Below are 1,153,433 nucleotides of genomic sequence, written 5' to 3'. Positions count from 1 at the left end.
GGAGGATATGAGCCAAATGTTGGCAATTAGATTAATTTAGTATATCTGGGTCGGCATAGGCGAATTGGACTGAAGGGTCTTTTTCCATTCTGTACATCTCTGTGACTCTATGACTCCAAGAGACATTAAAACTATTAATAGGGCTGCTGCAGATCATGTAACCATTACAATTTCTCAAGCAAATTCCAAATTAAATATGGACATTTCACTTTGCTTAAGAATGGAACAATACAAAAAGACTTTTGAATTTCCAGCCAGCTTGTATCTCAGTCTCATCGGGGACTAAAGGTAGCTTCAAATCTCAGTTGATAGCAGATGGAAATGGATATCTCCTGTCATTGTCCAGTTACATCCTAATGACTATCTCAATCTCACAAGGTGTTAAACCACAACACTGGATGTTGAAATCAATATAAAAAGCATCCTTTTATTTGGAAAAAGGACTTTGAACATGTAAAAGTCACATGATGAGGGAGTCGTGCTGTTACCCACTTTTAAAATCAGCTTAAAGCTGTTTGCATGTAGTTCTATCAAAGTTAATTCAAACAACTGAGAGGTAATTAACAGCAACAACTTGTAAGTGGTAGATGCCAACAGAGAGATGGACCTCACCAACCTGTTCCAAGTTCAAGTTTACTGAGAAAGAAATTTTTGGAAAGTAAGTGACATGAAACCTCATAGCCTAGTGAGAATCCTTCAAATTAACTTTAAAGACCATTACATTAATGTTAAAGTATCAACTTAATACAAGTAACAAGGCCAGTTACACAGGAGACCTCAGATTATAAACTGGAGACTATGTCAACTTTAATTCCAGTTTCCACTGACAATTCTTTGCGCATGTGAATTCATCTGTGAGTGAGTCGGTGAAACATTTTGTTTCAAATTCTGGATGAATAAATAACGTACTTTATATCAAAACTCACAAAATCTTGCTGTTCGATTACTTAATTGTGATACACATACCGAAGGTTAGAAAACTCATGCCTATTTTATACAAACTGATCACAAAGAATAAAGAGAATGTAAGTTCTGGTTGTGGCAATAGCCACTTCTGTTCTATTTGTTATGAGCATGGTGTTTTACAGAGTAAATCCTATCCTAACATATGGTGATCTTCCATTGCTCTCTTCTGTTCTTGTGTATATATGGCTAACTGTACAGAAGTTTCCATTGTGGCTTTCATCTGTTGACAATAAAAATTTTAATATTGCCATTTTATATAAAAAGCAGTCTCTTCCATTGAGATTTCATATTAAGGGTTCACAGGTGATTGCTGAAACTGAACTCCAACCAGAACCCATTATGTCAGTTTCAGTAGCATAGCAGTGTGTCGGTATGAAATCTCCTCCTGCAGATGGAAGTCTTAGGATTGCCAATTAATAAAGGACAAAGGAGGAAAACAACTCCACAATCTGGTGCAACTATGTCTCTAGAACAGATGTAGTTTGAGGATGACATACCAGAGTTATCCCTGGAGATAGTTGAGAATCCAGCTTTCCATGACCATTCACTGAATCTCTTGGGACTCTTTGACATTCACACCAAACAAATGCTAGACAATGACCATCTCCAATAAGATACAATCTAACTACCATTCCTTGACATTCAATAGTGTCAACATCACTGAATCTCCCACTACCAACATCCTGGAGGTTACTACTAATCACAAACTCAACTGGACTCACCACATAAACACAGTGGCTATGAAAGCAGGTCAGAGACCAGGAATATTGCAGTCAGTAACTCACCACCTGATACCCTAAAGCTTGTCCACCATCAATAAAGCACAAGACAGGAGTGTAATGGAATAGTCCCCACTTGCCTGAATAGGCGTATCTCCAATGACACTCAAGAAGCTTGACACCATCAAGGCCAATGAGGCCCATTTGATTGGCACCAGATCCACAAATATCCACTTCCTCCAGCACTGGTGCTCAGTAGCAGCAGTGTATACGTTCTACAAGATGCACTGCAGAAATACACCAATGATCCTTAGACAGCACCTTCCAAATACACAAACACTTCATTCTAGAAGGACAAGGGCAGCAGATATATGGGAACAACATCACCTGCAAGTTTGCCTTGAAGCCACTCACCATACTTACTTGGAAATATATTCTTGTTCCTTCAGTGTTGCTGGGTCAAAATCCTGGAATTTCCTCCATAATGGCATTGTGGGTCAACCTACAGCATGTGGACTGCAGTTGTTCAAGAAGGTAGTTCATCACCACCTTCTCAAGAACAGCTAAGGATGGACAATAAATGCTGGCCAGCCAGCAATACCAATATCCATGGATTGAATGTTTAAAAAACACTAGACACATTGAGTGTCAGAGTTGGGAGGTCGTGCTGTGGTAATACAGGACATTGGTTAGGCCACTTTTGGAATACTGCATGCAATTCTGTTTTCCCTGCCATAGGAAAGATGTTGTAAGACTTGAAAGGTTTCAGAAAAGACTTATAAGGATGTTGCCGGGGTTGGAGGGTTTGAGCTACAGAATAGACTGGGTCTGTTTTCCCTGGGAGGTCAAAGGCTAAGGGGTGACCTTAGAGAGGTTTGTAAAATCATGAGGGACATGGATAGGATAAATAGACAAGGCCTTTTACCTGGAGTGGGAGAGTCCAGAACTAGAGAGCAGAGATTTAAGGCGAGAGGGGAAAGATTTAAAAGGGGGAACATTTTCATGCAGAGGGTTGTGTGTATGTGGAGTGAGCTGCCAGAAGAAGTGGAGGAAGCTGGTACAATTGCAACATTTAAAAGGCATCTGTTTGGGTATATGAATAGGAAGGGTTGGGAGGATATGAGCCAAATGTTGGCAATTAGATTAATTTAGTATATCTGGGTCGGCATAGGCGAATTGGACTGAAGGGTCTTTTTCCATTCTGTACATCTCTGTGACTCTATGACTCCAAGAGACATTAAAACTATTAATAGGGCTGCTGCAGATCATGTAACCATTACAATTTCTCAAGCAAATTCCAAATTAAATATGGACATTTCACTTTGCTTAAGAATGGAACAATACAAAAAGACTTTTGAATTTCCAGCCAGCTTGTATCTCAGTCTCATCGGGGACTAAAGGTAGCTTCAAATCTCAGTTGATAGCAGATGGAAATGGATATCTCCTGTCATTGTCCAGTTACATCCTAATGACTATCTCAATCTCACAAGGTGTTAAACCACAACACTGGATGTTGAAATCAATATAAAAAGCATCCTTTTATTTGGAAAAAGGACTTTGAACATGTAAAAGTCACATGATGAGGGAGTCGTGCTGTTACCCACTTTTAAAATCAGCTTAAAGCTGTTTGCATGTAGTTCTATCAAAGTTAATTCAAACAACTGAGAGGTAATTAACAGCAACAACTTGTAAGTGGTAGATGCCAACAGAGAGATGGACCTCACCAACCTGTTCCAAGTTCAAGTTTACTGAGAAAGAAATTTTTGGAAAGTAAGTGACATGAAACCTCATAGCCTAGTGAGAATCCTTCAAATTAACTTTAAAGACCATTACATTAATGTTAAAGTATCAACTTAATACAAGTAACAAGGCCAGTTACACAGGAGACCTCAGATTATAAACTGGAGACTATGTCAACTTTAATTCCAGTTTCCACTGACAATTCTTTGCGCATGTGAATTCATCTGTGAGTGAGTCGGTGAAACATTTTGTTTCAAATTCTGGATGAATAAATAACGTACTTTATATCAAAACTCACAAAATCTTGCTGTTCGATTACTTAATTGTGATACACATACCGAAGGTTAGAAAACTCATGCCTATTTTATACAAACTGATCACAAAGAATAAAGAGAATGTAAGTTCTGGTTGTGGCAATAGCCACTTCTGTTCTATTTGTTATGAGCATGGTGTTTTACAGAGTAAATCCTATCCTAACATATGGTGATCTTCCATTGCTCTCTTCTGTTCTTGTGTATATATGGCTAACTGTACAGAAGTTTCCATTGTGGCTTTCATCTGTTGACAATAAAAATTTTAATATTGCCATTTTATATAAAAAGCAGTCTCTTCCATTGAGATTTCATATTAAGGGTTCACAGGTGATTGCTGAAACTGAACTCCAACCAGAACCCATTATGTCAGTTTCAGTAGCATAGCAGTGTGTCGGTATGAAATCTCCTCCTGCAGATGGAAGTCTTAGGATTGCCAATTAATAAAGGACAAAGGAGGAAAACAACTCCACAATCTGGTGCAACTATGTCTCTAGAACAGATGTAGTTTGAGGATGACATACCAGAGTTATCCCTGGAGATAGTTGAGAATCCAGCTTTCCATGACCATTCACTGAATCTCTTGGGACTCTTTGACATTCACACCAAACAAATGCTAGACAATGACCATCTCCAATAAGATACAATCTAACTACCATTCCTTGACATTCAATAGTGTCAACATCACTGAATCTCCCACTACCAACATCCTGGAGGTTACTACTAATCACAAACTCAACTGGACTCACCACATAAACACAGTGGCTATGAAAGCAGGTCAGAGACCAGGAATATTGCAGTCAGTAACTCACCACCTGATACCCTAAAGCTTGTCCACCATCAATAAAGCACAAGACAGGAGTGTAATGGAATAGTCCCCACTTGCCTGAATAGGCGTATCTCCAATGACACTCAAGAAGCTTGACACCATCAAGGCCAATGAGGCCCATTTGATTGGCACCAGATCCACAAATATCCACTTCCTCCAGCACTGGTGCTCAGTAGCAGCAGTGTATACGTTCTACAAGATGCACTGCAGAAATACACCAATGATCCTTAGACAGCACCTTCCAAATACACAAACACTTCATTCTAGAAGGACAAGGGCAGCAGATATATGGGAACAACATCACCTGCAAGTTTGCCTTGAAGCCACTCACCATACTTACTTGGAAATATATTCTTGTTCCTTCAGTGTTGCTGGGTCAAAATCCTGGAATTTCCTCCATAATGGCATTGTGGGTCAACCTACAGCATGTGGACTGCAGTTGTTCAAGAAGGTAGTTCATCACCACCTTCTCAAGAACAGCTAAGGATGGACAATAAATGCTGGCCAGCCAGCAATACCAATATCCATGGATTGAATGTTTAAAAAACACTAGACACATTGAGTGTCAGAGTTGGGAGGTCGTGCTGTGGTAATACAGGACATTGGTTAGGCCACTTTTGGAATACTGCATGCAATTCTGTTTTCCCTGCCATAGGAAAGATGTTGTAAGACTTGAAAGGTTTCAGAAAAGACTTATAAGGATGTTGCCGGGGTTGGAGGGTTTGAGCTACTGAATAGACTGGGTCTGTTTTCCCTGGGAGGTCAAAGGCTAAGGGGTGACCTTAGAGAGGTTTGTAAAATCATGAGGGACATGGATAGGATAAATAGACAAGGCCTTTTACCTGGAGTGGGAGAGTCCAGAACTAGAGAGCAGAGATTTAAGGCGAGAGGGGAAAGATTTAAAAGGGGGAACATTTTCATGCAGAGGGTTGTGTGTATGTGGAGTGAGCTGCCAGAAGAAGTGGAGGAAGCTGGTACAATTGCAACATTTAAAAGGCATCTGTTTGGGTATATGAATAGGAAGGGTTGGGAGGATATGAGCCAAATGTTGGCAATTAGATTAATTTAGTATATCTGGGTCGGCATAGGCGAATTGGACTGAAGGGTCTTTTTCCATTCTGTACATCTCTGTGACTCTATGACTCCAAGAGACATTAAAACTATTAATAGGGCTGCTGCAGATCATGTAACCATTACAATTTCTCAAGCAAATTCCAAATTAAATATGGACATTTCACTTTGCTTAAGAATGGAACAATACAAAAAGACTTTTGAATTTCCAGCCAGCTTGTATCTCAGTCTCATCGGGGACTAAAGGTAGCTTCAAATCTCAGTTGATAGCAGATGGAAATGGATATCTCCTGTCATTGTCCAGTTACATCCTAATGACTATCTCAATCTCACAAGGTGTTAAACCACAACACTGGATGTTGAAATCAATATAAAAAGCATCCTTTTATTTGGAAAAAGGACTTTGAACATGTAAAAGTCACATGATGAGGGAGTCGTGCTGTTACCCACTTTTAAAATCAGCTTAAAGCTGTTTGCATGTAGTTCTATCAAAGTTAATTCAAACAACTGAGAGGTAATTAACAGCAACAACTTGTAAGTGGTAGATGCCAACAGAGAGATGGACCTCACCAACCTGTTCCAAGTTCAAGTTTACTGAGAAAGAAATTTTTGGAAAGTAAGTGACATGAAACCTCATAGCCTAGTGAGAATCCTTCAAATTAACTTTAAAGACCATTACATTAATGTTAAAGTATCAACTTAATACAAGTAACAAGGCCAGTTACACAGGAGACCTCAGATTATAAACTGGAGACTATGTCAACTTTAATTCCAGTTTCCACTGACAATTCTTTGCGCATGTGAATTCATCTGTGAGTGAGTCGGTGAAACATTTTGTTTCAAATTCTGGATGAATAAATAACGTACTTTATATCAAAACTCACAAAATCTTGCTGTTCGATTACTTAATTGTGATACACATACCGAAGGTTAGAAAACTCATGCCTATTTTATACAAACTGATCACAAAGAATAAAGAGAATGTAAGTTCTGGTTGTGGCAATAGCCACTTCTGTTCTATTTGTTATGAGCATGGTGTTTTACAGAGTAAATCCTATCCTAACATATGGTGATCTTCCATTGCTCTCTTCTGTTCTTGTGTATATATGGCTAACTGTACAGAAGTTTCCATTGTGGCTTTCATCTGTTGACAATAAAAATTTTAATATTGCCATTTTATATAAAAAGCAGTCTCTTCCATTGAGATTTCATATTAAGGGTTCACAGGTGATTGCTGAAACTGAACTCCAACCAGAACCCATTATGTCAGTTTCAGTAGCATAGCAGTGTGTCGGTATGAAATCTCCTCCTGCAGATGGAAGTCTTAGGATTGCCAATTAATAAAGGACAAAGGAGGAAAACAACTCCACAATCTGGTGCAACTATGTCTCTAGAACAGATGTAGTTTGAGGATGACATACCAGAGTTATCCCTGGAGATAGTTGAGAATCCAGCTTTCCATGACCATTCACTGAATCTCTTGGGACTCTTTGACATTCACACCAAACAAATGCTAGACAATGACCATCTCCAATAAGATACAATCTAACTACCATTCCTTGACATTCAATAGTGTCAACATCACTGAATCTCCCACTACCAACATCCTGGAGGTTACTACTAATCACAAACTCAACTGGACTCACCACATAAACACAGTGGCTATGAAAGCAGGTCAGAGACCAGGAATATTGCAGTCAGTAACTCACCACCTGATACCCTAAAGCTTGTCCACCATCAATAAAGCACAAGACAGGAGTGTAATGGAATAGTCCCCACTTGCCTGAATAGGCGTATCTCCAATGACACTCAAGAAGCTTGACACCATCAAGGCCAATGAGGCCCATTTGATTGGCACCAGATCCACAAATATCCACTTCCTCCAGCACTGGTGCTCAGTAGCAGCAGTGTATACGTTCTACAAGATGCACTGCAGAAATACACCAATGATCCTTAGACAGCACCTTCCAAATACACAAACACTTCATTCTAGAAGGACAAGGGCAGCAGATATATGGGAACAACATCACCTGCAAGTTTGCCTTGAAGCCACTCACCATACTTACTTGGAAATATATTCTTGTTCCTTCAGTGTTGCTGGGTCAAAATCCTGGAATTTCCTCCATAATGGCATTGTGGGTCAACCTACAGCATGTGGACTGCAGTTGTTCAAGAAGGTAGTTCATCACCACCTTCTCAAGAACAGCTAAGGATGGACAATAAATGCTGGCCAGCCAGCAATACCAATATCCATGGATTGAATGTTTAAAAAACACTAGACACATTGAGTGTCAGAGTTGGGAGGTCGTGCTGTGGTAATACAGGACATTGGTTAGGCCACTTTTGGAATACTGCATGCAATTCTGTTTTCCCTGCCATAGGAAAGATGTTGTAAGACTTGAAAGGTTTCAGAAAAGACTTATAAGGATGTTGCCGGGGTTGGAGGGTTTGAGCTACTGAATAGACTGGGTCTGTTTTCCCTGGGAGGTCAAAGGCTAAGGGGTGACCTTAGAGAGGTTTGTAAAATCATGAGGGACATGGATAGGATAAATAGACAAGGCCTTTTACCTGGAGTGGGAGAGTCCAGAACTAGAGAGCAGAGATTTAAGGCGAGAGGGGAAAGATTTAAAAGGGGGAACATTTTCATGCAGAGGGTTGTGTGTATGTGGAGTGAGCTGCCAGAAGAAGTGGAGGAAGCTGGTACAATTGCAACATTTAAAAGGCATCTGTTTGGGTATATGAATAGGAAGGGTTGGGAGGATATGAGCCAAATGTTGGCAATTAGATTAATTTAGTATATCTGGGTCGGCATAGGCGAATTGGACTGAAGGGTCTTTTTCCATTCTGTACATCTCTGTGACTCTATGACTCCAAGAGACATTAAAACTATTAATAGGGCTGCTGCAGATCATGTAACCATTACAATTTCTCAAGCAAATTCCAAATTAAATATGGACATTTCACTTTGCTTAAGAATGGAACAATACAAAAAGACTTTTGAATTTCCAGCCAGCTTGTATCTCAGTCTCATCGGGGACTAAAGGTAGCTTCAAATCTCAGTTGATAGCAGATGGAAATGGATATCTCCTGTCATTGTCCAGTTACATCCTAATGACTATCTCAATCTCACAAGGTGTTAAACCACAACACTGGATGTTGAAATCAATATAAAAAGCATCCTTTTATTTGGAAAAAGGACTTTGAACATGTAAAAGTCACATGATGAGGGAGTCGTGCTGTTACCCACTTTTAAAATCAGCTTAAAGCTGTTTGCATGTAGTTCTATCAAAGTTAATTCAAACAACTGAGAGGTAATTAACAGCAACAACTTGTAAGTGGTAGATGCCAACAGAGAGATGGACCTCACCAACCTGTTCCAAGTTCAAGTTTACTGAGAAAGAAATTTTTGGAAAGTAAGTGACATGAAACCTCATAGCCTAGTGAGAATCCTTCAAATTAACTTTAAAGACCATTACATTAATGTTAAAGTATCAACTTAATACAAGTAACAAGGCCAGTTACACAGGAGACCTCAGATTATAAACTGGAGACTATGTCAACTTTAATTCCAGTTTCCACTGACAATTCTTTGCGCATGTGAATTCATCTGTGAGTGAGTCGGTGAAACATTTTGTTTCAAATTCTGGATGAATAAATAACGTACTTTATATCAAAACTCACAAAATCTTGCTGTTCGATTACTTAATTGTGATACACATACCGAAGGTTAGAAAACTCATGCCTATTTTATACAAACTGATCACAAAGAATAAAGAGAATGTAAGTTCTGGTTGTGGCAATAGCCACTTCTGTTCTATTTGTTATGAGCATGGTGTTTTACAGAGTAAATCCTATCCTAACATATGGTGATCTTCCATTGCTCTCTTCTGTTCTTGTGTATATATGGCTAACTGTACAGAAGTTTCCATTGTGGCTTTCATCTGTTGACAATAAAAATTTTAATATTGCCATTTTATATAAAAAGCAGTCTCTTCCATTGAGATTTCATATTAAGGGTTCACAGGTGATTGCTGAAACTGAACTCCAACCAGAACCCATTATGTCAGTTTCAGTAGCATAGCAGTGTGTCGGTATGAAATCTCCTCCTGCAGATGGAAGTCTTAGGATTGCCAATTAATAAAGGACAAAGGAGGAAAACAACTCCACAATCTGGTGCAACTATGTCTCTAGAACAGATGTAGTTTGAGGATGACATACCAGAGTTATCCCTGGAGATAGTTGAGAATCCAGCTTTCCATGACCATTCACTGAATCTCTTGGGACTCTTGGCAAGGTAGAATATCTTGTTTACAGCCTGAGAAATGAGGCACAGCAACTCCCATATGCTTCAAGTTCCCTTCCTGTTTTGAGTCTTACATAGAATCCTTACAATGTGGAAGGAAGCTATTCAGTGCATCCTTCCTATCAGAAAAATGATGTGAAACTTGAAAGGATTCAGAAAAGATTTGCAAGAACGTTGCCAGGGTTGGAGGATTTGAGCTATAGGGAGAGGCGGAAGAGTCTGGGGCTGTTTTCCCTAGAGTGTCGGAGGCTGAGGGGTGACCTTATAGAGGTTTACAAAATTATGAGGGACATGGATAGGGTAAATAGGCAATGTCTTTTCCCTGGGAGTCCAGAACTAGAGGGCATTGGTTTAGGGTGAGAGGAGAAAGAGACCTAAGGGGCAACTTTTTCACACAGGGGATGGTATGGGTATGGAATGAGCTGCCAGAGGAAGTGGTGGAGGCTGGTACAATTGCAACATTTAAGAGGCATTTGGATAGGTATATGAATAGGAAGGGTTTGGAGGGATATGGGCCAGGTGCTGGCAGGTGGACTAGATTGGGTTGGGATATCTGGTCGGCATGGATGGGTTGGACTGAAGGGTCTGTTTCTATGCTACACATCTCTATGACTCTATGACTCTGAATTCACACCGAACATCCAAACAGCATCCCACCCAGACGCTTCACCCTACCCTATCCCCATAACCCTATGTTTACCATGGCTAATCCACTTAGCCTGCACATCCCTGGACACAATGAGCCGTTTAGCTTGGCCAATCCATTCAAACCTGCACACTTTTGGACTGTGGGACGAAACTGAAACACCAGGAAGAAACCCACGCAGGCACAGGGAGAACATTCAAACTCCACACAGACAAACTCTTGAGGATGGAATCGGACACTAGTGCTAACCACCGCACCATTATACCGCCCAATGGGGCCCCAGCTTTTGGGGTGAATCCCACTCTTATCACTCAAGATGTTTTGGATCCACATTCTTAAGTCACTATTATAGGAACATAAACCGACCAACTCCCACAGCTACCTAGACTACACCTCCTCCCACCCTGCCCCCTGTAAAAATGCCATCCATATTCTCAATTCCTTTGTCTCCACCTCATCTGCTCCCAGGAGGACCAGTTCCAATACCGAACAATCCAGATGGCCTCCTTCTTCAAAGACCGCAATTTCCCCCCAGACGTGATCGACGATGCTCTCCACCGCATCTCCTCCACTTCCCACTCCTCCACCCTTGAGCCACGTCCCTCCAATTGCCACCAGGACAGAACCCCACTGGTCCTCACCTACCACCCCACCAACCTCCATATACATTGTATCATCCGTCGTCATTTCCGCCACCTACAAACGGATCCCACGACCAAGGACATACTTCCCTCCCCTATCAACGTTCTGAAAAGACCACTCCCTCCGTGACTCCCTCGTCAGGTCCACACACCCCACCAACCCAACCTCCACTCCCGGCACCTTCCCCTGCAACCGCAAGAAATGCAAAACTTGCACCCACACTTCCCCCTTACTTCCCTCCAAGGCCCCAAGGGATCCTTCCATATCTGCCACAAATTCACCTGCACCTCCACACACATCATTTACTGCATCTGTTGCACCCGATGTGGCCTCCTCTATATTGGGGAGACAGGCCGCCTACTTGTGGAACGTTTCAGAGAACACTCTGGGAGACCTGGACCAACCAACCCAACCACCCCATTGCTCAACACTTCAACTCTCCCTCCCACTCCACCAAGGACATGCAGGTCCTTGGACTCCTCCATCGCCAGACCATAGCAACACGACGGCTGGAGGAAGAGCACCTCATCTTCTGCCTAGGAACCTTCCAACCACAAGGGATGAACTCAGATTTCTCCAGTTTCCTCATTTACCCTCCCCCACCTTGTCTCAGTCCCAACCCTTGAACTCAGCACCACCTTCCTAACCTGCAATCTTCTTCCTGACCTCTCCGCCCCCCACCCCCACTCCGGCCTATCACCCTCACCTTAACCTTCTTCCACCTATCGCATTTCCAACGCCCCTCCCCCAAGTCCCTCCTCCCTACATTTTATCTTAGCCTTCTTGGCACACTTTCCTCATTCCTGAAGAAGGGCTCATGCCCGAAACATCGATTCTCCTGCTCCTTGGATGTTGCCTGACCTACTGCGCTTTTCCAGCAACAAATTTTCAGCTCACTATCAGAGGAACCATGGATCATCCTATCCTTTTCAGAATATATCCAGGGAAAAGGTATTTCAGTTTAGAAAGGGATGCTTGAAGTCAGCAGAGGCTTGTTGAGCTGAAGAGCCTGTTCCTGGGCTGTACTGATCTTCCTTCTTAAATTCATTTGAATTTAGAAAAATGGGAAGTGATCTCATAGAACGTACAAGAGTCAGGAGGGGTTTGACAGGCTAATTGCTGGGCGAGTGTTTCTCTTATTAGGAATCTAGAATTAGGTGGCACAGTTTACAAATAAAGTGTCTTCTATTTAAGATGGAAATGAGGAGGAATACCATCCCTCAGGAGATTGTCAGTCTTTGTAATTTTCTTCCAAAGGGAGTAGTGGAAGGTGCACCATTGAATATATTCAAGGCTGAGTTGGACAGACTTTTGTTTGCCAAAGGAGGCAAGGATTAAGAGGGACAAACGGGGAGAGTGAAGTTAAGGTGGCAGACACAGCTGTGATTTTCGTGAATAGGGTGAAGGTTTGAGGGACCAAATGGCCTGACCTGTGTCTTATGAAATTTGGGCAATAGCAGGTAATCTTGTGGGAATAGGGCCATAACTTGTCCAGTTCAAAGCGTACTGACAAGCCTCCTTCCTCATTAAATGTTATCACTAACCCAGACATTTACATGGCCATTTTACCCATGCCAATGCAAAAATTACCAAAGTTGTGAAGTCAATTTTACACCCAAATAAAAACAAAATACTGTTGAGGCTGGAGATATGAATAAGAGTCATTAAATTCAAAATGTTAACCATACTACTCTCTCCACAATTGCTGCAATCCCCAGCACTTTCCCTATTACACCAATTTGGTAACTGGCTATGCTAGGATTCTGAACTCTTGTTCTCTGGACTACAAGGGCTATAAAGCTCTTGTGCAATGACTGACTTGCCCCATCGGCCAAATCCAGTGATGTGCATGGTTTTGTGATGACTCAGCCACACTGCACAGTGAACTGATATATCATCGCAATGCGAGTCAGCTTCTGAGTATGGGATTAATCCACAATAAAACATACTGGCAGAAGAAATCTGGCACCAACTATGCAATTCATTTTACATGGGAGACAGCACCATCTCTCAGAAAATATATGATGTGAAAACATTGATGGATCTGGTAATGTGCAATACAAAGTTCTATACAAAGCTGAGAAGTGCAAAAATCATTAATCTTTTGTCACCAGTTTGGCACTAATCCAGTCAGAGGCCAATCTTATTTGAAAAAGAAACTCTTTCCTCCGATCTTCAATGTTAATCTTTGGAAGTTGCATGATGTTCTGTCTGAAGGTGAGAGAGAGAGAGAGAGAGAGAGAGGGAGAGAGAGAGAGAGAAAAAAACAGTCAGAGCTAAAGAATTAGCAAGCGATTTTGCATCTCGGATCGTGTTTGTCAGCACAAACAGAAATAGTAATCCTTCTCGCTGTTCTCCCGGATGTCTTCGTCTCACTGCGGGAGTTCGTTGGAAGTCAAACCCCGCTCTGCCTGGTGTCACAACAAAAGTCAAAGAATTTATAAAGGTACACAAAATTCCCCAAGAAACCCACAAAAAAACAACAACTGCAGGTGCTGGAAATCTGAAACAAAAATAGGAATTGCTGGAGAAACTCTCAGCAGTCTGGCAGCATCTGTGGACAGAGAAACAGAGTTAACATTTTGGGTCCAATCTGACAAAGGACTTAAAGCATTGACTCTGCTTTCTCTCCACAAATGCTGCCAGACCTGTTGAGTTTCTCCAGCAATTTCAGATTTTTTTTCTCCAATTTACCTGACTTTTAGACCCAGGTTGACAGAAAGCAAGGACCAAGTTTCTGTGCTTAACAAAAATGGATATCTATTACAAATAAATTAATTCTACTTACATATAAGCAATAGTGAACCATTGACACATGACCCTGGTGACTAAAAACTTGAACTCCTTATAAAGTTGTGCCTGCATGTACATCCAGACACAAACAAAATCATGAGTGTTATGGACAGCATGAGAAAGTGGAAAAGCAGCCCAATGGACCCTGGTGACATGTGATGCTGAACTATCCTTTCTCCTTGTTATCATTTGCTGTTCATTGATCTTTCTGGTCGGGTACTTTGACTTGCATGCAGAAGTACAGAGTGGTTGACTCACACTTATGAAGTCTCTGAGTTAATGGCTAATAGCCAGATCTTACTGCAACTGGTGAATGAAAATAAATTGGCTTTCTTCAGACTTGAAGTGCTTTTACTGCTGAGAAAAGACAGCTCCTTCCTTTTCAGAGGTCCAATGGCTTCTGGTCAATTATTCATACCACAAGCTGTTCAGCTACCTGGGAGGCAATCACATTGTTGTTGACAGGCAGAGGACCTTTGACATCAACAACTTATCATCACTATACAGACCAATTAGCTACCTGTTGCTGCCTGAATCGCACTTTGTTCACATTACCTGGCTCCCGCTCATCTGTAACTAAACCTTCCCCACTAGTTGCACTAACAACAAAGTAAACAATATGTGCTGGCAGCTTGATTTTAAAAATGGCAGAAAACCCTCTAAAATTCATAGTTTTTACAACAGTTTTCCCAATTCAGTCTGCAAAAAAAAATAGAAAAATAAAAATATACAGTTTTTACACCTTAGAATACCATGCTGCTCCAGCAATGTTATGTTGGTACTGACTCCACCACAGCGCCTTTGATCAATGTTAGTGCATTCAAGGCTCCTCATTAATGAGCGTTGGCTGATGGAATAAAAGACATGTCTCATTCTGGAAAACTGAAGTGAGTGTCACATCAGCTCATTAATGTACTTTGATTTTTTTCTTTAATGCAGCAATATTAAACATAGAACTTCAAATAATGTTGGCCAAGCCTAGTCTGAGTTGCTTGTTAATGATGGTTAAAGTAAAATCTTGATTCAATTAGCCACTCACTCAATATCTTGGCAAGATTCAAAGCCCTTGAATTTGATTGTAGTTCAATTAGATCATAAAATGTTCTTACTGAAGCTTTATTTAAGTAGTTAAATTAACCAAAAAAGTGAAGACGACAGGATCCTACAAACTATGATTTACAGCAGAGTTTTATTTTTAAATAATCAAAACCGGCTCGGTGGCACAGTGCTTGGCACTGCTGCCTCACAGCGCCAGAGACACGGGTTTAATTTCCCCCCCCCCGGGCAACTGTCTGTGTCAAGGTTGCACATTATCCACATGTCTGCGTGGGTTTCCTCCGGGTGCTCCAGTTTCCTCCCACAAGCCAAAGATGTGCAGGTCAGGTAAATTGGCCATGCTAAATTGCCCGTAGTGTGAGGTGCATTAGTCAGGGATGAATGTAGTGGAATGGGTCTGGGTGGGTTGCTCTTCAGAGGGTAGGTGTGGACTTGTTGGGCCAAAGGGCCTGTTTCCACACTGTAGGGAATCTAATCTAATTTAATCTAATCTTTTAAGGGAGGAAGGAGGTGAAACAAAGAAAAAGTAAGTCATGTAGAGAAATCATCATATTCAGGGGGAGGAAGATGATCTAGATTATAGAGTCATAGTCATAGAGATGTACAGCACGAAAACAGAACCTTCAGTCCAATTTGTCCATGCTGATCAGATATTCTACATTTATATAGCCCTATCTGTCAGCCTTTGGCCCAATCTCTCCAAACCCTTCCTATGCCTGTACCCATCCAGAGGCCTTTTAAATGTTGCAATAGTAACAGGCTTCCTCTGGCAGTTCATTCCATACACACACCACTCTCTGCATGAAAAAGTTGCCTCTTTTAAATCTTGAACCTATGCCCTCTAGTTTTGGACTCTCCCACCCCAGGGAAAAGACTTTGACTATTCACGCTATCCATGCCCCTCATGATTTTAACAACTTCTATAAGATCACCCCTCATCCTCCAAAGCTCCAAGATAAACACCCCAGCGTCTTCGACTTTTCCCCATACCGCAAGCCCTCCAGTCCTGGCAAACATCGTTGTAAATTTTTTTAAGTCCCAAGCAACCATATCTAACTGCTCTGAATAGGTCCGTTTATCTGACTCGACTGCAGAAATCCTGTAAAAGTTGTTGGCTCACTAACAAGTATTGCGGAATAATGGGATTAACATCAGTAGTATGTATTATGTATTATGTATTAATGCATGATGACTTTAGAGAGAGAATGAAGAAGATGTAGAAGCTCTATGAAAGTTTTGAGCCAATGTATGTAGAGATCAAACTGTAATTAACAAATAAATGTAAAATAAACACTTTCTCTAGAATTTAAAAGGAGTTCTGATTGAAGTCTTCAAGATATTAACTGGAAGAGACAGGGTAGATAATCAATTTTCACTGGTTGGGGATTATGGAAGTAGGGCACATTGTCTAAAATGGGCTAGACTGTTCAGGAGAGATGTTAGGAAGCACTTCAACACGCAGAGGATAGTTGATGGACCAGCAGAGCATTGTGACAATGTGGATTGACTTCCAGGATGAAGACTTGCATCAGCGCAGTCACCACTACTGGAAGGAGGACCTCAGCAAGACAAGCAGTCACCTGCACTGAAGAGCAAGTTGTTGTGGGTGTGATGTCAAGGAGTGGTTAAAGCTGAAATAAGTAGTTGGACCGTTACGTATCACCTGTCCTTCGTGGAGAAGTTTATGAAGATAAACACCTTTGACCACAAGTCCATCAGGAAGTGGTCAGCACTTAGTGTCCTCGAGATTCTTTGGGAAAAGGAGCGGGCGGATCCTATTGAGTGGTTCCCTGAGCAGACTGTCAAAGCCATTTAGCAGAATGCCTCATTGCCAGAACTTTCCAACAAGCACCAAGACATGGCTTGGCTGGTGGTGAGAAGGGCTTTGCCTGTGAGATCCTTTATGCACGCCTGGTCTCTCAGCCACACCGCACGCTGCCCTCGAAGCGGCTGCGGAGGGGACGAGACTATCACACACCTCCTTCTGGAATGTGCCTACGCAGAAAAAGTCTGGAGAGGAATGCAGTGGTGTTTGTTGAGGTTCGTCCCGAGCAGCGCCGTGATGCGGGATTCCGTGCTCTACGCTCTGTTTCCCAGGACGCACACTGAGACGAACATCAACTGTGCCTGGAGGATCATCAACTCAGTGAAAGATGCTCTTTGGGCGGTCCGAAACCTGTTGATCTTCCAGCTGAAGGGGCTGACCCCGACTGAGTGTTGCAGATTGGCACATTCCAAGATCCAGGACTACGTATTGAGGGACGCGCTGAAGCTTGGGACAGCTGCTGCCAAGGCGCAGTGGAGAAAGACCATCGTGTAACATCTGCCTGCCTAAGAAGAACAGGGGGCCCACGCAGTCAGTTGGGCTCTGCTGATGTCTCAGCGGAAGAGCTGGATAGTAAATATACAGACTTGTATACAGGAAAATAAATAAATTTTGATGTCTGTATGTAAAGCAATGTTATGTGTCCACAAGAGTGGCATTACCAATTGTATAGAGATCCAAATAATTTTATGAATAAAGTATTTTTTTGAAATAAAAAAGAAGTTAAGGCTGAAATAAAGAAAAGATTTAAGGCTCACTACCTGGCTGTAGTGTTTCTCTCCTTTAATCAAATAACAATGGAGGAGTGGAGATGTGCTATTGTGAAATTTGTTGGTAGCAGAGTAAGAAATAAGGTTTGGGCTTGAAAGGTTTTGGAGAGCAGGAGCTCAGCAAAATGTAGAGGTAAGCTCAGGTAAAGCCCTTTAAATTTCCTTTCTTTTAGTTTTACAGTTGTTAAGATGGCAGTTAGGGCAATTGCATGTTCCTCCTGCAGGATATGGGAGCTCAGGAAGACTTCCTTCGTACCTGTGGGAAGTGCATCCAGCTGTAGCTCCTGGGAGACTGTGTTAGGGAGCTGGAGCTGGATGCACTCAGGATCATCCTAGATGCTGAGTGCTTCATAGGTAAGAGTTTTAGTGAGGTGGCCATCTCTAAGGTGCAGGCAGAGAGTACCAGGAAAGGCAAAGGGAGTAACAGGACTTAGTAATAGGAGGCATGATAGTAGAGGGGGACAGACAGGAGATACTGTGGCTGCAAATGGGAATCCAGGCTGGTGTGTTGCCTCTCAAGGTCCAGGATGTCTCAGAGCGGTTGCTGAACATTCTCAAGGGGGAGGGGGAGCAGCCAGAAGTCATTGTGCATATTGGCACAAATGACATAGGTAGAAATAGGGATGAGGTCCTGTAGAATGATTATAGAGAGCTAGGAAAAAAATTAAAAACCAGGACCTCGTTGATGATAATCTCCAGATTACTTCCGGTGCCACATGCTAGTGAGGGTAAGACCATGAGGGTATGGCAGATGAACCTGTGGCTAAAGAATTGAAGCAGATGGCAGGGATTCAGATTTTTAGATCATTGGGATCTTTTCTGGGGCAGAGGTGACCTGGTAAAGAGGGACGGGTTGCACCTGAACTGGACGTGATCAATACCTTGGCGGCCAGGTTTGCAAGTGCTACAAGGGAGGGTTTAAACTAGGGTGGGACCCTCAACAGCAGGGAGGCAAGTGCGAGGCTGGAAGGAGATCCAGTAATCAGAAATATTAAAGTGAAGAGACAGGACAGGCTGGAATACGACAGGGAGCAAGGAAAACCTGTTGGAGTAAATTGCATCTATTTCAATGCAAGAGGGCTGACAGGTAAAGCCAATGAGCTCAGGGTGTGGATAGGTACATGGGACTGGGATATTATAGCCTTCACAGAAACATGGCTAAGGGAGGGACAGGTCTGGCAGCTTAATGCACCAGGATACAAGAGCTTTAGGTAGAGGAAGGGAAGTTGCATTTTTGATTAAGGCAAGTATCACAGCAATAGTCTGAGATTAACTAACTGAAGGATCATCCAGTGAGGGTTGTAGTATCAGCCCCCAAAATCGTCAATGGGAATCCGAAGAACAAAATTGCAGGGAGATTGCACAGTCTTGGAGGAGCAATAGTCTTGTCAAAGTAGAGGATTTTAATTTTCCTAACATAGACTGGGGCTGCCAGAGTGTTAAGGGCTTAGATGGGGTGGAATTTGTTAAGTGCATTCAGGAAGTATATAGAGGGTCCGACTTGGGAGGTAGGTCAGAACAGATGATGGAGGTGACAGTAAGGGAGCACATTGGGACCAGTGACCATAGTTCTATTAATTTTAAGATAGTTATGGAGAGGGACAAAACTGGTACAAGTTCTAAATTGGGGCAAAGCAAATTTTGATGGAATAAAACAGGAGCTCGCAGGGGCTGACTGGAGTAGTTTATTTACAGCCAAAGGGACCTCTGGTAAATGAGAGGCCTTCAAAAGTTAGATAGCTAGAGTTCAAGGTCTATCTGTTCCTGTGAGGGTGAAGGGCAGGGTTGACAGGAATAGGGAATGCTGGGTAAATAGAGATATTGAGGCTTTGACCAGGAAAAAAGGAGGCATGGCTCAGGTCCAGGCAGCTGGGATCAAAGAAATCCCTGGAGGTATATAGGGGATACAGAAGTTTATTGAAGAAGGAAATCAGAAGGCTGAAAGGGTGACACTAGATAGCTTTGGCTGAGAAGATTAGTGCGAATCCAAGGCAGTTATTTAATTACATTAGAGGAAGAAGAATAACTAGAGAGAGAATATGGTTTCTCAAGGACCAAAGTGGACATGTATGTACAGAACAGCAGATAATGGGTGACTTCCTCAATGAATATTTCTCCTGTGTTTTCCATGGAGAAAGACATAAAGATTTGGGAACTTGGGGTAATCAGTGGTGGCATCTTGGGGACAGTCCATATCACAGTTGAGGAGGTGTTGGATATAATAGAATGGATGAAGGTAGATAAATCTCCTGGTCCTGACCAGATATATCCAAGACCAGATATATGTAAGAGTCTTGGGAAGAAAATTGCGGGGTTCTGGCTGATATTTTTGCATCATCATTAGCCATAGTGAGGTCCCGGAAGTTGTGTCATTATTCAAGAAGGTCTGCAAAGAAAAGCCTGGGAACTACAGACCAGTCAGCTTAACATCTCTGTTAGATACGTTACTTGAGAAGATTCTGAGGGATAAGATATAAATGCATTTGGAAAGACAGGGTTGTTTAAGGTGCAGTTAGCATGGCTTTGTGCATGGTAGATCTTGCCTCACAAATTTGTTAGAGTCCTCAAAGTTTGTGAGAAGATTTGTAGCTCGGGTGCTCGTTGTTGTGGTTCTGTTCGCCGAGCTGGGAGTTTTTGTTGCAAACGTTTCGTCCCCTTTCTAGGTGACATCTTCAGTGCTTGGGAGCCTCCTGTGAAGCGCTTCTGTGCTGATTCCTCCGGCATTTATACTGGTTGGAATCTGCCGCTTCCGGTTGTCAGTTGCTGTCCACTGCAGTGGCCGGTTAGAGTCCTTTGATGAAGTGACCAGGAAGGCTGACTAAGTCAGGATGGTAGACATTGACTATATGGATTTCAGTAAGGACTTTAATAAGATTCCACATGGTAGGAAGGTCAGATTACATGGAATCCAGGGCGAGCTGGCAAATTAGATACACGACTGGCTTGATGGTAGGAAGCAGAGGAAGGATGCTTGTTGGACTAGAGGCCTGTGATTAGTGCAGTGCCTCAGGGGTCGGTGTTGGGCCCATTATTGTTTGTTAGCTAGATCAGTGATTTGGATGAGAATGCATAAGGCATGATTAGTAAGTTTGCTGAAGACACTAAAATAGGCAGTATTTGGACAGTAAGAAAGATTATCAGAAATTGCAGTAGGACCTTGATCAGTTGGGGAAATGGGCCAAGAAATGGCAAATATAGTTTAATATAGATGTGTGTGAGGTCTTGCATTTTGGAGAATCAAATCAAGGTAGGAGTTTCATGCTGAATGGCAGGGCCGTAAGGAGTGTAGTGGGACAGAGGGACCTTGGAGTTCAGGTTCATGTTTCTCTAAAAATGGAGTCACAGCTAGATGGGGTAATGAAGAACGCTTTTGTCACATTGGCCTTCATCAGTCAGGGCATTGAGTACAGAAGTTGCAGTTGTACTGGATGTTGGTGAGGCGACACTAGGAGTATTGTGTTCAGTTTTGGTTATCTTGTTATAGGAAGGATGTTATTAAACTGGAAAGTGCGTAGAAGAAATTTACAAGGATGTTGCCTGGACTCGATGGTCTGAGTTATCAGGAGAAGTTGGACAAGCTCAGGCTTTTGTCTTTAGAGCATAGGAGACTGAGGAGGGATCTTATAGAATTGTATAAGATCATGGATGGGGTCAGCCTTTTTCCCAGGTTTGGGGAATCGAGGACTAGAAAGCATCAGTTTAATGTTAGTAGAGAAAGAATAAAAGGGAACCTATAGTGGTATGCATATGGAATGAGCTGCCAACAGAAGTGTTTGAGGCAGGTACATTAAAAACATTTAAAAGACAGTTGGACAAATACAGGGATAGGAAAGATTTAGAAGAATATGGGCCAAATGAAGGGAAATGGGGTTAATGTGGATGGACATTTTAGTCAGCATGGAACTTTGTCCATGCTGTAGGACTCTATGACTCTATGTTTTGCAAGATCAATTGTTAGTTTTCAATCTGAGATATGTGAATTTTTGTGAAGTAAAGACTTTAAGTGATGTAGGCCAAAGGCAGATATATAGAGTTGGGCCACAGGTCAGCCATGATCACAATGAATGGCCAAAATCAGAAGTCACATGACTCCAGTTATAGTCCAACAGGTTTATTGGAAATCACTTTTGAAGCACTGCACCTTCGTCAGGGGAATGAAGGGGTCACACTCAAAAAACTTGTGATTTCAAATAAACCTGTTGGACTATAACCTGGTGAATTCTGACTTTTGACATCGTAAACCTCAGTCCAACACCATCACCTCCACGTCAATGAATAGTGGAACAGGCTTGAGGGGCTGAATGGTCTACTCATGTTCCTACATTCCTGTAAAGAATTTTAGCAGTAAGTTGCATGGATTCAGGAAGCAGTACTTTGGGAGATTAAAAAGAGTTAGAACCAGACACACAGAAAAATAAGTACAAAATCTGATAAATGTTTCTATTTGATTTTGTGGAAAATATAACTGTAGAAATTATTTTTCACAGTGTTGATAAATAACTCAGCCTTCCTTCTTTCTGCATCTGATTGGCCACATTGCACTGTTTACAAGAGAATAGTTAAAAAAAAATCCCAGGATAAAATCAGTGCCTAATAAATTATTCACTGCCATTCCTGTTCTGCACCACCTTTGCCCCAGAGACCAATAACACATATCAGCAATCAACCTTAAGTTCTGGCTGCAGCCAAGCTGTTTCAATGGTCTCCAGCTCTCCAATGCTCTCTCTCACAATTGCAATTAAATCTTTTTATTACACATATATCTACCCTTCTTAGTGAGCAAACCCCTAGCCTTACAGAATACTGCCGGACCTGTCAGCTCTACCTCTGATTAACCATTAATATTCAAACTAGTTTCAGAATTCAGTTCTCTATGGATTTAGATGCCTTCACCTTCAACATTTTATTTCTGATACTTATCCATTAATAGAAAATGATTCTATATGGGCCTCAAGTTGGAAATTGGGCTCCATTAAAAACTGAATTTGCCTGGTATTTATTGTGCAACAGTGGATTTAATTTAACAGCTATTACAGCAGTAGTTAATTTTACATCATTCTAGCATGGGAAAACAAAAGGGAAAAATTATGAGAAACAAAGGTCACATTGCGCATTGAACTAGCGCCCACAATTTATCTGGTTCCACACATTTCCTATTATTCAGTGCAATGTTTTCAAAATTAAGATGGTTTTGTTCTTAGAGGGAATGAAAGCTAACCTTAAAATGAAGTGGGCAACAGACAACAGTCATCCAATGTCAAGAGTAGTTTTCCCATGACCATTAACCAAAAGGGTTCAGACAATTGATTGATAGGGAAAATAACCTGCTCCTGAAAATATGATCCAACAATGCGTACTGGGGTGCAAAGGAGAGTTCTCATCAGGTGGTCCTCTGAGAGCTGTTTTCTCAAATAGAAGACAGCCCAGAAAAAGAGAAGGAATACACACAGAAGAGTTCCCTTGGTTAAAGAGCAAGATGCTGATAAATTGATTGGTTCTCTTGGCCATTTCAAACAGCAGTTAAGAGTCAACCATATTGCTGTGTGACTGCAGTCACATGTAGACCAGACCAGGTAAGGATAGCAGATTTAATTTCCTGAAGGGCATTAGTGAATTGGATGGGTTTTAACAATGGATAAATGGTCACCATTAGAATAGGTTTTAATCCCAGATTTCATTTAATTTTCACTAACAGTCATGGTGGGATTTGAACAGATTACCCCAGGACGTTGGTCTGGAGGAAAGCTGTGAATTACTAGCCCAGTGACATGATGAACTTTCCCACCACATCTTCATTTGACAGGTCTTCACATGTGTGACATTTCTTGACAGGTGCTGACAGATCCAAGAGGTTTGCGCATCTTTTTATGTGCAATTATCTTTACAGTTTATATTCCAATTGCCATCCCAAAACCAACCTGATGCTCTCTCTACAGGAAACTGTGACCCCCACCCCCAAGATATCCTGACAACATATCCACAGAGTAACCTGACCTCTTCAACTGAGGACCTTGGCTACTTAAAAGAAATGCACTGAGATCAGATGTGCTCTGAGTGTTCTGTCTGTCTTACTCTGGCTTCCATCTGACATGGGGTTAAATCAGAGCTGGCTGACCAGATAAACAACTGTGTACACATATGTAGTCCACTTCCACTCCACCACAACCCCCAAAAATAATGGTAAGTGCTACATTTGGGGTTGAGACTTGCAATTTCAGATCAATCCCATTATTTTCGCCAGGGAGGCTCTACAAACTGTGAAAATCCTCACCTTCCACAGCTCTCCGTCTCTCTCCACCCCTGCCAAAAATAAATTTGTGCAACTCTTGATTTAATAAGATAAATCTTGTAGCCAGGCAGCTTTGGTGTGAAGACAACTGTGTGCCTGTCTTTTAATACTTCAATCTTAAGCAAGATATGCAGAAAGAAAACTATGGCACACAAGTGTGATATACACGAAAATGTATGGGAAAATAACAGCAAGTACAATATTGCAAATTATTTGTGGCAATTTTCTGTCTAATAAAGCATGTCTGCCAACTTGAGAAAACATGTTTAAAATTCCAAAATGATAACTACATTTGCACTTCATCCCTGGGTATCTAATTTGAGTCTAGAATTCAAAATGCAATTAGAAGGACAATTACTGTAATTGGTTTCTGAACAGCAGTCAAGTTGCAACAATTTATCTCTCCTCCTCAGAATCAAAAAATGAAGCCAATGCTTTGGAACTTTGTTAAATCTGCTCTTTCATAGAAATGTAAAAGTCAATCTATCTTTCAATAAAAGCAATAATTTAAAGCTACCTCCATTGTGGAAAATAATTCAGTTCTGCTTGCACCATATCCCAGGTTTATAAGTAATGCTTTCCAGTATCAAGTTTATTTGTTCACCTATCTTAAAGAAAATTTATCTTCAATAAATATACAAAGAATCTGCAAGGATGATGATGGCCAGACGACGTAAACCAGTTAGAAGCTAGTTTCTATTTGAAATTTTGACTTTCGCTCACATGTTTGGTCCCAATTGATTGTTTCCATGCTTTGAATGTCCCTGGGGGGGCTAAAACAGAACTCTATAGGGTTAACACTCCAAACGAAGAACAGCAGTTTTTGTGATACAGAGTGGGTGGGATGTAATACTTCAGCTTTTCCCTTCCCTCACCTGAGGTACCTTGAGGGACTGGGGGAAGGGAGTTAATCAGGAGAGAGGCTTCAGCATAGGGACCCTAATATGAGGAAGGGCCATGGTCAAACATTCTGTCCTGCTGCCAATTGAGGCCCTTAGGCAATTAGTGCCCATTTCAGGACCTTTATCAACTAATGCTGATATAGAATTGTCAATAGGTAAAGCTATGGCGAATGTTACTACAGCTAGGCCTGTTCATCCAGGTAATGTTCTGGGCACTTGGGTTTGAATCCCTCCATGGCAGAAGGAGGAAGTTGAAACTAATTTTTAAAACAAACATTAGAATTAAACTTTAATAATGACCATGAAACCATTGTCAATTTTTGAAAAAGCACCCCAGATTTTTAGGGAAGATAATTGCCATCCTCATCCAGCCTGGCCTTCATGTGACTCCAGATCCAGAGCGTTGTGATTGATTCTTAACTGCCCTCTGGGTAATTAGGGATGGGCAATAAATACAAAAAGCCAGTGATGCTCTCATCCCAAGAATGAATTTTTAAAATTTCTACTACTTGGGAAGCCCAGGACCTTATTCAAAGGCACTCACTACCTGATCAAGTGACCTGGCATTGAGAAGGGAAGGGACATGGGATGTAATCCACATATCTTTACCTCCAACTCTCTTGTACCTCCTCTTCCCCCTTACTGCTTAACACAAGCCCACCCTCACTCACGTTTGACCTGGGGTCCCTGTTGTTGTTAGGTCTCCAGTAGATTCATCTCGATCAGCTGCCATTCTCCATTATCATGATGGCAATGGAGGACAAGCAACTTTTTGATATTTTCTACATCAATCTGTCCAGAGATGTTACTCCACAACTCTTGAACTCAGGTTTTCTGGACCAGAGATAGAGAACACTTCCATCTGTGTCATGTGTCTCTCTTTTCAGAATTGCAATAAAATTCAAATTCTCTCCATGGGGTATGTTTCATTCTTATGTGCTGGAGAAGGCAACTGTAATAGTCTTAATGTTTACAAAAGACATTCCATTTCAGGTATCCAGCCTGAAGGTAAAGCATTTCAAATTGAAAAGTATAGCAAGTGCATTAGAAAAAAAGTTTTCTCCAGGATCCACGTTCCATTCTGAAAGGTCCTGAAGCAAGATTGCCATGCCTAAGTGCTCCCTATCTCCTGGAAGGTGCCATTAATATGGGGTAGCACAGCAGATACCCTTTCTAAGTGAAACCCTCAAAGAATGTTTGGAATAACTGTTGCCATGGTGTTGGTAATGTTTTGGTAAGGTGTCCAAGTCTGCCGAGGTGTTTCAGGGATCCTTACTCCAGCTTTTGGCATCAATTGTCATGAAAAGGTGAATATCCCTGCAAGGGCAGGGTGAAATCTGCAACATTGTCTTGTTCACTTCCTAACAGCTATTTGCTGTTGGGATTAAGGGTCATGGACAAGTATGAGCTGTGCAGCCTCCTTAACCAGAGCTAACAAGTACTTCAAGTATTATTCACACCCTCAATGAGCTTCTGGATAGCTGTTCATAATGAGGGCTTTGATTCCTTTATCACGATAGTGTCTTGCTCTATACACTGTCTGAACTGGTGTTGCAGATCAAAGGTACCGTTCTGATCACCTGCCCAGAACATAAAGCCAATAAGACTGTTGAATGACGCACACTAGGCTGACTCATCTAATATACTTCAGTACTAGGATGACCAGTGTGTTTATTTCCAAGTATTACTGATTTCTCTTTTACTAGTTTTTATCTCTGGGTCCAAAGCTCTTTAGCACTTAAACACTTTCTGAGTGCTTCATGATTTTGCAGTAACATCATACAGTGATGCTCTGAAGGCCTGTTTCCCCCTTGTTGGAGGCATTGATCCATACAAGGATATAATTAAAGGGCTGCCCTAGTTTTTGGGCACCATGTGTATGGTTGTTGCTCACATATTAACTGGAGTTAAAAGTGCCAGAGGCATATGTGGCTGTGAGGCATCAGTGACAACATTAAATCAGCTGCCAGCCAAGATCCAACACACATACTCCTGGCGCACTGGCTGAGGAAGTGGACCTTGCTTGATTTTCCCACTATCTGCCCATGGTGCACAGGACCAAAATTGTCACATTTCCCTGTCTGTGCAAACTGATAATGTGCAAATCCACACTGTACAGCAATTGCCTTCTCTCTTCTTGGTCAAAAATGCCTCCCAAAACAAGTTGACAAGTTCCCCAGTAGACAGACTAACTGGTGAAAACCTGGGTATATCGCACACTGAAAATGTGTTGCTGGAAAAGCGCAGTGGGTCAGGCAGCATCCAAGGAGCAGGAGAATCGACATTTCAGGCATGAGCCCTTCTTCAGGAATGAGGAAAGTGTGCCAAGCAGGCTAAGAAAAAGGTAGGGAGGAGGGACTTGGGGGAGGGGCTTTGGAAATGTGATAGGTGGAAGGAGGTTAAGGTGAGGGTGACAGGCCAGAGTAGGGATGGGGGTGCGGAGAGGTCATGAAGAAGATTGCAGGTTAGGAAGGTGGTGCTGAGTTCAAGGGGTGGGATTGAGGCAAGGTGGGGGGGAGGGGAAATGAGGAAACTGGAGAAATCTGAGTTCATCCCTTGTGGTTGGAGGCGCTCTTCCTCCAGCCGTCGTGTTGTTATGGTTTGGCGATGGAGGTGTCCAAGGACCTACATGTCCTTGGTGGAGTGGGAGGGGGAGTTGAAGTGTTGAGCCACGGGGTGGTTGGATTGGTTGGTCCGGGTGTCCCAGAGGCCACCAAGGACATGCAGGTCCTTGGACTCCTCCATCGCCAGACCATAGCAACACAACGGCTGGAGAAAGAGTGCCTCATCTTCCGCCTGGGAACCCTCCAACCACAAGGGATGAACTCAGATTTCTCCAGTTTCCTCATTTCCACTCCCCCCACCTTGTCTCAGTCTCAACTCTTGAACTCAGCACCACCTTCCTAACCTGCAATTTTCTTCATGACCTCTCCGCCCACCCCCACTCCGGCCTATCACCCTCACTTTAACCTCCTTCCACCTATCGTATTTCCAACGCCCCTCCCCCAAGTCCCTCCTCCCTACCTTTTATCATAGCCTGCTTGGCACACTTTCCTCATTTCTGAAGAAGGGCTCATGCCCGAAACGTCGATTCTCCTGCTCCTTGGATGTTGCCTGACCTGCTGTGCTTTTCCAGCTCTGATCTCCAGCATCTGCAGTCCTCACTTTCTCCTATATCACACACTCTAAGGCAGCTTGCAAGGAAATAACTGCCCTGGCTTAGTGGTGCTATTGTGGACACAACATTCCAAATGATCTTTTTTCTGAGCTGTAAACCTGAGTGCAGGGTACTTGGAGAAGATTTTCCTAACTGTGGGTCTTTCAGATGTGAAAATCTGCCAGGCTACACTAGGGACTGGATTCAGAGAATTGCACATCTGCTTAACTGACCCTTGAAAATGCCATATTATAATAACAGTAAATTTTACAGCTCAAGAACAGCTGCCACTTTCACATCTCCCACAGACCATTACAGCACTCAGTAAATATGACCATTTCCCTGCTGGCAGCATATTCTCCACGTTAAGTTTTAATCATCGCTGCAATTCTATCATTTTAATAATGTTTTGCTACTTATCTTAATCCCCTGTGTCATACTGTACTACCTCAAAAGTGGCAAAATTATTAGTCAGCCTAGCATTTTGTAAAGTGAAATTGAAGGCTTTTGGTAAGGGGAGGTGCTGAGTGGATGTTTCTTCTTGTGGGCGCATACTCAAACTGGGGGAATCACAATTTTAAAAAAGCATTTCACACAGAGATGAAGAAGAATATCTTCTGCCAAACAAACATTAATATTTGGCATTTTCTTCCCTCATTGAGCACTGCAGTCTGAATAACTGAATACATTCAAAGCTAAATAAAACCTAGAAAAAACCCATGAATGCTGCAAATCAGAAACAAAAATAGAAATTGCTGGAAGAGCTCAGCTGATCTGGCAGCATCTGTGGAGAGAAATCAGAGTTCACTTCTTGGGTCTATTTTTGTTTTTTTTTCTGAGATCCATGACTGGGTTGGATATGTTTTTTAACTGACATGGGATTTGAGAGTGTTGTATGATGGATTCTCACAACAGTTTGTCTTGATGTAAGATCCATCTGGTAGATTAGGGGTGGCACAGTGGTTAGCACTACTGCCTCACAGCGTCAGAGACCTGGGTTCAATTCCCACCTCAGGCAACTGTCTGTGTGGAGTTTGCACATTCTCCCTGTGTCTGCGTGGGTTTCCTCTGGGTGCTCCGGTTTCCTCCCACAGTCCAAAAATATGCAGGTTAGGTGAATTGGCCATGCTAAATTGCCCATAGTGTTAGGTGTGGGGGAATGGATCTGGGTGGGTTGCTCTTCGGAGGGTTTACACCGACCCTCCGAAGCAGGCTAAGATAAAAGGTAGGGAGGAGGGACTTGGGGGAGGGGCGTTGGAAATACGATAGGTGGAAGGAGGTTAAGGTGAGGGTGAGGACTTGTTGTGCCAAAGGGCCTGTTTCCACACTGTACATAATCTAATTTGTTGCTAACACCCCTTTTCTGATAGAGATCTACTTGGCCTAGTGTGGCTGAGGACAACAACTTGGTCATTTAATGAGAAGCTTGTGTTTTAAACAAGATCAAATTTAATGCATATTAATAACTAGTTACATCGATTTAATAGATATGATTGCAAAGACTATAAGGAAGAATTTGACATTAGGACTTTCTCCTTCAGGTTCAAAGCTGTTTTTTCTGCCTGAGTCCATCGGCCATCATCATATCAAGTGGTGCTTGATGCATTAACCCTATCAGACCCTTCCGTAGTATCTCTTCTCTAGGCTTTTATTTCCCATTAGCAGTATTTATACATCTGTGTAAGTAATTAATTCTAAGATTTGCAAAAAGGAGACAGCAAGTCAAAACTTTTCCCCATGCGTTTACCAAGACCAGGACACAAGGAATGGCCTTGAAATAATGAATACCAATTTATACATGAAAGCAGGCTGTATAAATTAGTGTTCCCTTTCTCAAATCTGTTTCATATATCCTAGCCCCAATGAATTCAAGATGATTTCTTGTCTCCATTTAGCAATGTTTAAGTTTTGTACTACCAAGCAATTATTTATATAATTCTTTTATGACTACCCCATCTTCCCCCATAACTCTGACTCGATAAATTCAGGCAGGTTTGGAAGTTTTATTTTTTGCTTGAATGTGTTCTCTTTGGACTTTGAACATTAGTAGATTTCTGTTTGAAGATTGTTCTCTTTGATTCTCATGTTGGCAGTTGGACATCTCTGTGTGAGTCCCTTTAAACTTCAGTCCCTTGGATTTCCTTTGCAGAGAATACCTTTCTTGCTGAAGCCGGCAATTGATCTGTTACAGTCTCTAGAGGATCCATAATCTCACCACATTCCTTCATGGAGAATGACTCACCTATTGAAATTTTCTTTACAGTAGCACAGATCTCTGATCCAGGCAGTTTTGTTCTTTATAATCATACAAACATTGGTTGTCCTATCTCAATGGTAGGTTCCATGGAGCTGTATGCACTCCATCTTCAATTTGCATGCAAGGATTTCTATTCTAAAACTGCCAGACAATAGGTGTATGGACTCTTTACTTCAACTTGTTGCTTAACTTAAACAATTGCTTTCACTCTTGATAATTGTAGGATGATTGAAGCCAACTTGTTCACTTCTGTAGTCATACTGCACACGTGCTGCTTCTAGCTTTGTATGATCTCCGTCACTGATACTGATGATTCCTCCTGGGAAGCTAAAGAAATGAGATGCATCTTCTCAGCAGGCATCAGGCCGGAATCTAAACCAGAAATGGCTGGAAAAGCTCATTAGCTCTGTTGGCATCAGTGGAGAGTTAACATTTTGGGTCAAGTGATCCTTCCTCAGACCTGAATCTGTCATGACTGTTCACTAAACTGTGTCACAGTCTGAATGACATCAGTTGAACATTCATCAATGAGCCCAAGTCATAGAGTCATAGAGCACAGAATCAGCCCCTTCGGTCCAACTCGTCCATGCTGACCAGATATCCCAATCTAGTCCAACTTACCAGCACCCAGCCCATATCCCTCCGAACCCTTCCTATTCATATACCCATCCAAATGCCTTTTAAATGTTGCAATTGTACCAGCCTCCACCACTTCCTCTGGCAGCTCATTCCATACATGCACTACCCTCTGTGCGAAAAGGTTGTCTCTTTTATATCATAACCCTCTCACTCTAAACCTATGCCCTATAGGTCTGGACTCACTGACCCCAGAGAATATACCTTGTCTATTTACCCTATCCATACCCTTCATGATTTTATAAACCTCTATAAGCACCCCTTAGCCTCAGACGCTCCAGGGAAAACAGCCCTAGCCTCTTCAACCTCTCCCTAGAGCTCAAATCCTCTAACCCTGGCAGCATCCTTGTAAATCTTTTCTGAACACTTTCAAGTTTCACAACATCCTTCTGATAGGAAGGAGACCAGAATTGTATGCAATATTCCAAAAGTGACCAAACCAATGTCCTATACAGCCACAACATGACCTCCCAACTCCTGTACTCAATACTCTGACCAATAAAGGAAAGCATACCAAACGCCTTCTTCACTATCCTATCTACCTGCAAGTCTACTTACAACGAGCTATGAACCTGCACGCCAAAGTCTCTTTGTTCAGCAACACTCCCTAGGACTTTACCATTAAGTGTATAAGTCCTGCTAAGATTTGCTTTCCTAAATACAACACCTCGCATTTATCTGATTAAACTCCATCTGCCACTTCTCAGCCCATTGGCCCATCTGGTCCAGATCCTGTTGTAGTCTGAGGTAACCTTCTTTGCTATCCACTACACTTCCAATTTCGGTGTCATCTGCAAACTTACAAACTACACCTCCTATGTTCACATCTAAGTCATTTATATAAATGCCAAAAAGTAGAGGACCCAGCACTGATCCTTGTGGCACTCTACTGGTCACAGGCCTCCAATCTGAAAAACAACCCTCCACCATCACCCTCTGTCTTCTACCTTTGAGCCAGTTCTGTATCCAAATGGCTTGTTCTCCCTGTATTCCATGAGATCTAATCTTGTTAACCAGTTTCCCATGGGGTATCTCATCGAATGTCTTACTAAAGTCCTTATAGATCATGTCCACCGCTCTGCCCTCATCAATCTTTCTCCTTGTTACTTCTTTAAAAACTCAATCATGTTCATAAGACATGATTTCCTACGCAAATAACCATGTTGACGATTCCTAATTAGTCCTTGCCTTTCCAAATACGTGTAAATCCTGTCCCTCAGAATTCCCTCCAAAACTTGCCCAACACCGATGTGAAGCTCACCAGTCTATAGTTTCCTGGCTTATCCTTACTACCTTTCTTAAATAGTGATACCATGTTTGCCAACCTCCAGTCTTCTGGCATCTCATTTGTGACTATTGATGATACAATATCTCAGTAAGAGGCCCAGCAATCACTTCCCTAGCTTCCCACAGAGTTCTAGGGTACACCTGATCAGGTCTTGGGGATTTATCCACTTTTATGCGTGGGGTAATCTGTTAATTTATTCTCTCATCATTTGCTTTTTCATTTGCAACTTGGCTGATTCATCCTTTCAGTATTGATAGGAGTGGAAAATATTTCTTCCAATCCTATATTGCCACATGATTCCATTGTGTTTTCAGCAGAATATTTATCTTAGTGGATTCTGGGTTCTCAGTGGATCCCTTCAAGTTGTGCACTGAGTCTCAGAAGCCCAAGAAATCTTCTAGTGGTTGTCCTCTAATTGGTTACTCCTTAGTTGAAATGCCTTTGACCTATTTTTACATGACCAGTTTGTGTGCTGCCAATCATTTGTCAATTTCAACTAGTTTAATTCCGGCTGCAATTTGAAGAAGACAAGGTTCAAGTTACACATTCATGCTCAAAAATTAGATCTTTTAATTGTGGAGTAGTAAACATTCTCTATTACTTGACATCTCTTGCAGATTTATATGCAGCATACCTTTAATGTTAAATAGTATACCTCTTAGACCATATAACTACATTGCTGTTGGCTTAGATAGTGTTTGTTCACCCAAGGTCCACTATGTGATAACATACTGACACTCACTTTGAGAACAAAATTAAAGTTAGAGATGTCCACGAACATAAATACCTTCTTGCCTAAAACACTCCCTTCAGCTTTTCTTCAGTCATTGTTTGTTCTACCTCACTGACTTCTTCATATGAGTGGCAGTGTACTCCTTTAGGCATCTTCTGAAAGTGACCTATTGTTTTACAGATAATGTTTCTTCATAGCAGTGGTAGACATTTTATGAAGATGTTTCGTGGCATTCAGCAAAATTTTATTCCAGTAAAAGAGATGATCTTGATGAGAAGGCAGTCGAGGAGAGAATCCAAACAAAAGTAAGGCACACAAAATGGTGAAAAGTAGGTTAGATGATTGGGAACTTTGCAGGAACCAACAGCAGGTGACTAAAAATCTAAAAGAGAGAGACAAGTTATTCTGCAAGTAAGAGATCTTGTGAGTATACGCTTGGAAAGAGAGTAGCTAGAATAGATATGGGACCTTTGGAGGATGCATCTTCCCCAGTTGAATTCTCCAAGAGTCCCACATCTATTTTAGCTACTCTTTCTTTTTATGTACCCCTAGAAGCTCTTTCAGTTTGATTTTATGATTTAAAGCAATAATTTGCATTGATTTTCATCATAGAGGTCACTATTAACATCCTAAAGATAACAGATAAGCAAAGTACAAGTGACAGGATAGATCTTACAATCTCTGACATGAGGGACAACAGTATTTTTGGAACTAAAGGCAGACAAGCATCAGGACCTGATGGACAAAAACAAAGGGTTTAAAAGAGGCAGATACAGAGTTAGTAAAGGCATTGACTGAAATATCCAGAACTCAGCTGGATCGCAGAAGTATTCCAATAGATTGAAAAGTCACACCCTTAGTCAAGAAGGGAGGGAGACAGAGAGCAGGAAAATACGAGTAAAAAATGAGGTCTGCAGATGCTGGAGATCACAGCTGCAAATGTGTTGCTGGTCAAAGCACAGCAGGCCAGGCAGCATCTCAGGAATAGAGAATTCGACGTTTCGAGCATAAGCCCTTCATCAGGAATAAGAGAGAGAGCCAAGCAGGCTAAGATAAAAGGTAGGGAGGAGGGACTAGGGGGAGGGGCGATGGAGGTGGGATAGGTGGAAGGAGGTCAAGGTGAGGGTGATAGGCCGGAGTGGGGTGGGGGCGGAGAGGTCAGGAAGAGGATTGCAGGTTAGGAGGGCGGTGCTGAGTTGAGGGAACCGACTGAGACAAGGTGGGGGGAGGGGAAATGAGGAAACTGGAGAAATCTGAATTCATACCTTGTGGTTGGAGGGTTCCCAGACGGAAGATGAGGCGCTCCTCCTCCAGCCGTCGTGTTGTTGTGTTCTGCCGGTGGAGGAGTCCAAGGACCTGCATGTCCTCGGTGGAGTGGGAGGGAGAGTTAAAGTGTTGAGCCACGGGGTGATTGGGTTGGTTGGTTCGGGCGGCCCGGAGGTGTTCTCTGAAGCGTTCCGCAAGTAAGCAGCCTGTCTCACCAAAATAGAGGAGGCCACATCGGGTGCAGCGGATGCAATTGAGATGCTGTCTGGCCTGCTGTGCTTTGACCAGCAACACATTTGCAGCAGGAAAATACAGCTGACCTAACTTTATAACTGTCATTGGAAAAATACTAGAGTCTATTACTAAGGAAGGAAGCTTAACAGAATCAACCAAATTAATATGGTTTTGTGAAAGGGAAATCATGTTCGAAGAATTTGCTAGAATTCTTTGAGGATATAATAAGTCGAGTTGATAAAAGGGAACAGGTAGATGCAGTGTATTCGAATTTCCGGAAGGCATTTTTGGAAGCCATTTGATAAGGTGCCACATAAAATGTTTTTCTCATTTATGAGATGAGAGCATCTTTGGGTGGGCCAGCATTCATTTGCTTATTCCTGATTGCCTTTGAGAAGGTGCTGAGTTGTCTTCTGGAAGTACTACTTGACCTTTTGTGTTAATCGACACACAATGCTGCAAGCAAGAGAGTACCAAGAGTTTGACCCAGTGACACTGAAGGAACTGCAATAAAATTCCCAAGTCAGGATGGTTTCCACTCATGGGAAAATCTTATACTGTGACACATAGTTACAGAATAAGGGGACCTCATTAAATACTGAGATCCAAAGAAATTTCTACTCCCAGAGGATAGCGAATGTCTGGAATTTTTAACGTAGAGTGTTACAGATTGTAACTCAGTGCAAAGTATTAAAGGGGAGGATAGATTTTTTTAAGTGTTGGGGAGTTGAAGTCTATGAGGATATGGAGGGTCCTGCTCCTGCCCCGATTTCATACATTCTTATATTTTCTTTTATGGAGTTCTCCAACATTCATCTGATTGCGCTGCTGACTGTCTGCACAAACAGACCTTTTTAAAGCTTTATCCAAACACTCTTCAGAACGCACTGTTTTGCTTCCTTACAAAACAAAGCAATGCCCACACAGCCACCATTTTGATCTTGGCCACAGCTCACGTTAGTGAAAGACACATCTGGTAGAGTTTCTGCCACCATTCACTTTCCAGGAAGAGTTCTACAAGGCTGGCACTTTGTACTACAGTGGAGGAAATCCATTTGGCAGACTAACACAGAGATTCTTGTCTTAAACAATATTGATTACGGCATGATAATAATTGGTGAAAGTGACAGTGATGAGATAGACCTCATGACAAAGATTACAAGGGACCCCTCAATCTTAGGTCTTACCCCTTTAATGTCTAAAGCTGTTTCTCTGCCATAGTCCATTTGTCATCAGCATCTTAAATGATACATCACGCACTTCTCAACACTAATCTTTGTGGACCCTTCCACAATAGAGAGCAACAGGAAGGTGGAGTTAAGACCATATCAGATCAACCATCCCCTATTGAATGGATGGAGCAGGCTCAAGGAGTCAAATAACTGACTCCTACTCTCATTCCTATCTCTTGTATTCTTATATTTAACAAATCTAAGACATGACAAGTATATACTTGCAAGCGTGATGGTGGGAAGCATGCTGATGGTTCTTATCACATCTTTATAAAAGAAAAACACTCCACTGTTGCCCACGAATTCTGTTTCCAGCAACACAATGGAAAAATCTACCTTTAGGTTAAAGGAAGAAAGAACTCCCATTTATATAACGATATTATTTCATGGCCTCAGGAGCTCAGATTTTTTACAACATTAGAAGTACTTTCAAACTGTAGTCATTGTTGAGGTGATCAGGCTACACAGCCTTGTAACATTGTTAAGTGTTGAAGGAACTGAGTAAGTCTATCAACATGCTTTTCTCCAGCACATTCCGTCTTTTTTTTCAGCACTCCAGCATCGGTAGTATTTTGATTTTATTTAAAACATTAGCAGGTATTATGCTTTCTGGTTGACTATGAAATGGGAGTTGACACGGGGCACACAGACACAAGATGGCCGCTGAGCCATAAATTGGTCACTTAGCACACAGCTGAAAATGTGTTGCTGGAAAAGCTAAGCAGGTCAGGCAGCATCCAAGGAACAGGAAATTCGACGTTTCGGGCATAAGCCTTTCATCAGGAATCATTCCTGAAACGTCGAATATCCTGTTCCTTGGATGCTGCCTGACCTGCTGATCTTTTCCAGCAATGCATTTTCAGCTCTGATCTCCAGCATCTGCAGACCTCACTTTCTCCACTTAGCACACAAGATAGCTGCTGAGCCATTACATGGAAAAGTACAGCGAAGCATGCACAGATACTGCCTGAGGCCAACACGATGCCAGCACAATAGACAGTCATGCCGCCCGACATCTCTTTCTCTCCCCGGAGCTCCAGTTCCTTTGTACAATAAACTCTGTCGTTGAATCCCGACTCTGACTCTGAGACTGGTGATTTTCCCCACAACAACTTCTGGTTCTCATACTTCAGAAATATTCACACTTTAGGCTTATGCAGCTTAAAGTTCTTTATCCTTAACCCAACTTGCTGTGCTACCTAGCTCGAAGAGGCTTGCTTCTTCCAGTGTTATAAAATATATGCCTAACTCTCCAATGAAGTCATAAATCTGGCTCTCTTGAACCCTTGCACATGCAATTGTTTCCTGGCTAATCAGTTTCTAGCTCTTTATAGACAATACAACACCATAATAGCTAGTCACCTTCCTCTTGATCATCTTTGCTCCTTTCTTTAAGGCAAATGTGAAATATGCCTTCTGATGATGCTAAAATACAGTGAATGGAGTTCTATAGAATTGGCTTAATTATTGATTTTGCACTCTTTATAAACTGTCAATTAGCTCTGCAAGAAAAGGTTTACCGAGGCAGTAAACTGAATTAATTCATTCCACTCACATAGATGGATTGTGGATAGCAATTATTGTAAAGCAAATTAATAGTTTATTAAATATTGTAATTCAAGGGAAATGTTATGATTATTAATCATTTTTCATGAATGTCATTTAATAGCGGAGCTGTGAGAAACACCCACATTCAGAAGATTAGAAACATTTGGGCTGTCTATCTCAGGTGACTGAGTTGAATCCACACAGCAATGATTCTGTACTGGTGATGAATTTTATTGTGTGCTATTTGAATCAGGCTATGTGCTGCAGAATGTTACCTTGCTTACATGCCAAAAAAAACACTTGAAGATGTTGCATTTTAATGATTGCTATTATTTAGAAATGCAACCTTGTGTTCATCGTGTTAAACCACTTACTAAAAGGCATTTCTGCCTCTTCAATATTTCATTTTTTTTGCCAAATGTGGAGGGAAACTTATATTTCACCCCCCCCCCCCCCCCCCCCCCCCCCCCCCCCCCCGCCGCCGCCATGGGTGAAATGATGCCTAACAATACGGCTCACTCCTACTCAACTGCAGCAGGCCCTAAGCCAAGCACAGTGAAACCCCAAGAGCCCTGGGTCCCAGTTATTGGTCCCTAATGTGCCCCTCCTGTCCCAGATGCTGCACAAGTCAGCTTGCATCCAGGCATCATATCATGTGAAGACAATGGCCTTCTCATCACTGTTACAACACTGAATACATCAGCTCAAATCTGAAGCTTAAAACCAATGTCAGCAAGAACATCCAGAAGGTTGTAGGGAGTCTATATTTGCCTGCATTAGGGTTAGGGTATCAATAACTCTGCAGGGAGTGTAAAGCTAAAATAATGCAAGACCAACTGTTTGAGATGCTGCTATGCCTCTTAGTTAATGAGCACTTGGAAATTTAGCTCCGATATCACAGAATTTGAATTGAACCAGCCTGGAGACCCACTGACAGAAATGGAAGTTCAACCCAATATCTAATAACTGGTGTCCTCTATGTTATTGTAGCAATGATGTTTTCTGAAGCTTCCGTGGCCTATTAATGCAGTGTTTTGGCACAGCTAGATCACAACATTTTTCTGTTTGGCACTAAGCAATTTTGGCAGCTGAAAGGAGGGTTCTTTCCAAATTATTTAGAATGAAAACCAATAATTAGTTCAAACTTAGCTCAAAAATTTAATACACTCATCTAACTTTGAGTAATGGAATTCACCCTCAGACCTTCCTGCTCCCCCTCCTTCTGTACCCACACTGTTGTGGGGGAGAAACAGCACATCTGTTTTTACTTTGAGCAACCATAGAGGGGTGCCAGAGATATGATGGGCCAAAAGGCCTCCTTCTGCACAAGAAATGTTCTGTGATTCTCTGTCGAAGAAAAATAGTTTATCCTGCTGTAGCCAGAGCCATCAGGCAATGCGAAGCCACCTGCTTAAGGCACTTGGCCAATCTTTCCCAGGTGGGAGAAAGTGAAGGCTCCCCTTGACCCACCAGCCTGATTCCTGATGAAGAGCTTATGCTCGAAATGTTGATTCTCCTGCTCATTTGATGCTACCTGACTGGCTGTGCTTTACCCACACCACAATCCTTCCCAGGTTCCTGCTAGTGTTGTTGTTCACTGGATACGTCCTGCCTGTAGTCCCATGTATGTGATAGAGTGATAGCAAGATGTGTCATCTAGATGAAAGTGGGGACTGCAGATGCTGGAGATTATAGTCAAGAGTGTGGTGCTGGAAAAACACAGCAGGTCAGGCAGCATCTGAGAAGCAGGAAAATCGATGTTTCTGGCCAAAGCCCTTTGGCCCAATATGAGGATTGGATACTGCGCGACTTGCTGTGCTTTTCCAGCAATACCCTAATCTTGACTCTAATCCCCAGCATCTGCAGTCCCACTTTCGCCTCTTATATTGTTATCCCTAGTTGCCCTTGAGAAGATAGTACTGAGCTGTCTTCCTGAACTATTGCAGTTCACTTGGTGTACGTACACTCACAATGAAGTAGAAAGTTCCAGGATTTTGACCCAGTGACACTGAAGGAACAGTGATTTCCAAATCAGCAACTGCAATATCTCTCCATGTCAGTTTAGAGTGGAACAATAAATATTGTTTAACTGTTATGGCCTGAGCTTGTATCGCGGCTCAAAGAGCCCACACAAGAATACAATGAAATACTCAGCCATGTCCAATTCCCTGCCACTGAGCTTTAAGGTGTTAATTAACTGTAAGAGAGGATGACAGCTCTTTCATATGTTATGCCCTCCTCATTTCCATCAGCCTGCACTTTCCAACTGGAATTACTGGATAATGATCAGGGACAGGAACCTTGGCTGAGTTTACTTATCGTTGACAGTGATGTGATGCTACTGAACTTGGCAGTAATTCTGGAACACAGAGAAATCTGTTCGAAAATAGCCCAGCAACACATCTTACAAGCTTAAATACAGCTCTGCAATTCTGAAGGCTCATTATCAGGGCATTTTGCAAGTAAAATAAATAAAATGGAACAATGAAAAGTAAATTTTTGAAAAGCAAAGAATACGATGTGCATTTTAATTTTCTTTCTGTCAGCTGTAGAATTCGATCAAAGCAGAACGGAAACTGCTTTAAATGTCATTTTAATTACCTCTCTCTATCTCTGTTCACATGTCTGAGAATTCTGTATTCACAGGTGAATTGGCCAAGTTTACAGGTATATTAATGGGAATGATATTGAACTGTGAAGCTATCTTGTAAGACAAGTGTATTCAAAATAGGGAACACACAGGCAGGGACATGAGATAGTTTTTCAGATTTTGACCATTTGAGGGGGATTTTAGTGCTTTTTTAAAAATTCCAATGTCTTCCCCTTTCTCACTCTCCCTTGATTGTGAAAAATGGGTGTCTTTGTGCATCAATCACAAAAAGTTGGTTTGCGGGTGCAGCAGGTAATTAAGAAAGTACATAGAATGTTGTCCTTCATTGCTAGAGGGATAAATGGGAGATTACGCAGCAGCTATATAAGATACTGGTGAGGTCACACCTGGAGTTTTGGTCTGTAGTTTTGGTCTCCCTACTTGAGAAAGGATGTGCTAGCACTGGAAGGGGTGCAAAGAAAGTTCACTAGATTGATCCCAGAATTGAGAGGGTTGGTTTATGAGGAGAGGTTAAGTAGACTGGGACCGTACTCATTGGAATTTAGAATAATAATGGAGGATCATGCAGGAATATATAAAATTATGAAGGGAATAATTGAGATAGAAGCAGGGAGGTTGTTTCCAATGGTGGGTGAAACTAGAAGTAGGGGGTATAGCCTCAAAATAAGGGGTAGAAGGTTTAGGACTGAGTTGAGGAGGAACTTCATGGGTCATGAATCTCTGGACTTCCCTACCCAGTGAAGCAGTTAAGGCTACCTCATTGAATGTGTTTAAGGCAAAGATATTTAAGTTTTTGAATTAAAGGTTATGGTTAGCAGGTAGATAATTGGAGCTGAGTCCATGAAAAGATCAGCCATGATCTTATTGAATGGTGGAGCAGGCTCGATGGGCCAGATGGCCTACTCCTGCTCCTGGTTCTTACTTTCTTACATTCTCATGAAACTCAGAAAAGCTCCTTTCAGTGAGCTCTCAGTGCCAGGGTCGTGAGCCCCTGATATGAGTCTTCAGACTTCATTGTCCTAGAGTCCGAGATGAATGGACCCCCAGGTGTTGTGTGGGAGTGAGGAAACAGGAATATAGAAGCCAAAATAGTGAAATACACACAGTGGGTCAGGAAGGCAGCTCATCACTACTTTCTCAAGGGCAACTGAGGATGGACAATAAATGCTGGCCCAGCCAACGACACCCATGTCCCACAAGTGAATTGAAAAAATGTTGAGGTTCCCTGTCATAGCACTGAGGAGACTGAACAGTTCTGCTTGCTGTATAGATGTGGATATCAAGATAATACAGGTACAAATAGAGTATTGTTTTCCATAACTGAATAGCCAACCTTCCATAGTTGAATAGGCATCCTCACACAATGAGAAGGTTACAAATCACACAACACCAGGTTATAGTCCAACAGGTTTAATTGTAAACACTAGCTCTCAGAGCGCCGCTCTTTCATCAGGCGTTCTGAAAGCTAGTGCTTCCAATTAAACCTGTTGGACTATAACCTGGTGTTGTGTGATTTGTAACTTTGCACACCCCAGTCCAACACCGGCATCTCCAAATCATGACAATGAGAAGGCTCAGTTGAATTAGGAACAGAGGAGAACTGCTGGCGATGTGCAAGGAGTTGGGAAAGAGACGTGACTCCCTGAAGGAAAGCAGAGGAAAGTGAAAGTTGATGAATCGCATACCCTCAATCCTGAAATTTTTCTGTAACTCATTGCCCAATCTTTGCCCCATGCCTGTTATGTTGACACATGACCTTTGAACCATTGCGCTATGCCCCAGCATCAATCAGTACGTTCTGAAGCAGAGGGAGAAAAATCACATGTATTTTAAAATCAATGCTTTTTTTTCCAGCTTGTTTGAAGATTCCTACACAGGTTTCCTGCAAACTGTGGCACCAAGTCACAATTCCAGGACTTCAGTCTGGCCCAGTGCCATTCGGACTTTATGTGCCCTGGTAAGAAGATCATTGATAACAATCAGCCAGAGTGGTTGGAACAGAAATGTTAGATTAACTCTGTGAGCCTGGCCAAAGGAAAGTTTACTTTGTACAGATTGCAGCGAAGATTTGCCCTGAAAGCAGGTCCCAGCCAATTTGCAACAAACACACTTTACCATATTTGTAGAATATTTTGTATCTGATGCGGACCACCTGCCCAGGATCAAGATCTGGGCAAGTTACACACCATTAGGGAATCACGAGTTTTAAATACAGTAAATGGATAGCAAGGGCAACGATGACGTCATGGAAAACAGAAAAAAATCCAGAACATTTTTAAGTTCCTTCATTGAATGGAGAGGTTGAATATAAGAGCAGAATAAAAAGGAGCAGGAATATGCCATTCAGTCCATCAAGTCTGAACTACCATTCATGACAAACATGGCTGCTCTTTTGCCTTAATCCACTTACTTGTTTGTCTTATCCCTTAAATTAATGAGAGACCAAACATCTATCCCAGTCTTTAATCATAACAAATGATGGAAGACGCACACAATTACCCTCTGCGGACAGAAGTCCAAAGATTCATGATCCTTTAAGAAAAAACGTTTCTCCTCATCTCAGTCCTATATGAACGGCCCCTTATCCTGAGACTGTGCCCCCATGTTGTATATTCCCTAACCACAGAAAAAAGTCTCTCAGTGACTTGAGTATGAAGCTCCTTCAGACGCTTATAGATTTCAGAGACATAACAAAAGAGATGGGGGATTAACCTTCTGCCTTTCTTGCATCGCTACATTTGCAAAGATGGTTTGCACGTGATAAGGTTTTATCGACATTGCCACGCAGGTCCTTCAGAGAAAAGATTTCAGCCTGGATGCCTTTACACCACAGGGGAAAAGGTTTTCTGTAAAAAGGCTGCTTCAAACCTTGAAGACAAGGTCATCCCTGAAATCAATTCTGGACACCTGCTGCCTCTTAGCTTCATTTCTACAGATTCATAATTGACTTTTTAAAGTCAGCCAAAGAGAGACAGTGGCCTTTATGTGTTTGCCTTTCTCTGACTTGGGCTCAGCATACAGAAATTGATTCCCCATTTTATTTATCACACCGCTTGAATTTACTGCTTGAATTATCCATCAAAAAGTGAAGATGAAGAAATTATCGGCAAAAGAGTTATTGACTGTTCAGCTGAGTCTGCAGTTGCAGATAGACAATGAAACAGAAAAGGTTAGAAGTCATTCCTGGGCACTGACACAAAGCACAAGATATCCCATGGGCTGCTCATCACCCATCATATTCATAGATGTCAATGAAACTAAACACGGCTTGAGGTGCATAGCAGGCAGACAACAAAGCAGAATCTTTCAAGTCTTGCTAAGGCGAATGTAAAGGCAGCCACAGGAGGAGAGTTGGAAACAGATTGGTGGTTTACGCATTGCAAGGCAAATGTGAGGACTGCAGATGCTGGAAACCAGAGTCTACATTAGAGTGGTGCTGGAAAAGCACAGCAGATTTGGGAGCATCCGAGGAGCAGGAAAACCGATGTTTCGGGCAAAAGCCCTTCATCAGGAATGCATTGCCACATTCGATCAATTCTGCCAAAGACAGGGTAAAACCAGCAATGGCTAGCCACCTGTCAGTGGAGAATAACCAATTTAAAGAATTAAGTAACAAACACAGAGAATGCTGGAGAAACTCATCAGGTCTGGCAGCATCTGTGGAGCGAGAAACAGAGTTAACATTGCGAGTCTTGTTATTACTCTTATTGATCTTCAATTCTGAAGAAGAGTCATACCAGACTCAAAACATTAACTCTGCTTCTCTCCCCACCGATGCTGTCCGACCTGCTGAGTTTCTCCTGTGTTCTGTGTTTGTTGTGGATTTCCAGCATCTGCAATATTGTGTATTATGGACCTGACCAAACCCCCTCAAAATATATCAGAAAGGAGGTCGAGACCCTAACATTTTCTTATTTTGGAGGTTGGCGTTGTGTTCCAGATGCAATTCAATTGGTCAAACTAACAGTCTTGAAGCACTTTATTCATACACTATAGTTAAAATGCAGACAAAATAAAAAGAAAAGAAAATAAGTGGCTTAACTGTAACTCTATCGAAATGCTTGAACAAAATTTTTATATATATATAATATAAATTCCTACTAATTATCTGTTCCAATTCAATAATATCTCATAAACACACCCTTAGCAAAAGCAAATTCAGTAAAACAGATTGTCTCATATGCAATTCTAGCAGCAGGAAGTGAACCCCAGCTTTTTGCTGTAATAGAGAAAGAAATAAAAGCTTCCACATCCAGTTTCAAGACTCCAGCAATAATTGGAAAGCTATACCTAAACATCCTGGTTCTGTGAGAGCCTGACCTCACCCATTCAAGCTGCTTCTACTGTTCCAACTTTAAACAAAAAAAATACCCAAGGCATACCTCACGCACTGTTTAATTTATTGGCTTTGAAGCAGATCACGTAGCACCTCTGTCTCAACCTTTCTTCACAAAAAAAAGATAAAATACACCCCCTAAAGACATAGTATAATCACATTGCTTTTACGAGATAATTAACAATCAATTTAGGAGCAGGTTGGACACATCACTGGGATCTCCCCAGAGGCAGTCACCCATCCTTTTCCTCACTAAGGGCAAAGCCAAGCATTTGCCGAGAGATGAATCACCCATGGCTGACCTGGAGGTCTCTGAATAGATTTCTCGCTTAGCAGCAGTTGCAGGAATCTGCAGCCACAGGCCATCCCATAGTGTATTTCCTGCTCAAACTGCAAATGTTCAAACCTGCTCAGAGGACTTCTGAAGATGGAAATACCCTCACAGAACGCCATTCAGAGGGGCAGCGCCTGTCAGTGCAGGGAGGTAAGGGTTCATACTTCAGGTAAAGATCCAGGTTCCAGTGAAATGATTCGAGGATTTCTGCCTCAACCATCAACATGGGCATCAATTCCAGACATCCACCATCCTCTGTGTGAGAAAGCTTTTCTTCATGTCTCCTCTAATCCTTTTACCAATCCCATTAAGTGTGTGTCCCTAGTAATTGATGTCTCCACCCTATCATCGCCCTTCATTATTTTGTACATCTCAATTAAACCACTTCTCGGCCTCCTTTCTTCAAAGGAAAACAGTCCTGGTCCTCCTCAATCTTCCTTCATAGCTGCAAGTTTGAAGCCCTGGCAATCTTCTATACAGGTTGTTTTGCTATTGCACATGTTTCCTCAATGCAAATTCACTGTAACACCATTACTGAATTGGGGATGCTATTTCTAAAGCACGAACCTTTAAAACGTGTGTTTGCAGTAACGCGTTTACATTGCCAACACTTTAAGTGCTGTCTCTAAACCACAAATATTCTAGAACGTGGGGTTACACAAGAATGCAACCACTGTATTATGGAAGAACTGACTGTAAATCTCCTCTGTATTCTGTCTTGAGCAATTATGTCCTTCCTGTAACATGGTGATCAGAACTGCACACAAAATTCTGGCTGTGGCATAACCAACATCTTGTATAGTACCAGAATTATATTGTGCTTTTGAATTCAATACGTCATTCACTGAAGGAAAGCAATTCATGTGCTTTCTTCAACATATTATCTGCTTATTCTGTCACTTTAAGAGGACATGCAGGGAATACTGCTTCCAACCCCTTCCTCCGTATGACAAACCAATCCCACAAACACCCTGCTCCATCAAACCACACCCATCTTTCTCAGCACCAATCCTCCATTGGGTGGTACAGGATATGGTATCTCAGCAGTAGATATGGTATTGCCAAGTTCTATAGTTGCCGTCTCTAATTGGCCAGCAGTTCTCGGCAGGCGGTACTTCCTGCTCTCAAGGTCTTTCTCTTCCTCCACTCCTCTGAATGCCGACCTAATTACTGAACATTGCTTTGACTTGCTCACCAAATACATAACCTTTCATACCCCTGAAATGAATTCCATTTGCCACTTTTCCACCGGCATAACCAAACCATTCATATCATCCTGTTGTCAATAGCTGTATTCTTCACCATCAACTAACTACATGGCAATTTTTTACATCATCTGCAAATTTCCCAATCATGCCTCCAACGTTTAACACTGCGCTCTGTGAAACATCACTTTCCTTTTGCAAAAACATCTGTAAACTCTTACCTTTTGTATCCTGTCACTGAGCCAATTCTAGCTCCAATACACCACATTCCTCTGTATCCCATGGGCTTTGATTATTTCATGGAGAAAGGCCAATGAAATTGAACATCAATCAGGCAACTGATTAGCTGTTCTAACAGAATTACAAACCCAGAGCAGGAAGTACCGCCTGCCGAGAACTGCTGGCCAATTAGAGACTGGCAGCTACAGAACTTGGTTATACCATATCTACTGCTGAGACACCATGTCCTGTACCACCCAATGGAGGATTGGTGCTGAGAAAGATGGGTGTTGTTTAATGGAGCAGGGTGTTTGTGGGATTGGTTTGTCATACAGAGGAAGGAGTTGGAAGCAACATTCCCTGTAATATTTGTTTCAAGAAATGAAAACTACTCTTTGGTATTCCAATCAACATGAACTGAGCATCTCAGTGGTTGTATCTTCACATATTTTAAAGGGAACTTGAATGTGACATATGTCTGCTATTGATTCACCTTTTTATACTGAGTCTAAGTTATATTAACAGTGATAGAGTTTGAACCACTTGTGAATCTTAACAAGAAGAAGAGCTTGCATTAATAACATAAGTAATTTATTGCATGATAGCAATAGGTACAAATTACATTCATTCATCAGTCATAAGTACAAAGTCTAACAGAAGCCAGGGATGACGCATCCGACTCAACTGGGATCTGGAACTGGACTCTCCGATTCTCCACCATGTGAAATCATTGGATTGGGTGGAGCTAATGCAGTTTCTAACATTAACTCTTTCCGAACCATTACCTTGTGTTACAGATGAGAAATGATTGCTTGTCCTAGATACCACACTCAGATGAGTGCAGATTGAGGGCGCCCTGCCAAACTGAGAGTCTGGCCACACCAGTTGGGGAGGCTAGCTCCTTTCCATCCTGTCCAGAGCTGAAGTAATTGCAACCCAGGTGGGATGAAGGCCTTCAGCGGTTGTTAAATTACCACTTAAAGGCCTTAATTGCTAGTAGGAGGGAAAGTCAACCATGGGCTTTGTCACCTCAGAACTTGACTTTTGAGATTAGGGGAAGAGTGCCTTTATCTCCTGGTGCCAACTGACCTAATTATGTGCCCTCCCCTCCACATCCCAGCCCCATCATATCAATTCTGTACCTATAAGAATAAGCCAAAGGCTAAGAATTCTGTGGTGAATAACTCCAAACCTATAAACTCTTACACCCAGAAGGACAAGGACAGCATGGGAGCATCACCAAGATAGGAGCAAGTTCCCCTCCAAGACACACTGACCTGATTGTAACTACTTTGATGTCTTTGCTGGGTCAAATCCTAGAGCTGCCTTCCAAACAGCATTATGCAGGAGCCTACACCATGGACTGCAGCAACTCCAGAAGAACCAACATCGCCCGGGCAATTAGGTTGGGCAACAAATGCTGACTTAGCCAGCAATGCCCAGATCCTGTCAGTAAATCTTTAAAAATCAAATATGCTCATCTATAAAATGATACGGTAGAAGAAATTTAACACAAGCCAGACCCAAACCCCCTTTAATGAGTAAATACCCAATAGGACAAAACTTGGTAAATTTGAATATTCAAGTGACCACAAATAATGCAATGAAATATTCCAGATTTTAAAGCAGGGTCACTCAAACCTGTGCCCATGTATTCCAAACCTGTGGTTACACAGTGGCATTATTGTTAGACTATTAATCCAGAGACCCAGCTAATATTCTGAGGCTCCAGAATCAAATCCTACCGTGACAGATGATAGAATTTAAATTCAAATTCTAAAATCTGGATGTAAGCTTCTAATGATGATCATGAATCCATTGCTGATTGTCAGGAAAAGCCCATCTGGTTCACTAATGTCCTTTAGGGAAGGTAACTGCCATCCTTACCCGGTCTGAACTGCAAGTGACCTGAGTTGCTCATCGATATGACAATAAGTGCTGGAATAACCCAGTGATGCCCACATCCTGTGAATGTATTTTAAAAAGTATTGATTTCACCAAGAAAATCAGCCCCGCCCTTCTGAGCATTTTTTGCAGTGAACCATTGTTTAGAATTCTCACAACACCAGGTTATAGTCCAGCAGGTTTATTTGGAAGCACTAGCTTTCAGAGCGCTGCTCCTTCATCAGGTGTTGAAGGAGCAGTTCTGTGAAAGCTGGTACTTCTAAATAAGCCTGTTGGACTACAGCCTGGTGTTGTGTGATTTTTAACTTTGTACATCCCAGTCCAACACTGGTATCTCCAAATCCTGTTTAGAACTGGCATTGTTCTGAAATGATTTTGACCATAATCAAATAAGGGGTGGGTGGGCTTAGATTAGTTCACAGGCTGGCGCAATGTTCTATGTTCTATATGGGCCTTGTTTCCTTAAAGTTCTGGTTAACATCAGTTTCAGATTCAATGGATTGACAATTAAGTGACTCAGTGTTGTTCCTCAATACGGCTAACAAACGAATTTAGATTGACTTGATGAAATTTCCAAGAAGCAAATAGCAAAATGTGAATTTTACAGGCAGCTTTATTTTCTCTTTCATCTCCATGTGGGCAATATTGTGACAGGCAGCCTGCATAGTGCCAACCATATAAAAGATTTCTCTGTAGTCTTTGGGAAGTTGTGGGATCTATTTATTCCTAAGGGTAGGTACCTCGACTAACTAATGTTTGATGTCTTTCTTTAAAATTGATAAATTCAGCAATGATTTTGTCAGCGTAAGAAAGTTGCCTCAAAAACTAATTTACTGATGGACAATGGTGTTAAGAAACAACAATTTATTTGGCTGACAAATCAACCTGATTTTCAGTATACCAAAGGTTCAATGCTCAGAAAATGAGCGTTCACTTCCTGAAAGGAGATGGCAGAATTATTCTTTTTTTTCATTTATGTTAAAGCAGCATTTGATGCCCATACCTAAATTGCCTGGAGTGGCACCTCAGACTCAACTACATTGGTGTGAGTCGAGAATCACATATAGGCCAGACTAACTATGGATGGCAATTTTCGTTCCTAAAGGGTATTACTGAACCAGAAGTGGTTTCCCCAGCAAAGGCTTTACAGAATCTTAATTCCAAATTTTTAAAAAGTCGAATTCAAACTACACTATCTGCCATAGTGGGGCTGGAACCTAGGCCCGCAGGACATTACTGAGGTTTCCCCAGACTAACTAGCCATGATGATACCATGATGCCATCACTTCCAATTGTTTTTCTTTAATGAAACCATGGACAGCAATTAACCCCTAAAAAAGCTGTAGCCTCGGATCAACAGGATCATCTCTCATTTCTCAGTCAGAAGGTAATGAATTCAGATCCGAGTCTCATGACTTGAGAGCACAAATTTCAGGGGCGTACTTCAGTGTAGTAACACAAAAGTGCTGCACTGTCACCGGCACTTGCTGATGGCCAAGGTCTTAAACGCTTCTGCGTTCTCAGGTTGGTGTAAAAAAAAATCCCATGGTCTTTTCAAAGAATATCATGGCGAGGTTCTCTCCACTGTCCTGCCAAACATCACTTAGAGTCATAGAGTCATAGAGATGTACAGCACAGAAACAGACCCTTTGGTCAAACTCGTCCATGCTGACCAGATATTCCAACCCAATCTAGTCCTACCTGCCAGCACCTGGTCCATATCGCTCCAAATCCTTCCTATTCATATACCCATCCAAATGCCTTTTAAATGTTGCAATTATACCAGCCTCCACCACTTTCTCTGGCAGCTCATTCCATACACGTACAACCCTCTGTGTGAAAAAGTTGCCCCTTAGGTCTCTTTTATATCTTTCCCCTCTCACCCTAAACTTATGCCCTCTAGTTCTGGACTCTCCCATCCCAGGCAAAAGACTTTGTCCTATTTACCTTGTCCGTGCCCCTCATAATTTTGTAAACTTCAATAAGGTCACCTTTCAGCCTCTGACGCTCCAGGGAAAACAGCCTGTTTAACCTCTCCCTATAGCTCAAATCCTCCAACCCTGGCCACATCCTTGTAAATCTTTTCTGAACCCTTTCAAGTTTCACAACATCTTTCCGATAGGAAGGAGACCAGAATTGTACACAATAATCCAACACTGGCCTAACCAATGTCTCGTACAGCCACAACATGACCTCCCAACTCCTGTACTCAATACTCTGACCAATAAAGGAAAGCATACCAACTGCCTTCTTTACTATCCTATCTATCTGCGACTCCACTTTCAAGGAGCTATGAACCTGCACTCCAAGGTCTCTTTGTTCAGCAACATTCCCTTGGACCTTATCATTAAGTGTATAAGTCCTGCTAAGATTTGCTTTCCCAAAAGACAGCACCTCGCATTTATCTAAATTAAACTCCATCTGCCACTTATCATCCCATTGGCCCATCTGGTCAAGATCCTGTTGTAATCTGAGGTAACCCTCTTCGCTTAAATAAAACCATTACATGGTTGCAATCGTATTGGTGCCTGTGGAACTTTATTATGTACAAACTGACTGTTCTTTTGTTACATTAGTGACTACAAATTATTGAGTACAAAGCACTTTGCTGTCTGACAACATGAAAAGCATAATAAAATACAAATAAAACAGAAGATGCTGGAAATATTCAACAGGCCTAGCAGAAGCTTTGCAGGGAGAAACAGACTTAGTGTTTCAGATGGTGACCATGATCTGAAGCATTAACTGTGGTTCCCTCTCCACAGATGCTGCCAGAAAGTTGAGTAATAATAGCAATTCCTCATTTTCTTTCAGATTTCCAGTATCAGCAGTATTTCACTTTTGCATTAAATTATAAAACAAACGCCTGTCTTTTTTCCCTTCAGTTGCTTTAGCTATTTGGGACTTGGGAAGCCAAGTACAATAGGGAAATTTTTAATCAAAAAGGATTAGAATGATGTTTATTAGAAATGAAGCTAAGTTATAAAATGATCCACAAGTGACTGAAATCCAGAAAGCAGCAATCAAATGATAAATATGGGTAGATTTTCATTGGATTACTCCAGCCATTTTCTGATTTTGCAGCGAAAACAAACTAATCTCTGAGTATTTAAGTTATTTTAATTATTTTTCACATTAAACTTTTAATAAACACTGTTGGAATTGGGAATAATATTCTATTTGAAAGGTTGCCCCTAACCTGAGAGTAGTGTTATTGCTGTAATATTAGCATTTGTTCCAGTGCACACTGAATGGAAACCTGAACAAAATTATGGTAGGAGCAGGCAGCCTAGAATTTCTTTGGAACTGTTTGTAGTTTAAAGTTTAATAAGAACAGAGACAAGAACGATCATACATGCAAATCCTTTTTGGTAAATTGAAATTGATCTGAAGAGGAATAGTCAGGCAAGCTATACTTAGATAGTAGACTAAGGGCATGAATAATGAAATACACTGAATGTGCTTATTATGAATATATTAATTAGCTGGACAAGCTGTAGGCACTTTCAACAAGCCTGACAGCGTTTAGAATAATGGAATATTGCATCCGTGATAGTTGATACAGCTCAATATTTAAATACTATTTTGAGATTTTAGCAAATTTCCTGTCATCTTAGTTACAGTTATCTCAAGAGATTGGCATTTAGTTTAGTTTTCTTGTCACAACATCAGGTTTAATTATATGGCATCTTCAATGTAATGAAACTTCCCAAGGTCCTGACAGGATTGTTATAAATACAAATATTGCATAGTTATCTGTAATTGCAAATTGTAATCTGGACTTTTAAGTAAACTTGTATGAGATTTTTCAAGTAAACTATACCAGTGAAATTTAATCTGTTCTTCTTGTCAATAAGTTAAGAAAGAAGACATGACAATCAGCGTGTTATGTAGGCAGTTGGGGGTGTGTGCTGCTCCCTTAAGAGATGGGTCAGGTGATGCAGAGGGGGAGCTTTGAGTCAGTCTAGGTTTAACTGTGCCGCTGCACAGATGATTAATAATTTTTTTCTAGTTTTAGTTCTACAGGCTACATTGTGGTCTTCCTTATAATTCATAAATTGACCTAAACATAATATAGTGTTGATAATTTTCATAAAACAACAGTGTTACATAGGAAAAAGATCTCAGACAGGAACAAAATTATGCAGACGTTACATTTACCCCAGGACTCAAGAAAAATAATGAGGATAGGAGCAGTGAGTGTTGGGTTTATGAGCCTGCTAGCTGCCCCTGAAAACAGCACTGAGCAAAATAAAATAGCAGCTATATTGTGGAATTGCCACACAGATAATATTATAGCAACTAAACAACTGTAAATTTCTTAGACATAAATGACATTTGCAAAAGATATAGAACGTGAAACAATACTATCAAATTCCCTCTCATGAGTTGGAAAGCCTGTAGCATTCTTTTGACCTGCTGAATATTTCTTGTGTTTTCTGCTTGCACTTGGAGAGCTTATGTCCTCTTTTATTTTGAAGTAGTGAATTGGGAATCTTTTGTCTCCATCTGAAAGGGGGGACTAGGGCCTTGGAGGGCACATCCAACAGTGCAGCATGCTTTGTGTACTGCATCAGCCTAAATTTACGGCGCTAGTTTATCAATGGGTGAAAATCAATCACAAAGAGTTAATATGGCCAGCTTGTTTGAAAGTCTATATCCAGCACATAATTTTGATTTTAATTGTGTTAGGAAGGTGTAGAGGAGATGTCATTGCTGGCACTTGTGGGACACAAACATTACTTGCCATTTATCACCCCAAGCCTGGATGTTGTCTAGTTCTTGTTGCACATGAGCATGAGCTGCTTCAATGTCTGATGAGGAACTGTGAATGGTATTCAATATTGTGCAATAATCAGCAAATTTCCCCACTTCCAATCTCATGATGGAGGGGAGTGTATTGACAATGTGACCAAAGACAATTTGGCCTATGACACTGCCCTGAAGAACTTCTGCTATAATTTGCTGGGACTGAGCTGATGGACCTCCAAAGGTCACAATCACCTTCCTTTGTCCTAAGTAGAACGCCAACTAATTGATTCCCATTGATTCCAATTTTGCCTTAGTTACTTGGTCTAAAGCTGCCTTGATGTCAAGTTCACTTCTCGGGAATTCAGCTATTTGTCTATGTGTAGACGAAGGCTATAATGATGTAAGGAATGAAGCGGTATTGGCAGAACCCAAACTGAACATCATTGAGCAGGTTAGTGCTGAGGAGGAGCTGCATGATGACACTCATTCCTGATGAAGAGCTTTTGCCCGAAATGTCGATATTCCTGCTCCTTGGATGCTACGGCCTGTTGTGCTTTTCCAACACCACACACTTGACTCTAATCGCCAGCATCTGGAGTCCTCACTTTCACATAGATGACACTGTTGACAACCCCTTCCATCACTTTGCTGAATATTGATAGTAGGCTGATCAATTGGAAATTGGTATAGATTTATGTTACATTTTGTGCACAGGACCTATGTGGGCAATTTTCAATATTTCTGGGTGAATACCAGTATTGTAACTGTAAGGGAACAACTTGCCCAGGGGCATGGCTAGTTCTGTAGCACAGGTCTGCAGGAGTATTGCTGGAAGTGGTGTCTGAGCCCACAGTCTTTGCAATATCCAGTGTCTCAGCCTTTTCTCTACCCCAGAAGTTGAAACTTAGTCATAGAGTATGTTGAAGACAGAGACCAATGCATTCCTAGATACTAAAGACATCAAGTGAAATGAGGATAGTGCAGGAAGATGATATTGAGGTAGATGAGGCTATAATCTAGAACAGGCCTAAAATGTGCTGAAAATGTGTTGCTGAAAAAGCGCAGCAGGTCAGGCAGCATCCAGGGAACAGGAGATTCGACGTTTCGGGCATAAGCCCTTCTTCAGGAATTCCTGAAGAAGGGCTTATGCCCGAAATGTCGAATCTCCTGTTCCCTGGATGCTGCCTGACCTGCTGCGCTTTTTCAGCAACACATTTTCAGCTCTGATCTCCAGCATCTGCAGACCTCACTTTCTCCAGGCCTAAAATGTACTTTACACTTAAATATACAGGACACAATTCCAAAGTTTGAAGATGAAAGGTGTACAAAATTGTGAAGTTCCTATTTCTCTTCACAGAGAGCTCAATAATCAAAGGCATAGATTTAAAATAAGTGCAGAACTATTGGATGCAAGGGAATTGAGGGCATTATTTCTGTCAAGGTGATGGTGGACAACAGAAGTGGAAACAAGTAAACTTAACAGAACTTAGACATGAACTCACAGTGTCTTACAGGACAGATGGAGGGGCATAACTGGAACAAGCCGCCAGAGAAGTTGGTACAGGCAGGTGCAATTACAACAGTGTTATGTTGTAACATAAGACTATTACAAGCTTACCTTTTAATACTTGCCATAAAGACTATTTAAACAGGGGTCATTCTCCATGGAGCAGAGGAGACTGAGGGGGACATGATAGAATTATGAGGGGCATGGACAGAAGGGAACTATTCTCCTTGGCAAAGGGATCAATGACCAAGGGTCAGAGATTTAAGGTAAGGGGCTGGAGGTTTAGAGGGGATGTGAGGAAAGATCTTTTCACCCAGAGGGTAGTGGGAATCTGGAACTCACTGTCTGTAAGGGTGGTAGAGGCAGAAACCCTGATAACATATATGAAGCATTTAGGTGTGCATTTTGATGCCAAGGCTATGTGCTAAGCATTGGAAAATGGAATTAAAATTGTTAGGTCCTTGTTTTTGACCAGTGCACACTCGATGGGCCAAAGGGCCTAATTCTGTGCTCTAGATGTCCATGATTCTATGACTCAAAGTTGCAAGCATTCTGGTTTATTCTCAGACAGGTAACAGCGAGAAAGATAGAATTGGCAGTTAGGGAATATGTTTGTGGAGGGAAGTGAAAACGATGGTCTCGGTTTTCCCAATATGTAATTAGAAGAACTTTGTGTTCATTCAGTACTGAATGTCAGACAAGCAATCTGACAATTTAAAGGCAGTGGAGGGGGTGAGATGTGATGGAAAGGAAGCGCTGAGTGTCATCACTGAATATACTGAAGGCGCAGTATGTGGATAATAAGTGGACTGAGACAAACTATGCTGTCATCTCTGGAGCAAGCTAGAATAATGGGCATTCTTGCAATTATCTTTTTAAAGATGGCAGTGCATGCAGGAAAAACAACACGCATTATTCACAACATGCATTACTCATTGATTTCAATGAATGGTGGACATAGGCATATTGTCAACTCAAGTATGTAGCATGAGTAAATTAGCCATGGTCAGTTTTTATATATACATATATATTTATATATATATATATATAAAAACAGAAGTTAAAGGATTTTTCTGGAGAGAATTCAAAGACTCCTACAGTCACCAAGAGGCCAGAACCTGTAACTACATTGCGGCAGTTAACTTAGCAGCTGAACGTTAAATGTTGACAGAAGGATTCACAATATTAATTGCTGACAGAAAAGTATCACATAGGTTTACAACAATAGGAAGTAAGATGTGGACATTAAGTGTCTGACCCATAAAATGTGATAACATACATAAGTCTGTTTATTTGCGAGCAGAAAAGCCATGCATTCAGTCGTCTTGTACAGTTTAATATTTTTTGTTAATTATGTTTTCTAATACCTTACAAAAGGAGAAACAGGATGATTACAATGTAGTCGACATTCTGCAAGATATAACCATAACACCAAGTTATAGTCAAATCTTAAAGGACTCTGTACCTCCAATATCTCCAAATCAGAAGAAAGAAACTCAAGTAACAATACAGAAAGATCAAGAATTTGTGCAAATCCAGAATAAAACATGATTTAGATAATTAGATCAACCTGCCTTTCTCTCGATTTCCAATTTCTATTGCCTTTGGCACTGTATTAGTGAGACTGACTGGACAATCACCAGTGTATTAGAGCTCAGTCTGCCGCGAACATATTAGAAATCCGAGTGTGTGCTACCTGCAATGTTCTGACCATTCACATCTTGAGTTACTGAAAGTGAAGCTTCATCTTGGGAATGCCAAAATCACTTCAGTGTCAACCACTTGTTAAATTCATTGATGAGCTGTTGGTCCCTCTTTTCTTTTAGTAATGAAAGGATTATCTCATTCCAACCAATAGTATATAATCTCCCCCCCTCCTCCCATTCTATACAGTCCTTGAAGTGAAATCTTTGCACTCCTCCTCAATGATCTTCAAATTTGTTTATTAGCATCCGTATCTAACTCACTGACTCCTACTCCCTACTTATTAACAAACTTCTTGGAGTAGCAAAGAACCTTGGGTATTAGTGCAAAGCTTGAGCCACTGCAACACATGTGTGTGTTTGACACCCCACTCAATATTCTGTTCTTAGACTTCAGTGCAGCAAATTACTTTGAGGTGAACTGAGAATGTAAAGTGCTCCGTATAAATGTAAGACTTTCTTTCTCAGTGAAACTGACTGTCAGGCAGGGACTAAACAGGATGGCCTAAGTGATACTATCTATTTATTGGTATAGTCTGAGACGACCGACTGCCTCATTATCATTTGTCAAATTAGATTGAAATGGAGCATGATCAGAAATTGATTTGGAGGGAAGCTCTGACTTTGTATCTAATTCAATGTCAGTTAGTTTAGACGGGTCAAGTGTGGAACAGAATGATGCCAATAGTATGTGTTTGAATCCTTGTACTGGCTGGGATAGGTCATGGAGTCTGCCGACCTACCAGCCCCCTGCTTGTTACAGAGTAGAGCTTCTCAAGCTATATGCTCAATTCTATCTGTTGAATGTTGAAAGATCCCAATGATCCTTTTAAATTATAGCCAAGTGTGCAAAGGGTGTTTGGGAGGAATTAAAAACATTCCCTGTTCAATTCATGGGAATTGTTGTCAATGTTGCTAACTCCTAAAGAGGGGGGATAACCATGAGTAAATTTAACCTCATTCCAATTATAATGGTATTGACACATGATATGGGTTTGTCAAAGCTGCTGTAAATTGCTGTCAATGGTACTTCAAAGCATCTTTATCTTAAAGCTCACTGAGTTCATACTTGCTGATTTCTGTATTGGGCTTGCCTGTCCTTCATAGGGAGGCGGTGGTACATTGGCAATGTCACTTTCTGGTCATTCAAATGCCCTGACTTTTGCTTTTAGGTCCTGGGTCCAAATCCCACCCAAGTAGTTCTTCAACTTAAATTCAAACTAAATAATCTGAAATACCCACAAAATTATTAAAAAATTACCTGCCTCACGAATACCTTTTTGGGAAGGAGTTCTGCCACTCCTAATTGCACTGAACTTGATGAACTCCAGATGCATAGAAATTGACTCTTAACAGCCCCGTGAAATGGCCAAGTAAGTCAGTCTGCTGAATTAATGTTGTCATATATAATTTCAGTTCAGATCTCCTTACAAAAAGCAAAAACTAATAGACTTTCAAGTTGTGAGACCATTTTCAATAGGGGATAATGAGAATGTTATTTCATGCAGAAAATTGGCAATTTCTGATCAGCTACTTGCAATTAAGAATGGGCAATGATACCCAAATCCAATGAAAGAATAAAGGTTATTAGCAAGGATTCCTTCTTTTAAAAAAAATGAAGTTATTTTGACAGTTTAAACTTCTCCTATGACATCTATCACAGAAGTAGGGACAAGCAGCTACTCAAGGGGATACCATGAAACATTGCCCCCTCCAAAGTGCCTTCTGTATCACATACCACAAAGACTTGGACATAGATCACTATCATTTCATTGTCATTGGGTCAACATTCTGGAATTTTCTCCATCCTACCCATCAGCACAAGGATCATTCAATTCCAAGCCCCATCTGCTTCATCTTCACAAAAAGGTTGGTATGCAGGTACAGCACATAATCACAAAGACTGATGCTGTGCTCCATTTATTATGACAAGGATTGAACATAAAAGTAAGGATCTTATGCTTCAACATTGATGAGACTATATTGTGTACCTTGTGTGCACCTTTGGTCTCCTTATTTAGGAAAAGAGGCAAATGCTTTGGAGATGGTTCAAAGGGGATTTACTAGCCTGATATCTAGAATGAATAGGTTGTCTTACGAAATTAGGTTAAAGTTACAAATCACACAGCACCAGATTATAATCCAACAGGTTTATTTGGAAGTTCTAGTTTTCAAAGTGCTGCTCCTTCATCAGGTAGCACTGAAAGCTAGTACTTCCAAATAAACCTGTTGGACAATAACCTGATGTTGTGTGATTTTTTTTAACTTTGTCCACCCCAGTCCAACATCAGCACGTCCACATCAAAGTTAGGTTAGATGGGGGTGGGCTTGGAAGATTGGGATGTGACTAATTGAAATATATACAATCCTGAAAGCTTGGAAAGGATTTTTCTCTTGTGGGTGTGTTCAGAACTAGGTGATACGACATTAAGATTAAGGATCATCCTTTAAGAGGTGAGGAGAGTTTTTTTCCTATCACAGAGTCGTGTGACTCTGGAACTCTCTACCTCAGAGTTCAGAAAAGGCAAAGTCATTGAATCCTTTAAAGACAGAGTCTAGGTAGATTAGGCAAGAGAATCAAAGTTTACTGGAAGTGGCTGGAATGCAAACATACAAATTGGCATTTTGTATTTCCATCAGCATGGAATTCAAAATGCTTACAGTCCCGCCATGATCTTTTTGAATGACGGAGCAGGATCAAGGGATCAAATGACCTACTTCTGTTTCTATTTTGTATGTTTGCATGTTCTCATGGCAGCTATAAATAGACAGTTTTGCCATATACTGAGAATCATTTAAAAATGCGGATCATAATGAGATCATTTTTATGGCTCTATGCATGTCATGTTTGAGATGAATGGAGGCAAAAGGTAGAAGAAAATTACCTCATTAATTCATTCTACTTCTCAGATGAGAGAAAAGAATACTATTTAAACCCATAGCTTCAAATACTGAGTGCGTTAAACATTTATACTTCACATAATACATTTTTTAGTATGCTCTTTTATAATGTGAAGCTGTACGTTACTGTGAGGTTGGGTTTTGAATGGCATTGCGTTCATACAAGAACTTCAGTTTCCTCAAAATTGAAGCTTTTCACTTCTCTGGAAGGATACTTTTATCTGTACTCTTTGGAATATCAGTCCTGAAAGAAAGTTGATCAATTTTGCTACTCAAAATTAAGGATCTGCATTATCAGATCAAGCATTACCACAGCAATATGTAGAATAAATTGGCTTCTAATCAAAATCTTAAATGAGTTCATTCTACTGCAACAGAATGGCACTTGTTTTTATTAATTCAGGAAAAACCATCCTGAAAAACCACAATGGAGAAATTCCTTTGGTTCCTGCACGTAGCAAATCTGAAAAATCTGTTCAACTATTTTTTTCTTTGATATGTTTAAATAAAATTTTTAAAGGAAAACGTGTCTGATTTTGCCAATTTCCCCAGACAGAAGATACCTCCACAAACCTCCATTTCGTTAACAGCAGTGTGGTTGTATCTACAGCACATAAACTGTAACTGCTCAAGGAGGCACCTTCTCAAGGGCATCCTAATGCCCATCATAACTGCCCTTGAGAAGGTGGTAATGAGCTGCCTCCTTGAACAGTTGCAGTCTATGTGTTGTAGATACAACCACAGTGCTGTTAAGGAAATGGACTCCAGGCTTTTGACCCTGTGACACTGGAGGAATGGCGATATTTCCAATTCCCAACCCTGAGGGTTCAACTTTTCATAACATTGCAAGTGGCCTTGTGGAGGTTTCTTCTGTCTGGGGAATTGGCAAAATCAGACATGTTTTCCTTTAAAAATTTTATTTAAACATATCACAGGAAAAATTAAGTGTCTGAACGGATTTTTTTTCAGTTTTGCCATGTGCAGGAGCCAAAGGAATTTCTCCTTTGTGGTTTTTCAGGATGGGATTGAGTCAATGCAAATTGATGGAGTTTTGTGATGTAGTTTACTGTCTGCTGGGCATGAAGGCAGAGAATAGTGAGCACAAAAGGAAGCCATTCAGCCCACTGAGTATGCACAGCTTTTCAAGGATTCCTGAAGAAGGGCTTATGCCTGAAACGTCGAATTTCCTGTTCCTTGGATGCTGCCTGACCTGCTGTGCATTTCCAGCAACACATTTTCAGCTCTGATCTCCAGCATCTGCAGTCCTCACTTTCTCCTCCACAGCTTTTTCAAGGTTCATTTCAAATAGTTCCAAACTTTCCTGATATTCCTACAATGAAACCAAACAGAAGGTGGTGCCCAATGCAAGCAACCAATCAGAAATTACCTGTTTTGTGTGTGCGATAATTATTTCATTATTCTGTTATGCAAGTGGTCACACAGTCTGCGTGTTTATTAGAGTTTGGGTTTATTATGAACATTTATATTGAAGCGCTTATTATAAATATAACAAAATTAATTCAGCTGTGAAAATATAGAACAAAGGCTGCTAAAAAGATTTTAGAAAACTTAATACAACTGCTGAGATATTCAAAGAGAAAACAAATAGATGCTGCATTGACATCATAATGGAATTTCAGGCCATTTTATAACCTGATCCTGATCTGCACAGCCAAGTAGATTTGTCTTCCCCTATTTGCTATGTAATCACTCACTTATCTTTCCAGTAATCCTATAGTCATGTTTCTTTGCTACTTCACACTAATTTTCCTGTCTCTACACTTGGACAGGGCAATCTTCAGGAAAACAGCACACAAATCAACAATTTATTAATGACTGCTCTGGCAACAGCATGACTTTGGGCACAGCACTCCATTATTATCAAATCAAGGTAATTTGAAGACCAGAGGTTTGGCCTGGGGCTCAGTACTCTGCAGAGGTTTGTTCAATTTATAATCTGGAATTAAAATGCTGATGATGTTACATGTGGTCAGATGGGGGTGAGGGAATATTTTCCAATTGCAATGATCCTTTGTATGCACTTAACCCAGAGATTAAGAAAGAGATTAACAAAGGGATTTACTTAATACAAGCGTGTTAAACATTTCTATGGCAGAAGAAAGATTTAGGAAGTATATTCTGTGAGTCCGTAATTATCACCACTATTTTTATGTGGAAATTGCATTCATTTCACAGTTATTATAAAATGCTAAAATTGGTCTGTTAGGATAAGAATTTATGTTGTGGATTTGGCAAATCCATATCCACTCACCCGGATCTGAGAGTGTCATTTCCACATCACAGATTTTAAAAGCTTGACCATTTCCCAGCCTCTGGATGACTCTCCATGCTTGGTAAGATACCTGGCATGGACCAGCCTGTGTCTCCTTAGCAACTAGAGGCATAGAATCATAGATGTAAGCAGACTACTTAACCCAGGCTGCAAACATGTAAGTAGAGGACATAGAGTCATAGAGATGTACAGCATGGAAACAGACCCTTCAGTCCAATTCATCCATGCTGACCAGATATCCCAATCCAATCTAGACCCACCTGCCAGCACCTGGCCCATATCCCTCCAAACCCTTCCTATTCATATACCCATCCAAATGCCTTTTAAATGTTGCAATTGTACCAGCCTCCACCACTTCCTCTGGTGGTTTATTCCATACACACACCACCCTCTTTTTGAAAAAGTTGCCCCTTAGGTCGCTTTTATATCTTTCCCCTCTCACCCTAAACCTATGCCCTCTAGTTCTGGACTCCCCGATCCCAGGGAAAAGACTTTGTCTGTTTATCCTATCCATGCCCCTCATGATTTTATAAACCTCTATAAGGTCACCCCTCAGCCTCCAATGCTCCAGGAAAAACTGCCCTAGCCTGTTCAGCATCTCCCTATAGCTCAAATCCTCTAACCCTGGCAACATCCTTGTAAATCTTTTCTGAACCTTTTCAAATTTTGCAATATCTTTCCGATAGGAAGGAGACCAGAATTGCACACAATATTCCAACACTGGCCGAACCAATGTCCTGTATAACCACAACATGACCTCCCAACTCCTGTACTCTGACCAATAAAGGAAAGCATACCAAACGCCTTCTTCACTATCCTATCTACCTGCGACTCCACTTTCAAGGAGCTATGAACCTGCACTCCAAGGTCTCTTTGTTCAGCCACACTCCCTAGGGCCTTACCATTAAGTGTATAAGTCCTGCTAAGATTTGCTTTCCCAAAATGCAGCACCTCACATTTATCTGAATTAAACTCCATCTGCCACCTCTCAGCCCATTGTCCTATCTGGTCAAGGTCCTGTCGTAATCTCAGGTTAACCTTCTTCGCTGTCCACTACACCACCAATTTTGGTGTCATCTGCAAACTTACTAACTGTACTTCTTATGCTCACATTCAAATCATTTATGTAAATGACAAAAAGTAGTGGACACAGATCCGATCCTTGTGGCACTCCACTGGTCAAAGGCCTCCAGTCTGAAAAACAACCCTCCACCACCACCCTCTGTCTTCTATCTTTGAGCCAGTTCTGTATCCAAATGCCTCATTCTCCCTGCATTCCTTGAGATCTAACCTTGCTCAGCAGTCTCCCATGGGGAACCTTGTCAAACGCCTTACTGAAGTCCCTATAGATCTCACCTACTGCTCTGCCCTCAACAATCCTCTTTGTTATCTCTTCAAAAAGCTCAATCAAGTTTGTGAGACATGATTTCCCACGCACAAAGCCATGTTGACTATCCCTAATCAGTCCTTGCCTTTCCAAATACATGTACATCCTGCCCCTCAGGATTTCCTCCAATAACTCGCCCATCACCGACGTCAGGCTCACTGGTCTATAGTTCCCTGGCTTGTCCTTACCACCCTTCTTAAATAGTGGCACCACGCTAGCCAACCTCCAGTCTTTTGACACCTCACCTGTGACTATCAATAGTACAAATGTCTCAGCAAGAGGCCTAGTAATCACTTTTCTAGCTTCCCACAGAGTTTTTGGGTACACCTGATCAGTTCATGGGGATTTATTCACCTTTATGTGTTTCAAGACATCCAGCACTTCCTCCTCTGTAATATGGACATTTTGTAAGGTGTCACCATCTATTTCCACACATTCTATATCTTCCACATCCTTTTCCACAGTAAATACTGATGCGAAATACTCGTTTAGTATCTCCCCCATCTCCTGCGGCTCCACACAAAGGCCGCCTTGCTGATCTTTGAGGGGCCCTATTCTCTCCCTAATTACCTTTTTGTCCTTAATGTATTTGTAAAAACCCTTTGGATTCTCCTTAATTCTATTTGCCAAAGCTATCTCATGTCCCCTTTTTCCCTCCTGACTTCCCTCTTAAGTATACTCCTACTGCCTTTATACTCTTGTAAGGATTCACTCGATCTATCTTGTCTATAACTGACATATGCTTCCTTCTTTTTCTTAACCAAACCCTCAATTTCTTTAGTCATCCAGTATTCCCTATACCTACCAGCCTTTCCTTTCACCCTGACAGGAATATACTTTCTCTGGATTCTTGTTATCTCATTTCTGAAGGCTTCCCATTTTCCAGCCATCCCTTTACCTGCAAATATATGCCCCCAATTAGGAAAGTACTTGCCTAATACCAGCAAAATTAGCCTTTCTCTAATTTAGAACTTCAACTTTTAGATCTGGTCTATCCTTGACATGAGTACAACATTAACAAGCCACCAGCAAGACTCAAGATATCATTTGGTTTTCCTCCTACTTCAGAGCAATTGAGATTTGGATTAGCATTAGCTGCTGCCAGGATCCATTGTCAATTAAATTCTTCAAAGAAAGCATAGCTTTATAAATTAGTGCAAAATTGGAAATATTAAAATTGGTGTAGACAAATAAGGTAAAATACTTGGATAATGGAACTGTCAGCTATGGGCTGCAGATAAAGCCAGAACTGCATAACATGACGTTAGACATAGTCATAGAGATGTACAGCATGGAAACAGACCTTTCAGTCCAATTCATCCATACCGACCAGATAGCCCAACCCAATGTAGTCCCACTTACCAGCACCCGGCCCATATCCCTCCAAACCCCTCCTATTCATACACCCATTTAAAAGATGCCTTCAAATGTTGCAATTGTACCAGCCTCCACCACATCCTCTAGCAGCTCATTCCATACACGTACCACCATCTGCGTGAAAAGGTTACCCCTTAGGTCTCTTTTCTTTGCAACTTCAAGTGTATTAGAACCTTCAATGTTGCAATCCCTGTCACAATAATGGGGAACTCATAATAGAGCAGAAGATATAGTCTAGGGAAGTCTAATGAGTTATTCTTCATGCTTCATGTTCTTTCGCTGCATTCTCATAGGTGGGTGCATTTCTGTTTCTTTAAATGGCACTACATCAGGGGAATTGTCAGCTTCTTAGCATTCTACACCAATTCCATTTGTATCAGGTGTAAAATATTGCTTTCAGATAGAACATTATTTGCTTAATTCATCCCACTGGTCAAACCTAGTTAGAAACAATTGCTGCCAATAATTTTAACACCGAGTCTGTAAAAATAACAAGAGAGGTGGTTCTTGGGCTTGTTAACTAATGTTCTTCCATTACCAGAAATTGTAATTTCAAATCCTAGAACTTTTGTTAGCACCCCCTGCCAAAAAAAAAGCTCCTAGTTATTAATTAAACCAACCAAATGACATTTCAATAAAAGCAGATCACAGCTAATAGTCTTGCTTTTATCCCTCATGCTCACAGCTCATTGAAGAAACTCCTTAGCTCAGAGGATTGATCCCAGTAGGTCTGCTATATGTTGGCTCAGCTCCGTAATAACTGTCTTGCATCCAACTCAATGAGTTCAAACCCTGTTTTCAGCATATAGCACTGTGCTGTGGGAATGCTGATGAGTTGGATGAGGTGTTAAACAATATCCTCGCCTGTCTGTTTTGAATTTCACTGGGTGAGAAATCCCTGATAGCCAGCCAAAGGTCTTTCAAGTCTGCTTTGAAATCAATAATTATAGGAGAGCATACATGTTGCCATTGCATATTTGTATTTTAATATACAATATAAGCCAAGAATCATTGCTATTTCCTTTCCAAAGCACTTTGGGATTGATGCAAATAATTTAGAAGGAATGAATGAGACTTTTAATAACATTGTACAATGGTTGCATTCCAGAAATTAATAAATCTTTGAATACTTTGGCAAGTGTGGGTAGAATTTCTCAATTTCACAGCACAGCCAACAGAAAGGACATTTCAATCAGTGCATCAAAATTGTTTGGCTAAGTCTGGCATTGACTGGCATGAAAATTGCTACCGCAGTGAGGCAGATTCAATCCATCACCTTATTCAAAGAATCCTTGGCACCAATTGTTTTTTCATCACCATAATTTATTGTGAAACGATATTAATAATACAAAGTGCTTCTGTGCTCATAACATAATATTGCAAATCAAGATCAATGTTTAATATGTGTTTACCTTCTAGTCTCTTCACATTTGCTCAAACATACAACTCAAGATTGGAAATGGGTGCCTAATGGGGAACTGCATCCATTTACAAAGGGGTTAGCTGAGCAGACGGTCCAAATCCCCCTGTAGCCATTATCTGATCCAGTAGCCAATATCCACGATACTGACTAAAAACCGAAACAACTGTGGATGCTGGAATCCAGAAACAAAAACAGAAATTGCTGGAAAAGATCAGCAGGTCTGGCAAAGCCTGTGGAGCAAAGTCAGAGCTAATATTTTGAGTTATAGAGTCATAGAGATATACAGTATGAAAACAGACCCTTCATTCCAACCTGTCCATGCCGACCAGAGATCCCAACCTAATCTAGTCCCACCTGCCAGCACCCGGCCCATATCCCTCAAAGCCTTCCTATTCATATACCCATCCAAATGCCTCTTAAATGTTGCAATTGTACCAGCCTCCACCACATCCTCTGGCAGCTCATTACATACACGTACCACCCTCTGCACGAAAAAGTTGCCCCTTAGGTCTCTTTTATATCTTTCCCCTCTCACCTATCCCCTCCAGTTCTAGACTCCCCGACCCCAGGGAAAATGCTTTGTCTATTTATCCTATCCATGTCCCTCATAATTTTGTAAACATTTCCTCAGTCTCTCAGAGGAAGGACATCTGCACCCAAAACGTTAACTCCGCTTTCTCTCCACAGCTACCTCCAAACTTGCTGAGCTTTTCCACCAATTTCTGTTTTTGTTTCTACTATGCTAACTGATGTTGCAAATTATTGCCGTTGTTCCTTGATTAGAGAGTGTCAACAGAATACCCAATGCCCTTGATCCTTATCACTAACTGCTGCCCTTTCCCCTGCCCCATCCGGCTGTTAAGTGCATGCATGTGAATGTGGGATAAACCTGTCAGTGAGTGATGCTCTCAGAAGTTGAATAGCCTGAAAAATGTCACACTTAGGTTCAACTGTGAACCAATAAACAATTACGCTACTGGAGCTAGTTCAATATTAAGCCAACAGGAACTGGCGTTTTCAAGAGGGGTGAGACCTGATATCAACACTGACAAAGTGAATAGATTTTCAGTGAGTTAAAATTGCAAGCATTTGTACATTCCCATTTTTGTTTTTTTTAAAGACCCAACTTCATACTTTTTCCTTAACCTGCATAGAGACTGGAAGATTTAAAAAGCTTTATTTCAGCAAATGGTTGGCTTTGATGCTGTCAGCTGAAAGCTTTTCTGTTTCTGATCATGATGTGGAAGTGCCATTGTTGGGTTGGGTGGAAAAAAATCAGAAGTCACATGATGCCAGGTTATAGACCAACAGGTTTATTTGAAATCACAAGCTTTCAAAGCGCTGCTCCTTCATCAGCTGAAGTGATCACATGGTAAACTTCTGCCTCCAGGGATCATCTTAACTTTGAATGCCTAATTATCTCAAAATTAAAACCATTAAGAACTGATTTGTTAATGCAGTTTTGGAACTTATCTTTGAATCAATATAGGTATTGTGATTTCACTGCAGACATTGTGTTTTTCTAGGATTGAGAAAACTCATATAATGAGGGAGAAGTGAACATGGGTGTTAACATTAATGTTAAGAGCAGCAAGTTACTGGAATGAATAGATCTTTCACTTTGCTTTCTTCATTGCCAAAAGGGCCTTTGATCCTACAGTATGGAAACAGGCCTTTCAGCCCAACAAGTCCACACCGACCCTCCAAAGTACAACCCATCCAGACCCATTCCCCAACTGTATATTTACACCTGGCTAATGCACCTAACACTACGGGCAATTTAGCATGGCCAATTCACCTAACCTGCACATCTTTGGATTGTGGGAGGAAAGCGGAGCACCCTGTGGAAACCTACACAGACACAGGGAGAATGTGCAAACTCCACAAAGACAGTCACCCGAGGCAGAAATCAAACCTGGGTCCCTGGCACTGTGAGGCAGCAGTGCTAACCACTGAGCCGCCGTGCCACCCCAAACACAGACCCTGCAAGTGTGAACCTGCCACTCGCAAATCCCAATGCTGCACCTGGTCAGTGTCAGATTGAACCCACGACCTCAGCGTTATTAGCATTGCGCTCTAAACCTCTGAGCTAACCGTCCTACACCATATATTTTAATTGACCATATAGTTAAAATAAGCAAAAGGATCATGTGCTTGACATTATGATAGTGTAATTCAGTAGTTTTGTGCATTGATCTTGTTTCTTTCCTATCTGGAAAGCGCTGCATTCATAATCCGTGGCATTGCATAAGAAGTACACAAATAATAATGCTGCAAAATCCCTCTGAATCTGTTACAAATAACCTGATATGCTCTGTCAGAGCACCATATATTAGAAACAGGCTTCAGGCCTTTCATTTATTTTTTAACAGCGCTTAGAGGATGAACACAAAGCCTTGATGTTTTTATGAACTGTGTTTTCTGCCATCTGTTGCCAGTGACTTATTGCTATGTTTATGGGAACTGTTTGAATGTTTCATTAAGCGTTTGACATTTGACAAATGGGTTAACAAATGTCTCCTCTGCTAGTGTGTGTGTGACCAGTTAATAGATGCTTGTCTCACCTCCTTTATTTCACTTTTGTTTTCCAAAACCCATTCTAGCCCAGGTTGTGTGTCACCGTAATGCTTTTGGAAAGAAGGTTAGGTATTTTTCTCCAACCTTTTCAGGGATGTTATTACACACCCCTGGAGCAGGTCACACATGAACCTGGGTCTCCTATCTCAGAGATAGGAATACAACCACAGGAGCCCTTGGAAAGAAAATTACTAGTTGTCCCTTAATTGTTTTGATCCTGAGCCACGTCCCAACTGTGAGCTATTAGATCAACAATACTCATAATGCTGTTTCTGAACAGCAAGTAGGAGATAATTGAGGGCAGCTTGATAATTATCCAGTCTCTAATTATTTCTTCCCTTCTTCATCATCCCCCTCTGTTGGGAAGCACAGAGTTGCTGAAAATGTGCAATATTCAAAATGGGGAGATATCCATCTCGCAGTTTCCTACACTGTGACACTAGGCTCTATTCTAAACTCAAATTGAATACTGAAACCAGTCAGACCCTAATGTCTGGATTTACTCTGTGCAGTCACAAGCAGAATTCAAACAGAACAGCTAAGAACTATAGTACATAGAACTCACAACCAAAAGTACAGACCCTCTTTTCAAAGACAGGATTATATTAGCAGGTACACATATCCATGGAGGATAACAAGCAAGCTCTATATGTAAACTCAGTCCCAGTCATCTACAGCTGTTACAATCACAGTTGAGATGAGTAAAGGTTTTATTTAAAGGGGATATCTGAAATACCGTGCTGAAAGAATGAAATCACATGCTTCCATCAGTTTAAACCAAAATTATATTTATCAAGCAAGAATCAAACACGGAAAACACAAAAGGATGTAGGAGCAAATTACTGCAAATGCTGGAATCTGTACTGAAAGCAAGGAATGCTAAAGATCACAGCAGGTCAGACAGCATCCATGAAGAGATAGCAAGACTCAAAATATCAGCTTGCTCTCTCTCCATGGACGCTATCTGACCTGCTATAATCTCCAGCATTTGCTGTTTTCAAGGGAAATATTAAAAAACTAGAGAATCACCCATTTTCTCAACCCCAGGATCAACATAGGTTAAGCATGGATTAACAGGCTGATTACCAAGCTGAAACTAACTGTAAATGATAAATTATACAATAAATGACAAAGGTTTTGAGTTAGTTTGACAGTCCCTTCAGCATAACCATCAATCCCAGGTCCAAAAATCTTCAAACTTCTGTCTTTCGCATTAAAAACCAACTCCTCTTCTCAGATTTAGCTTGCTTTCCAGCCAATGTCAGGGCAAAACTAAACTGAGTCAAATGTGCAAAATCTTCACCAAAAATGTTAGTCTGTAGAACTTTCTCAATTTGGTTTAAGATGCATTTATGGTAAAGTTCCAACAATATTATCTTCAAGTAATAAAAGCTCTTAATCTTAACTCTTATTATCACTTTTTCAACTTTTCTTCTGTCCTAGCCTACTATCCATAAACTCCTTGTTTACCTACCTCTTTTATATCTCTCTTTCTTTCTCTTTCTTTCTCTCTCTCTTTCTCTCTCTCTCTTTTGCGCTCTCTCCCACCGTCTTTAGGCTCTATCTCCACCTACCTGCATATTTCTGTCCTTCCTCCCCACCCCTCCCCCACTTTCACCTTTAGCATTAATACCGCTTTTTCCTAGCTGCTCTCAATTCTGATCCTAATGAAGGACTCCTGCCCGAAACATCGAATTTCCTGCTCCTCGGATGCTGCCTGAGCTTTTCCAGCACCACTCTAATCTTGACTCAGATGAAGAGTCACCAGACTTGAAATATTAACTCTGCTTTCTACCCTAGGATGCTGCTGGACCTGCTGAGTTTCATCAGCAATTTATGTGTTTGTTTCAAATCTCCGGCGTTTGCAGTTCTTTGTTTTATTGTGCTACTGTCTACAGTGCTTTAGTTTGTTATTAGATTGCTTCCTGTAGACAGTAAACACAGCTGCCACTGTGCAGGGAATGAATGTTGAAGGTGTTAGATTGGGCACCAATCAAGTGGGTTGCTTTGTTCTGAAGTCAAGCTTCTTGACTATTGCTAGAACATAAATGTATTCAGGGCAGTGGATTGTAGGCCATTAGACTCCTGACTTGTGCCTTGTAGATGGTGGACAGAATTTGAAGATTCAGGAAGTGAGTTGATTGTTACAGAATTCCTAGTCTCTGACCTGCTCTTATAGCGTTGAAAGGATGATAAAATTTCTTTTCCCTAAAGCGCATTTGTGAACAAGATGTGTTTTTAATGGCAATGATTACATGGGCCATTAGACTAGTTTTTAATTCCAGATTAATTAATTGATTTCAAGTTTCACCATCAGCTGTCTTAGAATTTGAACCCATTCAAATTGATTATTATATTGACTTTTGATTGGACTGTTTCGCTTGTTGTGATTGTACATTGCATTCAGGGAAGTGAAAGAGGTATTGTTGTGGCAAGTGTATGGTCACTTGAACATTTGCACCAGACCAGACTGTGCAGTGTGTTATTATGTTCTCTCACTGGTTTTCCTGCACAGTGGCTTTGTGTTGATGAACCTCTGCTATATATAAAAGTGCAGTTCAAATCAATTCGAGTCTTTGCTTTGCATCTTCAGTGATTTGATCCCTGTGTTATTCAACACACTCAATATGGAGATGCCTAAATTAACTCATCTCCATTTGTTTTGGATTTTTCACTGCTGCTTGGAAGGGGTTCAATATGTGACAGCTATTAGGAAACTTCAAGGATAGCAATAGTCTGGTTCAACTGATCAACAAACCTTTGCCTCCAAGAAAGTGCATTTTACATTTGCTGTTGGGGGAAGTCAGTGATTATTATAGCGCCAGTAAAGACCATAGAACATAGAACATAGAACAATACAGCACAGAACAGGCCCTTCGGCCCACGATGTTGTGCCGAACATCTATCCTAGATTAAGCACCCATCCATGTACCTATCCAATTGCCACTTAAAGGTCGCCAATGATTCTGACTCTACCACTCCCACGGGCAGCGCATTCCATGCCCCCACCACTCTCTGGGTAAAGAACCCACCCCTGACATCTCCCCTATACCTTCCACCCTTCACCTTAAATTTATGTCCCCTTGTAACACTCTGTTGTACCGGGGAAAAAGTTTCTGACTGTCTACTCTATCTATTCCCCTGATCATCTTATAAACCTCTATCAAGTCACCCCTCATCCTTCGCTGTTCCAACGAGAAAAGGCCAAGAACTCTCAACCTATCCTCGTACGACCTATTCTCTTGTAACTGGGCTCCAGGCTGAATATTTACCATCTACCACCACTCTCTGACTTCGACCGGTTAGCCAGTTTTCTATCCAATTGGCCAAATTTCCCTCTATCCCATGCCTCCTGATTTTCCGCATAAGCCTACCATGGGGAACCTTATCAAATGCCTTACTAAAATCCATGTACACTACATCCACTGCTCTACCCTCATCCACATGCTTGGTCACCTCCTCAAAGAATTCAATAAGACTGGTTCACCCACCACTCCCTTCAGAGCTTGGGCTGCTGTCCTTGTTTGTCCTGCCCTTACACTCTTAATCTTTTTCAACTATTGCTGGTCCCCTAAATGAAGTATCACTCCTCAAAAGCAACCTTGTAGTAGACCAACTTGTCCCAAAGTATTATTTGGCAACAAAGGCAATAGAATAGTGACTTTTTCTTTTATTCGTTCATAGGATGAGAGCATTACTGGCTTGACCAGAATTAGTTGTCCATCCTTAACTAACCTGGAGAAGGCAGTGGTGAGCTATCAACTTGCATCACTGCAGTCTGTTGGGGTGGGAGGTTATGTCTGTTATGGGCAGTAAAAGCTGAAGTTTAATTTATAGCTTTGCATAACATCCTGGAGGTTAAGTCCCCACCAACATGATCTATGACACAATCAAAATGATTCTTTAAATGATATCTTTGTAATTGGCACAATTTAACTGGAGTAACAACTTGCCTACACTGGAGGTCCTGTCAGGATTGGCTGCTAAAATGATGTGGTTACTGTTCCACCTAACACACTGAAGATCAAACACATGTTCATAAATCCCTCTGTGGCCTTGTTCTATCTTATCTCTGCAAACATTTCAGCCCCCTGTTAGACTTCACACTATAACTCCTGTTTATCCTTTAGTCATCTTGGCTTTTCAATCATACAATATTGCTAAAAGCCCCCTCAGGTTTGCTGCTGTTCCTAACCATCATCCATCCAAAACCTTTTCAAGACCTAGTGCTACTAGGCTAGAGTGTGCTAGAGTGTGAAGTTTACAGCTGAGAACATCTACGAGACACCCTGCTCTTGAAGGTACGAAGGAAACAAATGGAACATTTCTCTGATTGCTGGAAGCAACCAGCCAGTCAAAATCCATAGTCACACAGGATATCAGACAACTCCTCTGAGTTAATCAGCAAACCCTGGACTCCTCAAAACACCTGATCAACTGCCAGAATCACCCAGGCTGTAACTTTTCACCATGTATACTGTACAAACAAACTTAAAAACAGAATGTATCTGATAATGGGTCACCAGACTTGAAACATTTACTCTTTCTTCTTACAAATGCTGTTTTTGTTTCAGATCTCCAACATCCAGGATTCTATGTTTTCGTTCACTGATCCATGTAACATTTTTAACTGTTACCTTGCTACTTACTGCTGATTTCTACTCTGACACATTTTTATTTTACCTTGAACGTTACAATTAACAAACTCACTTTTTCGTTAGCTCAAGGGAGTCTGCTTAAATTGTCTCATTTTATAACATAAGTATATTGGAATTGTGAAATGTATCACGAGAGAACTGGATCCTTTATTTTAAGCTAATCTTGTTGTGACCAACAGAGGTGGGGGAGTGTTTTGCTGAATGAAGAAACGGAGGCAGTTTCTCCCTCCTCAGTCAGCATCATTAAAATTTCGGATGCTCATCCCTCGAGTATTTTAAGACCCTGGAATCTCTCCTACTCTTGATACTGCCTTGTGTTGGAAGAATTTACTAGTTGAAACTTAACTTATTTGATTGTGCTATGAACAGAGCCTTCCTTAGCCATCAAGTCCTGGTCTTGAACCTGGAGCTTTTTACTCAGAGATAGGGACACCATTCATTGTGACTCAAAACTTTAGTCAGTTCTAACTTCCATTTGTTCTTCTTCTGTTCTATTACAATGAAACAGCAGAGTTTTCCACAATCCCACCTCCTATTGATTTAACAGTACATTCCTGTCCAACTGCACCCTCACAACCACACATATTGATTTTGAAGTGCAAATGAGAAGAGAAGCAGTGCTTACTTCTCAGTTAAAAGTGGGACATGCTGTTGGCAAAAATTTTAACAAACAGCAATTGTACAGGGATGGTGCAATGGAGTAATGTTTGTGTTCACATGGCAACAGATTCTGAAGAGCTCAGTCTGAGGACCCTAGGTTTCCAGTACAGCAACAGCAAAAACCTGCATTTATATTGCAGTTGTATCATAGTATTATAAAGCAGGAGTGTTATTAAACAACATTTGACACTGAGTCATAGAAGGAGATACCAGAAGAGATTATCAAAGACTTGATCCAAGAGGATGATTTCGAGTTTTTCAAAGGACATGGAAAAGGTGGAGAGATTTGATTGGGAATTCCATACCTTAAATCTGATAGGCAGCAGAAAGTAATGCCACTCATTTTCAAATGCTTAAAATCAGGATGAATATGATTGTGGAATTGAAGGAGTATAGAGATCTTCAAGATTTTCTACACTGATGGAGGTTACAGAGGTGACATAAGGAAAATAAGGATGGGAGTCATAAAATAGAAGCCCTGCTCAACCAAGACTCAATGAAAATCAACAAGCACAGGGGTAATGTGTGAATGTGACATGGAGTGAGTTAATATCTGAACTGCAGTGTATGGGATGAGCTCAAGTCATATAGGTAGGAATATTAGAGGCCAGTCAGTAGGGCACTGAAATAGTCATTCGAAGTGAGCTTATTGGACAGAAACATTAATGATTGTGTCCTGTTGCAAGGAGTGTTATTTTTATACATAAAGTTTAATCTATGTGATGGAAGGGGCAGGACCATACCACTGCTCATTCTGGAGCAGCTCAGAGCATACCATTCTCATCTGCATCCCTGGGAAAGGATTGAATACAAGTCGTGCCATTCTCTGGCAGATCATTTATGGATGCTGCTGCAATGCCAGCCTGTTGGCATAATGAAGCATTATGGCAAACCTTTGCAGGGTGTATTTCCCTGGACTGTTTCCATTACGTTCCCATCACCCAGTTCAGAGCCAGACACCTTCATGAAACATTCCAGTAACATTTCTACTAACAAAGCTGTTCGCTGGGGATTTTTCTTTTCTTTGTGTAATGTGGTCACTGGAATGGAGATCACAACCTGCAGAAATAAAAACTCAATCATTTGGTTTGTATCAGTGTTTGGGTAAACAAATGGTTAATGGTAAACAAATGATGTATAAATGGCAACGGGTTAGCGATATTCTGTTGCATTAAATTTTTAAGAAGCTGCCAGCATAGAATTAACTTTCGAAGTTTGAGCTAAAAATAGCAGAGACTGTCCCATGTGACCCCAAATCAGGTTAACATTCTGAGCGTAATATATAACTTGGAGATGCTTATCACTGGCAGGAGAGCCTGCAGTCAAGACACAGACTATAGTGATTCAAACATTCAAGCAGAAGGAAGAAATGGTTATTATTAAAATTGATCCACAACTGAATTAACAAGATGGATGATAGCACTTCTAAACTGGCTGTAGGGGGCTGACACTTTCAGGAAAATAGAGCTGTCACTCTAGGGGAGCAGAGTCAATTGTTTAATCCAGATGGTAGTCAGAATACAGGACAAAAAAGCACATTTAAACATGTCAGCATGTGAATACGGATCACACGCAAACAGTAATTGCAGTGACATGACTGTGAAAAAGGTTTGCGAACACGACCATTACCTGAGTGGATGGTCATGGTGTTTAAGTATGTTATGTGCAAATTCTACCTCTCAAATGTTACCTTCTCATTGTCACCTAAAGCAAGGATCTCTGCTGTCTTAAAAGCTTTTCTGCACATTATTGTGAAACCTTAGTACTGAAATGCAACTCAGTAATTGAATTGGATTTTCATGGTACATTTTTTGTTGGTTTATGATCAATACCGGGCTATAGGTGAACCCACAGGCCAGATTTCTCCAGCCTCTGTTGAATTTATAGAGAATCAGAATTAATTTGCAATCTATCTGTGACGATCGCACATACTGCTGGTCAGGGGTCTTGTCCCTACGTCTGAGCCAGGAGCCTTGGATTCAAGTCCTACCTTCTGCAGAGTTGTGTAATAATGTCACTGAACCAGTTGGTCATAAGATAGCTACAAGCTGCTGCTGTAGAACTCACAGCTGTGTGAGGCGGGCACAAACAAGGCCATTCTTCAGACATTGGCACCAGCTCGATGCAATCACTTAGCGACCATGAGTAAAAGCAAATCATTCCATCACTCCCACGGTTGAAACAGAGTTCTAGTTTCCTGTCCACCTACCACCTAGGGGTGGTATTGTTGCTCAGTAATGCCAGAGACCTGGGTTCAATTCCTGCCTCAGGCAACAGTCTGTGTGGAGTTTGCACATTCTCCCCAGGTCTGTGTAGGTTTCCTCTGGATGCTCTGGTTTCATCCCACAATCCAAAGATGTGCAGGTCAGATGAATTGACCATGCTAAATTGCCCTTGGTGTTAGGTGGCTTTATCAGGGGTCTGGGTGGGTTACTCTTTAGAGGGTTGGTGGGGGCTTGTTGGACTGAAGGACCTGTTTCCATACTGTAGGGAATCTGATCCAAACTACCAAGGGTTAAAAGTAGAGCACATTTAAAAATGACAACAATAATTAATTATTTTCAATCATACATTTATTTTGGAATGAGACACAAAGGTAGATATGATAAATTTCTCAAGCTGAATGTTACAAGTGCAATTTTAAATGGGTTGCAAGAACAGAGAGACCTAGGAATTCATCTTTGAAGGTGGCAGGACACATCAATATGGTTGTTAAAAAGGCATGCAGAGATCCTTGACTTTCTAAATAGATATGAAGTACACACATAAATAAGTTTTATGGTAAACCATTGTAAATCACTGGTTAGAAAACTCAACTGGGATATTGTGTCCAGTTCTGCGCATTCCACTTTAAGAGGGATGCTAAAGCCTAAGAGATGGTACACAGGAGATTTACCAGAATGGGGTCAGGGATGAGGGACTTTAGCAATGTTCAGAGACTGAAGAAACTGGGATTGTTCTCCTTACACCATAAGACTGAGAGCAGTAAGCCATTCAGTCCAACGAGTCTACCCAGCCATTCAATGAGATCATGGTTGATTTGATAAAATCCAACTCCACTTTCCTGATTATCCCCTATAATCCTTTATTGATTCAAAATCTTTCTGCCTCAGCCTTGATTGTATTTAACAACCTATCCTCCACAACTCTCTATGGTAAAGAAATCCACAGGTTCACTACGCTCTGAGAGAAAAAAAAATCCTCCTTGTTCCTTTTTTTAAATGAAAAGTCCTTTACTCTGAGATTATGTTCTCTGGTCCTAAACATTTCCATAAGGGGAAACTACATTTCCATATCTACCTCTTAATCTTATGTGTTTCAATAAGGTCTCTATTCATTCTCCTAAACTCCAATGAGTATAAGCTCAACCTACTCAATCATCCCTTGAACAGAAATCCCATCAAAGACAGAATCAACCTACTGAACCTTATTTGGAATGCCTCCAATACCAGGTTGTTGTTCCTCAGAAAAGGGAACCAAAACAGTCTGCTAGCTGTGGTCTGCCTAGTGGTTTGTATTGTTTTAGCAAGATCTTCCTATTTTTATGCAGCATGCCCTTTGAAATAAAGGTCAATAGCCAATTTGTCTTCCCTATTACCCAGTGGACTTGAATGATTTTTGTGATTCATGCTGAGGATTCCCAAATCTCTCTGTGCAGCTACTTTCTGCAGACTTCCCTCTTTTAAATCATATTTATTCTTCCTGTCAAAGTATGCAATCTCACATTTTCCCACATGATCTCCCATTTGCCAAGTTTTGGCCCACTCATTTAATTTGTCCAAATCCCTTTGTGGACTCTTTATGTCAATCTCACTGCTGGCTTTCCCATCTAGTTTTGTGTTGTCCGCAAAATGGGAGAGAGTATATTTACTACGCTCATTTATCCAGAACTGCCCCTTGCACTACTTCTGTAGCCATCCTGAAAGTACACCTTTGCCCTAAGTTTCTTGTCTTCTATTAGTTAGCCCACTTCTCTGCTAATATACTACCTTCAACACCATAGGTTCCTATTAAACAGCCTAACATGCATTATCTTTTCAAATTTTCTTTGGAAATCCAGGAAAATTGCTTTTACTGTTTTTCCTTTCTCTATCGTGCTGGTTCCCTCCTCAAAGAACTCTAATAAATTTGTCAGGTATGATTTCCCCTTCATAAACTCACATTGACTCTGTTTGATCATATAATGTATTTCTAAATACTCTGCTATTGCATCTTTTACTATACACACTAACATCTTCCCAATACGAAACGTTAAGCTAACTGGGTTATAATTGAAGTTACTCTTTACCTCTCTTTTTTGATTAAGTTTTCCAACCCTCTGTGACTTTTCCAGACTTCAAGGATTCTTGATGATCACAACGAGTACATCTCTGTAAAGCAGCAAAACTCTGTTATCGACTGCACACCTTGCCTCATTAATATGCAGCTTCACATCTTACTAAACACAACAAACAAATGAGACAAATGACATGGAAATCAGGGCAGGTGTCTGTGTCTTCAGCTCAACATATGCTCCACAGAACCAAACTGCATGGGCACCAACCACATTGGCACCTGATATGTGTCAAAATCTCAGAACCCTCCTGTTACATCTCTGGTTGACTTAGAGGACTCTTCTGCACTTCAATGCTTCACCTCAGGCTGTATTAGTGATTATTATTGCAATGCTGCAGGAAGGACACTGAGCACTCAGGGACACACACTTAGCTCATGGGCTGGACCAGACTGAGTCTCCAATCAATTCACTTGCTCTCTTTGTTGCTCATTCGCTCAGGGCCTACCTGGATACTCACAGCCTCCTTGCCTTGCCTCACCTTTGCAGTTTGCCCCCTCAGCCAGAGATACCAGGCTCACATACTGCTGTATTTCTATGCCATTCAGCACAGACACAAAGCCAGCAAACCATGGTTGTCAGCAGTCCTCAGTCACGTAAAGGGAGATAACTATCCATCTGGGAGATCCCAGCACAGTAAGTCAAGGGTAGCCTCCAAACACCAGAGCAGGCTACTGCAATCTGGTGGTGCTGCTACTTTCTCTGCTGGTCCTGTGGAAAAAGGAGTGTTCCACCTCTGCATGACCCCACTCTGTAGGACTTCCAGGTCCATGACCACAAAATAGGCACTGATTTGTCATGTCTGGGTCAAATGTCGGAAACCATGCAGAGCAACTCCAGACTAACAGTGCTTATTTGGGCACACAACAGCCTATAAAGATGGCTCCAGTGCCAGGATGCCAGTGCATTCCAGAATATCTGTTTAGTGGTGAGTTGTTTCAGGAACAGTATGTGGTAAGTTGGGTCTTGAACTGAATGAGGTTATTAATGAAGCATGTTCGGTAAGATACAGTCAGAGACTTCAATTGGTCTCACAGCTAACAGTCTCAAAAAACTCAATGCAGCTGACACCTCACTAAAAAAGACTTACAATTTACACCGCTATTTACTTTCTCTCTTCTTATAGCCCCTTCATTATCTAGTATTTTTGGAATGCTATTAGTGACCTCCACCATGAAGATAAAGACGATTATTCAACAGCTTTGCCATTTCCTGGTCCTCCATTATTATTTCCGCTTTGTTCTCTAAGGTGCTTATATTCATTATGGCCTCTCTCTTCTTTTTGTATGTATTGAAAATGCTTTTACTGTCCATTTTTGTATTACTTGCCCATTTACCCTCATTCTATATTTTCTCTTTATTTTTATTGGTCAACTTTTGTTGACTTTTAAAATTTTCCCAATCTTCCAATTTACCACTAATCTTTGTCATATTGTATATTTTCTCTTACTTGGTTAAGTCAATTTATGCTCTTCCTAGAATCCTTTTTCCTCATTAGGATATATCTTTGCTACGAGCCATGAACTATTTTCTTAAGCATCTGTCATTGGTACCCAACATGTTTTTACTGCGAAACTCCTTTCCCAGTTTATTCCAACCAACCCTATCCTCATATTTATGTAATTATCCTTATTTAGATTTGGCACAGTTGTTTCTGATCCAAGTTCCTCACTCTCAAAACGAATAATAAATTCTAACATTTTGTGGTCACTGTTCCAAAGGGGAACTTTTAACATAAAATTATTTATTCAATCTGCCTTATTATGTACAATATTACAAGATCCAAAATAGCCTGATCCTTTGTTGAATCCACAACATGTTGTTCTAAGAAACAGTTCCAAATACAATGTATTAATTATTCCCCGTGACTACCTCTGCCAATTGATTTTTCCAATCTACGTGAAGATTAAAGTCACCTGTGCTTAGTTTACTGCCTTTTTTCTACATCTCATTTTCTCATAACTTATTCTCTGCCCTTCAAAAAGGGTATTGTCTGGGGGCTTATAGATTACCCTTACTGGTATCTTCTTGTCTGTAGCTTTGAGCTATATATCATCCAATCCAAGATAATTTCTTGCTCTAGTAATTATTCTACCTCGTAATAACCAAAGCTACACCCCACCCTTCTCTTCCTCCCTACCCTTTTGAAAAGACACATACTCCTGAATATTTAATTCCCAACTTTGAACTCCTTCGAACTATATCTCTTTGTAATGGCTATAAGATCACAACCATTGACAACTATTTGTGCTGTTAATTCACTTATTTACTTTCAAATACTATTTATTCCCTCCACAACCAATACTCTGTAGCAACAGTGTGTACTATCTACAAGATGCACTGCAGAAATTCACTCAAGCTCCTTAGACAGCACCTTCCAAACCCACAACCACTTCCATCCAGAAATACCAAGGACAGCAGATACATAAGGTCACTATCTTCAAGTTCCCTTCCAAGCCACTCACCATCCTGACTTGGAAATATATCCTTTATATTGGGGAGACAGGCCACCTACTTGCAGAACGCTTCAGGGAACACCTCTGGGACGCCCGAACCAACCAACCCAACCACCCCGTGGCTCAACACTTTAACTCTCCCTCCCACTCCACCAAGGACATGCAGGTCCTTGGACTCCTCCATCGCCAGAACATAACAACACGACGGTTGGAGGAAGAGCGCCTCATCTTCCGCCTGGGAACCCTCCAGCCACAAGGGATGAACTCGGATTTCTCCAGTTTCCTCATTTCCCCTCTCCCACCTTGTCTCAGTCGATTCCTTTGAACTCAGCACCGCCCTCCTAACCTGCAATCCTCTTCCTGACCTCTCCGCCCCCACCCCACTCCGGCCTATCACCCTCACCTTGACCTCCTTCCACCTATCACTTCTCCATCGCCCCTTCCCCAAGTCCCTCCTCCCTACCTTTTATCTTAGCCTGCTTGGCACACTCTCCTCATTCCTGATGAAGGGCTCTGGCCCGAAACGTCGAATTTCCTGTTCTTTGGATGCTGCCTAACCTGCTGTGCTTTAACCAGTAACACATTTTCAGCTCTGATCTCCAGCATCTGCAGACCTCACTTTTTACTTGGAAATATATCGCCCATTCCTCCACTGTCACTGGGTTGAATTCCTGAAATTCCCTCTCCAGTGGTTCAAGAAGATAGCTCATTGCCACCTTCTCAAGGGCAACTAGGGACAGGCAATAAATACTGGCCAGCCAGCAACACCTACACCCCACAAATGAATAACAAAAAAATGTTAGTGATAAAACATTCATTTTGCCTTTTTACCATTTTCCCCCTTTGAAACTATTTGATTTTCTTCATTATATTTGCATTCCCTGTCCCTTCTTGCCCCACTCTGGGATTCATTAACAAAGGAGATGTCTGGTGATGCTGCCATATCCTTTTGCCTTGCCATCCCACATATCCATCCACCTGAACCTCCTCTCTTAGAGCAGATATGATCAAGGGGAAATTTAGTAAACATGATCAAATATGAGGGACTTTTATAGAGTTAATAAGAAGAAACTTTTTCCAATGACAGGAGGGTTAATCACCACGGAGACAGATTTAAGATTAGTAAAAGAATCACAAGGGAGGTGAGGAGAATTGCTTTTACACAGCACATTGCTGTGATCCAGAATGAACTGTGTGAAAAGACAGTGAAACCAGGTTCATCAGTAACTTTTGAAAGGAAATTCGATAAACGCTGGAAAGGGAAATATTTACAGATGTGTTGAGAAACAACAAAAAGCAAGATTATCTAATTAGCTCTGCTATGGAACAGGCACAAGCAAGATTGTCCAGATAAACTCTTGTGCTGTATAAACCTTAGTAGAATTTTGGTACCACTGGCTGTATTGAGACATCGCTCTTATGTGTCTCTTAAAATTTTCAAGTCCATTTAAATATTGATACTTCTTTTATGTTTTGTTACCTTCAGTAACAAATAAGTTCAACTTATTCAGCTGTAAACCAGCTAATTCCCATCAAATTTACCACAGAATCTGTTAGTCATAAAATCTCTAAGTGGAGTATGGAAGATGTCCTCTTTCCTTAACTGATTCAACTTTGATTGATGTAAGGGATGTGGTCCTGTAGGTCTGTATGGAGCAAGAGAAAGCATTCCAATTTCTCCTGCCCTCAATTCAGGCTGGAAACATTCCTACCAGCTGGATGGGACAATTTTCCACCTTTGCTAAATTTTCAAAGCCCTGGAAAACTTACTGAGAATTCTTAAATTTTAAAAAGCTTCCACAATCTGATATGGGCAGCCTGGCTAACAAATTAAAACATTCAGAGAGGTCATATGCCCGCAAACTGTAACAGTTCATCAAAACGTAGACACGTTGTCCTTGTGCTGGTGTCAGGTTTCACATATTTACTAACAACTGGTTGACATCTCCTGTTTGGTTCAGGCAGTTAAAACTCCTTTAATGGGTCAAATAGTTGCAGAATCATTTCTGAAATGTATTATTGAAGCAATGGAGATCACAATTTTTATTTATTAATGGATTCCATTGCACATTATCAACATCACTAATTATTAAATATTAACAAATCCAGAGATCTTGCTCTTTGGACCTTCAAAAACTTATTAATGGTTTGCAATGTCGCACAGCAATTGCAAACCCAAGCAGCTCGCATTAATACTTAGCTAAGGGTTAATCAGACACATTTGACAGGTTTATACAACAGAAAAGAAACTGAGGTTAGAAGAATCCAACAGTATTGGTAGTTCATTCAAATTGGAGCATGGGAACCTGTTTAATACATCCAAGGGACACAGAGCCACTTTATCGAGACAACAAAAAAATTCTGACTCCCATCCCCATGCCATTTTTAATCAAATGAAGATTTTTTTTCTTCATTCACTAAACAAACTTATTTTATACACCAAAAATGCCTTTTAATGTGAAGTGTCTGAAAAATCAGTAATCATCTGCTTTTCCTATGCTTCTGGCACCTGCAGTTTTAGCTCCTCAAGATCTTTCTTAAAGATCTGCAATATCTAACTGATAGCCTTAGCCTCTGACATTGTGTAACGGAGGTCCCCTTCCAGCAACTTCCTATTCTTACAAATGGTCTTGGCATGACCGTTCTCAATCAGAACCCACTCTAGAGAACAAAGCTGGGCATTACAAAAGAAAAGGTCAGAGGAGAAAATGCAGATCTTCCTGCTTTAAACGATGAGCACACTTGGAAGAAACATTGTACAAATATTTATTTCATTTTAAACCATCTGCCATTGTCTCAGCAGTGAGTATAAAAACATTCTGTGCTAATTAACGTACTTCTGGAACACAAACATTTTATTTTCAGATTGTAATGGGAACGGTATTTGTGAGAGAGGAAATTGATAGTGCCATGTTTAAAATATAAGATATATCAAAATAGAAAACATGAAGATGGTTTGGTTGTTGGAGGCCAACTATCTCAGATGGAGAACATTCTACAGGAGTTCCTCAGAATAGTATCTGACCAATGGTTCCTCAATGACCTTCCTTCCATGATAAGGTCAGAAGTGGGGATGTTTGCTGATGATTGTGCACTGTTCATTCCTCATCCATAACCTATCTGAAGCAATCCAGGTTTGTGTACAGAAAGATCTGGAAAACCCATTAGCTGATAAGCAAGGTTGACACCCCACTATTATGAAACAATTCATCTCCGATGATACAGAGTCCAAAAACCTCTCTTGAGTACTCTGATGCATTACCATCATTGAATGCGCACTGTCAACATCCTGGGATTGACCATTGAGCAGAAATCTAACTGGATGAGTGCTATGGTTACAAGAGCAGGTCAGAGGCTGGGTATTTGTATTGAATGACTTACCTCTGAACTCTCCAAAACCATTTCACTGTCTACAAAGTACAATTCCAAAGTATGATGTAATATTCATCTGCCTGGATCAGTGTCATACCAATGACACTCAAGATGTTTGATCCCATGAAGAATCGGCTTGATTTGTGTGCTATCTAACACCTTCAATATTCAATCACTCCATCACTGGATCACCACAGGTGCAGTGCATACCATCTACAGGATGTGCTGCATCAATTCATCAAGAACTCTTCAGCAGGATTCCAAAATCTGTGAACTCACCACTTAGAAAGATGTGGGTAGCAGCCATAAAATTCCACTATCTTCCAATTTTCACACCATCCTGATTTGGAATTGTGTTACTGGGGCTTCATTATCACTGGGTCAAATTCCTATAACTATTCATAGCTATCAGCTACAGGTTGACCTCCACTACACTACATGCAGCAGTTAAAGTGTGGTGCAGACAGTGGCAGTGTCCACTGGGCTGTTAATCCATGAGTTAATTTGAATGCATGACAACTTTGGGCAGGTGGGGAAGAGATTCAATTCAGTTAATAAAGCTGGAATTGAAGGTGAGTATAGTTTGGCTGTACTAACCATTCGAAGAGCATCCCAACTAGATCCAATACCTCCTAACCAATCCCCATAACTCCACATTTGCCATGGCCAATTCACCTCACATGCACATACCTGGACTCTAAGGGGTAAATTACTATGGCCAATCCACCTACCTGCACATACCTGGACTCTACGGGGTAAATAACCATGGCCAATCCACTTAACCTGCACATACGTGGACTCTACGGGGTAAATTACCATGGCCAATCCACCTAACCTGCACATACCTGGACTCTACAAGGTAAATTACTATGACCAATCTACCTAACCTGCACATACCTGGACTCTACGGGGTAAATTACTATGACCAATCCACCTAACCTGCACATACCTGGACTCTATGGGGTAAATTACCCTGGCCAATCCTCCTAACCTGCACATACCTGGACACTACCGGGTAAATTACCATGACCATTCACCTAACATGCACATCTTTGGCCTGCATTCTCAGCAATGAAGTCCCAACAGTGAAACTATCACCTATTGTTGTAAAACCCATCTAGTTCACTAATGTCCTTTAGGGAAGAAAATCTACCATCCTTACCTGGTCTGGCATCCATGTGATCCACAGCCACAGCAATGACTCCTAACCGGCCTAGCTAGGAGCAACTCAAATCAAAATTCAGTTACAAATTGACAACAAATGCTGGCCCTTCCACACCCTGTGAATGAATTAAATTAAAATTTCAAAAAACCCACAGCCCCTCAACTTAACCTATCTTCAAATCACATCCAAAAAAGACAAGATCTTAATACCTGTTTGGGAGTCAATTGCTATGGTGACTACATCATCATTTCATCGATGAGGGATTGACACTGTGCCAAAAGAAGCCTTTTTGACTATTTTTTATTGCTACTACCTTAGAAATCCCTTCCAATTGCAATGGTGTCATTAACCCAGCAATAAGAAGAGAGCAGTGTGTGATACACATTGTTTTCGATAGGCACTCATGACGTGGAACAGAGGCTTGAATCTTGTCTTATTTCTGTCACACAACAAATAATCCCTGATTAACAGTGGCGATGAATATTGTCTGCAATTGTGAACTAAACCTCCTGCATGCATTATTGCTTTTTTGATTAAATTTAAGCATATAGTAAAACTGTCTCAGACAATTTACTCAGTTATTAATAATGGATGAAAGTTTTTGCCAATAAATTGCTACAACAGTCCGTTGTTATGTTTGTAAAAAAGAAACATATCTTTCTTTCTCTTCCATGGCAAGCATTTTGAAGAGAAACAATGCAGTTGAAATTGTCGAGAAAAGGTTTATCAGTGCTGATCCAAATGCCCTCACTGAAAATTTGCAGATCTCATTTGTAATAAGATATCCCATTCCTACAAAAAGAGTCACATAATTATTCCCATGCTCTGTATTGGCTACTGCCCGTCAACTTTTCAAGAAATGAAAATACAGAGCATGATGAAGCATTTGCTTCCCCACCTCCCCCCAGTCCTAACCAACATTGCTGGGAACAGACTGACTGGCTGGTGACCAGTCTCCCAACACAACTCCTGGTGTCAGCCATTTTGATAGAGGCTTAGGGATCTGACAAGGCCCCTCCACCATTAAGTTATAAGGAGAGGCTGGATAGGCTGGGACTTTTCTTTCCTGTAGTACAAGAGATTGAGGAATGACTTTATAGAAGTTTATAAAATCATGAGGGGCATAGATAAGGTGAATAGCAAAGGACTTTTCCCTGGGTAAAGGAGTTAAAACTAGAGGGCACAGGTTTAAGGTGAGAGGAGAAAGATTTAAAAGGGACCTGAGGGGCAATGTTTTCACACAGAGGGTGGTTCGTATGCGGAATGAACTGCCAGAGGAAGTGTTAGGTGTGGGTACAGTTTCATTTAAAAGACATTTGGACAGGTACACGAATAGGAAAGGTTTAGAGGGATATGGGCTAAGCACAGGAAAGTGGGACTAGTTTAGTTTGGGAAACCTGGTTGACATGGACAAGTTGGACCAAATGATTTTGTAACTCTATAATAATCTCATAAATTGGACTCAATGGATGCTCATTAGGTCTGGAAAATCCAGGTCACTTTGCGGTTTCCTGACACAATGTGGTAAGGGAAGACTCATTCAGAGTCAAGAGCCAAGGGTGTGGTGCTAGAAAGGACTCACTCAGGCCTACAGGCCATCCTTCCCTTCCTGGATCCGGATATGTCAATGGCTTCCATACAGAGGGATTTCACCAACTGTTCCCACAGTGACTGCTTTGTTTCTTTTTAAATTGATCTTTTGTTTAGGAGTGGCTGAGGTCACCGACATGTTGAAGGGCCCCCTCTTGATCTTTCTTGAAGACCACAACAAGGCTCTGATTAGCATCCTGAGCCTACCTCATTATCCTTTAATTGGATATGCAACCCAGATCCACGTCTATTAAAGGTGGCGGCCCTCTGTCGAACTCCAAAAGAGTGACTGCTTCCCATCAGGTTTGCCCACACACAATGGGAAAAAAATCTCTGGATTCTGTTTTGCACCCCAAAGAGAAAATTCAACTGCAGGATTCAATCACGGAGGTCTATGGGGCTTTGCAATATCAGCAACATGAAAGCAGATTAAAGACACAGTGGCTCATTCCTATTCCATCACCCCATATAAATGACAACAATTTCGGATTGGCTAGAGACTTTAATGTGTCAGAGTGTTTTGAGTCAATTCGCAGCAGCAAACTCTGGCATTCAGCTACTTGAAAAGATGTATTGACCAAAGATTTGATCAAATAGGTATGTCTCAAGGTGCATCTTAAAGGACAGTGCAGAGTCAGTGATATTTAAGAAGAGAGATGCAGCAAAGTTGAAAATGAGCAAAGAGATTTCTAGAGGGCTATTGGAAGGAGGAGGTCTCAGAGATAGGAGGGAATGAGCACATGGAGAAATTTGTAAGGCACGGTATTAATCTTAAAATTGTGGCTAACACCCTGACTTAGCCATGGAGTGGAAGACTTAAAATAGAGTTGAGGAGAAATTACTTCTCTCAAAGGATCATGAATCTGTGGAATTCAGTACCCCTGTGTGCAGTGGATGCTGGGACAGCGAGTTAATTTAAGGTAGAGATAGACAGATTTTTAATTAGCAATGGGTTCAAGGTTTATGAGGAGAAGGCAAGAAAGTGGAGTTGAGGTCCATATGAGATAAACCATGATCATATTAAAAGCCAGGGCAAGCTCAAGGGGCTGAATGGCCTTCTCCTGATCCTAGTTCTGATGTTCTTATGCTCTAAACTAGTACAGGGCCAGAAGGGATCTGTCTGGTGCAGCATCAAGGTAGTGACATACCTCTTGCACAAAATGACAAGAACTTTACTGACCTTCTCTAAAAGGAGGTTGAGGGGCTGTCAAAGTGGTGGTGACTGATTCATTATTACCCGGTTTGAGTCACTAATGAAGGCCTGATGGTGTTCTTCGCAGCTCCTCTCTAGAATTAACTTCAGTCCAGTGGCCATGAACTATTATGATCAGACAAGAAAATATTTCAACCTGCTTGAACATGCTGCAGGCAAAGGTATGATTTGAATCTGAATTTGTACCACAAGACTCTGTAAAATGTTTGCAACAAAATTCAAACCTTCTGGTAACCTCATGTTCCACCTGGAAGCCATGCAACCACACCACTGCTGTACACAATGCTTGCAGCTGAATATCTCTCACATTTGTATGAAGATTCCCGTTTCCCACCCACCCCCCCCACCCCGAAAGTTTAATTAAGCTGTCCACTAAATTAACATTAAGAAATTACAGTCTATCTCAATGTTCACAAGCGTCAAAACATCATGAGTTCAAATCCCACTCAACAACTTGAGGACTTGATGCAGTGATGGAGTGTTCCAACCTGTTGTCGGCCAGTCTTAAGGTTGCCCGTACAGTACGGCAATGGGGACCTGAAACTGGCTCACTTTCTGCTCCTTTACGTTGCCTCCTTAGTCTCCATCAGGAGTCCTGAGCTACCTGCCATGTCAGGAAAAAGATTACTTCTAATTGCCAGTTAAAGACCTCTCACGAACATGAGATTTACAGTTTGTGATAAAAATAGGGGGACAATGTGCTGTGAACACTCAGGCCATTTGCTCTTTGACTCAAGGACCTCACAGTGTAGGGGAGATTGGATCGAGAAGCACAGTTTAAGAATGAGTGGTCTTATTTTTAAGAAGAGGAATTTTATTCTCCCAGAATTGTTCGGTGACTTCTCTTCCACAGAAAGTAGTGGAGGGTGGACCACTGAATTTATTCAAGGTGGAATTAGGTTTTTGTTGGATAAGGGAGTAATGGCTGATATGGAGGGGGTTGGGGTGGCATGCCGGAGAATGAAATTGAGAGCATGAAGCAGAACTGAAAGGCTGAATGGCCTAATCCTGTTCCCAGTCCAATGTACCCAATTCCAACACCAATCCTTAAAGGGCCTGTTGGAAGCCATGCACCAAATGGTTCGGGAGAGGTTAACAGCATTTGTTGTTTTGTTTGAGGCTACAAGACATATAATCTCTCCTTTTGGGCCAACAACAAAACTCCAAATTGCTGCCTGACTCTCACGCCTCAAAAATGGGACTATGTGGTCGAGCTGTTGGACTGCTTAGTTTGAAATGGCTATTGGAGGTGAGTCATTCAGTATATTTAAGATAGATTTTTAGTCAGGATGGAAATCAAAGGTTATAGGAAAATGGTTGGAAAGTTGAGTTGAGGGATATCAGATCAACCATGATAGCATTGAATGGCAGAGCACACTCAATGGGCCGAATGACTTAATTCTGCTCCATATGAATTTATGAAGTACCAGCTGAGAATCAGCACACTTGCACCTCAAAGTGGCCCCAATCTCACAGTAAGTAGCCAACACCTCCCCCACCTCCACAACTTTCCTCCTCTCATTAAAGTCACAAGTCACAATACCTGACACTGTGGCTCCTCAGATATTTGGTTGTAATTTTCTTTTTAATGAGGCAAATTCATAGCCTGAGGATTGATTTAGAAAGGAGAGCAGTCAACATCAGAATATTTCAGTTAGAATAGTTAAATGGAGAATAATGAGTGTGTATTTGCATGTTATTGTTACCACTGTCCATCCATTTTAATCTACAAATATTCAGGCAAAGTGAAATAAAAAATCCTCTATCTGCCTATCCAAATAAGACCTGCAGATGAATCCTGTCCTTCATTCAAATTTGCAGAAACAATGTTTGAAAATGTAGTTTTCAAACCTATACCCATTCGTATTACTAATTGGAGTCGAAAAGCCATTCCCGATGAAGGGCTTATGCCCAAATCATTGAGTCTCCGATCCTTTGGATGCTGCCTGACCTGCTGTGCTTTTCCAGCGCCACACATTTCGACTCAGACTCTCCTGCATCTGCGGTCCTCACTTTCTCCCATTCATGCTAATTGGCCAATTGTTTCACCAGTTTAATTCAAGGCTGATTAATTCAGTCGAGAGGAGATTGCAGATTTGAACTGTTACCAGCAGAAATCTACATAATAGCTAGTGGAAATACCCTAGGGACAAAATTAACTAAGATTTAGATTTGCACTTCCTACTTTTCTCATCAAAATATTTGAGACAATGACACATTTCATGGTGGGCACTTGTGCCAACTAATTTATTCATTCCAAGATAAGCTGCACAAAGAAACTGATAATATCCTTGCCAGTAATTCAGGGAGGGAAAGAAGAAATCCAGTACTTGTCTATGAGAGCCTTTTCAAAATTATTTTTCTCAAAGGGTTGAATTTTAATTTTGGGGGGAGGTTTGTGAAACAAGGAGTTGAAGATCTGTTTCACCAGATTTTGTGATCAAACAGGAACTTGGATGGTCCTGGAAAGACTTGGAAGCAATGAGTTATCATGCTATCTTTCAGTAAAATTAAAACCATTTGTTTTTCTTCATTAGTTTATAGCAACCCATCTTTTTATTTTCCACCAGTCAGACAATAAGTCAGACAATTGTTTCTCAGTTGGGTAATGCGTTCCCTGGTTTGGCAGGTTTGGTGTTCACATGTCTCTGTTCAAAATGGTGGAATGGGTGAAAATCCCAAACCCATAGCTTTCCTTCATATTATGTGTCATTTTCATTACTGACGTTGAAAAGCATTATCTTGAAAATTTTACATTTGCGTTCCTGAAATTATACCAAAGTAATTTCATAAGTTTATTCCAGTAACGAGACATCGATTTAGCTAAACTCGGCTGCTTCAACATTTCCAATATTAGACTCTCAAGGACAAGGCCTCAACTTCAGTTTGCCAGCCGTGACTCAGTTTTCTCCAGAGTATACGCATCAGAATTGGCCAGTGAGATAAGAAAAGCTTTAACTTTAGATCACTTTTGGTCTATTGAATAGTAACTTGGGCCTCTAGACAATTCAGCTCCTCCAAATCTGTTGCAAGATGTAATACTGACTAGAACAGGATGTCTTGTTGTTCCCATATGTTGTGTCATGACATGAATGTTTGATCTTGTCAGTGCTGTTGAGTCCAGGTGTGTTACCACAGTGAAGAATACAAAACTGCTGCATAGACTGCATCAACTATGGTACAGTAACTCAGTAGTTAGCACTGCTGGCTCACAGTGCCAGGGATCCGTGTTCAAGTTCACCATTGGGTAACTGTCTGCATGGAGTTTGCACATTCTCCCCGTGTCCATATGGGTTTCCTCCGGGTGCTCTGGTTTCCTATTGCAGTCCAAAGAAGTGAGATTGGTGGATTGGTGGTTAAGTGGATTGGCCATTCTAAATTGCCCATTGTGTCCAGGGATGTACAGGCTAGGTGAGTTGGCCATAGAGAATGCAGAGTTACAGGGGTGGGATGTGTCTGGGTGGGATGCCCTTCAGAGGGTTGGTGTGGACTCGATAGCTGAATGGCCTGTTTCCACAACTGGAGATTGTCACTGTAATACATTTTTTAAATATTGATAGTGCCAATTGATCCCCAGGCATCAACATGTCCTCTTAAGTCTGAGAATGCAAAAGTTAGAAAGTAGCCGGGTGCTAAATTCTCCAAGCTGTGGGCAAACATAATGTTTATTACCAAAAGTGAAAAGATAAAGATTTGGCTATTATTTGCAGCTAGTTCCTGAAAGCATAATCTTCAGATGTTACTAAGAAAGCTACTTTTTTCAGTGACAGCATTTTGGAATATAACGTCTCTAATGATTTTTTTAAAGAATACTAAGAATACTTAAAGAGGATTCCAAAATGAATGAAGAGACTCATCTGTCGCTCAAACCTATTGGTTGGATCAATTTACACTGTTTAATGGCAGTGCAATTAAAAGGCAGGATTTGCATTTTGAGTTGGGGCTTGACTTTGTGGGCAAATGCAAGTTCCAACTCCCCACTGAGTCAGGAGCAGTCACTTTATATGGATTTTGCTCGGATTGACTACGAGGTGTAGGAGGTGCATTCGCTGTCCAATTAAAGGACAAGTGGGCACTTCAAGATGGTGGACTTTCAGTTAGGTCATTCAGCAGATAAGGGAAAGGGAGAGCCTCCATTTTGAGACACTCTCAGTAGCTCTAAAAAATCTTGAAATTAAAAAAGACCACAGCTGACAAACTACCATTGTCTTCCTCGTTTTAGGCAGTTTTTCAGGAACATGGATGAAGTTTTTACATTCCAATTTAATGGGTTCTAAGTCTGCTGCGTATTTGACTCTGCCACTCTCATGGGCAGGTGGTGTTTAATATTTGGATCGATGGCTTGTTGGGAGGTTTCTGCACTTCCTCTAATGCCCCAACATTACCTTTGAGAGTTCCCAGTGAACTGATGCGTTCGGTGCCTTCCCAAATGAGATTTATCCATTTTAGTGACAAGCCAAGGCTTTCCATGAGGTGGCAGTAAATTTCACTGCTTCCCCTCCACCCCCATCCTTTACAGAGTCCCCTGTTTCAACCAAGTTGCAAGTAGAGCGTATACTTTCAAAACTTCATGTCAAAAGTATGAGTGAGATATACTGCCCACCAAAGCTGGTTTTGAACATTTAGCCCTGGAATCCTTCTTGAGCTGGCATTGAGAGGTCTCTCTTGTGTTGCTGTTTCTTTTGCCACTGTATCTGGTAGATCTTGAAAAGACATCAGTGGTGGTCCTTCTCCATTGTTTTGAGGTGCCTGCTATAGATTATCCAACTCTCTGACACACATAGGAGCACAGGGAATAGTGCTGCCCCTCACCACAAACTAAACCGTGATCTCAGTCTCGGGTATGCCATCCTGGTCCTCAAATAACCTTTTCTTCAGTTGGCTAGAGGCTGAGCTAGATCGTTGGAGGCAGACACGTCGCCCACTTACAGGTTGGTGGCCATTCCACCCCAATCTAGCCTCTGAGAAAGTGGTTCAGGTAGGGAGAGGTACTGGCAGATTGAAATTACAAGAAAATCCTTTCTCAAATAGCAAGAAATATGGAATTTGCAAGAATATAGGGAATGCTTTAGCTGTGCTCTGGAAGCAACAAGACTTGGATATAATTTGAATGACACATGAACGAAACTCCCAATAAGAAAAATATACCTTCCCAACAGAACAGGAGATATATGGATCTCATGGAGCTTTAAAAGTAGTTAATGCCAGTTTGATTAGTTGTTTTTGGAAAAGAGATGGAGATTATATGAATAAACATAGACAAATAATCAATATCTCACTGAGCCATACAGTAACAATCGCTTCCAAGCACTAAAATATCAACATGAAATAGCAGCAGAAAGAGTTCAACAATGCTGACCGCAATCTTCAACAATAAATTTTCAAACTGGTGTGTCTGAATCTGAGGAATCATAAGGCTGTTTAATTAAATTGATAATTTGCATCTTATTTCTGATGCTGAATACTAACAAAGATGGTTTTCTATAACTATAGCACAGATTCCATGCATATATTTCATGGTGTTTTTTCTGAAAAATGTAAGAGGGGACCCATTGTAATTTTGAAGGGAGCCCTGGAATTAAAATCATAAGACCATAAGACATAGGAGCACAAATTAGGCCATTCAGCCCATCAGGTCTGCTCTGCTATTCAATCATGGCTGATAAGTTTCTCAACCCCTTTCTCCCACTTTCTGGCTGTAACCCTTGATCCCCTTGACAATGAAGAACCTATCTATCTCCGATGGCAATATTTGATTTGAACTGAGACGAGTGTGAAAACTACCATGTTAGACTTGACCTGGAAAGTCCACCTTTGAAGAAGTGGGAGGAACAAATTTAGTTTTGTCTCATTTTGTTTTATTGTACATGTGTGGTAGCAGCATGCTTGTTTTCTGAAGTGTTTAATTGGTAATGGTGAAGGATACGTCTGGTAATCTGTCAAGGCCAGTGTCCTGCAGAAGAACGAGAAATCAAATCACCCATCTGCCAACATCTCAGCAATCAAAATGGATTACTTGCTTGGTCAATGTTGCTGCTTTTGTAGCACTTATTAGATGTTAATGGGAAGTGGCCATCACTGGCTAGACCAGCATTTGTTGCACATTTCTAATTGCCCTTGAGAAGGCTGGCTTCTTGAACTGTGGCAGTCCGTACGGTGTAAGGACACCCAGTGTGTTATCAAAGGAGCTCCATTGACTCTTCTACAGTGAAGGAACTACAATATAGCTCCAAACAGGGAGCTGGGTGGCTTTGGAGAGGAGCTTGATTGGTGGTGTTCCCATGTATCTGCTGCTGTTGCCCTTCTAGATGGTAGATGTCATGGATTTGGAAGGTGCTGTTAGAGAAGCCTTGTTTGTTGCAGCAATGCATCTTGTAGAGAATACCATTGCCACTGTGCAATAGAGGAGAAGGAGGTGAATGTTGAAGGTGATAGATGAGGTCGCATTCAAGCAGGTTGCTTTGACCCGGATGGTGTTGAGTTTCTTGAGTGTTGATGGGGCTGAACTCATCCAGGCAGATGAAGTTTATTCCATCACACTCCTGATTTTTGCTTTGTGGGTGATTAGATTAGATTACTTACAATGTGGAAACAGGCCCTTCGGCCCAAGAAGTCCACACCAACCCGCCGAAATGCAACCCACCCACTATGGGCAATTTAACATGGCCAATTCACCTAACCTGCACATCTTTGGACTGTGGGAGGAAACCGGAGCACCCGGAGGAAACCAACGCAGACACGGGGAGAGTGTGCAAGCTCCACACAGTCAGTCGCCTGAGTCGGGAAATGAACCCGGGTCTCTGGCGCTGTGAGGCAGCAGTGCTAACCACTGCTGCCTCACAGGTTTTGGGGAGAAAAAAGGTGACTCACTGAAGAATCCCCAGCCTCTCACCTGCATATATAATGATGTAATTTATATGGCTGTTCCAGCACAGCTTCTGGTCAACAGTAGCAGCCAGGATGCTGATAATGGAGGACTGAGCTATCAAAGTGCCATTATCCTGATACACCTTTATAAAGTAGAGCAATTCAAACAACTCCACCTGAGAAGTTAAGAAACTCTTCCAAACTAAAACTAAAAAGTGCTTATGTCCGGTTTCAACATCAAGGGAAGACATGGGTAAGCAAACCTTTCTGTAATTTATCTGTTCGGGATATTGTAAGGTTTGAAGTATTGCAACAGGTTTCAACAGATCTCAGCTGATGCAAGTTCCCCTTTGGCATTTTAAGGCTGAAAGTCAAAATTCCCTGGGCACAACATGTTTTTAAAGTGAGAAAGATTGGGTTTCTGTCACCCACACCTGAAAGCTTTATCAGGATTTCACCTTGACTTGGATTAATATTTCAGACCAACTGAATTGAATCACTGAGAACTCTCGTTAACGGCTCACATGGATTGAAAATCTTCAACATTTCTGCATTTGCCATGCATGTTATTTCACAAGGTGAACGATGCTTTTGCAATTTGGAGAAGCAAGTGCCGAAACTGTCTAGCAACATCGAGAATAGCAAGACTATGTTAGGGAAAGCAACATCAAGAACATGTAGTTCCCAAGGGGATAGCTGTCACATATTAAGAAGGGAGTGTTAACAAGACAGTTGAGAAACAGCAGATGGTCAGAGTGAACTGATAGGGAATACTGGAACTTTCAGTGTGATTAAATTTCTCTTTCAGTGGCATAAAAGCTTCTACAATTGAACTTACAGTTTCCCCCACTGAAATGATGCACGCCACTCACAATTGGCTGCTATACAATCCCAGTAAATAATTCAGGTGCCAGAGATCTTGGTGATACACCCTTTAATCAAAGTTAGAGCCTGTCAGTTTGGTCATCCCAATTCAAATATATGATTCTCTCACAGCTCTGAACATGTCCGAACACAACAAAAATAAACAGATGACTGACAAATAGTCCCCTTAAAAAAGAATTCTGTAGTTAATGCTTCCCATCAACATCATCAACACTGGAATTTTTCAAAGCTTATAAGTAAGTTTGTTCATGAGGTGTTCAACATCAAGCACATTCCATTTCGTTCTGAATATCATTACCCAGCACCAGACCGCACTTTCTCCCAGTGCCTCTTGCAGCTTTGAAGACAGGATTTCTCATTTCCAATTTTAGATTTTTACTGTGAAGACTGTCAAAAGTTGCACATTTTGTCCTTTCTGATAATCAGATGGATAGTAGAGATGTCCTGAGTTGATGGAGAAGAGATTAGTATTTAAACTGTCATTCAAACTGAAGGGCTTGAATATTCATAATCTAACAGGGCCAGATGGGATATATCCAAGAATACTTAATGAAACAGCCAAAGCTGCAACTGATTTTTTTTTGCCACTTATTAAGAATAGCACCAGTGAATTGCTGAATAACTTTCCAGTTCAAGGAAATAAAAGTGAGTGCAACTTCATGAAAGGTTATACAATATCTATCAGTTGTCATCTGAGTATACATTTCATATATGTGATGACATCAGACTCTTGAACATAAGGAAAAGTGCTACTGATTGAAAAATGGAAAAGAAATCTACACATCATTCTGTGTATGTAGATGCAGTAGTTAATTGAGAAAGCAAGTGAGAGGTGCAGCATTTTCCCAGTTAACCATGCTGTTACATTATGGTATTTGTCACCTTTAACAGTATGTGGTATTGGGGAAGGGTTGTCTGAGGTAGTTCCCTGACAGTAATCCCCCTTTGTCTTTACTTTGTCACCAACCTATCTAGTGATTAGTGGCTGGGCCAAGGTCCAAAGGGACTCGATGTACAAAAGGGACTCTGGGCAACAGGGGAAAAAACACACCAAATGCCATCCTCACCCTGATGGCCACCTTTGTATGTGGCTGCATCAAGTTGTGTGTGGATCCCTGGTACGCAAACACAAAGTGTCACTACGTACTGACGTTCTACCTGTTCCCGGTATTGCGAAGGATGGACCTGGCCTCGCTGCCATGGAACACTCTGAGTAGTTGGACCATTCCATATCACCTGTCTTTCATGAAGAAATTTATGAAGAAAAACACCTTTGACCACAAGTCCATCAGGAAGTGGTCAGCACGTAGTGTCCTTGAGACCTTTCGGGAAAAGGAGAGGGCGTATCCTGTCGAGCGGTTCCCTGAGCAAACTGTCAAAGTCATTTGGCAGAATGCCTCATTGCCAGAACCTTCCAACAAGCACCAAGACATGGCTTGGCTGGTGGTGAGAAGGGTTCTGCCTGTGAGATCCTTTATGCACACCCGGACTCTCTGCCACACCGCACGCTGCCCTCGAAGCAGCTGCAGAGGGGACGGGACTATCACACACCTCCTTCTGGAATGTGCCTACGCAAAGGAAGTCTGGACAGGAATGCAGTGGTGTTTGTCAAGCTTTGTCCCGAGCAGCGCCGTGACGCGGGACTCCGTGCTCTACGGTCTATTCCCCTGGATGCACACCAAGACGAACATCAACTGTGCCTAGAGGATCATCAACTCGGTGAAAGACGCTCTTTGGTCTGTCTGAAACCTGTTGATCTTCCAGCTGAAGGAGCTGACCCCGCCTGAGTGTTGTGGACTGGCACATTCCAAGGTCCAGGACTACGTGTTGAGGGACGCGCTGAAGCTTGGGGCAGCTGCCGGCAAGACCCTCATGTGGGGAAAGACTCCCATGTAACGTCTGCCTGCCTAAGAAGAACAAGGGGCCCACTCAGTAAGGGGGTTCCACTGAAGCCTCAACTAAATATATGGATGGTAAACGTACAGACCTGTATATACAAATGATTAATTCCGATCTCTGTATGTAAAGAAATGCAAGGTGCGCTTATGAATGGCACCACCAATTGTACAGCTCATCAAAATATTTTATGAATAAAGTATATTTTTGAAATGTAAAAAAAATTAGTAGCTGGATAGAGTCAAACTCCAGGATTTGTTTGTTTCCTTGATATGACACCGTACAGAGCTGAAAATGTGTTGCTGGAAAAGCACAGCATGTCAGGCAGCATCCAAGGAACAGGACATTCGACATTTCGGGCATAAGCCCTTCTTAGGGAAGAAGAAGGGCTTATGGCCGAAATGTCGAATTTCCTGTTCCTTGGATGCTGCCTGATTTCTGAAGAAGGGCTTATGCCCGAAACGTCGAATTTCCTGTTCCTTGGATGCTGCCTGACCTGCTGCGCTTTTCCAGCAACACATTTTCAGCTCTGATCTCCAGCATCTGCAGACCTCACTTTCTCCTCGATGGCACCGTACAGAACCAAACTGTGTTGTGATTATATAATTAATAAAGATACTTCTCATGAGTAAAGTATATTTTTGAAATTAAAAAAAGTGATTAATGGTAGAGAACAAACCACCGAAGTGTGTCTAGGGAAGACGCTCTATTCAATGATAACAACACTTATTGCATGATGGCTATAGGCACTACATTTGGCTAAATATAATTACTAGGACCTTAGGGAACTGGTACAGGTTCACCTGCTGCCAGTAAAATACAAAGTAAAATTCCTTGTCCCCACTCACACCCTGTATGTGATATTAAGAGAATTGGTGGAGCCAATCTAGGATGAACCTTCAGAACCATTACCTTCTACCGGGACAGGGGTGTCCATCAAGGACCCAGGACACAGGGATAAACTCCACGGTGCTCAGATTGTTTCTTGGGTCAGGAAAGGACGCCGGGTGCCCAGGCCAGGACAGAATCAGGGTCCAAGACTTCTGCTCCAGCTCCCATCCTGTACAATGGTATGTTAATTTTATTACATGGCAATTTAATGTGAGTTAAGGTGTCTTACTGAAAGTATACAGAGCCTTTCTGAGATCCGACCTGGAGTATTGTCTGCCATTTTGGTCTCCTTAGCTACAGGAAAATATCCCTACCATGAAAGGACTTCAATGAAGGTTCACCAAACTAATTCATGGGATGAAGGGATTGTCATTTGAGGAAAGATTAAATAGAGTCGGTATACATTCTCTGGAGTTGCAAAAAAAATGAGATGTGATACCATTTAAAATTCTTACTGGCTTGAAAAAGCAGATTCAGGAAGAATGTTTCTCTGGCTGGAGGTGATTAGATAGGGGGCACAGTCAGAGAATAAGGAGAAAGCCATTAGAATGGAGATGAAGAATTTCTTCAACTGGAGGGCGTTGGAGACTCAATCATTGAGACTGAGATTTCTACATATTAAAACATCAAGTTATACAGGGATAGTGCAGGAAAATGGCAGTGTGGTTTAAGATTAAGACTGAAAGACCTACAGCCTTGCCTACTTTTCTTAAATTTAGCTTATATTACCATTTAACCAGTTCAGAGACATTATTACACACCTCTGGAGCAGATGGGACTTGACCCAGGCCTCCTGGTCCAGTTGCAGGGACACTTCTTCTGCACCACAAGAGGGCCCCTAAAGCTGATTGGGCAATCTGTCAAATGTGAGAGCAAACAATCAGCGTTATTATTCAAAATAAAAACCAAAAGGACTGCAGATGCTGGAAATCAGAAAAAAACACAAATTGCTGGAAAAGCTCAGCAGGTCTGGCAGCATCTGTGAAGAGAAATCAGAATTAACATTTCAGGTCCAGTGACCCTTCCTCAGAACTGATGGTAGCTAGGAAAATAGTTTATTCTGAATCTAGGGTAAGGGAGGGTGGAAAGGAATAAACGATAGGGAGGGATAGAGCCCAAAGAGAGAGAAGAGCAGTTGGACAGACAAAGGAGTAAGTAGCATTCTGGCTAGGAGGGTGAATAGCTATTAATGGGGACAATTAATGGTTAGTAATGGGCTGTGTGTAATAGCAGACCATAACAAGGCCAGGTGAGTTACTATGCATGCTTCTGATGGGGAAATTATTTGAGGAAAGAGGCTGATCCTGGAAGTGGTGAAAGCCTTATTTAAATATTTAAGATCCACACAATTACACTATATACTAATTCATTCCACTGAACAATGTATCCACCCACTTAAAAAGGGCATTGTGGATTATTTTTCATTCTTTCATGGGGTGTGGGTATCACTGGCTAGACTAGCATTTGTTGCCTTTCCCTAATTTGCCAAGGAGTTGGCTGAAGTCTTTGCTGAAAGGGTCAATGAGCACAATCAAACAAGATGTTTCTTTAGCCAATATTAAAGTCACATTGTTGACTCTTAATTCTGGATGTCCAAAAATTTCAGTTTAAAGAGAAACAAACCTTTATTTCTGGATAGCCAGCGAGAGATTCTGGCTGGCACCAAAGGAATATCATAGCCTTCTGTGATGGCACCCCTCCATGAATTGAATTGAATTGAATTTATTGTCACGTATACTGAGACACAGGCAGATCACATAGTTAAGTAGCATAAATAAGTAAATAACAGTTAGCACTGCTACCTCACAGTGCCAGGGACCCAGGTTCGAGTCCCACCTCGGGCAGCTGTCTGTGTTTGCACATTCTCCATGTGTCTGCATGGGTTTTCTCCAGTTGCTCCAGTTTCCTCCCAAAATCCAAAGATGTGCAGGTCTGGTGAATTGGCTATGCTAAATTGCCCATAGTGTTAGGCACATTAGTCAGGGGTAAATATAGGGTTGGGGAAGGGGTTTGGGTGGGTTACTCTTCGGAGGGTCAGTGTGAACTTGTTGGGCCAAAGGGCCTGTTTCCATACTGTAGGGAATCTAACCTAATAGGTAAACAGCAGCAAAAATAAAAATGCAGGTACAGGCGAATGTTGAGAGTTTGTGACTCCATTCAATAGTTTAACAACAGTAGGGTAAAAACTGTTATGAAACCGGCTGGTGAGTGTGTTCAGGCTTCTGTACCTTCTCTCCAATGGTAGAGGTTGTAGAAAAACATTGCCAGGATGGGATGGATCCTTGAAAATGCTGGCGGCTTTTCCTTGACTGCGGGCCTGGTTGATGGATTCTATAGACGGGAGATTGGCCTTTGTGATTGTCTGGGCCGAGTTCACCACTCTCTGTAACTGTCTTCAATCTTGAATGTTTCCATACCAGATAGTGATACATCCAGACAGAATGCTCTCGATGGCACACCTATAAAAGTTGGCATGGATATTCGCCATCATGCCAAATTTTCTCAGCTGCCTGAGGAAGAAGAGATGTTGTTGGGCCTTTGTAAACAGTACATCCACATGAAGAGTCCAAAAAAGCTTATTGTTGATGACCACTCCCAGGAGCTTGACACTCTCCACTCATTCCATCTCTGTGCTGTTAATGTGTAGGGGGGCATGAGTAACATCCTTCCAAAAATCAATGAGTTCCTTGGTTTTGCTGCTATTGAGAGCTAGGTTGTTCTCAGTGCATCATTTTTCCAAGTCTTCCACCTTCCATCTGTAGTCTGTTTCATCGCTGTCTGAGATTTGACCAACTATGGTGGCATCATCAGTGAACTTGTAAATGGCATTAAGCTGGTATTTGTTGACGCAGTCATGGGTACACAGTGAGTACAGTAGGGGGCTGAGTATGCAACCCTGGGGGCTCCAGTGTTGAGTGTTAGTGAGGATGTAATATTGTCCCCAGTCTCCACTGATTGTGGCCTGTGGTCAGGAAACTGAGGATCCAGTTGCAGAGAGTGGAGCTTCATATGAGATCACTAAGTTTAGTAATCGGTCTCGAGAGGATAATAATGTCGAAGGCTGAACTATAGTCAATGAGTAGGATTCTGACATAGCTGTTCTTGGTGTCAAGATGTTCCAAGGAGAAGTGAAGGGCAAGTGATATGAATCTCTGAACATTGCATGCAAGCAGTATACTTTATATCTTGTTCGGCTGTGACTAATGCAAAGTTCTTAACATCACATGGTTGATTGTTACTATGTTGTTAAAAACAGGTATTTTTCAATCTTACAATGACTAGTGATTGCTACCTTCCTATGCCAAAGACCGAATAGTTCACATGAGTCTGTTGCTATATTATTCACAAACTTGTGTTAATGGGTAAGAGGTAGATAATAACATCCAGTATTGTTCTCAGTGTTGGTTTTCGCATACCCTTGTTAATAGGTAAGAAAGTATGTTAATAGGAACAGGGGGCAGTTAATAAGATCCATACCCAGGGCTGACAGTCTTACCCCAGGAACAAATTGCTTTCCCCGATGGCTGAGGGCAATGTACACACCTATGGCTCCAGACAGTTCCTACAGTTCTGAGATAACCAGATATCCACTGTGACTTCTGGTCTCAGCCTTCCAGAGGGTGGGCACACAGTCAAAATTACAGTAAGCCACTATCATAGGGGTTGTTTTAACTGTTGAATTCCCAATGCTCTAAAACATTATGATAGCCCATTATAATCAAATTTTTGCTGTTGAATTCCCAAAACTTTATCAACATTGGTAATTGATGATTAGCTGATCAGCTTTCAGGGGCCCGCTTGTGGTGCTGTGATAGTGTCCGTCCCGTGGAGCAGAAGGCTTGAGTTCAAATCTCACCTGCTCCCCAGAAGTGTGTAATAACATCTCTGAGCCAGGTGATTGGAAAAATAGTTTAAATTGAAAGAAAAGAAATGGGACTAGGTCTTTCAGGCCTTTGAGTCCTGTCCACCATTCAAAGAGATCAAGGATGATCTTAAACCACAGCGCTATTTTCCTACACTATCACCAAAAAACTTGATGTTTTAATTTGTAGAAATCTATCGATCTCAGTTTCAATGACTGAGCCTCCAACACCCTCTGAGGCAGAGGATTGCAAAAACTTAGTAGCCTTCAATTGAAAAAATTCCTCCTCATTTCCATCCTAAATGGCTTTCACCTTATTCTCTGACTGTGTGCCCTGTCTAAACACCTCCAGTCAGAGAAACATCCTTCCTGAATCTACTCCATTTTCATTCCAACACTATCTTCCTACACTGTGCCCACTTTTGCTGGAATAGTTTTATTTCTTGAAATTTAGATTTTTGCATCCTCATAGACAATTGGAGTGCATTCTTTCAATAACTCCAACTAGAACAACAGTTTCCTTTTGTGAACCCACATATCATTGTTTTTGAAGGTAGTGGAGGAATACAACATGGTGTGAGTTGACCGCACTCTGTTCAAAAGCATTGGCAGCTGCACAACTTAATTCCATTGTCCATTGATCAGAGGAGCAGTACCTGTGGAAGCTGCTATTTAACGGGGTGTAGTGATAGAGTTCACTTTGCCTTGCAGATTTCTGCATAGCTCCTCATCAATTTTACAGACTGCTTGGCATATTTTTATATGGCCTCATGGTATGTTGATACTGACCAATTAAAGTGGGCAGAGCCTGTAGGTTCAAATCCCCACGCTTAGCACATGTATGAATCCTTGAATTATGCCATATCCCGCAGTTGTGCTTTTTATGTCACTTCCAGTTTAATTTCCTGACTGGAGCTCATTACCTGATCAGTTGTCTTCCCCTGTAATTTATTATCTGCTCCCTGTGAGATGAATATATCCTACAACTCTTGGACTGAATGACACAGAGTGTCACTATGTATTTGCTCCAGAGAAAATATTTCCCATCTTCCATTGTATACCTGTAGGATCCGAACATATTTAACAATTATTATACCACTAAGCATTATCATTTATTATGCTGTGGCATCAGTGTATTTTGTATGTGACAGATTAAATAAATGAGCTGCAAATGTGTTGCTGGTCAAAGCACAGCAGGTTAGGCAGCATCTCAGGAATAGAGAATTCGACGTTTCGAGCATAAGCCCTTCATCAGGCTTGCTGTGCTTTGACCAGCAACACATTTGCAGCTGTGATCTCCAGCATCTGCAGACCTCATTTTTCGTCGAATTCTCTATTCCTGAGATGCTGCCTAACCTGCTGTGCTTTGACCAGCAACACATTTGCAGCTGTGATCTCCAGCATCTGCAGACCTCATTTTTTACTCCCTGATTAAATAAATGAGTCCGATATTGAGTAGAAAGCAAAACATAGCATCACAAAGTCATACAGCACAGAAACAGGTCCACTGGCCCACCATATCTATGCCTACCAACAAATACCAAACCACACTAAGCCCATTTACCTGCATTTGGTCCACAGCTGACTCTGCGCTGACATTTTAAGTATTTACCCAGATTCTTCTTAAATGTCTCAATATTTACGTAGGGAAATATCACCATTTCTCCATGGTTTACATAGGATTACATGCGATGTCTGGCCTAGAGAGACCATTCAGCCCAATCAGCTATGGTTGTTCAATTCAAGCCATCGTTGCAAATGTGTTGCTGGTCAAAGCACAGCAGGCCAGGCAGCATCTCAGGAATAGAGAATTCGACATTTCGAGCATAAGCCCTTCATCAGGAATAAGAGAGAGTAGCCAAGCAGGCTAAGATAAAAGGTAGGGAGGAGGGACTAGGGGGAGGGGCGATGGAGGTGGGATAGGTGGAAGGAGGTCAAGGTGAGGGTGATAGGCCGGAGTGGGGTGGGGGCGGAGAGGTCAGGAAGAGGATTGCAGGTTAGGAGGGCGGTGCTGAGTTGAGGGAACCGACTGAGACAAGGTGGGGGGAGGGGAAATGAGGAAACTGGAGAAATCTGAATTCATACCTTGTGGTTGGAGGGTTCCCAGGCGGAAGATGAGGCGCTCCTCCTCCAGCCGTCGTGTTGTTATGTTCTGCCGGTGGAGGAGTCCAAGGACCTGCATGTCCTCGGTGGAGTGGGAGGGAGAGTTAAAGCCTCCTCTATATTGGTGAGTCCGCTGCACCCGATGTGGCCTCCTCTATATTGGTGAGTCCGCTGCATCCGATGTGGCCTCCTCTATATTGGTGAGTCCGCTGCACCCGATGTGGCCTCCTCTATATTGGTGAGTCCGCTGCACCCGATGTGGCCTCCTCTATATTGGTGAGTCCGCTGCACCCGATATGGCCTCCTCTATATTGGTGAGACAGGCCGCTTACTTGCGGAACGCTTCAGAGAACACCTCCGGGCCGCCCGAACCAACCAACCCAATCACCCCATGGCTCAACACTTTAACTCTCCCTCCCACTCCACCGAGGACATGCAGGTCCTTGGACTCCTCCACCGGCAGAACATAACAACACGACGGCTGGAGGAGGAGCGCCTCATCTTCCGCCTGGGAACCCTCCAACCACAAGGTATGAATTCAGATTTCTCCAGTTTCCTCATTTCCCCTCCCCCCACCTTGTCTCAGTCGGTTCCCTCAACTCAGCACCGCCCTCCTAACCTGCAATCCTCTTCCTGACCTCTCCGCCCCCACCCCACTCCGGCCTATCACCCTCACCTTGACCTCCTTCCACCTATCCCACCTCCATCGCCCCTCCCCCTAGTCCCTCCTCCCTACCTTTTATCTTAGCCTGCTTGGCTACTCTCTCTTATTCCTGATGAAGGGCTTATGCTCGAAATGTCGAATTCTCTATTCCTGAGATGCTGCCTGGCCTGCTGTGCTTTGACCAGCAACACATTTGCAACTGTGATCTCCAGCATCTGCAGACCTCATTTTTTACAATTCAAGCCATCTTCCATCTTTCCTCATCTACATTTATCATTGCAACCATTATTTCCTTCTCCCTCATACAGTTTTCCACTTTCCCTTTAAATACATCCTAATATTTTTTTCTTGTCTGACTGGAAAATGTTAATTTCTCACCAGTCATTGGGTGAGTGAGAAATTCCGTCAAAATTCTTGGTGACTATCTTATATTGATGGTTTCTAGTTAAGGTCTTACCAGCAAAGGAACATTCTCTCTCTCTATAAAAGAAAACTTGCTTAATTTTAAAGACCTTCATTTTCAAGTGAAAAGAAGTCGTTTTGTCTACTTTTTCCTGATATTTATACCCATGTATTTCTGGCTGCAGATCTTCTCTGCACCCTCTCTAGTATGTCCATATGCATAACAGATGGCAACTAAAACTGCATGCAACAGTCTAAGTTTGATCCAAACAAGACTCATATGAACAAACATACAAAGATATGAAATCGCAGCCGAAATGGACCATTCATTCTCTTGTGACTGCTCCACCATTCAATGAGAACATAATCAATCTGATTCTGCCTCAACCATCTTCTGAGCCAGAGATTTCCAAAACCACACAACCCTCTGAGAGAAAAATATTCTCCTCATCTTCATCCTGAAGTGCACCCTCTAATTAGTTCTGGAAAGACCCAGAGGAGTAGACACCACCTTTCCAAACCCACCTTGTCAAGACCACGCAGAACTTATACACTTCAATCAGGTCACCTTTACTCTTCTAAACTCCAATGGAAACAAATCAGCCTGTCCAATCCTATCATCACAAGGCAACCAAATTGATGCAGGTTTGATGCAACTTTGCTAACTCTATCCAGCCAGGAACAAAGCTGATGCTTGACTTGTTTTTTTTTTAATGACTTGCTAACCATTGATGCAACTGTTGGTGATTGATGTGTTTATACTCTGAGATCCCTCTGTTCCTCCAACCTACCTAGACTTGCAGCTTCTAAGTAAAAAAGGCTTCTCCCCATTCTTCCCACCAAAATGTACTGCCTCAGATTTACCAGGGAAACCTTCGTTTTCTGTTATTTGCCCATTCTGTAAGTTTATTAATAACCTTCTGTAATTTAAGGTAGCTCTCACCTGTATTGGCTTCCACAAAGTCTGATGTCATTCACCAATTTAGAAATTATGTCTTTGATACCAAAATCCAAGTTACTTTGGTAAAATGTAAGCAACAGCAGTTCAAGCAGTAGCCCTTGTCAAATAACATTTCCCATGTTCACTCGCTGAATAAGCATCATTTACTCCCACTCTCTGCTTTCTGTCTTTAGTTAACATTTTTCACCTTATCCTGGACTCCACATTCTTTAACCCTTATTCAGTAATCTATTATGGAGCACCTTACTGTAGGTCTTTTGGGAACCCATCTATTGAATTATTGTTGTTGAATTACTTCCTGAAAAATCCATTAAGGCACTTCAAGCAAAATTTTCCATTTTGAAATCTATGTTGACAATGTTGTCAATTTGTTTTTTTTAATTTGAGTCCTTCTCTATCACCGTCTCAAGGCTTATTGTATTGTGAAGTTTCTGTTTCTCCCATCCTTAGAATCTGGAATAACACTTCTCAAAGGAGCGACCCAAAGGTTCTATTGGTACAGGACAACGTCCTGTACAGCTGTCAGTCATATGTTGTGCTCACTTGTAAGAGTATTTAAAAAGAAGCATATGTTGGAATGAGGAAGATCAGTGTTATCCATGCAGGTGTTTAATGTTGGCAGTGCATTCGTTGTTTCCAGTTTGTGAGATTTACTAGTGAGAGTGCCAGCGTGTTATTCTGGCAGTAATAAAGAGCATCCTGCAAAAAAATACGGGCTTGCCTGTGAAGTTGAAAGTTATGTTAACAGTTGCATGTACTAAAGTTACCCTGAAGTGCTGTTGGCACACACTATAAGTCAGTTTCTAAATGCAGTAAAGTGTGAACAAACTTACCTCGGAGAACAGCAACTTTCTTTGTCTGTTGCCATGACCCAAACACAGGTTTTATCACATTTACCTTTTCATTAACCCGTGTCAAGGCTGTTATTGTTGAAATGGCCCTTCTGTAAAGCTTGAAGCAGCAAGATCTCTCAAGCCAGATCTTCAATAATCCCTGTCGCTGGATTGGCTCCTCCCTCCTCAGGAGCATGAGCATTTTAAGGGGTGAAGTAGCTGTTGGTGCTAGCTATGCTTCCCATTGACTTGGGTACTGTGGTAAATGGAAAGCAGTCAGCCAGGCAGGCCTCATAGAATATGAGTTCTCTGAGTGGGGCTCTTAAGCTGGTCCGGAAGCCCTGGCTGACAGATATAAACAGGAGTGTCAGGGGATCTGTCACTCTAGGAACTGGATCTGAGCTAACTGGGTCAGTGTCATGTACTATACATATGTAAATATTTGGTGACTTGGTGATGGGATACCAGCCTCAGTGGAGTTATATCAGATACGTTCTCAATATACATCTGGCATAAAGAACTGAAAGGGTTAATGTCTGGACAATGTGAGTAACACCACCCACGTGATGACATCAGAGGCCAAAAGGAAAGGGGACTTTGCATTCACTTCAAAGCAATTAGATGTATCACTGGGATGTGTATATAGTTCATGAGTATGTAATAAACTAGTTTAACAAACTGAAGACTCTGTTATCTCTACCAGCCAGATTCTATGGGTGAGTAGACTCTATGCCAACCTTTACGATGATGGGCTAGGAGCAGCACTAGATTATATGTCTTATTAGACCGTAAGACCAAAGATATAGGAGCAGAATTGGGCCATTCAGCCTGCTGTCAGATCTGTGAGTGTGCTGTCTTGGTCACGAAGATGATTAAAGGCTGCACTAACTTGAAGAGGTAGGAACAAACCCTCTAATGAGGCCTAGAGGATTTGTGAATGTGGAGGGGCTTGAAGTATCAGGCAGACTAGAGCAGGCTCCAATCATCCGGGGTGAGGCAGAAGAACAAATGGGTTAGACAGCACAGGGCAGGCTCTTCAGCCAGACAGTAATACAGGAACCCTATCACAAGCACTTGCCCACAGTCTTCCCTGGTATGACCAAAAGATGTAGGAGCAGAAGTCAGCCATTTATGCCATCGAAACTGCTCTGCCATTCAATGGCCAATCTGATAATCCTGTTTCCTACCTTTTCCCCATAACCCTTGATCCCCTAGTTGATTAAAAGTCTGTCTACTTCACCTTTCAATCTACTTAATGACCCAACTTGAAGAGATCTCTGTGGTAAAAAATTCATATATTCACTACCGTCTGAGAGCAGATATTCTTCCTTATCTCTCTCTTAACTGGGCAATCCCTTACTCTGTGACAGGCTGACCAGGAAACTCTCTCTCTCTCTCTGACTTCAGACATGAACCTGCAGCTTCTGGCCTAGAGGTAGAAACACTACCGTTACATACAAGACCTCAAAGAGGGCTGCACACTGCCTGTTAGAAAGAGTAAATGCTGCTCATTAGCTTCGTATTGGGATTTATCAGAACACTGCAGGGGTTCATGGATCCTGGAACTGTACCTGGCCTGGGCCCCCACCCCTGGCCAACCTGCCTGGAAGGAAAATCCAGTGAAAGTGGGGAATAAGACAACCTGATACAACTCATCTAGCATTCTACAAAACAATATGATAAGTACCAATCATGATGGGCTGAATAGTCTCCTTTTGCACCATAGTACTTCTGAGAGTCCCAATATCATCGGCTTTCACTGGTTTTTCCCTCGAGGTGAGTACTGTGGATCCCTAGAGCTGTGGCCCCTTATTATATAGCCCTCAGGTGTCCATGGTCAGTGAAGGCTAAGAACAGGCAGAACATTGAAGGGGAGACATTTAAAGTGGCTAGCAATGGAAGACTCAAGAGTTCCAATTGTGGAAGAATGGAGATGTTCAAAAAAGCGATCAGCAAACATGTATTTGGTCTTCTCAATGAAGATGAACAGTAAATGCAGTAAATGTAATTGGAGAAAGTACAGACCAGTCAGAGTTTCATTGAAAGGAGTGATTGAGGCTTTCAATAATGATATAGGAGGAAATAGAAGCTTCTTAGCTTTTGTAAAATGTTCTTCATTGATTTGCTGAGCTCAGAATTTCCACAAGGTATTGCATATCAAGGTTTCATCAATAAAGTTCGATGGCTTCAAAAAAATGCTTGGGTTAAGATAAAATTAATAATACAATTTACCCAGTCATTTTGTGACAAAGAGGCTTTATACCAAGAAAATTAAAGGAGGGAAGAATAAGTAATGTCAAGGTAAAGCTTGTTCACATTTTCATTAATACATAATAATCTCCTGTGCTGTTGTGATGTGACTTTGGGTTGGGGCATAATTAGATTGCTATTAGAAATTATATATTGATTATGCTAATTATACCCAATGCACAGGTTCAAATTAAGCTAATTAGAAAGTGGACTTCCGCTATCATTCAATTGGGTAGGTCTATTAATATATCCATAATTCCATTAGGAATGATTAATTGATGAAATTATGCAATTGATTATTTAAGTCAATAAAGTCAAATGAACATGTTGCAGAGATACATCTGTGTTTATGATATGTCAAAGGTAACTGAACAGTGTATTGGAATTTTGAACTAATTTTAAGGAATATTATACCATGATCTAATGTACAGATTTAAAATCTATCTTTTACATATCACCTTGTCTGATAAGGTGTCATATTTAAAAGCCTCTTGAGCACCTGAACATGATATTATTGGCTTTGCTATTATATCTTTAGGTCATTTTCGTTTTCATGTGAGTACAGCCAAATTCAATAATAAATCTCAATAATGTGATTCCTTTTGAGAGGGTTTGTATCCAAATCTAAAACAGATAATAACAGTGCAGCATGGTGATCATCTGAGAGAGGAATATTGGTAAAGTGTCATTTTTTAATAATATATTTTTATTAAGAAAAAATAGATTTTTAACTATTACAACAAATACAAAACAATGCAATTCAAAACAGTACAAAAATAGTACAAAACTAAACCCAAATAATAAAAACAAATTCCCCAACCCACCCTTTTATACGAATGTATAAACATATACAGAGAAGTATAAAATTAAAAGAAAACCTAAACTAGCTATTTAACTAACTAAATGAATACCTAACAACAAACAAATAAATAGTAATAACTCAGCCCAGCCAAACAAAACACTCATACATTCACAGTTCCTCCTCCCTGGATATTGGACTCATGAAACACAATTGTTGCGGCTATATAAAAGCCCTTGTTAGTGTGGCAGATAAATCTGTGTCCAGGTATTTCAAAAAGGGTTGCCATGTCGTGTAAAAATTCTCAGTTTTGTGGTGTACCATATTTGTGAGAAAATCCAGGGGAATATGCTCCATAACAATCTTCCGCCAACCCGACAGGCCTGGGGGGTTTTCTGATATCCAACCTAGCAAGATATTCTTCCCTGCACAGAATGTAAGAATATTGAAAAGTTTGGCCTTATGCAAGTCTGCAGGAAATACAATGGGTAAGCCCAAAAGGGGTGAAATAGGGTCCTTCCCCACCCCTACACCTAAAATCCTCTCCACTGCACCCACCACAGCGCTCCAATATGTTTGAAGCCTGTCACAAGACCAAAGACAATGGGTAAGAGTACCCATACAGACCTTGCACTTGGAACATGCTGAAGATACCCCTGGTTTTGACAAACGGTCTGGGGCTAAGTGGACCTTGTGGAGAATCTTCAACTGTAAAGCGTGGGTCCTATTGCAAATTGATATCTTCCTTGCATTCTCCCAAATATCCTCCCATGCCTCTGAAGAAACTTCAACACTCAGCTCTCTTTCCCACATCATGGAGAGTTGATCAGACTCATCTGAGGTGGCAACCCCCAATTGGTGATATAGAGTACTGACAGAGAGTGTGCTCTTAGCCTTTAGTACCCCTCTTTCTATGTCAGATTTGTAGGGATCAGTCAAAAGTGTGGTCCTTTTTTGAATAAAATCCCTAACTTGAAAAAAACAAAAAAGGTCTCTATTAGGTAACTCATACTTCTGTACTAACTGATCGAAGGACATCATTACATCTCCCTCAAATAAATCACCCATGCAAGATATACCCCTAGCTGCCCAAAGTTTAAATCCTGAATCTATCATACCTGGTTGAAAACTCGGCATACCCACTAAAGGTGTAAACAAAGATGTTTTGCCAATATTACCTTCCCTCTGCCGAACTGCCCTCCATGCTCTAACAGTATTGATGACTATTGGGTTATGGCAATATTCCCTAACTGTCCTCACCTTGTCCAAAAACAGCAAACTGGTAAGGGGGCACCTTGCCTGGGAAACTTCGATATCTAGCCATATTGAAAGAGGGTCCCCACAAATCCAATCACTTACGTAGGTCAAAAGTGAGCTTAATTGGTCATTTTTAATGTCCTGAAGGTTTACTCCCCCAAATCTGTGAGGCAACTGCAATTTGGCTAATTTAATGAGGGGCCGTTTACGGTGCCAGATAAAGGAGCTGAACCAACTGTTCAGTCTCCTGAGTGTTTGTTTATTGAAAATCAGGAGGAGCATCCGTAAAGGGTATAGCAAACGAGGGAGAATATTCATCTTAATAAGTGCTATCCGACTCAACCATGAGACTGGAAGTGCCTCCCATCTTTGGAGATCTTGTTTAATTTTTTCAAATAATTGAGTAAAATTGGCTTTGAACAGCCAATCCAGAACTGGAGTAATGAATATGCCCAAATGGGAATCTATAGTCACTCTCAAGAGCCAACTCTTTCGTAAGACCACCCATAGGCATAGCCCCTGATTTAGCAAAATTAATCTTGTACCCTGAAAAAGCGCCAAACGCATGAATGCATTGTATCAGGCAAGGCACTGAACCTGCTGGATCTGTCAAGAAAATTAGAACATCATCTGCATACAGCGAGATCTTATGTAATTTTGACCCCACTTCTGGAGCTGATATATTGAGCTCCCCACGAATGGCCTCTGCCAACGGTTCAATCACCAACATAAAAAGTAATGGTGAAAGGGGACAGCCCTGCCGGCTGCCCCTAGAAATATTAAAATTGCTTGATCCTACCCCGTTGGTAATGACCGCAGCAAGAGGTACACTGTAGAGAACCTTTACCCATCTTATGAAAACTTCGTCCAGACCAAACCGGTCTAGAGTATAGAAAAGGTACGGCCACTCAACTCGGTCAAATGCTTTCTCTGCATCTAAAGAAATCACCAATCCCTGTATTGACTGTTGTTGGCATGCTTGAATTACCTTAAGCAGCCTCCTAACATTATTGGAGGATCTGCGACCCGTCTGATCTTCTTTAATAATAGGTAACACAGTCTCCAGCCTTAACACAAGAGCCTTAGAAAGGATTTTAAAGTCCACATTTAAGAGCGAGATGGGCCTGTACGAAGCACAGTCTTCCAGATCCTTCCCTTTTTTAAGGATAAGTGAAATATTGGCCTCTCTCAGAGATGGTGGGAGACAATCATGACTGTATGAATCATTAAACATATTCAGCATCGGGCCTGACAGTATACTTATAAATTCCTTATAGAATTCACTGGGAAGTCCATCAGGACCGGGCGCCTTTCCACTCTGAAGCTGCCTCACAGCTTCCTGCATAATGGGGCATTGAGAAAGGACTGTTGTTCGGGAGTCACACCCGGGAGCTTCAGATCTCTAAAAAGGATTCCATTTTGGCCTGCCCCTCCTCACAATTCTCAGATTGATATAATTTAGCGTAGAACCTCTGGAACACCACATTAATCTTTTTAGAATCACATGTTAGGTTCCCAGACCCTTCCCTAATCGCTGTAATGGTTTGTGCGGCACTTCTCGTTCTGGCAAGGTTTGCTAAGTATTTGCCTGGCTTGTCACCATGCTCGTATAACCTTTGCTTTGCAAAAGCCAGCTCCTTCTTTGCCGTCTGCATGAGCACGGAATTTAGTGCAGACTGCTGTCCCGTAATCCTCTGTAGTTTGACCAACGAGGGTCTGTCAAAATAGGCCTTCTCGGCTGCCTTCAACTGTGCTTCAAGGAGATGTTGCTGCTCACCCTTCTGCCACTTCCTACTTATGGAATATGAAATAACTAACCCTCTGGCATAAGTTTTGGCAGTTTCCCAGAGAACAGATGAGCTATCAACCGAGCCTATGTTGATGTCTAGGAATGCCCGAAATTCCCTAGAGAAATACTCATCAAACTTGCTGTCCATGAGAATAAGGGGGTCCATTCGCCAGTACCTTGAATCCACCGTAACATCCTTAATTTTAACCATCAGGTACATGATCAGGAGCATGATCAGAAATGGCAATATTAACCATCTGGAGCATGATCAGAAATGGCAATATTACCAATCAATCAGGATGCTACCAGATCCAGGGGTACCGCAGGGGTCAGAAAAAAATCAATCCTTGCGTGACATCTGTGCGAATTGGAGAAAAACATGAAATCCCTACCTGTAAGATGGAGACACTTCCAGACATCCACCAATCCTAATTCCCCACCAAACCCAATAACTGCTTAGTTTGTGTCGAGGGTATCGAGGGACCTTTAGGCAACCTGTCCACTGTGGGGTCCATGACGCAGTCAAAATCTCCCCCTATAATGATGTGCCAAGACTTAAGATTTATCAGTTTAGAAAAGCATTTACCAAGAATTTAAGAGGATGAGCTGGGGGACAATAAACATTTAAAATGCCATATTCTTCCCCATTTATCAAGGCTTTAAGAATTACAAACCTCCCATATGTGTCTTTAACACATTCCAACAATTTAAATGAGAGATTTTTCCTAACCAATATAGCCACTCCCCTACTTCTGGTATTAAATAATGAAAAATAAACTCGGTCAAAGCCATTCTGCTGTAATTTCAGATGCTCCTTGTCATCCAAATGTGTCTCCTGTAACAAAGCAATATCCATCTTCTCCTTTCTAAGACTCAAGAGTACATTCTTCCTCTTAATTGGTGAGTGACTTCCCTTGATAGTCTAGGTACACCATTTAATCAAATCATTTGCTATAATCTTCTGCAGTTACATTTAAATTCCAGAGAAGAGGAACCCAAACCACAAATTGCTGAGCCTTAGTGTCGCATGATCCACCAAATATAAAAACTGCATAAACTAAAACCACTACATTTAACAAACATACAAAATTATTAAAAATAAAAAACAACAAAAACCAGAAAACAAACCAACATATAAAGCGCCAATAGCGCTGAGTAGGGGAACTCATCCCTGCCTGGAGGGGGCAACTACCCGTCCCGAACTGCCCATAAATAGGCATCTAACCATCTCAATCACCTTCACTTCTCCCAGCTAGAGCCGTATCGCAAGCACAAGCTAAAATGAATAAACATCCCATAGAATATCAATATGAACAAAAAAACGTTCTTTTATATAAAAAAAGGAATAAATACCCCACCCATCCTTTGGTATGTCCTAACTTAGAAATTTAAAATGTACATCTTAACCACCGCCAGACATAGTTTGAACCAAATTATTATCAATAGAGGTAAAAAAAAGGGGGAAAACAAAGCTCCAACTGGATTTCCTCCATTTCTTTTACAGAATGATAAACACATACCCAAGCAACGATATTTATACATACTACAATTGTTTAACTTAGGTTAGTTTGTCCACAAAGTCTTTTGCCTTCTTCGATGTGTCAAAGAGATGCATGGATCCATCTAAGGTGATCCGAAGCACTGCCAGATATCTCAGGGAGTACTGAATCCCAAACTCTTTCAATCTTCTCTTGACACCATCATACGATTTTCGTTTCTGGATCACCATCGTGAAAAGTCCTGAAAAAACATGATCTTAGACCCCTCGTAAATAAGGGTCTTCGGATCCTTCCCCTGGAGTCTGGAAGCCTCCATGACTCTTTCCTTATCCTGGTAATGATGGAACCGCACCAGGAAAGGATGAGGGCGTTGACCCAGACCCGACCTCCGTGCTGCGACCCGGTGAACCCTCTCTATCTTCAATCCTCTCATGTCAGTCTCCAAGTCAAGGAATTTCGGAAGCCAATTTTCAACAAATTCAACAGGCTGCTCACCTCAGGCAGACCGATGATCTGAATGTCTTTTCTCCTGCCCCTGTTTTCAAGATCATCCACTTGGTCACGCAAATTATGAACCTGCGTCTTCAGGGCTTGGATCTCCTCCTTGAATGAACTGGCATCACCACTGTGACCCTGTGCTCCACCTCATCCGTCCTCTTCTCCAAGTCTCCCAGCTGCTGCTCATGCTTCTGCAGCCTGAGAGAGACTGAAGCCAGCTTATCTTCAATCTATTTCCCCAACATCTCGTGATTTTTCGAGAGCTGGTTCACCAGGTCCTGGAGAGTAATCTGCTCTGAGGCTGCTGCAGGCTGAGCTGCAGGCCCGGCCTCAGATGCTCCTCCTCCCTTTTTAGGCATTTCTGGACAGCTGAAAATACAGATAAGTCAATTTTTAAATGTTTCTTGGCGGTCCATAATCTTTCCAACACCCCAAGAAATCCTGATGACCTGGGTTGGGTGGGTTAAAGGACTGTCCTACTCCTGCTGCAATGTGAAGCTCTGCAGTGTGATCTTCTCAGATCGCCGCCATCTTAGATTCCCCCCAAAGTGTCATTTTTACTTACTGAGAATAAGTTCCTCCAGTTTGATGACAGACAACAGGCAACTAGTCTTTGCCACTGGTTCATTGCCATCACTTTCACTCCAAACTAGGAAATGTCCCACTCTTGGAGATCATCCTTATTTCACCCTGGTAACTGTGTAGAAGCTAGTCCCAAGCTTGGTTGAAAAAAGTACAGGGGTTGGTACCTTCACTGTGTAAAAATTCCTTCACAGTTACAAAAAAACAGAAAGAGGTAGTTCTATTAGCAAACCCTGACAAAGGAAGGACGACATGTCTCAGGATGTATGTTTGATGGGATTGAATGAAAGCCAAAAGGAAGGAAGTCCAGTTCTTGACAAACCCAAAAATCAATGCCAAAACAATCACCAGAATCCATTTTTAGAAAGCTCAAACACTATTCCAGTGTGGGAATATGACTCAGATTCTTTGAGTAATAACAACTAATTGGCTTGATGTCTTAGGCATCAGTAAGGTACAATTGACAGGTTAAGAATGAATCAGTGGTGAGGATGCAATAGTCCTGTACTCCAAATAAGAAGAAGACCATGCCATGGAATTGGCTTCTAACCCAGCACATTATATCACTTCTTTTGTCATTGCAGAGTTTTCCAAACTTTCTCCCATCATGTCCCCATTTCAACAAATCGCTGTTATCTCAGAGTGATGCTAGAGGCTGGGTGGGGAGAGCTGTAAGTAAGGGGGAGAGAGAGGGATAGCTACCAAGGAGAAAGGTTGGAGAAGCTAAAGAGCAATGACTTTTTTTCAACAATCATTTTACAAGCACTAATGAACTTTGAGAGGTTGTACTGGCATTGTACCATTTGAATAAAATGCAGTAATAAAAGCCTGCCTGCACATATCAAAGGGCCATAGTCCTAGTGACACAACTGCTCCACTCCATGATCACTATTGAGTCTGCCTCGGAGTCTGCAACCCCAATTGATTGTGTGGGGTACCTCCTATGTTTCAAGAACTTCAAACGTATTGCTTAGTTCCATTCTGTTTGAATAGTACTGTGGCCATTCCTGTTGATAATCTGGAATTGTTCTTCTTACTGCAAAGCAAAATTTAATAAAGTTGCTCAAAATCACAAAGTTTTTTTAGAGTTAAGTGAGGAGAAATGCTATTCATTGGCAGAAGACTCAGTAACGAAAGGACACAGATTGAAGGTAAATTTCGAAAGCATCAGAGGTGATTTTTGTTTAAATGCAGTGAGTTGTTTTGATCACAGATGCACTGACTGGAAGATAAGGACAAACTGCAGTGCACCTGATACCCATCTATATTAGTAACCTGCACAAAACTGAACTGTACTCCTTAAACACTGTGTCTCACATAACTTCAGACATTTACTCCCATGCTCTGTCATTTGTTTCTGTAATTTGCTTCCTATTTCATCATTATCTTTTTAAAATTCATTCATGGGCTGAGGGCATTGCTGGCTAGGTCAGAACCTATTGCCTAGAGGACAGTTAAGAAGCAAGTGCATTGTTGTGGGTGTGGAGTCACATGTAGGCAAAAATAGAGAAGGATGACAGTTTCTTTCCCTAGAGGACATTAGTGAACCAGATGGGTTTTTTCCTGACAATTGACAATGGATTCATGGTCATTATTTGACACTTAATTCCACTTTCTGCCATGACGGTATTTGAACCTGGGACCGAGAACACTGCTGAGTTTCTGGATCACTAGTCCAGTGATTTTGTCTTATTTAAACACCTGAGGAAATTATGTTAAAAAGTTATGCAGAACAGCCCATAACCTCAAGGATGTTTTCAGGTGTATCATACTAGGACGGATAGTATATGTTATACATGGGTCGACTGGTGCAGTGGTAGTGGCCCTAGCTCTGAGCCAGAAGATCCTAGTTCATATTCCACTCTGCCCTGAAGGTGTGTCACAGCACCCTGAATAGATTGATTAAAATAACTAGATTACATTAAGACTAACTTTCACTCCCGTATTGTCCCTGAGAAACAGGAGAGTTATTGTAATGCTGAGGAAGAAAGACTTTCTCCCATTTGTTTGTTCCCATCACATTCCACCTCACACGACGTAGGGGTTGGCTCTCTCAGTTAGTTGGGTGGCTAGTGTGTGGTTTAATTCCTGGACTGGATGAAGTCAATGGGGTGAAACCTGTATCCAGAGAATGGAGGACAATGGAAATAAAATGAGGAAAAAGAAATGTCAATGGGAAATTAGCTCGGGGTGAAGCAACAACTTTGCAGCATGGAGCTGCCTTTGACCAAGTCTTACAGGACATTGGTACTGGCTCCATGACTTTATCAATGTTTGAAACTGCACGCAGCTCAGGACATCTGAGAAGCCTGACCAGCCTGGGTTACCTGTGTAAGATGGGTTAGCTGTGACCATGACCCTATTGTCATATTAAATGGCTAATGTACATATCGGAACAGGTGTTGGTTACCAGACCCTACCCTATTTCCGAAAGATTTGTAAGTGGTGAATGAGGATCAGATTTGAGATTTATTTTAAATTGTTTGCAAACATGTCAAATTGAGAAATATAATGTTCTAGCCTGAATTCTGGTGAAAGATCACCCATCTGAACCATCAGCTCTGTTTCTCTCCCCACAGATACTGTCCGATCTGGTGAGTAATTCCAGCACTTTCTGACTTTTGTCCAAGCTTTTCCATAATTCCATAATCTTGAAAGAAGTAAAACCTTTGTTAAGAAACGTTGGGATTAGAAATGAAGAATATGCACTGCACCTCGGTTATCAGCTTCCAAAACATTTCACATGATGGCAAACATTTTAGCAAGTTCAACAAGACAAATTACTACAATCGCAAAAACTGCAACATTTCAGGAAAAGAAATGGTTTGTGTTTATATAGCACCTTTCACAACTTCAGGACATTGGTTAGCTTGTTACAACCAAAGACGTACTACTTTTAAAGTGTAACTGCTTTTGTTATGTTGATAAAACATACTCAAACAGCCTTTTAACTTTGAGAATGCTCTCTACACACTGCCCCACTCCGAGGTTGGAACAATATCACTTCAGCAGGGTCTCCTAACCCTCATGCCTTTTGTCTCCCTTTACCTCAGCCCAGATGTGGAGTGCTTTGGTCAAGTTCTCTTCTTTTTTGAAGTTATCCCTTTCAATGCAATATGACAAGGCTAGAATTTATTGCCCAGTCCTTAATTGTACTTGTACCGAGTGGCTTGTTATGGCAATTTCAGAGGGCTATGAAGAGTGGATTGCGTTGGTGTGGATCTAGATTCACATCTAGGTTAGGACAGCAGATTTCCTTTCCTAATGAGTATTAATGGACTAGTTGGGTTTTTAACAAAAAAATAATAGTTTTGTGGACACCATTACAGGCTGACTTTCAATATCTAAAGAAAGAAATGACCATCTGCCATCAACCAAGCTACACACTATCCTGACTTAAAACTAGATCAGCATTGCTTTGTAATAGCTAAGTCAGAGTGCTCCTTAACTAAGGAAAGGTATGCAGGCATTAGAGACAGTCAGGAGAAGATTTCCTCAGCTGATCCTGTGTATGCATGGTTGGGTTTGTTCTCATTAGCGCTCAGAAGAATGAAAGGAAACATCTTTGAAATATACAAGATTCTTGAGAGATTTGACAGGGGAGATGTGGAGAGGCTGTTTCCCCTTGCAAGCGAGTCTGGGACCAGAGGGTGAAATCTCAGAGTAAGTAGGAAGACAGAGATGAGAGGATTTTTTTTTCTCTCAGCTGGTGGTGATTTTTTACGATATTCTTTACTACAGGGTAGGTCATTAAGAATATTCTAGGCTGAGATAGATTTCTAATCAGTAAGGGAGTAAAGGGATATGAGGAAAATGCAGTAAACTGGAGTTGATGATTATCAGTCCAGCTATGAACTCATTGAATAGGAAAGGAAACTCGATGGGTCAAATGGCATACTTCAACTCCTACGTCTTATGGCCCACTGGTCTCAAACTCCTTTCCTAACAACACTGTGGGTGTCCCAACACCATTTACCACCCCCACCCAGGACTGCAATTTTTCAAGAAGCAACTAGACACCACCTTCTCCAAGAGACAAAAAACCTGCAGATGCTGGAATCCAAAGTAGACAAGCAGGAGGCTGGAAGATCACAGCAAGTCAGGTGACATCAGGAGGTGAACAAGTCGACATTTCGGGTATAACCCTTCTTCACCTGAAACGTCGACTTCTCCACCCCTTGTTGCTGCCTGGCTTGCTGTGGTCTTCCAGCCTCCTGCCTGTCTACCACCTTTTCCAAGGCAGTTCGGAACAGACAATATCCAGAGACAACAGCCAGCAACACTCATGTTAGATAAGCATCTTTTTAAAAATATTCTGAACCCAATAATTAAATTTAAGTCTCATTAGCCAACACAGTGAGGGGATTTGAACCCAAGTCCCGAAATTATTTTCTTACACAGTGGATTACGAGTGTAGTGATAATACCACGGCAACATTGTCTTTGCTTACAAATCTGATATTGAACAGTGAGTTGGTGCTGTACTGACTAATTGCCAACTAGTCCCCACATGAAGAAGTGAAGAAGAAAAATTCTTTGCCTGCTGTTAATTTGTTCAGTTTTAACGAACTCTTTCACTGGTTCTGTGAATTCACTATTGACCTCTGAGATGACTCCAGGAGAAAGAGGCAAGCAATGATTCCACAGATTGGCAGTGCCTTCTAGTCGCTCAGAAACACAGGTCTGTTGAGCTTCAAGGTCATGCTATAAAGGCCCATGGGTGAGACTTTTCCTCCACTAAGTACCTGCATTGCAGACAACTTGCCGAAAGCTGAATATGGCACTGCAATCCTGATCAAATCAGAATTGCTTATTCACAGTATACTAAATTGTAGAAACGTTGTGATCTTATGTTGCTTCAAGCAGAGGGTGGTTAACAATTACACAGTCTCCTGCTGCTCAGTGTCAGCTCATAAGTGAGAGATTGCTACAGCTAGGAAGTGTCATGTGACTCTTAACTGGAATGTGGATCAATCAAACAACATAGAAATACGAGAGGAGAATATCTTCACTTGCAACACAGCATGTGATACTCTGCAGCAGAAGAATAGGAAGAACTATCTGTTAATCCTGATTGGGGTCCCTTTGTGTGTAAGCTGTGGTTCAGTTGGCAGCACTATTGCTTTTCAGTGAATAGATTGTGACTTCAGTTCCACATTTGAGGCTTCAGCATAGAGATCTAGCCAGTTCTGGGGGAGTGCTGCACCATCAGAACTGCCATCTTCAAGATAAACCGAGGCATTAACACCATTTAAAGAACAATGGGGCTATTCTTTCTAGTGCCCTGTCTAAAACATATTTGTCAATCAACCAATTACTAAGGTAGATGTATAGTCATTTCCCCATTAACAGAACCCTACTGGATATAAATTTACTGCCACTCCTGCATTTGTTTTTTTTAATTCATTCATTCACAGGGTGAGGGCAATACTGACTAAGACAGCATTTATTGCCCATCCCTAACTGCCTAGAGGGCAATTAAGAGAAAGCCACATTGCTGTGGGTCTGGAGTCACATGTAGGCCAGACCGGGTAAGAATGGCAGTTTCCTTCCCTAATGGACATTACTGAACCAGATGGGTTTTTTACCCAACAATTAGCAATGGACTCATGATTATCACTAGATTCTTAATTCAGACTTTTTTTTTATTGCTATGGTACGATTCAAACCTGGGTGCCCAGGACATTATCTGGGTCTGTACACTAACAGTCCAATGATAATGATACTCGGTTGTTATCTCCCGCTACAACTGACTACTGTCACAGAGGAACCTTGATTATCCAAAGGACATGGCGGGGGAGTATTTCATTCGGTTAATCGAATTCCAGATAGTTGAATGCTGATAACATTGTTTAGCCGAGCATCAGGACCTTGAGATCTTACTGGATAATCCAATATTTGGATAATCGAATGGCGGATAATCGAGGTTCCTCTGCACTTTACACCTGACTATACTTCATTGGGTGTAAAGTGATTTGAGATGTACTGAGGTTGTAAAATAGGCTATAGAAATGCAAGTTTATATTTCAGACATAAATAAAGATCTTTACAAAGGAGTAAACTGGATAAGGGAATTCTGTTAACCATGCGAGCAATGCATCATTGACTTTTATATCTATTATGGGTACTCTAATTAATATTAAAACTGATATCACTCTCGTACATTTTAACAATCAATCTGTTTGATAATGTAAGTTTAAAAACATTGCCTTGCTACCTAGTGTGTTTCAATCCTGTAATTAGACAACCAGTAAAATCCAGACAAAAAGTCAGTCTAACTGCAATGCAGACAAGCAGAGGGCAATTGCATGTGATGTTCTCAACCACAATAAGTTGATCATTCTTCCTTGAACATGCAATGTTGAATCACCAAGAACCCTGAGGAAGCTACAATGTAAGGTTACATTATTTTAGTCTCATGTTACAATAGACTTTGCCCGTTCAGTGTTGTTTTGTATAGCCTAAATGACTGAAAGTATCTATTTTGCACATTGATGAGATAGCCATCTTTGCCTCCTGTTAGTTGTTTGCAGCCCATAATGGTCTCCCCTTGCCATATGAGTGACTGCTGTATGACTCTGGTAGGTTTCTGCAGGCTCTTATTTACAGAATTGAACATAATACTGTCCTCTGTAAGTATATCACTCACTAGTACATTCTATCCCATCACTTCTTCACAGTGTCTTGCACATGACTACTGATGTTACATCCTGATAGATAACACTATCTCATTATCATATCCTTTCTCATTACACTACATGTTTAAACCATTTGTTTTCCCAAGAGCTGTTCCCGGTGATGGTCACATACAAAGAATTGATAAAAGTCACATAATAGCTGCATTCTGTTGTAAATAATTTCCATCCTAATGATGGGAAATACAGCTCTTTTAATGTAAAGTTCAATAGGGTGTAGTGTTTTAATATTATGGAGATGATCTGACCTCTTAACTAAATGTAAGTTCATGAATTCACTTCAAATTGGCACACCTCTGAAAACTTACGAGTAAGGGGAGAAAATGGGAATATGACATTGAGTTAGAGGATCAGCCATGATCATATTGAACAGCAGGGGAGGCTCATAGGGCTGAATGGCCTCCTCCTGCAATTCGTTTCTATGTTTCCATGTTTCTATATAGCTCTGCATTCTTCTATATCTGTTCAGCTGTGTCACCTGAAAATATTTTGTCCCACAAATAGCAAACCATGCCTTCAGCAATCTACAAACTGACTGATATTTTTGCCCAACACCTCACTATCTCCTCACCTTTTAACCCCACCTCAAAGATCACCTCTCTGACCAAACTATCCATCACCTCTTTCTCATGTCTCCTTCTTTAGCTCAGAGCTGACTTTGGCTTGTTTCTTCTGTGTGAGGTGCCTCGGAAAGTTTTCTTCAATCACAGGGACTACATAAAGAAAGTTATTTCTATTGTATTTTTTTGCAGTGTAGATGAAGGCACTTCAACCCTAATCTTACTATGGCAGTTTGCATTTGTGTGCATTTTTAACATAAAATACTTTTTTCAGAGAAGCTAGATAGTAAAGAAGAACAAATTAGTCTGGGTGATCAAAAATACTCGCACTTCAAACACTAAAGATGTATGCATTACTTTCCTCACTAGATATTTTCAGAGCTGAAAATATGTCACACTTATCTGTTTCTCAGCCACAGAGCTAGAGAATGAGACAATAAACTTTGCAATCCCAATCATTTTTTTCCGAACTGCTGGTTTTGATTTCATACCCAACAGTCACCATCCTGTCGAAGGATTTCCTCTGGCAGAATGAAACTATTTGTTTTAATCATATTGGCTGCCTCTCTTTCCTGACAGCTATTCTGTCATATCTCGAATCTATAAGTTGCAACTTTTTCCAATGTACTGTGTCACCTAACGGAGTATGTCCTAGCGGTTTCATATCTCAGCAATTAGGGAATGTGGAATTGGGTCAGTAATTGAGAATTAATTTAAAGCAGACACTTCTCATTTTCCGGTCAATGTGTATGCTGTACAGTATAAGGATAACCAACAATTAGGTCTAACAAATAAAGTTGTGGAGTCATAAACTATTACAGCGCAGAATGAGGCCCTTCATTCCTCATGTCCACACCAATCATCAAACACCTATCTACTCCAATCCAATTTAGCAGCACTCGTAGCCTTGTATACCAAAATGTTACAAGTATTCCTCTAAATAGTTCTGAAATATTATAATGTTTCTTGCCTCTACCACTATTTCAGGCAGGAAGTTCCATACACCAATCACAGTCTGGGTGAAATCCTTTTCCTTAAATCCCTTCTAATCTCTTGTCACTTACCTTAAATCTTAGCTCCCTGGCCCTTCCACTAAGGGGAAAGTTTCTTCCTATTTAGTCTCGCTATGTTCCTCATAACTCTGTACACTTCAGTCAGCAGCCCTTGGATTTCCGTGCTCTGAGGAAGATTATCCCAGCCTATCTAGTGTCGTCATCGTTCTGAAGGTAATTGTTCAATGGATTGTTTACTGCACTGTGATTAATATAATCATAGAATCCCTACAGTGTGGAAGCAGGACATTCGGCCCATCAAGTCCACACCAACCTTCTGAAAACCATCCCACCCAGACCCTCTCCCTGTAACTCTGTACATCCTGTGGCCAACCCAACCAGCCTGCACATCCCCGGACACTATGGACAATTTAGCATGAACTAATCTGCACATTCTTGGACGATGGGAGAACATTGGAGCACCCAGACAAAACCCAAACAGGCGCAGAGCAAACATGCGAACTCCACACAGTCACCTTGTGGAAGTAGTAAGAAGTTGGCATCTTGCTACATGATGGGATACTTGACCAAGGGAAAAGATATCTTGGCTCTCAGCCCCTCGTTTTAGTGGAAAAATACTGCTAGAGATAGAGACTGAGATTGTGTAAATATAATTTGATGAAATATAATTTGATGGATCATAGGCCCATTAGTGGGGCTGCTTCCTGAGTTCATTAATTTCTCTGTCCTTGAGCAACATCAAAGAACAAAGGCAATAGTTGCACTGTGCTATCTTTATCTTGAATTATTGTAAAGTGCGGACTGTAAGCAAAGTTGTTTGTATCATTGACTAAGCATAGGCTGACTGTTCACCTCAAGAGAGTGCTGAGACAGAGACAAGTATAGCAGCCTCTCCATGAATTCATGAAAAATAAAACTTTTTGAAACAAGACTTCAAGTCTCAGACTAAGTAATTTCCTCGACACACCCGAAGGTGGATTCAAATCCAAGTCCCTGGCGCTGTGAGGCAGTAGTGCTAACTACTGAGACACCATGCCACCCCATGATAATATTGTCAGATTTATGTATATTTACTGGATGAGATAATGACAACCAGCCAGCTTGCAAAGATGTTCACTGTAAACTGTACATTTGTGTCTCTGACTTGCTTTTCTGCAAGAACAGACGAAAACCGTAAAATAAATAAATGGCTAACTTACCATTGGTGGGCTGGCCATTGTGGTATTCAGGCATGCATCAATTTAAACACCAAAACTGGTGGGGACTGAATTAATGTATTAAAATGGAATCCAATTATATACTTAGAAACCAAGTGTCATTTTTGTCTCATTTCGTGTTGATAATTATTTTAAAAATTAATTCATGGGAATGTGCATTGCCACATTTATTGCCTGTACTTAGTCGACCTTGAGAATGTGATGGTGAGCTGCCATCTTGAACAGTTGCAGTCCATATGCTGTAGATAGACCCACAATGTTGTTAGAGAAGGGATGCCAGGATTTTGAGTCAACATGGTGAAGGAATGACTGTATGTTCCCAAGTCAGGATGGTCAGCTTGGAGGGAAATGCGCAGGTGGTGATGTTCCAATGTATCTGTTGCTTTTGTTCTTCTAGTGAAAGTGATCATGGATTTGGAAGGTAGTTTTAAGCAGCCTTGGTGAATTTCTGCAGTGCTTCTTGTAGATATTACACACTCATGTTACTGACTGTCAGTGATGAAGGGAGTGGATGCCTGTGCATATGGAGCCCATCAAGCAGGCTGTTTTGTCCTGCATGGTGTCAACCTCCGGAATGTTGTTGGAGCAGCACTCATCCATGACTTTGGTTGAGGGCTACTTTTTGATTTTCGGAGGCTACCTTTGGGTTTCAGGAGCTCATTTTCATTCTCACTCATTAATTTATGAGATGATGCAGATGCACAGTAACAACAGCTTTTGTACTTTGGAGGATTTGGACTCACACAGGAGCAGAATTAGAAGAATTAATCAATATCCTTAATAAATGGCAAACTTTCATTTAAACATAAAGCCATTGCACATAAAGAAAACATTGATTTCTTACATACAACAGTTCTTAAACCAGCCGAAAATGATAGGCAATAGTTAGCAAGAAGAGATTTTTTTCTAAAACAACTACACACACCAACATACAAAATCTATCACCCCAAACTTACCTTCTGCAATCACAGATAAGGCAATTTTAAAGCATATGTGCAAAACTGGAAGGATCTGACCAGGCAACTATTTACCTTTTTGATACACCTTAGATATGAATCTCAGGATGAAATTTAGCAAATGACAGTGTCGGCTGCATAATATCCATTGCATCTTTCCCCACATGCAGCCTTAAGCTAGAAATTCCATATTCATTTTCAAGGGATTGCAGTAATTTCCAGCTTCCAGACTCTCCAGTTAATTGAATATTCCTCTGTTTACAGGTTTGAAATTGTTTTCTCTATTTTGCAGCCTCCCTCTCCTCAACTCTGTCTTACGGTTTCCCTCTCTTCATATCTTCCATCCTTCAGCCTCATTCCCCTCCGTACTCCTCGCATTATTTCTTCCCCTCCCACTCCCATCTTTCAGTTTCCTTTTTCACCCCATCCTTCTTGCAGCCCCTTTCTCTTCTACTCCCTTTGTGCTCCCATTCCTCTTATAACCCTTTCTATCTGCACCCCCCCCCATCGCTTTTGCTGTCCCTTTCTCCCACCTTGAGCTGTGTGTCTGTAACTTTGTCTCAGTGTAAATTTAAAACTGCTCCTTCCGTAATAATAAAGACTTTGTAGCTTTTGTTATGTGAGACTGTTATTTACATATCAATTCTCAAGAACAGTGTTCTAACTTTCTATCTTTCTGCACTGAAAAACATTACCTTGTATTCATACTCAAGAGAGCACCACAGTCACTTTATTTAAAAGTAAGTCATTCTTAGAAATGTATTTTTTTCTTATCTTGAAAGTATTTATTTTCAAATCAAAAAGAAATTAGCTCTGTTTTCTTGGTTGTCAGATTGGACAGATCTGCACTGCTGTCTGCATTCACAAAAACTTTCCCTTTGCCCAAGTTCTCTGTCGTCCAAAGCTGTTTTCTGGTTGGTCTTTGGTTTTCCAAATATTGACCACGAAGATATTGGAGTCTTTTATAAATGCTCATTACTGACACCATGGTGTGAGTTTGCATCCAACAGTGTGTTTTACCCAACACCTTAAGTTTTATGTTGTAGCCTGTAAATAAGAAACTAACATGGATATTGTGGAATTAAAGAATGAAACTGACATTTATAACAACTAACTGTGATGTACAACCACAACATTCCTCAGGCACCTCACTGTCTGGGATAATATTAAGTTGTTAGTTTACAACGGAGAGGCATCCTTCCACTAGAGTGTCATGCTTCAAGATGGTATTAGAAGTTATACCCTCATCTCACATGCAATGATACAATAATGATATCGAGAGTAAATCTCTTAAAGGTATACTGACAAAGTGACCATGAATCTGAATAGAATAGCCATGATGATTTGATATTGCTCTGATCCTCATCGTGCCAATGCATTAATCCTTCATACCAGACTGGCTACTGAAGTTAAAGCCTATCACATAAACACATGGCTCCTCTAAGGGGACATATCCTCTGATTGAGTTGTTGTGTAACCAGTTTTAAGACACAGCAAGAATTCCCACCGAGTATAGAGGTACAGTGCTCAAGTTTTTGTTCTGCCTGATTCGTAGGGAGGACCTACTACTGCACAGTCGGAGAGGGTGTCCAATATCATTCTGCTTTGTTCCATGCTCTGCAATGGAAACAACATCTGGAGCCATCAATAAGTGAGAGCCTTCAGATGGCAGGGAAACAGGCAATCAGAACATCAGCTTCCTGCCTGAGCTCTTCAGCACAACTTCATTGAAGAGCAGTTCAGTAAAACAATCTCTGCCTGGCCTTCCCCCACTAACAGGCCAGTCCAACACTGCTCTTCATTCTTGAAAATAGTGCATCCAGTCCAAGGCCAATTAACCACGATATACATGACAAGTGACATTGCCAGATCAATGAAGGCTTATACTTTCTCTGATTTCCATCAGCAAAATTATCATTCATGTATGACCCAGAATGCCATTATTAATTCACCTCTTTCCAACTCCACTGCTCCTGTATGGCTCTTCCCCCAAAATCTACGTATTGGAGGTGGAAGACTGCAATGGCGCTGATATGGCCTCTTGAGTTGCTTGGAGTTGCCAATTTCTGGAACTCGACCTTGAAGTGACATTAGGTATAGGCTGAGGCATGTCAGCAGATTCTGAATCAGTCAGGCTGAGTTAGCTTTCTGGCTATAGGTTGGGCATTGGTTAAGGAGGTGACAAAGTCACAGGGTCAGCATAATTCCTATCTGAACCCATTCGGATACAGGTGATTGCCGTGGATCCCTGCAAAGAGGGCCTAGCTACTGCATCCATTGAGTCCATGTTAATTGTGAACTCCTCCTCCTCCATCATCATCAAGGTGAAGTAGAGCCCTGGAAGGTTGAAAATTTGTAGTTCCACCACAAGTATTTTTGTCGAAGGTTAGACACCTGAATTCTTTATCCCATTCCTCTGCAGCAGAGACTGCTCGAAAATCCTGGTTGTCTTTTCTATGTGCTGCCTGCTCATTTGTTCTATGCTGCGCGGCATAGCAATGCAGGAAGAGTTGTAGGCCATTCAGCCCATTCTGGCTATCAGCAGTTTCTGACTGATTTGTAGCTTAACTCCATTTACTCTGGATCCCTGTGCCTCAACTCCATTGCCCAATAAAATTCTGTCAAATTCTTCCTTCACATTACAATTGCCCCGGACCTCGGCACGAGAGGGTTCCAGATTTTAAATGCATTTTAATGTCACTCCCAAATGAACAGCCTTTTATTTCACAAAGTATTTGAAGCCAAGACCACATCAGCCCAACTGGACAATGCCTAAGTTAATGTTCCACTGGAAGATAGTCCCAACCATTTTCATCTAAACTATCAATAAATCCTTCCATCCTTTATTTCCCCCTTATTAGGTTCCTCTTGAAGGTAACTATAATATTCATCTCAACATATCCTGTGCTAATGAATTCAATAATCTAACCACTCTCTAGTTTGTAACGGGACCTCCAGCAGCAGTCGGTGATGGTGAGAGAGGGCACTGTGCAGGGTAATTGGAGCAGTTGAACCTCTCTGGAGGAAAGGTTGCCTTTGGGGAAGAAAGTCTGGCAGGGAGAACAATCAGACAAACAAAGGATTTCCTTGACCAGACATGAACTATAATATTGATTCCATGTAAACACTATGCCTTCCACATTTAACCTTAATTTCCTTCATGATTGTAATGACCTGATGTTAGTGGAACAAAGGAATCATGTTTATAATCTTTGGTTCATCCATGTGTTCAATCTCATGTTGCAGTGTAAAGAGACTTTAACTCCCAGCTGGGTTTCTTGGTTGTGATATATTGCTTGTACTTCATTTTGATTTCACTCAAAGGGAAAAGAGATCTCTGCATCCACCCTATCAAATCATTTGATAATCTTAAAGACATCTATTAGGTTAACCTTGATCATCTCTTTTCAAGAGGAAGAGAAGTTCTAGCTTGCTGTTAGGTACATCTTGTCAACTCAGGTATCACTTTTTATATTGATCTACCAATTTACCATTGTATTAACATACTGAGCAGAAATATGATGTGTATGCAAGTCCAAATGAATCAATATATAATTAACTTAATGTTTGGATTTCGTCCCCAACTTTTCCACAGTCAGAGCTGCAGCCCAGCAAACCTGCAGGAGTTTTCATTTTGCTTTTTCCCTAATCCCTTTTAAATGCATTCTGAGCTCTGGGAATATCAAAGTAAAATAGCTTCTGTACCCTAAGCTCTCTAGTCCATGTATAATATAAACCCCTTGTTTGTCCAAGAGTACCATGAGTAATACACTACTCAGTTTTGCACTATGTCAACAGCCGGTTGAGAGGGCATATCTATTGCTCTAGCATAGATATTTCAATGCAACAGGGAACATATTTGTTGGCCTGTTGAGGATGACGTGGATACAGAATTGTGTGCAAATGACTAATATAAACTGTAAATGGGCAAGAAATTAATGATTTTCTTTTCAATGCTTGCTGCTGTTTTACAACAAGGCCTCAGTTGTCCTGCCTATTCTAAAGTTTTCCAATTCAATCAATTTTTAAAAGGTTCGGTCAGCCTGAAAGTAATGACAGTGTACTTCCATTGCATCTTAATAATGATGAATTTAAAAAACCTCTCTGAGATCTGCAATCTGAATTGATTCTGTAATTGCTCATGAAATGAATTTAACAGCATGATGTTGTCTTACCAAAGGAGGACAGCACTAATTCTTCTTTTCGTTGTGTGTATGGGTTGAAAAGTGTGATGCTGGAAAAACACAGCAGGCCAGGCAGCATCTGAGGAGCAGGAGAATTGACGTGTCGGGCATAAGCCCTTCTTCAGGCTGTGTTTTTCCAGCACTACACTTTTCAACTCTGGTCTCCAGCATCTGCAGACCTCACTTTCTCCTTTGTGTGTATGGGATCAATATTATCAATAGGACATATGGATGGGAGCAGGAAAGGCCACTCAGCCCCCTCAAACTTGTTTGGCCATTCAATAAGCTGCTCCGATTATTCCACGTTCCTGCCTACCCCTCTAACCTTGTACTTATCAAGATTCTTTACCTCAATCTTAAAAATATTCAGTGCCTGATTACTGGAGGGCGGCTAATGTTGTACCTTTGATTAAGAAAAGTTGTAAAGAGAAACCAGAGAACTATAGACCTGTGAGTCTGACTTCGGTTGGAAGTAAATTGTTGGAAATGATGATAAAAGATAGGATTCATGGACATTTAGAGAGGCAAAAATTGATTAGGCCTAGTCAGCATGGTTTTGTGTGAGGGAAACCGTGTCTCACAAACTTGATTGAGTTTTTTGAGGAAGTTACCAAAAACATTGATGAGAGCAGACCAGTGGGTGTTGTTTACTTGGACTTTAGTAAAGCCTTTGTCAAGATTCCGCAAGGTAGACTAATTACTAAAGTTAGGTCACATGGGATTCAGGGTGAGCTTCCCAATTGGATATATAATTGGCTTAACAGCAGGAGATAGAGAGTGGTGGTGGAAGGTTGCTTTTCGGACTGGAGGCCTGTCACCAACAGTGTACCACAGAGATCGATTCTGGGTACTCTTTTTGTTTGTCATTTATATAAATGATGTGGATGAGAATACAGAAGCATAGTTAGTAAGCTTGCAGACAACATCAAAATTGGTGGCATAGCAGACAGTGAAGAAGGGTTTCTAAGATTACAAAGGGATCTTGATCAAATGGGTGAATGAGCTGAAAAATGGTAGATAGAGTTCAATCTGGATAAATGCGAGGTATTGCATTTTAGTACAACAAACGAGGGTAGAGCTTCTATAATTAATGTTAGGGCCTTGGGTAAGGTTGTAATACAGAGGGACCTAGGCGTTCAGGTGCATTCGTCTTTGAAGTTTGCTTCACATATAGATGGGGTGGTTAAATTGGCGTTTAGCACACTTGTCTTCAATGCTCAGACCTTTGAGTTTAGGAATTGGGAAGTCATGTTGAAGGGGGCAGATGTAATGCCTATCAAGCAAGCCTCTTTGTCCTCGATGGTATTGAGCATTGTTGAGCAGCACTCATCCAGACACTCGAAGAGTGTTCCATCACACTCCTATACCTTGAGATAGGCTCTTGGGCAACATGGACAGGAAGTTAATCACTGTGGGATTTCCCAGTTTCTGACCTGACTAATGAACCTTACAGCCTATAAACAGATTCCAAGGGGACGAGGACAGTGCCTAATACCTTGTAACAGTGTTTTTTGTGGGGCACTCCATAATGTAACAAAAGGAGCCACAGAAAGTTTACAGTGAAGTTTTACTACAGCAAAAGAAATGGAAATTTCCAGATACAAGAAAGATTGAAAAATATTGCAGCTTATTGAATCAAACTGTATATGGTTAAGTATTTTTCAGAATTCTGGAAAGGTAAACTATCATTTCTACCATCTGGCAAACCAAAGGAACACAGTATTATTACAGGAAAAATGAAATAGGCACTAAGATATTTTTCTTCCACATACAGGCTGTTGGAATATGGATTGCTTGACTGCAAGTGGCTATTAAAGCAGCAAGACTGAGAGCATTCAACAGGAAACTCAATGAGTACAAAGAATAGAGTGCAAAACGATCGTGGAAAATGGGAAAGTAAGAAGTCATTGGAAAATCTACCACAAGTGCAAGCAGCTGAAAGCAAGTGGAGTCATGCTGTGTAGTGGCTTTGCAAGGTGGAATATTAGCAACAACTTAGTGGCCTTTAGGCTCCTTGAACTGATTGCTGGATTGTCAGTTTGATCAACAGATGCTGATGCCAAGTAAACAGTTATCAGTATTTTTCTGAACAGCTGAACACTGCCACCTAGTGAATGGCCTCCAAACTGCTGGGAACATTTTGTGGTGTTAAGTTTTGCTCTGAAAGGTGTTACACAGATGCAACATTGCATCATATGCTTAAGGACATCCCTGTTAAACTGCTGAAAATTCCACATGCACTGAATTCCTATTTTGCCACAAATGGAGTCTGTATGCCCTTTTGTTAGGGTTAGTAGAACCCAGGTATCAAAAACAGAAAGTGCTTGAGAAACTCAGCAGATTTGGCAGCATCTGTAGAGAGAAAACCAGAGGTTGGAGTCCAGTGACTCTTTGTCAGAATATTTCTTGTTACAAATGTTATCAGACATGCTGAGCTTCTCCAGCATTCTCAGTTCTGGTTTCAGATTTCCAGCATCTGCAGTTCCTTGTTTTTATTCCAGGTATCTTAGGTGCAGCTTGTCAATAGTTGTGGTATTGGGATTCTCAACATTTATTGAGATATTGCTCAAGCTGACCTAGATAATACTCCATTACTGCATTATCATCCTAACCAATCATCAAGTGTACCGAAGGAGCCCAGTTGTCTCACAGAGGATTAACTTGGTCATAATTTTCCAATGATGGAAAATCCAATTTCAGAGTCAACAAAACAGAGAGTCAGCAAACTAACTATTCTATCCCCTTACCAAGCGGACAATTGCAAGACTTGGAGTGATTTAGATCTGAAGGTGTGAGAACCTCCCGTAGAATGGAATTGCAACTAGAGCAAGTAACCATAAGATGTGTGAACTCTGCTGATCCCCATGTGACAATTATGTTCCATGAGGTAATGGAATAAAGTTTCACCCCTTGGACACCATATTCAGTTTGTGCATCTGGCCTCTAAGTAATGTCTTTTAGCAATTGTCAACTGCATGGACTTGCGTTCAGCAATTTGGATTGACTTATACAGCACAGTGCAAGGCATTCCTAATGAAGAGCTTATGGTCGAAACGTCAACTCTCCTGCTCCTCGGAATCTTCCTGACCTGCTGCTCTTTTCCAGCACCATACTTTTTGACAGTGTAAGGATTGTAGGGGTGGCTCAGTAGTTAGCAGTGCATCCTCACAAGGACCTGGGTTTGATTCCAGCCTTGGATGACCGACCGTCTGTCAGTGTGGTGTTTGCATATCTGTGTGGGTTTCCTCCAGGTCCTCTGGTTTCCTCCCACAGACCAAAGATGTGAAGGTTGGATGGATTGGCTATGTTAAGTTGGCCCATAGTGTCCAGGGATATGTAAGTTAGGTGGATTAGCCGTGGGAAATACAGGACAGGGGCTGGGGCTAGGTGGGATAACCTTTGGACAGTCAGTGCAAACTTGAAAGGCTAAATGGCCTCTTTTCACACTGTAGGGATTCTGTTCTAGAGGTTCCACATGTGACGCTGTGTAGCAAGTTTTGTCATCACAAACCGTCAAATCCTATCCTTGAGCAAACCCAAATGAAAACTTTATGACAGTCAGCAAATCGTTGAGTTATTTTTGAGCTTGTTTCCATATAGACAATTGTTACCATTCAAAAATAAATAAATCAGAGTATTGAGAAGGTGATGTTATAACAGTCACTATTGCCTTTAGCTACTGTCTATTGTGATTAAGCGAATTACAAATAATTAAGTATTTCAGAATAAATTAAATTTACTGAACCATGTTGGGCATTCAGTAAGAGTGTGAAATGTACTCCACATGGAACCAATTAGAGCATTATAATGACATAGAGTTGATTAAACTCCATTGGGACCACACTTACAAACATTGCATGATGAGGTGAGAGGCAAATATGTCTGGGCTTTATGTCTCTCATTTTATAACTTTCTTTTCAGTAAGTAGGTGCCTGTCATGTTTAATTAAAAGAAAAATCATGGTCCACTATAAAATATGATACCAGATCTATCAAACTATATCTTTTCCTGTGTTCTTTGTGATTTTGGTTCAATTCTAATTAATGCCAATGGAACAGTTCATACTGAAAAAGAGTCATATTGGACTTGAAACAACTCTGTTTCTCTTTCCACAGATGTTGCCAGACTTGTTGAGTTACTCCAACATTTTCTGTGTTTACTTCAGATTTCCACCATCTGCAGTGTTCTGCGTTTACGATACAAATCCATTCTGATGGATATCACTACTTCGGAACCAATCCTCCCTTCAATGTTTAAACCATGCTGGTCAAGGTGTCCTTTGGGTTGGTTTGAGAGATAACATGGCAGATTGGTGGTCTTCTGTGGCGATGGGTTCAGTTAACGGTAGTGTGAATGGCTGAGATTTCAAGGAACATATTGTATAGCTTGCAGAATATTCTATTGGAAATAAGTAATATCGAGAATTAAAAACATCAAACATTTTCGATGTATTACTGAGGAAAATGAGCTTCTAGTAATTTAAAGCTAAGTTTAATTGTGTTCTGGATGTCCGTTCAGGTTTTGAGTGCACAGTTCATGGAAGCAACAGGTGTGAATACACTGAGTCTGATAAATCATTATTTAAGTGACACTCCTATAACATATAAGGCCAAGCATTCCAAAGTATTCCATAAGAGAATGGAAGATGTGAGTATTAACCAGAACTCTGGAGAACACTTAGAGGGAGCTGATCTCAAGAAGGAACATAGGAAGAGGAATAAGCCATTCAGTCCCTCAACGCCTGCTCTTCCATTCCATTAGATCATGGCTCATCTGTGTTCTCACTCCAAATTCCTGCCTTGGTCCCATATCCCTTAATATCCTTACTTAATAACACTTTTTCCACCCCCAGTTTAAATTGAACAATCAAATTAGCAATGACCGCTGTTTGAAGAAGAGTTCCAAACCTCCACTATCTTTGAATGTAGAAGTGCTTTCTAATCTCTCCTGAATCACCTAGCTCTAATTTCTAGACTATCCCTCTGGTCTGAGAATCTTCAACCAGTGGAAATAGTTTATCTTTATCTATCCTCTACCTTCCTATTAATACCCTGAAGACTTCAATTAAATCACCTCTTAACCTTCTAAATTCTGGAGAATAAAGCCTAATTGGTCTAATTTCTCCTCACCATTTAAACCCTGAAGTCCGGATACCATCCTTGTTAGCTGAAAAGGAACCAGAAATACAAGATTAAATAAGCAAGACTTTGAACAGAGGGTGGGAAAAGTTTTATATACAAAGCTGTGGAATTCACTTTCAGAATCAGTGGTCATTAAAAATACAGTCAACATTAGAATAAGAAGACAAGTGACAGTAAGTGGGTTCATGGGACATTGTTTATCAAGAAAAAGGGAAAAGACTAGAACTATTGGCTACACTGGGTAAACAGACAAACTGGGCCAATTAACTCCTTCTGTGTTGTTACTTCCAATAATTTTGAATCCACAAACTCTTATGCTAACCATATCTTTCTCAAGTTTCTCCTCCAGTTCACATCATGCTCTTTCTGATTCAACTGCTAAAGACTCAACTTCTTTTTCATTCCAATGCCAGTTGACATTGTAATGTTCACCCTACAAATGTTTTCACATTTTTTCTAGAACACTGCACTTTGAAAAGGTCTGTTCTGGAATTTCTGTTCTGGATTAGCACACAGTCAGAGTTTACAGGGAAAACTGAGCCCATCCTCTTACCTAACATCATACCTTTGCTTATCTTTTTTTTCTCCCATTCTCTCATGGGACATAGGTGCTGGCCAACATTAACTGCCTGTCCCTAGTTGCCCTTGAGAAGGTGATGGTAAGCTGCCTTCTTGAACTGCTGCAGACCATTTGCAAACTATGATCCCTCTACAAAATCCTTGAATGCCTGGTTACCTCCCAAACCTGAGGGCCAGGATGTACATGTATTTGGAAAGACAAGGACTGATTAGGAATAGTCAACATGGCTTTGTGCGTGGAAAATCATGTCTCACAAACTTGATTGAGTTTTCTGAAGAAGTAACAAAGAAGATTGATGAGGACAGAGAAGTGGATGTGATCTAAATGGACTTCAGTAAGGCGTTCGACAAGGTTCCCCATGGGAGACTGATTAGCAAGGTTAGATCTCACGGAATACAGGGAGAACTAGCCATTTGGAAACAGAACTGGCTCAAAGGTAGAAGACAGAGGGTGGTGGTGGAGGGTTGTTTTTCAGGCTGGAGGCCTGTGACCAGTGGAGTGCCACAAGGATTGGTGCTGGGTCCTCAATCTTTTGTCATTTACATAAATGATTTGGATGCGAGCATAAGAGGTACAGTTAGTAAGATTGCAGTTGACACCAAAATTGGAGGTGTAGTGGACAGCAAAGAGGGTTGCCACAGATTACAACAGGATCTGGACCAGATGGGCCAATGGGCTGAGAAGTGGCAGATGGAGTTTAATTCAGATAAATGCGAGGTGCTGCCTTTTGGGAAAGCAAATCTTAGCAGGACTTATACACTTAACAGTAAGGTCCTAGGGAGTATTGCTGAACGAAGAGACTTTGGCGTGCAGGTTCTTAGCTCCTTGAAAGTGGAGTCACAGGTAGATAGGATAGTGAAGAAGGCGTTTGGTATGCTTTCCCTTATTGATCAGAGTGTTGAGTACAGGAGTTGGGAAGTCATGTTGCGGCTGTACAGGACATTAGTTAGGTCATTGTTGGAATATTGTGTGCAATTCTGGTCTCCTTCCTATCAGAAAGATGTTGTGAAACTTGAAAGGGTTCAGAAAAGATTTACAAGGATGTTGCCAGGGTTGGAGGATTTATGCTGAACAGGTTTGGGCTGTTTTCCCTGGAGCATCAGAGGCTGAGGGGTGACCTTATAGAGGTTTACAAAATTATGAGGGGCATGGATAGGATAAATAGGCAAAGTCTTTTCCCTGGGGTCGGGGAACCCAGAACCAGAGGGCATAGGTTTAGAGTGAGAGGGGAGAGATATAAAAGAAACCTAAGGGGCAATGTTTTCACGCAGAGGGAGGTACGTGTATGGAATGAGGAAGTGGTGGACGCTGGTACAATTGCAACATTTAAGAGGCACTTGGATGGGTATATGAATAGGAAGGGTTTAGAGGGATATGGGCCGGGTGTTGGCAGGTGGGACTAGATTGAGTTGGGATATCTGGTCAGCATGGACAGGTTGGACCAAAGGGTCTTTTTCCATGCTGTCCATCTCTATGAGTCTATGACTGTATGTGGCTCTGTTGGTAGCACTCTTGCCTCTGAAACACAAAATCCAGGGCTCAAACTCCACTCCAGGTCTTGAATGCATAAATCCAGGGCTTGAACGCATATAAGCAAGGCTGATACTCCAATGCATTAAGGGAGCATTACACTGTTGGAGGTGTTGACTTTCAACTGAGATGTTATAAACCCAGGTCCCATCCACCTGTGCATGTGGTCATCAAAGATCTCATGGCGCTATTCCACAGAAGACCATTGGAGATATCCCTGGTGGCCTGGACAACATCTTCCCTTCATTCAACATCACAAAACAGTTAACTGGTCACCATCACATTGTTAACAACTTCGATAGTAATGGTAAGAGTGATGGCAGAACACCGATTTAGCTGTGATGCTAGCACAAACAAAGGCAAAGAAGAAAGTTCTAGAATACCAGCAGGGCAGTTAGAATTGTGTTCAAGAAGCTGAAAAATGCTGTCGCAAAGGAAAACTGAGCCTGGAGTTGCCCGTTGTGGAAAAGGAGACAATAGAGAAATTTGCAATAATATAGAGAAACCCATTGATATTCTGGATATAGTCACATCAGAGTACAGCTTCTTCGCTTATTGCCAACAGCAAGCAAATCTATTTAATCATTTGAAATGATTTACCACTCTAATTTTGCCACTTCGAGAAGTGGTTTGCATGTAGTGCAGTGACAATAAAAAGACAAGTAATCGGTTATTAAACATTCAGCATGAAAAGGAAATTGCCCACTGCAGGGGCAACAGGAAATGCAACAACAACGTACAGCAGGTTTCTTGGTGCCAATGTCCATAGCTTTCTTTTCAAAAATTAAACCAAATGATTGCTGTTAATAAATGATCTGCCATCCAAAACAAGTACATGCTTTTCAAAATGCGCATAATTCTCTTGCACATTACCATAAGTAATTCAATGTAGTTGCAGTAATAATATTTTTATATCCCTGAAAAGCTAGTTCACTTGACTCCGAACTCCGCTTTGAATATATTCAATAATCCCACCTTTAACGCTCACTAGGGAAGGGAATTCCAAATACTTCACCCTCTGAATATCGAAGTTCTTCCTTGTGTTCATTTTGAATATTAATAATGCTGTATAATGAGGATATGGGGCTCTTATGGTGCAGTGGTAGTGTCCAATCTCTGAATCAGAAGGCCTTGGTTCAAGTCGCACATGCTCCAGAGGTGTGTAATAAGATCTCAGAACAGACTGATTAGAAAATATTCAGCATAATGAGGATGGCTATCAATAGATGCAAGACTTTAATATTGGAATATTTTCCACTATAGGATGTTCCTAGAATCCAGCATTCCCAGTGAGGGTATTACAAAAACTGGGAGAATGCATCTAAGAATTCCCGGGATGAGTTTCTGCAACTTCCCATCATGTTCTTTCCTACTGGAAATGCTGGATCACAGTATCGTATCTTATAAAATGCAGTCCCACTGCCAGGAAAATTGGAAGTAGATGCGTTAATATAAATGCTCTCTGCATGTCAATGTGAGAGAGTGTGCATCACTCCACTAAAACTGATTCCAATATAACAGTGAACATACAGGAATTTTACAGCTGAGTGAATGAGTTTTAGAACAATGCGTTTCTATTTTTAGTATATTCAACTTGGACTAAAAAGATGCAAATCTGGTGTGAGTCCACTGCACAAACGGCAAGTAAATCAAATATTATTAAAAAGTAGAAATTCCTTGACTCATTATTTGTAATATCATTGTGAAAGTATTTCTTTAGGTTTTTTTTGATTTTTTAAAATTTAGTTTACTTAATTTGGCACAGTGGCATGGTGGCACGGCAGCACGGCAGCACGGTGGCACAGTGGTTAGCACTGCTGCCTCACAGCATCAGAATCCTGGGTTCAATTCCTGCCTCAAACTGTGTGGAGTTTACACATTCTCCCCGTGTCAGTGTGAGTTTCCTCCGGGTGCTCCGGTTTCCTCCCACAGTCCAAAAAAAATGTGCAGGGTAGGTGAATTGGCCATGCAAAATTGCCCATAGTGTTAGGTGAAGGGGCAAATGTAGGGGAATGGGTTTGGGTGGGTTGCTCTTCGGAGGGTCGGTGTGGACTTGTTGGGCCGAAGGGCCTGTTTCCACACTGTAAGTAAGCAATCTAAAAAAATACTGGACAGTAAGGATTCAAAATTCATACTCTCTAACAGATATGTCTCTGGGATTTAACAAATTCAAGAATGAAAATGTTTACAATATGGAAGCACATTGGATAAATAAGTTTGAAAATTTAGAGAGATTTGCTCGGTATTTAATCTGTATCATAAGTTAACTTCAATGCATTGCAGCCCTGCTGCTAATTCAGAAACTCCAGGTCTGAGTCCCATTCCAGGGCTTTATAGTCATGGACAGTATGTGACCTGGCCAAACACATGTGATAAGAGAGGAATAGGCAAAACTGTGGCGGATGGAGTTCAGTGTAAGTAGGTGTGAGGTTATCCATTTGACTGAAAAAAGGGTAGATCAGGATGCTTTGTAGATGGTATGAAGTGAAATACAAAGGACATCCTAAGAGACTTGAGGGTTCAGGTGTACAGATATTTAAAATTTCACAAACAAGTGCAGAAAATAATCAAGAAAGCTAATGTAATACCAGCTTTTATATTTAGAGGACTGAAATACAAGAATGCAGTTATGATGCAGTTATACAAAACCCTGACAGATGCCACTTGAAGTACTGTGAGCAGATATGGGCACCACACCTTAGGAAAGACGTATTGGTCTTGGAGAGAGTAGCAATATTTGTCTACAAAAACAATACATGGACCTCAGTGCTTAAGCTTTTAGAAGAGATCAGAAGTCACTTCACTCAATGAAGGAGCGGCACTCTAAAAGCTTGTGATTTCAAATAAACCTGTTGGATTATAACCTTGGTGTCATGTGACTTCTGACTTTGTCCACCCTAGTCCAAAACCAGCACCTCCACATCACACACAAAAGGTGGTAGAGGTATGGAATTCTCTTCCATAAATGGCAGTCAATTCTGGATCAGTTGTTAATTTTAAATCTGAAACAAATACATTTGTGCCAAGCAAAGGTATTTAGGGATATGGGTCAAAGACAGATATATGGAGTAAGGCTACAGATTAGCCATGATTTCAATGGGCAGTGGAATAGGCTCAAGGGGCTGAATGGTTTATGCCGGTTCCTTTGTTCCTCTAAGAGTTTCTTGGGAAGTCTCCCTTGGTGCAGAATGGTAGCCATCAAGCTATAGGTTCTGGTAACTTGTTCCTGGAAACAGGCATGTATTTTGTCTGCCATTAGGCATTAGAAGGGGACTGAGAAAGAACCTGTGACATAGCAGTTGAGATAATTCTTATCAAGCATGTACTCTAGGATGCACTTTACTACAGTTGGACAATTCTGTAAAGATCGTTTTATCATTTTCTTCCAGGTACAACATGTCCCAGTTATCCTCTAGAGGGCTAGAGCAAATGCAAGCTACCAACAACACATGGGATTTGGAATAAAAGCATAAAAAATTCCACAAATCTCTCAGGAAGTCAGGGAGGTCAGGTCAATGATCTTTCATCAGAACTGAAAAAAGAGGAAATGTTTTCTTGGATGCAGCTTTAATATTGGAGGAGATAAAATAGAGCCCAGTAACTTGGGCTTACAGCCATGCTTCTAGGGGCTGTTGGGTTAGATTAGATTAGATTCCCTACAGTGTGGAAACAGGTCCTTTGGCCCAACAAAGTCCACGCTGACCCTCCGAAGAATAACCCACCCAGACCCATTTCCCTCTGACTAATGCACCTAACACTATGGGCAATTTAGCATGGCCAATTCACCTGACCTGCACATCTTTGCACTGTGAGAGGAAGCTGGAGCACCTGAAGGAAACCCACACAGACACTCGGAGAATGTGCAAACTCCACACAGTCACAGGCTGGAATCAAACCTGGGACCCTGGTGCTGTGAGGCAGCAGTGCTTACCACTGAGCCACTGGGGGTTGCAGACTGGCCTCAGTCATATGAAGTCCAAAATACATGAATCTCCTTTTTATAAGCATAGTCAGGTTTCTCAAATGAACTAATGTGAGACAACAGTTAGCCAAAGGCAAGCCTCCCGAGCATGGGAAGGACCTGGGCATTGGTTCATACTATGTAGAGGGCGGAAGGGACATGGGTGATGAAGCCCAGACAGGAGAGGTCTAAACTGCCACTTTGGAGTCTGGATTGTGGAGTATTCTGGCTCCTGCAGACTCATGAATAGCCAAGGTTTTTTTAAACAAAATGTTTGTTGCCTCTTCTGGCCTTCCGTACACAGGCCTCAGATTAAAACTATCATCAGAGTCTGATGCGGTTATTTTAGAAGGACCCCAGTGGTTTCTGGCTTTTATATTTCTGCGCGCTCAGAAGAGCTGGTTAAAATCAGAATCTGTGGGAAAAGTATGGGATGAATGCAAAATACTGTGGATACTGGAAAACTGAAACAAACAAGGAAATTACTGGAGAAGCTCAACTAGTCTGGCAGCATTTGTGAAGAGAGAAACTGGGTTAACGCTTCGAATCCAGTGTAACTTTCTTCTTCAGCTCCAAATCCTGGTTGCAGGTTTCCCCTGAAAAGAAGAAAAGCCATTCCAATCTCCACATGTTAACTCTTTCTCTCTCTCGAAAGATGTTGCCAGACCTGTCAAGTTTCTCCAGAAATTTCTAAGGAAAAGGATAGAATCTCAGCTGGTAAGTGACATAGACAATTTTTAACTACTTATCCTATTTAAACTAAATCTGGATTCAAAATGGTAAGAAGAAGCATTTTTTGGTTAGATATGTTAGTGAAATAAAGATAAACATTGATACAACAGGACTTGATGGATACTAATTTAAGGCAATTCAACTACAACACTGAGAGGATTCAGAGACTGTAAATATTGAGACCTAAAGTATAATCAGTAGCGATAAAGTGGATAATGTGAGATAACAAGTGGATATACAAAAGAGAAGAATGGAAACTAAACAAATCCCAGACGTGCTCTTAAATTGATGGGAAAATAATCTGGAAGTAACACATCAATTACAGCCCAGACAGAACAATATGAGAAGACACTGATGGCTAGAACAACATGATTTAAAGGATATAGTATTAAAGGCTTTAGAGATACCCAAGACATTGACAGATGACTCACAAAATTATTTGAGTGTAGATTCTAGAGATGTGTAATAAGAGAAATAACTGTACTATGGTAATGATTTGATCTTGAACATTCAAAGTGATGGATAACTCAGAGTAAATGACAGCTTCCAAAACCTTAGAAAATATTCCAAAGGTCAGTAGATTGAAAAGGATGATAAATCATTTTTGTTAGAATAAGGTGAACCTGAACAAATTTCCAAGATGAAAGAGAGCTAAAGATTATTTTCAGAACATCCTGTTGCGTCAACTCTCATTTGCCTTTACCAGACACGCTCATGATATCATCACTGAATCATAGCATGTGACCTACAGGTATAAAGGTCTCATACTTCACCTTATATCCGATCACTTGGAGCATATTGCCTTTTGTAACCTAATCACTTAATATCAGCCCAGGCACTTATGTGCCAGAGGAATATAGGTTGGTACATAACAGTTAGCTATAATAAATGTCTGTTGGATCCTGCAGTACCAAAATATTCACTCCCTGTTTCTTATATTACCGAGAGAAGGCATACAAATGGCAAAGACCAGCGGAAAAATAGAAGACTGGGAAAACTTTAAAATTCAAGAGAAAGCCACAAAAAAATCTATAAAGAAAAGTAAGATAGATTATGCAAGTAAATTAGCTCAGAGTATAAATACAGATAGCAAACATTTACATACATATATAAAATGAAAAAGAGTGGTTAAAGTAAACATTGGTCCTTGACAGAATTTGAAGGGGGATTTAGTAATGGGATATGAGGAAATAGCCAAGGCTTTGAACAGGTATTTTGTGTCATTCTTCACAGTGGAGGACACAAATAACATGCCAGATACTGACAAAGAGACAGAGATACGTGAGGACCTGGAAACAATCATTATCATGAAACAGGTAATGTTAGACAAACTAATGGAGCTAAGGCTAGACAAGCCTCCTGCCCTGATGGAGTGCATTCCAGGATACTAAACGAGATGGTAGGAGAAATAGGAAATGCACTTGTGGTAATTTTGCAAAATTTGCTGGAATCTGGGGCAGTTCCAGTAGATTGGAATATAGCAAATGTGATGCCACTGTTTAAAAAAGAAGGCAGACAAAAGATGGGGAATTATAGGCTGGTTAGCTTAACTTCTGTAGTAGCAAAAACGCTTGAATCCAGTATCAAGGAAGAAATAGCAAGACATCGAGATAGAAAAAATCCCATTGGGCAGGAGTAACATGGGTTCATGAAAGGCAGGTCATGCTTAATTAATCTATCGGAATTCTATGAAGACATTTTAAGCACAGTGGACAGTGGGGACCCAGTAAATGTGGTGTATCTAGATTTCCAAAAAGTATTTGATAAAGTGCCACACAAAAGGCTGCTGCATAAGATAAAGATGCTAGCCATTATAGATAATGTATTAGCATGAATAGAGGATTGGTTAACTAACAAGAAACAAACAATGGGAATAAATGAGTACTTTTCTGGTTGGTGATCAGTGACTAGCGGTATATCTCAGGGATCAGTTTTGGGACTGCAATTATTTACAATTGACATAGATAATTTGGAGTTGGAGATCATGTGTAGTGTGTCAATGTTTGCAGATGACATTAAGATGAGTGGTAGGGCAAAGTGTGCCGAGGACTTTGAAACTTTGCAAAGGGAGTGAGCAAAGGTCTGGCAGATGGAGTACAATATTAATAAATGTGCAGTCATCCATTTTGGTAGGAATAACAGTAAAAGGACTATTATTTGAGTGGCAAAATAATTACAGCATGCTGTGCAGAGGGACCTGGGTGTCCTTGTGCATGAATCACAGTGGTTTGGTCTGCACATGCAACAGGTAATTAAAAAGGTAAATGGAATGTTGTCCTTCATTGGTAAAGGAATAGAGTTTAGAGGTTATGCTGCAGCTGTATAGGGTGGTGGTGAGGCCACACCTGGAATACATTGTGCAGTTTTGATCTCCTTACTTGAGAAAGGATATACTGACACTAGAGGGGGTACAGAGAAGGTTCACTAGGTTGATTCTGGACTTGAGGGGTTTGGCTTATGAGAAGAGACTGAGTAGACTGGGATTAAATTCATTGGAATTTAGAAGAATGAGGGATGATCTTATAGAAACATACAAAATTATGAAGTGAATAGGTAAGATAGAAGTAGAGAGGATGTTTCCATTGGCAGGTGAGACTAGGACAAGAGGGCATAGCCTCAAGATAAGGGGGAGCAGAGTAGGATCAAATTGAGAAAGAACCTCTTCACCCAGAGGATTGTGAATCTGTGGAATTCCCTGCCCAGTGATGTAGTTGAGGGTTCCTCAGTAAATGTTTTTAAAGCTAAGATAGATACTTCTTTGAGCAGTAGAAGAATTAAGGGTTATGGTGAGAGGGAGGGTAAGTGGAGCTGAGTCCACGAAAAGATCAGCCATGACCGTATTGAATGGCAGAGCAGGCTCAAAGGGCCAGATGGCCTACCCCGGCTCCTAGTTCTTATGTTCTTATAATATAAACTTTATAATATCAGGTAAAACACTAGAAGGTTATATTAATAATTTTATGGTTGTGAGTATGTTCGCCAAGCTGGGAAGTTGATTTGCAGAGGTTTTGTCCCCTATCTAGGTGACATCTTCAGTGTTTTGGAGCCCCTTGTGGGGCGCTGCTGTACTGTCTCTTCTGGATTTATTTGATTCTGTTCCTGCTGCTTCCAGTTGCTGGTTCCGGTTGTTCACTGTAGTGATCAGTATAATGGGTTTAGGTGTATGTGTTTGTTGATAGAGTCTGTGAATGAGTGCCATGCTTCTCGAAATTCTCTGGCTGTCCTATGTTTAGCTTGTCCTATGATTGTTGTGCTGTCCCAGTCCCAGTAAAATTTGTGGTCCTTGTCACCTGTGTGTGTGGCTACTGGGACAGCTGGTCATGGTGTTTAGTGGCTAGTTGTCTGCTTGTTGCCCTATATAGTGTTTGATGCAGTCTTTGCATGGAATCTTGTAAATTACTCTAGTCTTGCTCATGACCCAACACACTAGCCATGCTACCTTATGTAAAAAACATCTTGGAACTAATAGCCAAACTTGTTCGACCAGTCGGATTCACGACAGCCATGCTCAGACAATATCTCATCAGAACAAAAGAGCCATACCCATTGTGTGCAAGACTAATGAAGTTTATAAGATTCCATCAAAGACAGCACGAAACATTATACAGTACAAACAGGCAGGCAACTAGCAATCCGCATCCACGAACATCAACTAGCACTAAACCCCACAACCAGCTGTCCCTGATGGCCATACACATAGATGACAAGGACTACAAATTCAATTGGGACAACACAACAATTGTAGGACAAGCTAAACATAGGGCAGCCAGAGAATTTCCAGAAGCATGGTACTCATCCATAGACTCCATCAACTAACACATTGACCTGGACCCAATATACTGGCCACTACAAAAAACAACCTGAACTCACAACCGGAAGCAGCAGGAACAGTATCAAATAAATTCCAGAAGACACAGTACAGCAGCACTTCCCAGGGGGCTCCAAAACACTGATGATGTCCTAAACAGGTGATAAAATGTCTGCAAATCAACCTCCCAGCTCAGCGAACATACCCACAACTTCCTGATGAAGGGCTTCTGCCAAAATGTCAATTTTTCTGCTCCCCGGGTGCTGCCTGACCTGCTGTGCTTTTCTAGCACCACTCTAATCTTGATACCCATAATCACGGCAACCGACGCCTGAGTTACAAATCTTTGCACAAACCTTAATATTTCTATCTGCCATTTCATTCAGTGTAAACTAAACTACCTGTTCCCATCAATTCCACTAACACTTTGTGACAGTGCCTTATTTTGCATTCGTATTTGTATTAGGACACATATAATTTATCATCAATTCTTATTTACAGCCCTTGTAGTGCAATATTTTGTCTTTTTATGAGGATAAATCTTGATGATCTGTCTACATGAAGCATTGTCCTGAACTTAAATTTATGAGGAAGCTTCCATAGACTGCCTTCAATAATGAAAGGACAAATATTATTTCTAGTATGGCTTCTTTCTGGCTGTTGACATAACAATGAACACTTCATCATGTTTAAACAATTCTCAAATCATTTTAAAATCAGCAAACTAATTCAGTTCTTAAACTGAAGTTCACTTGAGTGAGTATAACTCAACTGATAACACCCTCGGGCCTCCATCCATCGGTTCAAGACCCGCTTCAGAATTTGAACACATAATGTAAGTGGGCAATTAAGTGCCAAATTGAAGAAGTGTTGCAATTATCAGAGATGTCTCTTGCTAAGAAGATGGGCCTCAGAAGTCTGTTCCAGGTGCCATCGAAGAAAAGTGGGACATTTCTACATCACGAACAGCAGCCCAAATGTATAATGGTAAATCAGCAGTCTTCAATAAAAAAGAAACTAGTAGTGATTGACAATTAACCATGCATTTCTCATGGACATCTAAGATGGTTTTTCACAGCCTTATGGCCTGGATAATATTCAGAAGTTGCTCATTCATCTGCTTGTTATTTCTATGTGGTTATTATATGCAAAGTGGTTGATATGTAGAATTGAGAGTAATTGATTACACTTCATGATTATATGTGAAGATCTTTATGATGCCCCAAGAGAACTAATAAAGTGCTATGCGAATACAAAATTATTTCTCAAACTAAGAAAAGCCATTGCCTTGCCAATAACATACAAAATGTCTGCTCCTCCATAGAACTATTTGTGTTGGCTGAATGAGCCATCTGCATTTTTTGTTACAAAGGAATTTTGTTGAATCTGCATTTTGGGAATGGTATTCTCTGAATTTTTCATTACAATCTAAACCCATTGCCTTTTATTTAAAAAGACCCACACTAACATAGTGTCTTTCAGAAAGACACATGATGCCAAATCACTTTACAATGTGCTAAGTATATTTTCAGTTATGGTCGTGAATGTAATGTAATGAATGGAATAACCAATTTGTAAGCAGCCAGCTTCCACAAACTGCAATGTGAGACTGACTGGAAAATTGATGTTTGTCATGTTGTTTGAGGGATAACAATTGCCAGAGTTATTTTCAATAGTTCCTCTTTCTTCTAGGATGTAGTGCCATAGGATCACTTAAATCCACCTGAGACAGCATTGGGCTTCAGTTTTAAGGCTCGTTCAAAAGACAGAATGTGGGACAGTGAGGTACTCCCTCGATACTGTGCTGGCATATGAGCTTTGATTGTTGTGCTTGAACCCACAACTTCCTGACTCAGAGGCAGCAATGCTATCAAGATGGCTCATAAAAACAGCATTTAAGGAGATTGGTCTCTGGGATACAGATCTGTGAAGTAACTATGACCACCATAGCAACATGAGAGAAACTCTGCTAAAAAGGTTGAGACTAGAGCAATTCAAGATAGAGATAGAGATAGATATTAATACTGAGATACAGACACCTTGAAGTCTGGTCTAAGCTGATCTGGACAGATGAAGCCATTCTAAAACACAACTGTCATAGATATACTAAAGATATACCTTAATTGGAGTTACTGGGATAATATTTGCTTTTATTTTTCCACTATAGGATTATACACATTTGGTTTGTCAAACCAGACTCCAAATCTCTGATAAATGTCCATTAATCATATTGAATAAAAGTTGGGGGAGGATGTAGAACATATAGAAATCCCCACATCCCATCCAAATCACTGTTTTAGGAATTTTCTTGAGTTGCAATTGGGCTGGGCACAATCGAGAAATAATGCCTCCAATTTTCTGCACCAACATATTAGTTTTGTTAAAATAATCAACACGTTTTTACAATCTCAGAGTCTACTGCATAAAAAAGGCCCTTTGGCCCATCAAATCTGCACTGATCAAACTAGTCTAATCCCATTTTGTAGCACTTGGCCCATAGCCTTGTATACCTTGGCGTTGTAAATGTACATTTAAAGACTTCTTAAATACTATGAGGATTTCTGCTCTACCACTTTTACAGGCCTTTTATTTTTAACAGGGACAAATCTAAAATGAGTAAACAATTAGGTTAAATTATGTTTTGTAAAAACCTATCTTTTCCTGCCATGTTTCCCAAAACACTTCTCAATATGACTGATAAGGAAGGCTTTAGAAATGCAGGCTTTTCTCACAACAGGGAATGATATCACAGTGTATATCAAAAGGTTGTTTGAAACAGTGCCATGGTTTAGAAAAATAACAATAGGAAGTAGCAATCTGCTGCAAAAACTGATAAGGTCTTTGTTGCGTCTAACAAATCATTTGAACACTGGGTGGTTGTAGAAATGTGAGATAGGCTTACCTTCAGCAGGATGAGAAACACAAATGGAAATTGCTGAAAAAGCTCAGCTGGTCCGGCAGCATTTGTGGAGAGAAAGCAGAGTTAATGTTTCAAGTCTAGTGACCCTTCCTCAACACTACAGAAAAGAAGTGGTTCAATTGATAGTACCCTTGCCTCTGAGTCAGAAGCGCTTGAGCACAAAATCACAGGGTAATACTCCAAAGCAGGATTGAGGGAGGGCTAGACTGCTAGAAACAATATCTTCTTCTGAAATGCTCAACAAATGCTCTGATTGCCCTTTCTGGTGTGTGAAAATGACCACATGGGATGATTTTAAAGAAGAGCAAGGAATTATCCTTAAGTTATCTTAACCAAATTTCTACTGCAAACAACTCACAAAAACAGATTATACAGTCATTATTACATTATTGTATCTGAGGATTTGATGTATGTCATAGGACAGACAGAGGTGACATGGTGGCTCAGTGATTAGCACTGTTGCCTCACAGACCAGGAACCAGGTTTGATTCCTGCCTTGGGCGACTGCCTGTGTGGAGTTTGCACATTCTCCCTGTGGCTGCGTGGATTTCCTCCAGGTGCTCTGGTTTCCTCTCACAGTCCAAAGATGTGCAGGGCAGGTGAATTGGTCATGCTAAATTGCCCATGGTGTAGGTGCATTAATCAAAGGAAAATGGGCCTGGGTGAGTTACTCTTTGGACGGTCGATGTGGACTTGTTGGACTGAAGGGCCTGTTTCCACACTGTAGGGAATCTAATCAAATCTTCTTACATTACAACAGTGATTGTTAATTTTGACAGTTTTATGAGCATCTTAAGCTTTGTTATCTGAATATTGATCATCAATTGTATACATAGTGGGTACCGGATGAAAGTGTATGGGGACTGTTCCGGGGAGAGATAAGGAGGCATAGTGAATGAAGAAGCATGAAGAAGGCAATATCAGGATCTGAAGGAGTATGGCAAATCATAAAGTGGTAGGGAACATGGAATAATGGGGACAGATAAGATAATATATAAGGAGGCATGAGTATGCTAAGGGTGATTGAAGTAGAAGTATGAGAGGTAAGGGTTAGGGAGTCTGACACTTTACCAAACATGGCAAATTTATTTTATTCATATAAAGGTTAAGGCATCACTGACTATCCCAGCTTTCATTACCTATCCCTAATTACCCAGTTCTAGTTCTGTTCAATGGTAACCTCCCAGAATGCTGATGATTGGGATTTCAGTAATGCAATGCTATTGCACATCAAGGGACAGTGGTTCGATAATCTCTTGTTGGAGATGTTTTCCTGTCACTTGGATGGGACGAGTGTTATTTACCAGACCATGTTCCTGTGAATGGAGGTGGACCTCTTAACCTGGCTTTCTCAGCATCTTCTAAGTTCTGTTTAAACCCTGGCCCTACTTCAGGTGGTAGCAGCACTGACTCCAGTTCATCCCTCTTCCAACATCGCAAAGTGATGATGGTGTGGGTGGGCAGGAGGCAGGATCACAATTGTCAGGAAATGCCCCAATTCATGATTCCTATCTCCAATAGATAAAATCTGGTTCAGCCTTACTAATAATTCAATAATTAAAGGTGTACATTAACATAGGATACTTGAGAAAATGCATTGAATATATATTAAGACGTGATCAAGCATTTACATTAATATAAATTTAAAATCCAAACCTTGACATTTTATAATACACATTATGTGGTGTCATTCTGATTTCCTTCATTCCATCATGTCTGTACCAGTTCTTTCAAAGAAATAACCAATTAAAAGCTTTAGATTTTTTTTTCTTTCATGGGATGCAGATGTCATATTTGTGAATTAATCCCTTGCATGCAGTTAGAACATTACAGAAGGTTAGGCAAAAGTGATTACTGCAGATGCTGGAGGTTAGAGTCAAGAGTGTGGTGTTGAAAAAGCACATCAGGTCAGGCAGCATCTGAGGAGCAGGAAAATTGCCGTTTAGGGCAAATGATTCCTGATGAAGGGCTTTTGACGAAACGTTGATTTTTATGCTCCTTGGATGCTGCCTGACCTGATGTGCTTTTCCAACACCACACTCATTATAGAAGATTGTAAAAGTCAAGAACATTATTGTGTGGTCTGGAGTCACATGTCGGCCAACTCAAGTAAGGAAAGCAGATTATCCCCTCCCACAGGACATTAATGAAGCAGATAGGATTTTTTTCTCCAAATTCTAAATTATATGGAAACAACGTAAATGTAGGCAGTTCAGGAAGTTACTTTGGGATTATAAAAATTCAGCGGGAAAGGATTGGCTTTCTGAGAAATTAAATAAATATGACAGGCGGCGTATTGTATTTGTGAGTATTCTGAAAATGTTGAAACTTTCTTTGAAAATTGTTTTTTTTAATTGGCCCAGATTTTGCAGCATACTTCACTAACCCAAGTCCACCCTGCCAGCTCCCACTTCAGCTGAAATAGTTCTGCACTGCGAGTTAATGGACACACGTGACGATAATGAGGTCGATAGACAATGTGAAGTCTTTGTGAAACCGACAACCTCCATCTCCTTCGTGAATGAGAATCCATTTTAATAACAACAGAGAAAGAATGGGAGAATTAGAGTCATATCTGATTAAGATAAAGAGAGGGAAATAAATATTGGATGAAGAGAGAGCGAGAGAGAGAGAGAAAAAGAGACAATAAAGAAAAATGAAAATTAAGAACTGGAAGTACAGAATCACAAAACACTTGTTGTGTAAAAGGATTTATTCTCACAACACATTTGCTTCTGTGAATCGCTTTAAATTTATGCGATCTCATTCTTGATCCATTTTTGACAGTTCTCTCTGTCTACTCTGTCCAGATCGTTCATGTTTTCAAAAACCTTAACGGAATCTCCTCTCAGATCGCCTAACCAAGAAAAGCAGTCCAAAATTCACTAATCTAACATCATATCTGAAGGTTTTCACCCTTGAAACCATTCTGGTAAATTTCTTCTGCACTTTGTCCAGTGTGATCACATCCTTCCTGAACTGTGGGGCCCAAAACTGTGCACAACATTCCAGCTGTAATGTAAAGCTAGTATCTTACTATTTTTTATGCATTTAAGAACCGTTCACTGCCTGTAGGATGAGGTTCCATAGGTTGGGTAGATGATGGCGACATTGACACTGGACGTGTAATCCAGAGCTCCAGGCTAATGTTCTGGGGACATTGGATCATAGCACCACCATGGCAAATGTGAAAACTTGAGTTCAACAAAATCTGGAATTAAAATTAATCTATTGTTGGAAAAAATCCATCTTGTGCACTGAAGCCATTTAGGAGAAATTTGCTATCCTCACTGTTTTCTGACATACAGCAATGTGGTTGATTCTTAACTGCCCTTCGAAGTGGCTGAGTGAGCCATTCAGTCCAAGGCAACATGGGATGGGCAATAAATGCCTGCCTTTTTGGTGACACCTACATTACACACAATAAAACCATTCAGCCTCAGAGCTGTAGAGGTTGAATAATGTAGCATAAATGGTGGCTCAGTGGTTAGCACTGCCGCCTCACAGTGCCAGGAATGCGGGTTTGATTCCAGCCTCAAGCAACTGTCTAAATGGAGTTTGCACATTCTCTCCTTCTCTGTGTGGGTTTGTTCTGGGTGCTCTGGTTTCCTCTCACAGTCCAAAGATGTGCAGGTTAGGTTAGATGTGCAGTCAGGCTAAATTGCACAAGTATCCAGGGATGTATAAGCTCAGTGGGTTAGCCATGGAGAATGTGGGCTTAAGGGGATAATGGATCTGGGTGGGATGCTCTTCAGAGGGTCAGTGAGGACCTGATGGGCCAAATGGCCTGTTTCTGCATTGTAGGGATTCTACACTCCTCATTAAATTGTGCTTCCTTCCTGTGGTGAGTTTAGTTGTTAATTTGTGTACAAATGGAACAAATCCTTAAAACTCATGGTGAGGTTGAGGGCGAGTTGCTGTTTTTGAGAGGCAAATGACAAAATGAAACAAATTGTCCAGCAATTTATGAAAATTTGAAACTCATGATTATCTCTCCCTCTCTGCAAATTGCTGCATGTGTTCCACACTAAAATGCATTAAGTCATTGTAATTCAGTAAGCAAATTCCATCCAAATAATTATTTCCACAAGTCTTATTGTTTGAAAATAAATGAAACACCAAGATTTGTATCCAATCAACACTAACGGAATAGGGATTTATTTGGTAATTACACATTATTTATGTCTCTATTTCATAGTCTAAGATGACCTTCATCACAGCACACAACTATTTTGATGAAGGTTTACACCAAGATTGGAAAGTGATCAAAGGAAAAGGCTAATGTGCAGTATCAAAATACCTGCAGTACAAAACACCTTTCTTATAGGTCAGGCACATTTCTATAATGGATTAGTTGCAACTTTCCTCATCTGGCATTGAAGTCATCGCAGAGTAAGCTCAATGAGCTAAATGAGTTGAACTCCTACGTTCATCTGCACTTTGATGTGGTGCCACTCAGCTTGGGATGCTCACTGGAACAATGCCAACACTAACAATCTGCATCCAAGATGTAAGGCACATTCAACACCATCACACTGACATCTCTCACATTTAATGAGCACAAAATCAAATTTACCCATATTTTTAGGAAAGAAAATAATTGCAATTTAAGATGTTTTAGTGACTACATAAAATGTTGCCTTGGCTGCGTGATAAGACAACCTGATTAATGAAATTGCACAGTGGTAGGTCGCTATGCAGCATCTTCAGCTAATGCATAGCTGTAGCTTTGAAGAATTAGAGTGGTTGGGGGAAGCTGACGTATCATTAATCATTTGTGAAATGAGCTAAGTCAGCTCATCTTGTTCACTGTCTTCATTACAAATGAATCTCTTGTTCCATTTTAGAAGAGGATTCTTTTGAATGTAAGTTGATTATAACTCATCTATTTTTGGAGCTAGACTAATCCATATAAAACCGACGTCTCAACAATGAACAGTTTTGCAAAATGCTTCCTGATGCCTTAATCTTAAAATGAGTCAATTGCAATGCAGCTTGTAATCCAGATGACAACAGAGAAAAGATACAAAGAAACTTGGTGCATTAAATAGCCAGCCCTCAACTGTGGACCTGAATCTGAATGTAGCCCATAAAAACAGGATGAGTTCTCTTACTGTTGTTGGACATAGAAGTAGAATATCGCCGACAACTGAATTTCCAGTCAATTTGTTTTAAATACACCCTAGGTTTGACTACATTGGATTGAAAGAGTCTGCAACTTGCAGGGGAGATATGCTGGCCACTGGACTAGCAATCATCGAATCCCTGCAGTACAGAAAGAGATCATTCAGCCCATCAAGTCTGCAGTGACCTTCTGAAGAGTATCCCACCCCTACCATATCCCCGTAGCCCTACATTTCTCTTGGCTAACCCATCTTGCCTGCACATCCCTCAGAACAATTGGGCCAGTTAGCGTGACCAATCCAATTAATTTGCACACCTTTGGACTGTGGGTGGAAACCGGAGCACCCATACAGACACAGGGAGAACGTGCAAACTCCACACAGACAGACACTCAAGGCTAGATTGACATGTGTTCAAATTGCACCTCAGCTGATGGAGGAAGTAAGTTGAATTAATAAAATCCACATTTGAAACCTAGGCTCAGTAATGATCATTTTTTGCAAACATTGGCTAAGTTCACTGTACTATAATTTGGGGAAGGAAATCTGTCATCCTTATTGGTCTGGTCTGCAATTGACTCGTGACCCGTAGCAATGTGTTTGGTCCTGAACTGTCCCCTGAAATAGCTGAGCATGCCACTCAGTCCAAGGGCAATTAGGGATGGGCAACAAATTGCCAATGAGGCCTACATCACATAAAAGCATAAATATTAATAAGTAGGGTTTTAAACCAACCTTGATGGGAAAATATAAACAACTCTGAATTCAGAACCCAAGGAAACAAAACAAATAAAAGGCAGTATCGTTTTGGACTCTAAGTTCATTTGCTTCATGGTGATCAGAGTTGACAATGGAACTGTTCTCATTCTGACACTGAAGTGTCAGGAGCAGTCAGTCCAAGGTCAGGTAGTGAATTGCATAACCCCCTCCACTGTGCCCTAACAATGGCCTTCAACCTGAACCTCAGACAAGTAGGTCCAATTACACCACCATCACTTTTATCTTCTCCATGCTGACCCATTCTACGATCTGACTTCAACCCTGTCAAGTGTGAGGTTGTCCATTTTGGAAGGACAAATAAGAATGCAGAATACTGGGTTAACGGTAGGGTTCTTAGTAAGGTGGAGGAGCAGAGGGATCTTGGGGTCTATGTTCATAGCTCTTTGAAAGTTGCCACTCAGGTGGATAGAGCTTGTAAGAAGGCCTATGGTGTATTAGCATTCATTAGCAGTGGGATTGAATTCAAGAATCGTGAAGTGATGTTGTAGCTGTACAGGACCTTGGTAAGGCCACATTTGGAGAACTGTGCGCAGTTCTGGTTGCCTCACTTTAGGAAAGATGTGGAAGCTTTGGAGAGGGTGCAGAGGAGATTTACCAGGATGTTGCCTGGAATGGAGAATAGGCCGTACAAGGATAGGTTGAGAGTTTTAGGCCTTTTCTCATTGTAACGGCGAAAGATGAGGGGTGACTTGATAGAGGTTTATAAGATGATCAGGGGAATAGATAGTGTAGACAGTCAGAGATTTTTTCCCTGGGTACAAAAGAGTGTTACAAGGTGACATAAATTTAAGGTGAAGGGTGGAAGGTATGGAGGGGGATGTCAGGGATAGGTTCTTTACTCAGAGAGTGGTGGGGGAATGGATTGCGCTGCCTGTGGGAGTAGCAGAGTCATAATCATCGGTGACCTTTAAGCAGCAATTGGATAGGTACATGGATAGGTACATGGATAGGTGCTTAAGCTAGGACAAATGTTCGGCACAACATCGTGGGCCAAAGGGCTTGTTCTGTGCTGTACTGTTCTATGTTCTAATAAAATTGTCCGCCCAGACATTGCCATTCATTGGATTCAATTTCATGTTTTGAGGAAAAGACCCTATGTAAGGGAACCGGTCTCTGCATTTTTCTTTTTCCTCGTCATTTGTGCAGTTCAGGTACAGTCAAAGTGGAAGCAAGCTTGTTAGCTTTGGGGTATAGTTGCTGCTGCTAAAGGCCCTGGGTACTTGGATTCCACTGGAGATCTTAAAAGCAAAAACAATTATTAATTTGCTTCATCTTTACTCTGATACTGGGACATCACAACAAGGCATGAGCCAAAGTAACTATTCTTTGTTTCACCTTCTTTAATACACTGATTTTCCTCAACCTCAATGAGGAAAAATAACCTGACTTGTTTATTCCAACACATTAATTACAAATGAATTTTTTTTTTAAATTCCAGCAACACTTCTAAAATCACAGATAGATTCTGACTGTTCTCCTTGTGTGGTTAATGATGAAATTATCCTCATTATCTAAATATATATCTTCTGTTGAGGGAGACATGCTGGGCTAGCCTGTAAACTGAGTGTTGGAAATGGAAAGGTTACATTTTTTTCTGGTAAAGGTTTTCTTCATTCCGCTCTGACATTTTATGATGTAGCAAATTCTAATCTCAGGTAAATATAAGAGAATTCACAGATAATGTTATGCAGGATTCAGAAAAAAAGGTTTCACACTTAAATCTCATCAGAAAACATTCAGGTTTCAAAATGAATCTGTAAAACAGTTCGGTTCTTTTCATGTTTGGCAGAGATGAGACAGTGTTAATGGATTAATCTTCCATTGTCCAGGCTGCTCCACCATTAACAGATCACCTGTTCTACCCTGCAATCCATTCCTGATGTATATGCTGATTTAACCAGGTGGACCCCATAGAATATGTGTTCCCTGATTGGGGTTGTTAATCTGTCTCAATCAGGGAGTTCTGGCTGACAGCTATAAACAGGTTCTGCTCACTCTGAGAGTTGACTCTGAGGGAGGGAGGAGAAAATGAAGACTGCAGATGCTGGAGAACCCCAGTCAAAAGTGTGGTTCTGGAAAAGTACAGCAGGTCAGCAGCATTTGAGGATCAGGAGAGTCGACGTTTTGGGCATAGCCCTTCATCAGGAATGACGTTACCAAGAAGGATTTATGCCTGAAATGTTGACTCTCCTGCTCCTCGGATGCTGCCTGACCTGCTGTGCTTTTCCAGCGCCACACTTTTCGACTGTGAGGGAACCAGACCAATATCAAGTACTAAGCAAGTGTAAATAAAGGGTGATTTAGTGATGGGATTCCTGTCTCTGTGGAGTAACTTCAACAGGGTCATAGAATCAATTTCTGTCTGAACTTTCAAAAGACAACTGGACTTGCAGAATGAGTTGTAAGGGGGCGGGGTGTACTCCCTACCTCACTTAATCCCGTACTGCCATTCGCACCCTCCCCCCCAACCTCATAAACCCCTTCACTGGGATCTACTAGACGGCCCTGTCAAAAGTCCATGACTTACCTGCTAGTCAGGCTCCATTGACACCACATAGATGAGACAGCTGCCAACCATCTGAGTGTCCAGCAGTTCTTGAGGGTGGGATAACCTCCTGGTCTTTTCTGCCTTCCTTTCACCAGATGAGGGTGTCACTGACTAAGCCTTGTTTGCTGTCCTCCTGTAATTGTCCCTCAGAAGGTGCTGGTGAGCTGCCACACAAACAATCAAGTAAGTTGCAGTGGTTGGCCAACCAGCCCTTCAATCCTGCTCCTCCATTCAATAAGATCATTGTTGATCTACTTGTTTCCAAATTCCACATTCCCATCTACCTCCCCCCCCCAACAACCTTTTACCTTGTTGCCTATGAAGAATCAATCTACCACTGTCTTCAAAATATTTAATGACACTGCTACCATAGCCTTCTGGGTCAGAGAGTTCCAAAGTTGTAAAACCTGCTAAGTGAAAGCATCTCCTTCCAAAAAGGGTAACTCCTCATTTTAAAACAGTGTCCCAAGTTTCGGACTTTTCCATAAAAGTAAATATACTTTCCACATGCACCTTGTCAAGATTTCGCAGGATCTTATACACTTCTATCAAATCACCCTTTGCTCTTCTGTCAAATACTTCCTCCAGAGACAATACTAGTAAACCTCCTCTGAACTGCTCCAATGCATTGACATCCTTCCTTGAATAAGGAGACCACAATTGCACACAGTATTCAAGATGTGGACTCAGCAATATCCTATATGACTGAAGCAAAACATCCTCACTTTTATGTTCAATTTCTTTCATAATGAAGGATGGTATTCCATCAGTCTTCTTAACGACTTGTTGTGCCTGCATGCTGGCTTCCTATTACTCATACGCCTGAACACCTAGATTCCTCTGCTGCTTGGAACTCTGTATTTGTTCACTGTTCAAATAGTACTCTGCCTATTTCATTCTTTTTGCCAACAGGGACAATGCCAACTTTTCCTACATTATACTCCATCTGTTAGATTTTTCTTCACTCACTTAATCGATTTCTATCCACACTGCTCTATTCAGAACATATTTTCTGACTTATCTTTGTGTCATATGCAAATTTTGTCACCATGTGTTTTATATCTTCATCTAAACCAGTGATTTAAATATAAATTTCAAGGGTATAGCACAGACCCTGCAGGACTCCAGTTATTACATCCTGCTGACTATAAACAAACCCATTTATGCACACTCTCTGTTTTCTACCAACCAACCAATCTTCTATTTGTGCTGGTATATCACCTCGACTTGAGTGTGAGTTCCTAATTCATGTAATAATTTTGGATCCTTGTCCAAAATTCTTCTGGAAATGCCTTCTTGAATTATTGGACTCCATGTGTTCTAGATATACTGACAGTACTGGTGTAAGGGCTGGGGATTATGGGGCTTTGGCATAGCAACAATGAGGAAACAGCAATATACTTCCAAGTCAGGATGGAGAATAGCTTGCAGTGAAACTTGAAGAGGTGGTGATGTTTCCATGCATTTGCCACTCTTCTCTTTCAAGGTGGGAGTGATCACAGATTTGAAAGTTGTTGTTAACAGGATCTTAATGAGTTACTGCAATGCATTTTGTAGATGTACTCATTGCTGCAACTGTGCATAGGTGTTGAGGAGAGTGAATATTGAAGGTGTTACATGGGGTGTCAATTTACAGATTGCTTTCTCTTGGGTGGTGGCAAGCTTCTTGAATGGTGTTGGAGCTGCACTCATCCAGGAAAGTAAACAGTACTTCATCATACTCTTGTCAATAGCAGACAGACTCAGGAGGTGAATTAACTACCACAGATTTCCCAGCCTGTGACCTGCTCTTGTAACCACACTACTTATGATGCTGGTCATTTTCAATTTCCACTCATTGGGAATTGATATTAGGATCTAATTAATAGTAATGTTATTAAATTTCAAGGACTGATAACTGGATTTGTTCTTTATGAGTATGGGTTAGAGTGGTGCTGGAAAATTACAGCAGGCCAGGCAGCATCCAAGGAGCAGGAAAACTGATGTTTCAGGCAAAAAGCTCTTCTTCAGGACTCAAGCCCTTTGTGAGTATGGTCATTGCCTGGCCTTGTGCAGTTAGATAGTGTTGGCAGGTTTGTTCTAATCCAGTTAACATCCAAAGGACTTTTAAATAGCAAGGAATAACCCAGTGAAGTGAAAATGGGGTTTTTAACCAGAAATTGAGAGGTGACCTGATAGACGTTTATAAAATAGTGAGAGGTATAGATAGAGTTGATAGTAGTTGTTTATCCCTAAGATGTGGAACTTCAAGACTAGGGAGCACATTTTTAAGGTGAGAGGAGAGAGATTTAGAAAAGACATAAAATGCAAATTCTTTACACAGAGGGTGCTGTGAATATGGAATGAGCTTCTTGAGAAAGTGATTGGTGCAGGTTCAATTACAATCGTCAAAAAAAACATTTGGATGGATACGTGAATAATAAAGATTTGGAGGAATATGGGCCAGGAGTAGGCAAGTGGGACTACCTTAGTTGGGGATTATGTTTGGCATGGACTGGTTGGACCAAAGGGTCTGTTTCCGTGCTGTATGATTCTATGGCTCTATAAAGTTCTGGCATTTCTTCCTGTTTCAGGAAATTTGTTCAAATGTATTTTTGCATGTAAGCAAAAGCCTACCACACTGTTCAACAACCATCACATATATCCCTATCAATAAAAGCAATATTGAGTAATTTTCTCCCACTGGGAGGTAGCTGTTAAGTGAATTCAATTCACCCATGAAGCCTGTTCCAAATGATATGTGTTTTTGCCTGCAAAGACACTTATTATAGAAATGAGGTCACAGGACTATTGCAAACCAATACATTTGCATTAAGTACATTTGCATTCCCCAAAATGTCCACCCTAGTGATATAATTACTGTTTAATATTAAAACCTATGTTTTAAAGGGCTTGACAATAAGAAGCTATGTCTCTTCAGAGAATTCAGACAGTTAGCATCATCAGCTTCCAAGAGTATAGTGTGATGAAAAATGTGTGATTTATGTATATTAACATCATTTTTCTAGAAGTTAGATTTTAAATGAGTAGTAAATGGATGTTGGTTTGTTTCTGTGAAGGGGTTTAAAAATTAACAAGGTCAATCTTTCTTGGGCCATGATTTTTAAACTAATATATGTTAGGGAGTAGGTGACTGTAAGGACCCCCTGGAGGATTAACTGACTTTGTTTATGTCATGGGGTTTCACAACAGGAGAGGGAAAACATTGAAAGACATTCACTTGCTTATGGTTCAGAATAATCGAGGTCTGAATAATCGAGATCAGAAAAAAACAAGAGATTGAAAAGCTTTTGCAGTCACTAAGTAAGGGACAGGGCTGAAGTCAGAAGCAAATACAGTCTCTCCTAGAAAAGGGAGATTATTCAGAAAAAATTAAGGAAATAAGTCACCTCAGTGAAAGAGAGCTTGTGGAACTTCCATACTATAAGTTGGCTTGATCCTGCGCAGAATTAGTAGACTGAGGAAGTCTAAGCTCTTATCTGTGAGCATCCACGGAAAAGACTTCACAGCTCATTTCTTTTGTGTAAAGAGCTTCTATTTTATCATTAAAATTAAATCTGCAACTTTGTCTGCTTATGTTTTAATGAGAGACTGCCATGTTAAATTACAAAGAAATAAAATATGATCCATCAAGCCAGAGTTCATTTCAGGAGCTAACTTGTTCAGTCGTAGTATCAGCTGGGAACATAACACCAAACAGACATACAGATCAGTAGATAGGGCAAGTCACTGAAATAACTTTACAGAGGCCAGTATCCAGTCACCAAGTCAACCTTTATTTACACATGAACAGTCCCTGACTCTCATATTACCTCGTCAGAGTCAGCTACCAGAATCTCTGACACTTCTCAATTTATTTGTAAGACAGGATTCCCTGATTGGACTGGATTAACAGCCTCAATCAAGGAACTCATATTCTATGAGGTCCAACTTGCTGACCTCATTACAATCACTGCATCCCTTCCCCTCTGAGTCTGAGGACATAGACTGGTTCTTTTTCCTGGAGAGCCTCCATCAGGTTCCTCTGACTCAGCATCCAATAAGGGCTCCATGTAACGCATGGGAGCTCGCTTCTTCCCCAGGTGCGCCTCAATAGAATTTCACTCTCTTCTTCTGGCAGCAAAGGCGTCAAGGTGGTTACATCTGTCATGTCCATCTCTGATTCAGAGGATTTATCAACGCTTGATGAACTCACAGGTTCCAGCAGCCTTTCTGACTGTCCCGAGGTGCAGAGAATGTTTTGCTTCCCCATTTGTGAATTTGAAACTTTCACATGGCCCACTTGTCTGTCCATGACCATCGTACCTTCCCAAACCTTATACTGATCCAGACCATATCTGTTACCCATGCAGGGCCATTCCCATGATTCTTACACCAAACTTTGTCCCCAAATCAAACTATCTCTCTCACTTGGCAGATTTTCTCTACCAGAGTCTTGTGTCCAGTGTTGACATTCCTGATGCCATTTCACCCATCTCCCCCAAGGTCCGGGAAGATGAGGTTTAACCTGGTACGGAGTCTTCTACCCATTAGTAACTTTACGGATGTTGGGTTGCAGTAGTTGCACGTGAGGTGGTCCTATAACCAAACAGGAACCTTGATGCTTGATATCAAATGAAGCTAAACTGAGGGTTGTTTCTTCAAGCTAACCTTCAAGGTTTGGACTGCTCTTTCTGCCAGGCCATTGGATGATGGGTGTTGTGGAGCTGTCCTTATATGTTGAGTCCTGTTAAACTCTAGGAAATATACAATTTGCCTGCTGCTGAACAGTGACCTGTTTGCTGTATCCAACACTTCCAGGAGTCCATGTATTGAAAAAGTCAGCGCAGCTTTTCTATTGTAGTCCATGTATTTGACGAATGAATTCTATGCACTTTCAATCACTTTGAGTGGACATCTACAATGACTAAGAACATTGAGCCCATGAAAGGATCTACATAGTCAACATATAACCAAATCCAAGGTTTATTCAGCCATTCCCACAGATGTGAAGGAGCTGCTGGTGATAATTTTGTATTTGTTGGCACTCTGGGCACTGCCCTGCCAATATAGCTATGTCTGCATCCAGGCCTGGCCACCAGACATAACGTCTCACTAGCATCTTCATTTTGAAAACCCTTGGATGGCCTTGGTGGAGCTCAGCTCATATTTGGTGGCAGCCTTTGCTCAGGACAATCATGTTATTCCCCATGACAATATGCTGTGCTGTACTGTGATCTGGTCACTCTAGGTCCAAAAAGGTCTCAATTCTAGTTGTGACGACCCTTTGGTTTCCCCCATCCCCACCAGCTGTTTCAGTTTTGCCAGGATTGGATTCTTCTGAGTCCAAAGTCTGATATTGTCAGCTGTGACTGAGAATGTGTCCGGGAAGTTTAATATCATCACAAACTCTACCATAGAGGGTACAACTGGTGGTGTACCTGCTAATAGGACATGGCTCAATGAATCCCAATTTGCTACTCAGCTTCCCAGATGATATTCCAACTTTTAATTCTCAGCACTTAATTATTAGAGCACACCGCTGAATGTGGCTGGAGGTTATGAGCAGCACTGCTTTGTCCTCTTGAAGCAGACGAAGTAGGGGTTGTGGTCAGTGACCATAGAAGTAATGCTGGAACTTTATGAGTCCAAATATGACTGCCAAACCCTCCTGCCTCATTTGGGCATTTTTGCGCTCAGTATTAGCCAAAGTCCTGGATGCATACACTATTGGGCATTCCTTTCCATTGGGCCACCTATGGACTAATACCACCCTGAAGCCTAACAGAGAGGCATCGCATGTCAACATCAGATCTTGCTTAGGATCACAGTGTGCCCACAAGTTTTGTTTTCATTTTTGATTTCCATGCCAGGTAGCATGTTGACTGTGTAGTTAGCACTGCTGCCAGGTTCAATTACAACCTCGAGGTGGGGGACGGTGCTGAGTTACATTCTCCCCAAAACTACGTGGGTTTCCTCCAGGTCCTCCAGTTTCTTCAATAGTTCAAAGCTGTGAAGGTTAGGTGAATTGGTCATGCTAAATTGCCCATAGTATTCAGGAATGTGTAGGCAATTTAGCATGGGAATGTGTCTGGGAGGATACTCTTTGGAGGGCTGGTGCGGACTTGTTGGGTCAAATGGCCTGTTTCCACACTATAAGGATTCTATGATTCCATGACAAGCCATTTCTTTAATTCTCTAAAAGCTAGAGCTTGTCTATGAGACCATTTCAAAGGCTGAGCCATTTTTAGAAGTAGATGCAAAGGTGCCAGGATGAAGCCCAGGTTATGCATGACCTTTTCATAATAATTCACCAGCCCAAGGAGAGACCTAAGTTGCTGGACAGACCTGGTGGCCAGGACATCTTTGATCACCCTCACTTTATCTTCCAACTGGTGTAACCCAGTCTTGTCGACTTTGTAGCCCAAGTGGGTTACTTAGGGGCCCTGGAATACACATTTTCCCTTCTTAGGCACAAGCCTGCCTTGAATAAATGCCTTAGGATTATATCCAAGTTCTCTAAGTGTTCCTTATTAATTTTCCCTGTTATTAGTATGTCATCTAGATAAATGGTGACCTGGGGTATGCATTTTAAAATTTTTATTTTTAGGTAGATTACCTGTAGTCTCTAGTGTTTGCTGAAAACTTGCACAGGGTGACATTAGGCAAACCCTTATTTGTAGAATGCTTCTGGGTATCCTCATCTAACCACAATCGCAAATAAGCACGGCTCATGTTCAGCTTCATGGAGGACAGGCACAGTGCCAGCTTTGCGTATAAATTCTCAGTCCAAGGGATTAGGTATTTATCCAGCTGCGAAAAGCAGTTCACTGTTTGTTTAAGATCCCACAAGGATGAACAAATTTGTTGGACTTCAAAACCAGTGCTACCATTTGCAAGTGGGACTTATTTAATAATTCTGAAAATGTGTTGCTGGAAAAGCGCAGCAGGTCAGGCAGCATCCAAGGAACAGGAAATTCGGCATTTCGGGCATAAGCCCTTCTTCAGGATTCCTGAAGAAGGGCTTATGCCCGAAACGTTGAATTTCCTGTTCCTTGGATGCTGCCTGACCTGCTGCGCTTTTCCAGCAACACATTTTCAGCTCTGATCTCCAGCATTTTCTCTTTTTCTCCTCCTTATTTGATAATTCCTTCACTTTCCAACCTTCTGATTTCTGCACTTAAGGTAAATGGCACTGGGTGGGCCTTGCAGAATCATGCAATTGCTTGCTGGTCAATGTGCAAGGTGGCCTTGGCTCCTCTGATTGTTCTAAACCTTCCTGGAAGACTTCAGTGTATTTAATTAGGACTTTACTCAGGCAACCATCTTCTAGTTGAAAAATGTTGAGCCAATCAAGGTGAATCTCTCGCAACCAATTTCGCTCCATCAAGCTTGGGCCCGAGCCATTTACTACAATCACTGGTAACTGAACCATAAGAGAACAGACCCGAAGTTGTACCCTTGATCTGTAAAGGTTCCCCGATTTGGGTTCTGAGCCTATAGCAAACATAAGAGCTGAAGACCAGAGCGAATTTTGTTAAAAGCTGCTTCTGCAATCACTGATACGGCCACACCAGTATTGACCTCTATTAGAACCAGATGACCATTTAACCAGACATTTATTTTGATTGGCTCTGTCTCTATATATCAACTGACAAAATCTGAACTGCGTTCAAAAGATCCTTTTGATTGTTTCATTTAATAACAGATTCAACCCATATTTTCTCCTGCTAATGAGAAAAATTGTATATGCGATGAAGAAGGATTGAAAACTTAGTATCTCAAAGAGAAAGGAAATCTGGGGCAGAGAGGTTTTTCCAGCTCAGATCTAAAGAAAAAAAATGTAAGAAATATTGTATTCATTGCTTTTACACTATAATGGATGGTGATACATGTATTTCGTTTGGACTAAACCAAAGGCCAACTTGCCTCTTGGCCTCATTGCCATCCATTTTAATTATTGTAAATTTCTCTAAAACTTTCAACTTGTTTACAATATTAGCATACAGTAACATTGCTGTAAGTTATTTATTTAAATTATTTATAAGTTCCTGCCAGCTATATTAGAAAGCTAATATTTTTTATGATGCGGTATGACAAAGTCGTTGCCAATAATAATGCACTACACCAGACATTAGTACATATTAAACAAGGTCAGACTGAGGGGGAAGGAGAAATAGATTGTGCCTTTACTGGCTCATTTAAATATCCAGTGGCCCCATTTTCTCCTCTTTTCTCACAGCATGGAAATATTTTCCTTTGAAGTACGTATTAAATTCCCTGTTGAACCTTGCTGTACTATCCTCCAGCAGTTTGTTCCAGATCAAAACAATTAGCTGCATAAAAAGATCGTTTTCTCTTCTCTGCACTGTCGTTTTTGCCACATCTGCCTGTGCCTTTCATTTCTTGTCTTGGTATTCTTTTCATTCTGGATTCTTCCCATCCTCTCCTATCCCAGCCACACACTGCTCATTTGTGTGGTGCTCTGCCACGCTTACTTCGTCTTTTGGTTGATTATTCTGCCCTTTGCTGTGCCCTCCAGCAGTCTACCATGAGCAGCAGCATTTGCTCCCTATGTTTTATTTTCTGCCTTCTCGTCATTTCTCATAGAAATTACACAATGTCCTCTCAGGCATTTACCACTCAGCTACACCTTTGCACTGTTTTAACATCCTGAGTTTCTGAAAGTATTCAGAAAAACATTGGGCTTTACAACCAGCACACTGAAAGCCTATCAATTAATTTTAGTGAAGATGTAACTCTGGGGTATTTGAACCTTTGATTTGATTTATTTATTTGTTGTTACAAAATACAGTGAAAAGTGTTGTATAGAGTCGCCACTCTCCGGCACTGTCTTCAAACACAGAAAGAAAAACTAAAACATAGAATAAAATTCAGAAGAATAAAGAGTGTTCAACTTTACAGTCCTTCTTGTTAAGTGCTCCATCGTAGGCAGTGGGCCTGATGGCCAGACACATGTCCCTACCCTGTGCCGCTGAATCGCAAGTCACGTCCCTCCACTAATGCCCTCGCCACTCTGAGTCCTCGCCAACACAGGAGTCACCGATGTTGCAGGGTACCGCACCAGCCCAAACTTGACTCCGCTGCCACCATTAGTCCGCTTTGAGTCCACCTTGCCGATACAGCCACTGTTGATGTTGCAGGGTCTTGTACCAGGCCCAAACACCACCACCATAAATCCGAACCTAAACCTCTTCACCTAGAGATAGGGTCATAACCACTATACCACTCTCCCATTTAGTAGACAGCATGCATATTAAGAGCAAGCTCACCACAAACAGAGGACAAATAGGACACCTAAGGTTAACTCATATCATCTCTTTCCAGATCAGTCAGTCAGAAGATTGAAAAGACAGCATGATAAATTCATAGTGATAATTTATGTTGAGTGTATTTTAAAAATAGGTTTTGCTGAATTGCACAGCGCAAAATGAATGCCTCAGGCAATTTGCTGAATTTGGTTTCCTGAATGCCCTTGCTCACTCATGGGGGTGGGGTAGGGTAAAGTGATGGTTAATGACAGTTATGCCCTTAATTGAGTTCCAACTCAGCCAAGCAGCAGAAAGAGACAAGCAGAATGGGAAAATGAGAAATGGGAGTATGTCTCTTAAGGAAGCTGCAGTCTACAAAGATGTGAGCCCTTTTGCATGCTTTCACTTTAAATTGACAGTATGAGCTTTTATCCCACCTTGTCTTTGGAGCAATTATCTCAAGCTTAAGGCATGACAGAATTCAAAGAACCAAGTTGCTGAACAAAACCCTAATCTGACCTACGTAATCTGAAATCCATTTAATATGCTGTTTGTTTATCCAGAGAATTTTGAACAGCAATATATCAGAAATATAGCAAGCCCACTGAATGAAACATTTGTTAAATGGCCTATTCATTTTAAACACTGCATGCCAGTTATTTTCCAGTAACCTCGTGGTCACTTTTGTACATTTCCTTTTTAAAAAAATTTCATCTTGGCCTGACAGCACTGATTTCAAGCTGTTTACAATTTTCACAAGTAATGTTGTCTATCCAGTACATGTGCCTACATGTTATTGCTCTGCACAGATAGTGAATGCCATGAGATACTTGTCCACAGGAGCTGCATTGCCTTGTCCAACCCTGTCCTCAACCGACACCCATTTTGATAAAGGGGATCATCGGATATCGATCAGAAGCAGGCTGATTCTTTCCTCCAGATTGTAGAAGATAGTTTTAGCACACCTCCTGCCAGCCTGAATGAACAGTGCTAATTCAGCACTGACCAGACCAAACCTCCCACTCGCTATGGACTGATCTTTCCGTCACCCACAGCAAGAGTCAGAGTCAGGGGTGAAGTGTTAAAGTAGCACATTGATCTATTCCTACTCTAACAAACTCTTGATGGAGACAAAGTCAACAAAGTAGAAGCTCCCTGCCCAGTGGTGGCAAGTAGACATTTATTGAGACAATTAACAGAAAGGTGATGGTGCCACAGGGATCTTCTCAATATCAAATATGATCCCTACTTTGCCAAAAACTCTGGATTTAACAGTAGGAAAGATGCCAGAGGGGCCATGAAACCTCAACAGGAGTCTGCTGGAATGCAACAGCTAATGAGCGGTCCTCCCAGCACAAGATGATGTGACAGCTGTGATCACTTTTTTGTATCATGCTTACCAGTGCTGTAGACTGCGCCTTCATTTTAAGGCACCATTGTGGTCTACATCTCTTTGGGTGGCTGCCAGTCTTCCTTATGCCTCCCTCTTCCCTGATCCACCTCCTTTCCTTAACTATTCCAAAGGCAGTTTCTTACTTGGCTGCCTCTGGGAAGACAATGGCCACTGTCTGCACATGGCCATATCTAGATTCCTGACTCAAAAAGGAGACTGATACTGGGCTTGTGACCTCACCAAGAAAACCCAGCTCCACTTATAGTAAAATTTATGCCAACTAAATGTGGAAAGAAGACCTTTCACAATATATTTTGTCATATTTGTCACGTGCTTTCATAGTTTGACCAAGAGTTGCTGATTCCCAATGAAGGGCTTTTGCCCAAAACATCAATTTTCCTGCTCCTCGGATGCTGCCTGACCTGCTGTGCTTTTCCAGCACCACTCTGATCTAAACTCTGGTTTCCAGCATCTGCTGTCTTCACTTTTGCCAAGAGTTGCTGATTATGGGTATGAAATGCATTTTGGTAATTAGATAACCTATCAACTAGCATCAAATGAGACAAATCAGATAGAACCATCAATTCAACTTGGCAAAACAATCCTGAAAAACATATACCACTTTCCGTACCTTGGAAGTCACCTTTCCCCCATTGTCAACCTTAATGACGAGATCCAACATTGTCTTAAATGCGCTGGAATAGCTTTCGGACGTCTCCAAAGAAGAGTCTTTCATGATCGTGACATCTGGGCAGACACCAAAATGTTAGTGTACAAAGCAGTGGTGATCCCAACACTCCTGTACACATCAGAAAATTGGACAACTTATCATCGACATCTGAAGGCACTTGAAAAGTTCCAACAATGTTGCCTTCGAAACATCTTGAATACCAGCTGGGAAGGTCAAAGAACCAATGTCAGCATGCTGAATGAAGAAAAAAACAACAAGCAATGAAGCCTACGTCATCAAGTACCAACTAAGATGGAGTGATCATGTTGTTTGAATGAAAGATAAATGTCTGCTGAAACAAATCTTCTACTCCAAGCTTAAAGAAGGAAATTGTAAAAGAGGCAGACAATGGGAGAGATTCAAAGATGTTTTAAAAGCCAACATGAAGTAATGTGACATTGACATCAACAATTGGGAAACCAATGCCAAGGACAGGAAACTCTGGCAAACCATCATCCAAGAAGGAACAGCAATGTTCGAAGCGAACAGACGTGCAGAACAAGAAGAAAATGGAAAGTGAGGCAACAACCAAAGCCCAATCTGCCATCTTGAGCTACTTGTCCTGAATGCAGAAGAACTTTCAAAGCCAAGATTGGACTCATAAGCCACCTGAGAACACATAAATAGATCAATGGAACGAAGACCATCATCCTTGCCCTCGAGGGATAGCTGCAATGAAGACGAACCATTACTGTAATTTTGCAAACACATTCCTGATTTGCAGAATGAAAAAACATGAAAGCAAACTTCTCCTGTTTCAAATCAAAAGAATCGGTGACAACCATTCACTGGGTCATTTCTCAGGGCAAAGCCCTGACCAATCAGAATCAACCTGCCTAATTTAAAATTTAAACAAAGCCTAGTAGTTAACTGTCAATCATTATTAAATGACACGTTTTCCAAGCCAATATCTTTATCAATCAGAGTTTACTCGATAACTAATTAGCTCTCACCTCTCATGCAGTTGGTTTTCCCTGATTCAGTAATGTACGAATGAGTGTAAGACAAAACAACTTTGAGAAAATGTGTCTTTTTTCAGCAAACTTCAAGTCCTGTAATACCAAATATTCCCTACATTACACTATGGGCAGTATTTTAATCCAAGTTGAGAAGTTAAATATGATGCCTGCTTGGCTCAGGCTTAAATTTCTCATTGTTTATAGGGTATCATGTGTAAATTGTGTTTCCCCTCATTATGATTATATGCTTCAGGCTATAAAATACTCAGGGACATCCTGGGGTCTTTACTTTCTTTTTTATTAACATAAATCAGAAAGTAGGGGCAAAGTGCTTTTCATTAACAGAGAAAGATTTCCACCAATGTTTAAAAGCTCACACATTCCATGAATAATTCCTCCTTGATATCGGGAGGTGAGGGAAGGGGGCCCCAGCACTATATTAATGGTGTGATGAGATTCTGCAGCCTGGAGTTAGAAAATTGACAATAAATGAGACTGCATAATAACATTTGTAGATTTAGTTCAAGGTGCAGCAGTTAAATGTGTTCCACACAGTTTGTGGCCAGTTTGAAAATTCAAACCTATAAATGGAGTTGAAATCCCAATTAGAATTATTCAAGGGAGTGCATGAAAGTTTGAGGAAGGTACGTTGGATATGTTGACATTCATTTTGCTGTCTGGAAATTGTTTCAACCAGTCTTTTCTTTGTCCAAACCAAAAAAAAACCTTCCTTGCAGACTCTTGCTAGGTTACAGTTCAGTTAACTCTTCGAGCGCTGCACATCCTCAATCAAGTGGCAGATCTTCATTTTGTCATCTTTAAGTAGCATATGACTTAATGACTTGAATTTCCCTGGAGACCTAGACTTGGATGTCCCTTCAGTCACATGCAAAACAATGGGCAGCAAGCCATTGCTACCAGCCTTAATCTATCAGAATCTCTTTATGTTCCTCTCTTGAAAATCCTCCTTAAATGTACTTCACCAGTCTTGATTGACCTGCCTTGTCTTCTTTTCCCATCTGTTTGCGTCCATTCAACTGCTTTTCGTCATTTATATAAATGATTCAGATGTGAATATAAAAGATATGGTTGACAAGTTTGCAGATGACACCAAAATTGGACGTTTAGTGGTTAGTGAAGAAGGTTATCTCAGAGTAAAACGGGGCCTTGATCAGATTGGCAACTGGGCTGAGGAGTGGCAGATGGAGTTTAATTGAGATAAATATGAAGTGCTGCATTTTTGGAGGGCCAATCAGAGCAGAACTTATACACGTAATGGTAAGGTCCAGGGGAGTGTTGCCAAACAAAGAAATGTTGAAGGGCAGATTCATAGTTCCTTGGAAGTGGAGTCCCAGGTGGACAGGGTAGTGAACAGGACGTTTGATACGCTTGCTTTTGTTGGTCAGTGCATAGAGTATACAAGTTAGGAGGTCATGTTGCAGCTGTACAGGACATTTGTTAGGTCACTTTGGAAATACTGTGTTTAATTCTGGCCTCCCTGCTGTAGGAAAGATGTTGTGAAACTTAAAAGGGCTCAGAAAAGACCTACAAGGATATTGCCAGGGTTGGAGGTTTGAGCCAAAGGGTGAGGTTGAATAGGCTGGGGCTGTTTTCCCTGGAGCGTCAGAGGCTGAGGGGTTACCTTATAGAGGTTTATAAAATCATGAGAGACATGGATAGGGTGAATAGCTAAGGTATTTTTCCTTGGATAGGGGAATCTAAAACTAGAGGGTATAGGTTTTAGGTAAGAGGGGAAATATGTAAAAGACCTAAGAGGCAATTATTTTCATGCAGAAGGTGGTGCATGAATGGAATGAGTTGCCAGAGGAGGTAATGGAGGCTGGTACAATTACATCATCTAAAATCATCTGGATAGGCATATGAATGGGAAGGGTTAAAAGGGATATGGGCCAAATGCTGGGAAAAGGGACTATCTGGTTGGCATGGACGAATTAGACCAACTCAATGACTGTAACTGACACTTCATCCAGGAGGCGAAAGGCAGTCAGCTTCAATTGTCTCTCCATCACAATATCCAATAGGTGTCTCTGACCCGTCCTATGTAGACATCTTCATTGTTGACATTGTCTCTCCAACTAATGCCAATAGCAGAAGTACTCGTTACTGTCAGATATATTAATCATCTCTTGATTATCCACACACACATGAACCTCCCAGTAGCAGGGCGGAGGTCAAAAGCGGTATTCCGGAGGTATTTTTGAAAATCATTTTGTATACATAAAAGAGTGTTTATTCCTACTAAAAAGTATCCTTCCTTTGGTGACCCATATTTTACCCCAGTCTCAAATTTCACCTTCACATCCTCTCCTACATCATCCCAGTCACCCATCCTTGCTGATCTGTAGTTACTTCTAATGCTGCAAATATTTTTTTCTTATTTTTGCATTTGAATCCCTTAACTGTCAGTTTCATGGATCTATAATCACACAAATTCATTCATCAACCACTCTGGTTCTCCAGCCTTTGTTGCTCTCTCCCTTCACTTCACCATTGGTAGTGGAATCTTCAAGCACTTAGATTCTACTCACTGGATTCCCTCCGCCTCCCTTCCCCCCTATAAGGTGCTCCACCTCTTTGTCCAAACTTTTCTTTTCATATCCAAACTTCAGCTTTGACCCAGTGTCCATTTTTTTCTGTGAATGAGCCATGGCACAATTTTTCGACATGATAGGTGCTATACAAATGCAAGCTTGTATTTGCTAGTATTGCTTAAAATTGGCCTCACCTCTGATGTGATATAAAATGATAAGCAGGAACTCCAAGGGAATAAGCAGTGATACAAGCAGAGTGAAAGTGACAAATTTATTTTGCAGCCGAGGTAAATAAGATGGTATACAAAAGTGAACGAATTATAAAACAAAATTGATTCCACCCGATGATTTAATAAAGTCTTGCTGACATGAACTATTCTGTGAACAGACTGAAAACAAGAAGAAATTTCAGTGATCTGGCCGCACCCTTGTTCAATCACTGAGTGCATTGAGTTCCCTGCACATTCCTCCACAAATTCACGAATGCAGATTTGTAGCTTTCACAGATAATTAATGGGATCACAAGTACAAATCCCTGAAAATCCCATGTAATTAAGCTAGATTTTTAAAAGTTCTATCACTATAAACACAATAACTGTTAAAGAGACAGAATGTGGAATGCAATCACAAAAGCACCAAAAAAGGCACTGTAAACTTAAGTCATAAAATCAGAATTTGATGCTTTTTTATTCCAGGTTGGCAAATAAATATTAATTAATATTTCAATAATTTAACTTAAATCTGTACTTTTCACTGTCTCGTTTGTCACTATTTACATTGTTTAACTTAATTGAATAACGAACTCAGTTACCACTGCAGATTATTAGAAGATTTTATTGCCACCATAAATCTAGATTTTGTCTTAATCCCTTACCCAGGTGGCAACATTTGAAGCTGATTCTTTACTTTGTATTAGTTCAATTCTTGTACTGCTACCAACGCACATTTTTGAAGAGTTTAAATGTCGTGTTTGAAACAAATCTGGCATGTGTTGAAAGTTAGGAGAAAGTGAGGACTGCAAATGCTGGAGATCAGAGTCGAAAAGTGTGGTACTGGAAAAGCACAGCCAGTCAGGCAGCATCTGAGAAGCAGTAGAGTTAACGTTTTGAGCATGAGCTCTTCATCAGGAATGTGTTGAAAGCTTGTGAGTTGCACAAACCCATCTTTCGTCTGAGAGTGAAATGAAAACAGAAAATGTTGGAAGTTCTCAGCAGTTCGGGGAACAAGTGTGGAGAAAGTCATTTTGTTATTGTTTCAGGTTGATGATGTTGGGTGGGATCTTGTGAAGGGGAAGGGAGTTCTCAGCTGAAGAGCTGGTGAGAGACCCATGTCATCGCTTTAGGGAGGTTCCTCGGGCACTTGATGGGCCCAATGGTCAGCCTGCCCCTGGAATACAGACTCCCAGGAGCAGAGGCTCCGCCTGTCAAGAGCTGTCAACCAATCAGAAGTGTGATGCTGTTTTGTACACCAGTGCCACCAGGAAGATAGTGGCTGTTGCCATTATAATATCCATGATCATTGCTGAATCACATTCCCTGAGAACTCTTGGTGTGAGTGAAAGCAGCAGCAGGGGTCGTGGGACTGAGGACTCAACAGCAAAAGCAAGAAGTGAGCTGGCTCACATTGGAGCCCCTTCTTCATGACACTGGATTCCTCCATCAGGCACGGAATGCCTATGAATGAGGGAATCTCCCACTCCACCCAGTTCCAGGAGCATGCTAGCAACTCCATGCTTGTTTATGTTCATGTTTCTTACGTGGTTAACCCCTGCTGGGTTAAATCAACAGCAGCAAGGTGAGTGTAGTGATTGAATGAGCTGAATCAGGTGGAATTCTTAGAACATGAGCTCTCTGATTGGGCTGTTAACGTGGTCCAATCAGGGAGTCCTGGCTGACAGATAAAAACAGGAGTGTTCTTCCTGGTGACGGAATATAAATAAAGATTTACACATTTGTTGTTCTTCATTTTGTCCAACACCTACACACACACACGACATGGGTGCTGGGGAAAAAATAAGCACTACCGCAGTTAGGCGGTAGTGTGGGGGGGGGGGGGGGGGGGGCAGTAATAGGAAGGAAAAAAGAAGAAAATAAATAAACAGGAGTGTTTGAGATTCTGGTCACTCTGAGAGCTGGATCAGTGTGTGCAAGGACTTTCCTCTTTAAAAAAAAGAAAAAAAAACAGGAGTGTTCTTCCTGGTGATGGAATATAAATAAAGATTTACACATTTGCTGTTCTTCACTGTGTCCAACACCTGCACACACACATGACATGGGTGCTGGGGAAAAAATAAGCACTATCAAGGACTAAAAGAAAACAAATCAGAAAAACCAAGAGTATCAGAGGTTCTGAAGAAAAAAATAATAAACAGGAGTGTTCTGTTCCCTCTAGGAGCCAGTACTGAGCTGGCTGGGTCTTGTACTATGCACATGTAAATAAAAGTTAACTTAGTGACAGGATACTGGCCTTCATGGAATTATGTGAATCATGCTCTTAAGTCAACTGAAAAACCTCAATTGCTGGGATGGCAAGGGAAGAAAGGCCATCCACAGCCCTTTCTGTCACACACATAATTGGGATGGTGAACAGGAAGTGGCAGGTTTTCCATTTGCCAACATCCAGTGTGATTAAATGCAATGCCCAACCCCACCCCCCCGCAACAACACCAACCTTGCCAGAGGGAAGGGCACAAGATCCCATGGTATGTGTTAGCTCTCATAAGCTGTAGAGGACTTTCCAAGAGAGACGTGAAAATTGTAATCACGAGTTCCTTTAATTATGCGTAGGATAACTCTTCTGTCTCTATATGGTCACCTTGACTAGTATTATAAGGCCAATGCACCTAAAAGTAATTACTGCCGAAGACCTAATCGCTGCTCTCTATCTATTTTCTCTAATGGAAAATACACCCTACAGTCGTGATTTGGTTCTTAAAGGATAAGACACAGTATAAATAATTTTAAATTAAAAATGAACATTTGACTTCTGAAGTACTTCATTCACTGGGTGAGTTAGTGATGCCAGCTGATGCTTTCCTTGATCATGCTTTTGTAGAGCTGAAGGAATTTCTTGGGTATTTCCTCACTTTCTCCTAGCTTTGAACACATGTCAGTTTTGTTTTAAACACTACATTTAAACTTTTCAAAAATGTGCATTGGTAGCAGTACAAGAATTCAACAATTACAAAGTAAAGAATCAGCTTCAAATGTTGTCACATGGGTAAAGGATTAAGATAAAATCTAGATTTATGGTGGCAATAAAATCTTCTAATAATTTGCAGTGGTAACTGAGTTCATTATTCAATCCAGTTAAACAATGTAAATAGTAAATGAAAACAGAAAGTTTGGCAGCATCTAGGCAGAGAGAAACAGAGTTAGTCCTTCACAGATGCTGACAGACCTGTTGAGTTTCTCTAGTACTTTCTGATTTCATTTCAGGTTTACAGCATCCAATTGATTTTGCTTTCATTACTAATTAAGCCAACGTCTCCAATGGTTTGTGTGAAAAAAGAATTAATCTTATCAGAGCAAACATCTCTGTGGAAATTTTTAGATTAGATTAGATTACTTACAATGTGGAAACAGGCCCTTCGGCCCAACAAGTCCACACCGACCCGCTGAAGTGCAACCCACCCATACCCCTTCATTTGCCCCTTACCTAACACTACGGGCAATTTAGCATGGCCAATTCACCTGACCTGCACATCTTTGTGCCTGTGGGAGGAAACTGGAGCACCCGGAGGAAACCCACGCAGACACGTGGAGAACGTGCAAACTCCACACAGTCAGTCGCCTGAGGCGAGAATTGAACCTGGGTCTCTGGCGCTGTGAGGCAGCAGTGCTAACCGCTGTGCCACCGTGCCATCCCAGCATGTGGTGAAATATTTCCATCACATGGACTGGGGAGGTTCAATGACATTTTCTCAAGAGCATCCGGACATGTTAGTGGTGCCCATATGCCAACAATTGGTTTTAAAAATGATTTGCCTATACCTGTGGCTGAACTTTCACTTTCGCGGCAGGAAGAGAACCCAGGGCCTAGACCAGTTCCAGAGCAAAAGGGCACTGCCTTGTGATTTTCACAGCTGTGTCACCTTGGCATGGAGTCAGGTATCCAGTCCTAAGGGCTCTGGAAGCTGGAAAGACAATCAGATGCTTATCAGTTTACAAGGAGCATGAAGGTATACTTAAAAGGTAAGTAGGTGAGAGAGCACTTTGGAAGCAGAACTCACCAACATACTTAAAATGTAAATAAAAACCAGAGAAAGCACTCAGATCACCACTGCTGGGAAAGTGGGGAGAAGGCTGGTGTTGAGGATATTCTACAACATGAAACAGGAAAGGCTTGCAGGCCTGGAGTCTGGAGTTCCACAATGGCTCAGTGGTTAGCACTGCTACCTCAAAGGGCCAGGGAGCCAGATTTGATTCCAGCCTCGGGTGTCTGTCTGTGTGAAGTCTGCGCATCCCCCCCCCCCCCCCCCCCAATTATCTGTGTGGATTTCCTCTGGGTGCTCCAGTTTCCTCTTACAGTCCAAAGATGGGCAGGTGAATTGGCCATGCTAAATTTTTCACAGTGTTCAAGGATGTGTAGTTTAGCTGCATTAGTCAGGGGTAAATATAGGGGATTTGGGACTGGGTGGGTTACTCTTTGGAGGGATAGTGTGGACTCTAATTCTAATTCTACCACCACCCGGCCTGCTGCTGGGTTGGTCTCCTGCAGTTAACTTGCTCTTCCATCACTTCAGGAAACTGGAGGGGGCTAGAAAATCCAAAGCAGCTTCCTATCAGTCCCCTGAATAAGTCTTTAAATGAGCCAAATTGGCTGCCAAACTCGCCAAGTGGTGAACCAGTCTGTGAACCCACATCACTTAAAATGACCAGTACCAGGAACAGAATCAAGAAATGAGGAATCAAGGATTTAATGTCTTATCTAAGTCCATTTCTGGCCTTGGTGGGCTCTGAAAATTCTGCCCTTTTGGTCTTTGTTGTTTCTGTCAGAACAGGGACATGAATGCCCATAATTCTATGCCTCATTGTTAGATAAATATTGGCTCTAATTCATCCTCTCAATCACTACCTGTTCCTCTGCTGTACTGTTCTATGTCTATGTTCAGTCCTTTGCAAATAACAGATTTAATTGTTGTTGGCTCATCCAGCACAGAATATTGCTGCTTCTTGCAATTATAACTTTCATTTAGGTATATAATTGGGAACATTCTTATTGAAATAGAAAATGGTTAGTGCTTAAACTACTGAATATGTTGCCAGTGAGATTCCATCAATTAAAAAAAAACCCAGGCAGGTGAGAATTACAACATGCCCAATTATGTTCAACAACATTTACACACGATTTTTGCTATATACATAGAATCTTTGATAAAAAAACTTCCATAGGATGCATAGTAGAGATGGGTGAAATGTGAAAATAATCTCTAATGACTGTGATGTAAAGTGTATGATTTACTATACATATTTATTTCAGAATTTGGATTTGAATGAACGACATATAGTTTTGGTCAATGTACATTGAGGAGGTTGAATGATTAACTTGTCAGTACTTTCAGTGCCATGATTTTTTTAAAAACCAATATGAGAAAGAAAGAGAGTCCCTGGATGGATAATGGGATTTGTTTGCATGAGGGGAGTATTGAGACCAGACTGAGTAAACATTGAAGTGTGTTAGTTTGCTTTCAGTTTGAATAAGTATGAATTGATTTTTTTAGCAGAAAAAAACCCATAACTTGCAAAGCTTTTGGTGTCAGTTCACAGAAGTCTTGGTTGGAGTAAGTTTCTCCTAGAGAAAAGACTTACTGCAAAAAAAATCAGAAACAGGTTACCTCTGTAAAGATTTCAGTTGAGAACTCCAAATCAGAAGGGATTGGGTAGAACCCCGAAGGGATCATTTGAAGTGAAAAAAAATTATGCTGATGTGTCGTTAATCAAGAAAAATGCAATCAAACTCTCAAGACTGGGTTTTGAAAGAAACAGTAAAGTCAAATCAATAGATATGGTACAGAAGGGAATTCTTTCTGGTGTTTGCACACTGTAACATGATGTTGGGATATATGGGATCGTATTTTACTGTGTTTTGAAATCTTACAAGTTGTGTAATATATAACTAGCTTGTTTTATTCTAATTTATCTTTATTTCTTTTGTGTAATAAACTTCTGTTTTACTGGTAAAACCAAATCTGCAGTCTTATGTGTTTATGTTTCAGTGAAACACCACATGAAAACAAAACAAAATATGATCCATCAAACTAGATTTAGGTCTGGGGTCTAACTTGTCCAGGACTAATCTTAGCTAGAATTGTTGTGGAAACCAACACACACAGACCAAGTCTTAAACTATGAAAGTAACCACCCCAACACACACAAACGAAGCTGCATCAGGACACTATTCAAAAGGGCCACAACACACTGCAGTACACCAGAACTGCGAAAAGAGGAAGAGGAACATCTATACAAGGTATTCGCCAAAAACGGATACCCACGCAACTTTATCACCAGATGCCTAAGAGATAGACCGAGGAACGAGGACATGCCACAACCAAAAGGACTAGCCACTCTACCATACGTCAGGAGCGTCTCAGAACTGACAGCCAGACTACTGCGACCCTTAGGACTCATAACAGCACACAAGCCAACATCCACGCTCAGACAACAACTCACTAGAACAAAGGACCCAATACCCAGCATGAGCCAAACTAACGTAGTTTACAAAATACCATGCAAGGACTGCACAAAACACTATATAGGACAAACAGGAAGACAGCTAACAATCCGCATCCATGAACATCAGCTAGCCACAAAACAACACGACCAGCTATCTCTAGTAGCCATACACTCAGACAACCAGCAACATGAATTTGACTGGGAAAACACCACTATCATAGGACAAGCCAGACAGAGAACAGCCAGAGAATTCCTAGAAGCATGGCATTCATCCCCAAACTCCATCAACAGACACATGGACCTGGACACCATATACAAACCACTACAGCTGAAACTGACACCTGGAAACGGCAAGAACATCCATCAACAGACACATCGACCTGGACCCCACATACAAATCACTGCAGCTGAAACTGACACCCGGAAGCGGCAAGAACAAACCAATATAAATACCGGAAGAAACATCAAAGCAGCGCTTCACACGAGGCTCCAACAGCACTGATGATGTTCCCTAGCCAGGGAACGAAACGTTTGCAGCAAAAACTTCCAGCTCGGCGAGCAGAACCACAACAACGGATACCCGAGCTACAAATCTTCAATCAGATTTTAGCTAGAATTATAACATTAGTCTTGATCAAGGGCTTTAAATTGTGAAGGGGTTTGTTGAGGTTGACAGAGTGCAGATGTTTCCAGCTATACAGGGAATCCAAATCTAGGATGAGAAATGTAAGATAAATAGTAAATGATCTCAGAAAGAATTCAGGAGAAACTCCTTTACCCAGAGATTGGTAGAATGCAAAACTTGTTACATGTAGAACACAGTTGAAATCCAACTCAATACAAAATGTACACAGTTGCTACAGAGTATGGGCAGCACAATGACTCAGTGGTTATCACTGCTACCTCACAGTACCAGGAACCCGGGTTCGATTCCACCCTTGGGTGACTTTCTGTATGGAGTTTGCACATTCCTATGTCTGCGTGGATTTCCTTCAGGTGCTGCAGTTTCCTCCCACAGTCTGAACTTGTGAAAGTTAGGTGGATTAGCCATGCTAAATTCCCCATAGTGTTCATGGATCAGCCATGGGATCTACAGGGTGACAGGTATAAGGTAAGGGGTTGGGATGCTTCTAAGAGTGTCGGTGTGAAATTCACCAAGCCTGAGCATCCCTTGACACCATGGGCAATCCAACTAACCTGCACATACGTGTATGGAATGAGCTGACAGAGGATGTGATGGAGGCTGGTACAATTGCAACATTTAAGAGGCATTTGGATGGGTATATGAATAGGAAGGGTTTGGAGGGATATGGGTCGGGTGCTGGCAGGCGGGACTAGATTGGGTTGGGATAGCTGGTCGGCATGGACAGGTTGGACTGAAGGGTATGTTTCCATGCTGTACATCTCTATGACTCTATGACTCTATCTGCAGACTGTGGGAGGAAACTCCATATGGACAGACGCCAAGGGTAGAATCAACCCTTGGTCCCTGGTGCTGTGAGGCAGTAGTGCTAACCACTGAGCCACCATGCCACAAGAAATTAGGCTTGCATTTTCAAAAGTCAATTTACATTAGAGAAAAACGGAGAAGCAATGAATTGCTGTAACCATGACATGACTAATTAGTCATGGAGTTCCCATACAACAGAATAGCAAGATAAGTAATGCCATATGGATGAACATTGTTGAGTTAAAATTTGAATTGATAAAATTGAATTCTAGCCTGAGTCCTGCAAGGATTATTTTGCACACAACTAAAGTATTGCTATATTCATTATCTGAGGCACATGTTTTTGATATGGGAAGTTCATTAACAAGGCTGACAGTTCTATTATAAAGATTGGCTCTTCAACATGTATCCAACGTTTCCTGAAATACAAGTGACACTTCATTTTGGATACACTGGAATACTGAATTGTCTCCAGTGTCAAATAGATACAAAATGTGTTGAGTTTTTTTTTTAATTTTCCTGATCAGCTTTCTAGCAGATAGTTATTAATCAAGCAATCAAATTAGTCCTGAAATTTCAAAATCATTTGTCACCATCCTGAATTTTTCTCCAAGACACTTCCATTAGTTTGTTAAAAAACATCTCTGGTTATAAAAGGAATTCAGTTTGTATGTGCAAGGGTCAATTAACACTCACCCATGGCTCATTGAAGGTGAATGAAGGGAGCACCCATCACAAAGCAAACTAGGAACTAATGTCAGAGTGGAATCACAGTGCTGATCAAACTGTTAATTTCTATTTTGACTGTTGAAAATGCAAAAATCTATAATTTATTGGCATATTTATATTTAATGCATGGTTCTGAATGCAGTAAAAGAATTAGACTAAAACTAAAACATTAAACCAAGTAAGGATGGCAAGTTTCTTTGTCTAAAGGACATTAATGAATCAATTGAGTTTTTATGACAACGTGACAGCTAAGGTCACCAGTTATGATTAATTGCATTCCTGGAGGCTCTATCACATGACTTGTACCCCCCCCCCCGCCAAACACACCCCTCCACCAAACACACACACACACACACACACACAAAGTCCTTGTGACACACTGCCTTCTTAAGCCACTTGGAATGGAAATGTCTCATTACACAAATAAGTGATTCTTGACTGTCAGCCAAACCATGTTTTTCCTCCTCATTTTCAATATTTTTATATCGGGTAAAGAGAAATGTTGAAAGAAAGTGACAAAAGAATCCTCCTTAATGTCCCTACGATTATTCTCAAGGGCAATCTTGGAGAGTTCCTACTAATGGATTTATGAGGTGGAATCACCCCATACTCTAAACACTCTGGTGAACAGCTATGAACTGCCAACATGTAACTCTACAAATGAAACTTTAGCCCCCTTATAAATGTCCATGCAGGCACATAGAGATGGGCACAGAAAGAACAACAAAAACATTATTGTTGTGATGGACGGGCAAACAGTTCAATAGCGCCCGTCCTCGGGATTTAATGGGTAGTACCTTATGTTTCCAAAATTCTTCGTTTCTCTGATCTTTTCCCTCAGGTTCTTTGAATTTTTCACAGGAGGTACAGAGTGATTGGTTCTCAGTCTGTAAAATCTTGGACATGTTGGTTAAATGGCTTTCTTCAGGCTTGAAGTATTTTAATGGAGAATGAGAGACATTCCATTTACCCCTTACAGCAGCCCAGAGGACTTGCCCAGTGTCGTTCACACCCACAAGCTGTTTAGTCACTCAGGAGCCAATCAGATAGTTGTTGTCAGGCTGATAGACCTTGTCATCCACAACTAGACACAACTCTACAAGCCAATCATCAACCTGTTGTCAGCCAAATCTCACTTTGTGCATTTCCTTTGGTCACGGCACATCTACGAATATCCCTCTTCCACTGCCTGAACAAAGAAGCAATGTAAACCTCCCTTGTGATGAATTCCAGCAATCTTTGTTTAAGTACAACAATTATTTCCACATTTCTTGGTTTTAAAACAGTCCTTTTCCCAATTTAGACCACAATCAAAAATACAGAAAAATAAAAATATGCCATCTTTATAAGCAGAAATAAAGTGAGTGTGATGTGACAACACAGAGAAAATGGTGGCACCTATCCCTGGTGGAGCAGAGGTAATTGACGTTCTCCCTGCATTTATGGGCATTTCACAGACCATGGACACTGCATTGAGTCCAGTAGCAATGGTGTTTTAAATATAACACCAGGGCCAGGAATGCCAGCTACACCCTGGGATATTCTGACAGCGGAGGCAACTTCTGGCTTTGGGAGAATTGAGCTAGCACAAAACAAGAGAGATGCCACGGTTGTGGTAAGCAGTTAATGAAGTGAGTTTGGGTTGATCTTGTGAAAATCGATCTTAGCCAAAATATGGGAAGACTCAGCCCTCGGTCATTTTTACTAATACAGAATGTTTTCTTTCAAAACTAAAATGGAAAGTCTCAAATTGCCATTGTGGAGTATGAATTTACATTTTCTGGAGTATCCACCAAGCAATGCAAAAACTACACAACTGCACTGCACAGACATGCTTTGACATTTTTTCTCAATTTCTTAGACCTTCCTTATACCAAAGTGCAAAACATTCCTTGTTGGTTTGCTACAGTCTTTAAGCTTTATGCCAGATTTTTATCTTTGATTCACTGTAAGGATCCAAAGGTTTCTCAAAACAATCCCTAATTCTAAAAAAAAATTTCCTTTTAACACTGTTTGAAGGCAATATTGCCAAACCGGCACGTGTTACAATTGCCTTCCTGTTATCTGCCATTGGATCGCAGGATTTCGTTCTGCTTTATTATTAATGAATAATAATTTATCGTCCGGTTGCTCAGATGCTTTCTGTCCTAATAACTCACATGACGTAAAAGGGTTGAACTCCATCAGATCATTAAATGTCAGTAAAAGCAATCTGGGCATACAGACACTTTAGGCAGAGGTGAAAGGCTAATTTGTTTGCCTAAGTGAGCTTTGGCAAAACATCCAAGAAATCACTTGGCATGAATTGAATCTCCTTTGTTGCCTCCTCTTGCAGCTGTAAGTATAAATTCAGCCACTTTTCTATTCTGTCATTTGTCATTCTCAATGTTTCCTTAAGTACTGACATAAAGGCCTTTATAGGCATTCACTATGTCATCTTTTGATTTTCTCCTTGGCAGCCTGTGGTCAAAATCTCATTCTAATTCTGGATGCAATCTCCCCTATTCATTCCAGATTCCCATTAGGTCCTAAATGCATCACCATGAATCATCATCATGGGGTACTTAGAAAACTGTTCTTTAAGTTGGACCTTGGTCTAAGTCCAATTCAAAAAAAAAGAGATAATGGTTCCCTTTCTCTGATGCATTCCTCGAGTTTAATAAACTTGGGATTCCTGTTTCTTATGTCACTGAAATACCTCATTCATCCTAATACAGTAAGAGTTGTGTGGAAAAATAAAGGCACTGCTGAAGCTAACTTTGAAGTTCAGAGAATTCTAATAAACCTATTATTTTCCTTAACAAAAACATAAATTGCTGGAAAATTTCAGCAGGTCTCACAGCATCTGTGGAGAGGGAGCAGAGTTAATGTTTTGAGTCCAGTTTCCCTGCTTCAGAAGAAGACCATTCAGAAGAAATGTCACCAGATACATATTAACAGTTCTTTATTCTGTTATTTCTTTCTTTCAAAATGTGTATTTGTAATTGTTAGTTAAATTGGCGCTTTTTGCTGGTAGAGAATTCTGAAAGACATTCTTGCAGTTAGGCACATTGGCTATCTAGTCTGGAACTGAATGTTATACAACAACAAGAAATCAGATCTCATCCCCTGTTCATTTCTGAGTTCACTGATGGCTGACAGTATGGGATGTGCCTCAATGGTCGAATTCCTGCTGTTGAGTCTGTTGGTTGTGGGTTCAATTCACACTTCAGGACTTGAGCACATGAATCCCAAGCTGATACATCACCAATGCAATTCCCTAAAAGATGGCAGTGGGTGGAGAGTTTCTGACACAGTTCATTCGGGAGCTTTGATCAGCCAACTCAGCGATGATTGAGAACACAATCAACAACCCTGTCATCTACTGAACAAATAGATTTACTTTCTCAAGGGAGGCAACGTGTGGAAGCAAAATATCAAGAAATATAAACAGATCGGTAATGATGATGAAGATTACTCAACTGGAGTTTTCATTAGAATGCAAACATTTTACCAAACTCAAGCCAAAAGTCAATATCATCCATAATTCACACTTGATGCAGTGAGATATTGTTTAAATGTGACACAACCATGGTCAAAGATTTTAGGTCATGGAACTTGGGTCAGTCTGAAGTCCTAAATATACCATATTGAAAAATCCAGCCAAACATATCATAATAGTTCTTGATAACATGAAGTGGAAATTGATCAGCAAAGCAACTTGAGGTCCTTCTGGTTAAGGAAGACTTTCAATTCTCTGTGAAACAAAATAGAACTGCATCAAACAACAGACACTTTTACTGTGTGTTTAATATATTGTCTGAAAATAGTAGGCAGGAGATGTGTAAAGATGAGAATGGTGACTATAGCCATAGTTTGAGGGAGTTGGCAATATGCAGATAACAAGTTGGAACCTCTACTGCAGGCTCATGGAGAGGGAAGAATCTTTTTCTTTTTGGTCATCATGGAATGCAAGTGTCATTGGTCAGGCCAGCAGTTCTTAACTTTGTGAAGTAGTGGTGAGCTGCCTTCTTGAACTGCTGCTGTCTGTAGGATGGCCAGGAGGCTGGAAGAACACAGCAAGCCAGGCAACATCAGGAGATGCAGAAGTCAACAATTCGGGTGTAACCCTTCTTCAGGACTGGAGAAGGTCTACACCCAAAACATCGACTTCTCCACCTCCTGATGCTGCCTGTCTTGCTGTGTTCTTCCAGCCTCCTGCCTGTCTACTTTGGATTCCAGCTTCTGCAGTTTTTTGTCTCTAACCGCTGTTTGTAGGAGGCAGATATACACACAGTGCAGTTAGGAAGGGAGTTCAAGGATTTTGACTCAATGACAATGAAATAGCGAGGGACTAGTTATATTTGCCTTGCAAAGAGCTGGCATGGAAATGAAGGGCTAACTGGCCTCTTTCAGTATTGCAACCATTCTAACTCAATTTTTTTTCATCATCGTGCAGTTAATATTTGCGTTTGTCTCACTATATTAGAATTCCTACAGTGTGGAAACAGGCCGTTCAGCTTAGCAAGTCCATACCAACCTTCTGAAGAGTAAGCCACCCAGACCCATTCCTCTGTTATTCTATATTTCCCTCTGACTCATGCACTAACCTACAGATCCCTAAACACCATGGGCAATTTAGCATGGCCAATTCACCTAACCTGCACATCTTTGGATTGTTGGAGGAAAGCCCCGCAGACACAGGGAGAATGTGCGAACTACACACAGTCAGACACCGGAGATTGGAACTGAACCCGGGTCCCTAGCACTGAATCACTGTGCCGCCTGAGAAAAATATCTGAGAAGCGTTGAACAAAGGCAAAATAGTCTAGCCTAAGACAAATATTTTCAAACTAAATGTCATCTTCCTGTTAAGCCAACCTCTACCCAATCTCCGAGGATAAGGGGGATCATGGTAATTTATTTAAAATGCTCTGTGACATTTAGAAACCAGGGCAATTTGTTATTATGCAATTGATTTATTGTCAATGGGAAATTTATACACCAACATTTAATTATTTATTCTCAACTTACTGACATTAACACTGATTAAAGTGCACTCTGAGATAGAAAGTCACTACTTGTGTGCAGTAGATTACATTTGAAATACCTGCTGGTGATGTATCCTAAGGTTAAGTACATTGATTTTAAATGTCAAATTCTGTCTCAATATTTATTCCTTCAGAAGTCTGTCTCTTCAGTGTGTAGCAAGCAACTCATAATCATAGTGCATTTGTAAGCAGCAAGTTAATGGACTATTTCATTCATCTTTGGATATGTTAGTCTACTGCTAATGTTGAACAGTACAATTTTGACTCTTTTGCACTTTAGGTGTTAGATTGTCATAGTCTTAGCCCTGTGCACCAACCTCCCTTGCTGAAACTGCGATAAGATTATGGGAATGCAAGAAATGGGAGCATAAATAATCCATTTAGCCCGTCAAGCCCACTCTACTACTCTATTAGACCACGGTACACGTGATGTAACCTCAACTCCACTTTCTTGCCTGACCCCTCCATAATCTTTGACTTCCTTGGCAATCAAACTTCTGTCTAATTTAGCCTTGAATGTATTCAATTAATCAACCTCCACTGCTCCCACTGAAAGAGAATTCCAAAGACAACCAACCTTGGAAAGAATAAATTCCTTCTTATCGCTTGTTAAATGGAACTTGTCCTGTGTTTAAATTGTGTCTTAATAGCTCTATATTCCCCCACAATATGAATCATCCTCTCAGCGCACACCCAGTCAGCCTGTTCAGAGTCAACGCCTCCATCCCTGGAATCAGCACAGCAAACCTTCTTCAGCTTGCTTCCGTTTTTATGGATCAAGTTCAAAGCCGTACATGGTGCTCCAGTTGCAATCTTATCAATGCTGTGCATAGTTTAGATTCTCTGCAGTGTGGAAACAGGCCATTTGGCCCCAGCAGTCCATACAGACCCATTTTCCTCTGACTAATGCACCTAACACCATGGGCCATTTAGCATGGCCAATCCACGTGACCGACACACCTTTGGATTATGGAAGAAACTGGAGCACCCAGAGGAGAATGTGCAAACTCCACAAAGACAGTCATCTGAGGTTGGAATCGAACTCATGAGACTGCAGTGCTAACCACTGAGCCATCGTGCCGCACAGTTGTGGCAACACTTTCCTACTTTTCTTATCTTGTGGTAAAACTCTAAACCCTCTAATCAGTTGATCCTAGAATCATTCATTATTGATTTATAAAACTAAACAAAGCACATTTTTATTTATTCATAAGATTTTGTATACCAGCTGTATCCCTCAATATACATATTCGACTGAACCTGTCCAAACAGAAGTGTCAACAGATTGCAATACTCTGTCTGATCATAACCAAGGCAGCAATTGAGTACCACGTTTATCCTCAATGTGTTTTTTTTTTATCTTGGAAAGATGGTGGAGAAAGGTGAGACTTGGAAGACTCCAAAAAAAGGCAATTGGATTGATACTTGACAGAACTGAATATACAGGACTTGAATTGAAGTTTATAAAATTCTTAGCTGCAGAAAAGATGTTTCTGTTGGCTTGGGGGTCTACTACAGTGGTTCACAGTCTCCGTGTAAGGGGAAAATCATTTAGGACTGAGATGAGGAGGAACATCTTTGTTCAAAGGATGGTGAAATCTTTGAACCTCTCTACCTCACAGGACTTTGGAGGCTCAGCCATTGAGTAAATTTGAAGATACTAAGGACATAACATATCTCAGAAAGAAAATCCAGTCAAACAGGTGAATGAACCACATTGCTCCAACACATCTTGTATACTTCAGAATGAAGGCCCAGTATGACCAGTACTTTCATTTATGAGTATTGCTTTTTTTTTCTGTCTGTGTTTTCCCCTCTGGGTAGCATTGGAAAATGGTGTTGAAATAATAAAAAACAAAATAACTGCAGATGCTGTAAATCAGAAACAAAAGAGAAATTGCTGAAAAAGCTCCACAGGTCTGACAGCATCTGTGGAGAATTAGCCTTTTGGGTCAAATGACCCTCTTTCAGAACTCAGAACTTGAAATAGATAATCAGTCATGATCTAGAATGGTGCAGCAGATCTGAAGGGCTGAATGGTAACTCCTGCTCTTAAGTCCTTATGTTTCCTCTGATTAGAGGGATAAAATGGAGGAATGAGACTGATTGGATTACTCTATAGAGAGCTGACATTGACTTGATGGACTAAATGGCCTCCTTCAGCATCACTAAGATTCTCTGAGAGGAAGTTAATGTGGACGACAAGAGGTCTCACCCAGAAAGCCTAGCAAATGTTCACATAAACTCCTTTCAGGACAGACCTCCAAATCAAAAATCAATCAGGCAACTTAACTGGGCAGCAATAGCCCTTCCGCATCATCAAGGACCCTGAGGCTAGAAACCTCTCCGGGTTTGGCAGTGCAACTGGGAAAGACATCAGCCTCCTGCTGGTAATGCAGTCACTCTTGTCCCAGGATGACTGAGAGACTCAGCTCACAAGTAAATGACAACAGGATGAGATTGCAGAAGAGGTAAGGAAGGGGAGCCAGGAGCAAGGGCAGACGATGTCACGTCCCTTAGTCAGGTCCTGAATGCTGACTGCTCCTCAAGCATCTCTGAAAGGATTTGTCTTCCATCTAGTGATATAAGTCCTCCATCCGCCAGTGGGTGAATGCTAGTGACAGGACGAGACCAGTAAATGGGTATTAAATTCACAGGTAAGACCCTCAATTAGCAGAGGGATGGGAAGGCCATCCCACAAGACTTAATCAGGTGGGAGGCATGATGGTATTGGGATCCACATTCCTGCCAGAGCCCTGCCACCAAACTCTCTTCAGGACAGTTAACTAAATTCTTTTCTATGACTCCAAGTCAGGAAGAGATGTTTCCCTTGGGGGTGAGGGCAATGTTTTAAAATTTAGGAGTCACCCTTTCAGAACAGAGAGGAGGAGAATCATTTGCTTTCTCAGAAGGTTGTATAACTTTATAACTCTCTTCCTCAGAAGGCACTGGAGGTTATTGAATATTTTTAAGATAGAGATGGATAGATTCATGTTTGATGAGGAATCAGAGGTTATCACGAGTAGAATGGAATGTGGAATTCAGAGCACAAACAGATCAGCCATCATTTTATTGAATGGGCGAGCAGACTTTATGGGCTGAATGGTCCAATTCCAGTCCTTTTTTTTACATTCAGTCATATGTCATTTATTTAAGAATCCCTACAGTGCGGAAACAGGTCATTCAGCCCACCAAGTCCACACCTACCCTCTGAAGAGTAACCTACCCAGATCCATTCCCCTATCCTATTACTCTACATTTACCCCTGACTAATGCACCTAACCTACACATCCCTGGACATGATGGGCAATTTAGTATGACCAATTCTCCTGGCCTCACATCTTTGGATTGTGGGAGAAAACCCGAGCACGCAAAGGAAACCCATGCAGACACGGGCGGCACGGTGGCACAGTGGTTAGCACTGCTGCCTCACAGCGCCTGAAACCCGGGTTCAATTCCCGACTCAGGCGACTGACTGTGTGGAGTTTGCACGTTCTCCCCGTGTCTGCGTGGGTTTCCTCCGGGTGCTCCGGTTTCCTCCCACAGCCCAAAGATGTGCGGGTCAGGTGAATTGGCCATGCTAAATTGCCAGTAGTGTTAGGTAAGGGGTAAATGTAAGGGTATGGGTGGGTTGCGCTTCGGCGGGTCGGTGTGGACTTGTTGGCCCAAAGGGCCTGTTTCCACACTGTGGGTAATCTAATATAATCTAAACATGGGGAGAATATGCAAACCCCACACAGACAGTCCCCAGAGGCTAGAATTGAACCTGGGATCCCCAGCACTGTGAGGTAGCAATGTTAACCACTGAGCTACTGTGCCATCCAATATATACCTGCCAGCTTCTCACTCCTGACAGCTGTCCAGTATCACAGCTGCAAACTATTAACTCTGAATGTCACAAGGTTATAGGAAGGTGGTAAGGTAGCTCAGTAGTCAGTACTGCAGCCTCATAGCACCAGGGATCTGGGTTTGATTCCTGCCTCTAGCAACTGTGTGGAGTTTGCATGTTTTCCCTGACAAAGATGTGCAGGTTAAATTGCCGACAGTGTCCACAGATGTGGAGGCTAGGTGGATTAGTCATGGGAAACTCAGGGTTACAGTGATGAGGTAGTGAGTTGGAACTGGGTGGGATGCCCTTTGGAGGCTCAGTATGGACTCGAATGGGCTGAATGGCTTGCTTCTATGCTGTAGGGATTCAATGATTCTATGAGCAGAGTTTGTGAACCTCTTCATAATAGATTAGGAAATCTACATTCACACATGAAGCATAGCCACTTGGATGTCATATTGAGGAGCTTCTATATTGTGGAGAAACTGAGAGTAATTACTTTATGGAAGACTGTGTGGGAAGCAAGGATAGTGGGAATTTTATATAGCAAAGACTTTTGAACTAACAAAGAAATGCAAATATCAACATTTTGCAATTAGTTGAAAGAATTAGCTTATTGATGTTGGTGATAACTCACAATTAAGATCCAAAAGGGATCTCTTCCAGTGACATTGCTTCAGCATTATCTTATTCCCTGTTTTATTGAGAAATAATATATCTGTGTGAATTGAGCACAATGAACATAAATATCTTTCCAAATTGATTGCAATTTAAAATTTAAACTCGGTCTGTTTTCACTGGAAAGATGGAGGCTGTGGGGGGTGTCGTGATAGAGGTCTACAAAATTATGAGAGGCTGAGATAGGGTGGATAGTTAGAGGCTTTTTCCCAGGGTGTAAAGTTCAATTACAATACGGCACAGGTTCATGGTGACAGGGGGAAGGTCTAGGGGAGATGTACAGCGAAAGTCTTTCACACAGAGGATGGTGGGTGCCTGGAACACATTGCTGGTGGAAGTGTGGAAGCAGGCACATTCAGAACATTTAAGGCATATCTTGATAGACACATGAACGAGATGCAACATAGGGATAGAAAACACACATGGGCAATAAATAGTGGATCAAAGTAAGGATCAGGAATTGGCACAGACTTGGGGGCCCTAAGGGCTTGTTCCTGTGCTGTATTGAAAGAATTGAAAAAAAAAATAAATTGAAATGATACCCTACCTGAGACAAACCTCAATATCTCAAAAACGTGACAAAACATCTGAAAATGAACCTTCCAGCTCAGCGAGCAAACCTACATCCAGACCCTCAAACTGAGCTTCAAATCTTCTCAAAACTCGATAACATACCTCAATATTCTATGTGTGTCAGACACCTGACTTTCCAAATTTCTCTGTAAAGCACAAGTTCTGAGTCTGGGGATATATTCAAGGGCCTAGGTGGTGTATAATCAAGCTGAATGTTTGAAATATATAATATACTCTTTAAGAATTATCAGGTCCCATTCAGTCAGATGACTAATAAGCAAACGTTTTTTTTAGGAAATTAATTTTAGAGAAACAAGTACTGTCAGTTTGAGGTAGAAAATTTCACACACGCAAAGCCATTAGATCAATCAGTGCTGATGAAGGCTGTACACAACCTTCTCTTCACGATGCTGACAAACCTACAGTATGTTACTCCAGTCTTCAGCCTAAACATTCACCTCCCACACCACAGATCCCCACCCCCACAACCACTCCCACTTCAGCTAGCCTTTGGTTGCATAACATTCTGATTTGGAACAACATCATTATTCCTTTGTTGTCACTGGGTCAAAGTCCGAGAATTCCCTCCTTAACAGTACTGTGGAAGCACTTTCACCACATGATGGCAATAGTTCAGGATAACAATTCGAGAAGGTGGCCTGTGACCATGTTGACCAGCATAACTAGAACTGGCAATAACTGCTGGCCTTGACAGCAACACCAATGCCTTGAGAAATATGAAATTTTGGAACATTTTCAGTCCTTTTTTACCATTATGATTGTCATTGACGGCTCCAATCAAATGGATGTTATAATTCGTTGTGGCTATATTTCAAGGAAATATTCACAATTGTAGGAAATCAAATGGAAAGTAAATGGGAAAGGCCAGTCAATGTAGGTTATTCCCTGATTGAGTCACTTCTATGGAATGTACACCAACCTGACTGCTTTTCAATCTTCTACTGATCCAATATCAGCTGTAACCAGAAATTTAATTTGAAAGTTTCAACTGACGTAATTTTGACGATCTTTGTCACCTTTTTCAAAATCCAACCATGCCTGCCCAATGAAAAAGGTCTGTATGGGTGAACAGAAAGTTCTTCACACTCGAGTCATCATTCCAGTTATGGTGTCCATTTATTTAGTCAATTCTTAAACACAGTTCTTGAGCAGTAAATACATCCAATTCAATGGTAAGGAAATGAATGTGATAATATGATTTCTCATTGATTTTATCTGAACTCATATTTTGTATAAGGGAAATGAACACAGTAGTTTATCTGGTGATAGTGTCCTCCCAACTGAATGAGTCATTCCTGATGAAGAACTTATGTCCAAAATGTTGATTCTCCTGCTCCTCCGATGCTGCCTGAACTGCTGTGCTATCTATATCCATCTACAACCCTCTTATGCCTTCATAACGTACTTTCCTATCTATTATCATAGATCTATCATAGATGTTTCAACATCATTTGATTGAAGTTGTTATTAATACAAGATTTCATTTGGGGCATTTTTAAGGATGCAGTCTTACACATTGAACAGAAAAGATTAACTCAAACAACTCTAAATAGCTCTCTCTACATTTGAAATATTTCTGGGTAAATTATTAGATGGGTTCTAAATCTCAGCATCGAAATAACCATCTAGATTAGGAGAACTTGCAATATACTGGGGAGAGATTTAGTGTATTGAATCACATGTGGTGAATCACTGGATTATTATCCATCCCACATGTACCTAATTTGTTTAACACTAATTCACTAACTGGGCAATTAGAAAAGATTTTGGGAGGAAGTCAGCTATCTTTTGTGAAAGGGAAAATCACGGGGTTTAACCAATTTATTGTACATCTTTTGAAGATTAAGTGATAAAAAAGAGACTGTTATCATAGTGTGTTTAGATTTCCAGAAGGCATTTGATAAGATAACATATGAAAGATTACTGTGTAAACTAGGAGATCCTGCTGTAGAGGGTAAAATGTTAGTGTGGATGGAATATTGGCTTGATAGAAAATACAGAGAAAGCAGCAAATGGTCTATTTGTAATTGACAGGGTGTGAAGAGTGGAGTCCCACAGAGGTGTATGGTGGGGCTTCAGCTTTTTACAATCTATATCAATGACTTAGATGAGGGAGTGAAGACTTGAGAGCTAAATTTGCAGATGATGCATATAGATAGGAGCACATGTTATGAAGGCATAAGAGGGTTGTAGATGGATATAGATAGCACAGCAGGTCAGGCAGCATCCGAGGAGCAGGAGAATCAATGTTTTGGACATAAGCCCTTCATCAGGAATAAATCCGAAACGTCGATTCTCCTGCTCCTCAGATGCTGCCTGATCTGCTGTGCTTTACCAGCACCACACTCTTGATTTTGATCTCCAGCATCTGCAGTCCCCACTTTCTCCTAAATGGATATAGATAGTATGAATGAATGAACAAAAATCTGACAAATGGAGTATTGTTTTCAGATGGAGTATGAAAGCCGAAGGAAGAATAAAAAAGACTTAAACAGAGAACAATTGCAGAGTTCTGAGGTGCAGAGAGATCAAGGTGTTCTAGTGCACGAGAAACATAAGGCTAGTATGCAAGTACAGCAAGTAATGAAAAAGGCTAATGAAATGTTATCCTTTACAATTAGATAAATTGAACATGAAAGTAAAGGTGTTTTGCTTCAGTTATGCAGGGCGTTGGTGAAAGCACATCTCAAAAGCTGTGTGCAGGTTTGGTCTTTTTTAATATTCATTTATGGGATGTGGACATTGCTGGCTGGGCCAGAATTTATTGCCCATCCTTTGTTGCTGTTGAGATGGTGAGCTGCCTTCTTGAACCATTGCTATTTAGCTGCTGTACATAGACCCAGTATGCTGTTGAGAATAGAGGATTTTGTGACATGTGACTCTAGACCTGCAACAGTGTTATTGACTTTTAACTGCCTTGATCTCATGTCCCATATATAATCCCACTACCCTGGATCCTGACTAATTTCATCTCCCTTCTGCTGTATGTTGGTGGGTTTATACTGGGAGTTCCAAAATAAATGTTGGCTCTGGTTTCAGTTATGTCTACCCAGAAACAGTAGCAACTGTGCAAATAAAATCCTTTATTCGTGAGATCGAGACTTATCATATGTGAAAGGAACTGTAATACATCAGAATATTAGATCAGGATGCTACAGTTTCAAATATACTTATTTATTATAAAATATTATGCATAACCATAAATATTAAAACTGTGTTTGCTTTCGTATTTAAGTGTTACTACCATTTAATATAAATATTGCCTAACTGCCTCTCTGATGAGTTTGCAAAGGTCATTCCACGCATCTTCAATTTGCAGTTTAAAACACAATGACACTAATTTTCCAATAATTGTTTCACTCTGACACATTAACTAGCTTTACTGTGATGTTTTGGCAGACTCTGCAACTCCGTAAATCAATACAATATTTTTTCATCACAAAGCTCATACATTTCATGAGCTATCAGCATTTCACACATGCTGATAACAAACCTGACATAAAGAAAACCAAGACGTCCAGACTACAGTAATTCAGATTTACATATGGCACCTTGCACATTCTTGAGAATGTCATAGTTTTAAAATAAGTGGTCACCCAGTTAAGACAGAGCTGAGGAAGCATTCTTTTCTCTCAGATGATTGAGAGTCTTTGGAATTTTCTTCCTCAAAAGACAGTGGATGCAGAATCTTTAAATGTTTTTAAGGCGGGGGCGATAGATTCTTGATTACCAAAGGGGTGAAAGATTAACAGGATCTGCAGGAACGTAGAGTTGAGGTTTAAATCAGATCAGCCATGATCTGATCATTGAATGATGGAGCAGGCTTGAAGGGCTGAGTGGACTACTCTTGTTCCTTGTTTGTAGGAAGCTTCAAAGTGTCACGTAGCTATTTATTTCCATTTCTTTGAAATGTAGGCACTGTTATGTAGTCAAATAAATTAGTTTGAGACAAGAATGAGACAATATCAACAACCAAAGTGCCATGTGTTGTTCAGTATCATCGCCAGTGTGGAATCTATACAAAGCAGTGTGAGGCAAATCTACTTGTCTGTCCCAATGGACTAGGCAAAAGTGAGGACTGCAGATGCTGGAAATCAGAGTCTAGATTAGAGTGGTGTTGGAAAAGCGCAGCAGGTCGGGCAGCATCCAACAAGCAGGAAAATCGACGTTTTGGGCAAAAGTCCTTCATCAGGACTGCCACATTAACTCTACTGAGCATCTAGTTGAACAGTCAGAGATATTCTAAAAATATCAGGCTTCCCACTTAACACTGAAATTAACAGAAATAATTTTCTTAGAAGGTCATGACTCATTGGATCTCTCTTTCCCGGATAGTGGTAGAAGCAGAGCAGGGATTATTTTAAAGTCAAAAGTAGTTGGTCTTTGACTAACAAAGAAGTCAAAGGGTATCAGAGGCAGGAATGTGGATTTGAGATCATGATCTGATCAGCCATGGACTTATTGAAAGGCACAAAAGGCTAGAAGACTTGTCTCCTAATTCATCTGCTTTTATATTTATATGGAACTTGGTTACCCTGATGGAGTCAGTGGCAGAGGTCGGCAATAAATAAAATACCTAAGTCCTGGGACTATGTACCCAAACAATTCTGGGGCCTTCTTTTGATAATCTATGAAAGATGGAATTCATGAGAAACAATTTTATGCAACAATACACTTTTTGATCAAAATTTCAATGGTTATTCATTAACCACAAGTTAGGATTCATAATTTCCTCTGGCTCCTAAAGACCTCAGCAGAAAACCTCTATCTAATCTGAATGCTTTTAGTGTCCTCATCTAAATTCCAAATTAAGCAATGTTTACTTGTCTTTCCTTGAACCTAATTATCTTTTATCATTCAATAAAGATAGCCAATTATCTATCGTTCTGCCAATCTTAATTTCATTTTGCTGTCAGTGATAAAATTTAGACCAGGAGGTGTCCGCCTGTTGGGATGATTGATCAGCTGTAACTGGGACTCAGGTTCTCAGGAACAATTCAATTTAATAATTGATTATCACAAATCAACATTGTATATTAAATGACACCAAAGGCACCCACATAAGAATACTGAGGGATAGAAATCAGGATTTACTACTACAGTAATTTAAACTGCTGTCCTGTTCATTTGACAGTGGGCTTTTCAGAAATATGTTGTATTAACATAGTGGTCAGAACAGATACAGCCTAATAGCAGCAATGGGAAACCGTACACAATAGATGTGAGAATGTCAAATGTGAGGACAAAAAGTACCATTTGGGATAGGTGAACTAAAGACTTGCAAAGGTTCAAACAAAAGTCATTAAAGCTAGCCATGTCAGCTTTGGATTAGTTGGTAACCCTTATGCCTTTAAATTGAATAGTTCTAGGTTCAAATTCTGCTGTAGGTTTATATAATATCAAGGTTGATACTCTGGTGCAGTAGTGTCAGCATATTGCACTGGTTGTTGATGATATGGGATTCCTTCTGCCTCTTTATGTGGCTATAACGGACTTATTTCAAAGAAGCACTGTGAAATTCTCCCTAATATTCTATCCAATGTTTATCTTTCAATCAACGTGACTAAAAAAGAATTATCTGGTCATTATCACATTAATGAGTGAGGGAGTTTGCTCAGTGTAAATTAGCTATTGCTTTTCCTTTATGACAAGTGACTCTACTTTTAAGAAGGGTTTATACTTTGACTAGATTGGCATCGCAGACTAACATCTGTATCCCACCAACATTTATGGATGCGGTTAGTGCCAGCTGAACTGGACATTGCACGCTTTGTACAAAGGGATCTGGGAGTGCTAGTCGAGGATTCTCTAAAGGTAAACATGCAGGTTGAGTCCGTGATTAAGAAAGCGAATGCAATGTTATCTCTTATCTCAAGAGGGTTGGAATATAAAAGCAGAGATGTGCCACTGAGACTTTATAAAGCTCTGGTTAGGCCCCATTTGGAGTACTGTGTCCAGTTTTGGTCCCCACACCTCAGGAAGGACATACTGGCACTGGAACGTGTCCAGCGGAGATTCACACGGATGATCCCTGGAATGGCAGGTCTAACATATGAGGAACGGCTGAGGATCCTGGGATTATATTCATTGGAGTTTAGAAGATTAAGGGGAGACTTAATAGAGACATACAACATAATACATGGCTTGGAAAGGGTGGACGCTAGGAAATTGTTTCCATTAGGCGAGGAGACTAGGACCCATGGACACAGCCTTAGAATTAGAGGAGGTCAATTCAGAACAGAAATGCGGAGACATTTCTTCAGCCAGAGGGTGGTGGGCCTGTGGAATTCATTGCCACGGAATGCAGTGGAGGCCGGGACGCTAAATGTCTTCAAGGCTGAGATTGATAGATTCTTGTTGTCTCGAGGAATTAAGGGCTACGGGGAGAATGCTGGTAAGTGGAGTTGAAATGCCCAACAGCCATGAGTGAATGGCGGAGTGGACTCGATGGGCCGAATGGCCTTACTTCTACTCCTATGTCTCATGGTCTTATGGTCTTTCATTATCATGATAATAATGAAAATCTTATAAATGCAGATGGTCAATAAATGGGTTTTGAATATCTTATATGAAGGGACTATGACTATTCCCTTTGTGAGCTTCTTCCACTATGGGATTATCCTTGGGAAGAAAGATTATTGGTGTATTGTTTTAAAAACAAATGTCTTTGTAGTTTGTGTGACTGACTGCTGCTTCTTACATAACTATCTGTTGGAGAATTTTATTGTAGAACTTAAAGTTGATGGATCCCCGATTTGGAGGAGCCGCTGTTAGACTGGGGTGGACAAAGTTAAAAATCACGTAGCACCAGGTTGTAGTCCAACCGGTTTATTTGGAGCCACTAGCTTTCAAAGCACTGGATGAAGAAACAGTGCTTCGAAACCTAGAATCTCCAAACAAACCTGTTGGATTATAACCTGGTGTTGTGTGATTTTTAAACTTGTTGATGGATCCTTTCTTCTTGGTGATGTATATGGAGTAATGTTTTTTTTTCACATTTATTATCATCTTCAATTTGCTACAATTTTTTCAATTCCAGCAGAACATCTTGCAATGAAATTGTATGTTCTTGGATTTCCTTGATGTATACTTCTTTGGTTGTAAACCACTTTTGAGATATCAGGTGGTGCTACAAAAATGAAAGTCTTTCTCTCAGTGCAAGCTCACACTCTCTAAATATAAAGGGCAGGACAATATAGTGGGGCTCAGGACCGACCATTTTGGGATGAAATGAGGGTCCAAAGCCCACACAAACGGTCAGCAGGACTGGCTCACTCATTTTACTGGAGACAGCTTTCTAATACTACAATTAAGGACAATGGACTGGTACTTCTCGAACTTCATTAGCTCCATCATGAAAAGTGGCTCCTGCTCCAGCAGTGTAGAGTGTGATATAAATTTCTGGATTTATATATAGAAATTTAATTTCATTTATTGTAAGTCCGGGTTTCTGTTTTTTTTCTTGAATTAATAACCTGTGTGTTTTCTGGGCATCTAAAGTTAATAATATACCTGTGAGTGTTTCTGTAGCCATAGTGATTTCTTTAAAAATTGTTTTTGAGTCTTGCCATTAGATTTATATGGTTTGTATGCACTACTAATGATTTTTTTGTTTACCTTGGATTGTCTTGTAACCTAACAAGGTAAACTATGGGGCCACAAAGTCTGTTAAAGATTTCTGGAACTTGTTCCAGGGTTTAGACAGCAAAATGTTTGGTTTCAATTTTGCTTTGCGTTCTTGGAGTACTTCGAATAGAATGGTTGTATAGATCAGTGTTTCTAAGAAAAAGTATATACTGTATATAGTGAACTAGTTCCTTGGTCATGGTCCTCTCTTTGAGGCACAGAGCATCCATTTCCAATGCTCCCATCCCACCCACAGAAATCCACTGCAAAGTTGCCTGCATGAAGCTGGAGTCCCATCCATAAGTAGCAAATTGCCAGGGCCACAACAAATTTATGCTGGCTTTTGCATTTTCTACAGCTTTGCTGGCCCTACCTGATCTGTTCCTACCAACGCAAGCCTGTTAGAATTCTGCGCAAAAAAAAAAAGAGCTGAACATTTTCTCCCTCTATATCATTAACGCAAGGGATGTAACACTTCAAGCTGCACATTAACATTGATCCTCAATCTTTCCATATCAGCATGCTTTAAGTACTATGTGTGGGGAAAAAATATTAATTGTTAGTCTAGATAATATACAAAATATGATAAACTGCTGAAAGAAGCGTGTGTAAGAGACAAAGCATCCAGCCCAGTCCTTTCAGACTGAAACAATTCTATCATAACAGAGGTTATTTCCTCTTTTCGTTACCAGGCCACAGATTCACGTTAATCGGCAGAAGAAGCAATGGGGTCATGTGGAACAACATCTTCCCACAGGGAGTGATTGGGATCTGGAATGCACTAGCTGGGAGCACAGTTCATTTAACAGCGAGTTGGATTACTATCTGAAAAGGAAGAATGTGCAATGTTATCATGAAAAGGAGGGGCAATGTCAATAGGTAAACTGCTCCTTCAGAAGACTAGCACCAAAATGATGGGCTGAATGGCTTCATTTTGTACTGTAACCATTCTATGAATCTGTGAAATATCTTGTCATTTCTAGTATTGTGGAACAGCAATTAATATCACTTTCCCCTATTCTCTTAAAACTCAGTTCAGACATCAAGGTTGAAGGACAGATAAATGCTTAAAGTGCACTCAGGGCAACTCCCACACACTAGCTTCACTCTTCCTTCATATTTAGAAAAAGACTTACTACTTTTCCCTGGAAGCTGCCTCAGCTGCCTTCGCACAACACAAATAGAATTTCTGCCCTTCTACCAAACAGAATCCCAATGGCCGCAGCTAAAATGATTACACTTTAATTGAGTTTGCATTCAAAAGAGATTGCTACTGTACAGCTGCTGACAGTGAATCAATTTCGTCTAAGCATTGGGAAATAGCCAAAAATCTTCAAATACAAGTGAAAAGAGATATTTTTTAAAAATCATACAATAACTATATAATTGGGACAATCTATACATATCACAGAAAACAATGTCAAAAATCCTGAACAAGCTGGGACCAAATGCCTTTGAGGTTCCTACGGTATTAATTAAAACTCACAATATATTTAACAAATCTTAAAGTTATGCCAGAAACTTAGATGATGACAATTAATGGTCCATTTGTTCTTTGTCTATTTCTATCCTTAGACTGGACTCCATAGGTGATCCTGTGGTGTAGTGGTAATATTTGTATCTCTTGGACAGAAGATGTGGCATCATTGCTTGCAGTGATAAGGTTTATAAAATATGTAGAAGAGCCTCTAAGGCAAGTTATCATTTCACCATGACCTCATGTGTTATTACTTTGCTTGAAAGGTGAAACATGTACAGAGCATGCTGCTCTACAGCCTTACTGTCATGTTATCTAAAAGTAACCTTGAGGTCAAGCCTGAGCATGTATGAAGTTTCAAATGACCCATATTGGAAAATGGGAAGCCTTCAGAAATGAGATAACAAGAGTGCAGAGATAGTATATTCCTGTTAGGGTGAAAGGAAAGGCTGTTAGGTATGGAGAATGCTGAAGGACTAAAGAAATTGAGGGTTTGGTTAAGAAAAAAAAAGAAACATATGTCAGGTATAGACAGGATAGATCAATTGAATCCTTAGAAGAGCATAAAGGCAGTAGGACTACTCTTAATAGGGAAATCAGAAGGGCAAAAGGAGACATGAGATAGCTTTGGCAAATAGAGTTAAGGAGAATCCAAAGGGTGTTTACAAATACATTAAGGACAAAAGGGTAACTAGGGAGAGACTAGGGACCCTCAAAGATCAGCAAAGTGGCCTTTGTGTGGAGCCGCAGGAGATGGGGGAGGTCCTAAACGAGTATTTTGCATCAGCGCTTACTGTGTAAAAGGACATGGAAGGTATAGAATGTAGGGAAATAAATGGTGACATCTTGAAAAATGCCCATATTTCAGAGGATGAGTGCTGGATGTCTTGAAACGCATAAAGGTGGATAAATCCTCACGATCTGATCAGGTGGACCCTCAAACTCTGTGGGAAGCTAGGAAAATGATTGCTGGGCCTCTTGCTGAGATATTTGTGTCATCGATAGTCACAGGTGAGGTGCCGGCAGACTGGAGGTTGGCTAACGTGGTGCCACTGTTTAAGAAGGATGGTAAGGGTAAGACAGGGAACTATATCCCAGTAAGCCAGAGCAAATTGTTGGAGGGAATCCGGAGAGACAGGACATACATATATTTGGAAAGGCAAGGACTGATTAGGGATAGCGAACATGGCTTTGTGCAAGAGGAATCATGTCACACAAACTTGATTGAGTTTTTTGAAGAAGTAACAAAGAGGACTGATGAGTACAGAGTGAAAGACGTGATCTGTTTGTAACGCATTCGACAAAGTTCCCCATGGGAAACTGGTTAGCAAGGTTAGATCTCATGGAATACAGGGAGAACTAGCCATTTGGATAATGAACTGGCTCAATGGTAGAAGACAGAAGATGGTGGTGGAGGGTTGTTTTTCAGATTGGAGACCTGTGACCACTACGTTTCATCATTTATATAAATGATTTGGATGTGAGCTTAAGAGGTATAGTTAGTAAGTTTGAAGATAATACCAAAATTGGAGGTGTAGTGCACAGTGAAGGAGGTTACGGGATCTTGATCAGATGAGCCACTGCGCTGAGGAGTGGCAGATGGAGTTTAATTTAGAAAAAAATGCAAGGTGGTGCATTTTGGGAAAGCAAATCTTAGCAGGACTTATACACTTAATGGTAAGGTCCTCAGGAGTGTTGCTGAACAAAGAGACCTTGGAGTGCAGGCTCATAGCTCCTTGGAAGTAGAGACACAGGTAGGTATGATAGTGAAGAAGGCGTTTGGTATGCTTTCCTTTATTGGCCAGAGTATTGAGTACAGGAGTTGGGAGATCATGTTGAGGCTGTACAGGAAATTGGTTAGGCCATGATTGGATTATTGCGTGCAATTCTGGTCTCCTTCCTATCAGAAAGATGTTGTGAAACTTGAAAGGGTTCAGAAAAGATTTACAAGAATGCTGCCAGGGTTGGAGGATTTGAGCTATAGGGAGAGGTCGAATAGGCTGGGGCTGTTTTCCCTGGAGTGTCAGAGACTGAGGGGTGGCCATTTAGAGGTTTATAAAATAGAGAGGGGCATGGATAGGGTAAATTGACAAAGTCTTTTCCCTGGGCTGGGGGAGTCTAGAACTAGAGGGCGTAGGTTTACAGTGAGAAGAGAAAGATATAAAAGAGACCTAAGGGGCAACTTTTTCATGCAGAGGGTGGTACCTGTGTGGAATGGGATGCTAGAGGAAGTGGTGGAGGCTGGTACAATTGCAACATTTAAAAGGCATTTGGATGGAAATATGAATAGGAAGGGTTTGGAGGGATATGGGCTGCGTGCTGGCAGGTGGGACTAGATTGGGTTGGGATATCTGGTCAGCATGGACAAGGGACCGAAGGGTCTGTTTCCGTGCTGTACATCTCTATGACTCTATAATATAGTGGTAATACCACTGGACTTGTTATTCAGAGCCTCAGACCTGGGGAGCATGGGTTTGAATCTGACCATCATACATGACAAAATTTGAATTAAATGAAAGAATAAGGATAAGAAGCTATTCTAACAGTGACCATGTAACTACTGCTAATTGTCATAAAAACCCACTGGTTCATTAATATCCTTCAAGGAAGGAAAGTGCTGTCCTTACATGGTCTGAACTACATGTGACCACAGGATTGTGGTTGACTCCTAACTGCCTCAGGGCAATTAGGGATGAACAATAAATACTGGGCTAGCCAGTGACCCCCACATTCCATGAATAAATTTTTAAAAATTACAGTTTTTAGACCATTTTCATCACTATTCATCGCCCAACAATATGAATGTAACTTAGCAGTTGTATTGTCCCCACTGATCTTGAATTGACAGGACTGAGGTCTGCCTGACAGCTAGATTGATCAGAACTCATCAGTAAATCAACGGTTTCGGATTCTGAAATTATTGTGAGATAAAAATTGTCTTTATCAGATTTAAGTTGTGATTCACAAGCAACTTACACCACCTAGTGTACATGTACAGTACTAGAAGTAAAATTTGCACTTCACAATCAAAGAACATTACAACTAATAAAGTTATTTTGCAGGATAGTTTCTGTTGCAGTGTAGGAAACAAAATATACAATTTACGCACAGCAAGGTCCCACAAACTGCAGTGCAATAACATTCAGATAATCTGTTGTTGTTGAGACATCAATATTCCCTGGGATATTACACACTCATTTTGTCTTTAAATGAAGAGATTACACAAAATGCAACATGATCATTGCACAGACACAGCTAGTGACATCACCTGCCCATGACAGGACAAGCTGTAGGATGTCATCACCATCATTAAAAATCACACAACACCTAGTGATAGTCCAACAGGTTTATTTGGAAGCACTAGCTTTCAGAGCACTGCTCCTTCATTAGATGGCTATGGACTATAAGATCACAAGACAGAATTTATGGCAAAAGATTACAGTGTTGTACAGTGATGTATTGAACAAACCTGGATTGTTCATTATATCACTGTATGACACAGTAATCATCTGCTATAAATTCTGTGTCTTATGATCTTAAGGGTATCACTGAAGCATTTTTTCTGTCCACTTGGGGCTTGCCAGCTGTTTCAGAGCCTGGAGTAGAGAACCTACTTGAGGAGTCTTGAATCAGTCATGCAGATGACTTGTCCAGCCCATCACAGCCAATCAAAGGTGCTCAGTGCATCGACGCTGGGGGTGTCGGTGCATCGTTCTTCTTAGCAGATTCGTAGGATCTTGCACTGGCAGTATTGGTGGTACTGCTCCAGCACCTTGAGGTGTCTGCTGTAGACAGTCTGCGTCTCAGAAACATAAAGGAAGATGGGAACCAGCTCAGCTCTGTGCTTGGTGTTGGGTTGATGTTGTTGTTCTCGAATACCCTTTTCCTCAGGTGGCCAAAGGCTGTGCTACATATAGGAGGGAGTGCAGGATAGCTTAATCAATAGCTGCCTTGCACAATAGAACACTGAGGTATTGGAAGTTGTCATCATTCTTAAGGCATCCTCATGGATCTTGATAATTGGAGTTCGATCCACAATGCCAGGTCAGGTTGGAGGGTCCTCCTCCATTGGATGTTCAAAGTGAGACCCATGCTCTCATATAAAAAATGAGGTCTGCAGATGCTGGAGATCACAGCTGAAAATGTGTTGCTGGTTAAAGCACAGCAGGTTAGGCAGCATCCAAGGAATAGGAAATTCGATGTTTCGGGCATAAGCCCTTCAACACAGACATCTACTATAAACCGACTGACTCCCACAGCTACCTGGACTACACCTCCTCCCACCCTGCCCCCTGTAAAAACTCCATCCCATATTCCCAATTCCTTCGTCTCCGCCGCATCTGCTCCCAGGAGGACCAGTTCCAATACCGCACAGCCCAGATGGCCTCCTTCTTCAAGGACCGCAGATTCCCCCCAGACGTGATCGACGATGCCCTCCACCGCATCTCCTCCACTTCCCGCTCCTCCGCCCTTGAGCCCCGCTCCTCCAACCGCCACCAAGACAGAACCCCACTGGTTCTCACCTACCACCCCACCAACCTCCATATACAACGTATCATCCGCTGTCATTTCCGCCACCTCCAAACGGACCCCACCACCAGGGATATATTTCCCTCCCCTCCCCTATCAGCGTTCCGCAAAGACCACTCCCTTCGTGACTCCCTCGTCAGGTCCACACCCCCCACCAACCCAACCTCCACTCCCGGCACCTTCCCCTGCAACCGCAGGAAATGTAAAACTTGCGCCCACACCTCCTCCCTCACTTCCCTCCAAGGCCCCAAGGGATCCTTCCATATCCGCCACAAGTTCACCTGTACCTCCACACACATCATCTATTGCATCCGCTGCACCCGATGTGGCCTCCTCTATATTGGGGAGACGGGTCGCTTACTTGCGGAACGCTTCAGAGAACACCTCTGGGATGCCCGGACCAACCAACCCAACCACCCCGTGGCTCAACACTTTAACTCTCCCTCCCACTCCACCGAGGACATGCAGGCCCTTGGACTCCTCCACCGGCAGAACATAACAACACAACGGCTGGAGGAGGAGCACCTCATCTTCCGCCTGGGAACCCTCCAACCACAAGGAATGAACTCAGATTTCTCCAGTTTCCTCATTTCCCCTCCCCCCACCTTGTCTCAGTCGGTTCCCTCAACTCAGCACCGCCCTCCTAACCTGCAATCTTCTTCCTGACCTCTCCGCCCCCACCCCACTCCGGCCTATCACCGTCACCTTGACCTCCTTCCACCTATCACATTTCCATCGCCCCTCCCCCAAGTCCCTCCTCCCTACCTTTTATCTTAGCCTGCTTGGCACACTCTCCTCATTCCTGATGAAGGGCTTATGCCCGAAACGTCGAATTTCCTATTCCTTGGATGCTGCCTAACCTGCTGTGCTTTAACCAGCAACACATTTTCAGCCATGCTCTCATATGCCTCTATAAGGGTACTGAAGATGGTCTGGAGTACATCCTCTAACATCGCAAATACAGAAGCTTCATCTGCATACTGCAGCTCGATTACACTTGTTTGGGTGACTTGGGTATTGTTTCGAAGGTGACGAAGGTTGAATAATTTCCTGCTGGTTCTGTAAGTTAGCTCCACTCCAGTGGGGTGCTGGTCAGTGGTGAGGTGAAGCATCGTGGCTGGGTAGATCAAGAACAGTGTTGGGGCAATGATGCATCCCTGCTAGACACTGGGAATGGGTCGGTGGTGGAACCATTTGTCATTACCTCAGCTTCCATATCATCATGTGACAAACTTCATGGTGTGACCAAAGTGGAGAAGAATGTTCCATAATGCTTCCCGATTGACGATGTCATAGGTCTTTGTAAGGTTGAAGGAGGTCATCTACAGGAGTAAATTCATTCCTCCGCATTTTTCTGGCAGCTGTCATGCAATGAAAATCACGTCCGATATGCCTCTCTATGGCCAAAAGCCACACTGCAATTAAGCGACCTCCTCAGCCACATGGAGGAGACAGTCAAAGAGGACCTTGGTGATGGAATTTTCCAATGGTCAACAGCAGGGAGATTTCCCTGTATTTACTCCAGTTAGACTTGTTGCCTTTTTTGAAAATGCAACATCTGGAGCTTTCCTGGGATGCTCTCCTCCTTCCAGATAAGGCAGACAAGGGCAGGTAGCTGCAGCAGGAGCTCTTCATACTTCAATGTTTCAGCAGGGTTACCCTCTGCTCCAGAATTCTTGTTGTTCTTAAGCTGGTGGTCAGACTTCTGTAGGAAGCATCAGTGCTTTCAGAGACATTATCAGCAGCATGTGCACCACTGATAAAGAATCAAGCAGACAAGACAGAGGCTGGGACCCAGTGGGAGCAGTACAAAAGGTCAGGAGTGAGAGTGGAGGATGGTAGCGAGACTGGAGAGGACCACCACCTGGCTGTCTTCAGCCCAGCTGCCTCCCTTCTTGCCCAGGGGTTGGGCTCTACTTAAAGGTCCTTCTCCCACAGTGGGATATCCATATTAACCTGAGAAATTTAACATCTCATCCAGAAGACAACACTTTGGCAGTCAAGTAGACCCTGAGTACTGTCCTAGAATGCCAGACTAGAGGGGCAGCACAGTGATTCAATGGTTAGCACTGCTGCCTCGTAGTGCCAGAGACCCAGGTTTGTCTGTGTGGACATTCTCCCCATGACTGAATTTCCTCAGTGCTCCGGTTTCCTCCCACAATTCAAAGCTGTGCATGTGAAGTGAATGGGCCACGTTAAATTGCCAATCGTGTTCACGGATGTTTAGGTTAGGTGCATTAGTCAGGGGTAAATGGACGATAATAGGGATAGGGAATGGGTCTGGGTGGGTTACTCTTCGGGGGTGGAGGGTGGGGTTTAGTGTGGACCTGTTGGGCTAAAGGGCCTGTTTCCACACTGTAAGGATTCTAAGATTCTAAGGTGTTGCCAGCAAAAGCAGTTCTTGTTGAGCTCCAAATTGTCTACATCTCAAACTTCAATTACTCTTTGTTCAAACAACTGTTTACAGTGGTTTTTAAAAAAAAAGTGTTCATGGGCCAGGTATCACTGGTTAGTTCAGCATTCACTGCCCATTCCTAATTGCCCAGGGGCCAGATAAGAGTCAACTAGTTCTGGAGTCACATGTAGGCTAGATCAGGGAAGGAGTTTCTTTCCCGAAAGGACAAAGTAAACCAGATGGGTTTTTCCAATAATCATTGTCATCGGTGGACTCTTCATTCCAGATGTTTTAAACTTCACCATTTATCATAGTGGGATTTGAATCTGGGTCCTCAAAACATTGCCTGGGTCTCTGGAATGATAGTCTAACTGTAGTGATTGTAACATGTTCAGCCAGGTGGACCTCATAGAATATGAGTTCCTGATTGGGGCTGTTAACCTGGTCCAATCAGAAAACCCTGGCTGACAAGTATAAACAGGAGTCACCGCAGTTAGGCGGTAGTGTGGGGGTTAAAAAGAAAAAAAAACAACCAGGAGTGTTATCCCTCCCCTCCCCTTTACTGTTTGATCACACAGCATTGCCCTCTAATAAGGGCACTGCTTGTCACTGGCCACTTGGGTGTTTCTTTTCTTCCTGGAGGTGGAAACTGAATAAAGACTTGTGCACCTTAAGTCTTTCACTGTGTCTCACACCTACACACACAACATGGGTGCAGGGGAATTAATAAGCACTACCGCAGTTAGGTGGTAGTGTGGGGGAAAAAGGAAAAAAAAAGAGACAAAAAAAAGAAAAAAAAAGAAAAAAAAATAAACAGGAGTCACCGCAGTTAGGCAGTAGTGTGGGGGTTAAAGAAAATAAAAGAGAAAAAAGAAAGGAAAGAAAGAAAAAAAAACAGAAAAAATATAAACAGGAGTGTCAGAGATTCTGCTCACTCTGAGAAAGCTGGACCAGTGTCAAAAAACATTTATAAACTGATGTATCAGAGGTTCTGTTCACTCACAGCTGGCTCTGAGGAAGCCAGACCAACGTCAAGTGCGATGCACATGTCAATAGTGGATGATTTAGTGATGGGAAAAAAGAAAAAAAAATATAAATACAAACTTGATTGAGTTTTTTGAAAAGGTAACAAAGAGGATTGATGAGGGCACAGTGGTAGATGTGATCTATATGGACTTCAGTAAGGTCTCCAACAAGGTTCCCCATGGGAGACTGGTTGGCAAGGTTGGATCTCATGGAATACATGAAGAACTAGCCATTTGGATACAGAACTGGCTTGAAGATAGAAGACAGAAATGGTGGTGGAGGGTTTTTTCAGATTGGAGGCCTGTGAGCAGTGGAGTACTACAAGGATCAGTGCTGGGTCCATACTTTTCATTATTTATAGAAATGATTTGGATGCAAGCATAAGAGATATAATTAGTACGTTTGCACAGGACACCAAAATTGGAGGTGCAATGGACAGTGAAGAAGGTTACCTCAGATTACAACAGGATCTTAATCCAATGGATCAATGGACTGAGAATTGGCAGATGGAGTTTAATTTAGATAAATGAGAGATGCTGCATTTTGGGAAAGCAAATCTTAGCAGGACTTATACACTTAATGGTAAAGTCCTAGGGAGTGTTGCTGAACACAGAGACTTTGGAGTGCACATTTATAGCTCCTTGAAAGTAGGGTCATAGGGAGATAGTATCATGAAGGAGGTATTTGGTATGCTTTCCTTTATTGATCAGAGTATTGAGTACAGGTGTTGGGAGGTCATGTTGTGGCAGTGCAGGATATAGGTTAGGCCACTGTTGGAATATTGCATGCAATTCTGGTCTCCTTCCTATTGGAAGGATGTTGTGAAAGCTGAAAGGGTTCAGAAAAGATTGACAAGGGTGCTGCCAGGGTTGAAGGATTTGAGCTATAGGGAGAGATTGAGTAGGCTGGGACTGTTTTCCCTGGAGTGTCGGAGGCCGAGGGATGGCCACATAGAGGTTTATAAGATTGTGAGGGGCATGGATAGGGTAAATAGACAAGGTCTTTTCCCTGGGGTGGGGGAGTCCAGAACGAGAGGGCATAGGTGTAGGGTGAGAAGGGAAAGAAATAAAAAAGACTTATGGGGCAACTTTTTCACACACAGGGTGGTGCTTTTATGGAATGAACTGTCAGAGGAAGTGGTGGAAGCTAGTACAATTGCAACATTTAAAAGGCATTTGGATGGGTATATGAATAGGAAGGATTTAGAGAGATATGGGCCAGGTGCTGGCAAATGGGACTAGGTTATGTTGGGATATCTGGTCAGCATGGACAAGTTGGACTGAAGGGTCTGTTTCCATGCTGTATTTCTCAATGACTCTGAATAGGAGTGTCAGAGATTCTGCTCACACTGACAGCTGGTTTTGAGGGAGCTGGATCAGTGTCAAGGACTCTCCAAGTGTAAATAAAGGTTGACTTGGTGATGGGATAACAGCCTTTGAAGTTATTTCACCAACGATAACGTCATTATCTCCCCATCGTCTACTTGTTTGTCACGAATGTCAGGTTACCTACTTTTCAAAACAGCAGCCACTGTTTCCAACACTGGTTTGAAAACTGCTCAGTCTCGTTTCAGTCCACATGTCTTTTAACCTTGCTTTTTGAAGATATGTTCCTTATACAAATGTTCAATGCTTAAATCCTGAAATGAGATATGAAACTGAAATAATGGGCTAATGGGAGGCCTGTTATGAAAATATGTCAAGATCAAAAAAAAAATTCTCACATTGAGGAAAAAAATGAAGTAACTATCATCCATAGAGGCTGGTAAAAGAACTCAACAGCCTTTCTGCATCATCATGGCAGATCTCTGAATCACTTAGGGTATAATTGGCCAACTCAATGTTGTTCCTTGGAACACAGTAACACCTTATATTGTCACAGTGCTGCCAGATCACTTTGCTGCAGGGACAGGTACCATCTCATGCACCAGAATAGGGTACACCTCAGAGTTGTTTGCTTAGTTTCTTAGCACCATTTCATGCTTACTTGCATGATCAAAGCATCTCTGTCTTCCTGTTTGTGCTTTGCATTTAGGACTTAGACACTCACAATAGTTCTGTCTTGCATTTTCTTTCAGCGTGAACCCAAACCCAGATATAGAGTCATAGGGTTATAGAGATGTACACCATGGAAACAGACCCTTCGGTCCAACCCGTCCATGCCGACCAGATAACCCAACCCGATCTCGTCCCACCTGCCAGCACCTGGCCCATATCCCTCCAAACCCTTCCTATTCATATACCCATCCAGATGCTTTTTAAATGTTGCAATTGTACCAGCCTCCACCACATCCTCTGGCAGCTCATTCCATACACGTACCACCCTCTGCGTGAGAAGGTTGCCCCTTAGGTCTCTTTTATATCTTTCCCCTCTCACCCTAACCCTATGCCCTCTAGTTCTGGACTCCCCCACCTCAGGGAAAAGACTTTGTCTATTTATCCTATCCATGCTCCTCAATTCTGTAAACCTCTATAAGGTCACCCCTCAGCCTCCGATGCTCCAGGGAAAACAGCCCCAGCCTGTTCAGCATCTCTCTATAGCTCAAATCCTCAAACCCTGGCAACATCCTCATAGATAGTTTCTGAACCCTTTCAAGTTTTACAACATCTTTCCGATAGGAAGGAGACCAGAATTGCACACAATATTCCTACACTGGCCTAATTAATGTCCTGTACAGCCGCAACATGACCTCCCAACTCCTGTACTCAGTACTCGGACCAATAAAGGAAAGCATACCAAACACCTTCTTCACTATCCTATCTACCTGCAACTCCACTTGCAAGGAGCTATGAACCTGCAGTCCAAGGTCTCTTTGTTCAGCAACACTCCCTAGGACCTTACCATTAAGTCCTGCTAAGATTTGCTTCCCCAAAATACAGCACCTTGCATTTATCTGAATTAAACTCCATCTGCCACTTCTCAGCCCATTGGCCCATCTGGTCCAGATCCTGTTGTAATCTGAGGTAATCCTCTTCACTGTGTTGCTGGAAAAGCGCAGCAGGTCAGGCAGCATCCAAGGAGCAGGAGAATCGTGTTTCGGGCATGAGCCCTTCTTCAGGAGTTCTTCGGGCTCATGCCCGAAATGTCAATTCTCCTGCTCCTTGGATGCTGCCTGACCTGCTGCGCTTTTCCAGCAACACATTTTCAGCTCTGATCTCCAGCATCTGCAGTCCTCACTTTCTCCTCGAAGATTTTAACCCTCTTCACAGTCCACTACACCTCCAATTTTGGTGTCATCTGCAAACTGACTAATTGTACCTCTTATGCTTGCTTCCAAATCATTTATGTAAATGACAAAAAGTAGAGGGCCCAGCACCGATCCTAGTGGCACTTCACTGGTCACAGGCTTCCAGCCTGAAAAACAACCCTCCACCACCACCCTCTGTCTACTGCCTTTGAGCCACTTCTGTATCCAAATGGCTAGTTCTCCCTGTATTCCGTGAGATCTAACCTTGTTAATCAGTCTCCCATGGGGAACCTTGTCGAACACCTTACTGAAGTCCATATAGATCACATCTACTGCACTGCCCTCAATCGTTTTTGTTACTTCTTCAAAAAACTCAATCAAGTTTGTGAGACATGATTTCCCACGCACAAAGCCATGTTGACTATCCCAAGTCAGTCCTTGCCTTTCCAAATACATGTACATCCTGTCCCTCAGGATTCCCTCCAACAACTTGCCCACCACTGAGGTCAGGCTCACCGGTCTATAGTTCCCTGGCTTGTCTTTACCGCCCTTCTTAAACAGTGGCACCACGTTTGCTAACCTCCAGTCTTCCGGCACCTCACCTGTGACTATCGATAATACAAATATCTCAGCAGGAGGCCCAGCAATCACTTCTCAGCTTCCCACAGAGTTCTCAGGTACACCTGATCAGGTCCTGGGGATTTATCCACCTTTAGCTGTTTAAAGACATCCAACACCTCCTCTGTAATCTGGACATTTTGCAAGATGTCACCATCTAGTTCCCTACAGTCTATATCTTCCATATCCTTTTCCATAGTAAATACTGATGCAAAGTATTCATTTAGTATCTCCCCCATTTTCTGTGGCTCCACACAAAGGCCACCTTGCTGATCTTTGAGGGGCCCAATTCTCTCCCTAGCTACCCTTTTGTCCTTAATATATTTGTAAATACCCTTTGGATTCTCCTTAATTCTATTTGCCAAAGCTATCTCATGCCCCCGTTTTGCCCTCCTGATTTCCCTCTGAAGTATACTCCTACTGTCTTTATACTCTAAGGATTCACTCGATCTATCATGTCTATACTTGACATATGCTTCCTTCTTTTTCTTAACCAAACCCTCAATTTCTTTAGTCATCCAGCATTTCCTATATCTACCAGCCTTCCCTTTCACCCTTACAGGAATATTTTTTCTCTGGATTCTTGTTATCTCATTTCTGAAGGCTTCCCATTTTCTAGTCGTCCCTTTACCTGCAAACATCTGCCTCCAATCAGCTTTTGAAAGTTCTTGCCTAATACCGTCAAAATTGGCCTTTCTCCAATTTAGAACTTCAACTTTTAGATCTGGTCTATCCTTTTCCATCACTATTTTAAAACAAATAGAGTTATGGTCGCTGGCCCCAAAGTGCTCCCCCACTGACACCTCAGTCACTTGCTCTGCCTTATTTCCCAAGAGTAGGTCAAGTTTTGCACCTTCTCTAGTAGGTACATCCACATACTGAATCAGAAAATTGTCTTGTACACACTTAAGAAATTTCTCTCCATCTAAAGCTTTAACACTTTGGCAGTCCCAGTCGATGTTTGGAAAGTTAAAATCCCCTACCATAACTACCGTATTGTTCTTACAGATAGCCGAGATCTCCTTACACGTTTGTTTCACAATTTCCCTCTGACTATTGGGGGTTCTACAATGCAATCCCAATAAAGGTGATCATCCCTTTCTTATTTTTCAGTTCCATCCAAATAACTTCCCTGGATGTATTTCCAGGAATATCCTCCCTTAGCACAGCTGTAATGCTATCCCTTATCAAAAAGGCCACTCCCCCCTCCTCTCTTGCCTCCCTTTCTATCCTTCCTGTAGCATTTGTATCCTGGAACATTCAGCTGCCAGTCCTGCCCATCCCTGAGCCACGTTTCCATAATTGCTATGATATCCCAGTCCCATGTTGCTAACCATGCCCTGAGTTCATCTGCCTTCCCTGTTAAGCCACTTGCATTGAAATAAATGCAATTTAATTTATTAGTCCTACCTTGTCCCTGCCTGCCCTGACTGTTTGACTGACTTCTGTTCTCAGCTGTACCCATCTCAGATCGATCTCTTTCCTCACTATCTCCCTGGGTCCCATCCACGCACCTTACTAGTTTAACTCCTCCCAAGCAGTTCTAGCAAATTTCCCTGCCAGTATATTAGTCCCCTTCCAATTTTAGGTGCAATCCGTCCTTCTTGTACAGGTCACTTCTACCCCAAAAGAGATTACAACAATCCAAAAATGTGAATCCTTCTCCCATACACCAAATCCTCAGTCATACATTCATCTGCTCTATCCTCCTATTCCTGCCCTCACCAGCTCGTAGCAATGGGAGTAATCAAGATATTACTACCCTTGAGGACCTCCTTTTTAAATTTCTGCCTAACTCTCTATAATCTCCCTTCAAAATCTCAATCTTTTCCCTTCCAATGTCATTGGTTCCAACGTGGGCAATGACCTCCTGCTGGTCCCTCTCCCCTGTGAGAACATTCTGCACCCTCAGATATCCTCGATCCTGGCACCAGGGAAACAACACACCATTCTGCTTTTTCTCTGTTAGCCACAGAAACGTCTGTCTGTACCTCGGACTACAGAATCCCCTAACACAATTGATCTCTTGGAAGCCGATGTACCTCTTGTTGCATTAGAGACAGTCTCAATACCAGAAACCTGACTGTTCGTGCTACGTTCCCCTGAGAATCCATCATCCCCTATATTTTCCAAAACAGCATACTGGTTTGAAATGTGCATATCCACAAAAGACTCCTGCACTAGCTGCCTACCTCTCTTACTCTTCCTGGAGTTAACTCATCTACGCGACTGTATCGGAGACTTTCCCCCCTTCCTATAACTACCATCCATCACCTACTGGTGCTGTTGCAAATTCCCCATTGCTTCTATCTGTCTCTCGAACCAATCCACTTGATTGGATGAGATTCGCATCCAACAGCATTTGTGGCAGATAAAATCCACAGTAGCTCTTAAATTCCCATATCTGACAAGAAGTACATGTCACTGCAAAAGCCATTTTTGCTCCTTCACAATCTACAGACCCAGAAAATAACACCGTCTTATTCCTCTACAAACACTGCCCCAGGTTAAATTAATAGCTATGGCTTATATTTTAAGTTCAATCAAGAGACTTATCTCCAAAAAACATATAATCAAGAAAGAATCCACTATACTCACTACTGCAGCCTCTCTCTTGGACAGGCTTAAAACAACAATTAACTTATCTGATTCTATGTTGTGAACTTTGCCCAACTGTTCCTCTAAGATTAGTTGTGAAATTCACTGTTTGTTAATTTTCCCACATGCACTCTGATGTCCAGCGATACATGAACTCAAACAGCAAAGGTAGCAACTGTGCAGGTTTTTTCTCTCTCTCCTGCACTGTCCTCTCCATGTGCTTCCTTCGTCTGCTCTTCTCCCTTTAAAATGCTGTAGTTTTTTTTGTCCAGAGTTCCAAAACAATGCAACAGCATATAAAACAGTAATTGCTGCTCCTGGAATTCGAGGAAATCATCTCCAACACCTAACATACCTTAAAAAAACAAAGGAGCAGCTCTTCCAGCCAGAATTTTTCCCCGTCCTCCATCTTGGGTTACCCAGAAGATCCAGTTCAAATTCAGTGGATGTAGCTCTTGACCTCGGAGGTGCGCAGCTGAATTTTATCCCCACCAGAAAAGATTGGTGATGTGTCAGCTCTGTGGAGTTACTTGGAACGAACAGATTTCTGACAAATTTCTGTGCATCTCCCTGATTGAATTACCACTAGACTCCAGACTGTTTGCAGTGAACCTGAAGGATTGACTGTGTTTCAGGCCCATTCCCAATACTATAGTAATATGAAACACCTGACTGCTGCACAAGACTGACTAACCATGTCTAAACCTCAGGACTGAGATCAGATGTTGGCCTTGACTGACTGTGGTGTTTCTGGTTGACAACTGTCCCCCTTGACTGATGACCACTTGCCTTTGATTTTGACTTTGAGACATGGCTATTTGACTGAAACTCGTGCAATGTGCTTGCGCATTAGTTACTATCACATGCTGTAAGTGTGTCATTGACATAACAATTTTACTTTGCAATGTGTCTGCCCTTTGACTAATGAATACTGATCTTGAAATGGCTGTCAGTATTCATTAGTCAAAGGGCAGACACATTGCGAAGTAAAATTGTTACGTCAATGACACACTTACAGCATGTGATAGTAACTAATGCGCAAGCACACTGCACGAGTTTCAGTCAAATAGCCATGTCTCAAAGTCAAAATCAAAGGCAAGTGGTCATCAGTCAAGGGGGACAGTTGTCAACCAGAAACACCACAGTCAGTCAAGGCCAACATCTGATCTCAGTCCTGAAGTTTAGACATGGTTAGTCAATCGTGTGCAGCAGTCAGGGGTTTCATATCACAATGGTATTGGGAATGGGCCTGAAACAGTCAATCCTTCAAGTTCACTGCAAACGGTCTGGAGTTCAATGGTAATTCAATCAGGGAGATGCACAGAAATCTATTCACTCCACTTAACTCCTCAGAGCTGACACCTCACCAACTTTCTCTGGGGGAGATAAAATTTAGCTGCGCAACTCCGAGGCAAGAGCTACACCCACTGAATTTGAACTGGATCTCTACCACTGACCACCAGTAATACCAAGGATGGTCTTTATAAAAGACCGGCAATCTGTGAAGAGAAAGAAGAGTTAATGTTTCAAGTCCAATAACTTTTCTTCAAGAATGGTCAATGGACTTGAAATATTAACTACCAGAGGCTGAGGGGTAACCTTATAGAGATTTATAAAATCATGAAGGGAATTGACAGGGTGATTAGACTAGGTTTTTACCCTGGGGTGGTGTGGGATATAGGTAAAGAGTGTTTCTTCTGCAATCATAATTGTTTATGCAAGGTAAATGAACTCACACCAGTGTATAATTGTTTCAGCCAAGAGCTGACTTAACAAGAATGAAAACTATGTGAAGGAAATATATAATTGTTTTTGTATTAGCTAAAATGTGCATACAAGAATGAAATGTGCCTGCAAACAATGGTAGATGTTACAGACAAATAGATAAGGTGCTGTGAGGGGAGGGGGTGTAGGTCAAGCTAGATGTGCCTGTACAAACAGTTGCAAGCATCTGTTTCCCACTTCAGCAAAAACAAAAAAAAAAGACCACCATCAAAAGGTCATAAAGCTCAGTGTGAATAAATGATAAAAGGAAATATTGCTTTGATAAGCACAGAAACAGTTGGTAGTGAAGAAGGATAAATAACAATAAGACCACAGATGGAGGTGGCCAAACGGCCTTGTGAGGCCAGAGATAAACATTTTGTCACAGATCAGGCCGGATGAGTTCAGAGATGAACAGCCGGATTTAGATTAGAAACAGATGTAAACAGGGGAGGAGCAATGGGAGGAGGGAAAAGAAACAAATTACATAAATATTGTGTACTTGTTGAATTCAGTGTGTGCGTCCCTGCCTTGTGGACAGTGGACACAACATCCCTCTCACAAGAGCGTAATAAACAATACTACTGATTCAGATCTTGTCGCAGACTGAAATTATTGAAGTGAACGAGCTTCGTTTCTCACAGGTGGGGAGACCAAAACTAGAGGGCATGGATTTAAGGTGAGAGGAGAAAGATTTAAAAGGGACTTAAAAAGGGCAATTTTTTTTCACACAGGTGATGGTGCATGTACAAATTGAGCTGCCAGAGAAAGTGGTGGAGGCTGATACTTTTTAAATGTTATAATTGTATCTAGATGGGTATATTAATAGGAAGGGGTTAGAGAGATTTGGGCCACGTACTAGCAGATAGGACTAGATTAACTTAGAATATTTGGTCAGCATGGATGAGTTGAACCAAAGAGTCTATTTCCATGTTGTACAGCTCTATGACTCTGTTCTGTCTGCTCAGATGCTACCTGACCTGTGGAGTTTCTCCAGCAATACCCATTTCAGTGTGAGTCAGATCTCCAGCATCTGAAGTTCTTACAAAGAAATGCAGATGATGAAGATGTGAAAAACACCAAAACCTGAATCTGAGAGATGACAAACGAAAGCACAAAGTGCTGAACAAAACGCAGGAGGTCTGGCAGCATCTGTGGTGAGCTAACAGACTCAATGTTTCACATCCAGTGACCTTTCAAGACAACCAGTTCAGTTTTTTGTCCTTTTTTTTTGTCTAAGAAAGGTTTTGGCCTTTCTTGAGGCCAAAGAAAGAACTGAAATTGCTGGAGAAACTCAACAGGTTTGGCAGCATCTGGAGAGAGTTAATATTTCGAGTCCAGTGACCCTTCAGAACATATATTACTGAAGATAGTAAAATCTGAAACAGAAACAAGCTACTGAAGAGCCTCAACAGATCTGGCAGCATCTAACGAGAGAGAAACACAGCTAATATTTCCAGTCCAGTACCTACTCCAGAGCTTGATGTTCCGTTAGCAAACATGGTGACGTCGATAACAAACTACAACCCCCATACAGCACTGCGAGGCAGTGACACCACTTCCTTCCAAGAGACACCCAATCAAATTTAAATATACTGACCGGCGGCATTTGGATTGGCCGACTCATTGGCGGGCTGCAATGCGATTGGTGAGATTTGTATTTCATTTGAGGGATCAGGCGCGAGCAGCGAGCGTTAGTCTGAGGGCGATTGGAGCCGTGGAGAGGTGTCTTCACAATTGTTCGACTAAAAGCACGCATATATATATACACAAACAGAGAAAATAATACCGTTTTTCTGTTCGTTATTAGCCGCTGTTAAGACTCTCGTTCGAAACCATGGCGTCCGATCTTGCATCGAGTCCCTTAAGAGTGAGTAAAGGCTTTTTGTTTTCCCTCCAAACATTTAATCGTTCGCTTCAATCAAATTCGTCCCGCCTGCCCAAATAAAGTCAGAGTTTTAAAAGTAAAAGTAATGAAATCGGATGGTGTGCGAGGCCCCTGGTGAGAGTGGCTGATTTCGATTTTAAAATGCACGAACATTATTGCAATTGGGGTGGAGGAGGGGTTAACATGCGGGATTGTGTTTAAAATGTACAGTTTTATTTGTAGAAAATCTAAATCTAACTTTTACCTCGAGGGAAGAGATCGAGAGAGCAGTCCTTTTTGTTTTGGAAAAGGAAGTAATTATCTGCAAAGCCTCTTGTTTTGTTGCATTCCACCCCCAGTTGAAGACGCCAGCCACTTTTTAACTGGCAAAACATATCAGGAAGGAAAAGAGTTGAAACCACTACCGAGGAAGATTGACCAGAGTTTTCTTTTGGAGAAGGAACATATCAGAAAGAAAAGAAATTGATACAAGTTGCCGGGGAAGATTAACCAGAGTTATTTTATTTGGAGAAAAGTCTAATTTAGTGTAGAGACAGTTGAATGGGACGGATATCATAGAGGTGCTCAACTTTATGTTAAGATTTTTCTTTAGATAGGTGTTGATAAACTTCTTAAAATCCATTTCATAAGGCCTATCTTTCTTTTATTTTGACAAGAACCAGGTCTAGAGGTGTGCAAGAGCTATCTCACCTGATTATTAACATGACCTGCACACTACATGATTGGCTGCAATTGGGAAGTGATGCCTTATGCACCTCTGGACCTGATTCTTTCTTCATTATGATAGAATAATATTTTTCCTGGGGTTTGCATTGCAACAGGAGGGGCTTTTACCAGTCGGGAAGGAATCTAGGTATTTAACACGTGATAACATCTAATATTGAGTGGCTATTTCAAAGTCCAGAGAAAATAGAATGTTTTGACAGAACAGTTGCTATTCCTAAGTTTTCAGTAAAACATACTGATGTGTGGTTTTTGTACGCTGTCCACAGACGTATGGAACCCCCTCACGGGTATATAATTAAAGATTGATCCATGAAAGCTTAATTTGTATTTGGAGGGAGGACTTTGAGCTGTGGTAGCATTTTGGATGAAAATCCATTTGCCTGGCATGAGGGCACTTTGGGATTACTGTTTAGTGACACTGCCTTCTATATGTTTGATTGGTGCTAATTACCCAAAATAAATTGTCCAGCAATATTGTAGTATTTTGGTTCTTGGTGATGGTTACTTTGACAAATGGCTTAGAACTTACCCATGTGATGGCATATGGTCCATTAATTATTGCCATATATCAATTTGTTGTATGTTTTGCATAGGATGAAACATCAGTTTGGGGGAGGGGTTGTTCTTTAGATCTATACACCTCGTATGTGGATCAAATTAATGCCAACAACACACAAGTTTGACTCTGTACTGGCTGCGATAGACTACCCTTAGAACAATGATCGTGTCAATATGTTATAATTCCACCATTAGTCACAAAGAACGCAGAAGAAAAAGAATAAAAATAATATTCTTAATTTTATTTTCACCTTCAAACAGCCTTTGTTTCCCAATCAAATAAGTAAGTTGAAGAAAGGTGATGATCGCCGATTGTCTGTTGAAAGAATCTATCAGAAAAAAACACAGTTAGAGCATATTTTGCTACGCCCTGACAGTTACATTGGCTCTGTGGAACCAGTTTCACAAGTAAGTATTGATTTTTGCATTGTGGAAATAGAATGTTAATCTAAAGTTTTAATGAAATGTCGGATTGAACTCAGAATACTAACTCCATTTCTGTCACTGTAGACAGACCTGACTGAGTTTCTCAAGCATTTTCTGTTTTTATTTCTGATTTCCAGCATCCAGTGTCTTGTTTTTATTTGAGTGATAATCTATACTTGTTTTTTGTAAAGAAAACAGTTTATGGTTAAAACAAAAAATGCTGACGTTCACACTGGAGAGAGCAAGCTGACGTTTCAAGTTTAATTGACTCTTCATCTTACATAAGTCTATTTTTCATAACTGTCAGGGTGTGAACTAATATACTACAGAGATTATTTATGAGCATGACTGTATGAAACTTAGCTTCACTAGGAAATAGATTTTTGTTTTGCATCCCTAATCCAGATTGAGGCTAGTTGTATAACCCCCACTACTGCAGGTTCTTTTAATGTTATTGAAAATGCAACAGTGGGGATTTTCATTCCCCTGAAGTTTGCTGATGAAACCACAAAACCTATCTGAGAAAATTACTGTGTGCGATCTTCAATTACATCAAAATGTAATCTGTCTATTTTATAGCAAATGTGGGTGTTTGATGAAGAAGTTGGCCTAAATTGCAGAGAAGTGACTTTTGTTCCTGGTTTGTACAAAATATTTGATGAAATTCTAGGTATGTGGAAAAAAAATTCTGAAATAATCATAACACATTTTGAAATGAGAGTATAAATTACATTGTTCAATCAATTCTCATTTTTTAAATTACAGTGAATGCAGCAGATAACAAGCAGAGGGATAAAAACATGTCGTGCATCAAAATCAATATTGATCCGTAAGTGTTTTTAAAATCAATTCAGAAACTTTAGTGGATTCCGAAACATTTTGGAACAGGAAATCGATCTTTATAAGTGAATTTTCAAGACATAAAATTCAGGATTTAAAGCTAGTTAAACATACAATGAGACTTTTAAACTGATCCCATTGTGTAAGTGAATCATGTAACATTATGTTAAAAGATTATATACTGTGCAATCATATTTCTAAGGTTAATTTCAGCTAGAGCTGGTGATATCTTGTAAGAAAAAGACAGATATACTTTTTATTCAATGTTTACTGTAAATATGATTAATGCAAATGGCCACCAGTGCAGTCAGTGAGCATTGCTTGATGAGCTCTGAACTGTTGGCATTTTTCTGACTTGTAATCTGACAAAACAGCAACCACAACTTTGGGATGAGTATGAAAACTTTATTTTTACTGTCTAATGACCAAAGCGCAGGAAGGAATACAGTATCTGTATATATTTTAGCCTTACCAAATTTCCTTCATGTTATATTTGTATTATTACATTACCACCCCAAACATCAGAAGAATCTGAAGATCAATATGGTCAGTCTTTGAACTATTAATAATCCAAATTTAACAATTAATCCAAAGCCAGATCAATGCCAAACTGTTTAAAGTAGCTCCACTACTGCCAACGTCAACATCAGAAGTAAGCCCAGTTCATTCACCACAAATTAATATGTTGCTAAAGCTTGACAGTGTTTGATGGCAAGCAAACTTATCTCTCCTGTAAACTAAAGTTTCTAAAATTGAATGGTTTTAATACATTCTGGGAGAGAATTAGAATGAATGAATTATCAATAGCTAATGTGAAATCCTCGTGCACAGTACACGTAATTAGTTAAGGCATGCAGATCAAGAAAAATTAGGATTGTAATTTTTATGCTATTCGTCAATTCCAATTTGGGTTCCACTCGACCACTATACAGAGAACCTGTTGAGGTTAAGGGCACCATGTTGCCCATACCAAATTGAGAAGGTGGTGAGCTACCTTCTTGAACTGCAGCAGTCCATGTTTTATCAGTACACCCCCAGAGGTTCAAGGCTATTGTGACATAAGTATAGAGCACAATGAATGTGGCTTGGGGTTGGCTTTGCAGATGATTGTGCTCCCTACATCTGCTGCCTTTGTCTGTTTAGGTGGTAGAGATCACATTTGGAAGGTACTGTTGAAAGAGATTTAACAAATTGCTGTCGTGCATTTGCAGGTTGTAAACGATGCTACTACCACTCTCCAGCTGATATAGGGAGTGGCTGTTTCAGATGATGAATGGGATATGCTGAAGCTTGTGCTGCAGTATGGATATTAGATGAGTTAGTGTTGATAACATTGCTACTGCTTTCATTTGGACAACTGGAGTTGTTCTATCACACTGCTGACTTATGCCTTGTGGATTGTGAATGGGATTTAAGGAGTCAGAAAGTGAGTTAACATGATAGTAAAATTATGTTTTTTATTCTTCCTCAGTGAAAACAACACTGTAACCGTCTGGAACAATGGAAAGGGAATTCCTGTTGTGGAGCATAAAATAGAGAAGGTTTTTGTTCCGAATCTAATTTTTGGCCAGTTACTGACCTCCAGCAACTATGATGATGATCAGAAGAAAGTTACTGGTGTGTGTGTTATTCACTATTATTCGGAATTCATCTATTTAAAAGAATGAGCTATAAACAATTCCCTGATTTTAGAATCTTGCCGAAAGGTAAAATACTTTGTGTGTGACATTGAACTCAAGAAGAATTTAATTTTGTTGTTTCACGTTACAAATTAAAGTAAGAATGACTATTTGTGCATCGGATCCTGGGTGCTAGATGCATCTTTGTAACAGGGATTCTGGAATTTAAAAGGTTTTAATCGAATTGTAAAATTTATGAATCAGCAAAGTTGCAATCAAGAAGTTATTTTAAAATGTCCAACCACGTAACTTCATAATGAGTCAATAGAAATAAGGAGAAAGTGAGGACTGCAGATGCTGGAGACCAGAATTGAAAAGTTTGGTGCTGGAAAAGCGCAGCAGGTCAGGCAGCATCCGAGGCGCAGGAGAATCGACGTTTTGGGCATAAGCCCTTCTTCAGGATTCCTGAAACATCGATTCTCCTGCTCCTCAGATGCTGCCTGGCCTGCTGCGCTTTTCCAGCACCACACTTTTCAACAATAGAAATAAGTACAAGACTCAATGATCTTCAGCTCCAAGTCCAGATTTCTGGAATTTCAGAGTACCTAATTTGGAAACTTTCTATCCTATAGTTGATATCCCATTATAGATTAGATTCCTTACAGTATGGAAACAGGCCCTTCGGTCCAACAAGGGAAGAGTAATTGCTAGGAGAAAGTGAGGTCTGCAGATGCTGGAGATCAGAGCTGAAAATGTGTTGTCCAGCATCTGCAGACCTCACTTTCTCCTCGAAGATTTTAACCTACTGCGAATCCTCTTGCAAGAATGCCTTCCTTGAAGAAGCTCTCTTCCTCCCTCTACAAGGATTTCAGTGAGTCCCTCCAGCAACACATTTTCAGCCTGCTGCGCTTTTCCAGCAACACATTTTCAGCTCTGATCTCCAGCATCTGCAGACCTCACTTTCTCCTCGAAGATTTTAACCTACTGCGAATCCTCTTGCAAGGATGCCTTCCTTGAAGAAGCTCTCTTCCTCCCTCTACAAGGATTTCAGTGAGTCCCTCTGCTGCGCTTTTCCAGCAACACATTTTCAGCAAGAGTAATTGCTACTTTATATTTATCCCTGACTTGGCAGTTTAGCATGGACAATTCACCTAACCTGCATATCTTTTGGACTGTGGGAGGAAAGCGGAGCACCTGGAGGAAACCCACGCAGATTTAGGGGAACTCCACACAGACAATTGCCCAAGGTGGAAATCAAACCCAGGTCCCTGTTGCTGTGAGGCTGCAGTGCTAACCACTGAGCCACCATGCTACCCCTATAAACCTCTTATAGGGGTGGAAAAGAAGGAAGGAAGTCAGCATCCCACAATTGAGCACATTTATATTCCATGGCATTAATTGCCTCTGGCATTTTATATTAACGAATCAATATTAAGTGAGTCCTGATAAAAAGGTGTGGATCACTGTGCCTCAATGCTCTGACATATTTGTTAAATTAAATTCATAGACCCTGCTCTGATTTATAATGCACATTTCAGCTTTACCTTTAAAATGATTTGCAAAGGAGCAAATGTGGTGAAAATAAATGTTTCCACACAGTGAGTAGTTAGGGTATGGAGTACATTCTTTGAAAGTGTGGTGGCAATAGGTTTTAATTGAGACATTCAAGAGGTCATTGATGATTTCTTGGATGAAAATAATGTGCAAAGTATGGGTGGAAGCAGGAAATGGGCAGTAGGTAATGTCCATTTGCAGATACAATGGGCTGAATAGTCTATTGCACTATAACACCTCTATAATTGTGCCATGTGATTTCTATTTAAATAGTTAAACCCATGGAAGTCTGAGAAGTAGATTTGGTTGAAGTATAGAAGTTTCGTTTATAGTTTGAGGAGTTGAGCAAATCAATATAAATGTAGATTAGATTAGACTTACAGTGTGGAAACAGGCCCTTCGGCCCAACAAGTCCACACCGACCCGCCGAAGCGCAACCCACCCATACCCCTACATTTACCCCTTACCTAACACTATGGGCAATTTAGCTTGGCCAATTCACCTGACCCGCACATCTTTGTGACTGTGGGAGGAAACCGGAGCACCCGGAGGAAACCCACGCAGACACGGGGAGAACGTGCAAACTCCACACAGTCAGTCGCCTGAGTCGGGAATTGAACCCGGGTCTACAGGCGCTGTGAGGCAGCAGTGCTAACCACTGTGCCACCGTGCCGCCCAACATAGGTTTATGTTCCATGGGTTTAACTATGTAGTGACATCACTTAAGGATAGGTATAAATACAAAACGATAAGTCCACTTGAGCAATTTTGGTGTAAATGTATCAAAGCCTATGACAATATATGTAATGGAAGTAAGATTTTGCAAACAAATACTCATTTTCAAAGATAATCTTAATATATCTAGATAAAGCTTTATTTTTTTCAGTGTTTTAGTTCTCAATAATACATGGAATCACTGTCACTAATTCAGGTGATGTATAAAGCTTCAGTGTATAATTCACAAATTTGATGCCATCACCTTTTACTGTTTAATCTGTTACTGAACAAGAGAATTACCTTTGTTTATTTTTTTGCAGGTGGCCGAAATGGTTATGGTGCAAAACTCTGCAATATTTTCAGCACCAAGTTTACAGTGGAAACTGCTTGCAGGGAGTACAAGAAATCCTTCAAACAGGTGCATTGAATAGAAAACTCTGGATTAAAAGAAGTCTATTTGGTCTAACTTAATTTATAGAGACTCTAATATTATTTAACAATTATTAGAATTAAGTTATAATTATTAGCTGAGTTCTTTCGTTTCTTTCTGACTGCGCAGGCCTCTGAAGTTCACATACAGCAGCGATTTCCATCACTGCTGATTACTTGTTCACCATGCACCTAGTGAAATGCTTACCCAATTATCCCTTAATTAAGATATACCCATTACCAGCTCCCTAGCTCTAGTTTGTCGCCGACATCTGTGCCAGTCCTTAGATGATAATATATTTCTTTCATTCACCTTTTTCAAATAATAGTAATATGAGTGAAAATAATGAAAAATGCAAACAATACAAAGTGATAACATATTTTCAGCATGACAACATTTTATATTCCTGCTTTTTTTGTGTTTTCATTAGACTTCTAAATGTCTTTTTTCCAATCCTGCTTCTTTGTAAGTCAAGTAAGTAGTTAACTGCTACTATTCATCCATTTCAATTTGGAGATTTCTCCCTTTTCCAGCATGTGCTTTAAAACTACTACCTTGATCTTTTGTATTATCTAATCCATTCACACATTTTGTTGAATGTATGTTTTCTCATATTGACTTATTATTGCAGCACTCTGAATATTGCTGCTGAATCCCCGTTAGAATTTCCTACAATGTTTTTTGCAAACAAGTTTCTACTGCCTAACAAGAGCAAGAGTTTTTGCTGCTAAGGTATTTTTTTACTCCTTTTCTGATAACATCCCAAGCTAAAACGCAACATTTATATTGCTCTCCCAAAAGAAAGATTATAAACCCTTTGCACTTGAGATCCTTCACAGTTTTCATAAGAAGCTTCACTAAAAGCAACAAGTTTATGTTCCTGGCGTCTCCCAATAATGTAAGTTTCAAAATGTAATGCTCCGTTTTGAATTTTTGCATTCTATTGTTTGCTCAAATAATATGTTCCACCAGAGCTCCTGTCAGAACAGATGATAATTTATAGTTTGGCTGATATGCAAAAAGTTTATGAACCATTTTGCTTATCACGGCATATTTGCTTTCACATACACCTTTGTCAAAAGGATTTTATGTTACTGTATTCCTAACTATTACTTTCAAGTTTGCAGACTTTTCTCTTATTTCATCATTAGCACATTCCATCAACCCTCCTATTATCAGTGAGAAAGTTTGCTGGTGGTCCAAGACCAGTCCTTACCTACTTTTTCATTAATTTATGCACAATTATTTCTTAACTGTATTATTTTCAACTGACCAATCTGGTTAGCAAATCCACAAACGTAAAATGATTTTTTTTTTCCTTTAGCCTTTGCCTTTAGATTCATAGTCACCACTTTATTGAAATCTCACTAATAACAGACATTCTGAAGGCCATAACATTGTCCTTTGGTATACCTTTCAAATCTCACATCTATCACTTGCCTATTCTGTAAGCTTGTTGTACCATCCATCCCCTAGTCCTGCGTCCTTTACAAAAGATTTGATCTTTTGGAGGATGGAAGGGCAATTTGCCTGTAGATTTTGTACAATTAACTTGTTGTCTTCTAAATTTCTGTCCTCTAATGTTAGTGATACCTCTTAATTCACCACTGAAGAAATTAACATTCCAATAAAGGAATATAACAATGTCCTGATTGTGTAAATTGCAAATTTTCAGATCTTACAAATACAATAGCTTCGTCTTCTATATCAAATCTATATTCATTTTCTTCGTTGATAGTCTCCTTAATAACAATGGTATTTCACTAGATATTGCAACTGGTGTTAAAATGAGTAATTCTATCTGTTTTGTTTTAAGAAAGATTTTATTATGTTGTGATCCCAAAATCCAAAACTGGTGCAATTCGCAAGTTCCTTAACATTGTTCTGATCTTTATTACTCTAAGTCAAGGTAGCATTTTGGCTAGTTAATTCCACACACAGTAGTTGTGCATCTGCTATTTAATATGGCAGAATCTTACAATTCTGCCAACATATTCATCAGTGACTTGAAACTTGTGATAATACAGTCCCTTCTCTTTGACTCATATCTCTATCTTCTTCCAAATCCTCTTTTTATTTGTGTTTAGTTTTGAATACTTCTCTCTGGAACTTTTGTCTTTCTATATCTATCAGCAGTTAGTAAACCATCTTTTTTATAAACTTAATCCATGAAAGTTAATAATTTGACAAAACCATCATCCAAGTTTTCTCATCAGTTTCTGGTCCTAAAAAAATGCTTTGCTTCTTATCCTGTTTTTGAATGGTAGTGAAAGTACAAAAGACATAGTAAGTTTTCCTCTTAGTGAAGAACTAACACGGGTCCACATGGTCACTTTAGAAAATACAGGTGGTTAATCATACCCCAGTAATTTAGATTTTGACTCATTCATCTCTGAAGTTTTCTCCAAGTCACTCTTGGCTAGACTAAACTTTGATTTACAGCTAATTGTTCTCTGTTACCAATGTTAAACACCAGATACTGATTATATAGTAGTCTGGGCATACAATTTTCAAATAGCACAAAACTCGAGCAACACTTGTTCCCTAGATACCTCCCATCAAGTGCTCTCACTATTTCAAAGAACAGTACAGCACAGGAATGGACCCTTCGGCCCACAATGTTGTCCTGAACATGATGCCAAATTAAACTTCTGCCTGACCTTGGTCCATATCCCTCCATTCCTTACATTTTCATGTGTATGTCGAAAAGTCCCTTAAATGACCCTTTTGTATCTGATTCCACCATCATCCCTGGCAGCTGCTTTCAGACTCCTACCACTCTGTGTAAAAACAAAACTTGCCCCTCAAATCTCCCTAACTATGCATCTCATAATGTTACAGACTTCTATCAAGTCTCCCCTCAGCCTTCGCCACTCCAGAGAAAATCCAAGTTTTTCAACCCCCTAATCCAGGCATCATCCTGGTAAACCCCTTCTGTCCCCTCTCCAAAGGCTCCACATTCTGTCTGTAATGTGGCGACCAGAATTGAGTACAATCCTCAGTGTGATCTAACCAAAGTCTTATAAAGCTGCATATAATCGTCAAAAGTGAGGACTGCATATGCTGGAGATCTAAGTCAACATGTGTAGCGCTGAAAATAGCAGTATCCGTGGAGGCAGGAGAGTCGACAATTTAGGCATAAGCCCATTCAATAATCGTCACCTGTTTCCTAGTTGCATTTATTCTTGGGAATCCCAGTCTGTACTATGTGTTATTATCATATTTGCTTCAGGTAAGTTCTTACTTAGAATCTTTTAGACTTTTATCTAAAATCTTGTAAAATTATAAGAGGACATTAAGTTTATTCATGATCGTTTTTCTTAAATTTTACTGTGCTTTTGATCTGCAGACTTGGACAAACAATATGGGAGATGCAAAAGAAGCTAAAATCAAGTCCTTTGACGGCGATGACTACACTTGTATCACTTTTCAACCCGATCTTCCTAAATTCAAAATGCAGACACTTGATAAAGATATTGTGGCGATAATGTCACGACGAGCATATGATATTGCTGGGACTTGTAAAGGAGTCAAAGTGTTTCTAAATGGCAAGAAATTACCTGTACGTTTTAAGTAATAATTTTGCAGTTATTTAAGCTTTTTGGGGGCTGGGGGAGCAAAATATAGCTGAATGCTGCAGCATTTTTAAGAATAGCAAGTTAGCTTCTTATTTTAATTTGGTTTTAAAACTTAAATAGCTATTTACTTTTGTTTTAATGTTGAATATTATATAATGACATAGTTAAAATATTTACTTTATGTATTTAGCAAAAAGTTAAAGTACATCAATGTTGCTGCTGCTCATTTTGAATGTTCAAAAGAAATATCCATTTGTGTATTCAGGTTATGATCCCAGATAAGTTTTTGTACGCTTCATATTTGGTCTGTATTAGTAATTCTTGGGCAAAGCGGATAGATGGTGTGCTCCTTGGCCCCTGGCCTTCACCTCCTACCCCACCACTACCAGCACCAAGATGACCCATTGAATAGATTTCTGTTGCATGTAATATTGCAATTTCCTTCTTCTGTCCTCAGGTTTCAATCAAGGGTAAGGAAGGTTTCATGTATAATTTCTAAGAGCTTCAATTTAAATGCACTTAAACAGAATTGAGCAGTAAATTAGATCATTATTTGGTTTTCACAGTCGGTGGTGAGGCAACTATGTCTGCCAATAACCTTAAAGGAATCTACCTACAAAAGTCTTGTAATCTCTGGTGTGATTTTCCCTTTCTGATATGAGTTTGAAACTGGTGTCCAGCCAAGTCAGTCTTCAGGAGCCCAGCAGTCAAGTTATTAAACAGAGTAAATAGCCAATTACAATGAAGTGTTCTGAATGGCTCCAAACCGGAAGAAAGTGCACTGCTTATCCTTCAATGTTTAATTCAATTTTAGAATGAAGTAAGGATTGGAGATTCAAATGAGATCATTGCAGCTTCATAACATTGTAAAATCTTAAAATATATTTAAAACTATGTAGAATTATTGATTATTTTAGAGAAATTTGACATTCCACAAATATCGAGTTCGTTTTTTAATGACCAGAAGGTTTTTCCAGCAAAGCAGTGTTGAACACAGTTACACGACATGCAGTAATTGATTTTTTCAAGTGTTTTGGCAATTGACTAATAATGTAAAAGGAAAGTTCTAATCAATTCGGTTATTTCTAATTGCTTGCAGGTTAGGGATACTTCACTTCCCCTTTGAAGAAATGTACAATCATGGATAGCAACTTTCACAGTTCTGCATTTAACTGCATGTGTGGACTTGAAGTGTCAGTTTCAGAGGAGTAATGTTGGGGAGCACTGTCAGTTTCACCATCATAATGCTGCAAAATCTTGGCCATTGTTCAAAATTGATAACTTTTATCTTTCTGTTTATAGGTTTCTGGATTCCGTAGCTATGTGGATCTTTACGTAAAAGATAAAGTGGATGAAACAGGTAGCCCACTTAAAATAATCCATGAAGTTGTAAATGAACGGTGGGAAGTCTGTGTGACTATGAGTGAGAAAGGCTTCCAACAGATAAGCTTTGCAAACAGCATTGCTACCACAAAGGTAAGCTTTTTCTTTTTAATAATTATAGAGGTGTTTGGTCACATATATTTGTCTTGGAGAGCATCACTTGAAAGAAAATAGTTATTTTGATGGATTGACTACATTATTCAGGGTAGCTGAATTACACAGGCTATAAAGATCCATGGTTCAATAATGTGTGCATTGAGTGATCTTAACCATGGCAATGTTTTAGCTGCCATGCAAAAGCAGTATTTAGAGAGCAGATTTTCAGGGAACAGGAAGTTTAGGTTGGGGGTTGCAAGGAGCATAGAATTAGCAGATTTCTCCTTTGTCCATTCTCGTAAAATTAAATACCTGCCTGGCTTGCATATTTGGTGATAAATGGAGTAAGCGTTGCAGAGTTGCAGTCCTTAAAAAATACCAAGTAGACAGCAGAAATTCTCATAATTTGAAGCTTCTAAAACAAAATTGGCGATCTATAATCTTAGCTGTTGTGAATGGAACATTTGTCTGGACTGAAGATGATCACCTGTCCTTTTTTTCATTCACGGGATTTGGGCTGTCACTGGTCAGACCAGATAAGGATGGCAGTTTCCTTCCCTAAGGACATGATTGAACCAAATGAGTTTTCCAACAATCAATAATATGTTAATGGTTATCATTATACTTTTAGTTCCAGCTTTTATTGAATTCAAATCCCACCATCTGTCATGGAATGATTTAAACCCAGGTCCCCAGGGCATTACCTGTGTTTCAATAGTCCAGTAATAATAAGACTAGGGCATCATCTCCAATTGGTACTTCTGACATTGTAAAGGAAATAGGTAAAAACGAGGACTGCAAATGCTGGAAACCAGATTCTAGATTAGAGTGGTACTGGAAAAGCACAGCAGTTCAGGCAGCATCCGAGGAGCGGGAAAATCGAAGGTTCAGGCAAAAGCCCTTCATCAGGCATAGAGGCAGAGTGCCTGCAGGGTGGAGAGATAAATGAGAGGGGGGTGGGGTGGGGAGAAAGTAGCATGGAGTACAATGGGGGTGGGGGATGGAGGTGATAGGTCAGGGAGGAGGGTGGGGGAAGGTAGCAGAGAATACAATGGGTGAATGGGGGTGGGATGAAGGTGATAGGTCAGAGAGGAGGGCGCTTATTTATTGTAACCATCCACTAATATCATTTATTGTAATATCCACCAATATCATTTATTGTATCTGTTGCTCCCGATGCGGTCTCCTCTACATTGGAGAGACTGGACGCTTTCTAGCAAAGCGCTTTAGGGAACATCTCTGGGACACCCGCACCAATCAACCACCGTCCTGTGGCCCAACATTTCAACTCCTCCTCCCACTCAGCCAAGGACATGGAGGTCCTGGGCCTCCTTCACTGCCGCTCCCTCATCACCCGATGCTTGGAGGAAGAACGCCTCATCTTCGCTTCAGAACACTTCAATCCCAGGGCATCAATGTGGACTTCACCAGTTTCCTCATTTCCCCTTCCCCCACCTCACCCCCATTCCAAACTTCCAGCTCAGCACTGTCCCCGTGACTTGTCCTACCTGCCTATCTTCCTTTCTACCTATCCACTCCACCCTCCTCCCTGACCTATCACCTCCATCCCCATTGTACTCTATGCTACTTTCTCCCCACCCTCACCCTCCTCTCAATTATCTCTCCACCCTGCAGGCACTCTGCCTCTATTCCTGATGAAGGGCTTTTGCCCAAAACATCAATTTTCCTGCTCCTCAGATGCTGCCTGAACTGCTGTACTTCTCCAGCACCACTCTAATATAGAAACTGTAAAGAAAATGACTAATCAATCTGTAACGCACATAATGAAAGTGATGTTGTGTATTGAACTGGGCAGTAAAATACCCATTGATAACAAAACCTTGCATTTACAAGCACCTGTTAACGTACAAAAATTGACGATGTGTTTCTCAAAAAGCGTTGTAGCATAAATCATCATTGAACCAAAGGAATTGCTGATGTAACCTAAGTATAGTTACTAAAAGCTTTGTTGAAAATTTGAGATTTGAACAGGTTTGTAAGGTATTTGTTAATGTAAGGTGATTGAGCAAATAATTTCAAAGGTTGTCAACAAGACTGCTAAAGTCACTGTTACTAAGAGTAAACCCACTGGAGTTGCAAAGCTAGTTGTCATTTGTTTCAGTTGAAATATTTTGATGCTTGTGTGACACTGTCTTTCTCCAGGGTGGAAGACATGTTGACTATGTCACTGACCAATTAGTGAATAAACTAATTGAAGTTGTCAAGAAGAAAAATAAAGGAGGTGTTGCAGTGAAGCCATTTCAGGTAAGTTTTGTAGAAAATGGACTTTAACAGTGTGACATTCTGAAAATGAAACTCATCTTTTTGATGTAATTAACTGACTCTAATGCAGTAGAAGATGGATTTTTATTTGAGAGAAGTTGTAGAATCCAGTTTTGTTTTGCATTTTCCTGTGGATTTTTTCAAATATTGACCTGAGAGATCTTCTCTATGAATGGAGTATTAAAGATAGACCACCAAAAATCTAATAATTTCCCAGTTCACTTATGTCCTCAGATTTACTTGTGATACAAAAATATCATCTACTCCACTCCACTTTTGAAAATAGGTAGACATCAAAGGAAATTGTAGTGAACTTGAGATGTGTTTTCAATTTGACTTTTTCTAATATTTGTCATCTGATTGTCTGAATTTAAATTTGAATTCATATGAATTTGTCTAAAGGTGGATTTGTTGATACAGAAAACACATTTCTTCAATCCCTTCCTTGTTAAAATTTCTGTATAATGTTGTGCTTTTCAGTTTATGACTGCAAGCATTCGATTATTCTGTGTTGTCTATTTTTTATATGTCTAACTTTGTAAGTTCAAATCTGTGACAGGTCAAGAACCATCTTTGGGTCTTTGTGAACAGTTTGATTGAGAACCCAACTTTTGACTCCCAGACCAAAGAAAATATGACCCTTCAAGCAAAGAGCTTTGGATCCCAATGTGTGTTATCAGAGAAATTTATCAAAGCGGTACGTTTGACTTTGACTTTTTGTTTTGAGTTCTGGTGATTCAGTCTGAGTAATGTGCAGCAATTTTGTAATCATTGAAATTACACCGTAGAAACCATTTGATTCTTTGTGTCTGTGCCAGTGTTGATCTTTAACTAGTTTATCCAGTTTAAATCCTGTTCTTTCCTTGTTTCCTTTATATAGCATTACTTTCAAAGTATTACCCAGTTACATTGAGAATAGTAAAATCACCGATCATTGTGCTAAAGTATTCTAAGTTCTGAGTACACTGAAAAAGATTTTCTAACTCTGGATATCTTAGGTCTCATTCTGGGCTTGTCTGGTGAATCAACGATGTTTTATCTGTTGCAGTGTGCAAAATTGTTTATGTGCTCTGATGGAAAAGCACAGAGGCTCAGTGGTTAAAACTGCTGCCTCACAGTGTTACAGACCCCAGTTCAATTCCATCTTCAGGTGACTGTGTGGAGTTTGCGCAATTTCCCCATTCCTATTGGTGCTCCAGTTTCCTCCTGCAGTCCAAAGATGTGCAGGTTAGGTGGATTGACTGTACTAAATTGCCCATTGTGTGCAGGCCAGGTGGATTAGTCATGGGAAATGCAGGGACAGGGTAGGAGGGTGGATTTGGGTGGGCTGCTCTTAGAGGGTCACTGTAGACTCAGTGGGCTGAATCACCTGTTTCTACACTGTAAGGATTCTATCCTATGATACCTGTAAATTTCTCATTTGCGTTTTATGACTTTTTAAAATCTGTATTTGCCTTTAAAGCTGCATCTACCCTTGTCCATCTCTATTCTTGCAGTAAATTAGAAATTTTATCCCTTTTGGCTTACTTATGTCACTGTTTTCCCCAAAATATATTTACAATTTTGCTACATCTGTTTCTTACCCATCTGCTATTCAAAATCATCTGTTATTGCTTTACATTCTTTCCTACACTCATAATTTGGTTATTTTGTCCCTACTCTTGCTTCCTAATCAATACTATATCAACATCTATCTTGGTACCATATGTTTTTTACAATCTCATTTCAATCATCACATTTTTACAGTTCAGAGTGCAAAATATTTAATTATGGCATGCATAACAGAGTTTCAACTTGCTGACATTGACTAGTAGGATCAAAAATACAAACTGCAGTTTTCTGTATAAATACTTTATCTTGTTTGCTGTGGTGTTATTGGTGAATTGGTGAACAGAGACCAAAGACTTTCCAAGAGAAAGGAGGTGGAATTCAGCCTTAAAGTTGCCTTCCTCTGGAGATAGAATTTTAGGCACTTAATCCATGAAACCGACTGATACTACTTCATTACTTATTGGACATTTTTATCTATTTGATTGATAATGTCTTATTGCTTGGACCAGAACTATATAAACATTACGAAACTGTTCCACTAAATATTGCTCTGTTTCTTTTGTAGGCAATGAATTGTGGTGTCGTTGAAAGTATCATGAACTGGGTTAAGTTTAAAGCTCAGAATATGCTCAATAAGAAATGCTCAGGATTAAAACAAACCAAGATCAAAGGAATTCCTAAACTGGACGATGCTAATGATGCTGGTATGATGAGGTTTCTGGCTTTTCTTGCCCTTGATGTTTTGAGGAAAATTTGATTTGATTTATTATTGTCACACTGCATGGATACAGACCCTTAGGTCCAAACAGTCCATGCCAACCATGTAGCCAAACTAAAATGGCCCTAACTGCCTAGGCCAGCTCAGTGGTTAGTACTGCTGCCTCACAATGCCAGGACCTGGGTTTGATTCCACCTTATGGCAACTGTCTATGTGGCTTGTCTGTATGGATTACCTCCAGGTGCCCTGGATTCCTCCCACCATCCAAACATGTGCAGGTTAGATGGATTGGCTGTGCTAAATTGCTGTTGTGTCCAGGGATGTGCAGGCTAGGTGGATTAGCCAAGGGAAATATAGAGGTAGGTCAGGGTGGGATGCTTCAGAGGATTCGTGTGAACTTGATGGACCAAATGGCCTGCTTCTACACTGTAGGGATTCTGTGATTTTATATGGTAAAACCTTCTTAGGTTATCATGCAAAACAATACTTTTCACTGTATCTCGATACATGTGGCAATAATAAATCAATCAAATTCATTATATTTTAGAGTATACTTTAGAGCATGGAAACTGATCCTTCGGTCCAACTAGTCCCTTTCTATGGCTTTATGGTTTAACAATAAATTGGTTTCCTTTAGTGTGACTGGGTTAAACTCCTATAATTCCCTCCCCAACATCACTGAGTATATGTATACAGCATGGATTGAAAGAGTTAGAAAAAAACTGCCTTGTTATGATGGCCACATCCAATGAAGAAAGTTTTAAAAACATATAAATCAGTTTTGAGATACAAATTGTTATTCACTTTTGTTTTTCCAGGAACAAAGCATTCTCATGGTTGTACCCTCATCCTAACAGAGGGTGATTCAGCCAAAACTTTGGCTGTATCGGGCCTAGGAGTTGTTGGCAGAGACAGATATGGCGTGTTTCCACTTAGAGGGAAACTTCTAAATGTACGAGAAGCCTCTCACAAACAGGTACGTTGATGTAAGATGTAAATTGTTTGTGATGGAACAATACTTGAATTCAGTCAGCATCTTGCATGTTGATAATGTCCAAAAGCACTTCATGAGACATAATCCAAATGGTAAGTTTTTTAATGGTGGCTTCAAGAGTTAAATTTGGAGAAATCAGTGACCGGTTTCTACAGCACCCGAAGAATCTAGCCTTGTCAAAAAAGGCATGAGACAATGAAAGGATTTGATCAAGAATTTTACCTTTTGAGACATTGGGGACCAGAATACAATGTAGGTTACAGTGAACAAGTGTCATCGGAAATGGGGTGTTGAAAACCAGGGTTTTACATGCACTAAAAAGGTAGAAAGCCAGTGCAGAATTCTTGGAGTAGTCAAGTCTGAAAGTGGTAAGATTTTTAGAAGAAGACAAATTGCAATGTTAAAATTCACAATAAGTAGAATTTAAAGTAGCTTGTTAGAAAGTTTAGATTAGATTAGATTACTTACAGTGTGGAAAGAGGCCCTTCGGCCCAACAAGTCCACACCGACCTGCCGAAGCGCAACCCACCCATACCCCTACATATACCCCTTACCTAACACTACGGGCAATTTAGCATGGCCAATTCACCTGACCCACACATCTTTGTGACTGTGGGAGGAAACCGGAGCACCCGGAGGAAACCCACGCAGACACGGGGAGAACGTGCAAACACCACAGTCAGTCGCCTGAGGTGGGAATTGAATCCGGGTCTCAGGCGCTGTGAGGCAGCAGTGCTAACCACCGTGCTGCTAATGACTCTAGATTTACAAATGCAGATATAGAGAGTTATTCTCTCAGCAGTTACCTAATTCGATCACCCAGAGAGAATTTAGCTTTTAAAACTTGCAATATCTGTTCCATAGAATAAATAATCGATATTGACACGGTGCATTCACTATTTTTAAATTGCCTCCAACCAATACATTTTTGTTGATTCACTAATGTCATGTGACTACTTTGGACTGTCTTCACTGCATTTCAAGAAATATCCTCTTGTTCACTAATATAATTGTTTTTTAAATAGACGATATACAGTGCTGCATTCCAGTCTCCCATATCTTTGTTTCACACTTTTGTACCTCCCACAGTGAGAATGTGTTTCCTGTCCAATCACTTAATGTTCTGCTCTTGATTAGCCACAAGGGGTCAGGTCAGCAAGAGATTGTTACCCATGCTTTGAAGATATTTCAGTAAATGAACCTTGCTATTGTTCACTGTATTTGTTGTCCATGTCAATAGATGATGAATTAAGTGACTACTTTGGTAAGCAGTCAGAAATATTTGGATTGCATGTTAATGTTGTTTTTACCTCACAGATTATGGAAAATGCTGAGATCAACAACATGATAAAAATCATTGGTCTGCAATACAAGAAGAATTATGATGATCAGGAGTCTCTTAAGACACTCCGTTATGGAAAATTGATGATTATGACAGATCAGGTTGGTCTAATTGACTGGTGGCATTGAAAAGAATCGGTCGCCTTTTCTAGTAGTGTATAATTAATTCACACTATGAATATACATTTGGTGATTCAGTGATTTGCCACAACATTGCAAATCACCCTCTCCTCTCCACACCATTAGTCCCTTTTGCCCCTCCCAGCCCCAAAAAGTGTGCAACCTGTTCAAATGCAATGTATTGCAAGTCAATAACACTAAGTGAACAAGGTATAAATTTCTAATAAAATCAGGGAGTGTTAGACTGTTCTGCCAGTATCTGTGGAGAGAGAGAGAAACATTAGCATGTTGAGTTGAATATTGCTGTTTAGTCCTGAAAAAAATAATGTTTAACTTGCAATGTTAACTCTGCTTTGCTGTCTGTGGATGATTCTAGGCTTGCTGAGCACCTCTAGCAATGCTTTTATTTCAGATTTCCAGTATTTGGATTTTTTTTAATTTAAAGGTCTAAATTACTGTAGGATTGATCATGCTAAAGGTCATCAAATGATAGCGAGTTTTGAGAAGAATAGTAGCTCAGGTAGAGCTTCTGGATGTAAGTTTGCTTACTGAGCTGGAGGGTTGGTTTTCAGACGTTTCGTTACCATACTAGGTAACATCATCAGTGAGATTAGATTACTTACAGTGTGGAAACAGGCCCTTCGGCCCAACAAGTCCACACCGACCCGCTGAAGCGCAACCCACCCATACCCCTAACCTAACACTATGGGCAATTTAGCATGGCCAATTCACCTGACCCGCACATCTTTGGACTGTGGGAGGAAACCGGAGCACCCGGAGGAAACCCACGCAGACACGGGGAGAACGTGCAAACTCCACACAGTCAGTCGCCTGAGGCAGGAATTGAACCCGGGTCTCTGGCGCTGTGAGGCAGCAGTGCTAACCACTGTGCCACCGTGCCGCCCATGAGCCTCCGAGAAAACCCAAACACATAAATAAAAAGTAGGCCATACCACCAGTATTTCACCGGAGGCTCAATGATGATGTTACCTAGTATGGTGACGAAACATCTGAAAATGAACCTTCGAGCTCAGCAAGCAAACTTGCATCCATAATCAAATGATTTAATCATGTACAGAGGTATATTGAATTAAATGCAGGAAAATGTATTGCAGTATTAAAATTTAGCCATTTTACTTGGTGTTTTCACAGTGTGGCAGCAATTGTGAGAACAAGTAAAATAAGATATATTTAATTCAGTAGATAATGCAATAATTTTGGTGGGACTGTCCTCACTGCAGAAGTTGAACACCAAATTCATTGTACTCCTTAATTTGCTAATGTTTTAAAAATTTGGGAGCAGGTTCACTTTATAATCTTTGTGCTCATTCTTCACTGTAAGTTGTTGTATGAGTTAGCATTATGATTGGATATTTTTCCATTTATGGCCAACATAAGGAAAATGAACAATCAGCAAGAATTTTAAGGTAGTATCAGATCATATATGTATTAACTTTGGAAGTGGGACTGTGGTATTGATATCTGTTGTGTTTTAACTTTCTTGTCCTTGCCTACCACACTTTACACTAAGGAAAAGGAAATATTTGAAGTTTTGTTTATTAGGTTATTTTGACCTGAAGTATTTCATTATACAGGCTTGTGAAAAATGTTCCGTTACCTACAATCTGATTCATAATTTTACTGAATTATTCTTTTGCAGGATCAAGATGGTTCCCATATCAAGGGTTTAGTGATCAATTTCATTCATCACAACTGGCCTTCATTGCTCAGACATAATTTCATTGAGGAATTTATTACTCCAATTGTAAAGGTTTGTTCTCCTTCTGGATAGTATTAAATTAAATAATTGCAGGAAGGTCCATTATGTAAAAGGTTAAAATTATTCTGGTATGCTGTAAACTAAGGCAACAGTATAAATTAGTTTGTTTTTTCCAGGTGTCAAAAAACAAACAGGAAATTGCATTTTACAGTATTCCTGAATTTGAAGAGTGGAGAAGTAATACAGAAAGCAACAAGACTTGGAAAGTAAAATACTACAAAGGTTTGTTTAAAATCTCTGCGTGGTGACTTTATCAACATTAAGAACCTAATTCGTTTTACACAGATATAAGGAAAAATTGTCTGCTCTGCCATTAAGTAAGATTATCGAGCTGAATTGTCTATTCTTTCCTCCCCCCACCACCCAAAACTCCCTTAGCCACAAGCTATATCCACGTTCTTCATGAAAACTCAGATACTCTATTAGCTCCATTTAGCTGTCCTTGTTACAATCACTCTGTCCCTCCCCCTCTGAGTCCAAGGACATAGGCCTGTTCTTTGTTTTTTGTAGTCGTCTTGGGCATTTCAGCACCAGGTCAGATTTCTCTAACTCCGCTTCAGATATGGGCGGCATGCAACGCACAATACCCCACCCCTTGCACCCTCAGCATCTCAGAACAAATTCATTCTTCTCTTCAGATGGCAATGGCATCGAGGTGGTGACATCCGCTGTGTCCATCTCAGATTCTGAGGTACCTTCAACACTTCACAAAGAGGGAGAACCCATAGGTTCCTGAACAATTGAGAAGGCAGTTGAGGGGCTGGACATGTTTGCTCTTGCACCGTTTGTGAGTTCACAGCTTTCATATGGTCCACGTGCTTGTTCAGGACCATTGCACCAACCCAATGTCACTGGACCTGACATTGCGTTATCCATGCAAGGCCATTCCCCTGGTTCCTACACCAAACTTCATCCCCTGAAATAAACTGCCTGTCTTGCTTAGCGGGATCTTTTGTATGACATTGGCATTCCTGATCCCTCCCTCTAGGTCCGGGAAGATCCGATTTAACCTGGTGAGGAGCCTCTCCCTATTTGCAATTCTGCTGGAGCTGTCCCTGTAGATGTGATGGCTGATCCTATAGTCAAATAGGAACCAGGACAATTTGGTATCTAGTGAAGCTGTGGGCTGTTTTTAAGCCTGCCTTTAAAGATTGGACTGTGTTTTCTGCCTGACTTTGGATGAGGGATGGTATGGAGCTGTCCTTCTATGGCAAATACTAGTTGACTTGAGGAAATACTTGAATTCTCCACTAGTAAATGACGGCCCATTATCTGTGACCAGCACTTCCAGGATTTCATATCTGCAAAAGATGCAAGTAGTTTTTCTATTGTCATCCCCCATGTATACGGACTAACTCTGTGCATGGTGACAAGTGGTTTGCATGACAACCTGCCAGCTTAGCGAGCAAACCAACAACCGAACTCTAGGCAAATCTAGCCATTTTGAGTGACAATGACTTTGAGCCCATGAAAGGACATGCATAGTTGACGTGTAACCGAGTCTGGGGTTTTCTGGAGTTTTCCTGGCCATTCCCATGAATAGGGGGATATTGGTGTCAGTGGTGTTTGTCCTTGTTTGCACTCTGCGCACTGGCCCACATACGCAGCTAAGTCTGGCCACCAGTCATAACTTCTTGCCAACATCTTCATTTTGGAAACCCTGGGTCACCCCTGGTGGAGCTGAACCAGCATCTGGTGGCAATCTTTGCTAGGGACAATTGTGCTGTCCTCTACTGTGATCTGGTCTCTGAGTATAATAAAGTTTCAATTCTGGTTGTGATGATTACTTGGTTTCTTCCATCACCACCAGCTGTTTCAGTTTTGCCAGCTCTGAGTGAATACAAATTATGACACACCTGTTTATTATCAGACTTGTGTCTGATTCTACCATTAAGTGCTCTGATATGAAATCCTTGATCATGTACTATAATATCTTTTCCACTACTGATGTCGGACTAACTGTTCTGTTATCAATCCCTGGAAATTTATCAGCCTTCAGTCTCATCAATTTCTCTGACACTATTTCTCTAATAATACAGCTTTATTTCAGTTCCTTAGAACATTACAGCGCAGTACAGGCCCTTCGGCGTTGTGCCCATCTGCGAAACCAATTTAAAGCCCAGCTTACCTACACTATTCTATTTTCATCAATATGTATATCCAATGACCATTTAAATGCCCTTAAAGTTGGCAAGTCTACTATTGTTGCAGTCAAGCTGTTCCACATCCCTACTACTCTGAGTAAAGAAAGTACCTTTGCCATCTGTCCAACATTTGCCACCCTTCAATTTAAAGCTTTGTCCCATCATACTGGCCATCACCGTTGAAGAAAAAGACTCTCATTATCTAACCCTCTGATTATCTTATTATGTCTCAATTAAGTCACCTCTCAAACTTCTCTCTAACGAAAACAGTCTCAAGTCCCTCAGTCTTTCCGCGTAAGACCTTCACTCCATACCAGGCAACATCCTAGTAAATCTCTGAACCCTTTCCAAAGCTTCCACATCCTTCCTATAATGCAGTGATCAGACTTGTATGCAATACTCCAAGTGCGGCCACACCAGAGTTTTGTACAGCTGTAGCATGACCTCATGGCTCCGAAACTCAATCCTTCTACTAATAAAAATTTGCACACCATATGCCTGCTTAACAACCCTGTCAACCTGGGTGGCAACTTTCAGGAATCTATATAGATGGACACCGAGCTCTCTATGTACATCTACACTACCAAGAATCTTATCACTAGCCCAGTACTCTTTATTCCTTTTGCTCCTTCCAAAGTGAATCACCTCACACTTTTCCACGTTAAACTCCATTTGCTACCTCTCACACCAGCTCTGCAGCTTATCAATGTCCTTCTATAACCTGAAACATCCTTTGGCACTCTTCACAACTCTACTGATGTTTGTGTCATCCGCAAATCTACTAACCCATCCTTCTACACCCTCTTCCTGGTCATTTAAAGAAATGACAAACAGTAGTGGCCCCAAAACAGATCCTTGCAATACATCACTAGTAACTGAACTCCACGATCAACATTTCCCATCAACCACCACCTTCTGCCTTCTTTCAGCTAGCCAATTTCTGATCCAAACCGCTTAATCACCCTCAAACCCATGCCTCCATATTTTGTGCAATAGCTGACTGTAGGGAATCATCAAATGCCTTACTGAAATCTATATACACATTTACTCTCATCCACCTGTTTGGTCTCCTTCTCAAAGAACGCTAAGGTTTGTGAGGTATGACCTATCCTTCACAAAACTGTGCTGACTATCCTTAATCAACCTATTCCTTTTCTAGATGATAATAAATCCTACCTCTTCTAACCTTTTCCAACACTTCGCCACAACCGAAGTAAGGCTCATTGGTCTATAATTACCAGGTTGTCTCTACTCCCCTTCTAGAACAAAGAAACAATATTTGCTATCCTCCAGACTTCTGGCACTATTCCTGTAGACAATGATGACATAAAGACCAAAGGCTCTGCAATCTCTCTAGCTTCACAGAGAATCCTAGGATAAATCCCATCTGGCCCAGGGGACTTCATCTATTTTCACATTTTCTAGAATTGCTAGCACGTCCTCCTTGTGAACCTCCATCCCATTTATTCTAGTAGCCCGTCTCTCAGTATTCGCCTCGACAACATTGTCTTTTCCAGTGTGAATACTAACAAATAATATTCATTTAGTGCTTCCCCTATCTCCTCTGACTCCACGCTCAACTTCCCACTACTGTCCTTGATTGGCCTTAATCTTACTCTAGTCATTCTTTTATTCCTGATATACCTATAGAAAGCCTTAAGGTTTCTTGCTTTCATGAAACATTGTATTCCCTATCATTTCTGCTTTGTGAATTGTATCTTTCTTAGTAAAGTATGAATTTAGTTTGTGAGCAATTTCTTTGCTCCCATTATAAATTTCCCCATTTTGGATTCCATAGGATCTACCTTTTTCACCAAGCTTACTTCTCCTTACCTACCTATAGAACCATTTGCAGCAAGTTCTTATGTTCCCTGCAGGCTATTCTTTTTCTGTACTTTTCTTTTAAGCAATCTTTTAGTCCTCCTTTGCTAACTTCCAACACGTTCCTAATCCACAGTCTGTTTTTTTTGCCAAATTGTATACCTTTTTCTTTTTTTAACTTCAAGTACTACCTTTAATTTCCCACTTGGCTTTGCACTTTTGTACGAGACTTTATTATAAAGTTTACTCTTGATAGTTGAAAGAAACCAAAATAAAATTAAGCATTTTTTTTCATTTTTGCTTGTAAATGGATCAGAAGTGAATCTGCTTTTCCTTCTTATAGGTCTGGTTTCTAACTTAACTAAAAACAGATTTTGTATGTATTTCCCTTTTGCCTGTGCCTCAGCATTTTTTTTATTTATCAGGGGAACTGTTCATATTTAAATTCTGAAATGCTGCAAGTGTTTGACATAATGTTTCTTGATCTATTTCAATGGTGTACTTTAGCTTGATTAACATCTGACTACTGAATTTAAATCGTTAGGTTTGGGTACGAGCACTGCTAAGGAGGCAAAGGAATATTTTGCTGAAATGCAGAGGCATCGTATCCCCTTTAAATACAGTGGACCAGAAGATGATTCTGCAATAACCCTGGTGAGAACCGAAGTTTAAAATATATTTTCAAAATCAGTTTTTTTTAATGCTTGAATGGTTTAAATTGATGATTTTCTGAATTCTTCAGGCATTTAGTCGGAAAAAAATTGACGAACGCAAGGAATGGCTAACTAACTTCATGGTTGACAGAAGACAGCGAAAGTTACATGGATTACCAGATGTACTGTATTGAAATTCATTTGCTACAAGTTGCAATAAGTTTATTTAAATTAATAACATTTTAAACTAGTACCTTGAACATGTCACTAAAGTTGAATAAGTTAATTTGTTTGTCGACAAAACTACCAAATATATGGATTCTTGGTTGGTATTATAAGTGTCCAATTTCTATAATCAAATTGTGTGTTATGTGTCTGATCAAATATTTAGGAAAAAATGTTGATAATCAACTTTTTATTTTATTTACAGCAATATTTGTATGGAAAAGAAACAAAATATTTGACTTTCAACGACTTTATTAATAAGGAACTGGTGCTTTTTTCAAATTCTGATAACGAGAGGTCAATTCCTTCTCTTGTGGATGGTGAGTCTTGAGCTGTAATAATAAAATACACTGCTTTATTTGTTAGTTCACAGCATAATCTTTGTTTTTCAGCTGAATTATACTGATATGCAAGATAAGATTGTCTTAAATGTTAATTCACTGTTTTCCCTTGTTATTGTGCCTGGCCTTCGTTATAAGTTGCCACATGTTAGAAATCAGTTAATGAACAATGGAAAATAGAACAGTGCAACAGAAATAGAGGACATTAAGTCCATTTTGCCTCTAGGAATTCCTTGAAAGGTACCCAATTTAGTCCTGAGCTTGATTTACCTCTCACTGCTGATTGTGCTTTCAGTAGCAGTAGGAGGATATGCCATAAAATAGAGTAATTGTCTGGTCCACCATCTTCCCATCCCTGAAGTTACCCTAGAAATGCAAACGGTGGGTGGGTGCCAAAATGAGCAACCTACCCACCATATTTTAAGTAAAAAATTAAAGGTTAATTGAGTTTATTAATATAATTCATGTTGTCCCTTATAATACGCAGTATGTGTCATGACATTGTAGGCCAAGAAAGACAAGAAGTTTTTACTTTAAAGTTCTGGAGAGAGTTGCTGGAGGGAGGTTATTGTCTCTGGAGTATGCTCATGCATATCAGCAGAGCCCTGCAAAAGGTAATTCCCACTCTACCCTGCCTTCCTCCAGAACGGTCTTTAAAGCTGTCCTCTCATACCCCTCTGTAAAGTTGCCAATCCTTTCCTATCCAATAGTCCTTATTTATCTGGATCTGACATTCCATTGACAATGACTCCAAAGCCATTGTTGACTGTTGAGGGAAAAACCCATCTGGTTCACTGATGTTCTGCCTTGCTTACCTAGTCTGGGCTACATGTGACTCCAGACCTGCAATAATGTAGTTAACTAGACTGTTAACTAACTGTCCTTTAAGCAATGAGGGATGAGCAATAAATGCTGGTCTGGCCAGTGTCTTCCTCATCCTGTGATCTTAACCAGGATAAGTGTAGATGTCAAAAGTGCAAGTTTCACTTGTGAGCACCTTATTTGGAATAATTGAATTTGTTTCATTCTATATATTCTTTAATTAAGGATTGAAACCTGGTCAGCGCAAGGTTTTATTCACCTGTTTTAAACGAAATGACAAACGTGAAGTCAAAGTTGCTCAGTTGGCTGGTTCTGTCGCTGAAATGTCAGCTTATCATCATGGTGAGGTAAGACTATGGTTAACTGGTGTGAGTTTTTCTCCAATGTATATGCAAAAATGTTTAGCAAGGAGATGATATGTGATAATTGCAGAATTCATGTTCTTGTGAATTTTGTGCCATATGTCAAATTCCTACTTTGTAAAGGAACAAAGCTTTTGGGTTACAAATGTGAATTTTCAGTACTTGTATAGGTTATAATTTACTGAATAAAGTTTTGCTCTGTCTCCGTCAGTAGAAGTTTGATGCACTCCCCTGAAGTTCAGAATAATTTTTAAAATTATTTGTGGAACTGAAACATTTTTATTTAACTAATGTGTAGTTGCTGCTCACAATGAGTGCCACCCATGTGAAGTAACCTTTCAGTGCACTATAGATCAGTCAGCAGTGTATCAAACAGCAACCTGGATGTCACAAATGCACACATCACTCAAAGTTATGACATTAAATCACAAAAAAAAACTACTGTTGGTCAGAGGAGGGCGCCCTTCCTGTACATGATTTCAGCATGCTCTAAGCTTCATCACCATTAAAGTACATGTTTTATGTTTTCCTACCTCTAACATCATCAAGCATATCATTGGCAGAAGTACTACAACAGTTCAAGAAGAAAGCTCACCACCTTGTCATGATAATCCGGTGTGAGTAATAAATGTGACCATGGCAGCACTATCTCCATTCTATGAATGATTAAATAAATAGCTACCAATATTTATTAATAATACATTAGGCTGAATCTCCTTATAATTTGGTTGTCATTTTCTGGGTGTTTAACAGAGGGTTTCTTTGTATGGGCCATGGTAACTTTTCTTGTGTATTCTTCAGCTGTTCTCATTATTAGTTATGTATCAGAGCTTCAGGACATCTTTACTAAATTGTGAAGTTCTGGGGCAAAAGTGTTCACTGCTGCTGGGATCTTCTGGTGATGATGCTACAGGTGCTAGATTTAAACCACAATGATGCACTCTTCAAATGCTGGAATCAAGGAATGTCCATTCAGAAATTGCTTTACTGTTGTGATACAAGAGATGGCTGAGAAAAGGAACCTGGCATCTGAGTTCGCCTCCAAGTTCTAGTGAACAGGGTGGTGGAAAGGAGAGCTGTCTTTTTTCTATCAGACCACCAAAGATAACTGTAGTACCAGATGCTGTCAGCCTGGACTGAGATAGCCTCCCGATTGTTGTAAAATCCTCGTGAGAAATACCCAGCAATGTAAAAGTAGAGTGAATGACTTTCTGCGCTCCATAGGCTAAGTGTGAGTTTTCTGTCCGTGTTGTTTCACACTCACTGATGCGTTCTGTATTTTTACTTGCTGGCTCTCACCATCACTTAGCCATCTATGCAGGATGTATCTTACGGTTCTTAGCTTCATTTATTAGCACTCATTTAGCTTGCGCTTACTTGCCATCCTTTGTGGATTGCTTACTTTTAAGTCAGAAAATAGGACAGGTTGATAGTTATGGAGATGAAGAGAGTGACAGTTGTTGAGTTGAGATGCTACATGCAATAGTGAGATTGGTATCTCTAAAACTTGAGAAGATTTACATGCCGTGACACAGAATGAATGTAAGTTAGCAGAAAGATGATGATGGCACTTACACTTGTAAAGTGCAGAAGATTGTTGCCTTTTGTTTGCTTTGCTTTGCCTTGCATTTCATTTAATCCTCGATTCAATTCTGACTAAGACCACTATCTGGGTCCAGGCTATCTGTATTTGGTGTCTTGGCCTCCTCTGGTCATCTGTTGGGGAGAGGATAGCCAATTCTTTGTCGCCTGTTCACCAGGCTCTCCCGGCCTCCGTCTGAAAAGGATGGTGCCAGCTTCCCTACCTGAAACATATGTTTCCTAAGAGGACAATGTGTGAGGTAATTCATGACTCACAGTGTTTAAGGTGATACGCTGCTGGGCTTTAAATAATGTGCTAGCAGTTTGTGCATCTCAGGAATAGAGAATTCGACGTTTCGAGCATAAGCCCTTAGGGCTTATGCTCGAAACGTCGAATTCTCTATTCCTGAGATGCTGCCTAACCTGCTGTGCTTTGACCAGCAACACATTTGCAGCTGTGATCTCCAGCATCTGCAGACCTCATTTTTTGCTAGCGGTTTGTGTACTGGAAGGTTCCTGTAACAGCAAGAATTATGTATTTTGCCACATAATTGCTTGAGAATGACCACAGAGGCCAATGGTATATCTAATGAGGTGAAGTGCAGAAGATAATGTGAGAAGAGTCACTTTGAACTAATAGAGGATACTTGCCATGGAACTCCAAGTAAATAACATCTATCCTAAAAATGGGAAAGTTGAACCAGTGATTTTTATGCATTTATTCATTTGAGCCAGTAGAATCATTGCTAAATGAACAAGATTTCAAAAAATAACTTGAAATTAATTTGTTTAGTTTTTCAATAAATTTTGAGGGTAAAATGTTTGTTACTATAAAGCTACCACTATGAAACAAACAACACGTATCATATATCATTTACGCATAAATGGAGCATTCAATGGTAGCAAAGAATTACTTAATTGTACTTTTTCCCTGTATTTTGCTAACTTGCTTTAATTGATATTCTCAGGCATCCCTTATGATGACAATTGTTGGATTAGCTCAGGACTTTGTTGGCAGCAATAATATTAATCTTCTGAAGCCAATTGGGCAGTTTGGTACAAGGCTTAATGGTGGCAAAGATGCTGCAAGTCCTCGATATATTTTCACTATGCTCAGGTTGGTGAAGAAGGAAATTTGTTGTAGAAATGATAGGAAAATTCATGATGTTTTGGGGAGATGGATACTAAATTGAAAAGTCATACTTTTCCCTACATACAAAGCTCTGTTTCTTTTTAAATCTTGTGTTTCTTTTTGAATGTTTTGAGATATAGCTTTTTAAGGAATTACCTAGGAGTCCCTGATGTTTGAAGATTACAGGTTTTATAGAAATTAATATGCCCACACTACAGTTTAAATAAAGACCTACTTTTCGAACTTTGAGGCAGTACCAATATTTATTACAAACTACACACCCTGAATTTCAAACATACTTACACTGTTCAGTCATTATTTTAGATTGGCTCTCAACTTTTTCAATCTTTTCTGTTCCTCATAGTATTTCACATTTTACTGTTATCTTTTATCATTGATAATTAAAAGAGCCATTTCAATGGATTTCAAAAAAATTGTTCTTGAACTAGTTTCCATAGATTAAGTAGTAATCATGATTTGTTTTCTTTAGTGCTTTGACTCGTCTGCTGTTTCCTGCAACGGATGATAACCTCTTGAAATACCTGGATGATGATAACCAACGAGTTGAGCCAGAGTGGTACATGCCTATTGTTCCTATGGTGTTAGTGAATGGTGCAGAAGGTATTGGCACAGGATGGGCTTGCAAAATCCCCAATTATGATGTAAGAGAAATTGTTGATAACATCAGGCGTATGCTGGATGGAGATGAACCATTGCCCATGGTGAGTGAACAATTTCCATTAACTTGAATTCCTTGAGATGGTGATTTTCAAATCTCTTGGGTTAAAAAGTTCCTTTACAAATGGATTAGGAATCATGGATTTCCCCCTCTCGACCTCAAAAAACTCTATTTTCTAGATCACCAATTGACAGTTAAAATTCCATCCTTTGTTTAAATTTTAAGCCAAACAGATTGACTGGTTGATCAGGGCATTGCTCTGAAAATTTAACTAGTGAATGGCTGTCACCTATTTTGATGCTTTAAAACAAATGTCGTGCATGCATGTGTTCTTCATATCTGAAAAGGATAAGGTTCTGTTTGGTAATTTATATATCTTCCAATACACATGCAAATATTCAAGACTGAAAGCCAACATTAATAGATGCATACCCTATAGCAATGCCTCTCACAATCACAGTCACTTGCCTAGCTATTAGCACTCTCCTGTCATGCAGAAGAAATATGATTTTCCCCTTGAATTGGTGATCTTGCAAAATGTCCTAATGAGTGCAAGATTAAAAACTTTGACAAAATGTGTCTTTCTCAGCAAAACTTAAGTTCTGTACCATGAAATGAATACAAATTCTTTTACGTATTTCGTGGAGTCTCCATAAAGTACAGATCTCTGTGGATCTTTGTTATAATTTGTTCTCTGGGTAGAAGCATCATTGGCAAGGCTGTCATTTATTTGAAGATATGAACAGGAGCAGAAAAAGACTATTTGACCCCAAGAGTCTTCTCTGCCATTCAATAAGATTCAAATTCCTCAAAGTAGCGAAAGCCTAAAATAAATTCTCATTTCTACCCTAAAACAGTGAGTCCTACTTTTAAAATGGTGTTTCCTAGTTCTAGACTAATGCACTAGAGAAAATATTCTTTCCATGTTCACCTTGTCAAGTCATTTTTTAATCTTATACATTTCACTCAAGTCACCCTTCACTTTCCTAAGCTGCAACAGAAATGAGCACAGCCGGTCTGCCCTTTCCTAAAAAGACCAGCTACTCATTGTTCATATATGGTAGATCTCTGAACCACTTCCAAATGTACTTATATACTTCCTTAAATAAGAAGATCTAAACTATACTCAGTATTTGGGGTGTGATCTCACTAATGCCCTGATAACTATGCATGACATCCATAATTTTAGTCCTCTTGTAATAAAGTATGGCTGCCCTGATTACATGCTCGACTCGAACACTTGGTTGCCTTTCTACCTTGAAGTTCAGCAATCAATCTTTATTTGAGCAATACCCTGCTTTTATATTCTCCCTGCCAAAGTGAGCAACTTTACATTTTCCATGTCATATTCCATTTGTCTGATATTTGCTCGCCAGGATGTTGCCAGGAATGGAGTCCAAGTTGTTTTCTTTGGAGCAGGGGAGATTGAGCAGTCTCCCGATAATGGTGAGCAAGATTGAAGGGCATGAATAGGTGGATAGAAATCAGAGATATTAGGGGGAAAATTCTATCCAGAGGGTAATTAGCGTCTGCAAAGCACTGCCTGGGAGGATGGTAGAGGTGCGTAACCTCAACTTTAATAAAAATACTTGCATGAGCACTGAAAGTGTCTTCATACTCAAGGCTGTGGATCGAGTGCTGGAAAGTGAGCTAAAATAGACTTAGCTTTGTTTTGACAGTAAGACCCATTGGACCTCTTTGTGCTGTATATTTTATGATAGTTAACCTATTTATAATCCAACTGCAAATTCTTTGTCTTCTGCTTTCCTCTCATCTATCTTGGCGTCAACTGCAACCAAGTCATTAATATAAGTTTTAAAATATTGAGGCCCCAGCAAGACATTTACAGTATTCCATTCTTTAAAACCTGCTAAAGGACCATTGGATGTAAACTCTGTTTTCTGCCAAACTGTATCTTCTATCCATGCAAATATTTTATTCCCTTCATGAGCTTTTACTTTCTGCCTTAACTTTTGATGTAAATCCTTGTAGAAATACCTTAAGGAAATCCAAGTACAATACAGTTCCATTTTCCCTTTTATCTACATGCTACTCCTTCAAAGAACTATGGATTAAATTTGATTTCCTTTTCATGAAACTATGTTGACTCTTCCTGATTATCTTAAGATTTTCTAAGTATCCTGCAGATCTGAGAAGGTTCACTAGGCTGAACCCCGTATGCAGGCAAGGGCTTATGAGCAAACACTGAGCAGGTTGGAACTCATTGAAGTTTAGAAGAATGAGAGTTGATTGAAACATTTAGGATTTTTAAGGGGCTTGACAGGGTAAATGCTGCAAAGTAGTTGCCCCTCATGGGGGAAGAGTCCTAAGACCAAATGTCTTAGTCTCAGGATAACAAGGTGTCAATTTAAGACTGAAATGAGAGGAATTTCTTCTCTCAGTGGCTTGAGAGTCTTTGGAATTCCTTGCTACAGCGAAGAGTGAAGGCTGGGATAGATTCTTGATCAAGAGGGGTATCAAGGGTTACAGGGAAAAGGAAGGAAAATGGGCATGAGGAATGTCGGTCAGCCATGATTCTATACGATGATGGAGTAAGCTCAAGAAGCTGAGCAGCCTTCTCCTGTTCCTATTTGTTATGGTCTTTTATAACCTCTTTAATGATCAGTTCTCACACTTTACCAATGAAGGGTATCAAGTAAAATACCAATAGTGTCCTGTTTTCTGTCTCCCTCTCTTCAATGAAAGGGTTATATTTGTTAAAGGTTTGGAACTTTTAGTGTTGGAAAATTAACAACAATGTTTTTCCTACCTCACTAGCTGTTTCTTTTAAGGCCTTAGGAAGGACCCAGAGACTTGCCTGCTCACAGCTCCTTCAGTTTACTGCTTCATTATTAATTATAATTTCACTAAATTCCTCTCTCCCTTTCACCTCCTAATTTAGAATTATTACAAGACTTTTTTATATCCTCTGTAGAGAAAGGAGAAGCAAATTATTTGTTCAGTTTGTCTGCCATTTTCTTAATAACTATTAATGGTTCACCCTCTCTTTAGAGGACTAGTACTCACTTTATTTAGTCTTTTCCTTTTTAAGTAGCTGTAGAAATTCTTGCTGTCCATTTTTACAGTTTTAATTAGCTTCCTGTCATAATCATAATTTCTTCGTCTTGATCAACATTTTTAATTGTTCTTTGCCTTTATTTATATTCCAATCAATCATCTGACATGCCACTCAATTTGAGTAGGTTTTGCTTTTTCCTCAATATATGATACTTTCCCTAATTTCATTAGTTAACTACAAATGATTGGTCCTCCACTTTGAAGTTTTCTCTTGGAGGAATAGGTTTATTCTGAATGTTCTATAATATCCTCTTAAGTGCCTGTTTTTCTGTCTATTGATTTATTCCCTAGCCAATTATTGCCATATCACTTCAGGTAGCTCAGATTTCATGCCCACATAGATGTCTCTGATGCAATCTTTAAAAGTGAATGTAAAGTACAACCAATATTGCGATCACTGTTACCTAGGAGTGCCTTTACTCTGAGGTTATGATCTGTCGTCATGATACTTCAATATTGTACAATACTAAGTCTAATATAACTTCTTTGCATGATCACAGAGCATGCTGCTCTTAGAAACTGTGTCCACAATGATTTAAAGTTAAATTAATTCAAACTATTGAATAAATACCATCCTTGATCAACAGTGCTACCCCTCCGTATTTACCTACAATGTCATATACCCTTCAGTATTCGGGACCCAGTTTTTGTCATCCTGCAGCCTTGGTGATATACCTTCAACTGAGTGGCTTACTAAGCCATTTCAGCACTGAGTCAACCTTTGGTGTGGAAATGGAGTCACATGTAGATAAAGACGGAAAATTTCCTTCCCTGGTGAAGGAAATTAGTGAACCAGTTGTTTTTGTACGATAATGCAGTAGTTTCATGCTAGTTATAAATGAGATTAATATTTATTAATCCAATTTAAATTCCCCTAGCTGTGTGGCAGGATTTGAATTCCTATAACTTGAGTGTTAGTCTGGGCCTCTCTATTATTAGTCCAATAACATTGTCATTGTGCTACCGTCCCAGTTTGAAAATAATTGTCGTCCTCACAATTGATTCACGAATAAGAAATTTGTTGGAAAATGTTCTGTAATTTGGGGGATTCTATTTTAATTAATATCTGTCCAAACTGATTTAATAGCATCATTTGTACTAAATATATTCAGTTTTACAGAACTTTTTCACGTCAGTTTACTGATATGTATGATGAATTGTTTCCCAATAGCTTCCTAATTACAAGAACTTCAAGGGTACGATTTTTGAGTTGGGTGCTAATCAATACATGGTTAATGGTGAAATTTCAGTATTGGATACCACAACAATAGAAATTTCTGAACTTCCAGTCAAGACATGGACTCAGGTAACTAGAGATTTCTGACCTTGTTACTGAACAGTAATTGGTGTATAAGCATAGCACAGGAAAGATTTTTAGCAGAATTTTACTGTGAATGTCCAATGTAGAGTTTTTGTCATTTTTCTCTGTTTGCATGGATTTTTGAAACAATGTTTGGCTTGTAACTGAGAAATGGTAGTGGTTATAGTTTTACACATACTTATGCTGTTTATTTTAAGTATGTTTGACTGTGTCAGCATTGTTTTGAGGCTATATTTGTATCAGGCTTGTACATGAATATCTTGGGTTTATAAAATAATTATTTTTTCAACTCTATGAAGCCATTTTCCATTGCTGTTATATCTTATGCAGACATACAAGGAACAGGTACTAGAACCGATGTTGAATGGAACAGAGAAGACTCCATCACTGATCACTGGTTACAAGGAATACCACACTGATACCAGTGTACGTTTCATAGTGACAATGACTGAGCAAAAACTGGCTGAGGCAGAAGCAGCAGGACTACACAAAGTCTTCAAACTGAATGTCCCTCTCACGTGCAATTCAATGGTACAGTAATTTACATGTTTATATATATGCAATTTTTGTTTATCAAAATTGACAATAGTCCCCACTTGTATCAGTGTATAAGCTGTACAGTAACCCTGCAGATTCTGTTTTAGCTAGTGTTCTTAAATTACCACACTTGCACACACCCATCTATGCCCAGAATCAGAGAATGTTGTTTGTACTCCTGGGTAGGACCTCAAAAGCTGCAGAATCTGTGGAATCTGTACTTCAGTTTCTGCTGATAGAAAAATGCAGAAGGCTGTTAAAGACTATTTCCATGTAATGATTTTTCATCGCCATTTGCCTGTAAAACTTGAAGACCTATATAGTCATTAATGCATTGTGGAAAATGTTTTTTGATTAAAACCAACAGGAAAAAAAACTTTTGGCCATCCATTAGACTCCAGAGGCTGGTCATTTTATTTGTTTGAAGTATGTGCATTGACACACAATGACACTGATATTAGTGATAAGCTGCTTCAATGCTGACTCTAAACTACAGAAGTAGAAACCTTAAACACAAGTCAGGTTATAGAATTGTCTCTTTAAATTTATTTTAACCTTATTTTCTTTCTTTCTAACTTATATGTATTTTTTTTAAGTGTTGACATATTTATTTACCTTGTCCTTATTATTTCATTTTCCCATTCAAAACCATCCTCCTCTGCTCATGCAGTCTTCCTGGTATTGTCTTGATATTGACTGAGATGGAGAGCTGAATAGAGGAGCAGTAATGGTCTCTCCATCGCCTGACTATGATAAATTGGGAAACATTATATAAAGGGATGATAATGGATAGATAGCTTCAAACAAAGAACGTATGGAGGAACTGCAACAATTAGTCATTGCAGTCTGACACAACAAAATGGGAAAAATGGCCCAACCATGGCTAAAGAGAGAAATTCGGGATGGTATGAAGCCCAAGGAAAAGGGCATATATATTGGCCGCAAAAAAGCAGCAGACATGGTTTTGGGGCAGGTTAGATTCCAGCAAAGGAGGAGAAGGGACTGATTAAAAGGAAGGAAATAGAGAGCAAAAGTAAGCTTGTGGGGAACATACGAGATGCAAAAGCTTCTATAGGTATATGAAGAGAAAAATATTAGTGAAAACAATTTTAGCTTCTTACAGTCAGTTATAATGGGGAACGAAGAGACGACAAATCATTAAATACTTACTTTGGTTCTGTCTTCACAAAGGAGTAGTGTCCCAAAAATGTAGAGGAGCACTGTCTCGTGAGGGAGAAGAACTGAAGGAAGTTAGTATCAGAATGGAAATGCTGTTGTGGAAATTGTTGGGATTACAAGCTGACAAGTTCCTAGATCCTGATAATCTACATCCCAGACTACCTAACAAAGTGGCTTTAGAAATAGTGAATGCATTGGTGGTCATACTACAAGATTCTATAGACCCTAAAACAGTTTCTATGGACTGGAGAGTAGCTAATGTAGCTATTTAAATAAGGTACAGTGAAATTATAGACCAGTTAGACTGACAATGTATTGGTGGGAAAATGTTAAAAGTCCATTATAAAAGATTTAATAGCAGAGCACTTGAAAAACAGTGACAGAGTTGGACAGAGTTAGCATGGACTTGCAAAAGGAAAATCATGCATAACGAATCTACTGGAATTCTTGAGGATGTATCTAGTAGAATTGATAAGGATAGCAGATGGATGTACTTTACCAGGACTTTCAGAAGGCTTTTGATAAGGTATGGCATAAATACTAGCATATAAAATTGAAGTGGGGGTAGTGCACTGACATGACATGGATGTGAACCGGGTTAGCAGACAGAAAACAAAAAATAGGAATTTATGAAGTTTTTATTTCCTTAGTGGCACGCAGTGACCAGTGGGGTCCAGCAGGGATTGGTACTTTAATGCCAGCAGTTCATAATATATAGGAATGATTGCAGGTCACACAAAGCTAGGTGGGAGGGTGGACTGTGAGGAGGATGTAGAGACACTTAACTATGGTTTGAACAAGTTGAGTGAGTAGGCAAATCCATGGCAGATGAAGTTATATGTGAATAAATTTAACATTATCCACTTCGGTAGTAAAAACATAGGGACAGATTATTACTTGAATCGCAATAGGTTGGGAAGTAGGGCATGCACTGAGACATGGTACCCTTTGTACACCAGTTGCTGAAAGCTGCAACTGGCAGTAAAGAAGGTAAATGGTATATTGGCTTCATAGCAAGAGGATTTGAGTATACGAATTGGGACGTCCAGCTGAAATTGTACAGACCCTTGGTGAGACCACACCTGAAGTATTGTGTGCATTTTTGTCTCTGGACAGAGTACATCAAAGGTTTACTTGATTGATTCCTGGGATGGCAGGACTGATGTATGATGAGAGATTGGATCAATTGGGACTGTATTCAAAGGAGTTGATGAGAATGGAGCGGGATTTCATAGAAACCTATAAAATTCGAAAAGGACTAGACAAGCTAAATGCTTGAAGGATTGTTTGCAATGACTGGGGAATCTAAAACTAGGTGTCACCGTTTAAGGATATGAGGGAGACCATTTAAGTCTGAGATGGGGAGAAATTTCTTCACGCAACGGTGAGCCTGTGGAATTTTCTCCCACAGAAAGTAGTTGAGGACAAAATATTGAATGTTTTCAAGAAGGAGTTAAATATAGTTCTTGGGGCTATAGGAATCAAAGAGTATGGGAAGGAAAGGGGAACAGGAAAGTGAGTTGGTTGACCAGCCGTGACCATATTGAATGGTAGAGGAAGCTTAAAGGGACAAATGGCTTACCCTGGTCCTATTTTCCAAATTACAAAACTTCTCACAAAGGCATTTATGACTATAGCAGACAGAGGCAACTAATCTTTAGATGTCCCTAAGGATCAGGTGGGACAAAGATGCTTGTCTAGAAGTCCAGAAACAAAACTTAGGCCTCCTTTGATATACATCTGTTCCTTCCTCAATCCCCACTGCTGGTGTCCAATTCCACTGAAATTAGTATATGAGTAAATTACTGGATCTGACCAGATTTTGCTGAAACATTGAGAATGTTTCATTGAGATGGGGCTGGTACATGAACAATATCTCTAGATATTCTGGGTTTGCCCACTACTCTTTTTTTTAGGTGTTATTCGACCATGTTGGATGTCTGAAGAAGTATGAAAATGTGCAAGACATACTGAAGGAGTTCTTTGACCTACGGTTTAAATACTACAGATTAAGAAAGGATTGGCTTGAGGGGTTACTAGGAGCAGAATATGGAAAATTAAGCAACCAAGCTCGTTTTATCTTGGAGAAGATTGAAGGCACATTGGTCATTGGTATGTCTTTTAAAAACTATTTAACTTTCATTTTGGTCTTGTTCATACTCCAAATTGTGATGTAGATCAAAATTTTGAAGGCATGTATCGGGTTTACCATTGGATATTCTAACATATTGTTTTTTCCATGTTATTTTAATATAAAATTAAAGTACAGAATTCTATTTGAACTTCAAGTTATTTAATGTGCAAGAGTACCTCTTCATCTGATAGTCTTTTAAGTCTTAACTTCCGTTTTATAATCCTCTTACCCCCACAGAAAACAAACCAAAACGTGAATTGATCCAGTTGCTGCTCGACCGGGGTTATGATTCAGATCCTGTGAAAAGATGGAAAGAGTCTCAGGATAAGGTGATATGCCAGTGACTTCAGTTGTGACTTGAGCTGTTTGCAACAAAATACTTATTTGAAAAATTAGGTTGAAATTATGATTTGTATCTATTAAGTTTTAAAATATTCTGGATAACGACAAAACCCTGCATTTAATAGCATCTTGAGCAAAGTGAATATTTGATGGCACTTGACTGTCACATTATTGAACTAAGTTTTACATAGGGTATAAGAATAGTGCTAAAGCATTATTGAAGAAGTAGGTTCACAACCTCCTCTTAAAGGAAAACAGAGATTCAAACAGGAAATTCCAGAGATTGGGAGTTGGGACATGATTGCAAATTATCAAGTGATTGAAATTTAGAATGTGCAGGAGACAGAATTGGAGAATCACAGTGATCTAGGAAAATTTGTAAAGTTTAGCTTTACCAAGGTGGTAGGGTGAGAACACCTGGAGAGAAAATTGGGCCAATTGCTGAGTCAGGTCAAAGTGATGGGAATAAGGAGTTTGATGTAAATTGACACATGGGCTGTGCAGTTTTGAATGAGATCAAATTTATGCAGAGTGCAAGTTTGAAGACCAGCCAGAAGAGCATTGGAACAATCATGTCAAGAAGTGACAAAAGCATGAATGAGAGACCACACAACATGAGATGTGATAAATTACATTACAGAGTTAGAAGTGGCTTTCTTGGTGATTGGAAATATATAGGCGTAGAAATTTGGCTCAGGATCAAATTGGATGAAATGATTGGAAAAAATGGTAATTAGGGGCTTCAACTTCCACAAACATTTTTGTAAACTATTTTTTAAGAACTGATTGTTTTGAATTCCTTGGAACTGTGAAACCTGCACTCTATGTAAAATGATGTGTCTGACACTGGATTTGCAGGCAATATCGAATACTGAATTATATGAGTGAAGTTGCAGTGTACTAATTTACACTAAAATTTGCAGATTTTAAGCATGTGTGTTAATTATAAATCTTTTTGATACACGTTGGACTTTGTATTGGTTTAGAACTCTCAATATTCTTCAATAATTATCAATAAATATGAATATTTGCTGGATTGATATGTAATTTTCAAAATTCTGAAGGAATTGAAGAAAGCAGTTTGATTACTGTTTGGGATTTATTAGAAGTTTCATGGAAACCTGTTTATAGCACCAAATTTTAGTGGTAATCGATAACTATATAAACATATTTGCTTTCTGGCAATATCTATTATTTTAGCAATTGAAAATTTTGCAATTTTTTTTTCCTGCCTTGGAGAGTGCCCATGGTAAGGATTTGAACTCGGAGAATCATGGTGTCAATTTGAAAACTTAATTTATCTGCTTTAAGGTGAAAGTTCAAATCTCAGCTAAATGCGCAGAGTTACTTTTACATTTAAAGATGCACTTTATGTTTTGTTGAATAACTGTTTTAATTGCTTTTGTCAGGAGCAAGAATCTGAGCTGGAAAATACAGAGGAAGAAGAGGAAATCACCACTTCATCTGGGGCAGATTTCAACTATCTTTTGAACATGCCCTTATGGTATCTGACTAAGGAAAAGAAGGATGAATTGCTTAAGCAGAGAGATGTCAAAGTAAGTTTATGTAGACTCATGGGAATTGACATTGATATTCTGTTTTTGATCGGTATTTGGCTTCAAGCGGTAGCTCCCATTGCATTTGTTTCTAAATTGATGCTCTTTAGTCATGGAACTCCTTCCCACAAAATAGACCAGTGATTCAAGAAGCTGGTTCACCATCACCTTCTCAAGGCCAATTTGGGATCAACAATAAATACTGTTCTAAGCAGTGTAGCTGACATCCCCTGAGGAAATGTTGATAATCTGTATTTATGTACTGACATAGCAAGTAATCCAAACATGGCAAGAAGGAAACTAGATCATTTTCAGCCATATTGGGTAAGAACAAACAAAGGGTATCCTTTACCTGTGCTGTTGCAGATGTTGGATCCTTCACTCAGCAAATTAGAGGCCGAACAACAATTTGAGAGCCCCCTGTATGAAATTAATTTCTCATGCGTCAAGTTTGCAGAGCATAACTCAGAAAAGGGTGTTAATTCTGTTTCTTGGTCTGTAATTCCAAACTCTCTTATGTTAGGAAACCGAATTGAAATGTCTGAAAAGGAAAAGCCCATCGGACTTATGGAAGGAAGACCTGGCAGCCTTCATTGAGGAGCTTGAGGTACTATAACTGTTGCTGCTTAATTGGAAATGCATTTTATTAATGTAATTATAAGAATAAATTAAATTGGAATTGCTTCCTAATTTTCTCTCATCTCTGCCCTTTCTCTTCATACTGACCTTTGTGAGGATATTGACTATTTTTTGGAAGTTGCAAGTTAGAAATATTTAACGCAAGATAATTAGCATGCTCATATTAACGGAAGATATCACTTCTCAGCATGGAGCTATAAACTTCAATATTTGTAGTTTTAGCTGATTCAGTTAAGAAAAGAAAATCTGCAGTTCAGATTATGCACTCTATTCTTTAAATGATGTCCCAAATCCTTACTATTCATTAATGCCAGTGATCTTGCAAATTTAAACTGCATTAAACATTTCTGATACTGCAAATTAATATGAGCAATGGGGAAATGAGTGCTGTCAAATAGCTACACTAATTGTTTATTTGTTCAAGCACATAATGTGAAGTTCTGTAAAATGTCTACTTTCTTGACTTGTTTTCCATAAATGCACGTGTAGATTAACATTTTTTGTCTTGCATCTGCTCTGCTATTCACTGATTATTTCATTGAAGGATCTGAAGTAAGTGTTATGTTCTTCATTTTCATGGTGCCAGTGACTTATTTGGCCACCACCTGGATATGGGTTCTGGTTTTGAACTGGAATTTTTTACCCACAAAAGGTTGCAACAAGGACTGTTTTCAAGCCTCTATTTAGTTGCTGCTCTTTTGGTATTTCTTTCTCTCTCTCTCCTCACACCGCCCCCTTATATTAGCTGACAGTAGCTAGCACAGGGTGTTGAGTTTGCTAGTAGATGTTACATTATATTGAGTGAAAGATTCCAAAATTAACTGAGCGAGGATGGAATACTATCAAGCACAATAAAAATGATTTACTAAAAATAAATGCTGTTTTGTGAGAGTTTATATCATGTTTTATTTTCTTCAATGAATCGCTCATCCCCAAAAATGTATGGAATACAGATCTTTGTCTCCTGACTGAAAGGATCAATGTATTTTCAACTTCCAACACAATTTTCTTTTTTATTTCAATTCAGCGTGTGGAGATGCAGGAGAAAGAAGATGAATTGGCTCACGTTGGTAAGGCTGTTAAAGGTAGAGGTGGTAAGGGTAAAATGAAGAAGCTGCAGTTGGAAGAAACTATGCCATCTCCTCATGGCAGAAGAGTTGTCCCCAGAGTTACTTCTGCTATGAAGACAGAGGCCACCAGGAAAAATATCAAGAAAAAAGGAAAGGTGAGTTTATCTGCTTCTGGTACTTTGCTAAAAACTAAATTTAAACTACAATTAAGGGATTTCAACGAATGACCATGAAATCATAAAAATTAAAATAGTTTTGCTATTGCGATTGAGCCTTGGTGCTGACATTAATACATTGTACAAAATGTTCAAGACCTAACAGTGAACATTATTAACATGACACAAAATAAGAAGTTTATGGTCAGTAAATTGCTGTATTAAATCTCCAAATTAATGATAATCTTACATTTTGCTCTCTGGTGGTGGAGGTAACTGCATGATAATTAATGAAAAAATATTGGCTTGATATTAGTTTGATTCTTACCACAATTTCTAGATTTTCATTGATCTTTACCTTAAAACAAAAGCAGAGTTCCTTTAGTGATTGCTGAAAGGTAACGTCATGGTCAACACAGTGTGTTGTGCTGTGAACTGGATGCTGGATAAGTGCTGTACTTATGCGTACAGTATTTCTGAAGCGGAAGGAAGCAGAATTGTGACAGCCAAAGAAACTAATTTGAAGCATCAGCAGAAATCAGTGAATTTAGCTGAACTCATAAGTCTGATTTACTCCTTGCAATTTGAAAACCATCTTTGTTTTTTTCTATTGGATAACTTTTAAAGAAATTGCTTTAATGTTGCTTGTTTTATTTGTTTGTTGTGGTATAAATGTAGTGATAGTACATATTAACAAGTGATATTCAAAATTCCATTTGTTTCAAGTCTATTTTTGATCTTGTTAACCTGCAGTGTTAGAGAGTTGTTTTTTGGTGTGACTTGGGATGGAGTTTGTTAATATCTTGGATACCTTATAGGGTGAAACAGATTCTCTTGCTGTTAAGATGGAGTTCGGTGATAAAGAGGGAAGTTCTCCTGAATATGCAAACCTTGCAGAACGAATTTCCAAGAAAGTGAAAACTGAAGCAGGTGGGTATTTTTAAATTGTCATCAAACCAGAATTGCTTAGGTTTCTTCAAACACAAATTGGCACCTGGAAACACAAGCATGCCAAACAATAGAATGTTCTCAGCTTTAATTTCTTCCATTCAACTTGAACCCAATTGCAGCCATGTCTCCTTGATTAGGCTGGGGGGGGAGAAGAGAGAAAGCTTCTGGGGATTGACCACAATTGATCATCTTATATTTGACACAAGACGTGTATAGAATGTTTAATGGAGCAAGTAGCATGTATTTAATACTTTGCCAAATATAAATTGGCTTGGAAATTACGCCACAGAACCAGACAAGGTGGAATTGTCTGCTGTTGTTTGGTGTCAAAAGTCTGTTTGCTGAAAGGATGGCCAGACAACACCCCCAGCCGAACTTTCAGAGAAAGGCCACTGCATCTTTCTCCTCTTTGGAGGACAATGGCAGGCCCAAGATATAGAAATAATCAAGTCCCAGATATAGAAATCATGCCTAGTGAGAACCAGTAGTTAGTCAGAAGCCTCCTTCCTCCCCGCTCCATAAGAGGCATCATTTTTAATCCAGTTGGATAGAATGCTGGGGCTTTAAAAAAACAAGATCAAATGATATTTTTTATGGTATAGGCCATCTAGAATCTAGAACTGATTTTATGAGGACGTATTCTATTTGAATGAGCTTATTATGCCGTTGCTGAACAGATTCAACTTTTTTTTTTAAGGGGCCAAGACAAAGCCAACAGCTCAGAAACAAACTAAACTTCAGTTTAAACCTCTTGCAAAGAAAAGGAATCCTTGGTCTGATTCAGATTCAATGTCAGAATCAGACGATGACGTGGAGGTTATTGATCTTCCTCCCAGACAGAAACAACAGAGGGCTGCAGGTAGTGCTTTTCAATCCATATTTGTGTTTAATATTTTCTGGGGGAAACTTTTTAAGGATTTGTGAAGGTCATTTGCACATATTAGCCTTGTATGAATACATAGTCACATGCAGAGTTGAATTCCTAAATCATTTATATATAGTATACAAGAGTTCATGTAAGTATTCTTGAAGTTTGTAGTTATACCCACAATACTGTTAGGGAGGGAAGTCCAGATCAAAAAGTTTCAGTTGCTAACTTGCAGCAATGTCAGGATATTTACTTTATTCTTTATTCACTCATGAGATGAGGGCATCACTGTCTTGGCAGCATTTATGGTTAATCCCTAATTGCCCAGAGGGGAGTTAAGAGTCCACCATATTGACTGTGGTTCTGGAGTGACATGTAGCTCAGACCAGGTAAGGGTGGCAGTTTCCTTCCTTAAAGGACATTTCCAACAACAATCGTCAGTGTTGGATTCATGGTCATCAGTAGGCTCTTAATTTCAGTCTTTTTTAATTGAATTCACATTCTACCATCTGCCATGGTGGGATTCAAACCCAGGTTCCCAGAACATTGTCTGGGTCTCTGGGATTAACAGTCCAGCAATAATACCATTAGGTTATTGCTTACCCCAGGAGGATTGGAAAAAGAAATCTAGAAAATTGCACTGACAGTATTAACAGGTCAAAGTATGACTGCCAAAACGTTTGCATTTTTACTATTTAATCCACATTCTGGAAAACAGTTGACATTTGTGGAACAGCACTGCAACAAGAGTAACAGCTTTTTGATATTGAATAACATTTAACCAAGTGAGACATTAAGGATCTTGGGTAAAATTTTAAATCAGTGGGAATCAGGGAAAATTCTACATTATAGTCATAACTAGCACAAAGGAAGTGGAAGTCAATTAACTTATTAGCATGGCTTGGTGAGGATAGTGTTTTTGCAGTCATATTCAGCAGCCTCATTCCCTGACAAATTTAGAAATGAATTGCTTCCCAATGTGTTCCGTTTCATTGGCAAGTAACATTAATGCTATATGCGTGACACAGTTCAGGAAGGATGTGGGCAAATTTGTGAGAATGCAGAAGAGTTTATGAGAATGGTTTAAGAGGTGAGACACCTGAGTTCAGAGGTAGATTAGAAAAAAATGGACTGATTTTCATTGGAGAGATGGTTAAAAGGAAGATTAGAACATGGAAAAATACAGCACAGAACGGGCCCTTTGGCCCACGATGTTGTGCCGAGGTTTAATCCTCATGTGAAACACAGTAACTTAACCTACACTCCCCTCAACTCACTGCTATCCATGTGCATATCCAGCAGTCACTTAAATGTCCCCAATGACTCTGCTTCCACCACCACAGCTGGCAAAGCATTCCAGGCATTCACAACTCTCTGCGTAAAGAACCTACCTCTGACGTCTCCTTTATAGCTTCCTCCTAACATCTTCAAACTATGACTCCTGGTACTATTCAAACCTCCCCTGGGGAAAAGTCTGACTATTGACTCTTTCTATTCCACTCATTATCTTGTATACCTCGATCAGGTCTCCTCTCTTCCTCCTTCTCTCCAGAGAGAAAAGTCTGAGCTTATTCAACCTTTCTTCATAAGGCAAACCCTTCAGTTCAGGCAGCATCTTGATAAAGCTTCATTGCACCCTCTCCAAAGCCTCTGTATCTTTCCTTTAGTAGGGTGACCAGAACTGGACACAGTGTTCCAAGTATGGTCTCACCAGGGATTGTCGAGCTGGAGCGAAACCTTGCTGCTCTTAAATTCGATGCCCCTGTTAATGAAAGCCAAAACACAATATGCTTTCGTAACAACCCTAAACTTTTCAATCTGAGAAGTGTAGATAGAAAGAACCCGTTCCTGCTTTTAAAATGATCAAGATTGAGAGGTTGCAGATCTAACATAATTTGTAAAAGAATCAAATGCCATGTGAGAAAAAGCCGTTTTTGCACTTTAGGGTCTGGAATGCACTGCTTGGAAGTGTAATAGAGTTAGGTTCAATCAAGGTATTCAAGAGGTTAGTGTATCATTGTTTCTATTCAAATAACATACTACTGACCCTTCGTGCTCATTTGGAGAACCAGTGCAGACACAGTAGACCTAATGACTCCTTGTGCACCATAATAATTCTGATAAATCTTCCACAGGTTTTAATTTGTTTGTCTACAAAATTAACTCTCGCACAATTTTAAGTAACCAAGATCGTACTTTTATAAACACACATAGAAAAGCTGCTACTGACAGTAACGAGTTAACGTCATTTAGGGCTTTGATTCTTTCAATAATTAGACATATGTTTGGAGATTTTCAATAAAACCAATGCTTGTTGATATATTTAGTCAAAAGATGAAAACAATGTTTAACAGTTACCGATATTTGGTAATTGGAAGAGTTTGGAAGGATATGGACCAAGAGCAGGCAGGTAGGACTAGTTTGGGATTATGTTTGGTATGGACTGATTGCACCAAAGGGTCTATTTCTGAGCTTTACGACTTTATGACTCTATGATAGAAATTGCATCCGTCAGTGCTCAGCAACACGTTTGCCTCAGTTTTCTTTTTTACTATGATCTTCATTTTTCTAATACCAAACCTTCCTTGATGGTGCCAAAACTTTGGCACTTTAACTTCGTTCAAATGGATTTCCCAAAAGAAATATGCTAAACTAGAACTTCAAACTTGAATTCACATCTGCATACTTTTTTGATCTTGATTTGTTCTCCCCAAATTTATTTGTATTTTCCCAATCACTACTCACGTTTCTAATTTGAGCTTTCCAAGTGAAATTTATGTTAATTTAATGTTTTCTATTCCGTATTTGTAACAGCTTCAAAGGCCAAATATGTGCTTGAATCATCGGATGAGGATGATAATAATGGTGATAAAATTATGAGTGAAGTGGAAAGTGATGATGAATGTCATATTTCTGACAGTGGTACTGAATTCTCCAAACCAAAGGCAAATTGTACCCTTAAGTAAGTATGAAAATTAGATTTAAAATAATTGATGAATTTGTTCAAGTAAATTGCTCATAATAAATGTAATATTTTTATGCAGAAAAGCCGAGTCGAAGCCTTCAGTAAAGTCTGTTCCCCAGGAGAATGAAATTTTCCAATCATCACAGGAATCTTCGAAAACATGCAAGTGAATCTCTTTTTCATCAGTAGTAATTTTAAGGAACTATCATTTTTTTAAAAAGATAAATAAAGCACTATTGGTTCAGTTTTTCTTAAATCAAAATAATGCATTCATAATATCTGGTCAGCCTTGCATTTGAATTGTAATCTGTTCTGTATATGTTGGCTAGTTGGTTTCAGATGTAAAATTAACCTTTTTGCCTTTGGGTTAGAAGTGGAAACTGGTTATAATTATTTCCTCTTTGTCATTCACTGATTTGTTATAATATGCATACTCCCCTGTGGTAAAATATTCTGGTACTCCCCTGTAGTAAAATATTCATAAAATCAGGCACATCAGGAAGTCAGACCAAAACCAGTGGAACCATACTCCCAACAAGTAAAATAGTGTGGAACAATATGTACAGTAACTACTCAGTTATTAAACTTGGTATTATATGTATAAAGTGCATGCAAACTAATAGAAACAAATTTCATTATTTCAATTTGTCAGTGTTATAGTTTTTTTTATGAAGGGTGTTACCTTATCCATAACTCTGAAATCTTAATACAGTCAATACCATACCAACGATGATCAGAGTTTTCTTTTGTTCTGGACTTGTAAATTTTCAGATTCAATTGCTGCATTGTGCCACAATTGATAGATAATTAGCCTCAGCATTCTTTAGTCATTTGTTACAGGCGATGATAACTAAGTTATGTTAGCATGGCATTTGCTGGTTTATTGAAGGGCATAAGGAGCTTCCTGTAGTAAATTATGTTTTAACATAAGATGATTAAAATAAATTTTAGAAATTGACTTGTAGTTAAACCATGTTGCCTGTGTGCAATGATTTGAATTTAGTGGAGTCTGATGAAAGAAGGATCCAGATTTGGTATGAACAGTTCTCACATTTTTTTAAAAACCATAGTGCTTTTTAGGATTCAGTTCACATTAAAATGACACATCCAAAATGCTGAAAGTGTCTTTCTAAATGTGAAGGCCGAGATCAATACATACAAGATATTCATATTTATTTAATGAACTTGTAATATTTTGGTAATCCTACAAAAATGGCTAAAATTGCTTTACTAATTATAGTACAGACATGGGTTTTTATGGTGTTGTTTCTCCTTTTGAGACAAATATTGGTGCTACCTGCTTAATGATAATTAATATGTAAATACATTCTTTTGACAAGATTTGGGATCTTGATCATCATAAAATAAAGCATTCCTAATCTCAAGATCTATTATTGTTTCTCACAGTCGGAGAGGACATGGAAAAGCATATTCCTCAAATTGTTGATGAGGTTTTATCCTCTTCTGATTCTGTTAATGAACCTGAAGTTCCCCCAATCCATTCCAACACTTATAAACCACCAGCAAAGAAAGCAGCAGCCAAACCAGCTGGAGAAAAGGCAGCACCAAAAAAACGTGCTCTTGGCAAGAAACCCACCACTGTTTCTAAAAAAGGCAAGTGAATCTCTTCTGATAAAAATCTGATATGGATTGCAATCTGCATAGTTCTTTAATCTATGGTGAGAAAATAGCAGTCCATAATTGCACAGAAAATATCAGAAATGAATCTGATTTTGCATTTTCTTTTGGACATATGTTGAATTTGGAGTACAGTCCGTGGTTAATGCGAAGTAATAGTATAGATATCAATTTAAAAGTTTGGTTGAGACCAAACATCAAGCGTCATTACTATTGGAAGTGTTTGTTTTTGATCATTTAATCGTTGAGTTTATATTCTAAATATTTTGCTAGTCTTTGAAGTTACTGACGGACTGATTCTTTGAGAGATTTGTTTTAGGCTGTCTACATTGTTCATGCAATGCATTACAACAAAATTGGTTTCCTAATTTGCAACAATGACAACAGTTCTAAATTCCAATTCTAATTTGGTGTAAAGCACTTTGAGAAACTCGATTGTTGTAAAATCTGCTACAAGCTTAGCAAGTCTTCCTTTTTAATGTCCTCTCCAGGCACCAATAGTTATACCTAATTAAGTATTTTTTTTTATTTTAACAAAGCCTTGCCTTGAAAAGGCTGCAGGATATCTCCTGAGACAGTTTTCTTTTTGGCTAAGTTACCTATGAATGAAATGAGCACACAGAACATTGACATTATTCTCAAGCAACAGGAAGCACCTGCCTTTCTGAAGATTGAACTGTCTGGATGTAAAATAAAATAGCCTGCACAATATGAATGGCATGGTGACTCAGTGGTTACCACTGTTGTCTCACTGCAACAGGGACGCAAATTTCATTGCAGCCTTGGGTGGCTGTCTATGTGGAATTTGCGTGTTCTCCCCGTGTCTGTGGGTTTCCACTGGGTGCTCCAGTTTCTTCCCACAATCCGAAGGTGTGCAGGTTAGGTGGATTGGCCAAGCAAAGTGGCCAAGTGTCCAGGGATGTGCAAGCTAGGTTAACAAGCCATGGTAAATATGGGGATATGGGGGGGGGGGGGGGGGGGTGCAAACTTGATGGGCTGAATGGCCTTTTTAGCACCATACGGATTCTACAATTTCATAAGTAGTTTATTTCATCCAAGCAGTCTCCTTCACCCGCTGTGGTCTCCCAGTTTTGCTCTCTAGTTACTTCGAGACAAAAAGGAAATTGGCTCCCAGTACAAACCCAAAATTGGGATTTGGCTGTATTCCTCAGCCAGGGAAAAGGGCCATTTTACTGTAAATTTATTTGCATTTAGCTTCCATGATAAAATTACAGGTAAGTTAATCAAAAGTACCTTTCAAAACTCTAATAGTAATGCCTAATCTAAAATCTAATCATTTACAGATGAAAACCAGCCTTCCATTTTTGATGTTCTCACCAAACAAAAGGCTGCTCCAAAAGTTTCCAAGACTGCTCTGAAAGCAAAAAATAAAACATCTTCTGATGATGACAATGTTACAAAGAAAGTTGCACCAGCGAAGGCTAAAAAAACTAAAAGAAAGAAGGATTCTGACTCAGATTCAGAATTTGACTTTGGGTTGAAACCTGCAAAGTCCGCTGCAAACAAAGTAAGTATTATTGATATTGAAAATCCTGAGTCAGTAAATTGGATCATTCAGTTTTTGCCTTCTAAAATAGCCAATGCTTTTCTTTAAGGTTTGAGATAAAATCAGAAAATGATAGTGGTTTATTGTCTAACATGACTTCATAGATAAAACTAACAATTATAGCCTGTGTCTGCTTCCATTTAAAATTTACTGTAACTGTATGAAAGCAGAAGGGGTGGGGGGGAGGCAAGTGCAAAAGTGTAGTGGTATTGTCGCTGGACTAATAATTCAGAGATCCAGGTAGTTGCTCTGGGGTTGGGGACTTGGGTCTCACAATGGCAGATGGTGGAATTTGATTTCAATTTCAAAAATCTGGATTGAAGAACCTATTGCCACCATGAAACCATTGTTACAAAAACCCATCCGGTTCACCAATATCCTTCAGGCAAGGTAATCTGCTGACCCTACCTGGATTGGTTGACGTGTGAATCCATACTCTAAATTATCCACTAAAGTGGTCTAGCAAAACAAATTCACTAGAAAGTCTCAAAAGAAATGAAGCTCAATGGAACTACCTAATATCAACCTAGTTACTGGAAACAACAACAGCAAACCAGCACTGTTAATTTTGCAAAGTTCTCCTCACCAACATCTGGAAAATAATGTCAAAATTAGGGGCAGTTGGGGATGAGCAAGAAATGTTGGCTCAGCCAGTGAAGCCCACATTCCCTAAATTATTTTTTAAATGAAGAGCAAAATGGCTTAGTCATGACTGGGAAAATTGCAGAGACATATAAAGAAAGGGTATTGAAAATTATTTTTTCCTTTAGTCTATCAACAAAGTTAGCCATATGGCCTTTTGAGGCTGTCTTTCATTCACTAGTGTCATGGCTGATCTTTGACCTGAACTCCATTTGCTACCTGGTCCCTATATCCTTTGATTCCAAGAATCCAAAGTAATTAACCTTAAGTTTGAGCATAATCAACAAATGAGTATAGAGCTTCCCAAATTATGAACACTTGTACTTACAACACAATCTCATACAGAGGTCTAATTTTAAAGATTGAATGTTTCCTATACTTATGGCTATTTTATATTATCCTGCATTGTGTTTCAACTTGCATACAAATTGACTTGCAAGCAGACTCCAGAACAGAGCCTGTTCACTACCTGGGGACTGCTTGGTCACCACCCTCACCTTTCCCCAACATAGAAAATTCCAAATTTTCCTGAACATCTGCATAAATAAATTTCTCTTCATCTCAGTTCCAATTTATTGATTACTCATTACAGCCTCCGTCTAGTCCTTTCTACTTGAAAAATGTAATTACTTGAGTGATGCCTTCATACAGTTTGGTTAAGTAAGGAAGTGCAATTGGTGAAATAGATCATAAATTTTGGACTAACGTTGCATCTACCAGTTAGATCTACCATTATTTCTAAAATAATGGTTGTGAGGTTGACTGGAGCAGGACATTAATAAAATGTCCTCTCTTATCTGGGACCCTGTTTAAGACCAGTCATTTCTCATTGGATTCTTTCATTTTTGTTGTATTTAAAAATTTACAAATGTAGTCAAGTGTACACTTCAAGTTAAAACAGATTTCTGTTTTAAATTTGAAAAAGCACAGGTCAGCTCGCAATCTACTAATGTTGGAGGTAGAGCAGGATAGAACATAGAAAAGTACAGCACAGAACAGGCCCATGATGTTGTGCCAAGAGTGAATCCTAATGTAAAATAAAATAACTTAATCTACGCACCCCTCAACTCACTGCTATCCATGTGCATGTCCAGCAGTCGCTTAAGTGTCCCTAATGACTCTTCTTCCACCACCATCGCTGGCCACGCATTCCATGGCTTCACAACTCACTGCATAAAGAACCTTTCTCTGACCTTCCCCTCTATACCTTTCTCCTAATATCTTAAAACTGTGACCCCTTGTACCAGACAATCCTACCCTGGGAAAAGTCTCTGGCTATTGACTCTATCCATTCCCCTCATTATCTTGTATACCTCAATCAGGTCACCCCTCTTCCTCCTCCTCTCCAGAGAGAAAAGTCCAAGTTTAGTCAACGTCTCTTCATAAGGCAAGCCCTCCAGTCCAGGCACCGTCCTGGTAAACCTTCTTTGCACCCTCTCCAAAGCCTCTGTATCTTTCTTATAGTAGGGCAACCAAAACTGGACACAGTATTCCAAGTGTGGTCTCACCAGGGACTTGTAGAGCTATATCAAAACCTTATGGCTCTTAAACTCGATCCCCCTGTTAATGAAAGTCAAATCACCATATGCTTTCTTAACAACCCTGTTCATTGGGTGACAACATGAGAGATCTAAGTACTTGCATACCAAGATCCCTCTGTTCCTCCACACTGCCAAGAATCTTGTCTTTAATCCTATATTCAGCATTCGAGTTCAACTTTCCAAAATGCATCACTTCGCATTCATCCAGGTTGAACTCCATCTGCCATTTCTCAGCCCAGCTCTGTATCCTGTCTATGTCGCTCTGCAGCCTGCAATCGCCCTCGATACTATCGACGGCACCTCCAACCTATGTGTCATTTGCAGTCCAAGTCATTTATAAAAACTACAAAGAGCAAAGGACCAAGAACAGTGCCCTGTGGGACCTCACTCAACACTGACCTCCAGGCAGAATACTTTCCATCTGCAACCACACTCTGCCTTCTGTCAGCCAACCAATTCTGAATCCAGAAACCCAATCTCCCTGTATCTCATACTGCCTGACTTTATGAATGAGCCTAGCATGGGGAACCTTATCAAATGCCTTGCTGAAGTCCATATACACCATATCCACTGCTCTACCTTTGTCGACCTGTCTTGTAACCTCAAAGAACTCAAAAATATTTGTGAGGCATGACCTGCCCCTCACAAAGCCATGCTGACTGCTTTTGATCATGCCATGCTTTGCTTCGCCAAATAGTCATAAATCCTATCCCTCAGAATTCTTTCCAAAACTTTGTTGACCACAGACATAAGACTGACTGGTCTGTAATTGGCATGGATTTCCCTATTACCCCCTTGAAAAGAGGAACAACATTCGCCTCCTTCCAATCCTCCAGTATGACTCCCGTGGAGAGTGAGGAGGCAAAGATCTTCACTAGCAGCTTAACAACCTCTGTTCTCACTTCTCGGAGCAGTCTAGGATAAATCTGGTCTAGCCCTGGGGACTTATCAATCTTAATGTTTTCCAAAGTTTCCAGCACATCAAATTCATCAATTTCGGTCAACCCTATATCCCAGCTCCTCAAAGTTCTCATTCACAACAAGGTCCCTTTCCTTAGTGAAAACCGAAGCAAAAACTCACTTAGGGTTTCCCCTATCTGCTCAGACACCACACACAAGTTCCCTACACTATCTCTGATCGGCCCTACCTTCTCCCTGATCATTCTCTTATTCCTCACATAAGAGTAAAATGCCTTTGAGTTCTCCCTAATCCTTCTTGCCAAGCCCTTTTCATGCCTCCTGGCTCTCCTCAGTCTATTTCTGAGTTCCTTTCTAGCAAGCCTGTAATCCTCTAAAACTGTGCTAGATCCTTGCTGCCTTCTTCCTTTTGACGAGAAACTCCTTTCTTCTCATCATCCAAGGCTCCGTAATCTTAACCCTACTTACCTGTCTCAGAGAAACAAATTTATGCATCACTCGCAACAACTGCTCTTTAAATAGTCTCCGCATGTCTGCTGTGCCCTTTCTGTGGAACAATTGCTCCCAGTCTGTACTTCCCAACTCTGGTCTGATAACATCATAATTTCCTTTTCCCCAATTAAATATCTTCCATCGGTAACTGCTCCTTTCCCTCTCCAAGGCTATGGTAAATGTGAGACAGTTGTGATCACTCACCAAAGTGTTCTCCCACTGCGAGATCTGACACCTGTCCTGCCTCATTGCCAAGCGCCAAATCCAAAATGGCCTTTCCCCTCGTCAGTCTGTTTACAGACTGAGTAAAGAAACCCTCCTGAACACACCTGACAAAAACGGTTCCATCCAAACCACCTGCACTTGGGAGGTTCCAGTAAATATTGGGAAAGTTGAAATCACCCATAACAACAACGCTGCTACATCTACATTTTTCCAGCTTCTGCCCGCCTATGAGTTCTTTAATCTCTACTGCTATTAAGGGGATCTGTAGAAAACCCCAATGAGGTGGCTGTTCCCTTGCTGTTCCTAACTTCCATCCATGCTACTCAGTGGACAAACCTTCCTCAACAATCTTTTTTTTCTGTAGCTGTGATGCACTCTCTGATTAGCAATGCTACACCCCCTCCTCTTTTACCACCCTCCCTGTTCTTTTTAAACGTTCTAAACCCTGGAACATCAAACAACCATTCCTGCCCCTGTGAAACCCTCTGTTATGGTCACAACATCATAGTCCCAAGTATTGATCCATGCTCTAAGTTCGTCACTCTTAATTTTGACAATCTTTGCGTTAAAGCAGACTTTAACCAATCCCTTTGTTTCATCGCGTGAGAAACCTTCCCGATAGATTCATCTGCAACTGCCCCCTCTCAGATATGAGGCTCTGATTTCCACCTCCCATCCCCCTTCCCAAACCACCCGAGCAAATCTCCCACCCAGGACATTGTGCCCCTCCAGTTCAGGTGCAACCCGTCCTTCGTGTACAGGTCTCACCTTTCCCAGAAGGTATCCCAATGGTCTAGGGATCCGATGCCGTCCCTTCTGCACCAGCCTCACAGCAATGTATTAAGCTGCATTCGCTGAGTTTTCCTTGCCTCACTATCTCGTGGCACTGGTAGCAAACCTAAGATCACTATTCTATCATCCTGCTCTTCAGATTCCAACCTAACTCTCTGTAGTCACTTTTTAGATCCTCAATCCCTTTCCTGGCTGTATCATCGGTGCCAATGTGTACCACGATTTTTGGCTGCTCACCCTCCCCCTTTAGAATCCTGTAAACCCGATCAACATACCTTCCGAGAGTTGCGTCCCTGACCACAAAATCTCCTGTCAGTCTGGCTAACTATTGAGTCCCCTACCACTAGTGATTTGCTAGCAAGTGAGTGCATCAGAGTGCACCACAGCTACAGAAACTAAGGTTGTTGAGGAAGGTTTGTCTACCGAGTCAGTACGGGTGGAAGTTAGGAACGGCAAGGGAACAGCCACCTAGGATGTTTGGGGAGCTTGTTAAATAGTTATAAGAATGAGGCATACACTTTACAGATTAATGTCATGTCACTTCTGCTTTTGAAAATAAAGTCTTTGAAGTCACTTGACTGTGATTTATGGAATTTATCAGGTAACTAATGAATTAAAGCAAATAGATCAAAACAGTTACAAACACTGATTTTTATCCTGAATCGATTTTCAATAGTTCACTTGTATCAGTTGTGTAAAACAAAATAAGTGTTATGACGTATACCCAATGGTTGCTCATATTTATTTACTTATCAAGTTATTCATTATCAATCGTGAGGGTGGTTTGGTGTACCTGCTGAGCTCTGAGCTGAGTTAGCTGATCTTAGGTGGAACACAAGAGAGATCCTAGTGCTCCTGAATTACTGAGAGTAAATTTAGCCAGAGTTCTTGTTCCTAATTACTATGTGGTAGTACCTGTTGAAAATTGTGAATATGAACATTGACAGAAGCATGAAGAGTGGTGATGTCCCTGCAGTCATCTAGTCTCCTACTACATGCTTGTGATGATTATAATTTAATGATGACCATTTTATTACAGCCTTAGTTGATGAGCACTTAGAACATAGAACATAGAAGGATACAGTGCAGTACAGGCCCTTCGGCCCTCGATGTTGCGCCGACCGAATCCTACCTAACCTATACTAGCCCAATAACTTCCAAATGCCTATCCAATGCCCGCTTAAATGACCATAAAGAAGGAGAGTTCACCACTGATACGGGCAGGGCATTCCATGAACTCACAACCCGCTGTGTGAAGAATCTACCCCTAACATCTGTCCTATACCTACCACCCCTTAATTTAAAGCTATGTCCCCTAGTAACACCTGACTCCATTAGCGGTAAAAGGTTCTTAGTATCTACCCTATCTAAACCCCTAATCATCTTATACACTTCTATCAGATCTCCCCTAAACCTTCTCTTCTCCAATGAGAACAGCCCCAAGTGCCTCAGCCTTTCCTCATAAGATTTTCCTACCATTCCAGGCAACATCCTGGTAAACCTCCTCTGCACTCGTTCTAAAGCTTCCACATCCTTCCTATAGTATGGCGACCAAAACTGCACACAATACTCCAGATGAGGCCTCACCAGAGTCTTATACAACTGCAACATGACCTCAGGACTCCGGAACTCAATTCCTCTGCCAATAAAGCCCTGTACACCATATGCCTTCCTCACAGCACTATTTACCTGGGTGGCAACTTTCAGAGATCTGTGTACATAGACACCAAGATCCCTCTGCTCATCCACACTACCAAGTAGCCTACCATTAGCCCAGTAATCCATCATCTTGTTATTCCTACCAAAGTGAACGACTTCGCACTTAGCTACATTGAATTCCATTTGCCACATTTCCGCCCAGCTCTGCAACTTATCTATATCCCGCTGTAACCTACCACTTCCTTCCTCACTATCCACAACTCCACCGACTTTTGTGTCATCCGCAAACTTGCTTACCCAGCTTTCAAGTCCTTCCTCTAGATCATTTATAAAGATAACAAAAAGCAATGGTCCCAAAACAGATCCTTGTGGTACACCGCTAGTAACTGCGCTCCAAGATGAACATAATCCATCAACTACTACCCTCTGTCTCCTTCCAGCCAGCCAATTCCTAATCCAAACCTCTAATGTATCCTCAATGCCATACCTCCGAAGTTTTAGCATTAGCCTACCATGGGGGTTAGCATTAGCCTACCATGGGGGTTTAGCATTAGTTACCATGGGGATTAGCATTAGCCTACCACTTGTAGATAGACATATGACACCATATCACATAATTAGTGCATTTACTATTGACTTTGAAAATTCTTGTTCATTTTCCTTAGAATTATCTTCTTTTCGTGGCTTTACTTGCATATTCATTTGAACTGTACTTTTGGCTTCCCTCATCCTTTTAAGAAAACACAGCCCCAGAGCACTGAAATATTATAGAGTCATGGAGATCTAAAGCACAAAAACAAACTCTTCAGTCCAACTCGTCCATGCCAACCAGATATCCTAAATTAATCTAGTCCCATCTATGCATATATCCATCTAGATGCCTTTTAAATATTGTAATTGTACCAGCCTTCACCACTTCCTCTGGCGGCTTATTCCATGCATGCACCACCCTCTGCATGAAAATGTTGCCGCTTAGATCTCTTTCAAATCTTTCTCCTCTCACCTTAAACCTATGCCCTCTAGTTTTGGATTCCCTCACCACAGGGAAAAGACCGTGTCTATTTACCCCATCCATGCCCCTCATGATGGTATAATCCTCTATAAGGTCACCCCCTCAGCCTCCGATGTTCCAGGGAAAATAGCCCTAGTCTAATCAGTCTCTCCTTATAGCTCAGACCCTTCAACCCTGGTAACATGTTGGTAAATATTTTCTAAACCTATCAACTTTTTTATCTTGGTTCTCCTCAGAAAAGCAAGATGAAGGAAGATGATAGTTACCATATCGATATCGATGAAGACTCCAATTCAAATATTAGTCTAGGTGGAGCACCTCCTAGAGTGACCAGCCGTGCAAAGAAGCCTGTTCAGTACTTGGAGGACTCTGATGATGATGATGATTTGTTTTAACTTTCTAAATATCTACACCCAGTTAATATTTGCCGTGCCGGTTTTGGTACTAAGCTGTATGGACCAAGAAAATTCTATTAATGGCTTTGTAATGCTATTTTATATGGATTAGTACTTGGGGACACAAGTTTTCCTGGGCATATAGTGTGGAGATTGTTCATGGCTAGATATCAAACAAGATTCCCGTTCCTAGTCTCTGCTGGGGAAAACACACATGATTAACTTTGAATGAAAACTGGGCTGAATGGCCTTCAAATGGCTATTTTCTAAATTTCTGTATGAAGAATAATCTAAGATTGAAAGTGCCCGTGAAATATTCCATGGAAAGATAGAAAATTGTGGAAAACCATTTCAGAAAGATGTTTTTGATTTTTAGTTTCAGTTTTGCCTGTCTGTAAATATTTTCTGACAACTGATTCTTACATTCTCACTTGACTGTTCTCTTATATTTTTTAACTTTTTTAAATTTCTGAAATAAAGGTTTTGTAAAATGTACAGATGTTGTTTTGAGTCTTTTTCAGTAGAAATGTGCTTTTAGAAGAACATAAATCTACTAATTAAAAGTTGCTTTATTTAATTTAGTTATTTTGAAATGCAGTTGCATGTCACGCAATTCATACTATTTCACTATCTCATCCAAAGTGCATGTGATCAATGAACCCTGCTACATAAATTGAAATCCATGCTTGTCACTTCAGTTCTCTTCCAGTTTGTCACAAACAACCAGACAGTGAAAAACATTTTATGGAGTCTAAAATAACACACAGTTCCTCATGAGGTATTGAGTTTCCTGGGAGTTGGTGTTCCTCTGCATATAGATTGTGATTTTCCACCTTCATAGCCTGCAGCAATACTTTTACATTGAGCTTTCTCCAAGGTGATGGATGCTAATGACTCTTCTATCAGGTACCTGGTTTCATTAATGACATGCTGTTTCTATTTATGGAGTGGACAAGTTGCCAGGCCTTCTTTCAAGAATTGACTGTCTTTTATTTAGACCTGATCATGGTTTGCAATATGGTTGCCTTGTGTTGGAGCGCATGTTCTGAGGCATTGGTGGCTGTTATTAGGGAACCACTGCACAGGAATAAGCTCATCCATCAGAGGTGGTTGGTGGAAGAGAGGGCTTGGGATGCTGGGCTGACCAAACTCAGAAATATGTTGTGGAAAAGTGGTCTTGACACTGATGCAATTGGTTGTTAGGGCATTTGTCGATATCTAGTACATGGACAGAGCCTCCTGACTGGTACTCGACCTGGAATGCATAGGTACAGTGAACTTCCAGATGAACAGACCCCCATCAGCACCACAAGCACACACACCTCCTTATTCCAGCAACTCACGTTTTAAGCCATCTCTGAGAAATTCCCTCAGTACCCCTTAAAACAGCACAGAGTGATTTCCTGTATGGGTTGTTGCTATATACCGCTGTCTTATGGTTGTTTGCTGCATGATATAAGAAAGTGAAGACTGTAAATGGTGGAGATCAGAGTCAAAAGAGTGTGGAGCTGGAAAAGCACAGCCAGTCAGGCAGCATCCGAGGAGGAGGAACGTCAATGTTTCAAGCATAAGCCCTATATCAGCCCTGGGGAAGGGCTTATGCTTGAAACGGCGATTCTCCTCCTCCTCCTTGAATGTTGCCTGACTAGCTGTGCTTTTCCATTACCACACTCTTCGTCCTTGACAGAACATCTTTGCTTCCAGTAGTAGACATCCCAGATAGAGGGCTACTAAGGTAGCCCTTCCTCTTTCCGTTGGGAATCTACCTGTAGAAGTGACATCTCATGTAATAAAAGTGTAATTGGGCTCACTGGGTGCAAGGATCTGCAGTTTTTGTAGCCTGGAGAAAATGGTTTTCATATTTATTTGGATTGTATTCTATCAAAACCCCTGTTTTCTCTCTGGGCCTGCTCCTGGACCTGGCCAGCATAGCTCCTTACAGGTCCAGGCAATGAGCAATGGAGCACATCATAGTGCTCATCTGTCTGCATCTCTGCCATTGTTAGATCCAAGTTCCACTACAAGAGAGTGTGCAGTATTCCACTCCACAGGCCTTTAGGGACCAGGATGCATCATCATATCTGATAATAGAACTATAACAGAAATTATAATTCTATAAGTCTTCGCACCTTTTTGAGAAGATCCTTACTGTTCACCAATGGATTGATCAGGCTCGATCACCCTGATTGATTGGACTCAACCAGGTGTTGATATATCAATGGTAAGGTCATCCTTAGGTATCCATTTCTGGGGGTGCTGGGTGCACGTGGCCTCCTCCAAATAAGGGTGTGAGGGGCCCCTGTGTCTGGTACACACCCTGATATTTCCAATCACCCAAGGCCAGTTGACTCTATTCAAACCCAAATTTGTAAATTTTGATTATTGTTTTTGTTACAGAGCCTATGCCATGGATGTTGTGTATTTGGACTTTTAAAAGTTAAAAATCACACAACATCAGATTATAGTCCAACAGCTTTAATTGGAAGCACACTAGCTTACGGAGCATCACTCCTTCATCAGGTAATAGTGGAGGACTCAATCCTAAAACACAGAATTTATAGCAAAAATTTAGTGTGATGTAACTGAAATTATACATTGAAAAATACCTTGATTGTCTGTTGAGTCTTTCATTTGCCTGAATACATGATAGTTTCACTTCTTTCATGTGTAAATCACAAAACCTTTGTTTTAAAAGTTGCATTCTCAGGTTAGCTGTAACAATGGGTGATAGCTAGACAATATGTTGAAGGTGTTAGCCCCCTGCGTTCTCTCTATGTCATGATGTTTAGATAGGTTTTAATCTAAAAAGTGAGATAACGGAGTCTTACATGAATTCATGCAGTTTTTGAGTAAAGTACAATGTAACTCCGCAAGTACAAATTCGCCCCACAAAATATGTGTGCATGTGGGTTTTTTGTGTGTGTCTGTCTGGGATGGGGGGTGTGTGTTCCCTCCCAGTTAGGGAACGCTTCAGTGGTCCAGGACATTTGACCTCAGACCTTCGGGACAGGCAGCAGCAAAAGGTGGCTGAGCAGAGGCTGATAGCTAAGTTTGGTACCCAGAGGGAGGGCCTCAACTGGGACCTTGGGTTCTTGTCACATTACAGGTGATCACCATTGCACTATATACACACACTCACAACCCCTATCCCAGACAGACACACACACACTGACAAAGATCCACACGCATACATATATTTTGTGGGGTGAATTTGTACTTGCAGAGTTACATTGTACTTTGTTCAAAAACTGCATGAATTCATGTAAAACTGAGCTCAAAAAACTGCATGAATTCATGTAAAACTCTGTTATTTCACTTTTTAGATTAGAATCAATCTAAACATCATGACACAGACAGAGAACATAGGGGCTAACACCTTGAACATATAAAAACAATGACTGCAGATGCTGGAAACCAGATTTTGGATTTGTGGTTCTAGAAGAGCACAGCAGTTCAGGCAACATCCGAGGAGCTCTTCCAGCACCACTAATCCAAAACCTTGAACATATTGTCTAGCTATCACCCATTGTTACAGCTAGCCTGAGAATGCAACTTTTTTAAAATAAAAAGGTTTTGTGATTTGCACATGAAAGAAGTGAAACTATCATGGTATTCAAACAGATGAAAGACTCAACAGACAATCAAGGTATTTTTCAATGTATAATTTCAGTTACATCACACTAAATCTTTGCTATAAATTCTGTGTTTTAGGATTGAGTCCTCCACCATTACCTGATGAAGGAGCAACGCTCCGAAAGCCAGTGTGCTTCCAATTAAAGCTGTTGGACTATAACCTGGTGTTGTGTGATTTTCAACTTTGTTCACCCCAGTCCAACACCGGCATCTCCAAATCATGACTTTTTAAAAGCATTTGATATGAACCACATGGCAGGTTGCTTAGAAAATTAGAAATATTCTTGACAGTATGGGTTAGATATTGGCTAAAGTATAGGAAATAGGGTACGATAGATGGCATTTCGCAGATTGGAGATGAGTTGAAAGTGGTGTTGCCCAGGGATAAATGTTAGAACTCTTGCTTTTTCTGATATATGTAAACAACTTTGAGATGGATGTTTGGGGTAAAATTTTAAATTTGCAGATGATACTAAGTTAGCGACAGCAATGAATTGTGAGAATGTCGCTATGTGACTTCAGAGATATTGATAACTTAGCCAAATAGGCAGATACCTGGCAAATGAAATTCAATACATTGAAATGTGAGGAAATGCATACTGGTAGAAAAATACAAGAGAGGCAATCCAGGCTCAATGGTACAGTGACTGAATGGGCCGCTCAAAACGATGAATCTATATGGATTTACAAAGATTGGGCAATAACTGAGGTATGCTGGGAAACTCAGGCAAGTCTTCACCAAAGTGACTGTGCTGCAGGATCCAGACAGGCTGCAGCTATAAACAGTATGTGATCCACCTGGTAGCTGCAGACCAAACAATACAGAACCAAATTTGGGTTTGAATAGAGTCAACCGGCCTCAGGTGATCGGAAACATCAGGGTGTGTACCAGACACGGGCACCTCACACCCTTATTTGGAAGAGGCTATGTTTACCCAGCATCTCCAGGAATGGATGTCTAAGGACCACCCTACCATTGACATGCCAACACCTGCTTGGATCCATCAGTCAGGGTGATCGAGCCTGATCAATCTATTGATGAACAGTAAGAATCTTCTCAAAAAGGTGCGAAGACTTTCAGGTATAAGAATCACTGCATTATCATGCTGAGCATTGGTAACTTGAGACTAACTACCAAGAAGAGAAGACCAGATAATCATTGCCATGTGGATCAAGGCCAAGATCTAGTGTGGTGGGATATGATCATCCAGAGTTAAGTTAAAGCATGAGTTAAATTATTAGATTTATAGTGTCTTTTTTTGTTATAGTATTAATTGTGTTCAATAAACTTTATTGTATATTATTAATAAGAGTTGCCTCGCAGTTTCTTTGCTCGACATTAATTAAACACACTGTGTGGTAGGTGTAACAATACAATCCTGAAGTGAGTATAGGAATAGAGGAACCATGGGGTTCACATTCTCAGAAAGTAACCAGCCAAGTTGCTAAGAAGGCTTATTGGATCCTTGTGTTTAAATAGAGGCATAGAGTATAAAAGCAAAAAAGTAATATTACACTTCTACAAATAACTGGTTAGACTATATTTGGATGATTGTGTTCTTTTCTGGGAACCTTATTTAAGGGGGGGATGTTAAAGTCCTTGAGAGAGTACAAGGAAAATTACCAGGAATGGGGTTTTAGATGCAAGGAAACATTAGAGAAATTGGGTTTATTTTCCATGGAGCAAAGATTAAAAGGTAGCATTATTGAGGTGTTCAAATTTTGAACAACGTTCACAGGGTAAAGTTGGTATGTTAATAACTAGTCACAATTTCAATATTGTCTGCAAGACAGCTAGGAGTGAGATGAGGAGAAATATCTTTACTTCGAGATTTATAGAGTCATAGAGATGTACAGCATGGAAGCAGACCTTTCGATCTAACCAGTCCATGCCAACCAGATAATCCAACCCAATCTGGTCCCACCTGTCAGCACCTGGCCCATATCCCTCCAAACCCTTCCTATTCATATACCCATCCAAATACTTCTTAAATGTTGCAATTGTACCAGCCTCCACCACATCCTTTGGCAGCTCATTCCATACACGTACCAACCTCTGCATGAAAAGGTTGCCCCTTAGGTCTCTTTTATATCTTTCCCCTCTCACCCTAAACCCCTATGACCGTTAGTTCTGGGCTCCCCCCACCCCGGGGAAAAGACTTAGTCTATTTATCCTATCCATGCCTCTCATAATTTTGTAAACCTCTATAAGGTCACCCCTCAGCCTCCAAATCTCCAAGGAAAACAGCCCCAGCCTGTTCAGCCTCTCCCTATAGCTCAAATCCTCCAACCCTGGCCACATCCTCGTAAATCTTTTCTGAACCCTTTCAAGTTTCACAACATCTTTCCGATAGAAAGGAGACCAGAATTGCATGCAATATTCCAACAGTGGCCTAACCAATGTCCTGTACAGCCGCAACATGACCTCCCAACTCCTGTACTCAATATTCTGACCAATAAAGAAAAGCTTGCCACACACCTTCTTCGCTTTCCTATCTACCTGCAACTCCACGTTCAAGGTTCTATGAACCTGCACTCCAAGGTCTCTTTGTTCAGCAGCATTCCCTAGGACCTTATCATTTAGTGTATAAGTCCTGCTAAGATTTGCTTTCCCAAAATGCAGCACCTCGCATTTATCTGAATTAAACTCCATCTGCCACTTCTCAGCCCATTGGCCCATCTGGTCCAGATCCTGTTGTAATCTGAGGTAACCCTCTTCGCTGTCCACTGCACCACCAATTTTGGTGTCATCTGCAAACTTACAGATCCTGTTGTAATCTGAGGTAACCCACTTCGCTGTCCACTGCACCACCAATTTTGGTGTCATTTGCAAACTTACTAACTGTACCTCTTATGTTCGCATCCAAATCATTTATGTAAATGACAAAAAGTAGAGGATCCAATTTGGAATGCATTGCCTTGTACAGTGGTGGAGGTGGATATATATTCAAATATGATGAATGTAGACAGCTACGGAGGTAGGGCTGGAGAATGGGACTAGCTGGATAGCTCTTTTGGGAGCCAGAACAGAGTCAAATGACATTCTTCTCTACTGTAATCTTCTACGATCCTGTATTGCAGAAAAAAAGAACATCACCTTTCTCTCCAGAAGTCTGGATTCTGACCATCTCATTTACACCCACAGGTTGTTCAGCTACCTGGGTGCCAATCACATCATTACTGGCAGCCAGAAGGCCTTTGTCATCGACAACTGATCATCACTCAGCAGACCAACCCAGCTTCTTGTTGCTGGCCAAATCTCATTTTGTACGTATTCTCTGGTGCCAGACGTCAGCAGCTACATATTCCTGAATGGTTGAACAAAGAACAGTGTAAATAGCATTTCCAACAAGTTCCAACAGCATATCTTTTACAAGTATGGCATTCCATTTCAAAATCCTTGGTTTTAAAAACAGTCCTTTTCCTATATTGGTCCACAATCAAAACTACAGCAAAGCAAAAACATATTGGTTTTACATTTGTCTTGCTGGAAAAATATTGACAAAAGTCCAATGAATTATGAATTAAACATGATGGCATCATAATTCTAGATCCAGACAGAGAAATGAGTGATAAGTAGTGTCCACACCAAGCATGTTATGCTTTTTCCTGAAAATGTAAAATAAAAGTCACTTAAATTCTCCTTTCCATAATCTTACCCTGTTTATAAACAACAAACAAAGTGATATCAGAACAAATGAAACTGCATTGTTTATGCTGTCAGCTTCACCTGGTTCAAATCTCATACCAGCTGAGGTTACTGTGAAAGACCGTTTCCAATGTCTCCTCTTGCCTGAGGCATAGTGGTCCTCAGATTAAACTACCACCAACTGTCTTTCTCTGATGAGACAGCAGCCCTCTAGTCTAGTAGGACAGCAGCAAATGTAGCTTATACTTCAGGCATTTGACACCTTCTGTGTTTCAAGACTTTTTTTTAACATTCTAGTTTCTAAGCCACAATTTGTCCCACTTAAAAATTGGGAAAAACATTGTCTTCAGTACAGCCACAAACTCCAGTGCCCTCACGATCCTTTCCTGGCCAAAGTCTTAGCCTCCGATATATTGCTGAAATGTCAGACATGTATTGTTACTTTCACAGACTTCCCAAATGTCAGACTCCCAACTTCCTGCTCCATAAGCCACATTTATTCCAAACTGCTGCTGATATCCTAACCCTTCATCAGTCCTTTTCACCTTGGGACCTTGCTGATTCGTCAATGACTCAATTTTAAAATTCTAATTTGGAAACCCTATTGCTGAATATCTCAAGGTGCATTCTTCCAAGGTGGAATAATGCCCATTATGTCCTACTAACAACCTAACTTGGTTCAGTGTCTATTTTTGTCTTTTATGGGAAGTGTCTAAGTTCATTTTCCTCTGCTGAAGGAATTGCGCATAAATAAATTATTTTAAGATGGAAATTTAGATTGTGCCATTCTAAAGAATTAAATGATTTATTTTTCCAATCCAGATTTAAGATTATCATTGAATTATTTCCAGAAGGTCAGAAGTCGCCTCACCCCAAGTTATAGTCCAACAGGTTTATTTGAAACCATAAGCTTTCGGAGCGGTACTCCTTCGTCAGGTATTTTCAGAAGGACTCATAAGGAGGCAAATGAAAATTACTCGAAGCCAGCTTGGAAAGTTGCGATTCAACAAATGAAATATTTATTCCCAGCTCAGTGCCAAAAAACATAGATTTTTTTTTGCCGCTTCATTACAAAACGATAAGGAAGGACAGATTTTATCACAATGCATTTCTTTATAAAGCTGGCTTGGGCAGAAGATCCAACATCAACCTAATATTTCATTGCTTTTAAAAGAACTTAGAAAACTTTTAAGTGTAATAAAAATCTTTTTTTAAAATGGGAAGTGTCTTCTATTGTAGCGAAGTAACATTTGAAACAAATTCAGTGGAGCAAGTTTGGGGGTAGGGGGTGGGGTAAGCCAAAGAGAAGTTTCTAACTCTACATTTTTGGGGGCTTTTGGAACCGTCCAGTACTAATGTATCAAGAATGGACATGGATTTGGGGGAGGAGAGGGGAATCATTGTAACCATTACAACTCGGTTGCAGCTAGGGGGAGTGTCAAGACATTGCAAGGTGGGTCCTGTAATGGAAAGTTTTGCCTGTCATCGACAAGTTAAGTGGGGGCCAGTCAGTTGCTTTTCATGTGTTAGTTGTATTTTTGTAAATTTTCCTGAAGCTTTTCAGAATTCAAGGAAAGACGCGGCTGATGGACGCAGGCTTTTCTGGACAGAGCGATTGTGATACAGTTCGTTTCTTCACCCCCTTTCTTTGGCAGTGTTATTTTTGGAAAGCTCATGTCCCTCCTCCGAAGTTTCAGCTCAGCAGCAGGTTGTATTTCACAGGCTCCAGCTGATGGAAACCATGCCCTGTCATTGCGCGCCGCCGCTGGGAAAGCAGCAAAGAGCCTTAACTTGAAGTTGAGGAAGAAAAGTTCAGCCCAAGGTTAGAGTGAAAACCCCTTCTTTCTCTTACCTGGCCATTTGAGGGAGGGGGGTGGGGTGGGAGGTCAAAATAAGATAGTCTTTGAAAATGTAATGTAACATCCAGCTTTCCAAAATCGCGGTGTTTTAAAATACTTAATAGCGACAGTTTTAGTTGCTTTTATGATCTACTTATATTTTAAAGTAATAATGTTAAAGTAATTCTTGTGATTCGGTTCTCCATCTCTCGCCTCACTCCCAACTTAGAATGGTCCACATGGATCTGAATTCCACACACTTGTGAAATAATCATAAACCTCCATTATTGTACTTGGGTTTGGTCGTGTGTATATTATGGGATTGGAACACCAAATTCAGACTCTTCTGATCTGAAGTAACTAGTGCTAAAATGGCTGATGGCTCTTTGCTAGGTGCCCTTTGGTATGGTGTCAAAGTGGTAACTTTGTGTGTATATCAACAGGTAATTTCACTCTAACTGGGTAGGCAATGGGCATCAGATGGAGCTAGATCCTGAGCAAACCCAACATCAACAAAAGTTTATTTCCAGCAGATGTCACTAGACAGTAATCAGCAGCTGAAACTCTGACTAAATATTTTTCCTCACCCTCTTCAGATGTTTCTAATATTCTTGCTGGCATTTAGCTAAGTCAGCACAATCCACTGATCCTTGTGTTCTCTAAAGTTTAGCTACTCACTACCTCAATAAGGTGAGCCATTAGGGTAGTTATTTTGACAAATTAACATAAGATTACTTGTAAAATCCATCAAGTTGAACCAAGAATTTGAGTGAATATGATTGGGTGGTCTCTCTCGAGTAATTTGAAAACTAATCAGAAGTCAGTCTGAGCAGACCATAGGGAGTGAGGGGAGGGGTTGAGAAGGAGGGTCCTTCATGGTCATCTCAGCCAGTGCAGGAGTTAAACTCAAGTTCTGCATTGCAAAACAGCCAACAGAGCCATGTGACCCCCAAAACCGATCACAAGAAGAGTATTGATAGTTTAATGACCCATCACTAGACAGTTTGATTCTGAAACTCTCATATAATATTGTTGAAATATCTTTGACCTATGAGCTCGTGCAGTGCAACGCTATACAAGAATATTCCTGCTGTCTCTAAACTGGGGCAATAAGTTGCCTTACTGTTTAGTTGAGAATTAAAAAGAAGCCAGGTGTCTTTGTCATACTTATGTCCAGTTACCAGAGCTGGAAATTGATCATATCGCAAGAATTGTGTGCAACTGTGATGCATCTACAGTCAACAGCTGGCAATTTTTAGAAATGTAATTTCATTTTGAAATGTCAATGTTGCTGGGAAGTCTTCAGCTGGGAAACTGTGGAGCGAATTGAATTGGCTGAAGACTGACTTCAATCACAATGGGATCTTTGAAGGAGTCTGAAGTGGACCATCCACTTGGCATTTCTGGCTGAAGATTTGTAAGCACTTCAGACCTTGTCTTTTGCCCCAATATCATGCCTCTGCCTCCCATTACTTGTTGAATTGTTCACAGCAAAGTTAACAGACTTATGGGATTGCTTAGCTGTCTGTCGTACGCTGGCTCCACTGTTTAATATGCTCATGATCCTGTATTGTATCTTCACTGAGTAGTCACTTCATTATGTATGGCTGATTTATTGATCTTGTTGAGACATAATTGATACGTTGGCTTAATAATAACAGTGGAGTAAAGAATATGGAAGATCTTGTTGCTATAGCCTGTAGTGGAAACAATTCTGCTGCTAATGTCCGTGAGTTTATGCTGAGTGCTCAGTTTTGAGCTGCTAGATATGTTTTCAGTCTATCCCATTTAATACTGTGGTCACACCACACAACACCATTGTGGATATCCTTCATGTGAAGTTGAGACTTTGTTTTTAGAATGACTTCATGACAAATAGTCATTTACTGATGTATCTGCATCTGTAGATTGGTGATGAGGTACACTAGGGTTTTCCCTCATGGCTTCTCTCAAGGCCAGTCCGGGGCCCAAACTGGCAGATATGTTCTTCAGGAATCTGGCCACGAGACCATTTCTGATGTCCATTACATATGAAGAATAGACACTTGGACAACTTACTGTAGGATCTCCAGGCTAATAGAACTACACACTAACAAGCCTGTAGTATGAGCATAGTATGAATAGATGGATCAGACAAATGGAGATAGGAAGCATTATAACCCCATTTAAATCTAAACACCTAAAAGATTAGTTGTTGAAAGGGCTTTCCTGGTGCAAGTTAGGTCTACAAAATACTTGAAACCATGAACCCCAAAGTATTTTTCATAAGATGTGTGTGTTAGTGTTTTAAGGAACAGTATTAATAATAAAACATGCAGTATAGTTTAAGAATGGATTTACTGGAACCTGGTAGAGCTGTGAATTTGACAGTTCAATTTCTTAACCAAAAGATCTAATGATTGAAAGACAAAATCATAGAATAGTTACAGAAGACCACCATTCAACTCATTGTGTCTGTGCCTGCTCTGAACAGGATCATACTTCCCTGTCTTTTCTTTGTAATTCTGCCATTCCTTTCTTTTCAGATCATTATCCAATTCCTTTTGAAAGCCATTATTGAATCTGCTTCCACCATACCCTCAGGCAGTGCATTCCAGATACTAATAACTCTCTGGGTGAAAAGGGTTTTCCTTTGTTGCCTTTGATTCTTCCACCTGAATTGATGTAATCTGGTTCCATAAAACCATAAGAAACAGAAATGGGTCGTTTGGCCACTCAAGCCTGTTCTGTTATTCAATAGGATTATGGCTGACCCGGCATTAATCACATCTGCTTTCCTGCCCTTTCCCTGTAACCTTTAATTTCCCTACTGATCAAGAATCTATCTACCTCAGTCTTAAATATATACAAAGACTCTGCCCCCACAGCTCTTTGTGGTAAGGAGTTTCAAAGACTCACAACCTTCTAAGAAAAGAAGTTCCTCCTCACCTCAGTCTTAAATTCCTGACCCTTTGGCCAATTGACAGATTCCTTCGAACTTTGCTGTCTAGATCCCTAATGTTTTTGAGCACCAAATCTCCTCTTGACTTTTTGATAGAGAAGAACCCCAACACTCCAATCTATCCACATAAAACATCCTTGTTTAAGAGTTGAACAATATCTGCACAATTTGACCTTGGTATCAATGAATTGTACAGAAAATGGAAGTCTATTCAAATGTTTTGCAAGAACTTGCTTAAATGGCCTCTTGTGTCTCAACAATCATCATATAAAATTGACACCAGATCTTGCCCTCATCTGAGGTATACAAGCAAGCATTGTCCTGCACTGTCATTGACACAGCAAGCTGAATGTGTCACTTTGGTTTCTCTTGTTTCTGAATCCACTGATATGAGACCATTTGTAGCTGCATCAAAACTATGCAAAATACATACAAAGTACCGCAAATGCTGGAAATCTGAAATAAAGATAGAAAACATTGAAAATACTCAAGTTAGGCAGCATCCGTAAAGAGAAAAATAATTAACATTTCGGGTCAGTGACCTTTTGTCAGAATCAAGCTGAGATGAGCGATGTCACTACAGAATGTGATTGAACTTGGGACTTTCCTGTTTAGTATCAAGTATCACACCAGGTGCGTTTACTGGCTGAGCTATCAGGGACAATCTGGCTCTTCCCTGTACAATCTGGATTTTAAGACTATGATATTAGGGACAATATACGGTCAATCTTATTTATCATTGTAATTAAGCAATAAACCATGGTTGTACTTTCCCAATGAATATGCAAAAAGGAGGATTTACCGATTGAAAAGGCTGTTACATAAATCAGAAAGCTGATCACAATTCATTATTAGTGACACAAAGTTAGGTGGCACTGTAGGGAGTATAGATGATAGCATAAAATTACAAAGAGTAGACTAGATAAACACCCAAAACTGTGGCAGATGAAATGTAAACAAATGTGAATTTATCTATTTTTATTGAGCTGATAAATTATTGATGAGGGTACTTCTCTGAAGGATGAAGTTTAATACAGTGGGTGTCCAAAGAGGCACAGTTTCAGGTACATAGATCTCTAAAAGCCCTGAGCAGGTGCAGACACTAACCAGGAAAGCTCATGGAATGCTGCCCTTTATATTCCAGTCCCCTAAATATAAGAATGAAGATATTATACTGCATTTACCCAAAGTAAAGAATGAGGTCTGCAGATGCTGGAGATCACAGTTAGCTGGTTAAAGCACAGCAGGTTAGGCAGCATCGCAGGAATAGGGAATTCGACGTTTCGAGCATAAGCCCTTCATCAGGAATGAGAGAGAGTAGCCAAGCAGGCTAAGATAAAAGGTAGGGAGGAGGGACTTGGGGGAGGGGCGATGGAGGTGGGATAGGTGGAAGGAGGTCAAGGTGAGGGTGATAGGCCGGAGTGGGGTGGGGGCGGAGAGGTCAGGAAGAGGATTGCAGGTTAGGAGGGCGGTGCTGAGTTGAGGGAACCGACTGAGACAAGGTGGGGGGAGGGGAAATGAGGAAACTGGAGAAATCTGAATTCATACCTTGTGGTTGGAGGGTTCCCAGGCAGAAGATGAGGCGCTCCTCCTCCAGCCGTCGTGTTGTTATGTTCTGCCGGTGGAGGAGTCCAAGGACCTGCATGTCCTCGGTGGAGTGGGAGGGAGAGTTAAAGTGTTGAGCCACGGGGTGGTTGGGTTGGTTGGTCCGGGCGGCCCAGAGGTGTTCTCTGAAGCATTCCGCAAGTAAGCGGCCTGTCTCCCCAATATAGAGGAGGCCACATCGGGTGCAGCGGATGCAATAGATGATGTGTGTGGAGGTGGCGGATATGGAAGGATCCCTTGGGGCCTTGGAGGGAAGTGAGTGTGGAGGTGTGGGCGCAAGTTTTACATTTCCTGCGGTTGCAGGGGAAGGTGTCGGGGGTGGAGGTTGGGTTGGTGGGGGGTGTGGATCTGACGAGGGAGTCACGAAGGGACACCGCCTCCAACCTCATAGTCCCACAACCCCGCACCGCCCGTTTCTACCTTCTGCCCAAAATCCACAAACCTGCCTGCCCTGGCCGACCCATTGTCTCAGCCTGCTCCTGCCCCACCGAACTCATCTCCCAATACCTCGACACGGTCCTGTCCCCTTTAGTCCAAGAACTCCCCACCTACGTTCGGGACACCACCCACGCCCTCCACCTCCTCCAGGATTTTCGCTTCCCCGGTCCCCAATGCCTTATTTTCACTATGGACATCCAGTCCCTGTACACCTCCATCCCCCATCACGAAGGACTCAAAGCCCTCCGCTTCTTCCTTTCCCGCCGCACCAACCAGTACCCTTCCACTGACACCCTCCTTCGACTGACTGAACTGGTCCTCACCCTGAATAACTTCTCTTTTCAATCCTCCCACTTCCTCCAAACTAAAGGAGTTGCCATGGGCACCCGCATGGGCCCCAGCTATACCTGCCTCTTCGTAGGATATGTGGAACAGTCCATCTTCCGCAACTACACTGGCACCACCCCCCACCTTTTCCTCCGCTACATCGATGACTGTATCGGCGCTGCCTCGTGCTCCCACGAGGAGGTTGAACAGTTCATCAACTTTACTAACACCTTCCATCCCGACCTGAAATTCACCTGGACTGTCTCAGACTCCTCCCTCCCCTTCCTAGACCTTTCCATCTCTATCTCGGGCGACCGACTCAACACAGACATCTACTATAAACCGACTGACTCCCACAGCTACCTGGACTACACCTCCTCCCACCCTGCCCCCTGCAAAAACTCCATCCCATATTCCCAATTCCTTCGTCTCCGCCGCATCTGCTCCCAGGAGGACCAGTTCCAACACCGCACAGCCCAGATGGCCTCCTTCTTCAAGGACCGCAGATTCCCCCAGATGTGATCGACGATGCCCTCCACCGCATCTCCTCCACTTCCCGCTCCTCCGCCCTTGAGCCCCGCTCCTCCAACCGCCACCAAGACAGAACCCCACTGGTTCTCACCTACCACCCCACCAACCTCTGCATACAACGTATCATCCGCCGTCATTTCCGCCACCTCCAAACGGACCCCACCACCAAGGATAGATTTCCCTCCCCTCCCCTATCAGCGTTCCGCAAGGACCACTCCCTTCGTGACTCCCTCGTCAGATCCACACCCCCCACCAACCCAACCTCCACTCCCGGCACCTTCCCCTGCAACCGCAGGAAATATAAAACTTGCGCCCACACCTCCACACTCACTTCCCTCCAAGGCCCCAAGGGATCCTTCCATATCCGCCACAAGTTCACCTGTACCTCCACACACATCATCTATTGCATCCGCTGCACCCGATGTGGCCTCCTCTATATTGGGGAGACAGGCCGCCTACTTGCGGAACGCTTCAGAGAACACCTCTGGGCCGCCTGGACCAACCAACCCAACCACCCCGTGGCTCAACACTTTAACTCTCCCTCCCACTCCACCGAGGACATGCAGGTCCTTGGACTCCTCCACCGGCAGAACATAACAACACGACGGCTGGAGGAGGAGCGCCTCATCTTCTGCCTGGGAACCCTCCAACCACAAGGTATGAATTCAGATTTCTCCAGTTTCCTCATTTCCCCTCCCCCCACCTTGTCTCAGTCGGTTCCCTCAACTCAGCACCGCCCTCCTAACCTGCAATCTCCTTACTGACCTCTCCGCCCCCACCCCACTCCGGCCTATCACCCTCACCTTGACCTCCTTCCACCTATCCCACCTCCATCGCCCCTCCCCCAAGTCCCTCCTCCCTACCTTTTATCTTAGCCTGCTTGGCTACTCTCTCTCATTCCTGATGAAGGGCTTATGCTCGAAATGTTGAATTCCCTATTCCTGAGATGCTGCCTAACCTGCTGTGCTTTAACCAGCAACACATTTTCAGCTGCATTTACCCAAACCCTGGTCAAACTCCACTTGATGTACTGTGAGCAGATCTGGGCACCACACCTTACAAAGGATGTATTGGCCTTGGAGGTAGTGCAAGCCAGGTTTACAAGGATAGTACCTGGACTTCAAGGGTTATATTATGAGGCAAGATCATACAAATTAGGCCTGGTTCCTCATGGATTTAGAAGGTTAGGGGGTGATCTGATCTTCAAGTATTAATAAGAAAAGACAGGGCAGGTAAAGATAAACTATTTCCGCTGGTTGGGAATTCTAGAACTAGGGAGCGTAGTCTAAAATTTAGAGCCACACCATTCAGGAGACTCTGGGAAGCTCTCCTGTTTATAAAGGGTGGTGGTTTTCTGGAACGTTTTTTCTCAAATGGCAGGGAATACTGGATTAGCTGTTAATTTTAAAATAAATAAATCTTTTGTTAAAAGGAAAGGTATTAAGCAATGTAGGCTAAGGTAGATATGAGGAGTTATGTCGCAGATCAGCCATGATCTCACTGAATGGTGAAACAGACTTGAGGGGCTGAATGGCCTACTTCTATAAACTTGTGTTCCTTTTTTTTTAAATGGTCTGAGATGACAGAAAGTGAAGATTTGATAACCTTTTGTTGACTTTAATAGTGAATCCAACAGACTGATTTCTCCAAGAGATTAGTGAGTTGTCAGAACTTCAGTGAAGAGAAAACATTTCTATCATTCCTTGTGGTGTCCCTGTATTTTTTGTTTGTTTCCAATTAATTCTGGAACAATAAATACTTTATTTGGAGGCAAGAGAGGAATAAAGCTATTTATGTGAAATTTTCTCAATTTATGAACTGGATTGATTTGAGTCCAAAGTAAAGTTTGTTGTAATTTATTTGTGAATAGTGTGGACTTGAGGGACCAAATGACTTTTTAAAGAAGTGTTTCAATGAATTACGTGGGTCCTGAAAATTTTGACATGTCGTATGCCATTATGTAATGCTCTCGAATAGGAATTAACATGGAAGACGCTCTTGTACATTATGTAAGGACAGGAAGCTTAGGACCTTAACTCAAGGACAATCTTACTCCAAGTTTTAGTTACATCCAGCTAACATTTTGTTGAAGATGAGGCTTAGCTAGTGTTTGTCTCTAAGATGATAGCTATTGGTTCAACCCTTAGTCCAGAGCTTTGAGCCCACAACTTCATTCCAAATGGATGCAACATTATACTGAGAGACACTGTGCCCTCCTATAAAGATTTTATAGCTCTAATTAAACAAAAGCAGATGAGTTTTCCCTGATGTTCTGACCAATTTGTCTCCCCCTTAACCATCACAAAAACAGATTATCTGGTCATTGTTTATTGTGGGACATTTTATGCACATATTTTATGCCAGATTTCATGACAAACAGCAGTATGTACAATTCAAAAGTTGTTCATTGGTGTACAATGCTTTGGCCCATGTGGCTACAGGATCCACAGGAGACTTGACTGGATGGATGAGTGTACTTGATTTAGATTAGATTCCCCACAGTGTGGGAACAAGGTCACACCGACCCACCCAGACTCATTTCCCTCTAACTAATGCACCTAACACTATGGGCAATTTAGAATGGCCAATTCACCTGACCAACACGGGGAAAATGTGCAAACTCCACACAAACAGTCGCCCAAGGCTGGAATTGAACCTGGGTCCCTAGTGCTGTGAGGCAGCAGAGCTAACCACTGAGCCAATGTGCCACCCATAAGGATTGAAACTTTGTTTCCCCATTGGTGGTGTTTAGAACCAAGGGGCAACATCTAGAAATTAGGGTTTTTCATTTTAAAACTGAGATGAGATGCTCTATTCTGTGAAGATTGTTAATCTGTCGGTTTCTCTTTGAATGTATTCAAGGCAGAAGTAGAAACATTTGTCAAGGAATTCAAGTGTTATGGTAGTGGATGGACACTAAAGTGGAATAGAGACCACTGTCTTATTGTCTTATTGAATGGTAGAGCTTGGTTCAGGGGGGCCAAATGGCCTACTCCCTCTCCTAACTGTTCTTGACCATGCCTTGGTAAAGGAAAGTCCTTATCCAATAAAAGATTTCCTGATTCACATCACGGTAGATATTTTCTAATCAACATGTCAGGAGATTTTGGGAGAGAAATTTGAGCCCAGCCTCCTGGCTGAGAGGTAAGGACATTACCACTGCATCACGAGCCCTGAGAAGCCCATATTCTATCTACCTGCTCCGAAACTCAATGTAATGTATGGTCCCCAGATAAAGGACGCAACAGATATTAAACTAATGAAAACAAAAACTACATTTGATCCTTAATTCCTGTTTGTTGCCTTTGCTAATGCTCATATAAGACAAACCTAACTGTGAAATTATTTTGTTGAAGTAGAGTTGGTTGAGTTGCAATTTTTCCAAAACAGTTAATGTTAATGCTCATGTAGTGACTGAGGCATTCGCGAGCATTATCAGCCCAAGTTAACTTTGTTAAAGTTGGGCATTCTGCCTGGTTTCTTTGTAACATGCTATGTTTCTTCTTCCCATGACAAAACTGAGTTCCAATGAGCAACCTCTGTTCTAATATTACCTGAAGAGATCCATTTTTACTCGGTTGCATTCCTGCTATTTTATTTGCTGAACGATACAAATTACACGACAAAGCACATGGGCTGCAGCGGTTCTTTTTTATTTATGGGATGAGGACGTTACTGGCTAGACAGCATTTATTTCCCATCCCTAATTGCTCAGAGGGCATTTAAGCATCAACCACATTGCAGTGGGTCTGGAGTCACATGTAGGTCAGACCAGGTAAGGATGGCAGTTTGCTTCCTTAAAGGACATTAGTGAACCAGGTGGGTTTTTTACAACAATCCACAATGGATTCATAGTCTTCATTGAATCTTTAATTCCAGATGTTTATTTAATTAAAATTCCATCATCTGCTGTGGCAGGATTTGAACCTGGGTCTCTGATTAACACTTTAGCGATAATACCACTCGGCCATCATTTCCCTAGATGGCAGCTCACCACCAACTTCTCAAGGGCTACCAGAGAATAGCAACAAATGCTGATCTTGCCAGCAACACTCACGTTCCAGATACACAACATAATTTTGGAATGTTAATGACCCAGTCAACCACAAAAATGAAGCCAGTACTGTTTGTAAATGTCACCTGAATTCTGCAACAAAATGATGGCTTCACAAACAGGTTATTTCTTTCTCAAACTGAATTTAGAATTCTTTCTTTTTTTTTGTTATTCTCTTTCCCACACTTATTCCCTTCCCACACTTACACGCACTTGAATCAATGCTGGGTGAGGCTTAATTTCAGCCGTTTATTCAACCATGAGATGAATTATAAATTAGTCCAGTTCTGTCTGCCTCTGTGATTCTGAAAGGAGTTGTTGGATAACAAAGAGAAGGAAACCTGGATAATTCTTTCATCTGAACTGAAAATGTGTTGCTGGAAAAGCACAGCAGGTCAGGCAGCATCCAAGGAGCAGGAGAATCGACGTTTCAGGCATGAGCCCTTCTTCAGGAATGAGGAGGGTGTGCCAAGCAGGCTAAGATAAAAGGTAGGGAGGAGGGACTTGGGGGAGGGGCGTTGGAAATGCGATAGGTGGAAGGAGGTTAAGGTGAGGGTGATAGGCCGGAGTGGGGTGGGGGCGGAGAGGTCAGGAAGAAGATAGCAGGTTAGGAAGGTGGTGCTGAGTTCGAGGGTTGGGACTGAGACAAGGTGGGGGGAGGGGAAATGAGGAAACTGGAGAAATCTGAGTTCATCCCTTGTGGTTGGAGGGTTCCTAGGCAGAAGATGAGGCGCTCTTCCTCCAGCTGTCATGTTGCTATGGTCTGACGATGGAGAAGTCCAAGGACCTGCATGTCCTTGGTGGAGTGGGAGGGGGAGTTGAAGTGTTGAGCCACGGGGTAGTTGGGTTGGTTGGTCCGGGTGTCCCAGAGGCGTTCTCTGAAATGTTCCGCAAGTAGGCGGCCTGTCTCCCCAATATAGAGGAGGCCACACTGGGTGCAGCGGATGCAGTAAATGATGTGTGTGGAGGTGCAGGTGAATTTGTGGCGGATATGGAAGGATCCCTTGGGGCCTTGGAAGGAAATAAGGGGGGAGGTGTGGGCGCAAGTTTTGCATTTCTTGCGGTTGCAGGGGAAGGTGCCGGGTATGGAGGTTGGGTTGGTGGGGATGTGGACCTGACTAGGAAGTCACGGAGGGAGTGGTCTTTTTCGGAACGCTGATAAGGGATGGGAGGGAAATATATCCCTGGTGGTGGAGTCCGTTTGGAGGTGGCGGAAATGACGACGGATGATATGGAGGTTGGTGGGGTGGTAGGTGAGGACCAGTGGGGTGCTGTCCTGGTGGTGATTGGAGGGGTGGGGCTCCAGGGCAGAGGAGCGGGAAGTGGAGGAGATGCGGTGGAGAGCATCGTCAATCACGTCTGGGGGGAAATTGCGGTCTTTGAAGAAGGAGGCCATCTGGGTTGTTCGGTATTCAAACTGGTCCTCGTGGGAGCAGATGCGGTGGAGACGAAGGAATTGGGAATATGGGATGGCGTTTTTACAGGGGGCAGGGTGGGAGGAGGTGTAGTCTAGGTAGCCGTGGGAGTCAGTCGATTTATAGTAAATGTCCGTGTTGATTCGGTCGCCCAAGATAGAAATGGAGAGGTCTAGGAAGGGGAGGGAGGAGTCTGAGAGGGTCCAGGTAAATTTGAGGTCGGGGTGGACGGTGTTAGTAAAGTGGATGAACTGTTCAACCTCCTCGTGTTCATCAGAATCGATGTCGCGGAGGAAAAGGTGGGGGGTGGTGCCAGTGTAGTTGCGGAAGATGGACTGCTCCACATATCCTACGAAGAGGCAGGCATAGCTGGGGCCCATGGGAGTGACCATGGCTACTCCTTTGGTTTGGAGGAAGTGGGAGGATTGGAAAGAGAAGTTGTTCAGGGTGAGGACTAGTTCAGTCAGTCGAAGGAGGGTGTCAGTGGAAGGGTACTGGTTGGTACGGCGGGAAAGGAAGAAGCAGAGGGCTTTGAGTCCTGTGTGATAGGGGATGGAGGTGTACAGGGACTGGATGTCCATGGTGAAGATAAGGTGTTGGGGACCAGGGAAGCGAAAATCATGGAGGAGGTGGAGGGCGTGGGTGGTGTCCTGATCGTAGGTGGGGAGTTCTTGGACTAAGGGGGACAGGACCGTGTTGAGGTATGCAGAGATGAGTTCAGTGGGGCAGGAGCAGGCTGAGACAATGGGTCGGCCGGGGCAGTCAGGTTTGTGGATTTTGGGCAGGAGTAGAAACGGGTGGTGCGGGGTTGTGGGACTATGAGGTTGGAGGCGGTGGATGGGAGATCCCCTGAGGAGATGAGGTTATGGATGGTCTGGGAGATAATGGTTTGGTGGTGGGAGATGGGGTCATGGTCAAGGGGGCAGTAGGAGGAGGTGTCTTCGAGCTGGCGTTTAGCCTCTTTCATCTACCTTGAAACTCCATGTATTGAATTCAACTATAGTTCATGTTTAACATCTCTTCAGCATAATGTGCACATACAGTGGGGCAAATCTGGCATTCCAGAAGTCTGCACAGTTGCACCATCCCAATGAGTTAGTTACTGAGACATCATTATTCACGGACTATATCCAATCCATTTTGTTCTGACCTTCCTAGAAGTATCTTCCTTATTAGTAATGGTTTTGTGGTGAATGTGCCAACAGGGTCAGATACAACCTGGTACGTGAGGTTCTCAGCGTAGAATAGTTGGCATCAATCACTTGGAACATCAGTGGTTGATTTTCTAGACGCACATTTCACTTATGATTTTGATCTGATGCTTAATCTTTACTTGTGTGCTTGTTCTTTCATGTGATTAGGTGTCGCTGGCTAGGTCAGAAGTTGTTGTCCAGTCCCACTTGAAAATTGTGGTGGGTAATCATGTTGAACTGCTGTAGTATCCAGATTGGTCAGGAAGGGGGTTTGGGGATTTTGATCCAGTGACAGTGAGGGAACAAAGGTACTGTATTAAATTAGGATTGTCTTGCCTTTGAGTTGAACTTGCAGGTAGTGGTGTCCCGAAACACCTGCTGCCCCCCTCCTGGGTTGTAGAGATTGTAGGTTTAGAAGGTGCTGTGAAAGGAGAAAGGACATTGTGTAGATGGTACACAGTGCTGCCGCTGTAGGTTGGGGGTGAAGGGAGTGAATACTTAAGATAAATGATTAGGATGTCAACCTGGGCTGCCTTGTCCTGTATGGTGTTGACTGTTAAAGAAGTTGCACGTATCCATTCCTATAGGGAGAATTCCATAACAAGCTATGTGTGCCTTACCAATGATGGACAGGCTTTGGGAAGTCAGGATGTCCATGGTGAAGCTAAGGCATTGGGGACCGGGGAAGCAAAAATCATGGAGGAGGTGGAGGGCGTGGGTGGTGTCCTGATCGTAGGTGGGGAGTTCTTGGACTTGCTTCATAATTTCCTGTATCTGACCTGAATCACTGGAATCAAATCCATCAATTCATAGATTCATTATTTTGATGTCTAGTCAAGATTTTGACTCTGGTACGAGTGTGGATATTGCTGATAGATTGAACTTTGAGATTGTGACACCGTCTCCAGTTTGCAATTACAATGTACAGTCAGGAAGATGTCTAATGGTCAGTAAGTGAATTGTCACTAGCTCCACTGTTTTGACTGGATTAATAAGAAGGTTACTAGTATTTGAACTTTTATCTTATTCCAGCTGAACTGAATATGGAAGTTAGGTGCTTCTTAGTCAAGAAAATGGATGTATGATTCTAAGCAAAGTTCCAAAATTGTTGACAAAGGTTAGACCTGGCCACAGATAGTCATTTCCACATTATCTTTTTATTGGTTGATTTTTTGGAGTATGATTGAGATTAATCTTATCAGCACAGATTTAATGACTGTGTACTGACATTCTTTCCCTTTGACTTTGATTGGAGGAGCCATTTATGTGGTTTGCAAAATCAAAATCAGTTTGAATAATGCTGTGATGCCTGCATTCTTTCTTAAACTTGCATTCAAATTTTTGATCCTATATTTTCACACAAATGGAATAACGTAAGTTTATTTCCCTCCCCTTTCCTTTGGAATAAATACTTCCTCTCTGTCCACAGAGCAGTTACCATGTGTTACTTCTGTAGAGTTATGTAGGTTGAGTGGATAGCCCTAATTTCAATCTCTCCTTGTCCTCCTGTCTTTTCGGGACTGAGTACTTCTCGGCAGCCAGCCATGCACAGACCTAAAAATAAAATCAAAAGACTTTCAGATGAGCCTTTGCCATGTTCTTCAGAAGCCCTGATTAATTTAAAGGGATATGCTCCCAGAGAGGGAGGCTTTGGCTGAATCAAAAGATGAAATGTTTGAGTCCCAGTTCAGACACACCGGGCGGTCAGAGATGAGAAGGTACTCTCTAAACATAGGGTTCACATCCAGCAGGATATTCACATCAGATGAAAGGATTACTGGCTGAATGGTGGAATTCCCACCCGGAACCAGAAGGATTGAGTTTTGGAAACCCCCCCCCCGCCCTCAGACTGCCAACTAGAAAAAGGAATAACAACAAAATGAACCATCACAAAAGAATTCTAACCAAAAGCTATCTGAGAATGGATCAAATGTGTAATTTCTCAAATCTGCACTGACCCATCTGTCCTGAAGTACTGTACAAGACTTCCTTTTCTCATTCTGTGATTCTGTACACACCCTGTAGAAATGGAAAAAAAATGCGCGGTTAACCATATAACCCACGATTACATCTGTAGTATCTATAAACCAACTCCTCTCTCTCTTTCTCTCTCCTTTTATGTGTATCTCTGCACTAGCCCCATGAGACTTTGTTCTCTATCAAGGCTTGTCTCCCTTTTCCAAGAAGTGAATTGGGGGCAAGGTTCAGAATCACAATATCACATCTGAGACAGGATTAAGTGTTGGTTTTATATTTCTAAAAGATATTTATTTCATACCTGGACTTTTGTTTAATAATAAGTGATGAGCTCTCCTTCAATTTAGAAAAAACAGTAGCTATGTTGACACTTGGTGAGTAATCTGCCTGCGAAAGTCTACTTTGTGTTTGTATCGAACTTTGAAATTAGCACAATATACTTCAGCTTAAATTTTCCAGCCTTAAGCAGATTGTCCAGTCCCACTTGAAAATTGTGGTGAGTAATCATCTTGAACTGCTACAGTGTCCAGATTGGTCAGGAAGGGGGTTTTGGGATTTTGATCCAGTGACAGTGAGGGAACAGTGATACTGTATTAAGTTAGGATTGTTTTGCCTTTGAGCTGAACTTGCAGGTAGTGGTGTCCCGAGACACCTGCTGCCCCCCCCCCCTGGGTTGTATAAATTGTGGGCGGCACGGTGGCATTGTGGGCGGCACGGTGGCACAGTGGTTAGCACTGCTGCCTCACAGCGCCTGAAGACCCGGGTTCAATTCCCGACTCAGGCGACTGACTGTGTGGAGTTTGCACGTTCTCCCCGTGTCTGCGTGGGTTTCCTCCGGGTGCTCCGGTTTCCTCCCACAGTCCAAAGATGTGCGGGTCAGGTGAATTGGCCATGCTAAATTGCCCGTAGTGTTAGGTAAGGGGTAATGTAGGGGTATGGGTGGGTTTCGCTTCGGCGGGTCGGTGTGGACTTGTTGGGCCGAAGGGCCTGTTTCCACACTGTAAGTCTAATCTAAAAAAAAAAGAAGGTGCTGTGAAAGGAGAAAGGACATTGTGTAGATGGTACACAGTGTTGCCGGGTGTTACAAGACTTCCATTGGAAGAGCAGTTCAGGCAAATAAGGAAATTAGCTAAAACCCTCTTTTCTATTACTGTGGTTCAGCTGGCTCTTTTTGTGTCATAAGCATGTAAAGCAAAGTATCTCAATCAGCATTATCTTCAATTTTCTTCAAGGCTGTACTGCTTTCCGAGGTCTGTGCAAGGTACTAACTTCTGGAACTGGAAGTCAGTGCACAATCTGCATGCCACTGCTGAGCAATGTGCATGGAAACTTGAAACTGCTTTACCACAGTTTAGGGGCAATATTGATCTCAGTGTGAGGAAGCAACTACTCTTAAAAGTTCTAGGCAAGAAATGTTTGGTTAAAACTCTAAAGGGGTTATTTGGGGGCAAGAGTTATCTGGATGCCTCTTGCCATCTCCTTTAGGGTGTAATTTAGGGAGATAGTGGTAATATCATTGGACTAATCATCCAGATTAGGAGAGAGGGAGGACTGCAGATGCTGGAGATCAGAATCAAAAAGTATGGCGCTGGAAAAGCACAACAGGTCAGGCAGCATCCGAGGAGCAGGAGATTCAACATTTCCTTGGATGCTGCCTGACTTGCTTTGCTTTTCCAGCGCCACGCGTTTTGACTAATAATCCAGATTGTCAGTCAAATGTTCTGCAGATATGTGCTTGAATATCACCAATGGAGTTGGTGAAATTTGAATTAAAACGAGTCTAATGGTGACCATGTGAACATTCCCATTTCACAAGTGCCCTTTGGGGAAGGAAATCTACCATCCTTACATGGTCTGATCTACATGTGACTCCAGCAAGGTGGTTGAATTTGAACTGCCCCCTAGTGGACTACTCTGTTGTATCAAGTCAGCACTTCCATGTCCCTACATCTCCAAGGTCTGCAGTGATTTAGGAAGGTAGCTCACCACACTGTTTCCAGGGCAATTAGGAATGGCCAATAAGTCCTGGTTTAGCAAAGCAATTATGGCTGCAAGTGATGGGAAATACAAATCTAAGTTGTTTATGAGCATTTGTCAAAGATTGATCATAACATCATCGAGCTTCATGTAGCATTTGTAAGAGACAAGCAAATATCAGATATTAGAATTTTGGATATAAGAGAGACAGACTTCAATGGGATGAGACCGAGACTGTCCACAGTAAAGTAGATAGGACAACCAAGGAACAGTGGAGGCTGTTCAAAGAAACATTAGATGCTATTCAGAAGCAGTTTGTCACAAAAGAATGGACATTGAAGGAGGTAAGGGACAGCATAAAACTAAAAGAAAGGCTTAATAAAAATGTAGATAAAGTACAGATCCCTCAGAATGGAACAAATACAAAAACCAACAAAGGACCACAAAGTGATTTATAAGAGCTGTTCAAAAGAATTATGAAAGTGGTATAAAGTACAATAAGAAGAAATTTTATAATTAAATGAAGGGAAAGCAGCTGGTGATGAGGACTATTGGCCCACTGAAGGCTGAGACTGGGGATATTGTCAATGGCCATGGGGAAATGGCAGACACACTGAACGATTATTATGCTTCAGCATCCACAGCAGAAAAGAAGGAGAGCTTGCTGGAAGTCCCAAAGAAATTAACAGAGGATCAAGGACAGGGTCTAAATAAAATTAGCTGAAGTAAATCATCAATAATGAGGAAATGAATGGAATTGAAGGGTGACAAATCCCCAGGACCTGACGGTTTTCATCGACAGGTGTTAAAGGAGGTAGGAGAGCACTTTGCCGGTGCCCTCACCATAATCTTTCAGAGTTCCCTGGATTCAGAAGTTGTATCTATAGGTTTGGAAATTTGCTCATGTCATTCTGCTCTTTAAGAAGGCCAGTAGAGGAAACCAGGGAATTACAGATCAGTCAGCCTGACATCAATAGTTGGGGAAATTGTTGGAGTCTGTAAACGAGGATAGGGCAACTAATCACCTCATAAATTCCAGTTAATGAGGGGGAGTCAGCATGGATTCACAAAGGGTAGGTCACACCTGCTAAACTTTAACGTTTTGAAGAGGTGATAAAGGTGAAGAACAGAGGTACCTCAATCAATGTTGTTTATATGAACTTCCAGGAGGCTTTTAATAAAGTCCCACACAGGAGACTGGTAGCTAAGGTGGAAGCCCTTGTTATTGAGGGAAAATTACTGACATTGATATTGGTATGACATGGATCAGCCATGAATATATTCAATGGTGGACCAAGCTCAAAGGGCCAAATGGCCTACTCCTGATTCTATCTTCTACATTTCTGAGTCTTCTTACAATTATACAGCAAAGTTATTGAGCTCATCATGATTGTGCCAAGAAAGAGATATATAGTTCATTACCTTGTTTTGAAAATTACCCTTCCTTTTATGTGGCCTTCTTGCTTTGTATGCTATCTATATCCCCGAGAGCACTCGCTGTCTGCCCATCTATAACACACAAGGAAAAGTTTCTATATATAATAGGCCCTGCAGGAATGTAAGTTGCTACATTTTAAATTTGATTTCACGAATGTAATTGTAACTGCTTTTAATATCATTAATTTAAATAATGTTTATCAGTCAGGACTTTGGTCCTTCAGAGTTCAATTTTGAAGCCGTTGTGATATTTATTAGATGTTGTGAAGCTTCTGGTTTCATTTGTAAAGTGAAAGCAATTTTTTTCTGTGCACTGACATTGTGATTCATGCAATAGAGTGAGCAACATACCTATTTATTCTGAGCATAACAAACCGACTAACTATTACACAGCAGCTTTCTTCATCTCAAGATGACCTAAATAGTTCCTTCAAGTGTAGTCACAATTGCAATAAGGGGAAGTAACAGGCAGTTTGCACACAATGAGTTCCCACAAGCAGCAATGCGGTAGTGACCAAATAAGCTATTTTGATGAGAGATGTTGATTACGGGTAAAATTATTGGCCAGTGCAGTGAGAAGAAGTGCCTCTTGTTTTTCAGAATTTTGCTGAGGAACCTTTCAGTACCCACCTGAGAAAGCAGCTTGGGCACTCAGTTTAATATCTCACATGAGACACAGAACATTCAGTAATGCACCTTTCCTTCCCTCAGTACTGTTCTGGCAGTGTGAATTAATTCCATAACCTCCTGGTCCAAGGGCAAGTGTGTGACCAGTCAGCCACAACTGACTGCTGTCGATTTGGTAGAAATCATGAAATTGACGCATTATAGCAGTGAGGTACGTGGGAAATTGAAGGATATGTACTTGCGGCAAACACTCTGGGTCAGAAGAGCTGACAGTGCTTGCAAATACCTACATCAGTATGAATCACAGTCCTGTTATTGAGGGAAAGAAAGCACAATCGTAAGTTTAAAGGCCTATGGTTAATATAGTCAAGCACAGAATAATGGTATAGCCACACTGCATTGATTGTCATTCCAGTTAAACTGGTCCAAAAACCCACATTTTTGTCTCTTTGTTCTTGAAACTCTTTAACAAAAAGACTCATAATTCAGCGAATGAGAGAAATGCCAATTTCCACAGGGTCAAAGGCATTCTGGGTCATTCACCCTTGAATGATTGACTTTGAAAAAGATTGTAGAGCTGTAAAAGCCAGTCAACTGCAGTTAAGAATCATAAGGAAACATTCCATACGTCCTATTAAAGTTCTTCTGTACAACTAAACAAAATAAATCATCCAAACTGTGTTACAATTCACAGAACAGACCAGAAGAGGAAATTTTTCACCCCTGGCTAATGAGTATAGTTTTCCATAATCCTCTTTCCCACAGTCAACCATTTATTGCCTCGCTATGCAGTGGCATGGAGAGTGATTGGAGTCATAAAGTTTCAGAGATGTACAGCACAGAAACAGACCCATCGGTCCAACCCGTCCATGCTGACCAGATATCCCAACCCAATTTAGTCCCACCTGCCAGCACTTGGCCCATATTCCTCCAAACCCTTCCTATTTATATAGACATCCAGATGCTTTTTAAAAGCTGTAATTGTACCAGCCTCCACCACTTCCTCTTGCAGCTCATTCCATACACTTACGACCCTCTGTGTGAAAAAGTTGCCCCTTAGATCTCTTTTATATCTTTCCCCTCTCACCCTAAACCTATGCTCGCTAATTCTGGACTCCCCCACTCGAAGGAAAATACTTTGTCTATTTATGCTATCCATGCCCCTCATGATTTTGTAAATCTCTATAAAGTCACCCCTCAGCCTCCAATGCTCCAGGAAAAACAGCCCTAGCCTATTCAGCCTCTCCCTATAACTCAAATCCTCCAATCCTGGCAACATCCTTGTACATCATTTTTGAAACCTTTCAAGTTTCACAAATTCTTTCCGATAGGATGGAGACCAGAATTGTATGCAATATTCCAACAGTGGCCTAACCAGTGTCCTGTACAGTCACAACATGACCTCCCAACTCCTGTACTCAACACTCTGACCAATAAAGGAAAGTATACCAAATGCCTTCTTCACTATCCTATCTACCTGCAACTCCACTTTCAAGGAGTTATGAACCTGCATTCCAAGGTTTCTTTGTTCAGCATCACCTCCGAGGACCTTACCATTAAGTGTATAAGTCCTGCTCTGATTTGCTTCCCCAAAATACAGCACCTCACATTTATCTAAATTAAACTCCATTTGCCACCTCTCAGCCCATTGACCCATCTGATCAAGATCCCCTTGTAATCTGAGGTAACTTTTTTCGCTGTCCACTATACCTCCACTTTTGGTGTCATCTGCAAACTTACTAACTATACCTCTTATGCTCACATCCAAATCATTTATATAAATGATGAAAAGTAGTGAACCCAGCACTGATCGTTGTGGCACTCCACTGGTCACAGGCCTCCAGTCTGAAAAACAACCTTCCATCACCACCCTTTCTACCTTTGAGGCAGTTCTGTATTCAAGTGGTTAGTTCTCCCTGTATTCCATGAGATCTAACCTCGCTAACCGTGGGGAACCTTGTTGAATGCCTTACTGAAGTACATATAGATCACGTCCACTGTTCTGCCCTCATCAGTCCTCTTTGTTACTTCTTCAAAAAACTCATTCAAGTTTGTGAGACATGTTGACTATCCCATATCAGTCCTTGCCTTTCCAAATACATGTACATCCTGTCCCTCAGAATTCCCTCCAACCGACATTAGGCTTACTGATCTATAGTTCCCTGGCTTGTGCCTACCTCCTTTCTTAAACAGTGGCACCACGTTTGCCAACCTCCAGTCTACCGGCACCTCACCTGTGACTATCGATGGTACAAATATCTCAGTAAGTGCCCAGCAATCACTTCTCTAGCTTACCACAGAGTTGATTATCATATTGAGCTAATTGTCTTCCTGGACCTTGTAGAAAATTTTCCAGACTTGCTAAATCTAATTGATGTCAAGATCCAGGGAGTCATGGTTACTGGGCCTTGGCAAATGTGACCAGTTTAGTTTTGAAACTATAGTTGATTTTCCCAAGCCATGACAAGAGAATATCAAAACATCTGTCAGGGTCTTGTAGCTAACTGTGGGTCAGATGTCAGGCGAGACACTCCAAAGTGACTTGCCTACTTGAATTCCTTCATTTCAGTATCTCATGTTTGTCAGGTGTATAGGAGGCACTTTGTAACATTGCGATGATTTCTTGTTCATTGTGGTCCGGGTTGTTCAGTGAACACATATCAACATTCATGCAATAGTGGGGATAAATGCTTGTTATTCAGAGATCTTTTTGTGTGTGTGTGTTGTTGGTAGCACAGGGACACATTGTCATGTATTGATTTAGCTACTGGAATGACAATCCAGAAATCATGTATTCAACTGGGGTTTTAAAAAAAGGGCCGCCAAAGCTGCTGGATTGTTGTAAACCTGACCTCGCCGGTCTACATATGATTTTAGTGTCAACCTATGTGGTTGAACATATCACTACTGGACCAGCCACCATATTCTCAAGGTAACTAGACAGAAAGTACAAAAATGTTCTAGCAAGAACGTATTTAATATATGCGAGTTGGTATTCTTGTGAGTTGTCCTGATGAGTACAAGTCAAAAGGCTTCAGCAAAATCTGTCTTTTTCTAGCACTTTGAGCAAAGTCAAAATACTTGTAGCCATGATGAGGAAGTGCTGGTGTTGGGCTAGAGAGGACAAAGTTTAAAAATCACACAACATCAGGTTATAGTCCAACAGCTTTATTTGGAAGTACAAGCTTTCAGAGCGCTGCTCCTTCATCAGCTAGGATCACAAGAAACAGAATTTACAGCACAAAATCAGAGTGTCATGCAACTGATATCTTATAGATAGCAAAAGGAGTTGGCAGATCAGCAGTACTGAACCTATATAGTTTAACAATCAGTTGTGATCTAATTGAATTATGCAAAGGCTTGAGGCAATGGCTTATTATTATTTCTCAAAACAAACTTTTTAATCAGTATGGATTAGCTAAATTTGGTCAAAGTAAACTTGTGGTTTTGGTGGTTGGTATCAACAGCATAAGTTTATGTTGCTCAAGCAGAAATATTTTGCTTTAGGATTAACAAAACTATCTCCAAGCCTGTACTGCTACATAAAAGAGATGTGATAGGGTGCAGGGCATGAATTTTTCTTAGGTGAACAAGACTGTTACGTGAAGAAGCTGAAAATATGTTGCTGGAAAAGCGCAGCAGGTCAGGCAGCATCCAAGGAACAGGAAATTCGACGTTTCGGGCATAAGCCTGATGAAGGGCTTATGCCCGAAACGTCAAATTTCCTGTTCCTTGGATGCTGCCTGACCTGCTGCGCTTTTCCAGCAACACATTTTCAGCTCTGATCTCCAGCATCTGTAGACCTTACTTTTTACTCTATGTTAAGTGAAGAAACCTACTTCCTGCATTTCAACAAGAGGAGCATCTTTCTGTGCCTGGGATTTTAGATTTCCCTCTTCTGTTTCCTCTACGCCACCCCCCCAAACATAGATTGACTTTTTAGCCAATTTTTTCAGTTTGGAGAAATGTCTTTGTGCATTTTTTTGTGTATACTGTTACTTGTATAGTCACATGATCACTTGCCTTTTTGTGTGAGAGCATGAAAGCAGCACTTAGAACTTTGTGTCAGAAGTGTACAACTGAATTTGGAAACATATATTTTTTGTCTTTTAAAAAAAGGCAAGGTCCTATGGGAACCAGCAGAGAATAATTATACAAATTATTTCTCCAACTTTGTACCGTCTGGTGACTCAGAGTGGCTTTGAAATATTCAGTCCCTGCTTCTGTGAAAGTGAAAGGGGATTTGTGATAGAATGGAACTCCTTACAGCCTCAATGGCAAAACAATGAAAAAAACTAGACAATCGAACAGAAAATTCAAACAAAGAAGAGTAGCAATTCTACAATAGGTGCTGGGGAAAGAGTATTACATGTTATGTTGCACCTTGATCTTTCAGAGAGGCAGAAAAGCTATTCTAGAGAAGTACCTAATGCATTGAAGCCCAAATATGAGCACTTTAGTTATTTATTAACGTCAGAGCTCGGGAAGAAAGGGAGAGAAGCTTCAATGAAATACTCCAGTTATGTACAATGAAAAGACTCTATTGAGCAAGGTAAAAACACTTGTTAGTGAAAGAAATGTGGCAAATCATCAGTACTAAAACAGTGTTGCTAAACTATCAGCTGTAATCTAATTGAGATATACAGCAGGCTTGAGACAATTAGACTTGAGTGTTTCAGAACAGTGATCAGAAGGATAACAGAGACGTAGAGTCATACAGCACGGAAACAGACCCTTCGGTCCAACCAGTCCATGCTGTCCATGCCTCCAAACTATTTTCCCCTGACCATGCCATGACCTAACCATTGAGATTAACTGGAACACAGACCAGAAACCAAGTCAAGTAATGCCTTTAAGCAGCTAGGGTATCAGAGAAGCCCTTTAAATCATCCAGAATTATTGGATCTATAGTCAGTGACCAACTTTATGATTATAAAGTTTAAAAAACTACAAAAAATGGGAATAGAATTTCCCATTATCTAAGTGTGTTAGTGGTGGTTTGGTGGTGGGGGGAAGGTGGAAAGCAAATTGAAAGAAGGTGAATTACACACAAGTGCAAAGAAAAAAAAAGATTCTTGTGAAGCTGACCTCAGGAGAATTGTCAGACGATGATTCTGACAAATAACTCTACATCATACAACAGGATGGCATCTGATCTCAACTTATTTTTTTTGCCTCTTAAGAATGATGACTGTGGATGGAGAGGATGAAGTGAATGTAAGTGTCAGTTAGACACCAATGAGCTGCACTCAACACCATGAGCTCTGTCAGTGGTTCAAGATGTTGATCTGATATTCAATGCCTCAGTCATTTCTGTGGGGCTTGAACTGAGAATTAATTAACAACCATGAGGCTCCTTTAAGTCCTTGGAGTCTTTTAATGGTCGAGTTGAGTTAACAGATTGATTTCGGAAACCTGATTCTTGTTCCAAGAGACCCAATGAAAATGTACATTTTTAAAAAAAGTCCTTGAGAGTTTTGCCTTCCTCCCCTCCCCTCCCCTTCACTGATTTCCTAGTTTTCCATCCATCTTGGTCCCACAGTTCCATTCTCCCTTCCCCGATTTCTTGGTGATTTTCAAGATGAGAAATGGGTGTCACAATGGGGAAAGTATGTGGGAGGCACAGTTATCATTGCATTGCGAAAGAAGTGAGGTGATGTACGAGAGGGAAGGAAATAGAGGACAATGTTGTAAGTTCGATGGGATGAAGCTTTGAAACATAAGCACCAGCATGGACTGGTTGGGCCGAATAGCCTGTTATCCTGCTACACATCCAAAGTAATTCAACCCCACTGGATATGAATGTTTTCCAAATGACCTCTGCATTAAGTGTGTTGATATAAATTTAAAATGTTAAGGAATTCCTGGCTGGGTTCAGACTTCTCGTCACATTTCCCTCCCTGCTTCAAACCAACCTCTCTCAACAACTAATTCATGGCTCTATCCTGTACCCAGTTTATTTCTGAGTTTTACTGTAGCTTCCTATGAGTTGAAACAGCAATCTCTGACATCTAAGTCTGCTTATGGGAAGTTTGGAGATTTCCTCTAAAAAGTTTTTGTTTTTCCCAGTGACACTGGATTTAGCTTCAATTAACTTTCACTGGAAAATGAAGCAGGCAGATAAGTGACCTGCTTTTGACCTCTGTCAGCAATGCTATATAACAGACAACTTAAAATGTGGTAAGTGAGAGTGCTTTGAGTGGCTTCCTCCCGAACGCCGTTCAATAGCTTCCTACAATGGCTGGGCTAAAATAAGGAATTTGATGTCCTGTATCGACATTGGTGGCTCACACGTTCCCTCCAGTACTTCTGACACTGTTGCTCCCACTCCTAATTTCAACACTCCGATGTCTCCTGTCTTTTATTTTTCCCTCCTCATCAGAATTTGTACATGTGATATGGAAAATTTCAACTGAGCAAGTACCTCGCTGAGAAAACTTGGCTGCTGGGAAGTTGTTCTAATGTGGGTGGAATGTATTTGTTTTAATTTCAGAAGCCTCGAATGGCTTTTCCTAAATAAGGAGAGAAAAAAAAAGTCCCTGATGGATGTTTGCAACTGACACTGCTGCTGAGGAGAAGCCCCTGCACTTGGCTGATGATAGACAATGATGATATGTAGCGAGCTTTCCTACACACATGTTCTGGAATCCATAACGAGGGCATTTGACTAGAAGTTTTTAAAAAAACGAACTATGCTGACTCTATACTGATCGCCGGTAAGGTTATGTTTACAACATAAAGTCTGCACTGCTAGTTAGCTGTCTTTTAGAAATGGTGCTGGGAAGAGTGGCCTGGATAATTCCAGACTTCTGGGGGAAGGGCTGAATGTGACATTACATCACAGGGCAAAAGGGGGGTGGAATAAAAAGTGGACTCATTTTCACTAGAGTAAAGAAAGTTGAAGGGAAGCAAGAACATGATTTATATACTTAAGAATTTGAGTGTTCATTAAAGAAGTTGATTTATATTTCGATTATTGGCTGGCACATGGCAGAATTCCTCAAGAAGCATCCTGTATTTGGTCTTTGTGTCTTGAGTTATATTTCCTGTGAGTCGGACTATATTGTTGGTCTTCACTGTACCTTGGCCCAGGTATACAAAACTTAACCCTTGCTGAAAAGAGTTGTGGTTAAGTCTTTTCATTTTGCTCTCCCCTGAAGTAGGAACGTAAGAAACAATCTTAAGAAAAAGTTGTCAATATAACCTTTGGGGGCGGCACGGTGGCCCAGTGGTTAGCACTGCTGCCTCACAGAGCCAGGGACCCAGGTTCAATTCCAGCCTTGGGTGACTGTCTGTGTGGAGTTTGCACGTTCTACTCATGTCTGCATGGGTTTCCTCCGGGTGCTCCGGTTTCCTCCCACAGGCCAAAGATGTGCAGGTTAAGTGAATTGGCCATTCTAAATTGCCCATAGTGTTAAGTGCATTAATCAGATGGAAATGGGTCTGGGTGGGTTACTCCATCCATCCTTCTGGGTGGAGGATCGGTGTGGACTTGTTGGACCAAAGGGACTGTTTCCACACTGAAGGGAATCTAGTCTAATCTAACTTGACTCACAGGAACCATCAAACTATTGAAAGACTTTGTAAATTCTCATCTCATTGAAGCCAAGACGTAAGATAGAGAGGCATTTTACAACCTGTTTTCAAGTTCCATCTGTGTCTCAGTGAAAACAATTTTAACAGGTAAGTTACCGCCAAACAGATGAAGGCTGAAACCATCTGAACCAAAGGAATGATTTAATATTTTCCTTCATTCCTGTTTGTGGACGCTTGCTGTGTGAAAATAAACTGCAGTGGTCCCTATCGTTCAGCATTGACAAACCTCAGAAATACTAACTTGGCTGTAAAGCACAATTTAAAAACCTGAGAGCATGAGGCACTTTGCAATAACGTGAGGTGCTATATAAATGCAACTCTATCTTTTAAAACTCCGTTTGTATGAAGTATGAATGTGGGAGCGGCAGACTGAAAGCACGCAGGACTCAATGGGATTGAAGTGTGCGCTTGCTGGGTTGGGGTAAAGATGGATCACGTTTGAAACGTGAAACTGTGGATGTAATGAATCTAAAAAGGGCATCCCCCAAACTGAGCTGCTCTCGTAATGCTCAAAAATCTGTGTCTGTGATGTCAGAGGCCAGGGAGTATTCATGACAGCTCAGCTCTTTAAAGTCATTCCCTCAAAGATCAATGTCTTGTTTAAACCCACCCCCGACCCCCCATTGTGCACAGTCTGGTCTCTGTATTTTAAACAGGGATGGTGAAAAAAATGTACTTGCAAGGATACTGCCAGAGATGAGAGTTCCTATTGATCCAGAAAGACTGAGCAGGTTCAGTTTCTGTTCTCCAGAAAAGTTGTGAGTTGTGATCTAATAAAGGCCTTAAAATTAGGAAGGCGATTGATTGATTTGGATGACAGAGAATTTGTGTCTCTTGTTGGTTTTTGTGAAACTAAGGAACATTAAATGTAAGATTACTCATAATTCCCCTAAAAAATGCTGGATAATGGTCAGAGTTAACATAGACAAAAGAGCTGAATTCCACAGATGAGGCGAGAGTGACAGCCCTTGACATCAAGGTTGCATTTGACTGAGTATGGCATCAAGGAACTCTGACAAAACTGGAATCAATGGGTATCGGGGGCAAATACTCCACTGCTTAGAGTCATGGGGCAAGATTAGAGTGGTGCTGGAAAAGCACAGCAGATCAGGCAACATCCGAGGAGCAGGAAAATCGATGTTTCAGGCAGGAGTCCTTCATCAGAGACCAGACTGTGCACAATGGGGGGGTTTAAACAAGACATTGATTTTTGAGGAAATGACTTTAAAGAGCTGAGCGAAGATTTTCAGCTGTCATGAATACCCCCTGGCCTCTGACATCACAGACCCAGATTCTCGTGCATTACAAAAGCAGCTCAGTTTGGGGATATCCTTGTTAGACCCACTATGTCCACAGTTTCCTGGTCAAGGGCTCCTGCCTGAAATGTCGATTTTCCTGCTCCTTGGATGCTGCCCGACCTGCTGTGCTTTTCCAGCACCACTCTAATCTTGTCTCTGATCTCCAGCATCTGCACTCCTCACTTTCTTCTGGTTAGAGTCATACCTGGCACAAAGGAAGATGGTTGTGGTTGTAGAGGGTCAGTCATCTCAGATCCAGGACATCTTTGCAGGAGTCCCTCAGGGTAGTCCTAGGCCCAACAATCTTCAGCTGCTTCATCAACGACCTTCCCTCTGTCATAAGGTCAGAAGTGGAGATGTTTGCTGATGATTGCACAGTGTTGAGCACCATTTGTAACTCCTCAGATACTGAAGCAGTCCAAGTTCAAATGCAACAAGATCCGGACAATATCCAGGCTTGGGCCGACAAGTGGCAAGTAACATTCGCACCACACAAATGCCAGACAATGACCATCACCAATACGAGACACTGTAACCACTGCCCCTTGACATTCAATGGAATTACCATCACTGAATCCCCCTGTCAACATCCTTGGGGTTACCAATGACCAGACACTCAACTGGACCCACCACATAAACACAATGGCTACAAAAGCAGGTCAGAGACTAGGGATACTGCAGCGAGTAACTCACCTCCTAAAACCCCAAAGTCTATCCATCATCTACAAGGCACAAGTCAGGAGTGTGATAGAATACTCCTCACTCGCCTGAATGGGTGCAACTCCAACAACACTCAAGAAGCTTGACACCATTCAGGACAAAGCAACCTGCTTGATTGACACCATACCTACAAACATTCAATCCCTTCACCACCAACATTCAGTAGCAGCAGTGTGTACAAACAAGATCCACTGCAGACATTCACCAAAGATCCTTCGACAACACCTTCCAAACCCGCGACCACTTCCATCTAGAAGGACAAGGGTAGCAGGTACGTGGGAACTCTACCACCTACAAGTTCCCCTCCAAGCCACTCACCACCCTGACTTGGAAATATACCGCTGTTCCTTTACAGACATCAGGTCAAAATCCTGGAATTGCCTTCCTACCGGCATCGTGAGTTAACCCACAGCAAGTGGACTGCAGTGATTCAAGAAGGCAGCTCACCATAACCTTCTTAAGGGCAAATAGAGATGGGCTTTCAATGCTGGCCAGCCAATGACACACAAGTCCCACAAATGCATTAAAAAAAGTTGTTAGAACATGATGCAGTTTAGCATCTGTGGGAAAGTTACAGTACATGCAGGAGAAAGGACTAGAAGAATATATTGAGACTTTTATGTGAAGTGAGGATGAGAAGATGTTAGAATTCAGTTTAATAAGCAGCATAGATTAGAGAGCTAAGTGGCCTATATTCTGTAACAAAATGGGTAACTGCGGATACTAGAAAACTGAAATAAAAGCAGAAGTTGCTGGAGAAACGCAGCAGATCTGGGAGTATATTCGGGGAGAAAACATAGTTAACATCTTTGATTCCAGTAACCCCTCTTCAGAATTGTTCTGATGAAGAGTGAGCAGACTGTAAACATTAACTCTGTTTCTCTCTTCACAAGATACTGCCAGAGCTGCTGAAATTCTCCAGCAATTTCTGTTTCTGTATAGTCTATATTCTGTGCTGTGGTTTCTCTATAATCCATGTATTTAATTTGAACTGTCATCCCTCAGCTGATGGACAGTGTTTTGAAAATCATGAAAGCTCACTGAAACCTAAGACAACAATGCACTCCATTTTCCGTACTGTGGGCTATAACTTTATAACGATGAGGAAGGTCACTGGCTCTCAGCACAACCTGGAATTGCTGCAGCTCAAAAAGCAAATGGGTGGAATTGAGAGGATTGGATGGAATGTGTAGTTGGAGGTGTTTGAAGTTGATGTGAAACATGCAGGTTACTGAATTGTTATACAGTGAAAATATATTCCAAAAACAAAAACTGCTTTCAAATATGATGGTTTATAAATTTAGGGAAGAGGTTATTTTCAATTTTGTAATGGGAGAGATTTCACAAAGCACGTCAGACTAAGTAGGTTGGGTACACTCCTGGGCGATATGAACGCTACAGTGTTTGTGCTACTTGATGGGGTTACCATTTCATACCCCAGGCTTTTTATTTCTGTATATGGTGTGTGATGTCAGGTCAGTTTTCTGTGTCAAAGGCATTATGTAAATGAAACTTATTGACCTTGAACAAAATGATATAAATGAGAAATACAACCAACTGTTGCAGTGATGATCAGTTCCACCTTTGGCCCATGGTATAGCTATGCTGAAAATGTGAGTGTAGAAGATATCATCTGATTTTCTGTAAAAACTGAAATAACTGTGGTTGCTATAAATCAGAAGCAAACCAGACCCATCCACCTACATTATCCCTGTAAACCTGCATTTCCCATAGCTAATCCACCTAAACTGCGCATCTTTGGACTGTGTGGGGAAACCAGAGCACCCAGAGGAAACTGACACAGACACAGAGAGAATGTGCAAACTCCACACAGACAGTCACCCGAGGGTTGAATCAAACCCAGGACCCTGCCACTGTGAGGGAGCAGTGCTAACCACTGAGCCACCATGCCACCCATTTGTATCCCTGTAAAGGGGGAGTTGTATTAGAAGTTAGTTTTAACCAGTAGAGATATATGTCCACGATTCATAGTTATAACTAGAACCTATTTATTTATAATAAATAGTCATTCTTGTCATGTTCAGAAATCTGGTCTGTGTTTTCAGTCAGCCTGAAGACAGATAATTGGGGAATTTATTTTACTTGCATAAGCTATCTTACTTTTATAGGTGGGGCTTGATCCCAGTGCATTCCCCAGTGAGGTATGACAGTGTGTGTATGGGAATGGGCACCCTGCTGTGGGAATGCAGTTTAGAAACTGGCTTCTGCTATGTATCAAACACACAGACACTTAACATTACATATTCAGTGCACATTTCAAATAACTAATCCATCCAGCAGCATCTAGGTTTTAAAATATTCACCTCTATTTGCAAATTAGTCTGTGGTCTGTCCCTCCCTATCTCGATAATCTCCTTAAACTTCATAGCCCTCTAAGATATCTGCTCTCCTCTAACTCTGGCCTTCTATACATTTCCAGTTATAGATATTTTCAGGGATATTTCTAGAGCAGGTGGAAGTTGAACTTGGACCTCCTGGTTCCAAGGTGGGGACACTGCCACCGAACCACAAGAACCCCATATTACCAGTTATAATTACTCCATCCTGGGTGGCCGCCTGCGTTTCTGGTTGACTCTTTACAATCAGTTGTAGTCGGCCCAGGCACGTTGGGCTGAAGCTACCTCGTAATTTTGGATATATACTTGACTTCCAGGCTCTCCAATCATTTTCAGCTGGAGAATCTATTATTGTAATACCCTCTTGCACCATATTAATAAAGGCTATGCTGATATTCAGTGACTACAATGGAGCTGCACTTTTGCAATGGTGGTGTTGCGTTACGTAAGGAGCCATACCAACCACATGAAGGTAACTGTGGTGGATGAAAGAAAGTTACACCTCCTTTTGAACTCTGCATCTAAACCCCCAAAATGTTTGGGATCTGCAAGGAATAAATCCAAACCATCATTGAGAATCCAGTTTTGTATCTTTCTCTATTTAGAACAAAGTCAAGATGTGATACGTTTGACAAAGATTCCCACAGCAAGCCTGAGCTAAATGTGCATCCAAATATGAATGAAACCCATTGTTTTGGTTGGGAGACATTTCAGGAAAGCAACCAGACAGCCCTTTGAGAGTCTTTGATGGGAAATCCTTCTATTTTGTTTTTCCCTCACCTGTAATCGCACTATTACATAAAGTGGCTAGGTGTTGCACAGATATCCAGTAACTGCTGTGGTCAAACTTGGGAAGTCTTAGTTCTCTCTGAGTTCCATGTTGGTTAGTTACTGATCACAGGGCCCCTGTGGATTTATTGTGCATAATCATTCATTTTTATGATTTGCTTTATTCCGGATATTTCCAGGAAAAAATACAAGCTCTCAAGTCCAGAAGATAAAATGTGCTTCGCTGCTTGAACTGATGCTTGTTTTAATCAAAGATAAAACTTTGGACCATTTAAGGTAACACAACTAGCTAATGGCATAAAAGGAATAGACAGTTGATGAAGGGATAAGAAGCCATGAAGTAAAGGTAATCATTGAGATTTGGGACAATGTTACTGCTCAGAGAGGAAAGTTTCTTTCCGTGATTTGGAGGTGCCGAGGTTGGACTGAGGTGTACAAAGTTAAAAATCACACAACACCAGGTCACAGTTCAACAGATTTATTTGGAAGCACTTGCTTTCAGAGCCACCTGATGAAGGAGCAGAGCTCCGAAAGCTAGTGCTTCCAAATAAACCTGTTGGACTATAACCTGGTGTCGTGTGATTTTTAACTTTGTTTCTTTCCATGCTCTAATGACGTGACTATTGAGGTGGAAAGAATCTATTTCTGTTTCAACTGAGATTGTCTCTGTAATTTGATTCTGAAGTAGTTAGTTGGTAGCTGGGAGGTGCAGAGAAACCTCGGGTCAAAGCACAGGGACAGTCATCACTGAACTATTCTTCCCTCTGTACATATCTCTCCTGATCTCTACATCTATTGATAGCTGGTTCAGAGTTACACTGGTATAACGATCCACCCTTAATTATAGCAATTCGGTGATATAGTTTTAACAGGGATGGGGGAACAATACTTGTTGGCTCTGTCAGCAGGAAGTATATTCCAAGAATGATTTTTTTTGAATAACCATAGCTAGAAACAGCCAAACAAATGGTCAAGAATAAAGTCTAGCAATACATTTGACAGAAAAACTGATCAGAATTCATTAAGTTTAATCTGTTCCCAGGATATGGTTGTTGCTGGCTGAGTGAAAATCTGTTGCCCATTTTTAATTGCCCTGGAGTGAATCTCCTTCTCAAACTGCTGAAGTTGTTGATGGCTGGTTACACCCACAGTGCAGGTATGGAGGGAAAAGTTCAAGATATTAACCTGGCACCAGTGAAGAAACTATAATATACAGTCGTCCGCCTCGTATCTGTGGGGGAATAGGAGCGAAGCCATTCATTTCAATGGGAACCGTACATTTCCGGCAGCCGCCTGGTCCCTGGGTTCCCTGTAACATGTTCGGGACGCAGTGATCCGTGGGTAACTGAACCCGTGGAAAACAATTCCGCGGATACAGGAGTCTCCCTGTAATTCCAAACTGGGGAGCAGGCTCGCCAGGGTGAATGACCTGTTTTTGTTCCTTTTTTTGTTTTATATTCATTCATGGGATGAGGAAGTCCCTGGCTAGGCCTGCATTTACTGCTCATCTCTTTTTGCCCAGAGGGCAGATAAGATTCAATGACATTGCTGTAGGTTTGGAGTCACATGTAGACCAGACCAGATCAGGATGGCAGATTTCCTTCCCTAAAGGACATTAGTAAACCAGATGAGTTTTTCCTGACAATTAACAACAAAGTTTTGGTCATTATTATGCTCTTAATTCCAGATTTTATTAAGGGTTCAAATTCCACCATCTGCCATGGGATTCGAAACCAGGTCCCCAGAACATTACCTAGATTAACACTCCAGCGATCTACCACTGGGCTATTGCCTCCCCATGTTCCTAAGTCAGAATAACATGTAGTGTGGAGGAGAACAAGCCATTCTTGTAGTGATCTTAGTTGCTAATCTCACTGAACAGTTTGCTGCTGACATTCCTGATGAAGGGCTTATGCCTGAAACGTCGACCCTCCTGCTCCTTGGATGCTGCCTGACCTGCGCCACACGTTTTGCTGACAGGAAGTTCAATGACTGATCTCTGCTGAGCTCAAACTGGGGACTACTGTGATATTAAGAATCAGCTTACGATTCCTTTTCAGTGATTTTCCCAGTCCGCGCCTGAAGTGCATTGGTGTAGATGTCAAGGACCATTCCGATGCAGTGCTGTAGGTGCTGCTGCCAAAGGTAGCATTTACCATCCATTCCTGCTGCAATGGAAAACAGTCATTCTGTTGATGTAACTCAGTCAATACAGGAATCGAGAGGGACCTGGGGAGAGGAATATTTCAGTGATGACTCTAGTTTGGAGCTGCACTCATTGACTAATGTCACATGTCTACAATGACCACTTGACTGCGATTCCAGAACATTACTGTCACTTTTGCAACTGCACCCCAGGACAAATCAACATCCACAAGATGAGGAAATAAATAAATAGAGAGAAGAACTGAATTTCTTATGAGGATAATGACATAGAGAATTCACAGTCAGTTTGGATAAACTCTGGCCTGGAGCATTTTGTTTTGGGGAGGGGAGAATTGGGAGCTGAAATGGAGAGTTGATGATATTATTGGTCTTGGTGGTGAAAGTTGATGGATTTTTTTTAATGTAGTTTTTTTCTTAAATATTCCTTCTGTTGTTAGCCTTGAGATATTAACGCAGTGCAGAAGGAAGAGAGCAATGGAGAGTCAGAGAGTTATAGAGCACAGAAACAGAACCTTCGGTCCAACTCATTTGTGCTGACCAGACATCCCAATCTGATCTCGTTCCATTTGCTAACACTTGGCCCATATCCCTCGAAATCCTTCATTTTCATACACCCATCCAGATGCCTTTTAAATGTTGTAATTGTATCAGCCTCCATTGCTACCGCTGGCAACTCATCCCAGATGCGCACCACTCTCTGTGTGAAAAATGTTATTCCTCCGGTCCCTTTTAAATTTTCTCCTCTCCCCTTAAACATTGGCCCCCTAGTTTTCAATTCCCCCACTCTAGGGGGAAAAAAACTTTGGCTATTCATCCTATCCATGCCCTCATGCTTTTTATAAACCTCTAGAAGATCACCCCTCAGCCTCTGACATCTGGCACTGCTAAATCATAGCATTGTCCCAGTTTCTGGAAAATGACACAGATTCTGTGGAATACTTTCCAGAACTGGAACAAAAAGGACAAGTAGTCTGGTTTCCTTCCACAGTCCAAAGATATGCAGGTTAGGTGGATTGACCATTCTGACTTGCCCATAGCGTCCAGGAATGTATAGGTTAGGTGGGTTATTCATAGGGCAACACTGTGACTTAGTGTGGAGTTGAGAGTGTGCAAACTCCACACATATTCTCCCTTCGTCTGCATAGGTTACTTCCAGGTGCTCCAGTTTCCTTCCACAATCCAAAGATGTGAATGTTAGGTGAATTAGCCATGCTAAATTGCCCATAGTGTCCAGGGATGTGTCGAGTTAACCATGGGAAACGCTGGGTTATGGGAATAGGTAAGGAGTTGGGTCTGGGTGGGACGCTCCTCAGACGGTTAGTGTGAACTCGAGGGGCTGAATGGCCTGTTTCCACATTGTAGGGATTCTATGATCACCATATTCAGCACCAGTCTTACCTCTGAACCGGAAGATTTTAGATTCAAGCCCCCTCCAGAGATTTGATCACATTATCCAGGATAACTTTCCCAGTGCCTTAGTGAAAGGGTGCTACACAAATGAGGTATCAAACCCTAATCCATCTGCTCTTGCGTGGCCCTACTTTGAAGAGAAGGGGAATTCACCCTGGTGTCTTGCTATTTATCCCACAACCCATATCACTAAAGCAAAGTTTATGTGGTTAATATTCCATTCACGTTGATGGGAGCTTGCTACATGCACAAATTGACAGCTGTATTCCCAACATTACAACAATTCAAAAGCACTTTATTGTTTTGAAAGTGTTTTGAGACATCTTGAGGTCACAGAAGACACTCATAAGTTCAAGTTTGCTCTTTCAGGTTTGGACTGAGGCCAAGTCAGAAGTAGAGCATTATTCTGGAAAACAGAATTTTGTTTTTTACACCACTATTCTAGTTGTTACTGGAATGATAATTACTCAACTTAATTAACTGTAAGTGAACCATAAATGTCAGTCAAACTGGAGCAACTGATTTGGTCGCAAGAATTGAAAAACAGCCTTTGGCAACAATTAGAACATTCAGATTAAGGTGGAAGCAAATCTCAAAGATAGATTTGAATCCTAGAAAACAATGTCAACATAACAACAGGTACAAGGAATAGGAAGCAAAGAACAAAAACCATTTAAGAAATGAGTGAAAAGAAAGGCTGAATTATCATAAGTATTGTAGAGCTTTGGGAATGTGGAGGATTTCAAAGCCATAATTGAAGAAAATACAATAAGAGCCAGCAAGGGCGGGATCAAAGCAGGGACATGATGACACATCCTTTACCTGGAATTGTGATTTGGAATGGATGGGGGAAGAGCCACGGTTTTCTGCTATTCTTTGCTATGGCCATTGGATGTGTGTAGACTGTCGTTGAGGTCAGGGAAGATCAATGCTGAATATTGGTACAAATGAATAGCCTGCTCATCGAGCTATCGAGACCTAACACACAAACAGCAGCAGGGCAATGCACTGGAAGGTTTCCCATTGTCTAGAGGAACAGTGTCACTGTGTGTAAAGAAGACAGCACTTTGGAGAGGAGAGGGGAAGCGAATCAACATAGTGCACACCATCCTACAACTTGATAATGTTACTCTAGAACTGGCAATATTCAGGATAAAGCAACGGACTTAATCAAAACTTCATCCTCACCTTCATCATTTAATACCTGTAGCACCAAAACACGTTGGCAGTAGAAGATGCTATATACTGCAAGAACTCACCTAGGTTTTTCACCTTCTCAGCATCTGCCAGACGTGCAACCTCCACCACCCAGAGGGATGATTGGTTGCAGATACGTGGAAACACCACCACACGCAACTTCCCCTCCAAGCTATTCACTATCCTAACCTGGAAATATAACACCGTTCCTTCTGTGTCACTGGGTTAAAATCCTGGAGCTCCCTTGCTGACAGCATCATGGGGATACCTACATCATATGGACTGCAACCATTCAAGATGGTCACACACCAGCAACTTCTCTAGGGCAATTAGACATTGGTAACAAACACAGGCATAGCCAGTGATCCCCACATCCCATGAAAGACAGGTGGCTGAGAAAGCACGCTTAGGAACATTGTTGGAGGTTAGATGAAAAGCAGGAGATATTCTAGTTGGAACTGTCCCATGTGCAATTCATGGTAGAGGTCTTGAGTCAGTCCTCCTGATTATTTACTATGGACATGGGCGTGGCTGACAAGGTAAACATTTGTTTTCCGTCCCTAATTGTTTCAACTGAGGAGCTTGCTTAGCCATTTCAAAGGGCAGTTAAGAGTCAATCACATTCGTGTGGGCCTGGAATCACATGTAGGCCAGACTTTGTAAGTACAGCAAATTTCCTTCCCTGAAGGGCATTAGTGAACCAAATGGGTTTTTATGACAATCGACAATGATACAAAATGTTCTTGTATGTTCCGCCAGCTGTTAATCTTTTATATTAATCCAGTGGAGAAGGAGAAAAGCAGAACTGGTCACAGATATTGCATACAGCTGCCCCAGTTTCTAGAAAAGGGCATAGCTTCTGTGGAATTCTTTCCAGTGCTGCAGCATAAAGACCATACTCAGTGTCATGATGATAATACTCTGGCCTCTGAACCAGAACATCATAGATTCAAGCCGATATTCTGGTGCCACAGGACTGTACTCTCAGTGTGCAAAGTAACTCCACACGAAGATGAACCACGATGGACTGAGAGACTAGGAAGCAAACAGGAGGAGACTGAATCATCTATTCAGATGATAGGTGGGAAAGAAAGCAACAGACAGAGGTTGAAGGGGTAAGAAGCCATGAAGTGAAGGCAATCATTGAGGTTTGGGACAAATCAGAGGGGAATGTTTCTTTCCATGCTCTGATGACATGATTATCGAGGTGGAAAGAATCTGTTTCTCTTTCAACAGAGCTTGTCGCTGTAATTTGATTCTGAAGTAGTTAGTTGGTAGCTGGGAGGTGCAGAGAAACCTTGGGTCAAAGCACAGGGACAGTCATCACTGAACTATTCTTCCCTTTCTTTCCTTATCTCTCTCAATCTCCACGTCTATTGATAGCTGGTTCAGAGTTACACTGGCATAAGGATCCACCGATAATTGCAGCAATTTGGTGATATAGTTTTATATAATCGTAAAACAAAACACAGTTGCCACAGCTTTTAATTACAGATTTTTAAAAAAAAGTTTGAATTTTATTCTCTGTCATTGTAGGATTTGAGTCCACAAGCCTAGAGCATTAGGCTGACGTGCAGGATTACTAGTGAATTGTCATCCCACAATCTGAGTGACTGAGTGAAATTGCACCGTTTGCCATAATGGGGATTTGAACCCATGTTTCCAGAGCATTACCCTCAGCCTCTGGATTACTTGTCCTGCAGCTGTACCAGAGTTGACAAGAGCAAAAAAAAAAGCAGTAAGGGTGTGGGAGTCACTGCCTGAGTGTGTGGGTGTGTGTTGGAGGTAGCTTTAATTACAGTTTTCAATAGGGATTTGGACCATTATCTAAATAGGGTGAGGCGATAGTGTAGTGGTATTATTGCTAGATTACTCTTTCAAAGTCTCATGTAACAGACTTGGGTTCAAATCACAGTAGGTTGGATGGTGGCAATCGCAATTCAATTGAGGAAGCACCGGTGAAATGAGAAAATAACCTAAACTAGATTGGCAGGTGGGTGGGATCCTCCACAGCACGGAGGCAGGTGTGAGGCAGGAAGGAGATACAGTAATCAGAAATAGTAAGTTGAAGAGACAGGTCAGGCTGGAACACAACAGGGAGCAAGGAATGTCTGTTGGATTAAATTGCATCTACTTCAATGCAAGAGAACTGACAGGTAAGGCCGATGAGTTCAGGACATGGATAGGTACGTTGGACTGGGATATTATAGTCATAACAGAAATATGACTCAGGGAGGGATAGGACTGGCAACTTAATGTATCAGGATACAAGTGCTTTTGGTAGAGGAAGGGGAGTTGCATTTTTGATTAAGGCAAGTATCACTGCAATACTCTAGAGATTAAATAACCGAAGGACCATCCAGTGAGGCTTTGTGGGTGGAGCTAAGAAATACAAAGAGGGTGACGACGTTATTGGGTTGTGCTATAGATGCCCAAATAGTCAATGGAAGTTAGAGGAACAATTGTGCAGGGAGACTGGGGAGACTTGCAGGAGCAATAGGGTTGTCACAGTAGGGGAGTTTAATTTTCCTAACATAGACTGGGATTGCCAGAGCATTAAAGGCTTAGATGAGGTGGAATTTGTTAAGTGCGTTCAGGAAAGTTTTCTCAAGCAGTAAATAGAGAGTCCTACTCGGGAACGTAAAACTTTATCTACTCCTGGGAAATAGGACGGAACAGGTGATAGAGGTGACAAGAGGGGAGCACTTTGGGACCAGTGACCATAGTTCTATTAATTTTAAGATAGTTATGGAGAGGGACAAAACAGGTTCAAGTTCTAAATTGGGGCAAAGCAAATTTTGATGGAATAAACCAGGAGCTCGCAGGGGCTGACTGGAGTAGTTTATTTACAGCCAAAGGGACCTCTGGTAAGTGAGAGGCCTTTAAAAGTTAGATAGCTGGAGTTCAAGGTCTATCTGTTCCTGTGAGGGTGAAGGGCAGGGTTGGCAGGAATAGGGAATGCTGGGTAAAGAGAGATATTGAGGCTTTGACCAGAAAAGGAGGAGGCATGGCTCAAGTCCAGGCAGCTGGGATCAAGGGAATCCCTGGAGGTATATAGAGGAGACAGGAGTTAATTGAAAAAGAAAATCCGGAGGGAGAAAAGGGAGCGTGAGATAGCTTTGGCTGGAGAGATTAGGGTGAATCCAAAGAGGTTATATAAGTATATTGAAGGAAGAAGAATAACTAGAGACAGATTAGGGCTCAAAATGTGTTGCTGGTTAAAGCGCAGCAGGTCAGGCAGCATCCAAGGAACAGGAGATTCGACGTTTCGGGCATAAGCCCTTCATCGAAACGTCGAATCTCCTGTTCCTTGGATGCTGCCTGACCTGCTGCGCTTTAACCAGCAACACATTTTCAGCTCTGATCTCCAACATCTGCAGACCTCACTTTTTACCTACAGAATAGGGCTCGCCACGGACCAAATTGGACATGTATCTGTGGAACCGCAGAAGATAGCAACATCTTAAATGAATATTACTCCTCTGTGTTTACCATGGAGAAAGACATAAAGACTTGGGAACTTGGGGAAGTTAGTGGTGATACCTTGGGGACAGTCCATGCATATGGGCGGCACGGTGGCACAGTGGTTAGCACTGCTGCCTCACAGCGCTTGAGACCCGGGTTCAATTCCCGACTCAGGCGACTGACTGTGGGGAGTTTGCACGTTCTCCCCGTGTCTGCGTGGGTTTCCTCCGGGTGCTCCGGTTTCCTCCCACAGTCCAAAGATGTGCGGGTCAGGTGAATTGGCCATGCTAAATTGCCCGTAGTGTTAGGTAAGGGGTAAATGTAGGGGTATGGGTGGGTTTCGCTTCGGCGGGTCGGTGTGGACTTGTTGGGCCGAAGGGCCTGTTTCCACACTGTAAGTAATCTAATCTAATCTAAAAATCACAGTAGAGGGGGGTGTTGAATGTATTAGATTGTATGAAGGTGGATAAATTTCCTGGTCATGACCAGATATATCAAGGAACACTGCGAGAGGCTAGAGAAGAAATTGCTTGGGCCCTCACTGATATTTTTTCATCATCGTTAGCCATGAATGAGGTTCCAGAAGACTGGAGGGTGGCGAACATTGTCCCATTATACAAGAAGGACTGCAAAGATAAACCTGGAAATTATAGACCAGTAAGCTTAACATCTGTGGTTGGTAAGTTAGTTGAGAAGATTCTGAGTGGTAAGATATACATGCATTTGGAAAGACAGGGTTTGATTAGCAGTAGTCAGCATGACTTTGTGAGTGGGGAATCATGCCTCACAAATTTGTTAGAGCTCTTTGATGAAGTGACCAGGAAGGTTGACAAGAGCAGGGCAGTATACATAGTCTATATGGATGTCAGTAAGGCCTTTAATATGGTAGGCTGCTCTGGAAGGTTAGATTTCATGGAATCCAGGGGGACCTGGCAAATTGGATACACAATTGGTTTGATGGTAGGAAGCAAAGGGTAATAGTGGCAGGATGCTTGTCAGACTGGAGGCCTGTGTTTAGCAGAATGCCTCAGGTGTTGTTGCTGGGCCCATTGCTGTTTGTTATCTATATCAGTGATTTGGATGAGAATGTATAAGGCATGATTAGTAACGTTGCAGATGACACTAAAATAGGCTGTATCATGCACAGTGAGGAACGTTATCAGAAATTGCAGCAGGACCTTGATCAGCCGGGGAAGTGGGCCAAGAAATGGCAAATGGAGCTTAATATAGATAAGTGTGAGGTGTTGGATTTTGGAAAGTCAAATCAAGGTAGGAGTTTCATGGTGAATGGTAGGGCCTTAAGGAGTGTAGTGGAACAGAGAGGGACCTTGGAGTTTAGGTGCACGGAACTGTGAAAGTAGAGTCCCAGGTAGACAGGGCAGTGAAGAAGACTTTTGGCACATTGGCCATCATCAGTCAGGACATTGCATATAGAAGTTGGGAAATTATGTTGCAATTGTACAGGACTTTGTGAGGCCTCACTTGGAGTATTGTGTTCAGTTTTGGTCACCTTGCTGTAGGAAGGATGTTATTAAACTGGAAAGAGTGCAGAAGAAATTTATAAGGACTTTGCCTGGACTCAATGGCCTGAATTAGAGGGAGAGGTTAGACAAGCTAGGATCTCTTTCTTGAGAGCAGAGGAAACCAAGTGGGGATCTTATAGAAGTGTATAAGATCATGGACAGAGTGAATGCACTCAGTCTTTTTCCCAGGGTTGGAGAATTGAGGACTCAAGGGCATCAGTTTGAGGTTTAGGAAAAGAATAAAAGGGAACTTGACAGACAACTATTTTGCACAGAGGATGGTATGCATATAGAATGAGCTTCCAACAGAAGTGGTTGAGGCAGGTACATTAACAACATTTAAAAGGCATTTGGGCAAACACATGCTCAGGAAAGGACTATAAGTATATGGGCTGTGAGGGAAATGGGGTTAGCATGGATGGACATTTTGATCAGCATGGACCAGGCTGGGGGACAAAAGGCCTGTTGTCAGACACTATGACTCACCTACTCATTCATCACACAACACCAGTTTATAGTCCAACAGATTTAATTGGAAGCACACTAGCTTTTAGAGTGACACTCCTTCATCAGGTGATTGTGGAGGGCTCAATCGTAACACAGAATTTATAGCAAAAATTTACAGTGTGATGTAACTGAAATTATACATTGAAAAATTGATTGTCTGTTAAGCCTTTCATCAGTGAGAATACAGTGATAGTTTCACTTCTTTCATGTGTTGTGGTGTTTTTTCTGGTTTTGTGTGATTTTTAACTTTGTACACCCCAGTCCAACACCAGCATCTCCAAATCATTCATCAAATAGTTAGGGTATGGACGGTGTGGGGGAGACAGCTTTGATTAAGGCGAGCAAGATGGAATTAGTTAATTATTTGCATTTAAGATACTGTGCAAGGAAATGTGGGCGAGAAAACATGAGACCTTCTTGTGCCAGTGATGCTCATTTAATGACCCAGTGTAGGCATGATGGACCAAATGGCCTCCTCTGTGCCCAAACACTTCTATGATTCTGTGAAGACAAAACATTTGCAATGTGATGGGGTGAAGATGGTGGAATGGAGTTAATGGAGTTGCTTATCCATCGAGCTGCCACAGATACAATAGGCTGAAAGCTGTCTTCTGAATAGTAACCACTTGACACTTTGTTTGAATCCCAGCGTGGCAGGCTGTGGACGAACAAAGCCTGGGTATCCCACATGAAATTCAGAATGTGAGTTGGTCAGACATGACCTCACATATTATTGGTGCTGACCTCACGCGAGTGGACAGCAACCAACAACAGCTGTGAAACACAGTGAATACTTCCACATTCACTGGCCAAGCTACAGGAGAGCTTTGGGACAGATCCCGAGGGAGTTTTGATCGTATTAAATCTCAGGAAAAGACTTGTCATCAGCCCACTAATTGCCTGATCTTTTCATTTCTGACCAGGCACATCTGCCAGCCGAGTTGAAAGAGAAGCCAGAGCAAGCGTCAGTGCTACTACAGCTGATTGTGCCTGCAAGCTTGATGTTAGATGCTGTGGAAGCTACTTGCTCTGATATCCCAATTGCTATGTCACAGAAACCAGCAAAGTATTCTTACTGCTGAGCATAAAGATGGAATTAGTTTTAGTTATTTTGATCAGTTTTAACAAAGTAATAACCCAAATGTAACTTTCACTTCTAATCTGAATGGCCTTGGGTCTCCCCCAGATTGTTCTATGATTATCCATTGTCCCATTTGCCATCCTCCACCTTCTCTCTGAGTCTTGTGGAGTTGTTAATTGCATCCTGGAGTACAGTCCCAGGCACCTTGGGCCATTGGCCATTTACTTGTTCTAATGTGTGTCTAGTTGCCTGTTCTATCACACTTATATGTCTGCGGTCTTCATGAAGACAGAATGCTCCAGTTTATTTCTCCAATCATTCATGGGAAAAGCAGAAGTTGCTGGCAATGATGACATTTGTTGCCCAATCTCTATTCTTAAAGAATCATCCATATTGCTGTGGGTCTGGAGTCACATTTCAGCCAGACTGGAGGAGGTTTCCTGTAGGATATTATTACAGCCACTGATGGTAGTTTCATGGCACCTTGGCTATTTATTTCAGATGCATTAATGGAACTCCACTGGTATGATGGTGGGGTTTGAACCCGTGACCCCATTTGTCTGGGTCACTGAATTACTAATTCAGTGACATTATCCACGATGTCGCTGCCTCTCCAGTAAAGAGCAATCAAAGACAACCAATGTCATGAAAATAAATGCACATGCAGGATTCATGCCATCAGCTCATCCTTCCGATAAAGGCCACTGTTGATTTCCCTCCCGTTTTCCCCAATTCATTGGCAATGGTAATAATTTGAAAGCCTGATTATAATCCAAGTTTGAGAGGATGTTCAAACATGAAATCTTCCACGTCTTCTTAGGTTCCTTGCATAAATACACAACCTGCTCATTAATGTAAACCATAAGGCAAATTTTCTTTCTGTTCTCTAGCTAGGGCACTGCTATTGTGTTAAAGCTTTTTCAACTAACAAAGAAGAATTCATAATCAAGACAAGCTTCGTATTTATAGATGGTATAGACTCTTCCTGGGTACAAGTTTTGTTCTTGTTCGTGGGATGTGAGCATTGTGGCTCACATTCACTGTTGGGGACGAGCTACTACCTTGACTACGGCTGTACATGTGGTACAGGTACACGTTAGATACTTTCAGCATTTTAACCCAGCAATGAAGACAAATCACTGATACACTTTTGAGTCAGGATAGTGTATAAATTAGAGGCTGGTGGTGATCCTTTGTGTTTATTCTTGAGGTACAGGGGACACAGTCCGGGAAAGTGTTATTCAAGAAATATTTGGAATAAATGTTATGATTCATGGGGTTAAGATTTGTCAGATTGCAGCCTAGGTGCACAACTGGTATTGCAATCAACAATTATTTCCTTACGAATGAAAATCAAACAGCTTCTAAAACAGGGAGTCAATGTCAATTTTACACCCCACAGGGTTTGTGTTAATGAGGGAACAAATGTGGGATGTGTCTTAAACATACACAAATGATTTGCTTGCCAATATTTTCAGCAGCTTGTATGGTAAGAATTTTGTCAGCTCCCTGATTCCTCCTGCAACCTTTCCCAGCTGTGGTGAGGCAGCTGTTGCTGCCAAATCAACAGAGATGGCAAGTCCTTAATCCAGCCACTGGCTGTTTGAAGGGCCTGTGCTATAATCAGAGCAAAGGGTGTGGCATGGGCTGCATTCTGTACTTCTGATTGAATACCACAACTGAGGGCAGATGAACCTGAATTCTTCTCCTGCCCCCAATTACCCTTCCCTTCAGCACTTCATACTGAATGTAGTTGGGAACTAATGACATTTGTGCTATCCATTTGTCAGATGTACTGATGATGTGCTACAAGAAGATTTATTATTGTTCCAGAAATTCATTTTAAAAACACTTAAACCTATGGCTCCAATTAGACTGGGACAGGGCAAAGGGTGATGTAGTTTATTGGGAGATGCATTTCACTTGTGGAGGGGGGGGAACGGGAGTTGACGAGCAACTGAGATTACTCAAATTCTCTCCTGTCCACGTCACTCCACACAGTTTCAGCTATTTGCAGCATTGATAGACATCAAGAACTTGCGTTTGTATAGAGCCTGTAACATAGAGAAACACCCTTCCATTGGGTTTCATCATTGGCAGGAGAAGGAAAGATTGAAACAGTTCAATTCGAGGAAAGTTTAGAAAAGGGTTGTGAAAGTTTGGTGAAAAATGATTCCTTTCTAAGGCTGGAATCAGGAAAGTATAAGAGTGATGTTTCACTATTTATGGTTCACCAAAGGCTAGAGTCTGAGAAATGTTACATTTGGTGAAGATGGATAGGGTGAGAGGAGCTGTGAGCAGAATTACACATAGGAACAAGAACTTTGAAATTATTGTGCTGTGTAGGAACCTGAGAAATATGAGCTGAAGAAAGAGAGTTCAGGCGACAGGTAGGAGGCTAAGAGGAGAGTCAAAAATATGTTATTTTCCCCTGATGTTGGTAGGAGTCTAGAATGCAGGGCCCGAAAGAGTGGTTGAGTCGGAACATTTAAGCAATATTTAGATATTTACTTGGGTTGCCATTGCCTGTGGAATTATGAGCAAAGAGCTGGACAGTAGAATTAATGTAGTCAGATTGTTTTGACTGGCTCAGTGCAATGGGCAGAATGAACCCCTTCAGTGCTATAAACATCTATGAATCTGAGGCCATTCAGCCCATCGTACCTACTCTACCATTCAACTAGATCTTCTACTTCAAAACTAGTTTATTGCACTAGCCCTGTATCCCCGATATTTGTAGCATCTATACATTTATTGATCTCTGTTTTGAATGCACTCAGTGACTGACCCTCCACAGCTAAGGGTCAGTTTAGCATATGAAAGTTATTGAAAGTAAGAGTAAAAGAGAAGTGACTCTGTGAAAGTTATTGGAGCAGTCCCAAGGGGATAGGAATTTCAAAATGGCAATCGGCTGGTGTTAACAAATCCAATGAAAGAGATTTTGAAAATCTTCAACCTTTAGTGGGAAGGTAAAAGTGGAAGCTTAATTAAAGAATAATTTGCAAATTTATAGGGATCAAATCCATAACAAGAATTGGAGTGAAGTGAATGGAGTTGCAAAAAAAAATCTGTTGCTGCACCATATCCTAATTCCTGTTTGATGCTCCTGTCCCTCTCACTCTGCACTGCATTCATGTTGTTATCTGTAACTTCACCCAAATCTTTGAATACTTTACAAGCTAGGACTCAAACCTCCAGCCATTTTGCCTCCATCCTGTAGAATTCTCTTTCTGAAGTCTCTATGATCTGAAGTTGGGCTTGAACCGATTCCGCTAATTAAGCACTTGCAGCAGATAATTGAAAGTCAACACATTCCTTCGGTCCGAGAGAGGCCAGGAGCGGTTGAGGAATATATTCGATGGAGTTTTGAAGGATGTGGGGAGATCTTGTTGAAACTTGCTGAGAGGGGCCTGGATAGTTTCCACTACCAGATGTTTCCACCAGTAGGTGGGATGTGGACTCGAGGGCACAGCGTGAAGGTGAAGGAACAATAGGGATTCCTGTTTAGAACTGAGATGAGGACTTGCTTCAGCCAGAGGGAAGTGAACTGTGGAGGGCTGTGGAGGCCAAGTCATTGCTACAGAGGGCTGTGGAGGCCAAGTCATTGAATGTCTTTATGACAGAGATAGATAGCTTCTTGATTTAATAAGGTGATCAAAAGTTACAGGGAGAAGGCAGGAGAATCGGGTGGAGAAACATATCAGCCATGATCAAGTGGCAGAGGAGACTCAATGGACCAAATGGCTTAATTCTGCTCCTATATCTTATGGTCCAAACAATCACCATTACTAACATGAGCTTTCAGTTCCAGGCTTAATAAGCACACTTAAATTCCACTAGCCACCATGGTGTAATTTGAACCCTAGTCCCCACAGTTTTTAATCTGAGTTTCTGGATTAAGAATCCAGTGAAGTTGCAAGTAAACAACTCCAAAGAGATCAGGAATTTGCCAGTCTCTGACAAACCTGTATTTTGAGATGCACAAAGCCCTTTGCTTTCCCCTTGTTTCTTGTCACCTGGTGGGAGCGCACCCGATCGTTCCTTGACTGGTAACAGCTTTGTGGTTGTATGCAGGTTAGGGATTGGCCAACACACACTAGGCTTCTCGCCTGATCTCAGTCTAGACAACAGGTGAGGCATTATAGTTGGCCTCAGTATCCTGCATGAAACTGGGAAAGAAAGCTTTGTAGGATGTGGGCCAGCACTGTGGCTAGCACTGCTGCCTTGCAGTGCCAGAGACCAGTGTTTTTGTGAAGTTTGTACATTCTCCCTGTATCTGCGTGGGTTTCCTCTGCGTGCGCTGATTTCCTCCCACATTCCAAAGATGTGTAGGTTTGGTGGATTAGCCACAGGAAATGCAAAGCTATTAAATAGGGTCTAGGTGGGATGCTCTTCAGAGGGTCGGTGTGGACTGAATGGGCCGAATGGCCTGATTCCACACTGTTGGGGCTGTGTGATACTCTGTGGATTGTTTTGCTTCTTCTCTACGAATGGCAAAGGGCAGCTTAACGTTCAGAAAAGACAAATAGCCTTCTGAAACTCCTTTTTCTCTTCTGTTCTTTTGTTGAATCCCTCATTCTCGCCTCTAGATTTCATTATTACCACACAGCCCTGGTTAATTTCCTACAATCCATAAACTTGTGCGTGTCCATACTCTGTAGCCTATGTCTTAACTTGCTCCAGACCCTGTTTACCCATCACCTGGTGCACTCTGATCTATACTGGCTCCCACGTGAGCAATGCCTCAGTTTTAACCTTGTTTTCAAATCCCTGCATCACCTCACTCCTGCTTGTTTGCTGATGTCAGTTCCTGCAGCCCATCAATGCTGTCAGATATCTGTGCTCTTCTGAACCCTGACTTCTTGAGTACTTATCATTTACATAAAATCATTTGGATGTGAATGTAGAAGATATGGTTAGTATGTTTGCAGATGGCACCAAAATTGGTAGTGGACAGCGAAGAAAGTTACCTCAGAGTACAACAGAACCTTGATCAGATGGGCCGAGGAGTAGCAGATGGAATTTAATTTAGATAAATGTGAGGTGTTGCATTTTGGAAAGGCAAATCAGGGCAGGACTTAGACAGTAAATGGTCTATGTCAAGATTGGAGTGGTGCTGGAAAAGCACAGCAGGTCAGGCAGCATCCAAGGAGCAGGAAAATCGACGTTTCGGGCAGAAGCCCTTCATCAGGAATGTAAATGGTAGGACCCTGTGGAGAGTTGCCGACCAGAGACCTAGTGGTGCAGATGCATAGTTCCTTGAAAGTGGAGTTACAGGTAAATGGGAAGGTGAAGAAGGCATTTGGCACACTTACCTTCATTAGTCACTGCATTGTGTATAGCAGTTGGGATGCCATGTTCTGGCAGTACAGGACACAGGTGAGGCCACTTTTAGAATACGATGTTCAGTTCTGGTGTCTTTGCGATAGGAAAGATGTTGTTAAACTTGAAAGGGTACAGAAACGATTTACAAGGGTTTTGCCAAGATTGTAGAGGTTGAGCTACCAGGAGAAGCTGAATAGTATGGGGCATTTTTTCCCCTGGAATCGGAGGCCGAGAGGTGGCCTTACAGAGATTTATAAAATCATGAGGATCATGGTGAATAGTCGCAGTCTTTTACCCAGAGGAGGGGAGTCCAAGACTAGGTTTAAGACGAGAGGGCAAAGATTCTAAAGGGACCTAGGGGGCAACTTTTCAGTCTGTGATGGAGGTGAGGGGGGGGCTCAAGCCGCCACAGAAAGTGATGGAAACTTATACAACTATGACATTTAAAAAGCATCTGGATGGTACATGAGTAAGAAGGGTTTAGAGGGACATGAGCCAAATGCTGGCAAATAGGACTAGATCAGTTTAGGATATCTGGTTGAAATGGACCAATTGGACCAAAGGATCTGTTTCCTTCCTTTATAACTTTATCCTGATTTCAGTCACTCCGTCATTAAGGGTTGTGTCTTTTGGCTGCTAAAGGTGAGGTTCATGAAGTTGCTCCCTAACCTCTGTCCCGTCTCTCTACCTCACTTGTCTCTTGTTAAAGGCTGCTTAAAATCTGCCTCTTTGACCAAGTTTTTGCTCATGTGCCAAATCTAACCGTACGTAGATAGGTGCCATCACTTATTTTATCATGCCTCTGTGAAGCAGTAGAACATGCGGTCGTATTGAAGGTGCTAAATACATGAGGAGGAAGTGAGGTCTGCAGATGCTGGAGATCAGAGCTGAAAATGTGTTGCTGGAAAAGCGCAGCAGGTCAGGCAGCATCCAAGGAACAGGAGATTCGACGTTTCGGGCATAAGCCCGAAACGTCGAATCTCCTATTCCTTGGATGCTGCCTGACCTGCTGCGCTTTTCCAGCAACACATTTTCAGCGGTGCTAAATACATACCAACCATAGTTGTTGCTAAATTGAATGGACAAAAATCTTGACTTAAGAGGGTAGCATTCTTTAGGGAACCCTCCTGAAATTTCTGGAGTAGCTTGGACACTGGGAAAAGCCCACATGGATATCTGCGTTCAGTTCACCAGCTGTTAGTGAGACACTGCCCCAGGGATGGAGTCTTCAAAGATTTGCCCTGTTTACTGGGTTGGAGACTGAACAGTGAGCTGCTGCAGGATTGCTGGAATCACTTGTGTTAACACACCAAGGGGGAACAGGAAATGGTTCCACAAAGCAATCAAATTCTCAATAGTGAATGGCACAATACCAACGAGGGCTCAATTGTTGGAATACCTTGCAACTAGACAGTTTCATTCATGACTTTCTGACAGAGATTAGAGGTTTCAGTGCATTCTTGCATGATGCTGTTGCATAGGTATTTGCACCAATCTATAATCATGTTTTCTTCAAATGATGGGGTGTAAGTTATTGAAAAACTTCTTTCAGGCCTCCACTGTGATATTTGTTTGATGGAATTAATAGGGGTGTTCCTTAGCAACACTTCACAATCATGATGAGAATTTTATGAAACAGGACACCATCGGTATTTCAGTTCCAACTTTGGTTCTGGTAAAGAATCAACAGAAGTATCCTAGCAACGTTTATATGCTCCTCCCTATCCCCTACTTTCCTGGTAGAAACTCTTTATGGTCATGCTGCCAGATTCAGCTCTGGGATCAGATGGTCTTGTTTTCATCACAGGTACCTGGAGTTGTGGGCCGTTTAGGACTGAGATGAGCAGAAATGTCTTCACCCGGAGGGTGGTGAACCTATGGAATTCTCTGCCACAGAAAACAGTTGAAGTCAAAACATTGAACATGTCCAAAAAGCAGTTAGTTATAGTTCTTAGAGCTAAAGCAAACAAACGGTATGTGGAGAAAGTGGAAACAGGGTATTGAGTTGGATGATCAGCTACGATCGTATTAAATGGTGCAGCAGACACAAAGGGCCAAATGGCCTCCTCCTGCTCCTGTTTTCGATATCTCCAGTTGAAATAACCTCGATGGCAATCTTCCACTGACTGAATAATTTGGAGGAGGTTTGTGACTTTGTTCTCTCACAAATAGCAGTGATCTATTTATCCGGTATGGTCAGGGCTGCTATAGAAGTCTTCTGTAACTTGGGAGTTATGTGATACAGTGTTCCAAACTGCTTTTCTTCAAAACTCTGGGTTCAATTCCATCAACCATCATAGTGCTGCTCTGTTTTTCAGGTTTTAGTTGGCGGGACATTATATTACAGGACTGTTGCTTAGTGCTGCCATCTGAATTGGTATTGGAGTCAACCATAGGGATCAGGCTTAATCTAACTTTCAGTGGTTAGGAGGGTGTAATGCTAAGCAAGCAATAACGAATGCAGCATTTAAGGCAAGGGAGTGGATGGTGTTAATTGGTAGGGCTCTTGTGTGCACTGGTAGCATCCCTACCTTTGAGTCAGGAGGCCCAAGTTCAAGTCCCACCAGCTCCGGATGTGTGTAATACCATCTCTGAGAAGCTGGAGTGAGAATATTAACAGTATTAACTGAGTCACTTCATGAATCTCTGATAAATGTTTTGCTTCCTTGCTGCAGGTATTGAGAGAGCAGCAATAGAGAAAGCTGGACTGAGTTACAATGGGAGAATGGAACTTCCTCAGCGATCTACTCGATTCCATCAAAAGCCACTCACCTTTGCTGGGTCGCATTTGGCTCCTGCTGATGGTGATTTTCCGAATTCTCGTCCTGGCCACGGTGGGCAGTGACATTTTTGAGGATGAGCAGGAGGAATTTGCCTGCAACACACTGCAGCCAGGCTGCAAACAGGTCTGTTACAACAAGGCCTTTCCTATTTCACCATTCAGGCTCTGGGTGTTCCACATTGTGATTCTGTCTATCCCGACCCTGATATTTGTGGCCTATGCTATGCACCAGTCCTCGAAGGGTGAGAAGGAAGAGAACGTTCGCATCGTCCAGAAGGAAGGGCTGGCTTTTGATCAGCCAAGGATACAGAAATTATACATGATTCAAGTGATTCTCCGCCTGATCATTGAGATTGGCCTCATTATTTCTCAGTTTTTAATATTCGGCTTTACAATCGAACCCCAGTTTCTCTGCATCGGTTTCCCATGTCCTCACACCGTGGACTGTTTTGTTTCCCGTCCTATGGAGAAGACCGTGTTTTTGATGTTCTATTTTGTAGTTGGTGTTCTTTCCGCATTTGTTAGTTTTGTAGAATTGGTCCACGTTTTTCGCAAATTGTTTTACAGGAGGCCACTGAAAGCCTGCGAGCAACAGAATCGGTCAAACAGTGACTATGAGAAAGGTAGGGACTCCCACACAGTGCAGTTAATAGACAAGAGAAGTGCAATCAGCCACAAAACCAGCCATTCTGATATGGAGTCCACTCATAAGAGCAAATCATTAGACAGCAGTAACAGTGCAAGATCTTCACGGTCAAGTACAAAGAAACCCCCTCTTCATATCTAAGAGGAACAGGCGTAGGGTCTGATTGGTCATGGACTGGTATATCAAACAACTTGCAAGCAAAACATAAATGCCAGAGACTGAAAATCTTCAAAAGTTCAAAATCAGGTCTGATCAGAACCTTCTGTGGGTTAACAGAGGCAGAACAAAACTGACTGTTCATTCAATCCCAGTTTCACTCTGTCCTGATGCTTGTGTTATTTTTTGGTTTGCCTAATCGTTGCTATGGTTATTTAAAGGATTGCTGTCAAAACAGTGAAAGTTGTTAAAGTATTCTGGAAATTGACGATTTTTTTTATATAAAGGGCACAGAGAATATTTCCTCAGGGAGTGTGTGTTTAAGTGGGATGTGGGGGTCAGGTTGCGGAAGGGCGGGAGGGTGGTTGGTCGAATCTATAATTCAACTGACTGCAGCAGAACAGATTGGATCTGTGAAGCCACAGACAGTGGGGAAGACAGAAATATGGCTTGTCCCTGTTGGAAAGCAAAGTGATTATTCAATAGGTTGGCAATTTCTTAAATGTGGACAGAAAACACCTTTTGTCTCCTTTTACTATGTTGCCTGATTAAATCTACAAGGTCCTTACTGAAACAGATTGGGGATTAGGAGTAGCCTATTATGGCAAAAACCTATAAACAACACAATATTATCAGTAGCCACTTCATTGATCCAGTAGCTAACATGAATGTGTGAGGGTGCAAATGTCTCCCGATTGAAGTTGGGTCTGGTTAGTTTTAGCTGGGGATTTGCAGGAAGGCATTCAGGGGCCTAGGGCACTGAGTGTGGTACAGTGACTCAGTGGTTAGCATTGCTGCCTCACAGCCTCGGGCGAGTGTGTGGAGTTTGCACATTCTCCCCGTGTCTGTGTGAGTTTCCCTGTGAGCTCCGGTTTCCTCTCACAGTCCAAAGATGTGCAGGCTGGGTGGATTGACCATGGGAAATGCAGGATTACAGGGATAGGGTCTGGGTGGGTTGCTCTTCAGAGGGTTTGTGTGGACAGGTGGGTTGATTCTATGGCTGGCTGTTGAGTCAAGGATCTGGCTCAGAACAGAATTCCCACAGTTGTTGTCCAGGGTTCACACTTGCCTAAGGTTATCACTTTGCTGCAGAGATTCCCTGTCATCTCATGGAATCGACAGTTGATGCTGCTTTCGGTGGCAAAACCACTGAGGGCATTGAGAACAATTTGCATGTTATTAAAAATTTTTATAGAACACTTCTGGTGTTGAGGGAACACAGAAGAGATGGACGATCATATGAACAAACCTTTTGGAATTGACTGAGATACCAAAGAGTGACTAAGGGTCGTGTGCCATGAAACCGAGTAAGCATCATGAGGTGACAATGAAAGCTGAGGGGGAAGGAAATGACAGCGTTATCAGAGAAAAATATAATGCAGTATTCCACAACACTTTTGTAATTAGAGTTGGCTGGTACCAACTTTGTACTGAAATACAACAGTGCTCAAATGTGTAATGATTCCTGGCAGTATTCATTGTCCACTCACTGTAGGAAATGCTTTTGACTGTACATTCTTTTTATGTGATTAAAATAATATTTTTAAACAAACAAAAGTGAAATTTTAAATTGAGCTATCGAGACACATTACCAGAGACTGGCACAAAGCTCACAGTAAACCTTTCCTTCCCAGGAGAAAAAAATCAGCAATACCTCTGTTTACGAGTCATCTTCAGAAATTAAATAATAGTCACCTTAGAGAGAGAGGGAGAGAGATAGGTTATAATGAGAACTGAAAATCAATGCACTGTCTGTTCTCAGTGAGGATGTAACAGCTATGGGTTTGCCGCATGTTCCCGTCAAAAATGTTATTGCAAACAAACAAATTCATGAAACTAAGGAATCCCCGTGGAAGGTAAAAGAGTCAAATCTGAAAAGTGAATTCAGGACTTCTTCCTTTCGCTCCCCATTGTAATGCAGCGCATGTTCCTGCTTGTAAACTTTTAAACATTGCTGTAAGTTACAGGTTCAGCAGCAGTACATGTGGGATGTGTTCACACTGCAAGCCCATGTCGACAGAATGACGCAGTTCTCCCCCGGAAACGACCCATTTGCCTGTGAAATTCAGCTGCCCTTCACACATCCCACTCCTTGGGAGCAGACCATTTGAATGAGGGACTTGACCCTGTGGATCAGGTTTCTAGCACATCTTGCGTCAGAGCTGGACAGAGAATGGAGCACAAATTCATCTCTCTCCTCTCCCCTGCTTCTGGGCTCTCAGAGGTACGGGGGAGCACTGGCAAACTGCTCGCTCAGATTCCCATATCTTTGCACTGTTGTGTTTAATGCAGGAGAGGAGGGGAGTTACTCATTCCTCTCCTCTACCACCTTCCTTCATTCACACGGATGTGTACTGAGGCTCCTTGAGACCAGCAACTCAGTTGACGTGTAGACGAGGTTTTTGAACATCAAGAGAGTCACAGAACTATTACAGTCCAGGAAGAGCTCATCATGCCTACACTCGTTCTTATCCAGTGCCAATCTTTTCCCCATATCCCTACACACTGTAACTAGTTTTTAAAAAAATCCAACGCCCTCTTGAAAGGCTCAATTGAATGTGCCTCCACCACATGACCAGGCAGTGCATTCTAGTCGGTTCTCCAAGAACACGTGAATTGGTTTTAATGCAATTAAAGAAGTTAGACCATTATTTGTTGAACACAAACTTACCTGTATTGGCTATAATGTGATTCTGGCCCCAATGGTTTAAATGGTGCTGCTATTTCGCAATTTTCTTATAATGCTGGATCACTCGGAACAGGACTATCGCGTTATATCAGAACAGACTGTACTCTGAACACATGAATAATGTTTTTCTCTCACATCCTTGCTTCATTTGCACATCACTTGAATTCTATGCCCTCTTACTCTTGTTTCTTTTTACAAGCTTCTCCTTATCTACACTGTCCAGCCCACTCATGGTTTTGTAAACCTCAATCAGATCACCTCTCAGCCTCCTTCTCTCCCGGGAGAACAGTCCCAACTTCTTCAATTTAGCTCCACTAGCTCAAGTTTCTCTTACCTGGAACTATTCCAGGAAATCTGCTTCTGCGCTCAGAACTAAAGGCTGTGCTGCCCTCAGTCCCGTCCACTCCAGACAAGAACAAAATTAAATTGTCACCTTCTGAATATTCAGAGTTGTCTTTTTGTTTAAAACATGGGAATGGATAGAGATTGTGATCAGATTGATCTAATGGATCTTGTATCTGGATCTCATCTTTCCATCATTATGTTGGCTTTACAACAATCTAGTTATATTTTTAACATAATTTTATACATAATTTTAAATGTATTTTTCTACACATCTCTAGTTGTCCAACATGAATTGCTTGTCTTAAAATTGTGAGAATTTTATAATTTAATGTGATTTTTTTTTAACAAACTCTATAATTTAAGGGTATTCTCACTGAAATTACAAGTTAGGGAAAACTGAATTTCTGATTTACAAGCTAGGGAGTTATATATAACCAATCTGAATCCACTGATGATCTTACAAGTTGTACAGGTACAGTTACACCTCCCTTACCACACGCACACACAAAAAATCCTTTGAAATTAAAACAAACATAACAACCCAAAGTAATTAGAACACTTCTCCAAATTGGTTCCCATGAGCTCTCCATCACAGTCTCCTGAAACCACTGCCACAGTTACTAGCTAATGGGTCAGAACGATGTGAGCTAAGTTGGACTGACACTTCCCAGTGCACTACATTGATCAAGATTCACCACAAACAGCAACACAGTTTGCCTTCAGCTGCCTTCATGGGGCGGGGACATTATTCAAAAATGATGTTCTGCCAGGTATCCTGACAACACTTAACCTGCAATCATTCAATCTTTGAAAACTGATGATCAGAGCATTATTTCATGGCTGGGAGTTTGCTCTATGCAAACTAATTGCTACATTCTGTTCATAACAACAGTGGCAACACCCCAAAAAAACTTAATGGACTGTGAAGTGTTTGGAATGTTATAATGTTCCACCTCAAGCTAGATTTCTATGGACTGCAACTCAGCTTTCTCTTTTACTTTTTTAAAACCTACCTCCTTGACCAAGCCAGTTGGCAGAGCATCAGTGTGGATCAGATTAGAATAGCTGAGTGATTGTTTTTTGATGAGCTGAAGAGCATGTACTTTAGACCTCAATGAATTTATTGCTGTCAACAACACAAGGTTTGATCGCCATTCCAGCTTCCACCCTCTAGCCATGGTGCAGGTTGTGGAGGTCTAGTAGATTAGCCTTTGGACAGTGAACTCAAGAAGATAAATTCAACATTGTTGTATTGGCATTGAGCTGAAAATGTGTTGCTGGAAAAGCGCAGCAGGTCAGGCAGCATCCAAGGAACAGGAAATTCGACGTTTCGGGCATAAGCCCTTCTTCAGGCATTGATACTGTTTGAGTCTTACAAATCTGAAAATGTGTTGCTGGTTAAAGCACAGCAGGTTAAGCAGCATCCAAGGAACAGGAAATTCGATGTTTCGGGCCAGAGCCCTTCATCAGGAATGAGGAGAGTGTTCTCCTCATTCCTGATGAAGGGCTCTGGCCCAAAACGTCGAATTTCCTGTTCCTTGGATGCTGCCTAACCTGCTGTGCTTTAACCAGCAACACATTTTCAGCTCTGATCTCCAGCATCTGCAGACCTCACTTTTTACTTGAGTCTTACAAATGTCAAGTAGTCTGAGTGTTGATAAAGCTGGGTTGCTGCCAATTCCTGGTTGCCTTAAATCGTTAGCATTGGGTCTGCTCCTTGAGATGAGATCCCTATATTCAGTGGCAATTTGTACAATAAGTTAGTTCCAGTGACCAAGAGAAAAATGGCAATTCTACACCTGGGTCAGCACTGTGTGACATCACAAAATTACAATGGCTCAGAAAGAGGCCTTTCAGCCCATTGAACCAGCGTCTGCTTTATCACCCAGTGCTAATCTCCTGCCTTTCCCCCATATCCATGTATGCCATTTCTATCCAAATAATCATCCAAAGGCCTCTTGAATGCCTCAATTGAACTTGCCTTCACCACATTTCCGGGCAGTGTCTCACCTGAACATACTCTAGCGACTTCCTAAATGAAAAATAATTTTCTCACATTGCACAATGTGGTGTAAATGTTCCCATGCCTACCTCAAAGGCAGAGATTGCAAGGGTGCGGTATCATCATTTCAGTAGCAATCACTCGCTAACGAGTACAATTGTCCACTTCGGAAATTCTGTGTCACGGGTTCAGTGGGGCCTTGTGTGGCTGATGACCTGCAACTCCGAACACACATTTCTCAGGTGTTTCCGGGAGGTGGAATTGGTCCTTGGTCTGGTGATCACTGGCATTCCTTTCTTCGGTTCCATTTCTTCAATTTCTCTTGCTGACAGGTATTTTCAACTTGTGTTCCTTCAGGGATTTCTTGGGACTTCTTTCACTGGACCACTGGAGGTTTATAAAATCATGAGGGTGAATAGCAAAGGTCTTTTCTCCAGGGCAGGGGAGTTCAAAACTAGAGGGCATAGTTTTAAGATTAAAGGAAAAAGATTTAAAAGGGACCTGAGGGGCAACTTTTTCACACAGGAAGTGGCTGTTTTGTGGATGGAAGGGCCGTAAGAAGTGGTAGATGCAGATACTGTTTCAACATTTAAAAGAGATTTGGACAGGTACATGAATAGGAAAGGTTTAAAGAACAAAGAGAATTACAGCACAGGAACAGGCCCTTCGGCCCTCCAAGCCTGCGCTGATTCAGAGATCCTCTATCTAAACCTGTCGCCTATTTTTTAAGGATCTGTATTCCTCTGCTTCCTGCCCATTCATGTATAAAGAACATTCCTCATGAAGGGCTTTTGCCTGAAACGTCAACTCTCCTGCTCCTCGGATGCTGCTTGACCTGCTGTACTTTTCCAGCAGCACACCGTTAACTCTAATCTCCGGCATCTGCAGTCCTCACTTTTGCCCGAAGAACAAAGAACTCTTTTTGGAGGGATAGAGGCCAAAGGCGAGTGGAACTAGTTTAGTTTGCAATCTTGGTCGGAATGGACGAGCTGATCCAAAGGGTCTGTTTCTATGCTGTTTCCTCTGAATGAGGTGTAAATGTTCCCATGAGGGTCTCCTTCCTGCCTCAGGCCACTGTCTGTGTGGAGTTTGCATGTTTTCCTCGTGTCTGTGTGGGTTTCCTCCGGGTGCTCCGGTTTCCTCCCACAGTCCAAAAATGTGCAGGTCAGGTGAATTGGCCGTGCTAAACTGCCCGTAGTGTTCGGTGCATTAGTCAGGGGTGAATGTAGTGGAATGGGTCTGGATGGGTTGCTCTTCGGAGGGTCGGTGTGGACTTGTTGGGCCGAAGGGCCTGTTTCCACACTGTAGGGAATCTAATCTAATCTACACAGTGACACCTATATGGCATTCGAGTGCCTTCCTTGAGCTGGGCAAAGATGATTTGCTTTGGAGCAGCTTCTATTTAAAAGTTTTTTAAAAAAGCCCTGTCTCCACATTTTAACTGTAGAATGAGCAGGTTATATTTATGCTTACAATTGCAAAGTTGGAAGTTTGCTATGTACTTGTTATATCAAAACAAATCAGGGCACAGCTGCAGAGCTGTCCCTGCAATTCCCCACCTGGATCAAAGTAGATGTTCTGAGGAAGGGTCACTGGACCAGAAATATCAGCTCTTGTTTCTCTCCACGGATACTGCCTGAACTGCTGAGATTTTCCAGCAGCTACTGTTCCTGTCCAGATTTCCAGCATCCACAATTCTGTTTCACATTTTCTGGTGCCTTGTATGCCTGGGGCCCTCTTGTGTTGGAAGCAAGAATTACAGGGGAGCTCTCATTGGAAACGAACCACTGACAACATAAAAATGCTAAAACTTGAACAAAACGACAAGAGCAATTCTTTACGAAGGCGATTATTCAACAGAAATAGCTTCTCACCAAAAGCCATATGAGAAAAATCTACCAGTGTTAAACAAAATACCCTCTGTCAAAATCTGAAGCAAGTTAATACAAAGTAGGAAAACTGGAAATACTCGGCAGGTCAGACAAACTGAAAGGAGGAGGACAGGTTAACACTTATCACCAACTTTGCATGATGGGTCCCACCCAAAATCTTTTTTTTTCTTTCAGCAGCCACATAGGGAGCATTTACAAATATCCACTGAAACCTTCATCTTCAGAATTTATTGCTCTGCCCTCATCAATCCTCTTTGTTACTTCTTCAAAAAACACAATCAAGTTTGTGAGACATGATTCCTCAAGCAGAAAGCCATGTTTACTCTCCCTAGTAAGTCCTTGCCTTTCCAAATACATGAAAATCCAGTCCCTCAGGATTCTCACCAACAACTTGCCCACCACCAACATCAGGCTCACTGATTTATAGTTTCCTGGCTTGTCCTTACCACCTTTGTTAAACAGTGGCACCCTGTTAGCCAACTTCCAGTCTTCTGGCACCTCACTGGTGACTATCGATGATACAAATATCTCAGCAAGAGATCCAACAATCACTTCCCTAGCTTCCCAAAGAATACTAGGGTACACCTGATCAGATCCTGGGGATTTATCCAATTTGTGTTTCAAGACATCCAGCACTTCCTCCTCTGTAATATGGAATGTTGCATGCATTCTGGTCTCCTTCCTATTGGAAAGGTGTTGTGAAACTCGTGCTATAGGGAGAGGCTGGGGCTATTTTTCTTGGAGCGTCAAAGGCTGAGGGGTGACCTCATAGAGGTTTATACAATCATGAGAGGCATGGATAGGTAAATAGACAAAGTATTTTCCCTGGGGTGGGGCAGAGGGGAAAGAGTCTAGAACTAGAGGGCGTAGGTTTAGAAAAGAGGAGAAAGATATAAAAGGGGCCTAAGGGGCAACTTTTTCACACAGAGGGTACTGCATGTGTGGAATGAGCTGACAGAGGAAGTGGTGGAGGCTGGTACAGTTGCAACTTTTAAATAAGGCATCCGGATGGGTTTATGAATAGGAAGGATTCAGAGGGATATGGGCCAAGTGCTGGCAAATGAGACCAGACTATGTTGGCATGGACAAGTTGGACTGGAGGGTCTGTTTCCATGCTGTCCATCTCTATGACTCTAAGCTTCTCTTTATTGCCATTCTAAAAAGTCTTTCCCTTTATTCTAAGGCTATGCCCTCGTGTCATAGTCTCACCTACCAACAGAAATATTTTCCCAACATCTACTCTGTCAAGGCCATTCAGTATTATGTATGTTTCAATTAGATCCCCCTCATCCTTCTAAACTCCGTCGAGTATAAATCCAGAATCCTCAAATGTTGCTCATAAGCTTTTCATTCCTGGGACCATTCTAGTGAACCCCTTCTGAACACGCTCCAGAGCCAGTAATCCTTCCTGAGATATGGGACCCACAACTGCATACAAATGTGGTCTGACCAGAGCCTTGTAGAGCCTCAGAAGTATGTCTCTGTTTTTTTATTCAAGTCCTCTCAAAATAAATGCCATCAATTTGCCTTGCTAACTACTGATTCAACCTGCAAGTTTATCCTGAGAGAACCCTGGAGTACAACTCCCAAGTCTCTTTGCACTTCAGTTTTTTGAGTTTTCTCCCCAGGTTTGATTCCACCCTTGGCGTGGCATTGCACATTCACCCCATGTTTGCGTAGATTTCCTCCCACAATCCAAAGATGTACAGGTTAAATGGATTGGCCATGCTAAATTGTCCGTCGTGTCCAGGTAAGGTGGGCTCACCATGGGGAAAGCAGGGTTATGGAGAAAGGGTAAAAGGCTAGGTCTGAGTGGGATGCTCTTTAAAGGGTCAGCATGGATTTGATGGGCCAAATGGCCCGTTTTCACACAATAGGGATTCTATAAGACCTGCTGAGTTATGTCAACAAGTTTCAGCGTTTGCTTCTATCAACAGTAATACGTTACTTTCCAGAATCTGTGGAATTTTGGAAAATTCAACCAGTACATCTCCTATCTCATTTTCCAACTCTTTTAAGTCCCTTAAGAATTTGTCTGCCCACACCTCCATTCGTTCGTGCAGTACCACACAATAGTTGCTCAGTTGAGATGCAGAAGCAGTTAGAAAATCACATTCTCAAAGGGAGTGGCTATCATCAACAGGAGATGAACAAATGGAAATCCATCAGTTTCACAATAAATTCTACACACTAATGGTCTTCAGGGAAGGTAATGACACAAACGTACATTAAGCATTACAAAACTGTTACAACCGATAAATACCACTGACATTGGAAATTTGAAAAACAGAGAATCAGCTGGGAGGTCACTGAGCTGTATTGTTGGTTGAGTATATCCAACATCTTTTGTTTTCTTTTTATACTTTGTACATCTCAGTCCAACACCGGCGTCTCCAAATCGCGTCTTTTGTTTTGTATTCATTGCACTTACATTGGCACAATCATGGAATTGATCATCAGGTCCTGTGTGGATGGCTACTTCATGACAGTTACCAAAACGCTTTGAGAAGTGGTGGACCACTTCAAGAAAATACCATCTTAAATTGACATTTGACAGGTGCATATGTAAATCTCTAGAAATTGATTCATACTTATCTCTGTGAAAGGTTGCGATAGAAGTTTAGTGTCAGGCATAGTTGAACAGGAAAGTGGATAAGTGATGTGGGTCTTAGTTTGAAGGGTAATTATCTGATGAGGGAGATGCAGTGTCACTTTCTAATCTACAAAAAATGGATACATATCAGAAAATGAAGCGCTATTTGGTCACATTCACAGATAATTCTAAGCTAAGCTGCGAGGAAGGAGAAGTGTGGTGACTGAAGCAGCCAAAAAACTACCAACAGCCTAAACAAAAGTTACAGCCAGACAAATCTTTCCTGGCTGAAATCTGATCCAGCTAATTGTAATAAGCTAGACAATGTCAGAAGGAATGCAAGACACACCTGGGGTAAATAGTGATGTACAATCTGAAAACTCCTGGGAGTGGTTCACGTCTCAACACTTAACATTTCCAGTTAAAACAAAGCAGTCAATGAAGCAAATGGAATACAGTGCTATGTTGTTACATTAGTAACGTGCAACTATAAAACTTTTGATCAGGAGTGGTATAATGTAGGGAAAACCGCAAAGCCAGCGGGATGTGTCATGATGGCAAGACAAGGTACCATTAAAAAGTACAAGTATTTAAAGTAGTCAATTCAGGACCAATGGACTGAATTCATTTCTTTACTCAGGTCAATTCATGTTGGTAACAGTCTTCTGCAGGAGAGAGAAAATCTCTGCACTTATTAAAGGAATAAGATGCTGTGACCAGAGAGCTTGGGACTGTGGGTTTCATTATGATAAAATATGACCTGTTGATTTTCAAATTCCATCCGCAGACCTTCACACCTGGGACTTCCACAGGGTGAAATAGCTTAAAAAAGCATCAACTTAAAATATATTTTCTCTTTAACTATTTGCTGTACCTGTACACTAACATTTTACGACAAGATTATCTCAGAGTACAACAGGACCTTGATCAAATGGGCCAATGGGCTAAGAGTTTAAGTTAGATAAAGGTGAGGTGCTGCACTTTGATAAGACAAACCAGGGCAGAGGTTTTATAGTTATTTTATCTCTCCACCCTGTAGGCACTCTGCCTCTATTCTTGATGAATGGCTTTCGCACGAAACATCGATTTTCCTGTTCCTGGGATGCTGCCTGAACTGCTGTGCTTTTCCAGCACCACTCTAATCTAGACTCTGGTTTCCAGCATCTGCAGTCCTTGTTTTCATAGTTAATGGAAGGGCCCGGGTGTGTTGCTGAGCAAAGAGACTTAGGGGCGTAGGTTCGTAGTTCCTGAGAGTGGAGTCACAGGTAGACTGGGTGATGAAGGCGGCATTTGACATTCTTGCCTTCACTGGTCAGTGCACCGAGTGCAAAACTTGGGAGGTCATGTTGTGGCTGTACAGGACATTGCTGAGGCCACTTTTGGAATGCTGCCTCCAATTCTGGCCTTCTATAGGAAAGATGTTGCCAGGATTTGCCCTGTTGGGGGCAGTACTTGCACACTCTGGAGCTTGGCCACCCATACATCCCAACCTGCACTTTCTGTGACCTTTCACACTGGACTCTGATATCAGGGCCAGTCTCACTGTCATAGAAATCTATAGAACAAAGGCTCTCCAACCCACTGAGTCTGAAATGGTCAAAAACACACAGTCACCCACCTATTCTAATCCCATTTTCCAGTACTTGACCCATAGCAAGTGTACATCTAAATACTTCTTACCCAAACCTACTTCTGATACTTGATCGCACTGAAGTAGAAAAGTTGCATATCATTTCAGGGAATCAACAATTACAGTATAAACAAAGACCATTCTGCATCAATGTAGAATAAATATAACTTTATTCTTTTGCCAGTAGACTTCATGAAAATTTAACAGTAACATCTGCACAGAGAAAGCCTTATTATAGGAAATCTTACTGTACAGTCTGACTTGGTACACTAACACATCCAGGAACAGAACAAGAACTTGCCATAAACAGTGGAGGTGTCAGGTTAATGATCCAACTAAATGTGTAACTGTACCTTTTATTCTGATAAAACCACAGGTGGCTGTTTTACAATAGAAAAATTGTGTAAAATATGACACTGAATTGGGCCACATTGCCACTTACAAACACAGAGACAGATGTGCTGTCACTGGGCTGGGAGGAAGGTGGGGAAGGGACGTGCTGGGAGGAATTCATTCACAAGGTAGAGCAATAAGACAATATCCGTGAACAAGAGGAACGTACAGTGCAGCCAGGGAGGGAAGTTTTCATTCATGATCTCTCACTCACAATGACCCAAAACACTTGCGCCCCATCTGTTCTGGGTCACAATCAGGATTAGGTGTCTTCTTCCCCATGTACATTTCAATGACTGCAAGACTTCATTGGGAAATGTGCCATCTTTTCACTGAGCCTGTTTTCAGCAGTTTCAGATGCTTGGTCTCACATACCATGCACTGAAAATGAACTTGCAATAATAATAATGGCCAGTGAGTGGCACTATTTGCTTAGGTTTGCTAAAGGCAAGTAGACCAAGGCTGAGATTGTGTCGTTCAAACTGAGAGCTAAAACTCCAATAAATATTATATATATATAAAAAAATTAATACTGAGCTGTGAATTCTCCTTTTAAGAAAAACTGAAGCCATTTTGATGGGGAGAATTTGCCCAAAAATAAAATCTGCGTCAAAAAAAACACTTTTAAGCTGAAAAGGCATTAGTTTCGCACCTTTCTATAGCTACTTTCCTGGAATAGGCACCGGACTGTGAGGAAAAAGGTTGAATAGTTGATGCTAACTCTTCATCTGCTACATTCTCCAGAGATTATAGATCGTGAGTAAATTGTTTAATTGGTCTCCAATTTTAGGACACTTCCACTGAAATTGTCAAATGGGATTGTTCAAACCACTTGGTGGAATCTGCAAAGTGTAAATCTGGGTGCACCATAACTCTCCAGTGTGCTGGATAGATGCCAGTGAAGCACAAACAAGATATGGACTGTGTTAAATTTTAGATCAACTGAGCTTCTGATCTTTCTAAAACTAAGGGTGCTTCTGGAGTTAGTACCGAATGCACTGATCTTACACTCTTTGTACTTGGCTGCTGCTACTGTGCTGTGAGTTACCTTGCAGGAGAAGGACCTCTGACTTACATATGCCAGTCACCTCCTTTTGTCTCCCTTTGCTCATCACTATTCAGCCCTGTGGAAAATGGGGGCTTGTGAGTTCTCTTGCATCTGACTGCAACACCCAGGACCAAAACATTTAACCCCACACGCAGAAACCCTGGCCCTGGCACCCAGGCAGAAAAGCGTCTCTTCCTCTATTTCAGTGTCGATTGCTAGTGGTGAGAGGTGCCTTGCTTTAAACTATCAAAAGGAAAAAACCAGCAGCTGGGGGTGTCATTCCTGCTAAATGCACAGCCTCGTTGACAGGTGTCAGTGCGGTCTCCCCCAGTCACATCATTATGCTTTGATGGTCTGCTACACACTGTCTTCATACAAAGCTCAAATTGATCTAAACTTTAAAAAATGCTCTGGCTGAATCTCATCCCAGACCGATAGCCAGCGATTTTATGCAACCTTTTAACCTTCACACCAGCCTTTGCTTCCTCATCCTCCCAGTTTTTGTCTTGTCAAAGTGATTTACGTTCAGTCAAGAACTGAAAAAAATTCCATCATCTGAGACCTCAACATCAGCAGAATAAAAGACCTTGCTCTTTGCTGGAAACAGACTCACATGCTGCAAGACCTTGGACCAGCGAATGGATTTCTAATTTTGACAGAAGGTTGAAGGTCAAAATAATCACCTCAAAACTGATGGAAAAAAAATTCATCAATAACTTGTCCTCCCCACACTCACCCCAATCACTTGGTCTAATCTTTCTCACTGACGAGCCCAGATTGATTGAAAATGGTTTCAGTTTATTTGGCTTGTACTTGTTCAGCCGAATTGTTCCCACAATTTGTTTTGCATTTCATCGGTTGTCTATTACCTTTTTTTCCACACAATACCAGTCAGTTGTGAGCTTTGGTGATTGGCATTAAAGGTCATATAACTAGGTAGGTTTGAAAATTTGAATACAGCAAGAAACAAATATAAAAATCTGCATAAAAAGCACTGGCACCAGAAAAAATGATCACGAAGCTGTTGGATTGTCATTAAAAAAAACTCTACTGGTTCAACTTGAGTCTTTTAGGGAAGGAAACTTGCCACTTTTACCTGGCCTATAGCTGACTCTAGTCCAGCACCAATGTGGATGAGTCTTATCTGTGCTGTGGACCAGCCCATGTCACTCAGACACAGTAAACCTCTAGCAGTGATTTGAGAAAGCAACTCACTGTCCCTTCTCTGCATAATGAGGAGGGGGCAATAATGTTGAGTTATCTCAGAGGCCCCCTCAAGTCTAAAAGAGAGGAAAACAAAACACAATCTTGGTTTTTGCCTTCTTGGAAGAGTGATTTCCCCGACCTCAGTCGACATTTACGAGTTGGTGGGAGAGGTAGAGAGCAGAGGAACGATGAATTTTGAAGGAGTGGTGTTTTGCCTCAGCCCATGACAGCGCACTTGTATCCAGTCAGGCCTGTTTCACTCTTAGAATTGCGTGCACATTCAAACACGGCAGCCTCAAATATCAAAAAAAAAATTCCAATGCGGTTTAAAGCGTTAACTATAACAAGGGTACTGAGAGTCAAACAAAGTGAATTCGAAAGGCGATCGATCATTCCTTTGAATGAACCATCAGAACACCCTGAGCACTATGCTGGTCAATGGTCACAGTACACCATGGTCATATCCTGAGAAACTCAAAGTCCTTTTTTTGCCAGTGACACTGCTGAATGTGACTGAATCTCCTGTGTAAACTGCAGTCAAATTAATTCACCGATAACTTCCCAGGTCGGTGTACATGATCAGTGAGGACGAGGAAGCGTTTAGTTGACAAGATATGCTCCTCACCTCCACTGATGTACTTCAAAACAACCGGAGTTGGCACACAATCTCAGAATCCAGTCAATTAAAGCCAAAGGAGGCAGGGTCCTTGTTAACCAGCAGCCTGTGCTGTAAACTACGACTCACTTTCGGCCCTAGAATGGGAAAGGGCACCATCTTTGCCAATAAACTCTAATTTGCAGCGAGGGGCGCGAGGTGGGACCCTAGTATGTTAGTGCACATGCACAGATAGCTCCCCGGCTATGCAGCGGCCTGCGCACAATATTGCAGATCTACACGGTACTTCAGAGCTGTGCTTACCCTCAGAAATAATGTGCTTAAAATGAACGTCCAATTAACAAAAGCATAAAAGTAAAGTTTGGAAACCTGTTGTGAGTACATTAAACAGAACAGCATATTTACAGACATCCCTAGCGGAACCTTGTTACCTTCATTATCTTCCATCTTGAATGCAACTCATTTCAAAAATGTGATGACATCATCATGCTTTTCCTTCCTCCTCTGGTAAATTCCATCTAACAGTTCACAAAAATAATTCATGAAATGTTTCATTCGTATAAACTTTTTTTTGTTTGAATTCCTTGTTTTTTTGGATGCTACTGGATTTTCTGCTGGTGAGCCAGTCTATCAGCTAGTATTTATATAAGATTATGAAAGATAAACAAAAGGAGAGGAAAAATATTTCAAAAAAAAATTAACACAAATGGTCCTTATAGTTCTCTCCTAGCGTTAAATCAAAGCGTGGTCTAAAACCAGAAGCTGAAGGCTTGCAATGTGGAACAGAGTCTGCTTCAAGAATGGTGATTCCTATTTTTAAGAGGGACGGGGAAGGCATGGGTGTATAACTGAGTGCATGTGTGTGGAAATGTGTGCACGTGTGCATGTGTGTGTCTATGTGGGTTTTTTTTCCTCAGCTGTTCACACAGCCTTGAATTCAGCGTCCATCTCAGTTATGCACGTTTGAAAGAGCTTCCAGCGTGGTTATGCACAGTGTGTAAGCTCCAACTCAGTCCGAAACGCCTTCCACAAGCTGCAGAGTACGTGGCAAACAATACTGTGGCTCTCCTGTGAACATTTCACCCTCACGCCAAGCGTCCATGTGAGTGACAGTCTAACTCACTTGCTCCTTCTCTGGAAGCTATGGTGACTGAGTGTTTGGACTGCTGCTGGCAGAGCTCGGGGACATGCTCGGGCTGCTGCATGCACGCGCAGCACTGCCTTTACTGCAAGGTGAGGAGGAAGGATCAATTCCGTCAGAATTCTCCAGCATTTCCTGAATGAGCGGTGGCATGGATCCAGGGATCTCCATTTTGAGGGTGATGACCCGCTCAGCTCCTAGGAACAAAGGAGAGAGAGAGAGAGAGAGAGAAAAAACACATGCAACCATGAGACAAAGAAATGGAGAAAAAAAGGTTTGCAGTGACGCTTGAGCAATTTATTACCACATATCAGAGGCTGGCACTGACAATGTTGGGGGACTCCATCAAAGCACAGGGTTCTCCAAAAATATGCAGGTTAGGTGGATGTTAAATTGCCCATAGTATCCAGAGATGTGATTAGCTGGATTAGCCATGGAAATGCAGGGTTACAGGGTGAGGGTAGTGGGGGTGGGATGCTATTCACAGGGTCGATGTGGCTTTGATGGGCTGAATGGCCTGCCTCCACATTGTAGGGATCCTATGTTTGTAAATGGGGTACCAATAATTTGGAGTGGCCTAATGGTTTTGTCACTGGTCTAGTACAAGGGTCCAGACAAATGTTTTGAAAAATGGGTTTGAATTCCACCATGACGGATGGAGAAATTTAAATTCAATAAAAATTGGAGTTAAAAAGTTGACCGAATGGTGACCATGTAACCACTGTCAATTGTCATTTTAAAAAAATCTCATCCAGTTCATTCAGGTCCTTTAGGGAAGGGAACCTCTCACTTTCACCTGGTCTGGTCTACATATGACTCTAGACCTCCCCATCAATGAGGGTGACACTTCCCTCTAGGCCTAACCAGTGATGTCCACATCCTGTGAACAAATAAAGAAAATTTTTGCCACCTGTTTCATTGCAATTTGTGATCATCATAATAATGAGTAATAATTTTCATTCAGTAGTCTTCATAATTTAATTTTCCTTTCCTTTAATTTATAAATTAGTATGATGTTCTTTATGTCAAAGAGGTTTGATATACGTAACTGGTTATTATTGATGATAGTGGGTGATGTTAAGTGTTGCATCCAAACACTGTGCGAGAGAAGCAGGGATCGAGTTTCCAATCAGGCTTGCAATGGGGCTCGGCTTTATTAACAGTACCTGCGGTGCTGATGTTACTGGATGGGTCGGCACATGTTTTTGGACAGAGTGCCTTATCCAGCCATTCCGGACGACAGTTAAAAGTCAACTGCAGTGCTGTTGGGCTGAAATCACATGTACTCCGGTCTGGATAAGGACAGCAGACTTCCTTCACTAAAGGATATTAGTGAACCAGACAGGTTTTTACAACAATTGATCTTGTTTCATAGCTGCCACTATGGAGACCATTTTCCATCTCCAAGCTTTGTGAATTTAAATTCTGTCAGCTGCCATGGGTCAATGTGAACCCATGTCCAGAGAACCATAACTGAGGCCTCTGGATGACTAGCCCAGTGACATCATCATGACACCACTATCTCCTCCATTACACATAATTGGGGCAGTATCCTGTAACTGTGCATTGCTCAGATTCAGGTGCTGCTCATGTGGCGGCATGGGACGTCTTTAAGGGTGCTTTACACAAAGTGAGAAGTCAATTTTAAAGAATACAGCCATTTAAAGATTTATGACCTGAGGGTATGAAATAATATCAGCCTTTCACAGCCTCCAAGTGGTATTAATGTATACTTGGAATGAAGACTGATGGTTAACATCTTCTATTGCCTCTCCATGCCAGCCATAGTGCAACCAAACAGCATCCTCTTCTCATGCTGTATAAATTGGTGCTCCCTTTCCAAGCTTGTTTCTTGTGTGTCAATCCTGTCGACTGCAAGACAAAGCTCTGATTTTAGTTATTCTGTGATGCCTTGCATTTAGCAATATTCTGAACTTGATCAGACACGTCAGGGAGGAGACTAAATCTGCAATCAGTTGATGCACAGCATCTGGTATAATGCAATGGCTGAGAAATGGGTGGCCTTATTCTCACTGAACTACAATGATTTTGTTAGGCCCCCCCTCCCAGTGACGCGCTTCTCAGTCCTGATGAGATTGTCATGGTACCCTTCTATGTTGTTGTGGTTGTGTTTCTCAATGGCCTCCAACACACTCACCTTTGGCACTGATGCTGCGCAGATCTGTAATCTTCATCAGCATTTTCGGGAACATGTGTGGCTTGTTTGGCCTCCTTTTCCTCACATAGATCTTTAGAGCTTCTAACAATGGTTCCTGCAGCTTGTCCACTTTCTCTGGCTCCTCCAGGTCCTGACGGTCTACAAAATAAAAGCACATTACTATCAGCAAGTGTTATATTCCCAAATGCTTCAGTCAACCTCTCACAATCAGTATGTTTAACATGGACAGAGCATGCAGCAGTTGTGACAGTACTGTACTTCCTAAAGGAGAAAGTGAGGACTGCAGATGCTGGAGATCAGAGTCGGGAGTGCGGTGCTGGAAAAGCACAGCAAGTCAGGCAGCATCCGAGGAGCAGGGGAGTCGACATTTCGGGCATAAGGCCTTCATCGGGAATCCTGAAGGGCTTTTACCCGAAACTTCGACTCTACTGCTCCTTGGATGCTGCCTGACCTGCTGTGCTTTTCCAGCACCACACTCTGTACTTCCTGAATCTTAACTTGCGCTTGGCCTCATTTGTCAATGAATTGGTTGCTTGTCAGTCGACACTGGCTCCCAGTCTGGCATATGCCAAATTTCGAAATGTCACCTTTGTTTCCAAATCTACCAATGAGGTTCTTCCTCGATCTCTCTCACCTCTATCAGACTCAGAACCCTCTGTGATCCGCTGCTGTAGTTCTGAGTCCTTATATATTCCTGAATCTGTCTATTACACAACTGACTGCCTTTCTCTCCTTTTCTTAAGTTGTTTTTTAATGTCTGCCTTTTTGAATAAAAGCTTTGTCACCTGCTCCAATATTTCCATGAACAGAATGCAGGCACCAAGGACAGTGGTATGATAAAGGTTAACCCTAATGATTAATTTAGATGCATTTCTGGTTAAACTGGACAACCAATGGGAAAGAAGGATGCAAAAGAAGCTGGGAATTAGATTAGATTACTTACAATATGGAAACAGGCCCTTCGGCCCAACAAGTCCACAATGACCCGCCGAAGCGCAACCCACCCATACCCCTACATTTACCCCTTATCTAACACTACGGGCAATTTAGCATGGCAAATTCACATGACCCGCACATCTTTGGATTGTGGGAGGAAACCGGAGCACCCGGAGGATACCCACGCAGACACGGGGAGAACGTACAAACTCCACACAGTTAGTCGCTTGAGGGGGAATTGAACTCGGGTCTCTGGCGCTGTAAGGCAGCAGTGCTAACCACTGTGCTACCATGCCGCCCACTATAGAGGGCTAAAATGGTAGAGTGAGATAAAGACAGATCAGAGGAGCTAGAGTTGAGAATAAATGCCAATGAGCTTATAAAAGTATATAAAATCATGAAGGGCACAGATTTTCAAGATGAGAGGAGAAAGCTTTAAAAAGGACATGAGGGGCGGCCTCTTTACACTGACAGTGGTTTATGTATGGAATGAACTGCCAGAGGAAGTGGTGGATACAAGTACAGTTATAACATTTAAAAGATATTTGGATAAGTACATGAATAAGAAAGGTTTGGAGGGATATGAGCCAAGTGCAGGCAGGTGGGACTAGATTGGGTTGGGATATCTGGTCGGCATGGACGGGTTGGACCGAAGGGTCTGTTTTCGTGCTGTATGACTCCATGATTACTCAGCAGGGGTGTGCATCATGACCAAGGCCAATTCTGTTCTCATCTGCTATGCACATACACCTGCCTGTTCCAACAGGGCGTTACAAACATTGAGAAATCCATGCTGATTTTTCAGTTGTCTTATCTATAAGTTGTGAAAAGCAATTTTACCTCTTCATAGGCCATTTCAGCACTTATTGGGAATTGGACAAGACATTTTGGGGTGTATAAGCGAGGGAATGAGGCAGTGTGGAATTCAACAGCTTTCCTAAAATTTCTAAAAGACAGCAATACTCCTTTAGGAGTCGACAAAACTTCAGTTTTCACTATGAACAGATTTAGGGAGAATTTTGCAGGTGCCCTCCAAAGAGAACAGTCAAAAACTCAAATCAAATTACAGACAGTTATATATTTCACAAACTTTTATTCTTATAAACTAACCGCTGCTTGCAAACAGAATTCCATGACAATACCCTTGCAGTAACTATTTCAAGGTCAGTCCCTGATGAAAGACATGAACCCACAGGGATTTGAATGGAGAATGTGTTTATGCTTTGTTCCCTATCATCTACTTTGCAGTCTGTAACGTGTGAATTATATTTAAAACATTGACAGATCGAATTTAATGTGGCGAAATGTTATTCACATTCGTAGGAAGAGGAGGAAAAAAAAGTGTTTAAAATGGGGAGACATTATTGAATATTACTGTCCAGGGATTACGACAATCTTATCCACGAATATCAGAATGTTAACATATGGTAAAGCCAATAAGTAGGAGGACAAATTGGTTCACATATGGAATGAACTGACAGAGGAAGACGCAGGTATAGTTACAATATTTAAAATACATTTAGACAGGTACATGAATAGGAAAGGTTTAGAGGAATATAGGCCAAATGCAGGCAAATGGGACTAATATTGTTTGGGAAACTTGGTTGGTATGGACATGTTGGACCAAAGGGTTTGTTTCCATGCTGCATAATTCTATGACTCGAATAGCCATGAGTCCGAAAGGAGACTATTGTCTCATGTGCCTGGACCGGATTCAAAGCCAAATCCCAGTAGTTTAAAGGATAGTGTTCAAAGAATATGTGTTGGATAGTCCTCCCGGCAGATGCATAACAATCTTTCATGTGTGTCCCATACCCTCTGGGCAACCTGATTCAGATGCAAGCTGTATCTTACATACACTCCTTCTTCACCACCACCCCCTCCCCACCTCCTTTAAGTTCTCACCAACCATTTTCATTTCTCTTTTGAAAGACATTCACTCCTTCAAGGGTAATTTTTAAAGTATCAATGATTCTTCTAGCGCTTTACCTAAGTTGTCATTCTGAATATAGACCATGAAGAGCAGCAACCTGATAACTGGAGGAAACTGAACAGTGAACCTTGATGCTTTATCACCCACCGCCTGACTCCATGGCAGTAATCAGGAGCAGGAGCAGGAGCTCAGATTGACTTTTGGTTCATTAACCCAGAGGTATCATTTGAGGTCTGGAGCTATATCTTGACTCTTGCCCCAAGGCTACATATAGGAAATAAGTTTAATTTATACAGAGGCTTAAAATAATGTCTCTTAGTATACCCAGAGTTGTAGAAAAATAGAGGATTGATTCTAGAAGATGAAATGAATAGATGAAATAGGAGGAGTAGATCATATGGGTCAAGGAACCTGCTCCCTGATCCCAAAGGATCAGGTGTCTGTCCATGTCATATTTAGATCTACTCAATGATAAACCATCCACAACACTGTACAATAGAGAATTCAAATGATTTAAAACACGCAGTGAAGAATTTTCTCCTCACTCCTTTAAATGACCACCTCCTTATTCTTGGAACCAAAAGTCCTGCTGTCCTCTGGCCATTCTACATTCGGGCAGAGGAAACAACTTCCCAGGGTTAACCCAGTCAAGCCCTTTCAGAATCTCATACATTTCAATGAAACCATCTCTCAATCTTCTAAACTTCAAAGAATTTAGGTCTAACTTACTAAACCTCTCATCCTAGGACAACCTTCTCAACCTGGGAACCATTTCAGTGAATCTCCACTGTCCCACCTCCAATGCAAGTACATCTTCCTTAAATATGAAAACCAAAATGGAGTGTAGCCCCATGGCAACAATGAGATGAATGACCAGTCAATTTGTTTCGCATGTTGATGAATTGCCCCACGTCACTGGGAACAAGCCTTTCACCTTCAGAAATCTGTACATCCATCTTAACTATAGAATGCTGACCTCTTGCAGCTCATCTGAGGGCCTCACTTCCACAAATGCAGAAATACCTGCAAGTGTCAGGTTAGATTCTACTCTCAAACCATAGAGTGGGATTTTAACGCACAACCCTCTGAGCTGACAAGGCTACCAATTGAGCCATAAAAGAGGTAAAAGGGTTAATATTTATTCATGACAAGTTTTGTTTTAATTTCTATTTGTAGAGTTGCTTACATTTTGTTGACTGTGTTTCCCTTTAGTTAGTTAAATACCTGCCAACAGATGAAATGTCAATTTATGTTCTAATAAAGCCATATGTTACAAACACCAGAGGGGGACATATGCCTATAGTAATTCTCTCCTATGTTAAACAAAACTTGTTGAGAGAGGCTATTTTTCCAACCACCAATCCACGTTATGAAACCACCAGTTCATGGATTTATATGATTGGTTAGCAAATAAATCCTGACTGTTACCCCTCTGCTGACTACCAACTGGACCAAATTGCTCATGTAGCCATGAAAAGGTAATCTTTTGTTCAAATCAGGATGTTAGCATTACACTTTGATTGTATCTCATTGCTGTACCTCTGAAGTCCTGCAGACAGCATTTAGATGGAACAAAGTAAATTTGAAGCAAAACCTCAGGGACCAGATTTAAAAAAAAACAAGGCTGTGTCGTATTTTGATCTTCAAACGGAATTCACCAGTGCCAGACCAGCTTTCCCTGCCTCCACTTTTTTATTGCAGGAGTTCATCTCTTTTACAATGCAAGTAGACACCTCAATGCAGGGGAGGAAACAGTGAGCAAATTAACACGGCACTGTCAAGCCAATTTGCTCAGTTTCTGGTAGCATATTCTTCCACCAACAGCAAAGGATTTACTCCTCCACTGATTGCTGACGTCATCAAACAAAAGAACACTGTTAAAAACAGAACACCAAGCCCTACTTCCCAATGTGTGCACTGTTTTAGTTTTTAAAATTCAGCTGTCCTATTGTAACAATTACACTTTGCCTTTCTGGTATTTCCCCTCGTTGCCATTGCCTTTCAGTGTCCTCTGTTGATTGTGTTGACCATGCCAGCAATACGTCCCCCTGAGCAGATATCTCTAAGTCATGGAGTTGTTAACATGTGATTCAAAGTGAAGAGGTGTGGAATCCAAATTTTCTACACATCTGGTATCAAACAGAGGCTTTCCAGCAGGAATTCTGGATAGCAGGAACCTTGGCTGATTTTCTTCTCCTGAAACCCAGGATAATTGAGAGCAACTGCAGCATCCCCAAGCCCAACTTTAGTCAAGATCAGCTAAATGAGTGTAGACAGAAGATTAAACTTTCTGCTGTACGTGGCTCAGCAACTCTATGAATAAACATGCATATCTGTTACAAATGTTAAACTCTCTTGCTTTTAGTCTAATAATCCTTTTTTAAAAATCCTTTTTGTCTAATAATCCTTTTTTAAAAAAACTACCAATCTGTACACCTTAACTTTTGGAAGAATTCTAGAGCATTATTAAAGTTACAGTATTTGCCTAAAGCAGGTTAGGCTGATAAACAAAACTGATTGAAGATAAAGAATTAGTTTAAGTCATTTAATATTCAACAGAACTGAAATATTTCTAAGTCTGAAACAAATCAAACTTCAAAAGGTAGACAGCAGCCAATGCTTGTTAATCACTGTTTAATGGCACACCCTCAATAACCTGAGCAATGGGCTCCCAGCTGATTTATTAGTTGGAAGATATGTTTGGTGGGATGCGGATTGTTTTGGTGTTTGCTGCATTTCTCTGTAGTAGGGTGAGCAGTATGTTCCTTCAAGGATGTAGTGAAGCTAAATGTGACTGTGTTCCTCAAAGTGCAGTAGGGTTAGATAGAGTCATAGAGCCATACATCATGGAAACAGACCCTTCGGTCCATGGTAACCAGATATCCTAAACAAATCTAGTTCTGTTTTCCAGCATTTGGCTCACACCCTTTTAAACACTTCCAATTCATATACCCATTCAGATGCCTTTTAAATGCTGTAATTGTACCAACCTTCACCACTCCCTCTGGCAGCTCATTCCAAAGGACCACCCTCTGCATGAAGAAAATGCCCCTTAGGTCCCTTTTAAATCCTTCCCTTCTCACCTTAATCCTATGCTCTCTAGTTTTTGAATCCCCACCCCGGGGAAAAGACCCTGTCTATTTACCCTATCCATGCCCCCTATAATTTTCTAAATCTCTATAAGATTACCCCTCAGCCTCTGATGCTTCAGGGAACATAGCCCCATTTTATTCAGCCTCCCCCTATAACTCAAATCCTCCAACCCTGGCAACATCCTTGTAAATCCTTTCGGAATCCTTTCAAGTTTCGCAACATCCTATCTATAGCATGTGATGTTTTGTTTCTGTAGTATGTGATGAGATTGGAGATGGCTGTGTTACTTGGTAGAGTGAAGCTATAAAAATGTAAGAACTAGAAGCAGGGGAAGGGTGCTCAGCCCTTTGAACCCCCTCATTTGAGATCATGGCTGATCCTCTACTTCACCAACATATTCCTGCACTACCCCCACATCTCTTGGTGTTTTTAATATGTAGAAGTCTGTTAGTCTCAGTCTTGAACATACTCAACAACTGAGTCTCCACATGGCCTGGGAGAGAGAATGCCAAAGATTCACCACCTCAAATAGCCTGCCTATCATTCTGAGACTGGGCCTGGTTTTATATCCTCAAGGGAGAGGAAACATACTTCTTGCATCTACTTGTCAGTCCATGTCAGAATTTTATACGTTTTAATGAGATCATATATAATTCTTCTACACTCCAGAGAATAACCATGCAATTTATTTAATTTTTTTGCTCATATGACAATCTGTCTATCTCAAGAATTAGTTTGATGAACATTCATTGCATTCTCTCTACGACAAGAATGTCCTTTCAACGGTAAAGAAGTCAAAACAGCACATAATGCCCTAGGGAGTGGTTTCAACAAGGCTTTATACTATCATAGTAAGATATTTTTACTCCTATAATCAAGTTGTCTTCTATAAAAGGTCAACATGTTATTTTCCTTCTTAATTGCTTGTTGTATTTGCACGCTAACTTGCAGTGACTCATGAACAAGGACAATCAAATCTCTTTGAAGTCCAACACATCTGGGCTTCTCATCATTTAAGAAATACTCAGCATTTCTGTGTTCCCTACCAAAACCTCTCAAAGATAACCTCACATTTCTTCACATTGTATTCCACCTGTCAAATCTGGCCCACTTATTGCCTCTCCAAATCATCTTGAAATATCTTTGCATCTTATGATAACTCACATCCCCACTTAGACTGGAGTGGAGATGAAAGGTTGTGTGTGAGCGGAACTTGTATGTATTGGACAGGGTCCAGTAATAGCATGGACAGAAGATGCCTGTCCTTCAAAGGTTTAGTGGGGAGAGGAGGCAGCAACTGCAAATGTGTTGCTGGTCAAAGCACAGCAGGCCAGGCAGCATCTCAGGAATAGAGAATTCGACGTTTCGGATTCCTGATGAAGGGCTTATGCTCGAAACGTCGAATTCTCTATTCCTGAGATGCTGCCTGGCCTGCTGTGCTTTGACCAGCAACACATTTGCAGCTGTGATCTCCAGCATCTGCAGACCTCATTTTTTACTTAGAGGAGGCAGCAATGCTCTTTTGGGCTGGGAGAAGGTGCTATCATTTTGGTGTAATGAAGAGGAACAAATCCCTGTACCTGATGGGAAATCCCTCAACCCCAGTGTACAATATCTCAGGCAAGTAACACAACTCATCCTCAGTTCAGGTGAATATGGCCTACTTTGAGATTTTTTTGCTTACCACATCTGCCATCCTATCTTTTGTAAGATTTCTGATGCTGGAAAAGCATCAAGGAAATGTGGGCATTAATTAAGTTGTTAGGTTAGCCTCCGGTCTACAGCTTAAACATTGAGGATTCCTTATATCGTAAGATAAAGAATTTGCTTCAAGTGAGCAACATCTTAGCTGAAGAGTTTGCTGTAAATTATAACTTTCTATTTAACAAAGCTGAAACATTTCCAAGGCAGTCTTTACTGGCAGTGCTGTAATTTATTTCTATAAAAAGTTATTTTTCTATTATAGCAAAAACTTCACAGACAGCTAATATTTTCTTAAGAAAAGTACTGCTTTGTTTTAACCATCACTAGATTTTTTTTTAAATGATAATGTAATTTAGAATCTTCTCTAATGGTTAAGGGCAGTGCTCTGAAAAAATCAGCAAGTCAAAGGTCCAATTTCTGATCTTTGTTGAGTTTGGGGTATCAGCAGTATGCATTGCTACATTTTGCATTGGCTTTCCTGAGCTTAGGGAGGAGAAATAGCAGCCCACTCCAGCTAGCAACGTCATCTGAAAGTGTGTATGTCTAGACAGAGTGAAAGAGTGGGCATAGTATTTTACTATGGTCTCCAGAACACTGGCAAAGAGTGCATCAACACTCACTGTCTAAACACGTGTAATTAACATTTGGACAAGATATCAAAAGACATAAACAGAGTTTGAGTCTCAATCAGGGTTAATACTTTCCAGGAAAATGGGAATGAAGCTGCCTAAAATGATTCAAAAATTAGTAAACTGGATATTGCTGGAAGAGAGAGCTATTGTATCAGGACAAATGCTAGAATGCCAAATTTCAAATGATTACAGTTTCTGTTGTAGGAAGAAACAGTAATGATGGTTGGCAAGTCAACTCTGATGAGCTGAAGCTATGTCATGATTAAAACAAAATGAACTTTAGGTTTCCCAAACTCCTCGGTAACCCCAAAAACCAATGTAAAACTTGACAATATTCATTTTGTTTGAAAAAAACAGCTACCTGCTAATGAACATATGTCACTTCTGGCAAAGGTATATTTAGTTCTGTACTACACAGAAACTGGTAACTTTTCTTATATACCCGTTCTACCTTTTAGTAAGATTGCCACTGACTTGTGACTTAATTCAGTAAACCTAAATACCCATAGTTACAAATGTTTTATCTCAGGTTTAAAATTAATAGCTGATAGTCACCATTTGCTGAAGAAAGTTTCAAATTTCTAGCAACCTTTGTATGAAGTGGTGTTTCTTAACTTCACTCCTGAAAGGCCAGACTTGAATTTTTCACCAATGTTGCTCTTAAATCAGACTCCCTAACATTTGGAAATAGTTTCTACCTTTCCAATCTTGCAAATTTAGATCAAATCATCAATTAACCTTCTAAATTCTAACCATATATTATGTAAACTTTCCTCACCATTTAATTTTTGGCATCCAGATAAGATTCTAGTAAATCTTTATTGCATTCCCTCAAGGTTCTCCTTCGCCAATAACATTTTTGAAACATTATCAATAAATTATTATATCTGTGTAATTAACCAGTTTACCGTATATTACTGTGATTACAGACCTGTTAAACAATCATGGTATTATTTTACAACATTGCAGCTCTCTTACACGTTTAGTGCTGGCTTACAGTGGACTTAAAGTGAAGTGTTGGATTAAATTAGAACAAACAAATTAGTGCAACAGCCCATTTGTCATGAGTGCTCTTTTTCCTTACATGTTTTTTATTTTACATTTTTATTTTATTTTACATTTTTGTTTTCATTACAATGTTGAAGGCTGAATAATTTCCTACTTCTTGCAAGAACAGGATTTAAATACTTTGTCAAATGCTGGCCAACAGGCTGAGATTTTTTCAACATATTGCGTTTACATTTTCAGCATTCTAATATTAGGTGTCACAATTATGAATGGAGAAGTGAAGTTGCTATAGTAGAAGAGTGAGGGAGATCACTAATTTAAAATAGTCACTGATAGTGATGGAGGAGGTCAGGAAAATGGTTTTATGCAGAAGGTAACTGTGGCAAAGAATACTTTGCTGCAGCGTCATTGAGGCAGATACATTTTTATGGAATTATTTAATTATTTGAAGCAGAGATGGATAGAAGGCTATGAGGAGAGAACAGGGCAGTTGAATTTGTTTCAGATCATAGTATTCGAGCAAAACTCAGTTTTGATTTCATGAGCTACACAGCCTTCTCTGTAATAAGCAGGTAGGGAAAACAAAGAGACGTGATCGGGACGATGGCAGGGAGGAACAGCTTCAGAGGGAATGAAACAGATTAGAACGAGATGTAGAGAGAATGTTTGAGAGAAACAGTGAGGAAAAAGCAGGGAATGGGATAAAAGGACAGAAAGTTTGAGAGTTTAGGGAGCAATGAAAATGTGGGAGTGGGAAGCAAAGTTTGATGAGGAGAGAGCTGGGTGAAGGGAGGGTAGGGGACTGGGAAGGAAAGTTTGAGAGAGGAAGAAGGGTGAGGGTAGGAACAGAAAATGATGTACAGTAGAGTTCAGAGATAAGTCAAAGACATTCACTTGCTCAGGATCTCCTTACTTTTACCAAAGCTTGGAAATGACTTCAAAGTAGCTTTCCAATCCTTTTCATATAGTTTGCTGAAAGAAACTTTTGAATAATTCTGACTATTATCTGTTACTTCTGACAGTCACAACCACAAATGTTCTATTAATTCTTTAATTTATTTATTTCCTTAAGCCATACCATGGCAGAAATGTTACCCTAGCCCATATCAATCTATGGGTACACTTGATTTCAAACAGTGGGCATTTAAACAAGTGTCTTAAGCTGACCTTTCCCCTTTTATGTAACACACATCAAATTCCTGCCAACAGGATAGGATTCCAATATATTCCTCCACTCTGTGAAAATAAAAGGTGCTTACAAATGCAAATATGTTGTAGCAAGTTGTCTCATATTTCTGCTCCTTTTACTGTGCTTATATGTGCAAGAGGCGGAGCTGTCTCTATCAGATGAGCATCTCGGTTACATTTTCCTCTGTTCACACGATCTTTAATTAAAATGGTACTCTGCCTACAGACTGGAGAGCACCATTACCATCAACTCTTGCCTGTAAAGATAGCAAGCACTAAATTAAAATACCCTGCCAATGTCAGTTGTTTTCAACGTTCTTTGCAAAGGGGAACCATGGCTTCAAATTACAGTGAAGGCTAAAACTAAACCATGAAGTAAAAAAGCCCAGTGTTATCAATATTTATTATTTACTTAGAAGTAGGGATCCACATTGCTATTAATCAGCTCAACAATCATTTGAGTCTAGAGCTGGCAGTCTGGGAAACGGCTGATGTCTACTCAGGGGAATTGTTTAGTGTTTTATGTTGGTAAAAGATAAAACATGTCCTTCATCTATTTTCCATGAATGCCCTGGATGGAAAATCATGATCAGATTTTAAAATAGAACTTCATGCACAGAGAAGGTTACTAAACTATTTCCCTGGAAAGCTGGTGGGGGAGGGTTGCCTTATGAGACAAGGTTGAATAGACTAAGCTTCTAACTGCTGGAGTTTAGAAGAGGAAGAGATGAGATGACACAAATGATCATGGAAGGTACTGCCAGGATAGATGTGGAAACATTTCACATCATCTGTGGAGAGAGGAAAAGGGTAATGTTTTGGGTGTGGTGTGACTTCCTCAGAATCTAAGAAACCAACTCTGAAGAAGAGTCATACCAGACTGAGAACATTAACTCTGTTTCTCTCCAGAGATGTTGCCAGACTTGCAGAGTTTCTACAGCATTCCCCGTTTGTTTCTGATTTCCAGCATTTACAATATTTTGCCTTTATTAAACATGGAAAGGATTGCCTTCCCTTACAATCTAGAATAAGGGGTCACTATTTAAATATACAAGGACACCCATTTAAGACAGAGATGAGGCAAATCTTTTTTTACCACAGAGGGCTGAGGGTCTTTGGAACTCTCTTCCTGAAAGAGTGTCAGAAATAGAATCTTTGAATATTTATAAGGTAGATGTGGACAGATTCTTGGTAAGCAAGGGAGGAGGTGAAAGGTTTTAGGGGGTGGGGAGGGAATGCAGACAGGATGTTAGTGAATGGCAGAGCAGACTCAATGGGCCAAATGACCTACTTTGGCTCCTTCTCCAAAATCTTTGCATATCCCTCTTTCTTCAGATTCAGTTTAGCTTTGGCAACAGGGAGGCAAGGGCCCAGTGGTATGATTAATCCAGAGACCCAGGTAATGTGCTGAGGACCCAGTTTCAAATGCTGCAATAATTCTGTAATTTATAAAAATTTGGGATTAAGAGTCTAATGATGACCATGAAACTTTTGCCAATAGTCTGAAAACCCCATCTGATTCACTGATGTTCTTTAGGGAAGGAAATGTGCCATCTTTACTCGGTCTGGCCTGCATGTGATTCCATACAGGAATTTGTCTGAATCTCAATTACTCTCCAGGCAATAAGGATGGCAATGAACATTGGCCAGATCAGCAAAGTCCACATCCCATGAACAAATAAAAGAAAAGCTAATTTTTCTTATTTATTAATGGAATATATTTTTTTCCTGAACTATATGTATCTCTGCTTTAAATGTTGCATTCTATTGTCGCCTCTATTTTTTCCTAATTCACTATTCTTTAGTTGGACCCACCCCCCACCAATAAATTAATTTGGGATTTAGATTATTATTCTCATATTGTAAACATTACTACACTATGATCATTGTTCTCTTGATGTTCTCCTATGTTTACTCCACTTGCACCGTTACATTGACATGGAACTATATTGCCTTTCCTTCACTGGAGTTGATTCAAACTCCCTTCCTATTACCACTGTATGGGTGTATTAGAAAGAAAAAGACATCACTGCTATCTTCTCCAGAACAATTAGTTATGGACAATAAATGCTGGCCTTATCCCGGAAAGGAAAAACAATGCTATGACTAATTTACCAATATTTGTTATGAAGCAAAGTTATCATGTTCGTGTGTACTAATGTATTACATCATAGTACAATATGCTGGAATTACTATCTGCAGCTCTAGTCTAAAAGATGAAATGTGTGTCATCATAGTATTTATCTCCTTTACCTCCACATATGAGGCAGATAGCACTCAGGAGTCCGGTCTCTGCATCATCCATCTCCAGTGGTAGTAGTTGATTGGCGAACGCAAAAACCAGATCAGTGAGGGGACCAAAGCCGGCGTTATGCATCTGTGTCCTGTTCAAGGTAAGGCCATCAGAAAAAGTCATGGTGTCCTGGTCAGGGGTGTACCTGGTACAGATTCGCAGAATCTAAGGAAACAAAAAAAAAATTTGAATGCATACCGCTCAAAGGGTGGAATTCTGAATAGTCAGGAAGACTCCAAAGACTAAGGTGGCAGTGGGAGGTGAATGTAGAAATCCTGCCCCTGCTTCCAACAGATACAATTTTTGCTGGTCAGGAAAACGGGCAGAGGTGTGATTCACATGAGGAAATCCTGAATTCAAACTTAGCTGAGTTCAGATAGACCCCAATTTACCTGCTGCAATTGGCTTAACCCACTATACGGGAAAAATTGATGGAACAGATATAAATATTACTGAACGGTAGATATGGTCTATATAGCTGTCATGAACAAAAGATTTTTTAAAAATGCCCCATGCTTTAAACTTAAAAAAAAGGCTTCAGCTGTCAGTAAGTTTTAAAAGACCCTTCACTGGACTGCTTTGAAGACAGGCATAGCCTAAAACAAAACTGCAGCATCTCGCAAGCTCTTTACCAAATTTCTCCAAGGGCTATCATTAAGTCATTATGAATGCTCGGCCAAGTTTCAACTGTTGAATTACCTCAATGGAGGCATCTCCTGAGTTTGCAGATTGATAAATAGAGGCTTTTGAAGGATTAGCTGCCTCTGCTGTAGGATCTGAATAGTTTTAATACTTTTAATAAGAGATTAACCAGCTGAGCAGATTTAGAAGCTTTAAATTCATTTTTTTTTCATTATTCAGTGTGTGAGTGAGAGCTTTATTCAATTGTTGGGACGTTTTTAAAAAACATTTCCACATAGAGGTCTGTCCACGCTAGATATTGAAGGTAACATGGATATTGAAAGCTTTGGAGGTAACATGGAGAGTATGAATGGAATGCAGTGGTGGGTATGGGATGGCAATGAGTGAGTGAGTGAGTGACCACTTAGGAGTGAGGAGTAAATAAGTTGAATTGAGCTGACATGGAAAGCTATGGGGACGGGATGCGGGAGGTGTTGGGGTGATACAAAGAGTGAGGCATGCAGAGTCAAACAACATCCATAAAAACTGGGATAAAGTTGCAGAGACCCAAGATTGGTTTTATAACAGACCCTTGCATGTGTGCCCACCGATGCTACGGTTCCAAAGGTAGTGGGTCTGACTCAATTCCACCCCCCGCCTCCAACATCACCAGGGGTGAAAATTACACATTTGGGATACTTTTTGCAGAGATGGATAGCTAGAGTCAGGAAACAAAATCTGATCTCAACTCTTCATTTTCATGATCGATGCAGGTACACAGTTCAGGCATCTGAACGCTGACAATAAATGGCGCAGTCTGTTACAACACAATGACCAGCAGGATGTGTCTCTCAGGCTTATTTACATGTATAAGTCATTATTTTAGTGCTGAGAAAGACACCAATTGTTTATCAGTTCCAGCTTCACAAATGCCTCTTGCTTTTCTTATATGTTTGCACTCTTTAGAAATGAGAAAAGAAATTGAATTATTGGTGTTGCCAACTTTTGTTAAGCTACAAAGTACCTCAAAGCCAAAGTTAATCATCTGTTATCCGCGTGCATTTTGTGGAAGGGATCATTGGATACTAACATGAAGCATGGACGTTAATTGATTTCTCTGAAGCCCAGTTACGAATTATAGTATCCATGCAACCATCCACTCATAGACATTTACCACACATAATGAGGTTGTTTAGTCCATTGTGTTCTTGCCAGTTAAAGGTCTGGCTACAATCATCCTGTTTTACAGCTCTTGGCTCATAGGCTTTCACATCATAGCAAAATAAACGAATATCCAAATACTGCTTAAATGTTTTGAGATTTTCTAGCTCAACCACCAGTATTTCAGTGATTTCAGTCAGTGAGTTCTAGACTCCAATTCTCTCTAGGTAAAAAGAATCTGTCCTCAACTCCTCTCATTGTTTTCTGTTACGATAAATCTTTGGCCCCTGGTTCTTGATCCCCTCACTAATGGAAGAAGTGTCTTTCTATCCACTCTGGCCATGTCCCTCACAATCATATATAACACCATCAAGGTAGTCTCAAGTCCCCACCTAGGCTAAGGTCAGTCAAAGATAAACTCAGAGTAGATTCAAACAGATCTCCTAAAGGCAATAAGGTTTGTTAATAGTCATAGATGAATGTCCCTTGTCTTCCTGCTATAACAGAATTCCAAGGAAATCGAAGCAGCTGCCTAAAGCCACTTTGACCTTTTGGTGCTACACTGTTACAAATACCTAGAGATGAGACTCTTTCTGTTCTTCGCCTGATGCCCACTGAAGATGTTACCTAGTAGGTTGACGAAATGTCTGGAAATGAACATTCCAGTTCAGCGAGCAAACCTACATCCAGAACTCTTTCTGTTCTGTTGATACTGACTAGTGCCTGCAGTCTGTTAAAAGTGAAAGTTAGAAGAACTTCCTATTGCTGTGTGCTTTGATATTAATGTTGTAATAACTCAATTTGATCCACTGTAACCTTTCTCTGTAAGTACATATTGGCAAACCCTCATTCTGTCATGCCATCTCACCTGAGTGAGGCTAAAGGAAAAGCCAGGCTTCCTGTGCAAAGCTGGAGTAAAATCATACAGTATTCCTGCTCCAGTTTACTATCCAGGTGCAGACCTCTGTTTAACTGCACTGCCTCAGTGTAGTCAAACATTTGCTGACACAAACTGTCAAAGGCACAAATGAAGAACTGTCAACTACATGAAAGACCATATAGACTATGACCATGGGACAACGAAGCCATACCTTCTTGGGAGGAAAACAGAAATCTATTGGAGATAAATGATAAAACAGAAATAAAGTACTCACTAAGATGTCTAGGCAGGCAGCTTTGAGGAGGGTGATTTGGTCAGCGATGGTTAGAGTGGTAAATCCAGGAAGATGTTTGGCAAACTCGACAGTTTTGATAATGCATTTAGTCGAGAGCTCACTGAACTTGTCCCAGAGATCAATATCTAACGTTACTCGCTGCTCAGCGCTGTTGTTCTGCAAAAGGAACAGAATGACACTTGTAGCAAGTGGAATCCTCCAACATAATCATAGAATTGTAGAATCATGCAGTATAGAAGAAGCCATTTAGTCCATCAAGTTTGCACTGATAAAAACTGCACTAAATATACATTAATCCCACTTCCCAGCATTTGGCCATACCCTGAATGTTGTGATATTTCAAGTGCTCATCCAAGTACTTTTTAAAGGTTTTGAGATTTCCAAAGTATCTGTTGTCTTGTTTCTTCACTCACAGCAAAATCAAAACTAGATATGTGAGCACTTATATGAAACATACCCCTATTTTGTTGCAATGAAAATTAGGAAATTATTATAGCATCCCTTTCTCTCTAAGAATAGGTCTTACAGACAGGCACTGGATACTGAAATCAATTTACATATCAATATGATTTGCATCGATTCCCATCCTCCCAATCTGTGTCGGTAGTCTTCCCTGTTCAGTGAAGAATAAACTGAAACAGGGAATTCTAATGCAGAACTGGTCCTCATATTGTTAGTGTGGATGACAATAAATTGTGAATGGCATTTGTGTAATCATAGAAAATTATTGTTTTCTTCTGCAGCCATGCACTAGCAATTGAGATTGGTGGGAAATGGAGGGTTTTGAAAAAGTCAACATTTAGAAATGTTGTTTTATTAGTTGGTTGTTTAACAGAGAAAAATAGGAACTCACTTTTCAATAAAAGATTCAGCGAAGGTGACTGTTATTTTAGGTTATGACACAACTTCACCAAAGTACCACCTCTTATTTGGATGCAGTTGTTTTAAATGAAAATTACACCATTAAGTGAGCTGAAGTACAGAAAACAAAGTGGCATTCATTTTTCTGTGAATTACTGATTTAAGGCTGACCAAATGGTCTCTTCTTATAAGGATGCAATTTATAAACTTGTTCCTGGCATATAGCTTCTCCAATGGAAACTCTCATTGTAAAACATGGCACAAACTTTACTGGACATTGCATAAGAAACATTTTGTCAGACTGGACAGATTATAATATACAGCCCATAACAAAAACTGAAACTGCTGGAGAAACTCAGCAGGTCTAGCAGGATCTGTGGATCGAAAGCAGACTTAATGTTTCAAGTCTAGTGACCTTTATTCAGGCCTGTTACTGTGATAAGTTCACAATTGCTTCAAATTTTGATGAAGTTGCAGGTGCCGACAGTTTTAGAAAATGTCATTACTGATTTTTAGATCCAAGGTGAATGGGGATCACATTGCGAGTTCATACATCAGTATCATCTGTGGCTCTGAGCTTGAATTACGTTATTCGTTTACAATACGTCCATTAAATGGCCGCAATCTGTAAAGGTACTCAAATATCTTCCTCATGACTCTGATTCACTCATACATTGCAAGGAACACAGACAGCTGAGAGTATTCCAGTTTCTCTCACCATCCTCAGTCACTGCTGACTCATTCCAATGGGGCAGAAGTGATTTGGGTTTCAATATCCCTGGGGAATGGAAGGGGGAATATCACCTCAGTTTCCTGCTGCTTATTCCTATTTCCTGACTTCTAGTTGGAAATGTCAACATTTGTATGTTGGGTGGGGACCACTTCAGTCCAGCTACGACGAGCTCTATATTTGTGGAGCAGGTTATGTACAGAGGTTGAATGATGGAGTTATTATAGCACAGGAGGAAGTCACTGAACTAAGGGGGAGGAAGTGGAGAATCAGAGGTGCCTGAGAATTGAAATGCAGCGAGGGTCAGACTTTGGCTAACACTGAGGATAAAACTGGAATTTTTTAAAAACACAATATCTAGAGCTTTGCACAAGACTATTAAATAAGTAAGGTTGATACCAAATAGCAACTTTCTGAACAAACAGACAAACAAGCAAATAATCAAAATGTTTAGCCACAATGATGGTAATTGGTCCATACCTCCAACAAGTGCAAGATTGTGGCACATTACTTTTAGGCAGTTGCATTGTAATTACCTTACCTTCTCCCAAAAACTCTTTGCTGTCACTTCTGTGATCAAGGACAGAACAACCTTAATAGATACCACATCATTTAAGGACCAGTTTTAATGGAATGCTTGTTTCTGCTTGGTTTGGCATTAACTATGAGCAAGCAGGAAAATAAAGTGCTTAATGCAGCAGAGTTTCTTCCATGCATAAGACACTGACCTTCACAAATGTCATCTTGGGATGACAGTCTAGGACAGGGGAATGGTGCAGGCAGGAGAAAGAATCTAAGATACGCTCACTTGACAGAAAGGATTAAGAAATAAAACAAATGGAAGCAGCTGTTGCCAAAGTACAAGACAATTATTACGGGTGAAACATACAAGATTATTTTGAACTAACCTACCATAGAACACAGAACCTAGCATCCAATTTCTGATTTTCCTTCCTTTTTTATTTTCAAGGCTGAGACACCCTAGCTACAAACTCATCCATGAACACTTTTAGAACAGGTCACTGGATGACTGCTTTCTTTCCTACCAATTCCTTCTCTATCTAAGGCAATGTTTCTCAGAACGGACATTCACTGTGCCATTTTTCATGTCTCAGCTGAAAACGCGAGTGGCAGCAGACAACTTGAATGTGCAGGGAATCACAGTGCGAACGCAATGCTGATCCCGATGTCCCCTGAGATTCACATGAACATTTTCCAGCAGGAATATCTGTCCTTTTTTAATTCTGGCTTTCTGTGCATCTCTAGTTTTAATCATTGAACCATTGGTGGCTGTGCCTTTTTTTGCCCAGACCCCTTTGACAAAGCATTTCATTATTTTACTAAAACTCTCTTTAAGTGACTTAGAGTCATACTTCACTTGATAATGTTCCTGTGAGGCACCTTGAGACATTTTATTCTGTTAAATCTGATAGTTTTAAGGTTCATCTCAAAATGGAATACATTCCATCGACATATTTACATGTAAGTTCCAACTTCAGACATGTGTTCTAGGGAAAGGCACATGCTATTCAACATTGATTTTATTACTTGTGTCAGTTCATTCACCTTTTACTAATGACATGTGCACCTCAATGGAGTATGGCATTAGTGACCTTCCATCCAGTATCACATCTATATCCTTCCTACTCATAAGTGAGTTGTCATATTGAGTTCTGGCTTGACATTTAACTATTGGGATTCATTTTCTAGCAGGACTCAGTTTACAAGGCTGGAGCAGACACTTTTCCTGACCTTCCTCCTCTCTTAATTTGGGGTGCTGTAATCCAGTTTAGCACTTATACCACTGCCCCAGCTGAGAACAGATATCCCAACAAAGATCAATCTCAAACGAAGAATTTTACAGGTCACATGGCTCAACACATTTTCAGCTGTGATCTCCAGCATCTGCAGACCTCATTTTTTACTCAAACAAGTTTTGAACAAATTCATGCTGATAAGGCTGTATCAAATGTTTTAATAGTTAACAATTTATTAAACACTGCAATAATTATCACAGTTAAAATTAATTTCAATTTCCCACTGGAATTACATGGAAAATGGCTCTGAGCTTTCACTATGAATAATTAACAAAATTTTCTGGCACCTCTGCCTCCTCTATTCCAGAAGAGATGTTAACCATTTACTTAAAGTTTACATGAAATGGGTTAGCGTTGCTGCTAAAACTGCATAAGACCAGTTTTAGAATACAGTATGTACACATTATCACCCAATGGTATAATTCTTGGCGTGGTGATTTCTAAAGAGGCCAGGCAGTACCTTCAGACCCATCGTGTTTTCACAAAACTGAGTAAAACATTGATTGGCCTCAGTTAATCACAGATCAGAACCTTGGCACTATGAGGAAACCTCCTGTGAAACTAATAAAAAACCTATGATAGAGAACAAAAAATACTGATGCTCTGTTTGGACTGGCACTTTGGAGATTTTAGAAACTACCATGCTGTTCCAACATGCACTAAATAGTGGACTGTATGTGAAAGGTGAACTCATTGTTTTTTCCAAAGTGTGTTGAAAGGATTTAATTCTTGGCAGATCTTAGTGAGATCTGAAGAATCCCTGCCAACAACATATATTTAACGTTGATATTTAAAGTAAAAGGTTTTACAGGTTATTTCTGTAAACCACCTATTATTACTCAGTACCTTCAAATGTTTATTGCACCAGTTAGATTCTTCATGACTAATCAATGGTCTGGACTTAATGCTAGCTCTCACTGTGATCTTGCCTTATTGATCTAAGCTTGCATTTGGATAGACAGGTTTGGAGCTATATTGTTTCAAAACAAATAATAACCTGAATTGTTAACTTTAAATCAATACTACTGTATGTAGAACTAATCTAAATGTATTTGACTTTACCGTACATATAAACTGGACATGAATGGGCTGTGTATTTATTCAATGCCCATAACCCATTTTTACTGTCCTTCATCTGCCAGTTACCTCCCCTTCTTTCAAGACAGAGATACTAGTATGGCTTCATGGATTTTTATCAGTCTCTAGTACCTCAAGTAAAGTAGCAAGTGTTCTCCCATTGCATGTGGAACAGATGGTGGCAGTGGAGAGATGTCTTTTCTTGGATCAGAATGAAACAGTCAGGGGAGGCATTGCAAACACCTTGTGTAAACCACAAATCCTGGAGAAGAAGGTTCCAATCCCTGTTTAACAGACAGTGGGCCGCAGTTCCCAGTTCGATAATTTCAGGACATGAGCACCTTCTTCTATGACCTTTACTCATCTCCACACAGCAGTCCATGTCATGAGAGGGGCTGCTTTCACCACAGTCAACTCATTTTCACCCTGTGACGGTGCCCATTAGCAGCTTTCCTTTTGCCCCGGCTTACCATTCTCCATTTCTTTGTTTGCCCAACTGTTGTTCTCTTTCCCTGTGCTCCATCTCCACCTATTGCTTCCTTCCTCCTCAACCCCTGCCTTCAGTCCACACAACGGTTATTAATGTTATTCTTACATTAATGTTTTCAGTGCCAAAATCTTACTTGGTACATTTAGCAATGGTATCTGGAATATTTAGTGGAATACACTAATCACTGATACTTACAGTAGTGTATTTGCCAAGCTGACACAGAGCTGGGAAGGTTTCCTGATGGGCTTTCCGTACTTTCTCTATTAGATCCTCAGTCTCAGGTGTGATTGTGTAGCTTTCAGAGCACTCCTGCTTGGGGGTGTCTTTCTTCTTTTTGTTCCTGTCGTTTCGCACAGCTGGTAAGTGGCAGAAGAAGAAAATTGTTGGTTAAAGATCCAGGATTTCACATTCAGGACTTCTAGCTCTTGATGATGTGTGAAAAATGTTGGTTACACTTTTTTTAGACCTTCCAAACTAATTTAGCTTTCAGACACAGTAAATGAACTCGCAGTCCCCATCCTAACCACCTCCCCAAGCAGTTAGTGATGGGACAGCGATGTGACAATCTAGGGTTACAGCACGGATCCAAACTTGTTAACTTAAACAATGGAATGCTGCAGGAGGCAATTTCAGGAGAAGGAGAAACAACAAAAATCGAAGAAAGATACATAAGTAGTAGAGTGATAATTCTAGCAGGAATTCAAAGTCAGGAATGAGATAACGAGAATTCAGAGAAAGCATATTCCTGTTAGGATGAAAAGAAAGGCTGGTAGGTACAGGGAATGCTGGATGACTAAAAAAATTGAGAGTTTCATAAGAAAAAGAAGGAAGCATATGTAAGGTATAGACAGGATAGATCGAGTGAATCCTTAGAAGGGTATAAAGGCAGTAGGAGTATACTTAAGAGGGAAATCAGGAGGGCAAAAAGGGGACATGAGATAGCATTGGCAAATAGAAATCAGGAGAATCCAAAGAGTTTTTACAAATACACTAAGGACAAAAGAGTAACGAGGGAGAGAATAGGGCCCCTCAAAGATCAGCAAGGCAACCTTTGTGTGGAGCCGCAGAAAATGGGGGAGTTACTAAATGAGTATTTTGCAACAGTATTTACTGTGGAAAAGGATATGGAAGATATAGACTGTAGGGAAATAGATGGTGACACCTTGCAAAATGTCCACATTACAGAGGAGGAAGTGCTGGATGTCTTGAAATGCATAAAGGTGGATAAATCCCCAGGACCTGCTCAGGTGTACCCGAGAACTATGTGGGAAGCTAGAGAAGTGATTGCTGGGCCTCTTGCTGAGACACTTATATCATAGATAGTCACAGGTGAGGTGCCGGAAGACTGGAGGTTGACTAACGCGGTGCCACTGTTTAAGAAGGTTGGTAAGGACAAGCCAGGGAATTATAGACCAGTGAGCCTGACGTCGGTGGTGGGCAAGTTGTTGGAGGTAATCCGGAGGGACAGGATGTACATGTATTTGGAAAGGCAAGGACTGATTTGGGATAGTCAACATGGCTTTGTGCATGAAGAAGTAACAAAGAGGGCAGAGTGGTAGATGTGATCTATATGGACTTCAGAAAGGCATTCAACAAGGTTCCCCATGGGAGACTGGTTAGCAAGGTTAGATCTCATGGAATACAGGGAGAACTAGCCATTTGGGTACAGAACAGGCTCAAAGACAGGGTGGTGGTGGAAGGTTGGTTTTCAGACTGGACACTTGTGATCAGTGGAGTGCCACAAGGATCGGTGCTGGGGCCTCTACTTTTTGTCATTTACATAAATGATTTGGATGTGAGCATAAGAGGTACAGTTAGTAAGTTTGCAGACGACACCAAAATTGGAGGTTAGTGGATAGCGAAGAGGGTTTCCTCAAATTACAACAGGATCTTGATCAGATGAACCAAATGGGCTGAGAAGTGGCAGATGGAGTTTAATTCAGATAAATGCGAGGTGCTGCATTTTGGGAAAGCAAATCTTAGCAGGACTTATACACTTAATGGTAAGGTCCCTAGGGAGTGTTGCTGAACAAAGAGACCTTGGAATGCAGGTTCATAGCTCCTTGAAAGTGGAGTTGCAGGTGGATAGGATAGTGAAGAAGGCGTTTGGTATGCTTTCTTTTATTGGTCAGAGTATTGAGTATAGGAGCTGGGAGGTCATGTTGCGGCTGTACAGGACATTGGTTAGGGCACTGTTGGATATTGCGTGCAATTCTGGTCTCCTTCCTATCGGAAAGATAGGGGCACCTTTTCCTGGAGGGTTTGCCATTATATTCGCTGGATCCTCAAGCATTGTATAGACTCTTGCGTTTTGCTGCTTTGTGACCTATATAATTTTAGATCTAGGGTGCAGGAGCAGCCTCGGAGTTTGACATTCTTACACTGAAATATGCCCTTGGTGACAGGAGAATCATGTGGATGCTGCCAAAGAGCATACAGCTAAAGTAAAATAACAATTAATTCACAAGGCTAGTCTCTGGGAGGTCCACGAATGGGGAATTACAATGAAGTAGGGTGGTGAGCCTGGTGTGCTGGCTCCAAAGTCTAATTATTATTTTAACTGAAAAACGACAGCCAGAATCTAAAGCTGTGCAGCACGATTCACAAAAGAATGAGCTCATTACGAAACTATTAGACTGCGCACATAATCACTCATGTCTACTGTGTGAATTCAATAACAGGGTAGGGAAAAGAAAAAAAAGAGAGCAGAAAATTTAGGGAGAGAAAATTGCAGCTGCACCATGTCGTCAATCATTGCGAAGATCAAATTAAATTGACCGATAACGAGCACAGCCTGATCTTATATCTTCAAGGGTATAACTCTACAGAGAGATCTATCATCTTGTACTAATACGGTAATTCCTCTTAAGCAAATAACCTCTTTGCCATATCATTTTTTTTTGTTCCTCAGAGACAGTGTGTCACTAAGTCTGGGTATGTTTACATTTTAGCTGGCTAGTCTGGAGCTGAATTTTGTAGTTGAATGTCCAAATTTTGAAAAGGTCATCTAATTTTGTTAAGACTGCATAAAAGGTAAAAAAAAAAATCATTCCAAACGTAAGATTATTGTCTTTCAGTAATATGGAAATTTAGAAGTGACAATTAAGTGACAGGAACACATATGTCAAGAGACATCACTGGTGGTGCATGTTTCAGATCCCTGAATGGAATACAAACATACTCCATTCATTTGGATAAATATAGTCTTAAATACTGAACCTGGACCCTAACTCCATCATATGAACATAACACCAGGCTCAATCCACTATTGTCCTAGTAAATATTCTGCTGTATTATCGCAGATAGGAGGACTGTCAGCAATTTACTGTGGTTACACAGTTACAATTCCTCTAGAAAGAAAAATCAGCATTGTACGGCTTGGCTTTATAAGTAAATAGTGTATTGTAATAGACGACTCAAGAAAGTGTGAATGCATATTTTGGAGGATTTCCTTCAACAATTTGTAAACGGTGAACCAGACACCATGGGCTGTATTTTCCATAGCAGCCTCAAACGAAGTCAGCAGGTAATGCTGAAGATTCCCAAGGAAGGTGTTTACTGAAGTAGTGACCAGCCCTTACAATGGAGAACATAAGAAATGCCACAGCCCAATTGGGAAAACCCAATGTTGGAGGTTAGTCTAAAGACTTGACCTGGATCTCAATTATTTATAAAAAAAAGGAACGTATGATCCATGCTCTTCAGTTGAAGATATTGACAAAAGATGGCACTTAGCAGCCATTTGCATCAGTACATTCTACTTAAATTTGAGTCTCTATGGTTAGATGCTTCCTAAAATGCTTCCCATGGTGCTGATGTTTTCTCAGTGGAATTGTGTGCTGGATTTCGTCAGGACACTCGAAGGTCATGAGCAAGTCTGGTGTGACCCTGTCTGAGTGACAGTGCTTGGTTTTCATTACAGGTTACCAGGAAGAGGTAAATTAACTGCACCTACAGCAGACACATGAACAGAGAAACACAACAGCAAGGTATCAGCACACACAGGCACAAATATCCATGCACTGGCACTGAAACGTTCCTCAGCTGATACAGACAAAATGTTCTAAGTTCAAACATGATAAAACAGGAATACAACTAAGAACGGTAACAATAATGAACTTAAGCCATGGATCTTGCTACAATATTCAAATGTATACTCTCATAACAAGCCGCAAAAATGTTGGAAAATATGCAAATGCAATATATACTTGAGAATAGGGCTCCCAAGTGGCATGAGCCAGTGGTACAACTTCCCAATGTTTACCAGCATTGCATTCGAAGACTACAGCACAAAAACAGGAGGATGAAAGTAACTGGGACATGTGACTCTAAATACCCAATTATACCTTCTTTCAAAATAATGAGTCAGAAAACAATTATAAAACCAGGTTCCACAATCCCGTTTTTCAAAAAAAAGAAGACATGAGGGACAAAGTTTTTACACAGAGGGTGGTTTGTGTGTGGAATGAACTTCCTGAGGAAGGGTGGATGCGGACACAATTACAACATTTAAAAGAAATTGGGATAAGTACATGAATAGGAAAGGTTTGGAGGGATATGGGCCAGGTAGTGGGACTAGATTTGTCTGGGATTATGTTCGGCAGGAACTAATTGGACCGAAGGGTCTGTCTTAGTGCTGTATGACTGTAAGACCATTTCATGGAGTTCATATTATTCAGGAATTAAATCAAGTTCACTCTACAGTTATATAACTGGGGATCCCAAACAGGCGATCCAATAGGAGGCACTGAGTCTTTGTTGTGTTAGATGGATGCTGAAAATGTGTTGCTGGTTAAAGCGCAGCATGTCAGGCAGCATCCAAGGAACAGGAAATTCGATGTTTCGGGCATAAACCCTTCATCAGGAATGTTAGATGGATAACAAGCCATTTTTGATAATAAAATGCAGGATTTTGAGTCACATCGCACTGCTCCTGCTACTCCTCTGGCAGTGCTCTTAATACATAGGCACGAGTGGATCTTCCACAATCAGTTCCTTTTCCACAAAGATGGCTCCATTACAAAGAAACTCTTGATTATATATTATAAAAATACAGAAAATCGCTGTTGGCTAAAATTGAAGAACCATTCAATCATGTAAATAAAAAGCCTATTCACTTTTGGATTGGTAGATACATATGTTCAGTAACCAATGGCAGAAATATGGGGTGGGCAGTTGCAGGTAGGAAGTTATGTGATGAAACGCCTGAGAATATGTTGGTAAGTTAACCTCTTTCATTCTTTAAGTTAGGTAACTGATCAAAGCCACAACTTTGCCAGGCAGAAGAAGCTGCAGAAGGGCACTAAAAGGCAATATGGCTTATTTTTATCCCTCTGATAACAGGAAACTATCATTGTCTTTTGATTGCAGGTGTAGGATCTGGAATTCAAGTGCTAGGGAAACTGCAAACATTAAGCTTCACAATAACGAATTATAGTTTAAAACAGCACAATAAATGCCTTTGAAGGTTGAGCTGATAAAGCAATGTGATAATATCTGAGGTGCTCGGAGTGGTCCCCCACGGGGGTCCTGTGACATAGTGATAGACATCCACACCTCTGATGCAGAAGCTCTGAGGTGAAGGCTTATGCCAGAAGGTGATAGCCAAGGAAGATACATTCATAAAAGGGCCAAAAATCACGGATGTGCTTATACCTCCAAATCCTCTTAATGCATACCAAAAACATGCAGTAAGTGTGAGAAAAATTCCTGGTCAGTCCCATGATGGCAAGCAAGTTGGAGCCTTTATTATTACTGTCTGTAGCTCCAGATAATAACACGCAAAAGAAAAGAGCACTTTGCCACAGTAACTCAGGACTCCTGAGTGAACACAACACCACCAACTAGTATCACCAACCCTTAGGAGGTAGGGAGCAGAAAAATCCCTATTGCTGACTGGGACTTCTGTTGCAAAGTGTGAATGTTGAGAAAGGACAGGACCAAATATTGCAATAATCCCCCAGACTAAATAGCTACTAAACTCACTCCTTAGGCTCATCAATATTGTCAAGGCACTGAGGAGGCTGGGTGTGTCCGCAGTTCTGCATCCTAGCAAGAATCATGTAGAAATTAGGCAAAAATTGGGGGGAAGCATACTGAGGTGTGACAGGGACAGCAAAAGTTTTCACGGGCAATTACGTCCCTTTGTGTTGAAATGCAGCAAAACTCCAATTATAATTCTGATATGGGTGAACGGTCACTTATGTTTAACGGAGTAGGCAGCAAAACTCAGTAATTATTGCTGAAATTAGAATTAGTTTTGCCAGTAACTGCAAATACCGAAAAATAATAAAATCATATAACAGTCGTACAATGACATTTGCATTTGAACCAAATGTTGACAGGTTACTAAAGTAAGATGTAACTGAAGCCACAGTTTATTCAATTAGACAAAACATCCTCACTTATGCAGTGAAACATTTGTTACTCACAACTAACTCAACTCAAGATAATGCAAATGCATTTAGTGACTAACTGTTCATATATTCCAGATACAATGCCGGGGCAGCACAGTGGCTCAGTGTTAGCACTGCTACCTCACGGCATCAGGGACCCGGGTTCAATTCCAACCTGTGGACAACTGTCTGTGTGGAATTTGCACATTCTTCCTGTGCCTGCGTGTGTTTCCTCCAGGTGCTACGGTTTTCTCCCACAATTCAAAGATATATAGGTTAGGTGAATTGACCATGCTAAATTGCACAGTATTCACAGATCTATAGGTTAGGTGTAGTAGTCAGGCGTAAATGTAGAGTAATAGGGTAGGGGAATGAACCTGGGTGGTATTCTCTTCAGAGGGTCGGTGTGGACTTGTTTCCACACTGTAGGGATTGTATAATTTATGCTGGTTTTGGCATTGCACAAATTTCTTCTGCTAAGATGTTTTTCTCATAGACAACTTTCTTGTACCTTACACAAATGTTCATACGTTCCTGTTTGGGCAGCAAGATGAGTCTAGAAATTGAACTTTGTTTCTTCTTGTCTATGGGGCTCATATATGCATTTCCTTGCAGAGGAAACCATGCCACGCAACATCAGAAAGAGGAAACCTTACATAAATCATTAAATAAACACACAGAAACCATAGCAACTATCATTTTTTTGCATTATGGTTTCATTCAGCATCTTGGCTGAGGTAACAAAGGTCTCTTACATTACAAAACAAAATCTGAACTAAAACATAAATTAGGGAGTGACTCTTTGCAGGACTGTATAAATTGATACAGTCAAATACTGCAGCATCTTTATTTCGAATTACAACTGTTCTGGCCTCTCATGCCAGGTCAATAATTATAAAGCAATAGTGTTCATCATATAAGATCCAATCTAGCCAGAGGCTATGCTGAACAATATACCTTACAAACTGCATTATCTCTTATACATCAAAATTCTATTCATACTGTACTTAGAGTGATCCTTTGCTCTCAAAAAGGGCTTCAGGTTATTATTGCCCACACTGACTCTATGACATTAAACTGAACATAATTGTCTCGAGTTCTTATGGTCCAGTGAACACAATCCAGTTTTTTCTTGTTGGAGAGAAAGTAAGTAAAGTACTTGCATTTATACAGCACTTTTCACCATGACAAGGCATGTCAAAGTGTTTTATTGAATTGAACTGAATTAGCTTTATTGTCATATGTACTCAAATGAGTACAGTGCAAAGTTTGTAAGTTGCCACATACAGCACCTTTTTAGGGGGCAAATGTACCTAGGTACAACATCTTCATTTAGCGAGTTTTGAGAAGATTTGTAGCTCAGGTTGAGGTTCTGGATATAGGTTTGCTCACTGAGGTGGAAGGTTCATTTTTAGACGTTTCGTCATCATACTAGGTAACATCAGTGGGCCTCCGGATCAAGCATCGGTGGCATGGCACGCTTTCTACTTATGTGTTTAGTTTTCCTTGGGGTGATGATGTCATTTCCTGTTCCTTTCCTCAGGGAGTGGTAAATGGGATCCAAGTCAACATATTTGTTGATAGATTTCTGGTTGGAATCATCCCAACAACCACAAATGAATTTGCATTAGAATTTTATTTCAATGAGCCACCACACACTGCAGCACAGAAGAACTACGAAAAGCAGAGGAAAATAATCTATACAGTGTATTCAAATAGCACAAACCCAAACAAGCAGATAAAACTTGTCCAAAATCCCTAGTCACTCTTCCCTACATCAACGGCATGTCAGAAATGACTGCCTGACCACTCAGACCACTTGGCATCATGGTAGACCACAAACCCACCAACACACTAAAATAGCAGTTAATGAACTTGAAAGACCCTGTACAGACAAGCAAAACTAACGTCATGGACAAAATACCTTGCAAGAACTGAAACAAACACTACATTGGACAAACAGGCAGAAAACTTGCCACCAGGATACATGAACATCAACTAACCACAAAAGGACATGATCCACTCACACTAGTATTCTTACATACAGATGAGAAAAGACACTACTTCAACTGGGACAACACATCCATCCTAGGACAAGCGAAACAGAGACATGCACGAGAATTCCTAGAAGCATGGGATTCCAACTGGAACTCTATAAACAAACACGTTGACTTGGATCCCATTTACCACCTCCTAAGGAAAAGAACAGGAAATGACTTCACCACAGGAAATGGCATCACCAATCCAACGAAACCTAAACACATGAATAGAAGTCGGGCCATACCACCTGTGCTTCATCTGGAGGCTCACTGATGATGTTACCTAGTATGGTGATGAAACATCTGAAAACGAACCTTGCAGCTCACAGAGTAAACCTACACCCAGCATCTTCAATTACAGATTAGTTACAACCAATGGAGTACTTTTGAGGTGTGCTTCCTATTAATAATGCAGCCAATTTTGCACACAGCAAAAGGATACAAACAGCAACCCTATAAAAATGGGACAACCTCTTTGGTTACTAGGGGTAAAGTACAGCCAGGCCATTGAGAATAGTGTCAATGCTCTTCTTCAAAAGAGACCCATCCAACAGAGCAGACAGATGGGTCTCAGTTAATGTCTCATCTCCAACAATGCAGTACCCCCTCAGTAATGCAATGGAGGGTCAGGCTTGATTTTTCTATGGAATGAGCCTTGAACCTATTACCTCATGGATCAAAGGCTTGAGTGCTACCCAAAAGGCATGTTTGGATGAAGCAAAACATGACATCTCTGGTACAATATGGCAAAAAACAATTTGCTCATCTTTTTTGAAAAGGTGGCAGCAAAGAAGGGATCATAGGTACATAACGGATGGTAGTGCCTTTGATCCTGCAGAAAAAAGTGACAATATTGTCTCCCAGAAGTATGACATAACCATGTCCATAGGCAGACAACAGCACTGTTGACTTCATTCCAATCTCAATAAGTGGTGGTCAACATAAGAGTGTAAGCATAATAATCTTTCACTCCAATAATATCAAAGTCATCAAAATCGAGTTCACAAAAAAGTAAAAAGTCTCAGATTTTTGTCATCACTTGTCATGTTAAGCTATTTAGTTTACTTTTCTTTTGCAGTTTTTTTATAAGGAGGTAGTTCAGAATAAACTGATAGAATGGCTGATTGATGGCCTTGATTCACATTGTTGCTGCAGTATGTGTGCAAAAATACTAGTGGACAACATTCACAAGACCTGAAATTTATGAAATACTTTGTAAGCTAATGAGTATTATGAAGAATTTAAAACTTAAAGAAAGCTGAATTCAAATTTCATACAATAACCACAGAACATAGCGGACCCACGATTGAATCAAGTTTATTGATAACATGGAGAACGTCAAACTATTGGATCTGACCTACTTCTATCGGTAAAACACAAATTTCACCACCAATAAATCATTAATTCTGGTGGGTGAATGGCCTATGGAGTTATACAGATTAGAAAGTCTTGGTATCAACTCCTCAGGTACGAATGGTTAGCTTATCTCAGCTGGGTATTGATGGACACAGCGTCCACTGGTGTCAGAGCCGCTGGGTTTAGGAGAGGGAAAACAAACTGCAGTTCACTCTTCTGATCTCGGTCAGTGATCCCTGACTGAAAAGACTGTGCAGACAGATGTGTGCATATCTTGAGTGAGGACAGAATCAGGCTTAGCCTTGATGTCTTTCATGGTAGAGTACTGTCCTGCAGCTCACTTTCCAGGCTCACAGATTTAAAAAATGGCTATTTGAGTGAAGAACCAGGGGACAGTTTGTGTCCATGTAAACAAACTCGCCATGAATCGGTGCCGCCAACAGAGAAGGGCGGAAAATTTAAAAGAAGAAACCAGGAAGAATGAAACATTTCCATAACTCATGTAGAGTAATTTATTCAGCGTGATCTGTCTACTTTGTACTTGCTCTGCCTCTGTTCCTCAACTCTGTCTTCGACAAAAAGGTCTTTAGCTAATGACACCCAAAGATGAAAGAGATGCAGATCATAAAGCCATTTTAAATCACTTTATTTGATTTTTGAAATAATATGTATAGTCCAAGCAACGTCCAACAACATATTAACAGACAGCAGCACAAATTCATGTGCTGAAATGGCTTTAAAAAAAAGACATATTTTGTTCTTGCGTGAATGTCTAGGACTATACTAAGCTTACACTTTTTGACATCTGTTGTTCTATATTTGTCTAGCAAATGTTAGCGTGCTAGCGTTTAAATAATCTTGCCAGGAGTTCATGGATTCTGCTTTCAGCTGGAGATCAGTTTACAAAAAAAAGCCAGCTAAAAAAGGAAAACGCAAATACTCATACAAAAAGGAACAGTGAGTTACCTGCAATGCTAGTCCAGACAAGAATTTTACCTCAGTTAATGTTTCCTTCATGAAACTAAAACAAGTCATTCAAACGATGAGGTATTTAACTTTTATTGTCACACAAATGGCTGGCTAATTATTTAAAAGTTGACATTTCTCCATGCAAACAAAGTATGAATATTTCATCCAGAAACAGAGCCACTATGTTTTTTAATATCTCAGAACACCTGGCAAGGCTGTTGCCCAAGCTGGAACCAAATGTCATTTCACTCACAAGTCAGTATTTTCTTTGTGCGTTCCAGAGGAAAGCATTGTCAAAACAATCTGATCAGAGAGAAAAAAACTAAAACATAACTAAGGGTACACTGCCTCGGGATAATAGTGAGCTCCTTCTGGTGATCAAAGGGTGCAAAGTTATGACCATGTTAGGAAAGTCTAAATCATGTTGCTATGAGTACACATATGTAGAATTTTTATTTGGCGAATACGGAACACTTTCCAAAGATACACCCTCGTGTATCCAATCCACATCGATACGGCTATGATGATGTACCACTGAAGCGCGTATAGTTCAAAACTTCACAGCTGATCAGTGAAAGGCGTTGGTCTACTTGTCCAGATAAGTCTATTTGGAAATCTACTTGCAGGTTATCAACGGGCCAAGGAACAGGAACAATCCCTTGTTTCTCCTGACAGACCTCCCCTTCCAGGTTCCAAAATAGCTGGTCAATTATGATAATGCCAGAATGCTTATTTGTTAACTGTGCAAATATGCAATACTTGTGATAAATGGTTCCACCAAAAATGGAGGTAATTCTTTATTACTGCAGAAACACTGCACCTTCAGGCATATTTGCCCATCTTATAACACAAGGGTCAGGACAGAGCAGATCATTCGTGATGAATAACGTAATTCTCCCTACAGACTCATTCCCTGCAGTGTATTTCATTTCTAATTTTAATAGCAATATTAAAACAAGATGTAAAGCCTGAAAATGAACTTTACAAAAAAAAGCTGCATGATTTTGGAATTCAATAAAAGTTAGGCTTGACAAGTATTGTTCAAGATTGTTATTAAAGCTCATAGACCAAAATTACCACCCTAGTTCATTGTGTAGCACCTTGATAAATGCATTTACTGTACATGCACAATTCACAGCAACCACCCTTTAGAGTAAGCCTTATGAATTTTCACTCCTGGCGCACAGCTTCACATGCTGAGGGTGCACTTTGGGAATTCAGAGGCAGAGGTCAACATGCCTTGCAGGATTTTCTGTCTGTTAAAATTAATGAATGGAAAATCTCACTGGGAGTGCTGACCTCTGCACCCAACTACCCAGTATGTGCTTGAAGCATGTGGAACTGTGTGTCAGAAGTAGAAATACATGAAATCCATCTTAAAGCTTTCAGTTAAAAAAACATACAAAGTATTTTGCTTTCTGAAATGTAATATTTTAAATTTTAATAACTCATTGTTCTATGTAGAAATGACAACCTGCCATTATAGATGATGCAGAATCATTTCATGATCATTTACTGTACAGGAGAATCATGGAAATAAACTCCACAGATAATATCTTTTTAATATCATTTCAATTACTGTGGTTGGAAGTATGAAGATTCCCCTCCCCCAGAAACCCGACTGCTTAAAGCTTTTACCACGAACACTTTTTTTTACCTTCGTCTTTATGTTTTTTTAACTAAATATTTTAACTTTTATTGCCTTTGCTCCCAATTTCAAGTAATACGTGTTTGCTATCTTAGAATATATACCCTGATCTATGTCATAAAGTGGACAAAAATCCACCAGTAAATCTCAGTGTAACTGCTTTTATTTCTGTCCTAAGCTCAAGTAGCATTTGTGGATCCAATAAGATGAGGTCTGTTGACCGAACTGGCCAGTTGTATTAAGCTGCTCAGCGGACCCCAAAACACCATTCTTAATGAATCTTTCAGTCTATGTGACATATTTGTTAATGCTTTTGGGCCAGTTGTGGTTTTCTTCAGCTGAGCTCTGTTTTCAGATTCTTTGACTGTTTTTCTTGCTACATATATTCCTTTTGAATGCAGAAATGCATTATTTAACTAGTTTTAAGAATCATGAGTGCATGTTGAAGCTGTATGTTCCACTGATTCATCCTAATCTGACAAGTGCCACCCTTGTAAATGATCACTGATCTAGGTATTATCAAGCAGGAATTACAGGAGTCAATGTTGAAAGGATATATTTGAAAGAGGAGCATGAAAGCGGATTTTCTCAAAAATAGCCACTTGCGTGAACACTTTGTGTTTTTCAAGATGAGGATGACTAATGTTGGGTGATGGAAGACAAATTAGGCATCAACCACTCCCTGGCAGGAGACAGAATGAACACCCCTCTGCAACACAATGATAACCAGAGTTATGTGCTCAAACTCCAACCTTATTTTTCCATGTCATAGCGAATCAACTGACCTCAAATGAGAACTTATTAAATGCAGCTAATTCTTCTCATGTCCTGCAATCTCAGGCTCACCTCAGCCCAAAGGGAAACCGTTCTTTGCGAAATCACCGCAGGTGAGTTGATCTTTCCACCAACCCTTCTGCTACACCAGCAGCAGACATGATCCTGCTCAGTCATGCCTACCACACCCAAAAACTGTCTATGTTTTTGGTTGAAAACCTAAAAGTCTACAGCGGTTATTTGCTTTGGCATTTGCAGAAAGCCTGCTGTCGGACACTCCCAGACGTGGTAGCGGTATGTTTGCAACATTCAATGTTACAGGGTCAGACATGTAGAATTGGGACTAACCAACGCTGACGGTGTATATTAAGTACATGTTTATAAGGAGGATAAGGCAATTCTCTCAATAAGACCTACATTTTAAATAAAGAGAACTTTAGTTTCATGAACTTGAAGGATGTTGGTGTAGAAGTTTCTAATATTGGGCACTCTTGGTCATGATTAGACACAGAATAAACCCCGATCATGGTCCAACAATTTGTTTCAGTACCGACTTCAGGATAGCCATTTCTTAATGCACCAGTGTGATATAATTCCACCTCCCTTACTCCCCAAAATTCTACTTTTAATTGTTTAACGGAAAAGAGAATTGAGGTAAAAACAAGAGTGACATACATAATTTGTCACTCAAGTCTGCTTTTACTTAAATTAATAAGATGGCAATTTGGCCTTCCAATGGTCTCTAAGGTAGTGTCAACACCAACTTTTGATGAATTAAGCATGTGTCCAAGCTTAACAAGTTCATTTTGTGTGGATCTGCCAGATGGTAAAGACCACATTCGGTACTTCACCTTGGTCCAGTTTTAAACAAATCTCATCGGGACAAAAAGCCAGGTTCCAAATTGATTTAAAAACAGAAAATGGTGGATAAACTCAGCAGGTTTGGCAGCATCTGTGAAGCGAGAAGCCTTGTAAATAAATCAAAATGTTAATTCTGTTTCTCTCACTGCAGATGCTGCTAACCATGTTGCATTTCTCCAAAGTTTCCTGTATTTACTTCAGATTTCCAGTATTCTGCAGTATTTTCCTTTTGTCCAAACTGATTTGGATTTTTTTGTTAGGTTTTGGGTATCAAATTACTACATTAGTAATTTTGAGAGTGAATCTGGGGCAGGATCTTTTAATGACAGTGCTGTAACTCCTGGCACAATCTAATGTCCCCTGTTGCTGGTAGCTAGTTGCTGTACATTAACATGCACTGCAATTCATGTTGAAGTCCCAAATTCCAATGTCTTGTGCTTCTCATTGCCCTAAGATGAAGTGATCAAAATAGACCTTATGCTCTTATCAGTTGTTAATTTTTCTTTTTCTTACTTAGACATGGGATGTGGGCATCACTGGCAAGGCCCAATTTAGTTTCCCTTCCAAATTGGTGTTGCAAAGCTGGTGGCAATTCCTTTTAAATTACAGCAGTCCATGGATGCAGGTACTGTATTGTTATGAAGGGAGTTCTAGGATTTTTAACTCAGTGACAATGAAGGAATAGCAAATGGTTCCAAGACAGAATGGTGTGCGGAGTGGGATTTGTAGCTAGTGATGTTCCTGCACACCTGCTGCTCTTGTCATTCTGTGTGGACTTATGGTTTGGAAGGTGCTGCACGAGGAAGAATGGCGAGTTGATGCAGTATATCTTGTAGATGGAACACACTGCTACCACTGTGTGTCATGTGGTCATGAGAAAGTGAATGTTGAGAGTGATGGTTGGATGCCAATCAAGTAATGAGTACTGCATTACATTCTTGACTTGTACCTTGTGGACAGGCTCTGGGAAGTCAGGAGGTAAGTTACATGCCACAGAATTAGGTGAGTTGGGTTTAGAGAGATACTCGCCAACTTCAGCAATTATGTGTTGGGCAAGAGGACTCACTAGGGAATCTCCAAACTCACCAGAATTAAGGCCCTTAAGCAGTCAACAAATGGAAGATTAAAAGCCTCGACTCAACACCAACTTGATGCCTTGCTTTCTTGACAGGCAAAAAAAAAACGCCAATCTGGGGACACCAGCCAGGTTGTTTTGGGGGAGGGGGGTGGGGGGGGTGGTGGTGGTGGTGGGTGGGTAGGGTCTCCATTTACCTCGATCTGGGGTAATTTGGGAGCAGGGATGGTGATCAAGCGGTAGCTAAAACGTAACCTCCAGCTGTTTCCTTTTATTCATTCACGGAATGTGGGCACTGCTGACTATGCATAAGGCAGTTAAGAGTCAAACTGCAGTTCATGGTACTGAGGCCATCGCCTCCCCAAAGGATAGCAGATTCATGGGAACACCACCACATGAAAGTTCTCCATGCTTCAACATCCTGACTTGGAAACATATTACCATACTTTCACTGTTGCCGAGTCAAAATCTTGCAATTCCAACCTTCATACCCAATACCCCCCAACCTCCACAGCAGCACTGTGAGGATATCTACATCAAATGGAAGCAGCAGTTCAAGAAGCCAGCTCAACACATGTTCTCAAGAGCAATGTGAAGGCAAAGCCTACATTCCCTGAAATAAATATTTTTTTAAATGGAGGATCTCAGCCTTAGGTATCATCCATGCCAGCCTAAGTAAAATTCCAATGTCATGGTAAATCTTAGTTGTTATCAAAGAACCTCTCTGCCTTTGGAAACAAATTGTAAACAATCATGGAATCTCACCACATCAGACCTTAATCATTGTTTAAGTTGTTTTATAATTTTTTTCCTTGTGATCTTTTTCTTCCCTCTCTTTATATAATTTTCTGCAACCAATGTAATGCTAGGTTAGATATTCTGGCGCACCATTGATGGTTTTGATTTTGCATGGTTTACCAACAATTCTTCAGTATGATTGGTTAAGGATAATCATGGTTGCTTACTCTGCTGCCCTCTAGCTGTTTTTTAAGTGGTTGAATGATGGGAACTTCCCATGCAAACACCCACATAAAATTTATGAAAAGTGCATATCTACTAAATGACTGCTGTTGTTCAGTCACTGCAGATCATAAATTCACGCACGCAAAACATTCAAGAGATGTTCAGTTCTCAGAGTAATAATGTCAGTCTGCCACAAGAGAGGATTGTGCGATTGCCTCACTCACCATGCCATGGGTGGGATTGTGTTTCAAAACTTAGCTCTTGCAGCTGCGTTGGAGAAACCCAGTAGACAGATCTACACTTGTGCATTTGTCCTCAGCAGTGCCTCAATACATGGTGATGTGAGCTATTTCCACCAAACACAGTCTTCTATAAACCATCTGGCTTGAGATCGAAGTGCTCTCTGACCTGCCTGAAGCTAGGTGGAAGCCAGTGAAACAGAAATGTGTTTGTTTTCTGATAGCATCGCTCCTTGAGAAAGCAGCTTTTCTCTCCTTCTTAAACTCATTGTGGACAGTCAGGACCCAGCCCATTATATAAACTCAAGTCATTCCAAAGTTCGCCTTTACTCTTCACTTTCATAAATCTGCACAAGTTACTCACCAAGGCATGCATACCTTTTCTACTGTGATTTTTTAAATCACAATTTATTTCTTGTTCATTTTTCTCCTCTTGCTCTGAATCAAACATGGGGATTGCTTCGTAATCATCAGCAGTCCCTTAGCACATTTCTTCATGTAAAAGCCAATAAGTGTCAGTAGCATATTCAATTATTACAGGTATTACACTAAAGCTCAATCCAGTTCTGCACACAAACATTTGTTATCAATGTAACTGGATGGAGGTCAGCACAGTACCATCAGCTGGTTTGCCCTCTCCTCCCCCTCAACTCAAAAGTGCTGAAGATAACTGTAGCATTCACTTTAACAGCCCTGAAATCTTTTCAATTAGAACACATCCAACGTGAAGATAACAAAAGAGCTCCTTCTTGTTTTTTCTCATTTAAATCATCAAGTTTTCAAAACTTTATATAAAAATTAAGATCCACAAGATCCAGATTGAGAAGGTACAAATTCCATAATTCAAATCCTAAATCCAACATTAGACATAACCTGCAACTAACACCTGAAAAGTGACAGAAAGTATGGTCAGCAAGCTGCAATTCCTGCTATGATTGCTCTATAAACTAAATGTAACAATTGGCCTCACGGCCTTCCATGAGGGCTGGACAAAGAATGCTTGATCCCAACTCATGCCTGTGACTCTTGCTGGAAAGATTTTGAGAGATGTAGGAGTCATCAAATCTGATGCCTGTTTTAATCAAACAGTCTGCTGCACTTACTGCCAAACCTTATATAAAGAATGGCACAGTGGGAGTCAGTGCCTTCAGGATAGGAGTAAAGTACATGGGGAAAATTGGGACAAATATCAGTTCAAAAGAAATATTTAAAAAACCACGAGCAGGCCAATCTCTTTTCATTGTACAATTTTGTTGGATTTATAGCGAAGTAAAATTTTATGTTTTTCATCACAAGCATGTAGTAACACATATACACTAAAACTACATAATCTACAATTGAAGGTTAGCTTGCCTCCTTGAAAACTGTCCTAGAATTCAGTAAACAGTTTTTTTGATTATTTCTGACAGGGAGTCAAATGTCACATCAAGTTAATCCATTGCACTTAAGTATTATTTTAGCTCTTTTTCCATTGACCCCGGTATTACTATAAAATGCATTTCTGAAAATTACTCTTGCTGAACTTAAGAAATTAAAGACAAGACTTTCCGCAATGCTCTACAGCTGCCTTCTGACATAAAAATGCTTTGTTACCACAAATGTTTTTCTACACCCATTCCATTCATGGCATGGAAAGATTTTCCCTTGTCTTAATTGGGAAGAAGGGTCCAAATGAAATTTTAAAGTTAATGAAGACAATCACAAATAAACCATTCATAATGACAAATGGTTCAAAAACTATAACACACCAGTTAAAAATGAGAAAGTTAGGATTAAGAAGGAAGGCCTTTACAAGTTACTGAACTGAAATATTAGCCCTGCTTACCATTCTACTGATTCTGGGATTATATTGAATATTTCCACTTTTTCTGTTGTTATTTTATTTTCTTTGCACCAACAGGGAATTTATCACGGAAGACCATTTAAGCCTACAACATAAATCGGTGCAGGAAGCAAATGAGCAAGTGAGGGGGAGATAATGCAAGAAATTAGTTAGGTGGAGTTACATTTGACAGTGTAATAGGACTAACAATTCCTACTCCTTAAAACATATCAGGACAGAGTTCTCAAAATATGAAGATTTTAATTTTATGCAATTATTATTTCTACAACTTACTGAGCTCTGTTTCCATAAACAATAACTTGCATTTATATTGCTGCTTTAACCCAGTGAAATGGCTGCTATGTGAAGCACACCATATTCAGATCCAACCTAAACAATGTGTGCATTACTTTGCCATATTTACTCTACCACCTGGTTCAACTGAATGTTATTGGACCCCAATACCAAACTTGGAAGCCATTTTTTTATACATGTCCAACATATCATTATGTGTCGTTACTTCAATTCCAATGACAACTTTTAGAAGTTTTTCTTTAGTTTTTTTTTTAAAAAAGGTCAATGTTTGGTTTAATAGGATAGGATGAATTAATTTACTAATTTAGGAGGCCAAGTGAGCGTGGGAACCTGATGTTAAGCCTGAGCTGTGTTTAATGCATGACTCACATGCGTTAATTCAACACAACTAGGTCAGCACATTTGTCATGAGCAAAATGTAAGCCCCACAAAATTCCAGAGTTTGTCATGAAATCTTTGGGTAATAAAGGAAAATCATCCTCAAGAAACTTCACAATAAATTGCTTTTGAAAGCCAGACACTGTCACCTTACAGACATCTCAGCAACATCCCACAACAGCAATGAACAAATAACCAGATAGCATGTTCTGATGGTGACGACTGAAAAGACAATTCTCAGTTGGAACAATAGTTATTGTTCATTAGTATGCATTCTACAGAAGAGATCGTGGTGGAAGCAAATAATCAGTCCATTTCCCAAATCAAACACTTGCATAAAAATGCAAATGTATTCATAATGGATTGGGCTAATGGTATATATAGTTCCTTTATATTTTTGACACATGCTAAAATGCTTGTAAGGCAGGGATCAATTTATGTAAAGACATTTTAGGCTTCTTCAGGCAAAGCTAATTTAATTTCTGTCATAGTTCAGTTCAGCCAGAATCTGTCTGGATGATGCTCTTCAAAATGCCTAAATCTATTAGGATTTCTTAGAGCAACATGTTGCAACTTGTCACAAATTAATGTTACACAAATGAAGGTAAGAGGTTTCTACGTATAGCTGTAGGCAGGCATGGGAAGAACTGCCAGCGCTGATGATTTAGCATCATTGTCCCATGGAATTCTCTGAATACTTATTGAAAATGATTTCCCACTATTGCTGACTTCACTAAATTAACTTCTTTCATTATAACCTTTCCTCTACAGTGGATAGTTCACCTTGAAAGAAACAGTATGGAGGTCCTAGAAGAAAGTTAGTAAATAATGCACAATCTGGTTAGACATGGAGGGGTGTAGATTAGGGAAGATGCAGACTCTAGTTCCAGTGTGAGTGGAATTAGCGAACCTCAGTAATAGTGGCAATGAAGATCTACAATTGTGTGTTTAGAGTCCCTGGGTTTAGGGCATGTAATAAAACAAAGCATTGATCAGGCAAAATTCTGGAAGAACTTTTAGAAGAAATGATCCAAAGCTTGGTTTAAGTGGTGAGTTTTAACATGGGTGGTCTGAAAGATGAAGAGTGAGATGGAGAGACAGAAGTGCTTAGAATTTGGCAACAAAATATGAATAATACATCTCACAACATGGTCAAAGTTGTGTAAACTTCTGACAATTTCAAGTAGAACTCATTCATTCTGCATCTCACTAGGCTGACAGTAATAAGAAATATGCAATATTCAGAAAAGCATGTGTAATATGATCAATTCAGAGAGACTTACATTCCTTGGACATGCCAACTTCCAGGCACTTCTGCAGCCGGCAATACTGGCATCGATTTCGAGTGACTTTGTTGATGATGCAGTTCTTATCTCTGTGGCACGTGTACACCATGTTCTTTTGAATGCTTCTTCTGAAAAAACCCTGCACAAAACACAGGGGGAAAATATGGAACTCACATTGAAAGTAGACATGTAAACTCTAAAACTGCATTACCAGGCACAAAAAAATAACTCAATGGTCCAACTAATAATGACAACAAAAGCTCACAGCTTCAGTCCCCGGTCTATGATATTATTTGCTTTCAGTCAGTTATATTAAGGACATGACAACTGGCCTCAGCAGACTGGGATTGTGAAAACAAAAGTGGCCAGGGTATCCTCTCCCAATCACTGTACCGGACAGCACGTTTTCTTTATTTTTTTCATGGAATGCAGGCATTCTTTTTCACACTTAGTTGTCCAGAGAGCAGTTAAGAGTCAACCATATTGCTGTGATCTGGAGTCACTAGCAGGATAGATCAGGCAAAGATAGCAGAATTCCTTCCCTAAAGAACATTAGTAAATCAGATGGGTTTTCATAACAATCAACAGTGGTTACACGGTCATCATTTGGCAAGCATTTAATTCCAGATTACATTGTGCTGGAATTACATGAACGTAGATGACAAAATAGCACAGGATCATGCTTGGCTTTGAAGCTCTCGATGGTCAAACTTCACATTCATATTTACTGTTTTATGTTCCACGTACAGAATGGATCACCTGAGAAAGGTTCTTGCTAGGAACCATTGCACATGGAGCTTAACCCTAACAAGGAGGTGAAAATTAAGGAAATATTAAACAATGAAAGAAAATACAAAGGAGTTGGATCCAAACTTTGTGTCAAATGAATTTATATCATTGTGAGACAGAATGTAGGCTTGGTCTTACAATTGCTCAGAAGATCAGATACAGAGGGATGATCTCAAAACACATCTTAGAAAGCTCTTCCTCACCTCCAGTTGAAAACAAAGCAAAGAACTTTAGGACAGGTTGCATGCTTGTCTAATTCATACAGATATTTTCCTCAGCAAATATAATCAAAAGTGAAGGGAAAACTGACCGGGGCACTACTTCCAGATGTTTACCCTGCGACTACTGCTGGGAGTGTATCTGAATGGATGTTGCCTGGATCATTTCTGACAGCCCCTTACATCTGGAAGGCTCCTGGCATTCACCTTCAAACTCACAGGAAGAAAACTTGAGATTTGATATAGCAAATGTCAGAAATCATAAGTGGTGCAGATAAGATTGAGGAAATTGCACACCTCAAAAGCTAGGTTATTTGAGCAACAGATCACCTAACCTGCTTCTCTGAATTTGTAAACCAGTCAGGTAAGGTACCACTGTAAGTAGTCAGCTGAAAATCACTAAATTATGGCAGAAACATTTACTTAAATAGATCTTTACTCCCCTTTCACTACCAAGTTTAGTGCCAGTTCCTGTCTTATTCTCTTCTACACATTCTCATTCAAAACCTGGGGTTTTAAGGACGATGTTACTTATTTAAAAAAGGTCATGCTTAGCATTATTATTCATTATTTTTTAACATAGTAAAACATCCAAAAGCACTTTACTGGAGTGCTGTCAAACCAAACTTTGACATTGAAACACAAAAAACATAATTTGGGATAAAAATGTAGTTCACAGACAGATTTTAAAAGAGTGATTTGAAGGAAAGGTAACATTTAGAGGGGCTTATATGGAAATTCTAGGTCTAGACAGAGAAGACTGAATTTACAGTTCCCAATTTTCCAGTATATAAAATTAATCAAACGATAAATCAGGAACCCAACTAATCCGACATGCTGAGCTACACACTATTTCTATGCTGTTTCCATTGAATGTGATGCTACACTGAAAATGAAGCAGTCTAATCCCAATGCCTTTTTCAAAGCTGAATGATCATCTTTTTCTGTACATAACCTGCATTATGTCAGTGAAACAAAACAATATAACGTAATTCCTGAAATTCTCAGGATCAAATACCTTTATTTTCATTTGTACATTCTGTCTGCATTTTAAGTCCTCTCTGGCCAAAACAGTGAAAAGGAGAGAGCTACAGGTCGTCTATCAAATGCTACATTGTAGAACATATATCTTTAATGATTTAATGCATGACCTCACCATATACCCATTTCGGGGCAAGTGGAGGCATGGGCAAAGTTGAAAGGGTAGTTTCCAAGAGCTACCTTGTCTTTGACCCCTCTATCCAAGTAACGCTCATCACGGGGAGCAAAATCAAAAGGGCAACCTTTTCTCGAATGAATACCCTAAAGTGCTGATCTTGACTGACACTCTGATCAGCAACATTGGGCAAGCTATATGCAGAGTGGTAATATAGCTGGACTACTAGCCCCTGTCTAACGTTCAGCGAAATGGGTTTGAATCACACCCATTCCAGATGGTGAAATTTGAATTCAATAAATGGCAACCAGGTAACTCCCTGTTGCAAACCAATATCTGGTTCAGTACTGAGATTTAAGGAAGGAAATCTGCCATCCTCACCTGGTCTAGTCTTTATGAGATTCTACATCCACAACAATGTGACTGACCATGCTGCAAATGCTGGTCTAGCCAGAGTTGTTCATATCCCATGTGTAAAATCTACATATACAAGCTCGAGAGTTGGAATATGTGGGATGCATTCATCTTAAACTTTAAAAGGATGCCTCTCAGTCATGTGTTGGTTCCTGTCATAACAGAATAGAAAAGATTATCCCACAGGGGATGACATATCTGTTACTGAGTAGCGCTCACTATGGACAACGTATAAAGATCACCCACTATTTTTGCTTTGTCACAAGTAGAGATAAACATAGAGTTCCTACAGTGTGGAGGCAGGCCATTTGGCCCATCAATTCTACACCATCCCTCCAAACAGCATACCAACCAGACCCATCCCCCTGTCCTATCCCATGCATTTCCCATGGCTAACCTACCTAGCCTGCACATCCATGGACGAGCAATTTAATTTAGCATGGACAATCCACCTAACTTGCATTTCCTTGGACTGTGGCAGGAAACTGGAGCACCCGGAGGAAACAAATGCAGGCATGGGGAGAATGTGCAAACTCCACACAAACAGAAGCCTCAGGATGGAATTGAACCCAGGTCCCTGATGCTGTGAGGCAGCAGTGCTAACCACTGAGCCACTGTGCCACCCTGTAGTACAAGTGCATACAGACAGAAAAGCAAAATCTATGAGTGAAACTTTCACGCATTTCTGGCTCACAAACATCTTACCGCAACTTATTTCAGCTAAAATAGCATGCCTTACAACTCTCTGTTTATGTTAATCCCAAGTGCTTTGACCATGGGAAAGTACATTAAACAAAAACTAAGAACTCAAAGGCCACTGGCCTTCACTGTAACAAATATCCAAATATAGTCACTTAATACCAATGGGTAGATCACTGGAAGAGCAAATGAGTGTAACAAGAAATAGATTTTGAAAAGAAAAGCAGTAAGATTATGCACCTCAACTGAATGGAAAATGGCATGCAAATACTTCCTTACTTGCATCTTCAGAGAGGACATTGGCAAGTTTTAAGAAGAAAAAAAATGTCTTACCAAATTTCTATAACACTCTGGCATTTTGCCATTCAGAGTGATAAATTTCATTCTCTTATCCTTTTGGTCTTTTATCCTCTTCAATAATTTACGATTTGCAATTAGAACACCGTCCTGAAATTAAGTGAGTAGCACTAATACCGTTTGCCAACCTGATACCAGGTTTAGAAGTTCCTCCTCAAGTTGAGGGCTGCTCCTGTTGACAGATCTATGACCTTTTTCTCCTCATGCATGCAAAACTCCAACTGACTGCACTGGGCTGGTTAACTTGCACTTGTCTGGTAAGTTCATATGCGCTGGTTGATTTAAATAAGTTAAATAAACAGTGTTCGTTTTCAAATACAAAGTAACGGAGTCTGATTTGGAAATTTATCAAGGCACAAATATGCAAAATCAATATAAATTAAGCGTATAATACAATTCCAACCATCAAATGACATGTAAATAAACACGTACATTTATGCGGCTCTTTTGGTAGGGGAACGGATCCACAGCTGTTTCATAGAGGCATGATGAAAATTGGATAGCAAATTAAGGAGTGACTAGCAAGGGATCTAAAAGATAGATTCAAGGTGGTTTTAAGGAAGCTCTTAAAAGAGAGGATAATGAATAGGTGACAGGCTAAACAGAAAAATAGTGTATTTTCTGAGTTATTAAGTTGTTTTTCCCAATGCCAATGCTGAGGTAGACAGCTCACTATTGAGTTTCAGGTTAAACAAACTGGTTATACTATACCGTGCTGATGTGCTGGAGTTCTAGTTTCATAGTGGGGCATAGTGCGTACATGTATAGCTTGGAAGTGAAATTGATTTGTTTATCCTTGTAGTGGCTGCAATATAACAGCTAGGTGTAAAATATAAGCTTAGCCAAGTGATTTCAGGGCTGCCTAGAAGCCTTTCTGAACTGACTCAATTTAGCAAAGAGTCTGTTTTTGTTACATTGATTATATTTAAAAAATGAAATGGTGCTTGAAAGTCAGTGGATAAGAACTCTGCTCATTCTACTTTGCTAAATAGTGCTATAAATGAACATCATGGGTCAGGTGGAACCATGATCTCTACACATGTACTGTTTCAAAAGGCTTTCATATTGCACTGAAGGTTCTTCTCGACAAGCAACACTGAAACATACACCTGGGGTCTGTATGCACTAATTGCTCTGTACCTCTCCCACTGTTCTCAATGAAGACCTACTGGAAGTTCAATATTGAAGGCAATGGGATACCATGTCCTGCTTTTACTTATAAATGAAAACTTGACAACTCAGCCTCAGGAGGTTTGAATTGATTATTAATATGCATGAGAGCAGCCAATGGAAGAACTGAGCATTTTCCCTTCAAGATTTTTGCTATAGTTCAATTCTAGCTTTTGTGCATTTCTGACTTTCCTTTGGCAAGCTCCAGAATTTGCTCTTTAAATCCGCCTGTTTCTCTTCTTCATTAAAATACTCCTCAAAGCATCTCTCTTCAACTAAGCTTTTGATCATCTGTCCTAATATCATATATACTCATGTACAGTCTGACCTCATGTATAAGTAGACCCCTTATTTTTGGCCAAAACATCTTGTATTTTCCACATACCTCGTGTATAAGTTGACTCTAGTTCTTCACAGTTATACATCAACGTTTATAAATCCATACGCCTGCCTGTTGCGCTCCACTCTGGCTTTCCAGTCTACTGGCCGTACTGCTCTGTTCAGGGTCTTCCAGTCTGCCAGCCATTACGATCTACTCCAGGTTTTCAGAATTACTGTCATCCGCAGAGTCAGTTTCCGCAGTTTCAGTTACCCGCAATTTACCAGCACGAACATATTACAGAGAATGTTCAAGGACTAGGGGGTTGCCTGGAAGGTCAGTTTCCCATTTTAAATGGCCACACGGATATTGAATTGTTTGCTATTGTCTTTCTCTCGCTAGTACTTAAAAACTTATTACTAATTGAGGGCGGCACGGTGGCTCAGTGGTTAGCACTGCTGCCTCACAGCACCAGGGTCCCAGGTTCGATTCCATCCTTGGGTGACAGTCACCCACCTTGGGTGACTGCCTGTGTGGAGCTTTCACATTCTCCCGTGTCTGTGTGGGTTTTCTCCGGGTGCTCCGGTTTCCTGCCACAATCCAAAGATGTGCAGGTTAGGTGAATTGGCCATGCCAAATTGCCAATAGTGTCAGGTGCATCATTCAGAGGGAAATGGGTCTGGATGGGTTGCTCTTCGGAGGGTCGGTGTGGACTGGTTGGCCCGAATGGCCTGTTTCCACACAGTAGGAAATCTAATCTAATATTCAAAGATGAAATGCAAATGACAATCAAGACTTAAGTACAAATGTTTTTCTTCACGATGTGGCCTTTACTCAACCATAGCAGATATCACCTACATTGTATGGAAATACTTTAATTGTTTTAGCACTTTGTACAAGCTGGGGCCATTTTACTTTTTTTAAAACTTTGCTAATATTCAAGATGATATTGCTATTTTATATAGCAAGCTGGCTCTTGTTTGTCTATTTGTTAACTCATGCCAAGCATAAATTTCTTCCCCTTAAAACAATACCTTGTGTATAAGTCGACCCATTAATTTCAGCTCAAAAAAGGTGTTTAAAACTCGACCTGTACACGAGTATATACGGTATTTTTTGAATGTGACAGAGTGATACATTGTGGAAACCTTCAGTCCAATCAATCCATAGCACATATAACTACAAACTAAACTGGTCTCACCTGTCTGTGCCTGACTCATACCCCTCCAATTCATGCACTTACCCAAATATCTTTTAAACACTGTAATTATGGTTCATCTGATAACAGTCTCTGGAAATATCTTCAAACTTTTGCAATGTTAAGGGTGCTTTAAAAATGCAAATTTTTATTACCAGTCCCAGTAATCTTCTAACCAAATACTAAGTGTACCTTAAGATATTTGAACTGGACAGGGGACACGAACAGAAAGTGAGGACTGCAGATGCTGAAGATCAGAGTTGAAGAGTGTGGAGCTGGAAGAGTGCAACAGGTCAGACAGCATCCGAGGAGCAGGAGAATTAATGTTTCGAGCATAAGCCCTTCATCAGGAATGAGAAGACACAAGCCCTTCATCAAATTCACGTTTTCTGTGATGGTTAGAGAGCACTGCCTGTGGACCATAGATACTCGACAGTTGTGGTCAGCACACCCATGAACTTCCAATGTGTGTGGCTGGCAGGCAACAACCCCACTGGCAGCGTGAATTTAGAAAATTGATTCAAATGGCTGTGCAGCTATTTTCATTCCTGTGTGTACTTCTAAGTATGCTGACCTCATTACAGACAGCTGTTTTTAAGTGCACTAGTGATAGGAGCAGATCCTTGCAAGTCTGTTAAGACAGCTGTCCTTACACAACGCATTCAACACTGCTACTGATAAATTATGGTGACATTCCCATTGCATCAATGTATATAAACTTAGAGGTATTAGTTTTAGATAATTATACAACTGATCCAAGCAAAATTCTTACAAAAGCAAATACTTGCAAAAAAGCTTCTTATTAATTCCCATTGTATATAAATCATTGATGTCAGCCGAGAATCCAAATCCAAAATTGACGCCTAAACAAAAATAAAATGTTGCCAGAATATTAATTTTTCAACTGCTCAGCCCATTATGCTGAGTTAGCCAATCCACTACTAAATTTCCTTCATACACTGTGGAGTATTTAAAAGCTTTATTGTCAGCCTTTGGTCTGACAGTATTAAACTGTATCTCTGATGCAATTTTTGTAGGTTCACCTCTGTAGATGCTCCCTTCTTAGCAGCACTGTGGACAATGCTACACAGACAGGAACATCACAATAACGGGCCATTCAGTCCCTCAAGCCTGCTCCGTCCTCCAACATGATCATGACTGATCTGTGGCCTAACCCCATATACCTCTTTTGGGACCATGACCATTAATACCCTTGCTTAACAAAAAATTATTCATCTCAGATTTAAATTTAACAATTGAAGGACCATCGATTGCTGTTTGAGGAAGTGAAGTAGGAGAAAGTGAGGACCGCAGATGCTGGAGATCAGAGTCGAGTGTGGTGCTGGAAGCTAACTTTACATGCAGAAGTGTTTTCTAACATCTCTCCTGAATGGTTTGATCCTAATTCTTAAACAATGCCACCTCATTCCAGAATTTTCAACCAGTGAAAATAGTTTATCTTTATCTACCCTGCCTTTCCCTGTTTTATACCCTGAAGACCTTGATTAACCTCTTAACCTTCTAAATTCTGGACAATAAATGCCTAATTGGTCTAATCTCTCATCATAATTTAACCCCTGAAATTGAGTTTTCATCATTGTTAACCAGTGCTGAACTCCTGCAGATTCAAAACATCCTTCCTAAGATATAGTGCCCAGATCTGTTCACAGTACTCTAAGTGGGGTCGAACTAGGGTTTTGTATAGCTGCAGCATAATATCTGCATCCTTTACTACTGCCCTTTAGTCACAGAGTTGTATAGCACAGAAACAGACCCTTTGGTCTAACTCATCCATGCTGATTGGATATCCTACATTAATCTAGTCTCATTTGCCAGCATTTGGCCCATATCCTTCTAAATGCTTCCTATGATATCCCCATCCAGATGCCTTTTAAATGTTGTAATTGTATCAGCTTTCACCACTACCTCTGGCAGGTCATCCATACACACACCATTCTCTCCATGAAAAAATGGCCCCTTAAGTCCCTTTTACATCCTTCTCTAATCACCTGAAACCTATGCCCTCTAGATTAGGACTCCCCCACCTCAGGGAAAAGACCTTGAATATTCACCTTATCCAGTCCTCTCATGATTTTATAAAGCTTTATAAAGTCAGCCATCAGCCACTGACACTCCAGGGAAAATAGCCCAGCCTATTCAGCCTCTCCCTATAACTCAAACCCTCCAATCCTGGCTACATTCTTGTACAAATTTTCTGAACCCTTTCAAATTTCATATCTTTCCTATAGCAGGGAGACTAGAATTGAATAAAGTATTCCACAAGTGGCCTAACTAACATCCAGATACGAAGGCCAGTATTCCATTAACTTTCTTGACCACTTGCTACACCTGTTTGTGGCATTTTTAGAGAGCTATGCACCCGAACCCCAAGTCTTTTTGAACTTTCATAATATTTAACTTTGCACCTTCTAAAACGTAGGTTGGAAATGGATAACCTCACACTTGCTTATATTAAAATTCATCTGCAACAGCTTTTCCTATTCACCTAATATATTAATATCAACACTGTCTACAATGCTGACCAATTTCATGCTGTCAGCAAATTTGATTGTTTGACTTTTTATGTCATTATCCACGTCATTCATGAATATTGTGAACATTTGAGGCCCCGACACAGATCCCCGAGGAATGCCACAAGTCATGTCCTGTAATTTGAGTACTTACCCATCATTTCAATCCTTCTGGAACTCATCCAATTTCATATCCATTTCAGTAATTTGCTCTCAATACTGTGGGCTTCCACCTTAGCTAACAATCTCTTGTGTGAGATTTTAGCAAATGCCTTCTGGAAGTCCATATGAAAAAACATCTATTTACTTAACTCTACCCACCACCTTTGTCCCTTCTTCAAAAATCTCTGAGATTTGTCAGGCATCACCTACCCTCATGAATCTATGCTGACACTCCCTGATTACCTGAAATTATTTTTAAGGTGATCAGTTACTGTATCCTTCACGATATACTCCAACAATTCCCTATCCCAGATGTCAGGCTAACAACTTCTTTTAATACCCGCATATGAAAACCTTCAGGTCCTGGAGATTTGTCACTCTCCAGTTCCATTTATTTCCCCATTGTGGGGAGGCAATGCCCTAGTGGTATTATTGCTGGACTGTTAATCCAGAGACCCAGATAATATTCTGGGGACCTGGGTTTGAATCCTGCCGTGGCAGATGGTGGATTTTGAATTTACTTTTAGAAAATCTGGAATGAAGAGTCTAATGATGAACATGAAACCATGGTTGATTATCAGAAAAACCCATCTGGTTCACTAATATCCTTGAAGGAAGGAAACTGCTATCCTTACCTGGCCTGGCCCACATGTGACACCAGACCCACAGCAACATGGTTGACTCTTAACTGCCCTCTGGGTAATTAGGGATGAGCAATAGGCAGCAGTGCCATCACCTCATGAATGCATTTTTAAAAAAATTGACAATTTACTTAAGCTAATTTTATTCACTCCTAGTCTCCAGTCCTCTTAATTTCTTTGGGATTTCCAACAACCTATCCTCCTCTTCTGCTGTGAGGATACATGGACTGCAGCTGTTCAAGAATATAGTTTACCACTACCTTTGCCAGGACAGTTAAGGATGGGCGACTGCTGGTCTAGCCAGCGATACCCACTTCTCACGAACAACTAATAACACAAACCATCTTCTTTCATTTCTTCTAAAGGAACGAACCATTACCATTGTACAGTATGTCAGCAGTCCTTGATCCAAGTAGGTGATAAATGTTTTTCTGAGTAATATGTTTCAGCAGGTCATTTAAATGTAGATGCCTTCAAATCTAAGCTGGGCTTGCTCACACTCAATGTTCAAAGGTGGCAATTTAAGACTAGGAACCTTGGATGGTGATGCAGTTCATACCTCAAAAGAGCTACAGCTAATTTAGTACAGATCTTGGAATTGAACTGCGAGCCTGGATTTTTTAATATTTCAGTTTTATTTTGGCTTTATCAAATTGAGCCACGCAAGGAAAAATATTTTTAATTGTGCTTTTAAATTGCTTCATTTTTGCTGATGCAAGTATCATCCATGTAGAAGTTATCTGTACTTGTTGTTAAAGAGGTGGAAACAGTTTGACAACATTCATTTCCACAGCCTTTTGAAAAATCATTTTTGCACAGTATACAATTTTGCTAAAATCAAAACTGGAAGATAAAGAAGGAAATGGAAAATGAATTAGCTACAGGGTATTTACAGATTTGGTGTGTTTATTTACAAAATATTAAAATCTAAATCTAAAATACCTAGCTGCTGCTGCGCTATATTTCTTGCACGACATTTGAATGCATTCTACGTTTACATGAAATTGGTATACTGATATTATATTAAGAACTGAAAGATTTCATGCAAATTTTTCACAGTTGGGAAAAACAATCAAAATTTATGCTTTCATTGTCTTTAATGAACTTTAAGAAAGCTTTTGCAAGTTTCTTCAAAGTTCAATAATCAATATCACTGTCATCTTGATCTTCTTTCAGGCACAGGTCTTTAGCTTTAAAGAGTCAGAGGCAAGAGACTTCTTACAAAACCAAGGCGGACACATATGGTTTAGTGATACATTAAATAGTAACTTACCTCACTCAGTCAACAGGGGAACTGCGGTGGTAAAACTGTACTAATAGACCTCACACAGAAGGAAAACTTGTGGCTTTTTTGAACTCAACAGATTTTTTTTAACATCACTGACATTTGTGGGACGATTCACTACTATTTTAACGTTTGAAGCAGGATTTTGACATTAAAGAAAAATATATTTTGCGGAGATTGTTGTTCATATGTTTTGAATTATGCTTGATAGCAAAATACCCCCTGAAGAGTCATGTTGAAGCTATTTTTTCAGGCAACCCCTCTCTGAGTGATATCAAGAGCCAGTGGACTCTGCAGGTCGGCACCACAGCCTCCAGTCCTAGCATAACAAGATACAATGAAATGAAGTTATGTATCTCTAAACAGTGCTGCCAAACTGCAAATTTTTATGGGCTGTTCATTTCAGCTAGAACATCTGTGTCAGCAAGAAAAGTCCACCAGGTGCAGATACTGCTTTTCCCATATTTTAGACAGGAATTAGGTATTACAAGATGAGTGCAATGAAGGCTGCTTCAAATTCTTTGGCAAATGCTTTGGAATGCTGCAATTTGTGTAATTAGGCCAACCTTGGCTTGATTTCAGTGTTTTACAACAGTCTCTTAATTCATATGCAAATGAGATATTTTTTGTTACTGTTAATAAGGGAATGCTATGCACTGCTCATAGTCTTAATGTTTCTTTGACAAGACGAATTCCTGAACAAGCATATTAACCAGTAATACAACAGCAAAACACTACAAGAAGCTGCAAATTTGTAATTTAAAAAGAGAATATTGAAAATACTCCACAAGTCAGTCTGTATCTTTGGAGACAGGAATAGGATTAGATTAGATTAGATTCCCTACAGTATGGAAACAGGCCCTTTGGCCCAACAAGTCCACACCAACCCTCTGAAGAGAACCCACCAGGATCCATCGCCCTACCCAATATTTACCACAACTAATGCACCTAACACTATGGGCAATTTAGCATGGCCAATTCACCTAACCTGCACATCTTTGGAATGTGAGGGGAAACCAGAGCACCCGGAGGAAACCCATGCAGACATGGGGAGAATGCGCAAATCCATGGGGATTAAATGATTCAAGTTGATGACTTTTTATTGGGAGAGAATGAGCTTGAGAAAGAGTATGAGAGAGACAGAGAGTGAGATGAAAGAGAGAGCGAGAGAGATAGAGAGTGAGATTAAGAGAGAGATAGAGTGAGATTGAGTGTGCGAGAGAGGTAGAGTGTGAGAGAGATAGAGAGTGAGATTGAGAAAGAGTGCGACAGAGAGAGAGTGAGTGCGAGAGAGACAAAGTGAGATTGGGAGAGAGAGTGCGGAAAAATTAAAGATGAAAGAGGTTTTAAGCAATGACAAAAAGCAGGGAAAGGTTGGTTGGAAGGGGAAAGAACAAAAAGAAAGCAATTAAATTACAAAGGGGGGGGGGGGAGGGGTGACTGCAAACAACAAATGCCAATCAACCAATGCATTTCCCTGTCGATAGTCTGCTTTTATACAATTTGACTTTAAAGTATTAGGTAGAAATCTTAATCAGTTCTCTTATTATAATTACCCTATAGTAATGAAAGTAGGGAGACCAGGCTGTCAACGTTGATGCCAGGTTCACTGGCCATAGCTCATCCAAGTGCCTCATAATGGGACAGAAGCAGAACAAGAGCCCTTTTAAAATATACTGAACTGGAAAGGAACCCGGGCAGTCAGTGCAATAGTTCGTCCATTGCTTTTCACTGCCACAGTCACCAACATACTGAGTAATTTTACCAGCAAAGTGCCCAAGAAATTTAGTATATTTATGTTTTTCAAACCATCTATTTCCCTTGTCATCCACTGGGATGGGAAATGCTAGGTCAGGCTTCGTATTCTGCTGTCAAGGTCAATCTCTTGACAGGTGATCACTTTTCCAAGCCCAGTCTTATTAGCTGTTCCTTGCTGCAAAGATGCTGCACTCCGTTGTTGTCAAGAACTCTATTCAAGCCCAACGAAGGGCAAAGGGACTGAGAGAACGAATACAATCAAGTCTGAGTAATTGTTACTACTGTGTATCAAGTTTGGGTCTAATGAACACACGAGTTCAGCACTATCTCAGAAGTGAAAAAATAACTAGCAAATGAAGGTCAGTTTAGTTTAATAGGTTTAACAGCAGTTCATCGGATGTAAGTAAATAAAACCAATGACCTTAATTTAGAGTGCTTCAGGTTGTAATGGCTTATAATTCATCAAAACGCTGAATCAAGATTGTCTATGAGGTGACCACCCAACTAAAAATGCTCAGGAATGCCAGTGCAATATGAGGAGTGGTCCTTCAAGAAATGAATAAAAGTATGATACCAGGCACAAAAAAATCGTCACCTTGGCTTGCAATCAATAATGAAAACTTCAAGGACTTAAAATAACTTAAGAATCTTAATGCCGTATCTCCAGTATTGCTAAGCTTCCCTACTGTGTCTAAATATAAACAGCTTAACCCTTTGACACAACTGACCTCTGTCATGGGATAGTAGAAAAGCCAATTACTGTGCATTTTCTATTTAAAACACAAGCACGTCCTCGTACAGATTGAGCCCCTTGTAATACAGTTAATCTAATCCACTCTCCGGAATCTCCACCAACACCCCCCACACCACTCCTCTTCCTTTTAGGTCCTCAGTGCAAACATAACTCTCAAACCAAGCTGTGGTCAATTCTCCTAATCTCCTAATTCTTTCATTCACTAATGATTTCCTTCCAAAGCCATTAGCTTTGCTTCCTGTGGCCTCCTTTATCTTCTTTAGCTACAGTGCACAAACTCACTGGGAGGGGACCAATTCAAGATTGATCTTGAGCTTGAATGATCCAGAAGTTGGACTTAAATGGAATCTGTTTTTTTGCCTCTCAAAGCAATCTATCTCGCATGTTATAAACTCTCTTATGGAACCCCATTAGTTAAGCAGCAAGGTGAATGAAACCGAGTTTAAGTGATCAAGTCATTTATGCCACAGAAGGAAGTCATTCAGTCCATCAAATATATGTCAGATTAGAGACCTATTTATTTGAAATCAGTTATTTTTAGATTAGACTTACAGTGTGGAAACAGGCCCTTCGGCCCAACAAGTCCACACCGACCCGCCGAAGCGAAACCCACCCATACCCCTACATTTACCCCTTACCTAACACTACGGGCAATTTAGCATGGCCAATTCACCTGGCCCGCACATTTTTGGAGTGTGGGAGGAAACTGGAGCACCCGGAGGAAACCCACGCAGACACGGGGAAAACGTGCAAACTCACATGATCTTTACTTGGCACGAACAACTTGACTATTGCTGATTGAAGGATGCTCTGGTCTCATTTTAAAACGAAATAAGGTTCTGTTAATTTAGATACAATTCCTTTTGTTTAGGGACTCAGGGAGGAAGAAACAATCTTAAAAACAGGGCTAAGACATTCAGAAGCAAAGTCAGAAAGTACTTTTTCAAACAAATAGAGTCTGAAACTCTCCTGCTCAAATAGAACTAGATGCTGAGGCAAGCAGTACTTTCAAGATTGAGGTAGATTATGCTCTAATTAATGAAGGGTATCATGGGAATGGAACAATCATAGTGGGATTCAGGTAACTATCAGTTATGATATAATTGAATGGCTCAAGTGATTGATTAGTTTCCACTGTTTGCAATGTTCCTGTGTTTCCACCGTACAGGCTGGACAATAAAGGTTTATGTCTTATGTAATACTAAGGTAGTATTGCTCTATCAGAGATGCTTTATTTTAAATGAAGTTTTTAGCTAATACATTTTTCTCCATGGATCTTTGCAATTGCAAGACAAAATTTACAAGATGGACAGAAAATGTTGCAATGCCATTGAACCAAAGGTCATTTTAGCCAAAACCAACGACCACATATGCAAAAATCACTGAAAACACAGTCAGTAAGTGGAAATGTGGTCTACCTTTACTCTTCCATCCCAGATGTAATGAAACCAGCTACAGCACCCCCAAATAACATCCTGGTTAAAGATCACCATCAAGTCTATACTGGGAGCAGAACTGCTGAAACCACTGAAAACAAGGATTCATCATGCTGAGAACAATGTTGCAGTTAAACAAAAAAAACTGAAACAACAGGACAATGTAAGATATTATAGGAACACAATGTATGATACTGCAGGAACACAGTGATTAACCTCAAGGACAGATCGGAAAAAAGACTTTATGGTAGCAAATGACAATTTCCTTAATTGGTTATAACTGAAGCTCCCACTACAAAGGTATAAAAAGGAATTTGACTTTGGAAATAGCTAGAACCTACAAGAAGCATTTAAAGAAGAGGTTGTATGAATGCGCAGTTTTATATCTTGGTAAGTGTATCTGCTGTTTTGAAATCTGCACGCCTGAGTTTCTTTTCGGGTCTGAACTGAATTTCAGTAACTGATTCAAACTGACCTGCGTTTACACGCTGATTAAATTTGTAAATTATGTATAGTTGTTTCCTGTGCCTGGCCACTGCATATAATTAGTTAATCTAATTACATAAAACAGTACCCAGCTTGAAACATGGGATGTCTTGTAACAAGTGAAGCATCTGATTTATAACAGGAAATCAATAATTTAAGGCTTCTCAGACTACATATTAGTGAATTGTTACTTATGAATAAGGTGAGTGGAGATTCAATGCTGGAGAATAGGAGTACAGTTAATATCTAAGAAAGCTTAGTGATATGTAAAGCATTATGCAAGTTCATCTTAAAGTTGTGTCCCCAAATTCTCAAGAGATTTAAGGTATTCTTGCTTTGTCATTTGGGGCTTTTAAAGAAATTAAATGAGGTTTCAACTTGATGAACTGAGTGAAGCTTTGCATTGTATCTTTAGAATTTACAAGCATGATCAACAAAAACCTCAGTAACGGGAACTGCTTGAAGGTCTTCTGCCATCCAAACAATCAACGGTGTTTTCTGATTGCTCTGTATTGACTGCATCCAGGTCAAATTTATTTTACTACTTTGATGTAAGGGGAGTAATAAGGGGAAATGAAGAGCTCTCAATTATGATGGGAGAAAGGATTTTGCAAAATTTCAGATGAATATGAAACATAAGCATTGCTTTGCATATGAGATATGGAATATCAGCAGCAAAAACTTTTTAATTTCTTTTAAATGCAATGAGCTAAAGTTCTATCGATGCCAATAGGTTAAATTTCACAGAAGTATGAAAGTTATCTGTTTCTGTGTGTTTTAATATACTTGTATTTTCGAAGGAAGCAAATTGTATATAGTTAGACAGGCCTAAGGTATTGTTATTCTAAGGTAGAAATGGTATAAGTTGAAGAAATCCTTTCTGTTTTCAATACAATGTTCACAAACTCGAAATCAAAGAGTAGACAAGATCCATTCTAGCTGTAACTCACTGTGATAGAATTTATGTTCAGTTAATGAGGTAAATTACGAATTAATTGATTGAAAATTTTTACATTATTTTTATTTTAAGTTGAATTGCGCAGCAAGTCCTAAAAACCCAGAGGTCATTTTTACACCCTCATTAATTGTGTAAGGAGTTAAGATAAAGTACAAATGGAGGTGTGAAGATCAGCTACAGGATAACATGTTGTTTTAAATCAATTAACATTCTTTTCAAGCAAATATGTTTGAAGCTTTTGCAGTGGATGACTTCACCATCCATCCTTCTAAAGATTTCAAAGCTTGCACAGCCAAGAAATAATCTGCATCTTATTTCTTACCTCCCAATTGTTAATCACTTAAATTTGTTTGAATATTTACTAATAAAATTTCATTAAATTGCGATGCTTAATGTACGAGAAATTTTGCCATACTGGGAGATTTCTTTAAGTGATCTTTGGTCATTTAAATGGATATTTAACCAACAACACGAATCGCGGTGGCAGAAAGAAACTGGAAAACAATCAAATGCATACTTTGCAGATTAACCCTTTCAAGGGCTCTCAAGAAGAGCCACAATGGATGTCCTGTCCTTTATTGCAGGCTATATGTATGTCTTTCTTCTGACAAAAAGCATGAAAAGAAGTGTGAAGGAACCCTAAAGAAACAGAAATAACATGGGTACAACCTTTAAATATATCAGTCAAAAATCAAACCAGTGGAAGTGAGGTAAGATTTCGAAGAATAGTTAATAGCTTTATTTAATAGTTGCAAACAACTATATTTGCAGTTGTGTTACATCGAATAAGAAACATGCACTTTGCAACCTGGTCACTACTTTATATATTCTGATTTGGAGATGCCGGTGTTGGACTGGGGTGTACATTGTTAAAATATATATATTCTGACCATGCATGGGGTGATAATCACAGACATCCACACAGGTGCCAGTCTTTTGATCAGGTAGCCGAAAATCTACTTGGATTTGAGATCACATGTTGCATGATTTTTCTATCTGTGGAAAAGATAATTGCATGAGAGGCAACTAATATGTGAAATGCTGAATGGACATATACTGAGGAAGATGTTTTAAATACATTGATAATACCAGTACATCATATAGCTAATGTGCCTCATGTGACTGAGTACCTGAGTGATCATGCTGGTCGAGGTGGCTAAACATGCCACAAATTTGCAATGTTTGTGTTAACAGCAGTCATAAAGTCGTATAGCACGGAGACAGTCTGTTCGTTCAATTCATTTACGCCAACCAGATATCCTACGTTAATCTAATCCCATATGCCAGCATTTGGCACATATCCCTCTAAATCGTTCCTATTCATGTACCCATTCAGATGCCTTTCAAATGTTGTAAATGTACCAACCTCCATCACTTCCTATGGCAGCTTAGTCCGTACATGCACCATCCTGTGTGTGGGCCCTTAGGTCCCTTTTATATCTTTCTCCTCTCACCTTAAACCTATGCCCTCTAGTTTTGGATTCCCCCCACACTGTGGAAAAGACCATGACTATTCACCCTATCCGCCTCTCATTATTTTATAAACCTCTATAAGGTGACCCCTCAGTCTCTGACGCTCTAGGGAAAATAGCACCAGTCTACTCAGCCTCTTCCTATAGCTCAAACCCTTCAACCCTTGCAACGTCCTTGTAAATCTTCTCTGAATCATTTAAAGTTTCACGACATCTTTCCTATAGCAGGGAGACCAGAACTGAACACAGTATTCCAAAAGTGGTCTAACCAATGTCCTGTACAGCTGCAACATGTCTTCCTAATTCCTATGTTCAATGCACCGACCCATAAAGGCAAGTATACCAAATTAGATTACTTATAGTGTGGAAACAGGCCCTTCGGCCCAACAAGTCCACACTGACCCGCCAAAGCGCAACCCACCCATACCCCTACATTTACCCCTTACCTAACACTACGGGCAATTTAGCATGGCCAATTCACCTGACCCGCACATCTTTGGACTGTGGGAGGAAACCGGAGCACCCGGAGGAAACCCACGCAGACACGGGGAGAACGTGCAAACTCCACACAGTCAGTCGCCTGAGTCGGGAATTGAACCCGGGTCGCAGGCGTTGTGAGACAACAGTGCTAACCACTGTGCCACCGTGCCGTCCACAAATATCTTCTTCACGACCTGACTCCACTTTCAAGGAACTATGAAGTTGGACCCCAAGGTCTCTTTGTTCGGCAACACTCCAAAGGACTCTACCCTTAATTACATAAGTCCTGCCCTGATTTGCCCCACCAAAACGCAACACTTCATATTTATCTAAATTAAACTCCATCTGCCACGACACCACCAATTTTGTGTCATCTGCAAACCTACTGATGATATCGCTTATACTCAGATCCAATTCATTTATATGAATGACAAAAAGCAGTGGACCCAGCACCAATCATTGCAACATACACTGGTCACATGCGTCCAGTCCGAAAAACAACCTTTCACCAGCACCCTCTGTCTCCTACCTTCAAACCAATTTTGTATTCAAATGGCTAGCTTTTCCTGGATTCCATTTGATCTAACCTTGCTAACCAGTCTACCACGTGGAACCTTGTTAAACACCCTGCTGAAGTCCATATAGACAACTTCCACTGCTTTGCCTTCACGAATATTCTTTGTTACTTCAAAAACCTCGATCAAGTTCGTAAGACACAATTTACTACTCGTAAAGCCGTGTTGATTATCCCTAGTCAGGCTGTGCCTTTCCAAATACTTGTAAATCCTGTCCCTCAGAATCCCTTCCAGCAATTTACCCACCACTGGTGTCAGGTTTACTGGTCTATAATTCCCAGGCTTTGCCTTACCACATAATGGCACCACATTAGCCACTCTCCTATTTTCAAGCACCTAACCTGTGGCAATCAATATACAAATATCTCAGCAAGGGACACCACAATTACTTCCCTAGCTTCCCACAAAGTTCTAGAATACACTTGACCAAAACCCAGGGATTCATCCATCTTCATGCAGTTTAAGATGTCCAGCACCTCCTCCTCTGTAATATGGACACTTTTCAAGATATCACTATTTATGTTTCCAAATCCTTGAGCCTCCATATCCTTCTCCACAGTAAATATTGGCACAAAATACTCATTTAGTACCTCATCCATCTCCTGCAGTTCCACACGTAGAGGGGGTTGTTTATCTTTAAGGGGCCCTATTCTCTCCCTAGTTACTTTTTGGATTTGCCTTAACCTTACTTGCCAAAGCTATCTCATGTCCCATTTCTGCCCTTATATTCCTCCAGGGATTCACTCAATTCCAGCTGTTTATTCCTGACATATGCCTCCTTCTTACTCTTCATCAGAACCTCAATTTCTCTAGTCATCCAGCACTGCTTACACCCACCAGGGCTGCCCTTCCAACTAATAGGAACATACTGTCTCCGCACTCTCATTACCTCACCTTTGAAGGCCTCCCACTTTCCAACCACCCCTTTACCTGCGAACAGCCTCTCCCAATCAACGCTTGAAAGTTTTTGTCTAATACCATCAAAATTGGCCTTACTCCAATGTAGAATTTTAACTTGTAGATCTGGTCTATTCTTTACCATAGCTATTTTAAAGCTAACAGATTTATAATCACTGTTCCCTCATTTACACTGCAGTCACCTGCCCTGCTTTATTTCGGAAAAAAGGTCAACTATGAGAAAGTGAGGACTGTAGATGCTGGAGATCAGAGCCAAAAGGTGTGGTGCTGGAAAAGCACAGCAGGTCAGGCAGCATTCGAGGAGCAGGAGAGTAGATGTTTCAAGCAGAAGCTGCTCCAAACGTCAACTCTCCTGCTCCTCAGATGCTGCCTGACTGGCTGCGCTTTTCCAGCACCACACTTTTTGACAAAAGAAGATCAGATTTTGCACCTTTTCCTGTAGGTACATCCAAATACTGAATAAGAAAATCTTTTTGTACACAGTTAACAAATTCCTCTCCATCCAAGCCCTTAACAGTATGCGGTCACAGTCTATGTTTGGAAAGTTAAAATCCCCTACTATTACAACCCTATTATTCTTGTAGATGTCAGAGATCTCCTTACCAATTGACTCCTCAATTTCCCGCTGACTATTGATTAGATTATATTAGATTACTTAGAGTGTGGAAACAGGCTCTTCGTCCAACAAGTCCACACCGACCCTCCAAAGAGCAACCTACCCAGACTCATTCCCCTACATTTACCCCTTTGTAAGACCTTAACACATAGCAGCGAAAGTAAGGCCATTCGGCCCATCGCATCCACTCTGCCATTCAATCATGGCTGATGGGCATTTCAACCCCACTTACCCACATTCTCCCAGTAGCCCTTAATTCCTTGTGACATCACCTAACACTATGGGCAATTTAGAATGGCCAATTCATCTAACCTGCACATTTTTGGACTGTGGGAGGAAACCGGAGCACCCGGAGGAAACTCACGCAGACACGGGGAGAATGTGCAAACTCCACACAGACAGTTGCCTGAAGCAGGAATTGAACCCGGGTCTCTGACACTGTCAGGCAGCATTGCTAACCACCGTGCCGCCCTATTGGGGGCCCTACAGCTCTCAATAAGGTGTAAGGTGATGGTTCCTTCCTGGTGATCACTCTCCCCTTTGAGAATATTCTGCACCCTCTCCGAGATATCCTTGATCTTGGCACTTGGGGGGGCAGCACATCACTCTGATGTCTCGCTGTTGGCCATTTGACCATCTGTCAGTGCCTCTGACTAGCGAGTCCCTTGTCACAATCAATCGCTTGAGATCTGATGTACCCCTTGTTACAGCAGAGTCAGTCTTCGTACTAGAAATCTGGCTGTCAGTGCTACATTCATTAAAGTCCAGCACCCCTTTACGTTTTCCACAATCACATACTATAACAATTGAGTGCAACTTCCACTTCGTGCCATACTGGGCACAGAGTCAATCAATTAGTCTTCTGCAAAGGTTCTAGAAGTTTGCGAGCCAAGAAATTAGGTTGTGACCTAAAATATTTTTGTTTATATCACATGCTTTTTTAAAGGGCCGTTTGCAGATCTTGACGAAGCAAACTTTGGTTCAAATAAATATTTGTATTCAACACAAGGTGCCATTTTTAATAATGAGACATTACTTAGTGTTCGCAGATATTTGATATCATTGGATTCAGGTTATATAACAGGCATAAACTGTGGAAGCAAACACAATTTTGCACAATTTAAGGATAGTCACACTGGTTCCAACAGTTATTTGGGCATAGGGGATGGTAATGAGCACAGATCTCTTGAAGAAACCCAGAGGTCCCAACGACCAATTCACAGATTTCCCACACCCTATTACATGCTGTAGCAACGAACAGGGGGAGAATGTTTCATTTGTTAAGCAAATTGGCAAGAAAGCCCATGACTTTCTCAATCATTAGGCTAAGTTAGAAGAATTTTGGAGCAGCTCAAAGTTGTTGGCGGGGTGGGGGTGGGGGGAATAATGAGAGATTAATGAGGAGAACACTGGAATGGCTGAGTCTGGAATGGACATGAATTAGAGTAACAGATGGATAAAGATAGAGGTGGACAACAAATGACATTCCAGCAGACGTTCTTCCTCATCTAAGGGGACATGGGATTGGAGGTTTAGTTCAGCAGCGTGAAATACATGGCGCAGCTGCACACAATTTAGCTTCAGCTTTCAGTTTACCTAACGCAGGGTGTTGGACTAACAGTTTGACAATCAGAGCCAACATAGCTACAATGAGTGGTGGGCAGGAAATGCTGGGAATCAGCAGCATATACATATATACATACACGTTCAGATTAAGCCACTGATGGATAGAGTGTAGATGCGAAATAGGAAGGAGGCCAAGAAGGCATTTTTGTAGGACTTTCGAGCTCTGTGGATAGTGATTCCAAATGCAAACACAGGCTGATTTTTCTCTTTCAAAACAGAGCACCTAAGGCCAAATTAAGTACCCTAAATCCAACCCAGCTGAAGCCAACTCAGGCTCATTAACTAATCATTGATGAGTGAAGCAAGGACCATCTTTACACCATTAAGGAATTCAAACCTGGGTTCAAGTTCCACTTGCTCCAGTGGTGTGCAGTAACATCTCTCTAATAGGCTAATTAGAAAGCACCTCAATGGACAAAGAAATTCTGAATTCTGACATCAATTACACCACTAATTAATCAGGATGAAATTTACAGTTAATATTTTGATTGTATGAAAATGTACAAGGTGAAAGATTTAATGCATCAAAAAAATTTAATTTTTAAAAACATAAATTTGTTCCCGCGCCACAAGTATCTAATGGTTCTCATCTACATAACTTTTACTTAAAATCATTTTGTCAGAGCTTTCTGCAATCTGTGCCAGAGGAAAAACTCAGATAAATCAGACTATAAAGTCCTGGCCAGTTAGCTGGAAAGCTGCATGTAACTTGCTAACTTTCTTGTTACTCAAACCTTCTTCAGTCACACTTCTCCCACTATATTCATTTCAAGTAACACCATCATTTGGCACCACTCAAACCACAAATAAATTCAAAGCTCCAAACAAAAAATTCAAAGCTGCATCATTAATGTATTCAATTCTAATGTTTAAATGAAATTTTTACTCCGCTGCTGTCGAGGTGTTTGCCAAGAACTGTCTCTCTTTTTAATTCCACCAATGTCAGCTCGAAGTTGGTTCTGCGCCAAACAAAATAGCTGAAAGACTCCTGAAAGAATGTCTCCCTTTCAGCTCAATAAATGTGACAAGAGATTAAGACATTGAAAAGAATCTCAAATTTTACTCTTCCTTTATTCAACAAAACATGTTGCTGCAGCCACACAGTCCTATTATGGGCCAAATAAAAGGGTTGTGCCATTTTCTCTGCATCTCGAGATGAAGGAATGCCTTTTATCTTAATCATTCACCTTGCATGCGGCAAGGGCACAGTTACTTTAATTCTTCATCTCAAAGGCAAAGAAGCAAAAAGCCTCTCATGTTGAATGGGTCTGAAAGACCCATTAACTTACTTCCTGAGAGACAAACATGCTTTTTGATAGATATTACAACACAAAAGAAATTAAAGAATTTGGATTATATTGTGCCATTTTGCAATAATCAAAACACACTTCCCATACAGTTAATAGCTTTTAAAGCTATAGTTGGTGTTGCTATGTCGGTAAATATGGCGGTCATTTTGCGTACAGCTAGTTCTCCAAATGATCAGTATGTCTATTTTTGGTTGAGGAAAGAATGTTAACTATAATAATACCCTGGTTGTCTTCAAATCTAATCCTGAGTGCCATCGGACAAAATATATGTTGAAGGAAGGTTTTAAGGATGGTATCTCCAAGAGTATTGCATTACTCCATTAATATACTGGAGAGTCAGTGTGTATGATTTGCTCAATTCCATAAGAGTGGTTTGATCCAAACAATATTCTCATTTCCAATTAATACTAGTCATGGAGCTCATTATTCAAAGCACAGCCATGGGAAAATATCACACACGTCGTTCTTAAATTCAACACGCTGTGAAGAAATCATTTAACCAATTTCCTTCCTAGAGATTGCTTATTACAATATGTACAATGGATACAATTAGTAGTCTTGAAAGTTTATTATTTAGCATACACTAACAAACATTCTAATGTGCATATTTTTAAGGGAATAATTCATATTGGTTCAATACGAAATGTGAACATATTTTTGACACAAACTACAATGGATGTAGAATGAAGTGGGAACATATGGCAAGGTAATCTTTAGAAACTGGTACAGCAGATAGCTATATCAAAGTCTCTCCACCCTAAAACTGGCATCTAATTTTCACAAGTTGCTTTCTTTACTAGGATTGCTGTCTGTATAGAATACAATTGCTTTTTCACTAAGGGTTGTCAGACAGTGGCATTATCATTTTCTAACTCTTCTTCACTGGAAATAAAATATATCAAGTCCCAGATTCCAAAGGAAAGAATTCAATGATCATACAAAGAGTCATTGAGTTGCTCAGCAAAGAATCAGACCCTTCAATCCAACTCATCCATGCTGATCAGGCATCCTAAATAAATCGAGTCCCATTTGCCAGCATTTGACCCATATCCCTTGAAACCCTTCCTATTTATATACACATCCAGATGGCTTCTAAATGTTGTAACTGTACCAGCCTCTTCTACTTCCTTTGGCAGCTCATTCCATACACGCACCACCCTGCGTGAAAAACGATACCCCTTAGGTCCCTTTTAAATCTTTTCCCTCTCACCCTAATCCTATGCCCTCTAGTTTTGGACTCCACCACCCCAGGAAAAGACCTTGGCTATTCACCCTATCCACGCAATTCACGATTTTACAAACCTCATCCCCCAATGCACCAGGAAAAATAGCGTCAGTATATTCAGCCTCTCCTTATAGCAAAGCCTCCAACTCTGGCAACATCCTTGCAAATCTTCTCTGAAAACTATAAAGTTTCACAACATCCTTCCCTTAGTAGGGAGACCAGAATTACACACAGTATTTAAAAAGTGGCCTAACCAATGCCCTATACAGAACAACATAACCTCCCAACTACTATACTCAATGCACTGAGCAATAAAAGCAAATGTACCAAATGCTTACTTCACTATCCCATCACCCTGCAACTCCACTTTCCAGGGACAATGAACTTGAAGTACAAGGTCTTTTTGCTCAGCAACACTCATCAGGACCTTACCATTAAGTATCTAAGTCCTGTCCTGTTGCCTTTCCAAAATGCAACACCTCACATTTATCTAAATTAAACTTCATCTGCCACTCCTCGGCCCACCGACCCACCTAATTAAGATCCCGTTGTACTCCGAAGTGAAATTCAGTCCACTGCACCTCCAATGTTGGTGCCATCTGCAAACTTACTAGCTATACCTCTTATGTCCACATCCAAATCATTTACATAAATGACAAAAAGCAGTGGACTGAGCATCAATCTTTGTGGCACACTGCTGGTCATAGGCCTTCAGTCTGAAAAGCAATCCTCCACCATCACCCTCTTCCTTCGAGCTAATTCTGTATCCCAATGGCGATTTCTCCCTGTATTCCGTGCGATCTAAATTTGCTAACCAGTCGACCATGAGGAACCTTGTTAAATGCTTTAGTCAAGTCCAACTGAAGCACATCCAAAGCTCTGCCCTCATGAATCATCTTCGTTATTTCTTCAAAAAACTCAACCAAGTTGAGACATGCTGTACCATGCAGAAAGCAGATTTCTTACATTAAAAATGCCAGACAATGATTCAGTATCAAAAAAATTACATGGGTCAATACACCATAATTCCACGCGTGGGGTTTACATGTAAGACAAAAATCTGGGGACTTATGATTTTCTACTGTCTAAGAGGCTGGTTGGTAAGCAAGAGTGAAACTCCTTACATAATAATAAAAAAAATAGGCATGGAGGTAGGCCATTCAGCCCTCAAGCTTATTCCACCATTCAATGAGATCTTGCCTCAACTGTGGCCTAACTCCACATATCTTTGGCCCATGTTCTTTAATATGTTGCATAACAAAGAATTATCTATCTCAGATTTGAACTTAACAACTGATCCAGCATCCATGGTCATTTGTGGAAGAGAGTTCCTAGCAACCACCACCCTTTGTGTGCTGAAGTGCTTCCTGACATCTCTCCTGAATGGTCTGGCTCAAAGTCTCAGACTCTTTGCCACAGTTCTGAAATCCTCAACCAGTGAAAATAGTTTACCTTTATCTACCCTGTCTTTTCCTGTTATTAATTTGAAAACTTTGACTAGATCACCACTTAAACTTCTAATGGATAATAAAGGCTCCAATGAGAGAATACATTGTTTTGCTCGGGTTAGGTATATTTTTGGAATATCAGCACATGCAATCATTTTTCGAAGTATTACTGCACCCTACATTAACGTGTAGTCATTTGGTACATCTGTGATGTTAGAACACAACTACATGACAAACACACCTCTTCCTGGCATCTGATGCACTTTGCTAATGTATAAACGTCAACCTCCAACTGTTCCCGTGGTGATAGGGGCTCACTTATTTTCATGAGGCGTGGATGCCCCCATTGATTCATCAGCACCCATTCTGGCAGGTGCTCTGGTGGAAATTGGCAGTGGATAGAAAATTAAACCATGACAAATTGCACCACTTCCCTGAATCTGGCATAGCAAATTGAAAATACCTCAAGACTTATCTCGTACCTTGCATCCTTCGCAAGCGCTGACTCCATAGTGGTAACCTGATGACTTGTCTTGGCAGACGAAGCAGGGTTTGTATACACGTGGAGGAGGGGGTGGGGAAGGTGGGCTGGGCACAATCTCTTCTGAGCTAGTACTCTGTGTTTCTATGGCTGAAATACAAAATAAAAGAAAAAAATCTGAGTTTAAACTTAAAAGAAGGAATTCAGCAACATTTGAAGTTTGCACTGCACTCAATTCATGAACTCCAATAAGTGTAGGAACTTGAAACAAACAGAAGGCACATTTAGACGAATGTGTCTTTTTGGCAAAAAGTACGATACAGCATGATGGCAAGTGGGAGCTGATCATTAGACCTTGAACAGACACCATCCAGTTAATCCTACTCCTTAGAGAATTGCATTCAAAGAGCGTGAGTGGGTAGGAGAATGCGGATTAATGTTGTTTCTCCATCCTCACTCGATTTCCAACATGAAAATGATAACAATATGTTTGTAAACCCAATATGAAGTGCTGTATGTGCACTCTTAAATTATAATGATTTCTACAGCCTAACTATACTGAGCGCACATTTTCAAATTTTTTTCCTGCTTGGTGTAACAGAAAACAAAATGATTACACTTGCATTTATTTTCAATATACTGTAATTTTTTAAGTATTGCCATTGGATGGTTTAGATTCTATTTTGGCTGTAGCAGAATCTTCCACAAGATATTTTCTGCTTTCTTCTAATAGTTTTAACTTAAAGTTTAATTGCTCTATTTAAGTGCTAATGATCAACAATATTTTGAGATAACTGTATTAAAGTTTGCCATGATTTTCCAGCACCTCTCAACCTACTCAATCAATTGCTTGCCTCTATTCTTGATGCCTTTGTTCCACAAGCCTATTTCTGCCCTTTCCCTTATCCACCAAACCACGCCAAACAGTTTTCTTCTGCATTTCTTTAGCTTCCACTCTATCTCCAATCATGTCCTCCTCATACCCCGTCTCAACCAAGGCACCCACCTCCTGATCTGAAGGATGTAAGACCACCATTTTTAATCTTCCTTGGAAATGGAGTGGTTTAGAGGGACAGAGAGTTGCATCCGAGTTCAAAAAATTGTTACTCCCCATTTCTGAAATTTTAACCACTTCTCACAACCATCTGAAGTAATCTACCAAATGGGCATAGCCTTTTCCGTAAATATATTCTTATGTCTCGAAGCCAGGGATTAAGTGTTCAATTGTAATATCTGACAGAAGGAAGCAAGCACATAGTAAAAACACATCGTTGTACAAAGTTGTAAGATGCCTGAAATGAGAGCTCCGATTAATATCTCGTGCCTGTCATGTTCTAGTTATCAGTCAGCATAACCACTTCAAAATCCCTGCCTCAACTTGATTATAGTCTTTACATCTGATGGCAGGCTATAGAATCATGTAGCAAGATCTAGACATTCAAAATTACTATGGGAGGGAAGGGAAAATTATTATTACACGTTCTTTTAAATCCTGCTGACAATGGGGACAAAATGTTAGAAAAAAACACACCTTGGATAGCATTCACTGAGATGGGTTGTGATCCTGTGGTTTGCATCAGGGAACAAAATACTGATGGGAAATACTGCTGCAACTGGATCATCCAACAAAACTTGCTGCTGTACGAAGGTTTGAACAGCTGGGCAATCAAACAGATACGTGGAGTAAAATAACTAGAGGAACATTTTCTCTGTTATTAAAAATGAAATCTTGGACCTCTGCAGTTGCAATTTTGCCTCAAACCATAAACTAAAATAACCTTTCTCTACACAAACAATTGTTAGATCCTGGTCGGTTGTGGCATTCCCACCTCCGGGTTAGAGTGTCACGTTTTTGTACCCACTCTGGCGATTAGGCAGCTAATCCAAGCTGGCAGTCAGCACAGTACTAAGGTTTGGCTGGTGGAAATGCTGCATTTGCTTCAGATTGTGTTTCAGATGAGACATTAAACTTGAGGCCTGGCCGGTTCCCCCCAACAAAGATCCCACATTGCCTTTTGCTAAGCACAAGGGGACTTTTATTAGTGCCCTAGCCAAATTTATTCTGCAATCAGCACTGCCTTTAAAACAATCTCATTGCTGCTGTTGTTGAGAACTAGTTTTATGGAAACTGACCTCTGCGTTCCTCTGAATTAAAAACATGAACCACACTTCAAAAGTACTTCATTAGCTCTGACACGCTTTTGGATATACAGAATCCTGAAAGGGTACAATATAAAAACAAGCCCTTCCTTACTTTACCTGAAAGGTAGGCACCATCAATGCTCACTTGAGACACGTAACCTTGAGCACCATAGAGGCATGATGTAGTTATCACTAAGTTGAAGTTTCAGTAGCTTGCTAGTCACAGTCTGCTTTCAACGATCTTTTTGAATCTGGACAACCCAACATTACACAGAACCACTTCAGAAATCCAGCTGTCACAAGCACTGGATTAATTCACAAATTCTAAAGAAAACTGCACTCACATACGAAACACCAATTTAAATTTCAATTATTTTCAATGCACTGAAGGTAAGAAAGTAACATGAAGGCGTATATCATCAGCTGATCTTCAGCTTCAACTCCACATTCCCACTCATTTCCCTTACCCTCAATTCGCAGAAATATCAAAAATATGCTAATCTCGGCGTTACATATGTTCAACAATGTAGCTTTCAAAACCCCTTTTAGGGTAGAGAATTCCAAATATTCAGAACCACTTGAATGAAGAAATTTCTGTTGATCAGTCCCATTGATCTGTCTGTTATTCTGAGACTATGTCCCCTTGTTCTAGATTGACAAGTCCAGAGAGGCATTATGTCCTGCTAAGTCCCTTTAGAATCTTGTGTTTCAATTAGATCACTGCTCATGCTTCCAAACTCCAGGGAATACAGACTCAATTTGCTCAACCTTTTATCATAAGGAAACAATCTGAGCACAGGCACCAATGTGAGGAAGTTGAAACATATAGATCAGTCTTTGCTCAACATTACACCTCCTTCTATTATTGGTTGCCCTGAAATGAACCGTGTGTTCATTGTTACGTTATCTTGATACTCAGTAGTGAGCTTCAGCAGGCTATTCATACATTTGAGAATGTAACAGACAAGATGAGCCTCATTTTCACTGAACATTTTAATATTTTCCAGAAGGGATCATTTGACAGTGATCCGGAGCACTTTTTGATTTGATTTCAACTGGTCTTTCCCCAAATGTTGTACCAACCTGTATCAATAATACAGGACTGTTCAGATATCACATCTGGCGTGAATGGACAGCTTGATGCTTCTTTGAGTTAAAACTTAAAACTGGAGGATTCTAATAATTATAAGTATATAGAACAATTGCACAGAAATAAGCCATTTGGATCAACCATTTCATGCTAGTATTTGCTCTCCACTTGAGCCAGATATTTAACTTCATAAATTAATTGTCAGCTGTTAACAAATGTAGAAAGCACAGAAATTAAAATATAACTTAATGCTGGGCCAATTCTTGCTCAGGTCGTAGTAGGTTACCCCATTTTTTTTATACGTTTAACCGTGTTCTTTCTTCAAGCTGGTAAAAATACCAAAGGAAGTGATCTATCAGGCAAAGAAGCCGATAGAATATAGAAGTTTCTGCAAGCCATCAGCAACAGAAATTCTCAGATTATGAACAAAGAATATGCAGAAACAGAAAACAATAATAACAGAAGGGTGAACACCATTTGTTTTGACTTTCAAGTTCATTCATATCTACCTTTTTTAGCAAATGATTTCTGGGAAAATAAATTTCAACAGTGCAGTGTGTCATAAATTTGCTCCTTATCAAGCACTGAGCCTCAACTCCACAGGAGTGTGACTGCATCTCATTTGACTAATGGAGCTTATCCCTCACATATCAGGATACTGAAGGTTGGCTCAGACATTTGAAAATCCTGAACATGGGCTCCTTGATGGCTCAATGAATTTATTCAGCAAGTAGTTAAGCCATCAGGAATGCCCGAGATCTGAACCCTGATCTGCGCTGAGTAGGTGAATTCAGCTAGGTGCTGCATATGCTCCCACTGCATAGGTCAAGAAGAGAGAAATCAGCTAAACTTCCATTGACATCATGTGAAAATACACATCAAATTATCATTCCTCCCTCATCACATTAGAATGATTGATTAAAACTTCTATCAAGGCTTATACATCAATAATGACCAACTGGTTCAGGTGTAGAATTGTAATTCAACAAGAGTCAATGGCTTTTGGAGAGAGCAGAGTGAAAAATAAGGAATAAAGACAGAAGATCTCAGTAAAAAATAGCTAAAGGTGTTTGTGCTTGCAGTATATAATCTTGCTTAAAAAGAGACATGTTACCTTACTTTCCCATTTCTTGGAAAAGTGAGGTGTTTCTCATTTAATAATTCAAATTTTAGACTGTCTTTCATTTTAATCACTATCTAGTTATGTCTCTTCAGGTTGTTCAGGAGACCATTCTCACTGAAATTTATTGACTTAACCCACCTTTCATCATTAAAGACATGGGTTTGTACCATGAACACAGACGATACATGGGATAGTGCTGTGAGACTGAGTTTTCCACAGACTTCTCCCGTCCCCACATGATAATGATTCCTGGCTAAATTTTAAGCAGTTCTGCAATAAGGCACTGTCTTTGAGCAGAATTACCACTCAGGCATATTTTGCAAAAAACCGACAAGCACAGGCTGGCCCAATGACATCAGTGAGCTTTAACATGCACAGCAACACAATCAAGTATAGCCAAATCTTTACGGTGTATCTGACGTCCAGCATTTCTAAGCCATAACAGAAATGAGCAATGTCATATTCAAACAGTAGTGAGGGAAAATTGGAATGACTTTGCATATGTCCCCACTAAGTACTTTTAACTAACAGCTTTTTATCTGATTTGTAACGCAACTATCTTGAGCAGATAAATCCAATGTCACTGTTGCCCTTTAAGTTAATTCCATGGGTACATTTATTTTTGCTACGTGCTAAAATGCAACAATGTGCATAAAAGGAATAAGCCTTCCAGAATTCACTACGTTGTCAGCAAATATTTCCAACTGGCCTCTGCTAGTAAGAGATGAGGACAAATTGAGCAAGGATTGCTACTAGTGATCTCTGTCCAGACCTTGGTGCAGTGAATAGGTGAGGACGGGCTTAGCTGTGATGCCATTCGCAATCAAGTCGCTTCCTGACTCATCATTCTTGGGCCGAATAATAAGTGAGGCACCTGAGGGCAGAGGTGGCAAAATAGTGGAGAAACTTGGGAAACAAATGCAGTGTTTGAAAATATGACTGGCACCAAAACATTTTTTCAGAAAACAATGACTGAAATTAAAAAAACACATCAGATGCATGCAACCAAACTGAGGAAAATGGGACAAACAGATTTTATTATTCATATTTTTGCACTGTTACACTGACATCCTATGTTGCTGGATGGCAGTATGGAAAAGTCCAAATCCATGACCTTGGAGCATATGACATCACAGAAATCCATCTATTAGTTTACTACTGGTTCAACGCTATTGCATTACTGTCAAATTTTCAAATATGCTCTTTGAAAAGTTGTCCCAGGAGAAATGCCTGTTCACTTAGTGAAGATACAGGTCAGGCGTAAATAATCGGTCTAAATTTGTTAGTAGGATTTTGGCTCCAGCTGCTGTAGTCTTCCCGTAGGGATTAAAAGCTACGTGACTTGTGCGCGATGTCTGGTAAATATCAGTGTGTAACAGATGAGGGAAGGGCGGTAATGAACTCAGGGCAGAGCCTGCAGTGTTCTTTTCCAAATGCTTATCAGTGTAGAACGTTAGAAAGCATGCATCAGTAAAAAATGTACACAAGTCCAGAACCAACAGAGAAAATCTGCACTTTCATCAATTCCTGTCTCTGAAAATGAATTTCGTAAGAGCAAGCACGTTATAAATAAATGTTTTCAGTTGGAAATATACTGGTTCCTTGAACAGGACCAAATATTAATGTTTCTCATTTTCTCACATTTCCAATTATTCCAGACAAATTACTTCTACTGTACATTTCTCCTCTTTTGGCTGAGCCAGTGTGGGATATAGATTTGCCAAGCACCAATGCTATCCTGTGAATGACTGTCAAAATGTGCTAAACAAGTAGTGAGAGGATGTGGTATTTGGTCTTCCTTCCCTCAGTTTTTGTGTGACATCTTATTTAGTTGGCAAATTGAAAGGTGCAAGAATTCACCTGAAGGTGGGAGAGCCTATGGTGAATGCTGGAAATAATGTAGGAGTGTTAAGCTAATGTAGTATTTCAATAAACGCACCACCAAAAGTGGTATTTGGTTTACAGGCTAGGAACTCCAAAGATTAATCCTTGGATTATATTTTGTTAATTAGGATGACAATAGAGGTTTTGTGAATGGTCACACCTGTCCTGGGTTAAGAATGCAGATTTGAAATCACCAGAATTGCCACTGGTGATCACGATGTAGTGATCCCTGCATTAAAGTACACATTCTTGGAAATGAGATAAGGTTAATGTAAAACTTCAACATCATGCAGTCATAGTTGAAAAGCCTAATGAGACTCTCCTAAAATTCATACATTTGGAGGAAGCAGCAGAATGCTGCAATTACTTATGGAATTGGACCAGTGTGAACTGAATCACTTAGCAAAGGAGGAGAGAAATATGGAAAAAAACGAAAAAATATCTAGGAAAGTTTTTGTTCACAAAACACATTAAGTGATATGGAACAAATGTGGCAGACATCATATGGGGCCTTGCTGTGTTTAAGTAAGCTTCCACCTTTTAAACACATTAGAAGTGACTGTACTTCTATTGATTGCAAAGCACTGTGGGACATGTCAAGATCATGAAAGGTACTAAATAAATCCATGGACTTGTATTAACACAGTGCAAGACAATATACGTTATACAACCAAGACAACATTTTGCAGTCTTCTTGCTGTTCTATTAGCAGTCAGCAGGATGCCTTATACCTGCGTTCAAATCAGGATTGCAAGTACACAGGTTTAATTGTAACTAGTAACTTGGCATTAACAGACAATCTCTGCTGAAGCCGAAAAGCAGCTCTACAGATTACAGCACGTAACAGGTTTCCAGTACATTAAAGTTATGTAAAAGACTAGTGGATCAATGTAATGAGTATTAACAACAGGCATTCTCGAGGGTCAGTGATTCTGATGGGACTTTATAGTAGTAGTAAAAGAAATAGGAAGGAAAGTAAATTAATTATAGAAAAAATAGTGTGCATGCCTACAAGTACTCTGTTTGAATAAAGTATCCCAAACAATGCAATAAAATAGTATGACTGAAAATAGATTCATATCCAACAATGTCTGATATAACTCAAGTTCCTAATAAAGTGTTTTATTGACATGCTTTACAAGGCATTGTCACTGTGTACTGTAACAACAGACTGGATGGAGAGTATGAAAGCAGTCGGTGAAATATTGAACGCACATTTGCCATGGCAGATTAAAGAGCCAGCTGCCATGGGGGTTGAATTGTGTAAGCTGTTATAATGAAACAACAGCTGCATGTACAATCTTTTCAGTGGAACAATTTCTTTTTATTAAAAAGATCCACTTTGAAAGCTGGCAGCAGACTCTCACCCAGCACCAACAATGTGTATGACAAAAGAACAAACACCTGGGATCACACTTTCCTTGAGAGAATACTAATCAAAAGCATGTAAAACACAGGCCCACTTTCTACTGGGTGCTCAATGGTCTTAAATGAAATTGATGCTAGTAAATGCAGAGAGGGAAGAGCAACACAGAGGTTATTAGTCACCACTTGTGATCCAATCTTGATATCAATATTAAAAGTTCACAGTGTACATCAATGATTTGAAGAGAGGACATGGTGTTTACTTGTTCAGATAGCGTCTAAATTAGGAGGCCTATTAAACAATTCTCGAGACAAGAAAACAATGTAAAAAATGGATATTGATTATTGGTGGAATGGGCTGGACTGGCAGAAGGAGCTCAACGGCAATCAATAAATTTGGGAAGGCAGTAGCAGAGAGGTAATGTCTCCTGAGCCTCAGGTTATAGTCCTGGGGACATGTGTAGCCTGGCATGGAAGATAGCAACATTCGAATTCAATACAAATCAGGAATTAAGAGCTAACCATAATAACTGTTGTTAAACAATCCAGTTCACTAATGTTCTGGAGAGAAGGTAATCTGCCATCATTTAGCCTGCCTGACCCATTCATGTTTCCAGACCCACGGTGACGTGGTTGTCTCTTAAGTGCTCGCTGAAGTGGTCTAATAATCCAATCAGGTCAAGGACAACAAAGGATGGGAACAAATGCTGTTCGTGCCAACGAAGCCCACATTTCTTACAATAACAAAGTGAAAATGTCCAAGGTACTACTGTTACGACACAGGGCAAACCCTGCTGCTTAATTCAAAACCAACCACACAGAAAAGATTTATCCTGTGCAGTAATCTGTAAAAATTAGTGTAGCCAAGAACTATTTAAAGTAAAACTTAACAATTTTATTTCTTAAAGTATAACAGAGAATAATTAACTAACAACTATTTACAATTCCTTACTCTAATCTATCTGTTACCTTCCCTTCTATAATACTAGTGCAATAAAACTCCCAATTAAGATTTACAAAACAAGACTTCTTATCTCAAAACCAATTTTCGGTTCTTCTATTTGGATCTTCATGTGTCTTCTTCTCAGGGATTCTGCTTCACAGGTTACTGATCCAAAAAGGTGCTTTTAAGAGAGCTATTTTTGAGGCAGTCTTTTACATGTTGGAACTTGGCAGTTCTCCTCCCAACTGCTCCAATTTTGCCCTGGAATGATACCCTAGCATCAGATGGTGTTACTGGCTTTTAAGATTGTCAATATACTCAATTCAAACTTGGTTGGAAATTGGTATTTTTTCAGGGAATAATTTAAATTGATTGGCCTAATTCAAATCTGTTTTTTGTCATTTCCAGGCAACCAGCTACTCCAGTATCTGGAGCACATATTACATTGTGTCTTATTGAGAGCACTTGGTGCTGTCACTGTTAGCTTTTAACTCTCTTAAAAGGTATAGTTCACCTACATCTTCATAACACCTCCCCCCTTAAGAAATAATGAACTATCATAATGAAAAGATGGCTTCATTTTTTTCTCATTTTAAACAGATTACCATAACATACAGATAATTTAATATAAGTTCACCTTAATTTCTTCCCAAATACATACATACATACATATATATATATATATACATAAAACATCAAATAAAGACAAATTTCATCTAAATTCTCAGTTAAATCCACGATAACACATCTGCAAATACATTCTTCCGACCACAACATGTATGATTTTTAAATTAAAAGTCTGTAACATAAGACTCCAATGAAATAGTCTCATATTCTTATTGTTAAAACGTTCGAAGAATGTAAGTGGATTGTGATCAGTGTGCACAACCATCTCCGACTCATTGTTCGTGACATACATATTAAAATGTTGTAAGGCCAGTACCAAACTCAGTGGTTCCTTTGATTGTGGAGCACTTCTTTGGTGGATGTTGACTTTCTTCGAAAAGTAACCAACTGGAATCCTCATCTTCCTGTAGGAGTACAGCTTCAACTTCAATGTCACTAGCATCGTTGGTGGCTTTAAAAGATTTTGAGAAGTTTGGCGCAGCTAAAACAGGTTTAGTGGTTAATATCAATTTCAAATGCTGGAATGCCTCCTGACATAGTTCTGTCCACCGAAACTTTGTGTTCATTTTCAGCAAATCGGTTAACAGTGCCATCACACTGCTGAAGTTTGGAACAAACTTCCAATAAAATCCGCTGAGTCCTAAGAATTGAAGCACCTCTTTCTTCGAGGTTGTTCGTAGAAATTCCTCGATGGCCTTCGTCTTTGCGTTCCGTGGGGGTCAACCTTCCATGACCGACGTTATACCCCAAGAACGTTACCTCTGCTTTTGCGAATTACATTTTATTTAAGTTTATCATCAGTTTTGCTTCTTGTAGTCATTCAAAGAGCTCTGTCAACTGTACCATGTGATCTTTCCAGAACTTACTAACGATCACTACATCGTCCAAATAGACTGCAGAGTTTGTTAACCCAGCCACAAATCTGTTCATGAGTCTTTGGAATGTGACGGGTGCACTCTTCATTCCAAAGGCTTATCACTTTAAACCGATATAGCCCATTTAGGGTTACAAATGCAATTCTGATAAATGTTCCTGCCAGTAACCATGCACTAAGTCCAACTTGGTGATGTAACTGGCTTGTCAAACTTTCTTGATAGAGTCCTCCAATCTAGGAATTGAACAAAAGCCCAATTTTGTAATGGCATTCATCTTCCGATAAATCATGCAAAATCATTGTCCAGTTTGGGAACTAAGACGATCAGCGAACTCCACTCACTCTGGTTTGGTTTGATGATGTCCTCATTGAGCATGGCCTCCACTTCCTTCTTGACCTGTCTGGCTTTGAAAGGAGTAAGCCGATAGGGGTGTTGTTTTATTGGAGCAGTATTCCCTCTGCCTACTTCATGTACAATAGCATTAGTCCTCCCCATCTGATTATTACATATGTCCTTGTACTGCAGTAACTGCATTCTATGCTCCTGAGACAGATATGCTTACTAACCTAGCCCATTCCTCAAGGACTTCTTCATGTTTTAATCTATTTTGAGGTACCTCAAAATCCACATCATCTGGATTTGATTCCTTACTATGTGGGGCAGTAACTAACACCCGTTTCTCCAGTTCTATCTCTCAAGTATAATACTGTTTCAACATGTTCACATGATATGCTCGATACCTTTCTTTCTATCTGCCATCTTTACGGAATAGTTCACCTGACTCAACTTTTTCTCAATTTGATAGGGACTACCAAACCTGGCTACGAAGGGATCTCCTATCACAGGTAACAGTACTAACAATGTTATCCCCTCGGGAAAACGTCAGTCACAGAACTTTCATCTGCCGCCTGCTTCATTCTATATTGTGTCCTTTAACTAAGTCACCTACTCAGTTTAATCTCTCCCTCACCCTTATTGATCGAGAAAGGTCTTTTACATGCTGGGGCTTGGCAGTTCTCCTCCCAACTGTTCATTTTCTCCCTGGTCTTATACCACAGAGCATCAGATTGTGTTACTGGCTTTTAAATTTGAACTGAGTATATTGACAATCTTAATTGGAAATTGGTATTTTTACAAGGAATAATTTAAGCTGATTGGCCTAAGTTGAATCTGTTTTTTGTCGTTTCCAGGCAACCAGCTACTCTGTAGCATGTGCTCCAGCTACTGTTGTGTCATATTGAGAACATGTGGTGCTAGCTTTTAACTCTCTTAAAAGGTATAGTTCACCCACATCTTCACAACAGTACATTTTAGTGAAGTTTACAGCTTTACACTTTGAGGAAAAGCTCAGTGATGTGAAAAGAACAAAGGATTCAGGGATTGTGTATTCAAGAACAGCATCTCAAGCGGGTAAGGCCATTTAAATAATAAAGGATTCTTAGGTCGCACAGCAAAATGTTTAGTGTGTTAAAATACTATGGCCTCCACCTTATTGTGAGAATGTTGGAAGCAATGGAGGAGATACAGAAAGGACCCAGGTTTGGGTAAATGCAAACACTAAAATAACTTTAAAAATTGAGGATGGCTTTGTTCAGAGAGAGCAGATTATGGTATGGTTTGATGAAGTATTTGAAATTTTGAAGTGATGGGACAAAATCATATCATTTCTAGTGGTTAAGAGGTCTTGAGCAAAGATGATATTGAAACAAGATTAAAAGTGAAACGAGATAGAATAAAGAACAAAAGGTCTTTATGTGACACATGACTGGGGAATGTGAAGAAGTTTCATATTATTGTTATTGTTTGGAAATTTGGGTTCTAAAGTGGACAGAATTAGATGTTGCTTTAAGTTTTATTTGTATTTCTATCCTGTACGCGCTAAGAAGGGGAGACATAGTTTTAGTTTCATTTCAGACCACTGAAGGGTGGAAGAGAAAAAAAAAGTCATATGACACAGGGAGACACAGTCAGAAACAAGTTTCCTTTTAGAAAGAGACAACCATTCAAAAGGCTTTGCAGTGTGTTGGTTTCTATCTGAGAGAACAGGTCTACAACATCAAACGTAAGGTTAGACAAGCTGTCTCCAAAGCATTTTGGGCTGAAAAAAATTGAGTAGCTAAATGTCAATAAGAAAGAAAACGCCAGTAACAGAAGAGGCATTTAAGAAATAAGTGAGCTGTGTGAGCAGTTTATTAAAGAGTCCTGGAAGGAGACAATGACTAAAGAAATAGCATGGAGACAATGCAGAAGTTTCACAAAAATAAAGAAAGTACAGCCATACCCAGTAAACAAGGATCTTTAAAGTGGAAAGAATATGAACCTCTACTTAGGTTTGATTATTTGTAGGGTTGATGTTAAGATTAAAAGAGTTAACCTTTATTTCTGATATTTAAAATAAGATAATTTCAAATAGTTCTTGTACAGTGTAAAAGTATTTGCGTTTTTTCTTTTTTTTCTTGTGCAATAACTTATTTTTGTTGAATGGTTAGTTAGGATTTTTTAACTACTGCTAGTGTGGAAGAGAAATAGTGTCATGGAATGATTGGACCAAACACCTTGTTTACACCTTGTAATTTCTGGGAATGCGCTAGGTTGAAGTGGAAGAATTAAGAAACAGATCGTCCCAGGATAAGGATAAGCGATGTCCGGGGATGACACTGTGGCTCCAGTTGGAAGAAGTATTTTCAGAACTGTGTCATTATCAGAAATAAACTCATTATAATTCTGTACAGCAAAAAGGTGCACACAGATATACTCAAGTAGAAGCGATAAGGACTGCACATCCCGGTATTATCCTATTATGAAATAAGTAGATTGCATTAGTTTTAAATTCATTTGATGGTTTGGGGGAATTTAATTAAGACGGACACTTTCCTGCCTCCACCCTTATTATATTTGGGGTGTCAATTGAAGCTTTCAACAGGCCAATTGCCTTGTCCCACTGCAGTCAGCAAAACAAGTAAATCTTCGGCTGCTGATTGAAAACCATCCACCTACTCTTGATGCTTGTGTCTCCCCTACAGCCCTCCTCATGCCATTGCTCACTCGCTGTGGGGTCTCCTCTCAATCCATGACCTTTGGGCAGTGTAGTATTGGCATCAACCACCACTAGTGCTAGTTAGATGGGCCTCAGATTGGTCCCACAGGTCGGTGCAACATTGAGGGCTGAAGAGTCTGTACTGCGCTGTAATGTTCTATGTCCTGAGTGGCTGTGCTGAGTACAGATGAGCCTCACTGTTGGTGGGTGAAACTTTCCCCTTTTATTCTGGGGAAAGGCTTGAGTGACACCTTCTCTAAAAAAAAAGTGGCATGGGCCAAAACCGGATCATCCAAATTAAGTCCTGCCATGTATGTGTCTGTTTGTGTGCAGATACTTAATTACAGTATCGTGATCCATTTGTACCTGAGAAAAGGCATAGATAAAGGGAAATCTATAACAGAAAATAGGTACCCAGCCCTGTTTACCCATATCTGTTGTGCATACATCAGAATAGTCTCTTGCTATAAAAGTCCCTTGGTATTAGAACTTTATGAATTTGAATCAGGAACCCCTACTCATAAAATATATGGGATTAACCACTGAATACAAAAAGAAATTGTGGCAAAATATGCATTATTTGGTGTGCTTGTTTATTAGTTCATTTTTTTCCTAATTTTTTATGACAGAAAAATATTACAAAACTGATCAAAAATATCGCAGAGAGAATCCAGAGAATAAAATTGCACCAAGCCACAGTAAATGGTCGAGATACACAGCCAAATAGGTCATTCTATGAAGCACAGGTTACTTCCTGTGTTTAGTGTTTTGTAAAGTTGTCAGAAAGGCACTATATAAAGACAATATTTTGTGTTATATTGCACATTTACACTGACCTCCAAGTTAACATTTTTGCCTTGTTTCCTTTGTCTAATGGTAGCCAAACCTATTTCTGAACTATTAGCAACAGGTTATGAAACAGAACCATCATCTTATTATGTTCATGAATAAACAAGGTGATGAAACCAGTGTCTGAAAGAAACAGATAAATAATATCAGAATTCAAGCATTGCTAATGGGCCAACCAGCAAATGCTGGATCTCAACTGGAAGGTGAAGATTGGCTTAAGTAGCATGAAGGACCAGTTCTTCAGGTAGGTAAGTTGATAGGTTATTAAAAAAGGCACATGAGAAAGGTCCTAAGTTCGTGAACTGGTTTCATTATTATTGGCTTCAGCATCTCCAAGATGGCAAGGCAAATAAAAAGTCAAATATCCTGCTTCTAGCCTCTGTCAAGTATTATGTGGAAGGACAGGATCCCTCTCAGTTTTGGTGCCTTCTAGTGTATCCTAACTCAATCCAAGTCCTGTTTACACGTCAATCCTGCACTCGCTTACTTATTTGGCTCCAAATATAGCAATAATTCAATTTTAAAATCATCATTCTTGTTTTCAAATCCGCCCCCCAAAGCTTCGCTCTTCCCTCCTTTAATCCATTTCTTTTTTTTAATTCTGGCCTCTAGCACTTGCACAGTTTACATCCTCATCACTGGCAGCTTCAAGTTTAGCTGCCGAGGCTGTAAGCTCTGGAATTTTTATCCTTTCCTTCTCTCTCCTTCTTTCATACGCAGCTTTAAATCTACCTTTTTGACTAAGCGTTTAAGCATATCATCAGAGGTAGCTTCATATCAAATTCTGTTTGATAACACTCTCAGGAAATTCTTGCGGAAATTTACAATGTTAAAAGAACTAAAGTCATTGATGCTGTTTCAGTATTAACAAACAGAGGGAATCCATCGAAGTCCAGAGATCAGTATATCACAAACAATGAAGTGAATAAGAAAATGATGATCACATGAAATCAAGCTTGAGGTTTGCAAGGATGAGGATTTTAGGAATCCCACAGTTGGGAAAGAACAATATATACCATATCAGGCATTTACATTATAAGGCATAATTGAAAGGTCTTTAATACTTAGTTTGGACACTCAGTATTACCAGTCTTCCCCTGGACTGAGTGCATCATAAAAATGTTAATTAAACTGTGATGCACAAAATATGTACACTGCAGGTTAACATACAGATGCAAAATTTGTTTAATAATGCTTGTGTTCCTAATAGTTGTGCCTGAGCAACCTGCCAGTGCAGAAGTGGCAAACCTTTGTTCTGATTTTCCTTATTGCAAAGAGCAATGTGCAGCATTACAAAAACATCGATCATGAATTCAGGATAACACATTGAAGATTATGACAAGGTGATGGTTGTAGAATAGCAATAGGTTTCAACTTTTGATCTCTTGGAATAATGCGCTGTGTAACAACAAGCTATTCTGTTTTATTGACAAAGACATTCCTCTATAGTGCTGTGTGCTTGGTTTCCACTTCCAAATGCAGACAGTTCAATTGCTATGGTATAGTAACCTTGTTATAGCAGTCTTATAGGTTAGTGTTGTAAATCACTTTCACAATGAGTGCTCAGAAGCAAAATCGACAAATTGCTAAATGTTGTTCTTGGGTGAACTAGCAGCAATTAGAACAGTGAGCAGAATTCCGAAAAGCCCAAGATCAAAATGTAAGCAATGCTGTTTTTATTCCGATCTGAGTTGCTGAAGGCATATTTACAATGGGAACACCACTGACAGTAGGTATGTAGTACTACTATCATCAAAGGTGTTCTCTAACATAAAAGATCTGACTCCTGTGATCACTGTAACATCAGAGTTTAACATTGTACTAGATTCCTTGACCGAACAGTATTATTCCCAACAGCACCGACAGCTTGATAATGAAAGTGGTGGAATTCATAATAATTTTACTTTGCGGTGATATCAAACTCCTACTGTTTGTGCGCAGACTTGGGAAAATCACGTACTCTATGAGGTAGAGTAGTATAATAACAGTATTAATGAGCATGTCATCAAGATAGGTTGAACTAATAATTTGGAATTTAAATCTCACCATGGCAGTATTAGAATTGGAATTCAGTTTTAAAGTGGAAGTTGGACTGTCTTATAATGTACAAATGATACACATTAGGGAAGGAATCCTGATGCCCTTACTGATGTTGTTTGAACAGGACTCCAGTTCCGTATCATAGTTGACCCTTAAACTGTCCTCTGTAATGGTTCAACTTCTGCAAAGAATAAAAACTACAGCAGTTTAAGAAGGTGGATTATCTTCATTGGTACTGGGAATGGGCAATAAATGCCAGACTTATCAAGGACAGCCCACAATCTCAAAACCAAATTAACAGATATGACAAGTGCAGATCTATTTTCTCATGAGATTTCTCAACTGGAGCTGACTTCTACTCAGGCAAATGTGCGAGAGAGCCATACAAGAGTTTGCAGCTTTATGTTTCAAACCTCCAGAACACTAACTTTAATAGAAGGATTCCTTGGGATGAGAAAAACTAACAGCCTTCAAGCTGCACAGAATGATGATAAAGGCCACAGAGTAAAGTACCAGCCAACAGTGAAAATCTGACAATAGTCTCTAATCTCTTTCATGATGCACTCGTGCTACAGGATTCCCTCAGTGTGGGTATTCCACAACTGGCTGCAGATCAAATGTAAAACTGTTGGGATTTGCTTAGCCCTGGAGACGTGCTAATGGACAGTCTTTCCAATTTAGTTTTGGTTTACTGCCAGTTGTGCCTGTGAATCTCAAAAGAATTAATGCAGGTTGAACAGAATAGAAGAGCACCTTCTGATAGGATAATACCAGAGAGTTAGCTTTTTTTAAAAAAAGATAATTTGTAGAAGGTGAGAGTTGCTGGTTGGGCGAGCACTTATTGACCATTCTCAATTTCCCCTTGAACTTAGTGGCTTGCTAGGGCAATTTCACAGAGGATTTAAGAGTCAACCACATTGTAGTGGGTCAGCAGTCACTTGAAGACACGCCCAAGTAAGGATGATAGTTTCCCTTCCCTGAAGCAAAAGGATTTCAGTGCACCAGATGGATTTCAGCCCATCACAATGATTCTGCTAGCTTTTAATTCCAAATTTTTATTGAACTAAAGTTTCAACATCTGCTCTGGTAGGATTTAAACCTAAGTCACCAGAGCATTAGAATGGACCTATGAGCTACTATTTCAGTGACATTGCCATTTTCCTTGGAACAATGCATCCTTACACAATTACACCAAGATAGCATCAGCCACTCTTACAGTCCTGCTAGAAAGGATGGTTTGATATTTAAGTTGCACATTGGAAATCTCAGAAATGAAACAAAGGTTTAAACATCTTTCACTTCCTACTAACTGCATTATCACAATATTTGTGGGCGGCACGGTGGCACAGTGGTTAGCAGTGCTGCCTCACAGCACCAGAGACCCAGGTTCAATTCCCACCTCAGGCGACTGTGTGGAGTTTGCACATTCTCCCCGTGTCTGCATGGGTTTCCTCCGGGTGCTCCGGTTTCCTCCCACAGTCCAAAGATGTGTGGGTCAGGTGAATTGGCTATGCTAAATTGCCTGTAGTGTTAGATAAGGGGTAAATGTAGGGGTATGGGTGGGTTGCGCTTCGGCGGGTCGGTGTGGACTTGTTGGGTCGAAGGGCCTGTTTCCACATTGTAAGTAATCTAATCTAATCTCTTTCCAGATTGAAAGCACTAACAAATATCACTGCTCTGTTAATGCACCATTATGTAACAGTGAAACAAAAGGGAGTCGGGCACCTTTCAATCTGCATTTGAGATTATTTCACAGATATAAAATCTCTTTTAGTCTTTCCCTTTGGAGGAGTCCATGTTCATTTGAAATTGAGCAACGTGTACTTTAGTCAGAATGGGCAGTTTATCAACATCATATCCTTTTTCCTGTGTAAAAGGTTAGTCCTCAACTTTTTGGATCCATTTTACACCATTCCTCTATCTTTGTCCATATGGTATGCAGGAGTCAGTTGAATCAAGAGGGCTTCTGGTGGATCTGTCCCTGGCTGTAGCTAAATGTAAAGTTGCGATTTGAGTCCAGAATGGGTAACATCCCTACAAACAACTCCTTCTACTGCTTCCCCTCTCATAATCTCTACTGCTCTCATGGTGACCCCGACACAAGGTGAAAAAAAGACCATTGTGCCCATTGATTCACTTAAATCTGGCTAAGACCAGTGGCACTCCAGAACAGGCTCAGTTTTGTAAATGCAACAGAATGAAATAACTACTGAATACATTAAGCAATTATGATTTCTGGGCCATTTGTCCAGGCTTCCCTAACTGGGGAAGGGATGGGCAGACTCCATACACTGATTCAGACAAAATACAGACTGCGACTCGGTTGACTTGGAACGATGCTTAGACTGTGATTCTAACACTAAATTCACCTACAATCCAGCTTGATAAAGCAGAATGCTGTCAGCCTACTTCGAGGTCACACCCTGCTAATCTAAATCCTGTATCCCACCAGACTCAATAACTGACTCTATGAGGCTGCTGCTGGGGTAAAGGAACTGGCTTTAGAAGCTGACTCATAGATATGCTTCTTAGACCAAAACCCTTTTCTCCTCATTTCTGGAATGAAAAGGGAGAGTGGGTACAATGATTGTAGCACTAGCCTGCCAACCCTGAGATCACCAATCAAATCTCACCAAGTTGTATCACGGAATTTGATGAATTGCTAACCATAAGACATAGGAGTGGAAGTAAGGCCATTCGGCCCATCCTGTTGGTTAGCGGGAGAAATAAAAATCATGGAAGCTGGAGGATTATTATGGGGATCCAGCAACGCTTTTCCAGGAAGGGCATTTGTCAGCCCTACTCAACCTGGCAAAAACCAAAACCCAGTCACAAATTCTGTGATTCCAAATGTTATCTGAAATGGAATATCCAAAACGACCAGTTAAGCGCAACAAACATAGGCTTGCAAGCATTTCCCACATCCAAAAAATAAATTTTATGAAGTATTTTCTTGTATTTATTCTGATATAACTCAGAACAAGAAATAATTAAAGACTACAGAATCTAGTATCAATATTTTGCATGGTTTCACTTCTTTAACTTTTGTCTAAATTGGTAATATACTGAGAATAGAATTTTTTCATAAAACTGCCAGTACTGTGCTGAATTATGTGAAGTCCTGGGCTAAATCCTAAATTTCCTGCACAATTTCCTGTCAAAATACAAGCAAACTGAAAAAATTCCACAGGCAATCATAACAATGAAAGGACCAATTAGAGAACACATCTCTTCTTGCTTAAATCATTATGCTACAGAACAAAATGTCCCTGTATCCAGAAGGGTAGATGGAAGCTGATAGCAATGTTGGCCAGAACTCTGATCCTCTGTGCACAGCTGATGCTTTTTATATGGCAGCAATAATATTTAGTTCAGCTCCCGTCATCAGTCCTAACCCCGAAGGTGCTCAAGATGTTAATGAACACCTCGGGGATGACAATAAGCGTGATTTCAAAGCAGAATAACATGTCTGATCTTCTCTTCAAGCATACGCCTTCAGCACCCTCATGGCAGTCATTCTGAGACATACAATGTTCCAACAGCAAGGCTTCTGAAGTTGACAGAACTGTGATGCCTCAGTGTTCCCAATGTCACATCAGCCAATCTCTTGTATACCTGCTTTGGCTGACTGCATTTTTTCCAGCTGTCCCAAAGCCTGTGACTAAATTAATTCTCAAGATTTCAAAAGTAAATCCTGCAAGTTATTCATTTTTTGTGAAACATTTGAATGCCTAACTTGTAAGGTAATATTTCCCCTGTTTTCTGTTGATAAGAACTTGTTTGTGAAACCCCAGAAGTACAGAGTTAACATAACAAAATTGAAGTTGTTTGTAATGAAAGCAATATATGTGATCGTTCTAACAGAGACCCTAGAAAGAGCGTAAATGATGTAAGTGGATTCAGCATTCCAAACATAATTTTCATTATTTTAAGTAAAAATTATCTTAAGGAATTACATGATGCACCTGCTTTCCTAAGGGTACTAGGATTCTATATTAAGCTCATAATAGCTCACAATAAATCCTATGAGAGGTCAATTGGTAATAGAAGAGATTAATTTATCTATTTGTACATGGAATGCTCTGAAAACCATAAGGGTATATTATTTACTTTACAGTGGCTGCATCTCTGACTTCAAGAATTTCTGCTGGAAGCAACTCTGCAAAGTAAACAAAGCAACAAAGTGCCAATTGTGTCATGAAGACTCCCCTTGGGATAAAGCTTCACTCTTGCTGCCTGCATTGAGCAGCCAACACAAATAAAGGCTGCGGAGTCCAGTTTGCCAAGTTTGGTCTGGCCGCACACAGGTCCCACCGGCACATGCAAGTAATGTGGTTTGACCATTATTGGAGTGAACCAGCCAGCGGTATTGGAAAAGATCCCTGTCATGCTGACAAACAATACACAGTTGGACAGACTGGCAGAAGATTCGACTTATACACACAGCTATATTCATGGTTTCAGAAAAACAGAGCATGCACAAATCACATGTGCGTATTCACCTCAGTATTAAAGGAGGCATATATAACAGCAAATTATTGCAGTACTCTGCATGATATTTACGTTTATTTTGGAGGTGAGGTTTCAATTTTCAGTAACGTCTTTGTGCAATTGTATCTATTCCTATAATCTAGGTGTTCCTACATAAAGCAGTTGGATTAGCCTGATAAGCAGCAGAAAGCAAGTTATGGTGGATTATATTCAATCGTCTCCCTGCCCCACAAATGTTCCTACAAACAGACTGGGGATTGGAGTGCGTAGCTTTGATTGTGTATCCACTCAGATTGGGGGAGATGATGTTTAGGAAGAGGGTGTACGCATATTTAGTGGTGATGGGGGCAGGCCAGGAGAAATTATACAGGCCGAATTTCATCTGTCTTTCCCCATGTCAGCCAGCATAAGATATGACTCAATTAGGTTTTTAAACAAAAAAAAGGCTTTTTGATGTCTGTGGAGTCATATTTCAACATATAGCTTTGACTCACAGAGGAGGGAGAAAATTGGAAGGGCATAGGGGGCCTGGGGGATTGGAAATTGAAGACGGTGGTGAATAAACTTATAAAATAAATTAAGCTAGTGACATTCCGAAGTCATTTTGCTCAGATCAATACTGTTGACATCAGTTAATGACTTTGCAGTTAACTGGAGGAGTCTTTTGTCAAAGAAATGCATTTGGACACAAACAAAAACCTTGAATTTAAATCAGTGCTGGCAGCTGGGAGAGGGGAAAGCTGCAGTTCTCATAGAGAGAACAATTTCAGAGATTTCTCAGTAATTTTTTAATGCAATTCAGTAGCACAAAGGGTTAAAAAGATCTGGAAAAGATTCCAACGAGGCTGAAGCACTAAAGAGAGCCTAATGTTTTGATAGTCCTTCCATACAGGAAGCGCAAACGGATGTTGCAATTTTAACGTCTAGGTGTTGAAGTCTGGTTTTATTCTTTAATATCCTGTTGTACAATTTCACTTTGATTTTAATTTCTAAAAACATTTAAATCCTTGTCCCAACAAAAGGATTACTAAGACATAGTTGAAAATGAAAAAGAGGTCTGTTTTACATGAAGACATTTCCTGGGCAGCCCAGAGGAGTACAAACAGTGCTGTATGCCCCCAATGACACAGACCCATTTGATCCAATTAAACTGTGCTGGACAGATGTTAGCTACAACAATATCTCATTTATGTTGGCAGAAGCTACGAGACAAAAAAAAAGCATTTTTGAATTTTTCATTGAGGCACAAGGGAGACCATGTTTCCGGAGCTGGAGAGAAAGGAAGCTAGGACAGTGAAACATGAGGATAGAAAAACAGACAAGCAGACAGAACTGATTATCTGAATTTACATCACTAAATATAATGTTTCATGAAAACTTCTGTGTCTGATAGCATTATTTTCCTCTTCATGTGGTACTGCACCATTGATTCACAATCTGTGCTGAACAGCAAATCCCAGTCATGATATCAGATCTAGCGTGAGTGCCCTTGAACAAATGTTGGAAAACAGTAATCAGGAAAAGGCAGAAGTTAACTTGTCTGCAAACAAAGAGCTTGCTGACACTGACTATAGTGGTTCAGATACAGCTAACAGCCACTTGGGCACTCAGCTGGAGGTTGGGCAATACATAAAGAACGGTTATCAAAGTATAGGACATCATAAAAGGAAGGGACAATGGAGGATGATCGAGATTAATGTTTGGATTATTTCCCCAGAAATATGCTGGAGATCTTCTCTGATGAAAAGCTTGAATTGATTTACATCATAGATTCTTTGCATGAACCACAAGGAACTTTTTCTGCTTTTCCCATATAATATTCGCCAGTCAATGCTCCTACATGTCACAAAATGTATAAATAATTACTTTTCAAAGTCGAGGAATCTTGTCCTTTCCAAATACCGACCCAGTGTAAAAGCATATACTATTTCCTCTCTTCTGGTGTGAAGTTATGTAATCATTATGCCATAACTGGCCTTAGAGATCCTAAACGGTTTGCTGCATTTTCAGTTCTTCTTTCAGATTTTGCTTTTTTAATTATCAGTAGTTACACTTACAGCTGTCCCAGCTGAGACCAGATTATTTAACACATCCTGGGAATTGAATCTGGGGCCCTACTTCTATGCACGGTTCAGCTATGCACTGGATAAACTCAATGAGTCAAGAAGATGACCCAATATTACTTCGTTTGAAAGTTCATTTTGAGCTGCAATTTCAGATTGATTTTGCGAGTTCTCTCTTGGGAAGCTGAGTGCAATTTTAACCTCAGTGGAAAATAATAAAGGGCAGAAAAGCATATTTGTTAAAGTTCTTCACCATCCCACTGTCTACAGTACATCAGCTCCAATCCTACCTGAGTGATTACATGCTATCAATAAATCATCTGAATCCTTAGTCTCATATTAAACACACTGCGATAGAACATCAATAATTGATTTCATGTCAGAATTAATGCATGACTGGACAAATGTATAAAAATGTGGTATTGTACAATCACTCACTTTGAATTCTCTGCCTGAATTACTCAATCATGTCAAACAGTTCCAATTTTTAAATGTTCTTCCTTCACATTCTGACCTCTGCACCACTGAGGATGAAATGGGGCCCCAAGATTCAGTTGAACAATTGGTCCTAGACTACTCCCAAATAACCGGAGCCAGTCAGAATCAACGCATTCGACACAGGCAGCAATTACTCGATCTTCAGAGAGATCAATGAAGAAAAAAAATTGGTTTGGGATGTCATAATATATCAGTTTGACTGTCCAGCCTGCCCTTAATTCACGTCATCATATTTCAAGAATGATCCCTAGATAATATCAGGTACTTGTATTTGTTAAACATTCCATCCTATTTAAACAATGCCAATTATTACAGCCTCAAGTGAGGTTAGCCAAGTAGGCACAGGTTAGGAATCAAACTTGCAACCTTCTGGTCTGCATCACATTAATGCTACAAATCATCAAGGAACACAAATATTTAATCACATTTGAAAAATCAATAATGAACGCTATACGCTGCTACTATTGATACTGACATCAATACTGATTTCTTGAAAGCCTTTTGCTGGCATGTTATTTGATTATTCAGTTTGAACAACACAGTATTTCAACATTTACATATAATGAAGACAAAAAAAGGTACTCAAATGGCAACTACTGTCTGTGTAAGTTTGCACATTCTCCATGTGTGTGTGGATTTCCCCTGGGTGTTCTGGTTTCCTCCCACAGTCCAAAGATGTGCAGGTTAGGTGGACTGGCCATGTTAAACTGCCTATGGTGTCCAGGGATGTGTAGGCTGGTTGGTTTAGCCATGGGAAAATGCAGGGTTACAAGGTTAGGGAGGGGAGAGGGTCCAGGTGGGATGCTTTGCAGAGGGTCAGTATGGACTTAACAGACTGCTTCCCCGCACTTTAGGGATTCTATGATTCTATGAAAGTAAAGACAACAGCTTAAAAAGGCAGAGAAGCTTTGTAATATAACAAAGAAGCTTTGTTATATTAACGCTTAAGGGCCACTATAGGACAACGGAAAGATTGGAGAACATACTAAATCAATGGCTTGGTAATCTGCATGCCAAGCTACTACCTGAACTCTGCATGAATTCTGCCATGTTAAGATTACACCAGATGAGCGAGCTATTAGGGGGCATTGAAGGATGGATAGTTGAACACATCATAATAAGATAGTACATAACCGTACATTATCGTATGAAAAACAATCTGTTCTATGCTTTCAGGGCCTGGAATTATGTTCCCACACGTGCATTATTCTCCCTTCTCTCTGGAATCAGGATGGTAGGACAATTGCAGAAAGTATCTGTTATCCACCATGGTGGCACAGTGGTTAGCACTGCTGCCTCACAGCGCCAGGGACCTGGGTTCAATTCCCGCCTCAGGCGACTGACTGTGTGGAGTTTGCACGTTCTCCCCGTGTCTGCGTGGGTTTCCTCCGGGTGCTCCGGTTTCCTCCCACAGACCAAAGATGTGCGGGTCAGGTGAATTGGCCACGCTAAATTGCCCGTAGTGTAAGGTAAGGGGTATATGTAGGGGTATGGGTGGGTTGCGCTTCGGCGGGTCGGTGTGGACTTGTTGGGCCGAAGGGCCTGTTTCCACACTGTAAGTAATCTAATTTCTGACAGGTAGGTGTTAAAATAATGAATTCAAGGAATAATATTGGATAAAAGACCACCCGTTAAGCACAGACAACAGCAGTGGGGACTACAAGTCTTTTCTTTTCATAGTCAGGCCTATAGAAGTACCTCAATTGATTCAAATCTTCCAATGTTTATATTTCTGACATCTCACCCTCTGTAAATATAACTAGAGTACAGCCTATCAAATCTAGCTTGCACATTATCTTTACTGATTTATATAGTTCCGACTAAACAGTTGTAGTATCGTTTACTACAAATTTTCCATGTCCCTAGGTCTATAACTTGCTTTACCAATGCATTCCCCAAGAGACCTCAGGCAATTGAGTGCCATTTCCTGACACTTCTTCCCAAACAACCTTATCCATTACCTATTTCTTCTTTCCAACTTTCAAAATCTTTACAAAATACATAGGTTTGACCAATATTGAAATCAAACCTCCTAATCTTTCCCTCTATAGCTCAACATCCATATAACTATTTGCATCCATTTGTTTTGCTTCAGCAATATTTTTTAAAATGCTGTATAAAGGCACTCTGCAATATGCTGACAGCTGTTATAATACCATATGTAAAGCAGTTTTTCCTTTAATTTTCTAACTTCTTGATTTTTTCTCTCCCCATCCTCAAGTGAAGACAGTATGTCACGTACATGTAAATTTTAGATATCTGGAGACTTCCTGCACATCACCCAAGTTGCCTTTCATCATAATTGATCATGGGCAATGTAAAGCTATTTCATTTTGAAGAATGTTACAGTCCAATCTAGACTTTTCTAACTGCAACACGTATTTTTGCAGCAGTTGCAACTGGATAATGATTCAGAATAAAAGCTCTGATTTTCTTCCTCATCTCGACCCCGAAATTGTTGAACCAACAGCAGTCCTGAGATAGACGAAGGCTTGAACTTAGGGTTTTCCAAGTGTTTATGACTTCATACCAAACTAAGCAGTAAATGTCAGTAGTGGACTTTCTGGTGAGCTGATTAATTCCCAAGATTATATAATTAAGACCCACTTAACCAGCTTCACATTTATTATTGAACCTCTCTCAATATGACAACCTTGCTGTTTTTGCACACGTCAAGGGGCTGTTGTGGCACAGTGGTAGTCTCCTGAACTCTGGGCCAGGTGATCTGGGTTCAAAGGTGTACCACAGCATGTCCTAACAGGATGATCAAAGTAATTCACTGACTGTGATATGCATCAGGATTTTGTTCCTGATGTCGGTATCATATGCCATTCACTCTCTACTCTCCCTTCCCTGCTGCTTCTCGAGACATGTTCCCATGAATGGAAATCAGTAACAAAATACTATTTCTAAATATTGTGTTAAAATAATAAACACACGAACCTTTCCTTGGGCATTTATAGTTGCAGGGAATTTCAGTTCAGTTAGTTAAATAACTCTGGAAAAAGATTCAGTATTGAAATCTGCCATCCTTGCTCCTATAGGTGACTCCAAACCTATATCAAAATGATTGACTGATGAATCGAAAATGATCTGGCAAGCTATTCGGTTGTCAAGATCATGGCTCACAATCACCTTCGAAAGGGACACTAACTGATAGGGTTTGGGCATTGCTGGCAAAACTGTGAATAAAGAAACTATGCCAGGTATCATAGACGTTGAAGCTTGGAAACGACACAGATATTGCCTCAACTACATTTTGTTTAAAACATTGCTTGTAACATGGGTATAATTAGCTTCCAAAACAGAAGAAACAACTCAGAAAAGCTGTGTACTTCATACTGTCAACCAAGTTAATAAATTACTGTCACCGATGTACAGTGAACAGTACAAAACTCAGTAATCACAAAGCAGAGAGATGGTATTGTTCGGTCACCCTTTACCCTTTGTATTTTACTCCAGCATCTGAACAATTTGTGGAGGAAAATGTCACTCCGCAGCCAACGTGCATTCTTTTAACATGAGGGAGCATCTTGTAATGGCTTCAGTGCTTGCCAATTACTTGCTGAATAAAAGGTCTTGAAGAAAAGACACAAGCTGAGATTTTTTGGCTGAACAAAAAAAAAATGCAGAAAAATCCCAGCATAATTTGAACTGGCTGGCCAAGAAATGAGCCAGGGATAAGAGGTCACCTAATTAACATGAGAAGTGAGTACCAGAATTAGGAATGCTTTTTTCAAATGCTGAAGTATACCCCAGAACATCACATGGAATTCCCCTTCTTTGGGTTTTCAGGCAATCCTCATGTGTCTTTCAAGACCATTAGGTGGCAAAATTGTGGTTTTGTACTATCACTGAAACTTCTAGGTATCTGAATTCATTTTTAGCCTCAACTTGAAAAACATTCAATTGTTGAAACTAACATGTTTTCAATTTTCCGATGGTCTGAACTTCAGCTTTGCAAAATCTAAAGAATCCAGACTGTTTGGCTTTGAAATAATAAAATATTGATGTCAAATTCCAAAAGTTAATGCAAATTCTAAGTACATGATGCTATTGTTCTCCTACTCTTCAAAATTAACCAGCTTAGTATTTCTACAATAGTAGCTATTGGTTTCTTAAGGGTGGTGGAAATTTGGCTCTCTCTCTCCCAAATGGCTATGGACACGAAGTCATTTGAAATTTCCAAGATTGCAATTGGTAAGTTTTAATCAGGAAAGGGAATCAAAGATGTGGAACAATGGAAGGCAAATGAAGATCAGACACAATCTAATTGAATATAAGCTTGAAGGGTTGAGTAGTCTACTTCTGTTCGTAGTCTACGGCCATACTGGTCTGTTCGCATGCGGTAATTTTGTTTCAAGATCCAAAGGAGTCAGTTACACCCAAATTGCTAACACAGCTTTTGAGAGCATGTAGTTCAATACTGGCTGCAAACGTTCATAAAGTTAGCCAGTATGGGTAATTACAAAATAGGAGCTTATTGTTTGGTTTTACCAAAGACTTGGTACTCTTCATTTATGTACCTGGTCAGAGTGATCAAACACAGTTTGTGCTCTGCAATCCCACCCCCCCCCACACCGAGTTCCCTTTCTGTTTGGAAGAGTAGCTAGGTGACATACGTGATGGATACTGAATTTTTTTTGTTTTTATCAGGACTAAATTCTAGATTTCACCTTTCATTAGTTTTAAACACTTATAATAAGATTTTTTGGAAGATTCTTAAGACATTCCTGATGAACGGCTTTTGTCTGAAACGTCGATTTTCCTGCTCCTCGAATGCTGCTGTGCTTTTCCAACACCATTCTAATCTGGACTCTGATCTCCAGCATCTGCAGTGCTCACCTTCGCCTATAACAAAGCATACCCATCTCATTTGATATTGCAAAGGCCCCAACACTAATATTTGGGGATATGCAAAAATAAGAAGGCAACTTGAATGGTTATTGATACAGTCACCCTCAAAGAACAACAACTTTCAGCAAATGGCTTCCATCACCAGCCACTAGCAAGACAGAGCCATCAGAGGGAAACAGATAGGGAATATGGAGTGCCTCTGTTAATTGACCTTGACTCCGATCCCCATGAGGTTCATGGAATCAAGTTCAAGCTTGGACAAGGAAACCTCTTGCTGAGTACATTTACTGTCCTCCCTTCATTGATGAAAATTCTGCATTGAACATAGCAAGGGTGCAGAATGTATTAAGGGTGGGGATGTCAATGTCCATCACTGAGCAGCGTGCTAGCACCATTACTGATTGACCTGAGTCTTGAAGAACATAGAGACTAGCAAGATTGCATTTATTTGAAGTGATGACAGAATAGGCATAAAAAAACCTACTTGAACTCATGCTCACCAAACTACCTGCTGCAGAAGTCTACATTTTCTGAAGTAGGTTTCAAAGAACTTAGATCTTCAAGTGTTTTCTTAAGCTCTGTATTCTAGAAAGTTAGGGCTAAATTGTCAGCATATGCAAAGACATGATGAGCTTAGGGGAAGGAAGCCATTGGTATGTTTCTCAAAGAGAGCTAGTGTAAGAACTGATCCCAGTAGGAATCCATGAATGGGGTGGCTGATATGATCTCCAGGTTGCACTTGGAACTCAGTATGGGTTTGCATTCAGCACATAATCTTGTTAAATTTCAGCAACACACCTATGTTCCACACTGGGCCTTCAACACAGGCATGCTCAATAAAAGTTATGGTTAAATCAGAGAATGTTTGAAGGTAGGAGGCCACTTGGCCTATCATGCCTATGATATAGTATTTGGTAGAATTACTGTGTTCAATTAGTCCTAATTCCTCACTCCTTTTCCACAGCTTTCTCACTCTCCCCTTTATCATTCTAAAATTACCACTGAATTTGTTCAGTTAGTCAGCAGCTAGAGAACACGAGTGGTGTTGGGGATGGAGCAAATGGGGGGGGGGGGGGGGGTCAGAAATTGGAAATAATTAATCGCTTTACACATGTACAAGAAACTGTTTGGGTAATACTTTTTGATGGGGATCCTTCTGGCAGAATTCACGACTTGCAATTCCACTGTCAAAAACCATTAAAGATCATAAGAAGGGATGTGAAAGAACAAATAAAATTACGTGAGCAAAATAATTATTACCATGTCAGTGTGCTTGCAATAATGTCTGTCACTAATCGTCAACTACTCGCTTAAAATGTTCTGGATGCTGATTATTCAATGTTAAATGAGAAGCAGTGAACAGCAAACTGTCCTTCTGCAGTTTAATATTGTACTAAGATTGTTGATTATAACTTTAGAAAGATAATAAGAAACCAACTTATTTTACATGTTGTAAATAATTATATTACTGTATAAGTAGGAACATGAAAATGTTAACAGGCTAATTAAGCAGCAACAAAAACAGAAGTTGCTGGAAACACTCAGCAAATCTGGCAGCATCTGTGAAGAGAAATCAGAGTTAAGGCTTCAGGTCTGGTGACCCTTCCTCAAGATCAGCCTGAAATGTTAACTCTGATTTCTCTTCACAGATGCTGCCAGACCTGCTGAGCTTTTCCAGCAACTTTTGTTTTTTGTTTCTGATTTACAGCATCTGCAGTTCTTCCGGTTTTTAAATAAGCAGCAACTCCTTCTAAAATAAACCACACACTTCTACTTGCCAGTCTTTTGTAGACTTTCATTCCATGTCTATGTCTTGAAGTCGATGTCAAAATAAAGGCCCATTGAGCCCTTGTTGGAATGCCACAAATTTTTTCATTGAATTCTGATGTCAGCAATCTACTTATTCATGGTTCTTCTCCAAAACTAGTACACAGAGATTAGTGCCTAGGTCACTTGAGAGTGGGCAAACAAACTTAAAATTGACAAGTAGCTCTTTGGAAATTAAGACAGTAGAGACTGCAAGATTAATTCAAAATGTAATTAAAATATTTAGGAGAAAACAATGGGTTTCTAATTATTTTCTTCTCAGAAATCAATGACAGGGTAACACTGAAGAAAGAAACAGTCATCAATTCATACATATCTTTTCCTTCAGACTGCCCTCCAATGAAGTGTGCATGTGTGTGTGAGCACGTGAGCATGTGTGTTTAAAGAGTTTACAATAAGGCTATTCTTGACTCAAACAAAGAGTTTACCGAAACTTGGGCTGCTAAAAAGCTAACCATTAGACTTTTTGTTTCTTCTTTAAACTCTATAACTAATTGCTGGAAGCTATTTAACCTTTGATTCATACAGCTTTACATTCCAACTTTTCCAATTGTGATCACAAGGGTCCTCGTAACTAAAAATGGAACAGTACAGTCTCTATGAGTGATTTCACGAGGTAATTCATCCTGAATGACAAGCTTTCACAAAATCATGGTTTCTGCAGATATGTTGTCAGATCAGCGCGACATGGAGATTCAAGTGAAGTGATGCTTACATCCACAAATGATGCACAGGTCACTAGGAAGTGTAAGCGTTACCTGGAATAATGGATGCAGAGGAGACTGTTATAAGACTGCAAGTTAATCGAATTCTGATGATGTTTTAAACTTGCAAGAGCAAAGCTCGAGCAATTTCTATATCTCAGCAGAAACAAGATATTCAATTACTGGCTTGAAGTCCCTATCCAACATCTGGTCATTTAGCAAATAAACAAGTATTTAGGTGCTGCATTGATTTAAAAAGTGACATTTTAAAAGTGCACTTTTTTTTGGCACAATGGACTGACATCTAAAAGCAAGAGACATTTTAAGTTACAAAAAAAATCTGATAGAAGGTCACTTCAAATAGGCTGTTGATATCAAGTTTAAATCAGCATTAATAGTGATATATTTGCTCTCTAAGCACACACGAGGACACTCATGCCACAGAGCCAATCCTAGAAAGGTAGTGTAACAAATACGAAAAAAAACTGGTTCAATGAGCTAATCTGCACCCTGCTTTAGCACTGAATGCTGCAGGTCTCGAAGAAACCTATTCTGCGTCAATCTAGTCAACCTCACCTTGGCTGGTGGCGAGTGGATAGTTCCTGAATTGCTCTGAGCGTCTCTGGGACATGAAGTTCAGAATAAACAGCTGGAAATGTTGCACCTGTCTAGCTGAACATTACACAAAGGTGAACAGTATTGGCTTGGGTTTGGTGCTGACACAGCCGAATAACCTGTTGCCTTTCAAGAAGTTCAATGCTTCATTGCAGAGTCACTCAATGTTGAGTTTATACAGAATTTACGGACTTTCGGAATGTCTCATCAATGTGCATTGAACTATTCAATATCATAGCAAAAACTCACAAAAGCATTGGGTAGCATATGGTGATTTGCTATGACAGAATAGAAAAATATCAAAGTCGTACTGATGGATAGTCAAGAAGGCACAATAACATCCCTTCTTCCTCAGGAGGCGAAGAAATTTCAGCATGTCCATGAGGACCCTCACTAAGTTTTACAGATGCACCATAGAAATCATTTTATCTGGATACATCACGGCTTGGTACGACAACTGCTCTCCCCAACAGTGTACGAAACTACAGAAAGTTGTGAACACAGCCCAGACCATCACGCAGGCCAACCTTCCATCCACTGATTCCACCTACACTTCTCACTGCCGTGGAAAGGCAGCCAACATCATCAAAGACCCCTCCCACCCCAGTTATAATCTCATTCAATCTCTTCCATCAGGCAGAAGGTACAAAAGCTTAAACACATCCACCAAGATGTTCAAGGAAAGCTTCTTCCCTGCAGTTATTAGAATTCTGAATGGATCTCTCAAATTTAAAATCCAATGTTTATCTTGCTTTTTGTGCACCTTCTGTGCAGCTGTAACTTTGTATTCCTTGCTCTGTTCAACCACCAGATGATCTCTGTGTGTTATGATCTGCCTGTACTGCTGACAAAACAATACCTTTCACTGTACTCGGGTACATGTGACAATAATAGATCAAATCACTAGTGAAACTCAGGTAAACTAACTCAGCAAAAACCAGGGATCAAACTCAGGAATCTGCACACTATCAATCTGCATGTTTGGTTTCTCATAGGCTAAACTTTCTTTAAACCATTGGGAAAAGTCCATGAATGTTTATACAATAAAGGCATCCAAAATTAGAAACAGCAGCTAGGTCCTATCCAAAAGCAATAATGGTACGCATAAAATGCCAATGTAAAGAAAGTCAAGAGGAAGTTATGTGGGGTGGGGAACATTAAATAGAGAATCATTTCCTCAAAAGTGCAGAGGGTGTGCTGCTTGTTCTGCCTTGTTTGGACTGTGCTGGTGCCAGGAGAGGTTGTTGCACAGACCTCACTGTGGGCACAAAAACTCTGCGGATGACGGCACAGCTTCCTCACCTTTTATGGTTTTCTCCTGGAGGAAAACACCATTACTGATTGCTAGTATAAACAGGGGAACATCCAAACATACTTTCTAGCCTTTAGTGTCTTAAAGATATGTTTAGCTGGTTTCTCAGTTAGTGTGAACCTATTATGCTTTGCTTTGTTACATGCAGCTTGGCACATTTAGTTTTTTTTGTCCTTTCATTTCCTCTCTCCCATCTTACTGCACTGGCATATTTCACTAGCAATTTGCCAAAGCTGTCATGACATGATCAGTTCTCCTCTTGGAATTCTTTGTTTTCGAGGAGTGAGAAAATGAGGAGATCCTCAAAACCTCTCCCCCAACAACAGTTACTTGGTCATGCTAGAGGGGATGTGCTTCGCTCGAGGTCTCTTCCTCTAGGATGTGACGATATCTTTGACAAACCAGCTTGCAGTACTCGCTGCCTGTCAGCACCAGGTGACCGGTTTAATTTCATCCTCGGGTGACTGTGTGTGGTATTTGCACATTCGATGTCTGCGTGGGTTTCCTCTGTGGGATCCAATCTCCTCAGTCCAAAAAAGTGCAGGTTAGGTGGATTGGCTATGCTAAATTGTCCATAGTGTCCAAGGATGTGCAGGTTAGGTGGATTAGTTATGGAAAACGTGGGGTTATGTGGATAGGGTAAGGGGCCGGCTCAGTCTCGATGGGTCAAACGCAAGCTCTAGTGTGGAAAGAGGCTATGATTCTAAAAGCAGAAACTAGATATTGGAGTTTTAAAGAATAACACACATCTGATGGCATGTGTGCATATTGCTTGCATGCAGACCAGTGTTTCAGGACTACACATCAGATAGTGAGATGGTTTTGTGAGGTGCGATGTCCTTAGAAGATAGGAATGTGGCAACGTTTTCAAATTGTATTTTGTGTGTTGGAAACGTGCAGGAGATGTAGGTAAAGAACCATACGTTTGACAGAGATTGGCAGCAGTAACATTACATAGGAATTAGAAACAGAGGGTCATTCAGTGAGATCATGATTAACCTAAGAGTGCCCTCAACTCCACATCCCCACCTGGCAATTTTGAATTCACTAAATTAAGACTTAATCATTCTTCAAAATAATGACATACACATTCAATGCCTCTTGTTCACTGCTGGCCAGCAATACGGTCTAGACCTCCCTGACCTTGCGGAGTCAGTCTGTGGCACCATTGGGATCGTTCTCAACCAACTTCAGGTCTTTACACGGCTGCAGAAACCTTCCTAACCACAGACTTGGAATCATGGCTGGAGTGACTCGGTTCCACCCTGTGCACTAGCAGCCATCTTAAAATCTTGGTCGTGACACTGACTCCAACACTGATACAGGTACAAGAAATACAGTGTGGAGACAGCCCAGGTGTAGTACCAGTTCTTAGTATACAAAGCCAGTTCTTTGTGTTTGCCCAGCTGCACAGTGTCAATCCAATCGTGCACGTTTAACTAACCAGACTTCTTCAGAAAAGCTCCCAGGGCTTTGACAATCTCCTGTCGATTCATGTCCTTTACTGTAACACCAGGCATCCTGCTGCCACCCTGTTGGGATCTGGGGTGTGTAATCTTGCCTCGTCAGATTCCGTCAATTGTATCATTTGCATGTGTATACATCCCATATCCTGCAGGTAGGGCACAGTATATTGAACTTGGCAACCAACTGTATCTAGAAAAAACGCATTGCTTTTCTCTGGAGTACTGAACGGGGACTTTTGTCAAATCAACCTTTTGCAGCTGCACATCCATTTCTGTAGATCAACCAAGGGACAGTGTACTGTAATGCTGAGGTTTGAATAGAGCGAACAGCAATGGCATATCAGATAGTGAACATTCTATCTGTTTTGACATTGCATCTCTCACACAGCTCTGAAGCAATAAAAGAGGTGGTGTACCTCCCACTTCTGCACTCCTTGCATACTTGCGAAAAGAACAGGTATGTTTTAATCTCGCTCTTGAATTAATTTCACACTTAGTTTATTAATCTGATTATTTAAAGCATTAATTAGTTGAATAGTATCAATTGCTTTTTTGGAAGATAGGATACCCATATTGAACTGATACTGTCAGTGAGGGGAAAGGAATACTCTTTAATCAAAAGCATAACATAAAAGCATGAGAGTTTTCAATTCAGGAAAGAAATCACAACCCCCTCACACATCAATCTCCCTCATCAGAAAGAATTGTTTTAATTTTAATACAATTCACTAAAATTGCATTCCTGATAACAAATTCTACAACATTATTAGTCCTCAGGCAAAATGGCTCTAACTTTCCATTGTTGATTCTTGTGCCCTCTAGTTTAAAATAAAAGTTATAGTTTAAAATAGAATAGCCTGTGATTTGTGTCTTGTCAAGGAATTCAAAGTAGGATACAAGATCATTCAGTATAATTGGTAGACATCAGATGCACTTTAGTAGATTGTTTATATTCTGTGTAAATTCCTGTAAAACTGAATATTCCAGTAAACTATTCCGGGAATAAGAAGTATATAATAATGCAGCCTGTGAGCACCTTCGCCTGACAAAAAAACAAATGAAAACTCTGCTTTATATAGATAGTAATCACAGTGGCTAAACATAACCATATGCTTAAATTCCAGGCCTGCAGGCCTAGTCGGCCCCACAGTGTCGGCAAACATACCATTTTCTCACAGCACCAAAAACAACAAATGGTTCAGAGGATAACGATCTGCAGTTTAGGTTTAGTTTCAGAAAAGCAAACACATTTTTAACAATTACAACCCTTCTCTTGGTCTTTTAATAGATTAACTCCAAAGTCTGTTAACTATCTACTGTTTGAAATAACTGAAAACATTTGTCTCACACGGCATAGTGGCTGAAGATTGCATGTTGGTTTCGACTTTAATACATTAACACCATCTTTCAATACTTCACATCATTGTGTGGTACAACCTAAAACTAGTTAACAAGAACCATGTTTTAGATTTTATTTGGACCTTATTAGCAAGGATCAAGGTTGTGCTAAGGTTCCAGTGCACCCTGAGAAATCAAATTGGAAAATAATTAGGTGGGAAAAAAGACCGGATTACATTAAATTGTTCTATCCTATCTGCCAACATTTTTTTTTAAATCTTTGCCAGTCATTTCTATTTTGTAACTGCAGCTTGTATACATCAACTGACTTCCTCAAATTATAATATATAAAGCTGGCTAGAAATAATGCTCTGTTTATTGGATAAAAGTACAGCCAAGCATGATATTCCAACACTACAACCAAAGTATGATCCATGCCTTGATGAGCTAAGCTATCTGATCTCACACAAGGCCCCAATTCCAGAGTTACAGCAGGTTCCAGAACCCAAGGATAAGTGGGGAGCCGGGGTGGGAATGATGGTTACAGAGAGAACAAGCCTCTTTCTGCTTCTTGCTGCTAACCAATATACAGGAATAATCGACAAAGCACAGGATTCTGAATTCTACAGTTACAACAATAGAGTCCAAGTCAAAGAAAGATACATTCAAAAATGTATCAAGCTCTCATCAGCTAATAGCTCCAATGACAGCCTTCGGGTCACTGGGAAACAAAGGATACAGTTAAACACTGATTCAGTGAAGTGCCATTGAGTAACCCCAGCCAGGTTGCATGATACAAGTATTTATGATAGTGAACTGCAAAGAAGAGGTAAACTTGTAAAATCTATTTCAGACATAACAATAAGATAAAGCAAGGGGAGACAAAGGTCAGAAAGTTTCTCTTCAGACAAAAATGTCAAATAGAAATGCCTCTGGGGTCTATTAGTGTGGGTGACATCACATTAAGCCACAATTACAGATTTCTCAGTTGCGACAACCACAAGTGTGAATAGGTTAAGACAGCCACTGTCTAGGTTCTCCCCTTGCATTGATTGAGGTAGCTTCAAAAGGTACCAAAGAGCGTTCACACAGATAACTGGGAGGCTGTCACAATGGCAGTGACTTCTGCAAACTAACTGTTTGGAGGGGCATTGGAAGAGGTGAGGAGATATACTAAAAGCTCATTTGGCTAAATAAAGGGCCCAGAGAAAACAGAGGCCAGTAATTTCAGCACCTTCTCAGCCCACTGTCTTCCACTGCAGCTTATTGTCTTATTCCAATCATTTAATCTGCACTATCTGCTCCATCAATACCCCTTTTCCTCCAGCACTCTAACCCCACCTCCTACTATTGCATAAATGCTGTCTCCTCCACACTACAAACCAGCTGTGATGGAGAGTCATCTAAACTCAAAACATGAGCTTGGTTTCTCTCCATGAATGCTGCTGATCTGCTGTGATTTCCGGCATTGTTTGTTTCTAGACAGAAAGGAACTTTTCCTCTGTGGAGGAATCAATGACGGGGCCAAAGATTTAAGGTAAGGGGCAGGATATTTAGAAGTGATGTGAGAGAAAAGTTTCACTCAGAGGGTGATGGGAATCTGGAACTTGGTGTCTGTAAAAGTAGCAGAGGCAGAAATATTTAGGAAGTATTTCGTTTTACATTTGCAATGCCAAGGCATACAAGACCATAGGCCAAGTACTGCAAATTGGGATTGGAATAGCTGGGTGGTGGTTGTTCACTGGTGCAGATTTGATGGGCTGAAGGACCTTTTTCTGTGCCACAGACCTATATGACTTTGCTATGAAGCCGTAACAGCCCTGTTTGACATGATCATGGATCGCATAAATAGGAAAGTTTGATGCCAGGACCATTTTACATTAGTGCTTTTTAGAAGGGCAATAGTGGGATTGAGTGAATTGATCCAAGTATTCTGAGGCTAGGGAAGGTGCTGCAAAATACAAACATAGATCCCAATCCTGATCACTATACAGTCAATTATGCCGCAAAATAGAATGCACAGTTCTTGTGTGAGGGCAAGTTTAGCTGTAATGTCATTGAGGTAAAGCAGCCACAAGCATTTACTGGTTAGATTTGCACATGAAGGTGAAGTATTGAACGACTGCTGGCCCTGTGGAAGAGTACACCAAGCAAAGAGTCAATGCCCCTGGGGGAGAAGAGAAAATTGGAAGGGGAGGGAATGATAACTGCTTGGTGCCTGTGTTTCATCACAGCAAGGCTGTAGGCCCCAACACCACATGCCTTTGTCAGCAGACAATACCAGGCAGGCCACCCTTAGAGCTTTTTGCATTCTGCTGCACACACAGGGAAAATTACACTGCATCTAGCCTCCCAGATTGAATCTACAAAATTTATCCCACATCAAAAACAAAAATAGAAACAAACCCTTCATAACCACAAAGCACAACACTGGCCACTTCTGAGCACCATGCCAGCTCTAACAAGCAATGGAACCAGAGGATAAAAAAATTAAATAAACAACTTTGCACAAATTACTGCAGAAAAATAGTAGAGCTTTGATTTAACATATCTTAGTACCTACTTTAAAAGATAAGTTTCCATTAGAAAAGTGCTTTGTTGTGTCTCTCAGATCTTATCATTCAAGAAAATACTCCAATCACAGTTCCACTTTTACAGAAGTAAACATAGTACTCAGCCTGTAACAGCAAGGAAGTGAGTTTTTCTGCTGTTTTTTGGTGCTGTTGGCTGAAAGAGGAAAGTGTTTAAGGTTACAGAGTGAACTGTGTGCTTTATTCAGGTAGTAGAATATAAAAGCGCGTAGGCATTCAGATCACTAAGTCTGTCCGGCATTCAATGAAGTCACGTTTGATCTGAAAATAAACTCTATTTACCTACCTTGGCTGGAGAATAGTCTAGCAATTTACAATTTAAAATCTTTAATCGAATTAGCAATCGCTACATTTTAATAGAACTCTACCACCTTTCATATGAAGGGATATTTCCTTACTCCTTGCCTAAATGGCTTGACTTTAAGTTTTAAGTCACATTACCTTTTCTCATACTTTGTCAATAACACAAATTTGACTCTATCTATCCTTTCAATTCTTTTTAAAATCCTACTTCAATAATATTACAACTTACGTTTCTATGTACCTGGAGAAATAGCCTGGCTCGAGTTATCACGCCTCATAACAACCCCTTTGTTCCCCAGTAGCATTTCAATTAATCTGCACTACACTGCAATCCTTTCAAGGTTATATATTCCAGGGTGTATTACCCAAAACTGCTCTCGAGATGTGACGGAATCAGGAATTCACATAGCTGTAGCAAAACTTCATCCTCTTTATATTCTAGCCCTCAATAGGATCCTTGATATCCAAAATCAGCAAATGGAATCTTGGATTAATGTCTTATCCAAAGGATGGCTCCTGTGAAGCACTAATTCTGGGCTGCGTGTTTAAGCTTGTCCCAGGATGAGTCTTGAACTCTCAACTGTCTGGTGCAGAGGCCAGTTTTACCAACTGAGCCGAGATGACACATTGACAATAACAAAAGTCTATAATTACATTGAGGCTTCTTTAAATATTACAAGAATTTTTTTAAGGTAATGGTAGCATTCCTGGAAATACTGTATGAGATACTGACTTGAAAACATCATAAATTTTTGTTTTGTTTCTTTTCTCAGATAAGCAGTGCCAAGTTGCATAAGAAAATATTATTAACAGCTCAATATGTAAAAGAAATCAATACTCTGGCCCCAAACACATTTGTACATGTCAACTTATGTTTGAAGACAATATTCTGAAATCTAAGTCCCTGTATGATGCTCTTCCCATCTTCAAGATTTTGTCAATATTTATCTCTATTATCACAATGCTTGCTATCTCCACTAATTCTTTTCTAACTCATGGCTAATGTCCAATGTGAATCAAAGTTTACTCAATTCTGATGATACAGAACAGATATGGGATGTTTTGCAACCTCCTATCAATGCAAGTCACTATTACTAACATACCAGCATTAACAATATTGTAAAATCCTGTTACAACTCTAATTTATTTTAACAAAGGATTCTAGGACAATGGTAGTTTCTCAGTACTGCTGGCTAGCTACAAAAAAGTATTGGACTACATTTTCAAATATCAAGTTGCTAATTCCAAATAAAGAACGATTGTTGGGAACTTCAGCTTTTTTTGTCATTTAGCATTTCTTGAATCATGAAAGAGTGCAAGCTTTCCATACTTAAGCTATTAAAATCTACTTCCTTCTGATGACAGCAGAAAGTGGATTTATGATACTGCTGTCAGGAATAAGGAAGCAGCATTTGGCAATATAAATCTAAGGAGTTGGCGTGCTGAGGTGGATCTGCCTAATCTGAAATACAGAGACAGTCATGGCAAAGGACAGCAGCTTCAAACATGCTTCACGTCATTTTAGTCATGAAACTCTTTTCGTGCAAGAGACCCAATGAGACTTTCGTGACGCGGCAATGTTTTCAGAAAGCAAGTAACAGATTTACACCGTGTTTTACAACAAGAGGGAAAGTTTTTCCAACAATGATAAAACAGAAACAGTGTCCCCCTTGGGAACATATTAAACTCAGGAGTGTTTATAGTTGTTAACTACAACACAGGAATATGAAACTAGAAAATAATAACGTGAAAAATGTACAGTTGCTGTGATGTCTACACAATTATGCCTTCAATTAAAACTTCAGCCATCACACCCTTCCGCCAAAATTTGGCCTACATTTACACTGCTACAACCTGGCATGAAGTACAAAGACAAAGACAATCTTAATTTTTTTTTGGTGTGCACTATATTCAAATCATCTGTGGACAAATTCAGGAAGCCATGATGAGGAGTATCAATGCTCACTGCTGTGGAAGAAATGTCAGAAATGATTAGCCTAATGACAGAAAAATCACATACTCGGGGGAAAATAATGCCAACTGCACCAGGTCACAAGCACCTTGAAGCAAGAAACATTACACTCTAATTAGCAACAAATTTTAGTCGTACAAATTTCCTGCAGACAAAAAAATCTTCAGAAACATGAGAACAAAGTTTATTGCTTTCGCTCTATTTATAGGAATTGAAATAGTGAATGTCAGGTTGGGGGTGGAGGGGAAGCAGTGGCCAGGGAAGGATAGCCACAAAGACTTTAATCCTCTTGTGGTACTTTGGTCTTATTAAAGAATTTGGGCCTTCTCAAAGCCCAAAACTACTGGCTTCTTGGGCTGGGTTTGAATATGCATGCTGACGATCTGAATATTCAGTTGGCTCTAACAACACACACCCTGATCAATCCTACTGAAATGAATTTCAGCAATAAAAGATTTGGCTTAGCATTAAGTCAATATTGTGGACTCTTCAATATTCAAATCTGCATTTTTTAAGAAAGAAACTAAACTTGTGCAGCTGGACTCTGTAATGCTGCAAGTGTAAAAAAAACTTATGTAATTCTTCATTCACCAAATTTTAAAATGTTTCAATAATTTAATTGCACAAATTGGAAGAGATCTGAATGAACAAAACACGTGCAGGAATTACTGTAAAAAAATTAAGTTCCTAGAAAAAGAACACTATGGACGAAGTGAATTCGTGGTACCTACACGGAGGGTTAGGTAGTCTTTGCCAGTCTTTGTGTCTGATCCCAATGAAGCAGGGTGGGCTCGATCCTTTTTCCTGGAGCATGCAGGAGGGACTCTGAGAGTAAAAATCCACCAGCTGTCCTGGATTTACTGTCAGTACATCCATGCAGTCAAACATTTCGAAACAGGACAGAAATCAAAATGCACCAAGAATGCTAAACAGTCCACACGGTGCTCTTATCTCTCTTTGCTGCTTTCAAGCATGGATCGGTAGCCTGCAAATTAGCATTAAGCTTCACAGAAACACCTCTGAGTCAAAAGGGGACAGGGTTGCCAGAATTAGAAACAGGGATCATGTTTGAGTTCTGCTTCTGTTGTTATGACTGGGACCCAGAATCATGGTCAGTCCCAGCTGCTGAAGTCGTGATCCTGTAATCAATCCAACTGTTCATTTACCATTTAAATATCTCGACACCACCAAATCCACAAAGGGAGGCGCAGCCCTGCATAGGCAGAATAACATCACCAGTTCCACTGCTTTGCCTGTTAGAAGAGCCTCAGAGCCTCAATGCAAGCTTCTGCAAATGCCTCTTCAAATGCTGGAATAGTCCTTGCAGATTAACACACACAAGTTTAAACAGTGTTCGCTCTCGTCTCCCCTTCTCTCCGATCCTGAGTAAGATATCTTGGTGTTCTCTGCTGGTCTCTCTCCTCCCTCCCTTTCTGTCACTGGGTTAAAAGGATTCATTTGCTTAATATATGCGCCTGAACTCTCCCTGAACCCTTTCCCTGGCAGCTAACCTTCAAATGACCCTTTACCATTCTGACATCACATTCAGCCCCTCTCAATCTCTCTCTTCTTTCTCTTTCAGTGCCGCAAATATTCCTGTCAATCAAACTAGACACAGAGACGAACTCCTGCAGCCAGCAACTAGGGGAGCACAGAAAACAAGGCCAATTTAAGAAGCGGATGGGATTTTACACTTTGAACAATCCATAAAAAGCAGTAAATCGCCTTTTTGATGGATCATTCATAAATTTCAAACAGCACTTTCTTTTTAAAAAAATCAAATTAACATTCGAGTAAGAAACGTATAACTGAGGCCTGACTGCTTTGTTAATGTCGGAACACAGATCAGCTAAAATTATGCAGTTATTGATATAATTTTATGAAATATTGATGGCTCTGAAAATGTGATTATAATCTATTCACCTTCCCATTTCAATATTTCTAGAGTCTTGCAGGAAAGTAGTTTGATATTCGCAAATAGTGTTTGGCAGTTACTTAAAGGATAGCAAATACTAAAGTTGCTTACTCCACTACTCTGGGATGTTGAGCTTGTCACAATATACAATGGTGATCAAGAATGAAATAACAGAATATAGGAATGGTTTTTTAAAATTGTCTAAGCTCAGTCATTTAGTTTTCCTGGAAAACAAACAACATTTATAGGAAAACTAGTGACCCGACAGTAGTTATGGTAAAAGTAGTGAGATTTTGAAAGATTAAGTCAAATCCGATGTTGAAGTTGAAATCACAATGACGATGTTGTATGAATACAAAGGTCCTTACATGGAACAAAAAATCCACATGCAAGAAGCCACTTTTGTCCATTGTGTTAGTGCCAGCCAAAAAAGAGCTATCCAGCCTGAACCCATTTTGCAGCCCTCAGTCCGCAGCCTTTTAGGTTGTGGCACTTCAATAGCTGATTGAAGAAGTTTTATTTCAAAAAAATGTATTAAGTATTTTTTGCCTCTAACACTGTTTCAGGTAGGGAGTTTCAGAGCCCCAACAATTTCTGGGTGAGATACTCGCTCAACTCTCCTCTAATCCTCCTAATAATTGCTTTGAATATCTAGTAGAACATAGGAAAAGGCATTTATCATTATATCTTTTGAAAAAAAGTGAAAATTCAAAATCAAAAGCCAAGTCCCAAAGTTCAGCAGGGATCAGTTAACCTAGAATGCAGTCGTCGGATGTGTAGTTGCCGTACTTTCAAGCTTCTACATGAAAATCTAACTTTAGATTATAAAAGCCGAAAGATTATGTGGGGAAGTAATAACTGAGGAACAGAGATTGGAAACAATAAAGTCAGTTTGTGGGATGAATTTCGATATTAATCCTGTCAGGATTCAGGCAGCAAATAAAGAACTTGCATTTACACGATGCCTTCTGCAACCTTAGAGCTTCTCAAAATGTTTTTACAGCCAATAAAATACTCGTATAGCCACTGTCGTATTGCAAATAATTTGCACACAGAAAGATGCCAAAGTCAAAATGAGTTGACCAGATAACTTGATTTGACACGGTGATGGTTGAAAGGTAATATTTGCTTGGATATCTTAGAGAACTCCCCTATTGCTCTTACATCCATCAAAGAGGACAGACATTGGTGTAACATTGCTTCTGAAAATAGCACTCTGATAATGTTGGACTTTCTCAGTACTGCCCTGAAGTGCTTAGCAAAATTGCATGATCAAACATACAGGGAAAGCCTTAATCCACAATTTTTGACAGAGGGAAGAGGGTTATTACAGAAGTATCACACAAGAAAGAAAGTGTGAGAAAGAAAGCTGATTGTGGAACGCGAGATTTGCTTCTCAGGAGTAAAATATGGAATTGTATAATTGAAACGTCCTGAATTAATTTTAAAAAAATGAATATACTGTATATTATGTAAAGGATTACATGTCTCATTATCAGCTGTGAGCTGGAACTCTGAAAGGAGAAGTTTTCATTTTTAGATTCCAGTGTCCAATTTTTAGGAGCTTTAAATGGGGATAGCAAGATGAGCAGTCTCCAATCATTATGTTCCAGCCATGATAGGAAGGGGAAAGCTTTGTGGACAAGTCCTTTTTCAGTTTGTCCTTTCTGTATTTACATATCATGAATAGCACTTGATGGCTTAATCTAACTTTCTGGGTTAAGTATTTTGCTTTGATATGAAAAGTAGACTCATACATCATCTTCACAAATCAAATAAACATAATATAAGATAGAGAGATTGCACACCTCCTGTACAATCGCTCTCAAGGTGTGGCAACAATTTGTATTAATAAGTTCCAAGTTGGGAGCGCGAAGTACCCTGGTATCATCACTAAAATGTTACACTGGAAAGAAATGGTGCTGTTACCAATGGTACTTAGCTTAGGCTTGATAAGTCTCCCAGTACTGATTTAGACCATAAGAAATAGAAACAGGAGTTGGTCAATTGGCCCCTCAACCTTGTTCCACCACTCAGTCAGATCAATCTCACATTCCTCATGTCCACTTTCCTGCCATTTCCCCATAACTCTTGATGCCTCTACTGATCAAGAATCTATCTATCCTCAGCCTTAAATAAACACAAGGACTCTGCCGTCACTGCTTTCTGAGGCAAAGGAGTTCCAAAGAATCCGAATTCTGAGAGAAGTGTCTCCTCATTTTAGTCTTAAATTTGCACCTCTATTTTGAGACTATGCACTCTGTCATAGACTCTCCCTTAAAGGGAAACATCCTCTCAGTATTTACCTTGTCAATTTTAAATGCTTCGATGAGATGCTGTCACTGTTGATGCTGCCATGACCAAGCTCTTCCCTGAAGGTAAGTAGAAGCAAAAACTGAAAAGAAAAGGAGTGGATGAGCCCCAGGTGCAGGAGCCTGGGTGCTGCCTACTCCACCGTTACCAGCTTGACAAATAAATTGTGGTTCCAGCACTGATTCCTTTTAAACCCTGCTGGTTACATGGCACCAACATGAAAAAGAACCTCTTATCCCCATGCTAACGTACGACCTCTAACATCATGGGCTCTTATAACTTAATCTTTTGTGAGGGACCTTGTCAAATGTCTTCTGGAAGTCCAAATACAACAATTTTTTAAAAAAACTTTCTCTCTTAGTTGTGAAAAACTACCACTCAGAACCCAAATGTGCCCCAAAAGGCAAAGGAAGAAAACCAGATAGGGATGGGCTCGACAATTTGTATGGATTCTAATGGCTGGCTGTGCAGCAGTGCTGATAAAAGTTCTCCACCCTTTGCTTGATTCCACTCATAATTTATATGACAGCTAGTCTTCAGCTCTGCAATGTAAGCAAGACATTATTGTTTCCTAAGGTGATGGTGAGATCCACGCCAAGAGATGATTCCTTGTGGTATTACTGCAAAGAAAGACGATTATTCACTTTGGTGGCAAAATGAACTGGTAGTAGACAATCACTGTGGTTGTGATTAGTTTGCTTCGAGTCCATACAAATAATAATTGGGGCACTTGGATTGGTATTTTATACAATCTCCCCTCAATATCAGGGAAAGTCTAATGATGAAGTTAGATTTATGACTGTTAATGTTGCAGTGTTGCCTCGAGTGCTCATAACTCAACATAACATAATATTCAGAATTCTACCAGGGATGCTCCATGTGGATGAGAAATGATGTTTAAAAGTTATTGTGCAAGAAACAAACAGAAAGTGTTCCTAATATTAAGATAAGCACTGTAAGAGGAATCAAGCTAAGGAACTAATCACTGATTTACAGAGCTTATGCAGTGAAGGACACAAATCCCCCTCTGATATCAGAGGGATTGTCATGTTCACTGCTGGGAAGACCGATTGCTATGTTTTTCTGTTCAAAAAAGATGCTCGTCAGGCTGAAGCTGTGACTTTAAAATTACCATTTGAACAGGATCAGTGGGGTTCCTTCTGCATTTGCAAGTTGTTTTGGGGAGGGGGGGTGCAGGGGAGAAAAGCTCCCACTGTTTGTCACAGTTCCATCTGAAGCAGTGTGAATGGGAGGCCTGTGATGGGTAACCGCCCTTTAGCTCTGTTACATATCTCAGAGTAGAATGCCCAGATAAAAAGAAAGCACAACCCCCTTTGGAGATTTTGCTGTGGAATTCTGGATCAGAGTTTGTCGTTTAAACAAAACAAGCAGTAAGATTAAAAAGTAAAATGGGACAAAAAGCCTCAATATTATATTTTATTTTATGTACTATACCCTCACTAACCTGACTAAAATGTACTTGCTGTGGGTGCAGTAACAAAGCAGTAACATGTAACAAAGAAAAATTAAGTCAGGCAGGAGCTACCTTATTCAAAAATATAATTTTGAAGCAAATAAAGTTTTGGTTTTCACCTAAATCCAACAAATATGGTAGAAATTATGAGGCCAGTGGATTCCTATTCAGAACAATGATATATCTCAAGTGACCTTGATATGATAATACTCAACTAACCTTTGCCAGAGAGGTAAAGCTGCAGTGTGATTATATATCTGATCCAAGTACAGTGAGACATCGCCAAGTGTTGGGCAAATGTGAGGAATCGTTGGTGGGGGTGGGAGAGGGGAAAGAGAGTTACTTTGTGGGGAGGCACTGTCAAAATAACATCCAGGAAGAAAGTGTTTGCAGCTGAATATGCCAAGAAGAAATACCAAAATAGGATGTATACAGAGATCAAATTTGATGCTGAGAGAGATCAAACAGATTAGAATGGTGATTCCTTTCAGTTCTATAGCGGTAGCCAGAAACTCCATTGTTACACAGTGACTGAAGTAATTCCTTCAAACTCCCATTCAGATTATTTTATCACCCCTCAGTATACTTGAGGCATAAAACATTCCTGAACCATAGCTTTTTGAACCCTGTTTAAAAACAAAAGATTTTGCTTTAAAATTTAATGACCCAATCACTTTTCTGTGAGCTCTCCTGCTCCCAGGTTAAATCAGGTTCACATGGACTGGCAATCAAATGCAATCATCAAAATAGAATGATAAAACTTTATTTTCAATAATGACAGCAGCATTGTGGGACTCTGTACTATACAGATTCAGTTTCATCTATCTCTTCCAGACCCAACAGCCCTCTAATTCTGCATACCCAGTTTAATGTCTTCATTGTTGATGCAAATGTCTTCAGTTGCCTAGACCTCATGCTCTTAGAGTCAAAGAGTCAGAGATGTACAGCATGGAAACAGACCCTTCGGTCCAACCCACCCAGGCCAACCAGCTATCCCAACCCAATCTAGTCCCACCCAGCCCATATCCGTCCAAATCCTTCCTATTCATAAACCCATCCAAATGCCCCTTAAATGTTGCCATTGTACCAGTCTCCACCACATCCTCTGGCAGCTCATTCCATACACATACCACCCTGTGTGGAAAAAGAGGCTTCGTGGGCTCTTTTATATCTTTCCCCTCTCACCCTAAACCTATGCCCTCTAGTTCTGGACTCCTCGACCCCTGGGAAAAGACTTTACCTATTTACTCTATCCATGCCCCTCAATTTTGTAAACCTCTATAAGATCACCCCTCAGCCTCCAACGCTCCAGGGAAAGCAGTCTCAGCCCAATCAGCCTCTCTCTGTCGCTCAAATCCTCCAACCCTGGCAACATTCTTGTAAATCTTTTCTGAACCCTTTCAACTTTCACAACATCTTTCCGATAGGAAGGAGACCAAAATTGCATGCAATAGATACTCTCTCTCCACCTCGCTTGCTTTCTTTGATCCTAAACACCTACTTTTTGATGAAGCTTTCAGTCATTTGACCCAATTCTCCTTACGTGGCTCAAGTTTCAATATGCTCCACTGAGGAACCTTGGGATATTTAATTATGTTTAAAGCTTCATATAAAATGTTACTGTTCTTTCAGTATTACATATATGGCATAGTCCTATGTGAGTAACTTAAAACCAGATTACTGATTTTAATAGTATTATCAAAATTGGCAGCAAACTAGGAATATATGAACAGCCACAATTTATGCGCCTCACCCAATATGAGGGCTCTCACATTTCTTTTTCTGTTCACAAAGATGCCCCTGTCAGTGATATTAACAAAGATAGATCTGCCATGAGGGCTAGAGGTGACTAGATAAAGTCATGGTCATTATACATCGGGAGGTTTTAACAGCACAGCTTAGAACCAATTTCTGGAGAGTGTTATTTGTTAGTATTAACACAGGCTGAACAAGGCTATTGGTAGGACAGGTTTACCAACCCAAGATGTAGTTTCTTAATGTATCCACAACAGAGTAAAAACTGAACGAGAGGTACAGGAAGGAGGAAGTGCATGAAAAGGCAATTAAATGCACTTTAAAGATGATTAAATTTAAAAAGGATAATTATAGTACATATATCACAAATTTCTTGAGAGATCAATATCTGAACAACTAAGTGCCAACAGTGGCACAGTTGATAGCAGACTCGCCTTGAATCAAAATCCTGGGCTCAAGTCCCTCTCCAAGACAGAGGCACAAACAATTGAGACAAACTCCACTGCAGTAGAATTGTTGGAGATGCTATTTTTCAGAAGAGATGTTCAATTAAGGCCCCATCTCTCTCATTTAGATAGATGCAGAAATAGCAATACTGGATCTAGATTCTATCAACTGGCTCTTTGAGCTTAGTCTGTCATTCACTCGGATCATGGTAATTCAGTTGTGGTCTCAACCTATTTCCTGTCTGCTTCCTATAGTTTTTGACTTCTTTGTTTATCAAATATCTATCTCATTCTTCCCTAAATAAATTCAAAGACAGTAGCCTTTGCAACTTTCTGGGGAAAGAAATAAGTCTAATTTCTGTCCCACTAACCCACTCATCTCAGCAAAGAGTAAAGTGAACCTTCTCTGACTTAGAGTCACAGAGATGTACAGCACAGAAATAGACCCTTCAGTCCAACTCATCCATAGACATGTGTCTGTTGTCAAATAAGGAGATTAAAACATTGCACAGTGTACCAGATACGGTCTCACCAAAGGCCACCGTGATTGCAGTAAATCTTCCCTACATTTGTACTCCATTACCCTTTCAATAAACACCAACATTCTCTTTCCTTTCTTAATATCTTGCTATACCTGCATTCTAACCTTTTGTAATCTATGTACCAATATAACCAGATTTCTTTCTTCCTTAGACTTCTGCAATCTCTCTCCATTTAAATGGCATGCTGCTCATATTTGAAGAGCAAGGGAGTTACCCTGTGTCCTGAACAATATTTATTCTTCAATCAACACTTCAAAAAGCAGATCCTCTGGTCATCATCACAGTGTTGTTTGTGTAAGTTTACTGAGCAAAAGTAAACTCCTACATTTCCCCCATTACTACATTTCAAAAAAGTACATAATTGGCAACCAGTGGTCATGAGAAGTGCCATGTAAATGCAATATTTTTTCAGTATTTGACTTCCACTTATCTTTCAATTATCAAATTATCAGCTCCACCATACAATTTTCCTATTAAACTTGTGAAGAGGCTGACACAATATCTAACTTGCTAAAATAAAAATACCACAAGAATGAATTTTATAAAGATCTAAAGCAGCTGGATTGTTGAGCATACTTCAACCATCTTGGTAAAAAAATCTGTAATGGCTGCTCCCTGCCTCACAAATGCTCAAAAATGCATGCCAATGAATTGTGCTACTGTACAGCGTGAGATATCACCAATGGGGCCATTTTACTGTTCATCAGCAAGATTAGGAAAGCTTCAAAATTGTGTGTTATCAAAACCCACAGGAAAGTGAGTAATCCTTCAGGGCATCATTACAGACATAATATGATTGGCAGAATTACCCCACTCCGCAATTACTCAGCAGCTTCACTCAGTTTCCCAGACAACTGTAGGTTCAGTATCAAGCGTGATCAGGTCACTGCATGTTTGGCACTGAGCTTGACCTAAGATTGTAACATAGACTTCCACGTTAGCAGTGTAGCAAAAGTGAGAGTGAATAACCTGAAATTTTCACCAATATTTTTAATATTAAAAGAAATCAAACATATACAAGTTAAATCTAATACTTTCACACAAACATTGTTCCAAATATAACATGTATGTGCACATATAATATATTCAACAAAATAAAACATTTCAAGGCATTTAATAGGAATGTTACCAAACAAAAAATTACATCCAGCCACATAAACAATTATTTGGGCCAATGATCAAAGGCTTGGTGAAAGAGGTAGATTTTAAGGGTTTTTTAAAGGAGAAGAGGGAGGAGCAGAGAGAGACAGAAAGGTTTAGGGAGAGGATATCACAGCTTAGAGACCACCAATAGTGGAAAGATAAAAATGAGGATATTCAATCTGCCAGAATTTCTATTGGATAAACAAATTAAAATGCAAAATTTAAGCTTTAGTTAGTGGTTACTGATTAAATACTTCAGACGGTGAATTCCACTTATCTGAAACCTTTCTAACAACCCCCACATGCCCCCCCCTCTTCAATTACTCATAAAAGGTCCACCACAAGGGACAGTGCAGTGACAACAATGAACAGCGGCCATTAATCATACAAAGAAAGAACGAAAAAGCTAAACTAGTTTACCATTCATCATTGGGATCAACAAAGGCGGAACTTTTATCCACAAACAAATCCCAGATTTTTCCAAAAAATGGCAAAAAGAGAAAATAATACAATTGGAAGGGGAAAAGATTGAAAGTCTTTGCTGGACCAATGGATTTTAAATCTTTCTTTTAACTTGAAATGCCCTGAATAATATTTAACTTGATTCTCTGTTCCACTGCTCTCTCATCAATCTACCTATCACCCTTCCCTTTTATGTATTTCATACTATAGAAATGCGCTATTCAATCAGTGCTGCAATCAAATATTTAGGCTTTTGTGCTTCTCTCTATCTGTGCCCTTTGGTTCAAAGGATCTCATTAATCCAACTCATCTTGAACTATACGAAGGAGTTTCAGGAGAAATATTCAATGCATCTAGAACCTACTAATGACAAAAGGATGAAAACCAGTGGCCTTCTTGACATTGCTCAAGGTGGAGGAGAAATGGGGGCCAACTAAAACAGGCTTGGAAGCTGAATGTTACCACAGGGCTTACATTGCAAACTGGTACAAGTACATTGCCACCAGCTAGTTCAGATGTGTAGCTCAAATGTCGCCCTTAAAACTTAGCTAGATATAATCAATAATTATACCAGCATTAATGTTCAACAATACAAGTAGAAATAACTATGAAAATTTTGCATGCATCTACCAATACACTTAAATGACATCTACTGAAAGGGAGGAATGATATGCTATGTCACGATTATAATACTTTTTGAAAGTCATTGTTCTCATACTAGTTTTCACACACGTTAAAAAAAACTAAACGACGAGCTTGTTTATTTTCAGTGTTGATTAAAAGGGTAGATGTTAACCAGAAAACGGGGAGACCTCTGTGCTCTGCTTCGAATAGTACCACGAGATCTTTACTGTCCATTTGAGATGGCAGGCTCAGCTTTGGTTTAACACCTCATTCGAAAAGCACCTTGAACAACACTCCCTCAGTACAGTGTTGAAGTGAATCTTGGATTATATAATCATAATCGCTGGGGCTCAATTCTATGGCCTAATTGATAAACAAAAATGATACTGCTTTGCCACTCCACAGTGAAAAAACTGCAGAGGGACCATAGAGGTAACTCAGCCAACAAGACAGCGCCAACAAATAAATTGAAACTAAAATAATTCTAATGAGATTTTCACTTTTCTGCCTTGTCAATGCAAATCTTAGAATCATAAAATATGACCAAAGGACTCAGTGCTGTCTCTTTCAAAGAGTAATCTTGGTCTATGTATTTTCCCACATCTCTGCATTTTTTACTCCAAGTATTTATCCAGTTTCCTTTTGAAAGCTATCAGTGAACCTGTTCTCACTGCCTGAAGATTGCATTCTAAATCCTAACCACTCGTTGTAGAGTTTGCTCTCATAGCGCCTCTGGCTCCTTTTGCCAAAATGCACCTCAGGTTATTGATAACTTAGTCACTGGAATCAGTTTCTCTACTTAGCTTGTCTAAGCCATTCATGATCTTAAACACCTTAAATGAGACAGAAGGGGCAATAGTAATACAATTGTTACCATACAGCTGCGCATCCAGCCTAACCTTAGAAACCAAGTTTCCTATTTGATTAACTACACTGTAATAACAGCAGTTGCAACATACAGATGCCCTTTTCAACCTCCACATAATTTCTGACTGAGCTGCAGAAAAGCTAATGCAGTATTTACCAAATCACTTTCTATTAGCATAACCTCATTAGGTGCTGAGCTGATCCCTCTTTGTGAATTCCTTGAATAGGGTTCACATGACTGAGACAAGTGAGAAATAATTGAATAAGCTTTAAATAGTCCCAATCACTCCTAATTATTTCACTAACTCTCCCAGTCCAGCCTTCTAACCTGCTGTCAGCTGTGTAACATCTATTTAACATCCTCAATAGTAGCTTTCATTTACCAGTGATTCTCTGCAATGTGACTGAAAATTGAATTACATTGTTCAGGCGAAGGCATATCTGTGCACAGCAATACTCAACAGTGTTTTATACTCCTGCAGATTCATCATCAGAGATAACAAGTCATGTCATGCACACTAACCACAATCTTCTTTTTAAACAAGATCAGTTGCCTGAATTCAATGTTTATAGGAACTGCCATTGCCTCAGCATGTCTTAATTGTGTAGATTTTGATATTTGGAACAGATACCTTGGAATGGGATAACAGACTGTAACACAATCTAGGAGTTCAGATGACTTAAACCATATATGTGAAATTTTAGTGATTTATAAATTGCACCTAAAAATCTATATAACCTCTCAGTAACCCCTTGTTTCACAATGTAATGTTTTACATTTCTATTTAATTTCAAAATTTTGAGCACATCATTAGTAGTGAATACACAGATTTCTGCATTACACTGTGCAAGTTACTAATATGGAACAAGATTAAATCCCTTTATGAATGGACAGAATAACATCATCAGCTACACTCAGGGGCTATTTTTGTGTTTACAACACAGGAACTGAAGCTTTGTGATGAACATTTTGGTGACTTAGCACTGACGGATGCTCAGGCAAAGGTCTACTGCAATAAGACTGATGCAGGTGTGTGTGTGTGTGTGTGTGTGTGTGTGTGTGTGTGTGTGTGTGTGTGGAGAGGGAGAGAATATATGCATGCGTACACATGCACCCAAGTGTGAGAGATAGAACCTTTAATGTATTAAAGCATCGCGAGGACAAAAATTTGAGACTAATCCATTTAAGGTGAGATAAGGACCAAAAGCTTGGCCAAACAGGTAGGTTTTAAAGAATGCGAAAAGAAAAAAAAGCAGCAATATAATTTTGAAATGGAATTATCGAGCTTAGGATCTCAAGTAGAGAGTACAACATGGGAATCTGGCTAGGAATGCATTGGAATAGTCAAGACTTGTGTTAGCAAAGGAATGCCCACTCAGGTGGGCATACAAGATTCCAAAGTACTATTCTGAAAGGAGCAAGTTCCCCTCTTGGTGTTTTAGTCGACATTTATCTCCTTAACAACTGAAACACATTATCAAATCATATATTTGGTCGCTTGTGCAAACTTGCTGTATGCAGGTCAACTGCCGAGTTTTCCACATTATTATATTATACAGTGCTTTGAAAGACTTTCAAATTATGAAAGGTACTACAATTGTGTACTCTGCAACCACCTGATGAAGGAGCAGCGCTCCAAAAGCTAGTGCTTCTAATTAAACCTGTAGGACTGTACGTGGTGTTGTGCGATTTTTAACTACAAATGGACACATTCTTATACACTTTAGGATAATTACCACTGAGCACCAGTTGTAATTTTTTTACTTAGTGGGTTTGCTAGACTAGGGATATTATTTGTTATTTAACCTATTCCTGGTGCCCCAGAAGCTTAAAAACATGTTCAGATCACCTGCCAGTCGCAATATAACTATACAGGGGTAAACTAGGTTGGGTGCTATTGAGTGTTTGACCCCTGTCTTATTCACTTACCGCTCAACACTGATAAGTCTGATCAGTTACTATAGCAACAGAAATGTACCAGGCCTCCAAAGACTACTTTCTATATTAGTAAGAGTACTGAAAACTGAATAAAAGAAACAAGATTTACAGTGCTTTCACGATGACAGGGGAGCAGCAATTCAATTTACAACTGACCAAGTCTGCTATTATCATTTTGGCTTGGTAATGTCCCACCAAGCTCAATGGGGCCAATATAAAGCCTAAGTTGTTGCTGCCTTGATGATTATTCCCTACAAAACCTTCAAAGGCCTTCTACAATATTAACATGACACATATTAAAGCATCCTGCTGCATATTGTAAAAACATGCCAAAAACATGAAATCCCTATCTGTGACAAGTAGATGCCTTCAAATCACCTTTTGGGCCAACTAAACTTCTTGGCAGTGGTGGGAATACAAGACAAAGGAGATAATAAAGGAAGACCCACTTAGTACAAAGAAAATTAATGTTGAAACCTCGCAATGTTTTCCTGGTGACAGCTTGTTCAAATTGAACTATACAGAAGATTTAACACTCTCTCATCAGACTAAAATTCTGTTTCAAAACCAGCTAGTTTTTTTTATTATTTGTTCATCGGATATGGGCAGTACTGACCTGCCCAGTACTTTTTGCCCAAACTCTAATTGCCCAGAAGGTAGCCAGGAGTCAACCACATTGTTAGGGGTCGAGAGTCACGTGTAGGCCAGACTAAGTAAGGATGGCATTTCCTTTCTTAAAAGGACATTAGTGAACCAGATAGGGTTTCAAACAATCGGCAATGGTTTCGTGGTCATCATTAGAATCTTAATTCCAGATTTTTACTGAATCCAAACTTCACCATCTGCCATGGTGAGAATCGGACCAGTGTCACCAGAACATTACCTGCGTCTCTGGATTAATTGTTTACAGATAATGAATCGATACCTTCCCCAACACGAGTGCATTAAATGTAAACATTTGCAGTGTGCCAGACACATTCTAGTCTGTCTTAGAATTTGACATGTGTGTTTAGTTAATTATGCAACAGCATCCTAGACATTACAAATGCTGATGGGAAACAATCAATGGAGAGGCTGGGGGGGAGAGGGGGGATGACCGAACATTTACTGTAGAAGGAGGCTGATAATCAGTGTATGTTCAAACCAATGCCAGCTTTAGATCATGTTCATTTGTATTCCACCCCGAGTCCCTCAACTGATTTCTCCCCACTCTCTTGAATGGAAGCCACTACAGGGAGGATCTTGTTTGGCTGGAAGCAAAGATATTTTCACAACTGAGAATATCTGACCAAATCTGCAAAGTACCTATTCATGCCATTCATTCCACAGACATTTATCACATGTTCATTATATGAGAGTCCAGGTAAAGTTAAACAGTACAGAAACAGACCCTTCTTTCCAACCAGTCCTTGCCGAACATAGTCCCAAACTAAATTCGTCCTACCTGCCTGCTCCTTGCCCATATGCCTCCAAACCTTTCCTATTCATATATCTTCCAAATATCTTTTAAATGTTGTAATTTAACCCACCCACCAGTTTCTCAGGAAGTTTATTCCAACGCAAACCAACCTGTCTATAAAATAATTTGCTTCGTGACTTTCTCTCCTCTCACCTCAAAACCTTGGCCCCTCCTCCTTGGGAAAAAGAAAACTAGCATTAACTCTATCTACACCCCTCATTATTTTATAAATGTCTATCAGATCGCCGCTCAACCTCCTACACTCCAGTGAAAAAAGTCCCAGCCTTTCTTTAAAACTCAAACCTTCCAAAAATCCGCAAAATCCAGGTAAACCTCTTCTGAACTCGCTCCAGCTTGATAATATCTTTCCCATAATTAGACAACCAGAACTGCACACAGTATTCCATAAGAGGTCTCACCAAAGTCCTCTACAATCTCAACATGACTTCCCAATTCTTATACTGAAATGACTGAGCAATGAAGGTAAATGTGCTAAACGTCTTTTTAACCACCCTGTTTATATGTGATGCAAACTTCAAAGAATTAATTACCTGCGTTGCTCTGTTCTATAACACTATTCAAGGCCATTTCATTAAACGTATAAGGCCTTTCCTTATTTGTTGCACCAAAATGCAAGATCATGAGCAACCTGTTTACTTGTAACAGGTTTCACATCTTTTTTACATTTGTTCAAGGGCTATGGACAAGGCTGGTCAGGGCCAGTATTTATTGCCCATTGCTAAGTTGCCTCAAGGACGTGGTGACAAGCAGCCTTCTTGAACTGCTACAGTCTTTCGCATGAGGTACACCCTTAGTGCTGTTAGGGAGAAGCTCCAGGATTTTGACCCAACGACTTTAAAAAAAGGCAATACAATTCCAATAAGCACAGCATTAGGCTTGGGGGAGAACTTGAGGCAGTAGTGCTGCCATACACCTGCTGTCCTTGTCCTTCAGGCAGTAGAGTTTGCAGCTTTGGAAGGTATTATCAAAGGAGCCTAGACTACAGGGTGTATTGAAGGTATATCACACACTGTCACTATGCATTGGGGGTGAAGGGAGTGAATGTTCAAGGTGGTGGATGGTACCAATAATGCAGGCTGATTTTTCCTGGACAGTATTGAGTTTCTTGAGCATTGCTGAGGCTGCGCCCATTCAGACAAGTGGAGAGTATTCCATTACAGTCTTGACTTGTGTCTTGGGATGATGGACAGGCTTGGGGAAGTTAGAAGGTTATTCACCTAAGCCTGAAGATTATCTGAGTTGAAACCTTTTCAACTTCTGGCATTTCCCAGGAAGGTGGGAATTTGTGAACAAACTGGCCTCTCCCCCACCCTCGAGCAATCATCCCTGTTCCAGGAATGCTGAAGTCAAGTGCACTGCCTGAAACTAGCCATGACATGCAGTTGTAAAAATAAATACAAAATTGCTTCGAAGTTTCTTGACCAATTGCAAAAACTGAAAAGCTCTAGTGCTTAAAATGGATGCTGTATTATCAAAATGCGATCAAAATACTTCATTAGCTTTCTTAAAAGGGGGTGGCTTACCATGGTTGTTTTTCTGTCTTTCTGATTCACTTTAAACAGCTCAAAAGGTTTAAAAGGAAAGCAGTATCCAATGTGCAATAAATATTTCATTGACCTCGATGGAATATACAGACCCCCTGCCTATGCAACCACCTCAATTTTATTCTGAAGCATTGAAGGTCATTCATATAATAAGATATAAATATCCACACAGACACAAGCTGACCCCTCTTTTTATCCCCAAATTGCCAGCAATATTAAGGTCAGATAAACTTATCATCAACCCCTCAGCTGGTCTGACAATTTCTTTGTGGGGTGGAGGGGGGGAATATCCTTCCATGCAGCTCCACGAGATTCTTATGCAAGATTGCTCATTTGTTCCTGTGAAGAATGGGGAATTTCTTATTGCGTGATGGAGCAGCGAGTGCAGGCATCCAGCCTCGCTAATGACTGCCTTCAATAAGCCTGACAAGTCTCATTACATCAATTACTGAATTCATCTACTGCCTGCGGCACCGAATGTTTGATTTTATTTCAACATTATCTCAGTTCCAGAAACAGAAAAGATGACTGCAATACTGAATCAGAGAATGAAGGCACCAGGAAGAAGAAAGGGTCACCCGTCACTTTGTGTTAGGCAAACGGGGTTCATTCTTTTCCACTACCCGGCTCTGTCTGAACATTTAAAATATTAGATTCAGTGAGGATTACAGCATCAGGATGACTGGAGTATTTCTTTCATTTTGAACAATGCTGTGTTTTAAGATCTAAAAACCCTATTCCCTGAACAATCGGTTGACTGTTTTCTGACTTTTCACTTATTAAGATATAATTTTCCTGATGCATTTGTCTCATTTGCATGTTATGGTGTGATGTTGCATTTATTTTTCCCCTTGAGCACAAATACTCCAACACTGCACCAGTGTGGAGAGTAGGCAGACAGCTGCAACTATATTTCAATGAATGCCACTCTGCAGTTATTTATAAGAAGAGCTTGGGTGTAATCGTGAGGGCTTACCTGTACACTTACTTTTTTTCGACACCATGTACAATGGTTCATTTACAGCGCTCTTGCTTTACTGGATTTTATCATGATACTTTTGGTACGTGAATGGAATGAGCTGCCAGAGGAAGTGGTGGAGGCTGGTACAACTGCAACATTTAAAAGGTATTTGGATGGTTATATGAATAGGAAAGGTTTGGAGGGATATGGGCTGGGTGCTAGCAAGTGGGACTAGATTAGGTTAGGATATCTGGTCGGCACGGTCGAGTTGGAGCAAAGGGTCTGTTTCTGTGCTGTACCTCTCTATGACTTACTTGAGGAGTCTGACTTTTGTCCATCATCGATATTTGGCTCGAGGTGTTGTGTTCCTTAGACATGCTGTGCTTCAATTTAGAGATTCAAAATGCTATCTAGGATTTTACATGCTACATCTAGTTTCCTAACATCAGAGTTTCCTGCAGGCTTCAATCATTTGTACTTGGAATGCAGATAATGATGAGAGAACGGTGCAGTCTGCTGCACTTGTCCAATGGAAAAGTAGCCACAGACTCATGCACTGTTACACATTTGAAATACACAGTGAAACAAAACTCTTGAGAAATGCAGGAATAAACACTGCAGCTGAGATTTAGAGAGTTCCATTGGAATCAAACTTTTCCAAGCCTTGCAGCATTAAACCCATAAGTACATGTGCAGAGAATAGAGAGGACAGCAAATGTCCAAACATACGTACCATCAGCCATCACCAACTCCCATGGTTCTTCCAAGCACTTGAGGAGGAAGGGATTCATTGTGTTATTTTCAGCAAGCTCCTTCCCGGAATAATGATCCTTTTATTACTGTTTGTCTCCGAAGACAGTGAAAGCGGATCAGTGAACACTTGAAATAAAACAAAGAACTGCACATGCCAGAGTTCTGAACCAAAAACAGAAATTGCTGGTGAACAGAAATCAGCAGAACAGGTCAGATAAGAGCCACTGGACTCAAAAAATACTAAGTCTCCCCACATATGCTGCCAGACCTACTGAGTTTCGCTAGGAATTTCTGTTTTTGTGTCAATAAATATTTTTAAGACAGAGTTTCTTGTTAGACAAGAAAATGAGAGATTATTAGGGTAAATGGGAATGTAGAATTTGAAACACAAACAGATAAGCCATGATCTAAATGAATGTGAGAGAATGATGAGGAGGTGCCAGTGGTGGACTGGGGTTGACTAGCGACCTGATGAAGGAGCAGTGCTCCGAAAGCTAGTACTTCCAAATAAACCTGTTGGATTATAACCTGGTGTTGTGTGATTTTTTTTAACAATGTCAGAGAAGGCTTGAGTGGCCAAGTGACCAACTTCTGTTCATGTTTGTACGTTCATTTGAGCGTAGAGTTCCTTTGCATGTCCCAGATTTTAGCCAAGCTACCAGTTTGCACAAGTAACAGCCAAGCTGATGGAGGGGACAGTTTAGTTAAGCAAAGGAACATTGCCAGATTTCTACTCTAATTACTATTGAAATATTCATGGATACAGTGTGAGGGCAGAGGATTGGACTCAGCTAACAGCAGGTAAATAACCTATAATACTTACAGCGATTACCCACTCATGAATAATCATCACAAGTTCCCCTGCAAGCCACTCACTATCCAGATATCGAATTATATTGTCATTCCTTCAGTGTCACTGAGTCAAAATCCTGGAACTCCCTCCCTAGTGCCATTGTAGGTGTACTTACACCAAATAGACAGTAACAGTTCAAGAAGGCATCTCACCACCACCTTCTCAAAAACAACTAGTGATTGACAATAAATGTTGGCCGAGGCAAATTCGCACACATCCGCGAATGGATAAAAAAGATCACAAAAGTAAAATACCACAGATGCTGAAAATCTGAAATGTAAACAGAAAATCCTGAAAATATCCAGATATTCAGGTCAATGAACCTTCACCATCTGGTTCTGATGAAGGGTCACTGATGTGATAAGCAAACTTAGTTTTACTCCCGACAGTTAATTCCTAACCTCCTGTACACTTCCAGCATTTTCTGTTTTTATTTTAAGAATAGTGTTTGTGGCTGGAAGATTTCAGCACACAGTAAACTACACCCCAGCAAGGAACTTAACAGTTCAAGAGGAATGAAAATCGTATCTAAAAAGAGAAAAAATGCAAATGCCACAATTTAGTGATTTTGGATTGAAACTGTTTTTCCTTCTTAATTGTACTGTAAAAAAAGTCATGAGAAATCACTGAGCAACTTTAAACCCAAAACCCTTTTCTCTACCACTCATTGCATAACAACCCTCATTAAATTGGTAACAAGCAAAGGCTTTTACAGCAAATCTGCTTTGGCTAGACAATTACACATCAGTTTTCAATTAACAATCCAGCTGCTTTCATGCTTTGTGTCATATGCAACATACTGATATGCTTGAATGTCAAATAAGCAGTCAATCTATTCATGGGAGTTGCACAGAGAGAAGTTTAATAGCTTGATCTGTATCAATAATTAATTATATCAGTTCATCTCCATATAGTTTCTCACAGACAAAAACTAAAAAAAGTCTTTCCTTATGCAGCTGTTATACTGTTCATTTCCCATTCTTTAATTCTTGTGACACACTGGGTTCAATCCCTACCTCTAAGCCATAGGTATTGGGTTTGAGTCGCATCCTAAGACTTTGATGATGGCCAAAGATGGTGCACGCAAAGTGGCCACTCACATTCCTGACTTGAAAATATGTCATTGTTCCTTCAGTGTTGTTGGGACAAAATCCTGCAATTCCCTCTCTACTGGCATTCTGGGTTTACCGATAGCATATGGACTATAGTGGTTCAAGGTGATGGCTCACCACACCTTTCTCAAAGGCAACTAGAGATGGGCAACAAATGCTGACTTAGCCAGTGATGTCCAAATCCCACAGATGAATTTAAAAAATGTTTATTGTAAGTGATAAACATTCATCGAGGAGAAAGTGAGGTCTGCAGATGCTGGAGATCAGAGCTGAAAATGTGTTGCTGGAAAAGCGCAGCAGGTCAGGCAGCATCCGAGGAACAGGAAATTCGACGTTTCGGGCATAAGCCCTTCTTCAGGAATCCTGAAGAATTCCTGAAGAAGGGCTTATGTCCGAAACGTCGAATCTCCTGTTCCTTGGATGCTGCCTGACCTGCTGCGCTTTTCCAGCAACACATTTTCAGCGATAAACATTCATCAACAACTTGCATTTTTATAGTGTTCCTCTTGTGCAATAATATTTTCCAAGCTCTTTAAAGTTAAAGGAGGGAATAAGAGACAACAGCGAAGGTCGAACAAGGGAAACAGGGGAGGGTGGGCTGAGGATCAAAACCAGCCGACCACAAGGGTTCCTGGAGTGAGAGGAAGGCAGCATAATGAAGGAGGCAGCAATAAGCGGTAGAATGGGAGAGCTGTAATCTGAGGTAAAGGAGGTTATCTCAATCTAAATGGATGTCTGCAAGGGTTAAGTCAAAGCCAGAAGCATAGGAATCATGACAGATCCCAGAGGATGGGAGGCAACTAAAAGAAATATAACACATCTGGTTCTTGGTGTTGATTAAACTTATTTTATTAATCTTCAGATTACACCTAGGCATCTACTTGCCTCGTATTATAGCAGGAAGGAGACAATTACGTTCATTGTGTAGGGCAGCTTTGGTTGGTAAAATGAGTCAGATTTAATGTACATATAGGCATTCTTCATGGAAGCTTTACTTTAGAACTTGGGCTTTTTAAAATTTGGACTCCAAGAATATTGAACCTCAGATTGGAGAGCATTGGTGGTATATTTATACAGGTTTCAAGCTGTACAAGAAACCTGAGAAGATACAAAAACTGCACATGACATAGCCTTAACTAATGAAGAAAAGCCTGATGGATGCTCATTGCAGATGCTAAGAATTTATGAACAGGCTGTTGAGCACTGCGAATCACCAACCAGAAGTTCAGGTTCAGAAAGCAAGGAGATGCTTATGATAATTCTTCATGTGCTCCTGGAAATGCAATTTTGTAAAACTGGATGCACACTTTAAATGAAAAGATATGGATTTATTAATAAGACACAACATGCAACTCTCCTGTCAAAACAGTACTGATTAAAATGCACTCATTGCTAACAATTATACAGTATTTGTTTTGTACATCTCCTCTGATACTGATTCTGAATTACAGAAAGACAATATCTGAAGCCAACTTGATGCTTTTTTCCAATGGAGGCAGATGTTTATTCAGAAATGTCAGGCTACACTTGGACATCAAAAAGATACATGTGCACTTCTCATGGGCACCAGGACTCAATATTTACAGAAAGTGCACAGTAATTTTATTATATTTTGTGACTCTCTGCTGAGGAAGAAGGGATTTGACTGGATTCAAGATGAACAACGATCAAAGTTCAGAAATAAGCCAACGCTTGATGGCAGACTCAGATATTCCAGACATTAACCAGTAAACTATGTCATGCTTCAGAGCATTATCAGTTTGTCTAGCTTACTGATGGAAGGCACTGAGATTTGCTGGACCTTTCATGACTGTGATTCTGCCTATTCTGTTCCACACATTCTTGCAAATGCAAAAGCTCACTAAACTTCAACAGCACCCTACCAACATGTGGGAGATTCCCAAATATTAGCTCTGTGAACCTGTGGGGCATTCCACTTTGGGGAGAGAATGCTCATTCTTTCAGGAAAACAGGTAAACTATTTATATATTTTTCTGGTCTCTTGATTTGAATATTCTAAACCATATAGGGCAGAAATACTACATCCAACATCCTACAATTTATCTTAATGAGTGCAGTTTAGGTCATTGCGACACCAGTCAGGCAAGGAAATGGACAACTCTGCAAGGGTCCTTAATGCTATCTAACAAACCTTGCAAAGGATTAAGTGTGAACATCAGGCAAGGACAGGATGGATTTCGATACAACATTGTGCATGATTAAAGAGGCTCACAAGATTAGTGCCACTTGGGTAAGGATCTGGACGGTATGATATTGCAGAGGAAGAGCCGAGAAGCAACTATATCATCAACAGAAAATTGTATGTTGGCATAAGACGTGATTGGAAGTTAATATTTTGTTCACTTAGAGACACAAATTATTCCAGGTCAGTCTGCCATTGGAGACTGTAAAAACTGAAGAAAAAAACTCACACCCTCATATAATAATCAGTCTAATCCCTTTGGAATCCTGGTCCTTTGAAAAAGAAAATGATACAGTCTGTGCTAATCTATCTAAATTGGAGAAAATGTGATGTCCTGTCACAGGAAAGAAACACAAGCCCAAGGATATCAGTGGGATTTGTATAGCTCAGGTTCATGAAGGCCACTCAGGCAAGTTATGACATAGATGTTCAACAAATAAGCAAATTTATTATCTCAATTAAGTTATGCTCACAATTAGTTAACAGGGTTGCTTAACTTTCCCAACTTACAAAGCTATCTCTGTATAGTATCTATTTAATAGATCACATCACATATACAACAGGAGCTGAGAAATCTCCACATACAAGCGCCTTTTGACATTTTTGAATTGGTTCCCAGCTTTAGAGTTTGATTCTACAAAACACCTGGATTAGCAGAAAGGTCATATGTAATCCCGCACTGAAGTATCCAATGTGATTTTGCAATGGCTGTCATGATTTCAACATGTACAATCTCAGTTTTTGTCTCAGTTCTAATTGCAAATCTTGTGATATTACGTATTATCCATCATAATTTTGCATTCATGTTGAAAAATTGCATGTCTAATGTTAATGGCAATGCATTCCCCATTTTGTGAAAGTATATATTTTATTTTGACTGATCACAAATAAATAAACTGAAATCACCATTCTGAAACACTGATGTTGATCAATTCCTTAGCTTGAAATTGCTTTAGTTAATTATCAGATGGTTCAAATGTTTTGAAATGCAAAAGAAACTGACCAATTTGTCGTTATCAATACATTAACACTTGACTATATCAAATAAATCAAAACAATCCATTCTGCAATGGATATGATGTTATTAGCAAGGAGAGAGTGGGCGAAGTACTCAAAATGATTTATCAACAGAAGTTAGTGTGAAAGTTTTTTATTAGTTAGTACATAGCCTTATGGGGGCTTTGGGTCTGACAGCCATAAATATCTCTTAAAAATACACAATTAAGCGTACTTTAGAAGAAGTATTGAGGCTCAAGAAATCAATCACATCTTAAGTTCTAATCACATTTTAAATTATTCAAGACCTCTTTTATCCCAAAAATCTATTCCTTGTTTTAGTAACGATATTAAACCATCCAGATTTACTGCCACACCAGAACAATTTCTGAAAATTTAATTAATTTATTATCAGTTATATACAATTTAAATGTTGGACACAGGTTCACAGGCATGAAAACATTTTAAAAACCATTCAAGGTTTCAATAAACTGAGTGTCTCCTAGCTAACGTATGAAGGGAAGTATAATTGTTAACAAAGCTTTTGTAATCTAAGCCTTAGGGTTAGTAAAAAATCAACAGTCAGTCCACTGCAGGTAAAAGCAAGAGACACCCTCATTGCTGATCTTGTACTTTCTTGAAAGTAGATTGAAAACAGAAACCAGACAGAATACCTGTTTCGTTTTGCATTCAAATATGTGTACTTTTTATTTGGTGGAAATGTGGATCAGGAGCTTTACAAATGGTCAGCAAAAGGAGCTAATTTGTAAAACTTTGCACCACAGCCCATACAAGAATGTAATCTGAACTCCAATAAACACTGCAAGCACATTTATATAAATATAACTGAGCTAAAAGACACTGAGATATTATCTGAGACGTTGTCTCCTGACAAATTTCAGCTGATAGTTGTGGAATATGGAGACAAGAAAACTGGAAATGTACTGCATAATGCTAAGAATTTTGTGTTTATTTTTCCTGCGTTATATAACAGGAGTGAACAGGAATTTATTTGCTAAACAAGAATTCTCTTCAGGTCAGACAGCAAAATATATTTTCAGTAGAGCCAAGAGCCAGTGACTGTAATGGCAAGCCTAATTCCATGCACACATTCAAAGCCAGGACATGCAATAAGTGCATTTGCAGCAGACTTTCAGAAGGGAGGCAGTTCTTATGTGTAGAAGCCATCTCATGATATGTGGTTACCTGGGAATAGCGATAGACATAGAATATTGTTTGCCTCTCCTCCTGTACGTTGTCCAAGAGGCTGTGTGGGGAGTCTGGCTTTCAGCCTGATTTTTCTTCAACTTTATGTTCATGGTCATGCAGTTTCTAGCAGCAAAGACTGGTGTCAGCTGTGGCTCTGTGCCTCTGAACCAGAAAATAGTTGGCTCATGTCCAGAGACATGAGCACATAAACCTGAGGGAATGCTGCATTGTCAAAGGCATGGTATTTCAGAGGAGATGTTAAACAGAGGCACTCCCTCCCTCTCAGGGCACTATTTGGAAGAAGTGTGCAGGAATTCTCCCCTGGTGTCCAGGCCAACATTTATTCCACAAAAGATATCTGGTAATCATTACATAGTTGCTGTGAGACCTTGCTATGCACAAACTGGCTGCTACACTTGTTTCATTACAACAGTAACTGTACTTTAAAAAAGTTTCATTAGCTGCAAAGCCACTATTTCAAAAAGGGTAGAGATATATTGGAGAGATTCAAAAAAAGATTTACAAGGAGAAATGCAAGGCTGTATCTATCAGGAAGAATGAACAATATGGGTTTCTTTTCTCTTGACAAGGCCAGAACATGACCCAATCGAGATCTTTAAATTTTGAAAATGTTTGACATGACTAGACGCAGAAAGTTTTCACTCATGTGGAAAAGTACATTAGGAACAATTGGACAAGACAGTCACAACGAAATCCAAAAAGGAATTCTTTACCTTGGGTGTGGGGAGGACGTACAACGTGCGACTTCAGGGAAGAGTGGACTTAAGGGAAAGGTTGATAAGCACAAAATATGAGACAGAAGGAAATAGAGGGTTATGCTGATGGAAGTAGATGAGGAAGCTTGGAATGAGGTTCAAATAAAAATATAAATGGCAACATGGACTGGTTTGATGGAATAGTCTATTTTTCTGTGCTCCATTTTATATCTAATTCTACATAAAGCACACTTCTTAGTTGTTAGTTTTTGATGAGGAGAAGAAACCTCTGCTCAGTTATTCCTCTCCCATCAACAGACATGAAGGCCAATTAGAAAGCTCTGCTACACTGGCTCAGATCATCGAATATAGACCAAGGTTTAAACTTGGAATCAACCAGCCAATATAAAATGTAGGCTTATAAATTTGCCAACAGCCATCTTTTGGAAACATTTGCAGTCATTAGATATAACAAGGATCAGTACTGAACGCAACAGTATTGGGGTGGCACAGTGGCTGGCACTGCTGACTCACAGCACCAGCATCCCAGATTTGATTCCAGCCTCGGTGACTGTCTGTGTGGAGTTTGCACAATCTCCCTGTGTCTGCGTGGGTTTCCTCTGGGTACTCTGGTTTCCTCCCACAGTCCAAAGATGTGCAGGTCAGGTGAACCGGCCATTCTAAATTGCCTATAGTGTTAGGGGCATTAGTCAGAGGGAAATGGGTTACTCTTCGGAGGGTCAGTGTGGACTGGTTGGGCTGAAAGGCCTATTTCCACACTGTAGGGGATCTAATCTAATCTAAAAAAAACCCGAACAGTCCTTTAGTAGTTTTCTGCTTTATTGTTTACGCAATTGTTCATTTGAATTCTATCAGTGAATCAATTAGTTCCATCAGCTAGCATTCTGCTTCTCCACTGACAAATAATTGAACAATTTACAGTAACACATTGTGGGGCTGTAGTGATGTCAATATTGTAGTAAATTACTTTTAAAACTTTTATTGAGGCTATTTTCTGAGGTCCGAGACAAGAATAAACATCTATTAGCCCTTTGAACCAATTCTGTCATTCTAGTAGATTATGGTTGATCAGTATGTGAACTCCATTTACCCACTTCGGATTCACTTTCCCTGATAGGCTTGCCAAACTCCACTTGGAAATGTCAACAGTCAAACTCCACAGCATTTTGATGAAGAGAATTCCACATTTCTAGGTTTCATTGGGTGGATAAAGTGCTTCCTGATTTCACTGCTAAATGGCCTGGTTCTAATTTTAATATGATGGCTTCTAGTTCTAAATTCTTCATTGACAACATTGTTCCTAATATCCACCCTATTGAATTCCTTTGTCTTTTAAAAGACTCCTGAGGCAGAGGTGCTTCAGCTATTTCAATGGAGTACTAGAGAATACCTGTGACGGTCAAGAACAGTATCAGTAGCACTAAGTTACAGGTGCCATTTTTCATCAGCCCATACTGTTTACTTATCAGGATGGCTCTGGTATTGCTAGACCATGTAGAATTGTTCTCAGCTTTTGGGCTGTTCATTTTCTAAATGTCACTTTGTACTCACAGTATGTTTGAATCATACACATGTGACTTTTCCACTGTTGCTAAATCTGGAAGGTGACTGTGATATAAATAGTATATAAAAAGACAACAGCCTATTTAGAACACAATTCTCCTGCATTATGACAGTGATAACCCAACCAGTTTAATGCTTAGTATTCATGCTGAATGTTATGCATTGGAATCTAATGGAATCTGGTCTACAGCTGCCTGTGCAGATGGTACACTTTCTGCACTCCAGGTTTTCTACCATAAGGTAAATTTATTTAAAATATTGCTTTAATGCAGGGCTGAATTCAGAATCAACAGTGACCATTTATTGAAGGCAATACCATGCAATTATTAAGACAATCCCCCCCCAGAAAACATCTCCCTTCTCTCCTCTCTTGATGATTGTGACTTTTGTTTCATTGGTACATGCAGTCTTCTATTGTTTTATTGAGGACATTTATAATAGGCCAAACATGAGAATGTCAACAGAAAACACAATGTTCAGTCTGGTCTTGACCTCAGTCGATTCAAAACACAAGCAATTTCCAATGAGAAGCCAATTATTTCCTGAATTTACTAACCAAAGTGCATGGAGGGCAATCACCCTTATTTGTGCTGAAATAAATTAAGGCAGTGCTGACTGGGGATAGGTTGTGGAACCTTGGGTTCGTGTGGTATAGTGGCAATCTCCCTACCTCTGAGCCTGGAGGTCCAGGTTCAAGCCCTACTTGCTCCAGACATGACTCATATACTGTGTCTGAACCTTAAAAAATTTTGAATCTGGGGCCTTACTTGCTTGTGTGGTTCAGTTTATTGGATTATATTGATAAACTATCTGGGTAGACTGAAGTTGCACTTAAACTGGAACTTATTTGGTGTGGATTGTGGAAGACAAGAGTCTGTGAAAAACTGCTTATGATAAAAGAGTAAGAGTTATAACACAAGGAACTGACTAAAGGATATTATTTTGGAATCTAGGCCAATATCAAGGCATTGGCATTCTGAGGTTTTGGGGATGGAAGCACAATTGCTCTCAATCTCCTCAATAAAATGAACCAGCTTTTGTGTTACAATAGCAATTCAGACAGACAGTTAGCAAGCCCATATCCTCCAGGTCACCATAAAGTGATTGACATGAATGTGCAGAATTACCTGATTCAAAGGAATTCAACATACCACTCACAGTACGCAGGACATTAGATGGTCCCAAGATTATACACCAGCCTCATTTAATATCTGGTCAATAAGTAGTAAAACTGGCCACTGCAAAGCTGTGTTTACATCTTAGAGATATAAACTTATATTTATTCCGAAATCAAAACAAGAATAAGGCATTTGATCACATTTTGAGGCACAAAACAGAATTTATAGATTTTGAGGTGGCATTACACATATTTAACCTTACGTAATGCTGATTCCATTTAAATTTCTGTACATAGGTTCTCACCTCTTAACCTCAGGCTGAAATATAGGATGTGTGCATCAGGCTTGTATAAATATCTGACAAAAACCTCCCACCTCCAAATAAGTTTGCAGATGACACCAATATTGAAGGTGTAGTAGATAGTGAATGATACCTCAGAGTGCAATGGGATCTTGATGGACTAATGGGCTGGGGAGGGGCAGATGGAGTTTAATTTTGAATGGGCAAATCAGGGCAGGACTTATAAACCCAATGGTAAGGTCCTGAGGAGTGTGGCCAAAAAAAGAGACCTTGGAGTGCAGGTTCACAGTTCCTTCAAAGTGCAGTCACAGGTAGACAGGATAGTAAAGAAGGCATTTGGTATGCTTGCCTTTATTAGTCAGTGCAATGAGGAGAGAAGTTGGGAGGTCATGTTGCGGCTGTACAGGTCATTGGTTAAGCTTTTGGAATACTGTGTTCAATTCTGGTCTTCTTGCTATAGAAAAGATGTTGTGAAACTTGAAACAATTCAGAAAAGTTGTAGAAGGATGTTGCGAGGGTTGGAGGGTTTGAGCTACAGAGAGAACTTGAATATTTTCCCTGAAGCTTTGGGGCTGAGGGATGACCTTGCTGAAGTTTATAAAATCACAAGAGGCACGGACATGGAGATTAGACAAGGTCTTTTCCCCAGGGTGGTGGAGTCCAAAACTAGAGGGCATAGGTTTAAAATGAGAGGGAAAAGATTTAAAAGGGACTAAAAGGGCAACTTTTTCACGCAGAGGATGGTGCATGTATGGAATGAGCTGCCAGAGGAAGTGGTGGAGGCTGGTGAAATTATAACATTTAAATGGCATCTGGATGGGAGTATGAAAGGAAGGGTTTAGAGGGATATAGGTCAAGCGCATCTCCAGAACTCTATGACCACCTCCGTTCATCATCTGATCAGAAAATGGCCATGTTGGGCACTTAAGATTGCCATCCATCTGCACAGTTTGTTCTCTTGTATTGGCCTTGAAAATTCTTCATCTTTAAATGATGTATGAATGAAGAGTGATAAGTGATCATATGCTGCATACCCAACATCTATGGTACTTGCATCATGACATAATAAAGTTATCAAGTGACAAAAGTACCAGTTCTTTGCACTTATCTTTCAGTGTGCTGGGACCATCAAGGTTATTTGGTTGGGCATCAAAGTCAGAAACCAGATTCCTCATTGCTTGCCACATATAGTCCCAGCACCAGGCTATGTGATGGATAAGATCAGAGGCTGACGGGAAAGGTGCAGATTAACAAACACACCCGAATCCCTTCAATGACTGCTCAAGATAAGCCATATGCAACTTGAGTGCTGCTAAGGCACTCCAGGCACATAATGAGGTAGACATTTCATTTGAAAACAACTGAAGAGGTTAAAGAGCTTAGGCCAGAATTTAGGAGCTGGCTTTCAGTCCCTTTGGATTCAGTGCCTACACTGGCAGTCTATTATTCCAAACACCTTAGTAAGTGGGTTTTAAATTACAAGTCAATTTTCTCCACTTAATTCTCTCTCCGGGGCACTAAGAGATTAATTCTTCAAATTATTACATTTTCCAATAAATTTTCTTCATAATCAAAGACAAGTCTCAGAACTCAACCCATGAACTCATTCCCACCTCAAATATCTTTACCTGCCCAGGCCTAGGTTTTCAACTTGCTGGAAGTGTAAATTTAGGAACTTAATTGCCATTCTATCCCTTCATAGTCGCAAAATGCTATTACACCAACGTAATTTACTGCTAACATGAATGCTATTTAGGAATTGACTTGACTTGATCTTATGGATTTTGTGGCATTGCATGCAGGGAAAGAACATAAGATTTCAATGATTATGAACCATGAATCATAAGTCATTGAGTAAAATAAAAGAAACATAATCTGGTAACACAACCACAGGAGATAGTCTGATTCCTTTTCAACAGCTACCTGGTGAGGCAGAATGGAAGAATCCAGCTTATTTATTGCAAAGAAATGGACTCTGTCAACCATTAATTATTAACTGTGAAAATGGATACTGGACAGTGGACAGAAAGTAAGTCAACAGAGTGATGATGGAACTGTGGACGATTACAACACTGAACGTTTGCTCAGAGCTGGAGACTAAAATAAATCCTTCAAATACTTATGTCATGATGAGCTAATTTCAGGAGAAGAGTAGGCCAAGTTCATATCATGTAAATCCTAATTATCCCTCTTTAAAGACATTCTTCAGTGCCTCATAGAAGTTTTCATTTTCAAGGAGAATGTGGGCATAATTTCCAAGTGGAAATTAGAGACTTTTCTAATGTTATTTGTTGTTGTTGTTATTATACTTAACAAAGTCCGTCAGTTGATAGCTGTGCAAGAAGAAAATACCAAATAACACGATGTAATTTATTTTTGGGATCATGGAACAGAGGAAACCTCTATCACCTTCCTTCAAGCATCTGTGTTGTAGAAATCTCTTTCCCTACAGGTTTGAAAGAAATTATTTCACATTTTTGAAAAATCCTCCTTCAGGGAAATGCTTTTTAAATAAACTGGCGCACATTACCCAGACTATTAAAATTTGCCTGCAGGGAGCTTCAAATATGCAGTTACACTGCTTGATAATTGCTTTCCATTTGAAAACATATTTGATAATGATACCTTTTATACACTACCAAAAAACCCTGCTGGTTTTTATGTAAAGCAGCACTGGTTCAATTAAGACCTTTCAGCGCTATAAACTTTTTCCGAGTGTTACCCAGTTAGAAACTTTGTCATTTTCAAGGTTATTGGGGAACTAAGTTCTAGAGCACACAGTGCATCAGGAAGAAATTTTTTAAAAGTTCTTTTTTCATCTATAAAGATACAAAATCACCCGCTAACTTCGTTAAACTATTTTTCAAAACCCGTTAATAGCTGAGAATGAATGCGTTACTAGGATTAGGATGATGTAGAGACTGCTTCAAGATCAGTCCACTCCATTGGTCAGCTGATTACTTTGCTAATGTTTTTCAAGTTGACAATTTTTGCCCCGTCCAAAAAGGGATGGTCGTCACAGTATCAAGGGATCAATGAAATAATTCTTACAATCATCCTTATAACTTGTGGGCGGCACGGTGGCACAGTGGTTAGCACTGCTGCCTCACAGCGCCTGAGACCCGGGTTCAATTCCTGCCTCAGGTGACTGACTGTGTGGAGTTTGCACGTTCTCCCCGTGTCTGCGTGGGTTTCCTCCGGGTGCTCCGGTTTCTTCCCACAGTCCAAAGATGTGCGGGTCGGGTGAATTGGCCATGCTAAATTGCCTGTAGTGTTAGGTAAGGGGTAAATGTATGGGTGGGTTGCGCTTCGGCGGGTCGGTGTGGACTTGTTGGGCCGAAGGGCCTGTTTCCACACTGTAAGTCTAATCTAAACTTGCAGAAAGTTAATGAGACACGGTTTAAAAATATTTTGGTTGTAATGAAGAATTTTAGAGTCACATATACTTGGGTTTTGTTAACAAAGCACATGCTTAACTCGATGCACAGATAGAGGGGGAAGGTCGAAACTCTTGTGAGGTGACAATGGCTGACTGTAATTACTGGTTTGTAGATTTTAAACAACAAAGTTTTGGTGGCTTAGTCAAGATGTTATAATGAAAGCTATACTATTCTATTCTCAACCTTTGCCCTTTCCCTGCCTTTACGACATGTAATCTTTTGTGGTCCAGTCTAGTTCCTACTGGCCCCATCTCTGTCAATAGTCCAGTACCAGTTATGTTTACAAATTTTGAAGTAATAATGACAAAATCATCAGCTCTCTTAGTTTTGATTAATGTTAAGGATGATACTGATATAGACAGAATTGTCCAGGATAAACAAAAAAAGGGAAACTATTTGGCTGCCTTCTTCGTGTAGCCCAGCTCCCCTTAATGAATTTGTTTCATTGGTGTTTCATTCTCAATTTTCTTCCATATTGGTCCCTGAAGGCAGCAATTTATGCTGGGCATAGTTGTGTGTGATCTGGTAGTATGTCTAAATTACTCCTCTTCATCTGCTGTTTCACCATGAATGTGCATCAGAGATAAGTCTAATCCTCTCCTCCCACATCTCTAACAATGTTTGTTATACTGTACTTTTAACATAAAAATATGTACCTAGAGCTTCACAGTTAGATCAGGCAACAGTACAGGTAGAAATTAAATCAAACTAGGCTTTTAAAAAGTGCTGGAGAAACTCAGCAGGTCTGGCAGCATGTGGCGTGAGAAACAGTTAATATTTTGTATGCAGAATGTCCCAAAGAAGAGACATATTGGACTTGAAACCTTAATTCTGTTTATCTCTCCAGATGTGAGTTTCTCTAGCACTTTCCATTTCTATTTGCAGTCCTGAGCATCCACATTACTTCGCATTTAAGAATAAAGAATGGGAGCAGGAGTAAGCTATTCAGTTCTTCAAGTCTGTTTCACCATATGATATGAAACGGATTGATCTTCTAGTTCAATTCCACTTTCTTGAATAACCAATACATCTTGATTGTCTCAATAGACAAAAACCTTACAAACGCAAACCTAACATACTCAACAGTTAAGCATGCACAGCCTTTTGGTGTCCAGAAATCCAAAGATTCATACTCTTCAAGTTCAGAAATTTCTCACCTCAATCCTGAATGACGAAAATCCATTAAAAAAATTTGTTTACGGGATATTTGCATCATTGAGTAGGTCAGCATTACTTGCCCATATCTTGGTGGTGATGAGTTGCCTTCTTAAACCATTGCAGTCCTTGGGGTTTAGGGACACCCAAAATGTCGTTCAAAAGGGAGTTTCAGGATCTTGACCCAGTGATAGTGAAGGAATGGCAACAACACAGTTCACAATGCAGAAGAGGATGTTCGGTAACACTGAAGAAAATATAAAGGTGATCGAGTGAACCCTTAGAAGAGTATAAAGAAAGTAGGAGTAAACTTAAGAGGGAAATCAGGAGGGCAAAACAGGGACATGAGATAGCTTTGGCAAATAGAATTAAGGAGAATCCAAAGGGGTTTTACAAATATACTAAGGACAAATGGGTAACTAGGGAGAGAATAGGGCCCCTCAAAGTTCAGCAAGGCGGCCTTTCTGTGGAACCACAGAAAATGGGGGAGATATAAAATGAATATTTTGCATCAGAATTTACTATGGAAAAGGATATGGAAGATATAGACCGTAGGGAAATAGATGGTGACATCTTGCAAAATGTCAGATTACAGAGGAGGTAGTACTGGATGTCTTGAAACGGTTAAAGGTGGATAAATCCCCATGACATGATCATGTGCACCTGAGAACTATGTGGGAAGCTAGAGAAATGATTGCTGGGCCTCTTACTGAGATATTTGTATCATCAATAGTCACAGGTGAAGTGTCGGAAGACTGGAGGTTGGCAAACGTGGTGCCACTGTTTAAGAAGGATGGTAAGGACAAGCCAGGGAACTATAGACCAGTGAGCCTGACCTCAGTGGTGGGCAAGTTGTTGGAGGGAATCCTGAGGGACAGGATGTACATGTATTTGGAAAGGCAAGGACTGATTCGGGATAGTCAACATGGCTTTGTGCGTGGGAAATCATGTCTCTCAAACTTGATTGAGTTTTTTGATGAAGTAACAAAGAAGATTGATGAGGGCAGAGTAGTAGATGTGATCTATATGGACTTCAGTAAGGCATTCGACAAGGTTCCCCATGGGAGACTGATTAGCAAGGTTAGATCTCATGGAATACAGGGAGAACTAGCCATTTGGATAAAGAACTGGCTCAAAGACAGAAGACAGAGGGTGGTGGTGGAGGGTTGTTTTTCTGACTGGAGGCCTCTGACAAGTGGGGTGCCACAAGGATCGGTGCTGGGCCCTTTACTTTTTGTCACTTACATAAATGATTTGGATGTGAGTATAAGAGGTACAGTTAGTAAGTTTGCAGATGACACCAAAATTGGTGGTGTAGTGGACAGCGAAGAGGGTTACCTCAGATTACAACGGATCTGGAGCAGATGGGCCAATGGGCTGAGAAGTGGCAGATGGAGTTTAATTCAGATAAATGCAAGGTGCTGCATTTTGGGAAAACAAATCTTAGCAGGACTTCTACACTTAATGGTAAGGTCCTAGGGAGTGTTGCTGAACAAAGGGACCTTGGAGTGCAGGTTCATAGCTCCTTGAAAGTGGAATCACAGGTAGATAGGATAGTGAAGGCATTTGGTATGCTTTCCTTTATTGGTCAGAGTATTGAGTACAGGAGTTGGGAGGTCATGTTGCGGCTCTACAGGACATTGGTTAGGCCACTGTTGGAATATTGCGTGCAATTCTAGTCTCCTTCCTATCGGAAAGATGTTGTGAAACTTGAAAGGGTTCAGACAAGATTTACAAGGATGTTGCCAGGGTTAAAGGATCTGAGCTACAGGGAGAGGCTGAACAGGCTGGGACTGTTTTCCCTGGAGCGTCGGAGGCTGAAGGGTGACCTTATAGAGGTTTATAAAATTATGAGGTGCATGGATAGGATAAATAGGCAAAGTCTTTTCCCTGGTGTCTGGGAGTCCAGAACTAGAGGGCGTAGGGTTAGGGCGAGAGGGGAAAGATATAAAAGAGACCTAGAGGCAACCTTTTCACATAGAGGGTGGTACGTGTATGGAATGAGCTTCCAGAGGATGTGGTGGAGGCTGGTACAATTGAAACATTTAAGAGGCATTTGGATGGGTATATGAATAGGAAGGATTTGGAGGGATATGGGCCGGGTGCTGACAGGTAGGACTAGATTGGGTTGGGATATCTGGTCGGCATGGACTGGTTAGACTGAAGGGTCTGTTTCCATGCTGTACATCTCTATGACTCTAAATCTCCAGGACCTGATGTAATATATTCTAGAATGCTATAAGAAGAAAAGGAGGAAATTATGAGACCCCTTCTAGAAATATTGCACCATCTATAACTACGGGTGAGGTTCCTGATAAGTGAAGGGTGGCTAATGTTGTATCTTTGTTTAAGAAAGGTTGTAAAACGAGTTCAGGGAACTATAAACCTGTGAGTCTGACTTCGGTTGTGGGTAAACTGTTGGAGGTGATATTAAAAGGTGGGATTTGTGGACATTTAGATTGGCAAAAATTGATTAGGAGTAGTTAACGTGGTTTTGTGCAAAGGAAATCGTATCTCACAAACTTGACTGAGATTTTTTGAGGAAGTTACCAAAAAGATTGATGAGGGCAGACCAGTAGACATTGTTTACTTGGACTTTAGTAAGGCTTTCAACAAGAATTCACAAGGTAGACTAATTATTAAAGTTAGGTCACGTGGGGTTCAGGCTGAGCTTGCCAACTGGATACATAATTGGCTTAACAGCAGAAGAGAGTGTGGTGGAAGGTTGTCTGGAGGCCTGTCACCAGTGGTGTTATCAGTTCTGGGTCCTCCTTCGTTTGTCAGTTATATAAATGATGTGGATGAGAATACAGAATACAGGCTTATGCTCGAAACATCGAATTCTCTATTCCTGAGATGCTGCCTGGCCTGCTGTGCTTTGACCAGCAACACATTTGCAGCTGTGATCTCCAGCATCTGCAGACCTCATTTTTTACTCGAGAATACAGAAGCATAGTTACCATGTTTGCAGACAACACCATAATTGGTGGCGTAGTAGACAGTGAAGAAGGATTTCTAAGACTACAAAGGGATCTTGATCAAATGGGTCAATGGCTGCAAACTGGTAGATAGAGTTCAATCTGGATAAATGTGTGGTACTGCATTTTGGCACAACAAACAAGGGTAGGACTTGTACAATTTTGGTAGGACCTTGGGTAGGGTTGTAGAACAGAGGGATCTAGTGTTCAGGTATATAATTCTTTGAAATTTGTGTCACACACAGGCAGGGTGGTTAAAAAGGTGTTTCGCATCGAGGATAGCAGTTGGAAAGTCATGTTAAGGTTGTACAGGACATTGGTGAAGCCTTTCCTGGAATGCTGTGTCCAGTTCTGATTGCTCAGTTAAAAGGAAGGATATTGTTAAGCTGGAGAGGGTTCAGAAAAGATTTACCAGGATGTTCTCTGGTATAGAAGGTTTGAGTTATAAAGAAAGGCTGGATAGGCTGGGACGTTGTTCACAGGAGTGTTGGAGACTGAGAGATGAGCTTACAGAAGTTTACAAAATAATTAGGGGTACACATAAGGTTAACAATAGTTGTCCTTTCCCTTGGATGGGGGATTTCAAGACAAGGGACATATTTTTAAGGTGAGAGGACAGAGATTTAAAACAGACATGAACGGCAATGTTTTTACACAGAGGGTGGTTCATGTGTGGAATGAACCTCCTAACGAAGTGGTGGATATGGGTCCAATTCCAATATTGAAATGACATTTGGAGAAGTACATGAATAGGAAAGGTTTGGAGGGATATGGGTCAGGAGCAGGCAGGTGAGACGAGTTTAGTTTGGGATTATGTTCATCACGGACTGTTTGGATGACTCTATGATTCCGTGACATGTCAAAACCAGGACAGTACGTGGTCTCCTATGCATCAACGGCCCTCACCCTTCTGGATGATACGAGTTGAGAGATTACAAAGTGTTGTCTAAAAAGTCTCAGTAAGTTACTGCATTGCATCTAGTTTATTAGATTAGATTAGATTACTTACAGTGTGGAAACAGGCCCTTCGGCCCAACAAGTCCACACCGACCCGCCGAAGCGCAACCCACCCATACCCCTACATTTACCCCTTACCTAACACTACGGGCAATTTAGCATGGCCAATTCACCTAACCTGCACATCTTTGGACTGTGGGAGGAAACCGGAACACCCGGAGGAAACCCACGCAGACACGGGGAGAACGTGCAAACTCCACACAGTCAGTCGCCTGAGTCGGGAAATGAACCTGGGTCTCAGGCGCTGTGAGGCAGCAGTACTAACCACTGTGACACCGTGCCGCCCACAAATGGTACACTTTACTACCACTGAGCATCAGTGGTGGAGGGAATGGATGTTGCAAGTATGAGATGGAATGCTCATCAAGAGGGATGCTTTGTCCTGGATGGTGTGTTTTTGGAGGTGCACCAATCTCAGCAAAATATTCCATAACTCTAATAATTTGTGATTGCAGGTGGTAGACAGGCACTAGGGGCACAGGAAGGTGAATTACTTTCTTCAGAATTCCCAGTCTCAGTTTTGCTCTTGATGTTCCAGTATTTATATGGTTGATCCAGTTCCATTTCTGGTCTATTGCATCCTCAGGCCATTGGTAGTGGGAATTCAGAGATGGTAATGCTGAATGGGAATACATATTCTGAGCTAGAAGCTGAACAGAAGTTTAGAAGCTGAAGAGACTGTAACAAGGTCCGTGAACAAGTTCTGAAGAACAGGCTTACCAGACTCTAAACATTAATTCAAAATGTTTCTTTCTCCAAAGATATGTCCATGCCTGTTGAGTTTCTTCTGTTCCACTGGCAAGTTGGTTGACAGAGAGACCATATGAAAGTGCACAGTGGCACTAGATATCCCTTTGAGATCATCCATTCCAAACATGCACCTAAACATGCCTGCATCCTTCTCTCAGGCTTCTTCATGCATTTTTTTCTACTTCTATAATTGCCCTAAGTGCAACATAACATTAGTAATGAAGTGGTAATGAGATTTCACGTATTATTAACTATCACGGTTATACGTACGCATATGTGGCAAATCATGTCATCGTCAAATTATAATTATAATTGTTTAGTGAAATGAACTTGATTATTTTATCATACATCACTAACTCTGAAAATGCTTTCTTCACTTACTGGAATGGATGGAATATATTTGTTCCCATAATCAGCATCATTTTCATTAGATGATAGCCAAAACCCAAGCACTGTAAACTCCTTAGTATCTACACATTCCAATGATTTTATATTTCTTTCTGACATACGGTCTCAACAAGGAACGTTATCTGGGATTCTCCCTTTTTTTGGGTACTGATGGTGCTGTTAAATACGTATTTATTCCTTTTTAGTACCAAGATGTCAGAGGTCATTGAGGCAAATGACCTTATTGTAAAATTGGGCGCCAGCTGCTCACGAGTTTCCATCCATTCATTTTAATAAACTGAAAAGCAGGAGCAGCTTGTGCTCAATCTTAAATTCCGGGCTTTCACTTTGTTAATCGCACTGGCCTTTATCTGTAGGTTTCCTTCTTATCCACAACTTGTTAGCCTTTATGTGATGCATGAATATAAACCTTTAAGTACTGTACGTCATTTATTCACCAAGATGGTCAAGTTACCATTTTGCTCATTCCAAACATATTTATGTCTTTTTCAGATTAATATTAACCAAAATCTGGATTTCACCATTCTAAACAACAAACCTTTTCCCACGAAGCTATCCCCTGTAACTAAAATGCCAAAATCCAGGAATTCTTGAAAAATTAACTTCGATCAAAAAGCCTCAATCCACAGCCCCTGCACGTGTGTGTAATATTCAAATCAGAAGACTAATTTTATTGAAATCCAATGCATATTCTGTCTCAAATTGAGACAAGTAAACCATATATCAGATGATACTTCACTAAAATAGCAATTTCTGAGTTGTCTGGTTTCTTATGAGATACCAGCATCTTATAAATTGTGTGTAAGTGCAGCAAATGTCTCAATAACAGAAGGTAAAGTTCAGACATACTTCAGATAATGATTTATTGCAATCAAGTAGTTATATGGTTTCCAGCTATAAGTATTTCTTAAGACAGCAAAAACTCCTAAGCAAAAGGATGATCAGCAATGTTATGTCTGATATCCCATTCATGCTGATAATAAAATATTGCATGAACCTTTATTTTCCTTCATTTGGCTATAAGTAGCAATAGATTTACAACATCCACAGCTCAGCACTTATGGAAACCCATTATGATTTCATTGTGAAAAAGAAATGCAGAGATTTTATGTGAAGATATACTGCCACTTGTCTGATGACTCAGAGGTAAATTTACCATCTTTAATCCATAAATTCCAGGAAGGTCATAGGTTTGATCTTTAGCATGTGCTGGGTGACTCAGTTATTTGTAGGGACACGAGAGTTGGCTACAGTCTCTTAGCAAAGGGAAAAAAATATTAAACCAGGGTTTCCTATCAGTTGTGTTTAACACAGTAAATTGTGCAATGCTACTCAAGAAGGTGGGGGGAAAATGAAACACTGAGTGAAACACAAAGATTAGTCAGAGTGATTTTAAAGGAGGGACCAAATGGAACTGTCAAATCCATGGACATCTTGTCTGAAAGGCACAGATATGAGGTGTGGCAACAGTGGGCGAAATCAGAAATGCAAATCGTACTAATTTCTGGATGTATGTTTGCTTGCTGAGCTGGAAGGTTCATTTTATGATGTCTCGTCCACATACTAGGTAATATCTTCAGTGAGCCTCTGGACGAAGCATAGCTGGTGTTTCCTGCTTTCTATTTATATGTTTTCCCTGGATTGGTGATGTCATTTCCTGTGATGACATCATTTCATATGGCGTTATTTCCTGTTGTTTTTCTCAGGGAGTGGTAAATGGGGTCCAAGTCAATGTGTTTGTTGACAGAGTTCTGGTTGGAATGCCATGCTTCTAGAAATTCTAGTGTGTGTCTCTGTTTGGCTTGTCCTTGGATGGATGTGTTGTCCCGCTTTATCTGTATGTAAGGGTACTAGTGAGAGAGGGTCATGTCGTTTTGTGGCTAGTTGATGTTCATGTATCCTGGTGGCTAGTTTTCTACCTGTTTGTCCAATATAGTGTTTGTTACAGATCTTGCAAGGTATTTTGTAAATGACATTTGTTTTGCTTATTGTCTAATTTCTTGCTATTACTCATTTTGATGAAACTGGTTTCAGTAATGCAACCCTTACATACTGAACTATACCGTAACAATGAATTTGGTGCAAAAAGACCCATTAATTTTTCCTCCAATCCACACCTTAGTTATTGACAACCTTTTCCATTACATTACTCAAGTGAGAATCAGCCTCCAATATTTTGACCATCATTCATGTGAATAGTGAGCATCAGTAGACTAATGGATCACTGAAGGAATCATAATCCAACATACAAACACATGCCCATCAAAGAGATATCAAAACCAATGTTAGCCTCCTTAATGCAAATTTGCAAACTAGACACAACTCAGGGAATCACTGTGGGCATTGAATGTAAACCCGTGGTGTCTTTTTAGGTATCTACTTAGCAGAAAAACTCACTTTGTCATTGGGAGCTACTACTGATTTTTATTTACATGTACATAAACCATAATAGCTTTCCATCTTAATGTTTGCCCATGTTAAGTACCCTTTAAGGTCTCCTTTATTCAACCCCAAAGCAAGAATAAATACACAATAAAGTTCAGAACACTTGAAGGATCAATGAATAAAAATGGAATTTTATTAGGTAAACTTAAAAGACGAATTGCACCCACTAAACCAATTAAAGTACTGGGTGTCTTGATGACTGCCGTGGTGTGATAAACTACTAAAATTTCTGTCTATGGGAGTCTGATGTAGAAAACATTACATTAATTATTTAGAATTATAACACTTTGTCAGGAAGACTGGCTGACAAAGTCTCAGCTAACTATGTTTTTATTTATGTTTGATTTTACATTTAGGATAAGCTTTTGAAACAAGGTGTGAATGGAAACAGTCTGCTCTTATGAATCAAGTCAGCTTTTGCAGTGGATTAATTTCTTCTATCTTCACATAGCAAGAGTATAATGCAAATTTTGCTTTATTCCATTTGCTCCCATAAATGTTATATTTTTAAACAGCCCAATTTTCTAAAATTCACTTTATCAAGATGCTACACAGGGAAGTCAGGGAAAATGTTATTTATAGTTGAATTGGAAAATACTTGTACCGCTAAAATAAAATTGTCACAAGTAGCACAGAGTTGATAGTCTCTCTTCATACATGGTTCTGTAACTAAATGGACTGCCAGGATCTGCAAAATTATCAACCTATAACCTTCTCCAATTGGTTTTCAATTTAGTTTCCTCCAAGACACAGCCAGACAGTATATGTCTACCATCATTAATTTACTCAGAATGTTTTCCCCCTTGTCTCTTTACTGATTCTGGATGAAAATGTTACATGGGACCAGTTGCCCTTTGCTGTCTTTGCCAGATTTCGTACTATAGCCCTGACTAGGCATATAGGAGTCTGAATCAAAATAGAAAGACAAAGTTAGCATCATTAACTGGAAATGTTAGCTCTAATTCCCTCTCAACACATGCTCCCAAATGCCCCTTTCCATAGAAAGAAAATCATTTCAAACTGTTCCCTCAGTAGGAAGTCCCAAACTTCCATACTGCCAGCCAGTCTGATTAGCTGGTAGCTCCAGCAGTGCCAGAACTCAGTAGTGGGCATTGCTGGGAAGGTAAGGAGACTAACGAAGCTCAAGAAAGGATCCTGTATTCAGGCGAAACAAGTTTTTTTTTAGCCAAGGAGGTATCAGGCACTTTGGGAGGGATGGAGGTGGAATGGAGGTAGTTTTTGGAGGCTAGGGAGAGAGGTACAACGTGACAGACTACATCTAACATCTTTCGGGTTGGGCAGGGGGTAGTGCAAGGATAGAACATAGAACAGTACACAGCACACAAACAGGTCCTTCAGGTCACAATGTTGTCCCAAACAGTGACGCTAAGTCACAATGTGCACAGATACCCCTCCTCCCTTCCAATATTTTAACCACTCTCGCTTCCTTTCCATTGCTCAACATATTATGGCAGTGCAGACAGATCAAGAGCCTTACATAAGCAACAAATGAGGAGAAAGTGAGGTCTGCAGATGCTGGAGATCAGAGCTGAAAATGTGTTGCTGGAAAAGCACAGCAGGTCAAGCAGCATCCAAGGAACAGGAGATTCGATGTTTCGGGCATAAGCCTGACAAAGGGCTTATGCCCGAAACGTCGAATCTCCTGCTCCTTGGATGCTGCCTGACCTGCTGCACTTTTCCAGCAACACATTTTCAGCCATAAGTAACAATTGGCCACCTATGAGCCCTAACCGGTCCTCGGGCAGGCAGCTTTGTAGGACCTTTATTTGCCCTCCCACATTACAGGAACCAAATCATTGGCACTGGTCAGGAAGGCAGTGGGCTAGCTTTCTGTTATATTTTATGTGCAACCCCTGCATTAGAAATGACAGCCAGGATTGAGGGGAGGGGGGAGGGCTAAACATTGCAAAATGGTGATGTTGGACTCGTTGGGTGTTTCCAGCATTTGCTCACAATAATCACATCTTTGTATCTCACGGCATCAAGCTCCCCCGAAATGCCCAAAAAGTTCCAAAAAAACCTCTCACCACAGCAGTCTATCTACCCCTGCAGCACAAAATCTTCCAAAAAGAACTTCGCAAGAGAGTAAAATACTTTCAAAATAAAAAAGACCTTTCTTTACAATATTAAATTTCTGAAATAACCTCACATTCTATGCGAAAAGTCAGGTCAAAACATTTTACCTCTGGTTAATCAGCTGCATGGTGTCAGGATAATACAAGATCCACAGTACTGGGAGAACAGCTCCAAGAATCCCCCTTCCCAATCTAGTTTCCAGGACCAATCTAATCCCCATTTTCCCCATCTTCCAGCCAGTCCTGCACACTGGCTTTACAGTACATAAACCTCTGCCCTGCTATCCTACAAGGTAAGAACAGCCTGACTTTGGGGCCTGGGTGAGTCAGGGTACAATAATATCCATAGCCACTGTACAGCAATTATAGCGGCATGTTAGAGCCATGGTTCTTCTGTCTCATTTCTAAGAGCATTCTGTACGGTAAAACTGCCAGAACCATACCACCATTAGGACAACCAAATTTCCATTTCATAGATGCATGCAAGGCATCTCTAAGGTCAAAATATTATCTACTTCACAAGGGATTCATGAGAGGAAACAAACAATTTAACATAAGAGGAGCATTTGAGGACTCTGGGTCTATACTCGATGGAGTTTAGAAGGACGACAGGAGATCTAATTGAAACTTACAGAATACTGAATGGCCTGGAAAAGTGGATATTAGGAAGATGTTTCCATTGGTAGGAGAGACTAGGGCCCAAGGGCACAGCCTTAGATTAAAAAGAAGGCTTTTTAGAACAGAGATAAGAAGCAATGTCGGCATGGTGGCACAGTGGTTAGCACTGCTGCCTCACAGCGCCTGAGACCCGGGTTCAATTCCCAACTCAGGCGACAGACTGTGTGGAGTTTGCACGTTCTCCCCGTGTCTGCGTGGGTTTCCTCCGGGTGCTCCAGTTTCCTCCCACAGTCCAAAGATGTGCGGTCAGGTGAATTGGCCATGCTAAATTGCCCGTAGTGTTAGGTAATGGGGTCTGGGTGGGTTGCGCTTCGGCGGGTCAGTGTGGACTTGTTGGGCCGAAGGGCCTGTTTCCAAACTGTAAGTAATCTAATCTAATGTCTTCAGTTTGAGAGTGGTGAATCTATGGAATTCACTGCCACAGAAGGCTGTGGAGGCCAGGTTGTTGAGTAGATTTAAGATGGACATAGATAGGTCCTTGATGGTGAAGGGGATCAAAGGTTATAGGGAGAAAGCAAGAGAATGGGGTTGAGAAACCTATCAGCCATGATTGAATGGTGGATCAGACTCAGTAGGCTGAATGACCTAATTTCTGCTCCTATGTTTTATGGTCTTGCAGGTCAGGAAAATGGTTTTATGCAGAAGGTGACTGTGGAAGACGGTACTTTACCACAGTGTCGTTGAGACAGATACATTTTTATGGAATTATTTAATTATTTGAAGCAGAGAATGATATAAGGCTAGGAGGAGAGAGCAGGGCAGTTGAAATTGTTTCAGACGACAGTATTCTAGCAAAGACTCAGTTTCGATCTCATGAGCTACACAGCCTTCTCTGTTATGAGCGGGTAGGGAAAACAAAGAGAAGTGATCGGGACGATGGCAGGGAGGAACAGCTTCAGAAAGGATGAAACACATTAGAACAAGATGTAAAGAGAATGCTTGAGAGAAACAGTGAGGAAAAAGCAGAGAGTGGGATTAAAGGACAAAGTTTGAGTGATTAGGGAGCAATGAAAATGTGGGAGTGGGAAACAAAATTTGATGAGGAGAGAGCTGGGTGAAGGTAGGGTAGGGGACTGGGAGGGAAAGTTTAAGAGAGGAAGAAGGGTGAGGGTAGGAACAGAAAATGATGAGCTAAGTGGCAGCAGAGTTCAGAGATGAGTCAAAGGCATTCACTTGTAATGATCTCCTTACTTTTATCAAAAACTGGGAATTACTGGAAACTTATCAGCCACAATTGAATGGCAGAGCAGACTCGATGGGCTGATGACTTAATTTCTGCTCCTAAGTCTTCTGGTCTTATGGAGTCACTAGCTCATGACACAGGAAAATAGCAACACCTTCTGTGGACCCGTGTGTACCTCCACAAGGACTAGTGATTACAGCAGCCAATGACAAAAACATTAAATTACAACAATACTTTGTGGCAGAGCCTGATCTCAAAGACTGGCTTCTCAACGCATCAAGGTAAAAACAATGACTGCAGATACTGGAAACCAGATTCTGGATTAGTGGTACTGGAAGAGCATAGCAGTTCAAGCAGCATCCGAGGAGCAGTAAAATCCTCAGATGCTGCCTGAACTGCTGTGCTCTTCCAGCACCACTAATCCAGAATTCTCAAAACATCAGAAGAAGTGCTTCTCTCTCAACAGTCAATCATCTAATGGACTGCATGTCTGGTGTCTTTCGTAGACATAAGGTTGCCAATATTTATAATTGCATCTTAGTTTGATAAAATGCTTTCATTCATTTATCAATTCTCTTCATTGCTTAAAACAACGCGTCTCCTTTCATCCCCAATCTGTGTCTTAATTTTATCTCTCTTCAGATTTCTTTCCCTCTCTTTCCAGGTTACATTCTCAGGAAGTGCCATTGGTGATTGTGGATTTCTGTTCAAGACCATGGTTACTTTTGGCAAGGTACTGCAGTGGTCTGCAATTACCTTAAGACCATAAGACTTAGGAGCAGAAGTAGCCCACTCAGCCCATCGAATTTACTCCACCATTCAATGAGATCACATCTAAACTGTGAACCTTCAAATTTACTTTCCTGCCTTTCCCACAAAATCCCTGACTCCCTTACTAACTAAAAATCCCAGCCTTGAACACCTGAATGAAACCACAAATTCACAAACTTCAGAGATGAAATTCTCTACTTTGCCTGCTGTCATTCTCTCCCAGTCTTACTGCCTGCCATTGGCGTGTGCCATAAGGTTTATAAGTTGATACTCAACCTGTTTGGTTGTACTATGATTGCATCTTTCTTGGCCATCAAGTTCTGGACTGGGCCGTGAACTTGCTGCTTCTGGCTCAGATACAGAAGTTCTACCCATTGTGCCACAGGATCTGCTCATCAGTCTATAACATGAAAAATAAATATCACGAATAATTTGACAAGTGTCACGGCTAAATGGTGGATCTTGCATTCATGTTAGAAATCTTTTGGTTTCAAGCCCAAATTACACCAAGGTTCTATCCATTTAATTAGATGGAGAAGTTTCTTGGCACTGCTTGAACAGGCTGGAGCAGCTCACTTGATTGACCCTTTTTCCAATACCTTTAACATTCACACTCTCCATGATCAATGTGGCATTCCAGCACTGTGTACCATCGACAAGATGCATGACAATAACTCAACAAGGATCCTTTGATAGCAACTTCCAACCTCACAATTTCCATCACCTAGAGGGATACAGATGGCAGAAACATGGAAATGCCACCATCTGCAAGTTCCCCTATAAGCCACACAACACCCTGCTTTGGAACTACAACACTGTTGCTAGGTTAAAATCCTGAAGCCCCTCTCTAACAACAATGTGGGTATGACTACATGAACTGCAGAGGTTCCTAAAGGTGAATCAATACCAACTTTACAGGGACAATTAGAGGTGGCCGATAAATGTTGGTCTAGCCAGCAAGGCTCAATTCCTGCAAAACAAAATTAAAGAGAAAGAAAAGTTTGGTGAGTGAGACAAAATTTAATTTCCAACTAAGCGTACAGAAACATACAGGCTGGTTATTTTTCTCCTTCTGTATTAGTAGAACAATGCCATATGCAACCTGACTATCAGACTTTTCAATACTATTAAATTATTTGCTGAGGTTTACATAAATATAAGACTCCATTACTAGAATTTCCCATTCAATCCAACATTGTTCCTGCAAAAAACTCCTCTAAAAAGTAGTTTAACTGAGCATGGTTGCTTCTGATTTCTCTCTATACACAAATAAGGGCCATCTTTGTCTATATCTATCTATGAATATTGAATAATTTGAGATAGGATAATGCACAATAAAAATATCTTTCTTTAAGCCCTTTCCAATGTCTGCAAACCTTTTTCCAAGATGGTGCTCTCATGTGCCACATCATTAGTAGCTTAATTTTCCTAAATCACCAAGACCTCAGTTGCTATTTTGCAACTGCTTATTACATAACAATAGCACACATTTTAGAAGCACACACACATATCTCATTCTTCTGAATAATAAACATCATCTGTCCTGTCTCTTGCTTTCTCCATATTAAGGGTAATTTACATGACAGGCGTAGATGTTCCCACATGACTAATACTCCTTTGTGGTCAGCCACCAAGATTACTCTGAGAGGTTTCTTCTTTTCAAACGTCTTCTCCTATTAGGCACCAGTTATACAGACCAGAAACTGAGCAGTTTGGAGTTATCCACTCCATAAAGCTGAGTCTAATGAGAGCCACAAATTTCAGGTGTTCGCAAACATGCGACATATAATAGTCAAAGAGTGTGGTGCTAGAAAAGCACAACAGGTCAGGTAGCACCAGAGGAGCAGAACAGTCGGCATTTTGGGCATAAAACATTGACCCTTTTGGTCCTAGGATGCTGCCTGACCTGCTGTGTTTTTCCAGCACGGAACGTTCTGACTCTGACTTTCCAGCATGTGTAGTTCTCACTTTCTGCTGGATGCTAAATATAACAGTCCTACCAAGATAATCAATAAATACTCACAAAATTACAGACAGAGATGCACATGTATTCCACCCCATATTCCAGCTGCAATCAAATTAAGCATTGGCACATTGCACTTTGAAGCAATTCACTGCATGTGAACCACTTTGAAATCAGAGAAGTACAAGGTGCTATGAAAATTCAAGACCTTCTTTCCTTATTGATTATGCATTCCTGACCATACAATGACACCACAAGCTTTCATTTGTGTGACAACACTCCAGTTCATGACAGACCTAATTAAATATATCCTCAAAATCAAATGTGTCATTTCCAAAATAATAGCATTCATCCACTGTGTTACATACATCTTCAAAGAAATGAAGGCATACCAACAGGGAGGCATCATCAGCCTTTAAAAAAAACTGTGGGAGTTATTGCTCTGTTAAAAATGTTTAGATTCCTTCTTATAATAGATTGAATATTTTTCCAGCTGTTCCATATTAATAAGCTTCACGTTCTTAATGTTTGCAGCTCTATTTTTCTGCTGATACTCTTGTGCATTATGTAAATGTTAATGTTTGTTGCTTTTCTCTCTCCATCGCTCTGTTGCTTCTGAACCTGTGCACAGCCTTTAATATTACACCATTGATGCCTTAATTCTTTCATTCTTCATCTTGTCTGATTTTCTCTCTGCTGTTTTGTTTACTAATCTGACAGTTCTGAAATTCTCCTGTTGACGATGAAAGCTGTCAGATTGTTCTAAAGACGTGACTGGTTCACTAATGTCTCTTCAGGAAGGGTAACCAGTCAACCCTACATGAACTGATCTACATGTGCCTCCAATCCCACATTACATGGTTGACTCTTTAATGTGCCATGAAGCCAGCAAGCCGTTCAGTTTTTAAAAAAAATTCACAAGAAGTGTGTGGCTCAGTGGTTAGCACTGCTTCCTCACAGCACCAGGGACCTGGGTTCAATTCCCGTCTCAGGCAACTGTCTGTCTGGAGTTTGCACATTCTCCCCGTGTCTGCATGGGTTTCCTTCGGGTGCTGCGGTTTCCTCCCACAGTCCAAAGATGTGCAGGTCAGGTGAATTGGTCACGCTAAATTGTCTGCAGTGTTAGTTGTATCAGTCAGGGGTAAGTATAGAGGGGTGGGTATCCCTTTGGAGGGTCGGTGTGGATTTGTTGGGCCGAAGGGCCTGTTTCCACACTGTAGGGAATCTAATATAATCTAAAAGTGGGTCCATCAACAATCATTTAGGGCAACTGAGGATAGGTAAGAAATACTCAATTGCTAGTACGGACTGTGTTGAGATAACAATTTAATAGCGAAGTCCCTCATTGTTAAACTGTTCTCTCAACACACACAATTCCAGTTAAGAATTTCAATTCGATTACAGACTTTGAGATACTGATAGATGAGTGTCTTCTTCACTACATTTGAGCATTAGGAGGAATGTTGCATGATGTTTGCCTGGGAGTACAAACATACCTGAAATTCAATACTCAGCCCATTTTTGTGTTGTAATTGTGAGTGTAAAAAATTGCAAGTTTCTAAAACAGCAACATTCCTCAATATTAACACTCCACAATTATAAAACTTAATAACATGCCTGACAAAGATACACGCCTGTAAAATTGTTGTTCTAAATAATACAAGCACAACAGTGTTACTGCAGACTTGCCAGAGCTGCTATTTTTAACATGGGGGTGTAGCTGAATGAGGTGTATCTACCCAGCCCCAGTAACTCGTAGCCAGCAGCTTATTTCTCAGACATGATGCATGATAAGTGCCAGATGTGATGGGTTTGTTATGGCATTTGTTACAGAGACCGCATAGCGGGATATGTGACCAGCTGGGATGAAGGATCAATTTCCTAACCCTTTTTAAAAAAATGCTCTCTTGGGAGCAATGTGAGTACATTAAAAAAATGAACAAATAGAGCTCCTTCAAGCAGGTTCATACCAAACGTATGGACGCAATAGTATGAGTGCATATATTATTCCCCAACATTTTGTTTAGAAAGTCTTTAAACACAACCCAATGCATTACGTTTAGAGCACCTTTGAACTGCAGAGCTGTCATAGCTCAACACCTTCTGCAACAGGAAGATGTATCCACATCACCCATCCTACAGGCATAACCCAAATAAGTGGAATGCTATACATTTCCAACTTGACACATGGGCAGAAGTATATATTGTGGATGATTTCCATTCCATTTCAGAAATTAAAAAAAATACACTATACTGGTATATAGCACGAATTTCCCAAGAAGCCACCATCCATTTACAGACTTACTGTTGCAAAATGCTTAATGAATGAGACATCATTTTCCCTTACACTTTAATGTCAATTTTCTAATCAAATAATAAGATACTGCAATTTAAAAAATAATAACCTAGAAATAAACATTCACTGGGGAAGTGATTGCAAAATTTCAATTGCAGTGCATTCAGAGAATGTGAACGAGAATTTCCTGACTAAGAGATCTTGGCGACTAGCGTCAAAGACCTAGAATGAGATTCATTTAACTAAAAATTTTGAGCACAAGATTCATAATAAATTACTACTCTACTTCAAGCACGGTGGCACAGTGGTTAGCACTGCTGTCTCACAGCGCCTGAGACCCGGGTTCAATTCCCGACTCAGGCGACTGACTGTGTGGAGTTTGCACGTTCTCCCCGTGTCTGCGTGGGTTTCCTCCAGGTGCTCCGGTTTCCTCCCACAGTCCAAAGATGTGCGGGTCAGGTGATTGGCCATGCTAAATTGCCCGTAGTGTAAGGTAAGGGGTAAATGTAGGGGTATGGGTGGGTTGCGCTTCGGCGGGTCGGTGTGGACTTGTTGGGCCGAAGGGCCTGTTTCCACACTGTAAATAATCTAATCTAATCTAATCTAATCTAATACTTCATGCATAACTTTATTCAGGGAGGGAAATGTTACTGGGTTGGATTAAAACATTGATGCCAAGTGGTTTGATTCCACGTTGATGGTGTAGTTAGATCATAAATATCTAGCCTCAGGAATTGACATGATATCAAGATGAAGCAAAGTGAGACTTACCAAAAGAGGTAACTTCACACTACCTAAATCGATTTAAGTCTCGATACCAGATCTGCATTCCCAAATTTAAAGCTTTTTTTCTCAGTTTCACCCCAATGGGTAGCTTGAATCTAGCCTTAGTTAACACCAAAGACACTGGCTACTCCCAGACTTGTATCATTTATTATCTAGCTATATGATTACTTAACATTTTTAAAAAGACTGAGTTATATGATATTTCAAGCTTCTGATGCTGGATAGTTTGTTCGGTTTACTTATGAGTTGCTCAGAATCTATTACATTACTTATGGCATGCACTTGCTCAGCTATGTTTAAGCTGATGTACACAGTGGGCTTTAGCCCTCCAGCAATCAGAAGAAGTGGGAACTGCCGACATCAGAAACAGTATTTCTATGATTTTAACGAAAAAGATGATAACTTCAGAATATCTAGAAATTTCACCCCTTTTTTTCAATTATCTCATGCCTCCAGAAGCAATGGGGCATTTGTTAGTTTTGATACTTGTACGTTGATGCCATTAGCATCGAGGCTGTAGAGCAAACACTGATCTCTCAGTCACAGGCCTCACCAAGTTATTTTCCTTCATTTGTGACTTAAACAGTTATTGTTAACCAAACTTTCACCACAATAATTTGCATTTATATAGCACTTTTAACGTAATAAAATATTCCAACGTGACTTATAAGAGTGGTATCAAAAAAGATTAGACATTGAACCATTCAAACGAGTGACAAAATTTTGATTGAAGGGTCGGTTTTAAACAAAGCCTGAAAAGAGGAAAGAGTGTTAGATAGGCTGTGAAGTTTAGGAGGGATTGCCAGAACTTAGGTGTCAGCAAATGTACGCTCAGTCACTGATGGTCAATTAAAGGAACCTGGAAGAAGTTAGAATTGGAAAACACAACAATCTCTTAAGGTTTTGGGCCTTGAAGGTGTTACTGAGCTAGGGAAGGACTAGACCATAGAGAGATTTGAAAACAGGAATTAGAATTTTAAAGTCGAGGTGACACTAGTCTGGAAGGTATGTAGGTTAATGAACAAAAGGACTGTGAGTGAACATGGGCATCACAGATTAACTGGATCCTATAATTTTACATGGACTGAATCATGTTCAGGTTCAGGAATCATAGCTGATTTTTTGCTTCCTTAAATGAAAGGTACTGGTGGTAACTGTAGTGATCCAGTTGCTATCCTGGCTGAAATCACCGAATGCCCTTAGACCATTCTAGTTTTTCTGATTTAATAATAAAGGACCTGATAGATTCATCCGCTTCTCCATTAAGAGAGCCGGCCGTTTAAATTTCCATGATTACTCCTCAGTCACTCTGCACCTTCCAGTTTGATTTGCATTGCTAGGAAAGCAATCCAGAATCACTGATCTGCTTGCTGATAGATTAACATTGCCTGATTCCGATATTATTCATTTCTTCCCAGACACTGGTTTCCTCATGTTGTTTATTCATAAATGCATAGTGACAACATGATGGATTTATTCCATAGCCTATTGCTAATGATCTATGGGCTTAGTTTGAAAATACGCCAAAGAAAATAAGCAAACTTTTTGCCAAGATTACATGCAGTTAAGACACTTTCTGCTAAATGGACATTGCTGCTCAATTAAATTGTCAATATGCATTAATACTCAGGACAAAGCACTCAAAATGCGGTTACACATTAGTTTCTAAACATTGAAGGAGAAACTGTGGACAAGCAGCTACTCAGAAGCTGTTAACACAACTATAAAGCAGTTGCACATGCAGCAAGTGCAACAAGTCTTCAGCAGTTAACCTGAAGGCATATTTACGGTCCTATCGATTTGTTCTGTACGTGCACATTGACTCACAATCAGATCAACTGTGTAGATGCCAATACCAGCACCTAAATGTCACAGACTTTCAACAAAGAGGGTTTTGTATCCCTGGCAGTGCAACTTTTAGATATGCTCATCCCTGTCAAATGACAGAACTGCTCTGTCACAGAGCTCCTCCTGTCCAGAGATGTCCTTCAAAGAAGGGAAAGTCATTGGTTGGGAGTGTGCAACTTTAGTACAGTACAGGAGAAGGTTGAGACTGCTGAGTTATTAACTATAAGGGTCTGCATTTTTGTCATAAAAGACACTAATGTAAAATAAGTGGGGTGCTATCTTTAGTTTTCCTATGGCAACCTTCCACTGAAGTAAGATGAAGTCATGGTTCTCCATAGTTGAATTTTAAATGTCCTGCCTTTAGGCCAGGTTTTATTATGACTGACCCTTCAGTGATCAGGGAATTAAATCCTGAAACATTCTAATTGGTATTCCATCGGAGACAATTTGAATAGAATGTGCAGTGCACTTAACTCTCTCTTGAACTGGGTTACAAAACTCAAGGCAATATCTTGCTGTAGAACACAGTGCACATTATTTAGAGACTGCACTGTTGAGTCAATTAGACCAAAACACCTACTCTAATGTTTTCTGCACATCTGGTTAGAAACAACACTGGGTTTGGGGTAATTCAAGGCAACTCTTATGAGAAAGCAGATACAAATCTCATCTTGTTTGGTTTGTTCATTTTATTAAATTGGATAAAATTTCAGTAAAAAGATCAAAATGTCACTGGCAAATATTAATTTTCTGGTCAAGTTAGGTGTGTGGGATCCCAAATATACACTACTATAATCAAGGACACTATGTGAAAGGGGAATGGTATGTAGGAGACAAAGCTTGAAAGAAGTGCTTTGATATTGATGTTCATGGCAGTCAGATGAAGGACTGCAACATCTAGATGCCATTTTGCTTTCTTTAATAAAGTTCAAGCGTTCAATCTTAAAGTTAACAAGCTTCTATTTAAACTCCAGAGCAAAAGCAGCTAAATCCTTTCATAGCCTCTTTAATATGTCAAACTGTGAACTCAGAGCAATCCCCCACCCCATCTGTTGAGATAACTGCTTTTGAAACACAGCCAAGCGTTAATAATGAAGCAATTGCAACTTTCAAGAAATGTCAACAAAAAGCTCTATTAAAACTGCAAAGAACGTTTTGTTTTGTAACGCTTTCTTCTGATCTGAACCCAAGCTAGACTGTCAATCAAGGCAGTTCAGCGGACTGACAGTGTAGGCCCAAGTCAAAAAGTGTGGTGCTGGAAAAGCACAGCTGGTTAGGCAGCATCTGAGGAGCAGGAGAGTCCTGGTGAAGAGCTCATGCTCGAAATGTCGACTCTCCTGCTCCTTGGATGCTGCCTAACCGGCTGTGCTTTTCCAGCACCACACTTTTTGACTCTGATCTCCAACATCTGCAGTCCTCACTTTCTCCTGATAGTGTAAGCCTATTTATTTTCAATTTAAAGGAGCCAAATATTTAAAATAACATCAGATCATGACACGTAAACAGACATAATGCAACCTTCAAGAAGTTTTATGTCCACTCCTTAACTTTTAATGTCAAAATGGGCTCTGTTTGGACACAGCACCATGTTGAAAGGGCCCTGCTAAGTTTGGCATCTTGCTTGTGAGATTCATATCATGTCCCCCTTCCCTCCTGGGAAAAATTGGATCTGTGGGAAATGGGGGACAGAAATTTCACACTTGGACCCCATTTTTAAATGTCAGCGAACGTTTCCCGACACAACAAAATCTGGCCCTTCCAGTCAGCAGATTTGTTCCAGCATCATAGTCAAAAGCAGTCTTGTAAATGCAGAGTTAAAGGAATTAATCTGCCTGCATAAACAGTGCATTACAACGTATAGGTATCCAAAGTATCATTTTTGGGTTCATGAGACTAGAAAGTTGGAAGTAACATAATAAAGCCTTTGTCCTTTAAGTGGCACTGAAGCTGCCTTTATACTGGATTTGATGGGATGATTGAATCTGAAGAGTAGGTCCCAGACAGCTAGCAGCAATGCTCCCCTAGAGAAATCCAACAGGCTTACTTTAAGATTATCACTAGTTACCCAAAGCCTCCAAATCAGGAGCTGGCAACTTTTCTGAATCTAATGTTATATTAAACTTGCAATATATGGAGCATTTCAAAAGGCTACTGTTACAATGCTGCTGTAAACCATTTTCTCTGGATACAAGAAAGTTGAACTCTCGTCCCTCCACACTACATAAAGCACATACCATCAATATTGTAAAATAAAGAATTGTAGATGTTGGAAATCTGAAACAAATACAGAAAGTACTGGAGGAACTCAATAGATCTGGCAGCATTTGTAGACAGAAAAACAGAGTTAACATTTTGAGTCTAGTGACTCATTGTCAAAACCGAAAGTAGCTAGGAAAGGGTGGTACTTATGCTGATGATGGGGTAGTGACTAGGAGAAAGGAGTGAATTGAATGAAGATACTGAGAGCAAGGAAGATCAAGCGAGAGAGAGAGAGAGAGAGAGAGATAGGGAGAGAAAGAAGTGGCAAACAGACCAAGAAATGCTGGGTGAGGTGTTTACAGAGTGAATGGTTGAAAATGGGTTGGCTACATTGAAAGTATCCCACATAAAACAGAACCTAGAAGTGTGAAGTTGGATAACAAACATGGAGGAGAGTTCAGAATATTGAAGAAAATTTGTAAGTGAGGTCATTGACTTGCTCGCTGAGCTGTTGAATTTGTTCGCAGATGTTTCGTCACCATTCTAGGTAACACCATCCGTGTGCCTCTGGTGAAGTCTGTGGACAAACTTACCAGCTCAGTGAGAGAGTCAACAACCTCATGGAGGAAGGTATTCACGTTCTGAAATTGTTAAGCTTAATATTGAGTCCTGAGCACCGCAAATACCTAGGCGTAAAATGGGGTACTGTTCCCCGAGCTTGTGTTGAGCTTCACTGGAGCACTGCAGAGGAAGTCTGAGACAGAAATACTGGCATGGAAACACAGTAGTGTGTTTAAGCGGCAGGTAACTGGAAACTCAGGCTTCCAGTTTTTTTTACAATATTAGATCAATAATTTAGTTTTGTTCACTTGTAGCGTGAACCCTAAATCTCCCACAATCTAAAACAATGATAGATGTCACAATTTTGACCTTCAAACAATCTGGCATAACATTCCTTTTATCTTCAACGTCTAAGAAGCAAATTTGGAACACCCAACAGTGGCGTCTATGCTCATTTGCAAGTTAATGCCCTGTTCTACAGTGTTGATCAGAAACTATTTTAAGGGCCTTTGCAATGGAATGACAGGGACCCAAAAACAATAGAGATTTAAAACCGCCAATCCAAATGCAAACAAAGATAAGCATTAAGCAAACAAACAATTAACGTGTGCACAGATCATTTGCTGTGCATCTTTCTGTCTCTCCCTTCCTGCCCATGAGGCTAAAAAGCTGTAAGATATTTACAGAGCACAATCAGGAACAATTCGTTCCCTGGAGGAAGGGCTGCCATGCCAGAAAATAAACACAATAATGGCTCTACACACCTTTCCCCTCTCTTGGGCCAAGCAGATAAACATGTTAAATGCCTGGGGATTTACCAAGGAGATTAGACCATTCAAAGTTAACAGTGCATTTCTCAATCTTTCCATTCTAACCAGGCAGTTTCCATTCAGTGATGGAAAAAGCTCACTAAAAGCAAACTCATGTCTTTTAGTCCAAGATTATAAAGATATTTGGTTTCAAGGCCTGTTCCATTGTGCAAACATGTAGCCTGTGGAGAAGACTGAAAGAGTCCAGTCACAATGCAAAGCCTTCCAATCTCCCCCAAGATACAGACCTGAGGCAGCCTGTAAACTTTTCAAATCAGCGGTGACATTTTACAAATAAGAAAAAGCAAAGTTTAGGCAGGGGCTTGGAATAATTTTCTTGCTATGCTCGTGACAGCGTCATTAGTTTTAATTCTAAACACTGCTGGAATGGGTCTGGAGCTTTTGCAAAGTTCTCTTATAGCCATTGGTCCTCCCCAGCTGACAAGGCTCTAACAATGTCAGAACCATTGGGCAAGCTTGCTATCAATTGTAAAGCAACATGGCAGTATTCCAGAATACTGCAGAGAAACATAAACAGAATCGAAAGTTTCATGCCAGGAAATCAAAAATTTAGGACAGAACTTTTCATTAAATGGAGATACTTTTTCACGTAACAGAATCAAATTCATTGCTCAAAAGCATGATTTTTCCACCCTTGTCCTCAAGAGTACCACACAATGTGCCAGTAATTAAAACTTATCTCAAGATGGGTTGACATTAGGAAATCAAGTTTGCTGCAAAATAGTTTGTGTTCACAGCATTATTAAAGACTCTAGATTTGCCTCATTGTATAATTGTTAAGTCCCTCAATCACTGTAATGCTGAGCAGCTTTAACTTCTGAAATAAAAACAGAAAACGTTGGAAATATTCATTACAATAGATCCCAATTCTAACAAAAGTTCCCTGACCTGAAATGTTAAATCTGTTTCTTTGTCCACAGATACTGTCCAACTTGCTGCCCATTTGCTGCACACACACCCAGCATTTTCCGCTTTCATTTCATAAAATTGAGTGTACACTTGAAGGAGAGTAATTTGTTTCAATATTGGAAAAGGACTGAGGAATTGAACTGTCAAGAAACCTCTTTCAAAGAACTGGTATGGGAACCATGGGCTAAGTGGCCACTTTCAATCCGCAGTGACTCTATATCACAAGCAGACACGATTAGCTAAATGAGAGAGATCAATGACATTTGTAAAAACAAAATCCTTTATAATTATTCGGATGTACAGTGCATGAACGTGAAAGACCATTGCTCTGGCCATTAACCATTACTGAACCAGATGGTGAAAGACAGGTGTCACACACACACCACTTTCAGGAGGAGGTGCAGGGAACCTGGCAGAAAATCATCTTAAATCTCTGTTGCAAATACTGTACTTGGTCCAAGATTAGTGTTGATGAGTGAGTGTTTGACTCAACGTTATGGTATTTAAGACGTAAATTACTGATCCCAGCATCTTACATGTTGGAAGCATCATACAAAACAAGTCAAGATTTTTGGTTAACAAGACGATGATCAGAAACCTGAGAAACTAACAAGCACCCTCTTGCACATCTAACAGCTGGTCACAAGCTGCAGTGGTTATTATCTAGAAGCAGGAGATCTGCCTTTAAGCTTTGCTGTGTGTTGGTTTTACCATTCTAACTCTGGTTATTGTCTTTTGTCTTTGACAGAATCACTTTTCAATATAAGAGGAAGACAGCTGCCCACTCATCCTGTGCATGACATGGAAATACTGGAAGGCACAAGAAGAATTAGAGAGCATGCCAAGGTAAAAATTCATACTGTGGAAACTTCACCCACACTGAAGAAGCCACTCTGCCAAGTACAGCAGAGTGCATAGATCACAACAAAGCTCACTGAACAATGTCTCTAAAGAAACTGAATCCTCAGTAATCCTTGCAGAAGTAGCCCATATCTCCATATCTCCTGGCTGCGATGTAGGAACACTACCATTGAGTCACAACAGCCAACTTTTAATCAACAGGATCACACCGTATGATGTACGTTACGAGAAGATGGGATTTGAACCCAGTCCTTCTGACCCAGAGACAGCGACACCGCCACTGCCAAATGAGACTTCACTCAAATTGTCTGTTGACTCAATGTTGTTCCTTTGAGGTTAACTTGCAATAATCCCACAGCAATGCAGTCAATTATTAATTTTCAAGAGTCTTGTTCAAATAAACTTTTGTAATCTTGCTGCTAAAATTTATTTGCATTGAGAAAACATATTGATGCGAATATATTATAAAGTGAACTTAGTGACTACAATTTTTTTTGCTCTTCATTCCTGGGTACATTCACTGAAAGTTCCTGGAACCTCAGTCAAATAGTGTTTCTTCATATATGAACTTAAAAGTCACCATTTACTCCACCACCAGTAACCATATAACAGATTAACTGATCACTTCTCTCATTACAGAACATGGAATCCTACTGTGCATAAATTAGTTGTTGCTTTATCGAGCACAACAGTAGTTACTGTAATGCAGGAAGTACCTCATTGGTAATGAAGTTCTTTTGGACATCAGGGGTCATGAAAGGCACTATAACAGTGCTCTCATACTGAGACTTGTGGAGGCTTTCTGGAGATCTGTGACACAGGGCTGGCCACTATGGCCAGGTGTAATTTAAGTAAGCAGCGGCCAGAGGCATACTGTGTTTCCCTTATTCTCTGCTGCCCCAATGCACTTCTACTGCTTGCTCCAGGCTCCTATTCTTCCTGTGCTCTGCTTACTTCAGGCTCCTGCCTATTTTATGCTCCAGCCAAGAACACAGATTGTGCAGTGAGAAGTGGGCACACTCATCTCACTGATGGCTCTAAAAAAATCTATTTTCCTAAATGCATTATTAGAATACTCTTTACATGTGCACCTTCTATGATTATTATAGAGCTTTATAACTCAAAGAGTTCCTTCAACAAAATTGTTTGACAGCCAATGCATTATAGAAATGCACATTTTTATTCTAACACTAAAATAGTTATCAACCATATCATTTTTTTTCCAGCAGTCCTGCCCTGTAGAGGCTTGTGATTTGCTGGAGCACAATTCCACAGATTCTGGGTACATTTGATATCAAGTGACCGTAATTCAAATATTGCCAGTCAGTGATTCAGCCTGACGCAGGTAGGGAGTAAAGCATGGAGGCTGATCTCTCTCCAAACCCCACCTGATATCCGCAAGCACACATATCTAAAAAGAATTACTGGATAGTAATCAGGAGCAGGAAACCTGCCCAGCCTTTCCCACTGAAATCTGAATTAGCTTTGGCTAATCAGTTAACCCAACATAGATGGAGAATCAAACCTGGGAACAGCGCACCCAACTCACTGAATGAACAGTTTCCAGGGAAAAGCTATTTATCAACAAAGTTTGTATCAAGGCTTAAAACTGAAATAACTGTTCTTGAATAATCACTTCTAAGCATTGGCACAGTGGTGTTGCACACATTCTGATTTAATCATCAGATCTCATTCTCCTGCTGGCAGCAGCTGACAGTATTGTGATAAGACAACAAACAATGAAATGCGTTTCAGTTCTTCAGCTGTCACGTCAGTAACTAATTATCATCATGATGGTTGAAAACGAATATTTGAAGTGAGCTGGGGTGCATTCAGACAGCAAGAAGATTACATTGCTGTGCAAAATCACAATCAAATCCTCCACCAATCTGACTGTGATCTTTCACTGCAGAAATATCCGGATAGCAGTTTAGTCTATAATGTTCTTAAGAAGGGTCACTGGAAAGTTAACTCTGCTTTCTCTCCATAGAGCTGAAAATGTGTTGCTGGAAAAGCGCAGCAGGTCAGGCAGCATCCAAGGAGGAGAGAGCAGGAATCTGAAGAAGGGCTCATGCCCGAAACGTCGACTCTCCTGCTCCTTGGATGCTGCCTGACCTGCTGCGCTTTTCCAGCAACACATTTTCAGCTCTGATCTCCAGCATCTGCAGTCCTCACTTTCTCTCCATAGACACTGGCAGACCTGCAGAGTTTTCCCAGCAATTTCTGATTTTTTTCTTTTGATACAAAGCATCCAGTTTTTGTTGTTTAGTCTGTATATTCCCCTGACCTGATTAGTGTAACCATCAGACTGGTATTATTACAAAGCTTAGAAAGCTTACATGCAAACATTATGCATTATGTTTCATCTGCTAACTTTATGTTTAGATTAGATTACTTAGTGTGGAAACAGGCCCTTCGGCCCAACAAGTCCACACCGACCCGCCGAAGCGCAACCCACCCATACCCCTACATTTACCCCTTACCTAACACTACGGGCAATTTAGCATGGCCAATTCACCTGACCCGCACATCTTTGGACTGTGGGAGGAAACCGGAGCACCCGGAGGAAACCCACGCAGAACACGGGGAGAATGTGCAAACTCTACACAGTCTGTCGCCTGCGTCGGGAATTGAACCCGGGGCTCAGGCGCTGTGAGGCAGCAGTGCTAACCACTGTGCCGCCCCGTGTCTTACATTATAACAGAAGTTACACTTCAAAAAGTACACATTTGGTTGCAAAGTGCTTAGGAACATCCTAAGGTACTACAGGTACTACATAAACAAACGTTTTTCTTTCCCAAGTTGCTTTAAGCACTACCAGTCAGACCTGCAACTCCAACTTCTTCACTCTTAGGTTATAAATGCGTCCTTATGTTTAAACAGGAATCCCATCAGATTGATTCTCAAATGGATACACACAGCATCTGTACACCTGCTTTCCCCATTTCTATCAGGTTCCTGATTCTATTCCCAATCAAGGACTTCTTATTTGAAAATAAGTGAATGTTCAGACAGCACAGTCAGTGGCAGAGAACCACATATGTGACATTGGCACTCTGACAACATAAGATAGCTTTAGCCAAATATGCTGTGCCCAGACATAACCCACAATTGAAAAGACAAAAAAAAATCCAGTAGGGGACCAGGCTGCTTTTCTAAAATCCAAATAGTATGAAATTTTTCACACAAGCTATTCTAAGTTTTTCTGAAAATCAATGGCTAAATTCTCCCCTGCCCTGCCAGTTTTTAAGCAAAAGTATCAATAGAATCTTTTTTTTTATGTAGCAGGAATTCGGAAGTACTCCATCTATGATTTCCAACTATAATTTTAGTAGAGGTGGAGATGGCAGAATGGGAGTTGCATTGAGCTCTTGATATACTCCTGCTGGGTGCAGCTCAGTGTCAGTATTCCAAATATATAGAGGTAACCCTTACTTTTGCTTTAATCAGACAATTTGACTTATAAACAAATCATCTTGTCAGCAGGAAAGCAAGAATTCTTAGTGAGATATCTAACGATTGAAAAACAATTTTTTTTCTATATTTTACAGATACCTTTACTTATAAAGATGTAGCTAATCCCCTCAGATCGTTTCTGGGAACAATGAGTAACAGAAAGACAGTGGTTCAAACTGTGAAAACTGATGCTCAGTAGGTGCTTTACTAACAAGACATGACATTTAAAAGCTTTAGCACAAAACTTTGCATATAATTTCCCACTATCATTTGAACTTGCCAGGAAGTACTAAAATAAGGCACCTGGTGGTTTAGTACTCAAGTGTTCATGAGAAGCCATTTTCATGTAGTATATCTTAGCTCGATGCATTCACTTCTATTGAAGGTGCAGAACAAGTTACCTGACACACATCATGTTTCAGGATGGTTCTGGAAGAACAAGACACAAATATACCTGGACATGAAACTAGAGGTCCTTCTTGAGAACACAGAGAAGATCAAGATGCTCTGTGATCCCAAGGTAAGGGAAGAGGGAAGGCCTCCATCACCCTCTCCCCCATACCTTACAACTACATTATCTTGGGCTACTTTCTGGTATGATAACCTTTCTCCCATTCCATTTGCAAGTCAAGAGAAGGTATCCAAAGCCAAGCACTCCTTTCTTCTAATGATTCTTATGTGGTATCCATTGATGTTGAGTAGTACAGCACTTATTCTTTTAAGATGAAGTGCTCAGAAAATTTCCAGAGTAAATGTTGATAGTGTCAAGAAAAGTCAAGACAAACTGTCTATGCTACTTTCTCCCCACACCCACCCTCCTCTCAATTATCTCTCCACCCTTCATCAGGAATACAAGCAAAGTGCCTGAAGGGCTTTTGCCCGAAACGTCGATTTTACTGCTCCTCAGATACTGCCTGAACTGTGTGCTCTTCCAGCACCACTTGAATCCAGAATCTGGTTTCCAGCATCTGCAGTCATTGTTTTTACCTTTAAACTGTCCAGGAAGTCTCTTGATGTGTTTCAAAAGTATTCTTCAAACTTCTAGCAAGAATTGAACAGTGAAAGTCGAGAATGCTTTTATGCAGTGCTCAAAATCTTCAGCAACAGTATTTGTACTCCAGTTTTGCTAGCAACTACAGAACAGGATTTTAGTTCGAGTGTTAACCATCTGAATTCCATATAGTCTCATTAATGGATGCGAGCAGGAACTTAATTAACAATCAACCATTTAAGTAATTCATCAAGTAAATACTTCAATTCTTTACCAAAATAGTACCTTATGCTAAATGTGAGATTAACCTGTGTTTCAGTTTAAGATGCCGTGTTAGCCATGTAAGGGGATGTCTAAGGCTAAAGTAACCAGATAAATTATCCCAATAAATTTCTGTGAGAATCAAATATTGAAGCTTGCCAATTTCAGTGATAAGAGTCATACTATCATTTATGGCACAGAAAGTAGTCATTTGAAAGCACTAAGTCTACATCAGCTCCCCATGGAGCACTGCGTCAGTACCATATCCTATTCTTTAACAGCTATTTAACGTATCATGCCTGGGCCTGATTTAAATAAAAAAAGATACTCAGGATAGGGTTAATAGCCATTAGAGTTTGGATTAGAGTATTTATTTTAAAATGAGTTGTCGATAAATATCTTTACTCACTAGCTTTTATGAGGAGTTCCTGTTTTGTGATTGAGTTGTTGGTCATGCAAAGTACTATAATGATCTCTCATACTATTTTAACTGTACAATTAGAACAACAGGGAATCTGATGATGCCACACATTAGATCACCAACTGGTGTGCTCGATTACAGGAGTGATGGGAGGCAGTTACAATCCCCTGTTGTTACTGAGTTCCACGTGATGATGGAACCCAAGTGACCCTCTTAGCAGGATGGAATAAAGAAATTGAGGGGATTAAGCTCCTGAAGCATTGTCATAGCCCTGCAGAGATCAGAGAGACCAAGAAAGAAAATCATGGAATCTAATACTCAAACATTCAGCTTTTTAAAAATAAGTTTTGATTCAAAATCAAGATGAATCAGCTGTATGTTACAGCACTATTTTCCTTTAATTAGAGGGAAGTCAGACATGAGAGTGACTACAGCATTTACTGTCAGTCAGAGAATGACAGGCAAACTTCCTGTTACTAATCACTCTGCAGTGCGCCCCGACTAGAATGGCACGTGTGGTTATTGGGGGAGACCAGGCTAGGTTCAGCTGCAGTCCCTTACATGACTGAAAGACCTGTCAATGTTCAAATGTGCAACCACAAACTGGCAGGACCCTCGGGATTAGGGGGCAAAAGTCTTCATGAAAGGAGGCCAAAAATTACGTGATGGTGGCTGGGACAAGCGACAAAGCAGTTTAAAGTCATCAACAGGCAGGAAAACTCAAAGGTAAATTTTAGGCGATACTCTCTGAACAAAGATATCAGTAATGTTGCAGGATTTTATGGCCATTAATTGATTGGATAAGAGTGCAAGTTTGTCAAATCTACAACAATGACAGGTATGAGGTGACTGAAAGATTATTTGTGTCACAATTTCTGAATTGTTTTATTTTAGAAACAAATCTACCAGTGCAAAGCTTTGACAGAAGCCTAAAATGAATAGCATGATAAAACATTGTTACTTCACATTCCAAGATGATAAAGCAATCAGGCTTTCACACACAAGGAGCTATGAAGGGCAAGTCTCAGGGAAAAAAAACTAAGAGGGATACCCTGTCCCTTGACCTATAAGGAATCACTGCAGAACCACGATAGTCATTAATGTAATTGTGCTAGCTCTGCAACCTGAGCCGACAGACATTCTGTAGCTCTTAATGGTACCTTTAATTTTCATCAGCATTGAGGAGGACAAGTGGGACCCTGGAGGTGTCTCATTTTACCATAAGCTGCTTGTCATATTACAAGGCTGCACCACAGTGAACTGAGCATTAAAGTTCTGTGAGACAACGTGCCCTCTTTCATTTAAGTCATGTTTCTGTAATTCTAATAGAACAGCAAGAAGAAAAAGGTTTACCAACAAAAAAAATGAACTCCTTATTCAGATCAATGACACCAACATGCTTTTAGATTTCTGTTATTAAAAAAATTCTGCCTCACATAATGTTCTAACTCACTGCCGCAATTATGTCAAAGTTATTTGTAATCCTTGAAGTGAACGACATTTTTCAATGCTTTACTGAACTATTGGTGCTTCACATGTTTTGTGTTAATTGAATGCAGTAGGCACCCAGTAGGTGGTCATAATTTTAGTGAAGACATTGCATTTCTGTTTTGGAGTAGGTACCATCGACTGGTACTTCAGTAGGTAAACACACCAAAACGTTTAATATTGGGCCACACTGACTTCAGGAATCTAGGCTTGATTCTTAACCTGGGTATAATTAATTTGTGGCTGTGGAAGCAATACAGTTATAGTTGGCTTCTCCCCACTCTGAAGACTGGGAAATAGTTGACTGGGTTTCCTCTCTGAATCATTATCAAAAATGATGATGGTGGATATCAAGTAGGAATAGTATTAAGCAGATGCTCTTCTGATTTGCATATTGCTTGTTTTTAAGTTGTATACTGGAAGGCGACTAATGGAAGTAAGTTGGGGATATCATGTTGACATTGGTGGGACCACTTTTAAAATACTGTGTACAACTCTGGTCGCCCTTCTAAAGGAAAGATGTTGTTAAACTTGAGAGGGTGCAGAAAAGATTTACAAGGATGCTGCTGGGACTGGTGGGTTTGAGTGATAGGGAAAGGCTGAAAAGATTGGGGCCTTTCCTCTGGAATATCACAGAGGCGGAGGGGTAACTTTCTTTATAAAATCAGGAAGGGCATTGATAGGGTGAATAGCCGAGGGGAGTCCCAAAATAGAGGGCATAAGTTTAAGATAAGAGAAGATTTAAAAAGGACCCGAGGAGTAACTTTTTCATACAGAGGGGGTGCATGTATGGAATGAGCTGCCCGGGTACAGTTACAACATTTGAAAGGCATCCGTATGGGCATATGAATGGGAAGGATTTAGAGGGATATGGACCAAATGCTGCAAGTAGGTCGAGATTAGACTGGGATATCTGAGCAGCATGGATGAGTAGGACCAAAGGGTCTGTTTCCGTGCTGTAAGACTCTAAGTTGAGAGGAGGTTTAAGTAATCTTGGTACTGCACCCCAAAGAGTTACAACGATCATGTGAGGCAAAAGTGGATTTGGAATTACTTGATTTGTTCCAGATAAATAATTGGCATAAATAAAGCTATTTAATCGTGGCATTTACTGTGCTTTCTTCTGTGGATATGCATAGCACAGTTAGTCAAATGATCCTCTTGAATCTCAATGCTAGTGCCAGCGAGACTGTGTCATATTCAGATTGATCATTTAATTTTTTTGTAATCTAGCAGGTCAGCTATGAAGATCTGCAAAAATAATCTGAAATGCATTAATACCAGGAAGAAAATGTAATGGAAAGGAAACCTTCAAAAAGTACATTATGCTCAACTGGAAGGGTGAAACAAGGAGAACTGGGCAAGCCATTTAAACTACTGTAAAATGAAATTCTAACAACAAAACTAGGCTTCCAAGGTAATAGCTTGAAGTGAGAGCAAGGAGAATGTCCCTTTTCATATTAACACTGAATAAAGTGTATTCCCATCTTTACAGATTTTAACCTACACTGAATTAACAACCAGACGTTTATTAATATATGGATTTATGCAGAAAGAACAAATATGGTAAAACAGCAACAGATCTGTCCTGCCCAATATGCTTCCCTATGTTATCCAAACTGCTATACTCACAGCATCACACATACGTAATCAACGACATCTTTGAAAAGTTGTTTGGGAACTTGAAAACATCATTAACAAAGGAGCAGGCCTTGCAACCTTTCGAGGCTGTTTTGCTGTTCAATTAGATCAAAGCTGACCTATTAGTTAACTTTATTCACCTGCCTTAATATCCCTTACTACTCTTACATAGCAATCAACTTAAAAAAGTTTTGCAATTTTCGATTGGAATTACTATTAAGAGTTTCAGATTTCCATTGCTCTTCGAGGCAGCAGTTTATGCTAGAAACAGCATAACTTTGGTTCAAAATAAGCAGCGCACTCATCAAATCATATTTATACCTGTATCCAAATCTTCATATCTTTTCTAGCAAATGCAATAATCCCATTCAATATAAAACCTTTGCCCAGATGAAAATAATCAGAAACAAATAAAAAGAGCATTCTGAAAGAACATCACAAAATTCACAGTAAGTGCTAATCTAGCAATATCTGCAAGTTAGGATTAAATAGGAGTGCTGCCTCTTTGTCCTTGTTGACAGAGATTGCAAGGCATTAATTTCAAACAGGAGGTAATTCTCTTGTTCTGTCCAATATTCATCTAATAATTACATTCAGAGCAGCAAGTATTGGCAGTCTTTACTTTGACAGCAACTCTGTAAAGTAAACATTATTGCTTCCAGAACTACTGAGATCCACAGTAGTGATTAGATTAGATTAGATTAGATTAGATTACTTACAGTGTGGAAACAGGCCCTTTGGCCCAACAAGTCCACACCAACCCGCCGAAGCGCAACCCACCCATACCCCTACATTCACCCCTTACCTAACACTATGGGCAATTTAGCATGGCCAATTCACCTGACCTGCACATCTTTGGACTGTGGGAGGAAACCGGAGCACCCAGAGGAAACCCACGCAGACACGGGGAGAACGTGCAAACTCCACACAGTCAGTCGCCTGAGTCGGGAATTGAACCTGGGTCTCAGGCGCTGTGAGGCAGCAGTGCTAACCACTGTGCCACCGTGCCGCCCCTTGCATCTGGGACAAAGGCATAAACACTGCTTTCGAGGGCATGTGAGATATATGTAGGCTGGGTATAAAGCCCACCTACCCATACTCAATGCAGTTTTATCTTCACTATTATGCCTGGACTTCCCTGAACGTAACTCAAAACCACTGCAACATGACTTATTAGAGAGCAGCTTCTTTCAGTAATTCTGTTATATAAATGTCACTGAAGGAAAGCCTCTACTTTGCCGCTTCTCTTAGGGCCCCCAATGAAAATGAGAAGAGTGCAATCTCCCTGTGCTACCTACTGGGCTGATGAAATATTTTGAGATAAACAAACAAACAGAGGACACTCCATTCATTGAAATGAACTTCAAAAGGGTTCATTAGAAACAATTCTTATCTGTTACAGATTCTGGTTACAGGCTTTAACTAACCCAACAAACTACTCAGGTCAAACATCTATAGTAGAAGTGTGGAACTTCAGTGTTATTTCAGACATCCTCCACTCTTCCACTAAAGATTTCACTACCCAAACGGTTTTGGTCACTGACTCCAGTTTTAAGTGGATCACATCTGATTAGAACACTACAAACTGCTAACCTATATTCACTTCTAAGGGTAAGGTAAGTTGAGATCTTCATGACCAAAAGTAAATCCAATAAGACAATGGGTAATATTTCATATTAACTTTGTACTGTGTTAATGCACATGATTCCCAACATATAGGACTCAGTCAGCAAAAATCTCAAAGTTCCTGTCAGCCAGCACCAGCATATTGTTACCACTGGCTGCACATGACTTGTGCTTTGGGAGAAAGAAGTGCTAACAGAGCAGGAAACCAGCAAAGTAGCAGTTTCAATGAATGACTTTCAAATCAGTCTGCCAAACTGCTCAAGTTTAGGAGGACCTTCCCCTCTAATGTTGCATCCCTAAACAAAGACCTTTTAAAATTGTTTCCAATATGAAACAGTGCAAAAATGAATGACTCCTTATGGATGGGCGCAGAACCATGCTGCAACAGAGGCATTATGTCAACTCAAAAACTCCACTATCATACTCCCAGCAATAAAAATTTCAAAATTTCATTTTTAAACACCCAAACAATTCCTGATAAAATACAGAAATAGAAACAATAATGTGTTACTTACTGGCAGGTGAAGGGGTACTGTAGCCACTGACTGGAAGTTGGTGCTGCAGTCCATTTATAGATGGTGGTGAAAGGCCTCCCAGGACCGGTGGGAAGAAGAATGGGTAATGGGGCACTGGGTAACCATTTACATGTCCATTACCTGGAGGTGTGCACGAACTGCTGTTGGTTGACATTATGGAGCAAGACGTGTACAGGATAGTCCTCACATGTGCACCATAAAGCTGATCATATGGGAGAAATGTCAAGAAAACTCAAGGCAATGACAGCCTTGTGGGCAGAATCGATTTTAGAAACAAGTAGAGTGCATGCAAAAAATATTACTGTTCTCCTTAAAGAAAAATTTAAAAGACAGTTTGTATTCCTTATGGATGATAAGTCTGATATTCAGCCATTGGTTCCACATGAATCTATCCAAATACTATCCTAATGTACATTGCAGATGAGATGAAATCTTGGAGGAAAAATGCTCTTCACGTTCTCAGAGACTCCTTGAGTAGGCGTTCTTCTCTTCTAAATCTGTGCCAGACTGGGTGTGCTTACACTGGAAAAGAACATAATTGTAAGAGCAGAGGAAAATGCATTGAGTAACAGTAAATAACCACAGCTTTAAAATCAAATCTTACAGTAGAAAAGGCAGGCAGAAGCATCTGGGTCCTCCCCAGAAAACAAGGGGGAGGGAGAATGACGAAGGGGCGGGAAGGAGGATAAAAGACAGCCCTTGTATGTGTGTGGGCTTTGTTTAACTGTATTACAGTGTTTAAAATAATTACTCCTCTCGTCCTGAAATATCTGATTCAAAAACATACCAGACCTAGCGCATGCAAATTAAAATGTGCAAAAGTTGAAAGAAGCTTCTTCAAAATAATGGAGTTTGATTTGAATTTCTACGAACTTCCCCCCCCCCGCCCTCTCCTCCCTTCAAACAACTGACAGACCCTGCCCTCCACATTTTCCTGGACAGAACCCCAAAGCAATGGCAGCAGCCTTTCCAGGCATATGGAACATATATATATATTGGCTATTTTTGCTTCCAAAAGCAAAACAGTGCCTGACAATGGCAAACAAATGATTACATCAGGTCAAAATCTGATTATAATCTTATAATTATAAAATGTGCTATACACCCCTTTGTTCAAAGAACTCTCTTTGCAAGATAAACAGATTATCAACCCACATGTTTCATGCAGCCTCATAACTCTCGTGATGAGGTTCTGAGCTTAAATATGTTTTGCTGGCTGCACAGAATTTGATGTTACCACCGAGTAACTACCAGCCACCGAGCAATGCAATATTTTTGTGCTGCAGGAGTTCCTCTTTCCTCTCAGCTGTTCCAACACCCAACTGACAGGACAAGGTCTGCAATGCTAAGACTGACTCTCCTAATCAATACTGACCAGCACTGACAGAGCTTGGTGCAAAGTTTAGCCAAAACTGCTCTAACATCAGAAATGCAAAATCAGCTAAAGTCTAATCAAAACAGCCTTTCTTTGCTAAGCAGTCATAGAATCAAACAGTAAAACTGAAGAATTACAGCACGATGGAACTGACCAGCACAGAACAAGACTACATGATCCATCATGCCCCGGTTGGCTCTTTAAGGAGTATAGAGTTATATCCTTTCTTGATAATTTTCTCCCCTTGAAGTATTTTCCAAATAATCTTGTCAAAGCTACAAATTATTCTGCTTTCTTTCAGGCACAGCATTCCAGATTACCACAACTTACTGCACAAGTAGAACATCACCTAATTCCACCTTTGGTTCTTAAATTGATGCCCTCTGGTAACTGACCTTCCTGCCAGAAGAAACAGTTTTGTCCTTTTACTTTAATAAACTCCTCATAATCATAAGCACATCTATTAAACTGTCCTTAATCCGTGGTTGCTTTGCAGTACGGAAGTGTCAGCCTTTCTGTTTAAGTTGTCCTTCCTTCCTTCCACTCCAGTTAAACAATATTACATGTCATTCAAGTTCTTGAAATGTCTCAGTTTTTTTTCCTCTTTCAGTAGCAGAGAGATCCAGGATTCAAAATAACTGAAGATATGCCTTGAGGCTCCTAGTATAGGGCATCAGCCTCCATTAGGACTGCACATACAATCACCAGCATCTGAAATAAATTGTACTATTACCTGATGAATAGCCTTCATGTCATTCTAACACTGTTCCCTTCCCACATTGAGGGGTGTGCTCGCAAATAAGCCTTTAGAATTTCTGTTGTTCTTACTACCGCCAACTGCGTGGTGGTGTTTTGAAATGTTAAGCATCAACTGACTCAAATGCAACACAGATGCCTATATCTAATTGGGACTTATCAAAAATGCTGACATAAAAGCAGAAAAGTTTGCAATACTCAAAAAGTCAGGTAGTGTCAATGGAGAGAAACAATTAATGTTTCAGGTTGATGACCCTCCATCAGGACCAATACCCTTCATCAAGGTTAACTCACTTTCTCTCCACAGATACTGCCTGAACTCGAGTATTTCCTGCAGTATATGCTTTTATTTCAGATGTCCTGCACCTGCAGTATTTTTGATTTTACTGTTTAAAGGATGCTACTTCACTAGAGCAGTCAGTGGCAAAGCAAAAAGATTCACTGCTGACTTTTAAAAAAGCTGTCCACAAGGATCTGGCAACCTCTGTAACAGGAATTTCCCCTTTTCCCAAGACAGATTAAATCTGACTTCAGGTCAAAGGGAGGTCTTGAAGGTGCTGCAATACTGGCAAGCATAAAGGAGTCAATCACATTTATATATGCACCCACTACAAACTCAAAGTTAGTCACTGGATCACTTCACACATCATTTGTATATTCAGGCAACACAATAAAGTTTTGAGGTAGATTATGATGGAAATTATTAAAAATATAAACAAACCTTTAAAAATAAGCTTTCGCTTTTATAAAGTATATGGATTATCTTATCATTTATGGAGCATGTTGATGTTTCACCAGTAGAAAAATACTTTTATTAGTTCAGTCGTAGTTATTTAGCAGTAGCTATTAAGCATTTAAAGGTCAGGTGCACCTCATTCAATAAGTGTAACTTATTCAAGCATTTTCAAAGCAGGCAAGCAGTATTAGAGAAGGACTTTTGTTGTCAAATCATGATTGCAATGGAGGTTACAATCTGAGGGAATCTTTCTACAGCATGAGGAGCACTGAAACCAACCCCAGGACTTCCACATTACACTGTGTGCATACAAACACTCAAATTGCTGTCAGCTTCAGTATGGTAATGATTGCTAACACTTAATAGTTTTGCCATTGTGACCACAGCAAGATCACGATCATTGGCTGCAAATACGATCATTAAAAAAAGGTACATGAACCAGGATGATTCAGTGCACAGGCAAAAAGGTAATAGAGAATACACTTTGACATTTTAGAATATGCTATTTAGTTATACAATAACTTGTCACCACAAGCAAATTTTTACATATCCTGGTGTATTTATATCAGCAGGAAATTGCAATTTTCTGATATAATCAAGGTGGAGAAAATGGAAAACAAATCAGACACTTCAAGTAGGTTTAGTTCTGTTTTTCTAACTTGCTTGGATTGTGGTGCATTCTTAGATTAACAATTTGCTTTGTGGATCTGTTCACTTTTATGTTCCTAAAATTCTCATCAATGCTTGTGTTACCTCTACATTTCACTATTTCTCCTATCTGGTCACTGATCTTCCACAACTATGGGCTCTTCCTGAATTCTGCTGCATTGTACCTTCACACGAGGGCTGGTTCACATATCATTTCGTGTTTGCTGATGTACATGGCTCCCAGTCTGTCAACATTGCAATCTGTAAATCAAGTGTACAAATCCTACACCCCCTCCTCATTATGACCTCTCCATCCCTACCTCTAAGTTTCCTTCTCTTAGTTTACTCACTTTATACAGTGACAAAACTTAGGTCCTAAGCTTTAGAATTCCCTCCCTAAACCTCCACACCTCTCTCTCCTTCTTTAAGATAATCTTTAAAACTTACTTTAAAATTATTGTTTAGGAGAGTGTTCCAGGAAATGGCTGATGAAATTCAACATGAGCAAACGCGAAGTCTAGCACTTTGGGAAAAAAAATACAGGCATGGACTATTTTCTAAAAGGTGAGAAAATTCATAAAGCCAAAGTACAAAGGGTTCTGGGAGTGTTAGTCCAGGATTCTCTAAAGGTTAACTTGCATGGTTGAGTCCGTGGTTAAAAAAGCAAATGTAATGTGTCATTTATCTCAAGAGGGTTGGAATATAAAAGCAGCGATGTGCTACTGAGACTTTATAAAGTTCTACTTAGACCCTATTTAGAAACTGTGTCCAATTTTGGGCCCCACACCTCAGGAGGCACATACTGGCACTGGAGCGTATCCAGTGGAGTTTCATATGGGATGATCCCTGGAATGGTAGGCCTAACATACAATGAATGGCTGAGGATCCTGGGATTGTATTCATTAGAGTTTAGAAGGTTGAGGGGAGTTCTAATAGAAACTTACAAGATAATGCATGGCTTAGAAAGGGTGGACGCTAGGAATTTGTTTCCAATATGCAGGGTGACTAGAACCCATGGGCACAGCCTTAGAATTAGGGGGGGGTCAATTTAGAATGGAAGTGAGGAGACATTTCTTCAGCCAGAGAGCAGTGGGCCTGTGGAATTCATTGCCGCTGAGCGCAGTGGAGGCCGGGACATTAAATGTCTTCAAGGCAGAGATTGACAAATTTTTGATCTCGCAAGGAATTAAGGGCTACAGGGAGAGTGCGGGTAAGTGGAGTTGAAATGCCCATCAGCCATGATTGAATAGCAAAGTGGACTTGATGGGCCAAATGGCCCTACTTCCACTCCTATGTCTTATGGTCTTACTGCTTGACCAAGCTTCAGGTTTTTAATCGTCTGATATTGCGATATGGATGGATGTCAAGTTTTAAGAAGCATCTTGAGACCCTTTGCTATGATAAAGGCAGTGCATTACTGCTGTTGCTCCTAAATCAAAGGAGTCAAAACCAACTCTCTATGTTGCTCTAAAGGCTTTAGTAAGTGGATTTGAAGGCCATTGTAGGGGGCGCTTTTCAAATGAATTAGGAATTCATGACAGAATCTCATGCACTTGGACCACAGATAAGTTCCCCTGCACCACATGCTATCGCATTCAGTTTGAATCAAGTTGATCCACTCTGAAGGTAATTCTCTCGAGAGTATGAGAAGGCAGTCCTCAATCCGCTTGCTTGCCAGGAGATGCTAAATTACATGTTACCGATGTGATGTTGCACTCAGTCTCAATCTACAGATTTTCATCAATTATTTCTCATGGACTGAATGCAAATCTACAACTCAAAAGAAACCAAGGGAGGAGAGCTCTGAAACAGAAATACCTCCTGGACTTTATCTTGTATAAATTTATGCAATTGCTCTGCTAAGCAAATTAATTACTTAATCCAAAAATACTTTATATACAGCGCACAAATTTCTGAACCAGTCTGGGATAAGGTCCACACCAGAATTTGGAATTTATATAGTGAACCATACCATTGGTCCATATTCATACATGGAATTTGTAAACTTAACCCACAGCAGAGTTAGCTTCATTAGATGAGTTGTATTATTGATTTACTGTAACCCTGTTTTATCATCAGACTTTTATCATCCTACTCCTGAGTGTTTCATTTCTGCAAACATTTGGTTTAATTAACAATTAGGATGATAAAACGATAAGTTAGGAAAATTTTTACTCATGAACAAGACTAGCTGAAACTGATGTCCCCCTTTCCTTGGGTTTTCAATTGTTTCCCACAGAACAATTATTAAGACAGGGAAAAACAGCCAGGTTTTTCATTATTGCTCAGCATTTAGTGGTCAATCACGGAAAGGCCAGGCACAGAGAGTGGGAAAGGATCGAACTTAGCCTGAAGCACCCTAAGATTAAATAGCCAGTCACCATCCAACTAAGGTCACAGAAAAACCCATCATTGACTCAAAGCACTGAATCATAGCCAATGCCAGTGACCTGCAGAAGGGGATGAAAGAAACCAAAATGATTTTTAAAAAAAAATACTCCCAGCTCCAGTCCCTGGGCATGTTAATTTGGCCACAGAGGAGATGAAACAAATGTCAGCTGCATATTTCCATTTATTTGTAAGCTGATTTAGCTTCTCAGAAAATGAATGAACTACTCAGAATAAGTGGGTCATTTTAAGACTAAAATGAGTGATATTGAGCTGGCTGCCTTTAAATACCTCTATGATTTTCCTTAATATTGAAGTTAATGGAAAACAGAATTAGAAGGTGCCTAATGAACAGTCAATCTGATAAAACCATTGCCAAAAAGATATCATTGATTCATTACCAAGTTATGATTTCAGTTAGCCGAAAGATACAGTGCATGAGGCGATGAGCTGCAATTCTGACTCTTCAACAACTGTAAAACATAAACCAAGTGGAGACTGATGCATCACCCTTGGGCCTTAAGGCGTAGGTTCAGATTAGAGAAACAACTATCGAACTCACAATTCTCTTAAGTTCTTTTGTCTTGAAATCCAATATCTCTTTGACTAAGCTTTTTTGTCATTTTACTAATTGCTCCTTTTCTAATTGAGTCACATTTTTGATTTGTGAAGCAGCTTGGTTTGTTTTTGTATGTTGAGGAACATATACAAGTGTAAGCTGTTGCTGTATGGTTGATGCCTTGATGTGGCAGAGAAACATGAAAGGAAATGAGTGAAACACATTATTTTTTCCAAAGTTTGCCTCATTCAGTAGGTGAACAACCACATTTATTTTAAGGATTCATTGGCTGACTCCCAGGAGCATGCCTTGGAGCAAGATTTCTGAAATTAATTGAAATGAAGAATGATAAAAACCTAACAAACCCTTAAAGTGAAATTTAAAAACTGAAAACATATATGTGAAGAGAATAAAAACTTGAGTAAAATTATTTAATTTAAAAAATATCAGCTTTATATTGCATGTATATACACATTTAAAGGAAATTGGAGATGAGTATGTGCAGTCGGAATTCGTCATCAGATCATTGGTGTCAGCAGACGTTCTATTATTTTAAAAAGACACAAGTCCCCTTAAGCAAATTTTACAGTTAAACATGCAAAACTCTCAGAGCCTCGATCCAGCTTAGCATCAGGATTTCTGACATAATGCTGCTTACACAAAATAATAGCCAGGTTGTTAAATGACATGTTACTGTTTTTGACATAATTGTTCTGTACCTTGCAATTAAAATTGGCAGAGTTAGTAATTTCCAAATTAAGAATGTAAAAATTGTCAATGATTCATTTTCAAATCACTTTTCATTGTATAAACATAGTCACAAACTATGAAGTTCTTTATTTTTCTCCTGTCCTGAAAATAATTTTTATTTTTGGCAAATCACCAAATGCGTTCACTTATTTTCAAGCTATTTTACCTTCAAACAAATGTGTAAGCTCTGCATGTTGCAGATTTCGCTATTCTATCATGTGCAGTGGAACTCTGCTGGATCATCAGTTTCATCTCACTTAGAATATTGAAGCTTTTTCACAACCCACGCTGATGTAGACTTTACGTACTTAACTACAACTAAGGGACACAGATTAAAAATAATGTGTCTCACACTTGAGACAGAGATGAGAATGAATCTTTCTTCTCAGAAGATTATGAGTCTTTGGAGAAGGGATAATTGAATGCTTTTAAGGCCTAAGTAGATAAATTCTTGACTCACAAGTGAGTCAAAGGTTAACAGGGTAGAAAACAATGTGGAGCTGAAGCTACAATCAGATCAGTTGATAATGTTGAATTCTGGAGCAGAATAGATGGGACAAATGGTCTATTCCTGCTTCTGATTTACATGCATTACGCTGATGTTGAATGTAAAATGGTAGTTAATGAGAACGTGCCTCACTCATCATTGAGTATCAATAACTGGCTGCTTACAACAATTGGCCATTAATACAAGTGTGATTCCTGAGATGGCAGGATTAATGTATGAGGAGAGGTTGAGTCAGTCAGGATCAAATTCTCTGGAGTTCAGAAGAATGAGGGGATCTTATAAAAATCTATAAAATTCTAACAAGACTAGACAGGGTAGATGCAGGAAGGGTGATCCTGATGGCAGGGAATCCAGTACCAGGGGTCACACAGTCTAAGGAGATGCGGTAAACTACTTAGGACTGAGATGAGGAGAATTTTCTACACCCAGAGAGTGGTGAGCATGTGGAACTTGCTTCCACTGAAACAATCAAGGCTAAAATATTGTATGATTTCAAGAAGGATGTGGATATAGCACAGGGCCAAAGGGATCAAAAGACATGGGGAAATGCAGGAACAGGCTATTGAGTTGGATGATCAGCCATGATCATAATGTACAGTGGAGCAGGTTTGAAGGGCTAAATGGCCTACTACTGCCCCTAATTTTTATGTTGAAAGAACTATGATGTACATTTTACCTGCTCCAATTAAATAAAACCATCCAAACTTTATATATTATTGCCGAGAATAGCAGCTAAACAAACTGACACCAAAAGCACATAAATCCACTTTTTTTAAAACACAAAAAGTTGATATTTATTCCTAATACAGTATTTCAGTCCCAAATATAGATATTGTGTCTGACTTCGATTAATTTGGATGCAGGGCATCCGGGGGAAATAAGCATCAGATGTAAAGGACTGTACCTATGGATAGAAAATCCAGCTGATTCCACTGTCACTCAGTTTTTCTTTATGGCATTCAATAATATATGCAATTATAGCGTTCTTTCGCAATACGTCATACAATAACATGGTGCTCTGTGGATCAACATTGACTCATACTTTTTAAGTAAAACAAAACTGACATGATATGTTTGTATGTTTAACAATATGTGAAATTGGAATTTTCTTGAAAACGTTTTCTTCATCTTCCATATTTTCTAGATAGGTTAGGCCTGACAGCACATTTACTTGTCAGTGACCTACTGAATAAAGGAATTGCCCATGTAGCCATAGGTGAGAGCCCCACGCTACCTATATAGTAAAGGCATCAACCAAAAGGGTATTACAGTTTTCAAAGGCTTGGCAATGCTCAGTCCCACACCATCAATGACTGTGCCAAGAACCATTTGGTCAAACAAATTACGTCATTGTTATTAACATTTGTGGCCTTATTCACATGTTCCAGACTCATTCATTATTAGATCCAAGTCTTTACTTTTTCATCATCTCTGATCTGTCCCAGGGCAGCACACTTTAATGGTTCTCAGGATTTTACTTAACTACAATTTAGCAATTGTTGTTGGCTAACAGCTCTAAAATTTCCTCAACCAAAAGGATCTGAAACTGCGCAACCATCTGATTGTTCCTGACTGAATAACTTGCCTTGGATATTGCAGATGTCAGGGCACCACCAAGACCCCTTCAATTTATTAATAATATAGTTTAATCATATAACACTGTTACCTCATTGTTCCACAAGACAAGGAGAGTACAGATGTACACAGGCAAGTAAAACTTGATACTGTACACCACTGGTGGGTCTCAGACCACTTAAACACCATCAGACGGATGACAGATTGAAACTTTATTAATTGAGAAATTAAAACAAAAAGCACTGAGTCCAGGATTCAGGAAATACCCCTCTAAAAGTGTAGCACTTGATGATGGGTAGTTTGAAGACCAGGTTGCAGACAGGAAGTCTAAAATAAAAAGTTATTCTTTTTGGTTATTATCTGATTCCAAGAAGTCTTCCTCAATGCACACAAATACAAAAATATATCCTAGGATTATCCCAACCCTGTAATTCTTCTGCATGCCCACAAATCAGGAAGCACATTCATATTTTCAAAGAAAGGCCACACAGACTGCAACATTACACTATGCACACTGTTATTTTTCCTATCAACCCTGTTTGACTTTCCCATTTCCCTTTCTCTGTCATGCTTTTTTCTCTTTATCTTGTCAATTTGTACAAAGTTTTGTCCCTTGCTCCATCATCTGTCCCCTGCTCTTCTCATGCTCTCACAGGACATAAGTTTTTAATCTGAACCGCTGTAAGAAAAACTGCAAATAACTCCCTTCGCAGTCACGTGCTTTAGAATGTCTTCAGCGGGAGAGTTCAATTGTCCCAAGATTGAATTATGCTACAAAATGCCCACATTAATAACCATCTTTTGAGACCAGTGAACATGCATAAATGATAAAAATTAATGCACATTGCCCCTGTTTTGCTCACCACTGACTCTAATGACAGGAAATCATGAACAGTCTGCCTGTGATTTTCTGATATATGCTGGAGGTTGGGGTGGTGCCTTTCCAGTGAGCCAGACTCAGAACATTAACACATGCATTTCATCTTATCATAATACACACTCTAAAGAGCTTTGTGGCATAAGAGTTAGCATGCTGTTATATTGCAAAACAGAGTTAGCAGTGTGGCTTCAAACAATTCTCAAATCAGAGTTAGCAGTGTGGCTTCTTAACTATTTCCCAACCCTGGCTGGAGACAGGATTTGATAGTGGGGATTCAGCAATGGTAACCACATTGAATGTCGAGGTGTAGTGGTTAAATATTCTCCAATCAGTAGAGTTTGCCCCATTACTCCTATTGATTCCAGTTTTGCAGAATGCATCCTTGACATCAAGGGCTGTCATCTCACCTCTGACATCTCTATCATCTGTGCAGATAGAAACAAATGCTGAGACAGTATTTTGAGCCCACTATGACTTTGCAGGAACTGATCAAATCATATTGGATTCAAAGTCTTAATTTTATTTCCTTCTCCATCTGTTGTTTAACCTGAGTTTTGAAAAACATTGCTTTAATTTCAGACCCAGCATTTGCAATGTTTTAGTTTGATACCATTTAAAGATATCTTTCTCTCCTCTCTTGGGAGTGCTGGTCCCAGCTGGGCCCACTTCCATGGGGCTTGGTGCCATTGAATACTGCATTGAAGTATCCATTTTTCACATGTGAACTAAGACAGCAAATAAGTTCTTTCAAAGGCTTTTCCAGCAGGGGTCACTGGATAGCAAGCAGGAAGCTTGGCTAATTTTCCTCAACTATAGCAGATCTTGGCCAAAGCAGATTAGTTTCTGCTGAGGTACATTTCGTCAGGTACTGGGCACTCCAGTATTTCATCCAGCTTCAGGGTGAGATATAGTTATATTACATAACCTTAAAGAACACTTCCTGATAATGCTACTAATAATCTGTCATACAAAGCAATATGATGTTTACAGACTATCCATCATGCAAATTTCAAGGAGCTTTCCATCAAAATGTACAACGTATTAGTCTGGTACATTTGATAAAGGAATCCTTGCCAAGCACAGAACTTTTTAAACCACACAGGAATTATCTTTTAAGGGGGCATTGTATTTATTTGCCACATAAAAAGTTCCAAAAACCAACTTACTTCAGTCAAGAAATATTTCAAACCTGACAAGTGCACACCACTTTGACAGAAGGAATTCGGGAGTCGAGACTGCTATTTACAAGCCAAGGCAATGATTAGTTATTTCACATTTAGAGCAAACATAGAACAGCTTTCCTTATGCACAGAGCACAGATTTGGAAAGTTCTAACTTTGTGTTGGAAATGTTTTTTGACATTAAATAGGTAAACATCACAGTCAGACAAATGTGTGTCAACTACTACTGGTCACAGCAGGCACTAGAGTATATCAAAGCAATAAGCTAGAAATGTCCCACAGCGCACAGGAGATGATAAGGGCTCATTTTGAAATAAATATTGCTGCTAAACTGACTGAGGCAGGGGTTCCTAATTACATCCATTACCAGGATGTATGGACACCAAGGGATAGCTACAGGGAACAATACAGTAACACTATCATTCCTCATAGATTTTACATCACAGATTGAGGAATTGTACAGTCCGAGTCTAAAGGGATCTTCAATGTACATATTTCCCTCCTAACAAAAGCTTTCCCTAATGGTGCCACCAGCCAGGAAAAAGAAACATTCTCTTCGTTGGCTAATTTGATTAAATTGAATGTCTTTTCTTTTAAAAGTTAGATCAATGGCATCACTGCTACACAGAAAAAAAAAGTACACTTAAACCAAAATCCCTTAAGGTTACGTCAACATGGCTCTTGTGTGATAGTCTTAATTCATCACTTCAAATTGCTCCCAGCACTTCTACCACCAGGAACAGAGCTACAGTCACCAGTACATCCAGTGTCTGCAAGCATAGCCTAAGCTTCAAAAGGCAGCATTTTATAAATGAATCATTGTTTAGTGTTTTTGTTTAGCTAGCATATGAAGATGTCCATTACACAATTTTAATCATACACATATAATGTATTTTTGTTGTTTGTGACAGCTGACTATTACAGAATTTCTTATACTTCTAACAAAGACAAGTAAACATAAAATCACATACCAGACAAGAGACTATTAGATTTTCTGAACAATCTTATTTTTAAAAAATCAATATCCTCATGTTCCTGTTGATTAAAGGGGTTACGTTTGAACCCTTAATCAAATGTGACCTTCTTGAGTGGAGGAAGAGATTCATCAAACCCATCTGTTAAAACAACAAAGGGAATGAGATGTGACAAGCAGTGCAAAATAATGGAGAAGATAAATGGCACACACTGCCTAGACAAGAGAAAATCCTAAGGACAGACTCCTTTCATAAGTAGCTGTGGGCATGTCCTTCAGAAGCATACTGTAATTTCTAAAATAAATTCTGGATTTTCACTGAAATATTAACAATCCTTGAATGACCTTTAACCCATTGAAGACTGCAGCTGCTTATTTCAACCAAAATCTAATACATTAGGTAGGGCTAAAGAATACTATCTGAAGGTAGTCAGTAGTCTGTCACTGACCGACATGAGGTTGTTGCCTATGTGCATAAACCATTTATGGACCATAATGGCTCCAACAAGGTATGAAAGCTGAGCATTGCTCAGAAGGCTTCCTCAGAGTTCTCCCATAGCAACACATGATCAAAAATGGCTACAACTATTAAAGGCGCCCCCACACTGACCCTCACTCTACTTATAACAGCACCAGAAGAATGCCAGCTCCATTCCTTATTTTATTTAATTGATGGAACTAGATTACTTTGACTGACAAGTTCACAATATTTAATTGAACAATCCGATGTCACATTTCAGCTTAGATTTCTTTTGGAAACAAAAATACCATGTTTTGTTTGTTTCAAGCGCTGCTCTGACAGGGCTCTGATTCAACAGCATGTATGTCTTAGAGTCATAGAGACGTACAGCATGGAAACAGACCCTTCAGTCCAACTCGTCCATGCCGACCAGATATCCTAACCTAATCTAGTCTCATTTCACTCTAACCCCCCCCCCCCCCTAATCATTTACCCATCCAGATGCCTTTTAAATGCTGTAACTGTTCTAGAAGAAAGTGAGGACTGCAGATGCTGGAGATCCGAGCTGAAAATGCGTTGCTGGAAAAGCGCAGCAGGTCAGGCAGCATCCAAAGAGCAGGAGAATCGACGTTTCGGGCATGAGCCTTTCCAGCAACACATTTTCAGGAAATGCTGTAATTGTAACAGCCTCCACCACTTCCTCTGGCAGCTCATTCTATACATGCAACATCCTCTGCATGAAGAAGTTGCCCCTTAGGTCACTTTTAAATTTTTCTCCTCTCACCCTAAACCAATGCCCTCTAGGTCTGGACTCCCCCACCCCAAGGAAAAGACCTTGTCTATTTACGTTATTCATGCCCCTCATGAACTTATGAACTTCTATGAAGTCACCCCTCAGCCCCAGACGCTTCAAGGAAAACAGCCCCAGCCTATTCAGCCTCTCCTTATAGCTCAAATCCTCTAACCCTGGCAACAACCTTGTAAATCTTTTCTAAACCCTTTTAAGTTTCACAACATCTTCTGATAGGAAGGAGACCAAAACTGCATGCAATATTCAAAAAGTGGCCTAAACAATATCATGTACAGTCGCAACATGACCTCCTAACTCCTGTACTCAATACTTTGACCAATAAAGGAAAGCATACCAAACGCCTTCTTCATTATCCTATCTACCTGCGACTCTACTTTCAAGGAATTATAAACCTACACTCCAAGATCTCCTTGTTCAGCAACACTCCCCAGGACCTTACCAGTAAGTGTATAAGTTCTGTTCTGACTTGCTTTTCCAAAATGCAGCACCTTGCATTTATCTAAATTAAACTCCATTTGCCACTCCTCAGCCCATTGGCCCATCTGATCAAGATTCTGTTGTAATCTGAGGTAAACCTCTTCGCTGTCCACTACACCTCTAATTTTGGTGTCATCTGCAAACTTACTATGCCTCCTATATTCACATCCAAATCATTTATATAAATGACGAAAAGCTGTGGACCCAGCATCGATTCTTGAGGCAAAACATCGGTCACAGGCCTCCAGTCTGAAAAGCAACCCTCCATTACCACCCTCTGTCTTCTAACTTTGAGCCAATTCTGTATCAAAATGGCTAGTTCTCCCTGTATTCCATGAGATCTAACCTTGCTAACCAGTCTCCCATGAGAGCCTTGTCGAACACTTTACTGAAGTCCATATAGATCAAATCCACCGCTCTGCCCTCATCAATTCTCTTTGTTACTTCTTCAAAACATGCAAATCAAGTTCATGAGACACGATTTCCCACGCACAAAGCCATGCTAACTATCTCTAATCAGTCCTTGACTTTCCAAATACATGTAAATCCTGTCCCTCAGGATTCCCTCCAACAACATGCTCACCACCGGTGTCAGGCTCACCAGTCTACAGTTTCCTGGCTTTTCCTTACCACCTTTCTTAAATACTTGCACCATGTTAGCCAACCTCCAATCTTCCGGCACCTCACCTATGACTATCGATGATACAAATATCTCAGCAAGGGGCCCCAGCAATCATTTCCCTAGCTTCCCACAGAGTCCTAGGGTTCACCTGATCAGCTTCATCCACTTGTAAGTGTTGCAAGACATCCAGCACCACCTCCTCTGTAATATGGACATTTTTCAAGATGTCACCATTTATTTCCCTACATTCCAAATCTTCCACGTCCTTCTCTACAGTAAGCACTGATGCAAGATACTCGTTTATTATCTCCCCCATTTCCTATCGCTCCACACATAGGCTGCCTTGCTGATCTTTGAGGGGCCCCATTCTATCCCTAGTTACTCGCCTGTCCTTAATGTATTTATAAAATCCCCTTGGATTCTCCTTAACTCTATTTGCCAAAGCTATCTCATGTCCCCTTTTTGATCTTCTGATTTCCCTCTTAAGTACACTTAAAAGCAGCGCCCGAACAGGCACGTCTTGTGCATTATTTGTTTACCAGTTAGTCTACCTACTTTTATTAACCCAGTAAAATTTTCACAATAGTACACACTTTCTGTAATTTCTTTTGTTCTATATATTCCAATGTCCTCATTTATAAGGGAAACTGCCTTATGTTGGTATTACACCCCATCAGTGCCAGTTCTGCACCACTGGATTTACATTTGTAGCTCCTTAGTTTGTACTACAGAATGATTCTGAGCTTTAATTAATGCCACTTCTCTGCTTTCCAGATTGCCTTAAGTTTGATTTGGTTTAATTGTTTTTAATTAAACAGCCAAAATATTACAGAAAAAAACTGCAGATGAAATATATGTTTAAAAGTGTGATTTGAATCCTAAATGTATGCCTTGAGCCAATTAATCCTTTCTTTTCAGAGGAAGACTACAGTTGTGGTGACTTCTAAGGACTGATTTTTGTATCAGAGCAAAATAAAAATTATAATAGAAGCACAGGATGTTCCAAAGTGCTCTTCTGCCAACAAAGGACTTCTGAAGTGCAGTCAATGCAGTAAAATGAACATCCAGCTTGCATACAACCAATTCCCAAAATAATGACGCGATAATGACCTGAAACAAAAACAGAAATTGCTAGAAAAACTCAACAGTTTGAGCAGCGTCTGTGGAGAGAAAGCAGAACTGAAGTAGGGCCACTGGACCCAAAATGTTAAATCTCCTTTCTCTCAATACATACTGCCAGACCTGCTGAGCTTTTCCAACATTGTCTGTTTTGTGTCTGATTTCCAGCATCCACAGTCCTTTGGGGTTTGTTTGTTTAGTGATAATGACCTGTTCTTGTGACGTTGAGTTGGGAACAAACATTTGGAGAAAGTGAGGACTGCAGATGCTGGAGATCAGAGCTGAACAGTGTGACGCTGGAAAAGCACAGCCAATCAGGCAGCATCTGTAGAGCAGGAGAGTTGACGTTTTGGGCATGAGCCTTTCATCAGGAACGATGAAGCTGTTCCTGATGAAAGGCTCATACCCAAAATATTGACCCTCCCACTCCTTGGATGCTGCCTGATCTGCTGTGCTTTTCCAGCACTGCACTTTTCAACTGGGAACAAACTTTGATAAAGATTCTGGGATAAGTCCTCTGTTCTTCTTTTAAATACTGTCCTGGGATCTTTTGCCTTTTTCTGAGGGGACACATGGAGCTTGGGTTTAACATCTCATCCAAGATGCAGGCAACTCTGACAGTACAGCTCTTCCTCAAAATGGCACTTGAGTTTCAATTCTAATGTTTGTGCTCGAGTTCAAATTGGGACTTGAACCCATAACATTTCTTCTTCTGAGGTATGAATGCTACTTGGCTGGCACTCAAAGTATCTTCACAAATGCAATTCTTTGAATCACTTTGATTCGTTTATTTGCTGCTGCTGTCACAATGATGGTTAAACAGGTGCACAATCCTTTATCTGAAATGCTCAGGTCTTCGGAATTCAGAATTTTTCTAATATCAGAATAAGTGACAGTTTGATGGTGAAATTTAAAGAAAAACGTTACAGGAGGAGCAAACTCACTGAGTGAAATGGGCCTTGAGACAGAATGGAGGCCTGCCACACACACCCCCATGTCACATCTGAGTGATACGCACCGAGTGGGTGTCGACTTGAGTTAACTGTTTGCATGCCAAATAACCTTGTTCATGAGAAAAACACTTCACAAAAAAACTTTCAGACTTTGGAGCTTTTCGGATTTTGGAATAAATGGTTATCTATCTGTATTTGTATGAATATGTCTTGCTACAAACATGGTCACCACTTGAGATACAAATACTGCAAACATAATTAATCACAGGAACAGGCTATTTGGCACATGTACTTTCTTCTACTTCTTTACCTAACTGTGTCAACAAATTCTTCTAATCTTTTCAACAAAATCCAGATGCTGGTAAAAGGGACCAAAGGAGGTTTGGAAGACAGGTCACTGGACCGAAAATACCAACTCTGCTTTCTCTCCACAGATGCTGCCAGACCTGCTGATTTTTCCAGCAATTTCTGAGTTTGTTTCTTCTAATCCTTTCTTCCCTGTGTATTTTCAAACTACTGCTTAAAATTGTATCTCTGCTGTCCTTTACTGTGCGACAGTGGGCTATTAATACGTTCTAAGTAGGATATAATTTGAAAACCAATCATATTTTATAACATATTTTATGCTTTATTGCACATTCTTCTGTTTAAGTTTCTGTGCCAGAAACATGTTCAATAAACTGCAAACTAATTTTCTGCCAGGAGGTACAACAAACAAAAACTTGCACTTATACATTATATTTGATACAGTAAAACACTTTATTGCAGCATTACCAAAATCAGATTGAACATCTCGTCACAAAATGAGACATTAGCATAGGAGACCAAAAGCTTAATCCAAGCAGGAGGATTTTAGAAACATCTTAAAAGAGGAAAGGTTGATAAATGGATTTGTTTGGATACAGAACTATTGTCACTGATGATAGTGCAGTGATGAAAAAAGTGCAAAAGATCAGCAGTGAAAATGCTGAGAGTTCAAAGTTGTAGAGGCCTGAGGAGGCTACAGAGATATGGAGGTAGAGTCTGGAGTTATTCATGCTATTTATTTCTGAGATTACAATGGCTGATATCAATGTAATTATCAGGCTTCACATGGCACTGAATCATATGTTGCTGCCCAATTCACTTCCAAAGTACAGATGTTGTGAAACTTGAATGGGTTCAGACAAGATTCACAAGTATGTTTCCAGAGTCAGAGAGGCTGAATAGGCTGGGACTATTTTCCCTGGAGTATCGGAGGCTGAGGGATGACCTTCTAGAAGCTTATTAAATCATGAGGGGCATGGATACTGTAAATAGACAAGGTCTTTTTCTCAGGGGTGGGCAGTCCAAAATTAGACGACATAGGTTTAAGATAAAGATTTAAAAGGGACCCAAGGGAGAATTTTTTCATGCAGCGGGTGGTGCATGCATGGAATGAGCTGCCAGAGGAAATGTTGGAGTTACAACAGTTACAACATTTAAAAGGCATCTGGACGAGTATATGAAAAAGAAGGATTTAGAGGGATTTGGGTCAAATACTGACAAATGGGACTAGATCAGTTTAGGATGTCTGGTCGACAAGGACAAGTTGGACCCTAGGTCTGTTTCCATGCTGTATGATTCTATGATTCCAAATCCCCATAAAAATATTAATTACTTTTATTAGGATGTCAGGTATGTAGAACATACACAGGATGTCAGGGAAACTAATGGGACTACAAACCAGTAAGAACTCTGGACCTGAAAGATTGCATCCTAGGATATTAAAGGAAACACTTATTGAGATTGACAATGTACTAGTGGTGATCTCTGGAAAAGTCCAAGACAATTGGAAAACTACCAATGTAACATCCTTCTTCAAAAGGAGGATAAAGAAAGATGACTATAAGCTGGTTAGCATGACACCACATTGTAAAAATGTTAACAGGCTATTCAAAATGATTTATAATTTAATCAAGCAGATTCAACATGGCAGCATGAAGGAGAAAAATCATGCCTGAAAATTTTATTGGAAATATTTGAAAAGGTAACAAGCAGGGTAGATGGGGGGAACCAGTAGATGTAAAATGATTGGATTTCTAAAGGTATTCAATACAGTTCCACACACAAGGCTAGTTAATAAGAGCCTACAAATATTAGCATAGATAAAGAATTGCTAAAAGACAGAGACAAAAACCCTGCAAGTGCTGGAATCCAAAATAGACAAACAGAAGGTTGGAAGAACACTGCAAGCCAGACAGCATCAGGTCGTGACAAAGTCAATACTTCAGGTATTAACCCTTCTTCAGAATTGAGTGTGTTGGGATAAGGGAGGGCAGTTTTCAAGATGGTAACCTATAACGAGTGACAGCCACGAGGATCAATGTTGTGGCCATAACTATTTACAATATATATTAATGAGTTGAATGAGGGAAATGAATGCACTCTAGCCAAGTCTATGGATAACACAAAAGTAGGTAGGAAGGCAAATTATAAGGATGCCGAGTCTGCAGAGGAATACAGACTAATTAAGTGAGTGGGCAAGAATTTACCAGATGGAACATAATGTGGGAAGATGTATGTTTACGCAATTGATAGGAGGAATACAGAAGGTGAATATTATTTAAACAAAGGAAAGACTACAGAAAGCTGCAGCACAAAGGGATTTGGGAGGCCTCGTGTGTGAATCATAAAATGCTGTACACCCAAGTTCAGTGGATAATAGGGAAGACAATTTATTGGCATTTATTTCAAAGGGAATTGAGATAACAATGTGGAAGATGTTGCTAAAACTATACAAGGCAAGCGTCAGACCACACTGAGAATATCCTAAGTTTTGGCCCTCTAATCTAATGAAATATATACTAGCATTGGAGGTAGTCCAGGGAAGATTTCTGGATAATCCTAGGTAAGGAGGGACTGCCTTGTGAGGATAGTTTGAGTAGGGTGAGTCAGTTCTCGTTGAAATTTAGAAGAATGAGAAATGACATTATTGAAACATATGATTCTTAGGGTTGATGCTGCGAGGTTGTTTCCCTTATGGGAGAGACTAGGGCCAGAGGGTATAATCTCAGAACTATGAGTCATCACTTAAGACAGAGATATGGAGGAATTTCAACTCTCAGAGGATAGCAAACCTGTGGCACACTTTACTTCAGAGGTATATAGAGTGTGTGTTATTAAATATATTCAAGGCAGATTCTTAATAAGTAAAGAAATCAAAGCTTCTGGATGTAGGTTTGCTCACTGAGGTGCAAGATTCATTTCCAGACGTTTCGTCACCCTACTAGATAACATCTTCAGTGGGCCTCAGGAAAAGCACTAATGGTAAATCCTGCTTTCTATTTATATATTTGGGGATCTTTGGGTTGGTGATGTCATTTCCTGTGAAGTTACTTCCTGTTCTTTTTCTCAGGAGGTGGTAGATGGGGTCTAACTCGATGTGTTTGTTGATAGACTTCCGGTTGGAATGTCACGTTCCTAGGAATTCTCGTGCGTGTTTGACAAAGACATCCAGAACCTCAACCCACAAATCTTCTCAAAACTCGCTAAAATCAAAGGTTATGGGGAAAAAATAGGATAGTGGCATTGAGGATCAGCCACTATCCCCCAATTGGTGAAGATGAAGCAATGGGCTAAATGGCCTACTCTGATGCCTATGTCTAATGATTTCATATTGCACAGTATTGCTTGCAAATTATTTTAGGCAAAATTACACCATTCTGATTCCCATTCTGCACCAAGCTATACGTTGGTAGAATTTCTTATTACTTCTGGGCCCTTATCCAAAGTAAATGTTGTGAATAATGTGGCATCATATTGCACCATTTTATTACAAATGGGGGTGGATCGTGATCCCTGCTGCACTGAATTGATACCATAGTGTTTAATTTTATTAAAATCTCTTCCCATGCACCTTAACATGGGCTGACCAGCAAAATTACTAAAAGTTTCTAAAACTAGCCTTTGAAAAAAAATCTGCCAGGTTGAAACATTATGGTTTGGTTTCAAATTTTATATAGTGCAGTATATTAGTTGGTTTAATCCCTGATGATGTAAAGAGTCTATCTACTGAATAAAGGAAAAGCCACAATTCCTGATTAGTCCTAACTTAGTGGGTCTCATCCAATTTGTGCAATACGATTATAATCGGCCATATTGTCTCCAAGTTGAGATAGGGATTCTGATTGTGAGTCTTACTCCTTATGGATCTTAAATGGCTTTTGCTGAGATCGGATGTGTGTGATATCAGATAAGGAATGGTTTGGACTTGTTGTGAAGCCCACGTAACACTTGCTCCCCTCCTCTTCACCCCTGCAGCTCAAAAGCCCACCCAATACTTGACTAACTTGGCCATTGCATTCAGTAATGCCTCACCAGTTGGTGGGGCAAAATACCATCTCCTGGATTAGTGCAAGCTTGTGCCAGTAAAATGTTATGAAAGCAAGGAATGAATCACTTCAAGAAAGGAGAGGAGGACCAGAAAATTGGCATTAACAAAAAGGAATGGCATTAAAAATACAATTTCCCATTATATTGTATGGAAAGAAAATTGGCTAGGAGACTTGGGTTAAATATTAATGTGCCATATATTCTCTTTTAAACTGTGCCTGGGGAAACATTCCCCATAATGGAGGGTTGCTTTTACAAGATATGCAGTGTTAATGAGAGGAGTGCCTAAACCTCTGCCACTTACTCCCTAGTGACAACTTTTATTTTTTATAAAATGTCTTTAACAATTTCATTGCCCATATCTGGTTTGAATGTATCTGTTTTGCGACCACATTTGTTTACTATAATCATAAATGTAGAGAGAATTTCTGATGTATCACATATTTGCAAGCCATTACCCAGTGCATTCAAGAAAAATGTTGGGAGAAAAATAAACTAGGAAAGGCATCAGCAAAAAAAAGCAGATTTGCTTTGCTAAACAACCAAGACTTCTAAATAGTGAAAGCCGGGAACTGACTAATCTTTCACTTACCAACTAAAACTTTTTGTCTTGGTTCAAAGCAAGCAATCTACAGAATGAAATGGCCTCGACAGCAAGTGGAGAATTGCCGATAGTAAATTGGCAGCTCCTTTTATAGGCTGTTCGATATCCATTTTGAAAAGAAAATCAAATGGGATGTCAAATGAGTTGGGTTGCTATTTTCTACAGAAATATGCAACCAGGAATCTCATAGCAGCTAGGAATGCATTATCTATCTACTAATAAATAGCTAGAATAACAGCGAGCCAAGAGTATCTTCTCAAAGATGTCTTTGCTCACAGGAATGGACACTCATTTATATAAGTGGTTCAAACTGAAGGGCTCCTATGTTGACATGATTGAAACTGCAACGATAAATGTGTTATCTGATCAGCACAAAATATTTGCCGAACAATTAAACTTTGTACTTCAGATGTTTGTTCTTGCTTATTCTTTGCAAGTGCTAGGCAACACAAAAGCAACAATAAAATACTAGAAAGTACATCATATGCCATTTTCTTCTCAATGTAATCTAACACCCAGGAACTGTTTCTTCACCCTTTTGATGATCACCCACTTTTACCATTTCCCTTTCCCACAGCTGAAATCAAACCTGACACTACTTTCTGCTTTTGGCTTACGAAGGCTTTCTTTGCTAGCCTCTACCCTCAAAGGGTACATTTTGTTGAAAATAGCACGGTCCATTTCCTCTACTTAGCAAAATTAATATCCTTGAAAAAGTCCACTGGGTCACCATCTCCCAACAAATTTTCCATTATTACATGTAACCAACTGCAGCATTAGTACTAGCCAGTTCGGTTTTAGACTATATCACACCACAATAATGCAGTGGCTCAGTGTAAAGTTTTGTGAAATGATTCAGTTTACTATCCTAACGTGAAAATTGAGTAGTTCAAACACTCTTAAGTTGTGACTCCATAATCAAAAGAAGTAAAACTGTTACAGTTCTTGGCTATTAGAAGAAAGCAAATGCAAATCAGTGTTGGATTTTGACAAAAAAATGAAAACTGAAATCACCATTTACTGAATTTCATTGCAGACTTCACAAGACAAATGCAAATGTTGGAGGATATTTGTTCCACATCAGCTCATCCACCTACAACAGAGACGTTAAAATATATTACTCCTGTTATTTATATGGCACTTTACAAATTATAGCCCACTGCTTTTGCTACTTAGTTCTGCATTCTTTTGACTATATTGACTTCACTATATTCATGCTCCTTGAGACAGGACAATTGCAACATCGTTTATTTTGTAAATCTTTAATTGAAAAACATCATTAGTAAAAAAATCATATATAAAAGCCACACAGATTGCTACTCAAAATATTTTCTGAATAAGCCCTCCTTGAGGTCTACCCTTGTTGTCTGTTAAACATTTCTGGCACAATAATATGTTGGTAACTAGGAAACATTTCATTGTCAGCAATACTTAAATGGTACTGGATGTGATTAAATCTTAATATTTAAATAAGCAGGAGAGAAAGCCTCTATCAAAGACAGACTGGAACATTTGGGGTGGGGGCAAAATCAGTGGAATGGAGCGAGAGAGATAAGGTCCTTTAAAACACAAATATTACATATAAAAAAGACAAAGTGCACAGCATAATGAAAGAGACAGAAATACTCAGAAATTCACAAGACTGGAGTTCATATAACCGCCATTATCTCAATCTGATTCATTCTCAGAAGATTTTCATGTACCATTCTCCCATGGCATTCTGTAACTTAACTTTCTCAAATTAATATGAAGAAGTTTGTGTTTGAATCTCTTTCTTGCCTATATTTCATTACACTTCAACATTTTTAAAAATCATCAGTCAGATTTGGATGGATTATAGGTCTAATATTGGTTTAGTCCTTTAATATAATCAATGCATCACAGATTAACTTGTAATTTTCTTTTCAATTGCTTCCTGAATATAAATACTACTCAAGGAAGTCCTTTCACAGATAATTGATCTTACTTTTGCATATTAAGGCACAGTTGGAGTATTAGACACATAACTGTTTTTATAATGTTCCATTCAGGTCTGTCTATAGACTGGACAAGAGATGCTGCTCTAATGTATTGCAGTCAAAGTACAATTCCAGAAAGCTAGGCATCAATGAGGTTTGAGCACTCAAATGACTTGAGATTTAAAATGTTTTGAATCAAGGTTTCCTCATATTTCATTATGAGACGACACTTTGCATCAGAAAAATGAGAATAACTGAAGTATTAAGGATGTACAAACCTAACCAAAACTTGACATCTCAGTTTCATCCTCATTGTAGGGTCATTCAACATTTAAAAGACTATTAGCTGAAAATGAAAAATGTGCCATTTTCTGCACTTAACAGTTCTGTGATTCACTCATGTTGGCTGAATTGTTGAATTAATGCTTCCACTTACTTTCACTTCAGTTTCAACCTGGTTTCAATTCAAAACAAGAAATCAAATCAAACCCAAGAGATGCTGTACTAAAATTGTACTTCAGTATCCTGTCCAAAGGCAATCTCACCAAAATGCTTCACAAGACACTTTAACTGCCATTGTGTTACAATGTTATAGAAATAATCTGATATTATATCGCAATTTCAATGCCTAAACACAGACTTCCTGTTCTTTTTCATAGGTTAGCATGGTTATTTTTATATCCACCAAGAGAGAGCAAACAGCATCACATTTTTACACCTTAACTGAAGACAGCACTTTTGACAGTGCAGTACATTCTCAAAACTTTACAAACTGAACTGTAAACCTAGACTATTTGTTCAAGTCCACAATACATTGGCTAAGAGCTCAGCAACTGCATTCTCAACTGAGAAATCAATTATTATGTTGTCTGAAAATGCCTCTTTGATATGAACCAAAATTTGGAGTAGCTGCAGCTCATTCATCTATGGTAGACATCATTCTGTCCGATCCTCACCCAATAACCACACAAGCACACTTTCTGGTAAGAATTGCTGAGTGGTGATCCAGAGATAATCCCTGGGACTTGTGAGTTGTGTTATTCCCCAGAAAGCATCAGTTAACTCAGCTTCATTCTCATACACAAATAATCACAAAGATAAGTTCCAAACAGGTACAAAAAGGGTCCTATGTTCAGTTATGCCTGGAATAGCAGACATAATAGCAGTAATTTAGTCTGACCCTTATAGAATAGTCTATTGCTCTCTTTCATTTTGCAGTCAGAGGTTAGAGTATACTTAGTATTTTCCTAAATCTGATTATTCATACTCTAATGCAAACGCATTGACTTGGTGCTTCTAATCAGTACCAGGGGTACGTTTCACTTAGGGTCAATCTGTAGGTACTGCAATATTTTATCTGCTAAATTTGCTTTGTTCAGTACAACCTATCTAAAATTAAAATGCTGCTCACATGCTCACAGTGCCTGGTGTGAACCCTTAACATGTACCACAGCAGTATTGATTGCATGTGACATTGTGCACTTGTTTCACAAGTTCTCTGTGGATGCAGGAAACCAAGATCGTGGCTTTTCTGAGGTGAAAGCAATTCTATAGGCTCATTCTAAACAAATGAATCAGACACTGAGGCTTCTCAACTGTGTATCTGGTAAAACCTTGCAACATTCCTCCATTGACGCAAGTTGGATGCAGTGAGTGAGAGGACTTGTATTCCACATTGATAATGTCTTAACGTTGGGTACTGATTATGTAGACATCATAGAGTGACTCTGAGACCAGAACTCCTCCAAAAAAGTCTATTGCCATCAACTTTCTGTTTTCTGAAGTGTGAACATAATTTGTTATCACTTAGAAAAAGAAAACTGCCATCTGCATTGCCCCAAGATTGTAAACTAAAACCTAAAAACGCAGACAGTATTTATTACACTGAGGTACTTTTAGAAATGTAGGTAATGATTTTAAAGTGCTTTTTGCTGGGGTTATGCAAGGTGTGGGATTGCTCAACCTTTTCATGGGAGGGGATAGCAGTGCACGCATTACTGAGTGAATTTTGTCACAATAGGAACGTCAAGAAAAAGTAATGAGTTAATCATCTTCACGAGACATTACTAAAAATAAAGGTCAAGCTGCAGAGCTAACTAATAAAACCTTATTTTTAGCTTTTTCAGTTAAAAAGTAGATCAAAAGACAGAAAAGGACAAGACCCCCAACTCCTGATGAACAGGGAAGAGGGTCAGAGTTGGGGATTGAGGGTGAGCTAACAAGCTGGGTTTAACACTGAGCTCAGTTTGCCTCTGGTGGGGCATACTATGAGTTCGCTTTGGCAAAATTCACATGAAAGTGGAAGTGGATTTTTTTTTCCCTGTCTGGAATCTTCTCCTTTCCGCGCCTGCTTTGCGCTTCCTCCCTTGGGGCCCGCCCAGGTTAATATTCCTACAGTTCCAGGCTTTTGCTGCAACCACCCCTCCTCCCAAATTACCTTCCTGCCTCTCTACTCACTCCTCTCCACGCTACCAACAGCCTGCCCAATCTTCACCAACAATATCCCCGCCCACACCACACCAATTGCCTAAGCTCCACTACGCCCTTGCAAATTCAAATTTCCCCAACTGTCACTTCCAGTCTCCTGAAGCCAGTATCTTTCTGAAAGACTTCCAGTCCATCGCAGCTCCAGACCTTGAGTGGAGTTAACTCTTACTCATGCACATTAATCATAGCTGAAAATGTATCGGCGCTGCCTCGTGCTCCCACGAGGACGTTGAACAGTTCATCAACTTTATTAACACCTTCCATCCCGACCTGAAATTCACCTGGACTGTCTCAGACTCCTCCTTCCCCTTCCTAGACCTTTCCATCTCTATCTCGGGCGGACGACTCAACACAAACATCTATTATAAACCGACTGACTCCCACAGCTACCTGGACTACACCTCCTCCCACCCTGCCCCCTGCAAAAACGCCATCCCATATTCCCAATTCCTTCGTCTCCGCCGCATCTGCTCCCAGGAGGACCAGTTCCAACACCGCACAGCCCAGATGGCCTCCTTCAAGGACCGCAGATTCCCCCAGACGTGATCGACGATGCCCTCCACCGCACCTCCTCCACTTCCCGCTCCTCCGCCCTTGAGCCCCGCTCCTCCAACCGCCACCAAGACAGAACCCCACTGGTTCTCACCTACCACCCCACCAACCTCCGCATACAACGTATCATCCGCCGTCATTTCCGCCACCTCCAAACAGACCCCGCCACCAAGGATATATTTCCCTCCCCTCCCCTATCAGCGTTCCGCAAGGACCACTCCCTTCGTGACTCCCTCGTCAGATCCACACCCCCCACCAACCCAACCTCCACTCCCGGCACCTTCCCCTGCAACCGCAGGAAATGTAAAACTTCCGCCCACACCTCCACACTCACTTCCCTCCAAGGCCCCAAGGGATCCTTCCATATCCGCCACAAGTTCACCTGTACCTCCACACACATCATCTATTGCATCCGCTGCACCCGATGTGGCCTCCTCTATATTGGTGAGACAGGCCGCTTACTTGCGGAACGCTTCAGAGAACACCTCAGAGACGCCCGGACCAACCAACCCAACCATCCCGTGGCTCAACACTTTAACTCTCCCTCCCACTCCACCCAGGACATGCAGGTCCTTGGACTCCTCCACCGGCAGAACATAACAACACGACGGCTGGAGGAGGAGCGCCTCATCTTCCACCTGGGAACCCTCCAACCACAAGGTATGAACTCAGATTTCTCCAGTTTCCTCATTTCCCCTCCCCCCACCTTGTCTCAGTCAGTTCCCTCAACTCAGCACCGCCCTCCTAACCTGCAATCTTCTTCCTGACCTCTCCGCCCCCACCCCACTCCGGCCTATCACCCTCACCTTGACCTCCTTCCACCTATCCCACCTCCATCGCCCCTCCCCCAAGTCCCTCCTCCCTACCTTTTATCTTAGCCTGCTTGGCTACTCTCTCTCATTCCTGATGAAGGGCTTATGCTCGAAACGTCGAATTCTCTATTCCTGAGATGCTGCCTGGCCTGCTGTGCTTTGACCAGCAACACATTTTCAGCTGTGATCTCCAGCATCTGCAGAGCTCATTTTTTACACATTAATCATAGACTGTTTCTCTCCTACCTTTGATAGATTCACTAGTGAGCCTCTCAGAAGCAAATATGGAGAGAAATGGCACTGATTATAGAAGTAGCCCCTTTCAAAAGCTTCCAGTCACACGTGCCTGTCTTTTGAACAAAGATTTGGTGGGTCACATATGATACTTTCAGCTGCCTACTGAACAAATCTGTGCTTTATCATTACAGATTCTCTCTTTCCACTTGAAGTCGAAAAGCTAATGGAATTTATTGCAAGGTAGTCTTTTAAGCCAAAGAGAGAATAAAGATTATGGAAGTTTATACAGGAATTCCGAAGTATGGAAGATTAGAGAGCTGAATGTATCATACACAGATGAAGTAAGAGGTGTAAACAGAAGAGACCACAGTCGGAGGACTGCAAAGTTGAAGGATCGTCAAGCTTGGAAAACTTAAGAGACAGGTGACTGCAAGGCAGTGAACAGATTTAAATAAGATGATGAAAATTTTAAATAGCATTATATTATGGCCTTTATGACTTCAGGAGCATCCAATTTGCTTCATAAACAATTATGTATGTTTGAAGCACAAGCACTTTTGTAATGCAACAGTCAATTTGTACAAAACAAGATCCCACAAAAAGCAATAAGACAAATGACTTGGTAATTTTTCTAGATGTTTTTCCTCTTCTTTAAATGGTGCCATATGTGTTTTCATGTCCACGAGAGCACAGATGAGAACTTATATTAAAATCCAATCGAAAAGTTTATTTGATAGGGGTGGAAGTGGGGTTTGGTGGCCAATAAAAAAACACCTGTGATTCCCCTCACCATGGTATTTATTACTAATTTGAGCACATTTGTTTAAAGGAACTGATCCACTTGCATTGCAATCTTAATAAAACAGACTCTTGAGATAACACTAGTGGGGCCACAACTGGAATATTGTGTGCAGTTCTGGTCACCACATTGCAGGAAGGACAAGATTGCCCTGGAGAGGGTGCAAAGAAGATTTACTAGAATGCTACCACAGCTGAAGAATTGTAGCAACAAGGAGAGATAGGGGAGGCTGGGGTTGTTTCCTTGGAACAGAAGGCCGAGGGGTGACATGAGTGGGGAATTGTGAGGGGTTGAAATAGAGTCGACAGGAGGAACTTGTTTCCCTTGGCAGAGAATTCAAAAGCCAGGGGTCACAGATTCAAACTAAGTGGCAGGAGGATTAGAAGGAACATGATGAAAGACTTTGACGCAGTGTGTGGTGAGAGTCTGGAATTTGCTGCCTGAGTTGGTGGTGGAAGCAGAGACCCTGAACTCTTTTTAGAAATACCTTGGTCTGCACTTTAAGTGCTGTAAGCTGCAGGGCTATGGACCATGTGTAGCAAAATGTGGCTTGAAAATATATCTGGGTGTCTTTGGGTTGGCACGGACAAGATGGACCGAATGACCTACTTCTGCACTGTATTTCTATGGCTTTATGGTTCTAATTGGGATGCTTTTAAGATTTTAATACCCACTTCATTAAAGTGCAAATGCACAAATATTTCCTCATGGGAAGTTACATTCATAACCTTATTCAAAGATGTGTGTAGCCTTTCACAACTTCCCTGCATAAAACAGTACAGCTCCAATAACCCTTTCCACACTTATAAAATTGGCTCTCAGGTGGGGATCAGCTGATGGTTGCTAAATCCACAATCCACAGTCTGTTCAATCCAGCTACGGTAAGCAAAAATAAAGCTATCAAAATGGCTTTATTGCATACCATGCTTCATTTATTCTGCTTCCGAGGCTTCATCCCTTCCTGCAATTGCTTCTTGCCTCTTTATTGCTGGTTACGTACAGAAGTATATTGTCTATATGATTTTTCCTTTCTTGCGTCTGGAGTGTGTCATCCATCTGATAAGACATCTCGGCAAGGCATACCCTCCAGCCACTTCACTCGATCACAGAATATTGCAAATCCAGCCTTGTTTATTAAAGACTTCCAAATGTGCTTTCTTTATGCTGCCCTCCATCACTGTCAGCTTTCAGATACCACAACATAATGAAACTCCTCAGCCTGCAGCCTAGAGCCCTGCTTACACGCAAAGGTTTAATTTGGGATTGAAGCTGGATTAACCTCTTTCTGTCCAAAATTTCATTCAAAATACATTTTACTTAGAAACTCATCTGCAGACTATTTTCCTGCCTTCAATGTACAGTGTTCATCGGCCCAGTTTAGTTAACACATTGTAACTTCCCACCACAAAACTATGGTCAAAAAGCTCTGCCTGGGGAAAACCTGAATACAAAATGTCAGCTGAAGCAATAATCTAATTTTAGAGTTCTTGTTAAAGGGCATTCGTGTTTTCCAAACAGCTAAACACTGTGGATTCTCTCTCATTCTGGATTCTAAAAGACAAAATTAAGAGCAGATTCAGTGGCAAGTAAGTCTACATTCCAGCCATCGCAGGTGTTCCTAATTGGTGGCTGAAAACAAAAACGTATTAAAATTTATGTTCGCACTTTAAAATCTCCTTTTATCACTTACTGTCACTTAGCAATCTAAGTCTGAGAAACTCTTATTGTAAGATAACCAAATGCATTTAATGCCATTGTTGCAGCTCGGGGTTGAGGGGTGGTTTGGGGGTGACGGGGGGAGGGGGGAATTGTGTTCAATCAAAATCCCACAATCTCAAAATGAACACATTACTTTTTGCTATCTCCAAATACTGAAAGTATTTTTTAAAGAAAGGTAGATGGATATGTGAAATATCAGAGAGTTGAAGGCTATGCTGAATTGGCACAAAAAGATGAATTTGGACCTGGGGCAGATCTTGCTGAAATGGCAGGGCAGACTTGAATGGCCAAACAGCCTACGCCCACTCCTATTTCTAATGCTCTTTCGTATATACCATCAGTCTCCTTTACAACAACAGTACAACTTCAACTGGAACTCTCAGAACTCAACAGCAGTTGCCTCTTTGGCTGTCAGCTCCTTCATATTATGTACTGTGGGGTCAAAAAGGAGGGACTTTGTGTCTGTTGTTAACAATAAGCCATCCATGCGCAAGCACCTTAATGCTAAACCTTCACACAGTGATTACTGTTCAGATAACATTCAACAAACTGGCACAACATTTGGGAACTTTCTCTTATGAACACTGAAGATTCATGGTCAGGTAGCTTAGATTTTCCGCTTCTTGCCAAAGAGAACATATTTCTAGCTTTTATTTTCATCAGGCATGTGCTCCAAGATTTAATCTTCTTGGATAAACACCAGATTCCTTCCACTATTATTGACAATTGGAAAGCACCATCTATCATGCATTCCATTATTCTCTTAAGCAGATGCCTGAGGTAAAACCAGTAGGTGGGAGGGCGCCCATTGTCCAGACAATCTTGACATTTAACTTATTAAAAAAGAAAAATTGATTTTATAAATCTTTGAAAATATCCATATATAAATCATCATTATATTGACTGACACACATTAAGTAAAATCACAGTGTGGCTCCAAAAGCAAGCTGAGCTCCATGAAGCTCCAAAATGCCTGAAGAAAATATGGTTTCTCTGGATGGATGTGACCTTAACTATTGGTACAATCACTCTATAACAACAGCAATGAGAAGCCAAGCAGCAGCCTGACATATCATTATTCCTAGTTAGTTAAAACTGAGAAAAAATGCTTAAATGAAGCAACAGAAAATTGCCTAATTTCTTCCTTCTTCCAATAATCTCTTCTTTCCACAGTAAGCTAAAGTGGCCTATGGATTGAAATAATCAAAACACTGGAAAAACTCACCAGGTTGACGGCATTGGTGGAGAGAAACAAAATTAATATTTTGATTCCTACATGACTACTCTGTAGATCTGAAAATCGGTAATGGGCATTACATGACTGAAAATGTAGGGAGAGGACTGAAAGATTGCTCTGACTGAAATCACCTAAATCAGTGCAAATGATCTGAACCTGGGACTTTCTTGTTTATTTTGTTTAATAATGCATCATAGGATGGATTTTGTTTTCAGCCTTAATTTTCTTTGATCATTGTCAGTCCATAACGACTCTTGGAAATTTCTTAACTGACCAATTTTTATTTGTCAGGTAAATTCAATTGGGCGACACGGTGGCACATTGGTTAGCACTACTACCTCACAGCGCCAGAGACCCGGGTTCAATTCCCGCCTCAGACAACTGTCTCTGTGGAGTTTGCACGTTCTCCCTGTGTCTGCGTGGGTTTCCTCTGGGTGCTCTGGTTTCCTCCCACAGTCCATAAATGTGCAGGTTAGGTGAATTGGCCACGCTAAATTGCCCGCAGTGTTAGGTGAAGGGATAAATGTAGGGGAATGGGTATGGGTGGGTTGCTCTTCGGAGGGTTGGTGTGGACTTGTTGGACCAAAGGCCTGTTTCCACACTGTAAGTAATCTAATCTAATTTTATAAAAGTTCAGCTAGGCTTCATGAAGATCTCAAAAATCCTTTTAACATATTAAAATCATATGACTGACCCTACCAACTCTGGGTTAGGCAAAGGAAAATCACATGGGTTCCCTCCCCAATTGCAGTGACAACTTCTAAATGTCCAGTAAAGATTTGGGTAGTATCAGTTGTTAAAACATCTGCGGTTAAACAGCTTCTAACACCCATCATCATAACACACTAAGAATAATACGTAGTTCGAAAAAAGCTTCCTTACGTGAAATGTTTCAAACTCTTTTTGGCTATCAGTGCTAGAAACTGATAGGCAATATCTTGCTGTGAAATGCTATTTCAGCAAGAAGCTATACCTTCAAAACAGATGGAGGATGGCAACAATGACTATGAATAAAGTTTTTCAAATGATCTGATAGCTCCAATTGTGATATTTTATGTCATCCCTTTACATAAGGACGGAACCCAGTAGAGAGGGGATGAAAAAAATTAAATTCAGTTACAAAAACATTCCTTCAATGAAAGATCACAAAGAAGGGTTTCCATTCTCAAAACATAAGCCACATGCATTCGAAGAAGGCTTCAAATTCTATCCTGATTCATTGTCATGTCTTGTTCAGTGTGTGAATAAAATCTAACTGGTCTGTTAATTCCATTGAATCAAGGATTAGTCTTAAACCTTAACCAATTTTTCAAATCTCAACTTAGCTTTAAACTCCACAGATCTTGATCAGGACTCTGCAAATATGCATTCTCATCAATCTATTATATATAGATATATAGGAAAATCGCTGTCACTTTTTCACTTTTAAACTGGATTCCCTCCTCCATTTAGCTAGGCTGAAAAAAAAACTAGGATAGACAGGCAGAAGTAATTCTTTTCCTTTAGAAAAAGGGATTTAAGAAAGATGCAGAAAAAAAATTATAGGACAATATATTAATTAGAAAATATATCTCAAATTAATAACTTTCTAAAATATCAACTGATATACAAAACCAAATTTAAGAACCTAATTCAGTCTGCAGGCCAAAAGGAAACACTGAGCGCTAATGTGGACACTTGACACTTATGTCATGATGGAAATACACGGCCACACAGGACCTGTTCATTGCATTTAAGTAAGCTAGATGAGGAGATCATAAGACCAACATAAAATGAATTCCCACAGCCAACATTTCTCTGCAGAGACAAAAAAATTCCAATGCTGGAATCCAAGGTGGACCAGCAGGAGGCTGGAAGAACACAGCCAGCCAGGCAACATCAGGAGGTGGAGAAGTCAACGTTTTGGAGAAGGGTTACACCTGAAACATTGACTTTTCCACTTCTTGACAGTGCATCTCTCTGCAGACTGTCAACAGGGCCAGAAGTAAAAAGCCAACATTAAAACTACATGTCTGCAAGTTTAAAGGTTTTTCAGGTGAGTTAAGTTTATAAATCCAGAGCAAATGTGATATATTTGGGTGACTAATGCAGGTGTATTTGTATACTAGTCTAACACTACCATGCATTCACTCTGGAACAATATTCATATTATGAATAGGCTCAACCTTTCAGCTTTATGTTTACAAGCAGGTTATCTCCAAATAAAACAAAATTTCACTTAATGGAAGTTCTTTCTCAGTCTTGTATTTCCCTGTTAATTATTTTACTGACTGAGCAGTGCATTTTGCTATAACAATATAAAGTCATAAAGTCATAAAGTCATAGAGTCATAGAGATGTACAGCATGGAAAAAGACCCTTCGGTCCAATCCGTCCATGCCGACCAGATATCCCAACCCAATCTAATCCCATCTGCCAGCACCCGGCCTAAATCCCTCCAAACCCTTCCTATTCATATACCCATCCAAATGCCTCTTAAATGTTGCAATTGTACCAGCCTCCACCACATCCTCTGACAGCTCATTCCATACATGTACCACCCTCTGTGTGAAAAAGTTGCCCCTTAGGTCTCTTTTTTATGTTTCCCCTCTCACCCTAAACCTATGCCCTCTAGTTCTGGACTCCCAAACCCTAGGGAAAAGACTTTGTCTATTTGTCCTATCCATGCCCCTCAATTTTGTAAACCTCTATAAGGTCACCTCCCAGCCTCTGACATTCCAGAGAAAACAGCCCCAGCCTGTTCAGCCACTCCCTGTAGCTCAGATCCTCCAACCCTGGCAACATCCTTGTAAATCTTTTCTGAACCCTTTCAACTTTCACAACTTCTTTCTGATAGGAAGGAGACCAGAATTGCATGCAATATTCTAACACTGGCCTAACCAATGTCCTGTACAGCCACAACATGACCTCCCAACTCCTGTACTCAACACTCTGACCAATACAGGAAAGCATACCAAACGCCTTCTTCACTATCCTATCTACCTGCGACTCCACTTTCAAGGAGCTATGAACCTGCACTCCAAGGTCTCTTTGTTCAGCAACACTCCCTCGGACCTTACCATTAAGTGTATAAGTCCTGATAAGATTTGCTTTCCCAAAATGCAGCACCTCACATTTATCTGAATTAAACTCCATCTGCTACTTCTCAGCCCATTGGTCCATCTGGTCCAGATCCTGTTGTAATCTGAGGTAACCCTCTTCACTGTCCACTACACCTCCAATTTTGGTGTCATCTGCAAACTTACTAATTGTACCTCTTATGCTTGCTTCCAAATCATTTATGTAAATGACAAAAAGTAAAGGGCCCAGCACTGATCCTTGTGGCATTCCACTGGTCACAGGCTTCTAGTTTGAAAAACAACACTCCACCACCACCCTCTGTCTTCTACCTTTGAGCCAGTTCTGTATCCAAATGGCTAGTTCTCCCCGTATTCCATGAGATCTAACATTGCTAATCAGTCTCCCATGTGGAACCTTGTCAAACGCCTTACAGAAATCCATACAGATCACATCTACTGCTATGCCCTCATCAATCTTCTTTGTTACTTCATCAAAAAACTCAATCAAGTTTGTGAGACATGATTTCCCACACACAAAGCCATGTTGACTATCCCTAATCTGTCCTTGCCTTTCCAAATACATGTACATCCTGTCCCTCAGGATTCCCTCCAACAACTTGCCCACCACTGAGGTCAGGCTCATTGGTCTATAGTTGCCTGGCTTGTCTTTACCGCCCTTCTTAAACAGTGGCACCACGATTGCCAATCTCCAGTCTTCCGGCACCTCACCTGTGACAATCAATGATACAAATATCTCAGCAAGAGGCCCAGCAATCATTTCTCTAGCTTCCCAGTGTTCTCGGGTACACCTGATCAGGTCCTGGGGATTTATCCACCTTTAACCGTTTCAAGACATCCAGCACTACCTCCTCTGTAATCTGGACATTTTGCAAGATGTCAGCATCTATTTCCCTACAGTCTATATCTTCCTACAGTCTATATCTTCCATGTCCTTTTCCATAGTAAACACTGATGCAAAATATTCATTTAGTATCTCCCCCATTTTCTGTGGCTCCACACAAAGGCCGCCTTGCTGATCTTTGAGGAGCCCCATTCTCTCTCTAGTTACCCTTTTGTCCTTAATATATTTGTAAAAACCCTTTGGATTCTCCTTTATTCTATTTGCCAAAGCTATCTCATGTCCCCGTTTTGCCCTCCTGATTTCCCTCTTAAATATATTCCTACTTTCTTTATACTCTAAGGATTAACTCGATCTATCCTGTCTATACCTGACATATGCTTCCTTCTTTTTCTTAACCAAACCCTCAATTTCTTTAGTCATCCAGCATTCCCTATACCTACCAGCCTTTCCTTTCACCCTGACAGGAAGATACTTTCTCTGGATTCTTGTTATCTCATTCCTGAAGGCTTCCCATTTTCCAGCCGTCCCTTTACCTGCAAACATCTGCTTCCAATCAGCTTTTGAAAGTTCTTGCCTAATACCGTCAAAATTGGCCTTTCTCCAATTTAGAACTTCAACTTTTAGATCTGGTCTATGCTTTTCCATCACTATTTTAATACTAATAGAATTATGGTCACTGGCCCCAAAGTGCTCCCCCACTGACACCTCAGTCACCTGCCCTGCCTTATTTCCCAAGAATAGGTCAAGTTTTGCACCTTCTCTAGCAGGTACATCCACATACTGAATCAGAAAATTGTCTTGTACACACTTAAGAAATTCCTCTCCATCTAAACCTTTAACACTATGGCAGTCCCAGTTGATGTTTGGAAAGTTAAAATCCCCTACCATAACTACCTTATTATTCTTACAGAGAGCTGAGATCTCCTTACAAGTTTGTTTCTCAATTTCCCTCTGACTATTAGGGAGTCTATAGTACAATCCCAATAAGGTGATCATCCCTTTCTTATTTCTCAGTTTCACCCAAATAACTTCCCTGGATGTATTTCCGGGAATATCCTCCCTTAGCACAGCTGTAATGCTATCCCTTATCAAAAATGCCACTCCCCCTCCTCTTTTGCCTCCCTTTCTATCCTTCCTGTAGCATTTGTATCCTGGAACATTCAGCTGCCAGTCTTGCCCATCCCTGAGCCATGTTTCCGTAATTGTTATGATATCCTAATCCCATTTTCCTAACCATGCCCTGAGTTCATCTGTCTTCCCTGTTCGGCCCCTTGCATTGAAATAATGCCCCCGCCCAACCTTACTAGTTTAAATCCTCCCAAGCAGGTCTAGCAAATCTCCCTGCCAGTATATAAGCCCCCTTCCAATTTAGGTGCAATTCGTCCTTCTTGCACAGGTCACTTCTACCCCAAAAGAGATTCCAAAATGTGAATCCTTCTCCCATACACCAGCTCGTCAGCCATGCATTCATCTGCTCTATCCTCCTATTCCTGCCCTCACTAGCTCGTAACACTGGGAATAATCCAGATATTACTACCCTTGAGGACCTCCTTTTTAAAATTCTACCTAACTCTCTGTCATCTCCCTTCAGAGTCTCAACCTTTTCCCTTCCAATGTCGTTGGTTCCAATGTGGACAATGATCTCCTGCTGGTCCCTCTCCCCTGTGAGAACATTCTGCACCCTCTCTGAGGCATCCTTGATCCTGGCACCAGGGACACAACACACCATTCTGCTTTTTATCTGCTGGTCACAGAAACGTCTGTCTATACCTCGGACTACAGAATCCCCTAACACTATTGATCTCTTGGAAGCCGACATACCCCACGTTGCATTAGAGCCAGTCTCAATACCAGGAACTTGGCTGTTTGTGCTACGTTCCCCGGAGAATCCATCACCCCCTACATTTTCCAAAACAGCATATCTGTTTGAAATGGGTATATCCACAAAAGACTCCTGCACTAGCTGCCTACCTCTCTTACCCTCCTTGGAGTTAACCCATTTATGTGACTGTATCTGAGACTTTCCCCCCTTTCTATAACTGCCATCCATCACATACTGTAGCTGTTGCAAATTCCTCATCGCTTCTATTTGTCTCTCCAACCGATCCACTCAATCTGATAAGATTTGCATCCAACAGCATTTATGACAGATATAATCCGCAGTAACCCTTCAACTCTCTTTAAACTCCCACATCTGACAAGAAGTACATATCACTGCAAAGGCCATTTTTGCTCCTTCACAATCTACAGATCCAGAAAATAACGCCATCTTATTCCTCTACAAACACTGCCCCAGGTTAAATTAATAGCTAGGCTTATATTTTGAGTTTAATCAAGAGACCTATCTCCAAAAACATTTAATTAAGAAAGAATCCACTGTACCCAATACTGCGGCCTTTCTATTGGACAGACTTAAAACAACAGTTAAGTTATCTGATTCTGTGCTGTGAACTTCGCCCAACAGTTCCTCCAAGATTAGTTGTGAATTTCACTGTTTGTTAATTTTCCCAGATGCACTCCGATGTCCAGCGATACACGAATTCAAACAGCAAAGGCGTAACTGTGCAGGTTTACTCTCTCTCTCTCTCTCTCTCCTGCACTGTCCTCACCATGTGCTTCCTTTGTCTGTCCTTCTCCCTTTTACACTGCTGCTGTTTTGACTTTTCTTCCCCAAAGTTCCAAAACAATGCAACAGCATATAAAACAGTAATTGCTGCTCCTGGAATTCGAGGAAATCACCTCCAACACCTAACCGTCCTCCATCTTGGATTACCCAGGATCCAATCCCAAATAATTCCAAACTAAAATAAAACCTAAGACAGTTCCTGCTATAGGATAGTTTCCATTTCATCATTAATAATATGCTAATTCTGGTACACTAGATGAGACACTTTCATCTATTGAACTTGGGCTCAGACTTGAATATCAGCCTTTCTGATGGGGTGGAGGTTTCCAATATATGTGGGCTTTATGGACACACTTTGCAAACATTTTTAATTTAGTTCTCCACAACCTGGTCATAGAAGATAATTTGGTATGCACTGGCAAATAATATGTGGTGTTCCTTTGAGACATTTGGAACAAATTTGTAAGTGTTTCATTGGTCCAATTGAAATGCTATCATGAGATTGGAATGATATCACATTGCCCAACTAAATGAAAGTCCACTTTGCATCCAGGAATGCTGTACCCAAGCAGGGAGCATTTAATGCTGAGCCAATACTGAAAATGGAAAGTCTCTCGTTCTCCAACACTAACATCCCTCACCTTGATTAGTGCAAAGGCCACATAAAAAACTAATTAAAATTACACATGCTCGGTACTACACCATATGGAAGCACTTTCATCTTCAGCCAAGGCTTCCTTTTGAAAGAAATGCATCAGCATAACAGTTCAAAAGACAATTTGAAACCAAACTTCCACACCTGTTCTACATTATAAATGATCTGTTTTACAGCTATCTGGATTGTCTAGATATATATGTCTCCTGTCTCTCATGTGACATAATAAACTAGCGTGAGTATACAAGAAGTTTCCTTGATTTATAAGTGCACCCATCTTTTACACCTGCAATACTGACCAAAGGAGAATATATTCCCTGTGCATTGCATACATATTTTTGCTGAGATATACATTTTGAAAAAGACAACAGGCAGCTGGAAGTGAACTGGAGAGAACAATCTACAAGGTGCTCTGAAGTCATCTGATGGATTACTGACAGGTAATTCATTTAGAGATATCTACTGTCCTCAATTTCATTTTCCTAAAGTTCCTATTAACGCCTTCTTCATTAGGCGGTGGCTGAACAGTGACATGTCTCTCACCATTAAAACTGTAATAGGATAGTGACAAGAGCATTTGGTATGCTTTCCTTTATTGGTCAGAGTATTGAGTACAGGAGTTGGGAGGTCATGTTGCGGCTGTACAGGACATTGGTTAGGCCACTGTTGGAACATTGCATGCAATTCTGGTCTCCTTCCGATCGAAAGATGTTGTGAAAGTTGAAAGGGTTCAGAAAAGATTTACAAGGATGTTGCCAGGATTGGAGGATCTGAGCTACAGGGAGAGGGTGAACAGGCTGGGGCTGTTTTCTCTGGAATGTCAGAGGCTGGGAGGTGACTTTATAGAGGTTTACAAAATTATGAGGGGTACGGATGAGATAAATAGGCAAAGTCTTTTCCCTGGGGTCGGGGAGTCCAGAACTAGAGAGCATAGGTTTAGGGTGAGAGGGGAAACATAAAAAAGAGACCTAAGGGGCAACTTTTTCACACAGAGGGTGGTACATGTATGGAATGAGCTGTCAGAGGATGTGGTGGAGGCTGTACAATTGCAACATTTAAGAGGCATTTGGATGGGTATATGAATAGGAAGGGTTTGGAGGGATATGGGCCGGGTGCTGGCAGATGGGACTAGATTGGGTTGGGATATCTGGTTGGCATGGATGGGTTGGACCGAAGGTCTGTTTCCATGCTGTACATTTCTATGACTCTATATTGGAGGCACAAAGAGGATTTTATGTTAATTCCCCCAGGAAATATTTTTTAAGTAGTGCAAAGGAGGAAAGTGGCAGCTAAATTGTGCACAGTAGTCCCACAAACAGTAATGAAATAAATGAGCAGACAGTCCGTTTTAGTGAGGTGGCCCTGCTACATCTTGATAATAGTCAGTTCTTCTATAACGTGATGATTGCATTGGTGTGCAACAATGCGTTATAGAAAAATCTCACTTTAGGAAGTGTTTAAAGTGATGGCAATGTAATAGCTTTACAGCCAATGTATGTTTTAGAAGTTTGCTCTTTAGAAACAGCATCCCCAATTCGTCAATCGTGTTACAGCAAATTTGCATTGACGAAACACACATTACAACAGAACGGCCTGTATAATTTTGTTAGTGACTCTGGAGACAGCAATGCTACAACAGTAGCACATTTTGCTGAGAATGTTTGTCACACCGGATTTAAGTGCTCAGTTTGAAAACACAACGCAGCAACTACGTTTTCTAACCATATGCCTGTACAAACCTCCCCAATGATTAGGAAGGGCTCAATACCGAGAAGCTAAAATTATAATGTGCAGTAGAAATGACCCACAGTATACGTAGGGATGATCCCAATGCAATGAGGATCAACTTCTTGAAGATACACCCTTAAGTGAATCAAATTCAGTCCCCAGGTATCTTGTTCCAGAAATACTGATAAGGGGTGCCTGCAGCAAGTCTTTTGCTCACTTTCAAATCTGTAACCAGTGGACAAAAAAAGGCACATAAGAACTGAAAAGAGAGGGTATTTAGCAAAATAAGACATCTTAATAATTATCACATATTTACAACTTTACACCCCACATTTATAAACAACTTTGAAATTTTCACAACACACCAACACCCTTCTTTAAAGGGTAATTTTGCAAGAGGCTGGATGAATGCAGTCGGGACACTGAACATGTAAATATTCCCTTTTAGATTTATATTATCTTGAATATTACACTCTCAACATAAGAGTCAACATGAACAACAGCTGAAACATGTTTCTATACAAACAACTTTAAACTCCACTGCCTGCATTCAGAAACATAATTAATTCAGGGAGGACTAGAATAACATGCCAACTGATGCATAAGGAGGATATTAAAATAAGCTTGTTGTAACTGCTTGTAAATTTCCTCCCCTTCTTCAGAAGTGCTGATTCTTGCTGCGACATATTACCAGAGGCACCAATGTGCTCCAGTATCTCTCTCAAATGACAACATTTCATACATAATAAGATCAGGGTTCAATAGTACAGCAACACTTACTAACTGGGCTTGTGCTAGTTCTAGACACTAAGGCAAGAGGGTCCACCTCTGTCTAATTCTCACACTGTTCAGCAATCAGCAGTGAGAATCCTGACAAATTTCTGTTCCTTCACCAGTGAGCTGAGGCCACTTTCAACACTGACCTGGTTGAGCATAAATCCAAGCTTCTGAAGACAACAAAAGAACGCAGAAAAATCTGATTAAGTTGTTCAGCAAAACAAGTCCATTACTACATATATTAGACTGGAGCTTTGGGCTCCTCCCAAGCAAGCACTGGGTTTAGGCTGACTCACTGTCATGACACAGTCATGCTCACCATCCAATTGACAATTGGGAAGTGTTGTCAGCCTTAATGTCAACACCCACAATTTACATAAACAAAGCTGCTCAACTGCAGAAAACTCAGTGAACACTTACATGCACAAGCTATTCACTGTCACTTTCAAATTTGAGACATTTTATATCTAGCCAAGAAATTCAAAGTGCATCATAAATTATAAAGTGTGGAATTAAAGGATATCACATAAATAAGTTTTCATTCTTCTTCCTTCAAGTCCATGGGGCATAGACTGATCATAGCTAGCATGCAGCTAGTTTCAAAACTATCCATGAGCATAGATTCACACTATTCATGAACATATACAGAAGAATCATCATCAAATTCCAACAGGCCTCACTCCCCTGCCAAACCCACCCACTACTCTAAGGACATGCTGCAATGAAAAAGCCATCATTTTCTTAACAGATCTTCAAAAGTACATCAACCACCCCTCCACCTCCAACGTAACAGTCTTCTTTGTCACTGATTGAAACCATCCATTCAGCTTGCTCTGCCAACATTCTGAATTGCTACACATAACAACCTCAGCAAACCTACCACCACTATCCTTACCACTCAAGATTGCTTCCTCTCCTATTTCTGATCCCTTGTCTCTCTCTAATTTCCCTTCTTTGCACTACCCAAACTCATATTGCCTACCTCTTCTTCCCTTCATCACTTTCGCACTTCTCTCTTCTGTTCAGCTGCTTGTTGACAGTGTAAATGGTTCTCACTCCTCATACAGCACTGTATCCTTTCAATTCCTGCCTCAGGCGACTGACTGTGTGGAGATTGCACATTCTCCCCATGTCTGCGTGGGTTTCCTCCGGGTGCTCCAGATTCCTCTAACAGTCCAAAGATGTGCAGGTTAGGTGAATTGGCCATGCTAAATTGCCCGTAGTGTTAGGCGAAGGGATAAATGTAGGGGATTGGGTGTGAGTGGGTTGCGCTTTGGCGGATCGGTGTGGGTTTGTTGAGCCGAAGGGCCTGTTTAGTAAACTACACTGTAAGTAATCTAATCTAATCTATTCTAAAACCACTGTCCAATACAATATAGCTGAGCTTTCAGTGCATATAACATGCTTCGAATCAACTGTTGTTCCAAACTTGACGCATCTTTGGCCTCTTCCAGTTTTCACTACCACAACGCTTAAAAATGTGTTGCTGGAAAAGTGCAGCAGGTCAGGCAGCATCAAAGGTGCAGGAGAATTGACATTTCGGGCATAAGCCTTACTTCAGGAATGAGGAGGGTGTGCCAAGCAGGCTAAGATAAAAGGTAGGGAGGAGGGACTTGGGGAAGGGCATTGGGAATACGATAGGTGGCAGGAAGTTAAGGTGAGAGTGATAGGCTGGAGAGGAGGTAGGGGCAGAGAGGTCGGGGAGAAGATTGCAGGTCAAGAAGGTGGTGCTGAGTCTGAGGGTTGGGACTGAGAAAAGGTGGGGGGGGGAAATGAGAAAGCTGGAGAAATCTGTATTCATCCCTTGTGGTTGGAGGATTCCTAGGTGGAAGATGAGGCGCTCTTCCTCCAGGCGTCGTGTTGCTATGGTCTGGTGATGGAGGAGTCCAAGGTCCTGCATGTCCTTGGCGGAGTGGAAGGGGGAGTTAAAGTGTTCAGCCACGGGGCGGTTGGGTTGGTTGGTGCGGGTGTCCCAGAGGTGTTCTCTGAAACGTTCCGCAAGTAGATGGCCTGTCTCCTCAATGTATAGGAGGCCACATTGGGTGCAGCGGATGCAGTAAATGATGTGTGTGGAGGTGCAGGTGAATTTGAGACGGATATGGAAGGATCCCTTGGGGCCTTGGAGGGAAGTGAGGGGGGCGATGTGGGCACAAGTTTTGCATTTCTTGTGGTTGCACGGGAAGGTGCCGGGAGTGGAGGTTGGGTTGGTGGGGTTGTGGATCTGACGAGGGAGTCGCGGAGGGAGTGGTCTTTCCGGAATGCTGATAGGGGTGGGGAGGAAATATAACCTTAGTGGTGGGGTCTGTTTGGAGGTGGCGGAAATGACAAATGATGATACGATGTATCTGGAGGTTGGTGGGGTGGTAGGTGAGAATCAGTGGGGTTTTGTCCTGGTGGTGACCGGAGGGGCAGGGTTCAAGGGCGGAGGAGCGGGAAGTGGAGGAGATGCGGTGGAGAGCATCGACAACCACGTCTGAGGGGAAATTGCGGTCTTTAAAGGAGGATGTGGCCGATGTGGCCTCCTATACATTGGGGAGACAGGCCACCTATTTGCGCAACGTTTCAGAGAACACCTCTGGGACACTCGCACCAACCAACCCAACCGCCCCGTGGCTGAACACTTTAACTCCCCCTCCCACTCTGCCACGGACATGCAGGTCCTTGGCTTCCTCCATCGCCAGACCATGGCAACATGACGCCTGGAGGAAGAGCGCCTCATCTTCCGACTAGGAATCCTCCAACCACAAGGGATGAATGCAGATTTCTCCAGCTTTCTCATTTCCCCTCCCCCACTTTTTCTCAGTCCCAACCCTCAGACTCAGCACCGCCTTCTTGACCTGCAATCTTCTTCCTGGCCTCTCCGCCCCCACCCCCTCTCCGGCCTATCACCCTCACCTTAACCTCCTTCCACCTATCGTATTCCCAATGTCCCTCCCCCAAGTCCCTTCTCCCTACCTTTTATCTTAGCCTGCTTGGCACACCCTCCTCATTCCTGAAAAAGGGCTTATGCCCGAAACGTCGATTCTCCTGCTTCTTTGATGCTGCCTGACCTGCTGTGCTTTTCCAGCAACACATTTTTAAGCTCTGATCTCCAGCATCTGCAGTCCTCACTTTCTCTACTACCACAATGCTCACTAGTCTTTTAGAAATTTAGCTCAATCTGCTGCCTTTGTGCTTTCCTGCATTAAGTTTTATTGTTTCCTTATTTCACAGCGCCATAAGATTAAAATCTAAAATTTAAAACTACATTTCATCTTTCCACATCGTGCTCTGTAAATCTCTTTCCATCCTACATGTCCACCTCTCAATCTATCTATTCTTTGTACTCTGGCCTTTTGTACAACCCCACCAACTCCTTATTTTGCCTAGTGGCATCCAACCTACCAACGATCTTGATCTGAAGTTCTGGAATTCCCACTATAAATTCCTCTGCCACTGCGTGCGCACCTCCTTTACAATGTTTACAATATTTATTGAAATACATCTCTGGTTAATGGACGAGTATGGTTCTTCAACTCTTTGGTTCAGGATCCATTGTTTTGATTACGCCTCTGCAAAGCATTTTGGGACAAATGTTCCACTAAAGGCACTAAAGCAATTATGCAATTAGAAGTTGTGCTTATCATGCAACCTCTAAATGAACTTGAGGATTTACTGATATATAATACTATTCAATTCCAGAAGTATAATGTGAAAATGTTGGAAATACAATTTATACTGAATGCAACAAGAAAGACAGCACATCGATTTAAGCATACAGAAACTTTTTATTAAAGTAAAATATATCAACTTTGGCAGGAGTTGAATGGCCTCCTACTGTGCTCGAAATTTTATACTTTGGAAGCTGTTAACTCTGGCAGTAATCATGGATTTAAATAAATGACAGAAGCAACAGTGGTATTAAGGGAACTATTTTTACGCAGTGAAAATAGGTTCTGGGATATACTACCTGACAATGTGGTGGGATAGATTCAATGTGGTTTTCAAATGAGAATTAGATCCAAAGAGAAAAAAAAACTGCAGAGTTATAAGAAAAGACAGGGAAAAGGAACTAACTGACTCACGCTTACAGAGGTCTGGTCGCTAGACAGGCCAATGGCCTCCTTCTGTACTACAATTATTCTATGAAACTATTATTTTCAAAAGTCAACAACATGCGAGCAGAAATAGCAAAAGACACTGGTTTAGAAAGATTTAAATCCAAGTGAAGTGAGACATCTTTCAGAAGACGGCAGATGATAAATCCAGACAGAAAATCTTAATCAGGTGGCAGAAATGCATAGTACAAAAGTCAGCAGGAGTTATGCTTATCAAGCACAAAAATATTAAAATAGCTGAATCTTGCATCTGTTGCATAAGTCAGCAGCTATCTGGAATGCACTACTGGTTGCTATAAAGCTTTAGAGCTGAGGTCACTACACAAATCGTTCAAAACCTTCTGTTGTGATCCGAGGTAATTACAACACCTCTTTCATTTTATTATCCAAAACCAATTTCCATTTTATTTCAGGCTGCAATATATTATTGCCTAACATGCAATAGCAAAAAGCACTTAACTGAATAATTAGATGTACATCTATCATCATGTTGGTACTTCTCTTTTATGACAGGTCACACAGTCAACCTTGGGCATGGTCCATTGTAAATTAAACACTGACTTAATTGAGGTATTATTCATAACATTTATTTTAATATCGATAGTAAATACACAGATAAAATGCTGGGACACAAAGAACTAAATGCCAGAAGCTTGTTTTTATATAGCACTTTTAGTATTATGAAAAGTCCCAAGGCACTTCACAGGAGGATTATAAAACAAAACTCTTAAACAGAACTACATAAGGAAATTTTAAATCAGATGATCAAAAGCCTGGTCAAAGACATAGATTTTACAGAGTACATTAAATGAGAAAAGAGAAGTAATGGGGCAGAGGGGTTTAGGAAAAGAATTGGAGAACTTTGGTCCTTAGCAGCTAAAGGCATGGCCACTAATCAAAAATGTTCACCTACAACACTTGGAAAGAAGCTTGCAAAATTCTGTCAAATAATGTGAAACAGGTGTTGGAGGATAGATGTTAAATACATTCCTCTAATCACTGCAGTCTATAGTCTAAGTGTGCTAAAGAAAGCAAACTGTCATTTAGACCTTCATCAATGCTACTTTGAAACAATCATCAATAAGTGGCAAGAAAAATATACCATTATTATTTCATTGTCCAGCTTCTTAATGCACAAATATTTCACCGGCACAGTTCCATTTTTAAAAAAACAATTATCCAATCTAGTCTCCTGTTCTTCAAAAGGTGCTAGCTATGAATTCTGGCAGACTTCCAGTCTCTTTCCCCAGTAAACATTCTTCGCACGTGATCCTAGTCTTTGAAGATCAACAAGTTCATCGACTGCAAATTAACAAGAATGACAATCCAGCATATGCACACTTTCCAGCAATAGCACTGTTGCCTCAAAGGTCAGAGGTTCAAATCACATCAAGAGGATTAATGACAAAACCCAAGCTGACACTCCAACATAGCACCAGCACTGAGAATTATATAACATGTTAGAATGAAGCCCATCTGCCACCTTGGACGTGTGTTAAAGTTTGAAGGGGCCCTCTTCCTCATAGCCTGTCCAGTACGTATCTGCAATGTCCCTAACAAAAATGATCAGTGTCTTATCACATTGCTGTTTGCAAGAGCTTGCTATATGCAAATAGACTACCACATTCCCTATACTGTAACAGGAGTTCATTACAAAAGTACTTAATCACTGTAACATCTTTAGACATCATAGTGTTGTGAAAGACACAATATAAATCCAATTTTTCTTCTCTAAGTACTTATTAACAAACAGGAATGGATCCCCTAGATGGCTTCCCCCGCATTGAGTTGTTAAGATCCATTGGCGCGACAGCATTGTTGCTCTGACTGAGATGCACTTGCAAGTTGAAGAATGAATTTGAGACCTGGGATCTAAGTGTCTGGCCTCATGCCACACCAAGGAATTCATTTATCCTCAAGCAAAAATCAGGCATTCAGGAAGTTAGAATGCCTTTAGATCCTTCCCCACACCAATGCTGCAGACCTCACATGAATTGTCATTTTAACTTGCCCCGTTGGGTAGGCCTGCAGCATGCCCACTGGGAGGCAGTACAGTTCTGCTTTGAATATGAAGGTCACGCTCTGGTGACATCATCAGGCTAGAATTGCGATTTTACCATGATACTTGCTCACTCCACAAAGATTCTGATAAGAAAACCTTGGGGTCTTTTCTGTCCCAGGAATCATTTCCATGATTGTGAAGCTCTCCATGCTACAACTACAATCTCATCACCAGAAACCATTCCTTCAAGTCAACATGGCAGCTTTCCTCTGCCAGAAACACACTCTTAAAAGTCGGTCAAATGGGGCTACCCATCACAATCAGACTGGAAATTGATGGTGTCTATGCTGAAGAGGTCTGCAAAATGAAAGCTCCAATGTCTCATGCTGCAGAGGGCCAGACACTTTCTCATCTACCTTAGCTCCTGTATTTACAGCTCTCAACAGGAATTGAGAACTTTCACAGCTCTGTTGACATTGACAGCTCTGAAAGATTCTGATGAAGTTCAGTACAAATAATGACTGCCATGATAAGGTGTGAACTGTAAATGCTGTAGATGCCACAACAAGGTGTTTGGAAACAACCTGGGTTGAACGTTATTCTGCAGATTTGCTTGGCCCTACTTATGTTGCTTATTAAAGTAATATAAAAGTGATATTAAAACCCACAGTTCTGTATGTCAAAAGTATACCAGAACATATTTTTTAAATTCATTCATGGGACATGGGTGTCACTGGCTGGCCAGCATTTATTGAACTAAATTGTTTACAAAGCTACTTCAGAGAGCAGCTTAGAGTCAACCACATTGCTGTGGTTCTGGAGTCACATGTATGCCAGGCCAGGTCAGGATGACAGACTTCCTTTGCTGAAGGACATTAGTGAACCCAACAGGTTTCTTCCGACAATCGATAATGGTTTCATGTCATAAGTAGATTAACTCCAGATTTTTTTAAAAATTGAATTTAAATTCCGCCATTTGAATCCGGGTCCCCAGAGCATTAATTGATTTTCTGGGTTAACAGTCTGGCGATTTTGGCCTAAATGTACAATGGAAGATCTTCACTGGATTCATCTCAAATTAGTCTCCAGGAAAAAGAGAGCTTTTGTTCTGAATTTCTGGAAGATTTTGACCTAAACTAGAAGCTAGCAGCCAAGCTTGATAATCTCAGAGTGGAAGTGTCAGCTTGACTTTATTGATGTAACAAACAGTGGCTGCAACTCCATATGGTTTCTGTGATTAATTGAGACTTGGGAAGTGTGTTACTGCCTGACATTCCAAGCTACTTTAGCGTGTGGTAACCTGTAATTGGAAGCTGGCGAGTAGGTAGCTGCTCTGTCCGACCTTCACTCATTTGTTTCATGGGGTGCTGTCATTTATGTCTGGGAGCATGATGAAGTACAACATGGTAATTACCCCCAAAACAATAGGGTCAGAAGTGCTTGGAGAAGCAGGGAGCTGTGACAGAGTGAAAAATGTCAGGTATCCGTTACTGTCAGCCTCCAAAAAGACGCCATTCATCACCACTATTAGGCATCAAACAGGAACTAGCGATGTGTAAATTTAATTAGACAGACAAAAGTCACAGGAAGCCAGGGAGAGGTACTTACAACACAGCAAATGATGGTAACGTGGGATTGTTGAGGGCAAAATATTTTTGTAATTCAAAAGAAGTCAACAGTTTTAAAGATTTCCCTTTAATAGCTCCCTCAAATTTTGCACTGATTGGGCCAGCTTGGCATCGTACCTTTAAATGTTCAGTTGTCAACATACATAAGTCATTTGGCTGCTTCCCAAATGTAATCCATTATCAGCCTAGTTGAGAAGCATTTTGCAATCTGAAGTCTTAAACACCAGTTTAAGATGCTGTGATCCTTTTATTCACTTCATTCACATAATATGACACAGCTTAAATAAAATGAGTTTTCTTGCTTATACTCAATACTCTTTATGACTGTATTGAATGCTAACATGCAACTAATTGAAATGTGCTCAATGGCATCTGCCATTGAAATAGGAGTAGGAAAAAGAGAATAAAATTCTGGTCCTTTTTATCAATTTGTCTCACATATCCTCCTTTTCTTAGAATCCCTCAAAAATAACTAGTATTTCTAGCACTTTTAATACCAGAAAACATGCACGCAAAAACTGACACTGAAACATGGTGGTCAGACAGGTGACTGAAGTCTGGTCAAAAGGGGTTTGAAAAGAGGGTGTTAAAGGACAAAAGGCGAGACATAGGGAGGAAATACCAAAGTTTATGGCTAAAGGTTCAGTTGTCAGTGGGAAGCAAAGGGAGTGTGCACAGGAGCTCAGAATCTGAAGAAAGCATAAATCTTTCAATGATATTGGAAGGGATAGGCAATAGAGGGACTTGAATACAAAGACAAAAACTTTAAATTTGGGAGGTGGTGGACCATAAGCAATGTTTGTCAGCAAATATTAGTGATAGTTAAAAGAAGCTTAGTTCTGGTTAGAATGTAGACAGCATAATACCTTATGTCTCTTCAGAAATTCTCTCATTGTCTTTTGAACCCAATTGTGGAGAAACTGTTGAAAGCATCGATCAAACATTTGTGGCACAGATTACAAATATTTTTATTCCCACAAATTAGGATCTTTAGAATGACAAATTGCAACTTAAATGTGAACCAAAATTTTTTTTTAAGATTGGTCCTTTAGTTCATGGTACTAACTCCAAACAGTATGCATCATGAGAAAGGCTCTTTCACCATTGTTCATCTTTGTGTTTTTTCTCTTTCATTCGCAGGATGAGGGTATTTATTGCCATCCCTAATTGTCCAATTAAGATTCAACCACATTGCTGTGGTTCTGAAGTCACATTTATACCAGACAAGGTAAGGATCGCAGTTTCCTTTCCTAAAGTACATCAGTGAACTAGATGTGTTTTTCTGACAACTGACAATGATTCCATGGCCATCATTAGATTCTTCATTCCAGATTTTTTTTTACTGAAATCAAACTGCATCATATGCCATGGCAGGATTTGAACCTCAGGCCCCACAACATTACCTGAGTCTTTGGATTCACAGTCCAGGGATAATGCCACTAGGCAATTGCCTCTCTTTAAATTCATTATTGGAGTGCCACCTTCAGTAAATGCCAACAATGCTTCATCTGTTTCCTTCAGTTGTACAAATGGAAGGTCGAGTTAGGTTCTTAGCGGGAAAGCTGCAGTTGGTCCTTCATCACTGATACAGCCCCGTTCAAACACAGACTTTGATTTGTAATCAAATGAATGACAAAAATCATTCCAGACTTCCTATCCTACCCTCAAACCTTTTTATTTCCTCCAACTCATCTTTGCAGACAAATTACAGTACAAGTACAGAAGTGGACATAAGTCGATGGTGTTACTTCAAACTAAATGGAGAAGCCCATACAATTTCTCAGGAAAATATATTTACATAGAATTTTGTAACAATTAGTAATTAAGTAGGAGTTTAAGTAGTAATCCATAATTTTGGTAATTTCAGCAGAGAGAATAAATTATTTGAAATGGAAGCACAGACATTTAACTATCTTATAATAAGCAACCCATATGATGACGCAAACTATTGGAACATTTCAGCCACCTGCCTTCAGGCAGATATTAAGAACTATCAAACAATTCACAATCTATTAAATAAACAAAACCAATTTTTACATCTGAACTTTAATAAATTGTCACTGGTGTTCAAGCAAATAAGAACTTACAGTTCACACACCTTTTGTCCCTTTAGTATGTGACGCAGAAGCATTGTCTTCAGCAAATTGAGGAATCCACGGCCTTCAGCAACGCTCTTTGACAGGTCATTACACTTAGTGTAAGTGCCCTCTAGTGGACCGACTGTACATCATTTAATTTCTTCTCATTATCCTTCACAGGGTGTGGGTGTCATTGGTAAGGCCAGAATCTGCTACTCATCCCTAATTGCCCTTGAGCTGAGCGGCTTCCCTGGCCATGCTGGAGGCCAGACAAGAGTCAATCACATTGCTGGGGGTCTGGAGTCACATGTATGTCAGATTTTCTTTGCCTGCAAGTCGTAAGTGAACCAGGTGGGCTTTTATAACAATCAATGATAGATTCACGGTCACCACTGCTAAGACTAATCTTCAATTCCAGATTTAAGAACTGAGTTCAAATTCCACCAGCCACCATGCTAGGATTTGAGAACATTTCCCCAAAGCATTCACTTGGGCTTCTGGAATTACTAGCCCCATAACATTACCATTATTCTACCATCTTGCCTATTCCTGAGATGCTGCCTGGCCTGCTGTGCTTTGACCAGCAACACATTTTCAGCTGTGATCTCCAGCATCTGCAGACCTCATTTTTTACTCTCAAATTTTACTAAAATTTACTGTTCAAGTGGAAATATTTCAAAGATTATTTCATAGATTTACTTCGTATTCCATAAAACAAATGTAATGTTCAAATTTGGTCAGAAAATCAGTGGCATGGGGTCAGTTAACCTAATCTTGCATTAATAAGGTATCTTTCTCAGCCACTGGACATCCCAAAAGCTTTACAAATGAGTATTTTTGAAGTGTAGTTATTGTTCCAATAAAGCAATCGTGGCACAATTGGTGTAGCGAGTTCCCACAAACATCAAACATTAATCACCAATAACCTACTTTTCTGATAAGGGAATAAATATTGGTCCAGAGAATAAGAATACCTCCCTTACTCTTCTTCAAAGTCATGCCTTTGGATCTTTTATATTCATCTGAGAGGAGAGATGAGACTTCATTTCAAAATTTCCTCTGAAAGCTAAGATGACTGACCGTGCTCTCTCAGTACCACAATGGAGTGTCATTTTTCATTTTTAAGCTGATATCCTGGAATGGGATTTGAACCTACAGCTTTCTGATTCAGAGGTGTAAGTTTTGGCAACTTGGCTACGGTAGTGACACTTCTAACTTCTAACTTCAAATCACAACCAAAACTAGGGCAGACTAAGAAAAATGTATTGATATTCTGAATTGCAGAGACTTCAATTAACCACTGAACTGTAGGATGATATAAGGAGGCTTCAAGGGAATTCGGACATGCTAAGTAGGCAAGAATGTGACAAGTAGAATATAATGTAAAGAAGTGTGAAGTAATCCATTTTGGTAGACAAAAACAGGGAGACAAAGTATTTGTTAAATGATAAAAGGTTAGGAATATTAATGTCCAACGGGCGTCCTTGTTCATGAGTCACTAAAAGCTAAGATGCAGGTGCAGCAAGCAATAGAAAGGCAAACTGTGTGCTAACCTTCCTCGCAAGGGTATTTGAATGTAGGAGTAAACTTTCTCTTGCCACAATGTACAGTGTTGGTGAGTTTGCATCTTGGAGTAATGTGTGCAGTTTTGGTTTCCTTTTCTAAAGAATGCAAATCTGATAGGAGGAGTGCCACAAAGATTCATTATTCTAATCTCTGGGATAGGGATATTGTCTTATGAGGAAGGAAAGAAGAAATTAGTTTATATTCTCTCAAGAGTTTCAAAGAATGAGAGGTAATTAATTAAAACCTATAAATTCTTACAAGGCAAAGCAGGGTGATGGGAACAGGTTGGTGAGTCTTGTACCAAGGACATATTCTCAAAATAAAGGACAGGTCATTTCAAGCCAAAATGAAAAGAACTCTCCTCACTCAGAGAGTAGCAAATCTCAGCAATTCTCCATCCGAGAGAGCTGTAGAAGCATGTTCAATACAATATTTCTGGATATTAATGATATCAAGGGATAAGGGGATAGTGGGAAATGTTTGGTGTGGAAGTAGAAGATAAAACATCATCCATTTGAATGGTGAAGTTCAAAAGTCTGAATTGCCTCCTCCTGTTCCTAACACACATGCTGTAATGCAATCAAGTGATTTCAAAGAAATATGTTTTATAAAGTTTGTCAAGCCACATTGTCTTAAAACATTTTGAATTACAATTTATGTGTAGAGACAACTGTTATATAAGCAAAACGATACAAATACAGCCAGTGCTCTTCTGATGTAATTGATAATGGTCTCTAAACCACTTGATTGTACTACTGTGTTGCAACTCACTAAGATCTATCTGTAGACTCTTCTGTATGCTACACAAACAGCTCCACTGTACAAACCTCCCTCACTAAATGGCTGCATTCGCAATATACTGTTTATTTGAAATGACCAATTATATTTCACAATAGTTGATGTTGGGACATGGAACTAAAAAACACTGAAAAGGCTAAGTCCATTCACTCCATAGTATTATGGTTTCTAACTAAGCTCATCGAAAATTTCTGCACAAATAATATAAACAAGATGCAACTTATGAAAAAGCAAAATAATGAACTTTATTCAGCTACTGTTGCTCTGGAATGAATAACATACCAGCGTTTCATAAAACTATGCCCTTAAACTTGAATTCTAGAATCTGCTCACTACACAGCTTTCTTAAAGATGCTCAGTGAGTTGGTAGAAGTCTACTGAAACATCTTACTATTTATCACTTCGAGAAAAAAAACGACTGTGACTATCCAAACTTGGAAGTCTGATTCTACTTGTGAACAGTTTTCCATTTGCATTTATTGCTGCCCATCCTGAGACAAAGATGAAGTTCTAGAGGGTTCTACAAGTTGATTTGGTCCAAACTAGAGCCAAAATATGTTGTTCATTACAGATTTCATCCATTCTCATTGTTAAAACCCTTAGGGTATGACTCTTCCTAGGTCTGAAATCTCAGAATTTGCTTGCTACATCTCTTGTGACGTGCTCCTTAAAACCTATCCCTTTGGTTAAGTTTTCATTGATCAGGTTGGTTAGGTGATTCCATTTAACAGCCTGCCAGCTGCTGCTAAAATGCAAAACTACTTTTCAGGACTGAAAATTGAAAGCACTTACAGAACCGTGTCCAGCAAGACCAGGGAGGTGGGGGAGAAATGAAAATACAACATTAATTTGCATTGGCAGCAGTGTGAACCCTCCCTGTTTTCTATTTGTACTAACGATCAGCTATTTCACACGGCAAGTCTTAAATGTGCATAAGATGCATTCATTCTTGTTCAGACTGGTCCTGTTTGATATTACCAATAATATTGTACACAAAGTACCCTTGAGGTTAATGATATCATATGAACCATTCACTGTTTTACTGCCATGTAATTATTATTCTTAACATATTTTGTTACATTTACCTATGACGTGTACAAATGCATATGATTAGAATCAGTACTTCTTTCATTGCAAATTTAGGTAGCTCAGTGTGAGAAATGACTGTTTATGGACTGTTTATGGCATCAGTGCATGCAAATTTAGTATGCCATTGTTAATTTTCTAGCAGAATTAATCCTTACAGTGAGCAAATGGACAAAGGGTCTTATATGACCAAGTTAAGCACTGAGATGCTAACAAAACAGCAAATTTCTTTGCTATTAACCAACACTGCAGCTATTTAATTTTTGTAAATGAGCTCCGAATAAGAAAAATAAAGTTTGAAAAGGAATGAGAGATCAAACAGCCCATTCACTACACACCTGCCAATAACCACAGAGAGAGTTCCTGTGGACTTGTTCAAGAGCTGAGTTCTTTGTTCTCCACCACCATTTCCTTTGCAGGAGCTGATGTCTCCTTGGCCTCACAGAAGAGGCTGAATAGGCTGGGGCTGTTTCCCCTGGAGCGTCAGAGGCTGAGTGGTGACCTTATACAGGTTTATAACATCATGAGGGGCATGGATATGTTAAACTTTCCACAGTTGTTGGAGGGGTGGGGCGGATCCAGAACTACAGGGCATAGGTATAGGTCGAGGGGGGAAAGATTTAAAAGGGACCTCAGCCATGCCAATGGGTGGTCTGGCTATGATACCCCACTTAATGGACGGATCCCCTTTTCCCTTCCGTTGGTCCCTGGAGGGCTTCTTATATTTAGGTATTTTTATCACGCCAGTATTTGATCAGCTGTATAGGGCTAATTTTGTACAATTAATGGAAAGGATAAGGCAGGACCTCCAGCGATGGAGAGACTTTCCGATTTCCTGGCTAGGGAGAATAGCATTAATTAAAATGAATGTTCTGCCCCGTCTCTTATATCCTATGAGAATGCTCCCGCTGATGCTGCCAAGGCTAGCCCTACGTAAATTATATGGCTGGTTGGGCTCCTTTATTTGGAACCATAGACGGCCCCTTATTAAGCTGAAGAAGCTACAGCTTCCACAGGCAAGGGGAGGACTGGGCTTCCCAGACTTCAGGAAATATCAGTTAAGCTCCCTACTAAGTTACATAGCTGATTGGGTTTCATCTGATCCACAATCAATTTGCTGGATATCGAAGCCTCCCAAGTAAAATACCCACTTATTAACCTTTTATTTTCAGATAAGAGGAAAATCATTACAGACCACTGTAAAAATCCCATAATATTAAACACAATTAAGGCCTGGAATATAATGCGGCAAAATGAGGGTAACTCACATAAAACATCCCCCCATGCACCAATAGTAGGCGCATGGGGATTCCAACCGGGGATTGCAGATGCCACCTTTAAACTCTGGAGATCCAGGGGCATCTCATGCTTAGGGGACCTATTTAAAGATGGGATCCTGATATCCTTTGAGCAGCTGCGTCTGAAATTCGGAATACCTAATGGGGATCTCTTTCGATACTTCCAAGTTCGAGATTATATACAGAGGAAGACTACATTAATAGATAGTCTTTATAAATCAGACAGAGAACGTGACGTCTTACGACCAGCGGGGGCATCCTCCGTTAGTACTATATACCATTTGCTCCATGATGGAGTCTCAGGAGACATGGATGACCTGCTTAAAACATGGGAGCAGGACTTGGGGCTAGAAATCTCTGAGGATATGTGGAATGACATTTGGGAAAATGCTAGAAGAATTGCTATCTGTAACAGAACTCAGGCTATCCAACTAAAGATACTTCATAGGGCCCATATAGCTCCGGCTCGACTGGCAAAATTTAGGGCAGGAGCATCTCCAATGTGTCCTAAATGCAAAATAGAGGTGGGTACTCTTGTACATTGTCTGTGGACTTGTCAGAAAATCCGCAGATACTGGACTAAAGTGGCAAATACCCTGACAGAAATTTTAGGAACGGAAATTAGGGTGGACCCTGTATCTCTCCTTTTGGGCTTTTCGAACCTCTCATCTCTGGATATGCATGGGAAGAGACTATTTTCTATTCTCTCTTTCTGTGCAAGGAAAAATATTTTGGTGAACTGGGTGGCTGAGGGCCCCCCTGGACTTTCAAATTGGCACAGATTAATTATGGAATATATCCCCCTTGACTTCCTCACAAATATGGTGCACCGAAAGACTGAATTATTTTATAAAATATGGCAGCCCTTTTTGAATTATATAAATGCAGATATTTCGGCTATCCTAACAAGGGCTTTTATTTAGTGAAGATTTCAGACCGGGCTGCTCCGGGGCCCCTTGGGAGAGGAATCCTGCGCGAATACGGGTTTTATTATATTTGATGTTTATACATTCCGAGCATGTAAGAGACTTAGGTATACACTCTGGTTAGTTATAGGTTAGATTAGCAGAAAGTTGAGTTTTTTTTTCTATCTTTTTTTCGTTTCTTTTTTTTCTTTTTTTGTTTTCTTTCTCTTTTCTTTGTTAAATTATGACTATTGTATATATGATTTAATTGTACATCAATGTTTGTATTTGAGAGTTTTGTTTATTTTTGTAAATTTGCAAAAATGTTAAATTTCAATAAAAATATCTACAAAAAAAAAGGGACCTCAGCGGCAACTTTTTCACGCAGAGATTGGTGTGTGGACTGAGCTGCCAGCGGAAGCGGTGTAGGTTGATACAATTACAACATTTAAAAGGCATCTGGATGGGTACATGAGTAGGAAGGGTTTAGAAGGATATGGGCCAAGTGCTGGCAAATGGGACTAGATTAGTTTAGGATATCTGGTCTGCATGGACGTGTTGGATCAAAGGGTTTGTTTCCATGCTGTACATCTCTGTGACTCTAAGTGAGAAGTTTTGTACTGGTCCTCCTGCAGGGCGAAAACAGACCCCAAGTGGGAATGAGGAATAAAGACAAAATCATGGTCTGCAACACTCCTTCCCCCACTCAGCCAAAAGGAAGAGTCATTAGTTTTATTTTCCTTCATAAATAAGATCCCTTACCAAAATGATGGAAGCATTATAAAATTGTGTGTTACAGGAAAGGGAGAAGCCATCCATTTCAACTGGACAAGGCAAAGTGCACCCATGTTTCTGATCTGTGGACAAGGTTTGAATATTCTCAAGAAAAGCAACAGGAGACTGACCCAATATTGGTGCTCTCCCTCAATTTCATAAACTCAGCACTTGAGAGCGAGAAGAACAACAGTGTAAGAGCAAGGAGCACAGCCATATGTATTTCAAGAGCCGAAATGAACAGGATGGCCTCATGGCATAGTGCACTTCCATCACAGGATAGCAGCACATACTTCAGGGTAAGGTATAGAGCTCTTGATCACCATTGCTGCCTTCCTCTAGGGACAGGCATGAAAATCAAAGGGCTTTCCTGCCTACTCACACCATTCAGTTACACAATGGTAAGACAGAGATTTAAGGGCCATTCTTGTCCCTTTCTCAAATGGGGAATTGTGCGACCAAGGGCATAAAAGTGCCTTAAAAGCAATGTATTTTTAAGAGTAAGTCCTCCATTGATTCAACAAAACGAATGATACTTCAACAGCAAAGTAGCTGGGGCCTTGCCAAGATTAGTTAAATAGCAAACTTGATATCATGGTTCGTTTAGGAGTGTGTCAAGCTGGTGTGATATTTCAATGTGAAAACTTTTTCAGACTAAAATTATCAGGAATAAAAAGGAAAGAAATTATGAATCAGCAAATTGCAGGTCAAACCACACAAATGCCCGGATATTTTAGGGGAGACAGAAAGGTAGCAGGGTTACATTTACACAGCAGAAAACCAGGCAATTCCAGGTTGGCAGAGATTGGGCAAATTTAATGGCAGGATCACATTAAAGTTGCTTTAGTCGATTTCCCATTTGACTTGATTGTGTTACAGGCCAACTATTGGGTAGGAATCTCTATGATACAAGGCTGTAATAATCAGAGAGTTATCAGAGGTTTTGTTGGATACAGGAAGTGGCAAGTAGCATGGCAAGGAGATCCACAGAATCCATACAGTGTAGAAGCTGGCTATTCGGCCCAACACCCTGACCCATCCCCCTACCCTTTCCCTGTAACCCTGCATTTCCCATGGCTAATGCATCTAACCTACACATCCTTAAACACTATGGGCAATTTCAGATGGATAATCCACCTAGCATGCACATCTTTGGACTTCATCCATCGATTTTGAAAATCATTTACATTTGAAAAACTGCAGGTTGGGCTTTTCAAAGCTGAGGAAATCTTTCTCCTGATATAAGTCAGGAAGGTCTCAATCCAGCAGTGATGTGTTTTTGCATTACTGTCTACACTTGATAACTTCACTCTCATTTAACAAAAATCTACACCTCCAAATCAGGAGGCCTAGTTTCAAGTCCCACCTACCCCAGAGATATGTAATAACATCCGAAGAAGTTGATTAGAAAAATATAATAAGAATCTATCTCGCCCTGCCTTAAAAATATTTAAGGACTCTGCTTCCACCACCTTTCACAAAGAGAGTTCCAAAGACTCATGACTATCAGAAAAACAAAACTGGCTAATCTATCTTTCGAATGGACAATCTCTAATTTTTATACACTGACCTAATTCCAGATCCTTCCACGAGAAGAAACATCCTCTCCACATCTACTCGATCCAAATCCCTCAGAATTTTTCAAAGTTTCAATCAAGTCATGTCTTAATTCTTCTAGACTTCAGCCGCTATCCAAACCTTTTTTTTCAGAAAACGCTCTTGCTCCAGATATTAGTCTGGTAAGCCTTCTGTGAATCACCTCCAATGTAGTTACGGCCTTCCTTAAATAAGGTGACCGATATTGTGCATGGTACTCCTGACATTGTCTCACCAGTGTCATGTATAAGTGAAGCACAACTTTCCCACTCAATTCCCCTCACAATGAATTATAACATTTTATTACTTTCCTAATTATTTGCTGTACCTGCATACAACCTTTTGTAATTCATGCACAAGGACACTCACGTGCCATTGTTCTGCATTCTCTCACTGGAGGCAAGTTTGGGCTCAGTACGAGACCCTTTGGCATCAGCAGCTGCTGCGTCGGCAGATCCATGAACACTTTGTTCTTCTGCCTTTATATTTTAGGTTTGGTTTATTTTTAAGACAGCACCAGAGAGTGGCGACACTGTAGAAAATATTTTATTGTATTTGTAACAAAATACATGTGACGATAAATCAAATGCTTCTTTATTCTTCCTGTCAAAATGGACAAACTCACATTTTCCAACATGATAATCCATTTGCCTCATTTTTGCTCACTCACTTAACCTATTTACATATCTTTGTAGCCTCATGTCCTATTTACAACTTACATTTTTTCTTCTCGTCTTTGTGTCATCAGCAAATTTGTCAACCGTACTTTCCGAGACTTTATCTAAGTCATTTATAATAAACTGTAGTTCAAATTATTCTCCGAGTTTCCGGGCAAGTTTATTTTAAATGAATGCTGAACAACAATTGTACTTATATAGCATCTTAAATGTGGTGAAGCAACCCAAGTATTGCACAGTAGCATTAGCAGCAGAAAAAGACCAACTCTGAATCACAAAAGGAGATAAGTGTACCGCTGCGCAATAGCTTGGTCAAAGAAGTAGGTTTTAAAGAGCATCTTAAACATGGAGAAAGACAGGCAAAGAGGGTTAGAAAGGGAATTCTGGGGTTTAGCACCTCGTTGCAGATCCTTTCCAGACTTTAAAGCAAAAATAGTGATCTTATCTAGAATACCGCTCTATGTTCATTAGCAGAGATTTCAACTTTATGCTCATCTATAACTTTTCATATGAAGTTTCCAGCTCACCACCAATGTCCGCATCCCTGTGAAATGTTTCGTTAGAACCCAATTCATCTCTAAGGGCAAGGTGTTAACACAGAATGTAACTTCAAAGGATTGTACTAAGAATAATGGAGAAAATTCAGCCTGTAATTGGCAAAAATGAATTCTGTTTTCAAAGCAAATGGACAATCAGGATGTTGACGCTTGCCAAACTTCCATCCAACTAACAGAGAATCTTTCTCCTGTCTTAAATCGATCAAAAAACAGAAGGGAGAAATAAATCAATAGGTCATCACTGAAAGTGATGTAAACAACTCAACTAACCATTCCCAGTTACAACTGACACACATTTGTAGTGAAGTGTTGCAGTTGACATCTTGCACGTTGCAAATATGCACTGACTGGCAAGGTCGAATTTCATTCCCCTTGTTCCTGCTGCTATTTTTACGAAGGGCTCAGGTGTTGACGTGAATGAAGTAAAATGTCATCGCTTTCAGGCTGGCAAGATTGTTTGTATCTCAGAGCTGCTTTCTTTTCCTCTGAACCTGAACGATACTTTCTGCAAGCACCAAATTTTCAATTAAAAAAAATCAAACTTGGCTCAGTATGTGCAGCCTCCTTTTTTAGCCCAGCACTGTGAAATCGACTTGCTGGAGTCTCTCTACAGGTTCCAAGGGTCAGATGAGATTGATAGCTGAAAATGTGTTGCAGGAAAAGTGCAGCAGGTCAGGCAGCATCCAAGGAGCAGGAGAATTGACATTTCAGGTATGAGCCCTTCTTCAGGAATGAGATTGATAGTCTGATGTACTAGCTCATTTGTGTATTCTCCAATTGACAGGCTTCTCAGTAGGAGTTCCTGGTAAGTGCAGGGGAAATTAGATGTAAAGAAAACTTTCTTGTATTCTTTCAGGGGGCTTGGGCTTCACTGGTAAGATTAAGAGGGTGATACTGAGCCACGTTCTTGAACTCCTGCAACCCATATGATGCAGGTACACTTACAACACTGTTAGAAAGGGAAATTCAAAATTTTGAGACACAGTCAGTGAAGGGGCAGTGATACATTTTAAATCAGGATAACGTATGATTAGAAGAGAACATGCAGGCAGTTGTATTCTCATGCATTCACTACTTTTGTCCTTCTAGTCACAGAGTCATACAGCACGGAAACAGAACCTTAGGTCCAACCAGTCGAGTAACATCTCTAGTCTTGATGACTCTTCATCAGAATCTTAGCTTGCTCCCTCGTCATGGATGCTGTCTGATCCACTGTGATCTCCAGCATTTGTTGTTTTCAGTTCATGACACAGATTATGTTGTTCTGAATATTGCACAATCATCTACAATCATTCTTACCTCCGACCTTATGATAGAAGAAAGAATACTGATGAAACATCTGAAGATGGCTGAGCCTAGGACACTACCCTGAGGAACAGAAGCAGCAATGTCCTGGAACTGAGATGATCGACTGCCAACAAGCAAAACCATTTTTGTTTGTGCTAGGAGAATTTCCCTCAATTCCCACTGAATTCAGTTTTGATTGGGTACCTTGTTGTCACTCTTGGTCAACAGCTGCCATCATATTAAGGGCAATCATTCTCACCTCCCCACTGAGTTTAGTTCTTTGGTCCATGTTTGGAGCAAGGATTTAATGAGATCAGTCAAACACAAAATCCCAAGTGTGAGTGAAGAGGACTTTGCAGGGGTGGGGGTGTTGTTATCAATTCCAGATTTAAGTCAATGCAACATTGAATAACGAATTGAAAAAAAAGACAGAAACATCTGGCTTGTGGTTGTGATACAAAGATCCCCGATTCCTCAGTTAGAGTCCTGTCGTAACCTCAGTTTCTGAGACTGAACATTAAATTCATGAAGTCACATTATTAGCAGGATGCAAAGAATAGAGAATTGATCCAACACTGTCGGAGTTTTCTCTCCAACGTCTATACCGTTGAAAGCAACTTCCCAAATGGGTTAGAAATCAATTAAATGTGCTCTTGCGTTGGCATTTGCACCAAATCTGATAGAGAATGATTTGGAGGTGCCGGAATTGGACTGGGGTGTACAAAGTTAAAAACCACACACCACTAGATTATAGCTGAAAATGTGTTGCTGGAAAAGCGCAGCAGGTCAGGCTGCATCCAAGGAGCAGGAGAATCGATGTTTCGGGCATGAGCCCTTCTTAAGGAATCCCCTGATTCCTACAACACCGGATTATAGTCCAACAAGTTTATTTGGAAGCACTAGCGTTCTGAGTGCAGCTCCTTCATCAGGTGGTTGTGGAGTATAAGATTGTAAGATACAAATTTATAGCAAAAGTTTCGAGTGTGATATAACTGAAATTATATATACTGTGGTTCTCTTCGCCGAGCTGGGAATTTGTATTGCAGACGTTTCGTCCCCTGTCTAGGTGACATCCTCAGTGCTTGGGAGCCTCCTTTGAAGTGCTTCTGTGATCTTTCCTCCGGCATTTGTAGTGGTTAGAATCTGCCGCTTCCGGTTGTCAGTCCCAGCTGTCCGCTGCAGTGGCCGGTATATTGGGTCCAGGTCGATGTGCTTATTGATTGAATCTGTGGATGAGTGCCATGCCTCTGGGAATTCCCTGGCTGTTCGCTGTTTGGCTTGTCCTATAATAGTAGTGTTGTCCCAGTCAAACCCATGTTGCTCGTCATCTGCGTGTGGGGCTACTAAGAATAGCTGGTCGTGTCGTTTCGTGGCTAGTTGGTGTTCATGGATGCGGATCGTGAGCTGTCTTCCTGTTGTCCTATGTAGTGTTTTGTGCAGTCCTTGCATGGGATTTTTCTCCCTACATTCTATGATCCCTTTAATCCTCACAACCATATCTAACTCCTTTTTGAAACTACAAAGTTCAAGCAACAAAATATACTGAGCCATGACTTGATCAGACGTCTCAATAACTAGTCATTGCAGTAATAAACACACAACAACGCATGTTATAGGGTTGACGATCTGAATCAGCTTGTTTCAGCAATGGTCAAGTCAAGGCTAAAATGGATAGAAGAAATGCTGCCCTTGCATAGGCAACCTGATGTTTTCGGGCCAGTAACCTTTGTTTATTACATCCAGCATATTTTTAACATACGCACACTAAATTCATACACAGGAATAAAAACCGAGAGAGTAGCAAAGTAATTCTGCAAATACCCTCTGGCAATATGAGGGAGCTGAAAAGGCAGATGCCATTTCTCCACACTCTCCCTAGCTCAGAGGCTCAAAAATAGTAGCCAATTTGCCAGAACTTTGCAATTAAGAAAGTACCAGGAAAAACGGCTTCCCAAAGTGGTTTTGAGTCCTCTTGCTTTGACACTAACTCTGGAAAATAAACAAAGTCACTTTCCCATTGACAAAGCTTTGCATCAAGTTTTGTTTTATTCAGATTACTTGGTCTCTGCTATTTAAGTCCAAATCCCTTTTCCTGATGGTAAATTCATAGCCCCATGAAATGTTAATTTATGAAACTGCTAACAGTTTATGGGAGTATAAATGTCTCTAGCTATTCCAAGGATGTCAGAATCCGATTGGCAGCATCAACAGAAAAGCTATATGCAGCAAATTAATTATTAAACATTCTTTGATTCTGCTGTGGTTTAGAAGGCTAAGAGCTAGGTTTTGATGCTAAAGTTTTGAAACAAAACCTGAAAGGGCTCTCCTGAAAACTCCCACTTCACTGACTCAGTATAAAAAGTACCTCCGACAAATAAACTTACAAAGAGATTCAAATCTGAAAGAAAATTCTGATCAAGGGTGTGTTCAACCAGCTGGACAGCTGCCTGAAAGTATACACAAATAAAATAAATTGGGTATTCAAAGCAGAAAACTGGAAATAAAGCAACAAAATTGATACTAAGCTTTTATAAAGAATAATGTGAGAAGCAGAAACCAATTCTGAAAACTACTGCCTTGTCATGCACAATGAAATAATGCTGTAAACGAATCACCATGTCTGTTTGATCACTTGGGAAAGAATACAAAGTCTAGTGTTGTATCTCACCAGAGCTCTTCGGATTACTCATTCCAAGCTGTCAAACAGGAAACAACATGGACAGGACACAAGACGGACAGGCATATCCTCAGACACCTCCAATATACTATTTTGCAGTCAAACACAAGTTTGATTAAATACATCTGTGGGCTAATTAAAAGCATATTCATCCAATTTTTTTTTGTTGCAAACATCACTTAGCTCATCTCTTTAGTAAAAGTTATTAGGACCATCAGTTGAAAAACTAGTACTCAACAACTTGACAACATTCTGAACACTGCATTGTAATAAAAGCATCAGAACTAATAAACCAAATGGTGACATGATTCAGCCTTAGGATACTGAAAGAATATACCAGACATACAGCTGATAGTGAACAAATGTCAGGCTTTGAGAGACTAAGCTCAATGGTATGAAGAAACATCAAATTAAGCACTTTGGGATCAATGAGCACATCCGAAGAGAACAGGACTCAAGGCATTGTTTGTTCTTATGTCCAGTTTACACTGCAATCTGTTGCCAGTTTTCCAAACATTCATAAAACGCTAACTCATAAAATAGAGACTACTTTTGTCCATATAATATCGTGTACTAGTATTAGCAAGTCTGAGGGCTGGTCAGCAAGGAAACACTTAACTCAGCGAAACGAAATACAATCAGCTAAAAATTTGTGCTGAAGGGTTTTAAAAATCCATTAATGTCAAACATAATTAAAAACACTTCTTTATTTCACTCATGGACTAAAAGACTGCCATTTCCAGAATACTTACAGCTGACATACTATCCACTTGTTGCATGATAAACAATGCCATTGATTTGGATTTTAGGGCCAAGACCTTGGTATTGATGTGCACAGTTGCATCATTAAACTAAAAAAATAAGTACTCAAAGCTGTTTGATGGAAAAGGATTTACAGGCACTCAATCCCACACAGAAGATTCCAAGGCCTACAAAAGTCTGGGTGTACAATGACATCAAAACACTAAAGGTCAGTTTCTTCATATTTGAAAGTGCTTTGATTAAACATTGTTTCCCTAAGAAATACCATGTCAGAGGCTTAGGGGTGACCTTATAGAGGTTTATAAAATCATTAGAGGCATGGATAGGGTAAACAGGGGTGGGGGAATTCTGAACTAAAGGGCATACGTTTCAGGTGAGAGGGGAATGATTTAAAAGGGATCAAAGGGGAACCTTTGTCACTCAAAGGGTGGTGCATGTGTAATGAGCTGCCAGAGGAAGTGGTGGAGGCTGGTAGAATTACAATATTTAAAAGGCATCTGGATGAGCATATGAATAGGAAGGGTTTAAAGGGATATGGGCCTAGTGCTGGCAAATGATACTAGATTAATTTAGGATATCTGGTCGGCATGGACGAGTCGGACCAAAGGATCGGTTTCCGTGCTGTACATTTCTATTGGCATCTTTATTGTGTCACGTTACTTGAGGTTGAACATCAGTGTTACTATGAGACAGAAATAAAATGTTCAACGCTATTTGAACACAAATACTGCAGTCTCAATCTGGACCAGGTGTATCAAAGGTTAAAACATTCCTTTAAAATACAAATATTATACAGGATTGATTTGAATATATATAAATGGAAAGCATTACTTAAATTTGCTCCATTTCATTTACTTCTTTTAATCTTTGTTTCATATCAATAAACTCATCTGAAATCTGCAGAAAGAGAAAAGTCTGACCTTACAGTTTCCATGGATAGCAAAAAAAGTCACAAAATTATTAAGTACATTGCGACTATTTTCTATTTATTCAAATTAGGAAGGTTTAATAACTACTGTAAAATCTAAAATGCGTTAGAACTCTTCACTTACTCATTTACATTTAATAAGTTTGGCTGCGAAATGTATTCCTTTGACCTTGCATGGGGAACCAGTAGATGCAGTATATTTGGACACGTAAAAAACATTCAACAAAGTATCACACTAAAGCTAGTTAAGATCACAGCCCAAGCTGTCTGCACAGTTAGAAAATTTCGTTCACTAATTGAGTCAGAGAGGTGAAATAAAAGGGGTCATTTTTAGGGTGGCAAACCATAACAAGTGGAATGCCATAGGAATCAGTGCTGGGGCCACAAATACTTACATTTGCCGAGGGAAGTGAATGTACTCTTGCTAAGTTTGCAGATACACAAAAATAGTGAGAATGCAAGTGGTGAAGGTGACACAAAGAGTCAACAGAGAATATAGACAGGTTAAATGAGAGGGCCAGAACTCGACAGACAGAAAATAATGTAGTGAATACCTCACTCTGGTAGGAAGAATAAATGAGATGAATATTAGTTAAATGAAGAAAGAATGCAGAATGCTTCAGTGGAGGGATTTGGGAGTCCTTATACAGGAGTCATAAAAAGCCAGCATACATGTTCAATGGGCAATAAGAACAGTAAATGAAACACTGGAAAAGGGAATGAACAAGAAAAATAGGGAAGTCTTGAATAAAATACACAAGGATCGAGACAGACCACACTGACAATATTGTGAACAGTTCTGGTTCCCTTTTCTAAGTGAAGATATACTGGCATTGGAGACAGGCCAGAAAAAAATTCAATGAGTTGATCCTGGGTATGGAAAGATTTTCTTATGAGGAGAAGTTGAGTGGGTTGGGATTGCACTCATCGGAATTCAGAAGAATCAGTGGAGCTGAATGAAACATAAGGTTCTGAGGGGGTTGACAGGGTAGATATGGAGAGATAGTTCCCTTTTACCACAGAGAAGTGTTAAAGCTGGACCATTAAGACTATTCAAAGCTAAGATGGACATACTTTTAATTAGAAACATAAACAAGGGATATGGGGGAAAAAGGCAGGAAAGTGGATTTCCAGATGATTAAATCAACCATGATCTCATTCAATGTCAATGAAATCTCAACGGGCCAAATAGCCTACTTTGTGCCTACAGTCCTCGCACAGGAAAGCTCAATGGCACTCTGATGTCTGGAGCCAATATTGCATCTGCAGTGAGACACAAAGTATTCAACCACTCGTACTCACTTGGACAAAAACAACAGTAGAAAGGTATGCCTGGATTTTCTTAGCTTTGGAAATCAAACAATCATGCAGCTGAGAAAGAAAGTTTCTTTTCAATGAACGTTCAGAAAGACAAATTCTGCACAAATTGCATTTTAAACATTTCATTTTCTTCAACTTTATGAAAGATTTAGTATACATTCCAATATTCACAGTGCATTTTTTGTGTGTATCAGTGTAATCTTATCTGTGTAATCCTGTGCAATGTAAATACAACAGGCAGCTGCATATAAAATACACACCCAAATGACAACAAGAAGTGAAAATCAAAATACAGAATACAGCTGTATGGCAAATCAGAGCCTCAGGATTACTACAATACAGGAGGCCATTTGGATATCTGGAGGAGTAACTCAGCTAGTTCCACTCCCCTGCCCTGCACAATTTGTCTCTTCAGGTGCTCAACCAATTTCCTTTGAAAGCCATGGCTGAATCTCCATTATTATGCAGTGCATTCCAAGTCACAAAACCTCACTGCCTCCGAATTTTATCCTCATGCCATCTTTAGTTTTCTTTTGTCATTCGCCTCAAATCTCTCTCCTTTGGTGGGCCAACTTTGTGCTAGTGGAAACATTCTCTAGTTATGTTGTCTCGACATGTCATACAACACTAGGTAATAGTCCAACAGGTTTATTTGGAAGCACTAGCTTTTGGAGCGCTGCTCCTTCATCAGGTGGTGGACAATTGATTTTGAAAGTTTTCTTCCCCTCTCAGGAGAACAGTCTCAACATTCTATTCGTGCAAGTGGAGGTTCTCTGCCTTGGAACGATATTCCTACATCTTTTCCGAACATGGATTCTGGACCACCTTCCCTAAAACACTAAGGGTATACCTCTTATTGTAGACAAGACTTACACTGAGTGTAAACCCCGAAAAGGTCGCCCCTCAGCCTCCGACGCTCTTGGGAAAATAGTTCCAGTCTCTCCCTGTAAATCAAACCTTTCAATCATAGCAACATCCTTGTAAATCTTTTCTGAACCCTTTCAAATTTCACAATATCTCTTCTCTACAGGAAGGCCATAAGTGGCCTAATCAATGTCCTGTACAGCCTCAACATGACCACCCAACTCCTATATCCAATGCTCTGACCAATGAAGGGAAGCATACTAAATGCCTTCTTCACTGTCCTATCTACATGCCACTCCAGATTGAAGGAACAATGAACCTGAACCTCTTTGTTCAGCAACACTCCCCAGGACCTTACCATTAAGTGTAAAGTCCTGCTCTGATTTGCCTTTCCAAAATTAAACTCCATCTGCCATCCCTCAGCCCATTGGCCCATCTGATCAAGATTCCACTGTACCCTAAGGTAACCTTCTTCACTGCCCATTACACCTGCAATTTTGGTGTCATCGACAAACTTATTAACCATATATCTTATGTTCACACCCAAATCATTTACATAAATGACAAAAAGCACCAGTTGACCCAGCACCAATCCTTGTGGTACATCACTGCTCACTGGCCTCCAGACTGAAAGGCGACCCTCCACCATCCCCCTCTGTCTTTTACCTTCAAGCCAGTTCTATATCCAAATGGCTAGTTCTCCCTGTATTCCATGAGATCTAACCTTGCTAATCAGTCTATGAGGAATCTTGTCGAATGCCTGACTGAAATCTATATAGATCACATCCACCGCTTTGCCCTCATCAATCCTCTTTGATACTTTTTCATAAAACTTAATCAAGTTAGTGAGACACAATTTCCCATGCACGACGCCATGTTAACTATCCTTAATCAGTCCTCACCTTTCCAAATATGAGAAAATCCTGTCCCTCAGGATTCCCTCCAACAACTTGCCAACCACCGATCTCAGGCGCAATGGACTATATAGTTCACTGATTATTTTGTTAAAGCTTTACGAGCTCTTTTCAAATCAAGTAGAAGGGCTTATGCCTGAAATGTCGATTCTCCTGCTCCTTGGATGCTGCCTGACCTGCTGCGCTTTTCCAGCAACACATTTTTCAAATCAAGTATCAAGTCAGGAACAAACTGCATCAATGGAGCACAGCGAACTTGAGAAAACATCTTAAGGCATTTTATATCATACACCAAGTGCAGGGGATATTAAGAAGGGGTGACTGAAGGATGGGTTAATACTAGATGAAGGAAGGTCATAAATAAGGAGAATTTGGAAACAGACCTTGATGGGCTGAAAACCATTGTAGGTCAGCAAGAACAAGCATGATGGGTGAACAAGAAAGAACAAACAAGTTAGCATTCAGTCTGCAGAGTATGAATAAATTCAAGTTATTGATGGTGGATCACCAAGGGGCTGGTATATTTAAATCTGAAGGTAGCAAAAGCAAGGGTTCCAGCACGAGGTTACTTGAAGCAGGGCCTGTGTATACAGTTGAAAGGCACTGGCATTTTTGATGGACTATGATCAACAGTTCATCTCAGAGTCAAAAAAGAAATGGACTGTCTGGTTCAGTTTTAGACAGTGGCCTGGGAGGACAATGGGATCAATGATGGGACAGCAGTATTTTCTGTCCCTTCCAGAAACCAAATGATGATATTCCCAATGTTTAACTGAAGGAAACTGCAACTCATCCAGGAATGGATTTCCAGCAATGAGGTTTAGTCAAGCTCTCCTGACTTTTGACTATGTTGTTAGTCAATTATTAATGAAAGCAATGAAAGAAATTGGTGCTTTTGCCCTGTCTACATACTAGACAGATGTCATCGACTGAAGCAAAGCTTGTCCTCAAGTTAGAATTGCGCATATTTCAAATTGTTGACTATTCAGAAGAGGCTGAAGAGAATTCAGAGACTAGAATCAGTATAGTGCCTGTGATATAGGTGCACAAAACTACTATGCTTTATCACTATGTACATGTCCAATTATCTTCAAATTTCTGCAAGAGGATTAAAGACTGGAAATGAACTGGGATTTCGGCAAAGGGCAAAGTTGGATCATTGTTTAGAAGATGACTCATGGCCGAGAAAGCATGGGGAGTTAGTCCAGTAAAGAGTCTTTCTCTGAAGCAACAGTAAGTGATTCCAGCTATTAACATTTTCTTCTGGGAAGAGGAATGTAAGTCATTCTAAAGGAATGCTAGATACAGGGAATAAAGACCCCTCATTATCTTCACCCGTGGTTATGTTCATGGCTGTTCAAAAAATATCTCCTTGTAAAATTGTCTAACACTGACAACGACGCCTCCTAAACTTAAGAACTCCTGTTATGATGAAATTAATGTGATGTGCAAAAGGGTAGTGGAAGCACATTAGATTGTAATGGAGGTACTTGAAAAGGAAAAATCTGCAGTACCATAGGATAGAACAGGGTGTGTAATTAATTTTTGATTTGATTTTGACTTGATTTATTGCAATCACATGCACATAAGTACATGAAAAATTTTTGTTGCGCAAGCAATACAGGAAGATCTAGTGTGCTTAGACACAGCTAGACATACAAGGTTATGGCTGCACAGAAGTTGTGCAAAGCAAGATTAACATTATTTGAAGGTAGGGAGGTCCATTCAACAATCTAGTAACAGCAGGGAAGAAGTTGGTCTTGAACCTCTTGATGAGTCTGTTCAAGCTTCTGTTATCTTCTGCCCGGCAGAAGGAATTGAAAGAGGGCTCTTTGATGATGTTGTCAGCCTTTCCATGATAACGAGAAGTGTAGATGGAGTCCATAGAATGGAGGTTGTCTTCCATGACGGTCTGGCCACGCACACAACTTTCTGTAGTTTCTTATAGTACTGGGCAGAGCAGTTGCCATATCAGGCCGTTATGGATAGAATGTTTTCTATGGTGAATCTGTAAAAGTTGATGGGGGTCCTCATGGACATGTCAAATTTCCTAAGTTGCCTGAAGGAGAAGAAGCATTGTTGTGCCTTCTTTATTGTCATACCTACGTGGAAGGTCTAGGACAGAGTGTCGGTTATTGTCACTCCTAGGAACTTGACATTCTTGGCCCTCTCCATCTTAGCTCCTGGACAAAGGGGAAGTGGTGTGAATTGATCATTTTACTGGACCAGCAATTCAAAACCCTAGGCTAAAGTTCTGGGACCAGAGTTCGAATCCTGCCATGTTGAAATTATAACTGAAGGAAAAGCTAACTTAATGGTAACTATGTAACCACTGTCGATCGTCGTAAATAAAAATCTGGTTCACTAATGTCCTTTAGGGAAGGAAATCTGTCATCTTTGCCTCGTCTGGCCCACATGGGACTCCAAACCAACAGCAATGGCGTTGACCCTTAACTGCTCTCTGGGCAATTATGGATGGGCAATAAGTGCTGACCTAGCCAGTGACACCAACATCCTATCACCAGACAAAAAATACTGAATCTCTTTCAAGGAACCACCACTACCAGGAGCTGAATGTCCTTCCTTACTTTGTGTAAATCCAAATATTGAACTCCAATGATTATTCTCAAATTATTAAATCTTGCTTAAAAACATTGATGAAGAGTTATGGGGTCAGAATCTCATCTCAGAATCAATGAGCATGACAAGGCAGTGACAGTGGGCGGCACGGTGTTCAATTCCCGCCTCAGGCAACTGACTGTGTGGAGTTTGTACGTTCTCCCTGTGTCTGCGTGGGTTTCCTCCGGGTGCTCCGGTTTCCTCCCACAGTCCAAAGATGTGCAGGTCAGGTGAATTGGCCATGCTAAATTGCCCATAATGTTAGGTAAGAGGTAAATGTAGGGGTATGGGTGGGTTGCGCTTTGGCGGGTCGGTGTGGACTTGTTGGGCTGAAGGGCCTGTTTCCACACTGTAAATAATCTAATCTAATCTAAAAAAGTCTGGTGCAACCTTACACAGATGCAAGCTTCAATAGAATTCAGGTAACTGTGCGTTTTTATGTCAGAGACTATGTATTATCCTCTCAGTTGAGATTTGAATAAAATATACTCAGGATGACATTAACGAATAAAATGGATCTTAAATCATTCACCAATTTCTATTTTGGTGGATAATGAATATTCTAATATAACACTTCCACAGCATTACAGATAATTTAACAACTGCTACATCAAAGTACTGTAGATGCCCTTCAACTGGAGGGACAATAGAGTACGTCAGTGGTGAGTTAATAGAGATGTCAATGGCAGAACATGTTCACCTACTTAAAGTCCTTCTATTATGCAACAATGCTACCAAATCAGAACTCAGATCATAATGCTACCTAGTACAATAATTTTGTAAACACAGTTCAAATACCGACCAGTATTTTTAACAGCAAATTATTGTCTCTTGCAATCAAAATATTTGCAACATACTCTAAAGTGCAAGGGGGCCTCAATGTAACATGTCACAGCACAATGCACCACAATTCAATTAAATTCAACAGTACTGACATCAAACAACATAACCAAAGCAACTCAAGAGAACACAGCAGAACAAAGCTTAACACAATACAATTCAACACCGTATAGATGATTAAAATGCAAGACAACAAATATATCTTCAGAGAGACTGAATTAGACAACTTTCACATATGGTGCAATGCAAATTAATTGTATGACAATACAATGGCACAGTGCAGTTAGTGAACCACTGTTCAAGGAACATACAAATGGAATTGAGTACAGTACAATGCACTATAGAATTCTGAGCACAAGTTTTGACTGATTAGCGCCGCTTGCCCTCCAGAGCATTTGCACAAAAAGACAGTATCATCAGTTATTCAAATGGCAGTTCTGGTGGGATAAGCTATTAAAACACTTTTACAATTTTACCTTTTTGTTTTAAACATGACCATTTTTCACTTAAGTTGGTTTAATTAACACAAGCTATGCTATGATGAAAGATACAGGTAACTAAAAACCATTTTGTGCAAAGTACTTCAAACATTGCAATCAACGGTGGGAATCAACTGTTTATAAAATACAAAGCATTAAAATATATATTCCTGGAAGTCAAAAGCTTAAATCTGGATATCATTTAATAGCACTGCACATCCAAACCAATTTTATCTTTTAGGTTCTGTTCAGAGTTATATATTTACCAGCGATTGTCAGCAACATTAAGGATTTCCTGTCTCTTGTCTTATTATCCCCTTCCCAGGCGTCTTTCCTGTCGTGTGAAGGCATTCAGAGCAGTCTGCAGCCTGTCGCCCCCGTGCATGCTGCTCGCTGAGCATTTTCCTGTCTGGTAGCTCAATCGCTCAACTTGCTTCCCATTTCTACACGTATGACAAACATTTTGCCAGTTGCCAAGTGACTCCCTGGTCAGTGATTAATGATATTGCAAAAATCCACCCAAAAATCCCAGGGTCGATTCCCCTGAGAACAGCAATACTGCTTCAAGTCAGGGCCAGAAGCTGGAAGGATGAGGCGTGGTGGGCTGCACCTTCTAACCCTTCTAGACGAGTTCTTTTTCTTTACTACTTTAGACAAATCGATCCAAACAAAAGCCCTTTTTTCCTGCTTTGTTTTGGGCAAAACAAGTACAAAGGGTTCTGAGAGCCATTAGGTGAGTATGTGGACTTAAAGCAATCCTTCTGCTGAGAGGAAGAAGAGTAATTAAGCTGTCTCTAAGGAATAGAATCAAAGCCGTCTCACAACAATACAAGTGTAAAAATGCAGTTGCCTGCTATTTTGACACAACAAATACCACCTCCCGACATGAAAGTTAACCATTGCACAGGCATTTGACTATCTTAAAGCTGCTCCTATATGGTTTGTCACCTTATCGGATGAAAAACTACCCCAATAATAATAATGCAAGACAGTGAGACAGGAACGGGTGTGTGCAAACAAAGCAGCTCTTCTTTAGTTCAAGGTGGTTGTGGAAATCTTTGCTGTTATGGCACTGTGAAGCATTTTAAACTTTAATAGGTTGCTTTACTTGATTCCTACTGTCCCAGTGGAGGAGAGCAGCAACACAACCGAAATGCACAGCACTTCAGAAGGAACAGGTTTGCTTACTCCACCCATCTGCACCTAATTAGCTGCAATGCACTCTGGATGTGCTACTACCGTACAGTGCTGCAAAAGAAAGGAAAATCACTTTCCTAAAGTTTAAAGCATTTCGTATGTCATAGATCTGAAGCTCGTATTGTAACACGGTGTGGAGATACCCCCGGAAGAGGCCAGCTCACCAGCTGAGCACTGTGCTGGCAATAAGCGGAAGGAATGTTCCTGGTAGTCAGCCTCAGGGCCTTTTGACTGCTGCTCAACCCAAGACGCACTTCATAGCGGAAGCCACTCCAAGACGGAGAAAATGATTTCCTGCGCCTCATTTGCGTGAGAGCAATAGGGCTGCATCTATTGCAGAGGAGTTCTGGAAATCAGGCTTCTGTCTTGACCCTTGCGTATGGAAAAATGAGCTTTTGTTAGGTTAGGAAAATTGAACTGAGTAGCTAATTATGATAGTGTCTTCATGGTCATAAAGATCAGGAAGGCCTCCAGCCATCCTCAAAGTTAGTTGACCATAGCATACTGCAACTGACCTCAGCCATCCTGGTAAAGGGAAGGAAAATCAATTTGGATTCCAACACTTGATCATTAAAAATGACAAATACTGCAATTACATATGCATGAATCTTGAGTCAGTCCTATGGTTGCATTCTTCTGGTCAAATTACATGACTAGGCAAAAAAAGGAATAGCCATGTGGGAGAGGCTCTGGAAGAAGACTTGCAGCTAGAATTGCAGCTCAGTGAGGTAGGGCGGGGCAAAAGTGATTTTAAAAAATGAAATAAATAAAAACGAGTAAAATGATCAAATTAAATATTTTAAGATATTGCAAAGATCACAGCAGACCAAACTTCTCACTGTGTTTGATACAGTTAGCCAGTCACTAAAAGCTCCATGACACAAGTAGAGATGTTGCAGTCATTACACACTCAAACTTAGTTTGTCCACTATAGTTGCCTACTATTCCAAACCAAAAAGTTGTACGTGAACTATAATTAATGCACACTGATGCCACAGCTAAATAAAACCTGTCCCGACTCAAACTCCCAATTTCAGTTAGACTGTCTAAAGCATGTGGCTGGGAGAGACAAAGCTACTGCCTAGAGTGTAAACCACGGTTGAGGTATAGATGTAGGTCGCCTTTCTTTCTTCTCAAATAGCAACGTACAAATGAAATGAAAAGAGGGGAAGAATTCAAAGCAAAGAAACACACATTCAATGTGAAAATGGGGAAGCTGCATAGAAACAAAATTATTTGAAAATCTGACTTTCCTCAACTGTTTGTCCTATTCAAGAAACATGAAGTTGAAATCCAGTATTATATGATGCACTAGCCAGTTGATGTCAAGAGTTAGTGGAAACTATACGTAATTCCTATCCTACTGGGATCATCATAATACAAACTTCTCTTAAACAGCTCAATAGGCAATGATTGTTCAAAAGAAAAATATCAGATTGCCAAATCTTTCAATGCCATAGAACACATGGTGAGGCTGGCCATTCACAATTTATGGCATTATTGTCTCAACAAAGCAGACTTTGAAAAGTAAGACTTTTCTTTTTTAAAAATGTCAATTATAACACAGGAGAACGGCAGGGCAATGATCCATTGTATCCCAATGGGTCCAATTAGCTATTCAATACAATTGAGCACCCACAGATAAAATGAACAGATAAAGTGGATTGAACTATGCATTTTGGAGTGGACAGAGGGAAGGAGGCATGTTGGTCACCTTTCTTTCTTTCCATTTCCACCAATGAATACTCCAAAAATATTGGCAGCCAATATGTTTAATAATAATCAGTTGCATTAAATTATTTCATTCCTGGTTGTAGAATAGGCTTTTAAATGCAACTATCATAGTATCACAAACCGCAAAGTACCAGTTAATGCAATTTCAAAGGTATATATGCAAAATGTCCATGAAACTGAAATAAAAGTTGCATTGGAAATGTATAGCTGCTTTAGGTTTCATAAAAGGAAATCTGAGGAATCAGACAATGAACAAGAGAACAAAGAAATCTAAAAATTAGTTTTGGCTTGGCCAGTGAACTTGACAGTGGTTCCAGAATTCTCAAACTTCATACACTGTAAGATACAATAACAAGGTTTTATAGTTATTTTAATCAGCGTGTTCAGGCACATTATAACACACCTCTGGGGTGGGTGGGAGTTGAACCCAAGCCCAGAGCTTGGGACACTACCATAGCACAACAAGAATTCTATAATTATTTTTAAATCAACCTGTCTGAACATGTTATGACACACCTCAGGGATAGCTGTGGCATGAACCTGAAACTTCAGACCCAGAGGTATGGATTTTACTACTACACCACCACAGTCCTACAAGGTACTACAGATATCTTTAATGTCTGTTCAGACATGTTATGACATACCTCTGGAACAGACGAGATGTGAATCAAGGCCTCCTGGCCTAGAAGTAAAAACATTACCACTATGCCACAACAGCCCTTACCTAGATATTATATATCTACTAAATTACTGCATTTCAATTATGCTGAAGTATGAGCAATCAATCCATTTAACTGCAGTTGGCATTTAAACTGCACCTGTGCTTTTAATGTCTAATATGATCAAATTAATGAATGCCTTCAAGTAATGCTGGTGGGATTGCCCTCAAAAGACTATCCACTGTAAATTTTATTTTCCTTTCACAGTTAGCCCAGAAGCTGATGGCAACAATGCACTCAAAACTGTCAGCATATAAACATCCTTACCTATGCGAGTAATAACCTTCATTTTTTTCCCTTGACTTTTATGCACTAATCTAGGAAAATAGGTACTAATTCTTCCTCCAAGTAGCTATGTTTCATTTCGGAGTCTAGAAAATGAATGCCAAAAATCTATTCTACTTTATATCTTTATATGCAAGACCATATGTCTAAAACAGGGCTAACTTGGATAATGGAGAAAAATCTTGGCCTATTTTTACTTCCATTGCTCAGGTTTTTTCATTTGTCTGCAATGACTTAACTACTTTTTTATTTCGCTGCGGTTCATTAGAGTGTCCAGTTCAAACATTCGGTCCAATGGTCATATTTCTCTCTTTCAACTTAGTACCATAAATGCTGTTGCATTTGGCCAGTCTATTCTTTATAAACATATTTATTCATTGTTTTACTGCTCATCTTGCCTTGTCTTAACATAATCAGCAATGTGGTTAACCTTCAGTAAAAGCAGACTTCTTGCTCATTATAACTTCATTAAATAGCTCTGACAGCTTGTTATTACACAGAGGTCACACTAATATACAAATAGAATCCTTCAGCAAAACAAAAGTTAAATAGCTACCTTTAAATAAAAAAAGTGTTCATAAAATACTGAAGGCTCTGTTATATCTAACTTTCTACAAATAATTTCAGGGTTGTAAGTACTGCAGTAACAAAATCGTTCAGTTCAAAGTTTGGGAGAAGATTTGTAGCTCGGGTGCTCGTTGTTGTGGTTCTGTTCGCCGAGCTGGGAGTTTGTGTTGCAAATGTTTCGTCCCCTTTCGAGGTGACATCCTCAGTGCTTGGGAGCCTCCTGTGAAGCGCTTCTGTGATGTTTCCTCCAGCATTTATAGTGGCTTGTCTCTGCCGCTTCCGGTTGTCAGTTCTTGCTGTCCGCTGCAGTCCCAAACCTGGACCCAATATACCGGCCACTGCAGCGGACAGCAAGAACTGACAACCGGAAGCAGCAGAGACAAGCCACTATAAATGCCGGAGGAAACATCACAGAAGCGCTTCACAGGAGGCTCCCAAGTACTGAGGATGTCACCTAGAAAGGGGACAAAACGTTTGCAACACAAACTCCCAGCTTGGCGAACAGAACCACAACAAAATCTTTCAGTTTCTAGTACCAAAGGCAGCATTGCATTTTACTAGGCAGAACATTGTGCTAACTGTAGAAAATGACAATAAAGGTATGACACAGTCTGCTATGTGAACAAGACCAAACTCTACAATCCCAAGAACCAAATCAACCATTTACAAATCCCTCATCATATGTTCGACTGTACTTTTCACGTGTAGGAAGTAAAGCGAACCTTACCTGTAGGGATAGTTAGGGCAATTCTTTTTCCAATCTTGAAAAGCCCATAACTTAGGGACTTCATGGAAGCAAGTGAGCTACTGCCAACTTTTGCTCCTCATTCCATTAAATGATTGAGATGCTCTATTATTCCTGTAGAATCTGGGTGAAACTTAGGAGGTGACAAAATAAACTCAAAATTGCCCTACATCAATGGCAGCATGCATTTAAGTCACTATACAAAAAGAAGTAACATTTTAGGTTCTCCCACATATGAAAACACAATCGTATCAACACTCAGGCCTGAGGTATTACAGTATTAAATCCAAAATAAATCATCTGAATGTTCTCAGGAACATTACTAAAACAAAACAAGCTTTTAATGGTTTATTTTTATCAGTCATGTTTGTGTCTCCATCACATTGATCACTGTTGGGTAATAAAATATTTTTGCAGATGAGGCATTCAGTAGCAGCATTTCAGGTGAGGTGCAGCATTGTTGAGTAGGCGCTTTAGCCAATGTCCAATGTATACAGACACAAACTGTCCAACCTTTCGTTTACTATAATGCCCTCATTTCAGGATTAGTCAAGTAAATCTTCGCTGAAAAGGTTCTGTTGCTTTCTTTCTCAAATAAAAACACTAAAACTGTATACATTTATCTGGATGTGGCATCAACAAATCTCCATATAACTGTAGTCAAATATCCTTACTTTTACATTCCATGCCCCTTATAATAAATAGCAACATTCCATTTACGTTCTTAATCACTTGCTATACCTGCATATAAATAGTTTTGTGATTCATGTACTAGGACACTCAAATCCCTCGATATCTCAGAGGTGAAGAGCAGAAGATTGCCTGAGAAAAGTCATTGCAAGCCACACTGGGCCGGGCAACACGATTCTCACTCAACAAATGCTAACTGCAAATGGGAATTTTTTTATTTCCAAACTTCATTGATAAACGTTGTGTTATAGTTCCGATTTTTCTGATTGCATGTAGATAAAGGCAAATAACTGGGGAAGTGAAATGGATTGTCCTGGTTTCTTCTGTAAAATAATCAACAAGAGGAATTCTACTCTATCCAATGTTTGCACAACAAAACAAAACCAGCAAGTTCCTTCCTCTTTCCATTCTTCCAGCTGTGTTTTCACAGATTTCTGCACCTTTCAGGCACTACTTTGTTGACTGCCTTTTGGACTCTGCGCAGGTTCTGAGACGTTTTCTGTTGGTATTGAGCGTTGACATGCCCAAGTGGAATGGCTTTTGGTTCTCATCCATTGTTTTTTTCATTGCCTAATCAAATCCACCTTGGTGCCTTGAAGAGGAAGCACTGAATGCAGCTCTTCTTCAAAAGGTGGAAGTGAAATTTAGAGGGCAGAGCATACTTGGCTCACATCTCTCAACAGATGGTTAAAACAGCAGTAGCTGAAGTCAAAGCAAAGTTCATGTTCTTTCATCACAAAATGTGAAATAGGGATTTCTAAAAAAACCTTATAATCTCAATTTACCAGTCTTCTCTTAAAAATATGCAACTGCAGCATCTCACCCAAACAATCAATCTTGTTAAATTTGGATAATGAGTGCCAACATCCAGGGGAACACCACAACTCGTCCAATCTGAATCTACATATATCCACTTTTCAACACTGCAATTAGATGCAACTGAGGAACATGAATCCCAGTTTAACATTTTCCCTCCATTGTCTGAGATTAGCTTACCTGAAACAGATTATGCGAGAAACCATCTTCGGCCTAAATCAGTGTAATAACATGAAGTGCATTTAACTGCTAAGGCATGGAAGGAGATCTAGTGCCTGGGTAGTACTAGCCAAAGAGCTGATTAAAGCACATATGCAGTAGAGCTTTCATTAAATGTTCCATGTTCTGTGTAAAACATGCCTAAATATATTCAAATATTTCATCGTAAATGCCTTTTATGTAATCTCCTAACATAAAGGCATTAAGAAGTCCCAATCATTTAAAATGATAAAACAAGCTGATTTTATAAAACTCAGAGGAACTACAGAACTCAGAACTCAAAATTCTAATATTCTAACCTATTATCCTACACAGTATGCCTAATTCTGGTTCCAATTTGTTTTAATATACATAAATGGATAAAAAGAATCATCTGGTTATTATCACATTGAGTTTGTAGCAATTCACCTTACTAAAATGAAAAACAGAATATTTTCCAATAGTTAAGAAACTTTAAAATGTTGACATTCAGAAACATTTTGACACACTTGAAAAAGGAATGCAAACAACTTGCAGCAACTAGGGAGGCAAATAGCATGTTCATGCAAGGGAACCACAGTACGAGAACAAGGAAGTCTTCCGAAATTTGTAGAGTTTTATTGAGACTAGAGCTGGAATGATAGAAGGTGATAATAAATGGGAATGGGAGTAAGTTGTTCATCCTCTTGAGCCTGCTCCGCCATTCAACAGGATCATGATTGATCTGACACTGCTCGCATCTACTTTCCTGCCCTTTCCCTGTAACCCTTGATTCCCCTATTGATCCATCTCAATGTTGTGAGTAACTTTGGCTCCATCTCTAAGGAAGGATTTATTGCATTGGACACTGTAGAGTGAGGCTTCCTTATGAAGAGAAGATTGTCTTATGATGGGAAGTTGAATAATTCGGGCTGAAGTTTAGAAGAGTGCTATGCACCCAATAACTGCCATGTTTCCTACATTACAAAAGTGGCTACACTTTAAAAAATGCTTCACTGGCTAGAAAGCATGTTAGGGTGTATGATGTTCATGGAAGATGCTATATACATGCAAGTTTTTCTAAACAGTTAAAATAAAATGATCTGGAAATACCATCTGTAACAGCCTTCTGATCATACTACAGTCAAGCAAACAGACTACAAAATCTCATTAGATGTTTCTGCAATTGACTCACTTTGATGAAAACCTGAAAGGTATAGGTACATAGAAACACAGGTAGGCCATTCAGTCCCTCCAGCCTGCTCTGCCATTCAGTAAGGTCATGGCTGATCTGTGACCTAACTCAATATGGCTGCCTTGGGCCCACATTCCTTGATACCCTTGCTTGATAAAAATTGGTTCAGATTTAAAATTAACAATTGAATTAGCGTCAACCACCATTAGAGGCAGAGAGTTCCAAACCTCCACTATTCTTTACGTATAAGATACTTTCTAACATCTTTCCTGAATTACCTGGACTTTGCCCCTGGTTCTAGAATCTTCAACCATTGGAATTAATTTATCTTTATCTACCCTGTCAATATCCTGAAATACTCAATTAGGTCACTCTTAGTCTTCTAAATTCTAGAAAATAAATACCTAATTTGTCTAATCTTTCCTAATGATTTAACTCCTGAAGTGCAGGTATTTTCTTTGTAAAGCTATGTTGAACTCCCTTCAGGGCCAAAATGTCCTTCCCAAAGGATAGTGCCCAGATCTGCTCATAGTGCCTATAGTACTCTAAGTGGGATCTACCTAGGGTTTTGTGTAATTGCAGTATAATGTCTTTGCACTTGTTTGTGGCATTTTAAAGAGCTACATCCACTGTATTTAACTTTGTACCTTCTAAAAAGAACCTTGATGCATCTTTTTTAAATCAGAAATGGATAACTTCACACTGGCATATATTAAAATTCATCAGCCACAGCTTTATCCATTCACCTCATCTAACAATATCCTGTTGTAATTTTATGCTGTCACTAACACTGTCTCCAATGCTGCCGAATTTAGTGTTGTCAGCAAATTTGGATATTTGCCATTTTCATCCAATTCATTAATGAATATTATGAATAATTGAGACCCCAACACAGATCCCTGCAGGACACCTCTAGTCATGACCTGCCAATTTCAGTACTTGGGCTGGGGGTACTCCCAGTCCTGAAGAAGGGTTACCCTAAACGTCACCTTCTTCACCTCCTGATGCTGCCTGGTTTGCTGTGTTCTTCCAGCCTCCTGATTGTCTAATTTGAGTAATTATCCATTATTCCAACTCTGTTTCCTGACATTTGATCGATTTCCTATCCATGTCAGTAATCTGACCTCAATACCACAGGGGCCCACCTTAACCAATAGCCGAGAGACAAGCGTGTGGGACTTTATTAAAAGCCTTCTGGAAATTCATATAAACAACATCCATTGATGTACCTCTGTCACCTCTTCAAAAATCTGAGTTTTTTTGGCCTTCATAAATCCATGCTGACTCTCCCTGATTAACTGAAATACTTCAAGGTGATCAGCTGCCTTATCCTTGATTAGAGGTTCCAACAATTTCTCCACCCACAGATGTCAGGGTAACTGGTCTGTAATTCTCTGTTTTTCTGCTGTCATCCTTCTTAAAGAGCAGAATGACATGAGCAAATTTCCAATCCAGAGATCCAACTTCTGAATCCAGGGAGCTCTGAAAGATTATGGTTAGGGCACCAGCAATGTGCTCTCCCACCTCTTTTAACACCTGTGGATGAAAACTAGTAGGTGCTGGGGATTTGTCACTCTTCAGTCTATTAATTTCCACATTATTGATGATTTACTTCAGCTAATTTTACTTAGACCCTGTCTCTGACCCTCTTAATTTCTTTGGAACTTGCAGCAAGCTCTCCTTCTCTTCTATTGCGAATGCTGAAGCATAATAGTCATTCAGTAGATCTGTCATTTCCCCACGGTCATTGACAATATCCCCCAGTCTCAGCCTTCAGTGGGTCAATAGTACTCTTAAGCAGACGCGTTTCCTTCATTTAACTGTAAAATTTCTTCTTATTGTCTTTTATGTCTGTTTCAAATTTCCTTTCATAATCCTTTTAAGCCTCTCTTATAAACTCTTTTCTGATCCCATTCTGTGGGATTATATTGTTTTATAAGCCCTATGTTTTAATTTTATGTTGCCCCTTACCTCATTAGATGTCCACTGTTTCTTTTTGCTAGGTGGAGCTTTTATTTTTCATGGATACAAACATCTTCTGAATAGCATTAAATGTTTCTTTGAACACTCTGCACTGTTCCGCAGTTGTTCCTCAGCACAGCTTCCCCATTTACTACGGACAGTTCCTGTCTCATCCCATGAAACCTGCCTTACATAAAGTCAAAACTCTAGTATGTGATCTTTGCTTGTCTGTGGGCTACTGGTTCCATAGGTTTCTACAGGAAAAAGCTACACAATGGAATAATAAATCACAAGTTATAGTTCTTATCTAGAGTCTGGGAAGTTTGCCAAGGGGACAGAAAATAGTCCCATTAAATCTTCTGTCACTCTCTTGTAAGACCCAAGATCTGTTTTCTTTTATTCATTCACAAGATGAGTTAGTCACTTGCTGGGCCACATTTATTGACCATCTCTAATTGTTAAGAGTCAACCACATTCCTATTGGTCTGGAGTCACATGTAGGCCAGGCCAGGTAAGGATGGCAGTTTTCTTCCCTAAAGGACATTAGTGGGTTTTTCCAATAATCAACGATGGATTCATAGTCATCACTTGACTCTTATATTCAGATTTTTATTGACTTCAAATTTTACCATCTGCTGTGGTGGGATTCGAAGCCAGGTCTCTGGATTAACAGCCCAGTGGTAATACCACTAGCCCATTGCCTGACCCCCACCCCCAAATATAAATATGACATAGACCTGGTTAGAAGTAAGCATTATTTTCCATTTCTGGATTTAAGCGTGTGAGAAAGGTCCAAAAGTAAAAAATGGAAAACATTGCAGTAAGTGAAAAAGATGGTAATACCAAAAACAAACTTTGGAAGATTGAACGAAGCAGCCCATTTGGGATTATGACGCCAATCATCATACTTTTAGAAAGTACCCACTCCATGTCGCATGGTCTAGACTACCAGCCTCAAAACCAAATGTTTCAGGTTTCATTCTCAACTTCCAACATTGTTCATTGAATACATGAGCTACGGTTTACAACAAAATAATTAAAACCTAGTCAGCAATAAAAAAACAAATTAAATTTATAATCCCAATTGCATATTAGGACTCTCCAAGTGAGCCAGACTGTTGCCAAGTCCTACTTGTTGAGACAAAATACCCCATTTGAACAGCATACCTAGAGAAACACAACAGAAATATGAAATAATGTTAAAGGGGTAAAAATATATTGCGGGAGTTTAATGGGAATCCTGCCAGTTGGAGAAAGGTTAATTGGTAAACAGTTCTCAGAATTGCTAACAGCACTCAGTGCAAAAGAAGCATGACCTCCTACAGAACAGAAGTAGGTTCACTCTGTGGATATCAATTTGTTCTATTTGCTCCAGCACGATGTGTACCCCAGAGATTGCAGCAGCGAGATATTTAATATTAAATTTTGGATAAAACAACGTATATGACATTTGTGGACCTATAATATCATTCCTTCACTTTTTAAGTACAAAATATTACAAAGCAACTGAAGTTGATAAGAAAGGCGTACAAAGAGCAGAATCAAACCAACTAACTTGGAGAATGCAAGGCGATTCTTATATGCTACTACAATCAGGTCAACCAAGAGTCAGTAAGTCAATCAAATACAATGCCACAAATAAACGCTCTCTCAAATTTGTTATTGTAGCCACTCTTCTTTCTACACACAATTGAGAATCAGCTGGTGAAATGTAGAAATATTACTGTGAAGTACCAGATTTGCTGGGAAAGAACTATTTGCAGCTCCAGACTTTTTATCATCCTCAAATACTTTTGGTTATTGTATTATGGTCCACTTTCAAATGTGAACGACAGAATTTCTTAGTGGATCAGAAAGTAAATTCAGCATTGAATAGACCACACAGACCATGAAAATCTCAGGCTTGATGTACTGTTTAAGTGAAAAGAGCCATGTTACTACTGTATCAGGGCATTATTAATAGGCCCAGCCTAAAATCCAAGACATTTACCCATCAGAAGGTTACATTAGTAGAAATCAAATGACTGCTGCACTGGACATAATCACAATGTGCTCTTTACCAATTAGCCTGCTGACATTCAGCTTTATGTTTCCAAAACTCCAGCCTGGTTTTAGAATAAAGTGGCTTTTTATAACTTGTTTTTAGCACTCACAGGGGTTAGGTTTGGTTGGGGATGATGTCATTATTAACACAATCACAATTTCTCTCGAAATGACAAAGAACAGAAATTTGCAAACGCAACACCTAACGCTGCGCCTCATCAAAAGTCTTAATTTTAAGTCATTTGATTAAACTTTGAGACCCAAGTTTAAAAGTATTTTCCTCTATTGTTTTCTACATTCCCTGGGGTTCATAGAGCAGGTAAACTGTTCCTCAGTCTCTAGCAGGTCAATTTTTTCTTGTCTATCAAGGATACACCTATAGATTTGTTTGCCCTTCAAATGATGTTCATTCCATGCTTGATTTCCAATTTGCATTTATCCTTAAGCTCAACAAAAGCTGTAAACTTAAAGTGAATCAAATTTAATGTCAGGAAACATACAGTATACATTTTGACAGAAAGAATAAGAGAATAAGGGGACAACTATGAAATGACAAGGGGAACACAGACACCAATAAACATATGAGCAGGAATCACTGACTGTGGCATTGCATGTTGGGAAAGTAGTTAAAAAGATGTAGGTTACCCTGGACTTCATAAATAAAAACAGAGTATAAAATAAAAGTTATAATGAACCTTAATAAAACACCAATTCAGCCTCAATTGGAGTATTGTCTAATTCTGTGCAGTACACTTTAGAAAGGATGTGAAGACTTTAGGTACAGTGCAGGAGTATGGAGAATGGTTCTGGATATATAACACCTCAGTTATGTAGACAGACTGGAGAGGTGGGGTTCTCCTTCAAGGAGATTAAGAGTAAATTTGATCGAGGTGCTCACAATTCGAAGGAATCTAGATAGAAAGGATACAAGAAAACTGCTTTCACTGATGGAAAGGTCTGGAAAAGTAAATCAACATCAACATGAGGAAAACATCATTTTACACAGAGCAGGCTAAAATCTGGTATGCACTGTCTGAGAGTGGGTAGAGTCAAATATAGCTGGGCATTTTAAAAGAGAACTATCTAGATAAGCATGCTTAAAGAAAAACAATGCAGGGATGAAGAGAAAAGCAGCAGTTTAGGACTAGCTATATTGTTCTTGCAGAGGGTCAATGCAGATACTGCTTTCTAAACAAATTCCTTTAGTGGGGTAGCCATTCTAAATATTTTTGTAATTAACCTGTGCAGAGATGTTATTACACACTTCTGGAACATGTGGGAGTATTGAAAATAAGAGAAACAAGCTGAGTAAAAGACAGTGGCAAACAAAGTATGATATTTAGACTAGTTTCAAGTTATTTAGGTCTTTTACATTGTTTTCTTTGCTGTCTGTGCACAAAGAACTACCTTTTCAGAATACAATCAACTCTCGGCACAGTATCATTTCAATTAAGATTACTGATAAAGGTTTTAAGACAGTGGTGAAACTTCTATGCCATTGTGAGACAGCAAACCTTTTGCATTGACTTTATATACAAAGAGATAAGATTAGATTAGATTCCCTCCAGTGTGGAAACAGGCCCATTGGCCCAACCAGTCCACATCGTCCCTCTGAAGAGTAACCCACCCAGACCCATTACCCTCTGACTAATTGACATCACACGATGGCGCAATTTAGCATGGCAAATTCACCTGACCTGCACATCTTTGGACTGTGGGAGGAAACCGGAGTACCCAGAAGAAACCCACACAGACACAGGGAGAATGTTCAAACTCCAAACAGACAGTCACCTGATGCTGGAATTGAACCTGGAACCCTGATGCTGTGAGGCAGCAATGTTAACTACTGAGCCACTGTGTATAGACTAAGGTATGAAACAGCCATTTTATCCTGTCTGCCCATGTCAACATACAACCTACAAGTGAGAAAATTGTTCTAATCACATTAACCTACTCTGTTCCTGTTCCTTCAACGCTTTTCACCCTCACTTTTCCTTCCCTCACCAAATCAGTGTCAACAAATTTCCCAACTCATTCTGTAACCCTGGAAGTGAATTCCACAGATAAAAAGTTTCTCTCACTACTATTTAGACACCACAATCTAACCCCAATGTCGAGTATCACTCAACCACTCTCCAGGGTGAAGGGCTGTGAAAGCCAGGCAGGAAAGTGAGCTGAGACCACAAGACAATCTCACCGCGTACTTACGGAAGGGTTCAGCAAACTCAAAGGGCTAAAACACCTACCCTTTCACCTAAACCCTATACTCCTGAAATTTCTGTCATTTACTGTTTGACAAAATTGCTTGCATTAATCTTGCACCTATGGTTCCTTTTTTTTGGCGAAACTATTGCAGGAAGCAATTTGCTCATATTTAACTTATCTTATCTGTATTTTCCTATCAGTTTGAAATGTTAAATATTTCTAATCTACTACCCTGTAATCAATTTTAAAAATAAACAGTTCAATTTTTCCAACACTTTCTTGTAAACTTATCTGGACTGGGCATTTCTTGACAGTAAGCTAAGTAAACAATAAATCACTAGTTCTTATTTTATGAAATAAATACAATTTTACAACACCAATAAATCTGAAAAGTTTAAAATAAATAACGAAGCAGCACAAAATGATTTAACAATATCAAGACCTAGGACTACGGTCATGCTCTCAGAACAGTTCGTAGGAGAGGGCTTTCAAATGGCCCCAGAGCACTGGAGAAGTGGAGGGGTCTTAGACAGAGTCAGGTAACCCTCAGGAGGATTAGGCACTCTCTTAAGGTGGGAATAGGAGAATAGCACCCTTGAAAATGGCAGATAGACAAGAATATGTATCAATTATGCATAAATTCATTGAAATGGTCACAGAACTCAAAGAATCGTCAAGGCTGTCAAAGAATTGTTGAACAAATTAGAAATACTGGCGTTGATTTTTAAAACAGTGACACCATCAACAGACAAAACTACATTCACATGGGCTGGTGAGATTTGCTCATGGTAGCTTTATGTGAGTTGGCATGGAAGGGGAGGTCAATGGGTGGCGTGTGAGGCCATGTGTTCACATGAGTTAAAACAAAGTTGGTTTAGGGGCTACAAATCACAATCGTACTGAGTACAGGGTCATAGATTAGCATAGGTGCTATGAATGGTAATGGGCATTGGGTAGTGTGATGTTGGGCATCTGAAAGCCCATGATGGTGATGGGAAGGGTGTGGTAGAAGGTAGTATAAAAGGTTTGAAGTGTCGCTGGGGATGGGTACATTGGCATACAGGATATGAGGTGGTTGGAAGATGCATGGATGAGGCATAAGGAGTGTGAGCAGGGCTGGTGTGAGACATGAGACCAGGAAGATGTTTCCGGTTCACTTTTACAATATTCTTTCAAGCAATGTTGCTGCACTGAGTTAGGCCTTGCAACCAGCCTGCAACTGTAGCCAATGGCCTCTGGCCCCATTCCAGTTTTGCCAGCCGACCGCCCAAGAAATGCCACTAGTCTGGGGAAATGGAGCTGGGAAATGGCTCATCTCTGCAATCAGCAACCAATTATTAAACTCATGAAGCACTGCGAGAGAGGAAAGAGTAAGGGATATGAGCATTCCAGTCCTGGAAATTAACTAGAAAACTAGCAATGAGTCTTGACTGAAATATAGCAGGACTGCACAGAACAGCATTAACCTCAAAAGTAAGAAATATTATGACTAAATGCACTGACATTAGGTTTCTCCTTAACAATCAGCTGGAACTATGCCAGAAGGATATAATAATGGTCAGCTAACCTGCAAGAAACTGGAGCAACATGTCACTCAAGCAAACTTAAACTCAAAGTAACTTTGAATGAGGAATACAACAAAAGTCAACTTTTCTTGTTTGTTGACATAGGAATGCAAACCTTTGCAGCTATTGGCTTGATTTTAAATCAAAATTTCTATGCAAAATAAAACTGTGGTTAAAGCTAGTTCTTCAGAGCTTCAGACCACATTTTTTTTCCACTTCCTCTTTCTCAAACCACTTGCTGGTGTCCATCCGATTTTGCTGTTTGGATTCCTTTCATCAGTCATCCTCTTTAGTTGAAGGGAACAATTCACACCAGTTCTCTCAATAGCCATTCATATTGTAAATGATAAGAATTCCCGCATAGGCTGGTTTTGTGCAATCGAATTGCATTTAAGAATAAGGGCATGGAGATTTGCAACAAAATTATACATTAGGGCAGCCTTTCAGCCCATCTTAGTGTATCCATCTTTCAGTCACCAGACTATAGCATCCAATTTATTTCTTAAAAGAATGCAGGGTTATTCCCACTACAACACCATCATTCCTTGTTGTAAAAAGTTAATAATTTCATTTTTACTAGTTTGAACCTATGTCGTGTCTCTTATACTTGGAGTTTATTATGTCTGTTTGGCAGTCCACTTGATTTCCTGACCATTAATTTTTGTGGACAGTGGATTCAACTAGTCACAAAATCTAAATTTTTAACCCACTGCACCTCATGTTCTGATATGTATGTATTACGCAAGAATCTGAGCCAGGCGCTCAACCTTGTAAAGATTCTCCTACATCATTTATTGGTATCCAAATGCCACAAGGAAACATTACACTGAAACTATCTTTCATTTCAGAATTGTGTTTCTTATGTTGAGATACGTTTCTGTGGGACTATGCAGATATATTCCAGACTGGAATAGCTATGCAACAGATTAACCTTTTTTTTGTCGGTAATTATATTTGTCACTGTTAATGTGATTTTATCTCTTCTGCACAGTGTGTTTGAATAGACATGATTTGGAGATCACACAACGCCAGGTTCTAGTCCAACAGATTTAACTGGAAACACTAGCTTTCAGAGCATTGATCCTTCATCAGGTGGTTGTCAGGCGTTTGAATAGATTTCTCTCTCCTTTTGAGGCTGAACCTTGGACAATCCATCTTTCTCCTTGCATTAACTGCTAGTTTGAGTCATCTGTTTTGTGATTGCATATTTCTACAGCTGAATACACTCCTCCCTCTTTCCAAGAGATACCTTGCAACAAACTTTGATGGTGGAACTGACTATTAGGATTATTACAAGTATCTGAATCGTATATACTCAAAGAATATTAACACACGCAATCTGGATTTCTAAAAATAAATTTCAGTCAGATAAATCAATGGTATAATCTTATGACCTTTAAAAAATACATCTTTAGTTTTATGGATATAAAGGCTAACAGTGCCAAGCATGTTCTGCCAACACACAGCCTTCAGCATTATCTGAAACAAAACAAAGAACAAGAGCATGGTATAATCCAGAGAACTGAGAGGTTCCTTGACTGCACTTGTTCTCCCCCTCCCACTCCAACAAATACAATCTTTCATTTTGCATTGAAGAATCAGTTATTTGGTTGCAACATCGATGCTATGGCATTTAAAATGGTTGTTACGTGTCTATAAAAACACCTGTGAATTCAGCTCTCAAGCTGTTTCAGATTCCCTCAGTGAGGAATCCAGTTTCTTCCTATGTTAACACAAATGCAAAGGCCACCACTAGTGCTGATGATATCAAGACTTGACAGTCACAAAGGCCTCACTTTAGACCAGCACAAGACAAATTTGTTATTCCCTGCTGAGGTAATGTGAAACCACTGTAATTATTCATAATTGTGATAAATGAGCAGAAACATTGTTAAAATGCAATGTTCTCTAATGTGTATATTAAAATGATACATGTGGTTTTAATTTTGAAGGCAATTAGTTCTTGAACACTTCACATGTTGTGTTGACAGAGACTACCCTTGTCAATCACTACGATATGCACTGAGTCATACCTCCCACTGCACAAAGGTCACAGAAAAGCTTTTCAATGGCAAAAAGAAACAGATGCTCCCAAATTTAGAAATTGCACAAGGCAGACCTGGGGAAATAAGTAGAACTAGGCCATCCCAACAATAGCTGTTACGCTATTGGCATTAAACCAATATTATCATCTTCATTCTTGATTGAAGTGCTGGTTCCTGAAATGCAGGTTTCATGTGGCCAATGACAATCCCAGTGTAAACTTGCTGGATTCAGTGGGCTTGAGAGAAAAGCCACTGCTTCACCACACAAGTTTGCACTGGGCTGGCACTGCCTATACAAGACTTGCATTATGGGCACCAGTAGTACTACCCTCCACTGATACTGAAATCAAGTGACTGTCATTGCTTTAGGTCTGAAAGGACTAATACTGAGGAGTGCCATAAGTACTAACCACAATGATGTCATCTTATGGACAGAACAGCTTTGACTCTCAAAGCAGAGAGAACTAATGTCTCGGTCTCTTCATAGTTATTTTGACAATGTCAACCAATTTCTAACATGCAATAAGCTATTTCTTGCTAACTACAAGAGACTCTTCTAGTTAGACCAGGAAGTGACCTTCCTCAACCTCACGGGACTAAGGACACCCTACAGTTTCCTACACTTAGACACGTTGGTAGCAGTAGAGATCCAGCATATTCATACAAGAGTTGCTTATCACATTTTGATTTGTTGGTCAAAAGTGATTTTAGTGTTAGAATAGCAATTGAACTACAATAGAATTTTATGGTTTTATGTATGTTGCTCCTATATACAATCAAATGTGTACTGTAAGAAGATACAACAGAGATACAGTTGAAAAATACCTCTTCCCCAAATTTAGTTCATCTACCAGATGATAATATAGAGCAACAATGCTGTCGGGAACTTGACTTTTTTACACTGTCGAGGTCAGCTGATGGAAGAGCACCTGTATGAAGGTGCAGTCAGACCTTTCAAATTAGATCAGGCATTTTCCCCTTCCATCGTCCCATCCAGAAGCCTGTTCGCTGCATTGGTTGTTCTTTCTGTGACCGGTCTTTAAACTGCCCCAACATTTGTTTGAACTTTGATCTCATGGAAATTATACATGTATTAGTAGAAAAACTAAAACAGGAACACAAGAAACACAGGGCCAGCTGTCAAGAGTTTTACATCCATGAGCAGCACCATTAAAAAAAAACCTGCAAGACATTTCTAACTATGCTGCCATGAAACATTTTTAGTAGCTTCTGAAGAGATAGATATAGGCTCTTTAACTGTTTGTAATATGATCACTCTAAAAAGATTACTGCCTTAGAAATCATTTTCATAAATAATATCAATATCTTCTATAAAGTGGTTGCTAAGTCACAGCCTCTTAAAAAAAGAGACATAGCCTGAACAATACTACAGTCTCAAAAAATGAACTAGACATAAATGGTCCCTAATTTAACTCTGCATAAGTGTATGGGTTATAAGGTAGTTAGAATATTACATTGACAGCAATATTAAACTGACTTACCCAGCATGAATCTAAAATAGTGGTGAAAACTAAATAACAATGTCAGTTACTAACAAATGTAGGTATAAAGTCAGTGTTCAACGTGATCAGGTTAATTTCCTGCCTGTGTCAAAATATCATATAGAATGACAGAATGCCATGAGCTCTTTAAACATCTACTCAAATTAGACCATCACACACAGGCTTGACGTTAATCCCACCAAAAGTAAGTTAGCATACAATATAAGTACGACTAAGTCACAGAAATCTGAAAGGTCCCTGTGTTGATCCCTTTGTGTGCTGAATTATCTATTATCAACTGAGGAGGCAGCAGAAGCACTAGAGTTTGCTTCCATATTCATAGTTTAGAGATGGGAAACTAGCGAGGGTTTTCAACATTTCTACTCATATTGTACACCAACTCATGTTGGAAAGTAGATGAAAGTCTGACAGTGGGTAATAACTCCAAGCTGGCTCACACCTGTGCCACCCTGGCAGTTACTCAAACACAAACGACCATGTGAAGACAGCAATGGAGGGTGTTTTAATGCCAAGGGAACCCAAGAGGGAGCAAATGAATTTTAAAGACAATTAATGCAATGCTTTTTACAGTGATCAGATCTGCCTGCTTCTGGGGAGGTTTTGTCATAAATATGTAGTATTTTCTCAACAACCTTTTGTGGATAGTTTCCAGATGCTCTCTCACTTAGACTTTGAACAACAAATAAATCACATAGAAATCGATGTTCTGGTCTTTCCTTCTTAATATCACTCAGTGAAGTCCAGCAGGTTACCGATGGCTTAAAAGAAGATTAAATGTAATCACTCCTTCTCTTCAGGCATCCTGAGGTCATTCATGGCACCATGTAAATGAAAGCTTTTTGTTCCAAATTCTTTCCTGCTACAGAATAAAAATTCAAACCCTATTTGAATGTGAGGCTTCACACTGAGTGGCAGGACACTGCTTAACCACAGGAACATCTCTGCCAAGCCTGATGCTGTTTGCACTTCTGCATTTTCAGGCTGGGGTGATTGAACATACCACTACAACAGTAGCTCTGACTGATTTCCTGATCCTTGATTTACAGGATAATCTTAGTATCTCTGCCATCATCTTTGCTGAACTTAGCTAATTCGGTATGGGCTCAGGATATATACGTGGTAATCTATGAGTAACTTCTTAACATTTCTCCAGTATTGCATTCATATGATTCACTATTCAGGCATTAAAAATAGTGCACAATAGGAGGCAGTTTTGCCATGAGATTGTATGCAACAAGAATTTCATGCACAATCAACAGTTTTACTATCTGATTTATACCAATGATGGAAAGTATGGTTTCCTCTGTAAATTGGTGGAAACATTCAGTAAACCGAGTATAGGGACCACCCCAGGTACATAAAGCACAGAAACTTTATTTTAACCAAACACCGAAAAGAAATGGAATACAGATAATTCCTACACTAAAGAAAATGTTTTCTATTCAAATTGGGAAGAAATAAGATGCCATGATGACCAATCCTGCAGTCGGATTAGAGGAAAATTATAACACATCAAGCCCTATCAATGCTGCCAGTAACTTGGTAAAACAAAAAAACTGCCAGTGTAATCAAACTTGTTGCCATGTAGCTTCGTCTGAAACTTTTGATTCTTGGTGATTTGCTTAGTTTATTTGTAATCTATACTAGCATAAAGAAGCTTCCCACCAGATCAGGAACCTTTTAAAACAAAATTTCTATTGCTTAGTCTTTCTCTTATGATGTCTTGAGATACTTATTTTGTGAAAAGATTCAATACAAATATAACTTATGTAATTGGTATTGCTCGGACACACTTTCTATTAAAAATCACTGGATGCGATCAAGAGTGGAAGTGCTGGCTGATTTATTCCCATATCCAGACCAGAGGCACTCAAGGAGGATTGTAGGTTTCAGGCTGCTGTCCCAGATGATGTCAGCTAATTCAGCACAGACTGAAGATCAAACCAGGGACCTTTTGATCTAAATGGCTCAATATAACACCAGGGAACACACTTACCCATTAAGTCAGTGGGGCAGCTGATAAAAATGCAGGTTTAAAAACTAGAAATTGAAAAATACTCAACTTTGTGCATGCTGTGTTAAACACATGGAAGTCATTTGAATGTTACTTGGTTGAGTTGCCAAACCTCCACCATTTGAGCAGATGACAGTTATCTAGAATGCTGAGAGATCCTGCAGTCATGTGTCCAAATACACTACAAATAGGAGGAAAGTCATTCACAAGAGCAATCATCCAGCCGGTGCATACCCTTGGATAACCTAAATCTTTCTCGACTGAATGCAAATATAGACCCTCAATTTTGAAATTCAATGTTGATTTGAAAAAAAGATGGTGCAGATAACAAAACTCATATGGCACATGAAAGCAAATGCACAGAGACGTTTGTTACTACTGCTTTTTGTGCGAAAACTGGATTTTCTCTATAAAATGTTGCAATCTAAGAAACCTACATAACACCAAGTCGGAGAGAGCAAAACAAGCACTGAGTAGAGTTAAACACTAAGTTAATTCTAAATTGTGTCACAAACACTGAACTTCACAAGACAATTATGTTTTAAAAAGGTCCCCTTTTGTCATAAGGCGACACAGAATATTCTGAAAAAGGGTTGGTGAAGTCATGACACACATCAGTTTGGTGACATGTGATCTGGTTGCCACAAGTGAAGAAGTCAAACAGAAACCCACTGAACAAAGGAGAGTAGTCTTAACACCTTTTAGCAGTACAGTAGTCCCCTCTACCTGAAGGGGAAACGTTCCAAGACCTACTGAGGAGGCCCAAAAGCATTCATTTAAATGGGAAATATACATTCCCGGCAGCCTCCTGGTCCCTGGTTGGGTAACACATGCGTAACTGAAATTCCAGAAACTGGACCCATGGGTACAGGGGTCGCCCTGTTTATCAAAAAAGGACAACCTATGCCGGAGATGAAAAAGCAAAGGAGCTGCAGCTATGGGAGTATTATATAAAATAAAAACTCTTGTATTAATGACTAAACAGAATGCTAGAGATTCCAGTTTCAATATGGGAAAAAAAGAGAACAGAATAGATGGGATGCTTGAAGAATTATAAAATTGAGAGTCACCCTGGTGATAATTGGATTTGGAAAACTTGATTAAGGAGTAGAATAGTTGTTGAAAGACAATGGAAGTTTCGAATTGATATGGAGGAAGAGAAAGTGAAACTGCTGGAGAACTGGGAGTGACTGTGTGCTTGTTCCTGTAATGCTACATATCTGCTCAAAGTGATACATTTCACAAAAAGCTTTTGGCGATTACATTAATTCTTGCAAAAGTATATTTCCTTTAGTTTGATGTATTAGTTGCCTACTGAGAAATGCTTAATCGAAATTGATTTTAGTTTGATTGTTACAGTAAAAGTCTTGCATCACAAATGTATCTTGGTGGCTACTTAACCACATTAAGAATTGGGAAAACTTTTCTGTACCACACCTGGGCATGCAAGAGATTTTATGCACCCTAACACAAAGAACACAATGCTCATCCACCAAGTTATGGTTAATTGTGTACAGGAATTACAAAGGACAAATCACAAAGATTGTCAAGTCCTATAGTAATATTATCAGTTCCTCCCCTCCATGTATATAGGAGTTTCATAAGCAATGTTAATGTGAATAAAGACCAGGAATAAATCATCCAGTATCATGTTCACACCTATCCTGCACACTTCAAAGCCAGAAACATGTTGCTATAGTTACTTTTTGTATCCAAATAACTTCGGTAGTGAAGCTTTGTTTCATACCCAAACGTAAATCTCTAAATTCAGACTGAACACCTCCATCCTTCTCCACGACTTACTTTCAGGCAAAAGGGAATGCCAGAAAGGTGGTGTTCTAACCAATTTGTAAAAACCGTACAAACGTACGTTTAGGCCAATTTCCGTAAATGCAGCAGAATCCAGTTCTGCCCTCAGCGGTATCCATACTGAGATGCACTGGAGTCACTCCAGACATTAATGTAAATGCAGTATTGAAAGTTTGTTTTCAAGTTTGGCAATTGATACTGTCCCCTCCCCTAAGTAACTGCTAAAACATGAAAATAAATTCCAATTCTAAATTGATCCCAGAGAGGAGTGGCAATAAGCCATATGCAGCACTTCTCACTTCATCGTTTTAACTTTGACCTATATTTTACTTGAAAAGCACAACAAAATATAGCTTGTGAAATAACTGCCAACATACTTCTCATTCAGTGTTTTTACTGTTGTTCTGTGCATCAGCTAATTACTTATTGAAGCTTCAAACCTGGACAACAAGCACAGCCCAATTCTACTCTCAATGGTTTGTTATCTACGCTGTTTCAGTCAGTGCCATTGAATGATTAGATTAGATTAGATTACTTACAGTGTGGAAACAGGCCCTTCAGCCCAACAAGTCCAACCGACCCTCCAAAAAGCAACCCATCCATACCCATTCCCCTACATTTACCCCTTCACCTAACACTTCAGGCAATTTAGCATGGCCAATTCACCTAACCTGTACATTTTTGGACTATGGAAACCGGACCACTCGGAGGAAACCCACGCAGACACGGGGAGAATGTGCAAACTCCGCACAGACAGTTGCCTGAGGCGGGAATTGAACCCAGGTCTATGGCACTGTGAGGCAGCAGTGCTAACCACTGTGCCACCATGCTGCCCAGCAATCATACAATAGCATATATTTATATAGCACCTTTAATGCAACAGAAAGCCTCCAAGGCATTTTAAATCAGTATTATAAAACAAACCATGACACCAAGCCACTTTAGGAGCTATTAGGTCAGATTATCGAAAGCTCGCTCAAAGAGATATGTTTTAAAACAGTTCTTAAAGTGAGGAAAAAAGGTAGATAGATGTAGAAGGACTATCCAGAGTTTAGGGCCTACATAAGTGAAGACAGCACACCAATGATAGACCAATTAAAATCAGAAAGATGTTCAAGAGACCAGAATTAAATAAATGCAGAAAGTTTGGTGGATTTGGGAACTGGAGAAGACTGCAGAAATATGGAGTGCAGTCATGGAAGAATAGGAAAACAAGTGGAAAATTTTAAAATTTAAGTATGGTTTTAGCAGGAACCATCATGAGCCAGCAAGAACAAGACTGAATGGTAAATGGGAGTTGGTTCAAGAAATGACAAATGCAACAGTGTTTAGGGTGACCACACGCTTGTGGAGGGTAGAATGTGGGAGGCTGACCAAGAATGAGTTGGAATAGTCAAGATTACAGGTAAGAGAAGCAGATATGAAGATTCCAGCAAATGAGCTTTAGGCAGATTACAGTGCTATCTTAGTGATAGCACTGGTATGCACTCAGAACTCAATTTAGAGTCAAATCTGAAATTAAGGTTGCAAAGAGTCTGAACTAGCCTCAGGAAGTTGCAGGAAGAGGGTCAGAATTGGCAGTCACAGAACAGTTTGTAGCAGAACCAAAACATTGGTCTCAGTAATAATCTAGCTAAGTATTAACAAAGTCAAGGCATTTTACCTATTCTACAAACCATATGCTTTGTTATTATTGCCCCTCTCTATAGTATTTCAACATTCTTGTAGTACTAAACTCAGCTGTAATAACATTTTGTGAAGCTGGAACCTTTTTAAATTTACATGATTGACACAAACACGTTTGCAAGAAAGTACAATTTTCAACAGCAAAGCTTAATTAAATATGGCTCACAACAACAATTTTACTCACACACATCCCTTCAACTACAGTGGTATTAAGTTTGAAATTCAAAATTTAGTATATCAACTAATTCTCCACAATTAATATGCCTGAAGTTCATTACTTGCACTTAAGGTTTGTACACATTCATTGTAAAATGTAGATATTGAGATTGTTAGTTAAATATTATGCATCTAGTATTCAATAAACCCAAGAAGATAATTTATTTAACATGTATTTGATTTTTAAAAAATCTCTCTCGTGTACTCTTCTGTACTGCCCACAAGGTACTCTTTTCCTAAATGAAGATGTAAGAAGCTAAGCCCTGCATGTTTTGCCTATGAATAGCTAAAGGTTGCATTATTGTAATTGATCTGGTGTTGGACTGGGGTGTACCAAGTTAAAAATCACACAACACCAGGTTATAATCCAACAGGTTTAATTGGAAGCACTAGCTTTCGGAGCACTGCTGTTGAAGGAGCAGCAGTCTGAAAGCTAGTGCTTCCAATTAAACCTGTTGGACTATAACCTGGTGTTGTGTGATTTTTAACTTTGTAGTTGATCCAGCTTGGTTGCTTGCAGATGCATTAGAAGCTGTATCTCTCATTAACCTTTTTATTTCATTTTCTAAAAACACAGAAGCTTGTAGAGTTTTGCCCATGGTTGCTATAAAGGCAGTGTTGAATTTCAAAGAAAACCAAAACAGAAATGGACAATATCATACAGTTGGCCCATATTTAAGCCAAGGATGGCCAATAGCAATGCTGAGGGGTGGATATTGTCCACTGAGCTCTCCTTGACTGAAGAAACTAGAGCAGGATCCTGGAATGTATGATGGTGGATGTAACTGAGGAAGAGATCTATAAATGCAGCTACCCAGCAGAATATGTCAAGATTAAAAAAACATACAAAATATATCAAGCACTTGGTATTTCGTGAGTTACTTGCACACTGGGTATTCCTTAATACTCAAGTAGCTTAATCCAGTAAGGAGACATTATGAATGTTAACAGAATTAGGAAGCATAAGATTTTGAAAAGACCAGCCCTGTTTCTGTATGCACAAAAATCAAAGTAATGCATCAAAAACAATACCACGGCAGATTGCTGTAGCCGATTCGCATTGAAGAAAACTGAGGTATAGTGGAACCTAGTGGAGCGAAGTCCTGTTATGTATGTAGTTTGCTTCACATTTTATTCAATGAATAAAGGAATTCATACAGAACTATTATATGCGTGTGTTGGCATGTACTTTCTTGCTCACATTTCATTCTAAACTTAGAATGGTTGAAGATAAATCTTTTAACATTTTAATTATACTTATCTTGCTTTCGCCCAGTAGATTATTGAAATTACTGAAGTTATCTCTCATATCTTTTAATATCTAATAGAGATGTCTGTTTGAACATCTGCTGTTAGGCTTTCATCCTTGTCATTGCAATGATTTTACTCAAGTCAAAAGTATCTTTCCTCACCCTTTCTGTACTAATATGGTCAAAAGTACCATCATTCCCCAATGACTTCCCTATGGCTGTCTGCCTGCCTCACTTATTTGCTTTCTCCAGCTACTGTCTTAGGCTAAGCTAAATATTCACAATCTCAACATCTTTCCTACTCAACCCCAAAGTGAAGGTCCAACTCTATATTCTCTTCATCAAAGAGAGTTGACTGTAATCTCTGGCTCTGGCCAATTGATGCCCACCTGTTTCATTCAATATTATTATCTCCAGAGTCAGTCATTCTGAGGTTTCCCAGTTGATCCACCACTTCCATTTATTGTAAACTTTAGGTCATATAATTCTCTAATGCCATTATTCTATATTGCACCAATGATTAGCAATTAGTCTGTTTGTGATCGCCTTCAAAGACTCGCAGGCTAACAACATCTCAAACTTATTTAAGCCTTGAGCTTTAAGCCGCACTATTGGCAGCATGCCTTCAGCTAATTGAGCCCTATACTCTAATTCCTTTCTTCAACCCACGTTTGTTCCACTATTAAAAGCACACCTCTCTGACAAAGTTATAGATTACCCCTCCTAACATCTCTTTCCTTGGCTAAATATTCAACTTGTCACTCTTCCACAATAAAAATATAATATAAAATAAATTCTATTTACTATCTCAAAGACAATCAAGTAAAATTTGGGATATAAACCTGGTAAAATGAATAATCAATGAATTTATTTATTCTAATTTTGAAAGAATAGAAGTAAAATTGTTCCACTATCAGCAGCAAATGTTATGCAGAGAATTACTTTAGTATTGATAGTCTATTAAATATTCATATATATGGAACCACAGTATTGGCAAAACTCAACATTTTAGCCCCACCCAAAGAGGAACACTTCAGTTTGCTACGCACATACACAGTTCTAACCAGTTAGGCCAGCTGCTTACCTTATACCTGCAAATGTGTTGCTGGTCAAAGCACAGCAGGTTAGGCAGCATCTCAGGAATAGAGAATTCGACGTTTCGAGCATAAGCCCTTCATCAGGAATAAGAGAGAGAGAGCCAAGCCGGCTGAGATAAAAGGTAGGGAGGAGGGACTAGGGGGAGGGGCGATGGAGGTGGGATAGGTGGAAGGAGGTCAAGGTGAGGGTGATAGGCCGGAGTGGGGTGGGGGCGGAGAGGTCAGGAAGAGGATTGCAGGTTAGGAGGGCGGTGCTGAGTTGAGGGAACCGACTGAGACAAGGTGGGGGGAGGGGAAATGAGGAAGCTGGAGAAATCTGAGATCAGTCCTCAGCAGGGGCCTCACCTTCGTTCCCCTACGCCCTCGGATTAATGAGTTCAACACGCGGCGAGATATTGAACAATTCTTCCGCCGCCTTCGCCTCCGTGCCTACTTTCACAACCAAGACTCCCGCCCACCCTCTGACGACCCCTTCTCCCGCCTCCAACACACCCCATCCACCTGGACACCCCGTGCAGGCCTCCTACCCGCCCTCGACCTCTTTATAGCCAACTGCCGCCGTGACATCAACCGACTCAACCTGTCCACCCCTCTCACCCACTCCAACCTCTCACCCTCAGAACGTGCAGCCCTCCACTCCCTCCGCTCCAATCCCAACCTCACCATCAAACCCGCAGACAAGGGAGGCGCGGTGGTAGTTTGGCGCACTGACCTGTACACCGCTGAAGCCAAACGCCAGCTCGCGGACGCCTCCTCTTATCGCCCCCTTGACCACGACCCCACCTCCCACCACCAAACCATCATCTCCCAGACCATCCAGGACCTCATCACCTCAGGGGATCTCCCATCCACCGCCTCCAACCTCATAGTCCCACAACCCCGCACCGCCCGTTTCTACCTCCTGCCCAAAATCCACAAACCTGCCTGCCCCGGCCGACCCATTGTCTCAGCCTGCTCCTGCCCCACCGAACTCATCTCCCAATACCTCGACACGGTCCTGTCCCCTTTAGTCCAAGAACTCCCCACCTACGTTCGGGACACCACCCACGCCCTCCACCTCCTCCAGGATTTTCGCTTCCCCGGTCCCCAACGCCTTATTTTCACTATGGACATCCAGTCCCTGTACACCTCCATCCCCCATCACGAAGGACTCAAAGCCCTCCGCTTCTTCCTTTCCCGCCGCACTAACCAGTACCCTTCCACTGACACCCTCCTTCGACTGACTGAACTGGTCCTCACCCTGAATAACTTCTCTTTTCAATCCTCCCACTTCCTCCAAACTAAAGGAGTTGCCATGGGCACCCGCATGGGCCCCAGCTATGCCTGCCTCTTCGTAGGATATGTGGAACAGTCCATCTTCCGCAACTACACTGGCACCACCCCCCACCTTTTCCTCCGCTACATCGATGACTGTATCGGCGCTGCCTCGTGCTCCCACGAGGAGGTTGAACAGTTCATCAACTTTACTAACACCTTCCATCCCGACCTGAAATTCACCTGGACTGTCTCAGACTCCTCCCTCCCCTTCCTAGACCTTTCCATTTCTATCTCGGGCGACCGACTCAACACAGACATCTATTATAAACCGACTGACTCCCACAGCTACCTGGACTACACCTCCTCCCACCCTGCCCCCTGTAAAAACGCCATCCCATATTCCCAATTCCTTCGTCTCCGCCGCATCTGCTCCCAGGAGGACCAATTCCAACACCGCACAACCCAGATGGCCTCCTTCTTCAAGGACCGCAGATTCCCCCCAGACGTGATCGACGATGCCCTCCACCGCATCTCCTCCACTTCCCGCTCCTCCGCCCTTGAGCCCCGCTCCTCCAACCGCCACCAAGACAGAACCCCACTGGTTCTCACCTACCACCCCACCAACCTGCGCATACAACGTATTATCCGCCGCCATTTCCGCCACCTCCAAACGGACCCCACCACCAAGGATATATTTCCCTCCCCTCCCCTATCAGCGTTCCGCAAGGACCACTCCCTTCGTGACTCCCTTGTCAGATCCACACCCCCCACCAACCCAACCTCCACCCCCGGCACCTTCCCCTGCAACCGCAGGAAATGTAAAACTTGCGCCCACACCTCCACACTCACTTCCCTCCAAGGCCCCAAGGGATCCTTCCATATCCGCCACAAGTTCACCTGTACCTCCACACACATCATCTATTGCATCCGCTGCACCCGATGTGGCCTCCTCTATATTGGTGAGACAGGCCGCTTACTTGCGGAACGCTTCAGAGAACACCTCTGGGCCGCCCGAACCAACCAACCCAATCACCCCGTGGCTCAACACTTTAACTCCCCCTCCCACTCCACCGAGGACATGCAGGTCCTTGGACTCCTCCACCGGCAGAACACAACTACACGACGGCTGGAGGAGGAGCGCCTCATCTTCCGCCTGGGAACCCTCCAACCACAAGGTATGAATTCAGATTTCTCCAGCTTCCTCATTTCCCCTCCCCCCACCTTGTCTCAGTCGGTTCCCTCAACTCAGCACCGCCCTCCTAACCTGCAATCCTCTTCCTGACCTCTCCGCCCCCACCCCACTCCGGCCTATCACCCTCACCTTGACCTCCTTCCACCTATCCCACCTCCATCGCCCCTCCCCCTAGTCCCTCCTCCCTACCTTTTATCTCAGCCGGCTTGGCTCTCTCTCTCTTATTCCTGATGAAGGGCTTATGCTCGAAACGTCGAATTCTCTATTCCTGAGATGCTGCCTAACCTGCTGTGCTTTGACCAGCAACACATTTGCAGCTGTGATCTCCAGCATCTGCAGACCTCATTTTTTACTCGAAGGCTTACCTTATACCAACAAGCAACTGTCAAATAAATAATAACTAGTACTTAAACCAACAGCCTTGATGCTACATCTGATGCATTATTCTCTAATTTCAGAACCCTACAAAAGAACCAACTTTCAGTAAAGAAACTGATAGTCATTCACTGAATCAATCCCAGTTGAACCCTTTTTAACCAACTCACTATGTTGACCAATTTTTAATGTATGTTTGCTTTTACAGCATCTGCCTGATTCCAATCCAATACAGAAAGTAAAAGAAAAGCTGCAGGCCATACTTCAAACGATGGGTCGATATTTTTCTTTGGCCCTGTTTTGATCTGTTAGAACTAGTTGCACTATAGCTCATAGTCAAAGCTACCCATCAGGAAAACCTCTCTGAGAGAAAAATACCTACTTCAGAAAAGATATCAAGGCAATGACACCATATCACACAAGCCAAATCTGTTTAAAGATAATTTAAATCTCATTCTATTTTCCTGGCTCAAGAAGTGAAAGTGAACACTACTCAAGCATTATACTAAAGAAGATGGGAGCATAGAGGAGAAAAGAGAGGTTGATGCTGCTGCTAATTTACAAAGTATTTATGCACCCAGTCTAAGAAACTCTAGAACACTAATTAAATGTTTTACCATACAGTTACTATTGTAACATATATTTTAGTTTCTCAAAGCTTTTTAAACATAAATGACAGAAAATATGCGACCTTTAAGAATTGAAAATGTCTTCACCAACAAAGGGTTAACAGCACTGCAACTCACCTTGTTCGGACAGGAAACATGTACTGTAATGCATTTGCTGAATCGTGTATAAAGTTCTATATGAGTAAATGTACTAACAACAGTGATAAATTCTCTCCAGCATGGATCTCTTGGTACAGTTCAAAGCCATTAAAAACTGTAAATACTTTTCTCTCTTAACATTATTCAAACCTGTCAGTCTGAGCAATCAGTCAAATCCAATTCATCACAGAGCATGTGGTAATCCTTTTGGAATGCAGAAAATTACTTCCAGATGTGGACCCCAGGAATATTTAAAAACTGTTTGCCCCCCCTTCTAAAAAAAACAATAAATTACTCAAATATATCAAAGTCAAGCTTTTCTTTCTCTTATGAAAATTGTTCTCGACCAGATGAGCATCTGCAAACTTGTCTGTTAAACCGAAGTGAACTGATGTTTATGTTGGAGAGAGCTAGCACTCAATGATCTGACTTTAATAGAAAGTACTGTCAACATTCCAGTTAGTGGGTTGGATTCATGCTTTGTCACTTCTTCAGGAAAAAAAATGAACACAATCTTTATCAGGTATGAGAGATAGAGAGAAATAGTAAAGCTGAAATTCTGACAAGATTGAAATGCAAGGCTTGGTCCACAGTATATTTTGAGCAAAAACCTCATGTCCCATTTGTGCAGCAGCACTGAAATTAGAAATTAGGATTTACAATTACAGTCAGCTAGTTGCTTTGTAGATTTTTGGAATGGGGTTTAATATGTACCATGATTCAAATAACTTTGTCAAAGTCGGGCTCTGTGCATTTCGGAATTAGGGCAATCCTGAAATAATTTGAGCTGATTCCAAACATACTTTAAAATTTGGTATTTGCTCTTGAACTGGTTACGGGTGAAATTTAAATAAACTACCACTTGTTTGGGTTTCAGTTTTACAGATATCAAATAGCTACAAATCTGTTTAGGCTCATGATTCTGTGCTTCAGAACGCATTGCACAAAACTGACACGAGCATTATTGTTTGGGACACTTCAGAGTAAACCCCAAATCTGTGAATGCTTTGAATTATGAAACTTTAATTCAATAACAAAAAGGAGTAGAAATGTTTGGATTCTGGGAAACAGAAGCCTGTATAACCAGATGATAATAGCTCCACAGACATTAATTAATTGTTTAAAGGCATTAGGGACTATTCACAATGAGGTAAGATTGCTAAATTGGATTTCTATACGTTGAGTTGACTCCAGGATTATGGAACTGCTGATTGGAGATTGGAGGTAGCTGATCTTTTGTAATAGACAATAGTCCAGATAGCTCCATCACGCTCTAGGGAAGTATCCCTTACTGACTCACTGGGGGAACATTTATCATCGAATATTGGGGTTTCTCCAACTATGTTCTTCGTAAGCCAAGAAGCCCTGGCCTTATTATATCAGTTGGCTGGAGATGATCTGTTCCAAGAGAGCTGTGCATTTTTTCTGGTTCGATTCTGTCTACATCTTTTAAAAAAATGCACACTCTTTATCAGGTAAATAGAATGTGTACTTAAATCTGCATTAACACATCTATTTATGTATTATCAATAGTCATTCACACAGCGTCATTCTTGCTAGTTTTAACATTTACATGCTTGCTTATAGCCTCAAGAAGCATGGTCCCTACACATTTCAAAACACAATTGTTCTAAAGCTTAATTAATAAGCATTCACCAAATAAATATATTTTCCATCGGGAACATCTTTTTAAAATCATGCATGAGGGCATTTTCTTTGCAACACAGAAGACACTGATTTCAGGTTATTTACAAAAGATTCAGAGGTAAGATCAGGATTTTTGTTCTCAATGAATGCTGTGACTTGGGAAAACATTGCCTGTAGCAACAACATTAAATGAGAACTGGATAAATAATTGAAGGGAAAAAAATTGGGAGGCTCTGGGGAAAGAACAGGGTACAAGGAGTAATTGGATATCTCTACCAAAGAGCTGGCACAGATTCAAAAGACCTTCCTTCTTTGTAATCTGATTCTATGATTTGCTTACATTTTGCCCATTGCTTTTCTCCTCCCTGCTAATGAAATTGCTATATCCTGGTGAGTTTCATTGTGACAGCCATTCTACCTTGCCAGTAGAGCGCTCATCATTTGAGAAGCAGTAAATTTTAGTCATTAGGTTATTTGACGACAAAGCACAGCCTGATCCTGGTCTTACCCAACAGACACACAAATTTTGTTTATTGGTGATGATGGGACAGTGATTGGACAGGTACACTGACTGAGATCCTCCTCATTGTGCTACGAGGGTTAAGACGAATTGTAGTGTTTAATTATCAAACCAGCTGAACACAGGTCAAGGATCAAACTTGAGACTTCCCAGGTCTGCAATCTTATCTTGAAGTGCAAAGAACAAGAAAAGCACTCAGCATAAATAAATGAACCAACTGAGAAAAGACAAATTCATGCCAATGAATAATTTGGAAAAGGCACTGTCTTACTAAATAAACTGTAATTTGAAATGGTCGTTTAAAAAAAATGCCATTAGGATGTCAGCTGAACTGTCTAATTAAAAAACAGTTTTCACCAAAGTAATTATAAAGTCATTGAGTCATAGAGATGTACAGCAAGGAAACAGACCCTTCGGTCCAACCCTTCCATGCCGACCAGATATCCCAATCCAATCCAGTACCACCTGCCAGCACCTGGACCATATCCCTCTAAACCCTTCCTATTTATATACCCATCCAGATGCCTTTTAAATGTTACAATTGTACCAGCCTCCACCACTTCCTCTGGCAGCTCATTCCATATACGTATCACCCTCTGCTTGAAAAGGTTGCCCCTTAGGTTTCCCCTCTCACCCTAACCTATGCCCTCTAGTTCTAGACTCACCCACCCCAAGACTTTGTCTATTTATCCTACTATGCCCCTCATAATTTTGTAATCCTCCACAAAGTCACCCTCAGCCTTCAACACTCCAGAGAAACTAGCCCCAGCCTGTTCAGCCTCTCCCTATAGCTCAAATCCTCTAACCCTGGCAACATTCTTGTAAATCTTTTCTGTACTCTTTCAGGTTTCATAACATCTTTCCGTTGGAAGGAGACTAGAATTGCACACAATATTCCAACAGTGGCCTAACCAATATCCTGTACAGACGCAACACGACCTCCCAGCTCCTATACACAATTCTCTGACCGATAATTCTTCAGAAAAAAAATGAGTCAGGTAACACCTTATAATTTTGTGTGACCACAGTTTAAGAGGAAAGTGACTTTTAAACAAGTGTACTGCCATTCTAGTTTTGAGGAAGGGTCATCAAATCTGAAACGTCAACTTAGATTTCTCTTCACAGATGCAGCCAGGCCTGCTGAGCATTCCCAGAAACCTCTGCTTTTGTGTGCTGCAATTCCATCTGTAATGTTGTCAATAATTAACCACTCTCAATAAGAGAAAACATAACATTCAAAACAACTCAAACACACACTATGCTTAAATAAACAGCACATTATGAGATTTGTGTTAAATTGGCTTTCAAGAGTTACATATATGTCACTGCTTCCCCATGAGACAAAAAAAACTGCAGATGCTGGAATCCAAAGCATTCATGCAGGGGGGCTGGAAGAACACAGCAAGCCAGGCGGCATCAGGAGGTGAAGCAGTCAATGTTCTGGTATACCCGAAACATTGATTTCTCCACCTCTTGATGCTGCCTGGCTTGCTGTGTTCTTCCAGCTTCCTGCTTGTCTACTTCTGACTCCCAACCAGCAAGAATTGTGAATCTAGCAGAAACCGTCATTAAATTTTGCCAGATTTGCTAAGCCCAACTGTCAAAAAGACATGTCTTCCTTGCATAGAAACTTTTCAAGTTCCACACAGAATAATTTATTTGCATTTTTCATGTATTGCATTATAAATACATTGGAATTGGAGCCAGACACATGAAACTATGAAAACCATCAATGCTGCCACCTCTCAAGTAACAGATTAAAATGGTCCAAATGTGAACTCTCAGTCACAGCAATCTCATAAACCTCTTGTTAAGCATATATCGTAACTAAATTAACTAAACGAACAAATAAGTGAGATCTTATCTTTCTGCACATCAGACTTTCCGCTCACCTCTACCCCCACAATAAATGTATTTTCTAACTTTGAAAATCGAACACACATGTTGGTCACTTGGGACTTAAACAACTAGAGGCAGGAGATTAGACTGTCACTAGGTCCACAGTGCCACAACTTTTCTCTCTCTCTCTCTCCCTCACTCTCTCCCTTCTTTATTTTCTTTTGTTTTTTGGCACAGCGGCTGGAAAAATATCAGCAAATTCAGCCTACTGACAGACTGGGGCCAAGAACCAGGCTTCAGACACAGCTCCGATTCCCACAGGCGGACAGACTGATCGAAAACAGAACACAGTCTCGGCATTACAAGACCTGAACCAGAGCCAATCCATAAACATGCGGCCTAGAAAACACATTATCGGCACCTAATTTCTCAGTAACTCTTCTCCCACCACCCCCACCCCCTCTTCCCCCGGACAGCTGAAATATTCACAAGAATAAAACCGCAAAACCATTCCCACTGTCAAAACTGTGTCCGATTGTGAAGTTTGCACCAACCTCGTGTCTGGGATTCTGGTCAGAGGCAAACACTGGTGTCAAATCCGTTTGGACGAGAAAAGCCGAATGTCGAGAAGGAGACGAGGGCAGATTAACTGTGTAAACTTTTAGAAACAGGAAAAACAAAGCTGTAATACGAGAACTCTGCCGATGTCATCAGCTCAGCAAGCCAGTTGAAATCCTGTGACTGCAGACTCCCGAACACATCACTCACTGCACCCACCTGTCGAGCATTGCATTGGATTTGCAAGCTTCTGTGATTTCCTGTCTGTCCGCCTGGCAGCACAGTCTGTGCACTGGCAGCAGAAGGATTACAGGGAATGACACAGGCACTTACAGTACAACAGCAACATTGTGAAACACAAGAGTTACTGCTCAGCACTTTAGAGAGAAAAAAAACATCAGCTCTCCCCGATTGATTTGGAAGTTTAACCAGTGAGTGGTGAACGCCACAGCCCATAACGAGCCCAGATATAGTTCTGGATGTGTTCCAAAACGCCAGAGCCCAGCAAAGACTGTGGTCATCAAAGGTGCTATCAATGGTCTGTGTGTATTTACTAGGCAACAGAACTCAGTCGAGGTTTTTGCCCTAGAGTTCCGGCTGGATGTACATGTGTGCACGGTAGTGAGAGCCGGCCAGGTTTAACTGGAGAACCCTCTATCCCCCTCCTCCAAAACACATACACAAAGTGAAACCAATTCTCACTCACACAAAATGCCACTAAGAACCAGAGAGTGACCAGCAACTTCCATCTCAAAACAAAGCATCAACGATTTCTGGAGACGGGAGCAAGGGAAATAAACTGGCAAAGGAAAATTATTCTTCAGCAAAACTACTTTTCAATTTAATTCCCTTCAGATTCAAGCTGTAGTTTTAAACTTGCACTGTTCTAGGGCTAAGAAATTGTGATCTTCAACCAAAACATACATCAGATAGGCATCGGGAACACTGCTGCAAACACCTATGAGCATTGGTGTTGTGCTCATTTTATGCCCCCTAGATGAGTCTTTCCTTCATTGTCCAATGGAAGACACACTTCAAATTCAGCATGTTTGTGCACGAGGAATAATGGCTATTATGCTTCGAGTACTACAACCCACATCGCCTTTTGGTACCAATTCAGGATGCGAGAGGGCCAGAATTCTATCTGGAATGTTTCTGCTCCTCCATTCTGCCATGATAAGCAAGTCATACATTGCTCCAGAATAGAAACCAATTAATCTAAGTCAAAAAAAAACCTAAGAGAATGACCCCTGAACAAGTGGGAAAAGATAATTCAGTAAAAACTGGAAACTTTCAGCAGGTCAAATGAGATGCAAGGTTGTTGACCTGAAAAGTTTACAGCTTTTCCCTATGCAGATGCTGCCTGATCAGAAAAATATTTTTCGCAGTTTCTGAATTCCAGAAGCTGACTACAAAATCCTCCCTCCACCTCATGGAATACTTATAAAGCTGCCCCAAATTAAGTCAATGTATTGACTCATAGAGCATGAAAAGAGGCCATTCAGCTCATCATCCCTGTTCTATGAAAGAATTATCCAATTATCTCCACTCCAGACCTGGATTTTTTCAGGATTATATTCAATTCCCTTAGGAAAGTTATCACTGCATCTGCTTTCTCCATCCTGGTTCGGAATAACAAGTTGATGAGTTGAAAAGCACTAATTTCACATTGTTTTTCACCATTTATCTGAAATAAATCTCCTCAGCTTGACTGACCCTCATCCAACAGAGACAATTTCTATATGTCTACGCCATCAAAGCCTCTCACCAATTAAATTAAAATCGGATTTGAAATGGCATGTCAGTCAATTTTATTTACCTTGAAATAAATACATAAATAGTGATTTGATGCAAAATATAAACAAAAAAGTCTTGGAATGTCAGCCAGTATTTCTGGAGAGATACAGTGTTATTTTTTCAGATCAATTACCTTTCATGAGAACTTGTTATTTCAAATTTTCAGCTCCTCAGTATGTTCTACTTGCTTTAATAATTTGATCTCACTAGATTCTAGGGCTACTAATTCAAACGCACTGCGCACATCATATTCTCTAAATCGTTTTGACACGGATCGACTGCAGAAATCTGTAAATTGAGACAAATTTAAAACTGAATATCACTTTTCCATACTTAAATCAAAAAGAATTTGGCAAAAATCAAATTATGAAATATTTTAATACTCAGTGCAGAGAAAAACACCAGAGAATTCTTACATCACACCACTTTTAGAAGAAAGTGGCAAATTTTAGTAATGCTTGATTTCTTGAAGCATGTTCAAGTGCCTCCGATTGATTCAAATTTGCATTGCTCAGCAGCCATAAACATTGCATTGCACTTAAGCATGACCTGTCTATGGATCTGATACCGAAAACTGAAAGCAGCTGCTATCACCTGCACACCATTAATTATTCCACCACATGCTAAGCATCGAAAGATTTACCACAACTAGCTCAATTTTCATTCCAAGACATGTTAAACCAATAGTTGATACTCTGGCAAGGGAGTTTATGTGACAGAGTGGTCATGCCGACACCTCTGAGTCAGAAAGCCTGGTTTTAAGTCCCACCTGGTCCGGAGTTGTGTAAAAACATCTTTGAATGGATTGATTAGAAAATATCTCTGAGACTCTGACAACAGTATTGATGGGATATTCCTTTCCTGAGATGTGGCGGGCAGGGCAAATAATCAGTTGGATTGTCCCGGAGAGATACTCCCCATCGCCCCAACAGCTCAGCAATTAAGTTTGGGCACAAAGTCCGAAATTGACCTTCCTGGCTCACCAATTATGACCTTTAAGATGTCGAGTAATTACCACTTAAGGAGCTCATCCTGGATGTGAAAACAGGAAAGTTCAGGCCTCATTGATTGAAAGAAGGCAAACACCCTTTTGATGCCATCTAGAACTTGGTGCTTCATTGATCTAAAACACAGTAAGAGTTCCTTTAAAGTTGAGTTGATTCTTGCTAATCCTCAGATAATGCCTACAAGTAATGATGGGGACAGTGGCTCTTCTAGAACCTCAGGAAGAAACAGTGCCACCATTTACTGTTTACATTTACTATAACACAATGCAGCAAAGTCCAATCTTGGCTTAAGCCTGAGATTTCATGAGTTCTGATGAAAGGTCACTTGACATGAAACTTTAATTCTGTTTCTTTTCACAGATGCTGACTGACCTGCTGAATTTTTCAAGCATTTTTATCGTTATTTCAGAATTCTAGTATCTGCAGTATACTGATTTTGTATTAATGAAATTTCAATATTTTGTTGGCATCATTCATCCAGCTTGCAAGCTGAAACCACACGCCTTGCACAGGCTCACAAAAGCACACTTGTACAATACTGCAAAATAATCAAATTGTACACTGTCAGCATCTAAAACACATAATATAACCAAGCAGTTTCAGCATAGCATCATAAAGGGGAAATCATGGCTGACAAATTTATTACAGTTCTTTGAGTAAGTGTTATGAAAGATAAAGGGGAATCAAGAGACATAATATATTTGGATTTCCAAAAGAAGTTTGATTAGATATCGCACATATGGCTACTTAGTAAGACACAATCCATGGTGTGAGGGGTTGTACATTAGAATGCCCATAGGATTAGCTAACTAATAGAAGACAGAGGATTGGAATGAAAGGGGACATTTTCGGAATGGACAGCGTGGTGCTGGAAAAGCACAGCAGGTCAGGCAGCACCCGAGGAGCAGGAGGATCAATTTTTCGGGAATAAGCCCTTCATCGGGTTTTTTTCAGAATGGCAACCATTAACTAGTGAAGTACCACAGGGGTCAGTGTTGGGGCCACAATTATTTACAGTATTGTGGATGACACTGTTTAATATACTCTCACCAAATTTGAAGCCAAAACAAAAATAGATGGAAATGCAAATTGTGAGATGCCAGAGACTCTACAGACAGACAGAGGCAAGTTAAATGAGTGGCCATAAAAATTCAACAAATGGAACACAATATGGGAAAATGTGAGTTTACACACTTTGGCAGGAAGAATACAGGAGTTGAGTATTATTGAAATGAAGGAAGATTGCAGAAAGTTGCAGCTTGGGTCAGTTTCAGTTTTGGTCCCTTATCTAAGGAAAGATATACTGGCATTGGAGGCAGTTTAGAGAATGCTCAAGTTGACTGATCCTGGGTATGGAGTGACTGTCTTATGAACCAAACTTGAGTAGATTGAACCTGTATTTCAATGGAACTTAGAAAAATAAAAGTTGACCTTACTGAAACATTGGGCAGCACAGTAGCTCAGTGGTTAGCACTGCTGCATCACAGCGCCAGGAACCCAAGTTCAATTCCAACTTCAGGCGACTGTCTATGGGAACTGTCTACGTTCTCCTCCTGTCGGTCCCTGGGTGCTCTGGTTTCCTCCCACAGTCCAAAAATGTGCAGGTTAGCTGGACTGGCCATGCTAAATTGCCCATAGTGTCCAGGGATATGCAGGTTTGGTGGGAAATGGACGGTTATAGGATAGTGGGTGGGATGCTTTTCTGACAGTCAGTGCAGACTCAATGGGTCGAATGACCTGCTTCCACCCTGTAGGGATTTTACGATTCTTAGCAGACTTAACAGGGTAGATGCTGAAAGGTTGTTTCCCACTGCGAAATAATAAAGGACAAACTCAGAATAAGAGTTGCATATTTAAGACAGAGATGAGGAAGAATTTCTTCTCTCAGACAGAAGTGAATCTTTGGAATTCTTTACTGCAGAGGGCTGTTGAGGCTGAGTCGTCAAGTACATTCAAGGCTGAGATGGAAAGGTTTTTAATTAGTAAGGGAATTCTGGGTTTTGGGAAAAGTCACATAAGTGAAGTTGAGGATTAACAGATCAGCCATGAGCTCGTTGAATGGTAGAGTAGATTCAGTGGGCCAAATACCTATTTCTATTCTTATGTCATTTGGTCTTATATTATCAACAGTCTTTATGAATTGCTAAATAGTAAAAAAAACTTTAAATGAATATGCTGGAAGTACAGCATATATTGATCACTGTTCAATGATCGTCTTCTGGTAAGCATTATTTGTGAACAACATGAGTTTTGCGTTCAATGTGGTAGCAACATTTTCGACTGCAGAATAGCTAGCAGATTGGGCCTGGGTTCATTCATAAAAGATGGCCACAGGCCAAGGTTATTCAACCCCCTACAGCAATATCCCAACACAAATCAGAATACTTAGGAGGGGAGTGCTAATTACTCCCTGTCAAACCTGACAACCACAAAAGCTTGCAGCACAGTACATCAGAAAAACAGAATGAATGTCCATTTTTATAATATATACAAAAAGTGGAATTCAGCTCACATTTGTGATCTTGATGGGCAAGGCTAATCAGTTTTGGAGTGTGGACAGGAACTTTAATTTCACAGGCATTCTGAAAGTACATTTAGTAACAATTAACAGCAAGATAAGTTTGAAACTAACTTTAGTACAATCTCAATAAAAAGAAATAAAACAAGGTAAATTGCTGAATATTTTCTTTAGATGTTTGTTTCTTTGCAAAAAGAGGAAAACAATTTCAGCTCAATACGAGTTTTCCTAGAATACTCTTTTAATTTGACGATCAGAAGTTCTCTTATATCTCATATTTTTGATCAAAATTATGACTGTTCATTTTGGAAATAGTGTAGCTTTAAACATGGTTTCCAAAGCCCTCCTTTTTCCTATAATAAGAAAATGAATTTGCTAATTGGAACTAGACAGAACACGAACAATCAATTTGTCACTCAGCATTTAACATATGTGAAACTGGTGAGTCCCAACTAAACTGAAGACTAGTATGAGAGGCCATTTGGTTTTTAAGTCAGGACAGAGAATTGCTCGAAATACAATATTATAGTTTAACATGAGCAGCAGGAATCAGAACTGAAATCTTGAGTTGGCAGAGAGTGTTATCATTTTAATATCATACCATGGAGGAGTGCAGCGATAGCTGTTTTCTCTGTTCCTCCTACGTTGTGTCGTTCAAGTGGCAATTGTTCTTCCCAACTTCAATCTGACTTGTTTTTAAAGTTTTAACTGTTGTCACTGAATCTGAAGAAAGTTTTCTTTGCTGTCTTATGTGTCAGAGCAGTCACAGAACCAATATTACTCATCTGTGGATAAACACACAGTCTCTCATCTCACACTCACGATGACTCTTTAATGATGGTTTTGTAGGCAGCACAATTCAAGGCTGCTATAGTTTATGTAGACACTACAGTGTGCTGTTTTAAAAGCTATCAGCCCAGAAGGAAGCTGTTGCTCCCATTACAACTACATAACACTTCTATGCATTTCCCTACAGACACATTTTTTAAATTTACATCCATTTTAAAACCTACATTACACCGTTTCTTGGTAAGGTTTTCCACATTTAATTGTCTGTATAAAAAAAACCTTTCCCTTCCTTCTTTTAATAAATCTTAAATTTATATTCATCTAATTATTGTTTCACAATCAATAGAGATAGGTTTTTATTTGGTCATCGAAATTCCTCAAATTCTAAGAACTTAATTAGACATTTAAGCTCATTCTCATTGAAATGGTGTGCTACTGCGTTAAATCTCTTTTCATAATTGAAATCCGTCACTCCTAGAATCATTTTAATAAATCTCTGCAATACCATCTTTGATCCTACTAACTCTTAAAAAGTCAGGCCCCCCAATTCTCAGTAATTCCAATAGCTCTTGACCAATTTTGTTCTTCCTGGTTTACATTTTAGTCTCAATTGATATAAAACCTTTGACAAACTTTTGTGAAAGATATCAACCATCACTCAGCAAAACCAAGCAGCAAAAGCTCAAATGGATGTATTTTCCTAAAATGGGTACATTTTATTAACTCATGTTCTGTCAAGGCATTTAGCCTTTGTCAATGCTTTTTTGCAACAGATGTATCAATGTTTAGCACAACCAAGCAGCGAAAGACCAGTCCTAAATGGGTGCATTGTCCTGAAACAGCTATCTTTCCAAACTCATGCATTGTACTACTACCTTCGCTCTGACCTTTGTATTTTCTTAACACGTACCTTTGTTTTATTTCATCTCTCTACAGAGAGTCGTGAGCACAGCCCAGTCTATCACACAAACCAGCCTTCCATCCACTGACTCCATCTACACTTACTGCTGCCTCAGGAAACCAACTAACATAATCAACCTCCCATGCCGACTACACTTTCTTACACCCTCTTCCATTGGGCAGAAGATATGAAAATTTGAATACACGTATAAACAGATTCAAAAACAGCTTCCTCTTATCACACTTTTTACCCGACCTCTTAAATGTTAATTCCAATCCCTCTCTGTGCACCTTCTCTGCAGCTGTAATATTGTATTCTGTATTGTGTTTTGCTACCATGATGCACTTTGTACAGTAACATCTGCCTGTACAGCATGCAAAGCAACACTTTTCACTATATCTCAGCACATGTGACAACAATAAATCAATCAGTCATTATAATTTCATTAAATGAAACCAACAGCACAGATCCAACTAGGAGAAAGTGAGGACTGCAGATGCTGGAGATCAGAGCTGAAAAATGTGATGCTGGAAAAGCGCAGCAGGTCAGACAGCATCCAAGGAGCAGGAGAATCGACGTTTCGGGCATATGCCCGAAACGTCGATTCTCTTGCTCCTTGGATGCTGCCTGGCCTGCTGCACTTTTCCAGCATCACATTTTTCAGCACAGATCCAAGCCAGTTAACACAGCTGGTATAAGCAAGTATTTATAATTTACACAACGCTTCTTCCATTCTTCAGGGCGGCATGGTGGCACAGTGGTTAGCACTGCTGCCTCACAGCACCAGAGACCTGGGTTCAATTCCCGACTCAGGCGACTGACTGTGTGGAGTTTGCACGTTCTCCCCGTGTCTGCGTGGGTTTCCTCCGGGTGCTCCGGTTTCCTCCCACAGTCACAAAGATGTGCGGGTCAGGTGAATTGGCCATGCTAAATTGCCCGTAGTGTTAGGTAAGGGGTAAATGTAAGGGTATGGGTGGGTTGCGCTTCGGCGGGTCGGTGTGGACTTGTTGGGCTGAAGGGCCTGTTTCCACACTGTAAGTCTAATCTAATCTAATGACCTGTTTCCATCGTACCTACGTAACTATCTATTCTTTTCTCTGTCAGGTATGCATCGAGCCTCGAATTAAGTGCTTCAATGTTATTTGCTTCAACCACTCTATGTAGCACCAAGTTCCACTTTCAGTTCATTCTCTCAAAATTTGATGCTGCCCTGCAACGTGAATCCGTAGACCAAGGCTTCCTGATACAAAATGGTTAATTTTCACTTTCAGCAGAGTCGGAAAATAGGCATTAACAATTGGATATCCCAGACCCAATTTCCATTTCATCGAATTCAATGGTAAATAAATCCTGAGGAGATGTAAATTGGGCAGATTTTCCATCATTAGCAGTATCAATGGGAGCAAAACTATTCAAAAAGATTCAAACAAGAATGTCTTCTCCCACTGCTGATGCATTCGTACTGGCCCGTAGTAATAGAGAAAACAGATTCTCATTTTCCACAAAAAAAAATCAATTTGAACTCAAACCCCAGCTTACAACTTAGTTCAACATTTCTAGATTTGTTTTAATAATGAATAAAATGTAAATAAACGTACCACATTTCTCAGAGTTTATCTGCATTCCCAAGGGTACGAAAGCTACATCAACCAGAATACCTGTAAACATAAAATGACAAACTGTTAGCAGCATACTATTGAAAAAAAGTCAACCACGTCCAAAGAAAAATGAATAAATCCATTGTTGAGATGTCTTTGATCACTAATGTAATATTATAATCATTCATCACTTATTCACAGCATTGAATTTTGTATGGAATCATTCATTTCTATATTCTGGGCAATCGTGATGGTTTATTGAGTCTATCTATTGATTACCTGAGCTATTCAAACCAGACAATTTCAGGTTGAATTCTTGTCTTGTTCTATTCTGTGAAACTCAATTCAACTCTAGGACTTGAGCAAAAATATTAAGGATCACACTCCAGTTCAACCCTAAGGAAACAGTGTACTGTTGGAGGTGACATTTTTGACTTAGACATTAAATCTAGGTCCTCTCTGATCTCTCAGGGTGACATAAATGTTCATATGGCACTACTTCAAAAGCAGAGTCAAAAAGTGTGGCACTGGAAAAGCACAGCAGATCAGGCTGCACCCAAGGAGCAGGAGAATCGATGTTTTGGGCATAAGCCCTTCATCAGGATTCAAAGAAAAGTAGGGCAGTTATCCCAGGTCAATATTTATCCCTTAATCAATACTGCAAATTCATATTGTTCCATCAATCACATGGATGGATAATGATGAATCTCTTTCTCTTGGCGCAAGAGTCTAGAACAAGATTGCATAATCTCAGGAAAGGGGATGATCGCTTTGGATTGAGACGAGGAGAAAACGTTTGCACTAAGATGGTTGTGAATTTTTGGAATATTCTAGCCCACAGGGCTATGAATACCCAGTATTTTTTAATATATTCAAAACTGAGATAGATGGTTTTTTTGTTGGTTGCTAAAGTAATTAAAGGTAATGGGAATCAGGCAGAAAAGTAGAGTTTTGGCTGAAAATCAAATATGTTGAATGGAGCAACAAACTGTGTAGCCTATTCCATCTCTTATTCCTTCTGTAATAATGTTCTCAAAGGTATTCCCTTATTGTGAGGTGGCATTTCCCAATGTTCCTTATCTCCAAATTTCTATTATTTATAAATTTCACTACAAGTAAATACCACAGGCTATTTGGCTGTGGGGTATCAGAGTAAAGCCATATCTAGTTCTGACCAAATATCCCACATACACTTCTAATTGTAAGTCAAAGGTCAATTATTTAGTTAAGAACAATGGCAACAGTTCTAAATCAGGAACATTAGACAGAATGGAGGCTTGAAAGTCAAGGGCTATGGCATGAAATAAAATTGTATATAATATATATATATTTATTTATATATATATACAGCAAACTTTGCTTTAACCAGTACATTAAAAACCACCTCTCCCGATCAACCAGCCAAAATTATATACTTGAAATACTGGACATTTACTGTTTTATTGCGATCTCCACAATGTCCGAATAGTCAGTTGAGGGTGAGAGCGAGAAACCTCTCTACCATTAAGTCTTATTTAAGGCAAAGTTGCATTATTAAAGTGATTTATGCTGTAAATGATGTGTACACCCCGCATTACATTTCCGTTACTTAACATGTGGTTTTTACATTTATTAGGTGGACTCCTTGATCAATCGGAATGTTTTATCAGCTGACACGCTCCTGGTCCTATAGGTGCCAGTTAATAAAACGTTTGCTGTTTATATAAAATAGCATCTAAAAGGTGCTAAAGGATGGACAAGGTGGATAATCAAAGGTTCTTTCCCAGGTTGAATATTTCAAATACTAGGTTAAGGTGAGAGGAGTAAAGTTTAAAGGGGATGTGTGGGGCAATTTTCTTTTTCCACAGAGGGTGGTAGGTGCCTTGAACACACTGTCAGTGGAGGTTGTACGAGCACATTTGGTAACAACATTTACGAGGCACTTAGACAGACACATTAAGAAGACAGAGATTAGAGGGATATACAGACCCAAAACAGGTAACTGGGATTAGTTTTGATTGGAATCACAGTCAGCACAGACACAGTGGGCCAATGAGCCTGTTACTGTGTTGTACTGTTTTATGTTCTATGTACTTCTTAGAGGAGGTTGCTTATGCCTGCTGCATTTCCTACACTATTACTGTAGCTACTTTTCAAAAGTACATCCAGTGATTGTGAAAGGTGCTATACACAAACAGGTGAATTAGGAGCAGGTGTACACCGTTCAGACTCTCGAGTCTCCTCCACCCATCACTAAGAACATGGTTGATCTGATTTCGCCACATTCCACCTGCCCCAATAACCTGTCATCACCTTGTTTGTCAAGAGGCTATTGGTGCCTTAAAAAATTTCAAATGTTCTGTTTCCACTGCCTTTACAGGCAAAGTATTCAAAGAGTCTAACCTTGTGAGAGGAAAAAAATTCTCATCTCCATCTTTAATAGGCAACCCAAAGTTCTAGATTCTCCTACATCTTTTCCACATCCACCCTGTCCATACCTCTTCGAATATTGTATCTCTCAATCATAATACTTATTCCTCTTCTAAACTCCAGTATATACAAGTCTAGAATTGAGAGTGTGGTACTGGAAAAGCACAGCAGATCAGGCAGCATTCGAGGAGCAGGATTCCTGATGAAGGGTTTTTGCCCGAAACATCAATTTTCCTGCTCCTTGATGCTGCCTGACCTGTTGTGCTTTTTCAGCACCACACTCTCGACTCTAATCTTCAGCATCTGTAGTTCTCACTTTCGCCTATATACAAGTCTAATCTGTTCAAAGTCGAGAGTGTGGTGCTGGAAAAGCACAGCAGGTCAGACAGGAGCAGGAGAATCAACATTTCAGGCATAAGCCCTAATCAGGAATCCCACCTCCAGCATCTGCAGTCCTCATTTTCTCCACGCTGATTTCAACCTGACCTCCAGCATCTGCAGTCCTCACTTTCTCCTAGTCTGTTCAACCATTCCTCATAAGATAAGTTGTCCATTCCAGGTATTAGTATGGTAAACTTTCTCTGAACTATATCCAGCATTCTTAAATTCCTTCCTTAAAAAAGGAAAGAAATAAATGTACATGGTCACCGTGATGCAGTCTGACTAATAAATGAAGCATAACCTCTCTATTTTTGTATTTAATGTCCTCACAATAAACAATAACGTTCTATTAGCTTTTCAAATTACTTGATGTACTTCCCTATTAACCTTCTACAAACCATACACTAGGGCACTAGGTCTCACTGCATCTCAGAGCTCTGCACTCTTTCATTATTGTTTTCATTCTTGCTGTCAGAATGGAACAATTTCATTTTCCCACATTATATCTTATCCACTCACTTAAGCTACAGTTATCCCTTTGTAGCTCCTTATGTCATAACTTACTTTCCAATCTAGTCTTTTGTCACCAGCGGACTTAGCAACAATCCCTTTGGTACTATTTTCCAATACATTTACAGTAACTAAAACATTGTGGTCCCAGCACTGATCCCTGTGACACACCACTCATTACAACTTGCCAACCAGAAAATGACCCATTTATACCTATTCTTTCTTTCCTGTTATGATGCAAATTTTCTATTCATGTTACCACCACACCATGAGTTTATATTTTCTGCAATAACCTTTGATGTGGCACTTTATGAAATCTAAGTATATTATATTCACCGGAACCTCCTTATCCATAGTACATATTACTTTCTTATAGAACTCCAGTAAGTTAACTAAACATGATTTCCCTTTCACAAAATGAGGTTGAATCAGGCATGTCTCACCCTAACAATATCAGCTAGACTGCTGGCTCGGAAATATAGAAGGGAGGGGATTGTTAATCTTCTAATCAACATGTGCTGTGGTTAAACACCTGACACTTAGCCTGCAATGAGCAACTGGCTGAGTGAGTCCCCATCAAGGGAGCAGAATGCCATTCTTCAGTTTCAAACATATTTAAACATTGAGCTTTCTCATTATCAACTCAATTAATATGACAGAGCTTTCACCCCTGGAGTCAGAAGGTTTATGTGAAACTCCAAGACTTAAACACAAAAGTTTTGCTAAGATTACATACAAAATCAAGAGAGTGCTGCAAGTCTTTGAAATATTATACTGAGGAGCTAGCTGCTGCATTTCCTCCAAAACAAAATGATGACATTTGAAAAGTAACCCACTAATTATGAACCACTGTGGGAGAATGGGAGACGTGATGAGACCATTTAGAAAAATGCATTGAGTTTTCCTTTATCCTGCCTTCCTGGAAATCATGGGATACAAATGCACTACAGCATACAGACCTGAATTCCTTCGTCAATGTCTAATGCTAAATTGCAAGATCTCAGGCAAGACAACACTTGAGGCTTTCTTCAGACAGCAAAGATATATTCAGCCTAAACATTTGTACCCAATGTTTTGCAGTGACAGTTGATAGAAATAAGTATGAATGGAAGTATTGCACGGGTCCAGTGAGGATAGAGTATCCTAATCACAGCTCACAGTCCACATGTGCACTCTCTGTTTTGGCTCAGACATCCCTTGGACGAAGCACTGGAAAGAAATTTCTGGGAATTATATCCCAGTGCAAGTTAGGAGAGGGAAACAAAAAATGAAAATTGATAATTATCTTTAAAATAAATATTAATCTGCTTGGTCATCTAGTTCAATTTAGTACATTGAAAGCTAATCCATCAAGATGTCTTTAATTGATCTTTATTACACCTTAATTAAAAACTCTGTAGCACACATTTTCAAGACCTCAACTATTTTCTCAGGTGTGACTGAGTTAACATTGAAATAAATTCAGTTATGTTTTCCTTCATGTGTGAACTACAGCAAAACACCATTTAATCATTTCCCGATTTCAAACACGATTATCGATGCACATTCAATGTTTTTAAAATAAACTCAATTCTATTTTTATTAATTTATATTACTTGCACCATCAGTAAAAGATATTATTTGAATTAACTTGCTCCTTTCTTATTCTTGACCTTTAAAAAGTCTTATTTGTTTCCTTATAAAAAAGCAATGCATCTCATCAGTTCCCTCACTGTAAATTCATTTCTAGAAAAAATGGATGCAAATAGCTTAGAATGATTTATCTACTTATTCGGTTTACAACGTGGTCAGAAACAATCATCTTCTTCTTAGGGTGTTGTTTAAGACCAAATAAGACATTCTTCCACTCTGGAAGTGTGGCTCCTGAGGTGACTAAACTGTCCAGTGCTGGATCCACATTTCTGACCACAGATGAAGCAGTTGGGGTTTAGAAAGGTGAGTGGGGGGGGCGGGGGAACGGGAGCGCCCTGGTTTGTGAATGGTCCTTCTTCATGGCTTTCACCTGGGCCTCTCAGAGATGGTCAAGATTGTTGGCACCTTTAAAAACACTTCTTCTCCAATTTGGACAGAATTCAAGAAGAGATTTATTTTTAAAAATTCATTCCAGGGTGATAGGATTACTGGTTAGGCCTGCATTTATTGCCAATCCCTTAATGCCCAGAGGGCAGTTAAGAGTCAACCACAGTGCCATGAGTCACAAGTAGGCCAGACCAGGTAAAGATGGCAGTTTCTTTCCCTAAAGGACATTAGTGAATTAGATGGGTTTTTCTGGCAATCGACAATGGTTTCAAGGTCATCATTAGAATCTTAGTTCTAGATTTTTACTGAATTCAAATTCTACCATCTGCTGTGGCCGGTTTTGAATCCACGTCCCCATAATGTTACATGGGCCTCTGGTTTAACAGTCCAGCGATAATACCACTAAGGCTGTCATTTCCTCATTGCCAATACCTACAAGTCAGTGGAGATATTGTATTCTTTCTAGCAAACATCAAGGACTGACTCAAAACATTTTCTCTCTCCTCCTGGTAATTCCTTGCCGTGATGGAACTCAGTGGAGAAAGCTTGTGTAGTGTCAGGGATACCAGGTGATACAACCAATCCGACACAGCTGGTTGATAGCAACCAGGGCCTTAATGCTGGAGGATAATTGGCCTGAGAGAGAACATTGATATTGTAATGCCATTGGATTTGCAATGTGATTCTCCTTGGTGATTTTAATGCTGGGAAACAACAGGTCAATGTCAGTCATTGACAGCTATAGTCGAAATCAGGAATCAACTCGATGAACAATCACAAAGTCTGAGCTCTGACAAATGCAATTTTTTTCCAAATCGTTTTCTTTCCTCTAATTTTGCTCCATTTTAATCTCCTCTCTTAAAGGCATTAATTTGTCCTCCAAATGGTTAATCTTCATGAGCCAAGGCAATGAATGTTGCTTCATTATTCAGTGAAAGGCATCGTTATTTAGAGTGATCCTATCAAACAAATGCAGTTAGGAGAAGGACATTTCTGCCCATCCTGTAATTTAGCAAGGGAACTATGAGGGTGCTAACTGCCTCAGATTAGGGACAAATCCTAGTACCTCCTGGAAATACATCACTCAAAACCTTTATTTACTTTGCTATTGGGAAAATATTCCTGTTCTTATTTTTAAGAAATATAACTTCACTGTTCCTGAGCACAGTTATCAATCTGCAAAGAGGCAGGTGTTAAATTTAAGTAAATTTGGTGACAGTAATGGGAACTGATCATAGATTTCCCTCCGGAGTTAACAGAACCTCATCATTTTAACTGTACATGGCTAGTGGCAGCAAGGCCCTTTACCAACTATCATTCCCATCTGTGACCATCACTCTGCACCAAGTAGGTATTACACATCATGTTAAATAAGGAATCATTTAAGTGTGGATACAGCAGGGAGCTTTGGTCAAAGGAAGCAGATGTAAAATGAACACACTTCTCTAAACTGTAAAACAAAACAGTCAATAAAAATAATTGTTGTGTGATTTTAATCATGAGGCAAGATTTCTGATTTGTATTGCTTGTTTCGTTTGGTAGTATTCTTTCAAAATTAGCAAATCTCATGAAAAGGATCATGGAATTTTAAATGCAAATTGAGTTTGGAATACATTCTTGTTTCCCCCATTGCTAAGAACCAAACTGCAGCAAGATTTAACTAGCAAACACATCTAATTTTAAAATTGAGTTATTGGCAAAATCAGATTATGATTAAAATTGTCTAATTTCTTTTTGTAATTATACCATTTCTGGTTTTATTAATCTTAAATATGTCAAGTAGTACTATTAAAAACATTTTTGAAGAATTTGCATTGAAACTGATTGTGCCAGGCCATGGTATATTTCATGTTTGGCAATACCCAAATGAGTTTCAGCAGGAAATATTGTTTTTGTCAGTTCTAAAATGGAATAGCACACAGGGAGAAGGATAAAATCATTTAGCTCTACATAACCATTAATAGATAATTTCAAATGTTACACATTACCAGTTTGAAATAAGTTGAGTCCTACAAATGATGGACTCCACCAGGGATTAATGCCTACTTGCAAACTAATCAGGTGGTCAGATTTTCATTATCTCGCTTACTAATGGAATGCCATTTGCACCAGAGTTGGTTGATGGGAATCAGATGTTTGTACTGAATGAGTGGCTGCATTTTGCAAATCTGCTCTGCTCGAGCATAGCGACATCAGTCAAAACATTGAATTGAACGTCAGCAGCAAATAGGCGTTTTCCACATAACAAGCAACCTCCGCAAAATCTTTTTCATTAGCCTCAGCATGCTATGAAACTGCTGATATGGCACATCCAAAAGCTAACACATGCAACAGCAACTTCCTTCCTAAAGCATTCTCATTTCACTGTTTCAGACTAATACATCGTTTAAATCCTCATACATCTTATGGCTTTGAAGTTAATTTCAGTTCAACAGTAATACAGGCAGGTCAGTAGATGCTGCAGCTGATAAACATACCAGTCCTGGAAATATCACCTTTCTCTTTGATAAAATACAGCTGATTTTAATAGAGATCAGCTTATAGTGAAAACATGCCAAAATGTTCTTGTTTACTGGTAATTACTGCCAAATGTGGGCTCCTTTTGTACTCTAAACCAACATCCACTAAACCTGTCTCAGATGACTTTGATATTCCTTTTATATTATGGAGCTGGTTTTGAAGACATCGCCACACTGTAATCAATGTGCCCTATGAGACTCCAGAGGCATGGAGTGTTATTATGCACAGAAAATATGAATACAACAAATTACAGTCAAGCTTTGTTCTGGTTAAGGCTAGGTTGAATTTCCGTGTGCATTTGCATGCGGAAAAGGTCAGTATCACAGTGTAGTGTGATGCCCCCACACTTTCAAAATTACTTGCTGATACTCACACATAAAGAACAGCCAACTGAATAAAATCATTCAACAACCAAATCGATGCCAGCTTGCATAGTGAAAGGCAACTTACTGAATTTCTACAAACAAGAGATGGAACAAAAACAAAAATTGCTGGAGAGACTTAACAGGTCTGGCAGCATCTGTGAAGAGAAATCATTTAACATTTCAAATCAAGTGACACATCCTCAGAACTTCAAAGTTCCGAGGAAGGGTCACTCGACCCGAAATGTTAACTCTGATTTCTCTCCACAGATACTGTCAGACCTGTTGAATGTTTCCATTAATTTCTGTTTGTCTCTGATCAACAGCATCTGCAGATCTTTCAGTTTTCAGCTCTATATTATGATGCACAAGGTATAACCATAGATTGTCAGGCTGTCCATCATTGTTTACATGTTCATACCAGAAGGGCATACCAATGCAACCACATCACTAACAGGAATCCAAAGAGGAAGATGAAAAAAATTGCAGGTGACATGCATTTAGCAGTCAGGCGGATTAAAGGTCTGAGGTTTGACATTATTGACCAATCTTTTCAACAAAAACATTCAATTTCAGGATTGTCAAAGTTATGCTGAAAGATCATCAACCTGGAGCATTGACTATTTTCTTCCCCACGAATGTTGCCAGATGTACTGAGTTTTTCCAGTATAGTCTGCTTCTATTTCAGATTTCCAGTACGTGAAGCACTTTGTTTTTATTCATTTCTCTTCTCTAATGGCACTGCATAGTATGAGGAAACCATATTACTGGAGGATAGGAGGACACCAGAGTACTTAATATTTAGGTGGAGACCTATAATTTCTGAAAAGGTCTTAGAATCCTTCAATAACATGAGAGGCTCATATGAACCGCACGTTTTGTGTGCCCTACACACACATTATCAGGGGCTATTTTGACCTTGCAGGCCAACAGTGGGCAGAATACACTGCCTTTATGTTAACAGCATGTTGTCTGCTGCTAGCGGGCTATTACAAGCTAAAATTATCAGCATGGAAGTGCCCAGCAGCACTCACACCAGGACCTTAAATCCACCGACATGAAATCCGATGAGCCACCTGCTGAGCTGAGATGATGCAATAACTATTAACAACCCCTGCTGTTTTAGAGCAGATGAAAACAATGTTAATGTGAATAGTGATAGCACAAGATAAACATTCTGCATGGTTGCTGATCCAATAACAGATACAAAGTTTAATGAATACACAAATTACACGATTGCCCTTATACCTGTAATTTTAATTGGCTACAACAAGGAAGAAGAATCAAATATTAATGGAAATTCTGAAGAAATCAATGAGCTTGAACATTCATAGTAACTGCACCAACTGCTGTAAGAAAAAAATAATTCACTACATTTAATTAACGTTAAATTAGTCTCAGGGGCATGATAATTAATGGGGACATGTAACACCACATCTAATTGCAATAGCATATTTTGCCCCTACTTTTCACATCGTATTCAAATAAACAGCTTTTTGTAGTTCAAAGCATACAAAGTCAAAGATAAAGCTAGTAACAAGTAAAATATCATCCTCCATAGGGAATAGGACATTTGCCTAAAGATTATGCACAGATATGTTGTGGTAGAATTTGATACCTAATCAATGGTTGTAGTCTTGAGAGCAGCATGGGCAGTGTTATTGGTGTGCCACTTTGTCATGCAATGATGCATTAACACAAGGTATATTAATGGCCAGGTTTCACACTGCAGCTATCACTTATCTCTGCAATCAACCTATGGTAAATGGAGATCAATTGATTTGGCTCAGTTACAGAAATCAGTTACGTCAAAATGATTTCATTTGTGAAAATGCATCACACAAGTACACTTCAGAAATTTATTGAGTTATGGTGCTTGACTAGAAATCCTATGGATGGGTTTAATTTGTGGAAAGTTATGAAACTGATGTGAAGAGGTCTGGTGCCTCCATGATAGTAATCATATTATTGTGAAAATAGAATAACTAATAAATCAGAAAAGGGGCCAGTCTCCTAGCCAATCTGCTGTACATGTGCTTTCATACTAAGTGGCTGAAATTCAGAAAAAAGCTTTCATCAGGAGCATGGATGCTGGACAGAGCAATAACACAGACCATTTTGCTCACACTGAAGTATTATTTTCATTCCATTTTTATTATTGGGCTCGATATGTATAATGAGAGCCGATGTAGCAGTCACAGACAGTGTGACAGATGAACATGTGGTGGAATGGTTCAGGCTTCTGCAGTCAAATCCAGATTTCAAGACCTCCAACTGGCATTGGAGCTAAGACGCTAGCATTAATGGGTCAGAAGAATGCTGTAAAATCGTTGTAGACTATTCTGGCTGCGGAATTGATGATATTTTGCCCATGAATTTTATTCTCCAATTTGGTTTCAAAATTATGCAGACACAATGGAGAAGAAACACAGTTCAGCATCTCGGTCAAGATGGAATGGTGAATATCAACTGGGTTTTCATGAAAAGAACCGAAAACTGTCCTCATTTAGTATCTCCAGGAACCTCTGATATAGACCTCTGGATAACAAGCAGAGCATCAAACTCGGGAAACTTCTCTCCTCTCAATAGCAATAGCATCAAGACCTGTTCTGAACCTCAGAGTAAAAAAGGTGATCTAACAAAACTCCTCCTTAATCTGTAAAGGTTGGCTAATCCAATTGGTAATCTCACTTCTTTAGGAATGCCACTGAAATGCATGGATTTCTTTTAGCGCAATTCACCCAATATTAGTCTAACCAATCCAACTAGTCCAAAGTTATGCAGGTTAGATGGATAGGCCATGGTAAACTGTCCATAGTATCCAGGGATATGTAGGCTAGGTGAATTAGCCATGGTAAATATGGAGTTATGGGAATATGGTGGGGAGACTGCGACTGAGTAGGATGCTCCTCAGAAGGTCGGTGTGGACCTGATGGGTCAAATGGCCTCTTTCTGCACTGTGAGGATTCTACAATTTAAACAGATAGTAGAATTTTAAGAAAAAGTTGCAATCTGGATTTGGTCATTTTTTTGCACTGCTTTTAAAAATGTCATGCTAGAAGATCGCCTATTTTTCTGGTGGATTAATCACCATTGCAGATTCTGCTAACTCACTCTAGTATTGATACCTTTTGGGGAAAAGAGTCCTAAATATGCATTACCTTTTTTTACAGAGACTATTTCCTCAAAAGCAAGAAAAGCTCAACCTTCCCATGACCTACCCCTGCACACCAGCTTATGACATTTCTTCAACATTGTGAAATAATTCCACTGAATACTCAATATCCTGTTTAGGGCTTGGTCCCACACTTAAATCAGAAATGTTGTGAAAAGATGAGGTCATCATCTTAGGGCAGTGTTTCCCAAACATGTTCCAACTGTGACCCCACATTTTGAAAATTGTCACAATCCCTCAGTGATAGCAGTGACAGTAATAACCTGTAACGGGGTTGCCGTTGGCAGGGGAAAAACACGACTTTGAGAGTAAGTGCCTGTTGGAGCAAGAACACAATTCTGTTGTAACACAGACTGAGCACCATGATGGCTACATGTCAGAATACAACAAAGCACAATTTAGGTACTGACTCCCTTGTTGCCACAGTCCCCATAGTTGGAAGCCTTGTCTTAGAGCATATCTATTGAACTAGCACTCTTAGTGATGCAGCAAGTCTATCAAACTTCTGAGTGTAGAAATTAGTGCATCTTGTCAAATTTTCCACCGAATGAAAGAAAGGAATGGAAAATTATGCAAGAAGAATTCGTCCATTATTCACCTTAATTTCCAATGTGTGCTTCAAGTATTCAAAATTCTGATCAACTGGCACCAACATCGAAAATATTTTGCACAGCCATCAGATTACCCATTGCACCAAAAGGTGTACATTCTTAATTGTGGACAGTCAAACGATCTTGTTATCCCTGTCATTACCCTGCCCTGCAAAATTCTGTCTTCCTCATTTGTGCATCTAAATGGTTAGTGATCAAACTTTCTTGGCTGTTTCAGGAAACTTGCAGTTTTTGGAGTCTGGCTGAACGGTTTGAAAATACACTAGGCCTGGATACAACAAAAGAGAGATTACCCTTTTGGTCTCTTAAAGAACGGGTTCCTTTGAAGAGGCCATATGGAAGATAGGAACACTATGTTAACAGCTCATGGCTCTCTGGTCTGTATGATGCTCATCACAAGTCGGTGCTATAATACACCAAGAGTGCTGCATATGGGCTTCAAGAAAAGAAGGGAAGCCAGAGAAGAACAAACCCCCTTCCCACCCACCCAAACAATCTTTGCCCTCCTTGGATAAGGAAGGGAAAAGAAGCATATATAATGGTGGAGGTTTGAACATTCTCCAAACAATAACTGGAGATAAAGGTGCCCAAGAGACATTGAAGAAGACAAATGTGCAAGGTGGTTTTGAATGCCTCTGGACGATAGGATAGTGCCTTACATAAGTGACAATGATTTTAATCATATGTATCTTGCTGCAATAATACCAAATTATTACAAGAAAGTGAACTCATTCAAATTGCAAATTGCTACATCTTTAGCATTTATTAAACTTGTTACTTAGGACACAAATGCCCATAATGTCAACGGACAGTGAGTGACATTTCTTTCTACAAATTTCATTGCAGTAGCAGCTTGTAAGAGTAATTATAACTCTCTGTTCAAGAGTGACAGATTAAACCAGGTGCAGGTTCCACTTACTTATGCTGACACTCTGTCATTTTAATTCTGGTAGATGCTGGTCATAATAAATTAAATTAGAAACCTCCTAGTTTTGAAAGATAGAATAAAAACAGCTGCTGAAGACAGACGGCTGGCAGTTTAATTAACATTGAATGAAATGTTCAAAGTGGGCTTGCTTCCTTGAGAAACAGCACAGCTATGCACCTTGTCAGAAATTACTTTTCCTCAAGCTCAACCAATGTCTTAGCAACACCACAGTAAGTAAAACCCCAATCTGCTATTACAGTATGTTGTAAAGGAACCATTTACCACAAACAGACACATACTTTAAATCTTGTTATCCACATGCCTAATGGCTAAAATGGCTTATTGATGGGCCTCAGCAAGACATATTTTCTTGAAATGACATGGTGCATTTTTGGTAGGCAGCATTTTTCATGAATCTTTTTCGTTCATCTTTCCCTTTTAACAACATGATTTCAAGGGCTTGATCATTGAGATGAAACTAATTGGTTGAGTAAGCATTCATCTTAAGTGAATTTTGTGGGGATATTTAAACTGATGTCTACTACAGCCATTTTAGCTGTATCTTTATCCAACCTCCTCCTATTTGCACTAATATCAAAAACCACAAGAAAGTAATCAGACATCTGAGCACTAACTGACTGTTTCCTTCTTCGCCCACGACACTGAACAGTTGCATTTCTTCTATCACCTCAGCTGAAGTCGGGTAACTTAGCAAAAACCAAAGGTGGAATTTGTGTGATTTCTCTGGTTTAGTAAGACTCAACTGTTCAATGCCTTAACCGCTAGACGATGCTTTGATTCGATTCAGTAATTATTATAGCTTCCCCAAGCCAGTCACTGAAGTGCATAATCTCTGTCTGTTTTACGTCAACCTTTCTATGCTCACATCCCTTGTGTGTGTGTATGAACCTGATGACACATGAACTACAGCAGCAAGCTGTACTAAAGAGTCAGATGATGGAGTGAGTAGATATTCAGCTCAAGAAAGCCTCTGCCCATATCAAAATTAAAAATCACACAACACCAGGCTATAGTCGAACAGGTTTAATTGGAGACACTAGCTTTCGAAGCGCTGCTTCTTCATCAGGTAGTTATGGTATAGAATTATACGGCACAGAATTTATAGCAACTGGATTGCAGTGTTATGGGATATAATATTAAACAAATTTAGCTTGAGTGTTTCATCTTTTAGAATAAGCATGTTAGTATCGGTTCCTTTATATGTAAATCCCAGAACTTTTTAAAAGGTACATTCTCAAGATAGCTTTTAACAATAGGTGCCAACTCAGCTCAGATTATGTATTGAAGATGTGAAGTTCAAGTCTATTTGTGTCCCAATGTTAGGTCAGACTGCTTCTATTTCTAAAGTGGGATTTACAGAATTTTACACGGATTTATGCAGTTTTTCTGTAAAATAAAATGTAATTCTGCAAGTACAAATTCACCCCACAAACTTATATGTGTATGTGTGTACCCCCTACTGAAATGATAATATCCTTGAGATAGATCTTGGAACTACTTGTACTGATTGAAATCATTGGCTTGGATTGTTTGTTGTGGTAAAAAAAAAGTCAAGTTTTGGAATTAATTCAATGTCCTCCTGTAATTTTGCTGACCTCACCACCGTGGCCCTGTCCAGAAAGAAAAAGAATCAGTGCTCGTTTCACTCTAGATTAATTCCAGTATTTTCTGCTGAAAAATATACATGTGCTAAATAGCTAATAGGTCCTCCAAAGTTGTGTCTTGTGGATATCCTAATATTCACTGTCAACATTCACGCACATATTCAAATCCAGCACTCTCAGGAGGAAGGTCGTGCCAGATGTCAGATACTTCCAGATTTCTGTTGGGTGATTTAGGCAATGGGCAACTCATGCCAAGGAAAGTAAGGTGGAGACAAGAGTCACAGACATTGCAGGACAGACAGGCGCATTAAATCATTTACTACCGTACAGCCAAGGTACCCCAGTACAGTGCCCTAAGCAAATTGTCCAGCTTTTACATTGGTCAAAGTTTTTAAAACTTTACTCAAATGAAATTAACACATGGATAATTTTGACAATGTCCAGTATTTAAAGGCTGTCAGTTGTTGGGTTGATGGCATTGAGATACTCCACCTGTATGCAGAATATCATAGGTACGGACACAATTTGCTGGTTTTCAATGTCAAGGGAAACAGAGGTAATACCTTCTGCAACAGAGGGGATAAAATTGGGGAAAGGATTTTAACAATTTCCAAGCTTGTAAACTCCGATCTGCGTTCCTCCTCAGGAAGTTCATGTGTAGCCAGACTAGCTGAAACTTCGATCCTAAAGAGTAACAGCACAACAAACTTAAACCTTTGTGCTTTTTTAACTTAATAGGCTGACAATTCAAATGGGCTGCTACAATCATTCTGAAAGCTCCATTCGTAACATTCTGTTGTAACAAGGTCAGCCAGGTGGGCCTCATAGAATATGAGTCCCTTGATTGGGGCTGTTAATCTGGTCCAAACAGGGAGCCCTAGCTGACAGATATAAACAGGAGTGTCGGCCCAGGTGTCCTTGGAGAAGGAACACGCAGTGTCCACCAACACCCTGGAGTTGTTCAGGGAGAGGTGGGTGCCGCAGGGAGTGGAGTACATCATTTCCCCCTCCAACTCTATTTTGATTTAGTCCCTGCCCTCCCCTCCACTGTTTGATCACACAGCATTGCCCTTTAATGTGAAGGGCACTGCTTGTCACTGGCCACTTGGGTGTTTCCTTTCTTCCTGGTGGTGGAAATTAAATAAAGATTTGTGCACTTTGTGGCTCTCACTGCGTCTCACACTTGCACACACACCATGGGTGCTGGGAATAAAGAAAAAAAAATTTTAAAAAAATTAAAATTAAAAAAATAAAAAAATAAATAAACAGGAGTGTCACAGGTTCTCTTCACTCTGAGAATTAGCTCTGAGGGAGCTGGATCAGTGTCAAAGACTCTCCTTGTGTAAATAAAGGGTGACTTGGTGACGAAAACAATAAACAGGAGTATAATATAGACACTGTTTTATTGTTCAGTCGGTACGTGATTGCATTTACTATTTCCTTCTTGATTAATGTAAGGTGGGATTCGAGATTTGTCCTCATTTCCCTGTGAATTAATTATATGTTGAGGTTTGGGGGTCTGGCTTTGCTGCCCCTTTCTCCTGTAAATTGCTGTTTCTTATATACAGCTGTTAATGTTAACTGTTTGTAATTTGTACCGGTTAATAAAATATAAAAAAAGGAGTGTAAGACATCCTGTTCACTCGAAGAGCTGTCTCTGAGGAACCTGGACCAGTGTCAACTATTATGCACGTGAAAATAAAGAGTGACTTGGTGACAGGATACCAGCGTCTGTGGAGTTATTTCACTGTGAGCAAAAAAAAACCTTAATTATGAGTTGTTCTTGGTATTTGTTTTTGTGTTTAATAGTTCAAGCAAAACAAGCAACTCAGCAGCCTGGAAACACTAGGATACTGGTGTCATCTGAGGTTGTGATTTGAACTCTAGACAGTGCATCAATATGTTGCACCAGCAAACAATTACTGTCGATTTGTTTTCAAGTCCACAGATTGTACAAGTTTACCAAATGGTTAAAAACTAAAGTCACACCCATAAAACAGGAAGCAAAACTGACCACAGAAAAATGTGCAGATTAATTCCTTCAGGGGTTTACATGTGAAACTTCCTAGCCCTTCTCCACTTCCTGCCTATTTCACACACAACAGTAGAGGAACTTTACTTGTGTGGTTATTTGAAGCAGTTAAAAATAATTCGCACTTAATTATTTCAAACTGTATCTAACTACTTACTCCAACAATGTGGTTCAGAGTAAAGTCAATAAATTGCAAGATATATCATTGGAACAGAGAGATTTCTCATTTCAGACCAGGACTGAAGTTGTTCAGATTTCATGTGTCAGCCTGCAATAATCTTAAAAATCACACAACACCAGGTTATAGTCCAACAGGTTTAATTGGAAGCACACTAGCTTTCGGAGCGATGCTCCTTCATCAGGTGATTGCCAGTCCAACACCGGCATCTCCAAATCATGCAATAATCTTGTGAGGCCTAACATGGATGGTCAATACTGTTCAAAATGTTCATCAGATAACCAAACTGCATGTATTCAAGTAGAACAAATGTGCGGTTTTGACCTATGTTCATCAACTTGTCCTGATTATCCAAACAGCAGTGTGCATAAGAAAGAGGTACTGTTATTTCTTGTCACTAGGACTTAGCTATCGGATCCCTCTCCCACTGCCCACTCCTGGGCCTGCATTCTCCACAATTCGTTTTTGCATCTTGCCTCCCCTCCGCCCCAACCATTCTTCTGCTGTAGATTTACATGCAAGTAGCTGTTTCGGTCTACTTTGGCTTATTTTAATAAATCTTGGCTTTTCCCAAACCAAACATTTTCCAGCAGACCATCTTTTTCATTTTTCATTACAAACTTAAATCATATTGTGTTGAGGGCGCTATCTCTAAAATGCCACCTCATCCACTTATGTGGCTTTGTTCCTTCTATGTGGTGTCATAAAAAGTTCCCCTGAATACATCTCAAGAAACTCACCCTCTTTAAACCCTGAACACTTATGACTATCTCAATGAATGTTTGTAAAGTTGAAATCCCCTAAAATAATTACCCTGTGGTTATTCCACACCTCATTGAATTGTCCAAAGACTGCTCCGCTATTGCTGACTGTTTGGGGGCCAATAATGCACTCTCAGCAATGTGACTGCCCTCTTTTTATTCCTTAACTCTACTCAAAGTCCCATTTGAATACATTGCCAATATATCGTCATCCTTACTACAGTAACTGTCTCTTCAATTATATTGCAACACCACCTCCACATTTACATTCTCCCTGCCTCTCCTGAAGATTCCATATCCTGGAGTGTTAAGTTCTAGTCTCGCCCTCGCTCAACCACATCTCTGTGAACGACAACAATATCACAATTCCAAGTGTTAATCCACACCATTAACTCGTCAATCTTACCTATAATATTCATGGCATTAAAGGTCAATAAGCCTTGCCTCACTTCCCTGCAACTCAACATGGTTGAACTCTCTCTACCTTGGTTCATTTACAAAACTATGCTGTATCTCCTCCGTGTCAAACTAGTTTAAACACCTCCGCATCAGCACTAGCAAACCTACTCACAATGATTTTGTCCCATTCTAGTTCATAAACAGACAGTCCTGCTTGTACAGGTGCCACCTTCCCAGAAACTGATCCAAGAATCTAAAACCCTCCTTTTGCACCAATGTTTCAGCTTATTGACAGAAAACACAGACCAGATTTCTATACAGAAAAAATAATCACTATTTCTTACAAGTAATTAGATTCTGGCTATGGGTAAACTGTTAAATACAACTGACATACAAGACTACTATGTATAATTCTAATTCTCTGATAAATGGACCCTTACACACACAAAGAAAGGTAAGCATGCAGAACTCTGTAGATTGCAGATGGGGGAGGCAAAATGGGAAACAGATTGTGTAGCTTTTGTTTCCAAATTCTGTTATTGAGATGATCTTTATGACTCGTCTACTGGCCTGCATGGTGCATCAGTCATCTTTTTCTGGATGTTTCCGCTGATTGGTAAGAGATATCAAGTGGCAGGCACTCTTATAAAAAGTCTCTTACTTATCAGTTAAAAGCTACAGCTTACAACACCTGTGGCAGGTTTTCTTCAGGTTCACAGCAAGCTTTGACAATAGAGTAAGGCAAGAGAATACATGATGAATGGTAGGACCTTGGAAAGCATCCAGGATCAGAGGGACCTTGGTATGTATGTCTATCGATCTCTTTATTTACCAGGGGACAGGTGGATAGAGTAGTTAAGGAGCATTTCTAGCCAAGGCATTGAACTTAATTGTATAAAAAGTTGGTTACGCATATCTGGAGTACAGTGCACAGGTTAGAAGAAATGTGACTGGAGTTGAGAAGGTGCAGAAAAGATTAACCAGGATGTTGACAGGGACAAAAAGTTTTAGTTACAAAGAGAAATGAAGTAGACTGGGGAGGCCGAGTGGATACATGATTGAAATGTACAAAATATGAGAGGATAAATAGAGTAGATAGGAAGAAACATTTCTCCTTGGTCAATGAACCAATGACCAGGAAGCATAGATTTAAAGGGCAGAAAATTTAGACGGGCTGTGAGAATAAGATTTTTCAGACAGAGGGTGGATGACAATCTGGAACTCACTGCCTACAAGGTTCACAACATTTAAGAAATATTTAGGTGTGCACTTCCGATGCCAAGACATAAAAACCTGTGGGTGAATTGCTGGAAAATGAGATCATAATAGTTAATTGGATATTTGTGGGGCTGAGGACCTTTTGCTGTGCTGTAGACCTCTATGACTCTGACAGACTGCTCCTGTGCTGGGGAGAACTCAATTCTGTTCTTTCTCGAAAATAAAACAAAGAATTGCACTTGCTGGAGATTTGAAACAAACAAAAACAGATAGTGTCGAAGAAACTCAGCAGGTCTGGCAGTATCTGAGCTTCTCCAACAATTTCTGTTTTGGTTTGATTCACTTCTTTCTCTTTCCCTCTCTATTGATCTTGTTCCCAGCCCAAGTTGTTCAGTTATCTGAAAACCAATCACTTAGTTATTGGCAGGTGATCACTGGTCCATAGACCAACCTATACCCTTGTTGCCTACAAAAGCTGCATCAGTAGATCCCTTGGTTCCAACTTAATCTGCAACTACTGCTTGTTCAAATAGTTGTTTATGATATTTGCCATTGGTGTCAGGTTAGTTGCTTTTCAAAATTGCAGCCACCCTTTCAAACACTGGCTTTAAAACAGTACTTTGTCATTTCAGTCCAGAGTTTTAAAACGTAAAAATAAAAAAAGACACAATCCTTACAATATCTTAATCAACGGTTGTATTTCCAATGATAAAATATACTGGCAGCTTGTTTTTTGTATGCTTTGAGTCATATAACTTAATGCAGTGGTTGCAGAAACTGTCTCCTCCCTGACCTAAGTTCATATAACAGTAGGGGCAGCAGAGTTGAGACTGTTGCACAGGTCTCAACTTGACTGCATGTCTTATGGCTATGACTCAGAACATATGGTGATTAAGACTTATTCCAAGCCTTGACCACTGCTATCTTCAGTCAAATCTCCCATAGTTAAAGTGCAAAAAGGAAGGAAGTACCTGACTAAAATAAGGTCAACTACAGTTTCAGAGGAGACCAGCATGCAGAAACACATAATTACTTTCAAGTACAGCAAAGAGAAGCTGTGTAACTAGCTCACAGCATGAGCACCAGAGCTTGAGACAGCATTGCCCTTTCACCTCTGCCAGCTCATTATTCAAGGAAGTGAAAGTCAGAACTGATTGGCACCTCTCCTTGACAAATGTATCAAAAAATAAACAATCTTAGTAAATAGTAAACTTACATTGACAAAACAGTGACTCAGTGGTCAGCACTGCCACCTCACAACGCCAGGGACCTGGGTTCAATTTTCACCCTCAGGCAACTGTCTGTGTGGAGTTTGCACATTCTCCCTACATCTATGTGTGTTTCTTCTGGGTGCTCCAGAATCCAAAATGTGCAGGTTAGGTGAATTGATCACACTTAATTGCCTGAAGTGCCCTGGGATTTGGGGGCTAAATGGATTAGCCATGGGGGTTATGGGTGGACTCTTACGAAGGTTGGTGCAGACTTAATGGGCCAAATGGCCTGCTTCCACACTGTCGGGATTCTATGAACACAGACAATAGCTATTTGGCCCATTGTGTCTGGCCTGGTTCTCTGAAGGACCATATAGAACATGGTACAATATCATTGCAGAAGTGAGGCTCAGATTGCAAGGCCCGATCACAGAAGAAGCAATATGCTATCGGCAAAACTGAGAGGTTCTTGCTATCAAACAAGCTATGATAATGAGAAATAAAATAGCTTTGCCAGCACGTCAATTGTTGCTACCTGAGGCACCCTCAGCAGTCAGCAGGCTGTGCTACCTACCAACATAGCAGCAAGACTTGAGATTTGAGGCATGCGCAACAGCATCATAACAGTGATATTCTGATGGAGCTGAAAGCTGATGAACTGATCAGACATCTGCATTAAAAACCAAAGGAAAGACAAAGATCCTCAACATGTTGGTGTACAATGATATTAATTTACTTAAAATGTTATAAACTGAAAAAAAGTAGATTATCTTTATATTTACAGTGGGAGCCATTAGAAAATGCTATTTTTTAATGACTTATTTTTCTTTTATTCTGGCTGGGTTATCTTCTATAATGTATAGAGTCCTCTCCTAAGCAGCTTGACAGCTAGTATTATCACACATTTTAACCATAGCTATGGTTCAGCTACTCTTGCCCAAATCAGAAAGTCATGGGTACAAGATCTAATTGAGAGGTATGAGCAGAAAAACAAGACTGACACATTGCACTGACCAGAGGGAAGGCTGCACTGGCAGTGGTGCCATCTTTCAGGTGAGACGTTAAATCAAGGCCACATTTGACTTTTCAGGTGGATGAGAAAGATACCAAGACATATTCCAAGAAAGCATAGGAGCTCTCCTTGCGTCTTGTCCAGTTTATATTTTTCAAGAAACTCCACTAAAAACCAGATTATATATTCGAGCATCCTACTGCTATTCATGGGACATTGGTATATGAAAAGCCGTGCTTCTGTTTACAACTGTTTCAGAAACACTCGCTTGGCTGCAATGTGCTTTGGGATGTTGTGATGTCATAGAAGATGCTATATGAATGTACAGTTTTGGTCTCCTTACTTGAGAAAGGATGTACTGACCCAGGAGGGAGTACAGTGGAGGTTCACTAGGTTGATTCCAGAATTGAGAAGGTTGGCTTATGAGGGAAGACTGAGTAGACTGGGACTATACTCATTGGCATTTAGAAGAATGAGGGAGATCTTACAGAAATATATAAAATTATGAAGGAAATAGATCAGGTAGAAGCAGAGAGGTTGTTTCCGGTGGATAAAACTAGAATGAAGGGGCATGGCCTCAAAATAAGGGGATGAAAAATAGTACTCAGTCAGGGATTGCTAATCTCTGGAATTCCCTGCCCAGTGAAGCAGTTGAGGCTATCTCGTTGAATGTTTTTAAGGCAAAGATCGATAGATTTTTGATCAGTGAAGGAATTAAGGGTTATGGTGAGAGGGCGGAAAGTGGAGCTGAGTCCACAAAAAGATCAGCCAGGATCTTATTGAATGACAGAGCAGGCTCGAGGGGCCAGGTGCCTTATTCCTGCTCCTATTCCACACCTGAGCCCAATCCTGCCCTCGTGTGCAGCAGGAGGTGCTGGTTGGCAATCAGCAACAGGTAGTGATTTGCAGTAATTTTCTTTGCCATTGTTTAAGTACAGAGGCCAAGTATAACGTTGAAAATAGTGCTCCACTGAGACCAGTGAACTTAGTAAAAGACCAGGAATAAAAACTTGTCTCTTCTAGTCTTTAAAATCCAAAGGAAAAAGCAAAATAACAAAGAAAAATTATTAGGAACTTCAAACCAAAAATGTTTAATTTTCTAATATGCTAATGTTAAGGCAATACATGAATGAAACAAGGAAATGGAAGGTATTGTTTTCACAATGGAAATAATTTTCTGTAATGCCAAGCAACTGGATACTTTGAAACTTGAATTGTTGAATCACAGAAAAAAAACTACCACTGGTATTCAGTCAGGCTACCCACATTTGACAATGACTGTTCAGGTCATGCCTGGGACATTCTCTGTTATGTATATCTTATCTCATTTAAATTAGTTTAGTGTCAATCAACTTTTTTTCATTAAATTCACCTCAGGTTCTACTCCCTGTTCTGACTACAGTCCACTTACAGGCAAGTAATTACACTGAAAATGATTTTGTAATTCAGTGGATTCTGTGACCCTATCAACACAAGAGGAGGTTCTCAGTGCTGAAGATTACAATTCTAGAAATGCTAAAATTTCAGTAACAAGTCTTGTACATCTTTCTGACTATACTTCACGTTATTGTTGATAGTTTATCACAAGTAATTCTAAAATTTGAAAACTGCAAGATTTCTGGGACTTGTGTAGAAGCTTAATTCTGCCTGGCTAATAGACTTACATAGCTTCAAGTAAAATGTATGTGATTTTTAAAAATATATATAATTTATGAGATAGAGGGTTCACAGGTCAGGCCAGCATTTATCATTTGTTCCTCACTGCCCTTGAGAAGGTGGCAGTGAGCTGTCTTCTTGAATATTGCAGTGTGGGGAACCCATCATGCTGTTAAAAAAGGAGTTTGAACTAGCAAAGTGAAAGAACTGCAATATTATTCCAAATCAGAGTGGTGTGCCAATTGAACAGAAAATCGCAGTTCCCATCTATCTGCTGCCTTTTCATTTTACGTGGTAGAGTTATGGGTTTGAAAGTTGCTAACTAATTGTTGGTGAGATGCTGCAGTAGAACTTGAGGGCAGTACACCCCGCTGCCATTATGCACGGATGATGGAGTAACTGAATGCTGAAGGTGTTAGATGGGATGCCAATTAAACAAGCTGCTTTGTTCAGGGTGGTATCGAACTTCATGACTGTTGGAGCTGTACCTATCCAGAAAAGTGGAAAGTATACCGTCATACACCTGGCCTCTGTCTTATGGATGGTGGCTAAGCTTTGAGGAGTCAAGAGGCAAATTCTTGCCACAGGATTTCTAGTTCTAACCTGCCCTTGTAGCTGCCCTATTTATGTGGATTCTTTTCCCTGACTATTTGATTTCCATTTCTGGGGACAGAGTGTCCATCAATACTGACTTCAAACCCTCCAGCATCCACAGTTTTCTTAAATATACTTCCTCACACCCTGCTTCCTAGAAGGATTCCATTCAATTTTCCCAGTTTCTCAGTGTCGATTGTATCTGTTCTGTCACTTTTCACCAGAGTGGCTCCAACGTGACATCCTTTTCCTCAATCAAGGAACCGTCCCACCATGATTGATATGGTCCTCATGGAGCCCATGTCTGACTATCTCCCACATTTCTGTCCTCACATTCCAAATCCTCTCACAGCAACAATAGGATTCCCCATGCCCTCACTTTCTCCCTCAGCAGTCTTCATAATCAAGGATCATCCTCTGTCACTTCCGCCATCTCCAGCTGGATACTAGCAAATACATCTTCCAGCTCCACTGTTAGCATTCTGTAGGGAACAAACCTCCTGCTACACTGTCCAAATCCCCAAACACCTTCCACGAGAAGCAGTGTTTTAGTTGTATTGCTTTTGATATACACACATACAAACACACACACCCACCTTCATGTCTTGTTTGTGTCTTGTTGACTCTCAGCAGAGCGGAATTGTATTCTCCTTTTCACAATTTTGTTACATCTTTACCTATCCTTCACCACCTTTGTCTTTGATTCTGAGCACCCTTACAATCTACAAATCCGCCAACTCCCACATTTACCTTGACTACACATCCTCACACTCTGCTTCCTTTAAAGGCTCTATTCCATTGATTCAGATTCTCCATCTCCATTGCACCTATCCCAAAGATGCCAGCCTCTACAAGGGGGCCTCCAAAATGTCCACCTTCTTCAATGACTGAGGGTTCCACACAACCATGGCTAGTAAGGCCCTCATTCGTGTCCAACCCATTTCCGCACTTTAGCTCTCACCTCTTCTCTTCCATCCCACAACAACGATAGGGCGTCCCTAGCCCTCACTTACCATCCCACCAGCATCACATCCTAAAGATCATTAGCCATCATTTCCGCTAGCTCCAATGGGATGCCACCACCATATTCCCCCTCCAGTCCTTTGTTATCCTTCCACAGAGACCATACCCTCTGGGAGGCCTTGGTCCACACCTCATCCACTCCTGCCTGTTTACATCCTCGCTCTTCACTATCCATGGCTCTAGACACACCATCCATATGAAGGAAGCATTTACTTGCATTTCATTAAATCTAGTCTATTGTATTCACTGCTCACAAAGTGGGCTGCTTTACAAAGAAAGGTCAAAACGCAGGCTGGGCAACTGCTTTGCAGAACATTCACATTCTATTTGCAAAAATGACCCTGAGCCTGCCACTTCAACACACCATGTTCCCTAAGCAACATCTCTATCTCAGCCTTGCTGCAGTGCTCCAGTGAAGCTCAGCGCATGCTGAAAGAATGGTATCTCATTTTCCACCTGGGAACCCTGCACCCTTCCTTTTCTCTAGCCTCCATTTCCATCTCTTGTTCACTCCACCCCGATCCCCATCTTCAGCATAGAGAACAACTTTTTCCCAGCTAAAATCAGTTCTGAACAAGGGTCACTGTTCCCAATATATTAAGTCTGCTTGCTCTCCACAAATGCGGTCAGACCTGCTGAGTTTCTCAATCACATTCTATTTTATTACTATTGGTTATATGGCTTGTCCAGTTTAGGTCAATGGGAACCCCCAGGATATTGACAGTAGAGAATTCAGCAATACAATACTGAATGTCACGAGGCAACAGTTGGATTCTCTCTCTTGTTGGAGATGGTCTTTGCCTGATACATTTTTTGAAGGCAATGTTTCTTGATATTTATCGTCCAAGTCCGAATGCTTAAAAGTCTTGTTGTATTTGGACATGGACTGTATTAGTATGAGTGGAATCTTGAAGGGTGCTGAATATTGTGCAATCAGCAACAATATCCCACCTAACACAGAAAGGAGGAAAGGTCATTGATGAGGCAACTGAAGATGACTGTGTCTAGGATACTATCCTGATGAACTCCTGCAAAGATGATTTGTGGTAGAGATGTCTAACTTCCAACAACCACATTCTTTTTCGCTAAGTATGATTTCAAAGTAGACATTTCCCCAATTCATATTGACTTCAGATTTGTTAGGGATTCTTGACACCATACTCAATCAAATCATAAAATTATACAGTAAAAAAGCCCTTTGGTCCATCAAGTCACAACTGCCAAAACTACACTAAATCTACATGAGTCCCACTTTCTAGCACTAGCTCCATAGTCTTGAATATTATATTTCATGTGTTCACCCAATTACTTTTCAAAGACTGTGTGATGGTCCACTCTCCCAGGGAGTACATTTCAGAACCGCTCCACCATCTGAGTAAAAAAAAAGATTGCTGATCTCCCCTCTAAATCTCTTGCCTTTCACCTGAAAAGCATGTCCCTTTATTACTGACCCTTCAACTAATGGGAACAGCTTCTTTCTATCCACCCTGTCCATAATTTTATACAATGAATCTAGATGTGAAGGGCAGTCACCCACACTGCACTGTCATGTTTAGAAAAAGACAGGTCAGTAACTGGACAGGCCTTACAAAAATCAAACTGAGCATCAGTGAGAATGTTATTGTTCTCTACATGCTGCTTGACATTACTGATGAGATGGTAGTTTGCTGCACTAGATTGCTCCTGCTTTTTTTGGACAGTTATTCCTAGGGAACATTTGAATTTGAATCTGAATTTATTTATTGTCACGTGTACCGAGGCACAGTGAAAAGCTTTGTCTTGCGAGCAATACAGGCAAATCACAGAGTTAAGTAGCATAGATTGTAAATAATAGGTAAATAGTGGCAAAAACAAAAACAGGCACAGGGAAATACTAAGAGTTTGTGAGTCCATTCAGTATTCTAACAACAGTAGGGTAGAAACTATTATGAAACCGGCTGGTGCTTGTGTTCAGGCTTCTGTACCTTCTCCCCGATGGTAGAGGTTATAGAAAAACATTGCCAGGGTGGTATGGATCTTTAAGAATGCTGGCAGCCTTTCCTAGACAGTGAACCTGGGAGATGGATTCTATACATTGTGGGGTAGAAGCCAGTTACGTAGCTGTATTGGAACACATTGGCTGGGAATGCAGTAGTTCTAAACCACAAGTCTTCGGCACTATTGTCAGAATGTTATCCGAACAGTATCCGCCTTCAGCCCTTTCTTGCTAGCATGTGTGTGAATCAAATTAGCTGAAAACTAATAACTGTAATGCTAAGGACTACAGGAGGAAGCAGTGTTGGAATATCCACTTGGCATCTGTGGTGAAGATGTTTGCAAATGCTTTAATCACATCTTTTGCATTGCTCTGCTGGGCAACTCTATAAAATGGAATATCACAGAACCCCATTGTTTAATCATCCACCAGTATTCATGACTCGATGTGGCAGGACTCAGCTGAGATCTGTTCCTTCAGTTGTAGAATCACTCAGCTCTATCTAAAGTGTGCTACTTACACTGTTTGGCATGCAAGCTTCATCAGGTTGATACCTCATTTTTAACGGTGCTGTTGCTGTTACTAGCATGTTTGCCTGCACTCCTTATTTTAACAGGATGGATCCTGTGACTTGGTGTTAATGGTAGAGTGGAGGGATATGCAATTAAAGGTTAGAGATGAATATAACTCTGCTGCTGATGGCCTTCAGTGCTTCATGGATGCCCTGTCTTGACAAGCTAGAATGGTTTGAAATCTATCCCATTCAGCATAGTGCTACGGTCACACAATACGATAGGCAGTATCCACAATTTGAAAGGTGGCACTTTGACTCCACAAGGGCTGTGCAATGGTCACTCCTTATATTGATTCGGTCTTGAACCTAACATCTGTTAATGGGAGACTGGTGAAAACAAGGTCAAGTATGCATTTTTATTCTTGTTAACGTAAAGTCCTTTACAATTCAGCCTGGTCAGTCAGTAATAGTGCTAATGAGTTACCTTTTGTGAGAGACATTGAGGGCCTCACCCAGAGTACACTCTACATCCTTGCTACTCTCAGTGCATTCACCAAGTTGTGTTCAACATGGGTGAGAACTGATTCATCAGCATGGGTGGGGAAAGGATCAATTGGTGTTAATCAGCAGGAGGTATTTTGTCCACATTTTACTTGATGTCATGAGACTTCATTGGGTTTCACAGTCAATGTTGAGGACTCCCAGGGCAACTCTTTAAAAGAAGAACTCTGCAGGGTTCATAGAATGTACTTCCATTGCCTTGGTCTACTTGGTTCTGTTCCTTTTGACAGACTTTCTAATGTCTAGATATAACTGATGGCTTGCTGGGCCTTTTCAGAAGCTATTGAAAAGTCAATCACATTATTATGGATCTGGAGTCACATGTAGGCCACACCAGATGAGGTTGTTACATTTTCCTTTCTTGTGGATAACAGTAAATTGATAAATTTAACAATAAACACACAGCTTCCTTCCATTTTCAGTCTCTCTATTTTTGAGGTACTAACTTCTTGCTGGGGTATAGTTCCTCAGGTATGGTTCTCCTTCTGTTCATCATTCTAGTAACAATCTTCATGTGTGAGCTTTCAACCATGTGACATTCAATCATGGAAGTAGTGGCTGAACACTTGCTTGATGTTTCAGTGTTTCCTTCACTACAATGATTATGTGCCATAACCCAGGCTGACCTTCTCTCCCTTTCCCAGATTAGGTGCAGTATGTGTTCAAACTGCAATAAACTAACCCAGCACAGACTGAAATCAAATCACAGATCCTCATGCCAACATTATTTATAGTACTCCACCAGGCAATGACATTTACCCTTGAAAATATCAGAGCGCCTAAATGAAAAGTTATCAACTCAAAATGTTCAATTTTTAAACACTTTAGCACATAACGAGGGAACGTTACACATTTATAGGGCAGTCAGGCTGGTTCATTAATACTTAAGTACAGTACAGCCTCATGATGTGCTTACTTTTCAAAATCAACAATCAATCTAGCACCGTAATTTATTAAATGGCAGTTGTCATATTAAAATGAAATTCCGCCTTTCAGATCCAGCTCTCAATGAAGCCAAGTAATAGAGAGTTAGGTTCCTCTTTCTGACAGTTGGCAAAAAGAAAACTCGATTAGTTCATTCTTTATTCCCTTTCCTCAAGCACACTAATGAAAAACAGGACATGTTTCTCGACAGCAAATTGTACTTAGTGTGACATGCTCAGGCTCAACTGTGAACTTTAGCAGGCTCTTTTTTTTGTGTAGAGATCAGACATAACCTTTAGGAGTCTGTGGCACAGTGGGAACACCCCTATCACTGGGCCAGAGCTCCAGCGATCTTGCACCCTCAGTCCTTGATGAGCACAGGTGTGCCATAATGCAGTCAGAACAGTTGGTCAGTCTGTAGATCCTTACAATACATCTGTGGGAGGCAGTAAGAGCTGGAGAACTTCCTGGTCAGCCAGAAGTGCAGAAGGAGCTGCAGTGCAACACTTTAAAGGACCCTATCTGCAGGGTTCCAAGGGATTACCACACATAGAAAATCTCCAATGAACAAATTCCTTTGAACAGGAGCTGGTAGGTGTGAGATCCTATCATCTCCAAGTCAGGCACCATCCCAACGTGAACATGCATTTCAGTTTCTTTTCATTGCTTAATCAAATTTCTGGAAAATTCCCATACACAACAGCACTATAGAAATACCTTTAGACTACAGCAGAAGAACAACTACCACATCTCAAGGGAAATAACATTGACCAATAAATGTTGCCAGTAACACCCGCATTCCAGAGAAAGAGTATAAATAAACTCCTGGTTAGCCTTTCTTCTGCCAATTTTAGGGAATCCAAAGCTAAGTGTATTACTCTCATTGCCAAAGCTCCAGATCATGAGTGAACTCAGGGCACAACAGATATTAAACCTGGATCACTTTCAGAGTACCACTCTGCTTAAGGGCATTGAGGATCAGCAAGAAATATGAAGTTGAGGTAACAATTAAATCAGCCACGATTTTGTTGTTGGATGAAATAGGCTGGAGTGGTTACATAGCAGGGAGGAGAAAGTGAGGACTGCAGATGCTGGAGTACCAGAGTTGAAAAATGTCGTGCTGGAAAAACACAGCAGGCCAGGCAGCATCCGAGGAACAGGAGAATCGACGTTTCGTGCATAACCTTTCTTCAGGAAGGGCTACATAGCAGCCTCCTTTTGCACTTAATTCATATTCTTGTACACAGTACATTTACTTACTGATCATCTTTGAGCATGGTTATAAGACAGCATTCGTGTAACAACAAAAACCTCCAGGCAAAATCTGAACCCCAGACAGAAAGAAAATTCAAGATTTTTGAGACACTCCCAAGTCAATAAATAATTCAAGTCTTGTGCATTTAACTTTTTCCATCTTTTATCATTATCCGATTTTACTGCACACATTACAGGTAACATCTTACTAATCAGGGAAGCGAGGCTTTATGCTCCTTTTGTAACTTGCTGCTGACACTCAAACTTCATAAACCTGAGTTTCCTCATCTTAAACTCCCATTAGTATAAATGCTACAGCATTTCAATCTAATAATGGTTCTTCAAATATTGTTCTTTCAATGTGAATCCTATGATATTCAAAAGCAAGTTCCCAGGATTTATTGAGAGTCCAGAAGTTACATTTTAGGCTGCAGAAAATGAGTTTGACATCACAATTATGTAAACCTTAATGGGAAAAAGTCTGAGTTTAAAGTATATAAGGGCAGCTAAAGACAAGGAGGAATCAGGGACTCACTTGCTGTTTATATGCAATTAGAAATCAATAGCACTTCAATAGGTGCATCAATGCAACTGGAATTATTGCTAATTGCTCTGCTAGGCAGTATTAAAGTAAATCAAATGTACAATTATAAAAACTTGCAATTGGATGGCACCATTCACAAAACTAGAACATTCCAAAAATCTTCAGCATAGGATTTACTCTTGAGGTGTGGTCTGTTTGTAGGAGAACACAGCAAAAACAAACAAAAGAATTTGGATTTATACTTGCCTTTCATGATTTCAGACAGTGCTTGTACAACTAATTAAGGAGTTTGCACATGTCACTGTTACAATGTAGGCAGTTAATTTACAGCAATTTCCCAGAAATAACAGTGAAAAGAGTGATCAGATTATTTGATATGCATATTGGATGTGGATTAAGTGTTGGCCACAATAAACAGTTACCTATCCAGCTTATGTTCATTTGAGCAAACAGTTTTGTCTGTAATTTTACAGGTAATTAAACTATAAATATTTCTCCCTCACTCCAAGATTATCAGATGAAAAATATTGATTTCAGCATCAGAATATTGATATTGTTCTAACTAATCATGCATCTCTGCAGACAACAATTCCACAATCTCAGCAAGACCAGGATGACTGTACTCAAATACATATGATCATCGCTAGATATTTTTACATCATTGTTTAGATTGCAGAAGAACACTCACAAAACAAAACTTTCCAAACTTCGAGTGCAGCTCTCTGTTTTATACATCCTGTTTGTTTCCAGCACCCAGTCAGGATATTGGAAAAGGGCATTTGCTTTCTATCGTATCAGTCTCCATTCTTGGCACCCGCAAATGGTTATGTCCAGAGCATGGAATTCAGTGGCTTTGCTTGAGGCTTTCACATTTGGCAGGGGTCCTGCTCGCTTGCCACCAAAAACATTCTTACCAATGCAAACGTGCCTCAGGTCTCTTTTCCAACAGTTACTCAACATAGCGCTAACTGTTTTTGACTGGAGTCTACTTAAAATATCTACTGCAGGGAAAAAACATGTTTTTTAACCATGCTGTTTGAGAATTATTAATTTCGCTTCACTGCCCTCTGTAAACATTAAAATTAAAATTTACAGAAAATTTACATAGTGTATGACAGCCACAAGATGTCCTAAAATGCATTATTGTCTATTTAGTAGTACTGAAGTATGCTCAATCCTCTGGGAATGCAACAGCGAATCTTTGCACAGCAAAATCTCAAAACCAGCAATGTGATTAAGACCAGATAAACTGGTTTTATGATGTTGATCGAATGATTAATATTGACAAGTGAACTGGGACATCAGAGTAGTTTCTTTTACACAGCCTGGAAAGAAATATGGAACTGTGTCATAACATTTATTTGAAACGTAGCACCTTTGGCAGTGCAGCACTCTCACGAAGCTGTACCGCAGTGTTAGGTTGGAACTTGAAATAGGACTGGAAATTCAAGGGCAAAAGTGCTACTAACTGAACCATGACTGATACAATTTAAACTCAATAATCTCCACTTCAAACATTTTAAAGTACTAGATGGTGCCCTCACTCAAATCGTACTTTCAGCATGCATACTTTTATCATGGGATGTCTTGTTGCAACTGTGAGACCACATTTGGAATGCTGCATGCAGTTCTGGTGACCCGACTATAGAAAGGATATTATTAAACTAGAAAGAGTGCAGAAAAGATTTAAGAGGAAGCTACCTGGATTTGAAGGTTTGTATTATAAGGAGAGGTTGGATGAACTGGGCAATTTTGCCTAGAGTGTAGGAAACTGAGGGGGTGACCTTATAGAGGTGTATAAAATCATGAGATGCGTAGATAAGGTGGATAGCGGATGGCTTTTCCCCACGACAGAGGAATCTAAAACTAGAGGGCATGGATTTATGGTGAGAGATGAGAGATACAAAAGGGTCCAGAGGGGCAACTGTTTTTCACACAGAAGGTGTTTAGTGTCTGGAATGGGCTGTCAGATGTAGTGGTGGAAGCAAGTAAACTTTTGTCATTTGAAAAACATTTAGACAGTTACATGGATGAAGCAGGTATGGAGGAGATGTGGACCAAATGCAGGCAAGTGGGACTAGTTTAATTGTGATAACTGGGCAGCATGGGCAGGGTGGGCCGAAGGGCCTGTTTCACTGTAGAACTCTATGACTCTGGGGTTTAGGGAAAAGGTTACCATTGACCAGTAACTTAAATGGAAAAGCAATATAAATATTGTGGCTGAAAGAGAAGATCAGAGGTTGGGAATTTCTGTGGCAAGTTATTCTTCTCCTGATTTCCCAAAGTCTGTTTCACAGAATCAATCACTATCTACAACATACAAGTCAGCGCTGTGAGGGAACACTCTCCGTTTGCCTGGATGAGTGCAGATCCAAACTTAAAAAAGCTTGAAACCACTGAGGACAAAGACTGTTTGTTCAGGACCCCAACTACCATCTTAAATATTCACTGCCTCCTGCAGTGGCATATATTAACAGCAGTGTCCACCATATAAAAGATGCACAGCCACAACTTGCAAAACCCTCAACAGCAGCTTCCAAATCTGTGACCTCTATTATCTGGAAGGATTAAGGACAGCAGACCTTTGAGAACTCCACCAATTGCAAGTCAGCATTTATTGCTTATCCCTAACGGTGTGCAGCTTAGAGTCAAGCACATCTGGAGTTGCATGACCCTCTCAAAAAAAATTAGTGAACCAGATAGGGTTTTACAATAAACAACAGGCTAACTTCTTTTGAAAATTCCATACTTTTGCAGAATTTAAATTTCATAACTTGCCGTGGTGGCATTTGAACAGGTATCCCCAGAACATTAGCTTGGGTTCGAGATTGCTAGCCCACTGACCTAGCACTATGCCACTGCCTCCCTGGAACTTTACTTTCTTTCCTTACTGGAGTTGGGTCAACAACCTGGAGCTCCCCTCAGCACAGTGAATGTACATTTTCCAACAGATACATTGCAGCAGCTCAAGAAGGAAGTTGACCACCATCTTCTCAAGACAAATAGAAATGGACAACAAATTTATCTCAGGAGAAAGTGAGGACTGCAGATGCTGGCGATCAGAGACAAATGTGTGGTGTTGGAAAAGCACAGCAGGTCAAGCAGCATTGGAGAAGCAGGAGAATCAACGTTTCTGGCTTAAGCCCTTTATCAGGAATCACAAATTTATCTTACCAAAGAATAAAATAAACTGATTGTTTTGTTAATGCATTATACTTTAAGCTCATATAAGAGTTTATTTGCTTACCAGTCAAATACTGGGAATATTTTGCAGTTCTTCCAGTCAAAGTATTGTTCACTTACTTCAGCTCGAGTTGCATGAGCTCATTCTCCTGCTGAGAATTATGAGTAAGTATATAACTGGGGAATCTCAGTTCCTCTTTAAAAATCTGCTCTAAACTCAGTGACTTTCGTGCATGTGGGAGTCTTCTCAGATAAGTTTGATTCTGGCCTGACATAATACCAATTCAAATGGGTACCATTGGCAAATCCCTCCCTGGGATCCCAGCCAAGACATCAAATATATCACTTGACATCAGTTAACTCAGATGAGAATGAGATTACATCATTTACTGATGGCTTTATGATCTAGTCTCGTTACTTAGTAGCACAACCGAAGGCAAGCAAGTACCATTTTTAAAAAATTCAGCAAGTCTTCTTAGCTCATGGCTTCAATTTTACAGAAGTTACACAAAGTAGAATGCACTTCCGTTAACGTCTGTATGTAGTTTGACAAAATTCCCAATTTGTTAAGACTATAGAAGAAATAGCGAAGGGAACTAATAAAAATCAATCCAGTAAAGATGTTATCACCATGTGGGCGGCACGGTGGCACAGTGGTTAGCACTGCTGCCTCACAGCACCTGAGACCGGGTTCAATTCCCGACTCAGGCGACTGACTGTGTGGAGTTTGCACGTTCTCCCCGTGTCTGCGTGGGTTTCCTCCGGGTGCTCTGGTTTCCTCCAACAGTCCAAAGATGTGCGGGTCAGGTGAATTGGCCATGCTAAATTGCCCGTAGCGTTAGGTAAGGGGTAAATGTAGGGGTATGGGTGGGAGGCGCTTCGGCGGGTCGGTGTCACACTGCCAGGGTATTCTTGCAGTTTACCACCGCCAACATATAAACTAAGCATGTATCCAGAAGGAAACGGAATAAAGCCCACAAGTAACAAGGCCATGGGTAAACCATAAGTGGGATTCTGCTTGGGATTCCCCTCACAATACTTTAAATTGAGCCATATTCATGGGACATATTCATTTAAGCTTGCAACTAAGAAAGCATGCCGATTACATTAGGAGGGTAAGACAATGAATGAATGTGCAGAAGCACAAAGATTACTGAAACACCCATGATGATGCTGAAGACAAATGCAAACAAAGGAAGCCATTCTTAATAGTGAGGTCATCCCTCCACAGATATCCACCTTTCCCCCAGAATAGCAGCTCCAGCAGTTTCAGAGATTTTGCCTCCATCACTATTACAGATAGAGATCTTCCTTTGCATGAAGTGCTTGCTATTATTAGCCGTGAGTTTGCCTTTAACCATTTGCACAGATGCATCCTTTCATTGTAAATAGTCATTTAATTTGAAATGATACTGCAGCTCAATATTTCCACTTTCTGTCTGCATTGTCAGCTATCTTTTTTTAAAATATAAATTAAGCTACATAAACTACATACACAAGTTAACAGAAGTGTATTCTACTTTCATAAATCTGGGCACAAATCTTGTGAACATAAGGCTTTTACATTCCAGTCATTACGGTATTGGTTACTGGACAAATTCCAAACTTGATGGCATGAGACCTGATGACTCCAAGCTGACTAAGAATTGGAGTAATTCCAAGTAATAAAATGCACAGGTCTTGTCATGATGTAAACACAATATTGTACAGGATATGTGCACAAAAGTTTTGTTTATGCAAGTAGTCAGGATCAAGCATCTTTGATGCACACCTAATGTTTTTTGACAGCTTGATAGGTTTCCTCTGCTATGTGTGCATGTTTAAAAGTCTTTTCAATTCCAAGTTTTAAGCTACATTTTCCTCTGGCCACTAACTTAAACACAAAAATAATCAAGTTAGCAAGTGCAAAATAAATTGATCATGGACCTTTCTTTTTCTGCTGTAATTCCCAGATTTGTTTTCTTTGGAAGATGGATGAAAAGGAATAAATGATTATCCTTTTTTCTCACATTTGTATGTGCAGGCTAGGAAGAATTTTCTGATGCCAATGAAAAGTAAATCTTGAACAGCATTCATTGCATGGACATTGGAAATCAAGGGCAAAATTTGAAGTATCAGCATAGCTACAATTTGTTTAAAGCAACCTGAATCAATAATATTGTTCAATAAGCATACAACAAAGCTGCAGGTGATTCTAGGTATTACAAACATTTCGTTATGTAAACAAGCTGTAATACTTTGCATTAAGCATACAGCGCAGCTTTATCTCAAACATGGCAAAACTAGAATTAGAATTATTGTTGCGAGTACTCAAGTATGGGAATACAGGAGGACAGTGAGAAGTGAACGAAGTCGCCATTATCCTGTGCCATCTTTTTATAAAACCAGGATTTTAAAAAAGCAGCAGAAACAAAAGAAAACCAGAAGGTAAGAAAAGCATTCCAATTATTAGTCATTTGAAATCACCATCTGAATTGGAATGATTTACATGACTGCAACTCACTAATGGTAAAATGCTATATGTGATTTAACAAAGCATTATTATTTTAAATATGTCAGCATTTCAAAACCATTATTCCTTATATGTCACAATAGGTTGAAGAACTCTGACATGGTCCATTTTACCAGACAGAAGGAAAATACAGAAATTAAGAAACAAATTTAAAAATTACCATAATATTTTTCTAGGTATTTTAATCCTGTTCTCCACCTGACCCTATTTGTGTATTAGGAGGGTAGCAGCCAAGGAAGATTGGTCTTCTCTTAAATCCACATAATCCAGGTTGGTTCATTAGTGCAATACTGAGTGCTGCACTAGTGGAGACACCCAATTTTAGTCAAGACCTTAAGCAGAGGGCATGTCATCCCTCTTTCAAATCAGTGAAAATAGTCCCATTGCATTACCTGAAGAACTGAGGAGTTCTCCTTGTTGCCTGAATAAATATCTGCCCCTCAACCAACAACACAAAAAAAAACGATTATCCAGACAAGCATCAATCACATGGCTGATTGTGGGTCCTTCCTATGCATAAATTAGATGCTGCATTTCCCACATTACAACAGCCACCACACATCAAAAAATACTTAATTGGTTGTAAAGAGCTTTGGGACTTCCTGAAGTAACAAAATGCTCTATATAAATGCCTTTCCCTTCCTTTATGTTAATTGAAAGCTAATGAATCCTTTCTTAAGCCCATGAACAACTTTATAGAGCATTATTCTTTGTTGCAACTAACACAGCTATTGGATCATTATGACTTTTCTAAAATTAAAAGAGTGTCAAGAAATAAAAAGTGAAACAGTACTCAAGAGTAAATCTTGAAAACATTTACACAAGATTGAAATGTCGTTATGGTACTAAATTTATTATACTAGTTTGTTATTGTGATCATGGAGAATTTAACATTCTAACTTGAGATATTCTCAGGCCTGTTTCACATTAACTGAATGACAAAGATCTAGCTCCACATCTTTATGTAACACAATAAGGCATCTTGCATTGCTTTCGTACATCAGACCTTAAATTATCAGATTTAACAAAGATGATTGAATTTCTCTGGAATTCAATCTTCATTTGGATTTGTAAGTACTGCTCTTTGATAAAGAGGAACCTTTACACCATGTGGTTTGCAAGGACCACATGCTGGTTTGACAAACCTATGAAAGCCAATAAGTAAACTGATCATGGTAAATTCACCAGCTCCAACACAGAATGAAGCTAAAATGGAACAACAAAGGCATATAGCACAGTACTGCTGATTCTTCAACCCACATGAACATGGCTCCCCGAAAACAAAAATGGGAAGAGAATTTCTCCCCATGTTTAATGTATACCCAAACTTATGCAAATATTTGCAAGAGGAATTGTTTCAAACATTTGTTTACTATTTCACACAAAAATGCAAATACACACACTGTATTCATGATAAAAAAACTTTTCCTTTTCAGCTTATACACAATACCTCAACAAAGTTATGGGCCTCTTCTAGGACTATCCAGGAAAACATTTCTGTTAAAGTAACATCCATTTATATGTCACAATCATCACTTAAATCAGAATCAAAATTTTCGGTCAGCTTCTGCTTTTTGCCACATTTCGTGCAGCTTATTACCCTCAGTCCTTACACACACAATTACCATGTTCCCAATTTCTATTCTGGGCTCCACTCAATTATTATTTGCTAGGTGACCTTGCCTTTCTTTTTCAAAATTTTTGTATGTTGCAGTTTTGGCTTATAGATCCATTTACAGTACTTAAATCAGAAAACCTGAAAGGACAGCTTCAAATATTACTAGTGATGGCTTAGAAGACCTCAGGGTGAGACAACTCACTGCTCTCTCTGTAGCCATCATGCATGGGAAATCACGTCTCACAAAGTTGATTAAGTTTTTGAAGAAGCTACAAAGAGGATTGATGAGGGCAGAGTGGAGATGTGATCTATGTGGACTTCAGTAATGCATTCAACAAGGCTCCCCATGGGAGACTGTTTAGCAAGGTTAGATCTCATGGAATACAGGGAGAACTAGCCATTTGGATACAGAACTGACACAAAGACAGAAGACCTTTGGTGGAAGATGGAAGTAGAGGGTTGCTTTTCAAACTGGAGGCCAGTGACCAGTGGTGTGCCACAAGGATCAGTGCTGGGTCCACTACCTTTCGTCATTTATATAAATGATTTGGATATGAACATAGAAGGTATAGTTAGTAAGTTTGTAGATGACAGCAAAATTGGAGATGTAGTGGATAGCAAAGGAGGTTACCGCAGATTACCATGGGGTCTTGATCAGATGGGCCAATGGGCTGAAAAGTGGCAGATGGAGTTTAATTTAGATAAATGTGAGGTGCTGCATTTTGGAAAAAACAAATCAGAGCAGGACTTATACACTTAATGGTAAGGTCTGAGGGAGTGTTGCTGAACAAAGAGTCCTTGGAGTGCAGGTTCATAGCTCCTTGAAAGTGGAGTCGCAGGTAATAGGATAGTGAAAAAGGTGTTTGGTATGCTTTCCTTTATTGGTCACAGTATTGAGTATAGGAGTTGGGAGGTCATGTTGCAGCTGTACAGGACATTGGTTAGGCCACTTTTGGAATGTTATGTACAATTCTTGTCTCCTTCCCATCAGAAGGATATTGTGAAACTTGAAAGGGTTCAGAAAAGATTTACAAGGATGTTGCCAGGGTTGGAGGATTTGAGCTATATGGAGAAGCTGAATAGGCTGAGGCTGTTTTCCCGAGAGCGTCAGAGGCTGAGGGGTGACCTTATAGAGGTTTATAAAATCATGAGAGGCATGGGTAGGGTAAATAGACAAGGTCTTTTCCCTGGGGTGGGGGAGTGCAGAACTAGAGGGAATAGGTTTAGCATGAAAGGGCAAAGATATAAAAGGGACCTAAGGGGCAATCTTTTCATACATCGGGTGTGCGTCTATGAAATGAGCTGCCAGAGAAAGTGGTGGAGGTTGGTACAATTACAGCATTTAAAACACATCGGGATAGTTTTATGAATAGCAAAGGTTTAGAGGGATATGGGCCAAGTGCTGGCAAATGGGACGAGATTAATTTGGGATTCCTGGTCGGCATGGATGAGTTGGACCGAAGGGTCTGTTTCCATGCGGGACATCTCTATGACACTATGACTCTAAATGTGTTCTGATGAACAGACCTAAGCAAAGGTACATGACTTGGTACGTGACTTGCAAGGGATCAAGGCAATCTGGGAGGCTGGAGCTGATGTGAGCCAACACCAACCTTTTGAGGCACTTCATAATTATGGATGTCAGAGCCACAGGCCGGTAGGCATTGAGGCACGCTGCATGATTTTTCTTTGGCACTGGGTTGAGTCAGTCATACGATAATTGTACCAAAATACAGAGCAGTATTAGCACCTCGCAAAGAATACTGGTTCACAAGAAAGATCAAGCATCCAGTGGATATTGCTGGTATCCCCGTATATTTGAGTTTTGAATTCCTCAGAATATTCCAAATCATTGGACCTATGATTTTCGACACTTAAGCTGGCACTATAACACAATTTATTGTATTTTCAATACAAAATAATCTCAAACAAGTCCCAGCATTTCAGTAAGAACTCACCAGCTTTATTTACCATTTTTGCACAAACACAAAATGACAAAATAGCTATTAACTAAAACATACCAACAGCTACACCTTCATTAAATGTCAAAGGCAGTGAGAATTTGTTACACATAAACACCAGATTGAAGACGGCAGCAAAATTTTATAGCGCTTACTACTCCTGTTGCAATCTGTCAAATTGCAAGAAGTAGATCTGCAGTGCAGATTGGATCCTTTTGTTGTTGCTAATAACCATGACTTTTGTACCCTGATTATATGAACTCATAAAAAGCAATAAGAGGGCATCTAGTTGCTGGATACTTACACGTTGCACCAAGTCTTATACTTTTTTTTTATGACTGCTGTCAAGCTGCCGCTCAATAGCTTTTTCAGCTGTTGGGTTAGTCACTAAATAGTCTCCAATGTCAATGTTTCCACATGAGAAACCTGACAAAGAAAAACATATAAGGTTTCTTTATCCTACATTGTCTCTTGTAAGGTAAACAGGTTATCTCAGTCCCTGTCAACAAGTTTCTGGACTGAGACATTCTCTGCCAATCATTTTTAAATTACGAGTATAGGCTCACAATTTGTTTACACTAATTTAAGTCTAATATCATGTGCAGACTAGAAAAATTTAATACGTCAACTCACAAAAGCACCTCTGGATAATTAACTAACATTCTGGAATATTAACTTCTAACACCTCTGACTTTAAAAGACTGCAGCAAAAGCGCTTCAGGTTTCACATGTTCCTATTTCCATGCATACTTGCAAAGAAATGACAGCATTTTCAACAAAAGAAAATCAGAAGTCACCGCAAGGATAAACTGAATACTGAAGCTAACAGACAGTGCAGGATGTAATTATGTCCTTCATTTTTGAACTAGCAAACTAAATCATTGTGATATAGCAGCTCATATAAATCTCAATTGAAGCCAAACAAGGATGTGAAAAAGACTCACTCCTCCTCAGCTGACCACTGAACTGCATGTTGTCGGCATGTTGACTTCAATAGAAATCAGTCACATTATAAAAATTGCTATTCCACTATGAGTATGTTTCACACATGTCAAATACACCATTAGTGAGCAGTGAGGTTTCAAAGAACACAGGAGATGTTATATTATTCATTTTCAACTGATAAACTAAATTGCACAATTCAATCTTAAGCAGCACTCCATTGGGGCCTTTCCCAACAGGTTCTGATCCACTGTTAGTTCGAATTTTACATTTGGACTCTGTCATCATGTAACACTGAAAAGAGTTATTTCTTCCGTGTTTATCTTTTGCCTTTTGCTGTTCCAGCACAACTAAACCTTAAGAAGTGCTTTATTTCCCCATTAATATCACTAATAGTACTATAATAATACTGCTTGCATGCTTTCCTGGTAATTTGTGTAGTTATCAAAACGACAATGTACAAAATTATTCTTAGCTTACTAATGAAGTAATTTGGCACTTATACACTTTCCACAATACTGCACACACCTGCCTACCTCACTCTTTTTAAGATCTTAGTGGCAACCACAGTAGTAATATGACTCCTACTTACATGAAATTGCTCAACTAAATTTGAAAGGGGGAAGTGGCCTATAGTGTTGGTGTAATGGCATTGAGAGTGTGACGTCAGATTCTGTAAGTTCCCATGATCTATTTGCTCAGCACTGAGTCACAGCCTTATAATAGTTTTGATTGAATAGATTATGTCAAATCGCCAGTTCAATGATTTTCTATCAATGGTTCAGGACAGTCAATTTGACAGCAGTTCTCCAAGGCTTCAAGTTATCGTGGGACAGATTTAACCCATTATACTTGAGGAACCATACTTTTCCTGTGATTTTTGGATAAAACAATCTCATGTACATACATATTTGAGGTTAGGAAAAGTCACAGTTTCTAGTTATATAAATTTAGGTCATTACACAGAACGACCGTATTGCAGCCTCTGCACAAATATGTTATTTTTACTCAATTGTTGGATGTGAGAATTCTAGAAATGTCAGCACTTATTACACACTTCATTTGAGAAGATGTTGATGAGTTGCCTTTGACCCAATGAAATTCCAATGGTGAGGGTGCACTTGATGTTGCTTGTGTGGAGTGATAGTTTCAGGACTCTGATCCAATGACAATATATAAGCAGCAAGGTGACTTGAAGAAGGACTTGCAAGTGGCGATGTTCTCAAGTATCTTCCACCTTTGTCCTTCCAAGTGCCAAGGTCATGGCAAAAGGACTTTGGCACCTTGCTGCAGCATCTTATAGATGGTGCACATTGCTGGAAGGATTGAACATTGAAGCTGTGTGTTGGTATACTTTTCCCTGTACTGTAGCGAGCTTCTTGACTGTTATTGAACTGCACACATCAAAGTGTAAAGTATTTCATTACATTCCTGATTTACTCCTTGGGACAGGCTTTGGGAGATAATGTAATGTGAGTTACTTGCTGTGAAATTCCCTCACTTCTGTACTGCCTACAGTATTTATGAGGCTGGTCCAGTTAAGGTTCTGTCAATAATGAGCTGCAAATTTGTTGTTGTGTAGGGATTCAGTGGTCTTCGCCTGGTACTCGTATGACACAAATATCACTTGGCCCCCATCAGTCCAAGACAGAATGGGGGCCAGGTTTGATCAATTGTGGGCACAGACTGCTTCAATATCTGAGGAACTACAAGTTGTACTGAATACTAAGCAATCATCAAATAACAACCCCACTTTCGAACAGGATGTCAAAAGAAGTTGATGAAGCAACTAAAGATGATAGGGCATCTTTATGATCCGGAGGAGCCCCTGCTGTGATATCCTGAGGCTGAGACAATTGGCTTCCAACAACCAAAAACATCATCTTCTGAGCTAGGCATGGCACCAACTACTGGAGAGTTTTCCTTGATTCCCATTAACTCCAATATTACCATGGCTCCTTGATGCCACACTCAGTTGTACATCAAAAAAATTATTTCTGATCCAAGCTTGAAAGTCAAGTCTATTACAAAAAAATGCAGCTATTTAATACAACCATCACAAGCAATGTGAGTTCCACTGTATTTCAATCTAGTGTACCCAAGGTACTGTGATACATAAAACCCATGATAACCTGTGTGTGGGGTCCCTGGAGCTGCTGATTATCACAAGCTGAATATGATCTCAGTCAGGAGAATTTATCACTGGTCCTGCCACAGTATTCCCACAGGTGCACCTTTGATGTCTTCCCCTCATGTCTCTAAGCATTGGTAGCACAGTGTCCTCTTTCCGCTTTTTCTCAGTAAACTCAAGTGATTTAGTGACCATATTTCACCCACTTTGTTGGGAAAAGATTAATAATACGGATTTTGGCAGATGTTATACTGGTTCAGTCAAGTGAAGGGTGCCAAGTATTACAATGTGTGTGTTTACGACAGGCCATTCCACCTTGAATTAATAAACAGATAAACTGAAATTTATATTCCCTTGTGTGGAACAAATAGGCCAAGATATGTGGCTTATTGCTTCAATCTAAAGTATCATAACATAATAACATATTACATTGATTAGAAACAAGATTCCTCCTTTACCCAAGTCCTGTCTCCATACAGATCAGTAGTGTTGATTATGGAGTTGGAATCAGGCAAAAAGATTAACGTTTGCAGTGGCATAATTTCTGCCTCGTACAGAGGGAGCCTAACTTTGAATAGTCTCACTTATGTGACATTTCGATGGGTGGTCACTGCATCTCCATTGTTCACCTCAACCAGTCCTCAGCATAATCTGCACCACCAAACCCCATCCCCCAACTTTTCTCCCACCCATTCCCCAATTTTCTTTAACCAACTCACCTGATTTCTCCTGAAATGTGGTCCGGCGCTCTTACAAATTCCCCAACTCTGCTGTTAAAAGTGTCAATACCTGACAAATATAATTCCTCACTGCAGTCTGGCTAATATAATACACAACTTCACAGCAACTTGAATGAAATGTGTATGCCATGAACCCAACAGTCACCTGGAAAAAGACGAGCACAACAGTTGTTCATCATGCAGTAGTAGGCAGCCTGTAGTCTGGGTTGGAATAACACGTAGGCCAGACCAGGCGATGATGGCAGATTTCCGTCCCTAAAGGACATCACTGAACCAGATGGGTGCTTCTGACAATCGGCAGTGATTTCATAGTCATCAGTAGATTCTTTATGGGTGGTACAGTGGTTAGCACTGCTGCCTCACAGTGCCAGAGACCGGATTCAATTCCCGCTTAAGGCGACTGTCTGTGTGGAGTTTGCACATTCTCCCCGTGTCTGCGTGGGTTTCCTCCAGGTGCTCCGGTTTCCTCCCACAGTCCAAAAATGTGTAGGTTAGGTGAATTGGCCATGCTAAATTGCCCGCAGTGTTAGGAGTAGGGGAATGGTTCTGGGTGAATGGTGGGTCGGTATGAACCTGTTGGGTCGAATGGCCTGTTTCCATGCTGTAAGTAATCTAATCTAATCTACTTCTTAGAAGACCTTTACAGAGGAGATGTGTATAGGCTGTTTGTTTCTTTAAAGAGCATAGGAAACTGAGAAGTGACCATATAGGAGTTTATAAAATAAAATCATCAGGACTATTGATAAGGTGAACCGCAGGTATCTTTTCCCTTCAGGTGGGGGATTCAAGACCGGGGCATATTTTTAAGGCAAGAGGAGAAAGATTTTTTTTAAAAATGAGGGTAATTTGTTTTTACACAGAAGAGTTTGTGTGTGAAATGAACTTCTCGAGGAAGTTGTAGATGTGGATATAGTTACAACATTTACATCAGTACATGTGAAACGTGAGAAATGTTTGGAGGGTTATAGGTTAAGCACAGGCAGGTGGGACTAGTTTAATTCAGGATTATGGTCAGCATGGGCTGGTTGGACTGAAAGGTATGTTTTCATGCTGTATGACTCTATCACTCTAAGCGGTCTGGACCTGATCAGTTGCAAACTCTACAAATAGTGCTCAGCTCTTTTTTCATCTATTGCATGCTATTAGTTTTCTTTAACAATTGCATATGATTGTATTTTAATAGGCAATAAAATCTAATTTAATTGCTCATGATAAGCTCTCATTGAAGGTTGGGAACGGGGTTTGAGATTGTCCTAGTACGACCCTGATGAAAAGCAAGTCTTTGCAAAGAGTGTTATCAACTGGAGAAAACAATAGTCAAATCCACCAGACCTTTCATGGATCTTCGAGCTGTACAGCATGGAAACACACCCTTCAGTCCAACTCATCCATATATCCTAATTTAATCTAGTCCCATTTGTCAGCATTTGGCCCATATCCCTCTAAACCCTTCCTATTCACATACCCATCCAGATGCCTTTTAAATGTTCTAATTGTTCCAGTCTCTACCATTTCCCCTGGCAGCTCATTCCATCCACGCACCACCCTCTGTGAGAAAAAAATATCCCTTAGGTCCCTTTTAAATCTTTCCCCTCTCACCTTAAATCTATGTCCTCTAGTTTTAGACTCACCCAGCAGAGGGAAAAGACTTTAGCTATTCACTCTATCCATGCCACTCATGATTTTATAAACCTCTATAAGATCAGCCCTCAACCTCCAATACTCTGTGAAAATATCCTCAGCTTATTCCAGTAGTTCCATGCCATCATTTTCTTTTCCTAAAAGAAATTCTCACTGTTGCTGGTCTCCACTGCTTTTGAAACAGCTGGGTCTTATAAACTCAATCTAAACTACACCAGTGCATTGTAAATGTAAACAAAGGCATTTGGGATTTCAGGGACAAATCAGAAGAATGCCAAAAAAAGGGAAGAGAAGTCAGAGAAGCAATAGCAGAAAATCAGTATAAATGTCCCCTGCGTGGGTTCCCCACAGAAAGGTTTATTTACCCCAACGATGTACTGAAAACACTGAAATTGGCAACAAAATTCACCCGCGTTGTTTTTAACCCATTCCAACCTAAGAATGAAAGAGCAGCAGCAGTGAGATCTTTTATTTGCAGATACTGTATACAGAAGAGCTTTACAATTTTTGATTGACAAAAGGAATGAAGATGTTGTCAATGCCACCATTCACTCAGCTGCCGCAAAAAATTGCACACAATAAAATCCATTTGGCTCCAGGCTCACATTTCTGTTACATGAGAAAGTTTTCTGTTCTGCTGTCAGAACCTATCACAGTCGGTTTTGTGTTACACGAAAGATTATCATCAAGAAGCCTGTGATGTGAGTATGAGAAATAAAAAAGGAGCACATTGTTTATTAATTTAAAATGTTAGGTTGAGCCTGATATAGTTACTTTTTTCATTTCCTCCTTCACCTTAAACACATATTTTATCCATTATTGTTGCACAAGGAAGGGGCTATGCGTGACAACAATTATAAATCATAGAAGCTTTCAAACAGATAATTAAATGTCGCAACGGTTTATGTGTATCAATGCTTTAAACATTTTCAAAAACTCAGTAAAGAATTTCCAAGTTATTTACCTCCCAATTATATATAGAGTGACATGGAGCTGACTCTCAAGTCTCTTTCAATGCAGACATTACAAACTTTATAAGATTAAACAAAGGTGACATTCCTTTTTTTTTCTGCCTCCCCCCCAAGTTTGGAATTACGTAATGCCCACTTGCTGCCTCCTAGATAATATAATTCAGATCAGGAATTCAATGGATGGTGAGTCAAGGCTGTAATCTTATCCTGGAATGATCTAGAATGGGCTTTGGCATCCTGTCCTTACTGGACAGTCTTCATCTATTTGTGAGATAAGTGTATTGGCAGACAATTTTGTAAGTGTTGTCCATACTAGTCGAGAGTGTGGAGCTGGAAAAGCACAGCAGGTCAGGCAGCATCCAAGGAGCAGGAGAACAGATGCTTCGGGCATAAGCCCTTCATCAGGAATGGGGCTTGTGAGCCAACAGGGTAGAGAGATAACCCATTTATCTCTCTACCCCATTGGCTCACAAGCCTCATTCCTGATGAAGGGCTTATGCCCGAAACATCTATTCTCCTGCTCCTTGGATGCTGCCTGACCTGCTGTGCCATTCCAGCACCACTCTCGGCTCTGATCTCCAGCATCTGCAGTCCTCACTTTCTCCTAGTTGTCCATACTAGTCAACCCTAACATTTACAGCAATGTACTTCCAAAAAGAATTCATGATAGCAATCAAAGTTAGAACTTATGGGTTTCTCTACAAAGTAAGAATGGTCAACTGTGGAACCATCTGCTCCTCCTGATGCATTTAACATGGGCTATTTGCATAGGTTACAAACTGATTACTAATACCCAACATGTCCACATCATATACAAACTATTATGTATCTGTACAAAACCTTTTGTATCATGTGCACATTCTCCTCCCCAAATGTCACTGCCAATTGTGGTAAATGCTGTCCATCAAAAACTGTTATTATACTTCGAGAATTTAGATTTCTAGCAAGACTTCAATTCATCCTTTAACATTAACCTGGCCAAAATATGGGAATTGCCATCTCCCATCAGGTGATATCAGCAGTTCTTGCCTCCCCGCACTGCTCTGGATTCAGAGCACAAAGGTGCAGCCATTGAAGACATCTCAGTAACAATAAGTGACCGGATGCCAAATCTTTCTGTGCAGATAGATCAGTAATAATTTGAGACAATGGGCTAGTAGCTCAAGAACTAGCTGAAATTGAAATTTGTCAATCCAGCTGGGGTTTGTTGACAACTGTTAAAAGAGAGACGAAAGAAGTCAAGGCCCTGGATGGTCTCAGATCACTGTGGTTAGGTAGATGGCCAGACCTTCAGCAGAAGGTTAAAACTGAGAACAGTTTTGCTGTGGAACATATTTGATGTTCTATCAGGGAATTGATTTGAATTTATTGTCACGTGTACTGAAGCACAGTGAAAAGCTTTGTCTGGCGAGTAATACAGGCAGATCACAAAGTTAAGTAGCATAGATAAGTAAATATAGGTAAACAGCGGCAAAAGCAAAAACACAGGTACAGGCAAATGTTAAGAGTTTGTGAGTCCATTCAGTATTCTAACAGCAGTAGGGTACAAACTATTTCAAAAATGGCTGGTGCGTGTGTTCAGACTAATGTACCTTCTCCCCGATGGTAGAGTTGCAGTAAAATATTGCCAGGGTGGGATGGATCTTTGAGAATTCTGGCGGCCTTTCCTTGACAGCGGGCCTGGTAGGTGAATTCTGTAGATGGGAGGTTGGCCTTTGTGAATGTCCGGGCTGAGTTCACCACTCTCTGTAGCCGTCTCCGATCTTGAATGGTACAGTTGCCATACCAGGTAGTGACACATCCAGACAGAATGCTCTCGATGGCACATCTATAAAAGTTGGCAAGGGTATTTGCCATCATGACAAATTTCCTCAGCTGCCTGAGGAAGAAGGGACATTGTTGGGCCTTTGTAATCAGTGCGACCACATGAAGAGTCAGGAAAGCTTGTTGTGGATGACCACTCGCAGGAGCTTGACACTCTCCACTCAATCCACCTCTGTGCTGTTAATGTGCAGGGGGGCATGAGTACCATCCCGCCGAAAGTGAATAACGAGTTCCTTGGTTTTGCTGGCAACGAGAGCTAGGTTGTTCTCAGTGCACCATTTTTCCGGGTCTCCCACCTCCCATCTGTAATCTGTTTCATAGCCATCTGAGATTCGTTGATGATGGTGGTGTCACCAGCAAATTTGTAAATGGCATTAGTCTGGTATTTGGTGACGCAGTCAAGGGTATAGAGTGAGTACAGTAGGGGGCTGAGTACGCACCTCTGGAGGGCTCCAGTGTTGATTGTTAGTGGGGATGAAATATAGACCCCAACCTTTACTGACTGTGGCCTGTGGGTCAGGAAAGTGAGGATCCAGTTGCAGAGAGTGGGGCTTAGTCCGAGATCACTAAGTTTAGTAATCAGTCTCAAGGGGATAATAGTGTTGAAGGTTGAAGTGTAGTTAATGAGTAGGATTCTTACGTAGCTGTTCCTGGTGTCAAGATGTTCTTGGGAGGAGTGAAGGGCAAGTGATATGGCATGCAAAGTGCTTATGTTAGAGCTGAAGTATACAGCACAGTGAACTTACAGAAAGGGAAAAACAAAACCAAATTAAAATAGGGAAAAAAACCCACCAACTTCTAAATAGAATTTGGAACTGGTTATAAAATCTGGTACAGCAGATAGATTTCAATCAAATGTTGGTATCTTTATATCCAACAACATTTAAATAATCTTCCACAAGATGGTCTAATCCATGTGATGAAATGAGAAGGGGCTGGAAACAGCATATGCATATTGGTTGTGAGATTTAAGAGGCACCATAAACTAATTTTGTTTTGAAACATCCTTTCATATTCGGTAAAATTATTGGACAGACCTCAATAGATTACAACAATTTTGTTAAAAATGTACTTTGGCTTAAATAAAAGTATTTACATTCTTCTGCGTCATGTGATTTATTTCCTCTGTTCAGTGAGTCAGCAAACTATGGGCATGTGATCTTAGATAAGAAAATGCCAGTATTACACTTTGAATGACCACAAGATACGGGTGATGCTGTAAGTGCCTCACCATTGTATGACAGCTTTCTTTAACACCACAGCTAAAATTAAGAACTTACATATGAAAAATCACACAGACCAGCTGAGGTCAGGCAGTAACATTTATTACCACCTGGCCAAACACTGACATTACTTTTATCACCCTGAAAAAGTATAGTTGTCTTGGAAACAATGAGTTTTGACACTAAAAAGACTAAAGGTTTTACTGAACTGTATCTGTTTCACAGGTTGCTTCCTGATTGAACTACAGGAAGATATGAAAGTTGATTTATTGCACATAAAAATGAACTGCAAAGCAAACCTCAATATAGGTTAATGCCGCCCTTGAGACATTTTGCAGAAACCTTTATACAGAATAATGCTGGTAAGTGGCCTCACAGTTTGAATAATACTTCTGATATTAAACTTAAATACAGTGTCTACTCCCAGGCAAGCATGACGTTTACACAGAAGATTGTCACTCTCACTGCCACCATAGCTGCTTTCATACTTACTGAACAAGGATTATGAAGAAACAGATGCTCATACACAAGCATTTTCACTTACTATATCTGACACTCAGAGTCAGGTATCAAAATCATCAATAAAAAAAAAGTTTATGTGCTTGCTGCCAGAATAAATGATCTGAGTTTTATACTGTGCGAGACTTCTGTTCCTGCCACCAGCTACATATTGTGACAGGCAAACAGGGCAAATGACTGAGGACCCACCCAAACTGTAGAGTATGGGAAGGCACTATGCCAATTTTACTGTAGTGGAATCTTCAGTGTAATAAAAAACAGGGAAGCAATCACATCCTAGCCTCCACCCAAGGTCCCCATGAGTCCAATACCAGCACTTTCACCAGAACCAAAACACACAGCAACAATTTCCAAGCAAGTAGGTTCGCAAGAAACATCAAAACTTCAACTTACCATTGTGGTTGGAACCCATAATTCTGATATTTTAGAGATTTTGTAAGCACACATTTGGCAAAATCAGCATGCAACAAAGCTATTTAGATCAAGGAGACCCAAGACAGATCAGTAGAGTAGAATTATAACTGAATTTAGCATCTCTGGACCAGAGATTATCTAGAATTACCAGTCCTGATTACTGTTCTGTGAGCCTTTCTAGAAAGCTTCAGTATGTGGACATCAGGTACAGCAGGATTGGACTGAACAGTGAAGTCTCATACTCACTATTTAGGTTCAAACATGCTGATGAGGCCCCTCTGTTGAAATATTCTGTGACAATTGTCACCATTGGATCAGAATTCTGCCTGATGCAGTAGCAACTCTCCCTATATGAAAGGTTATCTTGAAGCAATAAGAGATCCAATAACATTTCAAAACAAAATCCACACAATTAATGAATTTCCACTTAAAATCTAATGTTCTGATGTTCAAAATGTGAAACTTTGCATCTCGAATCTTATGATAATGTAATGATCACCTCTATCAAATATGTCAAGGTGTACAACAATGAATTAACAACATATGTCAGCGATGGAATCCACAGAGAACATCAAATCAACATCATTAAGAAAATGAAGGCATCAGACCAAGTGAACACTCATCACTCATTGGATAAAACCTTAAAGTTTGGTTATCAGTACCTTAAAGGGGGGGGGGGGGAATTCCCTTCTGTGGTTATGTGACTGGAACAGGAAAAGGTTCACTTTTAAAAATGTGATTAATTCCATTCAGACTGACATCAGTGATCTGAAATCAGACTGTGGTGAAGCATGTTTCAAGTACACCCACATCTAATGCCAAATGCAAGTAACATTCCCCCAATTTCCCCACATAAACTAAATGGCACAGCTTAAAATTTTTTTTTTTTTTTCCCTGTCGAAGTGGACCTTATCCTAGATTAGTCAGATTTTGTGCTCACAGTAATATTTGAGATCAACCAAACAGAATATCATGTTCACTATCGGTAAGCTGCTGATAGGTGCTTCAATATACAACGGATCCTTTTGTACAAACTAGTTGTAACGAGAGTGAAACTTTCTTAGGATTCTGATTGCCTTTGAAGTGCTGCAAAGCTATGACTTTTGCTGTCTTCCATGTTGCTTTTATGTGAGGATTCTGAAGTGCACAGATACTATAAATAAGCACAATTTATGATGTAGGACACATAACGTGTAAATTTACCTTGCTCGTACATGAAATAAATTTGCTATCCATGCAAATGTATGCATACATGAAATAAAATATGCAAGGCACAGCTTAATCCAAGAGGAAATGAGACGAACAATGAGGTGAATGACAGAATACAGACATAGTTATGAAGAAAACTTGGCCAGGGATCGACTGACATATGTTAAATCTCTTATAACCTTTTGGTAAAGATGATGAGAAATAAATCTTTACTCAGCTTAAGATTTATTCACAAAGTTAAAATTACAAGTGTATAGCTCCTAAAAGTGTCTCTTCATTCTCTTTAACATACCAATTCAACAAATCAATGAATTAAAGCCCTTTGAGGGGGGGCGTTTTTGGCACAATGATAGTGTACCTACCCCTCGTCCAGGAGGCCCAGCTTCAAGTTCCATCTGCTCGAAATATATACCAATGTCTTTGAAAAGGCTGATTAGGAAAATACAAATAACAAAATCTTTGAAAAAAAACTTACTAAGTTAAAGTAACTAACACTCCTGGGACTGAGGATGCACCGCTACCCCTGCAGTGTTCACAAGTCACAATACTTCAACTGTACCAGTGGATGCTCCCTATCTCCAGGGATACGTGGGTGAGGACATAATCATGGAAAAGCAGAGTGTCAGGTTGAACAGCTCCCTCAATGACTACATTGCCAGTAACTCATTCCCCCACTGCTGCACTAGATGGCCAAGGACCATAAGTATGAGGCTGAGTGCAAGCAAAATGCGAGCAGTAGACCTTTTACGGAATGGAATCGGGGCAACTCCACACATCCTGCAACTATGTGGAACACAGACTCCGAGTGTGTCTTTATAGATCTTTTAATCACCACGTTCAGAGATGTTGTTACACACCTTGGAGGTGGTGGTGGTGTGGGGGGGGGGGGGGGGCAGTGGGAGACACTCCCATTGCAACACATGTGTTCCTGAAGTTAAATTCTAATTAACATGTTCAGACATGTTCTGACACATTTCTGGGCAGACCTTCTATCGCTTGCTACCAGATGCTAACAAGTGCCTACTTGTATAGTCTTTTTTTCTGTACACTCTTTGAAGCAAACTGAATATACGTATATCAGTAACTGATGAATCCACCCTTAAATATGCAGATATTTATTCAATGAATGGCCTCCAGCTGCACATTACTTTGTATAATTAACAACTGACTGGTATCCAGTGAGTCCTGTTGAAATTCTTATGCTCAGAAACCAATTAATGACTTGAACAAGATGACTGGTATTGTCAAGTAGAACTGGTGACCGTCACTCTCCATTTTCCTGTCATTCTCGGTAAGTGCTGCTTGGGAGCACTGAAGGAGAACACAAATATTCACAGAATGATTCTTTTTTCCCCGTAAAGGAGGGTTAATATAACAAAACCTGCAGGGAACACGGGAACAGAAGCAGGCCATTCAACCCCATTTTACCACGCAAGTTGATCATGATTGATCTGCATTCAACTTCCTTCACCTGTTTTTGATCAAATTCCTTAATATCTTTATTTAGTTTGTCAAGTTCAGTCTTCCAAAAATACTTTCTCTTAGTGCATACCAAATTTTAAGAGAGGGAGAGGAAACAGCTGGAGAAGTGGTAAAGAAGGCATATGGGATGCTTTCTGAAATAACTCCATGTAAGCCTGTATCCCGTCACCAAGTTCCCATTTATCTACATGTGTGTAGTACATGACATTGACCCATCAAGCACAGAGTAGGCAGAACCCCTAAATATTCCTGTAAATCAAGAAAAACAAAAAATCAAAACAAAGTCTACCTGAAACGAGGGGGGAGAGACAAAAAAGAAAACTCCCCTCCTCAGTAAGAAACCCAACAGCAGTAATGAATACACCACTGTGTGGTCTAGGCAGTTCAGAGTCAATCCTTTCCCAACACAAAATGGAGAGTCCTTCACCACTGATCCAGCTCGCTCAAAGGCAGCTCTCAGAATGAACAGGATGTCCAATACTCCTGTTCTTCCATTTTTTTATTTTTTAATTTCCCCACACTAACGCTTAACAGTGGTAGTGCTTATTTTTCCCCATTTATTGTCGTGTGTGTATGCAGGTGTCAGACACAGCGAAGAACAAGTGTGTAAATCTTTATTTATATTCCACAACCAGAAAGAAAGGAAACACCAGAGTGTCCAGTGACAAGCAGTACGCTTCTCAACAAAGGGCTAACATTCCTGTTTATGGAGTTTTTTGGGATTTTGGAGAAACATTCCTGTTTATATCTGTCAACCAGGATTCCCTGATTGGACCAGGTTTGCATCCCCAATCAAGGAACTTATGTTCATTAAAGTCCACCTGTCTGACATTGTTCCAATCACTGCACTTTCCTTAATTGTGTGAGGCATTAAACACAAAAAGTGTGAATCTAATGTTGACACTATATAAGGCACTGGTTAGGCCATAGCTGGAGTTTTATGTATGGTTCCAGTCAGAGTACAGAAAGGTCATAATTAGTCTGGAGAAAGTACAGTGGATAGTTTCAAGAATCTTTCCAAGGCTTGAGAACTGCAGCTCCAAAAATGGACTAGACAAGCGTGGATTGTTTCCTGAGAAGGCTAAGGGGTGACTTAATTGAGGTGCACAAAATAATGAGAGACCTGGATAGAAAGGACAGGAAAAGCTTTTGGTGAGGAGGTCATTACCAGGACACACAGATTTAAGGTGATCGGTGCAAAGATTAGAAGGGCCATGAGGAAAATCTTTTATTCCCAGGGGGTGGTGGGCATCTGGAATCTGCTGCCTAGTTTGATGAGGCAGCAATCCTCAATTCATTTCAATGGAAAACTATGCCAGAATCACCATCACCAGCAAGGCTTTGGACCAGATTAGAATGAGTGGCGAGTTTATTCAGCAAGGACAGACATAATGGGATAAATGGCTTCTTTCTGTGCTGCAATTTTCTGTAATTCTAAGGTTCTGTTAAAACAGTTATTTTAACTTCATTTTGGCTCATCTGTAAAGTAGTTGATAGAAAATTGGCCACATCTTGTGTTCCTTAATCAATTTTCCTTTTGTTTCTTTTATTAATGGAAAAAAGAATTGGTTGAGGGAAGTAAGAGGCAACCAATCTGCTATCATCCATTTTACTCACAAGATGAGACCAAAAGAATCTCTCTGCCCATTGATTTCTTTCTTAATTTTGGGTGCTTCAGGCTATCCTCAGAAGGGATAGAGTAGCTTCTGCTAATCACAGTTCATAACATTAGGTTGGGTACATTTGACAGAGATGTTGACAGAGATGTCGAGTGACTGATGTTCTTCTTCCACTTTTCTCTATAAAGAAGGTCTTCTAGCTGTTGCCTCTCCAAGATGTCCAAATAAAAACCTGGATCCACCATCTATCAGAGAATATTACACTATGGGCAGCCAAGTGTTGAGCTGCCCTTGGCCCCAGACTCTGCAATTCCCTCCCCAAAACTCTCCTACTTGCTACCTCTACTTTCTCCTTTAAAATGTTTCTTGCAATCTACCACTCTGACCAAGCTGCTCTAACAATATGCATAAAGTCAGATTTTGACTAATTACATTCCCACAATGTGGTTTTTGATATTTTATTGGCTACATCAATGCAAGTTGATGCTGGTTTCAGTAAAAGTAGGGATAATATTTTATTGTAGAAAAGAAGCAAGTGCTCCACATTAATCTAATTCCTATTTGTTAATTTTCAAACAGAGCTCCACAATTACTTTTGTGTACAAAACTACAATCAGAATTTAAGAGAAATTACTTAGCTGTGCAGAACCTTTGGATACAGGTTCTACATTATTGCAATCTCTTTCTTCACTGCCATTCTATGGTGTGTGAGAAAGAATACAGCGAAGGTGTGCACTGATGTTCTCTGTCATTTCCGATTTAATTTATGCAGTCAGTTCTCCATGTCTGAATCAAAACAAGAGTCATCAAATTATTTCATTCTGGTTAAGAAGACTAGCAGAAGATTCTAGGCCAACCCAGAGAAACATTGTTTCTGCTCACATTCAGGATTAACAGACTCTAACTCTTTCATATAGCTGCAGATTAAACTGCATCTGAGAGTTTCAGTGACATCTTAACAAACCTGCAACCCAATGCTACAATGGCTTTCTATCAATTTTTGCCATCTCAAAACTATTTGGACTGTAAATACAGGTAGAAATGCTAATTAGGTATTCTCTAGACTCCCCAACTCCATTTTATGTTGGAATTACAGAGACTGTTCAAAGTATAACGATTACAAAATCTGAATCTCCTAACAGCTGAGGGAATTGGAGATTTACAGTCTACACACAGTTAACAAAACTGCCCTTACACTGTCTATTGGTGTGAACATCTGGCATGTTCTTCCCAGTAATACAACCTCTTTATCCTTTTAACAACGAAACCATCCCAGCTTGGTGTCAGGCAGAATTCAGAGCAGGAAACCCAACACCTTCCATTTCTCCACTTTATCTTGAAGAGACAGTGCCAACCATAACAATCTAACTGCATGCTTGCACCAGAATTTGAAATTAACAAAACCAAGGGTTTCACAATACTGGTTCATATAGCTTAACAGGCTACAACAGTGAGTATATACCCATTGGGATGGTTTCATACTGAATCCCAGGTCTGTTCTGAAATAAATGATCGTGGCCAGCGTAATGTTATAGATAGCATGGTCGATCTCAGCATTTGGGACTGGATAAGCAAAGAAAAGAAATCAAAGTTCTTGTTCCTGATCACTATCTAACAATCCTTTTTGGGCTTCCTTCTGTAGGCCCATGAATAAAAAATCATCAGTGGGACAACTAACAGGGCACTTGCTGATGAAAATGGTCCACTAAGAATCAAAATATCAAGAAATCACATGAAGAGAGAGCAAAAGTTGGAAGTAAAAAAAAATTAAGTTAACCTGTAGCATTTTATTTTTGTTTTAAGCCAAAGTAGAACATACATATGATATTTAAGCATTAAGTCTGAACACATTTTACCATAAGTGATAATACGTTCATAAAAGAAACATGGACCTAGATTTAGATGCTGCCGACAGCATTGGAAAGACAGCACTAGTGTATCCATCATAGGTTCTGTTAGGAAGCGGAGGGATTTTCTTTTTAAATAATTAAATCAGACAACCCAGTTATTCATTTGAATTTATGCACAATCTTCCAGCTTAAAAAATGTCTTCATGAAATAATCTGAAGACTGTGTGTACTATGGAATACAACAAAAAAAGCTATATTCAAAAATAATATGGAATATTTCTGATCTCCTGTAGTTAAAGCAAAATGTTTAGTTAAAAGGAAAATATGACTCACAACTACTTAAATCATTCAAATAAATCACTCTTTGAAAAGTGCACCACTGCCCAATATTCCCCCGTAGCGACCCGCCTACCCACTGCAATGGTCCCCAGGGCCCCAATCTAAATGAGATGAGCCATCTCACTGAGCAAGGCTGGTTAAACATTTTCAAAATGAAAATAAATCATTGCAGCTGTCAATGTTGGCATTCAGCCTCAAAAGAATGCCTCTGACTAATTCAAAACCAGCAAAGATCGACTTGCTGTGTCTCGGGTCATGGTACAAAATTTTGCAGGGAGTAAATTTTGTGCATAGGAATTGTACCAATTTTTGTGTTCTTAGAGAATGCATGTACAGATGTTCATTCACAGCTTGAAATAATTTGAAGAGAAATTAGTATTTTTGTAGCAAAGATGCAATGCAAATATCAGTATATGAGCATGTTACAAGTAAATGTAATTTTATTGATGCTATCTCAGCTCAAGATGCAGAGGCTGCACTTCGTACAAATTACTTCTACTGGAGAAGACATTAGGAGAGGTTTTGAAATCATACAATATTGTCAAACATTATTTGAATAAAATGCCTCAAAATAGTATAAAACGTGGGTTTGGACTGATGATTAGAAGAACAGGAATCGGCCATTCAGCCCTACCTACAATTCAATTACACAAAGGTCAAACTGTACCTCAACGTTCCTTTCTTTGATGAAATTCATCAATCTCACTCTTGACCATTTGAATTGATCCATCATTCACAGTGTTATGTGAATTGTACCAAAAAGTGAATGACTCTACTTCTAAATGGAATAATACTAATTTTAAAATTGCATCCTCTTCAGTGTATTATTTCACCAAAGAAAATAATTTCTCTATATCAATCATATAAATAATTCCTTTATTACTCTAACTGTCTAGCTCAGATCAACCCTCAACCTTCTAAATTTGATGAAATTCAGGCCAAATTTAACCAACTTGTGCTTGTAATGATCACTTTACTCTCTGGTAAATTTCTTGTGAATCTGTGTTACACTTCCATTCAAGCTGAATGTAAAGTTATCTGAGGTGACCAAAACTGAATGCAGTTCTCCAGATGTAGTCTAGCAAAGCTGCATACAGCTTAAACATAACTTCCCCACTTCTAACTACCAATCCTCTTGAGATATAGACCTAATTTCAATAAGGCATTTTGTTTATTTGTACTTCAATGGTTTATGAAAAGGTCACACATACTTTTTCTTTGCTACTCAACATCTTCCAATTGCTAAGTATTAAGAAAATATTCAGATTTTCTTTCACAAATTCAAAAAGATCCTCACAAATTTTGACACACTGAACTCCATCTTCCAGAGTTTTTCCCATTTACTTAATCAATGGCCCGCTGCAATTTCCTGCTACAATCCCAAAATAATACTGTGCATCCTAACTTAATGTCATCTGGAAATTTGGATATTCCTTAATCCAACCCATTAATACCATACAGTATAGATGTTTGGGGAAGAACACTTGCCACATTTCACCATCCAAACAATGGTACATTTATATTTACTCTGTTTCCTGTATCACAACTAATTATCAATCAACATCTAACTTTAATTCCATATGATCTATATTTTGTTAATAAAATCATGTTTCTTGGCAATCTAAATAGAGATCACTAGGTACGTCCCTATCTACCATGCTACTGATCTTCTCAACAAATTCAATAATGTCAGATGTGACCTACTCTTCACAAAACCACCCAGATTCTTGATCAGCTAATACTTGTCCAAATGTTCAGACACGCTGTCCCTAATGATAAATTCCAATAATTTCACACAACTGATGTTAAACTGACATAGCTGAGGCTACCAGCTCATATCAGCATCCTTTCCTAAATAATGAGATGCATTTGCATTTTTTCAGTCCAAAGGCATATGGAGAGCTGCTCATCTACAGCAAATTGTTAAGGAAGGTGATGAGGAAGAAACCAAATGAACTTTTTCTTTAATATATTGAAAGCTGAGTGCTTTGGGAAGGGAAGTTAGGGAAGGAAAAACAGTATCAAGAAATAGTTGATTAAATTAATGTGCCTCTAAATGACACTGTAAGAGACCAACTGGCGCATTAATGCTTAACTTGTTAGCCAAAGGGTAGATTTTGTTTTAAAAGTACATGACTCAAACAATCCAAAGAAAAAGCAATAACTGAAAATAAAACTGGTGACAGAGGACATATCTAAACATAATCAGATACACTGTCTTATGATAATCTTTTCTCATTTGATTACAAACATCAGGAGGATATCAATTTCTATGGCAGTGCTTTCCAAACCTTTCCAAACCTAATCCCATGTTAATGTCCCACACTTCACGTGGCCACAGAGCAAATATGTTACTGATACAGAACTGCTGAGCAGGGCATTCGAATTAGCATCTATTGCTTAGCAGGATCGGTTTGGGGAAAAGGTGAGGTTGAGCAACTGCAGGGTTTTTCTACATTTACTGTTCCAGCCTTTCTTCACAGCAAGAATCAAGCCTCATTGATTTATTCAGAGGAGAAAGTGAGGACTGCAGATGCTGGACATTCCTGAAGAAGGGCTCATGCCCGAAACATCAATTCTCCTGCTCCTTGGATGCTGCCTGACCTGCTGCGCTTTTCCAGCAACACATTTTCAGTCACTGATCTATTCGTTTGGTCGACCGTGCTTCAAAAAGCAAGGATGTAAGGGTGGGATTTTAAGTTGTTACTCCTCATTCTACATGCAATTTATTGCTACCTTGGAGTCCATTACTCCAAAATACTACCTTCTGACTCCACAGAGGGTTTGAGATCCATGGTTTGAGGAAGACTGATTTTGAAAGTTGTGGAAAGAGCAGCCTAAGTATTCACTTAAATGATGTTGTTGCTTCACTCTCTGTGCATAAATCTCATCCAAAATCAACACTGGCAGTACAAAAGTTGGTTTAGAACTGTATTTTGCCAACTTTCCATTCAAGCTTCAACTAAAATGCTTTGCCATCTGACAGGTATTTGTTTTTACCTTTCCAAGATGTTTTGCAAATATGCCAGCTTTGGCTCTTCAACTATATGGCCATTATGTAAGCCTAGCCTATAAGTTCTCAAACAATGCAGTAGCCTACCCTCATCTGCTGGCCACTTGTGAACATTTTTCTGTTACTCATTTGGGGAATATGTACATTGCTAGCTGAACAGCATTTATTGCCTGTCTCTAGTTGCCCTTGAGAAGGTGGCAGTGAGCTGTCTTCTTGAACCGCTGCAGTCCATCTGCTTTGGGTTGGCCCACAATGCCATTAGGGTAAAATTCCAGGATTTTGACTAAGCAACAATGAAGGAACAGCAATATATTTCCAAGTCAGGATGGCGAGTGGCTTGGAGGGGAAATTGAAGTTGGTGGTGTTCCCATGTATCGGCTGCCCTTGACCTTCTAGACGTGGGTTTGTAAGTTGCTGTCTGAGGATCTTGACTGAATTTCTGTGGTGTATCTTGTACATAGTACACACAGCCATGACTAAGCATTGATGGTTGGGGGAGTAGATGCCTGTGGATGTACTGTCAATGAAGCGGCTAGCTTATCCTGGATGGTGTTAAGCTTTTTCAGTGTTGTTGGAGCTGCACCCATCCAGGCAAGTGGAGGGTATTCCATCACACTCTTAACTTGTGCCTTGCAACTGGTAGATAAGCTTTGGGGATTCAGGAGGCGAGTTACTCACTGCAGTATTCCTAGCTTCTGACTTGCACTTGTAGCCACTGTGTTTATGCAGCAAGTCCAGTTGAGTTTCTGGTCAATCGTAACCTCCAAGATGTTGATACTGGGGGATTCAGTGATGGTAACACCATTAAATGTCAAGAGGCAGTGGTTAGATGGTCTCTTATAAGTGATGATCATTGCCTGGCATTTGTGTGGCATCAATGTTACTTGCCACTTGTCAGCCAGAGCCTGGACATCGTCTAGACTTTGTTGCATTTCAACATGGACTGCTTCAGTATCTGAGGAGTCATGAATGGTGCTGAACATTGGTGAACATCCCCACTTCTGAACTTATGATGGAGGGAAGGTCGTTGACGAAGCAGCTGAAGATGGTTGAACCGAGGACACTTCCCTGAGGAACTCCTGCAAAGATGCCCTGGAGCTGAAATGATTTACCTCCAACAACCATAATCATCTTCCTTCCCCAGATATGAGACCAAAAAACAGAGAGTTTGCCCCCTTGATTCCAGTTTTGCTAGGGATCCTTAACGCCAAACTTGGTTGAATGCAATCTTGATGTAAAGGGCTGTCACTCTCATCTCACCTCTGGAATTCAGCTATTTTGTCCATGTTTGAACCAATGCCATAATGAGATCAAGAGTGAGTGGCCCTAGCCAAATTCAAACTAGGCATCACTAAATAGGTTATTGCTGAGCTGGTGCTATTTGATAACACAATTGGTGACACCTTATTGATGATTGAGAGTAGAATGATGGGATGGTAATTGGCTGGGTTGGAATTATCCTGCTTTTCATGTATAGGACACAGCTGGACAATTTTCTACATTGTCAGGTAGATGACAGTGTTATAAGTCTTGGAGCATAAGTCTTCAGCACTATTGCTGGAGTGTTGTCAGGGTCCATAGCCTTTACAGTATCCAGTATCTCCAACTGCTTCTTGATATCATATGGACTGAACTGAATTGGCTGAAGACTGGTATCTGTAATGCTGGGGACCACTGGAGGAGGCCAAGATGAATCATCCAATCATCTCTTCTGGCTGAAGACTGCTGCAAATACTTCTTCTTTTGTACTGATGTACTCTTCCATCATTGAGGATGGAGATATCTGTGGAGCCTCCTCCTTCAAAGAGCTGCTTAATAGTCCACTACCATACGCAACTGGATGTGGCAGGACTGCAGGGCTTAGGTCTGATCCATTAGTGGTGGGATCACTTAGCTCTGAACCCTCTGGCATGCAAGCAGTCCTATATGGTAGCTTTACCAAATTCACACCTCACCTTGAGGTATGCCTGGTGCTGCTCCTGGCATGCATTCCTGCAATCTCCATTGAACCAGGGTTGATCCCCTGGCTTACCCAAGGTGGGAGATTTCAAGACTACGGTGGCATACTTTTAAGGTGAGAAGAGAAAAATTCTAAAAAGACATGTGGAACAATTCTTTTGTCACAGAGTTGTTCACTTGTGGAATGAACTTCCTGAGGAAGTGGTTGATTCAGGTACACTTATAACATATAAAACAAATTTAGGGAAGTAAATGAATAAGAGATGTTTGGAGGCATATGGAACAAGAGAAGGAAGGTGGGACTAGTTTAATTTGAGATTATGACCAGCATGGACTGGTTGGACTGTTTCTGTGCTGTATGACCCCACAACTCTATGTCACTTGACTAGTCTGTCCCAATTTTGGCAGTTACCTCCAGATGTTAGTAATGAGGACTTTGGAGAATCAATAGGGCTGCTTTTGCCATTGCTCTTGCTGATGCCTAGGTGATCCACCCAGTTTCATTTCTTTGAGACTTTATCACAATTGGTACAACTGAATGGCTTGCTGGGTCATTTCAAAGGGTGGTTGAGAGTCAACCACATTGCTCTGGGTCTGGAGTAACACGTAGGCCAGACCAGGCGACGATGGCAGATTTCCGTCCCTGAAGGACATCACTGAACCAGATGGGTTCTTCTGACAATCGGCAGTGATTTCATAGTCATCAATTACGGACAACACGGAGGCACAGTGGTTAAGCACTGCTGCCTCACAGCGCCAGAGACCCAGTTCAACTCCCACCTCAGGCGACTAACTGTGTGGAGTTTGCACATTCTCCCCTTGTCTGCGTGGGTTTCCTCCGGGTGCTCCGGTTTCCTCCCACAGTCCAAAAATGTGCAGGTTAGGTGAATTGCCCATGCTAAATTGTCCGTAGTGTTAGGTGAAGGGATAAATGTAAGGGGTTGGGTTGCAGGTTGGTGCGGACTTGTTGGGCCGAAGGGCCTGTTTCCACACTGTAAGTAATCTAATCTAATCTAATCTTGGTTCCAGATTTTCAAAAATTGAATCAAATTCCACTATCTTTCGTGGCAGATTCAAACTCAGGTCCCCAAGACATGAGGAGAAAGTGAGGACTGCAGATGCTGGAGATCAGAGCTGAAAAATGTGTTGCTGGAAAAGCGCAGGAGGTCAGGCAGCATCCAAGGAGCAGGACAATCGACATTTCGGACATAAACCCTTCTTCTGGAATGAGAGGGTGTGCCAAGCAGGCTAAGATAAAAGGTAGGGAGGAGGGACTTGGGGGAGGGGCGTTGGGAATGCGATAGGTGGAAGGAGGTTAAGGTGAGGCTGATAGGCTGGAGCGGGGGTGGGGGCGGAGAGGTCGGGAAGAAGATTGCAGGTCAAGAAGGCGTTGCTGAGTCTGAGGGTTGGGACTGAGATAAAGTGGGGGGAGGGGAAATGAGAAAGCTGGAGAAATCTGCATTCATCCTTGTGGTTGGAGGGTTCCTAGGCAGAGGCTGAGGCACTCTTCCTCCAGGCGTCGTGTTGCCATGGTCTGACGATGGAGGAGGCCAAGGACCTGCATGTCCTTGGCGGAGTGGGAGGGGGAGTTAAAGTGTTCAGCCACGGGACGGTTGGGTTGGTTGGTGCGGGTGTCCCAGAGGTGTTCTCTGAAACGTTCTGCAAGTAGGCGGCCTGTCTCCTCAATGTAAAGGAGGCCACACCGGGTGCAGCGGATGCAGTAAATGATGTGTGTGGAGGTGCAGGTGAATTTGTGACGGATATGGAAGGCTCCCTTGGGGCCTTGGAGGGAAGCGAGGGGGGAGGTGTGGACGCAAGTTTTGCATTTCTTGCGGTTGCAGGGGATGGTGCTGGGAGTGGAGGTAGCTGAGTTTCTGGATTAACAGTCGAGCGATAATACCACTTGGCCATTGCCTACCCTAAAGAACTTTGAAGCAAGGGTCATTAGACAGCAATTAGAATAGTGAAACGCAGCTAATTTTCTTCAGGTTAAAAGGGGAATTATTGACATTAAGTGCAATGGCCAGCTGAGATTAGTTAAAATGACCAATACTGGGAATTTATTTTAGGAACATATGAACAAGGGAAGGCAATTTGGTCTTCCCCACCATTAAATAAAGATATGATTGTGGTCTGAGCTCCATTTTCCTGAATATACTCCAAACTCTTAGCTCCTCAAAATCCTATCTTCAGTTGAGTACTAATCATTACAAAGATCTCACTGGTGCAAAATGTCTTTATTTTGTTAATATCTGGTAAATGCTGAAAAAGGGGCCCAAATATATTAATTGGTAATTCATCCCACTGCTGTTTATAGAGTCTCATTGCATACAATGGCCACAGAACAAGTGACAAGTAAACCACTGATTGTGGAGATCTTTGGGACACCCCAAAGATCTGAATCTGTTATATAATTGTAATTCCTTTTTTTAAAAAAAAATATGACTCTGAAATCTTCCCATTTTACTGTAAATACACTGCAGCATGTTTTAGCCTGGACCACCCATTGATAGAAAGTGAAGAAAACTGACTGAACTGCTTTAAAAAATGATAGACAAGTATAAATTCTGGATTGGTGTTAAGTAACAGTTTCACTGTGGGAATAGACTACAACAGTATAAATGGAAACTGATCCACCAATATCCCCTTCTCCAGTTTGAAAATAATTCTCCCTTTAGGCTCCCCCAACACCATGCACCATTCCTTATTGAAGAGGTCATTCAAATGACCTAATCCCTGACCTCTGCCAATGCCACTCTGGATATGGCTGCTTGAAGCCACGCAAAAGTGGCCCGAGGGATTCTTCATCATTTTTTTCACATTCCCACATGGCTTTGCACAACAACAAATTCTCTTGAGTAAAATTAAACAGTTAAAAACACTTGCCTTAATGGCTTGTCACAGCTGTTAAATGAAAAAGGGTCTGGTGTACTCATTTCAGCACATTGCAATTATGCAGTTTTATCATCTAATCCTATTTTCAACTGAGAATCTCAAAAATGATGAGACTCTTCCTATTAGATGTGATCAATTTTACTTAATCAATTTTCTACTTATTTCATGTCTGTAATACAACTAGTTAACATTTTGGTAACTTTCTCAAGCACTCCAATAGTAAAAAAAAAAGCACACTGTTACCAATGCAAACTCTGAGAACCAAAGCTGATAATAAGAGGAAAGGAAAGAAGCTTACACTAGAGAGTCAGGGTGTGTTCTGTCCTCCATGAACACATTTCAATCAAAAGCAAATAAGGTACTGGACTGAACCTCTCCTATAGGCAGGACAAATAGCAGCAATAGGTCAGCAAAAGGAATGAACCAAGTTACTCCAAATTGCAGTATTCAACCAATACACATGTAAATTAGTTAGCAAGCGGAAGACAAAATGGGACATAAACTGGTGTTTGTTTTGTTCCATAAACACTGTCAGTGGTCCTTTCCAGATGCAGAGGGAATACATGAGCTTAGTACTTGTAACTGGCTGCTCTAATGGCAAGTCGACAAATTGATTATTGCCATTCATTTGTCAGAGCAGATTTATAATCAATTGGAACCAATTAATCAGCACCTCCCTCCAAAGGCAATGGCATTTTCAATGGAAACTGAAGTTGGGCCTGTGTGCTCCATTATTGTCAGCAGTATATTCAAAAGGCAAAAAAAAATTCCAGACAAAAGGTTTTCTCATTTCAGTTGTCTGTATTAAACAGTTACATCAGCTAAAGAGATGTTCAGAGATAACTGAATATTTTGTAATATATTTATCAAAAAAAATTTTTAAGGCAAATTAGATTAGATTACTTACAGTGTGGAAACAGGCCCTTCGGCCCAACAAGTCCACACCGACCCGCCGAAGCGCAACCCACCCATACCCCTACATTAACCCCTTACCTAACACTACGGGCAATTTAGCATGGCCAATTCACCTGACCCGCACATCTTTGGACTGTGGGAGGAAACCGGAGCACCCGGAGGAAACCCACGCAGACACGGGGAGAACGTGCAAACTCCACACAGTCAATCGCCTGAGTCGGGAATTGAACCCGGGTCTCAGGCGCTGTGAGGCAGCAGTGCTAACCACTGTGCCACCGTGCCGCCCAGATTATTTACTGTTAAAATAATGTTTCAATATTTCCACCACTTCCAAAACACAGACTCTTATGAAAACACTTGGTTACAGTTGTAAAACTTTCTAGCATGTGTCCAGCACCTCATTTAAGTGTGAATCTGAAAAGTAAATAGCTTTAGGCTATTCAGCAAAAGGAATGAACCATCACCTTCATCATCAAACAGGTGTATTAACAGTTCACATTGCCTGGAAATCTAGAAGAACCAAAACAGAAATTTCCCTTCCCAAGACCAAACGCACTGAAACACTGGTTATGTTCTTAATATTCTATACTACTATGGTAATCTACAATTGTCTAGGATTCAATCTGGAACATCACTGGAAAACCTTTGACTGCACTACGCAAGGTACTTGGTCACTGCCTTACAGAGAAAATGAAGTTAAAAATCACACAACACCAGGTTATAGTCCAACAGGTTTAATTGGAAGCACACTAGCTTTTGGAGCGACGCTCCTTCTGAAAGCTAATGCGCTTCCAATTAAACCTGTTGGACTATATGCTGGTGTTGTGTGATTTTTAACTTTGTACACCCCAGTCCAACACTGGCATCTCCAAATCAGAGAAAATGAAAGTGACCATTCACACTGCAGGTGAAGCTGAAGTAGTTGTTCCTGGATACTTATGATCTTATATCACCACTGCTACAGACTATCTTTTTTTGACTCTAACACAGAAGAGACCCATGGGAAATATTCCAGGAATAGCAAAGTTGAAGCATTTCCACTTCAAGTAGTTTTAAAGTAATTAATCTTGCTTTTACAAAAACATCCCACCATTTCAATACTCTTATTAAAGGTGGAATTTATGTTAAATTAAGCTATGCTGCATTGAAATTTATAACGTAACACATTAACAGGCCACAAAACAAATTGCTTTCATCCACAGTTCCGATATTGGGAAAGGCTTTTATTTCCAGCAGAACATTCTAAAATAGTTCAATGAAATGTTGAATATACTGTTTCAACACACCAGAGTGTCAACAAATTTCGTTGTAGGAGTTGGGATATCTGCACACTTCTTGACTCCCGTATAATGAGTATGTCATCATATTTTGAGGGAAATGGAAGGCTTTGCTATTCTCTGTTCACAGGTTTATACAAGCTCAGGTTAGATGCCTTCCCTTTCACTGCTCAGACCACGTGCCTCAAACTCATTTCCAGAAGAAGTCCCTTCCTCAACGTCCTGTACCAACTCCAAAACAAACCAATATCTTTTTCCATTTATTAAACTTGAGCTCAATATTTGCTTCGACCTTGTCCAGTAAGAACCAGAGTAGAGTCTGATATATGGTTTTCATCCAATTTGTCTAGACGAGAGTGAAACCTTGGTTGAGAAGTACAAGAGATCACTAACCCTATCAATGTTATTCCTCCCAGGAATCACAAAGCATACATTACCTTGAAGAATATTTCATCTGCTTATTCTAATTAACAAAAGGCTTTATGAAGTTTCTGTTCATATGCCCTCCCTAAAGATAACTGACAAAAATATTTATCTTCACACATCTATTAGTTTATGTCCCCCCACATAACTACTTCATTCAGTTTAATAAACTCATAGAAATGTTTTGTTTTTCTACAATGGAACCCAATACACATTACGGAGACATGCCAAGCTGAGGAAAGCAATGCTAGCGTACTTGGATTCAGTCATATGATAATTCGTGCAAATAAAAGGAGCTTTTAATCTCTTTTTTTATGCATGGTGGAAGATAAGCTGACACATGAAAGTAGTTTGGTATCATACACAGCAGAACAGAGGACTTTATTTAATTTAATCTGTAGTAAATGTATCTCACGTTCAGTAATGAAAATGGGAGCTGCAGAGAAATTTTCTGCCTGCCTAATTGATGATGATGGAAGAAGTGAGTATACATGAGAAATGTTGAATCATGTATGTTTTTCCTTCAACTGTATCTACTACCATTCTTGATTGAGGAGATACAGAGCACAATATAACTCATACCTACTACCCAGGGTTGATACTCATGGTGACATCAGTCTTCTGACGTCTTGTCTAAGTGGCCCTTCCTGACGTGTGAACTTAAACAATGGTTGTCAGTGAATAACTTAACCATGAAACATGCCACAGTCAAGTCTGACTTTGTTCTCACTGTTCGCACAGAAGTGCGCTGTCACATACGGCTTGCTGGATAGTGATTATCCTTTACATTCTCAGAAGTTATGAGGTCAAATCCTCAAGTGCATCAGCTAAAGTGTTAATAGCTACGGACTGCACAAACCAAGAAAATTGTGATTCAGAACAACATTCTGCACTAAAACTAATATTCATTTACACTGTGCTAGGATTATCCCAACATTATACAAGGGAGGAGGAAAGGGTGATGGAGGAAAGGGGAAATGTACAAATTGTATAAACAAACAACTATGGCCGTTGCACAAGATGGTGGCACAGATAATCTGAAAATGGAGGGAATTAACGAATCAGAGAGAAAGGGGGACAGAAATGTTCATATTCGGAATCAGATACATACACACAGTGAAGCTTATAAAATCACTTACCCAGCCTTTCTTTTATCTCTTTTAAGGATAGGCTAACTTAATATAACTTAAAATAAGGAAAAAACAAACTCTTGAAATTCCATCATAAGTTAGGATCAGATAAACATCTGTGATTCAGTTTGAGCTGACACAATGAAGACTTATACTAAAAATAAATCAGAAATCACAACTGTTTCCATGCTTGTGGAACCCTGAAGACATCACTAGAAATGCAGCAGAGATCTGAGAGCAGTGGCAGTGTTACTGTGTCAATACAAAACAGCAGCAGGGAATGCACATAGTGAATAATGGTTTGAGAAGGGTGACAAATGGAAAAAATGTGCAAATATATGAGGCCAACCCTATGCAAGGAACAGAATTTGTATAAATCAGACACGCACTGTTAACTGGAGCAGTTAATCAATAAGGAACAGAACCTAAACAGAAGCTCAGGTAAGGCAGCCAGACCTCACATCTCTAATTTCAACAGTAGCGATGGCTTCAGAATAAAATACCTGTTTAACCAAACCAAATATTTTTGTCTTGCACAAATATTTAGTGGATAACTGCAAAAATTGGATCACATTTTGGCTGAGCTTTGCAGTACATAGAATGAGACATCTTTATTGGATGAAACTGTTTCTCTCTCTGTTCCTTTCTCCATCCTGCCCTTCTCATAAAACTAATTCCTTGCTAAGCCATAATCCTACAAGGAGTGGATGACCTCTAGCAACTTACCCAGGTGGGTCAAGCTATATTGTAAACACAAGAATATTTAGCACATATCTATGATCTTGAATTTATACATCATTTATCATGACCTTAGAAAATCCCAAAGCATTCTACAGGCAATGGAGTATTTTTGAAGAGTAGTCACTTGTAATGTTGTAAATTCAACAGCCAAATTGTGCACAGCAAGCTACCACACAGACAATATTGGCAGAAAATCTGTTTTTGTGATGTTGACTGAAGAATAAGTTTTGGCCAGCACTTTAGAGATGACTCTCTTGCTCTTTTCTTGACAAAGTACCATGAGAATGTTTTAATGTCACCCAAGAGAGCAGACAGGGCCTAAAAATAAGATTGCTTGTGAAAGATGCTGTCTCTCAATCCCTCAACTGGGCCACCAGCCTAGAATTGTGTCCTCAAGTTTTGAAACTGAAATTGATTTGAATCCACACAGCCATAAGGCCCAATGATGAGACAGCTATCAACTGAGCTACTACTGACACTGTCAGCAATATCAGATTGTCACATGTTACAACTCATGAGCTGCCAGGGATTGTGTGAGAATTAAAGCAGACCTTGCATTTTTGCAGCTGTACAACATGAAAGATGGCATCATCATGAGCCACAAGAAGAAAATTTTATCAAAATTCACAGATGGACTGTCTCAAAAACATTTGAAGAAAGGGTGGATTATTAATATTTCAAAAGAAAGGTTCAAGATAAAATTCAGAAAAATTGCAAACAACAGAATTAATTTTGCTAAGCTAATCTAAGCACATCTTTTCTCATCAGAAGCTAAAATCAGGAAACGTGGTTCATAATCTGTTTAAATGGCACCACCTGAATGCTCTTCTCCAAGCGACTCAACAAGTTAACTTGGAACTGTTTCCTTCAATACTTCTGGGTCAAAGTCCTGGAACTTCTTTCCTAACAAATTATGGGTGTACCTATAGTATATGGAACGTAGTAGTTCAAGAAGCCAACTCACTATTATCTTCTGAAGGGCAATTGAGGTAAGGAATAAATACTGGGTTAGCCAGTGATAACCACATCCCATTGAGTGACTAAATAAAACCACTTCAGAACTCCTTGTGCCTCATCATTTTCCTCTTTATCATCCACCAACTGATGTCAGTTAACTCAGTGGCAGTCATGGATCAGACTTGGCACATTCCTGGGTAGCTTTGGATGGCTTCCTGCTTTTACTCACTGACCTCAAATATGATATTTTTATGCCAACAGTGTACTGTGAAATAAGTATTTAATAATTTTTAAATTCTTACATGAGTTGCGGTGTTGATGGTAAGGTAGGTATTGGTTGCCATTCCAGATATGAATGGCAAATTTCTTAAATGGCCATTAATGAATCAGATAAGTTCTTAGTGACAACTGACAATGGTTACACAGTCACCATCAGACTCGCTTTTTTTTAATTCCAAATTTTACTGCATTTAGGCCATAATGAGATTTGAACTCATGTCTCTAAAACATAGACAAGGTTTCTGGATTACCTGTCCAATTGGTGGCAAAAGTCAGTTTAGCCAGGATGCAAGACTTAATGAAGTTCTTCATTTTAATAAAAATTTTTTTAAAGCTGCAAATAAGGTTTACTGACCATTGTAACCAATCACCTAAAGCAGTCTCCCATTGAGCAAAATTCTGCACCTGCTACGTCAACTCTTAATTGAACACAATACACATGAGAGTTGCAATAACTTTGCTTATTGTAAAATTACTCAATTTCATTTTCTGTCTAACACAGAACAGCCATACACCATAATTACTGAATGAATTAAAATAGCTTTAGAGTCATAGAGTCATAGAGATGTACAGCATGGAAACAGACCCTTCGGTCCAACCCGTCCATGCCGACTAGAGATCCCAACCCAATCTAGTCCCACCTGCCAGCACCCGGTCCAAGCTTTCTGTTAAGAAAAGCATTTAATTCAACGTGTTAGAAAACTGAAACCATTGCGCAGGAACATTCATTAAACTTTTGAAATATAATGTAATTAAGTGTCTATTGGTTGCCAGTCTGATTCCTGCAGCATGGATCACATGCAGCATTAGAATAAATTTGCCCAATATTCAACTGTAACAGACATTAAAATTTCACTCAATAGCTACATAAATGTACTGAATAATTATCTACCTTATTTTTCATTGGAAATGCCGATGACAGCATTTCATTGTTGTTTGGGTTGATACTGAGTAACAAAAAGCAGACTGGTGATCAGATTTAGTTTGTGCATCTCAGTATCACACTACATCCTAAGTGACCCACTGGATGCTTAATCCTGTTATTCTTTGAAGGTATTTCTTGAAACATTTCAATAATCATACAAATGATTTTAGTTACAATTACTTTCTCCCATTTTATGCTACCCTGAAGGTGTTGACTTCCTGTTGCTCTACAGTTCAATAGACACCAGTTATCCTTTGATATCTTGCCCAAATAGCAATTTTTCATGAATGAACCCTGATAGGGAGTGCTGACAAGCTAATCAGCCTCAAGGGGGTTTCATAGCCAAGCCTATTCTTGTCTTCACTCAATATTCAGACAGTGCACTTCAATTAAAGTTCTGTGAAGAAGAATTTTCATTTATTTACAACAACTTGTATTTATATAGTACCCCATGCAAGATACTTCACAGAAACATTTTAAAGCATTAACATGACACCAAGTCATAAAGGAGATATTATGGCAGGTGGCCAACACATTGGACAAGGAGATCAGTTTTCAGGGGCATCACTTAAAGAACATGGTAAGGGGAAAGAGGCAAAGGGGTGAGAAAGGGAAGTCTAAAGCTTAAGGTCTGCAGCTGAAGACATGGCCACTAACAGTGAAGTGATCGAAACTGGAGATTGAAACAGGCTAGGATTAGAGGATTGCTGATATATGAAGAGTTATGGGGCTGAGGAGATGACAGAGATTGGAAAGGGCATGGCGATGGACGGATGGATTTGAAAACAAGGATGGAAATTTTAGGTCAGGTGAAACATGGGCTGTGAAAACTTCTGGAAGATCTCACGTTTCTAAGAGTAAAATAAAACTTGGGAGGATCAGAAGTACATCGAAATAGTCATGCCTACAGGTAACAAAATAGAGAATTTCAGCATCAGGCAAACTTCAGTAGGAACAGAGTTAATTTACCAGAGATGATAATAATTGTTCCTAGTGATAGCACATTCCGCATTGATAGGATGGCCCAAATCACTTCCCAGTTTATGGGTTAACTTTGAAAATAATCACTGTAACATTATTGGTAAATGTAACTTAGTTAGCTGGATGGCTGGCTTGTGTTTCAAAGTGACACCAACAGCACAAGTTCAATTCCCTCCCCACCTTCTCAACCTCATCCCTCACCTTAGATGTGGTGTCCCGCAGGTTAAACCATCACCAGTTGTTTCTCCCTAATAAGACAGCTGCCCTATGATTCTCTGGATTATAGCAACTTTACTGCTGCCCTGCTTGGTAACAGCTAACTTGCTGTTTTCAATGAATAAACACACTAAGCCATTGGGGATCCAGATCTTAACTTTACTTAATTTAGCTTGCACTCATGTTTCTTTAATTTAATTAAGAGGAGGAGACTGGTAAATAGATAGTGCATCTATTCCCACAGATCCACTCCACAGTGCATCCATTCCCAGATGTAGATGTACTGTTTTAAATTCTTAATATCAATTCATTTCATTATAGGATAAATTCACAAATCCAATGGGAATTCTCACAGGTTGGGAAATTGGCACTATAGCATCGCATCACCCTATTTCTAAACTGTGTTCTGTTCCAGGCCACCGTTCTGCTATGAGTGTGGGTTTGATGAACTCAAAATAAATGTAACACATTGAGAACCACTGGCTGAAATGTACTATTTCTCCAACTTGCCATCATAGCTGAGGCATCATTACAGAGCCCTCCTAATTCAGATACTCAATTCGTGTGAAAAAATATTCTACACATCTGATCTTTTAAAAACGTGTAAAAAGACGTGGAAATAAGCACAATCATCAATTATGCATATGTTTGAGCAGCACTAAACAAATTTATCACTAAAAGTAAACACAACTGTTTATAGTGCTTCCTGAAATTTTTGACAGATCAAGTATTTCTTAAGAAAGTTGCTTGACTTTGGTTATTAATTCATTAATACTTCAGGAAAATTAAAAGCACACCAGGAAATACAGTAAAACGTGATTCTTTGCCCTGTAACTCTACGTAACTAATACTTAGTCTGTGTCTTTACAAAACTAATCTCCACCAGTTAACTGGGGCAAGGTCAAACAATGTAAAACTTAGTAAGAGAATTCTATGATACTGAGGCCTCACTTCTACAAGCTAAGTAAATGCAGCTCTACCCACATTTTCCAGTCCCCACCAAAAAAAACTACCCATACAGTACATACCTTCACAGGCCTCAGAGACTTGCTGAATAAAGAAATGTGACCAAAGCAGAAACCTTCACACCTAAATCACTCATTATTTTAAAAAAAAGGAGAGAAAACTACAGCTGCATCATAGTTTAGACCAACACAGGCCGAGAAAGGAAATCTGCTTCACCAACTCTTCAGAATCTGCCATTAATCTGCACATCCTGTGTTATGCTCCACCTCTGCTTCCTAAGGACAGCAGAAGTCATGAGACCCAGGCCTGCAGTGCGCATGGGTGCCAGCAGCAGCACAGAGTTTTGTCTGTGTGCCAGTGGTTCTAGCGTGCATTCAGCCGTAAATCACCAATGTCAGCTTGAGTCACAATCACCCTGCGAAGCGAATTTGACATTTACAGCACACAGTGTGAGTGTGTGAAAGAGAGAGAGAGAGAGAGAGAGAGAGAGAAAGTGCTTTGAACAAGGTTGCTAATAGAAATGAAGGTTACTGCGTTTAGTTTTGAGAGTTTAGTTAACTCATTGACACAAATCTAACATTCCCTGACATTTGTAGGAATTTTGTACTGGTTGTGACCAAGAGATAACATTAATGAACAATTCAAGACATGCTATGCTGGAAAAGGGGAAAATGTGACAGATTAAACCATGAGGTGCAGGTGAAGCTCTTGAATCATCTCTCAAGGAACATATTCCAGCTCAAGTAGAACATTTAAAGGACCTGCAGGTGTGGGCTTTGGTCATGGGCCAGAGTTTTTTGGGGGGTGCTGGGGTGGGGAGGCAGTCTAGACATGAGTCGGAGTTGGTGGGGGGGAGCTGGTTGTCTGGACATGAGCGGTAGAAATGTTTAACAACTCTCATAATCTCACCTGTCACTTCTCAGCATGTTCCCAGCAAGCAGTTATTTGTCATGAACTGGTATGATTTTATAATTAGCAGATTGTCGATCCTGCTTCGGGTTATCAGCTTCTGTTCTCCCATTTTTGTACAAAATCTTGAATCAGTCTATGTCACACTGCACATGGCTGAGGTTATTGTACAAGTCTCTCAGGTTAACTTCAATTTAGCTGGCAACTTTATTCCATCAGCATAATGATAGCTCCATGTTTAGTAGGTCTATACCATCAATGAATACCCTGAATATTAAGCATTTTGCATGATAACAAGCAGCTGTAGGAGGATGAGCACTTCTGTATGTTCATTGTGTAAATGTCTTAAGATTTTCAATTAAGTGACAGTCTACCTGATTCTATCAACATCAAGAACAATCAAAAAAAGGTTTGTACATAAAATTTATTTTTGGGTGGGGTAAGGGAGAGAACAAAGGAGCTATTGTCTAAACAACGTATGGATATTTGTGCTCGTAATTTTCTAGAATGGATTAACAGAGTGAATGACATTGAAATACCAAAATATGAAGTTGAAAGAGATCTGGAGATGCTACTTCACAGGGTTTAACATGTTCAAACACTGCAGCACAGTAATCAGAAAAGGAAACCGAATGATGCACTACAATCTAGAAACTACTGTCAATTATAATAGTAAATGGTTGCTTAGTGCATTCAAAGCGTTGCTTTGTCTGCTCTCTATAATCCCTGCAATAGCATAGTTATCTCAAATTTCTTCCAGAAACACAGAAAATAATGACACAATTTAGTAGCTGGACCTTTTGTAATAATGTGCTTTTTCTCAGCACTGCTTCAATTTTACATTGCCACAACTTTATGTCTGCCAACAAAGTGCAACGAATAATCTCTTGGCCACCACAGCAGTATAGCAGGTCAGGCAGCATCCAAGGAACAGGAAATTCGACGTTTCGGGCATGAAGGGCTTATGCCCGAAACGTCGAATTTCCTGTTCCTTGGATGCTGCCTGACCTGCTGCGCTTTTCCAGCAACACATTTTCAGCTCAGATACTCCAGTATCTGCAGACCTCACTTTCTCCTCACCACAGTATAGTGTATCACTGAGAACACTTGCATCAAACAGTCTTGCAAGCCTGAAACAAGAGGGACACATAAGTGCCTTAATGCAGCCACACCATGAACCAAAGTTCTTAAGGTCAAGAGGATGCAACATGTTCAACATAGCAACTGCAAGCACCCACCTTCCACACCCATCACCTTTACCACTTAAAAAGCCAAAAGCAGCAGACACATGAGAACAGCATCTACTGCAAGCTCCTCTCCAAGCCACACGCTTTCCTGATTTGAAACTGTATTTTCTTACACTGTTGTAAAGTCAAACTCCTGGAACTCTGTTCCTAACAGCACTGGAGGTGTGCCTACACCACATCGGCTGCTGTTTCACGGCAGCTGCTCACCACTACCTTCTCAAGGTCAATGATGGATGGGCAACGAGTATTAGTTGAGCCAGCAGCTCACATGTCATGACAATTTTCTTCTTGTTTAATAATAACTATGCCCTATCCTTCTCATAAATCCAATCCTGTCACTACCCCACCACAAAGAAAATAAAGATGCTATTTTAAAAATGTATGATAATTGGACACTTTTATTTGCTGCTCCAGGTCATTATCCTCACCTGGACCCTCAAAGTGAGTGACACTTTCGATCTTCAGTAAGATGCCTGATCTAATCAAGTATAATTCCACTAACCCTTCACCAGTTACACCTATGGCTGAGAAAACAGAACCTCTACTCTGATGCCAAAAGCCTTGCAAGAATAGGGATAGAGGAAGAGAGAAGGAGAGAGGCTCCATCCTCACGAGAACAACTCTAATTATCAGTGCAAGACTTGCAACTCCAAACACTCCATTACAGCAGGGAAAGCTTCAAATTTTCAGGTTAATGTGTTTATCAAAAGCACATTCATCAACTGCAGCAAATTTAGCCAACTACTGTCATTTTCATATCTAAATATTTTCGTGTATTATGAGCAAAAATCAAAACAAACTCAGAGATGGTGAATGAATCAACATTTGAGCATATTAATCAAAGATCAATTGTTATGAGCTTTTTGTTGCTGTCACTTGTTACCTTTCCTCATATCTGCTCATTGTACATTATATGAAACATGATGGCAATATGTTTTCTCATGGTGTCAGAGATGTACGGCACGGAAACAGACCCTTCGGTCAACTCGTCCATACCGACCAGATATCCCAACTCAATCTAGTCCCACCTGCCAGCACCCAAAACATATCCCTTCAAATCTTTCCTATTCATATACCCATCCAGATGCCCTTTAAATGCTGAAATTGTACTAGCCTTCACCACTTCCTTTGGCAGCGTATTTCATACACGTATCACCCTCTGCGTGGAAAAAATTGCCCCTTAGGTCTCTTTTATATCTTTCCCCATCCACCCTAAACCTATGCCCTTTAGTTTTGGACTCCCTCAGCCCAGGGAAAAGACCTTGTCTATTTATCCTATCCATGCCCCTCATGAATTTATAAACTTCTATCTGGTCACCCCTCAGCCTCCAATGCTCCAGGGAAAACAGTCCCAGCATACTCAACCTCTCCCTATAGCTCTAATCCTCCAACCCTGGCAATATCTTTGTAAATGTTTTCTGAACTCTTTCAAGTTTCACAATGTTTGCTCAAGAAATGTTCAAAGAATTGTGGAGAAATAGTGGGTTAACTAACTCATCCATTCTGATGGCTTCAGCATATTATGGCTTCTGACAACAGAGAAATGATGGGGCCATATGGCCAATGACTGGTGGAGTAATCTTGTGACAAGCAAAGGATTTGAGACTACACAACTACTTTTGTGTTGGTAAAACATTGTGGCTTCTAAGCAGCAATAAAAATCTAAAAAACAAATTAAAACAAGAAATAAACAGTTTTAAGGTAAGAGCTTTAAAATTATTTTACAACCTAGTCTCCATGCCTGATTTCTGTTCATTTATCCTCAACATCCTCATAAACCCAGGGCGTTTGCTCCCAAATTGAAAGGTTCTGATATCAATTCAATCATTTATAAAGCTATATTTAATCATCCTTCTCTAGATTTATCTTCTAATCTCCCTGGTACTATCTTCTCTGAATTGACACTTGTGATGTGTTCTGCTCTGCTTCATTCTGGGCTAACAGTTGCTCACTGTATTCAGATCATCATCTATTCCTCTGCTGTTTGGACTTCCTGTCCAGATCTTCTATTTTGTGCCTTACCACTGTTAAACTGTAAAGTTTAATGTAAAGAATATAGTTACAGTTCCCACTGCACACATATGATTTTGTGTTCTTTAAATTGAGCTCTGCATGGTCGTTCTGAATTATTCCATACTCAGCCATATTCAAGTATATTGTATCTCCGACCCAAACCATAAGGAAGCTGCAAAAGCACTCGCTGATGAAGGGCTTTTGCCCGAAACGACGATTTTACTGTTCCCCGGATGCTGTCCAGCACCACTAATCCACTCGCTCCCCTGGCAACCAACAGGACAGAGTAGCAGGAGCATTTGTTTTGTCAGAACATTAAAAATGTTCAATTCAAAGTCTTAAAATTTCCCAAAAGTTCTAACAAATTATTTGGACATCTTTATGTCAGGCTTGAAGTCGTACGTCTAATGGTGTATAACCAAAGCAGCCAGGGCAGCCTTTGGAAGGGGAAGGGCAAACCCTGCTTCACTTTGCTCAAGTTTCAACTCGAAAACTGACACCCAGCCAATACTGCTACTTTTCCCGTCAAAGTGAACCTGAAACTACTTTATATTAAGTGCAAAGTGACAATTTAACTTAGTTTGGTCCCAGTAAGCATTTTCTTTTTGCTTATTTGATAATATAACCAATATTGTCACTTTTTCTGTCTTCAACATAATCTTTACATTATTTTGAAATTGTGCATGACCATTCATGAATTGTATTTTGTATTTCTAAAATATTTGCCAAGAGGTTAGTATTTGAGAAAATAAAGGAATGGTCAGCACAATAATAACATTCCATTTTTGGCCATTTTTATATCAGTAATGGCCCATTAATTTTTAAGTTAATGATTATCTCTACTAAAATAGTGACAAAGCAGTACTTCCAGTTGTTTAATTGTTCATTTGCTTGCAATGGTAACAGACTTGGTTATCTATCAAATCCTCATGCTCATTCAATATCCACTCATGCTTTTTCCAGGAGTCTTCACTGAACAGTGATCAGGAGGATAATAGAGACGTAGAGTCATATTCTTTGGTCCAACAGATTCTTTGGTCCAACCAATCCATGGCTGACCATGTTCCCAAACTCATTTTCCCCTGACCATGCCATGCCATAACCATTGAGATTAACTGGAGCACAGACCAGAAACCAAGTCAGGTTTGTTTTCAGGTAATGCCTTTAGCAGCTAGGGCATTAGAGAAGCTCTTTAAATCATCCCAGAATGATTGTATCTATAGTCGGTAACCAACTTTATGATTATAAAATTTTAAAAAGCTACAAAAATATGGGAATGGAATTTCCCATCTTCTTAGTATATTACTCTATCAGTTGTAAAACAGCGTCCTCTATAAAGAAAGGCTGAGTTTTAGCAACACCAGATAACTAGACACATGCAAGATCAGCACCTGTGTAGTTGCTTCAAAGCCATGAATAGAACTTTAGACAAATATACACACTTAATTAGTCACAATACAGACTTTATTTGGAAGCCATTTTAATGTCATTTCATATTTAACAGATAATCAAAGTATAAAATCAATCACTAGTCTGCATGAGCATCTCACTGATAAGATACAGCTTCTGATAGTGGATGATGTCCTGCACTGGTTGAAGTCATACCTGGCACAGAGGCATATGGTTACGGTAGTTGGAGGTTGGTCATCACAGTTCCAGGACATCTCTGCAGGAGTTCCTCAGGGTAGTGGTGTCCCACGCCCAACCATCGTCAGCCACTTTATCAATTACCTTCACTCCATCATGCCGACATTTGATGATGATTGCATAATGTTCAGCATCATTCGTGACCCCTCAGATAATGAAGCACTCCATGTTGAAATGCAACAAGATCTGGACAACATCCAGGCTTGGACTCACAAGTGGCAAGTAACATTCATGCCTCACAAATGTCAGGCTACAACCATCACCAATAAGGGACAATCATACTACAGCCTATTGACAAATCCCCCACTAATCATAATCCTGGGGATTATTATTGACCAGAAACTCAACTGGACTCAGCACATATTCACAGTGGCTAAAACAGCAGGTCAGAGGATAGGAATAGTAACCCACCTCCTCATTCCTCAAAGCCTCCACAGCATGTACAAGGCACAAGTCAGGAGCGTGATGGAATACTCCCTGTTTGCTTGACTGGGTGTGGATCCAACAACACTCCAGAAACTTGGCACCATTCAGGACAATGCAGCCGTTTCATTGGCATTACATCCACAAACACAACTCCCTCCACCACTGACACTCAGAAGTAGGAATGTATACTATTTACAAGATGCACCACAGAAATTCACCCAAGATCCTCAGACAGCAAACCCATGACTACTTCCAACTAGAAGGACCAGGACAGCAGATACATGGAATCACGACATTCAAGTTCCACTCTAAGCCACTCACCATCCTGAACTGGAAACACATCGCCATTCCTTCACTGTTGCTAGAATTTTTGAATCCTTGAATTCTCTCCTTAATGGCATTGTGGGCTACCCACAACAAATGGACTACAGCGGTTCAAGAAGGCCGCTCACCACCACCTTCTCAAGGGCAACTAAGGATGGACAATAGATACTCGCCAGCCACTAATGCCCACATCCCACAAATGAATGAAAAAAAAGTTTGTCAATGCAAGCACACGGAAATTGTGGCGCCTGCCAAAGGCCTCATCTTAAGGAGCTGTCTTGCTTCCTCTGATGACACTACCTTCATAATTTTGGCTTTACAGCTTGTGGTCAGTTTAGTATCAAACTAGCATTTTCAGTACTATATTTGAAAAGGACTGTGTTTGTCTGTAGCTAAATTTAATTACGGTTCTTGAATGTCACAGGAACTGATTAATCCTGCAAAACTTTAGTTGGAAAGCTGAAACCTTATAAAGGAATGCAGTCAAACAAATGCTTCAATTTTTCCTGAGGGAAACATAGAAAAACTGTTAAAAATACCAAAATGAAAATGTACTTCCTGTCAGCAAAGTGCTTTTTATTCTTGCAGCTGCTGCTAAAATATCAGCAAGGCTATCACTATTCCTTCTTTTCTCTTTGCATTTCATCTAAAATTTCACTGCATGTATTTGTCCTTCTCCCTAGAAAGCTCCAAAGCTTAGTCTGTTAACTGTGCTAGAAAATGAATTCTAGCTTTCTTGTTTCCAGAGTTTATATGATTGGTTGAACCTGAGAATATGCTTATAACACAAACAATAATTTCCTTCTCTTCTCAGCAATCTATCCCACTTCTTCAATCATGACTTCCCCATTTCTGATAATATCATGTATCCAATTTGTGGTGCTCACGAGCACTGAAAGGTGCAGAATTAGTGGTTTAGTTACTGATCAAGTAACCTGGATAGAATCATAACCCAGATAATAACTCCTCAAATCCTAACATGGCAGTTTGGGAATTGAATTCAGTTTTTAAAAAATGGAAAAGCTAGGCGCAGTAAAATTTGGTCATAGAAACCAAAATGATTCAACATCCTTTTGGGAGGAAATATGTCATCCTTATCTGACTTTGCTTAGATCTGAATCAACATCATGCTGGCTATTAACTGCCCATTCAATTGTACCATAGGAACCGGAGTAGGCCATTTAGTTGACAAAACTTTATCAATCTCAGGCTTAAAATAATTACTTTTTTTGCAGTATTGATAAACATGGCCAAGTTTGACTTGGTCAGGGCAACTAGGAATGGCTATGAAATAATACCCACAGCCAAGAAATAGTCAATTAGGAAGTGAATTTGTCAATGCTCATCCAGGCAGATAAATGCAACTTTATATGGAAATGCATGTCCTACTGATCAGAGAGAGAGAGACTCGAATGGAGTTTTGTTCATTTCACTTAGTCCACTTTCATCATGGCCAAAAGTCATCGATAAGTCATCGATAAGTCAGAAGATCAATCCAACTCATCCTTCTAACTAGAGGAAGTCTTTCAATGTCTTGAAACCTATACTTTAGAAAATCTGTTTCCATTAAGAGCTATACACTTATAACACTGTAAGGCATCAAACTATGGAAAAAGTAAAGGAACATAGTTATATTGTGGCCACCATATAACTCAAGGTATGCAGCCAAGACGATTCACGACAATTAACAAATTAAAGACGTTCTATACTATTTCTATACTAAATACAAATTTCTGAAAGCTTTTATTAATTATAAACAGAGTGAACAAATTCATCTTCCAACACATGAAGTCTTTGTGGTTGCTGGTTCACAGTGGGGGTTACCATATTCATGCATTTTGCATGATCATCTCTCCTGTCATTTTGAATCATGGAATTATACAATAGTAACAGAACAAAAGGTGATCATTCAGCCTGGTGTGCCTATGTCACTTTCTGCAACACAGCTCATCCCACTCCCCAACCTTTTCCCAGAGCTCTCAAGAATTTTCAATTCGTAGAATTATCCAATTTCCACCTGAAAGCCACAATTGAAATGGCTCCTGCCATATTTAGATAACTGCCCCTGCCATATCCAGATCCTAACTCTTCACTGCGTAAAAACATTTTTTCCTCATGTCATATTTGTTTCTTTTGTTATTCATTATAAGTCAGGATTCTCTGGTTCCCGGTCCTTCTGCCAATGGGAAATTACTTTCCATGTGCTCAGTCCAAATCTCTGATGATTTTGTTCAATCTGCTCTTTTATAAGGTAAACACCTCTAGATTCTTTATCCACACACATAATCGACATCCATTGTCCTTGAAACCATTCGCACATATTGTTTTGCCGCAACCTTTAATACTTCCATGTTCTTTTTAAAGTATGGTGCCTATAATTGAAAATATTACTCCAGTTGTGGTAGAACCTGCATTTAATAACAGTTCAGCATAACTTTCTTATTTTTGCACTGTATGCTGCTATTTATAAAATCAGGGTCCCACATGCAAGACTAACCACTTCAATGATGCACGAATATGTAACTTCATATTCCTGAACTCCTGGACCCCTTTTAGAATGGATCCTTATTTTCTGCATTGCCTCTCCTTGTCTTACCACAAAAAATATATCACTTCCTACTTTTCCACATAAAATTTTGTTTGCTACATCAGCCTGGGGGCAGCACGGTGGCTCAGTAGTTAGCACTGTTTCCTCACAGCACCAGGGTCCCAAATTTAATTCCAGCCTCGGGTGACTGACTGTGTGGAGTTTGCACATTCTCCCAGTATCTGAGTGGGTTTCCTCCGGGTGCTCCGGTTTCCTCCCACATCCAAAAGATGTGCAGGTCAGGTGAATTGGCCACGCTAAATTGTCCCATAGTGTTAGGTGCATTAGTCAGAGGGAAATAGGTCTCGATGGGTTACTCTTCGGAGGGTCGGTGTGGACTGGTTGGGCCAAAGGGCCTGTATCCACGCTGTAGGGAATCTAAAACTGCCTTTATTCTACAAGTCAAATTCACAATATTTCCAAATGTAATGATGCAACTCTCAATTTCGGAACTGTACCCTATACACTCAAATCTCGCTGAAGAAAATAAGGCTGAAGAAAAGCAATGGTCCTAATATGACTCCTGAGAAAAAATTCCAATACTGAGTTATCAATTCTATTGCTTCTGTCCTCTTTCTCCACTCTGGTCTTGAACATGGCAGTTTCCACAGAAGTTTTGATCAAGCAAAATTAACAGAACAACTCAAGATTCTGTCTTTCCCGTGTTTGGTAAGAATCCCAGGGAGGTAGCCAACAAATGCTTACAGGTTTGTAATGTTTTTAAGAATATTTATACAAATTAAAAGAGAGTCAGTGGCTGGATCACTGATTTGAAATGCGGAGTTTCATTAACGACTTGGGTACAATTCCTACACCGGCTGAGGATACCATGAAAGACACTTCTTCTCAACCTCTCCACTTCCCTGAGCCAACCCTCACATTAAACCACCAACAGCTGTCTGTCTCTCTCTCTCATGAGACTATGGACTGGTAAGGCAATAATGAAAAAAGGGAAAAGAAAGCTAAACCAACAAAACAAAGGAGAAAACACTTCACAGCAATGAATGGATCAGAATCAGCTTCCTAGTCTGTGTACACAACACAGGAGAAGCAGTTATCATCAAACTGGAAGACCTTTTCACGTAATATCCCAGTCAGATTAATAATATCGTAAATAGAATGGTTGAATATGTGTGCATGTGCAGCTTTATACCTCTAGGCTGTTACATTCTTGCTGCAAATTCCACTCCAAATGATAAATTTGACAGTAAGGGAATCAGGGAACTTTATAAGCCTGCTTGTACAGGACATCTTGGAGAATGGTTCACGCCCCCCTACAACCCACCCTCCCATCCTGGCACTTTCCCCTGCCACCACAGGAACTGTAAAACCTGCACCCACACCTCCTCCCTTACCTCTATCCAAGGCCCTAAAGGAGCCTTCCACATCCATCAAAGTTTTACCTGCACATCCACTAATATCATTTATCGTATCTGTTGCTCCTGATGCGGTCTCCTCTACATTGGGGAGAGTGCTTTAGGGAACATTTCCGGGACACCCGCACCAATCAACCACACCACCCCATGGCCCAACATTTCAACTCCCCCTCCCACTCTGCTGAGAACATGGAGGTCCTGGGCCTCCTTCACCACCGCTCCCTCACCACCAGACGCCTGCAGGAAGAACCCCACATCTTCCGCCTTGGAACACTTCAACCCCAGGGCATCAATGTGGACTTCAACAGTTTCCTCATTTCCCCTTCCCCCACCTCACCATAGTTCCAAACTTCCAGCTCAGCACTGTCCCCATGACTTGCCGGCCTTGTCCTACCTGCCTATCTCCTTTTCCACCTATCCACTCCACCCTCTCCTCCCTGACCTATCACCTTCATCCCCTCCCCCACTCATCCATTGTACTCTATGCTACTTTCTCCCCACCCCCACCCTCCTCTAGCTTATCTCTCCACGCTTCAGGCTCACTGCCTTTATTCCTGATGAAGGGCTTTTGCCCAAAATGTCGATTTCGCTGCTCCTTGGATGCTGCCTGAACTGCTGTGCTCTTCCAGCACCACTAATCCAGAATTTGGAGAAGGTGTCCATACTGTTAGCCAGAATCCCTGAATCCAGTAAGTGCACGCTTAGGGTAGAACCTTTAAAACACAGCTTAATATGTTGATGATAAAATGCATTATGAGGTAGTTTACTCGGTTTAAAAGCTTTTCCTTCGATCCTTGCCCTTTGTACTTATATAGCACAATCAACTTTTACTACTTCACATAACATCCAAGAAAGATTTTACCTCTTAATCCTTGCCCCATTCACAACTCAATTGGTCATCCCAGAACACTTCAACACAGTAACCAAGTACAAGCACAGAGACAAATTGATTTTGTCAGTTACAACAAAAAGAAATCAAATGTGCTTTAGTAGCTAGCATTGCATCTTGGTACAGGTTAATTAAACTTGAAGCTTTGGGTGAGAATGCAATGAAACGACTATTTTCTGATAACAATGAAAACCAAACTGAAAAACGACAAATGCAAAGGGTCTATTAAAAATTGATATCACAGTATTACCCACATCCTGATTTATAGCTGTACTGAGTAAAACCTATAATATGCCTGTCATTTTTTTTTCTCTGCAGTGATAATCATAAACTAAAGGAATTAAGTCCCTGTCCCTGGAGCAATGTGGAACTGGTTTCAACTGACACTGACAATTACACTGATGATTAAGTTTCCATGGCATAACAAAGATGGTTGTACCCCTAACGTGGGGCTATTGATATATTACTGATATATGCAGGGTGTTCTGTTACAGGAGTGCACAACTGACACATTCAAGCCAGAAAGTTCCTGTGTTCAAAGCAAATGATCCCAGTCAACTTCAGTTTCTTGGACTCAGAATGTGAAAAGGGCCAATGTAGCAGTTCAACATCCCTGCTGTCATGTCAGTGTGCGGTAGTTACATAAAGACAACCACAGGATTCTAAAATGAGGCCTTCCTCAGATCAATAGTGTGTCAGCGCATCACCCCAAGGCTCACAAGGAAAACAAAAGGTACTGGAGCAGTTCAAGAATCCATGGAATCATTGAGAAGAAAATGGCAATGCCTTAACCATAGAACACCAATAAAAAAGATTAACAAGGCTATTGCTAGTGAGTGAAATATCTCTTAATTATTGCCAATGAAAGAAATTCTACCAAAAGATTTTAGCGCTGAAGAGAGATTTGTGGGCATCCAGTCAGAGGATACATATCAAAATTCCAATTTTGATTTTATTTTGAACTAATTTAGCAGTCACTATTTTATGGCTCATGGTTTATGGCAGCCTGCCGTGTGCTCATTTCACAGAAAAGAGAAATAGTTCATCATTGTGAAATGAAAAACCACATTGATTGTTCACACCATGCCTCCTGTACAGACAACCATTATGTGAAAAAATCTTTCGGTGGACTATCATTTCATCATTGCAAAGAAATCCTAAGGTGTACAGCAGTAATAAGGATCAGATTGTTATCACAGGTGTGCAGAGAGGGTGTAAATCTGTAGTAAAAGCAGAAATTAAAAGTCAAACAAATGAGGAATTGAAAATATATCTGAAACGAAAGACCAGAGTTTAAATACCAGTCACAACTAGTCTTTGGACTCATGTTTCCCTGAAAGTCATTCAAACAAGGAACAAGAGTAGCTTGCTCTGCCATTCAACAAGCTCATGACTGATCTGATTTTAACCTCAACCGTACATTCCTGCACATCCCCAATAATCTTTCATCCTGATGGTAAACAAAAATCCATCTGCCACAAAGATATTTGAAGATTTTGTCTCCATTGCCTTTTGAGGAAGGAATTCCAAAGACTCTCACTCCTGAGAGAAAAAAAAAATGCCTCCTCATGTATGTTAAACAGGCAACAACTTATTTTTAAACTATGGCCCCCTGGTCATTAAAGGGGAGAGCCGGGAAAAATAAAACCAATAAGAGAAGCCTCTATTTTCATAGTCAAGTAGGTCTTTTAATAAATCAACCAAGAAACTCCACAGAGTTCATGGGTTAACAGGGAAGGAAAGACATAACCAAAGTTACAAATAATCTTTTTTTCTTGCCATAAAGCAATAATTTTTTTTAGGATAACTGGTACCAATCATAAAATGGAAAGTAATATTCTTTCAGTCAACATACCCATTTTGAACTTACAAATGACAACAGAGGAACCTATTTATTAACCTAACCAAAGCTCAATTCTGATCTGCCTTTCCTTCTATATAATCTGCACCTTAGTGTAAAATTAGCTTGCTTCACCTCATTCAGTGTTGAAATTAACATCAATTATTCAATAGGTACATTAAACTAAACCATAAAAATTGATTACCCCTTAAAGATGTCAAGGGACTGCATTTAATTAACAAATGGCATGGGGAAGGTTGTGTTTAATGGAGGTCACGAATACTTCGATCATAAACAGCAAACGGCCAGTTTAAATGAAGTGGAATTCCAAACGACAATCAGGACTTTGCTATAAACATCGATAGCCTTGGAGTTATTGCTTTTCTGACAATTTCAAATATGTTATATTCTAACATGCTTTATTTGCAGTGTACTACTATAATTAATATTTGCCAAACCATTCACAAGAGTGCATCTCAGCTAATTGTCTAACATTCTATTTTCACTCCATATCAGAAGTGACAAAACTAAGTGACAATCTTGTCATAGAATCATACTACACACAAACAGATTCTTCAGATCAACCAATCCATGCTGACCATAATTCCAAACTAAACCACTCCCACTTGTCAGCTCTTGGCTCATACCATTCCAAACTTCTCTTATTCATGTACAAATCCAAATGTCTTTTAAATGTTGTAATTGTACCCACATCCACCACTGCCTCTGGACGTTCATTCCACACACAAACCCCTCACTGTGTTAAACACTTGTCCCTCAAGTCTTTTTTTAAATCTTTCTCTTCTCACCTTAAAAAATGCCCCCCATCTTGAAATCCCCACCCTAAGCCTTTCACCTTATCTATATCCCTCATGAGTTTATAAACCTCTATAAAGGTCACTCCTCAACTGTTACACTCCAATGAAAATCGTCCCAGCTTGTCTTGGCTCTCTTTATAACTCAAACCCTCCATTCCCAGCAAGATACTGATAAATCTTTTCTGACCCCTCCTCAGCTTAATAATATCCTTCTTGTAACAGGACATCCAGAACTGCACACAGAAGAGGCCTCACCAACATCCTGAACAAGCTCAACATAACATCCCAACTTCTTACTTAAAGGTCTGAGCAATAACAGCACGTGTGCTAAGCACCTTCTTAACCATCCAACACGTATGGATTATGGTTATGCCAAAACATCAAACCAAATAAACAGGAATTGATGAGAAAATATTATAAACTTTTAAATTTATGAACCATTTCTCTGATTTTGTACAATAATACAAATTGTTATTCATAAATGTTATAATAGCCATAGCACTTCACATTTACATATCTTCAAGTTGCAAATGTCCAGCATTTATTGTCAAGTCTCAACAACATGGATGAGGTAACCACGCCCATGCCACCATTCCATTGAATGAGACTCTCTCTTAGGAAGGCAGATAAACTGGATTAAGTCTTCTTTCAGTTAGCACACTTTTAAATAGATATTTTATTATTGCCCATGTTGCAAAGTTTTATCCTTCATACATATATTAGTCTTGGCCTTTTACCTAATTGTTTCAAGCACAGATATTCATGCTTTCTACGTCTTGTTTCCACTATGTAACAAAAGCATGAGAGTTTGCACATATCCATTTACCTCACTTTTCAAAGGATCAAATCAAAGTACTGCAAACCTTAATGCTCTGACAGAAAATAAAACTGCCATTAAAATGAATGATTTTTTTAATGAAAAAGATCTCTCAGCACGGACAATGCATTAAATAAGGAACTTTCTCCACATACTACAAGACTAACACTGAACATATTTCATTGAAATGAACACAGCCTGGACAGATGATTTGGCTGAATGATACTGTAAATGACACTTTGTATTGGTCAGGAATGATATTGCTATTGTACTTTATAGAGACTATTCATTTTAAACATCTTTGGGTTTGGATTTATATCCCACAAATGGGTTGATCTGGCAATTCACCAATGAAATATGGTTTGTCCATGACTGAAACAGAAACTTTCCATAACTGGTCTTCAAGAGACAATTCTTCATGAATTCTGCAAACAGAATAATCTGTACGGTGACCCCAATAGCTCAATAAGTTTATACAGTGAATAATCAAATAATAAAGAGCTGACCCTACCATATTTAAATCATCATTCTACACTGAGTTCGCTGGCCTAGCAGCATGGATATTACAATTCCCTCTACTGAACGCATGTATGGGTGTTGGGAAAGGCCAAGAATTGGCCTCAGCTGCAAATTCATCAATAAATACAAATATTCTAACACTGATCACGTAGGGTCAGAAATCAAGAAGGATTAAAAGGTAGTTCAGGGCAGCCTGAGGCGCCGAATTTTACAAAAGCTCTATTACTCAGTCACTCACCCCCACAATGATATTAGGCCATAGGTAGCCTTAACAAGCAGAGAGTGAAACATCAGTTTTGAATGTCAGGCAGGGAGATACAGAGGTGGCTACGATCTTAAGGTGGAATGGTTCTATGAGCAGTCCACAACAGGCTGTTAATTTGCCCCTTACAACAACACTGGTGGAAAAACAATTCTCCCACTCTCATCTGTTTGCTTCTGCCCTGCACATTACAGCAGTGGGGGCAGGTTGAGATCTTTAAGTGGCAAATTAGTAGCCTCAATGGCCTAAGAATCAGTGGGCGAGTGGGACCCTTAACTTTCCCTGAGTTATTGGGACTGAGTTGCGATTAGGCAGAAATGATATGTGCTACCCACCCATCATCTCTTACATACCACATGGCCACTAGCAGGTGTATACTTATTTTCTTTAGGCCAATTTCAATTTCCAGTGTCTTTCAACAATCCTTCCATTTGGCCCAAACTTTCCAGGATACAATTACCAGCAGCAAGAATACTTTGGCGACTCTCCAAAATATCTGGCTTGGTTTCTAACAAAAATAATTAACCCTGCTTTCCCAAAGTAGTAGCTGCTTTGTCTCTACCAACAATTGTTCTTTGTCTGCGAGATACTATGAAAATCTCCTAATCCTCTATCATCAAAATGGTTCATGTTTGGGTTTTTCTCCCGAATACATGAGAACGTTTCTGAGTGGAGGTATTTATCCACAATTCTCTGCTGTACTTTGAGTGAAAGGTACATTTCAAAACATAACCTCTTGAATGGTTCAATGTTCACGACATAATCCTCCACAGCTCCAGAATAATTCTCTATCCTACTCTTTTACTCTTCAGTCTTCTTGGTTCCTATCTCCCTCCTAACTACCAGTCCAGTTTTTGATGTTCCCTGCTGTTCTAATTTACGGCCAGCGAGCCTTCCTGTTGGCCAAAATCATCCACACCCAACAACTGATTAAGCCCATCAACCTGTCCAGTGACTAAGTGGAAAATGGAGTAAATGACACGAAATTTAGGAGGGTTTTCAGTTTCACCTTACCTCTCTTCCACAAATTATTCTACATCCTCAAAATAAAGGCACAACCAATTGAGACAGAATCAGTTTGTTTACATCCTTGTGAAGTTATCAAAAGTTCCTAGATTTTGAATATCTCAGACGATTATAGAATCTCGAGTGTGGAAGCAGGATATTCAGCCATCAAGTCCACACTGTCCCTCTGAACAGCATCCCACCCAGACTCACCCCTTTACCCTATCCCTGTAACTGTGGCTCAATGATTAACCTCACACACCTAGGGACATGGGTTCAATTTCACCCTTGACTGGCTGTGTGGAGTTTGCACACTCTCTGTGTCTGTGTGGGTTTCAGCCAGATGATCTGGTTTCCTCCCACAATCCAAAGATGTGCAGGTTAGGTGGATTGGCCATGCTAAATTGCCCATAGTGGTCAGGGATGCGCAGGCTAAATGGACTTGCCATGGGAAATGCAGGATTACAGGGATAAGTTCGCATGGGTCCAGAGGGACTTGATGGGCCAAATGGCTCGCTTTCACATTGTTGGGATTCTGTGATTCTATGATTCAATCTTGACTGAATCAAATTTTAAAAAGAACCAGCAATCAACTTGCACCAATGCTTTGGGAGAAACACTGAACAAAAATCTGAACTATTTCTGTTATTTAAATTGCTTTGGTACTGTAAAATCATATCGGTTCCAAATTACAAAAATAATCAAGGCAAATCACTGTCATCTGAAATTTTTTGTATTTCATTATGGCCATTGGACTCTGTTGGTTCACTGGAACATAGAAGCCCAGGCTATTCAGCCCATCAAATCCACACCGACCCTCTGGAGGAGCATCCCACCCAGATCCACCCCTCTACCCTATCCCTGTAGCCCGACATTTCCCATGGCTAATCCACCTGACCTGCACAGCTTTGGACTGTGGGAGGCAACCAATAAACCCAGAGGAAACCCATGTTGACACAGGGAGAATGCGCAAACTCCATACACAATCACCCAGAGCTGGAATCAAACCCAGGTCCCTGGCACTGTGAGACAGCAGTGCATTCCCTGAGCCACTGTGGTGCCATAGTTTTATATTGTTTTAACCATATGTAACTAAACTCAAGTAATAGCAGCTGGATGTTCAAATGGTGGTTTGAATGCAAAAGAACTGGTTCAAAGTTTGTGAAAAGATTTGTAGCTCGGGTGCTCGTTGTTGTGGTTCTGTTCGCCGAGCTGAGAATTTGTGTTGCAGATGTTTCGTCCACTGTCTAGGTGACATCCTCAGTGCTTGGGAGCCTCCCAGGCTTCACAGGAGGCTCCCAATCACTGAGGATGTCACCTAGACAGGGGACGAAACGTCTGCAACACAAATTCCCAGTTGGCAAACAGAACCATAACAAAAGAAACGGAGCTGATACTGAATCAGAATGGCTCAACAAATTAATCAAAATGGAACATGTTTGTCAACTCAACATCCTAAACCTAACCCTGATTGTTTGGTTTGACCCAAAAACATTGTACAACTGTACTGCATATATAATACTCCCATCCTTATCTTTTTCCTTTCTTTGTAACAAGTTTTAGCATTCAAAATGTATCTTGTCCAGAGACTTGGAGCTACTGCTCTCTAGTGCTAATGTACTTGCAAATGTTTCTATTACAATAATATGAATTTAAGCAAACATTAAAATGACTCAAAACACAATTTTCCATTGTTGTAACATATGAATGGTTATTCCAAGATTAGTGATCCGGATAACAAGCACAGTACTTCTCAGAGAATGAAATTAGAATGCTAATTGGAATTTACAATTATTTGGATTAATTACATGATTTCTTAAATCTAAAAGTTAACTTGGAACACTGTGAAAGTTCAATATTTCCCAGCAAAGTGTCATTGCCTTTAGGGCAAGAGGAATTTTCTTTTTAAAGAAATGCATTTCATTTAAAAGTTGCAACGTTATTAAACGTTCAAAATTACATTAGGTTAATTCATTCTGCTATAACTATTTTGACAGGGAAGTTAATGTACTTGATGAAAATGAATGAATAAAAGCCAAAAGAAGAAAAAACTAAAGCATAAATAAATAGTGGGAGTGAGCGAGAGACAGCTACAGGAAGAGCAAAAAATTATTTTTTTTAATCCAAAAAAAACCAACATCTTTTTAAAAATCTTAATTTTCTGAGGTGAAAAGTGCTTTTGTGATCTCACTAATATGAATATGTTTTATGGAAAGGATAAAAATAAGATTATAGCTGAAAGATAGGGGTGGAGGCCATACTCAACATAAAAATCAAATGTCTCAAACAGTCTGTCTTAAATTCTCCAGCCATGAAGGAGCCTTACCAGATCTGGAATAGTATTCAATTACTAAATGGTGTTGAACCATACAGGGAATTAAGACTATTAAGCTGATCTTACTAAAAGAAAATATCAGTGCAAAGACTTAATTCAGAACATTAGGAATTTTCAAAACTCAAAATAGATGCACAATCTTGAGCAATCGCCTGAATTTTTAACACACACATTCTAATAGGGAAATTTCCAAATGGTAGTGCACATTCATAAAAATCAACTCCCCTAAGAGAAAGATCAATATCTGACACAAATGAAAGAAGTGAGTTTCTTGGAGGCAGCTTTACCAATGGATAATCCACTTGAGATGAGAGAAGATAATAAGACCAAAAAAGCTGGTCCATCAAGAAGAATTAAAGACGAAACCATCAAAGCAATAACAGTTGATTAAGCTTGCAAGAGACATAAAACTGTTTTGCAAAAGTACAGAGAGAAACAAAGAATGGAGGAGTTATAATCCAGGTAACCTAAGATCTATTGCTTATTCTATAGAAGCACATCAATCATCTTTTTCTTTTTTGTCAGAAAACCACAACATTTTTTTTTTGCAGAGATGATTTATTATACTTCAAAACATCTAAGAATTAAAACGGAAACATGTGTGGGCTCTTTGAGCAGCTCATAGAACTGCGTCTACTTTAAAAAGAAGGCTCCAGGGTACGGAAGTTCAGTATTATCCACCAGATACCACGGGTATGCGAATGAGTAAGATTAGAGTCAATAGCAATTCTCCAGACATAACAGATCACATTCTACAAGGCTCCATCAATGGCCCGAATGTTTCATCCACATGGCTCTATTCCAGAAGTCCCGGTTATCACAGCACAATGTTGCCATGGTTTTTGGCAAAAAAATATTAGGACTATTTTCATAAACTAAAGATATTTCCTGGCTCATGACATTCTAGTGCTTGAGGCAAAGTATATGGGAGAAGTGCATTGCAACTAACTTATTCACACATTCATACTATAAAACACCTTCAGCAATCAAAAGATGGGATTCCATTCCTTAGATTAATGTAGAAATTTTAAGAGTAAATCCTAATTTGCATTGTTTTCCAGGGCTCTGCCCTTCATAGGGGCTAAATGACTGAACAGCCAGAGGAAAAGAAGCAGCAAAGCGCTGAAGAGGATGGCAAGAGATGACCATAAGAATAAAATTATGTCTGCTAAATAAGCTTCTCTGACTGCTGCAGTCATTGGGTGGGGTCTGAATGCGGAAATGTTCAATAAGTACCGATCGCCACAAAAAGAATGAATCAAGGGAAATGAGCATTCACATGAAAGGTTCTGCTTCTATGCTTGTAGACCACTATACATCAATGAAATGGTAGCCATTTCACAATGTTATTACTTGCTGTTAGCATTTTTTGACAACATCTTTTTCTGTATCCTGCTTAGATCAGTTACGAGCCAAAGGCTGGAAGACATGACAGAGGTCTGTGACCACTTGTCTGGAAGGATTCAAAGCAGCTGTAACTGTGATATCATTGATAGAGATATCCTTCTTCTTGAGCTGGTCTCCTAGTCTGGCTACAGGGGTGGATACAGGTCAGAGAGAACTTGCATTCACTAATAAACCTAACAATATCGATTTATTCAAACAGACAGGATAACATTTATTTTCATTCAGGAGAGACAGATTAAAGGGATATCTGCTCCTGAAGTTGAAAGTATAAAAAATAGAAAGATTTAAGTCAATAGAAATACCTATAGCTTGATGTTAACAAGCTGTCCAATATCTACAATATTGCATGCATAGATATTGATGTAATGCAATTTTAAATATCATAAATATTCTGATAGGTTTCAATGATATATTTTGTCTAACTATAACTATTCAAGAAGTGTCAAGTTAACACAGCGATATGACTCTTCCCTCTAAAGTAGGAGGTGATGGCAGAAGTCACATTAAAAGATTTGAGTACATTTCTATGCTGATAATCTGATGTATTAATGAGGGAATATTGCATACTTGGAGGTATATTTTGGACTTGCTATTAAACTTAGCCTTAGTTGTCTCTTTAGCTTGAAACAAGGTAAAGAAATTCATAAGATGCCAAATTTATTTACGTTCCTGCATGCTTCAGAAACCTGTGGACAAATAAGATCTGTGGACAAAAATAGAGATATTTGAAATGTGGATGCTAAGACACATTTAAAATTCCCATGCAAGATAAGAGAAAAAGGAAAAGTGGCTTGAAACTGCAAGAGTAAAAAGAAATCTAAAAAGTGACAGCAAAAAAATGTCACAATTTTAGTCTTTTGATAAGAACTGAAAAGCTATGGAGGTCTCTTCTATGGAGGGGACAAAGTAGGGGCAGCAGAAAGAGGTGACAAATGTGATGTAGTTGGATTATAGACATCACAAAATAATGGAAGACCAGCTTCAGTGGATCTGTGATAATGGTGTAAGACAGACAAACCTGACATATTGAAAGAGCATGGGGAAGAGCAGCTACAAATAGGACAGAAAGATATGCCACTTCAGGTGAATACTTAAATATCATAGGCTAATATTTGAAGATGAGAAATTTGTCTTGAGATCTTGACCAATTTTTATCCCTCAATATCAAATGGATTAGCTGGTCACTATCTTACTATTACTTGTGAGACCTTGATATATGCAAACTGACTACCGTATTTGCTAGGCGAAAATGAGGACATGCTGGAGATTAGAGTCAAGATTAGAGTGGTGCTGGAAATGCACAGCAGGTCAGGCAGCATCCATGGAGCAGAAAAATCCACAGTTCGGGAGCCCAGCTCCTGCTCGAAATGTCAATTTTCCTGCTCCTCGGATGGTGTCTGACCTGCTGTGCATTTCCAGCACCACTCTAATCTTCACGACCATATTTGCCTACTAATTAAGTCTCTACAATTCAAAAACATTTAATTCTCTACATAAGAAGCAAGATCTATCGTTCAAGTTGCTAAGCAGTTACAGAAATGTTCCTTTAGCTGCAAAGATCCAATTGAAACAGACAGGCTTCCATAACAACACGAGTTTTATAAGAGTGTTCAATGAACATTACATGGTTTCAGCTTCTGGATTTCGTCATTTAAACAAAATTGAACACATTAATGAACGGAGTCTGTGTATATTTTTAAAGCAATGCAACTGCCCTCTTGTCACAGTAGTATTCCATGAGAAATGTGTGCAAAATGTGCCTCAGAACTCTTGCACCCAAGGCAGTAGGCACTCAACATTACGTTATCAGTTCCAATTTATCAGGAGAATTTAACATAACTGATCAGACGTTCATCTGGATTTATGCACACGCACCTGACCAAATGACATTTACATCAAAATTATGTATCACTAAAGCATACTAAATTTCCTTTCTTTGTCTATTTTGCCATATATCTATAACTGAGACACCAAAAAGGTGTTTTACTGCATTGGGAATAGATCTGTAACCAAGGCTCACAATCTAGATTAATAGGAATTGAGAGATGAATTATGTGTCAGGATATATATATGTTTTGACTAAAGAAATTGAATATTTCAATTTGGAAAGGAGGCATCTGAGAGCTGGTCCTATAAAGACTTGGAAGGTTGTTAAAAACATAGAAATAATTGACTTGGAATTTTACTGTAAACCATATGAGCAGAACTAGGTGTAATAGGTTCACATTAGAAAGGGGAACCTTTTGGACAGATGTCAATACAAAAATCTTGGAATATTTTCAAAAACGGTCCTGGAGACTAGGATCTCTCTGGATGGAGGAGGCAGATGTCCTTCCTTGCCATGATTCGCTTTTGATTTCATTTATTCTTGCATATACACTTTGCTACTGCAATTCTCAAGCAGTTCAGAAAGTAATAAAGTTTATGTTTTCGTCAGTTAATTGAAATAGTTTAGTTTCTGTTAAAAGTTTGGTATTGGAAATTTGTTACAGATTTGATAGGAGTCATAACTTCCAGACTCAAATCTTTCAATTGCATAAATGAGAGAGTTGATCATTACCTTGTTGGTTCCTCCACTTTGACACATTGCAGGATTGTTTCACTATTAAGAGAGACCTAAAATAAAAAAAACTTTAATTACAGCAAGTTATTTAATTATGTGAAAAATAAACAGACCAAGCACTTCAAACTGTGTTGAAGCTCTTAATTCATTATTTTCCCATTTTTTTTCTTCTCACTTGAAAGAATAGTGCTGGCACTCCATAGATGCAAGTGGTCATTCTTTGAGTGAAAAAAAATGGTGACACAGGCTTTTCATCCTTGACGAACACCATTTTTACTTCTGGTGCAGTTTTTACCTATCAAGAGGCTAATCTTTTAGATGGAATCTGTAAATGCTGAGCACGATTAGGATCCTAAGTTGTTCTTTCTGTTACAGGGCCAATAAGGCAAATGCAATGCTACTGATCTTTTGAAGATCAGTCAATTCAATGCAGATCTTAGAGGTTTTCTGGTCGATACAATCTAGAACTATTCCTGGGGACTTTGATGGGGCAAGCTCTTAATTTTTGCAATATATTCATTGTGCAAATTTCACTGTCTGCTGCACTCCTGTCACAAGAACTGAACAGATCGGTTGAACTAAATGCTTTATTTGTACATTATTTTAAAAAGCAGAGTTTTAAATATTTCAATACTCGAGGTTTGAGAAACTCCAATATTGAACATATTGCAGCTTAAAACTGGTACAGCTCCATGCTATGGTAAAATCAGTCTCTGATGTGCAATACACAATCTGAAACTTCCTTTTTTTCTAAACAGAAGGAAAAAAAACACCGACACAATGAGCTTTAGTCAAGCATCTGGCTGTAGGCCATTATAAGCCAGTTTCGGCTCAGGATTGTGCAATGCATTGTTGAATGCACAATGACAAGATTGGTATCAATGTGTTATACACATCATATTTTGAATAACTAGCTTCAATTAAAAAAAAAACTTTTGGTACAACAAAGAATAAAATGAAATTGTTCTGGATTCTGGCACTCAAGAGGAAACCATAGTATCACCATGGTTTTGAACGTTATGCTATTTTCAAACAAGCAAAGTTTGCAACTTAATTTTACATATTACAACAATTACCAGTAAATGTTCATTACATATTCCAGCTGATTAAACATTTGAATAGTAGTTGTACTTGAGGAAACGAGCGAATGAATTAACAAATAGTTTATTAAAAGAATCCAAGTTAATTAAATGAGAAGACAATTGACCATTGCTACTTACCTACTTCATTTTTAGGATAACAGCACGAAAATGGGTGAATAGCTAAATATTTCATACCACAAGCAATCATGAAATTCAAATTTCTACTTGATGCTGACTTTTCATACATACTGAAGTATCATTACTCAGATGAGCATCTCAAGATATTTTACTACTTTAAAGATGTTATATGAATACAAGTTGCTGTCCCTCAAATCTTAACATACTTAGTTATCTAGGTTTACTAAATCAGTCCAGATTACCAAAGTATTTTTATCCCAGATTACACATTTCACCACATTGATAATCAAAATTCCACATTTCGCACTAAAATATCTGTATTGGTTTTTGTCAGCACACTCTCACAATACATCCTGTCTTCCAGAAGTAGCATAAACTTAATGAGTCATATTATGTAGTATAATTCTAAGAGAACATCTCACAAAGTTATTCCATCCTCTGATATATATTTTTAGCATCTAAGAACAGTAAGGGGTGGTCGCTGAACCAAGTGAGCATGGTGTGGCATGCTGAATGGACATTGAACGTAATCTTTCTATGGACAAATCTTTTTGAACATTCTATATATAAAAGGTTCAGGATGAGCTTTAAATGCCACGCCAGAAATTTGAAATCAATTTAACAGAGATAGGTGTCAAAGCATGCTTCCCTTTTTCTCTGAAATCAAAAATGTTGCATTGTGAGCTACATATGGAGAACCTCATGATAAAGAGAATCTAATTCTGGAGACAACCCTTTTAGAAATGCTCTAAGTCCAATACGCCCTATGTTTGACAGTACATTTGTTTGGTTTGATTTATTTCTTATTAAGTCATAAATAAGACTTTTCCTAATTGAGGCAAGTTAACTTGGTACAGTATTCTTGAATAAAGGTATTAATTTCAGACTTAGTTTTCTATAGAATTCTTACTCAATTGCTTTGGGATCAGACATTGCTGCAGGATTGTCAGTCAGAAGTTAAAAAAAGGTCCCATTAGAATGTTGCTCCCTTACAAAGTATACAGTATTAAGAGATAGTTTTATTAGACTTTTTATACAGTGAAGTCATTATGTTCTGATTTGACTACCAGAAGAATCTAGCTTTCTCCTGGCACTTTACAACAGAAATGCCAAATCATTAGGAGGGGTAGATTTGGATTGTTGTTTCAAGGTGAATTTCTCTCTCCCAAATTATGGCTAAACTGACTTTATTTTTCCTGATCGAATATATCATGGAACAATGTTTTTATACTTCTCCAGGACAGAATGAGGGTCACTTACCATCACTTACAAAGTTTGTCTGTTTGAAATATTAATAAGGGATGACATCGGAGACACCTAAGGACAACTTATAGAATCCTCTAGTGATGCCTTATTAGTTTGGGTACGAATAACTATACACTGATGAATGCTGATGCTTGTTTAAAATACAGTTAGACCTTCTCATGACCGACCAAACATCATTATCTAAAACATTGTGTTGAATTTCCCCAGCCCCTTGGATTTGGGATTGGAGGCAAGAGGGCAGGAAAATAAGAGGCTTACCAATGTTGACTCAGTGTTAGAGTCCAGATCTCATTAGGAAATCCTGCCCATCAACACAGTTTCTCTCCAGAAATGCTGCCATAGCTGAACATTCTTACTTTCTGTTCTTATTTCAGATTCCCAGCATCTACAGCACTATTTCAGAATTAACCTTGTACTTGTGAAGTGGAATTGTGAGGTGATATAATTGGTTCTGGAAAGGAACTGAAAGTATTGGATTAGAAGGTGAAATTATGGCCATCGGGGCTTAATTTTTGATGCGCAATAACTCAAAGATGTTCAACTGTTCTTCTTTATTGCTTTTTCTCATCATGATGTGCGCAGTGTTTGTGCATAGGGTTTGAACGTTGTGAGAATCTTGGGTATTGTTTAAGTTGCAGTCTGAGGTTGATGTGTCGGACCAGGGTGAGAACGATGTTGGTAATAAAGTTGGGGGAGTCTAGGTTAAGATATGTTCAAAAAGGATAATTGTCAACAGTTGAAAGCATCCAATGCAATTAGCCATCTTATAGAGTCACAGAGTTATACATCAATGAAAAAGGCCCTTTTCCTACTTGTCAACTTAGAAACTGAGGAGTTATTTTCTGTTCAGTCATTTGTGGAGTATGGACATCAGTGGATAAACTAGTATTTACTGTCCTTCTCTAATTACCCTTAATTTGGTTTTGTCACTATTTAATACAACGGAGTGGTTAGTAAGGACATTTCAAACTGCATTTCAAGAGTTACATGTAGGCCAAACCAGGAAAGAATGGCAGATTTCGTTCCATAAAAGGACATTACTGACCAAGGTGAGGTTTTACAGTCACCGTTAAATCAGTTTTTAATCCAGATTTATATGTTGAACCTAATTCAGCATTTACTTGGGCCTCTGGATTACTAGTTCAATGACACTAACATTACACAACTGACTTCCCTCAATGGATGGCAAAAGTGAGGACTACAGATGCTGGAGATTACAGACGAGAGTGTGGTGCTGGAAAAGCACAGCAGGTCAGGCAGTATCCGAGGAGCAAGAAAATCGATGTTTTGGGCAAAAGCCCTTCATCAGGAATGGCTGATGAAGGGCTTTTGCCCGAAACGTCGATTTTCCTGCTCCTCGAATGCTGCCTGACTTGCTATGCTTTTCCAGCACCACACTCTCGACTCCCTCAATGGATGGCCGACCCTCTACGTTTGGAGGATTATCCCTAATTTCCTTCACATTGATAACTGAGCACAACCCCTAAACTGGTGACTTCCTTTTCCAACAATCTCCACTTTTCAATTTTCCATAATGTTGTTACCTATAACTCTTTGAACTAGATTTTGATCATCTGTTCTAATATCTTCATACGGCTCAAATTCTGACCGGTAGTGTTCTTGTGAACTATCATGTTAGAAGAGAATGAAAATGCAAATTATAACAGTAGTACTGAGTTGTAACAGTAGTCCGAGAAATTGTCCCATCCAACATTTGATTTAGCTCTCAAAGTTAGTCAGTTGGGTCTCCTGATGGAGAGTACATTCATGCATTTGTCACAGAAAAGGCAAACATCTTTAATTCCTTGAAAGGTAAGATGCCACTTGTGTTCACATACCTCTGTATCAATAAAACTTTGTCTATCATAAAACTAAAAAGTTTGTTTTCAAGGATGTTACCAAAAATGAGAGGTTATGGAAGGCTGAAGGATGTTGCAATGAAGATCTATTTAACAGAGAAATGTTTTGATAATCCAGACACAGAATGTATTTCAATTCATGGGAAAGATTGGAACTAGAAGTCATCACCATAAGATTGCCACCAAGAATCAAAGAGGGAATTTAGAAAAATCTTCTTTGCCCAGAGAATGGGCGAATGTGAAATGTGCTGAAGTGACCAGTATAGATACATTTAAATGGAGGCTAAAAACACAATTGATGGAGAAGGGAAAAGAACCTTTGCTGAGAGGTTATGGCGTAGTGCTAATATTACTGGGTTAGCCATACAGAACCTCAGCCAATGTTCTAGGAACATGGTTTCAAATCATGGCAGCAGAGGGTGAAATTTGAATTCAATAAAATCTGGAATAAACAGCTTGCCTAATAGTGGCCATTGTTGATTGTCATTGGAACCCAGCTGTTCTAGGTAAGGCAATTTGCCATCCACACCTGGTCTGGCCTACAAGTAACTCCAGAACTACAGCATTGTGGATGACTCTTCGCTGTTCTCTGTAAAATTAGGGTTGAGCAATAGATGCTGGTCTAGACAGACACCCACATCTCGTGAAAAAATAAAAACAAAAAATTGAAGTACTGGTAGAAACTAGAGTGCAGTATAAATACTGATGGCCTGTTTGTGTATTATGTGATCCATATATGCTAGTTATTGATTTCTGGAACATGATCATTTTCAGATATTTCATTAAAAGATTTCATACCAGGTTAGTCTACCGTCTAAGCGTAGGTGGCTGGATTACTGTTCATTAAAATGCCAAGCAACTACCCCCAATTGGAAGGTTTACTAAAGGGTTGTAAAAGCAAATTACTGCAGCATAATCGCAACCTTCTCGTAGCCAGTCATTTTAACACAGTGTCCTGTCCGCATGCCCACTTGTCTTGTCCTTGGCATGCTGCAGTGCTCCAATAAATCACAGCACAAACTAGAAAACCAACATCTTAACTTCAGACTAGGCACTTTACAAACTTCTGGACTTAATATTGAGTTCAACATCTTCAACTTGCGAAATAACTCCCATTCCTTCCCTTCCTTTAATCTTTACCTGTTACATTCTCTGTCACCCTCTCTCTCCTCCCCACACTCCACTGGCAGTTAGACACATCATTGTTCTGCCATTCTCACATTCAGATCACTTAATCTAGACTATCAGCATCCTATCTCCCCAAGCATTCAACAGTATTCCCCCAACTAAAGCATAAGTGCTGCCCCCTCCACACTTCACATCAGGTCTGATGAAGAATCATCTAGACTCGAAACATGAGGTGCTCTCTTTCCATGGATGTTGCCTGACCCCCTGTGATCTGCAACATTTGTTGTTTCTAATAAAGGGTTGTATCTACAAGGAACATCTTACCATAATCCATACTTCCTCCGTAAACTGAACAATGATTTCAATTTTAGAAACATTCACATGTTGGTGAACGTAGTTGGATGGCCCCATGCAGATTTGGCTATGTTCGGAGTTGTGGCTGGTGAATACAATTCACTAATTACATCAAAAATCTGTCACAATATTTGGTGCCTCAGTTCTTACATTTGGAAAAATTTCTCTTTCTTCATGTTTTTCACACCACCTCCACTCCAGCAATCTTTCCTGTCTCCTGTCTAATGTTCCCTTCCCTACCAGCTCTAAATATAAACTGTTATTTCACTGTTGTCCAATGGTCCGGAATGCTTTAGTTTACTCCAATACAATGAGAAAATATATATATATATCTATATGTAAGTATGCCAAAAGTCCAAAATAAACAGATGGAAGCAATCCTTTATACTGTACTATCCTGGCTAACATTCTGAATGAACTACTGACTCTGCACATATACTTCAAATTAAGCAGAATTTTTTTATTGCAGTTCTCAAGAATTTAGCTTGTTTTATGACCATCACTGTTGGCAGTTTTGTATTAAAGGAACAATTCTTCCACGATATCAGCAGAATAATACTATATCAACAAAAAACATCTGGCTTTGTTTAGTACTGCCTAGTAAATCTGACACATCAAAAAATTCATTTACCAGAACAAGTGATTCATTTCTGAAGCACTACTTTCATTTCCAGAATTTTCACCAGGAAATGTCAGACTTTCAAGTGACCTACCTGTATACTTCTATTTCATCTGCAAATGTGTTGCTGGTCAAAGCACAGCAGGTTAGGCAGCATCTCAGGAATAGAGAATTCGACGTTTCGAGCATAAGCCCTTCATCAGGAATAAGAGAGAGAGAGAGCCAAGCAGGCTGAGATAAAAGGTAGGGAGGAGGGACTAGGGGGAGGGGTGATGGAGGTGGGATAGGTGGAAGGAGGTCAAGGTGAGGGTGATAGGCCGGAGTGGGGTGGGGGCGGAGAGGTCAGGAAGAGGATTGCAGGTTAGGAGGGCGGTGCTGAGTTGAGGGAACCGACTGAGACAAGGTGGGGGGAGGGGAAATGAGGAAGCTGGAGAAATCTGAATTCATACCTTGTGGTTGGAGGGTTCCCAGGCGGAAGATGAGGCACTCCTCCTCCAGCCGTCGTGTAGTTGTGTTCTGCCGGTGGAGGAGTCCAAGGACCTCCACACCTCCACACTCACTTCCCTCCAAGGCCCCAAGGGATCCTTCCATATCCGCCACAAGTTCACCTGTACCTCCACACACATCATCTATTGCATCCGCTGCACCCGATGTGGCCTCCTCTATATTGGTGAGACAGGCCGCTTACTTGCGGAACGCTTCAGAGAACACCTCTGGGCCGCCCGAACCAACCAACCCAATCACCCCGTGGCTCAACACTTTAACTCCCCCTCCCACTCCACCGAGGACATGCAGGTCCTTGGACTCCTCCACCGGCAGAACACAACTACACGACGGCTGGAGGAGGAGCGCCTCATCTTCCGCCTGGGAACCCTCCAACCACAAGGTATGAATTCAGATTTCTCCAGCTTCCTCATTTCCCCTCCCCCCACCTTGTCTCAGTCGGTTCCCTCAACTCAGCACCGCCCTCCTAACCTGCAATCCTCTTCCTGACCTCTCCGCCCCCACCCCACTCCGGCCTATCACCCTCACCTTGACCTCCTTCCACCTATCCCACCTCCATCGCCCCTCCCCCAGTCCCTCCTCCCTACCTTTTATCTCAGCCTGCTTGGCTCTCTCTCTCTTATTCCTGATGAAGGGCTTATGCTCGAAACGTCGAATTCTCTATTCCTGAGATGCTGCCTAACCTGCTGTGCTTTGACCAGCAACACATTTGCAGCTGTGATCTCCAGCATCTGCAGACCTCATTTTTTACTTCTATTTCATCACACATCAAACAAGATGACAACAGTAACTCAGTCATTAGTGGACTATATGTGGCCAGAATGCATCCAAGTACAAAATAAATAGATGTTTTTGCTGTCTGTCTTTACTTACATTCCTGGTATTGATCTTTAAACCTGCAAACGTTAAATTCAAATTTCAATTGGGTTTACATACTTAAAATTAAGAAATTTGAATACAGGTTACATTTTAAAGTTACAAGAATAAAATAGGTCAATAAGCCCAAACAGTTCTTGTCAGCATTTACCTGCTACATGAATGAATAACTCTAATCGTATTTACCTATTCTGTTCCCATATCCTTGCACCCTTTTAAATCACTCACCTATCTATTTTAACCTCGACAACTGATATAGCTTCTGCCTCATTCATTAACCATGAAAGGGAATTTCATGGTATCTTAACTTTTGCATGTTCGAAATCTCTTACATGGAGTCTTCCCTTCATTCTGGATCTAGCTCAGCCACTAGAATCAATTTGTGGCCATTTACCCTGGCCCATCTTTCATAATTGTTCTCTCACTTCTCAAATGGCCAACTTTTCAGGAAGCACAAAGCACACACTTTAAAGATACGCTGCCAGATATTTACCTTATTAACCAGGAGGGGTTTTGACAAATTGCTCTTAATGATAACAATGGGCCAATCAAGCTCCATCATGCTTTGCATCCTAATGCCTTAGTTGAGGCAGAACAGTAGCAAAGAAAAGAAACTGAGGCAAATCCCCACAATATCCTGGCACCCTAAGGCATATGCTGCACCATGTGCCCAAATATTTGCAGGTGAAAAGAAACAGCCTGCTGAATCATGTGTAGACCCAGGCAGAACACTGAATAGTCTCATCCTTATATCGAGCACTTTTCTCAAGACTGCCTCCTCATTTCTTTTTTACTCTTACTTCTTAATAATGTTTTGGCAAACTCTAAAGGATCTTGATTAATCCACGTTTTCTCTTCTCTAAACCCTTTACATATCTTTCCATTTCAACCTTCTATCCACAGTATACCTCCACAAATCTAACAGACCTTTTCTTTAAGACAATATGTCAGCTCCAAACATAGTGGTCATGTTTGTACACCTTCTTTTATCGATATCAGTTCTCTCTGTAGCATGTGCAAATATTTATACTCTGTCACCTTTCAGATATTGTCGAGCTTTTTGAATATATTGTACACTAATATATTAATTTTCTATACTTGCAGAGTTTGAAGCCAAGTTTCTGTTAATGTATTTTCTGTTTTTATTTTAGTGATTTTACAGCAGAGTAAGTGCTCCAGTTTCCACAGTATATTTCCCACTCTGTTCAGTGCCATTAACAGTTGTTTATAACAGAGGCATTTGGTTGTATTCCTCTATTATGTATAATGTTTCACTGAAATGCTTCATTTTGCTCCTCTCAATTGATGATCCTGGTTTGTTTTATTTTCCCCATTTTCCCTTTCTTAATTTAAAAACTTCACATTTCCCTAGTTAACGGTGACTCAGTGGTTAGCACTGCTGCCTCACAGTGCCAGGGCCCTGGATTCAATTCCAGCCTTGGGCAACTGTCAGTGTGGAGTTTGTAGATGTCTGTGTGGGTTTTTTCCAGGTGCTCTGGTTTCCTCCCACAGTCCAAGAATGTGCAGGTCGGGTGAATTGACCATGCTAAGTTGCCCATGGTGTTAGGTGCATTAGTCAGAAGGAAATGGATCTTGGTGGGTTACTCTTCAGAGGGTCGGTGTGGACTTGTGGGGCCAAATGACCTGTTTCCACACTGTAGGGAATCTAATCTAAAACAAAATCCAATGTCCCATGAACTGGAATTCCTTTTCTTTACTTCACTTTTCTCGTTTAAAGCATCCATAGATTATAAAAGGTGTTATTTTTTCATTTCTTTCATATAGATGTTTAGTTACTTTTCTAATTGCCTGTCCTTCTCAATTCCACACAAATAACCTTGATTTGACCACCTGCAAAGTCTACTCCTTACTTTTTGTTTAATCCAAATTCACCTTCTAGGTCTGATCATTTGCAGTTCTGGCTATTTGCTGTGTTGAGAGAAAAACTGGCTCAAAAGACATTCTGTCTGATGTAGTTCATCTTCTCTAGACCAGGTAACTTCTTGGATCCAAGTGTAGAATGAGAGTCACTGAACCTGAATGGTTAACTCTGTTTTACCTCCACAGATGCTGCCAAACCTGCTGAGGTTTTCTAGAAATTTCTGTTTTTGTTTCTGATTTCCAGTGACCACAGTTCTTCTGCTTCTTATTGCATTCCTGATGCTGTTTTAATTCCAGTCAACTAATCAGTGTGTGATTTAGGACCATTTTTCTCTCAAGATATTTTACTCCTTACACTACTTCATTAGACAATACACTAATACATTTTCAGGAATAAATTTGAACAACTTTGATTTTACTTGAAATCCACATGATTGTGTGTCAAGTTGCCAATGGATTTATGAATTGTGAAAGCTTCAAAATCTATCAATACAGTATAAAAACCTAACTCTAGTTGTGTCCTCAAATAAATAAATGTATAAATATTGACTACACAGAATAAAAAAAGGGAACGATCCAAGACACAAAATTAATTCAAGGTTATAAGCTAGTCAAGTACTGTAATGCTTTGTACTGCAGTGTAGGCTAATCAGTGCTAATAACCTTATGGGCCCCTACTGTGCAAGGCTAGCCAGATAGAATTGAATGCCAGATCATTAGCACAAGTTGAAAACAGTCAAATGTTCAACACAGCTGAAGATCATAAGACCAGAGCAAACTATGTGTCTAGACAAACCTGAACACAATTAAAACTATAACACATTTGAAGGTTGGGGCACAGCAATGGGTTAGACGTTGGTCTTTCAACCCTTGGACTTAGGTCAAACTCAGCCATGAAGATTCTGTATGAAGTGAGTTTAAACAATTTCAATCAACTGAAACCTGCCTAGATGCCACACAACAATGCCCCTATTTCAGCAATAATTTGCAATAAATTGGCAATATTCTTCAGCAGGCACAGTAGGATTTCTGGTGTCACAAATATTATATTCAGTGAAGTATGGTCTTTTCAGATGAGGGCTTGAGAATTTTGATCAATAACTAATTCAGAAAAATTGACCTTGGCAAATGAAAAATGTTCTATTTCCTTCTAATAATGTCCACCTTCACTTTTATGAGCACAACTCCTACAGGGCAGCACATTGGCTCAGTGGTTAGCACTGCTGTCTCACAGCGCCAGGGACCCATGTTCAATTCCAGCCTTGGGTGACTGCTCGTGTGGAGTTTACAAATTCTCTTCGTGTCTGCGTGCTCTGATTTCCTCCCACAATCCAAAGACATGCAGGTTAGATGAACTGGCCATGCTAAATTGCCCATAATGTTCAGGGATGTGTAAGCTAGGTGGATGAGCCAGGGATAATGGGTTTGGGTGAGAAGCTCTTCAGAAGGTCAGTATGGGCTGAATGGCCTATTCTACACTGTAGCATTTCTATGATTCCATGAACTCACAATGAAGAAAGTGGAGGGAGAATTGCTGATATGTTTTGAGTGTTGACTGGAATGGATTTTAAAAAGCTGAGATGAGATGACAATCCCATAAAAGAAGAGATTAAGAAAACAATTTCCATCCCTAATAGATAAATACATCGTGCTTAATATAGTACTGGAACCATTAAAAGTTATTTCAATTTGTTGCCGTTCTTTCCTCTAAAACCAACACAGTCCTCCCTCACTTTAACTTAATAAACAGGTGATTGGCACGGATACATTTCACAGATTTGTAATCTTTACCCACAAATAATGGGTTATGATGCATTGAAATATTTTCCCCTTTTAAAAATGCTATTCTCACTTGACTGCTCTACAGATATAAGCAGCCATTCTGTGACGAAAACATTTTTCTCCAGGTTTAGTTTGGTAATGGCTCCTGCCATTCAGCAGTAATACAAATAAAAGTCGAAACCCAATGCATTCCAAATTATTCCAGCCTATAAAATGCACTGTTCTAACCAAATAGCTTTACAAAGACCTGAGCTGTACAATAGAACTACACGCAATTCAAAAAAAAATCAAAGTTGTTTGTATGACTAGAAGCAACTTTTGAATTTAGCTGCGAGTTATTCAAATATGTCAAGCGCAAGCAACTATTTCAGTCATATTCAATTACATTCTACAAATAAGAAAACTGATGCTTAGAGTACTGCCTCTGCATTTGAAGCCAACCACTTTCCAGCCTTTCATGTAAACAACAGAACGTCATAGGTGGGAAAGTGCAGAAGTAAAATGCCTAATCCTTTGTCTAGTTTTCATTGTGGTCATGTTAGGCCAGTTAGTTCACTCAGTTCGTAAGAATGTAAAGAAAAAAACATAATTAAGTCAACTAACATCAATTGTAAGCTACATAATTTGATCCGGATTATAAACTATTCACTATTCCTTTGCTTCAAAATTTAGATTGGCATAACATCTACTGCAATATTCATATCATATTCCAACTATTTATTTGCTTCTTCATCAATTTTGATTCATGCACATTGATCAATTAAAGCCCAATACATTTAGTGTTTATTATAGGCATGAATGATTCTCTGGAAACAGAGGTTAGAACCTGTACTCAAAGCAATTCTGAATGAAAGCTTTGCATTCCTGTTCTAGGCATGCTCCTGACATTCACACAGATTTGCACCATTTAGGGTATCTTCATATACAAAACAGCTAAATACTCACAAGTCAGAGAAGTTCAAATATGGAAGCTCAACAAAGAAAGGTGACCCAAAGGATCAAAAATGTAAGTCTCTGCAAATTCTTCCAAGTAGCCCTATTCACATAACAAATACAGTGAATGCTGGAGAAACTCAACTGGTCTGATAGCATATGTAGCAAGAGTTATCTTGCCTAGTCCGGTATGACACTTACCCAGCATTCTCTGTGTTTGTTTCAGATTTCCAGCATCTTCAGTATTTTCCTTTACTTGAGACTCCATTCACATGTTGAATATTGGCAGGTTATACACAATGACAGGAATCATAGTACAGCCCAGCATTTACATGTTCACTTCCAGCAAAAACCCTTGGATTGTGATCAGGAGCAGGAACACAAGTTGAATTTTATCTCATCAAAAGCAGTGGGCAACTTTAAGGACTATAATTCCGCCCTGGCTAAGACTGACTAATTCACAACAAAAAAATGAAATCTAGCTTGGCCTGAATGGCTTTGTTGTTAGAACATGAAGGAAGTAGGTTTCCTCTTCATCAGATTTGTCCATTTCTAGTATTTCCTCAAGCTCCTGTGTTCATCTGTTAGAACCGATACCATTGAAAGAAGAAGCTTCAATCATTGCATTTATTTGCAGACCCTGCATCCAAAGCATCCTAAAATATTTCAGAGGCACACTGCATTAAAGACTTAACAAGTAAATGAAGTACAGTATAATTTTAACTTAAACATGACATACTAGATGAACGTTTCTCTTTCAAAGCACACTTTATCAAACAAAACTGTCCCCAAATAGTCACAAGATACAACAGAAGAGTGCTCACAAAATTTAAATCTTGCTTGAAATGTTTAATGCTTATATTGAACTTTATGCATTTTTTTAAAAACATAAAAAAGTTGCCTCAGTTGAAAATTTGAAATAAACAACTTATTTCAACATTTAATACTGGCAATACTTGTAATGTTATTTACCTCTTTCTAGTAGCTCAACAGCACAGGTATTTGAAGCTAATATGTTAGTTGCCATAAACCTTAAATAAATTATGGAATTATAATAACTACTGTATTTTCTCATTTAAAAATTTTTCAATTTAATTCCTAACTCCTGGTCCAGATAAAGCATAAAAAATGATCACATCTCTCAGTTAGTAAATGTAGCAATGGCATATTGAGCACAAAATTCCAAAGGTATTTCAGTTTATAATAAACTTGGTGATCGTCTATTATTGGTTGTTGTGTCTTTAGTGGACCAGATTGGATATATCAGAATTAGCACCCTAAATCCTTTGCCTTTGCATCCATTTCTTCTCTTTTAAGATCCTCCTTAAAACATAACTCTTTTGGTCACCACCACCTTAGTTTTGGATTGACATCTACTTACCTTCTGATTATTGACTTATGAAGTGCCTTAGATTGTTCTTCCATATTAAAGATGCTGAATAAACGTAAATTGCTATTGTTATCTCATAAAGGCCAATGGAAATTTGTGTCAATTTACTGCCATCCTGACACTATCCACACCTTCATGAAAAATAGCCTGGTCGAAAGCATGTCACTGTAGCAAACACATTCGTAATTCCTCAAATAGGACACTAATTAACAATCCAGTCTCTTGCTTTGCTTTCACATCCGTTGTAGGTTCTTATTTTTTTAAAACAGATTTTTATCCCATCTATTGTGCTATGCTGATTCCCATCACATACATCAAGGCTTGTGTTGCTCCTCACAACCCATCTAATATTGCTGTTTCACCAACTTGCTCTCTTAGAAGAAATTTTATGGGGGAATTGACACAAAATTGTAAGAATTTTAGTCCTACTGTTAATACACTTGATTATTTTCTTAATCAATGTTCCCAAATCAACTTTGATAAAATATAATACATATAAACAATGAAAGTGTGCTAAAAACACAGTTAGTCAGATTCGTACTAGTTGTGCAAGAGAAGAGAAAGCTTATCATTCAAGAACATGGTAGTGCAATAAAGCAGCACCTAGCATGCCACAGGACATGGTGACTTTGTTCACAATTTCCTCACATAATAAACTATTGGCCTCAACAATGACATATTACTTTCCAGTAAGAGGAGAATAACAGGTTGGCTTCTCATGGGTGAATTCCACTCAGTAGAGAGAGCAATAGAAAGAGAAGTAGGACCATAGGAGTTAGCTCGTTCAGCCCTCGAGCCTGCTCCACTATTTAATAAGATCAAATAAAATCAAATGTTTCTCCATCGGGATGGCAATAAGAAGCAGCACTACAGAAATGTAGAAGAGGTGCACCAATTCAAAGTCAATTACTTCTCATGTATACTTATCACAACATTATTCCTACGGACATAATGTCATTTTATTTTGCTCTCATACAAGTTCTAAGTTTCAAACATTTGTCATAAAAAAATCAACAATGCTGACAATCATGAAGACTTCCAAAACAGCACACTCTGTGGATTAAGTCTGCAGTCCTTGACTGTTGAGAGCATCGTTTGCTTATTCAAGTGGCAAAATGTTCACTTGTTGCATTTTCTAATTTAGGGAAATTGCAAGAGTTCTTGTACTTGCAAACTGAGAATCATTTTGTGAGTCAAATGCTTTAAAATAAAATAACAGAAACAGGGATAGAAAACATTCCATGGTACTTTTTTGAAGAACATCATGGGAAATATTGTTCAAGCAACATTAGCAACCAATTCTTTATTGCTTATGATTCTGACCTATTGCCTATGCTGATGCCCTCCTCACATCAAGGTTAAATTTGCTCATTACAACTGATCCAATACTGAAGTTCAACAACTTGCTCTCCTGACTAGATCATTACCTTTGCTTGACTTATATGACAGTCTCATTGCTCATCTTGGGAGCTTGCTGTGCACAACTTGGATACCTCACTTCTTACACTGTGTCAGTGGTGTCACTTCAAAAGGACTTTTACAAATTATAAAACAGACATACATAACATGAAACTGTGGAATATGTCTTTCTTAACGCTTCGTGCATAATTTCTTATATTTGAATTTTATTGTCTTATCTTCTTTGATGCTTTTGCATTGAGCAAACAAGGCAGCCTGCATTTCTCTCGATGGACAAAGAATACTATTTTACAAGATGGTTTCACTCCCAACCTCTGAAGCCAAAATTCCTTTGACAGTTAAATGGCATTAAATTGCCCCTCTGAGGGCATAACTGTCACTGGCCTCAGTCCAACCATTCAGGCCAGGAGTGTGGTCTTCACACATTACTGATCGCTGTGAGCCTACAACGAACATTAGCAAAGATTTACAACCACAAACCTAAAGCTGCAGCTTAACTTGCATATGCTGCAATTGCATATGCACCATTGTTTTTAAATTGCAATTGCAATTTTAAACAATCGTGAATGCACAATCATGACTTATAAATAGAGTAATTTCAGAGTGCTGAGTGACAACCTATATTGGAGACCACTTCAAAGCTAGCTCACTACATAAATTGTGTATTATGAATCGGACAGCCTAAAGCAATGTTCATTATAGTTAATACTCATGGCTTCAGCAATGAATTACTATCTATGCAATAACAGTTACTGTACTGGAATTACAATCTGATTTCAGTAAAGCATTTCTCATTTATACATTGAAAGAACAATCCCAATTCTTATTTTCTTCACTACCAATAACTCTAACCACATATATCAGAAGTACTTCAACAAAATAGGTATTTGTACATTTCAAACCAGTTGTGAAAAGTTACAAAGGCACTTTATCAAACAACACGGCATAATTGCTTCCTTTAGATGACAGTGTTTTACCAAAAGGACAAAGATGAGCTTTTCAGCAGCTTCAAGTCTTTTCTAAATGACCAGCTTGGAGCACTGAGGAGAAAAATGTCAATGTCTGCAGCCTCTGACCAAGGCTGTGTAAATCTTCCACACCGCATTGACCAGACAATGGAAGCAGCACTGATTAATGGGCCATTATTCTTAATTTAAAAGCTGGGAATGAGATCTACCTATACAGTTACTGATAGGTCTCATAAAAAGGGGACCGTCAGATCCCGATCTCTGGCAATGCCTAACTAAAGATAACAGGACAAAACAAAAATACTGCGCCCTATAACCAGTCCATCCCAGCAACCTGTTCCGCTAATTTTGAAACAACATTCTCCCCGCCAAAAAAAAGCCATATATCAACTGGCCTTCTTGGACAATGTAAGCTGCAAGGCAAAGAGATGGCTTGAGAGCACAGATAATAGGATCAAACGAAGCACAGTTTACAGCCAGCATCAAATAAATCACTGCTGACAGGCTTTCTCATTAACAGAATTAAGAAAAACAGTAATTTCACTGGACTTCATCCATCATCACGCTGTAATTCCAACTGAAAGATAAGGTGCACACTTTTAGCTAAACTTCTCTCAGGGCATTTTCATTAGGAACTGTGAACGATTCAGTCAAACAGCATACTTACATGGAAGAGGAGATGGAAATAAGTGTGGGGGTTGGTAGGAAGGGATGATGATAACTTACTTAGAGCACAGCAGCTTGGAGCAGTTTGAATTAACAGATTGTGTCCCATATTTGAGCCCAACCTGTTACCGGAAAAGAGATATATTAGATAATTGAGGGGACACTATTAATAAATCCAGAATATTACTTCAAGTTAAATTATGAGTGTTGTACACAGGTTTGTGTCAGGAAATTCTGTACATAAAAGTGTGGAATTGACTTCTGGACAAAACAGCAATAGTTCAAACATTGGAATTATTTTAAAAAATCTGATGCAATGTTTATGAGGATTTTAGGATCTTTTTGGATGATGAACTAAGATTGTCTAAAAGCTTTCCTCATCAATGATTACCTTATGATATGGGAGCTGACAGCAAATTAAGACTGGTCTTATGGCCTGGAAAGAGTATTCTCCACCACAAAAGAAATCTGCACTGTGTTTACAGCTAATTATTAAGTTGGACTATCATGAAGTTACTTTAAAAATAATATATCTGCTTGCATACACATAGGAAATAGATCGTTATGGAGGATAAACTCTGGTTGAGATGAAAGAACATTTTACTTTGCGAAACATGTAATGAAAAGCAAAACTGACAAATGCTGAAGAAAGATATTTTGCTCAGTCAGAGGGGAATTTTCTCCGAATATGTTGAGAGCATATCTATAAAAGATTGTTTTATTCAGTTGTTGGACTGAACGCAATTTACCCAATTGGAATTTCTATCAGTCAGCAACCTAACTAAGTGTGCATTGGTTACAGTAGCATGGAGGCCAGAAGACCTTGTGGCCTGAGAAGGAAGGGAGGAAAATGGATACGAAAATTAGACTGATCAAAAGGAAGAAAAATGGGGTAAACAGCTCTCATTCATTCAATTATAATTAGGATTAAATTCCCTTTGAATTTTCACTGCGTTAATTGTACAGTATTTAGTTTCACAGTGGTGTGATAACTTAGCACTTAACAGGCTGACATTACAGCACAACAATCAAAGTTTTCAGTTCCTGTGTTGCAAGATTTTTAAGTCACTTTTATATTAACTGGAAAATCCCCCCCCCCATGGGATTTCTCATAATATCATGGGGTGGAGTTATTTCATAACTGCAGGAACATTACACTACGTAAGAACATTATTCTGCTGCTGAGGTGAAGTGATATTCATACAGTTAGTCTCTTTAAGACATTATAATCTCAGTTATGAAAAAGATACATACTCATCAATTGTGATTGTTACTCTCAGAATGTGTTGATGCACTACATAAGAGAAAGGATTTTCTTTTTAGGCCCAATTTCACTTTGCTCCATTGACCCTACTTGTGAAATTCCCATGCAGATGTCACATGATCAGGATGTATTCTTCGCCTGTACCTGTGTTTTTTGTTTTTGCTGCTGTTTTCTTATCAATGCTACTAACTCTGTGATCTGTCTGCATTGCTCGCAAGACAAAGCTTTTCACTGTGCCTTGGTACACGTGACAATAAATTCAATTCAATATTCTACAGTACTGTCTCTGACCACAGCTGGCAATACCCTAGCCCAGGGAGACAGAAGTTAATTCTCTCCCAGGGATAGGAGGTTTTCAGAGATGCAAATATCCTCTACAAACAAAACACTGTCTCAATTAAAGGGGCAATTTAATTGACCAGGAATCCAAATACCAGCACGAACTCACAAGGAAATCACAGCTTAATATTTGAATACACTAGAGTGCAGAAATGATTCAAAGTAAGAAACTGTTCCAGTACTTAGGAAATAATTCTGAAATTCATTGAGGCGTCAGCATGAGAAACATGTTCTCAAAGGGAGAAAAAGAAGTCAAAAAATGATAAGAGAAGAGGGATTCCTTTATTAGTTCGCCAGAGAGATCAAGGGGGAATTCAGGAGAAACTTCTTTTCCCCAGAAAGTGCTTAGAAAGGGGGTTGGATACACTTAAGGGGAAGCTAGACAAGGCATGACTGAGAAAAGACAAAAAGGTTCTATTTTTATGGTTAATTGAGGAGAGGATATGAAGAAGCTCATGCAGAACTTCAACAACAACATCACCAATTGGGTCAAATGACTTAATACTGTCTTGCACATAGAGTGTAATTGCTACTGCTGAGGGAAGTGTATAGCTTAGCAGCTGCTTTCAAATCTCACACACCAGGTTGGGGAAAACTGCAAAACAGGTTGAGGTTCTTGCTACACCAAAAAGAACACTTGTAAGATGTTAATTGTGCACTTGTTGTACACAAGTACCAAATTAGTTATGAAGACTTAATATTTACCGATACCATGGATGTTCATCAATCTGGTGTTCTCAGTGGGTAGTCCAAAAGGTACACAGATCTGAAACAGCATGACACTTATGTATATGTGAGACAGCTTTAAACATGGTACACGTGCAACAAAACTGTCATGTTTTTCCTGGAAGATCTTTCTTGGCAATACTCGGGGTGAGTCAGCCACGAGTATTGCTTCTTGAGTATTGCTTCATTGTAATAAAGTCGTGAAACTAAGAAACACAAATCCAGTGATATAAATACACAAACATAATTCCAAAAAAGAGAAAATAATTTGTGCTGTCTTCACTTACATTGGCTACATCTGTAAGTAACAACGGTTTTCAAAATTTTAATTCAAATGAAAATTGTGGTTTTCATTTGTATGCACCAGCTACACTCCCTGAAATGAAAAGGTAAGCAATTAAGAAAGTTCACACTAGTTTGGTTTTGAAATTATTTAAGAAAGTGAATTCAATTGCAGTTATAGCTTCAGGAGGTACAAACTAAATTAAGGCGAATGAACTAATTGTTAGGTAATAATGTTTTTGACCTTACAGTAAGAAAAAAGGGTAGATGTAGTCTTTATCGTTCTCATTACATTTTCTCAGCCAGTTCTTCTCTCAAAGTCATTTGAAAACAATTTTGACAAAAATATTTCTGAAGATTAGGTTACACAACCTGTTCCGGAGTCATTTTTTATTGGAGGTTTGGATTAGTTGTATTATATAGTCTGAAGAAAAGCAGCAATGAGACAATCCTACTCATGTACAAAGGTAAATCCCACTGTACATATGCAATCTGCATTCATCAAAGAATTATAGGGACAGGTAAACTTCTTGTCTATTTTCAGATAGCAGAGCAATAGTTTTGTGAACATGGTCAACTCCAAAGTTAAGCTTTTCAAAGGGATTAGTAGATTAACAAAAGCAGTCAGAGATATGAAAGATAACCATATAGTTCAGTTTAATGATACTATTGTGAAATATGTAACTTATGACTTCAATAACATGCTATTAATCCCGTTCTCATCATTCAAGATTTCAGAAATAAAAATGCTGTTAAAAAGTGAATGTTGATTTCCTTCATTATTCCTGCTGCTTTACTCAATTACAAAATCTTAACCTATTGCACATTTAAGCTTATTCATTGGAGATGAACCATCAAGAAGTGATGCAAATATTGAAAGGTTCCCCAGTGTGACAAAACAGAGGATGCTCAGGGAGACGTACCAACCCATTAAGTCTATGCCAGCTCTTTGAAATCTTTAAATACTATATTACGGGTGCAAAAGTGACTCAGTGGTTAGCACGGCTGCCTCACAGCGCCATGGATCTGGGTTTAATTCCACCCTCACACAACTGTCTGTGTGGAGTTTGCACATTCTCGCCATATCAGCCTGGGTTTCCTCCAGGTGCCCCGGTTTCCTTCAACAGTTCAAGATGTGCAGGTTAGGTGGATTGACCATGCTAAATTGCCCGTGGTGTCCATCTGTGTGAAGGTTGGGTGGATTAACCATGGGAAATGCCGGGTTACAGGGATAGAATGGGGGAGAGGGGGGGTTGGATCTGAGTGGGATGCTCTTCAGATGATCAGTGTGGACTGAATAGGCTGAATGGCCTGCCTCCCCACTATAGGGATTCTCTAATTCTATGTTCAAAATCAGTTTTGTTTCTTCACAGAAATTAACAAACTAAGACAGTCTTCTTAACTAAAGCAACAAGGCTAAAGTTGTCAAAGTGATCAAATTATTCCCATGGGAAAGGAATTCTACACATCGTTATATACTGTTTGATTCTTACAAGAGAGTTCACTGTGGTCTAATCTATCAAAATAGAAACATCCTAGGTGACTATTGAGTTAAAACAATATCTATTTAGATATGAAAGTCACCACTTGCTCATCATGTCCAAATTCTTGAAATCTGTGTTTAACAATTGACTGTTAGCGGATATTCAGCAACACAGAACAGGTACTCAATAAGCAAGAGCATCATAGCTGAATCCAATTCAATCATATTCAAACTCAATGTCCAGAAGTGCACAATTTACAGCTGGCTAACCTTTTGCCTCCTGATCTGGAGATCTTAAATCCAATTTTGATGTAGATATTTCTAATCAATTAATCTGTTCAGATGCTATGATACACATCTGGAGCAGGTGGGACTTGAATCCAGGCGTCCTGATTTATGCTTAGATTAGTTGACCTGGAACACGGACAGTAAAAGCTCAGATTTTCTGATCTGCATGCTAGTTGTATTAGCACGCCATTTGATACCCATGACTGAGGTTCTCTTGAACATCAGTATTTCTGCAGGCCCTAAATGGTTCCTTAATTCTGTTACAAATGGACCAATGCCCTATGACCAGTTTAATTGTTCAAAAGAAATGAGATTATATTTCCAACAAGTGATTAATTACTACAGGTAATACAGTAATGTATCATTGGAAACTGAACAACAAAATCCCCTAGGAGACGGATTACAAAGATAATTGCACATTTTTCAACAGCAATATTAGTGTCTACATTAAGCAAAGACAAGCTCGACATCAGATCCAGCTACATTACTCCATCTGTCCATGTAAATGCTCCTAAACTTTCTCTCTGGATGACCGACTCTGAAGACAATGGGAAATGCTGTCACTGACATGGCATGCTTAATGAAATGTGTTTATTATAACAGTGCTTACTTAATGAAGTTATGTTTAGAATTGTTTTTCTTTCCAAAATCAGCCAAATAATTTTGGAAAATATTTAACAAGCTGTGTTTTTTTAAATATATAAACATCCTCCCTGTACGCACAAAGTTATCCTGAGTTAACACAAGCAGGGCTGAGAATTTAATACTTTAACAGAAGGTAGTTGCTCCCTATCCACAGACAGCACTGGTAACATCAGGCAAGAGGGAAAAGAACTTTCTGCTTGAGAAAATTTCCTGTTGAGATTCAGCACTTTCTGACTCAACAACTAAAATAAATAACTGAAGGGTGCCTTCAATATCAAATGCAGAATCTATAGTTCCTGTACTTTGTATTAACAATCGTTGTTAGACAAAGTTCTGGCATACTGCATGCTCATTATATAGGTTTTGGTCCAATGCATATCATCATCTCTTCAAACCAGTCCATCACTGATTTTCCCTGAAATATATACATCAGTTCCTGTTCCACTGGCTGTCCTGGTCTGCCACCATTTACATGATACTTCGCCAAGAGTGGCAAGCTGCAGAAAACTAACTGAATGGAGTTACTGTACGAAGCAGTGAACAAAGGTACCCAGATAGTGGAATCCCTTCACTATGGGTGCTGAAAGGGTAAATTGGGAATCTGATGCAAGCGATTATGCAATGATATCCCAGCAACGTTCAGCATCTGCAGGAAAAAGGATGGCAACAAAAAGAAAATAAACTTATAGAATGAACTAAAAGAATGATCAAGCAACAAATTATTGAGTGCAGCCTAAGTTCAAATCACTGTCATAATAAGAGTATTGCTTAGTATGTGTACAGCATTATCAGTGAACATTCTCTTCATGTTTGAAATCATTACACTGAATAAGCTTTTTTAATACGCAAGAAAGAAATTCAAGTTGACAAATGTCAAGGGCGCACACTGTTGTCTGTTAAGCATTACCAGTGATGCAGAAGTAGAGTTTGACACTTTACAAAGAAAGGAAATATATGTTGAAGAGTAGACCATGGGAAACACCTGAGGTCAGAAGGACCTTGGTGTGCATGTCCACTGGTACCTTAAAAGTAGCTGGACAAGCAGATAAAACGGTTAACAAGACAAATGGGATTTGTGCCTTTATTAGCTGAGGCATAGTGTTTAAGGGCAGGGAGGTTGTGCTGAAACTGTATAAAAGTTGATTAGGCCACAGCTAGACGAGAGAAAAAAAGGTTTTCATGCAGAGGGCGATGACAATCTGGAACTCTCTGCCTGTAAGGGTGGCAGAGACAGAAGCATTCAAAACACTTAAGAAATATTTAGATATAAACTTGTGATGATGCCAAGGCATTCAAGGCTTTGGGTAAAGTGTTGAAAATTAGTTTTAGAATAATTAGGTGGTTGTTTTGACCAGTACTGATTCAATGGACTGAAGGGCCTTTTTCTATGACTCTACACCTACAAAAGTCCTGATGACGGGCATTTGCCCGAAACGTTGATTTTTCCTGCTCCTCGGATGCTGCCTGACCTGCTGTGCTTTTCCAGCACCAGTCTAATCTTGACTCTAATCTCCAGCATCTGCAGTACCCACGTCTGCCTACAAACAACACATTGGTTTCAGTCATGGGAATTTATTTTGAGCATTTATTTTGAGACGATTTATCTATCTAACATTTCATTATAACTTAGCAATGCTGGATGCTTTAAACACCAAACAAAAATATTACACAGTAACAATTATATATTATTTCAGGTTCCATAAACTATTTATCTATTTTGCTTTTATATTTTGCTGTTGTAGTCATGAAAGGTTAAGTAGCTATACGGTGCTTTGTTTATTTGTGAAGAGAAACTTCAAGTTTCGTTAGCATCAACAGACTAATCATTGTTTTTTTACAACTAGCGGTTAACAGAAATATGTAGGTTCAGTTAACAACTCCATATTTAGAAATGCAAGATGCTTCATTTTATACTCCTGTGGTTAAAGGTGTTGGTTCACGGTACACATACCACATATTGAAAGTTTGTTGTTTCACACCTAGACAGGGTAGGGTATCTGAGCACCTACTCATATGACAGCTTGAAGAGAACAAGTTAAAAGGCATATCAACTCACCGATGTCCTATTTCAGTTTTATGTTCATTAATGATAATTAAAGAATGACATGGAAACAAAAGGTGAATTTTTTTCCAATTATGCTATTAGTAAGTAGAGGAAAACGTATTTCCAAAAGGGTAATTTGTATCTAAGCTGTTTATTTGCCAATGATTAAAGCAGCTGCAGAATAACAGACCAATATATTGATCCAAAATATGTTGGTATCACAAACATTAGGCATCTAAGTTCCATTGAAAAGTAAACAAGTGAGTTAATGTCCACTGTTAAACTTAGTTACTTACAACTAATTACTAATACAAATCTTTAAAACATGCACTTAGGTTCAAAGCAAATTCTTCACATAAACAGCATGGCTTGCTTTCATGTGTTTTTACTGTAGGTACAATGTCTCAAACACACAAACATGGCACTGAGTTTGTGCCAGACTTTGAATCGTGTTGGTTTCCAAGTTGAACGGATCTTGCCAATCTAGTTCAGGTGAGGTCGAAAGTTGCTTGGATCTTGGAAGAAGACAAGTTCGCAAAGTCTATTCACTGTGTCAATGCAGCACTTAACCAAACATGTTGCTTTGTAATACTACTCACTTAATAATAATTAAAATTCAAAACTAGCTGAAGAAAATGTTAGGTTTTCCAAAACTACGAGATTTCAGATAGCAGGATTTGAGACACTGCGTGTATCGCTTTAGAACAAAGCCTCTAGTTGATGTATCCTATTTTCTTACATAACAAGCAGGATTTGATCTGAGTGCCTGAGATGAAATTATACATGAAAATCCCACCATCTCAAGCAAAACAACTCATGTGATCGATATTGCTTGACAAATGCATAGTGTGCTGTGACAAGCTCATAAAACATGTCACTCAACAAAGACTTTAGAAAGAAAATTTCAGTGGAAACAATTAAATAAATGTAACTATTGGTGAATAACAAAGTTCCATTGCTCTTTGGTTTTAACTGTGGGGCCTACTTGGGTAACTGTTCAAAACAAATTCTGATTTACTCCAGTGTGTCTTGATGAAGGTCACGATCTCTGTTCTGTGCATTCTGAAAGCTCCATTTCAATCGCAGATGTTTTGTTTCACAGATATTGCAAAGAACTAAAAAAAACTCGCCAATCTCTGGTTTTCATTCCTCCAGGGTTATGATACCATTGCTGTTTAAAGTAACTTTAAGTTGAATTATTGTTCCTGCTTTCACGGTCATCAGACCAAATACTTTCCCTACACTCTTCAGAATTCTGCTTCACTATCATGTGAATTTTATTGCCAAATCCTACATGCACAATAAGTTATTCACTCCTCTGAAAGCTTCAAGAACATGGACTTGTTGGGCTAATGATCTATTTCCACACTGTAAGGTTTTTATGATTCTATGATTTTTTTGGAATAGCTTGAAAACCACTGATTTAAAATGAGATGGCTCCAGCAAGCTATTCCTGACAATCTTGAGCTTTAAAAACAGAAATTGCTGGAAAAACTCAGCAGGTTTGGCAGCACCTGGGGAGAGAAATCAGAGTTACCATATCGGAGCCAGTGACCCTTCCACGGAACAGGATCCACAGTTCTCTTGATTTTAATCTTGAGCTTTCATTAATTGGGACAATTAAGAGTATATTTTCAACAGTTACTGAAAGCTAGTGCGAAAGTAGACAAGGGCAAGAAGAAGAACATTACTTCGCACCTCACAACTTTTTTGTAGGATTCGCACGGAGTAAAACATATCACCACATGATTCTGAATTCCTACCTGACAATCAGATAAGTTTCTATATGACTTATTAATTTAATTTTTACTAGTTCACTCCCCATATTCTCATAAAGAGATTGATAAGCATTCAGAAGGCCATAGAAGAAGATTCCACAGAAAATTTCCTTAGAATTATATCCATCCATGATGGCTGATCCACATTTAGCAAATGCTAAAAAAAAAGTGAACAGTATAAAGAACACGCCCATAAAAATGCCCATGTCCTCATGGGATTGGAGATATTATAAATCAGCATGGATTGAGGACTAGTTAATTAACAGAAAATAGAAAGCAGGAATAAACTGATCATTTTGGGTTTGCGAGCTGTAATTTGATTTTACTTGAAGGATCAGCTGTTTGCAGCATCTATCAATGACTTAGATGATTGGCCAAAAGTCACATGAGCAAGTTGGCTGACGAAACACACCTCGGTGAGAAAGATAAGTTGAGAGTGGGACACAAAAAGATGCAACGAGTAGACTAAAACATCACAGGTGGAATGTAATGTGATGAAATGGGTGCTATTCACTTTGGTAAGAAAAATATGAAAGCAGAATTTTTTTTTCATGGTGAGATACTGGAAAAATCTTGGTAGCCGAGTACCTTTGTATATGAAATGCAGAAAACAAACATGCAAGTACAACAAGCTATTAGAAATACTCACGCAAGATGTGGATGCACTGGCTGGGCCAGCATTCTTGTTCATCCCTAGTTGCCCTTGAGAAGATTGTGGTGAACTGCTTTACTGCTTTCTTGAACAACGCAACCAACTTGTTATAGGGACATCCACAACGGAATGTTCATGTTTGTTACAAAACTATTGAAGCCTCACTGTAATTGAATAGGGTTTTGCTGAGAGCAGACCTGGAGCACAGTATACAACTTTGATCTCCTTACTAAAGCAAGGATAAAATACAATGCAAGGAGTGAAATAAAGATTTACTCAACTGATTAGGGATTGTTCAATGAGGAGAGAGAGAGATTTAATAGATTCTTTGTCATGGGTTTAGAACAACTAACTTAATCAAAATAGAAAAAAAACAAGAGAATTGACAGACCTGATAGTTGAGGTTCTGAATAAGGTGTGCATAGTCAAAATGAAATGTCATGAATATTTGGAATTCTCTACCCCAGAGAGCTGTGGAAGTATTTTTAAGTTAAGGATTGACAGAGTTCTTGATGCTAAAGGAATCAGGGATATGAAGATACTGTAGGACAGTGGAGGTAATGTAGGTAAGTGATGATCCTATTGAATGGCTGAGCAAGTTCAAAGGATGAATAACCTACTCCTGCTCCTATTTGTGACGTTTTTACAAAAATCTTGCAGGATTAGATTGGCTCCTATCACACTGTGTAACGTCCAATATATCTGAGTTCCAAATTTCTTTCAATACCTTATCAAAATGGTGATTCTTCATCCAAGCCTATTCAATGAAAGTTTGAAGTATAATTACTCTAAAGGTATTACAACTGCACCCAATTTTCTGCTCAGTCAATTTTCTTTTTACCAACAAGTAACACTGAGGTGTTTTTGGGAATGGGGAAAATGTCGTCATTCCCACTTAAGCTATATGTAACCGATTCGTGACCACACTAGAGACAAAGATCAAATCCAGAACCTTCCTAGTTTCAATTACTCAGTTCGACAATGGGTAATGCACTTATACTTACAACTCAGACATTGGCATATTCAAGTGTTTCAGAGTGAAGAGCAACTTTGCCACACAGAAGTGCTGTGGGATTCAATTTCTGACAGATTTGTTTCCCGGCAGTATCGAATTGTCAAGGCAGGAATCTCAAGCCTTACTTTAAAAAATTACATTTGATCACCTTTGTCTGATGTAAAAGGAGTACTTTGCAGGAGAATTGTACAACAAGAAAGATCAAAGTGCAGGGTGTAACCAGTGCCTCAGGAACCAAACCAACTAAAATGGGCCTGCTAAAGGGGCTCTATTTGGCTGCAACATTCAGTCTACAGAGATCATGATCACATCCAAAAATAACAACGCTTTATAACTGGTAAAATAACTAGAAATATTAACACTTTCAGGACCGATGTGGCGGAAAATTTCTCACCGAAAATTAAAGTTACTGTAATTAACACATGTTAATGGCCTCGTGGTATTATTGCTAGACTATTAATCCAGAAACTCAGCGAATATTCTGGGAACCCAGGTTCAAATCCCGTCAGGGCAGATGGTGCACACACAAAAAAAAATCTGGAATTAAGAATTTACTGGTGATCATGAAACTATTGTCGATTGTCAGAAAAACCCATCTGGTTCACGAATGTCCTTCAGGGAAGGAAACCTGCTCTGGCCTACATGTGACTCCAGGTCCACAGCAATGTGGTTAACTCTCAACTGCTCTCTTAAAATATCCATCAAGCCATTCAGTTGTACCAATCTCTACAAAGTCTCAAAAAAAATCAACCACCTGGCATCAACTTCGTCACTGGAAAAGAAAACAGCCCTGTCAACCCCTTTCTAACATCTGGGGGCCAGTGCCAAAATTGGGACAGCTGTCTCACAGACTCAACAAGCAACAGCTTGACATAGTCATACTCACAGAACCATACCTTAGAGACAATGTTGCAGATGCCATCACCATCTCTAGACGTGTCCTGTCCCACCAGCAGGTCAGGCCCAGCAGAAGTGGCAGCACAGTGGTATACAGTCAGGAAGGAATTGTCCTGGGAATCCTCAACATTGAATTCAGACATCATGAAGTCTCATGGCTTCAGGTTAAACATGGGCAAGGAAACCTCCTGCTAGTTACCATGTTCCATCCTCCCACGGTTGATGAATCAGTATTCTTTCATGTAGAACAACACTTGGAGGAAGCACAGAGGATGGCAAGGGCCCAAAATGTATTCTGGGTGGTGGAATGTCTCAGCAGCAGTACTCTTGATTGAGATGGTTAGGTCCTAAAGGACATAGTTGTTAGACTGTGTCTGCAGCAAGTGGTGAGGGAATCAACAAGAGACAAAAACATACCGAACCTCATCCTTATCAATCTGCTGGCTGCATCTGTCCATGACTGTTTTGATAAGAGTGACGACCGTACAGTCCTTGTGGAGACAAAGTCCCACCTTCACATTGAGAATAACATCAATCATCTTGTGTGACACTATTACTATGCTAAATGGGACAGACTTGAAACAGATCTAGCCAGTCAAGACTGGGAATCCATGAAGCACTGTGGGTTATCAACAGCAGCAGAACTGTTCTCCATCACAATCTGTCACCTCATGGTTTGGCACATCCCCACTCAACCATTACCATCAAGCCAGGGGATAAACCCTGGTTCAATGGAGAGTGCAGGAGGGCATACCAGGAGCAGCACCAGGCACACCTGAAAATGAGGTGTCAACCTGGCAGAGCTACTAAACAGGACTACTTCATACCATAATCAGAAAGTAACAGCTAAATCATCCCACAACCAACGGATCCGAACCAAGTTCTGCGCTCCAGCCACATCCAGTCATGAATGGTGGTGGACAATTAAACAACTCACTGGAGGAGGTGGCTCATCAAATATCCCCATCCTCAATGATGGAAGAGCCCAGCACAACAGTGCAAAAGATAAGGCTGAAGCTTTCACAGCAATCTTCAGACAGAAGTGCTGAGTGGATAATCCATCTTGGCTTCTTCCAGTGGTCCCCAGCATTACAGATACCAGTCTTCAGGCAATTTGATTCACCTGACATCAAGAAATGGTTGAAGACACTGGATATTGCAAAGGCTATGGGCCCTGACAATATTCTGGCAATAGCACTGAAGGCTAATGCCTCAAAATGTGTCACTCCTGTAACCATGCTCTTCCAATAGAGTTACAATTTGGCCTCTACACGACAATGTGGAAAATTGCCCAGGTATGTCATGTATATAAAAAACAACTCCACCTAGCCAATTACTGCCCCATCAGTCTACTCTCGATCATCTGTAAAGTGATGGCAGGTGTCAATAGTGCTATCAAGCAGCACCTGCTCAGCAATAATCTGCTCAGTGACACCCAGTTTGGGTTCAGCTAGGGCCACTCAACTCCTGATCTCTTTACAGCATTGGTTCAAACATGGACAGAAGAGCAGAGTTCCAAAGAGGAGGTGAGAGTGAAAGCCCTTGACATCAAGGCTGCATTTGAGCGAGTGTGGCATCAAGGAGCCCAAGCAAGACTGTAATCAATGGGTATCAGGAGACAAACTCTCCAGTGGTTGGATTCATGCCTGACATACAGAGTCCATGTTCAAATGCAACAAGATATGGATAATATTCAGGCCTGGGCTGACAAGTAACAATTGAGCCACACAGATGTCAGCCAATGATCATCTCCAATAAGAGACAATCCAACCACTGCCCTTTGACATTCAATGGTGTTACCATCACTGAATCTCCAACTATCAACATCCTTGGGATCATCATTGACCTGAAACTCAAATGGACTCACCACATAAACACAGTGGCTACAAGAGCAGGTCAGGGGCTAAGAATATTGCCATAATTAACTCACCCCTTGACTCCTTAAAGCCTGGCCACCAGTTACAAGGCACAAATCAGGAGTGTGATGGATTACTCCCCACTTGCCTGGATGACTGCAGCTCCAAAAACACTCAAGAAACTTGACACTATTCAGGACAAAGCAGCTCGCTTGATCAGGCACCACTTCCACAAGCATCCACTCCTTCCAACGTTAATGCTCAGTAGCAGCAGTGTGTACTATTTAGAAGATGCATAGCAGAAATTCATCAAGGACCCTCAAACAGCACTTTCCAACCCATGACCACTTCCATCCAGAAGGACAAGGGCAGCAGATACAGGTAGTTTTTCTATAAAGCAGTGCTTGTGCTTTTGTGCAATCCCAACATTAGAGAAAAACTTACTTTAGAAACAGCACTTAAAGTGTTGGTGTGTAATCGCATTACGGCCAATACACATTTATAAAAGGTTTTCACTACAGAAATAGTATCCCCAATCCGTCAATTGCGTTACAACAAATTTGTGTTAATGAAATGCGCATTATAGCGGAATGTACATAGGAACACCTCCTCCTTCACGTTCCCCTCCAAGCCACTCACCATCCTGACTTGGAAATATAATAGACAATAGGTGCAGGAGTAGGCCATTCTGCCCCTTGAGCCTGCACTACCATTCAATATGATCATGGCTGATCATCCTTAATTAGTATCCTGTTCCTGCCTTATCTCCATAACCCTTGATTCCACTATCCTTGAGAGCTCTATTCAACTCTTTCTTAAATGAATCCAGAGACTGGGCCTCCACTGCCCTTTGGGGCAGAGCATTCCACACAGCCACCGCTCTCTGTGTGAAGAAGTTTCTCCTCATCTCTGACCTAAATGGTCTACCCCATATTTTTAAGCTGTGTCCTCTGGTTCAGCAATCACCCATCAGCGGAAACATGTTTCCTGCCTCCAGAGTGTCCAATCCTTTAATAATCTTACATGTCTCAATCAGATCCCCTCTCAGTCTTCTAAACTCAAGGGTATACAAGCCCAGTCGCTCCAGTCTTTCAGCGTAAGGTAGTCCCGCCATTCCAGGAATTGACCTCATGAACCTACGCTGCACTCCCTCAATAACCAGAATGTCTTTCCTCAAATTTGGAGACCAGAACTGCACACCAGGTGTGGTCTCACCAGGGCCTTGTACAGCTGCAGAAGAACCTCTTTGCTTCTATACTCAATCCCTCTTGTTATGAAGGCCAGCATGCTATTAGCCTTCTTCACTACCTGCTGTACCTGCATGCTTACCTTCAATGACTGGTGTACAAAAACACTCAGATCTCTTTGTACTGCCCCTTTACCTAAATTGATTCCATTTAGGTAGTAATCTGCCTTCCTGTTCTTGCCACCAAAGTGGATAACCATACATTTATCCACATTAAACTGCATCTGCCATGCATCTGACCACTCACCTAACCTGTCCAGGTCACCCTATAATCTCCTAATATCCTCCTCACATTTCACTGCCAACCAGCTTTGTATCATCAGCAAATTTGCTAATGTTATTACTAATACCATCTTCTATATCATTAACATATATTGTAAAAAGCTGCGGTCCTAGCACTGATCCCGGCGGTACCCCACTGGTCACTGCCTGCCATTCTGAAATGGAGCCATTTATCGCTACTCTGCTTCCTATCAGCCAACCAACTTTCAATCCAAGTTAGTACTTTGCCCCCAATACCATGCACCCTAATTTTGCTCACTAACCTCCTATGTGGGACTTAATCAAAAGCTTTCTGAAAGTCCAGGTACACTACATCTACTGGATCTCCCTCGTCCATCTTCAGAGTTACATCCTCAAAAAATTCCAGAAGATTAGTCAAGCATGATTTCCCCTTCATAAATCCATATACCTGCCATTCTCTCACGATCGCATGGTCAAAATCCCGGAAGTCCCTCCCTAATGGCATTGTGGGTCAACCCACAGCAGGTGGATTGCAATGGCTCAAAGCGGCAGCTCACCAACACCTTCTCAAGGGCAATAAAGGACGAGCAATAAGTGCTGCCCAGCCAGCAACGCCCACATCTTACAAAATGAATTTTTTAAAAAACTGATTGACTGCTGCATTCTCTGCAGGGATTGTTTACAATTGATGTTTCATTTAAAAGTTAAGGTTTGCATTTACATAGCATCTTTCAATGGCCCAGGATGTTCCACTATGCTTGACAACTATAGTAATTTGTAGCACAGTTATTTGTTGGAATATAGAAAACTAGATTCTTTTGAAAAGCAAGAGCTCTGTTAGTGCCCTCAACTCCCTTAAAATTATATTACCAAAAACAGACCATCTGGGCATTTTATCATAGGTTGATGCTGTTAGTTGTTGTTTTTGCTTACATGACTTCTGAAATAAAATCAATGCTACTTATTTGTATAAAGTTCCTTTGGATGTCCTGATGACATGCAAAGGAGTGGACAGCTGTTAGACACTTCAATTTAAACGTTACAAAATATTATATCTGTTAAAAGGTTAAAATCAATGGCAATCCAAATAAATTTCCAATAAATTAACAACAATTGCACTTGAGCTGGAAGGTAAATCAAGAAAATGAAACAACTGGACTGCTTTTAAAGAGTTAAGCAGATGAAACCATCCGTTGACGCCAGAGTTCGTGTGAACCGTGTGAAGCAATTTCCCTCAGTTACTGCAACACAGGAAGAAACAAACATTCCCATCACCAAAGGATTCATTTCTTGCAAACTAGGGAGTTCTTGTACGGGCAATGGCATAAACATAACACACAAATGCTTGGCAGTTACAAGGTCTATAACGGCAACCCACTGACCTCAGGTTGACAGAATCCGCCAAGGATATGGATGATCAGGGCAGTGTTGCACAACAGAAATAATGTGCAATAACCCTCAAGCCAATAATTTTCTTGGTATTTTGAAAACTGTTTACAGTACTGTCAAATTAATTCCAACTTGAATGTTGGAGAACATGCTTACCAAACTGCTAAGTGCGATCTGAAAGACAGCGCGGGGAATGATAAAAAAACAAAAGACTGGGAAGAAAGAAACAGACTGACATTTATAAAGCCCCTTTTACGACAACCAGATATGTCAAAACCCCTTTTACAGATAAGGGAGCACTTTTGAAGTGTAGTCACACATTGTGATGAAGGAAATAAAACTTATTCCAAACCATTTATGGTTTCTTTTGTGGTCTTCTGCACTACATAATACTGTCGAGTACAGTGGAGACATCTGATTTTATTAGAAAAAAATTTCCAGTTTTCATAAAGGTCAAAATGGAAAATTTGTCAATGGCTTTGAAGAGGTTTCAGTCTGTACTTTGTGATTAAATAACAATAGTCTGTCCTAATTGTTTGGGGTGCAAACTCTTCTGGTTTCTAAGTCTAACAAAATTGTCAATGCATTTATAAAGAACATGTTTACATAGCACACAGAGCAAATCTTCTCCCACCCCAAGTCACTCACTAAAGACAGTTATTCACTCCCAAACAATTAGTAAGCAAGTGAAAAATATATGTTTTCACAGCTGTTATCTCAATTTAGCAAACACAAAAAGAATCATTCAGAATTTTGGCATTTGCTAAGTGGGAATTTCAGAACTGTCAACACTGAAAAACATGATCCATTTAAACTTTGTTTCATTTTTAACTTTCTCAATTGACCAGAATTGACATACTACAATACATTCTTACTGGTGTTAGCAGTTCTCTCATATATTATCCGGTAGATATACTTCACATTCAACCCGAATCAGTCTAAGGCTCAACTGGATATTCATTCATAGGGTCTTCACAGTTCACTCCAAATCAGCCCAGTAAGAAATGTAGACACCAAATCTTACAAAGCAATAGTGTGGCCACTGGCACAATATTCAACTACTCATAACTGCATAAACCAGTGTTGCCAATTTTTATTTACAAACAACAGTAGCTCTTCTGTATCACTTTGATGGGAAATGGCAGGATACTTTTGCATGCTGGGCTCTCTAAACATCTATATTTCAACGTTAATCCCTGTGATTCCATTCCTCGGATATCCTCCACCTGACAATGGATTCATAAACACTGCATCCATCTTCAACTCTTATCGCCTGCTGCATCTCTGCTGTTCACTGACTAGATCTTCATCAACCATCATGGGTGACTTTCCTCACCAGTGCTAGTTGCTTCACCCTCATTAGCTATCTCAATAGAACAACAAATTATTGCCAAAAAGGTGGATTTGACAATGAAGGAAAGAGTGAACTCCTCATGTACAGTTAATACACTGCATTCAATTGACTATAAGAACAATTCTTTGTGAATGAGGTGGAACACTTTAGTGAATGACCTCACCAGTTAATTCTGTGATGTGCAGTAACTAGGCATCAGTCAGAACTAAGAACATACAAACTTGTCATTCGCTACAACCTAATAGGGAGGTTTTCATTCCAAAGCTGTGTATTGTATAAAAGCTCAAACAAGTCTGAATAAGCCTGAGAGTACTGGCTAAACATCCAACAGTGCCACATTACTCACCTCTTAATGGGATACAATCCCCACATAATATGCACCAACTATAATACATAACAGTTGGGAGTTGGGGCCAAAGTTCCACATGCTCCAGACCTTGTTCTCTATCTGCATATGCACAGAGTATCGGATCATCCAAGGTAACAGCCAGAAAATTCCATTATTAATTTTCACTGATCTGAGTCATGGAGATATACAGCACGGAAACAGGCTCTTCAGTCCAACTCATCCATGCTGACCAGATATCCTAACCTAATCTAATCCCATTTGCCAGGACTTGGCAAGTTTCCCTCTGAATTCTTCCTATTCATATATCCATCCAGATGCCTTTTAAATGCTGTAATTATACCAACCCCAACCACTTCCTCTGGCAGCTCATTCCATACATGCACACCTTTCGCGTGAAAACGTTGTCCCTTAGGTCCCTTTTATATCTTTCCCCTCTCACCCTAAACCTATGCCTTCTAGTTTTGGACTTCCCCAAACCAGGGAAAAGACTTTGTCTATTTATCTTTGACAAATAAGATAAATTTATTTTCTTATATGCCCCACATAATTTTATAAACCTCTATAAGGTCACCCCTCAGCCTCGGATGTTCCAGGGAAAACAGCCCCAGTCAATTCAGCCTCTCCCTATAGCTCCTGATTAGGAGATGCCGGTGTTGGACTGGGGTATACAAAGTTAAAAATTACACAACACCAAGTTATAGTCCAACTTGTTTAATTGGCAGCACACTAGCTTTCGGAGCGCCGCTCCTTCATCAGGTGGTTGTGGAAAACACAATTGTGAGGCACAGAATTTATAGCAGAAGTTTACCAGTGATGTAACTGAAATTATATATTGAAAAATACCTTGATTGTCTGTTGAGTCTTTCATCTGTTCAAATACCATAATAGTTTCATTTCTTTCATGTGTAAATCACAAAACCTTTTTTTAAAGAAGTTGAATTCTCAGGTTAACTGTAACAATTGGTATTAGCTAGACAATATATTGAAGGAGTTAGCCCCCTTTGTTCTCTGTCTGTGCCATGATGTTTAGATTGATTCTAATCTAAAAAGTGAGGTAACAGAGTTTTACATGAATTCATGCAGTTTTGAGCAAAGTACAATATAACTCTCCTCCAACCCTGGCAACATCCTCGTAAACCTTTTTCTGAACCCTTTCAAGTTTCACAACCTCCTTCCAATAGGAAGGAGACCTAGTTTAGTTTGTTGTCTTTAGCCTTACCATTACCCGATATGACCACTAGTCTACATGCACAATTTTGTTTTACTCACTGGGTTTTGCTGGTTGGCCAGCATTTAATGCCCATCCCTAGTTGCCCTTGTGAAGGGGGTGGTAAGCTGCCTTCTTTAAACCTCTGCAGTCCTCATGCTGTAAGTTGACGAACAATTCCCTTGGGGAAGATATTCTAAGATTTTGACGCAGTGACAGTGAAGAAACAGCAATATATTTCCAAGTCAGGATGGTGAGCGGCTTGGAGGGGAACTTGCAGGTGGTAGTCTTTCCAAGTATCTGCTGCCCTTTCCCTTCCAGGCAGAAGTGGTCATGAGTTTTGAAGGTGCTGTCTGAAGACCTTTGGTGAATTTCTACAATGCATCTTGTAGATAATACACACTGTTGCCACTAAGCGTCAGTGGTGGAGGGAGTGGACACTTGTGGACGTGGTGACAATCAAGCGGCTACTTTGTCATGGATGGTGTTAAGCTTCTTGAATATTGTTGGAGCACCCATCCAGGCAAATGGGGAGTATTCCATCACACTCCTGACTTGTACCTTGTAGATGATGGACAGGCTTTGGGGAGTCAGGAGCTGAATTACTTTCTGCAGCATTCCTAGCCTCTGATTTGCTCTTGTAGTTATTGTGTTAGTGTGGCAAGTCCAGTTGAATATCTGGTCAATAGTAATCCAAAGGTTGTTGATAGTGGGGGATTCAGTGATGGGAACACCAATGAATATCAAGGGGCAGGGGTTATATAGTGTCTAATTGAAGATGGTTACATTGTCTTGGCATTTGTGTGGCGCAAATGTTACTTGCCACTTGTCAGACCCAAGCCGAGATTTTGTCCACATTTTGTTGTGTTTGAACATGGACTGCTTCAATATCTGAGGGGTCATGGATGGTGCTGAATGTTATGCAATCAGTGAACATACCCTTCTGAAAACTGAAGCAACTTTCCCTGCATGATTCAAAAAATGGAAAGAGTTCAGCATTTTGTTAGCTAAACCTATTACCTTTTTTTTAGATTAGACTCTCTAGGTTGGAAACAGGCCCTTCGGCCCTCCAAAGAGTAACCCACCCAGACCCATTTCCCTCTGACTAACACACCTAACCTATGGGCAATTTAGTATGGCCAATTCACCTGACCTGCACATCTTTGGACTGTGGGAGGAAACCGGAGCACTCGGAGGAAACCCATGCAGATACAGGGAGAATGTGCAAACTCTACGCAGAGAGTCGCCCAAGGCTGGGATCGAACTTGGGACCCTGGTGCTGTGAGGCACCTCAATTTTTTTCTCAAAATTAACTCCTACCGTATGTTCCCATTTAAGAGAGAAAGTCAAATGTAAACACAAGGCTGTTTGCCTGTGGAGTACATCATAGGCAAATCCTGTCCCTTCACAATATCCAACCAGACAGACTCCACAGGAGGATTCACTTGGCATCATGGAAAAGTGGCAAATCTGGATGATTTCCCCTCTTTTAACAAAGAAAAATAACATTAATTATAATGGCACTGACCTCCCACTGACTAGTTAATATTAGCTAGTTCAACACAGAATAAGAATCACATCTGTAACAGTGTGGTCTAGATGACTAAGTACTACATCAAGTATTGTGTCCACACATTATGCCATTGCAAGAGTCAGCAAGATCACCTTCATTGTATTTAATGATATATTTGGTTGCTGAATATAGTCTATTGAAACAGCTACTGTTTTCTACTTACCTGTACGAGTTCAGAAAAAAATATTGAGATCATCAATTAAACAACCCATGTTAAAACAAATCCTTTAACATCAAGAAATAAATGATGAGGCTGAAGGCACTACTACATACCTTACTTTATGAGTTCCAAAGGCTGACAGAAGAGCAAAGGGTGGAAGAGCACAGAAGACTTTATATGACGGAACTGAGCATTGAGAAGGAAATATTGGGCTGATGGAAATTGCAGAGATATGGTGAGGTGAGGTAATAAAGGGAATTGCTGAAGACAATGAGCAAAATAGGTTTATAGACAAAAATAAACAATAAATTGCTTTACTATTGCAAAAAAAAGTTACACGGTGATTTTACACGGTGATTATGCATTCTCGTAATTAAAAAATAGAATAGGGAAGTGCAAATTCCAGCCATATTACAGTTTACCCATTTCTGCGTGAACCTTCCTTTCAGGAGTTAGAAGGCCACTTTGATTAACCACTACCTAATTATACGGATGAGTGGGAGGTAATGTTTGTTTTGAATTTGCATTAACATTTCTGCAAATCACATTACCCAATTTATGCAAGTCACAATCAATATAATTGTTACCTTCTCATGGAGTAAAAATAAAAATTCCCAATTCAAAAAACACGAAGTCCATTGCCCAGGTCATAATGTATATTTACAACAGCTAGGTGTCACTAGCCAATCATACCTGCATATAGGTGCATAATGACACCCAGTGGTTGATCAGCAGTAATACACACTTTTCATTGTGAAGGCATAAATGAGGCACACTAACAGATTCACTACTACATTTTGACGAAAATTAGCAGCAGAAAGACAGTGACTAGCTTCATGTTGGCAAGGAATTAAACTGGTGTTTTAGGAAATGAAACTAGAAATTAATTTCTTCTGTCATCCCCAATCATTTCCCTCCTTTTCCTATTTCATCCTGAAAGCACAGGGACAAAATTTAAGATTATTAATTGAATGTTGATGGTGCTTGACAGAACTGGAAATTTGGCAAAAGATTAGTTAATTAGTTAATTAATTCCACCTATAGTACATTTAATTTACTTTCTAATTAGGAATAGATCAAATTTCCCATCCTTAACACACTAAAGGGACTGAATAGCCTTTATTTATTTTGCTGAAACGCTAAAGTATGGCATGAGTATCTGAGTATCCCTACAAAGTTACAAAGCACACAACACCAGGTTATAGTCCAACAGGTTTAACTGGAAGCATTAGCTTTCGGAGCACTGCTCCTTCATCAGGTAGTTTGGAATAGTGTTCCGAAAGCTACTGCTTCCAATTAAACCTGTTGGACTATAACCTGGTGTTGTGTGATTTTTTAACTTTGTACACCCCAGTCCAACACCGGGATCGCCAAATCATGAGTATCTGTAAGCTGTTTAACTGCAGTGAGCATCACAGGCAAAATTAGTCTTGTGCTCAGCTTTAACCGCATACCTCAATTGGAATTCGTGCATTTATTTTAAATAGAAAATGAATTGAGAGGTGAATTGCAGCACCACACATATCTCCCTCAACTCAGGATCAGTTAATTCAGTTTAGATGACAAAGGTATCAAAGACCCTCTCATTTTTATTTCACAAGTATTTACTTAGAGCTGTCAGCAAAGCAAAGTTCTGTTAAAACTAATATGCAGTACATTAGCCACCATGTCATTTGCATCCAGTACATCAAGTTGAGGTGAGCTCTCTATAGAGCAAACCCTTCAGTTTCATTCTCCCACTGTATGCCCACAAAGCTCCAACATATTGTTATTTTTATTCAAACTGTTCAGATACATCATAGGGCAGGCAGAACGTAAAACCAGACCTTCTGTCCCAGAGATAGGATATCTACAGTGTGCCACAAGACCCTTATATAAAGCGACAACTTTATTGCCCTCAAATGCCTATGCAAAATCTCCACCTGTATAGTCAATGAGTTCCAGGTCATCATGAATCATCAATCATTTAGGTAAAAGTTATTCATCACATCCCCACTGAATCTCTTGTTTAAAACCTTAGATCTGTGTCCACTTGTCTTCATCCATCATCTAGATGAGCTTTTGTCTATCTATTTTATTTAAACCTGTCATAATCTTGTACACCTCTATAAAAATGAGGTGACATAGCAAAGTGTAGAATTACATTTCTACATCAGGCACAAGAGACACAGAATCATTCCAAATTATGGCATGATGCTGGTGCCTATTAATAAGCTTTTACAATGCACATTCAATCCATGGAGGAACACATTTAGGCATAATTCCTGTCATGTTCTATCTTCCAGTTCATACAAAATAAAACAGAAAGTGTCAACTATATGAATCGCTTGTATGAATTCTTCTGACACAGTGTCATAAGTAGCAATTCAGCCCATCAAGTCTGCTCCACCATTCAATCAATATGGCTGATCTGATGATCCTCAACTCCACTTTCCTGCGTTTTCACCATAACCATTGATTCCCTTAAGGGTTAAAACTCTTGTCTCTCACAGCCTTAAATGAATTTGACAAACTGATCGCAAAAGCCTCTGCAGTAAAGAATTCTACAGATTCAAAACCCTCTGAGAGGAGGTATTCCTCATCTCTGTCTTAAATGGAAGACCCCTTACTCTGAGATTATGTCTTTTCCAAGACTCTTCCATATCTATCCTGTCAAGTCCCCTAACAATCTTCTATGTTTCAATAAAGTCACCTCATTCTTCTAAAATTCAATGAGTACATGCCAACCTACTCAAATTTGTGTCACAAGACAGTCCATCCATATCTGAAGTTAACCTCGAGAGACTTCTCTGGACTGCCTCCAATGCCAGTATATATTTCCTTAGATAAAGGTACTAAAATTGTTCACAGTATTCCAGGTGGGGTCTGATCAGCTCTCTGTATGGCTTTAGCAAAACCTCCCTGCATTTACTATCCATTCATTTTGAAATAAAGGCCAACATCTCTTTTGCATACCCTATTACGTGGTGAACTCGGATGTGAGCAATTTGAAATGCATGTACGGACACCTAAAGCCTGAGTTGTAGCTTTCTGCAGTCTTTCCCCACTTTAATAACATATAGCTCCTCTATTCATCCTGTCAAAGTGCATTACGTCGTATTACATTCCATGTAGCAAGTTTCTGTCCACTTGCTTAACTGGTCTATAATCCCTCTACAGGTTCTGTGTGTTATCCTCACTACTTGCTTTTCTGCCTATTTTTGTGTCATCTACAAACTTGGCCATTGTAAATTCATTTGGCTTATCCAAGTTATTTATACATATTGTAAACAATTATGACCCCCAACATGGATCCCTGTGGCACTGCACTATTACAGATTTACCTCCTCAAAATGCATCCATTATCCCAAGTCTCTGTCTTTGATTAGCTAAAGGTAAAAATTACACAACACCAGTTTATAGTCCAACAGGTTGATTTAGAAGTACAAGCTTTCAGAGTGATGCTCCTTCATCAGATAACTAATGGAGTAGGATGAAAGGACACAGAATTTATAGCAAAAGATCATAGTGTCATCCACTGATGCGATATATTGAACAAATCTCAATTGCTGTGAGTCTTTCATCTTTTAGAATGGGTTGCAGGTTTCAATTCATTAATATGTAAATCCCAGAACTTCTTTCAAGTCACATTCCCAAGATAGTTTAAGGTTTTGTGAAAAAAGTTAACATCTCAGCTCAGACAATGCATTTAAGATGTGAGGTTAGAGTCTGTATGTATTCCAATCTTGAGTCAGACTGGTTCTATTTCCAAAGTAGGAATTTATAAAATGTCACATGGATTATAAAAAATATCGACTGTCTACAGATTGAGAGCTTTTTGAACAAAATAGAATGTATCTGCAAATGTCAATTCACCCCATAGATTTATGTGTGTTTGTGAGCATGTGAGAGAGGGAGTGAGAGTGTCTGGGGAGAGAGGGACAGGTAGAGAGTATATGTGTGTGTGTGTGTGTCATTGTGGGAGAAAGGGACAGAGAGAGAGTGTGTGTGTGTGTGCGTGTTTGATAGAGTGTGATGGAGTACTCCTGTGAGACGGAGTGCGTATGGGTGTGAGTGTGGTGGTGTGTGAGTGATTGAGAGAGAATGTTGCATGAAAGAGGGTCTACATGAGTGTGTGAGAAAAAAAAATGTGTGTATGTGTGCACGTGTGTGAGCGTGTTTGAGTATATATAATGCAGTGGGGTCAGCTGGAGTGTGACATTAACCCAAGGTCCTGGTTGAGGCCATCCTCATGGATACCGGACTTGGCTATCAGCCTCTGCTTGTCCACTCTGCGTTGTTGTGTAGCCAGAAGTCAGCCTTGGAGGACAGTCACCCAAAGATCTGAGGTCAAATGTCCAAATCATTTCTATTCGCGAGGCAATCGTCTATCCATGATAATATACTACCTCCAACACCATTTTTAAATAGTCTAACATGTAGAACTTCAACAAACACCTTCTGGAAATCCAAATATATTTTATCGCATGCTTTCCAAATCTCTGATATTTTCTTCTTTCTGATGTTCAATGATCTTACCTGAAGGGATTTAGACAGGCAGAAGCATATCACATTTGCCAACATGACAACTTTTGTATCTTAATTAAGTGGGAATCCCTCGCATTTGTGTGTCTGTATGGGCACACATAAATTGAGATCCATCAGAGCAAGGTTTAATCTTGTCTTCTCTTGATATTGACAGATGCAGGGGTTGATGGATGTTGGTCTCAAGCAGAAACCCTAAAAGAAAATTTCTATTCCATCTACAAAACTTCAGGCGAATCTATTACCACATCTGAGTTAATGCACCTTAATTCAGACAAGAACTCAAATCTGTTGCTTTGGATCTTTACAGCCCCAGACAAGAATCTCATTGTGCAGGGTTTTATGAAATTTTCTGCATTAATTGCATGTGTCACACTTCACTAGTGGAGTGTGCCAAAAATCAAGCTCTGCTATATTGGAGTCAACACAAAAGTTAAAAACTTTCGCAAAATCATCAAATGTTCCAATTTATCGGTCTTTGTAGACCAAAACATAGCAGGTCACTGCGCTTAACAAGAATTACCATTTATTATAAATAAATAGGTTCTAGCTACAGGTAAAAAAAAACTATAAACTGATTAAATATAGCTTTACTGGTTAAAACCACAACCTCCACATAAACACCCCCCGACAGATGCGGATGGGTTCATACAGTTATGAAGAGGAGTCATAATGAACTTGAAATGCTAACTGTTTCTCTCCCACAGATCTTAACAGACCAGCTGAATCTCTTCAGCATTCTTTTTATTTATTCTCATTTGTGTTGCTTTTCCATGGCATTTACATAACCTAATTGAATTATATCTAATCTCCAGACTGAGCACAGCTAAAAATCACACTCTTTTCAGTGTCTGCATACAATAAAATTTTGCACGATCCTGACAAATTATATATTTTTCTGCTGGGCCATTTAGGTACCTGAACAAATCTCCTGTTCACTTTTTTCCACAAAGGTTTACTATATGCAGAAGCAGTGTGTCAAGCATAACATTTCATTATGTTAGGATCTAGTCTGCAGGTCAGATAAAAGTGTTTGTCCAGCTCAACTTCAGCCAGAATCAATTTTCCATTGAAACTATAAGTTACTAGAAGACATGACCCTCTCTCACTAGTATCCTTACAGACAGAAAAGGAAGGACACCACTTCAACTGGGACAACACATCCATCCTAGGACAAGCCAAACAGAGACACGTATGAATTCCTAGAAGCATGACATTCCAACCAGAACTCTATCAACAAACACATCGAGATAGACTCCATCAACCATCCCCTGAGAAAAAGAACAGGAAATGACATCACCACAGGAGATGACATCACCAACAAAGAAACCCAAACATATAAATAGAAAGCAGGAATTATCAGCAGTGCCTTGCCCAGAGGCCCACTGAAGATGTTACCTAGTAGAGTGACGAAACGTATGGAAATGAACCTTCCCGCTCTGCAAGCAAACCTACATTCAGAACTAGAAGATACTGTTGGCAATATCTAAAGACACTAATTCACTTGAATTGACCAGGTAAACTACCCAATTGAATAGTGACAATGTCCATCTGCTAATTCCTTGGCTGCAGTTGAAATATTACAAATTGAAGTCAATGACAGCGATAAAAATAGTGTATTGTATTAAAACATATGGACCAATGCATGCTGAGTTAACTGATCTAAACTAGAGTCAAGAGTATGGTGCTGTAAAAGCACAGCAGGTCAGGTAGCATCCGAGGAGCAGGAGAGTCGATGTTTCGGGCGGTAGCCCTTCATCAGGAATGGGGTTTAGAGCCGAGGGGGTGGGGTGATAAACGGGAGGGGGGCGGGACTGGGGGGAAGGTAGTTGAGAGTGCAATAGGTAGGTGGAGATTGGGGTGATGAAGATCGGTCAGAGAGGAGGGGAGAGTGGATAGGTGGGAAGGAAGATGAACAGTTGGGATAGGTCATGAAGGCAGTGCTGAGTTGGAAGGTAGAAACTAAGATAAGGTGGGGGGGAGGGGAAATGAGAAACTTGTGAAATCCACATTGACTCTGTGGGGTTGGAGGGACCTGAGGTGGAAGATGAGGCGTTCTTCCTCCAGGCGTTGGGTGATAAGGGGGATGGTGGTAGAAGAGGCCCATGACCTGCATGTCTTTGGTGGAGTAGGAGGGGAAGTTAAAGTAGTCAGCCACGGAGCGATGAGGTTGGTTGGTGCAGGTGTCCCAGAGATGTTCTCTGAAGCACTCTGCGAGTAGGTATCCTGTCTCCCCAATGTAGAGGTTATCGCATCAGGAGCAACGGTAAATGATATGTGTGGAAGTGCAGGTAAATCTCTGATGGATGTGGAAGGCTCCTTTGGGGCCTTGGACAGAGCTAAGGGGTGCAGGTTTTACAATTTCTGCTGTGGAAGGGGAGGGTGGGGGGGCATGGACCTGACGAGGGAGTCATGGATGGAATGGTTTTTACTGTATTGGTTGGAGAACAAGAACTGGCCTCAGTATTCCCTGGGGGATAGAAAGGAGAAACCAAGCAAGGCTTCCCATTCTTTGCTACAATCCAATGAATCCTGCCAAAAAAATCAATGTTGTGAAGTTTGAGCAAGAGAAGAATTGGATTAATTAGTGGTGCTCATCATGGTGCAGCAACTTACTGAAACTATTGATTATCCTGTATTAAAATGATCTAGTAGAGGAGGCATTGGAGGGCTACTGGAATGCATGGAATCATATTTGCCAACAACATTCATCATTTTACAAATAGAAATGAATAAAATGGAGCTTTCAAAAGTAATAAATGAAATTTAAAATGTTTTATTAAAGATTTAAAATGTACAATAGAGAATTACTTCGCTGCTTTTCTTTCTGATCATTGATCCAATCTTTTTCTCATCATTTTTAATTAAATATTTCACCTTAGAGCATTTCATGAAAGTCGGTTTCCCCAAGATTGTTACAAATATTCATTTTATAGATACCTCTTGCTATATTTGATAACCCAATAGGTACAATACAATGCAGAAGGATTTCTTTTGGCTCACAGCTTGTATGTTTTTTTTAAACAGGATAAACTGAAGCCCAGGATCACAGGTCCACCACAAAAGTGTGACATCACAGGAAAACTGCGATTGGTAATAGCTGATTATTGTAGGTTACTTTCGGATTAAAGATAAATATGATTAATATTTACAGATTACAAAGCAGGAATTAAAAAAAAACAAATTTCTAACTAATTGAATAGAGATGCAGGGCCAGGCAATGTTCTGTATCTACATGATGTGGGAACTGGTATAGACCCATTGTGGCTCATAGTAACCACATCTGAAGCAAGTGCCGGTCACTTGAAAACATCTGGCTCAGAGTTGATGAGTAGGAGGCTGAACATTGAATGTTACAACACATCGGGAGGGACAGAGTTACTTGGATGTTGTGTTTCATGAGGCAATCACACCACTTAGATTAAATACCTCAAATTTGGTCAGTGGTCAGGGACAGAACGGTGTGACTACAGGTGAGGCAGGTAGAGGTAATCCAGGAGGTAGTGCTGAAAGAGCCCAGCCCCAGAGCTTGGCTAATAGGTTTGAGATTCTTGCTCCCTATGTGGGCGAGAGCAGAGGCTGTGGGAAGGATGAGCAAATTTACCACAGACCCATGGTACAGGGCGCGATTCAAGAGGGGTGAGAAAAGAGAAATGTAGTTGTAATTGAGGATAGTATTATCAGGGGAATTGACACTGTTCTCTGCAGCTAGGTTCAAGAGTCGTCATGCCTGCCTGATGTCCAGGTTCAGGATATCTCATCTGGGCTGTTGAGGAACTTGGAGCAGGAGGGGACAAATCCAGTTTTTATAGTCCACGTAGGTACCAATGATGTCGGTCTCAGGTTCTACTGAGGGAAAATGAGCAGCTAGGGGCTAAAATAAGAAGCAGAACCAAAAGGTAACAATACCCAGAATACTTCCAAAACCATGAGCCAGAGCACAGAGTAAACAAGATTAAAAAGGGAAACATGTTGCTCAACATTGGTATAGAAGAAATAGGTTCAAATTCATGGGACATTGGTATCAGTACTGAGGAATGACGAAGCTTTCCGATGGAACATGCTCCACCTGAATTAGGCTGGGACCAGAATCCTGGCAAATTGTGTATTTCTGTAGATAATAATTAGTTGGAAGCAGTGGTTTCAGTTGCATGGAAAATTATGGAAAAAGGTAAAGGAAAGGAGGGTTCAGGACTGTTTATTAAAGCTTCCAGAGTAAGTAATTAAACAATGACTATGGAAAGGGTCAGGAATCCAACTTCAGGCACAGCAGATAAGGAGACAACTCTGAGAAGGGGTGGGAGGGGGTGGGGGGAATGGTCAAAGCAGGACTGAGGGCATTATACTGAAATGTGCCCAGTATATGAAACAAGCCTTTGGCGCAAATTGAATTTGACAGGTAAGATAATGTGTGCTTCACCAAGACATGCCTGCAAGGGGATCAGGGTTGAGAACTAATTATCCAAAGATATGCCTCCTATCGAATAGGCAGGGAGATGGGCAAAGGATTGTCTTTTTAATAAGAAATTAAATTAAATCACAAGAAGTGATACAGAGTCAGAAAGTGTAGAATCTGTGTGGATAGAGTTGAGGAATCACAAAGGAAAGAAGACCATGATGGGAGTAGGAAGGATATGGGGAGAAAATAAACTAGGAGACAGAAAAGGAATGTAAGAAAGCCACTATTACAATAATTATGGGGGACTTCAATATGCATGGGAAAATCATATTGATAGTGGATTTCAAGAAAAGGAATTTGTGGCATGTCTACAAGAGCAGATTGTGGTAGTGCCCACGAGGGAACAGGCAATTCTGGATTTGGTGATGTGTAATTGCGCAGACTTGATTAGAGAGCTTAAGGGGAAGGAATCCCTAGGGGGGAGTGATCATAATATTATAGTTTGAGAGGGAGAAGATTGAATAAGATGTCATGGTATTATAATTGAGTAAAGGGTGATGACAAAGACACGAGGAAAAAGCTGGCCATAGATGATTGGAAGGGGAACCTAGCACAGACCATGGTGCAGCAGCATTGGCAGAAGTTCCTGGGTGCAATTTGGGAGGCACAGTAGAAATTCATCCTAAGGAAGGAGAAACGTTCTAAAAGGAGGACAAGGCAACCATAGCTGACAAGGGAAGTCAAGGACAGAATAAAAGCAAAAGAAAAATCATACAATGTGGTGAAGATTAGTGGAAAGGGAAGCCAGAGGATTGGGAAGCTTTAAAAACCAGGAGAGGGGGCAGAAAATGAAATGTGGAGATACAAAAGAAGTTTGCAAGAAATTTTTTTTGATTTCTGAAAGGTAAGAGAGATGCATAAGTCGACATTGAACTGCTGGAATATAAGGCAGGAGAAATAGCAATGGGCAGCAAAGAAATGGCAGAGGAGCTGAACAGATACTTTGCATTAGCCTTCACAGTTCAAGACACTAGTAGCATGTAAGAACGTCAAGAAAGTCAGTGGATCGACGTGTATCTAGTTGCCATTGCTTAGGAGAAGGTGTTGAAAAAGCTAAAGGGCTGAAGGTGAATAAATCACCTGGACTGGATGGACTACACCTCAGGGTTCAGAACAAGATAGCTGATGAGACTGTGGAGGATTGGTGGTGATCTTTCAGGATTCACTGGAGTCATAGAGGGTTCCAGAGGACTGGCTAATGTAACACTCATTTTTAAGAAAGAAAGAAGGCAGAAGATAGGAAATCTGGTAGAAGATAGGATACGCTGGTTACACTGACATTGGTAACTGATAAGACTTCAGAGTACATTATTACGGATGAGATTGCAGAGCACTTGGAAGTGAATGGTAAAATGTGGTTGAATCAGCATGCTTCATCAAGGGGATGTCACGTCTTACCAATCTGTCAGAGTTCTTTGAGGAGGTTACCAGCAAGTTAGACAAAGGAGAGCCCTTGGACATGATTTATTTAGAATTCCAGAAGGCCTTTCACACGGTGCCACACAGGAGGCTGCTAAATAACATAAGAGCCAACAGGGTTAGAGGCAAGGTACTGGCATGGGTAGAGGATTGGCTGACTGGCAGAAGGCAGAGAGTGGAGATAAAGGGGTCTTTATCGGGATCGCAGCAGGTGATTAGTGGAATTCCACAGGGTCAATGTTGGGACCACAATTAATCACATTATACATAAACGATCTGGACTAAGAACCGAAGGCATTGTTGCTATGTTCACAGATGACACACAGGTAGGTGGCAGGTGGGAGGACAGGTAGTGATGAGGAGGTGGGAGGTTGCAGAATGACTTGGACACAGGTTAGGTGATTGGGCAAACTACAGGCCGTTCTGCTTTTACTTGAATTTGCTAAAAATGTGATTGACGAATTGGGGACTGATTCTAATGTGCGAACCTTTAAAGCATGTGTTAACTGAAATGAGATTACAGTACCAACCCTTTAAGTGCTGTTTCTAAAGCACAATTTTTCTATAATGCGGAATTGCACAAAAATGCAACCGTCGCGTTATACAAAAACTACCTGGAGTGGTAGATAAAATAAAATCCAGGAAAGTGTAAGGTTATGCACGTTGGTAGGAAAACCAGAGGCTTGGACTATTTTCTAAATGGGAAAAGGCTTCAAAAAATCTGAAGCACAAAGGGCCTTAGGTGTCCTCGATTAGGGTTCTCTTAAGACTAACATCCAGGTTCAAATGGCAGTTAGGAAGACAAATGCAATGTTAGCATTCGTTTTGAGAAGGCTCAAATACAATAGCAGCTGAAGCTGTATAACCAGCTGGTCAAACTGCATATTGAGAGCAGTCCTGGGCCCCGTATCAGAAAGTGTTGGTCTTGGAAGTGGTCTAGAGGAGGTCCACAAGAAAAGCTTGTCATATGAGAAGCAGTTGAGGACACTGAATCTCTACTCAAAGGAATTTAGAAGGAAGAGAAGAAATCTCACTGAAACTTACAGAACGCTGAGAGACCTGGATAGAGTGGACAGGGAGATGGTGTTTCCACCAGTAGGAGAGACTCAGACCTGAGGACACAGCCTCAGAGTGAAGAGACGGCCCTTTACAACTGAAATGAGGAGCAATTTCTTCAGGCCAAGTCACTGAGTGTATTTAAGACAGAGATAGATTCTTGATTAGTAAAGGGATCAAAAGTTACAGAGAGAAAGCAAGATAATAGGGTTGAGAAATGTATCAGCCATGATTGAATGGTGAAGGAGACTCAATGGCTGGATAGTCTAAATCTTTTCCTATAGCTTACTGTCCAACAACAGATAAGTGGTTTAGGCATGTCACGCTGCCAAGTAAATGCTCCAAATAGCAAAGTAATTTTGCACTTTCACTTATTTGTTTTTGTTTCCTATTAACTTTATAATTCTAGTTGTTTACAGCGGTAATTTAGAACTTAGTGACTGGACCACAAAGTTTTATCATCTGCTTATTTACCATTATAAAGTGATCTGAGACCCCTGAGAATCAAAATGTTGCCCTAAATTCCATACAGAAGAGATGTCATCAGGAATCCACACATCTAAACTTCAATATTGATGAACATGGGCATCACCATTTCTCCAACATGCTCCCATTTTCTTCCTTCTTGAACACTCTTCACATCATTTTAATACATCATAATTCACCTGAGAGATGCCAGATGGGGCCAGCATAAAGTGCGTTTGTATGTGACATAGCAAGTGCACAATGCCGAGGCGTTCAGTTTCCTTTCCATGTCTCATCAAGGAACCATATTTTCACGCAGCTTTTAAGTTTGCACCTGGCTAAGTCAACACCCAGTCAAGACAAGACCAATCCAATTTTAAATGCTGCGGATCCGTTCACAAAGCACTTATTCTATGCAAGTATCAAAAACATATTTTGTCTGTGAAATTTCAGCTGTAAAAATGTCCAAGCTGAAAACTTTAAAATTGGACTGTCTAGTTAAAACCACATGAATGTCCAACCTACTAACATTTCTCATCTCAAGTAAGACAATATTTCAACCAAAAATATTGTTTCCATTATGAATCTGATAAGTGAAAAACAATTGCGTAACATATAGCACAGTGCATTGTGATCAAATTAAAAGCTCCAAAGCCATAAATCACTGTGCATGGTAAAAACAAGCTTTAGGGTTGTCTTTACTCGGGAGACTCCTCGTCAAGCTGATCATAAGACCATAAAACATAGGAGCAGACATGAGGCCATTCAAGCCCATTGAGTCTGCTCCACCATTCAACCATAGCTGATAAGTTTCTCAAATCCATTCTCCCACTTTCTCCCTGTAACCCTTGATACTCAAGCAGCTATCCCAGTGTTAAGTATACTCAATGACCTGGCCTCCACAGCCTTCTCTGGAAATGAATTCCATAGATTCACCACTCTGGCTGAAGAAGTTTTTCCTTATCTCCATTCTAAAAGGTTTTCACTTTAGTCTAAGGCTGTGCCCTCAGGTCCTAGTCTCTCCACAGTAATGACGAACAATGGCTACCTCCATGTCTTCATGAAATGGAAAATTGCTGCAGCAGGTTTTAGACAAAACCATCTGCCTTGCCACTGGTCCAGCAGGACAATCCAGAGCTCAGAGGCTGACTGAGGTAAGAGATTTGATGGATGCGCAAATAAAGAGCTGATTGATGGAGCAGAGTATCTCATTCCAGTGATAACATGATAATTCAGTAAAAGCAGGCTAAAATCAGCCTCGTTACACTGCGACCAAGATCAATACTGTCCATAATTTGACTCAAATATTTTTCAAATTTATCTTAGGAAATTAAACATAATCCAGCTGAAATCCACCAATATCAAAAGTTTAGGCTATGGATTAAGTGAAGCATCTTTCTGACTGAGAAAGTTTCATTCTATTTTAGGTGTCTTACAAGTCATGCTACCGGGAACATTCAAGGAAAACATCCTAAACTGAAGAAATTAATAACCTAATGATTAGGATGTGTTCAAGTATAGATCTACAATGACTACATATGTTATATTTCCTTAATAATGGTTTCTAAACATAATAGTAAAAAATTTATTGAAGATAATTGCTACAAATTTAATACAGTTGAAACACTAACCCTTGATAGCAATGAAAATTAAGTAGACAAAGTAAATGCATGTCTGAAGCAGCAATTTGTTTAACTAATAATCCCAAAGAGCCAACAAAATGATAACTTTCCAACTATTTCAGCTATAAATTATATTCAATTATCAAGGGAAATGTTGAAACAAGAGATATGGCAGGGAACCATGGTAAGTTGGAAGGAGCAATGTTTATCAAATGCTACAAAAGTTGGCCTTCAGAAAAACCTTAGTCAGAGGTTTCTGGTTTGCTCTACAAACACTTACTACCACACTCAAAAGTACATAAACAATTGGGAACTTTTAATTTATTTTAATTTTAAATGCACTTTACATGAAATTAAAATAAATCTGATTACTGATTACAATGAAAACATTGAGGGACTTGCGTACATCTGTGATGTGCATTTCAACATTTAGAATGAACAAAGGACACAACAATTACTAGACAAAGAATGTGTTTAGAAGTGAGCAATTTGAAAGTTATAGCCTTCACGCAGAATCATTCCACCAAGCCCCTGAAGGTGGCAAAAAGGAGAGATAATTGAGCAAGTTTGCCCAGGAAAGAAACTCACTGACTCAAAGTTCAAGGTCATCTTTCTTATGTTTTCTATTTTCTAATCAACCTGTTCAGCGATGTTATTACACACCTTTGGAGCAGGTGGGACTTGAACCCAGACCTGAAGGCTCAGAAGTATGGACACTACCACTGTGCCTCAAGAGCCTATGGGCAACTTTCTTGATTACTCAACAATTAAGATCCTTAAGTGATCATTTTGACTCCTCAGTGGTCAATTGTTAGCACTTAGGGGCCTGAACCTGGAACGGCTCTGAGAAGCTGGGTGGGGGGGAAGCTTTAACTGCACCAATAGGCATAGATTCAACATGGGTGTGGCCTCAAAGTTGAACTGAGCATACCTCAAGACACAGAATCTAATATCCTGTGATTATTGGTAACTCAGGTCACCAGTATAGAGGCCTGTGATAAGGCCTGTTCTTGCCTGTCAACTCCTAATGAACCGATTGCTAGGTGACGCAGTGAATTATCCCATAGGTGGGGACAAAATGTTAGTTACCACCTAACGTGCTCATCTCAAATTTATCAGAAACTCAAGCTCTTAATTTTCATATGGTCACTGTTACTGTCTGGCTCTTTATCAAATTGACTGGGATTCCAGCCAAAGGATAAACCAGAATTCCACACGGCTCTGGTGGAAAAGTTGTGCCCCTCCTCTGGACAAGAGCATGAACCAGAATTCCAGACACATTCATATGGTTCAGTGGTTAGCATTGCTATCTCACAGCTCCAGGGTCCTGGGTTAGATTCCACCCTCAGGCGATCAGTCTGTGTGGAGTTTGCACATTCGCTCCATGTCTGTGTGGATTTTCTCCAGGTGCTCTGCTTTCTTCCCACAGTCCAAAGGTGTGCAGGTTAGGAAGACTGGCTACACTAAATTGCCCGTTATGTCCAGCGATGTGTGGATTAGATGAATTAGCCATGGGGAATGCAGGGTTACAAGGATAGGATAGGGTTTGGGTGGGATGCTCTTCAGAAGGTCGGTGTGGACTTGATGGTCCAAATGGCCTGCTTTCACACTGTAGGGATTTTATGATATGCAAAGAGAGAAAGCATGATAGAACAATTAGATGTTTTTATACTGATTTAAATGTATATTGGGGAGTGCTTGCCAAAATAAATTAGTTGGTCGTCCTGAGAATAATACTTGGGAATGCGTGCTCCGAACACAACTCCTCTTGTAGTATAAAGATACTTGCAATTCCAAATTGAAGGCAATCTGTTTTGAACAATTTGTGTACTTATGCAGGTTTAAAACATAAAGTACACTAGCAAACTGACATCATCAAGCCCGAGTAATTACCAAGTACCGAGAATAAACAGAGCCAGGTCAGGTCTAAAGACTTATTTTCCAAATTGCTATTTGACAAATGTTGGAAGATGTATTTTTCATATTGGAATAAGCAATGTGTTTGAGACACCAGGTCACATGCTGAGTGCATGTGCTCCAGTTACAGAGTTACATTAACTGAAAAATGGAATCAAAAATTAAGACAATGCAGGAGATCAAAATCTGAGGCCATAAGTAAAATATAAGAATAAATTACTGTGTATTCTGGAAATCTGTAAAAAGATACTAGAAACACTCAGTCCACCTGGCAGCATATGTGTGGAGGGAGAAACAGAGTTAACATTCTGGTTTAGTGTAGCTTCACCAGAATTAACAGCATGTCACCAGTTGAAATGTTAGCTCTGTCCTCTAATAAATCTAATAGAGAACACGGGAGAAACATCTTTAGCAAGTGAGTGGTTAGAAATGTTAAACCAGGAGAAGCTGTGGTGAATAGCACTTAAGGGGAAGCCAGATGAGTAAATTAAATGAAAATGAATATAAAGCTTGACGGGTTATGGGGAGGCTTTTGTGAAACGTGAGCATAAGCATAAACATAAACCTAAATCTGCTGGGTGAAATGGCCCTCACTCATTGCTATGCTATATACTTTAGACAATATTATCCAAAGTAATTAACTTTATATTTTTCCCGTTTTTAAACATACCAGAGAGGTGCTGATGAAGGCCTTGCACTTAAACCATAAATCACCTGCACTATCCAGAGATAATGTTTAAACATTTTGCCCTTTTTAGCAGAAACTAGTTTTCAAATTCAGATAATCTTGATGGAAGCAATCCATAGCTCCTTCAAGTTTCCGTAGTTGGGTGCAGAATTGACTTGCTGTAATACTGCATATTATTATAGTAAGCAACACCTTGAGAGTTACCAATGAGCAAAAACTTATGGACCAGCTGTACAAATACAACAGCAGATTAGAGGCTTTAGATTTCATAGCTCGCAAGTCACCATCTATCTTCTAAAGATTATTCATCATCGTCAAAGCACAAATCAGGAGTCCCATGGAATACTCTCTGCTTGCCTGGATAAGTGCAGCTCCAATAACGTTCAAGAACAAGTCACCCGCTTGATCAGCACTGATCCACCACTTATAACATTCACACCCTCCAGCACTGGCTCACCAAAGGCAACAGTTAACGCGATATACAATTGGCACTGCAGCAACTCACCAAGGTGCCTTTAACAACACTTTCTAAAGCTCTTCATCACTAAGAAGATCAAGGTCAGCTGATGCAAGAGGACACAATCATCCACAAGGTTCCTCCCCTCAAGCTGCACCAGTCTTACTTGACACAATTGACAATGAACCTGCAGAGTCACTGAGTCTTAAACTGAAACTCCCTTCCAAACAGCATGTGGGTGTAGGTCTTTATTGCATTGGGGGTGAACCATACAAGTGGGAAAGTCTTGCTGCAATACAAAGGGCATCAGTGGAGGCCACACCTAGAGTACTGCATACGCCTTTGGTCTCTTTATTAATGGAGGAATGCACCTGAACTGGCAGAAAATTAGAAAACATTCTCTGGGCTGATTTCTACAATAAAGGGGGCTGTCTTATGAGAAAAGTTGAAGCAATTGAGCACAAACTCATTGGAGTTTAAAATACGGAGACGTCAAGTTACTGAACTAAAAGAAATAAAAGATTCTGTAGGATTTGACAGGATAGGTGCTGAGATAATGTTTCCTCTCATGTGGGAATCTAGAGCTACAGGTTATGGTTTCAGAATAAAGGGTGATTGGTTAAAACAGAGATCTGAAGGAATCTGTTCTCTGACAGTCTTTAGCTTTTGAAATTCTCTACTCTAGAAGCCAGTGGCTGGTTTGCTGGACATAATTAAAGAAGGTCGGCAGGAGTGTGATGTTAAGGCTACAATGAGATCAGTCACAATCTTATTAACTGATGGAGGAGGTTCAAGAAGTCAAATGAATTGAGCACATTCCTCCTTCTTACAATCTTAAATGAATTGCAATGGATCAATAAGATGGCTCACTTCCACTTTTTCAAAGTCAAATTTGAATGGGCAACAGATGGCCTTACCAGAAGTACTTACATTCCAGCAACTTTATGGCTTGATTTTAACATGAATTAGATTTAGTGCTTAAAAAAAGGCTATCACAAACAGAAAGAGAGCAATTAGCTCTCAGCCTCCTGAAAATTTCAGTCATGTTGTGATGCATACTGATGAACTTTTATTGTTTCTGATCAAGGACAACAGAACTGATTTATATGTAACAAAACGTCACAACCAATTATCATTGAAAAGCCCAAATGCCACATTTCCAGTTTTACCCGAAGCAACTTAGTACTAATCACAACTGTTTTGAGGAAAACTTAGCAAAGATGCTCATAATTAAATAAATTTTATTTTTTAAAGGATTTTATAGAAGTAAACAATTCCCGTGACATTTTATTAGAAAAATTTCTCCTGCACAGTATTGCAATGAACTGGCCTCTAGAACAGAAAAATCTTCTATTCAGACATTTATTTGAGGGGATTGGACCGAAGTAATTAGTTTAAGATTGGAACGGTTACGTTATAAGTTAATAGTGCTGCTTACAAAAAAGCAAACAAAGTGCATGGATTAGTTCCTGCTGCAGAATTTGAAATTTAAGTTTGTTCAGCATGTTATGTACTGTGCAGCTTATTATGCACTGTTCTAAGCATAGGATTTCTGGGCACTGGAAAAGTTGAAACAAACAAAAGACTAACACGAATCATGCAATCATACAACACAGAAACAAGCCCTTTGGTCCACTATGACTATGCCAACCAACAAATACCAAACTAAACCAATTCCATTTACTGCATTTGGTCTACAGCCTACTAACCCCTTGCATTTTAAGTACTCACCCAGATATTCTTTTTTTTCATAGATATTTTTATTGAAAATTTAACATGTCTTTACACATTTACACAGAAAACTAAAAAAAACTCCAAGTAGAAAAATTGATATACAATTAAATCTTAAACAAATAATAACCAAAATCTATCAAACAGAAAAAAAGAAATACCGAGAGAAAATAAAACAAAACTCAACTAACTACTCATCTAACCTACAACTAACCAGAGTGTATGATTAAATCTCTTTCATTATTCAAGAGATAAAAAAAAGACAGATAACACAGAAATTGAGTAGTGATATACATGCTTGGAATGTGTTAACATTAGATCATAACAAAACCCGTATTCGTGCGGGATTCCTCTCCTAAGGGGCCCCAGACCAGCCAGGTTCACCCTCTCTATTAAATAAAGGCCCTTGTTAGGATGACCGAGATATCTGTATTTGTGTAATTCAAAAAGGGCTACCATATTTTATGGAATAATTCGGTTTTTTCTTTGGTGCATCATATTTGTTAGGAAGTCAAGGGGAGTATTTATTCTGTGCCAATTCGAAAGTCCATGAGGGCCCTCAGCCACCCAGTTTACCAAAATGTTTCTCCTTGCACAGAAAGAGAGGATGCAAAATAATCTCTTCCCTATTGTAATTTCAGGTGTTCTTTATCCAATAAATGTGTCTCCTACAGGAGAGCTAGATCAAACCTTTCTTTATTGAGGTTTGATAATATTTTCTTCCTTTTGATTGGTGAATTACTCCCCGTGACATTCCAGGTGCACCATTTATTCGACTGATTAACCATAATCACCGGGCAAGTCCAAGACCCCTCAGGAGAAGAAACCCTATCCAAAACATCCCAAGCATACAGCAGATAAAATTCACAAAAATAAAGGCTCTTTAATACGCTCAGATCAATATAATAAAAAACTGTATCTAAATAAAAAAATATAAAACGTATTTAAACCAAGATCATCCCCCTTGTTCCCAGGGGGCATCACTTCCTTTCCAAAAGCCCATCATAACCTCTCCCAACCAGTGCCCCACCCTTGACCCAGGCACTCCATGATAGGATAAAGAAAATTCAAATATACTATTGAGCTAGAATTAATAATGAGTACCCTACCCCCACCAACACCTGTAAATATTTGGTAATGTTAATACCATGTATGAACATATATGACTATAAAATTGCAGTCTCGGCAAATAATAATTAAATATAGTAATACAAAATAACAGGGGAAAAAACCTCACTCCTAAGGACAGGGATAAAATAGGATAAGGTAACCACCTCCCCCCTCACCTACATTAACTAGACCCCCTGGCCTATATATATAAAAAAGGTAGAAAATTGCTAAGTGAAGAATAAATAAATAAACCCCTCTCCCCACCCCCCCGGAGATAATATTTAACTGTAAGGTAATGAAAGGGAAAAATGAATGGTGGGGGGAGGGCAAAACAACATCAATTAACTCTTACAATTTATCTAAGAGAGTCCAAAAATTCCTTGGCCTTCTCCGGTGATCCGAAGCTATACACTGACCCTTCATGGTTGAAGCGTAGCGTAGCTGGGTAGCGCAAGGAGTACTGAATGTTTAAGTCCCTTAAACGCTTCTTTGCTTCGTCAAACGCCTTCCTCTTTCGGACCAAAGCTGGGGATAAGTCCTGAAATAACATACTCTTGGATCCTTTATAAATCATGGCTTGGGGATCTTTCCCAAGATTTCTGGAAGCTTCCAAGAGCATCTGCCTCTCTTTATAGCTCTGCAGTCGGAACAGGACCGGGCGGGGGCGCTGGTTCGAGCCGGGCCTGTGCACTGCAACCCGGTAGGCCCATTCCCCCCTTACCTGGCCTGATTCAGCCTCCAGATTTAAAAGCTGTGGAAGCCACTGATCGAGGAACACTGTAAGCTGGCCTTCTTCTTCCTGTTCAGGAAGGCCCAGTAAATGAATATTTTGAATCGAGGTAGTCAATGTGATTCTCTAAGGTCCGGACTTGCTGTTCGAGAGTCCGGACCCGATCCACGGCCGATTCTGCTATGGTCTCGGAGGTCGCGGCCTTTAGCTCCACCCCTCCGACTCGGCGTTCGATTTCCTCGATGTCTCAGCTGTGCTTCTTTAGTGCGGCCGAGAGTGAATTCCATTGGCTCCGGGACTCTTCGATGAAGGCTTCGATCTTTGCGTCAAGTTTGGAGATTATTTCTGCAAGGCTAGCCACCGTAAGTAAGTCCCCCAGGGTGGCAGTGGACGCCTCTGCTGCAGCTGGGGAGGATGGGGGAGGGGCTCCTACCTGCTGAGAACTGCGGGCTCCTTTCCCCCTAGTCGATTTTACAGGAGACTAGAATGTTTAAATTTAGTACTGAGCAACTAATTATATTAAGTAAAAACTATTTTAAATGATTTGGCAAGTGTGGTAGAGACGGGCGGCCCACTTTGCTCAAGTCTTGGGAGGAGCATCATAAACTCCGACTTGCTGAGTCGCCGCCATCTTGGATCCCCCACCCAGATACTTCTTAAACATGATAGCATCTGCCTCCACCACCCTCTCAGGCAGCTTGTTCCATTTTTTACCACCTTCTGGGTAAAATCTTTTCTCTCAGATCTCCTCTAAACTACTTGCTCCTCACCTTAAACTTATGCCCTTTGGTCCTAGGCACATCTGCAATGGGGGATAAGATTCTCATGATCTTCTGTATCTACGCCTCTCATAATTTTGTACACCCCAGTCAGCATCCTCTATTCCAGCCTATCCAGTCTCTTCTCATAATGGAATCTTTTCATCCCAGATAACATCCTGGTGAATCTCCTCTTCACTGTCTCCAAGGTGACCACATCCATCCAATAGTGTGGTAACCAGAACTGCACACAGCATTCCATCTTCAGCCTCACTAATGCTTGATATAGTTATAACAAGACTTCCTTGCTCTGCCTTCAGTTAACGAAGGCAAGCATCCCCAATACCTTCTTCAGCACTCTGGCTACCTATGCTGACATCCTCAAAGATTTATAGAGTTGTACACCTTTTCCCCCCAATACTCCCTTGGTCCTACCCTTCATTGCATCTTCCTTCCCTTATAAGACCTCCAAAAGGCATCCCTCACACATATTAGGACAAAATCCCATCTGCCATTGCTCTGCCCAATTCACCAGTTGATCAATATCAGACTGTAGCCTGAGACTATCTTCTTCACTATCAACAACATCCCAATTTTCATGTCATCTGCAAAATTACACATTAAACATTCTGTCTTCACATCTAAGTTTTTTTTTAAAAGGACTGAACTAGTTAGGTTCTGAAAGAAGGCATCAAGATGATATTTTCATTTGTGGGGGAGATATAAGTTAGGAGCACAAATATAGAAGAGTTATTAATGAATCCATTGAGAATTGGACAGAAACCTTTTGCTCAAAGACTGATTAGAATGCAGAACTCACTGCCACAAGTAGTAATTGAGGAGAAGCTAAACACATGGTAGAAAGGAATGGAACGTTATGCTAATAGGATTAGATGAAGAGGAGTAGGAGGAGGCTCATGTGAAGCATAAACAGTGGCATGGACCAGTTAGTCCAAATGGCCTGTTTCTCCACTGTATAGTCTCTGTAATTGTACAATACAGCTGGAGCTCTATAATCGGAACACATTCCACTTGCTTCCTCCAATTGCTTGTGCACATAATCATTACACAAAGGGCACTAATAGCCATAAAGACTTTCTAATTGAAACATTTGTGGGCAGCTTAAGAACAAATTAACCACAACATTTTTTTCAAATTTAATTGCTCACATCCTGGAAAATGATTTTCAGTCAAGGTCAGAAAAAGACAAACTTCAATTTATACAGTGCGTTCTACATTTCTAAGACGTTTCATGTTATTTTTAAGGTTCACATACTGCTGGTGAATAGTCAAAAATTGCAATCAATTTACACACAGCAAAATTTCACTGATATAACTGAACTATTAAAAGCATTTGTGCCAGCAACGGCTCAGATTAAAGCATTTGCACTTCTAAATCACAAGGTTCTGGCTTTACGTTCTACTCTGGGGCTTCAGCACAATTCAAGACTGACATTTCAATGCAATACTCTAGCAGAGATGCAGTTTTTCAGATGAGACATGAAAAGCACAGCTTCAAGGCCTCATTTGATGACTGGCTGGATATAAAGACTCCCTGGCATTATTTCAAAGAACAGCAGGTGGATTATTCCGTGTCCTGGCCAGTATCCGATGCTTCTAATCAACATCACAAAATATTGATCATTATCACATTGCCCGTTGTAGGAGTTATCTGCTTACATATTGGCTGCAATGTGACTTACATTATAACAGTGATAATGCTTCAAAAAGTACTTTATTGGCTAAGACATCCAGTAATCAAGAAAAATGCTATTAAAAATTTAGTTCTTTCTTTTTCTCTATTTTCAGGTAGTGAACAGAATACTGACCAGGTCACTAGCACAAAAGCTTTTTGTACAATCAACAGATGAGCAGGTAAGACATGAAACCAAGTTCTCCAGGATCAGAGGTAGGGAGAGCCCAAACAATACTCTACAAGTGCATACTTCTAAAGTACTACATTGTAGGAAATCCAGCAGTGAACTTGAGCACAGCAATGTTTCAGCAATTAAAGAGATCATCACACATTTATTAAGGAATAAATACTGACCAAGATATCAGAAATAACTCTCTGTTCTTTCATTATGCCTTGGAATATTGTATGCCCACTTCAAATTAAACGACTCACCTGAAGTTGGGCCTTGGCCCTTCCAATTTTACCACATAATATCTGTGCACAATCATACTGCAAAAAAGCATCATGCAAATGGTTTTCATTTTCCTTGATACCCATTTTGTGGCTTGTATTAGTTCTCAATTGTATACCGTTTTGTTGTATAGAAACACATTAATTCTGAACTGAATAATGGGACTGAGATCACCAAAGCTGGTTTTGCAGTCACTTTACATCATGAATGATGCAGAATACAATTATATGTAGCAGTGTACATACGGAAGTGTTGATACCATATAACACACATATCCGCAATTAGCATAACTTTATTGAGTAGATGTAATCACACTGGAGAAGTAGTAGCAGGGATTTATGAGGATATTGTCAGGAACTAAGAATCTTAACTAAGAGTAAATGGTTGATAGTTAGGGTTAGTGTCTTTGGAAGAGAGGAGGCTGAAGGGAAATTTAATTGAGGTGGAAAAACGTAATAGCAACTCAAACGAAGTGGACAGGAAAGAGCAATTTCAGTTAGCAGAGGGACAACAACTAGGGGGCACAGATTTAAAGTGATTTGTGGAAGCGTCAGTGTAGATTTGAGCAGATACATTCTTTACCCAGAGGTTCACAAACCAAGAGCTGCAAAACTCTTTTTCGACCAGTGCACACATGAGAGTCTCCTTCTGCACTATAAATATTTCCTTGTTTCATGAGCTGGTTAATATAAATCCATCCAAGACTGAATGATGAGCTCTGCTCCATAAAATGTAGCAGTTGTACTGAGCCGTTCCATAAAATGGAGAGGCACTCCTAGAAGCCAGCAAATCAGAATCCTGGTGTCTAACTTGTAACTTTTGAAGCCAATCTATTACTTGCCTGTAAATTGAAGCCGCACTGGACTTTTAAAAGATCGACTAGAAAGAAAAATATTAGAGGATCAGGTTATGTTGAATGTGCAAACCACATTCTTCAGATCAGTTTTAATAAATGAAGACTTGGATTCTGAAATTGAACCCATCATTTAGGTTCAGGAGTCTGTAAAAGAAGTATACTTGAATAAAACACATGGTAAGAAAACACACAGGGATGAAATGTTTATAAGCCATATGGACCAAAAGGGCATACAGGGTTCTTAAAGAATTGAGTGTAGCAATAAGCGAATCCGTGGTCGCTATTTTTCAGAGTACTTTGCATATAGGGGCGAGGACCGAAGAAGTCAAAGTATTATTATGACACTAAAACAAAAGAAGTTAAAAATCTTTAAAATTTTGGAACTCTGAAAGGGAAGCATAAAATAGTATTCCAGCAAAAAAAATGTTTTGACTTCAGAGTTTGAGGGGTTTTCCATGATTAACATACTGTTGAATGATCTTCTTACAGATGCTGACAGGCCTGCAGTATATTTCTGCCATTTTCAATTTTAAATTTGGTCCAACAGCTATAGTATGGAAACCTTTCAATATGCCAGATGCAATCAATGTTCATCCAAAGAGCTCATGGCACTGACTTGAAAGCAATAATGAAGCTTTGTTTCTGAATTTTGTTGAGTTATTTTTTCAGTTTCACTGAAGTGCAGGGGAAGCAATGGCATTTTGGTGGGTTGACTTTTTTTAAAATTTGGAATTGAAAGTCTAATCATGATCATGAAACCATTATTGACTATCATAAAAACCCATATGATTCACTAATGTTCTTACCCGGTCTGGCTAGATGTGACTCCAGATGTACAGCAGTGGGGTTAACTCTTAAATGTCCTCTGAAATAGCTTAACAATCCACTCAGTTGTAAAAGCAAAATCAAACCACTAAAAGTCTTACAAAAATAAATTAAATAGGTATTGACCGAAGCATCAGAAACCATGGCAAACTCAATCACATTGACCCTAAAAAGTCCTCGTTACTAACATCATGGAATTTGTGCTAAAATTGAGAAGGCTGTCTCACAGACATAGACAGGGAATCGTACCTCACAGACATGTCTCAGACAACACCATAACCATGCCTGGGTCTACCTTGGGAACGGCGATGGCAGCATAGTGGTATACAGTTGTAAGGGAGCTATACTGGAAGTTCTCAACATTGACTCCAGACCCCATTAAGTCTCATGACTTTGGGTCAAATCAGGTAAGGAAACTTCCTGCTGTCTAACACAACACCCCCTCCCCCAGTGAAACTATAACACAGAAATACATGCATGCCAAATTGCTTTAGGAGCCAGCGAAAGGCAGAGCTAGACAATTCCATGATGAATGGATCAGATCTAGACTCTGAAGTCCTGCCACAACCAGTCATAAATAGTGGAGGACAATTAAACATCAGACAGGAAGAAGTAACTCCACAAATGCTGACATGCTCAACGATCTGGAAACCTAACACAACTGCAAAAGTGAAAACTGAAGCATTTATAATTTTCAGTCAGAAGTGTCAAGTCCACGATCTATCTCGGCCTCCTTCAGAAGTCCCCAGCATCACAGATGCCAGCCTTCAGCCAATTTGATTTATTCCAAGTAATATCAAGGAACAACTAAGGCTACTGGATACTGTAAAGATTATGGGCTCTGACAACATTCTGACAATAATACTGAAGACATATACTCCACAACTTACCTTTCTCCTAGCCAAGTTCTCCCAATGCAACCACAACATTGGTATCTAATTAATAATGTGGCAAATTGCTCAGGTATGTGTTGTACACAAAACTCAGGACAAATCTACCCAACCAAAATACCACCCTATCAGTCTATACTTAATCATTTGTAAAATGATAAATAGAACTATCAATGGTGATATCAAGCAGCACTGACCTACCAACGTGCTCAATGATGCTCAACTTGGGTTCCACCAGGGCCACTCAGTTCCTAATCTCATAACAGCCTTAGTTCAAACATGGGTAAAAGAGCTGAGCAAATTAGTCAAAAGTTTTTTGGAATGCTAGCATTCTTTGTGGTAAATCGATTGGAGTACAGGAGCAGTGACGTCTTCCTTCAATTGTTACAGAGTGTTTAGACTTCACTTGAAGTCACTGTGAGCAGTTTTGATCTCCTGAACTCAGTGAAGGTGTTGGTGCCTCAGAGGGACTGCACCAAAAGTTTCACTACATTTGTTACTGGATGGCAGGACTGTCCTATGAGCTGGGTGTGTATTCTCTACAGGTTCAAAGAATGAGAGGTGATCTCATTGAAACTTACAAAATATTTAAAGGAATAGACAGCGTAGATCCAACAAAGTTGTTTCCTTTAGTTGCGAAATCTAAAATCAGAAAGGACAATTTAAAAATTGGGGGGGGGTTGCCACTTGAGTCCAAGATGAGGATTGTGAGCCTTTGGAATTCTCTACAACAGAGGTCTATGGAAGTTCAGCTTTTGAGTATATTTAAGTTACAGTTTGATAGATTTCTGATTATCAATGATTACCCAGGTTATGGGATGGGCTGGGTGAAAAATATTGAATTATTCAATCAGCTTCAACTTAAAGGGTAGGGAGGGGTGTGAGCAGGCTGAAGGTACTGTATGGTCTCCTCTTGATATCAAGGCTGCAGTGGCATCAAGGAACCCAACCAAAATTAGCTTCAATGGGAATCAGGGAGAAAACATTCTGATCGTTGGAGTCACACCCAGTACAAAGGGAAATGGTTGTAATTGTTGGAGGCCACTCATCACAGGCCCACAACATTACCCCTGAGGTTAATCAGGGTTGTGTCCTGGGCCTAAACTTCTTTCATTATTTAATCAATGTCCTTTCCATCATCATAAGGTCAGAAATCAGGATATTTGCTGTCGATTGCACAACTTACAACACCAGTTAAAACTCCTCAGCAACTGAAGCAATCCATATCCAAATCCAGCAAGACCCAGACAATATCCAAATTTGGGCTGACAGGTGGCAAACAAAATTCGCGCCACATAAGACCCAGGCAATGCTTATCTCCAACAACAGAATCTAACCATTGCCCTTGCTATCCAAGGCCACTGGATAAGGGGTGGGGTTATCACTGACCAGAAAGTGAATTGTACTAGACAGATAAATATTGTGATTACAAGCAACAGTCCCTCGAGAGGTCCAATGTGGTGGTCTTCTTTGGTGCTTTCTGCAGCAATACTATCTTTTGCTAAACCCAGAAGCCATGAATTGAACTATGTCTTAATTTTTTTTTCTTATCTCTGCCTTCTGTTATTAATGTAGGTGTCATGGTATGGTGACATAAACACTTTGTAAACCAAGCACATCAATCAATACATTGACCTCCGATTTGTGAAGTCGCTGCTGCACACAGGCCTTGGAGGCCTGTGAGGATTACTGTGGCAAGTAACCCACCTCCTGACTCCCCAAAGCCTGTCCACCACCTACAAGACACAAGTCAGGAGTATGATGAAGCGTCTGGATGAGCACAGCTCAAACAACACCTGAGAAGCCCAACACCATTCAAAGCTGCCTGCTTGATTGGCACATCAACAAATATTTGTTTCTTTCCGCATCAACACATAGTAGCAGAAGTATGCACCAACTACAAAATTCACCAAGGCTCTTTTGACAGCACCTTTCAAACCCACAGTCATAATCATCTGAAATGACAAGGGCATAGATACACAAGAGCTCCATCTTCAAGTTTCCCTTCAAACTACTCCCTGATATAAATGATTTAGATGTGAATATAGGAGGCTTTGTTAGTAAGTTAACAAATGACACCAAAATTGGTGATGTATTTGACAATGAAGAAGGTTATCTCTACGGGATCTTGGTCAAATGGGTTGCTGAGTGGCAGATGGAGTTTAATTTAGATTAGTGTGAGGTATTGCATTTTGGTTAGGCAAACAAGGCTGAACTTATACAGCTGGTGGTTGGACCCTGGGGAGTTCTGCCGAACAAATAGACCTAAGGGTGCATGTGCATTGTTCCAAAGTGGAGTTGCAGGTAGACTCCACTTTGTGTTGAAGTAGGCATTTGGCATGCTTACTTGCATTGGTCAGAACATTGAATGTAGGTATTAGGATGGTATGTTGTGGTTCTAACAGAACATTAGTGAGGCCACTTTAAGTATACTGCATAAAATTCTGATCGCCTTTCTATAGGAAGGACATTGTTAAACTTGAAAGGGTGCAGAAAAGAATTACAAAGATGTTGCTAGGAGTTGGGGGTTTGCGTTATAGGCGGAGGCTGAATAAGCTTGGGCTTTTTTCCCTGGAGCATTGGAGGCTGAGAGGTGACCTTACAAAAGGTTTATAAAATCACGAAGGCCATGGATAGGGTAAATAGACAAGGTATTTTCCCTGGGGTAGGGAAGTCCAAAAACAGTATAGGTTTAAGGTGAGGGGGAAAGATTTAAAGAGGACCTGAGGTTTCTCTTTTTTTCACACAAAGGTGGTGCATGTATGGAATGAGCTGCCAAAGAAAGTGGTGGCGGTAGGTACAACTTCCACTTTTAAAAGTCATCTGAATCGACATATGAATTGATATATGAAGGGATATTGGCCAAATGCTGGCAAACGGGGCTAGGTCAGATGAGGATGTCTGGTTGGCTCAGATAATTCGTACTGAAGGATCTGTTTTCTTGCTGTGTGACTCTATGACTCTACTCCTAACGTGGAAATATATCGCCATTCCTCCAGTGTTGTTGGGTCACAATACTGAAATTCAATCCTTAACTGCACTGTAACTACACCAAGAGGATTGCAGTGGTTCAAGAAGGCAGCTCATCACCACATTATCAAGGAAAACTATGGATGGGCAATAAATGCTGCCTCAGCGATAGTTGTCCATATTCAAGAGATACAAGAAGAAAGCAAGTAGGTTTTCAGGTCAAGTTTGCACTGACAGAATTTTAACAATCTTGTTCACGATTCATTGGGAACTCCTGGTCCAAATATGATATGAGATGAAATTCCCTACAGTATGGAAACAGGCCCTTCGGCCCAAAAAGTCCTATGCACCTAACACTATGGGCAATTTAGCATGGCCGATTCACCTGACCTGCACATCTTTGTGATTGTGGGAGGAAACCGGAGCACCTGGAGGAAACCCACACAGACACGGAGAGAATATGCAAACTCCACACAGACAATCGCCTGAGGCTGTGAGGCAGCAGTGCTAACCACTGAGCCACCGTGCTGCCCCTCATTATCTCATTAGGTTTTCTTTACCCATTTGTATTTTGATGATTAAGTGGTATATTTAACAAATAGTAACTTCAAAACTGGTGCCCTGATCACACTTCACCAAGATTAAAAACTTATTTGACATGTCAGCTAAACTTGTAGATAAGAACTCTAAGGTTTGTTTTGAGACCCTGTAACCTAGATTTGTTATATAACAGAGCAATTCTGATTAATTTACTGTCATAGTTTATTGACATTGTTCATTACTATTATTTTCACATATAAAATAACTCATAATTCACCACCAGCATCACAACCAGAGCATTTCAGTTTACAAGAGAAAAGTCTTTGACGATACACCATCATCTTTTGAAATATGTTTTACACGATGTGGATACCTGAGCTGCGGAGAGAAACCTTGTTGGAATATGAATTGTTGAAAATCTTTTGATCTATAACTTGCTATGATTCTATTTTACATTGGAAGTTCTTCTTTCCAGTTGCCTGGACAGATCAAAAAGCACATTAACATAGCAAAAGCTATCTGCAAAAATGAGCAGAATCATAGAATTTGTGATCACTATTAAGATTCCTCCACTGTCTACTCTATTTAGTTACATTTAGAGAATGTCTATAAATAATCACGAATCAGTCTGATTCTAAGATGTAAACTGCCCTTGGGGCAATTCCAAGTCCAATACCATTTATTAGAATGTGGCATACTTTAGTGGCCAGGATTTCATCTATGAAGAAACTCACATGATACTATCCCATTAAAGAAGAAATCAATTTTTTTTTGTCACAAAACCTTCATGTCTTGCCATTTATTCTGTTGCTTGGCATTCTAAAAACTCCCATTAGTTTGTAGGTCAGACTTAACTGAGTGTATTTTTTCAAAGTGGCCACAGAGCAAACTAAAATACAATTCACTGCAACATTCTTCAAGGAGAACCAAATAAAAACCGATGCACACCTCAGTTTGATTCTACTCAAGTTAATAGTTTATTGCAGACAATTAGTAGTGATGAAAGAAAGCTACGTATACAGAGTGCTGATTTCATATTATAATGAGAACAATCTCAGTTTTGGCCAGACCTTTTACTCTATTTGCATGATTCCCCAACTGTTGGTGCTTTCACCTCTAAATTAAACACAATAAAACTTTTTATTTGACAGCTAGAATTGAATTTTATTTCACTATAAAAAACATGCAACAGCCAATTTGTGTACAGTAAGATCCTACAAATAATAATAGGTAATTGACCAGTGCAGAAATCTCTCAGAACAACAATGAAGATTCATCTTAAATTATTTGCTTAAGTGATTGGAATAGGACTTGAACTTATGATCTTCTAACTCAATGGTAAGTACTAGTGTGTGTATTGCAACAATCAGTTTGGCAGCCACTGCTGTTAGTCATTTTAAAAATGACATGGATGAGGGCATAGAAAGATGGGTTAGTAAATTTGTGGATGGCACTAAGATCGGTGGAGTTGTAGACACTACGGAAGAATGTTGCAGGTTACAGAGGGTCATAGGTAAGCTGCAGAGCTGGGCTGAGAGGTGGCAAATGGAGTTTAATGCGGAAAAGTTTGGGTTAATTCACTTCGGAAGGAGTAAGAATAATACAGATTACTGGCTAATGGTAAGATTCTTGGTAGTGTGGATGAGCAGAGAGTTCTCGATGTCCATGTGCAGAGATCACTGAAAGTTGCCACCCAGGTTGATAAGGTTGTTAAAAAGGCATACGGTGCATTAGCTTTTATTGATAAAAGGATTGAGTTTTGGAACCATGAGGTCATGTCTCACAAACTTGATTGAGTTTTTTGAAGAAGTAACAAAGAGGATTAATGAGGGTAGAGCAGTAGATATGATCGATATGGACTTCAGTAGGGCATTCGACAAGGTTCCGCATGGGAGACTGGTTAGCAAGGTTAGATCTCATGGAATACAGGGAGAACTAGCCATTTGGATACAGAACTGGCTCAAAAGTAGAAGACAGAGGGTGGTGGTGGAGGGTTGTTTTTCAGACTGGAGGCCTGTGACCTCCACAAGGATCTACGCTGGGTCCTCTACTTTTTGTCATCTATATAAGTGATTTGGATGCGAGCATAAGAGGTATGGTTAGTAAGTTTGCAGATAATTATGAGGGGCATGAGTACGGTAAATAGACAAAGTCTTTTCCCTGGGGTCGGGGAGTCCAGAACTAGAGAGCATAGGTATAGGGTGACAGGGGAAAGATATAAAAGAGACCTAAGGGCAACTTTTTCACACAGAGCAGGGTATGTGTATGGAATAAGCTGCTAGAGGAAGTGGTGGAGGCTGGTACAATTGCAACATTTAAAAGGCATTTGGATGGGTATATGAATAGGAAGGGTTTGGAGGGATATGGGCCTGGTGCTGGCAGGTGGGACTAGATTGGGTTGGGATATGTGGTCGGCATGGATGGGTTGGACCGAAGGGTCTGTTTCCGTGCTGTACAACTCAGTGACTCTATGACTCTATTCTGCCCAAAAAACTACTTGTTAGCAGGTAGCAAGGTAAACTGGATGTTGATATCTACCACCTCGTCCCTGCCTTCCCTTGCATTGGCATTGTCCTGCCAACTGGTCAAATGCAAATATTAGAACCTTGGTTCCCAACCAATTTCCTCCCTTCAGCAACCCTAGGAACTGATAAGCAAAATGTGTGAGTAGTACCTGAGATAATGATGGCAAGCACCTTCAAATAAAATTGTGCTTACCTTTTGAAGAAACAGCACATGGATAAAAGGTGCCTACTTGTTTCTCTTGCCTCAGGGTATGAAGTAAGTGGTATGACACTGTAAGATATTGACCAAATGAGGGATAATTCCTAAACAGCAACAAAATACTTAACTGCACGGCTATTCCTACCAGCAACAATCCGTTTATCATACCTCCTTGACTGCAAAAAGTGGTCACTACATTTGGCTACATTTTATTGTTGGCAATCATACGATGGAAAATATTCAGGAAAAGTCACACCATTAGCATTGCTCATCACTGTCAAGGTTTTCCGTCAGAAGTGACACTGAATACACTTGTCCACATTCAAATGTAAGGCTATTTTCTATCATTAATGCTCTAATACTGGATATTTTTGGTTATTTATGACATTGAACATACAGACTTTAAGCATGAGGATTGCCGCTCCTAGCGCAACTGATTGCACTTTGCAAGGAATATATTTTTTTCAACAAGGTTCTGTTATGTATGCTCTAAGCAATACTACAGCACTCCACCCTATTCCCTCACTTCCTGTCCCCATCATTCCTCCCAATTTATGAGACAGCAGCACTGAAACAAAATAGCAAATTGAATTATTTGTACAATATAATATGAAATGAGACATCACAATGCTACACATTTCCACCACAGGTTGGCATGTATCCAAACTTATATTCCTCGTTGTGTGGGGTGGGTAAAGATTTGAAGTGAAATGAAGCATTTAACTGCTGGCCTGTCTGAAACAAGCTAAATAAGCAGATCAGGACTTAAGCATCGGTCAGTATTTCATTGGACAGAAACTTTCAAAAAGAACTCTTGCAGAAAAAATAGGCAATTAAAGCCACAAATCATGTGCTTTTTTAAATGAATGCTTTTGTTTGCCTACAATCAGTAGGACAGATTGGAAAAACTGTTGAAAATATATACACACATTTTTTCTTAACATCCCTTGTCATTACATATTTTAAAAATGTTACATTGCTGCAATTTTTGCCTCCAGCATTACATCTGGTCTGTCTCTTCAGCTCCCTTCCACCTGACAGGCAGCTTTAATCATTTACCTTCAAATGAATAACTTGGCTCTCAGTCTCTTTCTCCCATACGAGTGCTGCAAATAAATAAATCAAGAGTGGAATCAGTGTCCTGATTTTACTCCTCAGCAGTACTTTTTCTCTTGGAAGACCCGTCAATCTTAATGGTGCCAAGTAAGAAATAGACTTTCCACAACTTTGAAAATTAAATTAAACTGTGTCCTGCTCAAAAAGTGCGTGGGTGGTGTAATTTGCTATTACTTTGACATCTCTCCCACTGACAGGAGGAAGACCTAAACTGCAGCCTTTTTTCCTTTGACAGCATCCTGCTCAGTAAACTGGAGCAGCAAAGCTGCAGAAAGGCACTTGTTTTCTTCTCTACACACAAAGTAGCACTGTTCTTCTGTGTGACATGTCCAGTAAACCAACAAGCTCGGAGCCAAGCAATTTTACAGGCCATACAATATTATACATTGTCTAAGGTTATAGGCTTTTCTGTCAAACACCAAAGCCCTATCTATGTTAACAAGCACACCTTTACATTTAAATGCTGAGCAGAGGTTGTAGCTTCTTAAACCAGAGAAAAATATTAGAATCACAAGTTCGACAAAAGTAAACACTCTTGTTCCAAATGTCAGCAAAAGATCCCCCCTTTCAAGATATTGCAGATTGCAATGGATGCTTTGAATGACTGTCAAAGTAGGCATGTCAACATCTGGAGCCAAATGCATAATTATTCAGTCACCATGGCCCCTCTCAAATTAAGATAAATTCCAAGGCTCGGAAAGCTAAATTGAATTTATACTAAGGGCTGAATCAAAATGTTTCCTTCTTCTAGAGTTTCACCCATTTACTCTTTCACTGTGACAGATCTAACTATTGATCGTCTCCTCCCCAACTTCTCTCCTTTTCTTCTCAATTAGTCAAAGTGGCTGTTTAATTTTTGGTCATCAGCCTGCTGATAGGTTACTATCACAAAACTCCTCGGCACTTTATGTCAGAAGCCCCATGGTTTCTTTGTACAGCCAGGGAAGGAGCTTGGAAGAATTATGTGAGATGAAGAGGAAACCCATTGGCCAGAGTTGTGAATCTCTGGAATTTTTTTTAAAGCCTAGAGGCCGGTCGATGTTCGTAATTGCATGTGCTCAAATCGAGACAAATGGATTTTTGGATACTAACGGAATTAAAGGATGCAAGAACAGTGCAGAATGTGGAGTTAAGGTAGAAAATTAGCCACAATCACATTGAATGGTAGTGGAGACTCAAAGAACCAAATGGTTTGCTCCTAGTCCTCTTTTGCATGAGCATTAATTCTATCAATTGTGTGCTCTGCCTGAAGGCAAGAACTTGACTCATTGTTTGCTGCAGCTTCATCCTGAGCTATTTTCTTGGTAGTTTATGTCAGTGGTAGGACATGGAGACAGGTCTCAGACAAGAAGAGAAATGAACTCATATTGATGTTATTCTTAACTACTCATAGATGCATACAGTCACAGAGTTATACAGCACAGAAACAGACCCTTTGGTCCAACTCGTCCATGCCTACCAATTATCCAAAATTAATCTAGTCCCACTTGCCAGCATTTGGCCCATATCCCTCCTCTAAACTCTTCTTATTCATATACACATCCAGATGCCTTTTAAATGTTGTAATTGTACCAGCCTCCACCACTTCCTCTGGCAGCTCATATCCTTTGAGTGAAAAAGTTGTCCATTAGACCCCTTTTAAATCTTTCCCGTCTCTCCTTAAACCTATGCATTCAGTTTTGGACTCCCCTACCCTGGGAAAAATATCGTGGCTATTCACCCTATCCATGCCCCTCATGATTTTGCAAAGCTCAGTAACGCCAACCCTCAGCCGCAAATGCTCCAGGGAAAATAGCCCCAACTTATTCAGAGCCCTGAATAAGTTGGGGCTATTTAGTAGCCCTAAAGCTCCCTATAGCTCAAAACCTCCAACCTGGTAACATCTTTGTAAATCTTTTCTGAACCTTTTCAGGTTTAACAACATCTTTCCTCTAACACAGAGGCCAGAATTTAATACAGTATTCCAAAAGTACCCAACCAATGTCCTATACAGCCTCAATATGACATCCCACCTCCTCTACTTAATGCATTAACTAATAAAGGCAAGTGTACTTCTTCACTACCCTATCTACCTGCAATTCCATTTTCAAGGAACTATGCGCCTGCACCTGGTCAAATAAGCTAACCTGCCCCCTATGAGCATTAATATCTCAAGTTACATATCTCATTATGGTTATATACAACCCCAATACTTTTTGATAACATTGTTTTTACCTAGCGATTTTTGAGAAGATTTGTAGCTCAGGTTGATGGTAAGTATGTAAGTTAGCTCACTGAGCTGGAAGATTTGTTTTCAAACGTTTCGTCACCATAACTAGGTAACATCATCAGAGTCTCTGGTGAAGCGCTAGTGGTTTTTATCTACTGGAATTTTTGTGCCATACTTATACTACAAAATGGTATTGATGCACAGTGCCCTTAATTATGTGCAGTTTACAAATGGGCCTCTAAATAGAACATAGTTAAGTGACTGCCTGGCACTGAAAATATTGACATTTTTAATATGTCCATCAGAAACATCCCAAAGCATTTGTACTGAAACAGTGCAAGTGCAAATTCCACTCCACCATAGCCACTACTTGAGTCTCAACGAAACAGATATCTTGAACAAACAAGATAAGGGGAGAATCATCTGGGCTCAGAGGTAGGAGGGGAATCTAACGTGGCAGACTGTTGAAATGCCAGAAACCACCATGAGTAGAGTTAAGATGGATGGAAAGGCCCAAACATTATTGTGTTGTCAGTAAGTCCCTTAAGTGGTCATCCAATGACCTATGGTCCCTTGGTCTGCACTAACCTGTGCACAATCAAGGATGGCCATTGACAGAAGCAGTTCTGACAATATTGCCACCTTGTTGATAGTGTATGCATGTTGGACAGTCCAAGTGAAAGGGATATTACATTCTTAAAAGTAAAATAAAAACTGTTAACTAATCTAAAACTGAAAATTGTAATGAATATTATCAGCCAGATGAGGTGATACCCTAAACGGTCACTTGAAACTGGATACAGAAAAAAATCTTTCCGGATGACAACGTGAAAGTGGTAACCAGCCATCAGTAACATTACCTGGACAGCATCACCAAAACAGTTGCTGAAAGCTGATACTAAGTGCAAAAGATGTCAGATCCAACTGCTTAAATGTAAAATAAATAATCCACAAGCTACTCAGTGGCAGAAAATTAGTTCAACCTGACTGCTGTCATTTTCTTTTCAGATTTGCCATAAAGATCACTCTACTCGTTGAGTTTTCAATTTAGCATTTTTATTTTATCAATGTGAATTATGAGCGGTGGCATACATCAGCTTTCTTTAGCATTTGTTATGAGAACAGAAACATATTGTTGCTAAAAATGGATCAAAACAATCAAGTTTCTTTGCTATGATTTATGACAGACATGCTTTCTTGGACTAACTAGCCTAGATCTGCAATAATGGCATTCTGCTAACTGAGAGCCTCGGAGTCAGATAAAATGGCAGAAAGCAGACATTGTGACCTTTCAATTTATTCCCCTGGTTTAGAGTGCTCACAACTGATATTATTCGCTGCACTTTCACAGAAATTCAACTATAGTAAGCATATGCACAACAAAAATACCTACACAGGCAAAACACTGCCAAATAGCAGATGTATTTACTTTTACCAATAAATTAAATCAATGATTGGCCCAACACACTTAAGGTACTAGTGAAGCCTACAATTCCACTAGAGTATTTTCTCAGCAACTTAACTGGCAAAGGCCTCCCAGCCTTAATTTTCAAACTCTACACTACTATGGTGCTTAGACTATATAAAGGGGGATTGAGTGACCATAAGATGTAGATCATTCAGCCTATCAATGAGATTTTGGCTGATCTGAAAACCCTCAACTCCACTTTTCTGCCTTTTTACCAAAATCCAATGTCTTTTATTTTTTTAAAAACTCATCCATAAAATATGGGTGTCGTTGGTTAGGCCACCAGTTATTACCCATCTTCAGAACCAACTTCAAGGGAGGGTCTGGAGTCAGGATTGCTAGTCCAGGGACATTATCACAACACCATCACCTTCCCACTAAAGTTAACCAAATTAATGAGCCAATCCTTTATTCATGCTAATTTCCTACCTTAACACCAAATGTACTTATCTCAGGACTGTTTTCCAATGCCAGTATTTATTTCCTTAGTTAAGAGGTCCAAAACTATTCACAGTATTCTCGTGTGGTCTACATTTCGCAAGACTTCTCTATTTTTGTACTGTATTCTCTCAGAAATAAAAACTAAAAGTCTATTTGCCTTCCTTATCACTCATCAAACTTGGGAGCTAGCTACTGATGTTTCATGCACAAATATCCCAAATCCCTTTGTACTGCAGCTTTCTGCAGTCTTTTTCCAATTAAATACTATTCAGCTTCTCAATTCTTCCTGCTGAAGTGCACATTACATTCCATCTGCCAAGTTTGTATCCACACTATGAATCTGTCTATATTCTCTAAAGACTGTGTGTCATCCTCACTACTTGTCTTCCACCTATTTTTGTGTTATCTGCAAAATCGGCTAAAATATTTCCATTTTCCTCATCCAATTCATTAATATATTAGGTAAATAATTATGGCCCCAGCACTGATCTTTGTGATAGAAGTTACAGGTTACCACCTTGAAAATACTCGCCCTATCCCAACTGACTGTCTTCTGTAAGTTAACCAGTTCTCTATCCATTCTGTAATGCTACAACCAACAATATGGGATTCTCTTCTTATTAAGTAGCCTTGTGTATGGTACCTTATTGAAAATCTTTGGAAATCCAAATAAATTGCATTTACTGGTTCCCCGTTTATCTATCTTGCTTGCTACCCCCTCAAGGAATTCTAATAAATTTGTCAGAAATGATTTCCCCTTTATGACATCATGCTGACTCCGCTTGATTATATTATTAATTTCCAAATGCTACATTATTATAATGGGGTCTAACATAGCGAGGTAGAGAGAATGAGAGAGAGTTTAACAGAAGAAATTTTTTTTAAAAACATGATTATTGCTTGGTATATGAGTTTCACCTGAGAAAATCATTGCCGAAGACTATGGAAAGAAAACAATGATATAACTGAACGTTAGTCCCTTGAATAGAATAATAACAAATTCCATTTTCACCTCTGCATTCACACTACAATTCCTTTCTAGATGAAATCCTGGTAGTGTCAAAAGCCCATGTATTGCAAACATATAACACTGTACTAAGATATATGGTATAGATTCACTAGGATTATATAATTGAAGAGGAAACACTCAAGATACTGCAATTACTTCCCAGTGAGCAAGAAGCAATATAACAGGCACTTTAAAACAAGTTTTAATGAGAATACAAGAATAATAGGGCATTTGAGGGACTTGATAAATAGATTAGTTACGTGTCTCAAAAGTCCCACTTGTCTTCATTGCTTAATGCAGCATAATCCTGGTAAAGTAAAACAGTAGTCCATGAACACAAATAATGCGTTTAAGAATTGTTCTCATGACTAATTTATTGCCCTACAAATGTTGGTTTCAGTACAATTATACACACCTGAAACCAAGTCAAAACATATTTTGGTGGCATTTTAAGGCCCTTGTGGCACAGTAGTAGTGCCCCTACATCTTGTTCGGAAGGCCTGAGCTCAATTTGCACCTGCTCCTGAGGACATAGAGTCATACAGCACAGAAACAGATCCTTTGATCCAACCAGTCCATGCCGAACAATGTCCCAAACTAAACTCCTCCCATCTGCCTGCTCCTGTCTCATATCCCTCCAAACTTTTCCTATTCGCGTATCTATCCAAATATCCTTTAAATGGTGTATCCACTACTATCTCACAAATTTCATTCCACATGCGAACCACCCTCTGTCTCAAAAAAATTTGCCCATCTCTGAACAGGTTACTAAAGAAAAATACTAACATGAACATTCATATTAATGGTTCTATGCAAGTCAGGATCAACATTTGTAAAATGCTTGGTTAAAAAAAGGGTTTTTACAACAGTGTCTCCATCTCTTAGCTGGGAGACCGGGGGGGTTTGAGTTCTAACTACTCTAGAGGGTGTACAAAAATATCTCTGAATAGGATGATTAAAAATATCTACAGATGGCCTTTTTCAGGCTCTTGTGGTGCAGTGGTAGTGTCTCTACCTCTGGACCAGGTTCAGGTCCCAGCTGTTCTTGAGGTCATAGAGTCATACAGCACAGAAACAGACCCTTTGATCCAACTAGTTTGCGCTGACCAGACATCCCAATCTGACCTAGTCCTATTTGTCAGCTATTGGCCCATTTCCCTCCAAACCCTTCCTATTCAGATACACATAAAACTGTTGTAACTGTATCCATCTCCACCACTTCCTCTGGCAGCTCGTTCTACCCTCTACGTGAAAAAGTTATCTCTCTGGTCCCTTTTAAATCTTTCCCCTCTTCTTTAAACCCATAATCTCTTGTTTAGACCCCTCACCCTTGGAAAAAGACCTTGGCTACTCAACCTATTGATGCCCCTCATGAAACAATTAAAAAATACCCACGCCAGAAGACAGAAAAGAGTCAGTTAGATAAGAAGGTTACAGATTCCTGTACAGTAATCGTTGCTACAACAGCTAAAGCTGTGACACCACACCATAAGCCAAATATCATGCATTTAAATCACAACAGAGTCTGACAGTTTTACAGCACAGAAACAGGCCCTTTGGCCAAATCTGTCCATGCTGGTCATCAAGCACAATCGACTCCAGTCCCATTTTCAGCACTTGGCCCTCAGCCTTGCAAAATTTAGGGCTTCAAGTGATCATCTAAATACTTTTGGAAAGTTGTGATGGCTCCTGCATTCTTACGTCCTTCCAAGGAATGAGTTCCAGGTGCCCAACCATCTTCTAGGTTAAAAAACTTTTCCTATTTCTCCTCTAACCTTCTGCCTTTCATCCTAAATTTATGCCCTCTGGTTACTAATATCTCCACAAAAAGGAAAGGTTTCTTCCTATTTACCCTACCTATGCCCCTCATAATTTTATCCACCTCAATCATGTCCCCCTTAGCCTTCCATGCTCTGATGAAAACTCTAGCCCATCTAGTCTCTTTTCATAACTGAAACAGTCCAGCTAAGACAACATCCTGAATCTCCTCTGCACTCTCTGTAGTGCAAACACAGCCTTCCTATAATAAGCGTTCTCTCAAGGTTAACATACAGGTTCAGTTGGCAGTTAAGAAAACAAATACAATGTTACCATTCATTTTGAGAGGGCTAGAATACAAGAGCAGGGATGTACTGCTGAGGCTGGAGAAGGCTATGGTCAGAAAGTATTTGGAATAACAGGAGCAGTTTTGGGCCCCATATCTAAGGGAAGATGTACTGGCAATGGAGGGGATCTAGAGGAGGTTTATAAGCAGGAATAAAGGGCTAGTCATATAAGGAGCCTTTAAGAACTCAGGGTCTATACCTGATAGAGTTTAGAAGGACAAGGGGCAATCTCATTGAAACGTACAGAATACTGAATGGCCTGGGTAGAGTTGAAGCAGAGATGATGTTTCCACTAGACGGAGAGACAAGGACCAGAGGGCACAGCCACAGAGTGAAGGGATGACTTTTAGAACTGGGATGAAAGGAATTTCTTCAGCCAGATGGTGTTGAATTTGTGGAACTCATTGCCACAGAAGGTTGTGGAACCCAAGTCACTGAACATCTTTAAGACAAAATTACAGGAGATAGGTTCTTGATTACTTAGGAGAGAAGAGCTGAAAATGTTTTGCTGGAAAAGCTCAGCAGGTCAGGCAGCATCCAAGGAGAGAAGGCAGGAGAATGGGGTTGAGAATCATATCAAAAGCAGAGTAAACTATATCTTATGATCTGAATGAATGTACCACCCAATTGTGCAAAATTCAAAAATGGAAAATAAATTCTAACTGATAGTCATTTTATATCAGGAAGTAATAAAGGCAATAGCTGCCTGTTTACACTGCAAAGTCCTTATTAGCATTTTTTTCTTTATTCTTTCATGGTAAGTGGCCACACCTGGCAAGACGAAGCTTTGTTGCCAATCTCCAATTGTCCTTGAATTGTTTCAAAGAGGTTTTCAGAGTCATAAAGTGTGGTGCAGGAAAAGCACAGCGGCCCAGGCAGTATCTAAGGAGCAGGAGAGTCGACATTTTGGGAATATGACCTTCATCCGGGATGTGATGGGGGATGGGGGGGGGGGGGGGAAGGTTGCTGGGAAAGTGATAGTTTGTTTGTCACAAAGCTGTTCCTGAGCTACAAATCTTCTCAAGGAACCTTGATATTTTTTCAGAGGGGTCATAAAACAACCCAGACTCCAAATCGGACGAAAAGGCTATTGAGAGGCCACTTTGTTTATACAGTAACAAATGAGTCTTGAAACCAAAAGTTTGAAAGGTCTTTTTAAAAGCTGTTATAGTCAAGGGGGGCGTGGCCAGCTCTCTAGCTGTGCAGTTCAGCAGTTATGGATGGGAAGAAAGGCTGCTGGAGTCAGTCAGTTGAGACTAGAACTTCTCTCTCTCTCCTTCTGCCCTTCTAACTTTGACCTGTAAACCTCTGTTTCAGTTTTACTATGTGTTTAAGGGGTTTGTTTATTGGGACTGTTGTGTATTTTCAGAACAGCATAATTAAGTCTAGTTTGACAGACTGAGTTCTGGGGGTATTTTGTATCTTGTTCTTTGTGTTTCATCTGAATAAATTTTTTGTCGGTTTTAAAACCTGGTAGTCAACCTAGCTAACTTATTCCAGGTAATTTTCACTATACGCTTACCAAAACAAATAGCAAAGTTACAGTCTGGGCTGTCTGCTTAAGAATGTTTTGAGTGATCTGGCCTAGTCCCTAATAGGACGCAGGTGGGAGGTGATTGCGACAGGCAGGTGTGAAGGGGTGGAGCGGATAGGTGGAGGGAAGACGGGACAGGTGGAACAGGTCAAGACAGCGGTGCAGAGTTGGAGGATTGGATCTGGGATGGGGTGGAGGGAGAAGAGTTTGGAAACTAGTGAAATTGATGTTGATGCCGAGTGGTTGTAAAATCCCAAGGTGACAGATGAGGAGCTCTTCCTCCAGTCATCGGGGTGGGGAGGCAAATATGTCTCTGGTGGTGGGGTTTGATTGTAGGTCACGGAAATGGCAGAGAATAATGCACTGTATCCAGATATTATTGGGGTGGAAGGTGAAAATCGGGGGTGGGGGGGAGGAGGTTCTATTCTTGTTGCGGTTGGAGGGGTGGGGTTCAAGGGCAGAGGTGCGGGAAATGGAGGAGATGCGCTTTTCACATCTGCCAGAAATTTTCTTGCACATCCACCCACCTCATCTATTGTGTCCGTTGCTCTCGATGTGGTTTTCTCTACATCAGGGAGACAGATTGCCAACTCGTGGAGCATTTCAGAGAACATCTCTGGGACATACACACCTAATAATCCCGCCTCCCTGTGGCTGACCACTTCAACTCCCCCCCCACTCCACCAAGGACATGCAAGGATACCTCATCTTCCACCTTGAGACCATTCAACATGGTACCAACATGGATTTCACTAGTTTCCAAATTGCCCCTCCTCCCCAATTCATCCCGATCCAATCCTCCAATTTGGCACTGCCGTCTTGACCTATCCCACCTGTCCACCTTCCATCCCATCTATCTGCTCCACTGACCGATCTCAATCACCTCCCACCTGCATCCACCTATCACCTTCCTCACTTTCCCTGGGTCATTTCAGAGAACAGTTAAGACTCAACCACATTTCTTCAGGTCTGAAGTTACACAGGTGGCATTTGTGACTTATATATAGTTGACATCAGGTCGAGGATAAGGGGTTGATTGGGGTAGTGTCTGCAGAGTAGGTCTCTCTGGCTGTCACTCCTTCACCACACTTGCCTTACCACCTCTATCGAAGAAATGATGCATCTCTTCATGCTAATGCCAAAATGGCTGATAAGACAGCTACTAATACGTGCACAGATGTGATATCATTTGGAGAGAACAGTATGCCTGTTACTCCACATGGTGGTAGTATTAAAGGTAAATGGGAGTCTTTTACAACACTCAAACTATCATCAATTGCTATTTGTCATGGTCAAAGTTTGTGAGAAGATTTGTAGCTCGGGTGCTCATTGTTGTGGTTCTGTTCGCCGAGCTGGGAATTTGTGTTGTAGACGTTTCGTCCCCTGTCTAGGTGACATCCTCAGTGCTTGGGAGCCCCCTGTGAAACGCTTCTGTGATCTTTCCTCTGGGCATTTATAGTGGTTTGAATCTGCCACTTCCGGTTGTCAGTTCCAGCTGTCCGTTGCAGTGGTCGGTATATTGGGTCCAGGTCGATGTGCTTATTGATTGAATCTGTGGATGAGTGCCATGCCTCTAGGAATTCCCTGGCTGTTCTCTGTTTGGCTTGTCCTATAATAGTAGTGTTGTCCCAGTCGAATTCATGTTGCTTGTCATCTGCGTGTGTGGCTACTAAGGATAGCTGGTCGTGTCGTTTCGTGGCTAGTTGGAGTTCATGGATGCGGATCGTTAGCTGTCTTCCTGTTTGTCCTATGTTGTGTTTTGTGCAGTCCTTGCATGGGATTTGTCATGGTCACCACTACTGAAATTCACTTTATATTTCAGGCTTATTCATTGAATTAAAACTCCAATGGTTGGCCTCATGGTATATGAGCCAAAGTCCACACAGCCTGGACCTTTGATTAATATCCAGTGACAGTATCACTATGCCACTGTAATAATCAAGTTGAAAGGCCTGTCTCAAAGACTAGTCCAGGAACAGTTTTATGTAGTCACACTTTCAGAATTATATCTATGAGTCAACATCCTGGATTTACTCAGCATAATCCTTCAGAATATCCTGTCCCAAGCAGGAAATGCCTCGAGCTTGAGATGCTCCTTGGAATCCTGACAAATTGCCTCCAAAACCAAGTCATCAGTCCAATTTCACTTGATTGAATCTTTTGAGGGGAGGATGAATTGGCCAGACCTTCAAAGTGAAGTGTTGATCTTGTAATTACCAACATACTCATTACTTTATTTTTGTTCAGGTGTAAAACATGATGTGGAATGTGGTTTTCTGTATGGTGGCCCATGGAACACATACCACAGTCAAGTTCTTGTGAGACAGCTATCTTGAAATGTATTTACAAGGCTAACTATTTTCAAGGCTAGCTACTCACAATGCAATGGGACCACAGATTTACAGAGTCTGGGTTCTTTGCTTTGTGAAGTATTTACAATGAATCCATGAGAGAGTGTGACTGAAGGTGAGGCAGACAGCTACATGTGACATTCCAACACAGTACAAAAGCACATAATATAACTATTTGAAAGAGACAAACCTGTCAGGACTCTAATGTCTGCCAGGATACAACATTACCTTTTCACCTTTTAAGGATAGGAACCATTTTTTCCGATAAACACATACAAGATGTTTACCGATATATTCTGTCTACACATTCAGGTAATCCCTTGTTGGATGTACATGACCATATTTAGTCCTTATACAGCATCCTGACCCAGTGATGTGGATTCACTTTGCGATGTGCTATCTGTAGTCATGGATGGATGCATCTCATTTAGTGTAAACGTGTAGTTGTTGTCTGGCATGATATCTTCAATGACTGAGTCATCATTCTGTGTGATGAGTGGTTGATGAATTGCAGTTTGGATATATTATCCATTTTAGTGCAGGACTTAACCATTGCTCACTATAGCTTCATGTGACCAAGGCTGAACACAACGACGTAGTACTTTTCCATGTACCAATGGGGTTGAGTACGTTTCAACTCACATGTTTTGTCCAGGTTCAAATTATGATAATTCCCTGCATGCATGTTGATTATGCTCTTGCACAACATTTTAACTTCTTTCCATTGATGACTCACGCACTGTTTGGATGATAAGAGTTGGGATGCAAGAAACATGTGGATGTATCCCAAATATGGCAGCTGCTGATCACCTAGAGGAGTAGTACATGGATTTAACAAAGCTATCTGAAATTATTGGCAAATCGCTTTACATGTAATGAGCATGGATTTTATGATATAAGCAAAGTGTTCGGCATGACGTTTTGACTGAGGGTAGTGAGGAGAAGAAATAAAATGTTCAACATCTCCATTTCCTTCACAACGTAGAAGGGTGCACCACATACGGCAGACCACTATGGGATACAATTTGTTGAGACACACTGAACATACTGAATAGAGCAGTTAATGTACAAACAGCCACTGCATTTGTGGTTTCTTTGATTTGATACAAAAAAGGCAATTTGGTGAATTAGTCATTAACCAGAATATAATTCTGTTCTTGGACCTGGAAAATATGAGTTACAATCTTCCCCAATGGCTCACAAGGAATCTTGTGTGAAAGGAAAGATTCTCTGTAACCAAAGTGTCACACCATGTGACACCATTTGATGCATTGCATATTCACTGGCTCTCCAAATGCTCGTTATGACTTGATGCCATTCTTATCCCATTTTCCCATACTGATGCACATTGTTTCCATAAATTGTTGGTTGGCATTGATATATTTCACAAAACTTGATGAGATGATTGAGGCCTTTATCGACACTGGACCAATACACAGATTCACAAACCAATCTCTTTGCTTATTCTGCATCCCATGGATAAAATCTAGCATGTCTTGTCATTTTACAGATTTAAAATTCATTTTCCTTTGAAAATTACATGCTTAGACAATCCTAGTTGGTCTCTGAATGACCAGAATGAATGTACTAGCTCAGGACTGGTGAATGTGTTTAGGCCATCAGAAGATGACTCTTTTTGAGTTGTTGCAGCTGATCAGCATCCGATGTGTTTTGCCGAACCTGCTGTTCGGTTGTGGCCAAAATGTATAAAATGGTTACTAAAAGCCTCTCTTCTAGTTCAGTTTCAATAATATTCATTGCAAGGAATATTTTTGTCCTGAGCAGGGTTTGGAAGTCAAGAGATAGCTATTTAGGAACTTCGGTTGCACTGCACACATAAATCATGTCCTTGGATCGTCACAAGTAGACGTTGTAATAATGGAGACACGTTGTGAGAGGTATTGTCAGTTTGGAGTGAATCATGGTTAGCACGAATAACAAAATACTTGTCAAATAGATAGCTTTGTATCCTGCAAACTAGAAGAGTCTTTCTTTCAATTAGCCTGAACAGTCATTAGGACATTACAACCAAACCCAATACAGGTGCAGACAGACTTTCAGACTTTTCTATGTTATATCTACTTCCAATGTGGTGAGCTTGTTGAGATTATAGCAGTGAAATATATACTTATTGGATGATAAAGCATTATTGAGAGATCAAAAATATGCTTGTAATATTTCTGCTATACACATGGAACACAATGCAGAGAAGATCTTGAAGAGAAGATGCCTTGGTCACAAGTCGAGAGTATCAAAGGTTAGACCAGAGGCATCTTTGTCTTGTGTTGTGGACATCTTCTGTAAATATTCTACTTTGGTCTGATTAGGTCAAATACTGGTTGATGAGTAGATTGAATTAATGAAATTGATTTATCACTTATTATCATTGAAAACAAAGATCATGTTTCCTTGTTGCTGTCATGCTAACATTTTATTCTTCCAAGAACTGGAATGTTATCTGTGAAACAGAGACAACCTGGTAGATTCTCTAACCATTTGTTTTCGAATATACCATTGCTGATAGACAATCCAAATGGGAATTTGAGGAAACACAATTTACCAGAAGGTATTCTAAAAGTCATCAGTTCTCATGACTCTGAAGAAAGATGAATGGACCAATATCCATTCTTGGTACTTAGCTTGGTAAAATACTTGGTACCTGGGAATTTAGTTTAAAGCTCTTCCAGGTTTAGAATACCATGTACACATCTATTCAGTGTATTGTTCAATTGCCTTGGATATAAACATACATACAGTACCATCTTTTTATCAAAGCGCATGCAGCATGGTGGCTCAGTGGTTAGCACTGCAGTCCCACAGCATTAACCTCAATTCCAGCCTCAGCCAACTGTCTGTGTGGAGTTTGCACATTCTCCCTGTCTGTGTGGGTTTCTTCTGGGTGCTCCAGTTTCCTCCCACAATCCAAAGGTTAGGTTGATTGGCCATACTAACTTGCCCGTAGTATTAGGTGCATTTGTCAGGGAAAATACAGAGAAATAAGGACGGGTGACTCTTCAGAGGGTCAGTGTGGACTTGTTGGGCCAAAAGGCCTGTTTCCACACTGTGGGCATTCTAAGTTCAATAGCACTGCACTAATCATTCCGATGTGTGACCTTACAAATAATGTTGGAGTAAAAAGTGAGATCTGCAGATGCTGGAGATCAGAGCTGAAAATGTGTTGCTGGTTCCAAGGAACATGAAATTCGACATTTCGGGCCAGAGCCCTTCATGTCATTCCTGATGAAGGGCTCTGGCCCGAAACGTCGAATTTCCTGTTCCTTGGATGCTGCCTGACCTGCTGTGCTTTAACCAGCAACACATTTTCAGTTACAAATAATGTTGCCTTGTACCATGGAATACAGTTTCAGTTTGATCTTTTCTTGATTGTGAATGCTGCATTTAGAGGGAGTGTCAATAGCAGGTTAGGCATCATCTTTCAGATGTAACAGCTTTAAAGTTACCGATAGCATCAAACCTGGTCACATCACATCTGATTAAAGGCTATCCAAGTGATGGGTCCATTTGATGTTGCACACTAGAATCATTCACTTTCCAACTTTGTCACCTTATGGATCAACATGTGGATCCATGAATACAAGTAGACCAATAACAGGTGGTCTATCTGTTTCAGCCATGTAAAATATTTCAGGTGTCAATCCTGAGGAGTTATACTCACATTTAAGATAGATAATGCAAATGCATGGGATGTCAGGTCTGTTGTAAGCAGTTAGCGTATCTTGAGTAAACTGTAGCACACTGCTAGTTTCCTGAGTCTTTTACATGTAAAATGCATAAAGAGTTAATACTTACAATTCTGCCAATGTCAATCTCAGCAAAAATTGCATGTTATCCATTCATTTTAGAGTGTTTCAATTTGGTGGAGGCAAAGGTTTTATTTTTTCTGGAGGCATCCTCACAACATGTTAAGTGGCCACGTACTGTTTGCAAGCTTTAATGCTGCAATTACCTATTGGACTGACTGACATGCTTGTTTGCCCTGGACAGAACTTTGGAAACCTATTTCACATTATTTCTTGTTCCACCTTCTTGACATGCTGCTGAAAAGCAATTTGGGATTCTGACTAGATTTTCTATCCATTTAAACATAAAGACCTTTTTTAGAACATAGATTGCATATGTCACAAAACACTGGACACCATCTTGATTGGAAGATTGCAGGTTTGAAAAGTGCTGTCAGAAGGTCTTTGATGAGTTACTACAGTGTACTTTGAAGATGGAACAGCCAGCTGTCAATGTGTATCAGCAATAGAGGAAGTGAACATTGAAGTTGGTAGATGGGGTGTGAAACAAGTGGGCTGGGGAATCATGCCTCTAGAGTGTTGTTGGAGCTGCACCCATCCAAGAAAGTGAGAAGAATTCCAACACACACCTGACTCGTGCCTTGCAGATGGTGAACAGGCACTGGGGAGATAAGTGCTGAAAATGTGTTGCTGGTTAAAGCACAGCAGGTCAGGCAGCATCCAAGGAACAGGAAATTCGACGTTTCGGGCCAGAGCCCTTCATCAGGAATCTGATGAAGGGCTCTGGCCCGAAACGTCGAATTTCCTGTTCCTTGGATGCTGCCTGACCTGCTGTGCTTTAACCAGCAACACATTTTCAGCTCTGATCTCCAGCATCTGCAGACTTCACTTTTTACTGGGGAGATAAGTGGTGAGTTATCCAAAGCTGTGACTTGCTCTTATAGCCTCAAAATTGACAGGAGAAAGTGAGGACTGCAGATGCTGGAGATCAGAGCTGAAAATGTGTTGCTGGAAAAGCGCAGCAGGTCAGGCAGCATCCAAAGATTCCTGAAGAAGGGCTCATGCCTGAAACGTTGATTCTCCTGCTCCTTGGATGCTGCCTGACCTGCTGCACTTTTCCAGCAACACATTTTCAGCTCAAAATTGTCAGGATTAGTTAAGTTCAGCTTCTGGTCAATGATAATTCCAGAAACGTTGATAATGAAGCTTTCAGTGATAGCAATGCCACTAAATGTCAATCGGGTTCTCTCTCATTGGAGATGGAGATTCCTCACTTGAGAATGTCATTGATAGAGCTGTTAGACATGCTTCAGCCAAAGATACTATCCTGAGGAACTCCTGCAGTGAACTCCTGGGACTGAGGTGATTCACTTCCACTACTGAAACCACCCACCTTTCTGCTAGATATCATTAACCAGTGGAGCATTTTACATCACCCCTCGCCTCAATTGCTACTGACTCCAGTTTTGCGAGGGACCCTTGATGCCATACTCTGTCAAATGTAACGGTGATATCAAGGTCACTCATGTTTAGCTCTAGACTTCAGCTCTTTAGTCCTTGTTTAGGCAAAGGCTGAACTGAGGTCAGGAGCCAAGTGGTAAAGGCAGAGGTGGAACTGAGTGACAATGAGCAGGTTATTGCCAAGTAATTGATAGCATTGTCAATGACCCATTCAATCACTTTGCTGATGATCAAAAGTAGATTGATGAGGCAGTAACTGGCCAGGTTGAACTTATCCTGGCTTTTGAGTACAGGACACATCTGGACAATTATTGCCTGCTGGATGGTTGTGTGGAACAGCTTGGTTATGGGTATATCTCATTCTGGAGCATGTCTTCAATACTATTGCTAGAATGCTGTCTGGGCTTAATCTTTGCAGTATCCCATTCCTTGAGCAGATCTTGATAACACATGAAGTGAATCAAAGTGGCTGAAGACTAGCACTTGTGATGTTTGGGACCTCAACAAGAGGCCAAGATAGATTATTCTCTTGGCTTATAGGGAAGATACCTGGAAATGCTTCAGTTTGTCTTCTGCACTGATATCCTGGACACTTCCATTATTAAGCATGAAGATATCAGTGGAGCCTCTCCCTCTCATAATTGTTTACTTCTCTATCCACAATTCAGGATTGGATTTGACATAACTGCAGAGGTTAGTTCTGATCTAATAGTTGTGGAATCTCTTAGCTCTGTCCAGTCCATGCAGTTTCCAATGTTTGGCATGAAAGTATGTGGTTTTTATATCTTATGCTGCATGCTCATCGGCAGTAGATGCACTGGTTCACATAAATTCTGGAGGATGAAGCTAGGTGGTCATTGAGATCTGTCTTTTGTGTAACCTCGAGTGCAAAACACCGTTAGCTACATCAAAAGTCAAAAAATCTCAAAGTCTTCCAATAATCTCAAAATTCTACTACAGATCTCTTTACAATATACTTTCTTAAATTGCATAACTTCAGAACCTTGAATGTCCCCATTACGTGAAGCATGGTAGATGACTGATCATAAGTTTACCATAGTCCCAGAGAACCACAGGGCTGCTCTCTCATTACAGAGAGAAAAAACCAGTAGTGGTTTAATCCAAGGGTCACTACACATCAGGTGAGTGGTGAGGTTGAGAAGGAGGGACCTTCCTGGTAATTTCATCCAGTGCAGAAAATGAACTCATGCTCTTCACATCACTGCATTGCAAGCCAGCTGTTAGGCAGTTCTTGCACTAGTACAACCACAGATTTCGGGCCAATTCTTGGATTACTTCTCTATGCCATGTGAGTCCTTCACTAAGAACAACAGTACATATTTAAATACCAAAATGTACAAAAGTAACTATGCCCAAAACACACAACTGTCATTTCTGTTTCACCTTATTCCAAATTGTCCTGTGTGAAAACTGAGAAAACAGTCTGAATGATATGTTGCAAATTAAAAGATTTGCATGTGTTGCTATCACACAGTTACAGTTGGGTGATTCCCACAAAGTGACTAACCACATGAATATTAAAAGATAGCAACTGCTAAAGCATAAATAACTGCTTCAAGCCCAATAAACCCCCTATACCTGGTACTTCAAAACTTTACATGAAACATGTATTTTGGAAACTTGAATATACAAGCACTAAGATGGAATCGACAGGAACCCTTATAGCTAATAATTTCTAAATGTACAAAATTACAAAAATATGTGAGAATTAGAAGTTCCAACCAAAACAATAGATAAAGGACTAATTTAGAGATATTAGCCACAAATGTCACTTAACGAAGGCAGTGGATCGCACTATACAACAAAATTAGAAAATACAAACATTTTACGGATGTGCAGATCACATTATGGGCGGCACGGTGGCACAGTGGTTAGCACTGCTGCCTCACAGCGCCTGAGACCCGGGTTCAGTTCCCGACTCAGGCGACTGACTGTGTGGAGTTTGCACGTTCTCCCCGTGTCAGCGTGGGTTTCCTCCGGGTGCTCCGGTTTCCTCCCACAGTCCAAAGATGTGCGGGTCAGGTGAATTGGCCAAGCTAAATTGCCCGTAGTGTTAGGTAAGAGGTAAATGTAGGGGTATGGGTGGGTTTCGCTTCGGCGGGTCGGTGTGGACTTGTTGGCCCGAAGGGCCTGTTTCCACACTGTAAGTCTAATCTAATCACCTATTTAAAAAGGTAAAGGAACAAAAAGAAATGTACTACAATAAATCAAATCAAAGCAAATACTAAAGTTGCAAAAATAGAGTGTGAAATTGCTAGGCACGGAAAATCAAGCTTTAACTTGCACTTCTAGGACAAATGGTTAGCATACTTTCTCTATTAAGATAGTTTTCTTTCAGAGCGTTATATTAAGTTTTCATTCCTGTACATGCTAAAGAAAACCAACACTAGAGTGTGTACAGAGTGAGGATGTCTGGCTGATAACAAAGTTTAGTGACCTTGGTCATAAGGTCATGTTTCAAGAGTCAGGACATTCATTTTGAAGAAATATTGGCTTAAAGTTGATAGGTTGATTTTTTTTTAAATAATGAGGGCCAGGATACAGACATGTTTAGAAAAGTTATCTGAGAGAGTTCTGAGGATTTAAGTCCAAGAATCTGTCATTATAATTTGTTCCTAATAGGTTGTATGAGCTTCTGAAGATGAGTCACTGGACCTGAAACTTTAATTTCACTTTCTCTACACAGATGCTGCCATACCTGCTGAGTGTCCCCAGCAATTTCTGTTTTGTTTCTGATTTTCAACGTCTGCAGTTCTTTAGTTTTTTTTCTGTTAAACTGTATGAGTTTCTAGTTAATCATGTAACAAATCTCTTTGGATATGTTCACACCTCTGCAGCAGATGAGATTTGAAGCTGGACCTTCTGAGCCAGAGATAAAGACACTGTCATTGTGCCAAAAGACAGTGTCTTGTTTAATTGCTCGACCACAGTATTTTATTCCTCTTTATCTTCATTTGGTTCTTCTTACAGAGCTGCTGGGTAGTAAGCGAATTGTGTGCCATATTTCACAACTAACTAAATAGAACAAATGTATTGAGTTTAATGACACTTTTTGTGCTATAGTAAGTTGGAGGCTAAAGAATAAAAAAACCAAGATAGTATAGAGAAACCGGAACAAATACCGACATTTGGTATCCAATGTACAAGCAACAAACTCATAGCAGGTAAAGAAATCTTCAGGCTCATTTCTTTGGCCTGGATTTTATGGTCAGTAACAAAATGGCACCAACTGTGGATCTCAAGGGAAGCTACAAATACGTCGGGATCTCTGTGACATGGATTTCAACTTCCTCATTTCAAGAAGAAGTCTAGCACCAATTCAATTGGATTGCCAAACGTCCAGAATTGGGGATGTCATCGAGTATGATAAAAAGTCAATTTTGTTTAAGTATTTTCATGGACAGTAAACACGAATGCACAACAAACACAGAATCCCTTTACTTTCAGCTTAAAGTTTTCCAGATAGTGAAATAAATTATTAGGACATACACACTACCATGGATTGCAATCTGGGGCAATACAAAATCACTTGCTTCCACACATCCGACAGAGATTTACTTGTACTTCCACATACGTCATCTACTGCTCTCAATGTGGCCTCCTCGATATTGGGGAGACAGGAAGCCAACTTGCAGAACAACCCCACCACCCTGTGGCCGAACACTTTAACTCTCCCTCCCACTCTGCCAAGGAAATCCAAGTCCTGGGCCTCCTCCCCCGCCAAACTCCAGCCACCCGATGCCTGGAGGAAGAATGCCTCATCTTCCGCCTTGTACCCTCCAGCCACATGGGATCAATGTGTATTTCACCAGTTTCCCCATTTCCTCCCCCCACACCTTATCCCAGATCCAACCTTTCAACTTAGCACCGTCCTCTTGCACTGTCCTAACTGTCCATCTTCCTTCCCACCTGTCCACTCCATCCTCCTCTCCGGCATATCACCATCACCCCCACTTCATCTATTTATTGCATTCCCAGCTACCTTACCCCCAGCTCCACCCCTCCCATTAATCTCTCAGCCCCCATGAGCCACTCCCCCAATCCTGATGAAAAGCTCATGCTCGAAACATCAACTCTGCAGCTCCTCGGATGCTGCCTGAGCGGCGATGCTTTTCCAGCACTGCATTTTTTTACTCTAATCTCCAACATCTGCAGTCCTCACTTTCTCCTAATACAAAATCACTGATAGTGATTTCTGGATTACTGTATTTATCTACACACACAGACTCCATCAGTTGCTTTGGTTTCCGAACAGATGTGACTGTACATGGATAGTTTTGCCATTGATGCTAACATAAAAAGAGCAAATAGGTTTTGCTAAGCTCTCATAATAAACGTGACATTTAATTTCTGTTTGCTTACCTGAGTGCACGTGATCTCAAATGAAATGGTACAGTCGATTCAGAGACAAAATCAAAGCAGACATCAACAGCTCATTATTGATTCTTGTAAAGTTTCAAATGCTGCAGAGAAAGAAAGAGGAGAAACTGAATCAATATTGACATCTTGAGAACAACATGATTTACTTCCAGTGAAAATGTTGCTAACAACTAAAAGTTACATTTACATTGCATTTTCAACATACAATAGAAGTTCCAAGATTCAGAAATGAACAACTAAAAGCTAAGCAAGATAGCCAAAAATATGATTGAAGAGGTAGCTTTAAAGAAAAACCTTGTGTGGAGAAGTTCAGGGAGCTAACATCGGAGTGTGGGTTCAAGACAGATGAAAACACTGATGTCAATAACTTGGGAAGGGAGAGATTGAGCCAAAGTCCAGAGCCAGAACAGTTGTGGGGGGTGTTAATTTAGACAAGAGACAGCTGCAGAGATAGCAATTAAAAGGCATGGACATTGGAGGCATTGGGGAACGGAAAACCTCCAAAAGCAATGACAAAGATAACGGGTGTGTAGGATTTAATGCAGGATCAGATTGGACACCAAGCTTTTTGAATCATCTGAAGTTTCCACAAGCATATGTGAAGAGGTAAAGGGATGAGAGGCTGGCCAGGACAGCACTGGAACAGGAAAGTCAGAGGTGACAAAGACAGGTAAGAGCATTTCACTAGTAGACGGCCAAAGGCAAGAATGATGAATGCAATATTGAATAGGTGGACATGCTCTTGAATAAAGACAGATCTTATCAATGCAACTGACTAGTAATCCTAAAATAATACTAGAAAATGTTAGAAATACAGAGAAAGCTTGAATGCATCTAAAAAGAGAAAAACAGATTAGCATTTTGAGTGTCAAAATGTCTCTATTTTACTAGGGAAATCAGGAATTACATCATTGAATTTTCTGTCAAAGTGCAAACACTGTAAATAGAGTTGACAGCAACAAATTTTCTTGTGGCAACCTAATTATTCATTATGTTGACTCTACTGTATACATAGAAAATATCATTGTAGAGCACGGAGTAAGAGCAGAAGTAGTAAATCAATATAATCTGTACAAATTTTAAAAGACCCATATCAAAATGCAAAATATTTGCTTCTAATGATTTTTTTAAAAACTGCTGTGCATAAATTTCCTGGTGTAATTCCCATGCTAACTTTGAAAGAATCAAGGGAATTCAGATGGAAGAAAGGCCAACTGTCACACTACTGAGTCTCACCAATACGGATACAACATGCTAACATGAAGTGATACATGATTACCATATGTTCCACTTGCAAAACAAAAACAAGTCACAATGAAAAGTAAAATATATAGACACACGTTGATCTGCTGAGCCTGTGCCCCTCTCTGTCTGTTTGTTTTATTGTTTATGTTCCTTACAGATCCAACAGAAGAACAGTGTGTTTCTCCTAGACATTGAGAAATCTATTTCCAGGCCAAAAAATACATAGTTCCTGCCAGTTTAAGGCCTGCCAGCAATGATTCACTATGGAGTTCAATAACCCATGAATGTAACTTTAACTATGTTCAAAGCTCTCTCAAAATCCAGTTGTCTATACTTAACACAACTGCACATGCCAGTCTGCACGTACGGTAGTGTGCTACGCTACTTTGAAACAGCAGAGTTTAAAAATAAAACTGCAAGTATGAAAGCTGACAATCAAACAAAAAACCTTCAAATTTTAAATAATACTCATTTATTTTGCTGACAATCTACCAACATGATTGAAACTGTAAAAGCAATTGTTGTATTTCATATCTAAAAGTACTTAAAAGAAAACTAACTAGAATTTGCAGATTAACCAACGTAAGAGACCTCAGCAGACCCAATCTCTTCAGCAACATTCCTATGTACTTTTCAGCAGGTGTCATCAGGCAAAGATCAGAACTGAGAGCCCTGGCTGAATTTTCCCTTCCCAAGTCTAAGTCGATGGTAGAACACCTGTTTCCATTCTTCCTGAAATCAGAAATGCTACTAAGTGTTTGAGCCTAGGAACGTTCAATCTTATACACTCATTTCAATAGTACACAGTCACATAAGTTCTTGTTTGGGAATTCCAAGTCTGATTTATTACTAACATGGTGGGCACTTCAATATCTCCGCCAAGTCTTGAAGTGAAATATTTAACTCACAGGGAGTTACAATTTTAATAGCTTGTCACAGAGATTGTTTACATTACCAATTCTGACTCATTGACAGTGTAAATATTATCTGCATAATAATGAATTTCAGCTATGTTGATTTACTACTAAAAACTACTAACAGTTCCACTTCAGCTCCTTCCCAATTTCAGATTTGAAAATGTATATTCATACAAATTTTACACTGTCAATGAGTCAAGAACTAAGAATTTAAACTAGTCCCCAGCCAATTTATGAAAATACATATATGTTTTTGTAGCTTTCACTATGGTCGCTTGGGGGATTGAGTAGAGTATCGAAATGTAAATCCAAGTTCTCAACAGAATAATTTAAGCTCTCACTTCTGAACAGAATCCATGTTGGAAACTAGAAAACAGTTTCAAGCAAATTTGAAAATAACAAAAAACTACAGTTTACCATGAGACAAATGAGGCATTTTTGATACTATTGCAGTGCAGAAAATGTAAAATAAAGTTAATTGTACATAATTGTCATGTGATACAAGTGACGCACATTAGCTTAGATTTCTCCCAAGGCTACCACCATCAAACCTAGAGTCATTTTCACATAGATGCTGCACAGTTAAAATTGTTCACTCTGACTATAGAAAAAAAAACTAGAATGGGTACTGCCAAGTGATTTTTTTTTTACAGCTTAAGTGGATACATTACAGAAAGTACAGCTACTAACCACTTCAATGAAAATATTTTGCCATCTAACTAATGTGCAGTTGTTCCATAATTCTGTAATGTATTTCAAATTACATTATGAAAATTTAGTAATCTAATTTGTTCTCTGTAAATTCTGAATCCAATAACATTAACTTAGACAAAATTAGAAAACAGGAGAGGCAGATTTTCCTGGTCCTGTACCTTGATCTTCAGGATCAATTTTAAGAAAATCAGGTAAGTAATATATACCGCCAAGCATGGCTATTTTATTTCTTTTCCTCTACTCATTCTTAATTTAAATGGATGAAAAGCCAATTTTGTTCCCTCAAGGCCACATACTCTTCTCCACCTAACATTCCTGCATTTATTGCATGCAGATGGTAAATTAGCTCCTCCTAGATGTAAAAAAAAGTCCATGATTTGCGTCCACTTATTACCCCTTTCCATTTATAATCAGAGACTGGATTACTGGAGATAAACAAATGCTTTAATACAAAGGAATTTCAAAACAGTCTTAAGAGATTGTGCTTTTTCATACCATTTAAACTCTCTTGTCCTGTTTCCTTACAATATTCAAATGTATTAAGCCGAGGAGAAAGTGAGGACTGCAGATACTGGAGATCAGAGTCAAAGAGAGGGGTGCTGGAAAAGCACAGCCAGTCCGACAGCATCCGAACAGCAGGAGAGTTGATGGTTTCGAGGATAAGCACTTCATCAGGAATGAGGCTTGTGGGCCAAGGGGCTGAGAGATAAATGGGAGAGGATTGGGGTTGGCAGAGATGGTCACTAGGAATGTGATAGGTAGGTGAAAGTGGAAGTGAAACTGATAGGTGGAAAAGGAGGGTGGAGCAGATAAAGATGAAGGAAGATGGTCAGGTAGGACCATTCAAGAGGGCCGTGCCGAGTTGGGAGATTGGGACTCGGATAAAGTGGGGGAGGGGAAATGGAGAAATTAGTGAAATCCACATTAATCCCATGTGGTTGAAGTGTCCCAAGATGGAAGATGAGGTGTTCTTCCTCTAGGCGTCAGGTGGTTAGGGTTTGGCGATGGAGGAGGCCCAGGAACTGTATGTCCTTGGTGGAGTGGGAAGGGGAATTAAAGTGTTTAGCTACATGGCGGTGGGGTTGATGGGAGCGAGTGTCCCAGAGGTGTTCTCTGAAATGATCCACAAGTTGGCATCCTGTCTCCCCAATGTAGAGGAGACCACCAGTGCAACAGATGCAGTAGATGATATGCGTACAGGTGAATTTCTGTCGGATGTGGAAGGATCCTTTGGGACCTTAGACGGAGGTGAGGGAGTAGCACATGATTTGTTTGAAAATACCATAGCTTACAGAATGTTCTCTATAGTTCCTATTTGAATACTTCCATATGAAAACTCTTCCCAAACTGTTCACTCAGCAAGAGACCCAGTTTTGACCATATTTGTCAAAGAGAAACTTTACTTAAAGATGTTTGCAATGAACTAGAAGATTAAGGTACTATCCAAGCTTATTTCCTATCCATGTCTATTTGGCATACACCAGACAAAAAAAGACTCTGAAGGCATGTGCAATTGCAGCATCGGCTGAGCATGCCAGCAGCTGCTTCCATCACCGATGCTAACTGCATTCCGGCAAAGTCACAAACACGAACTTAATGAAGAGAAACACACTCTAATCAATGAGGTACTCTATCTCCTGTCTATTTCTGGAAAATATCTTCATTCCCTGTCCACTGTCACTTCTGCCCCTGCATCACCTCACACCACAGAACAACCAAACAAAGTAATACTGGCAGTTGTTAAAAATAAGACAAGATGTTGGGATTGAAAAGTTTGGATGTGAGAGATATCAGGTGAATCACTTCTTCTTATTCTGAATCTTTCTTTGACTAATAGAATGGGCCAAGCACATTTTGTCAATGACTTTGGACATGTCGCTCTAGATGCTCAGCAGCGAGTTATTTACTTTGAATCAAACAATTAGAACGTTATGATATATATCCAGGGCATATGGGACTTAAACTGAAGACAAAAAATGTTGGAGTCACAGCATGTCAGGCAGCATCACATGGAAAGAGAGCAAGCTCACATTTCAAGTCTAGATGACTCTTCATCAGAGCTGAAGTGATCTGTGGAAGGGGCAGTATTTATGCAATAGTGGGGGTGGGGTGGGGTGGGGTGCTATGCTGGGGAAGAAAGGATGTTGTCACAGCAAATTAAGTGATTGGAATGTGAGAAAGGCAGAACAATGACTAACCGCCAGACTGGATAGAACAGACAGTCCCACTGGAGTGGGGCAAGGCCCACTTGCCTGACCTTGGCATGCTGCAATGCTCCAGCGAATCACATCACAAACTACAGGATCAACATCTCATCTTCAGACCAGCACTTTACAACTTTCTAGACTTAACATTGTGTTTAGCATCTTCAGATTGTGAATCACTTCCATTCCTTCCCTTTCTTTTAATTTTACTTAAAATCATAGGATCATACCGTACCGAAACAGACCCTTCAGTCCAAGCAGCCCATGCCAACCATTATCCCAAACTAAACTAACTCCATCTGCTGCTCCTGGCTCATATCTTGCAAACCTTTCCTATTCATGTACTTAGGAGAATGTGAGGACTGCAGATGCTGGAGATCAGAGTCGAAAAGCGTGGCACTGGAAAAGCACAGCCAGTCAGGCAGCATATGAGGAGCGGGTGAATCAACATTTTTGGCATAAGCCCTTCATCAGGAATGTTGGGGAGAAGGGGGCTGACAGGTAAATAGGAGGGTGAAGGTGGGGCTGGGGAGAAGGTAGCTGGGAAGGCGATAGGTAGATGGAGGTGAGTGGTGATGGTGGTAGGTCGGAGAGGAGGGTGGAGCGGATAGGTGGGAAGGAAGATGGACAGGTACGATAGCTCAAGAGGGCGATGTGCAAGAGGGCGATGCATTGTCTGAGCTGAGAGGTCACCTTTTTTACATAAAATCTTAAGTTATCTTGGGACTGTGACTTGAAAGAAGTTCTGGGATTTACAGATTAATCACTCAAAACCTGCATCCCCATTCTAAGTGATTAAAGACTCAATAGCAATCTAGCCTTGTTCAATAATTCGCATCAGTTGTATGAACTTTTAGTATAAATTCTGTGTTCCACGATCCTGCCCCACTAGCTACCGGATGAAGGAGTAGAGCTCCAAAAGCTTCTACGTCCAATAAACCTATTGGACTATAACCTGGTGTGGCCAGGTAGATAACATCCATTGGCTCTCCTTGGTCCAACCTGCTCATTACTTTCTCAAAGAATTCTAGCAGATTTGTCAGGTATGACCTCCCCTTGATGAAACCTTCTGCCCTATTTTACTATACACTTCTAAGTATTTAGAAATCTCATCCTTCACAATAGATTCCAGGATCTTACTCACGACTGAGGTTAGGCTAATCGGTCTGTAATTTTCCATCGTTTGCCTTACTCCCTTTTTAAACGGGGTGTCACATTAGTGATTTTCCAATCCTCTGGGACCCTCCCAGATTCTAGTGATTCCTGAAAGATCATCACTAACATATCCACTACCTCTTCAGTTATCTCCCTTAGAACTCTGGGGGTGCAGTCCATCTGGTCCAGATGATTTATCCACCTTCAGCCCATTCAGCTTTTCTAGCACTTTCTCCTTGATGATGACCCCCATATTCAGCTCTGCCCCCTTACTGTCTTGAATTTTTGGGATATTACTCATGTCTTCAATTGTGAAGACTGACGCAAAGTAATTTCTCAGTTCCTCTGCCATTTCCTTGTTCCCCATTACAATCCCTCCAGTATCATTTTCCAGTGGCCCGATGTCCACTTTTGCCTCTCTTTTGCCCTTTATATATTTCTAAACAAACTTTTACAGTCTTCCTTTATATGACTATCTAGCTTACCCTCACATTTAATCTTCTCCCTCCTTATTTCCGTTTTTGTTGCCCTCTGTTGTCTTTGTAAGCCTCCCAATCATTTGGCTTCCCACTGCCCTTTGCTACATTGTATGCTTTCTCTTTTGCTTTTATGTCATCCCTGATTTCTCTGGTCAGCCACAGTTGCCTTATCTTCTCTGTACCATGTTTCTTTTTCCTTAAGATGAATCTCTACTGTGTCTCCTAAACAATTCCCAGAAACCCCTGCCATTGCTGTTCCACTGTCTGTCCTGCTAGGCTCCTCTCCCAGTCAATTCTATCCAGCTCCTCCCTCATGCTTCTGTAGTTGCCTTTATTCAGCTGTAATATCATTATCCCCGATTCTATCTTCTCCCTCTCAAATTGCAGAGTAAATTCAATCATATTACGATCACTGCCCCCTACGGGTTCCTTTACTTTTACCTCCCTTATCAAGTCTGCCTCATTGCACAGCATTAAATCCAGTATTGCCTGTTCCCTAGTGGGCTCCACCACAAGCTGCTCCAAAAGGCCACCTTGTAGACACTCCACAATTTCTTACAATTCATTACAAATCTGATTTTCCTAGCCATCTGCATAATGAAACCCCCCCCCAAACTTTGCCTATCCTATGCATTTTTTCTATCACCTGGTGTATCTTGCACCCCAACTCCTGACTACTGTTTGGAGGCCTATACATAACTCCAACTATGGTATTTTTACCTTTGCAGTTCCTTAATTCTACACCATCTGACCCTACTTTGTTTCTTGCTACTGATTTAATTTCATTTCTTACTAAAAAGACAACCCCATCTCCTCTGCCCACCTGCCTATCTTCAATAAGATGTACATCCTTGAATATTCAGCTCCCAATCCTGATCCTCCTGCAGCCACATCTCCATGATGCCCACCACATCATACCTGCCAATTTCGATCTGCATATGTTCATCTACCTTATTCCGTATACTGCATGCATTCAGATATAACACCTTCAGTCCTGTATTAACCATCCCTCATCTCATTGTCATTCACTTGTCCATTCATTTCTCTCTTAGCAGACACCAAAGGACCAGCTGGGTATTTCCAGCATTTTGTTTTTCTCACTGATATTACACCCTACTACTGCATTGATCACACACTAAAATTCCAGATTTCAAGAGGTTTATCCCTGCACAGACAAATAATAACTACCTCTATCAACATTTACAATTACTCATTTCCTTAACATTTGCACTCTCTTCCAGAAATAAGCAGAACTCCAACCCACTTTCACATAATTTGGCCAGGATATTTACCTTAGAGACAGAATGGAACTCTTTCATTTAAAGAAAAAGTTCAATCTAACCCATCCTTAGCAGATCACCTATAGTGGCAGATAAATCTATAATATCTCTCCAGCAGGGCATGGGAGAAAGTTATTTAACAAATTCAAATCCCAAAGCCATGTAACAGTCTCCTTATTTACTCAATTTCATATGATTAGTCTGTAGAAGGAAGCATTCTTTGGTAATGTGAGCAGTGCTCATCTCTCTTCACACCGCATAAGGGGTTTGTTTGGCTTGTCTGCAAAATGGGATGAGGTTATGCATAGGATGTAACATAATGCTACCAACAGTGCCTCCTCACATTTCCACTGCATAAAGAATGCAGAGAATGAGTTATGAAGCATGACCAACTAAAACCATACACTTTTACTGAGCAACTTTAATGAAATGGCACTTAGATACAGAAGTGGAGATGACAACCCTGAACCTGTTTTAACAGTTAATTGGATCCGAGAATGACTTTAAAACTGTGTCTTCATGAACATATTGAGTGGCCTCCCTCATTTCTTAATTATTTGTCAATCCTACACAAATGCACAAACCTACGTTGCCAACAGATTCAGTGAGCCAGTCTAAACAATGTCAGCTTAAATTCTGCATAGATTAATGTGTAATAATAGAGACGCTAACATTTGCTTTCAAAAGAAAGGAAAATGTATAGGCCAATCATATTTGCACAAATCCTAAGGTTATCTTGAAACAGGCTAACTATGATGTATGGAATAAAAGGGTTCTTCAAAAGGCAGAAAAAATTATTGTCTTGTCTAATTGTAGCAAGACACGGTGGCTCAGTGGTTAGCACTGCTCCCTCACAGCGCCAGACACCCGGGTACAATTCCAGCCTCGGGCGACTGTCTATGTGGAGTTTGCACATTCTCCCCATGTCTGCATGGGTTTCCTCCCACAATCCAAAGATGTGCAGGTTAGGTGAATTGGCCAGGCTAAATTGCCCATTATGTTAGGTGGATTAGTCAGCAGTAAATGTAGGAGACTGGGTTACTCTTTGGAGGGTGGTGTGGACTTGTTGGGCCGAAGGGCCTGTTTCCGTAGGGAATCTAATCAAATAGTATTTCCTTTGAAAATTTGTTCAGCATTGCAGTTTTAAAAGCACCACACAGTTCCGACTATGATCAGGTGTTTTATTTTTATTAAAAAGATTAATTCAACTGAATTGTGGCTAATGATTGGAGACAACACTGGTAAACAAAGATTTATTCCACAAGTGACAGGGACTGTAAATCCTCCAGTTGTTATGAGTCTACCATTATGGCAGTGCCCCAAAACTCAAATAAATCTAAAGGATATTGGCACTATATCTTTCGATGAAAATATTTCATCAGTTTAAATGGTAATTTGTCAAACTATTCCACTACATAACAACTCTCTGCATTTCAAATAAGTAATTATTTTGCAAAGCACATTGAGATAATGCAAAGAGAAATGTAATGCAAGTGACCCTTCCTTTAATTATGCTTAAAATAGCAGGTTCAGTGAGAAACTGGATCTTATAATAAATAAAGATCTAACAGAGCTCTTTATGAACAGTCAGCTCTGGATTTGGTAGTTATCCAAGGAGTGAATACTAAGAGCTTATTAAAACATTGCATATTGTTTCACGTATTTGATTTTTTTCTTTTTCAAAGCAACCAAATAAACCTTTTTAACTGTCGTTTCATTTTTGTGGGCTTACTGCAAAGGTTTGCAGCAGTTCAACGATCCGTATCTTTGCCACACTGTAGTCACTTGCATCCAGAAAAATTTGCACCATCCCATTACTCAAATTTACAAACTGTTATAGCTACACATGCATCAGTAGCTGGTGTTAGAAAAGAAAGGCGACTTGCAACTAATTAAAAAATTCAGTCCAACTTTGAAAAACGTGGTTTTTAATTTCAAATTGCACAGTCTGCGTTTTACACCAAGGTGTGAAACTGATGTTGAAAATAAACATTTGAATTTATAATCTACAAGGCAGTAAGCTAAATGTTTTTCATGACTTGGAATTAAAGTATAAAACACTGTGCAAACCAATTCTTTTCCTGCTTCAGGAGTTGTCATTATAATCAACCAAACAGCTATGAAATGGCCGAGGTCCACAGAAAACGATGTGCAAGGTCCAACAGTGCACATTAAACCCATTTAAAATGTTTGGTAATATAAACTAATTAGGAATCATCTTCAGTGCCAACATTTCTAACTATCCCAATGTGCTTTGTCCAACAGCAAGCAGTGCGAAGCCCTGGATCCAACATATCATGACACGTGAACCCAATATATCCATCATTCCCTGATGGAACAGCATGTTTCCAAGTTGCCTCCATCTGCTCTTGTACAACAGTTATTGCAATTTCAAAGTAACTCACTGAGTATAGCAGTCGTGTATTTCAATATTATTAGAAGCAATATTGAATGCAAGAATTATTTGCGAGAAAATGTCCATTGCAAGGAAACACAGTTGGGGAAAGTATGGGGGAAGAGATCTATAAAATAAATCAAGGGCAAACTCAAAAGCTCCAAGATTTTAGAGTCAAAGAGTCATAGTACAGCATGGAAACAGACCCTTCGGTCCAACCCATCCATGCTGACCAGATATGCCAATCCAATCTAGTCCCACCTACCTGCACCCAGCACATATCCTTCGAATCCCTTCCTATTCATATACCCATCCAGATGCCTCTTAAATGTTGCAATTGTACCAGCCTCCACCACTTCCTCTGACAGCTCATTCCAAACACGTTCCAAAGATGTCCCATAGATCTCTTTTATATCTTTCCCTTCTGACCCTAAACCGCGAGTTCTGGACTCCCTCACCTCAGGGAAAAGACTTTGTCTATTTACCATATCCATGCCCCTCATAATTTTGTAAACCTCCATAAGATCACTCCTCAGCTCCGACGCTCCAGGGAAAACAGCCCCAGCCTGTTCAATCTCTCCCTATAGCTCAAACCCTCCAAACCTGGCAACCTCCTTGTAAATCTTTGCTGAACCCTTGCAGGTTTCACTACATCTTTCCGATAGGAAGGAGACCAGAATTGCACACAATATTCCAACAGTGGCCTAACCAATGTCCTGTACAGCTGCAACATGACCTCCCAACTCCTGTACTCAATACTCTGACCAATAAAGGAAGCATTCCAAATGCCTTCTTCACTATCCTATCTACCTGCGACTCCAATTTCAAGGAGCTATGAACTTGCACTCCAAGGTCTCTTTGTTCAGCAACACTCCCTACGACCTTACCGTTAAGTGTATAAGTCCTGCTCTGACTTGCTTTCCCAAAATGCAGCACCCCGCATTTATCTGAATTAAACTCCATCTGCCATTGCTCAGCCCATTGGCCCATCTGGTCAAGATCCCGTTGTAATCTGATGTAACCCTCTTTCCTGTCCACTACACCTCCAATTTTGGTGTCATTTGCAAACTTACTAACTGTACCTGTTATGCTCACATCCAAATCATTTATGTAAATGACAAAAAGTAGAGGACCCAGCACCGATCCTTGTAGCACTCCACTGGTCACAGGCTTCCTGTCTGAAAAACAATCCTCCATGACCACCCCCTGTCTTCTACCTTTGAGCCAGTTCTGTATCCAATTGGCTAGTTCTTCCTGTATTTGTGAGATCTAACCTTGCTAATCAGTCTCCCATGGGGAACCTTGTTGAACGCCTTACTGAAGTCCAAATAGATCACATCCACTGCTCTGCCCTCATCAATCCTCTTTGTTACTTCTTCGAAAAACTCAATCAAGTTTGTGAGACATGATATCCCACGCACAAAACCACATTGACTTGGTGCATGTGTGGAGATGTCCTGAGAGGGCGAGTAGGCTGTGCAGAAGAGATTGAGGATTAGTCAGAGTCAGACGTTAGGAAGGATGAGAGGGAGGGGGGAAGATTTTGCAAGAACTGGTGGGTACAGGAGCAGAGATAGTGTGAAATATCACCGAGAAGGTGGTGGCACTTTCACTGGCAGAGTGGAGAAGGTCATTGATGTTCTTTCTACATTTTTGTGCATTCTGAGATATGGTTGAGACTGCACTAGCCTGGATGGTAACCCTGGTCCAGGTTGGCATGATTCCAGTAGAATAGCATCCTCTGGCCTGGGAGAAAAGGACATCCTGTCTCTGCATCACTCCATCACTACTAGCAGCGTCTCCATGCTCCTGCCCACAAAGCGAAGCACCAATTTTCCACTGACTGGCACATCCAGGGCCAATGTCAGGAATCCTGAAGGGTAGCTCTGGACTGACAGCTCTTGTCTGGGTGTACATTATCTTTTTAAAGATGGTGCTGCACCATGGATATTCGAAGTGGTGAGTTGTTTTGGAAATGGCACATGGTATGTTGCTGGAATGTGCGAGGGGGGCACCAAAGGGTACAGTAGGTAATAAATCAAGTGGGTTTGTAAAATAAGGTGATAGACATCCCCAAGCATCACTGTGAAACCCTCTGGAAAAACCTGACAGAACTGACACTTAGTGAAAGAAATTAAAATTCAGCCCTTGGTTTGTCAAGGCAGGTTTCATTCTGGGGTCTGACTTGTGTTGTGTTACCATTGGAATGGGATCAGAAGATTGGCTAGAATGTAGTGCACCCAGCAGATATAGATGCCAATTGAGAGTAATTAGCTGAAGATTCTGCTGAACTGCACTAACCTGTGGGCGGCATGGTGGCACAGTGGTTAGCACTGCTGCCTCACATCACCAGAGACCTGGGTTCAATTCCCGCCTCAGGCAACTGACTGTGTGGAGTTTGCACGTTCTCCCTGTGTCTGCGTGGGTTTCCTCCAGGTGCTCCGATTTCCTCCCACAGTCACAAAGATGTGCGGGTCAGGTGAATTGGCTACACTAAATTGCCCGTAATGTTAGGTAAGGGGTAAATGTAGGGGTATGGGTGGGTTGGTGTCGGTGTGGACTTGTAGGGCTGAAGGGCCTGTTTCCATGCTGTAAGTAATCTATTTTAAACTAATCAAATAATTGAGGCCCAACAACTGATCTTTGTAACACTCGAATAGCTCTGACTTTCAAACCTGAAAAGGACCCAGTAATTCCAATTCTCTACTTTCTGCACATTGCCTGTGTGAAATACAAATGCTGTATATCTAATGGTTCTCCTTTGTTAACTCTTCTAGTTACATTCCCAAAGAACTTCAGCTAATTTGTCAACTACGATTTCCCTTTCACAAAACTGCGTTGACTGTTTGACTGCATTAAGCTTTTCTAAGCATCCTACTATTTTTTCTTAATAACTACTCCAGCATTTTCCCAATGACGTAAGTTAGTCTGAGTGGCCTTTCCTGTTTTCTGTCTCCTCTGTTCTTCAACAGGGGAAATCACATTAGTGGTTATCCAATCCACTGGAACCCTCCCAGAATCTAGAGAGTTCTGGGATACCTTGCACAATGCCTCCATTATTTCTGCAGCCACTTCTAATTAAACCTTTGGATGCAATCAGGTCCTGGCGACTTGTCTGCCTTTGGTCCCACTAGGTTGTCAAATACTTCGTCTCTTGTGATGATGTTAGAAGAATTTTCTTCTCATTAACTCCTTTTGTGTTTGTTACTTTGGGAACATTTACAGCATCAATGAAAATTGATGCAAAATACTGGTTTAAATAATCTGCTATTTCTTTCTTCGCCATTATTAAATCCCAGTTGTAAACTCCAATGGTGCCATATATTTTAGCTATCTCTTTTTATGTGCCCAAACAAGCTCTGTTTCTTTTGACTTTTCTTATTAATGTACATTCACAATCATTCCGCCCTCCTGCCATTAGCTCTTTAGTCATCCACTGCTGTTCCTAAAAGCCCCAATCCTCTGGTCTACCAATAGCAATTGTATGCGTTGGATTTTGATTGGATACTTTCCTTGACCACCTTAGTTAACCACAGATTATTCATCCTTCTCATTGAATCCTTATTTTCGACTGGACTGGAATATTATGAAATATCTGCTTAAATGTCAAACACCGCTCATCCCTCTTGATCAGCCATGATCATATTGAATGGCGGTGCAGGCTCGAAGGGCTGAATGGCCTACTCCTGCACCTATTGTCTATTGATCTGTTTGTCCAAACTGCTTTAGTCAAAACTTTCTTTATAACTCTGTAATTGCCTTTATTTAAGTTGAGGATACTGGTTGGGAATGCTAATTACTCTCCACATACTTCATGAGTAATACAGGTAGTTCTATTATGCTCATTTGAGAATACCTGACCAGTTTTTTTATATATGAAGCAAATTCCCATTCACTGTGAGACGATTCTCATCCCAGCACTAGGTGTCGCAGTGCGTGGAGTACTGGACTCAGCGTTAGCATCACGTGATCAGTTGGCTCGTGCACTTTCTCGTGAAAGCTTTTGTAAATGTTTGTGCTCGTGGCCTTGGAAAAGCGTCGTGAAAATGTCACTACAGCAAGAAGCTGGGAATACTCTTAATTTAAAAACTCAAAGAGTTGAGATAAGAGTGAAATTTCACTGGAATTGACTAACAGTAAAAGGGCAGTATTGAGGAGTCGTTTGAAACTTGGCTTTGTTTGTATCAAGAGTTTTTTTTTAAAAAAACAAAAAATATGTTTATATGTTAAAGAATATCTGCAGACTCGTGAGTCTGTTTCAGTGACTAATCACTACATTAACCAACTGCAAAAAAAAAAATACCAGTTACAGGAGCTTGGGCATGGTCGGCGTCAGGAAACCCTATATAGTGGGTGAAGGAGACAAAGATGGGTGGCACACTGTGTTGCTCTTGGTGCATGTGTGGAGATGTCCTGAGAGATTCAGGATTAGTCTGAGTCAGACGTTGGGAAGGATGAGAGGGAGTGGGGAAGACTTTGCAAGAATTGGTGGGTACAGTTGCAGAGATAGTGTGAGATATCACCGAGAATGTAGTGGCACTTCCACTGGCAGAGTGGAGAAGGTCATTGATGTTCTTTCTACATTTTTGTGCATTCTGAGATATGGTTGAGACTGCACTAGCCTGGATGGTAACCCTGGTCCAGGTTGGCATGATTCCAGTAGAATGGCATCCTCTGGCCTGGGAGAAAAGGACATCCTGTCTCTGCATCACTCCATCACTACTAGCAGCATCTCCATGCCCCTGCCCACAAAGCGAAGCACCAATTTTCCACTGACTGGCACATCCAGGGCCAATGTCAGGAATCCTGAAGGGTAGCTCTGGACTGACAGCTCTTGTCTGGGTGCACAATATCTTTTTAAAGATGGTGCTGCACCATGAATATTTGAGGTGGTGAGTTGTTTTGGAAATGGCACATGGTATATTGCTGGAATGTGCGAGAGGGGCACCAAAAGGTACAATAGGTAATAAATCAGGTGGGTTTGTAAAATAAGGTGATCGACATCCCCAAGCATCACTGTGAAACCCTCTGGAAAAACCTGACAGAACTGACACTTAGTGAAAGAAATTAAAATTCAGCCCTTGGTTTGTCAAGGCAGGTTTCATTCTGGGGCCTGACTCGTGTAGTGTTACCATTGGAATGGGATCAGAAGACTGGCTAGAATGTAGTGCACCCAGCAGATATAGACGCCAGTTGAGTAATTAGCTTAAGATGCTGCTGAACTGCACTATATAGTACCATACAACAGGTCAAAATGTACTTAGGTAAACTGGTACTTTTGGTGGTTCGCTCCAAACCCTGTTTTTCCCATAGACCCCATTATTTCTATTACACAAGAACATAACTACGGCATTACAGGAGAACTACCTGTACTACCATATTGTGATTGCTATTGTTACAGGATTCTTAACCATGTGAGTTCTTTTTATTGCTACTTTCATCATATTTTACTAGAAGGCTCTAGCACAGATTGCTCTAACAAATAATCCCTGATGCACTCAACAAATCTGTCTTGTATGTAACCATTGCCCATCCAATTTGATTAGTCTTCTAAGTCTGGGATTTAGAGTAACAGCAGGGGTGCTCCTGACCCCTGAGCTCTTTCTTAAATTAACCAAGAGCAACAAAATCTTTCTCTCCAACAATCTTTTGCTTCGGCCTGACAAAGCAGCTTCCCTACTGTAGGGCTTGTTAAAATGAGGGCCTGTTGATAACACACAGCCCCAACTTGTCTGCCTGCACAAAGCAATGTTCAGATTATAAAGGGTTCTGATGAAGGATCGTGGACCTAAAATATCAACTCTAGTTTCTCTTCACAGATGTTGCCTGACTAACTTAGAACTTCTAGTTTTGTATTTTAGTTTCAAATTTTCGCAGCTGCAGTCTATTGCTTTTGGATTAATATTGGGGATGGCTGTGAAGTTGAGCTGGTAAATAACCTTCATTTTCAACATTAGACACACCAAGTTTTATCAAGCAGGTGATTAAAAATTAACCCAAATGGATTCACCATGATCACAGAAAAGGTATTTTGACCCATTGTGTTGATGCCAATTCAGTTGATGCTATATATCCATCGTTCCTATATATTCTTATATCCTACCATTTCATGTATCTGCATGCAAATGATCTTATCATCTCTGCTCAACAGCCTTTAGTAACTAATGTGTTGAAATTAATTCTTCCAATTTTCCACTTTATTTAACTAACAATAATCTTCAATCTATGATCAGGTTGGCCTGAGGTTTCATTGTAGGAAAAGGAGGACAGACAATCTAGTCTTATCAACAAAGTCATAAAACCACGGAGAGAGAAACAATTACAAACTTCCATTATTTTAAATTGGTGTAGAACTATAGTAGGAGTTGGAATAGTTCATAACAGAAGCGTTGCTGCACTAGTGACTGAACAGAATATGAATGTTTGTTGTAACATGGAGTCACAATTCCTATGGAATGGTGAACCCTAATCAGCCCCATACCAGGCCTCATTTCCTTAAAGCAAACAGGCTGCTGAAACTAAGAGGCAGTCCACCCAATGAAGCAATTTTAGGATTGGATAACTGTTGGAATAGTCTTTACGATAGTGATTATGTTGTAGCATGGAGACGGAGGTTGCAAAGAGGGAGAGGAACAAAGTGTGACCTTAATGAAAGCAAATACTGTGGATGCATGAAGTCTAACTGAATCCCTTTGGATACTTAGCACACTTGGTCATTTAAGTACAAGAAGAATTTAAAAATTGTCTAAATCCCATACTTAAGAATTTAACATTCCTCACAACGTCCATTTTTAAACTAAGGTGGTTGTGAGAGTTAATGTGTATAATCATTTGTGACCCTGTCACAGGAAATATTAAATATAAATGCAAAAGTAAAATGACAATCAATTTCCGTGGCCAGAATCTTAGGGGTCACGTGACAGAATTTTACACAATATCTGGTAAGGCATCCCAATGTCAGGAGCGTCTCACTCCATCTTGTACCGTGTACACAAGCGGTGTGGTGAGTTTCTCACTCGGCAGCAGTGAGTTACGTTTAAGAAATTACTGCTCATTGAGCATCATGTTAATGGCCCAATTCACCTTGCTAATATGCAGATTCCCTAGCTTGCTAAACATATCTCAGAATCAGCTCAGTGCTTTATACCCTCAGGACATTCTAAAGAATAGTAGTTAATTAATTATTTCTTAACAGTGTGTCATTGTTGTAATGTACAAAAGGCAACAGCTGTTTTGCACAAAACAAGCAATGTGATTATGATCAGATAACCTGTTTTACTGGAGTTAGTTGAGGAAATCTTAGCCAGTAACTGGGACACCTGCTGTTTTTCAAAACATTAGTGTGTTTTTTGGTTCTTTTAAAGGATGTAGGTGTCACTGGCTGGGCAGCATTTGTCATCCATCCCTAATTAACCTCAAGAAGTTGGTTGTGACCTACCTTCATAAATAACTACAGACCATGTGGTGTTGACCCACACACAATGCTGTCAGGAAGGGAGTTTCAGGATTTTGAGCCGTCAGCAGCGAAAGGCAACAGTATCGTTTCAAGTCATGTATTTGGAAAGGCAAGGACTGATTAGGGATAGTCAACATGGTTTGGTGTGTGGAAAATCATATCTCAAACTTGATTGAGTTTTTTGAAGAAGTAACAAAGAGGATTGAGGGCAGAGCGATAGTTGTGATCTATATGAACTTTTAATACGATGTTTGAGAAGGTTCCCCATTTGGGAACTGATTAGCAAGATTAGATCTCATGGAATGCAGGGAGAACTAGCCAATTGGAAACTGGTAGAAAGGTAGAAGTGAGAGGGTGGTGGTGGTGGAGGGTTGTTTTTCAGACTGGAAGCCTGTGACCAGTGGAGTGCCACAAGGATCTGTGCTGGATCCACTAATTTTCGTCATTTTATATAAATGATTTGGATGTGAGCATAAGAGGAATAGTTAGTAAATTTGCAGATGACACCAAAATTGGAGGTGCAGTGGACAGTGAAGAAGGTCACCTCAGATTACAATGGGATCTTAATCAGATGGGCCAATGGGACAAGGAGCGTCAGCTAGAGTTTAATTTAGATAAATGCGAGTTGCTGCATTTAGGGAAAGCAAATCTTAGCAGGACTTATACACTTAATGGTAAGGTCCTAGGGAGTATTGTGAACAAAGAGACCTTGGAGTGCAGGTTCATAGCTCCTTGAAAGTGGAGTCGCGGCTAGATAGGATAGTGAAGAGGGTGTTTGGTATGCTTTCCTTTATTGGTCAGAGTACCGAGTACAGGTATTGGGAGGAGAAAGTGAGGACTGCAGATGCTGGAGAAACACAGCAGGCCAGGCAGCATCAAAGGAGCAGGAGAATCAACATTTTGGGCATAAGGCTGCCTTCAGGAATGAGGCTGGTGTGCCAAGCGGGCTGAGATAAAAGGTAGGGGGGAGGGAATACGATAGGTGGAAGGAGGTGAGGGTGATAGGCCGGAGAGGAGGTGGGAGTGGAGAGGTCGGGAAGAAGATTGCAGGTCAAGAGGGCGGTGCCGAATCTGGGGGTTAGGACTGAGATAAGGTGGGGGATGGGGAAATGAGGTAGCTGGAGAAATCTACATTCATCCTGTGTGGTTGGAGGGTTCCTAGGTGGAAGATGAGGCGCTCTTCCTCCAGGCATTGTGTGGTCAAGGTCTGGCGATGGAGGAGGCTAAGGACCTGCATGTCCTTGGCGGAGTTGGGGGGCGGGTGGCGGAGTTAGTGTTCAGCCACTGGGTGGTTGGGTTGGTTGATGTGGGTGTCCCAGAGGTGTTCCCTGAAACGTTCCGCAAGTAGGTGGCCTGTCTCCCCAATGTAGAGGAGACCACATCGGGTGCAGTAGATACAGTAAATGATGTGTGTGGAGGCGCAGGTGGATTTGCGACAGTTATGGAAGGATCCATTGGGGCCTTAGAGGGAGGTGAGGAGGGAGGTGTGGGTGCAAGTTTCGCAGTACTTGCAGTTGCAGGGGAAGGTGTCAGGAGTGGAGGTTGGGTTGGTGGGGGGTGTGGACCTGACGAGGGAGTCACGGAAGGAGTGGTCTCTCCGGAACGCTGATAGGGGTGGGGAGGGAAATATATCCCTGGTGGGGTCTGTTTGGAGGTGGTGGAAATAACGGAGGATAACACGATGTATCTGGAGGTTGGTGGGGTGGAAGGTGAGGACCAGTGGGGTTCTGTCCTGGTGGCGATTGGAGGGGCGGGGTTCAAGGGCAGAGGTGCGGGAAATGGAGGAGATGCGGTAGAGAGCATCATCGATCACGTCAGAGGGGAAATTGTGGTCTTTGAAGAAGGAGGCCATTTGGGTAGTTCGGTAGTGGAATTGGTCCTCCTGGGAGCAGATGCGGCGGAGGTGAAGGAATTGGGAATATGGGATGGCTAGGTAGCTGTGGGAGTCGGTCAGTTTGTAGTAAATGTCTGAGTCAGTCGCCCGAGATCTAGGAAGGGGAGGGAGGAGTCTGAGATGGTCCAGGTAAATTTGAGGTCGGGGTGGAATGTTTTAGTAAAGTGGATGAACTGTTCAACCTCCTCGTGGCAGCACGAGGTAGTGCCAATACAATCATCGATACAGTGGAGGAAAAGGTGGGGGCTAGTGCCAGTGTAGCTGCGAGGTCAGGAGTTGGGAGCTCACATTGCAGCTGTATAGGACATTGGTAAGGCCACTGTTGGAATTCTGCGTGCAGTTCTGGTCTCCTTCCTATTGGAAAAATATTGTGAACTTGAAAGAGTTCAGACAAGATTTACAAGGATGTTGCCTGGGTTGGAGGATTTGAGCTATAGGGAGAAGTTAAATAGGCTAGGACTGTTTTCCCTGGAGTGTCAGAGGCTGTGGGGTGACCTTAGAGGTTTTATATAATGATGGGTATGGATAGGATAAATAGACAAAGTCTTTTCCCTGGGGTGGGGGAGTCCAGAGCTAGAGGGCAAAGGTTTAGGGTGAGATGGGGAAAGATCCAAACAAGACCTAAGGGGTAACGTTTCCATGCAGAGGGTGGTACTTGTATGGAATGAGCTGCCAGAGGAAGTGGTGGAGGCTGGTATAACTGCAACATTTTAAGAGGCATCTGGATGGGTATATGAATAGGAAGGGTTTGGAGGTATATGGGCCGAGTGCTGGCAGGTGGGACTAGATCGGGTTGGTATCTGTTGAGGCAAGGTCAAACCAATACTCATTGGAGTTTAGAAAAGAAAGAGGTGATCTTATTGAAACAAACAAGATCATGAGGAGATTTAATGAGTGCATGTTTCCCCTTGGGTGGGGATTTCTAGAACTAAGCAACATGGTTTAAAAATAAAGAACTCTCCCATTTAAAGTGAAGATGAGGACAATTTATTTCTATTGGCCGTTTAATCTGGAATTCCCTTTCCCTGAGAACACTGGAGGCTGAGTCACTGAACATATTCAAAGCTGTGTTTAGATTAGTTCTTGACCAATAAGATTTGGGGTGGTGAAAAAAAGTGGAACTTAGGCCCCAAATAGAGCAGTCATAATCTAACTAAATGGCAGAACAGGCTCAAGGACTAAATGGCCTATTCTGGTTCCTAATTCTTTTGTTCTTGTGTGGTAAAAAAAATTGACATTTTTGGAACTTTTGCATTAATTGACTTGAAAATTTGTCATTTGCTTCCTTTTCAGTCATAACCATTTCAGCTGTTCCAAAGGAGGCTAGTTCTCTCCCTCAAATACATGCACATTACAAAATATGTGACATGTAAAGAGGGAGTAAAAAAAGGAAGAAGGAATGAAGAATCTGCACAGAAATCCTGTTTTCCAAAAACTGTCACAAAGGAGGTTCGTAGCCACTGAAGTAAAACATTGCATAACCAGAGATCTCCCAAATGCTTGCTGTGCCACCCTTCATTTCTCCCCCACTCAGCTGTTCCTCCCAACTATATATTTAAATTTCTCACCAATGGCTATTAATACAATTAATTTATTAGCAATTCAGATATGCATGGGTACCTGAAACAAAATAAAAATTCAGGCAAAGAACCACACAAAATAGTAATGGTACAGCAAACTAGTTTTCATCAAACAGCATGGATCACTCATTTGATTCCTGCTGATTTCTCCCAGATAACATAAGCATTACGTTCTAGTCTTGTTATATAGTCAGGCCTAGTTATAAAGCAAATGCGCCATCAGCCAAGCCTTTATTCGCACTCCTATAACTGAAGTAAAACGACATGCAAGTATAAGAAATCTTTGTTCTGTCTAAGCCAGCAACTACTGCACTGCTGTTCTAGTTAATGCAGTTGCCAAAAGCTTAGATTAAGTTAATTTTATAAAAAAAGAGAATCAAAATTCTTATTTCTTTTGACTAATGTGTCAAAAATTTCAAAGAAAAATAATTTTGTTTAAACTTTAATTTAGCGGTGCACCACATTGGTAAGCCAATAGTGCTTGGCTGAGTGAGAAGAGAGCTTTCCAAATCAATTCCATACACTGTCTCTCTTGTTCTCATTCAAATTGCTTAGTCAAGAGCCTAAGCAAAACTAGTGCTCTTGAGATGAAGGAAACAGTGTTATTGCATAGTAAGTCAATTATGGCTGTTATCAATCCCAGATTATTTTCTTCACTCAGATTATGTACATCCACTTCTGATGTAACCATCCCCATCCTTGTCTCAGTATATCGGTTGCCGATCAGCGAGGCTTTGTTGCCTCCAGATTATTATTCCATTGTTTCCCTGCTGGCCTCACATCTGACATCTCTATAAATCTCTGAGCTTATCCAAATCCTGCTCCCTTAATCTAACTGGTGACAAGGCCCCCCCCAACACACACACACACCCCTTGATTGTGCTTGTTGACCTACATTGGTTCCGGGCCCAGAATAACCTCAATTTAAAATTATCATCCTTACGACTTAAACAAAGGGAAGAATCAGGGTATTGAGGGATTATAACCTCGACCAACCTATGCCACGTGCTCACTTCGTTAACCCTAAGCTTCCCAATTCTCTCTTCTGACTGCGGTCTCACGTGCATTCTGAATTCTTCAGTCAATAGGCAGTTTTGCCTTTTGTCACATGGGCCACATTTTAAAATTTCTTTCCTAAATTACTCTGCCTCCATTTCTTTAAGATTCTTTTAAAAAGCAATTTCTGTAGTGTGATCATTTTATCCTTTTTTTTAAATGAAGGGAAGTTGAGACTGAGGCACCCAGCTATCTGCTCAAAACCAATAAAGTAAACAGCTTGTGAGGCCTTGTTTTTTTAAAAAAAGTTGGAACAGTAGAAGCAACCTGAACAGGTCGGGTCAACTTCCCACAGAACCAGGATTTTTAGTTTAGCTTTCAACACCAGTTACTGGGCTCTTGACTCTGGATGTGGAAGCTCTTTTTCCTCTCTGCAGCTAAAAGCTGGGGTTCTCTTCTTGCTGCTAGAATTGCATGTGAACCAATCTATTTTACTGACTTTGCCTTTGCCCAGGATGTACTTATGGGATATTAGTATATTGGAACTGTTAATGAGCAGTTTATTATTTTAAGTATTTTGATTAAGTCAATTCCTTTTTTATTTTGTTTGCATTTGACCAATTGAACTGTATTCAGAACGTTGACATGTTTTGAGATGGTTTGGTCTCGTCCATGACAGGAGGCACTCCGCTTAGAAACGCTTCCTTCTGTTCCATGTCCATCACTGACTTATTAAAACACCATGAAGTGCCTTAAGGTGTTTCTCTGTTAATGCTGAAATGTCAATGGAAGTGGTTTTTGATTTAGAATTCACAAATATATTGTCTGGCATATTCATTCCACACACAATGGTTTTATAATTACAATCAAGAACAGTAAATAATCACAAAGTACACAAGGTTAAACTTTTTCTGTAAATTACTCAAAAGATGAACAAAGTTCTTGCATCACAAAATAGAATTGCTTTAGATTGTGAAATGGTTTTGTTATGCAGCAAGCTTCAATGTTAAGTGCATCAAAAAGCACCACTAGTCTCATTCACTTAGCAGTTTTATTCAATGTGTAGCCAAGCCTTAAAGATTTACAGCCCAGTTTTGATTCTCAGTTGGCTGGTCTGGAACAAGTTAGTGTTAGTACAGCTACAGCCACTTATAACAAGCCTTGGCATCCCTGCATAAGGGAGGAGAAAATCAGTTTGGGTTTTGGTCCTGATTTTTATCAAATGAATAAGGCTAGAAAATGTAGTCAGCTAATGAAGCACAGGTCGCATTTAGACCATATCAATCCCCATTGTCAACTAGTTGAAAATGTGTTGCTGGTTAAAGCACAGCAGGTTAGGCAGCATCCAAGGAATAGGAAATTTGACGTTTCGGGCATAAGCCCTTCATCAGGAATGAGGAGAGGGTGCCAGGCAGGCTAAGATAAAAGGTAGGGAGGAGGGACTTGGGGGAGGGGCGATGGAGATGTGATAGGTGGAAGGAGGTCAAGGTGAGGGTGATAGGCCGGAGTGGGGTGGGGGCGGAGAGGTCAGTAAGGAGATTGCAGGTTAGGAGGGCAGTGCTGAGTTGAGGGAACCGACTGAGACAAGGTGGGGGGAGGGGAAATGAGGAAACTGGAGAAATCTGAGTTCATCCCTTGTGGTTGGAGGGTTCCCAGGCGGAAGATGAGGCGTTCTTCCTCCAACCGTCGTGTTGTTATGTTTTGCTGGTGGAGAAGTCCAAGGACCTGCATGTCCTCGGTGGAGTGGGAGGGAGAGTTAAAGTGTTGAGCCACGGGGTGGTTGGGTTGGTTGGGACGCCCGGACCGACCAACCCAACCACCCCGTGGCTCAACACTTTAACTCTCCCTCCCACTCCACCGAGGACATGCAGGTCCTTGGACTTCTCCACCGGCAAAACATAACAACACGACGGTTGGAGGAAGAACGCCTCATCTTCCGCCTGGGAACCCTCCAACCACAAGGGATGAACTCAGATTTCTCCAGTTTCCTCATTTCCCCTCCCCCCACCTTGTCTCAGTCGGTTCCCTCAACTCAGCACTGCCCTCCTAACCTGCAATCTCCTTACTGACCTCTCCGCCCCCACCCCACTCCGGCCTATCACCCTCACCTTGACCTCCTTCCACCTATCACATCTCCATCGCCCCTCCCCCAAGTCCCTCCTCCCTACCTTTTATCTTAGCCTGCCTGGCACCCTCTCCTCATTCCTGATGAAGGGCTTATGCCCGAAACGTCAAATTTCCTATTCCTTGGATGCTGCCTAACCTGCTGTGCTTTAACCAGCAACACATTTTCAACTGTGATCTCCAGCATCTGCAGACCTCACTTTTTACCCATTGTCAACTAACCTAGCAGAACTCTTTATTACCTTATCTAAGTAAAGGATAATACTTGAGTGACAAAGGGTATCCAGTACACAATGCCCTCAGAACTAAAGAAAGGAAAACTACTGCCAGAGACATTAGCAAAAGATATTAGCATCCTCAGTTATAAAGGCGCAGAAAATTAAGTAGTGGCATGCATGAACTTTAGAGAACAGTGTGTAAAAAAAAGAAGGAAGCTTCTATCCTGAAACACAGTACAGTTAAAGCCCTGAATGGGTTCACATCTGCAGAAATAGTTCCTTTCAATTTTAATTCCACAACACTGGAAGAAGGAGCAAAAGCAAAAACATGTACTTATACACTCCCATACATCTTTAAGAGCACATCTGATTATTTGCTAAGAGTTAATGACAAATATAAAGTATTAACAGTGCACCAACACTTAAATACAGTGAGACAGATTAGTACAATTAATTGGAATGTAAAGAGTTTGATGAACATGTTGACAAATGAAGATTTGAAAGGTGGAAATATGAAAAGGAGGTCATACTTCACACACTGTCCCAAGCATCACCATCTCTGAGCATGTCCTTCCCATCAGCAGAACATGCCCACTAAAAAGGAGACAATATAGTGGTACACAGCTGGACAAGATTTGCTCTGGGAATCCTCAACCTTGACACCAGAAGTCTCATGGCATCAAGTCAAACATGGACATACATGGTAATCATGGTGGTTATCCCCTACAGTCCCACTCAGATGAAGAATCAATATTGATTCATGTTGAACACCAACTGGAGGAAGCATTGAAAGCAGCAAGCGGTGCTCAAGTAGAGGTTCTTCAATGTCCATCAGGAAGAATGGCTCAACAGTATCATTAATGACCAAGCTGGCTGAGTCCAATCGACATAGCTGCAAGAATGGTCCATAAAAGGTTAGTGCTGTTACAATGTGGAGAAACTTCTCTCACCAAACTAAGCATTTATATTCAACCAACTCACATAACAACTGCGAGGTGGTCCATGACATTATCAGTAGAAGTGACCACCTCACAGATCTTATGGAGACAAAGTCTGGTCTTCACGTTGCAGACACCCTTCAACATGTATGGCAGTACCACCATGCTAAATTACATAGCTTTGGATCTAGGAACTCAAAGATGGGTATCCGTGAGGCACTCTGGGCCAATATTCAGCCACAATCTATAACTTCATCACCTATATTAAGCCGAAGGACCAATACTCTTCCAATGAAGAGTGCAGGAGGACATGCCTGGTGCAGCATTGACATACCTAACAATGAGCTGTCAACCTGGTGAAGATTCAACAGAGCAGTACTTGCATGACTAACAACATAAGCAACACGAAATTAATAAAGTTAAGCAATCCATAGCCAACAGATCAGACCTCAGCAATCCCACATCCAACTGAGAATGGTGTTGACAATTCAAAAAACACACAGAAGGAAGGAGGAGGTTCTACAAATAACCACCTCCACCTTCTCTTGAGTTCCCTCGTATCACAGATGCCAGTTTTCAAACAATTCAATTCACTCCACATGATATCAAGAAATGGCTTAAGACAGTGAACATCTTTTCAATGCCAATGGGCCTTGGTAACATTCTGGCAATAGTGCTTAAGACTTGTTCTCCAAAACTCATTGCAGCTTTAGCCAAGTTGTTCCAGCACAACTACATAACTGACATCTAGCCAACAACTGGAAATTTTCCAAAGAATGCCCTGTACTCAAAAGTGGAACAGATCTAACCTGGTCAATTACCATGTCATCAGTCTACTCTTAATCATCAAAGTGATGGAAAGCATAATTGACAATACTATCATGCCGTACTTTCTCAACAATAACCTGTTCACCGATACTTCAATTTGGAATCCACTAGTGTTATTCAGCTCCTGGGCATCCTTTCTGCCTTGTTACAAACATGGACAAAGCAGTGGAATGCCAGACATAAGACAAGAGTAATTGTCCTACAAATCAAGTTATTATTTGACATATGGCATCAAGGAGCCATAGGAAACTAGAATCGTCAGGAATCAGGGAAAATCTCTCCAATCATTGGAATCATATTCAGCACAATTGAAAATGATGGTTGCATTTGTTGGAGGTCAACCATTCCAATTTCCAGAAAGACACTGCAAGAGTTCCTCAGTATAGTGTCCTAGGGACAACCATCTTCAGCTGCCTTATTATTGATTTTTCCTCTAGAGTGAGGATGTTTAGCAACAATCCTCAGCCAGCAAAACATCCTCTGTTCATCTACAAGAAGACCAGGCTTCCACCGACAAGCAGTAAGTAACAATACACCAGTGACAGTTAAGGACCATCTTCTTTAAGGCAGGATATAGCCATTGCCTTGACATTCAGTGCGATTACCATTGCTGAATCCCTCACAATCAACATCCTGGGAGCTACAATTGATCAAAAAATGAACTGGACCAGCCATACAAACACTGTGGCTACAAGAACAGGTTAAAACACGTGTCTCTCCTCCTGCTTCCCGAATGCTTGCTCACCATCTACATGTTGGAAGTCAAGAGTGTGGTGAAATACTCTCCACTTGCCTGGATGGAAACAACCCTAATAAAACTCAAGAAGTTTGGCACCATTCAGAATAAAACAACCTGTTTCACCCAGACTCACTCCCTTCACCACTAACACACTATCTACAAGGTGTATTGCAGTAACTCATCAAGGTTCCTTTCCCAGCCCACAACAAAAACAGCAGATATGTGGGAACACTACCACTTCCAAGAAGCCACACAATATTCTGATTTGGAAGTATATTGCTGTTCCTTCACTGATACTATGTCAAGATCCTTGAACTCCCTTCCCAACACACTATAGGTTTAACTACACACCTAGAACAGCAGCAGTTCAAGAATTCAGCCCACTATGACCACCTCAACAGAAATCAGGGATGGATAATAAATACTGGCCTAAGTAGCAGTGCTTATATCCTGTGAATGAATATAAAAGAAAAACATCTAACAGTGTGGGATTCAGATGTTTCATCATCTTAAAATTTAGGTGGCAGTCATAAGTTGTTCATGATTCATGATATACCTGAATCCGGCCTCAGTATTTTGAATGACGGCACACCGTGAATATTAAACACTAGCCATCTAATCATTAAGTACAACCAACTGATATTTATAGTGATGGCTGCCTATGGAAATAAAAATGATCTAGAAATGCAATAAAACAGTGCTGTGTACTCCATTGCATAATTAGTAAAACATAAATCAACTTTAGATTTATAATCTCATTTCAAGATTCAAATGGCAGTTATAAAGAATGAACAGAACCTCTTGAAGAGATTATTGTTTTATAATGACTGCTAGTTATGCATTATTTTGTTTACAATTGCTTGTTTTTCACCATTTTCAATATATATTAAAATTTACACATATGTACACACTGCATTGTGGTTTACTGGAGTATAAATTGTAACACTGAAAGAAATTGCCATTTGTAACTTCTGTTTATTGCTGGCCTCAGCTAAGTTTATCACTAGAGAAATACAATAATAAAAGGCTTAAAGAAAGTGACATTTCATTTTTCTTAAAACTTTAACAGAAAATGAACCTCCTGACCTCACTGGTCCTGTACACATAAGGTTGGAGCTGCACTATCATAATTTAATAAGAATCAGAAAGCACTGGCACAGCAAGATAGCTCTTGCCTAATGAGACCTTTAACTTATTGCAACTACAATGCCCCCTCTGTGCGGATGTGTGTCTGATACGTAAGCAGAACCACAGCTGCTCCAAACTACCTCCGAGCATTGAATGATTTTGGAGCCAATCCCATGTATATTTCAGTACCGATTTGTGGTAAAGGGCTCAATAGTCATTGCGTACTTGCAGACATGGTTATTTTGATGCTGCACGCAAGTTGATTATTCAGTGTATACGTTTAGTTTAAATACTCTCATCACTAACACATAAACTACAAACCGACTGGACCAATTTTCTTCAAAGGTTTCAGCTCATCAGCACAGTGGTGTCAAGTTGAAATCAGTTCAGCTATATTTAATTTCAAAAAAATTAATAATTCCCAGAAAGACAGAATAAAGCCAGTCTACATCATGGCGAAAAAATCTACTTCTCAACTAGGTAAATGGCAGATTGCTATCCACATTTGCTCAATTTTCATTAACCTGTCAACTTAAAGCATAGTTATTCCTTCCTGTCTAAATCTTCAGCTTTTTGTTCCTCTGCTCTCTTCAGTTCTAATTATTTGACCATAATACATAAATTCAAGGTTGAGATAGGTCTTGAATCAGTCAGTGAATTGGAGTTATAGGAATAAGGTTGGAAAGTGGAAATGAGGATTTCCAGTTGAGTCACAATTTCATTGAATGGTAGATTAGACTAGATAAGCTGAATGGCCTAACTGCTTAGGAGCAGTTAGGCCATTCAGCTTATCTAGTCTAATCTTCCATTCAATGAGATTGTGACTCAACTGGAAATCCTCATTTCCACTTTCCAACCTTTCTCCTATAACCCCAATTCACTTCCTGATTCAAGACCTATCTCAACCTTGAATATACTCAGAAGCCTCAGAGAGAAAATTTCTCCTCATTCGTGTCTAAAATGTACAGCCTTTTATTCTGAGATTCTGCCATCTGGTCTGAGACTTTCCCATAAGAAGAAACAACCTTTGTGCAGCTAATCAATTCAAGTCCTGAAGAATTTTGCATGTTTCAATTAAGGTCACCTCTCATTCTTCTAAATTCCAGTGAGTATACTCCCAATCTAGTCAACCCCTCCTCCTAAAACAACTACCCCATATCTGGTATCACCCTGGTGAACCTTCACTGTCAACCTTCAATGCCAGGATATCATTCCTTTGACAACTAAAACTAAAAACTACTCACAGTATTCCAAGTGTGTTCCAACTAGTTCCCTGTATAGTTTCAGCAAAACCTCACAACTTTTACTTTCCATTCCCTTTGAAATAAAGGCCAATGTTTCATTCGCTTTCCCTATTACCTGGTGAACTTGGATGGTACATTTTTGTCACTTATGCATGAGTCTCCCAAATACTGTGCTGTAGCTTTCTCCACTTAAATAATATTCAGTTCCTTTATTCTTTATGTGAAAGTGCACAACCTTACATCTTCCTACATTAAATTCCATCTGAAAAGTTTTGGCTCCCTTGCTTGACTCATCACTAATTGCCTTCCCAGCAATTTTTGTATCATCCACAAATCTGGCGATGGTGCATTCACTTTCTTCATCTTTGTCATTAATATTGGAGTTAAAAAGTCGATTTCACCAGTTTCCTCATCTCCCCCTCCACACAACCCCCCCCCCCCCCACCCCCCCACCACCACCACCTTATCCCAGATCCAACCCTCCAACTCGGCACTGTCCTACCTGTCCATCTTCCTTCCACCTATCCGCTCCACCCTTCACTCCGACCTATCACCATCACACTCCAGCTTCATCCACCTATTACATTCCCAGCTACCTTGCCCCCCCATCCCAACCCCCACCCATTTATCTCTCATCCCCCTTTGGCCCCACATTTCTGATGAAGAGCTTATGCTCGAAACATCAACTCTCCTGCTCCTCAGATGTTGCCTGACCAGCTGTGCTTTTCCAGCACCACACATTTTGACTCTGATCTCCACCATCTGCAGTCCTCATTTTCTCTTTTTTCATTAAATGTATTGTAATTAATTCTGGACCCAGCGCTGATCTCTGTGGCACTCCAATAGTTACAGATTTCCATCCTGAAAATGCCCCCCATGTGTTATGACTAGCTGCTTTAAGTATATTTGTTTATTTAAATAAAAGATTACATAGCAGAGTTTGAAAAATGAAAAGTTAATCAGCAAGTACTTCTGGTAACATATCTCAACAACCTTTGATGATCAGGACAAACAAAAATTATAAAAGATACAAAATAGAATTCTGGTTTAAATAGCAGAAACCATACAGGAAAGTTTTATTCTTTAGTTTTCAGTTAGTTACTCTTAACACATTGCAGCACTAAAAAAAACCCATGTAATTCTGTGAAGAATCATGCGTTGAATTCATTTCATAATAAGCATCAACAAACATGAAATCATCTTGTATTTTCAAGTCTTGATTAATGTCTAGATATTTATGGTCTATATGGACGTCAGTAAGGCATTCGACAAGGTTCCGCATGTAGACTGATTAACAAGGTTACATCACATGTAACACGGGGAAAAATAGCTATGTGGATACATAACTGGCTCGAAAGTAGGAGACAGAGGGTGGTGGTGAAGGGCTGCTTTTTGGACTGGAGGCCTGTGACCAGCAGCATGCCACAAGGATCAGTGCTGGGTCTACTGCTTTTTGTCATTTATATAAATGATTTGGATGTGAAAATAAGAGGTATGGTTAGTAAGTTTGCAGAAGGCACCAAAGCTGGAAGTGTAGTGGACAGTGAAGGAGGTTACTCAGATTACAACACAATTTTAATCAGATGGGCCAAAGAATGCCAGATGGAATGTATTGTAGATTAATATTAAATGCCTGCATTTTGGTAGGGCATGATTTACAAACATAATGATAAGGTCCTGAGGAGTGCTGCCAAACAAAGAGACCTTGGAGTGCAGGTTCATGGTTCCTTGGAAGTGGAGTCACAGGAAGACTGGGTATGCTTGCCTTTATTGGTCAGTGCATTGAGTATAGGAGTTGGGGATCATGTTGTGGCTGTATACTGTGAATACTGTGTTCGATTCTGGTCTCCCTTCTATAGGAAAGATGTTGTGAAACTTTAAGAGTTCAGAAAAGAAGTTTACAGGGATGTTGCCAGAGTTCGAGGATTTGAGCTATAGGGAGAGCATCAGAAGCTAACAGTGACCTTATTGAGATTTATAAAATCATGAGGGACATGGATGGGGTGTACAGCCAAGATAATTTCCCCAGGGTAGGGGAGTCCAAAACTGGAGGGCATATGCTAAGGTGAGAGGGGAAAGATTTAAAAGGGACCTAAGGGGCAACATTTTCATGCAGAGGGTAGTGCCTGTATGGAACAAGCTGTCAGAGGAAGTGGAGGAGGTGGATACAATTACAACATTTGAAAGGCATCAGGATGGGTATATGAATAGGAATGGTTTAGAGGGATATGGGCCACATGCTGGCAAATAGGATTAGATTAATTTAGAGATATCTGGTCAGCATGGATGAGTTGGACTGAAGAGTCTCTTTCCATACTGTACATCTCTATGACTTTGATAATGGTACAGATAGCTCACTCCTATGAATACAAAGCTACCTAATCCAAATTGTCTGACGTTGTAAATTTTATTCACACAAAGAACTAGAAATCAGCAAATTAGAGGGATTTATAACTTAGCATCAACTTTTTAAACTTGAATAAAAGCTCTCTGATCTCAAATTCAAGCCAGGGATATTTGTGCATTCATGCTTTTCTTGGTCAACCATTAGCAGCCATTCCATCAGCTGCCTAGGCCTCAAATTCTGGAATTTCCTTTCTAGGCCACCCCAATTTGCAACCACCCTCTGCTCTTTTAAATCTTTTATAATGCCTACTCTTTGATCAAATCACCTGTTCTATGAACATCCTGATGAGTTTTATGTCAAATTCTGTTTACAAGTGTTCCTGTGAAATAGTCTGGAACATCTTATTATATCAAAGGGGCTGCTTAAATGTTAATTGTTGATATTATAACACAGGTTAGCATATTGGTCTAAAATTTCCTTCTTCACTATATTAACAGAAATGTTTGCTTGCTTGAAATACTAACATTCTGCTCTGTTAAAATAGCAATGGAAAGGATTTTATACAATTATATTCTATTCTTACACAGCGCAATGCCAATTTTACAGATGATTATGTTAGCCAGTCACAACAATTAGTTGCACTTTATACCATATACATAAAATTTTACCAGGTTATTTAGTTAAGAGGATTAACATAGAAATGGCCAAATAAAGTTTATCAAAAATTACTCTCATTATTATTTTCCTCCTGTGGCAAAAAACTTCATCCCCAAGGAGCTGGAAGACATCTTGGGGACCCAGTGTCTGCAAACACAATTTCAAAACACAGATGAGATGTAAAATAAACAATGTTCCACCTAGTTTCTACAATACGTCTTGAAGCTAAATTCAGAATATTATACCGTACAACATTCATGATGACTTGCCCCACACTAATCATCGTTGCACTATTATAATCCTTTTAAGCTCTTCCTATTCATATACCCATCCTGATGCCTTTCAAACATTGTAATTGTATCTGCTACTTTCTCCGGCAGCTCATTCCATACATACACCACCGTCTGCAATGAAAAAGTTGCCCGGTCCCTTTTAAATCTTTTCTCTCACTTTAACATATGCCCTCTAGTTTTGGACTCTCCTACCCTGGGGAAAATATGCACACTATACACCCTGACCACCCCCTCATGATTTTACAATCAGCCAATTCACTGCCTAATGCCATAGAAATATGCAATTTTATGCTGTCCCTTAGGCCTATTGGTGAATCGATATTACCAAACAGAAAGGACCCATACAATGGAGGTAAAAGTACAATATGCCAAACCCACCCAAAAAAAATTTCATGTCTGAAGCAGCTGCCCCTACACATGACTGTTGTTTTTAAAAGAATTCTAAAACACAAGATACACGCACCTCCATTTCCCCCTATGCTAAATGCTCATTCTGCACTTGTTTTGAGTCAAGCACCATATGGAGATCCAGGCTATTTCCCACAAGTACCAAAAGAAAGTTAGGTAATAAGTATCTTCACCCTCTTATAGTAGGTAGCAACAGAGGCAGGGTCTTGTCTAATGTCTTCTGCATATATGTGAAGGACCTAAATAAGTGCAGAAAATTTTGCTTTTAAAATTTTCAAGGTTATTAAGTGGAAATATAAATATCACTTATAAATACCATATGTCAGTCATTGGCTAAAGATTGTAACATCTTGTAATATTATATTATAGATTCCCAGGTAGAATGAAAAGAACAAGGACTTGTTCTTAGAGTGTTTGACTCTCGAAGTTGCTAAGACAGGCATCATCTCAGTTTTTGAGTTGGACATTTCAACATTAAAAAACAGACAAAGCAGGTGCCAAACATCCAAATTCTCCCCATATGCATTGGACAGCTGTGGGTCAATGACTGGGATTCATAGATTACCAGTTCCTTCAGCTGGAGCGGTCTAATGACAGGTGTTTGTCACAGAGCATAGTTCTTGCTCTATCAATATGCAATCAGCACCTTGGCAAAGTAACAGCAACTGTGGCAAAATGCCACCCAAGAATAACTGCACTAATAAACAATTTGAGAATGCGGGAGAAGTTATTCCTCATACGTCTGTGAATGGATTATAAAGAAATGCTACACCATGAAAGTTGCTAGACAAATTGATAATTTCAACAGAATGTGGCAGAACAGATGGCAATTTTCAAGTTAGCACTGCACCACAGCGACAGAACATCTATTCAAGCTTCTTGAAACAAAACCGATGATCACAGTAATATGCCCTCTACTCCAAGAGTCCTTAGTTAACAAACTAGATCACCATTTCTGAACTGAGTGGAAACTGTTTCTTTTTATTTTGCCAGTATCTTCAGACAATGTTTCCATGGGTACCAGTGCTCCCAGTAAACTGATCAAGTAAATGTCCTCACACGCATGTCATGGCAGTCGAGTGTGGGATAACTCTGGGTAAACACAGCCTGGCCTAGTTCTTCCCTGAACGCCATTCCCATATTTTCAAACAGGAATATCTGGGTCAAGAGTGTGGTGCTGGAAAAGCGCAGCAGGTCAGGCAGCATCCAAGGAGCAGGAAAGTCGACATTTTAGGCAAAAGCCCTTCATCATATATCTACGACAATAACTGGGTCATGCTTCGACAACACTTCAGTTTTACTGACCCTCGCCCCATATCCCTAAATCAAGGCCAATTTCAATGTCCAAAACAACGAAAATTTGACATAAGTGCAAGCATCCACATAAAAATACTAATTTTGTTTGAAGTTTTAAACACAAAGTAAAATATCAAAACCTTTAAACTTTCCTTTTATTGACATTCAGACTTCAATCTTCCAGAACATGTTTTGTAGTATTGCTGCAACATACACTTGTGGAAACAATTTAAAGAGTATAAAACCCTCCCCATTTCCACCACTGTCATAAGGTAGTTCCCCATTTCCCATAAATAAACGGACACTCATTATGATACTGCTCTAAAAGCCTAAATAGCCAGTCTCCACATTTGTGCTCAAAATCATACTCACATTCAACTGTGGGTGGTGTTTAACATTCTGCAACTGATTCCCAAACTGCATTGTGGATGGACTGCAGCAATTCAAACTAGCAGCTTGCCAACACCTGTTCAAAGGAAATTAAGGATGAGCAATAAATGCTGGCTTTACCAGCGACACTTATCCCTCAAAATAAGAAAATAAATGCACTTACAGCAAGCAATTTGGAAGAAAAATAACACTTTGCGATAAGCACAAGGGAACTGGAATACTGTACAAAAAACAAGGAAACCTTCTATAATTTAGTAACACCCCCGCCTGGATTACTATGCAAAGGTTTGGTCTCTGAAATGCTATATTTGCCTTGGAGGAAGACAATGAAGGTTCACTAGATTAGTTCTGTCGCATGAAAGGATTGTCCGATGAGAGGCTGAATAAATTGGGACTATAATTTCCAGAGTTTAGAAGAATAAGTAGTGATCTCATTTAACCATACAAGATTCTGAAGGAGTCTGATAGAGTAGACACTGAGAGGTTGTTACCCCTGGTTAGAGAATCTAAAACATGGGGGTACAGTCTCAGGGTAAGAGGTCAACCAGTTCAGCCCAAGAAGAGGAGAAACCACTCAAATGAAGAAGCCTGCAAATCTTTTGGAATTCTTTGTCCCATATTCATTCAAGGTTGGGATAGAATGATTTTTGATTCCATGGGGAATTAAGGACATGGGGAACAAGAGGGAAAGTGAAGTAGGGCAAAGTTACTTGATCATACTGAAGTTTAAACTGAAGTTAATATTCTACCCAAATAGAACTGGCTATTTAAACAGAAGGAGTATCTCGTCTGCAATCAGTCCGTGGATTTCATTCTTTAATGTAAGGCTGTCACTGCAAAGTCTCTCTCATTTACAAAGAAATGCCAAATGCCCCAAAAAGAGCTTGTAATTCTCTTAACAAAACTAACAATGATTTATGACACTGGTATTTTGGCCTTGAAGAAGAACCTCTCTTTATCTAGAGTTTATTCAGTCTTATGAAATTCTGGCAAGTCTTTAAAAAGCACGTCCTTGAATAATCGTTAGAAGTATTTTCAATTAATGGGAGAGCAGACGCTGGTCAAAATCCAATGACAAAGCTGAAACTTCATGATAAATTCTGAGCCAGGATGCAGTAGGAACATCTACCTAAATGATTCATGCGTTGTTAATGCATACTGAGTGTCTGATAGAAGCAGTAAAAAGGTTATCTGGATGTTGCTGTAAAAGCCTACTGATCCAAAAACATCCTTCACATTCAACATCTTTCCTGGGGAGAACAATAAAAATAGATTGCCTTACCCTTCAAAAGAGAAAAAAACATCTTCCAGTTGACTTGTACAGTAGTTTCTTTTTAAGCAGGACAGATAAGCCCTATAGATGGTTGCCCTGATTAACTATCATTTTAAAAGTTCTGTTTCCATAAAATGCTGAAGTATAACTGATTCTTTTTGCAGGGTGTGAGATGATTCTATTTCAGTATTGGGTCCAAATGTTTAACAGCAATTAAAACCCAATCTTTCAGTTTGAGCATGAAACAGACGATACATTTGTTTGGAAAGGAGTACTTGTACCACTAAAGCAGACTACTTTCAACCAAAAGACATCGCTTTTTTTTCAGTTACTACAGGAAGCTGATATTTTATTCCAAAAGTGATTAATAGATATTAAATCATAATGCTTTATTTCCTTAAATTGCTTTTCTAAATTGTCTCTGTGCATGGCACAGTGATTCAATTCAATGCTGAAGTACTATGTGGCTTCACAGAGTTCAACAGTAATATTCTCAAATTCCACTCAATCAACAAAATCTCAATACAAGGAAAAATGTCTTCAACCATACCCCAGCTGCAAAACTAATAGGCTGAATAAACACACTTCATTATGAAGAAACAACAACATGCTGGTCAGCATTAAAGAGGCTTTGACCATATACTCTTCATACAAATCAATACTGCACATAATTTTCCCCAAGCCAAGTTCTGGTCACACCTTACCCTGGTACTCAGGGACCTTCAATGAGTCTCAGTTCACTAACAGCTCAAACTTAAAATTCATTTACCCTCCCAGTCTCCATAACCATCTAAACTCTTCTGAGAAACATACACTTCACTGATTTTAGGTTCTTATTTAGGACATGATCAGGGGTACCCTAGAACTCTATGGGAAGCTAGGGCAGTGATTGCTAGGCCTCTTGCTGAGATAATTGTATCATCGTTAGTCACAGGTGAGGTGCTAAAAGACTGGAGATTGGTTAACCTGGTTAAGAAAGGTGATAAGGACAAACCAGGGAACAATAGACCAGTGAGCCTGATGTTGGTGGTGGGCAAATTGTTGGAGGGAATCCTGAGGGACAGGATGTACATGTATTTGAAAATCAAGGACTGATTAGGGATAATCAACATGGTTTTATGCGTGGTAAATCATGTCTCACAAACTTGATTGAGTTTTTTGAAGAATTAACAAAGAAGATTAATGAGGGCAGAGTTGTAGGCATCATCTATATGGACTTCAGTAAGGCGTTCAACATGGTTTCCCCATGGGAGACTGGTTAACAAGGTTAGATCTTATAGAATACAGAGAGAGCTAGCCAATTGGATACAGACCTGGCTCAAAGGCAGAATACAGAGGGTGGTGGTGGATGGTTGTTTTTCAGACTGGAGACCTGTGACCAGTGGAGTGCCACAGGATCGGTGCTGGGTCCACTACTTTTCATCATTTACATAAATGATTTGGATGTGAGCGAGTTTACAGATGACACCAAAATTGGAGTGTAATGGACAGCGAAGAGGATCACCTCAGATTACAACAGCATCTTGACCAGATGGGCCAATGGCACAAGGAGTGGCAGATGGAGTTTAATTCAGAAAAATGCAAGGTGCTGCATTTTGGGAAAGCAAATCTTAGCAGGACTTATACACTTAATGGTAAGGTCCTAGGGAGTGTTGCTGAATAAAGAGACCTTGGAATGCAGGTTTATAGCTCCTTTAAATTGGAGTCTCAGGTAGATAGGATAGTGAAGAAGACGTTTAGTATGCTTTCCTTTATTGGTCAGAGTATTGAGTACAGCAGTTGGGTGGTCATGTTGCGGTTGTACAGGACATTGGTTAGGCCAGTGTTGGAATATTGTGTGCAGTTCTGGTCTCCTTACTATCGGAAAGATGTTGTGAAACTTGAAAGGGTTCAGAAAAGATTTACAAGGATGTTGCCTGGTTTGGAGGATTTGAGCTATAGGGAGAGATTAAATAGGTTGGGGCTTTCATCGGAGTGTCAGAGGCTGAGGGGTGACGTTATACAGGTTTATAAAATCATGAGGTGCGTGGATAGGATAAATAGACGAAGTCTCTTCCCTGGGGTGGGGGAGTCCAGAACTAGAGGGCAGAGGTTCAGGGTGAGAGGGAAAAGATATAAAAGAGACCTAAGGGGCAACTTTTTCATGCAGAGGGTGGTACGTGTATGAAATGAGCTGCCAGAGGAAGCGGTGGAGCCTGGTACAATTGCAACATTTAAAAGGCATTTGGATGGGTATATGAATAGGAAGGGTTTGGAGGGATATGGGCCGGGTGCTGGCAGATGGGACATCAGTTCGGCATGAACAATTTGAACCAAAGGGTCTGCTTCCATGCTGTACATCTCTATTCCCTGTGCCCTTTACTCTGACATAGGAGACTGTATTTTCAGTTATCCATACATGACCTGATAGCTGGGGTCTGGGCTGTAGGGGCTCTGCTGCCCTCAGTTTGGGGCCCAGGCTTCAAGTATAAGTGCGGTACTCTGGAACCCCCTATCTAAGCGCTTTTTCATGCCTCTTTCAAGTCACTCTTTAAAACACACTTCTTGGACCAAACTTTTAGTCATCATAATTTTTCCTTCTTTGGTTTAGGAATCATTTCTGACTGCTAATGCTGTGTGCAGTACCTCAGGAGATTTTTTACATTGAAAGATAGTAGCAAATGTGCATTATCCATGTCCCATTGATTAATGTGCATTAATCCCATTGTTTAATTTCAGCATGGTTTTGTGCAGGGAAGGTCAGGTCTTATAAACCTAATAGAATTCTTTGAAGAGGTGACAAAATTGATTGATGAGGGAAGGGATGTAGAAGTCATATACATGGACTTTAGTCAGACGTTTGATAAGGTTCCCCATGTTCAGCTGATGGAGAAGGTGAAGTTGCATGGGGTCCAGGGTGTTCTAGCTAGATGGATAGAGAACTGGTTGGGCAACAGGAGACAGAGAGTCCAAGTGGAAGGGAGCTTCTCAAAATGGAGACCTGTGACCAATGGTGTTCCACAGGGAGTATTGTTGTTTGTAATATATGTAAATGATTTCGAAGAAGGTGTAGATTGCCTCATTAGCAAGCTTGCAGATGACACTAAGATTGGTTGAGTAGCAGACAGTGAAGAGGACTGTCAGACATTACAGCAGAATATGGATAAATTGGAGAGTTGGGCGGAGGTTTTGGTAGAGAAATGGCATTTGGAGTTCAATTCAATCAAATGCGAGGTGATGCATTTTGGAAGATCCAATTCAAGAGCGGACTACACAGTAAATGGAGAAGTCCTGGGGAAAATTGATGTACAGAGAGATCTGGGTATTCAGGTCCATTGTTCCCTGAAGGTGGTAACGCAGGTCAGTAGAGTGGTCAAGAAGACATTTGGCATGCTTTCCTGCATCGGACAGGATATTGAGTACAAGAATTGGCAGGTCATGTTACAGACACTTAAGGCTTTGGTTTGGACACATTTGGGATATTGTGTACATTTCTGGTCGCCACATTACCAAAAGGATGTGGATGCTTTGGAGAGGGTACAGAGGAGGTTCCCCAGGTTGACGTAGAGGGTGCTAGCCATGAGGAGAGGTTGAGTAGATTAGGATTATTTTCATTGGAAAGATTGAAGTTGAGGGGGGACCTGACTGAGGCCCTCAAAACCATGAGAGATGTAGACAGGGTGGTTAGCACGAAACCTTTTCTCAGAATGACGGACTCAATTACTAGGGGGGTTACAAGTTCAAAGTGAAAGGGGAAAAGTTCAGGGGTGAAATGCATGGGAAGTTCTTCAAGCAGAGGGTGGTGAGTGCCTGGTATGCGTTGCCAGCAGAGATAGTAGGGGCGGTAACAACAGGTTCATTTAAGATGTATCCAGACAGATACATGAATGGACAGGGAGCAAAGGGATACAGATCCTTGGAAAATAGGCGGCAGGCAGGTTTAGATAAATGATCTAGATCGGCGAAGACTAGGAGGGCCAAAGGGCCTGTTCGTGTACTGTAATTTTCCTTGCATTTTCTTCTTGTAGATTTTCACCACCTCCTTGAAATGCCTACAGACATTTCCTGCTGTAATATAAGTTCTACCTGGGCAGCACGGTGGCACAGTGGTTAGCACCGCTACCTCACAGTGCCAGAGACCCGGGTTCAATTCCTGCCTCAGGCAACTGTTTGTATGGAGTTTGCACATTCTCCCCATGTTTGCGTGGGTTTCCTCCAGGTGCTCTGGTTTCTTCCCACAGTCCAAAAATGTGCAGGTTAGGTGAATTGGCCATGCTAAATTGTCTGTAATGTTAGGTAAAGGAGTAAATGCAGGGTCTGGGTGGGTTGCTCATCAGAGGGTCGGTGTGGACTTGTTGGGCCAAAGGGCCTGTTTCCACACTGTAGGGAATCTAATCAAGACACTGCAGCTCTTGAAGCACGTAGCAATCATGCTATCCCTTCGAACAAAATCCTTTACGATGCTTACTGCCTCCCAACACACCTTCCTAAAATTATAAACTATCCTCATACATCCAGATTACTCTCCAAGTGTTCTCCTCCTGCATTTTCAAATACTTCAGCAGACTTTGTTTTTCCCCAAATCGCCTCTCACTGAAAATGTAAATTAGAAACAAGGCATGCCAGGGGAGTGGATTTCATATTATCCCCGAATCACTTATTGATTGATCTACCTCTGGGTAATGGCATCTCAAGAGCATACTGCACAAACACTTAATCCAGGTTTTTGATCTCTCTGCTATTCAAATTAATGTATACACGTTATTGATGCAGGTACATGCTAATAACATAACTTTTTGTGGCTTGTGCCCTCAAGGCATGTACTCACCCATTTTGTAGAGGTGCTGGTGTTGGACTGAGGTGGACAAAGTTAAAAATCACAACACCAGATTATAGAACATAGAACAATACAGCGCAGAACAGGCCCTTCAGCCCTCGATGTTGCGCCGACCTGTGAACTATTCTCAGCTCGTCCCCCTACACTATCCCAAAATCATCCATGTGCTTATCTAAGAATTATTTAAATCTCCCACATATGGCTGAGTTGACTACATGAGCAGGTAGGGCATTCCACGCCCTTACCACTCTCTGCGTAAAGAACCTGCCTCTGACATCTGTCTTAAATCTATGACCCTTCAATTTGTAGTTACGCCTCCTTGTACATATGTCATCAACCTAGGAAAAAGACTTTCACTATCTACCCAATCTGATCCTCTGATCATCTTGTATGTCTTGATGAAATCTCCTCTTAGCCTTCTTCTTACCAATGAGAACAGGTTCAAGTCTCTCAACCTTTTCACATAAGACCTTCCCTCCAGACCAGGCAACATCCTGGTAAAACTCCTCTGCACCTTTTCCAATGCTTTCACATCCTTTGCAAAATATGGAATATTGTCTACAGTTTTGGTCTCCAAGTGTGGCCACACCAGCATTTTGTATATTTGCAGCATGATATTGCGGGTTTATTTTAAAGTACAGGTAGATAATCCTTTACCCAAAATCCCAAAATCTGAAAAGCTCCAAAATCCAAAGGTTTTTTTTGTGAGGTTTTTATCTCATTAACAAGGTTGTTTGGCGTGCAAACAGTTAACCCAACTCCACACCCATTCGACGCGTGTCACTTAGATGCAAGGTGTATAGAAGAAGCAGCACTCCAAAAGCTAGTAGTTTCAAATAAACCTGTTGGACTCTAACCTAGGTATTGTGTGATTTTTAACCTCATCCATAGTGTTGAAGAGGCAGTGGTCAAGGTAATGATTTACCCTCCTATCCAGTTTTAGCATGATAAAGCAATGATTTATACAGATTCAAACTCAGCCAAATCATTTGAAAAAAAATTATGTACACTCCAAAGACAGTTCAACAAAAGAAGGAATGTAATGGTGCTACAGTGTAAGAAATGTGTATTGTTGCAATCCATGCTTGATTATAGCAAAAATCTGGATAACATTCAGACTTGGCTGACACGTGGTGCGAATGTTACAACCACACAAGTGACAGGCAATGCCCAGTTCTAACAAAACTGAATCTACTCTCGTTCCCTTAACATTCAACAATATTACTATTGCTGAATTCCCAACCACAACATCCTGCAGGTTAGCACTGACCAAAACCTTAAATGGCTCAACCATATAAATAATATGACGACATGAGCAGGTCAGAGGCTCAGAGTTCCGTGGCAAACCACTCACCTCCAGACTGACAACCTTCAACTATCCACAAGACACAAGTTCAGAATGTGACAAAATACTCTCCACTTGTCTGAATATTTGTAGCTGCAACAATGCTGAAGTAGTTTAGCACTATCGAGGACAAAGCAGTTTGATTTGCAACCCATCCATTACCTTGAGTATTCAGTCCTCCCAAGAACAGCGCACAATGGCAGCAGTGTATACCAACTACAAGCTACACTGCAATTTGTCGAGCCTCCTTTGTCATCATCTAGATGGACAACAGGGTCAGTTTTATGGGAGCACATGGTCTTCAAGTTCCCTGCTGAAGTATATAACATCCTGACTTGGAAATATATCGCTGTTTCATCACTGTACTCGGTAAAAACTCTGGAACTCCTTACAGCACTGTGGGTGCACCCTACACAATATGATGGCATTGCCAGTAATGCTAACACCTATTACAGCAAGTTGACAAACTGATTGATCTTCATTGACACACTATCATACTTATCCATTTTATTGAGAGAGGGAGGAGGAAAAGAGGAGGGGGGAGGTAAAATGGACAGAATTACAAAAGGCTTCAGTACCACTTATACTTTGTAAATGTGAAAACAAGCATTTCCTTAAAAAGGAGGAAATGCTACAGACATACATTCAAAGAATGTTTGACAGTCTTGCCGGAACCCAAGCAGATACTGGCTCTGTACTCAAGAAGAGGAATTTTTGAAGGACATAGACAAATGCTTTCAAACTTTTTTCAATGAGATTAGAAGCAAAGATCCGGTTTCTTCCCACAGTCCAAAGATGTGTGGGTCAGGTGAATTGGCCATGCTAAATTGCCCGTAGTGTTAGGTAAGGGGTAAATGTAGGGGAATGGGTGGGTCGGTGTGGACTTGTTGGGCCGAAGGGCCTGTTTCCACACTGTAAGTAATCTAATCTAATCTAATCATTATAATGATCCTACGTACCCACAAAAACCTGCCATTGACAGATGCAAGTCCTGTTGTATTAACCAAATATTCAGGCTACAAAGTATTACATAGCATATTGGGTGCAGATTTGTTACATTGTAGCCATATTAAAAAGCCTGTGTCAATTTACTTGTAGTACCAAGCTTTCAGCCTGTAGCCTCAAACTACACAGAGACTCTTGAATCCTGTGTCACATACAAAGCAGTAATTCTGTCACAGTAAATTGTAATGTCAAAGGTCACATATCTTTTTCATTCAATTAATAATTGACATTGAGGCCAAATTCCTGCATTTTAAACCCCAGTTTCATTAAAAGGTTCTGAAAAAAAATATCATATCAGACTTGGAATATGAACTCTTTCTTTCTCTACAGATGCTGCCAGACCTACTGACTTTCTCTGGCACTGTTTTTTAACCTCAATTACAGAGATGTCAGTTTGAAAATCTGTTTGATGATACAAGCTGCTTTTCAATTATATTCCCTCTCTTATAAAGTTAAGTGGGGATGTTCACCAATGATTGCACAATGTTCAGCACCATCCGCGATTCCTCAGATAATGAAGCAGTCATAGTCAAATGCTACAAAATCTGGACAGTATCCAGGCTTGGGCTGACAAGTTAGGGCCAAAAAAATTGCAGATGTCGGAATCCAAAGTAGACAGGCAGGAGGCTGGAAAAAACACAGCAAGCCAGGCAGCAGCAGGAGGTGGAAAGATCGACATCTCGGGTGTAACCCTTCTCCAGGACTGCTTTTTCCAAAATTTTAAACAAATTTTATTGATCTTAAGTCAGAAGGAATAGAAGACTGATGTACAGAATTCCTTTATTAACTGTAACTTACTATTTTGTAAACATGTTTTTACAAATGATCAGATTTCAAGACTTTGTCTGAATTGTGAATGGAGAATCACTTATGGTCCTCTTCAGTAGAAGTAACCCCTTCAGTTCTGAAGAAAGGTTACACCCAAAATGTTGATTTCCCTACCTCCTGATGCTGCCTGGATTGCTGCATTCTTCCAGCCTCTGGCCTGACTACTTGGGGCTGACAAGTAGCATTCATGCTACACAAATGCAAGGCTATGACTATTACCAGTAACAGACAATCTAACCAGCACTCTTGACCTTCAATGGTGTTACTGTTACTGAATTGCCCATTACCAATTTCCTGGGGGCTACCATTGGTCAGAAAATCAACTGAACTCAGCACACAATCACAGTGGCTACAAGAACAGGTCAGAGGCTCAGAATACTGTGATGGTAACTCATCCTCTAACTCCCCAAACCCTGTCCACCATCTACAAGACACAAGTCAGGAATGTGATGGAATACTCCCCACTTGCCTGGATGGGTGTAGCTCCAACAACGCTTAATGATTTGCACCACATCCACTAACATTCACTCCCTCCACATTAACATTCAGTAGCAGCAGTGTGTACAAATAAGAAAATGCTGTGCAGAAGCTCACCCAAGATTCTTAGACAGCACCTTTCAAACCCATGACCACTACCATCTCAAAGAATAAGGACAGCATACATATGGGAACACCGTCACCTTCAAGTTCCCCTCCAAGCTATTCACCATCATGACTTGGAAATATATCATAGAGTCATAGAGACGTACAGCATGGAAACAGACCCTTCAGTCCAACCCGTCCATGCCGACCAGATATCCCAACCCGATCTAGTCCCACCTGCCAGCACCCGGCCCATATCCCTCCAAACTCTTCCTATTCATATACCTATCTGAATGCCTCTTAAATGTTGCAATTGTACCACCCTCCACCACATCCTCTAACAGCTCATTCCATACACATACCACCCTCTGCGTGAAAACGTTGTCCCTTAAGTCTCTTTTATATCTTTCCCCTCTCACCTAAACCTACACCTTCTAGTTCTGGACTCCCTCACCCAGGGAAAAGACTTTGCCTATTTATCCTATCCATGCCCCTCATAATTTTGTAAACCTTTATAAGAACACCCCTCAGCCTCCAACGCTCCAGGGAAAATAGCCCCAGCCTGTTCACCCTCTCCCTGTAGCTCAGATCCTCCAACCCTGGCAACATCCTTGTAAATCTTTTCTGAACCCTTAAAATTTGCTTTCACAAAATGCAGCACCTCGCATTTATCTGAATTAAACTCATCTGCCACTTCTCAGCCCATTGGCCCATCTGGTCCAAATCCTGTTGTAATCCGAGGTAACCTTCTTCGCTGTCCACTACACCTCCAATTTTGGTGTCATCTGCAAACTTACTAACTGTACCACTCATGCTCGCATCCAAATCATTTATGTAAATGACAAAAATATCACCGTTCCTTCATTGTTGATGTGGAGAGAATTCCAGGATTTTGACCTATGGGCATTGTGGGTGAACCCACAGCAGGAGGACTCCAGCAGTTCAAGAAGACAGCTCATCGCCACCTTCTCAAGGGTAACTAGGGACGGGCAATAAATGCTGGCCAGCCAGCGACACCCAAATCCCACAAAAATGAATATTAAACAAAAATTATTTGGTACTTTCCTGCATAGTAAGTGACTTTCCCTGCAGCATTAGATCCATTTCATGTAACTCCCATTAGGCCTTATGTAAAGGGAAATAAAACAAAGATTCTATATTGCTTTATCTTCTATAACTGCTGATGCCGCAAATTTGAAACAAAAACAGAAATTGGTGGAAGGAGCACTGGATGCAAAATGTTAACTCTGCTTTCTCTCCACAGATGCTGCCAAACCTGCTGAGTTCTTCCAGCAATTTCTGGTTTTGTTTCTTATCTCGAGAGACATGAAAGCAACCTTACATCAGGGGCAACAACTCACTTTTACTGTCACCCAAAAAAAAGGACAGAAGGACTTGCATTTCTAGATTGTCTTCCATAACATCAGGAGACCCTGAGCACTTTATAACCAATGGAAACCCTTTGTGAATTGCAGACACTGTTGTATTAAAGAAAACACAATAGTCAATTTGCACATAGCACATTGTTTTTGTTTCTTCATTCAGGGATGAGCACATCACTGGCTAGACCGGCATTTATTACTCATCCTTAATTGCCCAGAAGGCAGTTAAGAGGCAACCATGTTGCTGTGGGTCTAGAGTCATATGGAGGCCAAACCAGGTAAATATTGCAGTTTCCTTCCCTAAAAGGACATTAGAGAACTAGACAGATTTCTTCCAGCAATTGACAAGGGATTCATGTTCATCATTAAACTATTGAATTCAAATTCCACCATCTGCCACAGCAAGATTTGAACCAGGTCCCCAGAATATTATCTGGGTCTCTGGATTAACAGTCCAGCGATAATACCACTCGGCCATTGCCTCTCCTAAAATCCTACAAATAGTAATGCAATAACAACCAGCCAGCCTATTTTAGAGATGCAAGTGACTTCCACATGAGCCACATGCATTACACTCCATCTGATATCAAGGAGACAGGAATTGGCCAGTCTGCAATTGGAGCAGTTGGTCCACTATTTCTCATTTTATGCCTGGCAAGAAAAAAAGAAAATTCAACCCTAAACCTCTGTCATTAGTCGCAGTTAGGCAAAAGGCATTAGGGGTGAAATCAGACATGTGGGAATAACAGCCCTGAAGTTTTCCACTCTTTTTCATTCCGTATCCTTGTTAAATTTAAAGCAAATCTCGCGGATCGTTAAGGGTTACAATGTATAGAAATAGTTGGCTTTTTTGATGGGTGGCTTGGATGGCTTTTTTAGCTAATTGATAGTATTGGCATGCTTTAATACAAGCAAGATCATGAAAAACATGATATACTGTGAAGGAATGTTAAGGAAGCACGCAACATTATGGTTAGATAAGCATTCACATAGATCACGGTGGCATCTGGTCTGCTTACAAGGCTTCCTTTGGGATCAAGAGGACCTGAATATATTAATAATTTGCCAAAACAAAGAACTTACTACTCAGTTTGCAGATATAGCTGCACGAGTAGCTGGACATGGACACAGGTCATCTCATGCACTCAGATATGCCTGACATTCTTCATTTAGTTCACTTTTTTTTCTCCAGGTTATATTTTTATTGTTTATTAGAAGCAATATAACACTCTTCAATATTTTACGAGAACACTAAGTCAAAATACGAACTAAGTCATTTCTTATTATGGCAGTCACTGGCTGTGGATCCAGCTTTCAGTTTAGGTAAGCGATTTTCTTGTGGATGTACCTGGACTAACACTCCAAAGATTCCAAAAATGGATGATCCAGAGCAAGTTCAAATTAAATTATGGAATGCTGGAAAATTCAAATACAATCAAATAAAATCTGGAATTAGCAGCTTTTATCAATAATGATAACTAGGAAACCACCAGATTACCATAAAATCCCATCAGGTTCACTCAAGCCCTTTGGGGCAGGGAATCAGCCATCCTGATCAGGTCTGGCCTATATGCAACCACAAAACAATGTGGTTGATGAGGGTTTTGCTAACTGTATTCAACTTCTTAACTCAAGGGCACTTAAATGGGCAAGTCTCATCACATTATGTGAATAAACAAAGAAGGCTTTGGCCAAGAGGAGAAAAAAAATTGTAAGTAAAGGAGCTTTTTTTCTCCCCAAAACAAAAATGTACTCCCTTGGCAATTTTCACAATGCAATTGGGTAGTTTCGAAATATCAGGTTTAACTCCGGATTAATTCATTCTTTTTGTGAGTTCCATTGCATAGTTTACAGATTATTGTTTTTCAGAGAGTTAACAGACTCTTGTAAAACCTTTAAATCTAATGCAGATTGAACTCTTAATCCATTATTTTTTTTCCTCTCTCACTGCCTTTACAAAGTGAAGGACCAGACATCAGGTTAAGGCTAGCAGAGTGAAAACACAAACCACTGTTTGAATTGAAGCTATGACTAAGTGAATGTGATGGGTATTGATTTGACGTCAATCACTTAATTCCCCCACAAACACAAAAAGTAAACCAAATCCATAGAGAACAACTTTTAAGTAAATGCAATTCCACAAAGGTTCTCACTATTCATTTAAACACATTAAAGCACTGATGCACTAAAGAACAAAAACAGCTCTACACCGGTACTTACAACACACAATACTATGGAAGAGCTTGCTTAAAGCTGATTCACGTTTACTGTAGTGGTGCATACTTGCTGTGAATGGAGCCCTGCGTCAGCAGCATGGGTTTTTGATGTGCAGGTTTTGTTAGCCCAATGGAAAGTAAACTTGCTGGGATTTAAAAATATATATATGTCTTTCAGGCCACTGCCCTTAGCTAACCCTAATTATTTTTGAATTGTAAAAGCCTCAATGCAACCCACTATTGGTTATGATCCCGCACAAGGTCAAAGTAATCAAGTAATCTCCTCAAACAAGGAGGTCACCAAGAGTTTGCAATAACATAATCCACAAGGTAAGACAGAGAATCAGGAATGCAGGCAGAGCCTACCTCCGTGCTCTGAGAATTAAGATTGAAAGTTAGCGGTTCTTTCTAAGTCTCTTTCTTGCACCTTATTCTGATGAGAGTGAGATGGAAAGCTTCACTTAATTTCCTCTTAGCAATGTTTAAATAGTATTGGCAGTTTTTGCCTTCAATATGATAACTCCACTTGCACCAACAACACCATCAGTACACACGCACATATTACCATCAACATCCTGGGGGTTTCAGAACCAGTCATGTAAATATCATAGCTTCAAAAGCTGGTCAGAGGCCAGGAATTGTGGCAAGTAATTCACTTTCTGACTCCTCAAAACCTACACCCCACATACTAAAACTAAGTACAAGACAAGGATTGTGAAGAAATATTCTCACTTGACTGAATTAATAATGATAAAGCAGCTGATCATCATCCAGGACAAGGCAGCTCTTTGAATTCACACCCAGCTACCAGCTTAACCATGCAGTCTCTCCAGCACAAGTACACAGTAGCTACAGTGTGTACTAGCTATAACATGCATGTAAATGAGGAGAAGTAGTAGCCTATTTGCCCCCATGAGCCTGTTCATCCATTCAGTAAGATTAAGGCTGATCAGCTTGTGTTTGGAAATCCACATTCCCAAGAATTGCCACCTCTGTCAATGACCCCACATTCACTTCAGGTGTCTCTCAACCCTCAAAGAAAATTCTCATATCTGTGCTTAAAGAGAGACCTTTATTTTCTTAAAAGGGAGACCTGAAGTTCTGGACTTAGGTGGAAACAACAATTTTTTTTATATATTTCAGTCAGGATACCTGTCTCTTTTCAGAACTTTACTGAAAGCCAGTTTAGCTACCAAACTTTCCTCACAATAAAACCTGCACATTTCAGATAGCAATCTAATAAACATCTAAATTGTGCCCTGCTCATTTGCATCCTTCTTACATAGCATGACTAAAATTGCACATACTATTTGAGATGTGGTCTCATCAATGCGCTGCATAACTGAAACTCAACATGCTTGTTTTTATGTTGAACTCGTTTTGTCATGACCCTGGTGGGAATAGTGTATTGGAAATCGAACCCCACTATTCTATAAGTCAGCATAAAATGCAATATTACCAATTTACTCTCTAGGATAGTTGGTGCATGACTGTGACCAATATCCAAGATGCAGGAAAACACATCAGATGTCATCAATTACCAAGAAAACAAAAAAAAACCCATAACCATCTTATCCTCTAGCATCCAAAAATTGATGAATTATCAATGAATACAGATACCTTCCTTAAATCAAAGCACACATTCACATATAGGATGGATGAGATGAACAAGCTTGTGGGAGTATCATAGACAGAAAACATAGGCAAAAATGCCTAAAATCTGTGGATGAGAGTTAAACCCAAGAGGGAATAATGAGGAAGCTCCTTTTCAGTTGTTTTTTGATTTTTGTTGAAAATGTGTTGCTGGTTAAAGCACAGCAGGTCAGGCAGCATCCAAGGAACAGGAAATTTGACGTTTCGGGCCAGAGCCCTTCATCAGGATTTTGATTTTTGTTGACAATATCACGTCGGTGTTGATTGTAGCAGTCCTCAATTTCATTGTCAAAATTAGGAAACCAGTAGTGACACTACCACTGAGCCAGAGGCCTGAGTTCAAGTCCCACCTGATTCAATATCTCTGAAGGGAGTGATTAGAAAATACTTTTAAAAATTAAGAAAGCATGATATGGAAACAGTTTGGGTCTAAATGAGAAATGCTAAAGGTAAAAGAAATCACCTTTGCGAAAGGTCTTTACATAGTAGGGTGAGGTACAAAGGAAAAAAAAAGGACTTGTCCATAAGGCACAGCAATAATCATAAACATTTTAGTTTATGTATCGACTGGACAAGTCAGATAATCAGAGCTAGCCTAGATGAGGAAATCATAGAATGTTCTTATGATAGTTTCGTTGAACAGTGTGTATATAGTATTATAATAATAATGATTTAAATTATACATTCAGTTTGTGGAAGAGAGGAGTGGGTCCAAGTCTATTTTTAAAGAATTAAATAAAGGCAATTATAATGGAAAGGAAGTAGAACTGCTAAAGTGAATTTGTAAATTAGGTTCAAGTAGAGATGCAGTGGCAGATATTTAAGATGATATTTCAGAATAGACACATTGCAATGCACAGGCCTAATGATCTAAGTTAACAAAAAATGCTAATGATATTATCAAACTAAAAGAAAAAGGATTTCATTATGCAAAGACAGGTCATGGGTCACTAAATTGGATAGAAAATAAGAAACAGCAAAGATTGACCAGAAAAATGTGAAAATAAAGAGAGGAAGCTAGCCATAAATATAAGAGTTTCAATAAAGATTTAAAGAAGAATAGAGTTAACAAAGGGAGTGTTGTCCGTACAGAAAGTGACAATGGAGAATTAATAATATAGTGACATTGATTTTTCTTTCCAGGTGTAGCCAAAGAGAGAAAATAATCAGCTAGTTCTCAAAATGGAAAGAAAAACTGCAGGGCTACCGGAGGCAGAGGTGGTGAGCTGTTCCGCAGAAACTTGGCACTGACATGACAGAATGAAGGGCTTACTTCTGTGGGGAACCATTCTATAACACTACTTTCAAGAAACGTGGTGAATGAGCCAATCAGGAGATATAAACCAACAGACATCATCTTACACAATGCAGTGCTCTCTGTGTATTACAATGAATTATTAACCTAGATTGCACTTCAGTAGACTGGGATTTGAATCCAGGATTTTCTGGCTGAGAAGACAGACTGCCATCATACAGTCAAAGTAAAGACGCTCCAATACAAACAGAAGATAATTCGCCAGTTTCAAGAAATGTGTCAACTGGGCTAAACAGACAAGATGCTTTGAATTTTCCCCACAGCTAAAACAAACTTTTCTGGTATCAGAATAAATCCTTTACCTTTTTGGAAAGCCAATGTCTATGCCAATGGTTGATTTCATGGAGGTTTTATTTTGCAAAAAACAATTTGAGTAGTTGGCTGAGATACACATTTTTATTCTAAGATTGTATGTTTTGGATGTACCGGGTGCAAATGCAGAAATGGAAATGCAGCCTGGAGAACTGATTTACAGCTTGTACTCACCCCCAAAAACTTCAACAGCAAATCAAACCGCGGGGGTTCTCTCCTACACATGCAAAGCTAGTTACTTTTTTAAGTCATAATGCTTTCCATCTGCTTTGCATGTTCAGAAATGTAATATAAATCTAAAATTACAGTACTGAAACAATAACAAAACTTCATGCACAACTCCATGGACTGCCAGTAGCACTTTACACTGCAGAATGGTTAAGTCAAAGGAATTTTGTGAATCTATTATCCTGCACATTACTTTGCAAGACATTGGCCACTATTGTCAATTTGAAGGTGTTCACATCTGATTCATAAATTTCAGCAATAACTTTCAACAGTACAGAAAATACGTTGAAACTTTAAAGCCAATAACTAAAATCTCCTCAAAGTACAATATATTTCTCTTCTAAAAATGTTATTTTCTGATAAATGTGTAGTGGGAGACTTCCCCATTCCTGTTCCCTCCTCAAACTGTCAAAATTAGGTTCAGTGAGCTGAGAGAATAGAGCTGAACTGCGTTACACCGCCAATCTCCAGCTCTCTCCAGGGACAAACTATCAAAAGTGATACACGCAAACACAGTTGCAGTACTGAAAACGCAATATAGAACAACTTGTCTTAATGCAGTCTTTAACATAGTAAAATGTCCCAAATAATGAACTATAATTGAAAAAATGATTGGAGTTGGAAGGACACACTCACCAAGAACTGCAGAGAATCATTGCAACGAATGATGTGTAAGTACCACAAGAAAATTAGATTCACTCCTTCAAAGACTGAACAGTATCAAGAACTTTCAGATTCTTTTCATACCAACCTTTCCACCTCCCCTTTGTATGTACACCCATTATTGCCAGAAAGTATGCATGTTGAACTTTTCTTTCGGGGGGGCGGGGGGGAATTGCAGAGGAGTCAATCTTGTGCACATGTTTCAATACAGAAGAACTTCAGGAACAGGAATGAGCTATTCAGCCTCAGGTCATAGTGTCTTACAGCACTGAGACACGCCCTTTGCCCAAAATGTCCATCCATGCTAACCCCACTTCCCTGCACTTGGCCCATTGCCTTCTAAATCTTTCCTGTCCATGTATGTCCAAATGCCTTTTAAATGTTGTTAGTGCCCCTGCCTCAGCCACTTCTGCTCGCAGCTCATTCCATATGCGTACCACCCATGCGTAAAAAGGTTGCCCCTCAGGTTCCCTTTTAGTCTTTCCCCTCTAAACTTAAACTGATGCTCCCAGTCCTCGATTTCCCAACCCTGGGAAAAGACTGAATGCATTCACCCTATCCATGACTCTCATGATCTTATACACTTCTGTAAGATCCCCCCTCAGTCTCCTACGCTTTAAAGAAAAAATGTCCTAGCTTGTCCAACCTCTCCCTATAACTCAAGCCATTGAGTCCAGGCAACATCCTTGTAAATGTCTTCTGCACTCTTTCCAATTTAATAACATCCTTCCTGTAGCAAGTGACTAAAACTGAACACAATACTCCAAGTGCAGCCTCACCAATGTCCTATATATAATTTCCCAACTTCTGTACTCAATGTCCTGACTGATGAAGGCCAATTTGCCAAAAGCCTTCTTCACTCCCTTGTCTACCTGTGACTCCACTTTCAGAGAACCATGCACCTGAACTCCAAGGTCACTCTATTCCACTACACCCCTTAAGGCCCTACCATTCACCATGAAACATCTACCTTGATTTGACCTTCCAAAATGCAAGACCTCACATTTATCTATATTAAACTATATTTGCCATTTCTTGGCTCACTTCCCCAGTTGATGAAGGTCCTGCTGCAATTTCTGATAACGTTGTTCACTGTGCATGATACAGCCTATTTTCATTTCATCTGCAAACTTACTAATCATGCCTTATACATTCTCATCCAAATCATGGATACAGATAACAAACAGCAATGGGCCCAGCAACAACGCCTGAGGCACTCCACTAGTCACAGGTCTCCAGTCCACCAAGCATTCTACCATCAAACCAATTGTGTGTCCAATTTGGCAGCTCTCCCTGGATTCCATGCAATCAAACCTTTAGAGCAGCCTAACATATGGAACCTTATCAAAGCCCTTACTGAAATCCATAGAGGCTACGTCCACCACCCTGCCCTCATCACTCTTCCTGGTCACTTCATCAAACAACTCTAACAAATTTTTGAGGCATGATCTGATTAGATTAGATTAGATTACTTACAGTGTGGAAATAGGCCTTTCGGCCCAACAAGTCCACACTGACCCGCCGAAGTGCAACCCACCCATACCCCTACATTTACCCCTTACCTAACACTACGGGCAATTTAGCATGGCCAATTCACCTGACCCGCACATCTTTGGACTGTGGGAGGAAACTGGAGCACCCAGAGGAAACCCACGCAGACACGGGGAGAACGTGCAAACTCCACACAGTCAGTCGCCTGAGTAGGGAATTGAAGCCCGGTCTCAGGCGCTGTGAGGCAGCAGTGCTAACCACTGTGCCACCGTGCCACGTATAAAGCCATGCTGACTATTCCTAATAAAATTCTGTCTTTCCAAATGCATGTATTGCTTATCTCTCAGAATCTTCTCAAGTAACTTACCTATCATTGATGTTAGGCTTATTGGTCTACAGTTCCCAGGTTTTTCTTTGCAGCCTTTCTTAAATAAGAGCACAACATTTGCTACCCTCACTCTTCTGGAACCTCATCTGTAGCTAACCACGACACAAAAACAACATCCAGGGCCCTGGCAATTTCTTCTCTAGCCTCTTGCAATGTTCTTGGATATATCTAGTCAGGACCAGATGATTTATCCAAATTCAAACACTCTAATACATCTAACACCTCTTCTACTTTGATATGGGCCGTCCTCAAGTTTTCACCACTAACTTCCCTAAAATTCCAAGTCTTCATGTCTTTCTCCACAATAAACACAGAGGAGAAATATTCACTGAGTACCTCACCCATCTCCAGCAATTCTACACGTGTGTCCATTTTGGTCCTCGAGGGGTCCTATTCTCTCCCTGGTTATTCTTTTTCCTTTAATATACTTAAAGAACCTCTTTGAATTTACCCTAATCTTCTCAATCAAGGCAATCTCATGCCTTTATTTTTTAAACTCCTGATTTCTTTCATCAGTGAACTCCTGTATCTCCTATATACCTCCACGGATTCCCTTGATCCCAGCTGCCTGTACCTGAGCCATACCTCTTTTTTTCCAGTCAAAGCCTCAATATTTCTTGCCATCCAGGGTTCCCTATTCCCTATACCTTGCCTTTCATCCTCACATGAATAGTGTACTCGAATGTATATCACCAGTCAGATCATGATTAGTAGGTTCTTTTCTGTGATTTCCCTTGAATTTCCATAAACTGCACTTGTCTGAAAGTCACAATTTTGTTTACCACCAGATTTTCCCAAATTAATTAAAGTCTGAATAGTAAGTAATTTCTTACAGAAAGTTAGAATTTTCTTAGAAACCAAAGTAATGTGTTTGTGCCACAATTTACTGACTCCTTCTTCCTTAAATAGTAACCACACTCAGCAGACCATCAAATCAAACACATGCTGTGATTTCCAGGAAGTCAGGTTAATAGTCGTTAAAACAAGGTGAATCTTCACTTGCAGCCATTAACGAAACAACCAACTAGCACAACCACAAATGACGACATGGCTTACTTCAAGTGTTCCAATGTCTCATCCTTGGTTTCATTGTATTCTATGCTGTACACACAAACCATTGTCAAGGTTTAGACCACTGTACAACAGCAACAATCAGAAACAAAGTAGGCCATTCAGTCCCTTGAGCATGATCCACAATCTAGATTGCTGCTGACCATCTAGCTTGGAGTCATTTTCCTGTACAGTTCACACATTCCTTGATGTCATTACTACTCAAAAATCCATTAATCTCCATCACCAACATATTAACTAAGCTACCACAGCCTTTGGGGTAGAGACTTCCAAATATTAATTAACCTCTGAATGAAGAATTACTAGGACTTCTTGCTCATTCATGCTCTAAGTGGCCTTCTCCTTGTCCTGTGTTCAGTGGTTCTGGACCTCTTTCATGAGGTGTAGGAGTCACTAGCAAGGCCAGCTTTTATTAAACGTCCCTACTTACCCTTGAACTGAACAGCTTGCATGGCTATTTCAGTAAGCAGTTAAGAATCAACCACATTGACATGGGTCTGGAATCACATGTTTGCCAGACCAGGTAAGAATGGCAGATTTCCTTCCCTAAAGGACATTCATGAACAGATGGGCTTTCACAATAATTGACAATCATTTTGTGGTCACCAGTAGACTAGCTTATATTTTGATAAAAACTAAAGTTTCAGTTCGCTGTGAAACACAAGACAAAAATAAGGTCACTTGTTTTAAAACTCTCTCTACGTAGTTAGCAAACTTCTGAACTCCAACAGTATGACTTTCCAAACTGCATAACTTCTAAACAGAAAACTGTTGAACCATTCCTACATTTTGTGTAAAACATTACACATCAAGTATAATACTATCTGTTCATTAATGGTAAATCTTTGGGGTGAATAATTAAGAAGGTGATAACATTTTCATTGTTTTTTAATCTTATACTCTCACACTCACAAGAATTACATACTATTGTGTATTTGCATCTTGAGGTTGTGACTATGAGCAACTTTTGTCCCTCTAATGAATATAGGACTAAGTGATGCACACTTAATGCATTACTCAAAAACAGAAACTAGGTAATTAAAAGTAGATTTGGAGATCCAACAGCGGTATATTATACAAACAATGAAGATTCAATTGCAGAAGAATCAGAAGAACAAATTTGGATTATTAGGTCCTTTCATGATCTCGGAATACTGTAGATTGCCTCATTACCATTGCCATACTGTTGAAGTTTAGTTTCTGTTGTTGAACACTCAAATTTCTCAATGGAACTTTAATACCACTGCTCCTAATTCTTGGATCGTCTTACTCAAGATCATTTACTGCATTCACATACTGAATGCTACTCAAATATGTTATGTTAAGCATTAGTCAATGAGCATTTCCAACAAGAGAGAATCTAGACATCTGCCCTAGATATTCAATACTGTTGGCATCACTGAATTCTCCCCCATCCACATCATGGACTGACCAGAAGCTTAACTGAATTATTTTTATCAAAATTACATCTACAAATACAGGTTCAAAACCAGTGATTCAGAAAACAAGTAACTTAACTCCAGACTTCTCAAAGCCTGGCCAATACCTAGGAGCAGGATGGAATATCGTCCATTTGACTGGACAACTGCAGCTCCAACTTCACCATCTCAACACCATTTAGGACAAAGCAGAGACCACTTGATTGAAGCCACATCAATTACCTTAAACTTTCGTTCCTCGCATTCCCGCCTCACAAGAGTGTGTACCACCCAGAGCATGTACTGCAGGAATTTGCCAAGTTTCCTTCAATACCACTTTAAAACTTTCAATCGAAACCATCTAAAACAACAAAGAGAGCAGACACACAAGAACACCAATATTTGCTAGCTTCGCTCTAAGTCATTCGCTACCAGAACTTGAAACTGTATTGCCATTCCTCCACTGTCATTGGATTGAAACTCCTAGAACCCCTCTGTGACAGCAGTTGGTATACCCATATAATACATGGGCTGCAAGGCTCAAGAAGTTAACTGACCATAACTAATAAATGCTGGTCTTGCCAGCGATGCTCATATTCCTGAACATGGAACTTTTTTGTGAAAATGCACTTATTAGACACTATACTGAATAACTGTGGCACAATGCATGTACTAGTACATTAGTACTGGAAATCAGAACTAAAAATAATAAATACTGGGAATACTCTGTAGGTCATGCAGCATGAAGACAGGGAAGCAGAACTAATGTTATGTTTAGCTCATGCACTGCTTTGAAGAGAAACAAATACGGTATTTTCTGTTTTTATTCCCCCAAAATGCTGCTGCAAATAATTCTTGGGTCCTCTTGTCCAGCATCATTTATTGCACCCAGTTACTTAATCTACATAAAATGGACGAATAAAGGACTCCCAAGTGGGCTCCATTAAATAAGAATTTCTTTTAATTTTATTTGGACAAGCAATAAATATTTATGCATGACAGTTCCCACTCGTACCATAAACAGTATTATGTAAATCTCCAAGCTCATTTTGTTAAGAGTGAAGGTTTATTAATTTTTCACAAAGCAGTGCAAACCAAACTAAGACTTGTCATATTAAAACTATAGTGAGTTAATCCATCTTCTTTTGAGGAGAAAAAACACTGATGGTGTTATCAGTACAGTTAGATGGGTAGTTGCAATACAATTGAAATGCAACCCAAAGCATTCTAGCGCCACCCAGGCAAACAACATTCATACTGCAGGGACATTCTTATAAAAACTTAGGAGCTAAAAAAACAAAGAGCGTTTTATTTCCCAGTGCTGCTATGGCAACAACTTGCACCTGCACCAACTATCAGATGTCTCGAAAGCATTTTACAATAAAGTATGCTCAATGTGATAAAATAGGAAATAAGACAGCCAATTTTCTCACAGCAAACTCTCACAAACAGCACAAGGATAATAACAAAATCTTCTATATTAAAAAAAGACATTGGCAGGGGTGCCTCCCCGCAATGCTTCAAAATAGCATCATTAGTTTTTTTCATGTCCTCGGAGAGAGAGCAAACAAGGCCCAAGTTTAGTACCTCATTCAGATAACAGGACTTGTGGTGAAATGTTGCACTCCATTGTCGGCCTAGGTGCTTGTGATCAAAATCTGGAGTCAACTTGAAACTTCAACCTTCTGATTCAGGGAAAGAACACTTCCACACTCAGCCCATTGTATTAGTGCTGGCTTTTTGAAAGAACTACTTAACTAGTCCCAGTCTTCTTTCCCATCAGTCCTTTTCTCCTTTCCAAGTATACATCTAATTCCCTTTCAAGTTACTTTTAAATCTGTTTCCATCTCCTTTTCAAACAATGCATTTCAGATCACAAAAGCTCATTGCATAAAAGAATTTCTCATCCCCCTATTTTACAAAATGTTTTAATTAAACCACAACCTTATTAAGATATTTTCAAAAGTATATAGTAAGAAGCGAATGACAAAATGAACAAAGTAATGCCAAATTCACAACATGTAATTCAGTAATACTTATTAGCCACTTTAAATGGGAACCTCCAACAATATTCAGTCATATCAAGACTTTAGTGTAATAAAGAGCCCCAAAATGCATTAAAAATATAAAATTTTGCTATGAACCTCAAGGAAATATTATGCAGATGACAAAACCTTCTTTAAAGATAGATTTCAAGGTGTATTTTAAAGGAGGAGAGGTAGTGAGGTTTAGGAAGGGCATTCCAGAGTCTAGGACTTTGCAGGCTGAAGGCACAGCTGCAAATAGTGGCTTGATCAAAATCAGGGAAACTCAAAAAGCCAGAAGTAGTGCAAAGTAAATAAGATGCAATACTTGAATATTATTTCACAAAGTTGGAACATTTGGGCAGTTTCTGAGTTTTCAAATGCTGATCCTTTCTGGTTATGATATGGCTTTATTAAAGTCTATTTTCTGTTGATTACATCAGTGTTAGATCAATCTACAAAACAAATTCATGATTAATTAATCAATCGAAGACTGTGCTCATAACCTGGGCTGATTTTCAGATTTGGTGTCTGTTGAACAATTGATTAACACCAGCTAGGCAGTCAGTATGTAAATGAACTGCAGAATGAACAAGAGTAACTCTTTAACCTTCAATGTGTATGAACAAATATTTCACTGATATTCAGCCTAGATTGCCTGGATAAAATATTTTACACATTTTGAATTGGGAACAAAAATCTGTTTTCAATTAATATTGCAATGTACTACAAATGGAGAGTCTAATATCAGAGGCCAATCACAGAATAAGGAGTCAGTCATTTTAGGACTGAGATTCAGAGACTTTCTTCCTGGTGAGGGATAGTGGAGATGAGGTAGAAAATCAACATTAATTGTATTAAAGAGCAGAGCCTACTCAAAAATGCTGAATTGTTTGCTTCTACTCCTATGTTTTTATGTGAGTCCAGTGTAATCTTGAAAACTATTACTAATTAAACAGTTGCAAGAAAGGACTATGCTACAGTTTTAGCAACTTGAAGTCCATACTTGCTTTCCATAAAAAAAATATTTTAAGCACCCTCAATGCTTGTGCAAGAATAATTCTGGTATTTAAAATACCATGTCATATGCACTCAAATTAATATTCCTGTGTCAGAATGTTACAGAAATGCATAAATACACTTGGCTATCAACAAAACTAATTACCAGTGTAATTCATAAAACATGAGATTGTGGTATGTTTACCTTTGATTGATGGTGCTCAAGACATGTAACAATTACCCAAAACACATCAATAGATATCTGTGGCTGACTAGGTGAACTGACAGAGAGGAGTTTCATCAGCTCTGCATCAAGTCACTAATTTGGGTTTCATAGCAAGGTGGGAAAGTTAGCAATAGTTATATCAAATCAAAGTAATCTTCAATTTTCTACAATAAACCCCAGTACAACAGTCAAGATGCAAGGGAAGGTATGCATAATGTACATTGTGAAGAACAGCGTCCAATTCCTAAAAATCTCTCATTTAAATATTAGTAATAAAACATTTGGAACTGTTATGATATGAGGAAAAACTGTTACCCCCCTATAGAATTCTAGATTATACAATTCCACAGTCATTTCACAAGAACTTGATTCAAGATGTAACACAATGGCAAGATTTTATGTCACTAAAGGACAGTAAATGGTTTCCCTCTCCTCCAATATTCCCAGAGCATTCCCCCCCAAACCCCTCCAATCATCACCATTCAAAACATAACTAAATTAATTCTGAGTTCAAATGGATATGTAGAGTTGTGTGCTCTGCCTCAGTGTGATGGAGCGCTACTAGCCTCAGTTCACCCCATCTCAAGAAAGGTGAAGAGTCCTACTGTCATTATGGCAGAGGGAAGACATTTGGTTCATTGAGCGCAAGCCTGATCTCTCTAGAGCAATTCATCAGTCCCTTTGTCTCCATACTCTATGATCCTGCAAGCCTGTTTCCTTGATCCAATTTCCTTCTGAAATGAGGTGTCATTTCTCCTTATACCATCCTCAATGAAAGGGGAGTTCCAGTCAACCAGGATTCACTCAGATTGCTGAAACTCAGAATAGAGCAGACTCCAGGAGAATATTGTTACTTATCCATAATTAATAACTTGCAAATGAAATTATAGAAATGATGGATTTTTAAAACATTTACAGATTGAGGACACAATTTAATAGCTGGTCATTAAATTCAGAAAAAATTAGAACCACAAAATCCCTACAGAATTATAGAATCCCTACAGTGTGGAAACAGGCCATTCAGCCCAACAAGTCCACACCAAGCCTCCAAAGGGTAACCCACCCAGACCAATTCCCCTACCCTATTACTCTACCCCTGACTAATACACCAAACCTGCACATCCTTAAACACTATGGGCAATTTGGCATGGGCAATTCACCTACCCTGCACATCTTTGGATTTTAGGAGGAGACCGGAGCACCCGGAGGAAACCCATGCAGACATGGGGAGAATGTGCAAACACATACAGTTGCCAGAGGCTAGAATCGAACCAGAGTCCCTGGCGCTAGTTAAATTCAGATAAATAGGCCAGGGTTGGAGCCAGATGTAAAGAACTAAACGATCCAGACATAATCAGTGAGGGATTGTAGAGGCAATCGAGTTGCTTGCACTTGTGAACATGCCCAGATTGACTTTTCACTGACATAATACATATATCAGAATTTATACTTGCTGACAGAATAAATTAAGTGACCCCTCCTCTATCTACAAGCCAGTTAGAAATTTCCTTGATATACATTTTGTTAAACAATGTTAATTTTTAAACACAGCAGTACATTAAACGTCAGTAACATTCAGTACTAACATTCCCAGATCACTGGGTTCAAGTTCCAGTCCAGGAGTGTGGCCACAATTTGGCATATCATAACCAGTACCAAATTGTCAGAAAAGCTTTCTTTTTCGATGAAACATTAAACCATCTCAAAGTTAATTCATCTGTTGTGTAGCACTCGCAATTGTCCTTTGTGCATAAAGAAGGCTAAGCTTAATCCTTTTTTAACCAGCAAGGTTAAAAGCTGAATTGAGCAACTACAACTATTCAACTTACTGACTAATTTTCTGATGTCCAACACTAAATATCTGAAACCATTTTAGATGAAAATGAGTGAAGTATTAGGGCTCCTGAGCATGTTTTGTAAACAGAATAAACGGTACTTGAAATGGTAACACACCAACTACACCAAACATATTTCTATTATTAGTTATATTGACAGGCTGTCCACTTTGATCTTTACCATGTTACCAAATTGAAATGTCTACCATCTCTGACACAGATATTTAGTTCAATAAAATACCAGTATCCAGTGAAAAGCATAAAGCTGCATATTGTTTAAAACTCTGTTCACATGCAGGACTACATCACTGCCCTTAAAGTCAATATCAAACAAAAGTAGATTACGGAATTAAAAGTGAACGTGTACCAACAGGATGTCTCTAAACCTATTACTCAAAGATTCAAGTCTCCCATTTGGAATTATTTTGAATAGAATTATCAAGAAAACATCAACATCGAACGTAGCCTAGCCGCAGCTTCCAATTTTAGGAAACATTGACCAAGAGACAAAGAGGTAGGAGATCATTCAGCCCATCAAGTCTGCCCTGACATTCAATGAAATCATGACCAATTTGATCAACCTCCACTCCACCTTCCTGCCTTTTGCCCATAACCTTTGATTCTCTTATGGATTAAAAATCTGCCTGTCTCAGCCTTGAATATACTTAGACTCACAGCCTCAATAACTTGCTGCAGTAAATAATTCCCACAGATACATGAACCTCAGAGAAGAAATTCCTTCTCATCTCTGTCTTAAATGTGTAACGCCCTTACTCAGAGATTATGCCCTCTGGTCTTAGATTCACCCATAAGAGGAAACAACATTTGCGCATCCACCCTGTCAAGTCCCCTAATAATCTGGCACGTTTCAAAAGGTTTACCTGACATTTTTCTAAAATTGAATGTGTTCACAACCCTCCTCACAAGACAGTCCCTCCAAATCTGGAATTAACCTCAAGAACATCCCCTGGTCTGTCTCCAATGCCAATATATCTTTCCTTAAATAAAACCATTCACAGTTAGCAACTTTTGAGAAGTTGTTGTGGTTCTGTTCGCCGAGCTAGAAGTTTTTGTTGCAAACGTTTCGTCCCCTGGCTAGGCGACATCATCAGTGCTCTGGAGCCTCCTGCGAAGCGCTTCTTTGATGTTTCTTCCGGTATTTATAGTGGTCTGTCCTTGCCGCTTCCGGGTGTCAGTTTCAGCTGTCCGCTGTAGTGGTTGGTATATTGGGTCCAGGTCGATGTGTTTGTTGATGGGAGTTTGTGGATGAATGCCATGCCTCTAGGAATTCCCTGGCTGTTCTCTGTCTGGCTTGCCCTATGATAGTAGTGTTTTCCCAGTCGAATTCATGTTGCTTGTTGTTTGAGTGTGTGGCTACTAGGGATAGCTGGTCGTGTCGTTTCGTGGCTAGTTGATGTTCACGTACGCGGATTGTTAGCTGTCTTCCTGTTTGTCCTATATAGTGTTTTGTGCAGTCCTTGCATGGTATTTTGTAAACTACATTAGTTTTGCTCATGTTGGGTATCGGGTCCTTTGTTCTAGTAAGTTGTTGTCTGAGCGTGGCTGTTGGTTTGTGTGCCACTATGAGTCCTAAGGGTCGCAGTAGTCTGGCTGTCAGTTCTGAAACGCTCCTGATGTATGGTAGTATGGCTAGTCCTTTTGGTTGTGGCATGTCCTAGTTCCGTGGTCTATCTCTTAGGCATCTGTTGATAAAGTTGCGCGGGTATCCGTTTTTGGCGAATACCTTGTATAGGTGTTCCTCTTCCTCTTTTCGCAGTTCTGGTGTACTGCAGTGTGTTGTGGCTCTTTTGAATAGTGTCCTGATGCAACTTCGTTTGTGTGTGTTGGGGTGGTTACTTTCATAGTTTAGGACTTGGTCTGTATTACAAAATCCCATGCAAGGACTGCACAAAACACTATATAGGACAAACAGGAAGACAGCTAACAATCCGCATACATGAAAATCAACTAGCCACGAAACGACACGACCAGCTATCCCTAGTAGCCACACACTCAAACAACAAGCAACATGAATTTGATTGGGAAAACACTACTATCATAGGGCAAGCCAGACAGAGAACAGCCAGGGAATTCCTAGAGGCATGGCATTCATCCACAAACTCCATCAACAAACACATCGACCTGGACCCAATATACCAATCACTACAGCGGACAGCTGAAACTGACACCCGAAGCGGCAAGGACAGACCACTATAAATACCGGAAGAAACATCAAAGAAGCGCTTCGCAGGAGGCTCCAGAGCACTGATGATGTCGCCTAGCCAGGGGACGAAACGTTTGCAACAAAAACTTCCAGCTCGGCGAACAGAACCACAACAACGAGCACCCAAGCTACAAATCTTCGCACAAACCTTGAACTTTTGAGAAGATTTGTAGCTCAGGTTGTGGTTCTGGATGTAGGTTTGCTCGCTGAGCTGTAAGGTTCATTTTCAGACATTTTCTCACCATTCTAGGTAACATATCAGTCAGCCTCCAGTGAAGCACTTGTATTAGTGACCCGCTTTCTATTTAGGATTCCTTGGGTTGGTGATGCCGTTTCCTGTGGTGATATAATTTGCTGTCCTTTTTCTCAGGAGGGTGGTAAGTGGGGTCCAAATCAATGGTTTGGTTGATAGAGTTCTGTTTGGAATGCCATGCTTCTAGGAATTCTCGTGTTTGTCTCTGTTTGACTTGTCCTAGGATGGCGGTGTTGTCCCAGTCAAAGTGGTGTCCTTCCTCATCTGTATGTAGGAATACTAGTGTGAGTGGATCATGTCCTTTTGTGGTTAGTTGATGTTCATGTATCCCGGTGGCTAGTTTTCTGCCTGTTTGTTACAGTTCTTGCAAGGTACTTTGTAAATGACATTAGTTTTGCTTGTTGTCTGGCTGAGGTCTTTCAAGTTCATTAGCTGCTGCTTTAGTGTGTTGGTGGGTTTGTAGGCTACCATGATGCCAAGAGGTCTGAGTGGCCTCGCAGTCATTTCCGAGATGTCTTTGATGTCGGGGAGAGTGGCTAGGGTTTCTGGATGAGTTTTGTCTGCTTTTTTGGGGCTTGTTGCTGAGAAATCGGCAGACTGTGTTCACTGGCTTCCCGTACTTTTTGAATATGCACACGTCAGTTTTAGAAAGTAATGGTTGGCGCCAAAATTATCACCGATCAAGTAATATGGGATAGTATCTTAATGTAGCAAATGAATAAATTTATGAACTGAAACAAAACCTCAAAAGTATGATATGCTACCCAAGGTTGTACTGTCTCAGCTCAGACAGGGAGAACGTGGGTAAAGTACTGAAGGGCTTCTGGCAATAAAAATGAATACACAGCATTGTACCTATTGTACCTTTAAGGGAAATGGGGATGTTGGGGGGGAGGGGGGGGGGGTGGTGTTAGGATGGTGAGTAATAGAGAAGATAAAAGAGGAGATACGTAAAAATAACTGAATGTTGAACTGCATCTCTCTGGAGAACTGGCTAACTGAATTAATTTTTAAAAACTACTTCAACGCTCAGCTTTAAAAATCACATCTTACATTATTGGACAATTTTAAAAACCTGCAGCAAAAAACATTTTCTGAAATTAATGTTGATGTCTTAGGGCCCGGTGTTGCTATAACACTGATAACACATCTTGCAAATGGAACATCAGCTTCAGTTGATCATGTTTTTGGGAATATTTCTATCTGTATTGTATGTCCATGCATAACATTCATCATTGACAGTAAAAAACAGTATTTCTACCATTTTCTGTTCTTTAAATATATTTCTGCAGCAAATGTAATTGAGAAATAACTTACAATAATCACAAATATCTGAGAACAGATGATCAGTCTTACTAGCTGCATTTCTCAACTTGGCCCTCCGATACCACAGGCTTTGTTCTGAGATAATTGTGGAACATCACTGTAAGATGACATGATATGAGACTAGATAGAGAATAAGGATGCAGTGGAGTGATTTAAAAGGCAATAATCTCAAACTGCTCCTGTGGTTATAACCATCATGTAAATGCCTCCAGCTGATCGCTCCATCCGCTTTCTTTTGTATACTTGCATTGCTCATGGCGAGTCAGACAATAGGGATGTCATCTTCAAAGTGTGAGGGGAAAGTATGTCAGGAAGTAAGTGGTTTACTTACAAAAAAAGAGCTTGCTGTACGTAAGATTCTAATTTGTTACGAGCTTATCTCCTAACCCACTGCTTGCAACATGAGAATGCAATGCTTTAAAACAACAGGGGTATAATCAACAACTTGTGATGGGCAGTGTTTCAGAAAGCTGAATGCAACTCTAACAGGAAAAGCAGACTGTACAAGACTTTTAATTATAAACTCAATAATTATGTAGCTACACTGTAGTGTTCAGAATCCATTTTATTTGCTGTAACTATGACCACAGTAGGGCACACAATAAACACCGAGCTAAAACGGCAAAGCAGCTTTCAAAAATACTGGAATTGGAGAACAAGCCTACCCAAGGCACATGTACTGTTCTAATATGTGTTTCTGAGGACTAACACGAGCACTTACTGTATAATGGTGACATTGTAGAGATGTTTCAAAGTATCCCACAGAACAAATTAATGTTAAAATGGGGTGACTGTCAGAGTTACATTGATCAAGTTTGACACTGGCAGAGGTCTTGCAGCACAGCCTCTCAGCCAATGAATGCAGAGTAGGAGGCAGAATAAAACAGCTCTCAACATTCCTGCCAATCTTCCTACACCAAGTAGGAAGACATATCAAGAGAAATGAAAAAACACCTCAGTGAAACAGAAAACTTTCACACTGCTTGAATGACATGCTTAACATGCAACTACCTCTGTTCGAACAGCAAGCATCTTATTTTTAATTCCACACACTCAGCAAACTCTCCTTAAAAGCCACCTCTTTGATCGAGCTTTCAGACCGGTGTCCTAATATCTATTTGAAGCTGTGTCAAATGCTCCTGTGATGTGCCTCAGGATGTTTCACTGTGTTAAAATGTGCTATATAAATGCAAGTTGACAGTGCGAAGGAGACACAAACTCCACTGTTTCACACAAATTCTGAACACTGATATTTTTAAGAATCAAGATCCGCAAACTGTGAATATAGTAACACGTCCAACGGGGGGAAATGCCATTTTCCTCAATATGGCGAAAGTGAGAATTGCAAATGTTGGAGATTAGAGTCAAAATTAGAGTGGTGCTGGAAAAGCACAGTAAGTCAGGCAGCATCCGAGGAGCAGGACAGGGGGCATTCCTGATGAAGGGCTCCTGCTCCTCGGATGCCGCCTGACCTATTATGCTTTTCCAGCACCACTCTAATCTTGACCCATTTTCCTCAGTATGTCTTACCCATTTCAGAGGTCCAGTATAATAATTGTTGCACAGATTTCTGGTGACATTCATCTCTTCCAAGTACAACCACCTCAGTACAGCTGACACCATCCCATATTTCACCACCTGTTGATTTTCTACTTTAAACAACACACAATACTTCTTAAAAAAAAACAAAGTGCAGAGTTTGGAAATCCAAAACAAAGTTGCTGGAGAAACTCAACAGTCTGACAACATCAGTGGAAAAAAAGCAGAGTTAACCTTTCAGGTCCATTGACTCCTCTTCAGAACACAATACTTCTATCTGGTCTAAATGAACAGGCTAAACCAGAGTCAGCATAGGAGGTGGTCATTTGGGAAACCTTAATCTACATTTGGCCCTTCACAAGAGATACCTACGCTGTCCCACTGTCTGCTTTTCCCCCAATAGTTTCAAATAATTATTAAATCATCCTTTAACACCACAATTTAATCTGTGTCCTTAATTTCTGTAAATCTTAAAAGATTCCTCTCATTACATATTAATTCAAAAAATGAGGAACAACTTTCCTCATCTGAACTCTGCTTCACATGCGCCATATCCAACAGCAGGAATTTAAATTTACTCCTCTCTCACTCCTAATTTTACTCTGGGCTTAAGGAAAAAGGGGGCAACTTGAAAGCCTTTTTCAACAGCATTTCCCAAGCACCACAACCTCTTAACACCCAGAACAGAAAGGGGAGCAGACAAATAGAGAGAGGCAAATTGTCCGTAGTGTTAGGTAAGTTTGCGCCGGGTCAGTGTGGACTTGTTGGGCCGAAGGGCCTGTTTCCACACTGTAATCTAATCTAAAATTCTTCTTTCAAGTTTCCCTTCATGCAACAAAACATCCTGACCTAGAACTATGTTGCCATTGCTTCACTACTGCTGGGTTAAACTCCCTCTCTAAATAGAACAATGGGTACAACTGCACAACATGGACTACAGCTGTACCTTCAGGAGCAATTAGGGATGGAGAACAAATGGAGATCTTCCAAGCTAAACAGACACCTCAATAAAGAATCACAGAATCCCTTGTGTGGAAAGAGGCCATTCACCCATCAAATCCACACTAACTCTCTGAACAGCATCCCACCCAGACCCAGCTTCCCAGCCTAATCCCATAACCCCCATTTACCATGACTAATCCACCTAACCTGCAGAGTCCTAAACACTACCAGGCAATTTCCTATGGCCACCGAGCATGCATATCTTCAGACTGTGAGAGGAAACCTGAGCACCCGGCATAAAACCACAGAGGTACAGGGAGAATGTCTGTGTGCTGTCTGCAGTCATCCAAGGCTGGAATCGAATCCCACGTCCCTGGCGCTATGAGGTAGCAGTGCAAACTGAGTCATGTTGCTGCCCAGAATATATACAAAAAGCAACAAATGCCAATTTCCAATCACAATCAATCAGTTTGAGATTTGGTAAGCAGTATTCCTATAATTAAAAACTTCAGATCCTCAAAAATTGTGTATAATCTCAATCCAGCCCCAATTCAGAGTGCAATATAATCTGTGCCTCTTTTCTGACTCGGAGAAAATATACTGATGTAATGACCCATGTCTTTCAAACATGGCAAGACTGTCTGAAATTAAAAATTAAAACAATCCGCTGAAGAAGTCAGAGCTTAATAGGCACATTATCACATACCTGGGAGTCTCTAGTTAATATGATTTTCCAGCAGCTGATCAACTGAGCTTCAAAGCACATCTAATCTCAATACTTAATTAATTCACTGAAAATCCAGCAAGAGATCAAGAGTAACACAAGATTACATCATTAAAGCCCATTAACATCCTGACGAGTCACAAAATACTCTAATCCCATCATAAAGAAATAAACCTGTCACAAACCATCATTCAATGAATGTGACAATTCGAGTGACATTTGAACAGGATTTTGTTCCAAAGCACTGCAACTTCAATTAAGATTTTAAATACTGCCAAACAAATGTGATTCAACCTTTTTAAGACTAAATTTGAACACATGAATCAAAGTTGAGGAAGATAATTTTGGGAAAAAAAAACACTGATATGTAAAGCTTTCCTGCAGAAAGATAAATCTACTGCAAAGTGCTGACCATCAAGACTACATTAGTTGCAGTGCAGTTCCACCATCATTGCTGAAACATGCTACTTCCTTTGCCTGAGAAACCACAACTCAATATCACATGTTTCAAAGAAAAACAGCACAAGTAAACTATTGTGCTATGTTTCATTTCCATTGAAATGCTTTACTAACTAGAAATAGGATATTGTCAGGGTGCCTGTAATTCCCCGGTTCTCCCTCACTGAGGCACCTCCAAACTAGCTTTTGAGCTGATGCAGAAGCATGTTTGTACTCTGAGCATAATGTTTGGTTCCTCACTCCCAATATTAAGAACTGCCTGTGATGTTCTGAATATGTCTATGCTCATCTGATATCGAATATGACAACTGTCTCTTGCAATACAGTTAGCGTTGAATGCTGATGTTAGGTTTATTATGCCAGAAGGATGGTAATGATAAAAGTTGTGATGTTCTCACTCCATGTCCAAAACTTTTCCGAATCTATTACAGCTTTTAATTTTGCCTAATTCAGCTGTATAAGTGTGTCATGAAAGAGATGTACTGGCATAACGCTAGTCTTGACCTTTTTTTTGTCAGGGACACTGGTAGCATGATACCATTAGCTACTTAAGCTACCAAACTACCCAGGGAAAAAAAAAGAGACACCCAAGTCAACATCGTTTAACATTATGTGTATGGCACTTCTTGGTGTGCACCTTTACATTCAACACCTCTGACCACAAACCTGCACTGATATATCAAATGAGACGATTTCCTCAGTCTTAACAACTTGAAATACTCTTTCCTGATAAACAATATCTATATTTATTAGGTTATTTGGAGCTTCTCTTAGTTCAAGGAGGTATGTCACTTACTTCACCAAAATCCCAGCAGGCAGCACTGGACAGAACTCATTGGAAAGCCCAAAATAACAGACTCAAATTGCAAAATCCCTAGTGGTTTAGCAGGTCAAATAAAATGAACACAGCATAGAGAACAGAGTGGTTCAATAAGTCAGTGCATCTTCCTTTCACTCCAGAAACTGTGTCAAACTGAAGGGAAGAAAGCTTACTAAACTTAAGTTAATTTAAGCAGTGCTGACATACTTCTTAAATGATTACAAGTCCACAGCAGAAACCCATCCGAGTTTCATCTGTCAATGATACTCACTCTTAGATTTTAATTTGTACAGTAAAATGTGATTTAATTTTTAGAATTTATATTACCAGAAATACATTTGAACACCATGCATTTAAGCATAAGGCACAACGGAGATTAAAAACTCAGAATTGTGACTGAATGGATAAATGAAGTACTCAGCATGGCGAACAAGCCCGACTTATCAGAAAGGATCCCAAGGTTTAAACATTGTACTGTAGTGAGTGATCTGCCACTGTGTTAGCTGGTTAGCTACAAATTGTTTCCTGCTGGTGTGCCAGACAACAGGGAAATAACTATACCAAGGTCCTCATATATTGTCTAGCTAACACCAATTGTTACAGTCAACCTGAGAATGCAACTTTAAAAAAAACGTTTTGTGATTTACACATGAAAGAAGTGAAACTATCATGGTATTCGAACAGATGAAAGACTCAACAAACATTCAAGGTATTTTTCAATGTATAATTTCAGTTACATCATACTGTGAACTTTTGCTATAAATTCTATGTTTTGCAATTGAGCCCTCCACAACCACCTGATGAAGGAACAACGCTCCGAAAGCTAGTGCGCTTCCAATTAAACTTGGTGGACTATAACCTGGTGTTGTGTGATTTTTAACTTTGCCAACCCCTATGAGTGATTTAACACTTTGTCAAAAAGCCAGCCTCTCACACCCTGCACCACCCTCTCTCAGTTCTGTTGGAATGCCAGCCAAGACTTTATGCTCCACTTCTTGGAGTAATCTTGAACCCACTAGCCCTGAGGTGAAAATGAGCCCAAAACTGAGAGAACTACTAACTTTGAATTTGGTAGTTTGCTATAAACTTTGCTTCACTGTGTTTAGAGTTAACAGTTTCAGGAAGCAAAGTATCTCAAAACGAACTGCATGTTATTTTACTAAAGTTATTTAAAGAGCTATTTGCTGACTGACGTAGAATCCAGAGATTCTATCGCCACAGCAAAGGTTATCTGAGCAGTGTTATGTGGTTCACATACAGAACTGTTGACAGAGCTCCCGCAACAAATGTATTCCTTCAGCCCTTGTTTTAACCCTTAAATAAAAAAAACTAGCTGTCTGCAGTAACGGAGCATATTTTATAATCAGTCAACACTTCAGTCAATAATCAAACTAGGAAGTTGGTGAGTGAGAAAAAGCCCAGCTGAGGCAGACCAGAAAGTCTCATGTTCAATGCCTAGGCAAATGCTGCAAAGCCTATGTAACCACAGGAAGCAGGAGGAATATAACAATCGACCTCCCTGCCCCTTTGGTTATGTCAATGAGAATTCTACTCAAACAAATTACAGATCCTTCCTGGAAAATGCACCACCACTGACCCAAGTGGGGTGGTGGTCTAGACTGTATCAGTTTTCTGTGATGAGTACACATTCAAGGAAGTCACATTCAGAACGTGTGCTGACACATTAGGAATGACTCATTGAAGCAATGATGTGGAGGTGCCGGAGTTGTACTGGGGTGGACAAAAGTTAAAAATCACACAACACCAGGTTATATTCCAATAGGTTTATTTGGAAGTACTAGCTTTTGAAGCGCTGCTCCTTCATCAAGTAGCAAAGATACCCTAGAATTAGTTGGGGAGGCTATGGTTTGGTGTGCAGTGTAGGTTTGGGAACTGGTTGAGAAAGAGGATTTAAATTTAAAAGGCAGAATGAAGGATACAGATTGGGGTCCTTCTTTCATTCACACAAAAGCAAAGTACAGAAAAGGTTTGTATAACCTATAACCAACATTCCTAATTGCTCAAAATCAAAGTCAGAGCTAAGCAACTTGGGAATGCAAAATTTTCTATTTTCTTTCACAATTAACTGTTTACCAAAATCTCAGGTGCACATAGTTTTGAAACAGGCAACTTTTAAGAATGCAATTTTATTAATGTCATTAACTAGATGGGAAGCACACCAGTCAGACTGGCATATTGCATTAGAGGAATTCTTCACAGTGAGATGACAATTTAGAATACAAAAAGTTTAAAAATTAATTTTTGTTTAATAGTTTCCGAATTGAAATTTGTCAAACCTGATTACGATTATATTATTTTCCAGCTATATATTCATCACCCATTGTAGATAGCAACAGCTGAATCACACATTTAAATACACATGTAAGATCTTTTACAACTTCACAGCTAACAAAGTTCCTTTGTGAATTATATTTAGTGGTTAATGTAGACAAATGAAAAAGCCAACTGCAGCAGAGCAAAGTCCAGAAACAATGAGAAGGAGATGGCAAGTTTAAAAAAATCTCAATTTGATAACATGCACAATAATTAATATCAATTCCCCACGGACTCCATGTCAAAGATTGTAGAAGTAGCAATAAAGTATCACAATGATTACTGCATTGTGACTTTAATTTGCTATTTTGAGAAATACATTTGTAGTTGATCATATAAGCCCATATATGTTCCTAGGTTGCTCAACAAGCCTGCAATGCTTTGTGGAAGACATAAACTACAAAGAGAAAGGACTATTAAATAAGAAATGAGGAAGTGCATCCATACTGGAGGTAATGGAACACTAATATGCACTATTTTCTAGCGCTGTAGCAGTCAGTAATAAAACAGATATTTCAAAAAAACAACATACAACTATATGACACTTAACTACTAATCACACCTTAAATTATGTTGAAATGACTATAATGAACAGGATTACATTCACACTGATCTGAAATGTTGAAAAGGTTGGGAGGGACAGAATTTTATTTCTGTTGAACTGTAATTGTCACCTGGTCAGGATTCACCCTTTTCAAAATCCCATCTAACCAAATGGAACAATGCTCTAAGTAACAATGGATATCCAAAAGTGATTTCAAAGCAGTTATATAATCATTCAGCTTTGCTGTTTCCAATGCTATCTGAACCCCTTGATGAGATTACTGTCGTGCAATCACTCTCTGATATCATTTACAGTACTTGCAATGCAACATCCAGAACGCTTTTTAAAAGTTAGCATAACTCTCGAATGTTTCTTTAAATGGTTAATGTTTTTGCAATTTCATATAGATGGTGTGATAATTTATTAACATTTTGTCAGATTAATTTTTATTCACGTTTTGTTCACCTAAATTATGCAACTTCACCCAAACTGTAATGAACAGGTGCATTGTAAACATGTTAAAATGGGAGGGACTCACAAAATCTATATTTACCAAAATGTACACCATCCATGGGGTTTTCAATTCAATTAAAATTGTACCTAATTAAAATCCAGCCACCTCTCTGGTGCATTCCTGAGGATAATAATTAGTGCAACAGCACAGTTTCAGAGCAACTGGCAACTCTCTAGTATCTCACTGAAATAACCATTTTTCACAGGCTCTTTTAGACAGTGAGGAGCAGTGGGCAGTTCAATCACAAAAAACAGCCTGTTTTTGCTCAACATTGTCAACTTAGCAATCCAAGAACCTTGACCCAAAATCTTTCTTTGATAGTGGTCAGAGAGGAGAAGAAATGTTGCATTTATTTAGCTCCTTTCACATTCTTGGCAAGCCCCAAAGAACATTGAAGCCAATCAATCACCTTTGACATGTAGTCACTATTACTTTATAGGCAAATGCTGTAGCTAATTTATGCCAGCAACATTCCACAGACAGCACCCAGATAAGTGACCAAATAATCTGCATCGATCCACAAAAAACACAATGTTGGCAAGGGCACTGAGGAAACTTCCTGGCATCGCTTTTTTCAATATCCAACTGATGGAGTCACAGTTTAATATCCCTGAAAGGCAGCCCCAGCAACAATGCTGCCTTCCCTCACTGAGAAGATCAGCCTCGACCACAATGTCACAGTTATCATCTTGGCACAGAGCCAAAAAAATGCCAGGGTACCACTAAAGACACATGACCTTGGTGGTTCAGTATAACACCAAATATTATACTGAACCACCAGGGCAATCTAAGAAATAAAAACTGTGAAGAATACAACTTTGCAAAAGCCTGTAGGCATGTTCTTTTTCTAACTGTGTACTCTTCAAAATATAATGTATTTATAAAATATTTATGATTAAACCAAGATAATAAAAACTTGGGAGCCTTTATAAAGTCCCAATCCTATCTCAGAGATTACAGCATAAACAGAACATATATTAAAAAATTGATAAGGTTTACTTAACCAAAAATATTATATCGTTACAGAACTTTTTGCTAAAAAGTGCAATGATTATTCTGGAGGTAACTATTCAGCTTGCTATCACATAAGATACAAGATAGTAATTTGAAAGGAGAAACATTAACCAGGTTACTTGACAGACTTTTAAACACAAGAGGTTCTGATATGAAACATCTTATAACTTTAAGGTTAACTTTTTCTGCTAATTACGCTTCTGTACAAGGATGTTCAATGATGCTCAAGACAATAATAAATGTCATTGCTAATAATTGACTTGAAAACATAACTTCACCTCCAAGAAATTCTATCATCAGTGTAGTTCATGCAGAGAATCATACAGATGCTGCGCTGATCACAACACACCAAACTCAGTGGGGCTCAGATGATGTTAGAAAATGCAACAATGTTATGCAGTTTACAATAAATTATGCCAACTTCACAATGAGATCGTAAACTTGAAATCACTCAAGGATGTCAATGATATTATCTTATTTAAAATAGATTCATCATGTGCATTTAGAAATATCTCCAATCCTGATCCCTTCTGAAGGTATTAACCTTTGGAAGGCAGAAGTACAAGTACATGATACCAGTCGCATTTGGTGTCTCAACTGAGTAGCCCTTTAACACACCAGCACAAAACAGTGATCCCTGACCTACTATTTGAACATAGAGGGCATCGCACTCAATATAAACCAGACATCACTCACCATCCAACCTACAAGTTCTTCCATCGGGAGCTAGGACGGGACTTCATATTCTTCCCAACCCTTGTCCAAGGGGTTGAGGTCAACTATGATAACTCACCATCAGCCTGTTTTAGCAGAAGCCAGTGATAAAACCTACAAGTTTTAGTTCTGCGACCCAATTTTCACACAGCAAATAAACACTCAGTAAAGAACCAGGCTGGTAAACATGATCTGATCTGCAAGGTTTTTGTTTGTTAGTCTGTGAGCCTCTACGTTGGAGAGTGTGCCTTTGAACATCGGGTGAAAACACAATCAGTGACAATCCAGATGCCGCTTCAGGTACTAACTCTCACTGCCCAAAAACACAGGGGAAAAAAAACTTCAACCAGGCATCAAAGACTGCAATCAGTGCAGCCAGATCACAGGAAAGTGCTGACTACCTTCAGGGATGATATCCATGATTTGAAGGAGCTGATATTGGACTGGGGTGGACAAAGTTAAAAATCATACAACATATTGGATTATAACCTGGTGTTGTGATATTTTTAAGCTTCAGGGGAAGCAAAGCTAGGCTACCACTGAATTCTTCTCTTCATGGGCAGTCTCTCAGGACGATTTATTTCCACTCTGATTTGATGGGATCGGAGATGGCTGATGAATCCAAAATGCCATCTGCAGATTCTGGCACAGGGGGAGTTAGTAGTACTCGAAAAGCCAGGTAGAGGAGTTTTTTCCCCCCCAAGATTTGTATGCTTCCTCCAAAACGTGGACTTCAACTCCACATGTCCCTGATGAAATCTCTCAATGTGCTCACTGCCTTCTTTTGTAGAGTGTCCTGTCACGACTGATTCCAAATGGAGCAGTTGCTTCAGGAGTCTGGTGTCAGGTGTACAAACAATAGGTGCTGTCAGGTGGAGTTGGTTTTGAGGGATACACACCTCAATATTAAACAAGTTTACATGAGAGGGGCACTGCAGTTTCACCTTTTATTGGAGAAATTTGCATGACCACAGGATATCCGGAAAAGATTTTACAACTGATGAAGTGCAGTTGTTGGCCCCAGCATAGAAAAAGTGGCAGCCAACTTGTGCATAGCAAGATCCCATAAACAGCAATGCTATTGTAGCCAGATCATCAATTTTTTTTAAAAAAAAACAATGGTGATTGAAGGATAGATATTGACCATCCTCAGACTGCGGGGAGAATATTTTAAGCCTAACCGAAGGGGCTGACAGAGTCTCGGTTTAACATTGGAAAGCAAATGATGGCACCTGTGACATTGCAGCACTCCCTCAGCACTGCAATGGGAAAGCCAGCCTAGATTTCGCTGTCAAAATCCTGGGGTGGGGGTGTTGACCCTAAAACCTCCAAAGAAAGGAACTCAAAAAGGAGGGAGAAGAGAATAAGATGCAAAATAGTGGCAACAGACAGACTTTCACAGTTAACCAGGCAAATATTTTGGAAGAAAGTGCAAAATAAAACACACTTTGCAACAAATCACCTCAAAAGAAACTGACAAGTTAAATGAAACTACCTCATGTGTTAGACGCCTTGTTTTTGTCTTAAAGTACAAACATTTTCAATAAGATGATTGTGAAAGTCAATATTTTTGCAATTAAAATATAAAACACGAAAATAAAACCCACTGGGAGATTCAAGTCCACAGCTAATTGCTGATAAACACAAATTAACTTTTAAAAAAGGAGACCATCCTCCTGCAGAGGCACTGAGACAGTTTCTGGGGAAGATGCTGCTGCCTTTGGTGAACTTTCAGAGGCAGGATTTAAATTCCTCCCTGACAACTCCTAGGCCCCGCCTGGGACTCCCTGCAGCCCCGCCTCTCGATTTGCCTCTTCCCCGCCTCTCGGTGAGTGCCGGCTGGGCTGCCCGGCCCGAGGATGCCCCGCTCACGGGAAAGTTGGGAGGGGAAGCCCGGCAGCCCGGCTCCCCAGCACCGGGCACCGAGCCCGCGCCCCCGCCCCGTGTCTGTCAGCGAGCCCCGGCCCCAGCTACACACACACACTCACTGTCTGCGGCCGGGAGGCGCCTGCGACTCGGATCCGGAGGCTCCTCAGAGACGCTTCAGGACAACCCGGGACCGACCGACCGCCCGCCCGCAGGAGCTGGCACCGCCGGGTCCTAGTGCCCGCCCGCCCACAGGAGCTGGCACCGCCGGGTCCTAGTGCCCGCCCGCCCACAGAAGCTGGCACCGCCGGGTCCTAGTGCCCGCCCACAGGAGCTGGCACCGCCGGGTCCTAGTGCCCGCCCGCCCACAGGAGCTGGCACCGCCGGGTCCTAGTGCCCGCCCGCCCACAGGAGCTGGCACCGCCGGGTCCTAGTGCCCGCCCGCCCACAGGAGCTGGCACCGCCGGGTCCTAGTGCCCGCCCACAGGAGCTGGCACCGCCGGGTCCTAGTGCCCGCCCACAGGAGCTGGCACCGCCGGGTCCTAGTGCCCGTTAGCAGAGGCTGGTACCACCGGGTCATAGTGCCCACCCACAGGAGCTGGCACCGCCAGGTCCTAGTGCCCGTTAGCAGAGGCTGGTACCACCGGGTCATAGTGCCCACCCACAGGAGCTGGTATCGCCGGGTCTAGTGCCTGCCCACAGAAGCTGGTACCACCGGGTCCTAGTGGCCACCTGCAGAGGCTGTACCACCGGGTCCTAGTGCCTGCCCGTAGAAGCTGGTACCACTGGGTCCTAGTGCCCACCTGCAGCAGCTGGTATTGCCAGGTCCTAGTGCCCACCTGCCCACAGGAGCAGGTACTGCCAGGTCCTAGTGCCCACTTGCCCACAAGAGCTGGTACTGCCAGGTCCTAATGCCCACCTGCCCACAGGAGCTGGTACTGCTGGGTCCTAGTGTCCACCTGCAGGAGGTGGTACTGCCAGTTCCTAGTGCCTGCCTGCAGGAGGTGGTACTGCTGGGCCCTAGTTCCTGCTTGGAGGTGGTACTACTGGGTCCTAGTGCCTTCCCAGAGATGGCATCGCCAGGTCCTAGTGCCCGCCCGCCCACAGGAGCTGGCACCGCCGGGTCCTAGTGCCCGCCCACAGGAGCTGGCACCACCAGGTCCTAGTGCCTGCCCAAACGATCTGGTTCTGCTGGGTCCCAATGTCCGCCCGCAGGAGACCTCTTGCCCACTGGAGCAAACACCACTGGGTCCTAGGGCCACCCGCAGAAGCTGGCACCATGGGGTGCCAGTGCCTACCGGAGCAAGTACCACTGGGTCCTAGTGCCAGTTAGAGCAGGCACAGCTGGGTCCTTGTGCCCACCAGAGCAGACACCGTTGGGTCCTAATGCCCACCAGAGCAGACACCACTGAGTCCTAATGTCTGCCAGATCTTGCACCAGTGCATCCTTATGCCATCCCACACCAGCCTAAGCTGGCAATACTGGGTCCTGGTGACTGCCAGCCTACAGGAGCCAGCACTGCTATATCCTAGTGTGAACTCCTGAAGTTAGCTCAGTTGGGTCCTGGTGCCCTGCTACCACGCACTTTTTGTAGCAAGAAGTGCTGGGTTCTAACCCCCGTTTTGCCTCCCACCCGCAGGGGACTGCACTGCTAGATCCTTGTACTCAATGATCCATTCATCCAGATCTGGCTCTGCTGGGTCCTAATATCTGTCATCCTGGAGAGCCCATAGGCTGGATCTAGAACACCGCTCTTGCCAGAGCCATACAGTTGGATCCTAGTACCTGCCTGTCCTCCACCTTCCTAGGGCCAGGATTGCAAGGTCCGAGCGGGTCTCGCATAACCACCCTCCTGGTTCAACATTGCTGGGTCCCAATGACTGGATCCAGTCTCAGTGCAGCAGTATCCTAGTGCCTGCCCCCCTGAGCAAAGTTCTAGAGCTAAGCCACCAGTCCTGGACCCAGCATGTCTGGGTTCTAATGCCTGCCCATGTTATGGCTGTTAATTCCTAGTGCGTACCCATCTAGTAGGCTCCTAATGCCTGTTAGATCATCCACCTCTCCACTGTAGGGCTCAAGTACTCACCTCCTACAGTGCAGGGTCCTAGGGCCTACCAGCTCTGTCAACACTAGGTCCGAGTGCCTGCCAGAGCTGCATTTACACAGAATATATCTCATCAACAAAGGTCCTCTCATCCTGTGATAGCTAACAGTTCAATCCAAGTCATAAAACAGCAACACCCACCCCTGCAGCTGTCGGCCATTGCAGCCCAAGGGGAAAAAAGGACATACAAATTTGATATTAAATGTTTGTATAGATGACAGTAGCGATAGGTGATTGACATTATTTGAGCTTTACCTGAAGTTTTAGAATTCCATTCTCAAACCCAAGCTTTATGACTGCTTTCTATTACAGTGAAATAAGCAGAAGGCTGGAAGAACACAGCAAGCCAAGCAACATCAGGAGGTGGAGAAGTCGATGTTTCGCATGTAACCCTTCTTCAGGACTGGGTGTGGGTGTTGGGGAGCTGCAGATAAAGAGGGTGGCAGGGGCAGAGTGGTAAAGTGGAGAAGGTGAAGACAGGCAGTGGGTTGGTCAATGGAAGGAATGAAATCCAGTAGGTGCCAGGGAGAAGTGGAAGGGAAGGGAGGGGGTGGGGCTGGTAAGGGAATTTGAAATTGGAGAACTCGATGTGTCCCTTCTGGGCTGTAGGCTGCCCAGGCAGAAGATGGGGTGATGTTCCTACGTTTTACATTGTGCTTTTTTGTGGCAATGGAGGTGGCCATGTCAGAATGGGAGTGCCTGTTATTTTGGATTCCAGTATCTGTAGTTTTTTTCATTTCTATTACAGTGAAGACTGCATGATCTCATAAAGGTTTCTGTACCTTTCTATACTCATGTTTAGTTAATGCCGTCACAGTATTATGTACAACAATGTCTTGAAGTACATGTGGAATTTTTGTAAAAATTCCATGTGATTAAAAACAATTTTCAAACCAACTGCATAGAAAAGTGTTTATATTGTTTATATAATTCCTGCATAACTTTCCTTCATCTTATGAGCTCCTGTTATGTGTTCAGCTAATACAACCATGGAGTCAGGAATCCCCTTTCCTTAATTAAAAGGGGGAAGTTTGGTAAATACAGTAGGTTTTACAAAGCGTGTAAAAAGAAAATTCCCTTTCAGTGATGGGAATTGAGAATGTTCTCCCTGGAGCAGAGGAAGTGAGAAAATACAAATAGAGGAATGTGGCAGCAGGGAGGATTTTCTTTTGAGTGCATTCTCCTGTGTTCACTTCTTATAGCACGTAAATAAGATGAGTTAATTCATGTTCCAGCCAACTTGCATAAAACCAAAATTTATTTCTCTGAAGTCTTGCCTACATACTGGATTAATTTAAGATAGCCTAGAGGCACCTTCTGTGATCACAAACACACTGCTCATGATTGAGACCCAGTGCTGTCCTGTCTCTCCCATCTCCTGACACGTTTGAAGAGTTTAGTCACTTCTCAGACACATTGTCATGGTGACTGAGAGATAAAAGCAAATTATATGGAAAATGCCCTGCTTCTTATCCAAACAGTTAACAACAATATGCATTTATGTAGTGCTTGAAATGGTAATGCTTTTCAGGACACTTCACATGAGTGTTTTCAAACTAAATTGGACACCAAACCACATCAGGTGCTCAGTCAAATATGTAGGTTTTCAAAATATAGTGTTTAAGGAAGGATAGAGAATAAGGGTAAGACAGGAGAGGTTTAAAAAGTGAATTTCAAAGTTTAACATGGGTATAAAAAGCAGTAAGCAGAATCCAGCCACAATTCTGTGAAGTGGGTTATGTGATGGAGATGTGGCTCAAGACTTTATCAAAGGTAGGAATAGGATGGAGATAAAATGGGTAACTTGACTATTCTAATAACGAAAAAAGGACAGATCATGTGATATCCTTTGATTGCCTGCATAAATATAATATTATATATATTCTTTTTTATTTTTATTTCACCAATGGCTACTTGGTTAAGGACCATTAACCTACAAAAAAACTAAACTATGACTATCTCATTTAAACCACTAGAACTAGACAGGATTGATGTTTCAAAAACTCATAAGTCATAAAAATTGAATTAGACTTTTCAAATTGGATTCATTCAACACTATAGCTACTTACTGCAAGAAGAAAGATTGTGTATTTAAAAAGAAAATTCTTGGTGTAAGTAAAACACATAATCTTAAAGTTATTTACTTGAATAGGAACCACTCATAAATATGTTATAGTCCCCTGTAGAATCCTCCTTAGCTCAATATTCTCAGAGGTAACATTTTCATTCACAGGCTCTTGGCTACTGATGTCCTAGTCCTTTGGTTTGGTTGCTGTCCAAGACTTCCAAACTGAAATCCACTAAATTCCCCCTCTACCAAACTTGGCAATTATCCAATTCCAGTTCACTCAAGATTCAAACTGGGATGAAGCCTCACCAACCTTTCACATAGTGAATGAAGAAGTTAGTTTACTTCCAAAACTCCATGCAGTTCCAGACTAGCTCAACTCTCCCCTCACCTCCGTCCAAAGCCCCAAAGGAACCTTCCATCAAAGTTTCACCTGCTCTTCCACATGTCATTGATTGTATCTGTTGCTCCCAATGCGGTCTCCTCTACATTGGGGAGACAGGACACCTACTTGCAGAGTGCTTCACAGGACATCACCAGGATACCCGCACCACCCCATGGCTGAACACTTCAACTCCCCCTCCCACTCTGCCGAGGACATGCAGGTCCTGGCCTGGGCCTCCTCCATCACCACTCCCCTACCACCCAACACCTAGAGGAAGAGTGCCTCATCTTCCACCTTGGGAGCCTCCAACCCTATGGCATCATTGTGGATTTCACCAGTTTCCTCATTTCCCCTCCCTCTACCTTACACCAGTTCCAACCTTCCAGCTCAGCACAGCCCTCATGACCCATCCCATCTGTCCGCTCCACCCTCCTCTCTGACCTATCACCTTTACCCCCACCTCAGTCCACCTATTGCACTCTCAGCTACCTTCCTCCCCACCCCACCCCACTCCCATTTATCTCTCCACCCCCAAGGCTCCGGGCCTCATTCCTGATGAAGGGCTTTTGCCCTAAACGTTGATTTTCCTGCTCCTCAGATGCTCCCTGACCTGCTGTGCTTTTCCAGCACCACACTCTTAACTAACATTTACGTCAACCAGTTTCTCTCAGTGAACTGCAAACTGCACACACCTGAAACTAATTCTCAGCAAGCAGCCAGATAAACTGAAGCCAGAAAATTTTCTCAATCTCCATAATCATTTAGCCTGCTCTGGGCTGCACTCAAACTGACCTTTAGATTAACTATCTCTTGTTTATAACTCATTGTTTAATCTGATGAAATAAATGGCTATTACAACCTTTCAGTGTTAATGGAATGTTTTTAAAACTAATTTAGCTTGAGGTCCCAAAGCAAAAACATCTCTAATCTGCCATTGTTCTTACAGGGATAATATCTCCTGCTCTTTAAGTTAACCAACCTTCTACTTTATAATTCTATCTCTTCTGATTGTATTAAACAAGAGAGTGACCTTTTGAACTGTTACTTCTTTAGAAGTTCTGATAATCTCTAATGACAGCCTAAAGCCCAACAGTTTCTCGAACTGTAGGAGCAAATTACTACAGACGTTTGAATCTGTACTGAAAGCAACAAATGCTGGAGATCACAGTGGGTCAGGCAGCATCCCTGGAGAGAGAGCAAGCTAACGTTTCGAGTCTAGATATCTCTTCACCAGAGCTGACGTGAATTGTGGATGAGGCAGCATTTATGCAATAATTTTTGATGGGGGGGGCCGTAGTGGGTGGAGTGTGCTGGTGGAGAAAAGATACTGACAGTTCAGATTAAATGATTGGAATGTAGGAATGAAAGAACAACGGCGTGTCTCTTGCCAGACTTGAAAGGACGGTGCCGGGATGGTGGGAGCAGAGAGAGAACATGCTAACAAGCTAAAAGAAAGGGAAGAAATGGTTCACAATTTGGAAGTGTTGAAGTCATTATTCAGTCCAGAAGGCTGTAAGATGCCCAGTCTGAAGATGAGATGTTGTTCCTCCAGTTTGTGCTGAGATTCACTGGAACATTGAAGTATGCTGAGGACAGACACGTGGGCATGTTAGCAGGACGCTGTGTTAAAGTGACCAGCTACGGGAGGGTCAGGTCATACTTGTGGACAGACCAGAGGTGTTCTGCAAAGCAGTCACTCAGTCTGCGTTTGGTAACTCCAATGTAGAATGAGCCACATTGGATGCAGGAAATACATTACACAAGATTGGAGGAGGTACAGCTGCTTCACCTGGAAAGACTGGTTAGGCCTTGGATGGTGAGCAGGGAGGAGGTGAAAGGGCAGGTGTTGCAGAAGACCATAAGATATAGGAGCAGAAATTAGGCCATTCAGTCCATTGAGTCTGTTCCATTATTCAGTTGTGGCTCTTACGTTTCTCGACTCCATTCTCCCACTTACTCCCCATAACGGGCGGCACGGTGGCACAGTGGTTAGCACTGCTGCCTCACAGCGCCTGTAGACCCGGGTTCAATTCCCGACTCAGGCGACTGACTGTGTGGAGTTTGCACGTTCTCCCCGTGTCTGCGTGGGTTTCCTCCGGGTGCTCCGGTTTCCTCCCACAGTCCAAAGATGTGCAGGTCAGGTGAATTGGCCAAGCTAAAATTGCCCGTAGTGTTCGGTAAGGGGTAAATGTAGGGGTATGGGTGGGTTGCGCTTCGGCGGGTCGGTGTGGACTTGTTGGGCCGAAGGGCCTGTTTCCACACTGTAAGTCTAATCTAAACCCTTGATCCTCAGCAACCTATCTATCTCAGTCTTAAATATACTCCATGACCTGGCTTTCACAGCCTTTTGTGGCAGTAAATTCCATAGATTCACCACTCTCTGGCTGAAGAAGTTTCTCCTTATCTCTGTTCTAAAAGGTCTTCCCTTTCTTCCAATGCTGCGCCTTGGGTCCTAGTCTCACCTACCATTGGAAACATCTTCCCAACATCTTCTCTGTCCAGGCCATTTGATATTCTGTATGGTTCAATTAGATCCACCCCGCCCCCCGCATTCATCCTTCTAAACTCCATTGAGTATAAACTCAGAGTCCTCACTGTTCCTCACATGTTAAGCTTTTCATTCCTGGGACTATGCTTGTGAACCTCCTCTGAACACACTGCAGAACCAGTACATTCTTCCTGACATATGCAGCCCAAAATTGTGCACAATACTCCAAATGTAGTCTGACCAGAGCCTTAAAGCGCCTCAGAAGCATATCCCTGGTCCTCTCAAAATAAATGTCATTATTTGGGAGAAGATTTGTAGCTCGGGTGCTCGTTGTTGTGGTTCTTTTCGCCGAGCTGGGAATGTGTGTTGCAGACGTTTCGTCCCCTGTCTAGGTGACATCCTCAGTGCTTGGGAGCCTCCTGTGAAGCGCTTCTGTGATCTTTCCTCTGGGCATTTATAGTGGTTTGTATCTGCTGCTTTCGGTTGTCAGTTCCAGCTGTCCGTTGCAGTGGTCGGTATATTGGATCCAGGTCGATGTGCTTATTGATTGAATCTGTGGATGAGTGACATGCCTCTAGGAATTCCCTGGCTGTTCTCTGTTTGACTTGTCCTATAATAGTAGTGTTGGCCCAGTCAAACTCATGTTGCTTGTCATCTGAGTGTGTGGCTACTAAGGATAACTGGTCATGTCGTTTCGTGGCTAGTTGGTGTTCATGGATCCGGATCATTAGCTGTCTTCCTGTTTGTCCTATGTAGTGTTTTGTGCAGTCATAGGATAAACAGGAAGACAGCTAACGATCCGCATCCATGAACACCAACTAGCCACGAAACGACATGACCAGCTATCCTTAGTAGCCACACACGCAGATGACAAGCAACATGAATTCGACTGGGACAACACTACTATTATAGGACAAGCCAAACAGAGAACAGCCAGGGAATTCCTAGAGGCATGGAACTCACCCACAGATTCAATCAATAAGCACATCAACCTGGACCCAATATACCGACCACTGCAACGAACAGCTGGAACTGACAACCGAAAGCAGCAGATACAAACCACTATAAATGCCAGAGGAAAGATCACAGAAGCGCTTCACAGGAGGCTCCCAAGCACTGAGGATGTCACCTAGACAGGGGACGAAATGTCTGCAACACAAATTCCCAGCTCGGCGAACAGAACCACAACAATAAATGTCATGATTGCATTTGCCTTCCTAACTACTGACTCAACCTGCAAGTTTACCTTGAGAGAATCCTGGACTAAAACTCTCAAGTCTCTTTGCACTTCAGACTTCGGAATTTTCTCCCCACATAGAGAATACTCCATGCCTCTATTCTTCCTATCAAAGTGCATGATCTCACACTTTCCCACATTGTACTCCGTCTGCCATTTCTTTGCCCACTCTCCTAACCTGTCCAAATCCTTCTGCAGCCTCCCTGCCTCCTCAATGCTACCTATCCCTCCACCTATCTTTGTATCATCTGCAAACCTAGCCAAAATGCCCTCAGTTCCTTCATCGAGATTGTTAATATATAAAGTGAAAAGTTGTGGTTCCAAAACTGAGTCTTGTGGAACACCACTTGTCACTGGCTGCCGATTTGAGAAGGACCCTTTTATCCCACCCTCTGCTTTCTGCCAGACAGCCAAGCTTCTATTCATGCTAGCACCTTGCCTCTGACACCATGGGCCCTTGTTTACTCAGTAGCTTCCTATGCAGCACTTAGACAAAGGCCTCCTTGAAGTACAGGTAGATAACAACCATTGGCTTTCCTTGGTCTAACCTGCTCATTTCTTCCTCAAAGAAATCTAACAGATTTGTCAGGCATGACCTCCCCTTAAAGAAACCTTGCTGAATTTGCCCCATTTTACCATACCATTAAATGCTAGCCTCACCAGCAACTCTCACATCTCTCATGAAGTAATAAGAATAATTGCAGTAAGTCTTGTGCTGAAAATGTGTTGCTGGAAAAGCGCAGCAGGTCAGGCAGCATCCAAGGAACAGGAAATTCGACATTTCCGGCATAAGCCCTTCATCAGGAAAGTCTTGTGCACCAATTAGCCTACACTCATTAACATTTACTAGTTCCAATAAATGTATCGATTTTATAATTCACGGCCCAGTTTTTCAAATTCATCTGCAGCCTCTCCACTCCCATTCCCTGTAATCTCCTGCGGCTGCAGGTATCTGATGTCCTCCAATTCTGTCCCTGTGAGGATCCTCGATTTTATCTGCCCTGCTACTGGTGAGAGGAGACAACAGATTTGGAGTTTCATTACTAAACCTCTCAATCTCTAATATCTCCTTCAAGACACTCCTCAAAAACTATTTCTTTCATCAAACCTCTGACCATCTACTTAATGATTCCTTATGCGGCTTGCTATCTAACTGTGATAAATGACTCTTGTGAAGCATCTCAAGACATTTTGTTTGATTAGAGGTGCTTTATAAATACCAGCAGCTATCCTATGTTGTGCTGTCAGCCAACCATCTATGAGGAACCATCTAATCCCAGAGCAACATTGTGAGCAGATTGACAATAGCACGTCGTACATCCAACTGCAAGCTTTTTCTCTTCTATTATTAAACCAAAACACCATTTTAATAAATCCGCAACATGAATGTACCAGCATGATGCCTGAACTCCAGAAATTAAATTACAAGGAGAGATTCCACAAAATGGGATTGTGTGGAATGCAGCTAGGTAAGCAGTGATTTGTTCAAAGTTTTCCATACTGTAAGGGAACAGATAGTCCAGACTGAGAGAAGTGTGTGTTTGTCCGTGCGTCTAAGTGTGTAAGAAAATTCGCATTCCTGGTGAAGGGCTTTTGCCCGAAACATCGACTCTCCTGCTCCCCGGATGCTGCCTGACCTGCTGTGCCATTCCCAGTCCCACACTTTTCGACTCTGACTCTCCACCATCTGCAGACCTTACTTTTTCCTTTATTACTTCCAATATTGATGGAATTTTGTTCTTGTTCTTCACCTGATCTTTGAAATATTTTGGGGCGGCAGAGTCTTATCGATCAAACATTAAATTGAATTAACTGTTTACAGCCTCTTTTTGCTAGTTTGTAGGCTTTATTCTATCCCCATAGAGGGTGGTGGTTGATTTCTCACTTAAAACAAAAGTGCTAAAATGACAACATTCAGCATACACAATGGAAGAGGCCACTCGTGTGGATTATCACCACTGCCTGGTCTGTTTGGACATGTTTTTAGTAAACTTGATCTTATTTCTAAATAATCTTTTGTATTCAAACCTAAACATAACCTTAAAATAAAAGAAAATAAAACTTTTAACAAAGTATGCAGAAAAGTGTGTAAAACAGATATTTTCACACACCTAGAGACCCACAGTATGAACTCCAACTTTACTGGTGGTTCAATGATGCTCCCTTGTGGTCAATGGGATACATTACAAGATGTACATGGAAAAGGGATTGTGGCTTGAATGCTTATGAATACTAATATGCTTTAACTGGGGCCTTATGGTCTGTTTCTGTTCCTGAGTTCCAATGTAACTCTGTCCATATTGATGGTTAGGTTTGGGATTTTAAAATTGCAAAGCACCCGTCATATTTCCAGGTTCATCATTAAATTCAACAACTTCCGACCATATTAAACATTTCCTGCTCCCACAGCTTGGTTGGGCCCAGGTTTTGTTGTTTTTAATTGTCCCATTATCAGCATGTTTTTTTTATTAGTTTAGATTCCCTACAGTGTGGAAACAGGCCCTTCGGCCCAACCAGTCCACACAGACCCGCCGAAGAGCAACCCACCCAGGCCCGTTTCCCTCTGACTAATGCACTTAACACTATGGGCAATTTAGCATGGCCAATTCACCTGACCTGCACGTCTTTGGACTGTGGGAGGAAATCGGAGCGCCCGGAGGAAACCCACGCAGACACAGGGAGAACGTGCAAATTCCACCCAGACAGTCACCAGAGGCTGGAATCGAACCTGGGACACTGGTGCTGTGAGGCAGCAGTGGTAACCACCGCACTGTCTTTCCTTCTGTCATTTCATCACTCCTACCTTCCACACAGTCACACCACCTTCCTGTTTTTTCCTTCACCCCTCACTATTTCCCCAGCTTTGCACTTGCTTTCAAACGATTAACGTAAGAGCGTAAGAACTAGAAGCAGTAGGCCATTCAGCCCCTTGAACCTGCTTCGCCATTTAATATGATCATGACTGCTCTCATCTTGGTGACAACTCTACTTTCCTGCCCACTCCCCATTACCCTTCAACTCATCCTTAATTAATAAACTATCTATCTTTTTAGATTATTTACAGTGTGGAAACAGGCCCTTTGGCCCAACAAGTCCACACTGACCCGCAACCCACCCAGACCCATGCATTTACCCCTTCACCTAACACTACGGGCAATTTAGCACAGCCAATTCACCTAATCTGCACATCTTTGGACTGTGGGAGGAAAGAGCTGAAAATGTGTTGCGGAAAAGCGCAGCAGGTCAGGCAGCATCCAAGGAACAGGAGATTCGACGTTTCGGGCATAAGCCCTTCTTCATCCTGTTCCTTGGATGCTGCCCAACCTGCTGCGCTTTTCCAGCAACACATTTTCAGCTCTGATCTCCAGCACCTGCAGTCCTCACTTTCTCCACTGTGGGAGGAAACCAGAGCACCCGGAGGAAACCCACACAGACACGGGGAGAATGTGCAAACTCCACACAGTCAGTTGCCTGAGGCGGGAATTGAACCCTGGTCTCTGGCGCTGTGAGGCAGCAGTACTAACCACTGTGCCCCCACGATCTTCTCAAAATCTATTCAATGTCCACCACACTCTAGATGGATTCACAACCCTTAGAGGCATAATTCATCCTCATCTGTTTTAAATTTGCCTCCCCTCAGCTAAACAACCATCATCTCTCATATTAGATTGCCCCCCCCCCCGAGAAAAGCTCCCCTACGTCTACTTTGTCAATCCCTTTGGCCTCTTATAAACCTCCATTAGATCTCCACTCATTCTTCTAAACTCTAGCGAGTATTGGCCTCAACTGCTCAATCTCTCCTCATAAGACACTAAGTCCATCATCTCTGAACTTAACCAAGTGAACTTTTTATAAACTGCCTCCAACACAATTACATTCTTCTTCAAGTAAGGGGACCGAGCTTGAACATAGTACTCCAGATCCAGTCTCACCAATGCCGTGTGCAACACTTTCCTATTTCCTACTTTCATATTGCCATTCCTTCAGCAATAATTGTCAAAATTCCATTATTAGCAGTTTAAAATCTCTATTAAGCCTCTGAGGAAAGCTTGTCAGATTGAAGTAGTCTCTGATTTTCTCTCTCCACGGAAACTGCCTGCCCAGCCCCAGTTTACCCTCTATTTCATATTTCCAGCATATTGCTCATGCGTCATATTTGATGGTCACTGATGCAGAGATGACTGCTTCACAGTTTTGCTGGAGTGCAAGGTTCCATCGAAATTTGAAATAATAAAGGAGAAGGTGAGATCGGCAGATGCTGGAGGGTCAGAGTCGAAAAGTGTGGCACTGGAAAAGCACAGCCGGTCAGGCAGCATCCGAGGAGCCTGGGAATTGACATTTCAGGCATAAGTCCTTCACCAGGAATGCGCATTCCTGATGAAGCGTTTATGCCCAAAACGTCGATTCTCCTGCTCCCCGGATGCTGTGCTTTTCCAGCGCCACACTTTTCAATTTGAAACAATTAAGGTTGATTAATGATGTTATTATTTTGGGAAATTATTATCCCAAAACTTGGGCTTTAAAAGCCTGAGATTGGCAAGAAGGCAATTTATTTTTTATTTTGTTTATTGTTTTTGAGGCCTGAAAGTCAATGTTTAATTTTTAAAGTTGGGGTTAGAAATGCAGCCTGTTACCTCCTGCAGTCTGATCTACTCATCTGTGACCCCTCACTGATTCCACCCCTATCCCCCTTGTCCTGTATCCCTTAATATCATTGGTTGTTAATCTACCATTCTCTGTTTTGAACATTAACACTAGATCCAGAGTGCCCAAGCTTGTACCATCCTCAATGGTAGACTTCCGACATTAATGAAGCAGCAGAAGATGGTTGGGCCTTGGACTCTGAGGAACTCCTGCAATGATGACCAGCTCAATAGTGGGCAGCACAGTGGCACAGTGGTTAGCACTGCTGCCTCACAGCGCCAGAGACCCGGGTTCATTTCCAGCCTCAGGCGACTGACTGTGTGGAGTTTGCACATTCTCTCTGTGTCTGTGCGGGTTTCCTCCGGGTGCTCCGGTTTCCTCCCACAGTCCAAAGATGTGCAGGTCAGGTGAATTGGCCATGATAAATTGCCCTTAGTGTTAGGTAAGGGGTATATGTAGGGGTATGGGTGGGTTGCGCTTCGGCCGGTCGGTGTGGACTTGTTGGGCCGAAAGGCCTGTTTCCACACTGTAAGTAATCTAATCTAATATACCTCAAATAACTTACAGCTTGGCCTCTGGCTTGTTTGAAAACAACCCCAGTCCATTTGATCTTTCTTCATGGCTAAACTTTCCAGTTCTCAGTCCTGTTATAATGTTATAAAATACACTGTGTTCCAAAATAATTACCTCTGGATATTCTCATAAGCAAGACAGCTGGCCCTCCGAAGAATTCCGAGTTGCTGTAGCCACTTTTCAAGCATGTTGTAGTTTGGCACTCTGGATAGCATTGGTAGAGATTCCAACTTTCTTCCCATTACACGGCTGACCAGGAATCTCACCTGTTTCACCCACCTGCCAATGACTTGGTGTTGGAAGAACTTGCAAATTGATACACAGCCAGTTTGGCCACATGTTCTGTGGTAGCAAGTCCTGCAGTGGCAAAAACAAGAAATTGCTGGAAAAACTCAGCAGGCTTGGCAGCATCTGGGGGGAGAAAGCAGAGGTAACGTTTCAGATCCAGTGACTATTCGTCAGAACTGCTCTGTTTCTGTTTTTATTTCTGATTTCCAGCATCTGCAGTCCTACAGTGGGACTTCAAGGCACAGACACATAGAAATATTAGGAGTGGGCCATTTGCCCATAGAGTCCATTGAGCCTGCCCAGCTATTCAATATGGTTATGACTGAGCTTCCAACTCAGTCCTCGGTTTCTACTTTCTCCTCATATCCTTTCATCCCTTAGCCCCTAAAAAACAATACTTAACTCATCCGTTAAAACATTTAATGTTTTGGCCTCGAGTTCTTTCTATGGCAGAGAATCCCACTGGTTCACGACTTTCTGGGAGAAGGAATTTCTCATCTGAGATCTTAAATAGCATACCGTGTCTTCAGACTGATTCTGAATTCCCCAGCCGTAAGGAATATCCTTCCTGCCTTTACCCTGTCCAGTCGGGTTAGAATATTAAAGATTTCTGCGAGTTTTCCCACCTCGTTCTTCTAAACCCAAGTGAATACAGTCCTAACCAATCCAGTCTCTCTTCTTACATCATTCCTGCCATGCCAGGAATTAATAAAGCTTCATTGCACTCTCTCGGTATTCAGAAACCAGACCTTCAGACTCACTGGCAGGGACACCACCCATTGGGAAATTTGCTGCCCAGACACAATCACAAGATGTTATCTAGTATGGTGACGAAATGTCTGAAACGAACCTTCCAGCTCAGCGAGCAAACCTCCATCCAGCACACGCATGTGGTTAACTTTTGCCGTACTTGTTATACATGCCAAATGGTACGTAAGCTACAAGCAGTAATAAAACTAGCACCTTTGTTGCCAATTCCCGCATTTGAAGAGCCTTTCACATATTATAATTAATTGTATATGTCCTCTCCCAAGAACTAAAAGTGGGAATCAGTACTTGTGAACCATAATGGATGCGTCTACCAGATTCCCAGAGGCAATTCTGTGACAGAGTAATAAGGCAAAAAAGGTTGGTTAGTAGTTTCCTTCACGCGGTATGGGTTACCCAGAAAGATTCAGTCGAACCAAGGGTCTAATTTTACAGCTAAGCTGTTTAGGAAGATATGGATAGCTTAGGCATATAGCACTTTAAATCATCCTGAAGACCAGGGAGCTTTACAAAGGTGGCATCAGACCTTGAAGACAATGTTGAGAGCAGTGTCAGTATTACCCCAGTGATTGGGATAAAGGTGTCCCATTCACATTGCTTGCCATTAGAGATGCCCCAAATGAATCTACTCAGTTTACTCCCTTCGAGTTAATATTCAGATATGAAGTGAGAGGCCGTTTGAAATTAATCAAAATGAAATTGACAGGAGCAACCTTGGAGATCTCACACTTAGTTTATGAATCAGAGGTAAGGGAAAGATTAAATCAAGTAGGCGGGTTAGTTAAACAGCAGCTAAAAAGGGCACAGTCTCGAATAAACCAGATGGCAGATGAAAACTCTGAGACTCAGAAGTTTTCCCGAGGGGATGATGTGTTTAGATTAGATTACTTACGGTATGGAAACAGGCCCTTCGGCCCAACAAGTCCACACCGAACCCACCCCCACCCATACCCCTACATTTACCCCTTACCTAACACTACGGGCAATTTAGCATGGCCAATTCACCTGACCCACACATCTTTGGACTGTGGGAGGAAACCGAAGCACCCGGAGGAAACCCACGCAGACATGGGGAGAACGTGCAAACTCCACAGTCAGTTACCTGAGTCGGGAATTGAACCCGGGTCTCTGGCGCTGTGAGGCAGCAGTGCTAACCACTGTGCCACCATGCTGCCCATTAGTAATGTTCCCAGTGATAGGAGATCCCTTCAAAGCCAGGTTTAGTGGTCCCTACCAAATTGAGAAAAAGTTGAGTCAGGTGAATTATCTCGTCAAGCTGCCAGATAGAAAAACACTGTATCGGGTATGTCATGTGAACATGTTGAAACTGTATTATACGAGAGAAAAAGAACTAGAGATACATGTATTAGTTACTGCCCCGCAGTGAGGAATCAAATCCAGATGTGGATTTTGATGTGCCTCAAAATATGTTTAACAAAAAGTCCTTGAGGAGTGGGATAGGTTAGTAAACTCTATCTCAGAAGCATAGAACACTGAGGAAAGGTTTGTTACTGCAGTATGGGGACATATGTAGGAATCAAATGGGGTGGATTAATGCTATTGTGCGAAGTAGACGCAGAGAAAACTGTTCCGATAAAACAACACCTTTCAAAAACAATCCTCGAGTCCAGAAGGAAGTGGAGGCCATGCTTAACGAGGACATCATCGAAGTGAGCCAGAGCAAGTGGAGTTGGCCGATTGTTGTAGTTCCCAAACTGAATGGGACTCAGCAGTTTTGTGAGGATTATTGGAAGGTCAACACCACTACAAAATCGGACTCATAGCCAATACCGAGATTGGAGGACTGTATTGAGAAAGTTGGACAAGCCAGTTACATCACCAAGTTGGACTTAGTGCGTGGTTACTAGCAGGTACCTTTACCAGAGACAGCAAAAGAAATTTCTGCATTTGTAACCCTAAATGGACTATGTCAATTCAAACTGGTGCCCTTTGGAATGAAGAACACACCTGCCACATTTTAAAGACTCATGAACAGAGTTGTGACTGGGTTAACAAACCGTCCAGTCTATCTGGACGATGTAATGATCTTTAGTAAGTCCTGGAAAGATCACGTGGTAGTTGTCAACTATGAGAAGCAAAACTGGTAATAAACTTACAACTGAAATTGTGAAAGCATAGGTGACGTTCTTGGGATGCAAAATTGGTCATAGAAAGTTAACCCCACAGAACACAAAGATGAAGGCCATTGAGGAATTCCCACGACCAACTTTGAAGAGGTCATAGAGATGTACAGCGGACTAAGTGGATTCTAGTGGAGGTTTGTTTCAAACTTCAGCAGTATAGTGGCACTATACTAACCAATTTGCTGAAGAACAACAAAGTTTTGGTGGACAGAACAATGTGAGGAGGCCTTCAACCATTTAAAAGCAATATCAACCACCACACCAGTTTTAGCTAAACCAAACTTTTTGAAACCCTTCAAAGTTGCCATCGATGCTCGTAACATCAGAGTTGGAGCTGTACTGCTACTTGAGATTGAAGTTGATGGGATTGAACTGCAAGGTAGTTACTTTTTGAAGAATCTTAACATCCACCAGAGGAAATACTCCAAGATTGGAAAAGAACTATCGAATTTAGTACTGGCCTTACATTGTAATGTGTATGTCACAAACAAATGTGTCAGAGGCAGTTGTGTACACGGATTATAATCCCCTTATATTTTTGGAACACTCTAAAGACAAGAATGAGACACTTTTGTTGAAGACTTATGTTACAAACTTTTAATTTACAAATTGTACATGTTGTAAGTCGTAAGAATGTAATCGCAGATGCATTATTGCAGATTTAACTGATAAGTTTAGATGAGATTGGTATCTATTCAATATGGAAGAAGTTCATACGAACTTAGACTAAAGTCATATGCAAGTCATGGTATTGTGGTTAAGGAATAGAAACAAAAAAAAAGCCATCTTTTCATTATGATGGTACATTTTTTCTGGAAGTGGGGGGGTGTTATGATGGTGTAGGTGTGTACTGTACCTTTAAGAGAGAGAGGAAACTGGCCAGGACTGACTGAAAGCACAGAGTGCACTCAACAATTTAAAAATGTAACATTTGGTTGACACAAATAGCTGGTGTTGTGTTGCCATGGTACAAAAACAAATTCAAATTCGGCCAGTTTAAATTATGCCCAAATGACCAAAATCCAATCGAATTTAAATTTTACTGTTTGGGATGATGCCAAACCAATAAAATGATCCAACGTTTTGGAGTTTAAAACCGGATATTTGACAGTTAGAGGGAGAATAGCAAAGAGCACCTACAAGTACAGACTGCTAGCCAAATAGCTCTCTGACAGGTACCTGTCCATAAGTTGCACAACAGAAGATCAAAGAAAAGACAACCCAGGAAAATACAGAGGAAAATCTACAAAGGAGAGCCAAAAAAGCTGGCTGGTTTTGAAACGAGATTTTTTAATAAATTTCAATCAGGTTTTAAAAAAATCAGACCAGTATTGTCGGGTGGGAGATAGGTTTAAGAGAAAGGAGCTGCAAACAACTGCTGTTTTAATGTTCTCCATTGGACTTAAAGAATAAAATTGTTAACTTTTACATTAAATAGTGAGATCAGGGATAGTTCTTTGCCTCTCAAAGTTAACAGATTAAGGCGCGAGATGAGCTTCTCTGTGTATCAGGTTTAAATTAGCGGACGGGTTTACCCTGTGTATAGTAACACATTATACCACTGCTCCCCCACCCAGATTGATTAAATTCATTTCACTGTTTGTAGAATCTTGCTCTTCTTGAATGTGGTCACTTTCAAAGCAGAAATACACAGATTGAAGTTAAAGGACACATTTGTCCACATTAGGTACATCACACTTGAAGCGATGAACCAACGTGAGACCATCAGGTTTGAGAGATTTTAGCTACACATTAGAGGCTTCGATTGCTCTCGTGGGGTAAGACTTGATGAAGTCTACATGGAAAAATTCTTCCTACCAGCAATGGTATGAGGAGTGGCAGAGTGGTTAGCACTGATGCCTCACAGCACCAGGGACCAGAGTTCAATTCAACCCTCGGGTGACTGTGCGGAGTTTGCACTTTCTCAGTGTGTGTGTGCGCGCATGCGTTTCCTCCGGGTGTTCCAGTTTCCTCCCACAGTTCAAAGGTGTCATGGTTAGGTAGATTGGCCATATAGAGTTGCCCATAGTGTCCAGGGATATGCAGGCTAGGTGGATTAACTTTGGGGCTACAGGGCTGGGGTGGGTCTGGGTGGGATACTCCTTGGAGGGTTGGCGTGGACGTGATGGGCCGAATGGCCTGCTCCCACACTGTAGGGATTCCATGATAATTAACACAGGGGAAGCGATGAAGAACTTTTTGAAAAACACAGGAAAGGAAAACATCCTGGGACTCGCCGCCAAATGAAGGAAGTGCAGGCAATGAACTTAAAAAGGCGATAATCTTGCAGGGCCAGGGCAGGGAATGGATCAACTCCAGAGAGGGCTAGAATGGAGAAAATGGGACAAATAACCCCAAAAAAGTGACAGACACGCGAGAGTTAGGATGAGAAAGTCCAGTGCATGACCACTCTTCCTTGCTCAATGTAACACACAAATGTGGCCACGAGCAGCTTTTGTAAAGACCAGCGTTGTGTGTCTTAGCAGATATTAATTTAGAGAAGGCAACAGCAGTGCAAACCTCACCACATCAACTTTTCAAATTACAGAGAGATGCAAAGAATAAAAAGGGCTGCTCATCATCTTGACATCTTTAGTCTAAAACTCTTCCCCAGTGCTCATTGTATGTACACAAGAGATACAAACTATAAGGCTGAGTGTCCATATAACAGAAAAGAAAACCCATTCTTAAGCATCAAATGTACAGAACTTCTGTAATATAGCAATCCTACAACCTATTTCTTTCCAATTTCACTCAAGTAGACAGGTCTTATTTTCACACCAGCAATAATTATTACCATTGCACCTATATATGGCTCACATGCAGTCACTATACCTAGCTACCTATGTAGAGCTAGGGGTTGGGGGAGTGGGGGGTAAAGTGAGCTGGAGGTGCAAGTTAAACTGACAACAACAAGGATTCCTTGGGTACAGGATGACATGATCCAAGGGTGCGCAAACCCATTCTACGTCCTGGTGATACAATGACACTGGCGCCATCCACATCTACTTAGTCACCTTGGCACTGGTCACATACACACACTTCATTTCACACTCCAATTTTTCCCCTTGCTGCAAATACAGTTTAAATGCTAAACCTGTTATTGTTTTCACATCCATGTCCCAATGAAAACAGCTGGTTGGGGTGGTGGGGTGGATTTACAAACATTGGAAGAAGGGCGAGGAATGGAACAATTAGTTTTCACCAAGTTGCCTTGTGGAACTTAAGGTCAAACGTGCTCCAATCTGAGCATTTAAACTGTTAAATGTGCCAGTTAGAAATGTGCCAGCTTTTAATAATCAAACATTTTAAAACAATTTGCTTCTTCTAAAGAAAAGTTAAAGTAGCCGTATGTATCTCATCCTTAAAAAAAAGCATTTAAAAATCAGGCAGTGACCCGGGCTGACTTTCAGCTATCCACCTTCATTCGGCCTCTCCAGAGGAAAGGAAGTCAATATGAAATGTCAGCACACTCTTAAGATATTGCTTTGGCCCATCATGAACTGTTGGAAGAGCAGGGTCATTTAAAATAAAATTACCCTGTTTTAAGATTTAAAATTCCACGTGAACTTGTCCCACAACTTGTTGATTGCAGGTTGTTTTATTATGGCTATCCAGAGGGCTCATGTTAATTGTGGCTCTCGCTGCTGACTGATGCTGGAATACATCACTCACTGCTGTTCAACTTCCACACGCCTGCACCAAACACTGCCAAAACATCACAGTCCAAGGTTCAATCTTACAAGTACAATATAAAATAAGGGACAGACTCTAATACTTTGGTTACAGTTGTATCTTACGAGCCTCTTACAGGCCATAGCATCAAGGCAATGATAAAATTAAAACACTCTTTAAAAATGTACTCTCAAGGAAGACCCCGTTGTAAAATGCTCCCCATCAATACTTTGTCATGAAGAGCATGTTCAACATCCCTCTCTTCAATTTTCAAGGCGACCTGAGAAGGAAAGAGCAGGTCGAGGTTAGTGCAATGTGCATATCTTTTCAAATAAAAAAAAAATAGATATTATTAGTGTCAACTCAGCCCCTTTATTTAGTACATGTTCTACTTCAACCCAAAACTGACTGCCATCTATTCTGAACTCTGAAATAAGTCGCTAGACCTCAGGAGGTCCAGCCCATTAGCTGAATTGGAATTTGGGAATATATAACCCAAGAGCTCAGGTAAGAGTGGTTGGTGAATACTGAAAAGGACTGATCTCCAGATCAGTCACAACAGGCAGTCTCTCTTGCTCACTGGACGCTGCAAGCTATTCTGACTGAATGACTTCAGGTGCTGAAATGACAAAAGGATCCTGTACATTTATAGCACTTACAATAAAACCAGAACAAGCCCCACCCCAGACTTTGAACATTCAACCAGCCATCTCACCAGCCAATCTGGAAACTCTTCGGTTTCAAAAAACACGTGATCGGAAAATATGGAAGTGATTAAGATATTACAGAACCTAATGAAGAAATTCATCAGCCACGAGCTAAACTAGCATCTGGTCAGTACAGACAGGAGCTGTCGTTCACTGTCAGAGCTCAAGGTAGGAAATTAAACCAGCATTAAACAAGGATAGAATCCTATTCATGTCAGAAACAAGACAAACCAAAGGATCACAGAACCTGCACAATAGTGACTGGCCCAGTCTGGAAGGAGAACTGTGAACCAAGTCAGGCACCAGTAATGCCTCGGTTGGCAGGGTACCAGGGACAGGACCGCACAAGGGCATTTCCTAAGATAATGGTATTCAGCACTTCTGCACCAATGGTCAATTCTACTTCCACACCTGCACTCATACCTCCTGAATGTGAAGGAAATCTGAGGCACTGCAGTGTCAGGATTTGGACTGCTGTTACGTTGGGTCTCCCATGATTTAGTCGATAGATGGCGATTGTATGAGAACTGACAGCTCCCTCACAACCACCTCAGAGTGGAAACGCACAGCTGCAGCATGACGCAACAAGGATGGCTGATCATCTGCGCATAAAGCAGCACCAAGACATCCCAATGTATCCCACAGGAGTGTTACCAAACCTTAGCAGAGATAAGAGATGTAGGACAGGCGACCAAACACTTGGTCAAATGTTTTTAAAAAAGCACCATAAAAAGACGAGGGGTGTTTCAGGGGCAAAAGACAAAATCTGGGGCTTCAACAGTTGAGAAGTGTGCACAATGTGTCACTAATTTGTCTGGATGAGCATCACCATCCAGGATAAAAGTTACCCACTTGATCAGCACTCCACCTTCAACATTCACCCTTTCACCACCTGATGCAGTGTGTAGAATTTACAGAAATGCACGGTGAAATTAATGAACTGCTCGGTGGCTCAGTGGGTGAGCACTGCTGCCTCTCAGTGCCAGGGACCTAGGTTCGATTCCAGCTTTGGGCAACTGTTTGCGCAGAATTTACATATTCTCTCTGCATCCATGTGGATTTCCTCCCACAGTCCAAAGATGCACGGGTTAAAGCTATGCTAGGTAGTGTAACCAAGGTAAACTCGAGGTTACAGGGACAGGGTGGATCTGGGTGGAATGCTCTTTTTTTGTGGGGGGGGGGGGGGGGTTTGGTGCAGATTCAATGACTCAAATGGCCTCTATCTGCACTGGAGGGATTCTAGCCTCCATTAGCTAGCAACTAGAAAGACAAAAGCAGCAGATCTATGGGAATACCAACCCCTGCAGGTTCCACCCCTAGCCTCACACCATCTTGACTTAGAACCAAAGCTGCTTTGAGGTCCTGTGTGTTCCAAATGGCAGAACAATGCTTCGACCCCCAGGTAGGAGTGTTGATGCTGGGCATGGAACTCAGCAGGGAAAATGGAGGGGGGGGGAAAAGAGACGTGATTTGGAAATATATTGTCGCTCCTTCATAGTCAGTGAGTCAGAATCCTGGGACTCCCTCCTGAAAAGCTCAATGGGTGCACCACACACAGCAAAGACTGAGTCAGTCCTGGAAGACTGCTCACTACCACTTTCTGCATGACGCACAGGGACAGACAATAAACAATCCTCTAGCCAGCACACACCCCAAAAAGGATATTTGTAAAGAAATAAAAGAATATTACAGATCAGCACTGGTTAAAATCATAAATAAATCAATAAGGATAGGCGATGGCTTAGTGGAATTACTAATTAATTTGGAAACTCAGCTAATGCCCTGGGGACCGGGCTCAAATTCTGCCATAGCAGATAGTGGAATTTGAATTCAATAAAAAAAAAATCTAGAATTAAAAAATTTGAGGACCATTAGAGTATTGACAATCATTAGAAAAATGTAATCACCTTTAGGGAAGGAAATCTGCCAATGTTATCTGGTCTGGCCTATATGTGACTCCAGACCCACAGCAACGTGGTTGACTCTTGAACTGTGCTCTGGCAGCCTAGCAAGATACTCAGTTGAATCAATTGCTGCAAAGTCTCACATGGACTAAGCTCACCGCCACCTGCTCGAGGGCAACTAGGATTGGGCACTGCCGGCAAGCTAACGATGCCACAAGCCAATAAACTTGGAGCTCGGTCACTCTTACCTTACTGAGTCGAGCCTCTTTTGACCGCTTGAGAGAGAGGATTCCCCTGGATTCCAAGTGGCTACAGAGCGACAAACATTCTGACTGCTCCACCCCCGTCATCTGATGCTGGCGGCAAATCCTGCTGTACGTGTCATTGAGCTGAAACACAGAACCTTGTCAATAGCCTGCCTGCACAGCAAGTGTTCTCTTATTGGCAACATGTAGTTCAAAACATCACGTAAAAAGCAAAGTTTAAAATTGTGAATGGTTCAGACCAGAGTGAAGAGAGAGAGAAAGGATCTTCCAATAGATAAAGGATCAACAAACAAGGGGTCAAAAATGTAAAAGGCGACTGACAACACAATGGAGATTAAAACACCCAGTAAATTTTCAAGCATTGGAACAACAGGGGCACAGACAGCAGGCAAAAATGGTACAGGATATAGAACCTCTAGTAGCTGTAATTGCATGGGTTTGGGGGAGGAGAGTGGAGCTTAACTGTATCGATCTTTGGAAGAGGCAGTGCCCATTTGACGGGCAACAGTGTCTCTCAGCTTCACAGCCGCTCCGAGGGTCTGCGCACACCCATCAATGTGTGAACACAATCATTTCTGGTTTCTCCAGCCACACACTGACCTTGGAAAATGATGGGCGGCATGGTGGCTCAGTGGTTAGCAATACTGCCTCAAAGCATCAGGGACCTAGGTTCAGTACCAGCCTCAGGCATCTATCTGTGTGGAGTTTGCACATCCTCCCTGTGACAGTGTGGACTTCCTCTGGGTGATCCAGTGTCTTCCCAAAGTCCAAAGACATGCAGGTTAGGCGGATTGGCCATGTTAAATTGTCCATAGTGTCCAGGATGTGCAGGCTAGGTGGATTAGCCATGGGAAATGCAGAGTTACAGAGATGGAGGAGTGGTTGTGGTTGGGATGCTGTTCAGAGGATCAGTGTGGACCCAATGGGCTGAATGGCCTTCTTCCACACTGTCAGGATTCTATGAAATCTGCCAAATAGGTGACTCCAGACTCACAGCAGAGCAGTTGACTCTTAACTGCCCTCTGGCTCACTGGAACATTTCAGTCAGTTGAAGAGCAATTATGAATGGGTAATAAATACTGATTTGCCAATAATGCCCACATCTCTTCACAACTATGCTGTGCTGTCACTTACACCCACTCGAGTGCAAACCTACCCAAGGTTTGACATCCCATCGAGAGAATGGGAAGAGTCCCATGCCATCACAACCATTATAATTATAGAACATTTCCAGCAGGTTTGGTTCCGCTTACCTTTCCCAGAGTGACTTCTTTTACTTTCGACTCTCTGGTCAAGAGAAGCAGAGAGCAGACCAGCAGCTTCTGCTGTAGAGGAAAGCATTCATCAGACCCCGAGCTCGATGTCATGCGATCACCGTATACTTCGGAAATGACCTGGGAAATGTGTGGTAGACCCACCTTCTTCAGGCCTGGAGACTGAATCGGTGTTGCGGGAGATTCAGCTTCAAACACAAATACAGCTTAATGAATGACAGCACGGAGCCCACCTGCAAACACCAGCTGAAACCAATGCATTAACTCACCCTTAAAGAATCAACAAAAATACATCCCGGATATGGATGTAGGTTTGCTCGCTGAGTTGGAAGGTTCGTTTTCAGGCATTTTGTCACCATATTAGGTAACATCTTCAGTGAGCCTCCAAATGAAGCACGTGTGGTATGGCCCGCTTTCTAATTATATGTTTGAGTTTCCTTCGGTTGGTGACGTTACCCAGTGTGGTGACGAAATGTCTGAAAACAAACCTTGCAGCTCAGCCAGCAAACCTACATCCAGAACCTCAACCTAAGCTACAAATCTTCTCAAAACCTGCTAAAAATACATCCCGTTAAAACATGACCTTCTGCAACCTTGTACTATAACACGCCAGACATTTCTAATTAGGAGCTGGGCTAAAATGTGGAAGTGTTACACTGGATTGTAACTCTGCTAAATATAATCAGTGTGGCTCAAACAAAATGGTTTCCTACCAGTAATCAGCACCAATATCCCTCATGATCAAAACCCACAAACACAAATGGAGATGGAACAGGAGAATCAAGCAAAAGTCAGAAGATTTGAATATTTAAATGTTTGACATAGTGTAGTTTACAAAAGTTGTCCTAAGCAATGGACAAATCTTCTCAATTGGGAGATTCTGTCCCAGACATCAAAGCCAAGAAAAACATCTTCAATTCACCAGAGTGACACCTGGACTCAGTTGTCAAAAGTCAGAAGGACAGCACAACTCTTCCTCACTGTTATGACAGAGAATCAGAGAGAGAAAGAATCATTGAAGCGCTAGCGTGCACAAGCAGCCATTTGGCCCATCAAGTCCACACTGCCCCTCAGAGGAGCACTTCACTCCTGCTCTATTCCTGTAACCCTGCATTTCCCACAGCTACGCCACCTAGCCTGCTTATCTTTAAACACTACGGGCTATTTAGCACGGCCAATCCACCTAACCTGCACATCTTTGGACTGTGGGATGAAACCTCAGACAGACATGAGGAGAAACCCCGAACAGCCAGTTGCCTGAGGATGAAATTGAACCTGGGTCCCTGGCGCTGTGAGACAGTAATGAGACACCATGACACCCCCAGACACAACTGCTCACAGTATTTGAAGTCAGGCCATTCTACCACCACCACTAAAGGAATACAATGACAACTACAGCATCTTTCCTTCTCCCTGGAAGCATTTGACTAAATGCCACCATCAAAACCCACAACCACTTCCAATTAGAAGTCAAGGCAAGCAGATACATGGGAACATCAACATGATCTGCAAACCACACACCATCCAGACTTGGACACGTACGGCCATTCTTCCAGTGTCACTGAGTCAAAATCCTGGAACTGCACTGGGGGTGTCACTACACCAAATACACTGGGCAAGGCAGCAGCTTACCAGCACCTCCCCAAGGGCAACTCGGGACAGGCGATAACTGCTGACCCAGAAGAACATGCTTGCTCTGGTTAGCTCCATTCATTGAAGAGAAGACACTAAATCCTCTGAAAGGAGTGCCAGATGTAAACTGTCAATCCTTTTCAAAGAGTCATAGTGATACAGCATGGAAACAAACCCGCAGTCCAACCAGTCCATGTCAATCATAATCCCAAAATCAACTCATCCCACATGCCTGCGCTTGGTCCATAATCTCTCCAAACATTTCTTATTCATGAACTTATCCAAGTTTCTTTTAAATGTTGTAACTATACTCACATCCACCAATTCTTCTGAAAGTTCATTCCATACACGAACCACCATTTAAAAAGTTACTTGTCCTGTCTTTTTTAAAAAAATTTTTGGCCTTAAAAATATGCCCCCTAGTCTGCAAATCCCGGACCAGAGAGAAAAAAGATACCTGCCATTCACCTTATCTACATCCCTCATGATTTTATAAACCTCAATAAGGTCACCCCTACACCTCTGTCACTCCAGTGAAAAAAGTCCCTGCCTCTCCAGCCTCCTCTTATAATTCAGACCCTCCCTTCCTGCCAACATTTGGATAAATCTCTTCTGAACCCTCTGCAACTCAATAATATCCTTCCTATTCCAGGAGAGGCCTCACCAACACCAGGTACAACCTCAACAATACAAAAGTCTGCCAGAGGCCTGCAACAATACCACAGGGACCAGAGAGTCAGCACAGCACAGGAGAAGGCCATTCAGGTCATCTGACCCATGCTGGCTCCTATTGAACAATCTAATGAGGCCCATTTCCCTATCTTTCCTTGTTAAAATACGGATGCACTTCTCATTCCACTTTAGAAAGATTGCAGGGGTCCTTGAAATAGTTCAGTGGCTATTTACCAGAATGTTTGCAGGGGTTGGAGGGATTTTAGTTACAAGGTCAGGGTGAGAAAAGGGATTTATCTTCTTGAAGGAAAGGAGACAGAGGGGAGATTTGATAAAGATGCATAAAATAATGACCAGTGTACAGACAAAGAAAACTAGCCTTTTTTAGCTAACTGCACAGTGATCAGGGAACACAGATTTTTGAAAATGATCTGAGGTAAATACCAAAACAGAAGGTCAAATTACTGAGTAGTAATGGCCTCGAACTCTCTGCCTGTGAATTTTCAACAATCAACAGTTTCAATAAGAAATTTAATAGCATCTGGAGGGAACTAAATGTAAAGGGCGCCATAGATCTGACTGTAGCCTTCCCAGAATCTCTTAAGCCAAAGCATCCACTATAATGAGAGATTTTTCAGAGCCACGATACTGGAGCTAAAACCCAGAAAACTCAAAACCTCCAAAGGCACAGAGCAGCCTGGAGCCATCAACAGCAAACAAAAAAAAAGAAGAGCTTAATGGTTGCTCAGGCTGGAGGTTTGCTCGCTTTATCTTCCTGAATTTTTCAACTGTTCCAGTGAGATATTCAGCACTTTGATCAACTTACATTTCATCGTTGGCTCACCTGCAGTCTGGTTTCGAACCTTCGATTCCACAACCTCCACAGCACGTCTGCAAGCATCACCAATAGAAAGGGTCAACATCAATAACAACAAAAGGAATGCCTTTCAACAAAAAAAGGAGTGCTCATCAAATTCCATACAAAACAAAAGCTGCATTTATTGCCAATGCCACTGTTTAGTGAAATAACAAGAACACGATTGCAGGAGCACAGTATTGAAGGTTAACATCCCCACCCAATAATGCAACAGCAGGTGATAGTATCACACTGTGATTGTACACACTTGGAGAAACAAAGCATTGCTTTATCTGAAGAAACTTGGCTAATCAAGACTTCCTTTTTTTTCCCCTGAGTTGCCGCTTTCATCTATTGTGGTAACATCATTGGAACAACACAAGAACTTGGAGCAGGAGGAGGCAATTCAGCCTCTCAATCTTGCTCCACCATTTAATACAATCATGGCTGAGCTCATTCCAGCTCCAACTCCACATTTGTGCCTGGTTTCCATAACCCTTTAACTCATTAATAATTTACAGAAACAAACAAACAAAACACAGTCTAGCTGCTAAATGTATTCAGTGTCCAAGGCACTTTGGGAAAGTGAATTGTACAGATTCACAACACTGAATAGTAATTACTTGTATCTCAGTTTTAAATTTACCCACCCCTTAGCCTAAGAGGAGAAAGTGAGGTCTGCAGATGCTGGAGATCAGAGCTGAAAACGTGTTGCTGGAAAAGCGCAGGTCAGGCAGCATCCAAGGAACAGGAAATTCGACATTTCGGGCAAAATTATGCCCAAAACGTCGAATTTCCTGTTCCTTGGATGCTGCCTGACCTGCTGCGCTTTTCCAGCAACACATTTTCACCCCTTAACCTAAACCTATGATTACTCATTCTAGATTGTTGCACAAGAGGAAGCACTTACCCTATATAAATCCCCTTTAAACATCTTATATAGCTCAAGAATAGCTCCCTTCATTCTTCCATTGGGTATAGGCCTAAACTGCTCAGTTTCTCTACATAAGACAAAGTCTTTCATCTCTGAATGAATGCACCACTCTTTGCTTTGCAGCTTTGAGCAGATACCAGATGTATCAGGCAGGAGAGGGGTGGGGCAGGGAGGGAGAGAGATATTACAAAGTACTGAATTGCCATGGGGATGACTCTGGTATAGTTCCCATTCCTGATGAAGGGCTTATGCCCGAAATGTCGAATTTCCTATTCCTTGGATGCTGCCTAACCTGCTGTGCTTTAACCAGCAACACATTTTCAGCTGTGATCTCCAGCATCTGCAGACCTCATTTTTTACCCCTAGTTTAAGGGAATCTCTGCTGAAACCAACCACCTAATGACAATTCCAACTGTGTGTGCTCACCTACAAACTGTTGCATGTGCCATATAAAGCTGACTTTTTAAAAACATTAAGAATTCTACGTTAACTTTTATTTCCCCTCGTGACCAATATGCACTTCATTATTTTGTTTTTTCAATTCAGGGTCTATTAGGTTCCTATCATTCGGTGTTTCAGAGATTGCATTGCTACTTTGCCTGCTCCTGGGGGTCAGTGAAATGCAGCCAGACTCTGAAAGTCAGACTTCCCACCTGCTGCATATGAGCTACAGATGAAGGATCATACTGTACAATCAGCTGTCTGCAAACCCTGACCACAACTCCCAGCCTCAAGTACCTTCCACTGCAGAGTTCTTTGCAAGTGGCCCCTGTATACATGCACGAGCACAGAGACGGGGCACATACTTTCTATCATGTACACTGTGTGGACCTTAATCAGAGTGGTGATGTTATCCGAGCATACTAACAATACAGACAGCCCAGCGACTGATCTCACTGGATGGTGGTGACTGATAACCTCAGGTTGCTGTTTTATGGAGGGCGGTGGGAGTGGGAGAGTCACCTGTTCTTTTGTGGGCTTCAGTGGTCACTTTTTTAAAAAATGCATTGGGAACAGATACTCAAGAAAAAAAACTTCTGACGTCCAACTTCCTTTTAACCTTAGTATACCTGACCAAATCCGGCATGCCCAGGAGGATAGTTGAGCCATAATCTCATAATAGCCTTTAAAAAAAAAGGACTTGGATGAGCACTTGAAATTTCATAACATTCAAGCTATGGACCAAGTGCTGGGAAGTGGGACGAGTATAGTTTTAAAGAAGCTTTCTTGCTGGTGCTGAAGTCACTGAAGGACTCTTCTAAACTGATTGATTCTATGATTATCCAAAGGCTACTCTGGGCATCAGAGTATGTTTTGAAGAAGCATCCCCTATCTTTGATTCCACATGGGTGTAGATTCTGAAGGGGGTTCCGTAAGATCGACAAAGAGGCCAGTCAGCCCCTCCTGGCTGATGTTGGACAAGGGAAGCTGCTAGCTATAGGACAAATGATGCCAGCACTATCAATGACATCTGGTCATATGATGGGCAGTGTATAAAAAATGTCTGCCTAGGGATCCCTCCCCACTACAGAAACATTTATGGAACAGTACACAAGGGTTCTGATTACAAAGGCCTACTCCATGACCGTCTCAGAGCAGACTCAGCAGCTGGGGAATCTGGGAAATTCACTGTCTCCAGGATAAGGCCAGAGATGTTTCAGAATTCTCTGCTTCAAGAAGTTTACAGATGCTTCAACATCAAGTACGTTTGAGGCCGAGGTGGAGCAATGTTTGGTCTCACTGGAAGTCAGGGATGGGTGGGGCAGGTAGAGTGAATGTCTACGATGGGCGACAATCACAGTAAATGGCAGAGCAAGCTCAGGGGACTATTTCTTGTGTTCACAAAATCAAAGATTACCAGAACCAAAGTCTGTACAAGTCCCCTATAAGATTCCTGACTATTTTTGATGCTAACTTTTTACATTGATTCAAGAACTGTTCAGTTTTCCCCACTCAGCTGGGGTTCAGAAAAACCAAGTCCAACTTTAACAGGTAGATACGCTGATCTCCATTTCCTACCTGCACACATCCAAAGCTTTGCGAGCATCACCAGACACAGATGAAACTTTACGAGCACAGAACTGAATGGCAGCAGGATCCAAAACCTTTTCCCCAGAAACCTATATTTTTAATTAAAAACAAAAAAGAGTTGAGAGTGAAAGTTCTGAGTGCTGTACCAGGACGGCGATTGAGATGGATCTCGGTGCTTATACAGCATTGGTGTCTCAGCAAGAGACAAACTGCAGTTAAGAACTGCACATGTGACGCGCTTCGCTAACGAAATTGGGGAAATTTGGGGGAAAAAAAAGCAGTCCACCCCAGACAAACAGACAATGTTGTACCTGACTCAGCCGGTCCTGCACAATAGCAACAATCTGCTCCCTAGTGTAAGGCGGGAAGTTTAGGAGCTGAGGTTTACATTTGGGCCGGGCTTGAAGTCGGGGCAGAATCCGATCGGTCAGATCCAGTGCGTTTGCAATTCCTGGGGGTAGAATTCACAACATCGATCAATTCAGCTCAAATGGACTTTGCTCATTTGCCTATCCTGTTTGATTCCACAGGAGTCCATTCAATACAGCTGCACGTCCAAGTAAGAATCAGTTCGAAATGTGGCAACTTCATTTACACATCAGAATCGTTTGGTTTCATATTGATCTTTCCCAATTGGACCTGCAGCAGTTTATAATAAAAAGGACCATCAAGCTGAAAAATGAACTTTGATCTTCTCCATGCATAGCCAGACCATCTGTGTATTTACAAGATGTGTTTTGGTTTCATCCTTCCAGCAAAGTGTTTGATTTTTGTAGTGAACATTCTGGATTCAGTCCAGGCATCATGCACTATCAGAAAACGGAGTTTACCACACAATAACTTTCATTGCCTTTAGCTACTTGGTCAAGACTAATCACAAGGAACGCGTTTCTCATTCTAATATTTAGAGTATTTGCAGCAGGTGGCGGAACAGAAAACTAAATGTGCATCCTAACTAATGCTCTTAAATAAAACATTCAAAGTAGAAGGTGTATGCCTCAGGTTGGCTCTACCATTCAGTCACATGAAGACTGATCGCATCTTTCCATAAATCAGCCTCACCCCAATAACTTTTCACCCCACTGCTTAACAAGAATATTTCTACTGTTGCCTTAAAAAGGACTTTGCTTCCACCACCTTTTTGGGAAGGCAGAGTTCCAAAGATGAACAACCCCTTTGTGAGAAAGCAAAAATTCTCATCTAAGATGGACAGATCCTCTTACTTTTTCTTGAAAATGGTGACCACCTTGTCTTAGACTCTCACATTACAGGGAGTGTGCTTTCCACATCTACCCTGTCAAGATCCCCTAGGATCTTGTAGGTTACAATCAAATCGTCTCTTAACTCTTGTAAACATGGTCTGTCCAACATCTCCTCATAAGACAACCTGCCCATTCCAGTACCTTGAAGATACTGCAAAGAACCCAACTCAAATAAATGTTACCATCCACCCTAATATCATGTCATGCAGTTCAGCATCACATTTGACAATGCTTTTATGAAGTGCTCTGAGACTTTTTGAGGCTACATTGGTGCCTTATCATGGCACAGCTCCCTGTAGACTGCCAGCCAAGAAAGGCACTTTTCAGAAGTTTGGATAGATTATGCAGAAAACATTCAAACATTTGGTGGTAGTGGGGGTGGGGGGCAATCACTTTAGAGCGCTGGATGTAGGTTTACTCGCTGAGCTGGAAGGTACATATTCAGACGTTTCATGACCATACTAGGTAACGTCACCAATGAGCCCCCTGGATGAAGCACTAGCGGTATGACTTGCTTTCTATTTATATATTTAGGTTTCCTTGGGTTGGTGACATCATTTCCTGTTTCTTTTCTCAGGGGGTGATAAAAGTTGTTGTGTTTGTTGATAGAGTTCTGGTTGGAAGGCCATGCTTCTAGGTACTCTATCAACAAACACATCAACTTGGATCCCATTTATCATCCCCTGAGAAAAGAAACAGGAAATGACATCACCAATCCAAGGAAAGTTTAACACATATAGAAAGCGGGCCAAACCACCAGTGCTTCAGCCGGAGGCTCATTGATGATGTCACATAGCATACTGACGAAACGTCTGAAACGAACCTTCCAGCTCAGCGAGCAAACCTACATCCAGAACCTCAACCTGAACTACAAATCTTCTCCAAACTCGCTAACTTTAGACCAATACATTACAATTTATGAGGAAAGATGAACATTTACTTGCTTGCAACATATCTTCATTTTCCTAGTTTTGTTTAAACCACACTAAGTCAATCTTTAAATGGCAGCATTGCCGATTACAAGCAGAGCAAGTCCTATTTTTTGAACCAGAAACCAGAGAAATCTTTGACAAATCTTACCGATGAGCACGAGCCTAGAGTTGCTGAGACAAGGCCACTCAAACAGCGTGTAGAGGACATCCTGAGCCTTGCTGTCCAGCTGATCCATCTCATCCAGCACCAAAAGGCTGCGAATAAAATTACAGCTTCCTTAGGATCAGTAGTTTCATTAGTTCCACAATGTGGCACACACTAAAGGGCACTCATGTGTTTTTCCCTCAACACTTGTTCAATACTTTTCTATTGCCACTCCAAAACCAAAAAGGTAGACAGTAAACATCATGTTTGATGCCAATGAATTAAGGTTTAAAATGATCTCTGTTCTCACAAATTCACTTACTACTTAGAGAGGAGAAATCAGGTCACTCACCCTTAGTCTGTGTCAACATTCATAACTATCTTCTTTGTTTCACCTATGCCCCAGCTATTGTAAGCTTCTTAATCTAAAAGTCGTTCCTGAATTTCTTTTTGAACTTATTATTTTAATCACTATTGAATATCAATGACCGTCCAAACACTCCAAGCCTTTGATAGGGCACATCATTGGTTATTTGCTCCTTATCATCACAAGAGTTTCGATAAGATTACCTACAGTATGGAAATAGGCCCTTTGGCCCAAGAAGTCCATGCTGAACCTCCAAAGAGTAACCCACCTAGACCCATTCCCCTACCTTATATTTACCCCTGACTAACACACCAAACACTATGGGCAATTTAGAATGGCCAATTCACCTGACCTGCACAACTTTGGATTGTGGGAGGAAATCGGAACCTTTGGAGGAAACCCACACAGACACAGGGAGAATGTGCAAACCCCATACAGACAGTCGCCCAAGGCAGGAATTGAACCCAAGTCCCTAGTGCTGTGAGGCAACGGTGCTAACCACTGAGCCACCGTGCCACGCCAAGTAAACCACAAGTAAATCAATTTGTCCTCATTGACCTTTCATATGATGAGAGTATTTTGCAAGGCCAGCATTTGTTACCAATCCCCAATTGTCCAGAGGGCAGTTAGTGGTCACTCATTGCTGTAGGTGTGGAGTCATACGTAGACCAGACCACTTGAGGACAGCAGGCAACGCAGATTCAGGAATGATGTGTCTAATATTGGGGACATCCAGACCAGAGGGTCACAGTCTAAGGATGTGGAGTAAACTATTTTGGACTGAGAAATTTCTTCACCCAGAGGTATGTCTGTGGAATTCACTACCACAGAAAGAGGTTAAGGCCAAAACATTGTATGATTTCAAGGAGTTGGGTGTAGCACTTGGGGCTAAAAGGATCAAAGGTATGGGGGAAAAGCAGGAACAGGCTATTGGGCTGGATGATTAGCCATGATCGTAACAAATGGTGGGTCGGCCACAGAAAGCTGCGGAGGCCAGGTCATTGAGTATACTTAAAGACCGAGATCGCCGAGTTCTTGATTATCAAGAGAATCAAAAATTACAGGGAGAAGGCGAGAGAATGGGGATGAGAACCTTATCAGCCAAGACTGAGTGGTGGAGCAGACTCAGTGGGCTAAATGGCCTCATTTCTGCTCCTTTTCATATTTCCATTTTCTTGCGCAAAAAGAAGTTAGTCAATGCCAAGGCTGGCTTTCAAAATTGAATTTAAATCTCAGATACCAGGCAGGATTGTCACTAGAGTATTAGCCTGAAACTTTGTATTACCTCGACGCTGTCTTCTCCTCAATATTAAACCCATAGGTAAAGTACTTCTCAGCACTACACCTTGGTAAAACATCAATAAATAACACTTGTAGATGGCCATTTGGCCCATTTTGTCTAAGTTGGCTCTGAAGAGCAATCAACTTTTTGCAGGCCAGTTGCCTTTTGAAAGTTAACATTGAACCTGTTTCCTTCCTAACAGTGCATTCCAGATTATAACCCAACGCATTAAAAAAATTCCCCCTCAGACGAATATTAAAGCAGGGTTCAGCGATTACCAACTCTACAGCTGGTGGGGACAGTTTCTCCCTCCCTGTCTCTTCAGAAACCTTAAATAAAACTTCCTGCTTAATACGGAAATACAAGTTGCAGATCTCCCACAAAGTAGACAATTTCAGAAGACACATACACCACTGGGCCCTTGCTGGTAAGCTTCTTTTGCAGTTTTTTTGGAAAGTCTTTTCTTCTACATTTGAGTTTTCCCTTGCCAATGAGGTTGTCTGCAATGGAACAAAAAATAGCCTGCGAATTCCTCAGCGACATGCAGTTAATGGAAATGACGACTGTGTCCCCAAGTTTCTCCTGCAATGCAAGTTCAAAACAAGATTACTGACAAGTACCTTCTTCATTTCCTCTGCTTTTGAGATGAACATCAAACAAATTATTTAATCAAGGGATGGGTCATGGGGTTAACCAGAAGCTTGGGTCAAGGGCTTCAGTAATGAATTCAGTGGGAAATTTCAGAGAAATTTCTACAACTCCCACAAAATAAAAGAATGCATGACCAAAGGCAGCAGTTAAGACAACACTAAAGATGGATTTAAGGGAAGCTATACAAACACGAGGGAAAAGAAATAGAAAAGATATGTAAATTGATTTAGGTGAAGGGTGATAGGAGGCCAATGGAGCATGGACCTGTTTAGCTGAATGGCCTATTGCTGTTCTGTAAATACCATACAGTTTACAGGAAAGACATCACAGTTCACCAACATTCACACAGATATGGAGAGACACTGTTATGCATATTATCTTTGAATAGGGCTGGCAGACTGACGATCCACTGGAGTGAGAGAACAGACGATTATGTAAAATAAGGGATAACTGGGTAACACATGACTGTATACATACAGAACAAGTTAATCAGTGTTGTTAGATTTGTGATCCGTGAACAGGAAATAAAATTGAGTCAAAAGTATCTGACTGGGCTCTGACAAAGCAGCATTTTAAACTAGTATTTAACAGTATTAAACAGAAATAATTAATGTGAAATTATTCAACTGTTCATCTATACTCAACAAAACTATACTGATTTCCAAGCTCAAACACAACTATTTTTCAACTCCATCGCTTCCTGCTCAGAAGGAACTGCCTTCTTTCAGGGCAGCACCACAAGTGTCAGGTGTTCTCCACTATCACACATTCTTCACAACCTGGAGTGTTAAACCTGTCATCATCAGCGTCCAGCCTTTTCAATTTTGTGACTCTAAAGGTTTGAAAAGGTCAATCCTTGGTAAAAGTGACTCATTAACCATGAACCATTTCAAGATCTGCCTCAGATTGATGGTATGACTATTTACAGGTAAGACGGTGAGATATAGGAGCAGAATTTGGGCAGTTCATTGAATACGAAGCAATCTGTGTTGTGGCTGATACATTTTCAACCCCATTCACCTGTGTTCTCCCTGTAATCTTGATTCCCTTACTAATCAAGGGCCGCTCTCTGTTTTAATACACTCAATGTCTTGGTCTCCATAGCTCTCTGCAGCAATGAGTTGCACAGGTTCACCACCTCCTGACTGAGGGACTTCTTTCTGATCTTAGTTCTAAGGGTCATTGCTTCACTAAGGGTATGCCCTTGGGTCCTAGTCTCTCCAACTAATGGAAACATCACCCTTAGATTCATTTTATAGGCTTCCTAGTATTCTTTAGGTTTTAATCAGATCCCCCTCATCTTTCTAAACTGCATCAAGTACAGACCCAGTGTCCTCAACCACTCCTCATACGACAAGGCCTTCATTCCCAGGATCATTCTTGTAAACCTCCTCTGGACCCCCTTCAATGTCAGCACATCGTTCCTTAGATTTGGGGCTTGAAACTGCTCACCATGTTCCAAATGGTATCTGACCATCAGCTGACACCGCCTCAGCAATATAAGCCTGCTTCTTGTATCCAAGCCCCTTTGAAATGAATATTAACATTGCATTTACCTTTCGAACTGAAAACTGAACATGCCTGGGAACCTTAAGAGAATCATGAATGAGGCCTCCCTTGTGCTTCAGATTTCTGAAGCATTTCCCCATTTGGAAAATAGTCTATGCCAGTAATCCCTCCTATCAAATTGCATAACCTAACACTTTCCCACGTTGTATTCCGGCCGCTACGTCTTTGCCCTCTCTCCCAGCCTGTCCAAGTCCTTCTGCAGCCTGCCACTTCATCATCACTATCTGTCCCTTCACCAATCTTTGACTCATCTGCAAACCGAGCAACAATGCCCTCAGTCTCCTTACCCAGATCATTAATGTCTAACATGAATAGCCGTGGTCCCAACACAGCCCCCTTATGGAACTCCACTAATCAACAGGTGCCATCCTTTATCTCCGCTCTCTGCCTTCTGCCATTCAGCCGATCCTCTATCCATGCCAGAACTTGCCCTTCATACCATGGCCTCATCTTATTTCACAGCCTCTTGAGCAGCACCTTGTCAAAGGTCTTCTAGAAATCTAAATAGATCACATCCACCAGCTCACCCCTATCTCACTTGCTTGTTACCTCCTCAAAATAATTCTAATAGGTTTGTCAGGCACATGGCCACAAGGCTCCAAGGAATGCAGGTCAGCAACGTCAAAAAGACAACCCTTGACAGGATATTTCTTCGACTGTAGGGAAGATGCATTCTCCCATGTGGGTAACGAGGAGAAGGTACTGGTGACAGGAATTGAAGTAGTGTTGGACTTTGAACATTTTCTAGGATGTTCTTCCAGATAGCGTTATAGAGGCATCACGGAATTTTGGAACAATTTCCAATTCAAACACACGAGACTCCAAGTTGCTTAAGTGGAGAACCTGGATCTTTCTTGACTGTTCAGTTCAAACAGATTTCACAACGTACAATGGAGAAATCAAGAAAAATAAAACAAGCAATGTGGAGTTCTAAGAAATTTATTCAACTCACTTAATATATTCACTCTTTGCTACGCTGTCTTATCTGATGAAATATTTCCAACACCCTTTCTTTCAAGAAAAAGCAATGGTCAGGTTTCAGACTGTAATAAAAACAGGCAAGTGCTGGAATTACTCAGCAGATCCAGGAGAGAGTGAAACAGGTTAACTCAAGTCAAGGGGCAGTACAGTTAGCACTGCTGCATCTCAGCACCAGGGACCCAGGGTCGATTTCAGCCTTGGGTGACTGCATATGGAGTTTGTACGTTCTCCCAGTTTCCGTGTGGGTTTCCACTGGGTGCTCCAGTTACCTCCCACAGTCCAAAAGATGTGTGGGTAAGGTAGATTAGCCATGGGAAATGAGGAGTTATGGAGATTGGGGGGGGGGAATCTGTGGAGGATGGGCTGAATGGCCTCTTTCTTCACTACAGGAGTTATATGAAATACATCAGTTGTAAAGAAGAGTCATATCAGACTCAGCATCTACTGTTTTCTCTCTACAATGATGCTGCCAGGTCTGTAGAGTATCTCCAGCAGTTAATATTTATATTTCACACTTCCAGCATCTTCAGTTCTTTGTTTTATTTCAAACTCTAGTACCTTTAGGTCCTCGATAATTCGTTCCACACACGCAGTTTTCCCTGTGCCAGGTGCTCCTGAAACATAAAGACTCCCGGGCTTCTCCTCACTGACGTGATTTGTTATAAACTGAGAGATAACTTCAGTCTCATGCTCACGTGCGAGAAGGCGCTCTGGAATGGTTGTGTTCAGCACCTGCTTGGTTTGTAGATAACATGCACCTGAAACAGTGGAAATGGGCGATTAATCAAAGGAAGCCCAAAGCTCTGCACTGAATCACAGGGATACTGTGCAACAGAAAGACAGCTAAAACACCCCGAGATGTTCTGCGCTCGAAGCAGCTCACAAATGCAATATATTTCAATAACAACATTTGGCAGTAAGAGTTGTTGTGGCCTGCTGAATGATGTCCATTTGAAACTTTACTGAAGTATGTAAATTTTACCAAATCAGTGTAAATGGGAATCACATGACATTAATACTTTGTTGAATTTAATAGGCTACACGCTCTACAGATCGGAATAAGCATGTAGGAGGCTGGGGAGGGGAAAGGAAAACAATAGGAGAAAAATAATAACAAGCTGCTTCTGTCAGTTTGCACAGCAGCTATGACTGAAAAAGAGAAGCATGCAGTAATTCAAGACTGACTCTGCATTCGGAAAATGTCCACTCTTGGCATCAAGCAGGGTCAAACCGGTTTTTATTTGAAGACAGACTGCCCAAGAATACCAGCATAGGACATCTTTGGTTTAGTGGGTCACACACTTCCAACAGAGTACAAAGGTTGCACATGGAGACCTGACCCAAGACTTCCACACCAAGGCAAGCTGACGCTCCAGTACAGTCCTGAGGGAGTACTGCATTGTTGGAGGAACAACTGCAATATTTCAAACAAAACAGGAAAATCTTACATTACATTCTACTCAAGGAATCAAGATCAATTTTAAATGAACGCACCTTGCTGTTTTAAATGCCTTGCAATGGGAGACAAGGGTGCAGGGAGGTGGTTTTTGGAACAAGGAGTCTCATCCCCCTTCTTGAGAGGACATCCTGTCCGCTCTGGTGATTTATGGGCAGAGAGTGATCTGTGCCTTGCTGCCAGTTTTAATGGGCTCCCACCAAATTCCAACTTCCGACCTCTAGGGGTTAATGGAGCCACAGGCTGATTTTCCTTCTTCCTTTTGGTTGGTGAGCACTCCAGGGGCTGTGGTACATTACAAAGGTTCTCAACACCTACAAAGTTTAAAGACAGATTGTTTCAGAACAGTATTTTACTGTAGACAAAGCCCTCCCTTCATGACCCCTGCTTGGATGGACATGTGAACATCCTATCCTGACAGAAATCCTGAGCGACTATAATTAAATCCTTCCCCTTCATGGAAGCTTCTCTTTCTGTTGTATATAGTCATGGGCACCACAGGCAGTGCAGAAACTATTTACTAAAATGGCTCCAGGTCTGAGATACCTCTGAGAGTTACAAGGCTAGATTAAAGAAATTGGAACTGTTCACTGGAACTTGGACAGAATGCAGCTGAGAGACCTGATAGCGGTTTTCCAAATCCCGAATGAGGGGACAGAGTAGATAGGGAGAAGCTGTTCCCCTCGTAAAAGACAATAGAACAAATGAGAGGACATCAATTTAAAGAGATGTGCAAATGAAAGAAGGGTGATGTGAGAAATAACATTTGCACACAGCGAGTAGTTAGGGTATCCCTGGAAACATGGAGGAGTTAGGTTCACTTGAGACATTTAGGGCATTGAATAATTATTTGGATAGAAATAGTGCGTAGGGATATGGGGTAAAATGCAGGAGGGTGGCACGGGGTAGTAAAACCAGTATATAGGATTAATGGGCCAAATAGCCACCTTACAGCTGTAACTGTTCTGTGATTCCAGGTATACAAACCACGACCTTTCAGCAAATTCCAGTTGTTGATGACCTGTGGCTTTCTCCCCATGTCTGAGTGCCAAATCTTTAAAATTCTTTTCTTAAAGAAAATCTCAAGACCCATTCAAGGTCAAATCACCTTTACCAATCCAAGCTGCACAACCCTTCAATATTCATAATTGAGAGTGTGTTGCTGGAAAAGCACAGCAGGTCAGGCAGCATCCATGGAGCAGGAAAATTGACGTTTTGGGTCAGAGTCCTTCATTCCTGGTGCTATTTGATTCCCACCTTCTCTGAACAGGTTGATTAAAAATACAGTACTGAAAGAAAGAAGGATTGATGGCTGCAATCTATCCAAATCAGAATACAGCACAGACCTCTGGCTCAATTCATGTTGCTACCATGGCACTGCCAATTTGCATAAAGGAGACATGGCTCAGGGTGGAAGAATTGAAAAAGAGTGCTTGCAAATATTTCAATGAATCACAAAGGTTTTCAGGCAGAATAAGACCATTCAGCCCATCAGCTCTGCACCTGCTCTCCAAATGAGCTTCATGACTTCAGTACAATTCTTGTGTATTTGCCCCATACTCTCCTGCATTGTTTCTACTTAAATGAACATATAATACCATCTTGAATACCTCAGTTGAACCTGCCTCTGCCCTATTTCCAGGCTGTGCTTCCCAGACCCAAACCACTGGTTGTGAGAAAGTTTCTTTCCTTGCATCAGATTGCTTCTTTTGCAAGTCACTTTAAATCTGTGCCCTCTCAACCTTCGCCCTTTTGTGAGTGGGAACAGTTTCTCCCTAATTATTATGTACAGATCCCTCTTGATTTTGAAAACTGTCAAACAGCCATGCCTCCTGGCCCAGTGGCAGTGTTCCCATCTCCCTCCTTTCTCATACTGAGTTGGGAGCCTAATTAATCATCAGTGACCCTTGGCAAATCAAAACAAAAGAGGCACTTGTCTTACATAAAAAGTTACAGTAACAGCTCCACATCTACCCTCTCAAGTCCCCTAAGAATCTTATACATTTCAATAAGGTTGCCACTCATCTGTCTAAATTTTAATGAGTACAAACCAAATCTACTTAACCTCCCATCATAAGGGGATCTCTCCATACCCCACATCAGTCTAATGAACCTTCTCCAGATGATCTCAATTGCCAGTATACAAGGTACTCTGGGTATGGCCCAACTGGGGCCTTGATCGTTTTTAGCAAGGCCTCCCTAATATTGTCGCCCATTCCCTTCGAAATGAAGGTTGATAACCTCTCAACTGACTTCTGAAATGGCCTAGCCAGCTGGTTTGCTGTGACAAAGCTTTATGGGGGGGGGGGGAAACAACGAGAAACATCTCAAACTGACTAGCACCAGGACTGCAAGGGTTCAGTAAAGTAGCCAACATCACCTTCACATGAGCAATAAATGCAGGTCTTGTCAGTAATGCTCATAAAAAAATCTTTCACCTCATCTGGTTCTGAACAGATGGTGCTGTGGCCAACATTTAGCAATGTTGACGTTAACAAATTGTTCTTTTTTTAAAAAGAACAGGAAACATGGTACTTCTTGTCATCTGTGAAAGTGGATTTACAGCCATCAAGGAGACAGCTGCGGCCATCTCAGAGGTGCATGGAGCAGGCTGGGTGAGTCAAAGATCTCTTTATGTTGGGCTTAAAGCAAACAGCACTGACTGGCATTTAGAAACAAGACATTCAGGGGTAAAATTCGGGAGCCTTATATCAAGTTAAAAAAGTACAATTTTTTTTCGAATGGGCGGCACGGTGGCACAGTGGTTAGCACTGCTGCCTCACAGCGCCTGAGACCCGGGTTCAATTCCCAACTCAGGCGACTGACTGTGTGGAGTTTGCACGTTCTCCCCGTGTCTGCGTGGGTTTCCTCCGGGTGTTCCGGTTTCCTCCCACAGTCCAAAGATGTGCGGGTCAGGTGAATTGGCCATGCTAAATTGCCCGCAGTGTTAGGTAAGGGGTAAATGTAGGGGTATGGGTGGGTTGCTCTTCGGAGGGTCGGTGTGGACTTATTGGGCCGAAGGGCCTGTTTCCACACTGTAAGTAATCTAGTCTAATCTAAAACAGAGAAGAGCTTGTCAGATGGAAAAGGAAACAGTCACCGCAAGGGTTTTAAGACAAAGCAGACCAACAAATAAACCAATAGCTTTTAACCCTTTAAAGGGCAGCATTACCGAGACGCTTTCGGGGACTGAGTGGCTGTTTCTGGTTTGTGGGCGGCGATCCTTGACTTTCTTTATTCACCGCGCGGCACTGGGCTAATTTCTTCTTGGGGAAGTCGATGGTGGTTTGTGTCCTGGTCTTCCATGTAGAAGGCATGTTGGCAAAACTGGGTTTGATATCTGCTGAGATTAAAAACACCCAGAAGAGGGTTAGAGAAACCAAGAGCGAGGAGAAAGGGAAGGAATTAAAGGAAGCAGTGACACATGCAGAGGGGGAAAAATAAACTACTTTAAATCGCGTTAAAAGTTTAATACTTGGGTTACAGTAAAACAGAGAAAAATATTATTGCACCCAAAGCTGAGTTAAAGCACAGAGGAAATTATTAAACACAAAATAATTACAGAAGCAGAAAATTTAAACTTGAACCAGATTAGAGCAAATTAGTTTTTGAAAAGAGAGGAAGGGAGGATTAAACCCAGAACACAATTACAGGAAGGACAAACCATTACTTAGAGGGATTAAACCCGTTACAAAATTAGGGAGAAAGGATTAAATGAAGGAATACTATTTTAAATTTTATTTCAAATTAAGAGAAATTAGTGCAGCCAAAATATGAAGCAAGATTCTCTCCAGACTAACCTGATGGCAGCTTGGATCCTCCTCCTCGCTGAGTTCAGCGGCACAGACCGAGCTCAGTATCCGGCACTCGCTCTACTCGAAACGGGCAGTTTGGGTGAGACCGATCCCAATCCCTGTGAGAGAGAGTGTGTGTGTTTATTGATCCCAGTCCGTCTGAGTGTGTGTTTCTGTCCGACTCTGACTGAAACTCCCGCGAAAATGTAACTTCAGGTTTTGCCGCCAATCCTGACCCCGCCCCCTAGGACTCTGATTGGCTCCTTCCTTCACCTCGCTACATTTCCCGCTTCCTGCTTCGGAACATTACAGCCTGGTTCATTACAGATCCACATTATATCCCTGAATTTTACAACCTGATCCATTACAGATCAACACTGTATCCCTAAATATTACAGCTGGGTCTATTATAGATCTACACTGTAGCCTTGATATTACAGCCTGATCCATTACAGCTTCACATTACAGTACAGAATATTACAGCCTGGTCCATTACAACACCACATTACAGTACAGAATATTACAGTCTGGTCCATTACCGCTCCACATAAAGTCCCAAATATTACAGCCTGGTCCATTACCGCTCCACACTACAGCCCCAAATATTACAGTTGGGTCAATTACAGATCCACACTATAGCCCTGAATATTACAGACCAGTCCATTACAGCTCCACACTGTAGCCCTGAATATCATAGCCTGGCCTGTTACAGCTTCACACTACAGTCCTGAGTATTACAGCCTGGTCCATTACAGATACACACTACAGTCCTGAATATTACAGCCTGGTCCATTACAGCTCCACACTACAGCCCAAATATTACAGCTTGATCCATTGTAGTTCCACATTACAGCCCCATATATTGTAGCCTGACCTGTTACAGCTCTACAGCACAGCCCCAAATATTACAGCCTGATATGTTACAGCTCCCCCCGACAATGTAGAATTTTAGTTTGGCACATTTCAGCTCCACACTGTAGCGCAGAATATTACAGCCTAACCCATCTCAGCTCCTTCAGCCTCAGCCATTTCAGCTCTACATGTTAGTTCTGGATATTACAGCCTAGGCAATGATAATCTCAGCCCAGTATAATACAGCACCATAGTACAGCTCAGGCCATTATAGCTCCACACTGTAGCCTGGGATAATTCTGCCTTGGCCATTACAGCCCCAAACTATAGCTTGGGATGATACAGCTTCACACTAGGAGCCATGCCATTTGAACCCTACAGTACAACCTATACCATTAGAGCCTGATTTTACAGCCTAAGCCATTAGAAACCCATATTACAGTCCAGGCCTTTACAGCTCAGTGTTACACTCCAGACTGTTACAGCTTCACTCTACAAAGTGGGCCATTACAGTTCCATATTACTGACAGGATACACATAACATACTGTAACCAGGCTGAGTTTGTTTTTGGCTGTAACCCAGTTTTAGCTTGAAATATTGATTTATTTATTGTCACATAAATGTGGTGACAAGATACAGTGGAAAGTGTTGTATGGTGTCGCCACTCTGGCGCCATCTTTAAACACAGAAAAAGAACCTCAACATAGGATATAAATGCAGAAAAATAAAGAAATCAATTTACTATGTATGTTTCCTGTAAGTCCTTTCTCTGCTTAATACTTTTTTAAAATCACTTTTTTGCTCTAAACCTTGTTCTGCACTTAGTTTTTTCCTCCTTTATTAACTGTAATCCTGTTATGGAACACGCTATCCGCAAGTCTGGACATAAACCACCATGCTTTGAAAGCAAACCTTGTTTTTTTTTAACTTAACGTAAAATAGAGCTTCATTTGCAGCAGAGGAATTGACATTGTCAAATTCTAAGAAAAGTTGATTTGGGAGTGTTTAGATTAGATTACTTACAGTGTGGAAACAGGCCCTTCGGCCCAACAAGTCCACACTGACCCACCGAAGCGCAAATCACCCAGACCCATTTCCCTACATTTACCCTTTCACCTAACACTACAGGCAATTTAGCCTCACCAATTCACCTAACCTGCACATTTTTGGATTGTAGGAGGAAACCGGAGCACCCGGAGGAAACCAGCGCAGAATGTGCAAACTCCACACAGAGAGTTGCCTGAGGCAGGAATTGAACCCAGGTCTCTGATACTGTGAGGAAGTAGTGCTAACCACTGTGCCACCGTGCCACCCATGGTGCTGTGTTGTTTTCTTGCTCTTCATTTGTGTGTTTTATATTATTATATACTTTGCATAATTCTAGGCATAGAAAAGCAGCTTGAAAAGAGTTCTGAGGAAGGGTCACTCAACCCGAAATGCTAATTCTGATTTCTCTCCTCAGATGCTGCCAGACCTGCTGAGCCTTTCCAGCGGTTTCTGGTTTTGTTTCTGAATTACAGCACCTGCAGTTTGATCTGTTTCAGCTTAAAAGCCTTCGTGGTGTGATTATACAGGCCAGAATCTTGGAGAGTTGAGTGCACCCAAAGAGGGATTGGGAGTGCACGCAGTTTCCAGTCTTAGGCTTAGATTTTCGATTTTGGAGTTTAAGCATGACTTCTGCCAGGGCCCAGGATGAGTTTTCTTGTGCAATCGACTACTTTTTAGCACAGGCCAAAGGCCTTTATAAAAGGACCTGGATCCAGTGCAAGAAGATGCTGAATGATCTCCTGTGCCATGCAAGTTCACCCAGCAGGGAGCTCTGTATTTTACAACAGAGTCAGCCAGACATCCAGAAACCTGACCTCGGAATTCTCGATCCTCAGCCTATGCTCTGGAGGCCACTTGTGTTGTCACATTGTGAGCGTGGACACTTCCTCATAAACTCTGGAGCTTGTAACCATTTGCCTAGCACCTATCTCTCAGCCACTTTGGACCTTCCCTCTAACAAACTCAACCCTCACTCCATCATCTTTGACCTGTTCTCTGTTAGCTTCGACCTTCCCTTTGTAATGGAATCTCCCACAAACATGACTGATCTCCTGTCTATATATATATTGATCAACCTTGTGTAGTCCATCTTCCTTCTTCTGTCCTTAATGAACGAGTGTGTGTCCCCCAGCACCTACCTTATCCATCAGTTAGCCATGCCCCTTGCAAAGCCAGCAGCCAATCTCAGTGCATCAATGTCTTCTCTTGTATGGGTCAAATAGAGAATCCCCCTGTAGGAAAAGTAGCTCATATAGAATCCAAATTCTTAAGGGAGACAACCTCACCTGCTGCAAGTCTCACTTAACCAGTTGTGAATTTGAAGAAACCATCTCATTTGACAAATGGTGTTCTAATGACATGTAAATACTTTAGAAAAGGTGCCCCGCTTACCCTCAGGTTTGATCCCCTTCTACAACTTTCTACAAAGATTACAGTTTTCATTCCTTACATTCATCCCACTTTTGGGAAGCTAATCTTTCACCTCTCACCTAATTAAATACGGCTGTTCCTCTCATTTCCCACTATCGGTAGTAGCACAAGGTTTGGGCAGAAGACTACACATTCTCCAGCTTCACTTGGATTCATTTTAGTTGGCCATTCTGCATTTGGAATGAATGATGCTGAAAGTTGCGCCAAAACCCAATCCCCACCCACCCAAAACCTGGAATTGCCACAAGTCCCCAAAGTATGTTTGCTCCTCCAGCTCTGGCCCATGTGAAGCACCTTGAATCTAATTGCTGCAACATTGACAACCATGAATTCTGTGGGCTTAACCTCTCAGTCTCGCTACTTCCTTTGACTCACTGTTTACGACTTCTCTTTAACTAAGTTTTTGTTCATTTACCTTACTCTAAGCTCATCTGGCTCAATGCCTTATGAAGCTCCCATGAAGCACCGTGGATCATGTTGTGAAATTTAAATTGCTATTTAAATACAGGTTGTGTTTGTTGTTGCGATTGTGAGTGTTGTTGATGACGAAATCTCATAGTCATCGCCATTGTCCTATTGCTCAAGTTATAGGAGGCACTTCAGAGGGGTTTAGACTAATCAACTCTCACGGTAGAATGTTGTAGTTAGTAAATGAGATAATTGTATCTTTTAAATCAGGACTTAGCCAAAATATAGGCATATAAAAGTTGTAAAATTGTATATATATTCATAAAAGAAAAGGATGAGCATTGATTGTCTTTTCAAACTTGTTTCATTTGTATCAACGTGGAAGTATTCACTCAGAAAACTGGCCTAGAGATTACTCAGTTCTGTAGCTGGCATTAGTAGATTGATACAATGTGCGAATTGAGATTGTACAAAGTGGTTAGTAGGAAGTTAAATTGCAGAAGTGGTTGCTTACTTTTAAAAATAAGCACCTGTTGGATAAGTCCAGTGTGTTATAAAGATGTAATCTACATACTCGAGGACAATACCATTTTAATATATGTTGAGTACGTGTCTTTTAATTCAAAATGTTGATGTTTGTAATTGATGGAAATACAACAATTTGCATTATGACAGAGAAAATAACGTCTTTGAGTGTAACACTGCATTCTGTAGACCCAGAAATGATAATATGCGTAGTGCTTCAAAGGAAATGACAGATTTTAATATGAAATGTTTACGGACAGAACTTCAGAACTGAAATTATGATAGAATCTTAGCATACTAAACACAGTCTTTCTCAAAAGCTGCACACTTGTCAGCTGACCAAATCTCTAACTCCTGAAGGGTAAAACTGATGCCTTTAGGAACAACTCTCAGTGTTGGCTGACTGTAAACTTCATCCTCATCAAGACAAGAATGTACTGATGATATGTCATCTACCTGAAATTTAAGTTGATTTTCTGTCCACAGGTACTGCCTGACCTGCTGAGGAGATCCAGCATTTTCTGTTTTTACTTCAGATTCCTAGTTACCACAAGTATTTTGCTTTTGCAAGGATGTATTTGGTTTAAAGGAAGCTACAGAAACAGTGGTGAAGCTGCTTTTCACCAAGAAACATTTGTTGTCATTGGTGCACTGCTGTCAATGATAAGTTTTTGAACTGTCATTGGACATCAGTGTTCGTTTACCTGATTGTCATATGTATCTTCTGTTTGATTTCTATGTAGTACCTGTACAATTATGTATGTTTTTGTGGCACTGATTATTTGGTCAGTCATGAACTCAAGCCACACAACTCAACACTAAATAAGCTCGCGGACACCTCCTCTTATCGCCCCCTCGACCACGATCCCACCTCCCACCACCAAACCATCATCTCCCAGACCATCCATAACCTCATCACCTCAGGGGATCTCCCATCCACCGCCTCCAACCTCATAGTCCCACAACCCCGCACTGCCCGTTTCTACCTCCTGCCCAAAATCCACAAACCTGACTGCCCCGGCCGACGCATTGTCTCAGCCTGCTCCTGCCCCACCGAACTCATCTCCACATACCTTGACACGGTTCTGTCCCCTTTAGTCCAAGAACTCCCAACCTACGTTCGGGACACCACCCACGCCCTCCACCTCCTCCAGGATTTTCGCTTCCCCGGTCCCCAACGCCTTATTTTCACGATGGACATCCAGTCCCTGTACACCTCCATCCCCCATCACGAAGGACTCAAAGCCCTCCGATTCTTCCTTTCCCGCCGCACCAACCAGTACCCTTCCACTGACACCGTCCTTCGACTGACTGAACTGGTCCTCACCCTGAATAACTTCTCTTTTCAATCCTCCCACTTCCTCCAAACTAAAGGAGTTGCCATGGGCACCCGCATGGGCCCCAGCTATGCCTGTCTCTTCGTAGGATATGTGGAACAGTCCATCTGCCGCAACTACACTGGCACCACCCCCCACCTTTTCCTCCGCTACATCGATGACAGTATCGGCGCTGCCTCGTGCTCCCACGAGGAGATTGAACAGTTCATCAACTTTACTAACACCTTCCATCCCGACCTCAAATTCACCTGGACTGTCTCAGACTCCTCCCTCCCCTTCCTAGACCTTTCCATTTCTATCTCAGGCGACCGACTCAACACAGACATCTACTATAAACCGACTGACTCCCACAGCTATCTGGACTACACCTCCTCCCACCCTGCCCCCTGTAAAAACTCCATCCCACATTCCCAATTCCTTCTTCTCCGCCGCATCTGCTCCCAGGAGGACCAGTTCCAACACCGCACAGCCCAGATGGCCTCCTTCTTCAAGGACCGCAGATTCCCCCCAAACGTGATCGACGATGCCCTCCACCGCATCTCCTCCACTTCCCGCTCCTCCGCCCTTGAGCCCCGCTCCTCCAACCGCCACCAAGACAGAACCCCACTGGTTCTCACCTACCACCCCACCAACCTCCGTATACAACGTTTCATCCGTCGTCATTTCTGCCACCTCCAAACGGACCCCACCACCAGGGATATATTTCCCTCCCCTCCCCTATCAGCGTTCCGCAAAGACCACTCCCTTCGTGACTCCCTCGTCAGGTCCACACCCCCCACCAACCCAACCTCCACTCCCGGCACCTTCCCCTGCAACCGCAGGAAATGTAAAACTTGCGCCCACATCTCCTCCCTCACTTCCCTCCAAGGCCCCAACGGATCCTTCCATATCCGCCACAAGTTCACCTGTACCTCCACACACACCATCTATTGCATCCGCTGCACCCGATGTGGCCTCCTCTATATTGGGGAGACGGGCCGCTTACTTGCGGAACGCTTCAGAGAACACCTCAGGGACGCCCGGACCAACCAACCCAACCACCCCGTGGCTCAACACTTTAACTCTCCCTCCCACTCCACCGAGGACATGCAGGTCCTTGGACTCCTCCACCGGCAGAACATAACAACACGACGGCTGGGGGAGGAGCGCCTCATCTTCTGCCTGGGAACCCTCCAACCACAAGGGATGAACTCAGATTTCTCCAGTTTCCTCATTTCCCCTCCCCCCCCACCTTGTCTCAGTCGGTTCCCTCAACTCAGCACCGCCCTCCTAACCTGCAATCTTCTTCGTGACCTCTCCGCCCCCACCCCACTCCGGCCTATCACCCTCATCTTGACCTCCTTCCACCTATCACATCTCCATCGCCCCTCCCCCAAGTCCCTCCTCCCTACCTTTTATCTTAGCCTGCTTGGCACACTCTCCTCATTCCTGATGAAGGGCTTATGCCCGAAACGTCGAATTTCCTATTCCTTGGATGCTGCCTGACCTGCTGTGCTTTAACCAGCAAACTGTGATCTCCAGCATCTGCAGACCTCATTTTTTACCCACTAAATACATCAAAATTGTTTGTGTTGGTGTCGCACAATAATTAATCTAGGGTGATTATAAACTTGGGAATTAGTGATACTTAGGTAAATATTAGGCACTATTAGGACATACTGGGCAAGGACACCATGTTTCCTTCCCTCAACTACTTTAGTGGCTCACTTGGATGTTAATCTCAGTCCAACAGCTTCACCATCACTTTACTGGTTACCACCCGGACTGCAGTGGTTCAAAAATGAGTCTTACAACCAACTTCTGCAGTTCGAATAGGAATGGATCATAAATGCTGGAATTGTAAGAGATGCTCAAATCCTGTGAATGAATAAATTAAAAATGTTTTGTTTGAAAATTTGCTACAGAAATTAGTGAATTGTTTCCACCATTTTCTTTCAATCAGCACATTTTAGGTCATAACAACTCAATGCTAAAAAGGAGCTTCATATCCCCTCTGGTTCTTCCACTACAATTCCTGAAATCCGTTTCTCATTTTCAATGTTTTTGTTGCAATTAAACAAGCATCAAGAAAATGGGGGAAAAATATTTTTATCTCTAATGTTCAATTGATATGTTTCCAGCACAATGCAGAGAGGGGGACAAAGGAAACATTTCGAAGACTCCCTTGAAGGTTTCAAGAAATGCAACACAGATGCCATCATGTTGGAGACTCTCGTTTGGATGAAACTGACTTTAGGAACCTCCTGTATGAAGGGCCACCATTCTTTGAGAACACCCACCCACCGATAAGAGGAAGCACAGAAGTGGAGAAAGGAATGCCAATAATCTCAAGGCTAAGAAGCACTTCCACCTCCCAGAACCCTGCTAAATATGTGGTTAGAGTTACGGCTCTAGAATTGAGCTGATCTTGCACACAAAGGATCCGTAGAACCCACACCCAACGATATGGAATTTCCTAGACAATCATACTCATTGGCAAGTAATTGCTGCAGACGGGGACAGAGTTACCTGGTTAACTGTTGTCTTACTTCTCCAGAACACTTGCCTTTCCAAGCATCTTGCCTAAGTATTTTTGTAACACTTTCTAATTTATGTGTATTTGTATTTGGGTATGTTTTTCAATGTGATCCGGGACCTTTTAAAAGCCACAGATTCATTTGTGACTGAATAAGCCAAATTCAATTTTTAATGCCGTATGAGATTTAGTTGTTGAACTTTGGACATCCCATTATTAGAACCTCATTCAGTGATATTTCCATTTCCTGTCATTTCTGTACACAGAATTGCCCATCTGCTTGCAGGAGATAAATCTGCAAGGCTGCAGTAATTGAGGGAGCAGGGATGCTGCTAGATGGTTCTTTTAGAGATCTGGTGTTGGCACAGAGGGTCAAATGGCCTCTTTCTGTGCTGTATGTTTTCAATGGTCAGCGTCAACTGCATCTGGAACAGACTGATGCAACATGCGGTGAGGGCACTAAATTCTTTAAAGTTATTTGAGAAGTTCCTGAGAGGGAACCGTCAATTACACGAAATTTATTTTAGATTAGAACCAGAGAATCCTTACAGTCAGTATAGAAGCCATTCAGCCTATTGAGTCTACACTGATCCTCTGAAAAGCATCTCCACAGACCCAATCCCTCACATCCTTCCATTTCTCATGGCTAATCCCCCTAGCCTGCATATCACTGGACACAATGACCAATTTAACATGCCCGATCCACCTGAACTGCACATCTTTGGATTGTGGCAGGTAACCAAAACACCTGGCAGATACCCACACTGATACGGGGAGAATATGCAAACTCCACATATATAGCCACCCCAGGATGGAATCGAACCCAAGTCTCTGGTGCTGTGAGGCAGCAGTGGTAACCATTGTGCCACCACTGTGGTATGACAGGAGCTCTCCAGGTATGAGTGAACGCTAGAAAGAAGTCAGCCAGAGTATTTTCCAGGAATGGCTATTACTTTTCACCTGTTCAGCATGATGACAAGATAACTAGAAGGTGGGAGAAAGGAAGGTCAGGTTATACTGTCCACCAGGACATGGAGAGTTTAATGCCTAGTATAGTCTATCAGCAGCTGCTATGTGTGGACTGGCAATTAACTCTGAGCCCTGCTATTGTGTGACATAAGAACATACCCTATCAATGACGAAGCCCAAAGACAGCCACCCACTGGAGAACTCATTTCTTCCCATTGCTGTACCTTGCTATGACTTGTGCACAAATGAGAACACACACAATGAGTTAATTTTGTTCCACATTTATTTTCAGATCATTTAAGTCTTTGTTACAGCGTGAAAGATCAGTGCCCATGGGTGTTGTTCAGACTGTTGCACACAACTGTAAGCCCTTTTGTATCACAATAAAGACCCAGACCATTCGATCTCCTAAGAGAGGCCTAAAACCAGATTTGGGAGAAAACGATGCTGGAAAATTCCTCTATGATCCCCTTTAGATGCTCAAAATGAATTCAGGAGATCACTTTGGCTGGTCCCTAACAGGCAATTCTTTCCAAGACACTTTTGCTTTTCTGCTTCTGCTTTGGTGGCACCCATCAAAACACAAGGTGCCAGAGTCTGGAACTTCAACCATCTCCAGTCCAACCCTGTGCCAGCAGCCAGACCCCAGCAGCTGATGACAGGCCATCCAGGGATCCATCTTCTATGTCATTTCAGCTTGGATGGAAACCATTTCGATCTTACTTTCACATGATAAATGCAACACATTTTTACACCCGATGCCTTTCTGCTTTAGGCGATGGGCTGAAATTCAGTTACTGAGTCAGTCATAATTCTTCACCTTCGTCCTAAATGATCTATCCACTTATCCCAAGGTTGTTCCACTGTGAGTTTTAGTTTCCCCAGCCTGCAGGCCAACCCAGTCTGAACTTTGTATGCTTCAGTGAAAGTTCTTCTGAAGAAAGTATAGACTCAATTTACCCAGCTTCTCATCATTTAGGACAATACTCTTACGCCAGGGACCAATCTAGAAAACAGTCACTGTACTGCCTCCAGTGGAAGTGTAGATATTTAACCAACAAGCTTAGGCATGTTATGGCACATCTATATTGGGTGAGGACTTGAACCAAAGCCTTCTAGGTTAGAGGAAGAGGCTCTACCATTGTGCCTCAAGATCCTTCTTTTGAATTTAAAATCCATTAGCTACCATGGTGGAATTTGAATCTGTGACCTAAACCTTTAGAATGGGTCTCTGGATTGCCAGTCCAGTGGCATTACTAATTACCAATCTGTGTGCTGACATGTTGACTTCTGCATCCAGGTATAACAGCCACAGAGGTCTGTAGAGTAAGAACAAAAAGGAGAAATGGAGGTGGCTATGCCTCTAGCTGCCTAGATTCGATGCTTTGGAATTTCTTCCTGAAAAGTCTCAATCTTTTTCTTCCTTTAAGACACTTCTTAAGACCTAACTTTGACCATCTGTCCCAATATCACCTTACATCACGCAGTGCTGAAGTTTGATTTAAAGGTCCTGTATAAAAAAAAGATCGTTGATACATCAGCTCACTTCGCCTGGGAAAGATCTCTTAAGGCATTATTTTCCATTATGGCCAATTTTTTCAGTTGTCCTTTTTATGTAGGGTCCTCCCACATATTTTTCAACTCCCATGCAATACTAATACATAGTACAGTCCAAACTCCATGTTTGTTGACACCAAAAGGGAACAAGAAGAAAATGAGACATTCCACGTACTGCAAATGTGTTGCTGGTCAAAGCACAGCAGGTTAGGCAGCATCTCAGGAATAGAGAATTCGACGTTTCGAGCATAAGCCCTTCATCAGGAAACGTCGAATTCTCTATTCCTGAGATGCTGCCTAACCTGCTGTGCTTTGACCAGCAATACATTTGCAGCTGTGATCTCCAGCATCTGCAGACCTCATTTTTTACATTCCACGTACTCCCCACTTAGTCCAAGAGACAACCAATTGACTAACTCATTTGGGAAAAATCACATCCCAACATACTCCCAACCCCCTCACTCCAAGACCATGTGATCTGCTAAGAGAGGCCAAAAACCAGACTAAAAATCCAGAACAAATTTGGGGACAAAAATCTGGAAAATTTCTCTTTGATGAGAGGGCATAGGTTTAGGGTGAGACGGAAAGATTTAAAAGGGACCCAAGGGATAAATTATTCAGGCAGAGGATGATGCGTGTATGGAATGAGCTACCAGAGGAAATTGTGAAAGCTGGTACAATTACAATATTTAAAGGGCACCTGGATGGGTATATGAATAGGAAGAGTTTAGAGGGATATGGGCCAAGTGCTGGCAAATGGGACTAGATTAATTTAGGATAACTGGTCAGCACGGATGAGTTGAACTGAAGGGTCTGTTTCCTGTTGTACACCTCTTTGACTGTGATCCTCTTAGGTTATTGAAATGTGTCTAGGAGATCACTTTGGTCCCTATTTTGCTACAATTGTTTTTCCTACATTTGCTTTATTATTTCTGCTTTGCTGACACAATCTGATTCCAGATCCTTGGACCCTGGTTTCCAGCAAGCTTCTATCCAGGATAATGAAGAGGACTTTAACAAGGGTGCAGTTTCCTGGAACTTCTTAGAGATAAATAAATTTCCATAAACCTAGTGGTGAATGAGTATGTAAGGCTGAGCATGTAGAGAAGAGGGGAAGTAGTTCTATATGAATAGAGACTAAGTTACTTGGACTCTTAACTATGAGAACGTAGGGAGCTCATTAGTTGGACAGCTGGTTTGTAATACCAACAATATGGGTTCAAATCCTGCAGTGGCTGAGGTTACCATCAAGGACTCTCTTTCTCAATTTCTCCCGTAGACGCTGGTGATGACCTTCAGGTTAAACTATTTGTTATTCTGTGATGACAGATCAGCCTTATGACCTGTTGAACCAATGTGCCTTACCTTTGACTATGAGTGTTATCTTGCTGCTATACCCAGTTCAGGTCCATTGTACCCTGAAGCTGACTGCACAGGTGGATAGAGTGGTCAAGAAGGCATATGGTTTGCTTGCCTCTATCAGACGGGGTATTGAGTATAAGAGCTAGCGGGTCATGTTAATTGTACAAAACTTTGGTTCAGCCTCATTTAAAATACGGTGTACAGTTCTGGTCACCACATTACCAAAAGAATGTGGACGCTTTGGAGAGGGTGCAGAGAAGGTTTACGAGGATGTTGCCTGGTATGGAAGAGCTGAAAATGTGTTGCTGGTTAAAGCACAGCAGGTTAGGCAGCATCCAAGGAACAGGAAATTCGACATTTCGGGCCAGAGCCCTTCATCAGGAATTCCTGATGAAGGGCTCTGGCCCGAAATGTCGAATTTCCTGTTCCTTGGATGCTGCCTAACCTGCTGTGCTTTAACCAGCAACACATTTTCAGCTCTGATCTCCAGCATCTGCAGACCTCACTTTTTACCCTGGTATGGAAGATGCTAGCTATGAAGAGAGGTTGAGTAGGTTAGGAATGTTTTCATTAGAAAAAAAGGAGATTGAGAGGGGACCTGATTGAGGTCTACAAAATCATGAAGGGTATAGACAGAGTGGATAGAGATAAGCTTTTTCCCAGGGTGAAAGATTCAATAACGAGAGGTCATGCGTTCAAGGTGAGAGGTGAAGTTTAAGCAGGATATACACGGCAAATACTTCACACCGAGGGTGGCAGGTGCCTGGAACACGTTGCCAGCAGAGGTAGTGGAGGCAGGCATGGTAGATTCATTTAAGGTGTGTCTGGACAGATGCATGAGTAGGTGGGGAGCAGAGGGATACAGATCCTCAGGGATTGGGCAATAGGTTTAGACAGTGGATTTGGATCAGCTCAGGTCTGGAGGGCCAAAGGGCTTGTTCCTGGGCTTTAAAGTTTCTTTGTTCTTCTCTTAATTCAGGTGGATTTATGCAGCATGCAAATTTGATGCTGTCACCTAATTTACCTGTGGGTAAGCTTTGAGCTGAAGCAGATGCCATGCTGTTAGCTGCCTCTGCCAAGGAGCACATGATGCAAGGAATTAAGAGTAGCCTGTTCCCTCTTACAAAGAAGCTGGACTCTGAATGATAGGAGGCTACTAAACACAGGAAATGGATCATCAAGTCAGAGAGAGCATAACAGCATCGAGGATGCAATGCTGAAGTTCTTTGTGGTAGAAGTGGAAAGCAGAGGGATGCAATGGTTCTGCAGGCACAGTAACCTCTCAGGAACCACCTCAGAAAAGATTAGGAGCAGATGATCTGGGAGGCCAATCACTGACAGTGTAACACAAAGTTTAATAAACTTGCACAGCTGGTCAAGGTCAATGAATGCATTTTCATATGACATTTACTGTTCACAAACCATAATGCTGTCAACTCTGTTCAGTGCATCATATTCCCAATTTTCACCCAGCACCAGTTCCTGGTACTCAAGAGTCCTACCTAATATCCAGATAATCCAGCCTACCCTGACCATATTTATAAATTTTGACGCCTTAACACTAACACTCACACTCACCCCAAGGCAATGTCACTGCAGTTCCTATAACTGTGTGAACAGGTCACTTCTCTGCATGGATGGAGTGACGCTCTCTGCCAATACTGGGAACCCAACTCAACATCTGCAAGAACACTTCAGTCACCTCCTGCTTTATGTAATTATATCAAATACTCCTTTGCTGGAAATCAAGTGCTTGAATGCTGGAGCGGCGCTCCTCTTGCTGCTGAATGCTTGATCTTTCGCGACATTGTTGAATGGCTCCTGCATAGTCCAAATTAAAGCAATGGGTATCAAAGTGGCTGGTTAGGCTAGGTGACATCAAGACAGCACTGATTCAATTGCTAAAGTTCGCACAAGGAATGTAATGACACAGAGGGTTTATGTGGATAATGTGGAAAAATGACACTTAATTAGATGATCAACCATTATCTAAAATGGTGGAATTGGTTTAAGGGGCCAAATGGTCTACTTTTACTCCTACATTCTAGGACAAGGACAGCAGATGCATGGGAACACCATTACCTGCAAGTTCTCCTCCAGGCCACACACTATCCTGACTTGAAACACAATTGTCACTGTACCTTCACAATCTCCGGGTCAAATTCCAGAACCTAAAGGGCAGATTTTTCATGTAGAGGGTGGTGCATGTATGGAATGAGCTACCAGAGGAAGTGGTGGAGGCTGGTACAATTAAAAGGCATCTGGATGTGTATATGAATAGGAAGGGTTTATAGGGATATGGGCCAAGTGCTGGCAAATAGTACTGGATTTATTTATGATATCTGGTCAGCATGGATGACTTGGACCGAAGGGTCTGTTTCCATGCTGTACATTTCCATGACTCTATGACTCTATAACTATCTTCCTAACAGCACTGCGTTTGCTGACTCACTATGGACTACACAAGGATCACACCCATTTTCTCAAAAGTATCTATGGAAATACCATCTATGCTGGCATAGTGATGCCCATATCCTATGAAAAAATAAAGGAAAAAATAATGGTGTGTTCCTGTCTTTTGCACTGTCTCAAATCTGATATCTCCCAATTTGGTGTGAAATGCAAGGGACAGGAAGGCGTAACCACTGAGGTGAGACCTGGGACTTCATGCCTCTGGCCAGCCGACACAACCCAATGGTGAAAGGCAGAAGAGCCGTGAGAAGACCATGTAATTTCACCTGTTACTCATAGTCACCAGCTCAAATCCTGGATCTAAAACTACTTCAGCATTGGTGTCCACATTCAGTGGGTGAAACAAGTGGGCCACAGGCGACTCACCATATGTTGATCCCAATACAGTACTAACCATCAAATTACTTTCCAATTACCTGCATGTCAATATCTGAGCTGGTGGCTGTGAATGTGAGATCCTTAACATCATCTCCTGTCTTTGACTGTGTGATGGCCTGCATCTGTGGGAGGCTGATTATTGGCCATCAAGTAAAAGACAAATTAAAGTGCAGAGTTGGCCTTGGGAAATGGAAGGGACATGGAAGAATGGCATATGGGGGATTATAGTTACATCTTTCTTTGAGGGATCCCTACTGATATTAATTTACTTTATAATAAATATGTTCTATCATGTGCGCATTATACTTGCTTTTATGCTTTTGATATTTAGTCATTGTCACTTTGAATAAAAGACACCTTTTCCTCTTATGCTTCCTAACAGCAACTGTACATTGTGGAAAAAGAAAACAATTACATGTAAAAATCACAAGATTGCAACAAGGAAAATATCATTTAACTTGCAGATGCTTAGTGCTTATTTGAGATATAGAGGGTCATGAGTCTTTAGAACTCTCTTCCTCAAAAGATGACAGGAGCGGAGAATTTGAAAGGCACAAGGATGCATCAATAAGATCCAAGTGCATCAGGATCAAGGGGCAAAGTGGCCTTATACTGCTCTAAATGTGTGTTCATATGTACATTCGTAAATTTTTGACTTACCTATTTTCTTGTAACATTAGATAGAGTCATAGCCATAGAAACATGCAGTAAGGAAACACACCCTTCATTCCAACTTAACCATGCTAACCAGTTATCCTATCCTAATCTAGTCCCAAATGCCAGCACTTGGCCTATATCCCTCTAAGCCCTTCCTATTCATATACTCATCCAGATGCCTTTAAAATGTTATAATTGTACCAGCCTCCACTACTTCCACTGGCAGCTCCATACAAGTACCACCCTCTGCGTGAAAAAATTGTCCCTTAGTCCCTTTTATATCTTTCCCCTCTCACCCTAAAACTATGCCCGCTATTTCAGGACTCCCCCACCCCAAGGAAAAAACTTTGTCTATTTAACCTATCCACGCCCCTCATAATTTTATAAACCTCTATAAGGTCACCCCTCAGCCTCCAAAGTTCCAGGGAAAGAAAGCCCTAGCTTCTTCAGCCTCTCCTCAAATCCTCCAACCCCAAATTCTGATGTTAAATCAGGAGTTGCGCACTTGACACCTTTTTCATCAGGTCCTGTGTGCCTGCAGAACCATCAGTTAGACCCAGGATCCATGGAGCACGAGAAATATTTTGACACAGAGAACCTTAGATGGCAGGGCACAGAGTCCAAAGTGCACATATCTTAACAATAGATTTTCTCCCTTAAACTATTATTAAAAAGATATGTTGTAAATAACGTGAACTTTCACCAATAACAACCGGAACAAAATTTTCTCTCCATTCCCACTCCCCCTCATTTAAATATCATTGGTCAAGGCCAAAATCTCAATCTTCAGGAAGATGCAAGCTCAGGTGAGTCAGTTAACGCTCTGATGGAATCGCAGCTAGGATTTTAATCACAGAAAGAAACTGATCATGTCTTTCAAAGAGCTCAGTTCTTAAATATTTCTCCTTTACAAGAATATACAATTCCCCTTGGACTTAATACCTGTCCTTCACTTAAACCCCTGCCTCAAACTTATACCGTTTACAAACCTGTTGTGACATCCAGTTTCACAGTGACGCTCAGAGAGCATGTAGCTTACTCTGTGATCCCACATTTCCACCTGTGCTGTTAAAGGGGTCTGTGATCAAACTGTGTTGAGAAGAAACACATGGACTTTCATTTGATTACATTATCAAAGTGCTGAAATAACATGTGGTTAACAGTTAAAGAACATAGTGTGCGGGCATTGTGTAGTGAAGGAATTGCTTGGCATCTCTGAGCCCCCTTCCTTTGGTGGAGGAAGCTTCCAAAGCTTTTGAAATGCTCCTGTGTTTCTTGGGTTTGGAGCACTGTGAAGCTGCGTTTAACTTCTATGTTGTTGGCTGGGTGGAAACATTGTATAGATTCCTGAATGATTACCAGAGAGAAGGGAATACCAGCCCGATCAATGCTCGAGGAAGCCTTATATTCCTGTTGACATCTACAGTTGAAACTGACTTTTCAATAAGTCTTCCATTCTATTGCATATACACAAGTGGCAGGGTTTAGGACGTCAATGTGGGTTCCAATAAATGTTTGTTCCTATTGCTCACCCACCAGAATACCTGGAGCAATCCCACAGGAGATCTGTCAATGGTGAGTCATTGTCTATGCGGAAAGAATAGGGAGCACCAAACCAAAAGGTAGTGAAAGTTAAAAATCACACAACACCTGGTTATAGCCCAACAGGTTTATTTGGAAGCATCAGCATTTGGAGCTCTGCTCCTGCATCAGATGGATGTGAAGCAGGACCATAAGACACAGAATTTACAGCAAAAGGTTACAGTGTCATGCAACTGAAATGATATATTGAACAAACCTAGATTTGCTGTTACATCTTTCATCTTTTAGAATAGGTTGCAGGTTTCAGTTCATTAACATGTAAATCCCAGAACCTCTTTTAAGTCACATTCTCAAGATAACTTAAGGTTTTATAAAAATAAGTGACATCCTCTGGGATTTACATATTAATAAACCAAAACCTGCAACCCATTCTAAAAGATAATAGCAATCTAGGTTTGTTCAATATATCATTTCAGTTACATGACATTGTAATCTTTTACTTTAAATTCTGTGTCTTTTGATCATGTTCAACAGCTACCTGATAAAGGAGCAGCATTCCAAAAACTAGTGCTTCCAAATAAACCTGTTGGACAATGACCTGGTGTTGGGTGATTTTTAACTTTGTCCTCCTCAGTCCAATACCGGCTCCTCCACAAAAGATAGGGAGGCATTGATTAATAAGGTACCTGAGAGCAATGCTCAGTTGCCATCTGTAACCAGGTTTGAGGCTGTAGGCTGCCGATACGTTAGATAGAATAGAGATTCTAACAAAACTGAACTGTTTCAACCAACTGTGCATCAGTATTACTACATCTATTAACACTGTTTAGAAATGGTTTTACAAGATAAATGGGTTAAGCCTAGCCTTTCAAAGTTCACACTTTTCAGTTGGATATTCTGATCCATAATGCTCACAAAGCAAAGTTGTTCACTTACATTGATCATGCAAACTTCTGCCTCAAACTTATACCGATTATAAACCTGCTGTGACATCAGATTTCACTGTGATGTTAAGTGAGCACATGGTTTGCTCTGTGATTTTTTTTATTTCAAAAATATACTTTATTCATAAAATAATTTGATGTTCTGTACAGTTGGTCATGCCATACATATGTAAACATTTACATACAGAGATCAGAATTTATCGTTTTTATATACAGGCCTGTACATTTTCCAATCATATGTCCATATATTTAGCTGAGGCATCAGCAGAGCCCAAATGACTGCGTGGGCCCCCTGTTCTTCTTTAGGCAGGCAGATGTTACATGGTGGTCCTTCCCCACCGCGCCTTGTTGCCCCAAGCTTCAGCGCCTCCCTCAACACGTAGTCCTGGACCTTGGAATGTGCCAGTCTGCAACACTGAGTCGGGGTCAACTCCTTCAGCTGGAAGATCAACTGGTTTCGGACCGCCCAGAGAGCGTCCTTCACCGAGTTGATGATCCTCCAGGCACAGTTGATGTTCGTCTTGGTGTGCATCCCAGGGAACAGACCATAGAGCACGGAGTACCGCGTCACGGTGCTGCTAGGGACGAACCTCGACAAACACCACTGCATTCCTCTCCAGACTTCCTCTGCAGAGGCACATTCCAGAAGCAGGTGTGTGACAGTTTCGCACCCCCCCCCCCCCCCCGTAGCCGCTTCGAGGGCAACGTGCGGTGCGGCAGAGAGTCCGGGCGTGCATAAAGGATCTCACAGGCAGAACCCTTCTCACCACCAGCCAAGCCATGTCTTGGTGCTTGTTGGAAAGTTCTGGCGAGGAGGCATTCTGCCAAATGACTTTGACAGTCTGCTCAGGGAACCGCTCGATAGGATCCGCCCTCTCCTTTTCCCGAAGGGTCTCAAGGACACTACGTGCTGACCACTTCCTGATGGACTTGTGGTCAAAGGTGTTTTTCTTCATAACCTTCTCCACGAAGGACAGGTGATATGGAACGGTCCAACTACTCGGAACGTTCCGCGACAGCGAGGCCAGGCCCATCCTTCGCAACACCGGGGACAGGTAGAACCTCAGTATGTAGTGACACTTGGTGTTTGCATACCGGGGATTCATGCACAGCTTGATGCAGCCACACACAAAGGTGGCCATCAGGGTGAGGGTGGCATTGGGTGTATTTTTTCCCCGTTGCCCAGACCTTTGTACAGCGAGTCCCTTCGGACCCGGTCCATCTTTGATCTCCATATAAACTGTAAGATGGCCCGGGTGACTGCAGTGGCACAGGTTCTGGGAATAGGCCAGACCTGTGCTACGTAAATTAGCAATGACAGTGCCTCACACCTGATGACCAGGTTTTTTCTCGCGATGAAGAGCGACTGTAGCTTCCATCTGCTCAGTTTCTGCCTCAATTTGCTGATACGCTCCTCCCAAGACTTGGCGCACACCCCAGCCTCCCCCCCCCCCTGCTGCCAGGAATAGTCACCCCTCTCAGGCTTGCATCCTTCCTGATGGACTCAGCAATGTCTCTATGCAGCACACAAACAAGACAGGGAGAGAGAGGGCAGCCCTGCCTGACTCCAGATCTGACTGGGAAGCTATCTGATTCCCACCCATTGATTGAGACTGCACTGACAATGTTGTTGTAGAGCAGTCTGATCCAATTGCAGATTCCCTCCCCAAAGCCCATTTTGGAGAGAACATCTCTCATATACCTGTGTGATATCCTGTCAAAGGCTTTCTCCTGGTCCAGGCTGATCAGGCAGGTGTCCAACCCTCTGTCCTGCACGTAGGCGATCATATCCCTGAGGAGTGTGAGACTCTCAGTGATCTTCCTGCCCGGCACAGCACAGGTTTGGTCAGGATGAATCACCGACCCCAGAGCAGACCTGACCCAGTTGGCGACTACCTTTGACAGAATTTGGTAATCCACATTCAACAGTGAGATTGGTCTCCAATTTTTGAGTTCCTCCCTCTCCCCCTTCCGCTTGTAGATGAGGGTGATGATGCCTTTCCTCATGGATTCACTCATGGTACCTGCCCGAAGCATACTGACATACATCTCCAGCAGGTCCTGGCCAATCAAGTCCCACAGAGCGGAATAGAGCTCGACTGGTAAGCCATCACTTCTGGGAGTTTTATTCTTTTTGAAGGACTCGAAGGCCTTGGTCAGCTCGTCCAGAGAGAGTGGCTGGTTCAGCCTCTCGCGTGTTCTGTCGTCTAAGACCTCCGTGATAGAGGACAGGAACGACTGGGAGGCCACGCTGTCAGTCGGCTCCTTTGCTCTGTGATGTCACATTTTGACCTGAGCAGGTAAAGGAGGCCATACCTTGATGAAATACCTGAAATTCTATTTGGCAGAAATCTTTGGCTAGTGTTTTAGATGACAGTGACTTTGCATTTGAATCAGAGGTTACAAATAAGACGTACACAGGTGTTCAGTAATAGCGGGATTGTTTGGCTTTTACCAACTAAGTTAAGTAATTGTGTCCATTTAGAACACAGAAGTTGGCCATTCAGACCTGTGAGTTTACTCCATTATTTAATATTATGATTGCACTGTGTTTCAACTCCATTTACTTATTTTTGATCCCTACCACTTGACCAATGGAAGAACTAGGAATGGGAGTAGATTCCAATTTTCAATCTGGTTCCAGTTCTCCATAAGAACAAATCTTTTATAATTTGAATAGCTGTATTAAATCTTATCTCTGATTTATGGAGAAGAGCCCACATTTCTCTTGTTTCACCACATTAGTTGGAAAGATCAATGAACAAACTAGGGTGATAAATAAACTGATGCATGTTAAAGAAACTGAAAAGAGGCTAGGTCAGTATGCACAGGGGTGATGTGCAAATTTGGGACATCTCCATTTTACATATATAGTGGGTCCCTAATGTACAAACATCCGAAGAAGAGTCACAGGACTCGAAACGTTAAATCCGCTTTCTCTGCCAAACTGACTGAGTTTCTCCAACAATTCCTGTTTTTGTTCTATGATTAATAACAACTTCTCATTTTAAGATAATTTCTTTATTCCCTTTTGTTTTAGGCATGCTGCTTAGCACATGTTACTCTGTCGAAAGGCAACTTAACACTTCCAGAGCTTGATGTGTGCTTCTTACTCAAATGACATCCCAGCACAAAATACAACTGAAAGCCAGGGGCTGAAATGGTTCCTCTGTTAAGCCCACTGGGTAATTCTCTAGACAATCTGGGTAACTTCCTTTTGCTTGAAATTATGGACATTAGTTGTTTTTAATAGCTAATAGTTAACTCCAAAATGCAGACAAAACCATAAGGCATTCCAAAAACCTAAACTTGCAATGAACACTATTATTATGCATAGATATTTATGTGCATAAAGTGTCTTCCCAGTTTGTTCCTTGTTTTTTGACTGCATAGCCTGGGCAAGTACTTGGAGACACAGATTTGACTATCTACACCTCCCTCATAACCTTATAGAATAAGTGTAGGAGAAAAGGTGGTTACCTATTCTGAAGAGCCCACTTGACTGCGGAGTTGCTAGGAGCTGTTTGCTTGTAGATGATACACATGACAAAATATGCCCCTCTGTCAGTGCATTACCGGAACCAACTAAGCTGTCTTGGGTAGATTTACTGCCACCAGTCCTTTTATTGTTACCAAAGCAGGTCAGGAAGAATGTCCATATGAAACTCAAGATAGGCTCAATCTTAATAAATAGGGAGGTTATTACATAGTACTTTATAATTGTTTACATTGTATTAAACCGGAGATATATGATCGCCTTACAAGAGACTATCAGGCTCATCTTAAGAGTAAGAATAACATTAATGTTACCTACATTGTTCTTAGCAGTGGCACAGCAACACAGGAATGCTCAAACACACATACTGATTACCTCCTCCTAGGAACAGGAGTGGAACTTATCACAGAATTATTACAGCAGAGAAAGAGGTCATTCAGCCCATTGTGCCTACCCTAGTTCTATTGCCAATCTCCTGCCTTTTCCCTATATCCCTATTATTTATCCCACATTATTTATCTCAAGATGTTAGTTTACCCATTCAAGCACTACTTGTCTCAGACAACAATAGGGATCACTGGCAATCCATGATCTCCAATCCACTGACTTTGCCTCTCCTGAACTGGACCCTCAAGGCAGTGTCTATATTTGTATTTCTAGAAATCAAATTTCCAAGATTCAAAATTCCCTGGTGTTCAGCCTTGGGTTATAGGGATGTCTAATTGCCATGTGTAATGTGTCAATACCACAAGTAGACTTTGGTGATGCAAATGCTAAGTACTGAAGACTTTTGTCTGACCTGATTCCTCTTTGCTTCATTGGATTATACGATTGCTTTTGCCATGTAACATTACCCTGTGTCAATCCACTGTGAACACATTTCGAAAAATCCACAGAAAAAAAATCAGTCCTGCCAAGTGTTTTGTAAATTATTAAGTCCATATCTGTGAACATATGTGCATGGTTTGGGAATTGATCAGTGATTTACCTCAGATTTACCCCCAGTAAGCTGTATTATCTTTAGGTTTTGTTAGAGAAGTTGGATTTATTGCACTTGATGGGCATATAAAATATTTAATGGGCACTCCCATGGGTGCATGTTCAAGGTAAATCTACCAGATTCTTCAATAAACATCTGCAGACATTTGAATCTATTATTTTTGAATTTGTTCGTCTAAAAGATTGTGTGTAACACACCGGATTGATGAGGCAAAATCATCTGAAATCTGCAGCACAAGGATCAACAAAAGCCCCAGCCCTGAGCAACAGCTGAAAAGATGGTTCTCAAAGGTAAAAAGGTTGGGAAAATACAACAATGATGGACAGTGAAAATTTAAGTCGAGGGTGTGGTGCTGGAAAAGCACAGCAGCTCAGGCAGCATCCAAGTAGCAGAAGAATCAACATTTCGAGCAAAAGCCCTTCATCAGGAATTAGGTCGTGAGCCAAAGGGGTGTTGAGATAAATGGGAGGGGGGTGGGGCTTGGGGGAAGGGAACTGAGAGTGCAATATGTAGCTGGAGGTGGGGGTAAAAGGGATAGGTCAAAGGGAAGGGTGGAGCGGATAGATGGGAAGGAAGTTGGACAGGTAGGACAGGTCATGAGGGCGGTGCAGAGTTGGAAGTTGGAACTGGGAAAAGGTCGTGGAGGGGGGTGAGGGGAAATGAGGAAATTGGTGTGCTTTTCCAGAACCATACTCTTGACTCTAATCTCCAGCATCAGCAGTCCTCACTTTCGCCTAGGTGAAAATTTAACTCTGGTCAAAGCTGAAAATCTCCCATGATGTTATCCTTTCCCAGGAAGGACAGGGAGCAAAGCTAATTTAAGACAGAACAATGGATGTGAAGGAAGGAATGACAGATATTTGGGGGTTCTACCTTAACTCCCTAAGCCTGGAAGAAACTGAGTTGGAGACTGTTAGATTGGAGCGCTGGGCCTATCCATTTTGTTCATGCCTTGCTCTGACATTTTTCATGTGTAAACCATAAGGATATGTACGCAAAGCTGGCAAAGTGTTCTCTAAATGTGTAGATAAGTCTCGATGGTGGAATCATATTGCTATTTTTGCCTGAGTAGGGTGGGTGGATTGAGTGGGCTTTCCCTACAAGGCCAGAACTGATGGGTTTCAGATCAAGGGCTCAAAGAAGGAATTATAAATTTTTAAGATATTTTTAAAGAACTTTTTTGTAGCCCAGAAGTATCAAGGCCTTCAACAAACGTATGGTTTCTCCCTCCATGTGGTTTCTGCCCTTTCACAAATACATATTTCCTTTTGATGGCTCCAATCCATGGGGAGCCCTGTGATGGTCTCCAAGCCACATATTAGCCATTAGAATTCCCAGCCAATTTCCATCAAAGGCTATCATTTTTTTCCAGCTAATCTTCTGAAAGTTCTGAATGCTTCTTTTCCACATCACACATTCAGGTCTTTGTGGTTGAAAATGATAAGTTTTGTTATGAACAGTCTTTATTGCTCTTCATTTCGGGACTGTCTATCAATTAGACCTGTGCATTTTTGCAACATTCACATCTGAGTGTGGATCTTGTGGACATATTGATAAGTGCACAATTTGCTTTGGTCAATTGGCCAATCTGGCGGCATGTATCATGATCATCACAGATGATGAGATTTAACACGATCAGATTTGGAGACAGAGTTGAAATCATTATCATTTCCATTGTGTTTGGATATAGTTATAGTCTTCTTATCAAGGAACAAAAGAATTGTAGACATTACTACTTAACAGCTTGAACCCTAGTCATTGGGAGTGTCTAAAAGAAAAATGAGGCAAGCTAAACATTTGAAAAAGAATGACTGACAAAGTTGAAAAAAAATAAGAAGGAGAAAGAAAAGTACAGGTAAATAATCCTTTAGCTAAAGTTCCAAAATCTGAAAAGCACCGAAATCCGAAGTCTTTTCATGTAGCGTGGAATGTCAGTCGTGTCTGCATAACAAGGTTTGTTTGGCGGGTGAAGTCCATACCCATTTGACCCACGTGGAGCTGGCCCAGCACTGGCAGGCATCAGGTGTGCATTTGTTTTCCACTGTGTTTAATTGCTTATTTTCACTGTGAAAATGCCAAAAAGAGCTACAGGTACACTTATGCCTAACAATAATAAAAAGAAAAGGAAGGATCTAACGTTATCAATAATGCAGAAAGTGGAGTTATTGCAGAAGCTTAATCGTGCTGTGACTGTGCGGGGTCTTACTGAAGAATATGATGTTGGAACTACCACTGTCTATGATTTGAAGAAACAGAAAGACAAGTTACTGAAGTTTTATGGTAACAGTGATGACCATAAACTAATGAAAAATAGGAACACACTGCCTAGGGCAAAAAATGAAGGTGTTCACCATGTGTCGATGGAGTGGATTCAACAATGAATGAGTGAACGTATGCCACTGACTGTTTTGATGGTCATGAAACAAGCTGGAATATATCATAAAGAACATTAAAGGCGAATGTCAATAATCAGAAGGTTGGCTGTAGAAATTTAAGAAGCGTAATGTTGTAAAATATCTGAATATCTGTCGTAAAAAAGTCTTCTGCTGATCATGAAGTAACTGAAAATCATATTGATGCATTCGCCAAGATAATACCCGAACAAAGCCTTAATCCTGAACCAATTTACAATGCTGATGAAACAGCTCTCTCCTGGTCTATGTCCTGAGAAAAAACATTAACAATAGCTGATGAGAGAACACCAACAGGTTTTAAGGATACTAAGGACAGGTTAACTATTCTTGGGTGTGCCTGTGCTGAAGACATACAAAAGTGATTGGCAGTGATTGGGAAAAGCAAACATTTGATATGTCTGAAAGGTGTACACAATTTACCTGTGCATTACTATGCAAACAAGAAAGCATGGGGAACCTGAGAATTCTTTTTCAACTGGTTCAGTAAACACTTCGTACCAGCGGCACGAGCCCATTGCAGGCAAGCTGGACTGGAAGAAAACTTTAAAATGTTATTGTTCCTGGACAACTGCTCTGCACATCCCCCTGCCGAACTTTTCGTGAAAAGTAATGTTTTTGGCATTTACTTGCCCCCTTGATGTGATATCTGTATTATAGCCATGTGACCAAGGAATTTTGTGCTCCATGAAGAGCAAGTATTTAGATTATTTTTTAAACTGTATGCTTGCTGCAGTCAACAGAGAGGTAGAAATCCAAGGCTTCCCGAAAGCGTTTAAGGACGCCATTTATGCAGTTGGTAATGCTTGGAATTAGATTACTTACAGTGTGGAAACAGGCCCTTCGGCCCAACAAGTCCACACGGACCCGCCGAAGCGCAACCCATCCATACCCCTACATTTACCCCTTACCTAACACTACGGGCAATTTAGCATGGCCAACTCACCTGACCTGCACATCTTTGGACTGTGGGAGGAAACCGGAGCACCCGGAGGAAACCCACGCAGACACGGGGAGAACGTGCAAACTCCACAGTCAGTCGCCTGAGTCGGGAATTGAACCCAGGTCTCAGGCGCTGTGAGGCAGCAGTGCTAACCACTGTGCCACCGTGCCGCCCACTAATGATGTTGATGAATTTACATTAACAAAAGCTTGGCACAGACTCTGGCCTATAATGATGTTTCTTGTAAATGAACCTACAGATGAAAACTTCGAAGGAATTCGTGTCACTGAAGAGAAAAAAATGATAGCAAACCTTGTAAGTTACATACAACGTTTATTGGACGAAAGTGTAAATAAATTACAGGAAGCTGACATCAAAGAAATGCTGAACATTGACCATGATGCACCCTGTCGTGTGTTCCTTGAGCAATGGGAAATTGCTGAAATGGTTTTAAATACAGATAAGTGTGAGGATAGTAATGATGATGATGATGATGATGATGATGACTTAGTGAATACAGTTGAAAAAGTCCCCAGACGATATGGTGAAAATGTGTGATCAGTTAATTGCTGGCCTTGAACAACGTTCATTTATCAGTGAGCAAGAGATATGGCAATTTACTCAATTAAAGAGAGATTGCTAAGACAGAAACCTACGCTAATGAGATAGATGACACTTGAAGAAATCTTTAAATACGCTGTCTACCATAGTGCTGAAGCTGTGTATGTTTAAGTTTTGCCCAATTCTTTTTTGGATTGTTTTTTTCTGGAAATAAAATGTTCTTGAGTATTTATGGTCTATGTATTTCATTTATGAGTGTATGACTCTATAAGTAAACTGTGGTAGTATTTCTAGTCTTTATTTATCCCACTTAGTGTGATATTCATACGTTTTTGCTGCAGTATTGGTGTTTGATTACAGGGTGCTGTCCTGGACCACCGCACAGGGGGTCCTCCATTTGTTCCGAAATGTTTCAAAAATTCCAAATTCTGAAAAACAGCTGGCCCTGACGATTTTGGATAAAGGATTGTTACCTGTACATAGTGAAGTTGTATTTCCCATTGACTGCATTTGTTCTTGACTGTTTTTAATAACAATTGATACTGATTACCAAGTCATCAGCTATTTTAATTCCAGATTTTAATTGATTCAAGTTTCACAATCTTACCATGGGATTTGAGGCCATGTTCCCAAAACATTAGCCTGGATCTATTGGATTACTAGTTCAGCGATGATACCACTCTGCCACTGCCTCCCCTAAGTGTATTGGGGAGCTGAGTCGGGCCTTGTAACCAGCCTATTTCCAAACCTTCACTCCTCAAACACCTCATCACAGCTCACAAAATGTACTAGAAAACTTGGGTCATAGTCATAGAAATGTACAGTGTAGAAACAGACCCTTTGGTCCAACTCGTCTATGCCAATCAGATATCCTCAATTAATCTATACCCATTTGCCAGCACTTGGCCCATATCCCTCTAAACTCTTCCTATTCATGTTCCCATCCAGATGCCTTTTAAATATTGTAATTATACTATCTTCCCCCATTTCCTCTGGCAGCTCATTCCATACACAAACCATCCTTTTCATGAAAAAGTTGCCCCTTAGGTTCCTATTAAATCTTTCCTCTTTTACTTTAAACCTATGCCCTCTTTCACCCTAAATATACAAGGAGAAGACCTTGTATATTTACCCTATCCATGCCTCTCATGATTTTGTAAACCTCTTTAAGGTCATTCCCCAGCCTCCCATGCTCCAGGGAAAACAGTCAGCTTATTCAGCCTCTCCCTATAGCACAAATCCTCCAACCCTGGTAACATCCTTGTAAATCTTATCTGAACCCTTTCAAGTTTCACAACATCTTTCCAATAGGAGGGAGACCAGAATTGCACACAATATTCCAAAAGTGGCCTAACCAATGTCCTGTACAGCTGCAACATGACCTCCCAACTCCTATACTCCTATACCAATAAAGGAAAGCATACCAAATGCCTTCTTCACTATCGTATCTACCTGCAACTCTACTTTCAAGGAACTATGAACCTGTATTCTTTGTTCAGCAACACTCCCCAGGACTTTACAGGTCTGGAGTGCAACATTAGAGTACGCAGTCAGGTTTTTCCCAAGCCTAGCCTAAAACTTCGTTCCGCATTACTGGAAAAAGTTGGAAAACTATGCAAGTTATTTTCAGGTAACCTCATTTGACATCAGTGCACGGATACCATTATGAAAATTTAAAAACATCACGTTTCTCTTCCATCCACACATGTATCTCTCCAAGGACAACAGTCTGTGACTGTCAGGATGCATTTCATATGGTCATCGCACTAATGTATTTCATTGGTTTATATCTCCCTGCTCTAAATGCCAGAAGCATTTTTGGAATATTAGCTACAACATCATAAAATTAGACTGAAACTTTGAGTTTTATTGTCTGAGTATCATAGAATCCATATATTGTGGAAACAGGCCCTTCGGCCCAGCAAGCCCATCCCGACCCTCCAAAGAGTAACACACCCAGACCCATATCCCTATTACTCTATATTTACCCCTGACTAATGCACCTATCCTACATATCCCTGAACACTATGGGCAATTTAGCATGGCCAGTTCACCTAACCTGTACATCTTTGGATTGTGGGAGGAAACCAGAGCACCCAGAGGAACCCCACGCAGACGAGAGGAGAATGTGCAAACTCCACACAGACAGTTGCCCAAGGCTGGAATCAAACCCAGGTCCCTGGCGCTGTGAGGCAGCAGTGCTAACCACTGAGCCACCTTGCTACCCCTTTAAATTGTACTAATTACTAGTACTAATTGTACTAACCACTTTAAATTGTACCAAATAATACTTACCTGTTCAATACCTATCGGTGGTATTTCCGTGGGCTGGTAACGTAGCACATTTAAAATACTTTTAAAATCCTTAACAAGTCAAGCTACATCATCGAACAACAGGGGTAAGGTTACATCACTTATATTTTTCAGTTCTGACAAAAGGTCTTCTCTTTTACTCACTCATGGGATGTGGGCCAGTCAATAGGCCAACATTTATTGCCCATCCTTAGGTGCCCTTGAGAAGGTGGTGGTGAGCTGCCTTCCTGAACAGCTGCAGTCTATGTGCTGTAATGGCATTGTGTGTCTGCTGCACAATTGCTGCCATATGTGACTCAATGATGAAGTTTCCTTTGACAGCACTTCCATTGAGAACCTTGGGATATTTTCAGAGAATAGAATCCCGAGTGTGAAAGCAGCCGTTTGGCCCATCAAGTCAACACCATCCCTCTGAAGAGCATCTCATCCAAACCCACCCCAACCCTGTCATTCAGCATTTCCATGACCGATCCACCTAATCTACACAACCCTGGACACTATTCTTAATTCAGCATGACTAATCCACCTAACCTACACTTCCCTGGATACTTGTGATAATTTAGCATGACCAATCCAACTGACCTACACATCTTTGGACCTTGGGGAGGAAACTGGAGCACCCAAAGGAAACCCACGCAGACATGGGGAGAATGCACAAACTCCGCACAAACAGACAGGTACTCAAGGGTAGAATCAAAGCCGGGTCCTTGGCGCGGTGGGGCAGCAGTGCTAACCACTGAGCTACTATGCCACCCTTTTGTTATGTAAAATGCACAAATTAAATACAAGTTTTCGTTATTGGTATTTGGTATTCCTAATGGTAGCTTTTACAAGAGAGTAACAATTACTGATGTCCAAAGCTACGGTTGTCCCTTATTTCCTTCTCCACTACGTCTTCAGTGATCCTGCTGCCAACCTCAAAATGGGGCTGGAGTGGAAAGCTACCCTTAATTGTCCACTTCAGAGCATTAATTCAGTTGAGAGCAGGCTGGTCACTCAGATTTCACCTGTCCCCACATAAAATTGTGGAAACCCCACACAGACAGTTGCCCAAGGCTGGAATCAAACCCAGGTCCCTGACGCTGTGGGACCTGATGGGAGGGCAGCAGGAAATCACCCATGGAAAATGACAAACGCCACCACTCACCTGCAGGGCTCCATAACTTGTAGCTCAGTGGCTAGCACTGCTGCCTCACACAGCGCGAGGGACCAAACTGTCCGTGTGGAGTCCGCACAATTTCCCTGTGTCTGTGTGGGTTCTCTCTGGGTGCTCCAGCTTCCTCACACAGTCCAAAGGTTAGGTAGATTGGCCATGGAAAATTGCCTATAGTGTCCAGGGATGTGCAGGTTAGGTGGATTAACCATGGGGAATGCTGGGATATAGGGATAGGGTAGGGAGGTAGGTCTTGGTGGGATGCTCTTCAGTGGGTTGAAATGGACTCGATGGACCAAATGACCTGCTTCCACACTGTAGGATTTCTATGAGTCTATAACATCCTACCCTTTGATTGAAGTGCCCGCTTTCTTCTTCACTAAATGATGACTCTATATTTGGAACAAGCTCTTCCGAATAATTTCATACATGTGTGAATGAAATGCCTGAAATGTTTTAAAGCTAATGTAATTTGCTGGATGGAAACAACATTGTAAAATATAGAAACATTTGACATGTTCCAAGGGTGTCTGGCAGGCATCTGGAGAGGAATTCTGGCTGAAAGATCAAGGCAATGTTATTTGATTTGAATAGATCTTCACTTGAAAAGAGACACCAGTTCCATGATGCATAATAAAACAGTCCATCCAGCCAGTCCAAGTGGAAGAGAGATACTGATCAAGAATGAGAAAGCCGTGTTTATACAATTTTCACATTTCCAGTGGGATCAGCATTACCCTTGAGACTAACAAATGGACTAGCAAAGCTGATATTCTCTTTCATGCTCTTATTTGCTTTTTATGCACCATCAAATTCTCTCTGCATTTTAGATCACTGTGCCTTTTCATCTCTTAGTCCTCATAGACTTCCTGTCTGCTCTTTTTCTTCACATTTTAATTGTGTCCATACATTCATTACAATGGATCATTTATATTTCCACTTTCTACTTACATCTCGGTACTCATGGTCAATCCCTCTGCATTTTTCTTACTTTCACTGTTGGTCATGTTTTCCACATTTCCTTCTATGACCTTCAGATCTCCACAATGGAAAATTAATTTGATCAAATTGCCATATCTCTGTACTTTTCAATTGTCCTCACCCAACCCAAGGTTTCTGATCTCCATTGCTGCCTCTTTCAATTTTCAAAGCTTTCAATCCCTCCCTCCAACCTTACTGCTCCACTTCCCTGATTATCTGCCCACTAGATCCATCCACCCACTTCCCACCTCAATCTGGCCAGAAACAACCTGGATAGGAAGACAAAACATAAACTACTTTTAGATTTGCTAGAAACTGAGGGAATCTTTTGAGTTTACTATGTGACTTGTTAAATTCATTCATAGGATGTGGGAGTATTGCTGACTAAGGCCAGCATTTGTTAACCACCCCCAGTTAAGAATCAACCACATTACTGTGGGTCTCAAGTTTTATGCTGGCCAGACCAAGTAAGGATGTTGGATTTCCATCTTAAAAGAACATTAGTGATTCAGATGTATTTAACAATAGCCACAGTGGTTATATGGTTTCTATTAGATTAGCTTTTTATTGACTCAAACTTTTGACCATCGAGTATTATAAACTTATGTCTCCAGATCATTAGCCTAGTTTTCTAGGTTATTCATCCAGTTTCATATCCACTTTAGTAACACCTCCCTAAAGCCACAGCAAGAACACTTTCATGTGTAACTCCCTCCTGTATTGTTTAAACAGGGTGAAGGGCCACACTCCCATCTACACATCTCAGGTCAAGATGCATCTGACAAAGGGATACCTGTCATAGTGTCATAGAGTCATACATTATGCAAACAGACCTTTCAGTCCAACTATTCCATGTCAAACAGAATCCCAAACTAAACTAGTCCCACTTGCCTGCTTTGGCCCATTACCCTCCAAACCTTTCCTTCTCATGTACAGGACTTATCCCAATATCTTAAATGTTGCAATTGTATCCACATCCAGCACTTCCTCAAGAAGCTTATTCGTTGAAACAACACCCTCCTGAGCTGTGGTCAAATGCTCCGTTATTGAGCTATACTGTACCCCCTTACATCAAACATCTAGGTGAACAATTGCTTGATGGCATCTTATTGTCTCCATTTTAATTGGTTCTTTTTTTTTATTCAAAAGGAGATGCCATTTAAATGCAATTGTTGCAAATGGACATTGGCATTGGTAAGACATGCCCAAAGGACTGTGTGCGGTTTTGATTTCCTTATTTACAGTAGAGACAGTTCAGAAATGGTTGGTTTCTGGGATGAAGCTGCAGTCTTATGAGGAAAGGCTGAGCATTTTGGGTCTATATTCATTTGCATTTAGAAGGATGAGGTGATCTTGTAAGGTTCTGAGGGGGTTAATAGAGTATGTGCTGAGAGAATGATTTACCTTTTGGGGGAACGTAGAACAAGGTGCATAGCATCAGAACAGGGAGGTGTATAATGGTTCTTAAAGTGTTAATATTGAAGGCACATTCGCTCCAATCTGATGATATCAAACACTAGTCTTTGGACGGAGACAGAAGGCTGAATCTAACCAGAAAGCAGCTAAGAGCCATTTTTGTTGAAGTTCATGGAGTTTCTCTCTGTGACACATTGTCTCTATGCTATTGTCTCAAACTCGCCTCAAACTATATACAGGGTACCACACCCTTATAGTAGGTAAAAACAATGACTGCAGATGCTGGAAACCAGGTTCTGGATTAGTGGTGCTGGAAGAGCACAGCAGTTCAGGCAGCATCCAAAGTGCAGCGAAATTGACGTTTCGGGCAAAAGCCCTTCATTTTATTCCTGATGAAGGGCTTTTGCCCGAAACATCGATTTCGCTGCACTTTGGATGCTGCCTGAACTGCTGTGCTCTTCCAGCACCACTAATCCAGAATACCCTTATAGTAGCCTGCTCATCTGATGCTGTCCGGTTCTCGTACTTATTTTAAGTGAAAATACTCTCCACTGTTGGGATATCCCAAATTTCCCAGCAATATCTACATCTTTGAAGCCCAACCATGCAATCAGTCAGTCCAGAATTCCCATTAAGTTCCAAAGCTTCGAATCAGTCACTTTTATTCAGCAACAGTTAAAAACAAACAGAAAACAAAAAACTCGTGTTTGCTTCTCGGAACAGAAGCACCCAGCTCTCATCTTCTGGATCTAGATGTCAGTTAAGTTATTATGTCAGGTGCTGCTGTGCTCTATCATCCAGAAGGTGTTGTTCCTCAAGCTCAATTTTCTCATCTTACTCCTCGGTACACTGTTGCCATTCACCCAGCTCATGAGTATCCACCACGTCCCCCTCTTTGCTGGCTGTGGTTGTGCAGAGCACAGCATGCTAAGACTGTGAGGCACACTCTGGAGTGTACTACTACCCAGGAGAAAGTGAGAATTGCAGATGCGAGAATTGTAGAGTCGAGTGTGTGGTGGAAAAGTATAGCAGATCAGGCAACATCGGAGGAGCAGGAGAATCGACGTTTCGGGCAAAAGCCTGATGAAGAGAAATCTGAAAGAGGTAAACTCACCAATCAAACACATGGCATGGTGGCTCAGTGGTTAGCACTGCTGCCTCACAGTGCCAGGGACATGGGTTCGATTCCACCCTCGGATGACTATCTGTATGGAGTTTGCATAATCTCCCTGTCACTACGTGGATTTCTGTCGGGTGCTTGGGTTTCCACCATGTGCTCTGGTTTCCTCCCACAGTCCAACAATGTGTAGGTTAGGTGGATTGACCATGCTAAATTACCCATAGTGCTCAGGGATGTGCACGTTGGCTGAATTAGACATGGGAAATGCAGGGTTATAGGGTAAGGTGGTGGCGGGGGAGGGATGTCTGGGTGGGATGCTCTTCGATGTGGACCCATTGGGCCGAATGGTCTGTTTGCACACTGCAGGGATTCTATGATTCTACGAACTGAGGAGTCCAAGGACCTACATGTCCTTTTTGGAGTGGGAGGGGGAGTTGAAGTGTTGAGCCACGGGGTGGTTGGGTTGGTTGGTCTGGGTGTCCCAGAGGATCACCAAGGACATGCAGGTCCTTGGACTCCTCCATCGCCAGACCATAGCAACATGACGGCTGAAGGAAGAGCACCTCATCTTCCGCCTGGGAACCCTCCAACCACAAGGGATTAACTCAGATTTCTCCAGTTTCCTTATTTCCCCTCCCCCCACCTTGTCTCAGTCCCAACCCTCGAATTCAGCACCATCTTCTTAACGTGCAATCTTCTTCCTGATCTCTCCGTCCCCACCCCCACTCCGGCCTATCACCCTCACCTTAACCTCCTTCCACCTATCACACTTCAACGTCCCTCCCCTATGTCCCTCCTCCCTACCTTTTATCTTCGCCTGCTTAGTGCACTCTCCTCATTCCTGAAGAAGGGCTCATGCCTGAAACGTCGATTCTCCTGCTCCTTGGATGCTGCCTGACCTGCTGCACTTTTCCAGCAACACATTTTCAGCTCTGATCTCCAGCATCTGCAGTTCTCACTTTCTCCTGTATCAGACATTGGTTAGGCCATTATTAGAATATTGCATGCAATTCTGGTCTCCCTCCTATCAAAAGGATGTTGTGAAACTTGAAGGGGTTCAGAAAAGATTTACAAGGATGTTGCCAGGGTTGGAGGGTTTGAGCTATAGGGAGAGGCTGAATAGACAGGGTGTATTTTCCCTGGAATGTCTGAGGCTAAGGGGTGACATTATAGAGGGTTATAAAATCATGAGGGGCATGGATAGAGTAAGCAGACAAGGTCTATTCCCCAGGATGGGGGAGTCCAAAATTAGAGGGGATAGGTTTAAGGGGAAAGATTTAAAAGGGTCCTAAGGAACAACTTTTTCATGCAGAGGGTGGTGAGTGTATGGAAAGAGCTGCCAGAGGAAATGATGCAGGCTGGTACAGTTACAACATTTAAAAGGCATCTGAATGGATGTGTGAATAGGAAGAATTTAGAGGGATATGGGCCAAATGCTGGCAAATGAGACTAGATTAATTTAGAATATCTGGTCAGCATGGATGAGTTGGACTGAAGGGTCTGTTTCTGTGTTGTATATCTCTATGATTCTATGACTCTAATGCAAAGTTTCTCAGTCCTCACAGATTCTGCCTACCATGATGTCTGGGTCTCAGGGTTTAGTCCTGCACTGTATAAGCTGTTCTCCAAGACTAGACTGTCCCTACACTAAATGTGCTGCATCTCCGTCTCTGCCTTATGCAACAGAGACTATTGTTTGACTTGCAGGAGCTTGAATAAATTATTGTACAGAATGCTGATCTCTATAAACAGCTCTCTCAATTCTTTCATTCCTTTCAGAGTCTTAATAGAATATGACACTATTGTCAGCTATATTATCATGTCTAACATCTAATCATTAAAAAATGTTCACATTATACTGCAATTTCATCATCTCTCAATGGATATGAAACTTTGTAATTCTCTGCCATAAAATTAAATGGAAGCTGTATCATTGAAACAATTCAAGGCTGAGACGGACAGATTTTTGCATAATAGGAGAGGGAGCATGATGGAGAAAAGGAGTTAAGGCCAAGGTCAAATTGGCTGTAATCTTATTAAATGGTGGAGTAGTCTTGAATTCCCAATGGTCTACTCTTGCTCCTTGCTTTTATGCCTGTATAATTTGACATTTAATTTTGACATTTAGCTGCAGAACAGTCACTTACAAGTTTATAATATGTAGCAATTTGCATTCCCCAGTTGAGACCTGACAATATAAAAGCTTGTTTCCATTGGTAAATATTAATTATAAAATGCTTTTACACACAATTGTATTACATGTCATTAACATGAGAAATGGGATGAGGAGTAGACCATGCATCTCCACATCCTCCAACTCCCAGCAAATATTGCATACTCACTGTCCACATTTCTCAGGAATAGGGAACATCTGTGGCTATTCAAAAAAAAATTAACTGGTACAGAGAAAAATAGAATTGCAGGCATTTGTTTAAATCAGTATGCTGACCTCCCTAAGCAATAAATTTATGCTTAACTTTGGCACTCACCTTATCACTGGTATTTTGTCTTTTGTGAGCTTCATTAAAGATTGGTGGTAGTCAGCTCTGTTTGCTGGATAGTTGGTCTTCAATGAAGTGTGACACACACATCAGGTAACTGACTGTGTGGAGTTTGCACATTTTCCCTGTGTCTGTGGGTTTCCTCCGGGTGCTCCGGTTTCCTCCCACAGTCTAAAGATGTGCAGGTCAGGTGAAATGGCCATGCTAAATTGCCCGTAGTATTAGATGAAGGGGTAAGTGTAGGGGTATGGGTGGGTTGCGCTTCGGCGGGTCGGTGTGGACTTGCTGGGATGAAGGGCCTGTTTCCACACTGTAGATAATCTAATCTAATCTAATCTAAAAAAAACCAAAAGGGTTCAATTCCCATACCAGCTGAGGTCACCATGAGGGACTTTCCTTCCTAATCTCTCCCCTCACCCAAGGTGTGGTGACCCTCAAGTAAAACACCACAGGTCATCTCTCACTAATGAGAGCTGGACTATGTTAACATTACCTGTTACAATGCATTAACTGCAAGGAGTCTTAATGCTTCCTGAAAACTTAATTTTCTTCACATTAGAAGTAAATAATTCATCACAACAAGTGGAAACCTATCCTGAAATTGTTGCAATCATAATAGTATGGAAACAGGTCTTTTAGCCCAACAAGTCCACACCAACCCTCTGAAGAGTAACCCACTCATACATTTACCCCAGACTTGGCAAGTTAGCATGGCCAATTGACCTGGCATGCACATCTTTTGGATTGTGGGAGGAAACCCACCCAGACAAGCACCAGAGGTAGGAATTGAACCCAGATCCCTGATGCTGTGAGGCAACAATGTTAACCACTGAGCCACTGTGCTATTTTCTTCTCATCATCTCAAAAACAGTGCTCAGAGAAAATTTCAAATTACAAAAACAGCTATTCACCAAGAACTCAAAGGTAACTACAGATTTTGAGACTGTTGAGAAGACAAATCGACTATTAAACAACGGTAGTCTCAGTTCATAAGACATCACCTCCAGGACTCCAACAGCATTTAAATTGCATTACCTTTATTCTTCATGTCTGTATCAGACACTCTTTCCATTTTATAAACTTATTACCTATGTTTGTGCACTTGTTTGATATGATGCTGTATTCTTTTTTCAGAGTTAATAAGCGCCTGAAGAAAATTTTGTAACTGCCTCCTTTATTTTGCCGAGTAATGTATTTTATTTGAAGCATGATAGGTGTGGGCTAAAAAGTGTAATAAATTTTTTGCGACTGACTGAAGTGTTATAAAGTGGCGTGCCAAATCAACACTACTCATCCAGTTGTAACAATTTTTATGTCAAAAGAAAAACAAATATACAGTACCATATATTTAAAAAACTATTTGCTAGACCATAAAATGTACATTTTCAGGAAAAATGTCACTTACAATTGCCATGCATCTAAACATCTAAATGATGTGCCCAAATGTTCTAAAATTTTGGGGAGTCTTAAGGCCTAGAAAATATGTAAATTTGTTTTCAATGAATTTAACACTGCATTGATTCATATTTACTTATGCAAATACTTTACAGCAATCACCTAAAGGAAGAGAGAGAAAAACAGTTGTGTTTTTAATGCTTCTTTCATGGTTTCAGAGTGTTCCAAATCTTTTTATAGTCAATGGAAAGTTTTACTTAATGTAGCCCCTGTTATAATGTAGAGGAAGACAGCAGCCAATTTGCGCACAGTGAGGTCCCATACACAACAAAGGAAATACATGAAAAGAGCATTTGTTTTCAGTATTACTTGAGGAATAAATTCAGGCAGGTTGCCTGCAAGAATTTGCATGTTCGCCACCTTCAGCTCACAGGTGTGGGGAGCAGAGAATCCAGCTTCATCAGAATTTCTATCAGAACTAGTTCCGACATGAAAGGTCGAGGATGGAATTGGTGTAAGCCCTCAGATTGCAAAGTACTTGGAGTGAATCACCAGCTCACACAATGCTGGTTTTTAATTTCCACTGACTGGGAAACATTTTCAATAATAAACTAAGTGCTATACACGTGGCAATAAGACCAGGAAACAAAACCTTTGGGCAATCTTTCTGTGGGCTTCATTGCAAGAAGATTGAATATCTGATTGGTGCAAAAAATTGGTTGCTTTGAGTGTGTTTCGCATCCTCTGACTTTGTTTCTCTCACTGTAGATACTTCTGGACCTCTGAGTATTTGCAGCCCTTTCTGCTTTCATTTCTGATTTCCAACACCATGAGGTATTTTGCTTATGTAAAATAATTTTATATTTTAATTGCTCCCCTAATGAGGTTGCACCTTCAGTTTCCTTGGCTCTAAACTGATCAATCCTCTCTTTGCACTTCACTACGACATTTTATTCTTCATACTAAAATCTCTCTTCTTGACCAAATGTTTGGTCACCTGACCTATTTTAACCCATTTATCTCAGTGTTCTACATTGTTTCATAACGAAGTCTCTTGAGATGTTTCATTACATTAAAGGTGTTATCTATCTGTATGTTTTTAGATTGGAGAAAGTGAGGTCTGCAGATGCTGGAGATCAGAATCGAAAAGTGTAGTACTGGAAAAGCACAGCCAGTCAGGCAGCATCCGAGGAGCAGGAGAGTCGACATTTTGAGCATGAGCTCTTCATCAGGAATGCTTTTCCAGCACAACACTTTTTGACTCTGTATGTTTTTATATGACTGTTGTGACTGTGAGAGTTGAGATGATGATTCTTGGCAGCTCCTTTAAATTTAACCTTTAACTGTAGTTGAGCCCCAGGGTTGTTCCGTCGTCAGCTGTATGCACTGCAGCTAGAGTCACTGGATTGTCATTGTAACTGAGAAGCCTGACAGATCTTTCCCCCATCTCAACTGAGAATTGCAAGGAGGCAAATAGAGTAACATAACCTCCATGGTGTACATGCTGAAACAGTGAAGTGAGTCCATTATTTATCTTGGCCTTACAGCAGAATAAGGAGAATGAGTGGGCAAAACAGAGCGTGTGTTCCATTTGCTCCCACGACAGTTATTTCATTATGTCATATCAAACCTTGTATGATTTCAAGAAGGAGTTGGGGCTAAAGGGATCAAAGGATATGGGGAAATGTCAGAACAGGCTATTGAGTTGAATGGTCAGCCACCATCATAATGAAATGGTGGAGCAAGCCTGAAGGGCTGAATGGCCTACTCCTGCTCCTATTTTCTATGTTTCTTAGTGGAGCTGGTTCCTTAACTCTCTGGAAAGCCGGGTACATGGCCTTGTGAAGGAGAGGGCCTTCAACTCCAAAATAGCATCAACCATGGGATGTATGGTGAGGTGAGGCCTTAGGCCACGATCCTGCACTTGGTTCTGGCCACCAACTTAAAGTTTCACTTCCTTTTCAATCCTTCCTCAATTGTCAAGTCAACCCACACAAACTGAAGAGATAAAGTCAACTACACCCACCATCGGTACACTGGGCTGCTAGACCTTTTCTCATCAACCTGTGAGAGATATCATTGTACACCTCAAGGGTGAATCTGAGTCTTTTGGCTCAAAAGTGGGAACATTATCACTGCACCACACGAGCCCCGTGTACTGTACTACTACAGACACACTCCCAAAGACTTTCTCAAGCAACCGGTGAGAAATGAAATGGAAAATATTATGCTCAATCAGTTTAGGAATAGAGTCAACAGTTTGTAAATTAATTTGCCCATAAGTGCATTTGTTTGCATTATCAGAAACTGAAAAGGACTTTTGTGGAGAAGTGGTTGAAATAATTCTACAGAGACTGGCATCCTATCTCTAAGTCACCCTTTATATACACGTGCACAATACTTGACTCTGATCCAGCTCCCTCAGAGCCAGCTCTCAGTGAATAGAACCCCTGGTACTCCTGTTTGTGTGTCAGCCAGGGCTCCCTGATTAGGGCTGTTAAGCTGTTCCAATCAGGGAACGCATATTCTATGAGGTCCACCTGGCTGACCTTGGTACATTCACTACAGTGGTGTCCAAGTCTCGGAGTCAAAAGGTCTGGGGTCCGGTCCTACCTTTCCAGAGTTGGAATACTTCTGAACAGGTTGAAAAGAAAGCCCTTCCTGATGAAGGGCTTGCGTCTGAAACACTAATTATCCTGCTCCAGAGATACTGCCTGATGTGCTGTGTTTTTCCAGCACCACACTCTACAACTCTCATCTCTAGCATCTGCAGTTCTCTCTTTCTCCAAGTTGAAAATAAAATCTTATTTTGTTAGTGGACACTGGCGAGATGTGTTGGATAGCTTTCCTGATATCATCATGCTGTAAATTGATGAAGGGAGAGCTGTCCACCTCATGTTCAGACTATATATTCAGCCCACTATTTGTCCCAAGACTTATTGAAGGATTCTTGTGACTAATAAGAATAACTGACTTACCACCTCTTGTCCAGGATTTAGCTCAGACCAATAACTGACACAAGACTGGATTTAAATTTTCAAATGGCACGAGTCAGGCTTTATCCATCTTTCATGTGGTTTCTAGGTTAAACCAAGGCCCCGCCTGCCTTCTCAGGTACATGTAAAAGATCTCACAGGAAATTGTGAAGAAGAGGCATGGAGCTTTCTTCCATGACTGGCTAATACTACAGGATAGACCCAAAGTCTGCAAAGGACTGCTGGCATCTTTCTCCGCCTGAGGGTAAACTGGTCACAAGTGTCGGGATAAGTTGTGGCAATAGGTCTTGATGCTCTATCATAACCATTACAGGGATTGCACTTCCATTGTGGGTTTTATTCTGTACCACCCTCTAGTTATTTAGCTAAATGTGTTGGATTTATCCCCATCTGGCCCAGAGTTATTCCTCAAACAACCTTGAAAAACAAATGGTCAACTTAATATCTTCTTGTTCCTTTTGGGACCTTGTTGTGTACAAGCTTGTCGTGGTGTTGCCTACAACAGTGATTATGATTCAAAAATTATTTTAATAACTCTGAAGAACATTGAGGGTTTGACCTACCTTGTATAAATACATTTTTTTGTACAGACAGGGAATACATTCTAAAGCCAACAATGAGGACTGCAGATTAGAGCCAAGAGTGTGTTGCTGGAAAAGCACAGCGGGTCAGGCAGCATTCAAGGAGCAGGAAAATTAACATTTCGGGCAAAAGCCCCTCATCAGGAAAGATATTCCTGATACATTCTGAAGACCTGTAAAACGAAGTGCTGGTAGTTCCTAAGTCAGTCCAGAAGAGGGCATATTTCAATGCAACATACTGAAAAGCAAGTTTAAAAACAGAGATAAGCACCATCACAAACAAAAACCAGACAACAACCACTGACCTATCACTTTCTCGTTTTAATTAAAACGGAGCTTTGCTGCAAAACCTTCTGCTAATCTTCCTATTTGTAAGAAGGAAATGGTCAATAATATTTACTTTCCCTTATGCCATAACAGTGCAGAAAGCATTAGTATTGTCCAAGTAGCCCAATAGGTGGGGGAATGCCTTGAAATCCATTACCTGTATATGCCTTGCCATGACAATATGTCAGCTTACCATTCATAATCCCAGTCTGTTATCTGACTTCCACTGAATTTGCTCAATTATGAACCATCTGCTGTCTCGCATTACAACCCAATCCCTTCCTGTCCATGTAAACAATTAACTCAATTAGTGGAGACTCAGAGAGTGGAATGTTAATATAATCAGTTAATTGGTTCTCCACGAGAACAGAAATGAACCCTTCCACGCATTTCTATTTTACGACCAATTTTGCACATTTTTCCCCATTTGACATGAAATGCTGTAACCGAGGCAATACGGAAAATGTAGGAAGTGTTTAATAGATTTGGCCGAATCAGTGGGGAGAGAAATAAGAGTTAAAGGTGGTATATTATCAGATGGATTTGTGATGGGGAAGTGAGACATTTTGATCTTGGCCTGTTGGGTTGTAAGCCACCCAATACATCTTTGCCTTTGGCCAACCTTGCAATGGGTCAGTAGTAAATGACACAGTGGCTCAGTGGTTAGCACTGCTGCTTCACAGCACTGAGGTGGACCGTCTGTTTGTAGTTTGCACATTCTCCCCGTGTCTACGTGGGGGTTTCCTCTGAGGGCTCCAGTTTCCTCCCACTTCCAAAGATATGCAGGTTAGAAAGATTGGCCATGGGAAAGAGGGATTTATGGAAATGGAGTGGGTCCAGCTGGGAAGCTCTCTGGAGAGTCATTGTAGACTTGATGGGCTAACTGGCTTCTACCTGCACTGTAGGAATTTCGTGATGAAATGGGAACAACCTACTTGGCCAATTTGAAAGTGCACTGGTTATGTGAGGTGATGCTGATGCAGGGCTGTCCCTGGAGGACCTCCTCCCCTTGCTGAGGGCAAATCCTGGCTGTGGGTGGCATGCCATGGGTCCTCCTACATGTAACCTCTGCCACCAGAATGGTTACTGCAACAGGATCGTGGTTAGAGCTATGGGCTATCCATTCAAGGAGCTTAATTTCCATTTCCATTTTTCCACCACGTACTTGACATGAGTCACTTTCTCCAAGTCTTTACAATGGAGAGGGGAAAGACCTGTAAAAACCAACAATACCTGAAAAAGGACATACCAGTCATACTGGAGATTTTAAGATTAGTTGGACCAAAATGTGAGATTCATACGTTTTTAATGATTTTGCTTTCTGCACCTTCACTCTGATTATCTTGCCTTTCCTCAGTCTGAGAGCCCATAAATTGGCTCCAGTTGCTGGGAATTCAGAGGTAACTCTGGATTTGGACAGGTACCGGAATAGGAAAGGTTTAGAGGGATAAAGGCCAGATGCAGGCAAGTGGGACTAGTTTAATTTGGGAAAAGTTGGACCAAAGGGTATGCATCATGCTGTATGATTCTATGACTCCTGGCTCCCCAAATCCTGTCCATCATCTACAAGGCACAAGTCAGGAGTGTGATGGAATGGTCCTCACTTGCCTGGATGGTGCAGTTCCAACAACACTCAAGAAGCTCAAGACTAGTTGATTGGCATCACCTCCACAGACATTAATTCCTTTCACTACTGTTGCTCAGGAGCAGTAGTGTGCACTGCAGAAATTCAGCAAGGGTCCTTAGACAGTACCTTGTAAACTCATCTAAAAGTCTAAGGGCAGCAAATACACGGGAACACCATCATGTGCAAGTTCCCCTCCAAGCCGCACACCATCCTGACCTGGAAATATATCATCATTCCTGGAGACAAAATCCTGGAATTCCCTCCATAATGGCAGTTTGAATCTACCTGGAGCAAATAGATTGTGGTGTTCAAGAAAGACAGTTCACCACCCTCTGATGGGCAACCAATACTTACCCAGCCAGATATGCCCATATTCCATGAAATAATTTTTCAAAACTACTTAACATGTTCTCATCAGTCTCTTACATAAATAACATTGACCTATGAACATCATGGGAATGTAGAGGAAACCAAAAGAAGGAGTTTCCAGATGGCACAGAGTGAGTTGTATTCTACGCATTTTCACTTACTGGTTTGTGTCTGTATATGTCGATTTCAATAAGTCCACAAAACAAACCTGTTAGATTTGAAAAAAGTGCTTTTTAAATAAAACACATTTTGACAGCAGTCTTCCAGAATGAAAATCAAACAATCCCAATTTAGGGGCATAAAAGAAAGTCACAAACACTAGAAATCTGAATCAAGAACAGAAAACAGTAGATGAATAGATGAGCATCTGAAAGAAGGTGGGTTGATGTTGTGCTGTTGAATTAATATCAAGAGTGTATTCTGGATGCCTTTGGCAAATGTGGACTGGAACCATAAATTGCAAGCTGTTGAACATTTATAAATTATTTAGCACTATTTATAGAAACATGGTTGATGTGTATGGAATGTATGATATGCCTTTGAGGGGAGGCATGTAGGGATGTCTTGATATCAGACAACATGTATGATTGAATACAACAATGTGAGGATAGTAAATATAGTTGACTGTAACAATATGAGGAGCAGGCATGTTGTATGGAAGACCAGTTTTATAAAACCAGATTCATTTTGTGTGTTGGTAGTATCCTTCTAGTTTGCGGATGATGCATCATTCCTCTCTCCTGGTTCTGTCTGAAGATATCCATGTTACAAGTGTATTATAAACATTTTAATCTTGGTCCTGTCAAATGAAGTAATTAGCTCATTAAAAATATAACATCTGCAAAGTACACAATAAGAGGTTATAAATGATTATGTCAATAATTTTCTTTGAATGTTATTACAAGAACAGAATATATAATTGAAAAGAAAACATTCGGAAAAATGTTGAAGACAGCTGAGGAATGGAATTAATCAGATAGATTTTTTTATAAAGCCAGCACAGGCACAATGAAATGAAATGGTCTCCTTCTGTACTGGAGGAATCTATTAAATTTTATGAGGTTATTTCTAAATTATGTTTGATGTGTACTCACTTCTACTGTTTATTTGCTCCAGGTAAGTGCTGATAATAACGTTGTCTTATTCACTGCCTTACAAACCTATATTGCTATGGCTGGTCATCATATATATACTGTCACTAACTCCAATCTTCAGTCACAGCAAAATACAAATTAGAAATCAAAGATCACCCAATTGTGTGCAAGTCTAAAGATGTCACAGCTACAGATTTAACAGCTGAGGGTTAAACTGCATTAAGAGGGAAATATAAAGCATGAAAGGACAGTCATCATACAAAAAACTACCAAGGTAGATCCAAGTATTTGCATATGGTCACTGTTTCTATGGCTTTTTAATGAGTGGTTGAAATTCCTATTGAGATGGAATAACTTGAATTTGAAATGACAGGAGATTGAAGGAGAACGAATGTCTTTAATATATCACAAATAACTAACAAATTAATCTTGAAGTGCCTTGTTTTTACTCACTGGAGACTCGATATGTTGACTCACTACACTGTCTGATTATATTAATAATTACTTATATCATTTAACTCAAGGATTCTTCGGCATTTTAAACCTTAAAATCTGGCTGTTGGCTTTAAACTTTAGTTCATAGCCGTAGAACTTTCTGAACCAAATATCCTCAGGCTTGTTTTCATGAAAATGGGGATGTCTTGTAGCATCTCTACCTCTGGGCCACAGAAGTTCCAGGTTCAAGTCCCACTTCTACACATGAACACTAAGGGAGGTAAGTTGTAATGAGTTGATTAACCTGTATATCCTTCAGTTATGTCTATGGCAGGCAGTATGAGTGGAAAAGTGTCCTTGTCATCCTGGGCATATTGTTACTACAGCTGCTCCATTTTAAAAATCTCCAGGTTTTTGCCAAGAGCAAGCTTCATTTTTGTAGGAAGGAACCATGACACACACAAAAATAAAATCAAAAATAACCCATCCCTGGGGAGATGAATGTTTAATGGTAGTACCGCTAGAGCATTAATCCAGAGATAGTGGTAATGTTTCAGGGAGAAAGTGAGGACTGCAGATGCTGGAGATCAGAGCTGAAAATGTGTTGCTGGAAATGCGCAGCAGGTCAGGCAGCATCCCAAGAGCAGGAGAATCGACGTTTCGGGCATGAACCCTTCTTCAGGAATGAGGAAAGTGTGTCCAGCAGGCTAACGTAAAAGGTAGGGAGAAGGGACTTGGGGGAGGGGCGTTGGAAATGCGATAGGTGGAAGGAGGTCAAGGTCAGGGTGATAGGCCGGAGGGGGGTGGGGGGTGGAGAGGTCAGGAAAAAGATTGCAGGTTAGGAAGGTGGTGCTGAGTTCGAGGGATTTGACTGAGACAAGGTGGGGGGAGGGGAAATGAGGAAACTGGAGAAATCTAGGTTCATCCCTTGTGGTTGGAGGGTTCCTAGGCGGAAGATGAGGCGCTCTTCCTCCAGCCGTCATGTTGCTATGGTCTGGCGATGGAGGAGTCCAAGGACCTGCATGTTTTCTCCAGTTTCCTCATTTCCCCTCCCCCCACCTTGTCTCAGTCAAATCCCTCGAACTCAGCACCACCTTCCTAACCTGCAATCTTCTTCCTGACCTCTCCGCCCCACCCCCACTCTGGCCTATCACCCTCACCTTGACCTCCTTCCACCTATCGCGCTTCCAACCCCCTCCCCCAAGTCCCTCCTCCCTACCTTTTATCTTAGCCTGCTGGACACACTTTTCTCATTCCTGAAGAAGGGCTCATGCCCGAAACGTCGATTCTCCTGCTCCTTGGGATGCTGTCTGACCTGCTGTGCTTTTCCAGCGACACATTTTCAGTCATGTTCCAGGGACCCCAGTTCAAATCTTACCATGGCAGATTGGTGACATTTGAGCTCAATAAATGTCTGGAATCCAATGGTGACCCTGAAACCATTGGTGATTACTGGAAAAACCCATCTGGTTCATTAATGTCCTTCAGGGAAGGGGACTGCCAATCTTATCTGGTCTGGCCTTCACATGACTGCAGACCCCCTGGCAATGTGATTGATGTTTAGCTGCCCTCTAAACAATTAGGATTGGGTAATAAATGCTGGACTGGCCAGTGACACCGACATCCCATGAATGAATAAAATAAATGTTCCTCTCACCACAACATCAATACATTTTACCAATACGCTGAGAGATTATGCCACCATGCTAAACTGCACAAAGTATTAACCATTCATCATTACTGAAAAAGACCAGCTCAGTTGCATTAGACCAAGGCAGGGACTGATTATGGATGAAAATCCATGGGTTAGGCTATAACTCAGAACTCCGCTTTTTCAACTTCAAGTTGAGCAATAAAAGGTTTTACAGAGATTAGTCTTCTGCAGATCTACTTAAACTGGATTTTAAATGATCAAAGAAACAAATTATCCTTCATGCTCAGGTTACATCAGTATTGGTTAGAGCCTATCAGAATCAGAATCAGAATCAGTTGCAGGCATACATAAATGTTTTAAATGAACATTTCTCAGATCTCATTAAAGTAATGCCATTATTGAGGCCCACCATGTACAAAATGAAATGTATAACCTTCATGGTTGCTCAATAAAAACTCAAACAACGCTGAATATGAGCAGAAAACAACCCAGAAAAAGATTGCATCACTGTTTTTGTCTGCTTGTTGTCCAGAAAATGTATTTGCTAATGGTTTAGATAGTTTTTCTCCTCTAGGATATAACCTCCTCCCACACACACAGGGAGGAGGAGAGTCCACCTCATGGGGTTGCCTATCCTGTGGAATAGAACATTGCCTTGTACCTTCCTGAACTCTGTTTTAATGAGGGAAACACTTCCTCTTTATACAAAACATTTGTACACAATCCCAAACTAATCCTTCAGAAGACATAAACGTACAATGCAAACTGACATCAATTTTATATAATTGGCAGCAATTTAGTAATCTCATGCTAGGATATCTCATTTTAACATCCACTTGAAGTCCTTTTTTAGCAGTAGGTTTCTTCCCTTTAATTCTTCTTAACTGCAATCAAGATTCACCATGGGGTTTAATTACAATGTACTTGGCTGTGAACTACAAAAAGAATGGACATGCAGTGGTCATTTAGGTGTAGGAAATAAGTGCCAAACCATAGACAATGGCTGGCACTGTGGCCTCACAGCACCAGGGACTCAGGTTCAATTCCAGCCTCGGGCGACTGTCTGTGTGGAGTTTGCACATTCTCCCTGTGTCTGCATGGGTTTCCTCTGGGTGCTCCGGTTTCCTCCCACAGTCCAAAGATGTGCAGGTCATGTGAATTGGCCATTCTAAATTGTCCATAATGTTAGGTGCTTTAGTCAGAGGGAAATGGGTCTGGGTGAGTTTCTCTTCGGAGGGTCAGTATGGACTTGTTGGGTTGAAGGACCTGTTTCCACACAGTAGGTAATCTAATTTTTCAGAGCTCTATCTCTCGATAAATATATGAAGAGAAAGGAGGTATGTGGTTGCATATACCATAATAAGTATAAAATAGTGAACATATTGAATTAATACTTTATATCCATTTTCAATGTAAAGGAAATGAACAAAACACCAGCAAAGGAACCTACAGTTTAATCTGTGGGAAGAACTTGGTTGATTAAAAACATTTTTTTTAAAAAACTATGTTAAGAGAAGAATCACATAAATTGTGGCAGATTAATTTCAAAGTCCTTTGAGCTTTCATTCAATGGCATCAAAGGAAATAGATTGGGAAATTACAGACGTATTTATTCAAATTTCTTAGATTTGGGATTTATGTCTCTATGTTCGAAAATTTCCGATGTCACTCCATTATTTAGGACAGGAGGTGGGGTTTGGGGGTGGGGACAGGCTATGATCAAGGCTGTGATCTTCCTATTCTATCTCCAAATCCACCTCTGACTCCCCAGTGATATTCCTGAGGTTTGCAATCTTCCTAAATGATCACCTATTAATATCCAATGACAGTTTCCTGTTCTACCTCCAGGTGGCTATGATCTAATTTGGTAACCTACATGGAAATTGTGTCCCAATCTGGTGTGTACTTCCACAACAGCACCATCCTTATGACAATAAAGTCTGAGACCCAAAATCCAGGCCCCTTGCACCTTTTTATTGCGCTTAGCCTCTGAACAAAGGCTAGGCCCTTAATGCTCCAAAGACCCACATCTTTTGAAAAAAACTGTAAATCAAAGACTTGTGGCTTCAACATGGAAAAGATTGCGATGTGGACAAATGAGAACAACTGGTTTTGAAGCATTTTAAACACTGGAAATCTCCCAGCAGCATTGATAGTGTGTTTACATCACCAACATGACTTTGCCTATTCAGTGCAGTCATCTGTGGGAAGCTAGGGAATTGATTGCTGGGCCTCTTACTGAGATATTTGTATCATCAGTAGTCACAGGTGAGGTGCTGGAAGACTAGAATTTGGCTAACGTGGTGCCACTGTTTAAGAAAGGAAGTAGGGACAAGCCAGGGAACTATAGATCAGTGAACCTGACATCGGTTGGAGGGAATGCTGAGGGACAGGATGTACATGTATTTGCAAAGGCAAGGACTGATTAGGGATAGTCAACATGGCTTTGTGCATGGGAAATCATGTCTCTCAAACTTGATTTTTTTTTTGAAGGCGTAGCAAAGAGGATTGATGAGGTCAGAGTGGTAGATGTGATCTATATGGACTTCAGTAAGGCGTTCAACAAGTTTCTCCATGGGACACTAGTTAACAAGGTTAGATCTCATGGAATACAGGGAGAACTAGCCATTTGGATACAGAATTGGCTCAAAGGTAGAAGACAGAGGATGGTGGTGGAGGGTTTTTTTTCTCAGGCTGGAGGCCTATGACCAGTGGAGTGCCACAAGGATCGGTGCTGGACCCTCTACGTTTTGTCATTTATATAAAGGAGTTGGATGTGAGCATAAGAGGTACAGTTAATAAGTTTGCAGGAGACACCAAAATTGGAGGTGTAGTGGACAGTGAAAAGGGTTACCTCAGATTACAACAGGATCTTGATCAGATGGGCCAATGGGCTGAGAAGTGGCAGATCGAAGTTAATTTAGATAAATGTGAGGTGCTGTATTTTGGAAAAGCAAATCTTAGCAGGACTTATACACTTAATGGTAAGGTCCTAGAGAGTGTTGCTGAACAAAGAGACCTTGGAGTGTAGGTTCATAGCTCCTTGAATGTGGAGTCACAGGTAGATAGGATAGTGAAGAAGGCGTTTGGTATGCAATCCTGTATTGGTCAGAGTGTTGAGTACAGGAGTTGGGAGGTCATGTTGTGGCTGTACAGGACATTGGTTAGGCCACTGTTGGAATATTGCATGTAATTTCGGTCTCCTTCCTATCGGAAAAATGTTGTGAAACTTGAAAGGGTTCAGAAAAGATTTATAAGCACATTGCCAGGGTTGAAGGATTTGAGCTTTAAGGAGAGGCTGAACAGGCTGGGGCTGTTTTCCCTGGAGTGTCGGAGGCTGAGGGGCTACCTTGTAGAGGTTTATAAAATCATGAGGGACATGGATAGGATAAAGTTTTTTTTTCCCTGGGGTGGTGGAGTCCAGGACTAGAGGGCATGGATTTAGGGTGAGAGGGGAAACATACAAAAGGGACCTAAGGAACAACTTTTTCACGCAGAGGGTGGTACATTTATGGAATGAGCTGCCAGAGGAAGTGGTGGAGGCTAGTACAATTGCAACATTTAAGAGGCATCTGGATGGGTGTGTGAATAGGAAGGGTTTGAAGGGATATGGGCCAGGTGCTGGCAGGTGGGACTAGATTGGCTTGGGATATCTGATTGGCATGGACGGGTTGGACCATTTCCATGCTGTACATCTCTTGAAAAGGTCTCAATTTGTTCAAACATGTTTTCTGTTGTGGTTACATGATTGGTGATACTTAGACCTTTCCATTTCTATCTCGGGCGACCGACTCAACACAGACATCTATTATAAACCGACTGACTCCCACAGCTACCTGGACTACACCTCCTCCCACCCTGCCCCCTGTAAAAACGCCATCCCATATTCCCAATTCCTTCGTCTCCGCCGCATCTGCTCCCAGGAGGACCAATTCCAACACCGCACAGCCCAGATGGCCTCCTTCTTCAAGGACCGCAGATTCCCCCCAGACGTGATCGACGATGCCCTCCACCGCATCTCCTCCACTTCCCGCTCCTCTGCCCTTGAGCCCCGCTCCTCCAACCGCCACCAAGACAGAACCCCACTGGTTCTCACTTACCACCCCACCAACCTGCACATACAACGTATCATCCGCCGCCATTTCCGCCACCTCCAAACGGACCCCACCACCAAGGATATATTTCCCTCCCCTCCCCTATCAGCGTTCCGCAAGGACCACTCCCTTCGTGACTCCCTTGTCAGATCCACACCCCTCACCAACCCAACCTCCACCCCCGGCACCTTCCCCTGCAACCGCAGGAAATGTAAAACTTGCACCCACACCTCCACACTCACTTCCCTCCAAGGCCCCAAGGGATCCTTCCATATCCGCCACAAGTTCACCTGTACCTCCACACACACCATCTATTGCATCCGCTGCACCCGATGTGGCCTCCTCTATATTGGTGAGACAGGCCGCTTACTTGCGGAACGCTTCAGAGAACACCTCTGGGCCGCCCGAACCAACCAACCCAATCACCCCGTGGCTCAACACTTTAACTCCCCCTCCCACTCCACCGAGGACATGCAAGTCCTTGGACTCCTCCACCGGCGGAACACAACTACACGACGGCTGGAGGAGGAGCGCCTCATCTTCTGCCTGGGAACCCTCCAACCACAAGGTATGAATTCAGATTTCTCCAGCTTCCTCATTTCCCCTCCCCCCACCTTGTCTCAGTCGGTTCCCTCAACTCAGCACCGCCCTCCTAACCTGCAATCCTCTTCCTGACCTCTCCGCCCCCACCCCACTCCGGCCTATCACCCTCACCTTGACCTCCTTCCACCTATCCCACCTCCATCGCCCCTCCCCCTAGTCCCTCCTCCCTACCTTTTATCTCAGCCTGCTTGGCTCTCTCTCTCTTATTCCTGATGAAGGGCTTATGCTCGAAACGTCGAATTCTCTATTCCTGAGATGCTGCCTAACCTGCTGTGCTTTGACCAGCAACACATTTGCAGCTGTGATCTCCAGCATCTGCAGACCTCATTTTTTACCCGAAGATTTTAACCTACTGCGAATCCTCTTACAAGGATGCCTTCCTTGAAAAAATGGAGTCAAGTTTCCACATAAAATCCTGAGGGGAATTCTTTAATTAAAGTTCACTTTGTAAACATAAAGTCATTTAAATTTGCTTCATAATGAAGGAACAGCTAAAATGTGCCATTGAAACATAAAGGAAAGGTGCAGGATGTGTAATGTGATGTAAGAAGCTGGGGTGGACAAACTTAAAAATCACACAGCACTAGGTTATAGTCCAACAGCTTATTTGGAAGCACTAGCGTTCAAAGCGCTCCACAAGTTAGTTCTTCCAAATAAGCTGTTGGACTATAACCTCGTGCAATGTGATTTTTAACTCAGAAGAAAGTGAGGACTGCAGATGCCGGAGATCAGAGTCGAAGAGTGTGGTGCTGGAAAAGCGCAGCCAGTCCGGCAGCATATGAGGAGCAGGAAAATCCTGATTCCTGATGAAGAGCTTATGCTCAAAATGTCGATTCTCCTGTTCCTCAGATGCTGCCTGCCTGGCTAATTTTTAACATAGGATCTATAAGTCAGTTCATTCATATAGTCTGCCTGGAGATAGGTCCTTGGCTTATTGTTTGCTGACACTTCACCCTGAACTGTTTTCTTTGTCAGGGACGGTTTGATACTGCCTTCCACACTGAGGGACAGGGCAAACTTACATGTCTCAAGTCTACCTCAACTTAAACGGGAGTTAATCGAGTGCTATTGGTATTATTCTGACAAAATGCTAGCCATCTAACTGACCAAAATTAACTGGACTTTAAAGAAAAGAGAGACATATTGAGCAAGAGGTGAAAACCGTCGGCATCAGGAATTTGCAAAAAGTCAAATTTTAAATGATTGTATCAATCTACAACACAAAGGAAAAGGGTACTGATTGAGGGGCAAGGCAATTGAGATCTGCCAAAGCATTGCCATGGCAAAAGCAATGAGCAATTATAGTTTGCACAATTTTCTGGATAAGTCAACAAAAGGGTCAAGGTTTGAACATAATCCTTTCATTTGGAGAAAATGGATCCCTACATTTGAATGTAAGTTACTTCTATCAAGGGTAAGTGAGCCATGGTAAATGATTGCCTGATCATTTTTTAACTTGGTTGTTATTGTAATTATTGGTACACTCAGGGTTGTTCAGTCTGTGCTGCCCATCTGCAGAATCACAGCTAAGAGTCTTTCATAGAGGTCGTAGAGTCATACAGCATGGAAACAGACACTTCAGTCCAACAGGTCCCAAACTAAACTAGTCCTATCTGCCTTCTCCTGGCCCATTTCCCTCCAAACCTTTCCTATTCATGTACCTATCCAAATATCTTTAAAACACTGTAACTGCAGCCCCTCCATCCAAAACTTTCTCATAAAATTCATTCCATACACAAACCACCCTCTATCTCAAACATTTGCCCATCTCAGAACAGGTTAATAAACAAAAATATCACCTTGAACATTCGTATTAATGATTTCATGCAAGTCAGGATCAACATTTGTAAAATGGTTGGTAAAGAGGGTTCTTCCAACAATGTCCCCATCTCTGAGTTGGGAGACTGGTGTTCAAGTCCTAACTACTCTAAAGGTGTACAAAAATATCTCTGAATAGGATGATTAAAAAGAATCGACAGAAGGCTTTTTTGGGCTCTTGTGGTGCAGTGGTAGTGTTCCTACCTCTGGACCAGATTCAGGTCCCAGCTGTTCCTGAGGTCATAGAGTCATGAAGCACAGAAACAGACCCTTTGATTCAACTCGTCTGCGCTGACCAGACATCCCAATCTGACCTAGTCCCATTTGTCAGCTATTGGCCCATATCCCTCCAAACCCTTCCTATTCAGATACACATAAAACTGTTGTAACTGTATCCATCTCCACCACTTCTTCTGGCAGCTTGTTCCATACATGTACTACCCTCTGCATGAAAAAACTATCCCTCAAGTCCCTTTTAAATCTTTCCCCTCTCACTTTAAGACCATGTCCTCTAGTTTAGACCCCTCACCCTAAGAAAAAGACCTTGGCTATTCACCCTATCAATGCCCCTCATGAAACAATTAAAAAATATTCATGCCAAAGAACAGAAAAGAGCCAGTTAGATCAGAAGGTTACAGATTCCTGTCCAGTTAATATGGCTACAGCAGCTAAACAGTTATGACACCACACCGCAAGCCAAAGATCATGCATTTAAATTACATCATAGAGTCTAAGAGTTTTAGAGCTTAGAAAGAGGCCCTTTGGCCAACTGTGTCAATGCTGGTCATCAAGCACAATCTACTCCAGTCCCATTTTCAGCACTTGGTCCTTAGCCTTGCAAAATACGGGGCTTCAAGTGATCATCTAATTACTTTTTAACTGTTGTGATTGTTCCTGCCTCTTACACCCTTCCAAGGAGTGAGTTGTTTTGGGTTTTTTAAGCACAGGCTTCTTCAGTGTCATCTATACGCTGATTATTATGACCAAACAAAAGTGTGTTCTGTATGGTCCTAACAACAATCGTTGGGATGAACAGCTGATGTAGCTGACATGGTATCAGCTTTTAACTTTGTACATGATATTGCTCACTGTGGTCAGCAGAACTTCATTGCTTGTGGAACACAATGTTCGTATATCCATTGCATGGTAACAGTGTGAATCAAATTTTAAAATGATACTCTGCCTTTCTAGGGTAAACCTGAGGGGTCTGAGTACATTCTCAGTCTGAAGGTAAGATTTTTGACCCATTTTCCAGTTGAAATAGAGTTAGATTTTAGAGTTAAGATTTCCCTACAGTATGGAAACAAGCCCTTCAGCCCAACAAGTCCACACTGACCCTCCGAAGAGCAACCCACCCCCTCTGACTAATGCGAACACAATGATACAGTGAACAAAGTTCTGATCGGGATAGCCATTGCATTCATTTCTTGTCGTGTAAATTGTTGAGATTATTTAAAATCTATCATTCTTGTATTTGCCCTGATGAGTACAAAACAAAACGCTGAGGCAACATGTTTCTCTTTTTAGCAATATAAAATCAATTAACTTTAAATCAATAAATATCTTAAAAATGGAAATAATAAAAGGTTCAACCAACAATGGCTCAGCAGGTAATTGAGTCATAAATCCAGAAAAGTTGCCTGTGCAATCCAAAGTTTAGATTCACTTCATTAATTTGAATGAGGCCAGCAATGGAACCATCAGTACTAACCCTCTGCGGCATTTTCCTGCTCCTGATGAGTATCCAGTCATTCTTGCTGAAACCATACATAAGGATACATAGAAAGAAGAACAAACACAAGGATTAAAGTTGGATAGGAAATCTTAAAACTGAAATTGATGAGATTTTGTTAGATAAACATAAATGCTATGAACAGAAGTCAGATAAATGGAATTAATGCATAGATCAGTGAAAATCAAATTAAATGGCAGAATAAGCTCAAGGGACTGAATAAGTGACTCCCTTTTCTGTGAACAAAAAAAACAAATGTAGGAAATATTAAGCTGCAATATAAAAGAAAGATTTAATTTATATTTTAAAAAGTTCACCAAGAGCTACCATTTTTGTAGTGACCCGTTACTTAAATCTGTAGTTTTTGTCAAATTACAGCACATTATGGGACATAATTCTGTTGAGCGTTGTGAATGGGAAAAGGGTGAGAGGAAGAAGGACAATCAGTTAGACTGACCAGATCAGTTTTTGGATTAGAGTGGTGCTGGAAAGGCACAGCAGGTCAGGCAGCATCCAAGGAGCAGGAAAATTGACATTTCAGTTCCTGATGAAGGGCTTTTGCCCGAAAAGTCGATTTTCCTGCTCCTTGGATGCTGCCTGACCTGCTGTGCTTTTCCAGCACCACTCTGATCTAAACTCGGGTTTCCAGCATCTGCAGTCCTCGTTTTTACCCTGATCAGTTTTTGGTCTGGTTTCCATTTTGTCTATGAATTTCTGACTGCGTAGTGTTCATCCAATTGAGGGAAACAAAATATAATTCTTTGGATTTTAACTTTAATGTTTTATTCATTTATCATATAGAGACATGTATGAAATATTTTTCACTCCTTCCTTTGGCTGACCTCCTAACGATACAGGAGACAAGATTTTACCATAGACTATTAGATGACTCATGCTGTTGCCATGACAATCTCCTGTCTGCATCTCAGTTTTTTTATATAAAAAAGAACACATTGTTCCTGGGGCAAAAGCAGTCTCTCAAGTCATTTCAAAGCATTAGTGGTAGTTAATAAGACCAATTAATTAAAAAAATTACAAAGAAACTTCAAGGTGAGTAACTCTTTCCAAGTAGCAAACCAAAAACCCCCTCCACATCATTTCTCTTAACTTATCTTTGCCAACAATTTCAGTTTCTATGTTCAATTAAGGCAGGCAGGTTATCAATGTACATCTAGATATAATGTTATAGTTCCAGAGCGTTCCTCAGTAATATCACAAAACAATGGTGATGACACAAATATTAATAAAAGTCTAAAGATGCTGCTAAACCAACAAAGTAAGTTTAGAAAAAAACAAGGCATGGTTTAATTTCTAGGCCAGCACGCCCATTATTGTCTGAAATGACAGAAAATGTACATTAACATTTTTCATTTTTGATCTGGTCTCTTTTGCATTTACTGATGTGAGCAGAAGGATATTAATGAGTTCCGTTGGTTAGATGGCCAGGGTACAGTTAGGAGTAACAGCAACAGCCTGGGTTCACACTGTACTGGTTGAGATAGTTCTTAGGGGTTTCTGCTGCCTCACATTGTTCCACGGTGAGATCATAAACCATGGTCAGCAATCTTGAGACAAAAGAATGACATATGAGGAGAGACGCAGACACACGTACACACACATACACGTATATACAAACACACACGTACACACACACACACACACACACACACACACACACGTCTTTAGTAAGGGGTATAGTCAGTGTGCAACTGCAGCAGAGTGAGGCAAAGGCCAAGTGAATTACTGAATATTGTTGGAAATTTGCTTGAAAGTGGAAATTCAATGCAGAGTGGACAGAGGTGCTGTAACCAATGCTTACAGCAAAAAGTAAACTCTCCAGAGTCAAAGGTGAACAGGAGAGGATAAAACTGATGGATTAAGAGGCTTACTTCCCATGAAACCATAAGATATTAAGATATAAATGCAGAATTAGGCCATTCTCCTATCAAGTCTGTTCTGCCATTCGATCATGGCTGATAATGTTTCTCAACACAGTCTCCTGCCTTCTCCCCATAACCCTTGATCTCCCTATGAATCAAGAAACTATCAATTTCCATTTTACACTAAATGACTTGGCCTCCGTAGTCCTCTGTGAAAACAGGTTCCACAGATTTATCACCGTCTGGCTGAAGACATTTCTTCTCGTCTCTGTTCTAAAGAGTCATTTCCCTCACCCACAGGCTGTGCCCTGGGGTCCTCATCTCTCTTACATGTGGAAACATCTTCTCCACATCCATTCTATCCAGCCCTCTCAGAATGCTGTAAGTTTTCATGAGATACCACCCCTCATCCTTCTAAATTTCATCCAGTACAAACCGAGTCCTCAACCTCTCCTCATATGGCAAGCCCTTCATCCCCAGGATCACTCTTGTGTACCTCCTCTGGGCCCTTCCAATGCCAACACATCCTTAGACACAGGGCCCAAACCTGCTCACAATATTCAAAATGGTGCCTGTCCACAGCCTCACACAGCTCAATGGTACAACTCTGCTCTTGTATTCCAGCCCTTTCGAAATGAATGCTAATATTATATTTACCTTCCCAGTTGCCAATCGAACCTGTACATTAACATTAAGAGAATCTTGAACTAGGACTCTCTTGTGCTTCAGATTTCTGAAGCCTTTCCTGATTTAGAAAATAGTCTACACCTCTATTCTTCCTACCAAAGAATAAAATAGAATAGAATAACCTTTATTGTCACATGTATTCTAGTAAAGAAGTACAGGGGTACAAAAAGTTTTACAATATCACCTCCTATGGCACAATGTTAGGTTTAAAAACCGAGATACAAGGTTGAGGCACAAAAGAGAAATAAACAGAAATGTAATTACTTTTCTTTACAGTGTTTAAAGAATAAGTTAGAAATAAGACAGAGTTAAAGGATTGACATTACAGTCAGATTAAAAAAAGTTCAGAGATTCATTACATTGCAGCAGCTGAGTAGAAGGGGTTCCACACGCTGTCTAACCCCAGTCCAACAACTGTGCCCACTCCCCACCAAACCTCCAGGCCCCTGTCCAATATCCGTCCCCACTCCACTCCAAACCTTAAGGCCCCAGTCCAACATCCGTCCCCACTCTACACCAAATCTCCAGGCTCCAGTCCAACATCCGTCCCCACTCATCACCAAACCTCCAGGCCCCAGTCCAACATCCATCCCCATTCTACACCAAAGTTCTAGGCCCCAGTCCAACATCCGTGGCCACAGTCCAACATCTCTCCCCACTCCACTCCAAACCTCCAGGCCCTAGTCCAGAAACCGTCCCACTCCCCACCAAACCTCCAGGTCCTAGTCCAACATCCCTCCCCACTTCCCACCAAACCTCCAGGCCCCAGTCCAACATCCCTCCCCACTTCCCACCAAACCACCAGGCCACAGTCCAACATCTCTCCCCATTCCCAACCAAACCACCAGGCCACAGTCCAACATCTCTCCCCACTCCCAACCAAACCTCCAAGCCCCAGTCTAACATCTGTCCCCACTCCCCACCAAACCTCCAGGCCCCAGTCCAACATCTCTCCCCACTCTACACCAAACCTCCAAGTCCCAGTCCAACATCTGTCCCCACTCCCCACCAAACCTCCAGGCCCCAGTCCAACATCCGTTCCCACTCTACACCAAACCTCCAGGACCCAGTCCAACATCTCTCCCCACTCCCAATAAAACCTCCAGGCCCCAGTCTAACATCTCTCGCCATTCCCCACCAAACCTCCAGACCCCAGAACAACATCCATCCCCACTCTACACCAAACCTTCGGGCCACTTCACAGAGCTCTCAGCTGCTGCAAGGTAAGTTCCTCCAGGACAGCTTCCTAGCCTCCATCTGGGATTGCTTCCCAGCGTTAGCCTCTATTCTGCAACTGCTTCTCAGTGCAAGTCTCCATCCGGGACTGTGTCCCAGCACTAGCCTTTGCTCCAGGACTGCCTCCCCATCGCTAGTCTCTGCTCCGGGACAGTTTCCCAGTGTTAGTCTCCATCTGGGACTACTTACCAGCACTAGCCTCTGCTCCGGGACTGCTTCCCAGTGCTAGTCTCCATCCAGGACTGCTTCCCAGCACTGGGTGCTGCTCTGGGATTGCTTCCCATGCACTGGCCATTGCTCTGGGTTTCACTTCAAGGAGAAAAAATCATAGAGAGCAAAAGGAAGATAAAGAACAGGCAGAGCAAAGCAGCTTCGGCTAGAGCACCTTGCTGAAAGAACTACCTAGTATAGGGTAGGAAGGGGGTTACAGAGAACAGGAGATGCAGAACATCGCACATTCCCAAATTGCATTTCATCTGCTGTTTCGTTGCCCACTCTCCTAAATGTCTAAGCCCTTTTGCAGACTTCCTGCCAGAGAGTGGTCACACCCCTCTGATTAGGTCATTCAACATTAGTCTGTGGTCAGGGATGGTGGGGGTGTGGCTGCAGGTGAGGCAGGTATGAAGACCCAGGAAGTTAAAACTGAGGAGCCTGCAGTTGTCCAACTGTTTAGAAATTCTTGCAAGCTGCACAGAAGAGAGTGGGGACTGCAGGAAGGGTGAGCAAACCAAATAAGACATAATGTGCAGGGAGGTATTTGAGTGACCAAATGTAGTAATGTTAAGAGACTGTGTAATGAGAGGGCTAGGCACTGGTCCCTGCAGGAGTCTCCAAGACAGTGTTGCCTACCCAGTGTCAAGATTAAGGACATCTCCTTAATGCTGGGAAGAATTTGAACAGGGAGGGAAGGGAGGCAGTAGTCATCATACCATGTTGGTAGAATTAGAATGGCGGTTTTGTCAAGGGACTTTGAACAATTAGGAACTAAATTACCAGGCAGAATCTCCAAGGTAATCATTTCTGAATTATTACCTGAGTCACAGGCAAACTGGCACAGGATCAATAAAATCAACGAGTTCAATACATGGTTCAAAGATTGGGGTGGATGGAATGGGTTTCAGTTCGTGGGGCAGAAAAAGAGTTGTCCTGATGGAATGGGCTTCACTTGAATAGTGCTGGAATAACTAGGGCTGTAGGGAGAACTTTAAATTAATTTTGTGTGTGTGTGTGTGTGTGTGTGCGTGTGACTGTAGGTATCGTTGTGTGCATGTGTAAGCTGTGTGTGTACATGTGTGTGCATGGGTATACTGTATGTGTACATGTGCAAACTGTGTGTACACATGTGTGCATGGGTAAATTATGCATGTACATGTGTGTGCACGTGTAAACTGTGTGTATATGTTTGCACGCATGTGTGTTGTTTAGGAGAGGGGAAATGTAGTCTTACAAAGAAGAGGGCAGGATTCCAGCATGGGACAGGAAGGGACAGAGTATACAAACAATGATAAACAGCTGCAAAAAGAGTCAAAATGGTTATCAGTGATAAAAAGGCAAAATTAATGGCTCTTTACTTGAACGCACATAGTATTTGGAGCAAAATGGATGAATTAATGTCAGAAATAGAAATTAAAGGGTGTGATCTTATAGCCATATGGAAACATGGTTACAGGGAGATCAAAGCTGGGAGCTAAATATTCAAATGTATGTTACTTTGCAAAACGACACAGCAAGATGGAAAAGGTGATGGGATAGCATTATTGTTAAGCGATGGAATATGTATAATAACAAGAAATGATCTTGAATCAGAAGATGTAGGATCCATACAGGTGGAGGTAAGAAATTTAAAACAAGAAAATATATTGGCAGGCATTCCTTCTAGTTCCCAAGAACTAGGCTATAGAGTGGGATTAGAGAATAAATCAGGAGATAATTACAGTATATAGCATTAATATTGGATGACTCTAATCTTCACGTAGATCAGGATAATTAGATTGGGGCAGGGGAGGCCATGGGGAAGAATTCATGAAGTATTTTTGGGACAGTATCCTAGAACAATATGTTGTGGATGCAACCCGAGAACAGACTATTTTTTATCTGATGGTGTGTAACGAGGTTGGTTTAATGAATTGTATCAGAGTAAAAGATCCCCTGGGAAACAGTGACCATAACATGGAAGAATTTAGCATTCAATGTGAGAGGGAGGATCTTGTGTCAGACACAACTGTTTATGAGAATGGTTCCAGGGATGAGAAATTACAATTCTGAAGATAGATCTGAAAAACTGGGACTGTTTTTCTTGGAGAGGAGTTGGCACAGGGAAATTTGATTGACATTTTCAAAACATGAGTAGTGTTGACAGAGTAGATGAGGAGAAACTGTTCTCCTCATAAAAGGATTGAGAACACAAGGGCTAAAAACAAATGTCAGGAAAAAAGATGCTTTCACACAGTGGGTTGGGAATGTACTGCCATTCCTACACAGGCGTTGGGTCAGAATCCTGGAATTCCCTCCCTACCAGCATTGTGGTCAACCCACAGCAAGTGGACTGCAGCGATTCAAAAAGGGAACTCACCACCACCTTCTCAAGGACAACTAGGGATGGGCTATCAATGTTGGCCAGCCAGCGACGCTCAAGTCCCACAAATAAAATTTTAAAAAGTATTTAGAATCTGCCTGGAACAGTGCTAGAGTCACTTTCAATTGTGGTACTCCTGAGGGAATTAGACAATTATTTGGATAGAAATTATGTACAGCGTTACAGGGTAAAGGCAGAAGATTGGCAAGTCATGATGCTCAGAGAGCCAGTGAGATATGATGAGCAGAATGGACTCATTCTGTACCATGACAATTCTGTGATACTGTGTTGAGTCAAATGACCTTATACTGGGCTGTAAACTTCAGTGGTTCTCTGCACCCTCAGACTAGATCCATGATTTTCATGATATGGTGTTAAGTAAAGGCTTTAGGATTTCAAGGCATATGCAGCCAGAATAAGTATGAATTTCTGACATCATTGTGTTTGCAGTGAGAAGCCTCATTCACCAAAGCATTTTACCTTATATACTAAAAATTGTAAAATTCCAAATCCACACTCCCTGGAAGTGCAAGTCATAAAATGATCCTTAAAGTTATAGTCTTACAGTTTTCTTAAAGTGAACATTGCACTGTTGTATCACAGATTAATCAGATATTCATGAAAGTTTTATGATTTTGTTTTAAATTTGGAGGTGGTTCAACAATCTTTCTGGAAATGAGAGCAGTTTGTTCGGATATCATAACACACACACATACACAGTTGAGACCTGACTCAACGTTTTCCATGTGAAACACTGTGAAAACAATAGTCTCAGTACAAGTCAGATCGGTATTATGGTAAACTTAGGCGATTAATCATTTCAGCTGTGAGGCTTTTATTTTCATCTGTTTCAGTTGGATAGACCCACTCAAATTCCCATTCCTTATACATTTCCTGCAGATTTCACAGATCTTTCTGTACTTCCTTGGTGGCTTTCCTTTGGTTTCCCAAGAATGAGAGACCATCAAGAAAAAAATACAACTGTTATATTTTGATAAAAAAGAATGAAATACAATTCTGCCAACTCAATAGTTACACACATTGCAGACCACCCATGCTTTAGAACATAGAACAATACAGCGCAGAACAGGCCCTTCGGCCCTTGATGTTGCACCCGACCTGTGAACTAATCTAAGCCCATCCCCCTACACTATCTCATCCACCTACACTACCTCATCATCATTGATATGCTTATCCAAGGACTGTTTAAATCTCCCTACATTGGTAGGCAGGGTATTTCATGCCCTTACCACTCTCTGAGTGAAGAACCTGCCTCTAATGTCTGTCTTAAATCTATCACCCCTCAATGTGCAGCAATGGCCCTTGTACAAGCTGATGTCATAATCCTAGAAAAAAGACTCTCACTGTTCACCCTATATAATCAGTTGATCATCTTGTATGTCTCTATTAAATTGCTTTTCAGCCTCCTTCTCTCCAATGAGAACAGACCAAAGTCCCTCAGTCTTTCCTCATAAGACCTTCCGTCCAGGCCAGGCAACACCCTGGTAAATCTCCTCTGCAACTTTTCCAATGCTTCCATATCCTTCCTGTAATGGGGTGACCAGAACTCTACACAATATTCCAAGTGAGGCTGCACTAGCATTGTGTACAATTGCAGCATGACATCACAGCTCTGGAACTCAATCCCTCTACCAATAAAACCTAACAGACCATATGCCTTCTTAATAGCACTATCAACATGGGTGGCAACGTTCAGGGATCTATGTACATGGATACCAAGGTCCCTCTGCACATCCATACTACCAAGAATCTTTCCATTGACCCAGTATTCTGCCATCCTGTTATTCTTCCCAAAGTGAATCACCTCATATTTATTTGCAGTGAACTCATTTTGCCACCTCTCAGCCCAACTCTGCAGTTTATCCAAGTCCCCTGTAACCTGCAAGATTCTCCCACACTGTTCACCACTCCATTGTCTTTAGTGTCATCTGCAAACTTAATAACCCATCCATCTATTCCTATGTCCAAGTCATTTATAAATATGACAAACAGCAGTGGTCCCAAAACAGATCCTTGTGCCACACCACTAGTAACTGGACCCCAGGTTGAATATTTTCCATCAACCATCACTCACTGCCTTCTTGCAGAAAACCAGTTTCTAATCCAAACTGCAAAATCACCCTCAATCCAATGCCTCCGCATTTTCTCCAAAAGCCTTATCAAAGGTTTCACTGAAATCCATGCATACCACATCAATTGCCTTACCCTCATCCACATGCTTGGTCACCTTCTCAAAAAAACTCCATGAGGTTGTGAGACACGACCTGCCCTTGATGAAACCATGCTAATTATCTCCAATCAAATTGTCGCTTAATGATTATAAATTCTATCTCTTACAAACCTTTCCAAAACTTTTCCTACAATAGATGTTAGGCTCACTGGTCTATAATTACCTGAGTCATCTTTACTATCCTTCTTGAACAAGGGCACAGCATTTATAATCCTAACGTCCTCTGGTACTAAACCGGTTGACAATGACGAGTCAAAGATCGAGGCCAAAGGCTCCACCATGTCTTCCCTAGCTTCCCAGAGAATCCTCGGATAAATGCCATCTGGCCCAGGAGACTTGTCTACTTTCCCACCTTCTAGAATTGATAACACCTCCTCCCTACTAACCTCAATCCTTTCAAGTCCAATAGCCCGTATCTCAGTCTTCTCCTTTACAATATTCTCCTTTTCCTGAGTGAAAACAGATAAGAAATATTCATTTAGCACCTCTCTGATCTCCACAGGGTCCACACACAAATTCCCACTTCTGCCATTGACTGGCCCTCAACCTACCCTAGTCATCCTTTTATTCCCCACATACCTATAGAAAGCTTTAGGGTTCTCCTTTATTCCACCTGCTAAAGTCTGTTCATGTTCCCTCCTTGCTCTTCTGAACTCTCTCTCTAAATCCTTCCTAGTTAATCTGTAATCTCCATCACCTCATCTGAACCATCTCATCTCAACATCACATAAGTCTCCTTCTTCTGCTTAACAAGAGACACAACTTCTTTAGTAAACCACGGTTCCCTTACCTTATCACTTCCTCCCTGCCTGACAGGGACAAACCAATGAAGGACATGCAATACCTGTTCCTTTAACCAACTCCACATTTCAATTGTCCCCATCCCCTGCATTTGCTACCCCATTGTATGCCTCCTACGTCTTTCCTAATTGCATCATAATTGTCCTTCCCCCATCAATAACTCTTGCCCTGTGGCATGTAGCCATCCCTTTCCATTGCTAAACTAAATGTAACCAAATTATGGTCACTCCCGCCAAAGTGCTCACCTATCACTAAATCAAACACCAGGCCTGGTGCATTACCAAGTATCAGATCCAGTGTGACCTCCCCTCTTGTCGGCCTTTTGGCATACTGTGTCAGGAAACCCTCCTGCACACATTGAACAAAAACTGATCCATCCAATGTACTAGAGTTGTAGCATTTCCAGTCAATGTTAGGGAAGTTGAAGTCTACATACACAAATGGTACGGTGATGTGGGATAACCCTATGAGACTCATTCTTTCAGTGTTCCTCACAGATTGCCCAGCTTGATTTTAGCTTAATGAAATTAATTACAGCCCAGTAAATAGGTCCTATGATCATTCCAAACTAATTTCTATTAATTTATATAGTAATTTAAAAAAAGATCAGTGTTAGAGTATAGACATCCAACTCCCCGATAAAAATGATAAAACCTGATGATTAAGTCACATGAAATTAATTATGGAATGCATTGTTTTTCCTCAGAAGTACACAAACCAGCACTGAGAAATTATTATGAACATTAGTTGGCAATCCAAGCCCTCCTCTGAGACCAAGTAATTGTATCATGCAAAGATTTCAGTACAAATGTTTGTGAGCCTTTAGCCACAGGACTATTTAATTCTCACAGCTGGCTATCATTCAATAAGGGGGAAAGGAAGTAAATGTTTACAAGTTATAAAGATGAACAGCAAACCTTTGAAGGGAAACTGAAGAGGACCTCTACTTCACCAGCTCACACACCATGTGCTGAATCTTACCTTTTTTTTCTGGGTGAGTGTCAGTTCATTTGGGTTTCTTGAAGGATTTCTCACCATGATCTCTCACCACATCTTAGCATTAACTACCTACCCTCCCCCTCTGTCACCCTTTGCCTCAATTCCAACCCTTCTCCCAATGACCATTCCCTGAAGAACTCATCACGATCAGGATATCCCAGAGTTGACTGACATCCCTGGCAGTTGGTGGCATCTTTAACGGGTAGTTTTGCATCCAGTAAAACCGTACCAGTCAGGAGCTGTCTGGACAGTTCCTGATATTTGCCCCAAACATGTCAGACTAGGGGAGTATGGATAGGGTAAATAGGCAAAGTCTTTTGCCTGGGATCGGGGAGTCCAGAACTTGAGGGCATAAGTTTAGGGTGAGAAAGAGAGCTACAGGACAACTTTTTCATGCAGAGGGTGGTATGTGTATGAAATGAGCTGCCAGAGGAAGTGGTGAAGGCTGGTACAATTGCAACATTTAAGAGGCATTTAGATGGGTATATGAATAGGAAGGGTTTGGAGGGACATGGGCCGGGTGCTGGCAGGTGGGACTAGATTTGGTTGGGATATCTGGTCGGCATGGACAGGTTTGACCAAAGGGTCTGTTTCCATGCTGTACATCTCTATGACTCTATGACTCTATAACTCCTGATGGAGGGGTGGAGCTGAGCTGGGACATCCTCTTCCCCTAGCGATTGGTAGTGGAGGCTATGACACAAGACCATGCCCGCCTGGTCTGAAGTTGCTATTTGGGTCAGTGGAGTCTCTGCTCTCTGCCCAGCAATGCTGGATGTAGGTCAATGACCTCCTCTGCTCTGCCATCGTAAGTGCCATCACCTTCTCTACAATGCCACACAATGTTACTGTACTCAATTCCCACCAAAGGCTAATGCTTTACTACTCTCACTATTACCTGCAACGTCTTCTCTAAATAGCTGTCACTCATTCCAACCCCCATCACCACTAACCCTGCCTGCCCTCTGCGCTGCCCACTCATTCACTCGATGCACCTTCCCATCTGCACCAACAGCAATAGCTGAGCCTCCGATTTTCATCTCCCTTAATACCTAGCTCTCTTTTATTCCAGGAGAAAAATAGCCCAACTTGGGGCAAAGAGGGTCAAGATAGGCAGTGGGCTGCCTGATGTTCAGCTCCTCACATCCTATGAGGAGATAATCCCGGCTCTGAACAAACCCCCATCCCGAGCAGCTGATTGGTTACATCCAAGCTGTTGGACTTGTATTGGCTTTGCAGTTGACTTACTGTACCAGGAGCCCCTGACTGAAGCATATCTCCTTTCTTTTAACTGAGGACTGCTAACAATGACTTGTTTCCTGGTTTTCTCTGTGCTATAGAATCTGGCAATATAGTAGCACTGTGAGCCTGGTATCTCTGGCTGAGGAGGCAAAATGCAAAAAGGCAAGGCAAAACAATGCAAGCTTGGAGTGTTCTGAGCATGCAGGTAAGCTTACAGTGAGTGAATGCAAGCAAACAGCTGAGAGATGCAGTCAGGTTGAGCCCATGAGCTGTGAGCATGTCACTGATCGCAAAGTGTACTTACTGAGATATCACAATGATAGTTGTAGTTTCACCCCAAGGTACAGCGTTAAGTGTAGAACTGTAGTGCCAGTGGATCACAAATGTGCCATGAGGCTGGCACATGTTCGATACTAATGTCCATTGACGTAGATTGCATGCAGCCAGTTCATGCCCTGATATGTCTGGCATGGATGTCCTTTAGAGAAACTGGTGAGAGAAAGTTGCCAGATACCTGCTCGGTTTCCCAGGTAGAGAATTCTCAGCACCTAGTTTGCTCACAAAGGGTGGTTGAATCCGAAGCTGCCTTTTGATAAGATGGGATGTGCAATTAAAAAGGTCATTAACAAGCCATAATCCCCCTTGATAGGAGAGTTGCTGCTCCCTAACACATGAATCCTTGTTCTAGACACCCCCCCCCACCCCATCTCAACCAAGCAGTAACATCAGCACCATATCCAGTCTGTCCAGTTCATCAAAATTTCATACATTTCAAAGAGGTCTCCTTTTTTTCTTCTAAATCCCAGTGGATACAGGCTTACTAGGTTCAATTTCCCCTTAATACACAAACCTGCCATCTCAGGAATCAATCTGGGCGAAGCATTGCTGCACTTCCTCTATAGCAAGTGCGTACCTTCTTAGATAAGGGAACCAAAACTGCACACGATACTCCAGGTGTGGTCTCACCTAGACTTCCTTGTTCTTGTACTCAATATACCATGTACCTTCTGAACTGCTTGCTGAACCTGCATTCTTGCTTTCAGTGACTGATGTAAAGTCATTTGTACTTCAACATTTCTCAATCTATCACCATTTAAATAATACACCGTCATTCTGATTTTCCAACCAAAGGGGATAATTTCACACTTATCCATGTTCTATTGCATCCACCCTGCATTTGCCTACACACACAACCTGTCTCAGTAGCCTTGATGTTTCTTTACTTCCTCAGTACAGGGAGGGAAGATTAGTTCTTAAGCAAGAGCTGTATATGCTGTATATTTCTGCGGATTTTCGAACGAGAAAACACTGATCACACTTAATATTCTGAAAAAGAAATATGCTACAGCAAGTTTATTGTAGTTGTTCAAAGACCATGTGTTCAGTGCTAAAAGATAAACAGGATGCACCCGATATCTTTAGATATATGGGGCAATGTTAAAACTTCACAGATAAAAATGCTCCTCAGGACATGCAGGTCCTACCAACAATAACATGCTTTTCGGAAGTGTCATCAGATAAAATTTGACTATAGGCCAGATTTTATGACTGCTCTCACCCCAGGCCCCCTCCCAAGGAAGGAAGATTAAGTGGAAACTGACTTGGTCCTTGCAGGAGGTCACAGTTTTGGGAATAATGTATTACTATGAATTGAGAATTAGTTAACACACAGAAGAATGGGAAAGTCAGAATGAATAAAGTTTTCAGGTTGGAAAGATATGATTTCTGTAGTATCACAATGATCAGTCCTAAGGTCTCAATCATTTACCATCTACATGGCTGACTTGTATCTGGATTTGTGACAATAGAAAAATAGATGGGAGGGCATGTTGTGATGAGCACTTAAGGAATTTTTAAGAGGGTACTGATTGAGAGAGATTGAGTAAAGATTTGACAGATGGAGTTTAACAAAGCATGAGATTATACACTTTAGTCGGAAGAATCAAAAGGCTGACAATTTCTTAGATGCCTAAGAATTGCAAAAAAAATGTGCAATGTACATGGATCTGGGTGTTCTAGTGCATGAAACTCAAAAAACAGATGCAGCAAGGCAAATGGAATTGTTGCCTTTTTTGCTAGTGGGCTGGAGATCAAAAGTAGATAGTTCTTGTTACAACTTTACAAGATATTGATGAGGCTGTACCTGAAGTACCATGTACAATTTTAGATTAGATTCCCTACAGTGTGGAAACAGGCCCTTCGGCCCAACCAGCCCACACCGATCCTCCGAAGAGTAACCCACCCAGAGCCATTTCCCTCCGACCATTGCATCAAGCACTACGGGAAATTTAGCATGGCAAATTCACCTGACCTGCACATCTTTGGACTGTGAGAGGAAACTGAAGCACCCAGAGGAAACTTACACAGACATGGGGAGAATGTGCACACTCCACACAGACAGTTGCCTAAGGCTAGAATCAAACCTGGGATCCTGGTGCTGTGAGGTAGCAGTGCTAACTACTGAGCCACTGTGCCACCCTGTATTTACACAAAAATATACTAGTGTTGGAAGCAATCCAGAAGAGATTCACGAGTCAACCCTTACATCGCAGAAATCAGCTTAATCAAAATAACGAAACAGGTGAGACTTTTAGTCATGAGAGTTTAGAAGAATAAAGGATGATCTTATTGAACCATACAAAACCTGAGGAGTTTCACAGGGTAGGTGTTGAGAAGATGTTTTCATGGTTGGGGGAATCTTGGACAAGGGGACATGAGTACAGGGTCAGACAGCGCTCATCGAAAGCAAGTGTTATTGTTGGTAAGACTGCACGTCCTGAAGAGCTTTACCTGCAAAACTGAAATGTGAAGGAATTTCTTCTCCTAGATGGTAGTATATCTCTGGCATTCTTTACCCTTGGGAGCAGTGGAGATTAGTGCACTGAAGATATTTAAAGAGAAGTACTGGCAGGTGCGACTAGGTTGGGTTGGGATATCTGGTTGGCATGGACGGGTTAGACCGATGCTGTACATCTCTATGACTCTATGACTCTAAGTTCGATAGATTTTTGAAACATTGGGGACTTGAGGGTTATAGGTTGGTGACCTGAAAGAGGAATTGAGGTCTGGGGAAGATCAGCCATAATCTTGTTGAATGCTGGAACAGGCCTGAGGGGAAGAACAGCCTTAACCTGCTCCTATTTTCTGAAATGATCTGTCATATTTGGGAGGAAGCCCTGCCCTAAGAAATAATCACTTCATCAGTGCCAGTGCTCAGTAGCCCCTAGGAAGGTCATGGCTACCCTGTGGTTTTGGAGGTAGCCTCAGTTAGAGGGGGGAAGGAGTCAGCTGCCAGGCTCTGTTAGGCTGATGTCTTGAAAGGAAATAGAGGGTTGGGCCATGGCATCTTAGAGGAACAGCCAGTGTGCACCAAGCACCTCCAATTGAGATGCCCCATTCCTTCCAGCCTTTACTTTGAAGATCTTTAACAGTGGTTCATCCACCAGGAGCCCACACTTGCCTTGTGATGGGCAGCTTACTGTTCAGTTTAATCGGCTTGATAAGGAGCCAAATTGACCTTTGATTTTTTTTATATATAGGGCAGGCAGACACCGATTTCAGTGCTCACTTGCTCAGTGCATAATGGCGGGAACCCAGGGGATGGCTGGGAAAGTAGTATGCTAACCACCCAACTTATTTTACATGCTTTTTGTAACTCAGGCCAATAGATGCTCAGAGGGGACACAGAAATGCAGCCCAACGTGCCAGTCATGGTAATAACAAGACAAATGACCACAAGTTTGGTTAAACAAGGAAGTTTTAATAAGCATCTTACAGGATGAAGGGGAGGCTCAGAAGCTTAGAAAAATAGCTTACAGAACATATCTTTTGTCCCTAAGTGACCAATTTCAAAGAATTTGGAATTGTCATTGCAGAATTACAGCTGAGAATGTGTTGCTGGAAAAGCGCAGCAGGTCAGGCAGCATCCAAGGAACAGGAGATTCGACGTTTCGGGCATAAGCCCTTCTTCAGGAAGCCCTTCTTCTGCTGCGCTTTTCCAGCAACACATTTTCAGCTCTGATCTCCAGCATCTGCAGACCTCACTTTCCCCATTGCAGAATTACACTCAGTTGCTCCATTATTGTTTTCCATTTGAGATGTTGGGAAGCTACCCAGAGCATTCTCCGGCCAAATCATAGGCAGACAATCAGCTGCTAAGCAACATTCAGTTGTGAAGGGGAATGCACAAATGATCCAAGATGATTTCATTTCTGATTTCCTATGTCCTTTATGACCTTCCTGGTATCCTTTTAATCCTTGCTCACTTTGTTTCCAACAGAATTACCAATATTGAATTGAACTCTGATACGCCTCAGTCTTTTGTCACCAACACTTTGTGTTCCCACTGCATAGAAGATAATCACACAAGGTTGAACAATTTCACCTTTGAGAATACAAAGTTAAGAATCACACAACAGCAGGTTATAGTCCAATAGCTTTAATTGGAAGCACTAGCTTTCGGAGCAGTGCTCCTTCATCAAGTGGTTGTCACAACCACCGATGAAGAAGCAGTGCTCCGAAAGCTAGTGCTTCCAATTAAACCTGTTGGACTATAACCTGGTGTTGTGTGATTTTTAACTTTGTACACCCCAGTCCAACATCAGCATCTCCAAATCATGACCTTTGGGAATGAAATACTCAGACAGAGACTCCAGAACAATCAAGTTTAAAAAGGTTTTGATATCTAAAAAAACACAAACTTGAAAACATTCAGTCATCTGATTTGATGGCTCAATCCATTAAAACATATCATACAGAATGGAATGATGCGCCCATCAATGCTTTGGAGGGCTTGTCGTGGATGTGATCAATCTCCAGAGGGAACTAACTGACCTACTGTCAGTAAAGTTACTGAATTATAAAACTCTAAATGCTGACTTCGGCTACTCAAATAAAACTTCAACATAATGAATGCAACCATTTCAACTGTCCTCAGAGGACTCATTCTTTCTGCAATAACACACTGCCTTTCACAAAGTAGGAAAACCTCTTGAGATATTTTATTAAGAGTGTGTCTGATGTTTTTTATTAATCATGGTCATTAATACAGCATTAGGAAAAGCCGGAAACCATAACTGTGTCAACAGCTAAAACATCATTTGTCCCCTAAATTCATTTTCTAGTGTGTTGAATTATGCTGACCATGTGAAGAACTGCATTGACAACAGGTTTGTCAGTCATGCTTGCAGTTTGGTCCACGTACATGCGCCGGACACTAAATGTCTTCAATACAAAGCCTTGATCATTGAAGACTTAAAAAATTATACTCACACCGTGCCTGTTCCAATTTAACAAAATAAATGACAGCTATTGCTAACAACATATACCCCATTAGCTTTGTCCGTTGATGCCTGTCCAACAGACATCAACAAGACACTGTACCTACCAGCACTGGCCACCTTACCCGATGTGAAGAAAATATCAGAATTAGCAACCAGGCTGTTATGACCACTAAGTCAAATGGTGGCACACCAATCAACAGTCACACTAGCCAACTACTTACCAGGACAAAAGAGCCCATACCCACAATGTTTATGACTAACCTAGTATACAAAATCTTTCACAACAACTGCAACAAGAACAACATTGGACAAACAGGAATAAAATTAGCCATCTGAGTTCATTGACACCAATTGGCAGCTAAACAACATGATCCACTCTCCCTCATCTCCATATACACAGATGGCCATCAATTCAACTATGACAATGTAAACATTCTAGGACAAGCCAACCAGAGACATGCAAGAGAGTGCTTGGAAGCCTGACTTTCAACCAAAAAGACTATCACCAAGCACAGAGATAGACCCAGTGTACAAATCTGCTGCAGAGAAGGTCCGGAAGTGCCACTCACCCTAACAGACCGGACCACATAAATACCCAGCATGGTAACAGAACGTCTGCAAAATAACCCAGCAGTTCGATGAGCTAACCAACTAAATCAACCACAACCTGAGGTACAGATCTTCGCAAAAGCCTTCATGATAGCTATTCTCTGATTGATTAACAAGAGTCAATCTGCCTGGCTTAAAATGTAAACAACACCAGGTAGAGCTCATGCATGAAACATTGACTCTCCTGCTCCTCAGATGCTGCCTGACCGGCTGTGCTTTTCCAGTGCCACACTTTTTGACAGTTACCATTGATTGTCAGTTATCATTAATCATCACTGGGCAGTCTACAGCCTGGCGAACTCAACGTTGAGTTTTTCAATTTCAAATAACCTCTCTTCCCTTCCCCAACTCCTTCCCCAACCCCACCCCCTTCCTTCCAGCTCTCAACAAGATTCATTCCTCCCATCGACCAACCAGGTCGTACCCTCTACCTGTCTTCATCTCTCCCTCCCTCACCACCCTGCCCCTCTCTCCACCCAAAACCCTCCCCTAACTCCTTTATCTGCAGCTCCCCTTATACCCACCCCCAGACCTGAAAAAGAGTTATAACTGATACGTTGACTTCTCCACCTCCTGATGCTTCCTGGCTTGCTGTGTTTTTCCAGCCTCCTGCTTGGAGACCTTGGATTCCAGCATCTGCAGTTTTTTTGTGTCTCTAACTAAATGATCATTAATTGACCCATTCTCCACATTAACATCTCTACCAGAGTGCACTGTTCAACTAGTCACCATTCTCCTTTCACACAGTGTTCATATCAATTTGATTATCTTGTGAATTATCCTGATGAGTGCAAGCTGAAGTGCTTTGAAAAAAATGTGTTTTTTCAACAATACTCGAAATCATACTTTTGTATCAGTTGCGATGCTAGTGAATGGCAAAGCAAGCTTGCCGACTCCTGTTCCAATTTCTGATGGTCTTCTGAACATGGGGTTACAGCTGCTGAGTAATAAACCACACTGCAGAAATGTATTAGTTTGAAATTGGTTTAAATCTCTTAAAAGTTGCATTTCCTGGTCTAATCAGCAATTTTGTGCCATTAACAAAACAGTGACAACAATATGATGGAAATATTTTTCAGGGAATTTAAGGCCAAACATTTATAGATTGAAATGATACTTAAACACATCATCTTAAATTGCATCAGCATCAGAGCCAGCTGTAGGTGCACGTCAGGTCATCGGTTCTCCAACATTTCCATTCCAGTTTGTGCTGAAAGCTAATGCATTCAGGTTTAGATTATGATCACAGAATCCCTACAGTGTGGAAGCAGGTCATTTGACCCATCGAGTTCACACTGACCCTCTGAACAGCTTCCCACCCAAACCCATACCTCCTCCACTTTCCCTGTAATCCTGCATTTCCCATGGCTAACCCATTTAGCCCTCACATCCTTGGACACCTTGAGCAATTTAGCATGGTCAACCCACCCAACCTGCACAGCTTTTGACTGTGTGAGGAAACCAGAAATACCTGGAGGAAATCTGTGCAGACATGGGGAAAATGTGCAAACTCCACACAGACAGTCGCCACAGACTGGAATCAAATCTGGGTCCTCACCAGCCAATGGATTAACAGTTTGTAAAATATTAACTTCAAAGAGACCTTGGAGTGCAGGTTCATAGCTCCTTGAAAGTGGAGTTGCAGGTAGATAGGATAGTGAAGAAGGTGTTTGATATGCTTTTCTTTATTGTTCAGAGTATTGAGTACAGGAGTTGGGAGTTCATGTTGTGGCTGGACAGGACATTAGTTAGGCTACTGTTGAAATATTGTGTGCAGTTTTGGTCTCCTTCCTGTTGGAAGAATGTTGTGAAACTTGAAAGGGTTCAAAAATGATTTTACAAGGATGTTGCCAGGGTTGGAGGATTTGAGCTATAGGGAGAGGTTGAACAGGCTGGGGCTGTTTTCCCTGGAGAGTTGGAGGCTGAGCGGTGAGCTTATAGGGGTTTATAAAATCGTGAGGGGCAAGGATGGGATAAATAGAGAAAGCCTTTTCCGTGGGGTGGGTGAGTCCAGAACTGGAGGGCATAGGTTTAGGGTGATAGGGGAAAGATATAAAAGAAACTTAAGGGGCAACTATTTCATGCTGATGGTGGTACATGTATGGAATGAGCTGCCAGAGGAAGTGGTGGAGGCTGGTACAATTGCAACATTTAAAAGGCATCTGGATGGGTACACGAATAGGAAGGATTTGGAGGGATATGGGCCGGGTGCTGGCAGGTGGGACTAGATTGGGTTGGGATATCTGGTCAGCATGGACAAGTTGGACCGAAGGGTCTGTTTCCATTCTGTACATCTCTATGACTCTTTGCCTGTGTATGCACCAAATATTAGTGAAAGCATTGCATATTGGGAAATATAATGAGGTCAGAAGAGATGATTCATATTGTCTTAGGGGGAGCTGAACGAATATATGAGGGAAGAAGGAACGAAAGTGATGATGCAGATAGGATAAGGTGAAGAGGTTGGTGCCAAGTTTATCTAGAACAGAAACACCAGAATGAACTAGAGTCAAAACGTCTGTTTACGCCCTGTATGTTCGATGCAAAATAAAAGCAACCGTTCTAAAATAAGTTTGTCAAATTTCATGCTCTTCACCTGAATGTGGAATTGTCACTTCAATAAATAAAAATGCTCTGGTTCCTTTGATAACCCAAAGTCACTCATGAAATGTGTTGTCCAGTTCTGTACTGGAACCTTCAAGTACTTTGAGGCATTTTTCCTACATTGAGAGAGCTAGATAAATACAAATTGTTCTTGCAGCTGGGTTTGTGTTTGTGATCCTGGTGTTTCTGCTTGCTGAAATCTAATTAAGAGTTGCAATGTATTCCTTATTAGTCTTGCCACACAACTCACTATTCTCTTCGATGAAAATGAACTTGGGGTCAGAAGCCACTTGTATCCTTTCAACTGTGAGACTTGACCATTCTCAACGTGATAGATATTTTAATATTATTCAACACTGAATATTTTATGTATCTTGAAGCAATGCTGAAGCAATACTAGTTGCTCAGTATGTACCAGGCTTTGTTCACAGTTCTTTGAAGTGCTTACTCTCTGCTTCTAACTCTGGTTTCCAGCTCTCTTTACAACTTATATAAAGACAGAGAAATCTGGAGAAATCTGGAGAAACTCAACAGGTCTGGCAGCATTTGTAGAGAAAAATAAAATTAATGTTTCAAGTTTTGTATGCTGTTGGCAGAGAAGAAGGAGAGTGAATAGAAAAGAACAAAGGGAGTACTAATGGTGATAAAGAAGAGATAGAGATACACAGTATGAATAAGGTAAAATAGCCATTGTCCCAGAGGACTGATAGAACTAATTCAGAATTACAAAGCATGATCTCAGGTATGAGACAATGATTTAAAAGGCTTCCTGCTTCATGGAATAGTAAAAAGGAAAGTCACTCTCATTCGAGAGAGACATCGGATGGTGGCTTCATCTGAGGGTCACTATGTTTCAGACAATGGGAGAGGCTGAGAAGGACAGTCCTTCATGGTAACCTCAGACAGTGCAGGAATCGAACCACACTGTTAGTGTCACTCCGCATCACAAACCAGCCACCTGGCTGAGTTAACCAATCGCTTTGACAGGCTTAGCTAGCTGATATGTGATGCAGAGTGATGCCTACAACAATTTCTGCATTGGCTGAAGTTACCATAAAGGGCTGCCCTCACAACATCCCCTCTCACCTGATGTGTAGTGACCCTCTGGTTAAACCACCACCAGTCGTCATTCTGAAACGAGATAGCACACTATGGTCTAGGAGGACTATGGTAACTTTACCTATGATAGGTGAGAAAGTGCTAAGAACAAGCCCAACAAGACACAAGAGCTTTGAGACATATTTCCCTCATTGAGACAGCTATATAAATACATGGGGTGACAAAGACAAAAGTAGTGATAATGATTGCAAAAGCAGAGATAGCTATGTAAATTGAGCACAAATGTTGAGTGTTTATAGGAGAAAATTGGTCTGTGCTGATGAGAGCAAAGCGAACAAAACATTGCTGGGGAGAGTGGGCAAGATAAGCAAAATGGAGGACAGAGTTCATGATCTACAACTGTGGAATTCAATATGGAGTCCTGAAAGCTGTAAATTGCTTAATCAGAAAATGAGGTGTTGTTCCTTCAGCTTGTTCTGAACCTCAATCAGGCACTGTGGCAGGATTAGTAATGCAGAGTGGATATCATGGGATATTGGGGAAGGAGTCGGAAGAGAGGTCAGGAAGCCCTTATGTGGTCAATTTATATCCACTTGAGGGTTCCTTGTGTCACTGATTAAATAAAGGCAGCAGCAAGTGGGGGAATCTCAACATCTAAGAAGACCGAAAAGCAAATCCTGTCAGAGCTGTGTGTGTGCTTTCTCAAGTGTGGGAGATGATGTATTCTTTAAGTGCATGATCCAGGGAGACAACATTGAGAAGGGATGCCCACTGAGAATTAACTCTCAGTTTTAGGACGTTTCACAAAACATAATCTGCTCAGTGCACTCAAATCACTCACTTTGGTTTGAATGGTCTACCTCCAAAAGAAGCAGTCCACACACTGCAAATAAAGTGACATCCCTGATCAAGAGCCGTTAAAGTCATTGAGATTCGTTCACAGGTTTATGTACCTGAAGCATGTTCACTCTCAGAAGTAAAACCCCAATCATGTCTCGCTGTGGAGCCTATCTTTACAGAGTCTGGCTGTTACATCGGTGGCTCTTGGGCAACTTAATGACTCATATAATACTGATCTCCAGGACTAAAATTGACATTCTCTGCCCTGTCTTAGCAGCTTTAGGAATTTGGCATAACTATTGTCCATACGTGTCATTCTATTAGAGAAACAGAAAAAAATGGTGAAGTGGTGATTTTATGAAATTAATAACGTTGAGCTCAGTGTTAATGCTGAGGATACAGGTTCAAATCCCAACTTTACAGCTGGATGAATTAAATTTAATTCATAAAGGTAATCCCAGAATACTAATTAAAAGTCTATCCAGTTCATGAATGTCCTTTAAGGAAGGACATCTACCATCCTTATCCTGTCTGGCCTACATGCAACTTCACCGCGATGTGGTTGACTCTTAACACCCCATTGAAATTGCAAAGAAAGTTGAAGGGCAATTAGGGACAGGCAATAAATATTGATTTTTCCAATGATGTTCATATACACTTAAATGAAAAATAATTGCCGAGGACTGGGGTTATTGAAATAGCTCATCCAGGTAAATGTTCAGGGACAGGTTCAGAGCAGGTGACCTGAAGATGGTCTCTATGAGCAATACACTTTGTAAAATTGTGCTCCTGTCGCTAACACCTTTCGTCATTACACTCAGATGTTCCTGCCTTCAACAGGGATTGTTACCAGGCATCTCAGCAAGATGGTCTGGTAACCACAATCTTACAGTAACCTGTAATCTATCGCAATCACAAAGGTCATGCTCTTCTTTCTGTGAGGTTTGACTTATAATGGCAACTAGATAACTGTTTCAAGAAGAGCACAGATTGAGATTGAATGTTTCCTACAGAGAGGCTTGTATGATGTCAACTGCAATTGTAAAACCCAAATGTCCTCTTGCTTTTGAACTTATTTTAAACTAATGGATGCTTGCAAGAACCAGTTCTACAGTAGAGTCAAAACAAGCACTGCAGATCTGGAAATCTGAAACAGAGAATGCTGGAGAAACTTAGTAGGTCTGGCAGCATCTGTAGAGAGAGAAAGAGAGATAATCTTGTCTTGAGTCATAATGGCCTCAAAACGTTACCCCTCTACAGATGCTGCCATATTTGCTGAGTTTGTCCAGTATTTTCTGTTGTTATTTCTTGCAAGAGTCGTATTCTGTCAACTGAATTACAGGAATTAAAGTTACAGACACATTCAAAATAGAAACAGTTACATCTGAAATAGTTCTTAGAATTAACAAGAAAATGACAGATAAGTTTGATGGGCTGTGTTGGATGTCAATTCATCAATCTTGTGTATTGTCTAATCCACAAGACCTGAAAGATCATAGAAGCAAGAATCATACAATAAAGAAGAGGTCCCTCGGCCCATCAAGTCTTTACTGCTCAAGCTCTACTCGATATACTAGACATCATAAATTGTGCTAAAAAGCTACACTTCCTTGTTTGGTTTTTAAAAATAGACTTGCTGAACTAGAACATGGCAGCCAATCACATGATGCATGTTGACAACAATTCTGGAAAGTTCCAACAGCAATAACCAAGACAAAGTTGAGACAAGACCCTGCTAGAATTTCACCTTTTCAATGTGTGGACATTGCAGCCAACACACACAAGAGAATAGTTGACAGTATATTTCCCCAAAGGGTCATAACACAGGGAGAATAATCAAACCTCATTATACTTGTGGAATTGTTCCATGTATATGTTAAGGTTAACAATGGATCCTATACAGAGGAATGGGACCTAATCAGTCAGTTGAAACACCCTGATTAAAGAGTGTGTCATCTGACCAAAACAGGTCTTTAAAAAGTTTTAATTATACATTTCTAAACACTTGCTTTAGCTAACATCTTGTCAACGTCAAGTCTGCTAAAAACTTAACCTGTTGGTATTAGTCAACACTCAGACTCCAGGCTGACAGCTGTGCTCTGCCTGAAGTCCAAGTAAACCTGTGGGAGTTTGTTTCTCTCAAGCACCTTTAAAACCTTCTGAAAACAACAAAGGCTGGAGATCACAGCAGGTCAGACAGCATCCACGGAGAGAGAGCAAGCTAATGTTTCGAGTCTGGTTGACTCTTCATCAGAGCTCAGCTGTGGATGCTGTCTGACACACTGCGATCTCCAGCAGTTATTGTTTTCTGTACAGATTCCAGCATCTGCAGTAATTTGTTCCTATCATCAGAAGCATGCTTCTCTGGAAAGTAAATGCTTGCAGCTGCCTGTAAAACAGATTCAGTCCTTGTCTACAAACATCACCTTGTGGCTTCATCACTAACTTCAAAGAAATTCTGCAACATTCTGTCTTCAGCCAACTAGACACAGTTTCTGGACACTGACAACAATGTGAAGCAAAGAAGAATGGATATTTAAGTTATTAGAGTCACAGAGTCATCGAGATGGACATCACAGAAACAGACCCTTTGGTCCAACTCGTCCATGCCAACCAGATATCCCAACCCAATCTAGTCCCACTTGCCAGCACTCTGCCCATATCCCTCTAAACTCTTCCTAATTCATATAACCATCCAAATGCCTCTTAAATGTTGCAATTGTACCAGCCTCCACCACTTCTTCTGGCAGTTCATTCCATAGATGCACGACACTCTGCGTGAAAATATTGCCCCTTAGGTCTCTTTTATATCTTTCCTCTCTCACCCTAAACCTATGCCCTCTAGTTCTGGACTCCCCCACCCCAGGGAAGAGACTTTGTCTATTTACCCTATCCATACCCCTCATAATTTTGTAAACTTCTATAAAATCACCCCTCAGCCTCTGACGCTCCAGCAAAAACAGCCCCAGCCTGTTCAGCCTCTCCCTGTAGCTCAGATGGTCCAACCCTGGCAACATCCTCGTAAAATCTATTCTGAACCCTTTCAAGTTTCATCACATCCTTCCGACAGAAAGGAGACCAGAATTGCACACAATATTCCAAAAGTGGCCTAACCAACATCCTGTGTGGCTGCAACATGACCTCCCAGCTCCTGTATACAATACTCTGACCAATAAAGGAAAGCATACCAAATGCCTTCTTCACTATCCTATCTACTTGCGACTCCACTTTCAAGGGTCAATGAACCTGCACTCCAAGGTCTCTTTGTTCAGCAACACTCCCTAGGACCTTACCATTAAGTGTAAAAGTCCTGCTAAGATTTGCTTTCCCAAAATGCAGCACCTCGCATTTATCTGAATTAAACTCCATCTGCCACTTCTCAGCCCAAATTTAGAACTTCAACTGCATTCTTAAGCACAACCTCTTTGTTTTCTTCTTTGTATGCTTGTGTGTGCGTCTGTGTCAAGACAGTCATCCTCCAGGTTTGAATGTCTAAACCATACTTCTAACTTAACCCTAAAGAGTCTATTGTGGGTCATATTAAAATTAGACATCCCAGACTCAGGGTTTCAGAGAAACCTAGCGCAGTATATTTGGAAAATGATCAAAACACTTCTGCTTAGAGACAGAAGGCAAGAAAATATCAAATAGTTTAATTTACCAGAATCCCCATCTGTAACAATGTGTAATTCATTTTTGGATGTTGAGAATGAACCTTCCAAACTCTACACTGAAGTGAACAATTTCAAATTACCACCCACTGCTCCTATTTTTCACACAGCACTTTGCTGTTGCTTTTCACAGCTCCTCTGGGTGTATTTTTTGATTATTACTTGCCCATTCATCATCCCTTTGATTTGCTCTAACATCCCATTTTTCATTGAATCATTTCCATCCTATCACAGACCTTTACTCCTGAATTGTCTTTCTTTGCATACCTTTGTGGGTTATAAACTGTTACGTCTCTAGTTGACTCCAGTTCAGATAGAAGATTCACTTCCAGAATATATAGATTTTAGGAAAAGGAGAAAGCCATTCAGCCCTTCAGGCCTCCTCTATGTAATCATGGCTGATATGCACATTCAGGTAAAAAGTGAGGTCTGCAGATGCTGGAGATCAGAGCTGAAAATGTGTTGCTGGTTAAAGCGCAGCAGGTCAGGCAGCATCCAAGGAACAGGAAATTTGACGTTTCGGGCAAAAGCCCTTCATCAGGAATGATGAAGGGCTTTTGCCCAAAACGTCGAATTTCCTGTTCCTTGGATGCTGCCTGACCTGATATGCACATTCACTCCTTTCACCTGTCTTAGCTTTATATCCTGAATGCCTTGTGGTAAAACTCTAATGATCTTTGTTTGAGAAAGATACAAATTTGTTATTTGACTTAGCTCATCTGATTTTGTAGGTTTGGATAATCCAACTCTTATTTGGACTTCAAATTTTACCTCCTCTGTTATTTGCTGAAAATGTGTTGCTGGAAAAGTGCAGCAGGTCAGGCAGCATCCAAGGAGCAGGAATGATTCCTGAAGAAGGGTTCATGCCCGAAACGTCGATTCTCCTGCTCCTTGGATGCTGCCTGATCTCCAGCATCTGCAGTCCTCACTTTCTCCTCCTCTGTTATTTCCCTTGTTGCCTAGTTGAAGAAAACTATTTCCATTTCAATGGTAAGAATGAATAGAAATGTGTAGATGTAGCTCATGTGATAAAGGTTATCATTGTTCTGGGCGCTCCCAATCTCTGAATCTCTATCCACTGCTTTGTAAGTGGTCATCAGTAATTAATGAAATTCTTCAATTGTAGATTCATGAAAATTGGGATGTGAATAGAACTTGCACGTTTGTTTTGAAAACCCTCTCGGAAAACCCTCAAGTGGTCAGTTCTTAAGTTAAAATAACAGCATTGAAAACTTTCAATTCCAAACAATGCAACATCAAAATGATATCTCAAGGACTGAAGGGATTTGGAATCGAAGTGTCTTGACAACTAAATTTTCTTTCTGGTCTTTGAATTAAAACCTTCCCTTTCTTTGTTGAACACAGATTGTATGGACAAGGCAATTTCAAGCTCAACTGAGTTTATGGTGGGGTCAAAGAGAAGGGCTTCAGTTTCCCAATCCTTAACAATCTATAAAAAAAAGTGAAAAACATTGACAACAGTGCAAAAATGTTAACGATGAGTGAACTGCAAGAAAAGTGAATTCCGGTGAGCAACTGAAGTTTCAATGAATCATATTCTCCAGTCATGTGGGAATACCAGACACATACTCAAGGCAAGAGTAGTTTATTTCATGTGGAAGAAATCTTCAATAACATGCTCCCCTTTGATATCTCCAGCACGTATGCCAAGAGCTCGAGCTCGTGATCAACAAGAATCCTGAGGGAGACAATTTAATTTCCAATACTGCAAGAGGCAATACAGAGTTTTCAAAGTGTATAATACATTTCTTTGCGCGATACATCTTTCTTGTGTTGTGGATCATCTACTCATTGATACAACACAGAGGAATCAGAATAAAGCCTCAATCTCTTTCAAGTCCTGTTTCGTTTTCTGTTGTGCGCTAAGTAGAAACATAAGAAATAATTCTACTAGCCTACTATTCATTTTCTTAAGCTGAGACAATAATATATTTTTCAAATCAGAAATGAGTTAAAATTTCACTTCACTTCCCAAACAGTCAGGTATGCTTGACTTAGGTTATCTGGTACTTCTGACTATTTGCTCATCAGTCTGACAAACAGCAATGCTACAAACAACAATACAGCTTCCTTTTGCAAAGAAAGGCAAAGTAGCCAGATGTGGCACAGCTACTCCAATTTGTACAGATTTCCACATTCACGGTTATCAAAACAGCTAAAAACAGTCTTTGGTACTTCATTTTATCTGTTTTCATTCTGTTTTCAGGAGAATATTTACCTCTCATCCTCTAAACGTTCATTCTAGGCTTCAACATTTCTATGGGTCTACATCTTTCAATTTCCATCAGTTCTCTTCATTGTCTGACTGGGTAGGATATTGGACAACAGATCACCAACCGTCAGAAATACCATCCTTTCAATCTTCATAATGATCTTGGCAACAAACATTGAACAGAGTGAAAATTTCACATTCTGGTCAATTTGTTCTCTAATATTAGTCACTGCAGGACGTTGTTGGCAACAATGAAATACAGTGGGAAAACATTTCGCTAATCTATCTAGAAATGAATTAAGAACAAAGGAAAGCAAGGAAGAAATAACCATCACTGATGTAGTGCAGTCACTGCTACAGTCTGGATAGCTTGAGAGAGGTTATTTAAGGTGACAATGAACAAGTCACCAAGTTCCCACAGGCTAATGCATATTCACTTAACCAAAGAGTAATGTCAATGACTGACTTTCTGTTTGTCGTAGTGAATTAATACACAAAGGTCTGATAAGTGAACCTTTCTACATATGTATGAGCAGAGTGCTGTTGGATGGAGAGAGAATATTGACATTAGCAATTTTCACTCAAAATAATTACCACAGAACAATTGATTCCTTTTAGTTTTAGGGCTTGACTGTGGCTTTAACAGAATTGCCTTTACACTATCAGGTTAGCCATGATGTAGAGGTGTTGGTGTTGGACTGGGATGGACAAATTTAAAAATCATACAACACCAGGTTATAATCCAACAGGTTTATTTGTAAGTACAAGCCCCTCTATCATGGAGGTTTTAGATGAAAGCATGTGGTAGAGGCTAGACCAGCCACTATCTCTGGATGAGCTGACCAAGGCCCTCAGGTCCTTTTCAAAGAATGAAACGCTGGGAAGCGACGGTTTACCGGTCTAGTTCAATTCTGTTCTATGGGACTTGATTGGCCAGAACCTGCTAGAGGTCTATGTCAGTATGATTCTGGCAGGGACCATGAGCAAATTCATGAGGAATGGCATCATCACCCTCATCTACAAGCAGAAGGGGAAGAGGGAGAAAATTAGAAATTGGCGACCAATCTCACTGTTAAATGTGGACTACAAAATCTTGCTAAAGTTCATTGCCAATTGGGTCAGGCCTGCTCTGGGATTGGTAATTCACCCCGACCAAACCTGCGCTGTTCCGGGCAGGAAGATCGCTGAGAGACTCACACTCCTCAGAGATACAATCGCCTATGTGCAGGACAGGAAGGTGGATACCTGCCTCATCAGCCTGGACCAGGAGAAAGCCTTTGACAGGATATCGCACACGTACATGAGTAATGTCCTGTCCAAAATGGGCTTTAGGGAGGGAATCTATAATTGGATCCAACTGCCCTACACCAACATGGTTAGTGCAATCTCAATCAATGGATGGGAATCAGAAAACTTTCCAACCAAATCTGGAAATAGGCAGGGCTGCCCTCTCTCTCTCCTGTTTTGTTTGTGTACTGTATAGAGCTATTTGTGTGACCCATCAGGAAGGATGCGAGCCTGAGAGGGTTAGGGGCCTACAGGTTAAGGCCTTCCTGTACATGGATGGTGTCGCTGTTTTCTGCTCGATCCGCTGTCCATGTATAGACTCATGTCCATTTGTGACCAATTTGAACAGGCCTTGGGGGTCAAGGTAAATCAAGGCAGAAGCGAGGCCATTCTCTTTTGAAATTGGGCTGACCAATCCTTCATCCCCTTCACCATCAAGGCTGACCACCTGAAGGTGCTGGGTATTTGGTTCTGAGGGGCTGGGACATGCACCATGTCTTGGGAGGAACGTGTCACTAAAGTGAAGCAGAAACTGGGCAAATGGGAACAGCAGTCATTCTCCATTGCAGGTAAAAACCTGGTCATCAGGTGTGAGGTACTCTCAGTACGTGGCACAGGTCTGGCCTATTCCCCGAACCTGCGGCGCCGCAGTGACCCGAGCCATCTTCCGCTTCATGTGGAGATTGAAGATGGACCGGGTCCGAATGGACACCATATACAAAGATCTGGATAAAGGGGGAAAAACACATCCAATGCTACTCTCACCCTGTTGGCCATCTTTGTGTGTAGCTGCATCAAGCTGTGTGTGGATCCCCGGTACGCAAACACCAAGTGTCACTATGTACTGAGGTTCTATCTGTCCCCAGTGTTGTGAAGAATGGGCCTGGCCTCAATGCCGCAGAATGCTCCAAATAGTTGGACTGTTCTGTATCACCTTTCCTTCGTGGAGAATTTGTGTAGAAAAATATCTTTGACCACATGTCCATCAGGAATTGGTCAGCACAAATGTCCTTGAGACCCTTCGGGAAAAGGAGAGGGCGGATCCTGTCAAGCGGTTCCCTGGGCAGACCTTCAAAGTCATTTGGCAGAATGCCTCATACCCAGAACTTTCCAACAAGCACTAGGACATCACTTGGCTGGTGAAGAGAAGGGCGAGGCCTGAGATCCTTTATGCATGCCTGGAATATCCATGTCACTGCACGCTGCCCTCGAAACGGCTGTGGAGGGGACAAGACTGTCACACAATTCCTTCTGGAATGTTCCTCTGCAAAGGAAGTCTGGAGAGGAATGCAGTGATGTTTCGAGGCTCATCTCGAGCAGCTCCTTGACACAGGACTCCAAGCTATACAGTCTGTTCCCCGAATGCACACTGAGATGAACATCAACTGCACTGGAGGATCATCAACTCAGTGAAGGACATTCTTTGGTCTGCCAGTAACTTGCTGGTCTTCCGGTTGAAGGAGTTAACCCTGATCGAGTGTTGCAGACTGGCACATTCCAAGATCCAGGACTATGTGCTAAGGGACGTGCTGAAGCTTGGGGCAGCAGTGGGGAGAAACCACTGTATAACTTCTGCTGAAGAATAACAGGTGTCCATTCAGTAATTGGGCCCCACTGACACCTCAGTTGAATGCCAAGTGGTTGATGGTAAACAAAGAATTGTGAACATCAGCAACTATTGATATAAATAAAACACATACTAGCTTTCAGAGCACTGTTCCTTCATCAGGTAACATCAGTCACTGAGCAAAAATAGAATGTATCTGAAAATATAAATCTGCAACGCAAAGTCACCGCGTGTGAGTGTGGGGTGGGGGTGGGGGGGAGGGTGGACTGTGAGTGTGTGCATGTGAACATGAGTGCAAGTTTGAAAGTGTGTGTTTTCATGTTTGAAAGTTTTGTAGAGTGTGTGCGTGACTATAAGCCTATGAGACGGTATGTGCCTGGGTGTGAGTGTGGGAGGTGTATTTGTGTGTGTCTGAGAGAGCGTGTGTATGAGAGAGGGTCTGCATGAGTGTGTGTATGTTAGAATGTGTGTATTCTATTTTGCTCAAAAAGCACACAACCTGCAGGCAGTCAATCTATGTAATATTTTATAAATTCCTACTTTGGAAATAGAACCAGTGTGACTCAAGATTGGGATACAGACAGACTCTAACGTCTCACCTTTAATGCATTGTCTGAGCTGAGATGTTACTTTTTTTTATAAAATTGTAAATTATCTCAAGAATGTGACTTGAAAGAAGTTCTGGCATTGACATATTAATGAACCAAAACCTGCAACCCATTCTAAGAGATGAAAGACTTAACAGTGATCCAGGTTTGTTCAATATATCATTTTAATTGCATGATACTGTAATCTTTTGCTATAAATCCTGTGTCTCATGATCCTGCCCCACTCGTTACCTGATGAAGAAGCAGTGCTTTGAAAGCTAGTACTTCCAAATAAACTTGTTGGACTATAACCTGGTGTTGTATGATTTTTAACTATTAGATTTAGGAGAAAAATCTTTTTCAGAAAATCCCCAACCAGATACAGTTATGTCATTGAACAGTGGGAAAATTAACACTTAATTGTCCTTAAAAAAAAGTCCAAAAACAGAACTAATTCCGAATTACAAAGCACAAATCTCAAATATGTCTTGATAGACAATGAGATAAAAGATCTTCCTAATTCATGGAATCGTAAAAGGATAATTCACCATAGCCCATTTTCTCATGCGAGAGAGATGACCAGTGGTGGTTTAATCTGAGGGTCACCACTGGTGAGGGGGAGGTTGAGAAGGTGGGACTTTCAAGGGAAACTCAGCCAGTACAGGAAGTGAACTTGTCTTGTTAGCATCACGTTACATTGCAAACTAGTCAACTGACTGAACCAACTCTCCAGTATTACAACAAAGAAGGCAGCCATTTGGCTTGCTGAGTCTGTGCGACCCTTTCTAAAAGCAAACAAATGATCTCTCTATCTTTGCTCTTATCCCTGTAAATTCTTTTCCTCCTTCAAGTAGTTATCCCTTTGAAAGGCTAAAGCTGAGTCTGTATCCATCACCCTATCTGGCATCGCTATGCTCTCTGAATGATGAGGCAAGCCATGTAAGTCTTCAGAAAATGACTCAAATGATCAGCAAACAATTAACTGTCCTTTCTTGCTTTGGAAACAAATACTCATACAGGCAAAGACTTTAAGTATATGAAATTCTGCATGCTCAGAGTAAATTTCCCCACATGCTAGTTGTTAAAGAACAACTCTGGGTATAAAGAGGCACTGTTAGAAGGTATTACCATCCACAAAGTAAGGTAGTGAAATTCATCATCTTTGCATTATAATGCAATCAAACCTTCAAGGATGTGCAGCATATCTTCACAACATTATTTTTTGGACAATGGTTCATCATAATCCACTTAATTTACAGAAAAATCAACAATATTTTGAAGTTACAGAATTTTGTACCTTTCAATCAATCCTACTTTGATAAAGGCCAGAAATTCCAACTGTTACCTCTTGTAGTATAGGCAATGTTATTAAATAACAATGGAGTGGTGCTTTATGCAAGAATCTGTTTTATAGTGCAAATCCAGATGTTAAATAGTAACAAGTGGATGACTCAGCAAGATGAAAGTGAGGACTGCCGATGCTGGAGATCAGAGTTGGGAGTGTGGTGCTGGAAAAGCACAGCAGGTCAGGACATACCATTTCAAACATTGTTATTTAATAACATTGCCTATACTACAAGAGGTAACAGCTGGAACAATCATTTCGAATGTTATCATTTGTACAGTTTTGGAGATGGTGTTCTTGCACATGATGTTGCAGACGTTTAGATTAGATTAGATTACTTACAGTGTGGAAACAGGCCCTCTGGCCCAACAAGTCCACACTAACCCACCGAAGTGCAACCCACCCAGATGCCTACATTTACCCCTTCACCTAACACTACAGGCAATTTAGCATGGCCAATGACTCAATTCAGGCATAAATGAGTTTGAGTGGATGTAATAATAATGAATTCTGCCGAAGGTTGGTGTGACAAAGACCTTCTTCCCTGCCCGGACTAATGGCGGCCCCACTTTCAGGTGTGAGATGAATACGTTGGAAACACTCTCCCCTATATATGAGAATGTTGAAGCCCTATTCCAAAGACTGAAGTCTCATGTCTAGCGCAATAGCTCTGTTGGCATCACTCTACATTGCGAACTACCCGACAGAGCTAACCAACCCTACAGGTAGAATAACCTGCTGACACTTATATTTCAGTCTTACATACAGCAAGCAGTAGCCTAGTTATGTGGGAGGACTGATTGGAATGTGTAACCGTACTAGTCTGAGTGGGAGGAGAGAAAATCACCCTCTATCAAACAGAGTAGCTGAGACATCCAGAGTTGAGAGAGTGGTGCTAGTAAAGCACAGCAGGTCAGGCAGAATCCAAAGAGCAGGAGACATGTCGGGCAAATGCCCTACATCAGGAGTAAGGCTTATGTCTGAAATGTCGACTCTCCTGACCTGCTGTGCTTTTCCAGCACCACACTCCCGACTCTGATCTCCAGCATCGGCATTCCTCACTTTCATCTTGCTGAGTCATCCACTTGTTACTATTTAACATCTGGATTTGCACTATAAAACAGATTCTTGCATAAAGCACCACTATAGGAGTTTGACGTATACAATTTACTTGGAGTGTTCATAGCTGCAGTTTAAATCAAAAACCACAGCAGGACGTAGGCTTGTGACACAGAGTCAACTCAGTCTAATCTTTCAGGTAGATCTGCAAATTACATGTTGTACTTGTCAGCAAATGATTGATCATGAACCCTGCATAAAACTCAGACAGCGATCAAAGGAACCTCAGGCCCAGCACGTCTAGTGCCTTGATTCCCCTTAGATCAGGGTCACCTCTAGGAAGTGAGATAGCACTTTCAGCCAACATACCAACCCCTGTCCTATTTTCCTGCACCCCAGTTAATTATATAAACAGTACAGAATATGGACTTATTCTTTAGCCTTGTGAGGGACCTGACTGGGGTTTTCCTGTCAACCTCCAGGAGGCCAGTTACTCCCTCCATAGCCACAACCCTGGCCCAGGCCTAGAGGCCATTCTACCCAAGTGCTGCAGCCAATTGCAGGTTGCCGTGGATACCCCTGCAGCTGCTTAAAGGATCAAGATGGAAACTGAATTAAATTATTCCTCCACAAACTTGCCCTTTTTTCAAAACCACTGATAGCAAGGAGCTCAATAATCACAAAATAAAAATAAAAAACACCTTCTTGTCCTCAGCTTCTATCTTGCCACCAGAAGACTCCAAAGGACTCTCTGTGAAGATGCTAATCAACAAAGATGAAGATGGGCTTGACAAGGTTGACATGGCAATATTGCTTCCTGTTGTGGGTGAGCCTGAACAAGGGAGCACTTTGATAGAATTAGGGGTTGCTCTTCTAAGATGAAGATATGGGGAAATCTTTTCTCCATGAGGAGAGTGAAACATTAGAAACTCTGTCTTAGAAGGTAATGGAAATGGGGATCATTGAAAATTTTGAAGACAGAGATACTTGTCAGGGAGGAAAATCAAAGATTGAGGGTAGATGGGAATGTGGAATTGGAAACAAGCCATGATCCTATTGAACGGCAGGTTAGGCTCGAGGCACCTAATAGCCTACGTTTGTTCATAATTCACACTGAATCATCGAATTTTACAGCACAGAAGGAGGCCATTCAACCCATCATGTCTGCATGGCTTCTGAAAAAAGCTACCCAGCTAGTCCCGTTCTCCAGCCCTATCTCTGTAGCCCCCTAATTTCATCATTTTCAAATATATACCCAGCTCTCTTTTGAAACCTCCTATGGAATCTGTTTCCATCACTCTCCCAGGCAGTGCTTTTCAAAACCGAGAGTGTGGCGCTGGAAAAGCACAATAGATCAGGCAGCATTCGAGGAGCAGGAGAATCGACATTTCGGGCAAAAACCCTTCATCAGGATCTCCAGCATCTGCACACCTCACTTTCTCCTGATGCTTTCCAAATCCTAACAACACTGAGTTCTCTCATTCCTAGTTATCTTGATGACAATCTTAAAAATTGTGAATTCTAGTTACTGACATAGCAGCTAGTAGAAACAGAATATTTTTCTTTGAACGGTTGAAATTGTTCATAATTCTGAACACCTCAATAAGATCACCTCTTGATCTGCTCTGCTCCAAGAAGAATAGCCCAATGTCTCTAATCTTGCCTTGTATTTAAAATACATAATTCCTGATTTCATTCTGATAAATCTCCTTTGCACTCTCTTCAGGGTTTTAACATCTTCCTTAAATAAGGTGCCCAGAACTGAACACAATTTTTCAAATGTGGTCTGACAAATGATTTGTAGAGAGTGTAGCATAAATGCCTTGCTTTTAAAATCCATGCCTCTGTTTATAAACCCAAGTATTGTATAAGCTACCTTTAATACCGTTTCAACCTGCCTGACCATCTTCAGTTGGATGTTTGTTGATGCACACATTCACAGAGGTTGGTGAAGTGAAATACTGAATGAAACTTTGCCCTCTCAATGTGACATACATACCATGGGGAGGGGTACTGCTGTGGTGTTGAGGGAAATCAAGACTTACAGATTCAAACAAACCTTTTCTGGTCCAGTCGCATTCTGGGAGGACTGGATCTGTTGACCAGAGACTTGGCAGTCTGGAATGATTCCTAAAACAAAGGAGATAGGACACCATTGCCAGGGTTGGAGTGTTTGAGCTAAAGAGAGAAGCTGAATAGACTGGAGCTGTTTTCCTTGGAGCGTCAGAGGCTGAGAGGTGACCTTATAGAGGTTTAGAAACCATGAGGACCATGGATAGGGTAAATAGACAAGGTCTTTTCCCTGGGGTAGAGGAGTCCAGAACTAGATGGCATAGGTTTAGGGTGAGAGGGGAAAGATATATAAGGGACCTAAGGGGCAACTTTTCACACAAAGGGTAGTGCTGCTAGAGGAAGTGGTGGAGACTGATACAATTACAACATTTAAAAGGCCTCTGGATGGGTACAAGAATAGGACGGGGTTTAGCGGATATGGGCCGAGTGCAGGCAAATGGATGAGATTAATTGAGGATATCTGGTCGGCATGAATGAATTGGACTGAAAGGTCTGTTTCCATGCCGTATATCTCTATGACTCTGATTCTATTTGGCTGTGAATGGAATTGTATAAAAAAGAAATGATCAAAAACACTCAAAAACAATTGCTGGTAAATTGGGAGCATTGTCCAGCAAATTGGATTCAAAAGTATAGTTGTGATGTAGGGGAACAATGGAGATTTACTTGATCGCCTCTGGGGATTGAATGAGTTTTCACTGAGAATTTCCACTCAGCTGATTAAATGTGTTGGTTGAGTCCACAATTGTATTGGCACCATATTGGCTTTGATCACCATATTTGAATGGCCTTATTTAATTCAATACTTTAACCTGTCAGAAAATTGTTAAAGTTAGTTATGAAGCAATGGTAAATTCTGATGCCAAAAGCTACCCAAAAGACAAAGGGACGATAGCAAAATACTCAACATCCTTCAATGGTCCATTACAGAAAGTCACCACACATAAATGATTCTAGATTTAATTCTCGATCTCTGCTGAGTTGCTTGATCGCAGTGGACTGACTATGGTTGGAATTGGCACTCACACCCTCGCAGGGTATGAAGGGGTTAACTACAAGCTAAAATAACATGTTTAATAAAGCTTCTGTATCGTTAAGTGAATTTTGTCAATTTGCTTTGCATTCAAGGATTCACTTTTGGAATCAGTTCAAATGAAAATGAAATTGGAATTTTAAATGGTTTAAAACATAAAGGTATAGAAAATGGGACTAGGAGGCCATTTGGCCCTTTGACCCTGCTCTGCCCTTCAGTATGATTATGGTTGAACATCCAACTGGTTAGCATTTGTGCCTCACAAGCGCCAGAGACCCAGGTTTGATTTTAGCCTCAGGGGGGACTTTCTCCCCATCATTGCATGCGTTTCTTCTGTATGCTCTGGTTTCCTTTCATAGTTACAAAGGTATGCAGGTTAGGGTGGATTAGCCATGCTAAATTGCCCATGGTGTCCAGGGATGTGCAGGGGTAGGTAGATTAGCCATAGCAAATGTAGGATTATGGGGTTGGGTCTGACTGGGATGCTCTTCAGAGGGTCAGTGCAGATTTGATTGGCTAAATGGACTCTTTCAGTACTGCAGGGATTCTAGCTGTGTATCCTGTTCTTAGTTTCTCCCCATATCCTTTAGCCCTAAGAATGATATAGAACATAGAACAATACAATGCAGAACAGGCCCTTCGGCCCTCCATGTTGCGCTGATCTGTGAACTATTCTCAGCTCGTCACTATCCCATCTTCATCCATGTACTTAGAATCATAGAGTCATAGAGATGTACAGCATGGAAACAGACCCTTCCGTCCAACCCGCCCATGCTGACCAGATATCCCAACCCAAACTAGTCCCACCTGCCAGCGCCCGGCCCATATCCCTCCAAACCCTTCCTATTCATATACCCATCCAAATGCCTCTTAAATGTTGCAATTGTACCAGCCTCCACCACTTCCTCTGACAGCTCATTCCATACACGTACCACCCTCTGCCTGAAAAAAGTTGCCCCTCAGGTCTCTTTTATACCTTTCCCCTCTCACCCTAAACCTATGCTCTCTAGTTCTGGACTCCCTCACCCCAGGGAAAAGACTTTGTCTATTTATCCTATCCATGTCCCTCATAATTTTGTAAACCTCTATAAGGTCACCCCTCAGTCTCCGACGCTCCAGGGAAAACAGCCCCAGCCTGTTCAGCCTCTCCGTATAGCTCGAATCCTCCAACCCTGGCAACATCCTTGTAAATCTTTTCTGAACCCTTTCAAGTTTCACAACATCTTTCCGATAGAAAGGAGACCAGAATTGCACGCAATTTTCCAACAGTGGCCTAACCAATGACATGTACAGCCGCAACATGACCTCCCAATTCCTGTACTCAATACTCTGACCAATAAAGGAAAGCATACCAAACATCTTCTTCACTATCCTATCTACCTGCGACTCCACTTTCAAGGAGCTATGAACCTGCACTCCAAGGTCTCTTTGTCCAACAACACTCCCCACGACCTTATCATTAAGTGTATAAGTCCTGCTAAAATTTGCTTTCCCAAAATGCAGCACCTTGCATTTATCTGAATTAAACTCCATCTGCCACTTCTCAGTCCAATGGCCCATCTGGTCCAGATCCTGTTGTAATCTGAGGTAACCCTCTTCGCTGTCCACTACACCTCCAATTTTGATATCATCTACGAACTTACTAACTGTACCTCTTATACTCATATCCAAATCATTTTTGTAAATGACAAAAAGTAGAGGGCCCAGCATCAATCCTTGTGGCACTCCACTGGTCACAGGCCTCCAGTCTGAAAAACAACTCTCCACCACCATCCTCTGTCTTCTACCTCTGAGCCAGTTCTGTATCCAAATGGCTAGTTCTCCCTGTATTCCCATGGGGAACCTTGTCGAACGCCTTACTGAAGTTCTCCAACGATTGTTTAAATCTCCCTAATGTGGCTGAATTAACTACATTGGCAGGTAGGGATTTCACTCCCTTACCACTCTCTGAGTAAAGAACCTGCCTTTGACATCTGTCTTAAATCTATCACCCCTTAATTTGTAGCTATGCCCCATTGTACTAGCTGACGTCAACAACCTAGGAAAAAGACTTTCGCTGTTTACCCTATCTACTCCTGTGATCATCTTGTATGTCTCTACCAAATCCCTCTTAGCCTTCTTCTTCCCAATGAGAACAGATTTAAGTCTCTCAACCTTTCCTCATAAAACCTTCCCTCCAGACCAGGCAACATCCTGGTAAATCTTCTCTGCACCTTTTCCAATGTTTCCACATCCTTCCCGAAATACGGCGACCAGAACTTTGTACACAATATTCCAAGTGTAGCCACACTAGCATTTTGTATAGTTGCAGTATGATATTGCGGCTTCTGAACTCAATCCCTTTACCAATGAATCCCAACACACCATATGCCTTTTTAACAGCACAAACTAATATTTTATTGAAAATTGGGTCATTATTGGGTTATTAATGTGGAGGTCATATGAGGCTTCATGTTAAAAATGTAGAAAAACAACCCTAAACAATCGATAGATTATATTTTGGGAGTGAATGAAAGGACAGATAATGGCAGTCTGTAAGTCTTTCCCTACATAGGGGAAATGGCCTCGAGCGACTGTGTGTCGAATTTGCACATTCTCCCTGTGTCTGCGTGGGTTTCCTCTGGGTGCTCCAGTTTCCTCCCACAGTCCAAAGATGTGCAGGTTAGGTGAATTGGTCATGCTAAATTGCCCATAATGTTAGCTGCATTAGCCAGGGGTAAATATAGGTTAGGAATATGGGGCTGGGTGGGTTATTCTTTGAATGGTCAGTGTGGACTTGTGAGGCCAAATGGCCTGTTTCCATACTGTAGGGAATCTAATCTAAATTAGTTCGATGGCTGCAGAGTGATGGGTTTAATCCAGCATGAGCTGAGGTTTCTGTAAAAGGTCCCACTCTCTCACTCTCACCCGAGACGCAGTCACCCTCAGGTTAAAGTGCCTCTGGCCTGATTGTTATCCACTCCTTTGTATGTTGAACCGTTCTCTCTCTTTGGGCTCTTTCCCCACCTGTTGTTTACTCCTTACCCCTTCCCTACCTTCTACATTTGAACCAACATTTTCCCAGCTACATAAAAACCAAAAGAACTGCAGATGCTGGAAATCAGACACTGTTGGAAAAACTCAGCAGGTCTGGCAGCACCTGGGGAAGGAAATCAGAGTTACTGTTTCGGGTCCGGTGACCCTCCCTCAGAACTAATCTCCCTAACAACCATCAATTCTGAGGAAAGGTCACTGGACCTGAAAAGTTAACTCTGATTCCTCTCCACAGATGATGCCGGACCTATTGAGCTTTTCGAACAGTTTCTGTTTTTGTTCCCAGTTTTATTTGAATCAATTGAAAATACCAAAGGTACCCAGGAAAAGGAGCAGAGGGAAACGTTTTATTTCAAGTAAGTTTCATCCCTCAAAGAGGAATATTGATGGACTTTCAAAATCATTGACAGTTGTCAATTAAGAAAAAAGATTTGTGCTAAAAGAATCAAAAAAAACTTTAAAATAAATAATTAAGCAGATACTGCAAAGCAGGAAATGCATCTATTTTTGAAGGGAACATTGAGTACCCAGAGGTTTATTTTCTCAGTTACTACCACGCACATTTAATAATTTACCACATCCTTTGCAGCTTGCAGCTTGTCTGTTCCAGCCCTAACAAATTTACAGCCTGCTGTTATGTATCTTTAGTTCTCCTGTGTTAAAATATTTATTTGCTGTTTCATTGCTCAGTCGACAAACTTAGAATAATTACAGCACAGAACGAAGCCATTTAGCCCATCAATTCTGTGCTATCCTTTTCCAAGACCAATTTACGTAGTCCTACTGCCCTTTCCATTCACTGTAGCTCTGAAAATTGTATCCTTTAAGTAATTATCCAACTCCCTTTTGTAAGTTATGATTGAATCTGCCTCCACCTGCCTTTGTGGGAATCCATTTCGGATCAGAACCATTGGTTGATTACATTTTTAAAAATCAACACAATGCTGTTGGTACTTTGGGCAATCACTTTTTAATCTGTGCCCTGATCTTCACCCTTCCACTCCCAGGAACAATTCCTTTTTATCTGGTCTGTCCAAACTCCTCAAAATTTTGAATACCTCTTTTGCCAAATCTCCTGTCATCTCTCTCATCTCAAGAGAACAACCAAAATTTGATCATATTTCTCTAGTTGAGGTAAGGACAGAGTTTCATAAAGGTTCATTATAACTTCTTTGTTTTTTCATTCTATGTAATCTCCTTCATGGCAACCTCAGCTAGAGACGGAATTAAATCCATATTCAGTGGTATTACTTTGCATCACAATCTAGCCAACTGAGCTAACCAGTCATGAAGAAGTGACCGTCTCAATTTCTCCCCTCCTCTCTCCATTAAACCACAACTAGTTATCTCTCTAATGAGAGAGAGAGAGCAACCCTTTGGTCCTGAAGAACTATAGCAATTTATCTTATGTTTCTAGATATAAAGATCAGGATCTCATATGTCTTATTAACTATTCTTGATTAACTACCACATTCATCGAGTTGTGCACATGTGGCCCAAGGAGTCTGTTGCCTTATGGTCTTGAAAATCCAGCTATTTTCTACGTTCACTGGGGCAGCACGGTGGATCAGTGGTTAGCACTGCTGCCTCACAGCACCAGGATCCCAGGTTCGATTCCAACCTCAGGTGACTATCTGTGTGGAGTTTGCACGTTCTCCCTGCGTCTGTGTGGGCTTGCTTCGGTTTCCTCCCACAGTCTAAGGATGTGCAGGACAGGTGAATTGGCCATGCTAAATTGCCCATAGAGGGAAATGGGTCTGGGTAGGTTACTCTTCGGAGGGTCAGTGTGGATTTGTTGGGCCAATGGACCTGTTTCCACACTGTAGGGAATCTAATCTAATCTTTGTTCTTTCTGCCAAAATGTATCCCTTCATGTTACAGCATCACCTGCAAGTTTCCCTTCAAGATGTAAACCCCTCGGATTTGAAACTACATCACTGTCGGTGGTTCACGATACTGCAACTCCCTTCCTAACAGCATTGTAGGTGTCTGTACACCCCATGGATTGCAGCAGTTTAAAAGAGCAGCTCAGAATCACCTTTTTATGGGATGGGAAATAAATGCTGGCTTCGCCAACAGCATCCACATTCTGCAAACAAACTAAAACAAACACACTTCCTTCATTCGCTCTATCCTCCCAAAATACTTCCAAGTTGGATCATCTGCAATTTTGAAATTGTATTCCCTATACCCAAACCATGTCATGAATATGTAAGTGGTCCAAGTACTAAATCCATAACTTTACTCTTTCTCACCATGTTGTTTCCTGTTGTGTAGTTAATTTTGCATTCACATTGTCAATTTCATTGCGTGGATTTCAGTTTTGCTAAAAAGGTTATTATGTAGCACCTTATAAGTTACCTTTGGAAATCTTTATACAACTCATCAACTGCATTACCTTCATCAGTCCTCTCTGGTACTTCAAAAATTCAATCAGGTTATCACGGTTTGCCTTTAAGAAATCTGCACTTACATTCTTTAACTAGTCCATGCTTCTCTCAGTTCATTGTTTCCAAAAGCTTTCCCACCGCCAGGGTCAAGTTGATTGGCTTATATTGGGTTTCCTTTAGTTTCTGAGTTCATCCTTACACCAAGTTGAAAGAAGGATATGCCATTTGCAATTCTCCAGTTCTCTCGTATCATTTTTCTGTTTAATGTTGATTGGAAAATTATGGTTCGTACCTCTGCAATTTCCAACAATATGAACCTTAGTGTCCTCAAATGCATACCACTCTGTTCTGGTGACTTATCGTTAAGCCTTTCTCAGAGTTTCTTCTTTTTTTGGTCAACTTTAGTCCATCCAGTATTTCAACTACGTCACCTTTCACTATGATAGTCACAGCATCATCTACTCTGGTGAACACAAATACAAACTGTTTGTTTAGTACCATGCTTTGGTGCAGGGCCACCTTTGTTTGCTAATTGTCTCCACACTTTGTCATACAACCCTTTTCCTATTTATATGCCTACTGAGGCTTCTGGATTCCATTGTATGTCTGTTGGTAAGCTCTGTCATATCCTGAGTCTGAACTTTCCTTCGTCAGTATTAACAATCCGACATCTGTCAACACCCTTTTCAGTTCCATCTTACACTCCGTTGTTATCCAGGGAACTCTACATTGTCCCTCTTGGGAATGTACCTCAAATGTACTTGTAGGTTCTTCTCTTTAAAGCCCAATCCATCATTCAGATTTAATTTTTATCTGTTTTCAGTATAATAAAACTTGTACAGGCAGCCCCCTGATTGCAAATGGATTCTATTCGAGACTGTCTGCAAATCGATTCATATGCAGGTTGGAACAGAACACAAGACAATATAAAATAGTTGTTGGTAAATACAAGGAAACATTTGCATGTCGAATATTTAATATTAGTACATCCTTGGACGGGATCCTGCCTGTAAGTATAAGTGTTCAAAAGTCATATTTTCGTAAACCGGGGACCATCTGTATCCAAAATTACATGCCATTTAAGGGATGTCCAATCAAAATCCTAACCAACAGTTGTTTACTCCTTTGGGGTGAGGGGCAGTTCAACACCCAGAAACTGCCCCAGCCCCTGTTTCCACCCCAAGAGCTAAAATTGAGATCAATGCTTTTAGAGGATCCATAATAATGTGAGTTTGCATTGACATTAAACATCCTTTACCATATTCAGGACACACCCAAAGTCAATGATCACTGGATGCTAGTGCCTCATTCAGAAAGATATGCTTTTGAAAAAAATACATTTTTAAGCCACTTTTCAATTTAATACAGGATAAAGTTTTTTTCTAATTAAACGAAAGGTCGTTGTAATCTAATTCAAACTTCTGGAAGCTCGTCAGTGCTCTGTTCATAAAGCTGACAACAACTTCACTCTAAAACACTTTAACTTGCTTTCCAGCTCAAATTAGACCAATAACTGTAGTCTACACGCTGCTGCCTCAAATATAGAGCTATGTGTGACTCACTACTTTTCCTGCTTATTTATCCAAGTGAGAGAGAAAAATAAAACTGCAGATGCTGGAATCCAAAGTAGACAGGCAGGAGGCTGGAAGTTCACAGCAAGCCAGGCAGCATCAGGAGGTGGAGAAGATGATGTTTTGGATGTAACCCTTCTTCAGCACTGGGGATGGGTGTGGAGGGAGCTGCAGATAAAAAGGGTGGTGGGGATAGGGCGGTGAGGTGGGGATAGGTGAAGACAGGTAGAGGGTACAACCTGTTTGGTCAATGGGAGGAGTGAATCCGGTTGATGGCAGGGAGGGGCGGAAGAGAGGGGGAGAGGCTGGGAAGGGAGTCAGGGGATGGGAAGGGGGTTATTTGAAATTGGAGAACTCAATGTTGAGTCCTCCGGACTGTAGGCTGCCAAGGTGCTGTTCCTCCAATTTTGCGGTTTGTTTCGTTGTGGCAATGGAGGTGGCCAAGGATGGTCATGTTGGAAAGGAAGTGGGAAGGGGAATTAAAATGGATGGTGAGTAGGAGGTTGGGTTGGTCACTGCAGGCCCAGCTGAGATGCTAAGTTTACACTTGGTCTCCCCAATGTAGAGAAGACCATATCGGGAGCACCTGATACAGTGAACTAGGTTGGAAGCTAGGCAGGTGAACCTCTGTCTCACCTGGAAGGACTGTTTGGGGCCTTGGTTGGAGTTGAGTGGGGTGGTGTACTTTGCATTTTTTCCAGTTGTAGGGGAAGGTACCTGGAAGTTCGGGGGTGGGGGGAGGTCAGTGGGGAGAGTGGCACAAACCAAGGACTGTCGAAGGGAAGAGTCCTTGCAGAAGGCAGAGAAGGGTGAGGAGGGGAAGATGTTCTTGGTGGTGGGTTCTAGTTTGAGTTGGTGGAAATGTTTAAGGATGATGCATTGGATGTGAACACTGGTAGAGTGGTAGGTGAGGACAAGGGTAACTCTGTCTTTATTGCGTTTGGGGGGGGTTTAGAGCAGTGGAATGGGGAATGGAGGTGGCATGGTGGAGGGCTGTCTGGATGACAGTCTGGATGACAGAGGGAGGAAAAGCACATTGTTTGAAATAGGTGAACATCTGGAATGCTCGCGAGTGGAATGTCTCCTCGTTTGAGCAAATGCGGCGGAGGTGGAGGAATTGGGAGAATGGGATGGACTTCTTGCAGGATACTGGATGGGAGGAAGTGTAGTCCAGGTTGTTATGGAAGTCTGTGGTTTGTAGTAAATGTCCATCTGGAGGCTGTCACTAGAGATGGAAATGGAGAGGTCAAGAAAGGGGAGGGAGATGTCTGAGATAGACCAAGTGAATTTGAGGGCAGGGTAGAAGTTGTGGGCAAAGTTAATAAAGTTCTCCAGTTCAGCCTGGGTACAGGAGGCTGCACTGATACAGTCATCGATGTAACGGCAGAAGAGTTGGGGCACAGTGCTTGTGTAGGCACTGAAGAGGGACTGTGTGATATAGCTGACAAAGAGGCAGACATAGCTGGGGCCTATCCAGGTGCCCTTGGCAACCCCCCTGGATTTGGAGGAAATGGTATGATTTAAAGGAAAAGTTTAAAAATATGGTCAAATGAATATTGACATGAATAGGAAGGGTTTAGTGGGATATGGGCCAAGTGCTGGCAAATGGGACTAGACTAGGTTGGGATATCTATCGGCATGGATGAGTTGGACCAAAGGGTCTGTTTTTGTGCTGTATATCTCTATGACTATATTTGCAGCATGGGACCAATGGACAGATAAACAATGCCTGACACAGTCTCCTCGATCAATATCTTGCTGTCTCAAAGAACCACTTGAGATAAGGACTATGCAACAGAATACGATGAAGATAGCTGTTGCATTCCTCAGCCATCAGCTCTCCAGTATCAGTTCAGTGAGTAATGTCTGAGTGAAATGTGGAGGACTGAAAGTGCTGAACTGAATGGCCGATTTTGATTGGAATCTGAAATGTGCCACTTCTGCTTCAGATGTGCAGGACTGAATAGTGCATAATTTGTAAAGTGCACTTCCTCTTAACACAAAATCAATTGTACATCCACCCCTCCTTGACACACTAACATGCGACTGTTGAAGGAAGTTTCCATGACCTGCTGGAGGTGTTGAGGAGCCTCTGAAATATTGAGAGTCTTGCTTTCGGAAAAGTCACGCAATGTACTGCCCACAGTAAAACTGCCTTATAGGCATTACTGTATAAGTACAAGTCGTGTGCCTAAACGGAACTCTTTAATCCTGGTCAGAAAGTCTAAACTTTCATGATCAAACAGGACAAAACACTCGAGTTTTACCTGCCAGGGATACTCAACCATTTTTAGTTGACCTTTTACGAGCAAGTTGTTAAATTTTCCTGTAACCTCCAAAGTTCTCTAGGCCTGCAGTGACAATTCTGCCTGACTCAACAGTTCAGAAATGAGTGTGTCTCTTGAAACAAGCTGAATGAGAAGGTTATTGGTTCTCGTCCCATTCCAAACATTTCTGCCCTAAATCTAGACTAGCAATCCTGGCTGGTGTGCTACCACTACCCAGAATTATGTCCAAAGTAAATTGCAGAAATGGTCCATGTTGGTTGTGTGCACAAGTGTCTATCCAATCGCAATGTCTCAGCATGGAGTAAAACAAGGACTTAAGCTTTCTTTAGTGCATTTTTAAATGAACATTCCGATGAACCTAAATTTTAACAATAAGAATGTTTTTGTCACAAAGTCAAGAATTGGTGGCTTTCTGCTGCCTGCAAGCTGTAGAATTCACTTCTTAAATTACCTTTCCCTGCTCCTTTAAAAATCACACGGCATGGAAATAGACCCTTCGGTCCAGGATGTAGGTTTGCTTGCTGAGCTGGAAGGTTCATTTTCAGACGTTTCGTCACCATACTAGGTACGATCATCACTGAGTCTCTGAATGAAGGTTCACCGGAGGCTCACTGATGATGTTACCTGGTATGGTGACGAAACATCTGAAAATGAACCTTCCAGCTCAGTGAGCAAACTTACATCCAGAACCTCAACCTGAGCTACACACCTTCTCAAAACCCACTAAGCCAACTCATCCATGCAGACTGTCATCCCAATCTGACTTAGTCCCATTTGCCAGTATTTGGCCCATATCCCTCTAAACCCTTCCTATTCAGTCATCCATCCAGATGCTGTTTAAATGTTGTAACTGTACCAACCTCAACTCTTTCCATAGACACATCACCCTTTGCAAAAGACCTTGGCTGTTCACCCTATCCATGTCCCTCACTTTTATAAGGCCCCTGATGCTCCAGAGGAAAATAGCCCCAGCTTATTCAGCCTCTTCCTACAGTCTTAGGATAAGGGGTAGCAAATGTAAACAGAGTTGAGGAGAAACTACTCCTCCCAAAGGGTTGTGAATCTGTCGAATTCACTACCCCAAAGTGTGGAGGATGCTGGGATAGTGAGTAAATTTAAGGAGGAGTTAGGTAAATTTTTAATTGGTAATGGTTAGAGGGATAAAGGGGGAAGGCAGGAAAATGATGGTGAGCAGCATATCAGCCATGATTGAATAGCAGAGGAGACTCGATGGGCCAAATGGCCTAATTCTGCTCCTATATCTTACAAACTCAAACCCTCCAAGTCCCGGCAACATCCTTGTAAGTTTGTTTTCTACACTTTTTTAGATTTAAAAAGCATCTTTCCTACAGCAAGGAGACCAGAATTGACATTAACTTTAAAAGGGGCCACAATAACTCCCTTCATTGATCCCATCGTAACCACTGAAGGCAAGCATGCCAAACACCTTTGTCACCACCCTGTCTACCTCCAATTCTACTTTCAAGGAACAAAACACCTGCATCCCTAGGTCTCTGTTTAACAACAATCCCCAGGGCCCTGCCATTAATTCTAAGTCCTGCCCTGACTTGTCTTGCCAAAATGTGATACCTCACATTTTTCTAATTTAAACTGCATCTGCCACTCCTCAACCCATTAACCCCATTGATCAATGTATCGTTGAACTGAGATAACCTTCAGTGTTGACCACACCAATTTACTGACCATACCTCCTATGTTCATAGTCAAATCATTTAAAATAACAAAAACACAGTGGATCCAGCACTGATCCTTGTAGGACGCTGCTGGTCACAGAACTCCACTCTAAAACACCATACCACCATGTCTCCTACATTGAAGCTAATTTTATATCAAATCGGCTCTTTTCCCTGGATTCCACATGACCGAGCCTCGTTAATTCCGAGTGGAATCTTGTTCAATGCCTTGCTAAAATTCACGAGCAATGAAGGCAAAAACAGCAGACAATCTTTGTCAACTCTTCAAAAAAAACTCAAATCAAGCGAATGGTGCTCCCTGAAACCAACTCCTTTAACCAAACGCTTGATCATCAAACTTACTATTACCTAATGCTGCTGGGAGACATTTCTATTTAAAAAAGATACACATTCACATGCTGTTGGTATCACTTGCTGGGCCAGCATTTATTGTCCATCCCTAATTGCTCAAGAAAAGTGGTTCAAGAAGGCCGTTATCACCATTGTAGTTCATTTGACGTAGTGACACCCCCCAATGCTGTCGAGTTAGAGAGTTCCAAGATCTTGACCTTGTGAAAGTGAAGGAACTGCAATACATTTCCAAGTCAGGACAGAGTGTGACTGGCTCCTGTGCCTCAGCTGCCTTGGTTCTTCAATGGTAGGAATTGAGTTTGGAAGGTGCTGTTGAAGGAGCTTTGGTGAGTTGTTAACGTGCAGGGACCCCCTACCATTGACAATGGTGATTTTTCTGGAGTCTCCACCTCCTCAGTCATTTTATTGTCCACCACCATTTGTAGCTGAATGTGACAGGGCTGCAGACCTTAGATCTGATCTATTGGGTATGGCATCCTTTAACCCTATTGCATGCTGCTTCCGTTTTGGCTTCGCCAGGTAACTAGCACGACTTTAACTGCTCGAGTTCCACCCCTGATGGTATTCTGAAGACTCATGTTGGACTAGAAACATCAATTGTTTCTCTCTCCACAAATGCTGCAAGGCCTGCTGACTTCTCTAGCACTTTGTTCTTATTGCACATAATCATTTCTATGGTGACTCATAGGCACTTTAGTATTTGTTCCCAACGGAGGTGGAGGTTGGAGGAATGACCTCTGGAAATTCCTGGTGGGTGGGGTTGTCTGTGGAGAGCCCTCCTATTCTTGAGTGCAGAGTTTCCCATCTCTGTAACATTAGCTGTATTTTCGAGAAGGACAGCCCTCTTCCCTCTGTCACAAATGCCTCAGCACTCCTTTGTAAATCTAGCAGAACTATTTTAAGATCATATCTCCATGCACTCTGCAAGATTAATCGTCAGAACAAATGAAATATTCCATCAGAAAATACAATTTTAATCAGTCTGTACCAGTGAAAGGCAAACGAGAGTGCTGCATCCAACATGCCTGTGATTTCCCCACCCACGTACATTAAATTCAGAACTAGAATCAAATACAGTTTGGTAATCATAAAGGAAAAAAGCATTGCCAGGCAATATGAAGGTCAACCTTTCTCTGTTGCTGTGCAAAAGATGTAGAATTCAACTTAAGAACTGCACAAATCAGAAGAGAACTCTCATTGTTGCTTCCTCTCTTCCATTTTGAGAAGCTAACCCATGCCCAATACAAAACAGCAGGTCAAGGACACAACAGCAAAAAAAGGTACAACAGGCTTTTTCATCTCAAACTCTTCATTACTGAGCCTGTGCAATCAGTAAAAAACACTCAAAACCAGTGGAATGAGCAATGCATTTTCAGTTTTGTTGAAAATACCTTTCTTCCCATTACTCCCTCCTACTCTTGACCCACTCCAATTTGCCTATCGGACCAACAGATCCACATCAAATACCATATCACTTGCCCTTCATTCCTCCCTAGAACATCTTGACACCAGGAACAGCTACGTAAGAATCTGACTCATTCACTACAGTCCAGCCTTCAACACTATTATCCCCTCGAGACTGATTAGTAAATTTAGTGAGCTCGGACTAAGCCCCACTCTCTGCAACTGGATCCTCAGTTTCCTGACCTACAGGTCACAATCAGTGAAGATTGGGGACAATATTTCATCCCCACTAACACTCAACACTGGAGCCCCCCAGGGATACGTACTCAGCCCCCATTGTACTCACTGTACACCCATGACTGCATCGCCAAATACCAGACTAATGCCATTTACAAGTTCACTGATGACACCATCATCGAATCTCAGATGGTAACAACACAGACTACAGATGGGAGATGGAAGACCTGGAAAAATAGTGCACTGGGAACAACCTAGTTCTCAATGCCAGCAAAACCAAGGAACTCATTATTGACTTTCGCAGGATGTTACTCATTCCCCTCCCCCCCCCACACATTAACAGCACGGAGGTGGAACGAGTGGAGAATATCAAGCTCCTGGGAGTGGTCATCCACAACAAGCTTTCTTGGACTCTTCATGTGGATGCACTGGTTACAAAGGCCCAGCAACATCTCTTCTTCCTCAGGCAGCTGAGAAAATCTGGCAGGATGGCGAATACCCTCATCAACTTTTATAGGTGCATCATCGAGAGTATTCTGTCTGGTTGTATCACTGCCTGGAATGGCAACTGTACCATTCAAGATCAGAGACAGCTACAGAGAGTGGTGAACTCGCCTGGACAATCACAAAGGCCAACATCCCGTCTGTAGAGTCCATCTACCAGTCCCGCTGTCAAGGAAAGGCCACCAGCATTCTCAAAGATCCATCCCACCCTGGCAATGTTTTTCTACAACCTCTACTACTGGGGAGAAGGTACAAAAGCCTGAACACACGCACCAGCTGGTTTCGAAACAGTTTCTACCCTACTGTTGTTAGAAAATAAATGGACTCACAAACTCTTAACATTTGCTTGTACCTGTGTTTTTGTTTTTGCTGCTGTTTACCTATTATTTATTTATCTATGCTACTTAACTCTGTGATCTGCCTGTATTACTCGCAAGATAAAGCTGTTCACTGTGTCTTGGTACACGTGACAATAAATTCAATTCAAATCAATTCAATTCTGTTCCCTTAACCTCCAAAATGACTTTTCAATATACAGGGGAACCTTGATTATCCGAACAAGTTGGGGGGGCACTATATTGTTTGGATAATTGATTATTTGGTTAATCGATTAAATGCCTTTCCTCTGGGGCTTGGAGTTTTTAAAGTCTACTCCCCGTTCAGGGGACTGCAGCAGCACACAGCGCGTGAGCTCCCGCCCCAAATACCACTCACCCCACTGCCCCCCAACCACATCTAACATCGCCCCCCCGACTACAACCCTGCCCCCAACACCGCCCCTGACCTCAACACTGCCCCAACCCCAACACTGCCCCCTGCCCCATCCAACACCGCTCCTGAACCGTCCAACACTGCTCCCTACCCCCCCAACCCAACACTGCCCCCTGCTGACCCCAACCCTGTCCAACACTAGCCCCCATCCCCCCGCTATGTGGACCCCCCCCCCCCCCGTCTGCCCCCACTCCCTCTCTGGGGCAGCCGGACTGGACACCAACAACAAGACTGCTACTGCTGCCTTTGTGGGATAGGTCTCCAAGTGGCGCACACACGCACACAGGCACAACTTTTTACTGCACCTTTTTGACAGGTTCCACGTTTGCCCAGTACAGGACAATGTTGGAGAGAATATCTGAGGAAGGGGGGTTCAGGGTACCTGCCTGTGTAGAACTCCAGGAAAAGTGTGGGCAGAGAGAGAGGGTGGGCAGTCATATGGAGATGGTGCCTGTTTCATCACTGTAAACAAAAGACAAGATCACTGCTGGAAACACATCTTTGATGTAATGTTTCTTTCGGGAGCTGGAGATCTTGTTTGGATAATCCGATTTTCGGATAATTGGTACACGGATAATCGAGGTTCCTCTGTATTTCTTTGTTATTCATCATTAACTAAACAAGGATTTTAAATGAAGAGCATTATCAGTTATTTATTTATGGTAAGTACCTCACCTTCCGACTTCCCAGATTCAGTCTATCATCCACAGGGATGAGTTTAGAATGCTATGCAGTACTTTCCACATTCCTGGATAAGTGCAGCTCCAGCAACACTCAATGCAACCAAAATGAAAGGCCTCTATTCACCATCTTAAGAATACAACTGATGTACTATTGCATGCTGAGGCTCTTTTAACAGCAGCTCCCAAATTCATGATCTCTACCACCTGGAGAGATAAGGGCAGCAGACACATAGCATTATCAGCTTCCACAGATTCTTCTCCAAACTACACACCATCCTGTCTTGGAGTGAGGTTGTCATTCTCTCACTGTTCCTCAGTCAAATTCCTGGAGTTCCATCCCTGACAGCACTGTGGGTCTACCTAATGAACTACTGCTTAAGATAGCAGCTCACTACCACCTTCTCAAGGACAATCCAGAATGGGTCAGAAGTGGTTGTCTTGTCTGCAATGCTTACATCACAAGGATTAATTATTAAAGTTAGGCAGCCTTCAGCTGCTTGACACTTTTCTGTTGAGTATAAGCAGCTAATATTCAACATTTTGTTTGATCTATGGATGAGTTGGACGAAATGGTCTGTTTCCGTGCTGTACTTCTCTAAGACTCCATCACTCTATTGTTCAGGTCACCTCATTCAATCTTGGTCTCGGCTTTCTGTATGTGGACACCCTTTTGTATCTTTAATAAGAAATGCTTTAGCCTGAAGGTGAAAACTGCCAAACTAAGAAAGAGAAGAGAGGGGTCACTTTAAATTTTGTTACAATTGCAGTCACAGCAGGAAGGGCAAGGTGCATTGGAAAAGTAGTAGATGGAATGGTAGACCCCATCCCCACTAAATGAGACGAGGAAATGGAGTGAAAGAATTTTCCCGTTGGATTGACAAAGATTATCCACCCCACCCTACTGACAAACCCCCAAAAAGCATTTTGATTAGCATCTTTAAAGCATATTTCAGTTGCCCCTGCAATCTCCAACTTCTGTGAGGACCTTACTTGTATACTTCAAGCAATCTTGTGTTTAAAATATACAGGTCCCCTCAAGATCTACCCAAAAATAGCATCAGGTGTGATGCCAAAAGCTTGACACTACAGTTGTGCTTCATAAGTCACTCTTCACAGAATATGGTTTTTATAGCAACCAATCCAACATTACTCCCAGCTTCTCTCTGTTTCACAGATTTGTAACAGCAAATGATCATCAAAAAACATTTCTCTCAGTTTCTGGAGAAGACTGAAGCGAACTACCTGCTGTAACGCTCATTCAGGTGAGTTTTTTCCTTCCCAGGCTTTGTCAGAACAAATCTTCCTGACTCAACCTTCAACCCAAACATAGACTGAGACTTTCATAGTGTTAAGGGTTTAAATTGAAAGGAATTTGTTAAGTGTGTACAAGAACATTTTCTGATTCAGTATGTGGATGTACCTATTAGAGAAGGGGACATGAGATAGCTTCGGCAAATAGAATTAAGGAGAATCCAAAGGGTTTTTACAAATATATTAAGGACAAAAGGGTAACTAGGGGAAAGAATAGGACCCCTCAAATATCAGCAAGGTGGCATTTGTGTGGAGCCGTAGAAAATGGGCGAGATTCTAAATGAATATTTTGCATCAGTATTTACTGTGGAAAAGGACATGGAAGATATAGAATGTAGGGAAATAGATGGTGAAATCTTGAAAAATGTCGATATTACAGAGGAGGAAATGTTGGATGTCTTGAAATGCATGAAAGTGGATAAATCCCCAGGACCTGATCAGATGTGCCCTAGAACTCTGTGGGAAGCTAGGGAAGTGATTGCTGGATCTCTTGCTGAGATATTTGCATCATCGATAGTCACAAGTGAGATGCTGGAAGACTGGAGGTTGGCTAGCGTGGTGCCACTGTTTAAGAACAGTGGTAAGGACAAGCCAGGGAACTATAGACCTGGCTTTGTGCGTGGGAAATCATGTCTCAGAAACTTGATTTTGTATTTTGAAGAAGTAACAAAGAGGATCGATGATGGGCAGAGCGGTAGATGTGACCTATATGGACTTCAGTAAGGCGTTCGACAAGGTTCCCCATGGGAGACTGGTTAGCAAGGTTAGATCTCATGGAATACTGGGAGAACTCCCCATTTGGATAAAGAGCTGGTGGTGGTGGAGGGTTGTTTTTCAGACTGGAGGAAAGTGACCAGTGGAATGCCACAAGGATCGGTGCTGGGTCCACTGCTTTTCATCATTCATATAAATGATTTGGATGTGACCATAAGAGGTATAGTTAGTAAGTTTACAGATGACATCAAAATCAGAAGTGTAGTGGACAGTGAAGAAGGTTACCTCAGATTACAACGGGATCTTGATCAGATGGGCCAATGGGTTGATAAGTAGCAGATGGAGTTTAATTCAGATAAATGTGAGGTGCTGCATTTTGGAAAAGCAAATCTTTGCAGAACTTATACACTTAATGGTAAGATCCTAGGGAGTGTTGCTGAACAAAGAGACCTTGGAGTGCAGGTTCATAGCTCCTTGAAAGTGGAGTCGCAGGTAGATAGGATAGTGAAGAAGGTGTTTGGTCTGCTTTCCTTTATTGGTCAGAGTATTGAGTACAGGAGTTGGGAGGTCATGTTGCGGCTGTACAGGTCATTGGTTAGGCCACTGTTGGAATATTGCGTGCAATTCTGATCTCCTTCCTATCAGAAAGATGTTGTGAAACTTGAAAGGGTTCAGAAAAGATTTGCAAGGATGTTGCCAGGGTTGGAGGATTTGAGCTATAGGGAGAGGCTGAACAGGCTGGGGCTGTTTTCCCTGGAGTGACCTTATAGAGGTTTACAAAATTATGAGGTGCATGGATAGGATAAATAGAGAAAGTGTTTTCCTTGGTGTGGTGGAGTCCAGAACTAGAGGGCATAGATTTAGGGTGAGAGGGGAAAGATATAAAAGAGACCTAATGGTAACTTTGTCACGCAGAGGCTGGTACGTGTACGGAATGAGCTGTCAGAGGAAGTCGTAGAAGCTGGTACAATTGAAACATTTAAAAGGCATTTGGATGGGTATATGAATAGAAGGGGGTTGGAGGGATATGGGCCGGGTGCTGGCAGGTGGGACTAGATTGGGTTGGATATCTGGTCGGCATGGATGGGTTGGAACGAAGGGTCTGTTTCCATGCTGTACTTCTGTATGATTCTATGACTCCAGAGACTGTCTTCCTTTTTTGTATTCTGTCTGATAGTCCCCACAAAGGAGACACTCTCCTCCCTGCTAACTACACTCCTCCAGTCCTTTGTCTCTCTGTTAAACCTCCCTCCCTTTCTGTTTAAATTCTCAGACAGTAGCTTAGAACTCAGATTTCTCCAGTTTCCTCATTTCCCCTCCCCCCACCTTGTCTCAGTCGGTTCCCTCAACTCAGCACCGCCCTCCTAACCTGCAATCTTCTTCCTGACCTCTCCGCCCCCACCCCACTCCGGCCTATCACCCTCACCTTGACCTCCTTCCACCTATCACATCTCCATCGCCCCTCCCCCAAGTCCCTCCTCCCTACCTTTTATCTTAGCCTGCCTGGCACACTCTCCTCATTCCTGATGAAGGGCTTATGCCCGAAACGTCGAATTTCCTATTCCTTGGATGCTGCCTAACCTGCTGTGCTTTAACCAGCAACACATTTTCAACTAGTATCTATGTAATCCCAGCTGCTCCTGCCTATTTTCCAACTGTGAATATTTTGCCTTGTTCACTTTGTAACATTTGATTCACTCCCCTCAGCCCCATTTCCCATCGCCATGGTAACCAAGCAAACTAGCTTTTTGCCAGATGGAACTCAAAATAGGTGACATGACTCTCTTCATTACCCCATTTTACCTTGAATTACAGAGGCAATTTCAAAACATCTTATGAAACCTTGCTTTCATTACATAATTTTCAGGCTAAGCATATGTCAACAAATTGCAAATGGTCACTATAGCTTATAGAGTGAAAGTAAGGTCATGTGATTTGTTATTCGGTACTGGTAAAAAGCTTTGCTTAAGGCTTGCACTTTATTACTGCATAAGTAACTTTCATAAACCAATTTGACTTTTAAAAAGAATTAGTTTTGAGGTTAAATATTTCCATTTTAATTTTTATAGTTCCCCACTTCTTTCCCAATGACAACATGCTAGCTAATCATAACTAATTTAGCAACCAATCTGAACCCTTATTGCAGAGCATGGAACCAGACCCTTCGGTCCAAACAGTCAATACTGAAAATAATCCCAAACTAACCTAACACGATATATTGTGGTTGTTTGAAATTCTTGCATTTGTGCTGATGAGTGCAAGAGGAACATTACTACAACATAAAACAAAAATTGCTAGAGAAACTCAGCAGGTCTGATAGCATCTGTGGAGAGAAAAAATGAGGTAAAAACAATGACTGCAGACGCTGGAAACCAGATTCTGGATCAGTGGTGCTGGAAGAGCACAGCAGTTCAGGCAGCATCCAACGATGTTTTGGGCAATTTCGCTGCTTGTTGGATGCTGCCTGAACTGCTGTGCTCTTCCAGCACCACTGATCCAGAATTTGTGGAGAGAAAACAGAGTGAACATTTCAAGTCCAATGTGACAGTATCTAGGGAATATTAACATCTATCTTGATGACAGGAAGGGGAGGTGGTTAGGGGGTGGGTGAAAGACTGAATTGTTTAGGTGGAGGTGGAGGCCAGAGAGAGAAAGAATAAAAAAGTTAAGCAGACAAAGGAATTGTTGAGAGAAGCTAGAAAAGTAATAATGGGTACTATGAAAGGGTAATAATGGTTTGGATGGACTAAAAGCAAACCATATTATGACAGGACCCTGGATTTGGAGGTGGGTAAAAGGATTCATAGTGTCAAGCAGCTGTACCAACCCTTCGATCTAACTTGTTCATGCTGACCAGATATCCTAAATTAATCTTATTCCATTTGCCAGCATTTGGCACATATCCCTCTAAACCCTTCCTATTTGTATTGCTATCTAGATGTCTTTTAAATGTTGTAATTGTACCTGCCTCCACCACCGCCACTGGCAGCTCATTCCATATACTCACCACCTTCTGCATGAAAAAGTTGCCCCTCAGGTCCCTCTAAAATCTTTCCCCTCTCACCCTAAACCTGCCGAAACTGCACCACTCTCAGATTGATCTCTTTTCTCACTATATCCCTGGGTCTCACCCCTCCCTCCCCTTACCAGTTTAAATTCCACCCCCACCCCCAAGCAGCTCCCCACCAGTATATTAGTCCCCTTCCAATTCAGGTGGAATCCATTCTGCTTATACAGGTCACTTCTACCCCAGAAGAGCTTCCAATGATCCAAAAATGTAAGATCTTCGCCCTTGCACCAGCTCTTCAGCCACACATTCATCTGCTCTTCCTCCTATTCCTAGCCTCACTAGCTCGTGGCACAGGGAATAGTCCAGACATTACTACCCTTGTGGATCTACTATTTAAGTTCTGCCTAACATCCTATATTCTCTCCTCAGAATCCCATCCTTTTCCCTTCCTACATTGTTAGTTCCATGTGTTCGACGATTCCTGCTTGTCCTTCTCCCTTTTGAGAATATTCTGCACTCTCCTTGAGACATCCTTTATCCTGGCACCAGGGAGGCAACACACCATTCGGATTTTTTGTTGTTGGCTGCAGAAGCATCTGTCTGTGCCTTTGACTAGATCACAATCGATCACTTGGAACCTGATGTACCTCTTGTTACAGTGTTCAGGCTCTAAAATTATTGAACTCATTATTAGCTCCTGAAGACTGAAAGGTCTGTTTATCTTTTCAGCATGACTTTAAATTTCTGTTCTTCCATTTTGTTTGGAGTCATAAGATGAGCAAATCAATCCAACTGCAAACTACAACAAGTAGTAACAACCTTTAACTGACAGCAAAGTAATGACCAATTCCCATTAATAGCCTGTTTTTGAAATATATTTCCTTCAATTAATTACAATGTAATAGTATTTCTCACTCTCAACTCTTAAAAACATGGTCTTGAGACAGAGAGAAATAAAGGATAGACTAGACAGGTGAGTAAAATAACCATCTAGATGATAATAATGAGCATTTATGAATATCACTGGGTCAATCATTAGTTACACATGACGATATGACCTTACATTATAAATCAAAGACAAGGTATTGTATACACACATTGACAGTCCCTGTGGGTTACGCATCAAAAATCCTCTGAGCATTTTAATCCATGTCCCCCAAAGACAAATCTATACTAATACCTCCAGTGCCAATAGACAGACTGTGGAAATCACAAGTTAGGGAATAGAAATATCAGGTCTGTTTTAATGGGTGAAGAAATGTGAGTCTGGCCTTTAAGGCCATTTGGTCAGCATGGACCAGTTTTGGCTGAAGGGCCTGTCTTTGGGCTGTAGGACTCTATGGCTGTCAGGGAGAGAATTTCAAATTTCCATTGCCTTGGTTTTGTTTCCCTTCTGGCAAAAACTAGGGAGGGAATATCAGCCAAGGTAACAATTTGGTCACAGCCAGTTGACTTTCTTATCTCAGGCTGACCCAGCTTAGACGAAAGTAATGTCTCAGAGAAGATATGAAGTTAATAGAAACTGATTTGTGGCAAACCAAAATGATACATAATGATGAACATGGTAACTAAAATTAAATCCTGGACAGGAACTTGGTGGGAATTGTTTAATTGCTCTGCATTTGATTATGTCTGTCTGTTGCAACTGAAGTTTGTGGTGCTTGATTGATTAAATCTTGGTGTTGTCATGATGATGGATCCGCATCCTGAAATATTTATGGACGTATTCAACTTTTAATTTGAGCATTTGTATTTTTAAAGAGAACAGCAACAGCCTAAAGATGTCAATTCAGTGACTTTTTTTTTGTTCATTCATAGGGTATGGGCATCCCTGACTGGGCCAGGATTAATGCGCACCCCTAGTTGTCCTTGAGAGAGTGGTGGTGAGCTGCCTTCTTGAACCGCTGCGGTCCATTTGGTGCAGGTAGATCCACAAGGCTTTTAGGGAGGGAATTCCAGGATTTTGACCCAATGACACTGAAGGAATAACAATATACTTCCAAGTCAGGATGGTCTGCGGCTTGGAGGGGAACTTGCAAGTAGTGGTGTTCCACATATCTGTGCCATCATTCTTCTTGATGGTGAAGCTCATGGGTTTGGAAGATGCTGTCTGAGATAATTGCTTTATTCTGCATGGTGTCAAGCTCTTGAGTATTGTTGAAGCTGCATTTATCCAAGTAAGTGGGGATATTCTATGTAAATGAGAAAAAGGACTATATTTTGCTCTGAGTGCTACCATCTAGCCTTATTAAAAAGAAAAGGTCAAAAGAATTTCAATTAACCTACAAAGCCAAGTACCTCAAAACTCAACTGCTCAGCTACCAATGTCAACATAACCAGCACCTTCCAAAGTATTGGCTGCAATGTTCTCCGATCTACTTTTTATGAAAATCTCAGAGACTGACCTGTGCACCAATTTAAATATTATTTTTATTGGACCTCGCTTCTTATTCCTCCTCTGTGTGTATTTATTTTGCATGACTATATCTTCTCATATTTAGTGGCTCTTTAGTAAACTTGATTAAATTAGCTCTTTTTTGAACATAAGTTAACTTGGTTGGGGAGAAAGGTATTCACAATGGAAGGGAACCTTTCTGAAATTAACCTCTTTGTGATCAATGATAGTGTGAATAAAGAAGTGGAGGCAGTTCCTCCCACCTCGTCTGGGAGCTTAAGAATTTGGGGTCCATCTGGACCCATGATGAATTGGTTACAATAGCATATACTCAGAGAAAGGTAAACAAAGATGCTGGAAGCCAGAGTTGAAAATGGCATCAACATTTCAAAGCACTGTAAATAAACCTGTTACAGACAGAGAGTGGACTCTTCCACTTCTGAGTGTGGTGATGGACATAAACCCCATCCCTCCACACCGCGACAACGAATGGGAAAACCAGACCTTGTGCCTGATTGGTTATGCACTGGGCTTTTTGCCAGGTCACTTTTTGGAACAGCGATCTGCCTGAAGCTGCTGGCCAATCAAAGGCCAGGAGCCACTGGGATTTGTGGCGTCACCTCAGAGACTGAAGCTGATGTGGACATCCAGGAGCAGCTAGGCAGAGAGGTTTCATTGACCACCATCACCCACTCATCCCTGCCCTGAACCTCCCACCAGCTTGGGGAAGAATGAGACCCTTCCTCTCTCAATCCAACAAGCAGATCCCTCCTGCTTTGACCAGTCAGGAAAGAGGTCAATGTTCTGCTGGTAATAGAGTCAATCACAGTGGAGATGCATTTGTGGTTGTCAATTGACCATTTAAGAGCATCAATTGGTAGTAGGATGGAACATTATCTCACTTGGCATTTCCTATAGTGGCAGAACGGCAGTGAACTCCCTAATGCCAGCCTGACCAATGAGCCTCCCCAGCTTCCCTGCCTCTTCTTGGGAGGGGGAGGTTTGACCTGTGGCTTTCTGCATTGATTCAGGGTATAAAACTTACAACAGGAATGAGCTCTAATTTCACAATTCTTCCATTGTGTGTTTAACTTCCTAGATTTTCTGATACTCAAATCCAGTCACTCAGTCCACTTTTAGATCAAGGTCAGTATTCCTAGTAGAATACTTCATCAAACCAATGGAACTAATCAATCCTTCCTCCAGGAGGATTAAATAATGACCTAGTTCATTTTGCTCATATCTGAAGCAGCACTAGTTATCACCATGGAGAAATTTGCAATCTGTTGGGCAGCATGATGACTCAGTGGTTAGCACTGCTGCCTCACAGCACCAGGGACTTGGGTTTGATTCCACCCTTGGGTGAGTGTGTGTGTGTGTGTGTGTGTGTGTGTGTGTGTGTGTCCGTCCGTCCTCTGGCACTCCAGTTTCCTCCCACAGATCAAAGATGTGCAGATTAGGATGGACTGGCCATGTTGATATGTAGGATATGGTGGGTTAGCCATGGGAAATGCGGGGTTACAGGGGATTGGATAGAGGGTAGGAGGGTCAGTGTAGACTTGATGGGCCAAATTACCTGTATCCACACTGTAGGGATCTATGAATGACATCCCATAGCAGAATTGTATAAAGAAAACTAAATCAAAATTCTTTTGAAACAATTTTCCTTCCCTTAAAGATTAAGAATTACACAACACCAGGTTATAATCCAACAGCTTTATGGTCTTAAACCTGGTGTTGTGTGACTTTTAAATTTGTCCACCAGTCCAACACTGGCACCTCCAAATCATTCCTTTAAAAAGTATTTCATTTGAAATGAAACCAAATATAGATCATAAACAAAAAGTGTAAATTAATTATAATCCAAATGAGAAAAGCTGCTTTTTAAGTTCAAAAATATACTGAACCGTGGTCGGACCCATAAAACACAAAGAGATCATGTAAGTTCCAATAAACTCAGGACAATAATCTTCAAAGGAGAGAATATGCAATACTGAAATATGGTCAATATCTAATACAATGATACCCATTAAAGAGAAAAGAAAGTTATGTGGTTAATTCAACTTGTGGGGAGGAGGGGGGTGGGCGTGGAGAGGAGGTAGGGATTGGAGGGGAGGTGATGGTGGTGTCAAAATAATCACAGGATGAAAAGGAAATATTCCAAACTGATGTTCATGAACCTCCAGTTTGCTATTGAATTGAATACCTGTCTATGGGACACAATAATTAACTGTGGGCATGAGCCTGCCTCTCTCTCCCTTTTACTGATCACAACTAGATTAAGGATGTCCTTCACTGCATTCTCTCCTGTTGTCAAGATTATTTAATTTGTTTGACTTGTACAATCTGTACCTAGAGCAAAGCACACATTAAGGTCACAGCAGTATCCTGAAATGCGTCAGCCAGGCACTGAAGATAAACCCACAACATCCTGCCATGACTGCAACTGGGTGCTGCGTAAAAATATGAAAAACAGCAAACACCAAACCAGAATCTTTGGATGCATTATGCTGAAGAATGCTGTTTAGCATTTAATTACAAACTTGTATGACCTTCAAGACAAAATACACACACTATATTATCATGCCTTTATTATTATTACAAAGGATATTTTCTGTTAATTATCAGAAAATATGTAAGTAGTCCATTGTGTCATTGCTGAGGGTTCATAATATTTGATGAATTATTGGAAAAATATTAAAATGATTTGCTGTTAAAAAGGTTTGCAGTTTAATGATAACACTCCTATCTCTGAGTCACAAAAGTTTTGGATTCAAGTCCCATTCCCGATACATGGGGATGTGATCCAGGCTGATACAGGACAGAGGAGCTGAAAATGTGTTGCTGGAAAGCGCAGCAGGTCAGGCAGCATCCAAGGAGCAGGAGAATCAATGTTTCGGGCATAAGCCCTTCTTCAGGAATGAGGAAAGACTGCAGGACAGAGAGTGTTGCAGTTTCAAAGGTGCCAACTTTCAGAGGAGACATTAAAACACATGCCTTTTTAAGAGAAACCATAATAGTATCTTAAAGAAAGGGAGGATCGGTATTTATTCTGTAGCTGACACCACTGAAATAAGAGATTCTCTGATCATTTTTGTCTTCTGAAATCCTGCTGTGCTTCACTGTCAGATTTCCTGAGTTACAACAGTGACTACACCCTGAGGTTATGGTCTTGGTTGTAAAGTGCTTTGAGATGTCCTGAGGTCATGCCAGGTGCTATATCAATGCAAATCTCTCTTTCTACAAATTCGAAATCTGCCAATTTAAAAACGTAATTCAATAATCGAGCATGAGCTACCTTGGAGAGCAACCAAGCTGAACGTGACTGGGCTGAACAAAATGCAACTGAATGTTCCTAGCAATCTATCTCCTGAACTCCATTCTTGAAGCAATGCCTTGTATTAATTGTATATTAGTTGCAACTAATTCTTTGAAGACAGTAGGCATTAAATGGCGATTCCCCTGTATCCTTTGCAATAGATACAGACTGATACTGTAGTTGGGCAGAAGTGACTGGAGATGCTGGAGATCACAGTCATTTTTTTGGGTGGTGCTGGAAAAGCACAGCAGGTCAGGCAGCATCCGAGGAGCAGGAAAATCAATGTTTTGGGTAAAAGCCCTTCATCAGGATTCCTGATGAAAGGCTTTTGCTCGAAACGTTGATTTTCCTGCTCCTCGGGTGCTGCCTGACCTGCTGTGCTTTTCCAGCATCACTGATACTGTAGTTGTTGAGTTTGGAGGTACTTGCTTCTAAAGTGTAGCTTTGTGAATAAATGTCAACAAAAAAAAGTGTAAAGATTGGCTCCAGTTCTATCCTTCAGCAGCTGGTTTTCCGAATTAAAGCACTTAATACAGCAAAATAGAAATGGGAAATAAAAACAGAAAGAACCGCGGAGGCTATAAATCAGAAACAAAAGCAGAGATGGCTGGAAAAGCTCAGTGGGGCTGGCAGCATCTGCGGAGAGAAATCAGAGTTAATCAAGAAATCGAGTGACCCTTCCTCAGAAGGCACCATTTCTCTGTGGAGTCAATCCTCCACATTACTGCACATCTTTCCTTGACAATGCTGCCTCTCTTGAGCTACAATGCCAGTGACACTGACAGCCATCCAGGTCTTGGCAACAAAAACTTGGATTGACAGAGGACGTTTAATGTAGTGAAATGTCTTGAAGTGTTACATGGGAGTGTTATCAAGAGAATGACACCAATAATAGGATACTTGACTGTAAACTTGATTGTAGATTTTAGGGAGCATGTTAAAGAGGGTAGAGAGGCAGAGAGGCTTCGGAAGGGAATGCCATAGCCTTTAAAGCATTCTCCTTGTGAAAAGAAACTGTTGAGATAAATCACAACTAAAACTGACTTGTCTTCTTCCAAGCTTTACGCATATACTGGCCAGCCAACAATGAGCCCTGTAGATGATTAAAAAATGGGATCGCTTGCTGATTTTCTATTTTTTCATGTGGAACATTGGAGTCAATTGCATCACCTTGGCTGAGCTAACACTCAGTTGAAACCATTAAGTTGTCATATTATATCTCTACTACCCACAGTGCTCATAAAGAAATATTTTTCTGCTATGTCAAGTGTTTCAATGGTTCAGCATGCTCTGAGAATTAAAGTTGACAGGTAATTGTTTGAGCCATATCTCCATGCAGTGATCACCCAACCATTCAGCACCCTCTTCTCATGCTGCATAAATATAACAACATAGAAGTTAAGAGTAGGATTTGGCTACTTGGCCCATTGAACTTGCTTCACCGTTCAGTATGACCATAGTGTATTCTCCATCTCAATGCCATATTCCAGCTTTCTCCCCACCCCACATCCCTTGATGCTTTTAAAATCTAACAGTTTATCTGTCTCTTTCTTCAATATCCTCAGTGACTTGACCTCCACAACCTTCAGTGGTAACAAATTCACAAGGTTTGCTATTATTTCCTTATCTAAGTGTGAAGTGGTCTACTCTATATCTGGAAACAAAAGGTGTCCCTCTGTTTAAATCTGGTGTTTGTGTCATAGTTATGATGCATACAAGAGGAAAGCTTCAACTTCTTGCATTCTTTAGCAAGGCGTGGAATCTTAAAATTTACAAAGAGCCCCAATTGCATTTTTCCTCTAACCAGTCCTCCCCATCCCATTCCTTACACCATTATCCTGGTTTCCTGATATTATTCATTAATCTTAAGCATCTCATCGAGATTGTCTAAAAGCAGGCTGGGTAGAAACCTACAACCAGTTTGAATGTAGAGAATATATAGAGTGGGTCTGAATTAATCAGAAGGAAAGCATACTAAACAAATATTTTGCATCTGTATTTACTGTGGAAAAGTATAAGGACGATATAGGATGTAGGGAAATAGATGGTGACATCTTGCAAAATGTCCATATAACAGAGGAGGAAGTGCTGGATGTCTTGAAACGCATAAAGATGGTAAAATCTCCAGGACCTGATCAGGTGCACCCTAGAACTCTGTGGGAAGCTAGGGAAATAATTGTTGGGTCTCTTGCTGAGATATTTGTATCATCGATAGTCACAGGTGAGGTGCCGGAAGACTGGAAGTTGGCTAACGTGGTGCCACTGTTTAAGAAAGGTGGTAAGGACAAGCCAGGGAACAATAGACCAGTGAGCCTGACGTCGGTGGTGAGCAAATTGATAGAGGGAATCCTGAGGGACAGGATGTACATATATTTGGGAAGACAAGGATTGATTAGAGATAGTCAACATGGCTTTGTTCGTGGGAAATCATGTCTCAGAAACTTGATTGAGTATTTTGAAGAAGTAACAAAGAGGATTGATGAGGGCAGAGCGGTAGGTGTGATCTATATAGACTTCAGTAAGATGTTCGATAAGGTTCCCCATGGGACACTGATTAGCAAGGTTAGATCTCACAGAATAGAGGGAGAACATGACATTTGGATACAGAAAGGTAGAAGACAGAGGGTGGTGGTGAAGGGTTGTTTTTCAGACTGGAGGCCTCTGACCAGTGGAGTGCCACAAGGATCGGTGCTGGGTCCTCTACTTTTTGTCATTTATATAAATGATTTGGATGAAAGTATAAGAGGTATAGTTAGTAAGTTTGCAGATGACACCAAAATTGGAGATGTAGTGGACAGCGAAGAGGGTTACCTTAGATTTCAACAGCTTCTTGATCAGATGGGTCAATGGGCTAAGAAGTGACAGATGGAGTTTAATTCAGATAAATGCAAGGTGCTGCATTTTGGGAAAGCAAATCTTAGCGGGACTTATACACTTAATGGTCTGGTCCTAGGGAGTGTTGCTGAACAAAGAGACCTTGGAGTGCAACTTCATAGCTCCTTGAAAGTGAGTCGCAGGTAGATAGGATAGTGAAGAAGGCATATTTGGTACGGTTTCCTTTATTGGTCAGAGTATTGAGTACAGGAGTTGGGATGTCATGTTGCGGCTGTACAGGGCAATGGTAAGGCCACTGTTGGAGTATTGCATGCAATTCTGGTCCCCTTCCTATTGGATAGATGATGTGAAACTTGAAAGGGTTCAGAAAAGATTTACAAGGATGTTGCCAGGGTTGGAGGATCTGAGCTATAGGGAGAGGCTGAACAGGCTGGGGCTGCTTTCCCTGGAGCATCGGAGGCTGAGGGGTGACCTTATAGAGGTTTACAAAATTATGAGGGGCATGAATAGGATAAATAGACAAAGTCTTTTCCCTGAGGTCAAGGAGTCCAGAAGGAGAGGGCATAAGTTTAGGGTGAGAGGGGAAAGATATAAAAGAAACCTACGGGGTAACTTTTTCACGCAGAGGGTGGTACGTGTATGGCATCAGCTGCCAGAGGAAGTGGTGGATGCTGGTACAAATGCAACATTTAAGAGGCATTTGGATGGGTATATGAATAGGAAGGGTTTGGAGGGATATGGGCTGGTTGCTGGCAGGTGGGACTAGATTGGATTGGGAATATCTGGTCGGCATGAATGGGTTGGCTCAAAGGGTCTGTTTCCATGTTGTACATCTCTATGACTCTATGAAAGGAAACACAAATTACTGCATTCCTATGGCAACAACCTGACCAATCAGAACAAAGCTGCCATGTTTCAGTGTTCCCTTAGAATGTCAAACATGTGCATGATGTGTGCTCTTTAAACTTCATACAAACCCGTGATTATGGGAGGGCAGTTGATAATAGTTACCGAGTCCTCATCTGGCCGCTTGACTGAGTCCAGCCAAGTTTAGTGGTTGGGTAGTTTTGTTTTTGAGGGACAGTCTATCTCACAACATCAGTTGCATCATTGGGCTGCAAGGTTTCAGTGTAAAATAGTACCCCTGCTGCCTGAGACAGGTATCCATCTCCTGTGCCTGTTTGTTATTAAGGTCAGCAAAATGTCAGTAGACGGGAACAAGAACATGGCATGACCCTCTCAGCCATCATTCGAACCCTAACTTGTTCATGCTGGATTCAAGTCCAAGCTTTTGTATGCTTCAGTACTTGTAAACAAGTTTCATCCTGAGTTGGAAATATATCATCATTCCATCACTGTTGCTGGAATTCCCTCCCTAAGGACGTTGTGACTCAACCTACACCACATGGACTGTAGTGGTTCAAGAAAGCAGTTCACCCCTGCCTTCTCAAGGGCAGCTGGGGACAGGCAATAAATGCTGGCCGGCCAGCAATAATAATAATTTTAAAACTTTATTGCATTATCTGTAGCAGTTTGGATTCATACTTAATTGGTACCAGAAATGATATGACTGATCCAAAGCCATGGATATTCTTTGAAAGCTTGAACAAAGTTGAAATACTGTGGATGCTGGAAATCTGAAACAAAACTGCCGTTGTGTCACCATAGTCTTCTCAGACCATAGGGCTACCCTCTCATTAGAGAGAGACGTGACTTGTGGTGACTTAACCAAAGGGCCACTGTGCTTAAGGCAACAGGAAAAGATTCAAAAAGAGAATCTTCATGGTAACCACAGTTGGTGATTGGCACCACACTGTTTCGCAAGCCAACTGTCCAGCTAACTGAGCTAAACCGACCCCAGATATAACAACAGAAACTGCTGGACCCACTCAGCAGGGATGGCAGTATCAGTACAGTCAGAAACAGAGTTTGAGCCCAGTACGATTCTTCTTTGTAAATATTCTGAGGTCTGAAATTCTGATGAGGAGGCATGCTGGATTCGAAACTCTGTCCTCTCTCCACAGATGCTGCCCACCTGCTGAGCTTCTCCAGCAATTTCTGTGCTTGCTTCTTTGAAAACTTACTGTTACTGTTTGTGGCTTTTATTGGCCAGGTGTTCATTTTATACAAAATGCCCTCCTTTCAGTCGAGTGATTGGAATTGTTTTATGCCTGATATCACCACTTATTCCATGAAGTTACCCCCAAACCTATATATACAGAAACAGTCCATTCTGCCCAACTGATCCATGCTGGTGCTTATGTTTCTCTTAAGGTCCTCTTCAGCCAGAAAGTGGGGAGACTGTCGAATTTTCTGCCACACAAAGCAGCTGAGGCCAAAAAATTGAAGGAATTAGATATAGTTGTGAGCGCTAATGGGATAAAATGATATGGGAGGAAAGAGGGAACAGGAGACTGAGTTGGATGATTAGCCATGATCATATTGGATGGTGGAGCAGGCTCAAAGGGCTGAATGATCTACTCCTGCTCCCATTGTCTATGTTTCTGTATTTCACCTAACCCTATGAATATACCTGCATGCTCAGTCTCACTGATATGCTGATCTGACTTTTTTCATGAATGCATCTATATGCTGCTTGACTCAACAACTCCTTGGTGGTCATAATTTTCTCATTCTGGATATAGACACAGCTCCTGAATTTTCGGACTTTACTTGTGACTATTGCAAAATGATAAGGAGGTGCTGGTGTTGGACTGGGGTGGACAAAGTTAAAAATCACACAACACCAGGTTATAGTCCAACAGGTTTACTTGGAAGCACTAGCTTCCAGAGCGCTGCTCCTTCATCAGGTGGTTGTGGCTACCTGAGGCAGCCCCCTGTTGAAGGAACAGCGCTCCGAAAGCTACTGCTTCCATATAAACCTGTTGGACTATAACCTGGTATTATGTGATTTTTAACTTTACAGAGGAACCTCGATAATCCGAATATCAATAATCCAAATTTTAGATTATCCGAATAAGATCTCAAGGTCCCATAAAAACATGACATCAAAGAGGTAAGTGTATTCCGATTACCTGTACTGAAGAATATGTGAAAATGCTGAAACACAAAAATACACAAGCACCTGAAGCAACAGAAACTGGATTCTTCTCAGCATAAAGGTTAGTTAGCAAAAGTAAGTGCTTTATTCCCGTCACTTTACCGGGCCGATCATGAAAAAAACAGCAGAGAAAGTAAACACATGCACGAGGCAATGCTTCTGTCTTTCTGTCACAATACTGAATTCAGGGAGAAACTGACAAATGCTCTTGTGATTGTGGAAGCTGTTCGAGACCTTGCTTAATGCTAGGATTTCATCTATTTATGTGATGGGAAGGGTTTAGTCCTTCTGAGTTTAACCTGCAATTTGCAGAATGCAAAGATTGGCTTGCTTAAATAGCAGACTCAAAATTATAGATTTAAACAAACTCTCTGGTAGAGCACAGTATCAGATCTGTATGGCTTCCCTTTGTTTAAGCTCAAATCGATTATCCGAGTAATCACTTATCCGAACAAAATACCCGACTCATTCAGATAATCGAGATTCCTCTGTATTTCAAAATGATTGGAATGGAATTGAATTGAATTGAATTTATTGACGTGTCCTGAGGTGCAGTGAAAAGCTTTATTTGTGAACCACCCCTAGGGGGAAGCACTTCTTGCAAATGCACCTAAACTGTGTTGGTGTGTGTTCTGTCAGTGGCACTGAAATCCCATGCAGCTGTTTACTTCAAAACACAACATTGTACTAATTTCCCCCCATCCATCCTCAACCCTACATTGCCCCCTTGGGGTATACCACCCTACAGCACCTTGTCATCTCTCTTTGCATCCCCAGATTTCCCCTGGGCCTGCTTGTCCATTCCTGCCAATTTTCTAACAGGCTGCCTCCCAGGGGGCAGCAGCAGGGTCAGAGACTATGTGGGAAGCAGCATGGTTATGTATGTGGCACCTTTAAGAGGCTTATTCCTGATACCATCACTGATAGGTGCTATCTAAGTAATTGTTTTTAACAACAGCAGCTTTGTCCTAAAAGAAGGAGCAGCTTATAGTTAAAACTGACACAAATTCAGAATCAAAATGCACACTACTTAAGATGGTACAGTGCAACATGTGATAGAATCATGGATGGCAGAAACTTCGTTATGGATTGGCCAAGCAGTGAAACCTTTACTAAATGCCATTATTCAAACAATATATGCAGTTCAATTTACAGACCCCCGAGTGATAGATGATCTTAGGCAAAGAGATCTGAGAAACCTTGCTTGGCAAATAGGGGTTTTACATATTTAACACATCTGGTCTTCACATGGACAATCAGACAGAGCCAGAAAAAATCTGGAAGTTTCTCAAAGACAAACTAAAGCTAAGAATAATTTCTGGATCAACTGACTTTGATTCATCACATGGACAGCACCTTCTAATGGTCAGTTACATGTAAAAATCCCCAGTAAATATCTGATCATACAACTCAGTGCCCTGCTTCCAAACAGTTTGACCTCTTTTGAACTAAGAGCTATGTCGAATCACAGAGATGTACAACATGGAAACAGACAATTTGGTCCAACTTGTCCATGTTGACCAGATATCCGAAATAAATCTGATCCCATTTGCCAGCACCTGACCCATATCCCTACAAACCCTTCTTATTCATATACCCATCCAAATGCCTTTTAAATGTTGCAATTGTACCAGCCTCCACTACTTCCTCTGACAGCTCATTCCATACATGTACCACCCTCTGCATGAAAAAGTTGCCCCTCAGGTCCCTTATAAATCTGTCCCCTCTCACCTTAAACCTGTGCCCTCTAGTTTTGGACTCTCCCACCCCAGGGAAACGACTTTGTCTATTTATCCTATCCATGCCCATCATGATTTTATAAACCTCTATAAGGTCGTCCGTCAGCCTCTGATGCTCCAGGGAAAACAGCCCCAGTTCATTCAGTCTCTCTGTTGTGGTTCTGTTCGCCGAGCTGGAAGTTTTTGCTGCAAACGTTTCATTCCCTGGCTAGGGAACATCATCAGTGCTATTGGAGCCTCCTGTGAAGCGCTGCTTTGATGTTTCTTCCGGTATTTATAGTGGTTTGTTCTTGCCGCTTCCGGGTGTCAGTTTCAGCTGTAGTAGTTTGTATGTGGGGTCCAGGTCGATGTGTCTGTTGATGGATGTTCTTGCCGCTTCCGGGTGTCAGTTTCAGCTGTAGTGGTTTGTATATGGGGTCCAGGTCTATGTGTCTGTTAATGGAGTTTGTGGATGAATGCCATGCCTCTAGGAATTCCCTGGCTGTTCTCTGTCTGGCTTGTCCTATGATGGTAGCGTTTTCCCAGTCAAATTCATGTTCCTGGTTGTCTGAGTGTATGCAAACATACAAACCATATACAAACCACTACAGCTGAAACTGACACCCGGAAGCGGCAAGAACATCCATCAACAGACACATCGACCTGGACCCCACATACAAACTACTACAGCTGAAACTGACACCCGGAAGCGGCAAGAACAAACCACTATAAATACCGGAAGAAACATCAAAGCAGCGCTTCACAGGAGGCTCCAATAGCACTGATGATGTTCCCTAGCCAGGGAACGAAACGTTTGCAGCAAAAACTTCCAGCTCGGCGAACAGAACCACAACAACGGACACCCGAGCTACAAATCTTCAACCAGACTTTATTCAGTCTCTCTGTATACCTCAAACCCTCCATCCCTGGCAACATCCTTGTAAATCTTCTCTCAACCCTTTCAAGTTTCACAATATCCTTCCTCTAGCAGGCAGACCAGAATTGCACACAATATTCCAACAGTGGCCTAACCAATGTCCTGTACAGCTGTACTCAGTGCTCAGACCAATAAAGGAAAGCATACCAAATGTCTTCTTCACTATCCTATCTACCTGTGTCTCTACTTTCAAGGAGCTATGAACCTGCACTCCAAGGTCTCTTTGTTCAGCAACACTCCCTAGGACCTTACCATCAAGTGTATAAGTCCTGCTAAGATTTGCTTTCCCAAAATACAGCACCGCACATTTATCTAAGTTAAACCTCATCTGCCACTCCTCAGCCCATTGGCCAAGATACCCTTGTAATCTTTGCTGTCCACTACACTTCCAATTTCAGTGTTATCTGCAAACCTATAACTCCTATGCTCACATCCAAATTAGTTACATAAATGACGTAAAGCAGGAACCCCAGCACCAATCCTTGAGGCACAGCACTAGTCACAGGCCTTCAGTCTGAAAAACAACCCTCCACCACCACCCTCTGTCTTGTACCTTTGAGCCAGTTCTGTGTCTAAATGGTGAGTTCTCCCGATATTCCATGAGATCTAACCTTGCTAACCAGTCTACCATGAGTAACCTTGTCAAATGTCTTACTGAAATCCATATATGGACTTTTAAAAAAAACTTTCTAAAAACTTTTTTAAAAAAAGGTTTTGTGATCTACACATGAAAGAAGTGAAACCATCACTGTATACTAACAGATGAAAGGCTTAACAGACAATCAATTTTTCAATGTATAATTTCAGTTACATCACACTGTAAATTTTTGTTATAAATTCTGTGTTAGGATGGAGCCCTCCACTATCACCTGATGAAGGAGCGTTGCTCCGAAAGCTAGTGTGCTTCCAATTAAACCTGTTGGACTATAACCTGGTGTTGTGTGATTTTTAACCAAGTCCATATAGATGGTGTCCACCGTTCTGCCTTCATCAATCCTCTTTGTTACTTCTTCAAAAAACTCAATCAAGTTAGTGAGACATGATTTCCCACACAGAGAGCCATGTTGACTATCCCTAATCAGTCTTTGCCTTTCCAAACACATGTAAATCCTGTCCCTTGGGATTCCCTCCAACAACTTGCCCACCACTGATGTTAGGCTCACCGGTCTACAGCTCCCTGGCTTTTCCTTACCACCTTTGTTAAACAGTGGCACCACATTAGCCAATGTCCAGTCTTCCAGCACTTCACCTGTAACTATCAATGATCCAAATATCTCAGCAAAGAGCCCAGCAATCACTTGCCTAGCTTCTCACAGAGTTTGAGGGTACACCTGATTCTTGAAAACATTCAATTTTTGTCCTCAACTGCTTTCTGTGGCAGAAAGTTCCATGGGCTCCCCACTCTCTGGGTGAAGAAATCTCTCCTCCCCACTCTCTGGGTGAATAAATCTCTCCTCCCCACTCTCTGGGTGAAGAAATCTCTCCTCACCACAGTTCTAAATGGCCTATCCCAAATCCATAGACTGTGGTCCCCGGTTCTGGGCTCCTTGTCAGCAGGAATATCGTTACTGCGTTTAGCCGGTCTAGTCCTCTTAGAACTTTTTCCATCTACAGGAATCATTCAATAATCTCCAAGGATATGACTTTGAAGTAAGGCATAAGCCAGGTACCAGGATGATTATGTCTGACACACTACGTACATGACCCCACACACAATGACCAAGATATTCCTCTCTATCACCATGTTGATACTGTAGACTACCAAGTTGAAGAGGTTCTCAAGATGGATCTCTTACACTGTAGCCAGAGCTAACTGCAGCTGGTAACTGCCAAAGTTGCAAAAGATCATTATCCACAGATGGCTTAACAGCGTTAAAGAAGTACATCAGAAGATCAGTTGATTTGGACCACACACAGAAGAACTTGGTACGTTACAACAAGTTATTTTCAAGAGCAAATAATTCCCAATATCTAAAGCACTGGCCAAAATACCATGTCCATGTTATAACAAGGAGTCTTGGGGTACTGTACACACAATACGAGTACATGAGTCTGTGTGGTGGGCAGGGATGAATCGGGATACACAATCACTCGTAAGTGTATGTGAGGTATGCCGAGCATGTCAAAAACAGCAGTAGAGAGGTCGTCTACATCCAAACACTGAGCTTCCCATTCCTGGGATGGAAGTAGGCACAACCTATTTACAAGGCGAAAGTGAATACTGCAGATACTGGAGATTAGAGTCAAGACTGTGGTGCTGGAAAAGCACAGCAGATTTTCCTGATGAAGGGCTTGTGCCCGAAATGTTCATTCTTCTGCTCTTCGGATGCTGCCTGATCTGCTGTGCTTTTCCATCACCACACTCTTTGACAACAACTTATTTCCAGTCCATAGGAATGGACTGTGTGATGGATAACGCCTATACATTTCCCATTATTTGATCATTTGGCAACTCATTTTTATGAACATTGTTGACACATGGAGAGATATTATTAATTTATTTGGTGTCCAGAAATTGATAACCATTTCGATATGTGTGTACTATGTGGGCAGTGACCATATTGTTGCCCCACTATCCCTGTTCAAGTGGTCTCGCAGAATATATAGAGCATACCATCATATCAATGACCATTAACTATTGAGCAACAAGGTAAGATGTTCACATTGCACTGCTGCATTTTCATGTAACGCCAAAGGAAATCGGATTGACAGCCCCAGGACAACTTATGCTTAGAAGACAAATGTGAACACCTTTGCAGAGCAACCAATTTTCCAACATTCCAAGGCACAGGGCTTTCTTCTTCAAAGACAGAGGAGAATGAAGAAATAACATGACAAACAAAAAGGTAGAGAATGAACAAAATTGCACTTGAGAAAGAGTACAAGATATGGATTCAAATATAAATACTTGGCCCCAGCAAGGATTTCTGGAATTCAAATTAGCCCAGACAATATAAAAGCATTACTGATCCTGGCGCTATTATCCCATAGGCCCTTTCGGTATAAAGATCTCAGACTCCATCAGATCTGGGATCACTCAAAGTATGACTCTCTATTGGAATTGTGTTCCTCTGCTGTAAGGTAATAGCTTAATGTTAACTCAGACATGGAAGTGCTGGATGACTATATGTCTGTACACAATCGTTTATTGTGATAAATATCTGTTGGATTCTTCAGTGCCATGATATCCACATTCAATTTCTTATGTTTGCAAAAGCAACGCCAAATCAAGTTAAACATAAAATTGGATGTAAACGTCAGAGGGGGAGGAGGGGGCAGTCTATGGGAAGGTGCTGGAGATGTCAAGATGAACAATCATGACCAGGATGTGGAGGAGCCGGTGATGGCAAAGTTAAAATCACACAACACCAGGTTATAGTCCAACGGGTTTATTTGGAAGCACTAGCTTTCGGAGCGCTGCTCCTTTATCAGATGGTTGTAGAGCAGAACCATAAGATGCAGAATTTATAGCAAAAGGTTGCAGTGTCGTGCAACTGAACTGATATATTGTAAACTGTTGTTACATCTTTCATCTTTTGGAATGGTAGCAGGTTTCATTTCATTTCGATGACCAGAGCAGTCAGAGAAACCGAGCACATGCCTGAAATAGGAGTTAGTGCCAACTTCCCAGCCTTGTTGTCCACTTCCCCAGTTCCCCACTCCAGCAGTGACAGAAGTGACAGCAATCTCATATTTACAGTCTCTGGTTTTGGCCTGATTAGAATAGAGCACTGAGTGAAATAAACCAATAGCCACCAATGCATATAATTAACATTACAGTGGTTGGAGTGGAAGGGAGGCAAGTTATGCTTTTTCCTTGCAAGTTTTCTGCAACTTTCATTTTTATCTTTTTTTTACCTCCCTTTTTCACTGTCCCCTATTTCTTTCAATTTTACATCTGTGCATTTCTTACATTATATTTCTATACATTTATAAACTCACCAACTCGGATATTAAGTGACGTGTGTAACTGCAAGGTTTCATGTCTTGCAGCTTTTAAATGCAGAGAAGAATTGAATTAAAAAGACAGCAGCCTCCACTGATCTTCGGTTGTGGTCTTATCTGTTAACACCACAGATTTTCTTGGGTAGCTGTTCAGGTGAATCCGAAGCCAAAGCATTCGTGCCTCTTTCACAGTCAGGATTATTTTGTCCAAAACAAGCAGAAAGCAATCTATCAGGGACTGCAAAACCAAACATACTAATGCTGCTGCCAGAGACCCAAGGCTCTGTCTATCTCTATCACATAAAATAATCTTATTTTCCTTTCCAGCCCCATCAATTGTTATTAATTGCAGCTGTCACCTGGATTCCTTGCCCTGTTGCTGCTAAATTAAAAGCAGATCCATTCATGAATGTGCAGAAGTGATGGGCAGTGAAAACACTATCTGCTCCATGGAGACATGGTGTCTGGGACATCTTGACGAAAGACTTTCCTACTCCTACAGTTGGGCAGTGGGTATTCTGGGCTTCGACCCACACTGATAGGGTGACAGAGTTTTTTATATCATGGATCAGCAATTAAAAACAGAAGATTACACATTCACACTTAGTGAAATCATAAACATGCGATTGTTAGGAATGTATTTATGATGATATTAAACATTGTGACAATTATTCCCGTTTTAGTTCAGTTGACCTTAGTCCTTTTTGGCTTCCAGTCCCATCAGGAAGCTGACTTCCGAATACAGGCTGACACTGCAGTGCAGTTTCACAGGTTCCTCCTCCAGCCAATGCGCAAACCTGAATAATGACAAATTCTCCTCAGTCTGACATTTGACTTTCTGCTTTTCGACAGCATAGCTCCTGTAGCCAGGTGCTACACAAGATGCTGAAAATGTGTTGCTGGAAAAGCGCAGCAGGTCAGGCAGCATCCAAGGAACAGGAGATTCGACGTTTCGGGCATAAGCCCTTCTTCATGAAGCCCTTCTTTCCTGAAGAAGGGCTTATGCCCGAAACGTTGAATCTCCTGTTCCTTGGATGTTGCCTGTACCTGCTGCGCTTTTCCAGCAACACATTTTCAGCTCTGATCTCCAGCATCTGCAGACTTCACTTTCTCCTCCTACCACACAAGATGGGCATGGAAGTTCAGAAAGCTAGATATCTATATTGACCTCAGCATCACTGCCACAGATTTTGGAACTATACACCTGCAACAACAACATTCATTTATAGAGCACCATTTATGCAGTTAAATTTTCCAAGGTGTTACACTGGAGCACATTTGGACCAATTTGAATTGAATTGAATTAAATTCGCTCTATTGTCTGACACCATATAGGAGAAAGGAAGGATTGCAGATGCTGGAGAGTCAGAATCAAAAAGTGTGGCATTGGAAAAGCACAGCAAGTCAGGCAGCATCCAAGGAGCAGGAGAGTTGATGTTTCAGGCATAAACCTTTCATCAGGATGGGAACACATTGGCTGACTAAACGTTTGGTCGAAGTGTGTCACAAAGGAGAATGAGACTGTTATGGTAATAAGATTAATGGATAGGTACTCAAAACTCTGGGGTCATCTATGATACCGCTGTGATCTCAGTAGTATTCTGTTCGTGTTGGTGTTAGTGAGAGGGGAAAGATACAAAAGAGACCAAAGAGGCAACTTTCTCACGTAGAGGCTGGTATGTATATGGAATGAGCTGCCAGAGGATGTGGTGGAGGCTGGTACAATTGCAACATTTAAAAGGCATCTGGATGGGGTATATGAATAGGAAGGGTTTGGAGGGATATGGGCCGGGTGCTGGCAGGTGGGACTAGATTGGGTTGGGATATCTGGTCGGCATGGACGAGTTGGACCGAAGGGTCTGTTTCCGTGCTGTACATCTCTGCGACTCTATGACTCTATTTTTTATGATCTGCAACCAGCCCTAACATTTTCTATGAACTGTAAACTGACCAAACAGTTCACAGAGGAACCTCGATTATCTGAATGAGATGCGCAGGCACTATTTTGTTTGGACCATCACCAACTCCACCCCTCCTGAAGACCCCCAAACCGGTATACACACACACACACACACACACACACACACAAAATCTGGGGAAAGGTGGGGGGGAGGTTCAGAGTACATGCCTATGTAGAACTCCAGGGAAAGTGTGGGGAGAGAGAGGGAGGGTGGGCAGACAGACAGTTCTTTGGAGATGGTGCCTGGGCTCCCATCGTTATCCAGGACTGTTCTCGCCAGCATTTCAGTAAGCCAAGTTCATTTTTAATCGTTGTAAGGAAAAGACGCGATCATCTCTTTGATGTAATGTAAGGAGACCTTGAGATCTCCTTCGAATAAACCAAAATTCGGATAATTGATATTCGGATAATTGAGGTCCCTCTGTATGTGATTGTCAAGTAGCCCAAATATTTTATATGATCTGCCACAAGCCCTCACAATTTAGATGAACCTCAATTAATCCTAACTTTTTATATGAACCACAACTTTCCTTAACATGTTATATGATTCGCAGCTAGACCTAACATTTTATTTGATCTGCAACTAGCTCTAACATTTTATATGATCCCCAACTCACCCTAACATTTCATACAATCCTCAAACATTTCACATTATCTGCAACTAGCCCGAACATTTTATATGAACCTCAACTAGTCCGAAAATTTTACATAATCTGCAGATAGCCCTAACATCTTATATTATCTGCAACTAGCCCTAACATTTTAGACGATCTGCAACCAGCCTTCACATTTTATATAATCCTCAACTTGCCCAAGCATTTTATATGATCCGCAACATGCCCTAACATTTCACATAATTAACAACTACCCCTAACATTTTATGTAATCAGCAACTAGCTCGAACATTTTATATGATCAACAACACGCCCTAACATTTCATACAATCCTCAACTAGCCTGAACATTTTACATGATTTGTAGCTATCACTAACATTTTATACAATCCCAAGCCAGCCCTAACATTTTATATGATCTGCAACTGGCCCGAAAATTTTATATGATCCACTTTTAAGCCTTAACATTTTATAAGATCTGCAAGTCGCCCAAATATTTTATATGATCCTCGACTAGCCCTAACCATTTATATAATCAGCAACTCGTCCTAACATTTTATATGCAGATCATATAAAATGTTTGTGCTCGTTACAGATCATGTAAAATGTTCGGGTTAGTTGGGGATTATGTGTGGCTTTATGTGTGGGAAGTCATGTCACACTAATTAGATTGAGTTCTTTGAAGAAGTAGCAAATAGGATTGACAAGGGCAGAGCAGTAGATGTGATCTAAATGGGCTTCAGTAAGGCATTCAACTAGGTTCCCCATGGGAGACTGGTGAGCAAGGTTAGATCTCATGGAATACAGGGAGAACTCGGGCGGCACGGTGGCACAGTGGTTAGCACTGCTGTCTCACAGCGCCGGAGACCCAGGTTCAATTCCCGACTCAGGCGACAGACTGTGGAGTTTGCACGTTCTCCCCGTGTCTGCGTGGGTTTCCTCCGGGTGCTCCGGTTTCCTCCCACAGTCCAAAGATGTGCGGGTCAGGTGAATTGGCCATGCTAAATTGCCCGTAGTGTTAGGTAAGGGGTAAATGTAGGGGTATGGGTGGGTTGCGGGTCGGTGTGGACTTGTTGCGTCGAAGGGCCTGTTTCCACACTGTAAGTAATCTAATCCAACTCGCCATTTGGATACAGAACTGCCTCAAAGGTAGAAGACAGAGGGTGGTGGTGGAGAGTTATTTTTCAGACTGGAGGCCTGTGACCAGTGGAGTGCCACAAGGATCAGTGCTGGATCCACTACTTTTCATCATTTGTATAAATGAGTTGGATGTGAGCATAAGAGGTATAGTTGGTAAATTTGCTGATGACACCAAAATTGAAGGTGTAGTGGACAGTGAAGAAGGTTACCTCAGATTACAATGGGATCTGGACCAGATGGGCCAATGGGCTGAGAAGTGGCAGATGGAGTTACATTTGGATAAACATGAGGTGCTGCATTCTGGGAAAGCAAATCTTAGCAGGACTTATACACTTAATGGTAAGGTCCTAGGGAGTGTTGCTGAACAAAGAGACCTTGGAGTGCAGGTTCGTAGCTGCTTGAAATAGGAGTCGCAGGTAGATAGGATAGTGAGGAAGGTGTTTGGTATGCTATCCTTTATTGGTCAGAGTATTAAGTACAAGAGTTGGAAGGTCATGTTGTGGATGTACAGGGCATTGGTTAGGCCACTGTTGGAATATTGCGTGCAATTCTGATCTCCTTCCTATCAGAGAGATGTTGTGAAACTTGAAAGGGTTCAGAAAAGATCTACAAGGATGTTGCCAGGGTTGGAGGATCTGAGCTATAGGGAGAGGTTGAATAGGCTGGGGCTGTTTATCCTGGAGCATTGGAGGCTGAGGGGTAACCTTACAGAGGTTTATAAAATCATGAGGGGCATGGATAGGGTAAATAGACAAAATCTTTTCCCTGGGGTGGGGAGTCCAGAATGAGAGGGCATAGGTTTAGGGTGAGAGGGGAAAGATATAAAAGATTCCTAAGAGGCAACTTTTTCACTCAGAAAGTGATATATGTATGGAATGAGCTGGCAGAGGAAGTGGTGGAGGCTAATACAATTGCAACATTTAAAAGGCATTGGGGTGGGTATATGAATAGGAAGGGTTTGGAGGGATATGGGCCGGGTGCTGGCAGGGGGGACTAGATTGGGTTGGGATATCTTGTCGGCATGGATAAGTTGGACCGAAGGGTCTGTTTTCATGCTGTACATCTCTATGACTCTGTATGATGTGCAACTAGTGCTAACATTTTATATAATCCTCAATTAACCCTAACATTTTATATGAACCTCAACTAGCCCGACCATTTCATATGATCCTCAACTAGCCCTAACATTTCATATAACCCTCAACCAGCCCGACCATTTTATATGATCCCTAACTCGCTCTAACATTTGATATCCTCTGCAACTAGTCCTAACATTTTATATGTTCTTCCACTAGCCCGAACATTTTATATAATCCCCAACCAGCCCTAACATTTTACATGATCTGTAACTATCACAAACATCTTGTATGATCCTCAACTAGCCCTAACATTTCATATGATCTGAAACTAGCCTTAACATTTTATATAATCTGCAACTGGCCCTAACATTTTATATGATCTGAAACAAGCCCGAACATTTTATATGATTCTCAACACGCCCCAATGTTTTATATAATCGTCAAATAGCCCTCTCACCTTGCATGATCTGCAACTCGCCGTAACATTTCATATGATCCTCAACCAGCCCTAATATTTTATGTGATCTGCAGCTAGCCCTAATAGTTTATATGGTCTGCAACTAGCCTGAATGTTGTATATGATCCACAACTCGCCCTAATATTTGATATGATTGCCAACTAGTTCTAGCAATTTATATGATCTGAATCTAGCCTTAATATTGTATATGATCTGCAGCTCACCTAATATTCCTTATGATCTGCAAGTAGCTCTAATATTTTATATGAACCTCTATTAGTCCTAACATTTTATACTATCTGCAACTCGCCCTAACATTGTCCCAAATGAGGTTAACTTACTCAACAATGTTTGATAAACAAGTTTGCGGAACGTTCGGCCGCAGAGATTTGCTAAATAAACCATTAAAGGGCCTTTTTGCCATGCCACTGATCTTGTTGAATTGGAGGCAATGAGTAATGTTGTGTTCACTTCTTAAAACACAGTTCTCATTGTTAATTCGATCCTGTATTGTGCATAAAGCAGTCTGTGTTTCCAGGCAAAAGATTATTTTCAGACAAAAGTACGGACAATTAGTCTTGTTTAAATGATAATCTTACAGTGTTACAAAATACAATTATCAACTGCAAAAAATGGTTGTAATGTCACCTGGGATGTATGTGTAATAAAAAAAACAATGTGCATCACTTAAGTTTTTCTTCTATAGATCAGAGGTTAGTATGTTTGGCTTTTCTCCTCCACTTAATTGGTTCGCAATGGACAAGCTTTCTGATGAACCATTGCCAGATGTGCGCAAGCATTGATTTGCAAAATTTCAACCACACTAAAAACATTGTAGAACATCATTTGCAATCAGGCACTCAGGATACATGAGTGGCCATCCCCATCCCTGAACAAGTCCCCAAACTCCCTTGGATTGTTCCTCTGTGAAATATGCACACATTTAAAATAATTAGGCTAATAGAAAGAATGCAATAGATGTGGAGGGAAACCAGCGATGGAATGAAATAGTCCTCACCACAACACAGCAGCAGACTTGGCAGACGCGTCTGTTTTTAAGTAAGCTCGTGCAATTTGTCATTTGATTTAATTAGATACAGGTGCCCATCAAAAGAGTACAATAATCTACTTAAGTATTTTGCCAGAAACAGTTTCTGGGCTTGCAAATAGAAACATAATATGACCAATTAATGATTCTTTTGATGACTTATATCCACACAGCTCTTCTAACACATGAACTGCCCCCAGGCACTTCACAGGGTGGTATCACCCAAAATTTGACACAGAGCCACATAAGGAGATATTAGGTCAGATGATTAAAAGCTTGGCAAAAGAAGAGTTTTAATGAGTGTTTCAATAATATTATTGACTGGACCAAATCTCCTCAAAATATAGTAAGAAGATTGTCCAGACCCTAACTTTTTCATATTTTAAAGGTTCAGTGTCAGGGGTTGTGTTCCAGATGCTGTTCAATTGGACAAACTATTTGACTTTAAGCAAAACACAGTATTTTCACAATACCAGTTAAAATATAGACAACATGAAATGAAAATAATTGCCTTAATTGTAACTCCATCGAAATGCTTATAAAATAACATGTATATTAACTACTGCTAATTAACTGTTTCAATATAATAACATCGCATAAACACACTCTTGGCAAAGACAAATTCAATAAAACAGAGAAGCTCAGGTTTTATAAATACATAAAGGACAAAAGGGTAACTAGGGAGGGAGTAGGGCCCTTTAAAGATCAGCAAGTCAGCCTCTGCATGGAACCACAGGACAGGGGGGAGACTTTAAATGAGAATTTTACATCAGTGTTTACTGTGGGGAAGGACATAGAAGATATAGAATATTGGGAAATCGATGGTGAAATCTTGAAAAATGTCCATATGACAGAAGAGGAGGTGCTGGATGTCTTGAAATGCATAAAAGTAGGTGAATTCCAAGGACCTGATCAGGTGCACCCTAGAACTCTGTTTTGGGAAGCTAGGGAAGTGATTGCTGGGCCCCTTGTTGAGATATTTGTATCATCAATAGTCACAGGTGAGATGCTGGAAGACTGGAGGCTGGCTAATGCGGTGTCACTATTTAAGAAAGGTGGTAAGGAAAAACCAGGGAACTAGAGATTGGTGAGTCTGACATCGATGGTAGGCAAGCTGTTGAAGGGAATCTTGAGGGAAAGGATTTACATGCATTTGGAAAGGCAAGGACTGATTAGTGATAGTCAGCATGGCTTTGTGTGTGGGATATCATGTCTCACAAACTTGAAATTTGAAGTTTTTGAAGATGTAATGAAAAGGATTGGTTAGGGCAGAGAGGTAGACGTGATCCATATGAACTTCAGTCAGGAGTTTGACAAGGTTCCTCATGATAGACTGGTTAGCAAGGTTAGATCTCGGACTACAGGGAGAACTAGCCATTTGGATACAGAACTGGCTCAAAGGTAGAGGGCAGAGGGTGGTGTTGGAGGGTTGCTTTTCAGACTGGAGGCCTGTGATCAGTGGTGTGCCACAAGGATCGGTGTTGGATCCATTGCTCTTCGTCATTTATATAAATGATTTGGATATGAACATAAGAGGTATAGTTAGTAAGTTTGCAGATGACACCAAAATTGGAGGTGTAGTGGACAGCAGAGAACGTTATCTTATAGTACAACAGGATCTTGATCAGATAGGCCAATGAGCTGAGGAGTGGCAGATGGAGTTTAATTTAGATTAATGTGAGGTGCTGCATTTTGGAAAGGTAAATTAGGGCAGGACTTATCACTTAACGGTAAGGTCCTAGGGAGTGTTGCTGAACAAAGAGACCTTGAAGTGCAGGTTCATATTCCCTTGAAAGTAGACAGGATAGTGAAGGTGGTGTTTGGTATGTTTTCCTTTATTGATCAGAGCATTGAGTATAGGAGTTGGGAGATCATGTTGTGGCTGTACAGGACATTGGGTAGGCCACTGTTGGAATATTGTGTGCAATTCTGGTTTCCCTGCTATTGGAAGGATGTTGTGAAGCATGAAAAGGTTCAGAAAAGATTTACAAGGATGTTGTCAGGATTAGAGGATTTTTGATATAGGGAGAGGCTGAATGGGCTAGGGCTGTTTTCCCTGGAACATTGGTGGCTGAGGGGTGGCCTTATAGAGGTTTAGAAAATCATGAAGGCCATGGAGAGGGTAAGTAGACAATGACTTTTCCCTGGGTTAGGGGAGTCCAGAACTAGAGGGCATAGATCTAGGGTGAGGGGGCAAAACTTAAAAGGGACCTAAGGGGCAACTTTTTCACTTTGCAGGTAGAGGGTGGTACATGTATGGAATGAGCTACCAGAGGAAGTGGTGGAGGCTGGTGCACTTACAACATTTAAAAAGATGGGTAAATGAATAGGAAGGGTTTAGAGGGATATGGGCCAACTGGTGGAAAATGGGACGAGATTACATTGGAATATCTGGTCAGTATGGATGAGTTGTACCAAAGGGTCTGTTTCCGTTCTGTACATCTCTATGACACTATGACTCTGCTATTGTAGCAGCAAACAGAGAGAGGAATAAGAGCTTCCACATTCAGCTTCAGGACTGCAGCAACTGCAGAAAGCTAAATCTCAAAAATGCTGGACCCCACCCATTCAGGCTGCTTCTATTGTTCCAACTTTAAACAAAACACTCAAGGCTTCACACACTGTTTACTTTATTGGCTTGCAGCAGACTGCTCAGGACTTCTGTCTTAACCTTTCTTCATAAAAAAAATAACTAAATGTACCTGTTAAAGCCATAGTATCATCACAATAATGATAGTGAGATAGAGAGACGGAGAAGTGAAAGGAGGATATTCCAAAATTTGCAAAACTGGGCAACTGACATTCTAGTTACCAATAGTGGAACGATTAAAATCTGGATGCACAAGAGACCAGAACTAGATACCTCAGATGGTTAGGATAAGGATTACAGAGTTAGGGAAGGTGAGACCAAGAAAGGATTTGAGAAAACAATTAAAATCGAGATTAATTTTAATCATGAGACAGTGAAGGCCAGCAAGCACAGAGATATTCAGTGAACAGGACATACTGGGAGTTCAGCCATGGACAGTGGTGGTTTGCGTGGATTCATGCTGACAGAGAGTAAAACATTAAAGACCAGCCAAGATTGCATTGGACTCATCAAATCTGGAGGCAATAAAGACATGTGTGAGGGATTAAGCAACAGATAGGCAGAGGCAACTTTGGACGATGTTACTGAGATGGAAAAAGGTCATCTTAGTGGTTACACAAATATAAGACTAGGCTCTCCTTTTGAGATTGCAAGATTGCAACAGACTTGCTTGACCTTAGACTGCTTCCATGGAGAGACAACTAGCATTTGATGTGGATCCACTCTGCCTAGTCCAGCAACACCGCACACCTCAAAGGTTTTCATACGAAGACGTTTCCTCTTCATGCATTTTTCCAACAAAGGTTTGTCCACCAAATCAACCAGCCTTACCTTGCAATCTTCTCAAAATAAGGAAAATGTAGATAGCAGAGTAAATCCCAGCAAACAGCCAACACCTTCTCACAGCAGAACATTATCATTGAGGAATGGGTAAAGGGGATCTATTTTAATCGATGGCCATTAACCGGGTTGGGGATATCAATCAGACACTTCAGGAAATGTACAAGAATGTGGGTCAGTCTACATCCAATCGCAATCAATCCTTCCTCATTCATCTGGACCAAGACAGTCAGAACTGATAATGTGGAAAGCTCTGACGAAAACATGGAAAACTGCTTCTAGCAAAAAAAATTCAAAACTGAGTCACCTTTGTTATTGCTTGAAAACATGCTCACAAATTAGTCGACTTTTAAATTTTATAAGATGTAAAGTATTTAATTTAAACACCGCCCCCCCTCCCCCACCAATCCCAAGGCCATGCAATTGCTTAAACATAATTATGAGACTTTATTATGTCTGAGGGATTGACAAAACAGAAATTAATTAATGTCAGGAAATGTTGTTAAAGTGTGACTTGCTGAATGATAAAATACAAGTAGAACAGTTTTGGATAAGCTCGTGAAAAATAAGTGGCCTTATTAACAAAGACTTATCTTTAGAAATGTAGATAGATTTTCCATAAAATGACCTTCTCAAGGTTAAGTGCTATTTAGTTCTCACAAAAAAGTGAGTCTGCGCTCTTAGAATGGAATAAAATAGTAAATTATTGTCACTTTTATTTTTACAAAAAATACAGCAAAATGCTAAATATTTTGGTGCCTATGTTAACAACCAAAATCATATATAATAAAAAATAAGACAAAAATCCATCTTTGTCCAATTCATGGCTCATGGATTCCCAAGGTCAGTGAACTTCAATATGAGAAAGTAACCTCCAGGTTACTTTTTATGTGACATTTCCATTCTCTTTACCCTGATAACAGACAACAATCACTGAAATTCAACCTTGAGTAAACCTCAGCAGAGATCAGGATAATCATCCCTTCCTCCCTGAACATGCAATTGCAATTTAATCATGGATTAACTACGCATCACAAGCTTTACTTCCAACTATTTATGTCACTGCCACATTTCACCGAGCTCCATTTCTCTTATTTGTGGGTTGAGGAACAGCATGGAGGACATAAGAAACATCTGAACCAACAACCTCTCGGAGCCGACCAACGGAGTGTCATAACTGACCAATTCAAGATAGTAAAGTAACAATCCTCCAGTCATTCCTCCTCAGTTCTCTGCCTAAAGACAGATCGAATCCACAGCCTCTGCCATGGGCAATGAGCTGAGTTCCAAATCCACCCCAGCCAGAACAGGATATTGAACTCTGTGCTGTGGGCATCAATCAGATCCATGCCAATCCTCCAGCCAACTGATCCATGCCAATCCTCCAACCAACTGAGCTGCCAGCCTCTCAAAGTGTCAAAGGTGCTGTGGCAGTGACTGTTTTACATACGCATTGTAGTCCAGAGTTATGAATGGTGATGGTACAGATACCAACTTTGCTTCTGTCACATGACTGACCATACGTGTTTCCCACTGCTACGATGTAAGAATTTGCAGGTTGATATCTAAGCGGTTGGGTCACATTAAGGGTGCACTTCCCTTGGCCACCAGGTTTTGTGCTCAGAGTTAGGGATGCTAACCACTGAACCACAAGGCTATCCCATTTCAGCAATAAAGTGCATGAGCTCCCAGAATTTATGATATTTGGTGTTAGCTGTGGTTTAGTGGGTAGGACATTATCCTCTGGAATAGAATGTTGTGGTCTACATCTATAGAACTTAGTGTCATAGATATGTACAGTATGGAAGTAGACCTTTCAGTCCAACATGCCCATGCTGACAAGATATCCCAACCTAATCTACTCCCATTTTGGATGTAGGTTTGCTGGCTGAGCTGGAAGGTTAATTTCCAGATGTTTCGTCACCCTACTAGGTAACATATTCAGTGGGCCTGCGGGTGAAGCACAGCTGTTAATTCCTACTTTCCATTTAAACATTTGGATTTCTTTGGGTTGGTGATGTCATTTTATGTTCTTTTTCTCAGGGGGTGGTAGATGGGGTCTAACTCAATGAGTTTGTTGATAGAGTTTAGATTACTTACACTGTGGAAACAGGCCTTTCGGCCCAACAAGTCCACACCGACCGGCCAAAGCGCAATCCACCCAGACCCATTCCCCTACATTTACTCTTTCACCTAACATTACAGGCAATTTAGCATGGCCAATTCACCTAACCTGCACAATTTTGGACTGTGGGAGGAAACCAGACCACCCAGAGGAAACCCACGTAGACACGGGGAGAATGTGCAATCTCCACACTTCTTTTTGTGTTTATTACTTATCTTTTCATGAGAATTTGTTTGATACTGCATTTTATTTGTCTTCTCATTCATAATAAAATTTGTCTTGCTTTCACTCAAAAAACTTTGCAATGTAGCTCTTTCATTTTGATATAATTAGTTACATTCTGATTTAAGTGTAATAATTGCATGCTGTAAAAGAGATTAAAAATAAACATTTATTAAGGTTAACCATGAGAGCTAAAAAGAGGGGTGCAGTTTCTCCCCCTTCGCCTGGTAGAAACAATGAATTAAGGAAACTCTAATGGGTTTTAAATGTCTATATCACAACATCAACTTATTCTGTTTCATCTGTTATATCATGGGTTGTATCTTGTTTTAACAACATTGATGCTGCAGAATTTGATGTCATTCAATATATTTTACAATGAATATCAAAGACCTGCAGTGACGTGCCATTAGTATTTCATCAATTTAGATTAATTGAATCTAATATTAGATGCTTGGACATAGAGTTTTGAAGAGGCATATACTCACTGAAGTATACATTATTAGCAATAAAGTGAATTCAGAATATTATATTGAATCAGATCAATAGGAGCAAATACAACTAAATGACTGCAAATTAAATTTGAAACAGATATTTGGGAAAATGCCTTTAGTCGATGTGTGATAAATAGTTGGAATGTTTTTCTGACAAACTAATGGAAGCAAATGAGATTGAATTTGATGGTAGAATGATGAACATTAATGGGTCAAATGGACTTTGTTGCCCCTGATTTCTCTTATAATCTTACACTTACAGTTTTAGCTTTCAATGGATACCAAAGGATTATCTCCTGCACACATGGTCCAAGAGTTTTGTCACCCAACCTATGGCCTCAGAACAGTTCCACTCAGCAGTTCAAAGAAGGTTCACCAGGATGGTCCTTGGTATGGAGGGATTGTCTTATGAGCAAAGGCTAAACAGGTTGGGACTGTACTTGTTGGAATTTAGAAGAATGAGAGGTGATCTCACTGAAACATGTAGTCTTCTTGAAGGGGCTTAACAGAGTTAATGCTGAGAGGATGTTTCCTGTCATGGGAGAGTCTAGGACTAGAGGGCATAATCTCTGAATTCAGAGGGTGCCAATTTAAGACTGAGTTAAGAGGGAATTTCTTCTCTCAGAGGGTTGTGATTCTTTGGAACTCCATGCCACAGTGGAGGTACAGCCCTTGTCCATTTTTAAGGCTGAGATAGATAGATTCTTGATTAGTAGGAGAAGCAAGAGCTATAGGGAAAAGGCAGGAAAGTGGATGTGAGGAATGTTGGATCAGACTCAAGGGGCCAAACAAGCTGCACCTGTTTCCATACATACAGACAAAGAGGGACACCATTTTAACTGGGGCAACGCACACATCCTGGGGCAGGCGAAACAAAGACATGCAGGAGAATTCTTAGAGGCATGGCATTCTAACCAGAACTCCATCAATTAACACATCGATTTAGGTCCCATCCACCCTCCCTTGAAACATAGAACTGGAAATGACATCACCCACCTTAAAAAACCAAGACCTGTAAACACAGAGGCAGGGACATACCACCAACACTTCACCAAAGACTCTCACTGATGATGTTACCGAGTCATAGTGACAAAATGTCTGAAAACAAACCTTCCAGCTCAACGAGCTAACTTACATAGTTATTTCTTATGGTTTTCTCAGCCAATTGGAGGCATGCATAACAACACCATTCACAATCTCTGGACGCTTTACAGGTGACAAATTTTGTTTTAAGCATGCTCACTATTATAATTATGAAATGCCAACAGCAAATTTCCACATATTCCTACAGACAGCAAGTTCATCATGACCAGATAATCTATTTTATATGTACTCAAGCAGACAGACGGGACTTCAGTTTAATACTTCATTCAAAAGATGGTACTGTCAACAGTGCAGCACTCCCACATTGTTGCTTCAGAGCATCAGTCTCAATTTTTTCCCTTGAATCCTAGAGCGAGCGGGAGGTGACCATTTAGCCAGAGCTGACAGCTGAAGCAATGGGACAGGGAGCATGCAGAAGAAAGATGAATTAGAGTGAGGTGAAAAGACTAAGTTTAAATCACTTGCAATCTGTGTACAAAATAGCTCAGTCTGGAAGTAGATATCTTACTGTATTCCATGAACAACCTCTAAGTCCTTTCATCTAAAGATGGATTATCAATTTTAATCTACAATAATTCCATTATGTGTTTTACAGCATTTAAAATTTCCTGAATCATCTTGGGCAACTCAACTGCTTCAAACTTCATTGAACTTCCTTTGACTGAGAAACTTTAATAAAATTTTGTTTGAAGAAATGTGGGAACAAAGCTGTGCTCACAAAGTAAGAATGAATAACCATCTCTCCTATCCTTATAATTTCTCTCAGCAATTAACAATTAAAACTATTCAGTTGAACAGATATTTTCAAGGGCACAGAGTGAAAGGGAAGGTTACCCAGGATATTTGTCATTTTGATTTGATCATATGAACTTGATGTCTTTTTTTTAGTAGTATCCTTGCCAACAGTCAACCATTGAAGAAGTACTGAGGTTACCATCAAGATGACTTTGCTGTATTTGAAAGAAATAACATTGGCTTGCTGTTATTGAGCACCTTTGAAAACCATTCCATTGGGTTTTGATGCTGTTGGCTGTGGAAAAGATGTTTGCCATCACACTATGCGAATTTCCTGCCCTTCTACAACACGAAGGGATAACCTCAAATTTGGGGGAAAGATGGCAAAAAAGAAGCTTTAACAAAGTTGAATTTCCGTCGGGATTCAAATTATCTGTTGCAATTCTTGTGAAGGATTCACTGAATTCCCAGAGAATGGTACAAACAACTTTTATGTCTTACCCCTGAGGTTTTCATGGATTCTTTGAGGAAATATTAGTGGAAGGTCAGGAGAGAAAGCTCCTGTAAATTCAATCTCCAGGGATTTATGCAATCAAATATTCCTCTCAAATCACTGCACCCTTTCACTACTGGCCTTTTGTTGCATTTCCATGCCTTTGTAACCTTTATAGTTAATTATTCCAATGTTGTAGCTACAAGAGCAGGTCAGAAGCTTGGAATACTGTGGCATTGGAATTCACCTCCCGACTCCCTAAATTCTGTACATCGTCCTCAAGGCGCAAGTCAGGAGTGTGATGGTATACTCTGCACTTGCCTGGATGAGTACAGCTCCAACAACATTCAAGAATATTGACCCCATCCAGGACAAAGCAACTCTCTTGATTGGCACCCTATTCAAGAAGCATCCACTCCCTCCACCACCAATGCTCAGTAACAGCAGTGTGCACTATCTACAAGATGCACTGCAGAAATTCACCAAAGCCACTTAGACAGCACCTTCCAAACCCATGACCACTCAATAACACCACAATGTGCCAAAAATTTTGCAATTTTCTAAATCTGCATCTTTGCAATGCCTGCACATCCACAATTTTAATTGCTCCTCCATTGATGATCAGGACTGATCTGCCAAGGCCACAATCCCAAACATCTCCGTCTCACTATTTGTCTTTGCTCCTTCAAGCCATTCTTTAAAAGTGACCTTCTTGAACAGCCCATTCTGGTACGCTCTTATATGGCCCATTGTCAAATGTAGTTTGATGATATTCTTACAAAACACCTTGGGATATTTGACAAAGTGAAATTTGCTATAGAAATACTAGTTGTTGTTGTTGATTGATAAACATATTGGACAGTCCATTTGAGGAAACAACAGAGGATGGGTTGGATGAGCCCCTGAAGAAAAAGATTGACTGAGAGTTATAATGGCATACAATATATCCTATCCCTGGCTAGGTTAATAGCAGTGGTTTTAGCCAACTCTTCAAAAAGGGGGAACATTAGTGGGAACATCAGAATTTACCTCTTTTCCAGTCTTGTATAGTCCATCTGAATTCACAAATAAGACAGCAACGATCCAAAGACTGCACGTTCAGGAATACAACATGATTTCAGCACTGCATTGTGCTAACAGCACAGATTATATGAAATAAGAACTTGCATTTAGATCATAGAAGCCCCACAGTGTGGAAACAGGCCCTTTGGCCCAACAAGTCCATACTGACCCTCTGGAAAGTAACCCACCCAAACCCATTTCCCCTACATTTACCCCTAACTAACACTATGGTCAATTTAGCATGGCCAATTCACCTAACCTGCACACCTTTGGACTGTGGGAGGGAACCGGAGCACCCAGAGCACGCAGACACGGGGAGAATGTGCAAACTCCACACAGACAGTCGTCTGAGGCTGGAATCGAACCCAGGTCCCTGGTGCTGTGAGGCAGCAGTGCTAACCACTTAGCGTCATAGAGTCATAGAGATATACAACATGGAAACAGACCCTTCGGTCCAACCTGTCCACGCCGACCAGATATTCCAACCCAATCTAGTCCCATCTGCCAGCACCCGGCCCATATCCCTCCAAACCCTTCCTATTCATATATCCATCCAAATGCCTTTTAAATGTTGCAATTGTACCAGCATCCACCACTTCCTCTGGTAGCTTATTCCATACACGTACCACTCTCTGTGTGAAAAAGTTGCCCCTTATGTCTCTTTTATGTCTTTCCCCTCTCACCCTAAACCTATGCCCTCTGGTTCTGGACTCCCTCACCCCAGGGAAAGGACTTTGTCTATTTATCCTATCCATGCCCCCCATAATTTTGTAAACCTCTATAAGGTCACCCCTCAGCCTCCAACGCTCCTGGGAAAACAACCCCAGCCTGTTCAACCTCTCCCTATAGCTCAAATCCTCCAACCCTGGCAACATCCTTGTAAATCTTTTCTGAACCCTTTCAAGTTTCACAACATCTTTCCGATAGGAAGGAGACCAGAATTGCACGCAATATTCCAACAGTGGCCTAACCAATGTTCTGTACAGCCGCAACACGACCTCCCAACTCCTGTACTCAATACTCTGACCAATAAAGGAAAGCCTCCTTCGCTATCCTATCTACCTGCGACTCCACTTTCAAGAAGCTATGAACCTGCACTCCAAGGTCTCTTTGTTCAGCAACACTCCCTAGGACCTTACCATTAAGTGTATAAGTCCTGCAAAGATTTGCTTTCCCAAAATGCAGCACCTCACATTTATCTGAATTAAACTCCATCTGCCACTTCTCAGCCCATTGGCCCACCTGGTCCAGATCCTGTTGTAATCTGAGGTAACCTTCTTCTTGTCCACTACACCTCCAATTTTGGTGTCATCTGCAAACTTACTAACTGTGTCTCTTATGCTTGCATCATGACCATGGGAAATTTCAAAACCTGACACAGCAGTGAAATACTTTTGAAGTGTAGTTACTGTTGTAGTGTAGGAAATGCAACAACCAGTATATACACTGGAATCTCTCAGTCAGCAATGAGATAATGAGCAGATCATCTGGTTTAGCAATCTTGACCAAGGGGTTGGACAAAATACTGGGGACAGCTCTCCTCTGCAAAATAGCACCAGGAGATGTTTACATCCAGCATAAGCAGGCAGCTGAGACTGTGGTTCAATGCCTCGTTAGAAAGACAGAATCACAAGTGCAGCCTTTTTATTACACTGAATCATTGGCGTGGATTTCTATACTCAGAGCCTGAAGTGAGATTTGAACCCAGAGACCTATGACTCAGAGACAACTGCAAAGCTTTATAAATCTTGAACCTGGACTGCAACATTAAAAATGCCTAATCCTAGCCACCACAGCACAAGTGCCCTCTGGCATACGCTGAAGTCCTGAATGGGGCTGGAACCTACCGCCTCCGAAGTAGTGACATTTAATAAATGCTAGCTATGTAGCAGTTGGCAATGACTTTTAAAGTGAATTGTTTCAAAACAGGTATTAAATAAGGATAAGAAAGTGGATTTTCTGTAATTGCTTCCTCATAGGAATAGAATAGATTGAATGGATTGTCAGGTTTAACTCTGAGACTTATTTAATGAGCTGTGAGTGATATGTTTGATTAATTATCAAGATATAAAATCAGGTGAAAACTCTGACTGTCAAGTCCAACTTGTTGTGGAGGCATGAAATAATGTGCCTGAACAGGTTGCTTAGAAAATATCTAAACTATCTATTCTATGTTATTAAAAGGTAAAGTTGCCATGGCCCTATTCTCCCATTAGAGGGAAATAATTGGTGGTGTTGTAACATGAGGATCATTGTACCTCAGGTGAGGGGAGAAGTTGAGAAGGAAAGTCCTTCATTGTAACCTCAACTTAAGTTGCCTTAGTCTTAGCAGCCCATAGGGCTGCTCTCTCATGACTAGTGAGTTAACCTGAGGGTCACCACATCTCAAGGAAGGGGAGATGTTGAGAAGGAGAATCCTTCATGGTCACCTCAACCTGTGTAGGTGTTGAACCAATGCTGTTGGCATCACACTACTTTGCAAACCAACTGTCCAGCCAACTGAGCTAAACCAAACCTCAACTAGTAGTAGGGGTTGAGCTTATGCTCTGTTACATTAACTGAATTAGCCATCCAGCCAACTGAGCTAACCATTTATATAGCACATTTCGTTATCTCAGAATGTTCCAAATAGTTTTATATTCAACAAGATACTTTAGGAATGTAGTTGCTGTAGTCATGTAGGAAAAGCAGAGAACAGGAAGGTATTAATGATCAGATAATTTTTGATAAGACTTTGATGGTAGGATAAATATTGACCAGAAAAGTTCTGCAGTACATTTCAAATCTTTCAGATTCGTCAAGCCATTTAGTTGGGACCATCAGCACCAGCTGCCAGTATAGTTAAGTCATCTTCTTAAGGGTTATTTTAATTTAACAACTTGTGACTGGCTGCAGATATTTTCCTGGTGGGAAGGTTATTAATGGTGTCCTTCAAACTGACATCAATGCATTCAGAATTTGGGGATGCAATTATGTTCAAGGTTAATACAGTTGCTGCATCAGGCAGTTTGGGAATTCCTTTTAAATTTACTTTTATAATGAGCTGTCATTTTTCCTTTAACTTTGAAGATGGTGATAAGATTATAATGTACCCCAATGACAACTAAAGTATGAACATGAAAGGTACCACATTGAACAGACCATTTGCTCAATATGGAATGATGATTCTCGGAGATTTTGTAGATGTCCAGATCAGCGTTCAACACGTCATATATAAAGCTCTTCTGGTATTAGAATGAATGAAAAATCCTCATTCAAAGTGATTGTCGAAACTTCTAAAATGGTTGGTATTCCTTGTCTCTGCCATGTAGAACACATGGAGGAACAGTTTACCACCCAGGAATGAATTTGTGTCTTTCAGCACTGAGTGGGAAGTTGCTGCACAAAATGTTTTGTTCTGGGCAAGCCCTGAGCGCTCACATTTCATGCGTAAAGTGCAAACATCCCAAACTCTGACATCATTTTGCTCCTCCCAATAAAATTCCACCTCTGTGATAGGCCGGGAATGAGATGTTGTAAATCAGAAGTAAGCCTCCTGATCCAGCCTGCCATCTGCAGTTGCTCCTAACTCTCAAGGGTTCAACATTGATAGTCCTGCAACTGAACTTTAATACCGTTGCACTAATTGGGTATGTGACCAGCTGGGTTTCCACTTACTCTCACAATATTGAATAAGTAAGAGTCATCTATGGTCAAACTTAACCTCACTATCAACATCGTATGTGACAACTATCTTTTGGACAATGCATACACAGAATTGTGGAATCCTTACAATGTGCAAGCAGGCCAATCTGCCCATCAAGTCCACACTGACCTTCCAGAGATCATCTCACCCAAACCCAACTCCTCCCACCATATAAGCCTGCATTCCCCCATGGCTAATCCTCCTAATCTACACATCCCTGGACACTATGGGCAATTTAGCTTGGCCAATCCACCTAATTTAATGTAGTTGACACCATGTCCCAGCAACGTGTCATTGTGATGACGGGAGAAAAGGAAGGGGGAAAGGAGAATATCGCATCCTAAATCTCATATTTTGCACCCACCAGAAGCTTGTGCAGAACTGCAACTACCTGTTGTTACAGTTGGACAGGTCAGATCCCAGAATAAAAGCTGGCTTGATCGATTTGTTTATTTAATGTGATGGTCATTCTCTGAAACATAGACACTTAAGGTTGCAAATTTGGTTTTAACAATAAAACAGAAATTTATTATACAATAGATATAAAATAAAATAAACAAAGCAAGCTACATAAGTATAATGCAATTTCAAAGATTTCAGAACATAAAACAAAGCAAAATCTCATCTATTCCCAATGCTATCACTTCAAAGTTAAACAAAATCCAGAGAAATTTTCCTTCCTTGTCCAATCTGTGGGTTTAACTTCACTGCTTCTTCACATTTCAGAACCTTTGAGCCTGAAACTTTTTCCCTAGACCACTCGCACAACTGGGAGCTTAGACTTTCTCAGCTTTTCAATAATCTGTGGAGGTGGTTGAAGAGCTTCAGGGCAGAGGAAATGACCTGGGAGTTGCAGTGTATTCCTGATGAAGGGCTTTTGCCTGAAACATCGATTTTACTGCTCCTCGGATGCTGCCTGAACTGCCGTGCTTTTCCAGCACCTCTAATCCAGAATTTGGTTTCCAGCATCTGCAGTCATTGTTTTACCTAATAATCTGTGGAATTCTAACCCAGTGGTTCCCAAGCTTTTCAGTAAGAAGGCACACTCTTTCATGAGACAAATAATTCTACAGTGCACCCACCTTCGTCAACTGAATTGATGGCTCATAAGTGTCACATTTACTTGCATTCACTATGACACATTAGGAATGGAGAAGTGTCACTGGATTGTAATTGTCTAAATAACATGGTGATTTGCTTTTTTACGGAAGGCCAATATTTATTCAAAAGTATGTTAAAAGGTGTGCAATGTATATACATTAATATCAATTGGTTTAATGTTTAGATGTTAAATGGGTGTTGGCTCCTGAAGGGCAAACCGAGTTATCATAGTAAGGCTTCCCTTGAGCCTCCTTACTGCCCGCCTACCATCCATCCAACCATTGGCTTAAGGTTTTCCCTATCCTGTCTTACTCACCCTCCCCCCCTCCCCCTCCCACCACCACCACAATTTCATAAACAAACTCTAGAAGTCTGTACAATCACCTACTCCCTAAAATAAACTGATTTTAAGCCTTGGTTCCAGAAAGACTGACCCACCTTTTTCTGTACCCTTTTGGAAACTAAACCATCATGAGTTTAAAATCCGAATCCTAATGCAAATGATATTAATTATATATATATATCACTTCATCAAATTGTTGAATAGAGGAATCAAATATTGACCTTGAGTGAAATAGCTTATCATCAACTCATTTAGAACAGCTACAATCCAGTGTAGAGAGGATTGATAAATTGGGGAATCGTGGGCATTTGGATGTGCTTTGGCATAGGACCCAAATCATGAAAACAGAGATATAACAATTAGCTGAACTCAGTTAGTTGCTAAATGTTCCTTTCTGTTTACCTGCAGAATCAATCAAATATGCTCTATTTAGAGACAATTGAATGCATTTTGAAAAGAGATGACAGGTTTCTCAGTGATGTAAAGTTATCTTTGATTTGATTGAGAAGAGCAGCGGCCTTGGAATGAAAAATTGCATGAGAAAGCTGTAGTCTGAAGTGAATACAGCATAGAGGTCACTGAGTTGCAAAGAACTGCATCTGAGCCTCATCTGGCTGTTCAACTTTATTTCACAGCTGCACTTTTCATGTTGAATCTGGTTGGGTTTCTATCACTGTGTAAAACCACAATCAGGAAGGAAACTGGTGCTTACCCAAGACCACAATGAAAATGGCTGCAGCTGGTAATAGTAGATAGCCGAATTATAGGGGCCATTAACTGGAGGAGAGCAGACAGGAACAGTGATGTATTGTGGCCCTTCAAGAATATATAATTTATTTGTAGCTGAACTCTGAATGCGGCTGTCAAGGCATGAGGTCCTTCCTCAATCTTGGGGAACTGAAGGTACAGACAAGGGGCAAAGTGTTGGCCACTCAAAGCTACACAACTCAGCCCTTACCTTGTAGCCACCTGACCCCCAGTCCCTGTAACCCATTCAACTGGAAGAAGAAATAAAAACACTTACCTTCTTGCCACCAGATCCCTGAGGAACTGTCCTCGAAGAAGTAACAAAGAGGATTGATGAGGGCAGAGTGATGGACGTGATCTATATGGACTTCAGTAAGGCGCTCTTCAAGGTTCCCCATGGGAGATTGGTTAGCAAGGTTAGATTTCATGGAATACAGGGAGAACTCGCCATTTGGATACAGAACTGGTTCAAAGGTAGAAGACAGAAGGTGGTGGTGGAGGGTTGCTTTACAGACTGGAGGCCTGTGACCAGTGGTGTTCCACAGGGATCATTGCTGGGTCCATTGCTTTTCATTATTTATATCAATGATTTGGATGTGAACATAGGAGGTATGGTTAGTGAGTTGTAGATGACACCAAAATTGGAGGTGCAATGGGTAGCAAAGAGTCCAGAACTAGAGGGCATAGGTTCAGGGTGAGAAGGGAAAGATATAAAAGGGACTAAGTGGCAACTTTTTCATGCAGAGGGTGGTGCGTGTATGGAATGAGCTGCCAGAGAAAGTGGTGCAGCATTTAAAAGGCATCTGGATGCATATATGAATAGGAAGGGTTTAGAGGGATATGGGCCAAGTTCTGGTAAATGGGACTAGATTAGGTTCGAACATCTGGGTGGCATGGACAAGTTAGACTGAAGGGTCTGTTTCCATGCTGTACATCTCTCTGACTCTACGGCACTATTAATGGTGATCTTTAAGATTCAGGAGCTACCAGTCTCTGATGGCCTGTGAGATTCTGTCAACCTGTGCCAGCATCGCCAAGATCTGAGACAGGTTCATGTGTCAATGGTTAACAAGGCAACTGGCGAGAGATATCTCAGCAGCGGTGTTGGGATGTTAGTTGTTATGTAACTCACATCCTTACACTGTACATTACAAATGGAAAACTGAACCCAAACAACAACAACACCAGGACATTGTGGTGAATGAATGTCAGCTGTTTGAATATTAAATTCTGTGCACAATTGTTACCCAATCTGAATATTCAAACCTTAGTCTCAGGGCTGAGGTGTGGAGCGGTGATCGTTTCCCTATTAGCCCAATCCTGTCAGCCCAAACGGGTCAGGAGTGTTAGTGTAGTTCTGCATCTCTTTGCTGGCCATTAGGATGGAGGCGGTAACCCCAGCCACTGGTCATTGTAAGGGGGCAACTTGCCTTTGCCAGAACTGAAAACTGTGACTGAATATTACTGTGGGGGCAATAAGTTACCTTCATGGCTTTGTAGCCTGCTCCCCCTGTCCACTCCAGGGGTAACATCTCCCGTGATCAACAGAAACACCTTTATTAGTGCTGTTGCTGAAAATTCTGATGGAACTAATCTTATTTTGCTCATATCTTTTATTTGCGCTCACTACTTGAATACAATGCAGCTGTTTCAACTTAAGTTTGACTTTGATGATATACATCGGCTTTGTAGCGCTCAGATAATTTCAGGGCTGGGTCTGCCTGGTATCTTATGCAATTCTCTGATTGAGGGAGAGGACTTGTTGGCAGGAACCTTTTATGAATCTCTTATCCCTGACAACATATTTACCAAAGTCCTTGGCAAGAATTGTATTCTGAGCAGCGAAGGCTTGGATATATTTCAACACTTTTATATTATTATTTTTTGGTGCCTACAAATAAAATCAAAATGAGGAATGTCAGGTTTAGAGACAGCTGTTACTCTTTTTGTATGAAATCAGTCAAAGGTGCGTGCACTATATCTGTAGCAAAACCCCTGCCTCCAACACTGTCCACCCTCCATCACATTAAATACTAGAAGTTAGGTGCAAGTTAGGCAGAATCCAGCCATGTACTTTTCTTGTTCAAGTTTCATTTCAGCTTACACACCACAAACTTCAACAACACTGATTGACTATGTACATGGGGAGTGAGAACAGTCAAATGCTCCCCTGTTATCACTTAATTAATGGCAACATGCCATAATACATAGAAGTAAATTACTGCAGATGCTGGAATCTGTACTTAAAACGAAAAATGCTAGAAGTCAGTGGATCAGTCAGCTATCATGGAGAGAGAGAGACAGAGAGAGAGAGAGAGAGAGAAAGGGAAAGAGAGAGAGTGTTAAGGTTTCGAGTCTAGGTGACTCTTCATCAGAGTTCTAACGAAGAACCACCTTGACTCGAAACGTTAGCTTGCTCCCTCTCTATTGACACTGTGATCTCCAGCTCTCAGAATTCAAGTTCATCCTGAGCTGGTGTAATTTCTTTTTCCGTTTCCTGTCCCAATGATCTCTATGTCTGTGAGACAGAAAATTCAAAATGATTTATTTTCACTTTGGCCAAGGAGCAGGAGAATTGACGTTTCGAGTATAAACCCTTCATCAAGAAAGCCGTTCCTGACGAAGGGCTTACGCCCAAAATGTCGATTTTCTTGCTGCTCAGATGCTTCCTGACCTGCTGTGCTTTTCCAGTGATCTCCTGCACCTGCAGTCCTCACTTTCTCCAAATTGCAGTGACTCCTTGTTAGAGCACGTATTCTGTTGTATGGTCTACCTTCTGGCCTGTCCCACTTTCACATCAATTGACATGAATTAGACAGGCTTCCTGAGAAATAGCAAAGGACCTAGTGCAGGTAAGTATGTCCTGTTGCCAGCCTCAGTTTAAAGGATAACCCTCATGTCTTAGCTTTAGAAATTTGTTGGTTCAAGTCCCATTGTTGACACTTGAGCAGAAAATGTAGGTTGTGACACACTAATGGTGCGTTCTGAATCAGCTCTTGTTTTAACCCCATTGCTTGGATACAACAAACTTTTTGCCTTCATTTAAACACCTCAGTATATCACACTTCAGTTACAACATAGTCACTAGATCAGAATTAAGAGTGAATTACAAGATTATCTTGAGTGAAGAAAGAAAGTTCTATTACTAACTAGACCCTGACAAGATAATACAAAGTGACATTAAACACAAGGAGAAAATTTAAATAGGATAGAGTGTCTAATACAATAGGAGTATTAAACATATGTAGTTTAAAAGTTCTTAAGAGTCCTTGGGTTGTCATAGTTGAACCGAAGGCTACAGCTATTTATTTGATGTATTTTATCTTCAGAAGTAGTGAAACATGGAGTTGTGGTGAATGAGCCATGTTTCTCCAGACTGTTCTATAAGTCAGAAAGTCTTCCAGTTCATTTTCTTTATTGCCATCTGCTGTTCTGCTGGTAGCTACTAAAATATGGTTCCTTTGTGTACTCCCAAATCTGACTTCATTGTCTTTCCAAGCTGGATGGTTGCAAACTGCCTTTCATGTCCGATTTGTACATCTTCTCATACGAGCGGAAATTAAAACAGGAATGTGAGTTTCATGAAAGCCGACTCAGTTGGCTAATTTCACTGTCTTTAGACTTAATGGCGATTTCATTTCAGAAGTACTTTTATTTATTTCACATCGGTTTCCTGACCTTTCCACAATCTATGGTCACGTCGAAACAACAGCCATTTTACATCAATGTTTCAAAGCATCTCAGTTATTAAAATCAGATGACAGAGTTGAAAACTGATAGTCATTATTTGCTTATGACATGAGGGGTTGCTACATTATCAGCAGTGCTGTCTTTTGGATGAGAATTTAAACTGAATTTCTGCCTTTCCTTTCAGGTGAATTCCCAGTGTGCTGGACAATTTTTAACCCTCAAATATAATCACTAAAAACAGATTATTGGTGTTACAGCTATTACTATCTCATTTTTCTTTCACATTTTTATGGGTTGTGGGAATCACTGGGAAGGCCAGCATTCGTTTTCCATCACTAATTTCCCTTGAACCCAAGACCATTGCGGGAGCTGGTCAAGAGTCAATCAAGTTGCTTTGATCTGGCTGAGGAACTGAATAAATACTTTCCATCTGTCTTCATGGTGGAAGACATGAGTAACATCTCAAAACTTCAAGAGAGTCGTGGGGCAGAGCTGAGTATCACCAAGGACATCACCAAGGAAAAGGTACTAGAAAACTGAAAGGTCTGAAGGTGGATAAATCACTTGGATCAGATGGACTAAATCCCAAAGTTCTAAATCTGAAGAGATAGTGGAGGCGTTAGTGGTGATCTTTCAGGAATCATTGGAGTCAGGAAGGGGCCAGAGGACTGGAAAATTGCTAATGAGACACCACTGTTTAAGAAGGGAGTAAAGCAAAAGATGGGAAATTACAGGCCAGTTAGCCTGACCTGGTAAGATTTTGGAGTCCATCGTGAAGGATGAGATTTCTGAATACCTGGAAGTATATGGTAAATTAGGACAAAGTCAGCATCGTTTCATCAAGGGAGGTCATGCCTGACAAATCTGTTAGATTTCTTTGAGGAGGTAACAAGCAGGTTAAACCAAGGAGTGCCAATGGATGTTATCTATCTGGACTTCCAGAAGACCTTTAAGATGGCTCACAGTTGGCTACTGAGTAAGATAAGGGCCCATAGTGTTAGAGGCAAGGTGCCAGTGTGGATAGAAGCTTGACTGTTTGGCAGAAAGCAGAGGGTGGGGATAAAAGAGTCCTTCTCAGGCTGGCAGCTGGAGACTAGTGGTGTTCCACCAGGCTCAGTGGTGGGACCCAACTTTTCACTTTATATATTAACAATCTCGATGAAGGAACTGAGGGCAATCTGGCTAAGTTTGCAGATGATACAAAGATAGGTAGAGGGACAGGTAGCATTGAGGAGGCGGGGAAGCTGCAGAAAGATTTAGACAGGTTAGGAGAGTGGGCAAAGAAATGGCAAATGGAGTACAATGTGAGAAAGTGTGAGGCCATGCACTTTGGTAGGAAGAATAGAGGCAAGGACTATTTTCTAAAAGGGGAGAAAATCTAGAAATCTTAAGTGCAAAGGGGTTTGAGAACTCTAGTCCAGAATTCTCTTGAGGTAAACCTACAGGTTGAGTCGGTCGATTGGAAGGCAAATACAATGCTGGCATTTATTTCAAGAAGACTGGAATATAAAAGCAATAAAAATACTTCTGAGACTTTATAAAGCTCTGGTCAAACCAAATTGGAGTATTTGAGTATTCCTCCATACCTCAGGAAGGATGTAGTGGTCACAAAAAATGAGGAAAGCTTAAGGACTCTTGGTCTACACCCGATGGAGTTTAGAAAGCGGTGGGGGGGGGAATAATTTAAACTTACAGAAAACTGAACAGCCTGGACAAAGTGGACATTGGGAAGATGTTTTCATTGGTAGGAGAGACTAGGACCCAAGGGCACAGCCTCAAAGGGAAGACCCTTTAGACTGGAGATAAGGAGAAACTTCTTCAGCCACAGAGTGGTGTATCTATGGAATTCACTGCCACAGAGGGTGTGGGGACCAGGCCATTGAGTACATTTAAGACAGAGATAGATAGGTTCTTGATCATCGAGGGGTTCAAGGGTTCCAAGGAGAAAGTGGGAGAATAGGCTTGAGAAACTTAGCAGCCTCAATTGAAAGGTAGAGCAAACTCCATGAGCCAAATGACCTAATTTCTGCTCCTATATCTCATGGTCTTACAATCTTATGGAATCACATGTAGGCCAGGTCAAGTAAGGATGGCAGATTTACTTTCCTAAAGGACACTAATTCATGACAGGCACTTTTGGAACAATCCATTATAGTTGCACAACAGCATTTTTAAATCTAGCTTTCAATCCATTGAATCGAAATTTTACCAGTTATCATGGTGGGATTAAACCCATATCCCCAGAGCATTAGGCAGACTAATCAGTGATATTACCGCAATGATGCAATCTCCACTAACCCACAATGCTGTTTGTTGAAGGGTGCTGTGTGCAAATTGACTGCCATGTTTTCATTACATTACAGAATTTCGTCAGTATTTCCTTGGCTGTAAAATGCTTGTTGATGTCCAGGGATTGGGAAATCTCAGCTCATTTCTTCAATTGCATCTGTTGTACTGAATCAAGGTCTATACCCAACTTCTAAATTTGCTAAATAAACAATGAAAATCTTGACAGTCTGATTCCAGGATGATTGATTGAACTCCTTCCAGGTCCTTTCAAATTTAGATCCCCCTTCCATGCTCCATCGCAACATAAAATTTGAGGAATGCACTGATATTTCTGCTTTTGAGCCCTTGGCACTGACAGAGAATCCATTGGAAATATGTTTGTCGTTAAATGCTTTCAAATCCATCAGCCAGACTTCAGATGTGTTCAAAGGACAGAAATAGTGACATAGTTCTTCTGCTTAATAAATAATTGGTGTGATCACAACTGAAGTTGCTCTGGACACCACAATTCAAAAAATAGATTTATTGGTATTAAAAGTATTTATTGAAAGACACAGCCAAAATTTTTGAGGCGATAATGCAATCCTTGGATAAAAGTAAGTGGAGAATAATATAACTGCTGTTATTTAGGATGTGAAAAATCTACATCATATAAACTACAACAGAATATTTGTGTAGGATATCATTAATCCAGTGTAGTTTGTACAGGCATTTAAGCTTTACTCAAGCATCCTCCTATTTTTCCTCACCTAACTCCATCAAACTGCAATGCTTCCCAAAACGTTGACAACGATATTGATATTTGTAAAGAATGAGTCCAGATGTCAACAAAAATAACTACCAATAAAGCAGCATAGTAACATTCAGTATAAAATTATTAAAGTATTGTAAGTCAGAATACAATTCAATCTGAAAATTGGATTGCTTTAAATCGCTTTCCAAACAAAAAAATTCATGTACTCACCAGTCAATTAGCATGTCCGAGCCATTCTGGCTTACAAATCTTACCAAGGAAAGCGCAGTTTGAAGGTTTTGAGCGGTTGAAGTTGGAACCTAAGTTGTTCCACAGTGCCATGGCAAAATGATTGGAGTCAGGTGGACTTTGGGTGTATTTCAGTAATGGAGACTTTGGTGCTGACTTCATGCTCAGGACCAGGTTTCGAGACTTGGTGAAGCGCCCATGGACAGTTATGCTTGACCGAGAGAAAGAGAGACAAACAGAGCTCAACAACTGGGTCTTGGTGCTGGTACGAGGAGTGACAGGGGTTAACTGCTTCCATCAACTGAGCTAGATATTACATTTTCTCAAGAAAATCTTCTGCTATAATCTTTGCATCAAGCCCCCACAGCTATCTGCCCCTGTGACCTCGCCCCTCCGGGTGTCTCATTCCCTCCTCTCTGCAGCAATCCTACTGGTAATAGCAATGGTCTCTGATTATAACTGTATACTGCAGGCATCCCCCATTGTGATCAACTAGCCCTTCACTCCAGCTGCTGGGGACATGAAGAAAAACATTCCAATATGGTCCTTTCAAGAAATTCACTTTGAGTTCTGCCTTCCCAGGTTCCTGGCTGCTGATTTGACCTCCACACCCCTTTTGGTGAGTATATATTGCTGGAGGTGAGTGCAGGATCAATGGAACAAGTACTCATGAAGAGAGGTAATATAGATTCAGCTATTAACTGAAAGAAACCTAGCATTTTAGGTTTCACAATTGAGTAATTTGAGATATCACACTTGGGAGAAACAGGTAACTACAGAACGCTACTTTACAAACAGTTTCACAACTGTGTAGATTAATTCTTAAAGATTAGTTATTATGATTACCCAACAATTGTACTGTTGTTAAATCAAGGAATCATCAGGATAGGGAAGGCAGCTTAGGTGTGCTTTGTTCATTTGTTGTCTAGTGATTCCTATGTCTCAATGCTTTGGCTCAAATCACGTCTGGTCGAAAACTTTGGATTAGATTAGATTAGATTACTTAGATTACTTACAGTGTGGAAACAGGCCCTTCGGCCCAACAAGTCCACACCGACCCGCCGAAGCACAACCCACCCATACCCCTACATTTACCCCTTACCTAACACTACGGGCAATTTAGGATGGCCAATTCACCTGACCCGCACATCTTTGGACTGTGGGAGGAAACCGGAGCACCCGGAGGAAACCCACGCAGACACGGGGAGAACGTGCAAACTCCACACAGTCAGTCGCCTGAGTCGGGAATTGAACCCGGGTCTCAGGCGCTGTGAGGCAGCAGTGCTAACCACTGTGCCACCGTGCCGCCCACCTGAGAGATAAAAAGGAGGGTAGGGGTGGGAATGGGGGTGTGGTAGCTGGGAAGGCGATAGGTAGATTCAGGCGTGGGTGATGGTAATAGGTAGGAGGGGAGGGTGGAGTGGATACGTGGAAAGGAAGATGGACAGGTAGGACAATTCAAGAGGGCAGTGCCGAGTTGGAGGGTTGGATCTGGGATGAGGTGGGGGTGGATGGGAGGGGTGGAGAGATGAGGAAACTGGTCAAGTCAACATTGATGCTGTGTGGTTGAAGGGTCCCAAGGCAGAAGCTGAGGTTTTCTTCCTCCAGGTGTCAGATGGCTGGGATTTAGTGTTGGAAAAGGCCCAGTACTTGTATGTCCTTGGCAGAGTGGGAGAGGGAGTTGAAGTGGTCAGCCACAGGGCAGTGGAGATGTTTGGTGTGTGTGTCCCAGAGATGTTCCCTGAAATGTTCTGTGAGTTGGCATCCTATCTCCCCAGCGTGGAGGAGACCACATCAAGAGCAAAGGACACAGTGGATGAGGTGTTTGGATGTGCAGGAAAATCTCTGTTAGATGTGGAAGGATCCTTTGGGGCCTTGGATGGTGGTGAGGCGGGAGGTGTGGGCTCAGCTTTAACACCACTTGTGGTGGCAGGGGAAGGTGCTGGGAGTGGAGGGTGGGTTGGTGGGGGTTATGGACCTAACTAGGGAGTCATGTAGGGAATGGTCTCTGTGGAATGCTTGTAGGGTTGGGGAGGGAATTATATATCTCTGTTGGTGGGGTCTGATTGTAGGTGGTGGAAATGGCAGAGGATAATGCGCTGTATCCAGAGGGGTGGAAGGTGAGGACAGGGGAGTTCTGTCCTTGATCCAGTTGGAGGGATGAGGTTCAAGGGTGGAGATGCAGGAAGTGGAGGTGATACACTGGAAGGCACTGTTGAACACATGGAGGGGAAATTGTGGTCCTTGAAATAGGAGGTCATCTGGGGTGATGGTATAAACAGTGAGTCTACAAATGTTCCAACAATAGTCAAAAAGCTCCACACTGTGCAGGGTGCTGTTCACACATCTACAACCACCAATGTTAACTCCCACAGTGACAGCGGAGTCTACATCTACAAGCTACACCACAACAACTTGCCAAGCCACCTTTGACATCATCTGGATGGGCAAGGACATCAGGTTTATGGGAACAGCACCATCTTCAATCTTCCTGCCAAAACATATAACACCCTGACTAAATCATATGATGAAGGCTGTGATTCCTATTCTATCTCTGATCCCACCTCCAATTCCCCAGTGGTATATAAGTATACCTACAATATGCACTAAAACTAAGAGTCCTTCAGTAGTACTTTCCAAAAGAAACAGTTGCATGGGAACACTACTAGTTGCAAATTCCCCTCCAAATCATACACAATTCTGACTTGGACTATAGCACTGTTGCCAAGTCCAAAGCTTTGTATATCCTTTTGGGTCTACCTAGACACAATTAACTGCAGTGGTTTAAGATAAAGCTCTCCACATCCTTTTCCATTGAAATTAGAATAGGTATTAGCCAGTGAGACTTACACTTCACAAAAGGATAAAGGTAAAACTCTTTTCATGTTCATCATACATCTCAACACAATTTACTGAAGTTCTGAAGTGATGTTGCAACATAGGAAACCAAGCAAACAATTGCCTTGGCAACCTCACACAAATAACAATGCAATCACGACCAGAATATCTGTCTTTGCGATGTTAATTCATGGATAAATATTGGCCAGGACACGAGGCATAACTCTCATCTTCTTTAAAGTGGTGTCATGGGACAGTTTCAGTCCAGCTGACTGGGGCCATCTGAATGTCTCACTCAAAGGCCAACACTTCTAAAGGTGCAGCTCTCCCTCTGTATGACCCTGGAACGGAACTTTGACACTTCTTTTCAAATCTTCAAGTCGGACTTGAACTCTCCGACTCAAAAGGCAGGAGTGCTGCCAACTCAGCCATAGCTGAGAGTCAGACAGATACATTAACTTTGATCACAGTCTGCGTGGGTCTTAAAAGCCAACACAGGACAGTGAAAATCCAATTCTTCAGGCTGCAGCATTTTCTGAACTAGGAATTAGAATGAAGTTAATGGGGTTTCATTACTTGTGAAAAGGTAGGAAAGGAAATGGCCTCATAGCTACTTGTACTTTAAAATTATGTTTCTATTCAATTATGTGTTGAACATCAAATTGCCTCATATGAGATATTAAGAATGGAATCATCCAATGTGTAGCCATTATGGGTATTTTGTTGGAAATGGGCTATTACGCATAACTACAGCCTGACATTTGTGTGCAATTTTCTCCTTCTTCCTCCTGTTATTTTAATAAATCCCATCATCAACTGGTGTACAAAATGTAATCATGTGAATTAGATTACCGAATATTTTACAACTAGCCAGCTGCCCTGGTTGTTTTATCTGGCAGCAGCTGAGCCTGTAGCACTCACCAAAACGCCATTAAACTTCGACTGCAGGAACTTTCGGTACCAGTGGAGGAACAACGTAATGGTCTTCAGAGAGGCAGCATTCAGAGCTAGCGTTGTTTAAAACAACAGCCTAAATGCTCAGAAACTGAGTGTGGTGCAAAACATAAAAAACCGGCAGCTGAATTCCTTTGTAGGAATTTGGATTGAGAGCATTCTACAGAACATTCTACATGCTTCCTATATAGCTCCACAACAAACCTTGATCCTCCCATCTGTCTTCACTATCCCCATCAACTTATTTTTCTATTCCTTTCTCCTTCATGTCTTTATCTATATTCCACTTAAAGTCACCTCTGCTATCCATTTCAATGTTCTTTATGGTGGAAAGTTACATTCTTTGAATAAAGAACCTTGTCACATTTCTTGCTGGGAATATTAGTGATACTTATGAACTTTGTTTTTTTTGTCTTTCTCACATACAGAACCATATTTTCTGCATCCAGTGAGTAAACATTTATTACGGTAAAGATTTCTATCTGGTCACCATCTGTATTCTCTGTTCTTTAGAAATCAGTCTCACCTAGTTGTGTTTTTCTGTTGTGTACATCCTCAGTTCTGGAGTAATGCCAACAAATTATTTTGCACCTTCTCCAGTGATACATCCTTTTCACAATATGGAGACTGGAACTATGCACTGTGTGAACAAATCAAGGTTCAATACTAATTTAACATCACTTTTCTGTTTTCCAACTTTAATTCTCCAAATATAAAAATCAATATTTGGTTTCTCTTTGTGTGGTCTTATTAATGTGTGCCACCACTTCCAGGGACACCTCATATGTTTTACTCACACAAGCCAATAATTAGTTTAAGAATAATTCTAAGGAGACAGTACCTGAGTGAAAGGGTGATGAGTTAGACAGGGAGTGGTCTCTTTGAATTGTAGTTGAGGGTTGGATGAGGGAGAGGTGGTGTTGGAGATAACTTCTGGGGGAACTAGCTTGTTACTCATTTGGATTTATTTTCATATTAACAATCCTTCAATTATTTCTCCAATAATTCCTTTAATAAAATTACTTTGTTTTTGAATGAATAAGTTCAATATTTCACAGGGAAACACCCATCATATCGGATCATCTTCCAAATATGCCACATCCCTCCCCAACAAATCTCCTTTGCATTTCTTTTTTTATTCATTGCTGGCTAAGTCAGCATTTATTGCCTATCCCTAATTGTTCAGGGAGCAGTAAAGACTCATTGCTGCTGGTCTCGACCGCATTGCTGATGGTCTGGAGTTGAATATTGGCCAGACCAGGTAAGGATGGCAGTTTCCCTCCCTGAAGGAACCAGGTGGGGTTTTCCCAACAATCAACAATGGCTTCATGCTCATCATTAGATTCCCAGTTCTAGATTTTTATTCAATTTTATCATCTGCCATGGCAAGATTCAAACCCGGGTTCCCAGCACATTACCTGGGTTAACAGTTCAGTGATAATGCCATTTGACTGTCGCCTCCTCATTGTTCATATGATGTTGAGGAGCCTGTGTTAGACTGGGGTGGACAAAGTTAACAATCACACAACACCAGGCTATAGTCCAACAGGTTTAGATGAAGGAGCAGCGCTCCGAAAGATAGTGCTTCCAAATAAACCAGTTGGATTATAACCTGGTGTTGTGCAAGTGTTATCATTATTTATAGTACAACCTTTCTACAAAGCAGTTCCTCCATCCACATCACACCTTCAGCACCATAGAAAAATATAGCATTGCCTTTGGCAACACAACACAGAGGAACGCTCTCTTTATCCTTTGTTGTGATTTGCTCATCTGTGACAAAGCAAAGAAATATTTGCATGCCTAAAGTTTACATATCTTGCTTATCTGATCATTTCCATGTGTTAGCTGCCTATGTGCCAAGCATGTCTTTATTTGTAAACATTGAGGGGTCATTAGGTGTTTCTTTGAAGAGTTTGGTCAGCTTTTGCTAGATTCCAAAAGTCAGCAGAGCTAGGCACCAGGCAATGAGAAGCATTGACAAGGGTACAGTTGACTCATAATGATTAAAGCTGAAAATGTGTTGCTGGAAAAGCGCAGCAGGTCAGGCAGCATCCAAGGAACAGGAAATTCGACGTTTCAGGCATAAGCCCTTCATGCCCGAAATGTCGAATTTCCTGTTCCTTGGATGCTGCCTGACCTGCTGCGCTTTTCCAGCAACACATTTTCAGCTCCGATCTCCAGCAGCTGCAGACCTCACTTTCTCCTCGATAATGATTAAAGTCAAGATTAGAGTGGTGCTGGAAAAACACAGCAGGTCAGGCAGCATCCGAGAAGCAGGAAATTCAACATTTCGGGCAAAAGCCCATCATCAGGAATAAAGCACTGTGTGTCATGTCCCTTTTCTTCCCCCTTTACCTACTATTTAATCATGTACACCACAATGATTGTGGTTTCTGTGGTTGGGCTGTGGGAGTGTGTGTGAGGAGGAACATGATTTGGAGGAGCCTGTACTAGACTGGTGTGTACAAAGTTAAAAATCACATACCACTGGGTTATAGTCCAACAGGTTTATTTGGAAGCATTAACTTTTGGAGCGCTGTTCCTTCATCAGGTGGTTGTGGAGTATAAGATCGTAAGACACAGAATTTAAAGCAAAAGTTTACGGTGTGATCTAACTGAAATTATTTACTGAAAAAGACCTGGATTGTTCATTCAGTCTCTCATCTTTTAGAATGAACATGCTGGTTACAGTTCTTGCACATATAAAACTTTTTTTAAAAGTTACATTCTCAAGTGAACTTCAACAATTAGTATCATGTTGGCCCAGATAATGCATTTAAGGTGTGAGGTGTCCTATGTGAGGCTGTCTGTGCCACAATGATTCTAATCTAAAAAACGCATTTACAGAATCTTACATGTATTCATGCAGTCTTTCAGCAAAATAAAACGTAATTCTGCAAGTACAAATTCACCCACAAATCTGCGCAGGCTCAGGGTGTCAGCCACAGTGACATGCGGGGTTATGGCGATGGGATTGGGTGTTGGGCCTGGGCAGGATACTCTTCAAAGGGTAAGTGTGGACTCAATGGGCCAAGTGGCCTCTTTCCACACTGTAGGGATTCTGAGTGATATGGGCTATGATGAGATTTATTGTAGTATCATGTGAGAAATCTAGCAATGTCTGTTTCAATGTCTCACCGCAATTATTAATCTATGACTCAGCAAGGTGAGTTTTTCACTACACAACAGCGAGTTGACAATTAAGAAGGTTGTTACTTGTTAAATGCCTTAATAATTGCCTCATCTTGCCTCATTAATATACAGCTTCCTATCTCACCAAACGAGCTAGACACTGAGAATTCACAACGTGGAAGTCGCTGTACAGGACATTGATTAGGCCACTGTTGGAATATTGCATGCAATTCTGGTCTCCTTCCTATTGGAAAGATATTGTGAAACTTGAAAGGATTCAGAAAAGATTTACAAGGAGGTTGCCAGGGTTGGAGGATTTGAGCTACAGGGAGAGGCTGAACAGGCTGGGGCTGTTTTTCCTGGAGCGTCGGAGGCTGAGGGGTGACTTTATAGAGGTTTACAAAATTATGAGGGGCATGGATAGGATAAATAAACAAAGTCTTTTCCCTGGGGTGAGGGAATCCAGAACGAGAGGGCATATGTTTAGGGTGAGAGGGGAAAGATATAAAAGAGACCTAAGGGGCAACTTTTTCACACAGAGGGTGGTACGTGTATGGAATGAGCTGTCAGAGGAAGTGGTGGAGGCTGGTATAATTGCAACATTTAAGAGGCATTGGATGGGTATATGAATAGGAAGGGTTTGGAGGGATATGGGCCGGGTGCTGGCAGGTGGGACTAGATCGGGTTGGGATATCTGGTCGGCATGGACGGGTTGGATCGAAGGGCCTGTTCCCATGCTGTACATCTCTATGACTCCAAGCTAGAGAGGGTGCCTGATGGTTTCAGTTTGCCACTTGCTCTGAAGGATGTTACACACTGGGCACCAAACTCTCAGCAGAAGATCCATGGGCTCAAGCTACGTGCACCCCTTAGTCCACAGACATTGTCATCCACTAGCCACTAAGAACCTAATGGAACACCTGCTGCTGACTTTCAGTGTGCTTCTGCACCTCAATGTTGTACCTTGGACTGGACAAGGAACCATCATTGTCATGGTGTAGAAAGGACACTCTCCGCTTAGGGAATTGCAGACAACTCAGACTGGACCAGGTTGTATTTGTGGATTCTTGACTTACTGACGTAGTGCTCAATCACTCTGAACCCGCCTGAATGCTCACAGCATTGCTGCCTTCCCTTTTTGTACTTTGCCCCCCATCAGCCAGCAGTAGCAGGCTCATAGTAACGCCATGCTGTTGAGCAGATACACAAAGCCAGGAAGCTGGTCATGGTTGGTACCCATCCTTAGTTAAGCCAAGGGGAGAGTCTTTACTCAGGGGGTCTTGGCACGGTCGATCAAGGGCAGGCTCACATACCAGAGCAGGCCTTGGACACAGTCAGTCAGCAACATGGGGTGGTCAATGTCACCATCCTCTCTATGTAAAGGGTGAACAGCCAAAGGTCAGGCAGGCCATCTCCTGTCTTGAGTCTTTTTGCCCTGGAATGAGAGGTAGATATTAAGAGTGATGAAAATGGGTGGTAGAGTAGTTACTATTAGTATAGGTGAGGAGGTGTCGGAGCAAGTAGGCAGCAGAATGACAATTTATTATCATATGTATTTTAACATTAAAGATATAACGAATAGTGTTTTAATTCGCCTAATGCACAGAGGACGTGCAAGATTAATGGTGTCAGCTTGAGAGAAGGTGTTTCAGGCAATAGTGAGACTGTAGGGGATGGGATACAGTAGCAGGGACAGAGAGAGTGTGCGGTATCAGTGACAAGATAGTGGTACTTATGATGGTAGGTAAAAACAATGACTGCAGATGCTGGAAACCAGATTCTGGATTAGTGATGCTGGAAAAGCATAGTAGTTCAGGCAGCATCTGAGGAGCAGTAAAATCGATGTTTCGGGCAAAAGCCCTTCATCAGGAATAAAGGCAGAGTGCCTGAAGGGTGGCCCTTAATGGCAGGGTTGAGAAGGTCTTTTTCCTACAGTGCTGGGCATTCCTCCAGAGGTCTGAGACTGCATTGGCCCAGGTGACAACCTCAGTCCAGGCTGGTATGGTCTGGTCTTGTGGCATTTACTGCTGGGTGAAGTGGACATCTGCCTATGCACGACCTCGCCCAGTAGGAGCTCAAGGACCTCACCTTCAAACTGAGCTGCCAAAGTCCTCCCTGTCTGCCATGTTTCAGGTCAAATATCAAGATGTGTGCAGAGTGGCTCCAGGGCTGTCTGTTTGTCAGAATGCACAAACATCTTTCGAAAGGTGGCCTGTCCTTGGGGTGCTGTGTAATTCTGGGGTCTCCCATCAGTGGTGAATGTTCTAGGAATGCTGTATGTAAGATGGGGTTAGAATTGGATAAGAGGGATACAACAGGGTTGCAGGAGGTGATTAAGGTGCTGGCTTTGAAAGATGTAGCAAGAAAACCCTCTGGGTCTCGTGGTGAAAAATGGTCCAAAAAACGTGACACAACTGGCATTTAGCCAAAAGGAATAAAATTTGCCTTCAGTTTTCAATTTAATTAGTTTGTTGAACTTTATTACTATATACCCAGAAATAAAGGCAGAATGGCCTCACATCTTTTTCAGATGATTATTGTGCAGTTGTTTCAGATGATGTTCCATTAAAATCCAGATTTCTATCTGACCAAACTCAATTTCAAAAGGAAAGATTCTCATCATCATCCCAGTGACTTGCTTGCTTGCAAAACTGGACAAGTGATTTCTGGAATTATTTTGGGTTCAATGTTGCAGAAGATTAGCTCTCTGTGAGCTGATTGTTCTGAACAATGTGAATCTGAGGTGACAGTGTAGTCGCAAAGTGATTGGGTTGAAATATGCCAATAGAGGACTATAAAGGTTGTGCCCATCTTGAAATGAGGTTTGGAAGATCAGATAAAGTCACTAACGTGTTTTTTCAACAAAAATAATATATCTTTGTACAGAATTCATTTCGTAGGAACACTGGAACAAGAATTGTTTTATCAGCACATCAAGATTACTGCACCATTCTATTTCAGGGCTGATCATCTCCTCAAAGTCATTTTCTTGCATTGTCTCCATCCCCCTGAATGTCATTAGTCTCCAGAAACCGATTGTTTCAGTCATGAACCTGCTCAACAATTGAGCTTCTACAGCCTGCTAGCGTCGAGAAATTTAAAGATTCACCATTCTTTGAGTGAATCTGAGTTTTAAACGGCCTTTCCCTTATCCTGAGATTATGTCCCCTTGTTCTAGAATCATCAGCTAGAGGAATAATCCTCTCTATTCATAAACATTCCCGTCTTCCCTGGAAGAATTTTGTAAGTTTCAATGAGAACACTTCTCATTCGGCAAAGTTCTCAATCCAGTTTCCTCAATCTCTCCTCGAAGACAATCCTATTAATTTTGGGATTAGTTTGGCGAACAAGAGTGGAATTCTCTTGAGTACTTAGAAAAGGAGGCTAAACCTGAACACAGTTCTCAAGATGATGCCTCAGCAAGGCTCTGCATAATTACAGCATGGTATCGTTATGTCTGTACTAAAATCCCATTGAAATGAATGCCAACATACCATTTCTCTAGCTAATTGTTGGCTGCATTGGCGTACTAGTTTCTAGTGACTCATGGACAAGGCCACCCAGATCCAAACCTCTCACATTTAAGAAATATCCTGCCTTTCTGTTTTTCTACCACAGTGCATAAATCCACACATCTTTACATTATGCTCCATCTGCTGTACCACAAACCCAGCAGGCATACCCACATAACGCAATTTATAACATAACAAGTTAGTCTGCAATTTCAGAAGCTGTGTGTGGTTCTCTCCAACTTAGCTGTTAATATGAAATACAAACTTTGGAAACAAGTACAGTACAATGTTTTGGCTTAAGTTCTCCACCCTGCCCTACCCCATCTCCACCCGCAGCCTGCCAGTCTGTACTGAGTTTGTTAGGCAGGCGTACGTAGTTTCAATAGCAGACCTCCCCTCCTCCCCCAGTTTGTGGAAGGAAAACTAAAATAAAAATTGGCCAGATTACCTTTTCCTGATTTTGTCCCGATCACCCCAGCTGGAAAACGGATTTGAGTGGGCATTGGATGAAGAGAATCAGGCACAGAGAGAATTTCCTGATGCCTATCGTTGTTTTAAACATACCGAGAGGCAAAGCCCTTAATATCACATCTTGTGATTTTGCATGGGTACAGGCCATTCCATAATGAAATCTACACCATAGTACAGCATTGCCTAATAAAATGTCTGATGAGGCGGTGTATGAACATGCAAACATATGAATATGGTGCATGGGTCAGCCAATTGGTCTCACAAGCTTCTTCTGACATTCAATACGGTCGTTACTATCCATTCTCATCTTATCCCAATAACATTTCACCCTATTGTTTCTCAAAATCCTACTTACCTCTGCTTCAAAAATATTCAAAGACTCAGTTTCCACTGCCTCATGAGGAAAAGAGTGCCAAAGACTCATGGCCCTCTGTCAGAAAAATATTCTCATCTATGTCTTAGATCGACAAATCCTTACAGTGTAAGTGACCCTTGGTTCTCCCATAAGTGGAAACATCCTTTCCAAGTGCACCCTGTCAACAGCCCTTGGGATCATGTGTGTTTCAGTCTAGGCACCTCTAAGTATTTGAAAATCCAGTGGATCTAGGCGTCAATTGTCACACACATGAATAGTGACAGTATGGTTAAGGTATTGGAATACTGCCAGTATTAATTGGATCAGAGCTTGGCAAGAGTCAGTGCTTTGAGAAAGGTAAATAACATTCAGAGAAAAGTAGTTTACAAGAGTTTTACTCCATACATTCTGCCTGTGGAAACAGTGAGATCCCTAACTTACTTAAATTTTTCTGATGGACCTTGATCCCCACAAACATCATCAGAGGCACAACAGGAATTATATAGTGTAAGATCCCCCACCCAAAGTCACAGTTAAGGTTCAAAAGGGGTACAGATTTGCTTTATCTGCCTATCTAACTTGGACTTAAACAAAACATAGTATCATAGAGTCATAGAACTGTACAGCACGGAAACAGACCCTTCGGTCCAACTCGTCTGTGCCGAACGTGCCAGATATCCTAAATTTACCTAGTCCCACTTGCCAGCACTTGACCCATGTCCTCTTAAACCCTTTCTTTTCATATACCCATCCATATGCCTTTTAAATGTTGTAATTGTACCAGCCTCCACCACCTCCTATGGCAGCTCACTCCATACATACACCATCCTCTGCATGAAAAAGTTGCCCCTTAGGTCCCTTTTAAATCTTTCTCCTCTCACATTAAGCCTATGTCATCTTGTTCCCCTATCATGGGGAAACGACCTTAGCTATTCATCCTATCTATGTCCCTCATGATTTTATAAAGTCACTCCTCAGCCTCCAACATTCTACGGAAAATAGTCCCACCCTATTTAGCCTATCCCTATAGTTCAAAGTCTCCAACTCTGGCAACGTTCTTGTAAATCTTTTCTGAACCCTTACAAGTTTCATAATACCTTTCCTATTGCAAGGAGACCAAAATTTCACACAATATTCCAACAGTGGCCTCATCAATGTCCTGTACAGCCACAACATGACCTCCCAACTCCTATACTCAATGCTCTGACCAATAAGGGAAAGCATACCAAATGCCTTTTTTCTCTACACTGTCTACCTGCGACTCCACTTTCAGGAAACTATCAACCTGCATTCCAAGGTCTCTTTGTTCCCCAGCAATTTACCATTAAGTGCCTAAGTCCTGCCCTCATTTGCCTTTCTCAAATGTAGCACCTCACATTTATCTAAATTAAACTCCACCTGCTACTCCTTGGCCCATCTGATCAAAGTTCTGTTGCACTTTGAGGTAATTTTCTTGGCTGTCCACTATACCTTTAATTTTGGTGTCATCTAATTATATCTCCTTTGATATTAACCATATATCCTTTTTTCACACCCAAATCATTTATATAAATGACAAAAAGCAGAGGACCCAGCACCAATCCTTGTGGCACACTGCTGGTCACAGGCCTCCACTCTGAAAAGCAGACCTCGACCTCCACCATCCCTACCACCTACCTTCGAGTCAGGTTCTGGAACATACTGGAAATACTTGGTCTATTTTGCACTCTGTCTCTGTGGAGACAGAAGCCATTCATTGTAACTGTCACGGGTCTGAAACACTGGGATGAATTTTTTTTACTGGGAATCCCTACCCTCAGCCTCCAATATAGACATTTCAGGCAATCCTATCTCTGATTGGCTGGCTTAGCTTCAAGCCTCCTAACAGCCTCAAACTACAGACACTGTCTTTCAAGCAAGTGCAACGATGGAGCCTGACATAAAATAAGGCTGGCAGGACCATGCATGAGGAATTGTGGGCTGAGGATTCCAGGGAGTGTATTGTGTTTATTTGGGTGGAGTTTAGTGTGGCGAGAAACCTGAAGGTGGCTTTCAGAATTCCCTTGGTGGGGCCAGAGATGAACAAGAGTCTTTCTCTTGCAGTCTCCATTGTGCTAGGTTTCCTCCTGATTTGTGCCGGTCTCCCCCACTTAGAGGAAATTCCCAGCATTTCAGGAGGAGGCAATTTGCTGGCCTTTCATTGGCCACAGATAGGGCTCAACTGGCCCACAGGTGAGTAGTCCATCTGACAGTGCCCCTTGCTGCTGGAGTATTATAGCAGGGCGGGCTGGGTCAGGAATAGCAGCAATTTCAGACCATGAACTTTGCCCTCCACTTTGGTCCCACCCCTTCTTCCCCCATCCCACACTTCCCCACCCTCCCCACACCCTCAGTATCTTGTTTGCATAGGTATGGTCTCAGCAGAGTTAAGGTATTTTCTCTACTATGAACACCTAACATTAATAATTACTCCTAAACGTTATCACTTCTCTCCTAACACTGGCACTCCCTTTGCCCTTTGTTAGGGACTGCCTTACCACTAGCTCCTCCTCTTTCCTTTTTCAGAAATTTGTCATCATCTTTGACTCTGAGGAAGAGTCATATTGGACTCAAGATGTAACTGTGTTTCTGCACATATGCTGCCGGCACTTCCTGGTTTTATTTTTATTCCGGCTCTCTCTCTGTTGCTGGGTTGGCCAAGTCCGTTAGTGTTCCTGGGATCTTCAAATAGGACATTCAGCAGGAGATTGCCTGGGATGGAGTGTCTTAGCTGCAAAAAGAGGCTGGATAAACTCATGTTGCTTCCTTTGGAGCAGAGAAGATTGAGGGAGGGGACCTAGTAGAGGTGTTTAAGATCACGAGGGGCATGGACAGGATGGAAAGCAGCTTTCACACTTTTAAGGTGAAAGGCAGGAGATTTAGAGGGGACTTGAGGAAAACCTTTTCCAGAGAGGGTGGTAGGACTCTAGAGTGCACTGGTAGTTGAGTCAGGTAATTATAAAATCATCATAGCATCCCGACAGTATGAAAGCAGGCCATTCAGTCCATCACATCCAAGAGCTCATAGAGTCATAGAGATGTACAGTATGGAAATAGACCCTTCGGTATAACCTGTCCATACCAGCCCAATCTAGTCCCACCTGCCAGCACCTGGCCCACATCCCTCCAAACCCTTCCTATTCATATACCCATCCAGATGCCTTTAAAAGTTGCAATTGTACCAGGACTCATTCCATACACGTACCACCCTCTGCGTGAAAACGTTGCCCCGTAGGTCTGTTTTATATCTTTCGCCTCTCACCCTAAACCCATGCCCTCTAGTTCTGGACTCCCTGACCCCAGAGAAAAGACTTTGCCTATTTATCCTATCCACGCCCCTCATAATTTTGTAAACCTCTATAAGGTCACCCCTCAGTCTCCGACGCTCCAGGGAAAACAGCCCCAGCGGGGTTCTGTCTCTCCCTATAGCTCAAATTCTCCAACCCTGGCAACATCCTTATAAATCTTTTCTGAACCCTTTCAAGTTTCACAGCATCTTTCCAATAGGAAGGAGACCAGAACTGCACACAATATTGCAACAGTGGCCTAACCAAAGTCCTGTACAGCCGCAACATGACCTCCCAACTCCTGTACTCAATACTCTGACCAATAAAGGAAAGCAAACCAAATGCCTTCTTCACTATCCTATCTACCTGTGACTCCACTTTCAAGGGGCTATGAACCTGCACACCAAGGTTTCTTTGTTCAGCAACACTCTCTAGGACCTTACCATTCAGTATATAAGTTCTACAAAGATTTGCTTTCCTGAAATGCAGCACCTCGCTTTATCTGAATTAAACTCCATCTGCCATGTCTCAACCCATTGGCCCATCTGGTCCAGATCCTGTTGTAATCTGAGGTAACCCTCTTCGCTGTCCACTACACCTCCAATTTTGGTGACATCTGCAAACTTACTAACTGTACCTCTTATGCTCGCATCCAAAACATTTATGTAAATGACAAAGAGTAGAAGACCCAGCACTGTTGCGTTTTGACAGCATTTTCAAAGAGACAGCACAGGCAATGATGACCTGAATGGTCTCCTGTTAGACAGTAAAATTCTATGATTCGAGATACTGAACCAGGAATTACCAAGACAACATCCAGTCAGATGCAGTACCTTGGAGATGAACTGTGCAGTGCAATAGTATTCCCAGACAGATTCACCACCCTACCCTATCTCTGCATGTCCCATGGCTAATCCACCTAACCCTACACATCCTGGACACTATGGGCAATATAGCATAGCTAATCCACCCAACCTACACATCCTGGATACTATGGACAATTTTGCATGGCCAATCCACCTGACCTTCACATCTTTGGACTGTGGGAGGAAACTCACACAGACGTGGGGAGAATGTGCAAACTCCACACAGAGTCACCCAAGGCTGGAATCAAACCTGGGTCCCTAGTATTGTGAGGCAGCAGTACTAACCACTGAGTCACTGTGCTGTCCTATTTGTGGAACCTTTCAAAAGCATTTGGAAGGTTATGGGCTTAGCGCTGGAAAGTGGGACTGGTGTATTATATTTTGTGATGTATTTTTGACAGGACAGTCTTGACAGGCTGAAGGGCCTCTTCTCTGTTGTAGCATTCAGTGATTCTATGAGTGTGTCTCAGATGGTTTCACACCTCAAAGGTCAATATCATGCTGTGATTGTCTGACCCTGAGGAGGACAGGGTGAGAATGGGATAATCGGTGGCAGTGGATGGATATACATCAGTATATTTGCCTGAATCACCATCTCAGTCTTCTTAAGGGTAACTGGGGATGGGCAATAAATGCTGTCTGTGAATTTTCGAATGGTGGGTAGGCAAGTTAGATCAAAACACACACAAAAAGTGCTGGAGAAATTCAACAAGTTTGGCAGCATCTGTCAAGTGAGAAACAAAGTTAATCTCTTGAGGCTGATAAGACCTTTATTCAGAACACTTTAAATTTAATCAATTGATCCCTTCAATCCGTGTCATTCAGATGCTTCTAATTAAACAAAAATATATAATCAGGCACAGCTAGGATAATAGGTTAATGAAAATATCAATGTTTATGAAGTATAATGAACTACATAATGCACTCATTGAACACTTTTAGACTATTTAAATGACCAACAAAAGGCACAGTAATTATTCTGCTCAGTCTTCAACCTGGATATTCAAAACCTACTCATGGACAGAAAACTTCCGCCTTGTTTGAAACAAAACATCTTCTGTTTTCATGCTATCAGCAAGTCCCTGACTGACTTCCCTGAAAGCTGTTCTCATTTTTCTAGCATTCTCAGAGAGTCAGCACATGCAATGATGACCTGAATGGTCTCCCGTTAGGCAGTAAAATTCCATGATTCAAGATCCCGAACCAGGAAGTATCAAGATAACACCCAGTCAGATGCAGCACCTTGGAGTTGTACTATGCTGTGCAATAGCAAGTAAACACTGTAAAACAGTAGTGCAGTGTCTAAAAGGCATGTTTTGTGTTGTGAAAATCTAATTAATTGCTATGTGGAACTTTGTGCCAACACAATACCTTTAATTAGACATAGATGAAGTTCTGTTTTGATTATGTGGGAGCGGCTCAGAAATCACAAAGGCTTTTTTTTTACAGCAGAATGAAATGTAGCATTGAAGTCAAAGTCCTTCAGCAGAAACAGAAACTTCAAGAGTCAGGAGACAATAACAGGCGAAAGTGATGACTGCAGATGGTGGAGATTAAAGTTGAGAGTGTGGCACTGGAAAAGCACAGCAGGCCAGGCAGCATCCGAGGAGCAGGAAAATCCACGTTTCGGGCAAAAGCCCTTCATCAGGAATGAGAATAGGCCACCAAATTGTATTAGTAGTGAGGTGCACTGTGTTAAAGGAGATGTGTGTAGCATGGGCAACACACTTTATCCGGAGTGACTCCACAGACTGGGTAAACCAATTGACCATTAAACCTGGAGAAGTCACTGTTCTGGAATCTGTTCTTGATGTTTTCGAAAGCAATATGTTAAGGAGCCAATGACAGGAGAAACTATTTTAGATTTAGTACTATGTAATGAAAAAAGGTGAATTGGCCATGCTAAATTGCCTGTAGTGTTAGGTGAGGGGTAAATGTAGGGGAATGGGTCTGGGCGGGTTGCTCTTTGAAGGGTCAGTGTGGACTTGTTGGGCTGAAGGGCCTGTTTCCACACTGTAAGTAATCTAATTTTTTTTAAAAATCTTGTAAAAGAATCTTTAAGATAGAGTGACCACAATATGATAGAATTTTACATTATGTTTGCAAGTGAGGTATTCTGATCTGAAGTAAGGGTCTTAAATTTGAATAAGGGAAATCAGAAAGGCAGGAGGCATAGATTGGCTTAGGTAAAATACATTATAAGATGCAACTGTATTATAGGCAATAGGACAGAATCACAGAAAGCCCATGGATGCCCAGACCTGAGTTTCTAGGACTGTTGCAAGTGTCCCTTCCCACTTATCTACTCCACCCTCCTCTTCGACCTTTCACCTTCACCCCCACAGTCATCTACCTATCACATTCTCAGCTACCTCCCCCCCCCCACCCCCACCCACTCCTCCCACCCTACAGCTACAGTAGGTAATGAGGAAGGCAAATGAAAATTTGGCATTGATTGCGAAAGGAATAATGCATAAAAATAGAGAAATGTTGCTGAAAAAGGCATTATTGAGTCATACCAGGTGGACTGCATCCAGTTTTGGTCCCTTACTTGAGGAAGGACGCAGTATTGAGGAAGTAAACAGGCTTTCCACACCACCAGCATTCACATCCAAAGGATCAGAAGCTGCCATTTCCACCACCTCCAGTGAGACATCACCACCAGACACCTTCCCCTCTCTTGTCAGCATTTGGCAGGAATGGTTTTCTCTAGGTCACCTTGATCCACTCTGCCTTCATTGCCAGCTCATTGGATGCTGCCTGAACTGCTGTGCTCTTCCAGCACCACTGATCCAGCACCTCCCTGCATACCCACAGCACTTTCCCATGCTATCACCGATGGTGTTACACCTGCCAGTTTACTTCTTCCCTCCTCACTGTCCAAGGCTCCATTCACATCTTCCAGGTTAAGCAGTGATTTTTCTGCACTTCACAATTTAGTTCTGCCTTCACAAATTGAGAATACCTTACATTTTGATCTGTGATACTATCACTGTGCTAAATGGTACAGACTTTGAGCAGGGAGAAAGTGAGGACTGCAGATGCTGGAGATCAGAGTCGAAGAGTGTGTTGCTGGAAAAGCGCAGCCAGTCAGGCAGCATCCAAGGAGCAGGAGAGTTTCAGTTTCAAGCATAAGCCCTTCATCTGGAATGAGGCTTGCGGGCCAGAGGGCTGCGAGATAAATGGGAGGAGTGGGTGGGGGGTGGGGGGAGAGGTAGCTGAGAATGTGATAGGTAGATGACTGTGGGGCTGAAGGCGAAAAGTCGAGGAGGAGGATGGAGTAGATAGGTGGGAAGAGAGACTTGCAACAGTCCTAGAAACTCAGGTCTGGGCATCCATGGAGTGCTGTGGGCCATGAACAGATGCAGAATTGTACTCTAAAACAACCTCCAAACTCATAGGCAGATATATGCCCACACCCAACATTACTATCAAGTCAGGGGAACAACCCTGGCTCACTCGGCAGTGCCCTTTTGACCTATCCATGTCTTTCCCTGTATCTGCTTCACTCTTCCCTCTGACCTATCACCTTCTCCCCCACCTTCATCAACCTATTGCATTCTCAGCTACCTTCCCCCAAGCCCACCCCCACTCCCGTTTATCTCGCAGCCCCTCAGCCCACATGCCTCATTCCTGATGAAGGGCTTATACCCAAAACGTTGATTCTCCTGCTCCTCGGATGCTGCCTGACCTGTTGTGCTTTTCCAGCACCACTCCCTCAACTCTGATCTCCAGCCCTCACCTTCTCCTGAATGGCGAGTGCAGAAGGGCATTACAGAAGCATACATGAAACTGAGGTGTCAACCTAGTGAAGCCACCAAACTGGACTACATGCACGCCAAACAGCATAAGCAGCAAGTGATAGATAGAGCTAAGTCATTCCACAACTAACTGATGAGATCTAAGCTCTGCATTTCTGCCACATCCAGTTGTGAATGGTGCTGGGAGATTAAACAACTGGAAGAGGAGGGTCCACAAATATCCCCATCCTCAATGATGGATGAGCACATCAATGCAAAAGATAAGGCTGAAGCATTTGCAGCAGTCCTCAGCCAGAAGTGCCAAGTGGATGATCTATCGTGGTCTCCTCCACTGATCCTAAGCATTCCAGATACCAGTCTTCAGCCAATTTGATTCACTCCATGTGATATCAAGGAACGGTTGAAGACACTGGATACTGCAAAGGCTACAGGCCCTGACAACATTCCAACATTCCTGACACTGTACTTAGGACTTGTGCTCCAGAACCAGATGCTCCCCTAGCCAAGCTCTTCCTGTACAGGTACAACACTGGCATCTACCTGACAATGTGGAAAATTGTCCAGGTGTGTCCAGTACATCAAAACCAAGATAAAACCCACCTGAGCAATTCTCATCCCATCAGTTTCCTTTTGATCATCAGTAAAGTGATTAAAGGTATCATCAATAGTACAACCAAGCAGCACCTGCTCAGTGATGCTCAGTTTGGACTAAGGTCACTCAGCTCCTGACCTCATTACAGCCTTGATTCTACATGGACAAAGAGCTGAATTCCAGAGACAAGGTGAGAGTGACATCCCTTGGTATCAATGCTGAATTTACCTGATTTGGAGATGCCGGTGTTGGACTGGGGTGTACAAAGTTAAAAATCACACAACACCAGGATATAGTCCAACAGGTTTAATTGGAAGCACACTAGCTTTCGGAGCGACGCTCCTTCATCAGGTGATTGTGGAGGGCTCGATTGTGACACAGAATTTATCGTACCCCGTTCTTGTGAGGATGTCAGATGAGGAGGAACGTGATGGACACCTGGAAGTACTCAAGGATGCCCTCAAAAGAACGGGGTACGATGCTCAACTCATCGACCGCCAGTTCCGACGTGCCACAGCAAGGAACCATAATGACCTCCTCAGGAGACAGACACGTGCTGCAACTGACAGGGTACCCTTCGTTGTTCAGTACTTCCCAGGGGCTGAAATATTACACCATGTTCTTCGTGACCTGCAACACATTATCAATGAGGATGAGCACCTCACCAAGACCTTCCCCACACCTCCACTACTTGCCTTTAAACAACCACCAAACCTCAGATCATTGTTCGTAGCAAACTGCCCGGCTCAGGCCAACTCCATACAACCCTGTCACGGTGGACACTGCAAGACGTGTCAGATTGTGGACATAGATACCACCATTACGCGTCCGGACACCTCCCACCTTGTACATGGCAGGTACTCATGTGACTCAGCCGACGTTGTCTATCTTATACGTTGCAGGCAAGGATGCCCAGAGGCATGGTACATTGGGGAAACCGAGCAAAGGCTACGACAACGGATGAATGGGCACCGCACAACAATCAACAGACAGGAGGGTTCCCTCCCAGTTGAGGAACACTTCAGTGGTCCAGGACATTTAGCCTCGGACCTTCGGGTGACCATCCTTCAAGGTGGACTTCGGGACAGGCAGCAGAGGAAAGTGGCTGAGCAGAGGCTGATAGCTAAGTTCGGTACCCATAGGGAGGGCCTCAACCGGGACCTTGGGTTCATGTCACATTACAGGTGATCACCATTGCAAAACACACACACACACACACACACACACACACACACCTCCCACCCCAGACAGACAGACACACACAGACAGACAAAGACCCACATGCACACATATATTTTGTGTGGTGAATTTGTATTGCACAGTTACATTGCACATGGAGGCACTGGAACGGGTGCAGAGCAGGTTTACCAGGATGTTGCCTGATATGGTAGGAAGATCGTATGAGGAAAGGCTGAGGCACTTGGGACTGTTTTCATTGGAGAAAAGAAGGTTTAGGGGTGACTTGATAGAGGTGTACAAGATGATTACGGGTTTAGATAGGGTTGACAATGAGAACCTTTTTCCACATATGGAGTCAGCTATTACGAGGGGGCATAGCTTTAAATTAAGGGGTGAAAGGTATAGGACAGATGTCAGGGGTAGATTCTTTACTCAGCGAGTCATGAGTTCATGGAATGCCCTGCCAGTAGCCGTGGTGGACTCTCCCTCTTTTTATGGGCATTTAAACGGGCATTGGATAGGCATATGGAGGATAGTGGGCTAATGTAGGTTAGGTGGGCTCGGATCGGCGCAACATGAAGGGCCAAAGGGCCTGTACTGCGCTGTATTTTTCTATGTTCTGTGTTCTATTGCTCAAAAACTGCATACAATCATGTCGAACTCTGAGCTCAAAAACTGCAGGAATTTATGTAAAATTCTGTTATCTCACTTACTAGATTAGAATCAATCTAAACATCAGGTCATAGACAGAGAACACAGGGGGCTAACACCTTCAACATATTGTCTAGCTATCACCATTGTTAGCAGCTAACCCGAGAATCCAACTTTAAAAAGAAGGGTTTTGTGATTTACACATGAAAGAAGTGAAACTATCACTGTATTCTAACAGATGAAAGGCTTTACAATCAATTTTTCAATGTATAATTTCAGTTACATCACACTGCAAATTTTTGCTATAAATTCTGTGTTACGATTGAGCCCTCCACAATCACCTGATGAAGGAGCGTCGCTCCGAAAGCTAGTGTGCTTCCAATTAAACCTGTTGGACTATAACCTGGTGTTGTGTGATTTTTAACTTTGAATTTACCTGTGGCATCAAGGAGACCTAGCAAAACTGGAAACAATAAACATCAGAGGGCAATCTCTCCACTGGTAGGGTCATACCTGACACGTGAGAAGATGGTTGTGTTGTTGGAGGTCAGTCATCTCAGCTGTAGGACATCTCTGCAGGAATTCCTCAGGGAAGTGTCCCAGGCACAACCATCTACAGCTGCTTCAGCAATGACCTTTCCTCCAGCATAAGGTCAGAAGTGGGGATGTTCACCAATGATTGTACAATGTTCAGCACCATTCATGACTCCTCAGACACTGAAGCAGTCCATGTTGAAATGCAACTAGACCTAGGCAGTATCCAGGCTTTGGCAACTGACAAGTAACATTTAAGCCACACAAATGCCAGGCTGTGATCATCACCAACAAGAGATAATCTAACCATTACCCCTTGTCATTCAATAGTGATACCATCACTGATTCCCCCACTATCAACATCCTGGGGTTTACCAATGACCAGAAACTTAACTGGACTCACTTCATAAACGTAGTGGCAACAATAGCAGGTCAGAGGCTAGGAATACTGTGGCATGTAATTTACTTCTTGACTCCCCAAAGTCCCTCCATCACCTACAAAGCACAAGTCAGGAGTGTGATAGAATACATCCCATTTGCCTGGATGGGTGCAGCTCCAACACTACTCAAGCAGCTTGACACCATTCAGGACAAAGCAGCCCGCTTGACTGGCACCACATCCACAAGCATCCACCTCCTCCATCACCAACTTTATAGTGCACACTGTTGCAATATCTACAAGGCGCACCTCAGAAATACACCAAAGGTCCTCAGACAGCACCTTCCTATTCCATAACCACTTCCATTTAGAAGGACAAGGATACCATATTCAGTTCCCCTCCAAGCCAATCACAACCTGGAAATATATCGCCAGGCTATCTGACGTTTATGTTCCATCTCAGCCTCCTCCTACCTTGTCTTATCTAGGAGGAGAAAGTGAGGACTGCAGATGCTGGAGATCAGAGCTGAAAATGTGTTGCTGGAAAAGCGCAGCAGGTCAGGCAGCATCCAAGGATTTTTTTTTAACAGGAGAATCTTCCTGAAGAAGATTCCTGAAGAAGGGCTTATGCCTGAAACGTCGATTCTCCTGTTCCTTGGATGCTGCCTGACCTGCTGCGCTTTGCCAGCAACACATTTTCAGCTTGTCTTATCTAGATCTATCATTGTGAGCAGCTATTCTCTTCAATGATTGCCTGGCTTCCTCATAAATGTACTGTAGTTACAATAACAGGTTAAAATTAAGTATATTTTTAACATATAATTCCAAACATTTTTGTTCAAATAGCTCCAGATGTAAATTAAATGCCTGTCAAGAGAGAGAGATGTTGATGGAATTTAACATCTAAAGAGTCAAAGAAACTTAAAACAGACTGGACCTTGTTCTTTTCTGATTACAAACATAATGAGGCATTACAAGCTCTACAGCAAGCTACCACTGCTGAGTACATCCCAAATTACAATGTATTTCTGTATTTCCCTTTAAAGAACGAACAAGGACATGGGTTAAAAAGTTAGTTTCAACTCTCCTGGATTAGACCAGTGGGACTGAACACTCTCGTGTACCCACCTCCCACTGAGTTTGAGCATGAGCCATTTAAGAGTCAATTACAAGGAGCTATACATCGAGAGTCAGAGGTGGACCCAGGGTGAGGATGACAGATTTCCTTCTCCCAAGGACATGAATGAATTAGATGCATATTTACCACAATCAGTTACGTTGGACCAGCTTTTTAACTCCAGATTTTGTTTGATTGGATTCAAATCTTCCTCGACGGTAACTTTGGAGTGTAGACATTACCACAATACCACAACTTTCCCATTCAGCTCATCAGTTTGGAATGGTTCTAACTAAATATAGAACATATAACATAGAACAGTACAACACAGGAATAGGGTCTTCAGTCAGCCATGTCTGAGCCAACCATGATGTCATTCTAAACTACTTCCATCTGCCTGCACATGGGTGCCATATCTCTGTTCCATATTCATGTGTCTGTCCAAATGCCTCTTAAATGTTAGGATCATAAATGTTCTGATTAACAATTCACTCGACTGATGAATATATAACAATCATTGTTGAACAGTCTCACCTTTTTTTAATGTTAATGTTAGATACATTTGTGGATTATTGATTAGAGCTGACAGTTGGAAAGTTGTCAATCTACTATATACTAAACTGATACTGTAAAGAAGAAAAGTTATTCCATTGTATCCTTAACTTTACAAGCTGCAATCTACCACAATTATTCAACCAATGTATTTGATCCCCTGCCAAAATGATTATTACATCATTGTATTTAAGTGAATTGAATCATTATATTCATGCATCTGTGTGAATAATTCCTGGTTGTAAAAGTCAAACGTGACCAATGAGACAGAGAATTCTCTTGTTTCCTTGGGATTCGGTGTGTTTGCATCCCTTTCTGCTTGTTGACAAGACAAATTTACTTCTTTATGCTGTGCATGTTGTTCTGCCACAGAATCCTTTCTTAACGGAACATTATCTTCACAAAAAAGTGTTTGGCAAACTGCTCTTGCGCATTTCCAAGCCCTTGATGTAATTGTCTCAATCATGATGAAATCCATTTGCATACCAACGTTATTAAAAAAATCTCTTATATTCATTCAAATAAAAGTTACCAAGCATTTTCTCATGAACTTATAATTCAATCATGATCAAAGTGAACAGCCCCAAGGAGCTGAGTATCTGACTCTATTTCCTAAATTATTTCTTACACTAGTGTTCTATTATAATCCTCCCTTTATGCTTACCTTTCCTGAATACACTGAATATCTGAAATAAGAACACAAAAGCTGGAAAAAAACACAGGTCAGGCAGCAGTTATAAACAGAAACAGTTAACGTTTCAAGTCAAAGATCTTTCATCCAAAGTTTAAATCTGATTTTCTCCACAGATGATGCCTGAGTTGCTAAGCTTTTTCAACATCTTTTTTTTGTCCTTACTTTAAAATTTTCTGCCACTGGGAAAATGTTAGAATCTATTAAAATGGTTGGAATAGCAGGCCATTTAGAAATGTATAATGTAATCAAACATGCTTCATGAAGGAGAAATCCTGCCAACCAAACCAACTACAGTTACACAGCACAGAAACAAACCCTTCAGTCCAACGAGTCCACACCCATCAAATTTCCCAAACCAAACTAGTCCCACTTTCCTGCTTTCCTCTAAACCTTTCCTATTTATGTACCTGTCCAAATATCTTTTAAATGTTGTAACTGTACCTGCATCTATCACTTCCTCTGGCAGCATTTTTTCAAGATGGCAGCATGACCATGGTAGGCAGTGTTCAGCTCCTGAGCCCATCTGTTCCAGGCTGGCAGAATTGTTTCCTTTCTCTCCTTTTTGACTTTTATTTTAACCTTCATCTTTGAGGCTGAGCAGTGTCGCTGGGAGGCAGCTGATGTTTTGTTAGCGTAGATCAGGATTCCTGGCGGCAGCAGGCCCAGAGCCAGAACTCTTATTGGTGGCAGTGCCTGGAGTGGGGATTCTTGACAGAGGTAGGCCTGGAGCCTGAACTCTTGGTGGTGGCAGTTCTGGAGTGGGGACTCCTGACAGAGTTAGGCCTGGAGCCTGAACTTTTGGTGGTGGCAGTGCCTGGAGTGGGGATTCCTGACAGAGTTAGGCCTGGAGCCTGAACTCTTGTTGGCGGCAGTGCCTGGAAGGGGGACTCCTGGCTGCTGCAGGCCTGGAGCAAGGTACCATACATAATACTACTTTAGACGGTGTTGGGTGTCGTATATTAGCATTGATAGAGGATTGGCTAACTAATAGAAGACAGAGAGTTGGGATAAAGGGAGGATTTTCAGAATGGCAACTGTAGCTAGTGAAATGTCACAAGGATCGGTGCTTGGCCCACAATTATTTACAATATACATTAATGACTTGGATGATGTAAATGAATATACTATCACCAAGTCTGCAGATAACACAAAAATATGGGAAGGCAAGTGGTGAGCATGATGCTTATCGGGATCTGAGCAAGGTTGGCTATGATGGGATCTGTGGGAAAAACACAAAAAAGGTCCAACTAGTTTCACACTGTAGTTAATTTAATCTAAACATCAGGAGCAATAGAATGCATTTTTTATGTATTCGCTGATCAGTGACATGAGTTTCTTGTTAGGCAGCTACAAGTCACAGATTAAGAGGGATTATAGCTTGTTAAATGCCTGTTGTGGTTCTGTTCGCCGAGCTGGAAGTTTTTGCTGCAAACGTTTCGTTCCCTGGCTAGGGAACATCATCAGTGCTATTGGAGCCTCCTGTGAAGCGCTGCTTTGATGTTTCTTCCGGTATTTATAGTGATTTGTTCTTGCCGCTTCCGGGTGTCAGTTTCAGCTGTAGTAGTTTGTATGTGGGGTCCAGGTCGATGTGTCTGTTGATGGATGTTCTTGCTGCTTCCGGGTGTCAGTTTCAGCTGTAGTGGTTTGCATATGGGGTCCAGGTCAATGTGTCTGTTAATAGAGTTTGTGGATGAATGCCATGCCTCTAGGAATTCCCTGGCTGTTCTCTGTCTGGCTTGTCCTATGATGGTAGTGTTTTCCCAGTCAAATTCATGTTCCTGGTTGTCTGAGTGTATGGCTACTAGGGATAGCTGGTCGTGTCGTTTTGTGGCTAGCTGATGTTCATGGATGCGGATTGTTAGCTGTCTTCCTGTTTGTCCTATATAGAGTTTTGTGCAGTCCTTGCATGGTATTTTGTAAACTACGTTATTTTGGCTCGTGCTGGCTATTGGGTCCTTTGTTCTAGTGAGTTGTTGTCTGAGTGTAGAAGTTGGCTTGTATGCTGTTATGAGTCCTAAGGGTCGCAGTAGTCTGGCTGTCAGTTCTGAGACGCTCCTGACGTATGGTAGTGTGGCTAGTCCTCTTGGTTGTGGCATGTCCTCGTTCCGTGGTCTATCTCTTAGGCATCTGGTGATAAAGTTGCGTGGGTATCCGTTTTTGGCGAATACCTTGTATAGGTGTTCCTCTTCCTCTTTTCGCAGTTCTGGTGTACTGCAGTGTGTTGTGGCTCTTTTGAATAGTGTCCTGATGCAGCTTCGTTTGTGTGTGTTGGGGTGGTTACTTTCATAGTTTAGGACTTGGTCTGTGTGTGTTGGTTTCCTGTGTACCCTTGTGGTGAATTCTCCTTTGGGTGTTCTCTGTACTAACACGTCTAGGAATGGGAGTTGGCTATCCTTTTCCTCTTCTCTCGTGAATCGTATTCCTGTGAGTGTGGCGTAGATGATTCGGTGTGTTTTTTCTATTTCTGTGTTTTTGATGATTACAAAGGTGTCATCGACGTATCTGATCCAGAGTTTGGGTTGGATTTGTGGTAGGGCTGTATGTTCTAACCTTTGCATAACTGCCTCTGCTATGAGTCCCGAGATTGGTGATCCCATGGGTGTTCCGTTGATTTGTTTGTATGTCTGATTGTTGAATGTAAAGTGTGTGGTGAGGCACAGGTCTAGTAGTTTAAGTATGCCGTCCTTGTTGATAGGTTCGGCCTCCTGTGTTCTGTTATGTATGTCCAGTAGGTTGGCTATTGTTTCTCTGGCTAGGGTTTTGTCAATTGATGTGAACAGTGCCGTCACGTCGAATGATACCATGGTTTCTTCTTTGTCTATGTGTGTATTCCTGATGATGTCCAAGAATTCCTGTGTTGATTGTATGGAGTGTTTGGATCCGCTGACTAGGTGTTTCAGTTTTTGTTGTAGTTCTTTGGCCAGTTTGTATGCTGGTGTCCCTGGTAAACTAACGTAGTTTACAAAATACCATGCAAGGACTGCACAAAACACTATATAGGACAAACAGGAAGACAGCTAACAATCCGCATCCATGAACATCAGCTAGCCACAAAACGACACGACCAGCTATCCCTAGTAGCCATACACTCAGACAACCAGGAACATGAATTTGACTGGGAAAACACTACCATCATAGGACAAGCCAGACAGAGAACAGCCAGGGAATTCCTAGAGGCATGGCATTCATCCACAAACTCCATTAACAGACACATAGACCTGGACCCCATATACAAACCACTACAGCTGAAACTGACACCCGGAAATGGCAAGAACAAACCACTATAAATACCGGAAGAAACATCAAAGCAGCGCTTCACAGGAGGCTCCAATAGCACTGATGATGTTCCCTAGCCAGGGAACGAAACGTTTGCAGCAAAAACTTCCAGCTTGGCGAACAGAACCACAACAACGGACACCCGAGCTACAAATCTTCAACCAGATTGTTAAATGCCTTATTAAGACCACAGCTCACCTCATTGATACTTGGCTTCCTACATTCTAAATGTGCCAAATGTCTTAACATGGAGATCAGCGTGGGTAAATGGTGGCCGGCTGCAAAAAGCCCCGCCATTGCTGAGCATCAAGCAGCATCTCAGGGTACAATTCATGGGTAAAGGTTGCATGCACTCCTCATCTATAGGCATTGCCATCCAACATTTGCTAACCTCTCACATCAATCAAGGCCCCTCTCCAATCCATTTGGAGGCTGCTTAGGGTTTATGTTGCAAGGCTCACCAACAGTTAGCATTGAAAGGCTACTGTCAGATTTATTTGCATTCACAGACAAGCACACAGCTCATGGATTGAGGCAGGCCGGATCTCAGGGCTCCTTGCTTTCTCTCTTTACACTTGTTCACTTCGAACACATGCTTGAAACATACATGCCCTACCATGCCATGTCTGTCAGTGTGTTGGTGCTTCAGTCTGAGCAATAGTACTGCTGTATTGATGTGCTGTTTGGTGCAGACATAAAGACGTTACTTGTCATCATGCTTGGTAGCAGGGGTGTGTTCATGTCGGTCAGTGGTCTGGGCGGATGCAGCCCTGGGATTGGGTTCATTGATCATTCAGGAAGTTGCAAGCAGAAGGATCACAACCAAAAGGGGTTGGGTTGGGGGGTCTGTGGGTTGGAGGAGGGATTAGTGTTAAGGCTCATGAGGAAAGCTGAAGCATTTGTATATGAACAGTGACAGGGGGATCTCAAATTGTTTGGGTGGTAAGCCAAACAGCTTTGGGGGGGCATGGTAGGCTAAAGGAAAGGCAGTTGTTCGCTGTGACAACTGTGGCCTTCACAGGGGAAGCTCAGTGGACCAGGGTGAGCATCATTAAGGTTTAAAGTCGGGCTTTGGGGTAAGGAGGGGTAGCAGTTGGAGGCAAGGCCTTGACTGGCATTACATTCACGAACACTCACTCTCTCCACCACAGAAAGTCAGTAGCAGCAGTGTGGTTCTTCCACAAGACGCACTGCAGAAACTAGGCAGCACTTTCCAAACACATGACCACTTCCATTTAGTAGGACCTACTAACTTAGTACGACTTGCAATGCTAACTCATTGTAATATTAGCATGTGGAATCAGTCTGGTATCAATCATCTGCAAATCTTGTAACAGTGGTCTTATTAACAATTGAGGTTATCCATTTACTTTCAGCATGCAGCAGAAAAGAAAACTATATTCATAATGGTGTCCAAACTTAGATTTTCCTGTTGCCAGAAGAATCACAAATGGACAGAATGCCTAAAAGAAGAAAGAAAACAAAAGAAAAACAAGGTATGTATTCACTGCCATGTAGACAGCCAATTTTCATAAAGGAATGCCTCACAGACAGTAAATGAAATACCATAGATGGCAGCATGGAAACCAACTTTTAAAAGGGTTTTTTTCCCCCCCCATATCAGCCAGAAGGTCATTTGCCCAAGTAGCCTGCAATAACAGGTCAATTACAAATAATCTTTTTCATATTCAAGTCAACCTTTCAAGTCTCAGAAAATCTGTCCAAAAAATGGGTGTCAGCTTTTTTAGTCAAGTATGAAAATGAACTGTTGCCCTGGGCGTGAGCGATTGCTATTTTGAAATATAATCAGCATGTGATACAAGGAGTAGGTGTGTCTTCAGCTCCCACAGTATAACACAGTTCGTATTACCTGACTGAACTCTTCTGCCTGGTTATGAGTTATCAGTAAGTCAATCATGCATTTGTGGGATTTTAAAAAATGACGCTGACAATTAACATGCGTGTCCCGTGTCTTGTCTGAAATGGAGAGGGGGAGTCAGTTTACACACTATGTGAAAAAATGTGATATTTAGAGCTGAAAAGGTGGGGCTTTCTAATATGTTGGTTCAACTTAAGAGCTTTATTTATACTAAATAACCAGTCACACTTATTTTTCGAATGGTTACTGGTGAGGGATGAAAATTGGACTCAACACAAGGGGACTTTCTTGATCTGATGACATTTGTGGCAGAGAAAACAAACTTATGGTTTCAGGTCAATGACCCTTCTTCACATGAAAGGCTAACTCTGTTTTGCTCTCCACCAAAGCTGCCAGACCTGTTGAGTATTTCCAGCATTTTCTGTTTTCGATTCAAATTTTCAGCTTTCACAGTTTCAAGAACTGATCCTCTTTGAATAGTGGAATAGAAATTTTAATACCTTCTTCAGCAGACAAACACAATCTTGGATGTTGGACAATTCATCAGTTGCTCAGTACTGCCTTGGAATGTCAGTCTCAAACTTTACATTATCTACCACAATGAGACTGAAATCCACTATTCGATGAAACTGAGTCATTTGAATTAGCCCCAATCATTCTGCACCACTCTGTGAACCTTATTCTATATTGTGTGAAAAGCACATCAATCCTTACAATGTTACTTCATTTCACAAGTCCGCTTCTGATGTTCCATGATTCTGTTTTGTTTTTATCTACACAACTTCATTTTATTTTGCTTGATGTTTTAGCCAGGTTAAGAGGGTAATTTAGCTGTCCTCTGTTTTCAATTCCTTTGCAGTTGATTGCACCATAATAATTTTATTTCTTTTAGCGTATAGCTATGTCTGTCAATTGAAAATGCGGTTAACAGGACAAAAGGAAAGGACCCAATTCCAAAGCTTCTATTACCTATTAGCCCCAACATAAATAATAAGAATGTAACATCAGATACACACAAACACAGGCAATAAGTTTAAAATGGAGAAGTGTCTTGCATAGACTTAAAGATCAAAGGTTATGCAGGTTAAAAGTCCTTAGAGTTTGTGAGGTAACAGATGTTTAACATGAATTGCATTTATTTAATTGTTCACTAATATCTTCAACAGTCATAAAGTTTTTGATGAATGATCGTACCCTTCGATCTGCTTTTTCACCAGGTGTTGTCTTCCAAGATAATAACAAGGAACACAAGAGGGGAAGAGAGACAGAGAGAATATTCTACTTCTTGCTTACAAATTTATTCTCCTCTTTTCTGCGGCTCAAACACAGCTGTTGAAATAGGGTTCATTCATTGGTTTCTAAGTCTAACCCTATTGTCTCTCCAAGTTATATACTTTGCAGGAAATGTTTCTTGTACAATATGACAAATATTCCATGTGAATTAAAACAGGCAATACAAATTTCTTGATGCTGACTTAATTGTCTGATTTCAATATCTTTAGATAAAAAGGTAATTTCGGTGCAGATAGTTTTGTTTAATCCACTTGGGTCGCCTCAGTCTGGGGTCAGGTGGTCATGGTATCCATTTTAAGTCAGTATTTGAAGTTTTCTATAAATCATTTTAATCCAAGAAATGATGTATGTAAAACAATCAAATTATGAAAGTTAAAGTGTCAGGTTTGACCACTACCATAACATGTGATAAACTCTTTTTACTTCACACAATTTCATTTTGCTTTATTTTACATGGTTGAACTTTACACACTTAATCTCAAATCTGTACTTAGAATGTTTAAGAGTGCATGCTGAAAATAAATTCTTGTGCATCTATGTGTGCCTTACTGAAACAGCCTCTGGCTGTCATCCATATGAATTACAGAATGCTTAGGTTATTCATAGATGACTTTTCTTACTTAAGCATAGTCTATTTGTGATAGTGATCACTTTGCTAAAATTAAACTGTACATTTCCCAAGTTAGACTCTCCACACATGCCATCTACAGAATACATATTCAGTAAAATCTCAGGAGATACCAATATTGTCTGGTTCTGGAGAAAATTGCAGAGTGATATTATAATTGCTTTATTGTTGTAAAATGAACTGGATTTTCTAATAGTGATGGAAATTAAATTGCTAGAGCAATCCGTCACTATTCTTTGTAAACAGACACCAACCTCTGGATTTCATACGTGCGGTTCATCCAGAATCTGCTGTCTGTGATTCTGCTTTTGACCAGAGGGTGCACTGTTGAGGTTCCTCCTGCAATCAATTAGAAATCGCTGAACTGATGAGTACATTCACTTTCTGTTTTTAGAATACTGAAAAAAATCCTTTGCAATAGTTAGACTTTTTCAAAATGAGGTGGAATTAGGATTTTAATGACATACTAAATTCATAATTACTGATGACCAGGCTCATTAGTGTGGAGGTGCCGGTGGTAGACTGGAATGGTAAGGTCCGAAGTTACAAGACACTAGGTTAGCGTTCAACAGGTTAATGTAAAATCACAAGCTTTTTAAGTGCTGCTCCTTTATCAGGTGAAGTGGAGAGATGATTTGGAGATGCCAGTGTTGGACTGGAGTGTACAAAGTTAATAAATGACACAACACCAGGCTATAGTTCAACAGGTTTAATTGGAAGCACTAGCTTTCTGAGCGCTGCTCCTTCATCAGGTGGTTGTGGAGTACACGATTGTAAGACACAGAATTTATAGCAAAAGTTTTCAGTGATGTAACTGAAATTATACGAAGAAAAATTCCTTGATTGTTTGTTAAGTCTCTCATCTGTTAGAATGACCATGATAGTGGAGAGAGGCACACAGGCATGGAATACATAGTTAAAAATCACACAACACCAGGTTATAGTCGAACAGATTTAATTGGAAGCACACTAGCTTTTGGAGCGACGCTCCTTCATCAGGTGGTTGACTCTGATGAAGGAGCATCGCTCCGAAAGCTAGTGTGCTTCCAATTAAACCTGTTGGACTATAACCTGGTGTTGTGTGATTTTTAACTTTGTACACCCCAGTCCAACACCGGCATCTCCAAATCATGGAATGCATAGGCAGAGAGATAATGGCAAGATAATTAAGAATATCTGGAGATAAGTACAAATAGTGTGAGTAGAGTGTGGACAGGCTGAATAACAAGTCTTTGCAGGTAATCAAGAGTGTCAACAGATTAATTCAAATGGTGTGAGTAAAGTGTCAACAACTGAACAACAAGTGGTGATTTATGAATTGATTAATTAAGGCAGAGAGATAATTAGAAAACCATCTCACTTTTGATTATTTGTAATTATCTTTCTGCCTTTATTAATCAGTTTGCAGGTCATCCCTTCACTTGTTATTCAGTCTGTTGACACTTTACTCACATTATTTGTACTTATCAGTGGATACTCTTAATTATCTGGAATTTATCTTTCCATTATCCTCTCTGCCTAGACATTCTGTGCCTGTGCACCTCTATCCACTTCACCTAATGAAGGAGCAGTGCTCTGAAATTTTGTGATTTTAAATAAATCCGGGAGAAAGTGAGGATTGCAGATGTGGAGATCAGAGTCACAAGTGTGGTGCTGGAAAAGTACAGCAGGTCAGGCAGGAGAATCAACGTTTTGAGCAAATTCCTGATAAAGAGCTTTTGCTCAAAACATCGATTTTTCCAGTATCACACTCTGGATTTTAAATAAATCTTTAACCTAGTGTACTATGACCTGACAGACTCATTAGGTCTAAAGGAGTACTTTTATTGAATGCTAAATTCCAAATTAATTTTAATTAAATGTACTTTTAAAACAATCTTATTTTTAGTTTCTTTTATGATAGCTAACTTTCAGTTTAATTTTCTACTTATTTCCCAATATTTGTAAAATTTAAAAATAGAAAGTGAATTATTTCTTAAAGAAGAATTATTGATGATTATTTCTTGCTGGTTTGATTGACAGTGATGACATCATTGTTGCTGAGCACTTTAAGATCCCCTTGAATTGATGTTAGATTCAAACTGATGCTAGGAAAGGAAAAATGTGCATCACAGAGAACGTTAGACACTTGTGGGCAGCTTTCATTGAGGTCTGTGGCAAACACATTGCTCTGCAGCTGACTGCAAAATTCTGCACACTTGAAAACGTGGCTGGATAAAATCAAGTTGTATTGTGTAACACTGTTGCGCCAGTCAATGATGATTTCTCCAAAATGTTTTAAGGATTGTTTTTTTTGCCAGAAAAAAGCCCAACTATTTAACTGGGATAGTATTTACCCATAGAGATACAAAGGGAGGAGAAATCCCTGCCTTCTATCCAAATCAGACCATCTCCTTTGTTGACACTTCCTTTGTTCCTACATTAAACAGATATTTGGACAGGTACATGAATAGGAAAAGTTTAGACGGCTATGGGCCAAATGCAGGCAAATGGGACTAAGTTTGGGAAACTTGCTTGGCATGGTTAGGTTGGACCAAAGGGTCTATTTTCATGCTATACGACTCTATGTCTGCCTCTTCGCCTACTCATAATGTTTTATGTCTCCAACAATTTCCAGTTCTGATGGAAGCTCATCAACCTGCAAGTTAATGGTGTTTCTCTCTCCTTAGATGGTGCCAGACCTACTGAGTATCTCTGGCACTTTATGTTTTAATGGCAAGCCTCTCAGTTATATTAAGTCACAACAAAGAGTAGTTTCAAGAAGGTTAAAAAGGAAAATAATGAATGGGAAATATATCTCGTGCTTGTCACTGACATTCATATTTCATAAATTAATTTTAAAATGTAATTTTCTTAAGAAGAAACCAAAAGCTGGTGATCTACATGTTCTGTTTTATTTATGTAGTGGTATATAACCAGTTAAAACTTTCTGCTTCTCTGTCTCACCAACTTGTGTATTGCTAACATAAATTGAGAAAAGATTGATTTGCTGATATTTTCAGCATGACAGGATGAAGCCTCATACCACTTGAATTATGAAAATCCAGAAAGCTTTTCTTCATTCCCAGTATAGTTCAAATGAAGCAAAAACTATTCTGTCTTACATTCTTTTCCAGAATTCCGACTTAACCTCAAAATTTCCCTTGATGCACGTCATCCAAGCAAGAGACATCTTTCTAAAACCACGGCTGCTGTAAATCAGAGACAAGCATGAAAATTGCTGGAAAAGCTCAGCAAGTCTGGCAGTAGCCAAGGAGAGAAATCAGAGTTAACGTTTTGGGTCTAGTGACCCTTCCTCAGAAATTATCAGAGTAGTTGACAACAACAAAAAGCCAAAATGTAGAATTAGAATTCTTTAAAATTGAATGGACATCTTTTTATTAAATAGTATTGTTATGAGAAATTAGTGATAATTAAGAAACAAGGAGAGTACTGAAACTTGCTGACTGAGTGACTGTTCAAAGAATAGTTTCATTATTGAGAATCACCCTTGAGTTAGTGACATCCATAAAACAGCATAAAGAGAATAAAACACATTTGACCATGTGTTTATTTTTTCATTGTTTCCTTAAAACATATCCATAAACTCATGCATGGGAACAGGAGGAGGCCATTCAGCCTCTCACATCTGTTCTAGCATTTGCTTAGAGATTTGCTGATATTTATTGCGATTTCATTCACCACCTCACATATCTTGGTGTAACTAATAGCCCTACTCAATCTTACCAATATTTATTCTTTATGAGTACTTTGCAAATTGTTTTGAGGCTCAGTTGGGAATAATGAGAACCTAAAGGGATTTAGGCAAGGGCAGTGGGGAGTTGAAGGGGAAGGATGTTTTAGCATCACTGTTGAAGTTTATCCTTCTTGTCCCTTATCCTTCTCCACATGCATATACATCCCAGATGCCCATCAATGGATAGTCAAGTCACTATATCTACAGGGCAGAGACAGAGCAAGCCTGAGTGCCATATGCAAACTAAAGTGATATTAGAAGTATATCATTGAAGGATACATGAAACAAAACATGTGTTAGGATGCAACCAAGTAACAATGGTCAAAGAAGTCATGCCTAGGTCATCTCAATCAAGTAGGAGAAAGTGAGGACTGCAGATGCCGAAAATCTCAGAGTTGAGAGTGTGGTGCTGGGAAAGCACAGCAAGTCAGGCAGCATTCAAGAAGCAGGAGAATCGACGTTTTGGGCAAAAGCCCTTCATCAGGAATAGCTTGAGGCAGAGAGATCAGAAAATGGATCAAGGATCTTGAAATTGAATAGCTATCACTCACTGCAGGAGCAATACAAGAATGGGAATCATGGATATGTGGTGTTCAGTTTGAGAGAACTCGGACATAATGAACTGAATGTACAGAACTTGTGTTGGCTACATTTACTGAAAGGAACTTGAAATAAATAAATGATCAAAATACTGAAAGCATGGTAGTTTCATTAGCAACAAGAGGGAATCAAGGAATTCAACACTGCTCAGGTGGAAGGATGCAGAGTCTGACATGGACTTTTTAAGTTAAAAATCACACAATATCAGGTTACAGTCCAACAGGTTTATTTGGAAGTACTAGCTTTCGAAGCGCTGATCCTTGCTGATTTTTAATTTTTTCCACCTCAGTCCAACACTGGCACCTCCACATCATGGACTGGTTTAGGTAGACATCTAAACTTAGGGTTACGGAGAAGGTCAAACTGTACAATATGAGCTTCAGATAATAAGGCTAGAATAAAACACACATTGAATGTGGTGAAAGATGTACTGAAACTTTGTTTCAGATCCTTAAAATCTAGCGGGTAAACAATCAACAAGGACAACTCTGGAATCAGAGCTGGCAACAATTTAGATTAGATTAGATTAGACTTACAGTGTGGAAACAGGCCCTTCGGCCCAACAAGTCCACACCGACCCGCCGAAGCGAAACCCACCCATACCCCTAACCTAACACTATGGGCAATTTAGCATGGCCAATTCACCTGACCCGCACATCTTTGGACTGTGGGAGGAAACCGGAGCACCCGGAGGAAACCCACACAGACACGGGGAGAACGTGCAAACTCCACACAGTCAGTCGCCTGAGTCGGGAATTGAACCCGGGTCTTCAGGCGCTGTGAGGCAGCAATGCTAACCACTGTGCCACCGTGCCGCCACAATTCTAGGCATCATTCACAAACATGAAATCTGATCATGTTCAAGAGAATGGCGAGTGATAGAATGTAAACACAATACTGAATAGGATATGTAAAATAATATAGCCAAGGACATATATTGGAGGTGAAATTACTACATTCAGACATATGAATCATAAATCATGAGAGAACAGTAGTCCCATTAGAGGACAATGGAAATTCAACAGTGGACCAATTGAAAAGCAAAGTACATAATACTCATAAAATGAAAGAAGGCATGTAAAAAGTTTTAGGAATTATTTTTAAGTAAACAGGGTTTTTCTTACAGATAAAAACTCAGAATACTTACAGATCGTCATCCCATCCTGAGGGCTCCCCACCACCCACGTATGGCTGCCACACTCTGAGCCCACCCTCCAGCTTGTTCCAAACTGTCAACAGCTCTCCTGTGGGCCTCAGTTTGGGACCTACTGAATGAAAAAGTGGAAATGGGGCCAGTGACCTGGGATCAAATGAATGTAGAGGAGCACTGAAAACTCACAACACAGAAAGAAAGCATTCCTGTCTGTAATGGCTGATAAAAAGTTACAGAATACACACCTTTCCAGCAGTTGGTCATTAGTTCCAAAGGTTTCAGGACCTCAAGGCCATATCAAGTTGTTTTAAATGGGATGAAGGCTTCTGACTCCACCACCCTTTCAGACAAGTTCAGACTTCCACCACACTCTGCAGGGAAAAAAATTCCTACCTCCACTTTAATCCTTTTGCCAAGAATTTCAAATCTGTGTCCCTTGGTTATTGATCCCCCTCTTATAAGAAATAACTCTATTCCATCCATTTTAACTAGGCCCCTCATAATTTTATAGCTTCCAATCAACCTGTTCAATTGTGTTATTGCACACATAAAAAAACAGAAGTTGCTGGAAAAACTCAGCAGGTCTGGCAGCATCAGTGAAAAGAAATCAAAGTTAACGTTTCAGGTCCCTATTCTGAGGAAGTGTCACCAGACCTGAAACATGAACTCTGATTTCTCTTCACAGATGCTGCCAGACCTGCTGAGCTTTTCTAGCAGCTTCTATGTTTGTTTCTGATTTACAACATCCGCAGTTCGTTCAGTTTTTGTGGACCAAGTGACTTGCACTCAGGCCTCCTGGCTGAGACATAGGGACATTACCACCGTATCATGAACTCTCATTCATAATTGTACATACATCATTTAAAACTGCTCATAGCTGCCTCCGTTCCAAAAACAACAATCTTGGACTATCCTTCACTAAAATCCTTCATTCCAGTAAATTTCTGCTGTACCCTTTCTAGTGCAACAACAGAATAACATTGCTACCTATCACTAGGACTTCTCGAATTACAGAAGTGGTTAGCAGATCATTTGGAACAATTCACATATGAAGAGATTAAAGGTAACATGTAGTTGTCTGACATTTTCTTATTTAAGAATCTTAAAAAATATTAATTTGAGCCAGGAAATAGAGAAGGCAGTCCAGGGAATTGAAAGGGATAATTTATAAGGGGTTTGGAAACAAGCCTCGATACAGATTAATCACATCAGTAATAAAAACAAATAAACTGCAGATGCTGTACACCTGAAACAAACACAGATGATGTTGGAGAAACTCAATAGACCTGGCAGCACCTGTGGGGAGAGAGAAACAGTTATGATCTTATTGGAGGAAGATTCATAGGCGTAAACAAGAGTAAATCGGAACTGAAATGTTGTCTTGCGTATCTCTCCACTGATAGACCTGCTGAGTTTCTCCAATTCTTTCTGCTTTTACTACAGATCTCTTTGTTATTTTGCCTTGATATACTTGAGGAGATGATGGTGACCAGGACCCAAGACAGAGGGGTATATTAAGTACCTATAACTATGGCCCCAGGGTCTTACTAAGCTCCGGTTAGGGGTGGGGTCGGTGTGCTGGGGTAGAAGAGGTCAGGGGTAGCACTGGGGCCCTTCACTTCTGTCCCAGGTGGTGAACCAGCTTCTGGAATCCCTGCTGTCCACAGGTCCAAGGACCAGGGAAACCAGGCAGCATTTAGATACAGTTCCAGGTCAGGATGGTGTGTGTCTGTGTGGCAATAAGAGGTGAGTGTGCATTTGGTGGTCCCACCTTGGGACGCTTCTACTGCTAGAAGTGTCAGCTCTCGAAATGCCCGCTGTTGTGGTCGGATTGGTTGCAACAGGGTTTGGATTAGAGTAGTGCTGGAAAAGCACCGCAGTTCAGGCAGCATCGAGGAGCAGGAAAGTCGACGTTTAGAGCAAAAGCCTTTCAAAAGGCCTCATTCCTGATGAAGGACTTTTGCCTGAAACGTCGATTTTCCTGCTCCTCGGAGTGGTCCTCCAGCACCACTCTAATCTTGACTCTCATCTTCAGTACCCACTTTCGCCTGCTACAGGATTTGCATTACTGGACTTCAGTTGGACCGGCTGGGATAGTATTCACACGTCTGACTGACAACAGTTTTGACTCCACAGGCGCAGGTTTCACTGCTCAGTTCCCAAGTTGCCCTGAACCCAATGACACCTTGACCTGCCCCAGTCCATCCCAGGCCCCGGGCTGCCTGCAGATGGCAGCTGTGCCCTTGTCCTTCCACGGCAGTGTGTCGACCTCCCACGGTTTGGGGTTATCTACTTCAATGTCCAACCGGACTGTCACAGCAGCTCAGAGCACCGCTGGCCACCTGATTTCGGAGCACGGCTCACCGCCCGTTTGCAGGAGGTGCTGCCGGTGTGTCTATGTGTTTGGTTTTCGAAATAAGACGGAGA

At 40.8% G+C, this 1,153,433-nt stretch overlaps 4 protein-coding genes, 1 long non-coding RNA gene and 1 pseudogene across 17 annotated transcripts; 2 read left to right on the top strand and 4 right to left on the bottom strand.

Annotated features, from left to right (window-relative positions):
* Positions 1-217,749: 217,749 nt before the first annotated feature.
* Positions 217,750-276,598, top strand: top2a (DNA topoisomerase II alpha). The gene is made up of 35 exons (XM_060849056.1): positions 217,750-217,935; positions 219,499-219,645; positions 220,243-220,333; positions 220,429-220,492; positions 221,975-222,120; positions 224,714-224,811; positions 228,173-228,385; positions 229,704-229,877; positions 232,044-232,145; positions 232,723-232,860; positions 234,280-234,418; positions 235,251-235,408; positions 236,744-236,869; positions 238,548-238,658; positions 238,784-238,889; positions 243,177-243,286; positions 243,375-243,467; positions 243,716-243,830; positions 244,899-245,020; positions 247,585-247,733; positions 248,239-248,470; positions 252,677-252,811; positions 253,157-253,357; positions 256,459-256,654; positions 256,914-257,005; positions 258,428-258,574; positions 259,098-259,181; positions 260,241-260,438; positions 261,257-261,368; positions 262,087-262,248; positions 265,072-265,219; positions 265,302-265,384; positions 266,630-266,836; positions 268,165-268,388; positions 275,945-276,598. Exons 1-35 carry the CDS (start codon positions 217,903-217,905, stop codon positions 276,101-276,103), a joined length of 4,815 nt encoding a protein of 1,604 aa, XP_060705039.1. The 5' UTR covers positions 217,750-217,902; the 3' UTR covers positions 276,104-276,598.
* An 8,523-nt stretch (positions 276,599-285,121) lies between these two features.
* LOC132830887 (gap junction delta-3 protein-like) lies at positions 285,122-336,989 on the top strand. The gene is made up of 2 exons (XM_060848807.1): positions 285,122-285,207; positions 335,855-336,989. The coding sequence occupies exon 2, from the start codon at positions 335,897-335,899 to the stop codon at positions 336,746-336,748; it is 852 nt and encodes a 283-aa protein (XP_060704790.1). The 5' UTR covers positions 285,122-285,207; positions 335,855-335,896; the 3' UTR covers positions 336,749-336,989.
* Positions 294,206-294,411, bottom strand: LOC132831063 (U2 spliceosomal RNA; annotated as a pseudogene).
* An 11,107-nt stretch (positions 336,990-348,096) lies between the features above and the next one.
* raraa (retinoic acid receptor, alpha a) lies at positions 348,097-912,127 on the bottom strand. Of its 12 annotated transcripts, XM_060848780.1 has the most exons (13): positions 912,051-912,127; positions 834,643-834,743; positions 743,259-743,314; positions 647,027-647,086; positions 643,733-643,802; positions 529,714-530,256; positions 421,820-421,968; positions 395,334-395,475; positions 375,412-375,572; positions 370,221-370,397; positions 367,245-367,449; positions 354,477-354,635; positions 348,097-352,515 (listed from the first exon to the last, which is right to left on the bottom strand). In XM_060848780.1, exons 6-13 carry the CDS (start codon positions 529,886-529,888, stop codon positions 352,319-352,321), a joined length of 1,365 nt encoding a protein of 454 aa, XP_060704763.1. In that variant the 5' UTR covers positions 529,889-530,256; positions 643,733-643,802; positions 647,027-647,086; positions 743,259-743,314; positions 834,643-834,743; positions 912,051-912,127; the 3' UTR covers positions 348,097-352,318. The 12 variants fall into 12 exon arrangements, with proteins under 12 accessions (XP_060704763.1, XP_060704760.1, XP_060704768.1 ...); XM_060848777.1 differs by lacking the exon at positions 643,733-643,802; XM_060848785.1 differs by lacking the exon at positions 743,259-743,314.
* Positions 912,128-929,260: 17,133 nt separating this feature from the next.
* On the bottom strand, positions 929,261-955,191 carry cdc6 (cell division cycle 6 homolog (S. cerevisiae)). 2 transcript variants are annotated; one of them, XM_060848644.1, is made up of 12 exons: positions 955,025-955,191; positions 954,397-954,567; positions 951,263-951,538; positions 950,327-950,526; positions 946,977-947,149; positions 944,922-945,028; positions 942,891-943,030; positions 942,568-942,668; positions 939,585-939,649; positions 936,434-936,642; positions 935,163-935,303; positions 929,261-932,583 (listed from the first exon to the last, which is right to left on the bottom strand). In XM_060848644.1, the coding sequence occupies exons 2-12, from the start codon at positions 954,539-954,541 to the stop codon at positions 932,494-932,496; spliced, it is 1,647 nt and encodes a 548-aa protein (XP_060704627.1). In that variant the 5' UTR covers positions 954,542-954,567; positions 955,025-955,191; the 3' UTR covers positions 929,261-932,493. The 2 variants fall into 2 exon arrangements, with proteins under 2 accessions (XP_060704627.1, XP_060704626.1); XM_060848643.1 differs by having other exon boundaries at positions 954,397-954,564.
* A 194,951-nt stretch (positions 955,192-1,150,142) lies between these two features.
* On the bottom strand, positions 1,150,143-1,151,359 carry LOC132830849 (uncharacterized). Its single transcript, XR_009646446.1, has 3 exons — positions 1,151,252-1,151,359; positions 1,151,001-1,151,118; positions 1,150,143-1,150,245 (listed from the first exon to the last, which is right to left on the bottom strand). It is a non-coding gene; the product is annotated as an uncharacterized LOC132830849 (long non-coding RNA).
* Between the last annotated feature and the right edge of the window lie 2,074 nt (positions 1,151,360-1,153,433).

The sequence above is a fragment of the Hemiscyllium ocellatum genome, chromosome 32 (genome assembly GCF_020745735.1).
Source record: "Hemiscyllium ocellatum isolate sHemOce1 chromosome 32, sHemOce1.pat.X.cur, whole genome shotgun sequence".
Taxonomy (NCBI): domain Eukaryota; kingdom Metazoa; phylum Chordata; class Chondrichthyes; order Orectolobiformes; family Hemiscylliidae; genus Hemiscyllium; species Hemiscyllium ocellatum.
Note: the sequence above shows the minus strand (reverse complement) of the source record. Positions and strands in the feature narration are given on the sequence as shown.

Coding starts and splice junctions, on each gene's coding strand:
- top2a (XM_060849056.1), top strand. CDS start 217,903: ATGGCGTCCGATCTTGCATCGAGTCCCTTAAGA. Junction 258,575..259,097: donor TTAAGCAGAGAGATGTCAAA/GTAAGTTTATGT, acceptor CTCTTATGTTAG/GAAACCGAATTGAAATGTCT. Junction 265,385..266,629: donor ACAGGAATCTTCGAAAACAT/GCAAGTGAATCT, acceptor TGTTTCTCACAG/TCGGAGAGGACATGGAAAAG.
- cdc6 (XM_060848644.1), bottom strand. CDS start 954,541: ATGCCTTCTACATGGAAGACCAGGACACAAACCACCATCGACTTCCCC. Junction 943,031..944,921: donor CTCTAGGCTCGTGCTCATCG/GTAAGATTTGTC, acceptor TTCTACCCCCAG/GAATTGCAAACGCACTGGAT. Junction 936,643..939,584: donor AGGTGAGCCAACGATGAAAT/GTAAGTTGATCA, acceptor TTGTGTTTGAAG/CTGAATCTCCCGCAACACCG.
- LOC132830887 (XM_060848807.1), top strand. CDS start 335,897: ATGGGAGAATGGAACTTCCTCAGCGATCTACTCGATTCCATCAAAAGC.
- raraa (XM_060848780.1), bottom strand. CDS start 529,888: ATGTCAACCAACAGCAGTTCGTGCACACCTCCAGGTAATGGACATGTA. Junction 375,573..395,333: donor AGTTGGCATGTCCAAGGAAT/GTAAGTCTCTCT, acceptor GCCACTTACCAG/CTGTGCGAAACGACAGGAAC. Junction 352,516..354,476: donor GCGCAGCATCAGTGCCAAAG/GTGAGTGTGTTG, acceptor CTTTGTTCCTAG/GAGCTGAGCGGGTCATCACC.